The following is a 1,153,433-nucleotide window of genomic DNA, read 5'->3' as shown; positions in this document are numbered from 1 at the left end:
AATTAAACCCACAACTTTGGAATACTGAGATGATGCCGTACAGGGTCAGTTGTCCCCCTTATGTGCAGTTTTGCTTTCTGCAGTTTCAGACTGTGGTCAACTGTAGTATGAAAGATATTGCATAGAAAATTCCAGAAATAACCATTTCATAGGTCTTAAAATGCAGGCCATTCTGTGTAACATGATGAACTATATATAATCTTACCCTGGCTGGTGTGGCTCAGTGGACTGAGCACCATCCTGTGAACCAAGGGGTCACCAGTTCGATTCCCAGTCAGGGCACAGGCCTGGGTTGCAGGCTAGGTCCCTGGTGTGGGATGTGTGAGAGGCAACCACACATTGATGTTTCTCTCCTTCACTTTCTTTCTCCCTTCCCTCTGTCTAAAAATAAATAAATAACATCTTTTCTAAAAAGTCAACGTATTTTTAAAAAAGAAATATATATATTCTTTTTGCCTATTAGTTACTTACTAGTCCTCTTAGTTATCAGATTGACCGTCATAGTACCACAGTGCTTGTGTTCAAATAACCCTTACTTTACTTAATAATGACCCCAAAGCACAAGAGGAGTGGTGCTGGCAATTTGGACATGCCACGGAGGAGCCATAAGGTGCTTCCTTTAAGAGATTAAAGTTCTCAATTTAAGGGGAAAGAGGGTGTGTGCTGAGGTTGCCAAGATTTATGGCAAGAGCGAACCTTCTATCCATGAAATTTTGAAGAAGGGAAAAGAAATCTGTGTTAGTTTTGAGGTCACGCCTCAGAATGAAATAGTTACTGCTACAATGCATGGTAAGTGCTTAGTTAAGATGGAAAAGGCATATTTATGAGTGTAAGATGTGAACAGAAAATGTGTTCTGACTGATGGTAACATGTTGCACCAGAAAGCATTGAGCCTATACAAATAAGGTATGGTTACACAGGTTCAGGAATAGGTTTGAATTGAAACATATAAAAATAACTGAAAAGAGAGAGACCACAAATACACAACTTCTATTACGGTATATTCTTACAATCATTCTGTTGCACTATTAGTGTTATTAATATCCTGCTGTGCCCAATTTATAAATTGAACTTTACCACAGGTGTGCATATGTAAGGAAAAACAGCACATAGAGGGTGCAGCACTTCCACAGTCCCAGATCTCCACTGGGGCATTAGAACACATCCCCTGTGGGTGAGGAGGGACTACTATAGCAGTTAAGGCCCTCTTGTTTTTTTTTTTTTTAAGATTTTATTTATTTATTTTTAGAGAGGGAAGGGAGGGAGATAGAGAGAGAGAGAGAAACATCAATGTGCGGTTGCTGGGGGTTATGGCCTGCAACCAAGGCATGTACCCTGGCTGGGAATTGAACCTGGGACACTTTGGTTCCCAGCCCGTGCTCAATCCACTGAGCTACACCAGCCAGGGCTGGCCCTCTTGTTTTATTCTGCAGAGTATCTTCATTATTTCGGCCCCTTTACATTTTAATAAAAGTTTAAAAATTAACTTTCAGTGTCCACAAAGTAACTTCTATGATTTTGACTATGACACTGTAGAATTTACATCTTTACAATATTAAGCCTTCTAATCCATGAATATGTTCTATCTATTCATCTTTTGTAAGTCTATGAATAAATATTTTCAAGTTTTTCTCCATAAAATCTTAGACATATGTCATTAGATTTATTCCTTGATATTTTGTATTTGTTGATAATATTATAGATAGTACTTTTTCATACATTTTATTTTCTAACATTTTTTGGCCAGCATGTAGAAATATAGTTGGTCTTGATTTTGTATCCAATTATTTTATTCTTATATTTTTAATCTTATTAATTCTTAATATTCTTTTGCATTTTCACATACATATTTATATTAACCATAAATAATGTTAATTTAGTTTCTTCCTTTCCAATCTTTGACTTTTTTGTGTCTTCTTTTTTGCTTCCCTTTTTCTTTGGCTTTAATGTGCTTACAAAAATCACTAGCAAAATTTTAAATAGAAGTGATGATAGCAGTCATTCTTAGACAATATGGGTTCTCATTTTCACCTATATTTTGGCCTGGTGATTTTTTATTATCTTGTTAATTCTTCTTTACTGATAAGACAATTCTAAAATACTTTATTCAGCGCTTTTATTTGTTACCTGTGGAAGGGTTGGTCTAAACAACATGACCTACCATGAAACACCTGAAAACCTGCTTTGTTTTGTTTTAATCTCTTGACTGAGCTCCTTCCATTTATCTTTGCTGCCATTGATTTAAGTTGTCACCATTATTTTTTCCTGACCCATTATAATAATGATCTAACTTTTCTCTCTGTCTCTCTTCTTCAATTAATTTTCAGTACTGATGTCAGGAAGTTCTTTCTAAAATACAGATTTAATCATGTGTCTCCCTGAATGTTTTCCATATTTTGTGCTTTTATCTTTTCTCTGGACATGCTGTTGTGTAGTCTACCTGTAATGTCCTTCTATCTGTCATTTACCTGGTGAATTGTTTGTCCTTCAAGTTTCAGCTCAGATAATTGTCTTCCTGAAGACTCCCTACTGTGTTCCCCCAAGATTCATCTGTTGAAGCCCTAATCCCTACTACCTCAGAATGTGAGTGCATTTGGAGATAAGGCCTTTAAAGAGGAGATTAAGTGAAAATGAAGAAGCCATGAGAGTGGGCCCTAATCCAATCTGACTGGAATCCTTATTAGACAAGGAGATGAGGATGCTCAGAGAGAAACCAGGTATGCAAATACACAGAGAAGAGACCAGGTGAGGACACAGAGAGAAACAGTTATCTGCAAGCCAAAAAGAGAGGCCATAGGAAATACCAAATCTATCAACCTTATTTTAGACTTCCTGCCTCAGAACTGTGACAAAGTAAGTTTCTGCATTTTTGTGAGTCACAAATAGTAATAAACCCAGCTGTATGTGACTTTAAATTCTGGAGTACAAAAACATACTCATGAAGAAGTATACTGAGAACATTCTAAAGCATAAGGCCACCTGACATTTGTTATTTAAGCTACCCAGTCTGTGGTAGTTTGTTATGGAAGCCCTGGAGAACTAATATACCCTACTCCTTCCAACCCAGAAAGTTAGGCACTCTCCTTTGGTGTTTCCTTGGAGCCTTTTAGACAGATCCATGGTGGCCTTGTCACCTAATATTATGTTTGTTTTGCATGTTTGACTCACCTCTGTTTCTAAAAACCCAAGTTTCTTGAAAGCACATGATTTGAATGGATAACTATTTCTCAAAATGAGAGATAAGAGGAGGATTACTTTTGAGGGAACCAATCAAAATATTTATGGATTGCAGACCAGCCGGATGGAATGGAACCCAAGGGTAATCCTGCATAGATCCTCAGCATCAGAAACCACAGTACTTATAATTTTCTCTTGACATAAAAGTTAAGAGATAGTACTATTCCTCTTGGGCAGAGAAGCAAGGTAGGGTGTAGGAAGTAAAACGGAGAATGACAGTGCTTGGACTAATGTCAGAGTACTTCAGGCTGAACTGGGTGATGAAAGAGTATGCATAAACCCAGCAATATCTGAGTGTTTTTTACCCTGAAGTCTTCACTCACTCAAGAAGTATTGTATTTTTAGGACTATGAGATGCACTGGACCATAAGATGCACCTGGGTTTTAGAGGAAGAAAATAGGAAAAAAATTCTGAAGCAAAAAATGTGGTAAAATATTTAATAACCTGTGACCCTGCTCTACCACCGCGCCCCCCCCCCCCCCGCAAGCCAGGTAAACTACATTCAGACTCTAAGATGCACCCCGCTTTTCCTCCCAAATTTTGGGGGGGTGCGTCTTATAGTCTGAAACATATGGTGCATGTGTGAATTGTATGTTAGCATAGTAAAAGCAGTAAAGAGTTCAATATTGTGGTCAGGCTGATTAGGTTCAATCCCTTAGCTCTACCAATTTTTAGCTTAAAATTTCTAAGCCTTAATGTCCTCATCTGTAACATGGGAATGATGGTGATTATAGTGTTCACAGAGTTGTGAGGGTTAAATGACATCATTCATATAAAAGACTAACTTTGTAAGTATTCAATACATATTAGTTGTTATGATAAAATATTTGTACCCTAGTCAGTTGAGTATATATAATGTTAAGTACACCTTTAGAAGAGAACCCCCTGCATCTTTCAGTAAATAGCAGAAAAAAGACTAGGAGCACACACATGCCAGGTGGCCTTATGTTTTAGAATGCTCTGAGTATACTTCCTTGTGAATGTGTTTTTGTGGTCTAGAATTTAAAGTCACATACAGCTGGGTTTATTACTATTTGTGACTCACAAAAATGCAGTATATTTACTAATACTCCTGCTTGGAAGTATCACAAGTGTAGACAAGAAATATGTTCTAATGTAAGAATTTCCCTTCACTGGTACTTTCTTAAGCATGGCTCTTAAGAATACAAAAGTAGTTTCAGGATAATCTATCGGGCTCTCACTCTGTAACATTCAGGCTTGGAAAGGGCCTTATTGGCACATTATAGCAATTACAATGGCTTTCTTGGAGAAAAATCTCTGCATTGGTGCTAACCATAGAAGTGCATAGGGATCCAAGTCTTTAAAGCACTTAAAAGCAACGTTGAGGAGTATACTATACTTATTTTCCTTGCTGGGTGAAACTGTCCTGCTTTCAATCCTCCAAGCTAAATGCACAGTGGATGGTTGCCTGGGTGACAGCTCGTAAACTAAGCAGTGGCTTTGCAAGTAGCTGAAGGGTTTGTGCACACAGAACCAGCTTTAAATATATTTTAAAAGTACTTTGAGCTGTGCAACACTGGAAAATAATTGAAGATAAAAACCTCAATCTATGCTGCTTTTAAATGAATCCCTTGTTGAAGTATGGGTTGACAGCTGTCCCAGAAACCAGTGCCACAGTGAATTCGAATGATGTTGGCTGCTGTTTGGCTTGATGTTTCTTCAGCTGTGTACTAACTCCCTCGGTAAAACACACTATAGGTAAGCCAAATCTCCATTTTCATCATGTTTTAGGTAACACCGTATGTTGTAACTTTTTTCATCCCTAACGGGGGTCCCAGAGGAGAAATATCAGATAAACAGAGAAAACTGTGTTCTAATTTTAAATAATTGTATCCTTGGGGTTGTTATAACAAACTTTTTTGAGTTTTCCAATATTGAGACAATCCCTTCTTATCTTTTATGCAAATGCTGCTAAACCATAAGCTCAACTGGTAAATATAAGTATATAAAATTGCTTCCATTGAATTATACTAAGGGACAACCTTTTCTTATAATCACCAAAATCTGTGTTAACTTTACATGGTATAAACCTTCTTGTAACCATTCAGTATTGTATAGGGTCCAGCACAAATATGCTCCTTTTTTATTATATAAAAATCTTTTATTACAAAATAATAGGCATGCAATTCTGTAACATAACAATATACACTCAAGAATACCATATGACATTTTGGGTGAAATGTTCAAATTGCTGTCCATCTCATGTGAGACACTCACACACCCTACCAACCACACTCAGTGGTGTTACTTCTGCAGGACCCTGTATATATGTGTTCTTGGCCATATTTTCTCAAAAAAAAAAAAAAGGATTCCCATTGCTTTCAGTCTTAATTTCTTAAGATTCCAAATCAAACATACAGTGTAATCAAAAGATTTTGTTGTACAAATAGATCAACCATGCATACAATTAAACATAAAAGAGACTGGGCTTCAATAGATGCTAAACCAGAAATCAAAGAGATTTCTTTGATTGTAGAATGAAATATTATTGATTAAAAATCATTGATCAAAATAATTTTTAAAAAATACAATCTTTATTATATTTTCCCACTACCATTCAGTCCCCTGATATCCCCCTGCCACCAGCCATCAACACCTTGTTGTCCATATCCACGAGTCCTTTTTCCTTTTTGCTCCACCCCTCCTCCTGCTAACTGCCCCCACTCCCCACTAGCTGTCATCTGTTGTCCACCTGAGTGTGTCTCTGTCAAAACAATTTTAAAGGGAAAATGGAGGAGAGTTTTCTTATGAAAAAACTTAAAATGGAAATGCACAGACTGAAGATCACAAGAGGAAATGGAGCTCACTAACAAAAAGCACTGTGGGTTTGTCCGTGCTAACTGACAGAGGGAACTATACATGGGAATACTGCTATATGTCATCCTTGTCTTCCTCTAGCCCCTGCTGAATGTGAGAGGCAATAGACGATCAAATAATGAGCACATTGCCCAGTACTATGGTGACTGGGTTTAATGACATTTGGGCTGCAGTTTGGTTTTTATTTAGATGGTAGTTACTTGTAGAATGTTCTAATTTAAATGTTGCATTAAAAATGAAACTACATAAAGTCCAGCATAGGGAATATAGGCAATAATATTGTAATAACTATGCAGGGTATCAGAAGGGTACTAGACTTATCAGGATGATCACTCTGTATGCCATTGCCTAGTTGTTATTTGTTTATCTGTTGTTCAGCTTTATTGAAGAACAGGTTTTAATTATCCTTCATTTCTGAAAGTGTTTCTATTACGTACAATGATATAGCAAATATTGTTGCATTTTCAAAAATAAGTATATAAATCCAAGTCACAAAGCAATTTGCTGGGACAGATATGTATATTCGTTTTTAAATTTTCTATGGCCTGATTTCTAGTGTGTCTTCTCTCCTTCAGCTTGTAGCAAAGTTCCAAGTACACTGCACATTGAATGCCAACAATTAAAAAATGATAATGAAGGGACAGCAACCAAATATCTGCTTCTCTTAGAAAGAGCTTAAAGAAAACAGGCACTACTGGTTAGAGTGTGAATTGGTATAGCCATTCTGGAGAAAAATCTATCAGTATTTGGTGAAATTAAATACACTCAACCCACTCACCTCAGAGAAACATGTACCATGTGAAATAAGGCCTGAACAAAGATAGTTATCACAGTGTCGTTTGTAGAGTGGGAAGCTGGAGGTACTTAGATGTCCATCACCAAGGGAAGGGATAATAAAATAGTATGGTGGAAGCTCACGATACAGCTATTGGAAGCAAACAACCAGCTTCACTTCAGATAATTCCAGCTCGTACAGATAAGTACAAACCTAAAGTTTAAAAACAAATGTTAAGTTAAAAAATAAGTAACCAATATAATTTCTGCAAATTTAAAACACATGGAGAGACACACAATAGCACCATATGCATATATCTTATAAAGACATACACATATCAGCCTTGGCTGCTGTGGCTCAGCTGATTGAGCGCCAGCCTGTGAACCAAAGGGTCACTGGTTCGATTCCCTGTCAGGGCACATGCCTGAGTTGCAGGTCAAGTCCCCAGTTGGGGTGTGCGAGAGGCAACCACACATTGATGTTTCTCTCACAATGGATATTTCTCTCCCTCTCTTTCTCCTTCCCTTCCCTTCTCTCTGAAAATAAGTAAATAAAATATTCTTAAAAAGAGACATACACATATATGAGGATACCTACATTAGATTGGGTTCCTGTGAGGTAAAGGGGAGTGGAAGAGGGGATTAGAGCTAAAGGGGGAAAAATAAAATAAAACAAAAGGAAAGCCAGACACAGCCCAATATTACTAATAAGGAGCATGTTTAACCCAAACCTCCTCTACTGAGTGTCCAAACGAGGAAGTGAAAATAGGCCTATTTTACAAATGGTCCTTTAAATACTAGTTGTATTGAGGCTCTTGGGCGCTAGCACCCACATCTCTCCAGTGTGAGATCCCATGTTGCCAATGCCAGTGCCCGGTTTTCCTCATCTGTAAAATGTGGATGCTGATGCTACTGTTCTAATGGTTGTTGTTTGGAATTAGATAAAATACAGGTATTTAGAATATTTATGGCACGTAGTAAAGGCATTTAATAAATGTTGGGGTATTACTACTATTGTTATTATGTAACATCACTTTGAGTAAAGGTAGGAAAAGACTTGAGGAATTCTCTATTTCAGTTTATTCTCTATTAGAAATTTGTGGGGAATGTTAGTATTTATCCTAGGAAACTTAAATCAAAAGGAATAAGTGGTAATGATAAATGCAATTAGAAAATAACAGGAATTGCAAGAAAGATTGTGGATTGGATTCTGATCGCTAAGTCAGTGTCTGTAGAAGTTGTCTAATGAGAGAAATCACCTGATTGCTTCAGTGGGGAGGGAGAGAGAGCAGGGCTGGGAGGTGTGTCCTGGAGACAGTGAAAATGTCTGTGTTGCCAGGGGTTGGGGGAGGGGCGTCAAATAAGTGGCACAAAAAGGATTTTCAGGGCAGTGAAACTACTCTGTATGCTGCAGTAATGGTGGATACATGTTATGATACATTTGTCCAAGCCTAGAATGTACAAAACCAAAGAGTGAACCTCTGTAAATTCTGGACTTTAGATGACAATGCTGTGTCAATGTATATTCATGAGTTGTAACAGGTATACAGCTCTGGTGCTGAAAGTCGATAGTGGGGAGGCTGTATTTGGAGAGGTCAGGAGATATTTGGGAACTCTATGTTTTCCACTCAATTTTGTTGTGAAACTAAAACTTCTCCAAAATTAAAGCCTATTTTAAAAGAGTCCATTAGTCCTTTTAAAATTAAAACAAAAAGATGGGAGGGTCTCCATCTAGCCTTATTCCAGACCTACTAAATCCAGGGAATCTGAGAATCTTTATTTATAACAAGGGAGTAGGATAATACTATGCTCAGTCAAGTTTAGGAAACTGCACAAAGCTAAGGCCACATTCCTTTAAAATCCAAAGATACAAGATGCCCTACTTACACTCTGGCACCTCAGCTGTTATTATTCCGTAACAGCAAATGCCCACCTCCTCTGGCATCAGGTCTTCCCAGCTGCCCAACCCCATCCCCTTGGGCCCACCTTTCATTATCTATGGCCAATATGTCACAAATCCTCTTTAGCTTTATCTTCAAATTTTTGTTTCTGCCTTTCTATTCTATATCATAATGATCTTCCTAAAGTACCAATGCTCCTAAAAGGCACTACTCAGAACTCTCTATGGCTTTCCCAAACTCTTCAGAAGTAAAGTGTAAATTTCCCTGTGGTTCACTCTTTCCGCATTGACCCTGAATATCAGTCTTTGTCCATGCCTTTGCCCCAGTCATCACTGACCTTTCTCCTCCACTCTGGGTCTCCAGATATTATTGACACCTTTTTCTCCACACAGTGCTCCAGCCCATACGGCTGTGCCATTTCTCTGGCAGCTGTAAGATTCAGCATCTGTTGTTTGCTCTGACGATTACGTATTTTCTTTCTTGTATTTTGTATTAACTTAATATTTTATATTATGTTCTATTGTGACAGTCCATGAAAGATTGTGAAGGACAATAGTATCCTCTTAACCAAATGTGTGAATTTATCAAAGAGTACTGATTCTGGGGTGAAGTACATGTTCTCCTTGAGAAAAAAAGCTTCACATTGTCTAACCCATGAATTCCGAAGACATTTGTGTGTTTAGAACATTAAAGACCAATTCTACATATTTCTTAGCTTTTCTCCAAATGCCAGTTCATTGCAAATAAATTGCCCGTTCAACAAGATGGCATGTGACTGTGGTGTCAGAAGCTGAAATTGGAACATTGAGTCTTACAAAGGGTTTTTGTGCTGTTACCAACAGTAAAAAGCTCCATGGGGGAGGTAGTTTGGTGGGTTCAAAAATGCAATGTGAGAGATACTTTAATGATTTGGAATATTGAGATGGGATATTTAAAATGAGGACTTCCCTGAAAAATCTAGAATGCTGGCCACCATGCTCTTCAGTGACGCACACTGTGCTAGAATTAGGGGGTGTACAGAAATGGGAGGCATGGGCTGTCTCTGCTATTGAGGAGTTTGAAGTGTTGTCAGGAAGATCGGACTTACAAAAAGAAAACAATCATAAGGATTTTAATAACATCACTAAAGAAAATAAAATCCTACAAGAATTTTCACCAATAGAACAAGCCAACACTTTGTATATAGTATTTCAGATCATCACCAGCCATTTGAAAAGGGGAATATAACTTCCGGTTTTGATATGAGAAAATAAAGTTCAGAGACGTTGAGTGACATGCTCCAGGTTACACAGTTGGTAATCTGTGGAGGAGGGATCTGAACTAGAGTTCTGTCAGGCTCTAAAACTTGTGCTCTTTTTTCCATTCTGGTATGGATTCATCCTTTCTTCATCTGTACCTTCTGTACCTCAGCAGATCTTAAAAAGTGATAGTAAAATTATTACTGTCCCCAATTTAAAACACAGGCTGGAGCAAAAGTAGCTTTACAGCTGTGAGTACGTGAAACAGAGTGTATTCTTATATTACTATTTATTAATTATTGCCTTATTTTCCATACGAACAACGGTAAACCCACTTTATCTCACCCTGAATGTGTACTAATAACCAAGATTGGTGGGATTATGGGGTTTCTTCTTTTTCAAAATTGTCTTTAAAATTGTTATAATATTTTGCACACAAAAGAAGGAAACAGGGGAAATAAAGATAGACTTTGTTGCATTTGAATCACCCACTGCTTTGCAGTCTCTCATTTAATTAAATCATTTATATTTTTTCTTAAAAGTAATTATATGGAACAAGCAAGATGAATAAAAATAAACTCATCCATGATTTCCTGGAAGTAGTTTCAAGAGGTGATGTGGAACTCATCTGTGACCATATTGCTAAAGTCCATTCCATCCTCGGAAACCTTGACTTTCAGCATCCAGAGACGGGGAATACACCTCTCATTACTGCAGCAGAAGGAAATTTATCAGAGGTAACACATGGTGTCTGAGGGCCCATGAATGCTCTTCTAGCTCATTCTGAGATGATGTGTTTGAGAATAACATTACCACCACCTCCATGAAAAAATGTCTGAAGGCACAAAGCAGAGGGTAGAGGTGGGGATGGAGGGTGAGGGGCAACTGGAGGGAGAACTGAGAGCACCTAAATAATCTAGATAGTCGTTATGTTGATTTATTCCCCTACTCAGTCAACAGAATACTAGATTTCATGTTGGATACAAAGTTGGATCAAACACAGATGTCACCCTTGAGGAGTTTATGGTCTAGTGGGACAATATAATGAAGCCTGAGATTGTTCCTCCTTCCCACTCCCCACCCTCAGCCCCATCAGACCTGGGAATTTGTTCCCTGCTCTAACAAATGTATATAATCCTGAAAATAGGGCAAGAGGTGTAAATAAATAATCGTAAGACCTCAAAGAGCAGAGAATTGTCCTCTTTGTTCTAGCTATATATCCAGCTACTGTGTCTGACACATCTAGGTATTTAATAAATATGTATTATGTGGAAAAATGAATAAATAACCCATTTGGGTCTTATCAATCATTTATATCATCATGTGTGGGAACTTAGAAGATCCTTTTTAAGAATGCAGGTGAAAGTCATAACAATATGGGCACTTGGAATTGGGAACAGTCAGCAAGGAGGGAGCTATAAGTGGAATAGAAAAGGGCTTAGAATGGGAAACTAGAGTGAAAAAGACAAATTTCACTCACCTACACAGGTCAGTGCCTCTGTAAGTTCTTGGGAATATAAATGCAAATAGATCCTTAACCCCACCTGACCACCTCAATTAGCCTCTCTCTTGACTAATTCTTAGCTCGTTTTCTCTTTTGGTTCTTTTGTATTAGCACCTTTTAAACAAATTCTAAAATATTATTATATATGCTTACAAAACATGTATGCACAACTTACAGAAAAATGAGACTAACACGCTGTACCCGCCATTCAAACCAAAAATTAGACCCCATCCATGCCTCAAAAGCCCCTCCTGAATGTTCCTCCTGAATTGCATTATCTTGAATTTTGGGTTAATCATTTCCTTAGTTTTGCCACTTCTGCATATATTTCTAAATAATGCATTGTTTACTTTTCCAGTTTTGAACTTTATAAAAACAAACTTGCACTGAATGTGTTTCTCTGTAACCTGCTTCTTCTGTTCATAGTTTTGTTTTTGAGGCTGCCCACTTCAACCCAGTAGCTATGGTTTTTCATTTTTACTGCTGTTTAGTATTGTATCTTTGCCACAACTGAACTATCTTACTTTGATAGACAGGTGGGTGGCTTCCATATTTATGTTATTGCAAACAGTGATGCTATTTTCCATTAGCATTGAATATATTTAAATATCTCCCTTCTGATAACACATAAATAAACAAACACCTTCACTGACTCCCACATCCTCCTGCAGCCACTTTCGTTCCTCTTCCAGGCCTCTTCACCTGCAGACCTCTGTCAATAACTGTAGAAGATCTGAGATTTTACTCTACTTTCAAGCTAACATGTTAGCCTGGTACAATTTCTTGAACTCTTGGCATAAGAAACAAAACGGGGTCAGAAACAACAGCACTTGCCAGAGTATTATCAGTTTTATGTCAGTTCCTAATTCCCATGGATGATAGGAAGGGGACCAGATGACCCTACTTACAGGGGATTGGATCGCAGGAGAGGAACCTTAAATTAATGGAGGCCAGATCTTTCATAATGGGCATTAAGCAATCCTACTTTTTGCTCCAGAAGGAGATACTGTCTCTAAGGCTATTCACTATGGAAACTATAGTGAAACTATAGGAAACTATAGGAAACTATACAAACACTACACAAATAAGCTTGAAAAGAGATTCTGGGGCAAAGGCAGTCAGAGCTTCTGCTCACTAAACTTGTACAAATGTATGAGACCCAGAGACACTTGTCTCCTAAAAATATCTACCCTTCGTTTCTACATCGTCTTGGTTTCTGATGAATTTTCCCATGACTGCACCACTCTGTTAGTCACTCTGACTAATCTGATCAACAAGAGACTGGGACCAAATCCATCAGTTTGTCTCATATGACATTCAATTAAAGCTACTCTACAGGACTCCAAGCAGCAGAAAGAGGCTGTACTGTAGGCGGGCCTCAGGCATGCCATCAAGAGTTGTGGACCCCCCCCCAGCTTGAATAAACCCCATAAACCATCAAGATCTTACCCTAGAAAACCAGGTGGCTTTCTCCTTAAGTTTCTCTGTTGATCATCCCATTTGGTCTGAGGGCATAAATTCAGGTACAGTGGCATGTATTAGCCATTGCAAACTTCACCTTGGCCTCCAAGGAGGAAGTCTAGGGCAATTCTATCATGCATAAACAACCCTGGCCAATAACTTGACTGCTGATCTGAATGAGGTGGTGTTATTGATAACTTCAACTAAATTCAAGGACAAATTTTATCCTACTTTTTCTAATTGTATGCCTCCTGTCTTAGGGATAATTACTCACAGGGAGCTCACAAGTAACAAGCAACTATCCCTCTGTAAGTTCCCCCAGATAACCAATGGTGACTTCATTTTGGGGACAGCTCTGAAGCCATCTGAGGCTACATCATTTATTTGCTTAAAGAGTTGAAGGTCTCTTAGAACCACCCCTAAGGCATAAGTCACCATGTTTTCAGGAGAGATGGAAGCTAATGTCAGGTTTCCCCACAGTAAGTATTTTTCCCTTGGTAGGTGGGTGCTGGAGGTGGTGTTTACAGTTGTTGGGCCCCCCAAGTGGGACCTACATTAGTAGGGGGCGCAGGGTGACAGTGCCTCCATGCAGCCTCTCAGCTGGCTGGTCGGCTGAAGATTCCCAATTCAGTCTGATTAGTTGAGTCTGGTCCTAGATTCGGGAGGATTATCAGTACTGTTAGTTTGTGCCAATAGCCCCGTAGCATTCATTCACCCCCCAGAATGAGGGAGTGATGGCTACAGGAATGTGAGTGAGCAGTAATCTGGAGGTGTTGACAAGGGTTTTTTACATGGCAGGTGCAAGATCTGGGGCTGTCGGCCACTATTGTGAATAGACTTCTTGGTAAGGCTAAAGGAATTGGCAATGAATTCATGATTGGGCTATCTGGCAGACCCAGCAGTAAGTTAAATTTAACGTGTTTGTAACAGTTTTAGAGAGCCACACCTGGACATTTTTTTTCATGAGGGTGGTTCTGAAGGGCGAAGGTCATTAATGTCTCTCCCTCCCCTATACCCTATGGGGTCTAGGATGTTCTGCCTTTAAGTGCCAGGGTTGTTTCTCTCCTTCCACCAACACAAAGTCTATGTGTCCCATTTCAGTAGCTACAACTTCACCCCTACATCAGAAACATGGAATTTTTCATTTTGTGCCCAGTCTACCTTGGTGGCTGTGTTGCCATGTCTGATTATAATGGGTGCAGGCAGCAGTGGAGACAGTCTGGGTTGTGCGGGGTCAGTTGACAGTTTCATTCCAGTCTACCCATCAGAGAACAGACCTTTGCCATGGGTTTCTACATCAACTGACCTAGACAGTTTGTTTTTATAGTTCATGGCCTTAAAGAAAGGTGCCAGTCTGAAATTTTAATCTGCCAGTCTATAATTTTCCAGGTGTCAGACCACCAGCTAGCCATTGGCAGCTGGTCAAGAATCAGTAAAAATATAAGAAGGTTCGTCAAGGGGAGTAGAGGCCACAGCTATGAGAATGGCTTTCAGTTCTCCCCATTGAGTGGATCAACCATGTCCATTATCAGTTCTGTGTTGTTGACACACAGGCTGATCTGTTGCAACAGCCCAGTGCATGCCATCAGGTTTCAGCTTGACTTAACCACTAGGTGGCTCAAACCCACAGCCAGAAAAAAAATTCTGAGACATTATCTTCATCACCGACTGGATCTAAGGTTGTCAGCAGGAAGGGCTGAGCAGTAAGATAACTATTATCATTCCTCCATAACAAGAGTTATACATCTTACTATCCATATTCTAGAGGAACCAGCCAGAGTTCAAAGTTTGCCTGTTTTTTTACCATTTCAGTCATGAATTTTCTTACTGCCATCCTTAGTGAAGATATAAACCTCTGTAACTGTTGTATGAAAGGGAGTAAGTGGAATCTTCTGCCCACCCAGGACAATTGTGGCATTACTGTATTTTTAGGACTATAAGATGCACCGGACCATAAGACTCACCTAGGTTTTAGAGGAGGAAAATAGGGAAAAATTTGAAGCAAAAACGTGGTAAAATATTTAATAACCTGTGACCCCACTCTACTGACACATCCTCTGCACACCCCCCAGCAAGCCAGGTAAGCTACATTTGGACTGTAAGATGCACCCTCTTTTCCTCCCAGATTTTGAGGGTGAGTGTGTCTTATGGTAAAAAAAAATGCATTATTTGCTACAATGGCATGAATTTGAGGCTGACTGACAGATTGGTGAGGAAGATACAACCCACAGAAGAATTATCAAAAGCTAGGAACAGCTGTTTAGAACGAAATTCCTAATACACAGACTCCAACTACTATCCTGTTTAGTTTCTTAAACAGTCATGTGTAGTCAATAAAGTGGAGGACCTTTTATTGTCCAATATACAATATTGGTTAACATACAATTTGGTTAACATATTTGCTACCATTGCTCATGAACTTTCCTTAAATCCCATTAATTAGCCAATGAAGCCCTCACTCTTCCTCTGGCATTCCTGTTTCTCTCATCATCTTATCTTTTGCACAAATAATCAGTTGTGAAGCATCTGAGATTTTCCTTTTATGCAAGTTGTAAGTTAGCCTGCCATAGATTCAGAGTCTGGCAGAAGACACAAGACTCCTGGGTCAGAGAAAAATGACAGTTTATTAATCACAGTAGTAACAGCCAGCACTGGCTTCAGTTCCAGGAGCCCCAGTTTCCACAGGGTAACATGAAGAGGTGATACCTATACACCCAGTGGGTTGGATTATAAGAGAGGAAACCTGAACTTAGAAAACCTGGGTCTTTTATAATAGCCAGTAAGCAAGTCTTCCCAATGCTCCAGAGGGAGGCGCTATCTCTATTTTCCAACATTGTTCACTATACAACCATCTTTAAAAACAGTCTAGGACAAAGGCAGTCAGTGTTTCTGCTCACAAGACCTACAGAAACCAAATTTCTGGAGTTTCTGGAGAATTGTCTTTCAACAGCCCTTCTGAATAGTGTTCTGCTGGTCAATCCTCACTGCCTCAACTTTACCTTGCTGACATGACCTATAATGTCCCTGGTTGCTTGCAGCTTTTAGCAGAATGGAGCAGAAATTTTTTTTCTTTTCTTTTTTAGTACAATAACAAAATTTAATGCTGATATTCTTTCTTTTAAAAAAATAAAACAAGAGGTATTTTCTTTTATTATTAAGATGGTAATAAAAGATTATGAAAAGATCTCAAAAACAGATGAACATTTTTGAAAGGGACACTCAGTCTCACTTCCTACAGATTGGGATTGTTGATATGTTTTTAAAGTGTTTTTGTAATATTATGTACTTAAATATATGCAACAAAATGTACTACTTTAACCTTTTTTTAATTGTACAGCTCCATGACATTAAGTACATTTGTAGTGTTGTTTGACCATCACCACTGTCCATCTCCAAAACTTTTTATTCTTTCCAGGCTGAAACTTTATTCCCATTAAACATTAAGTCCCTATTACCCCTACCCCTGCCCCCCAGCAACCACCATTCTACTTTGTCCCTATGTATTTGACTATTTAGGTACTTTGTATGATAGGAGTTCATAGCATTTGTCCTTTTGTGTCTGGCTTATTTTACTTAGCATAATGTCTTTAAGATTCATCTATGTTGTATCAAATGTCAGAATTTCTTTTTTCCTTTTTGAAGGTTGGAAATATCCCTGTGTTTGGGGTGGGTACCACATTTTTATGTGTTCATCGTTTGGAGGACACTTGGTTTGTTTCCACCTTTTGCTTACTATGAATAATGCTCCTATGAACATTGGTATATACTTATCTGTTCAAGTCTGCTTTCAGGACTTTTGGGTATATGCTCAGAATTAGAATTGGTTAAGTATGGTAATTCTCTGTTTAATATTTTAAGGAACCACTATGGTGTTTGCCATAACACCTGTACCATTATTCATTCCAAGCAGCAATGCACAACTGTTTGTATTTCTCCATGTCCTTGCCAAAACCCAACCCAACCCTTCCCTTCCCTTCCCTTCCCTTCCCTTCCCTTCCCTTTCTAAAAAGTTAATTTTTATTGGATTTTCCCCATTACCTTTCATCGCCCCTATACCGTCTTCCACCTCCACCACTGCCCTCCCCCTATAATTGCCACTCTTGTTCATGCCCATGAGTCCTTTTTCTTTTTTGCTAATCCCTCTACCTCCCAAACTCCTTTCCTTTTGCCTATATTTTAATCACTTTGTTACCTTTTTTGTCTGTTTTTGAGTTGTAGGGGTTCTTTATATATTTTGGCTATTAATCCCTTATCAGATACATTATATGAAATATTTTCTCTAATACTGCGCATTGCCTTTTCACTCTCTTTTTTCCTTTTTTTCCATTTTATATGTGTGTGTATTCTTTATATTTTTGCCCCACCACTCCCCTCACCCCAGCTATCTCCACCTCCCACCCCTTTGTCTTTGTCCATGTATCCTTTATACATGTTCCTTGACAACTCTCCCCCAATTCCCCCCATTATTTCCTCCACCCTCCCCTCTTGTTACTGTCAGTTTGTTCTTTATTTCAATGTCTCTGGTTATATTTTGCTTACTTGCTTGTCTTGTTGATTAGGTTCCACTTGTAGGTGAGATCATACGGTATTTGTGTTTCACTGCCTGGCTTATTTCACTTAGCATAATGCTCTCCAGATACATCCATGCTGTTGCAAAGGGTAGGAATTCCTTTTTTCTTTTTGCTGCATAGTATTCTATTGTGTAAAAGTACCATAGCTTTTTGATCCATTCATTTGCTGATAGGCACTTACGTTTCTTCTAACACTTGGCTATTGCAAATTGTGCTGCTATGAACATTGAGGTGCATAGATTCTTTTGAATTGGTGTTTCAGGATTCTTAGCATATGATTCCAGCTGTGGAATTGCCAGGTCAAAAGGCAGATCCATTTTTAGTTTTCTGAGGAAATTGCATACTGTTTTCCACAGTGGCTGCACCAGTCTGCATTCCTACCAATGGTGTACTAGGGTTCCCTTTTCTATACAGCCTCACCAGCAATTGTTTGTTGATTAGTTTATGATGGTCATTCTGACCAGTATGAAGTGGTATCTCATTGTGGTTTTAATCTGCATCTCTCTGATGGCTAATGATGCTGTGCATGCTTTCATATGTCTGTGGTCCCTGTGTATGTTCTTCTTGGAGAAGTGTCTGTTCATGTCCTTTGCCCATTTTTTAATTGGATTGTTTGTCTTCCTGGAGTGGAGTCATGTGAGCTCTTTATATATTTTGGAGATCAAACCCTTATGCGAGGTATCATTGGTAAATATATATTCTCATATGGTTGGTTCCCTTTTCATTTTGCTGATGTTTTCTTTAGATGTGCAGACGGTTTTTATTTTGATAAAGTCCCATTTGTTTATTCTTTCCTTTATGTCACTTACTCTAGGGGATGTATTGGTGAAAATATTGCTTGTGGAATACCTGAGATTTTCCTGCCTGTTTCCCTCTAGGACTTTTATGGTGTCTCAACTTATACACAAGTCTTTTATCTATCTTGACTTTGTTTTTGTGTATGGTGTAAGTTGCTGGCCAAGTTTCATTTTTTTGCATATAGGCTAATCTATATGCAAAAAATCTCCCAACACTATTTGTTAAAGAAGTTATATTTACTCCATTTTATGCTTTTGCCCCGCTTTGTCAACTATTAATTGACCATACAGACTTGAGTTTATTTCTGGGCTCTCTGTTCTTTAAAAGGTTTTTATTTATTTATTTATTGAGAAGGGAAGGGAGGGAGAGAGGGAGAGAAACATCGATGTGTGGCTGCCTCTCGCACACCACCACTCCCGCCAACTTGGGACCTGGCCAGCAAACTCGACATGCTCCCTGACCAGGAATCTGACTGGTGACCCCTTGCTTTGCAGGCTGGCACTCAATCTGCTGAGCCACACCAGCCAGGGCTGAGCTCTCTATTCTGTTCCATTGATCTATGTGTCTGTTCTTATGCCAGTACCAGACCATTTTGATTACTACGGCATTATAATATACTTTGATATCAGGTATTGTGATCCTTCCTACTTTGTTCTTCTTTCTCAATATTGCTGCAGCTCTTTGGGGTCATTTATGGTTTCATATAAATTTTTGAAATGTTTGTTCTATATCTGTGAAATATATCATTGGTATTTTAATAGGGATTGCATTGAATCTATTCATTGCTTTGAGTAGTATGGACATTTTGATGATGTTAATTCTTCCAATCAATGAGCATGGTATATGCTTCCACTGGTTTATGTCTTCCTTAATTTCTTTCTTGAGTGACGTGTAGTTTTCTGAGTATAGGTCTCTAACCTCCGTGGCTAAGTTTATTGCTAGGTACTTTATTTTTCTTCTTGCTACAGCAAATGGAATTTTTTTCTTAATTTCTGTTTCTCATATTTCATTGTTAGTGTACAAAAATGCCTTTGGTTTTTGAATATTGACTTTGTATCTTGCTGTTTTGCCAAATTCACCTATTAGGTCAAATAGTTTTTTGGTGGAGTCTATAGGATTTTCTATGTACACTAGCATGTCATTTGCAAACAATGACAGTTTTACTTCCTCCTTTCCAATTTTGATGCCTTTTATTTCTTTTTCTTGTCTGATTGCTGTGGCTAGGACTTCCAATACTATTTGAATAGAAGTGGTGAAAGTGGACATCTTTGCCTTGTTCCTGATCTTAGCAGGAAAGCTTTTAGTTTTTGCCCATTGAGTATGATGTTGGCTGTAGGTTTCTCATATACAGCCTTTATTATGTTGAGGTATGCTCCTACTCCCACTCTGCTGAGTGTTTTTATCATAAATGGGTGCTGTACCTTATCAAATTCTTTTTCCACATCTATTGATATGTTCATATGATTTTTGTCTTTGCTTTTGTTTATGTGATGTATTATGTTTATTGATTTGTAAATATTGTACCACCCTTGCATCCCTGGGACGAATCCCACTTTGTCATGGTGTATGATCTTTTTAATGTATTGCTGGATGCAGTTTGCCAATATTTTGTTGAGGATTTTAGTGTCTATATTCACCAGTGATATTGGCCTGTAATTGTGTTTCTCTGTTGTGTCTTTATGTGGTTTTGGGATTAGGATGATACTGGCTTCATAAAAACAGTTTGGGAATCTTTTCTCTTCTTGGATTTTTTGGAGTAGTTTGTGAAGGATAGGGGTTAGCTCTTCCTTAAGTGTTTTGTGAAATTCTCCTGTGCAGCCATCTGGTCCAGGGCTTTTGTGTGCTGGTTTTTTGTTTTTTTTTATTACTACTTCAATTTCACCAGCTGTTACCAGTCTGTTTAGGCTTTCTTCTTCTTCATTCAGTTTTGGAAGATTATATGTTTCTAGAAATTTGTCCATTTAATCCAGGTCTTCAAATTCCTTGGCATAGAGTTGTTCATAGTAATTTCTTACAATCCTTTGTATCTTTGTGGTATCAGTTGTAATCTCTCCTCTTTCATTTCTGATTGTGTTTATTTGGGTCTTCTCTCTTTTTTCTTGATTAGTCTGCTTAAAGGTTTGTCAGTTTTGTTTATCTTTTAAAAAAAGCAGCTCCTGGATTTATTGATCCTCAGAATTGTTCTTTTAGCCTCTATTTCTTTTAATTCTGCTCTGATCTGGGCTACTTCCTTCCTTCTACTTGCTCTGGACTATTTGTTGTTATTCCTCCATTTCTTGTAGGTGTAGGGTTAGCTTGTTTATTTGAAATGTTTTTTAGGTAGGCCTGTATCACTGTGAACTTCCCTCTCAGGACTGCCTTTGCTGTGTCCAATAGGTTTGAACTGTTTTGAGCTCATTTTCATTTGTTTCCAGAAACTTTTTGACTTCTTCTTTGATCTCAGTATTAACCCACTCATTGTTTAATAGCATGCTATTCAATCTCCATGAATTTGAAAGTTTTTGAGTTTTTTACTTCAGGTTGGTTTCCAGTTTTGGGCCCTTGTAGTCTGAGAAAATACTTGATATGATTTCATTTTCCTTAAATTTGTTGAGGCTTGTTTGTGTCCTATCATGTGGTCTGTCTTTGAATATGTTCCATGTGCATTTGAAAAGAATGTGTATTTTGCTTCTTTGGGATGAAAGGTTCTATATATACCAGTTCATTCCATTTGATGCTGCAATATCCTTGTTGATATTTTGCTTGGAAGATCTATCCATTTTTGACAATGGGGTGATAAAATTCTCTAGCATAAGTGTGTTGCTGTCTATGCCTTTTTTAAGGCAAATCCCCCAAGATTTTCCTTATATATTTGGGTGCTCCTATGTTGGGTGCATATATATTTACAATATTTTTGCCTTCTTAATGGATTCTTTCCTTGAGTATTATGAAGTGTACTTCTGTGTCTCTTTTTATGGTCTTTATTTTGAAGTCTATTTTGTCTGATACAAGTATTGCTACCCCAGCTTTTTTCCCTGACCATTTGCTTACAATATTTTTTCCATCCCTTGACTTTCAGTCTGTGTAGGAATTTTGTTCTGGAGGGGGTCTCTTGTAGGCAGCATATTTTTAGGGTCATGGTTTTTTATTCATTCAGATACCTTATGTCTTTTGATTGGAACATTTAATCCATTTACATGGAAGGTTATTATTGATAGGTACTTATTCATTACCATTTTACTCCTTTCATACCTGTGTTCGTCTTTCTCTCACTCTTTTTCTTCTTTTTCTTCAAGCAGTCCATGTAGCATATCTTGCAGTGTTGGTTTGGTAGAGGTGTATTCTTTCAGCTTTCTTTTGTCTTGGAAACTCCGTATTTTGCCTTCCATTTTAACTGAGAACTTTGGTGGATAGAGTGGTCTTGGTTGCAGCCCTTTGCTTTTCATCACTTGGAATATTTCTTGCCATTCCCTTCTGGCTTGTAGTGCTTCTGTTGAGAAGTCAGCTGCTAGCCTTATTGGAGCTTCCTTATATGCTACTTCCCCTTTCTTCCTTGCTGCCTTTAAGATTCTCTCTTTGTCTTTGAATTTTGCCATTTTAGTTATGATGTTTCTTGGAGTGGGCCTCTATGGATTCCTCTTGATTGGGACCCTCTGTGCTTCCAGGATTTGTGTTAGTTTTTCTCTCATCGAGTTAGGGAAGTTTTCTATTATTCCTTTTCAAACAGGTTTCCTATCCCTTGCTCCTCTTCTCCTTCTGGGATCCCTATTATATGGATATTATTATGTTTCATGTTGTCTTACATTTTCATTAACTTCTCTTCACTTTTTTTGAGTCATTTTTCCTTTTCTTGCTCTTTCTGGGAGTTTTTTTTTTCTACCTTGTCCTCCAGCTCACTAAATCAATCCTCTGCTTCATCTAGCCTGCTTTTGATTCCTTCTACTGTGTTCTTCAATTCTGACATTGTATTCTTCATTTCCTCTTGGCTCTTGTTGATAGTTTCTATGTCCTTTTTCATGTTGGTATAATTCTCAGCAAGTTCCTTGTAGCTTCCCTGTAGTTTTTTGTAATTCTCACTGAGCTCATTGAGCTTCCTGATAACCATTGTTTTGAACTTCATATCTGATAACTGACTTGACTCCATTTTATTTAACACTCTTTCTGAGGATTCCTCCTTTCTTTTCATTTGGGGGTTTGTTTGTTTTCACATTGTTTGTGAGACTCTTTTTGTTTGCCTCTGCTTCCTAAATTGATCTGTTTTGTCTCCCTGAGTTTGTGATGTGAACTTCTATGGTAGGAGATCTGTGAGATTCAGTGGTGCAGTCTCCTTGATCTCCTGAACTTGATGCTCTTGGGATGCCCTTTATGCCATTTATGTTGGCTCCCTGGATGTAACTGGGCTTTGATTGTTGTTGGGTCATTCTTTGGTGGGTCCTTCCCTCCAGGCAGTTGACTGAGGGTGACTCTGCTCACCACGTCTTGTATGCTGTTGCTTAGGTACTTCCAGAACAAAACCACAAAGCACAGGGAACAAATCCACATCCACAAAAATAACTCCCTCCCCTGATCACAGTCCTATTATCAACAGCAAATGAACCAGTATTAATAAGGGTATAAAGAGATTAAGACTATTATAAGAAAGGAGGGAGATAAACTATGGTATAAAATCAAGTGATTTAATATGAACAAACTTGATGGACAAGAAATGAATGTTAAAAAACTATGCAGTAAAGAAAATATCACTAATCATGGAGAAGACCACAATGGATTTCATCTCAGTAGACTCTAGTATTTACCATTTTTTTTCTTTCTGGATCAGCCTCTGGTGATGTCAGGTGGTGACCCAGTCTGACCTTAGGCAGCTTGCTCTGAGACTGCCAGGGATCTACTGTCTGTGACTGCCTCCTTCAGTTAACCTGGTCACTCTGCACTCAGCAGTCTGGCTTATGCCCCATAGGGTGTGGCAGAATCCCTTCTGGTATTGGGGCTATTGTTTACCCTCAGGCCGCTGTTGCTCAGAGGGGAGTGGTCTGCCTGACAGAATGGCTGCTCCCAAATGGGTGATGACTCAGCACCAGGATCCCAGTGGTTAGTCTCTCAGTTCTCTCCCCAAAGCCTCCGTCCCCAGTCTCTCCTCAGGCATCTCTAGCATACTCTGTCCCCAGCTTTGCTGGAGCCCAGGGTAAGTGGCTGCACAGGAAAATTTGTGCTTTGGCCATTTAAACGGTTTTTTGTGTCTCCAACTGTCCATCTTTGGCCCAGAGCAACCCTGCCGCTTTTCGCCGCTGGTTGTTATCTGTGTTATCTTTGGGCTCTGGTGTTCTAGGCTGGACAGCTTAGATTTTAGACCCCACACTTCTCAGGGGGATCCAATGAGTGGCTTAATTATCCCTCCAGCACTACCACCCAGCCAGCCTTCTCGAGTCTCCACCGCACTCCTCACCAGTCCGTTTGTGCTGAAGATAATTCTGTCTGCCTAAGATTATAAGGCTTCTTCCTCACTATTGTTCAGTTGTTTGTTCCAGGTGATTTCTCCACAGCTTAGTTGTAATTCCAGATTGGTTCTGGGAGGAGTTTAGTGTGGTTTCCATTCACTCCTCTGCCATCTTGCCTGCTTGACACAAATTTTTCTTGAAGTGCTTTCTTACATCAGCTTCAGTTTGTCTTTTCCTCCTACCCCCTGGCAACATCTTCCCAACCTCAGGTATGGAGCATTTCTTCTCATCCATTAAATATTGGTTTTCCTTAATAGTATGGAGATGGCTCCTAATTCTGAGACTCAGCCCCCATCTCCATGAGCTTCCAACTGTGTCTGTCCACTTATATGTAACAAATATCTCAAACACAGCATGTTCAAATTATTTTCATTTTTTCCCTCAATCTAATCCTTCTGAGGAATGACAGCATTCATATTCCTCATTTCATTAAGCAGCATCACCATTTATTTATTTTAAATCATTTACTCATTCATACAATATTTATTCATGTTGTAAGTGTTAGGTCAGAGTTGTTTAAGAAACCAGATGGTTACAGCAAGCAAAAGGACAGGGTTTATTAGCAGGGAAAAAGAGGGAAAATTGGAGCCAACCAAGGGAGACCCAACCAAGGGAGGTTAAGGCTCTCTTGGTTGTTCTTAGGGCAGGGTTTTTAAAGTGCAAAAACCTGTGGAGGGTAACTGGTTGGGGTGTCAGAGTCTGATTGGCTAGAGCTGGTTGCTGGGTGCTATTTCTGCTGACCATTGTTCTTGATACATCTTGTCAGCCTCAAGTTAGAGCTGCATCCTGTTATGCTGGATAGACTGACCCCAGATCCCAACCTTAGCTGAGCATCTGTTTGTCCTGGGTAGGGTCAGCAAGCAGTTCCCCAGGCAGGCAGTTTCCCATGGTGCAGTTTCCCGCCTGGTGATTTTCCACTCCTCCTAGGCCTGCCTATGACAGCATCAATATTCCTCATTTCATTAAACAGCATCACCATTTATTTATCTTAAATCATTTACTCATTCATGCAATATTTATTCATGTGATAAGGTTTTTTGCCCTTATGAACTTGCATTCTAATGAAGGCAAAATGCAATAAACAGGAAACCAAATAACACTTAATTACATTACAAATTATTATTAGTGCTTTGAAATAACCAGTAGGGTGAATCATTTTTTGCTAAGGTGGTCAAGAAAAGTTCTCACTGTGCAGTTGAATTTTTGCTAAGATTAAAGTAACAGTAAAGAATGACATCTGAAGAGCAGTTGAGGCAGAGGGAATGGCAGAGACAAAGGCTTTTTGGTTAGGAAAAACTTGCATATGTGAGGTATAGAAAGGTCGCTAGAGCTTGCAGAGGGAGGAGGAAGACTGGCACAACATGAGGCTGGAAAGAAAGGTAGGTTTTAGGCCATGCAGGGCCACAAAGGCATGCAAAATTTTTTCAAGAACAGCTTTATTGAGATATAATTCACATAACATACAATTCACTCATTTAAAGGGTGGAATTTAATGGTTTTTAATATATTGACATGAGTGTGCAAGCATCACATTTTAAAAACATTTCATCACCCCCAAGAGAAACTCTCACCACCCCCATCACCTCAAAAAAGAGCAAACAAAAAGAAACCCAATAACCTTCAGCCAGTACTCCTTACCCTTCCTCCCTCTCCTTTCCTTAGCCCTAAGCAACCTTTCTGTCTCTATAGATTTTCTTATTCTGGACTTTCATATGAATGGAATCACATAGTATGTGGTCTTTGTGGTTGGCTTCTTTCACTTAGCATACTGATTCCAAGGTTCATCCATGTTGTAGCATGTCTCAGTATTTCATTCCTTGTTATAGCTGAATATTATTCCATTATATGGATATACCACCTTCTATTAATCCATTTGTCCATTGATGGATATTTGAGTTGTTTTCATGTTTTGGTTGCTATGCATAATGCTGCCATAAACATTTTGGCATGAGTTTTGGCCTGGTCATATTTTTATTTCTCTTTCATTCTACTCCTAACATTCTTGGGAGCGGAATTGCTGGCTCATGTGATAACTCTATGTTTAATTATTTGAGGAACTGCCAGACTGTTTTCCAAGTTGGCTGGATCATTTACAGCAGTGTATACTGGTTCCAGTGTCTCCACACCCTTGCCAACACATCCTGTTATCTGACTTTTTTGATTCTAGCTATTGTAATGAGTTTCATGTAAAAGTATCTGAAAATGGGAGACCTATTAGAAGGCTGTTGCATTGTTTCAGGCATGAGATTATGGTGGTCTGGTATGCTGTGACAGTAGGGAATACACACAAAAGTGGACTGGAATCAGATACCTGGGAGTTATCTTTGATCACCTTCATCTCTCTCATGTAATCAGCTCTGCCTCCTAAATGTTCCTGGATTATACCCTCAGACATTCATTTACACTGCCACTTCCCTTATTCACTCACCATCATATCTCCAGGATCTCACTGGTCTCCCAACTCCAACTCTTCCCCACATCAATCTATTTCAGCAGCCAGAGTGATTTTACTTATTTGAGCATGTTGTTTCTCAGCTTAAAATTCTTTACTGGCTCCTCCTTGCCCTGAAAATTATAACCCTAATTCCTAAAAGGAATTGGTAAGGCCTTTCAATTTAACTGCTGATGACTCACTTCATCACATTTTCTACTCCTCCTTCCCCCATCCTGAGCTCCAGCCCATGCATAACTTTCTCTGGAGCTTTGAATGGTATTTGTCCTCTTGTCCACTGTATTAATTTGGGCTCCCATGACAAACATACCATAGTCTGGATGTCTCAAACAACAGAAATTTATTTCTTCATATTTCTAGAGTCTGGAAAGTCCAAGATCAAGGTTCTGGTTGATTCAGTCTCTGGTTACAGTTCTTCTGATGGTTTGCAGATGGCCAACTTAAGTCTGTGTCCTCACTTCGAAGTGGGAGGGAGAGGGCGAGAAGAAGAAGGGGAAGAAGAAGAAGGAGAAAAAGGAGAAGGGGGGGGGGAGGAGGATGTCTCTTTTTCATTAATCCTATTAGATCAAGGTCCTATCCTTATAAAGTTATTCAACCTTAATTACTTCCTAGAAGCCCTCTCTCCAAATACAATTACATTGTAGGTTATGGCTTCGATGTATGGATTTTTCTGTCCATAGCATTCATAGTCCTTTGTTCACACTATATGATTTGCCTGAACAATCTTTCCCAGCAGTCTTTGCCTAGTTGACTGAGCCTGATCCCACAGTTCTCAACTTAGACATCACTTTCTCCAGGAAGTCTTCCCAGCCCCTGTAAGGCAGCTATTGGTTTCTTCTAAGTGTCCCCCTCAGCTTCCTATATTTACCCTATCATTGCATATATCACGCTGTGTTGCAATTGCCTTTTTATCCATTTCTGTTCCTCACTAATTTGTAAATGCCTTAAAGCCTGGTCTTGTTTATTTTGGGGGTCTCAGCACCAAGAACAACTCTTGACAAATACACTAGTCACTCAGTACATATTTATTAAATAAATTATGCCTTTACCATTTTGAATAGAATTTATTCTTTCCCTAGAAATATTTGTAATATTCAATAATCTGTACACCTGAATTTGGGGGTTTGGTATTTTAAACTACAGATGATACTAATAGGACTTGAATATTTTATGTGGGTTTAACATAAAATACTCACAGACTTCTAGTTAAAAAAAAACTGGAGTACCCTCAAATCATTCACATCATGGAGATTTTTGTTTCCCAAATTTAAGAAAGACAAATAGCAATCACCTCCTTCCAAATCAATTCTTCATTTTTATGCCCCTCTTATTCTCCTTTCCTGTATCATTAATTAAAGCCACCTCTAAGTAAGTTTTCTACTCAGCCGTGATAACACTATTGGTGCCCGAAAATACTGAATAAGAATGTTGTGGTGTTTCAGGTTGTTGGGTTTCTTCTGGAAAAGGGAGCAGATATCACCCTTTGCAATTACAACAATCAAACTGGGCTCCATGTGGCTCATTGTGATGTCCAAAGAAAATTCCTGGCCACCAATGCAATCCAGACTCCCCAAATGCAACTTCTACAAAGTTCATGGCAAGGTGATCTTGAACAGCTTCAACATTTGTTGGTCAGTCAAGTTGATATTTGTTTCTGCCTTTGGTGGGTTGGTGGGTGGTAAGAAGAGCACAGACTATATGACTCCTTTTAAAGAAAAATAAGTTCTCTTAAAATGCAGTCCTAGGAATTTTCAGGCAGGAATATGACAAAGAAACATGGTCAAACAGGACACGAGTGAAAAACAAGATAACAAAAGAACAAAGCAGCAGCTTATTTCCACCTTCCTCCAGCTGGATGCAGTCATGCTGCACCCTGGGGAAATGGTGTGCTCCTGGGATGCCCCTAGAGAGCTACTGTCAACTTGCCTAGAAGCATTCCCCTGACATCGTTGCCATTTGTACAATTGCTGTTTAGATCCCTTTGGACTAGTTGCAGTTATTATCTTTATCCTGAAAAGGGAATCAGAAAGCCTATGTTTTGCATAATATTTAGTTGTGACTAAAGGAATTAAGAGGACACATTTTAAAAAATGCTTTCTTCTTAGGGTATTGATCTTCTTGTTTAGATTTTCAACCCATAGATACTCTTTTCCAGTGTAACTTGCAAAACCACGTACATAATGAAGGACATTAATTATTGGTGGCCCCTTTCTACTCTTGGCATTTATGTTCAGAGATTCTGTCGGGTCACATGACCTATCTGAAAGGAAATCAATTGCTGCTAGGGAACGGTTTCTCCCATTCCCCTTGTATCCCACTGTAGGGATACAAATAGGTAAAGAAAAAAAGAACTGTATTCTAGTCACCTGGAGTTTAAGAAAATATACAACAACATCCAAAGGACTCTACATTTTTTGTTGTATTAAATGACAGTCTAAAATTACCATATCTCATAATTCCAGCTTAGAATTTTTTTGAAAGACAGTACATTTATTTTAATGGCATTTGCTGTCATTGTAAACCAATGTCTATTTTTGTGACCATGTTTTTCACCCCTAAAGATTGGCAGCTGAGTTTTAGGAAACTAGTATATATAACTGAATCCAGAGGTTAATCAACAGATGCGGGAAATGATATGTTGTTGTAAGACTATTCTCAGCTCAAAACTTTCATGTTGGTTCTGACTAATAATAAACATTGATTTAAGAAGTGGTTTCTTTTCAGAGACAGAAAAAAATGTTAACTAATTAATTCCCACAGCACTTCTCTGAGGTAATATCATTATCTGTGGTTTTCCCTGGAGAAACTGGGGAATGGTGATATTGACTATATTAACATGGCAAAAAATGAAACAGATGAAAATAAGTAAGTTACTTTGGTCTGTGAAATAAACAATTTGGATAATTTGGCCTTTCAGTAGCTTTTCAGTTTTGAATTATCCAAATTTAAAATTTAATTAATTAAAAACATTAAAACAACAAACATTTATATGTCTACCATTTGATTATATAAACAGTTAAATGAATGGCCTCATTATTGTAAGTCAGTCATTCATCTTACAAATGTTTATGAGCATGTGTCAGATGCTCTGCTCTCCAATCATCAAAATAGCCCTGCAGGGAAAACACTGTTATTCCGACTTTATAGCTGAGGACTCTGAAGGACGGTCAGTAGAGTTGCTAGATTTTGCAAATAAAAATATAGAACACTCATTTGAATGTGAATTTTAGATAAATATAACTTCTTAGTATAATTATGTCCCAAATGAAAATTGTTCATTGTTTAACTGGTGGTGCCCCTTATTTCATCAGGGTGATTTAATCACCTTTTAACAGAGTGTCCTTGATATAACCCTATCGGGGTGATTAATAACCAACTTAAAAAGCTGAAATTCAAACCCAGTTCTGTCTGCCTCTCAGGCCTGTGTTCTTTCAATCCTCAATATACATATTGAAAAAGAATGTATTGAAGTTAAAATAAGATTTTAGCCAAGCAATGAAAATGCAAGGGTTAGTGTAAATAGACATTCAGAAAAACATAATGGAAATAAAGCTTCACATTTTTAAAGGCATCTGAAGAATTCGTGGATGTAAATTTCCCAAACCAACATGGCTTGACCCCTCTAATGCTGGCTGTGAGAGATGTGGACCTGTTTGAGAGCCTTGAAATGCTAACAGCCTACAGACCCACAGAGGTCCTGTCTGAGCTCCTCAGGCATGGCGCGTGAGTATGAGTGGTCAGGCAACAGCGGGAAAGCGTACATATGCCATTCTTATTCACAGAAGTCACGTCCATTTTTTAAATTATACATACTAAATGCATGTGCATGTTCGTAAAAGGACTTCACGGTTGCAAGTGATACACAGATGTTAGATGTTGCTCTCTATTATTCTTACTACATTGGTCCTTTGTTTTATTGGTTTAAATAGTTTTTCTTTTGATAGTTACTGGGAATGTCAGATGAGTCTTTAGTGTATAGCTCCCTACTCCCAAGATGTTACTGGACAATTATTTAATGGACGATACTAAAGCATTGTCCATTATCAAAAGCAATTTATGATAATGATTTGAAATTATTCTGAAAATTACTGCATGCCAACATGCTCTTTGAGGAGAGAGCAAGTAAACACTTGCCTAAAAAAGAAATCAGAGAAGGTCTCTCACAGTGTCTCGTGTTAGAATTGCAGTTTCCTACTGCTGCTTGTTACCTAAATATCTTGTCATCAGATAAGAACAGATGGCCCAGGCTCTTTCATATGGATTTATTTTGAAAAAAAAAAAAGGAAAAAGGAGCCTCAAAAAGAAAAGTATAATCTAGAATGTGAGCTATTTTAGAAGTATTAGATAGTATAAGAGGTTGAAGATGGAAATTTGAAGGTACCTCAGAATTAAGTGTTGACAAACAGCTGAGGAGATGATTACAAATTGAGCCTACTGGAGACCACCCTGGAGATGGTGTTCAGCAGTCCTGGAGTGGGGTCCTGAATACAAGACAGCAAAAGATGTCACATGGAGAAATGCAATCATGGCAGATGAGCAAACTAAGGTCCCAATAAGTTAAATGACTTGTTTAAGGCCACATAGCAAGGTAGTGGCAATCTCCTGGTCCTTGATTTTATGCTATTTCTTTTGAATCATGACCTTTGCTGGAGAAAAGACAATAATAGAATTGACAAGACAGGACAAGAATAGAAAAGACAATAATTGCTGCCCAGTCCCATAACGATATATTCAAATTCAAAGGTGTCAGGTCAGAGACCATGATCAACTATCTCCTTGTCCTAAAACATGACTAGGAAATTTTATTGTTTCCCTCACCATAACCTGTCAATAGGATTCTCATCATTTACCCTCTGGATCTCTCTGAGCTGATGTCTAATCCTAGGACTCAGTACAAGGTAGAGAGGCTCTTAGTGCCATTGCAAGGAGCCCTGTGATCAGCCATTTGGGTTTAACAACCACAGGGCAAAGCAAAGGGAAATGAAAAGACCATGCAGAGAGGGATTTTATGACAAGATCACTCCACTCAACCGCCAAGAGCCTATGAAATAAGCTTAATTTTAAAGAGAGATTCTATGCCATTCTACTATTTTGAATGATTGAAGAATTTGGTGTTAGTATTAGAAAAAAGATATATCAGGAAAGTAAGCAGTTAGCTAAAACATTGGAAAGAAAAAGAATGAAGCCAACTATTTAGAATGATAAGGTAATGCTTGATCAAGATGTTTTTATCTTTGCTTAATTTATACATCACTAAAGCATTATGAAATTTTTTGTACAAAAATTTTCTGCAAATATTAGGATGTTTTTATGATGGGAGTAGGAATAAGATATATAATATATCCCTTTTATTTAAACATCTTGAAAAATTATCACTATTTCATACATTTTGAAGTCATTATCCCAAAACTACATAAGATTACTTTTATTTATTTGATGTCAATGCTTTTCCTTCCATATTAATCTTCTTTTTCAACAGATTTAACTAAATAATCTTTGATTTTGATTCTATTCCCCATAGAGACCCTAAACTCTGTGATTTTAGTGGAAAATCAGCAATACATTATGTATCACAAATAAAGAGTTTAAAGAAACAGCAGTTATTGGACATTCTAATGAATTCTATGCCAAAACCAGGTAAGTATTTCTATTACACTCTCAAATTTCCCCAGCTCTAAGAGTCCTACTAGAAACCTTTCTTTTTTTACAAGTATTTCATGGATCCATTTGAAGAAATCTAGCCAATAACTATTTACTGAGCAGTGTCTGACAGCCCATGGCAAGGTTCTCTGAGTAATGAGAAGAGGCCCAAGACATTGTCCAAACTTTTGAAAGTGTTCAGTATGGTCAGGGATATATCACATAAGTCAGATGAGAAAGAAATTACTGTGAACCTGAAAGGGAAAAGGGACTTATCGTGGTTCTTGAATGCTGGATAAAATATAGTAGGGAGAATAAAAGAGACAAAGTTTGATATAGGTGGGGAAAGAGAGTTTGAGCAAAGACATAGTGACAGCCATAGCAAAAGGCATGAAGAAAAATAATGCCACTGAGCAATGTGACTTTGTGAAACCTGATTGACTTGACTGTTTAATTGGCTTTTTCTTTGAAGCTTCTGGGCAGGAAACAATGCATACCTAAAATAGATTTCATGGAGAATGTGAGACTCAGTCTTGTCCTTGAAAAATGATAAGATTTGAGCTTGAGAAGCAGAGGCTCCATGTTGTAAGGTAGCATGGGTATCCTAGGGCCAACGAGGAGACTAGAACTGAAAGTTCATGTCAGGGAAAAGGGACACAGGACATCAGATAGACAACATCATACACACATATCTTATCAGATGTATAATATCATGTATACATATACACAGGGAAAAGGAACACAAAACATCAGATACATAAAGAAATTGGGTCCATTGAGGACCCATTAAATATAAAGCTGAGGATATAATTTTTCAATGTCCACTACAAGTTTTGGTCTCCTATCTTCATATATGCTGGGGTACTATTGGCTGTTTGCTCTGTTCCTCCACAGATTGGCTAGGTTTTTCTCCCGTGTGTAGGAGAAAGTGGAATCCGCTCCCTCCTGCCTCGCCGCCACCTTCCCTCCCCCTGAGGATATAATTTTTTTTCAATAAAATAGAATCACTGAAGAATTCTGAACCAGAGAATGAGGAAACCCATATTTTAGGAAAATTAACTTGTTCTTATTCTGTAGGATGGATTCAAAGAAAGAGACTCATGGGAGGGAGCTCTGTTAAGAAAGTGCAAAAGTGTCCAAGTGTGGTGATGAGAACCAGGAAGAGACCTTGGACAAGGTGTGGTAGTGGGCCTGAGAGGTGCTGGATGTGGTGCATTTAAAAGATATTATGAAAGGAGAATTCACAGAACTTGATGTAAAGCTGATAAAGGAGACACACAGACGAAAGTTGAGGAAGGGTTGTACCAAACATGATTCTGAAGTTTCAGCCCTGGGAGATGGGGAGATGGAAAGACAATAAATAAACCAAAGAAGAGCACTACTTTGGTGAGGATATTGAAGGTAATGTGTTCTAAAACAATGGATTGATGGGACCTTGGCACTGTGAAGTAACAGCTTTCCATAGGACAGAGCTTCTGAGAAAGGATGGGTTGATGTGTTAGTCTGGGAGGTCTCCACAGAAAGAAGATTGTGAGAGTGGACAAGATTGTTGAAGGATTGATGACGGTGAGAAAATTTCAGGAGACGGAGCCAATAAGGTGCGCCCACCGTTAGACAGTGGTGTGCACATAGGGTCTCAGAGGAGTGAGAGAGGAAGGAGGAGAATGGGGAGAGAGTTGCAAGAGGAGTAAATGGAAACATCACATTAGAAAAGAGGTTACAGAGTAGATATGGTAAGGAAGTGAGAAGTTTCAGTGGCAGGATAGAGGCAGAAGATAGATAGCAAAGAGTAAAGAAGAAAATATGGGGAAGAAATAGAGGATCTGAGTATAGATCACTTGTTCAATTTTGTTTCAGTTACAAGATAAATGGAACAGCCATTGGAGGAGGAAGACGTTTTCATCCAAGAGCCCATGCTTATTGCAGAAGTGTCAAGCCAGCAGGAGGGGGATGAATATGATGAGAACAGTGTCCCCCAGGAGCTAACTGGGAGTTCACTGTTGGTTGTTCAAACTGTCAGTTTAATGTAGCTTCAGCGCTAGACAGGAGGTGTGCTCACAGTAGCTGAGTGTCTTTACATTTGGCAACTACAGAACAAATGCAATTTCCAGCCCATTGTTAGGGGTTTCACTTAGCAACTTTGCCTAATTTCAAAAACAAACAAACAAAAACCCATTCATTCTGTGGACTCTTGTTATTCTCACATCTCTTCCTGTGAAAATTATCCCCTGAAGCTTCATCAGGATACCAGACCACTATTTCAGGAAAATCTTTGACAAAATGGAACTTATTTTAAAACCAAGAGCTGGATCTTCCTGTGAAATTGCTGGAGATGAGTCTTATCAAAACATGTTATATTTCTTTCGGCAGAAAGACATGCTGAATCGTTGCTTGACATTGGTCATGATACAAACTCCTCTCCAACGGATATGACAGTTACTAAGAAACAAAATATACTTTTGCAAAGCATCAGCAGCAGCGAGGTAAGATGTCCTCTTTAAAGAAACAAACCAACAAAAGATGGATAACCTACTCCATCTACTGCTTCATTTGTGTTGCTTGAATATTTTATGACAATTATATACTATAATTATATTTTAATATAATCATAAATAAATTTAAAGCACAATAAATATGACATTGTTCTTTGAGGTTAATCACAGAACAGTAATTAGCTAGTGAACTCTCAGTCTCATGTCTTGTGTGTGTGTGTGTGTGTGCATCTAATACCACAAAATATTGTTGCATCCACACTAAATTAAAAAGTGTAGCTTTTTTTTATGGATGTTAATATGGAAAAGGAGAAGATCATGAACATGAGCATGTCAAATTCATCACAATTTCCACTAAGGAGATGCCTTCTCGTGTCCCTAGTCATCACCTCCTGCCTGTGATGGATGACTCCATAAAAAGTCCCTCATAGTACAGTAACAGTACTAGTAACAAAGATTGTGATCCACAGGAAACTGTGGAATAATACACAACAAATTAGTAACAGTGGTTGTCTGTGGGGAGAGACTAGATAGCGATGGACTTTACACTGTATTCTTATTCGTACCTCTTGAATTTTTATAAAATTAACATAGTCCAAACAGTTAAAATACTACTAGTCAATATTTTACTGGTTAGAAAAATATGGCCACAAAGTTGTTGGTTTTTAAAATTCAATAAGGTATAGGCTGCAATATTTATAAACAATAATGACTTTTGAAGATGGTGGAGCAAACACATTTCAGCCCCTTTTGCCTTTCAAAAATCTTCCCAAAACAACAAAGAAAATGTTTAAAAACTGCTTTCTTGACCTTTTATTTTAAAGTAATTGTAGATTCACAAGAACTTACTCATAGAGACCCTTTGTACCCTTCACCAGTGTTCCCCAACAAGAGCTATTGTCCCCAACAAGTGCTGTTGTCGTAACTACGGTACGTTGTCAAAACTGGAAGACTGACACTGACACAATAGGAGACCACAGACCTCACTTGGATTTCACCAGGCTTTGCATGCATGCCTTTCTCTTTTTATTTTTTTTCCTGTTTGTATGTGTCAGTGTGCAGAGTTCTATGACATTTTATCCCCTGAATCACCACAATTAAGATACAAAACTGTTTGGTCACCAGAAAATAATCCCCTCCTACTACCCTCTTTATGACCACACACAACCCCCTTCCCTAACTCCTGCCATCTGCTGATCTGTTCTCCATCTCTACATATTTTTTTCATTTCAAAAATGTCATATAAATGGAATTATCATTCCTGTAAATTTGTGAGACTGACTTTTTCTGTTCTGCAAAATGTTCTTGAGATAGATCCAAGTTGTGTATGTCAAGAGTTTATTTGGATTACTAAGTAGTATTCTATGATATAGGTATTCCAGTTTATTTAGCCATTCACCCATTGAAAGACATTTGGTTTATTTCCAGTTTGGGGCTATTACAAATAAAACTACTATGAAAATTAGTGTACAGGTTTTTGTGTACATGTATGTTTTTATTTCCCAGGGATATGTGCCCAGCAGTCCAATTACTAAGTTATATATGTGGTAAATGTATGTTTAACTTATTTTTTAAAATGCCACACAATTTTCATTTATATATATATATATATACATTTTTTTATTATGCTATGACTATTCTATTTTTTTTCCTCTTCATTGCCCTCCTCCCTGTACTACCCGTCTCACCATCATTCCGCCACCTTAGTTCATGTCCATGAGTCATACATACAGGTTATTTAGCTTCTCCATTTCCCATACTATTCTTAACCTCCCCTGTCTATTTTGTGCCTACAATTTATGCTTATTCCCTGTACCTTTTCCCCCATTCTCCCCTGCTCCTCTTTCCCACTGATAACCCTCCATGTGATCTCCATTTCTGATTCTGTTTCTGTTCTAGTTGTTTGCTTAGTTTTTATTATTTTTTTTTAGGTTCAGTTGTTGATAGTTGTGTTTGCTGTCATTTTCCTGTTCATATTTTTTATCTTCTTCTTTTTTTAGGTAAATCCCTTTAACATTTCATATAATAAGAGCTTGGCGATGATGAATTCCTTTAACTTGACCTCATCTGGGAAGCACTTTATCTGCCCTTCCATTCTAAATGAAAGCTTTGCTGGATAGAGCAATCTTGGATGTAGGTCCTTGCCTTTCATGACTTGGAATACTTCTTTCCAGCCCCTTCTGGCCTACAAGGTTGCTTTTGAGAAACCAGCTGATAGTCTTATGGGAACTCCCTTGTGGGCAACTGTCTCCTTATCTCTTGCTGCTTCTAGGATTCTCTCCTTCATTTTTACCTTGGCTAATGTAATTATGATGTGCCTTGGTGTGTTCCTTTTGGGTCCAACTTCTTTGGGGCTCTCTGAGCTTCCTGAACTTCCTGGAAGTCTATTTTCTTTGCTAGATTGGGGAAGTTCTCCATTATTTTTTCAAATCAGTTTTAAATTTCTTGCTCTTCCTCTTCTCCTCCTAGCACCCATATGATTTGGATGTTGGAATGTTGAAAGTTTTCCCAGAGTTCCTAAGCTTCTCATTTTTTCGAATTCTTATTTCTTCATTCTGTTCTGGTTCAATGTTTATTTCTTCCTTCTGCTCCAAATTATTAATCTGAGGCCCAGTTTCCTTCCCATCACTCTTAGTTCCCTGTACATTTTCCTTTATTTCACTTTTCATAGCCTTCAGTTTTTCCTCTAATTTGTGACCATATTCAACCAATTCTGTGAGTATCCTGATTACCAGTGTTTTGAACTCTGCATCTTATAGGTTGGCTATCCACTCCTCACTTGGTTCTACTTTTGGAGTTTTTATCTGTTCTTTCATTTGGGCCATATTTTTTCACCTCAGTGGGCCTGTTATGTAGTAGGGGGCAGAGCCTTAGGTGTTCACCAGGGTGGGCCAACCCACATTGCTGCATCATGGCACTATTTGTGGGGGAGGGGTCTTAGAGGGAACAATGCTGCTTATTCAGCTCTCCACCAGTTTTCAGTCACTTTCTCCACTACCCACCAGCAAGTTGGGCCCTTCTGGTGCTGATTTCTGGGTGGGTAGTTTTGTGTGCATTCTAGGACCATGTGGGTTTCTCCAACAAACTCTCCTGTGAGGCTGGGAGTTTCTCCACTGCCTCAACCCCCACAGGTTTTTCAGTCAGAGGTTGAAGCTTTGTTTCCCTGTGCTGGTACCCTAGGTTGCATGGTCTGTCTCACTCCCCATTTGTTCCTCCCAGTTTATCCGCAGGCAAATGTGGGACTGCCTGCTCTTCCAGCGGCCACCTTGCCCACCCCAGTCCCCCAGCCACTGCCTTGCAGAGAGTCCTCTACCTACCCATCCCCGCTGCCCAGGCTTCCTGTCTCTGCCCCTCCTACTGGTCTGGATGAATGTTTCTTCTTCAACTCCTTGGTTATTGGCCTTCTATACAGTTCAATTTTCTGGCGTTCTGGTTATTTTTTGTTTTAAAATTTGTTGTCCTTGTTTTGGTTGTATGAGGAGGCAAAGTCTATCTGCCTATGCCTCCATCTTGGCCAGAAGTGCCAAACGATATTCTAGAGTGACTCTACTATTTTATGTTCCCACCAGCAAGAAATGAGAGATCCACCTTTGTCAGCATTTGATACTTCAGTATTTTTTTATTTTAACTATTCTGACAGTTGTGTCATGGTATCTCATTGTGGTTTTACTTTGTATTTCCCTAATGACCAATGCTGAACATTTTTTCATGTGTTTATATACCATCAGCATTAATCATCTGTTTAAGTCTTTCGTTCATTTTCTAATTGAATTATTCATTTTCTTACTGTTGGGTTTACAGAATTCTTTATATATCCTGGATATATAATTCACAAATCTTTTTTGCTAGTCAATAAGAAAAACTTGGCTTGCTTTTTTCGCCCTTTTTTTTAAGATTTTTAAAATTTATTTATTTTTAGGGAGGGAAGGGGGAGAGAGAGAGAGAGAGAGAGAGAGAAGAGAAACATCAATGTGCGGTTGCTGGGGGTTATGGCCTGCAACCCAGGAATGTACCCTAGCTGGGAATCGAACCTGGGACACTTTGGTTCCCAGCCCGTGCTCAATCCACTGAGCTACGCCAGCCAGGGCTTTTTTCACCCTTTTGAAAAAATAATTTTTATTTTTCAATTACAGTTGCTGTACAATATTGTATTAGTTTCAGGTATACAACCCAGTGATTGGACATTTACATAACTTATGAAATGATCACCCTGATAAATCAAGTACCTTTCTGACACCATACATAGTTATTACAATATTATTGACTATATTCTCTATGCTGTACTTTACATTCTTGTGACTGTTTTTATAACTGGCAACTTAAACATCTTAATCTGTCCCCCTTTTCCATTCATCTCCCTTATGGCCCCCCATCTCCCAGCCATCAACATATTCCCTGTATCTATGAGTCTGTTTCAAATCTGCCTGTTTGTTTATTTTGTTTTTTTTTAGATTCTACATATAAGTGAAATCATATGGTATTTGTCTTTCTCTGTCTGACTTATTTTACTCAACACAATACTTTCTAGGTTTATCCATGTTATTTCAGATGGCAGGATTTCACTTTTTATTATGGCTGAGTCATATTTTGTTGTATACAATATGCACTTCTCTTTTTTATCTACTCATCTATTGATGGACACATGTTGCTTTCATATCTTACCTATTGTAAATAATGCTGCAGTAAACATAGGAATGCATATCTCTTTTTGATTTAGTGTTTTGGGTTTCTTTGACTAAATACCCAGAAGTGGAATTGCTGGGTCCTTCATTGTCTTCTGATAAAGCCTTTGTTTTAAAGTCTGTATTGTCTGGTATAATATTGCTACACTGGCCTTAATATTTTCATAAAATATCTTTTTCTATCACTTTACTTTCATTCTCTATGTATCTTTTGATCTGCAGTGAGTCTCTTGTAGACAGCATATGTAAGGATTTTGTTTTGTTATCCATACAGGCACCGTATGTCCTTTGATTGGAGCATTTAATTCATTTGCATTTAAAGCATTTATTACCATTTTATTATTCATATTTTTTTTATCTTTCCTTCTTTTTCTTCTTCTTAAAAAAGACCCTTTAATATTTCTTGTACTACTGGTTTGGTGGTGATGAACTCCTTTAGTTTTTTCTTGTCAGGGAAGCTCTTTATCTGTCTTTTGATTCTAAGTGATAGCTTTGCTGGGTAAAGTAATCTTGGTTGTAGGTCCTTACTTTTTATCATTCTGAATGTTTCATGCCAGTCCCTTCTGGCTTGAGGAGTCATGAACATGGACAACAGTGTGATGATTGCTGGGGGGAAAGGGGTATAAGGGGACTAAATGGTAATAAAAAATACAATAAAGGTTAAATTTTTAAAAAAGTTTACGTTGAGAAATAGCTGATAGTCTTATGGAAGCTCCCTTATAGGTAACTAACTGCTTTTCTCTTGCTGCTTTTAAGATTCTCTCTTTGTCTTTAACCTTCATCATTTTAATTATGATGTGTCTTGGTGTCGGCCTCTTTGGATTCATCTTATTCAGGACTCTCTGCACTTTCTGGACTTGTATGTCTATTTCCATTGCCAGGTTATGAAAAGTTTTTCAAACAGGTGTTTGGGTTTTTTTTAAGATTTTATTTGCTTTTATTTTTAGGGAGAGGGGGAGGAAGGGAGAAAGAGAGGGAGAGAAACATCAATGTGTGGTTGCCTGTAGTGCACCCCGTGCTGGGGACCTGGCCAGCAACTCAGACATGTGCCCTGACTGGGAATCAAACCAGCGACCCATCACAGACCAGTGCTTAATCCACTGAGCCTCACCAGCCAGGACTCAAACAGGTTTTCAAGTCTTTGATCTCTCTTCTCCTTCCAGTGCCTTCATGATGCAAATGTTGTTATTCTTGAAGTTGTGCCAGAGGTTTCTTATATTATCTTTATTTTTTTTATTCTTTTTTCTTTTTGCTGTTCTGATTGGGTGTTTTCTGCTCCCCTATATTCCAGATTGCTGATTTGATCTTCTGCTTCATCTACTCTCCTGTTGATTTCCTGTAATGTCCTCTTCATTTCATGTATTGTATTCTTCGTTTCTGACTTGTTCTTTATTTTTCTGTCTCTATTTTATGTTTCCTATCTCCTTGTTGAAGTTCTCACTAAGTTCATTGAGCATCCTTATAACATTGTTTTGAACTCTGTAGCTGGTAGTTTGCTTGCCTCCATTTCATTGAGATCTTTTTCCTGAGATTTTTTTCTAGTCTGTCATTTGGGACATGTTTCTTTGTTTCCTAATTTTGGCTGCTTCCCTGTGTTTGTTTCTATGTATTATGTATTGCTTCATTTCTTGTGTTAATAGAACAACCTTCTGTAGTAAGTGTCCTGTAAGGTCCAGTGGCACAGTTTACCTGGGCACCTGAGTCTAGCACTCTAGGTGTGCCCCCGCCACCTACTGTGTGGGTTGTGTGCACCCTTCTGTTGTAGTTGAGCCTTGATTGCTGTTGGTATATCCATGTGAAGAATTGACCACCAGGCACCCAGGCGGTTGGCTGTGAGGAACAGCTGTGACTACAACCATGGTGCTGCTGTGCAGGGGCTGACCCCACAGAGCAAGACTTGCTTTAGTGGGACTTTGATGCCTACTGTGTCCTCCCCTTGAATGTTTTGTTCGTGGAGGTGGTTGGGTTGTAATCTGGTGTGTCTGAAGCACTGGCTCTGGAGCTTCCCAGAAGGTGCAGACCAAGGTCAGCCACTGCATGTGTCCTGTCCAGGGCCACCTGGCATGAGCTACTGGGTGATATATAGATGGCTGCTACTTGTAACAGGCTTGGAGGTGCCAGGAGAGTCCATGCTTCAAACTAAGACTTGAGCCCAGTGCCACTAGTGCCAGGCCTGGGGCCACTTAGCATGAGGTACAAGGCATGTAGAGGCCAGATACTGCTCATATGGGGCTTGTGAACATTTTTTGATATCTTAGGAAAAGTTAACAGTATGAGCCAAGACAGGCCATTTGTATGGAAGAGCCACTGGAAATGGCTGGGTTGGGACTGCAAATTGGATGGGGTGGGGTCTCAGGGAATCAGCAGGGCAGGGCAAATTGTGTTAGCCAGGTTGATGAAGACTTGGATATGTCACCTACCTGCCAGCTCTGTAGGAGGATGGCTCAGCAAAGAACAATGTCATTTGCCAGCACTTCTATCTGTTAGAAAGCTGCCCCTCCAACTCTCATCCCAAAGCCAGACAATTCAGTTCCTCTCCATATGTCTCTGATGCCTTTTGAGCTGTTGCCTTAGAGATGGAGCTCAAAGCCAGTGACTCTGAATAAGTCCATGCACGGGCCATTTAAGAGGAATGCCTGGGACTCCAGAAGCCTCCCTATTTCACTCAGCCTCAATCCATGCTGGTTTTTACAGCTAGAAGTTATGGAAACTTTTCTTCCCAGCACTGGAACGCTGGGCTGGGGTCCTGGTATGGGGCTGGGACCTCTGCATCTGAGATACCCCTCCTGGTTTTTTATCTGCCACACGTGGGTGTGGGACCAGTCAGTTTCACATCTCTGCTCCTCCTACTAGTCTTGGTGTGGCTTCTTCTTTATATCTTTAGTTAAAGGACCTCTCTTCAGCCAGATTTCAGGTGTTTCTGAATGGTGGTTGTTTTGCAGGTTAGTTGTAATTTTGTGTGGTTGTGGGAGGATGCAAGGACCACATTATCTATGTTGCCATCTTGACTGGAAGCACCTCCTGCCTTTTCACCCTTTTAACAGGTCTTTTATGGAACAGAAGTTTTTAATTTTGCTGAAAACTAATTTATCCTTTTTTTGGATCTTAGTTTTCATGTTATGTCTAAGAATGTTTTTACCTGATTTGGGTCCTGGTTACAGAGTATGTTCAGTTTCTTTAAAAATCATGAATCTATATACTTATTAATATGTACACTTTTCTGAATGTATGCTGAACTTGAAAGGAAAAGAGAGAAATATGCTTCCGAATATCTGAGAAGAGAATATGGTTTTCAATGTAAGGTCTATACCCAGACAAATATAAATCAAGTATTAGAGTTGAATAAATACACTTTTCAGACACATAAACTCTCAAAAATGTTACTTCCCATAAATGCTTAATGGAAGCTACTATGTGTTCTAATAAATTAAGGGAATAAATAAAAATTGAGGGAAAAATTGGATCTGTGATTTAGGGAAACAAGAAAGAGGAAGGAATCATTGGTATAATGGAGAAGTCAAGCCCCAGAGCTTCAGATAGTCAGATAATTAGGTAGAAGCACAGGAAATGGAGATTTCCAGGAATGAAATGGGCCTGATATGTTTAACCAAATGGAAAGACCATTGGAAGTTAGAAGATTTATCTGTAAAAAAGAATCATAAGACAATGATTAGAAATTAGAAATAAAACAATTAAAAATAAAAACAGGGTTTTATGCAGAAAAAAGTTATACAAGAAAGAAAATGTAATCATACCATACTATATTGTCCTACTGTGTAGTACAATACCCACATACTCTTAATTTGAACTTTGACTACTGACTTAAGATGGTAAACGTATTGGGAGGGTGCGGGTGAAGGATAAGAATATTGACTTGTCAACTACAATAATAATAAGTCAGTAGATAATGCCTCATTCTGATTCCTTAAAAAATAACAGAATAAATATTTTCTAGAGATGTGGAAGAGAATACCAAAAGAAAAGTTTGGAAGTGGTTGTCTTAGAGGGAAAGGAAACTAATGACCTTTTTGTTATGTCTCTTAACATTATTTGACTTTTTAAAAATATCAAGCTTGATAAAATTAAAATAAACTAAGAAAAACCCATTATGGTATACCCATACTGTAGAACACTATGCCATGGTCGAATTTATGTGTAGAGTGTGATGTTATTTTCATCAGATAGAAAACCCCACAACAACACCATGTGCTGTGCACAAGGGCATTCTTGTGTAAGAAACTGCACAGGAAATGGTGTGCCCAGGAACTGCTGACTGAGGCTGGGCTGGAAGGGGAGGGGCTGGGTGGCACGGATTGGGGTGACAGTTGAAGGGTTGTAAAAAGCGCAGTTTTCCTAGAATAGAATGAGAAACAAAATTTGATGTACATTAAAAGAGTGAGATGAATTTGTATTGATTAAAATTAATTAAAATACACAAGTGGGTAAATAAGTACTGCTCTGAAGCATGGGGTGGGATGAAGAAGAATGGAAACTTTTATTTTTTAATACAAATGAACATTTCACCTTTGTGCATTTATATATTTTCTAAACAGGTTAGTATTTTTTAAAAAATTCCTTTAGTATAGTATTTCTCAAGACAGGGCGATTTTCCTGCCCAGGGGACATTTGGCAATGGTTGGGGACATTTTCTATATCACAACTGGGGCAGAGGAGCTATTAGCATTTAATGGGTAGAGGCAAGGAATTTTGCTAAACATCGTATAATACACAGGGCTGGCCCCACAGCAAAGAACTATTCAGCCACAAATGTCAATTGTGCTGAGGCTGAGAAACCCTGCTATGTAGTGATTTTTTTTTAAATTTTTATGGGCACTTTATTCAGATGACCAGGGATCTGAGAAGACGGTGAGTTTTGTACCCTAACAGACCGTCTTAAATTCCATTTTAAAATGGCCCTTTTTATAAGGAGAACAAAGCCTTAGAATTCAGGAAAAAGTTAACTGGATTAAAAACACTGCAGCATTCTCACTCCAGGTGGTGGTCTTTAGCTGTGTCCTGGGTGGTGGGTGACCCACCCTGGAATACCATGGCTCTGATACATCTTGATTGTTTGCAGTCCTCCTGAGCACAAAAGTGGAACTGCTTCTGGTCTCCTGGAGTCAGGATGCGTTACACCTTCAGTTCCTGGAACAATAGCTTTTACATGCTTTGATTAGTAAACTTATTAGCTATTACCTAAACTAAAATTTCCAACTTTTGAGGCCCCCATCATTCCCCAACGGTTAGTTTATACTACCTTGTATCTGTGAGATCAGTTTCATATAAAAGTATTCGTTTTGCTGTTTGTTGAGCACATTAGACCATCTGGTAGGGGGCTTAGGACTACACTTAATTGCAGATCCACACAAGGGAGTACATTGTATGCAACAGCAAGCTATGCTACTGAAAACAACAACAATAACAACAGCAACAATGGCTCTGTAAGACCAGTAATACTAGGCAGCCAGGAGGTTAGTTTAGACCAATCAATACCAAGGAATCCCTCTCTCCATTACGTGCTTTCCTTTATGCTCTATGAGCTGTGAATTGTCAGTCAGATTGAAACAGCAGAGTCCTTTAAATTCCTCACATCCAAGATTATGTCTTAAAAGGAGGTAGTCTGTAGCTGCACGATTCTCTAATACTGCATCTCTGACAAGAACTTGTCCTAGTTCTTGACTAATGGCACTGATGGCTTACAAGGTGGCATTCAAACCTTTTGCCATAACACAGACTCGCCTACTTCTTCATTCAAATAGGTTACCATGGCTGGCATTACAAATATAATCAAAGACACATATTCAGTAGGGCTAATATGGTGTAAGTCACTGATACAATCAGGTGCAAGGGAGAGGTCCCATGAGCCATGTCAGGTGGGGCTTCCGAGGCATAAACACTGTCAGTCTTCCCAGAGACCATGGTCCCCCAGAACTGTCTGCTGGAACATAGGAATAAACAGCCCTTCCACATATTAGAAACCATCCTGTGGGCAATTTAACGTGAGCAAAGGCTCAAGATACATTAGTGGTGGTGGTGCAATTCGTCTTCACATCTGCTGAGAGCACAAGAGAGTTTTTAGTATAGTTGACAAAAGTTGCACACCCTCCAGCTGGGGCTACATTAGTGACTTTTAAGGAAAACATTTCCCTGTCCTTTAGAGTTACCACAGGTCTCCAATTGTAAATATCAGAGTAAGTCATTTTCTTATTGATATGCTCAAACACAGTATAATTTTGAAGGCTTTCTAAGGGAGTACAAACACCTACAAGACATGAAGTGAAAGCTTGTTCAACATAAGTTCTTCCTGCAAGACAAAAGTCAGAAATGATTAGAACATTTTTTTCCCAAGTATACCCAAATATTTTCATTTCATTTGAAAGGGATAAGTTGTCCACAACACGGGGTTGAACAAAACGTAATGAAAAGAACCTAAGTCATTATTTTTGAAAGACGACTTTCAGGTCTTCTTGCTGTTCAGCTGTCCATTGTTCCTCTGGTGCTTTCTGTACTCTGGTGTGATGAATCCAAGGTTTTATTTCTGCCACTTTCACCGCAGTTGAGGTGGTGAGGAGTATGTCCCAAGGTCCAGTCCTGTAGTAGATTCTGTCACAACACTGAAGGTTGTATTGGTTTTGGTTACTAATATAACATAGTAATGGAAATAAAATATCTAAAGACCAATCTTTAAACTGTGTGTCATGGATTAGAAATTGATAAACAAAGCACATTTACATTTAATTGTTATGTTATATTTAAGCAATTTTCTTCTTGAAAACGCAAAAAAACCCTTTATATTAATGCAGTTCTTTTTGTGCAACTTTAAATTTTTATTGACCTTTTTCTTATGATCGAAGTAACTTTGAACTCAAATCTGAGAGAGAGATACTCTTTCACTGTTGAACTTGCCTTTTCTTCCCTAGGGCTTTCTCTGGAGTTTAAATTGCAAAACTGAAGGCCATCCTTCACTTCTTTCCTTTGAATGAAAGCTCACTTTTCTTTTTGGTTGTCTGCAATAGACTTTCATAGTTGACACATATAAGCAGATGCCTTGCTTGCAGGATTGTTCCTAGAAGCTCTTTGTAGACTCTCCCAATCCTTTTTCGTCTAAGAAGAACCTACTTTCCGAATTTAATTATGTATGATTTGTCTTTTTAATGTTGACAATACTTTTATTTTTTGAATATATTTTATTGATCATGATATTACAGTTGTCCCAATTTTCCACCTTTGTCCCCCTCTAACTGGTACCCTTATTCCCACTGGCATTCCCCCCTATCCCTCAGTTCATGTCCATGGGTGATGTGTATAAGTTCTTTGGCGTCTCCATTTCCTGTACTATTGTTAACCTCCCCCTGACTGTGTTGTACCTACCAATTCATACTTCTTAATCCTAGCACTTTTCCTCCCATTCTCACCCTTCTTCCTCCTAGCGGCTAGCCCTCTAAATGATCTCTGTATTTATGATTCTGTTTCTGTTCTGCTTGTTTCCGTGGTTTGTTTTTTAGATTCAATTGTTTACAGTTTTGAATTTACTGCCATTTTACTTCTCATAGTTTTGATCTTCTTTTTCTTGAATAAGTTCTTTAATATTTCATATAATAATGGCTTGGTGATAGTGAGCTCCTTTAGTTTTACCTTCTCTGGGAAGTACTTTATCTGCCCTTCCATTCTAAATGATAGCTTTGCAGGATAGAGTAATCTTGGTCTTGGTCCTTGCTTTTGATCACTTTGAATACTTTATGCCAGTCCCTTCTAGTGTGCAGATTCTTTTAAGAAATCAGCTGACAGTCTTATGGGAACTCCTCTGTAGGTAACTGTCTCCTTTTTTCTTGCGCCTTTTATGATTAGCTCTCTTTGTCTTTAACTTTTGGCATTTTAATTATGATGTGTCTTGGTGTGGCCCTTTTTGGGTCCAACTGGTTTGGGACTCTCTGTGCTTCCTAGACTTGGATGTCTATTTCCTTCACCAAATTAAGGAAGTTTTCCTTTGTTATTTTTTCAAATAAGTTTTCAATTTCTTGCTCTTTTTCTTTTCCTTCTGGCACCCCTATGATTTGAATGTTGAGGTTGTCCCAGAGGCTCCTTAGCTTATTCTTGCTTTTTTGGATTCTTTTTCTTCTTGCTGTTCTGATTAAACATTTTTTTTCTCCTTATGTTCCAAATCATTGATTTGATTCTTGGCTTCTTACACTCCACTATTGGTTCCCTATACATTTTTCTTTATTTCACGTAGTGTAAACTTCATTTCTGCCTGGGTCTTTTTTGTGCTGTTGAAGTACCCAATGAGTTCCTTGAGCACGCTAATAACTAGTGTTTTTGAATTCTGCATCTGATAGATTGCTTATCTCCATTTTGTTTAGTCTTTTTCTGAAATGTTGATCTGCTCTTTCATTTGGGCCATGTTTCTTTATCTCCTAAGTTTGGCAGCCTCTCTGTGTTTCTTTCTGTGTATTAGGTAGAGCCGCTTTGACTCCCTGTCTTAGTAGTGTGACCTATTGTAGAAAAGTGCACCTGTAAGTTGGATGGGGCACAACCTTAGGTAATCACCAGGGTGGGTTAACCCATGTGTACCAGGTAGATGGAGTTTCTGATGTGGTGTCACTGCTCTGTAGCTCTGTGTGGAGGAGGGCTGAGAAAGGGGACAATGCCACTGTCTGGCCTCAGGAAGCTGTCCCCTGGCACTGGCCCTGATGCTAGACACTTCAATTTCTCCCTATATGCCACTGGTACCCTTCCAGCTGCTGCCCCAGTGCTGGAGCCCAGATGGAGTGAATCTGAGTAACTCTTAAGTTTGTTGCAGGACATTTAAGAGAGACTCTTGTGAATCCCATCATTTCAACCCCACTTGTTTTTACAGCCAGAAGTTATGAGGACTTATCTTCATGGCACTGGGTTGGGTGGTCTGATATGGGGATGGATCCCTCACTCCCAAGGAACCCCTCTCAATTTTTATCCATTCACATTCTGAGTCTCTTCATCTCCATGCCTCTCGGCATGTCTCCCCACCTCCTCCTGTCCTGCCCATCTGCATGAGTGTGAATTCTTTAATTTCCTGATTGTCAGACTCCCAGACAGCTTGATTTTCTGACGATCTGAGTGATAGTTGTTTTGTAGTTTAGTTGCCATTTTTGCTGTAGTTATGCGAGAAGGTGAGCTGTGTTTGCCTATACTTCCATCTTGACTGTAAGTCTCTAATTATGTATGATTTTGATGCCTTTTTCTCTTCTGTATGTGTAGCATTCTGTTGTTTGTAGATGAGAATGCTATTCTATTTCTAGTCTATTGTCACTTCCTGCATTATTGTCAATGGTTTATGAAAATCATTTGTATTTGGGGTGTGCTATTCTAATATTTTTTTTCTCCTTCATTCACAATTGAGTGTCATTATTTCAATTTTCTTCCTGGTGACACCTAAGCACATCTTAAAGGCTTTCATATTTAGCATTCTAAAAGGAATTCGAAAATTCTAAGCTGTTTTTGTGTGAGTCTTCATTTCATGTCAACCTTCAAAGTAGATATCATTCCCTACACCCTTTTTGTATGTGATGCTTATGGTTTTCAGTTTATTCGGAAAAGAAATTTTTTTAGGCACTTGTAGGTAACACACTTTTTAAAATATTTTCCTATGCAAAGCTTATAAATAAGGTTTTGGTATCCTTTTTCTGAATTTTTCTCATTGTTTTCTTTTTTTTTCCTGACTTTTGTTGAGATTCTTTATTTTGAACTTTTCATGGTAGCAGAGTTGTTAAGAGGTCCAGACCCAGACTTCAGAGTCTGGTGTGAATGGTGTACCACTGGCTAGCCATGTGACTTTGGGTAAAGTAACTTAACTCCTCTGGGCCTCATTGTAAAAAGAAGAAAGTTGGTCCTGCCTTTAGAATTGTTGTGAGAATTAAATTAGTTAATACATGGAGCATGCACAGAACGGCGTCTGGCGCTGCATATGTACATTTCAGTCATCATTACGGATGTCATAGATAGGCACGCTCACACTCTGCATCTTCCAACTTTTCGTAAAGGTCAGTAAGTATCTGAAACTATTTCCACCTTTTCTACTAAACAAAGTATGCACATTCAAACAACAGTAAGATAACCAATTCTATACATTATTAATACATTAGTACAAATGAAAAGTGACAATGATTGATAAGGGAGAAGATAGAATGAAACACACACACACAGCTAGTGGAATGTGAATGTAAAGCAGTGTGTGTAAAAAAATACCCTAAAAATTTTATACTCTTTGGATCAATAATTCCATATCTAGGAATCTACTCTAAAGAAATAATGCAATATTAGGGTATTAATTGCCAAGACGTTCGCAGCATTGTGTGTAATAACAAAGAATTAAAAACTGCCTAATATGTATCATAGGGCCTATGTTGTAAGACTCCTGGGGCTGACAGATATTTGTTGAGAGAAATTTAAAATTTCATTAAAATGACATTTGTTTAGTCAATTGCTATGTAATTTATGCTTATCTTAAGATATAAAATTACATGATGCAGCTATATTTTTTAATTCTTAGGAAAAAGAGAGGAAATATAATTGTTAATAATGTTTAACAGTGTTAATAACAATTGTTAACAATGTTTGGCTTTTATTTGTAGAATTATAGGTTATTTTTCTTCTGCTTTTAAAAAAAGACTATTTTGTGTTTCCACATATGCTCAAAAAGAGGGCCCCATGTTTATAGTTTGATTGGAGGAAGAAGAAATTTGCCAGGTGGTGGTGGAAGTTTTGAAATGCAGAGAAGGGTGAGCAGTGAGATTGACAGCAGTCTCAGGTTGGGGCCGACCAGTCAGGTGGCCCAGCTGCCATCGACAACAGGATGGTCTGAGTAGGCCACTTAAATTTTGCAGAAAGTAGAAAATACTTTTAAAAGCATGATTTGCTATATAAAATTAAGGTTAACTACTAAATTATTATGATTGAATACCCAAAATATTGTTTATGGTAGTAAAAATGATGGTGTTATTTCATGATTTTCTATAATAATTAAAATGAACAAAGTGAAAAAAAAGATTCCCATGCTCTCTTGGTGAGTAATGAATGCCAGAGGCTTTGTGATAGACTGCCTGCTTGTCCAACAGGCATCTGTGTGTAGGACAAAGACCTTCATCTAACAGTTTCCTTAAATAGGTGATCACTCAGATCAGAGAAGCCAAAGAGCTAACTGTAATGTCCAGTGTGTGACGGGGTATCGTAGCTACCACTTGCATCTGCCACTGTTCTCAACATTTAAAAGGGGAAAATCACCAGCAACAACTTCTAATGAAGGAAACTATCAATAACAGTGAATTCCAATAAGCAAACATTTCTTCTTTAGAGAGTTTGGAGAACTTTTTATAAATCCAGTTGTTTCTCAAGCATGTTTTTCAGCATAATGATAATTTTCTAAAGGGTAAAAAGGGAGTTTGAGAGCTTGTGTGCTTGTGAGTTTATCAGAAAGCTGGCAGAGTGAAACTTTTATCACCTCTGCTGCCTCCAATCAGTGTAGGATCCTATCTGTCACTTCCATATGGGGCAGGGTTTTCCACCTGCAGCACTTGTAAATGATGTCCCAGTAAGGGATTTGGAAAAAGATCATGCTCCTTTGGGGTTGTTCACCGTGACAGTGGCCAAAGGATTCTTTCCAGTTACCCACCTAGATGGAATTCATGGCAAGTTGGAAGTCTGGATGCTGACGTGGTAAAGTAGAACATACTGAATTTCTATGCGTCTATGTGATTTCAGCTTTGATCTTCACTTTTAATTATGTAATTAATCACATCTATGTCTATCTGAGCCTGTTGTTCTGGGGGTGGATTCTTTCCTGTTGTTTTAGTCCTAAATACTTTACCCAGTTTAAAAGGAGTCCACAGTGTGAAACTTCAGCCTAGAAAAGTCAACATTCACTCTTCCGGGAAAAAAAAAGCACATTGAATAACTGAGTTCCTATTTTATGACATTTCAGGAGTTTGACCAGGATGATGACTGTGGTCATTCCATACTGGTTACTGAAGGAGGAGGTCCAGGTGGCAATGGACCATACTGGCAACCCCGCACAGAAGGTACCTCAGCATCTGTCCTTGAAGTGTTTACAAAGATAATGTGGAAGATAATGTGGATTGGTTGTATTTCTCCCATATTTCAGATGTACTCAGTGCAGAACTTCAAAAACACAGAAAAGTACAAAGAGACTAGAAAAAGTTTCATAATTCTGTCCTTTGGTAAATGGCATCCCTCTGGTGTCCCTCCTCTCTACTCTACCCCACTTCATCTCCACCAGCCATTTTATGCCCCTTTCCTTCTTGTTCAGTAGTATCTCTCCCTGCCCAACCCTCTCTCCACACCCCATTTATTTCCTCACAGACTCTTCCATCAGCAAGAAGGATCTGCCTGTCCCTCTCAGAACCAGGCATTTGTCCACCAGCTGTTGTTCCAGAGCTTCCCTCTGGGGGAAGGCAAGATGCAGACTGAACACGGCACTAAAGTTCCAAGTCTAAGTCTTTTATCCTATGGGGCCATAAGTCTGGAACTTTCTAGAACATCGACTCATTCCAAATATGTTGTCCTGTCATGTCTTTAAGTGTGCTTACATTTAACAGACCACATGGCATTGGCAAATTTTCACTTCAGAAAATGCTATACTCACCATAGCATTACATCGGTCTATCATGTTCACCTATAAACTTCTTAATTAAATGTTTGTTCATACTGTGCAATTTCTCTCTGGCAATTTTCTGACTTCCATTTCTAACACGCCAAGGAAGCTGCCCCCTTGGATATCTTTTTTCCCTCTCAGGCCTGTGAGTCAAGCAGCCGTTTCCTCTGGCCCCTTGTGCGATGCTGCCCTCTGCTGGGCATCCATTTCCATCTCACTTGGAATCTCGATCCTGGCTGAGAGGGCCTAAAATAATTTAGTAACATTTGAAATTATTAACGCCATGAACCCTGAAAGACCTAATTGAAATAAACAAATCCTGGTCCCTTTCCAAACAGTCCTTGTGGTTGGCCTTTGACTTTCAAAGATTTAAAGCCAAGTTCTCAGATACCCCGTTTTGTCCCAAGCACCTTCCAAGAGGTTAAATTTGCTTACTCTGCTCAGTTTGGAAGATGACTTACCATTTGAAGTGCTAGGAATTTTTTTTAAATCAATTTGTAACATTTTAGATTTTCATATAGGAGTCATAACACTTGTGCAGCATCTCCACTAAGCTTTTGTGGTTTGAAACTCCAAAACTTTGGGTTATTACAAGAAACATTTGTTTTCAAATTTCTTTCTCATAGTTGATAAAGTCTTCTGTTGAGCTAGTTATTCTTTTCAGTTGCAAGGTCTAAAATAAAAATGTTTTGGGCATTATTGTGCACTGCATTCATCTTAGATATCAATCCATCTTTTTAAATCCCATTACACGTTGCTTCTAACATCCTCCAAGTGTTTAATGTTTAAAGTGCTGCACACCTTGTGAAGACCTTCTGCATATGCCATAGGACTGTTTATTCTGTTGTAGACATACACACTTATCGTTTAGCTTATATCTGTTTGTCCATTGTAGTATTTTATTAAAGGGATCATCACTAAAATATGTACACATCTCCATGTCTGGATCACTCCCATAGACTTGAACAACTATAGAGTTCCTGCACGTGCGTTTGCTTCTTACAGATGGTAATGTGTAAATTACAATTTTCAGACTCCAAAACAACCCCTCATCTTTTTCCTTAGTATGAAAATCTTTTATTCCTCAATCAGCTCTTTTCTCAGAACATAACAGTTACAAACCTTGTAGATGGGAAATTATATGTGTAAAATTGCTCTTTTCATGAGTGATTAAGAACCTAGTTCCTGAAATTATGGGACTTAAATTTTTTTATACTACATTGTATATCTATCAAGATTCTTAGTTGCAAATAATAGAATCTGCTTTAGCTGGGTTAAAAGAAAGTTTTGAAAAGATATTAGAACATTGAAAAGCCAAAGGAGAGGAACAGGCTATAGGCTGGATTTTCAGAAAGAATTCTCATAACTGCATCTTGAAAGTGGCTGCTACTGACCCCGATCACACTGCCTCTACCCCAGTGTGGGGACTGCTTCCACTTCAGCCTAGACTCTCTGTGCTGCCCACCTCAGCAGAAAGGAAGCCTGTACAGTATCTTTCTCCATGTAAATTGTGCGAACCTGTTTCTCAAGGGATTCTCCTGAAGTACAGCAGCAAAGGGGGCTGGGAAATGTAGTTTCTGAAAATCCTTTGTTGAGATTTATGATTTCAGAAATTATCAAAACATGGAGAAATTATCAAAATATGTTGAACCTTGATACCCATCATTTTAAGAACAAGCAGAAAACACAGGAAAGTGAGACTTTTCAGGAGAAAACAATTTTCCTTTAATGAATGAATGGAGCCTGGCCAACTTTTGTTTTCATTTTAATAATGGCCTTTACATTACAAATAACAGTCATTTTTAGGCTTTATGAATGTCATTTTTACCACTTTTGTGAAGATATTGTTTCTGCTTATGTTTAAACGTCTTTTAGTTTTTCCACTGTAACAGTTTCTGGTGGGGTTACGTTGTACCTTCTCCAGTGGGAAGAGGCACTTTGGCACACATGTTTTATTTTTACATAGGACAATGCATCATCTTTCCTGGCCCCCTGGGTTTGTCCCGAGTCTCCCACTGCCATTCACAATGTTCAAGAGACAAAGCAGAACACATTTGCATGTTCGCACCTGATTTCAGAGTCGGCATGTTCCATAATTTCTTTTCTCACACAGGGCCAACAACTTAAGGGGCCCATTAGCTTTTAACAATTTCATAAAAAGTAGGTATTTCTTATACCTGCTTATTGTATCTTTGTCCTTTGGTGTGAAAAAGAAATCAATGAATTAACAGACTTTTGAACACATTAAATTTGCTTTAAAATCTTCTGGTTTTATTAGTCCTCAATAATTGTAAAAATAGTCATTCTTAAGAACATGTTCTTGTGAATGCACTGCATAGTTCTCTAAGTTCCATAGTGAAGTACTAGCTGCACCCTGCCTCTGAAATCCTTTTCGCTGACAATTATTAGGAGTGGATGCTGTATGTTTTTCTTACTCTTAGCATACTAGCTAGGTTTTTGTGCTCCAGGATGATTACAAAAATGTTATGAAAGACATCCATCTTCCTTTCTAGTACAAGAGTGGCCCTGACCATGCCCCACGACCTCAGAGGTGTCAGCTTCTTCTTTTCTAAAATGAAGGGCTCACAGTACCTTTTTTAGTTCTATTTGTTTCACATGGCATTGTAAGCAAGCATCGATTCTATAGATTGGAACTTTCTATTTTAAGGGTTATTCTCGAATCATTCCATGGAATCAGACAGGAGATCATCCAAATTACAAATATGAGCAAATTTCCATGGAAATACGTAAATTATCCCATTTAATTCTCATGGCAGTCCTCCGTCCAAAGTAGGTGTTGTCAGTTACACTTTGCAGAAGGGAGCCTTGTTTTTTCTACTCTATGGACAGCATTGCTCACAGTGAAACTTTATTTTACATCTGGAAAGTTTTGTTATACTTTTTTTTTTTGCTTTTCAAGCAAGCATTTATTTATGACCTATCATATGCTGAACAGAAAAGATACAAACGTGGCTAAACCTTCTGGTTAATTCCATTCTGTAATCATTAAGAATATGTAGATTAGCCAAATAACCACAAATAATGTCTTCCTTTGGTTGCCATTGGAATTCATTGCTTTCTTCTTTTTTCTACTGTTGTCATGTGTTTCTGTAGGTGTAGAGAATGTTGTTACGTTTCCAAGAGATGGACATTGCCCCTGGAAAATGAGCCAAGAAGATATAAAAGAAAACAAGTAAGGAATATTCTTTGAAGTGTTAGATTGCAATTTAAGTAAGAAATGATACTTGTGTGGTGACCTACATTTTTAGCAAGCCAACTAAAAGGAAGAAAGAAATTGACTTCCAGCCAAGATGTAGGCATAGGTAGACACACTGTGACTCCTCACACAACCAAAAGAAGGACAACAACAATTTAAAAACAAGAAACAACTAGAATTGACAGAAAATCGAACTGTATGGAAGTCTGACAACCAAGGAGTTAAAGAAGAAACATCCATCCAGACAGGCAGGAGGGACAGAGACGAGCGGTTGGGAGGAAAGGACTCACATCAAAGTGGTGGTGGAGAACTGAAGCAGGCAAGTCAGCGGCTGGCGGACATGGCGAGGCGGCAGATTGTGGAGTGGACGGTCCCACATGCACTTGCTTATAAACCGGAGGAACACCTGGGGAGCAAGACAGACCTCACAACCCACAGCTCCAGCTCAGGGAAATAAAGCCTCAAACCACCGATTGGAAACACCTGTGGGGGTTGAGGTGCCAGCCGGAGAAACTTCCAGTCTCATAGGAGAGTTTGTGTACATTCTAGGACCCTATGGGGACCCTATGGGGGGTCCTAGAATGTACACAGGCCCACCCACAGGGAAATCAGCACCAGAAGGGCCCACTTTGCTTGTGGGTAGTGGGGGAAGTGACTGAAATATGGCAGAGAGTGGAGCAGGCACCATTATTCCGTCTTGGACCCCTGCCCCACAGACAGCATCATAACACAGTGCTATATGGGTTGCCCCACCCTGGTGAACACCTAAGGCTCTGCCCCTTACATGTAGCAGACATGCTGAGACCAAAAAAAAAAAAAGGGCCCAAATGAAAGAACAGATCAAAGCTCCAGAAAAAATACAACTAAGCGATGAAGAGATAGCCAAACTATCAGATGCACAGTTCAAAACTGGTAATCAGGATATTCACAGGATTGGTTGAATTTGGTCACAAATTAGATTTTTTTAAAAAAAATGAAGGCTGTGCTGAGTGAAATAAAGGAAAATGTACAGGGAATCAATAGTGATGGGAAGGAAACTGGGACTCAAATCAATGGAGTGGACCAGAAGGAAGAAAGAGACATTCAACCAGAAAAGAATGAAGAAACAAGAATTCAAAAAAATGAGGGGAAACTTAGGAACCTCCAGGACATCTTGAAATGTTCCAATATCTGAATTATAGGGGTGCCAGAATGAGAAGAGGAAGAACAACAAATTGAAAACTATTTGAACAAATAATGAAGGAGAACTTCCCCAATCTAGCAAAGGAAATAGACTTCCAGGAAGTCCAGGAAGCTCAGAGAGTCCCAAAGAATTTGGACCCAAGAAGGAACACACCAAGGCACATCATAATTACATTACCCAAGATTAAAGCTAAGGAGAGAATCTTAGAAGCATCAAGAGAAAAGGAGACAGTTACCTACAAAGGAGTTCCCAGAAGATCGTCAGCTGATTTCTCAAAGAGACCTTACAGGTAAGAAGGGGCTAGAAAGAAGTATTCCAAGTCATGAAAGGCAAGGACTTCCATCCAAGATTACTCTATCCAGCAAAGCTTTCATTTAGAATGGAAGGACAGAAAAAGTGCTTCCCAGGTGAGGTCAAGTTAAAGGAATTCATCATCACCGAGCCCTAATTATATGAAATGTTAAAGGGATTTATCTAAGCAATAGAAGATCAAAAACTATGAACGGTAAAATGACAACAAACTCATAACTATCAGCAACTGAAACTAAAAAACAAAAACGAAAACTAAGCAAACAACTAGAACAGGAACAGAAACACAGAAATGGAGATCACATGGAGGGTTAACAACAGGAGAGTGGGAGGGGGAGAGAGGGGGGAAAGGTACAGAGAATAAGTAGCATCGATGGTAGATAGAAAATAGACGGGGGGTTAAGAATAGTATAGGAAATGTAGAAGCCAAAGAACTTATATGTATGACTCATGGACATGAACTGAAGCAGCGGGGGGGCGGGGGGGGGGGGGTGTGCAGGGCAGAGGGGAATAAAGAAGGGAAATGGGACAACTGCAATAGCATAATCAATAAAATATATTAAAAAATCCAAACAACCAACTTTGGGGAAAAATAAATAAATAAATAAATATTCATTTAGCATATTGAAAAAAAGAAGAAAAAAATCACCGGAAAGCAGAGATCATAATAAACATTATGTGGCAGGGCCCAGATGAATGTCTGTGGGCCTTATGGTTTCTATTGCAATGATTCATCTCTACAGTTGCATCCTGACCTCAGTCGTGGACTGAAAACAAAAGGGTGTGTGGCTGTGAGCGATCGAACTGCAGAAACAGGCAGGAGGCAGAATGTGCTTTCTCTGCAGCAGAGCTTAAAATGTGGTCCTGTGGTCCTTCTGTTACTAGTCCATGATGAAATCAGTATAAACTTGAAAATTTACACATTTAAAGTTGTATAGCATTTGACAAATTAATGTTATGTTTATGGATCTGGTAATGAAAAAATTGGGATTTATTTTGGTTTTGATTTTTGTTTCATTTTTATGGTAATTCACCTTTATTACATTTTACAAAAGTATTAGGCCACAATGGAGTGGAAAATTTAAAAACTGGTCCTTCTCCAAAGATAGTTTGAGAAGCACTGGGCTGGTTAACACCCCTGGAGATGTAGAAGGGTGCCCTTGGCCACTCTGCTCAACAAAGGGACTGGGACACCTGAGATGTGGGATGCAGGGCCAGACGGTGCAGGGAGCCAGTCGGAGGGTGGAGCGGTCTTGTCCTTTCAGGATTGCAGCCTCCTCCTCTGCAGCACCACTTAGAAATAGTCCTCCCAACTTTCCAGTGGTGTCAGGCTGGACTGAGAGCCGGAGATCCATAAGACATGGGGACCTGTTTTAAATCAAGCCGTTTCCTTCCCCTGTTAGTCAGGTCACTTCAGTGCATCGAGACTGGGCACGAGCACATTCTGTTCCTCTTCCCAGTGAAAGTGAATCAGTGGACTTGAGGACAAAGGAGCCAACTACACAGCCTTCACTCCTGAGGAAAGAGGAAAGCGCCAGGGAGCACTGCGATGAGAACTTGGGCTCCTTGTTGCTAAGAGCTCACTCAGAACCCAGCATCTCCAAGTCTATAGTCAGGGAAGAGGTTCCTCACTTTCGGGAAGGCCAGCAAAGAAAATCTGAAGGTGAGTCCATTTAGTATCTTGCTGTGTACAATGTGTACTTTTTTGCCCAAATTTCTGAGGGAAAAATAAGGATGCACAGCATACCTGGGTATAATGATTACATGCCATGGGTTAACAATGGGTATAATAATCCCGTGTGTAATGTGCACAAAAATGTGGGTGGGCATTACATATGACAAAATATGGTAATTACACAGTGATTCTTTAATTCTTCATTTAACAAATGTTTGTTTATCTTTGTTTAAATCCTCACCCAAGGATATGTTGATTGAACTTTAGAGAGTGGGAGAGAGACAGAGAAAGAGAGAGACAAAGAGGGAGAGATACAGACAGGGAAACATCCACCACATGCCTCCCACATGCACCCCGACTAGAGATCAAACCAGCAACCTTTTGGTGTACGGGACAACACTTCAACCAACTGAGCCACCTGGCCAGGGCTATTTATCTGTTTCTTGAGTGTTTGAAAAACTTTATTGTGAACTCATATTTGTTGATGTTTACCTGTGGGAATCTCGGTGACCTCACTGAGGTCGCTTTCCTGCAGGATTTGAGTTTGCCACTCTTTCCAGCCGAAGACTTAATGACCACTTAGCAGCACAGGTGTCAGCATTTCCCCTGAGGGCAATGCTGCCTTTGATATTTGCTTTCTATTGTCCTGAACCGGCAGGCCAACCACCCAGGACAAACATGTGATCCCAAAAGTTACATTTATTGGCTTATTGCAATGAGGGAGATCACACAGCATAGGAACTGAGGCGTGTCACCAAGCAAAGGAAAAAAATAAAATTGTGGGTTTAGGGGGATGGGTAGAGCTTAAGTGAAATTTAAATAAAGCAGTATTTTATTATAATTTAAGTTTTTATTGTGGTAAAATGTATCTAACTTAAAAGTCACTACTTTAACTGTTCTGCATGTACAGGTTGGCAGCACTGAGCACACGCACTCTGCTGTGCGGCTGTCACCACCGCCCGTCCCCAGAACATTTGCACCTCGCAGAGCTGGTGCTCTCTCCTGACTGAACCCTGACTCCCATTCTCTTCTCCCCGTGTCCCTGGCAGCTGGTCAACTTTTTGTCTCTATGAGCTTGTTTATTCTAGGTGCTTCATATAAGTGGAATCAGACAATATGTGTCCTTTTGTGTCTGGCTTATTTCAGTTACCATAGCATTGAAGGAGTGTTTGGATAGGCTGTGTGTGAGGGTGTTACCATCAGGTCTGAACTGTGACACAGACCCAGAATCTTCCTCCTCAAAATCAGCAAAGGTAGCTTCAACTCTCAGCAGCCTGTCTTCAGCTTCCTATCTTGCCCCCGTTCCTCAGAAGTACGATAGACAGCACTACTCAACACCTTCCATTCCCAGAACAAATGTGTAAATATTTGCACATACTGTTGTTTTTCTGCTGGAACACTATGTCATTCTTACATGTCACCTGAGCTACCACTTCCTCTGCAAAGTCTTTCTGAACTCCTGAAGACTGGATAAGTCACCATTCCTTTCGACTCCTGTGGGATCCTGCAACATAACTCTCATCATGCTGAATTGTCAGTATTTGTTTATATATCTGCCTTTACCACATTACAAACACAAAAATCATTGTACCCTCAAGCACCTAGCACCAGATCTGGTGCAAGACTACTAAAAACTGTATATTGAAGTAAAAATAACAATCATTTATTAAGTGTCTACTATTGCAAGGCACAAATATCCACTGATAGAGGGAGCATATGGAAGACTTGTTTACAAATGAGGAAACTGAGCCCTAAGAAGGCTAAGTGTGTGTACCTGGGTCACAGAGCTAGTGAATTATAGAGGGTGGGTTCAAACCTGGACCACCTGTCTCTGAAGCCAGTGTGCTTAAGCACCATGCCATCTATTTTCATAGTTCACACCTTCCGAGTCCCTCTCTAGTTATGAGTGAAGAAAAGGATAAATATGATTAGTGTTGTAGTAGAGATGGTTGTAGAAGTGTCCAACTTACAGCCTATGGGCCAAGTGCGGCCCAGGATGGCTGTGAATGTGGCCCAACACAAAATTGTAAATGTACTTAAAACATCATGAAATCTTTTTTTGTGATTACATGTCACAATGTATTTAATGTGTGGCCCAAGACAACTCTTCTTCCAGTGAGGTGCAGAGACACCAAAAGGTTGGACACCCCCGGGAGAAAAGCAGGAGCAGTTGATGCAGGGACAAACTGCCAGGAGTGTGGATGGAAGGATTGAATCGGATGTGACAGGAACACCCTCTTCTCCTAGCCAAACCACAGAGGATCCTGAAGATGGAGCAAAAGCAACTATGCACACCCAGACGAGAACACACATGGTTCGGTCAATGTTCTGTAAGGGAAGCTGCTCTATAGGAGCTGCATTCCTATCTGAAAACGTCAGTTGGGGTTTCCCAGGCCAATATTTGTCCCCCACCCTTTAAAAATGTGTTTAAATGCAACTTTTAAAAATTTAGACAATCAATATATATTGATTAAGAAAAATTCAGGCCCTGACAGGTGTGGCTCAGTGAGTTGGCTGTTGTCCCACACATGGAAAGGTTGCCGGTCCAATTCCCAGTTAGGGGATGTGCCTGGGTCATGGGCCATGTCCTCAGTTGGGCCATGCAAGAGGCAGCTGATTGATGTTTCTCTCACACATTGATACTTTGTTCCCTCTCTTTTTTCCTCCTTTCCCTGTCCCTAAAAAAAGTAAGTGAATAAAATCTTTTTAAAATTTCAGAAAAAGCAGATGAGCAAATATAAAAAATTAAAAATTAGAAGTACAAATAGTATTCCAAAACCACTTCTAGAATGTACTTCCATTTGTCTAAATAACATGTTTATAATGAATGATATTGCTTGATTGTTCAATTTAGACCTTATCTATTAGAATTTAACACTTTCACATTAGTCTGCTCACGCATGGGCAGTACCCCATCTTCTTGATATTTGTGTTTAAAAGAAATCAATATTCACTGTGTTTATTATTATGACTAGGTAAAATGTTTACAGCTGAGCTTAGTTGTGTGCTATGATTCCATTTCCTCTCTTCTGAGATGTTGTATTTATTATAGCATTAATAAATGCCTCATTTCATTTTTAGCTTCCTTTCTGTGAATCCCTTCCTAATTCGTCCCATCCTGTTTGGTGGACCTGTGAAGTGCAGCTGCACGTGGGTAGCCTGTGGGTAGTTTTGCCTCTGGAGACATTGCTGCTCCTGGAACCCTCTGCCCTCTTGCAGCCACGTCTGGGATTCCCTCACCATCGTACTGAAACTTCCCTTGGCCTCCCTGCTGCATTGGGCCCTGTGCACTGGATACTCAGCTTTCTCTTGCTTGATTTACTCCCTCATTTTAGTGGGTGCATTTTCCAGTAGCTTCCCAAGAACAGCGCATTAATGATAGTTTTTCATTGTTTCATTATTTCCTCTGAGCTCTTTACTTCCTTTCAGTTTGTTTTATTCTCTGTGTTTTCACATTAGAGGCTTTTCCTCACATATCAGTTGATCCTTGGCTATCTACATGCTTGCATTTAAGAGGGCAGCACTAAAAAATGCGGAGCACTCAAGGGCTTGCTGAGTGGGCAGAGATCCCGACTGCTGGGTGAGGGATTCCCGGGTGTCAGTGTGCACAGTGAGGCTTTTCTCTCAGTGAGTTTCCCTGGGGACAAATTATCCAGGCTCCCGTCTGCAGGTTGTAAGGCTGGGGCTTCACATGTCGGTGTGCATGTTTCCATTGAATCCTCTTATCTTCACTGTAGCACCCCATTTCTGCTCTCCCCCTCAGCTGCACCTACCTCCTTAGCACCTTTGTTTCAGACTCTCCAGAGGGTAAACTTCCAGCCCCCAGCCAGGGACAGAGAAGGGTGCTCCTCTCTAGTGGGGCAGCTCTGGAACCTACTTCTTCTGCGGATTTACAGTCAATTCTTGTTTCAGCCTCATCTGTACCCTCACCTTCAGAGTACCTGGTGTCTGCAGTTCCTGCTCCTTGTCCTCACTTCTTGTTCAGTTCCCCGCTCTGCAGGCAGTGAGCAGACTAGAGGACGCTGGCAACTCACCGACTATTACCCACCTGTGTGGTTTTCACTGGCCAAAGTGTGTTGGTGTTGCTCATCTGCTGCTTTATCCTCTGGGTTTCTGTTGTTCTTACTCACACCTTGTAAAATCCCTTTATGCCATTTTAGTGAGGTTTGTAAAGAGAGTGGAGAAAGGTTTGTACATTCACTCTTTTAACTGGAATTCTATATACATTTTTAAAGGCTTTCAAATTACCTACCAGAAAGATCTTATATCTGCATCTCACCAGAAATGTTTGAGTGCCTTTCTACCACATGTCATTCCTTTTTCAATACCAGGTGGATACTATATACCCAAGTATTTATAATAAAATCTGAAAATAAAAACTCAGGAAGTATCCATATGCACCCAACTATAAGTTATTTTCACTTGTACTTCTGGCATTAACTTGTATCTTTTCAACAGAAAATCTCAGTCTCTAGAATATCATCTCTGTGAGGGTAAGGATTTTCTCTTTGTTGTTTACAACTAAATTGTCATCTTCTGGAACAGTGCTGGCCACTCAGTGTGCACTCAGTATTTGCTGAGTAAGTGCATCCAGGGTTGGGGGACGTGCCTTGGCCTGCTGCGGCTAAAGGGAAGGCCTCTGCCCCTCCAGTTGCGACCCTCATCTCAGGTGACCATCTTTTACCTGAGAATGGCTTTTTTACCTGTGTTACATCTTAGAGAGGTGTTTGTATATAAAATTTCAAAATAGCAGCTGTGGTTAAATGGACCCACAGACATATTTTGTTCAGCCTTTAAAGTATTCAAAAAAGGGGTGGCGGGGGGAGATTTCACATAAAGTTTCCAGCTTTCTGTCTTCTCTTGACAATAAGGAGATCTAGCGTGGTGGACTACCCGTGTGCAATAGTTCAGTCAGAACTTGGTAATGGATCTGCCTTGAGTTGGGCACATGATTTCAGTTTGCCACTGTGCCCACCTGTCCCTCTTGTTCCATTTGTGTGACCTGCTTTGACTCTGGACACATTGGCACTTTCTGTTTCAGCTTCAAGCTGTGGCGGTGCATGAGGTTTAGGGGACCATTCTTATTTTTGATAAAAAGACAAAAACTAGGTTTTACACTACCTAGTAAGTCAATTTCCCCTTTCCACGTAACTCCCCTTCAGAATTTATGATGTATTCCAAGTTTGAGTTCAAATGGTGGTTGGGAGACAATTGTACCTGAATATTTTCACATTTCTACAGAGTCCCAACTTTCTGAGCAAAAAGCACTAGGAAACTAGGTTAAAAGATGATTCAATGATAAGCATGTCTTAGAAATTAGAGATAGTGTCTTGCTCCAGAGAGATTCAGAGGCTTATTTCCTCAGGAGCTGTTTGCTTACATTTTAGGGTAATAAAATCCAGAGACACATTTGTCCTTTCTTATGGAAACATTTGCTTACACTTCATAGCAAAGATTTCTCTTTCTTGGGAGGAAAACGTGAGTCAAAGTGCCAAACACTTTATATAAGCTCTGAGTCTCATAATTCCTGTGGTGCAGTTATGAGGCTTGGAGCTGTGATGTCCGGGTGAACATCTGGCTCCCTCGCCCTGTTGAAACTGGGGTGTCGGGACCTGGTGTCATAACGCTGTGTGAGTAATATGTGCTCTGTTCTCTGTTCCGGAGATCTCATGTTTCCTACCAGAATGTAAATATAAATATATATCAACACATGTATACACACAAATGTTATCTATATAGAACACACATATTACCTCCATGCATGTAATAAACAATATCATATATAAAATGACAACCCCCTTTAGTGGAAGTAGCCTAAGGTTTTGTGTAATCGTACCAGACCCACCTCCACGTGGATTACACCTGGAATAACTCCTAATTTTGACTTTTTCGTACCTCAGCACCAAGATTACTCTATCGCCAAACTCTGGTATAAGGCAGACTGGGTTCACTCAACTATAAGAATATCTAACTTTTATTATTTTTTCTTGTTATAGAGTTTTCTACCTCTGATGTGAAGTGCAGTGGCCAAAGAATTGAGGTAAGTTTAGTTTTAGTGTTACTGTCTTAAGGATTACCACCAAAGAACTTTTGTTGTTAGAGATACTCTGTCAAAGAACTTGGAACCAAAATCCTCAGCACTTATTTCTTGGAAATACAACAACTCACATATAGTTTATAGAGTAGCAAGTCATTTCTGGGAAAACTGTACCTTGCTACGTGTATATTCCTTTTCTGGGATGTTCCCTCTTCTCTGTATAATGAGGTGAGTAGTTTCTTTAGATGTCCTTAAACTTGTCTTATAACATATTAGAAATTAGGTCGTTTTTTTTCCAGTGACAGAAGGGTTTTTCTAGTTGTCTGATTTATGAGTAAACATTTGGAAAGATCCTTGCAATTCTGTCAACTGTCTACCTCTTCTGTGTCCTTTCAGAAAAATGAGCCTTTGAGAAAATGCATAGGTACTGCTTTTGGTTGTAAAAGGGGTTTATTGGCCTAAAACAAACAAACAAACAAACAAACAAACAAAAAAGACTGCTCATGGGAGATGTTTAAGCACTGGGAGAGTCTGTCTTTACTTCCCATTATTTTTAAGAAATGGGAGAAAATCATCTAGGCAATAAAACTGGGGAATTACATTGCATCTCATCTGATTCTAAAGTTTAAGTTTCTGGTGTCAGCTTCCTTTACTTTTCCTTTCTTCTTACACACAGTTGGCAACAGAAGGAAAAAGAAACATATAGCTCTCAATTACCACTCAAGATCTAGCCCATGAATATTCTGATATAACTGGGTATTAAATTTGAATATGCAGGAAAGGGTCTCAATGAAAAGAAGCATAAAGTTAGAGTTTAAAGCTAAATGACCTGAAAGCTGATTATACACTGAGTTATATTGACCTCTAGTGGTGAATAATACTAAAAACTAGCTTAGTTTGAAACTAATTGGAGGGCAAAGGAAATTAGAAACCATCATGGTTGCAAACTTTCAAGTGTATACTATAGCACATTTAAAAGCTAGCCTCAATAAAATAGTTTGGTAAAACAATGAGGAGTAGTTGTGTTCTGGATACAAATTATGAGTTAGTCTGTAACTCCTCATTAAAGTACATGAAAACAACAATTTTAAGCTGTCCTAAGTGGGAATTTAAAAAATCTTAGATTGCGACGTCTGGCAAGATGGAGGCATAGGTGGATGCACTGTACCTCCACGCACAACGAAAATTGGAACAACAATTTAGAGGCAGAACAACACCTAGAACTGACAGAGAATTTATCTGAATGGAAGTCGGACAGCCAAGAAGTTGAAATAGACCCGTTCATCCAGACCGGTAGGAGGGGCAGAGACGAGCACATGGGCGCAGGTCGTGGCACGAGGAGAACAGGGAGAATTGGGCGCATAAGGCAACCAAGAGCGCGTAAGGCATTGGGGTGTGAAAGGTCGCAGCGGGTGGACCCTGAGTACACAAGTGGCAGCTGGCAAACCCAGTGAGGCGGTGATTGTGGACCAGAGCAGAGCGCACAACCCAGGATCCCAGGGAAGGGACTGAGGTCCCAGGAGAATGGAGCTACCGCCATTGTTCCCTCCCATCCCCGCCCCCACATACAACGTCACAATCTAGCGACTGGGGTGCCCAGCTCTGGTGAACACCTAAGGCTCTACCTCTCACTGTAACAGGAGTGACCAGACCCCCCCCCCCAAAAAAAAAGAGAGAGAGAGACATGTCTCAAACAGAAAAACAGATCAATGCCCCAGGACTCATCCTTTTGAGTGACCAAGAATTAGCCAATCTATCAGATGCACAGTTCAAAACACTGGTGATCAGGAAGCTCACAGAATTGGTTGATTTGGGGCTCAAATTAGATGAAAAAATGCAGGTTACCATAAAAGAGATGAAGGAAGATGCATGGAGAACCAATAGTGATGGGAAGGAAACTGGGACTCAAATCAATGGAGTGGACCAGAAGGAAGAAAAAAACAACCAAACAGGAAAGAATGAAGAAATAAGAATTCAAATAAACGAGGAGAAGCTTAGGAACTTCCAGGACATCTTTAAACGTTCCAACATCCGAATTATAGGGGTACCAGAAGGGGAAGAGGAAAAGCAACAGATTGAACACGTATTTGAACAAATAATAAAGGAGAACTTCCTCATTCTGGCAAAGGAAATAGACTTCCAGGAAATCCAGGAAGCTCAGAGAGTCCCAAAGAAGTTGGACTCAAGAAAAAACACACCAAGGCACATCATAATTACATTAGCCAAGGTAAAAAATGAAGGAGAGAATCCTAGAAGCAGCAAGAGATAAGGGGACAGTAACCTACAAAGGAGTTCCCATCAGACTGTCAGCTGATTTCTCAAGAGACCTTACAGGCAAGAAGGGGCTGGAAAGAAATATTCCAAATCATGAAAGCCAAGGACCTACATCCAAAATTACTCTATCCAGCAAAGCTTTCATTTAGAATGGAAGGGCAGATAAAGTACTTCTCAGATAAGGTCATGTTAAAGGAGTTCATCATCACCAAGCCCTTATTTTATGAAATGTTAAAGGAACTTATCTAAGAAAAGAAGATAAAGAAAAAACATGTATAGTAAAAGGACAGCAAACTCGCAATTATTAACAATCACACCTACAGAAAAACCAAAAGAAACTAAGCCAACAACTAGAACAGGAACAGAACCACAGAAATGGCAATGGAGGGTTAGCAACAGGGGAGTGGGAGGAGGAGAGAGGGGGAAATGGTACAGAGAATAAGTAGCATAGATTGTAGGTTGAAAATAGGGGGAAGGTAAGAATAGTATGGGAAATGTAGAAGGTAAAGAACTTATAAGTATGACACATGGACATGACTAAAGGAGGGGATATGGGTGGGAGAGGGTGTACAGGGTGGAGGGGATTGAAGGGGGGGAAATGGGACAACTGTAATAGCATAATCAATAAAATATATTTTAAAAAATCCTAGATCAAGTTCTGGCCAAGATGGAGGCATAGGTAGAAACCCTTCACTTCCTCTCACAACCAAAAGGAGGATAACAACTAATCTAAAATCAATAAACAACCAAAAGTGCCAGAAAATCAAGTTGCATGGAACTCTGACAACCAAGGAATTAAAGAAAAAAATCAACCAGAACAACCAGACTGCTAAGGCAGCAGACCATGCGGGCCTACTCAGAAAAACCTCCTCAACACAGCAGACCGTGGAGACAGGGCTGGCTGCTGAGGGGCTGACTTAAGGGGGAAACTGAGACTCAGAGCTGACTGTGGACTACGGCTGGGGTTGCCTCTGTAGGAGAAACTCCCAGTGTCACACTAGAGTTTGTTGAAAAGTGCGCTAGAGATGAGCTGGTGAGCCACACAGTTCCCTCTGTGGCCCCTCCCCCACAGGCAGCGCTGCAGCGCAGCAAGGAGGGTCACCCTGCCTGGGTAAATACCTAAGGCCCCGACCCTTACAACCTATCAGCTGCACCAAGACAAAGAAATATGGCCCAAATGAAAGAACAGAGCAAAGCCTCAGAAAGCTCAGAGAACTAAGCAAGGAGGAGATCGCCAACCTATGTGATGGAGAATTTAAAGCCCTGGTCATCAAAATGCTCACAGATCTGACTGAGCTTCATCGAAAAATGAAAGAACAAATGAAAGATACCCAAAATGAAATAATGCAAAATATTCAGGGAACCAACAGTGACAGGTAGGAAACCAGGACTCAAAACAATGATTTGGAACAAAAGGAAAAAATAAACATCCTTCTGGAACAAAAGGAAGAAACAAGAATTCAGAAAAGTGAAGAGAGTCTTACAAATCTCTGGGACCACCTGAAACATTCCAATATCCAAATTATAGGGGAGCCAGGAGAAGAACAACAGCAAGAAATTGAAAACTTATTTGAACAAATAATGAAGGAAAACTCCCCCAATCTGGCAAAGAAAATAGACTTCTAGGAAGTCAGCAAGCCCAGAGAGTCCCAAAAAAGTTGAACCCAAAGAGGAACACACCAAGGCACATCATCATCGAGTTACCCAAGATTAAAGATAAAGAGAAAATCCTAAAAGAAGCAAGGGGAAAGGAGAGAGTTACCTACAAAGGGGTGCCCATTAGGCTATCAGTTGATTTCTCAGAAGAAATCTTGCAGGCAAAAAGGGGCTAGAAAGAAGTATTTGAAGTCATGAAAGGCAAGGACCTACATCTAAGATTACTCTATCCAGCAAAGCTATCATTTAGAATGGAAGGGCAGATAAAGTGCTTCCCAGATAAAGTAAAGGAGTTCATCATCACCAAGCCATCATTATATGAAACGTTAAAGGGACTTAACTAAGAAAAAGAAGATAAAAAATATGAACAGTAAAATGACAACAAACTCACAACTATCAACAAATGAACCTAAAAGAAAAGAAAACAACAAAAACAAAAACTAAGGAAACAATCAGAACAGGAACAGAATCAGAGAAATGGATATCACATGGAGAGATTTCAGTGGGGGAAGGGAGGAGTGAGGGGAAAATGTACAGGGAAGAAGAAGCATAATTAGTAGGCATAAAATAGATGGGGAGAGATAAAAATGATATAGGAAACAGAGGACTCAAAGAACTTATATGCACAACCCATGGTCATGAACTAAGACAGGGGGAATGCTAGAAGGTTGGGGGCGGGCAGGGTGGAGAGGTGATAAAATAGAAAAAATTGGGAAAACTGTAATAACATAAACAATAAAAAATACTTAAAAATAAAAATAAATAAAAATTCTTAGATCAGCCCTGGCTGGGTAGCTGGGTTATAGTGTCTTCCAAGATTGTGGGATTGAGGCTCAGTCAAGGCACACACAAGAAGCAACCAATGAATGAATAAATAAATGGAACAACAAATTGATCTCTCTCTCTCTCTCTCTCTCAATCTCTCTCTCTGTCTGTCTTTCATTCAAATCAATAAATAAGGAAAAATATTTTAAGGAAATCTATCTTAGAATAGATTCTCTGGAAAATAAAAAGAGAAGAGAAAGAAAATGTCTCATCTTATATTTTTAATGTTTACATATGAGGTCTTCTTTTAAATATGTAAGCATGAATCTCTATGGTAATTTTGGTTCCTAGAAGTATTATTTTACCTTGTTTTAAAAAAAAAACACTAGGAATGATCTTTTAGCTTTTAAAATTGTGATCTTCCGGATAGCTTTGTACTTCCTAAGCACAGGGCCTTCCTAAAGAAAATCTTAGATTCTCTTCAGATTACTTTAAACCAGTAAACATGATATGTGTTTCTGTATTCATTAGCTTTTTCTCTCTTTCCTTTTAGTTTCCTCTACCACCATCGTCACTCTTGCCCATGAGACCTGGTCTTTTCACTATCCCCCCAAATCACAAGGATCAAAAAGAGAGAGGAAGAAATATTCAAAGTCTTGTATCTAAGCGCTCAGAGCCTGTTAGTCAATCTGATGAGTTTAGACCATCAAACAAGCAACCAGAAGCATCATTGAAGTTGTTTGTATATCAGACTCTCAGGTCCTCTGACAGCTCTGTCTGGTCCAGAAACATGTGCTCTTTCCGGAAGACTAACCATCACAGACAGCACCTGGAGATGGAGGAGAATAGAGCATCTAAGGAAACGGAAGGCTGTGACAAAATGCAAATCTCTCACTTTGAAAAAAGGCAGTCTTGGGTGTCCTCTGAGAATTTGAAGGAAGGAAGTTTTCCTGCAGATAGAGAAGTGGATATTGACCAGCGTGGTAGTGAAATGAGAAAGTCAGAAGAAGAAAATTTTCAATATCTTTCATCAGGAAAGGTAGAAGGTTCTGTAGCCGGAAACTATGAACAAAATTCAGACGTTGGGCGTACCATACCAATCACGTTCCAAGAAGCTCAGCATTCAGAAATAACTTTAAACATGGATAAAGAGACTAGAAATGATAATGATGATTCAAAAAGTGCTTCAGTGCATAAAGGTGAAGTAATTGAGCCAAATCAGATTTTAGAAGAGTTTACTCTACTTAAAAGTTTGTCCAATATAATTCCTGATGATCCCATTGAAAAGCTCCCAGGTCATAACAACATGGAGACAACCATAAAAATATCAGCAGCAGAGGCAACCAAACCAGAAATGAATGGGATAGTGCCTCTTATTCACATCACTTTCCCTGGAGATGAGACTCCCAAGCAACCAACAACAGCCAAACCAAGCCTCCAAAAGAGAAAGGGCACCCTTCACAACAACAGTAACTTCAACATACTTGCACACCAAGAAAATGACAGGCAAGGGATGAAAATCCTTAGAAATAAGTCAGATTCAAAAACCAAGAGCAGTAACAGGACACTGCAGAATTTCATGATTTCCATTGAAGGTTCCATTAAGCCTACCATGCATAAGACCAGCATAAAAACTCAAGTTTTCCCTTCTTTGGGGCTTGTTGACCCCAGACCTCAGCAATTGCCCAAGTTCCAAAGGAGAATGCCACAGACAGAAAAGAAGCAAGCAACTTACCAGACTCTGAAACCTAAAAAGCAACCATTTCCCTGCATCTGTAAAAATCCAGGAATAAAAAAGTCTGCAGTTCCTCTCCTTGTTCAGCCAACAGAACCAAGACTAAATTACCTAGATCTTAACTATAGTGATATGTTTAAAGAAATCAATTCAACTGCTAATGGACCTGGAATCTATGAAATGTTTGGGACCCCTGTTTATTGTCACATGAGAGAGGCTGAACGGCATGGAAGCAACTGTTACCGAGAGATATGCTCAGCTCCATCAGGCAGATGTACCACCAGCAAATGTCGATCTTCACACAATGAGAGGAACAGCAATAGCAGAACAAGACTTTCTCAGAAGAGACCACATGTTAAGCCCCCCAAGGCTTTACTTGGAATTAAACACAAGCACAAAAGTTTAATTTCCAAAGAAAAATGTTGCAAGACTGTAGGTAGCAACCTACAAGACATTGAAAATGGTGGTGGTATTTCAGAACCAGAGTGTCAGATGAAGTCTTCAAGGAAAGACTTTCTGTCTTCCAAAGATGAAGTTCAGCCCGTGAACTTTGCTCAGACTCATGAGCAGTCCATTAAACAGAACCAATTCCTTCCTCTCTCAGATTTGTCCATTGTTGAGGAAGCCTCTATGGAAGAGTCTGCAGATGAAGACATTTCTAATAACCAAATACTTGCCACAAGCCTCAGAGATCTGCATGAACTGGAAGAGCTACATCACCAGACCCCATTTTTCCTTTCAGAAAGCAGCAGGCCAGTGCCCAGTGAGAAGAGTTTCAACAAGCATGTACTGCAAGAAAGGCAGAATACAGCATCTCTTAGTAAAATAAATGCCAATAAAATTTTAATGAATGATGTAGAGTTTGATAGTTTGATAGATAAGTCTAAAACACTTGTGAATTTTTCTTTCCAAGAGAAACAAACCAACCAACAGTGGGCACATTCTTTGGAGCCTGATAGTTTAGCTGATAAGTCAGTTACACATCAAACATTTGAAAAAACTTTAAGTGATGCAACTTCAGTTTCCCAAGATCTTCTAGACTCTATAAAGAACGAAGAATTGACAGATGAACTGTTAGGTTGTCTGGCTGCAGAACTATTAGCTCTTGATGAAAAAGATAACTCTTGCCAGATAATGGCAAATGAAACAGATCCTGAAAACCTAAATCTTATCTTCAGTAAGAGAGGAAATACCACACGAGAACTGGGTGGAGAGACAACAAATGCCAAAATACAGGTTGGTATAATTAGAATCAATGGTTTAATTAGGGTGGGAAAAACCCCAGAGACAATCTGGTTCAAACTCCTTGTTTTCAAATGAGGAATTAGAAATCCTAAACAATTAAACAGTTTTATCCGGGTCTCATTGTTTGGTTACAAGTTTGGAATCCAGGACCCCTGACTCTCAAGCTAAAATGTTTACATTATGCTGCTTCTGGAATTTAGCTAGGCTGACACTGCAGTGGAAAGATTTGGGGTATGCTAATGTAGCAAAACTACTTATTTAAATAGGTGAATATTTTATACAGTGATGAAGTTTTCAATCAACAACTATCAGCAGTGATGACCTGACTGACCAGTGTGGCTCATTTGGTTGGGCATTGTTCTGCAAAGCAAGGGGTTGCAGGTTCAAGCACATGCCTGGGTTGCAGGCCAGGTCCTCGGTTGGGGGCATGTGAGAGGCAACAGATCAATGTTTTTCTCCCTCTCTTTCTCCCTCCCTTACCCTCTCTCTAAAAATAAATAAATAAAATCTTTTAAAAAAGAGAAAAATAACAGCACTGAGATAACTGTGAGTAAAACATTGCTATAGGTGGGGTGTGAGTAGAAAGAAGTGGCTCACCATCTAGTTTACCACAAAAAATATTGGCGGTGGCTACTGTGTTTCCGGCCCTGGGCTAAGAACTGGAGACATTACGGGACACAAGACTTAGCCATTGCTCTCAAGGAAGCATAAGCAATAATCTTGAAAAAATGTAAATCTGTTTGGCATGGGAGTGAGGAGAAGAGAATCAACAGACAGTTTGTTGGGTTTTGTTAGTTGTAGTTCTCACTGAAGTACATGAGCCCCTATTCTCAAATTTTACAGATGGAAATGGCTTAGCTGAAATATTACTTATTGAGTGTTAACTCAGGTTATATCACCCTACATCTGGATCAGGAATAATTATTTTAAATGGCTGCTCAGAAGAATACCCTAGGTAAATAATTATACCATGACTAGGTTTACTGAGAGCTTACCACATGTGAGTGAGGTGCATCATACTGTCTCCTTTCTATGCTTCATAACAGCTCTATGAGGCAGATACTAAAGGTACTAGCAAGTTCCCATGTTGCAGATGAAGAAATTGAACTTTAGAAGATCATCCAGTTAGTGAGTGGTGGGCCAGGCATTCTGATTCCATCCTCACAGCTTTAATCACTTAATCATGGTGGAGATATTCCTCATCCTACGAGGCCAACTCTACCTTCACAGTGATCTTGGTCTCTACTGGGAGGGAGAGAGTCAGGGAGGCCTTCAGGCTGGGGTGGGACATGGGGGTATGTGTGTGCCCGTGTGTCTAACGAGGTCTACCACTCTGCCTTTTCAAACTGAAGAAAAGCTGATAAGCTAGTAAATATAATTGCTCGTAACCCCATTTTACAACTGTGGAGTCAAAAACTGACCTTTTGTGACCTTTTCTTTTTCAAGCAGTCCTTAAGTTTCAGTTTGGATAGAGAAATGTGAGAGGATGGGGGCGGGATCCCAGATGGCCCTTGGGAGGCACAGATGTCCATTTGCCAGGAAGGCGACCCTATATTACATCTTGTTCCCCAAGTGCCTTCGCTACACCCCTGCAGCACCATGATTATTCATTATTAAAACCCAGCGCAGGAGATCGGAACAAAGCATTTCTCGTCCTGATCAACCAGAGGGAAAACATGGCCTAAATTCTACACAGAGATACTTGTTTTCTCCTTTCTAGGGAAGTGTCTCTCACAGTTTACTATGAATGGAAATCTCTTGGGGATCATGTTAAAATGTAGACATGATTCAGTACCTCTGGGGCCTGAGGTTCTGCATGTCTAACAAGCTGTTCCCAGGTAATGTTCATACAACTGGTCTACAGATTCTCCTTTGAGTATCAAAGGTCTACAAGGCCACAGATCTTTAGTCTGTTGCACCTGGTCTTGACCACTAGGCTTGCTTGTTATGGCTGTGTGTGTGCATGACAGAAAGTCTTTTATCTATGTGTATTTGTGTGTAAATGTATGTATGTGTATATGAGTGTGTACACATATGCTTAGGTAATTATGTGTGTGTTTGAGTGTGTATGTGTTGTGGAAATAAATGAACAAAGGCTCCTTATTCAGAGCTCACTATAGCAAAGGAGTCAGCCACCATCACTTGCATTTGGCAGCAACTCAAGGGCAGGCAGAGGAATGGGAAAGTTTTTTAATGGAAAAAAGGGAAAGCTTCAGGGATTCCTGATCAGAGGCTGTTGGCATGGGGAAGCTGTAGGCAGGCTACCTAGAAGGGACATCCTCTGTGATGGTGAGGGTTGCACATTTGGCTTTCTCTAGTTAGTTGATCTTAAGTTAGTCAAAAGGAAGGCTGACTCTACTTTCCACTTCTCTACCCCAAAGACTCAGAGTCTAATGGTGGCTTTTCTTTTTGTCTCATTCCTCCAGAGACATAATAATGGGTTCAAAATATATGACCAAGAGAAATTTCTCAATGAAAAGATCTTTTCTGAAAATAGTTTAACATATGAAGAACCTGTCCTGTGGACCAGGGGTGAGATCCTTGGGAAGGGCGCCTACGGCACAGTAAGTTGAATGGGAAACAAGATGAAACCAAAAATCCCCAGTCCTCCTTGCCCCCTCCTTCTTCTTTAACACTCCAAGTGAGCCCCCCAACCCCCCTTCCTACTCTTTTGTTTAGAACTATTTCAAGTGGAAGTAACAGGAGACACAACCCAAACTGGCCTAAGGAAAAGAGGTCCACTGCTTTGTGCAGCTGGAGGACCTGGAGTCGGTGCGGCCCCAGGCACAGGTGGTTTCAGGGGAGAAACCACATCAGCAGGAGCTGGCCTCTCTCATCCCTCCCTCCGGCTCTCATTGTCAGGCTCCACGTGGTGGTGCAGTGGCCACTGCATTTCTAGCCTCTCCTTCTCCTAGGTTCACATCCAGTGGGAAAGGAGTCACTTTGGTCAGCCACCCAGAATATGTTACTAGAAGTGGTGAGAATCATGGCAAAAACAAAAGATGTTCCTTACCTTTTATGAATTGTAAAAAAGATCACTTGAAGTCCTAGTACTAAAGGTAGTATTTACATAAGTTGGTAAGGAAAAGACAGACCCCCAGATAAAGCATGTTACATTTCTAGCTGAGGACATTTGCGGAATCAGTGCAAAGGCAGGAAGCATGAAACCACTGAAATCACATGACCGAGAGGGCTGCTGAATTTTCTCAGGACCTGCCTTCCTCTCTCTCCTCAGAGTTTTAGCACCAAAACAACCCTATTTTATTTTTACATGAAGAGATTTCCCAAACCACGACCTCATGTAGTCATCATAGCTATCTGTGAGGTAAGTATTATTACCTCCACTTTATAGACGAGAAGTGAGCGACACAGCTGGGGAATGGGAGAAGCCAGGATTCTAACCCACCCAGGCCACTTGGTGCCAAGCCATTATGATACCCATGCACCATGCTGCTCCTCCCCATCTTGGCTCCATTAAAATGTTGGGTTATATTTAATCATAAGGTGTTTTGTTTGCTTCTAGGTATATTGTGGTCTAACTAGCCAAGGACAGCTAATAGCTGTGAAACAGGTGGTTTTGGACACCTCTGAAAAATTAGCTACTGAAAAAGAATACCGGAAACTGCAGGAAGAAGTAGACTTGCTCAAAGCACTGAAACACGTCAACATCGTGGCCTATCTGGGCACATGCTTGGAAGAGAACATTGTAAGCATTTTCATGGAGTTTGTCCCTGGCGGCTCAATCTCTAGTATTATAAACCGGTTTGGGCCATTGCCTGAGATGGTATTCTGTAAATATACAAAACAAATTCTGCAAGGTGTTGCTTATCTCCATGAGAACTGTGTGGTGCATCGAGATATCAAAGGAAATAATGTTATGCTCATGCCTACTGGAATAATAAAGCTGATCGACTTTGGCTGTGCCAAACGTTTGGCCTGGGCTGGCTTAAATGGCACCCACAGTGACATGCTGAAGTCCATGCATGGGACTCCATATTGGATGGCACCAGAAGTCATCAACGAGTCTGGCTATGGGAGGAAATCGGACATCTGGAGCATCGGCTGCACTGTGTTTGAGATGGCCACAGGGAAGCCGCCGCTGGCGTCCATGGGCAGGATGGCAGCCATGTTCTACATCGGAGCACACAGAGGGCTGATGCCTCCCCTACCTGAACACTTCTCAGAAAGTGCAGCTGACTTTGTGCGTGTCTGCCTAACCAGGTAAGGAACTCAAAGCACAAAGAGGAAGATAAATTACCACAGGTTTCAAGCAGCTGACATTTCCCCTGCAATTTACGACCCATTCAAACCCCCCACTCCCATTATGAAGTGAAGTAGGGAGTGATTTTGTGCTGAAAGGAATCGTCATTAGCTGTTTTAGGTATTGGTGTGCCTTGTTGGATCAGGGTATGGGGGTAATGCTTCAAGTAGAAAGTGCCACAGTTAAATGTCTTACAGGGTTCTAACAATTCTTCCCCAAGTTAACAGGTATGCAAAAACTGCTAAAGATCTACATACTTAACCTATCAATGGGACATCTTCCCAGGGATGAGCCAATGTGAAATGATATCTCCTGTGTTTAGGTTTCCCTTTCCTCTCATGGAACCAGTGTTCTAATTCCCTTCCTAAAACCAGCTCACAGAAAAGTATGTGAGAAGTTCACTCATATACCAGAATTGATATAAATTGATTGGGTGATTGATGGATGACGGACATTTAATGTATTGGTTTCCCCAGAAATACTTCAGTTTAAAGTGAGAATAAACATTTTGAGCCAAAGAAACAGGTCACTAATTAGAGCATGTTAAGCATCAAGTTGGGGAGTATTCAGGGAAGCAGAACATCCCTAATAAGTTGCCTTTCTCCTGTTCTCTTTTACTATATTTTATTGATTATGCTATTACAGTTGTCCCATTTTTTCCCTCCCTTTTTTTCTCTTCCACCGTGCATGCCCCCTCCCACCAGCATTCCTCCTCCTTAGTTCATGTTCATGGGTCGTACATATAAGTTCTTTGACTCCTACATTTCCTGTATTATTCTTAACCTCCCCCTGTCTATTTTGTACCTACCAATTATGCTTCTTATTCCCTGTAAATTTTTCCCCATTCTCTCCCCTCCCCTTTTCCAGTTGATAACCCTCCATGTGATCTCTATTTCTGTGATTCTGTTCCTGTTCTAGTTGTTTGCTTAGTTTGTTTTTGGTTCAGCTGTTGATACTTGTGAGTTTGTTGTCATTTTACTGTTCATATTTTTTATCTTCTTTTTCTTAGATAAGTCCCTTTAACATTTCATATAATAAGGGCTTGGTAATGAACTCCTTTAACTTTACCTTATCTGGGAAGCACTATTCTGCCCTCCTATTCTAAATGATAGCTTTTCTGGACACAGTAATCTTGGACGTAGGTCCTTGCCTTTCGTGACTTGGAATTTCTTTCCAGCCCCTTCTGGCCTACAGGGTTTCTTTTGAGGAACCAGCTGTTAGTCTTATGGGAACTCCTTTGTAGGTAACTGTCTCCTTTTTTCTTGCTGCTTTTAAGATTCTCTCCTTATCTTTAATCTTGGGTAATGTAATTATGATGTGACTTGGTGTGTGCTTTCTTGGATCCAGCTTCTTTGGCATACTCTGAGCTGCCTGGATTTCCTGGAAGTCTATTTCCTTTGCCAGATTGGGGAAGTTCTCCTTCATTATTTGTTCAAATAAGTTTTCAATTACTTGATTTTCCTCTTCTCCTTCTGCCATGCCTATGATTTGGATGTCGGAATGTTAAAATTGTCCTGGAGGTTCCTAAGCCTCTCCTGATTTTTTTGAATTCTTGTTTCTTCATACTGTTCTGGTGGAATGTTTATTTCTTCCTTCTGGTCCAAATTGTTGATTTGAATCCTGGTTTTGTTCCCCTCACTCTTGTTTTTTTTTATACATTTTTCTTTATTTCACTTTGCATAGCCTTCACTTCTTCCTCTATTTTGTGCCCATACTCAACCATTTCTGTGTTTTAAACTGTGCATCTGATAGGTTGGCTATCTCTTCATTGCTTAGTTCTATTTTTGTAGCTTTGATCTGTTCTTTCATTTGGGCCATATATTTTTGTCTCTGCATGCCTGTTACACAGTAAGGGGCAGAGCCTTAGGTACTCACGAGAGCGGGGCAACCCTGGTCTCTGTGTTGTGGCACTGTATGTGGGGAAAGGGTGCAAGAGGAAACAGTGCCACTTGCTCAGCTCTTGATTGGCTTTCAGTCACTTCCCACACTACCCACAAGCAAATTGTGCCCTTCTGGTGCTGATTCCCAGGTTGGTGGGTTTGTGTATGTTCCAGGATCCTGTGGGTCTCTCCAACAAACTCTCCTGTGAGGCTGGGAGTTTCTCCTACCACCACAACCCACGCAGATTTTTACAGCCAGAGGTTTTGAGGCTTTATTTCCCTGTGCTGGAACCCTGGGTTGTGTGGTCTGTCTCATTCCCCAGTTGTTTCTCCCGGCTTATCCACACACAAATGTGGGACCAACCAGTCTGCCAGCCACTGCCTTGTGGCTTTGTCCTCTCTGCCCTGGCTGCCCACCTCTTCCCCTCCTGTCTGGATGAATGTTTCTTCTTTAACTCTTTGGTTGTCAGACTTCCTTACAGTTCGATTTTCTGGAAGTTCTGGTTATTTTTTGTTTTTAAGTTTGTTGTTGTTCTTCTTTTGGTTGTATGGGGAAGCAAAGTATATCTACCTATGCCTCCATGTTGGTCAGAAGTCTCATCACCTTTCTCCTGTTCTGATGCCCCCTAGTATCTATGGAATAAAAATCTGGGTAAAATGTTAGAACTATAAGGGACCTTAGAGATTACCCACTTGCATGGTTTTCAAATTTTACTTAACCAGAAACTCTCTGCTCATACAAAATCTTAATTCAAAGAATGATACATAAAACTGGAGAGATGGTTGCGGTTAAAATGTGTGTGTATGACTCTGGCTGGTATGACTCAGTGGATTGAGTGCCAGCCTGTGAACCAGAGGGTTGCCAGTTCAATACCCAGTCAGAACACATGCCTGGGTTGTGGGCCTGGTCCCCAGTGGGGGGCATGTGAGAGGAAACCACACATTGATGTTTCTCCTCCTCTCCTTTTCCCTTTCTTCCCTTCTCTCTAAAAATAAATAAATAAAATCACAAAAAAATTAAATAAATTAAAACATTTTAAAAAATAAAATGTGTGTTTATGTTTGGGGAGAGCTAGAGAGCTGGAGCCCACCCACCTGGCCTCCAGGATAATTCAGAACAGCCTGGTGAGGATCAACATTTAGATGCACTTACAGGATGAGGAAGACTTGAGGCCCCACCAATCATTATTTCTTGCCTTTCAGTGAATTATGCTTTCTTATTCCTAGATGAAAAGTTCCGGTGCTTTCAGCAAGGATATATGGCAAACTCCAACTCCCAGGGGGGTCATTATGTCTTTCTTAGTGAATCTCAGGATGCACAGGTCTCTGTCTCTTGGCATATGCACATCCGACTGTCCTGGTTGACTTTAGATCATGTAGGCCAGGTCGGGAACATATACCCCAGGGGTGCAGTCCTGGGCATCCTTAGATGCAGAAACACCATAAGCTTACCAGCATCAATTTTGTGGGCAGAGCCCCAGGCACACAGGGGCCCCTTCCTTCCTCGCAAAGTCACAACTGGGACATAAATGTATTAAGAATATCGTATGGACCAGTACCAGTTTTGGAGATTGGTCTTAGTTCTTCTGTAGTTGCTTTGTTCTGAATTGAATAATGATCTATTATTGAGCAACAGAAATTACTTGCTATTCTCATTTTCTGTCAAGTTGTTATCACTCACATATGTGAGCATCTTTACGCAGATGTAAAGAGAAAGGGTAAAATATTAATGACTCTGCTTTTAAAACATTGTTTTATAAACTAAGCAAAACACAAATCATACCACTAATAATTAATAGGGTTGCTGTGAAGGTTAAGTGAAATGGTGTATGCAAATTGCTTCGCAGAGTATGAAACACATAATTAGGGCTCCTTGGTCAGTAACTGTTAGGGAGAATACTAACCCACCTTAGCTAATTTGTGTCATACTCGAGCCTATAATTATCTCCTGAAATTCCATGGCAAAACCCTAAGTACTCTAGAACCTGATATTTATGAGAGTACTCCTTAGAGTGTGGATAGTCAGAAATAAAGGGGTAAGGCACTTTAAAGATTTGGAAGCAGGGATGAGCACAAGGACTGGTCAGAACACAAATTCATTTCAGGGAGCAGTAAGTGTTAGGTCAGAGTCACTCAAGAAACCAGACACAGCGAGCCAAGGAGCAGAGCAGAATTTATTACCGGGGAATAAGAGGGGAAGTGGAGCCAACCGAGGGAGGTTGGAACTCTCTCAGTTGTTCTTAAGGCAGGGTTTATAAGTGCAAAAACCTGCAAAGGTTAGCTGGTTGGGTATCAGAGTCCAACTGGCTAGAGTTGGTTGCTGTGTGCCATTTCTGCTGACCATTGTTCTTGATACATCTTGTCAGCCTCGGGTTAAAGCTTCATCCTGTTATGCTGGGTAGGCTGACCCCAGGCCCCAATCTTAGCTGGGCATCTGTTTGTCCTGGGTAGGGTCGGCAGGCAGTTTCCCAGACAGGTAGTTTCCCACGGTAATTTTTCATTCCTCCTAGGCCTGCCTAGGTCTGTCAGTAAGAAGTAAGCATGGGCGGGGATATTCCTATGGGCCAGCTGAAAGCTCTGGGAAGTGAGGCCTCCGAGTTTAGCTTTGTTGCAATGGGCAGTGAGGATCAGGGGACTGCAGGAGATTTGGGGTAGACAGTGCCATGAAGGAGAGTATTTGAGAAGGCAGGTCAGAGGCATTGTACTGTGAGTCCTCAAATAGAGGCTGCTTGAAACTTGACACTGTAAAGAGAATTCCAGAACACTTCAGGGAAGATGAATCAGACCTTGGTGATGGAAGATGATAGGATTTCATGTGTTTGAGTCTGGATAATGGAAGAAATTATAATAAGAAGTTGTGAAAGAGAAATAGAGGAGGAAATTGATGAAGGTCCCTACAGCTAAGGAAGCATTCGAAGCTATGGAATTGGAGCTCAGGAAAGCAACCAAGTTTGGAGGCACGTATTTCAGAATCATAAGGCTGGTAGCTATAGTCGTGAAAAAGAAACTAGAGGCTGAGAACAATGTTCATGAAAATGGGAGAAGGTAACAATATGCATATACCATTGAGTCTAGCACATAACTGGTAACAAGGAAAGGAGGGGAGAGAGAGGGAGGCAAAGGAGTTGTTCCAAGGCAGATGAAGAACCAAGAGAACAGTTTCTTCTGTCTAAGCAGAGATCATTTCAGGAAGCAGGGGGCAGTGAATACTTCAATTGCTACAGAGATGACAAGGAGAATGTGTTCATTAAACTTGGCAATGAGAAAGCCATGTTTTTTTTTTTTAAAGAGTTTATTTATTCATTTTTGGAGAGAGAGAAAGGGAGTGAGAGAGGATGACAAACATCTATGTCAGAGAGAAAAATTGATCGGTTGCCTTTCATATGTGCCCTGATGGGGGCTGGAATCCACAACCCAGGCATATGCCCTGACCAAGAATCGAACCAGCGACCTTTCACTTTGTGAACTGATACCCAACTAACTGAATCACACAGGTCTGGGCATCATGGTTAGTTTTAACAGGGCAATTTCCATGTAGAGAGGAGTGGGTCAAAGGTTAAGAATTTAAGATAATGAATGTTGAAAAAGTCACTGGTTTTGGGCATTGCGTTGCAACCAATCGAGGCCTGACAGGTTCATGGCATTTGCACAGACAGAAGAATATTCATGGAGCTGTTGGAATGTCTGGCATGCCTTTACTCACGGTGGGCAAGCTGCGTGTCTCCCTGCATGTCTCTGTGTGGCACATGTTTTGGCCCTTGCTCCCCAGTGTAGTGCCAAACAGGGAGACCCTAGCCCCTTTTTAAATACTAGAACAAAGCCAGCTTCCAGCCAGAAAATTATATAACATAGCACAATTCTGTGCATGCCAGCCCACTTCATGTTATGGGAACCATTTATCAGACCCAGTCTCAAGGCTATGAGAACACTCCTTACCAGGCCCCTTAAAGCCTATGGGAACACTGCTTCCCTTAGTTACCCAGACACCTGGGTGAGGAAGCCAGCCTGCCTCCACTTACCCTACAGTCATATTATGGAAATTTGTCGGGAATAGAGGAAGATGGCAACTTCCTCTATTTCCAGGTAAAGGAAAGGATTTTTTTTTAAAGGTTTTATTTAGTTTTAGAAAGGAAAAGGGAGGGAGAGAGGGCAAGAAACATCAATGTGTGGTTGCCTCTTGCGCACCCCCTACTGGAGACCTGACTTGCAAACCAGGCATATGTCCTGACTGGGACTTGAACTCATGACCCTTTGGTTTGCAGGCTGGCACGCAGTCCACTGAGCCACACCAGCTAGGGCAGAAAAGGATTTTTTGGAGAGGCAATTTCTGCATAATTTGAAGGCAAAAGAAAGAACCTCCAGAAGGGGAGAGGTTTTCATTTGTAAATGATTTATCACCATTGTTTTCCCCAAGTGTTTTACTTTTATTTCCATTTTCACTTAGGCTATTCTTGGTGGTTATTTGCTTCAAAACTTATCCAAAGATGCCAATTTAACCAAAACAATGCCTTTGAAATAGGTCATTGCAGATAACTACTGGCTGGTTTATTAGTTTATTGACTGGTTCATTAGCAAAAATGTTTTAGTTGCTCAAGTGGAAAAAAACAAAAGCACAATTGGACTATTGCAATTGAGCAACTTCTCCTTTTACGTTATGCTTTTCCAAGAGTGCCCAAATAGGATTATGTCAATTACCAGAGCATACTTAAATGTCTCCTTAACGGCTTTTCAATTCCGGATCCCAATGCCTCAAAATTTTAAAAGTAAACATTGCTAGTTAGAAGTGCATTAAGCTCTTTGAAAAATTACAATTTTACTTGTGTATAAATTATACCCAAAACTGAACATAACCCCAATGTGAAAAATAGGGCCTACTTTTTAATCATAATAGCAACTATTTTTTGAACAATTATTATGTGCCAGATACTGTTTAAAAGCTGCACATACATTATTTAATCCTCCCGGTGAGTTAGGTATCACTGTTATCCCCATTTTGCTGAGAAGAGTTTGAGTCACTTGCTTAAGATCACACACCCGAAAACTAGAACTGGACTCAATCCATCTGTTTGATTGGCAGAGACTGTACTTTCACCTTAACATCGGCACTTTGAGTCAACTACATCTAACTGGTATGCACATTTTTGGGTGATGCTTTTCATGTGTTTTTTTTCTTCTTAGGGACCAGCATGAGCGACCTTCTGCTGTTCAGCTTCTGAAGCACTCTTTCTTGAAGAGAAGTCACTGAATATACACCAAGACTTTCCAGTTCCATTATAATCTAATTGCTTCATTGTGGGAATGATGGTGAAAGACCTTTGCCTTCCTACTGGAAAGTCAATCTAACCCAATTTAACCAGATCCCACAGTGTCACTAACTGAAAAGTTTGTTACATTAGTCTCTTCAAGCTTCAGGTGTAATTACTTACATATATGAGAAAATTTTCTTAGTAACAATAACACCTTTTCCAGTGTTTACAGTTTTCACTGTCTAGGAACTATAGCTTCTATTGCTTATGCAATTCCTTTTTATTTTTGTCCTGTCAATTTTAATGTCATTGGTTTAAAATAAATGGTAAAAACAAGAAAATTGTATTTAATTGCTTTGTGTGTGAAGGCACATTTCATTTTTACAAGAGACTTGAGGAAGGTGAGAAGACAGACACTAGATTCTGTTCATTTTGGCAGCAATCTTAACCTTGCATTTTGTAGGAACTTCAAGGTTAACAGGAAGAGCTAAGGGCCTTGGTGCTTCATTGTCAGAGGGTCCCCAAACTCCTCTGAAGACTCCACCTACAAGAAGCTGGGTTATTCAGTGTGGCTTCATAAACCTCAGGCTGCTTTCCCTGCAATATACACAGTGTGACCTGAGGTCTTCACTTGTTTGCAGAGTGATTTAGTTCATTGCCACATCTAGAACTAGCTAAACCTAAGCCAGCTGGTGGGATAAAGCTAGATTGGGTAGAGTGAGTGAGCATATATAAACTTTTCAGGGCACTTTCCTCCTCTCACTTGAAGGGTATCCCCACTTAGGACACTGTTCACCTTCATTTCCCAAACACTGCTAAACCTCACAAAATGAACATGGACAAGTTCTCAAAATTATTACAAGCCAGCCCTTGTTTTAAGTTGGACTAAGTGTATTTGATGTTTTCTATAGCTGTCAGCTCTACCTGTCTATTAAGTTTCATTGAGACCTATTGTTTTTAGTTGTACCTGTATTTTTAAAAAACTGGCTGCTGTCAGTTCAACATGGTATAGCTATAGACTTTAGATGTATTCTAACACCAATTGTCAGATTTGATTAAAATCAAGCTGCTTGCTTCAAGTTTTTGAAAAATAAATGTGAAATGCAGTCCAGGCAGTCCACCTGAGGTAAAACAGGTTTTACTTTGGTCAAACTGTTAAAGATAGGTTTTTGTGTGTGCATCTTCCTTCTCTCCAGTTTGTCCAGTTCTCCCATTTGATAGGAATTTAAGGAATGTGTCCCTACTTTTACTTACAGGCATACCTCATTTTATTGCATTTTGCTTTACTGCACTTCACGGATGTTGTATTTTTTTGTTTTTACAAGTTGAAGGCAAGACCCTCCACCAGCAAAGATTGACTCATTTTATTGCAGTGCTTTGGAACTGGACCTACCCTATGTGTGAGTTATGCCTGTACTTGTATATCACCATAACCTGAAACATCATTTTGTTAAAGTAGGGCTGAAATTTAAAAAAAAAAAATAGCTGGGATCTTTAATATTCTTTAAAATCTGAATGATTTTATCTTACTTTGCAGCAATTATTTACATTCTAGCCAATTAAACTTCATGGGGAAAGGGCAGGAAGATGTTTATAGTATGTATGCAAATCGCAATATGGACACAAGCATTTGGTGTTAACAAACCTATTTCTCTTTCCATATGGAACTCTGAAGAGTTTTGGAATATTAAACAGAACCTTCAAAACTTGAGTTTCAATAGGCAAGCCTTGGTCTTAAGAGCTAGTTCTGTTGACCAGTGTGTTTGACCTAACAGATTGGACTTCTGCTCTTATCATTGCCCAGATATTTGACCCCACATAGCTTCCTTAGGAGTAAAAGGATTTGGGAGGAGAATGGAGTGCAAACAGGTGGGGACTGGGAGGGCTAGCATTACGCATATCATTTAATTCTTGCTACTGTTTGGGTTGGCAAGTAGCGGATGAAGAACAGGGCTCAGGGCTGAATAATTTTCTGAAGGTCATCCAACTGGTAGGTGGGAGTTAGGGCTGCCACCCAGATTTATCTGGCTTCGGAGCACTTTCCCTGCAACCTCCTAGATTCGTACTTTATAAATAAAATCAGTTACATAAATTTTACTCAAACTTCACTGAGATGCTGATAAATTTTTATTAATGGTGCGAAAAGATTTTCACTTTTCTTTTTTTTTCCTAAAGATTTATTTATTGCCCTGGCTGGCATAGCTCAGTGGATTGAGCTCGGGCTGCGAACCAAAGCGTCGCAGATTCCCAGTCAGGGGACATGCCTGGGTTGCAGGCCATGGCTCCCAGCAACCACACATTGATGTTTCTCTCCCTCCCTTCCCTCTCTAAAAATAAATAAATAAAATCTTTTTTTTTTTTTTTAAAGATTTATTTATTTATTTATTTATTTAGAGAGGGAAGGGAGGGAGAAAGAAACATCAATGTGTGGTTGCTGGGGTCCATGGCCTGCAACCCAGGCATGTCCCCTGACTGGGAATCAAACCTGCGACATTTTGGTTCGCAGCCCGTGCTCAATCCACTGAGCCATGCCAGCCAGGGCTAGATTTTCACTTTTCACTTATTACTTTCTCCTCTATGATCACCTCTCTTTTCAGTAAGTACAATGCACAAAATTTTTCACATTTGGAAGTGCATTATGTGCTGAATCTTCCTGAATGCTCTGGACCCCATGCTCAACCAAAGGAAATTTAACTTCCTGAGTAAACTCCTGCAAGTACTTCCAACTCTACAGTATTTCCCTTAAGCCCTTACACTGTGGCCATCTCCCAGTGGCTGATTCAGGGGTGGCTACAGTGGAAGAGCAAGCTCTCGAGTATGGGACTGGAGAATACACTGTATTCCACTTCCTTGCTTCATCCTGTCCCTCCTGCATGCCCACTACAACAGTCCTATCCTTCCACAGTGTAATTAGTAGCTCTGAGAAATAAAAAAACCCACTTAATCTGCTCCATGAGCCACCAAAAGCCTCCATCACTTATTGGTCAAGTACTCCTTTAACTTGCTACACTTGTATTAATTCAATTTAAAGCAGCTACATAATGTAGAAACTTGTATTTATAAAGGCTTCCCAGGTGTTGTCAACTTGAAATCACCCAGTGTTGGTAGTCTACGTTTTCATTTGTACTAAGCAAAGTTAACAAATCTTTATGGCATCATAATGTGACAAGTTGAAATAGCAAACACTTAAGAATGGCTAAGGGTTGGCCAAAAAGTCCCTTTAGTTTTTTCTGTAAGACATATTTCATTTTCATCAATAACTATTGATTTGAAAATACTTTGAGTATGTCTGTTATCTCCCATGTGGTATAACGTTGATTGTTCTCAGTTACTGTCTCGATTTGATCGTCATCAACTTCAACTGGTCTACCCGACCATGGAGCATCGTCCAGTAAGAAATCTCCAGCACCAAACTTCACAAACCACTTTTGACATGTTTGATAAATCATAGCACTTAGTACACTACAAATCTTTGTTTGCATTTCAGTTGCATTTTTATCTTTCTTGAAATAAAGCATAATACGCTGAAACATTTTTTCTTCCAGCTTCAATATTAAAAATGGCTATGTAAAAATTTAAACTTTTATTTTTTTTAAATGCACACTGGATATGACAGCTATTACAATATGATCTAACAAAACTGTTTTGAATGAAGTTAAAGACAACTGAACACTAGAACCATCTTACGGGAAAAAAACGAACTTTTTGGCCAACCTAATACTTTACCGTCACTACTCAAGCTCATGAAAACAGAAACTGATCTCAGGTATATGCTTGGGTATTTGTGTAAGACCTTAGTAAGCCTCTTAATTTCAGGGCAATATGATAAAAACCCTTGTTAGTGAAATCCTACATTGCTGTGAAGGTGGTGTTGCGGGAGGGAACAGGCAGGTCCATACAGTAGTCTTAAGTGGAATTACCAATTTGTAATGCTTCTAAAATAAAACTCATATAATTTATTAAATGTTAACGAAATAAGCCCTTACTGGTGTTATCAACATAAGATGAAGACGAACCTTTTAATGTGACTTCAAAACACTGATTTTATATTTAGGCTTAAAGTGCTGTTTGTTTTTTATTTTTTTAAAGATTTTATTTATTTATTTTTAGAGAGGGAAGGGAGAGAGAGACAGACAGACAGACAGAGACATCAATGTGCAGTTGCTGGGGGCCATGGCCTGCAACCCAGGCATGTGCCCTGACTGGGAATCAAACCTGTGATACTTGGGTTTGCAGCCTGCACTCAATCCACTGAGCTACACCAGCCAGGAATAAAGTGCCTTTTAGAGTAACTTTCCTATCGTAGTGCTATCTTATTAAAGCTATGCAAGGGTTGTCTCTCAAGTGGAAGGTGCAGGAAAATGAGTGGGGGAGGAAAGCAGGAAGTTGGAGGAAAGCAACAATATTAACGCAGTTTATGATTAAATTTCTCATGGCTAATTCCCCTTCCAGATAACTGCAACTACTCTGCTTTTTGTGTTGATGCAAGAGGTTAAACAAACAAAAAGCCCCACAAAGTATGAATTGAACAAAAATCCCATAAACAGCCCTGGCTGGTGTAGCTAAGTGAATTGAGTGTGGGCTGTGAACCAAAGGATTGCAGGTTTGACTTCCAGCCAGGGCACATGCCTGGGTTGCAGGCCAGGTCCAGTGGGGGCCATGTGAGAGGCAACTACACACGATATTTCTTGCCCTCTCTTTCTCCCTCCCTTCCCCTCTAAAGATACTTTTAAAAAATCTTTTTTAAAAAGTCCTGTAAACAGCAGGCAAAGCACACACTGAAGTTTAATGCACATGGATTGGCTTTCATCATTCCCTCTAATACCCCAAAATATGGATATAACTATTAGGATGCTCTCCCATGTCATCTATTTTTTTTTTCTAATGTAAATCCTTTCCCCTCCTCCTGCTTCCTCTATTCCATTTTTATTCTCACCAGAGGACATTCTTACTGATTTTAGAGGGAGGGGAAGGGGATGAGGGGGGAGAGAAACATTGATTGGTTGCTTCTCACGTATGTCTGACAGGGGACCAAACCCACAGCCTAGGCCATGTGCCTTGACCAGGATTCACCTTACCACCTTTTGGCGTATGAAGTGACACTTCAACTGAGCCACACTGGCCAGGGCTCATTTGTCCTTTTTAGCCCTTCCCCATTACCTAAGCCTTAAACCTCACAACCTGTGAAGGGTACTACCACTAACATTCTATAGGGAAGAAAGTGGTGGGGCCGAGGTTGGAATGCAGACGATTTGATCCCTGAGACCATACTCCTTGAACTCCTTGATGATATCTGAAGTTACTCGGAGTAACACATTAGAAACCTTATTTCCCACATTTCCCAGGGACTGAGTTATTTCTAATTCATATTAACAAGACTTGGATTTACATTGTTAATACACAAATTTTATTAATTCCTTGTAATAGATACCAAGCTGAAATTCAATGACTAACTGAATTCATGCCATATACATATATATTCCTGTTTTGGATTTTCTATCAACATCCTATTCAACAGTCCTTGGGGGATTTGAGAACATTCAGAAAAGGAAATCCCAGTCATTGTTAACATAATGAGTACATGTGAAGTTTTTCAAACCAAGTGAAACTGCTTGAAAAACACACCTTAAAAAAAATGAGAATGTACTCATTAATAGCCAAATCAAATTAAGCCAACAAGCAAGCAGGTTTTAAGTGAGGCTTCCCCGCAAAACTTGGAAGAGAATTACACAGCCTTCAGAATTTACGTTTGAGACTAATGGATCACAGTGAACAGGTTAATTCACCTTTATGGGAACAAAATTAGTCCTAGCCACACCACCTTTAAGGTATCTGTTTACCAATCTACCTCAAGAACCTGTCAGGCATACAGATACTGGTAAATTACACAGGACAGAAAAAAAGGAGTCACAGTATAAAAGGTAGCTGTGTCCAACTCTACATTGTGGAAAAATGGATGCATGGCATCGGACTGAGAACAGTCTGAACACCCGAGACCTGCTGGCTATAGAGACGTTTCAGAGGCAAACTTCTCTTACAATACAAGCAAACTTCTGGGCTTACATGTCGGCCTATAGCAATCAAATTTCAGATATTAACATAGCTGAATTTTGATTTTTCAAAAACAAATGAATTAGAAATTTGTACAGTAACTTGGCACCCTACTCAGCCAGGGAAAGAATGTGCTGCTTTTCCGATGTAAATACCTGTCTAAACCAGTCCATTATAAACAAATGGGCACACGAAACAGCAAGGTATCTACAGAAATTAGCTAGCAATTTAAGCATGGTACTAGGTGAGAAACACTTTCTGTTTAGATAAAATTTGGGAATGGTAAGATATCTTGAGAACTATCTTCCTTTACAGATGAATACCATGTTTAAAAAAAATCCTTATTTCATTAGTAAATACAAAGCCTTGAAATATCTAATTAACCAAGGGTACTTAAAGAGTACATAACATTCATTCACACGTAAGCAGTGGTTTATTTCTACAGTTGGCTGAGGGGAAAACCCCAGCAATTTAAATTATCAAACATAACAAAAAAATGTGCTTTGAATGCTTTTAAGGCAAAGCAAGGCAAAAAAAAATTATTTGGTTATCTTAAGTAGACCCCAACTAGTCATTTCTTTAGTTCTAAGGGGATAGACAGGCCAAAAATTAAGGTATTCTACTGACAAGAGAAAAACTCTGATGTTCTAAATTAAATCACAGCAAGTCAGAGTGTGGGAGAGACAGAAAAAAATATCAGTTAACAGAGCCTCGAGTCAAAACCAAGAAAAGACTGTTCACATTCCTGAATGTATGTCAAAACTTTAAATTCCAGGTAGCTATTCCTGCGATTATTTAGACAGAACGGCTATCACCAGATGATGCCTCACCTAGTTCACACGTGAATATTCCAGACTCCTGCCCACAACCAACACAAGAGCATATCCTACAACTGTCCTCATGTTTCCAGATCCTTTTATTTAGAGCCAATGTAAATTTCTTAGTGAAAGCTTACATCCTTCTTTCTCAGACTCTGCGTATGAAAGAGCCCTATCGACCCCAAGATGGCGGCATGTGTCTTTTCCATCCAGCCCACTGCTGGGGTTTAGACAAATGCCCCAGGACCTGGATTTTGCTCTGACTAGCCCTTTCTTTCAGAAAAACTTTCAGCCTTGAAAGTTTTTAACACTGCATAATCATAATCTGTTAATAGAAAATAATGTGAGCAACTCTCATGAAACCAAGTATCATGACAGAAATTTTCTGACTCTAACCAGAACTCTAACCAGAATGAACTGCTACTCGTAGGAAGAGCCAGATGCATCTATAAATACATCCAAAGATAAACCTAGGGGTGATATATACATGACTTTTCAATATTTAAATACCTGCGACAGAAATGAACCTCAGGTTAAACAAGAAAAAGGAACTAGGAACTTTGCAAGGTCTCAGTAAGGAATACTACCACCAGTTTTGTAAAGTAGGCTTCCAAGAATATTTCTGTGAAAAGATACTCCTTTGCTTTGGTTCTGAAAATACTGTATTTTAAGGTACCTAAGGCAAATATTTAGGGGTACAGATCAATATTAGAAAATTAGTTGAAAGAGGTAGAAGTAAAGACTTTGTTTGCAATGTGCTTCTGCATAAAGGTCACAGATCCATGATCTGGGGAAAACACAACTAAAAAATGAATCACTCTTTTATAGGCTGTTTAAAGATAATGCTTTTTAATATTTCAAATATTTTAAAAATCTCATCAAAAATGTTTCACCTTAACAGTACTTTGCACATGTGAAATTTCATACCTAAATTTGATGATACTATTTTGGTTTATGGCTACTTACAGGAAGACTCAGTAACAATGTCCATTCACTGGAGTCTTTTTCTTTGGTTGAGCCTATTGGGACCAGGCTGATGAACTATTTATGCAAATGAGATGGCTAGAGCAAATTCATGGTAATATGAATTATAAGGATTTTCACTGAATGGAATCAAAACTTAAAAGGATTTTCATATTTATCCCCATTGTGGTTTTGGAAGCTAATATCCTGTTCAGAGGTTAAAGAGTCTGAATAGCTCACACAATCCTGTAAAAATTACAACTGGCTGCCCTTTAATAAATAAAGTCATTGTAAAGATTTACATTTACAGAATGAAAAGTGTATACATAGCAATTCAAATTCCATTTTGGAAGTACTAATAAGTACTGACCCATAACAATATACACTAGCTACCTTTTAACTGTCCATCATTAGCACCAATAAAGATTCAACAAAAATTACCTTTATTCCCACATCTCAAAACAATTCTGCAAATTCTTTGTGAAAGTTTAAGTATAGTCACAGACCTTAAATATTCACATTTTTTTCTGTCATATTGAAAATAAGTTCACTAATTTTCTGGATATTTTTTTACAAAATCTTATTAAAATTCCTGGTATTATCATCCCTAAGTATACAGTAGCACAACCACCCTATGTAGTTTCACATGATAGCTCCTTAGAGGTTTCACATCTAAATTACCAAGAACAAAACCCTTCCCTCCCTCATTTTGCCCTCAGCTTAATTCTATCTATACTAGTTCTTGGATTATGTACCACTGTCAAAGTATAACTGTATCGAAATTATCAGGTTTGTGGATACAATAATATGCCATACAGAACAATAAAGTTACACATAATGACAAAGATTACTAAAGTTATGCAAGACAAGAACAAATGTTAGGACATGCTAGCTAGGCAAAGTCCTTAGAAAGAGGCTCCTATTATCTTAAATTCAAATAACATTGACAAAATAACGAACAATTATCTTTATAAAATTATAAAGCTACTCGCAAAGTAGGTTAATTTCTAAATAAAAGTAGAGCACAAGATTAAACTCTAATATTTACAACTGCAACATACTCGAGTAAAATTACAATTGTGCACATATCAGTGGCTTTTTTAACAATAATAATTCATATACATAGAGGGAAAGTTAAGACAGCTTTCAGTTCAACAGAAGTTGAATTCAACCCATCTCAAAGATACTCAACAGCTCAAAGATTTACCACAGAATACAAGACTCGCTGATAAACCAAAGCCTATTACTGGTGTTTAAGACAAAATTTAAACAAGTTAATGTCTATCGTTTATTCAGAAGTCACATGACTGTGCCAATTTGACCTCAACAGGAATACACTGAGATGTGCAAACAAAGGTAAAACCTCCACCAGCTGTTTACCTGGAGGCTGACCTTTTTTAAATATTTTTTCCTCAGAGGTTCCTGATAAGCTATAAATACAGGTACAATGCACAGTCAGTGATCTTTTTTTAATTTATTGTTAGAATATAAAAGAACTGATAGAGCAATAGGTTTAATTTTATTTTTATAAGGAAGACTGCATTTACCTGAAAAAGAAATATGGCATCACACACAAACACACTTTAGGGGAGGAGTATGTTTAAGAATATGGTGTCATCCTGATTGCTAAAGGAAACACGATTCTCGTTTACTGTTAAATTACGTAGTGTTAAAGTTCTTTATTTAAGAAAAAACTAACTAATTTTTCACTATGTACGTTTTGTGAATTTAGTTTTCAAATCACAGTAATCTGCATTACCATTATTAACAGCTCTGTGTAATAGTACTGTAACAAACCAACAAACATTTAACTGCACTTCACATCCAAAGTATGTAAACTTTATTTTTTCCTCTTCAAGCCTTTAGAAAATTAGGGGCTATTTCAGCAGCCAATCTGGTCAGAACCTCTGAAGGCAAAAGTTCAGTGCCTCGCAGTGTAAACGACCATCTGTGGCACTGCATAGCCATATGGTAGTGACGTGTCCCCCTTCAGAGGCTTCCAGTAAGGCCTAGAGTTTAAGGTTAACATGAAAAAGTGCCACCTTTGTTTTAGATTAGTGATGGACTCTGACAAGATAAAATAAAGTTATTCTGTATATTGTTATACTTACAAGCAGCTCCAATCCTGAGTATTTATGGTAATATCTAAACATACAAAAATGTATGTACATTTGTCTCCACTTTCTTGTAAACAGTTTTCAGTATACTGTTTTATCCCTTTAACATTGAAACATGCAAGTCATACATACAAGTATAAATACACAAAAGAAAACAATTTACACTCATTCAAAAGCCAAGCAACAAAAAAATATAGCTACAGTAATCAAATTATAAATAACAAATGCTTGAGGCATCTTATATTCCTAGAAGCAGCCAGCCATTCATCTTAAATGTTCTTAGCTGCGATTGTAGAAATACTGAGTTTTGCACCTTCCATGCTTTTACAGTATTTATAACACTATCATATGTGGAGATAAAGACTTGTTTACTATAATCTCTTCTTTTCAGACTGAAGAATAAAGCAGCACTTACAAATATTGAAACAGTGGCAGCAATAGCAGGTGTTACCACTGCTATATCAGAAGGATTCCATTCTAACAATTTTTAAATTAAAAAAGTAAAGGAAAAATTGACCTAAACAAATGATTACATGTTCATTCCTTGGGCACTTAACAGCGAGTCCAGCATGTCGTATGTGTCTTTGTAGTCCATATGCTGGCTGTTTGTACTGTACTCGTGATTGACATCAGGACCGTTGGTCTCCACTGGCTTCTTGTCCAGTTTCACGAGGGTGCTGAGATGTCCGTAGCCCACCTGGTATGTGACAGGGGGAGGAGGGGGTAAGGGATGGTTAAAAACAGAGTTGTGAGAGGATATATACTGCTTAACAGAGGAGGAAGAACTAGATGAACTACCTGAACTTTTGGAACCTTTGATCATTTTGGAGTGATGGTTGTGAGATGCATCATTGATATGCAGCCTCTTCCTTGAAGAGCTGGAACTAGAGGAAATGCCATCACTGCTCAGGCCAACAGGACTCCTCAGAACAGTGGGTGGTATTCCATCAGCACTGTGTTTACTGCCACCACTGCTGCCGCCACTATGTGAGTGGGAATGCTTGTGACTGCTGGGGTGGTGGCGGTTTGAAGGATGTTCCTTGTGCTTCTCTTTGTGGTCTCTGCTAATATGTGGACTGGAGTGCTTGCTCTTCCCACTGCCTTCATCAGAAGAGCTGTGTCTTTCTGAGGAAGAAACTTTTATTTTCATTTTCAGTTCTTCTTTACTGGCACTTTTATCAGTGGGTGGTAATGGAATCCGTAATTTCAGTGATCCACTTTTTTCCTTCTTGTCTGCCATATATTTTTCAGGTTTTTCTGCATTTGTGATGGGAATTTTCATTTTAATGGGAGAAGTTACAGAACTGCTGCTGGTTGCCTGTGACTGCACATGTTTGTGTTGCTGTTCGACTTGGGCAGCTATATAATGATCCCTGACATCCAGATCGAGGGTTTCTAGCTTGCGTTTTTCTCTGTATTTATCTAAAGACATTTTCTGAGGGATAACTCCAGGAGTAGCAGAAATTGGTCCATGGTGCTTACTGCTCCCTGCTTTATGTGTATATTCTTGCTTAATAGAAGAATGATCAGATATTTTGTCAGGTCTGTGATGTAATCCTGAATGCAGTGATATAGAAGGTCCCTGCTGGAAGTTAATGTTGTACTGGCTACCAGACAAAGATGTCTCCTGTTTCTGTGAATATATCTGTTCTGTCCTTGCTGATTCTTGGTGTTGAGGCCATTCTTGGTGCGATGACAAACTGTATGAGGTACTTGGCATTCCTGTTGTTAGCACTGACAAATTATCAGATGTATGGCTGTCTTGAACAGAAATATTTCCTGAATTTAGAGGTACTGGTGCAGGGAATGCTGATGTAGACGGTTTCTGAAAACTTGGGTTTGCAGACACGCCACTAACAGTATCTACTAAAATAGAATTCTGGACCAAAGATGAACCAAGGAGTGGCGTTTCCGATACTTGTCCATCTACTTTTGGCTTCTTAGCCGCCTGATTGGCCTATTTAAATAAAACACAAAAGAGGCAATGACAGCAAAGGAATTTAATATACATTTCTTTGCTTATAAAAATTCTATATTTATAAGCATAAAAGGCCATATAAAATGTTGAAAGCACTAATTTTGGAATTTGATACAGGTTAAACCCTAGCCTAGTCATCTGAGAAAGTAACTTAACTTGCCTAGGCTTTAACATCTCCATTTGTAAAATGAGAATAATATTTCCATCATTGTGAGATCTATACAAAATTTATAAAATACTTTGCAAAGTTCACTGGACACAATAGTTGAATAAACCATGTGTGCATGTATTGTAGCTTATGATACATTGTAATTATTTAGGAATATTGGAAATAATACTTAACCACAGAAATTCAAACTGGTTAGCTATATAACTGTTAGATAAATGACAAACTGATAATTTATTAAGCCCTGCCAATTCTTACCCTCCAGTTTCGAATCCTCTTCAACCTACTAGGCGTTTTCTCCAATATCTGTAGAAACTCATGTGTTAGCTCTAAAAATAAAATTTAAATTTATAACTTAGAAGGTTCCTTTAGGATTTAAATTTCTCTCAAGAGGGCAATATTAAAAAGGGATTTCAAGAATTCATTTACTTCACTATCACCCTCCTAGTCAACTTTCAGCATATACAGAAGTAGACACAGCTCTGAACTAGTATTCTTAAAGAAAATCACTCTGCCACCCCAATTGTATGTACTTACTCAGAATCTCTGGAAAATTTAGTAGCATTAAAAAAATACTCCCCCAAAATAGAAACCTCGATTAAAATAATAATAGTACTTGTTGTACCCAAGACCCATCAACAGATTTAAAATTAGTGGGCAAAAAAGTTTGAGGGAAAAAGGGGTATTTGTATAATCTCAACATATCTTCCTCAAGATATTTATTACTCACAAAGAGAAAAATAGTAACTTTACAATGGAGAAAACACCAGATACCACCTTAATCAAGTCATCATGGTTATCATTACTAGCAATGAGGCATCAAAATGATGTACTCCTCTGATCAAGTGCAGAGCAGGACACAACCCTACTCTGTGCTACTGTTGCCAAAACTGTGTAGCCTCAATCTAATGAGAAAATATCAGATAAATTCCAATGGAGAAACATTCTATAAAAAAATAACTGATCATTACTCTTCAAAGTGTCAAGGTTATGGGGAAAAAAGAGAAATACTGAAAAACTATCATATGTTGGAAGAAAACAAAGGGGCATGTCAACCAAATGAATTGTGGGATCCTAAAACAGAAAAACTGGAGAATAAAGTTTGTAGTTTAGCTAATAGTATTATACTAATTTTAATTTTCTGGTTTTGATAATCATGTATTATTTATTACATGTAATATTAACAGAGAAACTCAGTGAAGTATATATCTAATCTCTGTACTATTTTGCAGTGTCTTTAATTTTATAATTATTTTGAACTTAAATGAAAAAAAATCCCTCCACTTACCTCTTAACTTCCTAGCAATCAACACCATTAACATATTAGTAAACTACCCTGGTCATATTTTTAGACCAATTTTTTTTCCTTAAATTTAGATGACTCACTTGTCCAAAGTGGTGTGGTTATGATCAATTAAGTATAGTTTTATACCCCAAAATAGTGGTCTTAATAAAGTTACTGGCTACTCAAAAGATAAATTTTAATATCGGTCTTGGCAATACTATAAGTTCACAAGCTGTGACAACTACCGTATTTTGCTGTGTATAATGTGCACCCATGTTTTTGGCCCTAACTTTAAGGGGAAAAAAAGCTTTTGTTTTGATTTTTTAAATTCAATTTTTATATATATTTAGACACTTTTTTTATATGATAAAGGCATTTTAGCATTTATTTTTTAACATATTATTGTACAAGAAATTTTATGTACCAGTAACAAATTTATAATATTTATGCATCATAGAAGGCCAAGAACTCTTCATCAGTGTCAATATCAGAAGTATCATCTTCTTCAATATCTACATTACTTGTATCTTCTGAAGAGCCACTTTCCTCATCCCAGTAAATTTCATCATTCTCCGTTCCATCCACAGTATTGCTGATGTTACATTTTGTAAGCGATTTCACAACCACTTCCTTCTTGACACCATTCCATGATCTTAGGACCCAATCATAAACCCGGGTGATGGATGCTTTCTTGACCCTGCCTGTAAGTGTTAAATCATTAGCAGCTGACTGCATCCACGATGTCTACTCTTTCTTCATTAGGGCTTTAAAGGGCTTGTTTACTGACACATCAAGAGGCTGCACTTGGCTGGTTAGCCTAACAGGTATCACAGCAAGTTGGGTTTTCAAGTCCACTGTGATGCTTTTGCACTCTGTGTAACATGGGCTTTGAAGTGATCAAGAACAAGCAAAGCTGTTTTTTTAAGTAATTCTCCAGGCCTTCCAGACTAGACTTTGTGAAACCAGATTTTCATTCCTTCTTCATTCATCCCTCCTTTTTCATGCACATGGACAATAACTCTACTTGGAATCTTTTCTTTTGGAAATGTTTTCCTTTTAAAGATGGTCATAGGTGGTAGCTTTGTCCCATCTGCACAAGAGGCTAGAAAAACAGTGAAATGTGTTTTCTCACAACCACTCGTTTTAATAGCTACAGTCTTTGCTCCTTTGATACCCATGGTTCTATTGGATGGCATGTAGGTGTCCCTGAGAAATCATCAATGTTTTTTCTCATGCAATCCTTTTACCTTCTTCTTGAATCACCTTGGTTGAAACAGAGATCCCAGTCTGATGCTGCTCCAGAATCCAGGTCTTCATCTCCTGTTCCACCTCCAGCCACTGTGGGGGTTTCCCTTGCACTGCCTTCTTGTATCTTGGCATCTGAAGAAGCTTTTCTTCCTGTTGCCTCCACAATCTGATACAGAGAGAGTGGAAGGAAGTCCAAAGAGTCTCTTGGCAGCTCTGTTGCAGTGCTTTTTAGCATATTTAGTAACTTTTAGCTTAAAGCTTGCAGTATATGAAAACCGTTTCAACATTTTCCAAGGTATTTTCCAATAATTTCTCCCACCTAAAGTGTATGAAGAGAAATGTCAAATGTCACGCTGTTCACCCTATCTTATCAGGTGGATAACAATGGCATCATCTATCTTATCTTACTCTGTTGATAACAGTGCTCTTCCTTCATCTCGTCGAATCACTGGCCGAAATTGCTTTTGTTGCAAGTTTGTCATAAATTCAACAAAACAGATTATGTATTCTAGGATATTACTGCATACAGATATCATTATTGCTTTCTTTCTAGAGTTATACTTTTAACACATATGCATAAATGAAAGAATTAAAAACATTTATATAGATACAGAATTAGTACTACCCATGTATAATGCTCATCCTTAATTTCCCTAAAAAATTTGGGCAAAAAAGTGCACATTATACACAGCAAAATAAGGTAACTCCTGTGAAAGTCTCATGAGTTTTGACAGTTTGGATGAAAAAAATCTAACACATGAACTACTATTTACTTCCACATTCTAAAAAAACACCCTTTTTCTACTTGAACACTAAATAAATCTAGCAGATATGTAATACTTTTGGGTCCAACATTGGTAAGAAATTGACTTAATTCCTTTAATAGCTTGGTTGTCAAAGATTAAATGTACATATAATTTCTGGTCCAAAACCACATGTTCGGCAAGCATAAAATGTAAGCTTTGTTTTTCCTTTCTGAAGTGTCCTATTAACTTTTACAGTGGGGGAACAAAAGGATCTGTCAGATAATTACTGCTAAAGTAAGTAAGTAGCTACATGCATAAAAATCACATTATACTTAAAATACAGGATACTCCTCAAGGCTAATATACCAAAAATTTCAAAATATAAAAAAACACATTAGAGTTTGTTATTAATACAAGAAGCCCCACATAACAAAAACAAAAAGCTTACAGACTGCCAAGTACAAGCAAATGTTGCTTTGGGAACACACTTTTAAATGAATTATTTCAATATACAATGATGCTTTGGGCACCATGCTAAAATTCAGATATATACTAGTTATCTTAAATTTTGTTAATTTTGAGGGGATCAGAACAGAAAAGGCATAATTCCTATTCAATGGCTTTCCAAATGGATAATGGGCTTGAACCTTTTAGAATGGAAGCAGAGGATATTTAGGTGACTGAATCCTATTGAGTCAACACCCCCCCCCAACAAATTTTACCTGTAAGTTAAGAGCAGGATAAAAGGCAATTTACTTTTTTTGGTGAACTTTATTTTAGTACCATATGAGGTGGTATGAGGTCTGTCCAGAAAAAGTCCAGCCATTGTTGGACACTGGTATGTGTGTGGGTGTAAGGTTTGTCCAGAAGGTATCCAGCTATGTCATATGAAAAATAGAGACATTTAATGAAGACAACAAATGAAACACTGTACATAGGACAATGACACCTCAGGCCTCTTCCAAGTAGGCACCTTGGGACCTCACAGAGTTCTCCAATTGCCATCAGTTTCCCTGTCGTATTCTCTAGAATCTCATTGATGGTCTGAAATCTCTTTCCTTTTAGAGGTGATCTTAGTTTTGAGAAAATCCTGAAGTTGCAGGGCAAATCTGGGATGTGGGAGGCTAAGTCACCCGGTGATCTGATGTTTCACCAAAACCTCTGCATAGGACATGATGCATGAGCAGCAGACACATTTTCATGAACACGCTGCCAATCACCAGCTGCCCATAGCTGTGGCCTTCTGAATCATCCGAATAGTTTCCATGGAGGAATGTTCAAACTTAACGCAAAATTTGATGCAGATTTGTTATTCTACTCACTCAGTCATTTTGAATGCAAGGCCACACAGTACATATGCTCACTCAACAACATCTACTGCCCCCACTGACTACTAGTTCAGTGAGGTTGTCATTGTTCATGCATACACATACTAGTCCACTCTCCTTGGCTACCAGATTACATCAATATTGTGCAAGCTGTTCATGTTTTATTAACAATGACTGGATCCTTTCTGGACAGACCTCGTATGTTCAATTTGTTTTTCTTTAGGCTAATGAATCCTCATTTTCATCCTGTTCATTTGCTCATGTAACTATACTTTAAAATCTCTTACCAAGTTGTTAAAACAGAATTAAAGTTGATTTTAAAGTGTAAATTTGAAATACAAACTGAAATATTAACAGATAAAAAAAATATCTGGGATTAGCATTAAACTAACTACAAGGGAGGAAGGATACTGAATTGTCCAGAATAGGTAACTGCTCAGCTGGGCATGAGTATATGGGATTCACCAGTTTTCGAACCTATGCAGCAGTAGACAGAATTTTTCCCTATTAAAAATAATTTATTTTTAATGTAAAAACCTTATTTTGTCTCTACTTACCATCTAATAACTCTAAAGTAACTGTAGGATCCACATATTCCCACCAATGTTTTCCATCAGTTGACACAGGAATCTCCCAATTGGACCATTTGCAAGCCAAATGAATGCATACACACGCTATCACTGTTGGTTTGTACTGAAGACAGAAGGTGGTAAGATGTAGACTGTTGTGGTGCAGGTTGAAAAGGAAGAGCCATAGAAATTCAAATATGTAAAACAAAGAAAAAAATTTGCCAGTAAGATTAGAGCAAAAACACAATCACAAAGGTTTTCTTCTGTTAAGTCTAGAATACAAAACCTTATTTTATTACATTAAAAGCTAACCCTATAGTTACAGAATTCTAGTACTAACAAAACCTAGATAGATATGAACATCCCCCCACTTACTCCCCAGAGTATTATATTAATATTTAATACTACTACTAATATAGTAATATTTATAAATTTTGCTTTTACATCTAAATTCACAGTATTTTTATTTCTTTTTTTTTAAATTGTAATCATTGTTCAAGTACAGATTTCTCCCTTTTACTCCCATTCCAGCACACCCACCCAATATTTTTATTTCTTTACAAGAGGGGAAGATATACTTAATATATTTCTATTTCCAATAGTCACCATACACAAGTACAATACAAACTTTTTTTGTGGCATTTTTGTTTCTTTTGTAATATGGTAAAAAAGTAAAGGAAAAAAACAACTCTTTGTAAAAGTGACAAATTTCAACACTACATTATAATAAGGGATTCTATCATTTGGTGTGGCTTAACAAATGTAATTCTCAGGTAAGTTAAAGAGAATTTAACACTTATCTACATCAACCTCTTCTTTTCAGTCAAGCCACAGAGAAAACTTACCTTTTACACAACAGTGTCAAGGCCCAATATTGCTATATACTACAAAAATACTACCTTTCTCATTCCACTCTACTGGACATGTAACATGTCACAAATAGGCTGTTCTAACCAAAGTTTTATAAATTTAAGTGTTTTTTTTGTTGTTGTTTGGAATTCTCAGGATAAAGGTCAAATCCCAACAACATATATATATAGCTAATAAAATACACTGATATTTGCCAATCCAAAATTTTAAATAAAACATAACAGTGTCACAAAAAGTTAAGAACCATATACAAAGCTGAAGACTACCTGCTCTCCAATGACCCATTTAAAAAAACAAATTTAAATCATTAATATAATCAACACAGAACAGAATTTTATATAGATATTAAAGGCTTTTAAAAAACTATCCTTCCCTGGCTGAGTAGCTCAGTTGGTTAGAGTGTCGCCCCAAAGATAGTGGGTTCAATTCCAGGCCAGGGAACAAACAAGAACCAACCAATGAATGAATAAATAAGTGGAACAATAAATCAATGTTTCTCTCTCCCCCCTTCCCTCCTCTCTAAAAATCAATAAATAAAATTAAAACAAAACACTATTCTACTTCAGTTTCAGAATTGATGCAAATGTTCAACCCACACCATTTTTTATTTATATAAACTGAAAATTCAAGTGAAAACTGCACTTATGCAAATCCAGACACTGACAGGAATTGACTACTTCTAATTTACTACTAGTGGATATTATCTGGAAAAAAACCCAAGTTATATAAATTTATTAAAAACCTTTAATAATTAAAGATTGGATAAATGTGAAATTTAAAAAATTGTCATTTAACTATAATTATAAACTAGAAATAGTTTTATACTTACCAAGTTGCTCGAATTTCTACGTTAAGTTTAGCTCTCTGTAATCTTTAGCTGCTATTCAGGCTACCAATTTTAGACTTATGCACTCACAAATCGAGAATATGTCATCAAAAAGCACCACTACACTTCACATTGTGCATTTAACCCCTCTGTGCCCAAAGTCCCTTGTACAATACACCGCAAAGCAGACAGGAAGGTACCACCACAGTAGATGGCCCAGTCTCCTGTTGCAACAAGGGTAAGAGACACATTGAGGGGGCCCTGCATTAAAGGAAGCTATAGTGTGCTACAACAGTGCAACAAAGAGGGTCAGGATAACAACCTGTTGGTAGCCATGAAATAGGATGTCTGTGCCAAATCCTTGCTTGCTGTAAGAAAAAAAAAAAAAAGAAAACAATACTTTCAGCTTTAATATGCTACCATCAAAAGTTCTCAACACAACAAAAACTTCAAAGATGTGTACACAAAAAGTAAATTTTACTTACTACTTACAAATATCACAAGAGCGCCATCATTTTCTATACTACTGAAAATCTTCAACAACATTCACTCAAATGTTTCTTGCTATCCCCCAAAGATCTGAGAAACAAGCCGATTTGCTTTTAGCTAGCCAGTTACAAGGGCTAAACTTGTTACTAAGTTAAGCATCTAGTCAGCTAAAAGTTGCAATAAAGCATTCTCCTGGATTTAAAAAAAAAAGAAGAAGAAGAAGAAGAAAAGATTTTGAAGTCTAATACAAAATACAAAGAGTTGCCTGCCAGACTTAATCCTCAGTCATATTTAAATTGGCTTAAGTACTTCCCTCAAAACAAAACAAACCCCCAACCCACAAACTCAGAGAGCACAACTGCTCAGTTTTTCATCATGTTACTAAGCATCAACAGAATAAACCTAGAAACATTATAAGGGCATAAATAGAGAAAACTCCACTGTATTATTTGTTTTTAATTATAGAATCCAGTTAATGACAACTTTAGATATGATACCAGTACTTTAGAGGGAATGAAGGTGCTTCAACACAGGTCTCCAAAAGAAAACAATTGAAATTAAGACACTGAAACTGAAAACAGTCTCCCCACTTCTTCTGCTTCTTAATTTCCTCAACAGGGACACCACTGCTATAATTCGTCGTTTTCTCCCCCCACCAATTACATTCATAATCACTGACATACCTTTCCCCTCTGCAGCAACTAGGATCCCCTCAACTCACCCCTTTTCTAAAGGGCCTCAAAATCCTTGTTCCCTCCTATTTGTATCTGTAGCACCTGTAACCACTGCTGCCCCATGAGAATCTTTACAAGAAGAAATTTGGGCTTAACAGAGTTGTGCTAAGGAAGACTGTGAAAGCATCAGATGTCTTGGAAGCAGTGTGACTTAAGTATTGCATTCTTTCCTGGTAGGGAAGGAAGGAGAATCACAAAAGTGAAAGGTCCCTATAAAATGACATTAGCCAATTCTGCAGCAAAGTAGAATAATGCCAATTTTCTCACGGGGGTAGGGTAAGGCAGGAAGGTGAGGAACTTTAAAGAAGCCAAACAATTTATTTACCTGTCCTCCGCCAATAAAAGACTCAAAATGTATAAAGAAGAAATTTTAAACTGCCATAGCAGTTTTCACCTCAGAATACATATAAATTTAATAACCTGTCACTGTGTAACAGAGGAAGAATAAAGGGAAAATGTTCTTCTGTTAGCTGAAAATTGTAATAGAGCAAAGAAAAGAAGACACCAAACATAAAAGAACATTTCTTAAATAGAGTGAGATACAATCCAGTTACTTGAAATACTAGTCAGACAAAAGGAGGTTAAACATATGTAAGATTTGTACTAAAATTTAAGAATCAGTATATTTTAAACATTAACAACAGAAAATCATATTTAAATATTTTGCGTTGGATGATATATCAAATTTGTATTTTTTGTAAATGTTTTAAAATCTACTATTCAATTTTGCGAATGAATGTTCTTTACATGTCTCTAGCTTCTTTAGATACAGGAGAACATGTACAAAAAATAAACTTTGACAAAGAAGTTTTAAAAAGCTGACTAAAACTTCACAATAACACTAAGCTGAAAATCCAGTTTCAATTCCTACTAAAGTATTATTTTAACCTGTATTAATATCTTCCTTCATTAGGCTCAATTTGAAACAAATGATATGGCTTTCCAATTCTGATAAAAGTTTACCCTTTCAAATTTTCAGGAAAACAGAACTACTACTCAGCCTTTTTATTCTTAATTCAATTATACATTAATTATCTATATAAATCTATACCACACTATAATACTGGGGATGAGAATGTGCTATATTCATATAACCACAAAGAACAGGAACCATAATTATGTTCCAGTTTACAAGTGATAATATGTGGTATTAGGATAAAAAATATGTAAATGTCATTTTTAGAGGACCGGTTTTCTTAAAAACATTGTGGTGTCAGATAACATAATAAAATCCTACCTGAGTATAAAATGAATTCAATTTAGAATGAATAAACTGAGAATATTTAGGTAAAACACTAAAAAACAAAACAAGGTCTTCATAAATCTTACACATTTTGTTTAGAACAGTCCTAAAAAAGTCTGGTGGTAAAAGAATGAAATGGCAACATTCAATCATCAAAAAGGAAATAATAGAAAAAAGAACTCTAAAGATTCTAAGTGGTTGCGATTAGTACATAACACTTCTAATGGGAAACAGGAATGTTGAAGTAGTACAAAAACATGCAACTGTGTAAAAAATATTTCTAGGAATGTAAGAGCTATATAGGATTCATTAACAAGAGTAGAAAAATGTATATCACATGTTTTATAAGCAGAAAACAAAAAAAAAATTAAGAGTTCCCCTACTCCTGTTTATAAAAGGTTTAACAGCCACATCACATGCTAGGTATCATAGTATATAATTATTTCCTCATACACAAAAGGGAAACCATTTTTAGAAATACTAAAGAACTGTGAAAAATGTATTAAATCAGTTTTGTTCAAACAATGGCAAAACATTTCAAAAAATTACAAATCTGCTAAGAAAGGCAATTATTTATAGAAAAAACTTCAGGCTAACCTCCAAATTCTTATACTATAATCTTTTCAAGAAGTCAACAAAAGTTGGACATAAATAAAAAATTAATACTATTTTTTTTATACCCAGGTGCTAATGGCTTACATCTTAAATATTAACTGAAATAGGACAGGCATAGCTCAATGGGGAGGTAGACAGTCCTGATATTTGGAAGCCCTCCAATTTGTCAGTGAAATGAGACTCACTGAAGTGTAAAGGAAAGCTAATTTGACTGGTAGAACCAATAGAAATAGATGAGTAGGTAGATACAGAGCACTAAAAAGTAATGCTTCAAAATGTCATTTTCCCAATTTTAATAAAATTCAAGGAAAGGAGATATGAACAAAATAACATCCAAATCAATTATAGACAATAAAAATCATTAATACTGTACTCATTTAAAAAGTTTCAAAGATCACTTACCTCTTACTAACTGGGTACATTTCACCACATCTGTGTGTGGGTGCTCAATGGTGATCTCAAAACCTGAAACGAAAAGCACTTTTTTCCCCAATCACTTACCACCACAATACTTGCCTGAGAATGCCATTCACCACAGAACCATAAATGTACTTTTCATTATTAAAAAAGCCCAAACACAATGCTTCTCATCACTAACATCATCATTATACCTCAGATAAAAATCTTTTCTTTTTAAAAATGTTCTAATTATGAAAATTAATTATCAAAGTTATTTATAGATCAGGGGTAATATTCATTCAAAATTCTGAATTACAGTTAGTTTGAAATTGTCTTCATGTTAAAAACAAACTGAAATCATGATAAATACAATCAAGTTTGCCTCACAGTTTAAGCAGGGAGTAATGTATTTCTTCCCCTAGCCTTTATTGAATTTATTGGGGTTCTTAAGTGTATTCCAATTCTTTTAGGAGATGTGAAAAGAACCTTTTTCGTAAATGTAACATTTGGGCTACAGTGTAAGAAATCACCTCTTAAATAACAAAGTGCTCTTATTTTCTTAGTATGCCTTCGATCAAAGGATTTCAGCTAGTTAGCTTATAATTTACGTTTCATTAATAACAAAACTGTTAAGGTAAGTAAACCTTGTAGGCCTCATGATTCATTAAATCACTGTTTCTCAAAACAAAGATAAAATGTTGAAAAGCTTCCAATGTCCAATCTACCCTTAGGTAGGGCAAGGCTTTTTCTTGTTTTTTTTTTTTTTTTAAAGATTTTATTTGTTTATTTTTAGAGGGGAAGGGAGGGAGATAGACAGAGAGAGAGAGAGAGAGAGAGAGAGAGAGAGAGAGAGAGAGAGAGAGAGAGAGAGAGAAACATCAATGTGTGGTTGCTGGGGGTTATGGCCTGCAACCCAGGCACGTACCCTGGCTGGGAATCGAACCTGGGACACTTTGGTTCCCATTCCGCGCTCAATCCACTGAGCTACGCCAGCCAGGGCAGGGCAAGGCTTTTTTTTTAAAAGGTGGAGGTCACATCTAATGCCTTCAGAAGTATTAGGTAAATAACATCCTAATAAACTGGTAATCTAGATTTATAAAGTTATTGCATGGTCTATTTACATTTCTGCTGCAATTAAACTTACAAAATCATACTTTAGTGAAAGCCAAAGAGGTACATCTTATGAATTCTAATAGTCCCCTTAAAATGCCATTCAATCTCTGTGTTCAAGTATCTGTCATAAACAATACAAATGACACATGATTTTAAATAACTTTATATTATTTTTAGTAATATAACTTTCCCTTTCAACTTTTATTATATAAATATTTGTAAATTTTCATATTTATGTAATTTTACGTAATAAAACAATAACATGTACTTTTACTGGATTGGGAGAGAATGAGAGGAGTCTGACTTTTGTCTGACTTTTATTTTTATATCTCTTTTTTACTACGAAAACTTCAAACAAGTGATATATTTCAAACAAACTACTTCTACAATAAAAAGAATGTCAGGATAAGAAGCTGTGATTACCACTTGTATTCAACAATTGGAAATGGAGTGGTAAATAACTACCGTAATAAATAATGATTATTTATGACATACACAGTATGTGGCAGTTTTTAAAACATACCATCTTTCATCTTCAAATTTACAACATTGAGGCAGGCATTATTATTCCACCTCTCACATACAGAAAAGAGGTATGAAAGGTAAACAGGGGAACTTTGTCTAAGTTTAAAAGCAAATCAGAGGCCTACAGATTTAAAACTAGATTTCCATAAAAGCCAATGTTCTTTTAGAGTGTGTGACTTCATACAACTCAAAACTGCTTTAAGCCTCAATTTCCTTATCAGTAAAGTGAAAGTTAAGAATGATCTTTAGAGGTCACTTAGGTTGCACAAACTCTGCAGACAACATAACTATTAGATAAGAATTTTCAACATTTAATGAACCATTATGTCTCATTAAAAATGATATAAATTCATTAAATACTGACTATAAGCTCTAGGAGAACAAGAACTGCCATATATGCCTGCACATACTACAATCATATGCAACAGCCTGAAATGAATATTTTATTTTCCCATACAAAGCCAGAATGAAGCACAGTATCCTGACTATCTGAAAACACAGAAATCACATCGAAGGCTGTTTATGCCAAATGAAATTTTTAAAAATGGGTTCCTTATAATATTCTGGCCCTAAATTTTGTTTTAAAATGAAATTTTCTCCAAGGATAAAATAAGTCCAGATATTTTCTCTTTATTCAGCATATAGTAGGGTCCTTGAATATGTCATTATGTTCAACATCATTTTGCTATACCAAAGGAACTTAACTCATTTGTATTGATTAGCCTGTGGCAAATTGGTTTTGTTATATGTTTGTTTTTTTTTTTCACTTAAAACCATAAAACCAATCAATGGTGTTAAGTTAGAACTTACTGTACTGCATCAAAGAACACACACATAAATAAACGACGTTAAGTACATACCTAGGGTTTGTAGCATTATGGTTTCAAGTAAAACCAGTTCTTGAGTTTGCTGAAGATAAGCCTGCCAGGAAAAAATAGTAATATTAAAATGCTTAAGGTAAACATAACACTACTAGACTAAGCAGCCGTTAAATCTCATGAGAATTGTAAGATTGATTACAAAAGAACCAGAGTAGTTTAAAAACATGAAGGAAATAAACTGAGGGTGATAGACAAAATCTGTACTGTGACAAGTTGAAATTGAATTAAATTACTTCTAGTGTAAGAAATATAAACAAAGCAAAAACCAAAAAACCACCCCCCCAAAACAAACCCAACCCCAAAACAAACCCAACCTAACAATAATGGTAATATGAAAAGGGGTGGGTTAATTGGAAAAGAGCTCTTCAATCTATGTGAAACTTTACTGAGGTATTATTAGTGCTTCAACACATTAAGGACAGAATTAACAGATCCAAGTACAAACACCAAATTCAAACCCACTTTTTAAAGCAAAGGCTCATCAATTTAAGCTAGGGTAATTCATGTGTTAATTCCTTGACAGTCACATTAAACTGAATGAATTATTTTTATAATTAACCTCCTCTCTTCAGAAAAGACAAAATAAAATCAAAACAAGTCCTGTTATCTCTAGATTTAAAGAAAAAATTGTATATACAAAATATCAAGACATGGGCCTCCATGAGACATAAATTGAGGACCTTCTCCCTCAACTTCAATAAATTATTCCTCTATTGCAATTACTCTGGAAATAAAGGGTATGAAAAATTTTCCGGCATCTCATTCTTAAATCATGACAATTGACTAAGGAGATTAAAAAAACATATTACATATAAATATTCATTTATGTACAAACATACTGCTAAGTCCAGAAAGTGAAAGCACCTTTAATTTGATTTATGCCACATTCTGAAAAGGTCACTGAGCTGATTTTTAAAACAGATTTCTATTATTTAAATAATATCCTAAGTATTCATAAGAAATTCTACATTTTTTTTTAAAGATTTTATTTATTTTTTTAGAGAGGGAAGGGAGGGAGGGGAAGGGGGGGAGAGAGAGAGAGAGAGAGACGGACAGACAGACAGACATCAATGTGCGGTTGCTGGGGGTTATGGCCTGCAACCCAGGAATGTACCCTGGCTGGGAATCAAACCTGGGGCACTTTGGTTCCCAGCCCACGCTCAATCCACTGAGCTATGCCAGCCAGGGCTAGAAATTCTACATTTTTAAATAGATATTACTAACTTGAAATAGTTCATATTCTTGAATCACACATTCTCTATTATTGAATGGCTACATTAATATTTTTCTTCCTTAAAGCCAACATCTAAGATAAAACTTGCCAGTAATAAAATGTGATACACTTAATCTGGACCATGACCTTGATACAAATCAAACTAAATTAATATAATCTGCTAGTCATTCAGTAGTTAAAAATTCCGGATAAAGTAACTCACCTATAATAAGTGTTAGAAAAATTATTTTAAAGGTCCAGAATTCTAGCTTTTTTTAAGATATCAGAAAATTTTTAAATGGTGCTTTCAAACAAGATCTAATAAAATGTTGATGAACAAGGTGTTTGGTAATTAGAATTACTCTTTACATTTATGAGCCTTGACTGGTGTGGCTCAGTGGACTGGGTGTCCATCAGCAACCTGAAAGGTTGCAGGTTTATTTCCTGGACAGGCCACATGCCTGGGTTGCAGGCCAGATCCCCAGTTCTAGGCATTTGAGGAAACAGACAGATGTTTCTCTTTCTCTCTCCTTTCCCCTCCCTCTAAAAACAGATAAATAAAATCTTAAATAATAAAATACAATAAAATGCTGCTTATGAAAGCATGATAAAATGTTATCTTTATGCATCAGAGAGAGATGTAGTAATATATGTGCATTAAATAAAGCACAATTCTGTAAAGAGATTAATTATTGGTCTGCAGGCAAATACAGAAGGTTTTCCTATTCCTTCATTTGCTCACAATTTAGAGTTATTTTTATCTGTGGCCTTGAATGTACCCAAACAATGGAGGTGATATGATTTACCCTCTACATGTATCACAGTTTGCTCTGAAGATAAACAAAATGTGAAGCATTTAAAAAAAACCTTACACGATTCAGAATGATAATTCATGAACATACACAAAATATGTTTCTGCCAGACTGCTTCCTGGCATTACATTCCTAAGTGATAAAAGAAATAAGCAGCATTTGGAAGGCAACACTAAATTATATTTTTATTTAATTAGGTCTAAATAATAAAAAGGTTCCAAATTTACAAAGAAAAACCAAAAAACCCAATTTTTACATACATCGCACTTAGTATCCAGCAGTGGCTCTAGAGGATGAAGACAAGCATGTGCTACTTTGATAACATGTTCAAGTTTTCGAGCCTGTTCTTCCACTTTTGCAGCCAAAAATAATGCAGTAGGTGCTATTATCTGCAGAAAAGATAAAAAGTTGGTGATTTAAAAACAAATAAATTTTTGGAGAAAACTACTTTCTAAAGGGGAAGGGCATGCAAGGAAAGAATGCAATATTAAAAGTATGAATTGCTAGTTGGGCTATGAAATGATTGATGCTAAGAATATTAATAAAGTTATTCATTAAATATAACTAGTTACCCTAATCTATAAAATCTGTTTTACTTGTTTTGCAAGTAGAACACTATAGGCAAAAAGGAAAAGACTCATACTTTACCTAAAATAAAGTTTAAATAATATTAATGCACACTGTACACGAAAAGGGGGGAAAACCCCTACAGGCAAGGAATGAAACCATAAAGCTTTAAAAAAAGATGAAAAGTGGGTCAAGTATCCCCAGATTTTCCTTCTTTTGGGGAAGTCACCACTTTCTAGGGTTATCTTAAATTAATGATTCACTGTGTGGCTAAAAGGTACACAATCTTGCTTGAAAGAAAGAATCTACAAGGCAAAGTGAGTATTCTGCACATGAAACTGCTACCTAATATCTTTATTACTTTACTAACATCATTAGAAGTAGCATAACAGGAATAAACATGTAAAATAAACCAACAGAGTAGAAACACTGCCAATTGGAGATCAAGAAACTAGCAATATTTTAAGCTTGAGTGAGTTACATTCTTTGGCTAAAAGTGTAAGGACACAGCACTAATAAAGACATTGACTAAGACAGAGAAACACCTATTTTGAACACATATTTAACCCCAAAGTTACTAATAAACTGAGTAACTCCTGACTCAGAAAATGGGTATGCTTTAAACTCAACATTTTAGGATTACATACAAGAAACATCTCAAGGTGAAGAAAGGAAACTAGACTTTGTGTGAGGAGTGCACAATGGAGTATATTGATGTTGTATTTTAAAGTTGTATACCTGAAACTTACATGGTTATTAACCAATGTTACCCCAATAAATTCAAGAAACTTCATGGAGAGGTAATTTCTATATGTCAAGATTCAGATACATTATTTTTCAAGAGATAAACATATGAGTCTCATTTTATCTTGGGCAACATCAATCACTATACAGAAACAACGTCAAAAAAGGGAGGGAAAGAGAGGGGCATAAATTATGCTATGTGATTTGGGTAGATAACGAAAAGGAGAAAATTTCTGATACAGGGAAGGTGGACCCTTTCTTCTGAGTGCTTTTTTTTTTTTTTTAAAAAGAATGCCTCCTTTTTTTAAAAAAGATGTATTTATTTATTTTTTAGAGAGGGAAGGGAGGGAGAAAGAGAGAGAGAAACATCAATGTGCGGTTGCTTGGGGCCATGGCCTGCAACCCAGGCATGTGCCCTGACTGGGAATCAAACCTGCGATGCTTTGGTTTGCAGTCTGTGCTCAATCCACTGAGATACGCCACCCAGGCTGAGTGCTTTTAACACAACTTACAAATATTGTTGTGGAGATGAAGTTTAAGTACTGGACTTTGGATCTGAAAGGGAACTTCTCTATTCCAAATGTATTTGCAGATGAGTAAATGAGTAAAAATGACTAGAAGTACTCTTCCTGATGTGTAAATCTTTTAAAACTAGAGCTAAAATTAAGTGAGTTTGGCTCCAAACAACCAGAAATAATGTTATTTTGAAAGGCCTGAATAACTTCAACCTATTGCCATCTTTTAAAATAAAAATATCAAAAAATTTTTTAAAAACTGACAATGCTCAAAGAAAAAGCAATGTATTCTTAATTTCATAGATTTAGATAAACTATTATTCTTTACAATCGATTTAATTAAGCAACATCAAGATAGTTAATATTCTTGAAATACAGTTAAACAGCAGTCACCTGGTGGGGGGAGCATACAGGGGTGGTGGTGGTTGTATTTCTGAGATGTAGAAAGTATAACTGAGATCAGACAATTATTCCTGTTATCTTTTCCCCATACTTAAAATTTCCTATCACTGCTATCTACTTTGAGTAATTCCTTTTCTATTTAAAGGCTTAACTCAAAAGACCATCTCCTTTCAAAGTAAAATGTCTGAGAGTGAAGGGCCCTTCTTTATTCAATAAAAATTTTGCATACCTCTATAATTGTACTTATACTGTATTCTAACTTCCATTTTATTAATTTTGTCTGTCCTCTAGTCTAGAAGCATCTTGAACAGAGTGTATTCATTTATGTTCCCATTATGTAGCATTGTGCAGCTGCTGTTCAATATATTTGAATGTATGATATGTGGATAACCTCTATATAAAGGCACCTGTATTAAACTCAAAGTATTCCAAATGCCACAATAAAAATCTAAGAGCCAGTATCAAAGTAAGAAATGCAAGAAACACTCAATAAAACATACACACTCAGTTTCCCACTTCTCATTTATTATCTTATTCATGTCTAAGAGGGGAATGGCTAAGACAGCCTTCAAATGCTACAAGTATTTATCCAGGAGCAAAGCAATAGAGGAACAAGTCAAATTAGACTGAGCTTAGTATTTAAACTTCCTTTCTAACTGCTAGATGAACCAGGATTTCTCTTACTTGCTAAAATGCACTTGTAAGTCTCCAATGAGCTTTTCCTGGTAAAATCTTTTAGGATTTCCAGTCATAGATCCATCCTTCTTCAGACTTTTTGAAAACCTCAATATCAAAAGGGACTTTCAAACAACAGTTTTCCCCTTAGAAGAGAGTCTCAATATAAACAAAGTGTGTGTACTAGTGAATGATCCTCAAATTCTACAAATCATTAAAAATATTAAGTATTCAGGGAGCTAAGCAATGATCTTCAGGGTATATTCCTGTGTATTTACCCACACTCCTCACAGAAGTCTTTCTGTTCCCTCTAAATAGGGCTCAATTCTCATCCTCCTCCAGTGCAACTAATACCCAACACTCTTCCAAAGTTCTGGTGAAATCCACTAACTCCATTCATATTTCCTCCTCTACAGCCTGCAAACATTTTACTCCATCAGGGCTGTAAAAACAAAACAAAACAAAACAAAACAAAACAACTTTTTAGATAAATACTTTGTGAATATCTCCATGTGAGACTTTAAATTTAAGGATGACTAAAGAAGGTAATCAAACTAGGCACTACTGCTTTTTGTATGGAAAGCTGATTCTGTTGTGTGGTTCGTTAAAAGGAAAAGAATCCCAAAATTTTTAGGCACTGGCAATATTACTAGTTGGTCTGTGGCTTTGGAGGTAACATTCATTAACAACACAAGTAAACCTGGCTGAAAGTCAAAGAATTCACAACAATACTGGAGTACATACTTGGCTGGTTCAAGTGACCAAACAATTACAAACAGATTCAGTTCACTGTGTTCTGGTCCTTAGTTTGCTAAATTTTCTCCAATTATAATAACTGGAGGGAAGAAAAAATGATTTTTAAATAGTCCAGAGTTTGTTACACTCTAGCAGATGTACAACTATTTCAAACAGACATTCTCAAAACAAGACAAATTTCTACAGAAATATACCATACAAATTATGAAGAGGGGGAGGAAAAGGTGATGAAGCCAGCTGTAGCACAGTAGGACAGAATGCCTCAGTGTAATCTGGCTAGCCTAGGCACATTACTTATTCTCTTTGTGGTTCAGTTTCTGCATCTAAAATGAGAGAAATAGTATCTGCTATAAAGTTATGGTGAGGATTAAGTGAATGAATGTATGTAAAGCACTTAGAATAGTACCCCACAGTAATGTGACTCAAATATTACCACTATGTTGAAAAATTAAATTGTGTATTGTTGAGCTTAAGTTTTAAATGCGATTTAACACACTTTAAAAAATTTCCTTCTTTCTTCCATAGTTAAACCCAAATTTTTAAGGTTCTTAGTCCTAATTGAACAGGTTCAAACACTGTTATGATAACATTATGATACTTAGCATTACTTCAATGCTTATACCCATAATCCTTTTTCCTCCAGTTGTTTTCACTCCCTTCTCTTTTTCTATTCCTTTATGTTTCCTTTCCTACCTCTTGATCTGACTCCTCCCTCCTGCCCATTTTTGCTGCTATCTCTACTTTCTGCTCATGATGATTCCCTCACTGCTAATATTCTTCACCCTTCACTGCTGGTTTCAACTGTAATGGTTGGAAAAAGGTCAGTCTGAATTAAGAAAAAGGCTGGGTAATTCCTAACTCACCAAAATGGCTGTATCGGCAAGTTTCATGTGAATTATCTCTTCTTTATTCTTTTAGTAATTAATGTTATGTGTTGGGAACTTCCCTGCCTGGTTTCAGAAGCTGTAATCCCCTGTGGCTAAGGCTAAGTAAAGGACCTTGGGACCACAAGCCACTTAGGAGACAAAGCTTATCTTCCTTGTAGGGGCACCACCTCTGCCCACTTTCTCTTCACTCTGCTTGGCCCTGGGCATATGACTGGTTAGCCAATGACTGGCAAGATGCCTCAAAAGAGGAACAACCTAAGACAGGCATGGCTATGAAGCCCTCAGGGAAGGGCTTGAGGGGCTATAGTAAGAGGGGGTGATGGACCCTTGCCCCTTGGCTTTGACATAGCCTGAATCCTCATTCTGTCTGTAAGAAGTCTCCTAATCTCTTGGCTGCCTTACTTCCCCTGCCTGGCTTAAGCCTGAAATAATGCCTTAAGCCTGAAACAATACTGGAGGTGGGTACAGCCCTGTGCTGGAAAGGGCGGGTTCCCTAGGGCACTCAGGCCGAAGAAAGAATGCATAAAATCCCATGAAACCTACTTCAATAATACCCTCAATTTAAATGATAAGGGTCCAAACAGGAAGTGAATTTGTTCCCCAAAGTTTTATAGCCCTGTAACGATCTGACCCTGACTTGGAATAAGCCCTCAGGGATCTTTGACTGTTATTTATTGTTTAATCATTTCTGACTGACAGTGATGGATGAGCTTTATATATACACCCTGTATTCCTGTGCAAATTGAACCCAATAAAAGCCTGTCAAGGCAAGGGCTGAGGCACTCTCCTCTTGAGAGAGAAGCCAGGTCGTCCCCTTTCCTCCACAGGATTCGGTAGTCCATGTGAATTTGTCTCCTTTCATCCATAACACCTCCGACTCCAGGAGCCAGAATCCCCAGTCAGTTATGTGCATGCTTTGTGTGTACATTTGTATTTAGAAACTACCCACAGCTGTTTTGTTACTCAAGTTTAAATCTCCTAATCCTAAAAAGCCATAAAAGATGCAAAGATAATACTTCTAAAACTGCTTTCTAACTGATAATTCAGTATCAACAAGCTCCTGACTGTTCTAATGTTTCATCTCTAGTTCCTATAGGGTGGCAAAACCATTCTTCCCCTTTGCCTTAACTGCCCCAACATCCCTCCCTCCCTTGACTAACACTAGGGTAATTATTTCAGTGCTTTAAAAAGGACTTCATTAATAAATATCTACCTGGTTCTAGATATCACAGCTGAAAATTTGGAAATCGCTTTGCCTATGGACATAGTTAAGGAAAAGGGGTAATGGTGTAACTTTAGCAAAAACTCATAAAAAATGCTACTGTAATAGAAAAATGTAAAGGGGAAACTTAGATAAATAAAAGCGAGGGGGGTAAAGGAGGTAAGCCCATCCCACAGCAAAGATGAAAATGGAGTAAGTCAAAATTACCATTTGTTGATAAGAAACGATCACCAAGCACAAGCAATTAAAGCAAAATTCCAGTACAATGTTAAGAAGTGGTTTAAATCCTTAATTTTGCCACACTTGAAACGACTGATACGTGATTACAGAAAATGTAATGAACTCAGTCTGTTATTTTTTTCTTTCATCAGAATGGCAAAAATATATTATTTTTTGGTGTGCTGCAGAATTTTGTATTTTGCATTAGTTTATTCGCACCCACCCCCACAGCCTGCAATCACCACCCTGTTCACCTTATTGTCCATGTACATGAATCCTCTTTTTTCTTTCATCCCTCCACCCCCTAACCAGCCCTCCTCCAACAGCTGTCATCCTGCTATCTCAGTCTGTCTCTATTTTGCTTGTTAGTTTTGTTCACTCGAGTCCACACATGAGTGAAATCATGTATTTGTGTCTCTCTGACTGGCTTATTTCACTTAGCATAATGTTCCCCAGGTCCACCCATACTGTCGCAAATGGTAAAATTTCTTTTTTTATGGCTGAGTAGTATTTCATTGTTTAAATGACCCATAGTTGCTTTATCCACTCATCTACTGATGGACACTTGGGCTACTCCCATACCTTGGCAATTTTAAATAGTGCTGCAATGAACATAGGGTTGATTATATTTTTTTGAATTAGAGTTTTGGGTTTCTTCCGATGTATTTCTAGAAGTGGGATTGCTGCGTTAAAAAGCAGACCCATTTTTAATTTCTTGAGGTATCTCCATACTACTTCCCACAGGGATTGTACCAATCTGTGTTCCCACCAACAGTGCAAAAGGCTTTCTCTTTCTCCACTTCCTTGCCAGCACTTATTTACTGATTTATTGATGAGAGCCATTCTGACAGGAGTGAGATGACATATCATTGTAGTTTTATTCTGAATTTCTCTGATGATTAGTGACATCAAGCTTCCTTTTATGTCTACTGGACACCTGTATGTCTTCTTTGGAAAAGTGCCTACCTTAGGTCCTTTGCCCATTTTTCAACTGGACTGTCTGTTTTTTGCTGTTGAGTTTTATAAGTTCTTCATCAATTTTGGATATTAACTCTTCATCAATGAGTATGTTCTCCCATTCTGTGGGTGACTTATTTTGTTGATGGTATCCTTTGATGTGTAAAACTTTTTAGTTTGATGTAGTCCCATTTGCTTATATGTTTCTCCTGCCTGGGGAGATATATCTGATAAAATATTGCTAGAAGCAATGTCAAAGAATTTGCTGCCTATTTTTTTTTACTGATTTTTATGATTTCAGGTCTAACATTTAAATCTTTAATCCATTTTGAACTTAGTCTTGTGTGTAGTGTAAGAACGTGGTCTAGTTTCATTTTTCTGCATGTACCTGTCCAATTTCCCCAAAGGCATTTACTGAATAAACTATCTCTAGCCCACTGTATGTGCTTGCTTCCTTGGTTGAATATTGACTATAAAGGTGTGGGTTTATTTCTGGGTTCTCTGTTCTGTTCCATTGATCTATGGGTCTGTTTTTATGCTAGTACCATGTTGTTTTGATTACTATGGCCTTATAGTATAGTTTAATACTAGTGTGATCCCTCCAACTTTGTTCTTCTTTCTCAGGACTACTGTTGCTATGTGGGGCCTTTTGTGATTTCATACAGATTTTTGAAATATTGACTAGTTCTGTGAAATACGTTAGTTGAATTTTAATAGGAACTGCACTGAATCTATACATTGCTTTGGAAAGTATGGATATTCTAATGATGTCAATTCTTCCTATCCATGAACACAGTATGTGCTTCAACTTACTTGTATCTTCAATTTCTTTTTTCAGTGTATTATAATTTTCCAAGTTCTGGTATTTTGCATCTTGGTTAGATTTACTACTAGGTATGTTTTCTTAATTTCCCTTTCTGTTAGGCTGTTATTGGCATAAAAATTCAACTGATTTCTAGATATTAATTTTGTATCCTGCTACACTGAAGAATTCATTTGTCAGTTCTCATAGTTTCTCAGTGGAATTTTTGGGGTTCTCTATGTATATGTTATCTGCAAATAATGACAGTTTTATTTCTTCCTTTCCAATTTGGATGCCTTTTATTTCTTCTTGTCTGATTTTTGTGGCTAGGACTTCCAATACTATGTTGAATAAGAAAGGTTAAAGTGGCCATTCCTGTTGTGTTCCTGATTTTAAGGGGAACGCTGGTAGTTTTAGCCTGTTGAGTATAATGCTGGCTGGTAGTGAGTTTGTCATATCTGGCCTTATTATGTTTAGGTATGTTCCTGCTATTCCCACTTCACTATGAGTTTTTATCATACATATGTGCTAGATTTTATCAAATGTGTTCTTTGCATCTATTGATATGATCATGTGGTTTTTACCCTTCCTTTTGTTTATGTGGTACATCACATTTATTGATGTGTAAATGCTGTATCAACCTTGCATTCCTGACATGAATCCCACTTGATCATGGTGTATGATCTTTTGATGTATTGCTGTATTTGGTTTGCTAATATTTTGTTGAGGATCTTAGTCTCTATGTTCATCAGGGATATTGGCCTATAATTTTCTTTCTTTGTAATATATATTTGGTTTGGAATTAGATTAATGCTGGCCTTGTAAAATGAGCTTGCAAGTATTCCCTCCTCCTAAATATTTTGAGAAGGAGAGGTATTACTTCTTCAAATACTTGGTAAAATTCACCTGTGAAGCCGTCTGGGTCAGGGTTATTTTTTTCTATTCATATAATTATGTATGAATGTAATTACTCTCAATATATGAAAATTTATCTTGAGAGTTAAAAAAATATCTTGAGGTTGGATGTTATTTGGAATATCTAAGTATGTTTAAAAGAGAGCTGGCTTAATAAAGACTAAGAAAATACTAGAGTATAGTACTGCTGAAAAGCAGTCCTCATTAAGAGAATAAGGCTTGATATCCATAATTACCTTTAAATGTATTAAATATGCTTAACACTGTCTGGCATTTTAAAATTTATTGAAGAGTACCTCACCTTCAGGAGTTTGCTACAAAAATAAAGATAACAATTATAATAAAGTACACTTAGTATTTCAGTTAAATCTGTATTCTCCCTTATATATTCAGTTCCTACCATCTCCCAAAATCATGCAGTACTATGAAACAAGAACATTAACGTTGCACAGGTACTCAAATATTCTACATAAATCTTAAAAAGTCCACTTTCATTCATATGGTTAGTTAAATAAGTATTATAGATGACTTAATATTGTGAAGATGGCAGTATTCCCCAAATTGATGTACAGATTCACAGAATGCCTGTCAAAATCCCAGCTTCTGTTTTACAGAAGAACAAAGTTCGAAGATTCATTTCCTGATTTCACAATTTACTATAAAGTTACAGTAATCAAGACTATGTGGCACTGCACTAGAATGCCATTCCACCACCTCTACAAATGACACACACAAAGAGCAAGCACCACAGCCCCACTACAGCAAATCCTGCTCAACAGTTCCTCCCTTGTAATCTTGTCCAATCCTTGCACCTATCAATTTAAGGGTCAATCCCTCCCATTGATGTGCTAACAGCAATCAAGTCTCAAATGCAACAGAAGACCACATACAACCCACACAAGGGACACTCATGGAAGACCCAGCTCAGGTGACCAGTGAGACTATGTGACTGGGCCCTACAAGACACCTACTACATTAGGGCCACTCTATCAAGACTAAGAGGTGTAGTAGCTCTACGTAAAACAGAAACAAACACAGGGAGACCATCAAAATGAGGAGACAGAGAAACATGTCCCAAATGAAAGAACAGGACAAAACTCTATAAAAAGAACCAAACTAAATCTACCAGACACTAAGTTCAAAACATTGGTTTTCAGGATGTCCACTGAATTTAGGGGAAAGGTAAATCAACTCAGTGAGAACTTTAACAAAGAGCTAGGAAACATAAAAATGGAGATAGGAAACATAAAAAGGAACCACTCGTAAATGAAGAATAACTTAATGAAGAATACACTAGAGGGAATCAATAGTAGAGCAGATGAAGCAGAGGATCAAATCAGCAATTTTGAAGACAAAATACCAAAAACAAAAAACAAAAACAAAAAACATCACCCAATGAGAATAGCAAAAAGGAAAAAAATTCGAACAAATGAGGAGAGTTTAAGAGGCCTCTGAGATAGTATCAAGTGTACCTACACAGTCACATCATAGGGGTACCAGAAGAAGAGAGGGAAAGGAACTGAAAACCTACTGAAAAGGCTCTGCAACATGCCATAAGAAACAGACATAAATCCAGGAAGTGGAGAGTCCCAAACAAAATAAACTGCAAGAGACCCACAACAAGGTGTATCATAATTAGAATGCCAAAGGCTAAAGAAAAAGAATCTTATAAAAGTAGCAAGAGAAAATGACTCACAAGGGAGCTCCTATGAGGCCAGTCAATTGAAACAATGTAGGCCAGAAGAGGTAAGTAAAATTTCTCAAAGTGATGAAGATCAAGTACCTACAACAAAGATTACTGTACCCAGCAAGGCTATCATTTAGAATTGAAGGACAGATAAAGAGCTTCCTAGATAAGAAAGTGCTAAAGGAGTTCAACACCACCAAACCAGTATTATAGGAAATGTTAAAGGTATTTCTTTAAGATAAAAAATATGAATAATAAATGTCAATAACTACATACCTATCAGTAATTACTTTAAATGTAAATGATTAAATACTTCAATCAAAAGATATAGGGTGGCTGAATAAGAAAACAAGGTCATACAAGATCCATATGCTGCCCACAAGACAGCCACCTCAGATCAAAAGACACACAGACTGAAAGGCATGGGAAAAGATAGTTCATGCAAACGGAAGTGAAAAAAAGAAGCTGGTATAACAATATTTACATCAGACAAAATAGACACTAAAACAAAGGCTGTAATAGGAGATACTTCTACTTCTAGGTATTTATCTGAAAAAACCCTACACACTAATTCAAAAAAACACATGGATCTCTATGTTAATTGCAGCATTATTTACAATAGCCAAGAAGATACCTAAGTGTCCACTGATGGACAAATGGAAAAAGATGACGTAGTACGTGTATGTGTGTACACACACACACGCACAATGAAATAGTACTGAGTCATAAAAAATAAACAAAATCTTGCCATTTGTGATAATGTGGATCTAGAGGGTATTACACTAAATGAAATACGTCAGACAGAAAAAGACAAATATTAAATACCATATAATTTCACTTATATCTGGAATCTAAACAACAAAATAAAGAACAAGCAAAACAGAAACACTTGCAGGTACAGAGAATATTCTTATGGTTGCCAGATGGCATGGGACTTGGGAGGATGGGTAAAAAAGGTGAAGGGATTAAGATGCACAAATTGCCAGTTACAAAAGATGGCCACAGGAAGGTAATGTACAGCATAGGTAATATACTCAATAATATTGTAATAATTACATGGTGTCAGATGAATACCAGACTTATTGGGGTGATCACTTTGTATGCTATGTAAACGTCTCATCATTAGGGTGCACACCTGAAACTAAAATAATACTGTACGTCAACTGTAACTGAAAAATGAAAAATTATTTAAAAAACAAGACTATATCATACTGGCATATGGAATAGAATACAGAGACCAAAATAAACATATTTATGATCAAGAGATTTTTCAGCAAGAGGATCGGCATTATTTAATGAGAGGAAGAATAGTCTTTTCAATAAACAGTGCTAGGACAACTGTATGTCCTCATTCAAAAAAAGTTTTTAGTATTTATGCCATAAACAAAAACTCAAAATGGATCAAAGACCTAAATGTGAGAACTAAAACTATAAAACTTATTAACAATGTTTTCTTAGGTATAACATCAACACACAAGAAAAAAATGAATAAATTACTTGCATGTGCCACAAATGATACCATCAAGAAAGCGAAAAAGAACTTTTTACAACTTAATAATAAAAAGCCAATACAATTTTGAAAATGGGTAAAGGATCTGAGCAGACATTTCTCCAAAGATACACAAATGGGCAATAAACACATGAAGAGTTGTTCAATCCCATTAGTCATTACGGAAATACAAATTGAAACTACAATGAGATACTTTATACTTAACAGAATTGTTAGGAAGGACAGATAGCAAACCAAAGCAAAGAGGCGGGAGGGAAACATGTCTTACTCATTAATTCAGCAGTCCTGAGCCTGGTCAGCAAGACTGCCAGGTGTTCTGAAAAAATCACAAGAAAAACCATAATAGTGTAGGAGGGGAGCCCTTGAAATTCTGTATGTCTCATTTCTACTATCTGGGAAAGTAAGTCTTTGAAACTGTTTTAATCCCAAGGTCCAGAGAGGGACCTAGAAGCTGGCTACAAGCATTCAACCCCTAAAATCCCAACAGTTGGGGCACTCAGACTAGCTTGGTGCCTGCCTACTTGCAGCACTGTGTTCAAGTGTATTTTATAAATAAACTTACTATCTCATTTCCACTATTTTACATGTTTTCTCTCACCTGAATTCACCTCTTGAAAGTGAAAGAAATACTAAGGAGGGGGAACCCTCCCAACTCAGGCCTCCCCAGTAACAAAATGGCTAGAAGAAAATGGCTTTAATTTAAAAAAAAAAAAAAAAAAAAAAAAAAAAAAAAAAAAAAAGGACAATACCAAGTGTTGACAAAAAAAAAAAAGTAGGGAAATTGGAACCCTTAGACATTGTTTGTGGGATGGTAAAATAGTGTGGCTACTTTGGAAAACAGTCTGGCAGTTTTTCAAAATGCTCTCCAAGCCCTGGCTAGTATGGCTCAGTTGGGTGGAGTATTGTCCTATAAACAAAAAAGGTGGCAGGTTTGATTCCTGGTCAGAGTACGTGTCAAGAGGCAACAGACTGATGTTTCTCCCATCCTCTTTCTCCCTCCCTTCCCCTCTCTCTAAAATTGATAAGGATGTGCTTGGGTGAGGATTAAAAAAAGTTCAAGATTATTGAGGTCTGTGTCCAAACAACCCAGCAACTCCACTCCCCGATATATACCTAAGAGAAATGAAAATATATGCCTATACAAAAAAGTGTACATGAATGTTTACAGTAGCATTATTCACAGCAGCCCCCAAAAGAAACAATCTCAATGTTCATCAACTGGTTCATGGATAAATAAAATGAGGTATGTACACATGAAGTATAGAATGTTATTTAGCAGTAAAAAAGGAAAACTGATACATGCTACACCATGGATGGATATCTTGGAAATATTATACTAAGACCATATTGCATAATTCAAGTTATATGCCATGTCCATAATATGCAAAACTATATAGAGAATGGTATCCCAGGGTTGAGAGGGGGGAAAGAAACTGTGAACTGCTAACTGATACAGAGTTTTTCTTTGGGGATGAAAATATCATAAATTTAGGACTGTAATGATGCTTGTACCAATTCTGAAAATATACCCACTGAATTATACATTCTATGTAAGTGAATTCTATGGTATGTGAATTATATATGTCTAACAGATGTTAAAAAAAAAAATAAGCTAATGTTAAAGGTATCTTAAGAAACCCTGTGCTGTTTAGGTATATCAACCTCCACCACCCCTATCCCTCCAAGCCCTAAAGCCATCTATAGGTTTGACTGTTCCAGATATTTTATATAAAAGGAATTCTGTAGTATGTCATTTTTGTGACTTCTTTCACTTAACATAATGCTTTCAAGGTCATTTATATTGTAGCATGTATCAACATTTCATTGTTTTTTATGGGTTAAAAATATTCAGTTGTATGTACATACAAATTGTGGGTTTTGTTTGTTTTATGACTATTCAGATTTCTTACCTCTGTAAAAAAATTTCATGTTTCCATCAACACTTGGTTTTCTTATGGTGAGAAACCTAAAATATTGTGTCAACTATATGCACATTATTATAAAGTAGATCTTTAGAAGTTGCTCATCTTGAATGAGCAATGACCCATTTTCTTTCCTCTAGTCCCTAAAAGCACCATTCTACTTTCTACTTCTAAGAGTTGACTACTTTAGATACTTGATATAAGTGGTATCATGCATGGCATTTGTCCTTCTGTGATGGATACAAGTTGATGGGCATTTGGTTTTTTCATTTTTGCACTACTATGTATAATGGTGCTATAAACATTCCTACATATGTTTTTATGTGGACATATGTTTTTATTTCTCGAGTATACACTTAGGAATATAACTGGTAAATCACACATTAACTATATTTAACAGGGCTGTAAATTTTATATTTAAAGGACTGCTAGACTGTTTTCCTATTTTATATTTTCAACATTTTGTGACGGTTCCATTTCTACACATCCATCACTTTTACTTTTATCATTTGACTTCTTGATTATAGCCTTATTAGTGGTGTGAAGTGTTACTCATTGTGGTTTTGGTTTTTTGAAGATGAGGCTTCAGAAACTGAAACAGAATAATGTGATTTGAAATCATAGTATCATGGATTCATGGAATCCTGGGGTTAGAGTCATGAAAACAGACAAACCTTTAGTCCAATCTCCCTTAATTTTCTGTAACTTTAAAATGTTCTCATCAAATGCATTCTTTTGAATTAAATGTATCAAATACATGGATGTGACAAAGTCAGGTAGAAAAGAACTTATAAAAAATAAAGCCATCTTTCTCTCCCCTACCCTCTTCATCCTACACTTAACAACCAAACCAGTCATCATCTGTGTAAAGTTTTAGTTTTTCTGATTAAATATATACATTAAATTATGTAAAGTTTTATAACTTATAGTTACATAAAATTATCTCTAATGCATAAATATTATCTATAGGCTCCCATTTACTTCTTCCTCACTTTTAGCAATTACTGGTTGTTTCTCAATGTTTTAACTTTATGTTGTTCTGCTTGATAAATATCTGAGCTCAATAAAGAAATACTGGTGGCAGAAACTGCTGGTCTCTTAAACAAACAAAAAACCAACCAATCAACCAAACAAAAAACATCCCCCCTGCCCCCCCGGCGCCAAAAACCCCCGATCCTATTTTCTCTGTAACCTGGCAGTAAGGCATGCACATGGAGGTAGGTTCGGCTAATCAGTACACCATCCTGGATGGTTGATTCTGTAGTGATTTAGGGAATCAGAAAATTGAGAGTTCTCACAATCACTATCAACCTTTGTGAGCATTAGTATCAGTGCAGCGATGGAGTTCAATGTTCAGTAGTGGTATTACAAGATTGAATTCATTGTGAGACCGTTTCAGATGTGGTTCTGTGGTCTGGATGCTTAAAATTTTATGTCATTATCATCTTGAGAAATATTGTATTTCTTAAGCTCAGTAACTTGCCTAATGCAACTTTACAAATGAACTTAATATACATAAATTAACATCAGATTTCTTGCTATGTTGATATTTAATCATCCTGTTTTCAACCCATCTTATATCTTCTACCTTTCATCACACTTACATATTTCAAGCCCTGCATCTTTGGATTTCTTCTCCCTCCATTACCACGCTTTGGGCATATTTAGGTGTCAGATTTTATTCTACCTGACATTATTCTACCATTCACCTCAAGTTCAAAACACTTAGTAAAAACTATCATTTCCTGATGGCTCTACTCTCATTATTCTCAATTATAAATTTACTGCCCTTCAAAAAATTCCATTCAGTGCAAAAAAATGAAACTCGAGCGCCGACTTACACCTTACACAAAAATAAATTCAAGGTGGATAAAAGACTTAATATAAACCGTGACACCATTAAAGTCCTAGAGGAATACATAGGCAGGAAAATCTCAGATATTTCACACAGAAACATCTTTACTGACATGTCCCCTAGAGCAAGGGACATAAAGGAAAGAACATATAAATGGGATCTCATCAAAATAAAAAGCTTCTGCATGGCTAAAGAAAACAGTATTAAAATAAAAAGAGAACCAACTGTATGGGAAAACATTTGCCAATGATACCTCAGACAAGGGTTTAATTTCTGAAATATACAAAGAACTTACACAACTCCACTTTAAGAAGACAAGCAACCCAATTAAAAAATGGGCAAAGGACTTGAACAGACACTTCTCCAAGGAGGACATACAGAGGATCCAAAGACACATGAAAAGATGCTCAATATCACTAGCTATGAGAGAGATGCAAATTAAAACCACAATGAAATAATACCACTTCACACCAGTCAGAATGGCCATCATAAACAAAGCAACAAACAACAAGTGTTGGAGAGGTTGTGGAGACAAGGGGACCCTAGTGCACTGCTGGTGGGACTGCAGACTGGTACAACCATTATGGAAAGCAGTATGGAACTTCCCCAGAAAACTAAAAATGGATCTGTCTTTTAACCCAACAATTCCACTGCTGGGACTATATCCTAAGAACCCTGAAACACCAATCCAAAAGAACCTATGCACCCCGATGTTCATAGCAGCACAATTTACAATAGCTAAGTGCTGGAAGCAACCTAGATGCCCAACAGTAAATGAATGGATCAAAAAACTCTGGTACATTTACACAATGGAATTCTATGCAGCAGAAAGAAAGAAGGAGCTCCTACCCTTTGCAACAGCATGGATGGAGCTGGAAAGCATTATGCTAAGCGAAATAAGCCAGGTGGTGAAAGACAAATACCATATGATCTCACCTTTAACAGGAACCTAAACAACAAAACAAAGAAACAAACAAAATATAGTCAAAGACACTGAAATAGAGGACAGGCTGACAGTGACCAGAGGGGAGGGGAGGGAATTTCAGGGAATAATGGGAAGGGTTTACAGGAACAAGTATAAAGAACACATGGATAAAAAATAGGGGTGGGGAGAAAATGGGAGGGAGGTGGGGAGGGATGGGTAGGTGGGCGGGCTGGAATGGGAGTAAAGGACAGAAAATTGTACTTGAACAATGATTAAAATAAAATTTTTAAAAATCCATTCATAAGGTTTAAAGAAAAGAGAAAACTGTGTAAGCTCACATGGCCATCTTGAAATAGTAGCTTAAATAGTGGTCTTTTCATTTTATACCTGCTAAATCCCAGAGTTAGCCACTTTTACGACATAAACTATTTTGGACTCTTTTGTATCTATAGCTGCTTTTTCCTACTTCCTAAATGAATATTTTACACCAAGAGGTCACTGACAAGTTAACCATAGTGTACAAACAATTTGAATATTTATCTGATCAGTCAGGAGTTCTGTGGCGGTCACTGTATCTTCGACTAGTAAGTTCCGGCAGGCAGAAAACTCTACAGGTTATCTGAAATATCTATACATCTGAGAACTTCACCATACAGGCTGTTATACTAGCACTCTTTTCCCAGCAGCAATTGTAAGATTTTTGAAATGTGAAATTTTTAAATTTTTCAGAACAAAGACTGTGTGGTACACTTTTAAAGATTTTCCTATGTGAAATTCTAATCATAAGCCCAAATAAATATACCCTCCTTCTTTAAAAGCATGGCCTCAAGGTTAAATAAGTTAAATTAATAAACTCTGGGCAAGCACTGTCTGATTAGGAATTTAACAAGTATTATATGCTTTAATATGTAACTATTGCCTGCTCAACTCAAATTACATTTTTACTGCGAATGTAACACTCAATGTTACAATGTTAATTTAGCACAGCTCATAAAAACCTCAATGGAAATGATGAGAATAGACATTTCACCACTGAACTTCACCAAATGAACCAAGTCCTAGAGGTTCATTTTTGGCTTGGGGACACCTTGGCCTGATTAAATCAGCAGTCCATTCCAGTCAGGATTTTCTCCCTTGTTAGCCCTAGCACTGGCACTGTCCTGTACTCACAAGAAAATGTTACTTACTATCTCTGGTTTGTTTTCTTACTGATAATGATATGCTTTTAATGTCTCACCTGAGGAATTCTGAGAAGATAGTGGCAGGTGATACCCAAATCCCCAAAGAAAACCAGAGTAACAAAATAGCAAAACCAAAACCCATGGATATTCATAACCAAATCACTTGAAGAGGCATTCTTGGGAACTCTGAAATACAATGGGTAAGGACAAAACAGGCTACTGTGTAACCACAATACCTACACAGTATCAGAATCTATGCAACAAGAAGCAAAGGAAAGTAATAGGGCATGTGGTTTTATAGAAAAACCTCAGAGTAGCCAAAAGATATTAATTGGAAATCACGGTGGGCCAACTGAGTATAGTGGCTAAACCTGGAAGGGATTTTGTCAAGTCCAGTAAGTGGGTAAATCCAAGAGGCCTAGATAAAGCTTAAAGTGTTGAAGCTAACTTCTATGAACTTCTGAAATTCATCTCCCAAGGCTCTCTTCCAGGACTCCATGTTGAAGAGAAACGTCTGGGAATAAAAGCAAAATTGTCAGGATAGAGACAAGGCAAAGAGAAAACTGAGGGAGGGAAACAGAGAGGAAACCTCAGGAAGCAAGCTGTTACATTTCTGAATGTTACACAAAATAATAGAAAAGAAAGCTCAGTGAAGTCAGAAGCACAGCTACCTAAAAGTTCAGGAAAACTAATCTTTCACAAAAGTGAGTAATGTTGGGAATAAGGAAATTAAGAACTAAATTTCCTCTAATAGACAAGAACCACATTGTAGCTAAAAGGAAATGATAAAGGAGACACAGTGCAGTTAAGCAAACATCCCGTGTGTAGCAGACACTCTCCCCTGGATAGGCTAGATAAGCAATGCTTTGTAGTTTTTAATGAGAAAATAGAAAACTAGCTAACTAGAGCCAGGAGATTACTAGGTTAATGAACAAACAGCCTGCCTTCCCACCTTATGCAAGAATGCTTGGTTTGAAATTCCCTCCAGCGGTCTTTGTAAGCGAATTGCTAACTGCCACGTCTGCTTCTGTATAACGCTTGCTTGCCTGCCCTATATAAGAACATAGTTGTAAGCGCTCGGCGCGGCTCTCATTTGCAGCTCCTAGTGGGTACTGTGTCGCTGGACACTTTGAGAGCTCGCCCCTGTGCAGGTTAAACTTGGCCAATAAAGTAACATCTTTGATACCCTGAAAGTCTCTGATATTTGTTCTTGCGTTTGCTGGATGCTACAAGTAACAGACTATTTAATTCATTTTGAATCTTTCCTTGTGTGTGGTGGAAGGTGGTAGTCTAGTTTCATTATTCTGCATGTAAAAATCAAGGGTGAAAAACAAGAGCAAAGCAAAAACACTTAACTGTTCTTCAGTAAACATATTGGTGGTGATAGTACTGTTATTCTGAGACTTAGCTAAGATTTTTGGTGTGAAAGAAAGGTCATAGAGATGTAATACAAGAAGCTAACTAAAAATGTTGACTTGAATCAGAATGAATTCCTAAGGTATTTTAATTATTTACTTAAAGTATATAAGCCCAATTAATGTATAACTCATTATTTAATATACAAATAATAAACATTTAATATATATTGATGCACATAGTAAACATATTCTTGATGAACTATATATTTCTTCACTGTTCATTAAAGATGTCCAGAAATAAGACCAATATAGTAACAACAAATAACCCCAGTGTTCAAGTTGGAATCTTGAAGTACTACTTGCTATTAAAAGAAAGCAAGTTTCTTAAAGAAATGGCCATTCCAGCTGTGGAGTAGAAAATGTACAAGGTGAGCCTGGAACGTCCTGCTACAGTGAAGCTACTCAAGATTATTGGGATACAGAGTTACCATATGGCTCAACAATTCCTCTCCAAGAGAAATTAAAACATATGTCCACACATACATATGTGTTCATAGTAGCAATATTGACAACCAAAAAGTAGAAACAATCCAAATGTTCATCAACTGATGAATGTATATAAAATATGGTATAATGGTAGTTCATCAAGAAAAATAAATGAAGTACTGATACATGCTATAAGACAGTGCACATTTTCAAGGTTTGCCTAAGTGAAAGAGCCCAGTCACACAGGACAACATATTGTATGATTCCATTTATAAGAAATGTCCAGAGTAAGTTGGAGGGAAGACTGGGAGAGACAGGGACAAAGGGTGTGGGGTTTCTTCTTTGGGTAATGAAAATTTCTAAAACTGATGCACAGCTCTATGAGTACACTAAAACAAACATTCAACCGTATATTTTAATAGGTAATTGTATACTTTTAATAGAAATGTATGGTATGTGAATTGTACCTCACAAAGGTGGTAAATGCAGGGCAGGAAAACAAGTATTTATCCTTCCTTTCCACTACGAACTGTACCACTGAGTGTCTAAATAGTATATGAACCACAACACTTCATTATAAAAGGACTCCAATTTATAAATGACTAAGAAATGATAGAATTAGGATATCAAAATAAATAAAAGGATTAAGGCATTGAATATCAACAGCTGGTAACACCACAAAAAGAGAGACAACCAGATATTAGGTAGCTCCTGATGAAAGAACATAACACCACCTGTACTTTTGCCAAAGGGATCTAATACGAATCTGATCAAGTTTCAGGATCCAACTGGCAATTTGCAGAGATACGAGAACAAAGGAACACTATAAACTGCACTTTGAGTATACAATGAATAAACTCCAGATAGCTGGAAACGCTTCAGGTCTAATGCCCTAGGTCTTTCAACAGATAAAATTTAGGGATAGAAGTGAAAAACCTGTATATTGAAAGTACTTAAAAGACCTATCAACTTTTTAATAATAGGCAAAACTAAACTGTGGTATTTAGGAACTCAGAATTGGGTAGTAAAACTATAAATGAACTGAAAAAAGTGATTACTGTAACAAAAGGATACTGGTTACTTTGTGGAGAAAGGGGGTTGACAGCAGAATGGGGCACATGGAGGCACTTCTGGGGCAGTTAGCAGTTTCTTGAATTTAGTGGAATTTACAAGGTTGTTTGACTTACACGTCACTAACCTATACATTTGGTGGTTTTATATGTTAGTGTTGTATTTTATAATAATAACAGTAGTAGTAGTAATAATAATGACAAGCACTTCACCTCACATATGCATGATTTTGCCTCAGCACTAAATAAAGGACACCAAATAGATGGAATGCAATAGGGTGTGAATAGGACTGAAAGGATAAGATTAGAGATAAAAATGTAGACGTCAAAGAGTGGAGTTATCTGGGAAATGCTCTAAGAGTTGTAATTTTGGCTGAGTCATAAAATCTGACAAACCACTATCATGTGAAAAACAGGAAGCACCATATAGGGAAAAAAACGGGGGTCAGGATATACAATCCATACATGCTAAGGCTGACATGTGGCAGAAAGAGGAATTAGGGACCTCATTTTCAAAGAACTTTATTGGACTTTGTTCCAATGAGGTAAGCAAACCAAAACCTGAGAGTATTTTCATTCACTTGTCTACTCATTTCCTCAGAAATCACTGGCATCAACTGTTAGTGTGCCCTATTTCTTACACATATTAGGGTAGGACAAAAGTGAGAAAACTACAGATTAGGCAACAGATGTGAGTTCAAATGCCAATCACAAAATGGCTGCTTAGATTTTGGACAAGTTACTTAGTAAATGCATGTGTTTTCTCAGGAGGGTAATACTTTAGCTGAGATAAGTAAAGTGCCTGTTTATGTAGTGGGATCTTAAATTTTCACCCATGCAATTTAGTTAAAAAAGAATTTAGTTAAAAAGGAATTTAGTCTAATAATCTCAAATTTATAATCCAGGGATCTATTTTTGGTTAGTACCTACTGATCTGAACAGCAAAGATACAAAGTTCTTTCATTATGGCAGAAGTTGTTCTACTGGATACACTGCAGTATTTCCCAGTAGTATTAATGGATTTTTGAATTTAAGATTATCCTTAGACTAAGTGTTCTATTAATTAAAAGGCAGAAGTAGAAGGGGATTTAATGAAAACCACCACTTAGATTTCACAATACCAGAGCATTAACAATGGATTATCTGATTTACAGTGAAACAAAGCAAAATTTAGTCCAATGGTCTTCAAGTTGAGAGGCCATTAGTGTCACCTGGGAAGCTTATTCAGGTGAAGAATCCCAGGTACCACAAATATTCTGATAACATAGGTCTAAAGCACAGTCCAGTAAAGCATATTTTTAATGAGTACCCTGATAATTCTGATGCAGGTAGTTGATAAATCACAAGTGGCACAACACAAAAGCTTTACACATATTGTTTTCATTGAGAGATTTCAGGGATATGAAGAGATTTTTAGAGAAAAGATACTTGTATGCATAGGGACAACTGCATGAGCTATGTAGTCTAGATTTGGTTGTGATTTTTGCTTTTGTCATTCTGTTGGTGTGTGAATTTAGACAAAATATTTTGTTTATGACTATCTGCCTTATCTGAATTAAAGAGTACAACAACTTCAAATAAACATTTAGGAACCACATGCCAAAGTAAACCCAAGAAAGAAAGACAAACAAAAACCCCCAAGAACTGTGCCCATGATTATCAGTAAATAAACATAGGGCAACACTCATCTCTAGGTAAACATGAAGATAGTGAAAAGCAAAAGGCTAGTAGATTTAACAAACTTAACAAAATTAGAACACAAACAAAACTAGAAGACAAATTAGAAAAATATGTTTATTAATATGGTTATCAAATTCATAGCAAACTCAAACAAGAAGCTAAGAAATAGTATTTCACAGAAAGGCAACATTTATTAACAAACTAAATTTAAACTTTAAATTTCAAAATGGTTCCCTAAAACCCTCAATTAAAAAAAATTACAAATGTGACCTTTGTCCTTAAGGTCCTTGAAGAATTACATATGACAAGGCAATTTCTTACCAAATATATGAAACTCACCAAGCACTCAAAATCAATCTAGTGTAAAATAACCTAGTTTTAGTCTCTTTCCCTCACTTAACTCTTCAGGTTAATGCAGGGTTTTCTCAATCTCACCACTATTGACATTTTGGACCAGGTAACTTTTTGTTATGGGGTTCTGTCCTGTGCATTGTGGGATATTTAGCAGCATCTGGCTTCTATCTATGAGATGCCACTGGCACCCCTCCCCCCATTATGAAAACCAAATATGTCTGTGGACACTGTCAATTGGGCTAACTTGCCCCCAGTTTAGATCCACTGGGTCAATCTAAATATACTATCACTTCTGGTGCCATCTTAAAATTTATTCCCCCAGAAGTAGCCACACTACCCCAACTCAGATGAGTCCAATTCTGCATGCTGCTGTGTGCTAGATCTAAGAACTGTGTGGGGAGGATTTCTGTGCTGAAAAATATACATACATATATGCCTGAACAAGCAAAATGTATTTCTGAAAGAGCACACAAATACCCTAACAACATGCTATAGGGCAGGAGGCTTAGACACCTGGATTGGAGGGAAGTTAATCATATCCCGTTTTGTATGGTTTTCATTTACTATAGGCTTACATTTGTTTTCAATAAAATAAAACAAACACCATTGTTAAGTGTGTCTGTGGGGAAGATGTATGTGGAGGAAAATATAAGGACTGATTCAAAAGAGATGTGGGTAACAAGATTTGATCCACTCCATTGGTAAACAGTTGCTGAATATCTGCTCTGAGAGGTACTGGTAACACAAATGAGCAAAGCCAAAGAGAAAGAAAACAAAAAAAACCCCTGCCTTTCACAGCACTTACCTTCTAGTTTGTAGTTTGAACGTGTGCATTGAAGGGGGGTGGTGTTTTTACATTTAACTTGATCTACATCGCTATGTTTGAGAAAAGTTAGAGCTTTCACAATAGGCAATCATATATGACAATTTTATGAGTAATGTAATTATAAATAAGCACAGTGTAAAGTGGATAAAATTTACTTTAAAGAAAGGGTTTGATCCTAGTCAGGGCACATACAAGAATCAACCAGTGAATGTATAAATAAGTGGAACAACAAATCCATGTTTAGTTTATATCTCTTCCCTCCCTCCAAAATCAATTTAAAAAATTTTAAGAATGCTATATTATCAAAGAACAGATAGTGAGCACTTTTCTAGAGAGATAAAAAACCTCTAATTTTCAAATTATACCTATTAGCCAAAAAGAGCCAAATCAATTGAGAGAAGATGAATAAATACTGTCAACAAAAAGTGGTAATCCAGAATTAGCACAAGCAAATATAAGTTTGCTTATGTATAGCAGCTGACCAATGAAACTTAGATGTATAAAATCAAGCTCAGATATGAGAAGATAATGCATTCATTCTTAAAAGTCATTATAGTCATTCCTTTAAATCCCTAGTCTTGAATATTCTTCTTAACCAACCATATACTCTTGGAACCTTAAACAGAATTGCAACACACTTCAATTTGGCATATTATGTACAGTTCTGATTGCTGCAGCTCTAAAGAGGCAAAGGAACTAAGGGAAGTGTTATGACAATAGACCATGACCAACAAAATTCAGAAAAAAGTGTGCTCTTTACAACCTGATCTTAACACAACTCATTAGGCTTGGAATATACAAAACAAACAACCATAAACTTGTCTAACCAAGTTAATGAGCAGAATTGTCTAACCGAATTAAAGAGAAACTGGGTCAATATCTAATCTAAGATTGACCTTGGGGTGGATGCTCACCACAATATACACCTTGGAGGCACTGTTGGCTCCAAGGCTTTTATATTTTACTAGATTTGTATTGAGCTTGATCCAGTAAGAGCCAATTTTTAATTACTAATCCCAATTACATAAACCTCATTGCATCCAGTGAGCAAAGGGTAGAATGATCTAACTAGGTTACATACAAAAGTCATTTACTGCTGATTGCGATCCAACTCTCCAAAAGAAAATGACAGTGGAATTCAATGACAAAAGAGTTTCTGGGTCACAAAACATGTTGAAACTGATTTTATTCTTCAATACAACAGCACTTAGGTTTTACAGAATTTTTTACTTTTAAAATTTGTCAATGTGGGAAAAATGAAACTACATAAACAGTAAAAAATATTTTAATAATTAATGCATACTTACTAAAACTAGATATAGTTTGTCACCCGTATCTTAAAATTTAAGCGTGTTAGGGTTTAATTTACTCAGTTCAATTTACTTTGTGAAAACTCAAGCTTTTTGTAAGTATACTTTGTTATCCCATTCCATTATAATCCTGTAAGTTTTTTTCTCCCAATGAGGTGAGGGAGTATGAATTTAAAAGTGACTCACATTTGAGATTACCCCATTCACCCTAAAAGAATAGGGAAAAAGGATAAAAGAATGAGGCTGTACAAGTGATGTAAGTTACACCAACAGAAGTATTAAAACCACTTTTGATTTAATAGGAAAAGTAAAAACAATCTGATATGAATGATGCAATGTTACGTTTTAAAAATAGAAATTAACATCAGATTCCAATTATCCTAATAATAAGTCAATGTAAAATGCTGAAATTTACTTACACACATAAGAACACTAAGTAGGGTAATAAAAATTAAAAATCTAGCTTTTTATTGAACAATGACATTTAAATAAAATAGTGAAAGTTAGAATGCGAGTGACCTGGAATTCACCAGTAACTTGAAGTTGAAGATGTGAAATTAAGCTATAAGCAAAATAGTTGTTTTAAAGCACACCAATCAGGCCATAGAAACAAATTATGAAAGAGGGAGGGTTCAAATCAAGAAGTGTAGTCTTATGGAGAGACCATTTCTTGGAAGAAAAAAAGTAAGCCTGATTCAGCAAATGGGACGTCTGTAGCCACATAAAGAATTTCTAGAGCTATTTTCACTTGATTTCTACCAATATTTTCCAGGGCTAAAGTAAAGCCACATTAATATTACTATTCATTAGTTCACTACTGCCATTGGAGACAACTTAAAAATTTAATTCTCTCATGCTGGCTGGTGTGGCTCTGTGGATTAAGTACTGGCCTGTGAACCAGAACCAATGGGTCACTGGTTCGATTCCCAGTCTGGGCACATGCCTGGGTTTCATGCCAGGTTCCCAGTAGCGGGCACAAGAGAGGCAACCACACATTGCTGTTTCTCTCCCTCTCTTTCTTCCTCCCTTCCCCTCTCTAAAAATAAACAAATAAAAATATTTAAAAAATTTTAATTCTCTCAATCTAAATATTATTACCAAAAAAGCTTCCTCTCTCCCCTAACACCATTATTGACCTAAGTTCTTTGCACAATACTAGGAAAATAGAAGATCAAGAATCACGCAAGTTTAAAAGAGAAAGAGTAGAAGCAACAAAGAATGCGAGACCAAAAGGCATACAAAAAAATATACAGTTCAAGATAAAACTATATGCCGATCTAATAAACAAAGTCAGACTTATGGTCAGAATATATTAAAACAGGAATCAATCTAAATTATGATGCTTTTCCTTTTAATTAAAAAAATTAAGGACCTTTCAAAGACTGTCTTCTTAGCACAAAGGTCCTAATGACAATCCACAAATAGCATAAAGTCTTCCCTGGTCCATTTTTCTACCCACACCTTTTGGAATAGCATTCTAAAATAGCTGTGATAAAAAGACCAAAACATACAGTGAGAATTAAGGTAGGGTTAAATATTTCTAAACAATACACAATTTTCTTTGTTAACAGATGCAACATAGTACCTATCTTACTCTGAAAAGAACAAATTCACAACTTTCATAAAATAAAAACTTCAACTAAACGCCATTACTAAATGTGCATATTTACAGATTATGTTCATAATCAGTGTCTTAATATTGAAGTTTTACTTCAAAATTATACCCTGTCCCCCAACGTAATGTTGGAAGCAAGGTTTGACGTTTGAATCACCAAAATTTTAAGCAACTAACACTAATGTGTGATAAATAGGAATGTTTAACATCTTAAGGAATTATTGTGCTAGCAAATGACATATTTCTGATGAATATTTAATTCTTTCAAAAGGTCATTTGAAACTAATGTTACAATTGAATTAAGTCCTAGTCACAATACTTGAAACATTAGTCCAATACAATTAAGATGTACAAAAGAATGACTAGACTTGCCCAAATTACACTTTACATTACTATTTGGAATTACTGAAATCATAAGCATAAAATTTAAATTTATATCGATTTAATAACCCTTCAACTAAAGAAATGTTTCTTATTTATCTTTTAGTTCAAAGGACCTGGCAGAGCCTAACAGTGTCTGGCAGCTTATAATCACAAATTTTTTAAAATCCCAAAAACTCTGCCAAATCAAGCAAAACATTCATCATGAGATTTACCTTCACTAGTAGAACACGAAATCCAAAAGTAAAATCCGTAACCAACTTTTTTTTCCTGCGTATCAATTCACTTAAAATTTGGTTGTAGTAAAAACTGACAATAAAATAGTACTTACGTTTCTATTGAATTTGGTGAAAGAATGGTACATATAAAACCTGTGCATATAAACAATCGCAGTGTTTATTGTAAGCTGAGAGCTGAAACGTTACATTTAGGAAATATATGAAAAAAACAAGATCTCATTTCCAAAACAATTTTGATGGAAAATTCCCGTCCACACAAAAAACAAACCAAAACTCGTTAAAATAAAGGTCGGCAGGGTGGTAGAGGCTCGACGCCAAATTAATAGTAATAACAACTCTGAGCACTTCTTTCTAATATTACTACCGAGTGAGCCCAGGTAGGATTTATCAATAGCTACAACTGACTAAACCCAAAATCAAACAGTTGAAACGCGCGCTCACATTTGTACAAAACCACGCCGAGAACATAAAGACGTCCAGTGGGTTCCCAAGGTACTAGAGAACCGCCATCAAACAGGCGAGGAGCGCGGGGAAAGGCTGCGAACACTTAACACGCCTTTCAGCATCGCTAACCTTCCTACCTCCCATCCCCTTCACGGACGGAAGACCAAGCAGCCGTGTCTCGTCTGCGATAAGCCTCTGATTCGCGTCTCGGCGGTTCTCCCATACCCCGCCACCACCACCACGCGCGGCCCCAAACAGGTTACACAACGCAGCCTCCCAAACCGCATTCCCGGACTCCTCTCTTTCACCCCTCCTCCGCTGCCCTCTCGCGGCCTTCGGAGCCCGAGCCCCACCGAAGGCAGCGGCGCCATGTTCGCGGGACACCTAGCCCAGAAACAGGGCGACTACTGAGGGGGACAGGGCGTGAGCAGCGGAGGGCCAAGAACAGGAAAGGATACACGTTGAGACGTTGTCCCATGTCCTGGATAAGGTTAGCCGCCTGCTGGCGGTACGAGAGCTCTTTATCCGCCTCCACTCCGCAGCGGCGGCTCGGCGTGTTTTCCAGCTGTTCCCGAGTAAAGAACCAGCGAGAAGAGGCTCCACGGCACGACGCCATGACACTTCCTCCTCCGCCCGCTCCCTAACCCACACCCCCACCCCTGCCGGCTCGCGGACTCCCCGCCAAGGCCGCGCGACCCCGCCCCACTGCGCTCGCCGTAGACGACGCACTGCCCCTTTTCAACCCTAGCCGCCGCCGCGCGCGTGCGCGAGGGTCCGCCCTATCGGCTTTCGCTAGTCTTTTGCTTTCTTTTTTTCCGCTCCTGCCTCGCTTTCGCATACAGGCCCATAATGCTCCGCGCCGCTTGTCATTCGGAAGCGCCCGAAGGTGGGGGTCGGCGGAAGGAAAACGTCGGCGCAGTGCATGCCGGATGTAGGACTGGCGAGGCCAAGGGGCGGGGAGGAGAGGAAGGAAGAGGTTTGATTAAGGTAGGGTGGGGAGAGAGGTAGGCGGGCGGTTGGTGAGGCGGCTGCGCTGTAGGACTGGTCGGTGGACTTGGAAATGTGGGTAGGTTCTTCGGTCCGGAGTGTGGTGGCGCTTTAAAAATAGAAAAATCTTCCTCTTCAGCTACCCGTCAGAACCTTCACTTTTCTTTGACGTTGGTTTACGCAATCTCGTAGGCTCTCCTACGCAGGACAACCTCAGCCCAACCAGTGGCTCTGGGAAGGAGCTAGTTAGGAAATTGCATAAGAAATAACGCTCCACCTGTGTGTCGCACTTGAGTGTGTTTCCGGCGTTATCTTGTTTTGAGTCCAACAACCACGCAGGCCATTGGTTTGTCTTTTGTTAATTGCTTGCCAAAGGTTATGCAATTAGGGCCTAGAGGAGCTTTCTAGAATGGGTTTCAAGTCCACATCAGCAGTGTTTTTAAACCTCGCTATGATTTTTTTTAAAGATTAGGAGAAGCAGATAGTACGAGAGGCTGCGTAAAAATTTTGTCTTTAGTATCAATACAGAAACATCGCATTCTGTTCAATTAACTCTCAAGTTCATGTAAGAAGTGCCGCAGAGCTTCACTCTGGGCATGAGTAGGTCTGTGGCTCTGAACCAATGCCTATTATGTATGAAAATTTCTAAGTTAAAAAAATTAACACTACATAGACATACTTCTAAAAGGCAACTGGTAATATTTTTAAGTGAGTTCCTGATTAAAACTTCAGGCTTTTGTCATCATTTGGGGGATCCTATGCTCAACACACTGCTGGATGTTGGGTCTGTCCCCACCACATTACAGAATCCAGCTGTTGATACGATTGCAGTAGGCAGATGTCATGAATAGTTGTCAGAATAACTCCATTTCTTGCTGGTCTCACATCTTATGCTGCCTAGAAGTTCCACGAATGATTTAAAGCGAAGTTTATAAAGTGCCAACTCCAATATTCATAATGATAAAGGCTTTAAGCAAATTAGGAATAGGAGGGAACTTCATCTTGAAGGCATTTGTAAGAACCCTGCAGCTAGCATTATACTTAGTGGTGAGAAACTAGAAACTTCCCCGCCAAGTCAAGGATATCTCCTCTCCCTACTCCTTTCAACATTGTATTGGAAGTCCCAGTAAATAAAATAAGAAAAGAAAAAGAAAGGTAAACATTGGGAAGGAAGAAATAAAACGCATTTTGTTCACAGATGACAATTGTTTATGTAGAAAATCTCCAAGTGTAAAAAAAGCTGCAACTAATAATTATAGGAATTATAGTAGTTCCTATAATTATAGAAAAATTATAAAATTAAGATTTATATATGAGCCAGTATATATCAGCAATGTGCAATTGGAGTTTGAAGTTCAAAACTTTATGGCTTACAAAAAGTAATCCTTAGGTAGAAATCTAACATGTACAGGATCTATATGTAGAAAACTACAGAATTCTGATTAAGGAAATGAAAGAAGATCTAAATGGAAGGTTATTCTGGTTCATGAATTAGAAGACTATCATTAGATATCATTTCTTTCCAATTTATAGATTCAATGTAATATCAATCAAAATTTTAAACTTATTCTGTAGATAGCAACAAATTCATTCTAACATGTATATGGAAAGACAAAAGACCCAAAATAGCCAACATAATACCAAAGGAAAAGTTGCACTATCCAACCTCAAAGCTGCAGTAATGAAGACAGCATATATTGACAAAAGAAAAGACACATGGATCAATGGACAAGAGTAGAGATCCCAGAAACAGAACCACACAAATATAGTATACTGATCTTTGACAAAGAATCAAAAGCAGTTCAATTCAGAAAGGACAATCTTTTCAACATATGATTCCAGAACTGGACATTCATATGCAAAAAAAAAAAATCTATACACAGACTTTATCTTTCACAACAATTGTCTCTATATGAAACTTGTAGAAGAAAACACTGAAGAAAATCTAGGTGCCTTTGTGATGGCAATGAGTTTTGAGATAAAACACTAAAAGCATTATCCATGAAAAAAAAAGTTGGACTTCATTAAAACTAAAGACCTTGGGTCTGCAAAAGACACTGTTGAGAGAGTGAAAATACAAGGAGAAAATCTTTGCAGCATACATATCTGATAAAGGACTTCTTTGCAAAATATGCAAAGAACTCAAAACAACAAGAAAATGAATCTTTTGAAAATGGGCTAAAGAGGTGAACAGATACAAAGAAGATATACTGATGGCAAATAAGCATATAAACATATTCACATTATCAGGGTATTCTTAAGTGTTTGTAATTGCAAGACTGGAAGCATGGTTGTTTATGACATGAGGATTTGATGATTATAATACATATATGCAATGAAATACTTAGCTACTAAAAATAAGCCATCAAAGTGTTGAAAGGAAAAAAAAAAAACCTCCCAATGAAGTACACTGTACCTGGCAAAGTCCTTCAGAAGTGAAGGATAGGTGGAAGTTTGTGAACAAGCAAAAGCTAAGAGTTCATCACTACTAGACTGGCTTCATAAAAAATGTTAAAGTGACCTTTTAAAGCTGAAAATAAAGGGCTCCAATTAGTAACAGAAAAACATATGAAAGTGTAAATCTCACAGGTAAAGATAATATGTAGTATAAGAATAATGTAAAGTGCTGGGTTAATCACATAAACTGAGTATAAGGTTAAAAGACAAGAGTTATATTAACATATCTATATGATAATTGTTAATGGATACACAGAGAACATGTAAATTGTGACCTGAAAAATATTAACTATGGGGGACGTGGTAAAATGTAGGACTTTAGGATGTGTTCAAACTTAAGTTATCAACTTTAAATAGACTTATACAAATAAAATAGGAACAGACTCATAGATATAGAGAACAAACCCACGATTGTCAAATGGGAGGGTGGTTGGGGGGCTGGCTGAAAAGGGTGAAGGGATTAAGAAATACAAATTGGTAGTTGTTGGGAACCACCCTGCTTGGTTTCAGAAGCTGTAACCCCCTCATGGCTAAGGCTGAGGGAGTGATCTTTGGACCAGAAGCCACTAAGGAGACAAAGCTTATCTCCCTGGCAGGAGTGCTGCTTCTGCTCCTTGTACTTCATCCATAACTGATCCCCAATGCTTGGTCGGTTAGCCAATGATGGGTAAGATTCTCCAATGGGGGAACAACCTAAACCAGGCACAATCACATGGGAGGCCCCCAAGAAAGGACTTGGGGCCTATAGAAAAAAGGGGGTGATAAACCCTCACCCTCAGCTTTGACAAAGCCTGAGTCCTCATTCTGTCTGCCAGAAGTCTCCTAATCTCTTGGCTGCCTTACTTCCCCTGCCTGACTTAAGCCTGAGACAATGACAGAGGGTGATGTAGCCCGTGCTGAAAAGAACGGGCTCCCCTTGGGCCATCAGGCCTAAGAAAGGATTTGCAAAATCCTGTGAAACCTGCGTTGTTTAGAATACTCTCAATTAAAGAGGGTCCAAGCATGGAAGTGAGTTTGTTCCTCAAAGTTTTATATCTCTTTAACTATCTGACCCTGAGCTCAAAATAGGCCTCAGAGTTCTTTGTTATCTATTCTTTGATCCTTACTGCCTGACAAGGACTAATGAGCTTTACCTGTATTCTTGCACAAACAAACCCAATAAAAGCCCATTGAGGAAAAGGCTCTTGGCCTGTCTTCTTTGAGAGATCGCCACCTTTCCTCCCTAAGCAGATCATGTCTTGGTAGACTTATTCTCATCCGTGACAGCTGGGGGGCTTCCTGCGGGCAGAGCCCCCCCACAGGTAGAAACAAAATAGTTAAGGGGATGTACAGTGGAGCATATGAAATATAGTTGATCGTATTATAATAACTATGTATGGTGTTAGGTGAGTACTTGAAATATTGGGGAGAACACTTTGTAAAATACACAATGCTGTACACCTGAAACTAATACAAAATAATATTGAATATCAGCTGTAATTTAAAAATAAAAAATAAATGAAATAGACTAAAAAAAAAGCTTATATGTGGAACCACTCCCAAAGTATTAAGCAGGGGAAAAAAGCAAGATGCTACTGTTTCAGAAAAATAAACAAAGGAATATGTACGTGTAAATATTTGTGCAGTCATGGACTATCTGCAAGAATACACAAAGAGGTAAAATTGGTTCTTTCTGGGACACACAGGTTGAATTTGTTTTTTTTTTTGAACTCTTCTAATGTGTTTATGTATTGACTTTTCAAAAATAAGCTTTATATTTTTTATTAGGTTTTGAGCAGTGTTGTATATTCAGAAATAGAAACTTCAATACACTTTTGTTCAATTTTGATGGGGGAAAAAGCCTCAGAATTGTCTCTTTAAGTTAAACAAATTAAGCTAATCTTAAGGAATTACTTGAGTATAGGTTCAAGTTTTCTGGTTGGAAAATATAAACTAAGTTGAGTCAGAACTGGCTTCTTTTTTAGAAGAGGTCAAAAAGATGGGCAAGAGTAGGGTAAAAAGAAGAGAATGCTTGAATGGCTATGAATGGCTGTTCTTTGGAATCTGATGGTGCTGGGATTTTTTTTTTTCTTTTGTCAGGGGTTTATTTTGGAGTAGATAACAAAGGAGATTTGAGACAAAAAGTGATTTTCCTGAGAGTCATTTTCAAGATTCTGGTAATAAGCAGTGTCATTTTAGTGCCAGAAGGGTCTTTTCAAAACTCAACTCTAGTTATGTCACCCCTTAATTAAAAACCTCATTGCTTTTTGATAGATAAATTGCTCAACTGACTTACGACCTCATGTGATCTCACCACTTTACAAACAGAACATCTTGCTTTATTAACTCTAGCCTCTGGTCTTATTTCTTGCCATATTCTCTCCTGCCACAAGGGTGTCATTTATGCTATTCTTTCTGTCTGGTACTCTTTGCTTTTTTCCTATCCTATTTTAAGCAACATTTCTCCTGGAGACTCTGTCTTCAACTCTGACTAGGCCAAATCCCTTAGTATAAGCCCTCTGCACACTATATGCTCCTTCATACCTCTTGGTAGCAATTTTGTACTAATTTGTTGCTTATTTGATACCTGTCTCCCTAACTAGATTATAAGCACCATTAAGAGCAGGGACTATGTTTATTTTTACTTACATTACCCAAGCACCCAGCATGGTTCTTAACAAGCACTCAATATGTATTGTTGAATGCATGTGAATGAGTGCGTGAAGGCTGTTGGGATCCGCCCTGCCTGGTTTCAGGAGCTGCAACCCCCCATAGCTACAGCTGAGTGAGAGACACTAAGGAAACAAGCCCATCTCCCTGGCATGAGCGCCACCTACTCCATGTCTGGCCCCCATTGCTTGGTTGGTGAGCCAATGATGGGTAATATTCCTCAGAGGAGGATGGATCTAAGACGGGCACGATCAAATGGAAAGGCCCTCAGGGAGAGACTCGGGGCTGTGGAAAAGAGGGGATGATCGACCCCTGCCCTTTTGCTTTGACAAGCCTGAGTCCTTATTCTGCCTCTGAGAAATCCAAATCTCCTGGCTGCCTTAGTCTCCTCTGCCCGACTCAGGCCTGTCACAATGACAAGGGGCAGTGCAGTCCAGACTAGAGACAGCGGACCTCCCAGGGTAATCAGGCCTGAAGCAGAGAATATGCAAGATCCTGTGAAGCTTACTTTGCTGGAGGATGCTCTTAATTAGGATATGAAGGCACGGGCAGGAAATGAAACTAGCCCTTTAGCTCCTGTAGTTTTTAGGTGATAAGACCCCAACTCATCATGAGCCCTGTTAGCCCTTTGAAAGTTATCTACTTGTTTGATCTTCTCTGCCAGACTATAATCAACAAACTGTATGTGTATTTCTACCCAAAAGAACCTAATAAAAGCCTACTCAGGCAGCGGCTCGGGGTGCTCCCCCCTTGAGAGAGTGGCTGTTCTGTTCCTATTCCTCCACAGGACTCAGTAGTCCATGTGTATTTCTTTCGTTTCCTCGATCATCTACAGTGCTCACGGTTACCGCTGGCTGGTAACTGCATCAGAAGGCATAGTTCCTGCTCTCAAGGAAGTACCAGTCTGGTGGGAAGATAACATTTGCAATTTAAAATGAGAAGTGTGCTCTGTTAGAGACATAGGTACAATTTTTAAAAGGGGGTATACTGATCAATGAAATTTTCAAACCTAGAAACCACCAGTTTAGGTTGTGAGAAATTTTGAGAAGGGAAGTAATATGATCAGATATATACTTTGGAAATTTTCCTTTGGCACCATGGTGGAAGAAGGATTATACCAGATTAAGTCAGACAGAGGTATGAATAAGAGATTATTTCTTTTTTTTTTCAGTGTACCTGGAATTTATCTTTGTGAATGATGTGATGTAGGAATCCAGCAACCTAATTCTTTTATCTTTTAAGGATAACCTACTTATTTTTTATATTTGTACTGGCTCACACTTAATTTAACCATTTTGATTCTAATTTTTCATATTTTTAAAATGCAATTTATTGATTATGCTATTACAGTTACCCATTTTCCCCCCATTTATTCTCCTCCACCCTGCACACAGCCTCCCAAACTCCCCTCCTTTAGTTCAGGTCCATGGGTGGCTGTACATATAAGTTCTTTGGCTTCTACATTTCTGATACTATTCTTAACCTTCCCCTATTTTCTATCTACCATTTATGCTACTTATTCTCTGTACCTTTCCCCCCTCTCTCCTGCTCCTACTCCCCTGCTGATAACCCTCCATGTGATCTCCATTTCTGTGGTTCTGTTCCTGTCCTAGTTGTTCACTTAGTTTGTTTTTATTTTTCTTATTTTAGGTTCTGTTGTTAATAGCTGTGAGTTTGTTGTCATTTAACTGTTCATATTTTTTATCTTCTTTTGCTTAGATAAGTCCCTTCAACTTTTCATATAATAAGGGCTTGGTGATGATGATGAACTCCTTTAACTTGACCTCATCTGGGAAGAACTTTATCTGCCCTTCCATTCTAAATGATAGCTTTGCTGGATAGAGTTATCTTGGATGGAGGTCCTTGCCTTTCATGACTTGGAATACTTCTTTCCAGCACCTTCTTGCCTATAAGGTTTTTTTTTTTTTTTTGAGAAATCAGCTGATAATGTAATGGGAACTCCTCTGTAGGTAACTGTCTCCTTTTCTCTTGCTGCTTTTAAGATTCTCTCCTTATCTTTAATATTGGGTAATATCATTATGATGTGCCTTGGTGTGTTCCTCCTTGGGTCCAACTTCTTTGGGACTCTCTAAGCTTCCTGGACTTCCTGGAAGTCTATTTCCTTTGCCATATTGGGGAAGTTCTCCTTCACTATGTTTTCAAATAAGTTTTCAATTTGTTACTCTTCCTCTTCTCCTTCTGGTGCCCCTATGATTCAGATGTTGGAATGGTTAAAGTTATCCTGGAGGTGCCTCAGCCTCTCCTCATTTTTTTGGAATTTTTGTTTCTTCATTTTGTTTTGGTTGAATGTTCCTTTCTTCCTTCTGCTCCAAACCATTGATTTGAATGTTTCCTTCCCATCACTGTTGGTTCCCTGTACATTTTCCTTTATTTCACTTTTCATAGCCTTCATTTTTTCCCTCTAATTTGTGATCATATGCAACCAATTCTGTGAGCATCCTGATTACCAGTGTTTTGAACTGTACATCTGATAGGTTGGCTATCTCTTTGTCACTTAGTTGTATTTTTTTCTGGAGCTTTGATCTGTTCTTTCATTTGGGCCATGTTTTTTGTCTCGGTGTGTCTGTTATGTAGGAAGGGGCGGAATCTTAGGTATTCGCCAGGGTGAGGCAATCCCCCTTGATGCATTGTAGTGCTGTATGTGGGGGAGGGATCTGAGAGGGAATAATGCTGCTTGCTTGGCTCTTGGTGGTTTTCAATCACTTCTCCAGCTGCCCACAAGCAGATTGGGCCCTTCCGGTGCTGATTCCCAGATGGGTGGGTTTGTGTACATTCTAGGACCCTGTGGGTGTCTTCAACGAACTCTCCTGTGAGGCTGGGAGTTTTTCCTGCCACCTCAACCCTCACAGGTTTTTTCAGTCAGAGGTTTTGAGGCTTTATCTCTGCTCAAAATAAAGGGCTGGAACCCTGGGTTGTATGGTCTGTCTTACTCCCCAGTTGTTCCTCCCAGTTTATGTGTACTCGAATGTGGGACTTCCCTGTCCACCAGCTGCTATCTTGCCATGAGTTCTCTCTGCCCAGCTGCCCATCTCTGCCCCTCCTACCAGTCTGGATGAATGTTTCTTCTTTAACTCCTTGGTTGCCGGACTTCCATACAGTTTGATTTTCTGGCAGTTCTGGTTGTTTTTTGTTTTTAAATTTGTTGTCCTTTTGGTTGTGTGAGGAGGCACAGTGTGTTTACCTAAGCCTCCATCTTGGCTGGAAGTCTAAGAGATTATTTCTATACTCTTGGTGAAAGATGAGGACCTGACTTTATTTAGAAGCCATAGGGAAGAAAGATAAGAAAAGATATAAAAATGGTAGAATTTATTGGGTTGTTAACAGATTTGATATGGATGAAGGAAATGATTTAGGTGACTAGGTAATGCCATTGCTGAGAGTTTGTATTTTAGGAAGTGGAACTTACTTTTGGGATAAAGAAATTAATTACATTTGGGCATATGATTCTGTAAAGTACCACAGTACTATAGCTTTGATTTTTTTTTATGCCTAAAGCCTATGAAGACTTCTTGAAACATTATCTCCCCTTGACTTCAGAATACCACATTTTTGTTTGTTTTCCTCCTATTTCACTGGCTGCTACTCAGTGCCCAATGCTGGCTCCTCCATCTGATCTCCAAGTTTTGGAAAATCCCAGGAATTAGTCCTGGGTTCTTTTGGTTCTCTCCTTTTTCTCCAGGTGATTTCACCCAGTCTTATTTCCTTAAATACCTTCTATACATTCATGATCTCTATCCAGCCTCTCTTCTGAACACCCCAGGCTGACTAGTAGACCCAACTGCTTACTAGACATTGCTACTTAAATGTCCAAGAAGCATCTGAAATATAAGAAGTCCAACAATGGAAATGTTAATTCTCATCCCTCCCAAGCCTGTTTATCACATAGTGTTCCTCATCATGGTAAATGGTGATACATCTACTCAGCTGTATAAGTAAATATCTCTAAAGTATGGATAAGTTTAATTATATCTCAGAGGATAAATGTCCTCAGAATTATATGCACAGAAAAGTCAGAGTTAGTTTCATTGATCTTTTTACTGTCTTTTTTAAACTGGTGATGCTATTACAGATGTTTCCACCCCCCTTCCTTTGCACACCTCCACCCAGCCCTGCCCCATTCCCTCTGGCTCTTGCCACACTGTCGTCTGTGTCTTTGGGTTATGCATATATGTTCTTTGGCTCATCCCTTCACCTTCTTTCATGCAGTCGTCCCCTCCCACTTCCCCTCTGATAGCTGTCAGTCTGTTCCATGTATCTATGCCTCTGTTTCCATTTTGTTTATCAGTTTATATTGTTCATTAGATTTCACATATAAGTAAGATCATGTGGCATTTGTCTTTCTTTAGCTGGCTAATTTCGCTTAGCATAATAATCTCCAGAATCTGGAGATTATTTTCTATCGTCTTTTTTAAAACAATTTTTTATTTTTTGATAATAGTTAGCATACAATATTTTATTAGTTTTACATGTACAACATAGTGATTAGACATTAATATAACTTACAAAGTGATCAGTCTAGTACCCAGCTGTTTTCTATTGTCTTTTAAATCTCTATTTCATTTTTTAAAGGTTTTATTTATTTATTTTTAGAGGGGGAAGGGAGGGAGAGAGAGAGACATATCAATGTGTGGTTGCCTCTCACATGGCCCCCACTGGGTACCTGGCCTGAGACCCAGGCATGTGCCCTGACTGGGTATCAAACTGGCAACCCTTTGGTTTGCAGCCTTCACTCAATCCATTGAGCTACACCAGCCAGGGCTAAATCGTTATTTCATTTACTTCTACTCTTATCTTTGTTGTTTCCTTCCTTCTATTAACTTTGGGCTTCGTTTGTTCTTTTCCTGATTCCTTGGTTTATAAAGTTAGGTTGTTTGAGATTTTTCTTGTTTATTAATGTAGGCATTTATCATTATGACTGTCTTCTTAGAACTGCTTTTGCTGTACCCCAAAAGTTTTACTATGTTGTGTTTCCATTTTCCTTTGTCTCAAAGTACAATGGTACCTCGGTACTTGATGTTAATTCATTCCGGAACTCATGATGAGTACCAAGTCCGACAAATACTGAAGAATGAAGCATTTTCTCTTGTGGGGCAGCGTTGTGACTCATACAATTTCTGGAGAGTGCAGTGAGTCCCAAGCAAGTGCTGAGTGCTGAAACAGTTTTTTCTTGTCAAAATGTGATGAGTACAGGATTTGATGAGCTCTGAAGCCACCAAGTACTGAGGTGTGACTGTCTTTTTTTCTTTTTCTTTTTTTCTTTTTTGACCTACTGGTTGTTCAGTAGTATGTTCCTTAATCTCCACATATATGTGAATTTTCCAATTTTGTTCTTGTAATTGATTTCTAGTTTCATACTATTTTGTTTGGAAAAGATGCCTTGATCTGATTTAATCTTACTGAATGTATTAAGATGTGTTTTGTGGCCTAACATATGACCTTTCCTAGATAACATTCCATGTGCACTTGAGAAGAATGTGTATTCCTGTTGTTTTTGGATCCAAATGTTCTGTATATATCTCTTAAGTCCAATTGGTATGATGTATTGTTAAAGCTGATGTTTCCTACTGATTTTACACAGGAAAGAGCTTGTAGCAGAGTTTGTGCTCAAGGAAGAAAGAGGTAGGTGATGATGATATAAGTTGGTCAGATAAGTAGCCCATGGTCAAGAGTTTAGATTTTTATAACTCTCATAGGAAGCCATTGGACTTTCTAAAATAGTCTGTGATATGCTCTCAGTTTATGTTTTTTTAAAATGATTTTACTTATTTTTAGAGAGAGGGGAAGGCAGGGAGACAGAGAGGAGAAAAACATCAGTGTGTGGTTGCCTCTTACATGCCTTCTACTGGGGACCTGACGTGCAATGCAGGCATGTGCCCTGACTGGTAATTGAACCAGCAACCCTTGGTTCACAGTCTGGTACTCCATCCACTGAGCCACACCAGCCAGGGCTGAGTTACAGTTTTCTTTTTTCTTAAAGGAAAAACCAGCCCTGACTGGTGTGGCTCAGTTACTTGGGCTTCATTCCACAAAGCAAAAGGTTGCCAGTTCTATTTTGGTCAGGGCACATGCCTGGGTTGTGGATTTGTCCTTGGTCAGAGCATGTATGAGAGGGAAGGATGATCAATACTTCTCACATTGATGTTTCTCTCCCTCTATTTCTCCCTCCCTTCTCTTTTCTCTAAATAATAAGTAAATAAGTCCTTTTAAAAAATAAAAAAAGGAAAAAACATATCAGCAGTTGTGTAGAGAATTTTGTAAGGGGTCAAGATTAGTATTAAGGAGACTAGGCAAGAAATCATGGTGATTTGGGCAACAGTAGTAGAATTAGGAATGGGGGATATGAGATGTCTTATATGCAACCAATAGCATTTGATGATGGACTGAATATAAGGAAGAGGGATGGCAAGGAAAGATAGAAATCAAGGTTTACTTCCAGGCATCTGGACATATGTGTGTGTACATGTGTACATATGTGTGTGTGCATGTATGTGTACTATAGTTTGTTCAGTCTCCTAATTTGGACAATGTATATAATTTTCAATATTTTGCAATAACAGTGCTGCAATGAAATTAGATTGATTCCTCACATCATACATAAGGATAACTCCAACATTGATTAGATCAAAGATTTAACTATAATAAGACAATGAAACTATGCCAGCACTAGAAGAAAAGATGAGTAAATTCCTTTTTAATATGGGTATAGAGAAGGGCTTTCTAACTATTACTATTCTATCACTCAAGTCTCAGGTTAAAGTCTTTAAAGAGACTTTCTCTGGGCTCACAACTTAATGTCTTATTCCCCATCTTCCCCTAAGTTACTCTGTATATATTTCCCTGTTTTAATTTTTCAGTATAAGACAAATTTCCTTCCTTCATTCTCTCTTCCTTCCTCTCAATTCCTTGTTTCTTTTTCCTCTCTCTCCTTTATCGTTTCTTACTTTTGGGACTATAAGTTTCATCAGAGAAGGACTTTTATCATTTTTATTTACTTCTATATCCCAAGTACCTGGAACAGTGCAACAGCTCTGGCATATCACATAAATACTCTGTGAGTATGAATATGAATAAACCCATTATTTATCTCTCTATCTGTCATCTATCTATATATTGATTAAAATAATCAGGTTACTTTTCATAATAGAAGCTATTAAACACTATGTTAAAAAGTGGTCAAATATAGAATATTTGAGAAGGAATGGATATTTTCCTCAAATAATGGGGAAGGAAAAAATAGCATATACTTTATATTGTTGTTTTGTTCAACCTGTTTTTTTTTTTCTTGTAGGCAGATTGGAGTAAATAACAGATTAGTGGGTGGGTAAAGTTCTAGAAAGCAATAGGAGAGCAAGAAAAAGATGGAATAACAAACTAAATAAAGTGAAAATAATGGGATGGACATAATTTAGCAAAAATTATATTGGCATAAATTTCATGCTAATATTCAACTCATGAGTTCTCTGGCTAGTGGGAGGGAAAGAGTATTATTAATCAAAGCAAGAAAGTAACTTTGAAGAATATTTGATTTTGGAATTCATTCAGAAGTACACAAACCACAGATACTCATCACCCCTTTCAAACTGAGTTATTTTCAGCAGCCCAGGCAGACCATCAATGACTGAGGCTGCCCAGGTGTTTCCCTGCTCTCAATTTCCACTGCTATCTTAAATATTCTGCTCAGTAGTTTAAATTAAAATAGCTTCTGATAAAGTAAATTATAGACTGTAACTTTCTCCAGAGTAGATAAACTTCTGTTTCCCATAGTTTTGCCTTCCCATCTGTTTACCATCTCCAACTTAAGCCTTATCCATCTTTCTAGACTCAGCCCAAGTTCCAACTTCTTTGAAGATTTTCCCAAAAGTTTGAGTCCAGATGAATTTTACTAAAACTTCTGTGAGACTTATGTTGCATTGCTTAGTAATTATTGCATGAACTTATGACTTGCCTCCTTATTTAGATTATAAGCTCCTACAGATTATGAAATATGTACACTTATTTGTGAAATCTAAAGTATTCCCAGCCCAGTTCTGGGCCAATGAAAAGTGTTTAAAGTGAATAAAAATGGGTTATTTGGGCTCTAGGCACATATACTTGCTCAAGTAAGAACCAACTTGAACCATTAGGATGAATCTGGTTTTGGTCTTTCTCCATAAAAAGCATTAATGACATTTTGCATTTTGCTTCTGTCATTAATGTTTAAAGTGCTCGGAAAATAATTTTTGGCTTGCATGTGAAATCATGTACTGCTTTTCAGAGTGAAAAACATGAGTCATTTTTGTTATGAATAATTTGGGATACTCAGGGATATTCTATTTCTGGGTAAAATAGTTCAAAGTAGGATTTTAGTGTGTATGTGTGATACATATTTAAAAAACAAAAAAAAGCATCTCTTGAAAGATTGTAGTAAATTCAGTCATTCAAATAGTTTTCTCTCAAGACCCAAAAATGCTAGTGCATTGCCAGCTTTGAGTTTATCCTGAAAAAGAAAGAAAAGGTTTTATTTTAATGCATTACTTAATGGTTGTTTTTAAGTACTTTATTGAGTGTCTTTATCAGGTTTTTTAAAAAATCAAATCCTCAATGTGAGAGAAAAATATTAGCAGGTTAAACAATGATGCTCTTACCAAAATCCTCTTGACCTATTTTTTCCCCACTATTTGAAATCTATGTTTGAAACTTGGTAGTAGGAGGAAAGGAGGAAATTACAAGGTGGAGAGCCCTCTTAAGAAAATGCTCTTTGAAAACTCCTGAAGTTTTCAAAGATTTTAAAAACTTATTTTAGGCAAAACAGAGAAAATTTACAGTTTAGGACTATGGGACAAAAGAGCTGGTGACGGTTCTAGGAAGTCCTGTAGCCACCCTCAGCCTCTAGGCACAGGTATTGAGTTTTGGCATTCTCTCCTCCCTCACAAGGTAAACTCTTTCAGAGCAAGAAAAGTGAAATAGATGGAGAGTTTCAGAATATTGTACAAATATGTACATTTATTTATTTCACATGAGAAAAGGACTGCCAAATTTTTCTTCACCTTCTCTCCACCTATAAACTAGATCAACTCCACAAAAAGAACTGTGATTTCAGAGGTAACTTTGTGATACCCTAATTGACAGATATCCAATTTGCAAAGGTCAGGCATTTAGCTGAGGGTGGAAGGAAACATGTATAGGATTGTATAACATGCATGCCATTAATGTATATCTACATCTCATGATCATTTCAGTGCTCAAAATTCAAAATTATAAAATGGATGCTATCTTCTGAGGGCTGTCTTTTTTTTTTTTTTTTGTAATGGCATCTATTTTTATTTACTTACTTTGCAACAGCTTTATTGAGATATAGTTCACTTACCATACGATTTACCCATTAAAGTGTATAGTTTGGTGATATTTAGTATGTTTACAGAGTTGTGCAGCCATCAGTTTCTTGTCTGTTATTCCAGAAATATTTTATGCACATATAAGCAAATAGTTATATTTAGTTATAGAGATATTCTTTTTTTCACAATTGGATAGTATACTATACACAAATGGAAATATACTATACAGGTTGTTTGGCACCTTGCTTTTTAAACTTGATATACCTTGGAAATGGATTTTTAGTGTTAGATACCATTGTATGGATATATTATATGTATGTAACTATTCACCTATAGACTGTTTTCAGTCTTTTATTACAGACAATGTGCAATGAGTAATCTTATACAAACTGTCATTTTGAATTGTGACAGTATAAACATTTTTATGTTATTTTAAACTTGAAATATGATAAACTCATAAAATTAAATGAGAGACATAAAATAATTATTCACTGAACTCTTAATCAGGATACTTGGGGGTATTGGTTTCCGTTTAATTTATATTAATTTTATAGAAAGTCTTTTTATTTTCAAACTCTGTTGTAAAAAAAGTAAAAAGATGTCTTATTATGGCTTTCCTACTTTAACAAGAAAATATTTTAACAATTCGAGACTTTAAGTGTCTTAAGGTAGGTAAGTGCCAAAGGGGAAACTTCCTATATAAAAGTAGTCTGAGGGTTCCCAGTTCATAACTTGCAACCGGTAAACATCATAATGGATTTTTCTTGACATCTGTTAATGTGCTTTAAGCCTACTGAAAAGATTTGATGAGCTTAATCCTTGATGATTAGAGCAGAGAATTAGAGACCAAGAGAACTTTTATATTCTAGTGGAGAAGAAAGCCAAGAATTATACAAAAGGATTATAACTAAGACTTTCGTAAGATTTGTTAAGAGTGTGTGGCCATCTTTGACCCCTGGTAGTGATTGGTGAAGCCCTCAGGAAGAACTTGTTTTGTTGGAAGGTGGGGGTGGAATGGGAAAAGTATGCCAAGGGAGAGGGAATCTGAGGACAATGCATCTCATTTTAACTCTTCTTGGCTCAGGATCCTAAGGGGTAGAACAAGCATTGGCAGCATTATGGCACATTTACCCACCCTAGAAGTCAAACACAAAAGAAAAAAATCTAGTTACTTGAGGTCCTTGGGTCCTTTTTAATCAAGAATTTTGTATCAGTATTCAAATTATTAGAATGATTACAGTTTTTGAGATCGGTAGATTTGTAATAGACATATTAAATGAAAAAATTTAGACATTTTTCTTATTATTCATCTAACATGCAAACAGAAACATATTATTATGATATGCTTCTTTGCAGTTTTCTTCCTGGCCTTCATGAATGTACTAGGCTGTCTTTCAGCTTTTTAACTTTTTTTGCCCTTTAATAGTTAGCTATTTCTGGTGATCTAGTAACAATTCTAGGAATATTAAGTGTAATGATTCCCTGTTCTTTGTTATCACACTGAAAGTGCTCTGAAACCAGCACAATTACAGCAGGAAAATGGAAAGGAAATCCATGACATAAAAGGCATATACCTTTGTTTCTGCATCAAAATTCTTCCATGGATTCTATCAGTTTCCAGGTTCCAGCTCACCTAGTGGAAAGGGTAGGTAATCAGTCCCCAAGATGACTTTATCCTGAAAAAATAAAATATATTTTTTATCGATAATTTTTTAGCACATCAAAGAACCTCCTATAAACTTAATTATATTTAATTATTACAGCACTGTATGGTAAAATATCAAATTCTTCCTGATTAATAGCAACACTCATTTAAAATTTTAATAATTTAATGGATTCAAAACTTATCTGATATTTTCTCCAGCAGGTGCGCCATAGGTCTCCTAAAGTTGCAATTCAGCCCCCAATCCCCCCCCCCCACCTTTTTTTTCACTAACTGAAATAAAGAAAATTCAAATATAAGAAGTCAGGCATTTGTCTAATAAAACATGCTGATGTCCTCAGATGAAATTAAGGATTCGTATTTCTTAGAATGATACATTGCAATTGATATCACAGTTTTTTGAAAAACATACTAACTAGAGGATGAAAGGAAAAAATGAAAAAGAAAACCCAACTGGATGAAAAGAAAACAACTCCCAAACAATTCCTATCTCTACAAACTGGATGATTGTCTGTTTTTTGAATGGTGTAGCTTCAGATTTCCATTTGACATGCCATACATCAAAGCCATGGACTTGACCATCAATAAATATATAAAGCAGCAGGTCAGACAGTGTTCTGTAATCTAGATTACCCTGGTCAACAAAAGAGAATGGCCCATGTTCCTCAGGGAACTGATAATCTAATGAGAAGGACAGTAAACCAATAATGACAGTTTATCAATAAAAAAATACAAAATACAAAAAACATTTTCAACCAGAATTTAACTTGTAGAAACATATCCTACTCATACACATGTAATGGAAATATGTAAGTAAATTAATTGCAAAATTATCTGTAGCAGCAGAGTACTAGCAAATAAATTATGGCAAATCCAAACCCAAAAGGAACCAGGGATACTTACATATGCTGAAATAGAGTAATCACCAAGTATATTTTGTAAAGAATGTTCTTGAAGTGTCATTGTAGAGGGGGAAAAGTCTAGGACAATATATTGCTATGCTCATATTTCTGTTAATGAGAGACCTATATATACATGAATAATGTTTGTATGTATACAGTCTATTTTAGGAATGAGACCCAAGAAACAAATAACATTATTGCCTCCAGGAAAGAAGACTGGGATTTGGGGTTGCAGCCCACTTCTTTTTGAGGCATATTTCACATACTATAAAATCACCATTTTAAAGTGTACAGTTCAGTTTGCTTTAGTGTATCATGATTTTTTGTACTTCATTCCCACTATCTAATACCAGAACATTTTTATCAGTCCCAAAGTAAACCCCTTCCCATTGCTGGCACCTCCCCATTACCTCCTCCCTCCAGACCCTGGAAAGCACCTAATTTGTCTTCTGTGTCTTTAGAATTGCCCATTCCAGACATTTCATAAAAATTAAATGTAATAGGTTGTTTTCTTTCATTTAGGATGAGTAGTATTCCAATGTTATAGATTATTCCAAATTTCATTGAACCCACTCATCAGATGATTGACATTTGGGTTCTTTCTATCTACTTTTTGGCTATTATGATAATGCTGCTCTGAAAATTTGTGTGAACTTATGTTCACTTTTCCTAGATATATATCTGATCTGCACTCCAGCCTGTGGGGTCAATGTGGCGGCGACAAATTCACACGGACTACAGAAGTTCTGTGGAGAAAAAGGGATGGCATGGCCACTCTCCCAGTGAGAGAGAGGGCCCCAACTCTTGCCTGGACAGGCTTTTATTGCTTTTCTGGGCACATTATATCGAGGATGGTCCTCATTTACTATGCACAGGTTCACTTTAGGTGGTTACCTTTTACAGAAAACAAAGGAGAGGATGCCACTAATCACATCACAGAAGAAGGATATTTACAAATGCAAAGGGAAAAGTGATTGAACTGGTTACACTCATCCTTGGGGGGTTTAGCATAGATTTTAGGAAGTTAAAGATATGCAGTAAACATTTGCTGCTTCAATTCAGGGTGAGGGAGTTTTAGCAAAAGCAAGCCTCAAAGCAGCCTAGGTACAATGCCGGCCTGACTCTGCACAGGAGAGCCTATCTGTGGATGTGGGTCCTGTGTGCCGACCTCACTCCCCATCAGTTTTCTAAATCAGGGGACTAGGCTACATTCCCACTGCCATGTGGAATGGCCCCCTATATATATATATCTATATATATATCTATATATATATCTATATATATAGATATATATCTATCTAGCATTGGAATTGCTGTGTCACATGGTAAACCCATGTTTGACATTTTGAGGAACTAATTTTCACAGTGGCTGCAGATTCTACATTCCTACCAGCAAAGTATGAGGGTTCTTATTCCTCCAAATCGTTACCACAGTTCTTGTTGTCCATCCTTTTTATCATAATCATCATAGTAAAGTAATAACTTTACATAGTAAAGTGATAACTCATTATGGATTTCATTTGCATTTATCTAATGACTAATTAGGCTAAATGTCTGTTCATGTGCTCATTGGTAATTTCTGTGTCTTTGGAGAAATATCTATTCATATCCCTGTGTTTATTTAAGCCCATGTGGGGTTTTTTTGTTTTTTGTTTTTTTTTTTTTGGTTATAGTTGTAAGAGTTTATATTTTCTGAATACTAGAGACTTATCAGGTATATGATTTACAAGTACTTTCTTCATTCTGTGGGTTGTCCTTCTACTTTATTGGTCATGTCTTGTGAAGTAGAAATTTTAATTTTGTTGAAGTCCAATTTATCTGTTTTTTTCTTTGGCTACTTGTGGTTTTGGTGTGATATTTAAAAATCATTGCCTAATTAAAGGTCACAACAATTTACAACTGTTTTCTAAGAGTTTGTAGTTTTGTTCTTCCACGTAGGTCTTTGATCTATATTGAGTTAATTTTTATGAATGGTATAAAGAAAGATCCAATTTTTTTTTTGCATGTGGATATAGGGTTGTCCCACTACAGTATATTGAAAAGAATATTCTTTCCTCACTGAAATGAATTTATACTTTGTTCAAAATAAGCTGGTCCTTATGTCTGTCCTTAAGCCAGTACCACACAATTTTGATTTCTGTATCTATGTTCAAAGTTTTAAAAATTCAAATTTAGAGTCCTCCGACTTTGTTCTTCTTTTTCAAGATGGTTTGGCTATTCTTGGTCCCTTGAATTTCCATGTGAATTTTAGGATGAGCTTGTCCATTCCTACAAAAAAAAGCACACCTGGATTTTTGGTAGGGATTGCATTGAATCTGTAGATTGAAGTGAAGAGTATTGCAATTTAACAATATTGTTTTCAAATCAATAGGATGTCTTTTTATTTATTTAGGTTTTCTTTAATTTTCTACAATAATGTTTGATAGTTTAGTGTCCAAGTCTTATACTTTAGTTGAATTTATTCTTCAGTATTTTATTCTTTTTTGATGCTACTGTAAATGAAGTGGTTTTCTCAATTTCATTTATGGATTATTGTAATATATAAATACAATTAATTTTATATATTTATATCATATCCTACAATCTTGCTGAATCTGTTTATTAGTTTTATCAGTGTATTTGTGGATTCCTTAGGATTTTCTACATACAAAGTCATGCCATTTCCAAATAATTGTGTTTCTTTCTTTCTAATTTGCATGCCTTTTATTTATTTTTCTTGCCTAGTTGCCCTGGCTAGAATCTCTAGTACAATGTTGAATAGAAGTAGTAAGGATAGAACCTTTCAGTCTTTTGCCATTAAGCACAATAGCATTATTTTGAATACTCCTTACTCTTAAGCATAAGAAGTCATTCTAGCTCAGTTTGCACTTTATCTGTATTGAAATAAACCTTTTCTCCAAGCAGCCCAGCTTTCTTACAGTGGAAAATGGTATCTAAAAATGAAGATCTTGGTACCAGATGTGCTAATTATTGTTGATATAGAACTGTGTGCATGTGCATACAGGCACACCTATATTTCTATATCTATTTATCTATATTTGTAACTACCTTCTCCAGCAGGGGGATACCTGAATTTTATTACATGTATTTACTCATTTTGTTCAAGCTTAGAATGCACAGAAATAATTTTCAGAATTGCTAAAACATACTGCTGCAAAAAGTAAAATTACTCCCTAGGACTTAGCATTTTAAAAGTAATAATTACTCACTTCCGGCAAGATGGAGGAATAGGTGGATGCACCGTACCTCCTCGCACAACCAAGATTAGAACAACAATAATTTACAGCCAGGATAACACTCAGAACTGACAGAAGATTTATCTGAATGGAAGTCGGACAGCCAAGTTGAAGTAGACCCAAGTATCCAGACTGGTAGGAGAAGACGAGCCGGGCAGGCGCGGGGCTGGCACAGGTCAGCGGCGCGCGGAGGTCGGGGAAAATTTGGCGTGAAATTGGCACGACACCATCTGGGGCGCAAGAACGCAGCAGTGATCTCTGAGTATGCAAGCTGCAGCTGGCAGACCCAGTGAGGCAGCGATTGTGGACCAGGGCAGACCTTGCAGCCCAGGATCCCAGAGAAGGGTCTGAGCCCAGGAGAATGGAACTACCGCCATTGTTCCCTCCGGTCCCCCGCTCCCGCCCAACATATAACGTCACAATCCAGCGGACCTGGGGTGCCCAGCGCCGGTGAACACCTAAGGCTCCGTCCCCCACCGTAACAAGAGTGACCAGACCAGGAAAAAAAAAAAAAAAAGGCGAGACAGGGAAAAAGGCGAGACAGGGAAAGACATAAGATATGTTTCCAACAGAACAGATCAGTCCCCCAGGACTCATCCTTTTGAGCGACCAAAAAATAGCCAATCTATCAGATGCACAGTTCAAAACACTGGTGATCAGAAAGCTCATGGAATTGGTTGATTTTGGGCGCAAATTAGATGAAAGGACGCAGGTTACCATAAAAGAGATGCAGGAAGATATACGGAGGAGAGCCAATAGTGAAAGGAAGGAATCTGAGTCTCAAAACAATACAGTGGACCAGAAGGAAGATAGAATCAACCAAGTAGAAAAGCATGATGAAATAAGAATTCAAAAAAATGAGGAAAAACTTAAGAGCATCCAGGACACCTTTAAATGTTCCAACATCCGAATTATAGGGGTACCAGAATGGAAGGGGAAAAGCAACAAATTGAGCACGTATTTGAACAAATAATAAAGGAGAACTTCCCCAATCTGGCAAAGGGAGCAGTCTTCCAAGAAATCCAAGAAGCTCAGAGAGCCCCAATGAAGTTGGACCCAAGAAGAAACACACCAAGGCACATCATAATTACATTAGCCAAGGTAAAAACAAAGGAGAGAATCCTAGAAGCAGCAAGAAATAGGGGACAGTAACCTACAAAGGAGTTCCCATCAGACTGTCAGCTTATTTCTCCAAAGGGACCTTACAGGCAAGAAGGGGCTGGAAAGAAATATTCCAAGTCATGAAAGACAAGGACCTACATCCCAGATTGCTCTATCCAGCAAAGCTCTCATTTAGAATGGAAGGGCAGATAAAGTGCTTTTCAGATAAGGTCAAGTTAAAGGAGTTCATCATCACCAAGCCCTTATTTTATGAAATGCTAAAGGGACTTATCTAAGAAAAGAAGATAAAGAAAAGACATGTATAGTAAAAGGACAGCAAACTCACAAATATTAACAACCACACCTAAAACAAAACCATAAGAAACTAAGTAAACAAGTAGAACAGAAAAAGAACCACAGAAATGGAGGGCACATGGAGGGCTAGCAGCAGGGGAGTGGGAGGAGGAGAGAGGGGGAAAAGGTATAAAGAATAAGTAGCATAGAATGTAGGTTGAAAATAGATAGGGGGAGGGCAAGAATAGTACGGGAAATGTAGAAGCTAAAGAACTCATAAGTGTGACACATGGACATGAACTAAAGGGGGGGAACGTGGGTGGGAGAGGGGGTACAGGGTGGAGGGGAGAGAAGGGGGGAAATGGGACAACTGTAATAGCATAATCAATAAAATATATTAAAAAAAGAAAAAAAGTAATAATTACTGAGTAAAATGCAAAATTCTTAAGTGTTCAATTGGATGTTTTTTTTTAAATCTTCACCTGAGGATATGTTTATTGATTTTAGAGAGAGAGAAAGGGAGAGAGAGACAAAAAGAGTGAGACACTGATATGAGAGAGAAACATTGATTGGTTACCTTCAGCACCCTGGAGGGCACTGAGCCTACAACCTAGTTATGTGAGTTCCAGGGGCATGGAACTCACAGCCTTTTGATGAACTGGACAACACTGAAAATGACTGAGCACCTGGTCAGGGCCAATTGGATATGTTTTGATAAATGTATACACCCATGTTATATCCCTACCAAGATACAGAACATTTCCATCACTCTAGAAAGTTCTGTCATATTCTTTCACTTAAAATTGTTTCTGGTTTTTGGCTATTTTGAATAAAGCTCCTATAAATTTTCTTGTAAATATTTTTTTTTGGATGTGTGTGTTCATTTCTATTGGGTAAATAAGTAGGAGTAAACTTTTGGGTGTAAGGTAGGAGTGTGTTCTAACAGCATACAAAAATTCTAGGAGTTCTGGCCAAGATGGAGGCATAGGTAGAAATGCTTCACTTCCTTGCACAACCAAAAGGGTAACAACTAATTTAAAAACAATAAATAGCCAGAAGTGCCAGAAAAATCAAACTGCATGGAACTCCGACAACCAAGGAGTTAAACATTCACGTGGCCCTGGCTGGTGTGGTTCAGTGGATTGAGCACTGGCCTGCTAACCAAAGGGTTGCTGGTTCATTTCCCAGTTAGGGCACATGCCTGGGTTGCGGGCCAGGTTCCCTGGTGCAGCCATGCAAGAGGCAACCACACATTGATGTTTCTTTCCCTCTCTTTGTCTCTCCCTTCCCCTCTGTCTAAAAATAAATAAAATCTATAAAATAAAATAAAAAACTTATATCAGAAAAAAGAAATATTCACCCAAACCAGTAGGAGAGGTAGAGATGGGCACCTGAACCCAGAGGATGCTCGAGGCAAGGTGGTGGACCCTGTGGGCATGGTTGGGCTGGCTGAACAGAAAACTAAAGATTCAAAGCTAGCTGTAAAATACTATGGGGATTGCAACAGCTGGGGAAACTCCCAGTCTAACAGGAGAGTTTGTTGGAAAGTGGGGCTAGAGCTGAGCAAGTGAGCAGCATTGTTCCCTCTCTGACTCCTCCCCCACAGACAGAACCACAATGCAGCAAAGAGAGTAGCTCCACCCTGGTGAATACCTAAGGCTACGCCCCTTTACAACATAACATGTTCATCAAGACGAAGAAATGTGGCCCAAATAAAAGAATAGATCAAAACTTCTGATGAGGAGATAGACAACCTGTCTGATGCAGACTTCAAAACACTGGTAATCAGGATGCTCACAGAAATGATTGACCTCATTCACAAAATGAAGGAAGAAATGAGGGCTACCCAAAGTGAAATAAAGCAAAATATACAGGGAACCAACAGTGAAGGGAAGGAAACTGGGACTCAAATATTGATTTGGAGCAAAAGGAAGAAATAAACATCCAACTGGAACAGAATGAAGAAATAAGAATTCAAAAAACCAAGAAGCTTAGGAACCATTGGGACAACTTTAAGCACTCTAATATCTGAATCATAGGGGTACTTAAAGGGGTGCTCTTCCTCTCCTCTAGCAGAAAGAGGAGAGGAAGAGCAAGAAATTGAAACCTTATTTGAACAAATAATGAAGAAAAATTTCCCCTATCTGGCCAAGGAAATAGACTTCCAGGAAGCCCAGAGAGTCCCAAAGAAATTGGATCCAAGGCAAAACACACCAAGGTATATCATCATTAAATTATCCAAGATAAAAGATAATGGGAGAATCTTAAAAACAGCAAGAGGAAAACAGAGTTACCTACATAGGTGTGCTCATAAGACTATCAGCTGATTTCTCAAAAAACAAAAACAAAAAAACCCCACACAAAACCTTACAAGCAAGAAGGGGCTGTAAAGAAGTATTTGAAGTCATGAAAGGCAAGGACCTATATCCAATATTACTCTGTCTAGCAAAGCTACCATTTAGAATGGAAGGGCAGATAAAGTGCTTCCCAGATAAGGTCAAGTTAAAGGAGTTCATCACCATCAAGCTCTTATTATATGAAATGTTGAAGGGACTTATCTAAGAAATAGAAGATAAAAATACTTTGTACAGTAAAATGACAACAAACTCATGACTATCAACAACTGAACCTAAAAAACAAAAACTAAGCAAGCAACTAGAACAGGAACAGAATAACAAATGGAGATCACATGGACGGTTTTCAGTGGGGAGAGGAAGGGGAAGAATGGGGGAAAGGTATGGGGAGTAAGAAGCATAATTGATAGGCATGAAATAGAGGTTAAGAATAGTATAGGAAACAGAGAAGCTAAAGAACTTATATGTACAACCCATAGACATAAGTGGGGAATGCTGGAGGGAGGGTGGTTGCAGGGTAGAGGGGGAAAAAGGGGAGAAAAAATTGGGAAAACTGAAATAGCATAATCAATAAAATATACTTTAAAAAAAGAAAAAATGTTTTAGTTGCTCCACAACCTTCCTAACAGAGTTTTTGATCTTTTTGTGTTTGGCTACTCTAGTGATGGGTGGTGGTTCCTCATTGTTTTAAATTGCGTTTCTGTGATGAACTAATGATGTGAAGCATCTTTGCTTATTTTTTTTTACCATTTTAAAGAATATATTTCCTTGTAGTTTCTTTTTTTTCCTTCAAGTTTTAGTGAGATATAATTGACAGATAACATTGCATTAGTTTTAGGTATATAACATAATGATTTGATATATTCAGTATTCCCCCCTTATCCTTAGGGAATACATTCCAAGACACCTGACTGGGTGCCTTAAACTGTAAATAGTACCAAACCCTATATATATATTTTATTTTTACTATACATATGTACACATGATAAAATTTAACTTACAAATTAGTCACAGTAAGAGATCAGCAACAATAACTAAAAATAACATAACAATTATAAGAATATACTGCAAAAAAGTTATATGAATGTGTTCTCTTTCAAAATATCTTATTGTACTATATGTACAGCATGGATACTCTGGAAGGGATGGAGCAGGATAGCATGAAATTTCATCCTGTTTCTCTTTACTGTGTGAAGTTTAAAACCTATGAATTGCTTATTTCTGAATTTTTCATTTAATATTTTTAGATTACAGTTCACCCTGAGCAACTGAAACCGTGGAAAGTGAAAGTGATGATAAGGGGGACTACTGTGTGTATATTGAGAAATGCTCATGACAATAGGTTTAGTTGACATATGTCACCTCACAGAGTAAAAAAATTCTTCACGTGATGAGAACTTTTAAGACTTACTTTCTTAACAACTTTCACATATACAACACAGTATTATTAACTATAGTAACCATGCTGTACATTACATCCTCGGAATTTATCTTATAGTTGGAAGTTTGTACCTTTTTTTAATTAAAAAATTTTAAATGTCTTTTATTGATTATACTATCACAGTTATCCCATTTCCCCCCTTATTCCCCTCTGCCCTGCATACCCCTACCACCAGCATTCCCCGCCCCCCTCCTTTTAATTCATGTCCATGTGTCATACATATAATTTCTTTGGATTCCACATTTCCTATACTATCCTTAACCTCCCCTTGTCTATTTTCTTCCTAGCATTTATGTTTCTTATTCCCTGTATTTTTTCCTCTATTTGTCCCCAACCACCTCCTCGCTAATAAACCTCCATGTGATCTCCATTTCTGTGATTCTGTTCCTGTTCTAGTTGCTTGCTTAGTTTTTTTTTTTTTTTGCGGGGGGGGGGGAGGTTCAGTTGTTGATAGTTGTGAGTTTGTTGTCATTTTACCATTCATAGCTTTTGACCTTCTATTTCTTAGATAAATCCCTTTAACATTTCATATAATAAGGGCTTGGTGATGACAAACTCCTTTAACTTTGATTTTATCTGGGAAGCACTTTATCTGCCCTTCCATTCTAAATTAAGCTTTGCTGTACAGAGTAATCTTGGATATAGTCTTTGCCTTTCATAACTTTGAATACTTCTTTACAACCCCTTCTTGTTTGTAAGGTTCCTTTTGAGAAATCAGCTGATAGTGTAATGGGAACTCCTTTGTAGGTAACTGTCTCCTTTTCTCTTGCTGCTTTTAAGATTCTCTCCTTATCTTTAATATTGGGTAATATCATTATGATGTGCCTTGGTGTGTGCTTCTTTGAGTCCAGCCTCTTTGGGACTCTGAGGTTCCTGGTTCCTGGACTTCTTGGAAGTCTATATCCTTTACTAAATTGGGGAAGTTCATTATTTTTTTCAAATAAGTTTTCAATTTCCTGTTCTTCCTCTTCTCCTTCTGGCACCCCTATGATTTGGATGTTGGAATGTTTAAAGTTGTCCAGGAGGTGCCTAAGCCTCTCCTCATTTTTTGGAATTCTTGTTTCTCATTCTGTTCTGGTTCAATGTTTATTTTTTCCTTCCGTTCCAAACCATTGATATGAGTCCCAGTTTCCTTCCGATCACTTTTGGTTCCCTGTACATTTTCCTTTATTTCACTTTCCACAGCTTTCACTTTTTCCTCTCTTTTGCAACCATATTCAACCACTTCTGTGAGCATCTTGATTACCAGTGTTTTGAACTTGCCATCTGATAGGTTTGCTGTCTCTTTGTCACTTAGTTGTATTTTTTTCTGGAGCTTTGATCTGTTCTTTCATTTTGGCTGTTTTTTTGTTTTGTTTTGTTTTGTTTTTTGTTTCAGTGCACCCATTATGTAGTAAGGAGCAGAGCCTTAGGTAGTCACCAGGGTGGCACAACCCTTGTATGGTGCTGTATGTGGGGGAGGGGTCAGAGAGGGAGCAATGCGGCTTGTTCAGCTCTCTGCCAGCTTTCAGCCACTTCCCCAGCTAACCATAAGCAAATTGGCCCATCTGGTGCTGATTCCCAGGTGGGTGGTTTTGTGTACATTTTAGGACCCTGTGGGTCTCTCCAACGAACTGTCCTGTGAAGTTGGGAGTTTCTCCTGCCACCTCAATCATCACAGATTCTTTTAGTCAGAGGTTTTGAGGCTTTCCCTGCACTGGAACCCTGGGTTGCAGGGTCTGGCTTGTTCCCCAGTTGTTCCCTCAAGCTTATCTGAAAGCCAGTGTGGGATGGCCCACTCTGCCAGCCACTGCTTCACTCACCCAGGTCTTCCAGCTGCCGCTGCTTTGCTGTAAGTCCTCTCTGCCCAGCTGGCAGTCTCTACCCCTCCTACCAGTATGGATGAATGTTTCTTCTTTAACTCCTTAGTTGTTGGACTTCCATACAGTTCTGTCAGTTCTGGTTGTTTTTCTGTTTTTAAATTTATTGTTGTCCTTCTTTTGGTTGTGGGAGGAGGCACAGTGTGTCTACCTACGCCTTCATTTTGGCTGGAAGTTGGAAATTTGTACCTTTTGACTGCCTTTACCCATATTCCCCTGCATCTTTAAACATGTTTTTGGCTAGTAATATATTTTTTAGAAACTGGCTATTTAAGTCTCATTCATTTTTGAGTTAGATTATTTATCCTTTTATTATTGAATTGTAGTAGTTCTTTTTTAAAAAAATGTTATTTGTTTATTTTTAGAGAGGGAGAGAGGGAAGGGAGAGAAAAAGAGAGAGAGAGAGAAACATCAATGTGCAGTTGCTGGGGGCTGTGGCCTGCAACCCAGGCATGCGCTGTGACTGGGAATCGAACCTGCGATGCTTTGGTTTGCAGCCCACACTCAATCCACTGAGCTATGCCAGTCATGGCTGATTGTAGTAGTTCTTTATTGTGTATATAATTCCTTTATCATATATATGTTTCATGATGTTTCATCATATGTGGCTTGCCTATTCATTTAATTATTTTTCTTATGATGAACTAAAGTAATTTAACTTGGTGAAATATAACATGTTAATTTTGTTAAATGTTTATTGCTTTCTGTGTCCCTGTCCCAAGAAATTTTTGCTGGCTCTCAGGTTGAGAAGATATTCTCTTATATCTTCTTCTTGAAGCTTTATAGTTTCAATTTTACTGTTTATGTGCATGATCATTCTCAAATTCACTTTTTTGTGTGAATCAAACAAATAGTTTTAATGAATTGAAAACTTTAAATCAATGGAAATATAAGAGTCTATAGAAGAAGAAAATGTGTATTTGACATCATTTATGATGTGGATTCGACACCAACTTCTTACTTTGAAAACTGATATCTAAAAGTAAAAAATTAAGAATAAACCAGTCAGAGAGCGGGTGAGTACCATATGATTTCACTTATAGGTGGAATCTAATGGATAAAATGAACTAACAAGCAGAATAGAGACAGACTTATAGATAGAGAGCAGGCCTGACAGCTGTCTGGCAGGATGGTTCAGTGTGCTGAGGGTGTGTGGAGGGGATTCAGTAAAAAAGAAAAAAAAGAGAAAAAAACTCATGGACAGGGACAACAGTGTGGTGATTGCCAGGGCATTGGGGAGCGGTGATGGAGAGGGGTATAGGTTGTAAATGGTGATGGAAGAAGACTTGACTTGGGGTGATAAACACACAATACAGTGTACAGATGATGTGTTGTGGAATTGTGCAGTAAAATATTTAAAACAAATAAATGAATATAAGAATTAAGCCTTTCTTGTCTTATCAGAACTTATGTTTTCAGGAATTTTTAATTTTAATTTTATTACTTATGATATTATTTTGACTAAGTATGTAAATCCTGTTGTTGAGATGTATCTTGCAGGGCCTGCTGTCCTGCTCCTCATCTTTGGGCTCCCTGTGGCTGGATGAAACCTGGCTCTTGCTCCAGCTTTCTCTATCTGAGAGATCTGAGCTGGTTGGAAGTGGGTGAGGTTAGGAAAGCCATAGACCCATAGTTCTCCATCATCTCATCCCTTTACATGATTCTCTGAGCAGGCACCCAGCTTGCCCATACATCTTAGTGCATACACATCCATGTCCTTACAAGACACTATTCCTGGGGCCTAGCTCACTACTTGTCATTTGACCTTTTTTTATATCCTTATTGGGGAAAGGTAAGTCTCAGGAACATAGACTCTGGGGTCCTGAGCCTCTGCAGCATTCCAACAAACAAGGTTTCTCACCATTCTCCAGTCTTTGCAAACCAACCTTCATGGCATTAAAAAACCTCAAATGAAGTTTTGTGTGGTGTGTGAAGTAGAGTCAAGGTTCATTTTTAACCTCTTATGGATAGTTACTTGTTCCAGTACTGTTTATGAAAAGCTTTCATCAGAGCCATGGACACATGGCACACAGTGATGGCTATCAGAAGGAAGGAGGGACGTGGGCCTGGATGAAAGAAGTGAAGGGATCAGGCAAGAACATATATGTATACCCATAGATGCAGATAGCAGTGTGGTAATGGCAAGAGAGAAGGGGCAGAGGGAGTTGGGTGTAGGTGGGCAAGGTGGGGAAGGGGACATCGGTAGTAGTGTCAATAATAAAGAAAAAGAAAAAAAGAAATGCTTTTTCTATCCCCATTTAATTGTTTATCCAACTATGCCAAAATTAAATTGACCAGGGACATCCAAGATTGCAGAGGAGTAAGTGGAAGCTACAGTACTCTCCTTCTAGGACCAAATTGGAATTACGACTAAATAGTAGAGAAAGCATCTTGAGTAATCAACTGAACACCATCTGGAAAGAAGTCTCATACTATGGACAAACAGAAGAAACACTTCACTGCAACAAGACTGGTAGAGAGTGTGGAAGAGGTGCAAGGAGGGCTAACTGGACTCCCACAGGTGTGGCAACTGAAGTTTCTGGAGGGATATTTCAGCCGCCAGGGTGGTGGTGGTGGGGGGGGTTCCCCTGAGAAGTGTGTGGTCTAAACCCCAAGCTGGGTTCCCCAGCCTATAGCACCAGAAAGCAGATAACACACAGCTTGAAAGACAGCAGAGGTTCCTGTCTGCCAGGGAGAGATTGCTGGAGATGACTGGAGCCTCTTAAAGGCCAATGAACAAAGTTTTATTTGCAGCCATTTACCCTGGGCTCCAGCAGAGGGAGGTCAGAGTGAACTAGAGATGTGTGAGGAGAATCTGGGGCTGGTGGCTTTGGGGAAGAGAACTGAAGGAATAGCTAGCAGGATTCCTCTGCTGAGATATTCCCATTCTGCAGAGGCCATCTTTTCTGAGGCAGAGCATTCCTCTCCAAGTGGCATTAGCTTGAGGGGAAGTAATAGCCATGCCTGCAGGAATTGCTCTGCCCCGCCCTGTGGAGCTTAAGACAGGGTTGCTGGAGTATAGTTTGAGGCTCTATACTGATTAAATTTAAGAACTAAGGCAAATATCTGGGAGCCTCTGAGACTTTAGCTGACTCTCCTCTTGGCCCAGTAGTGGTAAAAAACTGGCTGTGGTGCACAGCCTGATTCTTTTCTGTACACAAACAGTCCCAACAGAGGGAAGCCACATGCTATGGATCACTGATATCTCCAAACATATTGCTCAGGGACAGTGACAAGTAGCATCTGAACAAAGACCTGCACCAGAGGCTTTGCAGACCTATCCATACATGGAACAAATACAAGAGCAGCCAAAAATGGGAGAACAAAAAAAACAGACCCCAAACAAAAGAACAAGAAATTCTCCAGAAGAAGAGCTAGATGAAGTGGAGGCAAGCAATTTATCAGATAGAGAGTTTGGAGTAATGATTATAAGGATACTTAACAGCATGAAAAAAGACAGAAACCACAAAAAAGACCAGTCAGAATAAAGACTGCAATATCTGAAATAAATAATACACTGGAAGGTATGGACAGTTGGTTTAGATGAAGCAGAGGATTGAATCAGTGCTTTGGAAGACAAGGTAGAAAAAAACACGAGTCAGAGCAGCAAAAAGAAAAAAAATTAAAAACAGAGCTTAAGGAACATCTTGGACACAAGAAGCATAACAACATCTACCTCATGGGAATACCAGAAGGGGAAGAGAGCAAGCAGGAATTGAAAACCTATTTGAAGAAAGTAGATGACCAAAAAACTTCCCTAATTCTGTTGAAGGGAAAGACCACAACGAGTCCAGGAGTGCAGATAGTCCCAAACTTGTTGGACCCAAAGAGGTATAACACCAAAACACATCATAATTGAAATGATAAGGCTTAAAAACAAGGAGAAAATCTTAAATGCTACAAGAAAAAAGCAGGTAGTTGCCATCAAGGAGCACCAGTTAGACTGTTATCTGATTTCTCAACAGAAACGTTTCAGGCCAGAAGGGAGTAGTGTGAATAGTCAAGGTGGTGAAAAGCAAGACCTACAATCAAGGTTTTACTTTACCCAGCAAGGCTATCATTTAAATTGAAGGAGAAATAAAGAGCTTTTCAGACAAGAAAAAGCTAAAGAAGTTTGTTACACCCAAACCAGTACTGCAACAAATGTTAAAGGGGTTGCTTTAAGATAAGAAGAAAAAGAGAAAGAAAAAAATAACAGAGGAGAAATAGTCTGACAATAAAATGGTACTACATATGTAATCTATCAGTGGTCACCTTAAATGTAAATGGTTTCATTATGCTCCAACCAAAAGACATAGGTTAGCTGAATGGATAAAAAAACAAGACCCATATATATGCTGCTTCAGAGATACATCTCAGATTGAAAGATACACACCGACTAAAAGTAAGAGATAGAAAAAGATATTTGTGAAAATGGAATGGGAAAGAAAGCTGGGGTAGCAGTACTTATATCTGACAAAATAGGCTTTAAAACAAATGCTATAGGTAAGAGACAAAGAAGGACACTATAGAGTGATAAAGGGAAAAATTCAAACAAGAGGATATAACCCTAGTAAACATTATGCACCCAACATAGGAGCACCTAAATATGTGAAGCAAATCTGAGGGACATAAAGGGAGTGACTGACAGAAATAGAATCATAGTCTGGGCTTTTAACCACCCCATTGACTTCAATGGATAGATTTTCCATACGGAAAATCAACAAGGAGACAGTGGCCTTAAACAACAAACTAGATCAAATGGATTTAATTGATATCTTCAGAGCATTTTATACCAAAGCATCAGAATATACATACTTTTCAAGTGCACAGGGAATGTTTTTCTAGGATAGAACACATTAGGACACAAAACAAGTCTTAATAAATTTAAGAAAATTGAAATCATATCAAACATCTTCTTTTGACCACAACATTTTGAAACTAGAAATTAATCACAGAAGGACACTGAAAAACATGCATAAATATGGAAGCTAAAAAACGTGTTATTAATCAATGAATGGGTCAAAAACAAGATCAGGAAGAAATCAAAAGATAACTTGAAACAAGTGAAAATGAGAACACATCAACCCAAAATTTGTGGGACACTGGGAAAACAATCCTAAGAAGAATATTCATAGCCTTACAGGCCTATCTCAAAAACAAGAAAAAACTCAAATAACAATCTATCTAACTTTACACTTACAGAAATTTGAAAAAGAACACAAACTGCAAAGTGAATTGAAGAAAGAAAATAATAAAGAGCAGAAATAAACAAAATAGAGCCTAAAATTAATAAATCCAATGGTGATTATTTAAGAAGATAACAAGATTGACAAACCCTTAACCAGACTTATCAAAAGAGAGAGAGGGATTCAGAGAGAAGGAGAGAGAGAGGACCCAAATAAATAAACTCAGAAATGAAACAGGAGAATAACAATATACACCAAAGAAATACAAAGGATCATAAGAAAATATATGAACAAGCTATATGTCAACAAATTGGACAACCTGGAAGAAATGGATAAATTCCTGGAATATACAAACTTCCAAAACCAAATCAGAAGAATCAGAGAATCTGAATGGACAGAATTATACCTAGTGAAATTGAAGCAGTAATAAAAAAAACTCCCAACAATAGCTCCCCTCCCCCCAGACTAGATGGCTTCATAGGTGAATTTAAGCAAACATTCTGAGAACTAACACTTCTCCTCCTCAAATTATTACATAAAATTCAAGAGGAGGGAAGTCTTCCAAACTCATTTTATGAGGCCAGCACGCGTTATCCAAATTCCAAAACAGATAAAGACACTACAGAGAAAGAAAATTATAGGCCAATATTACTGATGAACATAGATGCTAAAATTCTCAACAAAATATTAGCAAACCAAATACAGCAATTACATCAGAAAGATCATACACCATGATCAACTAAGATTTATTCCAGGAATACAAGGCTGGTACAACATTCACACATCAATAAATGGTATACATCACATAAACAAAATGAAGGATAAAATCACATGATCATATCAATAGAAGCAGAAAAAGCATTTGATAAAATCCTGCACTGTTATATAACAAAAACTCTTAGCAAAGTGTGAATAGAGGGAACATACATAAACGTATTAAAGACCATAGATGGCAGAACCCACTGCCAGCATCATACTCAACAGGCAAACCTACAAGTATTCCCCTTAAGAATGCAGAACAAGACAGGGATGGCCACTTCACCTTTCTTTTCAACACAGTACTGGAAGTCCTAGCCAGTCCTAATCAGACAAGAAGAAGTAAAAGTTATTCAACTTGGAAAGGAAGAAGTAAACTACCCTTATTTGAAGTTGACATGATAGTGTACATAGAGAACCCCAAAGATTCCACCAAGAAGCTACTAGAACTGATAAATGAGTTCAGCAGTATAGCAGGATACAAAATTAATATCCAGAAATCATATTGTTTTTATATTATGAAAACAAACTACAGAAAGGGAAATTAAGAAAACAACCCTGTTCACAACTACTACAGAAAGAATAAAATACCTAGGAATAAACTGAACCAAGATGTAAAATACCTGTACTCAGAAAAGTATAAGACACTGAAGAAAGAAATTAGAGAAGATACAACAAGTGGAAGCACATACCATGTTCATGAGTAGGAAGAATTAACATTATTAATATGTCCATACTTCCCAAAGCAATCTATGCATGCTATGCAATTCCTATCAAGATATCAATGATGTATTTCACAGATCTAGAACAAATATCTCAAAATTTACATGGAACCATAAAAGGCTCTGCAGAGCAACAGCAATTCTGAGGAGGAGAACAAAGTTGGAGGAATCATGCTACCTTATATCAAACTATATTATAAGGCCATGGTAATCAAAACAGCATGGTACTGGCATAATAACAGACACATAGATCAATGGAACAGTATAGAGAACCCAGAAATAAACCCACACCTTTACAGTCAATATTTGACAGAGGAAGCAAGCACATACAATGAGCTAAAGATAGTTTATTCAACAAACAGTGTTGGAAAAATTGGACAGATAATGTGCAGCAAAATGAAACTAGACCACCTTCTTATGCCACACACAAGAATAAATTCAAAATGGGTTAAAGACTTAAATGTAGACTTGACACCATAAAAATCATAGAAAGAAACCTGGAAGCAAAATTTCAGACATTGCTTGTAGCAATACTTTATGAGATATGTCCCCAGGTAAAGGAACAAAAGAGAAAATAAATAATATGATCACATAAAACTAAAAGGTTTATGTACAGCAAAGGAAACCATCAACAAAATAAAAGACAACCACAGAATGGGAGAACATATTCACTAATTCATCTGCTAAGGGGTTAATATCCAAAATTTGTAAAGAACTTATAAAACTCAATTCCAAAAAAACCAAATAACCCAATTAAAAAATGGGCAAAGGACCTGAATAGACACTTCTCCAAAGAGTACATACAGATGACCAATACCACATATGAAAGATGCTCAACATCACTAATCATCAGAGAATGCAATTAAAAACCACTGTTGGGAACTGCCCTACCAGGTTTCAGAAGCTGTAACTCCCCCATGGCTAAGGCTGAGTGAGTGACCTTGGGACCATAAGCCCACTAAGGAACAAAGCTTATCTCCTGGCAAGGAGTGCCACTTCTGCTCCTTTTACTTCATCCATAACTTGCCCCAATGCTGGTCTGTTAGCTAATGATGGGTAAGATTCCTCAAGGGAGGAATGACCTGAGATACTCATGATCACGGAGCCTCCAGGGAAGGACTTGGGGGCTACAGAAAAGGGATGAGATCCTCGCCCTTTGGCTTTGACAAAGCCTGAGTCCTCATTCTGTCTGCCAGAAGTCTCCTAATCTCTTGGCTGCCTTACTTCCCCCTGCCTGACTTAAGCCTGAAAATAATGACTTAAGCCTGAAACAATGCGGAGGTGGGTACAGCCCTGTGCTGGAAAGGGTGGGTTCCCTAGGGCAATCTGCCTAAGAAAGAATGCACAAATCCTATGAAATCTACTTGCTAATACCCTCAATTTAAATGGTAAGGAGTTCAAGCAGGAAGTGAGTTTGTTTCTCAAAGTTTTATGGCCCTTTAGCTATCTGACCTGGACTCAAAATAGGCCCTCAGAGCTCTTTGTATGCTATCTATTGTTTAATCACTTCTAGCCTGATAATGATTGATGAGCTTTACGTGTACACCATGTATTCCTATGCAATTGAATCCAATAAAAGCTGTCAAGGTAAGGGTCGGGGCGCTCTCCCCTTGAGAGAGAAGCCAGTCGTCCCTTTTTCTCCAGAGGACTCAGTAGTCCGATGTGAATTGTCTCATATCTCATTCATAACACCACGGACACTGCTGGCCAGCGTCCACATCAAATCCAATGAGATATCATCTCATACCTGTCAGAATGTCTATCATCAATAAATCAATAAACAACAAGTGCTGTATGGATATGGAGAAATGGGAAATTGTTTGCTCTGTTGGTAAAATGCATATTGGTGCAGCCACTGTGGAAAGAAGCATGGAGATACCTCAGAAAATTAAAAATGGAATTGCATTTTTCACAGTGATCCCACTTCTGGGAATATATCTGAAGAAACCCAAAACTCTAATTCAAAAGAACATAAGCATCCGTGTGTTCACTGAAGTGTTATTTACAGCTACCAAGATATGGAAGCAGCCCAAGTGTCAATCAATAGATGAGTGGATAAAACAACTATGGGGCATTTACACAATGGAATACTACTCAGCCATAAAAAAGAAAATTTTACCCTTTGTGACAATATGGATAGACCTGGAGAACTATGCTGAGTGAAATAAGCCAGTCAGAAAAAGACAAATACTATATGATTTCACTCTTATGTGGACTCTAATGAACAAAATGAACTAACAAGCAAAACAGAGACAGACTCATAGATGGAGAGCAGGATGACAGCTCAGGTGGGGGTATATTAGTGGTCAGAGGGATTGGGCAAAATGGAAAAGGACTCATTGACATTAACAACAATGTGTTGATTCTGGGGGAGGGAGGGATAAGTGGACTAAATGGTAATGGAAAAATACAGTAAAGACTAAAGAAAAAAATAATTGACTGGATAAGAGTGAGTCTATTTCTGCCTCTCTAGCCTACTCCATCAACCTATTTTCCATTCTATGTCGGTACCACATTGTGTTGATTGCTATAGCTTTATAGTACCTCTTGAAATCAGATAGTGCAAGTCTCCAGCTTTTTCTTTTTAAAAATAATTTTGGCTCTGCCTATACATATGCGTATACATTTTAGCTTTGGCTTGGATTATGTTGAATCTATAGATTAATTTGGAGAGAACTGACATCTTAACAATATGGGGGTTTTTTTCCCAGAAAAAATTGATATGTCTGGGCTTAGATGTAATGGATCGCTAAGCTTTGAAGTTTTCCTCTATATCATTTCTTGAATCCATCACATACTTCACTTCCCCAATTTCTCCCTTAACTTAGACTGTGACCATCTCTTAGCTCAGCCAAGTGTGACCTCTGTACTCCCAAACCACCCTATATACACTTTTATTCATAGCACTTCCTACATTTCTATGAGTTAATCACTTATATAGTAGTAATAATATCTAAGATTTATTGATTACTTACTATGTGCAAGATGTTACGTTAAGCCATTGCATTCATCAACTCATTTTATTCACACAAACCTTTCTATGGGATGATTTTTACTATTATTCCTATTCAACAGATGAAGAAACAGAGGTGACAACTAACTTGCCTAGAGTTGCACAGCTAGTATGTGGTGGAGCCACACTTGTGTCTCTATCACATCCACTCAGCTTAGAACTGGGACAGATGCAGTGTGCCAGGTCTGAGTCAAAGGCTTGGTAGAGAGTCAAAGTTTACTGAATTAAACTGGGTCATTAATATAGTTTTCTAACTGGTCTCCCTGAGATCATTTGTTCACTTCAATTCAGTCTTATTCATTTCAATCAATACCTAACACTGGAGAGAATGCTATTTTTAAAATACAAATCTGATCACACCACATCCCTATCTAAAATCTTCCAATAATTTCCAATTACCCAGAAAGCAAGGCCCAAATTCGTTAACATGGCATATTTCTTTTCCCCAATAAATGAGTAAGAAAGTTGTCCCAAACCTGAGCTGGAGCAGAACTTTGTGGTCCCATATGACTAGCTGCTTTGCTTGGGAAATAATTAGCACTCTTGATAGAATTCTTCTTCCCATCTCCTCCTCCTCCCTTTATTTTTCAGTTTAACAGAACTATCTAACCATTTTATCCCCTATAAAATGTCTCTGCCAAAATAGAATCTTTGAAATGAACTTTTGAGAAAGCTTCTTCCTTTGAAACAAGTTGGAAATAAAACTCTGACATATGCTTATAATCAATCTGAGAGTTTCTTTAACAAATATGTTTATCAAAGGAATGAATGCTTGACTGTATGAAAGAGGGAGGTCTGAATATTACTAAGCCTGAAATTAAATGTATTTTAAATACTCTAAATTTGAACTGTCATGAGGATGTGACACTTTGACTTCTACCAAAAAAATATTTTCCTAGGTTTTTTGAATACATTTACATGAAATAATAAAGTACATAATAAAATTTAGAGAAAGGCCATGATAGTCTAACAATTATATCTAGATTCTCATATTCATTCCTGCATAAAACTGAACAACTACACCTGTTGATAGAAGCCCTGAAGACCCAAAGTTATGTCTACTCACTTCTGTGTGAACAGCTGATCTTGGTCTGAACTGCCTGCTTGGTATTCACTGGAGGTTCATCTGTCCATATTTCTACTATTCTTGCTAATAAAGCTGTTTACAATTCCAAAATACAATATAATTTTTAAAAGTTCATGCTTATACTACATTTGTCACCTATATTAGCATGAAATTGAAATCTAGAAATTAATTTTCTCTGTAGTTCAGAATCCTTCCATTCCTAGTATTGTGGCCTTCTAGGATTTAAATACACTTTAAGGAAGGGAGTGGGATCTGTTTTGTTTTAATGTAGAGAAAGCAAATGACTATAAAGCAGAAATGAAAAACACTACCCAGCAATTCATCCTTCCTGGTTAAGATACTTCCTGCTCCCCTTCCTAACGCGATTTTAGATGGCCTGTTGGAGAACACCTAACATAATTTGTCAGCATTTAATTATTTGTAGCTATTGTCACAACTCCTCTCTATAGGAGGTTAAGTATCCTCCTATAACGATCTGGTTTGTAAATTTTTCAAACACTTACCATCTGTACAACTTTTCTTAAAAAAATATTTTATTTATTTATTTTTAGAGAGAGGGGAAATGAGGGAGACAAGAAAGGGGGAGAAATATTGATGTCTAAGAGATGCATCGATTGATTGCCTCTCAAATTCCCCTAACTGGGGACCTGGCCTGCAACCCAGGCATGTTCCCTGACTGTGAATCGAACTGTTTACCTTTCAGTTGCAGGTTGGCATTCAATCCATTGAGATACTCTCAGCAGATTAAAAGGTGTTTGTACACCTTTTATTAATATGTCTGGTAAACTTTAGGCTGCTTGTACACCTTTTTTTGATACCTCTGGTAAACTTTAGACCATTTTTAACTTGTTAGTAATTTCATAAGGGAGAGAGAAGTAGGCATAAAAGAACTAGCACTGGAAATAAGTTTTTGTTAATTGCTCTGCTTGTTCAGAGGGAGAAGGAATAACAGAGAAAAGATGGGGAGAAGAGATTCCTTAAGAGTTGTATGGGTACTGTAGGATGAAGGTCTCATACTCCATTGCTTAATATCAGCCCTCTCCTTGATTAATGCTTAATAAATCTTCTTGAGTGAAAAAATACTTTTGTATTGCTGTTTCTATTGCCTGTTATCTCACAACTGCAAATTAATTATGCTCTAACTGGATTGCATGCAGAATCCTGGTTAAGGAGGCGTAGTTAGTCTGGCCTTGGATGACTGTTGCATGTTTCCTATGGATCCAAGTTCCCTGGGGATACCTAAGACCCTTGTGACATCTCAGGTCTGAACTAAACATACTTGATCCTGACCTCCTAAAAGCTGGAATTTTCTTTTGTTTCTTGTGTGTGATTTAAGAGTTTATTTCCTTGGGATCAATCATGAGCCAATTTTTAAGAATATGTGTGCTAATGCAATATTTGACAACATCTACAGTTAGTAGGACTTTCTAAAAACTATTAAATATAAAATAATATTAAACTATTAAATAAAAATAATTCTAATGGTGGGCATTTTGGTACCATGGCTTGCTCATCTGGGATCCTGAAATTATACCTTCTAGATAAACCTTAGTTTCTTTGTTAGGCAGTAAAGCAGGGAATGATCCTGAATGAGTTTTCAGCACCAACAGTCTGCCCAACATGTATTTACTTTCCTGAAATTAGCAGCACACATACCCTATGAGGCCAAAGACTTACTGAGCTGATCATAATAGAGATTAATATTCCTTCCAGGAAAGGGAAATAAACTGCTCACCAGCTGGGATACATTAATTCCTTCACATTTTCAGGGAATTCTGCGAACACTGAAAGATGTGGCTTACTAAATAAATGCAAAATGTTAAGGAGAATTCCTTTGTCTTCTGGAAAAGAAACAATTAGCTATCTTCTTATTAGCATATTTCATTATTAGCATTTGCAGTAAATACAACATAACTCTGTTATAACATAGCTTAATATACAAACATTCTAGTATACCAAGGATTCAGTTTGTTCTCTGAGACATAATTTTCCAGAGAAAGAGCCAGATTTAACTCAATCATTGTAAAGTAAGATTAGCCTTATATCCTTCATAACCTTATATCCTACATAATTCAGTTGTGTAATGATCTTGTTTATCATTACACAACTGAATTAACAAACATTAACTTAACACCTATTATCTTAACACCTACTGGATAATATAAACCACTGACATTTGTATAGTCCTTTGGCATAGTATAATATAGCTCCTCACATCAACTCTACCTGGTTATTATCTCCATTTTACAATTGAGGACAGGCTGAGAAGGTAAGTGACTCGATATTGAAGGTTACCCATTTAACAAATGGTAGAGACAGGACTTGACCTCTCTCTCATTTATTACAACTTCTTGAAAAGGTGGTAAGTTATGCTCTTGTTCTCAGGAAGCCTACAGGGATCAAAAAGAGTTTTACTCTACTGAGAACAGCAGTGCACAGGAAAACATCATTTAACTGGAATACAGGTTGGAGAGGTTGCTACAGACAGAAGTATTAAAATACATTTAAATTTTAAGTCAGATGCAAATATTCCAATACATATGCCCCACTGCCTAATACATAATAAAATCTTTCTTTGGTGATGAAAGATTTTTTCATTGCTTCCAGGCCATTCTAACATTTTAGAACCCCTGAATAGAACAGTACTGAATGTAGAAAAAAGCATGGAGCCCTGGCAGATGTAAAAAGTTTAGAGGACAAGGACACTAACAATGACTCTTGGAAATTAAATAAATAAATGAAACCAATCAAATAGAAGTCTTCATAAATAAAGTTCAGGAGATCTCCCAGAACATAAAGCAAAAACTCAAAGGGGGGGGGGGGCTATGTAAGACAGAAAAAAATAAGGTTCAACTTTAGAATAAACAGAACTCCAGAAAGAGAACACAGGGGAAAGGATGTCACTAAAGGAATAAATTAAGAAAATCTGGAATAAGCCAAAGAACATATATTTATAACCCATAGACTCAGACAACAGTATGGTGGTGGTCAGAGGGAAGGTGGGGTGGTGGGAAATGAGGACATCTGTAATGGTGTCAACAATAAAAATAAAGGAAAAAATAAAAATAAAATTTTTTAAAAATAAAATTTACAAAATATAAGGGCTTACCATGTGGCTAGTATAATGGCTGAAAATAGACCCACGTCAAGTAATATTATTGTGAAACTTCAAGATGAAAAGAAAATCTTAGTCTTTGAGAATGTGGGGAGGATGGGGAGAGAAGCAGGTTTTATAAGCAGATTCAAGGATTAGAATGGCATTACATTACTCAACAGCATTTCTAGAAGTCAGAATACAATGGAAAAAAGTCTTTAAAATTAATAGGAAAATCAGTTTCCAAGCTAGAATTACACACCTAGCAAACAACATTGGCTAGGTGTATAACTCTACATTTGTTTGTAAAGGAAATTCAACATTCTAAAGGAAGAATGAAGACATTTATAGATAATCAAGGCTTCAAAAATTTCATCTCCTATGCTCCCTTTCTCAGAAAGTTATTGGAGGATGTTCTCCACCAAGCAATTGGAAAAATAGTAGGATTCGGGAAACAGGGAGTTCAGTGTGTGTGTGTGTGTGTGTGTGTGTGTGTGTGTGTGTGTGTGAGAGAGAGAGAGAGAGAGAGAGAGAGAGAGAGAGAGATTGTGAGATGATGAGAGAGAGAGAGGGAGACAGAGAGACAGAGGGAAAGAGAGAGACAGAAAGTGTGACCAAAGGGAGATTTCAAGATGACGGCTGTGCAGCAGGTGTAAATAGCAATCCAGTCCAGACTGGAGCAAGTCAGAAGGCTCCTGAAGGTACCAATATCTCTTTAAAAAGATAGCATTGATACAATACAGTACACAATATGTTTGAATATACTGAGAGAAGAGTTACACAATTGTAACTCTTGGGGTTAAGTTAGTGTAAGTAGTATGCAAAAAAAATTAACAATGAAAAATAGATAGACAGACAGACAGACAGACAGACATCATTAGTGGACTGCAGTCATCTCATTGAATCTCATGAAAAAACCCTGAACCAGAAACTGCCCAGCCATGGGGTTCCTGAATTCCTGATCCAGTGGAATCAGATAGACAATAAGTTTCACTGTTGTTTTAAACCACTAACTTTTAGGTTAATTTATTATGCAGCAATAAATAATAATACATATTCTGGTACTCGTAAGTGGAGTGCTGCCATTTCAAAAACATAAAAATGTGGGAGTGGATTTGGAACTCACCAGTGGGAGGAAGTTGGAAGAACCTTGAGAATAGGGAAAGACTAAAGACTGCTGTGAAGCCTTCTAACCCTGATGGACTGTGAGAAGTGTATCAGTAGGGTTTCATGGAGAATGAGAAAAATGTTGCCAGAAACTAGAGGAAATGAGAACTTTGCTATGTAGTGGCAAAAAAAAAAAAAAAAAATAGGAACACTGTCAACTACTTGCTTCTTATGGTAACATGCAAGGGGGGTGCTTTAAAGGAAGAACTCTTTGATATAAAAGAGTCAGGAACTGATGGGTTTAAAAATTCCCAGCTCTTCAATGGCAAATGATGCAAAAAGTAGAGCTGGCTTTCTGGCAAAGATTAAATCCAGGGCATAATTAGAAAAAAAATAGTCTAAAAATGAAGTCGAGATGTAACTATGTAACAGGGTGCAGCCAAGAGGGGAGCCCCAAACAGGGATTTGTAATAGGGTCCAGAAGAGTTTGGAGATAATTGGCTCCACACCACAGGACTACACCGGCCCAGAATGCTGGCAGCTGTGGCCAATTGTGAGAGGAGGTAGAAATGGGGCTACAGAGGATTAGCGCTGGGATTTAAACGGAGACACATCAGCCATTGGGTGTCTCTCTTTTTGGGACCACACGTCTGCCTAGGACCACGTGGCTTTGGTGTCTTGGTTGGGACTATGGGGCTTGGGTGAGAGTCAGGACCACGAGGCTTTGGAGATACTCCCTTTTTCCACACGGAGGGTTCCAGGAGGACTATGTGCATTTGTGGGGAACTTTAGTTGTGTTATTTCAAATGAATAATAAATTCCTTTTCTTTTCACTGATCTCTGGTATTAAGAGACATTTTTCCTTCACCTCCACTTGCTGAGGCAGCGGGCAAAACGAACCCAGATAGGTGGGGAGGAACCCCCTGTAGACTGTAACAACTATACTATTTTCATCATGACTCAAAAGATTTAAGGAAGCACCTCAAAGAAGCATTCTGTCAAACAATAAGGGCTTCTATGTAGCTTGCAGGATTGTCCCTTAGCATCATTCCAAGAGATCAAAGGTAGAGAAGGGCTTTCTCAGAGATTTATGGGTAAGGTGTTTGCCTAATGGTATGAAATCTGATAAGATTCCTAAGAGACTTGTAAAGTTTTTAAGGGATTGTATTAGCAGAAACACCACCAGCTTGGGAGAAACTGAGGTCTCCTCCCGGAACCCAGACCCAGTGTGCCATCCATGTGTAAAAAGTGCCTTGGAAATAAACCTTTCAGCCTTCAGGAGATGGCAGCCCTGACTGACTGCTTGCCTGTGACCTCATGGGAGAGCCTGAGATAGGCTGAGTTGGTGTAAGTACTTATGCAGTAATAGGTTACCAGTGGATAGAGCCAAAATCATGATATAACCATAATGGGAGATGATGACCTCTCAAAAATCTATCCAACTAAATACATAAAGGGAATTTCCTGTGATCATGTTTCTGTAGGGAGGCAATAGGTTTTCCTTTTTTTCATAATTTTTACAGTGGTAGACTGATAACACATAACCAGTATTTTTAGCGTGTGTCTTAAAAAATGAATACACATAGATTAAAAATAAAGAAACTTAGAGATGGAAAGAAGCTTAGAGATTACACAATTTATCTGTTTAGCACAATATTTTAGAAATAGTAGGTGTCAGTAAGTGGTTGTGTTTTCATATGACATACGACTATTCATTTTATGGTATTATTTAAAATTTTGATTTATCAAAGTAATTCCCATACATAGTTAGTTATATATTATGAATATTTTTCTTATCAAAAGCAGTCCTGGGCCCACTTTCCCACCTCTTGACCCCCAAGGCAGCCACCTTTACCTTTTTAACCTGTACCTTTTGATAATTACCCTCATAATTTCAGATAATAAGCATATAGTATTGTTTCTTGATTTGTTAGCTTCAGAGAATATTTACTGTATCTACTGACTTCCCATTATGATCAGTACGAATTTCTTTCTCACCCTAACTTCTTTTCTCCATTTTTTCAGTAGAATTACAATTTTCAGTGAAAACAGTATTCAGTGTTTACACTATTATGACTGTAAATATTGTTCACAGCTTATTATGTACAATGATTATTTGCATGATATGGATGTTTGTTTTCTTAGAATTAATTATTTCCTTTCCTTTTATTTGCTTAATTTTCAGTGCATGCACTGCTTGTCTGTCCCTAATGCATCAACAGTTTAATGCCTGGCAAGCATTGTTTCAACTTCTCGAACACATCAAATATTCCATCAGTTCCTTTTTTCCATCCTGGAAACCTCCCTCCACAGTATGTCCTTTCCATGGAATCTAGGCAGCTGCTCTCTAGCCCAGCCTGACATCCTGCTGGGACTTTCCTTAGCCATTTTGGTTTGGGGATTGTTTTTGAGAGAATTTGTTGATAAGAATATAACTAGAATGAGGAAACATTAATATTTTAAAGGGAATCCTAAATTATTACTATATATACTGCTTCAATGTCCTAAATTCACCAGCCTGTGAGGTCATGTAAAATGGGGTCACATTTATTTTGGATGCCCAAATTATAATGGCTCAAATCCTCACAATTTGAAGGCAAAATCTCAGGACCACTAACTTTGCAGAGTGCCCTCTGAGGTCTTCTGTGGGTCTCTAAAAGGGACTCATATACTCCTAGTCTGTCCACAAGGCTTTTGCCATGTCTTCTACTTCTGCTCTTCTCCTGGCCAATATGTATTGCCCTGAATGCTGTTTGAACTACTCTCATGCTGACAGTATCCCTCACTGTTGATGGTATTTCTCTTAAGGTCAGTGTGGTATTCACCAAGGATGTTTTTTCCTGATTTTGCCATTTCCAAGAAAACCAGGGAGTACTAGGCTTGATGAGAGATAATCAGAATGACTCTGTCCCAAATTCCACACCACTTTCCCACTTCCCCTTTTCCATTACTCCAAGTCCAGGGTGTACAGTCTCTTTCAGCTTCTCCTCTTTGCAGTTTCCTGCTTGAAAGAACAAAGCCACCCCATTTGCTACTGTGGCACCATTGCCTAGCAGGCCTGTGACCTTGTTGAACATGACTGCCATTTTACTCTTCTGCACTTGTCCCCAGGACTGGAAATTACTGGAAAGCAAGAGCAGAGCTAACCGCTCCCTACAGCCACAGGCAGAAGAAAACACTGGAACAAACCGCAGCCTCGTATTACAATGCAGCAGTAGCCCAGGGGCCACAGAATAGCAAGCCCCACCCTTTTTTAATCCAATTATAATGCGATAAAAATTCAAAGCCCTCATTCCTCAATGCTGGTCTATCTCTCCACACTATGCCCCCTCTCCTTTCTTGGAGAGTGAATAAAAACTTTATTCTCTACACTTTCTTTTCTTTGTGAATTCTTCCACAGCATGCACCACTGACCATCCTAACACTGTTTACATACCTGACCCTAATTTCTCTGTCTAAATCAAAAACAATTAACAGTCACAACCAGCTGCTAGGTGCCTATTTTGTCAGGGACAACACAAAAGCTCGAAGGCTCAGAAACGCATCTCAGCCACATTATTTATTAGCAAGCCAGAATGTTACACATTTATATTCTAGAGAGTTTCTCCAGCCAGGGAGGCGGTCAGCTTCAAAGTGAGATGAAGTCTCCATTTTTGAGCTAGAACACTACTTGTACCTTTCAAATGATGGACTTCTTTTTTTTTAGCTAGACAAGAATTGAAATACCTTTGAGTCTACTCTCAATTCAAGTGCCATATTGCAAATCTTTAAGTATGTCCATGTTCTTTTAGAAAACCCCAAATATTTTTTTTTCCTTGAGAAAATCTGGAAAACCTTCATAGATATCTGTTGGTTATAAAACAGAATTAAAATACTAAATATTTCAGACTTTTCACTAATCAGACTGGCCTTTCATCTAAAATTGTCTGAACTTGCTGAGTTAGCATTTTCAAAGAACACTTAAGCATGGAGATGCTGCCAACAGAGATACTGCTAGCAGACCACAAGACAGGAAAGATTTTTTGCTTGTGAGATTTAGAGTACAACTAGGCTGATCTCTTTTGCCAAATGAGATAATCATTTTCAAAATGAAGACCATGTTATTTCAGAAAGAAATTTCAGGTGGTCCATGTTCCCCCTCTTTAATGTTCCCATTTTCTTCACTTAGTGAATGAGGACAGTTGAGTTCATAATTTACCTTGTCAGTAAGAGCGAGAGCAAGGGTTTTAATCCAGGTCAATTTGAGTTCAAAACTGGTGGCTCTTTTCTGCTTACTAGATCATGATGTGTCATTCTGGATGGGTACAGAGATGACCTTAAGGAAAAGGAGCTGATCTGGGAAACTCCCCCGTCATGTGGATTATCTGGGAATTCCCTGGCATCCGTACCGGTTCCCTGGTGACACTCAATCTGTGGTGAAGTATGTTCTGCGTCCAGTCCCCTGCGCAAACTAGTTCCAAACTGAGACAGGATGGTAAGAAGCTAGGAAAATTCCTGGGTAAGTGGAATGGGGAAACTGAGACAAAGGTAAACAATGCCAGACAGTTTGAGCAATTTACAGCCAGCTGGTGAATCACAAGATTCTGTCTCCCCTAACCAAGGACATTTGAGAATAAATGGTTTATGCCTCTCCTCCCTAACCAGAGAATACAGAACCTCCTAGACCTTAAACCAAAAGTGTCCAGGGAAGAGAGGCATCCTAATGCAAACGGTGAGATAGCAGCAGAACCAAGGGAGCCAGCTTGGGAGGAAACTGCGGGACTCCCCTTCAGCTCCCTCTCCTCCTACTCCCAGAGAAACGCCAGTCTGTGCTCCTCCTGGGGACTTCCCCCTCCCAAATTCCCATGTCCCCCCCGTGTATAAACTTGCTTCTGAAAGCTCAAGGGAAAGTGAATGTTTGGGTTTTTACCTGCCACCTTCTCAGACAGCTGACCTCTGATACTAATAACAGAGAAGTTATAATCCAGTCCCTGCCTCTGCTTTTTGGTTGACCAGTGACAGGCAGCTTGGGCCTTGGACTTGGCTGTAAAACCTCACTGTCCCTGTTCTTTCAGTTGCCTTTTCTTCTGGCTGGTTTTTGGAAAGAACCCAAGTAACTGGTTGCTGATCCTGCCCTCTGCTACCTATAAGCCATCCAAGTGGCAGCCACAGCTTACCTTTCCTATGACGTCTGCTAATAGCTTGAGGGCCATAGGATCGTGAACCAAGGAGTCTGTGTAAAAGGAACCAAGGTATTTCTTTGGGTTGATTGGATTGTCCTGGGCACACAAATCTGGGCGCATGCTGAATCCATGGGAGATTCTTCCTACTGTAAAGGGGAAGGCTCCACCTGCAAGTAAATTCCTTACTGAGTGGCTTGCTTCCATTGAAAATGATTCTTTTTAATCCTCATGTTGTGTGCAAACAGAAGGCACTATAGCCCAGCTGGTTAACAGTAGCAAAGGACCTGCTGGGTTCCAAACACTGAGAGAGGACCAAGGAGAAATAACATGAATTCATCTAGAGATTCAGATTTGAGGAATTTATTCTAGAGAGAAGACAAGTGTGTAAAGATATGTGGTCAAAGTTTTCAAATGTATCATTGTTATAATAATAAAATACTAAGGTAACCTGTGATGGTATATTTATAAAATGTATTGCCTTGCATGTAACCAACAAAAGTGATGAAGCCTTACTTAGTGACATGAAAAGATTTCTCTATGCTGGTGAGAAGGAAAAGCAGATTAGAGAGCTGCAGGTAGACTTTGTGTGTGTCTGAATGTCTACAAGTCACAAACTCAATTACCTACAGGAACCAAGCAGGAAATGTAAATGAATAAAATAGGTCTATTTGTAAACAGTAGTGAATGGTAGGGATTACTGCAAACTAGAGAGTTTGTAGTCTGACAAGAGGTTTAAATAAAAAACAAAACAAAATAAAGCAAAAATTGTGCCAACCAAACTAAACCTATCTGCAAAAATGGAATTTGGTCCCTGAACTATCCCATACTTTATGACTAGAATAATTACTGAAAGAATGTTATGGACTAAATTGTGTCCCTCCAAAATTCATATGTTGAATCCCTAATTCCCAGTGTGACTGTATTTGGAGATAGGGCCTTTAAGGAAATAATTAAGGTTAAATGAGATCATACAGTAGGACCCTAATCTGATAGAATTGGTGTCCTCATAAAAAGAGGAAGCAACAGTAGACTGATCATTCTCATTCTCTCTCTCTCCCCTCCCCCACCCCCCGTCTCCATCTTTGTGCATGTACAGAGTAAAGACAGTGTGAGGACAGTGAGGAGATGGCCTTCTACAATCCAGGAACGGAGAGGCCTCACTAGAAACCAACCCTGCCAGCACTTTGATCTTGGGACTCTAGAACTGTGAAAACATTAATTCTGGTTGTTGAAGCCACCTAGCAGTGGTATTTTGCTATAGCAGCTGAGCTGACCAGTACAAATGGGGTCTTTACCTCCATGTGCAAAGCATACTTTCAGTTTAGGAAACTTCTCAAACACTCCACCCATGATCATGGAGCAAATGGCTGTGGTGGTCTCCGCTGGCATTCCTAAAAGAGGAAAGAGTCACAAGGTACAAGGCTTGTCACCTCTAGCTAGAAGTTCAGTGACACTCATGGCTGGGGAATAGCAGTCAGTGCTGAAACATGGGGTCCCTGTGCCCCAGCATGGCTTTGTTTTCTACATGCTGGGACCTTGGCAGGCAGAACATCTGATGCTTTCTGTTTTCCATGTGCAGGCAGACTCAGTCATCTAATGGCAGAATAGTCAAGGAGCCAGAGGACCTGGCTTTTGTCCTGCTTCTCCAAGCTTCAGTTTTGGATGCAGTGGGGCAACAGAGGACAATGCGTCTGGGCTATACCCTAACTTCTCCAATGTTTTGTTTTCCAGACTTTGACAAATTATTTAGAACTCCTGAGCCTGTGCTCCTTCACGTGTGAGGTGGGGACAGTCTTCCTCATCTTGCAAGGCTATTGTGGAACCCTGCAATTGATAATGTCGGGAAAGTTCTTGGCTAGGATTTCACATTGGAGGTGCTCAACAAATATTAGTTGCCTCCTTATGACTCAATTTCCTCATGTATAAGATGGGGATAATGGTTAGCTCTTGCCACTTAGTATGTTCTCAATAAATATTGACTAATATTATTACTTCCTAATTTTTCCTTCTTAGAGCTGAGGTTGAAAAACTAAATCCAGTTTTAATCCAGTTTTTTCCACCAATGGGTTTTTGCATCCAAATGGGCTAAAGTGAATTATTTCAAGTGCTTTGTGATCTTAGAAGCAGCTGTTTCATGACTGATGCCTTTACTTCCATGGAGTCAGCCTGGATTACTTTTTCAGATTGATACTGGCATGCCACCCAGAGTGAGGGAGGAGCCACAGGAAATGCCTGAGGCAGCGCAACTGAAACCCTGCTGTTAGCACTGCATGTGATGCCAGATTTTTCTACCCCCAGGCATAGATGTCCTGCACAGAGCACATGTGAGGCTAGAAAGACTGATTGGCAGAGGGAAAACCCCCCCTATTCCCAGTCCCAGAGGACATAGCTGAATGTGTACCATAAAGGTCAACATGGGTGCAGGGGGAGGTGCTGTCTGGTCAGTGTAGCCTGGGAAAAGGATGGGATTGGCTGCGGGAACTGGACCCTTATGGAATGCATGGAAGTTTAGGTCAGGAGATTTAAACCAAGGGAAGGGAGAAATGCTCTCTCTTCTCTCTGGGACCCACTGCCACACATGTGTGGGCTGGAGCACTTGCAGGACTGGCTGGTTTTGGAAGGTGTGTGCTGATGGTGTGCTGGCCCCACACATGGACCATGGGGAGGGAGCTTGGAACTGGAGAGCCATCTGCTTAGCAGTCTTGGGCTCTAGAAGAGATATAAGGATGGAGCAGGAATCCTGGGCATGGTTTTGGGTTTCAGTCTTTTTTGGAACCAATGGGCTTTGTCTGGGTTTTGAGAAAGAGATTGGCCTCCCAAATTTTGCAGTGTTTTAGTAAAGGCCTCTTTTCTTCCCACCAACCTTTGTCTTTGGAATGTGCCTGTGGGTGGCAGTGGGAAGCCAAACCCCACAATCAAGCAAGATGATTGCTTTTCAGACTGTGATTAAGAAGTCTCTGGGGGCTCCATAGCTGAGCCTTACATCTTCTTACATTTTCATGATTCTCTGGCTGCCTAATGAAGCTTTAGCAGATGTTCATCCTACCCCATTGCTCCATGGACAGAGATGCCCATGGCTCCCTGGCTTCTTGGGAATTCTGGAAGCACGATGGATTCACATCCATCCGGGAGCGGGCAAAGCTTCCATACGGCAGGGAGATGAACAGCATCACTTGCTTTTGGTCCTGTGATTCTGCTTTCTGTTAATTACTTGGACCATAACCCCTCATCCAGGAGCCAAAGTAGAGTATTTACAGTGTAAATTGATTATGGCCCCTGTTGGGAATTCTCCAGTCTACTAATGACCACCTTCGCATCCAGAAAAAAGTTCTGAAATTAGCCTGTTTATTGGTCATGATCTGTGTGCTCATATATTGTCTTTTACCTCTAACCAGTACATAAGCTTCAGGAGGGCAGAGGTTTTGTCCATGTCTATATTCTTGGTGCCTAGGATAGGGTCTGACATTCTGGAGGAGATCAATATATATGTGTTACATAAATGAATGATGAAATGAACTTTTACGCAAATGCTCTCCTCTGCTTTTCATGTGGGGACTTGCAATGTAAATAAGTTTGTGGACTTGCATGGAGGCTAGCATGGATGCATGAGGCTAGCAAGAGTGGCTGACAAAGGGAAAAGTTCTTCTACTGCCTTCCAGTCCCAGAAGACATAGCCGTGCATGTACTTTAAGTGTTCTGTGAATTAGGATGAGATTTTCTTTGAACCTGGAAAGCATTGGGGCTTCTTAGATTATCTCTTTCTCCTAACTGCTGCTCAAAAATTTGGTGGGGAGTAGATAGGAAGCTGCATTGCTAAATATGCTGGTCTCCAAAAGCAATGCTAGGGGCATAAAATATCAGAGCAGAAAGAGAATCCAAATCAGCTCTCTCATTTTAGAGATGAAGAACAAGGGCCCGAGGGGGTGAAGTAATTTGTCACAGGTTATACAGAAAAGTAGACTAGCTGAAACGGAGGCTCTGTTTTTAATTATTTGTATTAATGATGCTGAGAGGAGAATGAACAATTGCTTCCTAAAGAAAATCGAATGCTGTTCATTTGGGACCACTTTTCCTTGGGCTTGTAGATGAGTGCACTTTTTACTTATGGCCCCAGAATTTTAAATCTTTCTTCATTTTTTTTTCTTATCAGGTATGATAGTGAGTGATTGGATAGGTCAAATGGAGCTCTCTCCTCTTTCCCTTTCCCTCATATGAAACCATGAATGACTAGAGCCGGAGGCAAAGAGCACAGTGTAGGGCCTCAGATCCTTGGGTGGTGTAAGGAGACCTTCCATTCCTAATTTCAGGGTTCTCATCTGTAAGCATTGATGCTATTATTGGCTTCTAAAAAATTCTATTAACCAGGCACAGTTACTTATTTTGGGGGAGCCTTTGTGGTAGTCTGTGGATTGAAATGGTTTTGGACTCAGACTGATCTGTGTAAATTCCATTTTCATTTATTAACTGTGCGACGTGGAAAGCTTTCCTAACCACTCTGACATTCAATTTCTCCATCTATAAAATGGTTATTGTAATGTCAACCTCAAAGAGTTTTCTGTGGATATGATTAAAATGAAATGAGGTAGTATATATAGCACTGATCTGAATAAGAGCTCGATAACTCACAATCCTGTTAATAATTCATACTTTCTTTCTTTGACATAATAGTGTTCCACAGATTTGGGAAAAATAAGGATTAGATCCTCTTTTTTAGACTTCCAAGCTGACACAAACCTACAAGCCAGGGGAGCCAGTATTTGGCCATCCGTCCATCCATCTGCATGTCCCAGGGGTGCACGAATAGGGAACAGTTCAGCTTTTCAGCTGCCTTCAAAGAAGGAATGAGAGAGAGAGTTATTTGGATGAGCCAGCAGATACAGGATACTATTTTAGGGAAATTGCTTTTCTCTAAATCTATATTGATCTGAATACATAAACCAAAATATTTTTGAAGTTGTTTCCTGATCTTTATAAAAGAGTCATTGTTAAACCCTGCTCCTACTTGGAAAATAAAAAGGACACTTAGATTTAAGAAGGGGGTTGTGGATTTACCATTGAGGTTGATGAATTTAATATATTGTTTGGCAAAACAAGTCACAGGAAACATCTATCATTCAAATGTTTTGGCTGAGAGCAAAACACGTAAGGACTGATCTTATATCTCAAATGCTGGGGAAATTTCCCCTGCTGGTTCCTTCCTGGTCTGCTCTTTTGTAAAGACTGCTCAGACTGTATCTTTGGAGTCAGGACTGGAGCGTTCCCTCCCTTCCTCTACTTGGAAACCTGAGGATGTGGAAAGTGGGGAATGATGCCCTGTGAGTCAGGGGTTCAGGACTGGGCTGGAGTGGGCTGGCCTGACTGAAGCCTTCCAGTCTCTCACAGCATGATTCTGGGTGGGGATTTCTGGGGTCTGCTGGCTCCCACAAAGCCTCAGGAGCCCAGCTGAGTCCCTAAATAGTCTGGTGTGAATGAAATGACTTTAGAAAGGAAAAAGCTCTCAGGGCCTCAGTCAGGCATGTACTGAAATGAAGGCCATTAGGCGAACCTGTTCCAGGGCCTCCTGGGAAATGGAAATACCATCTGGATGGAATGACCTTTATTCAACAAAATGTTTAATTTTAAAAAGTTCCCTCAACAGGCATGAAATATTAAAGCTTATCAAGGTAAAAAACACATTTTTCTTAGCACATTTCTCTCCTAAATATATTGGGGTGCTGAAGTGACTCTGATATAAATCTCATTATGGGTGCAGGCTGGAAGAAAACATCAGCTTCTTGGGGTAGTTTGGGCTGGACTAAGATACTTAATATGATATCTCAATGGGATTTGACTCCTCATTAGTACAAAAGTTGATTCTATGGCCTACAATAGTTCATTTCTATTCAATTCAAATTAGCAAATATTTTTGGTCACCTTTTATATGTGAACTATTGCAGAGAATAGAAACAGAAGTCATTTATGTTCTCAAAATCATAATTCACATTAACTGAGAAATTACTGTGTGCCAAAGTTATTATAAGACTTTACAATTATAAACTAGTTTAATTTTTTTTTTAATTTAGCCCACATACTGTTTTTGTGTTTTGGGTTTTTCTTTAGATTTTATTTATTTATTTTTTTAGAGAGGGAAGGGAGGGGGAGAGAGAGAGAGAGAGAGAGAGAGAGAGAGAGACAGACATCAATGTGCGGTTGCTGGGGGTTATGGCCTGCAACCCAGGTATGTACCCTGACTGGGAATCAAACCTATGACACTTTGGTTCGCAGCCCGCGCTCAATCCACTGAGCTATGCCAGCCAGGGCTAATTTTTTTAATGAAATGAGCACTGGGCATTACTCCCATCTTACAGAGAAAAAAGCAAAGGCAGATAGAGGCTAAGTAACTTTCTTAGGTCTTGGAGCTGATGAATGATAGAGGCAGGTAGTCTGCTACTAACATTCTGTCTGCCTCATACTCATAACAAAGTCATTTTTGTGCCTGAAAACTGACGTGAATGTGTATTGTTGGGTTCACTCACTAAGAAGGGAGATCTAGGAAATAAGGGGGACTGTTAGATGCTCTGGAGCTCCAGGCTGACCTTGAAATGACAAAGCCAACTTTGCCCATGGTAACCCTTCTTATTTGTTTCAGCCCATGTTAGTGACGCAAGTTACAGAGTAGTGAGGCTGGCAAGTCTTGCTACCCAAACAAATGTGCTGTCAACCCAGGACATCAGAAGTCTGCTGGGCCTGGGCTGCTCTCCTGGATCCTCTTGGAGACTATGAGCCCCCAAACAGCCTAGTTAAAGTGATGGATGGGTTGAGCTAGTCACACAAATGGAAATATTATCCCTTTGGACCCCACTCAGCTACTGCTGCTTTCTGAGCCCCTTAGTAATTCATAAACCCAATTTCAATGAATAATGAAATGACTTGCAGCTAAAGGTTTGCTCACACTGTGCTGAAAAAACTTGGATGCACAAGTAAATAAATCCTCTTTCAAAGTTCATTAAAGTTTCTAGAAAACATTCATTCACTGCGTTAGCTTAGTCACTGCAGCTGATAAGCTTTGGGGAGTTCAATATTTAGAGGAACATTAAATCTTTCAGGTCAGTAGGAGGCAATTTAACGTGCAATCCCCCAACTGGTGGGCAGTGCCAATAGGTACAAAAATGGAATTTTTTTCCATGTAGTCAGAGATCAACAGATGATAATAAATGAATAAATATCAGTGATTACAGTGCCTGGTGAGTTCACTAACACCTATTTAATTCATTATTGAAGATTTTGCATTCACACTGAAAATAATAGAAAACTATTACTGATATAATAAATACTATCATAATTCTAGGAGAAAAATAAACAGCTTAAAAACATAGTTGAATATAAAATTATACATCTTGAGTCCTGGTACCAAGGAGAGCATGTTCAGTTGCAGAAAGCCTGGGAGGTAGAGTAAGACCGATGGAGAGGACTTTAGTTGGATCCTTCAGAAATATATGGCACTAAGTTTTTGAAAATATATTTATTTATGTGATATTTCAAATATTGAAAATTTAAATAATAGTACAATGAATATAAATGCACCATCTAGTTTCATCAGATGCTAATGTTTTGGTGGCATTATTTTTTGTTATGTATTTTTATTATGCTTTTTCAAAATATAGGCTCCAGCAGAAGTAACACCTGCTTGAGTGTGGTTTTATTATTTATTTATTATTTATTGTTATCAAAGACAGCAATTTGAACATTTCACCTAAAATGTCATATGGTGTGCTTGAGTGTGGTATTGTTATGTTACAGAGTTACGTGCTTATGATTTTGTAATAAAAGTTTTCATAATAAAAAGGGGTGTTATTTGTGCCAGACCCCTGTATATGGCTTAAAAAGTATCTTAGTTGAGGAATGATTAAATAAATCAAAACATTTATTGGAATATTATACAGGCATTAAGAAATCATGCGTTAAGAGACTTTTTATTTGGGGTGGGAATTCTCAATTAGGATACAAAAATGACATATATAGTAGAATATAGGTATATGCAAATAAAAAACAAATGAAATATATTATGGCAGTGGTTATTTATCTTTGGGTGGTAGAATTATGGGTTACTTTGATTATAGAACATGTTTTCCTTTTTACAGTCTCCTGTATTTCCCACAACTTCTTCAAAATCATCTTACAATTTTGAAAAATAAGTATTTTTTCCCAAAGCAAAAATACTTTGTTTTTGCACATCATTAATATGTTTCTTTTGCACAATGACTGTGATAAGGGTAACATTTTGGCTTCATATTGAAAGACTAAAAGGAAAAAATGGATGGGAAGAAAGGAGATTTCGCTGGGTTAAGTCAGGGCTGGCCTAGGAAGCGTTCCCACTCACCCCTCTTTAGAGGAACGGCCTGCTCCTTTGGGGGAGCTCTCTCCACATTTCCTCCTACATCTCAGCATGTCAGCGGTCATCTATCTCTCTCTGTGCTCCTCCCACCAGCACCCAGCACAGCCCCATCACTGCGAGGTCCCTGATTGAACGCTGCACACTCACTGCATACACAGGGAAGAGTTCCGGCATGTTCAGGTCCCACTCGTTGATGTGGGAACCGATCTGGACCCCGGGGAAGCCCAGCTCCTTCACACAGCGCTCCATCTCCTTGACGGCCAGGTCGGGGGCCTGCATGGGCAGCGTCCCCAGACCCACGAACCTCCTGGGGTATCTCGCTACGGTAGCAGCTAAGTCATCATTTAAAAACTGGCACAAGTCTAAAGTGTCCTGAGGTTTGGCCTGGTGGAGACAGGGAGGGGAAAACCACATCGTTCAAAACCTGCTTCTTTAGATATTTACTCTGAACAACACCTTCCCTAGGCTAAATCACTTGTCACAATCTGTGGCTTGCAGGGCCACCCCCCCTGCCCCGCCCCCAAGCTCAGGCACAGACTGAGATAGGCACTTGCTGCAGAAGACCCAGAATCCAGTCATTGCAAATACAAAGAAAACTGCTAGTATTGCTGATGAATCAGAAATATTGAGGCTATAATTATAAGGGACAGACATGATTACTGGGCCTGGCATCCCTACTCACTGTAGACAGGAGCCTGCAGAGCTGCACACCTAGGCACCCTCTCCCCATACAGGAGGCTGGGCCTGATCATTGCCTGACATCGCCAGGGCACCTCCTTGTCATGTCTCACTGTAGGACATCAGTGTGTTCATACACGTCTCCTGTCCCTGTTTCTTCTCCCTCGCCCTCCTGTTGGCTGTGGCACTCACAGGTACCTTAGCAAAACACTGATGCAGATGAAGTTTGCTTTCTCTTCCCCTAACTCTTCCTTCTACACCTTCTCACCCCACTGCCAGGAAATTTGGCATTCTCCTGCAATCCCAGTTGTTTAGTCGGAGTGGTACCCAATCTGATAAATTTAGACATATTGAGGTCTTAAGGGCATTTTTAAAGCCATAAATCTAATCACAGGAACAATAAAGACTGAATCACTAGTAATGGAATTATGAGCACAGGTGGGCAGAGTAGGTGTGAGCAGGTGGTGTTTCCATTGCTCCTTAAATCATAATGTAAATGAATATTTACTAGTTTGAGTAGGTGCTTGGTGCACCCCCAGCTATGTACAAAGATGTTCTTCCACAGGCTCTCAGTCGTGCCTGAAACTTCGAGCACTCGAGACTTAATCACTTGGGGAAAAGCATCCAAATCCAGGAATCTTAGTTTGAATCGCATATTTCCCTGGGAGAGGCAACATATTAGGCCATTATTATCCTTTCCACTTCAAAATCACTGTCATCTCAGAATAAATTGGCTTGTTAATTACTGAGTAAGGCACTGCATGGAGGAGTCATCAGACAGGTAAGTTTTGACAGAAGTTAAGGTTGGGTTTAAAACTGCGCTGTCCAGGAGAAACGCAGTGGGAGTCACATAGCAACATGCTGCTACTGGCTACGATACTGGACCATGTGGGTCTAGAACAAGGACAGGGCGAAGAAGAGTGGCCTGGGAGGGCACACTGCAGTGTGAGAAGCTGAGGGACCCCACTGATCTCTGATGGAAAGAAGTGGAGGGGAGGTGGGGCAATGTCAAGACCTGAGTCATCTACCTGCTTGCCAGACATGAGCCTTCACCCACTAATGAGATGGTTTAAAGTTTCACACTCACCCAGTAGCTAAACATGACAGGAACCGTGGAAAGGGCTTGCAGGGTCACTCCTGAACACAGACACAAAGAAATACAAAGCTCATGAGAAGAGTAGCCAGACACTGTTTTTGCATTTCCCAGGAATTCTCCCCCCTGGCCTCCTCCTGCTCTCCCCTCCCTAGCTGCTCCTCCCTGTCCACTGTCTCTCAGGCTCTCTGGTTTCGGGCCTCCCTCATTCCTCAGTCTTGGATTCCAGGAAGAGGGCTAAAGGCTGGACAAAAATGAGATTGTTTACGAAGAACTAATTGACCCCATTTGTCAAGGGTTATTTCCACTCTCCTTTTTGTGAAGTTCTATTTAAGCAAGTCATTTCCCCAGCAATTTTTTCAGGGCTTTTCATCTTAGGTCATTTATGGCTAAATGTATTTCTCAGCCACCTTAATTCAGCTCCTTAGTGGGTCTGGGTCCCACTTTCTGCAGTGCTCAGAATGGGAGCCTGGATTCGGCTCCAGAATCCAGCATTTGGCATGCCTAGAATCTTGTCTTCAAGCTCCTGGAGCTGGGGTATCAGGAGAGAGGCTGTTAAATGGAGGGTCGCTCCTTTCCCCTCATACCCACATCCAACCCACTAGCAAGACCTGTCACCTCTACTGCAGTTCCGCATTTACCCACATATCCCATCCCCTGCCACTACTTAATCTGGGCCATCAGTATCTCCTATGTGGAACACTGCAGAAGGCTCTGAATGGTGGTTTCCTACCACCATTCTTGTCCTCCTATGGTTTGTTCTCTACTCAGAAATCAGAGTAATATGTTAAAACTTAGATCAAGTCATTCTCTTGGTCAAAACTTCAAGGACTTTACATCATGCTACAGTAAAATCCAGACTCAAACATGGTCTACAAGGCCCCATTCAGTCTCTCCCAGGGCTCACATAATCTTTGTCGGCTTCCTGACTGTGCTTTGGAACTCTTTTCTGCCCCAGGACCTTTGCATTGCTCTTCCACCTGCCTGGAATGCTTACTTTTGGTTCACCACAGGATGGGCTCCTTTTTACCCTAAGGTCTGAATTCAAATGTCACCTTCTCAGAGAGGTCTTCCCACTGTTATCTATCCATCATTCTATTCCTTTCCTTTTCTAATAGTTATTGCAGCCTGTTATTTCTATGTTTACTTGTTTATTCTGTGTCTCCTCCTACTTGAATGTAAGCACCACATGAGCCTGCATCTCCATGCCATAACACCGGCACCCAGTAGTGCCTGGCACATTGAACATACCCAGGAAATGACAGACTACAGCTTTTGATAAGATAGTATTGTTAAACACTGCCATATTATTTACATTCATTGATTAGTATCAAACAGATGAGTACTCTTCAATTGTGAAACCTTTTACATTTTACATAAAAACTTTCACTTATAGCCCAGGCTGGTGTAGCTCAGTGGATTGAGCTCTGGCTGCGAACCAGGCATTGCAGGTTTGATTCCCAGTCAGGGCACATGCCTAGGTTGCAGGCCATGGCCCCCAGCAACCGCACATTGATGTTTTTTTTCTCTCTCTCTTTCTCCTTCCCTTCCCTCTCTAAAAATTAATAAATAAAATCTTAAAAAAACTTTCACTTATATTACTCTATCTCATTTCTCTTGTATAGATTAGACCTAAGGCCACTCATTTTGAAAATGGTGTGATGAGGTGCCTGTCCAGCCTTGCTCTCCCCTACATCCTAGTGGCTATCACTTGTCACAATGCTTCATATCGACACAGTAAATTGTGTTATTTGTGTATTGGTTGGTTTGGATACATATTCTTTGGTTTCTGGGAACAAAATGGGGAAAACAAGTCTAATCCAATTAGAATTTATATATTTTAAAATAGGGGGGTTTAACAGCATGACATAGCACAATGTTTCTCAAATTTATTTATTAATTAAAAAGGGGGGGATTAAAGGATTAAAAAGGGGCAGCAGAACATTGTAAAAACAAATTCCCAAGCCCTCCTTCAGAAAATTTTATTTAGTGGATGGGACCTGAAAAAAAAAATTTGACCAGCACCCCAGGCGATCCTCAACCTGAGGGAGATTTGGGAAAAGCTTCTGTGGTGGAACTAGAAAGATAGCCTTAGCTACAGTCTCTGCTCTGCTGTTACTAGCTGTGTGATCCTGTGCCAATCCCTTAAACCCTGGCCCCCTTCAGTAACAATAGGTGCCACAATGCCTGCCACTTAGAGGTACTGAGAGGGGATTAAAAGTGAGCAGGTGTGTGAAAGTATTCCTGACTCCTCTGGGGCCTCTCAGCCTCCCTCCGCACAAAGGACTGCTCTCCCATGCCAGTCCTCACTCGGCCTGGATTCCTCACCAATCCTGACCTTCCTGGATCTGTTCTAGAACTGGCTTTAATAGGAACTTACCCTAGTCGAGGACTTAGGAGACACTTACATGTATATTATCTCATTGTTATTATTTTGGTCTTTCTTAGCTCTGTGTTGGATCTTGTGCTGACGTGACCCAGGGGCTGCCAGTTACATTTTCCTCCCTGTGGAGATGGCATGGATTGCTAGAATCTTCTGTGTTGGGCCTTCATCATTTTGTTTTCTTAGCTCTGCAGAGGTGGTAGGATGTAGTTGTTCATCCCCTGGGCCCAGGCTGGCGGGGTTCAAATTCTGGTTCTGACCCTTACAAATTAAACTGTGATTTTGGACAAATTGTTTAACTTCTCTTCCTCAGTTTCTTCTTCTGTAAAATGGGCATAGTAATATGTAATATTACTTATGTAATATGTAATAAGACCCATAGTAATGGCCCTTAGCCATTCCTAAGGCTGTCACAGGGATTAAGTGAGTGAACACATGTTGGGTGCTGAGAGAAGTGTCTGGCACAAAGCGAATGCTCAGCATAGTCATGACTTCTTTCTCAGAGATAGCCAGTGAATGAAACACACAGCAAAAACTTAAGGAGACACCCTTCATCTAAAACAACACCAGGCATCCAAATCTCTTTTCCACTGTTTTTCTCCTTGAATGGCGGGAGGCAAAAGGAGGGTTAGGAACTTTGCTCAAGCTTTACATTCAGAACCAAAGCTTGCTTTTTGTCATGGGTCTGAGAAGCGTGTTCTGTCTCTAGCTCCTCCCCCAGCCCCATGCACTTCTAGAATGGGAGCATGGGCACAGCGTTCTGTAGAACAGTCCATAGAGGTGCTTCAGGCTTTCTGCAAAGTTCAATTTAAATGTCATTTAAATATACTTAATTATTTAAAAGAACTATAAAGCAGTTCCCGGCCTAAAGTATCCTGGCCCAAATTCTAGCCTGCCAGAGACCACTTCCCCACTTGGGGCTGACAGGCTAACTCATTTTGTGCAGACTGGAATAAAATGTCTCCTGCTGTCTCTGTGTATATATTTCAACTTCTTACACATTTATCTTTGATTAAGAAGGTGGTAGTTCTAAGCTGCTCCTTCATTTGTGGGTATGAATTGCTTGTTTTCTGGTTAAATCTAGACTACTGATGTCAAAATTTAGGCCTGACAATGTCGTAGTGGTGAGCACCCCTTCACAGGGGTGAGCTCTCTGCGAGCACGGCCAGCGCTCCCAGAAGGCTCAGCGCACCTTTGGGTGGCGCCAGCGGCCAGGCAGCAGCAAGTGAGCACAGTGCGGCTGTCAAAGCATATTTCAGATAGTCTTTAAAATTCCTTTAAATTGTGGGGACTTGTTTGCTTTTTAAACATAAGATAAGGAATGTAAAGCAGTCCTTAGAAATCATTAGTGATTCAGCTTGGAAACAAAAATTTCCCAATTCTCCTCTTTCAAATTTCTTAATTAGTTTTATTGTAGACTATTCTGAGAGTACACTATTAACTTTGTTTTTAATTGCTCCCATTTCCACCCCTTATGTCTCCACAGGGACTTTCTGTGTACTGAGCACTGAGACAAACAATCAGAAGAAATTGGATCCTCAATCTGACTAAGCAGGAAATTGGCATCTTTACTCTGTGAATCCTAATTTTTGCTGTTTTAATTGACTTTATAATAAGTGAATACTATACATTTAAACTTTAAAAGCTTTAAAATAATAAAATGACACTCTATATTTTTATGACACAGTATTCTCCTTTAAAATAGGGTCTACCTAATTTTTAACAAATTTAATCTGCACTGAAAACATTGCAGTAGCAGGTCCCATCCCTCCCCCAGTGATGTGGAGCAGCCTGGCCCAGTGGAAAAAAGGCGATAGAAGTTACCATCATGTAAATCCTGTGAAGTGGTCAGCAGACTTTTGGGAGAGACATGCTTTTATATCAGATGTAAAAATTGGTGCTATTTCTCATTTCAAGTACCTGTTTGGTCCATTTCTCTGACACGGACTTCTGGATCCCAGCAGTTCTCTTGGACCACCCTGAACACCTTCCCATCTTTCAGCATCTTTGCTTCTCCCTGGGGCAGAAAATGCACATCAGCAGAAGCCAACCTGAGTTTACTTAGATTAATCCTTCCTTGTATGCTTTGGAACTTGGTTCTCCCCTAAAATTTTTAGGCGTTTTTACTTAATCCTCAACGGAGTAGAAATCTATTCATTGAACAGAACTCAGCTTTTCATCCTCATGCCTTAATACTGGCCTGCAGTTAAAGGGTTGTGTTCCATAGGTATCAGTAGTTGGACACAGAGAGAAACAAGGTCATGGTCATGGCCTTTTGGGGCTTCATGACTGAGGATGGGGGGTCACCTTGTCAACCTGAATGACTGGCTACAAGTCCCGAGAAGAAGGCCCAGTGTCTGGAAAACAGCAGCTCAGAACATTTTAGAATTGAAAAGGACCTTTGAGATAGAACATCAAATCCAGCCCTCTGGTTTTATAGAAAAGCAATGGATGGTGAGAATGAATGATTTGCCTAACAGAGCAGGACTCACCGATAATATCAATGCCTGCAGGAGGAGGCAGGCACTGAACTGAATCGTCTAGCAGCATGTATGCAATTTGGGGCTGAGCTGCTGGCTTCCACCCAGCACCATGCCAGCCTGTGTGTACCCTCTCCTAATGCTCAGTGCAGGGGCCATAGTGAATGGCTCTGCAAGTGCATGGTGGTGGCTTCTGGATCAGGCCTCCAGGTTGTGATCCCTAAAGAGAAAGGAACAGTTCTGATCCAGGTCCCTGAAATCAGAACTCCTCAGTTTCCAGTCCCCATTCTACTACTTACTGTGTGGCCTTGGGCAACTTAAATAACATCTCTGAGCTCCAGTTGCTCACCTTTAAAATAGGGATAATAATATGACTTCTCTTTAAAAAATTATATAGCTTAGCTTAAAGGGATCCTATGAGCATGAAATGGGGTAATCCATATAAAGCACTTAGTGGAGTATCAGACACGTGTGAAGTGTTAGCTATTCTAAGTATCAGTTATTGGTGACATAAGGCTTATTAGGGACTAGGCCATCCTGGTGTTCACCCACTTTGAGGGCTCACCACCTCTGGTGGTGCTTTAGGGCTTCAACATTGCCCCTGGGCCTCATGTGATAGCCAAGGAGGTGCGAGGTGATCAAAGGCCTTGAGCTCTGCTTGATGGAATCCTTGCCCTCCTCCTCTCCTTGGCTTGATTAGGAGTTGCACACAGGCTTTGCCACAGCCTGCTTCTCCATCCTTCTATCCCATGGACAAAACCGTCCCTGATTTCTGCTTGGAGAGAGCCAGCCACTTTCTACCTTCAGGTGTAGCCACCCCTTCACATCTGGCTTGCATGACAAGACCTTAGATCCATATTTTCATTTCTCATGGCCTGGGGGAAAAGGTCAGTGAGCAACTGACTCGTGTAATTGTGATAGGGTCTTTACACAAGCAGAGCCAAGTCTCTGATATCGGGACTCAGGATTGATTTGCCTCAGTTCTCATTTCTTGCTTATTCTGCTGGAATCTAAACAAAGTTCCTTGGTTGGGAAATCTCCTGTGAGATTTTTAGTGGGAGCAGAACCCAGCCCTTCTCTAGTACAGCCCAAAAGCCCAAATACTTGCCCTCTGTTCCCTGAGCTTGTTCAATTGGTGCTTGGTTTTTAATGAAGAGCAAGTGATACAAAAACACAGAATAGTGAACTTATTCTGCTGGTGATCCCAGCAATGGCCTCGTGCTGTGTCTGTTGGCAGGGGTACTGGTGGCAGTGTTCACTGTCTAGCTGTGGGGCTGGGGGCATGGAGGGGCAGCTCTTTAGCCAGGATGTTGCTGTGGTGTACAGGCTGGCTGTGGCTTAAGTCACTAACACATTTCATGGGTTTGGTTCCCTAGGCATTTGTAATTCTTGAGGGCGTTAAAATACTTGCTACAAATTCCTTTTATGCTTAAATTAACCATTGTTGGTTTCTGTTGTTTGCAACCAAGAGCCCTGAGTGGCACAGACCACACATGTGCGCTCACCTTTCCATTTAGTGAAGGAGGGAGAGAGGAGAGGTTGACGGTGAGAGAGGAGGCTGGGAACGCACATTCATTTGGCAAATTAGAGGCTTTCTTTTTCTTTTACTTATTAATTGTGAAGTTTAATCACCATAAAATACCCTGAATAGTAGAGGGCTGAGGAGCAGGATCTTAGCATTGGGACAGACCTGGGTTTAAATCTCATTACCAGTACTTACCAGTGGTATAACTGGGTAAGTTATGGGCCTTCTGAGTTTAAGCCTCGTGTTTTCTCTCTACAGAGTGTAGGCCATTATATTTGTCATGTTTGTGGTTGCTCGATGTCATTGAAACATTTTGTATACGTGAAGAAAATTTCACATCATGATTCCTCCTTCCTGAGGGAGAACCCAGAATTCACTTTCCCAGTGTCCCTTGTTGTGAGGCACTGGTGTGTGCTTTGGGCTCTGCAGGAGGTGCCCCCATGTGACTTTGATTTGGAAATGAGCACTGTGAGGAAGCAGGCACTATGCAGAATCTACCTTTTGGTCCGAGTGTTGTCTGAGACATCAGACATGGCTGGTGGAAACAACAATGCTTTGGTGTCTAGTCTCAGTAGCATCAGCATGCGTGTGAGCTTCCCGTGACCACGAGTGGTGGCACTCACTTGTCTCTGTGGGAGCAGCTCCACAGGTATGACTGGGCCTTGTTAGCACCACCTCTGAGCTTGATCTCTGACTCTCCCAGCAAGTCTGTGAGCTGCTTTTGTAATTTAACTGGCTGGAGTGGGTTCCGTTGTTTACAACTAAGAACATGGAGTGATTCAGAAGATTCGATAATAGAATGCTTGTAAAGAACATACCAAGACAGAGAATATGGTAAATCAATTATGGCCAGATTTTACTATTTGCACTAGTCCCCTCTTATCCATGGGAGGTGTGTTCCAAGACCCCCAGGGGATGCCTGAGACTGAGGAGAGTACAGAACCCTATACATACTATGTTTTTTCTTGTACGTACATACTTGTGATAAAGTTTAATTTATAAATTAGACACAGCAAGAGATTAACAACAATAACATAATAAAATAGATAAATTATAACAAAATGCTGTAATAAAAGTTATGTGAATGTGGTCTCTCTCAGTTTCATGTCTTCACCTATAAATGTAATACCTTCTCCATCTTAACTAAGCATTTAACATGCTCTGTGGTTTTATCTTCTGCATTTTGAGGTGCAGCAGTGAAAGCAGCAGAAATCTCTTCTCCCTTTTTCACAATTTCACGGGGAGAAGATTCATTCTTACCAGAGATCTTGGCACTCTCAGCATGTGATTTTTTCTTCTTTCATTGAGAACTTGCATCTTTTCATTTAAATGAAGCATTTCATGTCTTCTACTTGGCACATCTACTTGCTGGCACCACTACCCTTGTGCTTTGGGGCCATTGTTAAGTAAAATAAGGGCGACTTGAGCACAAGCACTTTGATACTGGAACTCAGGATCTGATCACCGAGATGACTGCTAAGTGACTCCCGGGGGGAGGCATATACAGTGTGGATGTTTGGGACAAAGGATATGCCGCCCTGGGTGGGGTGGAGTGGGACTGCTTTGAGATTTCATCATGCTTCACAGAGTGTCACACAATTTTAAACTCATGAATTGTTTATTTCTGGAATTTTCCACTCAATGTTTTCAGACTGTGGCAGGTAACAAACAGCTATATTATCAATGACAAGGGAGGAAATTGGGCTTTTCTGGAAGGTGTGTGGGTGAGCCTGGGTTTAAGACAAAGCAGAGTAATTTAAAGCAGGAATAGATCATTTAGTTCCACTTGGGAATTTACCAATGAGTCCATGAGGTAGAGTGACTTGTCCAAGGTCATACACTTAGTTGGTATAGAGCTAGGACAAGAATACAGGTTTATGAAGCCATTTTCTATTCCACCAGGATGGTATTTGGTAATTGGTATCTATCTAGCAGGCAAAGGTTAATTATTATAATTTCCTAATGAGTTCTGTTCTTATTACACGTCAGGAAATCAGACTCACTGAACTTCTCTTTCCACATCCTTCATGCTGGATCCATGGTAAGGCAAATGAGTGAGAACAACTGCCAGTGAAACTCCTGAGTGGAAATAACTACAGAGTAGCTGTGCCCCTATAATATGCTTCCAATTCTCATTGTTCCTTCAGCCAGAATTTGGGGACCTGACAGCCATCGTAGAGAATCAATTCCTGATCCCTTTCACTTTACAGTCGGGAACACAGTACCCTGCTGGGCTAGAAATGCACCTGAGGTCAGCACTTGCTGCTGGGGAGGAACTGGGAGGTCTCTTAGGTTCTGTTTTTAATGTTGACCTCAACTTCAACCAACATCTTAAACCAAACTAATAACCAAGTAATTGCAGCAAGCTGCTCTAATTTACTCAGCCAAAAAACAACTTCTGTTTTTCCCCTAAACTCTCAAAAGAAAACCAATTTTCTATTTTTAATTAAAGAATTCCTCAACCAATCATCATTACCCAAATAACCCATTTCAAATACACCACTAACATTTTTAGGCTAGAACAGCATTGTGTAGTGAAAATCACGGTACTGCCCTGGGTCAGGAGACCTGGATCCTTTCTGTAAACCACTGCCCTCCCAGAACCTCAGACTCTAACTATAAAGTAAGTTATGTCTAAGGTCCTTCCCAGGACAGTGTGATGTGTCACTCAGGTTCCCCTTCAGGAATGAAGGACTTATTCTCCCAGGTTCTGGGAGTCTTGCTATCAGACAGCCCTTGGCTCTCAGCCCCTGTGAGGAGATAAGAAAACTGCCAAACTGAGGAGAGATACCTCCCTCAAGGTCCTGCTTCACTTCTAATGAGTAGTTGACACGGAGGTGCAAAGGCCCCTCTACATTGGCCCTCTCACACCACCCCAATTTGGGATAACTGTGAAAGTTAGCTTTTAAGATCCTTACAGGGCCAGCTGAGACCTCCATTTAGACTATATCACAGCTCAGCTTTGTCCTCTGTTCTAGCCTGCTTCCTTCTCTTCCCTTCCACTGGTGTCCTTTCTAAGAGAATTTCCCGATAAACCTCCTGTACCCTAATCTCTTCCTCAGAACCTAATTCCTAGAGAACCTAACCTGTGACATTTCTGACACTTAACTTACAGTTCTAATACTATCTGCAAATAAGTTCAAATATGGGTGGTATTTCAAATGTCTAGTACTGTGTGTATCATTAAAAATGTATTTTCAAACTCAGTATTTCATATCGGATTTCCATTTTCACCCTCTTACCCCCGTGCTCACTCAGGCTGTCTGTCTAGATCATGCAAGCTATTATGCTGCTTGCTTTTGGGGTGCAGAGTTGCCAGAAATGGCCCAGACACTGTCGCCAGGAAGCAATTTCTGTTATCAATCCAACTTTCACACTCCCAGGTTCTGATGGACAGCTTCGTGGGAGGGACCACTACTATGACAACCATCTCTTTCCCAGACATACTTGCCCTCCTGGCTTGGCTGCTTCTGTCCTTGCTTGCATAATGTACTTGTGCATTATCTTTCTCCTCCCTCTGAGACAAGATCATTTTTTCACTTCCTCCTGCCTAACATTGCCATTCAATCCATTACCCAAAACCATTGATTCAACCTCCAAAATAGATTCTAAATGGTTCGTTTTCCTTCATCTTCACAGCTACAGCCCTGGACCAGGTTCCACCCTCTTTCACCTGAAGGGCGACCCCAGCCTCCAGCCTACTCTTTCTGCCTTCACTCTTGCTCTTCTTCAACCTAGTCTTCACAAAACAGCCAGAGTCAACTTTTAAAACCCTAAATCAGGGTTTTTGGTCAAGATGGTGGTGTAGGAAAATGTGGTACTTGTATTTTTCCACTACAACATCAAAATTACAATGAAATTACAGAACAACCATCATTCAGAATAGCCTGAAATCTAGCTGAACAGAAGTCCTACAATTAGGGATCTAAAGATGAAGCCACACTAAAGCTGGTAGGAGACTGGTAGGAGGGGCAAAGATACAAAAAGGACTGGTCCCACACCCATGTGTGGCAGATAAAAATCAGGAGGTCTCCCCTGAGGAGTGAGGGGTCCTGGGCCCAGACCAGGCACCTGGTCCAGGGTTCCTGTGCTGGGAAAGGAAGTCCCCACAACTTCTGGCTGTGAAAACTAGCAGAGACTGTGTCTGAGTGAGACAAAGGGCTGCTGGATTTTCAGGCAGTTCCTCTTAAAGAGTCCACACATAGACTTACTCAGATTCACTCTCTCTGAGCCCCAGTGCTAGGACAGCAACTTGAAAGGCACCAGGGATACACAGGGAGGAACTGAACTGTCTGGTATCATAGGGAGAGTTGGAGGGGCAGCTTTCTCTCAGACAGTAGTGCTGGAAGAGGCCATTGCTCCTTTGATGAAGCTTGCTCTGACAGAACCAGCAGCCCGGCACCATATCTGAGTCTCCATCAACCTGTCTATCAGTGTTCATCCCACCATGGTGATTCGCTGAGACCCCGCCCTACCCAACTTTCCAGGTCACCACAGTTGTTTCCAGTGACTTTTCCATATGAATGATCTGGCTTCAGACTTTCCTGAAATCTTTCAAATAAGCAGCATCTGGCCTCAGTGTGCCCATACCTCTCACTAAATGGCCCCAGGCCTGGCACTAGTGGCAGCCAGCCTTGGTTCACAGCTTGGCCTCTTCTGGGCACCTCCAAACCCAGCACAAGTAGCAGCCATCTTCAGATTGCTTTGTAGCTTATGACAGGTGGTGACTGACCTTGGCCTACACCTCCCAGGAGGCCCAGAGCTGGTGCACCCAGTGGACAGCATCAGACTGCATTGAAGCATCTCCACCCAACCGCCTCCACAAGTGGCATGCTTAGGGGCAGATTCAGCAGGCACCAGGACCCTGCTGAAATAAGTCCTGCTCTGTGGGGTAGGCTCTTGCATAGCTGATCCTATATCGTGGTTGCAGCCAGTCCTTGCTGCCAATCAGCCTAGGGTTTACTCCTTTCCATTGACATGCTAACAGCAATCAAGGCTTTACTACAACAGGAGTGTATACTCAGACCACAAGATGTGTGTGAGGGGACTTCCGGCAAGATGGAGGAATAGGTGGACGCACCGTACCTCCACGGACAACCAAGATTAGAACAACAACAATTTACAGCTAGAATAACACCCAGAACTGGCAGAGGATTTATCTGAATGGAAGTCGGTCAGCCAAGAAGTTGAAGTAGACCCGTGCATCCAGACTGGTAGAAGGGGCCGAGAGGACGAACCTGGCAGGTGCGGGTCGGCGGCACGCGGAGATCGGGGAAAACTTGGCGCGAACTCGGCCATCCTGGGCACTGAAGAATGCAACGGTGGTCCCTGAGTACGCAAGCTGTGGCTGGCAGACCCACTGAGGCAGCAATTGTGGACCAGGGCAGAGCGTGCAGCCCAGGATCCCAGAGAAGGGACTGAGATCCCAGGAGTATGGAACTACCGCCATTGTTCCCTCCCGTCCCTGCTCCCACCCCGCCCCCACATATAACGTCACAATCTAGCGACTGGGGTGCCCAGCCCCAGTGAACACCTAAGGCTCCATCCCCCACCGTAACAAGAGTGACCAGACCGGAAAAAAAAAAAAAAAAAAGGAGAGATAGGGAAAGACATAAGATATGTTTCCAACAGAACAGATCAGTCCCCCAGGACTCATCCTGTTGAGCGACCAAGAAATAGCCAATCTATCAGATGCACAGTTCAAAACACTGGTGATCAGAAAGCTCATGGAATTGGTTGATTTTGGGCGCAAATTAGATGAAAGGACGCAGGTTACCATAAAAGAGATGCAGGAAGATATACGGAGGAGAGCCAATAATGAAGGGATGGAAACTGGATCTCAAAACAATACAGTGGACCAGAAAGAAGATAGAATCAACCAATCAGGAAAGCATGAAGAAATAAGAATTCAAAAAAAATGAGAAGCTTAAGAGCACCCAGGACACCTTTAAACGTTCCAACATCCGAATTATAGGGGTACCAGAATGGGAAGGGGAAAAGCAACAAATTGAGCACGTATTTGAACAAATAATAAAGGAGAACTTCCCCATTCTGGCAAAGGAAATAGTCTTCCAAGACATCCAGGAAGCTCAGAGAGCCCCAAAGAAGTTGGACCCAAGAAGAAACACACCAAGGCACATCATAATTACATTAGCCAAGGTAAAAATGAAGGAGAGAATCCTAGTAGCAGCAAGAGATAAGGGGACAGTAACCTACAAAGGAGTTCCCATCAGACTGTCAGCTGATTTCTCCAAAGAGACCTTACAGGCAAGAAGGGGCTGGAAAGAGTATTCCAAGTCATGAAAGACAAGGACCTACATCCCAGATTGCTCTATCCAGCAAAGCTCTCATTTAGAATGGAAGGGCAGATAAAGTGCTTCTTAGATAAGGTCAAGTTCAAGGAGTTCATCATCACCAAGCCCTTATTTTATGAAATGCTAAAGGGACTTATCTAAGAAAAGAAGATAAAGAAAAGACATGTATAGTAAAAGGACAGCAAACTCACAATTATTAACAACCACACCTAAAGCAAAACCAAAAGAACCTAAGCAAACAACTAGAACAGGAACAGAACCACAGAAATGGAGGGCACATGGAGGGCTAGCAGCAGCGGGGTGGGAGGAGGAGAGAGGGGGAAAGGTACAGAAAATAAGTAGCATAGAATGTAGGTTGAAAATAGATAGGGGGAGGGCAAGAATAGCAGGGGAAATGTAGAAGCTAAAGAACTCATAAGTATGACACATGGACATGAACTAAAGGAGGGGGAATGTGGGTGGGAGAGGGTGTACAGGGTGGAGGGGAGTGAAGGGGAGAAATGGGACAACTGTAATAACATAATCAATAAAATATATTAAAAAAAAAGATGTGTGTGAGGGGCAGACCTGAATTCCCTAGCTTGGGTGATAGGGGAGGCTGTGCCACTGGACCCTACAGAACACCTACTACATTAGGCCATTTTAAGAAGCCTGGGAGATGTAGCAGCTCTACCTAATACATAGAAATAAACAGAGGGAGGCTGACAAAATTGGAAGAAAAAGAGACAACAAATGAAAGAACCGAAAAAAAACTGCAGAAAAGGAAATAAACAAAATAGAGTCAAGCAATCTACTAGATGCAGAGTTAAAAAACACTGATTATAAAGATACTCAATGAACTTAGGGAAAAGTAGAGGAACTTACTGAGTACTTCAACAGTGTAAAAAAGGACATGGAAACAACACAAAAAATCCAGTCAGAAATGAAAATACACTAATTAAAATGAATAATAATTTACAGAGACTCAACAGTAGAGTAGATGAAGTTCAGAATCAGATCAGTGACTTGGAATATAAGGAAGCAAAAACACCCAATCAAGAATAGAAGAAAAGAAGGAAGGAAGGAAGGAAGGAAGGAAGGAAGGAAGGAAGGAAGGAAGGAAGGAAGGAAGGAAGGGAGGAAAAAGAGGATTGTGTAAGGAACCTCTGGGACAACTTCAAACATACAAACATTCACACGACGGGGATGCCAGAAGAAGAAGAGAGAGAGCAAGAAACTGAAAGTCTACTTGAAAAATAATGATGGAAAACTTCCCTAACCTGGTAAATGAGATAGACATACAAGTCCAGGAAGCACAGAGAGTCCCAAACAAGATGAACACAAAAAGGTTCACACCAAGACACATTGTAATTAAAATAACAAAGGTTAAAGACAAAGAGAATCTTAAAAACAGCAAGAGAAAAGCAATTAGTTACCTACAAGGGAGCTACCATAAAACTTCTAGCTGATTTCTCAACAGAAACTTTGTAGGCCAGAAGGGATTGGCAAGAAATATTCAAAGTGATGAAAAATAGGGGCCTACCACCAAGGTTACTCTACCCAGCAAAGCTATCATTTAGAGTTGAAGGACAGATAAAGAGCTTCCCAGACAAGAAAAGCCTAAATGACTTCAGCACCACAAAACAAGTATAACATGAAATGTTAAAGGGTGTTCTTTAAGAAGAAGAAGAAAAAAAAGAAAAAAATTATGAATAATAAAGTGGCAGTAAATACATATTTATCACTGATTGAATCTAAAAAATAAAATAAATGAATAAGCAGAACAGAAACAGACTCACAGATACAGAGAACATTTTGATGACTGCCTGATGGGAGGAGGGTTGGGGAGGTGGCTGAAAAGGTGAGGGGATTAAGAAGCACAATATGGTTGTTACAGAACAGTAATGGGGACTTCCAGTTAAGATGGAGGCCTAAGTAGACATGCTTCACCTCCTTGAACAATCATAGGAAGGATCACAAATAACCTGAAAACAAAATACAACCAGAACTGCCAGAAAATTGAACTGTATGGAAGTCCAACAAGCAAGGATTTAAAGAAGACATATTAATCTGGATGGGTAGGAGGGGCAGAAACAGGGAGCTGGGGTGAAGAGGACACAGTGTGATGGTGGTGAGGCAGTGATGGCAAGGTGGCAGCAGGTGGAATGGGTGGCCCCACATTCACGCGTGGTGGATAAGTATCAGGAGAGATACCTTGCAAGCGAGCAATCCCAGCCCCAGGACAGATTGTGCAACCCAGGGTTCCTGAACTGGGAAAGTAATGCACCATAACTTCTGGCTGTAAGAACCACTGGGGGTTGGGAAGGTGGAAGAAACTGCCAATCTTTAGGGAGAGTCTGCCTGAAAGGCCCACATGATCCTAGAAGGTACATAACCCCCCGCTCTAGGAACCACCTCGGGGGCAGCAGCAGGAGAAGTGCTGGTAGCATAGGAAAGTGGAAGAATTGACTGGAAACAGACAGCGTGCCAAGCACGCCTCCAACAGCCAGGCAGCAGCATTGTCCCTTCTCCGACCCCTCCCCCACATACAGAGCCACAGAGCAGTGAAGCAGGTTGCCCTGCCCTGGTGAATACCTAAGTCTCCAATCCATACAACTTAACAGGTATGCTAAGAAAGGGAGTCAAAGCAGCTCTACCTAGCACACAGGAACAAACACAAGGAGGCTGCCAAATCAAGGAGAAAAAAAAAATATGGCCCAAATGAAAGAAGATAACAAAACCCCAGAAAAAAAACTAAGCAAAGCTGAGAGAACCAACCTGTCAGATGCAGAGTTCAAAACACTGGTGATAAGGATGCTCAGAGGACTCACTGAGTACAGCAAATACATAAGGGAAGAAATGGAGGCTACTTTAAGTGAAATAAAGAAAAATTCACAGGGAACCAACAGTGAAGGAAGCGGGGGTTCAAATCAATGATTTAGAACATAAGGAAGAAATAAACAGTCAACCAATATAGAATGAGAAAACAAAAATTCAAAAACTGAGGAGAGAATAAGAAGACTCTGAGACATCTCCAAAAGTGCCAACATCCAAATCATAGGGATGCCAGAAGGGGAAGAGGAAGAGCAAGAAATTGAAAATTTATTTGAAAAAATAATGAAAGAAAACTTTCTTAAGTTGGTGAAGGAAACAGATGTACAAGTCCAGGAAGCACAGAGAGTCCCAGACATAATGGACCCAAAGAGGCCCACACCAAATCACATCATGAGTAAAATGCCAAAGGTTAAAGATAAAGAGAGAATCTTAAACGGACAGTTACTTACAAAGGAGTTCCCATAAGACCATCAGCTGATTTCTCAAAAGAAACTTTACAGGAAGGAAGGGACAGGCAAGAAGTATTCAAAGTGATGAAAAGCAAGGACCTACAACTTAGATTACTCTATCCACCAAAGCTATCATTTGGAATTGAAGGGCAGATTAAAGTGCTTCCAAGACAAGGTAAAGGAGTTCATCATCACTAAGCCTTTATTACATGAAATGTTAAAGGAACTTATCTAAGAAAAAGAAGATAAAAACTATGAACAGTAAAATGACAACAAAGTCAAAACTGTCAACAACTGAATCTAAAAAGCAAAAACAAACTAAGCAAACAACTAGAATAGGAACAAAATAATAGATATGGAGATCACAGGGAGGGTTATCAATGGTGAGGGGGAAGAGGGAGAATGGGGGAAAGGTACAGGGATTAAGAAGCAAAATTTATAGGTACCAAATAGGAAGGGGGATGTTAAGAATAGTACAGGAAATGGAGAAACCAAAGAACTTATATGCATGACCCATGGACATGAACTAAGGGGAGGCTTGTTAGAAGGAACGGGGGTACCAGGTGGAGGTGGGCACAGGAGGAAAAATTGGGAAAACTGCAACAGCATAATCAATAAAATATACTTTAAAAGTAGTCAGAAGGATATAAAATACAGCATAGGGAATATAGTCAATAATATTCTGATAACTATGTATGGTGTCAGATGGGTATGAGATTTATCTGGATGATCACTTAGTAAATTATATAATGTCTAGTCACTGGGCTATAGTCCTGAAACTGATATAATATTGTATGTCAATGTTATTAAAAAAATAAAACATGATTTAAAATATTATAAAGATGAAAGAATGTGGAAGAACAACCACTCTCTAGAATTAAAAAGAGTTAAATAAAAAATTTAAAAAGTCCCTAAATTAGATCTTGCCACTGCCCCACATAAAACTCTTGAATGGATTTCCACTGCCCTGAAGGTACAATCCAACTGCTTAACCAGCTCTGTAATACCCTGCATGACCTAGCCCCTGTTTATCTTTACTACTTCACTCAATGCGTACACCTTTATACGTTCTTATTAACTCTTTTCGAAGTATTCTAATTTGAGCGTCCCATTTATTTTTTGCTTTGGAGCCTGATTGATATGGCAAAAAATGTACAATTGCTATATTAAATAATGCTATGTATTTCTATAGTACATGTATACATAAGTAAAGTAATAGGAAAAAGTCTGGGTAAATACCCACCAAACTGTTAACAGGAATTGGTTTTAAAGATGGGGAGTGCTGACCCAAGGGAACTATAGTTTTATCTGCAATTATTTGATTTTTTTAAATACTTTAAAAATATTTTATTTATGTTTATTTTTATTTTATTTAAGGATTTTATTTATTTAGTTTTAGAGAGGGGAAGGGAGGGAGAAAGAGGAGAGAAACATCAGTGTGTGGTTGCCTCTTGTGCACCCTCTACTGGGGACCTGGCCTGCAACCCAGGCATGTGCCCTGACTGGGAATCAAACTGGTGACCCTTTGGTCCACAGGCCAGCACTCAACCCACTGAGCCACACCAGTCAGGGCTGAATTTAAAAAAAAAATTATGGAAATAATACTTGTGTAATGAAAAATTAACCTTCAGAATAAAAATATAAAATGATAGCACTGGACTCGATTAATAGCTTTCAATCACTTTGGCTGTGACCTGACATGTGGAAATATAGCTTCCATTTGACCCAGTGGAGCTGTATACCGATAACAAACTGGGAAAAAATTTTCATGAATAGTATTTACTCTTACCATGAACAATGCATACTGCTATACTTTCTTTTGTAATCTATTTCATTTTTAAAGCTATCCTACCTGACCCGCTGACTTCTTGTTATGACTCACTGTTGGGATGCAACCCCTTTATTTCCAAATGCTGGAGTAGATGATCACTGATTTATGCTTGTTTATCTTTATAAAAACTGCTGCTGGCCTTGGGCTTTCCACTTTCCCAGAACTTCCTTGTTATTTATTGTCTCTTTTGTCCAGTTACCACAAAATTACCATTTTAGCACAAAATTATCATTATTTGTATGTTCTTTATCCATTTGGGTGTTTTCTTTGCTTCCCTGTGAGGGGAAATCATTTTCAGATTAAGAACCCAATGATCAGAGATTACACAGAATAGTGTGTGTGTGAAATGGTGAAATGGTGTGCACGTGTGTGTGTGCTTGTAGTCCCAAAGGCCTAAAAAACACTCAGTGGATACTTGTGGATGCTGCTGACCCAGGGCTTTGAAGAGGCCCTATGTCTCTCCTTTGAAATGCTCCTAGGTGTTCTTGCCATCAAGACTCACTTCCATCCCTGCCCCCTGTAGCTCCTCAGAGGAAGCCATACAAAATATCTTGCTACCTATACTTTTATAAATATTCAACCAAAAGGCAAATGGTATTTTTCAATTCTGAACAAAGCTTTACTATGGCAAACAGATACCCCTCCTTTCATTCCAAAGGCATTGAAAAACCAAAGGTTAAGAAAAGAAACAAGTAAGGCAGACCAGGGAAATGTTTTGGAAAGAGCTTTCAGGGAACAGGGGTCTCTGAGATAAATCAGACATGGGGACAGAAAATGTTTGTTCACCAAAGAAATGTTGGAGAATAAAAATGAATTTCAACCCCACAATACTGGATTTTCTTGCTGCTCTTAGCCTAATTTGAATATTTGTATACATTTACATATTGTTTTCCAGTGATTGTAATCCCTAACCACTGTAAAAAAATACAGATTTGGTTCCGTTTTGTTTTTGAGAGAGAAGGAAGGAGAGTGTCACTGTTTTTTCTATTAGATTACCAGTGTGTCGTATTTTGCTAGAAATATGAAGGCAGTATGGGACTAGAAATATTGTCTTTCTTTTTTATTTTTTTTGACATTTGCTTAAAGTTTATGCAGTCTCTTGACATGAAAACAAAATGGAATGAAGGCCATTCAATTCTATCATCAAGGCTACAGATTGGAGCCTGGGATACGGAGTTAAAAAAAAAAAAATCACAGGCTGCGGTTCCCTGCATTTGGGGCTTCCTAGCAGCCTTGTTATCCACTCCACTCAAATCATTCTCTTCCTTGGGGAGACTTAAGGGGAGCTTAGATCACTAGCTCCAGATTTGGAACTAGCCCTTTTCATGACAGAGGTGCAGCTCAGTGTCTGAATTGATGCTTAGTCAGGTGCTCTGTAATGCAAGTACGAATGAAGTGCCTCAGAGATTCTGATGTTGAAAACTAATGATTCCCCACTGCCTTCAGGATCAAGTTCAATGGCCTAAGCCAACCTCCAGGTCTCTATCTAATGAGGCTTCTGTCCTCCTCTTCAGCTTCTTCCCACCACTTTGCTCCCAAAACTTTTGCCTGCCTCCATTCTCTACAACCGAAGTGGTCTTTTTAAGGTATTAGGACCCTTCAAAGAATTTGCATTGTGTTGAAAATCATGTCCACACTCAGCAAGTGCTGCAAGTCCTTTCATAATCTGGCCCCTGCCTACCTCACTAGTCTCATTTCCTGCCATCTGCCCCCTTCACTACATCTCAGGCAGGTTGCCCTCCTCTCTGTTCCCTGAACAGAGCTCAGTGTTCCCTGAGACACAGACACTACCCCAGGTTTTCCTTCCTTTCCCCCAAGTCTTCACTAGCTGCCTGTGCAGCCAGCACCAACTAATCTTCCTGTTTTTCATTCAGTTCTTCAAAGTGATCGGGTTTGTTTGTCTCCTCCCGATTTGAGTACCATGAGGGCAGGCAGCATGTCTGTCTTACCAGTGTATTTCTCATGTCCAGACTCGGGGGACTGGCACAAAACTGGTGTTAATAAAAATTAGTCAGGGAATGAATCAATATAGCCTGTGGTGTTCAAACCTCAGTAAACATCAAAATCAGTTGGAAGGCTTGTCAAAACACATATTGCTGGCCAGGTCCTCAGAGTTCCTGATTTGGTAGATCTGGGTTGATGTCCCCGAGTTTGTATTTCTTCCAAGTCCTCAAGTGAAGCTGGACTGGCTGGTCTCTGGATCACATTGTGAGAAATGCTGTTCCCAGCCACAGCCAAGTGCTTGAGTTCTGGACTAACATATATAAATATTTCCATGCCTTTGCTCCCTGTCTTTATTTCCTGGAAACTTGTTTCCTTTATTCCTTGGGCAAGGCTTCACCCCTGCTTTAAGACTCAGGATGGGCATCACTTCTTCCAGGAGGCCTTCTCCAATATTAGTGCCCAAGTCTATGTCCTCCAGCAAAAGCAGTCCTAACCTTATCACAATGCATTGCGTTACCCCTGCACAAGGTAACTGCATCTTCCCAGTCCACAAGCCTTCCAGGCCTGATTTAGACACACCCATGTTCCAGCTAGAAGCTCAGGAATATTCCTGCTGAACTCCACACAGGCATTGGCTACCTCTGAAAATGAAGTCAGACCTGACCTCTGTGCAGCTCTAGACTTTGACCTCAGTCTCAGGCCTCCTTTCACTTTTTCCTCTTACCAAAATCAACCAAAGAGTGGCTTCTTTTCCCTGTCTCCAGTGTTTAATTTTAATTTCTTTAGCTTGTGCTCAGACCTAAACTGTTCCATTTATTTGGTTGGCCTTAATATGTAATACTGACCTGTGGAGAGGGCCAGATCGCTTCCTTAAAGCAGAGCAATACATGCTAAAATTGGTTCGAGGTGAAAAAAAGGAAAGGTTTTTAAATGGCTTCTCAGATTCCAATTCTATCTTCCGGAATGATGCCTTTGAAGTCACCCTCATTTTTTCTAATGATTTTGAGAAACATCAGTGCTGCTTGCTTGCCTACTACAGAGTCAGCAGGAGAGCCGAGAGCTCCTGGAGGCCTGCAGGAAGGTCTCAGGCTCAGGACATCGCTGGATCCCAGGCATGCTCACACTTTGGGGGAAACTCACCTTGCTGTGGTGTTGGAGCTGCACCCAGCCTCCGTAGCCAAATTTCTGCAGGGGAGAAAGAGGCACAGTTAGACTGAAAGAACAAATCAGACAGGACTGCAGTAAAGGGGCAAGAAATCCCGAGCTCCATCCTTTCAAGCTTCACCTCCCCATTTTTTCTTCATATCCACGTATCACTTAATATTTATATTTAAACCAATTTACTTTCTGTCCCTAAATGCATTTATTCAGGAAGAAAATTCTAAATATATCATGGAAGTGCTAGTTTTACTTTTTATCCTCAAACAGGTTGCAATTTTCAAATGAGGATTTATGTTAAAAAATATTTGTTTACATACCACCTAAGCTATTTCAGGGGCCACAGTACCTGGACGGTAAGGACTGCTCTTTAGGAAATACTCTGTTAGAACACTGCTCTTCAAACCGTGGGTTGTGAGCCATGAAATCAATTTAGTGGATAGTGACCCAGATGTCCTAAAAACACAAAATAGTATGTGTAGCAGATGGTGTTGGTAGAATACTCTCTCCCCTTAACACTTCTGTGTACACCTCTTCTATTGCCACTATTGTACACTTCTATTGCCACTGAAACAGCTTTGGTCAGGCCCTTCTAGCAGGTCAGAAGTACCAGGACATCAGTGTTACATCTCCCCTCAGCAGTCCCCAACCAATGACTGAGGATGTTTGTCCATAAATACACTGGACACACTAGTTCAAAGGTCTGACTGAGGTGAGGCACACGTGTATACCTCCTTTGGCTGCCTTGCTTTCCCTGTCTTGCTGCCTCACTGTACTGGTTTTTCTGAGATCACCTCCAAAGTAAACTACTCCTTTTGAGTCTTTATCTCAGAATCTCCTTTTTGGAAAATGCAAGCCTAGATAGTAAAGGAATGGAATGGAATGGAATAGATTGGAATGCCTCCCGTGTGTAATTATTCACTTCATGAAACTCTTGTTTCCATTATATACATTGATGTTTATACTGAGTCACAATATAAATTATATTTCTCCTTGGTGGCTATGAATAAAAAAAATTGAAAACGTCTGCCTAAGGACATGGGTAAATGTGACTCATCAATTATAGGTTTTAAAATCTCATTTTGATCATTCATTCATTCATTCATTCACTCTTCATTCATTCATTCTTCAAATCCACATGGAGTCCCACCTATGACTGGCCTTACTAGGGCAGAAAGAATAAAAGTGAAGAAAAGTTCCAGCCTGTGGAACAGTCTTGAGAGGGTGGGGTTGGGTGGGCATGTATTTGAAAAGCTGTAATCGCATGTGAGACATACTGTGATTAAGTGGTGCACAAATTCTCTGGGAGCCAGGAGGAGGGTTCTGACCCACAATTTGGGTCAGTGGTGTCAGGGAAGGCAGGTTGAAAAGATAGTCCAGGGTCAGATTGGAGAGGAACTTCCTTTCAGTGGTCTGCATTTCCATGCTCCAACGAGGTGGCTCTTAAATTGTGTTGTAAGAGGGGAAGGTGTGGCAGCTAGAGACAATGATATGGAGAGCTCCTCAGCACTTCCAGTTATCAATAGTGGGTAGATAAGATGAGAAAATTGAAGATCAGTACAACTTCTCACGTGTTATAGTTGGATGAGACCAGCTAACAGTGGCTGGTTCTTGTGTCATGACAGGGAGGTTGTCATGAGGGAGTCAGGCCTGGCAGATCCCTCCTCCTGGCTCTGCTCTCCCCTCCAGAGTAAGAGGGGAGAGCTGGGCATAGAGGTGTTTATGTATCTCTGTGTCTGTGACTGGGGTTTGCCCCACCAGACTTCTTAAGATTTGAGTGAATTTTATACCAGCTTTATTCTATCTGAGCATAAATTTGATTCTTGTGTTACAGAATCAAATAATCATCTTAACTGTAGATTTACCTGCTTCCCTCCAGGTGACATCAGAGGACACGGCTTGGTGGACTGGGCATGCAAGGGAAATTGTGGACTGGGAACCCAAGCTCCTCCTCTCTGTACACAGTTTGTCTTTTGCCTGTGTTTCTCCCCTCTAGCTCACTCCTGCTGACACTCTCCTCCCTTCACAATTTCAGTACCCTTGGGCTTGTCCCCTCTCTTCCTTTGGGTAAAGCTGCCTGGAGATGTATGCTGCAGGAGGGGGTGGAATACGGATGGCCCCATCAGTTACCCTTTAAAGTTAACGTAAACTCTCAAACTGGAAATTTGCCATTGAAATCTTACTTTAATGTATTATAAAAAAATTTATTTTCCTTCTTTCTCTCCCTTTTTCTCTTTCATTCCTTCCTCATGCTCTTTCTTACTTTTTCTTAATTCCCTACAGAACTTTAATCCATAAATTAGCAGGTTAGAAAGTATTCCATCTGGGATAGATCAGAGAGGAAGAGGGAGGAACAACGGAGAGCTCTTGTCACGTGTGACAAGCTACTCTGAAGGTACTTGACTTTGTTGGAGTAACTTAACATCTTGAAGTCACTGTTTCCTTTGTGTAACATGAGGCAAACAGCAGCAGCTGTGACATAGGGTTTTATGGGAATTAACTGTGATAATTCATAGAAAGCTATTGTCACCAGATTTGTTTTATAGAAAGGATCTCATCAGTGCTAACAGTGATGATGATGGTGACAGTGGAAATGGCTGTGGTGGAGGTGGATACGGTGGTGGCAACAGTGGGGATGACAAAGGTAGTAGTTTTGTAGGGATGGTGTTGGTGGTAGTGGCAGTGGTAGAGTTTGTGAGCTGGTAGTAGTGAAGGTTGTGGTAGTGAGCTTGGTGGCAGTGGTGATACCAATGATGGTAATGGGAGCAGTGGCAGACACTGATGGCAGTGAGGGTGGCATTGTGGTGACAGCCTATTCTATCCTTAGCTGATAAAGTAAGGCATACCCTAGGGCCAGACGCTAAGGAGCACCATGAAGGAAGAAGCCCTTTGTCACTCTGTATTCCTCCCTCCCCTGTCTTGGAAAGCACAGAATTTGAACACTTTGTGACTCCTCTAGGCCCCTTGCAAAGACCTAACTTATTTGGGCCAACTTAATTCTGTTCCAAGTCTGCAATCTGTTCAGTCCCCCAGCTCTCATCCTAAAATGAACCAGCCTGAAACCTGAAATTTAAGACCCTGGGAGTACTTTTGGTCACTGCATATGCCAGGGAGCATTCACAGTCTGAGGATGTTTCACTGACAAGGACCAATGTTCCATAGGAATTTATGGGCATGACAAATAAAAAACAAATAAAAAAAATTCAAGGGAATTTAGTTCTATACACAAGAGATGTGTTTCTGAATTGGACATCTACGAATCCGGTTGATGAACTGAATGATTGTTTTAATGTCTTGGAGACCTCACACTTTCATATGGCGAATAATACATTTCCTGGGTGATGAAACCAAATATCTCTTTCCTCACAAAGTTTGTTTAAAAGTCAAGTTATGCCTGGGATTTTGTCTCCTAAAATCTTACAGTGAATAAATGAAACTAAATTATTGCTAACAAAGAAAGATATAAATATATATATATATATTTTTTTACTAGAGGCCAGAATTTTTTGACTCAATTTAAAATTAGAAGAACCTTTGCAAGCCCTGCTATTGGACACATAATAGGTGGTCAGTAGAGTCTTGCTGAAGGGAAATGTCGAAAATGTCATGGCTTTGATGAATAATCTCATGTGGATCGATCTGAAAGAGCTTTCACCATGGTTTCTTGGTCGCCAACCTCCTATTTGTGATGGCAGAGTATATGGGTCCTGATTCATTAGAAACAATAGAATCAAGTGCCCTCTCAATCTGCTTTCTTTTCACCTCACAGATCTTAATTGTAACTCTGACTAAAACCATTATTAGCAAAGGAAAATGAAAAGCTTTCTCAAATCCCAGTCTTTTGTAATCACTAGTTAATCATCAAGCCAGGCATGTTGATTCTGCTTTTCTGTTTCTTCATTGCATAAGGAGGTCAAGGTTATTGAGGTGTGTCTATTAATATTTAATAGAGAAAGGCAGGTTTGAAAGAACAGGCTTTATCCTCTAACATAGAACTAGTACTGGCTTATTCTTTTCATCCCTTTATTGCAAAGTTTGAAAAAATAGTAAGAAAAAATCAGAGAGACTGATGTTTTGAAACATTTTACCCACCAAGAAACATTTGGAAGACAAAGTAAAATCTGCTGTAACTATTGAATTATATGAACACCAAAAAAATCTGCTAGTAACTATTGTCATATTAATATTCAATTTACTGTGACCAAAGACACTGAAAGTGGGGAGAAAGGAAGAATTCCAGCACCATTTAATGTATTTTTATTTATCTCGCTCCTCCCAATTGGAAAACACAGAACTGTTTTCTGCTAGTTGTTTCATCACTGGCTTGCCTGTATGTAAATTAAAACCTATACCATATAACAGATCTGGTTGCTTGACCTGCAGGTTGGAAGCTAGGTTCCAATGGCCCCGTGGTGAAGCCCTAAGTGGGTTTGGGGAGTTTGGGAGTGGACTGGTGTCAAGGGAGGCACTGGGGGCAGAAGGAGCTGGGACATCCTTTATAGCAGTGGTAGTCTCCTGGACCAGCTATCTCATTCTGGTGTGGTGGTCGTGCTGGGGAGGGGCCACCGTGGTCCCACATAACTCTGGGATCCTGGACTCATTTCTGGGTCTCCAGTACTTTTTCTGTCCAGTAGGGTTAATAATATAAATCCTATGTATTCTGCAATTCACAAGATTTTATGTGAATCAAATTATATGTTGTTCCCTATGGTTATTATTACTACTATCATCACAATCATTATCATCACCATCAAGTGTTATTGATTATCTGCTTGCAGTGTGTGAGACTGCCAGACAGATGCCTGATTTCTACAACAGAATGCCACTTCCCTCTTTGAGACGATACCTGGAAGATAGGGATGGGAGGTGGAGTAAAGAGCCAGCAGAGCAAGTGCTTGCCGAGCCTCCAGGGCACCCATTTGTGGCTATTGTCTCCCCATGCTCTGCATCCCTCAGCTTCCTATGCAGTTTTAACAATACCTTTAGGGTCCTGCATTAGGTGGGACACTTAGAAATTATAGGCTCTTGGTGACCAGTTCTTTGCTTAATCTAGCTTCAGGGTGGGAGGCAAGTAATGCGAGGTGGGGTTGTGGCACAAGATATTAGGTACACAGTTTTCTCCCCTTAGCAGAGGAGGCATCTTTTTTTGGCTGCTCTGGGCTGTTGTCACTAAAACTGTGAAGTGGTGTTTACACTTTAGTAAACTCTGACCAGGACAACAGCATTCAGAACAGCAAGTTCCCACGTGGGCACTCAGACTCCCTTGGCAGGGGTGAGTTTGATGGGGTTAGCTTTTATGATTGGCTGCAATAGGACAGCCTTTCAAAGATGATTCAGCATCATTTTGTATTTTTCAATCCACAATGTCTACCACCCATTTTACCTAAAATACCGTGAACAAAGAAACACTTAAGATTAACAACTATGAGAAGGAAATATTCTTAGCTGCTTGCACAATGAACCACTATTTAATTAGAGTTTAGATTAGTTCATTTTTCTTCACTTGGGATAAAAAAACTAAACATTATCAGTGGTGTGCATGTTCTAGAGAAGACTTAAGATGGGATAAAACCTGATACTTAGCCTGAACAAACTCAAGCCAGTTGTAAATTTTGTTCATGTCTCCTACCTTCTAATGGTTTTATTCAACATTACAGTTATTCATTCAAAAGTTCTTAATGACAAGAGGAAATTTCCATCCTTTGAGAAACCCAGAGAAGAGTCTTTAGAGATATTCATTGTGCAAAGTCTGTATGTCATTTCCTCTATGGTTTTTTTGATGTTTCTTCTCTCTAGTTCATAACAAGGATTTATAGCTTAAAGAATATCAAAAAGCAAAGGTTTCAGACAGTGTCCTAAAATAGACTACAAAAATTTCCACAAGTTATCTCTTGGTGTTTCTAAACCTTATTTTAAACATTTGGTAAAGGAGATATATCTTAGAAGTCCTGGAAGCCTATCACATTGCATTTTTTAATAGTCTCTTATTGGAAACTGTAACTTTAAATTCTGTAGTTGGCACATATCTTCCTAGCAGCTGAATATGTGATTTAAATGGAAGTAAAACTGCCTGACTGAAATTGTCCAGAAATTTTAAAGAATGCTTTAAGAAAGGGATTTTGAGAAAGTACTTATTTCTTTGATCCACATCCTTTCAAAATTAATATAAAAGTTATTTTTGAAAACCAGGAAACCAGAGCTGCCAAATAGCACTCCCTTTTAAAGCACTCCCACATCAGAAAAACTTAACATCTAATTCCTCAAAGAAGAAACAGGTCTATAATAGAGGAATCGGGAAATCCCGAAGAAGTTCCAAAAGTAATTCAGCAAATTAATCACCATTACCTTTTTTAGGTCTGGCCATTCTTTTGGTAGAATATGACTATGGATGTCAATTTTCATCTCCACAAGATCAGAGGAAACGAGTATAAAGAAAGAAGTTTCGATAACAAGAGATCTTGAAAACCATAGAGATAATTAATTTACTTTGTCCCTTGTGGCTTTGTTTAGGCACTGGTCAGAAGCCTGTTCAGCCAAGTTAGGTCCATTGGAGGTGTCTTATTAAAGTTCAAAGTCTGTTTGTCAACTTAGCTTTGGGTAAACAATTCTCTGGTAATGAGAATGTGGAGCACAGTTTTTCTTTTTCTGTTTTTAAGGACTGTACTAAACCTTATGAGCCCAAATGTATTACAGTCTGCTTTTGAGTTCAGCAAGTCCAAAATTGACTAACCTTTGTTTTTAAATATTTCAATTCTTATCAAGATATACATAGTAAAAAATCAAGTAGTATCTGGTTAAAAACCAAACAGCACAGAGGGTTTTTAAAGAAAAATAATAGTTCCTTGACTCAACACTTCTTGTGCTTGGTTTCATTCCTGAGGAGCAACCAATTGTAATGCTTTTGCCTTTTGTTCAGTGAGTTGCCTCCATGTCTTTAAACAATATTTAGCATTGTTAATGAAAATTTGGCATGTTGCAAAGTTGGGGAAGTTGCACCTTTAGTTTTACTTCATAGAAAGAGCTTATTCTTAATATACATTTTTTCTCCATTGCCTTTTCCATTCATTTATTCATGTATGCATGCATTTAACAAACACTTACTGAGAACTACCATGTGCAGATGATGTAAGGTTGAATGAGGTGCAGATAAAATGATGCATATATTCTAATAGATAATTGTGCACAGCCCTAACTGAGGAAAAGAAGAAAGAAGTCGTTCTCATTGAGAGTCATCAGAGCAGTGTGGGGAAGGCTTTCACTGGAATATAAAGTAGGGCTCATGGTCATGCCTCTAAGGAGAACTTGGAACAAAGTAGCCCTTTGCTATTCTATGTTTAGCCTTTCCTATTCCTGGAAAGCTGAAAATGTTCAAGGGACTGAGACCTGTGTCAAGCCTTGAACTTTCTTTGGAATGTTGCCTTCAGCTTGGTCTCTGCAATACAGGAACTAAGTAGTTTTAAAAAGCCTTCTTACTAGGGTATTCAACCAGATGGTGGATAAAGTATAACAAGCATACTTTTAAGTGTTGCTTGAAAGAAAATGAACTCCTCAAGATCAATTTTTAAAATATATCTTATTGATTGTGCTATTACAGTTGTCTCATTTCCCCTCCTTCATTCCCCTCCACCCTGCACACCTCCTCCCATCCACATTCCCCTTTTTTAGTTCATGTCCATGTGTCATAAGTTCTTTAGCTTCTACATTTCCCGTACTATTCTTGCCCTTCCCCTGTCTATTTTCTCCCTACTGTCTATGCTACTTATTCTCTGTACCTTTTCCCCGTCTCTCCTCCTCCCACTCCCCTGTTGCTATCTCTCCACGTGATCTCCATTTCTGTGGTTCTGTTCCTGTTCTATTTGTTTGCTTAGTTTGTTTTTGTTTTTGTTTTAGGTGTGATTGTTAATAACTGTGAGTTTGCTGTCTTTTTACGGTTCATATTTTTAAACTTTTTTTTCTTAGAGAAGTCCCTTTAACATTTCATATAATAAGGGCTTGGTGATGATGAACTCCTTTAATTTGACCTTATATGAGAAACTCTTTATCTGCCCTTCCATTCTAAATGAAAGCTTTGCTGGATAGAGTAATCTTAGATGTAGGTCCTTGCCTTTCGTGACTTGGAATACTTCTTTCCAGCCCCTTCTTGCCTGTAAGGTCTCTTTTGAGAAATCAGCTGACAGTCTTATAGGGACTCCTTTGTAGGTAACTGCCTCCTTATCTCTTGCTGTTTCTAGGATTCTCTCCTTATTTTTACTCTTGGGTAATGTGATTATGATGTGCCTTGGTGTGTTCCTCCTTGGGTCCAACTTCTTTGGGACTCTCTGAGCTTCCTGGACTTCCTGGAAGTCTATTTCCTTTGCCATATTGGGGAGGTTCTCCTTTATTATCTGTTCAAATAAGTTTTTCACTTGTTACCCTTCCTCTTCTCCTTCTGGTACCCCTATAATTCAGATGTTGGGATGTTTAAAGATGTCCTGGAGGTTCCTAAGTCTCTCCTCATTTTTTAAAAATTCTTATTTCTTCATTCTTTTCTGATTGTATGTTTTTTTCTTCCTTCTGGTCCACTCCATTGATGTGAGGCCCAGTTTTCTTTCCATCACTGTTGGTTCCCTGTGCATTTTTCTTCATTTCACTTAGTGTAGCCTTCATTTTTTCATCTAATTTTTGACCAAAATCAACCAGTTCTGTGAGCATCCTGATCACCAGTGCTTTGAACTATGTATCTGATAGGTTGGCTATCTCTTGGTCACTTTAAAGTATTGACTTTGGGGCTTTGATTTGTTCTTCCATTTGAGCCATTTTTGGGGGGGGGGTCTGGTAGTACCTGTTACATATGAGGGGTGAAGCCTTAGGTGTTCACCTGGGCGGGGCAACCCGGTTGTTGGTTTGTGACACTATGTGGGGGCGGGGTCAGAGAGGAAGCAATGGTGCTTGCTCCACTTTGTCGGATTTCAGTCCCCTCTGCTGCTCCCCACAAGCAAATTGGGCCCTTCTGGTGCTGGTTCCAGGGTTGGTGGGCTTGTGTACATTCTAGGACCCTGTGGGTCTCTCCAACAAACTCTCCTGTGAGGCTGGGAGTCTCTCCCAACACCTCACCCTCCACAAGTGTTTTCAATCAGTGCTTTTAGGCTTTATTTCCCAGCCCTGAGGCCCTGGGTTGTGAGGTCTGTCTCATCGTCCATTTTCACCTGGTTTATCTGTGCACAAATGTGTGACTGCAGATAGCCAGCTGCCTTGCACGCCTCACTGGGTCTGCTTGTTGACTCCCCATTCCCATGCTGAGGGTCTGACACTGGGGTCTGCTAGCTGCCACCTATGCCCTGCATGCCTGGGACTGCCAGCCACCACTTTTTCCTGCCACGACCCTTCTCCACTCCTCTTACTAGTCTGGATGAATAGTTGTCAGGACTTCCATACTGTTCAATTTTCTGTCCTGGATTTTTTTTTGTTTGTCCTAAATTTTTTTTGTCCTTAATTTTGTTTGTGTGAGGAGGCACAGTGTGTCCACCTATGCCTCCATCTTGGCTGGACATCTAAGATCAATTTTTTAAAAAGTTTGATGAGCTAAAACTGAATGAATGAGTCTTAAACTGACATGGAGGTACACACAAATACCCAGAGTAAGTGTAAGCACTTTTAGAGCACTTCCTATGGGCCAAGACACTATCCTAAGCATTTTACTCATATCAGTTAATTTATTCCTCATAACAGTACTATGAGGGAAGATCTATTACTAACACCCATTTCATAGAAGAGGAGCTGAAGCACAGAGAAGTTAGACAACTTTCTCATGGTCAATAATAAGTGGTAGGGCCAGAATTTGAACTTAGGCAGTGTGGATGCAGAATCCACACTAGAGCTGTGAGGATTAGTATTCCACAGAGGAGTGGGAGATCATATCATGTGCTTGTTCAAAGCTGAGTCTCTCTCATTAAGCTAGAATACTTGAAGAAGCTAGACCCCTACTGAGAAAGTAGACCAGGAAAATATCCACTGGTCAATAAAGGGGATATTTTATTGTAAGGAAATCTGTAAGGAGGTCTGTAAGGAAATCTGTCTTCACTATGGTGAGAAGAAAAGGAGAAAGAAAGAATAAATAATAGTTTACTTTGAGAACTTCTTTAAAAAGTACTGTTCTAGGACACCTACTAAAAATTTTAGTTAAGGTATCAGGTTGGTAACGCTCAACTACTTCCTTCCCACCCATACCCAGAAAATGACCATACATGTTATTTATGGAGTAAATTATTCTAACTGAGTCCCATTTGTATGCCACAGATTAAGGTAAACAAAATATTGGCTCATAATAAAAAATTCTACACACATGAGGAAAAAAGCCATCATGACTGAGCATCCACAGAAATAATAATAGATTTAATTCTCCAAGGACAGGTATATTGGAGTTATTAAACAAAGAATATAAATGTATTACATATGAAGGGTTTTAAAAATAATTAAAAAATTAACCAAGAGACTATCAAATGATTGGCCAAGTTTGAAAAAGAACAAAATAGAACTTTCATAAATGAAACCATTGTAATTTAAATTAAAAACTCAACAGATGGGTTAAACAACAGAATAGACATAGTTGAATAGAGAATTAATAAACTGGAAGAGACATTTACACAGAGAGATGAGAAGATTTAGCCTGTATAGGTTCACAAAGTACAAAGGATGGAATAAGAAAGTCTAAAACCAGTCTAATTGAAGTGCTAAAAGAAAGGAAAGAGATATTCCAAGAGATAATAGCTGAGAATTTTCCAGACCTGATAAGCCAACAGATCTAAGACTCAAAACCTAGATCAAGAAAGATTAACAATAAGAACTCCATTTCTGGAAATCTTGCAATAAAATTAGAGAACACCAATAATAAACATTAGATCCTATAAACTGCTAGAGAGAAAAAGGGAATACCTTCAAAACTCACTAATTAGACTGACAGCCAACTCCTCACAGCAATGATGGGGGCCATAGGACAATAGAAAATATACTCGAAAGGTTGAGACATTGTAATGCTCAACTGTTCCCTCTCCATCTGTACCTAGAAAAAGAAAACACAAATCTTTTCTGGAGGAAATCATTCCAACTCAGTTCCCTCAGTATGCCACAGATTCACTTGGAATCGAACACCTCATAATGTTTTATTTTAACAGTGATGAAGAAGTAAAGATATTTTCAAATAAAAACTGAGTTTGCTACCAACAGACCCTCACTTAAGGAATTTCTAGTAATGTACAGGCATACCTCAAAGATATTGTGGGCTTGGTTCCAGATCACAGCAATAAAGTGAATATGACAATGAAGTGAGCCACACAGATTTTTTTCCCAGTGCATATAGAAGTTATATTTATAATATACTATAGTCTATTAAGTGCACAAAATAGCATTATGTCTAAAAAACAATGTACATACCTTAATGTAAAAATGTTTTATTGCTAAAAACATGCTAACCATGATCTCAATGTTCAGTGAGTCATAGTCTTTTTGCTGGTGGATGGTCTTACCTTCAATTTGTAAAAATCACAATATTTGTGAAGCACCTTGAAGTGAAGCCAAATGAAACGAGATATGCCTGTACTCCAGAAAGGAGGAAAACCACTACAGAATAAGGTCTGAAATGCAAGAGTGAGTGGAGAGCCAAGAAACTGGTGATCATATAAATAAACCTAAATAATATTAAATATTTAAAACAGCAATAATGATGCCTGTTTTAAGAAGTTAAAGCACTAGCCAAAGGTTATTGAACCATGCCCCTGGCTTTTTCCTCCAAGGAATGCTTCCATGACAGTAAATCCCATAATTTCAATATCTTTTGCAATCTGGATAAGCTGAGAATTTCCTAAATCATCATGTCCTGTTTTTTTTTTTTCTTACTAGTTTTTCAAGCTATCTTTTTCCTTTCACATTTTACTGTACGCAGCGAGAAGAAACCAGGATGAACCTTTAATAATTTGCTTGGAAATCTCCTCAGCTAAATATCAGAGTATATCAATTAGACGTCTGATTTCTGTACAACTGTAGGACTCACCATTGAGCTAAGTTTTCTACCACTGTATAACAAGGATCTCTTTTTTCCACTTTCTTTTATGCTCCCCATTTCCTTCTGTGCCCTCACCAACAGTAAAATGCATATTTCTATCAACAGTCTGATCAAAGCAATCTAGGATTTTTCTATCATGCAACTCAGTTCTTCCAACTTCTGCCCATTGCATTTCCAAAGCCACTTTCACATTTTATGTATTTGTTACAGCAGCATGCCACTTTCAGGTAACAAAATTTGTATTAATTTCCAACCGCTGCCATAACAAATTATTATAAACTTAGTGATTTAAAACAACAGAAATTTATTCTCATAGCTCTGGAAGTAAAAAATCAACAGTGGGTCAGTAGGGCTATATTTCCGAGAAAGGCTCTAGAAAAGAATCTGTTTCCTTGCCTTGCCTAGCTTTTAAAGCTTGTCTGCATGCTTGGCTCAAACCCCATCTCCCATTGTCAAAGCCAGAACTGCAGCCTCTTATAGTCCTTCTCTCTGCTTAGGCCATCATAGTGTCTTTTTTTGACCCTTACCCTTCCATCTCTCTCTCATGAAGACTCCTGTAATGAAAGTGGGCCCACCCAAATAACTCAGGATAATTTCCCCATCTCTAGATTCTTAACATAATCACATTTTCAAAGTCCTTTTACAATGTAAAGTACCATTTTCATAGGTTCTAAAAGTTAGGACATGGACATCTTTGAGCCAGGGGTATTAGCCTATCACAAGTAGACATGGTAAAATTTCCAAAGCAACTACAAAAGAATACACAGAGAGTATATAGCTTCCAATCTAGTTAACCAGAAAATGAAATTTAAAAATATCAATTTAAAAGAAGACAATAAGTGAAAAAAAACAACATAAAAATGCAGGCAAACAGGAAGCATAAAACAAAATGGCAGAATTAAAAAAGTTCTACTGTATGTTGTTTGTAAGAAACACATTTCAACTATAAATATATAGAAAGTCTGGAGGTAAGAAAAAATAAAAGAAGCAAAATGTAACCCAAAATAAGCCATGACATCCATGGCTATCATAAGTACTGCAGGGTGGTCCAAATAAAACTGCAAAACACATAGCATTATTAGGGCAAAAGGATCGCTGTGTAATCATAAAAGGTTCAACTAAGCACAAAGCCCTAATTCTAAATTTGGTACACTAAATTGCCTCAAAATATATAATGGACACACATATATTGCAAGTATATATTTGATAAGTCAACGTATTTATCTCAATTTTTGGTATGTCAATCAAATAAAAATTATCTGTAGGAACCTGTAGAGGAAGGCCCCAACTCTGGGGAGCCACTGAAGAACCTCAAACACATTCTGGAAGAGAAAGAGAACATTTTAAGCTCCAGCCTGCCCACAGAGCTCTGAGCCATTTAGCCATGGGGTCTTTCAAGTAACAACTGTCCTATAGCCCTGACATTGCTTCCTCTCCCTGCTTTGACCCTGCCAGGGAAGGAGCCTGAGCTCAGGGAGAAGGAGAAATGCCAATCAGCAAAGGAGCAGAAAGGTTCATGTGCCACCCTTAGGGAGAGAAGCCTTACCTTTCAATGAGGATTGAAAAAATTTATTCATATATTATGCTGGGCACTTTTTTTGGACTGAGACTTGATTTGAAATTTAAAATGGACTTACAAATTTTTATTATCTAAAGTGGATAGAAATGTCATGGAGGCTGTATAGATTTCCACCCAGTGGAAGCAGAAAAGACTACCTTCACCAGGCAGTATTAAAGGAAGAGTGGGAGACTTAACGACATCCAGTGAGTCCTGTGTGTTCAGTGCAGCTATAACAAGAGAACAATGCTTTTACTTTTGCTTATAAAATGGGCACACTTTTGGCTAAGTGGGCAGGAGTTTACAGGCTCAACAGCAAACAGATAATGCTCTTTCAGTTCCCACCACAACACTAAGGAAAATGACAACAAAAGGGAAAATTGTACAAGTTCTCATCTCCACATTTTCAAAAATGGATTGTAAGTCAGATAAGCTCTATACTGGCATTTCTTTGTGGAAAAGGCAAGATAGCCTTACATTATTCTGCAGTTGGGTTGTATAAGAATAAAAAATGAATAGCATTACTCATTTGCCTTAAGTCTGAGTAGCTCCTTCCTCCTGGCCCTGATCTGTAGGATATGAATCAGCTCAAATACCAAGGTTCAACCCTGTCTCTACTGCTTTTTAGCTGAATGGCTGTGGGGGAGTTACATGGTCTGTCTGCAAAATAGGGATCATAATAGAACTGATTCATAGAGTTACTGAAGTATTAACTAGTGTGGTATAATTCTATCAGCTATGAATTATACCATGACACATAATATAGTTATTTCTAAGTCTACCTTATACAAAGACTGGTAGAAAGTCTGGTATTAGTCAGTTTGAGGGGCCTTGCTCCCTCTTTCTTGGATCATACAAGAAGCCTGTTTTATGTGATCCAGGACTGTAGGGTGGGGGGATGCCCTCTGTGGTGGGCACTGTGATTGTGTTTCTCCTTAGACAGGTCTGTGCGATCCACTTGAAGATGGGCAGCTCCATTGGTTGAAAGGACCAATTCTAGAGGCCCTCATTTAAAAATGGAATTCTTTCCCCTACATCTGTTCCTCTTCCTGTATTTTCTCTCAGTGGATGACTAGTCAAACTTCTCTCTTTTCCCCTCTCCCTCTCCCACACAGACAATCAATAAATCACCAAGTCTTTTTCTTCCAATCCCATTGCATTTCTCAGTCTTGTTCCTCTCTCATCTCATTTTTAGGCCTTCATCATCTCTCTCCAGGATTGTTTAATCAGCTTGTTAATGGTCTCTGACTATAGTCTTGTCCTACTGTAATCAATCCCTTGGAACCCTTGGCCAGTGTAATTTTTCTAATCACAAAATGATCACATCTCTGTCCAGCTTAACATTTCTCATAGTTTCTCATTGCCAAGTCCAAGCATGCATGGGAAACAAGGCCCCACGTGTACCGGTCCACCTCTTTTGTCTCTGCGCTTTGCCACTGTACCCTGTGTCCAACCACAGGAAACACTTTGTGTCTCCTCAAATGTGATGTATTTCCCTTTTATCTGTATTTATGAATTCTTTGACCTCTAATACCTGGAAGGATATTTTCCTGCCCTTCTTCCTGCCAAGTGTACACCTATCCATTACTGAATATTTAGCTTAAACATCACCTCCTCTGTGAAGCCTCTCCTGGCTATGCCCATCCCCAGATGATAGAAGGGGACCACCCCCTCCTGGAAGAGTAGGTTGGGGCCATGAATGAATATGGATGACCCTGAAAAGCTGTGAATGATTTCAAGTTCATCCTCAAAGACAACAGAGTCCCTTTCTGCTAACTTTCCCCCAAACCTCTAGCTTTTGGCACCCAGAAAGATCTCTATCTCTGATGTCTTTATCTCATTTTTTTCCTTATCAACACTTGCTATTTAGAGAGGAGTGTGTTTCAGCCTTTTGCACTTGAGTTTTAATTTATGTACATCTGATGGCATAAGAACTTATATTAATAATTAGAAATATTACAGAAAAGTAGAGAAATTTACATTTTTTTCATGCATTTGTGCAAGGACATACCTGAAATTTTTACAAACTCAACTAGGAATCCCAGATGTTATTATAAGGATAGGGTTATGGAGGGGGGAGGGTTGGGACAGATAATCTCACCCTGTATACATCAATGGATGTGAACCACCTGAGGAGGCTTGGAAACCAGATGACAGATGGAGAGTTAGCTCACTAGGGGGAAAAGGTCATTGAATATGGGGACCAGGAAACAGGTGGAAAGTTGCTCAGGGGACAGAAAGTGATGGAGATCAGAGTACACGTAGAAGGTTAGTTCTGTAGAAGAAGATCCTCTTTCATTTTAAGGGTGAAGGGAGAAATGAAAGGATAGGAGGCAACTGTGATGTGTTAAACCAAAGGCAATCAACCATCAAGAGCTACTAGTATCTATGGTCTTCTTACAGTAGGAAGTGAGGTCATCCACTGAGACAGAGATTTTTAAAAAAGGAGAGAAAGGAACAGCTTTAAAATGGCATTTGAGTTGCTTGCTAGGTGGTGAACAGCAGCATAGAGGCTACATGTGGTGGACTTTAAGAATTTTTAATGGATAACCACCTGAAACACACAAAATTTTTTAGCCCATAAGAAAATGCAGCCAAAATGCATACTACATTTCTTTTAGAGGAGCAAGCTTCTGAATGAGTTTATATTTCTGTATTTTCAAAATATTTTATAATGAAGTTGTAATATTGTAATAATTGGAAAGATTTTAAAAATATATTGAAAAAGAATTTGTGATATGTCACATTGTCAGTATTCTCAAAAGTCACCATAACTGATGTCATCTCTGACCACAAAACACAATGGTTTGCCTTCTCTAAGCAGTTTTGTCAGAGGCTAACCTAATGGTTCATCTCACTCTGATAGACATGACAGAGCTTATCTATTTGCTTCAATGACTGAGTCAGTAACCTCATAGCAACACACACTCTATTCCAGCAGAAATATTTTTTAATCAACTGCAGGGATCAAGAATTAAGATTCAATCCAAGATCTCCTCTGATTACATTAGCATTTGCTAGATCAGAGTAACCTAGTAAGATTCTACACTGGTAGAAAGAGCTATGCCTACTGGAACTCAGGGAAAAATGTTGGCTCATCCTAAATGAGATTTATGAGTGTCAGCCTAAAAGCTAGTTCACTTGAATTTTATTCATCTGTTCTTTTCACTGTAACTTGAATCAGAGTTCAATTCTCCTCTTTGACTAAGTCTCTTTACTCACTATTGCCATAATTAACGCTTAATTAAAAAATGAGGTGGTAGGCATTTACATAATGGGAGATTATGTGCTATTCACTCAAAATGGCAATGCTGGGGCTGTCAATCATTGCACATTCTTACAGTGCTATGTGTGTGGGTGTGAGAGGGAGCAGAAATAAATGAATATGAAATCTATCACCTAAAGGATGTTTAAAAAAGAATGGATTCCACTCTAGACTTATTCAGAGCTCTGATGATAGAAAATATTAACATCCTGTGGGGTTGAGGATGGGTTGGGCAAAACCAGAGGTTCTCAATCTTAAACCCTAGATAGTAATCACTTGGGGAAATTTAAAAATACTGATCCACACCCTTGCCCCCACAACCTTTGCCCTGCTCCCCCTGTCTAAGGAGGCCTAATTAAATTTGAGTTAATAAACAATGAATAATATTTTTGGTAACAGTATGTCCCAAATATTGCATGAGACATATTTATACTTAAAAATCATAATTTCTCTGAAATTCAAAGTTAACTATGCAGCCTTAATTTTTACTTGCTAAAGCTGGCAGTTCCTCAGCCCCCCATCAGATTCAGAATTAACAGGTCTGGTGTTTTTTAACGTCCTTCAGGTGATTTTAATGTGCACCAAAATTCAGTAACACTGGGCTAAACCTTAAAAGGCCTCCTCTATAGATAGGTTGGCAAAAGGTAAACTAAAACAGGAGGGAGAAGGTTGAGAAATGATTTGTAATTCAGGTCAGTAGAGCCTATCACAGCTCCTTTAAAGTCTTATTTTGTTGCCTCATCTTCTATGTATTATTCCACATTTGTTATAACTTAGAACAATCATGGTGCCTGCTGCATCCACAGCCCTTTCTGAACCATACCCTTGGCTAATGCTGAGTTGACATTTCTCAGTGGTTATGCAGGCCTGTGCACCCGTGCTCTGCATCAGTGCTCCTCCCCACCTCCTTCCAAATTTTGGCCACTGTGGCCAGGGATGCATCTGAAGGAGGCACATGGACCAAGACTGTTAATTTATAGTCTGGACAATGGCCTTTGAGGTGGTATGGTACAAGAGTTCTGCCCAGTGGAGTACTGATGATTAAATTAGGTGAGACAAATTCTCTGAGTATTTTATTTTTGGACACAGAGCATCAGGTGATTGGTAACAGAAGCAGGATCAATTGGAATAGGTTAGGTCAGTGCCTCTCAAACTTAGTGAGCATTAGAATATTTGCAAAGCTTATTAAAACAGAATTCTGGGCCCCACCCCAGAGTTTCTCATTCAGTAGGTCTGCGCTGCAACCCAAGAATACAAATTTCCAGGTGATGCTGCTGCTTCTCTAGATTCAGGGACCACATTTTAAGGATTCCTGGGTTAGCTTATGCTGCAGTAACAAACAAGATCTCAGGGGATGAAGGAAATAAGGTTTATATTTTGTTTGGGCCACATGTTCAACCAACGTGGCTGTGCGCTATGCTGCACAATGTCCATTTCTTTACTCTAATACCCAGGCTGATGGAGTGGCCACTCTGAAACATTCCGGCCACCACGGCAGAAAGAATAGCAAAGTATACCCTGACTCTTATTAGAGTTTTCCCTGGAAGTGACATGTGTCACTTCTCAATTTCTCTGGCTAAAAAAATAAAATTGCATGCCTGCACATAACTTTTAGTGGAACAGGTAACATAATCTTATCATTTGCCTCGAAGGAGAGAGAATATTTGCTCTAATGACAACACAGATGCTGAAGCTAAAAACACTCAGAAAGAGAGCAGCACGCAGATGGCATGAGAACACTGGAGCCATAAACAAGGAAAAACCTGGCTGGTTGGTTGGTAGTGGCAAGAGTAATTAGAGACGGGGGTGTATATGAACAGAGTCAGGTAAATGCTGATAATGGTTGATACTGGTTGTTGAAGCTGCTTTTGGTCCTGAACCACGTCTAAGGTTGTTGCATATGTTATGGTCACCACAGATGTGTTAATATGACAGCAGCCATGTCCCTATCAGATTCCCAAACTCCTTATTCCCACAGATACCTATAATCTCATGAAGCCTTCACCCATGGCATCACATTACCAATCACCAGCAGGAGAGTGTATCCCAGCAATTAAATGTGATTTCAAAGTAACTCAAGTCTCCCACTTGCATTTCTCAAACACAATGAAGGGGACACATAGACTAAAATAAAACTTCTTAAAATTTCTTTAAATATGTTTTTTTTTTTCACATATAGCCCCATGCCCCTAATTTTTCCCTAGACCCTGCCTTTGGACTTTTAGTTTTTCTCCTTTTCCTTTTCTTCCAGTTGTGCATTACAAAATCCCAAAGGTCTGATTTAGCAAAACAGCAGAGGTGTTGAGGCTGAGCAGGCCCAGCCTGAGTCCCCTGTGATGGTGGGAGAAGAGAATGTCTAGGCACAAAAACTGGACCTGCCACAGCCTCAGTAGAAACCCAGATTACCTAAGGTACCTGAGGAACATTCAGTTCCTTGTGGTCAACAAAGTTCAGACAACTTGGACGTGGACTTTCATACCAGGAATTAATGATTTTCAAGGTGCAAAATGTGTGTGTGGGACTTAAATATTCTGACAACATTAACAACAAAAAGGAAAAGGGTGTGTTTTTATCATTGCTTAATTTTTAAATTTGAGTTTACATATGTCCAAAACATCCCAAGTACGCTGGAATTTTGGGTGTAGTCTAGCTGCTTACCCCACCCACTATTTGCTTGAATTTACTACAAAGTGTGTGATCCTTTCTCCTCACTATTCTCTCCTGCTCACTAAGTGATTGGCTAGACCTGAGCCCCAAGGAATTTTGTCCATCTCCCAGGATCACTTTTGTGAACTCTTCCAGGGACAGGTGGCATTTCTCTTGGCCTTGAGAAGGAGGGCTCCCTTCTCTGGTCCCCCTGCTTCAGTGGACTTTGATTCTGCCTCTGCCTCTCCTCTGGCCTCAGCCCTTCCTCTGAGGAGTCCCAGAGGTCAAGGGACTACGAGCACAGGTAGCCCTCTCTCTCCTATTTAGACCACAGCCCTGCAATTCCCAGTGGCCCTGGGCCTACTTCTAGGGTCCGTGTGGGTCTTTTCCTGGTCCATCTCCCAAGGACAGAATGTGTCATGAAGTGCATATCCTTAAGCCCAAAGAGCAGACAAGGGGTAGCTGTTTGAGGGTATGTAAATGGAGCATGGACACATGGGCTGGGAGTTTGAGGCCCATCATGACATGGAAGGGAACTGAAAGTGAGGAGAGAAAGGACATAGTTCATGGGCCAGGGACAAGAGTGCTCTTCAATATCATGTTTGGACACAGAATGTCTGCAAGTACAAGAATTCTGGGTTCAAACTTGGCCTTGCAAATAGTTCTGAGGGTGTATTTGTCAAGGTAGGTAGATAGAATGTTTATTTTATTTTATATTTTATTTTATTTATTTTATTGTTGTTCAAGTACAGTTTTCTGCCTTTTACTCCCACCCCATCTCACCCCCTATCCTTCCCCACCTCCCTCCCATTTCCACTCCCCCATTGTTTTTGTCCATGTGTCCTTTATACTTGTTCCTGTAAACCCTTCCCCTTTTCCCCTGAAATTCCCTCTCCTCTCCCCTCTGGTCACTGTCAGCCTGTTCTCTATTTCAGTGTCTTTGGTTATATTTTGCTTGTTTGTTTGTTTTATTGATTAGGTTCCTGTTAAAGGTGAGAACATATGGCATTTGTCTTTCACCACCTGCCTTACTTCATTTAGCATAATGCTTTCCAGTTGCATCCATGCTGTTGCAGAGGGTAGGAGCTCCTTCTTTCTTTCTGCTGCATAGAATTCCATTGTGTAAATGTACCATAGTTTTTTGATCCATTCATTTACTGTTGGGCATGTAGGTTGCTTCCAACACCTGGCTATTATAAATTGTGCTGTTATGAACATTAGGGTGCATAGGTTCTTTTGAATTGGTGTTTCAGGGTTCTTAGGATATAATCCTAGCAGTGGAATTGCTGGGTCAAAAGGCAGATCCATTTTTAGTTTTCTGAGGAAGTTCCACACTGCTTTCCATAGTGGTTGTACCAGTCTGCAATCCTACCAACAGTGCACTAAGGTCCCCTTTTCTCCACAACCTTTCCAACACTTGCTGTTTGTTGCTTTGTTTATGATGGCCATTCTGACTGGTGTGAAGTGGTGTCTCATTGTGGTTTTAATTTGCATCTTTCTGATAGCTAGAAATACTGAGCATCTTTTCATGTGTCTCTGGATCCTCTGTATGTCCTCCTTGGAGAAGTGTCTGTTCAAGTCCTTTGCCCATTTTTTAACTGGGTTGCTTGTCTTCTTGGAGTGTAAGTTCTTTGTATATTTTGGGGATTAAACCCTTGTCTGAGGTATCATTGGCAAATATGTTTTCCCATATGGTTGGTTCTCTTTTTATTTTAATACTGTTTTCTTTAGCCATGCAGAAGCTTTTAATTTTGATAGATCCCATTTGTTTATTCTTTCCTTTATGTCCCTTGCTCTAGGGGACATGTCAGTAAAAATGTTTCTGTGTGAAATATCTGAGATTTTCCTACCTATGTTCTCCTCTAGGACTTTAACAGTGTCACAGCTTATATTTAAATCTTTTATCCTTGAATTTATTTTTGTGTATGGTATAAGTTGGTGCTCAAATTTCATTTTGTTGCATGTAGCTGTCCAGTTCTCCCAACACCATTTGTTGAAGAGGCTATTTTTACTCCATCTTATGTTGCTGCCCCCTTTGTTGTATATTAATTAGCTGTAGAGACTTGGGTTTATTTCTGGGCCCTCTGTTCTGTTCCATTGGTCTATGTTCCTGGTTTTATGCCAGTACCAGGTTGTTCTGATTACAGTGACCTTGTAATACAGTTTGGTATAAGGTATTGTGATCCCTCCTACTTTACTCTTCTTTCTCAAAATTGCAGCAGCTATTCAGGGTTGTTTATGGTTCCATATAAATTTTTAAAGTGTTTGTTCTATGTCTGTGAAATATGCCATTGGTACTTTAATAGGTATTGCATTGAATGTGTAAATTGCTTTGGGTAGTATGGACATTTTGATGATGTTAATTCTTCCGATCCATGAACACGGTATATGTTTCCATTAGTTTGTGTCTTCCTTGACTTCTTTCTTCAGTGTTGTGTAGTTTTCTGAGTACAGGTCTTTTACCTCCTTGGTTACGTTTATTCCTAGGTATTTTATACATAGAATAAAATTTTATTTGACAGCTTCTTAGCTTAGCTTACAACTTATACTCATAAATATGGCTGATAGGTTTCCATTTATGTTCTTGCCCCAGACCCTGCCCTGGCCTGACAGGCAAATGGAAAACTCAAGAAGTTGAGATGCAGATCTTGGCTTGGGAATAAAAGGAACAACTTGTGGATTTAACCCATGGTGTAAACACTACTGAGACTACTTTGATTACCTAATTTTACAGATTTAAAAAACAATGGATTGTCCTGAAATCAAGTTCTTAGAAGCCTCACAGAAGAGTGGTGAAAACAAAATGAAGGAAAACAAAACAAAACAAAACAAAACTAAACTAAATTAAAAACCCCCTGTTACTTCACTTAGCAAGTTTGGCCTCTCTCTTTTGTTTGTCAACAACTTGTATGTGATATGCTATGTTGTGATATTAAGAGCACTAATGTTAAACATTGAAGATGTGATTTCTATGCTCTGTAACATGGTACCCATGAACACGAGCTTTGGAGTCAGAGAGATGCAGCCTAGGATGTGCACTCTTCTGCTCACAAACTGAGTGGCCCCAAGTGAGTTTCAACCTCTCAGAGCTTCAGTTTCTTCATCTGTAAATAGGATAATGACCCCTACCTCACATGGCTATTGTAATGGTTTAATAAGAAAGATGTGAAAGGGGCTGGCACATAATGTGCTCTACAAGGGTTACCTGCTGTCACTACTAATGTTATTTTTATTGCTACTATTATAATTAATTGTGCTACCTTAGACCAGTAAGCACTTCAAGTAATTTTAAAATTACTTAGAAAAATAGGGTAGCACATTCACAGTTAAAAAATCAGATATGAAAAGATGCATATAAAAAATCTTTCCTCCACGCCTCTCACCTTTCAACTCATTCTATAAAGCCTTGTACTCTATGATAACCACTTTTTTAAAAGTATATTTTATTGATTATGCTATTATGGTTGTCCTATTTTTTTCTCCCCTATGTTCCCCTCTGCCCTGCACCACCTCCCACCAGCATTCCCCACCCTGAGTTCATGTCCATGGGTCATACATATAAGTTCTTTGGCTTCTCTATTTCCTACACTATTCTTTACATCCCTCTGTCTATTTTGTACCTACTGTTTATGCTGCTTATTTTCTGCACCTTTTCCCCCATTTTCCCCCTTCCTCTCCCTGCTGATAAAACTCCATGTGATCTCCATTTCTGTGATTCTGTTCCTTTTCTAGTTGTTTGCTTAGTTTGTTTTTGTTTATTTTTTTAGGTTCAGTTGTTGACAGTTTTGAGTTTGTTGTCATTTCACTGTTCATAGTTTTGATCTTCTTCTTTTTCTTAGATAAGTCCCTTTAACATGTCATATAATAAGGGCTTGTTCATGTTGACCCCTTTTCACTTGACCTTATCTGGGAAGCACTTGATCTACCCTTCCATTCTAAATGATAGATTTGCTGAATAGAGCAATCTTGGATGTAGGTCCTTACCTTTCATGACTTTGAATACTTCTTTCCAGCCTCTTCTTGCCTGCAAGATTTCTTTTGAGAAACGAGCTGATAGTCTTATGGGAACTCCCTTGTAGGTAACTTATTTTCTCTTGCTCCTTTTAAGATTTTTTCCTTATCTTTAATCTTGGGATAATAATGTGCCTGAGTGTGTGCTTCCTTGGGTCCAAGTTCTCTGGGACTCTCTGAGCTTCCTCAACTTCCTGGAAATCTATTTCCTTTGCCAGGCTGAGGAAGTTCTCCTTCATCATGTTTTCAAATAAATTTTCAATTTCTTGCTCTTCCTCTTCTTCTAGCCCTCTTATGATTCAGATGTTGGAATGTTTAAAGTTGTCTAGGAGAGTCCTAAGCCTCTCCTCATTTTTTTCAATTCTTGTTTCTCCATTCTGTTCTGATTGAATGTTTAATTCTTCCCTTTGCTCCAAATCATTGATTTGAGTCCCAGTTTCCTTCCCTTCACTGTTGATTCCTTGTATATTTTGCTTTATTTCACTTTTCATAGCCTTCACTTTTTCCTTTATGTTGTGTTAGTACTCAATAGTTTCTGTGAGCATCCTGATTGCCAGTGTTTTGAATTCTGCATCTGATAGGTTGGCTATCTCTTTGTCACTTAGTTGTTTTTATAGAGTTTAGGTCTGTTGTTTCATTTGAGCCATATTTCTTTGCCTCTGAGCGCCTATTACATTGTAAGGGGTAGAGGCTGAGGGTTTCACCAGGGAGTGGCAACCCAGCTCACTGCATTGTGGAGCTGTATTTGGGGGAGGAGCCTGGGAAGGAACAATGCTGCTTGCTCAACTCTTGGCTAGCTTTCAGTCACTTCCCCTGGTACCCACAAGCAAATTGGGCCCTTCTGGTGCTAATTCCTAGGTGTATGGGTTTGCGTACATTCTAGGACCCCATAGGTCCCAACAATGAACTCTCCTGTGAGGCTGGGAGTTTCTTCTGTCACTGACACCCCCACAGGTTTTTATAGCCAGAGGTTTTGAGGCTTCCTTTCCCCATGCTGGAACCCTGGGTTGCATGGTTTGTCTCACTCAGCAGTTGTTCCTCTCAGTTTATCAGCATGCAAACGTGGGACCGCCAGCCACTGCCTCACTACACATCCTCTCTGCCCCTCCTGCCAGTCTGGATGAATGCTTCTTTAACTCCTTGGTTGTCAGAGTTCCATACAGTTTGATATTCTGGCAGTTCTGGTTGTTTTTTATTTTTAAATTTATTGTTGTCCTTTTGGTTGTACAAGGAGGCAAAGCATATCTACCTATGCCTCCATCTTGGCCAGAAGTTAGGACACTCTGGGTAACCACTTCTGTTAGTGTTTGTGTATTCTCACAGTATTTCTTTATTCAGATATAAGCAAATATGAATATACTCTCATATTTCCCTTTCCATAAATAAAAGGTAGCATGCTATATATACTTTTGTGGACTATACTATTGTTTACTTAATATATCTTGGAGATCTTTTCATGTCAGTATGTAGAGAGCTTCCTCATGATTTTTCACACCTACATAGTGTTCCACCTGGGAGTTTATTTCATTACTCCCCTGGAGATAAACAACTGGAATGTTTCCAATATTTTGCTCAAATGAACAATGCTGCTGTGAATGAACTTTAATGTATGTTGTTTCATGCAGGTAGGTAAATCTGTAAGATCAGGGTACATGGAGTAAATGCATTGGTGGTTTTGGTAGATAATACCAAAGCGTCCTCTATGGTGGTTATTCCATTTTACACACCCTCTAGAATGTAAGGTTTTAGTCATATGAACTTTTCAGTTGTTTATATTTGCTAAATAGGACCAATAATAGTGGCCAACTGTATCAGTTTCTGGTTGCTGCTATAAAATATTACCACAACTTGGTTGCATTAAACAGCACAAATATATTGTTAATGTATTATCTTGTAACTCTGGACATCAAAAGTCCATGATAGGTCTCAGTGGGCTAAAATGGAGGTGTTGGCAGTGTTCTGTTCCTTCTGGAGATGTGGAAGATAATTTGCTTCTTTGCCCCTTCTAGGACCTTGAGGTTCCCATATTCCTTAGCCTGGTCCCTGCATACCTCCAACCTCTTCTCCCACTGCCACATCTTCCTTCTGACTCTCTTGTCTCCCTCTTATATGGACCTTTGTGATCACATTGAGCCCACCCAGATTATCCAGGATGATTTCCCCTTGTCAAGATTCTTAACTTAATCACATCTGTAAAGTTCCTTTTGCTATGTAAGGTAACACATTCACGGGTTTGGAGATTAGGATGTAGGCTTTTGTCTCCTTAACAAGAATATAAGAATAGAGATACTGTGTTTGGTTCAGCAATTTAGTATCTATTAGGTCAGAGTACCCTCTATACAATTGTCCTATATTTTATGTATTTTATACTTATAATGAAGTTTAATGTATGAAATAATGAGTGAGATTCTTTGAAAAAATATGCAGCATTATGTAGAAAGCTTTTTTTTTTTAAAAAAAAAAGGGATCTGGAAAGAAAGCTTGTCTCATTAGACAAAGAATGATGGTAAAGATAACTGTGAACTCTAGAGTGTCATTTTGCCAAATTTTTATGAATCAGTAATGTAATCTGTTCTTATTCAAAACATATGTTTTATCTCTAAGTGAAGAAAATGCATCTGCCTATATCTTATAAAAAAGAGATTTTCAATTTCAAATTAACATGGAAATAGTTTGTCCCACTTTTCCAGGCTCATGTCACTGAGTCATATGTCCTGGGCGAAGGAACAGACTGGAATAAAGCTGTGAATACACAAGCAGGGAAGAACTCCATTTCCATGAATTGAATAAAAGCAACTATTATAGTAGAAATTGGAAGTGAGGTCATCTGTAGGAAAAATGCCATGTGTGCCCACCTCTTAGCTGTCTGTCTAGGTTTTCATCATCGTGTTTTCTTCTCATCTCTTCAAAATACAAACATTCTTTCATTGTGAAGGCAAAGGCTGACCAAGCCTGACTTCCAAAAATTTTAACGTGGTGGAGATAGGGAACTACTGGGTAATGATGAAATAGATGGACTCTGGGGTCTATGGACCTGCGTTTGAAACCCAATTCCAATATAAGATGATCTTTATTACAGTATATAACTCCCTAAAACCACTGTTTTTTTTAAAAAAAGATCCAGTGAATAAATAATAGTAGATAATGATAGTACTACTCTCATAGACTTGACATAAAGATTATATAATATAATATTTGTAATATGCTTAGCACTGTGCTTCAGTAAATGCCAGCTACTGATCTTATTGTTATCAGTCACTCTTACTATCTGTCCAAGGGTCAAAAATGAGGCTTGAAATCATCAATTAACTACAGTACCTCTGACATCTCAATAGCAACCATCCTGTTTGGACCAAGCCATCCTTTATTGACCAAACCACTTCCTCACTAACCGTTGCTCTCCTGGTTCTCATCTCCTTTTATTTTCCTTTCTCAATTTAGATTCCAAGTACTACTATGCCTCCCCTTTAAAACACCCCTGACTCCCTGGTCCTCTCTGTCTCTCTTGTGCCTGCCAGGCAGAACCTCTGCCTTGGTTATACCCAACTAGTTGCCTCCCCAGCAGCTGAGATACCTGGAGAAAGATCACACAACAGTGCACATAAAAACTATTTAAATAATCATTCCAACATATCATTTGCCTTTTTCACTGTGTTGACATTTGCATTGATAGCATCAAAGCAGTGATGGGTAAAACTTCTGATGTCTTAGCAGGATTCAAGGCAATGAATGGCTCAGAAGCCATTACACACTTGCAATTTTTTAAAAAGCCGGTTTAACTTAAGAATGTCCTTGATGAAGCAGTAGAAATTATTAATATTATTAATCTCAACTCACTTATTTATCTTTTTAATGTTCTGTGTGGCAAAATGGTATGTCTGCATAGAGAACTACTGCATACTACAGGATGCATATCTTGAGAGAAGTACTGGGGTGATTATTTGATTTAGAAGCTGAACTAGCCAATTTCTTCATGATATACCATTTTTTTTACCCAAAAAGAATGACTAGCAGACAAACTATGGCTACTATGATTTGGAAATCTGACAGTTTCTTAAAAATTAACAAAATGAATCTGTTTCTTAACAGAAAACAACAACAACAATATTTTTTGCCAGTGATAAAATTCTAGCTTTTAAGGTTTCCAAAATTAGAATTATGGAAAACTTGTATCCATATCTACTAATTCAATAGCTTCCCACTACTTACTTTTCTTATGAGTTTGGTAATGATGTTAATGAATGTGGCTTTTTAAATACTGTATAATAAAATGTGTCAACATTTGGGAAATCTGCATGAGAGAACTAATATTTTCCAGGTATTGGAATGCATGACATTATAAGATGATTCCAGATGCAAGATAGGTCAATGAATCTTAATGTAACAGAGTACAAAAAATTCATCAGCATGGTTTCAGGTTCCACATTGCAATTTCCTTTTACAACAAACAGTCACTTGTCGAGTTTTAGTGTAATATCAAAGAAGACCCAAAATTATCTGAAAAGACTATTGTAAATAGGCAGTATAATTCTTACCTAGAAAGTTGGAGCAGAGTTAGAGCAGTGAAGAGTGGTTATAGTAAGGTCTATTTTGTAAGGGCAACATTTCACAGATAAATACATTTAAATAATATGTGGTTGATTGCATTGGTAACTGAGCAGATAATCAATTTAACAAGAAACTAGTAGGCAAACAGTTGTCTAAATATTATTGTTCTGATCATCCTTTGATTTTATCAACCTCTTGGGAAAAACCAAATTGGAAATTTAATAAGGCCAAATTTTCTCCTCTCCCTTGTCTAGCCTTCAACTCCAGATCAAGCAGTGAGAATTTCATACCAGGCCTCCAGGTCTGAGTGGGGCCTGTTCTGACTAAAGTACAGTTGTTGACAGCTGTGGAAAAGGAAACAGTGGGTTTGCTGGATACTAAGCTGAGGTAGCAAATGGAATTCAGCTGTTACCTTATGGATCCAACTTGGTATCAAGGTCTTTATGTATTTTTGACAGACTGAAACTCAAAATGCTGTCCCTCATTGATATGGGTATGCAGCTGCTCACTACAGACTTATTCCTTCTCAGCTTTGATTTGTCAGTAGTCACCTCGCTACCATGCCAGCTTAGCCCTCACAACCAAAAAACAGTGATGCAAGGATGGTAGGCCCTGCAAACTCAAAGTCAACATCATGTCAAGGTTTATACACTCGTATTTGTAAGCAGTCTTCATTTCATCAATTTTCTGTTCATGTTTGTTGAGAAGTTAGTATCAAATATCAGTTTCAGGCTGTGGCAAATAGAGTCTTTAATTTCTGTTACCAAGCGGTAATCAGTATTCCTGACATTTTATGAAAGTCAGACAATATCACCTCATTTTTATTTTGTAAGGTCTGCTTCCTTTTCATGCAGGAATTTCTGCATCCAGTTTTGTCGGCCCCAAATCCTTTGTTGAAAATGCCTCTGGTTGCTTTGCTAAGATCAGTATGTGTCACAGAAGTGCTGGTCTTGCTACTACCTGTCCACGAGCTGCCTTGATGAGACCTCAGAAAGGGGTGATTTGGTGGTTACCTGAGGATGCTGATCTACTGCTCCTGGAAAACAAAGTGAAAAAAGAATGTCTATTTCTGACTTCTGGTGGTGGATTTTACTTTGTTTCTCCCTTGAGATCTAGAGATTTTTAAATATCTGTTGAATATACAGGGGCATCAATTTTTTTAGATTCAGGAAGACTCTCAGAGATCTGGTCTCACACCATCACTTGCTGCTTAGAACAATGAAGTTGGGGAGGTCATTAGATGCATCCCGGTGTCTCTGCAACTACCATATGATGGATATTTGTGGTGTTTTCCTCTCTAACAACATCTCTGACTAACAACATCTTCTCCCAGTTCATTTGGTTTCAGTGGGGTTAACCCCACCCTCTGATTCCAGTCTAGACAGTGACCAAAATGATTGGTTAGAGGTACGAGCATGTGACACAAATCTGGCCAATCAGACTCAGTATCAGGTCTTTCATTATTGCTATGGAGAAGGATGATGACTGGTAGTGTTACAGAAGAAACAAGGGGGGGCCTGGGACGATATACTATTGTTGAAAAAAAGCCCCCAGGTCCGTTATGTCCACTGCCAGAGGAAAGACATTTCTCAATGCCAGAGATTCGTGAAAAGGAAAGGAAATGTTTATTTAATGCTATACAGACCTAAAGTAGTGACCTAATATCTTCATAAAAAAAATCCTAAAGTCCCTTAAAACACCCACAAACAGACACAGTCCTTCCTTCCTTCCCCCTTTGCCCAGTCCAGAGTACCATATCTCAGGAAAGGAAATAGAAGTCCATGGCTCAGGCAGTCCTCTGGTTATTACCAGTTAGTACTCCATCTTGACTGGGAGACCTCCCTGGGTTCCTGGTACCCTCAGCTGAGTCGCTGGGATCTCTGCTAAAGCCAAGTAGTGGTTCCCCCTTCTAAAGCTGCGGGGGTCCCCACTCTGGCAAAGGCATGTGGTCCCCTCTCCCAGGGCCATGTGAGTCTCCACTGAGCCAAAACCATGTGCTTCTCCCCCTGCGCAATGGCTGCAAGGCGGGGGGGTCGCCACTCTGCCAAAGCCGAGTGGCGATTCTCTACTAAAGCCACATGGTGATTCTCTCTTGCAGGGCTGCAGGAGTCCTCACTCTGCTAAAGCTGCTTGGTTCTCTCTCAATGGCTGCCGTGTCTGGGTTTAAATCCCCGCGCCAATCTTCCTCTGCAGCCCCATTTCCAACTCCTCCTACACTCGGGCACACTTGCCTTCAACCTGCTGTCTTCTCCAGCTTTTCTGGTCACCATCGTGGGTCTGGGCAGGTGTGACCCCATGTCATGGAGCCAATCTTCTCTGAGCTCCCACGCAGGTGCTGTAACTCCTGTAACTCGGGGGACCTGCCCCCCAGTTACACCTTGGTGGGGTAATTACTTCCATTCTCCTGGCTCAGAGCTTGGCCACAGCTATTTGACATATCTAAGCAACCAGCCAAAGGCTATAGATATGTTAAATGACCACACCAGAGGTTAGCTACAAGGCTGTTGCTATGCGAAACAGTTCTCAAAGGCCCTGCTCCAGGTGTCCCTTCCCCCAACCCACACCTGAGGGGTGGGGGTGAGGACATCCTAAAGTCTCCTAGACACCTTGAGTTCTGGACCCCATTTTAAATGCCCATTTGGGGTCCCCCCTCTTGGCTGCACCCTGTAACAGTAGTATATAAAATTAGAAATTTTACCTGCATTTGGAAAGAGTCTGACTGAGAAGCAACACGGCCCTGAAAAAAGCAGAGGACTGCTTTTCAGAGGACTGAAAAAGCAGATTGACTGATTCCTGGTGACACCCGCTGAGCACCTGAATCTAGCTGCACTTGAAGCAAGATCTATCTTTGGACTTTTTTGTGATATGAGCCTATACGGCTTCTCTTTTGTCTTAAGTAAATTTAATTTGATATATATCACAACAGATTTGGGCCCTTTGGTATGCTAAAATTCTGCTTACTGGTGAAAGTTTGGAGTTCAGGATGACTGTCCTATTTATTCTGCTTGCTACCTGTTTTGGCACATTTCAAAAGTTCTTGTTGCTAAGGGTGATTCAGTCTCTGGGGCACCCAGCTGAAGCCTATTGATGAATTGTCTCTGCTTGAAGCAAAGATCTCACTGTTTTGCCCTCTAAGCAGCCTAAGCCCCTAAGCTATAGGCGACCTGTGCTGCCACTCCCTTTTGCCTTTGGGGCTTACCTGTAGGGACTGGAAGGGGATGGCTCACTGTCCTCAGGCCTTCAATAGATTTGTTCCAGTGGGAATGCCTGACTTCTTTTCTGTTTTGGGTTTTAGGTCTCTATGAACATTAGTATACGTGTCTCTACAGGGCAGGGAAATAATCAACTTTCATGCTAGTGAATTAGAAGAAGATAGAAATAGTGCATATACTCACAATAATAGTACCATATGCAGAATGTGGGACATGTAATACAATACTTAGAGAGTGCTTACCCATGGGCCAGATATAAATGAACACATTTTATCTTCTCCATCAACCAGGGTCCTGGCAAAACAGATGCCACATTAAATTAGAAAATTTGAAAGACTTCAATAAAGGGACTATTTACCAAGTTCTACGCAGGGAGTAGTGAAGCTGCTAGGATACTGCAGTACCCCAAGGCTAGACCCCGTGGGCTGCAACTACCTCTCCCAGGCCTAAAGGGAAGGGCACAGCTGGCCTAAACCAACCCCACAGGAAGGGAGAAGGGGAAGAAATACTCCATCAGAAATGAATTTATCGTGAAGCTCTTGAAATTGAAACCAGAAGGCCCCTCCCTCACATGGACCTGGGGTGCTGATTGTTGCCTGGAGCTATAAAGTGTGCTGTGTTGAGGAAGCAAAACCCGTTAGTAGTTGGGAGTATTTCTCTGTAAGCAGTTTTGATATTGTCTAAAGAGACCTCATACTAAAAGACAGAGATCTCCAAGCCTCCAGTAATTTGTTCTTATTTGTTTTCTCATTCTAAATAAATATTCATCCTTATATCTAATTGTGTATTTGTAATTCTGTATTTATCTTTAAGAAAGCCTTCAAAATGATATCTGATTTAGGCCTCACAAAACCTGGATTTGCTTCAGTGTCACTCTCTCCAACCCTCCCTTGGACCTGGGAGAAACTTAAGACAAAAATACACAATCTCTGTCCTCAAGGGATTTGGAGTCTAGAGGGAGATACAGATGGGTGAACAGTACCGGTCTCTCCAGGCCCCCACACAATGGTTTCCAGTGTCCCTGGTCACCCATGCACATGTTACACATCAAAACCTTGTCGAATTGTCTTGTCAACCTCTGGGTTCTTCTTTATCTCTCTCCAGCAATCTAGGTGCTTCTCAGGGCAGGTCTCTAACCACCATCCCCCTCACAGCAAGCAAAGACTAAGAGAGGAATAACTGAATGAATAAATGAGTGCATGAATGAGTGTCATAGGGCTGTGATCAATTATTCTAGAAGATATAGTCAGAGCTTAAGGAAGGAGCTCTTTTCATCTTTCTTTACGGTATTTTATCTTTCTTTAGCTTTATGGACATGGGATTAAAAGTCCTAGATGGGTATGTAACAAACATGCCTTCTTTGTCAAACAGGGGAAAAGAACATAAAAAGAGCACTTACGTATTTATCACATCACACATTACACCAGACTTAGCTGGGAAGTTTTTAAACATGGGATAGCTGATCCTCACTCTAGGACTACTGAATCAGAATTCCTATAGTGGGAGCCTGGACATCTGAATTTTTAATAAACTGTAAATAAGTTTGAAGTTTATTTCTCATTAAAACTCACTAGATTGAAACTATGTAACATATCCATATATTCACTAACATATATGAGATATGAACTGGAAGGGATATTGTATCTCACATGTTGTTTTGGCCTGGCTGGCATGTCTTCCTCTTCTAGTAATAGTACTCTGGCTTCCCTTTGGGGATTCCCTTGGCCCACCCTCAGTTGATGCAGTTTGGGTTGGGCTAACCCCATGTCCCCAGACCCCCTCCACCCACCCCTCTCTTCCACCAGCTCCAGGGGTAGAGCTATGAACCAGTTCTGGTTAATCTGCGTGACTCATCCCCCTGGCCACAGGGATTGGCTCAGAGATGGGCAAATATGTCAGTCTATTGACACCCAGCCTGAAATCCTTGTGGAATATTTTGGGAAAGAGAAACCATCTTTCTACTGGGATGGCAGATGTAAAGAGGTTGGTCTGGAGTTTTGAGAGGACCTGTCAGAAGGAAAAGCTAACAAAGAAAACAGATGCCAGTAATGGAGAGAGGGCAAGTCCTGATAACTTTCTTAGCTTTAAGATAAAGTTCTCAGAGGCAGCTGTGTCTGAAGACAACTCAACTTGCAGCCAATACAATGCCCATTCTACATAAGCCAACTGGAATGGTCACTTACAAATGAAAGAGCCTTAACAATTTATGTTTAGGTATTTTTTGCCTGTAAATTTGATTAAATCTCCTGGTAAACAAATGGGAGTAAATTTTACTTACATTAATACTTGCTAACATTTATTGAGCATTGTTCTATGACTGAGCTTTACACACACTCAGCTATATAATGCTTGCAGTCACCTACAAGGGGCTATATCACTGTATTACAGATGGAGAAGCCAAGGCATGTAATGAGCCCCATTTCCATCAACCCTGTGTTCAATGCATTTTCTGCTCTGAGGTCAGAAAAATATTACAAAGATCTTGTCTCCTATTTAAGTGAGATGCTGTACTTTTAAGGGTTCAAGTTTACTTCTGCTTCCAGAAGTGTCTCCCTGAAGTCTTGAGAGGATAAAAACAAGTGATGGCTGCTACAGGGCAAGGTCACAGAACACACGCGGAGGTCTTTTCAAGCAGAAGGAAGGTTAGAAGTGTTCTCTTCGCTCTACAAGATTAACTTAATAACCAAGCATTGCACACTACTCTCAGAAATCTAGACTCCTGCAGAAAGAAGGATGAGGAAACAGCGTCACGTTGCCATGGCAGAGGAGCTGGGAAGTGTCTCTCCTGCTATCTCCTGGCAACCATTTGACTAGGAGCCGCACTAGACTTTGAATTACAGACAAGAAAGCTACCACTTGGGGATCATTTGAAAGAGAACGTTAATCAAGCTCACCTTGGTGCCTCAAGAGAAACCTAGATTTATTAATAGAAAATTAATGCCATGTCAGGCACCCCTATCATATACTTCCGTGCACTGTTCCCTCAGCCTGACTAGTCATGAACGTGGTGAAAGTGTTGCTCACTAACCAGCCTTCCCCACTGTTTTCTGAAGGCAGCATGTCCCACGTCAAGGAAGGATTAACCCTTGTTTTCCATGGTCCCTGTCCAGGGGCCAAACCTTGAGGGTGATGGGATCTGGAATACTTTTGGAACAGAGTTGCGAATAATCTTTTTTTTCTTCTTAACTACTAAGTCTTCTAGATATTTCCAAGCTACCATATTGATGTCTACTTTATTCCTTTTCATTGCTGTTTGGTGTTTTGTAAGATAATGTTCTATGTTTTATTTCACCATTCCCTTCTTCATGGACACTTAGGCTGTTTCCAGAGTTTTGTTATAACAAATACTGCTGTCTTCAACAGGTTAATGCTACTTTGTGACCACATGCAAATAGTTTTCTGTGATAGAAACCTAAAAGAGGCTTGCTGGGCTGGAGACTATGCACACTGAAAATTGTTATACCAACTGCCAAATTGCCTCTCAAAAGACTATTGATTTTTACATTCTTACCCACAGCTCCCTGTGAGCGTCCTCTCCCTTTCTTCTGATGTCCTTTGCATATGCTGTTCCCTCTCGCTGGCATGCTTGTCCCTTCCTCTTCTTTCAGATCTCAGTTCAAGGTTTCCTCCTGGAGTGCCTCCCCTCACTGTCATCAAGTCCATTACTTCATTCCACTAAGATCACGAGTATTTATCTATCCTTAACACTGCTTTGTTCTAGGTTCTGGTTTCTGACATCCCAGCTTCCACACAGTCACCAGAGTAACCTTCCCCAAAGGCCAATAGGACCATTTGCCTCCCTTGAGCATCACCAACAAAAAAAGCCCAGATTTATCCCCATGGCATGTGCAGCCCATCTTGATTTTGCTTCTGGAGCACATGCAGGTCATCAGCTTGGGTCTCTTCATTCTACCCCAGTGTGCTTGGTAGTTCCCACACAGATGGCAGAGCTAGAAAGATTTAGTTCTGAATCCCAAAGTTTCACCTAGCAACATTGTGATATCCAGCAAGTTACTTAATATTTCTAAGACTCATGTTTCCCATGTGTAAAATGGGCATAATAATACATAGCTTCAAAACTCACCAAAAACACCAGAAATTATATCGGGGGAGTGTGAAAAAATGACTTACATTTTGCACAAGTTTAAATTGTTGGCATGTTTAATAAGAATATGCATTACTTTTGCCAGTAAAAGTATTCAAGTGTTGAAAAAATAGTCTGGTTGAGGTTGCAGAATGTGGTGATTATGAGCACAGACTCTGGAGCCAGGCTGCCTGGTTTAAATTCAGTTACTCTGTGACTGCAGAAACATTACTTAACCTTTCTACTGGTTTGTTAAAATCAAGGTACCTGTAGTACAATACTTACCTTGAAGGGTTATTATTACAATTAAATGAGAAACATATGGAAAGTATTTGGAATATCACTGGCACATAGGAAGTGCCACATAGGAGATTGCTGGTATTAATAATGGATAGTGAAACACACAGTAAGTGAATCGTACCTGTCTGGTATTACCTTCTGCCCCCGCCATGTCTTTGCTAGAGTGGCTAGGAGGACTAAATGAGGTGATGTTTGAGTGACACCTGGTTTGTGCTGAGCACAAAACACCTGCTGAATAAATGCAAACTCCGTTTCCTCCTGCTTTTGTTGCCTTTCAGTCTCAGTTGGAGGACTGTTCCTTTGGAAAGATTTTCCTGACCCCAGGCTTTCTGACCACCCCTGCATTTGCATACTGCTGTGCCATTGCTGGTTTACTTCTCCGTTCTGCACCAGACTCAAAGAACTTTAAAGGTAAGGAGTGTCTTAAAATATCCTTACATTTCTAGCACTTGGCACAGTACCTGGAAAAGAGTAGGAGCTCAATATACTTTTGCTGTATTTTTCATGAATAAATATGATCTCTACCTTCAAGCAGTTTTAAAGTGGCTAGGGTGGAAAGATACATGTATTTGAAAGATTAAACCCACTATCAAATAAAAAGACCTGTTCTGGACAATATGATGACACAAGAGGCAGGCACTGGGAAAGGTCGGGGGACTTGACTGGAGTGCCCATGCTGCTCCCAAGTGTCCAGTGAGACCCTGGGACAGTGGACTAACTGCTCCGGGCTGAGGCCCCCTTAGCTGTAAAAAATAAGGAACATAACTGCACAAAAATGCATGGTAAGCACATTGGTGGTTAAGTATCAGACTTGGGGTAGCTCGTGAATTCTGGAGAAACGCAGAGAAGGGAGAGCTCAGCTTTGGCCTCTGCAGTTCCACAAGGCTTCAGGGAAGGAGTGTTTAAGCTGAACTTTGAGGGGATGGGCAGAAATTAAGCAAATGGGGAGGAGACTGGACTATTTCAGGCAGGATAATATGTTGAGAAGAAAAGCTTAAATGAAAGGAAGAGAAAAAGAATCAATTTTCTTTACTTTGTGGTCCACAATGAAGAATTAAAAGAAAAGGTTCACAGGCTTGTGAATGTTGGTGTTGCGGTTCATCCCTCAGCCCTGAAGGGAAGCAGGGAGAACACTGGCGGCTGTGAGGGGAACGTGGCGGGACAGAGGGGCCCGCCCTGACCGGGAGAGAGCTGTGACTCTAAATTAATTAATTCACTGAAATTAATTTGTTAAAAATAGCACACTATGGAGTTTAAAGCAAACAAACCAAAACAGAAGGTGTAAAGATAGTTAAACTAATAACCAAATATTCTTACTCCTTTGAAGTGTAATTTAGTTGTTTAAATGAATTTTAATGTTCCAAATCCACAACTCAGTAAAAGGGTTTAAAAAAAAAATAAAACTGACAGTTGTTTCATTTTCAGCTTTGAATGTGATATGAAAATATTTTTATTATTGTTTAACTGTATTTACTCATTTTTTTCTTTTTTTCATGATTGAAAGGAATGCATTTAATAAAAATTGGAATATACAAAATGATGTTTACACTTCAGTGTGATAGGCTGAGATGCCAAGAAAAAGAGTTCTTTAAAAAAGTAAAAAACAAATCTCACCCGGGGATACTTTCCGTTGCTTTTAGAGAGAGAGGAGAGGAGAGGTAAACTTCGATGAGAGAGAGAAGCACTGATGGGCTGACTCCCTTACTCTGGGCACCACTGCTGTCCGGATCAAGGGCTGGAACCCACGGCCCAGGCACGCACATGCCCTTACCAGGAATCCAACTGCAACCCTTTGGGTACAGGATGACACTACAACCCAGTGAGCCCCACCCACCAGGACAAAGAAAAAGATTTCTTTGCTCTAAGTGCAGCAAACTTTATCAATCATGATCAACTGCCAATATTCTGTCGAATAAAAACATTGAAAACTCGCAGGAGAACAGCACGAGGCGCCGGGATGCCACTGCGAAGCAGTGCAGCTGATTTTAACCCCAAGGAAAAACTCGAGCATCTGCGCCCTCCAGGGTCCACACGCGGTCCCTTGACTCGCTCCATCCTATTTTTTTTTCAATGTGGAATTACTTTAGGAACTTAAAATTTCTAAAATAAAAGCAAAAACAAGTTAGAATGACCTCTGATTTTTTTCATTTTCACAGCAAACTTATGAGTGTGTAAAAATATTTGTATTATTGTTGTTAACTTCTGAATTTTTTGAGCTCATAATCTCCATCTTTGGCTCATTTGCCTTCTACAGAACAATAGCCTAAGAGAGTAGGGTAGGAAGGAATCGTGATGGTGTTACAGGGTGCAGCCAAGAGTGGGGCCCTGGGTGGGGATTTGGAATGGGGCCCAGAGCTTGGGTTGTCCAGGAAATATTGGGATGTCCTCACCCCACTTCCCAACAGGTGTGGATTGGGGGAGGGGACAAATGGGGCAGGGCCATGGAGAGCTGTTTTGTACAGCAACAGCTTTGCAGCTAACCTCTGGCATGGTCATTTGGCATATCTATAACCTGTAACTGTTTGTATAGATTTGTTAAATAGCTGTGGCCATGCTCTGAGCCAGGGGAATGGAAGTGGCTTCCCTACCAAGATGTAACTGGGAGGTGGGTCCCCCAAGTTACAGCGCCTGCATGGGAGCGTGAAGAAGATTGGCTCCATGACATGAGCCACACCTGCCCAGGCTCACAATGGCAGCCCAGTGAAGCTGGAGGGCTTTGAGAGTACTGGCAGGTGTGGCTGAGTGTGGGGAGGGGGTTGGAGGTAGGGCTACGGTGGAGGATTGGGGTGGGGATTTGGACCCAGATGCGGCAGCCATTGGGGAGAGGACCACGTGGCTGGGACCCTAGCAGTGGAGGGAGAAACACTCCGTCTTTAGTAGAGTGGGGATTCCTGCAGCCCCGAGAGGGGAGAACCATGTGGCTTTAGCAGAGAACTTTCACTCGGCTTTGGCAGAGTGGTGACCCCCCTCTTTGAGGCCATTGTGCAGAGAAGACCATGCGACTAGGGCAGTGGAGAATGAACCTTGCAGCTTTGCCAGAGTGGGGACCCCTGCAGCTTTAGAAGGTTTATCAGAGACCAGCTTTAGCAGAGATCCTGGCGACACAGCTGATGGTGCTGGGAACCGAGGGAGGCCTACCAGCCGAGATGGATTACTGGGAAGAACTGGAGGCTGCCTGATCCATGGACTTCTATTTCTTTTCCTGAGATATGGAACCCCAGACTGGGCAAAGGGGGAAGGAAGGACTGTATGTGTTTGTGGGTGTTTTAAGGGACTTTGGGATTTTGATGAAGACATTAGGTCACTACTTTAAGTCTGTGTAGCATTAAATAAACATTTCCTTTCCTTTTCACGAATCTCTGATATTGAGAGATGTCTTTCCTCTGGCGGCGGACATAATGAATCTGGGGGGTTAATTCGGTAATAGTATATTGCCTAGGGCCCCCCTCCCCACCATTGTTCTGTAGCAATGGTGCCCACTGGTCGTCTAGCATCTATTTAGGTGTGCTTTTTCACCTTATCTGTTGTCTGCACTTGTGATGCTGTATACCTGAGGACTGACAGTAAAGCTAGAATCCATCTCTTTGGTGAACCTTTGGCCAGTGCCCACGACTGAGTGACAGACCCTGTTACTAATGGATGTTGCCCCCTAGTGGAAAATCACGGGTCCATCCACACTTGGGAGGGCTAACGGGGCACTGCAATTTTCAGACCACTGTGCCTGTAATGAAAGAGAGATGAACTCTCTTTTAAGTTGCTCTGTCGAATTTGGTGGTGGTAGATAATGGTTTGCCTAAGGAGGACTGCCTCCTCATCTCCAGAAACTGTGAATATGATACTTACATATTACTAAAATGGATTTTGCAGATGTCATTATGCTAAGGATACTGAGATGATCTGGGTGGGTGCAATGTAATCACAGGATCTTTATTAAGTCAGAGACAGGAGAGTCAGAGATGAGGGAAGGTAATCTGGAAACAGAAGCAGAGACAGAGCTGAAGATGCTCTGCTGCTGGCTATGAAGACAGGAATGCGGGCAGCTTGGAAAAGCTGGAAAAGGGGAGGAAACAGATTCTCCCCTAGGATATCCAGAATAGTCTCAGGCCAGGCGACACTTGGATTTCGGCTCAGTGAGAACCATCTTGGTTCCTGACCTCCAGAACTATAGCATATAAGCTTGCATTGTTTGAAGCCACCAGGTAAGTGATTATTTGTAATAGCAGCATAGGAAATTAAGACGCTGGTGTTGAGAAAAGAAAAAGTGCCTGTGGGCAAGCTGCTTGAGACAAACCTTGACCCAGGTGCTGCGGCTTTTGTGTTAATCACCCAGGAAGAACGTGAAATGGAATCTTGAAAGTCATTACACTACAGAAATGCATTTTAAAGAAAGGAAATGTCACTCTCTCTGGCCTAATAGGTGGCATCCTTGTAAAACCACATGAGGACATTGTTACCTAGATGATGAGAAAACACTCTAACTGTCCTGGGGAGAGAGAAATTTTTTTAAAGAAACACCTTTTTTCCCCCTCTAGACAATAGGTATGTCACATATGCACTGTAGAAAACTTAAAAAATATAGAAAAGCAGAGAATGAAAATCATCTATAATTCCACCACTCAGAAAACAACTCTTTTAACATTTTTTATCCTAGTAAATGTTTTTATAACTTTTCAGATTAGAGAATATGGACAATTTTGAATTCTTTTAAATTTAATATTATATCACAAGCATTACCCACATTAGAAACCATCTAAAAATATGCTTTTAATGATGACATAGTTTTTGTATTTTAAAGTTGACTTAATGTTTCTATGTTATTGAGCATTTAAGCTGTTTGGGGTTCCCAGTATAATGAGTAATAGCGTAGCGAATATATTTGTGTAAAAAATCTTTGTTTGGATTTTGGATTATATCCTTAAGACAGATATCCAAAAATGAAATAACTGGTTTAGAGGTTGTGAGTAATTTCTAGGTCTATGAAACTCACTGAAAATTATTTCTCATTAGGTTTGTATTAATTTCCTGTTATTAATGGTTTATATTGGGCAGGAAATCTGCATATAGTAATCTAGATTGGTGGCTTTCAAATATGTTTATTGACTCACAAAAAACACATTTTGTGTCATAATCTATTGCAAACACACACTGGAAAGGCTTCCTCTTTCAACATATAATGCATGACTATGACAAGTATTCCATTATCCTCTATTATTTTAAACGAGGCTTTGATTCACAAGGTGGTTTCGGGGCCTACGACTAGACTGTGACCCACTCTGAAACATTGCTTCAGATCATGGGACTGGGCCCAGCTGAGGTGATTCATGTGCTCATCTGCTTGTGTCAGAGGAACTACCTCTTCTAACACATCCCAAGCTTCAAATTTCCTGCCTCTTCAAGAAGTATGCTTGTATGAAGAAATGATCATAGCACCAGATTAAAACATGCAACATCTGCATGAAGCAGCTGACTGACCTTTTGTAAACCTGAATATAGCTCTGTCTCAAAACCTAAATGTCATCTCCATTCATTCTACACTTTGGATGTTTGTTAAGTCACAAAATTCCCACAGGTACACACACACCTTATGGTTTCTATGCATAATGGAAGGTTTCTATTTAATAATGGAAGATGAAGTGGCAACAACAGATCCGTAAGATTTTAGATTCTGTGATGTGTTGATGCAAGTGGCACCTTTGGTGTTACTGACACTTTTGCATATCTGTGAGTTTTAGCTAGGTTTTAAAAAAGACTTCAGTTTCTCAGGTAACATCTGGGGAAGGCAAATGGACAAGCAGTGAGCTTTTAAAAATAGAGAAAATGACATAAAAGAAAGAGGCCATCTCTATTTTTAGATGGATGTCAGATTAATTTTTCTGGATTCAGGTCTAAGAAATTCCTCCTCATGTGTAGAATGCTACCATCATTGTGATAAAATGTATTTTTTAAAATCTACCATCAAATATATCAAATACATCAAATACATCAAAAGCATACTGTAGGTCGTTCAGCTCTAAATTTAATGAGATATTTAAAGGTCAAACATTTCATGAAACATTGTATTTTTGATTGCTATCTCATTATCAGCTGGCAAATAAACTGTAAGAAACACAATAATGATGAAATGGTTGAATGTTAAAGATTGTAAAAAAGTGCCTCAAAAATTACATTACTTTTTATTTATGATTTCCTTCTCATTGAAGAAATTCAAAGCACTTCACAGACATCTCCCCCATTAATTGTCACAGTTCCTTTGTGTGAGAAACAGACAAAGCAGTGTCATATGCACTGTGTAGACAGAGAGATTTGGGGGCAACAAGGGAACTGAGGGTCAAAGGACCTGTCCAGACCCAAAAGTCTACAGAAAGTTTACAGTTTTTATTCCAAGTCATCATCTCATATGTGACTCTGTCTTCCATCATAAGTCCCTCAGGAATTTGAGGTTCTGAATCCAAAGTGTGATTATTAAAGACTTATGTGGCACCACTTGTGTACCAGGAACTGTTCCAAGAACTTTCCAGATATGAACTGAGTACTCACAACATGCCTACAAAGTAGGTATGGGTGTTACTTCCATTTTACTGATAAAGAAACTGAGATATAAGTGACTTCTTCCCAAGGGCACAGCTGGTCAGTGGTGGAACCTAGGCTGAAAGACAACATGTCAGCCTCCCTGGCAACACTCTGTTGCCTCCCGTGCTGTGAAGTTAGTGAGTCCTCAGCCTTTCTTTTTGCAAACCAACATTCCTGAGGATCTTATGATGCCTGCTATTTTGGAGCATATTTTTTTCTAATTAATTTATTTTTAAATCATTTTTTATTGTTATTCTATTACAGTTATCCCAATTTCCCCCCTTTGCCCTCTTCCACCCATCCCACCCGCCCCCCCCACCATCCTTCCCCAGCTCCCACAGTCAATCCCACACCACTGTCCATGTCCATGCGTCATTCATACATGTTCTTTCACTAGTCCCTTCCCTTTCTTTCCACCATTATCCCCCTCCCCCCTTCCCTCTCCCCTCTGGTCCCTGTCAGTTTGTTCCATGTTTGGAGCATAATTTTTGATGTGATAACTTTTGTCAGAGAAAGAATTCAAAAGCCCACATGTGTATGTGTGTGTATATGTGTCACACATGTGGATGAAACAGGAAAGAAGTTTACCCACTATAACTCAGAAGCCCCTACCATAGAAAGTAAGCTTATATCTTTTTGTTACAGAACACACAAGGGGGGCCTGGGATGATATACTATTATTAAAAGAAGGCCCCGGTCTGTTATGTCCACTGCCAGAGGAAAGACGTCTCTCAATGCCAGAGATTTGTGAAAAGGAAAGAAAATGTTTATTTAATGCTGTACTAACTTAAAGTAGTGACCTAATGTCTTTATCAAAAAATCTAAAAACACCCACAAACACACAGTCCTTCCTTCCTTCCCCCTTTGCCCAGTCCAGAGTACCATATCTCAGGAAAGGAAATAGAAGTCCATGGCTTAGGTGGTCCTCTGGTTCTTCCCAGTTAGTACTCCATCTCGACTGGAAGACCTCCCTGGATTCCCCGTACCCTCTGCTGAGTCACCAGGATCTCTGCTAAAACCAGGTGGTGGTTACCCCTTCTAAAGCTGTGGGGGTCCCCACTCTGCCAGGCACGTGGTCCTCTCTCTCTCAGGGCTGCAGGAAGGGAGAGTCCCCACTCTGCCGAAACTGCATGGTTCTCTCCTCCAGGGCTGTAGGAGTCTCCACTCCGTTAAGGCCGCGTGGTTTCTCTCTCCCAGGGCTGCAGTGTCTGTGTTTAAATCCCCCGCGCCAATATTCTTCTGCAGCCCCATTTCCAACTCCTCCTACACTTGGGCACACTTGCCCTCAATCTGCTGTCTTCTCCAGCTTTTCTGGTCGCCATCGTGGGTCTGGGCAGGTGTGACCCCATGTCATGGAGCCAATCTTCTCCCAGCTCCCACGCAGGCGCTGTAACTCAGGGGACCTGCCTCCCAGGTCCCATCTTGGGGGGGAAGGTCCCTTTCCATCCCCCTGGCCTTGAGCATGGCCATAGCTATTTAGCATATCTAAGTGACCAGCCAAAGGCTATAGGTATGCTAAATGACCATGTCATGGATTAGCTGCAAAGCTGCCCTGCATGTTCTTGCTCTGTGTGTCCCTTCCCCCAACTCACACCTGTGGGGGAAGGGGTGAAGACACCTTAAAATCTCCTGGACACCTTGAGTTCTGGACCCCATTTCAAATGCCTATTTGGGGTCCCCCCTCTTGGCTGCACCCTGTAACACTTTTATTGACAAACCGAGCCCATTCTGCTTGAGATCATCCTCCTTTTTTCTTATGCTGAGGAATACACTTAAAATCGATTGTTAAATTTAACTAAATCTCTTTCAGTTTAAAATGGTCAGTTGGCATGTAGGTAGTGGATTCAAATTCACATTCCATCTCAGGGCTGTGGCTCCTCTGCCCTTGGGCACTGGGGCTCAGAGGAAGGGCCTCTGGGCTCCTCCTGACTTCCGCAAGATGGGCCTCATCTTACAGGGTCTCTGGGCCACCTCTACTCATGATGCTGAGGAGTAGCTGGTCCCAGATGGAATTTTAGATGTCACCACTCAAGTTGAGGGACCCTCCTCCAGCCTTTACAAACAAGGCCCTTTCTCTGTGGCCTCCTCTTCTCTATGTCCAGGCTTCCTCTAGTCTACCAGTTGGCTTAACACTCCCTTATCCCTTACTTGTGGGTCCTCCTGGAGCCCTACGTGTGGCACGTAGGCTGTGGTCCACCAACTCCACTTCAGTGAAGCCTCTCCACCACCCCTTGAGGCATCCAGTGCAGGGCCATTGCCCAGTGCAGGACTTCTCTGAGTGCCCTGCAGACTCCTCGGACACAGAACCCTGGTGTCTTCAGTTTCTCAAGACATAACTGTGGGGTCCTTACGCCCCCTCTGGGCATTTCCACCCTATAAGGTAAGCCAGGACATTTGCATCTGACCTTTTGTCCTCTCTCCCTTTCAAATGTTTTGCTCTATTCAAGTTCTTCCCTTCTCTGCGATCCATGCTTTGCTTCTTATTTAAAGGGAAGTTTCAGAATTTAGAAAATTTCTTTGTTCCTCAACAAAACCCACTTTCAAGATTATTATCTTCACCACAGACTTCAAATCAATTTGAAACTTAAAGCCGAGCTAGGATTTCTTTGACCCCAGTGATGTCTACCTTCTCTCTAAAGTGGAGAACCATCGACGCTATGGGTGGGTCCCGGTCAGTCAGCAACATGATTTGGTAAGAATGATAAACAGTATTCCTTGATGCAGGTGCCAGTGTTAGAAAATAATGAGACCGAAACTTAATCCTAATCTTAGACAACTTGTAGTAGTACACTGATATTACGGGTAAATACACCTGAACACCCGAATGGGCTCTTTTAAGAATGAGATCGGTAACCACTGCCATGGTCTTTGTCTTTCTTCTCCACTGCAGTCTGTGTCCTTGACCTCCTCTAACAAAGGCATTTTCTGTTCCTTCTCTGTTTTAAATCCTCTGATTTTCTCTCACCTTCAGAGTTAAATTCGGTTTCCTTTGTGGTCTGGGCCGAGCTTAAAGTTTCAGCTTCCTCTGGTGCCACTCTCCCACCCCGATGACCTCTGTCCCCCAATGCATCCTGCACCCCAGTTTCCAAAAGCTGAGTTCCCCGGAAGCCCCTCGGCATCCTGCAGGCACAGCAGCAACCCTCACACAGGCTGCCAGCCTCTGTGGATGCCTTTTATCCTGCTGCTTCACTCTGGCCACTGGCTTGTCCTTCAAGAATCACCTCAGTGGCCTCAAGATTGCCCTTATACCCTCAACACAATTTCTGAGTTTGATGTGTCCTACCTGAGGCCCCGCTATCTACTATTTATCAAGTTGTGTTTTGTCTGTTTACTTACGTCTCACTACCATCATACACACACACGAGATCATGAATATCATGAATCCTTACAGGCCATAACTTGTGTTTATCTCTGTACCCTCAGAATCTAACACAAATATCTAGAACATTTAGATGCTCATTTTTTTATTCTTTTTTTTAATTATGTTTTTTTTAAAGATTTTATTTATTTATTTTTAGAGAGGGAAGGGAGGGAGATAGAGAGAGGGAGAGAGAGACATCAATGTGTGGTTGCTGGGGTTTATGGCCTGCAACCCAGGCATGTACCCTGGCTGGGAATCGAACCTGGGACACTTTGGTTCCCAGCCCGCGCTCAATCCACTGAGCTATGCCAGCCAGGGCATTTTTTTATTCTTTACTTTAAAGTTTGTATTTGTTTTAGATGGAGGGGAAGAGAGGGAGAGAAACATCAATGTGTGGTTGCCTCTCATGTACCCCTACTGGGGACCTGGCCCACAACCCAGGCATGTGCCCTGATTGGGAATTGAACCAGCAACCCTTTGGTTTGCAGGCCAGTGCGCAATCCACTGAGCCACACCAGCCAGGGCTCAAAATTTTTTATTACTGAGAAAAAGAAAGAAAGGGAGAAAGAGGGAATTTAGGGTATATCAAGGCTCAGGAGGAGTAAGTATGAAGCCTGAAGACGTTCTACTTATTGGTACTAACAAATTGGCTAGAATAACAAATGCTACCTCCTAAGGACCTGGGATTTTAAGGACTTAATTTACAACTTGTGCTAACATGTTTTATTTTGCCTTTGCTATTAACAAGACAATTCATAGCAAGACTGGGTCACAGTGGCTAGCACAGTGCTTGGCACTGAAAAAGGACTCAGTACCTATTTGTTGATTGACTTGTCCAACTTTCTCTTTGCCTGCTAGGACACAGGTGAGTAGAGTCAGCTTGTTAACCTGTGGTAGTGAGGTCCCCATCTTAACGCACCATGTAAATGTCTTCTTTTCATGGGGTGGCTGTGCTCCTGATCAGTCACCGCATCCAAATGGCCTCTTGAGATGAAATGGGAATCCAATACTCCCCACACTCCCCAGTCTTTTCAATGGTTGTTATTTGATACTACCAGCTAGAGGGTCCCTATGACAAGCCTTTGGCACAGCAGGCTTTACTGCCCCACTCCCTCTCCACCTCCCAGGAGTATAGCACACGCAATCACCAGATGTTGTAGGGAAGATTCTTTTATAAATCGAATAGAGGAGAAGGAACTATGTCCCCATTAAACATTACAGAAGCCATAATTTGGATCAAGACCTCTGCTTTTGGTCGTCTCAACTATTTTTTTCCAGGATAGCTTATAACAGAAACCACTGTATATTTAAAATGGTTTTTCAAAAAAAGTTATTGTATATAATTGTATATTGTATATAATTGTATATAATTTCTTTGGATGTTACTAATATTTCAGGCTTCTCTGGCATATACTTAGGAAATGAAGTTACATTTTACTTTTGATGCCAAAACTAAAATTGTTTGGACCTTGGCCAGCTTGCTGCGAGATTTCAACAACCTCTTACCAAGTACCTTCTATTTATTTCTAATTGTCTCTAAAGGGGTGCCTCATAAGTGCTAGAAGCCTGTCCACCAGTTACCATGCAGCATCATTGTGTTCTTTCTCTTTCAGCCAGCACATTCTGTCTATCATGTCCTGACTCCCCGCGGCCAACATCCACCCTCTAAAAACCTTACTGCATTGCCATTGTGATGGTGCTATATTGCATATTAACCTCAGAGTTGGTTTGGGGAGATTTCATTAGACACCTCCACCCCCATCTTGGTATAATAAAAATAAATGTCATTAAAATATTTTAATCCCTCCCAAAAAAGTGTCAGACCAAACTCTGCCACCCCTGTAGACAATTATTACATGAACATTCATTAACAAGCGGCAGAGACCAAAATGGTCCAGAAACCTCTTCTGGAACGAAGTTCAGCTCTCTGTCATTTCAGTTACTCACATCCCCCTCACCCAAATGTTCACTTGAGGAAGTCAGTGCAGCACTGCAGAGGCTGGATTCAGTCTGGGTTAGGGTTGGCCTTGGCGACCAGAAATCCTCTGCAACAATGGCCACATGTGGGACCATTGGGAACACTCCTTCCTCAGGGTGAGGATTCTTACTTCCTGATGATAAAAGATGGAACATGTCTCTAAAATATTTATCCAGGCCACATACCTTAAATACCATTATTTTTACCAATTAGAATGCATTTCCTAATCTTGAATCATGCTAGTCACCAAGTCACTAATTTCATTATTGAAGAGCAATTTCTCACATTCACTATTCTAATTGGCAATGCATTAATGGAAATACTGATACCAGAAGCACTTGTGGCTCTTTTGGTGTAAGGGTAACTGAACACCCCCTAAATAAAGTTCAGGGTGCTGGTGCGGAGCATGCAAAGGAGGGGAGCACAGGCTCAGCACTGAGGAGTTGGCTTTTACTCCACCTGTCACACCCTAGGCATTTAATACTCATTTGTAGAAATTATCTTGAAACTAGAGTCTTTACTTTAAATCAAAAATTTTTATTCACCACTACTCTCTATGGTGTATCTTTTAACAATGCCTCTTATTCTTTTATAAGACCACTTATCTCAGGCTTTCCCATTTTCTCTGGGGAGGACTCTGTGAAGAGTCTGCGAGATCATCTGATGAAGCCATTCATAACAGCAGAGCTCGGGCGGTCCTCTGCTGACTCACGTGCATTCTTCTGGAGGCCCCCTCTGGACCAGAGCAGCAATTCTAATCCCAGGAGGCCCCTCAGACCACAGGACAGGAACTTCTTTTCTGTGCTTAAGCCACCCACGGCCTCCCTCCTCACTGACTGTTGCCGTGCAGGCAATTTCAGAGAGCACACGCATGTGCACTTTTCCCTGAAGAGATTTACTCGCATTTCCCCAATTAAACTTCTCACCACAGGTCATTTTTATTTTGAGCCCTCCCTAATCCTGCACTGTGACTTTGAGATTTTGCACTCAGAATCACATCTATTTTAGCATTGAGGGATGCTAAATATCGAGGGAATGACCTGTGATTCCTTTTCTGGAGTGTTATTGCAGATGCTAAAGGAGAAGTATGTTGCCAGATGACCTTCTGAGGTCCCCAAAAGGAACATAGAGAGAATCCACATGAACAAGGCTGGCCTCAGTGAACAAGGGAGGGACAGAATTCTTGCTGTGACCCTACTATGAGCCAGGAGCTTTGTGGACATTTTATTTAGTCTTGCCCCACAGACCTGACAGGTAGATATTATCATCTCCATTTTGTAGGTGTGGAAACTGAGTCTGACAGAGATTAAGTGATTTGTTCAAAGTGGAATTTGAGCCCATGTGTGACACTAAGGTCATATCTTAAGACACAGGTGGCAAACACAAGGCCTGTGAGCCGAATCCGGCCCTCCACCTTGTTTTTACCGGGCAGCAGCACCAAGCTCCTTGCCCCTAGTTAAGGAGTGGCTACATTTATACAGTCCTAAAATTACATTTGGCCCTTTTAAGGCAACCGTGAGGCTGATGTGGCCCCAGGTGAAAATGAGTTTGATACCCTTGTCTTGAGAGATGCCTGACCTCCATAGTGGTGGAAATGGGCCCCTTAGCCCCAGTTTCACCTTGTCCTGACGGAGCATCTGGAAGGACGGGGAGGGGGCTGGGGAAGGTGTGGGGAGCAGGAGATGGGCCTGCAGATTTTGCCCCACACCTTCTTCTCCTTTTGCTGGTTGGTATTTAGAGCAGATGCACCTCTTTGGCCCTCCTATTTTCAAAGAAATTCAGGGACAAGGCATGCAGGCCATTGGCTCTGAGCTTCGTACCAGATCAGGAATAGAAAGGGGACAGTTCCCTTCTGAAAGAGATGTTCTGGGAGCTCAAAAGACAAAATGAATTTCTGAGGTTTTTTTCTTTCCCCTTTTGTCTGAGACAATTTTCTCTTTCCACTGTGAAACCACTGCTGGGTAACCTTTCCTGAACCTCACAGCTCAGGTAAAGAAAAAAACTTCCCTGCTGTAGCAGAAACAGCCTCTCACTCACCCAACTATGGTGCAGGGTGGAAGCAGTGAGACGTATTACACACAAGACAGTAACACCAGCGAAGAGCCCATTTGTGTGTTTACACAGCAGGTGCCCGGGGCACACATTATCAAACCGGGCTCCTCATCTGCTCAACAGATGGCAGAGCTGAGTGGCCACACAGCTCAGGACCAGGTACTGATCATCCTTATGCAAAATGAAGCACCTTTGGGCAGAAAGCCTGTGTTTATGGTACTTTCATGGGTGGATCTGAAGGCCCTGGATGAGCCCTCCAAAGTGCCTCCCATTCCCTTCTCATATTTCTTTACAAAATAGGAAAGCAAAAATCAACACAAATTTTTGGGCATTGTGTGACATACAAAATATACACTTTAAATTGGCAAGAGTCTGAAAAGAAATTAAATGGTTAGAAGTGATCATTTATGGTTGATAAGATTATAGCTAATTTTAATTTTTGGTGTTTATTAGCTGGTTTTCAGTTTTTAAATTGGACAGGAAATACTTTCCTATTAAGAAAAGAAAAACAGCTGTAGAATATTATGCTAAATGAAATAAACCCATCAGAGAAAGACAAATACCACATGATCTCACTTGTAGGTAGAATCTAATGAACAAAGTAAACTGATGAACAAATGAAACCAGAGGTGTGGAAACATGGAATGGACTGACAGATCTCAGGTGGAGGGCATTGGGGGACTGGAAGACATTAGCCAAAAAACATATATGCGTGTATTCACAGCCCATGGACACAGAGAACAATGCGGTGAAGGCCAAGTGGTGGAGGAGGGGCGGCAGGCTGGATGGATGGGGTCAAAGAAGGGGGGATGGGGGCATCTGTAATAATGTCTACAATAAAAAAGAAAAACAGAAATTAATTATTTTACAAACCAAACAAAGAATAAGGAATGCAGTCAGTTCCCCGCACCAAATCCCCAACGTAGAAGGGCAAGAGCAAGGAGGTCCGGGCTCAAGCCCTGGCTTTGCCAGCTGGCGGCCAGCTGACCAGTCTCATGCTTTCAAATGTAGCTTCTCTGACTTCAGTTTTTATCTCTCATTGGCCCTCTTTCCTGAACTCACGATTTGGGTTTACAACTGTCCATTGGGCAGCTCCACTTGGATGTCATATGGGATCTCAAAATTAACATTTTAAAACTAAACTATCTCCTCTTCTTTTCCAAACCTCCTTCTCTAGTAATGGCAGTTCCCTCTTTCAAAGTCCTTTTTGACTTATCAGTTTCTCTCACATGGTACAAACAATTTTGTTTGTCAATCTGGCTGGCATATATATCATACCTTGCCATATCATAAAACCATATCGCTTCTTTTCACATCCACTGCTGGGCCTGCAAACCAAACTATCACTCCGTAATGCCTAGATTACTGAGCTACCTCCTGGTTTCCTCTCTTGCATTAATTTATGTATTTTTATTTTATTAAATTTATTGGGGTGATTTTTGTTGATAAAATTACAGAGGTTTCAAGTGTACAATTCTATGACACATCATCTGTATACTGCATTGTGTGCTTACCCTCCAAATCAAATCTTCTTTCCTGTTCAAGTCATCACATATTTGACTCCCTTTACCCTTTACTGTCCTCCCACTCCCCTTCCCTCTGGTAACCACCATAGTTTTGTTTGCCCATTTGTTGCTTTCAGTTTTACACCCCATATATGAGTCAAACCTTATGGTTCTTGACTTTTTCTGTCTGACTTATTTCACTGAGCATGATATTCTCAAGGTCCATTTGTGTTGTCACAAATGGCAGTATTTCATCTTTTCTTATGGCTGAGTAGTAGTGCATTGTATATATGCACCACATCTTCTTTATCCAATCATATGTTGAGGGATTTTAACATAATGTTAGTAAGGCAGATCTTGTTATGTCTCTGCTCCAAGTCCTCCAGAGGCTCCATCTTGCTTCCAGGAAAAGGCAGCCCTTACATGGCCTGGTATAGGGAAGACCCTACACCATGTGCCCTCTTCCAAGTCGCTCTGACCTTATCCCCTGCCATCTCCTTCACCCTGCTGCAGCCATACTTGTCACCTTCTGCTCTATACACATATCAGATGCATTTTGGCCTCGGGACCTTTACAGTTGCTGTCCCCACTACAGGGACTGCTCTTCCCCCACGTGTCTGCACAGCTGCTCCCTGGGCTCCTGCAGGTGTTCGCCCCAAAGGCCCCTCCCCACTGGGGTTCCTGGTCCTAAATGCCTCCACCCCAGTCCCAACTGTCCTGTCCCCCTTTCCTGCTCTCTTTCTATAGCATTAATCACAATCTAACACCATTTTTTGCTGTATTTTGTAGCATTTTATTTTTTTTCAATTACTGTTTATATTCAACAGTATTCTGTATTAGTTTCAGGTGTATAGCATAGTGGTCAGACAATCATGTGCCTTACAGAGTGGTCCCCCCGATACTTCAAGCACTCACCTGCCACCATACACAGTTACCATGATATTATTCACTATATTCCCTATGCTGTAATTTACATTGCTGTGACTATTCTATAACTACCAGTTTGTACCTTTTAATCCTTTCACCCTTCTCACCCAGCCCCCAACCTCCCTCCCCTCTGTTAACTGTTGGTCTGTTCTCTGTATCTATGAGGCTATTTTGTTTGTTTGTTCATTTTGTTCTTCAGACTCCACACATAACTCCATTTATTTTATTTATGTATGTTGTTCATCATCTCCCTCCCCAACTAGAATGTGAACTTCAGGAGACAGCGGTTGTGTATCTGCTGTCCCGCTGGAACCTCAGTGCCTGGGGCAGTGTAGGCACCAGCTCGGTGAAGGCCCACATGGTGGACAGAGTAATGACCTCCAAAGATGGCTGAGTCCCAATCTCTGAAACCTCTATGTTACCTTGAGTGGGCTTTTGCCTTTTGGGCTTTGATGATGTAATTAAGTTCAGGGCTTTGGAGATAAGTAGATTTTCCTGGGTTGTCTGGGTAGACCCAGTATAATCACAGGGTCCTTATAGGAGGGGGAGCTGGGGGGTCACAGCCAGAGAAGGGGACGTGATGATGACATCAAAGGTTGGGAGAATGCAAAGCCTGGAAGAGTTCATGAGCCAAGAAGTGCAGGCGGCCTCTCCAAGCTGGGGAAGACAAGGAATAGGAGGAACAGAGACCTGTCACCCCATTTCAGGCTTCTGACTTCTACAATCACAAGAGAATATAGTTGTGTTTTTTAAGTCACTGAGTTTGTGATAATTTGCTACAGTAGTCGGATAATAGGAATATATCACTCAAAATCCTATTCTGAACACATAAATGAAGGGGCTGGGCTTCCTCCATTTCCTTGTTTGTGAAATGGTAGGATTGAACTTAGTTAATGCTGTATTTTAAACATTTTGTTCATTTAACTGAAAAATGAATGCATGTACTTGGTAAACAATTGACATAGTCTGAACAAAGTGTATAATGACAATAAGTTTCTCCTTTACCTCAAACTCATAGTCCCTGGTCTCCCTGTCCAGAGGCAAACACCAGTGTGTTGTGCAAGCTCCCAGAGATGCTATGGATACAGATATGTTGCCCTTCGTCTACAAATTGCAGGTTCTATACACACTGCTTTGCTCCTTGTTTTTTCACTAGAAAATGTATGGTGAAGATTGTTCGATGTCAGCATGCATAAAACTACCTGATGCTTATCTATGCTGTGTAATGGTTCATTCCTGAGTTAGTCCAGGACTAAGTCCTTCAGTCCAGTCAATCAGTTCCCTAGTGACAGTCAGTCTAGTGTCTACTACTACAATCTTTGAATACACATCTTTGCTCACATGTATAGCTAAAGGATGAACTCTTAGAGGTATAATCCAGGGTCAAGAGGTAGGTACACACTTTGTTCCTATATTGCCAAAGGGGATATACCTACTCTAGCTGACAGTGGGGGAGGGGTTCTTTCTTTTCCTGTCTTACTAAAACTTTATTATTAAACTTAAAAAACTTTATCAATCTAATTATATATATATATATATATATATATATATATATATATATGAAGTTAGCCTCCTGGCACTTATTATGCAGGTGTTTTTCCAATCAATAGTTTTTCTGTTTTACTTTGCTCATGATACCTGTTGCCACATAGAAATTTTAAAATTTCATCAAGTCAAATTGACAAAAATTGTCAATTTGCAACATTGCTTAGAAATGCACTCTTCATTCCTATAGTATAAAATATCCTCGTATTCTCTCATACTTTCTTCTCATTGTTATAGTCTTTATCTTATTGTTAATACCTAGAGTCACCTGAAATATATTAGGTGTGGGGATCAATGGAGCAATTCCATTCTTTTGTCCCCTATGCTAGCAACCCAGTTATCCCAGTACCATTTATTAAAGGGTTTGCTGTTTCCCACTGATTTGAAGTGCCATCTCTATCCAATAAGAAGTTTTCATGAGCATTTGTGTCTACTTCTGGCCTCTTCTCTTTTGAGTTGATGTACCTATCTACTCATAGGTCACTTCCCACATAATTCCTTAATTATTGTGGTTTTGACAGTGCATTTTAATGCCTGCTAGGATTTGTATCCTCTCATTTCTCTACCTTGTCAGAATATTTCTGGTTATAATAGTATGTTAATTTTTCAGGTCAACTTTAATTGAATTGCTCTGTTTTGAGGGGTGTTCAGGTATATGAATCCTCTTTCAATTTTGGATATTGACCCTTTATCGACTATATGCAACCATTCTAACAGGTGTGAGGTGATACCTCCTGGTTTTAGTTTGCATCTCTCTGATGACTGGTGACATACAGCATCTTTTCATATGTCTTCCATATTAACTTTAGAATCAATTTGTTATATTCCCCAAAAAGCCCCTTTGATCTTTTGATTGGAATAGTATTCTGTTTATAGATTACTTTGTGGTACACTGACATATTCATAGTGCCTAATATCCTTTAAAAATTAGTTCAAGATGGTGTTTTTATTATAGAAATGATATTGGCTCACTGTAAAAAAAAGTTCCGGCAATTCTGCAGTGTATGAAGTGGTGTGTGAAAGTTCCATTTCTCTTTTCCCAATCCTTCCCCTAGAGGCAACCACAGTTAATAGTTAGGTGTTCATCCTACAAGATGTTTTCAAATAAATACATTTGGCCCTGGCCAGTGTGGCTCAGTGTATTGAGTGCCAGCCCATGAATCAAAGGGTTGCTGGTTCAATTCCCAGTCTCAGGTACATGCCTGTGTTGAGGGCCAGGTCCTCAATAGAGGGTGTGTGAGAGGCAACCACACATTGATGTTTCTCTCCCACTCTTTCTGCCTCCCTTCCCCTCTCTAAAAATAAATAAATAGGTACATTTGTAATCATATGCACATATACATTTTAACATGTGAGTATTTTGTTATAGAGCTATATCTATCTTCATATTACATATGTTGTTTCTAAGCCATTTTTCATCAATTATTTGTCATGAATATATCAAATCAGATACATGTTAATACCTGTAGATATATCTTATCCTTTTAAATGTTCCATGGTGGCCCAGTGAAAGGGGGACAAGAATACCATAATTAATTTACTCATTCCTCCCTTGATGAATATTTGCATTGTTTCAAACTTTTCCTAATTACAAATAATGCTGCAGTGAACTGCTTTGAGCATTGTCTTTCCACTTTTGTGAGGATATTTCCACAATATAAATTCCTAGAAACAGAACTACTGAGTCAAAGTCTAAAGCCCCTTTCCATAAAACTTCAATGGAAAAGTATTATGACAGAAATGACCTTTCCATCAAACAGAGAATTGTCTGAGAATGTGCCCTCATCCAACACTGCCCTGAATTCAGAACCCCTGGGGGAGCTCTTCATCCCTTTGCAGTGCATACAGGTCCAGGACCTGGTTGAGTGAATGCAACTAATGGCTCTGGGTGCAGAGTCTTTGTCACACCGGAGGGACTGGTTCTGAAGGCAGACCAAGGCTCTCAACACATGCTGGGCAGGGACACTGGGGGAGAGTCTCAGAGATGAATGTGGGTGGCGAGAGGTGTTCCTGGTCTCCTGGGCTGCAACTTAGAGATGTTCCCATAAAAGGTTATAATTAGTAATAATGGGAGGCAACACTGAAGGACTAATACTGCATTAGCTCATGACTTCAAGACTTTGAAGAATAAATGGGCTTTGCTGGGTTGCTGGCTGGAGAACTGAATCACTGTGAACAATTAATTGTTCCAATGGGACAATGGTTTCTGAGTCTAGATAACTTTCTTAAAAATGAGTTTTATAACCATTTAGGAATTGGAGGCTGTGCAGGGAAGATATCTTCCAGGCTTCATCACCTTGTTCATGCACTTCCCAGCCTCTGCTCCTTCTCTTTGATGATCCCAAATTTCCCAGAGTCTTCTCTTGGTGCCACACCAGGTCTGTGATCCCTACAACTTCCCATGTAGTTTTGTTACATCCCTTTAGTTGTCTTTAGTCAATGCTCTCTTTCCTTCCAAATTCTTATCACTTTTCTTAATCTTTGCACACAGCCCCAGCTCTGTCATCTCCTAGATGACACAAGTCACATCACTTCATTGCCTATATGACCCCAAAATTAGGCCATTGGACAAAAACTGCTCTAATTTTCTGTTTTCTACTTCATCCCTAATATACTAATCTGTTCAATCTGAAAGGCTGAATACCAAAATTAAGGCCTATGTTCCAGATCCCTGCCCTATCTCCCTGTGCATCAAATGATCACTTCTTATATACAACTGGGCCACTGCAGTGCACAACTATAGAAATCTCCTTTTGTACTGCCTCTTTCTCCCAGTCTATGTATTAACAACAGCAAACTGCTTTCCCTCCACATCCTTCTTTAACTACCACCTACTCTCTCTCCTTTCAGTCAATCTTAAAAGAGTTATTTACATTCGTCTCCACTTTCTTACCTTCCTTCCCCACTGCATTGTTCTCAAACTCATTTATTCTTTTCATATATATTTATTAAATGCCTATTAAAGGCCAAACACTATGCTGGATGCTCAGACTATAATAACTATATATTATAGTTATTATATATATAGTTATATATAATATATAGTTATAGTATAGTTATATATAGTTATATAGTTTTATATATATATATATATATATATATATATATATATATATATATCCCCCTCACTCTCAAAGAGCTTACAAACTATTGAGAAACACAAACAGATTACAATAAATGACATTTTAAAAGTACATAGTTTTGGAAATAGGTTTTATCTCCACATTAGTGGAAGCAATATATGAGTCTCAGATATAGCAAGAAAGCTGATCCGCAATCCCTACTTTTTTGCAAAAGGCCCACTCTGGAATTATGACTATAGTTCCTGGGGCTGACTAAGAGTGGGAATTTCTTTTTTTTTTTCAGATTTTATTTTTATTTATTTTTTAGAGAGGGAAGGGTGGGAGAAAGAGAGAGAGAGAGAAACATCAGTGTGCGGTTGCTGGGGGCCGTGGCCTGCAACCCAGGCATGTACCCTGACTGGAAATCGAACCTGCGACACTTTGGTTTGCAGCCCGTGCTGAATCCACTGAGCTACACCAGCCAGGGTTGGGAATTTCTTATTATGGAGCAGGTCAATTGGAGAGACTTTCGAAGGTGACAAAATGTTTTGGCATCCTTCAGATCTATTTGTAGACCAGCCTATTGAGGTGCATGATTAGGCCAGGAATGGGGAGAGGTGACATTCCAAACCCTCCAGCCCTCTGATCCTAGTACAATAAAGAGTGGCTTGATTTCGGAGCCCCTCTAATGAGAACATGCTGGTTTCAGGGAAGGATCTACCTATTGAGCCCCAACTCCAGAAAGCAGGCCAACTGAAAAGCTCCAGACATAGGCACAGTGAAATGAAAGGGGTGCCATGAGGACAGATAAGTGATAAGGTTGGTGGCTTCCTAGAGGCCTCACTGTTTATCACGAAAACCCCTGACAAGTGTTTCCATGACTCCCAGAGGGATCCTGACTCCCACGGGGCCAGCATTCAGGAAAGTTGTGCCCAGAACAACGAGAAGAATAGCTGTGTTTAAATCTGGGTCTAGTATCAGTCATGGCTAGGGAGCCCTTGAATACTTCAAGCCCATTCTATTCCAGGGTGTAAAGCTGGAGTTAAACTAGGGGTGGGGCAGAGGTGAGAGCCTGTCCACCTTGGCTTTGCAGACAGACAGATATGGCTTTGCAGCCTGGTGCTGCCACTTCCTAGCTGTGTCAGGATGCTTTGGGTTCCATGTAATAGGATACTCAGCAAACCTGGCTGAATTCATAAAGATATTTATGGTTTACTTAAGAAGAAGCCCAGAGGGAGATAGTTAGCACCAGGCTCAATGAGACCATCCTTTTCTCCTCTATCCTCAGGCACATCCTGTCCCTCAACCTCATGACTTTCATAAGATTGACAAAGCTTCCAGCTTCATCTCTTCTCCTGATAATATTCAAAGCATGAAGCAACAGGGACCACACATAAAGGGCTTTCTCTTCTGCTGCTTTTTTTCTCATCAGAGAGAAGACATTTTCCCAGGAGCCCCCAGCAGGCTTCCCCTTTTATCACTCATGCCCACATCTGTGCCAATCATGGGTAAAGCAAAGTATGGTCACCAAAACTGGTTTTGACTAACCTCAACTCACTCATGCAGAACTGAATTCATTGCCCACCCCTGCCCCCAACTCATCTCCAAAAATCCAGTTCCATTAACAAGGAGACAAAAGAGAGTGGCCCTGGGGTGGCAGCCAGCAGCGTCTGAGTCTGTTACCTCATTTCTTCAAAGGGGGAATAATAGTACTTGTCTCACTGGGTTGGTGTGAGGATGAAACAAAATAACAAAACTAGATCACATAGTAAGTGCCCAGTAAATACCTATTCCCTTCTGTGAGTTAGACTATCTAGGCTCTTAGGACTAGCAGAGACTTCAGAGGTTAGCTAAGCCAACCCCTTCCTTTTATGGGTCACAGAGCAATGGGTGTTAACGTAAGGTCCAGGAAAGAGATGACAGTGGCTTAGAAAAGAGTGGTAAGAAAAAGTCAGACTACGGATATATTATGAAGGTCTTGCCAACAGGATTTGCTGATGGCTTAGGCATGTAGGTGTGAAGGAGCTGAGTCAAGGATGTATCAGGGTTTTTAGATGGTGCTGTGTGCTGGGGTGGGAAACAAAACAGATGGGTGTGGGAGGAACTTTGTCTCGCAGAATTCTCCCGTCCACCACGGATGAGAAATAAGTCATTCCGGACACAATCTTGCTGTTTCAGTGGGACAGAGGGTGGCAATTCCCTCTAGTGGAGAAAGCCCCAAGCCTTCTCCCAAATGGCTTTTATTGGGAATGGTATGTGCAGGTGTATACAGCATACATAGTCCATCAATCAATGTCAAAAAGGCTATAGTCAAACAAAAGCAGGTATTATCTATAGATAACAATTGAAGGAACATAGGGATCTGGCATAGGTCAGGGTCTATTAGTCATGCTGATGTCAGAGGGTCTTTAAGACATATTTCATGAGGTAAAGAGTTTACTCTTTATGTCTTGAACTTAAACATCTGGTTTATATCAACAGGGCTCTACAAAACAAAGCAGAGCAAGCTTCAAAGGATACAATGTGTTTATCAGGCCTGATTCCCACGGGGAAACCTCCTGTGTTAGCGTTAAGTCACGTCTGCCACCTACATTAGCTGGTTTTCCAGGGAGACTTACTAGCCCCTTTCAGGGCTTGCTGTCATGGGGCTACAGTCTCAGAAACCACACAGAGTTGTCCCCAACAGATGGGGCGAGTAGAATTGCTGTGTCTAGAATGGGAAGAAGATAATTTGAAATTTTCAAATATTCTTGTCTTTATACATTCTTTGTTGTACAGATTTTGTTTGGAATGATTTGTACCATATTGAATACTGGGCAATTTCTAAATCCATAGAAAAATAAGATGTCTAGAGATTTCTGTACAATTCAGTTTCCAACAAATTTCCCATGATTTGTTACCTAATATTGGCATCTGATCAATCCAAAAAGTCAAATTAATGTTTTGAAAATAGTTTCTGCTTTGTGAAGCCAACATGCCCCCCCTTTGACTTACTCCATTTGGCAGAAAGAAAAGATGATAAAACAACATATTATCACCTTTCTGTGGGCCCTGGAGCTTCTGGTCAGTGCCTTTAAGACACTGCAATTTTGATGCAATTGTCAGGGTGTGGTCAGGGCATTAGTAATTTTTTTTATTGTTGTTCAAGTGCAGTGGTCTCCATTTTCCTCCCACCACTCCCTCCACCCCAGCCATCCCCACTCCCCACCTTTGATCCTACCCCTCTTTGGTTTTGTCCATGTGTCCTTTATACGTGTTCCTGAAAACCCTTCCCTCTTTTCCCCCCATTATCCCTTCCCACCTTCCCTCTGGTTACTGTCAGTGTATTCTTAATTTCTATGTCTCTGGTTATATATTTTTTGCTTGTTGGTTTTGTTGATTAGGTTCCACTTATAGGTGAGATCATACGGTATTTATCTTTCAATGCCTGGTTTATTTCACTTAACATGATGCTCTCTTGTTCCATCCAAGCTGTCACAAAGGGTAGGAGCTCCTTCTTTCTTTCTGCTGCATAGTATTCCATTGTGTAAATGTACCATCGTTTTTTGATCCATTTATTTACTGATGGGCACTTAGGTTGCTTCCAACACTTGGATACTGTAAGTTGTGCTGCTATGAACATTAGGGTGCATAGGTTCTTTTGACTTGGTGTTTCAGGATTCTTAGGGTATAACCCCAACAGTGAAATTGCTGGGTCAAATGGCATTTCCATTTCTAGCTTTCTGAGGAAATTCCATACTATTTTCCACAGTGCTGCTCCAGTCTGCATTCCCACCAAGAATGCACTAGGGTTCCCTTTTTTCCATATCCTCCCCAACACTTGTTTTTTGTTGATTTTTTTTATGGTGGCTATTCTGACTGTGTGAAGTGGTATCTCACTGTGGTTTTAATTTGCATCTCTCTTATGGCTAGTAATGCTGAGCATCTTTTCATATGTCTCTGGACCCTTTGTATGTCCTCCTTGGAGAATTATCTGTTCAAGTCCTTTGCCCATTTTTAAATTGGGTTTTTTGTCTTCCTGGTATGGAGTTGTGTGAGTTCTTTATATATTTTTGATATCAAACCCTTGTCTGAAGTATCATTTACAAATATGTTTTCCCATACACTTTATTCTCTTTTCATTTTAATGCTGTTTTATTTAGCTGTGCAGAAGGTCTTTATTTTGATGAGATCCCATTTGTTTATTCTTTCCTTTATGTCTCTTGCTCTAGGGGACATATCAATGAAAGTATTGCTGCATGGAATAGCTGAGATTTTCCTGCCTATGTTCTCCTCTAGGACGTTTATGGTGTCACAACTTATATTTAAGTATTTTATCCACCTTGAATTTATTTTTGTGTATGGTGTAAGTTGGTGGTTTAGTTTCATTTCTTTTTTGCACATAGCTGTCCAGATCTCCCAACAGCATTTGTTGAAGAGGCTATTTTTACCAGGCATTTGTAATTTTAAAACCCTCCTCCAAGTTCTGGTCAAGAAGGAGGTATTGTTTATATGCTTTGCCTCCTTGTGTAACCACAGAAAGAATTATAACTGTATCTCAAAACAAATAACACCCAGAACTGTCAGCAAACTGAACTGTATGGAAGTCCAACAAGAAAGTATTTAAAGGAACCACGTTCACCCAGATGGGTAGGAGGGGCAGAGATGCAGAGACAGGGTGGAGAGGTGAGGAGACACAGTGTGGTGCAGAACTGTGGCAGCAGTGAAGAGGAAAAGGCACGGGCAGTCACACATTCATGTGTGGTGGTTAAAAATCATGAAGAATACTTTAGGAACAAGCAAACCCAGCCCCAGGCCAGATTGCATAGCCCAGGCTTCCAGTGTGGGGAGATAAGTTTTCAGGAAACTCCTATTAAATGCCCACAAAGTCTTAAAACATATGAAAATCCACACACTCTGGGATTCAACACCAGGGCAACATCTGGAAGGGCACCAGTTGCATATGGGGAGTGGCACAGTGACTGGAAATGGGGCAAGTGCTGAGCAAACTCCCAGAAGCCAGGCAGCAACACAGTCCCCTCTCTGTGCCCTCCCCTGACACAGAACCACAAAGCAGTGAAGTGGGTTTCCCCACTCTGGGAATTACCTAAGGTTCCACCCCACACAATTTATAGATGCCTCTTACAGGGAGTCAAAGAAGCTCTACCTAATACACAGAATCAAATACAGGGAGGCTAACAAATTGAGGAGACGAAGAAATATGGCCCAAATGAAAGAAGAGAACAAAACCCCAGAAAAAGAACTAAATGAAACAGAGATTGCCCAAGTATCAGATGTAGAGTTCAAAACACTGGTGATAAGGAAGCTCAAAGAACTCATTGCATATGGCAACAATATAAAGGAAGAAATGAAGGCTACATACACTAAGTGAAATAAAGAAAAATTCACAGGGAACCAACAATGAAGAGAAGGAAGGTGGGGTTCAAATCAATGATTTGGAACATAAGGAAGAAATAAACAGTCAACCAGTACAGAATAAGGAAACAAGAATTCAAAAACTGAGGAGAGAATAAGAAGACTCTGAGACATCTCCAAAAGTGCCAACATCCAAATCATAGGGATGCCAGAAGGGGAAGAGGAAGAGCAAGAAATTGAAAATTTATTTGAAAAAATAATGAAAGAAAATTTTCTTAAGTTGGTGAAGGAAATAGATGTACAAGTCCAGGAAGCACAGAGAGTCCCAGACATGATGGACCCAAAGAGGCCCACACCAAGACACATCATAATTAAAATTACAAAGGTTAAAGATAAAGAGAGAACCTAAAAAACAGTAAGAGGAAAGCAAAGAGTTAGCTACAAAGGAGCTCCCATGAGACTGTCAGCTGATTGCTCAAAAGAAACTTTGCAGGAAGGAAGGGATTGGCAAGAAGTATTCAAAGTAATGAAAAACAAGGACCTATAAGCAAGATTACTTTATTCAGCAAATCTATCATTTAGAATGGAAGGACAGATAAAGTGTTTCCCAGACAAGGTAAAACTAAAGGAGTTTATCATCACCAAGCCATTATTACATCAAATGTTAAAGGGACTTTTTTAAGAAAAGGAGAAGATCAAAACTATGAACATTAAAAAGGCAACAAATTCACAACTATAAAAAAACTGAATCTAAAAACAAACAAACAAACAAACAAACAAAGCAAACTACCAGAACAGAAACAGAAATATAGATATGGAGATCATTTAGAAGGTTATCAGTTGAGAGGGGGAAGAGGGAGAATGGGGGAAAAGGTACAGGTAATAAGAAGCATAAATGGTAGGTACAAAATAGACAGGAGAAGGTGAAGAACAGTATAGGAAATGGAGAAGCCAAAGAACTTACACACATGACCCATGGACATGAACTAAGCAGGGGATTGCTGGAGGGAAGGAGTACTAGGTTGAGAGAAGCAAATGTAGAAAAATTGGGACAACTGTAAAAGCATAATAAATAAAATATAAAATTAAAAATAAAGATAAACCCTCCTCCAGTGATTCCAACATATAGCCTGGATTAAAAACCACTGTGTTCCATTTTTCTATTACAGGGAAGCTCACTGAGTCCCAGAAAGTAGAATAAGCTCATATGGCTCAGTTAGGTGGTATATAAGGATTCAAACTCATGTTTTATAAATCTGTCAATGGTCTTAGGAAGAGGGGAGCATAGTCAGGGAGAAAAAGGGGACGACCAATTTAGAATGTTTGTAGGGATACTATTAAAGTCCCTGTAATTCTAACTAATTTTTGTGGTTCATCTAAAAGTTGTGGTTACATCATTTCAAAATGTTCCCTAGCAGAGGGCATGGCATGTGGAACCTCAGACTCCAGCTCTGGTCAACTGCTGTCCTCCAAAGCCATGCCCTCTCTCAGGAGTGGTACTCATTCTGACACACAGAATCTAAGTGTAAAAGGACAGAGCTCACTGAGAATGCTGGACTTCTGATCTTGGTGTTCTTAGGGCTGAAGAACTGTGGATGGAAACAGGACATCTATGCTCAGGACCCTGAAGAGGTACCTTAGACACATTTATAGGAACCAACGAACAAAAGCCAAGCATTATAGCGCTTTTTAAAATTATGCTGGCAACAGATTAGTTTACAAATCTTTCAGTGCTTCTAAATCACCTGAGGGAATTTGTAAATGTGAGGATCACAGGGACCAATCTTTAGCAATTCTATTTCAGAAGAATCAGACCATGGGAATCTGTCCCACGACTCTCACCTCCTGACTCCCACACCTACTCATCTCCTCATACATGGGCCAGAGCTGTTAGCAATGGCTGCTAGGGATCCATCAGAATTTAACTGCAAAAGACAACCATGCTATCACCACCATCACAATGCCTCTCTATTCTTCTCTTTCCTCGCTGCATGTTTAAACCATCAGCAATGTTGTCAATTCTGCTAGCACAATGTAGCCAGAATCCCCCAGTTCTTAACACCTCCACTGGTGCTACCATGTTGGTTTAAGGTGACATCTTGGACCAATGCAACAGCCTGCTAACTGATCCCCTTCCTTCATTCTTATCCCTGCAATCTATTTTCCATGCAGATACCCCAATTTTTCCAAACAGATTTATTGAGGTATATGTTATGTCAATAAATTCCATCCAACTTGAATTGTAAATGTACAATTAAATTGTTTTTAGCGAATTTGTAGAGTTGTACAACTTTCACCCCAATCTAGCTTTAGAGCAGAGCATTTCCACCTCCTTCATAAACAGAACTGACCTGTTTTACAGTCAGTCTCAGCTCCCACCCTGAGCCAGAGGCAACTGTGGATCTGTTTTCTGTCTCTGTAGATTTGTCTTTTCTGGACATTTCACACAAATGGAATCAAAGTATATGTGGCTGCTCATGTCTGACTTCTTTCACCTGGTAAAATGTCTTTGAGATTCTGTAATCTTGTAGCATGGATCCATAGTTTGTTCCTTGTTATTTCATTGTATAGATACAAAATTTTGATTGTCCTTTCACTAGTTGGTGATCTTATTGATCATTTCCAGTTTTGGACTATTATAAAAATAGCACTAAGAAAATTTGCATACAAGTCTTCAGATGGATACATTTTCATTTCTCATGGGTAAATACCTAGGAATAAAATTGCTGGGTAATATGATAAGTCGATGATTAACTTTTTTGTGAAACTGCCAACATATTTTCCAAAGTGGCTGTACTACACTGTGTTGCTACCACCAATGTGTGAGGGTTCCAGTTTCTCCACATCTTTACCAATACTTGGTATTGTCAGTCTTTTTGAAAGTTCTAGTGGGTATGTAATGGTATCTCATTTTGGTTTTAATTTACATTTTTCAAATGATATAATGTTAAGCATCTTATCATGTGCTTACTAGTTATTTAAATAGTGCCTTTTTGGTGAAATGTCTATTCAACTCCTATGCTCATTTAAAAATTGGATAGCTTGCTTTATTGATTTATTAGTTACAATAGTTTGAGTTTGTTTGTTTTTGGCAGATTCCTAGGATTCTCTGCATATAGAATCAAGTCATCTGTAAATAAAGACCATTTTTTCTTCATTTTTTCCAACCGAGATGTGTTTTATTTCTTTTTGTTGCCTTATTGCAGAGGCTAGAACCTCTAGTACAGTGTTAAGTAGGAGTGGGGAGAGGGGACACCTTGCCTTGTTCCCATTCCTGATCTCAGCACTAAATCCGTGTTTCATATTAACTATGTAGTTAACTGTAGGTTTTTCACAGATACCCTTCCTCAGGTTGAGGAAGTCCCCTTCTTTTCCTATTCTATTGAAAGTTTTTTATCTTGCATGAATGTTGCATTTTGTCAAATTTATTTTTTAAACCAAGTCTTAGAGATTTAATAGGCTTTCTACTGGACTTAGGCCATGTGCAGAGCTGGAAGAAGGAGGACTGCGAGGCTGTGCTGGAGAGTCAGAGGACAAGTCACTAAGGACATGTCGCTGGGTTTAGACCGCCAAAATTTCATTAAGGATTTTTGCACCTTTGTCCATGTGGATATGTGTCTTTAGTTTTCTTTCCTTGTGATGTCTCTGGCTTTGTTATTAGGATAATATGAGCCTCAGAATGAGTAGGAAAGTATTCTATCATTCTCAATTTTCTGAAAGATATGTAGGATGGTGTTAATTTTTCTTTAAATATTGAATTATCCTGGTGAACTTTGAAAAGCCTATTTCATATTCTCTCTTTCTTTAGTGTAAAACCCTTCTGTTCCTTTCTATCCCAATTAGATTAAGATCAAAACTTCTCACCTGGCTTACAAAACCCTAACTGGTCTCCCCTGTCTCCGGCGTCAAACTCATCTCTCGCCTATCCCACCTTCTTCCACTCTTGTGTGTCCCTCAAACATATTGAGCTTGCTCTCACTGTGCTCAATTCATTATCACATGTGGGCATTTCATTAACTGCCTGAAATGTACCTTTCCTGGGGTCATTCCATCATTTGTTTTGGGATCTCAGTCTGACCCTTACCTCCTTAGAGAGGCCTTTCTAAAGAAGAAGCCAGACTAGAGGATCTATTTCATCACTCTCTTAAACATCATCCTATTTTAATTCCCTGCATAACACTTAACCACACCTGGAGTTTGTCTTACTTATTTATTAACTATTTCTTCTCAGTTGAATATAAGCCCCTTAAGAGCAGAAACCTCATGTGTTTTGTTTTGTTTTTGCCAATGTCTTCCCACTACCTGTAACTGTGCTCACACATAATAAAAGATCAATAAATATTGATTGAATAAGTGAACATCAGTGACAACAATCATAACTGCCATTGGGGAGCAGGCACTGATTTAAATATTTACAAATATAATTTAATTTACTTTTCTATACTAACCCGAAATGCAGATATTAACTGATAAGGAAGTGAAACTTAGAGAGGCTATACATCACATTCATGGCCACACAACTGTTAGAGCTAGAGTGCATCCCAGGTTTGTCTGATGTCAGAACCCGAGCTAATCTCTACTTGGGCATGCATCCTCTTTGTTGACAGGCTGGAAAAGCTGATCCACCAGATTGGAGGTAGTGACCTCAGGCTGACAGGTCTCTGTGAACACCCAGGTGAGGCCACTTGTTCAGAGCAGTGATCTGGGTGGACCTGAGGAGCTGCTGCAAAGGCCCCCACCCCCCTCACCGCCTCAGTGAATAACAGACATCCTTAGCTCAGGCTGAGATTTCACATCCTCTTTTTGAAAATGGATTTACTTCCTTAAACACAGTTGGCTTCATCTTTTACATAATGCAAATTCTTACTCCTGTCTTTTGTGAAACCAGTCAGTATCCTCATGATCTCCAGGTGCCTGTGAGCTGTAATGCTGGCTGTTTCAGCAGCCCAGCCACAAAAGCTAATAATAACGACGAATCACTTGAGACCTTCCTCTGCTCCAAGCACTGCAACTGATGTCATCCCTGCAACAGCCCAGAAGGTAGCTCTGTTTATTGGCCCATTTTGTGGATTAGAATTCTGGGGCTCAGTGGGGTTAAATTACATACCCCAAATCACACAACTAGTCCATGGTAGGGCTGGCACAGGATATAAACCTAGATCTTTCTAGATTCCCACTGCCTATTGTGTTGCTACCATTCACGGCCAGGCAGGTCCATGGTATTTGCTCAGACAGAATAATATTCATGGAGCCATTGAGATGTCTGGCATGTCTTTATTCATGTGTGGGTGAGCCACACACACTGCAAGCTGTGCATGCCACATGCATGTCTCTATGTGGCACATATCATGGCCCTTACTCCCCAGGGTGGCACCCATCATGGCACCTGTCCCCTTGCATGTGTCTCTACTGAGAAGCCCCTACTTGTTTTAAGCACTAGAGGGAAACAAAGCCAGCAAGATACCAGAAATTATATAACATAATTCTGCGCATGTGAGCCCACTTCATGTTATGGGAACTTTTTATCGGACCCAGTCTCAAGGCTATGAGAACAATGGTTATCAGGCCCCTCCAAGGCTATGGGAACACTGCTCCTCTTAGTTACCTAGATACTTGGGTGAGGAAGCCAGATTGACTCCAGTTGCCCTAAGCCTATGCATGCCTATGTTATTGAGTGCTGTGTCTGGCTGAGAATCATGAGTTGTGATGTTTACTATTACTTTATACAACAGGTAGAGAGAAAGATGGCAGTGATCTTGACAGTCCTAGGTTTGTCACACCTGATGCATCCTGTCCTTCCCACTACACAAGCTGGGGTAAGCCTTTCCTTTCCTTGATCTGTCTGTTGCACCTGAAAGTGTTCTGATGAACACTGAACACAGCTAGATGTCACTTACAGGTGAAAGAATTCCAGGGGACAGGCTATATTCTCCAAAGGCATACCAGCAGCTCAATTGTCAGAAGGTGAGATTAGGTAGGATCAGAAATTAGGCCGCTTGACTCCAGCTTCTGTTCTTTTCCAACCCCCCACCATTTTCAGGAAGATAATCACCAGGCCTCACGCGTGACCAGGATATTGCTCAACTAGAAGGGAGCATGGACCTGGAGGATCATCTGAAATTCCTCAGGCAGAGCCATCTCATCTGGGTCTTCTAGTGGGGAAGAACAGGCCCTGAAGTGGGGAAAGGAGACTGATAAAAGGCAGGCCCCAGAGATACATTTGACCTTTGCTCAACCTCATCAAGACAGAGTGTCCTCATGGGGCTCTGTGTCCTGTGGCTTTCCCTAGTCTATTTATTCCTCCAGCGGAAATTTAGGACTCTACTCAGGGTGAGGATGGGAGTTCTGTTTGAAGGTTTTATGCTGATGGGAGCTGGCCATGGTGCTGTCTCAGGGTGGGGGTGGGGGTAGGGTGAGGATGTGATTGCTCTCCAGCTTCCCTCTCCATCTGCCTTCCCCCGCATCACATGGCCTGCATCTCCTGTGCCCACATTCCTCTCTGCATTAAAGTCTCTTCTTCAGGAGAGGATCAGGTATCAGTGAATTTGAGATATTACATGCTCTCTTCTCTAGGAAAATTTGGAAGCTAGATGTAATGAAGAATGCTGAAGCCCATTAAAAAAGTTCAGGGTATAGTGAATATAGCAGGTCTTTCTCGGTGGGAGTATGGGTGGGGGGAAGCACCTTTCCAGAATCCCCTGCTTTTAAATGTAAGGATATTCCTGGATGTGGGGGTCCTTATACCTTTTCTGGAGGTCTAAGTGCATGATCACAGGTGACCCTGGAGACTCTGGCCTCATTGATGTTGCTAATTCTAGTGGACCAATTTTGCCTACTGCTTTGGTTTAAGTTACCTGAGATAAGAATTTGACTACAAGTCATTCATTTAGGAAGTAAACTCAAGAACTCTGATAATGGGGTTGGAAGGTGAGATAGAAAAGATTGAAATAGATATGGAGTGTTTTATCAAGTCAGTTACCCCTGTGGGCACCTGGACTCAGTTCCCCTGGAAAGCTCGGAATGAATGACGGTGATTGCCTTTTTGAGTGGCTTGAGGTAAATCAAGGAAAGGAGCTGAGTCCCATGTCTGGATCAGTGCAGAATGGGAGAGGACAAGGAACCAACAGAACATTTATGGTACTTGAGATGTAAGTGAAATTAGGAGTGCAGTGGTGGCAGGAGCTCAGAGGGTGTAGGGAGAGGTGATCTTGACATGACCTTGACACGACCTTGACACGGTATGGAGGCATTAGTCCAATCTTGCAGAGCACATTAAACTTCTCAACAGAACCTGAGATGGGAGACACATTTTTTTTTACTTAATCTTTAATGGCAGAGAGGCCTCAGCTGACACCCATGTTGTAAATAAACAGGAACAGCTGAGAGACCTCAGTCCTAGGCCTGGCTCCTTCCTCTTACACCATGTGGTAGACTGGATAATGGCCCCCCAAAATGTCCATATCCTAATCTCCAGACATGTGAATGTTACTTTATATGGTGAAAGGGACTTTGCTGATATGATTAAATAAAGGATATTGAGATAGAGATTATCCTGGAGTATTTGGTGGGCTCAAAGTAGTCAGAAATGTCTTTATAACAGGGAGGTACAAGGATCAAAGTCAGAGAGAATAAGGTGATCTGACCATGAAAACATAATTGAAGTGATGTGGCCAGAAGCCAAGGAGTCCTGGCAGCTTGGAGAAGCTGGAAGAGGCAAGGAATGCATTCTCCCTGGAACTTCTAGAAGGAACCAGTTCTGCCGACAACTGGATTTTAGCCAAATAACTCATTTCAGATGTCTGATGCAAAGAACTGTGCAATATATTCATGTTGTTTTAAGCCACCAAGTTTGTGGCAATTTGTTATGGCAGCAATAAGAAACTAATGTCTGGGCTGTGTCTCAAGTTCCTCATGTGTAAAGTGAAGCCTCGGTCAAAACTTAGGTGAGCTCTGAGGCCCCATCTAACTCTCTCATATTTGCATTCAATTATCATCCTTGCTTTCTTTTGGGCTACATAGAATATGTATCTATATCTTTTTTCAGACATTAAGAATTCAAGGCCCAGCGAGACATGATAAGGGCACATTGCTATGGCAAAGGTGAACTAGAACCCAGCCACTTGCATTTTCATTTGATTAAAAAGTCATGGAAGAGGTCTTTCATACTTATATTTTGTTTGTATATAGAACGGTTTGAGCCTATGTCAATGGTGTTGGCATCATGAGATGAGAGCTCAAGGTCGAACTCAGAAAAGACTTGAAAGTCAAAGTCACAGTAATGAGCAACAGCTCATGGTAGTGAGTAAGGACCAATTTTCAAGTTTATAAACAGCTACAAAGTCTTGAAGTCTCATGAGGTAGTGCCACTGAGGATTACTATTTTGGAGTTAAATTAATATCAGGACATTTTTTCACCTATTAACAGGCTTTTTATCAGATCTTAATGTGCATTTCTATCCAATGAGTATTTATAATTTTTAGTATCCACTTGAGAAAAGGGAGAGAATACATCACAAAGAGAACAAAAATGTCAACCTTTACATATGGGTTCATTGGAGAACTGGGTTCTAAAAGCCTGCAGAGTGCTGAAAAGGACACTGAGTATTTTTTTTTAAAGATTTTATTTATTTATTTATTTCTAGAGAGGGAAGGGAGGGAGATAGAGAGAGAGAGAGAGAGAGAGAGAGAGAGAGAGAGACATCAATGTGCGGTTGCTGGGGGTTATGGCCTGCAACCCAGGAATGTACCCTGGCTGGGAATCGAACCTGGGACACTTTGGTTCCCAGCCCGCGCTCAATCCACTGAGCTATGCCAGCCAGGGCTAGGACATTGAGTATTTTTAATAAAGTAAGTGTTGTTAACTCACTCCTCCTTTTATTAAGCCGACATATATTTATTAAACATCTTTATACCAGACACTGTTCTAGGCATTTGTGATACATCAATAAACACAACAGGCAGAAGCCCTTGTGTATGGATTACACATTCTAGGCATATTTGATGGAGGGTGGCATTATGGACAGGTCACTTGCATACACTGTAACCCATGGCTGTAGAATTGGGGGACTTCCCAAGGGCCTATTCATGGGAACTGAGTCACTTTGTCAGCTGGAGCCTTAGGCAGCCATTCCTCCTTCCCAAGCACCCAGCTGCATCTCTTTTCAATGGAAGTGCATGTGACCTGGCAGAAGGGGATGGAGCTTGTGGAGCCCAGTTCTGTGGTTTCACTTCTGGCTTAGCCAGCCCCAGCTGTGTGACCATAGGAAAGTTGCCTTCAATCTCTCTGAGCCTCAGTTTCCTCAGCCATAAAGTGGAGATGGTAATAATTACTCTGTATTGCCATTGTGAGTATTAAAGAGTGGAAAGTGCCTGGCCCAGACTAGCTTTGATTCTATTAGCTGTTCTCACTACTCAGTGTGGGCTGGACGAGCCCTGGTGCAAATAGTTCTTCTGGGATATAAGTAGGCCTGGACGTGGCAGTAAGGAGGAATGTCAGAACTGGGGGAGCCATGCCCATCTGTGGATGTTAATGAGGCAGCAGGTACTGGGCAATGGGCACAACTGGGAAAGAACAAAGTATCATTCATTCACTCATTCACCTATTCATCCACTGAACATATGTCCGCCAAGCCCTCCTGTGTATATATGCACTGTGTTGGGTCCCAGGGAGGCTGAGAAGGGAAACAGGTGCAGTCAATAAAAGAGGCAGGCATGTAGCAATGACAATACAGTGCCACATGTGCTCTGATAGAGGTGTGCGCTGCTAGGCTTCTGGAAAAGGAGGGAAGCCCACCTCCCAGCCTGGACATGGGGAAGGTGTCAGAGAAGGTTGCCCGCACTATGTCTCCACTGAACTAAAGGCATTAGTGAAGCTTTCTGGGCAGGGGGGAAACACAGGCACAGGCAGAGTGTTAGGAGTGCTTGGTGATTTGGGGGAACCAGGGCGTGAATGTGGCAGGAGCTTAGGGACCAAATGGAGAGGTAGTATAAATGTACAGAAACCCCCAGAGGCCATAACAAGGAGGACTTTGGATGTCAGGCTAATGAGCTCGTAAACATTAACCTGAATTAATGAGGAGACATTGATGGATTTTAGCCAGGGAAAGACATGAGAAAACTCGTGTTTTAGCACCGATGCTCTGACTGTGTCTCAGAGAATGAGTAGGGTGGGAGAAACTATAGTGGAAGCAGGCTTAGACATTAGGAGGCTCTTGGTGAGTATGAGAATGGCCTGACTTCAGGGAAGTGACAGTGGGGCTGGACTGGTTGTTCTCCCTGTTCTGCATGTAGGAACCACCTGGAAAATTTTTAAAAAAATATATTGATGTCCAGGACCCATCCCAGATTAATTAATTCAGAACATCTTGGGAGGGCTTGGGTGTCAGTTTTAAAAAGCTGCCCAGGTGACTCTAACATGCAGTCAAAGTGGAGGACCACTGAGTTAGAGAAACAGGAAAGAAGAAATATCTTTGATGGGGCTTTTCAGATAGATCTGGGAATGTTTATTAAAAGTGCAGGTTCCCTAGCCCCATCACTGAACTAGTGAATCTGAACATCTGAAGCCCTGGTCTGTGGATCTGCATCCACAAAGCAGTGATTCTTAAGCTCCCTAAGACTGAAAAACCACTGTTCCACAGGCATCACTAGGGAGGTAACCAGCAGAACCTGGCATGAGTAGAACTAGAGGGACTACCCACCAGAGTCCAGGAGGACATGGAAGAAGGAACCCTGGGCCCCCCCAGACAGCAATGGAGGGTCAAGCAGCTCTGTCTGGCCCAGTCAGGAGCTTCCATCGCATGCTTGGGTTTGCACATTGCATTAGTGTGCTAGGTTTGCCATAAGAAAGTATTACAGACTTGATGGCTGAAAAAACAAATTTATTTTTCTCTCAATTCTGGAAGCTTGAAGTCCAAGGTCAGAGTATCAGCAGGATTAACGTCTTCTGAGTTCTCTCTCAGATGGCCACCTTCACCTTGCATATTTATTTACATGATTTTTCCTCTGTGTGTCTGAATCCTAATCTTCTGTTCTCATAAGAACATCATTCATAATGGATTAGGGCCCACCATAGTGACTTCATTTTAACATAATTACCTCTTTAAAGAACCCACCTCTACACACTGTCACATTCTGAGGTACTGGGGGTTAGGTCTTCAACATATGCATTTGGGGGGACACAGTTCAGCCCCTAATATGCATCTTAGAGCTGGAAAGGGAGAGTAAGACAGATGGGCCCTAACACCCACAAGAAAGGAGAACACATGAAAAGAACATTTCTATCCAGCATGAGAGAGCACAGGCCTGACCTATGACCAGGGGGGTTTTAAATCAGACCTGACAAAGCCTCCGACAGGAAGGGGCAGAACATGGAACACTGTTCAGGAACTGACTCAGCTTATGAGGAAGATGAATAAAAGGAACAAAAGTTATGATAAAAACTATAAAAATATCATGGAGGAGAGAAAAGAAGGAATTGTGTTTGTGGTTGAATGCAACAAGAAGTTTTTTGAATCAAATATTTTGTGTTAAGGCTCCAAATTGCTTCCAGGATACTTTCTTTTTGTTTTTAATATATTTTATTAATTATGCTATTACAGTTGTCTCATTTCCCCCCTTTATTCCCCTCCACCCTGCACACCCTCTCCAACCTGCATCCCCCCATGCTCCTCCCCTGCAGTTTAGTTCATGTCCATGGGTCATATATCTCCTATACTATTATCTATATTATTACATTTGGCCAAGGAGATTACCTATACATTACTTATACTATTGTCTTCTATATTACTTATATATTCTTAACCTCCTCCTGTCTATTTTCTACCTACTATTTATGTTACTTATTCCCTGTACCTTTGTTTGCTTAGTTTTTTAATTTTTTTTTAGGTTTGGTTGTTGATAATTGTGAGTTTGTTGTCATTTTACTGTTCATATTTTTGATCATCTCTTTCTTAGATAAATCCCTTTAACATTTCATATAATAATGGCTTGGTGATGATGAACTCCTTTAACATGACCTTATCTGGTAAGTACTTTATCTGCCTTCCATTCTAAATGATGTCTTTGCTGGATAGAGTAATTTTGGAGGTAGGTCCTTGCCTTTCATGACTTGGAATACTTCTCTCCAGCCCCTTCTTGCCTGCAAGATTTCTTTTGATAAATCTGCTGATAGTCTTATGGGAACTCCTTGGAGGTAACTATCTCCTTTTCTCTTGCTGCTTTTAAGATTTGCTTCCAGGAGACTTTCTAGCTAAGTGTCTGGTTGTGTGTGAATGAATCCTGGTGTGAAGGCCATGGAATGATTGGTTGATCACTGGGCTTCATTTCAATCCTCCAGTTTTATCAATTTTAGGTTTCTCCTGGCCAAATAACATTTTCATATCTCCCAATCTGAATTTCTGTTTCAGAAACTGGCTTTTATTTCCTTTCAATCTAAAGCAACAATGAAATATTTCCTACCCCTTGAAAGATGCAGTATTGCTCATATCTTTATTAAACAAAATGATAAAAGAAAAGATAACTGTTTTTTGGATAAAAGACTGGTAGTCAGATAGGTAGAGGTGCACCTAGCTGACTTTTAAGGAACATTGTGTCCTCTTGTGTTCATGAACTTTAGGTACAATGAAACCATTTAAAATATCTTTTTAGAAAATTACCTTACATCATCTGCTGAAGGTATTGTTGAGAATGAAATGAGTAGTGTAGGATTTTTTTTATAAAAGAAATGTTTAAAGCAATTGAAATGTTCACCAATTAGGGAAATTGTTAAATAAATTATTCTTTACTCATATGATAGAATGCCATCCACTTTTAAAAGCTAGGAGTAGATTTATGTATATACAATTACAGAACAGTGTAAGTTACAGAGTAGGGTGATCTCATTTTAGTTAAAAATTAAATATGTGTGTTTATGTATATATGTGTGTATGTTTAGAACCCCCCAAATGGTCTCAAAGGGTATATTCACTGCAGTGAATAATATGGTGGCCTTCCCAGCACCCATTCCAACCATACCTCCTTTTTATAGTTGCTATTTACTTGGTTTAGATGGAATTGACCCCATGCCTAACTCTGGAGGTTGACCCTGTTCATGTAGCCAACTAGGATAATTTCATCCTTCTGCAGAGATTGGTTCAGGAATGGACATTGACCCAGTCAATACTTGGAATTCCCCAGGCCTCAATGATGGGCTCATAAATAAGCACATGATGCCTTGACAGGTACGTCTTAGTGGGTTGGGTGTTGTCCTGTGGACCCAAGTTTCACCAGTTTGATTCCCAATCAGTGCACATGCCTGGGTAGTGGGCCAGGTCCCCAGTTGGGGGTGTGTGAGAGATAGCCTATTGATGTTTCCCTTATACATCAATGTTTCTCTTCTTTTCTTTCTCCCTCCCTTCCCCTTTCTCTAAAATAAATAAAATCTTTTAAAAAATATATTTTATTGATTATACTTTTACAGTTGTCCCGTTTCCCCCCTTTATTCCCCTCCACCCTGCCCACCTCCTCCCATCCACATTCCCCCCACACCTTTACTTCATGTCCATGGGTCATACATGTAAGTTCTTTGGCTTCTACTTTTCCCATACTATTCTTACCCTCCCCCTGTCTATATTCTACCTACCATCTATGCTACTCATTCTCTATACCTTTTCCCCTCTCTCCTCCTCATGTTCCCCTGTTGCTAACCTTCCATGTGATTGCCATTTCTGTGGTTCTGTGGTTCCTGTTCTAGTTGTTTGCTTAGTTTGTTTTTGTTTTAGGTTTGGTTGTTAATAACTGAGTTTGCTGTTATTTCACTGTTCATATTTTTGATTTTCTTTTTCTTAGATAAATCCCTTTAACATTTCATATAATAAGGGCTTGGTGATGATGAACTCCTTTAACTTGACCTTATCTGAGAAGCACTTTATCTGTCCTTCCATTCTAAATGGTGTCTTTGCTGGATAGAGTAATCTTGGAGGTAGGTCCTTGCCTTTCATGACTTGGAATACTTCTTTCCAGCCCCTTCTTGCCTGTAAGGTCTCTTTTGAGAAATCAGCTGATAGTCTTATAGGGACTCCTTTGTAGGTAACTGCCTCCTTATCTCTTGCTGCTTCTAGGATTCTCTCCTTATTTTTACTCTTAAGTAATGTGATTATGATGTGCCTTGGTGTGTTCCTCTTTGGGTCCAACTTCTTTGGGACTCTCTGAGCTTCCTGGACTTTCTGGAAGTCTATTTCCTTTTCCAGATTGGGGAAGTTCTCCTTCATTATTTGTTCAAATAAATTTTCCACTTGTTGCTCTTCCTCTTCACTTCCTGGTATCTCTATAATCTACATGCTGGAACATTTAAAGACATCCTGGAGCTTCCTAAGCCTCTCCTCATTTTTTGAATTCTTGTTTCTTCATTTTTTTTCTGGTTGAATGTTTCTTTCTTCCTTCTGGTCCACACCATTGATTTCAGTCCTGGTTTCCTTCCCATGACTGTTGGTTTCCTGTACATTTTCCTTCATTTCACTTAGTGTAGCCTTCATTTTTTCATCTAATTTGCCAACAAATTCAACCAGTTCTGTGAGCATCCTGATTACCAGTGTTTTGAACTGTGCATGTGATAGATTGGCTATCTCTTTGTCACTTAGTTGTATTTTCTTCTGGAGCTTTGATCTGTTCTTTCATTTGTGCCATTTTTTTTCTCAGCATGCCTGTTACATTGTGAGGGGTGGAGCCTTAAGTGTTGACTAGGGTGGGGCAACCCATATTGCTGTGTTTTGACATTGTATGTGGGGGAGGGATCTGAGAGGGAACAAAGGTGCTTGCTCTGCTCTCTGCCAGATTTCAGTCACTTCCTCGGCTACCCACAAGCAAATTGGATCCTTCTGGTGCTGATTCCTGGTGGGTGGGCTTGTGTTCATTCTGAGACCCTGTGGGTCTCTCCAATGAACTCTCCTGTGAGGTTGGGAGTTTCTCCTGCTGCTGCCTCAACCACCACAAGTGTTTTCAATGAGTAGTTTGAGGCTTTATTTCCAAGAGCTGGAGCTTTGGGCTTCAAGGTCTGTGTCACTCCCCAATAGCTTCTCCCAGTGTATCTGCACATGAATGTGGGACCATGGCTCCACTAGCTGCTGCCTTGTGCACCCTGTTCCACAATCTGCTGCCTTGCGTGCCCTGGCCTGCTAGCTGCTGCCTTGACATGAGTCCTCTCCACCCTGGCTGCCTGATTCCACCCCTCCTACCAATCTGGATGAATGTTCTTCTTTTATTCCTTGGTTGTCAGACTTCCATACAGTTCTATTTTCTGTCAATTCTGTTTTTTTTTTTTTTTTAATTACTGTTGTCCTTCTTTTGGTTGTGTGAGAAGGCACAGGGTGTCTACTTATGCCTCCATCTTGGCTGGAAGACCAAATCAAAATCTTTAAAAAATAAATAAGCACATGGCCAACTTTGGTCCAATCAGAATAAAGAGAGAAAGTCTCTCTCTCTCTTTCTCCCTTCTCTTCTTTCCTTTCCTTCCCTATTCTTCTTCTCTGATGAAGCATGTGGACCTGTTGGTAGTATCTTGCAATCATGAAATGAGTCAGGCTTAAGAATGAAGCTGGTATCTTGGAAGGCAAAGCAACAAAATAGAAAGAAACTGAGACTTCTGGCCGAGTTGGAGGCATATGTAGACATTCTTTGCCTCCTCACACAACCACAAGAAGTATCACAACTAACTTCAAAACAAAACAGAATCAGAACTTTCAGAAAATTGAACTGTATGGAAGTATGACAACTAAGGATATAAAGAAGAAATATTCATCCAGACAGGCATGAGGGGCAGAGAGAGGAAGCTGGAGCAAAGAGGATGTGGTGTGGCAGTAGTGAGGTGGTGGCTGGTGGAACGGGCAGTCTCACTTTCACACATGGCAGATAAAAACCTGGAGGGACACCTGGGGAGTGGGCTATCCCAGCTCCAGGCTAGACCACCAGCTAAGGGTTTCAGCACTGGGAAAATGGAGACTCATAACTTCTGACTATAAAAACCAGTGGGAGTTGGGTTGGTAAAATAAACCGCCAGTCTTTCAGGAGGGTCCAGTTTAGAGGACACACCCGGCCCTAGAATGTATGCAAACCCATCCACTTCAGGATGCAGCACCAGGGCAGTAGCTAGTAGGCTACCAGTTGCATATGGGAAGTAGAGGAAGTGACTGGAAATGAATGGGATGAGAGCTGAGCAAGAGCTATTGTTCCCTCTCCCACCCTTCCCCCACATACAATGCCATAAAACTTTGAAGCAGGTTGCCCCACTGTGGCAGATACCTAAGGCTCCACCCCTTACAACGTTACAGGTGTACCAAGACAGGGAGTCAAAGCAGCTCTGCCTAATACACAGAAACAAACACAGGGAGGCTGACAAATTGAGGAAACAAAGAAATATGGCTCAAAGGAAAGAACAGATCAAAACCCCAGAAAAAGTACTAAGTGAAATGGAAATAGCCATCTTATCAGATGCAGAGTTCAAAACACTGGTGATAAAGATGCTTAGAGATCTCACTGAGTATGGCAAATGCATAAGGGAAAAAATGAAGAAAAGAATAAAGAAAAATTCAGAGGGAACCAACAGTCAAGGAGAATTAGCTTCGGATCAAATCAACAATTTGGAACATAAGGAAGAAATAAACAGTCAACCCGTACAGAATGAAGAAACAAGAATTCAAAAAGAATGAGGAGAGAATAAGGAGACTCTGGGACACCTCCGCACATGACAATATCCAAATCATACGGGTGCCAGAATGAGAAGAGGATGAACAAGACATTGAAAACTTATTTGAAAAAATAATGAAAGTGCGCAGGCCAGCATGCCTCATTGGATTGAGTGTTGCCTTCTGAACCCAAATGTTGCCAGTCCTATTCCCAGTCAGGGCACGTGCCTGGGTAGCAGGCCAGGTTCCTTGTTGGGGGTATTGGAGAAGCAACTGAATGATGTTTCTCTTGCACATCTATGTTTCTCTTCCTCTCTAGCTCCCTCTCTTTCCCATCTCTAAAAATAAATTAAAACAAATTTTTTTAAGTTGAAGTGTCAGATATTTAGAAAAAATAATGAAAGAAATCTTCCCTAATTTGGCAAAGGAAATAGAATACAAGTCCAGGAAGCACAGAGAGTACCAAACAAGTAGGATCCAAAGAGGGCAACATGAAGACATAATTAAAAAGCCAAAGGTTAAAGAGTGAATCTTAAAAGCAGCAAGAGAAAAGGAAACAGTTACCTACAAAGGAGTTCCCATAAGACTATCAACTGATTTCTCAAAAGAAATTTTTCCAGCAAGAAGGGCCTGACAAGAGGTATTCAAAATGATAAAAGTTAAGGACCTACAACCAAGATTGCTCTATCCAGCAAAGCTTTCATTTAGAATGGAAGGGCAGATAAAGTGCTTCCCAGATAAGGTCAAATTAAAGGAGTTCATTATCACCAAGCCATTATTACATGAAATGTTAAAGGGACTTATCTAAGAAAAAGAAGATCAAAACTGTGAACATTAAAATGACAACAAACTCACAACTATCAACAACTGAATCTAAAAAACAAAAACAAAAACAAACTAAGCAAACAAGTAGAACAGGAACAGAATTATAAAAATGGAAATCACACGAAGGGTTATCAGTGGGGAGGGAGAAGGAGGAGGATGGGGGAAAAGGTACAGGGAAAAGAAGCATAATTGGTAGGTACAAAACAGACAGGGGGAGGTTAAGAATAGTATAGGTAATGTAGAAGCCAAAGAACTTAAATGTACAACTCATGGACATGAACTAAGTGGTGTGTGTGGGGGTGGGGGGGGATTGCTGCAAGGAAAGGGAGTACCAGGCAGAGAGAGTATAGGGGGAAAAATTGGGACAACTTAATAACAATCAATAAAATATACTTAAAAATAAATAGCACTACAATGAAAAAAAAAAGGAAACTGAGTCTTTGGTGACATAGTTGAGTACTGAATTAAATCCCAAAGCCTGCCCTACTTCTGGACTTTCACAATCTCTTCACGTTTCCTGTTTTGGTGGATGTGGCAGTGTTTGTAATAGCAACATACTGGCAACAATGTAAATGTTCATTCATTCAGGAAAAGATTAAATAAATTATGAGAGCCAATACATAATCTTATTGTTTCATCCATTTGAATAGACTTTTTTCTTACCTTTTTTTACCTCTTTCTTCTTATATAGTCTTCACTGATACATGCATCAAACTGTTGCAATTGTTTAAGCATGGGAATGGGGTGTTTGTGTGTGTGTGTGGTGGGGCAGAGGGTTGATAGGAGAAATTCTTTCACTTCCTACATTTTTGCATTTCTGTTTAGTTCTAGCTTTTTACAATGAGCTTGTTACCATTTTATAATTAAAACTTGTTTTTAATTATATAAAATATGTAAATATATGAACCTTTCACAAAATAGTTTGTGTCAAAGCAAAGTTGGAACTATTTCAGTCTGTCCTTGGTGGGGGGGTCAGTGACTGGAGGGGGGTCAGTGACTGGAGGGGGACAGTGGAGGGGCTTTGGGGAATAATACTCTATTGATTGAAGTGGTTCCATGTGTGTGTTCACTTTGTAAAAATTGAGTTTTAACCTTAAGAATTATGTAGTGTTCTACATGTACACTAAACCTCAATGAAATGTTAATGTGAAATCAGTGTAGGCTTCTAGGAAGAGGGGCTGCCAAGTTTAAGACAATGTAATCTTCACAGCATCTTCCATTGAGAGCTAGATGGGACAGGCTGTCTGCCATCTTTAAGATGAAGCTACAAATCATACATTATTTTCTGAAAGGCCTTCTGTTTTGGAAGGTTAAAAGCTTGAGTATGGATTTCTCTTTTTTCACTACTGATGGAGGGGTTAGGGAGGGAGCTGTCATTTCTAGGAACTGCTTCAGTGGCTGGCATGAGATCAGTCACAGATGATCTGGTCAACTCAATTATCCAAGACTTGGTATTGAAGCAACTAAGAATTTATTCACTTATTCAATCAACAACCTTAAAAAAATCTCTTCAGGCATTGTTGTTTTCTTTTTAAAGATTTTATTTATTTATTTATTTTAGACAGAGGGGAAGGGAAGGGGAAAGAGAGGGAGAGAAATATCAACATATGGTTGTCTCTCACATGCCCCCTGTTGGAGACTTGGCCTGCAACCCAGGCAAGTGCCCTGACTGGGAACTGAACCAGCAACCCTTTGGTTCACAGTCTGGTGCTCAATCCATTAAGCCACACCAGCCAGAGTGAGCAAACATTGTTTTTAATGCTTGAAACACTAGAATGAATAAACTGTGTTGTCACCTTGAGGAATATTCTATCAGGAAGAAAGAAATTGGTGTGTAAATAAAATTAGAAAAATAAACTCATATCAGTGTATAAATACTAGGAGAAAAACAGAGGAAAAGACAGAATCCCTTAGCAATATGTGTATCATGAAAGACTTGAGGAAAATGGAACTCTTATTTTTTTTCATGGTACAACATTTTTACACTTAGAATTAGCTAGCTGCACTCAGTTTAGATGGTCCAAATTTTGCTAGCAACATCCAAAGCATCATAGTTGGGAATCAGTTGAACATAGGTCTTCTCTCCATCAGGGCTGAGCTGGGTGTTGACCTTGGCCACATCAATGTCATAGAGCTTCTTTGTGGCCTGTTTGATCTGGTGCTTGTTGGTCTTGACATCTACACTGAGCACAGGTGTGTTGTTTTCTATCTTCTCACTGACTCAGTAGTCAGGGGGAACTTGATGGCACAGTGGTTAAGCTTGTTTCTCCTGAGGATACCTAGGCTCCCTTTGGAGCCTTGGTTGGGAAGGTGGGTGATGGGGATCTTCTATTTCTGTGGTTCTGATGCCTTTCAGCACCAGTTACTTTGCCTTCAAGATCTTTGCTTTGGTAGGATCAATTGGATCAGCCATGGCACGTGCTTACCTAGTGCCTGGTCTTGCAATATACACTGCTGGACCTGCTGTGAATTTTCCTCTGAGTAAATTTTCACTCACTGATGAAAAAAAAAATCTTTGCTTTGTCTTTGTCTTTGTCTTTGTCTTTGTCTTTGGGAGAGGTGGGTGCGCTACTTCTTCGCTTGCAGTACCATCATCGTGAAAAACAAGAATGGAACTCTAAAAAAGAGTTGTGCCTGCATTTGACTGAAACTGAAGGAGAACCCAGAAGGCTCTTCCAGGAAGAGAGAAGAGTGAGAGCAAAATATTGCTGTATGAATGAATTATCCAGGGAAGTTTGGGGAACCAGAGAAATTTAGGCCATCTGGAGGGAGAGGTGCTGGGGGGATCGGGAGGATCGGTGCAGCAGGAAAGAAAGGTGACAGGACATAGACTAAGATGGCTTTCTTACCAACCTGAAAGATGCAAGTCTTTATTTTATACACAATAGCAAACAGAGGAGCAGCATGGTTGAAGTGATTTCTTGAAAAAAACCACTGTAACAGAGTGTGGAGGGTGCTGGGGGAGCTGGACCAGAGAAAGACAGATTGGCCAGAAAACCACTGTAATAATACAGGTGAGAAATGGCAAGAGGGTCTGCAGTGAAACAAGTAGGAACATGGTTGAAAGGTGGGAGTGATATAAGGGTGTTAAAAAGGAGGAATCAACAGAGGTTAGTAATCTGCTGCTTGTAAGGGATGAGGAAGAGTCAAATCAAGAGGAGGTATTTAGGATCAGGCTTGAGATGACCGTGGAAGGTGCTGCAATTTGCCAGCGAAAGGAGGTTGAAGATGCACAGGTTTGGGGGGAAGGATAATGAGGCTCTGCTTTTAGATGCATTGTTTGCAGGGTTTACTTGGCTGAAGATGTTCAGGGACAGCTGGGTTCATGGGCATGGGGTTCTGGGGAGGGCAGGGGGGTAGGAGGAGAATCAGGGGACAGTAGATGCCATAAGCTTTTTTTTTTTCACATGAGCAGAAGAAAATGAGTTTTGGGGGGCCTATTTAATTCCCTTTTCCCGTGTCAGGTCCAGCTAACTTTGTGCCTTGTTCTTTGCCATCCCACTGAGCTGGGTGAGAGGATGGCTCTTGCAGAGGCAGTCTCGCCCCTGACGAGCTCTGGCTGGGCTCAGTACAAGCACGTCAGCCGAGGCAGACCTATCCCTTACAGTGCATGTGGTCATTCTGGATGGATTTTTATAAAGCTTTTTATTGTAAAATAAAACACAGGAACCGAAAACCACAGAAATCAAAAGTGTGGCTTACTAAATTTTTATGAAGTTAGTGCTACCCAAGTCCAGAATGAAAAGTTCCCCAGTCACCTAGAAGCCCCTTCAATTGGCCCTATCCCAACCCCAACCCCCGTCTTCCCCCAAGGTGACCATTATTTGAAGAGAATTGTGGATATGTATATTTACACAAAAGTTTAGCCAATTTTATCTCAGAATCTTCATGCCCACCATCGCTCTTTCCTGGGATGCCCTCCCCTCCTTGCAAATCCCCGTCAGCCCTCACACTGGGAAGCCTTTCCAGCGACCCTCTTCCATGTACTAGATGGTCAATGAGTGGGTTGAGCACTGAGGAATCCAAAGGAGTCATGTGTCCTAGAACCTGTCCCCTTTCTGTGCTGCATTACTAGTTACTCATATTTTGCTTACTTGATTATCCCTTTTTGTTAATTTTGTCCCCACATTTCCCCCTTCCTGACTGTACTGCAGTTTCTCTCAAAGTAGCAATGAAACCTGCTGCCTCTGCATTCCAGACCCTCCCACTCAGAGTGTAGTGCCTACACCAGAGGCACTAGCATCACCGGGGAGCTTGTTAGAAATGTGGAAAACTAGGCCCCATCCCAGGCCTGCTAAACTAAAACCTAAATTTTACCAAGATCCCCACGGGTTCTTGAGCGCGTTGAAGTTGAGAAGCATGTTCCTCAGGTAGTCCTTTCTGGTGCTTGGCTGCATATTGGAATCACCTAGGGGGTGTGGGTCTTCCAAAAACACCCCTGGCCATGGTGGCCACCAGCCATAAAAAGCAGGCCAGCCCTGCCTTCGCGGTGTCGCCATAGTGGCCTGGCCGTCATCATCGCGCATGTGGGGATACCCTGCTGCCAGGTCTGAAACATTGTGAGTGGCACCAGGCTCTCATTTGCCAGTGGGAGAAGCCCAGTGCCCTCCTGACAGAAGGGACTGTTGGCTGCCACTCGGAAACAGAGGTCTGACGAGCCCAGAGGAGGAGCTGCGGGGTGGATGTAGCAGCCAGACAAAGGAAGGACTGCAGGACTGCATAACAAGGGCTGCCTGGGGCGTGGCAGCAGCCTTTCCCACTGTGCCTGCCATCACCGGTGTAGCCTGATGCAGTCGGTCAGGGGGCTGGTCTGGGCATCAGGATATTTAGAGTCATCCCAGTAGGGTGACCATTGTCCCAAGTTGCCCAGGACTGAGGGAATTTTCCAGGACTCAGAACATTCCATGCTAAAGCCAGGGGCATCCTCGGCAGACCAGGACAGGACGGTCACCCAGCCCTAGTGACTGTGATGTGCAAACTGAGTTGAGACACAGTGTTTAAGAGAGCACATGGTGAAGGCGGGTCAGGTGGTACCATACCATCCTGTTTAGAGTGTAAGTCCCCTAATGGCAGAACCAGCATTGCACAATCTTTTTTTTTGTATGTCTTAATATTATGATACTTTGCATTTAAAGCCTCTTAATAATGCTTGTCACCAGTATATTGTTTCTCCAAATGGTCCATAGTCATGCCCTCATTTATATATATATTTTTTTTAATGGGAAAGGGAGGTTGTAATTTAACATTCATACCTTCAGGCATACATATGCACACACACTTCCCACTCTCCAAGAAAAGATCTTGGGGCCCTTCCTATAAATGCTATTCTGGGTTGACTTTGGCAGCCTGTTTAGACACTGTGCCACGGGAAAGCTCCTCACCCAGCCCCAAGCCCAGGGTTCACACCTGCAAGGTTCACACCAGCTCTCAGTGTCACGTCTTTTAGGACTTGTGCAAGATGGTAAGTGTTTATGTTTGGTTTTCCAAAGCCCACACATGTAACATAGTAAGACAAGTAGAGTGTGGGTCTTTAGTGTGGATCAAATGAAGGGAAGTCAGGCGTGGAAGCCATGCTCTTGGACACCTTTAGATTCTTCCAGAGTGGACATGCAGTGTAATGGTTCTGATCAGGCCCGGGAGCTCCGCTCCTGGGTTCATTAGCAATGTTACTGACCCTGAGCTTCGGTTTCCTTATCTTTAACATGGGGATACTGATAACACCTGCTTTATGGGGTGTGATGTTGTGAGGAATAAGTGGACTCTCACTTGAAGTGTCCTTAGAACTCATGACCCTTAGTAGGCAGCTCCACCAGGTAAGCGAGACTTTTATCCAGCTGAGGTTCTTATTGCCTACTTTGTTTTCTTTGGCTTCTTGGGTTTTACTCTCTTTCCTATGTACTGTATTTTGCCATGTATAATGTGCACTTTTTTTGCCCAAATTTTTGAGGGAAAAATAAGGAGGCACATTATACATGAGTATAATGGTTATATACCGTGGATATAATAATGGGTAAAATAATCCCATATATAGTGTGCACAAAATGTGGGTGTGTATTATACAGGACAATATATGGTATATTCCTAGCACTAGGAATCTGGAGACATTTACTGAAATGTAGAAGGGAATAGATAAGAACAGAAAAAGACACCAGTCAACTTCTTATCGTCTTCCAATATTCCCCACGCTCTTACCCAAATGTGACTTTCTAAAATGTCTTGGTGGAAGCCTAGTGTTTTAAAGATTTGAGATTTTGCAAAATTCACAAAACTTAAATCCTTAAATATACTAAAGATAAGTCCCAGTAAAAGTCAGTGGAATAGACTTAAAATTACAAATATTAGTTTATCTTGTCATATTCTATCCTTCTCGCCATTGTTCATGAACGTTGCCATCCCAGCAACCACATCGAAGTTTGTAGTACCCTGTGTACTCTCCATGGTCTCTCTTCTGCATGGGCACTGAAAGTTCAAGGTTAGAATATCTGTGTTTCAGATTCAAGCCTTCCTAACCTCCTCTTACCTTTATTTTACTTTTTCTTTTTTTAAAGTAGACTTTCTTTTTTAGGACAGTTTTAGATTTGCAGAGAAATTGAGAAGATGGTATAGAGAGTTCCCAAATATGCTGTACCCAGTTCCCCTATTATTGACTTCTTAATTAGTGTGTTCATTGCTATCATTAATGAGCTATAATCAATACATTATTATCAACTAAAGTCCATGCCTTATTCAGATGTACTTAACTTTTATGTAATATCCTGTTCTGTTCTGGGATCCCACCCTAGACAGAAAAGGCATCGCTTCAGTCGACATGTCTCCTTAGATTCCTCTTGGCTGTGGCACTTAAGGTTCCCTTTTATAACAGTTATATTGTTTTATTTATTATTGTGATCATAAAATAGAATCATAGACTGTACCTACACACATAGTTTAAACATCAATATAAAGACCTGATTACAATGAAGGAGTAAAAGTTAACACAAAAAGATTTAATATGTATTTGCTTTTATAAATGCTCAGTCTGAACTGCATCAAAAGTCATAAAGAAGTAGTTAGCCCTTCCACAACACAGATTTAAATGGTGAAGGTCTACTTACACACAGAATTTTTGAATAAATATGGTAAAAAGCCCTGGTTGGTGTGGCTCAGTGGAGTGAGCGCGGGCTGTGAACTAAAGGGTCACCAGTTCAATTCCCAGTCAGGGCACATGCTTGGGCTGCGGGCCAGGTCCCCAGTAGGAGACATGTGAGAGGCAACTACACATTGATATTTCTGTCCCTCTCTTTCTCCTTACCTTCCCCTCTCTCTAAAAATAAATAAATAAATAAATAAACTTTAAAAATATGGTAAATGTGTTTTCCTTATGATTTTCTTAATAACATTTTTTCTAGCTTACTTTACTGTAAGAATACATATAATCACACATACACCATATAAAATATGTGTTAATAGACTGCTCATGTAATCAATAGGGCTTCCAGTCAATGATAGGCTACTAGTAGTTAAGTTTTGGGAGAGTCAAAAATTATATGCCACTTTTCTAGTGAGCAGGGGATCAATTAACCCCCTTGTTCAAGGGTCAGCTATAGTCAGATATTGTATCTCCTCAGAATTTCAGAACAGTAAGGCAAGACTCTAGGTATTATTGACACTTCTTAATTTTTGACATTTTGAAATAAGAGCTTGTGCATATAATATCAATGAGGCCACTTTAAAATGGAGTTGGAGCTGCCATCCCAGAGGGACTTCTTTGTACTTCTTACACCTTGAACCTTTGGAATATTAAAACTGGGCAGGTAACCTCTGGACTGGGCTTAAGCAGCACTGTATTCCAAACAATTGTTTGCTACCACCAAGCACCTGACTGGAAATTAAAGACCTGCTTTAGAATTAACATCACTATGTTAGCTTATCTACAGCTGTAGACATTTCTTCCCTCTATTCATGTAATTGTTCCCCTTCCCTTTCTCATAAATACCCCTCGCCTTTGCCTTCTAATCAGAAAACTATTTGGGTTTCTGCCTGAATTAGTGCTTCCAGAATAGCTATTCCTCTGGGTCTCAGATAGATGCTTTTTGTCTCTCACTTTGGCCTTTTATTTTTAGGTACAAGCTAAGTAAAAATATTAATATACACATAGAGAATTACTGCACCTGTGCCAGTTATACAATTGACAGGTGCAGATGTGTTGACTGCTGACTCACCTGCACTCAGTGGAACTGGCTTTAATGTCCTGATTTCCCAAAATGGTGAACAAAGTAAAATACTTCCTAGACCTATCCAGTCAAGTCAGGCACCATTGAATAGAGGGATACATTCTGAGAAATGCATTATTACATGATTTCATTGTTGTGCAAACATCATAGAGTGTACTTCAACAAACCTAGATGGTACAGTCTACAATACACCTAGAATAAATGGGATAGCCTATTGCTCTTGTGGATGAAAAGGGGTTCTGTGGAAAGTAACCTCATGGGGTGATCTGATTATAAATTCTTAACTGAGCAGGTCATGGTGGGTAGTCATACCTTAGGCATATAAATTCTTTAGTAAAAGGATTATCTTTGCCTCAAGCAAGCCCTATCCATTGTTCTTGTGCATCTAGGTAAACATAGCTTTGATATAGGCATAACTATCATCAAGAGAGCACATCACCTTGTTAAGTATCCTGCATTCAATCCCCACCTTGTTTTCTCTTTTCTTCATGTAATCCTCCTTACATTCCTTCCTTAATTTCAAATGCATAAAAGAAACTACAAAAGTGTCATTCTCGGGAGCATTTGAGATCTTGCCTTCCAGCATATATCATTAGTTTGGTTCAAATAAAATTTTATAAAAATTATTTATAGGTTCACACATCCATACATATACTCTGTAGGGGGAGAAAAAAATAATTTCCCTATACCCTTGTGGGTTTTTGACTGAAATGTCCCTCAAATAAAGACAGATTAGCAGGACAAAAACACATAAAAGGTCAAGAACATGATTACCTCCTGTGTACATGGGAGAGCTCTGGGAAAACTGAGTAAGCTGCCAGAATGACTGAAGTCACCATCTCAAATACCATCCTCAGTTGAAGACAAAAGAAGATGTTGGGGAGTCAGTTATGGGAGATTACCAGGAGAAGCACAGTAAATAAGGGTAAGGTTGTTAGATAAGAGTAAGGTTGCAGACTTAAGCCTCAGTCTTTTGCATTGGGTTTCTAGAGGTAAGGGCATTCCCCTCTTTCCAGTAAGGGAGATTTACCTTACACATGTAAATATCTTACAAAGGGTAACTTCGATTTGGCGGTAGAGCTTCTTTGATGTCTGTTGTTTCTTAAAGTCAGCCAGCCTAAAATAAACCTTATGCAAGGCAGGCATACTTTGAAGTGACACATTCTGTTCCCCTACAGCTCTTAGGCTATAAACCTCTATAGCATGTCACTGTACTGAATACTGTATGTAACTGTAATACCATGGTAAATATGATGAATTCTCTCAGAAAGTATCAAGCCATAAATATTTTTCATAGTATGAAAAATAGAAACATTTATTGAAGACACAAAATACAAGGAATATTGTACATAGGACAATGACACCTTAGTCCCCTTCAAAGCAGGCACTCAAGGTCTTTTTCACTGTTCAAAATACTCTGCAAAATCCTTTGTTGGAATCACCATCAGCTGCCTTGACATATTTTCCTGAATCTCATTGATGGTCTGAAATCTCTTCCTTTTCAAAGGTGATTTTACTCAGAGTTTTGGGAAAAGCTAGAAGTTGCAAGACACCAAATCTGGGTTGTGAGGGGATGAGTTACCTGGGTGATTTGATGTTTTGAAAAAAACACTCTGCACTAGACGTAATATATGAGTGGGCATGTCCCCATTATGAAGCTGCCAATCACCAGTTGTCCACAGTTGTGGCCATTTTCATCATATTGCGTCTCTCAACTGATGAAGAACATTGAAGTAGTACACCTTATTAATTGTTTAGCCTGGAGGGGAGTGCTCATGATGGATAACACCTTCCCAATCAAAAAAACAGTTAACATGGTCTTGATCTTGCTGTGACTTTGCCATGACTTCTTTGGGTGTGGAGAACGAGGCAAATTCCATTGGGATGACTGGGCCTTCGTTTCCAGATCATAGCCATAGACCCAGGATTTATCTCTGGTTATGACCTTCTGAGGACATCTGGTTCATTGGTTGCTATTTGAATCAAGTCATTAGCAACTGCAGTATGATGTTCCTTCTGCTCTGGTAGCAGAAGTTGTGGAAGGAATTTTGCCGTGACACATTTCACGTCAAGATCCTGTGTCAAAATCTCAGACACTGTAGTTTTTGGAATCTGCAAATCAGCTTTTAGTTCTTTTTTAAAAAAATACATTTTATTGATTATGATACTACAGTTGTCTCATTTTTTTCTCCTCTTTATCTCCCTCGGCCCTGCACCCTACCTCTCACCAGCCTTCCGTGCCCCTGTGCCTTGGTTCACGTCCATGAGTCATACATATAAGTTCTCTGGCTTTGCCATTTCCCATACTATTCTTAACCTCCCTGTCTATTTTATACCTACAATTTATGCTTCTTATTCCTTATACCTTTCCCCTTATTCTCCCTCTTCCCCCTCCCTGCTGATAACCCTGCATGTGATCTCCATTGCTGTGATTCTGTTCCTGTTCTAGTTGTTTGCTTAGTTTGTTTCTGCTTTTAGGTTCAGTTGTTGATAGTTGTGAGTTTGTTGTCATTTTACTGTTCATAGTTTTGATCATCTTCTTTTTCCTAGATAAGTCTCTATAACATTTCATATAATAAGGGCGTGGTGATGATGAACTCCTTTAACTTGACCTTATCTGGGAAGCACTTTATCTGCCCTTCCATTCAAAATGATAGCTTTACTGGATAGAGTAATCTTGGATGTAGGTCCTTGCCTTTCATGACTTGGAATACTTCTTTCCAGCCCCTTCTTTCCTGCAAGGTTTCTTTTGAGAAATCTGCTGATAGTCTTATGGGAATTCCTTTGTAGGTAACTGTTTCCTTTTCTCTTGCTGCTTTTAAGATTCTCTCCTTACCTTTAATCTTGGATAATGTGATTATGATGTGCCTTGCTGTGCTCCTCCTTGGGTACAACTTTTTTGGGACTCTCTCAGTTTGCTGGACTTTCTGGAAGTCTATTTCCTTTTCCAGATTGGGGAAATTCTCTTTCATTATTTGTTCAAATAAGTTTTCAATTTCTCACTCTTCTTATTCTCCTTCTGGCACCCCTATGATTTGGGTGTTGGAAGATTTAAAGTTGTCCTGGAGGTCCCTAAGCCTTTTCTCATTTTTTTGAATTCTTGTTTCTTCATTCTGTTCTGGTTCAATGGTTATTTCTTCCTTTTGCTCCATATCATTGATTTGAGTCCCAGCTTCCTTCCCGTCACTATTGGTTGCCTGTACATTTTCCTTTATTTCACTTTGCATAGCCTTCACTTTTTTCTATATTTTGGGACCATCCTCAACTATTTCTGTGAGCTTCCTGATTACTATTGTTTTGAACTCTGCATCTGATAGTTTGGCTCTCTATTCATCACTTAGTTCTATTTTTGGAGCTTTGATCTGTTCATTCATTGGGGCCATAATTTTTTGTCTTGGGACACCTGTTATGTAGTAAGGGACAGAACCTTAGGTATTTGCCAGGTTGGAACAACCCACATTGTTGCATTGTGGTGTTGTATGTCAGAGAGAGAATAATGCCTCTTCCTGGGCTCTTGGCTGGCTTTCATTCACTTCTCCATTACCCACAAGGAAATTGGGCCCTTCTTGTGCTGATTCCTGGGTGGGTGGGTTTGTGTATATTCTAGGACCCTGTGGGTCTCTCCAATGAACTCTCCTGTGAGGCTGTGAGTTTCTCACACTGCCACAACCCCCAAAGGTTTTTACAGTCAGAGGTTTTGAGGCTTCGTTTCCTCATGCTGGAGCTCTGGGTCTTTCTTGCTCCCCAGTTGTTTCTCCCACTTTATCCTCATGCAAATGTGGGACCACCTGGTTTGGTAGCCACTGCCTCACCTGGTGTGCCACCCGCCACCTTGCTGAGACTCCTCTCTGACCTGGCTGCCTATCTCTGCCCCTCCTACCAGTCTGGGTGAATGTTTCTTCTTTAACTCCTTGGTTGTCAGACTTTCATACAGTTCGATTATTTGGCATTTCTGCTTATTATTATTATTTTTATTTGTTGTCCTTTTGGTTGTTCAAGGAGGCAAAGTGTGTCTACCTATGTCTCCATCTTGGCTGGTCAGCCTTTAGTTCTTGCACTCAGTCACCAATCGTTGTTAGTTTCAGCCCATACACATTCAACATTCTCAGATGTTCTGCTTATTGCAGGCCTTCCATAACATGGATCACTTTCAACAGATTCTACCATCTTTGAAGTGTTTGTGCCACACTTTTATTTGTGCTGCACTCATAGCATCATCCCCAAAAGCCTTCTGAATTATCCGAATAGTTTCTGCAGACGAATGTTCAAGCTTAATGCAAAATTTGAGGCAGATTTGTTGTTCTACTCACTCAGTCATTTTGAATGCAACAGCCACACAGTACACATGCTCACTCAGTGGCGTCTACCATTCCTACTGACTAGTACTGTGAAATCACCATTGTTCACACATACACATTCTAGTCCACTCTCCTTGGCTGCCAGGTTACATCAATGTTGTACAAACTGTTTTGGTTATATTAACAATGGCTTGACTTCTTTTTTTTTTTTTTTTTTTTTTTTTAAGATTTTATTTATTTTATTTTTAGGGAGGGAGATAGAGAGAGAGAGAGAGAAACATCAATGTGCGGTTGCTGGGGGTTATGGCCTGCAACCCAGGAATGTACCCTGGCTGGGAATCGAACCTGGGACACTTTGGTTCCCAGCCCGTGCTCAATCCACTGAGCTACGCCAGCCAGGGCTTGGCTTGACTTCTTAAGGACAGACTTCATATTTGTGTGACGTGTCATGAGGGCTATGATGGCCACAATGACGCTGGGTGCTAGCAAACTTTCATCTCCATTATAATCTTACAGACCACCAGCTTATATGCCATCCTTCATTGACCAGAATTGTGAGGCATATGATTGTAGTTGCGTTTACAGAAAGTCCAGTGAGGAATCCAGTGAAGAAATAAAATGGAGTCACTATCAGTCAGGTGCAAGAGCCTCAAATTATTTTGGGAACCTTGAGAAGAGAGGAACTCACCCAAATCTATAGGTACTGCAGGAAAAGTTTGATGGTGAGTCTTTGCCTTAGCTTTTCTGGTTTTGAGAGGTCTTTTAAAGTTCAGTCTGGTAAGTCCTTATGAAAAATTCCAGCAAAGCAGGTTTAAAAGAGCCTATGTGGTTAATTACTATTCTTTTGACTCCTGTGCAAATAAAAGGCCAAGTTTATTGAAATGACAATTTGAAACAAATTAGTCTTAATTTGACTATCTTTGATTAAAAATGAGGGTGATTTTAGAGAGAAAATTGTTTCAGTAATACCCCTTTATGGATATTAGATTCCAGTACTGTTCATTGTCTTTTGTGGTTTTGTTCCTACCTATACATTGGATTAGATCCTGAATTCTCCCAGTTTTCTCCAGAATCTGGCTATGACTCTCCAAACTAATGCTTCTAATTTTTCTGCCTGACTTCGAATCATTGAGACTTAAAACTGCTTTTCTAAAGCAACGCAATTAAAGTGGGCCCACTTGATATAAACCAGAGAAGTCACCACAACAGCTCATATATGGACAATTTTTTGTGCTAGTTGCAGAAAAATCACCGGCGACATTCAAACCACAAACCAGGCAAGTCTATTGGACCACCACTGTCTGCCTTCACTGCATCTGAAACTGTTTTGAGCTAAACACTGAGAAACCTCTACTGGCTGCCTTCAGAACTCAGAAACTGGGATTAGGTTAGCTTCAGTCATTACCCTTATTTTTTCTCTTGTTTCCATAGAGATGCCTCTTATTAAATTCTGGACTGCTTGTACCAAAGACTACAGACCTAACTTTGGGAGCCACGCGCACCATCACCTCAGAGAGGAGACAACTGTTTAACCGAACTGACCTATTCTCAAGACTGAGACTGGTTTCTGAAAATAATATGTAATGATAATGTTTTAATGGGTCCTTTCCTAATGGTTTAACCTAAAAATTGGCACAGATATTGAGCTGACTACACACTCAATCAGGGAAAGTGTTATAGTGCATATCCTGCCCCCCATCCCATCCAGGGACATAATGGACCCAAAGAAGGCATTGCTACCTTGGCATTGAGGCACTTGAAAACATTGTTTGATTTAGAATGTTTTTTGAGAGAAAAATACCAATCAAGAGGAGGGAAATAAGGAATAGAGTGAAAAAAAAATGCAGTCACTATAGTCAAGCTGCTAAATCACTAAAATTGAGTAGGTTGAGGTGAGCAAATGATTTTATTCTTGCTTTAACTAGCCTGGGAACTTAAACTTTTGAGCTTTCCAGTCCTGTGTCAACACCTGAACTTTTGCAAGCACCCATCTCTCAGATCACATGGAATACATAATTCAGACTGCCTTACATTTGAGTGATAACTCTCCTGGCTCAATCTTAGGGCTAAGAATGAAGATTCATTATTCTCAGGAATGTATTTTTTACTATGAGAGCCCTAAACTTTCCTTTCTTCTTCAGAACCCTTCTGGGTTTTTGCCTAGCTGTGTTTCCAGTTTGCAAACTGTAAGACTCTTATAAATCTTTATCATTTATTTTTAGCAAAGCCTCCAGACTCTTTTTTTTTTTTTCATTTATTTGACACCAGTGTGTATTCAAGTGGTACAAAAATATTTTGGGTTTATATGTACAACAGAATTAAAGTTCTAATGTAATTAGAAGCATATTTTAACTGTTCCAAATGTCTAGTCTGACATGTGAAAGCCATGTGGGACACCAACAATCACTGTGCTACAAAGTCTTGCGCACCGGGGGCCTCCTGCATCCCTGCATCCCCCACCAATTGCCAGTGGCCTCTTCCTTCTATCATTGTGATAACCAAGTAAAGCAACTGCAAATTTCCAAAATGCCCTCTAGGGGGCAGTACCGCTGTGGGCATTTAGTGCTGTGGTCCTACACAAAAGCTTAACAGACTTTCCTTCGTTTCTTTGTAAAACAAAGATAGAAACAGTTGAGTGAGGGAGACAATGCCCACAAAAACTTAGCAAGATGCTTGGCACATATTACACCCTCCAAGAATGTAAGCCGATATTATCTCCCAGTCAAGCCACGGAGATTGTTTGGGGGAACACTGTGTCCTTGGCATCTAGGTAGATGTGGGTGAGGAAAGATAGGGATCAGGCAAGCAGCGCAATCCCTGCCTCACACATGAAACAGGCAGTGAATTATTAAACATTTACAGTTCGCAAAAAAAGAGTACTCAGGGCACTCCCAGAGATGGAGTCACAGGAATCTTTCTGGAGGAGGCAGGAATGGCTTATTGAACCAGGGCATCTGGAACTTGATAAAATATACTTATCCCATGAATAATAAATAACTCCTAGAGCCTTACTGCTCTGAGCGTGGTCTTTCAGACCAGCAGCGTTAGCAGCACCTGGAGTTTTGTTAGAAATATGAGCCTCTAGCCCAGTTAGAGGCTAGAGTATGCTGAGTTAGAATCTGCATTTTAACAAGAACCCTGGTGTTCATCTGTACATTCATGTCTGGATGCACTGGACTAGAGAACTGACTGAGGAACCAGAGGAAAGGATAATGATGCTAATGACTTTGAGAAAACAAAGACCCTGGTATGTGTGTGTGTGTGAAAGAGAAAGAGAGAGAGAAAGAGAGAGAAGGATGCAGAGCTAGCGAGTCCATATTGTGGAGGGTATATAGGTACTAAGAATTATGAGGGGAACCCCCAAAACCCGAGAATATATTCTTACATGTTTAAACTTCAGTCATCATCAGAGTACTCTCCATTTGATGTAACACATCCATTGAGATGTTTTTTCCACTGCTTAAAACAGTTTTGGAACTCATAGATTTTAATGTCTTTTAGTACTTCTGCCATTTTTTGTTTCACCTCTTTCATATTGACAAAGAGGTTTCCCTTTGAGGACTTTTTTCACAGGGAAACAAAAAAAGTGGCTGGGGGGCCTCAGGTGAATAGGGAGGGTGGGGCACCTTGGGGATCTTGCTGTTTTCAGTCAAAAACTGCTGAACATTTAGCACTCTGTGGGCAGGTGTGATCGTAAATCACCCATCATGAAATGGGCAAATGTGTTGAGTCTTCAAAAGGAAATTCACTGAAGCCCAATGCAGCCTCTCACAACAACACCTGCTGGTACACGGATACAGATGGGTTTCTAGAACATGGATCTAGCAGGGAAGCCTGTACTACAAGGCACGCATCCTCCAGAAGATAATTCCATTTTTTGCGGGGGGGGGGGTGGTGGTCTCCCATCATACAAAGGTAAGGTAGCTCTGGAACAATCTACATCAGAATCTGTGTGTGTGTGTGTGTGTGTGTGTGTGTGTGAGAGAGAGAGAGAGAGAGAGAGAGAAACACACACACACACACGAAGATTTTCATCCAGATTTCAGATCCACTTAATCAGGATTGCAAAGCAACGAGGAAAAGCCAGCATTTAAACAAACAAACAAACAAACAAACAAACAACAAACAAACAAAAGCTTCCCAGATGATTTTAGAAAGGGGAGTGAGCTTTAAAAAGTACTGACACTCCGGTCCCAGACGAGACCAATTCCGTCAGTCACCGAGGTTATGGGATCTCCAGCAGTGGAAGAGCCATGGGTATTTTGTTTTTTTAAACTCCCGAGGTGATTCAAATGTTTGAGAGCCATTGACTGAGGGATCAATTGGGAAAACCTGGAGGGGAAAAGTCTGCGTGGGAGAGAGCAAGGCGGGGTTTATGTGTCTGACTGTGTCCATCTACAAACACCCGTGTTTGTCCGCCTCCGAGGACAGAACAAAGACTGGAAAGGAGACTTACTCAGTTTTTTTAACCCAAGAAATCATAGCACTTTTCTTTCTTTCTTACTTCCCTCCTTCCCATTCTCTTCTCCTAGCAAGATGGGGACATTGAAGTAACCTCGTCCAACTCTTTCAGTTTTAGTTAAAGAAATTAGCGGTCAAAAGGTAAAGTGAACCGGCCAAGGTCAACCCAGTTCTCCTCATTCCCAACATAAAGTGAAGCGCCCTTCCCATTTCTAGTGCTACTTCCACTACATCGCAAAGGCCTTTAAACCCCACTCTGATGTCAACTGCAGGCAGAGAGAATGAGGAAGGAAGCTGGGTATTCTGCAAACACAGGGTGCCTAGCCCCCAAAGCAGGCAGGCTTTAAATAAGGAATTGGCGTTTTAGAGCTCATTAAATTTAAAGACGAAATCTAAATTGTAAATTTCCATTTAAAAATTAAATCAGGCTCTATAGTTTGGTTGTTGACACCATTAAATTCAAGATAAATCTGATAAATGGCTGATCTGCCTCTGAATCTCCGAGGCTGCTAGAGAGCCGGCGTGGGCCCCGGCGTGGCGTGGACCAGGGCGCCGCACCGCTGCGGAGACCAGCCTGCGGGCGCACGGGTCCGGGCTCCGCGTGGTCAGAGGTGGAGACGCTCGGCCGCGCCGGACAGCCCGGGGAGGCCTGGGGTCCTGCGGAACCCGAGGGACTTGAATGCTCGGAGGGGAAACAGTGAGCCGGTGGGGGGGCTGGCTGTGACAAAGGACCAGGGACAGTCGCAATGGGGAAGCCTTGAGATCCAAACACCTTGTCGAGTGCTCAGTGGTCCCAAGCACGCCCGGCCCCGTAGGTCGGTGCCGCAGGGAAAGACCGGGAAGGCAATCAAAACCTCGAGAGAAGGCCCGGGACAGGCGGGCTTGGGGACAGGTGAACCTCGTTTCCCGGGACGGGCGGTGAGGACGGCAGCCCGGGCCGAGACTCAGCGCAGCCTCTGAAGCCGGCGCGGCTCCAGGGGAGAAGGATGCCGAGTTAGGGCGCCGCCCGCGCTCCTGCGGGACCGCGGCCCCCGGCGTCCCGGACGGCAGCGGAAACCGGGCCGAGGGGCTTCCCCTCTGGGCACCACCGCGCGGCGCGGGCGGCTTTACTTCTCCAGTCACACCCCCTCCAGGCCCCGCCGGTGCCGCCCCGCGCCCCCCGTGGTTCCCGGGAGCGCTCAGGCGACGGGCCCCGCAGAATCCCTCCCTCCACCCGGGTCTCCGCGCGCGGGTTCCGGCGCGGGGGCCTCGGGGCGGGTCCCTGCCGCCTGCACCTGCCCCCGGGGGCGGAGCGCGGCGGCGACTGCGCGGCCCCCGCCGCGGGCTACGCCGCTCCCCGGCACACCCGCCGCCCCTGCAGCCGCCGCACCTCCACTCCGCGCGCCCGCCCTCGCTCCCTCTCGGCGCTGTCCGGCCGCCGGGTCCCAGCCGCGGCGCCTCGCACTTAGGACTCCAGCCCCGCGACTCCCGTCGTCGCCGCTGGGATCCGCCGCCCCGCGCCATGGAGCCGGCCGCGGGCAGAGAGCGCCGCAGCCCCCCGGGCCCCGCCGTCCCGCCGCCGCCCCGGGGCCACGCGCCGTCGGCCGCTGCCCCCGGCCGGCTGGGATCCCCAGTGCGCGAGCCCCCGCAGCCCGAGGAGGGGCAGCAGATGCGGATCAGCCAGAGCGGCCAGTTCAGCGACGGGCTGGAGGACCGAGGTGAGCGCGCGGCGCCGGGGCCACGTCCCCGCGGCTCAGCCCCTTCCCCTGCCCCGGCCGGCGCGGCGGGGAGCCCGCCTCTGCCCACTCCCGGGTCGGGCCCGGCGTGGAGCGGGGACTTCCCCGCGAAGGCGCGGAGAGCCGCAGTCCCACCTCCCGCGGCCAGCGCCGCCTCGGAACCCGAAACCCGGCAGCCTTCCGAGGAAGCCCGCAGGGGCCGCGCCCTCCTCCCCGCCGGCCCGTGCCCCTGCGGCGCCCACTGGAAAAAGTTTGCGGGAGGGGAGGCGGTGTCTTTGCTTTCGGAGCCGAGTGCTCCCGGGGGACTGCGGCCCCAGCTCAGCTGGGAGGGACCTGAGCTCCGTGCGCTCTCCTTCCCGAGCCCCTCCGACCTCCACCGGCTGTCGGGAGGACTCCCCCTGCGGGTTCGGCGAGGAGGAGCCCCTCAGCGGCTGCCGGGCCGCCCGCCCCGGCGAAGGGAAGTCGGGCGGCCCCGACCGTTCTTTGCAGGGGATCTAGTTTACTGTAGGGTGTCTGGTGAGGAGGGCCGAGGGCTGGGACCTCTGGGTTTGGGCCGCCGGCCGCCTCTGGGGGAATGCCAGGGAAACCGGGTGGCGGCTGGAGCGCACGTCGGCACCCACTTCAGCATCACTCTCAGGACTCTGGCCTGGTCCCCGTCCCGGGAGGCCGAACCTCAGCTTCGGACGGACAGCGGCCGCCGCCCCCTTGGCATTGCCCGCAGGACACAGAGAGACTCCCCCGTTCATTCCCGTGTCTCCTCCTAAATCCCTCTTTCCCTCCCCTCATCGTTCCCTTTCCGCTCGAAGCCCTGTTCTTGGCCACGTCTTTATCTTTCCTGCTTCTTGCCGAATCCAAGTCCAAATCGGTCTCCTCAAAAAGACTTAGTGGGTCTGCTAAAATTGGTTAGTGGCCGAAGCGGGATTCTTGTAGCCGGGCCCTTCCAGGGAACCGGCTCACCGCCACTTCACCCCTTTTTCTTGGACGCCTTATTTTTTGTTGGCTGTGGCGGATTTTTATATTTTAGTCTTAGCAGGTTTCTGTCCTATTCTTAGTATCTCCTGCACATTTTTATTCCGGTTTAGTGTGCAGATGCACGATCTCTTCCCTCTTAGAAAATTTAAGCCGCAAGCCTGTGAAACAGAATGACATGGAAACGGCAATTCCCGGCGAATCGGCAGGGAGCTCAGCGAGACCTGGAGCCGCTCCAGCTGCAACCGGCGAGTTCGGTACCTATGTTGCAGGTTCTCCGATTCTCACGTAACTAACTGGCTATCATTTTAGAGCTGATGATTGGTGACATCACAAGCACCCAAACAAGACTTGTCCGTTTTATTTTAGGCAGTGTTAATTACCTTTCCCTCTGCAACTAATATTGTAGCATTTACAAATTTGGAATTGAAGAAGGAACTCTGGGCTGAGCTTATTTTTGTAGCATTGCAGGTCATCTACAAGAGCTGGCCTATTTCTCCCCACCCCACAGAATAATAGGAGGGGGAAAAAGCGCTAGGGCGAGTTAATATTTAGCATCATTTTGTAGCTCATGTCCAAGTGTAAAAAGCCTGTCTGAATTCGTTCTTAAGGTTATTTTTCACTGGTGTACTGAATTTCATTTTCCATTATATTATAGCATGAAAGCATTCACTGTTCATAAACTGTTACTTTGTGAAAGCATTGCATACCACACACAGCCTCTCTGTTAGGATGAACCCTGTCCCCCAAAGAACCCAGTGCTGGGTGGCATTGAAAGTGTGACATTCTTTTGTTTAGCCTATTCCTGACAGCAAAGAGTTAATGATGAATGAGTCATCTTTATTAAATAAATCAGAAGGTTACCTGGGGAGGTTTATTATAATATTTTGTGTTTGTGTTATTTTTCCTTATGGGCTGCATCTTTCCAATATTGATTTTTGTATCTTGTGGGAATGGTTCGTTTGCGGCTGCATTCTTTCTGATGGTGAGAGGATTTCGGGAGAAAGAAGCCTTAGCAGTTGCCTGCTGTGCATCTCTCCATCAAGAAAGCCTACAAGCTTTCTTTCTTGAAGGCCTAAGTGCTTAGAGGGCATGTGAGGGCTGGGTACCCTGGGTGGATCACTACGTTTGCCTTTCTCTCCTGTCCTAACTTTCGAGTGCCCAACCCGAAGTGGCCCACAGGCTGCATCTGGTCCAGGATGGCTATGAATGAGGCCCAACACAAAATTGTAAATTTACTGGAAACCATTTTTTTTTTTTTTGCTCATCAGTTTTCATTAGTGTTTGTGCTTTTAACATGTGGCCTAAGACAACTCTTCTTCCAGCCTGGCCCAGAGATGTGAAAATATTGGACACTCCAGGACCGTGTTGCGGACTTCTTATAATTCCTACCAAAGGCGTGCTTTGTAATTTAGTGTTTTGGGAATTTGGAGTGATGCAGGCTGATTCCAGAAACCTACTAGCTCACAATGTCAAAACTGCAGTGCCATTTGGCTGAGCTTTGTAGTTCAGGGAGAAAGTCTGTGGTCCGGAGCTTTAGGGACTTAAACACACAAAATATAGGTCACATTTGTCTTAGGTGTTTTCACGCTCTCCCTTTTAATACCCACTCTTCTCTCCACAAGTTTTTTCCTTCCCATCATTCTGCTCCAAGGCTTAGGGCCCAGCCTAGCCTTATATGCCTCATCGTTTCCCACTGTGTTCCCATCTAATGAATATTTCCCTTCAGAAAAACCAAGCATGACTAACTCCTTAGGAGAAAGCAACTGGAACTAATTTATACTAGCATGGAAATGACCGATACCTTCAACCTCCCCACATATATTTGCATCCCCCCCTTAAAAAATAAGGTGTCTGTCCTTCATTAATACAACCCTTATGCTTACTGTTTTCCTGGCGAAAATTACAAATATGTGAAATTTAGGTGAGATTAGAAATTTGATTGGACAGGCCAACTCTCTGAGTTGGCTGCCTTAGCTTCTCTATGCTGTGCTGCCTTCCTGTACCTTGGAAACACAGCATCCTGAAAACTTCAGAAATTCTCACTGCACCTCCATGGCTTGCAAGGGTGCATGTAGCTAACATGGGAGCAGAGATAGAGGCACCTGTGTGCAGGTCATTTATGATCTGGGTCTTTGTACATAATATGAGGAGTGGGAAGTTTTCCATTCTTTAAAGAGGCTCTATGTTTAAAGAGGAAAATTAGTAGAAGATAACTAAGGTTGGAAAGAAATGGGAAAGTTCCTCCCTTCATGGACAATCATCCTATTGCATTTACTGCAGTTTTTTAATTAAAAAAAAAAAGTCTCATCGGTAGGCATAGGGTCAGATCTGGGGAAGAACCAGCAGCCGTAATGTACAGAAGGCCTCAGTGCCTCCCCTTAGCAGGGCAGTTTAGCCTATGAAGGCTGGGATCCCAAGCCCCTTCACTGGAATACTGGCCCACTGAGGGGCGAGGCGTGTAGATTGGCTTTTGAGGTCAGTCAAATGGTTGGAAACAGCTGACTTTGGAGGAGAACTGCCATGTGGCAGAATAGAAAATGCAGATCATTGCCTTTCTGTTACAAAATTAAATCTACTTCTAAGAGGAACCTTGTTTTTACCCCCCAGTAGATAAACCTCTTGAGATTGTTGCTGTCAAAATGCCCAGCAAATGAACTGCTTATTTGAATCAGCTTCACTTCTGAAAATCGATTTGCCAAGATGAAAGGAAGATTTTTTTTTATATCATTTGGGAAAAGAGAAATAAATTATTGGGAATGTGTGGGACCTCCTCATTCTAGGCTGTGGCTTTAACTGGACACAGGTGATTATAGTTGAACATTAGAATGGGGTGTTTTGGCAGCTAGAGAAGATGTCAACAAAAGGACAGAAAGTGGACAAAGGGATTTTAATTTTAAATCCCTTGATAAGAGGTTTTTCTGTTTTCCATCCAAGTGCATTCATTTATTTTGGCAGGTTTGGGGACATTTTTACAGTGAGGTGATAGAGATAGTATTTAAACCTACCCTTGAACTTTTCCTCCCCTCCCTTCCTCCCATCCTCCCTCCCTCCCTCCTTCTTTATTATCTTTTGATCCTAAGGAAGTCTGCATGTTTCAATTATGTTTAAAAACCTCTGTCTATAAATGGGGCTCACTAAGCAACCTTCTCAATATTTCCTCTTGCTTTGTTCAGAATGTGTTTAGGGTGCTTGAGTCTGGGTGGTAAATGGAACTGGGAAGTTTCAGCAGGGTCCTGGCTATAATTTTTGACCAGAACACAGTTTTTGGCAACCAGAGGTTTGGTGTGATGCCCAGTCGGTTTAATAAGATGATACCTTTTACTTAATTCACAGGTGTGGTATGTCGCACACTGTGCAATATTTTACAAATGGTGCCAGAGATTTGGCTACACTTTTCTTCATTTTTTGGACCTGTTGTGGCGAGGCTGCTCCTCTGTAAAAGGTGTATGTTAGGCAGTTTAGCCAGAGATAGTGTCATAAGCTCATTTTATGTAGAATGTTTGACTGAGAATTTTGTTTTCTTTACAACAAAGAGATGCCATATATGATCTGTTTTCAAAGGAGAAGGAAAGATATAGATTGGTGTCACACTGAAGCTATTTTAGTCTTCAACCCAAGGCAGTTGAAGCTTGGGCATTGAACTGGGAGTCATGAATTTCTGTTGTCAGGGTCTCAATGTTGAAAGCCTAGGAAACAAAAATGACACCTTTCTTACACATGGCCTGTCTGGAAAGCTACCTCCAGTTTTAACAGATTTGCCTTACTTTAATATTCTAAGAATTTTTTAACATATGCTTGGTACAAAAGGATAGATAGTACAGAGCAGAAAGAGCAGAAAACAGCAAGTAATTTAGGTCTGGTGGCTCTTGGTGGTGGCAGTTAAAGGGAAAGGTCCTTCTCCTGTTAATTGTCACTGAGGGAGCAATGAGGGCATTTGTATTCCATGACTCATTGCTTTGGGCAAAACCCAGCCCACCAGTGGGACCTTGCGGGTGGATCAATGCAAATCAATGCCCACAGCTGAGGAACCTGAATGGCTAACTACATGTGGGCTATTGGTGCTGTTTTCCTACCAAAAGGGTGTTGTCAGAAGGAACAGCACCAGTGTGAGCCAAGCTAGTTAACACAGGGGCTGGGGCATGGCTGGGCTCATACGGCAGGTCAGGGAGTGGTGGGTCAGCACGGTCCTTATGAAGAAGGCAGCTATTGTTACCCTGCGGGAACACATGCCAATAGTGCTAGAGCCTCACATCTTTTCAAGAGATTCCAGAAAGCCTGATTCGCATGTGAACTCTCCTAATTGTTAAAACACGTCTTGATCCAAAGGCTGTCAGTCTGCAATCCTTGGATATGAAAGTGTAGCTCTCTGGCTGTGGTTTTTCTTAATAAGGAAGCGTCTAACTTCCTTTCTTCCCTGTTGTTGCCAGGCTTACTAGAAAGCAGCACTCGTCTAAAACCTCATGAAGCCCAGAACTACCGGAGGAAGGCTCTGTGGGTCTCCTGGTTCTCCATTATCGTGACGCTGGCCCTGGCTGTGGCTGCCTTTAGTGAGTATCCGGAATCTTGCCGATCAATATGTGCCCAGGCTGCCTGTTTTATTCTCTGACTTCTGTGGGGTGCGCTTTTGCTTTTAGTTTTAGTTGACTATTATTGATGAGTGGTTTTTTTTTTAGATTGTTGGATAGTCGGGGTACTTATAAATTAGTAAAATGGCTTCTTGTCCTCGGAGGAGGGAAGAAGTGGTTAAGAAGAAGAAACGAAGAGCAGTACTTGGGAGGCTTGGCTTTCGTCAGAGCGTGGGTTTGTGGAAGTCGATTGCAGCTGCCATCTGACCAGGAGAATATTATCCTGGTGATGCCTTCAGCGTGGGATGACACGATCAATGTATATCCTGGAGATTCGTGTTTTGAGCCTAATGCAATCCGATGAGTGCAACATTGCAGCACATCCTCTCCTTTCCCTCAGTTATATCTGTGTAAGGTTCGAAATAAAGTTATGGGCACATATTTTTATGAAAGAAAGATGAGAGGGTCCTTTTTCAAGTTTTCAGTAGGCATAGAAACAAAACCATTTATTACAATTGAGAAAAACTAAGAGAATTGAATACTGTCCACCTATGGATCATCTGTTTGGTGGGTTGGGAAGCCCTGTGACATGTGTTTTCTCAGCTGACATTTGTAGCCTATGGAAATGTGCACATGTTATTAATTATTAATCGTGCAATGATTCACAAGCTTAAACTATGGCATTCGGCTTCAGCTCACCCTTGGTAGAAACCAATGTTTTTTAATGTTGGGAGAAAAAGGAATGTATTTTGTGATTGGTTTATCACCTTAGTAGAAAGATCTATATTCTAAGTGATAAGTATCATACGAGGTGTCTCATATGACAACCCTCAGAGTAGGAGAAGAAAGGACTGTGTCCGCTGGAAGACAGGGCTCAGTGTTGTTTAAAATTCTATTCTGCACAATTAGATCTACTGCTGGAAGTTCGTGTTGGCTCCCAAGAGGGCATATTAGAATTTGACCAAATGCTCTGGGCAAAACTAGGCATACATTACTTGAAGCAGTTTAATTGGAAATGTACCACATCTTGGCTCTCAAAAGAAAGTCAAATATTTAGAAGCAGAGGGTAATGCATTTCAGGGTATAAACATTTAGCAGTGAGCCAGAAATCCAATCAAGAGAAACTCTAATTCCTGAAAACAGCTGCTTCTTCCTCTCCTTTTTCAATGCTGAAACCAGAATAACAAGCCCTATTGGTGTCCCTGGCGGATAATTTGGTTGTGGTGGCTGTTGGCAGGCTCCTGTGGGACACCATGATTTACATATGTAAGGAGAGGAGTGGAATGAAAGGAGGTGGTTTACAAACTGAGTAACAGTCATTCAGCTGTGTCCCTGTGCCTGATAGAGCTGTTACCACGTTATCCTGGGGGTGTTGGAATGGGGGCCCGAGTGTGAAGAGATATTAAGTCCTTCCTTTGGGAGAGTAATACTTCATTCGATGTGCTTAATTTCATAATAGGAAAAAATCATGAGGAAATTTTGGTTTCACATGTTATGCCCGATCAGTTGGATTGTCTTGAAAATTGTGTTCTGTTTCCTTTAATAGGAAAAGAATGTTGCACAATGCATGCAGAATTAACATATTGCTTTGTGAAAGGGTTTTCTTTTTCTTTTTAAAATGATTTACCCCTTTGTTGTAGCAAGTACTGTCAATCAGAGCATTCGGCCCAAGAAAGCCTCATAAGAGTTTATTTGAACCAAACTGATAACAATTGCCAAAAAGTAAAATCTCAATGGATTGAGAAAATGTCTTGGAGAATGGCAGTTTTACAGCTTATTTTATACATGAGAATCTAAGGAGCCAGTGTAAGGGGGTGGTAGATGAAATTCATTGCTGGTAGATTAGGGAGGTGGGAGAAAGCAAAGGAGGAGACCTCTGAGATTGGACACACAGTGAAGTGCAGAGGCACACGTCAGTGGGTGCGGGCAGTCAACATTTACAGCACAGGGAAATGGCATGGGGGCAACTAGATAGCAATGAGGAGTTCTGTGTGGTGGGTGCACCCTGGAGGGTCTGGAAAAGGGGATTCCTCTGACGTTTCAAACGTCTGTTATCTTAGATGCAAATAAGACAACAGGCTCACCAAAGGGGAAGACCGGCGGTTGTCAAGGAAGCTGCAGGCGGAGGACAGTATTACTGCCACGACTACCCTTCATTTGGGAATTCCACATTCAGACCATCCTAGGTGGTTATTTTCTGTCTCGGAGTTTGTAGCACCTGCCGTGCAGCGCCCTCTGAGCTTGTCAGGTTTAATATTGTGGCCCGTTTTTTTGTCCATAGTCAAATAGTCTAACTTTTTGCCTATAAAATGTTGGCATTGCCATATGCTATCATGACCTTAGTTGTTTTCTATAGTGCATTCAATTTGTTCCCAAGTTGCTTTTAACTTCTTTTGGTTTAGGTTAAACCGAAAAATGTAGATGAACTGTATCTTTCCTTACTTTAAGTATATAGAGTACCTATATTCTGTGTGTGTGTGTTTCACATTTTAAATCCTTGGGGTGGTCTCTGGTTGTGTTGTTAGGACTGTTGGTTTCACCCTTTAGATTCCTAAATGTATTAGTAACATTAAATGTTTAAAATCGTTTTTAAAGCATCACTGACATGCCGACACACTTTTGTGCAACCTTCTCATAGTTTCGAATGGAGAGAAAATCGATCGGGATTAAGCAACGTGAGTTGACTTTTGAAGTTATATATAAATTGTAATGTAAGGGAAAATTTTATGTTTCAGAAATAGCAAAAATATTTTTAAAAAAGTGTCAGAAGCAGCCCCAGTGTTATTCTCTATGGAGGTGGTTGACAGACAGATGGATAAAGTAGGATAGTCTGTCTTATTCAATGAAATGGCCAGGTTGACTCAGTTACTATTTTCAGAGAATTGGTACAGAATTCCAAGGCACCCATGTTTGAGATGGCAGGGGAGTCCCTGGGGTGTGCGTGTGTGCCGGCAGGGGTGGCAGGCACGGTGAGGAGAAGACCCATTTGTTGCCGTGTCTTCTTGCCACTGCTGGGTGATGTACCATCTCTTTGGGGCAGGAAGAGCATGCAGTGCTCAAGATTGTTAAATGAGTTAACTGAGATATATTTTAAAAACTTTTTTAGGTGGAAGGAAAGTAATTTCTTGGAAAAAAGTTTTCTTTAGAAATAATCTGTATCTAAAGTAAGTTTTATTTAGGTACTGTTATCGCCCAATATGTAAGTCCATTTGACTGCGTGCACTGGTCAAAAGTAGATGAATGAGCAAGCATTTACAGTGGGGAAAGGAATTTACCAGGATTTATGTCAATCTGGAGTTTGGATGAGCTTTAGCTGTAAAGGCCCGGCTCCTGGCTGGTAGGTGACGGACAGGGTATGCAGGGCAGAATCACAAGACACTGTGAGTACATTAGGGGTTTGGAGTTTGTGTTAGGGGCTGATTGATTGAAGGTGGGGTCTGGGTAGTAAACCATTTCCTCAGGTCTTGAGGATGACTCTGGGGTCACCTTTGGTGTCCGTCTGTCTTGTTTCATGGAGAGGTTGCTAAGGGGGTCCTTCCCCCTTAGGGTCTCAAGAGCTGCCAGAGGCTCAAATCTTGTAACCATTAGTTAGAACCTGGCTATTGTCTTTTACTGTCTCAGGGATTAGTGATTTTCAAGGGGAAAGGCTAAGGTCTGTGAAATGTGCGGAGTAGAGAATGCTTTTTAAAACAAGGCTACAAATCAAATTAAAATTATAAGGACCTTCAGTTGCAATACCCGGGTGAGGTCTCATTTATTTTAGAAACAACTGAAATATTTCTGAGACAACTGGTTCATCCTTACTGCCATTCTCTCACTAGTGGCGGTGTCTTGGAGCTGTAACTGCTGGGTTGTTACCTTCAGTATTTACCTAATTATTTAGAAAAGAAAAGGGGGCAAAGAGAACTAGACACTGAGCTTAGTACACTAGGGAGCATAAGCCTGTTTGCTTCACCAAGAAGCTACAGCTTTTCATACTCCAGGGGACCACAGCACTGTGGTCCATCAAGGGAATTACACTCCTCCCTTCTCTGCCTCTGGTACCAGATTATTGGGGAGTGCAGGGGGAGCTGCTTAACCATAGAGGTGTAACTAGGGGTATAAACTCATCCAAAGCCCACAAAAGTCTGGGAAATTGATTGGTCATTTTGAAAAAGCACCTGGTCTTTCCCAAACCCAAACTAATATAATCCCAGGGGAACCAAGAAGAAGTTTCCTCTCTCCCTCTCTTTTCCCCCTGGTGCCCCACACTCGCATGGTGCACGCACCTGTTCTCTCCATGGCCATGTGACCCTAGCAGCCACATTGGCCCATGGCCAGGCAAACTCCACACACAGGCTCCATGAAGGAGTCCGAATACCACAGCCCAGCAGTGGATTACCGCTGGAAACACACTAGGCTAGCTGGATGCTGAACTGGACTGGACTTTAATATGAGGCAAAAACTCTGGACACTGCCTTTTGTCTTAGCCTTACTGAGGACACGGTTGGACTTTTTCTGTGATGGGACAGAGGGAGATGGAGACCCAGGGGCAGCTTCTATTTCCACATGAATAAATCATTTTGTCACCTCACAATGTCCTGTGTGTGGGTCCTTGGAATGCCTTCCTTGCCATTCTGTGGAAGAGCCTAATTCCCACCTGCAGTGGGGTCAGTCAGAATTCCTGTCTTTATCTTCTCACCTACTGTTTTCTCTTTAAGCGTAGATGCTGATTTTTAGCTGTACATCTTCTGAAGAAATGCTGTTTTTGTGTGTGTGTGTGAATTTGGAAATGAGGATTATGGATACGTATAAGTTTTGGGATGCCTCAGTTTTTAGTCAGCTAGAAAGCTTTCATGTTTTAATGCAGCATCTGCATTGCAAATAAAGACTATTACCTTTCGCTTCATATAAGCTGCCAGGTAATCAGGTATGCTGTGTTCTATCAAATTAGTACAAACCAGACTTCCGGCCAAGATGGAGGTGTAAGCAGACATGCTTTGTCTCCTTGGACAACCATGAGAAGTATCACAACTAACCTCAAAACAAAATGCAACCAGAACTGCCAGAAAATCACACTGTTTGGGAGTGTGAAAACCAAGGATTTAAAGAAAAAATATTCATCCAGATCGGGTGAAGCTGTCCGGCAAAGCTATCATTTAGAATTGAAAGGCAGATAAAGTGCTTCCCAGACAAGGTAAAGCTAAAGGAGTTCATCATCACCAAGCCATTATTATATGAAATGTTAAAAGGGACTTATTTTTTAAAAAAGAGGAAGATCAAAACTATGAACATTAAAATGACTACAAACTCACAACTATCAACAGCTGAATCTAGAATAAAAGCAAAAACAAACTAAGCAAACAATTAGAGCAGGAGCGGAATCACGGAAATGGAGACATGGAGGGTTATCAGCAGGGAGGAGGAAGGGGAGAATGGGGAGGGATGGTACAGGGAATAAGAAGTAGAAATGGTAGGTACAGAATAGACAGAGGGATATCAAGAATTGTATGAGAAATGGAGAAGCCAAAGAGCTTATATGCATGATCCCTGGACATGAACTAAGGGGGGCAGATTGCTGGAGGGAAGGAGGGGTGGAGGGCAGAGGGGGACAAAGGTGAAAAAAATGGAGACAACTGTAATAACATAACTGATAAAATATACTTTGAAAAATTAGTAAAAACTCACTGTGGTCAGTATTACTGGGTTAGTCTGCACTAAACCAGTTATATATGTAACTGGGTGATTCCTGTGTCTGGTGTAGTTTGAAAAATTAGATGAACTTTCAAAGTTTGTGACTTGATACTATTTTGAAAGGAATATGTTCTTCAAAATGAATATGAACTGCTTTTGATATTATTTGGTAATATAGTGATTCGGACCTATCCAAATTCTGATGTAAAAGCAGATGCTAATATATCTTGAATATTTCAGAGAGAGTCCTAGTTTGGTTTTAAAATTGCTTCTGTTTATAATCAGTGGGCAGCATAGAAAATGGCAATGCTGTTGTGAATAAGCCTTAAAAAATATGTTTTAATAATGAAACTAGAAAGAGAACAGAAGTTCTGTTGGAAAACTCAGAGTTTTGACATCGTTAAGGTCTTTGTTAGAATGATTTAGGAAAATGAATTCTGGCTCATTTTTTTGAGGTTTGAATGAGTGTGTGGTGGAGGGAAAATTCTCTTTTGCCCTTCATTTCTTCTGATTGGCTTAGGAATCAAATTGACATAAGACAGATTAGCAGGAGGAAAACAAATTAAAATTTAATAACATGTGTACCTTCTGTGTACATGGGGAAGACCCAGGAACACTGGTTAACTTGGACTCTGTCACCTTAAATTCCACCTTCAGCTGAAGACTGAAGACCTGGGGATGAGGGAGGAAGGGGTGGGAGGTTACGGGAAAGCACAGCAAACACAGGGGGTGAGATGGTGCCCTGCGTTAGGCTGGAACCTTTTCCGAGGGTAACGGTTTCTGGAGATTTAGGTGGCCTCCTCTTCCTGGTACGGTGAGGGTAACACCCTCACAAAGGGAGATTTCCCTTACAAATGTAAATGTCCTTTGTAAAGGGTCACTTCCACCTGGTTTTCAGAGCTCCCGGGATGGGTGCTGTATCTTAAAGTTAACAAGACTTAAATAACCACTATCCCAAAGAGACAAATCTGTGGGTGGCAAACTCTGCCTCCCTCAAGTGCAGGTAATTTTTAGGCACTCAGAACATGTTCAGTGGGAAATAGAGATGTACTCGGAACATCCTCAGGGGAAAAGCCCTTCCCAAGATAATACAGCTTCATTAAAAAATAAAAATAAAGAGATACTCCAAGGTTTTCTCAGAAAAAGACCAGTCAAAAATTTAGTGAATCAGAGAACTTAAGAATTCATAAGTTTCTGAAAGGAGCGATTTATTTGGAAGTTCTAAAATATTTGATTTTGGTGTAAACTCTTCACCCTTACAAGTGGTAGGATTAGTGTGCTTACTCTCTTTATTTTTAGATTGCGAGTCCAGGAGTTGAGAGATGGGTGAGACGAAATTCCGTGACTCTTCTGTAAACGCAGCACAGCCTGTCTGGGCGCTTTCTTAGGTGTTCTCTCAGCAGACGCACTGTGAGATGGAGAAGGTCCCGGACGCTCCAGGTGCCTTTTGGTGCCCTGAGAGTAACATCTGAGTAGGTGCAATGGCCCAACAGGCCCAGCCTGACCGGCCTTGGCCTTCCTTTGTCAGGCACCCCAGCTTCTCCTTAGCACTGGTGCGCGGGTCCTTTGGCCACGCCCGTTTTCTCCTGCATCTCCCCGTGGCCGACACCCCAGCTCGGACTCGCCCCCCAGAGCAGTGACATCGGTTACACTGTGTGTTTTCTTCCTCACAGGTTTCTTCTTCGTGCCCCCACCTCTTCTTTAAGGGAGGTATGTGTGAGGCCCATGCCCCTGAGACTCTGCCCTGAAATATCTCTGCGAACCAAAGACTGAAACTTGCAACTTACATTCCACTTGTAGAGTAATCCTTTGTCTAGTTTGCTGGTCTTGTATTTATTTTTATTGATAAAAGCAATATATAGGATGGGGCAAAAGTAGGTTTACAGTTGTATGTGAAATAGTTTATTTTTGTGTTATTATTGAGTAGTTATTGCATTATTTTCCATATGAACAATTGTAAACTGACTTTTGCCCCGCCCTGTATGGCATTTAAGAAATTTTTGAGACCAAAGGTCCATAAGTGTAGATCTCTGTCCCATCGTAAACTCTTTCCCCTTCCCGTTCTTTCTCCCCCAGACGAGCTTTGTTGCCAGTGTCCTGTAGCTTCTAGACTTGCCTGTGCAGGCCCAGGCCCGGGCGTGGTGCCCCTGTGCTGCGCCTGCTGGTTGCCACTTTGGTTGGATACGAGGTCTTTTCCGGGCTAGTGTTTCAAATAGCCTGGGACTTGTCACAGGCTGCTGCTTCCAGGACTTTGTATGAAGTGGATTTTCTGTGGAGAATCTTCAGGAACAGTCTCCGAAACCACAGTCTGCCTGCTGCCGCCGGTCCGGGTGTCACGGTGGCGGGAGGTGGGCAGGAACGTCTGTGAGCGGCGTCCTGGGTGGTTAGTGAGATAACTTGCTCCATGTCTGCATGCTGGGTGCATGGTATGGATGGGTGCTGTGGAAACCAGGAGAGAGGAACTGGCTGAAGTGTCGTTTGGGAAGCTCCTCCTGACGATGCTCCCTGAGCCTGGGTTCGTACTCTCGTGGTCTTGTTGCCAAAGATCCTGTGCCTGTCATCCTGCCTCCGCACCGCTAGCTTACTGATGGAATACTGAGCGGTATTTAATCAGGCCCTTTTGCTCCCCATGAGGCCACTCACAGTCTTGGTCCCTCCTTCCTGGCTGGACTCCTCTCCTCCCATCTCCCAGCTTCCTGCCACTCTAACCCACAAATGCCCCTTGTGGTTCGCAAATGGTGCACCCTGCTCTTTGCCTCCAGACCCAGGCACCTGCTCTGCACTTGGCCTCAGATGCTGTTTGTTCCTAATCCCACCTTTTTTCTAGCTAAATTTCACTTATCCCTCAAAATTGAGATGAAAGAGCACGTCTTCCAAGCAGCCTTCGCTGGCCCTCCAGGCTGATTTAAATGCACCTTTGTTCCTGTAGCCCTCCGGCACATATCAATCAGAAACTTGACACAAAGTACTTGAATCGTTGCATTATTGCTCTTTGCACTAATACACACTCCTGGGAGCCAGGGCCTCTGTCTTCCGCAGTCTGAATTCTCAGCCTCTGACTCAGATGGTGGTTGGACTGGAGTCATATTTGATGTGCCCCTGCTGGGGCCACAGCATTGCAGCAGGTTGAGCGGGTTTGCAGGTAAAGACCCCAGACAAAGGAATGACAGCTTTTTCAAGTCAGTGGAAACAAGGGGGAGGGCTGCCACTGGGCCATCTTCAACTTTGTAAAAAGCCAGGGTGGAAGAGCCTGTGCTTCCCCCTCCCACTTCCCTGCTGCCTCTAATGGGAGGATGGGGGTTCTGTCGCCTGGGACTAGCGTGGCTCTGTTACCAGGTTGCATCTTCCTGAGTCTCCGCCTCACAATGAGCTGCTGTTTCTAACCAGAGTGGAGGAGGGATCTCAGCAGCTGCTTGCGTGTCTGCCACCCTTTTCCCTGCATTCTGCACACAGCATTTAATTAAAAGTGAGCCGAGGGTGCGTTAGCACGGGGGTGTCTTTGTCACACGGCTGTAGCAGTGACTCAGGGCAGGTGGGCATGGAGCCCCAGCTGGACTCATCTCATGAGTCCTGGTCCCTCCCTGGGTGGGCCCTGCATCTGCTAGTAAACAGCTGATGTCCCATGGGAAATTTCTGAGGCCTTTTCTGCTTTTGTTTTTTTTTTTTTTTTTAAATTAATGTATTGCTTTTAGAGAGAGGGGGGAAGAGAGAGAAAGAGAACAATGATTTGTTGTTCCACTTTTATGTATGTATGTATGTATGTATTTTCTTCATCTGAGGACATGCTAATTGATTTTAAAGAGAGGGGAAGAGGGAGAGAGGGAGAGAACATCATTGTGAGAGAGAAACATCCATCAGCTGCCTCCTTCACGCACCCCGACTGGGGACCAAACCTGCAATCCAGGCATGTGCCGGGACCGGGAATCAAACCCATGATCTCTGTGTCCACCATTCACAGGAGGATGCTCCAACCAATTGAGCCACATTGCACTTATTCATGCATTCATTGGTTGATGCATGTATGTGTCCTGATCAGGGATCAAACCTGCAAACTCTGTGAATCATCAGGAGGATGTTCTAACTAATGGAACTGCCTGGCTAGGGCCCCTGAGGCCTCTTTTTATTTTTCTGTCCCTTATTAGCTAGTGGGATAAGAAGGGGTTTTTTGGTCTGCTTGTCTTTAGGGCCTGTAGTGAGTTGGTCCTGTGGGAATAGCCTCTTGGAGGTGAACTTCTGGTATAGCTGCTCTTTGATAGGAGATTCTTTTCTGGGCCATGTCCTGAGGGCTAAAAGGTAGGGGTGTTGAGATTTGAAAGTAACAGGTGAAGCCAGAGGAAGGGAGAGAAGCTTTTCTCCTCTTAAAGGAACCTGCTTCTTACTTTTCATTGTCTTCCATGCCTAAGGGCCAGTCCTTTCTTCCAGCTCATGAATGTGTTTATTTGGTCCCTAGTGAGTGCCTGCTGGTAAAGGACAGTCTGCTGTGCTGGATACCACAGAGGACCTCAGCAAGTCTCTCTGCTCCCTCAAAGAGCTCCTGTCTCATGTCTCGTGGGAAGGTGAACTCTAGAGGCATCAGGGCAAATGATAGGGCAGTGGGGTAGGTAGAGAACCTGATGGACCTGCCCTGCCCATTAGACACCTAGGGATGCTTTAGAAAGGACATCATTGAATTGTTAGAGACGGGACAGTCTATGGTCCCCAGGGGCCTCCGTCCCCTCTGTGCCCAAAGAAGGAGATGAAAGTCTGAGCTATTAGATTCATGCAGAAGCTCAGGCTGCCCTGGGTGGGAGTGCAGGAAGGTGGCTGGTCTCAGAACAAGGAGCCTGGGTTATGAGGTCCACACAGGGATGGATGTGGCGGCAGAAGCGTGCTATGGTTGCCTGTGACAAAGGACCACAGGCTAGCGCTTAAAGAACAGAAGATAATTTTCTCACAGTTCAGGAGGCTGGAGTCCAAGACAAGGTGTTGGCAGGGTTTGTTTCGTTCTGAGGCCCCTGTCCTTGACCTTAGAGAGCCGTCTCCCCCCTGTGTCTTCATGAGGTCTTCCCTCTGCGTGTCTGTGTCCTAATGTCTTCTTCTAAGGACACTGGTCCTACTGAATTAGGGCCCACCCTTGTGACCTCATTGTAACTTAATTGATTTTAATGTTACCTTTTTAATGATTCCATCTCCATACACAGTCACATTCTCAGGAACTGGGGGTCAGGTCTTCAACATAAGCATTTTTTTGAGGGAAACAATTCAGCCTATAATAATAGCCTTGGCCAGTACCAGGCCGGTGGAGGAAACTAAGATCTCAGAATAAAGTAAATTCACTGGAAGACTTTACCTTCAATGAATGGGTGGACCAGAATAAACCTACTCACCAGCCCAGGAAGAGAACGAACAGGCTTGTCCGTCTCAGCATAGCTGTTACGAGGAATGGGGGTTGAGGAGTCTTCCACTAGACCTCACAACCATGAGGCTGACTTTATATAAACCTGTGTTTGGAATTTTCATATGTTTGTTTTCCTGGAATTAGACTCTGAGACTCTGAAATTTAGTGAAAGAGGTTTATTGGAGGGGGGCTGGAGATCCAACAGAAACAAGGGCTGAAGCAGTCATCAGTGTGGGCTGCCCCACGGAGGGGTGTAACCTTGGGAGAGGGACCTTCCCTCGGGAGAGAGCAGTTCCAGCAGAGGGACGCAACTGTGAGCCATCAGCACCCTCACTCCTGGCAGCTGGGGGGATGAGTGCCCGTGTCCTGAAGGCGGATCCAGGAGACACCAGGGCATCCACGTTGGGAGTTTATATGTCCTGCCTAGGCTCAGAATCCTCAGGCTGAGGTATTAACATGGATGTAGTTTGAGGTCAGAAACACCCCTGGAATACCTCAATTATGGCCCAGCCAGTGTCCAGGGCTAAGGCTTCCCCCAAAGATGAGCTCACAATCCAACATTAGAAAGTTCCTGAGAAAAGGATCTACGATAACTGAGAATCATCCAATCAGAGCTCAAATTCAGCATAAGAGAATTACCTGATAAAATCTGTCAATAACTACATTATGAGTAGATAATCAGAAAGAAATCAAACACATGAAAGGAAAAAACACTGAAAAAAGCAACTGGAAGAGAACCAAATATATTTCTTTTTCTATTTTTATTGGAGCTCTAAAGTGGATCCATCTTTTAAAAAGTTAAGAACTATAGCAACCCTTCCATTCTCTCCCTCCCAGCAACTTTACTTCTGGTAGTTATTACTTGTATTTCTGTATGTGTGTATAAATAACAGGTTTTCAATGCTATTTCTTGGCATTTTTTTTGAAGTTCAGGCATTATTTGTTGATGTGCCACCATGAAAGATGATTTACTCTTTCAGCTTCCTCCTGGCCTCACACAGACATGCTGACGTCCTGATTTCTAGCCTTGTTCAATAGTTATGGCCGGCATTATTGCGACTGTATAAACCTTGCTCCCTGAGCCCTGTGGTGAAGATGGTGACTTTTTTCCTGCACGATTTTTTGTTTTCTCTGGTTTTAATACCTGGTTTGCTTATTCCTATTTACTTTTCTCAGATTTTGTTTCTTATTAAACTCAGATTCAGCATTTCTGTTTCAACCTCAGCTTCCCTGTTGCATTTCAGATGCATGATAATTCTATTAGTTTCTTCAAGAAATCTCCCTTGGAGCCATCTGATGTCCTGAAATTTGTTTTGGTTGCCCTTCATACTTGGTGCACGGTTACATCCTAGGATTGCGCTTCACCACGTTTTTGGGCATTCCCTTCATTTTCCTCTGTTGAGTCCCCTATTTCCTGGACACCAGGTTTTTCTGTTCACTGGTTTACACCCTTTTGTGGGGAGCACGTCCTTTTCCCAGCTGGTGAGGAAAGGGCATGCTGCAGGTGAGGCTTTCAAGTCTGAAATGTCATTAATATATCCTGACGTTTGATTGATGGCTACGCAGAAAATTCTCAGTAGGAAATAATGTTTCTTAAGAGTTTTGAAGGTTTTGCTCTCTATTCTTATTTCTAGTATTGCTATTAGAATCCTAACCTATTCTAAATCCTAATCCTTTGTATGAGACTTGCTGTGATGGGGTCATTTTCATCTGTGTGTGGTACGTATGCCTCTGCTTTCTATCCTTTTCTGTTTTTTTTCCCTCTGCTTCCTAGAGAATTTCCTTTAGGCATATAGGGGTGGGCAAAAGTAGGTTTACATTTAGTCATATGAAAAAAGACATGCAGATTTCGATGATTACAATAGCTTTATTAACCCAAAAGAATGTCACAATGGCGCAGTGCACTTAGGTACAACCTCATAAGTACTCAGAGTACTGGCCTTCATTATTTACACATTCTTGTGGTCTTTGAAAATCAGTAAACAAACTCAAAGTTCAGCAGCCTGGTTGGGTTAGCCCCACTGCCTCCTGAGGTGGCTGAACTCAAACCTACTTTTGCCCACCCCTGTATTTACTTACATCTCTGTTTCCTTTATATTTTTACCTTCCTGTTCAGCTTTTCAATTCTACTGTCCAGTTTTTTAAAAAATTGAGAGTTTCTTTGAAAAATCATCCAACTCTTGTTTCATTGATCTTTTCTTACATTTCTGAGAAAATATTAGTGATAGTTAAAAAATCTTTCCTGTTTCTTGTGTTGTCTTTCCCCGAGGTACTTATTTTCCTTTTCTGTGTGCCTTGGGTTCATTGTGGATATGAGGGAGGAACGCAAGGAGCAGTGCCTTTGGCAGGCTGTTCACACTGAGAGTGGGTATTCAAAGTTGACTGGAGCTCTTAGCGTGTGTGTGGCCCTTATTGTAGGTTGGCCCATTTTTGTTGGGTAGATTCCAGTTTCATACTTCCAGACCCTCCCCTTGAGCTGCCTAGGTTGCCTAGAGAAGGACCTTCTGATCTTCTGCCTAGAGGATGAACATCTGACTGCCTGAATTTTGGGAACTGAATCGAGGAGGGAGATTGGAATCTCAGCATTCTGTGTGAAATTCTTAACATGGTTTGCCATTTTGTTTGGTTTTCCCACATTTAGCTGAGTCTGGTGCTCTTCAAGTGATGTTACACCTTCTCCAGAGAATAAACTTCTAACCATCAGATGGGAGAGGTTGCCTTTTTGTTCTGACACGGCTGTCTTAGGAATTTGCTTTCTGGAGTCTGTTTCATCAGTTGCTACTTGCCCATATGTTTTCTAGCTTCTAAAGATAGTTTTTGTTGCCTCTTCCATTTTCTTTTTCTAATTGGTCTTTTTTAAAAAAATTCCCTCTATTCTCAGTTTAGTGAGTTTTTTAGAGGAAGCAAAAGTAAAAGATTGTCACTTTCAGGACATCATGAAGTCAAACAGTCATTAAATCCAACCATTGTATGTTGGAGAATGTCTGTAAAAAAGTATAAATAGCTTACATTGATCAGATAAAAAGTCAGGGATATATTGGATTGTTAAAAATCCAGCTGTGCACCATTAATAGAAGATAAATTTAAAACAAGGTTACAGAATGGCTTAAGTATAGGAATAAAAAATATATATCTGGAAAATAGAACAAAGAAAGTCAGTGGAGGCAAAAGAGAATTAAAGACAGAAACCCTTATTAGGCAAAAAGAGTGATTACTATACAAACAAAAGATTCACTTCACCCAGAGACAAAACAATTTGCAAATCTGAATGTACCAAACAAGGCGCCAAAGCACCTAACCAAAGACTGATGAAATTGTATGTAGAAACTGACACATTGCGTTCATAATCGTAGGCTTTAATATACCTTTTTTATTTGTTGATAAATGATAAAGACAAAACATTAGTGAAGACATTGAAGATTTGACTTATGGAATTAGTGTTTTTCAAATTTTTTGACTGCTATTCATAATAAAACACGTGGCCTAGCATATCTGAACTTATTGTGTGTGTGTATGTCTCATGATCTGTCTAAGACACTTTTAGTTATACTATGCAATGTGGTTTTTTTGTGCTACCAAAAAATTTAAAAACTATTATTCTGTTCATTGCAACGTGATGTCAAGATATTTTAAATTAAGGAAAAAATTGTGCACTCTGAACATTTTTGTCCTCCTTAATTTTAAAAAGTTCAGGTCACAACCTACCAAATGATGGATGAACCATGCGTTGTTTGTAATTTTCAATTTAAAAAACACTACCTAATAGGTCAGAATAGAGTCATGCATCCAAAAAGTAGGTTTTAACATCATGGAACTTAAAAAAGGTGACCACTTCCCTGGCTCCAAAGCCAGTTTTATCAAATTACTAAGAACGTATATTTTGCACGGCCACACTTTCCTACACTATGCTGGATGCCAGTGGTGTGGAGCTAGTGTGGTGCCAGCAGGCCAGCACACAGGCTTGGCTGTGGTGTTTGCAGGGCAGTCCCTGGCCCTGGCATGCCCTGCACTGGGCACCAGCAGCCCTCCATGGGGTGGAGGCCTCAGCTCAGCCTCTTGGTCGTGGAGAGCATGGGCTTGGCAGCACTGCCTGTGCCTCAGGAGGTTTCACAAGCCCATTGTGTGGCTTTTAGAGCAGCATCTCTACTTCTTGTCATAACCGTCCCACTAATAAAGAATTATGTACTGGCCTCACTTAGCCTTGGGTGAGCTTGAATTAACTACAGCTATTTCCTTTGATACCCTCAAACTACTTTTATACATAATATTATACATACATATATGCATATGTAATGTGGCAGAGATAAAAATGTCAATTCAGTCATGAAATTTTCCAAACCAAGAACAGATTTTCATATTTTAAAGTAGGACAATTAACCATTTCTACTGGCTAAAAAATCATGCACATTTATTAAGATTATCATCATTACTCCAAAATGTTTTTTTTAGGATTATTACTCCAAAATGCTTTTTTAAAAATCTGGGTACGGGGCCTTTTAGTCAAGATGGAGGTATAGGTAGACGTGCTTTGCCTCCTCATGCAACCACAGAAAGAATTACAACTAGACCTCAACACAAATAACACCCAGAACCATCAGAAAATTGAGCTGTATGGAAGTCCAACAACCAAGGATTTAAAGAAACTACATTCATGCAGATGGGTAGGAGGAGCAGAGTCCTGGAAAAGGGCAGCGAGTCACGGAGGTGTGGCATGGAGAGGCAGTAGCGGAATGGACAGTCCCATGTTTACCTATGGTGGATTGAAATTGGGATCCAGCAATCCAAGCCCCAGGCCAGCTCAGGGTTCCAGCGCCAAGAAGATAAAGCCCAATAACATGGCTGTAAAAACAGTGGGGGATGGGGTGGTGGAAGAAACTGCTGGATTTTCTGGAGACTCTGGTTAAAAGTCCTGCACAGACTTAGAATGCATGCAAAACCTCCCGCTCTGGGATTCAGCACCAGGGCATCAGCTGGTAGGGCACCAGTTGCATATGGGAAGTGAGTGAAGTGACTGGAAATTGGGCAAGTGCCAGGCAAACCTCCAGAAGTCAGGCAGCAGCATTGTCCTCTCTCCATGCCCTCTCCCTACACAAAGCCACAGAACGTTGAAGCAGGTTGCCCTGCTATGGCGATTACCTTAGGGTCTGCCCTACACAATTTAGAGGTTCCTTTTCTACAATAGGCCATGCTACTAAGGGAGTCAAAGCAGTTCTACCTAACACCCAGAAACAAACACAAGGAGGCTGCCAAATTGAGGAGACAAAGAAATATGAGGAGGCAAATGAAAGAATAGAACAAAACCCTAAAAGAATAACTAAATGAAACAGAGATAACCAACCTATCAGATGCAGAGTTCAAAACATGGGTGATCAGAATGCTTAAAAATTTTACTGAATACAACAACAGCATAAAGGAAGAAATGAAGGTTACACTGAATGAAAAAAAGAAAAATCTACAGGGAACCATTAGTCAGGGGAGGAAGCTGGGATTCAAATCAGTGACTTGGAACATAAGGAAGGAATGAGCATTTGACCAGAACAGTAAGAAGAAAAAAGAATAAAAAAAAAAGATGTCTGGGACATCTTCAAACATACCAACATCTGAATCATAGGGATGCCACAGGGAAAAGAGGTAGGGAGAGAAACTGAAAACTTATTTGAAAAAAACAATGAAAGAAAACTTCTCTAATTTGGTGAAGGAAATAGACATACAAGTCCAGGAAGCACAGAGAATCCCCAACAAATTGGACCCAAAGAGTACTACACCAAGACACATCATAATTAAAATGCCAAAGGCTAAAGATGAAGAGAGAGTCTTAAAAACAGCAAGAGAAAAGAAGAGAGTTACCTACAAAGGAGTATCCATAAGACTGTCAGCTGATTTTTCAAAGGAAACTTTGTAGGCAAGAAAAGACTGGCAAGAAGTATTCAAAGTGATGAAAAGCAAGAACCTAAAACCTAGATTACTCTATCCAGCAAAGCTATCATTTAGAATGAAAGGGCAGATAAAGTGCTTCCCAGACAAGGTAAAGCTAAAGGAGTTCATCATCACCAAGCCCTTAATGCATGAAATGTTAAAGGGAATTATTGAAGAAAAGAAGATCAAAACTATGAACATTAAAAAGGCAACAAATTCACATCTATCAAAAACCGAATCTAAAAAACAAACTAAGCAAACAGCCAGAACAGGAACAGAATCATAGATATGGAGATCATTTGGAGGATTATCAGCTGGGAGGGGGAAGGGGGAGAATGTGGGAAAAGGTACAGGGAATAAGTAGCATAAATGGTAGGCACAAAATAGACGGGGATTTTAAGAATAGTATGGCAAATGGAAAAGCCAAAGAACTTCCACACATGACCCATGGGCATGAACTAAGTGGGGGGATTGCTGGAGGGAAGGAGGGTACCAGTCAGTGTGGTACAAAGGGGGAAAATCGGGACAACTGTAATAGCATAATCAATAAAATATATTTTAAAAAGACCATATATTTGATAGACATAAGAATCTATATTTTATAGATAATGTTCTGTATTTACAATACATTTGAAAGTCTTTTGAAATCAATATAACGAAAATACCCCTATATGTCATGATGTATGTTCAGAAATGAACACATTTCTGAGTATCTCAAGGGGGACAGGTATGTTATATATTAAAACACATTTAGAACTTAAATGAGAAATTGAAAATTGATGAGCAAAGCTGTCTAAAGGAAGAGGCAAAGAAACAGAAAAGGGTAAATTCCAGATATATGGAAGAAAGAAAATAATACCTTAAGGATATAAATTAATGAAAGAGAAAGAGATACAGCAGAATCAATGAAACTAAAAGCTGTTGAAGACTAATCAAATAGGCTTAGCTCTGGTAGACTGATTTAAAAAGAAAAGGAATGAATTCAAAGTAATTAGGAATTACATGAGGGACATAATTAGTAGTAAATACAATTTTAGGAAATGAGACTATTATTTATAGTTGCATGCATTTAAATATGAAAGCTTAGGTTGAAATGCAGTTTCCTAGAAGAATAATCTTTCATGATTAACTTAAGTATAAAAATGACCAAATGTGCCTAATTTAAATTAAAGAAGTTAATTTAGGCCAATGGTTCTTAACCAGCTTTGATATGCAGCCCCTCTTTATTCACAGGGACCATCTGGCAACATTGGGGGAAATTTTTTTTTATCACAACTAGGGGTATCAGGGCTTACTGGCATTGCCTTGGCAAAGGCCAAGGATGCTGCCAAACACCCTATAATGCACAGAACGTCACCCACAGCAAAGAATAGTGTTGAGGTTGAGAACTCTGATCTAGGCTAATGTGGTTTTACAGGTGCTTTTATGAATATTCAAGGATTTGATAATCCCTGTCATATGTTCTGTGTCCTACAGACAGAGAAGGAGGGCTTCTTATATCTTTTTGAGACTAGTACTATCTTGATACACATATCCAAGACAATAGAGAAGAATTTGGAGATCAGTATCACTTATGAATATTGATGAAAAATAATAAATAAGATATTAAAAACACTCTGTTTATACAACAAACACAACAGTAAGCATCATTACCATGTTTTATTTATCATAGGACTGCAAGGAGGGTGCAATCAGAGTATTTATTTCATCATGTTAGTAAATTAAGAGGAAAAGTAATAGCATCTAGATGTACAGAAGCATTTGAGAGAATTCAAGGCATGATAAAAACTTTCAGCAAACTAAGAAGGAAATTGTTTTAACCTCAGTACCATATAACCTATATTATATTTATATTAAATACAGGTCAATATATTATCATATATGTTTTAACCTGACAAAAGATATCTACCCTAAAATGTCAACAGTTAGAAGTTGTTGAATATTAGAAGCCGTCCCTTATAATCTGAAGTGAAGATAAGAATGCCTGCCATGATCACTTGTCCTCAACAGTATTCTTGATGTCCTTGTCAATGCAGTAAGGCAAGAAAAAGAAATAAAACTGTCTGGATTGGAGAGGGAAAAAAGTAACAGCCGCTATTTATAAATATCATAGTCTGCTTTACGTAGAAAAGACAAGGAATTCTGCAGACACTATTAGAAGAAATAAATTTCAGCAAGGTTGCTGTGGATGGATAGAAATTTAAAACATCAACTGTGTTCTTACCCAGTGGCAAAACCAAAGTATAATTTCTAATATTTATAACAACCATTTCTCCTAGGAATGAACCAAAGGAATAAATCTGTATAGTTCCTTAATGGGGAAAGTTTTAAAATGTTATTACAATAAAATCTGAATAAAGAAAGAATTCCTGTGTTCATGATTGGGAAGACAATAAAAGAAAAATGTAAATTCTCCTTAGATTAATCTTAATAAGTACATATTAATTGAGTGAATTAAGAAACTAAACCTGAAAAGAGTTAAAAACTTTTAGTTGAAAATATGAGAATATGTACAGGGTTGGGCAAAAGTTGGTTTACAGTTGTTTGTATGGAAATAATATAATAATACACAATACAAGAATAAACTCTGTTTTACATACTCACATCTGTAAATCTACTTTTGTCCCACCCTGTATATGACTTGGCAGTGAACCTAGTTTTTAATTTATGACACAGAAAGCACAAACATCAGTAAATTTAACTGCAAGCAGGCTAAAAGCTTTGGGTGTAATAAACAAACATTAAAAAAAGGTGAACCTTTACCTGGGTGAAGATATTTATAAAGCATGCAACTATTATGTGTTTAGGGAGATAATATAGACGCGCGGAGGGAGACAGATGTCCATTAACAGATTTGATAAGCAAACTGCATTGTTGTAATACTGTGGATCTATATACAGCAGTGGTTTTCAGTTTTATGTGACCCAATGTGCTCTTTTTATAACCAATATTTTATCATACCTCTTAGGGTGGCCAGTGACATGGGCTGTGAAAAAATTCACAAAGAGAAGAAAGTGTAAAGAATAAAGATTTTATTCACTTTCCAAGAAAGGATAGGGGCATGGTGTGGAGGGATACACCAGCATTGAGATGTAGGGGCTTTGAGCTTTTATTGGATTATAACTGGATTACAAAAGGGTCGAGGTTTGCTGTTGTGGGGCCCCTGGGCTGCTGGGGCATTGTAACAGGAGGCTGCAGTTTGTTCCAATGTTATCTTCTGCCTGCGGCTGTTGGGAGAGGATAGTCACGTTCTGTTTTTCTTTCCAGCAATTTCCAGTACTGGGGACAAGCTCAGAAGAGTAAATGGTGGTCATGTTCAACAAGGTCATAGGCCTGCTCAGCAAATGGTGCCATCATAGTAAATGGGGCTGGCTTTGTCCTCTCAATACCCATTTTACTCTCTTAAAATAAATTTTCATTAATACACATCACTTACAAAGATAGTATTATATCTTAGATGCAAAATAATGGAGAAATAAAAGGAAGGTAATTTTGAAGAAAATAGTATACTTCAGAATATGTAAATACTTGGTGTGATGATATTAACAGGTACAACTAAGCAGTTAGTTGCTTACACCTGCATGTAATGAACACATTGGGATCTAAGGGGGTAAGAAAAGAGTCATATCAGATTGTCGACATTTTCTTTTGTATGATGTTTTGAAATAAGGTCTAAATAGGTATTATATGCATATGTAAAATCATGAATGTGACAGCTGTAAGAACAAATTGATACAAGTGTTTTGTATTGTGTCTTCAGTGCCTTCACTGGAGTTGCTAATTTTTTGAATTGTGGTGTAGCTTTGAAACAAGGGTCTCCATTCTCCCAGACTGTGCAGCATCTGAGGAAAAAATGCCTTTCCTTTCTTACCAGCCTCTGCTTCTAGAGTTTGCCTATTGGTGGTGGCTGCCAGTTGAACCCCCACTTTGGTTCTATAACAGTGGGGATGTATTGCCAATAATATTGTAATACATGTGTATGATGTCAGGTGGGTACTAGACTTATTGGGGTGATCACTTTGTAAGTTATATAAATGTCAAATCACTATGTTGTACACCAAAACTAATGTAATATTTTTGTCAGCTGTAATTGAAAATATAATTTAAAAAAGAAAAATAAAATTATAAAAACAGAACAGTTTCTCTTATATAGGTAAAATAGATAGGGTTCTTTGCTCAGATACTTTTTCACCTAAAGGAGTATCTTGTAGTTACTTGAGAGTCTTATGGGACAAGAGAAAATTGTTTATAGTGGAGTACTCCTCTACATTTTAAAATTTGGAGATGCCCGGCTCCCTGCCATTCTGTAGATGCCATCCTCTCCCCCATCCCATGTTCTGACAACCGATGGCAGCCCTACAAGTTTCCATCCTGACCCTTAGGGTGCAGTAGTGTCCTGAAAACTGCTGCGTTAGAACCTCTAATGTGGATGGATCTGAAACACATGCTGATGAATTAAAGACATTGGGTGTTCTTACCAATTAATATAATATAATCTTAACATAATATATTGCCTGTGGCTACATGAGCAGAGTATAACGACAAGCATGAGAAGGATAAGCTTACCTCAGGACAGTCGATATCTTGGGGTGGGTGCAGACAAGGGATCGATGAAACATGGAGGAGGCTTCAGCCATAAATGTAATGTTTGGGAAAACAATATTCTGCAGTGAATACATAAAGTGTTTTAGGATTTTTCAAAACTGTGGAGAAACGTACTAGTGTTTGTTTTTGTTTTTTCATTGTTCTGTAGTTCACTGTATGCTTAAAAACCTTGCAAAAAGAATCACAAGTGAAACAGTAAAGCCAGAGGAAGAATAAGACAAAGGTCAGATGAATGGTCACAACTGTATCTGTACCTTTCCCTGATCCCATTGTTTCAACATTTTTTGGCTGTTGTCTATTAGTTTCTCACTATGCATTTAGTAACCTTCTCTTTCCTTCCTTTCTCTTTCTCATAGCATCTAATTTGAAATAATATCCTTTTACTTGCAGCCTATACCCATAACGTAACCAATGCAACTGCAGTATTCTTTTTATAACTCTCTCCAGTGCTTTTTCCTACTTTAAAATATCCATAGTATAGCATCTACATTGTCAGATCATATAGACATTAGATACTCTACTGTTTTCCTTATAACCAATATTTAGTCTTAGTTCTACAGGTAAATATATTTTCAATGCTTGCTGCCAAACCTTATTATGATGCTTCATTTCAGGTCTTTCTTCACTAGATTTCTGTGAGTTGATGGGAAAAAATTTCTTGAGCTCTTGTATGTTTGTATTATTTTTTCCCCTGTGGTCTTCATACTGAAAGTAATTTTGGCTGAATATAAAGTCCTTATGTTAGTTCACCTTCCTCCCCACCCAATATCTGAACTATATTACATATTATGCCATAAAGCATTGCTGTTGATGCCTGACTTTCTTACCTTAAAGTGACTTGATCTTTTTCCTGGATGCTGAAATAATTACTTTTTAAAAAAATGATCAAGAGTTTTACCAAACTATGTCTGGGTGATAGCTATTCTGAGTCAGTTTTCCCAGGTCCAAGATGTAGTTTCATATCTTTTTATTTCAGACAAATTTCCTTGAATTATAGTTTTTAGTATGCATTCTGTTCTATTTCTTTGGTTTTATACCTTAGGAATTTCTGATATATGTATGTTGGATATTCCTTACCCATTATCTTTACTTGTTAATTTTCCTCAAGTCCTTTTTATCTTTTATTTCTGTTTGAATTTAAAGATTTTCCTCATTTATGTTTTTAGTTCTGTAAAAGTTTATATGTATGTATAGAATATATATAAAAACAAAAGTTTATATAAAATATAAAAGTTTATACACACACACACACACATATAAATATATGAGGTCTGTCTAGAAGGTATCCAGACGTGTAATATCAAAAATAGAGATATTTATTGAAGAAGATACAAGATATGAGAAACTTTGTACATAGGACAATGATGCCTCAGTCCCCGTCAAAGTAGGTACCTTGGGACCTCACACAATTCTCCCATCTGCCATCAACTGCCTCATTATATTTTCCTGAATCTTATCAATGATCTGAAATCTCTTCTCTTTCAAAGGTGATTTTAGTTTTGGGAAAAGCCAGAAGTCTCAGGGTGCCGTATCTGGGCTGTAGGGGTCTGAATCATCTGGGTGATTTGACATTTCACCAAAAAACTCTGCATGAGACATGATACATGATTGGGTGCATTATTGTGATGAAGCTGCCAGTCACCAGTTGCCCATAGCTGCAGGCTTCTGAATCATCTGAATAGTTTCCATAGAGGAATGTCAAACTTAATGCAAAATCTGATGCAGATCTGTTGATTTACTGGCTCAGTCATTTTTAATTCAATGGCCACACAGTACACAGGCTCACTCAATGGCTTCTATTGCCTATTGCCCTCTCTGACTAAAGTGAAGTTGTCATTGTTCACACATGTGTATTCCAGTCCATTCTCCTTGGCTGCCAGTTTACATCAATGTCATGCAAACTGTTCTTGTTATATTAATAATGGCTGGATGTTTTCCTGGACAGACCTTGTTATATATTTGCTCTTGTGTTTCTTCTAGTTTTCTCTTCATTGCTGAAACGAAAACTTCTTTTGTTTTTGTTTTTGAAATCTATTTGTTCTACTGAAATGCTTGAAATGTTAGCATTTGTGTCGCTTTTGGGAGCATCGTTTTCTGATGTGTGCTCATCTTACAGAGGGACGTGTCTCTGACTCTCATGTTTAAAATTTAATTGTATAATATTTGACAACAATCTTCTTCTATCACTTACATTTAAGTGAAAGCACTCTTCCATACTTTTATGAGGAAAGGTAACTCTAGAGAGCTTTTTGAGCATAATTACTCTAGAATTCTCCTCCTTTTTTTTAAACAGTGTTAAAATAACAGGGCCCCTCTCTTTGGGTTTGCCTCCTTTTCTTCAGTTTTGCTCCTATTCTCCATTTTCCATTGTGACAGATTTCCTTTAACGCAGTGGATTAGGCCTACCAGTTTGGATTCTGCTTCCAGTTTCCATGTGGAGCTTGGTCCTGGGAGGAAGATTTGATTCATCAGATCAGAGTACAGAGAGAACTTCAGCACCATCTGACTGTTCTGCTGTTTTTGTGTACTTGCTTACCAGCTGCAACTTATGAAGCATTCTCACAGTTTTGACTGCCCTCCTCAGACTGACTGACTGTGCATTCCAGCAACTTGCTGTTGGTTTGGGCCTTCTCCTTCTCTTCCCTCTTCTTCGTCCTGATCACTGCTGGCAGTGTGCAGGTCTTGATGCTGTCAGTGTTCATATTTTATGTTTTGAGATGATGCCTTTCACCTAGTTTTGTTGTATATGTTTGAAATTTTGGCTTTTCTGCCCTGGTTTCTCTGATGCTTTTAAGTGGGAATTCGGAGAGACTTAAAATCTGTTCACTACAGTGTTATCCTCCCAGAAACCTTGGAGTCTGTATTTCTTACCAAGGTACCTTTTCCATGATGCCTTTATTTATCCAGGGAGATTTCCAGCATTCCTGTTAATTGAATTTAGAAAAATTACAGCATTTTTAGAATATAAGTTGACTTTGTTCATTTGATAAAGGACATTTTCAAAATGGAACTTCTTGAGTTTTGGAAAAAAGAGTAATGTGTATTTGTAGTCATTTGTGAGTTTGGAACTAATTTCTGGTTATCCTGTGGTGTAAATGAAGAGCTATAGTATCAGAACTGAATAGGTATTTATTCTATAAGGAGAATATTCTCAGAGAGTGCTTTTTGAATTACAAAAGATGGTTATTTTTTTCCCTAAGTGGGGACAAATGTGATTGTCTGGTAAAATGAGAATAAGTTTTAGTTGTAAGTAAATCTCATTCCCTTTAAGTCACAAAGTTGCCATGCCAACACCACTATTCTTGCAGTTGTCCAATGCCACAGGGCAGCAGGAAGGTTCCTTCCTTCCAGATGCCACCATGTCTAAACTGCCATTATGGAGAGTCTTCTGTCTCTTTAGATACATTCTAATGGTCCTCCAGCCTTTGTGTGAATACATCTACTGTTGGCATTCTAGTAACTTAGTGAGATCCAGTTCATGTTGTCTAATCCTAATTTTAGAAAGTTTTTTTAAAAGATTTTATTTATTTTTTTAGAGAGGGGAAGGGAGGGTGAGAGGGAGAGAAGCATCAGTGTGTGGTTGCTTCTTGTGTGTCCCCTACTTAGGGACCTGGCCCACAACCCAGGCATATGCTCTAACTGGGAATTGAACCAGTGACTCTTTGCTTCGCAGGCCTGCACTCAATCCACTGAACCACACCAGCCAGAGCTAGAAAGTTTTTTTTAATGTTGCTGAAATTTGCCTTTTTTTTCTAAAAACACTTACTGCTTCTTACTTGTTATTTTCTTAGCCAGCATCTATCAAGCCCATGCGTGGCAGGCACTGTGGAAGTGCTTCACATATGTGACTACACTTGATTCTCACAGCAGTGTTCTGAGCTGGCATTGTCATCTGTACTTTGTGGATATGGATTTTAAGGCTCAGAGGCATCATGAACTTTCCTGAGGCTCCATAGCTAATAAGAGAGAAAGGCTATATTCACATCCCAGTCAGCTTGACTGTAGAGCCTGTGTTTGCAGTCATGAAATGAGTTTCATTTTCCACAAAGTCGATCTTCAGTGGGAGCTCACCCCGTCATCTTGTCACCTCGTCTAAAGACTGAGCATCTCACATTCTTCAGTGTTTCCTGTGTGAGATGGTGTTTGGAACTCACTGTATTGAGCAGCCTTGTCTGGGCTGATAGGGACCCTTTCTACAGTGATGCCCATAGGCAAAGAATGTTATTTCATCAACAGGGAATGGTCATCGGCAGTGACCTCTGAAGATGCAGAATTCACTTTAGTACATATTAATGTAAAGTTTGAATTCGTTTTTTGAAGCTTCACCATGCTGTAGATGTGGTTCCGTTTTTTGGTCACTGAAAATTGCTGGAGTAAACTGTTTAAAACAGTTTTAAATTTTATTTTATTTTTAATTTTGCTCTTCAGATTGGGTTCATACCAGTACCTGTTGATGCTCAAGGTTTTCAGGTGAAAGAGTAAGCGTTCCAGAGCCTAGAGGACAGGAAGAGTGACAGAATCGCTGACAGAAATAAGAGACCAGAGAAAAAAGGTGTTCTGGTGGCTGTGATGATGGTGAGGCCAAGCGGGGGAGGAAGTGGCTTCAATTTACTGACACTGAGTTGAGGTTCTGCCAGTACTAGAGGAGGAAACAGCTGGTGGTCAGCTGGAAATGTGGGCCTGGGGCGTGAGATAGGTGTAGCCAGAGAGACGGACTTGGGGGGTGTTGTGTTAGTGCAGTGGGGTGAGGGAGGCAGCCTAGGATGGTGAAGAGAGAAGAGAGAAGAGCTGAATTGTGTCTCCCAAAATTCAAATGTTAAAACCCTAATCCAAATGTTGTGTATTTAGAGGTAGGGCCTTTGGGAAGGTAGGTTTAGGTGAGGTCTTGAGCCCTTATAATGGGATTAGTGTCCTTGTAAAAGAGGAAGAGGGCTATTCTTATTCTCTCTCTCTCTTTTCCTTACCCCGCCCTGTCTCTCCACCCGGATGCACTGAGAAAAGGCCATATGAAGATACCGCCAGAAGATGGCTGCAACTCAAAGACAGGGCCTCCTCCAGAAGCTGACCATGCTGACATCTTAATCTTAGACTTTCGGTTTCTAGAACTGTGAGAAATGTCTGGTTGTTTAAGCCACTCAGTCTGTGGTACTTTGTTATAGCAGCCTGAGCTAACTAAGAGGGGACAGGGCAGAGGACAGAATTTAGAGAATGACTCCTTTTGGAGTGGGCACACAACAAGGAACCCAACTCAGAGGTCAGAAAAGTTGGAGTGGAATGTATTCGTTTCCTGTGCCTGCTGCAGTAAATCACCACACACTGGGTGGCTTAAAACAGCAGGAATTATTCTCTCACAGTTCTGGAACGAGAGTCCAAAATCAGTATCACTGACTGAGTTAAATTATCAGCAGGGCTACGCTCCCTCAGAGTCTCTAGAGAAAGTCTGGTCATTTCCTCTACTAGTTTTTGGCGGCTGCCGGCACTCTTTGGTTTGTGGTGGCATCACTCCAGTCTTCAAGGCCAGCATTTTCAAATCTCTCTCTGTTCTTCTTGTCACATTCTCCTCTGTGTGTGTCAGATATCCTCTGCCTCTCTCTTATAAGGACACCTGTGAGGACAGTTAGGGCCCACCTGGAAAATACGGGACAATCTTCTGACCTAAGGTTCTTAACTTAATCACATCTACAAAGATCCTCCCCTCCTGTTTTCCCATTAAAGGTCACACGCACAGGTTCTAGTTATTAGGCTGTGGGTGTACTTGGGGAGTTGTGATTTTAGACCTACACAGAGAATGAAAATTGTACAAGGAAATGGAAGACAAAGCCCTTCAAGAAGCAAGGTATGCTTCCTGAGGTCAAGCTTGAGGAGGTCACCCATTGTGTGTTCAGAAAGTCACCAGCAACCTCATAGTGAAGATCATCAGAGGAGAAGTCTGGAGGCAGGCTGCCAGGAGATGGGAGTGGGCATTGGGAAAGGAGAGGGACTGTCAGGGCAGCCTTCCAACAGTGCTGTCTGTTGGAGAAACTTGGGGGCTCCTCAGGGTTATGTAAAAAGTATGTGTGTGTTTTGTTAGAGTTTTGAGATCCAATGAATAACATACATTTTCTCTTCTCACATTCAGAGCCAGTTGGGAGAAGTGTAGGGAGAAGTGAAACAAATCAACTGTATTGCTGATTAACCCAGATTAGATAATGGGGCTTTCAACGCAGCCACAACGACGTCTTTACAGTTGGTGCCTCAGCTCTGCAGACTTAGTGAATTGGTTGCTGCCAGCTGTGGGGAGCCGGGACCACATTGCTCAGCTCCTGGAACCAAGGACTCAGGAGCCAGCAGCAGAGGGATGGGTGGGAGTAGGGTGTTTGCTCTGCCTGTTACTGAAGCTCACCAAGCATTTTAGTTGCGGCTCCTTCCCTTCCCCAAAGTCTTATTCTGGCTCTGGGCCCTCAACTGCCCACTGTAACAATGTCTCCCCTTTGGTTGTCAGGCGTTTACCCCTAAACCGCATCACACTGTGAGTGCCTCAGCAGGCACCTGCTTTCTGTTTTATGTCACCAGATCCTGGGACAGGCAGTCAGGGTTTGTTGAATAAATTAATGAGTTGTCTCTTAGAGTCATTATTTGGGGCTCCAGCTTTATTTTAGGAGTGTATTTGGGTTTTATCAGTGTTTGCACTTTGCTAGTATTAATCTTTACACTGCTGGGAACAGCCACAGTTTTGATTGTACAAGGTCTAATGAGTTAGCCTGGAGAATAGCCGTGTAAAGAAAACCAAGGTCAGAAAGTTTTCACTTGTGCTGAGCTGAGGTCAAAGGGAAGGGCTGGGTTTTCTCATGGTTTGCTCAAGGCTCTGAAGAATTTACTGTTTTTTCCTGTGATTCTTTAAATCTATCCTTCAACTCACTGGATCAGTGACTTTTTAAAATGAATTGCTGATATAGGTAAAGTTTGATAAATCCGTGGATACTCAGTTCACATAAAAGCAAAGGGGCAGGGTGAACTTTACTTTTAGGCTATACAGGGTCCAGCACAAATAAACCCCTTTTTAATTACAAAATCTTTTATTACAAAATCATAAACATGTAATTCTGTAACATAACAATATCACACTCAAGCACACCATATGACATTTTAGGTTAAATGTTCAAATTAAAACTATAAATTACCACACCCGTATTATTCCCCTACCAACCACACTCAAGCAGGCCTTACTGCTGCTGGACCCTGTATGTGCGGAGAAATATTCTGTGGGGAGTTCGCCTGGGTCTTTGTTTGAGTAACGTCTACCTGTGACTTTATGGTACGTTTGAAATTTAAAAAGCCATGATCTTTGGTAAGAAAAGCATAAGCTATTCGTTTTTTTAACTGCATTTGACCCACTGACTTGTACAGGTACCAGGGGATGAGGAACTGTAGGTGGTTGCCTGTCTCCCTTTGCCCCAGGCCTGGAGCAGGCATGCTGGAGAGTGGCCAGGCCCTGCACTCCCCTGGCTTGTGGCGAGCCCTCGGGAGTGAGCAGGTTGGAGGGGAGCTGACAGTGCTGGCTGTTAGGGGACGAGAGCTGGACGGGCTGCATGTCCAGGGCAGCACTGTCTGACAGAAACCGAACAGAATTCCAGACGCAAGTGTGAGCCATGTAGGCAATCAGAAATTTTCCAGGAGCTACATTAAACCAAGTAAAAAGGAACAGGTGGAATTGAGTTTATTGATATTTTTATTTATTCCATATGTTGAAACTATTATGCCAGCATTTGGTAATAAAATGCATTATTAATGCAATACTTACATTCTTTTTTTTAATGTTAAATCTTCGGGACACAGTGTATGTTTGATTGACCCGCACAGCACATTTCAGTGGGCCGAGCCTAACTCTGTACTTGGCGCGTGTCCCCGCGGCTGCCGCTCTGGACAGCACAGTCCTCGAGGGTGTGCAGGCGTTCCTCCTGGGAGGAAGGCAGTCCATCGTTTGGTGTTGGGGGTATTCGAGTAGGAGTAATGCTCTGATGAAAATCGAAGGAGGTCAGTTTTTTCCTTTCTGCTAAACATCTCTTGTTTTCCTAGAAACACGTCAAGGCGAGCGTCTGTGAATGCCTCCAGGGGAGAAACAGCGAGAGCCAGGGGATTTGGGTGGTGTGAGAACTCCAGTCATTTCGTCTGCACACTCCAAGTGATATATGCCCTAATTATTCTTACCTGTTTAAGAATATTTTAGGGTTGTTATTATAGTCACAGGTAGAAAGACTGGGAGAATCTAGGAATTTGTATGAAAAAGAAATGTATAGACATTGGAGATTTTTATATTCTTCATTTGTTGTTTGTTGCTGACTTTTCATGTGTGCGTTCTGTGTACCCACCATGGTAACAGTTCTCATTTCATTTTCTGACCACCAGTATCTGAGCCCCTTTCCTGTGTTTGGAAACACTCCCTGTTTGTTGTTTTCGTCTTGGTGGGAGGGGTCATAGCATTCTGGGAGGCTGAAAGAAACTTGTTTTCCCAGGATGCTTGCAGCCAGAGTGAGGCGCATAACCGAAGCTAAACCAATTAGAGGTTCCCACATAGGGCTTTGATCCTGGCAGCAGTGCCTTTTAAGGTTCCCTCTAGCTTTGGGGATGTGACAGTGGCATCGGGGGCCCTGTGACAGAGCTGGCAGCCCAGCTGGGAGTCAGGCAGCTTGGTGCCCAGAGACCGGGGAGGTGTGGGAACTAGAGGGATCTGGTCATGCTCTCTGCTGTGTTAGCAGCACCCAGCCTCCCTCCGCTTCTGCCAGCTTCCCAGGCTCCTTTCGGTACCCTTTGAGTCAGTTCTCTGAATTCTGGCTTCCTTCCAGCACAGATCCCTTCTCTGTTTGTCAACCACAATTGGTTAGATGGTGTTGGCAACCAAGAATTAAGCTCCTTGAGGTTGGGAAATGATTTGATACTTCTTTGTGCCATCCCATGGCACTTTGCCCATAGTTTGGTGTTCCATTATTTGGCTGGTAAACTAGGTTCTGTTTCTTACCAGTGATCTATTGTCTGATGAACGTAAAACACAGGGTCTGTGAATGTTGATCATGGCACATGCGGTTTATGAAGAGTTGATGTTCCACTTGTGATAGCTTCACTCGACTGCCAGCTGGATTGTGCATTTAGCCATTGACTGTCACTGGACAGTGAGTGTTGCCTCCCCTGCTGTAGGCGCTGCGTCCCAGACACACCGCGGCTCTCTTAGAAAGAAGGTCTGTGGTCCTCCGTGTTTTCCGGGCATTGTTGCCATCGCATTCAGAGAACGAATACCCATTCATTGCTTGTGTTTTGTTGTTAAATTTTTATGTATTTTAAGGTTAATTTTATTGATCAAAATGATACATACTCATGATTCAAGTCAAGCAGTATTAAAGTTGTTATAAAAAACCAAACACCTATTCTCTTTGGGTCCCTTTCCCTCTTTCTGTCTCATGTGGCCACTTCTTACCTCAGAGGCGGCCTGTTCCCAGGGCTCTCCCGTGCTTCTCTGTAAAACCTGTGTATCTAGGGGTCATCACTTTTTGGCATTTCTGTTAACTTATTGTTACTAGGTGGCGATTTGCTATCTTCCCTTTTGGGAGGTAACTCTTTCTGGGTCTCTCACATTTCTGCACATCTTACAAGCAGAGGCATAACTCTTTATTTCAGATTATCTCTTCAAAAAATATTTGTATAGTGAAAGCGAAAAGCTTTGGAAGGACGAGATAGTATCTCCTCCAGCGCAGATGTCAGGTTTGCACACAGCCTTGGAAGGCTGAGATAGTGTTTGCCTCCAGAGCAGGCCTTCTTGTAGCTCATGATGAATGATTCAGCTTCTTTAAACTCGGGATTCCTGTCCTGTAGTGCAGCCCACTGTGCGTGCAGGCATCACCTGCACCTCTTTGCATGGCCAGGGAATGGGTGGTTGGGTTTCAAGGCAAAAATGTCAATACCTCAGCTATTGCTGTTATGGGTAATAAATTTCCCGTAGTCTTTGACCCGTAAGTCTCATATGTTCTGACAACTTCATGAAACTGGCAAGCTGACTTCTTAGTTTGTAAGTCAGGTAAAATCTCAGACCCTTCACCATTTCTTTTCCACCTTCCCAGTTTTGCCAGTACTGTAGTTTTTGGTTTAATCTGTATCAGGTAGATTTATAATTTTGATGAATATTTATACATTTATTATTATAAGGTTATTATATTATATGAATTACTAATATACATATTAAATTTTAAATAAAATTTATAAAAATTTTACAGTAATGAGCTGAGCAGCATGCTATGATTATATCTCTTTTTCTGTACCACTTTTGTTGTCCTGAAGTCAATAATTGCTTTTTGAAAACTTTCAGCTGATGAGTTTTCTTTTAATCTCTGGTCAAGTCTTCCCTCAGTTTCTAACATGTCCGTAATGTATAAAAAAACATCTCATGGACAAACTGTCAGTCTTCCCTTTCACTGAAAACTTTTGCCTTGGAGCAACTGCGGTCCTGCTATGAATATGGACTGATTGCTTTCGGGCTGCACAGCTGCTCTCCCTGAGCCTGGTGGCAGGCTACCCCCCCACCCCCCCAGACTCTTCTCCATTCTCCCACCCGATGTGGAGGCTGGGGGAAATAAATATGCTTTCTCTTCCCCAGCTCCCCCTATGTAAAACTTCTGGCAAAAGATACAGGAGCAGAGGTTTGTCAGGCTGGGGCTGGGTTCAGGGAAAGTTTTTGCTTTCCTGACAAAAAAGAAGGAGGACCCAGATGATATGCCTTTCCTCCTGGCTTCACTGTGGGCATAACTCCAGGGCCTGTGGCAGCCATTTCTGTGATCAGGACAGACAGGTGCCCAGGATGCTGAGCCTTTGGATCAAGCCATAACCAAAGCTACTCTTGCTCTAGGCTTTTTATTTTTGTGACAGGTATGAATACCTTTCCTTTTTGTTTAGGCCAATTTGCATTGGGTTTTCCATCTCTTCTAATGAAAAAGTCCGAATGGTTGTAAAACCTGTTTGCCTTCCCTGAATAGGCAACGGAGACTGTGGTCGTGTTAGGAATCTTTAAGGTGATAGATAGTTTCAGGACATGGGTTTAATGTTACGTGATTTGTAGACACAGAATCTTTTCCCTGTTTTGATTGTATTTCCTTTACCATGTTCCTTTTGTAGTAGTTTTAGTGATTGCTCGAGATGCTCATGGAGGAGGGCAGAGAGTGGGGACTATGGGCCGGATGCTCCAGATCCAGTCAGGCTACTGCTGACCTCACAGTAACTTTCCTGGAAAATTCCTTACTTTATAACTCATATAACATGATGACAAATTATGCTTTACTTCTTCTAAATAATTTATTTCCAAATTTGATATTTCTAGCATTCTGAATTTAGCAAAGAGCCAGATTGCCCCCCTCAAAGTGCTTTTCATAAAATCTTCTGGTTACTGATTGGGGTGTTGATTTGTTGTTCTCTACCTGCTCACTAGTCTTCCCGGATGAGAAATGTATGTGTTATTTAGGATGTTTGATGACTTGTGTAGAGGAAGAGGGTCCTGAGTGGTGGGTTTATGGTGGAAGTCTTGGGCAATTAAATGAGAATCTTGGAAATGGTTATTTTTGAGGGTCAGCCGCTTCCGAGGAGTGAGGACTGGCTTCAGGAACCGACTCCACCAGGATCTTTAAACATAATATCGTGTTTGCTCCCTGAGTGGGCACACGGTCAGCCAGTTACTCGTCACCTCAGCACCTAAGAGCAGGTCTGGTGAAGTGGCTCCTGTTTTACTTTAGTTGTGACCTCAGCGAGGTGAGGATTGAAGATTGAGAGTTAGGTTGGACAGAGTGGACATTGTTGGAGTGCCATGTTTTGTGTGGACCTTATTCTTGGGAGCTGTTGATTGTGGTATCTTCTGTGTTTCTAGAACACTGGGAACTTGGGGTGCTATCTTGTTCTTGTACCCTTTTGTCCCCATGGAGTCTAGCTGATGGCTCAGCCCCAAGGGTGCCCCATGCTCACGAGCTTCCCTCAGGAGAAAATGCCCTCTGCAAAGTCCCTGGCCTTGAGAGAATTCTCCACTCCTTCAAGGCCCTGCCTGAGCCTTTGCTCACGCTCATAGTCAGAATCAATCATGGCACATCCCCCTCATTGGTGCTCCTACAGCGCTGCTGCCTGTGGTTTTAGTTGGTGCTCATTTCATTTTGTCCTGTGAGTGACAGTTGGATGTGATGTAACCTTCACTAAAGAAGACCCTTCATGGTAAGGTTTCTGTTTGACAGATCTTTTCATTTACTAGTAGATAGAAGTGCTCGGTTTGACATTTGTTAACAGAAGGAACGAATGGGGATTGCCTATAATAATGCAAAGATCAAGTGCTCCTTGTTCTCTCTGTGACCTTGGGCATACTTACTGAGTTTTTCTACACGTCTTGCTTTCCTTACCTGTAAAGCAAGGTAATAGCACTTACCTCAGGTTGTGGTGAGTGTGGGAGCCAGTGCTGCCACTGCCTAGGTGGTTATAGCACAGATAAATGGTGATAGTTATCACCAGTTATTGCTAATAAATTGTCTGTTTTACTGCTTTGAATTTAGCATGGGTTAAACTAAACCTTTCAGAAATTACTTGAAACTGAGGACACAGTGTTCAAAAATTATCTTCTCCTGTGGTTTCCAGAGGTGAATATCTTAGTGTTGACACATCTGATTTAGGGAACTGCTGAAGCAATCACTCCAAGTGCCCTCATTGTCCTTTTATCTGTCGCTGGCCATATTTGTTTTCATAACAAAATCAGATAAATGTTGTTCTCCCCTGTCCTTATGTCTACCAGATGCTTGCCGGGGACACCAGAGTGAGTAAGACCTGCGCAGCCATTCAGCTGCCCAGAAATGAGCAGTACTTAGTGCAGACGTGATCAGTAGGGTGGCAGAACCTTCCATAAACAGAAATGTAGGCTCTAGTGTCAAGAGATTTAGACTTTGTAATGCCCCTGTTGCTTACTGTATCAGAAAAGTTGTTCTTGTTTATAGCTTAATCAATGTATTTGGTTTTAAATCAAGGAGTTGAGTGCTGTGGAAAGAGTACTGAGCTGGAAGTCAGGAAACTGGAGGTCCCAGCTTTGGGACTCTGGAAGTCTCTGTGGGTCCTGGAACCTGGGCTTTCCTATTCTTTTGTAAGGTATGAGGATGAAGAACTCTCGAGGCACCTCAAGCTCTAACAGCCTATGGTTCTCAGGACTTGAGCCCCCTTTTCCACTAGTTTTCTTTCCATATGCCTCTCCAAAAGGGATGGATACCATTTGCTTCAATTTACTGCAGATGATGCTGAGGCCCAGAATGGACTGAGACATAACTTTGTCTCGCCCTCCCACAAATAGGCAGAACATAACCTGGTGCAATGTCTTGGCCTTCACAAACAGGAAGAAAAGCTTTCAGCTTTGTAAAGTGATAAAGGAAAGTGAGTAAAAGTTTGAGAGAAAGTCCCCCTACCCCAGCCTTATTCAACCTTGGTTCTGCAAGGGAATTAAGTGCTCACACCCTAAACAGAGGGCTGCTGCAGTGAGTTGACTTCTGTCCCATGCACCTAGAAGAGCAGTAGCTCTGCCCCATGAATGAGAGACGTGAGAGCGCTCGCTCCAATCATTTCTGTGGTCTGTGGTTCAGGTGAGGGATCCTGACTGGGAGAGGTGGCAAGGCTAAGTGGCATCCTCGGGGTTAATTGCCGCAGATTCTGTATTTGCTCTCTCAGACATCTCTTAAGTAAGCATTTGAGGAAGTAAGGTGGTTTGCCATCTGTAATGTGTGTCCCCTGGTCCAAACCATCGCTTTTAAAAAATTCCCTTTATATCTGAGTTCCAAACTTACACGTATGAAAATGTGCCTACTGCGAGGGTGCTTTCGGGAATATGAAGCCTAAATGGATGCTGCAGGGGCACCAGGCTCTTTTGTTCCTAGAGGAAAAAAGGTGCTGATTAGTGACCTGTCCACCTGTTCATTCCACAGGCAGGACTGGGGTCTCTGTGTGTCAGACACCAGGGTCGTCCTTGTGGGGAGGGTGGGCAGGGATGACTTGTAAACCCAGAGTGTACTGTGTACTGTGGGCAATGCCCTGCACATGTAGGCATGATGCCTGTACCCAGTTGTTGAAGCCGAACAGTAGGACTTCCAGATGGGTCTTCTATTCCTGCTAGCGGTGTTTGAGGGGAGGGGAGATGGGGGGTGGAGAGTGGGAGGGAAAAGGATGGGGGCAGGGAAGAGAGAGAACATACGAGAATGTTTTCTGGGCAGGAAGGCAGAGTTCCTGAAAAGCCTCATGCCTTTGGGGAATAGTGGGTGGTTCATTCAGTTTGACAAAAGCACAGGCTGGCGTTTGTGTGAGAGGAGCTATAAGCTCAGCTGGAGGGGGTGGAGGGCAGGGGATGTAGGGCTGGCGTGACCTGGTGTGCACAACAGATATTGCCAACTGACCTGCAGAAGGTAGATTAAGGAGCCCTGCCCAGCTGGCTGTGGTGGACAATTGGACAAGAAAGGAGAGACTTCAGCGCAAGGGTAGGGAAGTTAGATGGAGAGAAGACTATGGCTTAGGAAATAATGTAGCTATTGAGGCACCCTTAAACCATCCAAGAAATTTAGGTAGTTGATCAAAGTGGTTATAAAGCTGAGTGAAGGCATACATTTACCACTTCGTTTCCATCCCACATTGCCAAATGTGCCTTGTCCCACTGCTTTTTTTCAAATGGCTCACCGTGGTTGTGGTGGTAATACTTACAGACCTAATCTGTACTGTGTGCCAGGTGATCTTCTAAGCCCTTTGCATGTTTTTGTGTAATACTACAACTCTATGAAGAGACGGAAGAATGGTGAGGTTAGTAACATGCCCAGGGTTGTACAGCACACATGTGGCTGGCAGAGCTGGGTTTGAACCAGGGCCCTCTCGCTCCAGGGTAATGGTCCCTCCTTCCTCTACATGCACCGATGAGCAGCCTCGCTTGCTTGCAGTCTCCATCCTCTGAGCAGGAACCGAGAGGCTGACCCCACTCTTGAAATGGACTGCAAATTGTCAGAAGGACTGGTAGGAAGCTGGCACTGTAATTTGGGCCATAACAAGCCATTCGGAATACAACGCTGAAGGAGAATTATAAGTCTTGGTAATTTGGTTGGGAAAAAGTGAAAGATTTGTGGGAGGTGGAAGTTTGGCTAGTTTTTATAGGTTTTTTTTCTTTGTGTGTTAAATTCTTTATTTGATTATTCTCATTATTTAATCCTTTTCTCTATCCCTTGAGAATAAACATCCATTTAAAATGAAAATTCCATGCAGAGAAAACAGTAATAAATTATTTAGAAAATGATTGAAAATTCTTTTAAGGCCACATTTTACATTTGCTGCTTTAAAAAGCATTATGTAGACAACGTATTTGTTTATGCAATCATTTGTGTGGTCGAGAGACTTGTAAGCAGTCAGGGTGTTTCCTCCGCAGCCTCCTTTCGTAGCCCTCGTGCCTCCAGGCCCGGAACCGTGCACTCGAACATGCTTTCTGTGCCTGCTTTGTGGCCTGGTTGTTTCCACTGTATTTTTGTAGGAATTAGCATTTAAAGAGCAGTTTAAAATGGGTTTACTCTGGCAAGCACAGGATGGAGTGGTGGGGAGTGATGTGGATAGAGAAGGGTGGGGGCGTAGCTGACCAGGGTGGGTGGGGTGTGGGCGAGCCCCTCTCCAAATTGCATTCAGGTGTGGGGTGAGGCGAGGGGGCCGGGGACAAGCGCCCGGGAGTTAGGAAGCTCATTTCCAGTTAGAAAGCACCACTACTAACTCTGTGACCTCATTTAAGACAGTGGGCCTCTCTGAGCCCCCTTGGTCATTTGAGGACTGGGGGCGATGACCTTCACCATTGGTCCTTTCTAGTGTTGGGGTATGAGTCAAATAAAATGCCTTAGAATGCTCCCTGGTAAGTTCCAGAATTAGTCTGCAGTTCTTCACCATCTGCTCTTCCTTCCCACCCAGAGCACTTTGTCTCTCGCTATCTCGTGGCTGACACTGTTCTTTGTAGTGTAAATTCTCACTGGGCCAGGCAGGTATGAAAGTGAGTGACGTGGGCTGGGACGAGGCACAGACCCATTGCCTACTTCAAATGCCAATCGTGTCGGAAGTGGAGGAAACCTCTTCTGATGTTATGATGAATGACTTAAATGAAAGAAATTGTTCTGAGTTGCTAGAAGAAATGAATGAAGCTGTATGGATATGTATAGTTATATACACTAACCTTAAGGCCAGTGGTCAGTGGGTGCATTACTAGGACAGCCTGCTGGTGTTGAAACACCACTTTGTAATCAACCACTGGCTTAAGCTCCCTGCCTTCACCTATATCCATCCTTTCCCCCTGAAATCGTGGGGACATACCCTCTGTGCAGCAGCTGAAAGAGCTAATGCACGATGGGGTGGGCCTCAAGACCTTCCCCAGACTGGAAGCAGACACTGTCTCTTATGGCTGGTGGGTGCCAGAGCTCTGTTCATTGTTAAATACGTTGTCATCCCTGTGTACAAATCCATTATTTTCTTGTACACAGATAAATCTTGGAAAGGTTTTTTACTTGGTGAAAGACTGACATTTCAGCAGTTGAAGTAACAGTTGTTCTCAAATACAGTAGCCTGATTAAAATATGGCTTATCTCCTTGAATTAGAATAGAGCAAAAGAGCTCAATAAAAATTCATTTTAAAGCAATTAAAAACCAGTAACTTGTAAGGATTACTCTGTTCAGCTTACATTTACTGATTGCCTGCTTTGTGCATGGAAAAATAGAGTACTTCAAACAGCTCATTGGATTGCCTACAGTGGATGTGCCAGGGCTTGAGCTGGCATTGGCAGTGTGCAGCCTGGGGTTCCTGATGTGGTCCCTATTGTGCAGGTTCTAGGCTTGGGAAGAACTTCTCAGGGTGACATGGCTTGTGAGTAGCAGAGGTTTGAACTAGGTCTGAATGTTGCGGAACTGCTGATCTAACCTCGTTGCCCTTTATCCTCTCTCCCACTGGGTGACAGGAAGGAAAAGCTGAGTAAGAGAGAGGTGTCACTGTCCTTTCGCATAGGATCTCATTTTAATGAGAAGGATCTAGATGTAAATGTGCATCTTCCCCACAATGCCATGTTATCTGTAGAAAGACAAAAATCTTTTCTTGAACCATTTGTAACCCACAAAGCCCGAAAAGGCAGCCAAAGACAGTAACAAGTTCATGTGCTGATATCAGTGGGCCTGAGAATGAGGTAGGGTATACCTTTTGCTGCTGTTTTGACCTTGAGCCTTAACTGACCTCTGCCTGCCTACATCTTAGAACAGTGAGGTTTCCACTGCACTGGTGTAGTCCTTGGACATGAACTCTTGGAGCTCCTCAGAGTCTCTCTGAAGCTCTCTAGTAGACCAGAAAGGGGGCTGGCATGTTAAAGAGGATTTTAAATGGCCCAGGTCAGTTCTAGAAAATGTGCATCTGGAACTGTTTCAGCAGAATCAATTAGCTGGGATCAATTTGCTTTCCCAAGACCAGAAACCCTGAAATAGAGGGCACTGCAGGTCAGGTTGAGGTAACAACAGCTGCCACTTGTTTTCTCTGTCTGGCTGCAGGAGAATTTCCTAGAAGCTGAGGGAGCTAGCCGTTCACGGCCAGAGCTCTCTCCTTGCTGTGGAGCTGTTGAGCCGTACGTTTCATTATGGATGGATGACATATGGATGCATTTAGTTAAAAAGATAAAGATTATTTAGGTATTTATTATAGAATAATATTATAAAAGTAGCATATCATTTGAAAGAAATTAGAAAATAATCTTCCACTCTTCCATATCCCAGGGATAGTCATTTTAATACGCTTTTGGTTATCCCTACAGCTTTCCTAATACATTTTGAGAAACATATACATGGTTTTGTATTCTGCTGGTTGGGGGGGTGACTTTCAGAGATAGAAACTATATCCCCCACCACACCCACCCCAGGTGTAGCTTTTTCTTTTGCTTATAAAAATAATACACAAATGCTGGTGGTTTCTTTGTTTCAAAAGGCTATTGGCACCTTTATTTTGTCTCCCCCGTGCCTTTTCCTGCATAGATTTCGATTGTCTGTAGTGCTTCCCTGACGAGGAGTGGGGCTTTGGTCTGAGGGAGGGGCATGGCAGGCTCAGTTGCTAGCACTTGGGAGGTGCCTTTAAAAGCAGCCCCACGGTGGCAGTCCAGCAGGGCCTCACTGTCCTGCAGCCTCTGCCTCCATGAGAGGGTCCTGCAACGCCTTTAAAGCTGTCGTTTCCTGCACCGTCAAAGCCACAATGTCTGCAGAGGCAGGTAGAAGAGCAGGGTCACCGGAAGCTGGCCTGCTCTGATTTGAACATCAAGGATAGGATGTGGACATTGGCATGGTGTTTTTCATCTTTCTTCTGGGCACCGGTGTCTGGTTAGCATGCCTTCTTCAGAGAACTGTAGGAGAGAAATGCCAACAGACAATGATGTGTCGGACGGCCCTGGAGTTTTTCCTCCCTATTTATGGTGTTTTATCATTTGGTTCTACAAGACAATAGTAAGAGTGGTTATTCTCCTTTAGCACTGCCTCATACAGCACCAAATCATTGTGGTCGGTTCACCTCGAATATTTTTATGTACAGGGTGTAATACAAATATACAATATAATAGTTAATAAATAATAATACAACAATAAACTGTTTTGCATAGTCACAACTGTAAACCTACTTTTGCCTACCCTGTATTTACACATATATGTATGATAGTATATGATTCTGTGTATCAAAATATCCAGAATAAGCAAATGCATAGAGTCAGGAAGTATATTGGTGGTTGCCTAGGGTTGGGGTTGTTGGTGGAAAGTGAGAGGTGACTTCTAAAGGGTAAGGAGTTTCTTTTGGGGGTGATGAAAATGTTCTGAAATTAATGTGATACTGGTTGTACAACTCTGAATGTATTAAAAACTTTTGAATTGTATGCTTTAAATCAGTGATTATATGGTGTGTAAATTGTCTCCATAGAGCTGTTAGAAAGAGATACATAATATATGTATGTCTACTGTAGTACCAAATAGTATAATTGATATATAACCCATTTGAAGGGGGCATGCCCCTTTAAGAGAACAACAACAATGACAACAAAACTCCCAAAGCCCCAATTTTTTATACATAAGAAAGAGTAGAAATTTGTACATCTGGATGTGAGAAATTACTTTTTTTTTTTTGAGCAAGGGTGGAGGGCTACTCAGTGAGATTTATGAGAGCCAATTGTTAAATTTTTAAGATTTTTGTATACTGGTGACATCAACTTGGTAGCTTGAAATTGGTAATAGTGGATATATTGACACCATGGAAACAGGCAAAGGCTGCAAGTCAGGGCTTTTTCTTTCTGGGAGAGCCAGGCAGTTGAAGTAAGAGCAGGATTTAGGAGAATTGTCTTGATGGGGGCACAGTCAAGGGGGGTCATGTGGGCCTCTGCTAGGGTCTCAGTCATGTTCCTTCTGGCAGAAGGTGACTGACCTATTTCTTTAGGGTTTGGGGGTTAACCTGAGGGGTCTTCTGTTTTGGGGGAGCCATACACTGTGGAATGTGCTGCTAAAAGCAGTGATTGCTATTGCATGGCCTTTCTGCTTTTGAGAAAGAAGGCCATTTGATCCCAGATCCTGAGACCGTATTTGTTAATGAGCACCGTTCCCGCACCAGGAAGCTGCCCTGTTGACAGTGCTGGATGAGATTTGCTGACTGTGTCTTGTGAAGCTAAGAAACAGAATCCACTTTCCTTCTCATTCATCTTCTTTAAATTCAATCTGATTTAAGCTGTGCTATATAAGCCATTTTTTTTCCAGATAGGAGACATCTGAATTATTAATGTCTTTCCCATTATAAACTGTGCATATTGGTACCTTGAGAAATCAATGCTACATATCCTACTGCTGTTCATGTGTGTTGGTTTGTCAACATCTCTCAGAGATTAGTCATTAGCCAGCTGCACTGGAAATTGTGGAAATAACAGAGGGCTAAGGAGAACCTCAGGTGAGACAAGTGGCTAAAGTTTAAACCCAGGTATAATCCACTTCATGCCTATGTGGTTCTGATTTCTTGCATTGGTGTGTTATTCTTTATTAATAAGGAAAGTAGCAGATGATGAGTGTCACTGAATTTTAGTAATGCTTGGTCTGACTTTTTTCTTTGTGTAATGATCAAAATGAAATTTTGACATGAAATTTTTTGGAGAATGAGTCTTTTCTTCAGCGGAAATGTATTCCTGTATTTCTTTTTGATACTACCTATTACAGAATGCAATTAGTTCATAGAAAGTAAAAGTTGATGGTGACTCCTATCCTCAGATATGAAGAAGAGATACTTTTGTATTAATTGGGAAGATACTTGTGATTTAATGTATTAAGTGAAAAAGGGCAGGTGTATATAGAGTATGATGTGACTTAGATACAAAAAGTATACCCCCAAATACAGCATGTAAGAATTTATACCCTAGACAGAAGTGTATGTTTACATGTGCATATAAATAAAGGTAACAGAAATAACAAACTTTTTTTCCCTAATAGATATGAGGTACATCATTGTATATATGTACCATGATATATTTAGCCAGCCCCCTATTGATGGATGCTTAGGGTATCACAGTCTTATAATTATTAATAGCTATGTAATAAGAATATACAATATAATCTTGTATAGTAATTTGTACTAGTTTCACATTGCTGCTGTAACAAATGTGCACAGACTTACTGGCTTAAAAACCACAGTTCTGGAGGTCAGAAGTCCAAATTCAGTCTCAGTGGGCTAAAATCAGGTTATTGGCGGGGCCTTCTGATGGCTCTGGGGAGAATGTTTTCTTGCCTTGTCCAGTGTCTGGAGGCTGCCCCCGTTTCTTGGCTTGCGGCTTCCACCCGTCTGCCCAGCACCCACCTCACTTCTCCCCCTGCTTTCATTTTCACCTCCCTTCCTCTGACTCTGCTACCTGCCGTTTCCCTGGAAAGGACTCTTATGATTACTGATTATGTTGGGCCTGCCTGGGTTATCTCCCCATCTCAAGACCTTTAATTTAATCACATCTGTAAGATCTCTTTTTTTGCCATTAAGATAATGTATTCATAGGTTATGGAGATTAGGTCGTGGCTGTCTTCGGGGGCATTACTTTGTCTACCGCATGATTTAAGACTAACTGCTGACTTACAGTAAGCTTGCTTGTTTTGTTAACCCACTTCCATGTCTAAGCACTAGGTCCTAGGGATACAAAAATAAATGGCACAGTTTTTCCCCCCCAGGGGTTTATAACTTTGAAAGGAGGTGGGGACTCATGAAAGAATGCTGGGTGTTGGAGGGTCTGTGTCATTCACAGGGGCTGAGCCATGGGTACAAGGGGAGAGGCAGCTTAAAATGTAGGTGGAAGGGAATTGGAGGCAGACCAGAAAGTGCTTGTGTGAGCTTATGAAATGGGACTTTGTGTTGTGGACCAGGGCTCCTTATCCTAGATAAGTAAGAGCACACCAGGGCTTCCTTGTTCTGCCTAACCTTGCATGTGAAATTTTAGGCATTGTGCATTTTCTGTGGAGAAGGCTCATGACATTTATCGTATATTCAATGGGGTTTCTGAACAAAGAGTTCAGTGCCACTGCTGTGGTTGTTAAGACTGAAAAACTTTAAATAGGGAAATGACACAATTAAACAATTTGCCTAGGAAAACTAGCCCCAGGTGGGGTTTGGTTACACAATTGGAGGCAGAGACATCCTCAGGAGACTCGGTGGTGATGGGAGCCAGGGAGGGTGAGGTTGGGGCAGACAGAGGAGCAGACAGCAGTACCAGCCTAAGCTGGATGAGGTAGCAGAACGGACTGACTTGCGTGACTTTGGGGAGGGTGGAGGATAATTTGCCAGAGTTCTGGGTGGATGAAGGCCCTATTAGTGGACTTGGGGAATATATGGTGGTAATCAGATTTAGGGATAATTGTGGGGTGGTAGGGAGATGACAAGTTTTGTGCATATGTATACATATTTACATACATATATGTATATATGTGTGTGTCATATGTTCCATGGGACATCCAAATGGGGGTCAGGAGTATACAATGTACGCTTGGAGAGTTCTAGAATACAGAGGTGTAGGTATGCATGAAACTGTATTTCTGTATTTTTATTTCTTCCTACCTGGTACCATCCACTCTGTTCCTCTAATGTAGCGCCAAACCCTTAAAATGAATAGCAAGGTCATGAATTTTTTGAGGCAAATAACAACAGCTAACAAACTTTTTCTACTTTTATAATTTACAGGGTACTCTTACAAACCAAACCTCATTTTATTCTTATAGCAATCTTGTGAAGGGTGGTGGTGGGTGAACTATAGCTGACATATGAGGATAATGATAATAAGTAATAATTATAGATAACATATATTTAGCATTTATCATACCAGCTAGGTTCTTAGCACTTCACATTTATTAGTTTAATTCATCTCACAGTAGCCCTATAAGGTAATTTTAAAAATCATCACATTGTACCAATGAGGCATTCGAGGTCCAGAGAGGTTAAGTAACCTGCCCTAAGTCACACAGCTAGTGAGCAGTAGGGCTATGCTTTTAATTCAAACAGTTGGTGTGTCTCTTAAAGCCTGTGTGAGGCCTGTCAGTGGAGGGGCTCAGCTCATATTCATGTTCATTGACCCCAGTTCTATGTTCCTTTCACTTGAGCGGGCTGTGTGGAAGACGGTAACAGCAGCCTTTCTGTTCTGCAGGCAGCAATGGGATGGAAAGTACTCCAGGAGGCAGTGGGAAGGAGGGTGTCAGCAAGGATCAGAGAGCAGTGGCATTCTGGGGTCTGCAGGATGAGGGAGGGGAGTTTCGGCAACAGCTATGGGCAGAGGAGTTGGTTTGGAGCTTTAATCAACCAATCAGAGAAGTCATTGTTCCAGATATCCAGGCAGGAGAGAGAGATGCCAGACACAGAGAGGGATTGTGGCTCCTTGTGCATCTGTGGCTGCATCCAAAATGATTTGGGAAGGAGTAGTAGTAGTAGTAGTGATTGACCCTAGAGACTTGCAAGGACTAGGAGTTGGGGAGGGTTGGGTCTCCTTGCTGATAGAACAGTTGCGCCCGCCTCAGAGTCAGGTATCTGTGCTCCTGAAAATCAACATAGTATCGCTAGGCCTGCTGAATTGGCTTTGTTAATAACAAAGATTCTGAAACACAGGCAGGACTCTCAGCACTGGGAACCTGAGCACTCTGGGTCTGGTGCCAGTCTTTGCATTATTCGCTGTTAGCCTTTGTTGAGAGCCAGCACAGTGCTGGTGAAGGACGGGATGCAGTCATGGCTTCAAAGGATAGAAATCATTGCCAGAAGGAATTCTGCAAACAGTTTGGCGTGCAGAGGGCGGGCCTCTCACAGGACAGGAACTGAATTTATAGATTGGTGTCAAGATGCATCACCTACTAGGAAGTAGGGACCAGTGTGTGAAAGAAATGAGCCAAAATATTGCAGACGGATGGATATTTTGTTTATGTAAGCACTTACATGGTGTTGGTTTCACAGTCCTCTAAAATCAGAGACTTTAATGTCAAGTAATTGGCTCCTGATGGAAAGGTTTCCAGTTACAAATGGGGAGTGGGTGATCTCAGATTCCAGCCGAACTCAGTTAAAAGGCCTTTGCTTTTCTGAAATTGAAGCTCCTTGCTCCCTTGATACACCCTTTACCTTTCTCCTGGCTCTTGCTCGTTAATAAGCCTGTCTTCCCTTGTGTCACTTGCTGCTTCCTCCACAGCCACAGATCCTGACAACTTCTCAGCCAGTGTAGTGAATGTCACCGTCCTGGTTTGTTGTTCTTTATTACTAAGGGAGCCTGATTCTTGGTGCTCAGAGGCCTGTTACGGTGGTGCTACGGTGTGGCAGCTGTGGTGGGGGAAGCGAGTGTAAAGACAAGAGTCCTCCAGTGGGAGTGGGGAGGCCCAAGTTTTGCCCAGCTCTGCCAGCCCCCCTCTGGGTCTGCCCTTGGGAAGCAGAGGAGGGTCATACACTTCTAGCTATGGGGTTTGCCTAGCTTCAGTTTGAGATGCTTCAAGGTCTCTCGAGTAATCTTACAAGAGGTATTGTGAAATTCTCAACACTTTGAAGTAAAATTTTAAACTCTTATTTAAAAAGGTGCCATTTATTCTACTAAAAGGTTGACTTTGAAATCAAACACCGACAAGGGGTTCTAACCGTGCTGCCATGGAGGTGGTGAATTGCTATTGTGAGAGCAGGGGCCCTGTCTGCTGGAGACCCTGTGCTCCGGTCACTGTGGCCACACAGGAGCACAGTGGCTTACACATCACAGCAATCTTTGCTATCTTACACTATCTGTCAGGAGTTGGGGAATGGCTCAGCTGGGCGGTTCTGGCCCATGGTTCTTGGTAAGGGTGCAGTCCAAGGATGACTGTGGTTTGATCATCTCAAAGGCTTCTTTCCTTGCACACCTGCAGCCTGGCGAGGAAAACGTGAACAGTTGGGGGCTGGAACAGAGGGACACCTCCGGTATCTCTCTCTACCCCTGTGTAGTCTCTCTGTGTCATCTCTGCAGCGTGGTGGCTTCAGGGTTGCCAGACTTCTGCCATGTTGGCTCAGGCTCTGAAGAAATGTGTCGCATGACAGAACCAGGTGGAAGCTGATTTGCCTTGGATGACCTCACTTCACAAGTTGTGCTGTGTGACTTTCACATTCTCTTAGTTGCAAAGATCTGCCCAGGTTCACAGGGAGGAAATGTAGACCCACCCTTCAATGATGAGTGTCATTGTCATGTTGTGAGACGGATGGGGGGGATAGGAAAGATGTGGGGTGGCCATCTTTGGAAAGTGCAATCTGCCAAACCCTGGGATGGAGAATTTCGCTGGAAGCTGACTTGTTGTGGCCAATAAGGTTTGGAACCAGAGTGTTAGAGAATCTTTGTTAGGGATCTGGTTTCTTTCTCCCATCTGGAAGTGGCCGGTAGTGAAAGTACAAAGAAAAAGATGTGGAGGTGGTGAGGGCTCTTAACTCTTGTTTTTTCTTTTCGTCTTAACTGAGTGATTGAATTAGACCTCAAGAGGCTCTGGAGGCAATTGACCAAAGTAGGAGGGGGAAGCAGCAGCTCAGAGACACGGAGCAGGCATCAAAAAGGATTAGTATTATTAGCTTTGGGGATGGCATTTTGGCCCTTGTGGTGCCAGTGTATCCTTCGAAGTGTCAAAGGACTTTTCACTTACTCCCCACTCTTGTTCTTCAGAAGTGAGAGGGAGTGGTCCAGGATGCTGCTGTGGTTAGGAAGTGGCCAAGGCGCCAGGCCGGCTTGGTGGTGGCCCCCTTGGTGGTGGCCTGTTTCATGTAGCACATGGCACTTGGTGTGAGAGTTCCTTTAAGAAATGTAATTTAGTAACTGAAGTGGTAGATTTTGGCCTCCCACATGTGAAACAGACACAAAGGAAAACGATACAGACATGTAACTCCCACTATAGATTATTTTGTGGTTGGGTTATTAGGGGATCAGTTATAAGTTTAAAATAAGTTAATTATGTGCTTACCATATGTAAGTCCACATTATGGCACGAAGAGGAGAAAGGGCAATGGAAGACCCTTTTGTTGCAACCTCTGTGTTCTTTAAATCTAATGAAAGAGGAACTGGAACTGGTGGAAAAGACCAGAAAAAAAGTGAGGACTGGTTAACTGGGCCTAGGGCATTTGAATTTGGGTTCTTAGTATTTGGCAGAATGTTAACATCAATGAGCAAGAGATGGGGCTCTCTAGACCCCACCCAGACATTCAGCTCTTTTGCTCCCAGCCCTTGGCACCACCCGCTGACCTCAGTGAGAGGAAGATGTGGCCAGGCCAGCAGTGAACACAGATGGGGACCCTTGGCTTGTTTCAGGAGAGGGCTGAGGCAGTGGCTTACAAGTTTGATGGGCTACTCCTCCTCTGGGTTCAGCTTTCTCCTTCCAGTTGCCACTTTTGGGGCTTTTCTTTCTTTGGTTGTAGAGTTTTGGTTTCTGTTCCCTTCTGAGTCTCAGCCTCAGTGTTTTACGGATACAGAAAATGAGGGCAGCAGGTGTTGCTGCCTTTGGCAAGGCTGGGTCCATGGTTCAGATCTCCCAGCAGCTGGTCCAGAGCTTTGTCCATTAGAATGGCCAATACTTTCCTGTTGTGTGGTTCAAAACATTTTTAAAAGAAAACATTATAAATGTTACAGAGTGCTGTTGAGTGATACAGGTGGATTTGACCATTGGATTGGCATTTCCTTCCATCTCAGGCGATGTAATGATTACAGTACACTGTGTGACTCATTAAACCAACAATACTCTAATGCTGTAGCTGAACAAGTATTCCTTTCCAGGTAGTCACTTTGGGGGATTTCATAGAATGTTAAAATATATTTTCAACTTTTTTTTTACAGATACATTTAGAAGCTGTTACATGTTTGAATTAAGTGAAATACAGGTTTAGTGGTTCTGAGAGACTCCAAATAGTTGTGGCTTAAACATACAGCCGTGGGCGTAACCCATCCTGGCTGCTGTGATGGCTCCATGGTGTCAGAGAGGCTGTTTCCCTCCTTTTCTGTGCTGCCTTCTCTGGAGTGTTGATCATGTCCACATTGTAAGAAGAGGTTTCCGCATTCCATATTCACCCCGTCCACCTACCAACCAGTGTGAAGGGAAATGGGAGGGAAAAGCTTATCCTTTCTCCACAGGGGAAAGCACCTGCAAGATGCAGTCCACACTCGGATCTCACTGGCCAAACTTTCTCACACGGCCACTTCTGCTGCAAGGAGGCCTGTCTCCTGGATGCCATGTGCCCAACTAAATGCTGGGGTCTGTTACTATAGAAGAGGGAGGGGATCAGTGTCAGATTCAGTATGCACCATGATATTATTTTTGATTATTCTCAGAAGGAACACTTCACTGGCTATGGCCTTGATTTGGGGTATCATTAGATGCTTTGAGCCATGGCGAATATCCATGTTCAGGTACTAGGTCAGCGATTTTTGACTGGTGTGCTGCAAGAATGTTGAAAACATGCAACAGTTAAGTATTTTGTCAGGGGCACTGACCTCCTTTCCCTTAGATTGTCAGCTTAAAAATGACAACAGTCAACACAATAGCTGCCCGGTGTGAATGAATCAAAATTACACCTATTTTTGCCCTCAGATTAGCCAAAATTACATTTTTTGGTGTGCTACAGAATTTTAATAATTAGTTTAGGTGTGCCATGAGATGGAAAAGGTTGAAAATCACTGCACTAGGTCATGCCGCTGCTGGGATATGTCAGGGGCCATCATGAGTGAGGAATGGATTTCTCCAGCATGGCTCATGTGGTGGTTCTGAGGGCACAGCATCACAGCGGGGCTTCAGCCATGTATTAAGGAGGGGGCAGTTCGATAGAAAAGAGTAAAGCTCCCCAAGAAGACATTTCTGAAGAGGAACACTCAGATATGCAGGTAACAGTTTGCTGTGCTAGACACTTACAGTATGCTAGATGTCATTTGTTACATGAGTTATTTCATTTAATCCACATAATATCCTTATGTGGTAGCAGATGCTATTAAAATCTGCTTTTTATAAATGAGGAACTGGCCCTGGCTGGTGTAGCTCAGTGGATTGAGCATGGGCTGCGAACCAAAGGGTCGAGGTTCAATTCCCAGTCAGTGCACATGCCTGGGTTAGCATGCCAGGTCCCCCGTGGGGGCCATGTGAGAGGCAACCACACATTGATGTTCCTCGCCCTTTCTTTCTCCCTCCCTTCCACTCTCTCTAAATGAATAAAATCTTAAAAAAAATAAATGAGGAACTGGAGTTAATTGCTCAAGATTATAAAATGAGGAAGTGGTAGACCAGGGCTGTGAACCCAGGCACCTGGGTCCAGTATCCCGGTGCTTTGCCTTAAGTGGCAATCTCCCCTCTGGACGGTAAAACTCCCACTGTGCTCTCCCACTTGCTCCAGAATAGGGAGAGCCAGCCTTATTCCACACTCAGGGGGAACATGTAGGGATAACGTGGAGGGGCCTCCCTTAGGAAGTTCCGCCTACGTGGCTGTGCTGAAGGTGGGAACCAGGGAAGGGCTTTCAAGGCAGAGGAAGAGGCATACGTGGAAGCAGAAACAGGAATGGATTTTGGGGAAGTACCGGTTGAGTACGTTTGGAGTAGATGGTTGAGTGAGGGTGAGTGGTGAGAAATCAGGCTGGAGAGACTGGCAGCCGTCCGTGATGCAAGATTTTGATGGGCAGGGAAGAGGATATGATTTTTTCGAAAAAACTCCTTACTATTTTTTGTTACTCTTTCTGATAAATTTGTGGATGATCTGATGAAATCTCAGAGGGAGCTGTTTACTAATTTGTGTCAATAAAGACATCATCAAGAAGGACACTTCTCTTTCCCTGGCCGGTGTGGCTCAGTTGGGTGAGTGAACTGTAAACTGAAAGGTCACAGGTTTGATTCCCAGTCAGAGGGCATGCCTGGGTTACAGGTTCAGTCCCCCGTCAGGGTGAGTGTCAGAGGCAACTGATTGATGTTTCTCTAACATCAATGTTTCTTTTCCTCCCTCTCTTCCTCTCTTCCCCTTGAAGCATGTCCTAAGATGAGGACTTAAAAAAAAAAAGCAGGTTTCTGTTGATCAGAGTAAGGCATATGGGTGTAGCTACTTGAAATGCAATTATAAGTCACAAAAATAATGATAGTAGCAGATTTTGGTGAGTGCTTTCTATGGCTCAGGCAGAACTTACACATATTATCTCGTTTAATGCTCTCAATAGTGCTTTGAAGCTGGTGGTGGCATCCCCAAAGTAAAGATGCAGAAATCGGGCACAAAGAGATTAAGAGAATGGGTAAACCACAGGGCTGCTGAGTGGTGGAGTGAGGTTTTGAACTCAGCTTTGTAACCACTTTGCTGCGCTGTTTTCCACTCTATGAGCTAAGAGAACGGAGGGTGTGGGTGCGGTGTGTATTAGTATACTGTTCAGAATTGTCATGGGGTTTTCTAGAGAACTGTTCCTGTAGACCCTGATTCTCAAAGTGGCTTTAGTTGCGGCCAGGGTTCAGAGAATAGGGTTCGCAAAGTGTGGACCATGACGAACAATACCTGTGTCTTTTGTTACAGACTACCAAAACTTAGTGGCTTGTAACAACAGAAATGTATTCTCTTATAGTTCTGAAGGCCAGGAGTCTGAGCTGAATATTATGGTGCCAAACTTAAGGTATCAGCAGGGTTTGTTTCTTCTAGAAACCCTGGTGAAGAATTTGTTCTTGTGTCTTCCAGATTTTGGTGGCTGCCAAAATTCTTGGCTTGTGGCTACATTACTTCAATCTCTGTGCCTCATTGTCACATTGCCATCTCCTCTTCTGTTATTGAAATTTCCTCTGCTTCTCTCTCATAAGGACCCTTGAAATTAAATGGGTGGCCCACCAGATAATCCAGAAAAACCTCCCCATCTCCAGATTCTTAACTGAATCCCACATGTGAAGTTCCTTTTGCCATATAAGGTAACATTTCAGGCTCTAGGGATTAGGATCGGGACCTAGATATCTATGGGGGGGGTGGGGAACATTAATCAGCCCACACACCTGGGAACATGTTATAACTGTAAATTCTTAGACCTGTATCCCATACATATAGGATCAGAAACTCTAGGGGTGGGGCCAAAAATCTGTTTTAACAAGCCCTCATGATGATTCTGATGGAGGCCCTGAGGTTGACATTGAGCTTCCACAGCTCAGTGTAAAATTGGATAAGTCAGGGCTGAGAAAAGGGTAGTAAAATCTGTGGGCATCTCGTGTTGCTCTGTATTAATTTTTCCGCAAGGATATAATGTAGTAACAAGAACCAATATGCAATAGCACTGTCTTTGCTGCTTGTGAGGAAAACTGATCTGAGAAACCCACACCTGGAATTTATGGAGGACAAGTGGACATGTAATCATGATGAAAATGCCACGATCCAGGTAGGGGAAGAGGAGACCCAGGGAATGGAAATGGGGGAGATGACATTGTTTGGGTCCCTCAGATGGGATAATGCCAACTGGGTTACTGAGGGTCAGCAGGTTGGCCATGTTGGGTGCTCATCTGTCAGAGTGGCCTTGAGGAGATGTGAAGGCAGGAAAGCTTCCCTGGGAGCCTTTGAAGCATCTGAGAAGGAGCAGGTGTGGTGGAAAGGGCAGGCATCAGAGATGGAAAGTCTTGGTTTTGCCATCTACTAGCTCAGTGGCCAGGGCATGTTGCTTAATGTTGCAGCATCTCCCTGCCTCACCTGTGGATGGAGGCAATTCCTGCATCACAGGTGGAAGTTGGATATAGGATGATGCCGGAGGATGTGTGCAGAACATCCAACATCTGTGCCGAACATAAGGAAGATCAGTGCAGTCCTTCTGATGATGCTTCAAGTTGAGGCCATAGCAGAGAGACCCAAGCAAAAAGGAACCATAGCTTCTAAGACATCACTCTTCAGATTCATGTCTTTGTGTGAGAGATTAATGATCATAATGCAGTACTTGTCCAAACAGCCAAAACTGGAGCCCCCCACAAAGCTTATTGTCTTTGAATTTTTAGGAAGTAGTAATGAGTTAATGAGGAATTTTGAATTTGGTGAGCTGCTGGGACCTCTGCTGAATTCTGTGCTGCATGGTTGCCTCACTAACCAGATCAAGAACCTTGGGGACTACTCAGCAGCCTTTGAAATATTAGGACTAACAAATTTCTAAGTAACAGAAACCATCCTGAGCTCTCTTAAGTCCAAATGGGGACTTAATCATAAGGCTTCTCCCTACAGGAACCACTGTAGCCCCGGAGCTCAGGGCCAGGACTCTAGACTTTTCCAGTCCTAGAAACCAATAGGACTCCAGCCACATCTCCCGTCTCTCTCTGTGTCTCTCTCGAGGTCTATTTAATTTTTCTTTCTCCGCAGCCACCTTCCTTCACTCCCCAGGCTGCCTGCAAGAGAGGGTCCTTCACACAAAGAGATGGAGCAGTGTATAGACCCAATTTGGGGTTTTCAGGCCAGAGAATCTGATTGGCCTGTGATGGGCTCCTAATTCACCAAAAGCTGTGCTGTCAGTGTTGACTGGGAGGGTACTATTACCACCAGGCACCCTCTAGAGTGGGCTCGGTCCATACTGGTTCCGAGAGAAAGGGGGTTTTGTCAGCTGGGTGGGTAGCCTCAAGTCAGCCAGGCATGGCACAAAGAAAGTAATTTTTGTATAAGGTGTAAGGTATTATGAAGTGTGTTAAAGCTTCTTGCTCTCCCTCATTCTTTTGAAGCTCATGATTAATATGTCTCATCGTGGGAGTACTGGTGGGTTTCAGGTTAGCCATGCCAATGGGTTAAAACAAATCATGCCTGTTCTTTCTTTTCTTTTTCCTATGAGATGAATATAAAGGGGAGAATAATAATTACTCATTTTTCAAATCCTAGAATGGATCAATGTTAATATTTTAGTCACATTAAGAGATAGTTTTTTCTGTATGCATACAGATATTAAAGTTCTAGGAAAAATTATCTCTGAAAACAGAACATTACAGATAAAGCTAAAGTTGTTTCTGGTCAACATTCGCATTCTGGCCTTGCCTCCACCTATTTAAAGATCCACTTTTATGAGTTTGGCGTATATCCTTCTTGTCGTTTTTAAAAATGTAATTTAATTTATTGGGATAACATTGGTTAATAACATTATATGTTTCAGGTGTACAATTCCATAACACATCATCTGTATACTCTATTGTGTGCTTATCACCCAAAGTCTAGCCTCCTTCCAGTACTCTATATTTGATTCTCTTTACCCTCTTCATTGGCCACCCCCCCACCAAACCCATTTCCCTCTGTTTTCTGTACCTATGAGTTTGTTCTGTTTATTTGTTGCTTTATGTTTTATATCCCACATGTGAGTAAGATCATACAGTTTTTGTCCTTTCCTGTCTTATATTACAAAGAATGATCCTCTCAAGATCCATCCATGTTGTTGCAAATGGCAATATTTCATCCTTTTTAAGGCTGAGTAGTATTCCATTGCATATATTTACTACATCTTCTTTATCCAATCATGTGTTGACTTTTTCTTATATCTTTATGTATGAAGAGATCACATTCTAGCCAGTTCAAACATTCATCATTTTTTAAAAAGATTTTATTTTATTTATTTTTAGACAGAGGGGAAGGGAGGGAGAAAGAAAGGGAGAGAAGCATCAATGTGTGGTTGCCTCTTGTGTGCTGCCTATTGGGGACCTGGCCTGCAACCCAGGCATGTGCCCTGATTGGGAATCACACCAGTGAGCCACACCAGCCAGGGCCAAGCATTCATCTTAAAGAAGGAGAAACTATATGATTGCACATTAGTTCTAAGAGTGGATACTTGAATGAATGAAAGGTAACAAATACATGAGCACTTTCTTGAAATACTGTGTAAAGTTTTCTTCATTTCAAACTCTGAAGTCCATCAAAAAAAAACTTTTTAAAATCAAACATTCTCCAGAAATTATGTAGAGCTTCTACCTTGGATTGGCAAAATGTTTTTTCAAGAACGTATAGGTTGTGAGCTGTGTGTACACATTTGCTCAATGTTTGAATGAACAAAAGTTAAATTGGTCTTTAGTCTATAGATTTTTAATGGATTGTATTGTGAAGGGCTTCCTGAGGTCATAATAAGCCTCTTGAAATTTAACAAGTATTGCTATGTCCCACTGGAAAAATTAAGAAGCCAAAAAGTTTAAGCCTTCAGATCTGTTTGCGTGTGCATGAGCTTCATCTAGACCTGCTGTAAGAATCCTCAGGAATGATGCTGTGTTGCGTGGGAAGCCACTGTTTTGGAACATGAATGTGGTTGCATATTTCATTCGCCAGCCAAATGAAATAAATTCATCTGCAAAAATAACACGTGGTGAACATGATGCATTTGTATATGAAAATACTTTTCCCAGGATCTCCTCTCATTTTCAAACTATCAGGAAAAAGCTGTGTTTTTTTAAGAGCTGTCTCTTTTTTTAAGTGACTGTGAAGTCGTTTTGGAGATCTTGAGCAGTACCACTGGGTGTGCATGTGACCACCTTGCTCAGCTGTTTAAAGTGCGGAGCTGTAGAGGGGCTGATTTGGATTTGTGCAGTGGACTGGTTTATTTTGCTTCTCTCTGTCATGAACTGACTTTCAAAAGCTGGCTGTGGGTTACTGTTATAGAACCCTGCCAGTGCTGTTCTGGAACAGCTGTGGGGTTCAATTGCTCACCACCAAGAAGTATGACTCCTGATGCAAGAGTGTGGTGAAAGAGGAAAGGGGTTCTTTATTTAAAGGTTATACAGATTTAGAATAATGGCAGATTTCTGCTGTTAAGTCTTGCTCCCTTTAAAACCACCCAGAAACACACAGTCTTGCCTCCCTTTGCCAAATCAGGCCAGTTTCAGAATATGCCAGTTGGAGGTACCATCTTTTAGAAAAGTAGAAGTCTGCAGATCAACATTCGTGGTCACAGTTCAGCTCCAAGCATCTCTCACAAATCCAGGTGGCTAGGCAGGTCCCCACAGCTCCATCAGCTCTGCTGCTGTCTTCTCCAAGCAGACTTGAATCTGGGAGGCTGGGCAGGTCACCACCATACTGCCAACTCTGGCGACTCTGAACTTCTGGCTTTCAGACCTTCTCTCCTTTACTCCAGACTGTGTGGCTTCTCCTTCTTCTCTTACACCCCAGACCTTGTGGTGGACCTCTTCTTTTAGCCCACCCTCATTTAAATGCTTGGCTGGGAACTTTTGCGTGAACTCATATCCATCCCCTCCTATGATGTGTTAGTGTCTGCCAGTTTTGCTCTATATCTTTTACCTTCTTTTGGCTGCCATCTTTAGTCAGGGCAAAAGTTCCCAGCGACTTCCAGGGTGGGCATCTGCCCCCTTCCTCTCACATAAGAGCTGTATAGCTTCCCTGGCTGTGGCACAGGTCCCTGACTCCCCTTCAGAGTCATATACAATTCGCCCTGGGCAGCTCCCCTCTTCCCTTCAGGAAGGCATGGCTGTTAACTCGCCATTGTTATGCAATGGGTTTCAAACACCATATCATCCACTACCTCCTTCCCACAGTCAAGGATTGTGGGGGATATACTTTGCACCACGTTATAATACCACATGAACTTGTTTGGGAGATTAGGCAAATCAGAATCATGCAGAGAGAGATGTCTTAAAACACGCACTGCTGATTTGAAGATCAAGAAAATGTTGTTTAAAAAAAATCCTTTCAGAATAATCTGTGAGATTGTGGTTAACCTTTTTTTCTTATTCCTGCATCCAGTTTCTTAGCAGTCATCCAGAGTGTGTCCCTCATTCTCCAGTTCCTCGCTGTCTGTGTTGCGCTGAGCCACGGTCATGTGCACCATTCCTATGGCCTCCTACAAGCCCTGCTGCATCTCATTTCCTCCCAGCTGGCTAACCCCACCTTGCCAACAGCTCGATCTTCTTTTTCAGTTATAAACTAAATCTTTCCACCTTTTTTCTTTCAAAATCTTCCAGTGGTTTTCCATTGTATTTGAAGGACGATCTAAACTCTTCTTCATGTCCTCCATGTCCTGCGTGGTCAGACCTCTGCCTACTCTTCCGACCTCATAGGAGCTCTTCCACACTCGTTCCCACCGACGACAGCTGCCTGGTCCTCCTGTGCACCCAGGTTCCTTATTCAGATATTGCCTCAAATATATCTCTGCAGAGAAGCCTTCCTTGGCCCTCATCTAAAGTAGCACCACCCCATATTACTTGATCAAATCATGTGTTTTGTTTTCTTCCTAAACTTAATTGTGAAGGATTTTCCTCATCTTTGTTGACTTTTTAATTGTTTGTTTTCCTTTGCTTGAATGTAAAGTCCCTGCGAGCAATGGCAAGGACTTGTTCTTTTTCACCAGGGCATCCTCAAAACTTAGAACAAACAGAAGGTGCTTGGCACTGTTTGTGGAGTGAATAAGCCAACAGGCCTGCAGGAGATAGAGCTTCCCAGCCGGAAGAGTGAGTTGCCTCCACCCCTACCTGTTTGTGGAGTATCTTGGATGGTGGCACACCCAGAGCCGCTTTGGAATCACTTGTGCCTTGATCTGAAAGGTCATTATAGGGTTGGTGCTCAGTATGGGGATAAGCTGAGGGACTTTGGTTGTTTTTGGACTCTCATACTCCAAAGCCTATTGTCCTCATTCTTTCTGAAGCACACTGAGTTCTTTGCAAACCAGAGTGTCACAAAAACATGAGTGATTTTTATGTTATCGTCTGGTTTTAGAACATGCATTTCACTTTACTTCCATTAGCATGACAATTGTTTTAATACTAAGAACAAAGCCAGGATATTTTTTTCTGAAAACTCATTAAAAATATGTAGTTTTTAGTTTTATACATTTACTACATTTTCTGCATAGTGCTTGTGGGAGAAGTTATCATTTAAATAAAATTATGCAAAAGAATTTCATGTTTTTGTTCTCCAAAGCCAATAGAATCCTGAATTGAAAATTAGGTTGTTTTGACCTTAGAGCTATTAAGTTGCAATATGAACACTGTTGAATTTTTCCTAGGTGCTTCATTTCTGCAGGTTCTGGCCTTCAGGGTGTTTCTTTGTGTCCTCAGAGGCTTTTGCCCACACATCGTAGCATTTCCTGAAGTGCACGGGGTCTGCAAGTGGGCAGATGTGCCCAGCCTGCCGCTGACTCATTGCTACCTGTTACAGCTATTTACTTCTAAAATAAACTTTTACCTAGAAATAAACCTTTGAAGCTTGATTTATATTGTCTGTAATTTCACTGCTTCAACATTTTAATTTTTTTCCTATTTCAGTTTGATATTTGAATACATAATTGAGTTTTTAAAATTTAAAAGTAATTCAGGTTGTTAAATATGTGTAATAGAAAAAGGAATGAAGTTAAAATTAAAGTTTCTAAGCATACTTTTAAAATGCTGATGATTTGAAATATATACTTCCAGATAGTTTGTGTACATACACATACATAATAAAACATATGTGATACAGAGTAGGTTTTTTTTAACCCAACAGTATGGTCATACTGTGTGTATTGCCCCTAACCTTCCTTCTTTTCCCTCAGTAGTACATCGTGGACATCTCTGCATGCCAGAGCATGCAGGCCTGCTGCATGCTTTGTCATGGCTGCGGAAGTACCTCATATTATTCCACCCATTTCAATTCTGGCTGACATTTAAATGGTTTCAAATTTGTGGTTATTAAAATATACACCCATATTTTAATGCAGTGTCATTGTACTTGCAAGTTTTTAATCATATAAACATTTATCCATGTTTCTGTTTCAGTTATTACTTAAGATTGACATCTTTCAGCCAGTTAAGTACCTGAACATGACCCAATTGTTATGCTCAAAATTCTGCAGTCTCACTGCTATAGAGAATGTGTTACTGGGTTGCACTGCAGTCCTGTTTGCCAGAGGGATTGTAAACATTTACAGCACTCTGAGGGTGTATTGGTCACTGGCATTGGTTGTGGGCACTGGCATGACAAGGATAGATGGGGGAGTAAGAGTTTGTGTCCCAAGCATGAGAGTCTGTCAACTTTTGTTAGTTGAGATTGAACATTTCAAGTGTTCATTTCCTTTACTGTGAGTTGTGCATATATATTTTGCTCATTTATGTCTTTATGCTTGATATTTTTATGGGTTTGAGAATTTTATGAATGATAGATATACTTTTTTACATTTCATGTATTTTTTTTCAATTTTTTAGTTTATTGTTTTGTTACACAAACTATTTTACTTTGATAGATTCAAATGCATTAAAGTGTTATTTTGATATGTCATATGTCAGAAGATTGTCTCCAGGATTCTGACATTCAGTTCTTTTGTGTATTTTATTTTGTCCCACTACAAATATATGGATAGATAACAATTTCTTAGTAGTTGAAATGATTCTTCAGTAACATGGAAGTTTTTTTGCTATGAGCCATTGACTGTAGTTAAAGTACCCTTAGGAAGTGTTTAGTTCTGGCAGAAGTGAATTATTTACATACCATGTTGGTAAGGGCTAAAGGATATAAGAAACACTACAATTTAATACTGTTGGCAGGAAGCAAGTCTTAGGACAATGAATCATGCTACCCATTGCAGAAAGCTTATATAATTAGAAGCAACAACGCTTACACAAATTGACCAGTCATACATTTGTGTGTGGTTTTTGCATTTTTTATTTTCTGTTTTTGAGCATACAACTCAAAAAGAAATGTAAATATAGTATTTTTTTTATTGCCAGCTGGACAGTAGTTCTTTTTTCATATATGTAATATGTGTCTTCTCTACTCATCAACTAGGTTTTCTAAATACTCAAAACTGGTGGTAGGTTATGTGTTTGATCTGTTGGCTATTTTATTTTTTATCCTATTTTAAAATTAATTATTTTAAAAAATATTTACCCAAGGACATACTTACTGCTTTTAGAGAAAGGTGAAAAGAGGGAGGGAGGAATGGGGACAGAGAGAGGGAGAGGGAGAGGGAGAGAGAGATGCCAGAGAGAGAGATGTTGGTTGGTTGCTTCTTGTACATGCCCTATGCCCTGACTGGGGACCAAACCTGTAACCTAGTCATGTGCCCCGACTGGGACTGTGACCTTTCCATTTATAGGACAGTACTTCAACCAACTGAGCCACACTGACCAGGGCTGTCAGCTATATTATTAATATCTGTGGGGTACAGAGATACAAATCCGTGTATCGGTTGTGCCAGGAGACCTAGTCTGCAATCACCACAATCAACATTGAACTTGACTGCCTAATGTACAATCTACACAAAAGGAAGGTTTCAGTGTAATTCCCACTATACACATGTGCTCAGGAATTGTTGAATCCTCATAGGTGATTTTAGAGGTTGATAGGATATTCAGAGACCATGAGACACTAGCTCCTTTTGAGAGGTGAAGGATGCTGAGGAAACTAGGGGTTTTTCTGTTTCAGTTTCATAAAAAGGCCACAAATACTCCTCTTATGACATTCTTTGGGACACAAATGCTGCTTTATCATTTTTCTTTTTAATGTTTAATATGTGGTTTAGAAGTTCATGGATGATGGTAACATGAACTCAATTTGAGCTGGAAGGGAGTATAAAGGATGTTGGGATCTTCCTTTGTGAATGAGGAAATTGAGGCATGGAGAGGCTGAATGACTTGGCCAAGAACACATTGCTGTCTAATGTCAAGTCTGTGTTTTTGGACAAATGTCTTTTTGTTCCTTCTCAAGCTGCTTGTCTTGCTGTGCTTTGTGCCTTGTTGACATAACCTTCTGAGAAAGAAAGGACCCAAACTGGGGCAGGACTTCAGCTGATTTGTCTCTAGCAGTTCTGCAACTCTAGGTGGATTTAAGTTGTAAGATGAATTGGTTATTAATATGCTATCCTGAGGTTTCCTGAAATAGTTTCTTGTGTGTCTTCATTATGAATCCAACCATGATGAGTTTGACTTCCTGGACTTCTATTGGTCCAGGCTTTTCATTTAATTGAAAGCAGAATAAGGGGTGAAGCTGAAAACAGATGTCAACAACAATAAAAGTTGTACCATATGTTTTCATGTTTTCACAACAAGTCTCTATGTATATTGCTTTTCAGATACTGGAAGGGAATAAATATATAAGGGGCTCATATTATAAGCAAAGGTTATCTTTTTAATACATTTTAAATTAACAGTAAAATTGACTTTCATTTTTGGTGTATGGAGTTTTATGACTTTTAACACACATGTAACCACCACTATTATCAGGATACAGAATAGTTTCATTAACCCCAAAGCATCCCTCGGTACCTACCCCCTACACCTAAACCCTGGCAACCACCAATCTGTTTTTTGTCACTATTTTGTTGTTTTGAGGGTGTCATACAATAGAGTTGTTGTGTATGTAGCCTTTTGAGACTGGGTTCTTTCACTCAGCTTAATGCTTTAAGATTCATACAAATTGTGTGTGTCACTAGTTCGTTCCTCTCTGTTGTTGAGTAGTATACCCTTGTAGGGATGTACCATGGTTTGTTCATGTGTTCATCTGTCGAAGGACAGACATTTGGGTTGGTTTCCATTTTTGTGACTGTGAATAGAGCTGTTGCTATGAACATTGCATTCTGTGTAACCTTTCTTTTCTCTAGGGCAGATGTTGGCAAACTTTTTATCTAAAGGACCAGATAGTAAGTACTTTGCAGGCCAATAGTCTGTTGCAACTCAACTCTGTAGTAGTAGAAAGCAGTCTAAAACAATATATAAATGAATGAGCTAGGCTGAATTTTGCGTGAGGACTGTAGTTTGCTCAAGGGTAAAGGCTTTAGGGACAAGATTGCTTGGGCCATTGTGTTTAAAATTGTGAGAAACTGAAATTTTCCAGAGTGGTTGTATCATTTGGCATTTCTACCAGTAATGTGTAAAAGTTGCCATTGCAACTCATCCTTGTAGTACTTGGTATAAGCAGTCCTATAAGTTGTTTTTATTTCTATATGTACTATTATGTCATCTGCAAACAGAGGTGGCTTGCTTTCTTCCTTTTCAGTTGCTTTGCCTTTTATTTTTCTTGCCTTAGTACACTGGTTAAAACTTCCAGTATAAAATTGAATAAGAGTGAGTGGAGAGGGTAGACATTCCCTTCTATTTGCAGTTGCTGAGACTTTTTGACATGAATGAATGTTGAATTATCACAATTAATTGATATCATTATGTATTTTTTCTTCTTTATACTGTTAATATGTTGGGTTACATTAATTGATTTTTGAATATTGAACTAGTCTTGCATTTCTGGGTTAAACTTTACTTGTCCATGCTGTATTATTCTTTTTTGTGTATAACTGAATATTTTAAACTAGTATTTTGTTGATGACTTTTGCATCTGTGTTTATGAGGCATATTGGTCTGTAGTTTTATCTTTTTATACTTTTTATTGGTTTTGATATCAGCATAATATCAGCCTTATAAGTTGAAAAGTGTCCCCACTTTTATTTTCTAGAAGACTTTGTGTAGAGTTAGAGTTATTTCTTCTTTAAATGTTTGGTAGAATTTACTAGTGAACCTGTGTGGACCTGGAGATTTACTCTTCAGAAGGATTTTAATTGTGGATTCAATTTCCTTAATAGTTATAGGAATATTCTGTTTATATTTTTCATTTCAAGTGAATTTTGGTAGTTTATTGTTTATTAGGAATTGATTGATTTCATCTGCATTGCAAGAATCATGTGCATTTTTTTTTAATGATTGTATTTTCTTATTCTTTTAATATCTGTGAGGTCTGTAGTGATGTCTCCTCTTTCATTCCTTATATTAGTAATGTGCTCTTTCTCTCCCTTTTCTTTGTCAACCATGCTACAGATTTATAAATTTTACTGATTTTCCCCTCAAATAATTAGTTTCTGGTTTTGTTGATTTTTCTTTAATTTTTATGTTTCAATTTAATTGATTTTTGATCTTATCTTTATTATTTCCCTCTGCTTGCCTTGCTTATTTTGTTCTTTCTAGTTTTATAAGATGGAAGCTAAGATCATTGATTTGATACTTTCTTTTCTAATATAAGTATTTAATGATTAAATGTACTTTGAAGCACTGCTTTATTTGCATCCTGTAAATTTTGGTATGGTATATTTAAAATTTTTTAGTTAAATATTTTAAAATTTCTTTTGAAACACCCTCTTTAAGTCATAGATCATTTAAAATTGTACTGCTTAAATTCTAAATGTGAAGATTTTCTTATCTTTCTATTATTGATTTTTAATTTAATTCCATATGGTCAAAGGATATACTTTGTATTATTTTAACTATTTTATATTGTTAAGATTTGATTTATATTTCATGATATGGTCTATTTTGGTGACTATTTGGTATGTACTTAAAACAAGCATGTATTCTACTGTAATGGAATTAAGTATTCTATTAATGTCAGTTAGTTCCAGTTGGATGCTAGCATCATTCAGGTCCACTTCCTTGCTGTTTTTATTATTAGTTCCATTTATTACTAAGAGACTAGTATTGAAGTCTCCAACTATACTTGTGGGTTGGTCTATTTTTTCCTTTCAGTTCTTTTTTCATGTGTTTTGAAAGTCTACTTTTAGGTGCATATGCATTTAGGATGTCATATTGATATTTTCTTGATGAATTGACCCACTTACCATTGCATAATGTCCCTCTTTATTCTTGTGGTTGCCTTTGCTTTGAAATCTACTTTGTCTAATATTAATATATCTATGTTAGTTTTCTTTTCATTCATGTTTATGTAATATATCTCTTTGACCTCTTTCTTTTAACCCATTGGTATAATTATATATGAAGTGAGTCTTCTGTACATATCACATAATTGGGTTATTTTAATTGAATTCTGAAGATTTGTTTTTTAATTAGTATACTTAGATTATTTACATTTAATTTAATAATTTTATTTTTATATTTTAAGGTTTAATTTATTCATTTTTTTAGAGAGAGGGGAAGGGAGGGAGAAAGAGGGAGAGAAACATCAATGTGTGGTTGCCTCTTGAGTGCCCCCACTGGGGACCTGGTCCTCAATTCAGGCATGTGCCCTGACTGAAATAATGGATCCAGCTCCCTTTGATTTGCAGGCAGGCACTCAATCCACTGAACCACACCAGCCAGGGCTACTATTGATATTCTTTACTTTAAGCATACCAGTTTAATTATTTGTTTTGTTAGTTCCCTCTGCTTTTTGTTCCTGTGTTTCTTCTTTTCTGCCCTTTTAAAATTATTTGAACATTTCTGGTAGTCCATTTAAATGTAACTATTGTGTTTTTGTCTATATGTGTGTATGTGTATATATATATATATATATATATATGTGTATATATATATATAAATTAGTGGTTCTTTTGTCAGATATATGTATTGTGCATGTTTTCTTCTTCAGTCTGCTGCTTGCCTTTTTATTTTTCTTTTTTAAAAAAGATTTTATTTATTTATTTTTAGAGAGAGGAGAAAGGAGGGAAAAAGAGAGAATATTGATGTGAGAGAGAAATATTGATTGGTTGCTCTTATAAATACTTGCCCTGTCAGGGGATTGAACCTGCAACTCAGGCACGTGCCCTGACCCGGAATCACACCTGCGAACCTTCACTCTGCAGCACTTACACCCAACCAACTGAGACACACCCATCAGGGCACCTTTTTACTTTCTTCAACATGTCTTTTTCTGAGCACAAGTTTTTAAGTTTAATTTCTCATTTTTTTAAATGAGTATGTTGCCATACTAAAAAATAAACAGTATATTTCTTTTCTGTTTTAAGATTGTACCCATTTTCTTTTTTTTCCTTTCTTCCTTCCTTCACCTTTAATTTTCTTCATTTCATTAGGTGTTATGGCTCATCCTTTTTTTTTCATCCTTTGGGACTGATTTTGCATTTCATGTCCCATCTTACTGATTTGAATTTTAGTACTGGTTACAGAAGTGGTACTCTAAAAAATTAGAGTTTTATTTACTAGTAAATAGAAGTAGCAGTGAAGAGAACCAGTCTTGGATAATCTGCAATCTGGGAAAACTCATTTTTTAAAGGAAGATCGAATTGCTAACACTGTGAGTGAAGTAAGGAGATGATTTAATATTTGAAAAAAGTAACTTGCTGAATTTAATGATGTTACTGACCTGACAGTAAAGGAATAAGCCAAGAGACATTAACATCTTCCTTCCCTGGGAGACCTATTCAGAAAAAAATAATTTTCATTTTGTTTCCAACAGTGGTTTGGAAAGTATGTAATACCCTGAGTCTTGGGAAGAGTTGAATGCCATCTTTTGCATTGCTGCTTGTTTTTGTGGCATTTTCTAGATCTTTATTTCTGATTTAGCAGACGGTTTGCTATAACTAGACAAAAGAGTTCTCCATGGACAAGATTGTGCACAAATACAGCACATTCAGATGGCAGCTTGTGTTGGTGACATTTTGCTGTGAGCCTCTGAGACGCTTCTCTTACTACAGAACCGCTATTGGGGGTTAGTAGCTCACAGCATCTGCAGTGGAAGCAAAAGGCCACCAGAAAATGGGAAAATTGGAGTTGGAACCAGAAACCACAAATAAAAGAAATCATTGCCGTGTCTAAACAGTGTGACCAGGGACTGATTTTCAGATGATTAGAATCTCTGATCAGTCATGATAATGAGGCATCTGGGGCCAACAGTCCTGAGATTTTTCTGTCAGTTACTTCCTCTGTCTATTTTTCAGTTCTCTCCTCTTTGCACTTAGTCCTTCTCCTCGACTTATGAACTCTGAGCTGTCTTTCTATCCTAAGAAAAGTCCTCTTCCATTTTATTGCTCTTCTTAAGACCCTGTGTCCATGTTGTTTAGTGACAGCTTGGTTGAAGGCAGCCCCAGCCAGGTTTCCTTTCCTTCCTGTGGTGTCTTTTCCATTTGTGTTGAAAGACTATGGGACCAGGCTGCCAGATTGTCCCTGTTCTCCTCTGCTGTGAGCTTGCCTCTCCCTCCAGGCTGCCTTCTACTTTGACTTGCCCATCTCTCGGCTTCCATGACACATCATGGGGCTTTCCCCCTCCGCCCTCTCTGTCTGATTGCCTCCTCCTGACTCTCTAAATGTTGGTGATTCAAGACAGATGGCACCCGTGCTCTGCACTCTTCTATCCCAGGGCGGTCCTGTTTGATGCCACCCATCTCTGTAGATGGTGCCTAAATCCACCCCCCTCTTTTTCCCTCCTGAGCTCAGTGAGATATTCCCAGCTACAGTTAATAAAATCTCCCTGGTTGGAGACATTTCAACATTACCATGTACAACATGTAATTCTCCATTCAAGACAGTGTCCTGGTACTTTAGGCTTGGGAATGCTTTGTGAGTCTTCGGTTCCCCCCTCTCCTTTCCTTAGTATCCTTCCTGCTCTCCTCCTTGTTCCTGTCTCCGTATCATCAGTTGTTAACTCAGTTAATTTTTTCCTCTGCAGTTTCACCTGTGTAGGTCCTGAAACACGCCCCCCCCCTTCTCCCCTTCTCCTTCCCTGACCTCAGTCAGGTCATCTTACCCACACATTGTGAGAGCCTCCTAAGTGGTCTTTCTCCATCATCTCTCTTCCTTTAGTCCTTTACACTCTTTTGTCCACATTGCCCACCTTGACTCACAGGTGTCTCCGATCATCTACCCCCTTTGTTTTCTTGCCTCTCCCACTCAAGAACCTTCAGTGATACATACTCCTTGACTTGGCATTTCCACTTCTACTAGGCTTCCTCTTTCAAATTGACATAGATATGCATATGCAAAGTCTGACCCCCGGCAGTGTTTGCTGTCAATGTATGAATTACATTGCCATAAAAAAGTGGGTAATAACCTCTATGTCCATCAGTAGAGCACTGCTTAAATAGATTAAGAGCCATATAATGAATAGAATGCCCTGTGATTATAAATAATAATGAGGTACATATCTATTTACTGATGGGAACAAACTTAAAGAGACATTGGTCAGTTGAAAAAAAGACAAAGGAACAGAGAGAGAGAGAGAGAGAGAGAGAGTGTCAATGTGAGAGAGAAACATTGATCAGTTGTCTCCCATATGTGCCCTAACTGGTGATCAAACCCACCACCTTTCAGGGTATGGGACGACAGCCCAACCAACTGAGCCCTGTGCTCTACCAGGGTTTGTACACTTTAGTTATTAACCATGTGCATGTATCACATGTTTCCTAAAGAAAACTTAGCTAATAAATCAACAAAATCTTGCAAGCACTTCATATGGACTATAGAAGTTTGGATATTTGAACTAGTTTTCTACTAAATTGGCCTTAGATTTGGTGCCAGTGGGTGTTCCTAGCCTTATTTTTAAAAAATCCTCATCCCTGGACATGCTTATTGATTTTAGAGGGAGGGGAAAGGAAGGAGAAAGAGAAACATCTATATGAGAGAGAAACATCAATGGGTTGCCTCTCGTATGCACCCCAGCTGGGACCTAACCCTCAACCTAGACATGTCCCTGACCAGTAATCAAACCCGTGACCTTTCGGTATACAGAACGACACTGAAGCAACTAAGCTCCAGCCTCGAGTTTATTCCTTTCCTTTACACTGTTCTCCTTGGCTAGTCTGAGCACAGTAAAGAAAGCCAGGCCTCTGAACTTTTGTCCTGTTTGGTGTGTGCACAGCCCTAACAGAACAGGCGCTGGACCTGCTGCTGGGCCAAGTCCTGCAGGCAGCTGCTGTGCCTGTTCTCACTTCAGTTGCTGGGTTGCAGATGTGGTGGGAAGTTGAATTGGGAGAACGGGAGGGAGCATGGGAGGAATGGCCAGGGTGATGGCAGCACAGTTGCACACGGCTGGAGAGGTAGCCTCTGATATGGATATTTGGGGGATTTTAACAGCCAGCACACCCATTCTGCCCTCTCCCCTCTGAATGTCAACCTGAAGTCCTTTATGTAGCCTTTGCTGACCTGAGTATTTGCCAGTCCCACGTGGTCTTTTCACCTGGAATGCCTTTTCTTAATTTTTGCTTTCCAAGATCCTGCCCGCTCTTCAAGGCAGGCTGAGAGCTTTCTCTCTCTCCACTCCTGACTGCAGGTAATCACCCTCTGCTCTCAGAAGCTCTGATCTTCCACATTTATCTCTTCCTACTGAAGCCTTCTGTGTTTTTATCTTGTCTTATCTCTCCAGCTAAAGGTTTCAATGACTCGTTGATAAATCTAGAGTCATTTGTCTTTTTTATTCCCTGTGCTACCTGAGGAAAGTTTTCAGGACTCCTGAGCTGTTGAATGTTTGATTTTCTAAGTGTATTAGTCTCTTTCTTATCCACTGGGTACTGAGTGCAAGTCCCTCTAACCAGGAAATAAGGTCGTAATATTTCAGTTTTCCAGATCAGCCCAGGAAGCTTGGTAAGGAATCAGAGACTGAAATGCTCTCAATTCGAGATGTAGATGGATGTTCACTAATGTTTTTACTTATGTATTTTAACTCGTTTATTATTTTCCATGTTTTTCGGCCAGTCTCTTTATCCTCCTTCCTCCCCTTGTCCAAAAATAATGGAGCACTGGACACTTGAAGCCATTTGCCACACTTGAGATTCTGCTGCCTGGGATTCTTTAAAATTTGGTCTTACTCATCTCAATATTAATCTCTTTTACTGTTTCTAATCTTAGCAGCCAGAGTTAGAGGTTTAAGAACATTTGTCATATTCCACCTTTTATTGAAGGGGCCAGTACACCCTGGCCTATAGGCTAACTACTGCCTGTTTCTGTAAGTAAAGTTGTTTGTTTTTAATCCTCATCTGAAGACATGTTTCCATTGATTTTTAGAGAGAGAGAGAGAGAGAGAGAGAGAGAGAGAGAGAGAGAGAAACATTGATCAGTTGCTTTGCGTATGTGCCTCAACTGGGGACTGAACCCACAACCAAGGCATATGCCCTGACAAGGAATCAAACTGGCAAACCTTTTGGTGCATGGAATGTTGTCCCAACAACTGAGCCATGAGGCCAGGGCTGTAAATAAAGCTTTACTGGGACACAGCCATACCCATTTATTTACGAATTATCTACAGCTGCTTTCACTGTGCAAGAGTAGAGTAGCTGCAATAAGGACCATATGGCCGTCAAATCCTAAAATATTTACTATCTGGCACTTTTTAGAAACATTTGCTGATCCCTGCTGTATCATGTTAAATTGTCACCCACTCCTTTCCCCCAGTCCTCCCCACACCCCACGAGCTTGTTTTCTCCTTGGTTGGTTCTCCTGCTGTATTCATGTCACATGTGTAGCCACTCAGGCAGCACCACTAGCCGGAGGAGTGCAGACCGGTCCTCCGTGCCCCCTCACCTGCTCTTGGTGCAGAGGACCAAACCACTGCCCTCTGTGGTGTCACTTGTGGGTGGGGGGGGGGAGAGTGAGGAATTGTTGACAGCTGTAGCTGTTGATGAAGGAGGAGGTAAGGTAAAGTGTTTTACATACTTAACCTCCCATAAGTTATGTGTGGAGAATGGTATCCTTATTTTAATGAGGAAAAGGAGGCATAGAGCAGTTTAGTAACCTGTCCCAGGTCTCATAACTGACAAATTTCAAAGCTGGGAAATGAGCCAAATCTGTCTGACTCTGGAGAGCAGTCTCTTACCTCTTATGCTCTGCTGCTGCCTCCTGGAAACCAAACCCAGCCTGGGGCACCACAGACTCAGGTTCATGCCTCCTCTTACTTGCCTTTCCGGTGCATTTGAACTTCACTGCCTGCATTTAGCTCCCCTATTCTGCCTAGAGAGTTAGAAATTCCGTCACAGCCTCTTTTTCTTTTCTTATCCTTCCTCTTACTTTTGCATAAATGTAGGCATTCTTTTCTTTTATTTTAGAGCTGAATTGATCAATGTTTTGTTTATTCCGGTTCTGTTAAAAAACATAGTTAAGTACATTAAAAGGTGTGAAATATACTTTCTTCTTAAAAATAAAAACACTATGAGGTAATAACATTTTACCTTGAAAATTTTTTACTATAAATTGTTTAGGACATTTTTCATACTCCATTGGTCCAAAGGTTGAGAATACATTTAAATTCTGGCAAAAACTAAAAAGCCAGTTATTAAAACTCTTAATAAGATCTAAAATGATAATAGCAAAGGCAGGCATTCTTTACAACTCTTCTTTCTCACCCCTCTCTTCTGTAGGAATTTACTTTCTCTTAGAGCTTGAAGAGCCAGCGTTATGCAGAAGACTCCAGTTCTAACTTGCATTTCTCTGAACTAAATCATGGTCTGGATCTCTCCTCAGCATTCTAGCGCCTTCTTTATAATGTCTTATTGGGCTTTTCTCAGGAGATCTCAAACTCATTTTCTCCCCTCAAACCAGTTCTTTCTCCGACCTCAGGGTTCCTGCATGGGGCACCATTGTTCTTTCAGTCATTAGGATTCCGGAGGTAATGGTCATGTTTCTCTTCACCCTGTTTTCTTACCTCCCATCAGCCCGCGTGTGTCTCAGCGTGTCCCAGTCCTGCCATGTCAACCTCTGCACAGTGCCTCCTGCTTACACGGGCATAATGGTGTCTTTCTAACCATTTTCAGCGCTCCAGTCCCAGAGTGACAGACAGCCTCGGGGTACTTGCGCCTCTTTTCCAGGCTGTGCCTCAGAAGCCTTCTCAGCACATCAGTGATCCCACAGCAGTCAGTCCCTTCTTAAATTTATTTATGCAGTAATGAGGAAACAATTTCTTGGAAGTGTCGCATCACATATTATTTGCGCTTACAAGTTCAATGGTGCCTCATTCTAACAAATTAAAAACAAATGTCCAGAGAAACATATAAAGCCTGCCTTTATATAACCTTCAGTTTTCCTTGCTAGCCTACTCTATTTTCTCCAACTTCCAGGTAATTAGGCAATTCAGTAATCTTTTCCTTCCCACCTCCATGCTATTCTTTCTTCCCAGAATTCCTTTTTTTCTTTTTTTACCTTGAAAAGACCATTTCAATTGCTATTTCCTCTGTGGTTTCTTGGATTTTCAAGCTAACATGAAACTTCCTCCTTTCAAACATCCACATTACTTTCTGGGAACTTCTTATGGAACGTGGTGCTTCATATGCACCAGGCTGACTAGTGACCTTGCCTCACAGTCAGTTCACTGCAGGGCTAAAGGACTGAAGCAGGGACTCTTTTCTGCTTAATGAATGTTGAAGGTGCTTAGAAAATGCTTAATACATATTTGTTGAGTTAGCCTGAATAGAAGTATAGGAGAAGAGTCATATGGTTTGCCATGAAATTTAACAAGCTTCTCATTCTAATATTTCTATAGTGTTGATTAATGATGTTGAGTTTTTTAAAACATGCCTTTGGTAACATTTATTTTAAGTTAAAATATCATGTCTTCAGCCAAAGTCTCAACACAGACCAGTTAAGTGTGAAAAACATGCAGGACTGAGGAGCAGCTTCCATAGCATATGCCCAGTCTTGGCCACTGATTATGCTCTATGGTGTTGAGCTGGCCTCTTGGCCTTTCTGGGCTTCAGTTTTCTTATCTGTAAAGTGAATGTAGATGAAGATCCTTTTTGGGTAGAGCAGCAATACCACGGGGTGATTTTTACCCCCCAGGGAACATTCAGCAATGCCAGGAGACATTTTTGCTAGTCACACTGCCCTTATCACACACTCGACCCCCTTATTGCACAGGATAGCCCCTCAACCAAGGACTACCTGGTCCAAATGTCAGCAGTGCTGAGGCTGAGACACTCAAGGTAGGGCATACTCAAGATTTCACTTTAATTAATTCAATAGGTATTATAAACCTGATATTTTAATTTAGTAGGAGACTTATTGTTTTTCCAAGAGGTGTTCTGAGATGCAAAATTGTTTTGATTTCCTTAGTGGTGAAGCAAATAATTAACACATTGTTTGCTGGTAGTTTTTATCACGCGTTCTACTACCAGTCAACGTAAAACATATAAATATGTTTCCCGCATACAATGTGTTAACATTATTATGGATGCTTTAAATGTATGCAATTTAAAATCATATCCACCTTCATCACACTGGTTCAGTAGTTTTCCAGATTTCTATCTTATTATTAGAACACTTGAAAGACATTATAGGAAGGATGTTCAAAAGAAATGAAAACCGTGTATTTGTATGTGGACTGAACATGGGCTTTAAATAAGTGAAAGAATTATTTGGTCAGCCAAAAAATTTTCTTTTTTCCCCTGTAAGGTGGCTCTAGTAGTGCTTAGTTGTCTTTAACTTCATTTGAAACAATTTTGTTACATTGTATTATAACAGCTGTCATATCAGCATGCATTTAAAAAAGAACTTATCAAAATTGGTGAATTTTTGTGTAGCCATTTTAATATTGAAGGTATAAGAAAATAAGCAACATTTTTTGCATATTATGCTTTATTATTTCAAGAAAGGTAAAAAAGCAACTGAAATGCAAAAAGATTTGTGCAGCATATGGAGAAGATACTGTGACTGATCAAGCATGTCAATGTGGTTTGCAAAGTTTCATGTTGGAGATTTCTCACTGGATGATGCTCCACTGTTGGGTAGACCGGTCGAAGTTGATAACAGTCAAATTGAGACATTAACTGAGAACAATCAATGTTATACCACACAGGAGATAGCTGTCATACTTAAAATATCCAAATCAATAAAGTTATTGGTGAAAATAAAAAATATGTCTTTTTTAATGTGTAAAATTACAGGAAAAACCAAATGGACTTTATGGCCAACCCAATAAAATGAAACCTACATTTCCCTCTTCATCCCCTAAGTTCCACATTTACAGGTGGTGTCTGGGGGAAGCTCCTGAAGCCTCCCAAGGGTGGAGCCCAGGCCATGAGAAGCGGGGAGTACTTGCCATTGCTTGGGACCAGAAAATAAAATGTACCTGCTTAGCAGCTGCTTACTGTTTGGAGAGTTTGTCATCGTCTTTTTTTTTTTTTTTTGGAGAGGTTGTCTTGATAGAAATACCAGAGCCAACTAAAGATATAAAGCTGGTGTGAAGATAGTGTGACTGGTCCAGAATACAAATGCATTCCTGCTGCAGGTACGACGCTTGTTCCTGTAGGAGGCTAACAAGCCAGTCTGTGCCCCTGCCAGTCACAGGCAGCGAGGCAGGTGGTGTTACCTTTTCCATGGATGCGTTTGGAGCAGGTTGGGGAAAATAATGTCACTTACTCTTGCTTCTTTCCTGCCTCCATCCGTTTCTCCACAGGAGAGCTTTGGAATTCTACCAGGTATAAGAAGAGAATGTGTAATTTAATTTATGGAGAATCAGTTTTGGAGTGAACTTAGAACCACACTCTAAGAACTTAGTATGGAGTTGGCATAATTGTAGTGATTAGAAAAAATATAAAAATAACAAATACAATTTTTAGACTTTATGATGGTGTAAAAGAATTTACTAGAAACCGTACTTCAAATTTTGAATTTTGATCTTTTCCCAGGCTAGGGACATGTATGTGGCAGGGTGCCGTCCTGTGATGCTGGGCAGTGATGGTGGCCGTGGCTCCAGTTGGCCACGTGATCGTGAGGGCGCACAACTGATTCCCTGCAGCGCACTCATTGTATCAGGTGGTTTTCCCCAACTGTAGGCTAATGTGAGTGTTCTGAGCACATTTAAGATAGGCTGGCCTATAGGCTATGATGTTTGGTACGTTAGGTGTATATGCATTTTTATTTATATTTTCAACTTTGGTAGGTTTATTGGATGTAAGCCCATTGTACGTCAAGGAGCATCTGTATGTTTGTTTTTCCGCCAAGACTAAAGTGTCCTCTTTCCACTTTGGGGCATCAGTCTACCTAGAAGGCTTTTGGATGTTGCTCCAGGGAGAGACATTACAGAACAGGGGTGCTCTGTAATTTAGAGAAAAGGGCATGAGCCCCCGCTTACTTTCAGGTTAAGTGCATGGTGAGATCATCTGTGAGAAAAAGATGACCCAGCTGTCCAGGCTACCTGTGTTTCTGGAATTTTCTACTCATGGGTAGGTGGCAGTTCTGTGGGAAGTGGTAACTGGCCTCATGCGTAGTGGAGAAAGTGCCGAGTGCTATGTCTTGTCTGTAAGGTGTGTGCATAGGTGCCTGTCTACATTTTCACATACCCTTTTGTTCTTTATTGTTTCAGCTGCGTACCGAAGGTTTATAAGCCGCACAGCAAGGAGTTAACAAACTGTGCTTATTATCACTGACCCTCCTCAACTGCCTGTGAGCATCAGAACTCAGAGCCCACCTCGATTGATTGATAGTCCCCCCTAAACGAACCTCTGGTAAACCTCTGTCCAGTCTGCTTTTTCCCCTTATATTGGAGGTTCGTTTCCATGTCTTGAAGCGGTTCTGTGCTGCTTTTAATCCATTTCTTTTAGGCTCCTATTTGTACTTGGTTGCTGATTTTCTTTTTTAAAACAATTTTTCTTGAGTGTTTGACAGTTAGCTGAGTGAGGCTGTCAAAATGTTTTACTTCTGTTGTGAGCATAGTCTCCTTTAGCTCAGTGTTTTGTGTGTTTGTGGTGTTTTTTTTGTTTAATCTGCTGAGCCACAGATTAACAGCAGAGCTCCTCCCCTTCCTCTCACACATCTCCCGTACAGATCACAGATATAAAAAATTAGTTTCAAAAGCATTCTAGATATTTCACAGTGCTGAAGAGGCCAGGCTGCCTGCTTCACAGACTGGAGGTGGTGTGTCTTCTGACAGGGTTGCCATGGTGACTGTGTGAAAGCTAACTAAACCTGAGCATGGGGGAGGGGGACTGGCTGCCAGACCCTTATTCAGGCCCTCAGAAATGTCTTATTTCTTCCTGAGCCCCTGGGATGGGCATCTGACTCTCCAGGAGCACAATGGGAGTGCCTGAGTGGAGAGATGGGTTTGCTGACTGTGCCCTTACCCAGGTTATTTGCTCCTGCCTGCCTTCCACATTCCAGTATCAGGTATTTCCCTCTCTTTCTGCACCTCTTATTCTTTGTATGTTGCTACATTGGAGAAGAGGGACTTAGTAAATGAAATTCAATTCACTGATTTGAAAATGCTCAAAATAAAATGATTATTTTAAAAATGTAATTAAAACATTTTTTTTGAAATGAGCTACTACTTTGAGATAGGCTGGTTGTGTGGTAGAACCATTAGGAATGACAGTCCTTTCCATTTCTTAGGTACCTACTATGTCTTAGAAGCTGTCATGTATTGCCTCATTTGATAGTAATTCCCAAAGGCATATACTTATTATTCTCATTTTACAGGTGAGAAATTGGGGATCAGAGAGGTTAAGTAACTTGCCTAAGATCATACAGCTACTAAGTGACAGAATTTAATCCCAGAGTGTTAGTGAAGTACCTTGAACAGTCCCGATATGTAGTAGGCATGTAGTATGTACGTTGCATGAATGAAATCAGTTGCCACTGACAAGGACCTCAGAGGGCCTGTGTCTACTGATAGTGATCTATAATTCAGCATATTTTCTAGAAAAGTAGATCATACCGCTGGCTGGTGTGACTCAGTGGACTGAGTGCCAGCCTGTGAGCCAAATGGTCTCTGGTTCAATTCCCAATCAGGACACTGCCTGGGTTTCAAGCCAGGTTCCCAGTAGGGGGCGCTCGAGAGGCACCCATACATTGATGTTTCTCTTTTTCTTTGTCCCTTCCCCCCTCTAAAAATAAAGTCTTTTAAAAAAAAGAAAAGTGGATCATAGATGTTTAGATGTAGCTGTTTTCTGTAGTTTATATGTCCATCTGGAATTCTTGGTTCAATGCCAATCAGTTTGTCCATCAAACCCTTTCTTTGCAAGCAGTTGGTATCTCCTTTGAGCCAGGACCCCTGAAATTACAAATTCTAAATTGGTCTTTTCGTTAGTGACACCATATTCCTGTGTGAAACCCATGCAAAGAACTGTATTTAATATATTTATGCAATTTAAATGGAGAACTTGATAGAGCAATATTGAAGTTTAGTTAGAAAAGTCAATATGCAAAAATAACCCAAAATCTGCATAGAGATTAATGAGGAAGGACTAAAATAATCAGAATTACAATGAAGCTTGAAACTGAAGACACTGAAACACAGGTGGCAAACACAAGGCCTGTGTTTGGGCCGAATCCGGCCCGGCACCTTGTTTTGTCCGGCCTGGCATCTTGTTTCCACCCGGCCAGCAGCACCGAGCTCTTGCTTAACAGTTAAGGAGTAGTTACCCTGGTACATTTATACAGTCCTAAAATTATATTTAGCCCTTTGAAGGCAACCGCAAGGCTGATGTGGCCCCTGGTGAAAATGAGATGGACTCCCTTGCACTAAAATAAAACAAAAGGGTACAAGGGTAGATTAGTGAGAGAAACGAGACCAAGAACAGCCCCCACCACAGTATCCATGAGAACTGGGCAAATAATACGGCAGATATCATAACCTACAGAAAATTGTTATAACAATATATGCTTATACATCAAAAATGATACATATGAAAAAGTTCAAAATAAAAATGAATCTTCCTGCAATTTTATTTGCAAGAAGAAACCATTATTAAGACATATGTTTTGCGCAATGTTACAAATATACCTACAGATATGCACACATTTTGGGAGAGTAAGAGTGTGGCTCTGATGTAAGGCAGCCTGGTGCCACATCCTGTGTGTGTGACCTTGGATATCAGAAAACTGAGGTACACTGGGGTTAAGTTACACCAGTGTACCTCAGTTTTCTGATCGTTAAAGGGTGATGATACTAGTGGTTATGGAGTGTTGTGAAGATCAAATGAGAGAATACAAATAAAACAGATAAGGCCTGGTGCACATCATAGACACTCAGTAAAAGTTAGCTTTTAAAAATGTAAGGTCATACCAATCATGTTTTGCAATTAGCTGATCATTTAACAATATGTCATAGGCATCCACTGTGAGTGTTTATCCATACACATACGTGTTTCATGCCTTTTAGTGGCTTTATACTGTTTCATTGTCTCAATCAAAATTCCTACTGATACTGTATTGGGGGTCCTCAGGACCAACCTAAGGATTTATGGTTTGCTAGAAGGATTCATAAGACTCAAAAGCTATTACACTTGTAGTTTATTATAGCAAAATGAGTCAAATAAATATCTGCAAAGATAAAAGGCACATGGTTTATGGGGTGAAGTCAAAAGCAGTCACAAGCTGTCAAATGTCTGCTCTCAGTGGAGTTGCACAGCTGTCTTGTCACCGCACATGCAAAGTGTTACCAAGCAGGGAAGCGCACCGAGCTTTGGTGGTCAGTGTTTTTTGGGAGTCATGTACGCATATAGTGCCCGTCCGATCAGCCTTGGCTAATCACCCTCCAGCCCTTCAGAGCAAAAACAGGTGTCAGTCATATGTCATATCGTCAGCATAAACCAATGAAACCTGTACTGCGTGGCTCAAGGCTTCAGGCAAGCAGAAACACTCTTATCAGGCAGAATATTCCAAGGGCTCAGAACTAATTTCCTGGAGCTAGTCAAAAGCCAGTCCTGGAGACTGTTTTTTCTTGGGAGTGTGCAAGGTTTGATCATTCCAGGTCTGAGTTAACCCTATACTACAAAGATAGGCATTTAGGAGTATTCTAGTATTTTTCCAGTATTGTGTATAAACATTACTTCAAGAATTACCTGTATACAGATTGTCTTATGAATGTCAGTGAGAGTTTTTGTAGCATAAATCCGTAAAATTTAAATTGTGAATGAAAGAGCCTATGGAATTAAACTTTTTTAAAAAAGATTTTTATTTATTTTTAGAGAGAGAGGAAGGGAAGGAGAAAGAGAGGGAGAGAAACATTGATTGGCCACCTCCCGTATGACCCCCAACTGGGGACCTGGCCTGCAACCCAGATATGTGCTCTGACTGGGAATCGAACTGGTGATCTTTTGGTTTGCAGGACAGTGCCCAACTCACTGAGCCACACCAGTCAGGGAAGAAATTAAACTTTTGACAGTTTTTGTAATGTCCCCAAGAAGGTTGCTCTCATGCTCCCATCAAGAAAACCAGTGTTGACAGTTCCCCACACCCCCCTCTCTGATGTCACATATTACAAGCCTTTGCAATCTTTTCTAATCTGATAGTGATACCATATTAATTTAATTTGCAATTCATTATATGTAGAGAGACTGTACATTTTTATATGTATACTTGCCATTTCTGTTTCTTTTTTTGAGTTGAACAAGTGGCATTTCAAATACAAAGAATAGTTGAGATGGTTAAATTTTTTTGAAAAATAAAAAATTTGTATTTCACACAGTGTACACTAAAATACACTTCAGAAGCCTTTCTTTTCCTATCAAGGACCAGGTAGTAAATACTTAAGGTTTTGTGTGCCAGGCTTTCTCCTCAGCATGTCCTGCTTTTTTTTCCCCTCTTGAACAGCACGTGGGCCATTGTGCAGATACACCACATTCGGTTTATCTCTTCAGTCAGCGGACATGTAGACTGCTTCAGGCTTGCGGCTTTTGTGAACAGCGTGGCTATGAATATTTCCATTCAGGGCTTTGTGTAGGTGGATGTTTTCATTTCTCTTGGGTGTTGACTTAGGAGTGGAATTGCTAGATTGTATGGTGATTCTATGTGAACCTTCTAAGAAACCATCAAAGTGGTTTCCAAAGTGGCTGTACCACTTTCTTTTCCCACCAGCAGTGTACCAGAGCTCTGGATTTTCTAAGTCTGCCAACACTTCTTACTATCTTTTGACTGTAGCCATTCTAGTGGGCACATAGTAATATCTCATTCTTGTTTTCATTTGTATTTTCTTCACGACAGATTTTGTTGAGTATCTTTGCATGTGCTCATTAGCCATTTGTATATTTTCTTTTGTAAAATGTTTTTTCAAATCATTTGCCTGTTTTTTTAATTGAGTTGTTTGACTTACTGAATAGTCTGAGATATATATTTTTGGATATGCTCTCTATTCGAAATATAGTTTACAAGTCTTTTCTTCCAGTACTGACTTGTCTCTTCCTTCTCTTAATGGTACCTTTTGAAGCACAGAAGAGTTTAATTGTGATCCTGTCCAGTTTCTCAACTTTGTCTTTTATGGATTGTGCTTTTGGTGTCATATCTAAGAAATCTGGACACTTAATCCAAGGTCATGGAGGTTTTTCTCCTGCATTTTCTTCCACAGATTTTATAGTTTTGACTTTTACATTTAGGTCTGTTATCCATTTTATTAAATTTCCTTATATGGTATTAGATAAGACTCTCAGTTCATTTTCCTCTTTTGTGGATATTCAGTTCTTCCAGCACCATTTGTTAAAAAGATCAGCTGTTTTTCTACTGAATTGCATTGGCACCTTTGTCAAAAACTAATTCACCATAAAGAACATCTATAAAAAACTAGCTAATAGCATTCTTAATGATGAAAGACTGAATACTTTTAAGATCAGGATATCCGTTCTTATTATTTCTGTTCAACACTGTGTTGGAGTTCTAGTTGAGCAGTTAGGCAAGAAAAGTAAATGAAACCTAGCCATATAGGAAAGAAGAAGTAAAACTATCTTTATTTGCAGGTGACATAATCTTCTATGTAGAAAATACTAAGAATCTACTAAAAAGCTATTATAACTAATGAGTTCAGCAAGCTCTCAGAGTACAAACAGGATAGATATACAGAATTAATTATATTTGTATGCAATAGGAATTAAAAGTTTAAAAATGAAGCTAAGAAAACAGTTCTACTTATAATAGCATCTAAAAGAGTAAAATTCTTAGGACTAATTTAGCAAAGGAAGTGCAGAATGAATCTTAAAACTATAAACTATTGTTGAAATAAAATAGAGAAGATCCGAATAAATGGAACTACATCCTATGTTCATGGATCCAAAACACTTGGAATTGTTAAGATGGCATTACTCCCCAAACTGATCTACAGATTCAGTGCAATCCCTATGGAAATTCAAGCTTCTTATTTTGCAGAAATTGGCAAGCTTATCCTGAAATTTTTAAAAAAATATTTTTGTTGATTTTAGAGAAGGGAGGAGAGAGAAAGAGAGAGAAACCCATCTATTTGTTTTTCCACTTATTTATGCATTCATTGGTTGATTATTATATATGCCTTGACTGGGGATTGAACCTGCAACCTTGATGTGTTGGGATGATGCTCTAACCAACAGAGCTACCTGGCCAGGGCATCTGAAATTTATATGGAGATGCAAAGGACCCAGAATTGATAAAACAATCTTGAAAAGGAGAAAGTTGGTGGACGAACCTTCTCAATTTCAAAACTTACTACAAAACTAAAGTAATCAAGACTGTCATTTTGGCATAAGGATAGATACATGGGTCTGTGGAATGGAATTGAGATCCCAGAAACAGACCCTTACTCTTACAGTTAATTGATTTTTACAGTTAATCTATTTTGGAAGAATTTACAATAATCTATTTTGGAAGAACTGGATATCCCCCTAAGAAACAGTGGATTGATGCTGGACCCCCTTCCTCATACCATGTACAAAAATTACCTCATAATGGACCATAGACTTCAATGTAAGAACTAGAACTATGAAACTCTTAGGAAAAAAAAATAGACAATCTCTGTGACCTTGGGTTTGGTAAAGAGTTCATAAGTATGACTACAAAAGCATATTTTTTATTGGTTTACTTCTTTTTATCTTATTGATGCAGGGAAGTTTTAAAAGCATTTTAGGTTTATAGAGTATAAGGGAGATAAATGTAATATAATGAAAATACAATAAAAATAAATGATTAAAACAAAAAAGACATTTAGGTTTTATCCTTTTATTTAAATTTACTGTTTGAATTTAGTTAACATTTAAATTACAGACACACTCTGAATACTGTGAATTCACATGGCAGCAGCCCTCCTGAATCCCCCTCCTGTCCTCTGCCCCAGAACTTCAGCTGTCACCGGTTTGGTGAGCGACCTTTCCGGCCTCGTATATCCCTTTGCACACATGTATGTACCTAGGGAAAACATCTTACAGTATTTGGAGGGTAGTTTTTCAGTAACTGCAAAGGACACATTTCAAAATCTGAAACTTGATTTTTCATGAACAATGTTGCCTAGTCCATCTTTCTTTGTTACTACATATAAACTTAGCTGTTGTGTTTACCTGCTGCATAATATTCCGTGAGTGGCTGTAAAAATTTATTTTACCATTGCTCATGGATGAACCCTGTCTCCCCCAACCCCTGAGTTTTCCTGTGGTATAAGCAGTGCTGTAGTTACTGGTTTTGTGCATGCCTCCTTGGGCACACCTGTGTTTTTCATGCAAGATTTAAAGCAGGGGAGAATTAGGATCAGATGTGTCCTTCAGAAGCCGCTCCGACAGCAGAGTGAAGGCAAAGAGGTCAGGTCGGAACCAGTCAGCAGGTTATTGCAACAGTCCAGGTGAAAGAGAAAATAGATCCAAGCTGACAAGGCAGGTTTGGAGAAAGAGGGTACTTGTGAGAGGGGTTGCTGTTTAGACTGTCCACAGACCAACTTCAGAGTTCAAGGGTTGAAACAAAGATTCATTCTTTTCATTGCTTGAGCCATGCATAGATTGCTGAGGAAAGAGGGGGAGTGTCTTTAGCCCAGGAGGGGTAAGGGTTACAGCTGTCCCGCTGTGAGGCAGGACCCAGCCTGTGCTGAGGTCACAGGCACGTGTGTGCATGCGTGCGTGTGTGCATGTGTGTGTGTGTATTCCTGTGTGGTTCCGGTGACCCGGAGTCCTGAGGAGTGCTTCGTGGCTTCCTTTGTTAGGGAAGGGACAGCGATTCTGCTAGTGACTTTTAGAAAGTGCCACAGTAGTAACCTCACTTTGTCCTGGGCAGAGGGCCAGAAGACCTCTCTTATGGGGATTCTTTAACTAGGATATCCATGACTTCATGGGGTACATTTACTGACCATCTTAAATTACTTTGTTGAAATCTCCCCTGATCTTCAGTTCAATTGTGGCCTTTGGGGCCAAATCTAAACTATTTTAACAAAATGAAATTCCATCATCTTTTAAAATGACCCTTAGGGCCTTTGAACTTGAACTGATTTAGGGGAGAGTCTGGTAACCAAAGGGAAAAAGACTTATTAAAATGTAAAATCTGCCAAGGCCCCTTGACAGAGATTTCCTAGGTGTTCTCTTCCAGCAGAAAGAGATAAGGTTGAAATGTCTTTGACTTTGCATATGAGACTGGGAAAGGAAAGCAAGAGTCAAGAGTGATTCTGAGCCTGTAATTTAGGTGGCTGGAAGAATAATAGTATTACTGGTCCAGATGACTATATATGGACAACATGCTTTGGAGGCAAGATGATTCTGTGGTGGAATACAGCTTTAAGTTTACAATGCCCATAACCCATGTATTAGGGTTCTCCCGAGAAACAGAACCAGTAGCATGCACACACACACACACACACACACACACACACGAGATTTATCATGAATTGGCTTAGGTGGTTAAGGAGACTGAGAAGTCCATGGTCTGCCCAGGAAAGCCAGGGGTGAATTTCAGTCTGAGTTGAAGGTCTAGAAACTAGAGGAGTCAGTGGGCTAAGTCTCAGTTCAAAGGCAGGTGAGACCGTTGTTCCAGCTCAACAGTTGGGCAGAGAGGCAAAGTGTCCCTCTCCCTGTCTTTTTTGTTCTATTCAGGCCCTCCTCAACGGATTGGATGAGGCCCGCCCACTTTGGGGAGGGCAATCTGCTTTACTCAGTCTACTGATTCAAATGCTAATCTATTTCAGGAACATCCTCACCCGCACCCAGAAATAATGTTAGACAAATATTTGGTCACCCCATGACTCTGTCAAGTGGATACATAAAATACAATCACAGTACCCTAAAATAAATGTTATACAAAAGATATGATATCTCAAGAGATAGATGAGGGCTATACATATAGGCAGAGAACTCCCAAGTGTGCAAGTGGGTGTTGAAGCTTTGAGAGAGAACGGTTCCCCAGGGGCCAGGTGTGTCAGCTGAGGTGGAACACTCATCTCAGGAAAGGGCAGAAGAAGAAATGCAATAGCCAGTGAGACAGACAAAAAACCAGGGAAGAACTGGGTTCTAGAAACCTAAAGAAAATAGTTTCAAGGAGGACAAGATGAAATAATTGAGCACATCTACTAAGAGGCAGGTTTGATTAGTGCTTGCCCTTGGCATTCAGGAGGTCTTATTCACCCTTACAAGAGAATTTCAAAAGAGGAATGACCCTTCATTGATTTTGGTTCTTTCCATGGAAAATGTCTGCTCTGTAGAGAGATCTGTTGCATTTTTTAGGGCCATTTAAGCTATCTTCTCTGACAACCCTAGAAATCTCAGGGGCTGGACACAGCAAACTCACAGTCTCTCCCTCATGCCACCTCTTGTGTGGGTTGGACAAGCCCTTCCTGGCAGCAGCCCTCCAAGGAGCAGCTTGGGAATCTGAGAGCCTTGTATCGTGTGATGCTGTATTTTAACTGCGAGGTCCCTGTGAATGCTGTTGGTGGGGAAGAGAGAGCATGGACAGGATGTTCTGGAAGCAGCATAATTCACTTCCACCCGAATTCTATTGTCCAGAAGAACTGTATCACATAATCTCAACCTAATTGCATGGGAAAGGCAAGAGTAGGGAGTGGGATTGTTGAGCATTTAGCCTCTGTCACACTAACAAAAGCCTACCTACAGCTCCCACCTTGCTCTCCAGTTACAGGGTCCATGTAACTAATTTTTTTGTGGACATCTCAGAATCAACCTGTTTGAATTAGATCTTAACTACTCCCTTCCTCCACCTTCCATCTAAAGTAGAATTGCTCTCAGTTGCTGGTAACAGATTTTAATTTTTTCCTTTAAAGACAAATTTTAGAGTAATCAAAGAAGTATAGTCCTCTCTTTAAGCCTTTGTTCTTTCTGGAATGTTTCTCCCCCCCCCCCCCCCCCCCAAGTATCTATCTCACTGCCTTCCTGTCTTTGCTGAAACCTTACCTTCTTAGTGACAATGCTTTGTCCACTGTGTTTAATGATACTGGAATACCCATCCCACCCAGAATTCCCAAGCCCCCCAGTCTGCCCTATCTCTTTCTTCATATCCTTTACTACCTTTATATGCACAATGTACTTACTTATTATGTTTATTGTTCATCAGATGTAGCCCCTGAGCAGGGATCTTTGTTTTGTTTTTTCTGATAAATGTCTTGAGGAGTGGGTGGCATATAGTAAGCACTCTGTAAATATTCATTGAGTGCATTGACTTTGAATCACTTAGACCAGAAAATCTTAGAAGCAGTTGAGGAGGTAGGAGGAGAGGAAGGATGTGGTTGGTGGTCAGGTCCAGCAGCATTGCCTTTGCCGTTGCTTGGCCTCATGCTCGTCATTTAGTTACCACTGCTGTGTTGGGTTGGGTTCTGCCTCACTGGCCTCTGGGGCTGTGACTCTGCCCTTCTCCTGCCCGCCTTGGGCAGGCAGGCAGATGGATCCTGCAGCAATGCCACTGTGATCCCATGGCCATGGGTCATGTGAACAGGGCTCTTGTAATGGTTGGTTTGAGAGGGGCAGGGGCTGGTGGTACTGGTGCCCATGGAATAGGTTTGGTGTCCAGCCAGACCACCCTGCTGACTTATCCTTAAGCCACTACTGGCAGTCTTTTGGGCCTATAATACTTTTGTTTGGTGTCCATGAAAATGTTTTAATTTCTTTTGAAATCAGTAGAAAAAGAAACAGCTTCTAGGTCAGAGAAAATGTTTTAATATATACTATTTGAACACTCATCAATAAAGTTGTAAAATATAATATGTGATTGACATGTAATTGTTACATAGTTAATTAATTTAAAATTGCTGAAGGAAGGTGGCAAGAGTGCCCAGGGCCCCTGAGAGTCACAATGCAGCCCTGGTTATTGGACCGAGCCCTAAAGTTGTCTTCAAATTCATGGGGCAAATTCAGCCCCTTTTATGGATGAGGTGACTGGGGCTGTGTAGGCTCTGCTTGGCTGAAAGCCACGCCGATGAGCTGTAAGGTCACATTTACGTCTCCTGAACCACTGGCTAATACTCCTTGGCCACATGCCATGTTCCCCTGCCCGAAGAACCTTTCAAAGCAGTAACTTAGATTAGTATAATTTCTAGCTATATCTCATTTATTTTAATTATTCAACAGATGCTTATTGATGCTCCATTCTCCTGTCATTTGTAAGGAGGTCACCTGCGAGTGGCTATAAAGTGTTCCTTTCATTCTTTGATCATGCTGGATAAAAATTTACTGTGTTACCAATAAGACAAGTCTTAAAGGGGGGAAGGGGCTACTAGGTGAATATATGAAACTCTTAATGGGGATAAGAACTGCTTTACAGGTTTTTGTGTTTTAAAATGAAAATGTATCTTGAGGAATTTTGTGCTTAGTAGGTTCTCAGGTATTAATTTATTCCCTTTCTTTCCTTCATTAGACAACATTTTTGGTTCTCTGCATATGTTGTATTTTATGCCATTGTTTCCACATTACCTTGTAGGATCAGAGACAAGTGAAGAATTATACCAATAAACAATTAAGTCACGTAAAACCACATTAATCTTCATTACTTGGGGAGAACCTTTCCAATTCCCTATGCTATTTTGCTTATCTAGACCTGGTTTCACCCAGCCAGTATTATAGTTGCACACAATTCATTCAATATTGCCTTTTTTGTGGTGGGCATTTTTCTTTTTAAAAAATATATTTTATTGATTATGCTATTACAGTTGTCCCATTTCCTCCCTTTATTCCCCTTTGCCCTGCACACCCCCTCCCACCTGCATTCCTCCCCACACCCTCCCTCCTACCTTAGATTATGTCCATGGGTCACACACATAAGTTCTTTGGCTTCTCCATTTCCTATACCATTCTTAACCTCCCCCTTGTCTATTTTGTACCTACCATTTATGCTGCTTATTCCAAGTATTTTTCCCCCATTCCCTCCTCCCCATCCCCACTGATAACCCTCCATGTGATCTCTTATTTCTGTGATTCTGTTCCTGTTTCAGTTGTTTCCTCAGTTTGTTTTTGTTTTTTCAGGTTTGGTTGTTAATAACTGTGAGTTTGTTGTCATTTTATTGTTTGCATTTTTATCTTTTTCTTAGATAAGTCTCTTTAACATTTCATATAATAAGGGCTTGCTGATGATGAACTCCTTTAACTTGACCTTATCTGGGAAGCACTTTATCTGCCCTTCCATTCTAAATGATAGTTTTGCTGGATAGAATAATCTTGGATGTAGGTCCTTGCCTTTCATGACTTAGAATACTTCTTTCCAGCCCCTTCTTGCCTGTAAGGTTTCTTTTGAGAAATCAGCTGATTGTCTTATGGGAACTCCTTTGTGGGTAATTGTCTCCTTTTCTCTCGCTGCTTCTAGGATTCTCTCCTTAATTTTAATCTTGGGTGATGTAATTATGATGTGCCTTGGTGTGTGCTTCCTTGGGTCTAACTTCTTTGGGACTCTCTCAGTTTCCTGGACTTCCTGGAAGTCCTTTTCCAGATTGGGGAAGTTCTCCTTCATTATATTTTCAAATCATTTTCAATTTCTTTCTCTTCCTCTTCTCCTTTTGGCACCACTATGATTCAGATGTTGGAATGTTTAAAGTTGTCCTGGAGATTCCTAAGCCCCTCCTCAATTTTTTTAATTCTTATTTCTTCATTCTGTTTTGGTTGAAAGTTTATTTCTTCCTCCTACTCCAAACTGTTGATCTGAGTCCCAGTTTCCTTTCTGTCACTGTTGGTTCCCTGTATATTTTCCTTTACTTCACTTTTCATAGCCTTCACTTTTTCCTCTGTTTTGCAACCATACTCAACCAATTCTGTGAGTATCCTGATTACCAGTGTTTTAAACTCTGCATCTGATAGGTTGGCTATCACTTTGTTGCTTAGTTGTATTTTTCCTGGAGCTTTGATCTGTTCTTTCATTTGGGCCACTTTTTTTCTTGTTTGTTCTCAGTGTACCTATCATGTAGTAAGTTTCTATTCAGGTCATTTGCCCATTTTTAACTTGGATTGTTTGTCTTCCTGATGTGGAGTCATATGAATTCTTTATGTATTTTGGAGACTAAACCCTTATCTGATGCATCGTTATCAAATATGTTTTCCCATACAGTTGGTTCCCTTTTCATTTTGATGATGGTTTCTTTAGCCATGCAGAAGCTTATTTTTTCCTTTATTTCCCTTAACCTAGGAGATATATTGGCAACAATATAGCTGAAAGTTTCCTGCTGTGTCTTCCTTTAGGACTTTCATGGTGTTAGAACTTATATTTAAGTCTTTTGTCCATTTTTAGTTTATTCTGGTGTATGGTGTGAGTTGGTGTTCTAGTTTCATTTTTTTGCATGTATTAGTCCAATTCTCCCTACACCATTTATTGGAAAGGCTATTTTTACTCCATTGTGTGCTCATGTCCTTTTTGCTAAATATTAATTGACCATAGTGACTTGGGTTTATTTCTGAGTTCCCTATTCAATTCCTTTGATCTGCATGTCTCTTCTTTTGCCAGTAGCAGACTATTTTGATTACAGGGGCCTTGTAGTATAGCTTGATCTCAGGTATTGTGATCCCTCATACTTTGGTCTTCTTTCTCAAGATTGCTGAGACTATTTAGGGTCTTTTTCAGTTCTGTATACATTTTTGAGATATTTGTTCTAGATCTATGAAATATGCCATTGATATTTTAATAGGAATTGCATTAAATCTATAGATTTCTTTGAGTAGTATGGACACCCCCTTGTCTATTTTGTACCTACCAATTATGCCTCTTAACCCCTGTAGCTTTTCACGCATTCTCCTCCCTTTCCCCTCCAAGCTGATAACCCTCCAAATGATCTCCATTTCTATGATTGTGTTCCTGTTGTGGTTGTTTGCTTAATTTGTTTTTTATTTAGTGGTTGATAGTTGTGACTTTGTTGTCATTTTAATGATTGTAGTTTTGATAATCTTTTTCTCTTAAATAAATCCCTTTAACATTTCATATAATAATGGCTTGGCGATGATGAACTCCTTTAACTTTACCTTGTCTAGAAAGCAGTTTATCAGCCCTTCAATTCTAAATGATGGCTTTGCTGGACAGAGTAATCTAGTTGTAGGTCCTTGCTTTTCATCATTTTGAATACTCCTTGCCAGTCCCTTTTTGCCTGCAAAGTTTCTTTTCGGAAATCAGCTGATAGTCTTATGGGAACTCCTTTGTAGGTAACTCTCTGCTTTTCAGATTCTCTATCTTAATCTTTGGCATTTTAATTATGATGTATTTTGGTGTGGTCCTCTTTGGGTCCAACTTGTTTGGGACTCTGTGCTACCTGCACTTGTATGTCTATTTCCTTCACCCAATTAGGAAAGTTTTCTTTCATTATTTTTTCAAATAAGTGTTCAGTTTCTTGCTCTTCCTTCTTTACTTTCTGACATTCCTATGATTCAGATGTTGGCACATTTGGAGATGTCCAAGAGGCTGCATATACTATCCTCATTTTTTAAAATTATTTTTTCTTCTCGCTGTTCTAGTTGCGTTTCTTTCTAATGTTCCAAATTGTTGATTTGAACACCAGCTTCATCTCCTCCACTGTTGGTTCCCTGTAGATTTTTCTTTATTTTACTTAGTGTAGCCTTCATTTCTTCCTTGGTCTTTGTTAGTTGTTGCTGTACTCAATGAATTATTTGAGCTTCCTAATCCACCAGTGTTTTTAACTCTGCATCCAGTAGATTCATTATCTTCATTTTGTTTAGTTCTTTTTCTGGGGTTTTGTTCTGTTATTTCATTTGGTTCATATTTCTTTGTCTCCTCAACTTGGCAGCCTCCCTGTGTTTGTTTCTGTGTGTTAGGGAGATATGCTTTGACTGCCTGTCTTGGTAGTGTGGCCTATTATAGAAAAGATACCTGTGAATTTTATAGGCCAGAGCCTTAGGTAATTTCCAGGGTGGGGCAACCCACATCACAGTTCTGAGGCTCTGTGTGGGGGATGGCTTGGAGAGGGGACAGTGCTGCTGCTTGGCTTCTGGAGGTTTGCCCGACACTCAGTCCTGTTTCCAGTCATTTCACTTACTACCTGTATGCTACTGGTGCCCTTCCAGCTATTGCCCTGGTGGTGAATCCCAGAGTGGATGGGTCTGCCTAAATTCTAAGTCTGTGTGGGCCCCTTGAGCTAAGTCTCTTGAAGATCTGGCAGCTTCTTCTACTGCCTCAACCCCCACTGATATTTATAGCCAGAAGTTACAGGGATTTATCTTCCTGGTGCTGGAACCCTGGGCTGTATGGTCTGGTGTGGGTCTAGGATTGCTTGCTCCCAAGGTATCCCTCCCAATTTTTATCTACCACACATGAACATGGGACAGCCTATTTTGCCACTGCCAACTCGCCACTCATCTTTGCATCTCTGCTCCTCCTATTTGCCTGGATGAATATGGCTTCTCTAAATTCTTGCTTGTTGGACTCCCATACAGCTCAATTTTCTGATGGTTCTGGGTGTTATTTGTATTGAAGTATAGCTGTAATTCTTTCTGTGGTTGTGCAAGGAGGTGAAACGTGTTTACCCATGCCTCTATCTTGACCAGAAGTCTCAGAATTATATATTTTTTGTGTGTTTTTTTCCCTTCCCAGTCATTCACAAGATCTTGAGACACCTGGTGGGATGTCAATTAATTTTCAACAGTGGCTTTAGTGACTCTTCCCAAAAGATTTAATCTTATTCCTGGAAACTTCTATTGCTTTTTGCTCTCATGAATATCATTATACCTACTATTTAGGCAGGAAAACCTAGCAGTTAGAAGCATGGACTGTGGAGCTAGACTGCCCCAGTTCTCATATGAGCTCTGCAACTTTGAGCTGTGGCCTCAGTTTTTTCATTAGTAAAGTAAACCTGATGATCGTACATACCTAATAGAATTGCTGAGAATTACATTAATGAATACAAATAAAGTCCTTAGCAGGGATGTCAAGCTCATTTTCACTGGGGGCCACATCAGCCTCGAGGTTGCGTTCAAAGGGCCGAATGTACTTTTAGGACTGTATGAATGTAACTATTCCTTAGCAGTTAAGTGAGAGCTTGGCACTGCCGCCAGGTAGAAACAAGGTGCTGGGCTGGATAAAACAAGGTGGATTTGGCCTGAAGGCCAGTGTTTGCCACCTGTGCCTTAGAGCAATGTCTGGTATATAGTGTGTGCTAGCCGTTATTATTGTTACTGTAAACATTTAGTGTTGTGCAACTGAACTAACAGATACAGCTGGTGTAAGCAGGTTTCGGAGCAGACAACACCGTTTCTTGGCCAAATACTGGTAAAGCAGAAAGTGAGCACCTCAGAGCGTAATCTGTGTCAGTCAGGGAGTTCTACAGAGGGACTAGAGTGTGCTACTCCGGAAGATGAGTAAGAGGAGGTCAGTTAAAAGAGCTTATGCTCTGTGTATAATTGATCACTCACTTGCACATACTGTAATTCAGAACATACATCAAGCTGCCTGGATATAGATTTTCCATGTTTTTTGTTCAGTGAAACCCATTAACTTGCTGCTACTTGTCATTCTTTCTTCTCCTGAAAGAGAGAGACAGACACCAACCATTCTGGAGTCCATGCCGCATGCTGCAGTGCAGAGTTTATATTTGCAGGTTCAGTGGGATTCCGAGAATTGGCCACCATACTTTGTTTTGAATTTGACACATTTGTGTGCCTGATGAAACAGTATTTACTTGCTGATCATCTAAACTGGAAGACGGAAATGAACCTAAATTAACAAATACAGTGAGCAGGATTTCTGCTAGTGTGCTCGCTTCCCCGATTTAGAGTCCTGGTGCATCCTGGGCTCTCGGAGAATGGGAGAGCAGCTTTCTGTGCCACATATGTCTTTGTTTTTATCCTGCTGTGTGTGTGAGAGGGCATGGTGACAGGCAGCATATAAATAGCTGGCTTCCGTTTTTATTTTTAGTGGTAATGAAATTTTTTTTTGAAATGGGATTTCTCACTTAATGAGTTATGGTGTGTAATTACCACCTAGCAGAAATAAGATGTGTCACACATATTTGAAACTTGGTTAAGTTCAGGTCCACATATAATGCAATAAGCTAAGACTGTTGATGAAATAGGTGACCTTTAGTCTGCTTAAATGTTCAGCATTTTCCTCCCTCTGTCCCTCCCTTCATTTCTTACATATTGGAATGAGGCAGATTGAAAGGGTTTCTGAAAAGAGCTAGATGGCACGTGTTTCCTGCTGGTAGGTGGAGTTCTGCCATCTCAGCTCTCCCATTGTTCAAAGGCTGTATCCATACTGGAATTTCCCCTTGCATCTTCATTTAAGTAGCTGCACACGGCCTTTAAATGCTCCATCTAGAGAACTGAAGAGTTCATTAAATGACCCTCCTGCTCCAGAAAGCCTGTATGGTAGTGGAATAGCCTTCATCGGGGTTAATCACTGTAGGGCGGCCAGCATCTTCCTGAGTTAAACCTCTGCATGGAAAGAAAAACAACAACCCCAGAATCAGAGTCATCTTCAATTTTTTATGAATCAAGCTTTTAGTCACTAGAAACTATTAACCCTGCAGGATCACATGTTCTGAGCTGCCTGGATGGTGACTGATTGATTGGAAGAGCAGTGATTGTTAGCTTAGGACTTGGCTTACCTTCCACCCTCCCCTCGTTCCCTGCCTCCTCCCTTTGGCACCGATTCTCATCACCTTAGGTCTGCTCATACAAGGCTTTCCCTCAGAGGGGTTTCTTAGATCTCCTCCAAATAGAACTGCAGACAGCACCAAGGTGTGAGGTGTGTGCCTTTTGCAGAGCATGGTGGTGACCAGTCCTGAGAGATGCTAATGGCAGAGGGAGAGGGTACTCTCTGCTTGGACTGCTGTTTTCAACAGTCGGGCTCAGGGATGGTGTGGGATTGTGTCAGCTGTCCTTGCTGGCTGTCAGGCTCAGTGCTACAGAAAGGGGGTTCCTCGTGTAAGATTAAGTGCATGCATTTAGACTGACAGTGGAAGTTTTAGGGAATTTGTGTTTTCTATAAAGCTGTGGTGCCTGCTCTCTTTTCTCCATATGTACCAACTCTGCACTCACCTGTAAGGGCTAGCTCAAGTTGTAATTCACTTCTTACGGTAGGTCCTATCTGTTCACATGGATTTTTCTCTTCTCTAAGCTTTTGGAGCTTAAGCTGTACCACACAGCCCAGCTGTTGACCATTTGCTGTCTTGTTTTCCTAAAAGCTTCCTATCGTGTATTTCTAATGAGACAGAAGCTCCTGGAGCTTGAGCTTTGGGAAAAAGCCAAGTAGAGCACTCTGAGAAAAGATGGTTCAGTATGGCATTGCTTTTCTCTCATTTCGAAGGAAAAAGCACTCTCTATACCTGTGCCTGTGCCTATACCTATGCCTGTACGTGAATGGCTATCTTATACATGCACATTTATGGGCTGTGAAGACTGCAGGAAAACATAAAATGGTTGTTGCTCCTAAAAACGAACTGGGAGGGAGCAGCATATGTAAGTGGTGGCATTTGACCAGTGGTGGGAGTCCGTGAATGTCAGGCTGTGGAATTTGAGCTTTATTTGGTGGATGTAAGGGAGCTATGGACATTTGTAAATGGAAGTGGTGTGATGCAAATCTGGTTTTAGGAGGATTTACCTGGAGGCACTGGGCAAAAACTGGGAGAGACTATACTAGAGGTGTATGATTAGCACTTACAGTAGCTCAGACGCAAGTGAGAGTCATCAGGCTGAGGTGGAGCTCCGGGGGTGGGAGGGAGAGTTGGGTGGGAGATTTCAGGGTGGGGTGGAAGATAAGAACAGTGGGATGGAGGTAGACCAGAGACAGACAAGCTGGTTTGGCCACTGGGCAAGTTGCTTAGCCTTTTTGTATCTCTACTAGGTCCTTGTTTGAAAATGAAGACCTCAACCTTAAACTTCATAGGACTGAATTTGGCCTAGTTCATCAATAACTTGGAAAAAATAAGAATCAGTGAGGCTTGAGACTGGAGGGTAGGAAGAGGCCAGAAAGATGATGGGAATTTCAAGGCTAAGTGAATGATGAGTAAGAGCACATCTGTTTATCCTTAAAGCCCAAACTGTGTAGCTGTTACCATCAGTACTGTGACCATGGCTGCGTCATCTCCCTCAGGGTTCTTGGGGTTAGGGGTGTGTCTCACTGCTATTTGCATCACCAGTGCACTGCATACAATAGGTACTCGTAAGTGCTGAGTGGGTCATCCTTTTTCCCGTGTTGGCCTCTTTGATCCTTGCCTTCTCTTGTTCTGTTTTCAGTTTCTGGCCCTCTGGATTCTGTCTGTGCATCAGAGCTCACCCAGGTCCCTGCTTCTGGATGCCTTGACTTTGTGCATAAACTGTTGAAATAGCCTCACAATTACACTCTCTGCCTTGTGCCTTTGTCTTGTCCAATCCACCCTTACAGGTTTTGGGTATAGAATAAACTTTTAAAGCACATCTCATTCCCTCTAACATAAATGGCCCCCATTCCCTACTAAATTAAGCCTGTGCTCCTTAGTCTGCCATCTAAGACCTTTCAAGAGCCCTGTACTTCAGTCTGACTGGTCCTCTTCTCTGCAGCGGGAATGGCCTCCTGCTCCTCTCCCAGTTTTTGCATACCTACTTGATATTCTTCGATACCATCTCAAATGTCACCTATTCCATGCAGCCCTTCTTGATTCTGTGATTATCAAATGTGAAATCCTAAGGCCCTTTGTATTTGTACAACAGGCAAACCTTACATTGGGATACATTTGCTTTACTCAATGGTACATTTCTAGAGACCAGGGTGCGTGTGTTTTGCTGTTGGTTCTCCACTGTGCCATCTAGCATGTGCCCTTCGTACAGAGTAGGCATTTGATGAATGTTTGAGAGGGAGGAGCTGTGGTGTGTGTTGCCTTGGTTGATGGCGTGTGCTGGTTGAGTGCCCTTTCCCTGTGCCCATGTGGCTTTGTCTTTCCTCTTGGATGTGATGCCGCTCTAGTTTCATCTGATTTAGGAATTGTAGATCAGATTCCAAGGTGATAATTGTTTTTTTTTGTTGTTTGTTTGGCTTTGCTTTTCTAGCCCAAATGATGATGTGATGAGATGTGACTGTCATGGTTTAGCACTGGTGGCAGGTGCCTTCACTGCAGAATAACGTAGTTCCTTCTCCCATCTTTCTTGTTCTCTGATTCACTTTTTTCTCTTGGAGTTGCTGGAAAATGGCTTTTAAAAATTCCATTAACAATTTAACAGTTTTAGAGGCCTGTGGCCTGACTGATTTTCTAGGTTTTTTTTCAGAGCGCTACCCGTAGTAGTTTTTTTTTTACAAAGACAAAACAGTCCTCATAGTCACATGATGAATTCTCTTGGTTCCAGAAGTGTGAATTCTAGAACCTGAAGTAAGTGGACTTTGGTTGTTAAAAACTGGGTGAGAACCTGGCATTGAAGGGACTCATGTTCAGTTTTTTCCCGGCTCCTTTAACGTTCTGCCTCCCTTTGGGTGTGGCAATTTATAGAGAGACTGTAACTGACCCAACAGCACTGTGGAGCAGTTTTCCTCCTAAAAGTAAATTAAATATAAAGACTCTGTTTGTATTTAACAGAGTGTTAAATATAACACTCTGTTTTGAAGGATTTGAAGTGCATCCCTTCTCGTTCTGTGTTTGCATACCTCTTCATCAGTGCCCAGGAAAAGATCTCTGGAGCACTCCAGGCTTGACTGGACATCGGTAAAGACATCATGTGGCTAAACTGAGTCTTTGTTATAAGGGAAAGGAATTCCATCAGCCAGAAACCCTGGGCTAGCATTTGGGCCTCTTTGGTTAAGAAACTGCCTTCTTAGAGTCCTAATATTCCAGAGTTAGAAAAGTTACCTGCTGCCTATGTTATTTATCTACATGTTCTGGACTCGGTTGTGTCTTCTTAGAATTCAACATGGATGTACACACCTGGACATGTGGAAAGGCTGGCATTGGGACTGTGGTTCTGCAGGGGTACAGGTATCTTGTACATGGTACTCTCAACCCACTTTCCCATATGGGTGTAATACCTTGGTTTAAGGTTGAGTGTAGATTTTTTTAGGACTTTAAAGGCCATGGTTTGTTTGTTTTTTTAGGACTCTGGAGCCAGATATTAAATCAAAGATTAACTCTTACTAGATCCCTGTTTTCCCATTTCTTCTTTTTGCTCAGGGTTCCTATGAAAGGAAATGCTGCCCTGTCTCCTGGTTATAGGCTGTGGAAAGGATAAAAGGACCTTTTCGGATTTTTCTGGTGGATTAAATGAGCAAATATAAGTGATGCTTGACCTAAGATTGCTTGTTATAATAACCCCTACCACTTTATTATATTTCTATGGTTGATTGCATACCCTCAGTAACAGCCACTGTGGAGAAAAATGAAGCTGGAAAGAGAGTGGAGGACAGAAATAGCACTTACATGCTAAATAATGTGGTCTGAGAAAACCTCGCTAAGAACGTCACAAAGAAGCAGAGGATGTGAGGGAATGGCATGCAGATGGCTGGGGAAGAGCATTCCACACAGAGGTAAGGGCAAGGCAGTGGCCTGAGCTGGGTTAGGCTTCTCAGAACAACTGGGTGGCTAGTGTGGCTAGAGTGGAGGAGGGGATGAAGGGAGAAGGTCAAGTCACATGAGGTGACTGAGAGTCTGAGCATTGGGCTGATAGAAGCCTGTTGGAGCATAGGCCACAGGTTGCTCCCATGGATGTGGGGATGCCCTTTTCCCAGAATCCCCTTGGCTTCAGCTCCTTTATTGGCCCTTGATCTCCATCTCTATTGCAGACAAAGTGGCCTCCCACTTCTGAAGATCTGGTGCCTTCTCCATGGGGTTTTGAGTGAGAGAACTCACTAGCCTTGGACTTGGTTTGATTGACTTTTTCCCCTTCAGTCTGTAGGAGTCTCTCATCAGATATTTGTAGTCTGAAAGTGTTATCATCATACATGGCAAATATGAGAGTCTGGATGGGAATGATGATGAGAGCTAATTACTGGAAACAAGGTGTTTATGGTGTGCTCTGAATCCTTTACATGTGTCAACTCCCTCAATACACAGCAAGTCCATGAGCTAGAGATTACTACTACCATTTTACAGGTTAAGGAACCAAGGCATGAAGACATTAAAGAAATTGCCCAATTTTCAATGCCTAGTAAGGGTGGGTTGAGGATTCAAATCCAGGCGGCTGGGTTCCAAAGCTGGTACTTTAAGTAACTGTGATGCCAATAATAGCATCTAGGGAAACACCAAAGCTTCTCTTTCCATAGAAGTAAGCAAAAATAAAGTGATTCTAATATAATATTTTATTCAAATACTCATTGCACAGAGATGCCTCTTAAAATAGGAAGAATGGTCTCAGAAGTAGAGGTATCTTAGGAGGCAAGTAGGGTGTATTCCAGCAGGTGGATTCTTTTCTACTTCTTGCAGGTAAGAGGGAACATAGGCCCCTTGAACTCTAGAAGTGGCTCCTCTGTCCCCCACCTCCCATCCTCTCAAGCTGGAGGCTGCCCCTTCACCCCCACCAGCACCACCACCTCCTCTTCTTCAGCTGCCAGTGACTTAATGTTGCCAAAAAGATTGATGCAAGATTATATTTTCTTCCTTCTCCCAGAGATTGAGCATTATTATGACTGATTGTTATATGCAGACAATTGTAATTGTTAGCAGGACCAACTTGGGTAGAAAAGTCAGATTAGCTTAAGCAGTCCTTTCATGTGCATTTGCAAAACTTATCCTTCCCCGCCCTGGCCTCTGCCTTTTCTTTAGTTTCTTTCTGTCTCATCAGGCATCTTTCCATAACATACACTTCGTTTCCCCCCTCCCTCCCTCCGTCCGTCCGTCCCTCCCTCCCTCCCTCCCTTTTTCTTGAAATGTTCATACTTTCCAGGAAACCCTCTGAAAATTTCCTCAAGCTTTGTATTTCTTGTGCTCTATCCTGGTCCTCTGCTGTTTGGGAAGTAAGTGTGTGTGTGTGTGTGTGTGTGTGAACCCAAGCAGTTCTGATTGCAGTGTCTCTTGATATTTCTACCTGCACTCACTGTGATAGACACCCCTCCAGCTTCCTAACACCATTAGAAAGGACAAAGTTCTCAATGATAGATCACCATATATCGAGCCACTGAATGTTTAAAGTGGAGAATCAGTGATCCAAAGGTAGAAGGGAGCCTGAGAGATTGTTGCCTTTTTAGTTCTACTGCTTCACCTAAGGTTGTCTTCTTTATGGCTAATATAGTAGAACTAGTGTATGAACTAGTAGAACTAGTGCTGATATAGACAATGGGAAAGGGTGGGGAAACTAACGTAGAATATTTCTCCATTATCTTCATAAAAGGCTCTCCCCACTCATAAGAGTGTGAAGCATGTTCTAAGTTCCTGGATGTGGGGTTGGTGGGGTGGGGTGGGGGTGGGTCAGTACAGCAGTGCAACCAGAGTGGGATGGTAGCTGTTATTTTATATTTGGATGAAAATGGACCCAGTTCTTTAATGACTGTGAATGTTGACATTCAGTTTTCCTCACCAAAGTGAAGGGCAAAATATCAGTTATTTTTTGGAAGTATGACTTGTTGAGGTTATTTGCATGTAGACACTTAGGAAGATGGTATGAAATTATTTCTGTGATATGTATTATCCAGTTAATATTTGAAAAATTAATTGGCCTTTTTAGGGAAAGAAAACTTATTTTTCAAATAGCTTCTTTAGGTGATAGAAGCTTGGTTTGGAAAAAAAAAAAAAGGAAGAATGGGGTCTACCAAAAATGGAGTGTCAAGATGTTAATGGTAACAGTAGACTACAGTTTTTTTCCACCAGCTCTGCCCACAATGTCTCTGACCCTTCACGCAGCATCTCTTTGCCCTGACTGTTCTCACTGGCATGGGCATCTGTAACGGTGAAGAAGTTTGTCTTCATTATGGGATTTGGGAACTGAATTGGGCCTCAGAGGTCATCTCATGAAACCCCTTCTGGAGAAGTAGGTTGGCCAGAGCTGGACTGAGCCAGACCCACTGTCCACATCTTGCCTCTTCCCAGGGTTGCTTGTGGACTTATAAATGTGTGGGTCTTGACCCAGTTCCAGATTAACTTCTTGTTGTCCCAAAGACTGACATGCTTTGCACAATAAATGAATGAATGGATTTTATTGTATATATGTTATTACATATTTTTGGAGAAAGCCGGTGAGCCCCTAAAGAAGGATTTTATTTTACTTACTTTTTTGCAAAAGGAAAACTTTACAGCATCACATAACATGTTCCATCAACCTGCTTAATTAGGCTTGGTTATTTGGTTTTGGTTCTTAAACAGTTTTTTAACCCTCCTAATTAAAATCCAGTGTCTGGTGTTATCTCCCCTAAGTTGATGGCCGTGACTCATGGGGTTGAGATGGACTAATTAATTTGCAACCCTAACTCTCTTCACTTTTGTTTCTCTCACTATAAAAATCATTGAGGTCTAGACAGCAGCATTTAATGTGCCATGAAAGTGCATCTTCTCAATATAAGAAGATTCCTGTAGCTCCATTAATTGCACAGTTACAATACTTCTGCTTTGTTTATTAAAGCTCCCAAGGAAAGCCAGGGGTTGGTATTTCTTTGAAGTACCTGGTTTAATAATTGACCTTTAAAAAATAGATCAATAAGTACCTTATATAAAGTACTTTTTGTTTCTTGCTGCCATTTTATTTTATTAAGACTAGATTGTTCAATTTGGTATCAAATGAGATCTTTCATATCTTATGTAAGAGAGAAAATCATTATCATGACCCAAGGGCCAAGAATTAGTTTTTTTGTTTTTTTTTTTTAGCAAGAAATAGTCATGCAATGAGAAGTAAATTGTCTACTATATAACTGACATTTTACCTAATATTTCTTCTCATTTTCACAATGTTGCAAGTTAGTATCTCCCTCTTTAGATGAGAAAACTGAGGCTTAGAAACATTAAACAATTGCTTCTTCCTTATGGCTGACGTAGAGTTATGACTGGATTGAAGTCCAGGTACATCTGTATGGAGGTGCTGCCAACGTGACTACACTACTCTCAAGAGCATTTTTACTTCCCATTGATTCCCTTGTAAGGAGGCAACCAAGGGAGCAAAGGGTTGAATGTGATTCAGGCGAAGGCAGTGTAACAGGTTGCAGAGTGGGGGTCCCCAGAAAATAGGAACATATTCTCCACAAACCTTGATTGGAGGAAGGGGGAGTGGATGATGTAATGTTTAAGATGTTTTGCATAACAGTGATGAGTTGATAGCTGTGTTGCTGCCCCCACTCTGAAAGCTGTGACTTTCAGAGAGTATAGTGACTTGTGACATAGCCAGGGGAGGTGGGTGTCCACCCCAGATGCTCCTGTGTCACGGGGAACTCTTGCCCTGACTAAATATGGCACATGAAAGAAGGTAAAAGATATGGGGGAACTGGCAAAAGTAGCACATCATATGAAGTGCCAGATATGAGGTCACAAAGGAAGTTCCAAGCTGAGCATTTAAAATAAAGGCAGTCTGGCCCTGGCTGGTGTAGCTCAGTGGATTGAATACAGGCTGTGAACCAAAGGGTCACTGGTTCGATTCTCAGTCAGGGCACATGCCTAGGTTGCAGGCCAGGTCCCCAGTGGGGGCCACATGAGAGGCAACCACACATTGATGTCTCTTGCCTTCTCTTTCTCTCTCCCTTCCCCTCTCTCTAAAATGAAATAAATAAAACCTTTTAAAAATAAAATAAAGAGGTTTTTCCATCGTGTAGGCTGGTGTAGTAAGGAGGAAGATGCCATGTAGTCTATAGTGAATACCAGCCATGTGGCCTGGAGGAATGGGGGTAAGGAGAGAGCTGATGGAACTGTGTGGGGACCTCCCTAACCAAGCATGGATTTGCAGGAGATGCTTGGAGCTGAACTGAACAGTGACTGGGACTGTTGGGCTGCAGACTTCTGCTTCTATGAAGGATGTATGGAGAAGCCACTTTTTTGGGACATGTGCCTCCCTGGACTCCACCACACCAGGATCCAGTCAGTGTAACATGGCACATGCGTCCCTGGGCTACTATGTGGAGGCTGAGGACAATGCACTCCAGATCCTTAAGGAGAGAGCTGCTGCGAGAGGATGGCGACTTGGAAACCCACAAGTGCGTGTTGCAGAGGGTATGGAGACCTGTTTGGGCAGCTGGCTTAAGAACAGATAAGGATAGGGGGAAACTCTGGGTGTGATTTTGGCTTATAGCCTGGTGGGGAGTAAGGGAAGTGCTGGGTCTTGTGGGAGAGCAGGACTCTGTGCAGGTGTGCTCTCAGCCACTGTCCCCTCTAAGGTTGGTATCCTGTAAATAAAAACCTGTTTTCTTCAACACTACTTGTTGGGTGCCATGTGGATGAGCCCTGGTTTGCTTGGTTACAAGAGCAGGAACATTCATAATTTGGGTGAATCCTGTACATTGTAATTCAGTATCTGTCCATTGTTTATAACCCCCTAAAAAAGTACTTAGTGGGAAAAACTTTTATTTTACCTTAAAAGAAAATATTATAGAAGAATCATCCTGAAAAATTACCACAGCCAAATGATAACTTCAAGGTCCTTTTATGATTGTATGGTTTAAAATCCATTTTATTTTGTAGTATGAGAAAAACAGAGTTTTAAAAATAATTCTATGAACATCTCTTTGTGTTTTGATAAACTGGCAAATGTACCAGTAAACCTTGTATTGAAAGCTCTTATGGGAATAGTCGCCTTTCTGTAGGTGTAACAGTGTCCTCTTGAATGGGTTCAAGTCAAGCTGGAAGTTTCAGGGAAGTGAGTCACAGGACAGTTGGGGCTGCTGTAGAGAACTGGGGTGGAGTGCGATGGATCAGACTCTCCCTCCACTCCAAGGGGGCTGGATGCCAGTCCACAGTTCTGAGTGTTGTGCCTGCTGGAAGCTTCTCTTTTTGTCTTCAGTAGGTATAATGGAACCAACCTTTTTCCTTTTGTGATGGTCTCTCTATGTAAATATGGGGTGGGGGAAGAGAACAGTCTGTTTCCTGAGAACATGGTCAGGCCCCACTTGGCTGAGCTGTAGAAAAGTTGTTGTTTTGTATACATGCTTGTGTTTGCACGCACACACTCACACACAGACACACTTATTTCTATATCCACTTAGACTGTGAGGTTTTACATGGTCAGAATGACCCCATCTAGGCTATGTGTCAGGTCACTGGGATGAGGCGAAAGGAGAGTAATCACAGCTACATACTGGAATTATTTTGGATATACACAGTCTTTTTCATATTAACTGTACCGTGGGGAAGCACTGTCTGATGTCTATTGCAATTCATTAGCAAATTAATCTTCTCCAAATGGCCTCATGCAACATTACACATGTAAATCTAACCATGATAGTAAATGCTTCATTATTCATGTGTGTAACAAGATGGAAACATTGAATGTAATTGGCTGACATGAATCACATGTTACAAGTTCTGGTTCTGGAAGGGCTGTCCCAGTGCAGAGGAGGCATTAATGTGACTAAAGCATCCTGCCCTTCCCTCCATGGGTATTTCTGGGTCTCCTGTTTGGCATGGGTGAGAGTAATCAGTTTGCCATGCGTAAATCCAGAACGTGAAATGTGTGAGCAGGATCATATGTGGGCTTTTCTTTTTCTAGCTAAATCCTGTGATCAAGACTTTTATTTATTTTTTATATATTTTATTGATTATGCTATTACAGTTGTCCCATTTCCCCCCTTCACTCCCCTCCACCCTGCACACCCTCTCCCACCCACTTCCCCCCCTTTAGGTCATTGTCCATGTGTCATACTTATGAGTTCTTTAGCTTCTACATTTCTCATACTGTTCTTACCCTCCCCCTGTCTATTTTCTACCTACAATCTATGCTACTTATTCTCTGTACCTTTCCCCCTCTCTCCTCCTCCCACTCCCCTGTTGCTAACCCTCCATGTGATCTCCATTTCTGTGGTTCTGTTCCTATTCTAGTTGTTTGCTTAGTTTCTTTTGGTTTTGCTTTAGGTGTGGTTGTTAATAATTATGAGGCTGCTGTCCTTTTACTATATGTGTTTTTTTTAATCGTCTTTTTCTTAGATAAGTCCCTTTAACATTTCATAAAATAAGGGCTTGGTGATGATGAACTCCTTCAACTTGAGCTTATCTGAGAAGCACTTTATCTGCCCTTCCATTCTAAATGAAAGCTTTGCTGGATAGAGTAATCTGGGATATAGGTCCTTGTCTTTCATGACTTGGAATACGTCTTTTCAGCCCCTTCTTGCCTATAAGATTTCTTTTGAGAAATCAGCTCATTGTCTCATGGGAACTCCTTTGTAGGTTACTGTCCCCTTATCTCTTGCTGCTTCTAGGATTCTCTCCTTCATTTTGACCTTGGCTAATGTAATTATGATGTGCCTTGGTGTGTTTCTTCTTGGGTCTAGTGTCTTTGGGACCCTCTGAGCTTCCTGGATTTCCTGGAAGTCAATTTCCTTTGCAAGAATGGGGAAGTTCTCCTTTATTATTTGTTCAAATACATTTTCAATCTGTTGCTCTACCTCTTCCCCTTCTGGTACCCCTATAATTCAGATGTTGGAATGTTTAAAGATGTCCTGGAGGTTCCAAAGCTTCTCCTCATTTTTTTTGAATTCTTATTTCTCCATTCTTTCCTGTTTGGTTGTTACTTTCTTCCTTCTGGTCCACTCTATTGTTTTGAGTCCCAGTTTCCTTCCCATCACTATTGGTTCCCCGTGCATTTTCCTTCATTTCTTTTATGGTAACCTGCATTTGTTCATCTAATTTGCGACCAAAATCAATCAGTTCTGTGAGCTTCCTGATCACCAGTGTTTTGAACTGTGCATCTGATAGGTTAGCTATTTCTTGGTTGCTCAAAAGGATGGGTTCTGGGGCACTGATTTGTTCTTCTGTTTGAGCCATATCTCTCTCTCTCTCTTTTTTTTTTTTGGTGTGGTCACTCCTGTTACAGTGAGGGGTAGAGCCTTAGGTGTTCACCAGGGTTGGGCACCCCAGTCGCTAGATTGTGACGTTGTATGTGGGGCAGGGTCGGGAGGGAAGAGTGGCTGTAGCTCTGTTCTCTGTGGGACCTCGGTCCCTTCCCTGGGATCCTGGATTTCATGCTCTGCCCTGCTCCACAATCGCCGCCTCACTGGGTCTGCCAGCTGCCGCTTGCATACTCAGGGTCCACCCTCTGTGATCTTGCGTGCCCCAGATGCCTTACCCACTCCTGGTTGCCTTATGCGCCCAGTTCTCCCTGTTCTCTGTGCCACACCCTGCGCCTGGCTGCTCATCTCCGCCCCTCCTACTGGTCTGGATGAATGGGTCTATTTCAACTTCTTGGCTGTCTGACTTCCATTCAGATAAATTCTCTGTCAGTTCTGGGTGTTATTCTACCTCTAAATTGTTGTTGTTCCAATCTTGGTTGTGCGTGGAAGTACAGTGCGTCCACCTATGCTTCCATCTTGGCCGAAGTCGCAATCAAGACTTTTAATGGAAGCCTGCCGGAATGCTGCATATCTCATCTGAAAATTGACTTCTTTTCCTGTTATTTTTAAATTATGAAATTAATATAACTGTATTATTAAAAGTAGGAAAATTGGTAGATTAAAAGAGTTATCTGGCCACAGTTTCTCCTTATTTAGGATAGAAGTAACTGTGCTATGGGCAGGGAGGGCCACAGTGCAGGAGGGGAGGAGCTCGGGAAGTGTATCCTGGCTGATGCGGTGTGGCCTCGGTACCTGCAAACACTCCCCCCGCCCCCCTGCCCGCCACGCTGAAAGAGATAGCAGGCTGGAGGGGAGAATGGTTGAGCCTTCCCTGCTCCCTGTGTTTGGGCTCTGAGTCTCTGGTATTGCAGCTGGACAATCACTTCCTCCTGGGGCAGCACCTCTTGCCGGGCTGCAGTTCCTGCTGGCTCTGGGGGCACTGTCTTTCCAGCCCAAGGAGTGGCTTCTGACTGTTACATGTTTGTGGTGCCTTACCATCTTGGTTTTGTTCCCATACCCACGCAAGGTAAAGTCTTTTCATTTGTTTCACATTGTCTAGGTGGCTTCTGTTCCCTGCTGGGAACTTGGTGGGTAGAGGGGATTCTTGAGGAAAGGAATGGACTTTCCAGAAGAGAGATGAAGTGACTCCCCTAGAGAGAGAAAACGGATTTTGGCTCTTGAGAGGAGTGCATTTAAAGTACACGCCAAATGTGTGTGTTGTGTGATGTATATGCATGTATATGTGTGTGTATGGCACATATGTCTGTCTAAAATTCTTTTAAAAATGGCAGCTGCCTTCATTAAGTTCAGGAAATATCTATTGGGTGTCTATTTTGTATCAACCTCTTTGCTTGGCACTGGGATGCAATTGGAGGGTTTTACAAAGAGGAAGAAGATAATAATGGCCCCTGGAGAGCTTCCAGGCTTGAAAAGTTAGGACAGACAAACAAATTTGGATGGGATGTGACAGCACACAGATAAAGGTATTTAAGAGACTTAGGAAGAGTCAGCTGTGCAGCATATGAGCAGGGAGTACATATTAGTATCTTTGTTTAATGATATTTCAGGTTAGGAGTTTAGAAGGTTGTTCCTACCTCCCATCTTCCGCATTTATAGCAGGGGAAGGGAGGAAACTGTGTGCTTCAGAAGAATGGATGTAGGCCTGTTTACAAGTACAAAGTGTGTCCTTTTGGCTTGGGACCTGAAATGTTTGCAGATGCATTAGTGTTTGAGAAAGGTGTGTCCCCTGCTGGCCCTAAGACCTGAGCTTTCTAAACGGAGAGGCCCTGGGGAAGCTCAGGAGAAGCTAAGCCATTATCTACCTCTTCTGCTGGCTCCTGCTGGTTGTGTGGGAGTCCTATCTCTTCTAAAAAGAAAACCTTGGCCTCTGAGAGGCATCCAGCTTGATCAGTAAGAGGCCCTGCTGGGCCATTTGCTCCAAGTTGAAATTCTTACTGCCACTTAATGGGCAGCCTTTTATATTAGGACAGCTTACTTTGCAAGCTAAAATTAGGCTCACCTGGGATTAAGCCCGTATATCTGAGGATGCAGCTTTCCCAAAACATGGCTGCAAAAGGCCCTATTGGCATTTGTAGTTTCCTAACTTAGGGCTTAATGAGAAATATAGCAGTAACATGCTCTTGGCTGATTAAAACCACTTTGTAGAATTTCACAGGCAGGTCATAATCTTCTACCTAGTATTTCATGATTTTCTCCTGAAGATCTCCAGGAGTTTTCAAAATCCTTCTATACCCTCTGTTTTTGTGTATGTTCCTCCTTTCCTCCACAGCTCACTGTCAAGTGCCCTTTCTTCAGTGACTTACCTGCTTGTGGGCACTGTTGATGGCCAGACTTTTGAGAACTCCTCCCCCAATCACTAAGGTACTGAACCTTCAGTCACCAGAAAGGGACTAGGACAAAGGTGGGTCTGCCCTGGGCACAGTCTGGAATGTGTGGGCTCTTGACTTGGTGCAGGAAGGATTTTGCAACACAAGTCCAAGTGATTTTGAGAGTATGTTTATAAAAGCTGGGGCCAATGAAACAAAGGAGGGACTTAAGATAGAAGAGGCACGAGCATAGCAACAGGACTGAGCTTAGGTGGAGCTGCCTTGGCTGTTTGGAGACATGCGGTAGAGTCATGCTGAGGAGTGGCTGCCATGGCCCTTTGGAAAGAAAGTCACAGAGGCCGAAGAAGTGAGCCAGCTGGACTGCGTGGACTCAGGAAACAAGTTACAGAGGCAAAATGAGGACCCTTGGAGACAGGTTCTGGGGGTTAGCCCGGGGCAAGCTGCTGCTGCCCATTGCTCCCCTGGTTGCAAGTCTCCTGGGAACCTTAGAGCAGGGGTGTCAAACTCATTTTCACCGGGGGCCACATCAGCCTTGCAGTTGCCATCAAAGGGCCAAATGTAATTTTAGGGTGGTATAAATGTAACCACTCCTTAACAGTTAAGTGAGAGCTTGGCACTGCTGCTGGGTAGAAACAAGGTGCTGGGCTGGATTAAACAAGGTGGAGGGCCCAATTCGGCTCTCAGGCCTTGTGTTTGCCACCTGTGCCTTAGAGCTTAGGAGAAAGAAAGCAAAGATACATGGCTGAGGAAAGAAGTGGGTGCAGGGGCTGGTAGAGGAGTGGGTATGCTCCAGAGAGAGTGCACACTGGGTTTTTTGTCTTAAGGGGTTTTGTCTGTTTTCTAGAAGTGGGAATTTTAGAGGAAGTCTCAGTGGAGGATCTCAGTAGAATATTCATCAGCTTTCCAGGTGTGTCCATTAATATGCTGATTCATCACAATGAGTGTATAGAGGGGTCAGGATCATTCTCTGGTCAGTTTCACCTTCAAAGAATGTCATGGAAGAGGACCAGGACTGAGGTGGCTCTGCCCCTACATGGTCTGCTCCTAAGTGTCCTTGGTTGGGAAAGATAAGATCTTGCAATGTATTAGCTGGCTATAAATTGCTTAGTGGTTGAACTATCTGTCTCAGTTTCCCTCTTCCACTTGGCCAAGGAATTTTCCTAGCTTCTTACTAACCTGCCTCACTTCCAACCCTCATTTTTCTGCTTCCATAGTTCCTTTTGTTTTTTTCACTGACTCATCTATCCTTGCCCACCTCTTAAACACAGGCATTCCCCAAGGTCCTTTCTCATCCTTGCCATGGAGAATCCCTCTTCCATATTTCTGGGCTCCCTTCTGTATGGACAAGTTCCACGTTCTACTATAAGCCTGGTGCTTCTCTGGAGGGTCAGTACTGCTTGGAGAACTGTCTCCCCAAAACATGTCTTGTTTTGACATAGGATGTTCTCTCCCACTCATCTGCTGAAATCTTGCGTTAACTTAGAACAGAACTAGGCTTGTCTGTGTTCTCTCCTAGCCAGACTGGACACACAGCACTGCCACACATTTGTCCTGCTGTCCTATGACCTGGGCAATGGCTACCTGTGATGAGAGACCTATTTCATGATGGTGTGGACCTAGGAAAACCCTCAGAACACCAGCTGTGTGTCTGTCTCTCCCATCCATCCAGGAGCTGGGCAGGGGGGACAGGGATTTTGCTATTTGCTTCTGTGCCTGCAACCCTGTGCACAGGTCCTCAGGAAAAGTGTGTGGAGCAGAAATAGAGGCAGGTGTCAGCATTACCCCAGGGAATTGTCTGACAACAGAGGGGGCAGTTCTCAGCCTCAGCTCCCAGATGAACAGAGGCTGGAGTAGTGGGGGCATTGGATCTGACCAGGGTTTAGATAGAGTTGTTTCTAGACTCCTTAATCAGAACTCATTTTGTAGATCAAAATTCAGGGCCAAACATCTTTTTAAAGTTATTTCCAGCCATCTTTATGATTATTTCCTTTTGATTCTTTCCCCTCAAACTATGCTGAAGAAAAATCCACTGGCCAAGGAGGTCACAATTCTCCCCTTTGCTCCCCTCCATCTGGCTTCCCATTCTGCATGCTTAGAACTCCTACATGCCCCCTGTTTCCCCAGAGCCCCGCATGTCTGTGCTGGTCTTGTTAGCAAATCGTTCCTTCCTCTTCCTTCAGCATGTGGTCTAATCACTTTATAGCATATTAGCCAAAGGCCCTCTTTCCTGAGTGTGGATGTAGCCGGGTGCTCTGCCTAGCTAGCTCCCTGGCCTGGGTTTCAGCCCTCACTGGAGCTCTGGGCAGGAAGCCCTCAGGCAGTGGACAGCCTGCACAGCTGTGCTCGAGGCTTTGCATCAAGCTGAGCCCAAGTGCAATCTGTTCCCATCTTGAGGCTGGAAAACCTGCAAGCACAGTGGCTTCTATTAAAGAGTTTACCCTCCTTTGTGGGCTCCAGATAATTTCTTTATCCAGGTGGGTGCTTTCTTGGTGCACATTTGAAAAACACCAAAAGACTTTGACAATTACTAAGTGATTTTGGAGAAGGTGGCATTTGAACACACATTCCTAGATTTTTGGTATAGTCTGTGTCCTGGCTCTGTTTTACTTTCTTAATGCTTGTCCCCTCGCCCCCCACCCACCTTTATCCGTGTGGATAGGTCTTATTTAATACGTCACCTACTCATGTCCTAAGTTACCAGGGTCTGCTGCTCTTTACAGTTTGTTAGTACAGGTTTTATTTCTCACTCCTGATTTCTGTCTTGATTTACCAGTGTTCTCATAGTGGTTTAGAAAATTTGACTCTAAATCCTTGGAAACATAATTAAACACATAGACTGCTGGTGGTGGCCAGAGGCTCTGGCACATAATGGATGGTGGCTGCCCCGCCAGGCTCTGCGCTGCAGGGCCCTGAGGGTCCCTAACCCCCTGGGTTCTAATAATGCAGGCTGAGCTGCAACTGACATCCGAAGTATAATGACCAAATTCCAGCTGAAAGGCATTTGAAGGAACACAAGCTTTAAAACAGTGAAATAAAGCTAAACTCTATCTAAAACTGATGGCAACCTGAATCCTCTGGTTATTTGAATAATGTTTTTAATTCAGTTTCAATGTTTGAATTTAATTTAACTTTGTATGCCACTGTTAACAGTAGAACAGCACAGAATTCTCAGAATCCATCTATCTACATACTGTCAAGAGCTATGAATTGGCTTTTACCTCTTTAGATCAGGGCTTCCAGTCTTGGCACTGTCCGTACTTGGGGCTGGGCTGTTTTCATTGTTGGGTGCTGTCCTATGCATTGGAGGATTTTTACCAGCATCCTTGGCATTACTCACAAGATGCCAGTAGTATGTGCCTCCCCCCCTGCCCACCTGTGGCAAGAAACAACAGTCCAACAAGGTCTGCAGACATTAACAAATGTCCCTGGGAGTTGTGTGTGTGGAGGGGAATGTCACTTTGCTGACACACCTTGAATGTCGCTTTGTAGACTGATCCTCACTTATCCATTTTTTTTATTTGACGTGTATTTTACAGAACATGGAAAGATTCTCGTCATTTGGGTTTCTCCAGTTGCTGGATTATGCACTATGAGAATCTGTTCTGGGGAGAAATGACCAGTTTTGCCTTCACGTGCCTTTGTGGCTCTTTGTGTGTTATAATGATGATAACATGCTGGGAAGCCTGAAATCTGTGTCCTCTGGCCACGCAAATGAGCCCATGAAGTTCTTTCATCTGCACATGCACAGCTTGCTCAGAAGCTAGACAGGGCATGAGAGGCCCCCTTGGTGGTCAACCGACGGATTTGTTTGTGGGCACAGATGTCTGGGGCATGTTGAGTCTTTGCAGATTCAGCACTGTGTTGTACTTCCAAGTAACTGAATATTTTAAGGGGATGCATACAAATAGCATGTAAATGTCATATGCAGTGTCCTCCAGTGTAGCCATCATTTTTATTCGCTTTCTCTTGTGAGGAATATTACCTTTTTGCAGAGCTCTACAGACTCCCTTGCACAGGTCATGAAGAGGAATTCATTTCAGATCATTAAGCACTTAAGGGCCTATAATAAGTGTATGGTCTTCTGAGCTCTGAGCCTGGGCTGGTAGGACAGCCAGATGCACTTAGAAAGGCGTGTGACTTAAAGTCAGGAAAGGAAGGTTCTGGCCCAGCGTTTAGATGTGTTGATGGTGCCTCAGCAAGTTGCTTCCTTCACTGGCCCCCAGTGCTTTTTCTGTTAAATAAAGATATTAGACTAGATAGACCATCCCTAAGGACTCTTCCAGCTTTAAGTGAAAATGTATAGTTTTAATTAAAGTGATAATGAGCTTGATATTTTCAAATATAATTAAATTGAGTTGGAGAGATATCTTCCTAAGAGGAAGGATAGTGGTAGGATATTAAAAATTATATTTATTCCATCAGTGAGTCTTTCAAGTGATGGATATAATTAATGTTTCCATGGAGAATTGGTGGATTGAGAATCAGAGCTGTCTTTGAACCTTCTTTGTCTGTAATCTCTGTCCTGAAGTGACCTGTTTGGAAGATGTGTGTGCATATGTCTGGGGGGCTGAGCGTCACAGTGACTCTACCTTCCTCTCTGTTACTCTGGATACTAGGGTGGTAGTTCTGGCTGGCTTTGCTGTGTGATTTTGGGCAAGCCACTTGGCTCAGCTCTTACTTCAATATGAAATATTAAGCTTTGGTTTTGTGCACAAAAGATTAACATAGCAGGTGAGCCTCTGCATGGGGGAACTGGCTAGTAAACTGTTTTTAACACTGATGAACTTTCTCTGAATGATAAGTGTGGCTCACTGAGCCTAAGCTGCCTGTACAAACAATGCAGTTTATGCTGAACACCTGCTTGCCTCCTGGGAGTCTGGAATCTTGGTACATGCCGGAGCCCGGGTTGCCCAACCAGCAGCCCATGGGCCACATGCAGCCCAGGATGGCTATGAATGCAGCCCAACACAAAATCGTAAATTTATTTAAAATGTTATGAGATTTTTTTGTGATTATGTGTTGCAATGTATTTAATGTGTGGCCCAAGATAACTTTTCTTCTTCCAGTGTGGCACAGAGATGCCAAAAGGTTGGATATCTCTGTCTACACAGAAGGTATAGTGTTGAAGAAGAAAATTTTTCCTCTATCCTTCTAGGTTCTTTTGACTGGTCAAATAATTAAATCAACATGAGACAGATTAATAAGAGAAAATAACCAAATTCAGTTACATGTGTATGTGCAGAAGCCCCACATACACAACAGGTTCAGAGAAAGAAAGGTAAAATGAGGTATATAGGACCTCTTGAACTCAGGAATGAGGTGAGAGCCCCAAAGCTTTGGGTGGAGGGGGAGCAGGTAATTCACAGAATGATAAGAGCAGATATTCAGTAATTAGATGTCAAAAAGTTATCTCTGGCAGTAATTCTTACTATGGACAAGGACCCTAATTTAAATTCTTTTAGGCAGCTAAGAGGGGTTGGGCAGAAGTTTCTACTGGTCCTGCAGGGTCTCCATTGCCTTCAGTTAGAATAATCCACGTGTCAAAGGAGCACGTCCTATGGAGGCCTCTTCTGAACCCCGTCAGTCCCACCTTTGAAACTTTCTGGGAAGTTTCACATTCAAGAAATAGGGTTGATAGATTGCTCCATCTCATTGAACTGGCCTCTTTGTCCTGCGAGCTGGTCAGTTCAATCACACAGTTGTATCTGATTTCAGAAGGCAGTGATGCAAGTGGTCTCCGAAAGTTAAGCCTATGATGCAAGCAGTCAGGTATTTAGTGAGTCATTTCTATGGAAATAAAATAAAAACAATGGTTAATGATTGAAGCAGGCTGTGATCTCAGTTTTTGAGTTCTGAAAGCAGCCATGGAGATTTCTAGATGTTTCCCTTGAAGCATCATCACCTGGAGCGGGGGCACGCATGACAAGGTGATAGGTTTTCCTGGTTTCCAGTTTGAATGTGGTGATCTTTCTGAGTGGCCACACAACAGGCATGAGAATTGTCCATATGTGAGCTACAGTGGTGACTTCCCTGAAGTTTATATCAAGGTGTCTAGCTTTAGTTTTGTAGGGATTCAGGAAATAGGGCAGCTTTACTTCTTAATGAATCCAAGTCAGGAGGGTGGGAGAATAATTGGAAACATTATATTGGAGTATCATAGCCAGATATTGCAAGAAACTAGAATTGAGGATCCAGTTCAGTTTCCAAATAGGAGCAAAACCTCAAAACATAATGAACAGTACTAGAATCTAACATCCACCAAGGTGTGTTACTGAAACATAGTTTTTCTATCTAAAATACCCCCAGTTTCATCAAAGATAACCAAATTGAGACTAGTTTGTTTGCATGGTTTAGTTTCAATAAGTGTGGCCTGTTATTTATACAGTACAAGAATAGTAATCATATAGGCTCTTTTAAAGCTTCTTGATGGAACTTTGCATAAGGAACCTCAGATTGAACGTTTAAAGACGTCTTGAGGCAGGATGGAGTGAGGTGGTGTGAGATTTCATCACGCTGCTCAAAATGACATGCAATTGAAAACTTGTGAATTGTTTATTTTTGGAATTTTCTATCTAGAATTTTTAGACCATGGTTGACTGCAGGTAACTGAAACTGCAGAAAGTACAAACCTGGATAAGAGGGACCTGCTATGCCTATGTGATGAGGCCTTAATAAAATCTCTGGGTGCTGAGTCTCTCGTGTGGTGGACAGCACTGTATGTGTGTAGTCACAGCCTGTGGCTGGAGGAGTTAAGCATGTCCTTCGTGACTTCTCTGAGAGGACTCTTGGAAGCTTGTACCTGGTTTCCTCTGCATTTTGTTCCATGCACCTTTTCCCTTTTCTGCTTTGTATCCTTTTGCTGTGCAACACATCTTAGCTGGGGATATAACTGGAATGCTCATTCGTGTGAGCACTTCTGGTGAATCACCAAACCTGGGTTTGGTCTAGAGAACACATGACATAGGTACTCTAAAACTCTCTGAAGATCTATCTGTAAAGTAGAATTCTTCAAGTTATTTTTTTCTGAATAAAAATTATTTCAGTACCTTAGGCTTTTCCCCTCCTTAGCTTAACAGTGAGAAGCTCATGGTGGGGGCAAGTGGGCATGAGCTGGCAGAAATCCCCACACTTTGGTCAAACCACAGCCTAGTTGGCCATTAGATGTGTGCTTTCAAGTGTAAGAAAATAAATACAAATAAGAAAGGACCAATGCAAAACGAGACAGTAACTAGTGTGAACCAAAGGTTGTCACCATAAATTTAATGCCAATACGAGTCCCCAATTTGGGGATATGAAAGGGGAGACGTCATTCAGTGAAAACAGCTCAGCTCAGCTGTGAAACAGCTCCGCTGAAACAGCTGAATTGTGTGAGGTGGCTGAGATGTTCCAGCTCCAGTGGCATTGTAATTCCAGCCCCAGCCGGGAAAGCACAGTCTTTGGTAGAAACTGAAAGTTTCCCCAAAGCGTGTGCTCTCTTGAGGCTGATGTGAATCTGGCTTATACAGAGATGTGTGCCCACCCCTGGTTCCTGATTGTTACTTTTCTATGCAGATAAGGACTCCAAATCCTCAGGGTTTGATTGACTCAAATCACACTGTTCTGATTGGTTAAGAGAGGAGCCACTCTGGTCAGTAAAAATGCAAATGAGACTTAGCAGCACACCTCTGATGGATAGAAAGTCTCAGCAGTCTGTTCTATTGGTTAAGTTTTAATCCTAGGAGCTCTCTTAATAAGGGTCTACTCAGATGGCAGGCGTGCAGTGTAGGAGTCTTGGCAGCTCAGTCTGTGATTTTTCCCGGAAATGAGGTGTGTTTGAGGGACCTCTGTAAATAATGACTGCTGGACTCTGGTTATGAATTTGAGCCCAATTAACCAAGAGGGGGCCTTTTTGGCAGGTGTGTTCTTGGGGTCAATACTAGGTAATACCATTTCAGTCATTATCCTACTAGCTGTGTTTTTTCACTGATTGATGTGTTCTTCTATGTTGTTGAATTGGATATAATTGGATTTTTAAGACTGAGGCTATTTATTCAGTATAGTTTTGGGGGAGCTTATTGTTTGAAGAAGTCCTTATGTAACTCAATTCCTAATTTATTTTTGAAGTGAGGCCGACATGACTGGGTGAATTTTGTGAGCATTAGTATCAGGTGTTTTAATTGAAAGCAGTGTGCATGTGGTAGCACTCAAGAGTGTTCCATGTACTAGCAATGAAATCCCTCATATTAATTTAAGCAAAATAAATATGAACATAATACAAATACCATTGGTTGGTTGGATCCATGGCTTCAAGTGGTGTCAGAATTTTGTTTCCCTCCTCCCCATCTCTTTCCTTCTCTCTCCTCTCTCTTCTATGTGAGCTTCATTCTCAGGCCAGTTCTCCAGTATGAGGAGGGGCCCAAAATAAACTGGAATTTATTTATAAAAAGTTGTATATTTATTCTTACATGTTCAAACTTCAGTCACTTTCAAAGTACTCTCCATTTGATGCAATACACCTATGGAGAAGACTTTTTTCTATTGCTCAAATCAGTTTTTGAACTCGCAGATTTTGATGCCTGTAGCACTTTAGCTGTTTTTTTTGTTTCACCTCTTCCACATCAGCAAAATGTTTCCCTTTGAGGACTTTTTTCATCCAGGGAAAGAAAAAAGGGTCACTCAGGGTGAGATCAGGTGAATAGGGAGGGTGAGACACAGGACTCATGCCATTTTTGGTCAAGAATTGTGGAACACTGAGTGTGGTGTGGTGTGGGCAGGCACAGTTATAAATCACCCATCATGAAATGGGCAAACATATTGAAAGAGTCTTCAAAAAAATTCAGCGAAGTCAAATGCAGCCTCTCACAACAACATCAGCTGGTACACTGATATAGATGAGTTCTTAGAACTCTGAGCACTTAGTGGGGATAGCCTGCACCGCAAGGGGCCTGCCCTCCAGAAGATAATTCTGGGTATTTTGGGTCCCACCCTTGTATGTGGGTTCCCGCCTTGGTTGTGGGTTCCTCTTGAGCTCAGGAATGAGGTGAGAGCCCTTGTATGTGGTACCCTTGAATTGTCCCCAAAGGCAGGGTCAGCTTAGTATCAACTACCCTGCTGTGAAGGGACGGACTCCCCTCAGTCCCCTAAAAGAAATGATTCTTTTACAAAAAGAAGAAAGAGCAGAATAAGTAAAAACAGCATTCTGGTATATGTGTTTATATGGATCTCAGGTTCAATGGTATCCACAAGGTTGAATATTGTGGATTCCATTGTTTGTTGGTAGTTGATGGATGTCTTTGAGGACCATCTTTGAGTATGGAAACAGAATATGGCCTTAATATTCCTGATGGGCAGTAATTGTAGTAAAAGCTTGAACTGTGCCAGGGATATGATTGCAACTAGAATATTAGTCCTACCTGCAGTGGGTGGTATGTACTGTGAAGGCCATCCTCCTTATTAATGTGGATAGGGGGCTTTTCATTTATATATGTTTTCAAGTGTTTTTAATTTAATCCTTGCAGTTAAATTTTGACAGAACCCTAATTCTGTTCTGTCAGATACAGTGAGAAGGAAGTTGCTCTGGCTGAAATAAGGTAGGAGTGGGATTGGAGGCCCTGTGTGATCCCTAAAGGCATAACAGCATCTAAGGAATTCATTTTGGAAAACCTGAGGTAGACAGGCCAACCATGGCAGAGAGCTGGAAATGTTTAATTCACTGTCTATAGTGTCCTGATACCTAGTATTGAGTTATTTATCAGCACTGAGTGGAAATAAAACTGATCCTATCAGGTAAGAATTACTGTCATACAATTAAGAAAAACCATGACCCCTTATTTTTATTTTCCTTTGGGGTATCAACACTGATTCATCTTTGATTTATAATAAGCTCAGCATCACTGGGACATTGTTCCAATTCATGCAAAATGCCAACCCACAGCTCTCCATCTATAAAATCCTGTCAGGGCTCACTTTAGGCTATGTCTGTGGTAACCAGCTGCACTGTGGGTCTTTGGCTTAGTGACCTCATGGAATGCCTATGATTTCACATTGGAGGGTTGTGTGTGCATATTTGTTCTTGTAAGTAATCCCCAGGCTTCTTTTTGTAAGGCTGGATTGATTGTATGCTGGATCTGATGGTGCATCTGTGTGGTTTTTTTCCCCTGTTGTATTCATCTCACTTTAGAATGCTCACAGTATGTGTATAGCTAATGCATTTGTTGACTTGGAAACCATACTTAAGATTTCTTTCCTTTATCCTTGTTTCTACTTTTTGTAGGCTATACCTACTCATGCTCAAGGTGAAAGGTGGTGATACTTTACTGAAACATAATAGACCTGGGGCACCCCAAAATACATCAGTTAACATAAACTTTCAAATAAAGTGAATCATATTTGTTGAGTAAATTATGTTGTTCTATTGCAAACCTCACTTGGGTCTAGTTTTATGATTTAAAGTGGTAAGAATGCCAAGGTTATGTAATTAACTACCTCAGATATGATGCCAACCTTTAAAAAAGAGAACATGTAAGTTTAGAACCTGTAATAGAGAAGCCAATGTCACCAGGTAGAGTCCTGACCTTTTTAGCCACTGCAGAATATGTTCTCTGACCTTTGTGTCCACCCAGTGAGTGTGCAGGACCATTGTAGCCTTGGGAATATTTGCATCTGTTCCTCTTCTTGATTCTCTGTTAGCATCATCCCCAAGTAGGAAAGAGATATGTCATTGCAAATGGAGAAAGGTGCTATCTTGGGGACTTTAATTTTGAGACATCTCTGATTCTTTAATTTAACATTATTTTGTTTTTATTCAAAAATAGTGGATTTGTTTTATTCTTCACTGGAGAGTAATCCCAGATAGCCTAAATTTACAGCAACTTAAATCTTCATTTACACCTGCCCTTTTTGGCCAAATCCACTTTAAGTCTCTGATGGCAAGTAGCTGTATAGTAACTGATTCACAGGGGCAGTATCAACAGTGGTTATGCTTTTCTTTCTCTGGTTGTGGTACATGAACCTCTGTTTCCACCTTGGAAGTACATGCAGCCACATACACAGAGGAAGACTGCCAACACACACAAAAGGATGTAGAGTGAAACGGAGCATCCTTTCAACCTCATACTCCCAGTCCCCTTCTGAGGTAATCATCACACAGTTTGTTGTGTAACTTCCCTGAAATTTTATCTGCATATATATGCATTTATTTATGTATACACACAAGTTTTAGTAATCGCTCTATGAATTACCTTGCTTTATTCACTCATTACATTTTGTAGCACTTGAAATTTTTTTTCAAGAGCTTAGTAATATCTCATGGTATAAATGTATGATAATTTATTAAATCACTCCTTTATAAATGGATGCCTAAGTGGTTAATGTTTTGCTATTATGCATCTGTGATAAACACTCTTGTATGTATTCTTTCTGCACCTGTACCAGTATGAGTTTAGAATACATCTCAGTGTAGAACTGCTAGGTTCACTGAATGTCTTTCACATTTTGCTAAACATTTTCCAAGTTTCTCTTCAGAGAAGTTTCCCCACTGACATTGAATGAGAGGATTAATATTCCCATACCCTCACCAACACTCAGCATTTAAAAAATCCTTTTACTTTTGCCATTCTAATAGGTGAAATGGAACTGATGTTTTCTTTTATTCAATTTTATTGTCTTATGTTTATTGGCTGTTGTGTTTTTTCCCCCCTGAAATTGCCTATTTATGTCCTGTCTTCACTTATCTTTTGGCTCTTGGACTTTTTTTTAATCACTGCTGTGTAAGCATTCTTTTTAAAAATCGAAGTAAGATGGACCTATAGAAGAGTGCAGAGGTGAAAATTTTGTAGTTGGATGAATTTTCACAAAACGAACACACCTGTGTAACCACCGCTCACTCTCACCTTTTTATGCAAGAAGCCCTTCTCCTGTTCCTTAAGGGGGAAACAGGAGAATTTTACCCTGAATTTACCACCATATATTACTTTGTTTTTTTTAAATATACTTTACTGATTCTGCTATTATACTAGTACCAATATTTTTCCCTTTGCTACCCTCTTCCCAGTACCCCCTTCCCTCCAGCAATCCCCGCTTTGATTCATGTCTATGGTTTGTGCATATAATTTCTTTGGCTTTTCCATTTGCTATACTGTTCTTAACCTCCCCCTGTTTTGTTCCTACCAATAATGCTTCTTAATCCCTGTCCCTTTTCCCTCTTTCTCCCTCTTCCCTCTCCCAGAAGATAACCTTCCAAATAATACCCATATCTATGATTCTGTTCTTGTTCTGGTTGCTTAGCTTGTTTTTTTAGATTTAGGTGTTGATAGTTGTGAATTTGTTGCCATGTTAATGTTCATAGTTTTAATCTTCTTTTTCTTAAATAAGTCCCTTTTAACATTTCATGCAATAATGGCTTGGTGATGATGAACTCCTTTAGTTTTACCTTGTCTGGGAAGCACTTTTATCTGGCCTTCCATTCTAAATGATGGCTTTGCTGGATAGAGTAATCTAGTTGTAGGTCCTTCCTTTTCATCATTTTGAATACTACTTGCCTATCCCTTCTTGCCTGTAAAGTTTCTTTTGAGAAATAAGCTGATAGTCCTACAGGAACTCCTTTGTGGGTAACTCTCTGCTTTTCTCTTGCTGCTCCTAAGATTTTTTCTTTATCTTTAAACTTTGGTATTTTAATTATGATGTATCTTGGTGTGGTCCTCTATAGGTCCAACTTTTTTGGGTCTCTCTGTGCTTCCTGGACTTGTATGTCTATTTCTCTCACCAATTAGGGAAGTTGTCTTTCATTATTTTTTCAAATAAGTGTTCAATTTCTTACCCTTACTCTTTACCTTCTGGCATCCCTATGATTTGGATGTTGGTACCTTTGGAGATGTACTACAGGCTCCTTATACTATCCTCATTTTTTAAATTCTCTTTTCTTCTTGCTGTTCTGGTTGAGTACTCATTCCTTCCTTATGTTCCAGACTGTTGGTTTGAATCCCAGCTTCCTCCCTGCCACTGATAGTTCCCTGTAAATGTTTCTTTATTTCACTTACTATAAACTTCATTTCTTTATTTCTGTTGTTGCTGTACTTAATGAATTCTTTGAGCATCCTAATCACCAGTGGCTTGAACTTTCATCCAGTAGGTTTGTTTTCTTCATTTTGTTTAGTTCTTTTTCTAGGGTTTTGTTCTTTTCTTTCATTTGGGCCATATTTCTTTGTCTCCTCAATTTGGCAGCCTTACAGTGTTTGTTTTTGTGTGTTAGGTAGAACTGCTTTGACTCCCTGTCTTAGTAGTGTGGCCTATGATAGAAAAGGCACCTGTAAATTGTATGGGATGGAGCCTTAGGCAATTGGCAGGGTGGGGCAACCTACTTCACTTCTCTGTGTCTCTATGTGAGGGGAGGGTGCAGAGATGGGACAGTGCTGCTGCCTGCTTTCTGGAGGTTTTCTCAGCTGTTGCCCCATTTCCATTCACTTCACCCACTTGCAGTATGTGACTGGCGCCCTTCCAGCTGTTGCCCTGATGTTGAATCCCAGAGTGAGTGAGTTTGTGTACATTTTAATTTCTTGTGGGTTCTTTAAGCTGAGTGTCCTAAAAATCCAGCAGTTTCTTCTACTGCTTCAACAGCCACTGGTTTTTATAACTAGAAGTTATGGGGATTTATCTTCCTGGCACTGCAACCCTGGGCTGTGTGGTCTGGCCTGGACTCACTGGCTCCCAAGGTATCCCTCCTGATTTTTACCCACCACATGTGAATGTGTGATCATCAGTTCCACTGCTGCCACTGCATCTCCATGCCATACTTGAGTCTCCACTCCTGTCCACTGGTCTCCCCGACCCCACCTGACTCCACCCATCCTACCTGTCTGGATGAATATGGCTTCTTTAAATCTTTGGTTGTTGGACTGTCATATAGCTCAATTCCCTGATGGTTCTGAGTGTTGTTTGTTTTGAGATCTAGTTATAATTCTTTCTGTGGTTGTGTGAGGAGGTGAAGCTTGTCTATCTACACCTCCATCTTGACTGAGAGTCCCTTTTTCTGTTTTTGAATGTTATACCAACAGAACCATAAATTATCTGTCCAGGGAATGCTTTTGTGTTTGCCTTCCTTTTCCCTTATCGTTATTTGTTGAGATTCATACATGTAGTTGCAAGTAGCTATGATTCATGTACTGTCACTGTTTTGTATAGTATTTCATTAGTGAATAGACTGCCATTTACCCATTCTACTGTAAAACATTTGTGTTGTTTCCACTTTTGATAATTGTGAACACTGCTGCTGTGAACATTTTTGTCAGGAAACATTTTTGTTTGCATATGTATGCATTTCTTTTGGTTATATATGTAGAAATGGAATAGCTGCTTTATAGAGTGTGACTGACTTGTTTTTAGATACTGGCAACCAGTTTCCTAAAGTGTACCAATTTACACCTCCACCAACAGTTCTTCGAGAATTCCTGTTGGATTGCATCCATGCTAACATTTAAGACGGTCAGCCTTTTTTCTTATGCAATGGTATCTCATTGTGATTTTAATTTTATTTTTCCTGATTACTAATGATGTTGAGCATATTTTCATATATTTATTGGTCATTTGTGTATCATATTTCATGAGGAGCTTGTTAAGTCTTGCTCATGTTCTCGTTGAGTTGTTTTTCTCTTTCTTACTGATTTGCAAGACGTCTTTGTATACTCTGGATATGGTCTGCTGGCCGTAATAAGTATTGTAAATATCTTCTTCTCCTCTGTAATGTGCTGTTTTGCTCTTTTAATGGAATCTTGTAGTTTAATTTGTTGGTATTTCCCTTTATGACAAATGCATTTATGTCCTGTTTGAAAAAATCTTTTCCTTCCACCAAGATTGAGAACATTTCACCTATATTGTACTTCAGTTATCTCCTGTGTTATCTTATGCTCAGCATATCTGTATCTACAGCTCATCTGCAATTGTTTTCTGTGTGTAGTGTGAGGTAGGGTCAATGGCTCAGGACCATTTATTAAAAAGATATTTCTGTCCCCCAGTGTACTTCACTGGTACCTTTGTTATAAATCAAGTGATTGTATATGTGTGGCTCTTCTTTTGTTCTATAGTGCTAACATTATTCTGTCTTAATTACTCTAGCTTTCAAATAAATCTTGATATTTGGAAGTGACTATCTTCCAGTTTTGTTGTTGCTCAATATACGGCTGGGGTGAGGGGGAGTGGTGGGAGGAAAATGCAGACAACTGTACTTGAACAACAACAAAATAAAAAAAAATTTTCTTGGATATTCTTGACTTTCTCTTTACTTTACTTCTTTACTTTCCACTTAAACTTTACAATCATCTTATGAATTCTCTCACAAAAAATTGATGGAATTTTTAAAAATAACTTTTTTATTTTCAAGTATAGTTGACATACAATATTATTAGTTTCAAGTGTACAATGTAGTAATTAGACATTTGTATACCTTACAAAGTGATACCCTCGATAAATCTGGTACCCATTGGTCACCATACAAAGTTATTGCAATATCATTCCCTATGTTGTACTTTACATCCCCGTGACTGTTTTGTACATACCCATTTGTACTTTTTAATCACTTCCCTTTTATTACCCATGCATCCCCCTAACCCGCCTCCTATCCCGCAACCATCAAAGTGTTCTCTGTATCTGTGAGTTTCTTTTTCGTTTGTTCATTTACTTTGTTTTTTTAGGTTCACTTATAAGTGAAATCCTATGGCATTTATCTCACCTGTCTGACTTATTTCACTCAGCACAGTGCCCTCTAGGTCCATTCATGTTGAAGATGGAAAGATTTTATTCCTTTTTATGACTGAGTAATATTCCATTGTACATATGCACCACTTCTCTTTTATCCGTTCACCTACTGATGGACACTTAGGTTGCTTCCATTATCTTGGCTATTGTAATTATATGCTGCAGTGAACATAGAGATGCATATGTCTTTTATTAGTATTTTGACTTTCTTCAGATAAATACCCAGAATAGGGGTTGCCAGGTCCTTCTGTGTGTATTCTTTTTTTTAAAATATTTTATTTATTTATTTTTAGGTGGGAATGGAGGGAGAAAAAAAGGGAGAGAAACATCAGTGTGTGGTTGCTTCTAATGCACTCCTCATTGGGGACCTGGCCCACAACCCAGGCATGTGCCCTGAATAGAAATTGAACCAATGATCCTTTTGGTTTGCAGGCTGGCACTCAATCCACTAAACTATACCAGCTAGGGCTCTTTGTTTATTATTATAGCTTATTAAGCCTTTGTTTTAATGTCTGGGTTTTTTTTTTTTTGGTATAAGTATTGCTACCCAGCTTTTTTTTTTTTGTTTACATTTTCATGAAATACCTTTTTTCATCCTTTTACTTTCTGTCTGTATGCGTCTTTTGATCCGAAGTGAATCTCTTGTGGACAGCATATATGAGTGTCTTGTTTTCTTATCTATTCAGCCACCCTTTGTTTTTTGACTGGAGCATTTAATCTATTTGCATTTAAAGTAATTATTGATAGATATATAGTTATTGCTATTTTATTATTCATATTTTTATCTTTTTTTCTTCTTCTTAAAGAAGTTCTTTAACATTTCTTGTGATATTGGTTTGATGGCGATGAACTCCTTTAGCTTTTTCTAGCCTGGGGAGCTTCTTTTCTATTCTTCAATTCTAAATGATAGTTTTATGCCTGGCTAGTTTAGCTCAGTTGTTTGGGTATCTCTGAATAGTATTTTATTATTTTTCTAGGTAGAGGTCTTAACACATTTTTCTTTAGTTTATTCTTAGGTATTTGATTTTTATACTGTTGAAAATAGTGGGGTTGTAAAACTGCATTTTCTTACTGTTTGGGAGTAAGTGGTAACTGATACTTGTGTATTGGCGTAGTGTCTAGTGGCCCAATGTATGCTGAATTCACTTACTAATTCTTTTCAGTTCCCTGGTTCTGTCTGCTAGTCAGCCAGTTAGCCAGTACCTCCCTGTTGTAATAATTTGGGCTTTATGGGAAGCTGGGGCATGAAAGAAAAACAGCGAGCTGCTTTTATTTGAGCAGGGTTTCTCACGGTGCTGACATCTCACCTTGGTAGTCTACCTTAGGGAGCAACTCCCTGCCTCGTGAGCAAGAGAAAATTATCTAGCAGGGCAGTCTCTGTTCCTCTGTGATTCTTAGAGCAGGGTTTTCTGAGCAATTACTCCTTTGGTTTCACCTCCCTTGCTCTCCATCGTGTGGGATAGGGGGAAAGGGCTCAGGAGTACATGCTGCAGCTCATCTCCCAACCTGGTATTGTGTATAAGGGTAATTGTTTGGGCTCTTGATCGTGTCACCAAATTGTGAAAACTCTGAGCTCTGAATAAAATTTGATTGAGGTATGTTATAAGCTCTTGATAAGTACATTTTAATGTATTTGGTAAGATAGTTTTTACAACTTGGGGTTTGAAGTTGGCCTTTTCCTAGGTTTTTTTCCCCCGTCATTTTATTCTTTCTTTGGCTTTCTGTGCTCCTTGTTGCTTTTGGTGGGTTTTATAGAGAAAAGCAGTAGGGAGAGAGGGGAGAACAAAAGGCCTTTATTCTGCTATGTTTAACTTTTATTCTCTGAGTGATGATGTTAATGGTCTTCTAATGACTTTGATCAGCTCAAGTGAGTAAATATTTACTCCGCACCACTTCTTTAAGTCAAGTCTTTTTTTAAGTCCCTCTGCAGTAAACCAAAGAGGTCCAATGAGTGGTATGGTGTCAGCAGTGTCAGATGAGGATGACCTTGGGCCGCAACATCCATGCCATTGCTGTTTCTAGTTGCCCATAGTACTAGCTTTTGTTTCTGACGTGAATTAATTATTGCATAATTGTCAGTAAAAACCAGACCTTATTATTAGGGTTTAATGATTCCTCAAGCTTTTATTGCTCAACAAGTAAGCATTTCTGGAGTACTAACTGCAGATAGTGATTTGAATATAGTGTAACCCCTGATTTCAGGTTTTCATAAGCTGGTTGAAGAAGGCACAGGATCTTTTCTGTGTGATAGAAAGTGAGAGCAGTAGCTGAGAAGGCGTTGGGTGCCAGAGGAGAGACACTGAGCCAAGCTAGAAATAATGGGCTTAGAATGAGCATTCAGGTTTGGAATTCCCCACAACCAAAACAGCAATTAGAACAGAAGGCCAGAGAAGACAAACTGGGAAGGTTCTGATTTGTAAAATTTTCTGCTGTCTCTGTTTTCTATTCAATGAACACTTTACTTACTAGGCAAAAGTAACAGTGTTCTGTGATTTAGGGACAGTTAGACTTTGCAAGGCATATTTCATGAAGTCACTGGACAAGTAACTGCTGTATCCCCAGCTCATCGCAACGGCATGTGGCATGTAGCATATGCTCAGTAAATGTTTGTTTATTGAATGAGAGGATGATTGGTGAACTCAGGCTCCCCCTGTTGGACTGGGCAGGGTGGGTTACTGGACAGGGGTTAAGTGTCATCTGAGGCTGCCTGGCCAGCCTGGGTAGGGACTTGGCTAGACCTGATGCCCAGAGGCAACACACTACTTTCTTGAGAGTGGTGTTGGCATCATGGGAAACCATAGCACAGGCAGGAGTAAAGCTGCATGTAAGGGATAATATGCAGTTGACTTTCAACAAGAACTGTGCTCTTACATTAGTTCTGGTGAATGAGATCTTTGGAATGAATAAAAGTGAGGGCAGATTGTTTACTCTATTGACGATAGTTCATAAACATTCATAAAAGTTGGGTAATAGTGGCCTCAAGCAGCTCTTCCTTCTTTCTAGTCCCAATTTGTAGAAGCAGCAATGTGAAAGTGGCTGTGTTGTTGAAGAAACTAAAGAGTAAAAACCTAGGCTCTTGGATTTTTGTCTGTAAGCTGGTACCTTTTACCTGTGTGACCACTGAGAATCTGTCTAAACTGGGTCTCTCCTTGTTAAGTGGCAGTTGTCCAGCTCATGTTCCTGTAATGTGAGTTCCTGCTCTGGAATGGGGGTCAGTATGTTTCATGTTACACTGACTGAAGCAGGGTGAGTCTGTGGTGTGTATTGGAGACCATGGGAGCACCCTGGTCTAAGGTAGAGACTCTCCTTGGGCTGTTCTTATCCTGGTTTCTTTCCTCATGTACAATTCTGGGCTTGCTCATAGCTTCCTGGCTTCAGGGCTCTTCTTGCTCTTCTCATAGTCCTTGGTCTTTGTCATTCAGATGCTCCTCATTCTCCTTAAAAGAATGGTCTTTATTGAGGCTGGTTTCTATGCCCAACAGAGTTTTGGCTGCTGCTCTATTTGCTCAGGGAATGGCTGCCTGCTAGCACAGCTGGGCCTCTTGGTATGAACCCTTGGTTCGGTCTGCTTTCTCCCTGAACACTGTTTACTGCAAGTCGGAGTTAATGTTACTGAACCGAAGTGGGATTCAGCTGACCACCACCACCATAAGACAGACTCCAGGGGCAGAGGCTCGTTGGAAAGGAAAAAGGTTTTTTATTCAGATACTGTGCAATCTGGGAGAATGATGGACTCTTGTCTCAAAGCCCATCTCCTCCGAAATACTCAGACAAAACCCAGCTGTGTTCAGCAAGATCAAGACAAAAGACAGAGTCTAGAGATTCTGTTCCCATTTAAAGTACTGCCCTTTGGGATCCACAGGCACCTGTTGAGCAGTTATCCAGGCAGCTTAGCTTGTTCCCAGCTGCTCTCCAGCTTCAGGTTCCCGTGCATGGGGCTGGTGCTACTCTTGGCCATGTGGCTTCTAGAGTCCCATGAATGCATTGGCCAGTGTGTTCACCAGGTGGGCAAGAAAGTGTTTCTTTGTTCCCCTGGGCCTGTATCAACTCCGGTATGAGATGGACCAGGTGCTTTCTCAGAAAAATCAGTAAACTTCCTAAATTTTCATGTGTTTTGTGTGGGCCCACCTCCCCACCAATCCCTTCCTTTCCCTGGGCTAGACTGACAGGCCACTTTGGTCCAGCATCTTCCCTTGCTGTCATACATGTGCAACTCAGTGTCATTGCCATGGCCTCAGGTGGTTCATGAACATATTGTATGGCTGCACGCCACACCCTCAGTGCCCCGAGGAGCGTGGCTTGGTGCTTAAGCACCTCTCCAGTTCCATCCCCACCGCCCAGCTCCATCTCCCCTGGCCACCCCTCCTATGTCTCCACCCTCAGCTGGCTCCCAGGGGTCTGGGCAGACTGTCTACAGATATCACTAAGGTATTATTTCAGTCTATCTATCAATCAGTCAGTCAATCAATCTGAATGTTTTCAAGTATCCAGGCACTGATCTAGGCATTTGGGAGACATCAGGGAATAAAGTAGAAAAGTTTCCAATACTTATATTCTAATGGGTGGAGGGGGCAGATGATACACAATTACATAGATAAGTAAGTCCAATAATGTGGTAGAAGATCATATGTGCTCCAGGTAAAGAATATATAGAACAAGGTGATGAGGAGCTAAGATGTGGGAGCTGGGCAGGTTGCAGTATTAAATGGGGTAAACAGGACAGGCCTAGGAAGTGAGTTTTGACCGGAGACCTGAAGACCATGAGGGAGTGTCCAGCCAGATCCTGGGGATGAGTCAGAGGAATGAGTTAGAACCAGGCCTGGCAGGAGCATGCTGGGTTGTGGGGAGGTCAGTGAGGAGGCCCCTGGGGCTGGAGTGGAGTGAGCAGGCACAGCAGGTAGGGAGAAGGTCAGCCCATGGCACCTTATCCATTGGAAAAACTTTGGCCTTTACCCAGAGTACAATAGATAGAACAGCTCTTGCTGCATGTGAAGAATGCTAGGGCAGAGGTGTAGATTGTGGGGCAGGAGGATATGGGGGCCCAGGCAAGACTTTTTCATGGTTGCTTCCTGGTGTAAACCTGAATGCAAATACATCTTTTATTGCAAAATGGCTCAGATCACTATCAAATAAACCTCCCTACCCCAATAACAGTAGTTCAAGGGCAGTATCTTATAACTTCTTCAACCCCACTCTTGCTATGGGTTGCACAGGTTATTCTGGGGGAGGGACTGACTATATGGACACTTGCACATGACCACCCACCTCTTGATCATGTGAAAGAAAGAGAATCTTGTGTTCATCCTGGGGCCTTGGTGGGGGGTTTGCCTGTTTGCAGACTAACAGAGTTCTGGGGGTAGGTGGGCAGTGTCCATAGCCTGTCTGGAGCTTATTAAGAGTTCTCAGGTTCTACAGAAGACAAAGAGTTCTCAAACAATGGAGTAAGCTATGAGCACCTGGCCTATTACAGCTTTTTGTAATTTGCTGAGAGCCAGACATTATAGTAGAAAATATTGGAGGCGGCTGTTCATGCAGCACAATGAATATCCCAGGCATTTGTTGGAAATTGCTTTCCTTAGAGCTGTGTGTGGGCTACATCTAAAGTCTCATACTCAAGCCCACTGGGGCAGCTAGATACCCAGAAGGGCCAGGAAGGTGCCCAAGAGCCTCAGCAGATCTCAGTTTTTCCAGAGAAGTCAAAAATGTAGGTGTTCCTTTTTCCTTTTTTTAATTTATGAGGGCTCCTGATTTAAAAATGTTGGTAGCCAACTCTGATATTTGAATAATACTGTATAGATTAAACAAAAACTTCCAGGTTTTTATCCTTAGATAGCCCTTTGGCACATTTTGATTTATGGAGACAAAATAAAAAGTTTTGTTGATTTGTTTTTCAAACTGCTTGGCCCTCTCTTTTCCTTCAGTGATGGCAGAATTCAACATCCTATCACAAATTTTTGTAGTACATTATAACCTTGTTAGAGTGGAAGACAGTTTGGAAGCTGTTGGAGGTTCTGCTGAAGTGAGTTAGAACATAAATCAGTTAGTTTTGATCCCTTTCTGCTATACTTCTTCTGTCTGGGTCGTAGTGTGATGATGAAGGTGGGTGATGGAAAGATGAGTTCTCGAGCTGGGTCAGCTCCACGGCTGTAGGTGTGGTTGCCAGGCTTCTGTGTGACAGAAGTGCTCTAATTAAAGCGGGTTTGGTTTATTAGCAGAGCTCTACTGGGCACATAATTTAGCAACTTGGAGGTGTTATGGGGCCTGGGGTACTGCTAAAGAGTGCTAAGGCTAAAGATAATTATTGGCTGACTTTGGGGAAAATGACAGATGGGTCCTCGTTGTTGCTATAAACTAGCCTGCGAATGAAACGGCACCCTTTGTTTAATGTTCCTTGTTGAGGGGCTCTCCACATTGACCCTCAGTTGCTTTGCTGACACTCTCACTTCTCTGAATTTCCAAGGTACTTCCTCAGAACCTTCACAACCCTCTGCAAAGCCTGCTGATTATTCAGCTGCAGGATTTGCATTTGGCTTTGCCCTAACAATGGGTTGCCTGGGTCCCTCCATTTTCCAGCTGTCTTTTTGTTTGAATTTGAGTTTTCAGCTGACATGCTTTCTGGCCTGAATGTGACCTAGTTAGTTAAAGAAGGTCTGGTCTTTAACCAGACCTGTGTAAATATTTATTTAAGACTTCTCTTGTTTGTATGCTTCTGGGGATGTAGCTGTTATTACCCCCTTGACAAGGAAAGTAGAGTGCAAGACAAGCAAAAACTTGGGAGGCAGGCTGTCCCTTAGACAGGGAGTGGCTTTTTGCTTGCGTTCCACATCCTGGCTTGTCTGGTCCTCTACCAGAGCTCTGGTGAACTCTTTGGGAATTAGCAATCCACTCATGTAGGAGACTTGGCCTAGTGAGATGCATTTTAGAAACTAGGTTGTAGTGAAGACATGTGAGGTAGTATGTTTTCCTTCCAGCCAGAAGCCTTCATGAGCTCACGGTGCAGCTGATTCCCAGATGTGCATTGTGAATCTAGTCTCTGCTATTCCGTTTTAGAGCTGTGGCTTTATTGTTATGAATTGGGTAATTTTTCCCAAATAAAACTTATTTTTTTCTGATTTGAATGGCCATATATGATGGGTATAGAAAATGTGGAAAATGTAAAAAAGTTGAAAGGAAAGAAATTCACTCAAATATTTCTGCCACCAAAGATTAACTGTTGTTATCAGTTGTGGGATTTTTTTCCTAGTTGTTTTCAATGCATTTGTTAATTATAGTTGTATCATGAAGCTAGTTGTATCACATATGTCATCTTGTATCTTCACAATGTATACCTAATTTTTTTTTGCTCAAACAATAGGAAAATCTATGACCTCATAACTTTCTTCTCCCTTTTACTTCAGACTGAATGGCCTCAAACATAACAGGCACTTCACCTCAGGGCCTTTGCACGGACTCTTCCATTATTGGAAGTGACGGCATGACTCCTGTCCTCACCTCCTTTAAGCCTTTGTTCAAATGTCACCCTCCCTGTAAAGCCTCTCCTGACCTCCCCATCAGTGTGCATGTATATTCGCCAGAATGCCTCCAGACCCTGACCCAGCATTTCCCGGTACTGAAGGCACCGGACATATCACCTTTTTATTATCAATATCATTATTCTAACAAATATGCTAATGTGAGCATTAACCAACACTACTTTTTGTATGCATTTTTAAATAGCTACATGTAGCCTATTTTTTGAATGAACCATATTCTCATCATCACCCTGTTGCTGGGCATTGAGATTGTGTCCAGTGTTTTTCTGTTATAAATTACATAAACCTGCTATGAGCCTTTTACGTGTAAAGTGTTTTTCTACTTCTGAGACATTAAAAGGGACTCTTGAACATGGGATTAGTCTGTCAAAGTATATTGTATTAAGACATTCGGCTGCAAGTGATAAAAACTCAAACTGGCTTAAACAAATTAACAGAAATTATTGGTTCACATATTTGAAAAATACAAGGGATGGACTTCAGGCCAGGCTGATTCCAGAGGTTTAGTCCCTGTTATCAGTGGTCTGATTTGTATCTCTTACCTTGAATTCTTTTTAATTTGTTGAGAGAGAGAGAAAGAGAAAGTGAGAGAAACATCAATTTCTTGTTCTACCCATTGTTGCACTCACTGGTTGCCTTCTGCGTGTGCCCAACGCAGAGATTAAACCCGCACACTTGGCGCACCGGGGTGACACTCAGCCCTCGGAGCCACCCAGCCTGGGCTGTACCTCTTATCTTTAATATCTGCTTTCCTCTGTGTTGGCTTTATTCTGAGGTAGGCTTTTCCCATTTAAAGCAAAACTGATAAATGAAGCTCCTCTTTCCATCTTACTTACTCTTTGCAATCTCATCTTAGAAAGACATCCCATTCCCAGTATTTTCAGTAAAACTTCAGGGATTCTCCTTGGCTTGCACTGAATTGTGCCATCTCTGAATCACTCACGTTGGCCGTAGGACAGTATACACTAGAATGAGGATAATTATACCATCCCACCCAAGCCACATAGTCTGGGGCCAGGGCAAGTGATATTTTCCAGAGGATACTCAGGGTGCTCTTACCCAAAAGGGGAATGGAACTACAGATCTTCATTTTACTTATGAATATAGCATGTTAAGGACTGTGTGCCTTTGTATAAAAAAAACACAAACAAAGCAAAACAAAACAAAACAAAACACCACCTCAGAAACTGAGAAGAGCCCAGTCACATCCTGAGCATATACTATGGATGTGTAAGGCCAGCTTGCTCAGAGGGCAGTCGACCTCCACTCTCACCACTGGGCAGGGAGAGGCAGGAGACCAGGCCTCAGCGCCCTGGGGAATGAGGCTCTGATGGCCTATAATTGCTCACCTCAAAGGCTGTTTGTTGGTGACCACTGGCTCCCTAAGTGCATGTTTAAGTTATCAGCAGTGGAGACATGTCCTAGCAGTAAGGTGCAGAAATGTTCTCACAAATTTCCCTAAAGGATTCTGACAGCAATGCTCTCTGGATGAATTTGGAGGCTACTGACAGCCGGGCACTCCATTCCAGAGCAGCTGCAGTGTTTGATCAACAGGCTCCGCACTGAGTGCCAACAGCTGCAGTGACTTCATTATCTTCAGCTCTGTGGCCCCCACCTTGACCCAGAGCACTGTTCATGGGAGAGCTCCGTGTTCACGGTTGCCCTGTTGCCTGTCTGTCTACTGACCATGCCAGCTTACCGCATAATTGTTTGAGGTTGAAAGAGCCCTTGTCTGTTGTCCCTTGTTAAATTTGCACCTGTCTTAAAGGCACTGCTGGACTTTTGTCAGACCTGTGATGGCTTTCAGCTACCCTTAGCCAGGTACACTTGGGGCTCTGGGGCACCGACCTCATCGTCCCTGCCGTGGTGGGTCATTCTGGCACAGGCCTGCCGTTCTTTCTGTGGAATGCTTCCTTCGCATGAGGGGAGTTGGAAGCATCCTGATGAGAACCCCATGGTTTGCCCTTTTTCTGTGTGAACAGGGGCTGTCTGAACCAGAATTAGGATGTGTCACATTCCATGACAGGCCAGGGAAAATTACCTTGTTATACTTCCCACTCTTCAGAGATTCCTAAAAGGCTCTGACCTCTCCCATTCAGGCCCTGTGTTAATGACTACTAGCTTCTGTGAGCCGGGGACTTGCTCACAAAGGGAGGCTGCCTGAGCCACGCCATGCGGTGTGCCCTTCGATGTAACCTGGGTTCTCTGTGCAGTTTTTGGCATTTTCTCCCTTTTCATCTTGTCAGGGAAATTTGATGGAGCCAATTTATAAATAAATGATTCATGTTAATCCTTCCCTTCTGTGAAGGACTCTGGGTTAACAGTGTTAATATTTCATTGGGTAGCCTAAACTGACTCACACAAACATAACTTCCCATTGTAATTATTTGAGTGTTTGAAGTCATGGACACTGACTCTGACTGAGTCAGGGGAAGAAATCCCTCCATTCAGTGGCCAGCTCTTTTGTTGGAGACCAGAGACCAGAGACAAGGGTCCTGGTTTTCTCAATATAACTGAGTGTGCGCCCACCTCTTTTAAATCTGTAGCCCATTGTATAAATGTTTGGTATTAACAAATAACTCAGTTAAAACTTTTTAAAGTAATGGCTCACTGCTTGGAGAACAGGCGGTCCTCCGTGACGGTGAGGGGTGTGCTTTTTGGGCTGTGCCTTCCCTGCAGTGGTGCCAGGCCAAACAGCGCAGGGAGGAGCCGAGCAGGAGCTCCAGCTGGGCATCTCTTCCTGATCTGTTGTGCATTTTGAGTATCTGACAAGGTGTTAGTAGAAGTTCAAAAGGTGTCCACTACTAATAAAGAAGTAACCCATGAAGAGCACAGAGCTAAGATAGTCTAAAAACAGGTTGTAAAGGAAAAACCAGATACTCATTTAGACCTGTTTCATAAAAGTCAGTTACCAGTTTAATTAACAGTTACTGGGCACTTCCTGCAAGGTGGGCTCCATGTCCGATAGGGCATCTTGGTGCCCAGAGAGACCCCTTGAGGGATTTGCTGCCCTTTTTGCACACACCAATGTGGCAGGTGAGTTGAGTTCTTCGGGAAGGCCCAGTGCCCCTTTGCACTGCACACCTGTGTTGCCTGTGAAAGGTGCTGTTGGTCTGTGCACACACCTGGATCTGACTGTCTCTCTATACCAGTAAGGGCATTGGCGGGAAACACTGGAGCAGCCCACATCAAAACAAAGAGGATCAGGAATTTAATTGATTGCATTACTCAGCCTGAGGCCTGGGCCGTGGCTGAGGTTCTGAAGGTCTTGGACACTTTAGGAAGCCAGAGGATCTTTCTGCCCCAGAACTGTGTTGTACCCCATGGTTATCTCTCTGCTCCTCAGTCTTTATAGCAAACCATGGCCAGCACTAGCTCTGGTGATTGAAAGTTTCAGTTCCAACAACATAAATTAACCAACTACACTCTCTCTGTCTCAATTCCTAATTCACAACAAATGAAATATGCTTGCTTCACACTGGGTCATATGCCCCTTGTGGCTGGGGATGGATTATAAAGGACAACAAAGCTATCCCAGGTCCATTTCTGGACCTATGGAAAGGACAGAGAGCAGGTCCTTGACTCTGAGAAGGGACAGGTAGTGAGCTGAGTGCAGTGTTGACCTCCTTACCCTGTGCCCATGCCTCTCATGTATGAATGAGCGCTTGCAACACCTGTGCCTGGAACCATCCACTTCAAAGCTTTACTGACCCATTGCGTAGGGTTTCATTTTTTGTTGGAGGTTGGACATATGCTTGTTAACTATGGAGAACTGACTTTATTAAAGTAAATTGAGAACAGTCTCTGAAGCGGACATTGCTTCGGCATAGAACAGATCACAGAATTAGGCAAAAGTGCTACCTACTTGCCTATCCCCCAAAGGTAGATTTTTGACTATGGACAAATGTTTTAATTATAATTGTTATATCTACATTTGTGGATGGCTATTGTTTAAGATTATTTGTTATTGTTTTTCTGAACAGTTTTATTGAGGTCTACACTAATTTTAAGCTCTGACGGGCTAGAGATCTTTTTCAACTCTGTTAGCAATGGCATGTGCACACAGACACCACTAATTGCTTCTTTATGGGAGCAGTTTGGGCAATTGTACCTTTACCTTGAAGTTTAATATAGTTTCCAGCTCTCTACTCCCAGCCGCTAAACTATCAAATCTCCGTGGTCGTTTGGTTGACAACTGCTTAAGCGTCTTCATTCTGAAACTGGCCCCTTGTTGCTCAGAATGTGCCTCGAAGGGAAGTTGTTGCTGGTGGAGCCTGGAATCTTCTCTTCATACTGCATTTTTTTTTGTTCTCAGAGTTTACAACTGCAGTTAATTTTTAAACTTATTCTCTTGGAAACTTTCCATTGATGTTTAAAAGGGAATATCAAATAAATTAATATACTCACAAATGAGAGAGAATAAATATGAGGTCTTAAAATATTCTGAATAATATTTTCTTTCTTTTTAGCTGTCTCCGTTATGAGGTACAGCGCCTCTGCTTTTGGGTTTGCAGTAAGTAACCTGAAATGTACTTTTATGAAGTTTTGCACGTTTTTCCTGAGCCCACAAATCTCACCCTGGGCTCTCAGTAAGAAGAGGGTGGTTTGCAGATGAGAGCCTAGCATGACAAACACACCTTTTATAGAAATCCCTTCTACAGGAAATTAGAATTTACTAGAAGTAAACTGCAGTGGTGCTGTGTAATTCTCAAGAACAGATTAGGGGACCACATTTCCCACACTGATTGTGAGGATGTTTTAGGGCTTTAGCCCTTATTTGCCCCTCAAGGCTATAGAGTTGAAAATGGGCACACCCTGGAGTGAGCCTTCGCTGGTGCAGTAGAGATGTGGGGAGTTAAGAGTGGGGCTGCTGCCGTGGGGATACGCCAGTCTGTGGCCTGACTGCAGTAGCCTGGTTCCCAGCCTGCTCCCTGATGGGAGTCAGTCAGAGAAACCTGGACTCAGATGTTCTACAGGCCAAGCATGTTGAAAACTTGGGTGAAGCTTCCCCACATCCCCTCAAGAGAGTGCTTGTAATTTTCCAGATGACAAGTGTGGCGTGGCACAATTGCTCATACAGAGTTCTTGTAAACACTCCTCCTTTGTAGCTTTAGGGTTTCCTGTACCTAAGGGTATGGGTTTCTTTTCCCAAACCCACTTCTTCCTTTCATTGTGAAAATTTAATGTTTTGGGTGTTGCAGATATTTTTCAGAAACTTTTGAAAGAGTGGACTGTCTCTCCAGAAAAATGCACACACCACACACACACTTTCTCTCTCCCTCTTTTTCACACTCCCCTCTCTTTCCCTTTCTTTCCCTGCCTCCCTCCCCCTGCCTCCTCCCCCAACACATCATTCATTAATACAAAAGGACTGAATTTTATATACAATTTTAAAGTGTTTGCAGAATTCCCAGGTGATCACCCTCATCCTGGACCCCAGGTAGAACAATCCCATTGAAAACCAAAAACATATTCCTCACCCCAAATCTTTTACTTGGGATACACAGTTAAATGCTGAAATGATCTTGCTCACCATGGGGAAGCCAATTTCAAACGTGTTAGAACAGTGCAATCCCCTCATATCTCCAGAGTGCTGGGAGCCACGGGCCCAGGAGTAGACCCACCATGTGGGAGAGTGTGGTTTCCCAGGCCGTGGGAGCAGTGTGAAATAGGACCTGGCCTGTGGGGTGCCCTGGGCTCCAGGTCCCTGGGACCCACTGCACAGAAGATGAATGGCTCACATCATAACGATGCAAACCCTCTTTGCTCTGAGGTCACCTGCTCAGATGTTCTGAGTCACAGAATCATTGCCTTGTGTCTTAACTCTGGAAAACTGCTAATGCCATGTCTCCTTCTCCTAGTTTGATGCCATCCTCGATGTCCTGTCTTCGGCGATTGTCCTGTGGCGTTACAGCAACGCGGCCGCGGTACACTCTGCCCATAGGGAATACATGTAAGTGGATTTTTACTTGCTCCCAGACTGCAGAACCCTTGCAAATGAAGGCCGCATAATTAGGTTGTCAGCACAGCTTACTCTACAGTTTTGGTCCAGGGACAAGAATAAGGTCCCCAAATTGCCTTTGAGAATGGCTGGCTGGGGTGATTATCACCTCTGGAATCACCCCTGGAGTGATTACAGAAGAGGTTCCAGAGTGATATGTCTTGGCGTTGAATCTCAGCTTCCCATTTCCTTCCACAGTGGTCAAAGAGATGGATGTCCCTTTATAACACTCTCTGTTCTCTGCTTTTGAGTCTGGAGTAAACATTTTTATGCTCAGTTGCCTTTTTATCCTTCTGTCCATCCATCCATGGATCCATCAATCCATCCATCTTTCCATCCTCTTAAGCTTTGTGTTTTTGGAATTGTTGTTCCCTTGAATTTTCATGTTTTTTTCTTATTTCTGAGCAAGATGAGCTCTCCACTGGAATTTCCAGAAGACATCCTGAGGGCATTATAAATTATTCTACTTGCACCATCCTCTCTGTATCAGAGGATATTGCTTGCCTCACTCCCCACACCCTGTGGGGGAATGCCTTTGTCTTTGAGGGATTTCTGTCTGTGACCATGAAACATGTGTTTTTTCCAACTTTCATCTCTATTCCATTTGCAATCCTCAGAGTGATTACAGAAGAGGTTCCAGAGTGATATTTCTTGGTGTTGAATCTCAGCTTCCCCATTTATTATCTCTGCCTGTGGGAAGGTATAAACAGCTTTGCCCCTTGTTTCCTTGACTGGAAAAGCAAAAAACAATACTTCCTTCATTAGGGTTATTATGACAATTATATGAGTGAGGTATAATTATCACAGTTTGACATGTGTGCGCACGCATGCACACACGCACACACTTTGGAACAATTATGTGCCAAATGCGGTAAATCGTAATTCAGTAAATCGTAGCTGCCATGATGATTAATTATTGAGGGGACTCCCCTAGAACTGAGCCACCACTGGTCATTAGGGCAAGAGTATTACCCCACCTCTGCAGCTCTTGAACAGTTGAATACAAAGGAATAAATGCCCCATGCATTTATGGTAGGATTGTGGTGGTTCCCAGACAGAGGATACTCTTGGGAGGGGGGCTGTGTCATACTCACACATATATATGTTGTGTGTTGGGGATATGTTACCCCGACTCTCTGAGTAACATATCTCACATTTCACGTGTCACATGGAAAGCTTTTGAAAGATGACACCCTAATTGATTCACCAATGTGAATGAATATGAATTTCAGTTTAGTTAATTGTTGGCTTTAGGTAGAGCACAAACTTCTTTTAAGTGTTAAATATTTATTTGAATGTACTTTAACTTTTTGAACAAATAAACAATAAAAATTACAGTATAAAAATTTGTAATATCACAGATGATGTTATTTAGGATAAGGTTAATTTTGAAAAAAGTGAGTCACTTTGTGGTTGAAAAAAATTAAGAAAACACTAGTAGTAAACTTATTTTGTAAAATTTCAAATGTCCGTACCTAATGACCAGTGTTGAACTAACACCAGTCTAGCCAAAAGAGAAGCTGATGCACCCACCCCGGATGTTGCTGGCTGTTCGAGGATTATGTGAGAACAATCTAGAGAGCACAACCTAAGATATGCTTGGGTTTCAAGAGCGAGTCCCTGTCCTGTCAGAAGAACGTAAGTTCTTTGGTTGTGCAGTCGCACTGTCCCAGACGGTCCCCACTAGTGGCTGTTTCAGCACTTGCATGTGGCTGGTACTAAGAGGTGTTGTAAGTGAAGAGTATATATCACACTCCAAAGATGTGGAAAGAAAAAAAGAATGTAAACTTTTCATTAATAATTTTTAAAATATGGATTATAATTTGATATAAGAATATTTTGGATATACTGGGTTAAATAACTCTTAAAATTAATTTTGCTTTAATTTTACTTGCTTCTGTTTACTTTTTTTCTGTTTACATTTTTAATGTGGCTAGAGAAATTTAAAATTGCATATGTGGCTTATATTTTCACGGGGCCTTGCCCTCAAAAGAGAAAGCTCTTCCCTCTGTTTTTTCTTATTTTAGAATTAATAATCCAGAATTGGATTTGCAATTCCAGAAGGAATTGAGTTCATTGTTTCTCAATGTCTCTCTTCTAATTTGCTTACTTTAAGTCTGATTTTATTTTTGCTGAAATGAGTTTCTTACACATTAGTCACAATGCCTCATGTTATCGTGGCTTTTCTATAGTGTTGGGATCTCTGTGAGCATTTGCCAGGTGGCCTAGAGCTTTTCCCAGATTAAGACTGATAACAAGAAATATCTTTGGTTTCACTGTTCTTAATGATCCCAAAGCAGGTGCTTTTTAAGAAATGTATATCTATATTAATGCCCAAAAAGTAAAAATCCAGAGGAGTTGTTTTAGTAATTCCCAGATTATAGTTAATGTGCTGGTGCCAGTGAATTCATTCAGAGATTCTTAATCTAGGGATTAAAACGACACTCACAATCCTCTACTGTTGGCTTTAGTTTAAAGTTTTAATCTCTGGCTCATTGCATGTAAATTAAAAATTCATGAAATCACTGCCAATTGAGAAACCGATGTTTGCATATTAATGAGCATGAATGAATTATAAGAGGCAGAGCTAGAAAGGCTACTAGTTTCCAGTTACTTGCTAGAAAATAATATTTGGGAGAATAGGGAAATACTCAACTGGTTCTTAGTTAATTCTTCTAAATTTTCCTACTTTGACTCTAAGGTTCAGGAAGAATGTTGAGCTTGGACTTGCCAGTGCAAAGAGCGTAGGCAGCTCCCTCAGCCCTGCCAGCCGCTGCTGGCGGCCCTGGGCCCTCAGTGCTCAAGGGGGGAGGGTGTGGCTTCAGCACCGCCACAGAGAGGGGCTCGCCCGGTAGTTCCGTTCTGTTCTGTGCTTCGTTACTGTGCTGAAATAACACATCACATTAAATTTACCATCTTAAACATTTTAAGTGTATGGTTTAGTAGTGTTAAGTGTATTCACATTGTTGTGAACAGATCTCCAGAACGTTCTCATCTTGTGGAACTAAACTCTGCACTCATTAAACGATTCCCTTTTACCCTTTCCCCCACCCCCGGAAAGCACCATTTTACTTTCTGTTTCTAGGAATTGGACTACTCTAGATACCTAGTATAAGTGGGATCACACTGCATTTGCTGTTTTGTGACTGGCTTATTTCTCTTAGCTTAACATCCTCAAGGTTCGTCCATATTGTAGCACATTTCAGAATTTCTTTCCATTTTAAGTCTGTACAATATTCTGGTGTATGTATAATCCACATTTTGTGTACCCATTCACTGGCTGACAGACATTTGGGTTGTGACCACTGCAGCTGTTGTGAGTGACACCGCTATGAACAAGGGTGTGAAAATATCTCTTCATGACCCTGCTTTCGATTCTTTTGGATACAGACCCAGAAGTGGGACTGCTGGGTCATATGATAGCACTAGCTTTAATTTTTTGAGGACCCTCATACCATTTTCTATAGCAATTGCTCCATTTTGTAACCCTACCAACTAGCTTTTTATTTTTAAGAGCTCCAAATTTGATCAGTCACCTTCTCGTAGGGAATATGAGTGGAGAAGGTGAACCAGGTTTACACATGGTCAGGGTTTTCAAAAGGTGCGTAAACTAGAAAGGGTGCAAGGGAGTCAAGTTTGTTTGTAAGGGAGGGATCTGGGAACATACATATTCAGAATGGGTAAGAAGGGATGGGAGGACAATGACAAGGTTAATGAGTAGTCATCATGGATTAGAAGACTGGTTTAGTTTGACAGGTGTTGGTGTGGGATGCTAATGTGAGAGTAGCATGCTGAAAACCAGGATTTCACAGGTGGTTCCTTTATTTGTGTGGCTTTAGGGTAGGGGTAGGTGGCTGAGGGAGGGTGAGGACAAAAGGTCAGGGACATGTGTGAGGCCTGGCATTGGCTGGATGGTCCATGTGCAGTTGAGGGGATGGTTGTAGAATTTATGGAGGAGATGAAGAGAATGAAGCAGGTGCCAATGTCCTCAGTGAATGAAGGAGAGGGGCCAGGGGTTGGGGGCAATGGCAGGGAGGTGTAGTGGGTGGTTTAGTCTGTGGGTAACTGGGACTACTGAGGGAGAAAGCCAGAGAAACTGCTTTGGAAATCACCTGGAAGAAGGCAGGCTTTGAGAATGTGCACAAGAGAGGAGACACAGCCTCCAAGTCAGAGGTAGGCAAGGCAGCTGCCTCGCAGAACAACCATGTTTTGTTTGGCCAAGAGGTGAGGGGGAGAGTCAGAAAAGAGACTGAGGATGTGGAGCCTGGGAATCGGAGGGAAGAGTTTGGGAGGCAAGAGAGCAGGGCGCCACCAAGGGGACATGGGAGCAGAAGTGTGGTTACAGGGCTTGAGTGGTGGCGGTTGTCCTGCTGAGAGCGGGTTGCTGTGAGGACACGCAAAAAACAGGGAACTATTTGTGCACTTATATGGTGAGCTCCATGGTCCTGTCAGTGAAGAAAGCATGGTGCAAAATAGTGTTTGGGGTCTTCTCTCATTTGTTTTAGTAACAGAGGTTTGCTTCCACATACGTTTGTTTAGATACAAAGAACAATCTCTGCAAGGACACAAAGGAGACTGGCAGTAACATCGCCTCTGGGAGGAGGACTGGGAACAGACAAAGGAGGGACACATTTCTGTATATCCTTCAGACCAGGGCTGTCCTATAGAACCGTCTGGGGTAATGGGTCTGTCTGAGTCTGCACTGCCAGTGTGGTAGCCATTAGCCACGTGTGGCCACTGAGTACTTGCCCTGTGGCTAGAGCGACTGAAGGACTGGATTTTTGACTTAAAATAGTCATGTGTGGTAGTGGTCAGTATGTGGGACAATGCCCTCTTTAGATAGTTTGATCATTTTTAATATATTTAAAAAGACGAAGTTATTAACAGATCAAAGCCCGGGGATTTGGAAATGTGAGAAAGATATGGAAGGAGGGAAGGTGTCCCTGGAGGTGAGGGCTGTGGGAGAAATTAGAGTAGGAGGAACTTGGCAAGGCTAAATGGCACAGGGAATTTCATGCCAGTCTTAGTCATCCTCAGCCCCGTGTACCATGTAAGGCCACAGGAAGTACAGCTTCCTGCTGCCATCAGCCGCAGAGGGCCATCGGATGCTTGCCACAGAAGGTACAGACTGACACTCATCGGGGGCCTCTGACATTTTGCATATGATTGCAGCACAGGTGGGAGGCCCCAGGGAGGCTTTCCAGTCCAGCTGTCTCTTTGGGCCAGCAGTCAGCTCCCTGAGACAGAGGGGTGGAGGCAGATGGGAGGCTGCTCACCTTGGCAAGCTTCTAATTGTGCAGCCCTGGGGCAAAAACTGCCTGGGAGGTTGTTCTCTTGCTCCAAACGGACCTGCAAATGGCATGATGCTCGGCAGCATATTTGGGAGCTCTGGAGGGGATATTCTTAGAGAGGCAGAAATCCTTTGTGTGTCTTCACACGTAAAATAAATGGGCATCCTGGTTCTCACCCAGGCAGGGTATTTGCCATTTTCTTCTTTAATTTGCTGAGCCAAATGCTTGGCCTGAAAATCATCAGTTGACAGTGGCTTGATAGTCTTTTGATTACTGGTTTCAGAAGCACCCTTGCTGTTTCTGGAAACAGCTCCAGAAATTGAAAAATAAAAGTAACTGATGCAGTTAAGAAATGATGGATTTTGCTTTTGGTGTCTGATTTAAGCAGACTTGCAAAGATAATGAGTTATATCAAGAACATATTAAAATACAAGGTCTGTCCAGAAGATATCCAGCCATGAAACATGAAAAATAGAGACATTTATTGAAGAAGATACAAGATACAAGAAATATTGTACATAGGACAATGATGCTTCAGTCTCCTTCAAAGTAGGCACCTTGGGACCTCACACAGTTCTCCCAGTTGTCATCAGCTCCCCGGTCATATGTTCCTGAATCTCATAGATGCTCTGAAAGCTCTTCCCTTTCAAAGGTGACTTTATTTTGGGAAAAGCCAGAAGTCACAGGGCACCAAATCTGGGCTGTAGGGGGCTGAGTCACCTGGGTGATATGATGTTTCACCAAAAAATTCTGCCCAAGATGTGATGCATGAGTAGATGTATTGTCCTGATGAAGCTACCAGTTGCCCATTGCTGCAGCCTTCTGAATCATCTGAATAGTTGCTGCAGATGAATGTTTAAGTTTAATGCAGACTTAAGATGTGGATTTTAAAATCTACAAAATTTGGTGCAGAATTGTTGTTCTACTTGCTCAGTCTTTTTGAGTGTGACAACCACACAGTACACACACTCAATCAGTGGAGTCTACCACCCCCACTGATTAGTACAGTGAAGTCATCACTGTTCACACATGTGCATTCCAGTTCACTCTCCTTGGCTGCCAGGTTACATTGACATCATGCAAACTGTTCTCATTAAATTAACAATGGCTGAACTTTTTCCAGATAGACCTTGTAGTACCATATCTCCTCCCCTTCTCATAATATATTTGATGTGACCCTAAATTGGAGGCTCTGGGAAAGTGAATTACATTTCCTCCACATCTGTTAAACTTGACAGAGTTTTTGAGTATATTTTAGCCGAAGAACAGACCGTGAACTAGAAGAATAAATAACTTTGGAGACAGCTTCAGTGACTGATGAGAGCCAGTGTAGAAGGCAAAGCCTTCACAGCAGGAGAAGAGCTCATCTGCCTTTAAGAGATTGCATTTAGTCTTGCCTGAAGGTAGAACGGAGCTCCTTCCACTGTCATGAAAAAGTCATATGGAGCCTCCATGACACTGACATGATGTTAATGGTGGTGGTGCCATGGGCAGGACATAGTAGAGCAAGCAGTGTTGGCTTCCTTGGCCCATGTTATAAGTTGAATTGTGCCCCCCCCAAAACATACGATAATGTTCTAACCCTCAGTATCACAGAATGTGACTTTATTGGAAAATTGATTCTTCACAGATGTAACCAAGTTTAATGAAGTCCTGATCCTTATGACTGGGGTCCTAACAAGCAGAGACAGGCATGCAAGAAAAAATGATCTTGTTGATGAGGGCAGAGGTCAGAGTGATGTATGTACAAGTCATGGAATGCCAAAGATTGTTGTTGGACACAGTGGCTAGAAGCAAGAGGGGATTCTGCCCTACAGGTTTCAGAGGGAGTGTGAGTCTGATACCTCGATTTCGGACTTTAGCCTCCAGAACTGTGAGAGAATACATTTCTGTTGTTTTAAGACCCTTAGTTTGTGGTACTTTGTTATGGCAGCCACAGGAAACTAACACTGTTCCTGAGAAGAGTTGTCCTTCACATCTGCACTCACCTGCTCTGTGACCTTAAGTTATTTATTAATTTTTCCAGATCTCTGTTTGCTCTCCTGTGAAAGGAGGAGGGCTGTGATAACTACCAAATGGCACTGCAGTGAAGATTAAACCTGTTGTTGAATGCACCATCAATATATGCTCAAAAAATGTTAGACCACTTATTTTCCATTGGTAGAGTTTTAAAAATCTTTTCATTGTTTTTTATCTTTTTAAGAATGTGGAATAAAAGAATTTGCAATTAAAAATGGAAAAACTCAATGAAATATGTCCTTAGGTGAGAATAAAAAATATTGAAAAACTCAGACACACAGTTTGGCATATGTAGAAAGTGCTTTCGACCTCAGGACATGGGGTAATATAGTAGTGTAGTGAAGTGACTGAAGATTATTCCTTGATCTCCTGATTTTATCACCTGTTCCTGCCCTTGTCACACCCCACCCCCAAGAAATCTGGAACAAGAGGAAGTAATACATGATTATTGTAAAAGGTTGAGGTAATTCATAGAGGTACAAAGAATGTAGTGAAGCTCACTTGTTACAGGGCCTCCCAGAGCTAACGTTTTGATGTAGACTGTGTGTTATATATTGGATGTGCATGTATGTGCAATGCTACACATCCATCTTTTTTATTGACATGGACATGTGTGTGTATACCCTTCTGAAAATTGGGTCTTCTCTTCTTACCACCATGTTTTGAACATCTTTTCATCTGAGGATAAAGGTATGTTATTGTTTGATAGCAGTGTGGTATTCTATGTATGCATGTAACGTATTTTGTTTGAGCGATTTTCTACTAAAGACAAAGGTGGTTTCTGATGTCTTGGGGTTAGAAACAACCTGAAATAACTGTCCTTATACATTTGTATTATAATGCTTGTCCTCTTATTTCTTCAGAATACATTATTAGAAGTCTGGGTCAAAGAATTTTCTAACACCATTTTAATGCCCAGTGTCAAATTGGGCTCCAAAAAGGTTGCCTTGCTTTACGCTGTGCTGGCAGGGGTCAGGGTGTCTGTTTGCTCACTGTGCCAGCTCAGTGGTACAGTTCTTTTTGGTCATAGCCACTTGTGCAGGGGCAGAACTGAATTCTCCATGCTCATATGCATTTCTGTAGTTACCAGTTTGTAGTTGAGCATATTCTCATATGCTTTTTTGTCATCTGTATTGCTTTTGAGAAACAGGTTAACAGAATTTCAGATGGAATGAGAAACCTTTTATTTCCATTTTGGAACATTTCCCAGACTCTGGCTACTAGAATTTAGGTGCCTGAGGAAGTACAACTTAATAATTGCCCAGGTCCTTCCTTCCTGTGTTTTCCCACATCACCTGTATTGTTATTATTTTTACAGTGCTCTGTGTTTTCTTTCATGGATTTAGTTATCTGTGTTTAATTTATATCTTGGTATATTGGTTTGTCATCCATTGCTGTCACAAAACTTTAAGCTGATAAGAGCAAGAGTGTTCCTTAACTGCCTTATTCTTTTCATTGCCAATTCCTAGACTAAAGCCTGATACTTAATAGGTGCTTATTAAAGTCTTGCAGAATGAAAGCTTGAGCTATGGAACCCCTTTATCTTATGGAAAGTTTTGACATATTTATGAAGATGATAATAGTAAATACAGTAAATACTTACTGAGCACCTGGTTTCTACCAGCTGTCATGTTGGGCTTTGTTAGGCAGAGGCATTATTTAACACCTGGTAGAGAAGGTCAGTGTTGCTCCTGAAGACGCATGACTAGTGATGGACACAGCAGGGCTTGCTCTGAAATTTGCTCAAAACCACTATGCAGTGTTACCTTTCTGAATGGTCATTTCTGTGTGTTGGTTTTACCAAATTTTTGACCCTCCCCTTCCTATTGGAAATGCCTTTTCCTAGCCATTAGCTGCAAAACAAACTTAATTGAAGGCAGAGGGGAAGTGGTTGTGGGTCAGAGGAATTAAGAGCTATGAAATTATCCAAGTTGAAAGGCTGTCCCAGACTTTGGTTCTAAGTCTAAAAGGTGGGGAAGTGGTTTGCAGTTGGCTGGACATGGATGAACTTCCTGGACAAGGCGGTCTAGGGGCAGGGTTGGCAAATTCCTAACAGCTGGTGTTCATGCCCGGGATCCCCTGGTGAATGGTTGTCATGACAAGCCCTTAGCCCTCCCACGTCTCCAAGGCATTGCCAGTGAGGATCATTCACCTTGGCTGCAGCCTAGTTCTGTGCTCTTTAGAATTTTGGTTCCTGTTTTTGGGCCATGCTGTCAGCTGGATAGGGCCTCCTCTATCCTGGACTGAGGGCTTTGCCTTCAAGGAATAATAGACACAGCTTTATCCACTGCTGCAGCTTCTCCTCTGCCACCTGCTGCCAGAAGAAGGCATTTGCTGCGTGGAGCCTTCTGTCCCCGGGAACGCCAGGGCCCACGTCTGTGGATATTTCACCCTGATGATAGTCGTCGGCCCTTTGGAAAGTTGAGCCTGGAAATCAGTGTTTGTGATCCTTCCATCTTCCACTCTGGGCTGTGCTTTGAGGTGAATGGACTTAATTCAGGAACCCTCATTGATGTGGTGAGATTTGAGGTAGTTCAGAACCGCGGTCTTCTCTCTTTGTGACCACCTCTGTCAGCAGGAGATTCGGGCAGGTTCTTTCCTTCTCCTAAGGGTCCTGCAGTCCCAGGAAAATTCCATGGGCTTGGTTTCTCCATAGTTGTCTTTGAAGTGTTGGGGTCAGAGCTTTCATGGCATATAGTTCTTCTTCCTTCAGCAGCCAGATCTTGTCCAGTGTTAGCTGCTGAACATCATAAATTCAGTTTGCTTTTGCATAGTACTTGCCATTGACTACTAATCAATACTAGCTGATGATGACTTTCTTCGCTATACATTTTGCATTTTCTGAAAACTGTTTCACAAGTTATATAGGTTATGTTTGTAATCCTAACAAGCATACTTTTTTTCCCTTTGGGGAAATATACAAAGCAATGGGAACAAGGAATAAAGCTCTCATCTCCTCTATCTGAACTGCCTTGCTGCAGCTATCCTACTGGGTGCTGTTGTGCTGACACTACTGGGTGCTTCTCCATATGACCACTTCCCACTGCAGTGTGGGTAGCCTTCCTTTGGGAGTCCATGAAATTGCATGGATTAGAATTCTGGTGACTTTTACTCACCATTTCCCGCCTTCTTCTAAATAGTTGCACCCTTTAAGCTTTTCGTCAACATGAGTTTTATAGGCATCTGTCTATATATGATTCAGTTTATTCATGTCACTTAATAGAAAGCAATATTCCTTTCCTCTTAAATATTCCTTTAAAAAAGGAATACTTGAGTTTTTTAATAGTTTCTACCTACTTCATAAACTTGTTATGAGAAGCAAATGAGGTAATATCAGTAAGTTCCTTGGCATAGTGTTTGACATATAGTAGGTATCTGATTAATGGGGGTATTTTTTAAGAGTAGGCTTTCCAGGCAAAATAGAACTAGGTATGTTTTTTATAAAAAAAGCTTCATTAAAATATAATTCACATAGCATGGAGTTCATGCACCAAATGTGTCCAAGTCAATGGTGGTTAGTATATCCACAGAGTACTGCACTCATCCCCACAATCAATTTTAGAACATTTTCATTACCACAGAAAGAAGCTCTATTCCCCTTAGCTCCCACCACTCCAAACCCTTCTGCCCTGCTCCCCCACCCCCAGGCCTAGGCAACCTCTAATCTACTGTCTGTTCATACAGTTTTGCCTATTGTGGTCCTTTCATGTAAATGGAATCATACACTCTCTGGTCCTTTGTAGCTTAGGAAAATGTTATCTTCCTTCACTTAGTCTTTCATTTAGTGTAATGTTTTCACCATTCCTCCACACTGTAGTATGTATCAGTAGTTACTTTCTTTTTATTGCTGTGTGATATTTCACCAGATGGATATACCACATTTAACTCATCCATTCATCAGCTGATGGACATTTAGGTTATTTTGCTTTTTTACTATTTGCTTATGTACTAAGAATAATGCTGTTGTGAACATGTCTGTGCAAGTATTTGTGTGGAAATATGTTTTAATTTTTCTTGGGTTTATATCTAGGAGTAGAGTTGCTAGGTTATGTGGTGACTCTGTGTCCAACATCTGCCTTCCAATGTGGCTGTACAATTTTACATTCTTGCCAACAATATAGGAGAGTTCTAATTTCTCCACATCCTTGTCAGCACTTGTTATTGTCTCTGTTTTTGATGTAGCTATTTTAGTGGGTGTGAGTGGCTTTGATTTGTACTTTAGGGTTTACATGCTTTTGAAAAATCCCCTTTCTCTTCCCTTGTTTGATTCTTAGTCTTGATTCCCACAGACCCTTGTGAAGTTGGCTGTGTGCTCCCTGCTAGTGAAGTAGCTTGTGTGCGGAGAAAACGTCCTTCAAGAGGCCCTCCACCCCCTGATGATGGCCTCCTGGCCTCTTAGCACTTTGCAGAGTCTGGCTTTTGGCCTTTCAGGCTGAGGCATGGTTTTAATGCACAAAGGCAGGGGACTCAGATTAATCAGGCTATCAGAACGACATGTAAAAATGGGGTGCCAGTTTATTAGTGACTGCAGTTCCTCTATCGCAAGACCTTGTCTTGTTACTCGTGTGGTTTCCTCCCTGTAGGTAGACCTACATAGAACCCCTGGGCACTGCAACAGCAGGGGTTAGGTGAATAGATGCTTCATGACATCAGGCCCTGAGAGCCTGATAGATCAGCCTGAGCAGCAGAGATGCTGGGCAGGTCTGAAAGGAGCTACCTCTGAGACCAGGACACTGGCTAAGATCCTTTCTCCTTTGGGTAGCACATTTGAAAGGGGCCCATCATATTTGCCTTTATAAACACCTTTATTGTGTTTCTCTAGTTGACCAACCCCTTTTCTGTTTTATGAGCTGCTTTTTTAAAAATGTTTTTAAAGAAATTTTTATTTATTTATTTTTAGAGAGGGGGAGGGAGAGAGAAAGAGAGGGAGAGAAACATCAATGTGTGGTTGCCTCTTGCATGACCCTTACTGGGGACCTGGCTCACAATCCAGGCATGTGCCCTGGCTGGGAATTGAACTGGTGGTCCCTTTGTTTGCAGGCCAGCATTTAATGAACTACAGCAGCCAGGGCAGCTTCTTTAGTTATATTAATTCTATCACCATCTGCCAGCCAAGCAGGAGGCTTCCCATTCTTTTTTTTTAATTATGGGTTTTCTAGTTCTATAGGTTCTGAACATATAGCTGTAGATTTTATCGTTTGGCAGAAACTGTGGTCTGGGAGCCGAGGGATTTTTGTAGAGTTCCTGTTCTGCTCTCTGATAGGTTTTGATCTAAAAGTTTAATTCTTTGAACAGTCTTAATTACTCACTTTCTTACCATGCTTTGGGCACTGTGCTAAGTACTGTTTATGTTTGCCTCATTTAATCTTCAGAACAATTCTATAGGTGTCACTATTCCAATTTTATTTTATTTTTTAAATTATTTTATCATTGTTCAATTACAGTTGTCTGCATTTTTGCCCCCCGCCATCCCCCCACCCCAGCCAAACCCACCTCCCTCCCTTGCTTCCCTTGGTTTTGTCCATATGTCCTTTATAGTTGTTCCTGAAAACCCTTTCCCCCATTTTCCCCTCCCCCCTCCCCTCTGGTTACTGTCAGATTGTTCTTAATTTCAACATTTCTGGTTCTATTTTTTGCTTTTTTCTTTTGTTGATTATGTGACAGTTAAAGGTGAGATCATATGGTATTTTTCCCTGACTGCCTGGCTTATTTCACTTACCATAATGCTCTCCAGTTCCATCCATGCTGTTGCTAAGGGTAGGAGCTCCTTCTTTGTCTCTGCTGCGTAGTATTCCATTGTGTAAATGTACCATAATTTTTTGATCCATTCATTTACTGATGGGCACTTAGGTTGCTTCCAGCACTTGGCTGTTGTAAATTGTGCTGCTATGAACATTGGGGTGCATAGGTTGTTTTGGATTGGTGTTTCAGGGTACTATTCCAATTTTATAGGAGAGGAAATGGAGGCTTAGAGAGCAAGCGGCTTGCCTAGAGTTGCAGAGCTGGGACTTAAGTGGGCAACTTGCCACAGCCCTGCTGTACCCAGAAGCCTGGCGTTGCCTTCATGTCCAAGCGGTGCTCTGTAGATGTGCTGGGGTGAGGGGAGCCCCGTGGATTCACTATATGCTGATGACAGTTGTGACGGTGGACTCGGAAGTAAGGACGAATGTGGAGAGAACAGCTGTGAGCAGCCCCAAACCTTAGGCAACTCCCAGAGGGACATCACTCAGCCTTGTAGCCAGCTGGAGGGGCTGGGTGGGTGGGTCCCCTTTCATTTCCCCTGTAGCTCAGAAGGCAGTCATTTTTCCAACTTGGGAGGCAAAAAATCTGGGTTTTAGGTTTGTTTCTGCTACATATAATGTTACTGTTTTTCACTTTCATTTCTTCATCTGTTAGGTTCAAATTAAAGCTGCTGTTTTACATGTCTTGGAGGCAGCCAAAAAAGGTATTAAAAGAGAACCTGTTTTGAAGAGTTGAAGAGTGTGTGTGTGTGTATATATATACATATGCATATACATACACACAATAATTAATATACATAATAAATATATAGAGAAGTAATGTATCAAATATTCATATGCTAAAAGTAATATATATTATTAAATACAATTAAGTTAATAAACTTAATTCTTAATTTTTAAAAATTTTTATAGTAAGAACACATAACATGAGACCCACCTTGCCAAATTTTTAAGTGCACAATGCGCTATTGTTCTTATGGCCACAATGTACAGCGGATCTTTAGAGCTTGTTCATCTTATGTGACTGAAAATTTATGCCCCTTGATGAGCAACTTCCTATTTGCCCCTCCTCCTTTAACTTACAGTCTTAAATACAAGCCCCTACAGTGGGAGATCTCTGGGACGAGTCAGTGTATGTGCCCCAAAGTTCTTCCAGGCTTTAAATAGCGGGGTTTCCCCCTCCCTACTCCTAGCCCTACAGCTTTTCTAGCACAGTACGTGAGTAGGCAAAGTGGCTGTGTTGCTCTGTCTGCTATTGTTTGTTGCTGCAAAGAGATCACTAAGTGTGGGTGTTAACACCCACCAAAACTTGTTGGCATTTTGAGCCAAGGAATCTTTTGCTGTCTTTGTGCCTGTACTTTTAATGAGAAAACCCATGCACAAATATTGTCAATGTTGTGTAAGTCCCCTAAGCAAACTATGCACTGACCTGCCTCCTTTTAAATCAAAGTTCAAATTTTCATCCTCTTCCGAGGCGACCGAGGCAGAGCTCATGGGAAAACCAAGTTATCCTAGGTGCAGGTCTTCTAGCATATGATGGTGTGTGTTGGAGCCTGACATTGAAAACCCTCCAAAAATAGTGGCAGTGTGAAGGGTCTGATGACAAGTCCTATCTGAGAGAACAGGTGGAAGGTCAGGAGATGACATGTTTAGGCCCCTACATTTCAGCATACCCCTCACCCCGACTTGGTGCAGCCTTCTCTGCTGGCTCCAGTGAAAACCAGCCTGGATGCATGTCTGCTCTTCCTCAGGGTTCATTGGCTGTTTGGATTGACAGCTGAGGAAAGGGGTCATGGAGAGAGTTCTTTCCTGCCTCTTCCAAACATAGTGAGGCTTTAGGGATCAATAAATCTAGAGGGACTCCCATGAAATATCAGGGAATCTAGGTGACACCCTTGTTTTGAATTCTCTACAATTTTCATTTCTGGATGTTGAGTGATGATCTAGGCATCTGGTTTCTAGTCAGGTATCTGTTCTGTCAATCTAGTGTTCATTTGGTTTCATGTGTGAGAAGGTTAAATTTGTTTGGAAAAATTCCAGTTTTACCGATCAGATTTCCATCAGGAGATGGAAATTTTCTGACACCTGACTCTGACAGGTATTTGTTGATTCCACAATGAGCTATTGGGTGCCCACTTTGTGCCAGGCACTCTTGCAGGCACTGGGCACCAAGAGAGAAGCCAACTTCCATTCTCAAGAACCTCAAAGATGGCTGACAATAATGTAATCTCTGGGAGAAGTGAGAGCTGGGAAGGAGACAAGCCAGGGCAGTGCGGCAATGTGAGGAGGGTTCCTCCAGAGTTGGGGCTCAGGGTCCCATCACTGGTCCTTTGGGCAGGAGGAAGGAGCCTGGAGAAAAAACATTCCTGGACTGGGGATTGGTGCAAAAAGGCCCAAACCAGCATGATAAGTTTGAGGGTCAGAAAAAGAGGTGTCTGTGGCTGGACCCAGTTAATGAGGGGCAAAGGAGAGATGAAGCTGGGAGGTGGTCAGGGCCTTGGGACTCTGGGCACGAGTTTTGATGATAACAGCAGTGGGAAGCCATAGGCAAGTTATTAAGCCGGGGTAAGTGATCTGATTATGAAATTCATATCAGAGAGCTCAGGTGGTTCATCGTGAGGGAATTGGCTATTCTTGCAAATGTACGAGGCCCTGTGTTGTTTCTTTAAAAATAAAAATACTCATTTTACTGATTATAATTGTAGTACATATTTGTAGAACAAATGCATTTAGATGAATAGAAGTCTTAAAGTGAAAGTTTTCTCTCATTTGTACTTGCTGTCATCCTTTCCTCTATTCACCTTGCCCCCATAAAAGATAATCATAATGAATAGTTTGGTGTATGTGCTTCCAGAATATTTTCTGTGTAAATAAAATGTAATACACACCCATATGCTTTATGCACACAGATGTACACACATGATGAGGTGTAAATGAAAAAAAAAGGATCTTTCTGTACATATTGTTCTGGATCCTGCTTCTTTTTCCTAACATCAAGCCAAGGACATTTTAAAATTCTCCTGTCTGTGTATCCAACCCACTCATTTTAAGGGCTTCATGGAATTCTGCTATTGGCTGGATGATAATTTACTTTACCATCTCCTGTTAGGAAATCTGAGTTCTCTCAGACTTTGCTGTTTCAAGCAGCTATGCCAGTTATAGCTTGTGTGTGAATCGACGTGCACCTTTTTCTGTATTCCTCTAGGCCATGTGTTTGAGATATTGGGTACTTTTTTCTTTAATAAGAGACAACTAAACAGTGATCTTAAAAATCCATTCATGCATCCCAGCCCGATTTGTATTCTGAGTAAGGGTGAAAGTTGGTTTGTGGGCAAAAGTGTGCCTTACATAGGAGACCTGCCAGTCCCCAAGCACGGTGGGGCTGCTGTGTGCCACTCATCTGTGATCTGGGTTGTTCATGAGGTGGCCGTTGTGATTGGAAATGCTGCCAGGCACAAATGAAGGCGAGAATGAGGAACATATGCAGGGAATGGTGAGCCCACCTAGTTTGTATGCACGTCAAGCCGGCAGTATTCCCCTGGCGCCCTTCACTGTGTGGGCACAGCTGCAGGTCTGTGTGAGATTGCTTTCCTGAATATCATGAGTAACTAAAGCCAGGGACAGGCTTACAAACAATAGACTACACAGAGCGGGACCTGCCCTTTGCGTAATTAACTGCGATTTTGCATTTCCAGAAATCTGATTACTGGAGGCAGTGGCAAGCACGCTGAAGATCAAATACATGTTTCATCCTTATTATTGAAACTATATTTTGCAAGAATCACACCCTATTAAAAGCACAGGAGCTTAGGGAGGAGAATTTGGCTGATGAAAGGTCCTGGAAGAATGAAGTGACTCTCTGCATGTGTTTGTGTATCCAATCCCCGTGGCTGTCCAGGAAGACTGGCCTGACTGGGAAGAGAATTGCACAGCACTTGCTGCGTGTTGTCTGTTGTTTGGGCATGAGGCCTGGGCGCACCCCACCTCACTATGGTTGGTGACCATCCACGGCCTCGTTTTGCCCCATTCACCCCCAGGGAAGTGGACTCCTGCAAGAGAAACTCTATGAGGATTGGTTTAGGATATTAGCCAAAGTACGTATTTCAGTGGCCTTTAATTTAAAAGAAGGGTTTTAAATGGCAAAGCTGAACAAATGTAAAACCTCCTTACTCCCTTCTCTACATCAAAACCAGACTGTCATATAAGCTGATAAATGTTGCCGGAGCTTAAGCCAGAAGGACTCAAGGCATGGTTGAAGAAATATAGAAATGTATGTAAATCAGTTTCTCTTTGGATGTTAAACTAACATTTGATTGGCCCATTTCAAAGGAAGGGGGATGCATGTGTGTATGTGTGTGTGTGTGTGTACTGGAAATTTTATTGTGGGAGAAAATACATTTGCACATTAGCTACTCTCCAGAAATAATTATTTTGACTATTCTCCTTCCAATTTCAGAGGGAAGCTGAGGTTACCAGATTTAGAGCCAAAGAAGGCATATGTTAGTGAGTTAAAGAAAAAGCCTTAAACTAGTAATTCAGGTTTTTTCTTACAGAATAAAAATGATTTGCGTAGCTTTATTGAGGAAGACTTTTAAAAAAAAATTTGCTGGGGTCCGTTTCATGTTGGGCAGTCAATCTTTTTTCCCCCACCCCTCTCTCTCAGAGAGCCGCAGGAGAGGCACCACAGTGCCTGTGAGCTGTTCTGTTGGTGGGGGTGCTTGCCTGATGAACGTGCTAGGGGAGGAGAGGGTGCTGCCCCTCCTCCAGCGCCCTACCCATAGTTTTATCAGACCAGCCTTACTTTTGGTTTGGGATCCAGATGGGGGTATGGGGCTTCCTAACCAGGATGCTTGTAATTTTCCTGTGAAGGGCTGGAGTGGCCACGGGTTTGGAAGTGCCCTTGGAGCCCCAGTGCCGTTCCTTCCCCAGTGTAGCCAGCTTCCCTGTTGCATTTCTGTTGTAGCCCTGATTGGTGACCCTTTAGCCCTGGTTGGATATTTGTAACTTACCTTTTGTGGTTTTTGAAAACCATAAAAAAACCATAAAATTTTATGTTTTACATTTGTAAGAAAAAAGGTTTGGACTTTTTATAATTGAAAAAATCTCAAAGTATACAAATAAAAATCACCCCTTATCCCACCACCCAGAGGAAATGTCTAACTTTTCTTTTATCTCTTTTGTGCAGATGCACAGGTTTATGGGTGTTTTGACAAGATTGAGATAATGCAGTGTGTTTTGTTGTACATCCTTCTTTCTCTTCCACTTAACTCCCTGCAGTGAGTGTTTCTCCATCATTAAAAACTTGATTTTTAAAATTTGTTTTTCAATTACTTGATTTTATTTAATTGCTTGATTTTTTTTAATTGCATTGCAGAACTGTTTTCACTGCTGTGTGTAGAATAGCATTAGCTCTGATTTTAGAAGGAGCCGACCTAGATAGAGAGCCTATTGATTACATAGAGGCTCACACCAGGCAGATGATTTGTCTGGAGTAGTTGTAGGATGGATTTTAACTCATCTCCTCCCTTAGAGACTTTGATGCAGATAACTATTTTATTTAAAATATTTTACAAAATTGGGATGGTTTTATAAAGTTGTATTGTCATGATAAATGTGTTCTGAAGTGTCCCTTCCCTTTCTTTCACCCTGTTGGCTTCAGAAAAGATAGTGTTCAGTGCAGAGTGAATGTTATCACATTTTCTGACCTATCGTAAACTGGGCAAATCTTGTTTTGAAATCATGCCAAGAACTGTGGTTGGCACTGGAAGCCATCACCCCTGGGGCAACATGGCCCAAACCGTCTCTCCAGCTTACAGTATTCTGTTTCCCATGCAGGAGCCCCTTCCCAGGACAAATTTGTTGTACGTCTAAAATGCCTGTAGCACTTCTGCCTTCTGGTTCTTATTTCATTCTCCTTCCTGTTGCCTCCTCCACTTATCTTAACCTCCTTCCCCTGAAAGACACCCCACTTAGGGAAGCTCTTCTGGACACCATGAACCCTCCACCCCTGGTCTGGGAGACTGATTAGGGGAGATGCCCCGTGAGGTCTGGCCAGGTGCCAGGTACAGGTTCTGCAGCAGGTGTAATGGTGTCTCTCTTGCTCTTAGGTATGTGGGGCATGGTGGGAGGCATTTCTGGTTTCAACGAGTCCTTCCTCAGATACAGACTTGGAAGTCGAAATTCCTTTGAGTAGTTTCAGACTGCATTTATTTGTACCTTTAACCTGAAGTTCAGTCTCAAAAGCAGACCAGACCATCCATGCCACTGGGCACACTTTCATGAAACGCTTACCAGATCACAACAAAGGAAACCAGGGCCCGCACGTGCTGCTTAGCATCTGGTTTTGTAACGTGTGGAGGAACCCGATGATACAATTCCAAATGATTAGAAGATGCTAGATGGCATATCACTTAGTCCAGTGTTGCTCAGACTGCGGCCTTGAGTCCCCTCAGGACTTGTTAAAGCACTCACTGCCGAGCCCATCTGAGAGTCTCTGATGGGGGTGGAGGGGTGGAAAGAGGCTGAGAATTTGCATTCTTTTAAAAAATTTTATCTTATTTTAATTGTTGTTCAAGTACAATTTTCTGTCTTTTACTCCCATCCCAGGCCACCCCACCAGCCCTCCCCACCTCCCTCCTGTTTCCACCCCCTCCCTTGCTTTTGTCCATGTGTCCTTTATACTTGTTCCTGCAAACCTTCCCCTTCTCCGCTGCAATTCCCTCCCCTCTCCCCTCTGGTCACTGTCAGCCTGTCTGCATTTCTAACAAATTCCCAGGTGATGCTGATACTGCCGGTCTGGGGACCACACTTTGAATAGTGTTGATTTAATGTTTTAGAAGACAGTGTTCTTACACCTGGCTACACTTTAGATCACTGGATGCTCAGGGCACTCTCCAGATTAACTCCCCTTGGCCGTCTGACCAAGGGTCCCAAGCATCAAGCCACTCAGGGGATTCCAGTGAGCAGTCAGCTCGGTGAGCCACTGTTCTAAGCAAGTGCAGCTCAACTTTTAATCCACTTACTGGGAGGTGAAATGTTTAGCTGCATCCCTGGCCTGTACCCAGCAGATGCTACTAACAGCCACCCACCTGGTTGTGACAGCCAAAAATGTCTCTAGACAGTGCCAAGTGTCTCCTGGGGTGATGGTGGGGGTAAATACCTAGCCCTGTTCAAAACCACTGGAGGAACGTGACTTACTGAGGCTGGACTTAAGGACCCCTGTGCCCTTTGTCACATTTTTCTGTTTAACGGGAGCTTTATTCCTTTGAACAGGAGCAGAACCATTTATCTACACTGCTCCTATGCCTGGAAGAGGCCGTACAATGAGAGGAGTCATTCCTACCAGGATGAATTAAATATTAGCTCCTTTGCCTAAGGCAGGGGAAGGTGGCAGGGTGAGATGAAGCAGTGGGAGCCTGAGAGTTTGGGGGTTTAGGGTGGGGCAAAGAAGTGCCCCAATAATTTTCTCTATAATGGATTTTGAAAGGCATCAGTGATGGCTTTATTTCTAAGTGAAATTTTGCTCGTCCCCATTTTCAATCATCTCTGAGTTTCAAAAAAAAAAAATTGAACACTTCAGCTCCTTTCTGTTGAATGAAGTTTTTGGCATATGACCTTTTAACAAGCCCATGAATAATTCTCTTAATTGACTGGCCAGTGATGTTTTTATTCTAGGTGTCCTAGCAGTTCAGTGATGGCGCACACACTCCAACCCCCACCTACACACTCACCAACAAGCTGTTAAATCAGTGAGGGATGCAAATTGCATGTCTCTTTCTTGGTTTTCAATTGGAAGCCTTTCTTACACAAAGCATGTTAATGGTTAATAAAATTACTGGGTACACACACGTCAGTCTTTATCCACAGTCCCTAATTCTCTAATTTGGTTGAACCACCTCCGACATTAACGGTGCAGATTGGGTGTCCAGTCGTAATGACCCAGGGCCTCATTACACAAGCCCTGTTCGGGCCATGTCATTCTTTCCCATCTGTCAGGAAGCCAGTGGCCTGGTAATTAGGAAGGGGGTGGGCACGGCAAGGGCTGCTCAGAGCCTCGCGGTAGTTTTCTTTCAACATCTGTGGAATTCGATCTTTCTTTTCCCTTTGTTTTAAAAAAAGCAGTCACAGGTTACTTTAATTCAAAATCATTGGGCAGACAAATTAGAGGAAACTGGGGTAAGTCTCAGATAAGCCAGTAGAATAATTATGGTGGGAATAATAAATGACTCTCCTCTTTATTACTCCCATAATTATTTGCCCCATGTGGCTGGCGGCCTGTTGTTACGAGGTAGATTCTGTTGTTGGCAAAATAAAGACCACAGTTGGTAAAGTCTCTGTTGGCCTCCAACACGGGCACAAGTAGGTTATTTGCAAACGTGCCCTCGTAATTTCTGGTTGTGGGGCTTTGGGGGCCAAATGACCCGACCCATGCACCCGTGAAGCCCTAGTGTGCTGACAAGTGAGACACTGTTCATTTATAAGCCTAACCTGCTTAGGTGAATTTCATTTCCACCTTTAGGAACTGTTTTCCCCAAATAAAGGAATGCATATTCGAATGCTTTTCTTCTTACCGACCTACTGAGGACATTTTGTTTTGTTTAGTTTAAGGGAATGTTTATGTTTCATGTAGCAGAGCCCATCTCTGCCCGTGGAGGAAACAAACCTGGCTCTTGGCCTCAGTAATATACCAGGACAAACAAAGATCATCAAAGTGCAGTGTCTGGGCCTCCGACTGCAGGGTGCTGCGGAATTATCAGTGGAGGTTATAAAGCAGGATGACAGCTAATGGGGGCGGGAGTGGAGGGACTGAGGAAAAAGGAAAAAGGCCTCATGGACATGGACAACAGTGTGGTGATTGTTGGGGGGAGAGGGCATAAGGGGACTAAATGGTAATGGAAAAAATCCACTAAAGATAAAAAAAATAAAAGAAACCCAAAGTCTGTGCCCAGCCCCCTCTAGAAATTTCCTACAGGTCTGGGTGGGGCCATGGAATGTAAGGTGTAGGAGACGCCTCAGACCGTGCTTTGGACAGGCAAGGATAGCGTGAGATGAGAAGCAGGATGATTGATGCGTGGCTGCAGCATGGGCTTCTGGTGACACGGGCGCGCTGGGTCCACAGCCCGGCTGGACAGCCCTTTGTACCTTAGTTTCCTCAGGTGCTCAAGGCAGTTGAAAATATCTGTCCTGTGGGACAGTGGGAGGAATAAAGGGGACAGGGTGGGCGGTGCGTGGGTGCTCACAGGCAGAGCTGCACTCACCGTCTGAAGGAGCAGCTCTGCCATCTGATGTGCCGACTGAGTCATGCTCATCAGTGTGCTCTCCTTGAGGGAAGCTTTTGTTCACCCTTTGGGCGCAGAGGTTGCGGTGGCCTTTCTGTGAGTTCATCGTTGCTCTTTCAAAGCTGTTTCCCATCTATCAGTTCAACTTGTGTTGCCCCTTTGGTCCTCTTGGTTCTGTGGGTTGGCCCCCACTCGATGGGAACCTGATGTCTGTCCTCTCAGCACCACCAAGGAAAAGTCACATGCCACAACAGGACCCGGAGCAGGGTTTCTCAACCTTGGCATGGCTGACTTTTCAGACCAGATAATTCTTTGTGGTGGAGACCCGTCCTGTGCATCGCAGGATGTTTGTCAGCACCCCTGGTTTCTACCCACTAGATGCTCATAGCACTTTCCAAAGTTGTGACCATAGAACATATCTCCAGACACGGCCACCTGTCTCCTTGTCCACCTGGGGGAGGGCAGAATCACCCCAAGTGAGAAGCGCTGACTTAGAGTCACACTTCTTTAGAACAGAAGTGCCTAAGTCTCTTGCCTCATCAGACACCTGGAGAGCTTTGTGAAAAGAAAAAGCAAAGAAAACGAACAAATACCACTTGCCTACACCCTACTGCAGACTACAGGGTCAGCAACATAAAGGTGTAGTCCAGTTCTCTGAGTTTTTTAAGCCCCACAGAGGGTTCTGGTGAGCAGCCAGTTTGGGGTTTACTCAAGAGATTTGCCATGAGGTCCCTTTGCCAGTGGCCCTGGGTGGACTTTCCTGGACAGTCTCATTCTAAAGGAGAGTTTCCACCTTCCCTTACTGTGCTACCGGGGTAGTAACAGGAAAGTGAGGCTGGAGATGAGAAAGCATTTTGGACTTTATGGGGCAAGCTATAGGCCCCTCTCACAAAATGATAGGGGTGTGGTCCAAGACAGTGAGAGAACTTTGTGTGTTTGGATCAGTTACATTTTGTGCATCATACATTTTTTTCACTTTAAAAAAAAACAAGAAAAAAATTTGTGCCAGCTACCATGCTAATAAGCTCTGTTTGTGAATTTAACTCACAGCAGATGTACCGTACACGGACGATGGCTCTGTGTCAGAGAGAGGTTAAATAGCTCTCCTGCGGTCATGCACTGCTGCTGAGCGCTGGTGCCATAGTGTAGCCAGATGCTGGTTCTGGAGCCTACTCTTTGCACACTACTCTCTACTGCCTCTTTTCATAGCAAGAATGAGGACTCAGGCAGAGCTTCCACCGTGGGTGCCAATAGTCAGGGCATTATGATACACCTCACAGAAACCGAGTACGATCATTCCTTATCAGAGGTGTCCACGGCCTTAATTAATAAACTGACATATTATTCATTGGTTGGATTCTCTACTTGGGGGAATGTGTGGATAGATCAAATACAGAGTGACAGGTTGTCTTATTAAAAGGGTCCCCCACACTGGCCAGTGTGGCTCAGTTGGTTGGGTGTTGTCTAGCAAAACAAGAGGTCACTGGTTCGATTTCTAGTCAGGGCACATGCCTGGGTTTTGGTTTTGGTCGAAAGGCAATCAATGTTTTTCTCTCACATCGATACTTCTCTTCCTGTCTTTCTCCTTTCCCTTCCCCTCTCTCTAAAAATAAATGAATAAAGTCTTAAAATAATAAAAGTAAAATGCTCCCCTCTTGCTTCTCTAAGGTGGTGGTATATATAGTTAGATAAATGATAACGAGGCTTTTTTCCACCGTCACCCCCTCACCTTTATGTTGGCATGAAAGTTGGGTTTGCAGGTGACTTTGTCGAGGGAAGAATTGGTAATGTGGACTGTCTTTGCCTCTATTTTGTGCCCCAAACATGTGAGACGCACACTTGGCCACACCTGCCTCACCTTGCGGGCACGCCTGTGTTTTAAAGGTTGCTCTCGGACTCCTTTTGCCGCCCCGGTGGAGCTTTTCCAGATGACTGAGCACTGAGGTCCCCGCTCCGTTCTGGACAGCACCAGCTACCGGGACGACTGCTGGCCAGTCTTTCTGTGTTCATCTGGCCTCACGAAGCTCATGTTTCTCCCTGCTGCAAACTCATCGCTGCCTCCTAGTCCACACTGAGATACAACTTTCGTTTCTGTGCAGATTTGAGGAAGGCACAAACCTTGGCACTGACTCACCCAGGCTTCCTTCATGCACTGTACCCGGCTTTAAAGGCTGCCCCTCAAAGGAGGAGAAAAGCAAAGGATTTCAGAGACAAAATGCGTGATCATTTGAAGGAGGGAAGTCTCACTTTTTTTGTCTCTCCAACCGCATTTATATAGCTTGGTTTATTCATAGCCTTGTTCTTAGATCTGTGAGTTTCTTAAAGGGTAGTGGGCAATTGTAGTCCCATATAGCAGTCGTGCCTACTTTGGTTGGACATTTGGGTTTCAGGGAATGGCCGAGTTCTGAGGTCTCAGGACAGATTTAATCTGCAAAATGAGGAGAATGTTGAGGCTCCTGTCTTGGATCTCCATTTGGTTTGTTCATGTGGATACTTGCACTCACACTCTGAGTTTATCTCCAAGTATTTTGTTTCTCTTTGTTTTGACAATGCACTGTGACTGTTCTTCTAAGTTCTTTCTGGAAGTTCCCCTGCCCGAGATTGGACAGGGATCCTAGGAGTAATCCCAGGAAGTGGGAGTGAGGGAGAGGGGAGAGTTAGACATGAAGAAAGGAAAAAAGCCTAGAAGGTATTATATTGCAGTTACTTCTGTGGTGGGGTCAGTCCTGCCCCTGCCCCTGTGAGGGTTGCTGTGCCGCCCCGGCAGGCACTCGGCTGGGAGCCATCTGCTGCGAGGCAGCAGCTATGATCTGAGCTGGCCAAGGGGATGCAGTGTGGCTCCAAAGGCATCTGCTCTGCCTCCTTGGGCCTTGCAGTCTTTCAGGGGACTCCCAGTGGTTAAAAAATATCCCACCTGTGTTGACTCTGAGATGTCCTTGCGTTCCAGCCAGTTACACTTAGGTTTCTTAATTTCTCCTCCCCTAAGACAGGCTGGATGACAATGAATGTGTCAGCACTGGCATTTCTCTCGTGATGGTGTGACTGACAGTGTTGGCTTACACTGCTGATTTAGGGACCAAATCAACTGTGGGTCTGTACTTTGTAGGGACGTCTTAGCATGTTTGAGTCCAGTAAGAAATAGCACTGTAAAGTTCTAGAATGTTTAGGAGGAACTAGTCCTTCTAGTGAAGGCTTTAGAATTAACTATTAATGACCATCTCCCATTTGTACAGTGGGCTGCAGTGTATTAATACTCTGCAAATAATTTAAAACCATTGTTCTGTTTAGAAAGCTGGTTGCCCAAATCAGTGGATGAAGAACACTTTTCTTTTAAAATGTTCTCTTTCTGTATTCTCTATTTTTTATCTCTTACTCTGAGAAATGTCACTCTTTAAAATAGTTGACTGTGTAGGCCACAGAGAAGTTGAAGAAATAAGTAAAATCCAGGCAAAAACCTGGTGAATCTTTCTTGCTATCTGATAGCTTTGTAGTAATATATAAAAGGAAGCCCATTATTTCAGTGAGAAACTCCTATTTTATTCTAACTTGCAGTAGGTCAACAATACCTACCATTCAGTTCTTACATTTTGGTTTTACAAATAAATCTGTGCCTCAAACCTGTTGGTTTGAAATAAAAATCTTTAATGAGTGAGAATTCCTTTCCATTGCTACATTTAGACTAGAATTTGAGAGTATTAGGACCTTGGTGATTAAGTCAAATTTGCTAATTTTCAGCAGCTGAAAATGAGGCCTAGCAAAGTCTCACTAGTTCCCTGTTCTTCCCAAGTTAATGACAAGGATAGACCCAGAATCCAGGACTCCTGGGTCCCACCCAACTGCAGCCACTTCACCCCCAACGGCAGCAACTTCACCAACTCCAGCAATACTGCTGTTTACATTAGAGTATTTTGTACACAGAAATGTATACAAAATTTGTGTATTAAAATTCACAGACACCCAGATAAAGAAAAGTCTAGCTTGTCTCTGTTTCAAGGTTTAGATTTGGACTTGAGCCCCAACTTGACTGCTCACTGGCTTTGTAAACCTGGGGAGATCACTCTCTTTCCCAGAATCTCCATCTCTCAGCCCTCTAACTTGCAGGTGGCAGGCAGCACTGATGAGAAGTCCATGAAAGTTCTTTGTAAGGCACAAACCCTCACCCAAGTGCCAAGGGCTGTGTGCCCCAGAGAATCCATGCCTCTAGGACTCTGCTTCAGGTAGGGGATGGCTAAGTGGTGGGTTTCAACAGAAGTCCCAGTTATGGAAGAAATGCAGTGAGGTTCAATTAGAGATGCTATCTTTAGTATTTTATATATACTTGATATCCTATTAGTGACATGTGGCGTTTTATCCATCATATTTATGTTCATGTTAATTTTGAAAGGGAAGTGGTAATTTTATTATTCCCATTTTACTTACAAGTGAACTGGGTCTTGGAAAAGGAGACGTGGACAGGTGAACATGGTGGCAGCTTCCCTGTTGCTCCGGCACACTGCCGTAACCCGCCAAAGGGCACGCCGTGCACGCAGCGGCCCTCCCCATCAGGACGGACGGTGGATGCTCACTTAAAACTGACTAATTTGTGCCATCAAATTGGAGACTTGATGGAGATGAGCATTTGACATTTTATGAGACACAATAAAAGGAGATACCAAAAGTGATGGAGTTGGAGGAGGCATTTTTAGAAGTTTTCTTTCCATTATAAAAGTATAACATACAGAAACGTAGAAGGAAATTTCATCTTCTCATCATTGTTAATTTTGTGTATTTCCTGCCACAAATGTTTCCCTGGCTCTGGATTTGTTTTTACATGGTTTAAATCTGTATATGTACAATTTCATATCCTGCTTTTCCACTAAATATTTTATCTGCCTGACACTTATGTTATTGACAAAACCAATTTTAAATGGCACCTGATAGTGTACTAAATTGGCATATCACAGTGATAAACACTCCTTTCGTGGCATATTTAACTTCCCTGCTTCTAAGTATAATTAATGCCGTTGTGAACATTTTTCTGCAAAAAGCTTTTTCTTTGGGGATAGATTCCCAGAGGTGGATCAAAGAGAAGGAAAAATTTAAATCAATTACTTTAAACACTATAATCAAGTAGGTTAGGAACACTGGAGGGTAGGTTACCAAGGAAATGATAGAGTATTTCCGCAGGAATGAAAAGAAAGGAAAGAAGCGATTACCCAAGTCCTGCCGATCAGCGTGTGTCCCGAGGTGCAGAGCTCTTGGTTTCCCACAGAGACGGGCAGTTGAGTTGGTGCCTGATGCCTCCAACACGGGTAGCAGTTCCCGAGATCAGGGGAGGCCTCTACTCTTTTTTTTTTTTTATTATTATTCAGTAAGAGCATGCATTCAAGAAATGTTTTCTGTACACATCTATGATATTGAGATTGTCTGATTTTTCTGGCTGGATTAAAACTGTCTGATTCCTCTTTTCCATAATAAAGCTGCCATCAGACAGGTGTTCTGCAATGGTCCTTAAACAGGCAACTCCCTGCTCCTGTTCCAGGTGCTGCTTTTTTGAGACAGCATTTTGCTGCCACTGACATAAGGTAGTTTTCTTTCAAGAACCTTGTATCTGTCAGCTTTGCTGAAGTAACAAACATCCCTGAAATCTCATTGACCTACACTATAAACATTAATTTCTCAGTCACTCGCCGCTTAAGCTGAGGTTTGACAGTGGCCCTGTGCCATGTGAATTCTTATTCCATGTCTTGGACTAATGGAATAACTCCTCTCCAAGGATCATGGTTCCTGTGGCACAGGATGGAAATGAGGCCAAGCCAACCAAGCAGAGCTTCTGCTCGGGTGCCTGTGGTGTCATCTCCTCTCACATACTATTGGCAGATGCAAGTCGTACCACCAAGCCTGATGGTGGGTAGAATGTACTGTTCCTCTAGTACCTAGCAAAGTTGGGAATGTGAAGTTGAGATCAAATTGTTGTGAATGGTGATGCAGTCAATAACAGACCTACTAGAGATTAATCTTCTTGTTTTCTTGTCTACCGCAGCATGGAGCCTGGCTCAGTGCATGAACTACATTGATCCTAGTGTAAGAGAGTTTCCAGAAACAAAGGGTTTGTTGACCTAGTTGGTGGCAGGAGGTCCTCTTCATCACTGTGGCAGGTCATATTTTCTGAAAATGACCACAGCGATAACTTTCTGGGTGTTCTTTTTTCAGTGTCACCCTGTCACTTCTCCATTAAGAGATAGCATCACTTTCCCCTCTCCTTTTACCTTGGTTCTATGAATCACTTAGAACCAACAGAATGCTCTGGCAGGGTGCTGCATGACTTCCAAGGCTTGGCTGCTTGTCCCTGATCCTCCTGAAATGCTCGCTCTGAGGGAAGTGAGCCATCATGTTGGAAGCCCAGCTACCCCAAGGGACTGGCTAACCACTCTGGTCCACAGTTCCAGCTTAGCACAGCCTTCCAGCCATCACTACTGTGGGATGACTTACCTCTCTGGGTTCAGTCCTAATTATTGATCTTGGGTTCAAAATCCAGGGAAAGAAGCTCTGGTCAGCCCAAGCTTAGGTTGGGTGCCTTGATTCGAGGCGGGGTGCAATGACTGTCTACCTTCTTCTTGAGGAGAGTTGGGCCTGAAGGGAGAGTCGAGGCTCATCACCAATGGGGGAGCGGATGGAGGTCAGGACCAGCAGATGTTCACAATAGATATTGCCTGCGTCAGCTGTTGGAAATACAGATGTGTTTATCATACCGCATTATTTTCAAAGCTGTGGGGGCTCTGCATGGTGCTCATGAGCGAGTTTTACAACATAGCACATGAGGTTCTTCAGAGTGGGCCCTTGCCCACCTTTCTGCCCATCAGGATACCTCACAGAGACGCAACCTTCACTGCAGCCTTACTGAGGAAGGCACTTGCGATTTCTTAAAACGATCTTGTCCGTTTTCAAGGCTTTAATCACGATCATTGTGCCAGCGACTCTCAATTTATGTTACCACTTGAACTTTTTTCTTTGAAGCTAAACTCCTGTCTCTAACTGCCTTCTCAACACCTTGACTTTGATGCCTAACAGACAGCAGTGCGCACTTAGTGTGTCTAAAACTGAACTCCTGATGTGTGTGCCACCCACCACCCCTAGCCCTGCTTTTTCACTTCTCCTGCAGTCTTCTCATCTTTCCATCCTTCATTTTTCTCAGGTCAAAAATCTTGGGTCATTATTCACTTTTGTTTGTTTCATATTACATATGAGAAAAGGAATATTTTGCACTTTCAGAATATGTCCCTGAGCGCACTGAAACTTGAAGAATCTGAATATATCCAAAGACCCACCCTTCAGTGCTGCCTCCCTGACCCACAACACGCTTGTTTGTGGCTGCCTCACGCGTGTACTGCAGCAGCTGCTGCCTGTCCTCCCTGTTCCTGCCTTTGCTGGGCAATAGCCGCCTGGTTAGGACATGTCACACCGTGTCATTCCCAAGTCAGATCCCCCAGTGGCTTCCCATCTTTGGAGACGCCTGACTCCTTTCCATGGCTGTAAGACTCGGCTCGATCCTCACCTCTGACTTCCCCTCCACCATTTTCCTCCTTCCTCACTCCTCCTTGGCCCACTGGCTGTCTTGATGTTCTTTGACCAAGTCAAGCAAACATCTGCCTGAGAGCCTTGTTCCTCGCTCTTCCTGGAAGGTTCTAACCCCATGAATCTGCATGACCTGTTCCCTAGAGTGGCGGCTAGCGTGGAGGGGGTTTGCTGTGAACGGTGCTGAATGAATGCACCCGGAGAGGCCTTTGGACCAATTTCCCTTTCCCTGGAACATGCTCTCGCTCCTCCTTACCAAGCTTACTTGTTTTGGTTCTTTCAAAGTCAACTCAAATCTCAACTTCTCTAGAAGATCCCAGTGTGATTTAGATGCCCCCTTTCTCTACTCTTTGAAGAAAGATGAAGAACTGCATCTTACTTGTCATTATACAATGACTAGTTGTATATATTATTGTACACTAGTTGTATACAATATTGCCTGGCAGGTTTATTGGCATCTGGTGGACCTTCAGTAACTCTCCTTCAATGTCCACATTGATGCGGTGTTTGTTTTAACAGGTGGTATATTCACACTGTTTTACAAAACACAAAAAGCAGGATAAGGCATGGAGGGAAGAGCAAGTCTGTGTTCCCATGTGTTTTCTGCAGAGGCTGTTACCACTCTCTTTGGTATCTGCCCGAATATGCCCTATGCATAGGCAGATGGCTGTACATCCAGTAGACATTGAAGAAAAAATTGAAATTGATGCACAGATAATTTACCTGACATTGAAAATACTTGGACTAACCAGTTTGTTAAAGTAGTAAGACTTCTGAGTCTTCTTATTCTCCTGAGAAACAGATGTTTACCCTGAAACTGTTCCTGAAATCTTTCTAAGACCCGCTAGTCCATTTCTTACTTCATTGGGTCCAAGAGGGTGAATAAAAGCAAATCTGCCCTGGATGTCACAGGGACTGGTAGGAAGCAGCCCTCTCTCCCCGCCTCCCCTGCTCTGGCCCTCTTGTAACACCCTCCCTGGGATCGTTGCCGTCACCTTCCCTGTGGTCTGTTCTTGGCAGAACAGTCAGAGTGGTCCTGTTTAAATGGGTCATTTCTCTGCTCAGTCCTTTGGTTTCCCATCCTATATGAGTAAAAATCCAGGTACTTAGCATGACCTGAAGGCCATGCATGGCCACTGTGACCCAGCCAGGCTTGCCTCGTCCCTGCTCACAGAACCTGCCGGTTCCCTTCCACGTGGCAGCCTTTGCCCTCCTCGCCCTCCGTCCAGAGTGCTGTTTTCTGGGTAGCTGTGCAGCTCACCCTCCCATCTCTTAGATCTTTGGACAAATGTCCCCTCCTTAGAAGTGTGACTACTGTATATAAAACAACACTCTCATTATTCTCCTCCTTTATTCTGCTTTATGTTTCTATGCATAATGTGATTGTTTGTTCACATGCTTATTGTCTGTCTCTCCTCCTGTAAGCTCCACACGAGCAGGCTGTTGTTCGTTTTCTTATCGACTTCTGAGTCCTTGCCCCCCAGTGCAGTCGGCATTGGGGGGTATTTTCTGATGCTTGAAAGAGCTTGGGCTGTGAGTCTCAGCATGCACTACCCTGGCAGGGTCTCTGGAAGTAGAGGTACTGGGTAGGGCCTGGTAGCCTCAAGATGGGGTGTCCCTGTGTGTTTCTCTTCTTCCATCTCTGTACCCTAGAAACAACATTGTGAAACTCGGGGGCCCCAGGAAAATGGTGCTGGGAGCCCAGGCTACAGACGTGCTTCCTCAGCTAGGCGCAGTGTGCCTGGCTGTCTGGACATTCCTTCTCGAGCTTAGCACGTCCCAGAGTAGACTCACCATCGGGTCCCCACTCCAGCCTCACCTCGCCTGCTCTTGGATGTGCCACCGCTTCCCTTTTGGTCTCTCTCCAAGCCGAGAGTAGCCGGCTTGCATCCTCCTCTCCGTGCACAGCCAGTCGGTTACCCAGTCCCACCGAGGCTGCCTTCCCAGAGCCTCCCCCATTGATTCCTGTCAGCTGTCACGGCTTCCGTGTAAGGAGTCATCACTGTGTTTTCTTGGCTACTAACATGTCTCCTAGCTGGTTTGCCCACCTCTAGTTTCTTTCCCTTCAGGCTGGCCAAGCCCCAACCCCAGTCAGAGGCTCTGGGTAGAGTCCAGATCACCTCATGGGCCTTCCTTGCTTAAAGTCCTTTGTGACCTCCTGCGCCACTGCAGGCTTCCTTAGCCCCAGGCATGGGTTCCACCTCGGTGACTTTTGCTCCATGTGCCACCTATGCTGTTGCTATTTATTTAAGTTTGATCATACTTAATTTTTTCCCCAGGCAATGATATTCTTGCAGACGTGGGGTGACAATCAGGTTTCTCTAATGTGCACTAAAATACGTAGCTATTGAATACAACATGCCGGTCCACATACCATCTAAGATCCATTGAGCGTATTGCAGGTGTTGTGCCTACCATCCTGAGGGGCTTCCAGGACACAAAGGGCCCTTCTGCGTGAGGCCCTCGCATTGCTGGTCCCCTTCGGCCACACACCCGAAGAACAGCATCTCCACGTGGAGCTTTCCCTGAAGCAGGGCCCTGCAGTGCTGCGTCTTTACACTTTTGCCCACAATGTCTGCTCTGTCTGGAGTGCCCGTCACAGCCTTGTAGCTTCTTGGCTTGATGACTCCCGTCCATTCTCCTAGTCCCAGCTTCGGCGTCCCACTGCAGAGCCGTCCTTCCTTCCAACCTTGTTCCTGTCCCTTGTGTTCACGTCCGTCCATAAGGAAGGACTGCCCTGTCATGCTTTCCAGGTTTCCCGTCCCACACTTATGCTCCGGGAGCCTGGGGATGGAGTTTGTTTGCCTTAGCCCCAGGGCTTGGATGGAGACTTTAAACTGTGGGTGACTGAACAGACTAACAAGCCAAATAGAGACAAACTCACGGATGGGGAGCAGGTTGATGGCTCTGGGTGGGGGTGGGGGGTGGGGGGTCCTGGAGTGGAGGGACAGAACAAAAAAGGAACAAAGAGAGAAAGAACTCATGGACACAAACAATGGGATGATTGCTGGGGCTGGAGGGTGTGGTGGAGGTGGAAGAAGGTATAAGGGGATAAATGGTGATGCAAAAAATAAGTAAAAATATAAATGAAAAAAAGTGAATGACCAAAGTTCAAATCCCTTCCTAAAATACAGTTAACCCAGCTGTGACTTGGGATTACTTGACTTTAGCTGAGTATGGGAGCGAGACTTGGTGTGTGAACCTTGGGAGCGGGCGTTCGCTGGAGGGAGAGAAATGATGCATTGACTGACTGAAGGTACAAAGGCACGCTGCCTCCCCCACGCCCCCCCTCCCCCTGGGAGCAGAGCCTGCTGGCTCACGACATTTACCTGGTTGGGGTGCATAGCTTCAGGGCTTCTCTCTCTTGCCCCCTCCCTCTCTCCTTCTCTCCTGAAATTCTGTTGTACTGTACTGCTCTAGAATCTAATTCTTTAAGAAATCCCCTTGTTGACTTTTGTCCCCCAAGTTGAAGCCAGGAAAACACCCATATCTAAATGAGATTTCACTTGGGTGGGTTTAGTCACCTTGCATATTATTACAGATATAAGCAAAGGGCCATTTGTTGAGTAAGGCGAGGACTTTAGTGGTTACATGGCGAGGAGATGGACGATCTTCCCACGGAGAGTGTGTAGCCCAGAAACTCTGGCCTGAGTGCTGTCCCTGGTCTAAGCCAGCCCCTGCCCCTTCCCGATCTGTTCCCAGTGCAGCAGGTGGATGGGGCTGGAGATGGAGAAGAGAGATGGGGGCGCAGGAGGAGAGGGGAGAAAGGGCCTAGAGCCTCCGAAAGTTGAGAAAAGGAGGTAAGATGAGTACGACTAGGAAGAGGAGGAGGGAGCTCCTGCACCAGGGGAGGAGGTGTATGTTGGTAGTAATGGAGTGAGGATGGCCGGGAGCCTTGGGAGAAATGGTGGCTTTTTGGCATAGTCATTACAGAGAAGGAGAGGCAGCTCATGAGCCTTCTTTGCTCAGTTTCTCCTTCCCTTTCTCCTGTCTTCAAGCCGATTTTGTTTGTTGCTTTGTTTAAAATGGCAGACTGCACAGAGACAGGACGTAGCTACAATAAAACAACACTAGAAATTGTGCATTTTTAAGTCCTGTGAATACTTGCCATTTGGCTGTTTTATTTTTCATTGTTTTACACCTGACAGTGCCCCAGATTATAAGTGCTTTGGAGACTAGAGTGAAACATGATAAGTAAAACATTTGTACTTTAAGCTGTAGACTAAGTTGGTTAATTGCCAGGGCTACTGTGATCCTGTGTAAATTAGGGGTGATTAGAAGAAAGTTCTCTTTGGAAAAGAAATTAGAATTGGTCTGATGAGACTCAGGCTGTATTACTGTGAACCTCAGGCATTTAAACCACAGTTGACAAGGGACCAAACTTTCAACCTTACGTTATTTTGGATGTGAGAGAATCTGTCAATAGGTTTTGCTCTTACGATTTCAGAGGCAAAAATTAATGCTTACTTGCAAGCTTATTTATAGATTTAAAATGCTGTACCCAATTAGCAGTCTGCACTCTTTAGCAGAAGGAAAAAAAAAGGTTCTAGTGCTTTAGCTATTTCTTTACAAGTCTTCTTTCAGCCATCAGCGTGTCTATGGCAAGACCAATACAGATGTAAACTAGAGTGTGTGTCAGAATCATCTGATGGGCTTATTAAAACACAGTACAACACAGATTGCCGGCCCCTCCCCACCATTTCTGATTCATAGATCTGGGGTGGACTTCAGAATTCACTGTTCTGACAAGTTCCCAGGTGACGCTGATGCTGCTGATCTGTGGTCCACTCTTTGACAGCCGCCGGTCCTGCAGGAATTTAAATTCAGCTGCAGCCTGGATTGATTAGGGGAATATTTTGAAGGGGGTGGTAGTTTAATGACCTCTTTTTGACTCAGTGTTTTCCTGTTCTGGAGTTGGGCAGGAGGGCGAAGGAGTCTGTGTTCATTCCAGTGACGGGGCTCCTTAGTAACTACCTCTTGGCCGGCCAGGCCAGCCTCTCCAGGTGGAGGCCAAGGCGTGCTGATGGAGCATCACCCTCACCGGTCCCCCAGCCTCCAAGCCGGGAAGCAGCATGCACCTGCAGATTCAGAAGCAGCTGTGTTTTCTCCTGACCCAAACCTCTGCCGCATCCTGGAGATGATCCCCACCCCAGGACAGTGGTGGTGTGAGGATGTGCTGTGGATGCCCAGAAACTTCTAGCAGCTGGCTGACTGACAGGCAGTGGCCTCTGGGAGGGAGTCAGGAGAACTTGCTTCTATATCTGTGGGGACCTCATACTCCTTGGGTGACCTTGGACAAGCTGCCTAGTCCTTGAGTCCCCGACCTTGACTACTTGTGTTGATGAAACATACCTCTTCCCCTCCCAACCTGTGAAATAGCAGGAAAACAAAATCCTCAGCCTGGGGAGTGGCCTCCTGGGCATCTGTGAGTTGATGTGTGAACTTGGAGTGCCTGAGGAGAAAGCTGCTGTATAAATGCAATATATTATTAATAAAATGTCAAAAAATAGCATCACACCCTTTGCTAATAATAGCTGCTTTAGGCTGTGGAAGCTGATCTGACACGCAAGCTCCCAGCAGTGGGGAAGGCAGGGAGACTGTGGTTTTTTAATTTGAAACACATTTAAAAGAAGATGAAAATAGGTTTTTAAAACATTATCAAGCATATTCATAGGTATATTCATGAAAAAGATACAATGGCAGTTTTGTATAATTCAACTTTAATAAACCAAATGATCATTTTCTTTAGATTTTCATTACCCTTCAGAACTGCTTCACAATGTGGGTTATTCCTTAGGCATTTTGGTGGATGTATTAGAAGTGTTTTTCCTCCTCCTACCAACATCGGTAAGTGGTTCATGTCCCTTAGATGCCGTAGGGGGGAGACATGCAGATCAGCTAGTCATTACTTAACTAGTTAATTGTTACATCCCCTTTACAGACAGGTGAGGAACACCTGCTACTAGCTGCCGTAGACACTGAGATCTAAAAATAGGGTTCTTGCCCTTAAAGGATGTGTAGTGTAGTTTTGAGGCAAGTTATTATATAAGGAGATTGTTGTATTCTTAATACACATCTCCTTAAGCCAAGTAAACCACACCCGAATCCACTTTGTGCACTGTGGAGGCGTGCCGGCAGAGCCCTGGGAGATTCCTGTGGCATCCCTGTTCCCCCAGAGGAGCGTGGGGCTGGAAGCTTCTCAGGGATGTTGCAACAGACTGTCTGTAGAAGGGCTGGCACCCAAGTGGTGGCTGCCCTACCCACGTCTCTGGGGGAGACAGCTGCTCCGTACACAGATACATACACTACGAGTCTCTCAGGGACTTTTAGACCCCATTCCTTCCTTACCAGCTGGGATGACTGCTCCCTCTCTGCCTCTGTCCATAGAGTTGTGGTTTTTTTTAACCCAGAATGGAAGCTCCCTAAGGACAGGGCCTCCTCTGGCTTTGGGCAGGACCCTGAGCCCTAGGGCACAGGGGACTTGCCTGGGGAACGTTTAAACAGATAGATGCTTGGATTCACTCCCAGAGATTCTGCTAACATTGAACTGGGACAGTCTCTGGGCAACTGTTGAAACAAATCCCTTGGAGAGTGCAGTGTGCCATCAGGGTTGAGAAGCATTGAGTTGGTGGCTGATTTACCTGACAGGGTGAATCCTTGAGTCTCTGCTAATCACTCAGGGGTTTTTTTGAATGGAGAAAAAAAATCACATCACAAATTTCATCTTGGAAGCTTACCCTGACTTTAGGCTCTTTCCTCTAATGGGAAGCCTCACAGTCCCATTTGCTTGAAGGTAGAAATGGGCACAGCTGGCCCATCACTGCCTTCCCTGGGGCACAGCCAGAACTCAGGCCAGTTGCTTTGGAAGCGTCGATCCACTGACCTCTGGGAATCCCTGGTCTTGCCCTAATATCTTGTCACTGAAGGGCTTCCAGTGGGCATACCTGGTTCCCCTGTGACTCCCCTCTTGGCCACGGCCCCCTTCACCCTGATCGCCCTGCCAGGACTGTGCCAACCAGCCCTCAGCCCACCGCCTTGCGTCAGCATCCTTCTCTCCTGCTGCTGTGTCAGTGTGTTCTTTTTGCCAGGATTTTTTTTTCTCCCTCTCCAGTGTGAGTCCCCCCCACCCACACTCATCCCGAGGATATATGGCACCCACGGCAGATTCCCATTTGATTTGTAGGACCAGGACTTCAGTTGTTCAAGTCTGTACCAAACCCTCAGCCCATTCATTAATTTTTTTACATCCCTAGTTTCTTTTGTGGTGTGCCCCAGCCAGAATGATGCCTTCTTCCTGTCTGTGTTGTTGGACGAATAAAACCTACAACCACAGTGTGGGTTAGGAGCCTATGAGGTAGATGCTAGCAGCTGTGTGTAGGGAACATGTTTATCTACACGTTTGTTAGGGTTCCAAGTAGGTGCCACTTCAGTGTTAGGCGGGAAACTTTGGGCCGTTCTGTTAGTCCAGAGAAGGAAATCCCAGGTAGTAAAGAGAGATAATTTTATTTGACAGTGGGGGAAGAGGGCTGAGGAGGCCATTGAATGATTAGGATGGGACAGGATGGGACCGAGAGCTAACTGTGGTCATTCTTGCATTTTTCTCTGTCTTTTCATTGTCATTTGGTATTTTGACCCTTGTACTATCATTCCCTCGTATTTGCTTTTATATCCCATCTTCTCCTGTGAGTTGTTGTGTCTGGGGTGCCAGAGACAGCTCTGTGTCTGAGCCCCACAAGCTTCTTTGGTGCCCCTACACCTCACCCTTGGCCCTTGCTCCCACCTTCTCCTGTGCTGGGTGTCTTAGTTGATCTCATCCTAACTTCTCTCCCCTCATATCTGTCTCAAGAATTGTTCCATCTTGCCCTGGCAAGATTGCTCAGTGTGGTTGGAGCATCATCCTGTACATCAAAAAGTTTTCAGTTCAACCTCCAGTCAGGGCACATACCTAGGTTGAGGGTTCTATCCCTGGTCAGGGCATGTACGGTATACAACCAATTGATGTTTCTCTCTCCCTCTCTCTCCCTTCCTCTTTCTCTAAAATCATTAAGAAACATATCCTTGGGTGAGGATTTAAAAAAAATAGAATTGCCCATTTTGTCATAAATACTCCGTCTTTTGTTATTAACAGATCATTCTTCCTTTTTGTCTGTGGTAAAATCCAAAGGTGTCTTATCACCAGACAGAGACATCCAGCGTTGATTTTTGTTTTTCTTTGTTTAAGCCAGCATTCATGCGTTACTTTTTTATACTCTGTGTCTTATCTGATTTCATCTTCAGGTAGAAAATGTTCCCATTTGGCAGGTGTGAAAATAGAGGTTAAAAGGAGTCAAGTACTTGATCAAGATCAAACAACATGTTAAATGATAGAGCTTGGAATGTCTCGTACTAGAGCCTCCACTCTTTGCTCTTGAACCCTGCACCCTCCAGCTGGAGGAGGAGTGAACTGTGTTGCCAGGCTGGGGTGTGGGGTGGGGGAATGGGGGAGTGGGATTTCATCACCTTGGAGATTCTTTCATGCCAGCATCCATGGACAGTTGTGAGATGATGCAGGATGGTGAGCCTCTTTCCCATGATGATAAAATTCTGAATCATTCTCTTAGAAAGGGTTCACTACCAATTCTGAGACTGTGGGTGGTCACATTGGGAATGCGGCAAATTATGATTGGGTCTCAATGCCTTGGATTGCATCTTTGTCACTGTCATTATGTAAATCAGCAGAGTGGAGTTCTCCTAGGTAAGTTTCTTAATGTTTTATTTATTTATTTATTTTTGCAGAGCCTGTGTCATCTTGGGGGTGATATTTCTTCTGTCATCCATCTGTATAGTGGTCAAAGCCATCCATGACCTCTCAACTAAGCTGCTCCCAGAAGTGGTAAGGTCCTTCTTCTTTCTGAAGAATCCATCCCTCCTGTGTTACCCCTCTTCACAGATTTACTGGCGGAAGTTGGGCAGGTGGAAAGAGAATACACACCATTTTAGGAGTCCTGAAGTGTGAATGAGTTGGGAGAGAGAAGCACTAGGCAAGATGAAAAGACTTCATATAGTTGCACCTTAGTGGGTTCTGTGTCCCTCCCCTTAGCTTTTTGACTATTTTTTAAAACAAGATGATGTCTTTTATGTAAGAAGCGGGCTGATTTTTACATGACCATGTGACCCAGTCTGTGCTGTTGAATCTGTTGTCCTGTGTGTCACCAGCTTAATGACCGTTGCAATGGGAACTATTCCTTTCCTTTGCCCCTCATACACAGATCTGTTTGGGTTTTTGTCACAGTTGATGTTCGAATGCAGACATCGGAGGACACAATTTCATACTGAAGTGTGTCTCTGACTGCTTTGTTCTCTGGGTGAGAATCATTACCTGCCCTCTGATTCTCCCCCCTCCCCTTTATGAATGCTGAGAAAAATGTTTTTAGTCTCCTATTAGGCTATCCTCATATAAGGCAGCAGATTTACTTACCGGGACATGAAGATGCTGCCATCACCATGATTCTCTATATACAAGGTAGGGAAAAAGTAGGTTTACAGTTGTTCGTATGGAAAATAATACAATAATTAATAAATAATAATACAAGAATAAACTGTGTTTCATGTACTCACAATTGTAAACTTACTTTTGCACCACCCGATACAAGTTGCATAGTGATTTAAATGCAAAAATAAGAGCTTTTAGGATGTGACCGGATTTGAGCTCGGCTATGTGTACCATCTTAATATAAGGCCTAAATTGTTAGAACTTTACTTTTACTTACAGGAAAGTATGTTAATTCCTTTTGGGATAATGTGTAATGTGTGTGAGTGTGCAGGTCTTTATGGGGAAGGTGAAAATGAAGTGGGACGTGGTACTGCACTTCATAGAGCTGGTAAAGCAACTGCTTTAAGTTGCTCCTCCCCCACACTGAGATTAGAGCCATTCCTTTGGTAGCTCATCGGGATCGTAACTATTATTTATCGTCACAGATGGAAAAGCTTGTTCTCTAGTGTCTCAGTGACAGGAAGAAAAGATGGATACCAGGGTAGGAATGTATCTACCTATGGTTTTTAGTCTTGTTGAGCAGAACTGGTTCAAGCAAATATTGCTATTTATTATACTCTGTGCTCACCATCTCACTATTGTGTGGTTTTACCCTGATCTTCCTGGTTGCCTAAGATCTGGACTCTTTCATCCTTTTCCTCCATCAGACTTGCTGTTCTGTGTTCCATTCTGTCACAATCTGAAACTTATGAGATGTGTAGTCAGGAAAGTATTAAATGTGATTAATTAAGGTGTTGGTCAGATAGCATGTTTGCATTTTACAGGGTACAGAAATCTGACTCCAATCTAAGTATTGTTTATTGGTGGGAATTTTCAGCATAAGGCTAGTTGACACGCCTGTTTATTCAGGCATTACAAATTAATTTCCAGCAGGACTGACCTGACGTGGAGCGGATAGCTGTGTTCATGCGCCCTCGCGGAGGCCTCCTTGTTTTCCCCGAGAGCTGAATAGTTTTTCACTGGGAACAGTCTCACATCCTATGGTGCACATACTTCTACGCAACAAATCTTACCAGCTTGAATTCTACATTGAGGTATACATGTCTAATGTCCTGCCCCAGACAAGGGGCAGAGAGGGTTAAGAACTTCATGATTTTGCCCAAGACTGGACGTGTCCTTGGAGAACTCACACCTACTGCATCTTTTATCAGTCTTAGCATGAGATTTAAAAATCATACCCATTTGTGGTGATCCCTTCAGACCTCTGAAGGTTTTCTTTGTGTGTGTGTGTTTTTTTTAAGCCTTCAAGTGTTACAGAAAGGCAACAGAGGTGCCTTCAAGCTGGGTGAGCTCCTTTATCCAGAGGGGAGGCCTTCTAATGAGTTGAGTGGCACATGTGGCCAGGTAAATGCTGCTAGGCTGGAGCTGATGCTAGTTTAACATTGGGCCTTTGATCCCCTGTGTCTGCTCTAGAAATCTGGGGAAGGCAGTAGACTATAGCCAGACCACCAACCCATCCCCCAACCCCTGCAGAAACTCAGAATGAGTGTTTGTCCACAGGGCCTCATCTAAATTAGGAGTCACAGTCTCAGATGCCCTCCAAAGCCAGTCCAAAACCAGGAGAAATTGCCTAGGTCTGTGGCAACTAGGAAGTGTATGCCTGGGTGAGGGGTCCCCCCCGACCCCCAGTGGAGTTTCCCTGTGGGAATGTGAACCTGGGGGTTGTCAGAGCTCATGAGTTTTTAAGAGAAAGTGAAAACGTGTGTTCAGTGTGAAACAAGTTGACAACTCTGGCTGGGAATGGGTGGCCAACTTCACATGGGCCCCAGAAAGCACGCGTTCTGGCTGCCCATGGCCTGGGGCGGTTGAAGCCAGAGAGACTGGTGTTTAGGGCCTAGATACGGTGCACTTAAGTCAGAGTTTCAGCTTCACCCTTGCCCTGAACTACAGAACGGCCTTTTCACGTGCGATTTGTGTCAAGTTGTTACCACAGGTCTGTCAGAAGCAGTATTTTCCCTACCTTGGTTCTGTTCCCCTGGCAGCTTTCTTTTTAATGTCAGCTGCATAATTCTCGGAGAGAGTAATTGCAAGAATGGATGAGTTTTGATGAAGACAGCCGCGCAATTAGGAATTTCCTAACCATAAAGTCGGTTGGCCCTGAGCCGTGATGGCCTTGTCCCTTGGTGACAGGGTCCCTTGGGGTCCCTGAGCGTCCCCTGTCCCTTGGTGGCCTTGTCCTAGAACAGTCTGGCCAGCCCAGCTCTTGGGGAGCCCCAGGAACCTGTGGAGTCTGCTGCAAGGGCTTCGTAATCACGGCATAAGTCTGGTCCCTCCCAACCTGTATACGGTCGCATTGGATCATTGATGAAACGAATCCCAAAGGCGCTTCCTTGGAAGCCCTGTGTGAACCGTGGCTCTGTAGTCAGGCAGAGTGGGCAGTGCCGCAAGTGTGGTATTAGTGCTTGCCTGATGTTTGTGGGTGGTTTTGGAAAGAGCACCATCCTCTTCCTGGTTGTCTACCCTACCCATCACACCCTGTTTTGGTTAGCAGGGACAAGGGGTAGGCTTCACTTTTTTGGGAAGACATGGGGCTTTGAAAGTGAAGTGATCTTCCTGAGGCCATCAGCTGGCCGGTGGCAGAGCCTGGGTTTCAACTCTTTTCTCCTAGTCTGGGTCTGTCTGGGGTCCTGGTGCTGTGAGCTTACGTGGTCCTGCTCTTCTTTGGCTTTTCAGACCTGGACCTTCTGGTTTCTCTTCTTTTCTGATTTTTATTTTTGTTTGTTGTGTTTTTTACACTTCTGTAGTTTTTCTATCTTCTCATACTCAGCAGTGGGTGCTGCCAAGGGCCATCCTACAGGGAGGGTGTCCAGACCCCTAGGTGGTCCTGTCCCTGGCCCTTCAGGCTACTTTTGCTGCCCCAACCCTTTCCCATGCAGCCCCCACCCTCTGTGCCACTGGCCAGCGTGTGCCTCCATTGCTTTGTCTCTCGAAACACCTACAGGCAGGCAAATTAAGTGCCATGGAAAATGCAGTGAGACAAGCATGGGGTAAGGGAATCATGGGATACATGGAATTGAGTGGAAGGAAAGCTGCTTAGCAGGTGGATGTGACGAGGATGTGGTGGGCTGCCCTGTGTGAGGCGGGAACTCTCTCTCTGCCGCTCTTGCCCCCGTGACCACCACAGGCCAGTCACCTCGTCTTCCTGACCCTGGGCCTCCCGATATGTAAAATGGAGACTAAACTTATGTCAGAGGTTTCTGATAAGGGTCAAATTAGTAATTTAATTAAAATAATTGTCATTAGAAGACAGTGCTAACTATGCTCTTAACGTTCTGGTTTTTTATATTTCTGAATTGCTAATCAAAGTTACTCCAATTTGTGGTCTGAGATAATTTCAGATTGGGTCCCTTTTGAGGTAGGAGATATTTAACAGAAGGAAATGAGGGAGTATGGTGGCATTCCCAGCAAACCTTGGGGGCCAGGTAAGCAGTTTCACAGAGATGCTCCCCACCCTCAGGTCCTCTGAGCAGGCGCCTCATCCATGGGAGTGAGTTTCTAAATGCTGCCTCAGTCCCCGGCGAGTACCCTGAGGCAGTGTAACTTTGAGGGTGAGGTTTGAGAGCTGAAGTCAGGCAGACGGATCTCAACTCTGTTACCCCCTCACTGGAGAAACCTGGGGCAGGTTGTTTCACCTTTTTCTGCCTCACTTTCTTTGTAAAATGGAAATAATTATGGCACCTTCTTTGTCAGGTTGTTAAATAAACAAAATAAAAAGCATATAAGTAATGTGCTTAGCACATAACTATTGAATAAACATTGGCTGATATTATTGGACTAGAGAAGCTTCTAAGGAAGTTGGCGGGCCTTTTGATGCCTTTAGTTCTGGAAGCTGAGACTCTATCGCACTGTCTGGGAAATGTCTTCAGGGACATTATTCTCAGTGAAGACTGGGTAATGCTGTAGGCTTCTTCTTGGGCAATAACCTATAAATCCTGGATCCACCATCAGCAACAGAGACTAATCTTCCAGTATGGCATGCTGTCAAGCATAACTCTAAATTTAATTTGGGAGCTGTGTTGACTTTAAAAAATATAATAATCACATGCAGTCAAAGCCCTCCACACCGCCTGCTAACATCTTCCCAGCACTATGCAAAGAAAGGCAGAAATCATGGTCAGACTATCAGTGGGGCCCACCCTTGTTACTTCAGACAGAATAATTCTGTTACTTAAGCAAGATGGGCCTCTTTATTCATCCATCCCAGAGCCAAGGACTTACCTACTTCTAAACAGAAGAGAACTGAGCACTGATGAAAGATTATTATTGGCTTGAGTGAGTTCAAGGAGAATAGAGTCCAGAAATAGGTCTATACATATCTGTCTAAGTGGTTTGCAAGAAAGGTACCAAGGTAGTGGTTCAATGGAGGAAAGAAAAGTCTCCATAACAAATGGTGCTGGAGCAGCTGGATAACCATATGGAAAAAATGGACATCCAACCTTCTATCCAAATTAACTCCAAATGGACCATAAGGCTCAATCTCTAAAATGTAAAACTCTAAAATTTCTAAAAGAAAAAAAAAGAGAAAATCTTTGCAACCTTGGGGTAGGCAAAGATTTCTTAAATACAGTACCAAATACATGAACCATAAAATCAAAAAATCAAAGTTGGACTTCATCAAAATAAAAAATCTTTTCTCTTCCCAGATACTGTTAAGAAAATGACAAGACAGCATAGACAACACACATGTATCAGGAACTTGTATCCAGGCTGTGTAAAGAACAGCTTACTAAGAAGACAAACAACCCAATAAAAAGATTGGCAAAAGATTTATATAGACAATTCACAAAACGAGATGAATGAATGACCAATAAGCTCCTGAGAAAATGCTCAAGATTATTAGTATCAGGGTGTTGTAAATTAAAACAACCATAAAATACCATTACATACCCATTAGAATGGCCGAAACTAAGAAAAACAGATGTGTGGAGCATCTCTAGCTCATGTATGGACAGTGAGAGAGCGAAATGGCTAATCCACATTGGAAAACAGGTCAGAGGTTCATCAAAAAGTTAAACATTCATTTACTGTATGATCTAGCCATTCCACCCTCAGGGATTTACCCAAGAGAAGTGATAATATATGTCTGAACAAAGGCTCCTACACAAATGTTTATTACATTTTTATTTCTGATGTCAAAAACTGGAAACAACCCAAATATATAACAAGTGAATGGACAAACAAATTGTGGTATATCCACATAACAGAATGCACTCGGCATTAAAAAGGCACTATTGACCCATACAACAACATGGATGAACCTCAGAATAATTAAGGTGGGTACCAGAAGCAAGGCAAAAAGGAATACATACAGAATTCCATTTACATTAAATTTTAGCTTCAAACTAATCTATAGTAATAGAAGGCTAGCGGTTGCCTGAGGATGGTGGGTGGGGGTAGGAATTATTAGAGAGTCACAAGGAAACTTTTGGGGGTGATAGCTATATTCTCTTGTTTTTGGTGATGGTTTCTCAGATATAAAAATATGTCAACAATCCCCTGGCTGGTGTAGCCCAGTGGATGGAGCGCGGGCTGGGAACCAAAGTGTCCCAGGTTCGATTCCCAGCCAGGGTACATTCCTGGGTTGCAGGCCATAACCCCCAGCAACCGCACATGGATATTTCTCTCTCTCTCTATGTCCCTCCCTTCCCTCTCTAAAAATAAATAAATAAAATCTTTAAAAAAAAATATGTCAACATTGATCAAGCTGTATACTTCAAATATATGCAGTTCAAGTGCATCCATAGGCCGTGCTTGGCCACACATGACCTCACATTGCTAGGCCAAGGAGGAATCCTGCTCAATTCCATGCAAAATAAATATTTTAAGTTGCAATGAAGTTAGGTTTATTTTCCCATACATTCAGTAGCTGAGATGTTGACAGAACCGCTAAAAAGTTAACTATAAATAGGCAGTAATATGAAGACAAAGTGAATGATAAGAGGGGAAAGTGTAAATAGTTGGCTAACTATAACAGCTGTCATCAGAGGTACCTAGTAAGAGGTGCCTTTGCTGAAGGATGACTGGTCTCATGTTGTCATGTTGCTTGGAACACTCGGGGTACCTGCTGGTGGCTCAGGCTCTTGAGAGGATTAACCGTTTTAAACCTGAAAGCACAGGAAAGGTGCTTCCGGTCTTTTCAGTCTCTTGCATACAGTGTGATTTGTCAGCTCAGGTGTTACCTGGGAAATGGCTGACTGGTTCTCTTTTCCTACCTGTGTTAACCTTGGATTTGAATCAGAATGTAATATGTCTGTGAGCTGTCTGCCATGCTGCTTTATTCTTTCTGTTGTGCCTCTTTGTATTTTCTACCTCAAAAGCTACTTTTCAGCTCGAGTCTCATTAGACTTTCACAATAAATATTCCTAAAGTATATAGGGGTGTTAGACTCGCTGCCATTTTGTAATAAGGAAACAAATCCTCAGGTAAAGAAATAAAACGACTTCCTCCAGACACACACACGCACACACACACACACACAGGCACAGGACCAGGTGTTCTGACAAGGCTCTTTCTGTCCTGTGAATTGCCTCCTGAAGTCCCATGGAGTGTGAGGCCTGAAAGCCAGCTCTCAAGAAAAGCTGATCGAACTGCCTCGGTTTCCTGATTGAAAAAAAAAAGGGCTGAGACTCAGTGTAACAGAAGATTCTGAATAAGCTTCAAGTTGGGAATTTTGCACACTACTAAGTGGAGTGAACACCCTCCCTCATTTCCCCAGTGGCCTTGAAGCTTCCAGCATGACATATACTATGAAAACCTGGCTTAGGGGGACTGCTGGGTTATGGTAACAAAAGTGGGGAGGCGAAAGGAAGTGAGGGAAGAGAGAAGGGAGGGAAGTGTGTTTACTTCTCTCCATGTCTGCCAACGCCCTCCTAGTCTAATTTGGGGGAATCTGTGTATTTAAGGATACTGGTGTTTACCAGAGATGGGTGTTGCTAAATCAAGGTTGAGTACTTTGCTATTCACGTGCATCTGTGCTTGACCTCGGGAAGTGTATTTAATCTCTTGGCACTTGTCTTTCCATCTGGTATGTGAGAATTCAGCACTTCTAATTTGGCATCTCTTTTTCTCTGAGGTTTTAAGAGCACTGCCTTATCTTTTGGAAAAAGAAAAAAATTTTAAAGATGTTTAACATTTTTAAGTAAATATTTTCTCATTCACTTCCCTAACTATACCATGGACAATGCACTCTTCATAACATTTCTCTGGTTTTCTGTTAATTGTTCAGTTAACAAAGTGAATCAGAGCCAATGCCTTTTTGTTTCCTGAGCTTTGACTGAAACAGCCCTGTTGATACGGTGCTCACAGTAACCTGGGTGCCGGGGAACAGTGACGAGAGCTCCTCCGTTCCTCCTACCACAGGAGCCGTGCTGTTACTCCGGAGTCATCTGCCAAGTATCTGGTGACAAAGCCACACATGTTACTGAATTGTCAGGGAAATGGCTGATACTTTTTTTGGGAACTAGATTTGGGGTACTGGGTAAAAATTCTTGATCCCTTAAGAATCCTATTAAAGTAGGCTCTCTGTTCATACAGGCTGGCCCTGGGCATGTGTGTGGGCCGGTCATATTACGTGGGACCCTGGACTTGCTCTTTTATTTTCTGTATGGTGACTCTTCCAAAGAGAGGGCATATGCAGCGATGGCTACAAGAGGAACAGCTGAGGTAAAAGGCCCTCACTGTTGAGGGCTGTGGGCCTCTACACTTGCCCCCTTCTGCTAGGGAGAAGCAGCGTTGGTGCCAGTTCGTGTTGCCACTAGGTTCTACCTGCTGTCCTGTTCACCCAGCCTTAGCGCCCTCCATTTGGAGTTCCCCAAACACCGCTCAGCCCTAGTGTAGGCGATGGTCCTCTGTGCTCCCACAGCACCTAGTGCTGACTGCACTGGTAGCTCTGACCACATTGTGGTGTAACTTTCTTCTCCTTGTCTCCCTGAACAGACTGTAAGCTCTTTGAGGACTAAGACTTACTCTCCTCCCAGTACTGAGTAGAGAGGCCAGCATGTAGCAGAAACGTAATAGATGTATATTGACAAATGTATGTTAGTGAATTAATTTATGCATGTGTGAAGCCCTTGGCTATACCAGGCAGAGCCAGTTCCACACTTAGAAATGGGATGTAACCAAGAGGAGCTAATCTTTCAAGGAACCTTAAACAGAGTCTGTGCTGTGGACATTTTTACACCCCTCTGGGAGAAATAGAGCTAGCAAAAAGGACTTGTCCCAGAGCACTGCCCCACGGTCATAGCCTTGACCTCTTTTCTGTGCTGCAGTGCTAGTGATGCATGTGAACAGGAGATCTGCAGGGCAGGCAGCCCATATATATATGGCTCCTTTGACTATAACCCCTGATTTTTGCACGAGACATATTTATATCCATAAGAAGTATAATGATGTGTGTGTTATTACTTGAATGGATATTGCACATATTACCCTGCAACTTTTTAAATCAACATGGTTTTAAGATCTAGAACATGTAGGATGTTAATGCCTATCATATAAGTTCATGTACTGCAGTCACTTCCCCGTTGCTGGGCATTTGGGTTTCTAGTAGTTTATTATTATCATGAAGCTGCTGGAATGAACATTGTAGTACACCATGGTAGTGTGTAGTTTGTGCAGATGGTGTTTCTCTAGGTAAATAGCTGGGAGAGGAACTTTGGGTAGTAGAGGGCGCATGTGCTTTAAAGCTGATGCCAAGTCGCCCTTCAGTGTGGCCGCAGCAGTTTGTGCTCTCAGAATGTCACCATGCTCGGTACCTTCCAACTCACCACAGTCTTCCAGGTTCCGGGGTGGAAAATGGTTTCTTATTTTAGTTTGTTTTCTGTTGATTATTGGTAAAGTTGATCATACTTCTTAATATTTATAGTCTGTGTTTTTTATAAACCACTTCCTTTGCCCATTTTTCTGTTGCTTTTTTTCTTACTGGTTTTTAGGAGTTATTTACAGGTTCTGAGCACCAGTCTTGTATGTAAGTTACAAATAATTTCTCTTAACATCTAGTTCTTCTTTTTAATGTCGTGTATCCTTTGCTATTAGTAGTCCCCACCCTCACCTTTCATTTTGGTGTAATCAGATTCATCAGTCATCTCCTCTGTGGGACAGCGGTGGCTTTGTTTTGTTGGGGGAGGTAGTGTGTTAAGAATGCTTTACTGCCCCGATGCAATAAAGACTAAGGCCAATATCTCCTTATTTTTTTACACATATAAAAAATGAGACTTTAAAATTGAAAATTTAATTTGTCTAGAATTTTTTGTGTGTGTTTGGTATGAGGTAGGGATCCAATTTTGTTGATTACTTTTTTAATATGAACATAGGACTTTCCTGCCTCCATTCCAAAGGCCACCTCCACCAAACTCCCACTGGGGCATGGCCGTCTGGACCTGAGCCAGTCACACTCAGTTCCGGGAATCTGCTGGTTCTCTTCTATTGTCGTACTTTTAAATTTCTGCGATTATAATAAGTCTTAATGTTCAGCCACTCTCTTTTCTGGAATCTTCAAAGTGGTTTTGACTAATGTTGCATTTGTAGTACTCAATATGAACTTCAAAATTAGTTTGCCAAATTTAATAAAAAACCCTTTTTGGTATTGTGGTTGCATTAAATTTATTAACTGAGTAAATTGGTTCCTTTTAACTATTAAATCCTCCCTTCCATTTCTTCTCTCTTTATTCATATTTTTCTTTTATCTCCTGTAGTGAAATTTTGTAATCTTCTCCTTAAGGACACTATACATTTTTATTAGAGTTATTCCTTTATATTTTATGAGTTTTGTTGCTACTTTAAGGGTTCATATTTATTTCATTTTCTAAATTATTACTGCATAAAAGAGCTGATGGTATTTAAATATTGGTTTTGTTAGCCTGTAACTTTGCTGACTTTTCTGAAGTTAGGTTTGTTTATCGGTTCGTTGTTTTGGATGTATTATGTAGTAATGATTTGACTCTTTACAATTCTAATGTTTCTCTCTTTTTCTTATTATTCCCCCCCCCCCCCCAAGATCTCCAATACAATATTTAAGATTGCCTCTGATTTTGGAGTGATGAAGTGACTATTCATTTTTTTTCCTGCTTAGAGTCGCTTTTTTTTTTTTAAATAGGTGTTGAAGTTTGAGTACTTTTTCTATAAATACTGAGATATTTCTTTCCCTCTAAGATTTCATACTTTGAAGCAATATTTTAATATCAAGGCATCCTTATATTCTTGGGATAAACCTCATTTTACCAGAAGGTATTATTTTTTAAATCCATTGCTTGTTTTCATTTACTATTTCATTTAGGATTTTTTTTTTTGCATCTCTGCTCATAATGTTACAGAACACAGGGGGGCCAAGGGCAATATACTATTACTGAAAGGAAGCCCCCAGGTTCATTATGTCCACTGCCTTATAGGAAAGACATCTCTCAAGGCCAGAGATTTGTGAAAAGGAAAGGAAATGTTTATTTAATGCTATACAGACTTCAAGGAGTGACCTAATGTCTTCATCAAAATCCTAAAGTCCCCTAAAACACCCATAAACATACACAGTCCTTCCTTCCCACTTTGCCCAGTCTGGGGTACTGTATCTCAGGAAAAGAAATAGAAGTCCATGGCTCAGGCAGCCCTCTGGTTCTTCCCAGTACTCCATCTCAGCTGGTAGGCCTCCCTCGGTTCCCAGCACCATCAGCTGTGTCACTGGGAACTCTGCTAAAGCCAGGTGGTGGTTCCCCCTTCTAAAGCTGCGGGGGTCCCCACTCTGGCAAAGCCATGTGGTTCTCCCTCCACTGGCTACCATGTCTGGGTTTAAATCCCCATGCCAATCTTCCTCTGCAGCCCCATTTCCAACTCCTCCCACAATTGGGTACACTTGCCAGCACTCTCATATCCTTCCAGCTTTACTGGGCTGCCATAGTGAGTCTGGGCAGGCGTGGCCCCATGGCGTGGAGCCAATCATCTCCATGTTCTCATGCAGGTGCTGTAACTAGGGGGAGTTGCCTCCCAGTTACATCTTGGGGGGGAAGTTCCTTCCATCCTCCTGGCTCAGAGCAAGGCCACAGCTATTTAACATATCCATATAACCAGTTATGGGTTATAGATATGTTAAATGACCACCCCAGAGGTTAGCTACAAAGCTGTTGCTATGCAAAACAGCTCTCAATGGCCCTGCTCCATGTGTCCCTTCCCCCCACTCACACCTGTGGCGGGGAGGGGTGAGGGTATCCTAATATTTCCTGGACACCTTGAGTTCTGGACCCCATTCCAAATCCCTTTTTGGGGCCCCCCTCTTGGTGGCACCCTGTAACAATAAGTGACATTGATCTAAAGCCCTGACCTTGTGTACCACAGACAGGGTGGGTGAAAGTAGGTTTGCAGTTGTGACCACATGAAACAGAGCTTATTCTTGCATTATTCTTTATTAATCATTGTATTATTTTCCATGAGAACAACTATAAACCTACTTTTTCCCTACCCTGCCAAATCATTTACCTAGCTTTTCTTTTTCTTTTATTCAACATATGTATTTCTTGATTGGGGCGAAATGCATGTAATAATGTAAAAGTTACCATTTTCACATACATTTGGAATATGGATGATCTGATTCATCTGTGATGTAGCTTTTTTTCTTTTTCTGTACCCTGGAATACTGGCTCTACTGTAGGAGTTACTCATTCCTTTAAGTTTTAGCAGAACTTACCTGCAAAATTGAGCCAGTGAACTCGGGAGCCAAGACTCCCTGTGTAAATTAGCTGTGAGACTTGTACGAGTTACTTCACTTCTTTGGCTCCAGTTTTCTCACATATGAAATTAACATCAGTGCCTGCCTCATGAAGTTGGAAGGATGAGCTCAGGCAGTGCATGTAAAGAGCATCTCCAAACTGCCCAGCACTCGGCACTACAACAGGTGTGTGTGTTGCTTCTATCGTTGTTATTATTATCACTATTGAGTTTCCCCCTGCCACCTTAAATATTTTTATAATTTATGTTTTCAGAACAATTTTCAAAATTTGTTTTTCTAGAAAATTGCTTATTTTATTTAGGCTTTCAAACCTATTGCATTAATGTTTCTCCTGTTATTCTCATATGATTTTTAAAAATATCTATCTGTTCATATTGCTAATGTTTTTTTGTGTTCTTGCTTTTTGTCTCTTAAGCAGGCTTGAACAAGTTTGTTTCATTTCTTTTTTAAAAACCTGCATTTGATTTTGTAGATCAAGTTTGTCAGTGTGCTCTCTTGTTCATGAAATTTTCATCTTTAGTGGTTCCTTCATTCCTTTAATTGTTTCCTAATTACTTCCCAGTATATTCACATTGTTATTTTGATTAGATCAATATTCAGCATTGTTGTTATTAATATTATAAATGTTATTCAGAGCTGAGCCCAGGAGTCTTATATGATTTATTTTTTCCTTTCTTGCATTACAGTGTTGTTCTCTTGTACTAATACCTGGATATATGATGTCGATTATGCACATGTGTATATGCGCACACTCTGGGTCAGTGCCATGGTCGTCATCTTAGGGCCCCATTCATTGTGATCCTGGGGATTCATCTTACTTTCTCTCAGGAGAAGTAAATGTGTCTTATTGGGTCCCACGCTGCTGTTTTTCCTGGTTTATTCCATTGTTTGGAGAAGCACATCCTCTAGTAGCTTCCTAAGAACAGATAGAGGGAAAGCACAATTTTTGAGACTTTGAATGTCAGAAAATGTTGGTATTCCATCTTCATACTTTACTTGGTAGTTTGCCTGAGTGGAAGTGAGTTTACTTTCAGAGCTTTGAAGGCATTAATCCACTGTCTTCTAACTTCCGATATTGCTTCCAAGAAGTGATAATGGTGTTCTAATAGCCTATCCTTTTTCTAAGGCCTGTTTATCCTCACTGAAAGCTTGTAGGATCATCTGTTTGTCCTCCATGTTCTGAAAGTTTACAGTGTTTGTTCAGCCGTGGTGAGGATTTAACTCATGTCATTTAATCCTGGAAGGTTTTTCTTAAATTATTTTATTAATGGTTTTTTACTATTGTTTTTTCTGTTCTGTATTTTTAGGCTTTATATTATTCAAATGTTGGACTGGTCTTCTATTTTTTTTTCTCCTATATTTTACTTTTTGTGTTGTTTTTCTTCCTGAGAGACTCCCTCAACCCTATCTTCTGATGCTTTTAAAGTTGTTAATTTCTGTTATTGTGTTATAAATTCTAAGAACTTCTTTTCCTGATGTGTTCTTTTTATAGCATCCTTTTCTCATATGAAAGTGTAGTATCTTCTATTTCTAATGATGTAAACAATAATTTAAAATGTCTTTATCTCTCTGCATACCATTGTTGCCCAGTATCATTATCCTGTTTTTTTAGATCTCTGTCTTTCAGATCAGATGGCTTCCCAAAAGTCTGGTGAACATTGGCTGGCTGATTACATGTAAGAAGAATATATTTATGAGTGTGTGTAGGTGAGGCTTATCAGCTATGATCTAAATTAGGGGCAGGGGCTTTTAAGATGGTGTTTGGGTCCATGGATGGAATTTAGAAGGTCCATAAACTTTAATTGAAAAAAGCTGTCTTTGTTTTTATTTCAATTCTATCTAAAATTTAGCAGTTTCTTCCATTATGAAGTTAGATAATATAACACAGTTGTAATATTAAAGTTCTTGTGACTTTTTCACCAATAAAATTTAAAAAATCAGATTTATTTTTTTACTTAAGATTGGTTTGGCAGATATTTCTTTTTTTTAAAGATTTTATTTATTTATTTTTTAGAGAGGGAAGGGAGGGAGAAAGAGAGAGAGAGAAATATCAATGTGCGGTTGCTGGGGGTCGTGGCCTGCAACCCAGGCATGTGCCTTGACTGGGAATCGAACCTGCGAAGCTTTGGTTTGCAGCCCGCGCTCAATCCACTGAGCTCCACCAGCCAGGGCTTCAGATATTTCAAAATATTTTTTGTGCTTATCACAACTTAAAATTACTGTACTTATTAGATGTTATTGGATTTTGCTATTTAGTACATTAATTTAGAAACACTTCTATTACTAGCCCTGGCTGGTGTGGCTCAATGGATTGAGCACCAGCCTGTGAACAGAAGGGTCACTGGTTCGCTTCCCAGTTGGGGCACATGCCTGGGTTGTGGGCCAGGTTCCCCGTAGGGGGTACGTGAGAGGCAACCACACACTGATGTTCCTCTCCCTCTCTTTCCCTCCCTTCCCCTCTCTCTGGAAATGAATAAATAAAATCTTTAAAAAAAGAGAAACACTTCTATTACTAAAGCAGTCTTATTGTTTGCAAATATAATTGGTTTTCTCTATAAGTCCATGCATTTCACTTTATACAGTTAGATAATTTTCTCTGTTCTCCTGGACTAGTTACTTTGGCAGGGTACAAGGTCAACTCCCTCAACCCCCACTTTTCGCGGCTGTGGCCCTGTCGTCAGCCCCACCTGGTGTGCCCAGGGCAGAGACCCTCTGTTTCGATCCCTGGGGTAAATGCACTTTCCCGCCTGCTTGGGAGCCATCCCATCACCCCGTGCCCAGTGGAGGAGGGGCCCGGGGCCTCTTAAGGACATTGTTAATTACTCTTTGTGCTTTAGTGTCACCTCTTTTACCCCAACTCCAGGAGTGCCCAGTGGCGTGGATTCCTGAGTCCTTGGGGTTTTGGTGTCTTGCTTCTCCAGCTCCCCCTTGCCCTAGGATCCCACCGTTCCCTGCACCTTTAAGGCAGCACTACTCGTTTGTCTTCTTTTCCAGCTCGTACAATTTGGTGGCTATTGTCCTTCTCTTGTTTTCATTTTCCATGTAGGTTCATGCCTTTAACATAAACTTCCTGTGCTGCCATTTAGTGGCCTCACAAAAGCTGAATATGTGTGTTTGTTTCATGATCTTTAATAGGAATCCCTTCTGATTGTGTGTGTGTGTGTGTATACATATCTCATTGCTTGAGGACATTTTTTCATTGCTTTTAGAGAAAGGAAGGGACAGAGAGAGAAACATTGATTGGTTGCTTCCCACACATCCAAACAGGGGATTGTACCTGACTGGACTGGGGATTGAACTCACAACTCAGGCATGTGCCCTGACTAGGAATCAAACCCACAACATTTTGGTTATGGGATGATGCTCCAACCAACTGAGCTATACTAGCCAGGGCCCTTCTGATTTTTAAGGCATTTTCTAATATATGAAGTTATATTCTTTTCAATGTGTATTATTTGTTTTTTTTTTAAGCCAAAATTGAAACTGAGGGCCATCAGACAACATTAGAGAAGACTGAATCTTGTAATGATTATGTTTAAAACAAAAGTGGTTATTAAGCCTTTGGAAAGAGAGCCTCATCTGTAATGGGCATTAATAACAATATCTGCTTGTATTGTTATGACTGCTATTTAAGGAACTCTGTACTGGGTTGTTGGTGTGGTGTTCATACCAACAATGGGGGCAAGAACTAGCTGCCAGAAGGTCCTCCTTCCTTTGCAGGGAAGAGCTATTCATGACGCAATGCCTCTGTGCCCTTGTAGCTGAGGGGTTGTTATGCTTGGTCCGGGTTTTAGGGAGTCTGGAGGTGTTTCTCCCTGTAAATGCCCAGCGGTCCTCCAGGGAAGAAGGTGTGTGAGCCCAGCCAGGGTGGCTCACCTCAGACTTCATGGTGGTGTTCCGGGATTTAGAGTGCTTCTTCCCGGTGAGCTGTGCTTTGCTATCTTGCATTAACAAACCACTGTCAGACTGATGCCTTGGTTAACAGAAATGAGGCTGCATCTTAGCGTGGTAGCCAAGCACTTCACAGCGCCCACCTTGCCCCTGAGGCAGTCACACTGCCTCAGCTGACACTGCTTTGTCTTCTCTGGCATCTCATGACCCTGCCTACCTCAGCTTCATGGTATCCATGGAGCTGGGCATCTGCTCCCTCCACAAGACTTTGCAGGTGGGCCAGCCCACCAAAAATCACCAGGGACCAGGACTCCCCAGTCTGTAAGTCCCACCAGTGACCCCAATGTCCACCAGCCACGAAACCTCCCAGCTGCTTACCTGATTATGTAAACATGAGCTCTTGACCCTCCCAACATCAGAATGGTCTCATATGTTAATTTTTAAATTGTGAAGTCATTTACTGTGAATCCATGGCAATTTGTCAATATAATTTAATAACCAAGGGAAATTGAAGGCTCGTGCTCTGCATAATTTTCTCCACATCTGCTAGCTTTTCTCCTCTGCCTGGGGGTGGGAGTGGGGGACAAGAAGATCTGAGGGTAAGAGTGACTTTTAATTTCGCCTGGGGCCATAAATCGATATACATTTATTATTCATCCAGCACTAGCATGTCCCTGGGTAATTCTATAACATGCACAGTGTCAGAATGGCTTGAAATTTGTCCTCATTAGGAAAGCAAAGGATGCATTTTTTTTGCAGTCGTAAGCAAGCGAGTGTCCATATGCCCCCGTGTGCTGTCGCACAGCTGATGGAAAGGGGAGCGTTGGTCTTTGGGGAGTGGCTGAGTTGGATTTTCAGACAGGCCCTCTGTCTGGTGTGAGTGACCACAGTTCGCTGCGACCTGGAATTGCACCTACTGGTGTCACTGTGGTAAGGAATAAACTTAGAGTAGGACGTGACAAGTGGTACTGCAAAAAGAATTCATTTCTAGAGAGGATTTTCCTGTGAGAAACCATGAATAAAAACACTCTGAGAGGAGGAGGCTATATGGAAAAATGGGGGTGGTGGCAGAGAGGAGGGAGAAAGTCAGTATCACAGTGTAAGAAGCTGCTGCTGGCTGATGACGAGGCAGAAGCAAGGATCCTCCATTCTATGTGATAGTGTGAACCATTCGGGAGATGAAGTTGGTTTATAGGCGTTAACTCACACCCCCACCTCCGTTTGGTGTATGAGTTGGTGGGAGTGATGGTGGATGTCTTTTGTCTGTGTGGCTGCTGTAATGAAATATGTAGATTGGGAGGCTTAACCAACAAACTTTTATTTCTGCTTACTATCTCTTTGTTGAAGTTCCCACTGAGATCATTGAGCATCCTTATAACCAGTTTCTTGAACCTGTATCTGATAGATTGCTAGCCTCCATTTAGTTCTTTTTCTAGAGTTTTCTCCTGTTCTTTCATTTGGGACATGTTTCTTTATCTCCTCATTTTGACAGTATCCTTGTGTTTGTTTCTCTGTTAGGTGCATCTGCTACATCTCCCAGTTTTGGCAGAGTGGACTTATGTGGTAGGTGACCTTTGGGGCCCAGTGGCCCAGCCTCCCTGGTCACCTGAGCTGAGTGTACCAGGAGTGTTCCTTAGGTGGACCGTGTGTGCCCTCCTGTTGTAGTTGAGCCTTGATTGCTGTTGGCACGTCAGTGGGTGGGGTCGACCCTCAGGCTGACTTGTTGTGAGGGTTGGCCATGACCACAGCATACAAGTTGCTGTGTGGCTGACCCTAAAGAAGGGGATTCGCCCCAGCAGGGTCTGGTGTGCCAAGACCTCCCTCCCTTTGGGTTTGCTGCTCTACTGTGGCTGAAGCTGGATACCTGGTGGGTTGGTTCTGGGGCCTTTTAGGAGGGACTCCAGTGCATGCCAGGTTAAGCAGCTGCCTGGGACTGACCTGGGGCTACCTGGTAGCAGCTACAAAGCAGGCAATGTGCTGGAGCCCAGAGTAGGTGCCTGTAAGCAAATGAGGCTGTGTGTGGGTCCTTTAAGAGGATACCTGAGTTTGTAATAGCCTTTTTCTGTCTCAAATGGATGGATGGAATCCTCTCAGATTTTCACAGCCAGATGTTGTAGGGGCTCCTCTTCCCAGCACTGGTGCTTTGGGCTGAGGAGCCTGGTGTGTGGCTGGAAACTTTGCTCCTGGGAGGTGTGTCCTCTGCAGCTGAACTGTCCCTCCTGCTTCTCAACTACAATACGTGGCTATAGGACCAGATCATTTTGTGTTTCTGCCTCTCCTACCAGTCTCAGTGTGGCTTCTTTATATCCTTAGTTATAGGACTTCTGTTCAGCTTCTTCAGATGGCTCTCCAGGTAGATTGTTCTATAATTTAGTTAAAATTTTTATGTAATCATGGAAGGAGGCAAGCACAATGTTTACCTACTCTTCCATTTTCAGCAGAATTTAAAACATTTATTTCTCATAGATCTAGAGGCTGGAAATTCTGAGGTTATAAGGTACTAGCAGATTTGGTGTCTGGTGAGAGCAGACTTCCTGGCTTGTTGATGGTCACCTTCTTGCTGTGTCCTCACGTGGCCGAGAGAGATCCTTTCTCTTGCGTCTGTTCTTGTGAAGGCACTAATCCTGCTCATGAGGGCCCCGTCCTTCTGGCTTAATTATCTCCAAGGGCCCCACCTCTAAATACCATCACATTGGAGATTAGAGCTTCAACACAGGAATTTAGGGGGAACACAAGCATGCAGTCCTGTAGCGGGGAGAGTGGTAGAGTTCAGTTTTAGCCGGCAGGTTGATAGGGTTATAAAGTTGCATTGGGACATCCCTGCAGCCAAGATCTTGATCAGTCATTGGACTAATCTTTTTATAGGCTGCTGATAGACACTGATGGGAGAGATTGTTCTAGCAGTTTCTCTACCTGAGGTCATTTTACCCCGATGTTTTGATCTGAAGGTACATGACGGCAGATGGTCTCCTATATAAGGGGAGATGATTAAACCCCATCAACTTTCTTCCAGTTTCTTTGCCTGTTTCTTGCATCTCCTATCTGCAAGAAAACTGCCTATCTCCATTTAGAACCTGGATAAAAAAGCCTAGTATGAACTGGAGGCATTTGGACTGAGTAAGAGAAAACCTTCCATGGGAGGGCTGTGGCCCTGATCACCAGACTCAGACTCGAACTCAGGACAGCACAGAACACACCGCTACCACCTGCAGCCACACAGATGTGTCTTAAAAACATTATGTCGACAAAAGAAGCCACACAAAGCTTCACAATACTGTATGGTTCTATTTACATAAAATTTGAGAAAAGACTAACTTAATCCATGGTAGTTGAGGTCAGAAAGTAGTTGTAGGGGGTGGAAAAAGGGACGTGAAGGAGCTTGTTATGGTAAGGGAAACACTCCGTTTTGTTTTAGGAGTGGTTCAGCTGGTGCTACCATTGACAGAATTCATCAAATTGAATGTCTAAACCTGTACATTTTATCATATGTTAATTATATTTCAATGAAAAATTATGCAATAATTTTTTAAAAAATAAATTCCTAGATTCCTTTTGGAGACTGGGTGTAAGTCAGTTGTAATGAATTTTAGCCCTAGAATTTTAGACTGCTAAATTCTAGGTCTGATGCCTTGCTTAATAAGTTTTTTTGACCCTTTGTCAGGTCATAATCTGTCTGCTTCTGCCCTGCAATTGTCTAGAACACGTTCTGGCCACTTATTGGTTTGTCGCAGCTCAGAGGGAATAAGTAACTTGTTTCTAATCAGTACTGTCCAGTAATGCTTTCTGAGATGAAGGAAATATTCTAAATCTGCACTCTCCGATATGACAACCAATAGCCATGTATGGCTATTGAGCACTGGGGTGTGGCTAGTCAAATGAGAAACTGAGTTTTCAGTTTTACTTTTTTCTTTTTAAATAAATTTTATTGATTATGCTATTACATTTGTCCCATTTTTTCTCCCCTTTATTCCCCTCTGCCCTGCACCCCCTCCCAGCTTCCCCCCTGCTCCCCACAACTTTAGTTCATGTCAATGGGTCATGCATATAAGTTCTTTGGCTTCTCCATTTCCTATACTATTCTTACCCTCCCCCTGTCTATTTTGTACCTACCATTTATGCTTCTTATTCTCTGTACCTTTTCCCCCATTCTCCCCATCCCCACTCATAACCCTTCATGTGATCTCCATTTCTGTGATTCTCTTCCTGTTCTAGTTGTTGCTTGGTTTGTTTTTGTTTTTGTTTTTGTTTTTAGGTTCAGTTGTTGATAGCTGTGATTTTGTTGTCATTTTAGTGTAATTTTAAATTTAAGTATCCATAAATGTGTTTGAATGTGAAAAGTGCTATTTAAAAATAAAAGATCAGCAATGGAGAGGGGTTATAGTCAAGGAACAGCTTCACTGAGAAGGTGATATCCGAGTAGAGATACGACAGGGATGAGGAAGTGAGAGGAAACAGCATGAGCAAAGGTCCTGAGGTAGGAGTGTGCTCGCTCTGTTTGAGGAACAGGGAGGAAGCCAGGGCGACTGGAGCAGAGTGGGAGAAGGGGAGAACGGTACAGGTGAGGCAGAGGGGTTGGCTCCATCTGGTTGGTTTGGTTGGGTTTGGCTTTGCTGAGAGGGGCTGGAAAAGGTCACCATTTTATCAGTGTACATCAGGTCACAGGAACTCATCTGCCAGGGCCCTAGTCTGTGGGTGGAGCAGTGCAGGGCCCTGCATCTTCCTGGAGGGAAGCTGACTGTGATGGCCTGGATCTGGCTGACCAGGGTCGGCTGAGTGGGTGTGTGATGACTAACACCACATGTCTGTGCAAGATCCTCCCCAGATCAGTTTTATCAGCTCTCCCCTAATTGCCTTTGAATCCCAAAATTAGCCTTGTCGCTTTCACCACATTCCAGTGCAGAGAATGAGAAGGAGTTGACAGCGTCTGGCTGCTGAGGTAAAGGCGGCCAATGGTCCGAGCCCTAGCCTCTGCCACTCTCTGCTGCCTGTGGGGGAGCCACCTGCTCTGTATGAGCCTCAGTTTCCCCGCTTGCATCATCGATTAGATGATCTCCAAGCCCTTTTCCAGCTCTAATGCTCTGTAGTTTTAAGACCACTTGATGCTTATGGGGAAGGTGGGCTCTCCCTTGCCTGTTCATGGGGCTGGTGGAGAGAACCTGGGTGGGAGCCAGTGCATGCGGGTGTTTCTGTGACGTGATCTCTTAGGCAGGACAGGATTAGTCTTGGCACAGACCACGGAGTTTAGGGTGGAAAGCTTTTTGTGCTGCAGGGGTCTGTCTGGGTCTTAGAATTTCTATATAAAGTGATTTGTTCCATTGAGTTAAGGTGCTGCTTTTCATGTTTTGGGACCTATGAGGTTGGGAAATTGTAGATTTAGGGTATAACTAGGTCTTAGAAAAAATCCTCTTCTCAGATGGACTGACCATGGGCCTTTGTCACACGTGGTCTGGAAGGCGGAGACCAGGTTGAGGTGACTTCCCCTAGGCTGTCCGGAGGTAGGGTTGGGGCTGTGGGGTGATAGGCGTGGGGAGGCCTCTAGAGTCGGGCCTTCACGTCCCACAGCCCCGGCCGGTGGGAGCAGAGAGAGGTGTGCAGACCCACCTTGTGTCTGGTGATCTGGAGCATGTGTATGGCTCTGAGGGTCTGTTCCCACCCCCCTCCCATGTTTGCAAATTCGGCCTTGCCCTCACTGAAGTCCTGCTTCCCTCCAAAGTTCCAGAGAAACAGCTGGTGCTCGAGGGCACCCATTCTGGGGTGCATTCCCACATCCCCTTTGATCATTAGAAATCCGTCAGCTTAGTCCTCTTCTCTCCCTGCCCCACCACCCCAGGAACACCTTTACTGACTCGGTTTTGTAACTTCATGCCACTGGCGTGTACTGTGGGTCAGGATGACAAATGGCTACATGGATAACATTTCTGCATCTTCCATAAAATGCTCTAAAAGTCTGGGTGATTATGACTCACATCCCTCTGTGCCGTGTGGTAATTCATATCACCATTTTTTTATTGTCATGGGGATAGATACTGAGGTGAGTGAGAAAGGGTCTCTTCCGTCAGTGAGCTTACAGAAGAGGGAGATGAGGAAAGAAACAAGGGCAAGGACATGCCACGGGACCCTCAAGGACGTGGCCCCGTGGGGGTGCAGAGTGCAAGTGTCATTCTTAGAGCATGAGTTGTCAGGAAATGCTCAACAGAGGAGGAAACACTTGAGATAAGTCTATAAAAAGGAGTGTTTACCACCCGGACAGTGGAAATATATCAGCAGAAAATTCATGAGGCTTGAAGTTGGCCCATCAGGGTCCATGTTGCACCACTGACCTCTCCAAGCTTCCGATTTAATCTTTATAGTGATTGTGTCTGATCTCTCTTCCCTACCCTATATAGTGATCATGGACATTATGTATAATATAATAATGTGCATAAACTGAACTATGTAAGTATTTGTTACCTGAGGAGTCCTTGAGGTAAAATGCTTTTTAAAAAATTCTCACCTGAGGATGTGTTGTTTTTAGGCAGAGGGAAAGGGAGTGGGGCGGGGGTGAGGGAGAGAGAGAGAAACCAATGTGAGAGAGACATATCGATTGGTTGTCTCCTGTATATGCCCTGACCGAGGACTGAACTCACAACGTAGGTGTGTGCCCTGACTGGAGATCAAACCCACAACCTTTTGGTGTACGGGATGATTCTCCAACTAACTGGACCACCCAGCCAAGGCAATAAATTGCTTTTTTAAAAAATTAGTAAAATTGATATGTAATGTACATACAATACAATTTCTCATACAGTTTGATGGGGTTTGATAGGTATATATAGTCAAAGAACTACCACCACGATGAAGACACAGAATATTTCTGTCACTCCAACAGGTTCCATGATGTACTTTTGCAGTCATTAATTACCACCCCTCCCCAACCACTAGTCTGCTTTCTGTTGGCATAATTCTCCTTTTCTAGACTGTACTGTTAATGGAATTATAAAGTATTTAGTCTCTTCTGTCTGCCTCCTTTTACTTAGCATAATGCTTTTGAAGTGTAGCTGTAGCCTTGCTGAATGCTTTAGTAGTTCATTCTTTTTCATTGCCGAGCAGTATTCCACTGTATGGGTGTATCTCCTCATTGGTTTGTCCATTTACCAGCTGATGGACATGTAGGTTGTTTCCAGTGTTTTGACACTATGAAAATAGTGGCAAAGGACATTAGTATTCAGGTTTTTGTGTGGACATAGGCTTTGGTTTATTCTCAGAAAACACCACTGAGTTGCATTGCTGGGTCCTATGGTAAATTAATATTTAACTTTACAAGGAATGGCCAACCTGTTTTACACAGTGGCTGTACCTCTTTACACTCCCACCAGCAGTACATGAGAGATCTAGTTGCCCTGCATCCTCACTGTCATCCTTATTACTTCTTTTAAATTTTACTGACTCTAACTGGTATGTAGTAGCGTCTCGTGGTGGTTTTGATTTACATTTCCCTGTTGATGAATTGATGGTGAGTATTTTGTGCTTATTTGCTAATCATGTATCTTTTTTGGTAAATTGTTTCATTCAAACCTTTTGCTTATTTAAAAAAATTGAGTCCTCTGTTTTCTTCTCTTGAGTTATAGAAATTCTTAATATATTCTAGGTATAATATCTCTAACAAATGTGTTTGCAAATGTTTTCTTCCCAATCTCTGGCTACCCTTTATTTTTTTAAAATTGTACTTGACTTTTGAGTCGGTGGCCAGTTTTCTTGTACTTTTTGCCCTCATCTTCTATTCAAACCTGAGACCGTAGCGGCCCAGTGCTAGTAACAGTGGAAACTGGATACCTAACAAGGAAATGGCCGCCCCTCTGTTCTTACAGAGTCCGTGGTTCAGTGATGCTGTGAGAGATGTTGACAAGGCCACAGATGAAGCAACCTGGTACAGCTTCCAGCTGGGATCTGATCCAGGTCCTGCCGCCAGCTAAGTGACCCTGGGCAAGTCATTCGGCCTCTGTGCATCTGCTTTTCCTCCGTCAGATGCCAGCCAGACCTGGCTGTGGGAATCCAGTGAGGCACGACGGGTGTGGCTGCACTTTGAAGGAAGTTAGTGGTGTTCCCAAGCCTGCTAGCGTTGTAATTTCTTATCGTTAGCCACACCTGCTCTGGCTCCCTAACTCTTAGAGAGGAATCCTCTCAGAAACACTTTTATTTTTTATTACACCCAGGGACTTAGTCAACTCAGGCTGTCATAACAAAATGCCAGAGACTTGGTGGCTTAAGAGGAATGATATTGCTCACACCTCAGTGAGATAGCTGCCTTCTCACTGCAACCTCACCCGGCCTTCCCTCAGTGGGTGCAGGTGGAGAGAGAGCTCACTTCCTCTTCTTATGCGGCCCCTAAGCCCACCCCAGGGGCCCCATCCTCATGGCCCCATTTAAGCGTAATTCCTCCCAAAGGCTTCATCTCCAAACAGCATCACTTCGGGGGGTTACAGCTTCAACATATGCACTTTGGGGGACCAAACAGTCCGTGACAGTGACTAATGTGCTGAGCAGGCTTCTGCTAACAATACATGCGGTGGGAGAGTGGAGAGAGGAGAGCCAGGTGGGCTCTGGTGGGGAAATCACAGAGCTCTCCTAGGGTTCTGAAAGCTGGTTTTGTAACGGTGGGAAATTGGAGCCCGCCCCACCGTTCTTCGGACACCGTGTCTGTGAGTGCTGCCTCTGACTACTGTGTAGCTTGTAGAGGCACAGCGTGTTTGTATAAGATCCTAGGCACTAACTCCAAAAGATACAGGCTCCAACCTTCAGGCATCCCAGTTCAGGGAGATTTGCTGGCCTGCAGCCCTGGATGATGCGGATCCTGGATGACTAAGCCAGGATGATGCACTCCGGATGGTCACTTGCCTTTGTGGAGGAAAAGGGGCCACATCTTAACCTGACAAGCTCAGGAGAGGCCTGTGAGGCAGGCTTTCAAACTCAGAGACCTAAAGTAACCACAAAGGATGGTCTGAAATGAACGCTTATTAACTAAAATCAGTGCATGGCGGGTAGTCATATCCTAGGCCAGAATCTTTCTCTGATAAAGTTCAACCTTCACCTTAACTAAGCCTGTCTAATTGAGATTTTGCTTCCCCGCAGTTGTCATCAGTTTGGCTCCAATAAACTCACCAAAAATTCTCTAGAGGTTCAAATGTCTCTCATGTTGACACCTTATTGGAAGGGCACGTAGAGAGCTTCTCAACCCCCTCCCTTGGTCACTTTGTTCTGTTCCCGTCCCCCCTTATAAAAACCTCTGCCTCCACTGAGAGGAGGAGGAGGTGGGCTTTGAGACCGGAGGCCCCCATCTTCCAGATGGCTGGCACCTGAAGATAAACCCCTTTCTTTTACATCAGCACCCGCCTCTCGAGTATTGGCTTCTGTAGCAAGCAGCTGGACCTGCTTTTGGTTCCAGTTTTGGGAGAAGGACTCGGGCAGGTCTGTGCCAGCCCAGGTCCTCTATGGGTCCTTCAGGGTTAGTTTCCTTCTAAGACAGGTCAGTGCAGCAATAGTAGCCAACCAAACCTTGTAGCTCTGGGTGAGGCCTCGAGATGGCACAGTTTCTGTTCTCTCAGACTCCAAGAGGGTGCCGATACAGGCGTTGTTCCTTCAGAGCTGACCTGGGGAACACAGCGTGGGTGGCAGAAATAATTCATGGACAGGAAAAACTTGGGTTTTGCATATTGGCTTCTCCACATTTAAACAGAGCACTTACTGTGTTCTAGGCACAGGCTAAACACTTTGAAACGCCCTTAGAAAGTGGCGTGCCGGCTCCAAGCAGAGAAGCGGTCCCACTCTCAGTGGACCCGATAGGGTGCTGTGGCAGGGAGGGACCTTACAGGAGGCTGGGGGCTGCAGAAGAGCCCCTGTCAGGCTGCCACCGGAACCTGGGCCTGAAGTCGCAGGGGCCTGGGAGGAGGGAAATGTGGGTAACGAGTGGCGCAGAGCAGGCACCATCTGGGTGCCCGAAGATGGACTGGAACCACACCTCGCCCTCACCGCCTCAACCCCGATGATGTGGGTGCCTTTCGCTGTGAGGCTGCACACAAGCCGGGCTCAGGACGCAGGACGGGGCGGGGCTGGGGGCTGCTGCCACCCTCCCTCTAAGGGTTGTCAGTGGATCCGCAGCCCATCATGGGCTGTGGCAGCACCTGGCCCTGCACCTGTTCTCAGGGACTAGGAGCTGCCCCTTCACTTCTATCTTCCGAGTGTCACACAGATGGCTCTGGTGGCCAAGTGTGATTCAAAGCCACCTGGGAAGGGAATTCTGCCAATTGCTGTGGACACGGTACGCAGCCGCTAGGAGTGGGAGGTCTGCTGCTTCTCCTTTTTACAGAGGTGGGTGTGGAGGAAGAGAGGGAGGTCAGTGACCTGCCCAGAGTCACACAGGTACTCATGGAGGCTCCTGCTTCGGTGCCTTCAACTACTACTCAATGACATCAGCAACCCCTCCCCTGTTCCTCCAGGAATTGGACCTCAGAGCCACCTAAGCCTGGAGAACTTCTCTGAGGTGAAGCTTCTAAGGTGAAGGATAGGCCCCAAACACCCCTTCTCTCTTTATAAGCCACTGTGGGCCCCAATCACAGTCTCTTACATTTCTCTACATTTCACCACTCATACCTTCTTCTCAGTAATAAGTCCCCTGTGTTTCTTTTATAGGAATGTTTACCATACTTAGTCCAGGGCTTACCATTAGCACCTCATGCAGCCGCTGGGGGGAGTAAGTAAGTGCCTGGGTGGCGCGCTGGACCCTGGGACGACAGTTGTGATCTGCTGCACGTCAGCTGTTTGCCAGGGGCTGTAGGTATCTCGCTGCCCTTTACGGAAAAGAGAATTGAGATTTGAGAGGTTGGCTTTGTTTCTGTTTTTGGATTTTGTACCTGAGCAAAGGCCTGCTGGCTCATCACTGCCCTTTGTCAGCAGTAAGCTTCCTGGATATGCAGACCCAGGAGAGGAGCGCCACAGCCACAGTGGCTCTTCTCCAGCTGCCTCTGGGGTGGGGGGCGCCTCAACCCCCGCCCCCTGGGCCCTGGGTGGGGTGGATGCAGACTTTATCCACCTTGGGAGGTTTAGGGATGAGGGCTTTGCAAACACAGTGATTGAATGGAGCCAGAAAGGTATGGGGTGAGCAAGGTCAGAATTCAGCCTCTGATTTGGGGGCCTTGAAGTGCTTAGTTGAATGCCCCAGTCTCCCATCTTAAGCTTTCTGAATTCCATCACCAAATCACCACCTGGGTCTGTGTTGATGTGTGATTGCTCAGTAATGCTCGTGCTGTTTCCCTGCGTCTGCAGAGTGCCTGCACAGAGGGCATCTGGTTCAGGGTCCTCCTGCCACGGCCCCTGCGGTGCGACCTCACATGCAGCAGGGACTTGGGTCTGCCAAGGGACCAGGTGTGGTGCGGTCCTTACTGATAATTCAAGGAGGTGAAACTTCAGTAAGGTGATTTTTAAAAGAAATTTAAATAACTGTAGATGTATAAGAGTTACAAAGAGATTACAGACAGTTCCTGTATGCCCTTCATCCAGCCTCCCCTGTGGTTTAACATCTTACGTGGCTGACCGGGGAGCATTCACCCCAACTACGGTGTTGGTAACACCGGTAATGAAGCTCCAGACTGCCTGATTTCCCAGCTGTTCCACTCATTGACCTGGTCCTCTCCAGGACCCAGTCTGGGACGCAATGCTGCATTTAGTCCTCACGTCTCCTTAGCCTTCCATCTATGGCAGTTTCTCGGTTGCTCCTTGTCCTTCATGGCCTTGGCATGTGTCAGAAGTAGCACTCAGTTATTTGGTAGGCTGTCCCTCAATATGGGTTTGCTTAATGTTTTTCACAATTAAGCTGAGGTTATGGATTTTTGGGTAGAACACCAAGTGGCGTTCTTCTCGCCATGTCAGTCAGGAGGCACATGATAGCCTAATTTATTACAGGTCATTTTAGTCTTGATCACTTGGCTAAGCCCACTTGCCGGGCTCTCCACTGCAGAGTTCCTATCTTTCCCCTTCCGTGCCCTGTTGGTTAGATACCAGTCACAAGTCCAGCCCACACGCAGGGGAGGTTACAGGAGTTACTTGTGCCCCCCAGAGGGAGGAGTTGCAAGAGACTTGTGGACATGTGTTAAAACCAACCACCACCGACCAGGATAGTGGGGGAGCTGCTTTGGTGCCATGCAGATCGCTGTCCTGTTTGCAGTGAGGTGATTTTTCTGGCGACTTTGTTCAGTTTTGAACTCAGGGAAGCAAGCTGTCATCCCTCTTCCCAACTTTCTGTCAGCAGGTTAGTGATTTTGAATAATAAAATGCTGAAGGAATCCAATTTCTTTGCGTATATGTGATGCTTTATGAGATTTCTGCTGGCAATTGCATTTTAATAGTGGAGAATTTGGAGGCTATGTCCTGTGGGAGCGGCGCAGGGCAGCTGAGGCTGAGGAGTGTCCTGGGCCCTCAGGTCATGAGACAGTGGTGCTCTCCTTGGCATGTGACTCACTCATTTGCTTGCAAAGGCAAGGTAACGACTTATAGGAAGCGCTAAGTTGATGTCACTAGTAGAAGGTATTTTTAGATGCCTTTTCCGCACCTTGAAGGCGATAGTTGAACTTCTAGTTGCCTCATGTGAATTTAAGGGAAAAGTGTGGTCGTAAGTGTGGCTGATCTAGTGGCTCTGTGCTGACGTGTTCTGAGGCCAGTGGTACACTTAGATGCTCCAAAATTCTTCATCAGCTGCTTTTAAAATTATCTCTGAAAAATTCTACATAGAAGGCACTGTTTTCACAATTCTGACCAACTCTGTTATGATCAATGATTGCCAATCATTTTGGCTTAATAGTACAGAAAGGAGTCTCCTACAGGAAAAGAAATACTTAATGGGTTTCTAAGGACATGTAAGTCAGGATTATCTGTTTTTGATCATCTTTTCCAGTGACACAGGTAACTAAGAAGAAAACAAGCAATACTCCCGCAACCTGGTGGCCGCATACTCGACTGATTGTTCTGGGAACAAAGCTGATGTTAAGGAAGTGATTTGCGGGTAATCTGCTCTAGCAGGTGAACTGTTGAAATCTGGAACTTTCTCTTCTAGGATGATTTCCTGTTCAGTGTCTCCATTTTAAGTGGGATCCTTTGCAGCATCCTGGCTGTGCTGAAGTTTATGCTGGGGAAGGTTCTGACCAGCAGAGCGCTCATAACAGATGGTGAGTAAGGCCAGTGCGGCTGATCTCCGAGGGCTGCGGTCACAGTGAGGGGAGATGCTGTGTGCATCACTTTCAGATGCTTGTCTTGCAGAAGAGGTCAACAACCAGGGGTCGGTTCTCACTAGCCCCGCCTTCCCAGGCTGTTTCATGATTCTCAGGATTCACATATCAGGGCAGATGGCTTGTGCTCTGGGAATATAATAAACTCTTCATGAATCACCTCCACCCTGACCTCTGACCAGGGCAGACTGGGGCTCCCCAGCTGCTTAACTAGGAAGTGCAAAGGGTTTTCTAGAATCTTAGATTTTATGTGCATTGCTCCAAATAAAAAGTCAGAGTCTCTTCTGGAATCTGTTAGTTTTCTTTGTGGATTCTCCATGCTCATTTTCCCCTCCACTTAGTGAGACACTCACCTGCGAGTTGAGGTTGCAATTAGCAGGACTTCACTGGAAAAGTGATCCATGTGTTCTCTGCCGGAAACCCAAACCAGGTGGAAGGGTCCCCCTGTGTCCCTAGGGGTCAGGGGGAGCTTTCTGTGTGGCCTTGGGGTGACGGAGAAGGGTGTGTGAAAGCAGGAAAAATGCATTTCAGTCCGAGGATGAGGGCCCGTGCAAAAACGAGGAACTTGACAAACATAATCTCCTGGCCATTTCCTTTTCTTTTCCTTGAGCACGTACAGTTGTCAGAGGGTCAGGAGTAGAGACATGAACCCTTGTACTCTGGGTGAGAGGTCAAAGGGTAAAAGCTTGTAGGTTGGTGTGTATGTCTATACAAAATAGAGCAGAAATCATTGGATTTCTTCTTTTAAAAAGATTTTACTTATTTTAAGAGAGAGGGGAACAGAAAGAGAAAGAAAGGGAGAGAAACATCGAAGTGTGAGAGTTGCTTCTTGCACATCCCCAACCAGGGACCTGGCCCACAACCCAGGCATGTGCCCTGACTGGGAACCAAACCAGTGACCTTTTGGTCTGCAGGCCAGTGCTCAGTCCACTGAGCCACAGCATCCAGGGCTTGGATTTCTTCTTTAAGAAAATAACCTCTCCCCGCCCTCCCGCCAGCTCTCAAGGTTCTCTCTGTGAAATGGGTGAGTGCAGGCAGACATGCATGGGTGGCTGGCTGTCAGGTCTGTTGTGGAGGGTGCGGATGGCAGTGCAGAGGGCCCTTCTCTCCCCCGTGACAAAACCTGGGGACACGGCGTGGACTTTGACTCCTCATCCCATGCTGATGCCCTGCTGTGTGTGAAGCTGGGCTTTTGGACAGTGGGGCAGGTGGGCAGGAAGTCAGAGCACTGTTTTCAACTTTGCAACCACAGCTGCCCTGGGAGGAGCACCATCAGCATGTGTGTATGTGTGTGTGTGTGTGTGTGTGTGTGTGTGTGTATGTGGTTCCTTTGAACAGACCTGACACCGTTGGGTCTTATGTGATCTGACATGCCCACTGCACACAGGGACCCCAGACACTAGTCAGTTGACCGTGACCACTGGCAGCATCAGCATTGCTTGTGGTGTTTGTTAAAAACACAGATTCCTGGGCCTCACCCCGACGACTCTGGGTCTGGGGGCAGAGGTGGGCCTAGGAATTATTGTACGCCAGTGCCCAGTCTGTGTGGTGCCCCCCTGAGGTTCGTGCTGCCTCCATGGCTGCCCGAGGGGCCAGGACAAGTGGCACCCCAGGGGAGGTGGACCTGGCAGTGTCCCCCATGCCATTTTGACCAGCAGGGCCTGCTGTCTGCTTCTCTCCTTGCAAGATGACACCTTTCTTGCTGTGCTGTGGAGGCCATGTGCCCATCGAAACCAAGCTTTTAAAATAGTAACAGCTGTTTAAAATAGTAAAAGGGTTGGTGTCTGGGATTGGGGCCTCTGCTCCCCTGCTCTGCTTTTGGGCCCCTGTGTGGACCTGGAGGCCCAGGCGGTTGGGGCTGCCGTCCTTGGCCGGCCAGGACTCAGTGGAAGCAGGTCCTGGGGTGGCTGCTGTTAGAGCTCATACTGCAGGGACCCCGCCCAGTGGGCTTGCAGAGTTCTTTTGAGCCTGGCACTGTGCTGTGTGCCATGTTAGCTGGGGACTGAGCTCCTAGTGCAGTCAGGTGACCTCTTTCCTGTGTGTGTCCCTCTGCTACAAAGAGTCCTGCCCTGGCGTAAAAGGATAGCTCTTCCTACCTGGCCGGATCTGAAGAACTTGTGACTCAGTCCCAAGAGGATGACGCAAGCCTGCGGGAGGCCTCAGCCTGGCGCTGAGTGCGGCCTCTCTCACCTGCGCCGACAGCGTGGATTTAGAGACAGTTTGCATCCAACTGACCCTTAGAACGCACTCTTTCCTCTCCGGGGCTGACCCAGAATTTGGGGGGCAGTGTTCATTCCTTGTGGTCTTTGTGGTCTGGTATTTTTTAACCTGGAAAAGCAAATGCCTCCTTTGGCCATGGAGTCCTTTCCTTAGGGCTGAACAACACAGGGATGCTCGTGCTGGGTCCGGTCACCTTCAGGTGTCCTTCATGTGGCTCTGCGGGACACAGCTGTCCAAGCCCTCTGGGCCGAACAGAGCAGAGGCCTGGCTGGATCCTGGTTTCTCCAGCTGTGTGTTCTGTGCCTCCCCCTCGTGTCTCTGTGCCTGGAGTGCGGGTGACGGGAGGGCAGGCTGCACGGCCTGAACAGCTTTCTGGGCCTGAGGTGGTGAGCACAGAGAACTCGCTCCTCTCCCAGTCCTGAGCTGAGCTCGGAAGCCACAGAGCCCCTCTGACTTACAGAGCCTCGCATTTTATCTGTTCGTGTACAGAAGTGCTCTCCGAGTCTGAGGGGACCCAGCAGTCGGGCCCTCGCACCCATGACCGTGGGGCTTGACCTTCCCAGAGCAGTGACCCCTCAGCCTTGACAGTAGTTCTGTATCATGTTTCTGTTTACTCTTTCCCAGACACTTTCTATGTGCCCTTCATTGTTCCTTTCACTTGTCACCACTTCATACAGCACACAGAGAAGACCCCGACGCCAGGTATCTTTTTCCTGACGAAATAACTTCTGACTTTATAATGTTCATGCACAAAACTATCCACACACAAGCAGTATTTCCATCATACTCTTGAACCAGGGAGGGGCCATTACGAAGTGGATGGTTTAAGGGAAAACTGTTCCACAAACTGGAAAGCAGGGAAGAGCACTCCTCAGGCTGAGGGAACCTGGGAGGGAGCCGGGGCACCTGAGGGGTTGCGTGAGGTGGGGGCACGCAGGGGAGACCAGTGGGTGAGGGCAGATCATGCAGGACTTCACGTCAAGGGTAGCATTCTGTATGTTTCACTAATATTTAAATGTTGAGACGTGATTAATGTTTTCTAAACAGCCCTCTGGTCATCAACCAGGTGGGGAGCAGAATGGAGGGAGGGAGTGCTGAGCAGGGGCAGGTCTCTGGGGGCTGGGCGGGGTGAGTGGCAGCTCGGACAGGGGCGAGGGCCGAGGGTAGAGGGTTAGGGGTGTGAATAAGTGTCCGTGATATGGCCCTGTGGGTTGGTGGCAGGGCGAGAGGAAGGCAGGGTGCAGGGACAGAGCACCTGCCCCTCTCTCCAGAAGGCCTGTCACCCACAGGGGCCTGGCTGGGGGGGTGTGGGTGTACTCTGTGCTCCCTTGCTTGGCTGGATTGTCGGCAGAATACGCAGAGGTAATTGCCTCCCGCTAATTGTGCTTTCTGGGATGAGGTTTTACTCACTCATTGATTAGCGGAGCTAGGGAACTTTTGTGATGATGTCTTGGTTCTTTCTCCCCCCTTGGGGAGGAAGGGGAGAGGTGGCGGGGTTTGGGAGACGTGCCTGTCATTGACTAGGGCTGGGGGGGGGGGGGGGGGGGGGGGGGGGGGGGGGGGGGGGGGGGGGGGGGGGGGGGGGGGGGGGCGGTTTCTGAGGGGCTAGCTCTGGAGGGCATCCTCTGAGGGCACCCTGAGAGTGTCCCTCTTGTGGTCTGGCCCATTCTCTCCAAGAAGAAAGCAAGTTCCACAAAGTGCTGCCGGTGCAGGCAGGGAGCATGGGCCTCACCTGTCGCCTGGTGAGGTGGCCAATTCCCCCGCTGGAGCCGTATGTGAATTGGGTCAGGCTGAGCCCACCAGATCCTTTGTCGCTGGGTTGTGTCCTGACAAGAAGCAGATCTTCAGAAATGGGGACATCGGGGTGTGGGTAAAATTCCAGACGTCCCCATTCTGTGCTGTGCAGTGCAGTAAATCTTGTCTAATTGGATTTCGTCCCTTTAGATATTTAGTTAATCAACATGTGATTGTTGCTATCAGCACTAGGCTGAAGCTGGCTTTGCATTATTTAAGGTAAATGACTTGTGCAGCAAGTGCACGCTGCAGACCAAGCAGAGGAAGATTGCAAAGGGGCGCCTGGGGCAGGTTCTGAGCGGAGGGCAGGGGGCTCGGGGGGCCAGGAGCTGGGCCCCCGCATTGCTTGTGGGGGCGGCTGGAAGCCTGCGTTGAGCAGCCTTTGCCGACCCTCATCCACTCCTTCACAACCTGAAATGCCAAGAGCCTCTCATGGTTTTAAGCACATGAAAACTTTTAATCAGAATTTTCTTCATAAAATTGATACACTTAATTATACAGATTCTTATCTAGTCATTAAGGCCACAATGGCGGCATCTACTCAAGACAACCTCTTAAACAGCCAACAGCATTTATTCCTGACAACAGCTCTGGTTTTAACTGAGGAGGCAGGAACCAGCTTCTGGGCCTGGGTGGGGTGGGGACAGCACCCTGGAGGAGAGGCCTGGTGTGCTGCCTTGGTCAGGTGAGTGCTTTGCCTGGTGGGGCTGACAGCTCAGGGTTCTTCCTGAGGTGTGTGCGCAGCTGCAACGGCTCTGACATTCCGAAGGATGTTGCGGGCAGACACAGGATGTCCCCAGTCCCTGTGAGCCCAGGGCAGCACTCCCCTGCAGGCTCGTAAGAGGCGAAGCTGAAATGAGTCAGGCTCTGTCATAACCAAGGCTGAGCAGAGTGGAGAAGGCCAGTGGCTCCTCCTGGAAGGTGCAGGTGAACCGTTGGGCAGACCAGGAGTCCGTCAGCTGTGACCTGCCAGGGGCACACACTGGTGGGCCGTACACTGGTGGGCCGTACACTGGTGGGCCGTCAGAACAGGAGGCTGGGCTGTCCTTGGCTGGCAGAGCTGGTGACTTGGTGGAGCTGAGTGGACATCTAGTGGCCATCTTGGGGAACCTCATGTTCTCTCTGCACCCTTTCTGAGCACCACTAGCTGTGTGGGAGGGCTCCACCAGCTGACCTGCACACCTGTGGCAGAGGAGTGAGGTTCCAGTCTGCCCTGGGCAGTGGTCACCTCCTTCTTGTCTCTCCTGTCCTCTAGCCACTCTCCAAACAAAACCTCCCCGAGTTTGAGAGTGGCCGAGAGGGAAACTCCAGCCCAGGTCACCTGTGACAGACTAATTAATGGCTTCTGCTGTTTCTTTTGGTGGCCTTCTGAGAGAAGATGTGGAACACAGAGACTTTTTTTAAAAAAAGGAACAAGAAGATGCAGAGGACAGCCAGATGCTGTCCATTTACTGAGGTCACTCTGGCTGCTGTTAGGGGGGTGGATTGTGGGCTAAGGGAGATGTGGGCAGGAGGGGCAGCAGGGAAGGCAGTGAGGAGGCAGGGATGCAGGCCAGGGATGAGGGGGCCGGTCTGGGCTGGGGTGGTGGGGGTGGTGAGTGGTATAGGGGTGGAGAATGAGTTTTGGAGGTAAGAGTTGGTGAGAATCACTTGATGGTTGATTAGATGTGGGGATTGATTAGATTTGGGGTGTGACAGAAGGGTGGGCTCCTGGATTTTTGGCCTTGGCAGCTAGGTGAATGGTGGCATCATTTACAGAGAAGACGAGGTGTTTTGGAGCAGAAACTGAGGCTTTTGCTTTGAACGTGGCCAGTTTGAGATGCGTATATGAGCGAGTCTGCAGCTGAAGGGAAAGGCCAGGCCAAGGAGAGAAGCCTGGGAGACACGGACATACGGGATCAGAGGTAGCAGCCTAGAGGGAATGTAGACGGGGGATGAGTTCAGGGGACTGAGGCAGGGTGCTGAGACGGAAGGAAGAGGATCGGGCAAAGCAGACAGAGAAGGAAGAGCTGGAGTGGAGCCAGCAGAGTCACGGAGGCTGAGGAAGGTCCTCCTGGAGGCTGTAAGGGGAGGATGATGACTGAACCACGGCGTGTGGCAGCAGGGACTGAGCCACTGGCCCCAGGCACCACCCTGGTGGCGAGAGAACCTGGCTGGAATGGGCTGAAGAGAGAATGGGAGGTGCCATCAGGTGGGCAGTTCTGTAGAGGTCGACAGCGAATGGGGCTTGCGACGTGGGTGGTGTGCGGTCAGGCAGGAGTTTGCGGTGGGTGATGGGAAGATTTATCCCAGTGGGAATGTTCCACAAGAGGGAGAAGAATTTCAAGAACAAAGTCCCTTGGTAAACAGGTGTGAAGGGTCAGCCTTACAGAGGAACAGCGGTGACTGGGAGCAGCAGCTGAGTGTGGGGGGTGACTGTCATGAGGGCGGTGGGCTTGTGTCGGGAGGGTGAGGTTTGGTGCCCGAACTTGTGTGCTCCAAGAGGAACAAGGCCGTCATTAGCTGAGAACGGGTGTGGGGAGAAGACAGATCTGAGGGAAGAGCGAGGGTGGTGCTATCCACTGAGATGTGGTTGCCGGGTCAGCCAGGGTATCTCGATCCCATTGCTGGGGAGCAGCCTGTTGAAGTCTCCGCCTTGCACCCTGAACAGGGGTCTTCCTCAGGCTTTGCTCAAACCTTCTCTAACCCCACACTCTTCCTCCCCCTGCTGCTCTTCCTTTAGAACCTCTCTGCTAGGTGTGCAGTCCCAGTAAATACATTTAAGGTTGTTTGATCTTAGTTTCCTACTTGAACATGAAGTTAACACTGCTGAGTTCAGTGAAAGCATGGTACTTACACAGGTGGAGTTGCTGGGAAATGAAACAGGGCCTGTTGTTGGCAAGGTTACTGACCCTGTGCAGACCAGCTGCCAGGAGGTCTCCAGGCCAGCTTGGACCAGAGCTTCTCTAGGCTACCATCACACCCCTCCGAGGCAGGCAAGGAGCCTAGTGGTCCACGCCACAGTGCGGCCCCAGGAGCCCCTCTAAGCCAATCCCTTCCCATGTGGCCTTTGAAAACTCACAGGTAAAATGGAAGTGTGGTACCTGAGTCTTGGGGACCAGCTGAGGGGTGACATATGTGAAAGGAGATGAATCGTGTCTGTTAGCTCTGGTTGTCTTTTGGCTGCCATTTCTACAACCAGGAACCTAGTTCTTGACTTGCATTTCTCTTCCTAGAGAGTGAAAGTCCTCAGGTGACTTACACAGACCCTGGAGGAAAGGATGTGGGTTCTGGCAGAAGCCTAGCCCTGCTCCTCTCAATCTGTATAACTTCAGCCAGTTTATTTAACCGTACTCTGCTTAACTTTAGTTCTCTCATCAGTAAAAACTGGATAACAATCAGACTTCACAGGATTGAGAAGATCCCAGCTAGGTCCTGGGCTCAGCGACATTCAACAGCTTTGAGGCACCAAATCTGTGAATGTGTCCTGTGTGCCGGGTGCTGCCCTGAGCTTCCCGGGGTCTGGATGAGCTAGTACGAGGGAGGGAGGAGGACTGACAGTGAGCACAGACAGCTGTGTCAAGCAGGCATGAGTGCGTGGCAGGGGAAGGACACTGACACTGGGGGTGACAGCTCTGGCTAGCAAGGTCTCTTGTGACATTGAAACAAAGACATGACAAGCCATGTAGGTGTCTGAGTTGGCAGCTCTCACCTGTGAGAGTGCTTCTGGGCACCATTCTGTGCAGCACACGTTTGGGATGTTGGAGGCGTGCCTGGTGTTTGGGTAGCTTCTTGGGGGCTGAGAAAGTTCATGTGGCACTGCCGTCAGGCTCTCTTTGCTCTTCCCAGGTTTAAACTCCCTCGTGGGAGGCGTGATGGGCTTCTCTATTCTTCTGAGTGCCGAGGTGTTCAAGCATAACTCGGCGGTCTGGTACCTGGATGGCAGCACAGGTGTGCTGATTGGTCTTACCATATTTGCCTACGGGGTCAAGGTAAGTGCCTGTTTTCCTCTTTGTTTTACTTGCAGCCAAGAGTATTCCTCCCCCGCCCCCAATGGTTATACCTTGTATCTGCAACCCTCCTGAGCCTCGGTAAGGTCAGGTGACTGAAAACATTCCCATCAGGGATCAGACATTCTTGTGGCTGGCACCCAAGTGAGGCAAGGACTTTGATAAGAAGCATGGGCTGTAAGTCACAATCAGCACCAGTGCTGGGCTGAGGAGTCCCCATAACTGTGAAAACTGGCTGTGAAAACCAGGGGGGATTGCATCTGAGTGAGACAGAAGGCTACTGGAATCTCAGGCATTCCTTTTGAGGGAGCTATGCATGGACTTGCTCACTCACAAGCTCATTTGTTCTGGGCTCCAGTGTAGGGACATGCAGGGAGGGGCTGAACTGATTAGCTTCACGGCGAGGGCTGAAGGGGTGGGCAGGGGTCAGAGCAGCTCTCCCCAGGGATGGAAGCCCTGGCAGGCACACTTGTTTTGCTGAGCTCTACCTCACTCAGCCTCAGGCACAGGTGAGTGCAACTCTGAGCTCTCCCTTACCCTGGCCATTCTCTGGGACCTCCCCTCTCCCCACCTCAACTCAGATTTCCAGTCTGAGTGCTTCCAGTGGGTCATCCGCACAGGGGCCTGCCTTGGCTGATGTTGTGGACTTTTCTAAAACCTCTCACCAAAGGCCCACAAACCCCAAACAAGCATCAGCTGACCTTGGCATGCTCAGGACAAGTGGTGATAGATCTCAACTTGCATTATAACTCCCCTCAGGGGACCCCAAGCCTGACATAAACTTTGGCCAGTCTTGTCTCAGAACATAGCTTTGACGCCACAGCCACAAGCCCAGCACAAGTGGCAGCCAACCACAAATGACTGTGTAGCTCCTGCCAGGCAGGCCCGAGCCAGTCCACAAGCAGCAGCTGACCATTGGCCTGCACTGGAGCCCCCCTCCTAAGAAGCTCCAGAACCAACATACCTATGGCCAGCTTTAGACCACATCAGATCACCCAAGCCACTCCACAAATGGCTCATCTGAAGGGTGGACACACCCCACTCGAGTGACTCCTACTCTGTGGTTAGCCCTGTACAACAGCTTGTCTGCCTGTACTCATAGACAGGCAGATAGCCTGAGGGTCAGCCCCACCCACTGATGTGCCAACAGCAGTCAAAGCTGTACTGCATGGGAGGGCGGGTGCGGTGGCACAAAGCCCACACAAGGGACACCCATGGAGCACCTGGCTCAGGCAACCAGGGAGAACTGCACCAGAGGGCTCCCAGGACACTACATAAGGCCACTCTACCAAGACCGTGTGAGACCATAGCAGATCTACCTAATGCACAGAAGCAAACACAGACAGGCAACCAAAAAGAGGAAACAAAAGAAACATGTCCCAAATGAAAGAAGGAGAAAACTCCAGAAAAGAACTAAACATGAGAACTAAGCAGTCTTTCAGATACAGAGCTCAAACAACACTGAGGATCGAATTAGTGATCTGTAAGAAAAGAGGCAGTAGGAAATAACCCAGTTGGAACAGCAAAAAGAAAGAATATTTAAAAATAGGATAGTTTAAGGGAAAACATCAAGACTAACAACATTTGTATCACAGGGGTACCAGAAGGAGAAGAGGGGGAGCAAGGATTGAAAACCCATCTGAAGAAATAATGACTTGAAAACCTACTAATCTGGTCCAGGGAACACAGAGGGTCCCAAACAAGATGAACCAAAGAGGCCCACACCAGGACGCATCATAATTAAAAGGCCAAAAGGTTAAAAAGACAAAGGGAGATCTTAAAAACAGCATGCGGAAGGCAGTTAGTTATCTTCAAGGGAGCTCCTGTAAGACTGGCAGCTGATTTCTCAGCAGATACTTTGCAGGGCAGAAGGGATTGGCATGAAATACTCAGAGTATTAAAAATAAGGACCTATAACCAAGATTACTGTACCCAGCAAAGCTATCATTAGAATCTAAGGACACATAAGGAGCTTCCCAAGACAAGAAAAAGCTAAAGGAGTTCATTACCACCAAACCAGTATTACATGAACTGTAAAAGGGCATTCTTAAGAAGAAGAAGAAAAAAGATAAAAGTTATGAATAATAAAATATCAATAAATACATATCTGTCAACAGTTGAATCTAAAAAAACAAATGGGCAAGCAGAGCAAAAGCAGACTCGTAGATACAGAGAACATTTTGATGGCTGGCAGATGGGAGGGGGGTTGAGAAAATGGGTAAGAAGGTGAAGGGATTAAGAAGCACAAATTTGGTTGTTACAGAACAGTCATGGGATGTAAAGTACAGCATGGGGAGTACAGTCAATAACTATGTACTGGTGTCGGAGGGGTATGAGTTTTATTGGGATGATCTCTCAGTGAGTTATATAAATTTCTAATCACGGGGGTGTACATCTGAAACTAATATTATATGGCAACTGTAATTGAAAAATTAAAAGAAAAGATTAAAAAAGAAAAATGGACAAGTGACATCACAGATATACAAAGGATTATAAGAAAATCCTATGAACAATTTTATGCCAACAAACTGGGCTACCTGGAAGAAATTTCTAGAATAATACAAGAAACAGAAAATCTGCACAGACCAATAATTGCTATCAAAATTGAATCAGTAATCAAAAAACTTCCAACCAACAAAAGCCCTGGACCAGATGGCTTCATAGGTGAATTTTATCAAACAAAGAAGAATTTAACACCTATCTTTCTTAAGAGGAGGGGAGGCTCCTAAATTCATGTTATGGTAGTCACTACCCTGATACCAAAACCAAAGACACTACAAAGAAGAAAATTATAGGCCAATATGTTTGTTGAACGTAGATGCAAAAATCCCCAGCAGAATATTAGCAAACTGAATTCAGCAATACATTAAAAAGGTCATACACTATGATCAAGTGGAATTTATTCCTGGGATGCAAGATTGGTTCAACACCCAAAATCAATTAACGTGATACATCACATAAACAAAATGAAGGATAAAAATCATATGATCATATCAATACATGCAGAAAAAGCATTTGACAAAATCTAGCATTTATGATGAAAACTCTCCAGCAAGTAGATGTAGAGGGAACATACCTCAATTTAGTAAAGGCCACATACGACAAACACACAGCTAGCATCATAGTCAGTGGTGAAAAGCTGAAAACTTTGTCTTAAGGTCAGAAACAAGACAAGGATGTCTACTTTCACCACTTTTACTCAACATCAGAGAAGAAAATGAAATAAAAGCCATCCAGATTGGAAGGAAGAAGTAAAACTGTCATTATTTGCAGAAGACATGATACTATATAGACAGAACCCTGAAGATTTCACCAAAAAGACTACTAGGACTAATAACATATTCAGTAAAGTAGCAGGATACAAAATTAATATTCAGAAAGAGAAAATTAAGAAAACAATCCTATTTATAATAGCATCAAGATGAATACATAGGAACAAATTTAACTGAGGAGGTAAAATCCTTGTACTTGGAAAAACTGTAAGATGCTGAAGAAAAAAAATTGAAGATACAAATAAATGGAAGGTTGCACTGTGCTCAAGAACTGGAAGAATTAACAGTTAAAATGCCCACTCTATGCCAGGAAATCTATAGAGTCAGTGTGATCCCTATCGGAATACTAATGACATTTTCACAGAACTAGAACAAACTACATGGGACTTGAGAAAGAAGAACAAAGTAGGTTATCACACTACCTGACATCAAACTATACTACAATGCTATAGTAATCAAACCAGCATGGTACTGTCATAAAAACAGACACATAGATCAAATGGACAGAAAAAGAGAGCCCAGAGATAAACCCACAATGATATGGTCAGTTAATTTATGACAAAGAAGACAAGAATAACAATGGGCTACAGATAATATCTTCAATAATTGGTGTTGGAAAACAGACATGTACAAAAGAATGAAAGTAGACCACTTTCTGATACCATATACAAAAATAAACTGAAAATAGATTGAAGGACAATTATAAGACCTGGAACCATAAAACTCCTAGAAGAAAACAAAGGGCAGTAGACTCTTTGACATCACTCTTAAGTAATATTTTCAGACTATGTCTTCTTGGTCAAGGGAAATGAAAAAATAAAAAATGGGAATATATCAAACTAAAAAGTTTTTGCACAGTGAAGAAACCAACAAAACAGAACCTACTGCACGGGAGAAGATGCACCAATGATATATCCCATAAGGATTAATTTCCAAAACATATAAAGAAATCATAAACTTAACACCAACACAAAACAACCAAACCCCTAACATTCTGATTAAAAAATGTGCAGAGGACCTGAATAGACATTTCTCTAAAGAGGACATACTATGGCCAACAGACATATGAAAAGAAGCTCAACACCACTAATCATCAGCAACAGGCAAATTAAAACACAGTGAGCTACCACCTCACACGTACCAGAATGACTATTGTCAGCAAGTCTAACAAATGTCAGCAAGGATGTGAGAAGAGGAAACCCTTGGGCACTGTTCATGGGACTGTAAACTGGTGCAGCCACTGTGGGAACAGTATGGGGGTTCCTCAAAAAAATTAAAATAGGTGTAACCACATACCAAACAATCCCACTTCTGGGTATTTATCCAGAGAAATCTAAAACACTAATTCAAAAAGATATATGCAGCATTATTTACAATAACCAAGATACTGAGGCAGCCTAAGTGTCCATGGATAGACAAGGTGCGGGTCCTACATACAAGGGAATGCGACTCTGCCGTGAAAGAAGAACCTTACATTTGCCACCACATGGATGGACCTGGGAAGCATGATGCTAAGTGAGGCAAGTCAGACAGAGAGACAAATACCGTATGATCTCACTGATACTTGGAATCTGAAAACAAAGTATTTGAAAAAACAAAACATTCGATTTTATATTTTCAACAATTAGGTGAGTTATAAAGAACTTGTGTACATGTCCACTTGTATAAATTAAGTGTTTTCTCAATAGGGGAACACGTACTAGTGGTCCGGGGTGGAGGGGAGAAGGGAGTGACGCGAGTGGGTGTCTTGGGTGGAGGGACACGTTCGGAACTAGGAGGTGGCGGTGATTGGGCCATCTGTGCACATACTAAAAACCACCGAATCACATGCTTTAAGAGGCTGCAGTTGACTCTGCTGTCTGCTCCCCCCAAGTGGCCCGCATCCCAGGGGTGACCTCTCTGTTCCCTCTCTGCAGACTCCTCATTGACATGGTACCCAGGTGAGGCAGACGCGCCACTATGGATGTTCGAGTGAGGAGGGCCAGAGCCGCCAGCCAGTTCTGCGGTGCATGAAGACTGTCAGGATGAGAGACGTTTCCTCCAAAGGCGGACGGTGCCAACATCTATCTGAACATCCAGTTTCTTCTTCGGAAAGTGTGTGTTCACGGGAACGCGGCCTGCCCCGCAGGTCGGTCTGCGCTGCTCCCATCACTCCACTGCCCCCTACACCCAATAGGACGACGTGCATAGGAGGGGAGACTGGTTTCCCATTTCCAGTGGGAACTGACCTTTTCTAGTTTCAGGAGTAAAGGGTTTCTTGTGGGCGGGATAAGATCTCCGCTTGGCAGAAAGTTTTCTGTGGTGCTCAAGGCCTGAACTAGATGGCGACTGCCCAGACCCACCTCCTTCTGGACGGGCTCCAGCCACCTGGGCGTTCTGGAGCCTCTCTCTCACCTCCCGGCAGGTTGAAGGGAAGACCGAACGTATCCGTGTGTCCCTCACCCCTTTACATGCCCAGAAACCATCAGTATATAGCACTTCCTAATTTCTATCGATATATTCATTAGTTTCATACTGTTTTACTAATCCTAAATCTAAACAGATGTGTTCAAAAGGAGACCATTCTATTTTTCAAGTACTTAGTGATGTATGTATGAGCTTTGCATGGATGAACTAAGCACATGACCCTTTCTTGTACATTCAGAACCTGAATATACGTGTAAAAACAGGATCCATTTTTGACAGATGTGAAACCACAGTTTATTTGTAATAAATAATGATATAATCGACCCCTATGTGCATATATCTATATGCTTGTGTTAAGTGGTGATGGTACATTGCAGTCTGTTAGAGGTGGTGGATTCCTCTGTAAGGAGCAAGGTGTCTTCAGTTTATGTAACGTTGAGTATAGATTCTGTGAAATGTTTCCCAGCACACAACAGTCTGTATACCTCCAGCACTGATGCTTGTCCGGCCGGGCGACAGTGTCTGACCAATAAAGACCTTTACCTGTTTCGTATGGTATGGGAGGTTCTCTCTGAGAGTTGTCACCGTCATGGGCAGCTTTGCCGTTGTGGCTGAGGGATGACGTGGCAGGGTCACCGTTCCGGTGGAGTGGGGGCGGAGACGCCGAAGCACTGCGGTGAGGGGCTCTGTGCCTCTGCGGGGCCAGGCCCACCCGCCCCGGGGGTGGGGAGTGACCACACATTGATTTGGTGGTGCCTGAGGTCCTTGGGCTGACCTTGTCAGACTGAGGGACGGCTGCTCCCTAGACCTCACCCCCGCTGCCCGCACCCTATCCTCCCACCAGCCATTTCAGGCTGGTTAGAGGAAAGTGGTTTGGTCTAAGAGGTCACTGACCTCGGTTCAGTCTGGTGCTGTCAGCGCAGCTTCCTCCAGCAGCTCTGCAGGGTGTTAATGTGCTCCATGGAATAAAGGGTTGACTGTTCACAGATAGGTCTGGGAAATGCAAGATTCAACAGGTTTCTTTTCTGTGGGTTTCCTGTACATTTACTATACAGTGTGGGAGGTCGGGGAAGGGAAGCTAGGGTGTAGCCTCCCCTAAACTTACGCACACTCACATTTTTCTGGGCACATTTCTGGGACTGGTGTACACCCAATGTGCTGTATCTGGGAACTGTGTGTTGTCCCTGTTCAGGGCAGAGCTTGAGGGATGCTGTGCCGTCTCGGGCCGAGCCATGCCTCCCGCGTCGATGCCCACAAGCCCCTGGTGTGAGCGTGGGTTCGACCTCCCTCGTTTCCAGGGCGCGTGCCTTGCCAAATGCTCACGGGCCTGTGTCAAAGTCCTGTGTCAGAGTGTCCTGTGTCACAGAGTCCTTTTTGTGAGGGGGGACATGGACTCCAGCTCCAACGGGCCCTGAGCCTTTTTAGGGACTATTTTACTAGCACATCCTTAAAGATTTTTAAACATCTGCTGTAGTACAGGTATCTCAAAAAGCATGCTCCATCTGTCCACTTTCAAGTTCACTCCCTTCTAGGTGGATGCTCTGAAATCAGTTACTGGTGGACGTGACGCTAAGGGACAGAATACTCAATGGTGAACCCCTCGTCCTCTGCTCCATCCACGTGACCTTCCAGCATTTTCAGCAGTGGCTGCAAATGGGGAAATGCAGTAGTGACGCCAGCATGGGGGATGTGGCTGGGCTATGACCCACAGGTGGCCCTGCCCCCCCCAGCCCCCCAAAGATCACTCCCACCTGTCACACAAGAAAAGTTTATTGAAAAATAAAGTTCTCCCTAGTTTTGTCTACAACAGTGGGAAACACAGCAGTGTTCTCTATGCCAGTACAGGATGTTTGGACGGCCACAGCACACCTGCAGAGCCCTGCCCTACTTAACCCCAGAGTGAACCAGGAGCTGTGTGAAGACACAGATGCGAACGGTCATTAGTTCAAAGACATCAACGTAGTGACAGCAGCTACAGTAGAAAAGACACCACCATCTCCTTTGGCATCGATTGTTCGGTATTGTCCTATTAACACCTGGGCAGGACAGTGAACAAAACATTTCCCAAGTTTGCCCCATCTCCCCTTGGCAGAGGTGGCAGACTGCGCCAAGCTCCACCCTGCTGTCCCAGCCGGGCTTTCAGACCTCCAGCACGGCTAGTGCTCACTCCGACCCGCACCATCCAGACACACCCGACTGTCCTACGAGCACGTGCTGGCCTGTCATGCCTTTGCCACGCCTCGCCAACTGTAGGAGCAGGGGAACCAATCTAAGGCTCCACAAAATCAGGGATAGAGGAAATGATGCTTTGAAGGAGGTAAATTCTAGTCCTACACCTACCAAAGTCTAAGACTGCTGATTCTGCTGAAAACAAAGGAAATTGAAGACAGGACTCCATCAAACTGCTCCATAGTCCACAACTGCCGTCCATCCAGAAGAGCACCGAGACAGGAAGGGACATGCAGCTCTAGATCAGGGAGCAAGAGGCTAACACCTCAGCCAAACAGAGAGTGAATTGGTATTTGGGCGATTTGGGGAAAAAAAATCACTGAACCATGAGCAGCCTCTGGGAATGGTTCTGAAGATACTCTCCCCGCCTCCACCCATGGCTTCACCGGGAAGGTGGGATAGTTTTGGGGTCCCTCAGGCTAGCTGCAGCGGCCTGGGGCAGAAGGGCATCTCCTCTGAGGCTGGGGCCCATGCAAACATGTCACAGCTGACCCGCCCAGGAGTCTGATCCCTGTGGACTGGACTGTGGAGGAGCCACCCTGACCAGCAGGGGGCAGCAAAGGGACTTCTTGGGGAATGAGTAAGTTCAATTGGTTGTTCCTTTCCCCTTCAAAACAGAAAAGCCTGTCTTATGACACTTTAGAGGAATACAGTTAACTTTTAAGGGGTACAGTCAATGAGAACATTCACCTTAATTTCTAGCTCAAGAAGTTGCATAAAGAAAAACTCTGGAATGGTCCAGGAGGTATCAGTGGGGTGAGGTCCTGCATGGGGCCAGAGGTCACCCTTGTCATCTGTGCACAAGTCCCTGCAGCCTGGTTTTGTCTGGTGCTGAAGTCAGGCACGTTTTCAGATCAGTCAGTGCATGCAGGGTCACAGAGACGTCCCCAGCAGCAGGCTGGGCTGGGGCTGTGGATGTGCTAAGTCCGTGCACCTCTACAACATTCTATCAACCCAGGACAGTTTCTCGTAGGTATTACATGAATCAACTGATAGGGAGTGAGCTCAGCTCTTTATTTCTCAAGTTTTGTGAAATGCTAATAACAACAACAATATTTAACATCTACTAGGGCTTACTATGTGCCAGACACTGCTAAACACCGAATCCTCACAAAACCCCTAAGTGCTAAGAAAGCTAGGTTAATTTTTTTTCCTGCATCTGAGACTATACAGCTAATTTGGCCTTTTGCGATAAAAACTTGGTTTTCCACTTTTTGTGGAAACCAACAAGAATGAAAGGAACTCGCCCTCCGCTTTAGGAAATCCCCACCTTCATAAAGAAGACAATCTATTTATGTCCATCCATCTCCTCACGTGAAGGTGCTCTGTAGCCCTATAGGGATGGATGGAATTAGAATGAAGCCAATGTGAAAACATATTTTTTTAAATAAATAAAACAATCCAGGCTTGGGATGGTAGCACATACAACAAAGCCTGTCGTTTAACAAAATGGACTTTTTTAAATCGTGAATTTGGGGGCCATGGAAGAGGGTGGTAATATCCCGATCACACGCACAATCCAGGTAATAAACCACCGTGGAGAAACGGGGGGGCCTGCCGGAGTCTGGTCTGGAAAGCACAAACACACCTGTGAACAGTTTCCAACAGCCTGTCACGGATGCCTTCGTGGCCTATGAGAAGCACCGGGCCTCCGCTCCCAAGCGGAGCCCAACAGTCACTTTTATTAAACCCTGTGTTCACTAAGGACATAAGAAAGGCATGCACATCCCTTCCCCTTCATGATGTGAACCAGATAAAGTGTTTACAGGCTGGTGCTTCTCGTGAGCTCAGTGGGTACTGCTCCCCGTCAGTGGAACCCCTCAGCTAGGGCTGGTTGTCTTTTCGGGCCACACCTCCCACATGCCTGGGTGCACGGAACACAGGCCCACTGGCACATGGGCAGCCAGCAGCCCCCAGACCCGAAGATGTGACCGTGACCGAGCAGCTGGGGAAGGTGTGGGCTGGTCTTGAGAAAGCCAGCACTTCTCTTGGGGTTCTGAGGCTGCATGGGGGAGCAAGTGCGTACACGTGGTGGCCTAGGGGGCTTGAAGGGTGTTGCTGGTGCCCAGCCTAAGCTTCCACAGTGATAAAGGACAGGTCCCATCTCCAAGCTGCAGGATTCTGCTGTCTTCCTTCAACAGCACCCAGATTCCAAAAACCAACCCCAAAGAAAAGTGAAAAGGCACATCAGAGAAACAATAAATATCAATAAACAAATGGACTCTCAATATTTCCAAACATACAGCAAATACACACAAAAAACTATAAGCAGAGACAAAACCCCAATCTAAGCAAAATTGCAAAAAGACCCCTCTCCGTTTGTACATGTGCAAATCAAATTACATACAAAAAATAAAATGAGGTGTTTACTGGCATTAAGTGTTTCCCCCTTGAGGAGCTTTTACTCCTGAAAGTGTTTACATGTCAAAGGAAAGCTTTTTCTCTTTTAATAAATTAGTTAAATGTTTTCCCTCAAGTTTTTTAAGAACCCAAGATCACAGTGGGGAGGGGGCAAATTTCACTTAGGAAAAAAAATGTACAAAAACTTACAGACTGGGCTAGATACGCTCCTAGCACAGGAAGACGCTGATCCTGGCTGAGGACCTCTCTCGGTGTGGGACCGTTACCTGTTACGTGCTGGTCTAGGGCTCTGTTAACAAAAATCACCCAAGGCCCACACCCTGAGGGGCGCCCTCCTCCAGGACAGGCAGGGCCAGGGCCCTCCCAAGTTCCCTGCTGTGGACCACTGGCCCACAGCTAAGTCTGCTGGGGCCTGGCAGCCAGCACCTCTCCTGTGTCACTGCCTCTGTGGATAATGCCTTCACCATGTGGAGTGTGGGTTGGTCTGCCCCGTGTGCAGCAGCCCCCCTGTGGAACTCTGCATCACCTCGACCAATAACTGGGCTGGCTCTCCCGCTGGACTGCCTGACTCGAGGGTCCTGATGTAGAGAGGAGAAAAGGGGAGGACCAGAGCTGGGGCAGCCAGCAAACAATCTTTGCAGCTTCTGGAACACAAGGTAGGCACAGCATCTTTCTGCAGAATGTAGTTTTCCACCTCTCTTGCTTTCTGAGTTCCTGTGCTTATTTAAACAGCCCTTTGCAAAATAAGTTAGCCTTGTGGAGTGTGAGAAATTGGTCTTGGCCCGCAGGCTCCCCCTGCTGGTATAATGCCTACACTGACATGCTCACCATTGGAAGCTCCTGGAAGAGCCCAGGAGAGGGCAGCACCAGCCTAGGAATCTCAGGGCAGAGAACTCAAGCAAATTCCCACAATTTAGGGTGCAGCCAAGAGGCCCTTTCACAGGGAAAAGCAATTCCTAACAGCATGGAAGGCAGTTATTTCTCTTCCTACTGCAGGAGACTGCCCTTGCAAAGCTTCAAAGCACACCCACACCCACACTCACTCACACCCTATTACTAAGGTTCCCTTGTGGCTAGGCCCAGGCCTCCTGGTCAGCACTCTCCCTAGCACATGTATTCTGGGGCCACCTGAGGGGTGGCGGAGACCCCAGCTGCCCCTCCTCACCCCCTCCATTCTCTAGGATTGGAGGTGGGATTCAGACCGAGAATCTAAATCTAAGGAAAAAAAAAAAAGGCTGGTTGTGCATTTGGTATTATGTACCAGGGAAGAATTGCAAAGCTGGCAGCATCTAACTTTCCACACCTAAAGACCCCACTTGCTCTGGTCGTCAGGAAACAGCCCTTCCTTTAGTCTCACTTCTCGAAGGCCCACCCCCCAGCCATTAGCCTGGCCAGCTGTCCTGCCTGCTGGAGGCGGGGCCAGCTGCCCCGGGCATGCAGAGTGCTGGGAAGCCAAGGCTGCCAGGGCCACCAAGGCACTGAGAAGCACCCCGAGGGCTGGGTGTATCACAACAGCTCACAACAGGGAGACCCTCTAAGGAGGAGAGGGTTCATTCTCACCAGCACGGGGTGCCAAGGGCTTCACAGGAAAGCACCCAAAGCACTGAAACAGTGCTTAGTCGGGGTGGGGTGCTGGGGGTGGGGAACTCACACAAGGCAGAGCACAGGGGCCCCAGGGCTGGAGAGGGGGTGTCAGATGAGTGTGGCCAGGGCAAGCTGGCAACTGGCTTGTCCTCCTCAGAATATTGGTGCCTGGAGTGAAAGCTGCCCCCACCCCCACAGGTGAGTGGCTAGGACAGTGAGTCAGTTTCATCCTAGCCTGCCCCTGCCCCCCCAGCCAATGTCAAGTTCACCAAGATCCCATTCCTTGGACTTCGGTCCAACATCAGACATTATAGGGAATGTAACAAGCCCACCTGTTTGGAGCTCAGCTGCAGGGATGGCTCCAGGTCACAGGGGCCAGCTTCACTCCTGTCCAGTCCCAGCTCACAGGCAAAACATCACGACTGAGTCTCAATTAGCTCTCTCAGTCCTGCACTGCAGACTCACCACACACACCCAGTGTCAGTTTCTCAACCTTGCACTTCCTGCCCGCGCTGGGCTGTCCTCCGCACAGGGAGGCAGCGCCTGACCTGTGGCTGCCCCCCCTCAAGCACACACAGAAGACTGTCTTTTGTGCTGCCATCACCCACTGTAAGGGGCTACACCCACAGCCACCCTTAGGTGTGCACCCAGTGCCTCGGCGCACTGTCTCTCCCGCCTGTACCCCAGCCGAAGCAGACAAAAAAAATAGTACAGTGAAAGTGGATGGTAAACAGTGGAAAATCAAAGAAACAAGACCTGTAATCAAGACCTCTTTGCCCTTCCCTGATCCCCTGCCCGCCCTCCCAAATAAATAAGTTAATGGATTTAGGAATGTTTCCAACAGAAAGTTCTTTCCGACCAGCTCAATTCCTCCTCTGGTTTTTTGTTTTAAATGAATCTTGACATTCGCTCTCTACAGTTGCTCCTCAAAAAACAAGACAGAGTTGTGCCAGGGAGCAGAACCAGGCTCCTGGCCTGCGGTCTGCTCTTGTGTTTTGGTGAAAACTCCACTGTGATGCTCGGACCCCAGCAGGGCAACACCAAATCGAAACCTTCCACCAAAAAATCCAGGCTCTGGCGAGAGTCCCCGAATGATGTCTGCCCCCTGGCTCTGCCAGGACCGGGCTGGAGTCACTGTCCTCCCCAGCAGAGGGCGTGCAGGGCCCCGCTGGTGGCCGCTATAGACAGTCTTCACAGAGGGCCACCTGGCCCTTGATGAAGTCCCGGCAGGGGCAGATCCTCCGGTGCCTGGAGTGGGCGCCTGCACAGCTGAACAGCAGGAGGTCACCTTGAAACACACAGTGCTTGTTCTTGGGGTCGTAAGAGGGCACCAGGATGTCCTTGGCCAGCTCTGAGCTTTGGCAGATCACTTCGTACCTGAGGAGGAAGAGAAAGGCTTGTGGGTTGGAGATGCAGAGAAGGTACAGGTGGGCCAGGCTGACCCCTGGATTTGAGTCCTGGCTCCATTTGTGACCCTGGACGAATGACCGAGCCTCTCTGTGGTTCAGTTTCCTCTTCCGTAAACTGGGGATGGACAACCCTTCACTCGAAGGGGAGGTGCGGGAAGGACAGCAGCGCTTACAGAGCACGGGGCCGAGTCTAGCTCTGGGGAAGGGTCATTACTACAATCATCATCATCACTGTGACCACCCTGCCCTGGCAGACGCGGGGTGGGCTAGGCTGCCTTGCTCCCTGGCCCCACGGCATGAACTGAGCCACACGCCCGCCGTCTGCATTTTACTGGGTTCACAGAAGCCTTGATTCTTGCTGACAAGGTGGGGATCCAGCTGGGGAACCTGAGGTTTCCTGCTGCCCCTGGAAAGCTTCCAGACACTGGGAGAGAAGCAGCGTATCACACCCCCCGCCCTCGCAGCCTCCCATTACTCCTGCCCCCTCTGGCCTTCCTGCAGCCGACTGACAAACTCCCTGGCCGGGAGCCCTTGCCGACATCAATCAGGCAGTTTCCAGTACATCTGGCAGGGACACAGGGGCTCTCAGGGCTGCCGTCGGGCTCCTGCTGTGCCGGAGGGCAGCTTTCCCTCTTATCTTGCCCTGCAGTCGCCAGAGAGCGCTGTGACGTCTCTCAACGCCCAAACACCTCTGGTCTTGGCATGTCAGCTGGGAGACGGAGGCACCCAGAGGGTTCAGGTCATGGACCATGAAGGCGAGGGCAGGAAGTGTGGGTTTTACAGACTTCCTAAAGGAAAATGAGTCAGAGATTTGGGGCTTCCGCATCCAACACGAGATGCCCCGCTGGCCAAGCCACACAAAGGGGTTTCCAGAGCTCATCTGCGCACTGAAGGTTTCCATGCAGCGCGTGGCCTTGGCAAACAGCTATGCTTATGCTACTTTTTTTTTTAATCTAGGTGAATTTCAGCAGCTGGTATGTCTTAAGTCAACTCATCTGCCTGGTACCCTGCTCACCGGGAGCGTGGAAATGTCTACAACTAGTCTCAGACCCCACAGCCAGGGGTACAACTGTCAGAAGCCACGAAGAGACCCTCCTGCTCCAGCCCCTGAGTCTCTGGGCCCAGCCTCCTGGGTGTGAGCGCATGGTGGCAGAGGCCTCAGTGGAAGCAGCCTGCCGGGATGCACCCTGACGGCCACGAAGAGCTGCCCCTCCCTCCCTGCTGCCCTGCTTATTTCTGCCCTGTCAGAGACAGCGTGTGCCACCAGAGCCACGGGAGCCCCGTTATGAGGCACCCCCCAAGGGTTCCCTCGATCCCCTGCCGTGGGTGTGCACAGCTCTGGCCACTCTGGACACCATCCGCACCACTGGCCCCCGGGGGCTCTCCCTTTCCTCAGTGGGCAGGCAGGTCCCTGTCCCACAGCCCTGGCTGGTCAGGACGGCCACTCCCCCACTCTTGCTTAACTACTGCTTGGCAGTTATCGAAGAGGTGGGGCGGCTTTCCCCACCAGGGGAGTGCACCCAGGCTCCCGCCGGCCTCCGCAGGCCAGCGTCCGCATCGGGCCTCCCCCACCCCCCCGGGCCCTGTGCTTCCCAGGGTGCGCATGTCACTGTGTCTGCCTCTACTCCTATGATGTCTGTCTCACCCATTCTCAGGCTCACACACACACACACATACACACTCACTCACACCTGCTCAGAGACTCCTGGCACAGCCTGCGGTTTCCTTTCTGCAGAGGTGCGGACCTCTCCAGCTGGCCTGAACAGCTTCTTTTACGGGATGGGAGTTGGGCTTGTGAGGCCCCTCAGTGCTCGGTTGACATCTTACAGCCCCTGAAGAATGAAAGGGCAAAGGCCCGTCTTTCCCTGGGCCTCCGGATTCCTGAGAGCGGGGAGTGGGCGTTACTCCTCCCATATTGCCTGTCCTGGAGCTGCCCCTCCCTCCCTGCTGCCCTGCTTATTTCCGCCCTGGATCGGCCAGCCACCCCAAACTCCCTCTGGACCCCTCGGACTCAGGGTCACCTCCCTTCTCTTGGGTGCACCAAAGCTCTCTTAGTCTAGACTTCACAGCTTCGCATTCCCCCAAATTCAACAATCCAAAATTCAGAAGATACAACTTGGAAAGGTAGCCAATTCACAAACGAGGTCTCGCATTAACACCCGTTCTTGTTCACGGAGCCGAGGTCTCCCCACAGGGCACTCGGGCTCCTTCCAGGGTCGCTACCCTCCGGTTTGGCTCAGGTTAGCTCACAGCTCAGCCACGGGTGCTCTGTGCGCAGGAGTGGGGGGTCGCCCCTCAGCACTGACACCATGCCCCGACTGCACCGGAGCTCAGACACTGGCCACCTGTGTCCCGGATTCAAGACGACAGCGTGGGACACTCCAAAGGTCTCGGTTCACGTCACAGTCGAGGCCCCGCGCTGGAGAAGGGAAAGCAGCACTGGCTGTGGGGGCCCCTCACTGCTGACCGGCCATGCACACGAGGGGCCAGCACTGCCTCACTCCGAGGGGGCGCTTGACGGACTGCCCGACAGCGAGGGGGGCGAGGTGGTTAACAACGTGGTCAGTACACACGGATACAGGAGCACCGCATTCAAGAGGGCGCTTACGTTCAGAGCATTCATTTCAGGCAGCTTGGCTGCAAAATAGCCGCCACTGCTGTCTCCTAGGACGAAACATGTACAGTGGCGGGTAGGCTGGGTTGGGTGGTCCTGTGCATGGCCTGGCTCTCCCGTCCTGTCCCGGCGGCTCCAGGCTGCCCCACTGCTCAGTGCTCTTGGGAAGAAGGGGCCATTCTGCCTCGTCCTCAGCGCTGGCTGCACATCATGTCACCAGCACCCCAGATGTCCCCATTTTACAGGTGGGAAAACTGAGGAAACTGGCCCATTAGCTCCCCTTCCTGTCCCCTCACTGGACCTAGACCTGTGCCCGGAGGCAGGCCTGCTGGAGGGGCCCTGATCCTGGGACTGGGCAGTGTGTCTCCCGTTTCCTCCCGCAGAGGTGGGACAGGCGGTGGGGGGCGCACAGGCAGTTCAGTGTGTGTGCTCCCGGGTCTGCCCCCAGCGGGTCCGCACTCTGACACTTAGCTGCTCGGCGTCCTCAAAGAGCCACCTTGCTGTTTGGCCAGAGGGCCAGAGGGAAGAGCCTGCAGGAACCCTGGGACTCAGGATACGTGCCGTGGAAATGGAAGCTTCTGGGACCAGTGTAGGCTTTCCACAAACATCAGACCACCGCTGCCCCTCACACGGCTTCACCGTCGTACAGCAGGCACCACGTGGCTGTCCCGGCCTGGCGTGTGGGCGGATGGTGAACAAGGCGGCCTTTGCAGTTAAAATGGCACCTCCCGCTGCCCTCCTCAGGAGAGCTTCCCTGCAGGTGTGATGCCAGAGGCCAAGTGCTCTTTCTGAACGCGGTTTCATACCACCCTTGAGAAGAGTGAGACTTGTGGGCGGGACCAGAGCAGCTCAGACCACTGTGCCCACGCAACCACTGTGGCCAAGCGTGCTGTCTAACAGGGCGTGACGTGAGGATGGACCATGGGCAAGCCTTGAGCCCTGAGTAAACTCCTAAACACCCTCCTAAAGTCCACTCCTAAACACCAGCCTGAAGACGGGACAGCACCACTGCTCTACTGCACATCTAGGGTTGTGGGAGCAAACCTCTCTCTTAGGGGAAAACATCTGATTAGAGCCATTAAGGTGCAGGCGGGGGTGGGGGGGTGTGGTGTGTTAAGTAGTTAAGCACTGTGTGGCTCAGGACGGGGTGTGACAAAAGGGGGAGATTCAGCACTGCTGGGGCCATGAGTCCAAGGTAAGGAGAAACCTCACATGGAAATCCGGGAACTTCAAATGCCAAACCCCACATGCCAACGCAAAGGGAAGTGAGTGGCGTCAGTAAAAGCAATGTAAATGGGAGTGCAAAGGGTCATGCAGTGTAGGCGGCCCTCCCTGCTCCCGGGCAGAGTCAGGCCTGCTCCTGCCCTGCAGCGCACCTGTTCCAGAGGTGCCGGGAAGGGCGAAAAGGGGGCTGGGGACTGCAGCAGGGGAAGCGGGCAGCTGACTTTGCTGTGGGTGGTTCTGCGCCAGCTCCTTGCCTGTATTCCTCACTCCTTCCTGACTCCAGCCCACAAGACTGTCACCCACCACCTGTGCTGCTCGGACAGCTGGGGAGCATCTGGGGACGGGGCGACTGCTTGTGGTTTTGTGCCCACTCCGCTCCTGTGGTTCTTGGTGTGACATTAGCAAAGTAAACACCTCCCACAATCTCCAAGCCCACACTTGGCATTATTTATGCAAATACAGCACCCCCATTTGAATTCTAAGTATGTCAGCATGCCAGGTGACCTCATCCACCTAACAATAACAATGCCAGGCTAACTTTCTCTGGGGGATCCTGAGGCAGCCTGCTCCCCAAATCCTTCCCCAGCAGTCCACAAGCCTGGAGATGAAAACCTCATCCCTCCCAACCCAGCTCAAACCCACAGGCAAGCTGAGCTGCCCCCGCCCCGCCCCCGGCACCTACTTCAGCATGTCCTTTTCCTTGTTCAGGTGCTGGAAGAAGGAGGGCTCACAGATGAGCTGGTTCTCCTGGCACACCTGCTTGCAGGATTGCCCGGGCTCAGCGAGCTTCACCCGCAGGGCGCTGAGGGGTGGCCACATCACTTGCCCATGGCAGAAGTCCTAGAATGACAATGAAGCCATCAATCAAGGGACCAAAGATGCAGCTTGTGATCCCCAGCCTGCCCCGCCCGCAGCGGGACGAGGGGAGGTGGCCAGCTGAGAGGGGCGGGACAGTGAAGGGAGGAGGTGGAGCCAGACAAACTTGGGTTGGAACTGGGCTCAGCCAGAACACGGCCTTGGGCCAGCTCTTCCCCTCTGCACCTACCAGCCTCCTCAGATGCGAAGGGGACAGCAGGACCTCCCACGTGGGACGAGAGGTGCTGCTGTCATGTGCATAGCACCAGGCCGCCAGTGACCCCAGCCAGTCATTACCATTACTACCAGCAAGCACACAATCCAGCTAGTTAAGTCCTCCGCCCTCGAGGCCCATCTCCGGGTCCCCTCCACCAGCTGTTCGGCTTCCTTTGCTCTAATTCCCAAGACATTCCCAGTGTCTACCTAATTTGGCAGTTACCTAATGTGACACTTTTGTGAGCACCAGTTTCAACTTTACGAAGCAAAGCATATGGCAAGGTGCCTGTGGGCACCACTCACAGAGCCTCTTGAGGGGTCACAGCTCTGGTCCAGGCTCTGGCGTTGTTGGTTGAAAACAGTTCCAACACCGTACTAATTCAACTGTGCGGTAAACAGCCTGAGGACTTGTGATAGGATGTGAAGTCACCTGGAAACCCCTCAGAGAGAGGCGCCCCCAGCACAGGTGTAGGGAGCTCAGAATGGGGCAAGGCCAGTCATCCCTGGGGTCTAGAGGGACTGGGGCAGCATGTCCGAGGAAGACCCAGGGTGGGGAGGGCAGTAGGGGAGAGGAGGAGGGGAGAGGAGGAGGGGAGACTCTCTGACTGGGTGCCCAGCTTTCATTCCAGCTGTGCCTGAAGCTGCCCTGGGCAGGCAGCAGTGCTGGCTCTGGCACTCATGCACCCCTGGTAGCCAGCACTTACTCTGCTCACACTGTGCCCCAAATCCCTGGGCTGCCCCACCTGAGGAAGGTGCTGTCTGTCTGTGCAGGGGGCCTGCAAGTTTAACTCCTTTTGGGGCGGCTGGCCCCCAGGAGTGCCCAGTGGTGGTTAGGGTCCTGGGCTCCGAATCCCAGTTGTAGGAATCAGCCCCGCAGACATGCAGGGACACCTGGTGCAGACACACCTGCACAGGACTTCACAGCAGTGTTGTCCGAGTAGAAGCATTAGAAGTGAAACAGCCTGTTATGTGTATTTAAACAGGTATCTGTTTAAATACAAATAATAACACAGTGCAACAGGTCTGTGTTGCGGACACGAATCGTGCCCAGGCCACACTGAGAGGCGAGAGCAGCTGTGTGCAGGACGCTGCGGGTGCTCGCACCGTCAGACCCTGGGGGTCAAGATGGAAAGATGCACAGGAATGTACATTTGCTCCTGCAGGAACATCCCTGGTTGGCACGGGTGCGGTTGAGAAAGGAAATGGAGGGTCAACATCAGGAGTGGTAAGGAAATTTACTTTTCAGTGTATGTCCTTCTGGAATGTTTTATTTTTCCTCAAGTTTTCTTCCCCACTTTGTGGACAAGGAGCTGATGGATAACGTCGGAGCTGGTGCAGGTGAAGGAGGCTGTGGAGCTCTGCAGGCGAGGGGGGGCGCGGGTAGCCTGACCTGGCGGGGCCCCTGGTGGAGAGGTGAGTGCAGCCCTTAGAAAGCAGGCCTGAGCTGTCCCCAGGAGGGGCCTCTGTTTCATTCAAGATTTTGTAAAAACCTGTGCTTGTATTACTTTTAGCAAGCAAAATATAAACAAACAAGAGCAAAGTGAAATGTGCCCTGAACTCTATCTGCAGCAGGCTCTGCAGGTCCTTTTGTCACCAGCTATGAAACTCTGGACAAAACACATAGTGTTATGAAGCCTCAGTTTCCTCATGGTAAAAATAAAAATGATGACTGATGGTTTCCCATGGTTCTTGCTTTTCCTACCTCCTTCCTGAAAGACAGATGCTGCTACCTGCTGCGAAAGGCCACTGGCAGGTGGTGGGCACTCACGGGGCTTCTGTTCTGGTCTGTTCAGATCAGTGACTGAGACCCCAGACGTAAAGCAAACCCACGACGTCTGCCACGTCACAGGACCCTGTGACGAGGGGACAGGACCGGGCCTGGGTGAGTTGTGAGGCTAACAAAGAGAAACCCTTTAATGCACCGTGGTCGGAAACCCAGGCCTGGATCCCTATCAGCTGAGAACAGAAGATTCCAGAAGAGTAATAATTCGGAGACCACAGCAATACAGTGAAACATGTAGAGATACTAGGATCAGCTTAATCTTCTGAAAGGGATGCATGGTGCAGGGGTCGGGGGTGAGTGGAGTGCACCCTCCCCCCCCACGGCTCTGGGTGCCGACGGAGACAGGCCACACGCTGGGCGGGAAGACGCTGATCAACTGCTCAGGTTCGTGATGATCTTGAGCTCAACCCTCCTGCGGGCTGAGGCATGGTGGCACACTGACTATGGTCTGGATGAGGCCACTAAGGGTGGCGGCATGACTGCAGACTGGTAGCACCTGGCCGCACCTGACTGGAAACAAGGTGTTCACGGGTGACTCCCTCTCTTACCTGGTGGCATAAGGCAACATACTGGCTGACCCTTACTCTCTGTCCATCCCATGAGGATGGCTGTCACCAAACAGAAAGGAGGAGGACACAGGTGATTGATGTAGTTTTGCTGGTGAGAGCTGAGTGGGTGCATGGACAGTGGGAAAAGGTTAAGGGATCCTTTTTAATTTGTTTTTCTGGCTGGCTAATGCAAGCAACTTTGTTTATATATCATTAGGAGACATCTGATAACTTCCGTGGCCTTTCAGTATTATAATAAGGAGACTGTAAATCCAACATACACCAAAGCCGACTCTGTGACTCTCCAGAACAGGCAAACCACCAGAAAAACCCAGGCCAGATCACAGCATCTACATACACCACTAGGAGCCAAGTGAGAATTTTGCTTTTTGCCTCCCAGGTTTAGCTGGGCCCAACCCTTCATTCAGCTGGGGAACTGGAAGCCTACTGTGGCTGAAGGCTCAAACTCTGGCTTGTAGAGCTTGCAAGAAAACCGCAAATGTCTTTTCTTATATGACACCTACATGCAGTTAGAGCTAAGGGCAGTCTCTCTAGACCTGTTGAGTTTAGCAGTCTCTTAAGAAACTCTGCTCTTTATTCATTCTTAGTCTCTTGTGGTATGTGAAGTAGTCCCAGGGACAAAATAAACAAGGACTTGATGTGGCCAAGGCAGGCACTTTGAGTCAGAAGGCCTGGATTTGGTGCCTTGGGCTTGCTGCCCAGTCTGGTCTTGTCCCCATCATTCATCTGTAGAAAGTGACACTAACAGACTAAGTGATGGAGCTGAGCAGAAGGCTGGTAAGGACAGCAGGTGGCCCACTCATGCTCACGTCCTCCGTCCTGGCCCTCACTGGGGTGGGGTGGGGGGGTTGCCTGTGCTCGCATAGAGGGCATCTGCAGATGCGGGCACCCTGCACCCTGAGGTCTGCACAAAGGCAGTGCCTTCAACGTGCGCAGCAGGGCGGATCTGAGTACACCACAGCAGCCGACCTTTTTGAGATCCCCTTCAACAGGCAAACTTAGCTCAATTATATGTGTATTGGGGCCCCCTGTCACTCTCACTCAGGGCTCACTGGGTGCTGTCTGGCATCCTCTCAGAGGTCTGTTTTGGAGGCCAGTAGGATTGGAAATAGAAAAAATAGCAGCAGAACCTTATTAACGCTTGGTGAACCATCTGGTAAAACTGAACAAAGGGAGGCCTAAAGGTGTTCCCAGTAAGCAAGGGACCTGTGCCTTGTCACAGGTAAAGAAGGGGAGAGTGTGGGGATCTGGGTTGTGATTCTGGCCCCAGCTGGTGGACTTCATAGATGTCCGTTTAGCTTTCCCTGCATTCATCCTTCGTCCTTATAGAATTCCTGTGAGGTAAAATGAGGTGACTCTTAAGAAGGCACCTAGAAATGGTAAAGATAATATTCCAAGGTCAACCATTTTTTGCCGTCAGGGTCCAGAGGTAAAAAGTCGAGTTGCCGGGATTGCATACGGTGATTTGTCCACGAGAGCCAACCCTTTGCCCTGCTGCTTGCAGGGTGCACCTGTAACTGCCGCCCCCCTCACAGGCCTCTTCTCACCCCTAGGTCCAGACCCTCCCCCCAGGTGCTCGTGGGAGGCTGGAGGTCTTCTCTTTCTGTCAACCTCAGCATAGGCTAACACAGCAATGCCAACTTGTCTCCTCGCTGTATGCTCCCATTCATTCATTCATTCATTCAACAAAATAGCTGCTAAGAAGCAGAAGAGCATAATGGTCCAGAACTCAAATGCCTGGGTTTGAATCTAGCTCATCCAATCACTAGCTGAGTGCTCTTGGCTAGCTACATAATCTTGCCTTAGTTTTTTGTGATAAAATGCAGAAAATATCAACTGCCCTCCCAGAACTGTAGATGTGATTAATTATAATGTATACAGTGCTCAGAAAAATGCCTGCTATAAGTAACACCACTTGTGGTTGGCTCTTACTGTTACTATATGCAAGGGACTTTCCTAGGTCTATGGAGGTGATTCAGTGAAAAAAAAGGAACCCAAACCCTTGCCTTCATAGAGCTTATAATCAATGAGGAAGAGAGAAAAACAAGATAAATAAATTATACAACCATGTTAAAAGGCAGTAAGTGATCTTGAAAGAATGAAGTGAAGGACCTGCAGGTCATGAAGTACCTTGGGGCCCCTTTCAGCTCTGCCTCCCATGACAGAGTGACAGGAAGGAGGACACAGTGTGGGAGAGAGACCCACACAACCCTCCGAGAAACACTCTCGTCTCACAGTTTGGCTTCCAAGGTTCTCTTATCATCCATTCAAAACTTTACAAACAACTATTAAAATCTTCCTAGGTAAGGAAATGTGAACACGAACGAAGCACAGTCTCTGGGCTGTAGGCTCGGTGCACAGTGCATGGTGAGAGAGGCCAACATCAAAAAAATTACAGCAGTACAAAACCGATGTCCAAATAAGGAGGGACAGACCACTCAGGGGAGAAAAATAATTAACTCTGTGGGGAGGGGAAGGGCGACAGTGGGAGCTATGCTAGAAGGCTTTCAGGAAATAGGGACTTCTAGACTGGGTTTTGTAGGCTGAATAGGAGGTAGCAGTTTATCATTAACATGGTGCTTTGCAGAAAACCGGTGCTCAGTAAAGAGGTGTTCAACGGTATGGAATGGCTGGGAATGCCGGAGCTTTGATCGAAGAAGTAGAACACAACAACACACGCACCGAGGGAGGCTTTCCACAGACCGAGTGAGGCGTCCAGAGCGGTCTCCAGTCCGGTTCACAAGCCACTCAGAACCGAGAACATCTGCATTCCTCTCTATCAATTATTTCCAGCAGTTGCCCTATTTCCCTAAATTTGCTTGACTATTCTGAAAATTTCCTGCAGCAGTTATAATGAGAAAGGTTTATTAATCACCACACATTTACAGAAAAAGCAACGTTCTGAACAAATGAACACAAGTGACTGTGAAAAGGAGGTGCAGGTGTGTGACCTGGACTGAGGGACAGCGTCGGGGACTGTTCTTCACAAAAATGCTGTTTGAGAGCTGGACGAGGGGGGTGGGTGGCTCCCAGGAGAGCGGCACTTGGTGGAGGGCCGGCTTGCCCCTCCCTTTTGGTTATAGTGGGTGGGATCTCTTTTACACACTCGTCACCCCCACGCAGTCCAGGCCAAACCTTTAACAGAGTTACTACATCCATGACATAACCAGGTGCAAGCAGATTTCTGTGCGAACACACATTGTCCAGACCAAAAGGACAGGTTCCGATACAGGACTGCATGCAGGATTTGGAGCAAGTAAGGACAGGAATTTGTAAAAAATAAAAGTTTGTACATGGGGGGAATAGGGGCAAGTTCTAGATCATGAAATTGGGGTCTGAGCCAAGGATAAGGGACACATTTGTTATTTATATTATAGCTGAGGAATCCAGGGCCTGGTACAGAAAAAACGTTCAAAAATACTGACTGACTGAACAGATTAAACATACTTTGGTTGCCTGCTGGTTGGTACCCACCACTCTCAGCCTGTGCTGTGCTCAGAAGGAGTGCACTTGTCCATGTGTGGCCCCTGGGGCGGATCCCCAGTGGCGGGAGTGAAAGTGTGTGTCCACCAGGGCAACAGAGAGGGCGGTGGGGAAACTGAGCTACGGGGACTAGTCCGCATGAATGGGCTCTGCTCACACACGCAAATCAGTGCGCCCATAACATCACCCTGGAAAGAGTTAGAGTTTCACCTTTCACATTCCATCTCCTTCCACCGCTGGGAGTGGCCCAGGAGAAGGGAAACATACGTCCACATGCATGTGAATGTTCACAGCAGCACTCTTCACAGTAGCGCAAAGGTGGCAGCAGCCCCGATGTCCACCGGCTGGTGAGCGGATGAACACACTGTGTGATATGCCCAGGGAATACTAGTCCGCAATAAAGAGGCACGAAGCACTGATACGTGCTCCAATGTGCACAGACCTCATAAACATTACGCTGAGGAAAAGAAGCCAGAAATCTCAAGCAAAAACAAAGCTACAAAGACAGAACACAGATCAGTAGTTTCTTAGGGCTTGGCTCAGGGAGCAAGGACTGCCTGCACACAGGCACAAACGCAAGGTTTTTGGGGTGATAAAATCATTACCAAACTAGATTGTTGCAGTAATTACATATATAACTATCAATTTGCTAAAAAAGTCACTAAATTGTATCCTCACATGGAGTGAATATTATGGTCTGTAAACTACACCTCAATGAAGCTGTTGAAAAAAACACACCTTGTGCCCTGGCTGGTGTGGCTTAGTGCACTGAGTGCAAGCCTGCAAACCAAGGGGTTGCTGGTTCGATTGCCAGTCAGGGCACATGGCTGGGTAGCAGGCAAGAGGCAGCCAATGGATGTTTCTCTCACACACTTGACATTTCTCTATTTCTCTGTCTCCCTCCCTTCTGCTCTAAAAATAAGTAATAAATAAAATCTTAAACACACACACACACACACACACGCCTGGTTTGGTTTGGGTTCCTGCAGTGGCAAACAGTAAGGGTTTCAGAGGTCCTACTCTGTGCCCGGCACTGTCGTAGCCCTCAACATGCGTTCATCTATTGATTCCTCCCCCAGCCCTGCGGTGTAGGCAGTCTTATCCCCACTGAACAGACGGAGCATTGAGATTAGGAAGCTTGCTCAGGTCACAAAGAGAGTGGGGACAGAGCCCACTGCTTAATCATTATCCACCCAGTCTCACTAACAGCACTGAAAGATAGTGATAATTTGACACAGTAAGAAGCTAGGAAAATTCCTTGGCCAGTAAAACAGGGCAACTGAGACAGAGAGCAGAACACAATGGCTGAGCAATTTACAGCCATGCACAGGTCACCTCCCTAGAGATTACATCTAAGCATCGGTTGTGTTTCAGCTCCAAACCCAGACAAGCACTGGAACCAGGTGGGCAATGCCAGGACCAGCTACAATGACTAATGAGTTCGTGCCCTGCCCTGGCACTGACCAATCAGTAGAGACCAGGAGCCTGGAAGAGCACACCTGGAAAACTGATGAATATTCTGCTGAAACCCTTCCCTGAGATTGCCGCCTGCAAGAGAGAGATAAAAGCTCAAGACAAAGGACCCAGTAAGCACCCTCCCCCTCTGGGGAGCAGGCTGCACCATTCCGTTTCCTCCTTCTTCCCCCACTTCTTTCCCCACAGGCGTGTGCCTCCTAAACTCTAAAAAAACTCTAAAAAACTCTGAGACTTGCAACCAGGGGAGCAATGGCAGTGGCAGCTCGTCCCAGGTGAATCCCCAGAACCTGTCCCCAAGGCTCCCTTTTCTCTGACTCCCCAGTGAGCGAAGGCAGCCCAGTCTAGGCTCTCCTATTGCTGCTTCTGTGCTAAGCCCTTCCTTGTTTCACTGTCCCCAGCTTTAATAAATGTACCCTCATAGTCACCTGGACCCATGAAGTCTTTCCTACATGAAGTCAAGAACCTACACAATACCGGCTGGCCCCAGGCAGACCCGCTTAGCGCCTGGGCCCCTGTTCGGTAACAATAAACAATAAACTCTCCCCTTTTCCATTCCTTTTCTTCTTGCCCTGCAACCTGTCACCTCCACAACTGCCCCTACTTGGACTATCCAGGTTAACTACCAGGCTTGCCCTTACTCCCCAGGGAGTTCAAGGTAAGTCAATTTCCCTGGAACTGAGGCTGATTCCACAGTGGCTCCTGGAGTTAACTCATTTTTCCTTCCATATCTCCAAAATGCTTTTTATGTGAATTACACAGCTCTTTGCCAAATAGTATGAGCAAAAGAAAGTAGGGTTGAAGAACATAGGTATGGTTTTCAGAAATCAATCTGAGCGTTGTTGATTGCCACTCATTTAAAAGAGTGAGGCAGACACCTAAGTCTTTGCCAAGAAATACCTGAGAAACTGGACAGGCCCAGGCCCACTCAGGTCAGGGAAGAATGGCGCTCCTGACCTTGGAGCACGGGACTTTTGCCTTGCCACCCCCTGCTGCTGGAGAGACAACTTAAGAGTTTACAATGCAAATCAACATTTTTTTTTCATACAGTAAAAGGAATGAAAGGACATTAAAGGGAAAAAGCAAGCGGCGGCTGTCCTCTCTCATGGGACGCACCAGCTGGGTCAGCAGGCACGAGGTAGGTGTCCTGCTGTCAACCACTCAGCTGTACGCCCACGCCTGGGGCTTTCGAGATTGCGGTCAATTGGCCTCTTCTGGCTCCCACCGCCTTCCGTGAGCGTGACGGACACTTCTGAGAGGGCTCTGGGATGAAAGCTTCCTTGTTCCTCCTGTAGATCACAGGGAGGACTTGGAGGCAGAGATCAGCCTAATTAGAACTGCGGCTCCTATGGGAAGCTTGAGGTGTTACCACCTCTTCAGAGCTTGAGGCTTTCCTGCTCAAACCAGAAACAACCTTCTCTCCAGTCTCACTGCTCTTTGAAGAGACCCCTCTAGCTGCAAAAATAATGAACACCCAAAGCTCAAAAAAACTGTGGCCTGGAGGCACCTGTTAGAGGCAGAAGACCCAGTCTGTCAGCCCCTGGGGTTCTGGCTTCCTGTCTTCCCGGTGGAGTTGGGGGAACATTATGGCATCAATAAAAGCCTTCACAGATGCCTGGAATAAACTCAAAATGGGACCCTTCATGGCTCTTTTTGCAGCCCTGGGACAATGTTTAATAAGAAATACCTAGAAGATTCCTAGAATGATTTTTCTAAAACACCAATCTGACAGCACCACTGCCCTCACCCTGCCTTACACCTTTATTTAGCTTCCTGCTGTCCCACAATCAAATCAGAATTCTCCACCTGAGTGTCTGCCTCGTTTTGTGATCCGTCTCCTCCCCAGCCTCATCCTCTCACATCATCTCCCTCTTCAGTCGTAGATAAACTTCCAGTATTTCACCACGATTTCTCTTTATTTTCTCCCCAGGCCTTTGAGTCTTGCTCTCCTGCCCTCGCCCTCCACGTTGCCCAGGTGTACCTTCAAGACTCATCGCCTGCCAAAGCTCCAGCACAGACTCCCCCACCCTCCCCTGCCCCACCCTGCAGGCCCAGCTACGTGATCCCAAAGCACCTGGTCACATCACTGTTACAGGGTGTAACCTACACCAGTGGCTTTGCCTGTGAACTGGGCTGGCCTCTCTGTGACAGTTGAAGCTACATGAGGACAAGGACAAGTCTTTTGACATCTTCTCTCTCCCAGCCCCTGGCACAGGCCACGGCACGCAGCCGACATGTATTTACTGAGCAGATGAATGAACGAACAACTGCAGGCAAGAAAGCAAGCTCTGGATTTCTGTGAGCCATGGGGCTCTGCAGAGAGGCCTACAACCAGGAGCTGGTATGGAAGGGCAGTTCCATTAGCATGTTCTCATTAGAGTGTTTTAGTGACATGTTTTCAATCATAAGGCCCACGATGAGCTTCCTGGTGCACACACACAAAAAAATCAGAGTACACATGCTCACTCACCCTCTTATTTATTGCACCTACTATGTGTCAGGCAGAGGGCTAGGCACGTGGCATTTAGAGGCGAACAAGATGGGCATGGCCCCTGCATTACGTAGCATTAGCAAGGTCTGTTTGGGGTGCACGACCTCCCTGCTTGAAAGGAATCTGAGTGATAGATTTAAAGAGAATGGGCCCTATGAGAACTTCTAAGGACTGGCTGGGATTCAAGAGTCCTAGGAAAGAAAGAAAGCAAAGCCTTCAAATAAATTTGATGAAGAGTCAAAGATGGGAAAGAAGGAGGTGGGGTTCGTCAGCTGCTGCAGGGGCCCTAGTAAAACCGCAGATGACTTCCCATGATGGTCGTAAGAGCTGTGTCTTAAAACTCACTGCCAGAGGAGGTCACAGCAGCTCCTGCTGCACCTTCAAGGAGGACCAGCAGCTGCTTGCAGTAAAAGAAGATGAGAAATGTAGCTCTGGGCCACCTGCCGTGGCCCGGCCCCGCAGTGCCCTGGGTGCAGGCCACCCAGCATCAAGCCTTGATTCCAGGACTTGTGAGCCCGTGACTGTGAGATTGAGTTCCTAGCCTCCAGAGAGTGGGGTCCTTACTGCCACCTCCCAGGGTCACATGAGAATTAAATGAGGCGACACACTGTGATGAGCTCGGTACACACTGGCATAGAGTCTAGGTAAATGGCTGCTTGAGTTAGGAGGATGACACTGTCATTCTTAATTTAAGTGCCAGAAAAAAACTGCATGATAATAATTCAAATGCTCAGCTTTCATGATAAAGTCTGATGAGTAATACAGTATAATATATAATAATAAAATAGGTTTATATAAGAATATAATTCAATACCATACATGATAGAATGCATTAGGTAACCAACATACTAGTTGCATTTACTGAGCACTGCGTGCCCGCCCTGTTCTAAGCACGTCACATGTATTAGCTCACTGAACCCTCACGTCAGCCCTCTGTGGTTCTATTATTAACCTATTTCATCGGAGTGGAAACTGAGGCACAGGGAGGCTGAGTAACATGCCCATGTCATACAATGACAAAGTCACGGTGGTGGGACTGGAACCCAGGTGGCTGGATGCAGAGTGTTCCATCCTTGGCCGAAAAAGTCAGAGGATGAGACCGCCACCCTGAAGCCTCCGCCCACAGCTCTCCCTCGCTCTCCAACAGCAGCACCTGGGACTGTCTGCTGCTCACCACAGGCTGTCAAAGCAAATCTTTCCTTTGCAACCTATATTGGACCTATGATCTATGCCTACTTACATTTTCAACATACCATTTCTATTTTAGTCTGCACAATCCTCATCCCCTATTGTATAAAGATTTCTTGATCACCCCAAGGCACTCTGCTTTACCCTTTAAGGGGAGCCCCTTATTTCTGGAATCTGGTCAAAGAGTTCATACTCCCCTGCCCACAGGGGTTCTCAGTCTGCCTATTTCTAGATGTGTTGCTTTTGAAGCCTGAGGAATCAGAGTGTTGTAAATGGTGGCAATGACACTCTTGGCCTTTACTTGCAGGCACACAAGCCACGGTGCCCACGCTCTGACAAGGTCATGGGACTTACAGAACCCTCCCCTGCTTTGGAAGTCAAGTTCTGCTTTTGTCTGTTTTATATACTTAGGTTTCATGTAAAGTTTCATTTGAAAAGGGGTCCTGTTTTAAAAGATGTTTGAAAACCTCTGAAAAGTCCTAACATATTTGGAATTAGAGAACGTATATTTAAAAAATGCTTGGAAACCACAGGGTTCAGTCCTTGTCTTTCCTGGAGTGAGAAAAGACCACCAGGTAGGACCAGAGGCTGTCCCTGTGCCCCGCCCCCAAGCCAGCTGGATGCCTCTCAGGACCCAGTGAAGGCAGGTTTCCGTCCTGACCACCCTGTTTCTCCCATAGGTTCCCTTATGGCCTGCCACGGTCATAAAGAAGATTCCTCCCCCGAGGACAGCCTGACTCTGCTGGGTGACCAGGACAGGGCACGCTATAGAGTTCCAATAAGCCATTATCCAACTTTTGGAGTCTTTCAAATCAGGAAAATAACCACAAAACCATGGTGAGCTCTTAACTCTTCCTGAGAGCCCTCCTGGGTAACAGGAAGCAGGACATAGCAAAGACAGCTGGACTGTGCAGAGCCTTACCTGTTTTTCAATGAAAGCGTTGATTCTCTGCAGCATCCCCTCACACGTGAATTCATATGGCATGTATGGCTCAATCTGAGGAAACAGACATGGTATCACAAGTGGAAGGCAAGGGATATGAGACACTTACCCAGTCTTCCACTGACTCGCTCACACTCAGGGGCCAATCCTGTAGTCAGCCTTGTGGAGGGTTGCAACTATGAACTCGCAAGAGACCTGGGCTCACAACCTCACTGCTCCTTACTAACTGTGGGATCCTGAGCCAATTACCTCCCATCTCTGAGCCTCAGGTTTTCATGTGGAAAATGGTGACCAGAAAAACCTACCTCTTTGAAGTTGTGGTGAAGATTATGTAGGGGGGAAAAAAGTAAAGCACTCAGTTCAGTGTATAGCACAGAGAAGGCATTCAGCAAATGGTGGGGAGAATCACTTTGAGGAGGTAAGCCCCCTGGGGCAGCATCTGCCGCTGCTGGGCTGTCTTTGCCTCTCAGTGCTGAGCAGGGTGGCGCATACAGGAACTCAGCATTTGCCCAAACAGCTGTTGAGTGAATGCATGCTCACTGCTCTGAGACAGGCACACAATGAGTGGTTTAAGCACCTATGATGGTGACAAAAGCATTCTTCTACTTTCATAGGTGAGACTGACATGTGCTAAAAACTATAATGTGGTAAAAAAAAAAGAAGAAAAAACAGTGATAAAGCACCACAAAGAGTTCATGCAGAGGGTCCTAGGAGATTGGGAGGTCAAAGCAGACTTATGCTCATGCTGGGCTGTCAAGGTCAACGGGGATCCCAGTAAGCCAAGGTGCAGAAGGTATTCCAAGTAGAGCGAGTAATATGAGATTAGACACCAAAGAAGACAGCTGGAGGGTAGAGCTCAGAGTCACAGAGGCTGGAGACAAGGCTGGGAAGAGGTTCACTGGATTTCCACAAAAATGTTGAGATCTCTAGGCTAAGGAGCCTGGACTACATTAGAGGGTGGCCAGAGACCCAGAGGGAGCTTCGCTGGGTGGGGAGGCAGACTGATCAATACTGTGCCACTGGTGGGAAGGGGAGAATGTGAGTTTGATCCCGCTCCACAGTGCTTTGCCAGCATTGTGAAGCCTGTGTTTGTGGGGCAGCCAGCCAGCATTTCCAACCTGGAATGGAAATTTCACTTGGCGGAAAACCATCGGCAAACAGCGTGTTACGGCTTCCTAGAGCCTGACAGCACTGTCGGCAGTTGGAGACAGGGGCACCGTCACCATCCCCCTCTGACGTCTACACTTGCCTATCTTGAGACCACAGGGTAGAGAACTGGACAAAACATCTATGAGCTGAACATGGGACAACTGGTAGAGAAGACATTCTTCTGTGGGCACACACGCAGTTGGCTTCAAGGCAGCCTCTCTTTTTTTGTGCTAATTTACACACTACATTTTAAATCTTAAACTGTGATTGCTAATTTCATATCTCCAAACATACAACTAGATGGTGCACCGCACAAGTGGTATCTCGCCATCTCTGCAACATCCATCCAAACTGAGCTGAAAGAGGGGGAGCGTTAAGCATTATGCTATGAGGACATGACTACTCTGCAAGAACAGAGGTCATTCTGTTCCTAGATAGTCCATTTCTGAAAAGTTCAAAATACTTTGAAAACTGACTTCCCTGTTCCGAGCTTGTGCCTTCTCATTTCAAGCTTTTGCACTTGCTGTGTCCTCTCTAACCCTGACATAGCCCTTCATACCAAATGTAAACTTTATCTTTTCTTTTAAAGGTTGTTTATACATTCAATCAGTGGGTGATTCCAGAAGCTTCCTATAACTGGCCTAGAGACATGTCTTTTTTCAAAGGTTCATAGAAGAAACAAACAAACATTGACAACAGAGGACTTGGCACACTGGGCTCATTTATAGGGAGACAAGTAGAACTTCCAGGGTGAAATAAACAAACGTCAGTGGTCATCTGTCATGAGACAGCAGCTCCAGTCATGTGGTAGGAAGCAGGCTGAACGCTCGAGGGCCATTCCTACAACATATCCAAAGGGTATCCACTGGAAATGGAAGTGAATTAGTTCAAAGGGCCTAATGTGGCATAAAAAATAGTTATTCCTGTATTGTCCTAGCAACCAAACTCAGTTTAACCAAAGGGAAGCTGACTCATTCACTGCTTTGTGGTCCAGTTCACTGTTTTAAAAGACACAAAGCTGAACAATTTTCCCTTAAAGGAAAAGCCAAAAAAATGAAATTATATTAAGCCACCTCTGCCACCCTGAGTTGCACTAGCCATCCTGCTGTGGACAGGAGCAGGATGCCCGGCTCTGGGGTTGAAGAACACTAGTGAGCCTCTGATGTAGAAGTTGTTGTGCAGATTGGACGGTGTGTGTGTGTGTGTGTGTGAGAGAGAGAGAGAGAGAGAGTGAGAGAGAGAGAGTTTTCTGCATGACACTCCTTCAGGAACAAGTCAAGGCTACTTTGAGGGATGGAATGAAAGGAAATGCTGAAACCACAACCAGTCACTGAGAAACCCAAGCAGGGCCAGTTGTGGAGCGGCCGGGTTCTTGGTCATCCTGCTCTGTGGAAAAAGGACTGCCATTCACAAGGCCACGGGAAGGATGACTGCTGGCTGCACTGTGCAGGCCCTTGGCTTTGGAAACTTGCCATTACCTTCTCCTCCACTGTCTCTGTGTTTCAATCCGGAAACTTTCTATTGAGAAGTCTTCAAAGCTCACTGATATTTTCCTCTCCTGTGTACAGTCTGCCGATAAGCACACTAAAAGAGTTCTTCATTTCTGATACTGTACTTTTCAGTACTAGCTTTTTGTCATTTGGCTTTTAAGAAGTTTCCACCTCTCTGCTGAAATTCCCCATCTCTTTGTTGTCTACTGGTTTCACCAAGGCTTTTAATGTATCTATCCTAGCATTTTAAAGTTGCTGTGTGATACTTCCAACATCTGGGCCATCTCTAGGTCTAATTTTATTCACTGTTTCCTCTCTTAATGATGAGTCATGCTGTCTTGCTTTTTTGATTGTCATGTAATTTAAACATTTAAAATAAAGATGAGAAGGCTTTACACCCAATTTCTGACCCATTTCTTACCAGTGGAAGGGTTTTAATGACAATCATTGTGTATTAATCTCATTCTTTACTTCATCTCTTTCATACTCTTACCTTTCCCTTTAGTTCATTTCATGCTATTTTCTCCCTTTCATCTTCTGTATTATCCTAACAAACTAGTCAAAAAGACTTAGTGTCAATCCAGGTTTTACTGTTTATGAATTGTGTGATCTTGAGTAAATTAGTTAATTTCCTTCAATCTTAATCTTCTCAACTGCAGAGGGAGTAAAAGGGATAAGGCTCATAAAGGTATATAAATTCTAGATGTGTAGAAAGAGGTTGTCTCTGCCTATCAGCTACAATAATTACTTTTTTTTAAAACAAGTGTCCTTACACAGTTTTTGGAATAAGGTAAAAAAGGCCGATGAGTGTGGAGCACTAAAGTTTCCACGGAGTGAACAGAGCCTGCATCATGCGGGAGTGAGCGGTGCCCACTCCTAGTGCTTTATGTGCCAGGCTTCCCCATTTGACTTCTGATTGACCAAAAGGATCTACTATTGAAAAAATGTGTGGACTCCATGATCCAAGGTTTTCTATCTCTATATTAGCTTTTACACTACTCCACTTAAAGGGGACGTGCACTTAACTAAGTATGTGGGTTGTGGTGAGTCTTGCAAAAAGATTACGAGGGAGTCCTAACTCCCAGTACCTGTGAATGTGATCTTATTTGGAAATAGGGATTTTGTAGGTGTAATCAAGCTAAGATGAGGTCACAGTGGATTTGAGTGGGCTCTAATCCAATATGACTGATGTCCTTATAAGAAGTGGAGAAGACATACAGACAGACAGACACATACACTTAGGGAGGCTACCATGCCATGACGAAGACAGAGGTTAAAGTGCTGTAGCTGAAAGTCAAGAACACCTGAGCCACCAGAAGGTGGAAGACACAAAGGGACCATGGTCCCGTCGACATCTTAATTTCAGACTTCCAGCCTCTAAAACTGTCACAAAATATATTATTTTTTTAGCCACCAAGTTTGTGGTTCTTTATTATGGCAATTCCAAGAAACTAATACACTAAGGGACTTGGAGACTTTGAAGAAAGACCTTCAATCTCCACAAGAGTGACTTTCTGGTGGGGAAGCTTTAGGTGTGCGAGGGATACTCTGATGGAGTCCAGTGGTACCACACTCCACTCGGCACTCTCCTGGCTCGGCCACCAGATGTCTGGGGACTTCTGCCCTAAACTGTTAAGGCCAGGATTGACATCATCTGTCGTGAATGGGAACTCCGAGAAGTTACACCAAAAGTCAGCAACCACCCCCTCTCCAGAGGGGGCAGAACATGGTGAGGCATAGCTGTGCTCTTGTTCCCTTGGTGGTGTTTTGAGTGAACTGAAACTGGCAGTTCAGTGGGCCACACACATTTCATTTCTCAGAGGGGAAAGATGGCCTTTTACACGAGTCAACAGCCAGTCCTCATGGGATTTGTGCTTTTCCAGGCTCTTTCCTTTACTCACACTGGGCTTGGAACTCATGCCATTCTGAGCTCACTTCTCAGTTTAGCTTTGCAAATTCTTGCTCATCCTGTAAGACTTAATTCAATGCTGCAATTTCCAGAAAGTCTATCCCAACTTACACTTCTCAGTCTTTGGCATGTTAATGGCACTGAACATATTCTGCAAACATCTATGCCTCCCTCTCTCCATCCATTGGGTCAATCACTAAGCTGGGTATTCAGAATACAGAAAGTGAGACAGATGCATTCACTGCCCTCATGTTTTTAGAGTTTAGTGGAAATGAAGACTATCAATGACAAAAATAAGAGTAGTACATTATTATAAAAATAATACTAACATTGACTTAATAATACTAATTAACCACATACCATGTGGTAGACACTGCTGTAAGCTCTTTGTGTTCATTATCTCATTAAATCCCCGCAACTGCCCTCTAAAGTACATAATATTAGCCTACATTAGAGATGAGGAAGCTGAGACTCAAAGGCTAGGTAACTGTCTGACGGGATGCTGCTAGTATGTGGTGGAGCTGCAACCCAAAGCCAAACTGTCTGATTTCGGTCTGCCTTCACAACCATGCCTATACTGCTTCCCTTAGCAAATCATAACAGAATGGAAAAAGTGCTCTGCTAGGATGAGTGCAGGGGAAAGGTACACATGACAGAAGCCACCACAGTCCTGGGGTTGGCAGAGAGGATAACTTAAACTACTCCTGCTTGGTGGTAAGCTTCCAACATGCAGGAAGCCAGCCTTGACTAGGTTTATGGAAGCCAGCGTCCCCTGGAGAGGCTCAGAGGGTGCTCGGTGCACAGTTGGTACTTAGTAATACGTCTGCTGAATTGATCAAGAGAGTCCACAGATGTTAGTTACTTATACAAAATTCTAGAAAATGTTTAGGTAGAAAAGCCAAATAAATGGATGCAACATAAAAACACAACCCAGGAATATTTCCTTAAACATTCCTCATCCTCACTTTTTCTTAGAAGATCAAGTCTATCTTTTTGGGTCTTTGTGGGGGTCACATCAATAGGTCCCTGAAGCAAGTACTACGATCCAAGTAGTACATAGTACTATTCCTATGTCTGAGACCCGGGAGTCATGTCAAAGGGTTTTAGAACCATGCACACATCTGGACACCAGCTCTGTTCCCATTTCACCGAACCCTCATGAAATCCCCAGGCCAAGTCCAATGGCTTGGCTATTTTCTGATGTCAGGGTTAAGCTGACATGGAAATGTTTTAATTACTCAAACAAAGGTCCTGTGATACACCCCACACTTTTCAGTTCACATTACAAATGGGGAAAAATGAAATAAAAGAAAGAACCTTCTGATTTAGAATTGCTTTCACTGCATCCTCAACTTCGTCCTGATTGCCGAGGTCAACAGTCCAGACGTGTGGCTGGCCGATGAAAACTTCAGCATATGGATGCTGAGATGTCAGCTACAAGAAGAAAAGATAAAACATCTGAGTTTCATATTCACTTAAAAAAAAAACCCTTCTGTGCTAGATGAAGTGTTAGGCTTTTTATGGTACCCAGTTGTACATGCACAAGTAACAAGATACAATTTTTGTCCTTTCTTTACTATCAAAACCTCCTAAGCAAACTACTAGTAGATAACAAGAAAATAGTGATAGTTCCACATTTTTTGGCCCGGCTGGGACATTTCTTGGGCCCACCCAGAACCACCTGTACACACAGGCACAGCATTAACAGATACAGATGAGGAAACTGAGGCAGTGCCTGCCTGGACACCCAATAGGTTCAAGTGGAATGTTTTAAAAGACATGTGCCCAGGGCTACCCTGAGTCCTTTGAGATGGGACTTCAGGACTTTGGAGGGGCCCCTGGAGGCCCTAGGATGGGTGGCGTGTGGGCCACAGCCTTGTCTGAGGCTGTGCGACAGCCCTGGTGATGGCTCCACATCTTGCACCCGACTTGGAAAGAAAAGTTAGAGTCATAACCAGGACACACAGAGGATGTTACAGGTGGCCCCAATCCCTCAATATCACAAGAAATAATGAAGATTTACTACCAGCCATCATGTCCCAGCCCTGAAATCACCCAGAGCAAACTTGTGTATGTTAAAAGCCAGTTAAGATAGGCAGGTAAGCATAGGAAAATTACAATAAAGGCTTTAAAGTTATAGGAGGATGGATAATGGCACATATAAAAGGTGACAGAAAGAGAAATAATGCCAGAAGACCAGGGAATTTTGGAATGGTTTTCAGGAATAATCATTAGCATAACACTGAAGACTCAGTATTTATAAAGACAATCTGGATTCAGAAAAGCAAGGAAAGGTGGTGTCTGCTCTGAAGAGGGCTTTATTTTAAGAAGGAAGGGTGGTCAAAGAAGCCCACTATGAGCACTGGTAAGTCTCAGCTCTCGAAAAACCCTTTCTTTGAGTGAGCTAAATTCACCCATCAAATGTGTTTTCCATCTTATTCTTGTATCCCTTGAAGGTTGCGGTGTGAAGGGAGAATTCTGGGCATTTGTGAGAGCAGGTTCAGTTCTCACAAACACTGGGGGTGCTGCCCTTAATGGCTGGGGCGAGACCAGGGAGGTCAGACACTGCACGAAGCGCATGGCAGTCCTGTACGACCTGAACGGTCCGCTTCCCACAGAGCCTTCACATGCCCTGCCGGGCTTTCCTGTGGGATCACAGGATCTAGCTCTTTGGCACAGTTTTTATATACACTGGTTTTGCTAGGAACATGATAGTCACATAAATCAAGGGATGTCTGTTTTATTTGGAATGTCACCAATAAGCTGATTTCATTTCAGAAAAATGGCAGCAAAGTCAACATTGTTCAGATTTGAATCTCCAGTGCAACGTACCCAAATGATCTATATTTGCAGCTACCCCATTAATGTCAGTTAATGTTAATTACATACAAGTATGTAATTATGTACATACTTGTATGTGTGTATATACAGGAACTTTCTTATTTAGCTTCTCTTTCATGTCAATTATAAGCAAAAAAAGACCTGACCAGATTCAGCTGCATGTTTTATTCCTTTTTAACACAAACTTACTCATTGAGAAGAGGAACAAGATGTCACGATGTCTTCCAGCATAGTTCTTGGGTATAGATTAGTTATTTCTTAACTACATATATACAGAAATATGCATTACCTTATTATAAATTATTTTGCTTTTATTTCTCTCATATTAGAGTTAGAGAATCATTCTTTTTTGAAATCACATATGTAGGCAGGGTATATTATTTACAAATTTCATTTCAGGGAGAAAAGTAGATGTTATATTATTCTTGTAATAAAAGGAGGTGTTGCATCTGGTAGGGCTGGGTCCCTTGCTTTAGGGGCCCAGATGGCTCTTTCTTTTGTTCAGACCCCAGTATACTCAAGAGGACTGAATGATTTGACTGGCACCTCTCCATCTTGCTCATGTCACCGTTCTCTGTGCCCTACCACTCAGATGGTGTGTAATGCACGTCTCAGGGTATGTGAGTTACGGAGTCTCAGCTCCAAGCCTTCCCTGGCACCCTATCAGGAAAACCACTGAGGTGCAGGTACCCTAAACTTTGCTCCTGCCTTCTGCACCAGTCACGGCCCTTGCTACCCTGTTCGGTTCTCCTTCCTTCTGACAGGTAACCCCTTTTGCTCAGACTCCTGGTTAGTAATAGACCCTACAGAATGCCCGCAGGCTCATGGAGCTGTAAAAACATTCGTTTCCTTCAGCACATATTTTAGTTTCAAGGTGTACGATGAAGCCCCTGGCTAGGCCAGATACTGTGCTAATCACCTGCACATGCATTATTTATCAGGTTTCCTGTGTATCAATGAGGGTTCTAAGGGTTAGAGGGGGTTACAATTCCCCAAGACCACATGGCTAAAAAGTAGCTGAGCAAATCCAAACCTAGATCCTTCAACAACTTACTAGCTTTAGAAAGAAAGAAAAATGATGATTATTAGTGATGCTATTGGGTTCTTAAGGCAAAGACCAACTGAAGTCCAATGTAAATTACTAGCCTTTTAATCATTCTCTTAAAAGTTGCCAACCTAAAAAAAATCCCATGCTGAATTTATGCCTGTACTAGACCTTTTCTAAAGATAAGAAAATGTCACACCATATTCATTTTGTGGCCTGGATATAGATTAACAAACTATGTAATTAATTCTTACAATGGAATCAGGGCAAAAGTTGGCATGAATGTCACTATTTGGCCACTTACATATCAGCAGTCTCTCTCCCCTATCCTTTATAAGGTCCTCACTTATTTACAAGGTTCTTTTAAGTTCTTGGAAAACATAAATGCTGAGCCATTACATTTTACTAATTTACATTTATTAAGAGTTACTTAATTTTATGAGTAAGGCATTTTGTGATTCATTATTCCTCCCCCACCCCCCAAATGAAGTTATGTTCCTTCTTGTTAATTTATTGAGAATCGTCTGATCTCAGCTACTTCCTTGCCTATCATTCAGTAAATTTACTGGAGTATAGTTTGTAAAGGTAATGACAATCTTATTAAATATGGGACATTACTTTAGAGCGGCTATTAAATCTCCGAGGAGGACATGAATTCTCTTCATGGGGAAAAAACAACAGTAACAACTCTGAAGCCAGGGAATTCAAATAGTTTACCAGGTGTCATGATAATGATAAAAAAAAACCCCACTAATATGTTTCCCAAAATAAAGGTAAAAATCCAATTTATGTTGCATTTAAAGTATGACTTGAACCAAGCACATTACTGATGCTATTACAGAACTTGCTCCCTTCAGTGTACATCACGGTCTTAGAAATTCTTCCAATGGAAAAAATAACAACAAAGTATTTTTGTTTTCTAAAAATAAGGAAAAATCTAGATGTTTTCTTCTCTTCAAAGGAGGCAAAGAAGAGACATATATGCAATTTATATGGATCAATTGTCGCTTAACTTGAAAGATTAGCATAGGCACAAAAAGACAGCTATAGTTATATACACTTCTGTTGAAATTCTTCTATTTACTGAGGAAAAAAAGATAATTTCTAGGGATTTTTGACCCTTAGAAATCTGTAGAACTGTTGATACCTGTTTCCTAATTAATAGCATCTTTAATTAGGGGCATTTTTGGCCTTTGCAAGCCAAATGAGCAAAGTCCCATGGCCCACCTGGCCCTAATGTCAAGTTCGTTGGCCCCTCTCAAAACTATGTGATATTGCTGGCTCCCAGCCTGCTCTCTGGATTGTCTCCAGCAAAAGAAGAGATGAACATCAGATAGAACCTGCCCTTTTGCATAAAGTGATGTGACCTTGGGGTTCCCTTCCAACTCATCAACATTCATGTCTCTGAAGCTTAAAATCCCACTTTCCTTCTATTCCTTAAAGGCACAGCACCTCCACCATCCGTTGTCAGCACATTCTCCACCTGTCACAACTCCAAATTAACTTCCCTCCTTAATCTACTTTACTATTGCTTTATGCATTTTGGTTGATTATCCAACTGTCTTACCACTTTTCCATATAAAATTGTGAGCTCCTAGAAAGCAGGAAATGTGTCTTAACTAGTTCCCCCAAATGTGGCAACAAGCACCATGGACTGCATAGAGCACAATGTATATCTGTCAACTGACCTTCAGCATCCCGGCCCTCCCATGGGAGCCCTGGACCCATGGGTCATCTGTGTGAGGTCACTTGCTGGGCAGCTGTTGAAAGGACCAAAGTGTCCTTTTAACTAGTCTCATTCAAGCACTGGCAGAATCATCTGAAGGGAGAGGGGGAGCCAAATGCCCGGGGGTGAGAGGGCAGCTTCAATGCCTTTTCTCTTTTTAAGTCATGAAGGATGAAAACCCTCCATGATCTTGACAAAAAATACATTAGTAAATGATGACAACTAATAGAAAACAATGATCATACTTTTTCAGTAACTTCATACTGGCTGATCTGATCTATGTATTATTATGTGATTCATTGGGAAATAGACTGTGTTTAATTGTCCTACTTTGTTTTTTTTTGAGGAAACAAGTACTCACTTGTAACCAAGTGTCATCAAAATCTTCAGAATTATCACTAACAAAAAGGTGCTAGTTGCCAACACAGTCTATGATACTTCTGATTAATCATTCCTCAAAGGCTTATACATAGAAACTGCAGGAAGAAAAGAGATGGGTTTCTTTGCTTTTCAGGCATTTAAAACAAGTCATGAGATCCAAGATGGCAGAAGAGTCAGTGGAAGCTACACTAACCTCCACCCAAGAACAGCCTGGAATTACAACTAAATTGCAGAAAAATCATCCTAAATAACCAACTGAACACTGCCTGGAGAGAAACCTTACAACCACGGACAGACAGAAGAAACCACATCATCACGAGACTGGCAGGGAGTGCGGAAGAAGTGTAAGAGGGCTGGCTGGGCTCCCACGGGCACCAGCTGGGGTTCCAGAGGGATATTTCAGTGGCTGGGAGGTTTCCCCTGAGAAGTGTGGGGTCTAAACCCCAAGCTGGCCTCCCCAGCCTACAGCACAAAAGTCAGAAAGGAACCCAGATAACATCCAGCTGTGAAAGGCAGCAGAGGTTCTGTCTGCCAAGGGGAGATAGCTGGAAATGCAGAGAGCCTCTTAAAGGGACAATGACAAAAATTTCATTTGCAGCCACTTATTTGGGCTCTGGCAGAGGGAGGACAGAGTGGACTAGAGATGCTTGAGGAGAATCTGAGGTTGGTAGCTCTGGGGATAGAACTGAGGGAACAGCCACCATACTCCCTGTGCTGAGTTCTCCCCATATTGATTGCAGTGACCATCTTACTCAGGCAAAGCAACCCCCTCCAAGTGGCATCGGCCTGAGGGGAAGCAAGAGCCCTGCCCACAGGAGTTACTCTGCCCTACCCTGTGGAGCTTAAGCCAAGGTACTGATTACAGCATGATTAGCTTAACAATTGATCTGTTTAAAGCTGATTAGTTTAACAAAGAAGCAGCCAGAATGGAAGACAAAGATCCCAAAGAAAGAACAAGAGAATTCTCCAGAAGAAGAACTAGATGAAATGGAGGCAAGCAATTTATCAGACATTATGTTTAAGAGTAATGACTACAAGGATACTCAACAGAGTGAAAAAAAAGAAATAGAAACCGTAAGAAAGGACCAGTCAGAAATAAAGAATGCAGTATTTGAAGTAAATAATACATTGGAAGGAATAAACAGTAGGTTAGATGAAGCAGAGAATAGAATCAATTATTTGTAAGACAAGGTAGAAAAAGACACCCAGGCAAAGCAGCAAAAAGAAAAAAAAAACTTAAAAAAATGAGGAGAGCTTAAGGAACATTTTGGACAACATGAAGTGTAACAACACCTGTATTATGGGAATACCAGAAGGAGAAGAGAGTGAGCAAGGGATTGAGAACCTATTTGAAGAAATAATGACCGAAAACTTCCCTAATCTGGTGAAGGAAAAAGTCAAACAAGCTCTGAGAGTCCCAAAGAGTTTGGACCCAAAGCAGCCTACACCAAGATACATCATAATTAAAATGACAAGGATTTAAAGACAAGAAGAGAATCCTAAAAGCCACAAGAGAAAAGCAGGTAGTTACCAGTTAGGCTGTCATCCGATTAGTCAACAGAGACAAGGGAGCACCAGTTAGATTCATCTGATTACTCAACAGAAACATTTCAGGCCAGAAGGGAGAGGCATGAAATATTCAAGGTGATGAAAAGCAAGGAAGGACCTATACCTAAGGCTACTTTACCCAGCAAGGCGATCATTTAAAATTGAAGGAGAAATAAGGAGCTTCCCAGACAAGACAGAGCTAAAGGAGTTTGTTAATACAAAACTAGTACTGCAACAAATGTTAAAGGGCTTGGCTTAAGAAGAAAAAGAGAAAGAAAAATAAAGACACTGAGGAAAATAGTCTGATAATAAAATGGCATTACATGCATATCTATTAATAACCTCCTTAAATGTAAATGGCTTAAATGTTCTAACCAAAAGACAGAGAGTAGCTGAATGAATAAGAAAACAAGATATACAGCCTCCAAGAGACCCATGTCAGATGAAAAGATATACCAGACTAAAAGTAAAGGGATGTAAAAAGATATTTCATGCAAATGAAAAAGAAAAAAAAACCTGGGGTAGCAGAACTTATATCCAACAAAATAGGCTTTAACACTAAGGCTATAGTAAGAGACAGAAAAGGACACTACATAATGATAAAGGGAAGGATCCAACAAGAAGATATAATCCTAGTACACATTTATGCACCCAACACAGGAGCACCTAACTATGTGAAGCAAATCTTGACAGACATAAAGGGAGAGAGCGACAGAAATACAGTCATAGTCAGAGATCTTAACACTCCATTAACTTCAATGGACAGACCTTCCAGGCAGAAAATCAAGGGGACAGTGGACTTAAACGACACACTAGATCAAATGGATTTAATTGATGTCTTCAGAGCATTTCATCCCACAACAGCAGAATATACATACTTTTCAAGTCCACGGAGAATGTTTTCTAGGATATAGACTACATGTGAGGACACAAAACAAGCCTCAATAAATTTAAGAAGACTGAAATCATATCAAACATCTTCTCTGATCACAATGCTATGAAACTAGAAATCAATCACAAGAACACTGAAAGACACACAAAGACATGGAATCTAAATAACATGATATTACACAATAAATGGGTCAACAATGGGATCAAGGAAGAAATCAAAAGATACCTTGAAGCAAATGAAAATGAGGATACAATGATCCAAAATTTGTGGGACACTGGCAAAGCAATCCTAAGAGGAAAATATCCATAGCACTATAGGCCTATTTCAAAAAACAAGAAAAAGCTCAAATGAACAGTCTAACTTTACATTTAAAGGAACTTGACAAAGAAAAACAAACAAAGTCCAAAGTGAATAGAAGTAAGGAAGTAATAAAGATCAGAGCAGAAATAAATAAAATAGAGTCTTAAAAAAGGATATAAAACATCAATGAATCCAAGAGCTGGTTCTTTGAAACAATAAACAAGATTGATAAGCCTTTAACCAGACTCATCAAGAAAAAAAAGAGAGGACCCAAATAAATAAAATCAGAAATGAAAGAGCAACTGACAACTGACATCAAATAACAACTGAAACCAAAGAAGTACAAAGGACTATAAGAAAATATTATGAAAAATTATATTCCAACAAACTGGACAACCTAGATGAAATGGACAAATTCCTAGAAATATACAATTCTCAAAAATTAAATCAGGAAGAATCAGAGAATCTGAATAGACAGATTATACCTAGTGAAATTGAAGCAGTAATCAAAAAACCCTCCCAAAATAAAAGCCGTAGGCCAGATGGCTTCACAGGTGAATTTTACCAAACATTCGAAGATCTAACATCTCTGCTCAAATTATTTTATAAAATTCAAGAGGAGGGAAGGTTTCTAAGCTCATTTTACGAGGCCAGAATTACCCTAATTCCAAAACCAGATAAAGACACTACAGCGCAAGAAATTTATAGGCCAATATCCCTGATGAACATAGATGCTAAAATCCTCAACAAAATATTAACAAACGTAATACAGCAATGCACCAAAAAGGTCCCACACCACGATCAAGTGGGGTTTATTCTGGGAGTTCAAGGCTGGTACAACATTTGCAAATAATAAATGTGACTAACCACATAAACAAAATAATGTATAAAAATCATACGATTATATCAATAGATGCAGAAAAAGCATTTGATAAAATCCAGCATCTATTTATAATAAAAACTCTCAGCAAAGTGGGAACATACCTAAACATAACAAAGGCCATATATGACAAACCCACTGCCAGCATCATACTCACTGGGCAAAAACTACAAGTGTTCTCCTTAAGGCTGGAACAAGACATGAATGCCTGTTTTTACCTCTTTTATTCAACACAGTACTGGAAGTCCTAGCCACAGCAATGAGATCAGAAGAAATAAAAGGCATCCACATTGGAAAGGAAGAAGTAAAACTGTCATTAGTTGCAGATGACATACTGTACACAGAGAACCTAAAAGATTCCACCAAGAAACTACTAAAACTGATAAATACATTCGGCAAAGTAGCAGGATACAAAATTAATATCCAGAAATCAGTTGCACTTTTATACGCCAATAATGAACTAACTGAAATGGAAATTAAGAAACCAATCTCATTCACTATTGCTTCAAAAAGAATAAAATGCCTAGGAATAAACCTAATCAAGAATGTAAAAGACCTGTACATGGAAAATTATGAGACAGTAAACAAAGAAACTGAAGAAGATACAAATAAGTGGAAGCACATACCATGTTCTTAGATAGAAAGAATTAACATCATTAAAATGTCTATACTACCCAAAACAATCTATAGATTCAACACAATTCCTATCAAGATTCCAATAACTTATTTCACAGAACTAGAACAAATATTTCAAGAATTTATAGGGAACCACAAAAGGCCCTACATACCAACAACAGTGATTCTCAAAAAAAAAAACAAAGTTGGAGGAATCATGCTACCTAATCTCAAATATATAAGGCCATAGTAATCAAAACAGCATGGTACTGGCATAAAAACAGACACCTAGATCCATGGAACAGAATAGAAAGTGCGGAAATAAACCCGTAACTTTATAGTCAATTAATATTTGACAGAGGAAGCAAGTACATACAATGGGCTAAGCATAGTTTATTCAATAACTGGTGTTGGGAAAACTAGACAGATATGTGCAGAAGCATTAAACTAGACCGCCTCCTTACACCACACACAAGAATAAATTCAAAATGGATCAAAAACTTAAATGTTAGACCAGAAACCATAAAAATCCTAGAAGAAAACACAGGCAGCAAAATCTTGGACATTCCTTATAGAAATTTTTCTTGGGTCTATCTCTCCAGGCAAGGGAAACAAAAGAAAAAATAAACAAACAGAACTACACTAAACTAAAAAGTTTTTGCAGAGCAAAAGAAATCGCCAACAAAATAAAGAGACAACCCACAAAATGGGAGAACCTATTTGCTGATACATCTGGTAAGGGATAAATATCCAAAGTTTATAAAGTACTTAAAAAATAACACCAATAGAACAAGCAACCCTATCAAAAAATGAGCAAAGGACCTGAATAGACACTTCTCCAAGGAGGACATACAGATGACCAACAGACATATGAAAAGATGCTCAAGGTCACTAATCAACAGGGAAATGCAAATTAAAACCACAATGAGATATCTAGTACCTGTCAGAATGGCTATCACCAATAAATCAACAAACAACAAGTGCTGGCATGAATATGGAGAAAGGGGAACCCTTTTGCACTGTTGGTGGGAATGCAGGTTGGTGCAGTCACTGTGAAAAGCAGTATGGAGGTACCTCAAAAAATTAAAAATCGATCTACCTTTTGACCAAGGAATCCCACTTCTGGGAATGTATAAGAAGGAACCTAAAACTCTAATTTGAAAGAACATAAGCACCACTATGTTAATTGTAGCCTTATTTACAATCACCAAGATATGGAAGCAGCCCAAGTTTCCATCAACGGATGAGTGGATAAAACAGCTATGGGACATTTACACAGTGAAATACTTGTTGGCTGTAAAAAGACAATTTTGCCATTTGTGACAGCACGGATAGACCTGGATAACATTATGCTAAGTGAAATAAGCCAGTCAGAGAAAGGCAAATACCATATCACTCCTATGTGGAATCTAATGAATAAACTGAACTAACAAGCAACACAGAGGCAGACTCATAGATGGAGAGCAGGATGACAGCTGGGATGGAGGTGAGGTTATGAAGTGGAGGGACTGAAGAAAAAGGAAAAGGACTCATGGACATGGACAACAGGGTGGTGACTGCTGGGTGTAAGGGGACTAAATGGTAACGAGAAAAAATACAATAAAGATAAATAAAAAGATGCAGTGTCTGTGAAGTACAATAAAGTAAAGTGTAAGAAAATGAAAATAAAATAAAACAAGTCATGATGAGGGCAAAGAAAACCACTAATAGAGTACCACAGTAATAATTGCTACAGGCAAGGTCCACCGACACACAGTAAAAATAAGTGGGCAAAAGTTTGAGGAGAACCAGGATATTTGCATTATCTCAAAGTATTTTCCCCAATATAAAGACAAATAGTAACTGTGCAGTATTACCTTATAGTTACTACCATAACCAAGTGATCAGGGTTAACATCACCTGTAATAAGAGACATTGACATGATGCCCCTGCTGACATGACACACCGAGAAGGGCACAGTCACCTCTGTGGTATTATTGCCAAAACGTGAGCCCTCACACGAATCCTGAGAGTACATCAGCCAAAGCCACACTGAAGGACAGTGTACAAAAACAGAGCTATACGCTTTCAAAATGTCAAGGTCGTGAATGACAATGAAAGGCTGAAGAATTGTCATAGACTGGAGGAGACTAAGGAGACATGACAGTTAAGTGCAATGTGAGATCCTGGATTGGATCCTGGAACACAAAAATGATATTAGTGAAAAAAACTGGTGAGGTCTGTGTCAAGTTTGTAGTTTAGATAATACTATGGTACCAACGTTAATTTCTGTGTTTTAAAAAGATTTATTTATTTCTAGAGAGAGGGGAAGGAAGGGAGAAAGAGGAAAAAAGAAACATCAGTGTGTGGTTGCCCCTCGTGCGCCCCCAACTGAGGACCTAGCTGGCAACCCAGGCATGTGTCCTGACTGGGAATTGAACCCGTGAACCTTTCAGTTCATAGGCTGGCGCTCAATCCACTGAGCCATGCCAGCCAGGGCCCATTGTTAATTTCTTAGTTTTGATAACTATTATTGTTTTGTAATATGTTACCATTAGAAGAGGCTGAAAGAAGGATTACCCAAACTCTGTGCAATTTTTCCAACTTTTGGTTAAAACTAAAATTATTTCAAAATACATAAAAAGTAAATTTTGACAATTCTACTTGTAGGTACACACCCCAAAGAAGTGAAAGCAAGGACTCAAGCAAATTCTTGCACACCAATGTTCAGAGCAGCATTGTTCACAACAGACAAAAAGTGAAAAACAAACAACCCCAAAAATGGCAAGATAAAAGGTGGTATATACTCATAGAACAGAATGTTATTCACTCTTAAAGAGAAACGAACCTGACACAGGCTTCCACCTGAACAAGCCTTGAAAACATCACGCTAAGTGAGATATGCCCGTCACAAAAGACAGATACTGTATAATTCTACTTATATTAGGTATCTACAGTTTGTAAGTTTATAGAAAGAAGAAAGGTTACCAGTGGCTGTGGAGAGGGGAGGATATAAAGTTACTGCCTAATGAGTATAGTTTATGTGTGGGATGATAAATAAGTTCTGGAAATCACTGATGGTTGGACAACATGGTGAATCTACTTAATACCAGTGAATTGTACACATAAAAATCATTAAAATGGTCAGTTTTACATTATGTACATGTTATCACAAAAAAGTAAAAAGAAAACATAGAAAATTACAAATAATTATACTATGTGTAAAGAAATAGAACTCCAGAGATTTCCTTTGCCTAAATTAAAACATAGGGATCATTTATTCGCTCATATTTTCTATCCCAAATACCAAAGTTGTAAAGAAGTCAGCCACTAGCGAAGGCAGAGATCCCTGCACTCAGACGTTCTCAGTGCCGGGAGCGCCTTTCCAGGCCTCTCCAAAGAACAACTCTTCAGTGCCAGACTGCACATGGGCCCTGGGTGCAACTCAGGAATGACCTTCCAAAAGGAAACTACTCCCCAAAACGAAGAATTCAGATTTGTCACATTAGCAGAAGAAATAGCAAGCAAGTAAACACACGCAGTGGACCCTTGTCCAAGGTTATCTCAGCCACAAGTTCAGCTTTTTGAGGATCATCCGTGGATCTTGTTACTCTTCCTTCACCTCCTTTGACCATTTCAGCAATGATTAGGAGGTTCAAATAAAAGAATTCTCAAAATAAACAACTCTATAAATTGGTAAGATTGCTGATAAATAAAGAATACTCATGGAAAAGGCATTTTATGTAGTATCTGGGGGTGGGGGAGAGTCGACCCAGAAGTGTACAGAAGTAGCAGAACTGAAAACCAGCACTGCTACAGGTGGTTCTGTCACGGGAGGGCTGCTCAGCAGTGCAATGCCAGCAGAAGGCCCCGAAGGTCAAGGCCACGGAAGGATGCCAAGACTCAGAGGGTTCCTCCCTCTAGACCTGAATAATAAAAAATCAATGTCATGGTTTCTTGCACACACCAGTTTCTGAGCAGAAAAACACCCAGCTTGGTCACTCACAGGCTCCAAAGGAGTTTTGTTTATTGCCCCAAATCGAATCTGACTGCCTCCAATGGTGATTCATTATTCCCCCCTGTGGATTTTCAAGAGGATCTCTGAAGGCAATTCAAATGAAGCTTCTGCAAAGGCAGGATCACTTCTCAGGGTGGTGCCTTCTGAGGGCGGGCTAACGTACCAGGCACACTACTTCAGTCACCCACGATACATCCTATTTCTCCAAGTGGATCTTTTTTCAAGGACCCCACAACTCATCATGGAGAAGAGGTCTTTCAGGAACACCTGGTAACCAGATGACTTCCTTATTCTATAACTCTAAACATTCAGAAAACCAGAGTTCAGCTCATTCAGCTGAGGATGTCTGTTTGAATTAAGATAGATAGTTGGGGAGGAGTGAAGAAAATCCCACACTTTGCCCTGACTGGTGTGGCTCAGTTGGTTGGGTATTGTTCCACAAAGTGAAAGGTTGCCAGGTTTGACTCCTGGTCAGGGCACGTGCCTAGGTTGCAGGTTCTGTCCCTGGTCGGGGCATGTTCAAGAGGCAACAGATGGATGTTCCTCTCTCACACTGATGTTTCTCTCCTCCTCCCTCCCTTCCCCTCTCTCTAAAAATAAATAAATAAATACATACATATAATCTTCTAAAAAAACCCCCACACTTTGTGGAGAGGCAGAAATACATTCAAACCCTGGTGCTGCCACTACCTGGCGCTGCTCACTCCCCTAAGGGGAGTCATCACATGCTTCCTCTCTGAGCCCCTGCACACCCTCCTTCCACCCACCTGTGTTAAGTGAAGTTGATAACACCTGCTGTCCAAGGCTATTAGCTTAAATGGGCTCCTAGCATTCAATAAATAGCCATTATCATGTTACTGAAAGTAGAAGGATTTTAAGAGATGCTTACCTCTCTCAGTGTTGGTTTGCCAATGAAAAAGTCTGTGTTTTTGCTGCTTTTGGGTGGGTTGAACTTGGGATTCAGAAAAGCACATCCATTTGCGATGGCCTCCAGGGGAGCTGGGCCCTCGTAAGGGAACCCAAGTCCAACAAACAACTGCAAGACAGAAAAGCACACTACGTGTAAGCACATCGGTCAGAAATGGCGTCTTTGGCTCACAGGGGGCTGTTCGGTGCCCCATTCCTGTGTGGAAGCCTCAGGAACTCGGGAGGGTCCCCAGGCCCCGGGGGGCAGGGCCAAGAGAAGTCAGCTTGCATAGAGACCAGGGACCTCCCAAAGCTCACGGTGCTGCTCAGGTCATTCCGTTCTCCTTTGCTTAAAAAGTAAAGAAGTGTTGGGATGGGCTGTTGAGGAGGGAGGAAAGAGGGGGTATTAAATGAATAAAAACAACAACAAAAACCAAAATGCAACAATCATCTTTCTGTAACTCACCAGGAGACATGGTTGGAAAAACACTTGCTTAACTAAACAGAAGGTTTCTTCATTGAACCAAAGGAACAATAGGCCCTTTCAGTGATGATGGGCAGAGGGACAGAAAGGTCACTTGGTAGTTTGATTACAGTTCAAATGGAGCTGCTTTACAATGATGGTCGGTCAGTAAACACAGGTTTTCATAATGGGGTTTTCACTTGGAGACACCAACATCTTGGTTTTTATTTTCCCCTCAATGTGCGGCGGGGAGGGTGCCAGGCTGCTAGGCGGGCAGGGCTGCTTCCTCCTCCAGCAGGCAAACCGTGTGCCTTCCCCACAGCAGACAATAGATGGCAGCAAAAACACACCATCAGAGTCCTGGCGGCCACCGCAGCCGGGAGCAGCTGTGACAAAGGGGACTTGCTGCAGTTCAGTGGCACTGATTCCTGGGTCCAGAAATGAAATAGCTCATGGAAACGCCTCACTGCGATTCCTCACGGCGGGACATTTCACATTGCTGGAGGGCTGCAGGTTATCGATGGGCAGGGCCCAAGCCTGGGCTTGGTGAACTGTGAGCTCTCCCTACCCCCATTGAGAGCCAGTTCTGAAATCACTCCTGTCTCCAGAGGCACATCAAGTGACAAAGGATAACTGGGCTCCAGGGCATTGTTTCCTTCAGCCACCACACTGAGGAACACCTGACCGGCCAGACCCCAGGAGGGAAGGGAGGACACTGCAGAACTGGATGAGGCTGCCAGCTAGATCCTCCTTCCCCCGGCCCTCCCCAACCCACAGCAATCCTACCTTTGCAGCTGCTTTAATTGAAAGATTATTTAGAGTGTTTCTGCTTAGGGAGCCCTGAGTCCAGGCTGCTGGCTTCCCTGGGCAACAGTGGAAGACACAGAATGTATGTGTTGGGCACACAATTCCAGGGCCAAACATTGAGCATAATTCACATTGGACACATTGGACAGTTATGTAGTCCCTGAGGGGATTTTTCCATGGCAAGAAACTAAGATCTCTGGTTTTCAGGAGAGATTCTTTATCCTATAACTGTGCATTCTTTTGCACAGGACAGGGTACTTAACCGTTTTCTTGTTTGGAGGAATAAACTTTCATTTCCCACAAATCTTTAGACCACTGGCTACACTGTCAGAAACATCCATGAGGGCATGAGGCGGGGGTGTTTAAAGAGGAAACAGGCTTTGAGAGGCCAGCAGAGCTCCTACTGCTGGCTGGGTCATTTCTCTATGGCAGAACCACTGAACACACGGGGGTGGAGAGATACACGGAAGCAAGAGTCTGACATCTGTAAGATCCCAGGTGCATCTCCATGCTGTTTGGAAGCCCCATTTCTGGATCCTACTCTTATTCTGTAGCTAACAGGAGTGAGACTATCAGAGAGAATTTTTGTGCATAGGGTGTGGCCTGAGCATGTGCCTCAGTAGGGCTAGGCCAACAGCAACAGAAGAAATGGAAAGAAATGGGGAAGTACTAGTCCCAAGACATCCCAGCTTTGTTAAATATGAAGATCCAGGGCTCCCATCCTTGAGGCTTTGATTTCTGTGATCTGTCTTCCCATCCAATTTGGGGGAGGATGTACCAGCTGTACAGGAGAAAGATGACCTCTGTCAGGCTGAGGTTGGGCACAGGAAGCTACAGGCTTCTAGATCCCTTTGAGAAGAAAGATGCTGGAAGATGCAGATGAAGTTTTCATGCAGACAGGTTTGATCTGAGCCCGGAGCTCAGTGTTTCCTGGCCTCTGAGAATCAGGGCCTGCCATAAGGAGCTGATACCTTCATCAACTCCAAATTGCAAAGAACTTTGGAGGAAATGCAGGAAACACAATGCTTGTCTATTTAAACAGAAAATCTGGAAAAAAATTAATTAGCTCCTTCAGACCAACCAATCTGAACCCATTAATTAAAAGGATTTGAGGCTCTTGCTTAATGGACTTGAATGTGACCTAGGTTTAATTATATCTGAAGAACAATTTGCACCATCTCTTCTGCCCTCCTGGCACTGGAATATCTCAGTACACATAAAATAAACACTTTGGGCTAACTCTCCAAAGCTTCACAATTTTAGAATGAAGCTTAAGCAAATATCACACAGTTTCTTGGCAATGAGTTTTCTCATCGCACAAATTAGAAATGCATTGCTTGGAAACACAAAATAACAATTTTTTGTTCTGTCAATAAGCAAAAAAAATTGCATTCATTTCCTTTGACATTACAATGGACCTGTGAGGTCAATCAAACAGCACACCTGAGGTTTGAATGACAAGGGAGGGCAGAGAGAGTTTCATCACTATCAAGGGGCATTCCATAAACCTCTGAGTGCTTCTGGCTTTGCCACACACTTGCACCTTAACCACACCAAATCACTTCTCCCCCTGAACCTCCCACTTTACCTGTTGTTCTGCCCACTTCCTGACTTCCTTAGCATGGGGGCAAGAGACACACTCCAAGAATGCATTCAAGTGCAGAGGCTTAAGTCTCAGGAGGAAATGCGGCATCTTTTATTTATGCTTCATCTGGCCGTCAGTAGCCCAGAATCTAATGAGGATATTCCAGATGACAGAACAGTGCCATGGCTGCAGCTCCGGCTCCATCAATGAGCATTTCTAAACAGAGGGATTACATGCTCTAAAATTAAATTTCTGAACTAATATGAAGCAAGAGAGAACAGATGAAGCACCATATGTTTTATTCATGGCACAAGACTGGGACATTCCTATATATCAACAAAAGAGTTTCAGTGAGACCACTCAGATGTTTACTCTGTGTGGAGAGAGAAATGGAATTGTTTTAAACGCCCAAGTGGAGTAGTTAACAAAGAATCCTTTAAACATGGACAAAGGTAGTTCTTATGAAGACTCCATGGGTTTGGTCAGTTTCCAGTCACTTTTGAACATGAAAGATGATCCAAAATAAGAAATACGCAATCAACATACACTTTTCTAGTTTTAAGTTGCCAACCTGGTGGGGTGGCTCAGGAGGGAGTTTGAGGAATGAAGCACCTCAGCTTATCCATTACACTGACTGCTGGCACAGAGCGATTGGGCCAATGTGGTGGTTACCAGCATAGGCTCTGGAACCAGGGCGACCAGGGCTCACATCTCGACTCCATCATATCCTAGTTTCTGAAGGCTCATTTATCACCTATTCTCTGTGACCTTGGTCACAGAGACACAAGCTCTCTATGGGACCTTGGTCAAGGTGACACAAGCTCTCTAAACTTATCTTTTCATGTGTAAAATGGGGAAAATAGTGCTGTTTTTCATGGGGCTGCTGTGAGGATTAAATGAGATATTTCATGGAAAGGGTATATTCTAAGGCCTGGCACATAGTAAATGCTTACTCGAGAGCAGTTCAAGGTCAAATCCAGACTCAACTTCATGCAACTACAGATACATGACCTTGTATTGGTCATCTGGAGTTAAGGTGTGTAGGGGTTGTGGCTGTGGGTTTTTAGAAAATGTTCAGCACCTGCATGTGCATTTATGAGTTCTTGCTGTTTCATAAACTACCTGGATTAAAAATGGGGGAGGGACATTCATTGAAAGAGAGAGAGGACATGGTTTACAGTGACTGCCTCATGGAAATGCCAGTCCCATGAGCCACATAGGTCGCTAAGCCTTGTTTATTCCTTATGCAATGATCAGGAGTCATTATATTTCTGGTGTCCCTTTTATATCTTTAAAAAGAATCCGCACAATGGCTAGATATTGAGAAAATTCATTTTCCTGATAGGTGATCCTTTCATGTACCCGAAAGCCCCCTCTTTGACCATCTGTCTTCCCTTTTGCACCCAATGCTGCGGGGAGACAACAGAACCATTCTCTCCCACACGGGTTTGGCTACACCCTCTCGTGGGCTTCCATAAGCCCCCGATCTACGCTACCTGAAAATTCTCTCTCGTAAAGAGCCAGAAGGGCCAAGGAGACTCACTGTACTCATTGTGGGCACGAATGCCTTGATCATCTCTGTATCGAGAGTGCCTAAAATAAGGCCTGGACTACATTCAGTACTTAATGCACATTTGTCAGATAAATGAGAAGAAGATAGGAGGGTTCCACCCAAGATGGTGGTATAGGTAGAAACCCTTCGCTTCCTCACACAACCAAAAGGAAGACAACGACCAATCTAAAATCAACAAACAACCAAAAACTCCAGAAAATCACACTGTATGGAACTCCGACAACCAAGGAATTAAAGGAAAAAAATCAACCATAACAGCCAGACCAGTGCACCAAGACAAAGAAATATGGCCCAAATGAAAGAACAGAGCAAAACCTCAGAACTAAGCGATGCGATTGCCAACCTATCTAATGGAGAATTTAAAGCCCTGATAATCAAAATGCTCACAGAACTGATTGAGCATGGTCACAAAATGAAAGAACAAATGAAAGATTCCCAAAATGAAATAAAGCAAAATATTCAGGGAACCAACAGTGACAAGAAGGAAACCAGGATTCAAAGCAATGAATTGGAACAAAAGGAAGAAATAAACATCCAACTAAACAGAATGAAGAAACAAGAATCTAAAAAAATGAAAGAGGCTGAAGATTCTCTGGGACAACCTGAAACATTCCAATATCTGAATTATAGGGGTGTCAGAAGGAGAAGAACAGCAGCAAGAAATTGAAAACTAATTTGAAGAAAAATGAAGGAAAATTTACCCAATCCGGTGAAGAAAACAGACTTCTAGGAAGCCTAGGAAGCTCTGGGAGTCCCAAAGAAGTTGGACCCAAAGAGAGACACGCCAAGGCACATCATCATTAAGTTACCCAAGATTAAAGACAAAGAGAAAATCCTAAAAGCAGCAAGAGAAAAGGAGACAGAAGCTTACAAAGGAGTTCCCATAAGACTATCAGCTGATTTCTCAAAAGAAACCTTACAGGCAAGAAGGGGCTGGAAAGAAGTATTCAAAGTAATGAAAGGTAAGGACCTACATCCAAGATTACTCTCTCCAGCAAAGCTATCATTTAGAAAAGAAGGGCAGATAAAGTGCTTCCCAGATAAGGTCAAGTTAAAGGAGTTCATCATCACCAAGCCCTTATTATATGAAACGTTAAAGGGACTTATCTAACAAAAAGATAAAAAATATGAACAATAAAATGACAACAAACTCACAACTATTAACAAATGAACCTAAAAGAAAAGAAAAACAACGAAAACAAAAATTAAGCAAACAACTAGAATAGGAACAGAATCAGAGAAATGGAGATCACATGGAGGGATTTCAGGGGGGAGGGGGAAGGGAGGAATAGGGGATAAAGGTACAGGGAAGAAGGATCATAATTAGTAGGCATAAAGTAGATGGGGAGAGATAAAAAATGGTATAGGAAACAGAGGACTCAAAGAACTCATATGTACAACCCATGGACATGAACTAAGGGGGGGAATGCTAGAGGGTTGGGGGGCAGGGTAGAAGGGAGAAAAGGGGGAAAATTGGGAAAACTGTAATAGCATAATCAATAAAAAATACTTTAAAAGAAAAAAAGGAAAATAATAAATATTAATAGGTCAGATTTTTCCAGCAATCAAGTGTCTCTGTGCGGAGATGCTGTACCATTCCGAGTGTATTTGGATGTGGGAGTATGCTTTTGTTCTTGAAGTCAGAGAGGTTACTGAACCATATGTCTACACACTCTTCATTCTACATATGTATGTGGGAGGGGGAGATGGGGGGAATATATGAGGTCTGTCAGGAAAAAGTCCAACGATTGTTAATATAACAAGGACGGTTTGCACAACATTGATGTAACCTGGCAGCCAAGGGGAGAGGGCTGGAATGCGCATGCATGAACAGTGACGACTTCACGGTGCTAGTCAGTGGGGGCCATAGATGCTGTTGAATGAGCATGTGTACTGTGTGGTGGTGTATTCAAAATGAGTGAGTAGAGCAATGGATCTGCACCAAATTTTGTGTTACGCCTAAACATTTCTCTGTGGAAACTATTCAGATGATTTAGAAGGCTGCAACTACAGGCATCTGGTGATTGGTGGCTTCATCACGACAACATGGCTGCTTATGCGTCATGTCTTGTGCAGAGTTTTTTGGCAAAAAATCAAATCACTCAGGTCACTCAGACACCCTACAGCCCAGATTTGGCACCCTGTGACTTCTGGCTTTTCCCAAAACTAAAATCACCTTTGAAAGGGAAGAGATTTCAGACTGTCGATGAGATTCAGGGAAATACGACAGGGCAGCTGATGGTAAGTGGGAGACCTGTGTGAGGCCCCAACGTGACTATTGTGATGGGAACTGAGGCATCATTGTCCTGTGTACAATGTTTCTTGTATCTTCTTCAATAAATGCCTCTATTTTTCATATTAATGGCTGGATACCTTCGGGACAGACTTTGTACGTATATGGAAAAAAGAATAACTTTAGGTACTGGTCACTAGGATGAAAACTGCTAGACTGCCTGAGGGTGAGTATTTCAGTATCTGAAATAGAAATGGAACATGGGCTGCTGTCTTAGTAGCTGAGCTCTTGGGCTCTCTCCCAGGAGAGGCAGGCCAGGGGTATCAGAAGGAAAGGTCACTTGCTGGGAAGATCTTGGAGACCCAGGTGCATGATTCATGAGAAAAGCAAGAAATTTCTCCTAGAGGATATGGCCTCAAGATCCCAGATGGTGAATAGATTTCATCTTGACACCCTCCTTCATTCTTAATTATCTGAAGGCCTTCTACAAGCCAGGCACTGTGTGAGTCGGGTCCCCTGGTGGTGGCTGTCTCAGCCCTGGGTTTCTGAGAAAAGCTGTGCAACCTCCAAGCTCGTGGGAAGAGTCCTGGTTGATTGGGGGCAGGGGGCAGGGTCAGACATGAGGGAGGGACGGAGCAGTACATACTGTACACCTTCCAACCCTTCCCAGGCTTTTAAGTGAGCCCCACAAATGAGCTATGAGCTGACATGGTAAGGAAACAGGGGTGTCATGATCCCAGGATGGCGGGGGAACGAACAGAGGCCTGGGTAGGGAAGGGGTGCAGCAACAGAATTTGTCCTTGCCATTTGCTGCAGAAAGGGAGGTACCTGTTCTGCCTCACTCCAAATGCTCCTCCATCCCAGGGGAGGATGCTAAATGCTCCCTTCTGTAAGGAGCCGCCCTGGTAAAACCAGGGGAAGTGGGCATGAAGAGGTTAAAATTAAGAAGGAGAAGGAAGAAGTCACATTAAAAGACATGGGGACTTGCCCTGGCTGGTGTACATCAGTGGATTGAGTGCAGGTTGCGAATAAAAGACTTGCCAGTTCGATTCCCAGTCAGGGCATATCCGTGGGGTACAGGCCAGGTCTCCAGTAGGGGCCATGTGAGAGGCAAACACACACTGGTGTTTCTCTCCCTCTCTCCTTCCTTTGCCCCCTCTCTAAAAATAAATAAATAAAATCTTAGATGGGGACTTAAACCAAAGCAAAAACAAGCCACCCAAGCCAGTGCTTATGTGCTGGCTTAAACTGTACCCCTGGAATTTGCTGGGCTTGATGACTTGTCTATGGCCCTCTGATAAATAATTAATTCATCCAAATTTATATGCCTATTAGAAGAGTCTTTTACATTCCATGACTTCCCAGCTCTCTCAGCCCGGCTTTAGTGCCACACTGAATTCCTTCTGTCTTCATAGGCTCCCTGCAGCTGCAGTCTGCTAATGACACCTGAGCCCTGAACGGCAGGCCAGAACAGAATTCTGCTGAGCAGAGGGTTTGCTGGGCTTGGTGCAGAGATTCAAAGATGGCTCATAAAGAAAAATAATGAGTCAAAAGCTGATTAAACATCAATCATTTCTATGTCTCTAAACCTCGAGGAATACCAGAATTGCTTTCCTCTCCAGTAACGAGCCTGAAAACCCTTCACTCCGCAGACATTTGCTTCTCTGCATCTTCAGCTCTCCGCTTTCAATGTGGATTGGAATAAATTGCTTTTAAATTGCTCAGAGACACAGAGAAAGGAGTTAGAAGCAGAAAGGGTTATATATGCAAAGCCTGACTGGTCTTTAGTGTCATTATTTCAAAGCCAAGATTCATTCGTTTTAGTGCCTGCTGCTGTGCTCTGGGTGGAAGGGGCAGGCGGTGTCTGGGTAATACGCTGCCTCATTTTCATCATATTTGCCACTGTTTTAGCCATAATTCTACGTGAAGTACTTCAATATATTCTAGACAGATGACTAGGCAATACAAAATGAGACCAGTGACATCCTCTGAAGGCACCAGTTTTTCAAGGATAAATACATGCCTTTCACACTCAAAATTCAAGCTGCAGACCTTGGTTGTTAGGCAATCTCTGACACGGTGGCCTGGGCTTTCCAGGCCTCTTCCCTTTTCCCCCCGTAGATCCAGGGGGCCTCGGCCTCGGCCTGCTTCCCATTCTCTGATAGGGTAAATGGATGGTAGGTAAGTAAGAGTTCTTTTAAAACTTGCAAGGCTGAGTAAGACATTAACGAGGCCGGGTTAATAGAAGTGTGCGAGACGGTAACGACATACTGCTGAAAACTAGCGTTGCCAAAGGTTATTTTAAAGGAGCTTAAGCTTTCTCTACCATCTATGTGGGGAAAAGTAAAGTGAGGCAAATGTCAAGACAGCATTGCCAGAAAGGGCTCGCACATGCTACTGGTTCCAAAATATCATCTAGGACAGAAGGTGAACGGGAAGCAGACAGCAAAGCTGGGGACACACTTCAGGCCTGCCTGCCACAGTCAGCAGGCTACAGATGATGACCTTGGGAGGAAAGAAATCCTAATTAAAGCACCCACATCTTCGGCCAAGGAGATAAATAACTTATCAAATTGTTTTATCCATGGCATCACACAAATGGCTGGGAGGTAGAAATGGTCAAATGCATTTATTTGCCTGTGGAGAAACTGAGGCAGAAAAAAGACACATATTCTTCTGTCTGGGGCGTATCCATGAAATGTTCTTAAATGTGAGTGTTTATTTATGAGGTTGATAAGTCAAGGGCCAGGAGAGATTTATTTTGCAATAAAAAAAGTCATGAGTTACGGCCACCCTCGAGATGACCACAGTGACTGAGGGCAAGCCAAATTCCCCGGCCTGTTTCCTCACGCTCACAGGAAAGATAACGAGAGCACCTGCCCTGCCTACCTCTGAAGGCTGTTGTGAGAACATACACAGGATAGCATGCGTGAGTGCACTTTCTGAAATCAAAATATCACACCGCGAGTATAAATCCCTATTATGCCACAGGAGTTCATCCACTCAGCCTCTCTCCCCCACTTCAGAAGTGAAAACACATTCGGTTGGGGGCCAGAGCTGAAAAATTCACTCTTGATAATGAGCTTCTTTATCCTTTACTAAGCCCTGCGGCAAGGCCGTGCTTGTTTTTGTGACCCCGAATCCCTTGCACAATGCCTGGCACACAGAAGCTGCTCAGTCAGGTTCTATAATATTCATAAATGACAGCTTAACAATAAACATGAGAAAGCCTACCTAGTACATTACCAACCCTTCAAAACCAAACTCTGATCCATTCATTTGGCACTTCCACGACAGAACTGCGGACACTGGGCAGACCTCCCAACAGTGTCCAAACAGCACATTCATCACACTCCTGGGCCATCCTCCATCAATGCTCCCCCAGCTCCCTGCACCACGTGGTCTGAGCACTGTTCCTGTCTGTGACCATCAGACCCTCAGTCCCTTATCACATTTTATCCTCCACTCTTTCCCAACACTCATCAGAGCCGCTGCGTTAGTTCTGGGCTCCCTCCACCCCCATCACCTGACTCTCAGTCCTGTCTGTCTGTCCCAAATGCCAGGTGCACCCACACCTGTCTGTTTTTGTCTCACACCTCTCTCCTGTTGCTCTCCCTGCTCCTTGAGCCCGAAGGAGCGTTTCCCTCATCTGGACTTCTTCAGTGTGCAGTCCAAATGAGGAGATGTGAGGAAAAGCTAGTTGGGCAACTGGCTCCTTGGACTTAAGCACCCTAGGCTCGCTGGGAGAGCGACTGCTCCGTCAGGAAGACGGGCCCTTGAGACAGGGCCTCGCCTTTCCTATTTGCCACCTTATCCCCAGCCCCTTGCTTGATGCCTGACCCAGAGTGAAACCTCAGTAAGTATGTTTTAAACGGTAGCAACCTCATTCCACCATGCGCTAACTTGTCAGCCCAGCCGGTCTCGAAAAGCACTGCCCAGCAATGACCTAAAGAGCTATTGCAACATATTGAGAGGAAAGCGTGAGAAAGTCTGATCTCACTTTCAATGCCAGTGGAATAAACCTGAAAACAGTATCACTGATAAATTTTTATAAAACTACTGAGAACTTACCTTGGTTTCTCGGAGAAGAAACTGCAGGTCCCGCCCACTGAGGATACCATGGTTTTTCACGTAACTGGGAATGTTCTTCGTGCTGGAGCCGTAAACAGTAGCGTGCACTTCCATGTATGTGTGAATGATATCCAAGTAGAGCTTCTTATTCTACAGAGGGGACACAAGACGGTGTTTCTCATTTTTTTTCAGTCTCATAACCACTCGTCACATAGGGAGAGGCCACAGAAACAGTAGTTCCTAATATGGAGATGGCAGTAATTTGGAAATTCAACTCTTAACATTTCTTTCAAAAGGAATCTGAATCCTTTCAGATTTTGAGGGATTTTGAGGGTAAAAACGGTCACATGGCCACTGAACAGTTTTGTAAGAAGAAGCATATTACATAGCAACATATTACTGAATACCAATGCTAAGTCAAGGCCAACTGTTTTGGAGTATGGTCCTCACTTTGTAAACTACCAAGGACCCAACACTTTGCTTTAGGCTGGTCTGCCTTCAGGCAAGCATGGTCGGGGAAGGCAAACCCCGGGAAGGCAGTCAGTTGGACTTGAATCTTTATCTGGAGATGCTATGCTGTCCCTGAGGAATGCAAACATCCCCAGCTCTTGCCAATATTTCTAGTGATGATTAACTCATGTTGTCAGAACAGGATTCCACCTAATTTGCATGATGAGAAGAGAGTTTCCCACAGTACACAGTGACTGACTCAGCAGCCGGAGAGATAAGACTAGCTAGGTAGACAAAGGTGGAAAAAAAATTAAATGTAAACTCTGATGAGCCCCAAAACATTCTAGTGTAGTTTTACTTTTATTAGCAGCAAAACAAAACCTCTTTTCTGCACTAATTTTGAGGCACATTTTCTAAATGAAATATACCCCTGAAGCAGAGGCAAGCTCCCTTTCCCTTCCCCTTCATGTGCCCATGTGGCCGAGATGCATAAGATGCATTTTGTGGGCTGCTTTTTTTCCCTTTTTAATTTGAAAGCTTCAAGTTCTGTAATGTTTTCCAGTTGTACAGAAGTGGGGCAAGGTTTCCCGTCTGAGCCTGAGACACTCCAGACAAATGCAGTCAGAGCCCTTTGTGACTAAACACCACAAGGACCACGGGGGTGCGGCTCCGGCAGCCCCAGAGCTCAGTGGCAGGCACTTATCCGCCTGCCCCAGGGGGCTGGGCCCTGGTCCTGACCTTGTGGGGCAGCCCCTCATGGTACTGTGAGCGGGGCTCAGGGTCAGCCCCCTGCTGTTCACTGCCCCGGGAAAATATTACAAAGGACTCTCAGCTTTGGGGGTACACGTTTCGAAAGCCTTCCTGACCTGAAAAGCAGTACGGGCCACGTTTTCCAGGGGGACTTTGTTCAGAATCCACCAGTCCATCCCTGCACCCTGGTGTGTGAATAAAATGAACACTTTGACTGAAAGTTTAATTTCATGCCATGTTTAGTGTGGCTGGAAAATGTTAAATTCATTCCATCAGAGATGTATACTCTTGAATTAGTGCAGAAGTAACTACAAACCGTTTATAAACCATGACTTCCGATTCAGAGCTTGAGCCAAATTTAGGATCACCCCTGGGGTAAGTTAATTTGAGGGGCTCTATGACATTGTTCTTTGCTAGTTGTTACCTGGTAACTCCTACCCCCCACAAACCCCTTGCAGGGACTCCATCCCCACCCACATCCCCTGCCACTGCTGGCTGGCCCAGGCTGTATCTGCCCTGAGGGGCACCCAGTCCTCCGCTGGCCCAAAGCCTGGGACAGTGTGTTCAGGCTCACGCAGATGAACTGAGCCAACCAGACCCTCTCTCGGGAGCGCGGAATCCTGTACACAGGGAGATTACTGCCAGATGGCCCTGGGCTTTCGAGAAAAAAGGTCATTCAGTGTTGGAATCTGGGCAATCATAGAGCAGATACAAGTTCTGAGGAAGCCAGCTGCCAGTTTTGGGGGGTGGAGGTGGGAAAAGAATGAGGTAAGAGCTGAGAGAAGGGAGGAAAGGGGAAGCCAGAGAGTTGGTAATAAGAGGGACCAGACAGTGACTGAGACCTAGATATCACCCTGCAAGTATGACAGAGAGAGGGTAGGGAAGGAGGAGGAGTGACCGAGAAGGACGGTGGAGAGGGGACGGGAGAGGGAAGGAGGAAGAAAAGGAAGAGGAAAAAGAAGAGGAGGAAGAGAAAAGAGAGGAAAGGAAACAGAGACAGAAGAGCCCAGAGCCCAGAGCTGCCTCTGGGTCCCGTCCCATCCATCCACAGCTGCTCTGTACCCTAAAGCGCCCAGGTCTTTCTGGATCTTCACCAGAGCAGTAGCTGCCCAAATTCTTCCCCACCTCACACCTTCACTTGCGTTGCTCTGAGTGGATTCCTATCATCCAAAAGGAGGCCTGGCAGGACATTCTACTAGGCTTTTGGTGGGGACTGAAATAGGGGTGGGTGCATCTTTCCTTTTAGCAAAAGGAGACTTTTCCCTGTGAAAACCAGCTGCTAACTAATGAAGATGCATCAAAGGCCCCTACGCCAGGTCTGCAATGAGTGACAAAGGAGAACACGAGTGGTCCACCTGGCTCCTGTCCTGGGGAAGAACACTCGACTGTGGACAGACTCCAGGTTGGGATTCTGAGACCAAATGCCTGGGGAGGGACTGCTATCTGGGACACACAGGTATCACCAGCAATCCCAAGCCTCCTTGGAGTACAACCAGAGGCCAAGTTCAGGCAGATATAAAGAAGTAATGCAGGTGCTAATAAAATCTATGAACTTATTAACATTATGGCATAGTAAAATATGAAAGCAGAAATCACCTGCAGAGAGGACTCATGCAATTTCATGAAAAGAAAACCACAACAGGTTATTAGAAGAAAAAAAGGTTTCTAACAGAACTCTAATCTTTGAAATTGCCATGGCCACTAGGTAATCCCAGCCAGGTGTCATGTTACCACTTGTCAGAGTTCTGTAGGAATCTGGCAAGAGTGAACTATGTTATGGGTTCAGGTGAAAGTGACATGCGAGCCATTCACACTGAGCTGCCCCCTTCCCAATGTTCACACTCGCCGGATGCCAAAGGAACCTGAAGAGGAATCTCCAGCTCAGAATAGCTGCCTGAACTTCAGGTCCAAAGATCCAACTACCTCTTGGGCCTCTCTACCTGAGTGTATGGCAGGTGCTTCCAACTCCACAGGTCAAAGAGGGGCTCATCACACCTTCCTACCCCAGGGCGGCCTCGTCGCCCCACCACGCTCCCAATCTCAGTGACAGTCATTCATCTCTCAGTCGGGTGCCAGCCCAGGAACCTGTCATTCCACACATCAAATTAGTCAGGAACCACCGCTGATTCTGCCTCCATAGCATCACATTTGTCTCCTTCTCTTTAGGTCTTGATCCTTGCTCACCTGGATTGTGTCGAGATTAATAAAACCAGCATCTTAACACATCTCTCTGTGGTTCAAAAAGGTGATGCAAAAAGGTGTGGCTCATTCATGGTTTCTACAAGTGAGCAGTAGTGTTGATACTACAAAAGAATTTGTATGGCAATGCCATTTTTTTTAACACAGCCAAGTACAAAACTATACATGGAGATGACAGGCACCAGCTTGGGGACAGTAATCACTGAGGGAAGGAGGGGGGGAGGTTTAGTGAGGTGGATGGAGCTTTAGTGATATTTGTGACATATCATTTCTCTGTTAAAGCACAATACTGCAAAATAAGAACATCTATAAATCTGGGTGGCAGGTATATGTGCTATAGTTAATATATTTCACAATAATATAGAAAACAAAAATATATGCAATCAAGAAAAAAACAGAAAGCAGCCAGTATGACTTCCAAGCTTGTGCCACTGACGCCACACTGAGGGCTCAGTTCTTGCCATAAAGAGGTTCACAGAACCCCTTTCCCTTCTCTCTGTAATGTGTATTGCCATCTTTTGTGTTTAAGAAGTGGGGTGCTACGGTTTCCTGTTCAGCATGACCCGGCCTGCCTTTCCCATGGGAAGGCCTAGAGTGCCAGTAAGCATGCCCCTCACCCTGTCTTAGGGAAGAAGCAGGTGTTCTGTTGATCCAAGAACTGGAGCAGGATCAGTCCCAGAAAGCTTTCCCTCTGTGACTTAAGAGACCAAGGTCAATGAAAACCATATACTCCCTAAGAATTATCAACTATGGGTTTGTTGAGACGCAGTCAAAGGGGCCTGGTGCCGAGTATCACAGCACTGCACGCCCCTACCCGTCGGGGGTGATTAGTAAAGCCTCCAAAAGGTCCCAGGCGAGCAACTCGCAGCCCCGTCATGCCTTCAGTCTCAAGTTCAATTTAAATTCCCATTAAACACAACCAATCAAACCGATGAAAACTGAAATCCACCTAGATGCGGAGGGAAAGGAGAGTGCGTGCTGCAGCAGAGGAGCAGTGTTTCCAGCGTGCCTGCAGCTGCCGTGATGCAGCTGGATGCAGGTCCATTTGCAGAACGGGCAGTAAGGTTGTCAGAGCTTGAACAGAGAGCTTCAGACAAGACAATTCCATCTAAAACAGCAAGGGTGCGATTCCACAGCAGGGGGAGAGGTAAAATGTGGAACTGGAGAACCAGGAGCTTTTTGCTCTTGCTGGTGATTAGGGGTGCAGGAATGCTTTTTTGGCAAGTGGCAGTATTCCGAGCTTTTGGTGCAGTGGAGATTATGTACTCTTCTCCCTAGCAACCATCCTGCTCTCTGCTGCAGACATACACACTCTGGACCCCACACCCCTCATCCACATGGCATCTTGTGACCTGCCCTTTAAAATAATAATAATGCTGCAGCTCTGCCCTGAGTTGGTTGGCCCATGGAGAGTACCTGGTGAATACTGAGCCAGTCAGTGGGCCTTCTCTCCAGAGAAAGCTGAATGGGCATGGAAGAGTCCATCCCTCCGCAGAGGCAAAGCAGTGAGCTCCAAATCAGGCTGTTAAAGCAAGAGTGGGTTTTGCTGCATTGAGGACAGGCTCCAGTCAGAGAAAATGGAAATCTTTGCTCGGACAAGGTCAAACGTGAGAGAGCTCACGTTCTGGTAGGGTCTTGGTCCACAGTTCCAGTTACAGCTCAATCCTGGCGTGTCCCTACCTTTCCATGGATTCTGAGAGTCAGCCAACTCCCACTCTGGCCCCCGCTAGTCTGCTAGTGCATCTGGACTTCTGTCATTTAAGCACTAAGAGTCTTGACACTTGTGATCAATTCTTTATTTTGATCATTGTAAATTATAAATCATTTTTAAAATAGCAGCTTCTACCTTTTCCCCACCCAAATACAGAAATTGGTCCACTCCATCATTTTACAAATACATAAGGATGAATCATGTTTTAAGAAACACAACGTTGGAGTGTACACTTTGTCCCAAAGTAGCAACGGAAGCTCTTTATTATCAGCTGCTGTGATGGAACTGCTTGAAAGGTTGGGGTCTGACTTACTGACTCGAGTGAATGAAGATTTTTTAGGTCTTGCTCTACACCCAGCCTCCTTCCTTCACTCTGGCACACATCCCCTCCTGCTTGAATGCCCGTCCTAATCTCTGAGCTGAGCTCCTTGTCTGAATGTTAACACAATGTATGAACCTTCTCAGATTCCCCCCAACCACCTGCTCTTCTTCCTGGTTCTCAGCTGGTGTTCACACAAGCCAGGCTGCCCTCCACTTTCAGAATGGAAAGAAGCTACTCCATGGGATGGGGGAGTGGGGTCTCCATTCCTGAACACTCCCCCAGATCACTGTGAGGTGAACCAGGGACAATGAGAAGCAGGAAACACAAGGGGGCAGGGCAAACAAAACTGCCTTGTTTTCTCTCTTCTGCAGACTAGGTATGCTATGGAAGAAGTCCTCCTTGCAAACCTTCCAGGGAGTCCACAGAGCCCAGTGCCCATGGTGCTGCATGAGTGTGGCTCCCCTGAGCAGAAGCCGGCATGGTCACACGCTCTGTCAAGTTATCTGCACTTCTCTTAATCCCACTTCCTTTTCCTTCAGCCTTGCTGCCCTGGGTTTGTGCCTCCTGCCCCAGTAACTAGTACTACTTGAATCTTTGCCTCAGGCCCTGCTCTCTAGAGGCCCTGGGCTAAGGTATTCTTTTTAGGTTCTCACCCCTTCAATCCACCCTCCTCAGTGCCACTAGTTTCCAAGACTGAAGATTCAGTTCCCTCATATGACGTCTTCAAAAGCTCCTCATGGCATTAAAAGACCACCTGCTTAGCTATGCACACAAGGCCCTTCACAACCCGGGCTTCTAGAAGCTCTCCAGTTTCACTCCCTACTATAGGCCACCCCTGAACAATGCAGGAGTGAGGAGCTCCTACCTCCTGTGCAGTAAAAATCTGCATATAACTTTTGACTCCCCAGAAACTTAGCTGCTCCTTGGTATCTGTGGGGGATTGGCTCCAGAACCCATGCAGATACCAAAATCCTAGGATACTCGAGTCCCCTACATATATGGTCAGCCCTCTGCATCCACCACTCCCAACTGTGGATCAAAAATAGTACAGGTGTTTTTTGAAAAAAAGTCCATGTAGCCCTGGCTGGTGTGGCTCAGTGGATTGAGTGCCAGACTGTGAATCAAAGGGTTGCAGGTTTGATTCCCAGGCAGGGCGTGTGCCTGGATTGCAGGCCAGGCTCCTAGTAGGGGGCGCATGAGAGGCAACCACACATTGATGTTTCTCTCCCCCTCTTTCTCTTTCCCTTCCCCTCTCTAAAAATAAATAAACAAAATCTTTAAAAAAAAGTCCATGTATAAGTAGACCCACACAGTTGAAACCTGTATTGTTCAAGGGTCAAACGTATTTCCCCTCCCCCTACACTTATTCCCCACTCCCAAGCCTCTCCTGCACTGTCACATAGAGCTGGCCTGCCACTGTTTTTGTTGGGCAAGCCCTCCCTTCCTACTTCCTTTGCAAGGTGGCATTCCCTGGCTTGCTCAGGTGAAGTTAGCTGCTAACCTCCTCTGTGCTATTAGTAGTGTTAAATTAAACAAGGAGGCCATTACTGAGGTGGCTCAGTAATGCCATGTCTTCCTACATAAGCAAATAAAAATCTAAGCCTGTAAATGCCCCAAGGTTACAAAATCAGAATGCTAAGGACAACCAGTCACAAATGGCCAACTGGGCTTTAAGCTGTGGTCAACCAAATAATCTCTTTAGGAGACAGATTGAAAAAATACCAAGAGGCCAGGAAGCCAGTTAAGAACAGGTGGCCAGAAGGGAAGCCAGATAAACTGACTGCAAGAATATCATCTCCCCTCCTCTCTCCTTCCTACTTAAAAACACAGAAGTAGCTAATTTTATCTCCCCTCTAACTGCCTACTTCCTTGTAGGTGTTAAAACTACTGATGGACGAGTGCAGTTGATCAAGGTGTGACTGTTCCACCACCTCCCTGGGGTGGCGGTAGTGAGCTGCCCTGCCCCCACAGAACACTGGGGACCAACTGGGGCAACGCAGCTGGAGAAAGAAGTCCCCTGACCCTGAAATGAAAAATTCCGCAAGCCTGCCTTTTTCAAGAAGACTGCCTTTTGGTACAAGCCCATTTTGTGCCCAGCTTATAAGAGTGGCCAAGCTGAGTCAGCCCTGGAGCCAGTGAGGAGGCTTCCTTTCTTCTGTGCTGCCTCCCTTGTGCTAGAGCACAAGCTTAATAAAATCTGCCTGGAAATTTCCCTAGGGTTTCTATCTTGGGGATGCCAAGAACCCCAATGCTGGTAACACTTTCTTTGCCTCTCCTCTTTCTGTAAGTCTTTCCTGGGCTCCTGTCAGAGGAGTGCTCCTAACCACTTCCGGTTTTGACTGGAATCAATTTTTGCTCAAATAAACTCAATTAATATGCCTCAGTTTATCTTTTAACAGTCTTCCTGCTTGGGCTCTTGGGCTGCACTGTCACTGTGTGGCCACCCTATGGGGCTGAACTTCTCAAGGTAGGTTCAGGGCCTGCAGAGGTCTGGCACAGAGCAGGCGCTCTGTAAACACGCAGTGGCCTGAGAAGGAAACAAAGAGGCCCCATGAACCACAAACCATTGGCAGGGTCATGGAGATGATGGGCCGCAGGCTCGGGCCAGCCCCCTCAGACTCCCGCCAAGGTCCTGTCCAGCTTCCCAGTTCGCTCCAGGAGTCGAGTGATTCACCAACAAAACCTGCTCCCAGCAAATGAGGTTAAGGTCCATGACTTAACCTAAGGGTATATCTGCATCAAAATAAAAGAGTGCAAACCTTAAAAATGATATTCATGGTTGATTCAATTTCCTTTTAAGATAGCTACCAAGTTAAAGATTCTCTTAGGAGTGGTGAGGTAACAGGAAGGGAGGGAGGGAAGGAGAGAGACAAGAAGACAGCACCCCCATCTGCCTGTTCCTGAGGGCTGCACACAATTCAAAAAGGATGAAAATGTCCTCTATTTCAAGATCAGAAATAAAGTTCTAAACTGAAAATCTTGGCTCATTTCAGCAGCAAAGAAGAAACAACTTCAAATAACCTCCCAAGGTTGAGGTGTGCGTGTTGGGCGGGGCGAGGGGGTCCTGTCGTGTCCCACTGAGGCCTCCTGGGGCTTTAGAAGACCCTGAGAAGTCACCATTCTCAAAGCCTGTCCACCTCTGACCCCTCCTCCCCAAATCCTTCTCTGTCCAGGATGATGCTCAGTAAATGGAGTGGGAATACTGTGGGGGAACATCACTTTCTTGTCTCCCACAAGCCCATAGGCAATACAAATAAGGGAATATGCTTCCTTTTGCTGGACTGAGCTCCATGCTTCTTCTTGATGGGACCGCACCTGGTATAAATGATCACTTATATCTATACAACGGGTAAACAGCTCTCTGTAAACCTGCACTTAAGTGTGGCATGAGTGGTACTAGAACCGACCTACTTTTGAGTTTTAGGAGGAGAACAAAAAGTAGATGGGGAGCAAGTGAAAGGGAGTAATATTCACCAGTATGTTAGTTATTATTCTTTATTATCTGGTCAGGTGAATGTTTTGGTCTCTGGCCTTAAGAAAATGGGAGGCTTCTGAGGCCAAATGGGTAATGCAGAGAGAGCAATCAGCCCTCTTTTTGCAACTTGATAGATTTATAAATAGAAGATAATATCACTTCCTAGTTATTTTAGACACTGTCTACACATGCTGAGCTAGAACTGGGAATAATGAAATATGTGTAAAAGCTGTTTAAATACATACCTTGTTTAAAAATATACAGTGGCAATACTGGCCCCAAACCATAAATGGGGGACAAGTCAGAAATGAGGCCCAAGATGGCTAGAGCCTCCACCTCACGGCCCAGCTTGAACCAGTGCCCCTGTCCCCTCGGATTTCTCCGTGAGCACTGGCTGGGGAGTCAGTGTGCTTCCCCACCTCCCCAGCACTTTCAGGTTCCAGGGGTTTCTCTGCCTTAGCACTGAAGCTTTTTGCTATTCAACAAATGGGTCCCTCTTAAAGGACCCTGGGGACCTGCCAGCCAGTTTGTGAAAACGAGAAGCCATTTGGCATGACCTCCTTTCTGCTCTGAGAAGGGCAGGAGGTCTTCAACTTGTAAAGCAGGCTTCTCCCCCTCGCCCCCATGCAAATGCAGTCAGTTATGGATAATGATGCCTCTTATCCTGCTCTGACTGTCTCAGGCCTCGAGCAACAAAGCCCACCAGCCAGGCGATTGTGCCTAGAAGACAGAATGAAAGGTTGAAAAGAGGCCACTGCGGCCCAAATCCGTCAACAGACTCTTCCAGGAGCTTTGTTGCTAGCTCTGTCTGGGTAGTAATCATAGAAAACAGACTGTTCAGGGACAAATAGAAAGGTGTCACAATGGAAGGTTAGGGAACCAAGAAGCTGCCTTGGCAAAACCGAAGTTGCGCTTGTTATAGAGCCTCCTCGGGATCTGTGAACTGTGGACTGAATGGACTTGACCAGTGAGTCTGTCTCATCCATGCCTGAAAAAGTAGAGGAGACGATAGCCCGATGGGCTCTGGCCAGTGCCTGACAACCGGATGCTATCTAAGGGCGACGGAGAACTGGCAGGACCATTCTGTGTGTCTCTAGGGAAGGATTTTGGAGCACTGGAGCTGGGTCTGCCTCGCAGGGCATCATGGTCACACAGGTGGAGGGCAGGACAGGCATGAACATGGGGCTTCTCTGGCTAGTTAAAGTGAGGTCCCAAAGGTCAGCAACCGAGCAACAGGTACCAAGTACCCTCCCAAGTAAGCAGCCAGCCCACCTCCCCACACCTCAAGAAAGGAGGAAGAAGGTCCGTCTTTGGGGACCTGTTGGCTGCTTTCCCTCTACCTTATCAGGTAAGAAGGGCCTCCAGGGGGTCACTTGGAGAGCTTCACATGCATCCCTGCTAATTTCTCGGGCACACCAATTGGCTCCAGACTCAAGACTTGAAACACCTTATGGGTGGAGACTAGGGTGGAAAGAGGCCCTGAAGGCAGAGCCGTGCTCAAGGCCTGCTTCCACAGAGGCAGAGCTCCCCGAGTCCCTCGAAGAAATGGATGCTTGTTTCCCTTGGTGCAGGTGTGGGCCACATGGTGCCCAACACCGGGCCCTACAGGTGCGGGGGTGTGTAAGGGAGTGTAAGTTCCAGCCAACCTGCCCTGAATGCAAGCCACAGAGCCAGCCTGAGGTGGCACTGACTGTAATAAGGGAACATATTCCTGTAGGTGCGTGGTCCATGGGAGGAAGGGGGCACCTAAAGACCCACTGTGGATCCACAGCAGTCCCTCCAGAGAAAAGGTCCAGGCAGCACTGTACTAGATGGTGCCAATTCTATTCCCACAAGGGTTTCCCTACTCTCGCACCTCAGCCCTTCCACTGTATCTGTGGAAGAACTCTCAGCAGCCTGGTTGGAGAGACAGGAAGACCTCAGTGAGGGTGAGAGGATGACCTGCAAGATGGGGTCCCACCCTGCCCCCCTGCAGGCTTCTCAGGGAAAGCAGCACTTAGAAGTGGGATGGAAGGAGCTTAACTGGAAATGACAGTTCAGAGTTTCCCCTATACAATGAACTGTTGTTCCATGAAACTAGAGTGGATACTTTAATTATTGCACTGGGATTGCTCTTGGAGCTAAAAGTAACAAAAAGGTTTTTTATTATTTGTGAGTTACAAGGGCTGCACAAAATTGTGTCCAAGTGGTAGAAAAGACTAACTCTACAGCTCAAGAGAGAAAGAGTTGTTTTTTTCTTGAATTCAGTGGTGGCCCACTTTTTCAACTTATTGGTGACATCTACAAGGTGACTTTAAATGCAACATGAATTTAAAAAAAATTGTAATAGTTTATTTGTGGCTTAGAAAAGCACAAGTATCACATCCATGTGACCTTATGTTTATTAATCACTTAGGACATAGCTAACATAACTATGTTAAAAATGAGTCCATTAAAATATTAAGACACTAATAGTCCGGGTGTGGGGTATGGACATAACAGAAGTCCTGATTTGGGGTAGATGACTTTCCTTTGGCAACTGACACCTAAAAGCATCGGGTGGGGTGCGGGATAGCCTGCTGTCACAGGTAAGGACTCTGGGAGGTGAGGAGGAGCCGCAGTCTGTCATTCCACCAAGCACACTGGAGGCAAGACCGTGGCCAGGGGACTCAAGGTCACTCCTTCTATCAGACAGCAGGCACAGAGACAGGCGAGAAGCACAGGGCGTGTGCTTCTGAGCAGAAATGCGGACAGACGGAAGAGGTGGGTGGTGGTCCAATCCCGAAAGAAAAGCAGGTGGTTCACCATTTCCATTTAAGTGTTTTCTCACTTTGCTAAAGTCCAGGATGGAAGGCGTCCTCACATACCACACTTCCACCCCGCAGCAGAGGTGTCAGTTGCTAACTCCTCAGCAAAATCAGTGTAGGACGCTCCTCCCTGGAGTCTGACCTGCAATGACCCCCTTCCCTGTGAATTTCTCAGGTTATCCAAAAGAAAATTTTTTCTTAGGTGAGGCTGTGTAAGGGTATTCAGAGTGAGGTATTAAGGAGGCAGAAGCCTTGGGTACAAGCCTTAGCTTTCCTGGCACTGCCTAGATAAGGCTGGAGAAGCTACTTCATTTTTGCAATTTCAGGTTTCTCAGCTATAAAATGGGGGGCTTGAAGGTCCTTTGGACCTGAAAGTGCATGATTTTTAACATACGACTGAACGCACCTTTCTGTCTGCCTTCCCAAGGGGCAGACTCATTAGTCCACAGAGGATGGGAGGCGCAGTGGCTGCTGATGGCCACCCAGGTCCCCTTTCCCACCAGCTCGACTGTCCCTGAGTGTCTAGCACTGGTTGTTAACCTCCCAGCTGCCCCTCCTCAGAGACCTGCCTTCCACGAGGAGGGACAATGACAGACTGTCAGGGAGTTAGAACAGGGAGACGCTTGCCTCAAGGTACAAGGAACAACAACCTGTCCACTTCCACTTCCCCAAAGAAGCCAACCGAGGCTGTCCCCGGCTGAGAGCCTGGGGTGTACCTGGAGCACCTGACACCCTAAGGGGATTATTGTTAACATACCCCCTCCTTTAGGTCAAAAATTACTTTCAGTAATAACCATAAAATGAAATGAATAAAAACAATGGTCAGAAGAGACATGTAGGCCATAGACATTTTCTTTTCTGAACTTTGTGTGTATCATAATTTCAATAAAGAACTAAAAAATTATCATGTGAAAGCAAAAAACAGATTAATGGTTTTTAATCACTTTCATGTATTTTTCTATAAAGAAGAATAAATTTCTTTCTATGTTGGTCTCTCTCAGTAAAAAATAATAACATTGTACTTTCTGTTTTGGATTGTTAACTTTTGTAGATTTGCCATCGACTCCATCAGAATTGATGCTCTTCATGTATTCATGTTAAGAGACAGAGTCCAATTATCTTTACTCATGTTTATAGAGGAAGACTTTTTATTAATTTCAAAAAGTTTCTCTCATATGAAGCAAGGTATGCAAATAAGAAGACACAAAGCTAGTGGCAGAGTCGTATCCAAGCAGGCTGTCCCTGCATGCCAGCCAGGATGAAAACGAATCACCTTCCTGCCATCTCTAACTTTTCTGCCTGTAATCTACCTTACACCTGGGGGGTGGGGAGGGGAGTAAAGATAATACCTGTCTCCAAAATCACATCGGGCAGCCAGCCCTGAAGGGCACAGTTCACATGTGGTGACTAGGCAGAAATCTGGGAGGTGAGATAAATGGAGCAGGCTCCAGTCTGTTGGGAAATCAGGCAGGGAACACGAGCCAGCGCCCACATCTCCTGGGCAGTGTGCGCCTTCCTTCACCTCTTATTCTAAACACAGTGGATCAGGCCTCGTCCTCCCGCCAGCCTCTCCCAGATCTGAATAAGAAGGGAAGCTTGACTTGGATAAACCACACACACAGCACAGGTGGGAACACTGCACTGAATATGCATTCACTTCTTGAATCCTGCAAACGTGGGGCAGGGGGTGGATTTTTTCCATCAATTTTATTCTGAATGATAAAAAACCCCACAAGATCAGGCCAGACTGTGCTGTGGAGAAACCCAGACACAAGCAGTATGGCACTGAAAACAGTTTCATTTACTGCTTCATTTACTGTAAGGGAATTAATGAAATAATTCTGTGATAGTATTTGAAGGTGTTCCTCTCTTTAGAGCCCTAATTAATGATAAAAAGCATCTCTTTGGGGACATCAGGACAGCCAAACAGATTTGGGCAGGCTGCAAGCATGCCCCCGGTGCTGTGCCAGATCTCAGCTGCAAGGTCTGTACAGGAAGATGACAGAATCCAAGTCAGACATAATTTAGTGCCAGGGATGCTCTCATTGTTGGAATGGTTACGTGCAAGGTAAACAGCACTGCTTCAGAGAGACGGAGGACTTCTGAAGACCCGTATTCTTGGTGGCTCTCACCAGCAGCCAGCATTCAGTACAAACACTGTCTCCCAGAATGGATGGCAGAGGTGATTCACCTGTCACCAACCTGCTTCATTATTAAGACTAAAATAGGGAAGAATTGGTCTCTGCCTGTGAATAGCATTTCCATGGGCAGGCCAGCCCCCAAACAGATCTGCAGTAACACGGCCATTTCTGGGGACCCATGCACATTTGTGTACAATTTAGTAGGAAGTCTGGGGTCAAGAATAAGGCTATGTTTTTATTCCAACTTTATAACTAACTTCTTGGGCAAGTTCCCAAGCTTCTAGTTTACCTGTAAAATAAGGAGGTATTAAACCTGACCTGTTATCAGAGAAGTGACCACAGAAACAAATAGGATTTTTTAAATTAAGTGAGAGAGTCCTAATTCCCACATCATCTGTCACACACAAAGATTCACACACCTGTCCTCTGCTGTGCCTCCGAAAGAGTGTCATCTAGTACTTGGTTATGGCAGAACCAGGGCACCCAGAGGGTGCAATGCCTCCTCGTGGTAGGCTCTGCACTCACCAAGGGGTCTTTTGTTCTCAACAATGGGCCTATGACTGAGGAGATCCCCACCTCCCACATGGCTGTTTTGCATTTCTAGTTTTAAGCTCTAGTGCATAAGGACTGTGCTTGTTAAATTTCTTCTCCAAGGCGTTGAGCCCGGTGCCATACGCATTAATGCCCAGGACTTCATGATGATGGATGTGTCAGTCTGTAGTAATGTGCATAATCTCTCCCCTCAGAACTGCTAGTGTCAACACCTCTTTGTTGGAAAGGCTGGGACTTGACATGTGATAAACCAGGCCATTTAAAACATAAGACTCTCTCTTGGGCTCCTTTCTTCCCCTGTTCCAATCAAACTAAGAACAACCTTCTAAATTGCAGGCATTATCTTTCTGTGCTTTTTGAGGAAGCCACAGTGTATAGATTGAGATTCTGATTTTGGCACAGCAGTGAAAGTTCCCCTAGAAGGACCGCTAACTGCTGCTAGTCTTTAAATGAAGGACTGATTTTAGGAGGGAAGCTAAAAATACCCTCCTTCCCCTCTCCTTGAAATAAATCAAAGGGTTTTTGAAATTTCTTCACTTCATTCCTGACTTCTAAAAACATGGAGATAGCAGAATAAAAGTGATCAGCTAAATTAGCACATATTTGAATCTAAAATACTGGAAATAAATATATTTAGAAAGCAAGAGCAGATAAAGTGTCTAATTTAGAAGCAGGAGCTTGAAAACAATTAAATTACACCAGGAAAGTAAAGCTCAGGTCTCACACTTGTCCATCATTTTGCAAAATTTCTCTCACACTTTTATATCCTCCTCTCTCCAGCTCAATCAACACCTCTCTCTCACACCCCTCACATTTCTCAGAGGCTGTGAGAGTTTAAACTCTGCCCCCAAACCAACACTCACTATAACCTCCCTGAGGAGGTACAGGAAAAGGGTGAAAGATCTGGAGGCAGGTCGTCTGGGTTTTAGTCTGGGCTCTGCCACTTACTGGCTATGTGTCTGTGGGCAAGTGGTTTCACCCACCTACACCTGCATGCTTCAGGTATTAACCACTTGCCCTTCTATAGAGATCCAAAAGATCACATGAGGTGATGTGGACTTAAACTACAAGGAGCTGTGCCATAGCTAGGAGTCTTCTCAGCCTTGTATTCTATACCAGTCAAGGCTTTCTTTGCTGTCCCCAGTCTGTGTTCAAGAAACTCTCCTGCTAAGAAATGCCATCTACACTTTACCGCCTCAGGCAGTTTCTGAGAGGCACCTTCCTCTTGACATTTTCATTAAGCAGATCACTAATAGCATAACCTGTTTCCACCCAGACCAGGGACCCCTAATCTTGTCCTTTGTAATGTCTCCCACCTTCTCAAACCCCACCTCAAGGTTCAGTGCCTCTCCTTCCCCTCCCTGGTTCCAAGCTTAGGCGGTGGCAAGCAAGGACCTAGTCAGACACATCTCTGATCATCAGTCAACACCATCGGAAACTGCTCTGTAAACATCTGCTAAATGAAACGGGCATCCGAGAAGCAAAGATCTCTGGAGTCTGAAATAAGACAACAAACAGCAAAAGTCTGAGAGTTGGTACTGACTGAAGAAGAAATGTTTCTCCAGTAAAAGAAACTGCAGAGGGGTGGAAACCAGTGGAGACCTGAGCCCAAATAATTCAACATTTTTAAAGGAACTCTGCAGTGACTGTTTCAGCAAAAATCAGTGACCACTATCTAACTTAGATTTTCTTGGTGGCAGGGGTGGTGGGAAGGGGAACCTGAGTTTTCACACACTAGAATATACATCATGTGACTTAAATTTGTCCTGGATGGCAGTCACACTACTGAGTGCAGAGATATTAGTGGATGTAGAGTCAGATTAAAGTCATTCAGGAAGCCCCACATTTGACATGGTTATAGCCCCCTGTCATATTGTAACAAGGGGGGCCCCAAATAGGGATTTGTAATGGGGTCCAGAACTCAGGGTGTCCAGGAAATATTACAGAAAAATATATATGATGTCCTGATCCCCACCAGTCTGAGCTGGGGAATGGGACACATGGAGCAGGGCCATGTGTCCCAGCATGGAAGGACTGTGTGCATTTGTGGGCATTCTAAAGAACTTTGGTATTTTAATGACGACATTAAGTCATTACTCTAAGTCTGTATCACTTTTAAGTAAATAATTCATTTTCACCAATCTCTGGCATTGAGAGACGTCTTTCTTCTGGCAGTGGGCAAGGTGAACCTAGTATGGTGGGGAGGACCCCCAGAGAAAAAGGGGGGTCCTTTTCGTAATAATATATCTTTCCCACCCCACTGGTCTGTTCTATAACATATCATTCAGAATAAAATTTCATTTCTGAAAGCAACAGAAACATACATGTTCAAAATAACAATTTATTTCCATATTTTCTGATTTTGAAAATTAATTGAAGTTGCAGTTTTTGTTTTGGTGTTGGTTTGCCGGAGGGCACATGGCTTTGCTGGAAACTCACACACACAGTGCCCAGTCTAACTAAGGAAGTGGACCCTAAAGGGGGGTACACAAGATCATCCGCAGGGCTGTAAGAAAAAAACTATGAGAATGTGTGTTTACAGTTTTCAATGTTTTTATAATGTATATAATGTTCTTATGTTGCTGTACATTTTTATCAATAAATCAACATCCACAGATTGGGAGGGCATGCTCAAAACTGTTTTCGTTGAGGTGGCTTCGACGATCAGAAACAAATGGCAATCCACCCCAGCACAGAAGCTTGCTAGTAACCACTTTACCATAGCAAAATGAGGCCTGCAAGTCAAACTCTGTTAGCATGTGTTTTTCCTAGAAGGGTTGGGAAAAACTCAGGCGATCACACCACTGCCTGATCTGTCTTGGTCACTTGAAGTTCTCAAATTCATAAAAGGAATTGTAACAGGAGAATGATAATATCTTTGGAAGCCCAGAAGATATAGAAAAAGGAGGATGAACACCCTCATTTAAAAGGATCAAAAGAGGAGGCATTTGGTCTCCGGTGTCCTTAACAGAATGTCTAAAGTCAGGGCTACGCAGCTTCTCTTCAAGAGAGTCACTTAACAAACACTCGCTTGGGCGAAAACACAAGTACTCCAAATTTATGACAGGAACAGCTTGCCGTATTCCACATCAGTTCTGATTTCAAATTCATTCGGGTCACCTTCACACACCATTAGCTCAGTTCCCCACCAAGGCATTACGTGCCATATGTGCATGACTGCGGGCCTCTGGGTCTCAGGAAAGAACACTCATCACTGGGAAACCTGTCTAACTGGTGGGTCTGACAGTTCAGGTGGTGAAGCATATGGAGGTAGTGCAGAGGCTGTGGATTAACTTTATTTGAAAAAAAATTTAAGTGAAAAAGCTTCCCTGTTAAAAAGGAGCAGTGTGGGAAAGGCAGAGGGTTGCTACCTTGGTGCAGATGTTATCCAGGTCTCTTTCCTTAGATGACTTTCAGGAGTTCCTAAAGTTAGCATTTTTGAAATTTAAATAGGCTAAACTTAAAAGTCCATATAACATCAGTAAGAATAACTGCAAAGGACTGAAAAACATCAAATATATTTAAATTAAGTCAGTCCATAAAGACAATTAGAATATCACCATTTGCAAGGACTAATGAACTAACAGATCTAAGGCAATGATCCTTCATGGCTGAGAACATCAAGAAAAGCAAGATAACCAGACTTCTGTGCCTCCTGGTGTGAATACCCAATCACACCTAAGAAGCAGCCTTGCAAAAAGGTCAAACATGAATTTAATCAAGCTGTAATATTTTATCTCCCAATTTCAGCAAATACAGCTGGGAGAAAATGATGGAAAACCACACGATGGGTAAGCAATTAGTGAGATTGAGACTACGGGATCAGTAATCTGGTTTCTTCAACACATAAACTTCCGTTAAAAGAGATGTAAGAAACATACACAATCACAGTGTGTGGATCTTATTTGCATCCTGACTGAATACAATTTAAAAAATTGAGTCAATGTAAGAAACCTGAACACTGACTATGTATTGTTAATAAGTTACTATTTTTAGGAGGTAACAGTATTATGGATACATTTTTTGAGTCTTTCTTTTTTAGAGGTACCTAATGAAATATTTAGCAATGAAGTAATATGATGTCTTGGGTTTGCTCTAGAATAATCTGGGGGCAGGGTTAAAGATGAAGCATGACTGACCTTGAGTTAATAGTTGAAGCTGGGAGATGGGTTCAGGGGAGCTCATTACACTTCTCTTTTGTTAGAAATTTTCCGTGATAAAATTTAAGGGACGAAAAGTCACTATCGTTTATTCTGAGAAAAGTTTTCAAACACTCAGAAGGCGGGAGGGAGTCTTATTTGTTGTCCTTGACTTTTGGGGGAAGATGTGGCTTTATTTTTATTGTCTTTTATTGAGTGTGCTGTTATAGTTGTCCCAATTTACCACCCTTTGCCCTCCTCCACCCAGCACCCCTCACTCCCTCAGGCAATCCCTACATGGGTCATGTCTATGGGTCATTCGTTTAAGTACTTTGGCTTCTCCATTTCCTATACTGTACTGTACATCCCCATGGCTATTCTGTACCCACCTATTTGTACTTCTTAAAATCCCCTCACCTCTTCACCACTACCCCATACACCCCTCTCATCCGGCAACCATCAAGACCGTCTCTGTATCCATGATTCTGTTTCTGTTCTTTTTGTTTGCTTAGTTTGTTTGCTTTTTAGATTCAACTGACAGGCTGTATTTATTGCCATTTTATTGTCCATAGTTCTGATCCTTTTTTTAAACAAGTCTCTTTTAACATTTCATATAATAATGGTTTGGTGATGGTGAACTTTAGTTTTGTTTTTTGTTTTTTTTTTTGTTGCTGGGGTTTTTTTTTTTTTTTTTTTTTTTTGGTCTGGGAAGCTCTTTATCTAGTCTTTGATTCTAAATGATACCTTTGCTGGGCAAAGCAATCTTAGCCTTAGGTCCCTGCTTTTCATGACTTTGAATATTTCTTCTAGCCTGCAAAGTTTCTTTTGAGAATCAGCTTACAGTCTTATGGGAACTCCTTTGTAGGTAATTCTCTGCTTTTCTCTTGCTGCTTTTAACCTTTGGCATTTTAATTACGATGTGAGTGGGCCCCTTCACATCCATCTTATTTGGGATTCTCTGTGGTTGCTGTACTTGCATGTCTACTTCTTTCACCAAATCACTAATAGGGAAGTTTTCTTCAATTATTTTTTCAAATAGATTTCCAATTTCTTGCTCTTCCTCTTCTCCTTCTGGCACCCTTATGACGTTAATGTTGGAACATTTGTAGTTGTCCCAGAACCTGCTTATACTATCTTCATTTTTTGGGGGAGGATTCTTTTTTCTTGTTGCTCTGATTGGTTGTTTTTGCTTCCTTATGTTTCAAATCATTGATTCATTCTCTGCTTCATCCACACTACTGTTCTTTCCCTGTAAACTGTTCTTTATTTCAATTAGTCCTTCATTTCTGACTGGATCTTTTTTATGTTATTGAGATCCTCATTAAGTTTTTTGAGCATCCTAATAACCAGTGTTTTGAACTCTGCATCTGATAGATTGCTTATCTCCATTTTGTTTAGTTGTTTTTCTGGAGTTTTGACCTGTTCTTTCATTTGGGCCATATTTCTTTGTCTCCATGTTTGGCAGCCTCCCTGTGTTTGTTTCTGCTATGACTCCCTATCTTGGTAATGTGGCCTAATGTAGTAGGTGTCCTGTAGGGTACAGTGGCACAGCCTCCCCTACCACTGAAGCTGAGTACTTGAGGTGCGCCCTTTGTATGGGCTGACCTTCCTCTTGTCAGGAGCCTTGGTTGCTGTTGGCAGATCAATGGGAGGAATCTACCCAGGCCAGTCAGCTGCAAAGATTGGCTGTGACCACTGACCACCAACCTCTGCCCTCCACAGAGGATCAGCTGTGTGGGGGTAGGGTAGTGGCTTCCCGACGTGGTCTGTAGTTGTCCACTAGGTGCATAGGTCCTGGGGTTTCCTGGGTTGTGCAGCCCTCACCTGTGTTTTGCCCGGGGCCACCCTGCTTGAGCTATGGAGCAATCTGAGATGGCTGCTACTTGTGCTGAGCTTGGAGATACCCAGGTGAAGCCAAGCTGTGAAATCTAGGCTGCCAGTTGCTAGTGCCAAGCCTGGGGCCACTTAGCAAGAGGTCTTGGGCTGAGGGCTCACTGAGGCCAGCTGTTGCTTGTTTGAAAGGATTTAGGAAGTTGTGAAGCTTAAACCAAAACCAACCATTCATATGGAAAAACTACTGTTAACAGCTGTATATTAGGTGGGATGGAGCCTCAGGGGATCTCCTGGGCAGGGCAAACTGTGTTAGCCAGGTTGATGGAGTCTCAGGTATGGCATCTACCTGTTGGTTCTATGGCTCTGCTGGACTTTCACTCTGGGAGAAAGCTGTCTCCTAGCTTTCACCTTGATGCCAGACACTTCAGTTCCTCCCTGTATGCCACTGGTGCCTTTTAAGCTGTTACTCTGGTGCTGGAGCTCAGAGGGAGTGACACTGAGTAAGTTTGTGTGTGGGTCTTTAAGAGGAACTGCCTGGGACTCCAGAAGTCTCTTCTACCAACTGAATCCCTGCTGGTTTTTGCAGCCAGAAGTTATGGGGGCTTATCTACCTGGCATTGGTACCCTGGGCTGGGGGGCCTGGTGTGGGGCTGGGACTCCTCACTCCTAAGATATCCCTTCCAAACTTCTGGCCACCATATGTGGATGTGGGACCAGCCTGTTCCGCATCTCCACCCTTCCTACCAGTCTGGATGGATGTGGTTTTTTTAATTCCGTAGTTGTCAGACTTCCATTCAACTCAATTTCTGCCGTTTCTGAGTGATGGTTGTTCTGTAATTTAGTTGTTATTTTGATGTGGTTGTGTGAGGAGACAAGCTGTGTTTACCTATACCTCCATCTTAACCAGAAGTCCTCAATGTGGTTTTGAGCTTTAGACAGATCTTATCTTTACTGTTTAGTTCTTTGCTTTGCTCATCTGTGTATCCTTCTGAAACCCAAGGCTCTGATCCGAATGAAGTCAAGCTGATGTTTTCAATTGTCTCCTAATTTCTCATCATAGGGACTACCATGATCACATTATAATGTTGTAAAGTGTCCTGATTCTTCAACAGTCACCTAACCAGTCATCTTCCCTTGGGGATTTCCACTCAGCCTTCCATTCATAGACATCCTTTCCTTGGCTTTGGGACTCCTGGATACACATTTGAAAAATCAACCCTCTGTGGCTAAGGGTGCTGCTCTCCCCCTACATTCCTGCCCCTTCATCAAACCACTCTCTCTGTTGTTCAGGACTGAGGCAGGAGAATGAGTACACCTCTTCCCTCTCCCTCCAGCACGGATTGCATGAGACAAGAGCTTGCCAGGTGCTTTGCTCTCAGCTGAACAGGACTTCTAGCAGAGATGGCACAGCCACATTAGTGAGCATGGTGCTCCTGGGTGCTTGGCTCTCAGCTTTGCACAATGACTTCCTATGCAGCATTTCAGTTAATTCTCACCTCCACCTTAGGAGGAAGGGACTGCTGTTTCCATCTTACAAATGGACAAACTGAGGCTCAGAGAGGTCAAGAAACTTGCCTAAGGTCATCTAATAAGTTACATGGCAGAATCAGAATCAGAACAAAGCTCTTTGGCACTGCTCTATGAAAGCTAGTTTGTGTGCCAGCGTGGCAAAGAGAATGCATCATATATATTTTATCTGGCCAAGTAGTCTCTGCTATATTCCTACTGTGTTAACATTTTTGTAGCTCAGTTTTTATCTTCACCCCAATTTTTGCTTATTTTGAGATGTTCCACATGAACTTATTTTTGGGCATATAAAGAGTTGGGCACATCCTCCCAACCATTTTGTTCAACACAAAGATTAGCTTAGTACATATCCCCTTTGTGGTAGGGACAGCTGGTAGATACCCCTCTTCTTGTTTATGAACAGAATTCCTCTTCTATTTGGGTCAGAAATAGTCCCAGATAAAAGGTCACATTTCTAAGTCTCCTTAGCAACTGGAGTAGGTAAAGACTGAATATAACTTACAAGAGAGCTCTTTAAAGACATCTTCCTCAGCACAGGATTACACCCTTTCTATCCTTCTTATATCCTAGGTGGATTGAGGAACTAGTGGCTGGAACTCCAGCAGCCACTTTGGATCAAGAGGTAACTTTGAGGATGGGCACTATTACTAAGATGGTTGAGTAAAAAGACAGAAACAGCTTGGGTTCCAGATGATAGGCCAGCCACTAAGGCAGCCCTGAATTGCCAATCTTTCTTAAGGGAGATAAAACTTTTAAGTTATTGAGAAGTTCATGTTTTAGGGTGTGTCAATCTATTGTAATATTCACATTTGAATATAATTCTGAACTAATACACCCACCCAAATGCAACATTTCAATTTGGGGAAACTTTCACGCCAATCTTTTATCTATAAAGGCACTCATTTGAATGGCATGTCGTCCAACACCTCTGAGGTCATTCCTCCCTTCTGCATTTTCCATCAGTGGCTTGTTCAAACATTTCATATTTTGCCTCTGATAGCTGCTTATGCCTAGACACTTAACTGACTTTCTGTAGTCCAGTCACAAGCTAATTCTGCACATTTAAAAATTACCCATTAGTTTATTTCCCATCCAAGTTTTGCTCTGACACCCTTCTGAGGATTTTTACCAGCATACCAAAATGGGTCCGGTGCTTACTATGAGGTGATTTTTGCTGATAACAAGGTGCTATTTACAACTTATCTCACCTTTCTAGAGATTTTGCAGCTGCTTAGCATAGCTTCTGCCTAACTGTCCTTTATTTTCTCTATTAGGATCAATATGACCTCATTTTCTATGCCCTGAGTATAAACTGCTAGGCTTATCTTCCTTTTAACAAGCATTTAGCAAAGTCTAATTTTCTATATTTCTTCTTCCTCCTGAGAATGCAAAATATTCTTTCCTCTTTGTGGGTTTATCTTTTTACAGTGTTCATATTGTCACTGATTTTTCATTTTCATGTTGTTATGCCCTATACATGTATTAAATATATTTATAAATACCCAACCTTCAATGTGTCTTTGACAAAAATGATACATGTATGTCTAGGACCTAATCTTTGAGGCTTACCTTGCTACCTCAAATACGGTGACACTGAAAATAATATTGCTCTCCACACCCAGTTTGTGTGATGTACGTAATGTGGCCCATCTGAAGTGAACACAGCACTGAATCGGCAGCTTCACACTTCCCAGATCGGAAGCCAGAAGGGACAGGCTTTAAATGGCACTAGAAGGGCTAGGTGACTAATGACATTCCAGTCACCCTCATATTCTTCATTCTCTTTGGGTTTAATATACATTACAGAATATACATGCTGTCTTGACATAAATGCTGACCTGAAATCTTTAACGCTTATTTGATATCTGCTTGGTTGTTTTTTTTTTATTTGGCTAGTTTTGGGAATTCAGATTCTGCTCATGCTGCTGGTTAATGCCTAACATTATTTGGAGAAAGATAAGAAATGAGAGAGACTAAAGGAGGAAGTGAAGTCTGTTCTGCAAAAATGCACACTTCTCCAGCATCGATAAGCTCATCCAGGAAGGACAGGGAAGGACTGATGTCAAGGGAGCATGTAAGTCGCTTTGGCACACATGCAATTTTCCCCCCAGCACATTCATATTTTGTACAATCATTAACAGCAGCTCAACAGCAAATACACTCACTCAGCTGTGTGCATAAGCCACAGAGGGGCACAGCACGGCATACCTGTTCTCTCTGCTGGCTCCGTGAGGCCATGGGCTCTGTCTCGGAAGTGCTCCCATGGGGTCTGCTTCTGTCCTTGTGAGCATACGCTGTGCCCCCAAAGCAGAAGTAACCTCAAATCATCCGAAGCCCCACCCACCCCAATTACACTATTTGACTTATTTTTAAGGTGAGGTTGTACATGTACTATAGTATTTTTTAGGTTTTAAATATGCCTTGTTAAACTGCTGCAATTTTCTTTAGGATTATTATATGTGTATTTTTATACTTACTTTGGACCAAAAGTTTTTAGATTCACAGTGGTCTGGCCCAGCCCAATTGTTCTCCTATGGCCTGTCACTTCAGTCCCAGTTCTGCAGGTTGTTCCCCAGGAACATGGATGATTCTGACAGAGCAGAAGTGCTTGCACATGAAACCTCAAAGAGGTAACGGGCACACCAAAATTGATTTGAGGTATTTAAAATAAATGTGTATTTGTAAAAATCAAATAGTTATGAACCATTTGCATTTTAGAAGGTAAGATTTGGTTTTACAACTATCTTATGGCTCAGAAGAACCGGGAGCTTGGTCCTCACACACCAGAGGACTGGCCAGAATCATGAAGGTGAACAAAGAACCCCTGAAAAGCTGATCCAGTGACATCCAATGCATTCACTGTAAAGGCAGAATCCGAGAGAGCTCTCAAGGACAGTGAAGGACAAGAGCAGTGGCTGCCTAGAGAAACAGCCCCAAAGGCAGGAGACTCAGGCAGACCTGACATTTGGGTCAGGGGTTCACACCTTTCTTCTTAGAGGGCCAGATAACAAATATTTTAGGCTTCGTGGACCATGCAGTCTGCTGCAACTACTGGGCTCTGCCACTGTGGTGAAAGCAGCCAGTGTGGGTAGCAAACAAGTGGGCATGGGTATGTCCTGATAAAACTTTATGGAACACTGAAACTTGAATTTCATATAATTTCACGTGTCACAAATTCCTCTTTTCATTTGTTTTCACCCATTTAAAAACACAAAACCATGCTTAGCTCATGCGTCATGCAAAAACAGGTGGTGGGCGTGTAGGCTGAAATCTGCTACTCTGGGTTAGAGCTTTGAGGTGCATTTTAGGGGTGCAATTAACTCCTGTATTATAAATAACAATTAGATACCAACTGGCCAAAGTGGACAATAGTATTGAAAACAGCCTGGGTGGCCAGCAGAAGGACGAGAATTTCAAAAGCAAATCTCTTAATGAAGTGCAGTTCAATAGCTAGATTAGTAACAAGTTCCTTGAGCAATCTTCCTTTTGGTGTTTGATTTAAATTACTTTGTTTTATAAGAAAAACAGAAAGTTCACTAAATCATGTACCATGATTGAAATATACAAGTAGGAAACTGATGCTGTACTAATATGTTAATGATTATCACAGCTACTCCTACTTACCCACAGCAGACATCATTGCTTACTGGTTCTTATACAACTCAAGAGGGAGAAGTAGTGGATCAACTAACAGAATTCTTCAAAAGAGACGAAAACACACACCAGCAATGTTTTATTTTAACCTAAACTACACTGCAATTGCTGAAATTTCTTTAAAGTGGCATGTAAACTTAAAATTACTTGCAGAGCATCATTAATGCAGCCTCCAATTTTTTGTGAATTTCACCATCATTGCTGTTTGTCATCTCAACCATCCGTATAATTTCATAGCAAGTTCTTTTAGAGGTCTCATTTTGATCAAATCCTTCTAAAGCTACCATCTAAGTTTGTATAGAAACTGTTGCTCTTAATTTCAACATTTACAGCTCATCAGTTTATGCAATAGTTAATAAATTACGTAATTACAAAACAGGGCATGTAGCATCAACAGGTTTGGTAGCAGACACACCTGACATCTGACGTGCACACAGCTCACCCCCCTGTGGGTGCAGTGTGCATGGCTGCTGTAGGAGTGGCCCAGCAGCCCCACCATGTGGTGGGCTGTGAGCCTGGGCACACTGGACAAAGAAATGGCAGACGTAGGTTAATCAGAGCTTTGAGAAGTGGAGGCCGGTTAAGAGCTCTTTCAGTCTACTTCGAATCTGCAGTACAGTGGATCTCAACCCTGGAATACCTCAGAACCATCTGGGGAGGAAGAGGTTGAAAGGCTCTATCTAAGTTTGGTTCCCCCATAACCTGTATCAAACTCACCCAGAATACCTGTAATCCTCAGGCCTATCCAGTTTTACTGCATCCAAATCTCGGGGTGGTAACTGCTTTTGCCAAGTTCCAGGGCAATTCTGATGCAAGCTATATTTGAAAACCACCCTTTAAGGAAGCTTGTCCGAAGCCTCAATCTTCCCATCAGACACAGCAGTGGTGGTCAACCTTGGTCGTTCATTGTAATCACCATCACCTGGGAGCTTTTATTAGGCTGACAAGGCTTCTGATCTAACTGGTCTGGGGTGAGGTCTGGGTGCTGAGATTTTAGACAATACTCCAGATCATTCTAAGAGCAGCAGCACTCGGGGCTAACATTATAGATGGGACCGTCTCCTAGAGATGCCCAAATTACTGAAAACCCACATAACTAGGGCTTAATACACAAATAATGGTTTGCATTAAAAAATAAACATTTTGGGGAGTGGGGGAGGTAGAAGAGAGTATAGAGGGGGAATAAATGGTGGTGGGAAAAGACTTGACTTGGGGTGGTGAACACACAATACAATATAAAGATGATGTATTCTAGAATCGTATATCTGAAACCTGTATAATTTTATTAATCAATGTTAACCCAATAAATTCAATAAAAAAAGAAAAAATACATTTCTAATGTGCTGAAAAGACCCATGTTCATAATTAAGCAGGGCCCAAGGCATACAGGCAGTTAAAAATCAACTTCTAAAGAACTGCAAATTGAAATGATTGTGAGAACAAAGGCCACATTTGTAAGAGCTGATTGCAAGGTTTGAAGTAGCCAAGACTAAGATGTGCATTTGGGTGCTGGGCAGGATTTCTGGAGACTTTGCATTTCTATAGGAAGTAGGAAACCAGCCACCTTTTCCTGGCATTTATCTGGGTACTTGAAACCACAAGTCATCACAATCAGGCTAAAGACATGAATTCAACCTCCCATGATTCAAGAAGAATTTGGGTCTCATTTCCAAAAAAAGTGACATAGGCTTTTCTATTTGTAAGGACGTGACTGGAATTTAGGGAGGGGACAGGTATATGTGTTTAAAAAAAAAAGCAACCTGTCCCAAAAAGGGGGGCAAATTTCATCATTTTTAGTTTTCTTAGCTGGTTTTATTATTGCTCACAAACACATCACTATATATTTATTTAGTGGCTTATTGCCTTCATTTTCCTTAATAGAATACGAACTCCATAAAGGCAAGCTTACAACCTACTTACTCTTGCAGTATTAGATCTTGGAACAATGTTTGGCATACAGTACACACATATTTGAATCAGTGAAACAAGGTTCTTGCCCTCTAGAAAGTTAGAAATTGAATATAACCCACTTGGCTGGGATGGAGCAAAACAAAACAGCTAAATATGAGAACATCTAACCATACATATGGCAGTGAAAGCAATACTGAATTGAGACATAATCATAAAAACAATGACTTCCATTCTGGCGTGGCACCTGTATCCATACTCCTCTCCTGAGATCTTCATAGCAAACCTGTCAGCAGAAGAGGAATCTGAATCTTGGAGAAGGCAGGTGACTTTGTTCAAGGCCACAGTGCTGGGTGGCGAAGGGGGCAGGAGAGGGTCTGCTTCTAACCCATGCTCTCCCCTTTCTTAACCACACTCCAGGGCTGGGAAGGAGGTGAGGGTGAGGGGTGGGAGCAGAGGGTTGTAGTGCACCTGCAGTTTAATGGCATAAAGCTAACGGAGATGATTGTTTATCTTTCCAAAGCTAACCTAAGTGCAATCATGAATGAGAAGTGCCTGGTGCTAGTAAGGTGTAATGACATAACAATAGCTACCATTTATGGAGCATTTACTATGCGCCAGCAACTGTGCTACATGCACATTCCTAGTTTACTCTTCCCACAGTCCTGTAAGGTGAGTATAACTATCCTGGTTCAGCAGATGACATTTTAAAAAGCTGGTGATTTAAGGGCAGGAATGATAGAGCCCGAATCACAAAATAATCTCTCAATCCCATTCTTTTTTTTTTAAGATTTTAAAAAATATTTTATTTATTTTTAGAGAGGGAAGGGAGGGAGAAAGAGAGAGAGAGAGAAACATCAATGTGCGGTTGTTGGGGGCCGTGGCCTGCAGCCCAGGCATGTGCCCTGACTGGGAATTGAACCTGCGATGCTTTGGTTCGCAGCCTGTGATCAATCCACTGAGCTACACCAGCCAGGGCTCAATCCCACTCTTTATGTTAAAAATTTCTATGTCTGAATGTCACCTTCCTTAACTTACAGTAAAGGAAGCTGCCAGCAAACCTTTCTTGGGAACTTACTACATGCCAGGTACTAAATTAAGCACTTCTTGACCTTCCTTATCTCATCTCTAAAACCTATGGCCTAGGTACTGTCAGTGTTTATAGAGGTTAAAACGTGCTTGGGGCTGCAGAGCAAGTCCAGAGCCTGTGGCCTAATCCCTTCCTAGGAACACACCTCCCAGATGCAAACCACCCTGGTTTTCTCTTTCACTGAAAGATGCGGGAGTTCCCCTCGTAGGGATGGAATCAACAGCACGCTCCTCTGCCCTCCTCATCCACAGGTTCACATTTCATTCTCTTAAAATAGTATTTTGTTCCTCTTGTGACCACAGCCTGGCTGGGCAGTAGGGATCAAAGGTGAACAAGGACCCCTGAGCTGCCTCAGGACACGCACAGTGCAGCCAGGGCACGGGGCAAGCAGAGGCAGTGCTGCCCCAGAGGACCCCTTTCTCTGGCGTCCACGTGCCGGCAGGCTGCTTCTGTCTGCGTGAATTTTATTACTTGAACTCCATATCCAGCTGGTGAAGGGGAGCCCTCGAAAGTTACAGATGTTTCCTCCTAAGTACAAGAAACCACTTACAGGGAGACTGTTGTTTCTGCTCCTGAGCTGTGACTCATCTGCCTTTTGGGTCATGGCCACAATAGTGCTTCCTTCTTATCTTACTCCTCAAAGAACAAAACTGGAAGGGAACACTTGACCCTGGAAACAAGTAATACTACCAAGCCATCACAAGATAATAAAATATTCAGAACAAATGCATGTTTGTTTCTGCAAGGCCCTAAGGAGGAGGAGGAGGAAGAAGAGGAGGAGGAGGAAGAAGAAGAAAACGCAGTTTCTAAACTAGTTCTTCAAACCATTGTTAATTCAATAGAGCAAAAGCCTAAAAATAGGGAAAATAGGGAGGAAAAATGGAAAGAAACGAAAGAAGAAGAGGACAAGGCAGAGCAAGGAGAGGAGACAGAGCAGAGAACGGAAGGAGAGAGAAGGACGAGAAAGCCAGACGTGAGGATAAATCCAGCAGGAGGCGCGAAGCTGGGCGGATCCCTGCTATGGTGAGAACCTGGAGCGGAAAGGACTCAGAAATTACCTAGTGCGGTCAGCCACGGAGAGCCAAGGTGCCCCAACAACAGCCACAACATAATTCTGCTCATATTTATGGAGAGGTTACTCTGTGCCAGGCACTGTTCTAAGTGATTCCATCTACGATCATTATCTGAGGTCATCCGGATCACCCTGTGACTTGTATACTATTACCACTCCCGGTGTGCGGGTGGGAATGCTGCAGCTCACATTTGCTAAGTGTCAGGGAAAAGAGCACCCATTGAGTAAAAGTGGCAGATCCTAGAAATGAGCCCTGGTCTATCTCTACTGCCCCTGTTTTTAACTGCCACTCTTGCCTCGAGGGTTTTACAGACACTTCTATGGCTGAATCTCCTCTTAAATCTGACTGTGGTGAAAGTAAATAAGAGACAGAAACAGAGACTAGTTATGAAACATGAGAACCTTGTTAAAAGCTCCACTTCCCAGATGACAGACACTGAGCTCACACGCTGTGCCCCAGCCACATGGACCCATCTCCTTCTCCAGCTACAGGATGTGGGTGCTGCAGGAGCCACTAGAGAATCAGATGGGAAGTCCTTTTCGTCCTGTAGTGTCTTTCTAGCACTTTTACTGACAAGGCTCTGGTGTCAGCTGCAAAGGAAAACTGCTTCAGAAAGGGTAAATCGACAGAGCAGCAAGAAGCCAATAATTGGCACACTGGCCTCCCTTCATACCAAGGTCAGGGAACTCCCTGTGCCTGGAAGCCTTCTCATGGGGTTGGGAGTGGAGGGCTAGAAAAGGGGGAGAGGTGTATGCTGGGTGCAGTACCCACCACGTGGAGTTTGCTGAGGACTGTGCTAGAATTAAGTCCTTGGTACCTGCTGGGATGTACCTGGTGGTCAGGTCAGTACAAGCATTAGCTACTTCTCTGTAAAAGAGAAGTTAGCAGTTCTGCTCCAGAAAACAGGAATGGGAAAACAAGTGGGGGAAAGGAGGACCAAATCAGGAAAAAAGTTACCAGTTTTGAGGGTGGGAACCCTCTACACGACCAGGTCACGTCCACTGGGGAGGGCAGGGCCCCAGGAGGGCACAGGCTTTTTACTTTGTCTCAAACAGCACTGCCCGTGGTGTCCTCTACCATGCAAAGCGTCGTCTAACTATGATACAGAGAAAGAAGTGAATGTGCCACAGACACAAAATCCACTTCTGTTCCCTTTTACCTTGCTACAACAATCCCAATATTTATGAGGACACCATGAATCCTGGCTGGTAAGCCAATCACACTGTCCTTTCCTCTACGTTCCCTGCCTCTCTTGCAGCCAAGGATGGCCATGTGACCCAGTGCAAGTCACGAGAAATATCGGGGAGAAGGCCAGGAAAAGCTTCTGTTTCTTGACAAAAGGAACAGAGTTGTCTGGCTCCAGCCCCTTTACCCTTCTTTCTGCTGTGCCCATAGATATGACGCTTAGTGCTGCTGGAGTCCCAGTGACTGTAAGTTAACACACTTAGGAAGACAAACACGAAAGACAGGAGTGACCTGCGTTTTTAGTGGCACTAAAGTGGAGAAGAACCCTGCCTGGGGCTGCAGACCCCAGACTTGATGTGAGAGAAGTAGGCTCTTGTATGAATCACTCTTGGTGAGGTATTCTGCTCACTGAAGCTGAATGCACTTCTGACTGACCCTGAGGACACTTGTCTAGCTTGTGATAGTTCAAAAAGTATTTTCCAGCTGTCTCTTGTTTGACTCTCACGTCCATCCCATGAAATAGGCAGAAGATGTGTTGTGAGCCCATCTGCAGGATATGGATAGGGTTTAGACATGTGAAGTGATTTGGGTGGAACACAGAGATGCTTAGCAGCAAAGCTGTCTGGGTCTACTGAGCTCCTATTGCCTTGGATGCTATTGGTAGGAAAATCCACTCTAGCTGCCAACTCAGTTCCATTTTTGGAGGCCCCATCCTTGGGTTAAAATCCTGCAAGAGCCAGGGCATTCTCACCAAACATAACTAAGCAGGTTAATTTCATAGTTTGAACCCTGGCCTCAGCTGCAGGATGGCAGGAGGCTGTTAATTCCCAGCTGCATATGGGGAGCCACTGGGTAAGGATGACGGATAGCTTCTCCCTGTCCCTAGGCTCGACCACAAGACCCTCCCCTGCCCGTCTGTGCTGAGCGTCACTGAGGAGCAATTACTATCTGTTCCAAACAGTGGGGGATTTGTCCTTGAAAGCGGCTGCATCTCTACTTCCCTTGCGAAGTGCTGCTCAAACTGCCACTGGTTTCACCAGTCCAAATGCCGATTCACTCCTTGAAAATTATCACTGATTTAAGAATAGGAATATAAAAAGACGCTGTCTGATTTAGGAAACATTCTTCACACCAACTCTAATATATAATCAAATTTGTCATTAAATGAAAAGAGGACAGGTAGAGAAGAGGAGGAAGGAAAGGAGAGAAGAGAGGAGGAGAGAAGAGAGGGAAAAAAAAGACAGAAAAAGAGGAGGAAGGGAGGGAGGGAAAAGGGAGTCTTTGCCCTGGACGCAGCCTCTCTCTGGCAGTGGGTCAAACGCCATCTCTCCCAGACCCTCCTGTCCTCCTGGGAGAGTGCAGACAGTGGCGCTGTCTGACAGGGCTGCTGGGAGGCTCCTGCCTGGCTGACATCCTCACTGCAAGTACACGGACACCATCTGGAGGCCTGGGCAAGCCTTGGCAGACTCGGAGGACCTGGAATGATCCCTAATTGGTCTGCATCAACGGGGCTGTCCATGGCTTTACTCCATTCCCTGCAACGGGCATGTTGCCCTATGGGCTGTGCTGAGGACAGGTGGGACCCTATGGGGTAGCCCCCCATTGGCTCCTATTGTGGGGTCACAAAGCTCCCCAGCATTCTGGACAGAGGATGAAAATACCAGGTCAAAGTGTCCTGGGCCCCACCCCTCCCCCCACCACTGCTATCGGCTGTCCCCTCTCTCCTGCACTTGAGATGTGTGTTGGGACTTATTAAGGAAGTGAGTTCTTCAGCCCACGTGGACTATTGCTCATGTCTCACAACCATCCTTGAACTCCTGACTTCTTTGAAAGCCATTTGGGCTCATACAGAGCTCTCCTACCCAGTTTTCAATTTCACTTTAAAATTTCTCCCACTTCTCACTTGGCTAGGTCTGTATTTGTCTCTCAAGCTCCCAGAGGGCAGACATGTCTTTGCAAGTTCAGATATGCAAGCAGGCTCTTAACAACTAGTTCCAGATGACAACAATCATTATAAGTATAATAGAAATGAACATCTTTCATCTTTACATCTGAGAAAAGGCAAGCAATTTCACCCATTCAGTTTCACTAGTTCTTTGTAAGAGATTTTAAGTCTCCACACAGAATCCTACAGACCTATTTCTGGAAATGTGCCCCATGCCATCATGAACACAGTCAGCCTCTTGAGTTGGAGGGGATGAACAGAAGACAGAGGAGGAAGTTGCCACAGAGAGTCCGTTCCTGGGGGGGCAGTGCAGTGGGCTGGCTACAGTAGCTACACTCTTCCAGTTCAAATCTCAACTCAGCCATTAGCCGTGGGATCTTAACCTTTGCCCGCCTCAGCTGTGTCGCTCGACAGTGGGATTAACAGTATGGACTCGATAGCGCAGTTTCGAAGACTGGGCCTGGCACACAGGAAGTCCTCAAATATTAGTCCTCATTACCATCATCCTCTCCTCAAAGAGCTCAATCTAGTCAAAAATAGAATCAGGGAAGGGAGAGCAAAGGCCAGCCAGCTGTCAAAATTCCAACTGAGCAGGGACAATGCCAATATCCCCTGGAGCTCTGCTGTCCCTGGAACTGGACCAAAATTCGGGGGCGGGGGGGGGGGGGGGGAGTGGGGGGGGGGGGGGGGGGGTGAGGGGGGAGGTGAGTTATCTTGAAGACAGATGGGCTCATTCAGCCAGATTACATAGGCACATACCACTTACATGATTTTTATTTAAATATGACTTTATATAAATGCTAAGTATGATTTTAAAAGCACACATTATTACAGTTAAAATATTTTCTAAATTGCTTTATCAGTGTTTCTTAATTTCATAAAACCTCTTCTTATAATAAAACGATGGATTCTGCAAACACTTTTCCCACAAACACTTTAGGTTGTGAAATGTGCTCCCAATCTGTACCTTTGATGGAAAGCTCCATCAGCACGCTGTGCCCTTACAGGGCCTGTCTGAAGGCCTCTACGGCACACCTCTGCACTGATGTAGAAGGTTCCATAGGGCCAATCCCACGGGTTCGGTTTCCACCAAAAAAAACAGACCTCAGGGATTCCAGCCAGTTGCCAACTCACACTACCACCTCATGTACCCGTTCCCCATGGCAGTGTAGACGGCACCAGAAAAAGGCCCAAATTCCTTCAACAGTCCCAGCACACTCAATTGGCTTACTGGAATGCCATTCCCAGATTTGAATTGCTTCTCCACTTTTATTATAAAAACTTCTACTTTGCTTTTCCTTCCAAGAAAGAGCCGGAGCGCCACACTTTTATTTCCTTCTACTGCAATGAATTTGCTTTCTTTGCTGAGTTCCTAAACAAGGGCCAATGTAAGAACCACAGAGCACTGTGGTAAAGGCACCCTCTGCAGGTGTCTGAACCCTCTCCACCAGCATCAGTGGGTAAGGAGCTTCCTTCTCCCAGGGGCGGCAGCCTCACGGTTCCTAATCCTGAGCTAAACAGACATCAGAATTCCCCTCCCCCCACCAAGCCTTCCTCTGCCCTTGACAACCTCCCCTCGCCTCTCACAGTCCCCTGGGACTGCACACCTTCGGTGGGGCTGAGATGCTACCAGGGGATATGTGGGGACACCGCGAGGCTTTGCCGTGGTCGGCAGGATACCGGATGTGACAGTGCCGTTCTGTCCTCCCAGCCCAACCTACTGCTGCCTGGCACTGTGAGTGCAGGTACGTCTCTTTGAGCTGTCACCGTGCTTTAGGAAGAACCTGAACTCTGCCTAGAATTTTCATCCAAAACAGACTTGAACAATGTTCTATTTGGGGGGAAACATCAGTCAAAATATAGTATCTCAGATCTATTCACATTCAGACAGCGTACCTTTCAGACCACTACAAATTCAGAGGCATTAAGTCTCCCTCTATTTTCAAGAATGACTTTAACCCTTTCTTTGTTTCAAGGGAACAACGTTCCCAGGCTTTCATAACTCCTTTCTGCAGGGGTCATCTGGCTCCTCCCCCGCTGTTCAGCATTGGGGTGCCTGAGACCCTTTGGTCACTACCTGGGAGGCTGCCGCCTTCTGTGTGCAGCAGGGTTTCACACGCCTGGCTTCTGGATTGCTCAGTGGCTTTTGTCTACAGATAGTCCAGAGTCTTGTCTTTCTCACAGACAGCAACTCTTTTCCCATCCCTGAAACACCATTGTTCCTCTATCAGTTGCCAAACTGTTAGGGCTGGAGTAATAGTAAAAGCCTCGAGGCGATTACAACCACAACAGCTGTGTTTACTAAGAGCTACAAATGAACTTGTTGCAGCTCTATGAGAGTGGCAGGCAGTGATTCAGAACCTTATAGAAGCACCCCACCCTCAGGATGTTCGCTGGCTGCCTCAACCTCCGGCTGCCCACGCCAGCCCTGGCTTTCCGAGGAGACCCTCTGCTGAGCACAAGGGACCTCTTTTCACCCACAATGCTTTTATATGTTTTCTTCCCACAGCTGCAGTCATTTTCACTCAGCTGTTTAGGCCCCTGGGAGGACTGCCAGTCACTGACAGAGCAGACGACTGGCTGGGGGTTCTCTTGAGGGTTGAGGGGCATCCAGAAAACTACTCTCCAGCCCCAGGCTCCTCCAAGGCGGCTGCAAGCACCTGCAACAAGGCCTACAACTCAACTACTCACTGCTCAAACCTCTGCACCACCAGTGACCTCTCTAAAGTATCAATGTCACAGCTGAATACATGACATCAACAAGTCTATCACTCACCCCTACATTAAGGTGGATTGTTTTTTTTCCTAAATGTCTTTGAGGCTGTTTTATCACCTGTAAAACTGACACATGCTTCATGAAGCTATGTGGAAGTGCTTTGCAACCTCTTCAATTCCTACAAATTCTTATTTGAATACTGGCTTAGCAGGCAAGCATTCTTGGGAGAGACTTCACTGGAACCTGTATCAGCTGACTGCGCCCTTGCTAGGATTAATTTAAGTGACTTGCTATTAACATGGGAATAAGAGGGTGGGCCCTTCGAAGATGGGTCAGGGAACTAGTGAGTTGCACTCGGAAGCAAAGGCCCGGAGCACAGGATGCAGCAGGGCAAAACAAGGGCGTCTGTGTCTTCTACAGCCTTTGCTGGTTGCTGGCAACACGGCAGCCATACACCATGCACGGAAAGGAGCTGATTAAGGTTTTTCTGATCTATGAAAATTGGTGACTCCCTACTGCAGTATTCCCCAAACTTCTTGTTTAAAAGAGTCACCTGGAGCCTGTTGATTCTTTTAATATACAACTGCTAGGTCCCTTGAGGCTGAGGAGAGTCCCTGGCATCTAGAAGTTTAAGTTCCCAGTTGGGATTTATGACCACACACGTCTGTTTATCACTGACCTATATTCTGAGAACCAATGTAAGTTTTCCTGCCTTTCCTTGGAACACAGGCTGGAAATCATTTAAGCCAACTACCCCATAAATCAGTGCTGCTCTGGGGGACCATGCCAGGTTCCTGCATGGACCTACAACAGAGCTACTGCTAGAAACCGTAGCCATGAGAGGATTGATCAGTGCCTTCTAAGCAGAGCTTCCCGCTTCCAGGAGGAAGGAATTCTAAAGACTTGACTACATTATGAAAGAGCAATAAGCCTACCCACTTCAAGCCCCAGATACTGAGTTAGTTGCTATGCATTCTTCTTATCCACCCCAACTGCCAACCCAAAGAGAACTGAGTTTCAACCACAAGAAAACTTGGCAGGAAAAGCTCTGGCAGCTCAGTCAGGGCTGGGCTGTCAAGCGGAAAGTGCTCATGGGCTGGGTGCTGACAAGAAGAAATCGTCCGACGTTTAACTTATAGATATTAAGAACCTGGGGTTCCTGCTGGAGCTGCACACTGAAAAGGGGGACGTGGTCTTCCTCCCTGCCCACCTTTATGCCTCGAAACTTGACAGACTTCCGAACAGGTCATTCAAAGGACGGTTTGGCCCAGATGAAACATGGAATTCATTATTCCATTCAAAGTCCCTTTTCTAACTCTGCCCTCTTCGGAGGAAACCTATTCTCTGAGAGGACTAGACAAAAAAGGTTAGTGTCTTCCTGACCTTCTTAGTGCAAGGTCGCAAACTGAAACACCCCTGGGGGCGAAATGGGTCATGGGTTAGAGAAGACGCCGAGAGGACTGTCATCTCCAGAACCCCTAAACCAACCGTGGGCAGCCACTACTCAGCTCTAGCCAACCTTTGGCATGTGAGTCCAATTTGGCAGACCATCTACATTTTCGAGAGAAGCCAAGAATCCCAGCTTTATAGGTGAACCTTCCCAAACGGCAAATTTTCCAATTTAAAAAAACATTGTGCCACCTAAACAAAAATGCCTGTAAGCTGGATTTGATCTGTGGAGTCCAAGGCTGTATCTGTCGCTTCCGGCATAAAGCTGCGCCCTGACAAGACAACAGTCAACTGGACCACATGTTTTCTGATGCCACCAGCTATGGATAAGCCTGTCCTCCACGGAGTGTTCCCTCCTGTCTCTCTTCATCTCATTCTGCAAAGACAGGATCTCTGGGTTGCCAGTACAGTTCAGGCAGTCCAGCGTCCCCCTGGCATTAGTGACACCTCTCCCAAAGCCCTGCCAAATGTCCCTTCAGCCAACAGTGATGGGAAGTTAATGGCTTCCCAGGTGGCTCACCTCATCTTTGGACAGTTGAGTTACATCTCCTGCTATCCCTTGAAAGCTCAGCATGTTCACTAGTGGCTTATTTCTGTCCTTTTGAGGGGCATCCAGGACAAATCAGATTCCTCATTTGTTTGCCACTCCTCTGGAATCCTCACCCACCCACCTGCAGCCTCAAATAAGCCTGTTTTTCTTTCCTGGCCAGACATGTCAGTTTCTTCAATCAGTCTCCATAAAGCATGGCTGTGAGTCACCCCACATTTTACTCCTTCTGGTCAAAAGGTTCTGATTTGCCTGGATAGTATTCATAACAGCAAACTAGCATACACATTAATGAATACCAGGCATTGTTCTAATACCTTTGTGTTTATTTACTCATATGATCTTCATAAAAGCCCTAAAGGAGGTTTTTATTATTACCACCCATTTTACAGATGAGAGGACAGGCACAGGGAGCCCAAGACACTTGCCTGTGGTCACACAGCTAGTCACTGTAGAGCCAGGGTGGGAGCCCACCAGTCAGTCTGGCTCCACAGTCCGAGCTCCTGGCTCTCCATGTCCCCGGCTGGGCTCACCGTGCAGAGAAGGAAAGTGCACCCACATGCCCAAAGCATTAGGCAATGGGGCGCGCTAGGTGCTCTCAAATGGATAGGAACTAACAGCCCTTCATTCTCCATGTTATGCGTCAACTAAGGATCCATTATGAATTGTTGGCAGTTCTCCACACTTGACTCACATGAGCTTACTGTGAACAAATCCCTTAAATCTCTTTTATTCACATGGATGCTAAGTCACAGCAACCCCATCCTCTCCTCAGGCAATTGGCTTTATGGACTCTGTGCCTGGCCTGGCCCAATTATCATCCCCTGTCCTATTTCTGATGGCCCATAAAGTTGTCTTGTAGGCTGTCTTCTCTGTGCCCTTGCTCTTGAAAGAATCAGAGACAGCCATGGAGTTTAGATTATAGAATCATGGAACTCTGGGGAGTAAAACAAAAGAACATCCTGTCCTCTGCCTTGCTCTACAGATGAGGAAAGCTAGACCCGAGGGCAAGTCAAATCCAAGGACAAGCTGCCAGTGGGTGGTGTAGCTGAAATTAGAATCTGGGCGTCTGCTTTCCCACCCAGAGCTCTGCCAACTGCTCCAGACTGTCTCCAATCAGTGCGTCAGGCTGAAATACAGTTATGGCAAGTCCTCACTTAATGTGCAGGATAGGTTCTTGGAAACTGAGACTTTAAGGGAAATAACGCACATGAAAACCAACTTTACTATATAGGCTGATTGATACAAACGAGTTAAGTTCCTATGGCATATTCCTGGTCACACAAAAAAATCACCAAAATTCTAAATGAAGAGCCAAAACACTTCTAAAAATAAGCACTGAAATAAATGTGAGCTATACATACATTTAAAAGAGATGAATTTAACAAAATCATTCTTTTCTAACCTATTTACTCCAGTTCAGGGTCATGGGTGGCCAGAACCTCTCCTGGCAGCTCAGAGCTCAAGGAGCAAACCCACCCTGGACAGGACACCCTTCCATCACAGGGTGACTCACACACCCACACTCACTCCGATGGGGACAGCAGACACGCCAGGCCACCTGACGTGCACATCTCTGGGATGTGGGAGGAACGTGGAGAGCCTGGAGACAATCCATGTAGACACGGGGAGAACATTCAAACTCCGCAGACAGTGGCCCCAACCGGGAATAATTGTTTTTAATCAACACCATAATGAAAGGATACTGAATGAAATGACGCTATTCAAAAAGCTGCTGCACAAGGAGAATGTGTTCTTTGTGCTCACGGAACAAGTAAATACCTACGGGTTTAAGATGAGAGCAGAAAAAGTGCTGAAACAGGGAACAGGCCACTAGGCTGATGAGACAGAAGAAAAGGCTGCCCAAGGGTTCTCAAAGTTCAGTGTTCCTCCCTGTCCACGTGTGCTCACCAAACACTGACATGCTCACAACGATGCTACATGGAGTTAGATTATAGTCAGCACACAACCAACACTTTCTGGAAAATCCTTAAGTCCTCTGAGCTGTAGCCCTTGGAATCTTCAAAGCCAATGATTCATTTCTGATATTTTTCTTTGCATTTGGTTTCTCCTCTCTGTTCTCTTCCCCCTTCCCCCAGCCCCTGCAAAATTTGCACCTGAACTTTGGGGAAAGGCTCTGCAGTGTGACTGCACTTTATCACGTGTGAAGAACTGAATCAGATGAAAAGCCACACACAGGTGACCGAGGATGGGTGCCGAGCTGCCCTGGAGGGGCTGTCTCCCCACTGGCACACCTGAGTCTTCCCCGAGGAAAAGCAGTATGACCCCTGCCACGGGCCAGTGTGGTCTTGAGGGATCATAACTAGGTCTGTTCTGATGGACTTTTCCCCTAAGGGGAATAAATTGGGGGAGATACGGGGATGCTTCTGAATGTTCTGGCTGGAACAAGAACTGAAGAACTGTACATTAGATTTCCCAGCAAATTCAACAAAACTGACTCCAATTTCATTATTTCAGAATGTAAGCCAATTTGACTGATGGTGGGTTTAAATTTATCTGGTTGACATCTACATTATCTGGAAAGACAGGTCTGACCAGGTAGATTAAAGAACAAACAGGACTACAAGATTTAACCTACTTACAAAAAGGTGCCTTTTTCAAGGATTTCAGTACATTCTCTAATTACAAAGGTCTTTGGTGGTTTAGTAAAACAATATATAACTAAGAGCAGTTACTTTGTATTAGGAAAAAAATGGCATTTCTCCAAACTACTCCTCTTTCCAATGTTGCATTAATTTAAGCTAGGCCCAAGTCAACCAAATTAGTGAGCTAATTACATAATTTTTAGAATGAAAGTCTATCTCAGACTCAGAGGTTACCTAGTCTAGAGACTTTCAAGATGTATTTTTGGTTGTTTAAAGCCATTGAACACTTTCAGCAGCGAACTCTGACTGGAAATCCAAGTCTCTGCTGGAGGTAAGCAGAGCTGTGGCATCCAGCGGGACCCAACCGGGCGGCCCCCATGTCCCTCGGCGGCGGCGGGCCCTGGCCAGTGCTCCCAAGAACACAGGTAAATAATCATCGGTCTCATCCAGGGATTAGCAAACTTTGTCTGTACAGGGATAGGCATCAAATATTTTTGACTTTGAGGGAACACATAAGGTCTGTCACACATTCTTTTGTTTTAGGTTCTTTTTTTTTTTTTTTTTAAGAATTTCAAATGGAAAAAGCATTTTTCGCTTGCAGGCCATAAGCCAAATTTGGCCCCTAAGGTCACTGCTTGCCAGCTGTGGTTTATGCTAACAGCACTGTTGAGGTGTAACTGGCATATATAAACTGCACATATTTAAAGCACACAGGTTTGTGCGCTTTAAAGCACAGTGTGCCTGTGTGGATACACTGTAAACCCATGGCCACTATTAAGACAGGGACATACCCACCTCTCTCTCTCATCCTTCCCCAGGCAACCACCCATCTGCTTTCTGTCACTATGGATTAGTCTGAATTTTCTAGAGTTTTATATACACAGAACCACACAGTCTAGACTCTTTATGTTTGTCTCTCACACTCAGCATGATTATTTTAAGGTCCACTGTGTTATTGTGTAATAATTCATTCCTTCTTACTAGTACCTTCATGCATGCAAGTGAGAAAACAGAGGCTGGAGGTACCTGCCCAGAAATCACGTGGCTGACAGCAGAGCTGGCCCAGAGCCGGGCCCCGCCTCCCACGTACTGTTTCCTTTCCATGCCATCTCCCTGCTAATTTCACCAGGGGTTTTGAAAACCTGGAGACCTCTATGTGGTCTGCAGAATTTGCACAGGTGTAGCTCTGCTCTTTTTCCTTCAAATCCTTTCTTCTAGTGTCCCTTGGATCTGTGAGCACAGGCCAATGACTAAAGCAAAACACATTCCAAGTCATATCCCAGGATCCCCAGGTAAACTGCACTTAACGAAATCAAAAGAAGACTGATGTATTCATCTAGTAGTTACTGAGCAAACACGTACTATGTGCCTGGCACTGTGTTGGGTAAAGCAAAATCAATAATGATTTCTGCCCTCAAATTGTTTACAGTCTAGGAATTATCAAAATGATTAAAATTGCATAAAATGAAGAGGATGCTGTGATAGGGATGGGCAGAAGTGACGGTTGGTTGAGGGCATATGTGAGGGATAGGGTGACCCTAGGAGGCTAGGGTTGGGGCAGAGTAGGGCAGGTAGCAGCTGTCACAGAGGCCCAGCCAAGCCTCGGGATGCAGAGTGGCAGGAGGGACCCTGGGTGGCCAGAGCCTTGGTGGGTTCAGGGCACATTTGGCTTGCTTGCAGACAGCCTCGCCAGGTTACACTGTGGGGACTGGATGAATCCATTGGGGGCTTTTGAGAAAAGGAGAAACACAATCCCACTCACATTTTTAAAAAGATCACCCTGGGTGCTGCTGTGTGGAGAATGGATTAAGAAGGGCAAGAATTCAGGGATAGAGTGAAAGGAGAAGTTGTACCTCATTTCAGGAAGGTGGGCTGCCCTACTACTTAGGCCTATAGGTATGAAACCACATGTCATTTCAGCTGGTGCTTTAACACCACACAGTCTTGGACATGTAGATGAAAGGGGCTTTCGCAACTCAGTTGACACTGGTCAACTGTGGTTGCTGCTGAGTAGGCTAGGGCTGGGCAAGCCAGGCCCTTGGGGTCTGGAGGTGGAAACAATCTGAATTGCCCAAATGAGGCTCATTTACTCTTTGTAGAACTGACTTCAAGACTGCTGCAGACTTCGTCGTTTGGGAGGTGACCAGCCAGGAGCAACACTTTACCTGGTAGGCCAGTATTTGCCCAGGGCTCCTGCTGCTTACGTAAGTCACTCTGTAGACCTTGCTTTTTGGCTTCTAAATGCTGCTGTGAACATGCCTCGGCCTCCGGGGCAGGGGTAGAGGAACGACACCTTCTGCAAGTGGCAGCAGGGAGGTGATCCTAAGAGAAGAGGTCGGAACCCTGATCCTGGCTCTGGACTCGTCATATAACCTGTCGTAGGACCTTGGCCAGGTCACTCTATTTCCTCAGGCCAGGTCCTCCCCAGGATGGTAAAGGAGGATGAAAATTTCCTGCCCTTCCTCAGAAGGAGTGGCATGCACCTCCTTAAATGATGGCTGTGGAGGCTCAGAAGTGTAAATACACTAATATATATTCTGATTATTGATGTATTAGTAATCGAATAAGCGGTAGCTGTACTGAATGCCTACTAAGAGAGGTCAAACTCAGGGCCTGGGACTTTGTCTTTAAAGTAACAGAGGCTGTAGTAAAAAAAAATCACACTTCATTTTTCCATTACTTATCTATCAGTCTCAATCACACAGAAAAAAAAATCAAGAACACACAAATGACCTAAAAAGGCCTCTGATGCCAGGGACTGTTGGCTAAATGTATCCTATAGGAGGTTTGATTTGCTTGGAACATGATGTATTGATACTTCAGGGGTCTCAAACTTCTTCTGTAAAGGGCCAGATAATAAATATCTTATGCTTTGCTGGTGTGAGAATCTCTGTCACAACTATAGAACTCTGCCATTTTAGTGCAAAACCAGCAACAGACAACCACCAGGTGTAGCTCTGTTACAATAAAACTTTATTTATAGAAATAGATGGCTGGCTACATCTGGCTGGAAAGCCAGAGTTTGCCAACCACTAACATAGTTTAAAAATTGGAATCTGAATATCTCTGGGCAGGCTTGCATCTGCCAAGTTCCTAAAAGGCATTACTTCGCCCCCCGCCCCACTGCAATCTCACACCCACACACACACACATTCTTACTATGTTTCCCATCTGGCCCCAGAACTCATATCACTAATAGCAGCAGACTTACTGTGAGTTAATATAAGCACTTTGCATACATTAACTCATTTAATCTATACAGAAACCCTGTTATCATCTCCATGAAAAATGAGGCCAAGTGAAGTTCACTAAATCACCCAAGATCAGGCAGCTGGTGGAAGAGGCAGGATTTGAAGCCAGCTACTTTGCTCTGTGTTCTTAACCACTATCCCATACTGCCAGTAAGCACCACTGTACAAACCAGGAGAGCAGATGATGAGAAGACACTACATCTTTCATTTCCTCTTAGAGTCTACTGCTTACCACAGGTTCACCCCATTTTAAGGGGCTGAGCCTCGCAAGGGTGGTGAGAGGGAAGTAAGTTTGAGGCGTGTCTGGAATCAGGTGTGAATACTAAAAAAAAGTAACATGACAGCTGGCAGTCTGACAGAGTAGCAAGAAGGTGAAAGGAAAGAGGAATTATTCATTCACTGAGCAGTCAGCTACTCATTGCCAACCACTCTGCACAGTCCTAAACACCCAACGCCTTGTTACTCAGAACAGCACATCAGCATCACCTGGGTGCTTGTGAGACCTGCACAATCAGCACCTGAACAAGATGCCAGATGATCCGCATGCAGAACAGCCCTGTTTTATGTGGTAGATGCTACTGCTCCTCTTTTGCAGGCCAGGAGCCAATGCTCAAAGCCTCACACTCTGCTGAGTTACAGGACCACCTGTGAGCCCCAGCCTGCGGTTCAGAGGCCATGCTTGTTCCCCAGAGGCACTCAAAACAAGACCTTCAGGACATTTACCCTAGCACAGTTGTGCATCAATGAGTAATCAGAAAATCCTGGTGGGATCAGGTATATGTAATATGCTGACCTTGCACCATCAAAGAAAGATTCAGTTATGTTCAGGCCACTATTTTTCTTTTTATTACTTATTTAATTTTATTTTTTAGAGGAAAAAAACAGAGAGGGAGGGAGGGAGAACAAGTGGCGGGGGAGAGAAACACCAATTTGTTGTTTCACTTATTTGTGTATTCATTGGTTGGTTCTTGTATGTGCCCTGACTGGGAGTTGAACCCACAACCTCAGTGTGTTGGGACAATGCTCTAACCAGCTGAGCAACCTGGCCAGGGCCAGGCTGCTATTTTTTTTTAGATTTTATTTATATATTTTTAGAGAGAAAGGAAGGGAGGGAGAAAGAAAGGGAGAGAAACATCACGTGTGGTTGTTTCTCACATGCCCCCTACTGGGGACCTGTCTTGAAACCCAGGCTGTGTCCTGACTGGGAATCAAACCAGCAACCCTTTGGTTCACAGGCTAGCACTCAATCCACTGAGCCATACCAGCCATGTCAGGCTGCTATTCTTTTAAAGAAATGTGGAAATAAATAATACAGTTAAGCAAAACTTCAATTGATTTTAATTTCCATAATTTTCAAAATTTCTTATTTTTACAAAATTGACTAATTTTTCATTCCCTGATGTTGAAGGGCCTTGAATTCAGCCACACTGGACAGATTTCTTTTCCTGGCACATGTGTTAGCTGATACTAATGATCAGTGTGCCCCAGAGGTAGATGTCCAGATCCTAGAACTGTGGGTTCTTGGGCTAAGAAAGAGATTTGTAATTGGGATTAGGCTCTAAGAAGTGTCATTTGATGCTAAGGGTCTTGGGCAGAGATGATTCCTAAATTGGTGTGTTTGGGATTCTGGAGTCAGATAGCAACGTGCCTCCCACTCCTCCACCACATATTATAACATCAGGGTAAGACCACAGGGAACCTTGGCCATGAACTGGCGGCCAGTGGGGAGCAGTTGAGGAGGTAGCCTATTCCTCCTCAGCCTCTGTACTGAACAGGCTGTGTTTCTTGCTAGGCACTTGGAACGCAGCAAAGGCCTGCTATAGGGTGTGACAAAGCAGGTTTACACTTATAAGTATGCAAAACAGAGTTTATTCTTATATCATTATTTATTAATTATTGTATTACTTTACAGATCAACAACTGTAAACCTACTTTTGCCTCACTCTGTACATTAGTAGACATCCTTGACATGACTATAAGGGACAGAAACCACTCAGGCTACTGTAAAGAACAGAGTGTGATAAAAGGATGTAGGATAGGAAAAGGGGAGCTTCCAGAACACTGGCAGCTGCTTTTTCTTTCTCTTCAGGCTGCATGGGTTATGTCTGTCTGGCCTTCGAAGCACCCTACATCTCTCACGGCGGTGCCTCTCTTCCCTGAGGTTCGGCTCCATCATGCTGACAGCGCCCTCTCCCTTTCCAAACTGGCCCTGTTTCTTCATCACTGGACTCCTGGAAGTCTTCTCCCTTGACCTCATGGCAACTATGGATATATCCTTTTAGTTTCTGTCCCTATGGCTGTCACTGTCCCTCTATTTTGCAAGGCCAAGTGAAACTTCTCATTGATATAGGTTGACTTTTTGAGCCAGAATCACAACTGCCAACCACCAATAAGGTGGGCTGCCTTGGAGCAGAGGACGACCCCAGGCCAACCAGCCATGGGTGGAGGCATCACTCAGCTGCCCCGGCAGGGGAGGAGATTCCCTCAGGAGGAGGAGGAGGACGGTGAAGCAGGACTGACAGCATAGCAAGGTGCCTTCGGAATTCCAGTGAGTCCTAGAATCTGAAGGGAAAGAGGAGAGGACCTCCCAAGAGCACTGGGTGCAGACCTGTGCATACGCATGTGCTCCACTGCCAGGCGAATGCTCCCAGGACTGACAGCATCACCCCCCTTCCCAAAGATCTCTGATGCAAAGGGTGGGGGGAGAATGGAGCAAGTGGTGGGAAAAGCAACGTCCAAAACTTCCTGCCAGCTCAAGTCCCTGTGGAATGCAACTCTGGGAATGTGGGTGCTATAGCATCACACCTACAAGGAGTATCTGTTTCCTGTGCACACTCACTAGATATCGTGGGATGAGGACGGTTTTGGAAAAAAGAAGCTGAATTCCCAATGCTGTCCTGTGATCAAAAGTTTTAGGAGATGTCCTGAATTTATGTGAAAACTTTACAGTACTTCTCATCTTTTTGCATTTTTCTCACCAATGCATGCTAGGTAATGATGATGTAGTAAAACTGAAAAAAAAAACCCAGCCCAGATTTTTGGTGTTTAGACGGACTAATGTAGGCACACTGCCACTCAGCACTGCGTCACAGTTGGGCAATGCCCAGTACTTGAAGGGTCGGATCATCCACAGAATTTCGGAAGAATTTCCTGACCACACGCCAAATCACATGATTCATACTTTTGGGATTCCACTTGGCATCAAGAAATCACCCTTTCAGTGGCAGCCTTATTTTATCCAAGAAAAGGTGACCCCAAAGTATTCAGAACTGCTTTGTTGTTTTGGTTTTCTAGGAAGACCAAAAAAGCTGCCAGAGGCACCTAGGAGGAAGCCGCACTTGCTTTCAAAACAGAAGTGATACAATTTGAAGGTTGAGTCCATAGAGACACGCAAATTATTTTCTGTGAGCAGGTGCAGAGGTGAGGAGGCAGTTACACTTTTTTTAGGAGCCCACGCCTTCCTAAAGCTGGTGACGTGTTCCATTCATGTCACAACGGAGCTGAGAATGGGAACGCCCAATGTGCCCTTTTTAACCCAAAATGGGCTGAAAGTTAGTTGAATAATGCTGTTAGCATGGGCAATTTTCACACATCTTTTCATACATCTTTCAAAAGATGTATAAATTTATAGAAAGTTCTTAAAAAACCATTTATAATTCAGCCTGATTTTGAGAGGAGAAAATGTAGAATAATATAGGAAGAAAATCTTATTCACCAGCCCAGGTTTCAACATCTCAGCACTACTGATATTTTGTGCCACATAATTGCTTGTTGTGGGGCTATCCTGTGCCCTGTCCCACATTTAGCTGCGTCCCTGACCTTCACCAACGAGATGCCAGTAGTACCTCCCCTCAGTCACGACAACCAAAGTTGTCTCCAGGCACTGCCACATGTCCCCTGGGGGGTGAAACTGCCCCCGGCTGAGAACCACTGTACTGTACAGAGACAAAATTCTAGCCATTTACAGCAAGCCAGTCACCTGGAATTAAATCCACTGCCCTGGAAACAGGCCGACCGAATCGTCTCTTTGGCACAGTGAGAATTTTAGAACTGAAGAGCAGGCAGCAATGCTTGCCCTTTTTTGGTCAGGGGTCAGAAGACCAACAGCAGGAATGCTACCCAGGACATCTCGTGTGCTCACGTCCTCAACGAGCTGATTTCTAACTTCCTCAGTAAGCAAGGCACGATCATCTGAGACCACAGTTCCTAATCATTCCAGAAAGTGATTCACTCATGTTTAGAAAGAGGCATGTTTTGAACTCTTGGAGTTTGTTTTGTGCTACACAAACATGTCCTCAAAAATAATCAAGACATTCGCATGTCATGTCAATCGGTTCCTTTCCTGTTTGACCTTCCCCAGATGTACTCCAGAAAGCATCCAGGAGAGCCAAGGGACCCTCTAGGGCCCAAGAGCCCAGCACTTTTGGAAAGCCCGGTCAGCCTGTGGCCAAGAATGTTGTTCTATCCAAGGTGTCCCTGAGCACACCGCCCACAGTCAGCCCTGGCAGTCACGTTCCTTTCCTGGTTAGCTGAACACTGACCACTTCGAGCACCGACGATGGCCACACGGATGCGTGGGCCCCTGTGCTCCCCACACAGAGGGAGCTGCCTGTCTTCACACACACCATTTCCCAAGGGGCAAAGGCAAAGAGCCATTTGGCAAAGCATCCCTCTGTGCAATACTTTGCTCCAGAGAGATACCCAGGTTCTGTGGGAACCTGACTTTCAGAAGCAAATACAAGATGTGAAAGAAGCTGTAATGTGTCACTTCCAACATGCACAGAGTGAAGGGCTTTGTGGGGCAGCCACGGTGCGGATGAGCAGGTACAGCCTTGAAGAGACAGACACCCAGATGCTGAGCAACCAGATCCGCGCACACTCTTGTTTACTTCTAAGCAGATTCTATTAGGCCCAGAGCACTTGGCTTGATTACTCCCTGGATCAAATCTAAATTAAATTGCCCAACAAGCATCTTTTCAGGGAGACAGAGGGGGGAGCACAGACTGACTTACCTTCCAGAAGCTATCCACTTTGCCATACACCAGGGACTGGTTCTGTCTCTTGATTTCGTTAATGTGGTGGATGTCGCTGGAGTTCAGGTGCTGCTCCACCACAAACCCCAGGAAGCTGTTGTCTGGGGTATGAGCTGATGTGAAAGGAAAGGGCAGGGCAGTTAGGATTTCACCAGCGGGAAGAAACAATTAACAAATTTAACAAGCCATCTCGCACATAACCAAATGTTTTCATTTTATCCTGTTCTTTCCTACCTGGGAGGGGCAAAGAATTGCCTGCCCCCACATATCCCAGCAAAACATTCTCACAAGAATAATTCTCTTCGGATGGATTAACCTGAACCAAATACTGGTTTTGTTAGTGGAAAATACATTTGTCTAAAAAGCATTCAGCCGTGTGCTCTCCTCCTTCCTGTTTCCTCAGAACAAGGCCACTGTCTCCTGATAGAAACGCCCTCATCTGGGTTTTATCCACTAATAACCAGAACTCTGCAGGGAGCAGGCCTGAATCAAGGGTTCTCACTAGGGTTTGGGGTGCTGTTGGTGGGCTCCACACAATCTATTCGGGCTCCAGCTGGGTTCACCATCCCGCTGGGTAAAAAGGGATTTGGGGGTAAAACCCAGCAATGTCACCCCCAATCCTCTAAGAATTACTAATGAAAGATGTAATTATGGGGCCATATTTTGAACCAATGAATGAAATAAAGAAAAAAAAAGGTAAAGGTCACTATAAGGTGGTTGGCTCACTCTGAAAAGCCAACCACCCACAGTGACCAGTGTCTGGTCCACAGAACAGACTCTTCTGGAAGAGAAAAGGCTTTTTCCTCTGGATCTGTCATAATTTAAGTTGTAAAACTTCATTATTTTAACACTTGACCCAGGCAGAAAGCAGCCCCAAACCCTCATCAAACATTTGCCTCTTATGCCTATAATTTTTAAAAAAATTTCACCAGAAGGCAACAATCAGAAAACAATTCTCTTGAAAAAAAGGCACTCTTCTCCTGTACACTCATTCTGTCCAGAGAAGTCTGTTTTTCAAGGAGGTGGTGCTGCAGCAGTCTACAATATTAAATGAAGCAACGGCTCTGCTTGACTCAAACCTGAACAGAACAAGTATAAATAACCTAAATGGAGAGATACTCGACATTGAGTAAAATCCACGTAATACATATTCACTCAACACAGCCATGTTCATTACAGGTGGGTGGTCAACAAACAGAGGAAGCTGGTTTCTTTGTCTGGTTCTGTTTTTCTTAGGATTCAGGAGCCCTTTCCAGGCAGGACGCCAGCACAACAGCCCTCACAACGAAGGCGCAGGGTCCTGGAAGCCCAGGCCCCTCTCCCCAACGCGGTGAGTGAAGGTGGAGGAGGGAGCACTGGCCGAAAGCCTGACTGATCACCACCCAGACTCCCGGGATTGTGCCCGAGGGGGGTGACAGCACAAGGAGATAATAGGGCTGAGACTGGGGAGTTGTGTTAGGTCTGGCCAATCTGTTATTGCATTTCTGTGTTTTTGAACAAGTGCCCAGAGGCAATGGCACTGGCTGCAGTTGGCTGGAAAGTAAATTACTGAATAAGTGCTACTGCCAACAAGAGGCAATCCTTGCCTTTCTTTTCTTTGTTTTTGTTTGTTTGTTTGTTTGTTTTTAGGAGTTGGGTCAGGGGGATTTGAAGGCATATAGGGTAGGGAAGAGGCTCTATGAGTATTCAGAATGTGAAGAATACAGCTTTAAATATTTCTTTGTTAAACTTTTTATTGTAAAAATTCTGAAATAGGATCTGATATTTTTATTGTCAGTAAAGTTATGTGGTGACCAAAGCTTCTTGCTTTGGAATGTCTCTGTAGTTCAGCACTCTAGTCCTTATGTGGGCACTTTTATAAAAAAAATGAAATAATCTAGCATCTAAAACACTTGATAGGCTTTATTTTATGTTAAAACACACTCAGGTGTAGTCAAAAATAAAATGATCATCAAACCCCCAAAAGAAAAAAAGACGTATATCTTTACATTTTTGGGTCAAAGATCTCCCTAGTGTATGGTGTGAGTAGTAAGAAGGAGGGAAAGTACGTAATTTATTCAAAAACTTGTGAGAAATGGCAGGCCTCTTTTCTCTTGTCTAGAGATGTTAACCTGAGGATTGACGGCGAGCAAGTGCAGTTTAAGGACCTCAGACAAGACTTAAGGAGAAGTGCCAGCAGTGCTTACAAATGGTACCACCGCATTTCATGAGCAATGGTCAGACCCTGTATGTTCCTTCCCAGGTAACATGGAACCCTCACAGGACACTAGAAGTCCGCAGCGTGGGAGGCTGCTCAGCTGTGGCTTCTGCAGCAGGTGATCTGGAAATAAAGGCAGGCCAGCAGCCAGGTACTGCATGGTGACATCCTAAAACTGCTTATGATAAATCAAAAGCCTCAAGGTCAGACTGATGGTATCTGAAATGACCTTTTCGAGGAGATCTAAACTTAACCAAGGTTTGTCTTTTTGGTCTGCCTTCAAATGGTGACACAGACTTTAGCTATATTGAGAGGGTTCTAAGAGAAGGTATTTACATATTTCAAGGTAAATTTAAAAAGTCCCATTATAAATGGGACACAGGAAATCCTGTACTTCTTGGAAATCACTCCATCCCAGAAGAGAAACAAGTCTGTGTTTAAAAAATGGCTGATATTTGAGTTCTGACTACAAGCTGAGCTCTGTGCTAAGTATTCTATAGTAACTATTTCATTGTATCTTCGTGATGCCCTGATAATATGTTTGTACAGGTGAGAACACAGAGAGAGAGTTACAGTACCCACCCTAGTCCACACACTGCAATGTTGGGACTCAGAGCCAGGCCAGTGGTTCCAGAGCCCACGCTCCTTAAAGCACTTCTAATACATAGCCTCATAGTCCAAGTAACTTATTTTCTGGGCTCTTGAACCATAGTGGCAAACATGCTTCAGAGGAAAATAATGTTACAAGAGAGATCCAGGGAAAAATACAGGGTATAGCACAAATAATGCCCCCTTTTTATTACAAAATCGTTTACTACAAAATCATAAGCATGTAATTCTGTAATGTACCAATATCACACTCAAGCACACCATATGGCATTTTAGGTGAAATGTTCAAATGAAAACTATAAATTATCACATCCATATTATTACCCACCAACCACACTCATGCAGGTGCTACTTCTGCTGGACCCTGTATCTAATCTGTCACCTCAGTTTCTTGAGCAACTTATGCTCTTTGTATGTAGGACCAAGCTGATTTTCTGACTTGTATAAATTAGGAGGAATTTGCTAAACATTAACAATGATCTTAAAATAACTTGGAGCAAACTTTTTTCTTTTTAAGAAAAGCATTATTTTAAGCACTTTGGGAGTGCCTCTTTACAAATACACATGTATGACAAGTCAGTTTGATGAATTTCCTGAGATTGCGGTGATGACTTCTTCTAAGAACTAATATTAGTTTGGCTTCAATAATTCATTCAGTGACAAACATTTTAAAGCATTATTTTATAAACCAGGTTATATTCTAGGTATTGAGGGATTTCAAACATAAAGATGATTTTCTGCCCTCACAGAGCTTACCAACTATTTAATAAATGAGGTACACACTATATCTACCAAGCAGTAATAACGTCCTTTTTTTAAATTGTAAATCAATAATTTACTAAGTCAAATGGACTCTTCCTTTATTGCATAAATCTCCACGGTCAGTTTTTCCACCATTAAGTCCTCAAAATCTCTAGGAAGTGCAAATATTCATTTTAACATGTTATCTGCTGGCCTCTGTCCTCAGCTGGCTCTAGGACTGGGTACCACCTGCTGCCAGGTCTCCAAAGGCAGAACCTGCACAGCCGGCCTGGGCTCTCCCTCAGCCAGTCAGACACCAAGCCCCAAGGATGTCAGCTTCTTGAAAATCTTTCAACTCCTTTCCTCTCTTCACTTTTCTCAGCTCTGGCCTCATTGATTCTTACCAAGACTTCTGCAATACGTAAGTTTTCCTTTTTCCTAAATAGAAACAGGGTTGGTATTTTTTTCCCCTTGATTATAACAGAAATATACCCTCAGTGCAAAACTTTTTTCAGAGAATAGAGAAAGATACAAGGAACATAAAGATGACATCTCACTTCTGGCCAAGATGGAGGTGTCGGTAGGTACACTTTGCCTCCTCACACAACCAAAAGGAGGACAACAAGTTTAAAAACAAAAAATAACCAGAAGTGCCAGAAAATGGATCTGTATGGAAGTCTGACAACCAAGGAGTTAAAGAAGAAATATTCGTTCAGACTGGTAAGAGGGGCGGAGATCGGTAGCTGGATTGGAAAGGATGAGAAGCAAGCCAGTGGCTGGAGGACTGGCTGGGCAAGGTGGCAGCTGGCAGACCAGGGAGGGCAAGGTGGCAGGTGGTAGACAGGTGGTCCCACATTTGCATGAGAAAAAACTGGGAGGAACTACTGGGGAGTGAGACAGACCGTTCAACCCAGGGTTCCAGCACGAGGAAATAAAGCCTCAAAAACCTCTGGCTGTAAAAACCCATGGGGGTTGCGGTGGTGGCAGAAGCTCCCAGCCTCAAAGGAGAGTTCATTGGAAACACCCACAGGGTGCTAGAATATACAGAAACCCACCCACATGGGAATCAGCACTAGAAGGGATCAATTTGTTTGTGGGTAGCAGGGGTAGTGACTGAAAGCCAGCTGAGAGCTGAGCAAGTGGCATTATTCCCTCTTGGACCTCTCCCTCACATACACAGCCACAAAGCAGGGATGTGGGTTGCCCTACCCTGGTGAATACCTAAGGCTCTGCCTCTTAGTACATAACAGGCCTGCTGAGATAAAAAAATATGGCCCAAATGAAAGAACCGATCAAAATTCCAGAAAAAGAACTAAGTGATGAAGAGATAGCCAACTTCTCAGATGCAGTGTTCAAAACACTGGTAATTAGGATGCTCACAGAAATGGTTAAATATGGTTGCAAAATAGAGGAAAAAGTAAAGGCTATACAAAGTGCAACAAAAATATACTGGGAACCAACAGTGAAGGGAAGAAAACCGGCACTCAAATCAATGATTTGCACTAGAAGGAAGAAATAAACATTCAATCAGAACAGAATGAAGAAATAAGAATTTAAAAAAAAAATGAGGAGAGGCTTAGGAACCTTTGGGACAACTTTAAATGTTCCAACATCCAAATCATAGGGGTGTCAAAAGGAGAAGAGGAAGAGCAAGAAAATGAAAACTTATGTGAAAAAATAATGAAGGAAAATTTCCCTGATCTGGCAAAGGAAATGGACTTCCAGGAAGTCCAGGAAGCTCAGAGAGTCCCAAAGAAGTTGGACCCAAGGAGGAACACACTAAGGCACATCATAATTATGTTACCCAAGATTAAATATAAGGAAAGAATCTTAAAAGCAGCAAGAGGAAAGGAGACAGTTACCTACAAAGGAGTTCCCATAAGACTTTCAGCTGATTTCGCAAAAGAGACCTTGCAGGCAAGAAGGGGCTGGAAAGAAGTATTCAAAGTCATGAAAGGCAAGGACCTACATCCAAGATTACTCTATCCAGCAAAGCTATCATTTAGAATGGAAGGGCAGATCAAGTGCTTCCCAGATGAGGTCAAGTTAAAGGAGTTCATCATCACCAAGCCCTTATTACATATAATGTTAAAGAGACTTATCTAAGAAAAGAAGAAGATCAAAACTATGAACAGTAAAATGACAACAAACTCACAATTATCAAAAACTGAACCTAAAAAAAACCAAAAAACGAACCAAGCAAACAACTAGAACAGGAATAGAATCACAGAAATGGAGATCACATGGAGGGTTATCAGCAGGGTGGGGCAGGGGGGTTAATGGGGGAAAAGGTACAGGGAATAAGTAGCATAAAGGTATGTAGAAAATAGACAGGGGGAGGTTAACAACAGTATAAGAAATGGAGGAATCAAAGGACTTATATGTATGACCCATGGATATGAACTAAGGGAGGGGATGCCGGTGGGAGGGCGTGTGCAGGGTGGAAGGGGGATAAAGTGGGGAAAATGGAACAAGTGTAATGGCATAATCAATATTTTTAAAATTCAAAAAAAGAAACAGATGATCAAAACTGAACAGTAAAATGACAACAAAGTCACAACTATTAAAAACTGAACTTAAAAAAAGACAAAAATCAAAAACTAAGCAAACAACTGGAATAGGAACAGAATCACAGAATCACAGAATCACAGAAATGGAGATCAAAGGGAGGGTTATCAGCTGGGATGGAGAGAGGAGGAGAATGGGGGAAAAGATACAGGGGACAAGAAGCATAAATGGTAGTAACAAAATAGACAGGGGGAGGTTAAGAATAGTATGGGAAATGGAGAAGCCAAAGAATTTATATGTATGACCCATGGACATGAATTAAGGGGGCAAATGCTAGTGGGAGATGCAGGGTGGAAGGGAATAAGGGAGAGGGAAAAATGGGATAAGTGTACTAGCATAACAAATAAAATGTACTTTAAAAAATAAAGAACTTAGAAACACACACACACATAAAGATGACATCCATCATCTTACCACCTAGACATACCACTGTTAATGGGTTTTCCTCCTACACTTATGGATCAAATCAAAATTGGGTCCTATTATACCTACTCTTTGGAGACCTTTTTTTACTTACCCAATGTGCCACAGGTATCTCTCTGGGTTAACAACCAGAGCTCATCACTGCTTGTTAAAGCAGAACAATATTTCGTGCATGAACTCATTCCATCAGCTGGGATGCCCCCTTCTGGGCTGCCAGCATCACTCTGTAGAACCAACTGCCCTTCCTCCCTAGGCCATGATATTCTTTTCCATTCAGGCAGAATCCAGATCCCAGGACTGCCCCAACTGTCTGTGCCTCCAAGGACAGGGTATGTAACCCAAGGGACTCTACCTGACCAGCTTAGTTGAAGGATGGGTTTACGATTCAAGTCCTGACAATCACAGTAGCTCTAGGACTAGTCAGAGCTACTTTTGAAGTCACTGTCTTTCTCCTATCCAAGTACTAACCAGGCCTGATGCTGCTTAGCTTCCGAGGTCAGACGAGATCGGGCACGTTCAGGGTGGTAGGGTTATAGATGAAGTTACTGTCTCTCTGCTATATTCACGAGACTGTCAGGGTAGAAGCCCAGAGCTACAGGGGTCATCTGTGTGCCCACGTGAGGACAGCCTGCCTGAGAAAAATGCCAATCCGGAGACACGCAAAGCCAAGATACGAAAATAGTAAAGCTTATCTTCCAAGTCCTGAATTCAGTTCCGCCTGAAGCCAGTTTCAACAATTCCTAGTGACAAGAGCCAACAAATCCTTGTGGCCAAGTCAGTATGACGGAAATCCTGCCTGATACACCCTGCCACAAGACATTCAGGAAGTCCAATGCTTTTCTATCTACATCAAGAATATCACAGAGATCATTGCACCCTCATAAACTCTGCAGTGGCTCCTATAAGTAGTCCCTGTAACTCCAGCCTTGCCCCTTTCCCTCTGCTCCCTAACTCTGATCCATCCTCTGTGTTGATGACAAGATAGTTTTTGATACAAATACGTGACTACAGCAGTTTTCTGCTGAAAACCTTCACTTCCTTCAGGATGAAGCACGCCCTGAACATCTAGCATCCTACTTTCATTTTGGGCCATCCTTCAGCCAATACCTCTGCTCCATGATGACCTTCTTGAGGTTTTTAATGCCGTGTTTTTCCATGTTGTCTCGTGCTGCCATGCGTGTGACACATCTATCACTTCCCTCTCCCTTTAAGTCTCAGCTCCCATCACCTCCCAGGTGAAGGGTTCCCTAACTTCCTGAGACTGAGATAAGTACCTCTCCCTTCAGACCCGAAGAGTTAGAGCTCCATTACACATCACAATCTCCCCTAAGAGACGCCACGATCTCTGAGGACTGAGCCTTGTTTTATGTGTCTATAAATTCCCAGAGTCCAAAGCATAGTAGAAAGTCAGCAAATATTTTTTGAATGCATGACTGATTAAGTCAATGAGGAATGTCTAATTAGCTGGTGTGATTGATTTGTCGGCAGATCTACACTATTAGGCAACAGAGGCTATGGCTGAACTACTTCTAGCATCGTGCTCTTTACACAAAGCCCCCAAACCACAGCCTGTTTTTCAAAGCAGCTTATCATTCTATCCCAGAACCTGGCTCAGGTCTGGCATATCATAGGTGATCAAATATACATTTTTTGATGTCTTCTTATCTATGTCACTAAGTTGATGTTGGAAGAGTGAAAATAAATCAACGATACAGACTTTTAAAATTCTAATATCACAGGTTTTCAAATACTGCCATTCATTCAAAATGAGCACATCTATTGAGCACTTACTACAAGCCAGGCAACAACTTAGGATTTCCAGATGTACCGGTGAACTGACAAGCAAGAAGAAAGAGGCTCCCTTCACTGAGCTTATGTTCAGCTGGGGAGACAAGTAGTAAGTAAATAATTTAATGTTATAGATAACAAAGAAATAAACATGATTGGTTTGTTGACTAACACTGAACTCTAGTTAATGATGTCATGCTAAAACATCTAAGGATAAGTGTTCTTTGATATGCATTAAAAAGGGTGAACTGATGAATGGAGAGAAGATATTCATGTATAGATATATCATGGAATAAGTGAACTGTTCACTGTAGAGTTTAGGTGCTGGGTTTGTACTGTACATTTCTCTCACCTTTTTTGCACAGTTGACACATTTTGTTGAAACAAGGAGGATATTGCCTACTGTCACATTCACATGGTTAATTCTGATCTCCATGATAATGAAACTGACATGATAGAAAAACTTATTGAAAAATAAAGTTACATCACACAAATAGTGATCTGGTCTTAAAAATTGTACACAGATAGTGAGTGATGTTATGCTTTAAATTTTACCCAAACTGAATTTTTTTGAAGTGGTGGTTGATACCAGTGTCTTTGAGAGAGACCGAAGGCTGGGATGCAAGCTAGGGAACCTATTATAAACAGTTGAGTTGAAAAGATAAGTGCCTGAACTGTTGACAGAAGCACACTAGAGTAATTTTTTCAAGTGTCAAAAAACAATTTAGGAGGAATGGACTCCTTAGAAGAACATCACTCCTGAAGAGACTCAGACTGAAGAAGAAATTGCCAAGGCTGATGCTATTACTCACTGGTCCACACACAAGTGCAGAGCCCTTCTGACCCGAGTTAAAGGCCAAAAGGCAGTTTAAGTCACAAATAGCTCCTTTACTTGTTAGGACCTAAAAAGAAAATCATACGTGGAAGCAACTGATTCTTAGCTGAAGACAACAGGTTTGTCATTTGCGTGAAAAGAAAAACAAAAAAGAGGCTTGTTTCTAAAATTCCTGCTTTGTCAGGCAAAATTTTTGGTCTACAAGCCACTATTCTGATCTGATCAGGCACATAACTGTGGCCGGAAGCCTCAACTCCTTGGAGAAATTCAAAGAGTTAGAATGTCAATGACAGTAACCAATGTGATTTGGACAACTCTTAAAACCCAACCATGTAAATAAACTCTGTGAGGAGACAAAGAGAACCCTCGTTGCACGGACTAGAAACAGAACAGACATTATCATTCAATTTAACTTAATTCAATCAATAAATACTTTCTGGATGCCTACCATGTGTCAAGCATTTTTCAAGGTGTTAAGTTTTAGCAATGAAGAAAACAGACAAAACCTCTGCTGATACATACCAGGGGGGCAGAATGACACGTGAGAAGGGGAGAGGCCAGCTGGGCTGTGGGGCCAGGTCACAGCCAGCCTTGAGGCCGCTGGCATGACTCACCTCTCCCCGTACCGCGATACCATGGCCCTGCGACAAGGAGGGTCATGATCTGACTGACGTTTTAATTCAGTCCATTTTGTAGTTGGGGGTATTTGTTCTTTATTTGTTAATTCAACAGATATTTATTACCAGTGGTGTAACTACTTCAAACACTGAGGACACGGCAGGGATCATGCTCGTGAGGCTGCCAAGTGGGCTCTGGGCTGGAACATAGGTTGATGGAGCCACAGGGCAGCAGAGCCTGGCTCACGGAGGGAAGGTTTTCCTGGGGAGGTGACGCCTCCCTAAAGGGTGAGCAGAGTGATGGGGAGTGCAGGAAAGGGGCTTCCGGACAAGGGAGCAGCATATGGAATGGTCTGAAAAGAGGAAGCAAGACAATAGCAGAGAGGCCGACAGGGGCTAGATGGTGTAGGAATCATGATGAGGAGTTCAGACTTAGGATCTGGCATCCTCCTTAAAGGCTCCCACGGTGTGTTCATTTGGAAAAGAGAAGATGAGACCAGACAGGAATCTTTCAATCTTTCAACTGTGAGCATAAAGGGAAAGAATGAACCGTGGGCTGTGAAGTGCTCTGTTCAGATCTTACCTTTGCCACTTACTATTTTGGGCCAATTGCTTTAAACTTCTGATGCCCAACTTGAATAATAGGGACTACTCAGAGTTACATATGTCAAGTATAGACACAAAGCTGGTGGTCTTCTATTTACTACTTGGCCCCTCTCTCTCACCAAATCCTAATCCCAATTAGATGAACTGGCACACCAATTGGGTCTTCACCTGCAGCCTTTTCACAAGACGACCATAAACTCTTTCTCCAACACTTCACTTAGAATTCTCAAAGGAGAGACAATACTAGACAGATGTTCTGTCAACTAAAGAGGCATCATCTGGAGAACTGAATGGCTTTATTTTCCAATCACCATAGAGTGAGGTAGTCACTCCCCTGCAGTGCTTCCCTTTCCATTGATTTTGCCCAAGGAATGGGTGTTTGTCAGTTGTCTTCGTTTCTTCCCTCATCCTGTACACAAACTTCTGCTCCACTCTACAATGTCTCCTCACTGGGAAACGAGTTGAACAACCATCCTGGTTTGCATGCCACAGAGGGTGTTCCCACGATGTGAGCCATTCAACTTGAGAACTGGGATCAGCTGGTCACCCTACTGTGAACCAACACTTCAAAACACATCCTCAGAAGTGAGTGATAGAACAAACAGGATATGCTCTGCCTCTATGTTGAAGTCCTCTCTGCCCCATTCAACTGGGTCTGTAATTTCTCAAGTGGATGATGATAAAGCCTTATTTTTGATTATGTTCCTCCTGCCCCATAAAGAAGTAACCCCGAGAGCAGACACTTCATGATCCCACAGAGCCTGGTATGCAGTACATGGTCAGTAGACTTATATTGAGTAAGTAGATAAAATCAACCATCTCAAAATATTCCAATCTAAGTCTTCAATTCACTCTCGCAAAGAAAAAGCAAATATACTCAGGCTTAGTCACTTCTTAAGGCCTTATTAAGGTACAACCTCAGAGATTTGGGAAGGAAGGGTTGTTAAAAAAAAAGAGATGGATTGGAGATGAAATGGAAAGGCTGTAAATTAATGCCTCCCAAATCTCCAGTTTGTTCTTCACTCAACTTCATTACATCCCCATCTTCTCTGCCCTAAATTACCACAAAACCAAGGAACGCTGACTATTCCTCAGCCTTGACTATCACTACAGACCATAAACACCCAAAAGGCAAATTCTTTGGTGTTTTCATATTGTGAATGACAGCTGAAATGTTGCAGGTACTCAAAAAATTAGTTTATTAAATAAAAATAAACATTCACACCCAGACTTTGCTACAAAATAAGATGTTTTATGATAGCGATATGAATAGTATGGTTGTTAAGCAGACAGACTACTAAACATTCTTCCAAGTTTTCAACTATAGGATGTAAATATAAGTCTGAAATGAAACTTGCCTGAAACCAGGAACAAGGAATCTGACAATCTCTGCTACTGCTACTTTCAGCCAGTCTCCAGGGAAAGAGAGGAAACAATTCCATTAGATAAAGATATTTCCCCACTCCTGGTGTCTTTACATGAGCCAGAAGAAGCTGTGAAAGAGGGCATCGGCAGTAGATACAGTAATTAGAACTACCTACATACGGAGTAACTCAAGGCACAAGTCATCACCTTAGTGTTTATTTTTATCTTCTAAACTGTGTAGGTAAATGGCTTATCTATGGGCAGATTTCTTTCATTCTGAAGTATAACATACCTTGTTTGGGACTGAGAAAAAGAAAAGAGATTGTCTTCAGGAGTTAGGGAAAGGCAGCATGCACAGCAGACTAAAGGATACTGGCTGAAATAATGCCTACCTACAGGGTCAGTCAGGTCCCTGACAAGCTCAGAAAAAGCAACAATTAATTCTCAATAAGAAATAACAAAAGAATCTCCAAATAAATACAAATTAGGAGCTAGCCACATGATGTACTATAAAACAGACTTGGAAACAATGGTTCTAGAAATTTATAAGTGGAAGGAAAGGAGAAACAAAATTTTAGTATGTGTGTTAAACCCATGTAAAAATGTATGTGTATAAAAGATAATAATGGTCCTGGCTGGGTAGCTCAGTTGCTTGGAGCGTTGTCCCAATACGTCAAGGTTGTAGGTTTGATCCCTGGTCAGGGCACATACAAGAATCAACCAATGAATGCATAAATAAGTGGAACAACAAATTAATGTTCCCTTCCTCTCTCTTCCTAAAATCAATAAAGAAAAAGATAATAATGCTTACATTAGGATACAGAAGACATTTTTGGTGGAAAGGGGCTTTCTTTGTTTTTGTAATAGGGTTGTTTCTTTTTAAATTTCACTGGAAGACAGAGGAAGTCATTTAAATAGAGTCTTGAAGATAAAAACTAAAATCTTGCTGTCAAAGAATGATTTAAAGGGGGCAGGAATGGTGAGGAATCTGGGTGGCCTCTTCCAGGACCAACAGGCCTTCTGGTGAGGCTGGGACAAGGACCCAGGAAGGGCAGGGGGACCGAGAAACGAGGGTGTTAAATGCTTTGCTATGAACTTTGGATCTGACTGGGAGGGCAAAGAGAAGGCACTGTGATCTCTGAGGAGAAATAGATTGGCCAGAGCTGAGCTTTCAAGAGCCGGCTCTGGTGGCAGGATAAAGGCCTCAGTGCCTAGCTCAGAGGTCATGCTAGAGTGTGGACAAGCAGAAAAGAGGGGCCCATCTTAAGCGATGAACAACCAGATCTCTAAGCTTCTTAGAAAAAGATGCTCAATAGAAATTGGTTGTCTGACCACTCAGTTGGGCCCTGTAGAAGCTGCTTAGGAAGGTATCAGAAACAGTCTATGCTGACGTAAGGAACTGTCCAATTGCAAACAGAATACACAGAGAGGATGATCCAGTGAAATTCTGAGATGGGGGCAAAGCAATAAAGAAAAACCAGCCTTTCCAACTTGTAGAAACTCCTCCAACTTGGGAAATGAATTAGAGGAGAAATAGGAACAGCTTTAAAGTGAAGTGTACTCTTTCTTAATATTTGAGAACAAATTTGTTCTGGTCAGAAATATCTCATTTCACTGCTCCTAAAAATGCTTCCATCGGTGCATTTTTTCCTTCTTTATCCTCCTGCTGGGCCCTTTCTGACCAGGCTTCCCATTCTCCCCCTGCACTCCACACATGCCAGTAGAACACTACTAATCACAAAGAAGACCGGTGCACTCAAAGACAACTTGATCCTACAACACTCTATTTCTGTGGTCTCTAGATTTTTCATTGTGCGCCCAGCAGTGGAAAACAATCTAATTATACCTGTAATACATGTGCATATTTATACATCAATTATATAATGATGACAATCAGCCCATATGCTAAGCACTAGTAAATTTGCACTATAGACCACTAGAATAGCCACATTTTCTCCAAAGAGTGAGGGAATGAAAGATTCTGTGGGAAAGACAGGGCTGGACTGGACTGGACCCCACCCCTTTGCCATGTGGGAAGGAAGGGCCCCTCTGTCCAGGATGCACCCAAGTTCTCTGAGGTCAGGCTCTGGAAACAGGGCACAGGATTGGTTTTCAGCTGCAAATCCTCCAACTGACACATCTTAGCATGATAAAAGATCTCAAGATGCTTCATTTCCCTATTTCTTCCATTCAAGACAGCTCCATCCATGAGGAATTTTCCCAGCAACCTGTTACTTAATGGATTTCTCAACCATTGAGGATCCCTGCATAGCTCCATTATCTCATTAAGACTTATACAATGCTGATTTTCTAATTCTTGGGTGCATTTGCATTTATTAGCTGTGATTTCCTCATGATTAACAACTTTTTCTCATCAACTATTTGATTGTCTTCAAATACAATTTGTCTTAGAAAATCAAGATCAAAGCAGAGTTTCCCTTTGTCTTTCAGAGTAATGAAGAGGTGTCCTAGCAACTCGCTAAGGTGATGGACTGATTTTGAGTTTTTCTCATTTGAAGTATCATGGATTCTGGACTCATGGATTATTTGTCATTGGTCTGATCTCAACCTACTGCAGTCATTATTCATTTTGATGCTCTAACTAACCCGTCTTTGGCTCCTGTCTCCTGACTCCACCCCGCTGGTCTGCCTTAGTTTCCTGCTGTCTGGCATGATATGTCCCATCCTGAATGCTTCCCGCCCTAGACTGGGAATCAGATACTTATCTAAGCAGGAGGTTCCTTTTGGTGGGAATTGTATTTAGGGAATCCCAGTCTGAGTGCTAAGAATACTGCTTGCTAGTGAGTCACCTTTACTTTTGATCCTTTTCAAAGTACCAGGCTGGGGAACACTATCTTTTTAAAGAGAAAAAAATAAATCCATATTGATATTTCCTATTCACATTAAGTATTATAGAGTCTTTAAGTACTCCTGCTTTCTTGTATGCTGGAAATTTTGATTTCTACAGTATACTTGCAATATTTTCAGATAATAATATAAATGTTTCCCCCTATAAATGTATGGTCCAAAGACTGTTTCAACGTCACTTGAAATCATTTATTTTCTCTGTGTGAGAGATTAACACTAACCTGATATATCCCTAGGTTTGCTTCATTTTTTTCAACCTGTTCCATTTATTAGTGAATGCTTTTCTCTTTTTGATTTTTCTTTTTAAGCTATGTAAAACAATGAATGGTTCCAAAGTCCAAGTAAAGTATGTTAAAAAAAAAACACCTACTTTCTATCCTTGACCCTGCACACCCCTCCTCCAGTGATAATCATTTTCATTAGCTTATTTGTTCTTCATTGTTTCTTTTGAAAATACAAGCAAATTCATACACATGAATGTATTCACACATTCCTTTTCCTTCTTTTTACATTCCTTCTTTTACATAAGGGAGTAACCCTGTGTGCTGCCCTGCACTTTGGTTTTTATCACCTCATGTATCCTAAACATCTCCCTCCAGAGCAGTGGAGACTTCACCCTTGCTTTCTCCAGTTACACAGCACTTCACTCTATCAGTGGACCTGTTATTCACTCAGTTGCCTGTTAGGAACATTTGGGGTATTTCTAGTCTTTTTATTCTTTAATCCCTACCTAAGGATATGTTCATTGATTTTAAAAAGAGAGGAGGAGAGCCCAGGCTGGTATGGCTCAGTGAACTGAGTATCAGCCTGTGAACCAAAGGGTTGCCCGTTCGATTCCCAGTCAGAGCACATTACATGCCTGGGTTGCAGGCCAGGCCCCCAGTAGGGGGCATGCAAGAGGCAACCACACACTGTTGTTTCCCTCTTTCTCCCCCTTTCTTCTCTCTAAAAATAAATAAATAAAATCTTAAAAAAATAAAATGAAAATAAAAAGAGAGGAAGGGAAAAAGAGAGAGACCACAGACAGACACTGATGTGAGAGAGAAACAGCAGTCAGTTGCCCTCCTTACGTGCCCTGGTTGGGGATCAAACCTGAAACCCCCTGGTAGATGACACAACACTCCAACAGAGTCACCCAGCCAGGGCTCTAGTCTTTGTCTGTTATAAATAGTGTCGCAATAAATGGCCTTTGCATGTGCCTCTTTAAATTTTACTCACATATCTTTGGGACAGAGTCCTGTTCAGTCCAGGAAAAGATGAACAGATAGTTTGGCAGGATGGTGACATGTGCCCTCCCCCAGTTGGTGCCGTACTGCATTCTCACTCACAGGGTAGGGAAAGACAGCTTCTCGGAGCCATGCTATTGGAAGAGCTAGGCTAGCAACCTTTAGGATGTTGGCTTGATATGTGGGACATGGTATCTTGGTGGGGTCTGAAAACTCATTTCTGTTTATTGTGAGTGAGGTTAACATGTTTTAATATGTTTGAAGTAATGTATTTCATTATTTTCTTTTTTTTAAGATTTTATTTATTTTTAGAGAGGGAAGGGAAGGAGAAAGAGAGAGAGAGAGAAACATCAATGTGCGGTTGTTGGGGGTCATGGCCTGCAACCCAGGCATGTGCCCTGACTGGGAATCAAACCTGTGACACTTTGGTTTACAGCCCGTGCTCAATCCACTGAGCTACGCCAGCCAGGGCTTATTTCATTATTTTCTGAACCAGTAATAGCTTTTGCCCACTTTCATATTAGATTGTAGAACTTTTTACTCATGTTTTAGAAGTTTTTTATATATTAGTGATACTAACTGCTACAGAATTTGCTTATGGTGTTATTGTTATTTTTGCCATAGTTTCTTTTTTTTAAGGGCTGTCAAATGCATCAGTTTCCCCTTGATTCCTGTTGAATATGAGTCTGTTAGGACACTTATACACTTCCCAGGTTAGCAGGAATTAATCTGATTTCACCTCTAATTACATTGGAAGCAATGAATTTCTTTCAGTTCAATCAACCAACACTGTGGAAATCCTCCATTCATGCTCAACAAAACAGGTTTTTCAGGACTCTGAATTCTAACACTCTAAAAGAGAACTTTATAACACTTTCTGGAAAAGTTCTTATTTTTACCCCCTAGATGCAGAAAAACACCATCTCGTGGAGGGCATACACATATCAGTTCTGGCCATTTTAGACACAGCTAACTTTTTTTTTTCATTCAATGTACCACACAGGTCACTTCTTACATTATTTTGTACCACCTGATCCCAGCCTTTCAAAGTTACACATGCTTCACCATGGTGACCAGCCATCTGTCACTGAACATGTCATATATTAGTTTGTCCCCTAAAGTGTGCCCCATGGACAGGATGATACAGTTCAAGAACAATAATAATCACATTTACCACGCATATAACATGCTCTCACAAATCTCTCTGAGCTGAAAACATTTAAACATGAACTGATTGTTAAAATTAACCCTTCTTAATTCTCCCCCTTCTCATACTGTACACCCAGGGCTTAGTCCAGTGTGTCTGCTGTCACCCTTAGTGAGCCTGAGAAAAAAGTCACCTTCAAGTGGCTGCAGGTGAGCTGGTGTGGCAGCCACATGAGCAAAGGCAGGGTAGGGGTCCCTTGGGTCACAACCATACAAAGGAAATAGATTTACCTCTTAGATAATTCATTCTAGGATAGAAACCTCTTGAATAAAATTACCTGATAATTTTGGAAAATGAGAATTCTCCACTCTTGGGCGTCCCAATGAACTGTTTTGCTCATGTGACCTTCCATTTACAGAATCAAACTTCACCTCATCACCAAGATCTACTGACTTATATAACAAATCTGGCCTCAGAGTACTCAGCTAATTAGGAAGGAAATGAGGCTAGAGGCAGGCAAACTGATAGAAGCAGTAAGAGATGGTGAAAGTGGGGGACAAAAACCACTACACAAACAGAAAAATGCTAAGAACCTGCCGCTACGGCCCGTCAGGGCACCGTCTCCAGCGCGCCCACTGCCCAGGAACAGAGAAGGCGAGGTCTCCTTCTGGGTCTCGTGTTAAGGAAGTCAGTAATGAATGAATTTGAGTTTCTAAAAGGTTCCATTTAAAAGAGGCTAACTTTTTTCCTTGCAAAGTTTGATGGGGAAATAATGAAGGTTTAATTATTTGGAAAATGTGTGGACACAGAAGACCTCATTCCTCATCACTGATCCAGCGGACCCTAAAGAGCACCTGTGTGGCGGGAAGCAGGTTTCGTGCCTGCCAGTCCAAAGTTGGCCCAAGCCCCTTTCCCAGTGGTTCCTTGTGATACTGCCTATGGGAACATTTTTCCCCAGAACATTTCTAAGGCTTTTCACAAAAGGCTCACATGGCCTTTTGATTGTAATTAAGAAAAAATCAGCTATTCTCAAGGCCAAGGTTCAATGGCACATATTTCTACGGCTCAGGGGGCCCTGGGAATCATAACCGAAAAAGCATGGCTGTCTAATTTCTTCTCCCATTTATCTTTAGTGGTGTTCTGGAAAGCAGAGGTGAAACACGAATACTCACGGAACATGGTGTAAAACTGCTGCGGGTTCAGATTCCATTTTCCCCAGGGGGTCTTGTGGCCTTTAGATTGGGCATAGTTAGCGTGGTTAAACTCTGGCTCGGTGCCAAATGAGTCCAGGACTCGGAGCATGCATCTGAAAGAAAAATATACTGTGGGTAAAACTACAACCTTGACCCAAAGTTCAGGAAGTAGAAGTTGTAGGCCCTCTTTCAGGCACTACCAAAAATGAACAGACACTTTTAATGAGAAATGCTACTGGACAGAAACTGAGAGGTTTTAGAATACGTTGTATAACCAAGCACCTCCATGTGTGACTTTTGAGTCTGGATGATCATGCAGCAGATATATCTGCTTCAGATTAATTGACTAATCACAGAAGATCAGTCAAATACCAGTGAAATACAAAGTTTCCGAAAGCTGGAACCACAGAGTGCATGTACACTGCTATAACCCCAGCCAGGACCGGGCATACAGTAGTGCCTAATGAACACTTAAAGAAACAAAGAACTACCATTTTTTAGAGGTTCCTATGGATGATCTGTATCCCCCCAAAATTAAGGTTGAAATCCTAATCCCCAAAAGGGGACGGCATTAGAAGATGAGGCTGTTGGGAGACGACAAGGTCACGTGCATGGGGCCCTCATGAATGGAAAAAGTGCTCTTACAAAGGAAACTCCACATTGCTCCTTAGCCCCTTCCACTGTGTGAGGAGGTAAGAAGCCTGAAACCTGGAAGAAAGCCCTCACTTGACCTTCTGGCACCCTGTCTCAGCCTTCCAGCTTCCAGGGTTATGGGCCATAAATGCTTGCTGTTTATAAGGCCCCCAGTCTGTGGTATCATGAAATAGCAGCCTGAGCAGATGCAGGTGGCAGTCTTATTCTGCCCAAAGCACATGGCATGCCTTATCTCTTTCAACAACCATTCAACGTTTTCATCAATCACATAATCACATTTTCATAATCACAGTATGTTTAATACTCTGTTTTAAATGTGTTTTTAGGTAAAGCTTAGAAGGTTGCTTCCTAGGCAGTGGTGATTTTACGTAGTTGATGATAAGAAAATACTAGTGCTTCCTCTCAGAGCCTGAGGAAGCGAGATGTTTCATTTGGCTGTCCCATGAGTCTTAGAACAAAGCCTTGGGGTCGGCCAAATCGCGTCTACCACCCATTTCTGTGTGGCCTTCCAGCTAAGAATGAGCTTTACATTTTTAGATAGTTAAACAATAAAAATAATATTTTGTGATGTGAAAATTATATGAAATTCAATATTCAACATTCAAAAAGTTTTATTTGAACACAGCTACACCCAGTTCTTTACATATTTCCTGTGACTGCTGTCACGCAGTGAGAGAGGTGGAGACCACGTGGCCAGTAGAGCCTGCGGACCACTGCATCAGTGCACACACGGCATCGCTGGTCAGGAGAAAGGAATCAATACTGAAACAGAATTTATTGATTTTGGTGACATTTCATTACTGATTCTCAAAACACTGATGTAAATTTATCTCATAATGGCCAATTAAAACAGCACTTTTTCTGTTGTCATGTGTCAATAGTACTTCTGAACAGCGCTTATTGAACCAATAAAGCATGAAAGTAAATAAAGATTAAAGCCCACATTTCAGAATCAGAGGCTGGCAATGACTTTTAGTATTTGATTCAGTTTCTTCCTTTTCTCACTTTTAGGAAGTTCATTCTTTCAGCTTTTTAATTTTTACATCAATACATGACTCAGAAAAACAAAATGCAAACACCAGACTGGTTTTCTGAGAAAGAGCAATAGTAAACTATCAATTTGGTGTAATGATTTTTCTCATCAGACATCACCATCACTCGTCCAGACAAGGAAGAAAAGAGAAGAAAGAGGGAAGGCAGGTGGAAGGGGGGCGGCCTTAACCGCAAGTGAAATACAAGCTGACCTCAGAAAGCAGTTCCTTGTTTTGGATCCCTGTGTGGCTCTTGAGGAACATGCTCTAATCACAGTGACACGTTTCAAAATATCACCGAGAACACGTTATCAGCTGCTTGGCCAACAGGCAGACGGAAATGGCATCCGCGTTCCAGGAGAAAGAAAGCTAGGGATGCAAGGAGCTGGCCACGCATGTTTTTCCTGCTCTTTGAACAGCTCAGAACATTCCTTTTTTTCTTCTTAATAAAACATCCCCATGACATAACTTACAGTTTTCATTTTAAAATAAAGATGCAAAAGGAACTGACTGGGGCCTGTGTATTTTCTTCCGAGGAAGATGGAAGTATTCAGGGAACAGCAAGGATGATAGTGGCAGCTCTGTAGAAGGTTGCTGGGAGAGATGAAGGGACACACTGCCAGGTGGGGCTGCGGGAGGTCCAGCCCCTGCCAGAGGAACCGAGCTGCGATCCAGGGACCATGGCACTGTGTGCAGGCGCAGCAGGACAAACAGGCACTCTGTCTTAAAGATCCTTTGCCTTGGAGGCTGTGGCTGCTTCCACTTATTTGCAATTGACTGTGTGTTCCTCTCTAGCTTTGGCTTGTCAGTCTATTTTTGACTTGGAGTTGTACTGGTGTTATTTTCAGTTTGGATAATTAAAATAAAGTCCAGTGAATAAAGATGCCTGGTAGCTGCCTGACTCCTAGAAGCCCGGACTTTTCCTCAAGTGCCTAGATGTTTGCTGTGTAATGCTGGGCTTCTTCCCAATGGAAGGCTGCAAGAATGAATGTTCTCATGAATGATACTCCTAATTCTACATCCTCATACTTGAAGCTTTGATTTAGAAATTGTCTGTTTTTTAGCTTATCTGGGTTTGTTTTATAACTAGAAGCAGAAAACTGATCTCTTTCTATGACAGGAGGCTTAACATAGCTTTTCTTTTTCAATCACATTCTACATATGTGTATTTTGGAATTGTGTTTGTGTTGTTAATATTTATGCCCTTCCTCTAATGTCTTTTGTGTGTGTGGAGCATGAGAAACAGACTGATGACTTAAAAAGATACTTGCCTTGCTGCCCAAGCAGCTGGCCTACTTCTAACAGGGATTCCTGCAGTTATGCCAAATGACTCCTGGAGTATTCCCTCTGCTCTGAGCCACACTATTGTGAGATGGATGCTTACAACCTCCTTGCCAGGGCCTACTTTCTAATTTGGAGCTTGATGTAAGATGTAGTACATGTTAGACTATTTGCATTTCACTGTCTTGTGTATTCTCAATGCTCAGCAAAGGCTTCATATGAAACAAAGCAGGTATGAGTTTTGCAGTACCTAGCAGTACACTAGTCACATATAAGTACTAAATAAATACTTGAGTTTTCTGCATCCCTACATATATTGGAAAGAATTTACAAAGATCAACATTTTCCAAGATCAGTATGACTCAAGGGTTTGCCCCAAATGAAAAATCAGAAGATAACTTCACACTTAATGGAATTCATACCACCTACCATCAACCAAGATGAATATAGACAGCCCTGACAATTTCTAATCTTCAAAAAGCAAAGAAACGAGCAAGAAACTTTTTAGAAAACTTGCTTGGCCTTCTGATGAAAGCTGAGCTTCAGCACACCACAAAGACTGCAGGGCTAACACACTGTCAGACCTCCTGCCAGTGACTCACCGACACCATTGACGTAGCTGATTTACGAAAGCAAGGAGGGATAAACATTACACTCTGCCATAAGCCCCTGAGATGGAGTCTTTTCATCCAACAAGAATCAAATACCAATCAATGGTGACCATTTTAATAATGAAATTTTCCTTTTTAATTGACCTGAATACTACCACTGAGAGTATTTTCCCATCCAAACAGCCCCTCTTAATGGTGAGGACATGTGAGTCCAGGGTGCCCACTGTGGCCAGTTCCTGTTGCACGTTTATCGGATGCCTGCCATTTGCAAAATGCAAGGACAAAACACACTGCCTTTCTTTCATGTTTAATGCTGTAGCTAAAAAGAAAAAAAAAATACGTTTGTTTACTTACATGGCTCATTGACCAAGAAGAGAGATTGTTATTTCCACGTAACTGAGAACAAATGTGATGGCCTGGGATTCATGACGATTTCAAGAAAACAGCAAACCCAAACCAGGGAAAACCTGATGCGGAAGGTAGAGTGCTATCCAGGCCCGAACCAAATTTTTATTTTGCTATTCTATGAGACTGTGTTCAAAGGCAATGGAAAGCACAGAGTCGCGCCTCAGTCAGCCCCTTTCCTCTGCCTGGGGCGTTTCACTGCCCACTGAGAAAATCACTGCTACCGCAAGGAAGTTCTAGGACTCGGTGTTGTCCCCTCTGTGTTGTTTGACAAGAATCTCAATATTTTGAAGTTTCATGGCTTCCAATTCTAAAGGACTACCAATCTGGCATACCCTTGGAAGTGAAAGTTAATAATATTAAACTATAAACTAACCTGAAGTGAAGAAATCTAGTTCAGGCCATTAAGGATTCATTTATTGGTGAAGTTAAAAGAACACATGAGGACATCTCTTTACCAAGTATCAATAGAAAAGAAACACATGGAGGGGTTTCCAAGTCGTTCAACTGAAAGATTTTCAAAGTATTCTCTTCGGAAGTTGGCTTAAATTATAGACTAACATTTACTATCCTTGATAAAGGTGGTATTAACATCAAGTTTTTTACCCAAATTCAAGCAACATTGACACTATTAAATAAACATAATATTTATTTAAATTTATCCACCTTTTAAAATGTACTGGAAACTTTTACAGACCACAAGTAAAAGCCAGTATCAACTGCAGTGAATGGAAGACAACAAAAGAGCACGGGACTTTTGCCTGCTGACGGCCAGAATGCGCAGCACCCGCACTTTGTTAAAGACACACGCAGTGTTAAAGGTAGAGCTGGAGAGACGGTAACATCAAATAAAGTCTTTTTCAGAAAGATTGAAAGAAAACTGAAAAATTAATAAACTTCATTATGTAATTCAATGTCATTTAGTGTTATGCTGTATATCATGCAAAATCTTTTTATTACCTAGGTAGTTAACCAGTTATTAATGGGACAGAGAGCAAAGGAAATTAGACACTGAGCTTAATAAACTGGGAGCAGGAGCCTGCTTGCTTCACCAGGAAGCTGTAGCTTCACACCCCAGGGGACCACAGCACTGCTCTGCCAAGTGGATTAACATTCCTCCCTACCCCTCTGGTTCCAGATTGCTGGAGGAGGGGGCACACAGGGGAAGGTATTTGACCACAGAGGTTTATCAGTCTAACTAGAGGGTGGACCTATCAAAAGCCCCCCAAAGCTTGGGAAGTTGGTTGGTTATTTTGAAAAATATCCTGAATATAACCCCCTTCTTTATTCCCCTTAGGGGGATAAAGAAGTGCTCACGCTTGCTTGCTGGCTCGCTCTCTCTTCTGTTCATGACCCACACTCACCCTGTTTGTTTGTGTGCTCTCTTACCTGGGAGCACGGGACCATGTGGGTCTAGCAAGCTCCTGGGGTGCCCGCAGCTGACTGCATGGATTCCAAAGGACTAAGCTTTAATATGAAGCAAAAATGCTGGACACTGGCTTTTGTCTTGGCCTTGCTGGAGACAAGGCTGGACTTTTTCCGTGGCAGGACAGGCAGAGATGGGATCTTGGAAACCCACGGGGCAGCTTCTATTTCCACCGGAATAAACCTTGCCACATCACAATATCCTGTGCATGGGTCCTTGGAATGCTTTCCTTGTGATCTCGTGGAAGAGCCTGAGTTCCACTGACAACAGTTTCAAATACTAAATCATGCCCCACACCCACAGCAAGGGGAACACCGAACTCTTCTACTAACTAGTAAAGACTGAACAGGGTAGCACATGCATTCGAGTCATACTAAGCATAATGCTTATCGTAAAAAGTGCAAGACGCCAGCATTCAGACAAGCTATTCCCCCAGCTTTCTCTTCCAAGAATACGGCTGATGGAAAGGCGAAGAGAAATGAGTCAGTATCTCAAACCTAAGAAACACAAGAAATGACACTGTCCATATTTTATCAAAATTGTTATTTGATTAAATAGATGAAATTGTTGTAGGCATGCTGAGAGAGGTATTAGGAAAGGTAAAAAGGACGTTGGATGTTTGTTTTCTATTTTTAAAAGAATGATTTCTTTTAAAAGAAATCAATGAAAATCATGAATAGCCCTTGAAAGTAAGAAGTCGCTGTAGAGAATCTGAATTTCAATTCAGAAATGAGAAACATACTCCTCACAGTTCAAAAGATATTTGATAAGCTTTTTTTCTATCTATAACCATTCAACTGTGTTTAAAAAAATAATAAAAAGCTCTACAAACTTAAGAACTGCATGTAACACTTACTGGTAATGAACCCAGGATGGTCCGAGAGTTTTCTTGAATTGAGCAAGTCCTACGATATCGATATAAATGAGCTCAACAATTCTGTCTCCTACAGTTGGGCAGCCAGATCGGTTTCCTACAACCTTCTTCATTATTCTAGGGAAGGGGCAGAAGAGAGGAAAAAAAGAAACAATTTAGTTCAAGGTACTATATTTAACAACTTTAACAGGCAAATAAACATCCAATAATCCATATGGTGAAAACGGCATGGCTCTTCACAAGTCACTGCTTATCCAAATTCTTCCCACCCATCCAGACTCCTCCAGGCCCACCCAGAGTCCTGACTTTGGCTCTTGCAAGAGCAAATGATGGCATACAAGCACCACTTTTGAAACCCAGGAAGAGATGGGTCTGAACTTCTCCCCTACCCAGAAGCTGTGAGATCTTGGACAAGTTACTTAACCTCAGAATCTTTCCTCATTCACAAACAAACAAACAAACAAACACCACAAAACCAGATTGGATAGCGACCTCTTGGGGATTCTTTGGTGGTTAAATGAGGAATTGAATAGAAAGTGCCCAATGTACTCTAGATACTCTGGACTTAGTTTCTTATTACTCCAGCCCTTATTGACCTATTTCTGACCTCTACTCTTTGTAGCCTTTGCAGTATAAACTTCTTTCTATAGTGCCTTGTGCTGTTTCCTAGTTTTTTCTCTTACTTCAAGTTGTTCCCTCTGATTAGACTGTATGACGGACTGGCACTATGGTTTATACTTTTCCATTACCCTTTTTCCGCCTAGCCATCCATACAAACCCACACTTGTACTCAGAGAGCCAGCATACCGGACTGTGCACCAGCTTCACATGTGGGAGTACACTGCTAAGGGTACTGCCATTCTCCTAGAAGTGGTCATCACTGAGGGCGTTCATCCCTGCGCACGCCCGACAGCCCTTCACCGAGTCGTGGGTGGACATGCTACTTCAGAGGACAAGAGCCACACACAGGACTCGGCTCTCTGGCTCCAAACTGACACTGCTTTGAGCACTTTGCTCCTCAGTTCTGGTCCCTAGAAGCAATTTCTTCCCAAGAATTTGAGGGTTTTTTGGGGGGAAGGACAGGGTAAAAGATCAGATAGTAAATACTTTATCTTTAAAGGCCACATTTTCTCTGTGGCAGCTACTCAACTCCGCCACTGAAGAGCAAAAGCAGTCAGACAGTACATGGGCAATGGGCGCAGCTCCCACAGAACTTCATTAACAAAAACATGCAGGGCTACACTTGGCCTGCTGAGCCATTTTCTCCCAACTCCTGGTCCACCCAGCATTCATTGGTTCCCGAACTTATGTGCACATTGGAATAATCTGAAGCATCAGAAGGTACTTATGTTTGTGTCCTATCCCCAAAGGTGGTGACTTAATTAGTCTGACATATGGTCTGGGCTGTGGGAGTCTGAAGATCCCCAGGAGGATCTAATGTACTGGCATGGTTGGAATCTACTGTTCTACACTCTTCCACAATTATCTTCCTAAATTAGAGACATCTGTCCCTATCGGCAATGCTTAAAGACCTCCACAGACTTCCTCTTGACCACAAAACTAAGTCTTTGCCTGACAGACCGCTAATATGCCATTCCTGACCTGCCTGGAAAGCACTTGTCCCTGGGGCTCCTACAGTATTCTCTTTGTTTACCCACCCCCTCATTCATCCATCCACTCATTCACCCTTTCACTCATTTATTCAGTACATAGTTAGGAGCACCCAGTGTATGCTAGGCACTTTTCTGGTGCTAAATAACAGTGGAGAACAACACTCACAGTTTTTTCACTTCACGTGCTTTCATAATAGCATCCACACCTCAATTAGTACTATGCACACTGTAATTAGTATAATCATTATGTAATGTATTAATTGTAATTATCAAAAGACTGGTATCTCCTTGAGCACGTGCTGGTCATGTTTGTATATCCCATACCAAGAAGCACTGAAGGGATGAGTGTTAACTGCACGAATGCACCCACTTCATAGGCGGTGCACACAGTGTATTTCAAGGTAAGCACGAGGGAGGCAACAGGAGGCAGCGTGCAAAAGGGACAGAGTGGTGCTTAAGGGTTCAGAAGAACTTGGGTTTATCCAGATCTGAAAGGAGCCATGTAGTACAGAGGTCAAGAGCACAGGCTTTGAGGTCAGACAGACACAGGGCTCAAGTCCATATTCCCCATGTGACCTTAAACAACTCCCTTTTGGTTTGAACCTCAGTTTCTTCATCTTTAAAATGCAGAAAGCAACAACACCTACCTCCAGGTTTATGCTAAGGACTAAATAGGATGAAAGCATATAAAACACTTAGTATCTGAAGCACAGTAAGTGCTCAACAAATTTGAGCTGTGTTAATAGCCATCATAGTTGTCATCATTGTTGAAACTGCTATTGTAACTAAAGCCCTTATCACAGTTTCAGCATATGGAAATCATTTAACAAATGAAAGCCAATGTTATCTTACTGATACTGCTTTCATCTCAACACTGCCACTGATCAGGTGTAGACCTTGGACTTGAACATAGGTAACCTTTCTGGCAGTCAATATCTTCAACAGTAAAGTAGGAGCCAGGTGGGACATGATCGTTGAATACAGAACATTCATTCAACGTGTCTCTTCTGCAACATCTGACCTATTGCAACATGACAGTCTGGCTGTGCGGTGGAAAAATTTCAGTGGGCAGTTACCCGAAAGGAGAGAAGGGGCTCTAAGCATTCCTGCTTAGCCAGCTGTGCCAATCTAAAAGAGATAAAGAGAGGGCTACAGCCACAAGTAAGTTTCCGTGAAAGAGAAAACCCAGGTAGAGTTAACAGACTCTGAGCTGAAAGTTGGTTAATTGAAAAAGGATTGGATCGGGGCTTTCAGGAAACTCATTCTATCCAAATTAAATTATAAACAGGAACCTGCTTTGTTTCAAGATTTAGAAAGCTTGATGTTGAGTAGGGAATGGTATGAATTTCAGCAAAAGGCAGGGAATTAGAAAAGTCAATAATGTTTTGTGCTGCAGATGTTGGAAGCACCTGTAATAGCAAAGAATAAACCCCTTAATTTGAATTTTCTGGCATTCATTTATGAAGCCTCTGGAGCCTGTAGCTACAATGAAAACATATTATCCTTTTCACAGTGTATGTATTTAGCTCCTGAAAATAATCTTCTTATCTCCTGTTTAGTGAATTATCACTTTCATTTTCCTCCACAAGAAATTACACACTAATAGAGGGCTTTAAGAGTTTACAATTTCTTTTTGTATTCTGATTTTAAAATTGAAAAATAATCTCCTTACTCCTTGAGCTCAGCCAGTGAAGCTGAAATCCTAATGTCATGGCCCAGTAAGTACAGAGATGTAATTAAATCACTCCACTGAACTAATTCACCAAGAGGGCCGCCACTGAAAGCTGTCTCTGCAATCTTAAATCCAGATTCCTTCGTCAGGAGTCCCAGGTGAACAAGGACCTGAAAAAGACAAAGAGGCACATGCTGATTCCCACTGAACCAAGAATGAACTCCACAGTAACACACTAAAAAGCGATCAACCAATTCTAACGCCGTGTTTACTTTGTAATGAAATCTCAACATGGGGTAAGCAGTTTTTCTACAAAGTAGAAAGGAAGGAAGGAAATGATTTTTTTCATTGTTGGCTTAGAGGAACAACTGCCTTTGGTGCAGCTATGAGGAGGAGATACGGACAAGTAATCCTTCTTTTAAAAAGAAGGATATATTTGAAAACTAAAAATTAAAGGAGGCTAAGCCAGAACAATAAAATATTTTTTAACGACATTGGGCTATTTTCCACAGCTGAAATATTTTTATGCTCATAACATGGACAATTTCAAATACATACTAAAGCAGACATAACAATAAAGTCAATTCTGATGTACTTCTCACACAACTTCAACAATTATTAACTCTTACAAGTCGCAGTTAATGAATACCCCTCATTTTCTCCCAACCCCTCTAGCTTTCTTTGAAGCAAATCCTAGATATCATGTTTTCACTGATAACTATTTCAATTTATATTTCTAAAAGAAACATATCTTCACTTAAAAAATACCATATCACTAATGCCCCTAGAATAGCTATTCCTGCTATTATCCAGTTCCCAGTTAGTGCTTACACTTCCTCAACTGTAGTGGTTCCAGTCAGAAGTCGAAGAAAGTGCATAAATTATAATTACCTCATATGTTTCTTAGCCATCTCTAACCTATGGTAATACCCGATCATCCTTTTGCAGGGGCGGGGGTGCGCCGGGGTAGGGGTGGTGAGGGGCTTGTAATTCATTCGACAAAGAAACCAAGTTGTATATCCAGTGGTCTCTCTTACACTCTGGATTTTGCTGATTGTATTCATGGTAAATCAGTAATTAGATCTACAGACATGACCGAACCCATACTCAGTTTTTTTGGCAACACTACTTCGCAGGTGGTGCTATGCACTTCCTTCCACGGGTGGGAACAATCTTTGTTTTCTGATATTAGCAGCTATTGATGGTCACTAAATGCATTAGTCCATTAGGGATGGCAGAGTGGTGATATTCTCTCATTTCTTCTGCATTTATTAGCAGGAATACTTCTATAAAGAGAAGCTACCCTGTTATCAACTATTTGAGCACTCTGAAATACAGTTTACATTTTAATAAAAAGGCTAGTAAATACTTACGTCTTTGATAGTTTCTTGGTATGACAAGGTGTTCCAACCTCATCGTATACATTCTGTCTCAGGCTCTAATCAGCCGATTTTTCTAAGGACCTTGGATCAAGTGGTGGAAAGGGCATTTAAAGATCAAAGTCCGGTGCCAACAATGCTCTAGGTTATCACTGTCTGTAGGCCTTTTCAGAGCACACAGCTAGAAAATGCCTTTCTCCTCACAGATAAAACTAATCATGAGTTCATACTGGTTTTTCCAATTCAAACTCAGGATCACAGTATTTTACATAACATTTCCCATCTGACGTCTGTTATTCCTCTCTCCCACACTGAAAATCCCACTCTTCAAGCACACTAACATAATTACTTGCTTTATTACAATATAGACAATGGCTTCAGAATAAGAATATGACCACTACCCACCTCCTACATGATTAGTAAAAGTTATTAAAAATATTTTTTAATCCTTGCCTTAGGATATTTTATTACTGATTTTAGAGAGAGAAAGAGGGGAGAGAGGAAAGGGAGAGAGAGACAGAGAGACAGACAATGATGTGAGAGAGAAACATCAGTTGGTTGCACCCTGTACCCCCACAACTGGAGATCAAAACCACAACCCAGGTATGTTGTGGTTTCAACACTCCAACCAACTGCACCCCTGGGACAAGGCTGTTTAAAGATATTTTGGCAGTTTTTTTGCCCCTTGTGATATCCCATCAGAAAATGTCCAATTTACTATGTTCTAAAATCAGTAAAAATAGTCCTTCTTTATGCATTTGTATAAAATTAGATTAAGAAATGAGTTGATTTGTCTTATATTCCTTGTGATTTTCAAGTATTGCTTTTTATTGGTAATTAAGTTTTTACACTTCTGTAAAATGATTCCAGTATCAAATCTACAAAGTAAGATATATTCAGAGAAGTCTGTCTGGTCTCTATACTTGTTGCCTCTATGCTATTCCCTCCCTCCCTTTATGGAGACTTTTTTATTGTGGTAAAGTATATATATCATAAAATTTACCATTTTAACCATTTTTTTTAAATATGAGCAAGAAGCATATAGTATATTAAATTACATTTTATATGTGTGTATATATGTATGCATCTCTATGTATATGTGGAAGTACAGATATAGATTATTAGATAAATTCTTTCTCCCCTCAAAGAATAATGTTTACTGTTCTCCACCTAACGTCTCCCCACCTGGCAGTACACCCTGGAGGTTACTGCATAGGATTACACAGAAATGCTCTTTACTTCTTCCAGCCCATCCGCTCTGTGACCACGTACTTTTCTGTAGAAGACTGCTCAGTGCCAGGAGGTTTGGAGCTGCTGTCTCATAAACTCAAAGGATCGAAGCAGAACTGACCCACCAAACTGTGACTCGTGATTTGGAAGCACATCTATATTTTCTTTTTATCAAAAGATATCAAATTAACCAAGTCAGAAATAATATCAAACACATTTTAAATTAATTTTTAGATATAGAAACATGTTGTTTACTCTGCTCAGTTGTTCATCATCAGAACAGTTAATCTAAAGCCACAGTCACTTAGTCTCTAACTAATAGGGTACAAAATTTCCCATTCTCCAGAGTTTTCTAGAGGTTTTCTAGGCATTTCCTCATGAACTTGAACAAACTGGCTCGAGTTTAATTCACAGTATCTCTCTTTCAAGAATGTAAGCAGAAGTACCAACCGTACAGAGTGGTAATGGAACTCACCAGCTGCCCAAAGCCTGGGACTGACAAACTCCAAAAATATGAAATTGTCATGATGATGTAACAGGAAGTTCTCAAAGGTTGTATTCAGGTAAAGAAAAGAGGATTACGTTTCCTGACACCACTGAGAGAGGGAGCCAGGTGGTTCAAAGGAAAATCCTCCAGGCAGATATTCTGCTTGGATGCACCTAGCTAGGCAGGATGACTGCAGCCGGGGAAAGGAGAACGCAGAAGGGGCTGCAGAGAGACGGGGCAGTTCACGCCGAAGGAGCATCGTTGAGGCATGACATTTCTCTTAGTCTTGTTTCTGAGCAAATTCAAATTTTAAAAGAAAACCGGCATCTAACTGAATGGAATTAATTACAAACTCACTTTCTTCCTCTTTCTCTTTTCAAGATTCTGCTTTTCTGCCAGGGACTTGATCGCTTGGATCCACGCATCAGCCATGCGCCGGATCCGCAGTCTCATCCACCGGAATTCTTCATGCTTTTTCATCATACTGTAGAGAATATTAAAATCCGTACGAATTTCAGCCTGGAAACAGAGATTTAATAAAAATGAGAAGATGAAAAGTCAGAAAGCATAATGGTTTTTCATGAGGTGACATTTGAGAACTTGAAAGAGGTACTCAATTAAACACAGGGCTTCAAAAGCGAGTCTTCTCTGCTGCACAGCTTTACTTTAAGGTCCCAGAATTGCAAATTGAAGCAAAGGCCCCCGACTGCTGATCCGCCAAAAGGGACATCATTTAAAAAATTAGAAATTGGGAAAGAAAGCAGAGTTACTGCACAGCCCTGAGCTATGTTAAAATGCATTTTTTAAAATAAGCCTGTTTGATGTACCTTGAAATTCTTTGCACCTCAATTTATTGGCCATTTCACTCTACTGCAGGGCAGCGCAATCCCGGGAAAACTGAAGTTAGTTCTTAACAGCCCACCTGGTGTAGAGGCTGCCAAAAAGCCTCCTTCTGTCCACAAAATTAGGTAGGGAAATACATGCTCCTCCTCCAAGTTTTTCCCAATCCAAATAAAAGTTCATTACTTTCTAAAGAATTCAAAAGCCAGGAATAACATTTTCCTATTACAACTGAATAAAATTTAAAATTTAGGCCAGAACTGTGTAAAAGCCAGGAAGAACATGTTTGTAATATAGCTGCATACAACCAGTGATTAAAATGACAGAAATAATAATAACATCAGTATTGATTTCATGTAACTGAATCAACTTTTTAGCAGGCCCCATGGTTCAGCCTGAACACCCACCTGATCACATCCCTCCTTCATTCAACAATGTCCCCAGATTCCCATGATCTAAGCTACAGGTCTTGGGTCAAATCCTGACTGCTGCTTGTTTTTGTACATGAACTTTTACTGGAACACAGCCATGCCCATGCATTTACATCTTGTCTATGACTGCCCTCTGTGCTACAAGGCCAGAACTGAGTAGTTGTGACAGAGACCTTATGGCCTACAGAGATGAGGATATTTACTATCTGGACTTTTACTTAAACAGCTTATAGATCCCCAATGTAAAGATGAAAGACTTAAGCTTGTGGCACATAAAACCTTTCCCTCTCCCCCTAGCTACCTTCCCAATCTCACCTTCACCCCAATGTATCCAAATGGCTATGGCCTTGTCCCACTGAACCGTGCTTTACTCCCTGAAAATGCCGAGCTCTTACATATTCACCTTCTCCCCTCACAGCTGACGCCCTTACCTTCTTGACCCAGTATAAACTCACTCATCATCATAAATTCAGCTCCAATGTCATCTCTTTGTAATATCTGCTCATCCCTGTACGCTGAGATCATACTTCCTCATTAATTTCCACGGGTCTGTATTCTAGCATTCACACAGGTATGGTCACTACTTACAACTATCACCCTTATCAGACCTGAGTGCCTCCACATCTGGCACAAGGTCGTATTCATATCAGTAGCCTGTCACTTAAGGACCCTCGGAGAATTGCTCCATAAATATATGTGCTAACTGGCTGACTGATTTGGCTACGGAGATTTCCACAGGGGTGAGGATAGAAGTTCTTCAGTTTACCACTATTTCAGATAACAACTGGCATTTCTAGAAGACTCCACATGTATCAACTGGCAGCAGACCCAAATCAGAAGACTAATAAGAGGTTTCCAAAATCACTTACTAATGAATTATGATCAGCTTCTTCATAGGGATTTTTTGCTCTCCAAGGTAAACGAGGACACCAATTTTCAACCTGAAAAATATAAATCAGATGCACTCAGAACACTGGCTTACCCGTAAATGCATTAATGTATATACAAAGCTCTGAGCACAGTTACTGCCACGAGCACTATACTGAAGTGGGTTATTGTTATTGTCAGAGCCCCACACTTCAGCGAGGGATCCAGAAGCAGGTGTCCCCTCAGATGAAACAGTAATCAGCAAAGGTCCCAAGGAGAATATGGTTACATTTTGTATCTGTCCTTCAAAATACTCTATAGTGACTGACTCCTTTATCATTTAATTCTCATATTTCTACACCAGGGGAAGGAGGGTTCTCACAGCAGAAAATTAAAAGACCTGAACACTCCCTCAGGGGAATGAGAAAGGAAAGGTGCCTCTGTGACTTTAGCAAGAGGACAGGTATGACTCGTTCCCTGCTGTGGCATGTCTGGCATCTGGGCCACAGAAATCAGTCATTTATCTCAGAATTAGAAATGCAACTGACGTTTAAGGCTAATTGATCCAGGCTTTCCCTCATTTTCCAGTTGTTCATTTCACACTAAGGACCAAGATGATAAAAACTACTGGAGATAGAGATGAAAGGAAAGAGGAAAAAAAACCCCTCAGTGATTTTGTGAGAACCACTCTGGAAGATGGATTGTTCTGTCAACGCACAAGGGTCTGGCGAGTTGTGGGGAGGAAGACAGAGAAAGTAAACACGCCAGGTTTTACAGGAATCACTTCAACAAAGGTTATCAAAGAGGATTAGGCAAATTCACAATTTCTATTAAAGAAAAAATAAAAAAATGCATTCAGGAATATTGTTGTCTGACCTCAATGTCAAAACTGGCCATATATTTGTCAGACTGTTTATCACCCATTTACTAACATATAACGAGATTATTAAAGATGGACAGTAAATAGCCATTGAAATAGTTTTTTCCTATGGCCAGGAGGACCTACAGAGATCAACAAAGCAAGGGGGTGAGGGATGACTTGGAAAGTCACTGAGAAAGCAGGCACATGTGGGAGACACAGCCTCCTGGGTCAGTGATGCAGAGCCGAACAAAATGGTCTGTCTTCCAGCTGAGGGTGAGTTTCCAAAGAAACAGTAGTTTCACTCACCTAGAAACTGTGTTTAAAGCAAGGTGATTTTTACTAAGACCAAAATAACTGCTGGGATTGCGTATAGCCAGCTGCCTGCAAATGAGCTGAAAGTGATTAAGCAGAGGGCAGCAAAGCTAGAGGGAGGATGGAGTCCCTGAAGAGGAAAAGCACAATATTCTCTTTTTCTTCTTATGGAGTAAAATTAGACTTTACCATATTTGTGAATAACTTCAGAGGCTCCAAAGGACTCCCCATGAGGAAAGCCAAAATGGTTTTTACTCATAAAAGAAGAAAGTACTAACTTGCCTTGGATGCTCATCCTAATTGCTGAGACCTCACAGCAATATCACCATGAAAGGCAATATCTGGAGCCCCACAATAAGAAAAATGAGGGAAAACCAACAGAAAAGAAGCAAGAGGATGAAGCCCAGTGGGTCCCAACAGGGCTGCACCCCTGTGTACCTTGCACTGCTGGGTCTAACTGAGTTATTTAGTACAAGTTAAATTTTTGTCAATGGACTCAAGAAAACACTGCTATACAGCATATTTATAACATGAAGGCTTCAAATGGATTGCAGACCTCACGGAGAGACCCTCAACCCCACACAAAAGGATGACGGTGGGCAAGCAGGGTACATTGGCAGTCAGCAGAGCACCATCAGGATGAAAAACTCCCTCATGAACAGCATGACAGAGAAAGATGAAACAAGACTATGAATAAAGAAAATCAAGCAAGAGGAGAGACGTTAGTGAGATCGGACACTGCTAAAGGAAAGGACATTTCCTCCTCACTTCTCCATCCTAAGAAGAATCTTCCAAAACTCACTCTGATGAAAATACAGTCCAAGGTGATATTCTAAAATACGACTTCCCTATAGAATACTCAAGGCTTTAATTCCTCTTTGAAACTGATCATTTATCTCAGTTCTTGTTACTCTAAATGACGGGATAATGCTTTCTAAGACTTCAAGGGCATTCCTGAAAGCATGGAAAATAGAGTCAGTCTATTTTAGCTTTTAGCAAGAAATCTTACTGCCACACATTCACTCGTAATGGAGAAAAAAACAACTATGAGCATCTTGACACAGAATGAGGAAGGTGAGTTTTTAAGGTTGTTTTTATATACAGTGACAGGATAACTGGTTAAGAAGATAATTAAATTGAACACAAACCAATTTCACCATGGGGAGGGGTGGGAGCAGGGGAAAGCATTTCTTTCTGAAACCTCAGAGGATTACCAGGATTAGAAGAAGGTCGGCACTGGTAGTAATTCCACATTGTGAAATGAGCAACCTGTTCCTAAATAAGAGTCATCAATTATACTCAGGGAAAGTCTGCTCGAGCTAATAAATCAGCCTCCTAATCCCTGTTTTCTGTCTGATCTAGTCAGGCTCCTATAAGAAACTTTACCCCCCAGCAGGATGTCAGGACACCAGAGTGAGCCCACTGCCTTTCTCCTAGGGACACTCTTCCATTCCAAATTGTCCTCATCATCTCCTCTCCCCTCTTGGGTCTCAGAACCCCAGTGTCCTATGTCAACCTGTGGCTGCTGCCGTCCTTCACCCACTGCCTTGGCCACACTTTTCCACCTGTGACCCTTGGTGCTCTCCCTGGGACAGGGTTGTGTTACCTGCCCTCACAGGCACACTTGGCTGTGATGCTGGGCCCTCCCGCTGCCCCCCACCCTGCCTGACTGCTGGAGCCGGCAGCCCAGTGCACCCAAGCCCTCTGCCAGTGGAGGGACTGCACGTCCTTCACATAGTCCACAGATCACCAGTTAGTCCAAGGCTTGAAAACTGTCCCAGTTCATGACAACACACACAAGAATCAATAGAGGAGCAGAACCATCACTCTAATAACCTTGGATTTAAAGGTAAAGCTTCTTCCAAGGAAACTAATCTTTTAGTACACTGGCCTCAAGCAACAAAATGAAGAGGCAGCGAAAACAGAAAAAGACCAGCTAGGCTAGACCTTTGGAGAATTATGTGCATTCCACTGTGAGAGCCTTGTAAATCACTTTTTTGAACGAGGAATATAAAATTAACCAATTTGATTTTTGACATCTCTCCTCCCGATGATTTAAACTTCTTTGATCTGAGGAGGTTTTGCAGCTTAATCATGAGCCATGTGAATTGAAGTCCCTAAACAGAGCTCAAGTAGGTCACACTTTCAAGGTCTGTGGAATGGACAATTCATTATTCTTAAAAAAAAAAAAAAAGTAATGAAATGGCAGCAAAAACTAGAGGAGATTGAACATATGTGCGCATGTACTTGGGTAACTCCTCACAGTAACGTTCAGTTCCTTGGAAATCATGACGATCAGGCTCTGTCATAGCTGCTTCTCCTGGAACCGATGGTGAGTGTTTCACTCTAATGGGTCCCCAACACAGAAATGCATGCTGTGTTTTACAGACAGTGAAGCGCAATCAAAACTAAAGGAGAAAAATGCACAGGAAAAAGTTTGAGATTATCTCTGGATGATGATGTTATGGGTGCTTTTCATTTTCTTCTTTACACTAATCTGCATATTATGATTTTTTACAATGATTTTTTACATTAATAATTTCTAAAGGAGTTATTTATATAAGCACCCAATCATTTACTGAAGATTCACAGTACGGCAGGGTCTCTGGGGAAAAAAAAAAGCTTGCATACATTATATCAGTTAATCCCAGAGGTGCCCTGTGACACAGGTGCCATCGTCAGATTACACGTGAAGAAATCAAGGCTTAGAGGAGTTGAAGACTTGCAAGGTAAGCTCAATAGTGAACAGAGGGCTAGGTGACACCTGAGACCTGTCGCTCCGCTGAACAGCACACCTTAGAGCCACCTTAGCGGCCATGCTCAGCAAAGAGAAGAGAGTGGGAAAGAGGACTGGAATCGGCCGAATGGATTCCACGCCCAACTCTACAAACTAGGAATATAACCTTAAACCGTTTGGCTTTCAAGTTTTCTCATCTACAAAATGAAGGAATTGGCTCAGGTGACCTCTTAATAATTCTGTAAGATCTGCAAAAGATAATTTTACAGCTTGTCATCCTGTCAGGCTAGTTGGTTATATATCAAAAGGGTACAGTTGATTCTACATCTATTCACTTGATAAACTGATGATATATATATATATATATGCAAGTACACACATATATACACAAATCTGTTATACTGATGACGTAACAAACAAAGTTACTCATTAAGGTATATGTTTTTTTAAAAAAAAGGCTTCTCAACTCCACTACGCCCCTGGCCCACTTCTCTATCTAAAGTTTCAAAAAGGCAGTGAAATGGTAAAAGATACCTACACATGTAAATGGTTCAGCTCTCTAGACCAGTCCTGTGTACCAGACAAATGAGGTGATTAATATTTTGGCCAAAGTGCTTGTTAGAAATGGATGTGTGCGGGAGGGGGGAGGAGAAACTGCAAAGAACAAAAGGCACAACATATGGAACCAGACCCTAGGCTAAGCACTGTGCACACATTATTTCAACTGGTCTTCCAATAACCCTCTGGGAAAGGCTGCTAATCATGCCAGATGAATGCACCGGCACCCAGAGCACCCACAGCTGAGCCCTGAAACCCGGTGCTGCCCCAGAGCAGAGGTGCTTATCCCCACTCGATACCCACAGAAACTTGACATTCGGTTCCTACAGTCCCATAAGCACAGTCCAGTCTTCAATATTAGAGTGCCTTAATTATTGCCAATAATTAGAGTGCCAGTATTATCAGTGCCTTAATCTTCTACATAAAATTCTTCAAAATGGGTTTACTGTGCTCCTGCTGCTTGGCGTATTGTAAGCTATAATAATAGCTCCCTGTTTACAACTCTCATCCAATGTCCTGCACATCGAACAGAACATTTCTGCCTCAGAAGGGTTGCCAGGTTTAGGTGGGCATGTATGAGCGAAAACAAACAAACACACACCCAGTTAAATTAGAATTTCATATAAATGATTTTGTTTTAGTATAACTATGTTATACACTTACAGTTTTAAAAAGCCATTGCTTGCCCTGGCTGGTGTGGCTCAGTGGACTGAATGTTGGCCTCTGAACCAAAGGGTCGCCGGTTCAATTCCCAGTCAGGGTACACGCCCGGGTTGCAGGCCAGGACCCCAGTTGGGGTTGTGCAACAGGCAATCACACATGGATGTTTCTCTCTCTTTCTCCTTCCCTTACCCTCTAAAAATTAATAAATACTTTTTAAAATAAATAAAATCTCTACAAAAACCATTGTTTACTGGAAAATTAAGTATCACTGGCTATCCCCCATATTATCTAGTAACCCTATATATACCTCAGGGTTTCTGCATTTCCTATTCCTTCCAGAGAGTTTCATGCCTCACTCCCTTATTTACACAGTATGCTCCAACTTCTCCTCAGAGAAGCCTTCCATGACCTACTCACCTGGCCACACTAAATCCTTACTCTATTTTTCCAGGGGGGCACTCGCTACTTGTGAAAATTTTTTCATGTACTATTGTTTACTATTGTTTGCTGCCCCATCTGAATGTAAGCTCCTTGAGGACAGAAGTTTCAATTTGCCTGTTCAGTTCTTTATCCTCATCCCTGAGAGCAGTGCCTGGGAGATGACAGGGACTCAATCATTATGTGTTGAGGAGTTGATAAATAAATCAAAAACATCACTTGAGCATTAAAGACATTTGTGATGATCATTCTCTTTTCCATTTACATGGCATTTATCCATTTCCATCATTTTGTTACAACGAAGGCATGCTTAGCCTTGACCTCAGTGAGAAGAAACCAACTGAAAACTGAAGGGAACGCTCTAGACCACGAAGGTAGGAGGGGGGCCCAGACAGGCAATCAGGTCACGTGTTCTCCATCATACTGTACTGCTGCCACCGACCAAAGGAGGCAGGAATATTATGAACAGAAAGTACGAACCTACCACGTGCAAGACAGAGCCAAGGGCGGGAGAGATCCATGATAGTTCTGCTCAGGATGTTAGGGAAGGGGCAGACCTTAAGAGAAGCTGCAGTATGTTTTCAACATGCCACAAAACAAGCAGGGCTCTAATGAGAAGATGTTACTTTTATCCATCCCAAACGGCTGTCGGAGAACTGTCCATTTTCCTTTACCCAGGTGAGGCAGAAAATGAATTCCTGTGTAATCAACCACATAGACAATGCATAGAAATGCTTCCTTCCTGTATCAGCTCTCACTGGGTATAGTTCCTGCTGCACAGAGGCAAGCTGGCCTCCATCAAGCCCGTGTCCATATTGAGGACACTTCCACAGTCAAAACCACCCGATTTATAGAGGTAGTTACATGGTAGAGACCAGGGATACAGTTCCCTTTTGTGTCGATGTGCAATTTTGCCTGAATCATAAATCCAGGCAAATAATGCTGAGTGGCAATGAGAATGAAAGATGGGGAAGAAAGCTGTGCCTTCCAATATAATTGGCTCATTCCATTCTAATGGTCTAACATGAACCCTTGCACTCCCTTATAAATATAACATTAAAGAACATTATATTAAAATTGTTAATAAGTGCTCAAAATGACCCTGCTTCATGTCTCAAAATTAGTGTTTTAGCAGATTTTAATGTTATACAATTTACAAAGTGTTTTTTCAAAATTAGAAAGGTGATAGCTGGGAGACGTTACTACTCAGAACAAACAAAAAGCTAACACCTATTTATAAAATGTTTTAAATAGAATCATTCATTCAATAAACATGTGTGCCAGGAACCACTGCACCTGTGAACAAAACAGACAGCTCCCTCTGGAGATCATTCTCCGTGTGCTCGCTCTCCGTGCTTGCATGCTGAGGGCCATCCCGGGGCATCTGCTGAAGGAATCGCTCTGCCAGACACCCACACCTTTTGCTCTCCCCCGGCCTGGTGTCCAGACACCATCCTATCCTTTCTCGGTGGGCACATCCTAGCCGTTCTCCCTAGAACGGGTGTCCTCACTCCTCATGAGCATTTCTTCACCCCCCTCTCCTGTTTTATTTTTCTCCATGGTACTTACTACCATCTAAAAATGTGTATTACTTTTTAACTTGTCTGTCTGCCCCTGCAAAACATAACCTTAATGAGGAATGTCTATCTTCCTGTTTGCTGTTCTGACCCCCGTACCCAGAAACACCCAGCAGCATTACACACAGGTCCCTGGCATGCAGACCGTGGTCTCTGAGCGTTATTTCCCACAGCAAGACCAGGTATCATTAGAGGAATGGTTGTTTCCAGATTTGGGCAGAAATTGTATAAGATGAACCTGGAAGAGCTTGACATACCAGGTAGCAAAAAACAAACAAAAAACTATTTTACAAACTACCAAAGTCATGACAAAAGGACTCAGAATATAATACAAATTAGCTCACTCTAGCCCAAGAAGGAGCAATTTGAGACCCAGTAAGAAAATAACTGGAATAGAGTGAACATATCAAATATGTTTCAATCAGTGACTTCACAATAATGATTAAAATCAATAAACATACAAGTAAACAAACCAATTACAGTTCACAGTGGAAGATGCTAGGCGAACAAGAGAGACATGTATAAAGATTTTCCACAGGAACTATCCCTCAGGGTAACCAAATACCAGAAGAGTATTTTCTCTTCACAGAACTATTCCTGGTAGATTGAAAAGGGACCCCCAGTGAATTGATGAACCCACGCACTGACCTCCAGCAGCAGCTAACATCACAGAGAGAGACAAGCAGGCACTGATGTGCCTAGTATATATCACCTACGAAGCAGTCTTGCAAAAAATATTAAGCCTGACTCTGATCAAGCCTCAGATCTAACCATCAATTCACAGGAAATATAAGGGGCCGGGAACCAGGTTCTACAACAACATGGGGATGTAATAAATGCAGAATGTAACAGATTCTCTAAGGCAAATAAATAAATTTTTCAACAAAAAGTCACAGGTGGTGGTGGAGTGGGGGCAAAAGGGAACTTAAAATTAAAAAGACTTTAGCGACACCAACAATTGTAATTCACGGTCCTTACTTGAAACCTAGTTCAAATAAACTTTAATTCATAAGACAGCCTAGAAAATGTGAATACTAACTTGATACTTTTGATGATATTAAAGAATTGCATTATTTTTATACAAAATGTTATTAGTAGTTATAACGGGAGTACTTATATATTTTAGAGGAGTCTCTTTTAAAGTCGCATATTGAAACATTCACACATGGAATTCAAAATAATGGAGGGCAGAGGTTACTGGAGAAATGAGATTGCCCATGAAATGACAACTGTTAATCTGAGTCGTGAGCACAAGGGGGCTCGTTGCACACCTCCTTTTCATCTGTATGTTTGAAATTTGCCATATTAAAGTTCCCATGTTAAACTTAAAAGATAAAATTTTTTACGACTATTTTATTGGCATGCAATGGAAATTACAAAAGACAGTATTTAAAAGTTTGTTAAAGAAAAACAAATTGGAGATGAACACATTGAAGCCTCTGCCTGCCAGCTGTACTCCAAGGAGCAAGGAGGTGTTGGTTTGGGCTTTGGCAAGTCCTGTCCTTTCAAATTTTGTAAGGTGGAGGCCAGCGCAAAAAGTCTCCATATAAATGTTGTAGTATCTGAAACTTAGGTACCACTGAGAAGATAAACTTGGGAGAGGACAGAGGTTGCAGGGAGAAAACTGAGAGATGAGTTAAGCTAACTGTTGTGTAAACTCAGGACTTTTTTCTTTAATCCTTTTTCTAAGGATGTCTCAGAATTCAGGTAATAAGAGCTACAAAAACACAGAGATGAATAAGATACAAATAAAGGTTGAACTCAAACAAGAAAAAGAACATGATCATAAATCTCTCTCCACTCTTTTACTGCCAAGAAATGTTATCTTGCACAAAGGGAATTTCCTACTGAAGCAGTTCAACATTTAAAAGGTGTATGTTAGTGTTCTTAGGCAACAGTCTAGTGACATTTTTCAAATACTCTTGACTTGTCCCAAAATGTTAGTTATGTTTTTTTCATTCAGGTTTCTCCTGCAATCTAAATAGTCAGTTCTTTATCGCTGCCCACTTTGACAAATTAGTCTATGCAACACAATTTCCAAGTTATCTTTAGCAGCCAACACAGCCCATAAATCCAAATCACTGTGCTGGTTATTAGGATTTCATTTCATGCTCACATTCACAAACAGTTAAGCTTTCAACCTTTGCTGTTGGGCATTAAACTTGACATTAATCAAGAGATTAAGTACGATGAATTTAAACTCAAGGTTAATAGCATGCTCAGCCAATATTAGTTTTACGTATTGCCAAGGGAGAACAGAAAGAGGCAAAGACCTTTATGCCTGTTGTTCATGACACAGAAGAGACAGATCAATGAGTAAGGTAGGAAACTGCTTCATTTGTTCATTTAGGAAGGAGTCACACACACATGCACACACACTCACTTATCTAGGTCAAACTGGCATTTGAAACAACAGCCTGCACACATCCTAAGGTCTAGCAATCAGTCACTAGGCAATTTGATTATTTCAGGGCAACTATACTTGCAATGGCAATGGAAGTGCTTTATAAAACAGCACAAACCATTTAAGAAGTCTTGAAAGGTATAGTGGTTGCTAGTTGCTAGAATAATTGTGTAAACAGAAAAAAAAATGTCTGTGTCAAATATATCAGCATCATCTATCAATATAATATCAATAGGGATAAAAAAATCATTCTAAATTTCATAAAAGCTGAACGTAGTAAAAGGATCTGCAGAGGGCTAAGTTAATATAGCTGAACAATGACAGAGTAATTACTTCCCAGGCCTTGTCTCCATAACGGGAGTAGTTACATGGCTCACAAGAACAGATATAGAAAATGAACTGCCTGATGATCTGGAAATGCACAGCAGCCTAATTCATTCACTCCCACTGTTCAAAATGACTGAGCACCTAGTTTTCATGAGTTGTGTCCTCAGGAGAATTGCAAGGTGCTGTTTCTTTTGGCAGGGGGTAGGAGATCAAAACTGTATTTGAAAACTAGCAATGAAGGAAGATAGCTTCAAAGAGACTAGCAGAATGAGGGCAAAATTTCAAACACAGGTAGATTTGAGCATCGGACTGAATGCAAAGTCAATGGGGACAAATCACCTCGCTGAGCTGAGTTCAGTTCTCCGTTGACAGGAAGGAGCAACAGCAATGAGAAGTGAAGAAGCACTCACCAGCTTAACCCCTCAGGGCCACTCAAACTGACTTTTTCCTACTCAGGGCTGGGGGGCAGTTTAAATGACACTGTGTATTTGAGGTGTCTGGCCTATATTGGAGCTGATTAACGGTTCATTCTTCTCGTACTGTCTGCCACCCCAAAAGGGTGAGGACTGGGCTTTTACTGCCGCATCTGGCCCCTAATACAGCATTGCATAACAGGCATCTGTGGGGATAACGTGAGGGGAAACGGCTTTACTTCCTGGAATTCACCAGAAATGATCTGTAGACGACAAACTGGTGAGGGTAAAAGTAGAAGTTTATAATTCCACAATTCAGTGGCGGCTGGCACACTGAGACCCTGGGGGACAGAAAAATGAAGGAGGTGGCCATCTCCCAAGACTGGTCGGAATCTAAATGCTCCATTCAACCGGTGACTGACCAAATTTTATTTCACCTTCTTTTTTTATATCTGCCAAAGTTTATGAATTAAATGTAGATGTAAATAAGAACAGGTTTTTTCCACACGGATTAAGAAAAGAATAAAAGTCACTGGTACACCTGATGAACAAGTAAACACATCAAATGAAGGTGTCTCTCTCAGCCATTTTCACAATTGCAAGACAAACCTGGCATATGATACAAGTTGAATGAAAAAGTAAAGTTTCAAGAAATCAAGAGGAAAAAAGATGACAAAAAACAGCACCACAAAGCCACAGATATTGTCCAGGATTTTAAAAATACTAGAATAGAATTGGCTAAAGAAAACATCTCTAGCCCTCGCTGGCGTGGCTCAGTGGATTGAGCACTGGCCTGTGAGCCAAAGGGTTGCTGGTTCGATTCTCAGTCAGGGCACATGCCTGGGTCGCCAGTCCTGGGTGCATGAGAGACAACCACACATTGATGTTTCTCTCCCTCTCTTTCTCCCTGGCCTTCCCTTCTCTAAAAATAAATAAATAAACAAATAATCTTTTAAAAAAAGAAAACATCTCAATATAATTTATGTTAACAATTCAGCTGTTTCACACATCCGCTCACAATCTGAATCAAACAGAAGTGTCCTCACCAAGAAGAGAAGCCAAGGGAAAGAGCTGAATTTCTACATTACCAGAAGTCAAGGGATCTAAAATTAAATTAGATTGCTGAATAAAAACCATAAATTGATCCTAATTCTAAAATAAACTCAAGGTTCCACATACAATGGCAAGTGACACCCCACAACTATCCTAAAAACGTAACAACACCACAAAACAAAGTGCCCTGACTGCTGTGGCTCAGTGGATTACACGACCTCTTGCAAACCAAAAGGTTACGATGTTTTTCTCCTTCTCTTTGTCCCTCTCCTTAAAAATAAATAAAATCTTTCTTCTAAAAAGAAGAAAACATAGAGGTATCAGTTAGGTGTATTGAGTGTCATCTATCTGCCAGGCTCTACTCTAAGCATGTTCCCATATACAGTCAGGAATCCTCAAGGTAGGACCCCTTCAAAACAAACAAACAAAATTAAAACTATTATTTTATAAAGGAAGCAGCACCTAAGACACAAAGAGGGAAGGTAACTTTTCCAAAAATATATAGTTTAGAAAGCATCAGAAACACAAGCTAAAGTCAGGTGTGAGGCTGCCAAGTCAATACTTCCTATCAAAACGGCCATATTGGTGAAATTCTCCTCTAACTAACTCTTTCAGGGTACCTATTAAAATGCTATGATAAAGTGGAAATTTTTTAGAAGGACAGAGTTTCAACGTTATTTTCAAATTAACACTAAAAAAGAGTTCCTAGTTGTCTCCCCAGGGGAATTATCTTCACTCTCCTGGTTCAATTGCCTGCATCCACTCTTCCTCCTACGTTATTCTCCTAAGATAATGAATGCATAGCATGGTGCCAAGAAAATGAGTTCTCAGTAATTGTTGACAATCAATGAATATAATAGCTGTGCAATAAGTGCTCACCGAACTGAATTCAAATGAACAAAAAGAAAATCCCAATCATCTGCATAAATAGAGATTGGAATAAGCTAATGAAGAACCGTTCCACACCTCAGGAAGAGAAAAAATAGTTAGAAGTTCTGAAAGAAAACACCCAGGCTCCAATATTAAGTATATATGATCCATCATGTCTTTATACAGCCGGTCTGTCCCACATCCTGTCAGTTCACCTTCCCCAGAATCTCACTTTTCTCTCATCTCAGCTAGGCCTTCCTTCAAACGAGTGGGAGTAGGGCAGCTGCTCCAGAGGAAGGGAAGGACGTCACAGTCACAGCCACGTGCCAGCTGGACCGTTCTCCCAGGCCTTCCCAGGTGGAGAAGGGCTGGAGTGGGAATGTACAACCCTCTACCTTCACCTTGGCGGCCTGCCCCAATGTGCTAACTCTCAGGAAGCCATGAAATCAGCTCAGCTTGTCAATCAGGGAGCACAGTTGGACTCTGGCTAAATTCTATCCAAGGGAAGGGGAGAAAACTTTTGAAAATTAAACGGAATGAAGAGCCTTTTCCTCAGGGTAGGCCAGGTGCTTCCGATGACTGCTCACTGGAGAGGGGTTCACCCAGGGCCCCAGGCCTTCCTCCTCTGGAGAAGGAAATGGGAAGATGGGCCACTGGCAACCTAAGTCAGACACACACCATGAGAAATGTCACAGAATCAATTTGCCAGCAGCCTGCTAATGAGGAGCATCACACACCCAGTCCTCTGTGCTTTTAATTTCCAAGAGGCATTTTAACTGTCTTAGCTGAGACAGTTCCCACGATCCCCTGGGGAGGCCATGGGGCACCTGTCCAAAAAAAACAAAAAGTCAGAATTGGTCTTACAGAGCCAAGAGAAGTAAAGGTGCAGGAGAAGGACAACCCATAGAATCCAAGGCCATATGCCTGAAGTATACTGGTTTGGCCTCTATCCCCCAAAAGCTGTCCCTGTCACCGTTATGCCACAGAGAAGAGGCCCTTGAGTCCTACAAGAAAAACTACGGAAAAAGCATTTCATTCAGCCTCATAATGGAGCCATTCTCTTCCTGCATGGCAGCCCAGGGAGGTGTTAGCAGTATTTGTCAAAGGGCAACTGCATACAAACTGGGGGAGAGAATGAAAGAGAAATGGCAGCCCAGAGCCTGCCAAGTGCACATCCTCTGAAATCAGCCACCACCCATTTCCACAAAGGGTGGAGAGGGAAGCCAGAGTTTGTCCTGCTCAGCCCTTCCCCTTACCTTGCCTGGGATAAAGTCTTAACCATCTGCTCAACCTTCCTAAAGATGACATAAGTTCATTAAAGCTTGTGGTCTATAATATGCTCTGCAACCTCTTAATAAAAACACACAAATTAAAAAAGGCTGCCATTTTAATTCAAGTGTACAAAAAATGAAACTCAAAAGAAAAAAAAAAGGTGCTCTGATTGGGTAGCTCAATTGGTTGGAGCATCACCCCCTTACACAGAAAGGTTGAGGGTTTAATCTCCGCTCAGGGTGCATGTGGGAGGCAACTGATCTGAGGCTTCTGATGGATGTTTCTCTCTCACACTGACATTTCTATCTCTCTCCCCCCCTTCCCTCCCCCCTCCTCTAAAAATCAATAAACATATTCTCAGGTGAGGATTTAAAAAATTGTTTTAAATAAAAAAGAGAAAAAAAGGCAAAAGTAATTAGTATATTCTGTAAGTAAATAGCTACTCAACCAATAAGCACATGAAAAGATGCTCAAGCATCAGTAATTATTAAGGAAATGCAAACCACAATGAGAGTCCCTCACCCCCATTAAGATGGCTACTCTCAAACAAACAAAAAACCCAGAAAATAACAAGTGTTGACAAGGATGTGGAGAAACTGGAACCCTTATGTACTGTTGGTGGGAATGTAAAATGGTGCAACCACTTTAGAAAACAATCAGGAGGTTCCTCAGGAAAAAAAAATCGATTACCATGTGATCCAGCCATTCCACTTGTAGATAAATACTCAAAAACAAACAAACCCTGAAAGCGGGATCTCAAGGAACTATACACATACCCATTATTCACAATAGCTAAAATGTGGGAGCAACCCAGTGTCCATCAACAGATGACTGGGTAAGTAAAATGCAGTATGTAATACAACAAAATATTGTTTGACCTTAAAAAAGAAGGAAATTCTAATATAGCTACAACATGGATAAACCTTGAGAATGTTCCGCTAAGTAAAATAAGCTAATCACTAAAAGAAAAGTACTGTACGATTCCACTTATAGGAGTACTTGAAGTAGTCAAAGTCACAGAGAGCAAAATGGTAGCTGCCCAGGGCTGGGAGAAGAAGGGGACAGAATGTTACTGTTTAATGGGCAGTTTCACACGGACAGAATGGAGGGTTCTGAAGATGGATGGAGGGTGGTGATGGGTGCACAGCAATGTGAGTGCATTCAACGTACACTCAACGGTTTAGAATTGGTTTTAGAAAAAAATTAGTTAGCTATGCCTGTCTTCTGTCAAATTAAAAAAAAATGTCCCTCTATGTGGCAGGCAGAGGAGAGTAATAAAGAAGGAAATCACAGGTCTACTATGTAAAAACAATACATGTTTTCAAGCTCTTTGAATTCTAGGCTTGTCTGCAAAACCTACTTAACCACACACATCCACCCCTCTGAAGCCACTCACCTCACTGAGGTAAATAAAAAAAGAGCAGGTGGACCCATCCACTCCGTAGTCTGCGTAGCAGGGATCTGAGCGCCACATATCTTTCATCCACTGAAACAACAAGAGCCAGGTAAGAACATCTCTGAACAGCCTGTTCTTGGTGACCCTGCCCATCTCCTATCAGAGGGAGAGGACATGTGCACGGCTCAAGCGGAGGCCTCAGCTCAGTCACTTAGCTGTGGTCAGGATGACAGACTCAGCTCCTGCATGATCCACAGACACACACGGACTTGGGCTGGGCCTTGAGACGCGCTCAAGGTAGGGAGGTCATGGGCACATCAGACAGCGAAGCCCAGGAGAGGCAATAGCTAGGAGAGTTTTACCATGAGCAAGTGCCTCATGGGATGCTTGCATCAAAATCCCCTCCCCAGAAAGCTGGTTTCACCAGCAGGAGCACAGTGCTAGGAAGGCAGTGCATGAATGAGCGCAGGTGACCTCTCAGAGACGGTAGAAGTGTTCCCGGGGCTGGGTCTCACCACCCTAACCGTACTACTGAGCAGGGGAGTGGTCTCCCCAACAACAGGCCATGTAAATAAGATATTTTTAAAAAATATTAAGACTGGAAAAGTGGCCAAGTGTCTCTGGGTATTCAATAGCAACTGCAAATATGACATTTAAATGACAATCTGGAGACCTCAGAGCTGGGCCTAGGGACTGAGAGAGAGAAGCTGGACACTAAATAATGGCAGCCCCTTGTCACTCACCCTTGAAAGATCACCTGCTGGAGGCTGGGAAAGCAAGGGAAAGGCAGCCTCAAAGACACAGCAGGCGCCTGAAATGGTCCAGGCTCTTTCAGTCTGACCAGTCGGAGCCACTGTACACTGACCTCACAGAGTTGGCAGCGGCAGGGAAGGGTTGTCATGACCACAGCCCCAAACAGGCAGGACTGAAACAGCCCTTAAATAACTCCCTTAAAGGGCTCACTCACCCTTTAAGAAAGGGCAAGTTAGTGCCAAATGAGGATGATAGAAACGAATACTCAATACTTCGGCCTTACCTTGATTTTCCCCTCACAGTGGGGGAAGCCATCCATAGGAGGCAATACACATTTTTCTTGAGCTCCATTAATGATATCTGTAAAAGATGAAAAAGAACAAAGAATACATAAAGTTCATGAAACAAAGCCTAGCATCTTTGCAAGCAAGGGGCAGGAAGAGGAACGGAAAACAGAGTCACAGTGGTAGCCATGCACTGACCCGTGCAACCCCTCAGCTAGCAGCAGGTCTGACTGATGTGCAGTGAGGACAGCCCACCTGCAGGATGTGTGTGGCCCAGTTTGAATGGGTGCACTACACCAACCAGAGCAGTTGCTTGGAAATCTGCAACTGGGAAACTGAGAAACCAAAGAAGTAGGGAGCAGGAAACAGAGCCACAGGATTAGGAGGGCCCGCAGGCTGGTGGGGAGGATGCCAGGCCATGGCGACAGGCTGAGCTCAGGAGCAGCTTCATGAGGACATGCGCTAGGGCTGAGGCAGCCACCAGGAGGCAGCCACGCAGGGGCGAACAGAGTTAGCGGGCGGAGAGCACAAAGCCATTAGGTACATCTGTGAGCAGAGCCTCTCAGGGACTCAGCTCTTAAATTTCCTTGAAGATCTCCTTGCTGCTTCAATCATTTCCTCACTGTAAGCTCCCTTTCAACTAGCTCAAATGGGCTCCTATTCCTTGTAACTACAGAATCAAAACAAAAAGAATGCCTTTAAGAAGCTTATGGTTTAGGGGTGAACAGCAGATGAATAATTAAATAACCGAACAGTAGTATGATTGACATCATGTTCAGGAGGGGCAAGGGAAGGATGCCCACCCCACTCTGAGAATTAAAGAAGACCTCCCTCTTGAGTCCAGCTATGCCTTAGCTGAGATGTGAAGGGGGAGTAGAAGTGAGCCAGGTAGAGGGACAAGGTAGAGATGGTGTTCAGGAACTAAGGTGGTAGGTTGCTGCCAATGCAGGGACCTGCTCTGACTGCAACGACACTGGGAGGTGCTGAGAGGTTAGACAGGAAAAGCAGCCGCGCCCCAAATCAGAAAGACCTCCAGCACCAAGAGAGAGAGACTCTGGTCCTTATGCCAAGGGCGTGGCAGAGCTCTGAAAGGTTTTAAGGAGGGAAGGTTACAATCAGAGTTTTGTTTAGGAATGATCATTTGAGCTGTATGTTAGGATGACCCTAAACATACTATATTTTCTGGACCTACTATTTTCCAGACCTGCTTGGAAAATGTCACCATTACTAACTGCTGACTATTTTCTATCTTTACAAAGTATCAATGAGAAATTGGATCCCAGGCCACAATATCAATTGACAGTGGTATGTAAGTGATGTCGGCGGCTGCTGGGGCTAGAAGAGAGGTTAGTGCTAAAGAGGGGGGGGAGGGGAGGGCTAGTTGTATCTTTCCTTGAAAATCAGTTCTTCTGATAGTCTGAAACAGAAATTTTGACCTCTTGATTCAGTGTTTTCTACTTCCTAAGGATAACTACGGCGAAAACCTAGTATCTTCCTTATCACAGATTGGGGGCAGTGCCATTTAATAGTTAACATGAAACGTATTTATCTTGTCAAAGTCTGTTTCCCCATCTATAGAATGGGAATAACTACACCTCTATTTCACCCAGCTGTTATTTAATAGGTTAATGTTTGTAAAGTCTAGCACTCCTAACAACTAATAACACTGAACAGAGCAGATGCTTAAAGCTGGCATTTGTTATGTAATTCGGCACAACTTTCAGTCACTATATCCAAGAAAGCAGTACTTCAAATGTACTGCTGCTTCTGAAAACACATACTCTCTCTCACTTACTTGTAAGGGAACAGCCAGCTTCACAATCCACTTATCAAATGGACTGCCTCACCAATGAATACTGATGCTTTTCAATGACTTTGGCTCCTATCACTATTTTTAATTCCATTTTGCTTGGCAACATTTTACCAAGCAAATCAGCAGCAGCAGAGGTTGTAAGAAATTAGACTGAGTCCAAAACAGCTGGGAATTGGGGCAATCAAACATTTAAGGGGAGAAATGTTTGGGTGAAATGCCTCCCTTTCTTCGTGTAGTATTCCAGTTCCAGATGTTCAGAGCCAGAAGTCATCAAAACTAGAAGCTACTGAGTTGCAGGTGTAATGTGTGGGGTGAAGAGAAATTACTGGGTGGCTAAACTAACAGGACCATGAAGGTCCTGCAAGCAAAGCCTGCCTGCTGACAATGTGCATCCTCTTCACTAGGAGTTTTAGGAATAAAAACGTCACATCAAGAGTCAGCAAACACTGACCATAAAGGACCAGATGGTAAATGTGTGAAGCTTGGCAGGCCGCATGGTCTCTGTCACGACCACCTACTCAGGTTTGTACCAGCAACGCAGCCACAGGCAACAGGGGGAAGAACGGACATGGCTGTGTTCCAGTAAAACTTTATTTACAAAAACAGGCACAGACCACCTATGTCTGCTATGCTAAGCGAGTTCCAAAATGAGGAGCCTCGTTTCTGCTAAGACCTATTGAAATGACTTTTTCAAGGTTACCTGTAGGATCCTCTGCCAGGAATGCCCTTCCTTTCACCCCTTCTGCCTTCCGCTCTTTCTCCACTCAGTAAAGCCTCTTGTGAGACCCAGCTTAAGCCCCACCTGTGGAAGAAACAGTCCCAGTCTTTCCTCCCCACACTCAGTCAGCTTTCAGTGCCACCCTGGCAGTGAACAATTGTGAGCTCTTTTTTTTAACCCCTTTGTCCATCTTGCCTCCTAAGCCTTGAGGACTTTAAGGAAGGCGATGACGTTCTGCCCTGTCACCAGGTACTCGGTAAGTACTGTCCGACTGAGTAACACACCCGTGTTCCACGGGCACTCTGGGTCCGCCTCTTTGCTCAGGGAGAGCCAGACTGAGCTGAGACCCCTGCCAGGCTAGGTTTTTTACTGCTCCTCCAACTGGCCATTTATCAACTAATCCAACAGGGTCTTCTCTGCAATTCCACTTTCTTATGATGAGTCTTCTATTTAGTTACACAGTGATGGGGATGAGTACACAATGAATTCCAAGAGCTCAGTTTAGTGGCTTGAGGCTCTGTCTGGGGTAGCAGAGATCTGTGAAAGGGAGAAGCAGGCACTTCCAGCTGCCTCCCCAGCGTGGGCCAGGGCTGCTCCGAACCCCAGCACCAGTGACAGGGAAAGACCCCCATCACCTCACAGCTCCTCTCAGAGGACAGCTCCCCATTTTGTTTTCATCACAATGAGAAAGATTCAAAACATAACGTTTTTGTTAGTTGGTATTCACAGGACACGTTCCTACCTGTGGAAGAGCCTCCAATTTAAGTTTGGTTGAAAACCAAAAATTCAGGTTAATGTTACTGCTCTTCAGGGGAGATTTATCTTATTGTACACAAGTCCCCTTCAAAAGGAGGAGACAGGATTCTGCCAAGATTCGTTGGTGAAATCTTTTCCCTGCTAGTCATCCCATGCTCTCCAGCACCCCATTTTTTTAAATGGTGAAAGGGCAAGGGAAAAAAGACGTTAATGTAAGCAATGAAGCTCGGTTCTTAATATTGCTTAGGATCCAGTTTCATCCCTTAGCCTCACACACCAGCTCTCGTTGCATGTTTCACAGAAGACCTCACTTCTGCACTGATTCTGTGGGATTGTCAACCAGGCATTACAGTAGAGGCAGACAACACAGGTGTGAAAATGTTGTTGTTTTATCAGTCACCAGGACTCACATAATGTAGGAGGGGCTAAACACCGGGTTTAATCTAAGAGGACACTTTTCTTGTTACCAAAAATGATTGTTTCTGTATGGACATGGATGGTAGGAGCAGAAGCAGCCACAGATGCCACAGACACGCCCAGGGTGGGCTGCTCCTGTGAAGTGTGGAGCCAGGCTCTCCCCGGCAGTCCTAATGTACGAACACAGATTCAATGCATGTATTTGGAAGCCACAGAGACAGAGATAGGAAACCACACACACATTTTTTTTTACTCGTGCTTTCCTCTGCCTCCGAGGAAGGAAGGAAAGTGGGGAGACAGGAGGGCAGGGAGGACAGAAGTGGCGATGGCTCAGGGAGACAGTGAGAACCGTAAGACGGCGACACAGGAAATGCAGGTGAATGAGAACTACCTCCCTCGATACAGCAGCTGCCTATCTAAAGTGCTGTCGCGTACATGCCCACATGGTGCATTACCCATATCCTCCTGAGAAGGGAAGACAGTTGGCTATCTAAGAGTCTGAAAAAGAGAAACTTTAAAATCCTCGGTGTCTGCCTCCAAACTCAACCTGTAGTCACTTGGAACATCTCCAAAAGCCTACTGTTTGCCATGTGCTGAAATGTCAAAGCTGCATCCTTGAAAGGCATGCTCTGTCCTCAAGGAGCTCACCACAGCGTGGGATGTGGGGGAGGTGGGACCACACTCAGCAGAGCTAGGCACCTGGCAGCAGAGCCCTGCTCCTGGGAGGGGAGACAACACCCTCAGTGCCAGGGCCCAGTGCCCAGCACAGCGCCTGGCCCTCTGGCAACTCCACAGTATATCTTTTAAACAAATGAATGAACAAATATAACAAAGGAATGAAGAATCTAAGTTCTATAAACGTGAAGAGGGGAGAAAACATTGCAGAGGAAAGGAGTGGGAGATCCTCATTCAGAATCACTGAACCAGGAATTCCAAATTCTGGACCACACACTAAACACAACAGGAAGGAACTTGGGTTCGACATAAAGGAATGAGGGGAGGGATGGGAGTAGGGCAGTGAAATAGAAATCATTTCTGATGCAAAGGGAGGGGAAGTGGTTTATCTCCCGTGTATTACTGGCATTCACACCTTGTTGGTATTTACAAAGAGAAGCTTATGGTTTTGCTAGATATGATCTTAATGATTAATATGTGTCTAAACTTTTGGCATCTCTAAGCCACACTGGAAGAAAATTGGTCTTGGGCCACACATTAAATACATTGTGACATGTAATTACAAAAAAAATCTCATAATGTTTTAAGTAAATTTATGATTTTGTGTCAGACCACATTCATAGTCATGCTGGGCCACATGTGGCCTGCAGGCCGTGGGTTAGAAATCTCAGTATGTATTCGCAAAACAAATACAAGAATACAAGATCCACTGGATACCACACAAGGATGCTGTATCTTTTAGCTTTTATGTTTTTTAACACATCATCAACTATTAATATGCAACAACATAAAACACCCACCTACTACAAACACACTTAAAGTTCATGATAACCACACCTCACTGCTGAACTAAAGAGACCAGAAGCATGTTTACAGAAAGAGGCCCAAACCAACCGGGCCAGCGGTCCGGTGTCGCCTGCGAGCCCCGCTCTGCGCAGAGAAGCAGCAGGTGTCTGTAAGCGGGCTCCACACGGGAGGTGGCTACTTCAAAGTTCCCTCTGCCAAGACAGCCTCCTTGTCAGGCTCATTTTTCCGTACATTAATTACAGCGAAGATAACAAGTATTTGAAATGGCACGCACTTCTTTTTAAGAACTTGTAGAATGTGGTAGTGTTCATTTTTTATTTAGAACTGGCCACACATCTGAGAGGTTAAGGGTGTCTGCTTCTTTTACCATTGTTATTTTAAATGGGGGTCGAGGAAGGGAGGGAGAAAAAGTAGATTTAAAAAACCCTCAGAAATTCTACCCCCCCAAAAAAAAACACCCCAAAACAATCATCTGTCTGCCCCAGGTAGTTTTAGGAAATTCAGCTCAGTTTCCTCATCCAGTTCCTCTGCCAACAACTAAGATAACCATCTTCATGAATGAGGGCTCAATTCAGCCCAAACATACCCTACACATATCTCCTCTCAAAAGATAAAGGGCCCCCAGTGATTCTGTTCTGTGTGTTGGATAAGGCAGTGTTTCCCTCGCAACATCTGAGGGGAACATGCGGCCTCTGTTATCAGATGGTCCCCTAGGGCACCCACAGGAGCACGCCACGGTGCCAGGCTGTCGGCGCCAGCCAGGAACCGACTCAGCCGCTGTGCTCGGCCTGCAGACCAAGCTCCTGCCAGAACCTCCATCACTAGCCCTGCACCAGGAGTTAAGAGCAATAAATCGGACAGAAATCAGCCACACTGAAACATAATCTTCCATTAAAAATGACCTCACCAGTCATTCTCAGCTTGGCCAATATTCACTTAGGGCCGCTTTACATTGGCATTAGGAGAAAAGTGATTTAATTTCTATAACTGAGTCAAGTACACATAACCCAGTGCCAGGGCCCATCAAAGGCCTATGCAGGGAGCCACATCCTGCAATGGGTGAGACCCACTCACATACCCTCAAGGAGGCATACCAGGCACCTTGAAAAGAGTTGCTTATTTCATTGTTTTTGTTTTCTTTTTAACCTAAGAAGCTGGGAATGCAATCTTTGTACCAAAAAGTTTTAGAGCTGCAAGGGACTGTTCACTTTTCCTGATTCATACAATCAAGGCTTAGAGAGATGAAATGCCTTGCTCATTCACTGATTAAACACAATTCATTAAGCACCTCCCATGTATAAAGCATTCTACACATTACAACCAGACCTCTGTCTTCTGAGTCAAGATTACTTCCACTACACAGTGTCTAGATATTAACACTGCCATCACCACCACCTTCATGTGCTGCACTAGAAGCCTGACAGGTCAATACTGAAGAATAAAATAACAAGTTCTCACTTCTCTCTAAATAAGCACCTCCAAGGGCCTCACACATGTGCGAAAAACCTGGAGCCGCACTACTGCCCATGCACGAACACGATGGGCATGAAGGAAGTCAACAAGAAAGTCATATTCAGTATACACAGTTTCACAAGTATGCACAACTTTTTGAGAATGGAACTAACATATAAAAAGAATGAAGTGTGGGGACTGACACAAACAAAACACACTGCCAAGGATAATCAATGTCATAAAATTTCAAATCACAGTAACAGTCAAATAACCCTGGATTATTTACGCTGGCCTTTGTCATACCCTCTGTCACTAATTTATCATTTTGCAGGATCCTGCAAAAAATAATAATGAGAGACGGTATTACAAAGGATAGCATAAATGATCTAATATTAAGATACCAGCATTAATAAGGTTTTTCCTTTTGTTGTAGGACAGCATTAAAAAGGAGGGCCCAGGATTAAGATTCTCAGTAGAAGGGGGTGGGGCTTACAAGAATGTTGTATACACACAGACCAGCCCTCCATTCTGAGGAACTCCAGGCACTGCTGTAATAAAAGCATGTGAGAGTCCCGGGAATGCTCAGGCAGAAAAGGCAGGCAGACACATGTATGTGTAGCAGGCAGAAAAGGGTTGGGGTTAAATACCTACTACTGACATGAACAAATTTAAAAAGCTCACCATTCTTGGTCATCAGGGAAATGTGAATCAAGACAATAATGAGTTAAAACTTCACCCACTGAAAGGGCTATAATAAAAAATTCAGGTAATAACAAGCATTGTCAATGATGTGGAAAAATCAGAACCTTCAAGCACTGCTGGTAGAAATATTAAATGGTGCAGCTATTCTGTAAAAGAAGCTAGTATTTCTTTTAAAAGTTACAGAGTTATCTACCATTTGACCCAGCAATTCTGATCCCAGGTATATACTCAAGAAAATGTAAAACTATGCCAGCATGCAAGTTCACAGTAGCATTATTCATAAGGGCTGGAAGTTGAACAATGGAAATAAACCCAAAGTTCACAAATTGATAAATGAATAGACAAAATGTGGTCTACCCATACAGTGGAATATTATTCATCCATTAAAAAGGAATAAGGTAGTGGTTTGTGCTACAGCATGGATCAACCTTGAAAAAATAATTTAAGTTAAAGAAGGCACTAACTAAAGACCACATATTACATGAAATGTCTAGGATAGGCATCTAGAAAGACAGAAAATAGCTAGTGGTTGTTTAGGACTAGGGAAAAGGGAGATTGGAAGGATGGTCATGATAGTTAATAGGCATTGAATTTCTTTTTAAGGCAATGAAAATGTTCTAAAATTGATTGTGGTATTGGTCGCACAACTGTATGAAACTACATAAAGCTACTGAACTATATTATATGCAAATTATATCTCAATAAAGACGTTAAAAAAAAACCCCAAACCTGTCACTGATTCATTCAACAAATACTGCTGTACCCAAAAGAGCATCTGCAAATAGTGTGTAGATAAAAGAGGTGAAGGGGATTAAGAGGTACAAACTTCCAGTTAGAAAATAAAAAAGTCATGGGGATGCAATATATAGCATAGGGAATACAGTCAATAACATTGTAGTAACTTCCCATGGGGACAGATGGTAACTAGACCAACTGTGCATGCCAGAACATATATCATCACTATGATGTACACCTAAAACTAATAGGGTATCCAGGTATGAATAACAGGCATAGCAGTCATTAAACTGGGAGAATGCTAACTTTACACACTGATTTTTAAAAAAGGGTTCACCAGTGCCATATTTTCAGAAAACATGTATACATATATATTTCTGCGTATGATATTTAAAAAAAATAACACACAGTACTAACAAGATTCTGATGTATCCTCGGTTGTCAACTTAGAGTTAAGAAAATATACTGAGAAGTAGGTGGCAGGTGTAATCCACCTACAAAACTCCATCACCTTCTCAAGTTAGGGGCCTAAGGCAATGTTGACACCTGTTCTTCTCCAGTGAGCAAGGCAGGACACAGCCTCTCCCACTCCCCGTCCTCACTCCTGTGCAGTCGGTCTCCTAAGAGAGGGAAAGACACGCTGTGCGGCCCTCTCCCTGCAACAGCGATGCACCCGGAACATGGAGCACACTCATCTTCCTTCTCCCCTCGAACAAGGAGTGCTTCGGTTTTTCCGCTAAAGCACAGCTGAGTTAAGCACAACTCACACATTTATGACTGTCCTTATCAAACTTCCAGGGGTGCTTTGAATTTTGTTATGAAAAACTAGAGAAATATATACAGTGTGTATGTGTGCGTGTTTGCAGTTCTTTCTTGAAACTGAAAAAGAAAATAAAGAAATACAGAATTAACAACTGTAGAAGGCAGACTATATCCCTAAGCTATTTTCATTGTACAAACTGCCAAAAATAGGCGTTACCATAGAGTGTTCTTTTCTGAATCACTTGTTACAGGCTTTATGCAGCTGCTGGTAAAAGACAGGGGTTCTAACTGGCCGCCCAGATGCCGCTGGGCACAGAGGAAGTGCTTTGATTATTCTTTTAATGGAGATCAAGACAAAAATTTTTTCACTCTCTCATATGGACTGTGTTTTTCATTTTGTTTTGTTTGCTTGATTTTAGCTTCCCTTCTCTCTTTTTAGCATGAAAAAATAAATTGTAAGTTAGCTCAGAATTAAGATGACACCTTGATAATAAGCTTTTGGTACTTGAAGGAGAAATTGAGAAAGAACGAAAAATGAAGCTGGAAAGATAGAATGGCGAGAACACCCAAAAGTAGACCAAGCCCTTGCGCACATTTGAAGAAAGGCTGAGAGATACTTAATTTTTAGGTCTCATTTGATTTATCCAGAGTTGCATCAAATCTATAAGCCCACTGGCATAAAACATATACAGTATGCCTGCTAGATATATCCTTGGCTAGGAATGTCTCTCAAAACCCAGGTTGTACTGTAACTTAATTCCTCTTACCTCTCCTACCTTAGCAGGTTTTCTTTCCTGTGAAAAGGAAACTTCCCTGGTACTAATTAAGACCATGTAAATTTTGACCCTGGCATGAAGCTTGTGAAGTTGAGAGAATAATGTGCATATTCTTAAATGTTATGTGTTACCCTGGGATGCTACTCATCTGCTAAATAGAAAAGGCTAGTACATGTATGAATGCAAGTTCTTTATAGTATGAAACGCAAAGGTTTTCAAATGCCTGGATATTTATTTCAGGAAGGGGTCTGTGCCAGACTGGGCTGTGCTTTTTGAGACAGTTCCTGGAGGGCACTAACCCTCTGCTGGTTGTTACTACCTGAAGGTCTTCACCAGATACTGTTCCGCTGTGCTGGTACCCAGAACACACTACACACACTCACGCCTCTCCAGCCAGGGCAGAGGGAGAACTGTCATTACAAACTCACTCTCCTTGTCAACCCAGAAATGGCTACTGTATCGAAAGCAAAAAGAGATGGCATACACACTAAAGGCAGGAAAAAGTCAGAGCTCTGGAAAGAAATAACCCCGATTGTTGACCAGAGCAGAAGGCTCAACTGCACTACTTGTGCAAGAACTAGACAATTAAATGCTGGTGGGAGGGAGGGTGCAGGGCAGAGGGGGATAAAGGGGAGAAATAAATGGGACAACTGTAACAGCATAATCAATAACATATACTTACAAAATAAAAAACATTAAAAATAAATTAAAATTTAAAAAAGAAGTGGATGATTAATTTAACATGTAATTCTTTACAAATCAAAGCTGAGAAATTATATACTCACAATGGTAGAGAATCTTCTACTAGAATGATCTTCCCACAGATAATACAATAAGACAATGAAGAGTAAGGAAAAGGGCCCCACACTAGAAGAGATTCGGTCCTTACAAAAAAAGAAACTGTACTGGACAAGAACCACAGTTACCAAGCTGGGTTACTGCTAGGAACCTCCCTACTGGGTGGTGGGAAGTAAGTAGAAGGTAAGCAAAATGCTACAATTTTAGAATTAAGTTTGGACCCATCAGGGTGGCTAGAAATGGAGGTAGGGTATCTCCAGAAAGTGGGAACCAAAGAAGGGAACCTCCAAATCCACATAAAACTGTCTTAAAATCCTTGAGTGACCCCATAAATAAGGATTCGTAGGGGAGACTCCAATGAAACCTGAAACGGTATTCAGAGGTCCAGCTACTAGTTCACTGTTGGGGAGTCAAAGTTTGAATCTTGACAAGTCAAATGGGTTTGGTCAACATTTCAACTTTCCAGTGAAATCCCAGAAAGGCCCTGCATCAGGCCCAGGACTTACGACTTCCTAAGACTGGGGTGAAAACTCAAACAGATGTGCCCAACAAACCATAAAATCAAGTCTTCATAGCTGAAAGTGTTAAGTCAGTAATTTAACTGCCTGTTGGAACAAAAATCAACACTCTTCAGAGGAAAACAATGGAATACAGACACTTTACAATTTAGCATTACAATGTCCAACATATAATAAAGAATTACTAGAAATGTGGAGAAGCAGGAAGGACCAAAACCAAGAAAATGAGTAAACAAAAATATAATGCAGGATTATATAAACGTTGAAATTCACAAAGATTTTAAAGCAGCTACTATAAATATAATTAAAGAAAAGGAAAGGATAATTTAACAGAAGAAAAAAAGAAATTCCAGAACCAAAAAGTTTTTCATCTAAAATGAAAACTCTGTGCACTAGAACTGACAACAGTTTGGAGATGTCAGAAAAAAAAAGTGAACTTGAAGAAAATGGAAATGATCCGATCAGGAAAATAGGCAATAATAATAAAGACGGGGAGAAACAAAATGAGCAGAGCCTCCGTGACCTGTGGGATGTCATCCTGTGGACCAAACCGTAAATGAAGTGGCACCCAGGGGTTAAAAAAAGATAAAATGGAGGAGAAAAGTACTTGAAGAAATAACGTCCAAAAACTTTCCAAATTAGGTGAAGAACATCAACTTTAGAATCAATATCTCAGTGAATCAGAAGCCAGAAAAATACAAAGATAATTGCACCATCATAATCAAACTCCTGAAAGCCAAACATAAAGACAAAATGCTGAAAGCAGCCAATCATGAGATAAATTCCAAAAAAGGGTGCAAAGAAATATCACCGGACTTCTCATCAAAAAGATTGAAACCTAGAAAACAAATGAACAGTCTTTGTTTAGTGGTGAAAGAAAACTATGGTCAACCCAGAATTCTCTCCCAGGTTCTATATCTTTGTGCTTAAAAAATTCCTGTCAAAAAGAAGCCATTTTCAGATAAATGAATGAAGAGCGAGTTCACTACTAGCAGGCCTGCATGGCAAGAAATAAACAACCAAAAAAAAAGTTCCTTTGCAATGAAAGGAAAATGACATCAGGTAGAAACTGGAATTAGAGAAAGGAATGAAAAGCATTGGAAATGTTAGTATGTAGGTAAATATAAAAGATCATTTTTCTCTTCTTTAATGTCTTTATCACTTGCCTGTCTAATGCAAAAACCATAGCAGGTAGACTGAGGTTTAAAACATTTACAGATGAAAGATACTTAACAATAGTACAAAGGGTGAGGGATTAATGGAATTAAACATGAAGTCTGTAATACTAACTCTAGTATTAACTTTTGAGTGTGGTTTTCCCTTCTTGGCCACCTGACCTGTGGATTTCAAGCTCCAGAATCAGACACAAAGAACACAGCCTTATAGAGACTGTTAAAGTAGTTCCCACAACTGTGTACAATCAGTGTCCTATAACAAATCCCTTAATACACACACAGGCACACTTGAACATCCCCTCCTAGGGTTCCGCTTCTCTGATTTATCTGAGACAAATTAGCAAAGCCAAAATCGGTTGTTTGAAAAGATGAATAAAAATGTCAACCCCCCTAGCAAGAGTGATAAAGAAAAAGAAAATATAATGAGTAGTATTAAGAACTGAAATAGTATGTCACTAAAAATCCTATAAATGTTGAAAGAATAAGAAAAGATTATGAACAACTTACAGCAATATAGTCTACAATTTAGAAGGAATGATCAGCTGATGTATTCTGGCAGCATTATTCATAACGGTCCCAAACTGGAAGTGACTCCCATGTCCATTATCAGAAGACATGATAAATCTATCATGCTATATTCATTAAACAGAATACTAGCCTGTGATTAAAAAAATAAACAAAAATGAACTACTGATATTTGCAACACCATGGATGAATCTCAACAATATTATGCTGAGACAAAGAAGCCAGGCACAAAAAATGCTGACACTATATGATTTCATTTTTATAAAGCTCAAAAACAGGCAAAATTAATCCCTGGTGATGGCAATCAGAAGTGCGGTCACCTGTGGGGGGTGGACACAACGTCAGGAGGCCTGAGGGAGTACCCTGGGCGGTGGCTCTGTTCTGTGCCTTGCCTGCAGCACTGGTTTCAGGGATACACACACTTACCAAAACTCACTTAAAATCTGTGCCTTGCATTATATGTAATCTTACATAAAAATTAAGCTAAGTTGCTTTAAAAAATGCTTTCTCTATTGACTTGGGAATATAGATGATGGAATATTATTTCCCTTCACTCATTAACCCTTTGCCAGCCACCTTTAGAGATACTTATTCTCCAATAAGGACCTACACATCTTAAAGCACTTCAAATAACAGTCCCTTCCGTGGCCTCCAATATCAAGTTTCACTGTGGCTGAGCATGCTAGGGGCTCCCTCAGTTTAGATTGGTCACAAAAGCACAGAGAATGGACATTTAATCTTTATTCCTGAATGGCAATCTCAGAGTTAAGTACAATCTGTTGGTAAAGGGTTTTTCTCAGCCACTGACTATATCTAGGTGTCCTTTATTTGGAGCAGACTAATTCATTGTGTATTTATAGTGCTTGGCCCAAAGCAGAGGAGGGGCTTCAATAGCAGCCATTGCTCTAAAATGTAACCGCACGTGGGCAGAAAAGAGACAGCAGTCCCAGGAAATAGTTCACAGGCAATACGCTCAACGTGAGAAAGCCTGTGACTCACTCCTCCCTGCCTGTGGGCTCTGACAGAAATCACTTAACTCCAATTAACAACGTGCAGCCCTGTTTGTCAGTCTATTTGTAGGATGTGGCTTTCTGCCTCTCATACTAAGCTCTGAAAAGTTATGAAAAGAGAAAATGCTCTAAGCAAGGGAAATAGGAGTAATTAGAAATTTTTCATTTCTCAGCATCATGCAGAGGTCATAAACCAAAGGGTCAGAGAATAACTGCTTCTTGCAAAAGTTACAGTGAACAACCAGAAGGGTAAGGAATTAATCTCCCTTTACTTCCACTTTGTTCACTGGAACACAGAAACTAATTTCCTAGTGACCTCTGCCACAGAACTGCAGAACGAAGAGTAATGACTAATGGTTTCCATAATTACATGACAAAATTGCACGATATGAGCTTCTAGAATTCACCGAGTTCCAGGTAAGCTCAGTAGAAGGCAAAGGGAGGCCAGGGAGGAGCTGGTGGGGACGAGCCAGGCTCACGTGTGCCAGGGGCCAGTGCCTGCTGCAGGGCAGGGACAGTGCCCCCAGAGGCCTCTGGGCACTGAGTATGTATGGGGTTATAAGAAGATGGCTTTGAAGTGCAAACTTTTTCTTTATTGGGGCCTATACATACCCAACCTAAAGTTCTTGAGGAATAAAAAAATGAGACAGGGAATAAATATTAGATATTGTATCTGAATATTAGATCAGAGAGAGAGAGAGAGAGAGAATTTCTAGGAGCTCTTTGAGGTACTCCTCCTCTTTGGCACGGCCCTGCAGGAGAGAGGGCACATTTACCCTCACCCACACTGTGGCTCATCTGACTGAAATAAAGAGAGTCCACATGCAGATGTGCTCCATTTAAAAGAGCAAGATCAATGAGCTACAAAACCTTAAATATAAATCTTGCTTTCATTTGTTCAGCTTAATGAAGGCATGCAAGGAACTTTCAAAATCCTACCCAGCCTTCAGATCTCGTTCACACTCTTCCTTACTTGTGAAACTTTGCAAGAGTATTTCAGCTCAAACAGACACCTGGAGCTGCCTGTGAGCTTCTGTGACTGTCTTGTACTCACTTTGTCCTCTAATTAGGGTGTTATTGTATATACAAACATGAGCATAACTCAAAAATATTGCAAAATCAATAACTTCTGCAAGGTCAGTGACGATGCATTGGCCTTCTTTTGTACTCCCCAGAACAACAGAATGACAAAGGTTCACTGAAATTGACATAGGTTTTGTGAGTTAAAGATGGTGATAGTGCTGCTGGCATGCAGAAAGGTCAGATACGAACCCCAAGGGAGAAAAGAAACGGCAAGCATATGTGTTTCTGGAAAAGATGGAAAGTGATGTCAGAAGGACCTAGGTAAGTATGTTGTTTTCCAATGAGGACCTCTCTCTCTCAGAGGGAAGGGGAAGAATCATTTTTTAAATGTTACTTTCTTCTTCTCTTCTTTTGCCTTCCTTATTCAGAGGGAAGATAGACTGAAACTGCTTTTGTGCTTTTTGTTGCTTTGAAATCATCTTGGCTTTTACACATCACATGCATGTGTGACCCCTACCAACCAAAGACAAGCAGCCTCCACCCATGAATATACACTCACCCACCACCATGGCCACTACCCACCATGATAAACAATCCCTTCCCTGATTTCCAGCCTCGGTCACTTCTTTGGTATACTTCTGATCATAGCTAATCAAAACAGACTCCAAGAGCTCAACCAAATTCATCTATGGTCCTGAATTTATGTCACCGAAAAGAGCTTCCAAAGCCTAGTAACTCAGAACTACATCTAGACATTAAACTTTGACAAGGATCTGCAACAAAAGAATTTGGTTTTCTTTGAGTCTAGTCCCCCTTATAAATGGCTCCTTCAATTCTCTGATCACTCTGAGGGCTGAACACGACTTACTACAAATAGAAACAATGTTCTAAGTTTTCAACTATATTATTTATCCAAGGAATTCAACACTAATATTAACGATATATTCATTTATATTCTGAAAGTATTGCTAACATGATCTTCAACAATTTGGCTAAACAGAAAATAAAACAAGACTTTAGGACTCAGTAGTTCTTGTTTTTTTTTTTTTTTTCAAATAACCTGTTATTTTCTCTAAATTTTATTGAAAAAAAGCTGAAATATACACAATACATGAAGAATGATATGATGAACCCCTACTCCCCATCGCTCAGTTTTAACAGCTGAATATAAGTGGCAAGAATGGGAAATTTCATTTTTTTCCTTATCTTAGGGGAAAAGCATTCAGACTTAATAGCATATTATTTACCTCTAGGTTTCAACTCGTTTGTTGGAGTTTTTTCACAAGTCTATGTGATAGGGGACTCAAGACTTGGAAAATTTTAGCTTAAGGTAAAAAGTTATAAGTCTAGCAAGTAATGTGTATGTTAAAGCTTCGTTTCAGAAACTACAGATAAGGCTCATCCTGGCTCCTGGGAAAACAGCTGACTTCCTGTGGCACTGCTAGAGATGACCACATGGGGACAAGTTGGAGGCATCCTGGACCTCGTGTTCCAGGGAGAGCAGATGACCACCCTCCCCTAGGAACACCTAACTGCCCAGAACATGGATGTTGCACTTTCTGAATCTCAAAGCTCTCACTGTACCTTGTTTATCCTCCCCCCACCCTCTTATAAAAGGTCTGGCCTAAAAAGAGAAGGGGAAGGTGGACTGTTAGGGTATGAACCCACCATCTTCTCAGATTGCCAGCCATCTGAATAAAGCGCCAATAAAAGATTCAATCATTGTCATTGCTTGTTGGGTTTGGTAGTGACAGGCAGCCTGAACCCTGGCATCTTTTCCAGTTACAATATCATGATATGTATATTTGGTCTTTAAACATAGTTCTTGCCTGACAGCTCCCAAAACCATTGGAATTTCCTAAGTGTTGAGAATGATAAATGTGTCTTTGTTATGTTTATGAGGTGACTTTTGGGCCCCACTCAAGTGTAGTGGATGGTCACTGGGAGAATCAACCATGTAATTAAATGGTTCGACTTCCAGTCTCAGTTCTCAACCCCTCCACCACTGGGAAGGGAAAAGGCGCTGAAGATTGAGTTCAACTGCCAATCACGATTATGTAATGAAGCCTCCACAAAAACCCAGGAAGACAGCTCATTGGTTCTCTTTTTCAGAGCCTTCCACTTTGTGAAACCAAAATGCTTCCATTTGCTGGACTCCAAGCTCCAGGAGGACCTCACTCTATGCATCTCTTCATCTGGCTGTTGATTACTACCCTTTAATATACTTTGCAATAAATCAGTACTCTAGTGAGTAAATGGGTTTTCCCAAGTTCTGTGGGCCACACTAGTGTATTTAATCCAAGGAAGGGGCCCCTGTAACCCCAATTTGTAGCCAGTAGCACAGGTAACAAATAGCCTGGGCTTGCAACTGGTGTCTGAAGTGTGTGTGTGTGGCGGGACACAGGCAATTTTATAAGATTAAACCCTCAGTCTGTGAAATGTGATGCTATATCTGGGTAGACAGTGTCAGAATTGAGTTGAATTCTTAGACGCCCTGCTGAGTTTTCTTGTACATCACTGAGTTTCTTTGTAACTGCAGCCTTTAATTCTGTCATTTAAATCACAGTCTTCAAGGCTTTCAGTTTGGTTTCTAGAGACTTCATTTCCCTTCTGTGCTCCCAAGTTATCTTGATTGCTCATGGTATTTGATAGATTGTTTCTCTGTCTGAACATTTGAGGTGTGTAGATGCTGTTTTGCTCTTGACAATCCAGCAGATTGATGGGCAGGGTATTTTCTTTTGTGTTCTCAAAAGATGGTACTATAGCATAAGTATTTGTTTTTCCTTATGTACTCTCTTTGTGCCTCTAGGATCACTGTGGTGTCACTTTGGTTAAGAGAAGTGTTGGTGGGTGGCCTCTCTGTGACCGGCTTTCCTTGGTAATGGGGCACCATTCTGTGGTAGGGAAATGTAGTGGGTGGTAGAGGACCAGTTTTGAGAGCTCCCAGAGCTACATCCTTTTCCCACTGTGTTTTCGGCTGTTCCTGGGCATGTCGGGGAGAGGAGGCAGGTTCACCATCCTGTGGCTGCTGTTCTGCTGTTTTGTTTCAAGTTTCCCAGCCACCTCTATCTGTTTCTGCTGTAATGGGCAGGGGAAGGGAGATGCCTTTTCTGGGAGAGAAACTGCTTCGGCCCCTCTTACACTCCAGGCTGTAGTCTGAGGGCTGCAGCCTGACTTCTTCCCAGCTCCCATTGCTCCACAAAGCTGTGGTGGGCACTGAACTACATCTGCAGCCACCACTGTCCTTGCCCTCCCCCAGCCTCCACCACCTCCCCTACTCACTGCAGCACACCATCTTCATATGTCCCAACATATGGATCTGTCAGACTGGTTGTGTGTTGAGCAGGGGACCCTCTGCTGAGTTACCGTTGTCCAACTTGTTATACGTGCACATTTAAGGGGAGAAACAATGGGACCTTCCCTTTCTGCCATGATGATGATGTTACTCTCAAGAACTAACTTTTGGTTTCACTGACTTCCTCTAATTAATTGATTATTCACTCTAATCTTTATTATTTCCTGGCTTCTGCTTGCTTTGGGTTTACTTTGCTCTTGTTTTTCTAGTTTCTTAGTGTACAAACTTAAGTCACTGGAATCTTTCACCTTTTCAAATGTAAGTTCTTAAACTTTTAAGTCATTAATATATGTTATAAACCCAACAATACTGTAATTATTTTTATAGAATTTTGAAAAAGTTAAGTAAAGAAAAATGTATCTATTATACCTAGCTACTATCTTTTACATTTACTCATTTACATTCTCTGGTGTTCTTCATTTCTTTGTGTGAATTCATGTTGCCCATCTGGTATCACCTTCTCTTACCCCAAAGGACACCCTTTAGTTTTTCTTATAGAGTAGGTATGCTTGGGAACAAATTCTCTAAGTTTTTCAATTGTCTGGGAATGTCTTGATTTTGTCCTCACTACTGAAGAATAGTTTTGCACAAAAAAGAAGTGCTAGTTTGTTTGTTTTTTTACTAGCACTTCATGTAACATTGTCTTACAGTCTTCCTTGTTACTGATGTGATGTTTCTCTCTTAATTGCTTTCAAGATTTTTCTCTTTGTCTTTCAATACATTGGCTATGATGGGTCTACCTGAGAATCTCTGTTTACAATACTTTGAGTTTGCTGAGCATCTTGGTCATCAGATTAATGTTTCTTACCAAATTTTCAGCCATTATTTCTTCAAATGCTTTTTTTCTGCCCCCTTCTGTCTTTCCTGCTTTTTTCTGGCACTCCTATTGTACATATATTCATTTGACTGAATTCACATAGGTTTGTGGGACTCTGTTTTCATCATTATTTTTATACTGTTCTTCAGATTGGGTAATTTCCATTTATCTACCTTCAAGTCCACTAATTATTTCTTCAACATCTCAAATATTGTTGTAGGCCTCTTACATGAATTTTTCATTTCTGCTATATTACTTTTGAACTCCAGAATTTCCATTTCATTATTTTATATAGGTTGCCTCTCTGTGTGATTTTCTACTTATTGAGTCATTATATACTTTCCTTTAATGTTTTAAACATGGTTTTCTTTAGTTCTTATAATAGCTGCTTTGAAGGCTCTGTATGCTAAGTTCAAGATCTGAACCCACTCAGGGACAGTTTTTATTAACTATTTTTCCCCTCTTATTGTAGATTATTTTATGTTTCTTTGCATGTCTCACAGTGTTTTTGCTGAAACCAGGTATTTTAGATACATATATTGCAGCAGCTCTGGATTCTGACTTTCTCCCTGGGTGTTGTTGCTATTATTTGTTTAGCAATTAGTCTAGACTAAATCTGTAGAATCTGTTTCTTCCATGCTCTCCATCATGTTTGGCTGTCATCTCTCCTCAGGTTTTTTGCATTTTTGTTTGTTTTGTTTTGTTTTGTTTTAAGACTAGAGTCCTAGGGATCACCCCTGGGTCTTCACAGCTCAGTAGTCAGCCAATAATCGGTTACAGGTTGTACAGAAATACCTGAAGTGAGTAAGATTCCCACCCTCTACTAATGGATCTGTGTGTATGTGTGTCTGTTGGTAAATATTCAATATTCAGCAATATTCAAAACTAACCTTTGTTTTCTGTCATACCCTCTTATGATGATTCCATGTATTTGCACAGGTTCACAGGCAGCTAAAAATAGGTGGACAGCTCTGGTCCCTTCTGGTCTCTCCTGAGTAGATTCATGTAGAGCTTTTTAAAGCTTCTTGTGACTTTTACTTCCAGATCTCCATACTAAATATCAAGCTAGTCTTCTGGTTCATTGCTTGCCCCAAACTAGAAGGCACCCTCAGTCTAGCTGAACCAGGGCAATTCATTTTCACTTGCCAAGAGCACTACTGTAACTGACTGGACGTGGTCCACTCCAAATCAAGTTAAACCTCCATCAGTGGAGCTGCTAGTTTTCCCAGGTTGCCCCACCCTGCGAGAAGTATTCCCCTGACAGAGTTAGGCAGAAAATGGCAGCAACTCCAGGCAAAAGAGCTACTGTCAATACCATTGTTTTTTACAGAGTTCAAGAGTTTTTCATGATTAATCACATGTCAACTTGATATATGCCTTTCATCAATTTCCAAAGCCCTGAAATGATTATATTTGACAACTTGATCCAGTTTTCGCACTGCCATTTTTGTCAACCTACACCCTCCACCTTACTGAAAATCCTGTTTCCAACTTAAACTGTGTTTACAGAAAACTACAAATACTATGAAATGTAAAAGTATAATTATTCATATTCAATTGTTTTGAATAGAAGAAATCATAATTTTCTTCTATCTTCCCTTTTTCAGGATTCTAGAGGTTTTGCCATTTGAGTAAAATTTTTTGTTTTCTTTTCCTAATCAAATAGTAAGCTATTTTAGGAAAGTAAAATAAGTAACAGAACAATGAGAAGCTACATGAAATAGATTACAACATATGCAAAATAAATACAATCGTATAAAAAGATTCTCCCTTTTTTCTGTCTCTCATATACTCTATAAGGAATAAGGGAAGTGGTTTATCTTTCAAGTATTAAAATTAATTCCAAAGGGTTAAAGGGGAAAAAAAAGAGGAAGCAAAATAACCTTAAGTTTTAGTCATATGCTGGAAAGGTGGGGGGATGGGGACCTGAATATTCAACCTTCAATCAATTAAAACTTGAAGCCAAGAATATTAAGAACAGGAAGTTCAAGCAAAAATGAATCAGCTGGGAACTCCCTCAATACCAAACCAAGTAATTTAATATTTGGTGTTTATTTAGTGCCCACAAATTCCAGACATTGACTCCCAAGTGCAGGAAGTTATATATGATTATAGAGAAGTTATAAGTTGTGTGTTGTTTTTAAAGTGTTTGGTATCCACCCCCAGTTCCCTAAAACATGGCCCTGCAGAAAACAGCAATTCAAATGAAGTTGGTTCTGTCTACCCTGCTACACAAAATTTAGTGAGTTTAGTCTGTGCCCCACTCTCTTCTCCCTCCACTCCACCTCTCTGTTTGAATGGCCAAGATTTCTTTTTCCAAAGAATCAAAATTCAAATAAGAACAAACATGTGTGCTTAAGGCTGCCAAATACAACTGGATGACCCACCCTTCACTTGCAAATGATTTCACCTAACTTTCTCTAACTCCCAAATGATGTTGAAGTCATTTTGGGGTCCCATTACAAATACTAAACCCATAAATCCCTGTGATTTGGAAGGAATGCTGTGAAACCATCTAGCCAATTTCCAGCTCCTAAAGCAGAAGTTAGGTTAAAATAGAGGAGTATTTGTTGTGTAAAGAAAAAAGACTGACTGAAATACAAACTGGAACTCGATGTAACTCAAGCTTCCCGAAACCACTCCTGTTGGGTTTTGGAGCTGCCAAACAGTATTCCTGATGCTTTCGACAGAAACTCCAAACAGCCCTTTCCTGTCTGTCTGAAGCCAGTGGCACCACCAACAAGCCACTATCAGGCTACTGCTGTTGCTTTGGAGAGTCTGTATGATGTGTCAAAAGAGAATAAATACTCTTAGTAAAATGACAACGAAACTACCTATTTAAATTAAGACCGAGAACAAAGAGTGAGAATAAAAGAGGAGGCCAATCAGGGGTAAAAATATTTTCAACACCATGAAGATTTCGTTACAATTATATCCTATTTTGAAGTTCTAATGTTTGGGAATTACTGAAAAAATGCCCTAAAATGACTGTATTTTCCTTGACTGACTGATTTGGGCCCACAGCCAGTTTTAGCAGGTACTTCTCACTCAATCCAGCTCAACTACAGCTATTTTCAACTTGTAAGTGGCTTAACCATAACTATTAGATTTTTCTGGCCACTCTAAGTCTCCAATTGCTCTTTCCTGGCATTTTCAAGTCCCTTAAGAGTTACCAAATGTCAATAAATGACCTACAATTACACAAAGTCTGTCTGTCCATAAAGTATCCAGCCATGCACTATGAAAAATAGACACATTTACTGAAGAAGATACAAGAAACATTGTACATAAGGCAATGAGGCCTCAGTCCCCTTCAAAGTAGGCACGTGGGGAGCTTGCACAGTTCTCCCAATCGCCACCAGCTGCCACGTCCTATTTCCCTGAATCTCACTGACAGTCTGAAATCTCTTCCCTTTCAAAGGTGATTTTAGTTTGGGAAAACCAGAAGTCACAGGGTGCCAAATCTGAGCTGTAGGGGGGCTGAGTCACCTGGTTGATATGATGTTTTGCCAAAAAAACTTTGCACGAGACGTGATGCATGAGCGGGTACGTTGTTGTGATGAGGTTGCCAATCACTAGCTGCCCATGGCTGTGGCCTTCTGAATCATCCGAATAGTTTCCACAGAGGAGTAGTCAAGATTAACACAAAGTCTGATGCAGATCCACTACTCTATGGCCTAGTCATTTTGAATTCGATGGCCGCACAGGATACACATTCGATCAATGGTGTCTACCGCCCCCACTGAATATTATAGTGATGTCACCATTGTTCACTCATGCACACTCCAGTCCACTCTCCTTCGCTGCCAGGTTACATGGATGTCGCATAAACTGTTCTCATTATATTAACAATGGTTGGATGTTTTCTGGACAGACCTTATATATCTGGACCTTTTCTAAAACGCCCAGCATGCAGGACTACAATCACCTTATAAAGAACTTGATGTGCAGTAGGATGTACTGGAATAAAAACCTTTCTTAGATTACATATTTCTAAGTTTGCCTGAGAAATACGAATATCATACCCTGAATATTTCATCCTAGTAGTGTCTGAAGCAAAATAAACAAACACCTGGCATTCCAATAAAATCCTATGTTGAGACCCTACGTTAAGACTCAGAAACAGATGAAAATGAAAATGAAAACATTAAAATGAAGACAGTTACTCTGCTGCTAGTGTGGAGATGCTCCCACCATTTCCAGGGTCCCTGGGACTAGACAACAGCTACTGCCCTTAATTAATGCCTAAAACAGTACAGACCAGCCACTGTGAGAGAAGACAGAACACAATTTTATCTCTTTCCTCTATTTGTCCCTCACTCAGGCAAAAGGGTTGAGGCCACCAGAAAAAGAGCACAGGATCTCTTTAGTGAGTGGAAAATGCTGTGAAGAACCCAGTACTAGTCTGTTAGAACCACCTTCTCTCCATTTGGACACCAAAAACCCAGAAAAAAGAGTGGGCAGGTACCTGGGAGGGGAGTTACCTGCTGAAGGGTGTGGTTCAGCCCTTGCCTCCCACTGTGTTTCACATCCACCAGGGTGGTCTGGCTCTTTGCCTCAGGGAGACCATGACCTCCTGCACCTAAAAGCTATTTGGAGACTCCACCTTGAAACACAGCCTTCCCAGTAACTGCCTGATCCTATTAACTTTGGTTTCTGGCTCAAATGCAGTGGCTTTTCAAAGAGCTGTCAGAGTAGAAAAAGTCATATAATGTGCTTTGATAGAGACCCCTGCGTGTCATCTACAGCACAACTGCTGGGTATAAGAGTTGCCCATGGAACAGAAACATTCAAGTGGAAATTCAGTCACCAGCTGTGGCCCCAGGCAAAAAACCCAGGAAGACAGATCCTGCTGGAGAAGGGGGACACTCAGGGATGACTGAGACACAGACTGACTCAGGTGGGGGCCAGGGGTGTGGGAGAGGATAACCTAAATTCCGCTAAAATCATAGAAGTTTGGAGTTGGAAGACCTTACAAAGAACCCAAATCTTCTCATTTCAAAAATAAAAAACCAGAAGGTGACTCCATCCCCGAGTTAAAACTACCAATCATTAGCAGAGCTGGCAAGAGAAGAAAGCTCTCCTGTTACCAGATACATTAGGATGGACTGGAAAGGGTATGGAGCCAGGTCTCAGGTGGCCTGCTTCAGAGCGGGGAATCATAAGCAAACAATGTTCCTCCTCAATGCTCTTCTCCAAACGAGACCTAGGAGAGACATTCCAGTACTGCTTCCTGTTCTACCTTTACTGAGGTACACACTCTGTTCCGAAGACAGAGACCCATTCTGAAATGACTTCACTAACTGAGGCAATCTTTACCTGCCAACATAAGGGAACATTTCCATTTTACTCCTTCAACCTACATGGGCCCCACACTTTCACAAACTAAAAACATCAATCCAAACAATGACAACAAAAATGATGTGATCATCTATGCCAACCACTCCAGCCTGACACAGCCTACCAAGTGAATAAACTTCAGAAGGAAACCTTCTATATAAACAGTCATGAAAAGTTCCAAAATGGACCAAATTCTATAATTAACGATGGAGGGAGAGGGAAAGCACTATGCTTAGTATAGTCAGAGTGACCATCAAATACAGAACATTAAAACATTCTAGCAGGGCTCAAGTCTTACACACTTTTAGAAAATATTGACAATGAATGGGAGAAGATATTTGCAAACAACAGATCCAGCAAGGGGTTAATATCCAAAATATATAAAGAACTCATACAAGTCAATACGAAAGAAATAATCGAATCAAACTGGGCAAAGGACCTGAATAGGCATTTCTCCCAAGAAGATATACAAATGGCCAACATATATATGAAAAGATGTTCAACTTCGCTAGCTATTAGGGAAACACAAATCAAAACTACAATGAGCACCTGCCTGTGAACCAAAGGGTCACCAGTTCGATTCCCAGTCAGGGTACATGCCTGGGTTGCAGGCCAGGTCCCTAGTAGGGGGTACACAAGAGACAACCATACATGATGTTTCTCTCCCTCCCTTTCTCCCTCCCTACCCCTCTCTAAAAATAAATAAATAAAATCTTTAAAAAACTGATTAACATTTATTCACAAAGATATGTGAACCCCTATGTTCTTTTCAGCATTACTCACAGTGGCTAAGCCACAGTGACAACCAAACTGTTCTTCAAGAGGATTGGATAAAGAAGATGCAGTACAAATATACTGTGCAATACTACTCAACCATAAGAAAAGATGAAATATAGCCATTTGCAACATGGATAGACCTTGAGAATATCATGCTAAGTGAAATAAGTCAGTCTGAAAAAGCTAAGAACCATATGATTTCACTCATATATGGGATATAACACTGAAACTTGTAGACACAGACAACTGTAGGGTGATCACCAGAGGGAAGGGGGTTGGAAGGGGCAGTAAAGTGAAGGGGGACAAAATATGGTGACAGAAGATGACATGACTTTGGATGGTGGGCATACAATGCAATATACAGATCATATATCATAGAAATGTATGCTTGAAACCAACATAATCTTATCAACCAATGTCACCACAACAAATTGAATGTAAAATACATTTTAAAAAAGTTAACAAGTAATCATATGAGTAAACAATGACTCACCTGCTATCACAATTAACATGAATATATTCTTAAAACATCCAAAAAATGACCCTAACAGCCTATAGAGCTCTCACCTTCAGCTTGTACCACTTTTACCCTCACTCCCTGCTCTCTGGCCAAACTGGCCTCACTCTGACCCACAGACATGCTAAGAAATGTCCTGAGTGCCAGACTCTCTCTCTGCTGTATCCTCTGTCTTTAATTTCAGCTCAGATGGAATTCCCTTTGAGGTCTTCCCCCATCAGTCTAAATGCATCCTCAACCTGTCCCGGGTAATTTCCTCTTCAACCTTCACTTATTGTACTTTTTTAGTCAGGCTTATCACTTGACACTATTACGTGAAACTTGTCTGTCTACTGCCTGTCTCCCTAACTAGAATGCTCCATTTTGTTTTGCATTTGTCCCCAGAACCTAGAAGAAGCTCAATAAATACTTATTGGACTATGTAATTAATTTTCAGACTCCTACTTAGCTCCACTGTGGGATGTGTTATTTGCTATATGCTTTTTCTTTTAAAGATTTTATTTATCCATTTGTTTAGAGAAAGGGGAAGGGAGGGAAAAAGAGAGGGAAGGAAACATCAATATGTGGTTGTCTCTCACCCGTCCCCAACTGGGGACCTGGCCCACAACCTGGCATGTGCCCTGACTGGGAATCAAATTGGTGACCCTTTGGTTCACAGGCTGGCATTCAATCTACTGAGCCACACCAGCCAGGGCTGCTATCTGCTTTTTTACCACCACTGTCAAGTGCTGAATAAATTGGTTTTACTTTGCATTTCAGTCCTTCTAGTATGTTTTCCTGTGCTGACAAGAGACATCAAATAGAGAAAGCCACCAAATCATCAAGGCGCTCTGCCACAGTGATAAATCATGCTGGACCAGACTGCTGGTGCCCATTTTCAGGGTCCACCCACTTTAATGCAAAACCAGCCATGGAGGCTGCCTGGCCCATAGGATACTGAGGGATGATCAGGAGAGGTTTTAGAACAACTTATAAAGTCAGACATCAGTACAAGTCAACTGTATGACATGAACAGAGATAAGAACAAATGCCTCATTTGCCTCTAGTGAGAACACAGGAAGAAGGAGCGTGATAAAGAAAGAGGAGGATGGCAACCACAGGTCCCCAATCTGTTGCACTGTAAGTAGCGCTGGTTTCTGTCATTGGTTTTAATCTCCCACAAAAAAAACCCCCTAGAGATTGCTGAGGGCAACATGATCAGAGATAAAAAGAAGGCAGCTCTAGCCAGAAATGGTGAAAGAGTAAAAGCTAAGAGCACACTACAGTGCATCAGCTGGTGGAGAGGCAAAGCTGGTGGGCGTGGCTCTTCTCAGTATCATTTCACCAGTTTCAAGTGCATGCCTTCTTGAAAGAGATGAACACAAGAACACATGTGCAGAACTATCCGACAACAGACAGTCTACGTGGATTTACATAGCCTGGAGAGTTCTGGACATTCTGAGAACCAGGATTGAGAATAATAAGCCCTTGTGTCTGGGGAGGATACCCAAGACCACTCTCAAGTTCAGTGATTCACCAGGAGATCTCCTAGCTAAGATTTATTATAGCAGAAAGATATAAAGCAAAGCCAGCAAAAGGAAAAGTGCAGGGGGCAGAGTCCAGAGGAGCCCAGGTGCAAACTTAACTCTTCCAGTGGAGTCACACAGTACACACTTAATTCCTCCAGCAATGAGTTGTGACAACATGTGTGAAATACCAGGGAAGTTCTTTAGAGACTTAATGTCCAGGGATTTTACTGGGAGCCACTCACATACACACCTTTGCCTACCCTGTGCCTAGATTCCAGAAGGAAAGCAGATGTGCAACATGAACCATATTATTTGCACAGTTTAGGCAGAGTGAGCCACTCTTACCAGGGAATGGTCAGAAATCTCCCCATATTCACGTTCCCAGATGCTAGCCATGGACCAACCTTGCAGGTAGGCCTTTCTAAGGATAGCATTCTTGGGCTTGCTATGCTAACCCTTTCTGTGCAGTCTTCCACTGTACCCAAGTCTGTCACATCTCTGTACACATAACACACAGTGTGCTGCTGCCCAGACGCCCTTGCCTCACACGGCATGCATGAGAGTGGGCAGGAATCAGCAGCTGACATCTCTGTGCCTGGGCCACTACCAAGAGACATGTTACTGACAGGGAGTTGGCAAGAGTCACAGGATACTGACCCACAGAAGGAGAGAATGGTCTCTGGGAGCACAGAACTAGGCAGAGTCCCCTCCCAAAATCAGAGAGAGCAAGGCAGGTCCACACAACAAGAGTGGCTCCACTGAGCAAAGAAGTGCAGTGGGAACAGTCAAGCCAGGGCAGAATGTAGCTACAAAAGCAATATTCCTGGAACTCAATTATATGGGTGAGTTTTTCCTCAAAGAGTGGGCAGACACAGGTATTACAGTGACATACATCATTTGAAGAAAGATGACTGCCATTATCATCTTATTTATTGGTTTTTGCAGAAGGGATGGTAATCACACTTATTAGTTTTTACTCATAAGAACAAGGAACCATCAATTTTTATGAGACTTTGCAAACAGTTTATGGTATCAAGAAACCAACAAACATCTAGTTCAAGGGTTGATAAAATTTTTATAAATGGGAAGATCTTAAATATTCTAGACTTTAATGATCTCTGTTGTAACTGTGCAACTCTGCCATTGCAGCATAAGGGCAGCCGTAGGCGATGTGAGAACAAATGAGCATAGATGGCTGGATTCCAATAAAACTCTGTTTACACCAGCCGTGGGCTGGATTTTGGCCCATGGGCTGTCATTTGCAAACCACTGATTCATATACAGAACTTGTAAGAGGTAGAAAAGGTCCTGGATGGCCATTGAGGGTTTTAGCTGGGCTGGTGTTAACCCACCAGAGAGGAAATGCACATCATGTGCCAGATAAGGCATGTCAGGTGCTCCTGGCCTCACACGAGGCTACTGGTGCTGTGTCAGGGCCACAAAACCACACTGAACCAATAAGTAGGAAGGAGGCCTTCACTTGTAGACACTAGCAATAGGACTCAAACTTCAGTGAGTACCCAAAAGAAGAAACACACACAAAAGATACAAACAGGGTATTCATGTAATATATGAGTCCATGAAACATATGAAAAACATCTGACCACTCTAAAAATCAAAGAAACAACATGCAAAATATAATTTTCTATTTATTATACTGATAAAGCTTTTTTTAAGGAAAATACCAAGTATTTAGGCAGAGAATGTACAACAGGAACACTCATACGTTATTCAGGGAGTGTAACTTAAAATGCCTGTCAAGCCATAAGATAGTTATTCTAGAGACTTCTGGTCATAAACAGCAGAGGTTTACTCTCTGGAGAGACTGAAACAAAAAGGGTTCAGATCCTAGAACAGAGGAGAAGGTGGAGAAGTGGAAGCGAGGTGCATACCCCAGCTTTAAAAGGCCCCAAATCACCAGTTTTACAGCAAAATTTCAGCAGTGGCAATGTTGGTCCCCTGGACAGGATGCTGAAACATTCATCTCTAAGGAAACTAACCAGAAAGAAACGACTGGTAACAGATATCTAAGAGACTCTGGCATCATCTCTGATTCCCTCTGAGGTGGCCTATCATCTGTCAACACTCACCAATGGCCAGCCACCGTGGTCCCAGACAACTCCCCCTCAAATACAAAATAATGCCTACAGGTTACCAGGCATTTGAGAAAACATTCTAACATGAAAGAAGTCAAAACAAACTGGTAAACAGAAAGAGAGAGAGGGAAGAAAAGAGAAAGAACAAAACTCACAGGAAATAGAAATAATGTAGAAAACAAAATATGATTTATAGTTTTTAAAAAATTTAATATATAACAGATAAGCAAAGAAACATACTGATTTAAGAAACCATAAAAAGAACAGGATGTTATTTATTTATTTATTTATTTATTTATTTTAAAGGGAACCTTGAGGGAATAAGAAATTTGGGAAATGAAGACTAAAGTAGAAGAATTAACACGTTTGGTAGAGGAGCTAGATAAAAAGTAGTGGAAATCTTTCAGAAAATAAAGCAAAAAGATAAACAGAAAGATGATAGGAGGGGAAAGTTAGGTCTGAAGAGAAGGGAAATCAATCACTTCAGTGCAAATTCCAAATAATGTTCTAGAAGAAAACATAGGGTAGAGTGAGGAGCTCTGAGGAGAGGAGGGTAGGCAAGAAAGACATAAACATCCCCAAGGTTTGCCAGTTCTACCTATATACCGCCATCTTCGGTAATCCTGAAAAGGAATTATAGTAAGCCCAAGTACAGGACCTAACATTAGGTTGAGGTATAGCTCATGGGTCGGAAAGAAGGGTCAGAGTCAGGATGAAATATGGTGCACAGCAAGCACGAGAAATGTGAAAACACAGGAAGCAAATCCCACAAGCTTCCAGAGGGCCCACAGGTGCCATCCATGTATGCGAGTACCACTGGACTTACCAAAAATAACACTGAAAACCACAAGGCAAAGGAATGAGATGTTTACATTTTTAAGAAAAATAATTTTCAAACCTAGAATTTTACATTCAACTAATTTATCCTTCAAGTGTGAAGGTACAATAAAGATACTTTCCCACATGAGAGAAATTTCAAAAATTTCTCCCCACATATCCCTGGTAAACTACTAAAACAAGAGCTCTACCTGGATGACTTTGTTACCTCTACCTGGAGGTAACAAAGCAACACAGAGGGAGACATGGAATCCAGCAAATAGAAGACCTGGCCCAGGAGAGAGGGAAAGGCTCTTCCCAGGGTACTGGAAACAGGCAGGCCCCACACAACAGCTGAACAGCAGGCTGGAAGGTAAGCAGGCCAGGCTGCGGCGGGAGCACAAATGCTCCAGGAAGAATGCTGCTGGCTCTGGCCAGGTGGCTCGGTTGGTTGGAATGTCCAGCGCACAAAAAGGCTGAAGGTTCAATCCCCAGTAGGGGAGCACATATGGGAGGCGAGGATGTTTCTCTTTTCCTCCTCCTTCTCTCTCTAAATCAATAAACATATCCTTGGTGAAGATTTTTTTAAAAAGGATGCTGCTCAAAGAAAATGTATGCAAAAGACTATCTGATAGGATCTGCTGGCCATGTTAGGACGGATTCTGATGGAAAGTTTAGGGCTCAATTTTAATGAGGGAAAGAAATTTTGTCTATTTTGTTCACTGATATGTTCCTAGCACCTTGAAAGTAATCAGTATTTATTGCACTAATTAAAACTAAGCAAATATAAAAAGTACATTATTAACACTGGAAAAAACAAAAAGATGAGTCCAAAAGGGAATTCAGTATCATACCATTTTACTAGATGGCTAAGCACTGTCTTTATAGAGGAAGCACGGACCACTGATTTAACTTAGAAAAGAAATCGGGGCATTAAGATTCTGGAGGATGAAGACAGGAAGTGTATGTGGCAGGTGGGAGGGATTCCTGGCAATGGGGGTATGTAGTGTTGGAAAGCTAAATTCCCATCTTCCATAACAGAAAATCGGGAGGCAATACAGAAAATTGCAAGATAGGGAAAAGTAGCATAAACATGTTAATGAGAAACATGAAGATATACAGTGGAAGAAACAACTGAAAAGAGTTCAGGGTATTTGCATTTAAGCAACGTAAGTCAGGAGGAGGGAGGACAGAGACGTACAGGACAGGGAATGGATTTTTTTATAAGCCTTGTACTATATGACTTCTGAAATTATGTGCATGTCCAAATTTGATAAAAATAAAAAACCTAAAAAATGCTTATACTGTAGGCCTCACCATTCTATAGCTAAGAAACTCTCCCAAAAGAATAATCAGAGATGCAAAGATTTATTATATGCACTGCAATGGCCTTCACAATAGAAAAAAAATTGAAGATAGGGATCTAGTTAATGAAATAAGAGAATATTATGCAGTTATTGAAAAATAAAGCTTTTTAAGGATAATAAAGACAAGAGAGAATGCTCCTTTAAAACTCAAGATTTTAAAAACAACTACAATTTTTATGCACTGCAAGCATAGAAAACAAAAGACCAGAAAAAAATAACCATGTTAAATGTCATGTGCTCCAGTAACTGAATTGCAGGTCATTTTTATTTCTTATTTTCTGCATTTTCCAAATTTCCTACAATATATTTGTATCACTTTGTCAAATGTTTTTACAGTGCTTTTAACATTTAAAGTAGAAAAAGAAAATTAGAAAGCAGTTCTCCGTATTTCTCTAGAGAAAAATCATTCATTTGAAATATGTAATGGTTAAGAAGAAAAATCAAAGGGAAATCAATGCACATTAGCAAAAAGACCAAAAAAAAATTCACAAAATAAGCAGGCTTGGCTCCTGAAATATTTACAATCACATATAAATCATGAAAAAGGTCTTATTTCTTACATTATCTTTCATTTTTGAGCCTTAATCTATTCTCGCCCTTAAAAACACCCCATGTGTGACCTTTTGGTGTGATGTTCAATGAAATCCTATTGTGGCAGCTGTGGGCAGCTTCTGTGAGTATGGACTTTGGGTCTGAGCCACCAGGATCTGAATCCTAGGCTTTCACCAACGTGAACAGATTATACGGTATCTCCCACTCAGACACCCGTTGTCTCTTAATTGGGATAATTATTTTGCAGGTTTTCTCTGAGGAAAACATTAGTAAAGTACTTTAAAATGATAATCAGTGCCATGGACATAGGAATCCATGAAAAAATAGTGGCTATTTTTTGGTCCTATTTTATAAACACCCCACAAGTCTAACCTGCTTAGCCATACTCACTAACAGACACTGCCCTCATCCCTTCCTTGACTCTTTCTCCCAGACTTGACTTCGTGCCACACATGCCGAGGTTTAAGAATGGGCGAGAAGAGAAACTGACTTCAAAGAGCTCCATAGCAGTGACTAGCTAGCTCACAGTGTCAAATTTGTACAACTTCTTCCTTTATAACAAAAGTGGCTATTTCAAAGGGAACTTGATCAAACTTGCAAAAAATTTGTGAGCTCTTTTTTCAAAGTAACCAATGTAAATTCAAGAGATGTAAGAGCTGTTCAGTAGTGAAATTACAGAAAGCTGTAATGCTGCAAAGTAAATGAACCAGGGCATTATCTGTTAGGCCGGCATTTACCAAGGTCAGTGTGTTGTACCCACACAAAGCATATCTAGGTGATTATTCTCACCATCAGCTCTGACAGTACTTTAAATATATACTTTCATAATCCTCACTCAAGGATATTTTTCATTGATTTGAGAGAGAGAAGAAGGGAGAGGGAGAGAGAGAAACACTGATGTGAACAAGAAACATTGATTGGTGGCCTCCTGAACACGTCCCAATTTGGGGACTGAATCCACAACCCAGGTATGTGTCCTGGCCAGGAATCGAACCCTCAGCCTTTCCGCATATGGACAACACTCCAACCAGTGGAGCTGTACCAGGCAGGGTGTGCTTTAAATATTTTTTAATAGTGCTTTCAATAACTCTGCTTTTAGTTTCTATTGCCAAAATCTGTAGAATGACAAAGAATAAGTATGATGTAGAGAGGGAGGATAAGGAAGCTTTGCACTATTATTAAGGGACTGTTGAGAAGACTAGAGATGGGCAAGTGATTCCTCTGTGCTTAAATGTGATAGGGGCGATAAGATTATGAAAAGTAAAAATAAGCTTCCTGTTCATTTCCAGCAAAATGATTATTTTGAGATTATTAAACAGATGTCATGAGAGCACTTAGAATACCAACTACGCCAACATTATTCACAACTCCCTCCCTCCCCCTTTTGAAAGGGGTACGAGACCAGGAATGGAGGGAATAGAGGACACAGGGAAATGTCCCCTGACATGCCATCTTGACTTTAGTCATTTAATGATATCCTCATGGACAAAGCGGGGAAGTGATGGCATAACTAGTTGTATTTGTGCCTGGCTGGCTGAAAGACAAAATGGGAATACTGATGACCCATCTGGGAAAAAAACCCTAATAATTCAGTGGATAAGAAAAACCTTAAAGTCAATATTATATTTAAATATTTAACAATAGATGCAATAATACTGAATAGGGATGAAGGTAAAATTCTGTGCTCAGGGAATATAAATAAAGCATGTATTGCTGGGGAGAGAGAAAGGAGTAAAGATAGGGAGACCACGTGGCTTAACGACAGTCCATACAGAGAAGACTGTAAGGTTAGTCTGAGTCAGAGCTGCAGCACGATGTAGCAGGTGTCCATTCAGGCCACAGTAAGCAAGCCCAGTGTGCAGAACAGGAGGGTAAGGCCCCTCTCTTCCTCTGAGCTCTGGAATACTCAGTTACTGAAGTAATGATCACAGTCCTATTGTCTCACCATACACAGAGTCTTGACAAACTGGAGCATGCTCAGAGGAGGGCATCTGAGGGGCAAGGGATCAAGATTCTGTACCAGAAGTGGACAGGTGCCAGACACGAGGATGGTGAGGATGTGCCCTCTGAAAAGGAATACTCTGCAGACTGACTCAAGTCTGCAAAGATTAGGAGTTGCTCTAGAAGGTGAAGCCAACATCACCAAGTGAAAAAAACAAAGCAGATCTGCCCCATACCCATACGGTTATCTTTTACAGAGATTGAGCCGGATGAGGGCCACGGTACATGGGAGCACAGGCTGTGTGCATCCACTCCCGGGAGCATCCATTAAGATCAAGGGTCAGTAAACTTTTTCTGTGAAGAGCCAGATGAAAAATATTTTCAGCTTTGCAGGTCATATGGTCTGTGCTATGTGCAAGTCATCTCTTGTACAGACTGGGAAGGGAGGACAGACTTTCACCCATCACTCCCTGTGTCCGAGATTTCATCTCATGTCAAGGGGAGCAGAGTAGAGGACTGAAACAGTGATAAAATCTGGATCTTACACCCAGCTATATCAAGAGGACTTACTTATCCAAGTACCATCTTTCAGGAAGTATTAACTAAAAGCAAAACCCAATTTAGTCAAATCTCACAAATACCACACAGGACCAATGACGATTTTCCTGTGGTTTTCTTAAGACTCAAAGCCATACACCAACTCCCAAAGCTTAGAATGGTTTCTGTTAAAATCAACCCTACATTCCTTATCAATGCTTTTAAATCTGGAGAGAGACAGGCAAGAAGTTGATCTCCACAAACTCTGCGCCCACTTCACGACCAAGCCTAAACCCTACCCAAAATGTATCCTCCTAAAAAGCCTTGATTATATTTTGCTCATTCTTTGGCAAATGATTGAACTTGTTCCCTCTCTGGTGCCTCTAATACAATTTCTGAAGCTTGTTGACTTTTGGTTGAAAGGTCTATGGGACAAAGTCATGCACAGAGGCTTTTAAAACCATTTGCAAAAGTCTCATTTTGATCATTACAGTAATGACCACTATTTCCAAGCACTTACTGTACACCAGCCCTTCTTTGGCACTTTGTCCTATGACCCTCCCAACATCTCCATGAGCTCCTTTCTGTAATATAGATGAGGGACCGAGACTTGATCTCTCTGAATGACTTGGCCCAAGTCTCACTGCTGTTGGAACTAGGATTCAAACCCCAGCAGCCTGAGCATGGAGCCTGTACTCTTGGCTGATGCAAACACTTAGGTACCATCATACACCAAACCATGGTGTTAACCCATTGACACCTGACCATGGGTTTAATGCTGCTCTCTCAACATCCAGTACAAGCCTAGCAGAAGTGGGAATCTCAAATGACACAGTTTTGTAGTAAATGGTCTTTTGGGGAATTTTAATAAGCCACCTTCTGCAGTAAGATTCAAAGGGCACAGCAATGTTTTTGGAACATCCCCAGAAAGAACGTGCCTGGGCCTCCTCTGCACAGAACCCTTACCCAGGTACAGGGCTCCCTCCTTCACTCATTTGTGTCTCCGTTTACTATGTCATTTCTGCAGAGAGGTTTTCCCTGACAACTGGCCCATCTTGAAGCAGCCTCCCTTTCCCTGCCATTTCCCCACCCTGCTTCATTGTTCTCCACAGCATTCATCTCCATTGGGCGCAGTATGTTTGTGTATTTGTTGATTATTGGCCATCACTGCTGAAATGCAATCTCCATGGAAAAAGAGACTTGGTTCTGCTCATTCCTCTATCCATGGTGCCTCGAAAGCGCCTGGCAGAGTGCAGACACTTATAGTATCTGCTAGGAATGAGTCCAGTCAGTCTCTGGGTGATAGAATTGCACCTGCTTTGTATTTTCATCTTTTGCTTAGCTGTAATTTCCAAATTTCTAAGCAGTAAAATGTTATCTTTTTTAATAATATAGAACAAAAGTTCTGTTTGTGAAGTTTTTCCCTTTGAAAATACTGCCCTGCCATGACATAAACAGAAGATAAAGTCATGGCTGCTTTTGGTCACTGGTAATCTGGAAACATGAAAACCATGGCTGGATTAATCCCCTGGCACCCTGGATGACAGATCAGCATGCCCAGTCCATGGACACACACTCGTTACAGGCTTTTCTGAACAGCTCAGCTGCTACTAATGGCCCTCTTCGCATGGCACAGCCACGGGCCAACAGCCAGGTTCTTCATCCTCACAGCACTCCTAGAAGTATGGGAAAGGCCGTTTCTCTTTGTTACCACGTTACTCTGACAGGCCAGAAATGTAAGAAGAGAACAGAGCTCATAACCGTCCTCCAAAGGACATCCATCTGTCTCCTCTGAGCTGGGATCAAGAGAAGACAGACACTGAAGAGAAACCACTGGAACTTCAGCCAAGTGGCCCATGGTATTTCGACGTCAGATACCGTCAGATTCAGCTTTTACTAATCTTCTCTTTGCCCCAACCCAATGCACCCTGAAATAAAGCCTTAAATATTTACTTTGTTCTTCTGCTTATCTTGCTATAGCTTGAACTGCTCATATTAACCATACTTAATGAAAGCAATTATTGAGAAAGTCCTATTAGCATAAAGTTTAGACAGGTTAATGACTGTCTTCCCTTCAGAGCTAAGTTCCACAGCACGGGGAATTCCCTTCCCTACTAGGCGTGAGAAGGTATAGTGAGGGGTCAGGCATGGTGTCCACATTGCTTGAGTTGGCTGTGAGGAAGGCTGAGTGACTTCCACTGTGTGGTAGTGAAATTCCCTCAGTGCCAAGTCCTATAGGTCATTCCTATCCCTATCCCCAGAGGGCTGTAGAGTTTAACAGCCATTTCCAAGGCCAAAAGCTCAGCAAAAACAACAGGTCCTTTTGGGCCAGGATGAAAGAAGCTCTAGGGTGAGGGTTGGGGAAGGTATAGTGAGCATTGCTATTAATCTCTCCCCCTCTCCTCCACTACACAGTGAGCCCTTTGTTCACAAAGGAGCCCTAGCTTCTCACCCGGCTGCACTTCCAATTCTAGACACAAGGACTGGCACCATCCAGGCAGCACTGGTTGTATAAAAGATACATCAGTGTTTGCCATATTATACACTCAGCAAGGTATTAACCACAGAGGGCAGGGTCTGTAGGTCAGTGTGTGTAAGATGCCTCCTAGGTGCTCAATATACATTATCTCTTGGTATCCTCACTGGTGCAAGAACAAAGTATTGGCATCGCTGTCTCCCCTGTACAGAGAATGGCCTATGCTTGTAAGTAAAATACCAACAATGAGTAAAGCAAGGTGCTAGGAGTTCAGCTCAAAACTGTCTAATGCCAAAGGCCAGGTGCAGCCAGTGGCTTCCAGGCAGTTTTCTCTATAAAATACAGCATTGGGTCTGGGTACTTTACATGCTCATCAAGCACTGGTCATCTGGCATGCCTGGCCCGTGGGCCCGACCAGAGCTGGGTCCTTAAGAAATGCATGTCCCAATGGCTGAAACTTACTGAGCTCTTATTTTGTGGCTGGTCTGGAGTAGTATCCACATACAAACTCACAGTCCTCACAACAATACGACGGCACAGGTAGTTTGTTCCCATTTGCAGACAAGGAAACTGACTGAGTTTATCTAAGGATACACAGCTACGAGGTGGCAGAGCCTGTGGGATTTGAACACAGGCAGTCAGGGTCCAGGGTCTGTATCTGAATGAATCACAATCTTATGGTTGCTATTCAGCAGGGGAAACATTGGCCCAAGCCCTACACTTGATGTTCCACTGTGGCTCTTCCACAATAACTCTGTTTCAAGAGCCCATCCCCAGGGTCACCAATGTAGAAAGTCCCGCTATAAATGTTGACTTGAAAAGCTCACCACATGAGACATTAAGATAGCTTAAGTTCACCTCCACTGGCTCTGTCAGTGCTTCAGGCCCTCAGCTTGAGAAAAATGGACTTGGAGGCTATGAACATGCATGTGAGACTTGCCAAATGAATGTCCAAAGGCAAAGAAAGGAGGGACAGTGAAAGGAGACTGCAAGGAAGGTTAGTGCTGCCGTTAGTGCAGACTGAGGGGCAGGCTGGCCCCTCTTAATCACATGTAAAATCAGACACCTCTTCTTTATTTTTAGGTCCACCTTCACCACATATGCTTTATCTCTTCTTTTTCTGAGATACAGTGAAAAGGGGACAAAAACAACAAAAACTAGCACTTGATTTTCATTTAGGTCACCTAATTTTAGAAGCTGTAGCTACGCAAAGTCAAAAGCACAGCTTCAAATAAAATCCCTCAAACCCTGTACATCTAACGACGTTTGCAACAACACAGAGACAGACAGAGTACCAGCTTTAATTAGGACGTAGTTGTGAAGTTGTCGACCGCAGGCTCTAGAATGTGTCTGTTGAAGTACATGTCAACGGACTCAGGTAAAGGACCAAACGGCAAAGAGAGGAGCGTGCGCAGGAAAGCATATGCTCTGCTGTAGCTGTGGAACGTCTACTGAGCCAGTACCATATGTAAGCTGATAGCACAACTGTATGCACACACCTCATTAAGCCAAATTAGAGCAAGTGGGATCTGTCGCCTTCTGACAAAAAACAAACAAGTCTAATTCCAGTACATCCTATCTCCAATCCACAGAGCAACCCTGTGTAGAGGCATTTTCATAAAAAAAAAAAAAAAAAAACACAACCAAAACCCAGCAAATTCTTCCCAAGCTCCCCAGGCCACTCCCACGGTGCAAGTTCCTGAAGGCTTCTGTTCTCTCCACTGTCTCCCTTCAAACTGCTGAGGAGAATCAGCAATCCCCACAGGGACATACGCTCTCACTTTCTGAAATGACAAAGCCATGTATTCCCTGAAGGGTCAGCAAACTAGTCCAAAGGCATTAAGACTGGTGGATCCCTGCCTCTTTTCTGCAAGCACTATTCATTCAGAACAACCTCTGACATAGCATAGCTGATTAGAATGTTTTTAAATCTTACTCACATTTTTATAATCAGCCACCAAGAAGTTACAAAAGAAATGATCTTATTAGGGAATATCAGTTTTCAGAAAGTGGAGTAAAGCAAAAGCACTTCCTTTTTTGAACAATACAGCAGTCAACAGCCACAGCAGGCCGATGGCAGACTTGCCAATCTAGAACTGAGAGTGTGGCCGTCACTGTCGTGGAAAATTCCAGGACAGTGGTTGGCCTGGTGTGTGTTCAGGAGAGTGAGGGGTGCACACACTCAGCTGCACAATCACTGACTGAGAACCTGCAATTTACCAGGCTCCCGGTTAGGTATTGGGTTTAAAAGGAAAATGGAGGATATTTTACCCGTGCTTCTGAGTAGCTTACAGCTTGGCAGTGGAGACAGGGGAAGCATGGAACATTCCCAAAATGTACACAGCAGTCGTGGGAACACAAAGCAAGGTCACCAGAAACCTCCTGGGTGGGAGGGGTGTCAAGAAGGCTTCTTAGGGGCGACAGTGCTTCAGATGAATTTTGAAAAGGACGGGAAGCATTAACCATAACAACAGGAGGGCTTTCCAGCTGTAAATGTACAAGGGCAGAAATGAACAGCCTGCTGGGGACCAGGCTAGTTCCTAGCAGGAGCGAGGCACACTCGGCCGCAGCAGCATTTAAAATGGGGGGGCAGGAAGGTTAGTATTTCAGAAGCTTTGCCCTCTGAGCCCTCAAGAAAAGAAATGTTAGAGTCAGGCTTAGGACGACTTTGGACATCCAAACTGTAACAAGGGTCTCTAAAAGTCATATCTATTTTATCTGCTTGCCTGGAATTTCTTTAGGGACCCTCCTAATCTCAGGGGTAGCCTACGTGAACCAGGCTCAGCCCATCAGGAGGTCGCTGGCACAGCGACTGGATCACGGATAAGGATATATCCCAAGTCAACCCGGTCAGAACCTGCCCCAAGAACACTGCCAGAAACAGAGTCTCCTGGGACCATGACCGCCACCACCGTGCAAACACGGCCTACAGTGAAGCCAACAGAGAAGGCAGTACAGTTTCCCTGTCTGTGTCCAGCAGAGCTGCTCTCAGCATTGTCTTTTGAACTTTTCAATGACATGAGTCCTAAATTCCCTTTCTGTTTAAGGCAACAAAAGCTAGGGGTTCTTTTGCCTCTTGCAACCAAGAGATTACTGACTCATGGATTTCCTACTAAGCCTCTTAAGTATTGATAATAAAGGTCTCTAAGTATTGACAGAAAAGGTCAATTTGGGAATTTCTTCAAGTTTAAAGCAATTAAATGAAATAATATAGAAAGAAATATTTTCTAATTTATAAAGCACAAGTACTAGTTATTAATTTTTTCATTACTGATAATATCCTAATAACTAGTCAAGGCAATTTTAATTTTTAGATCAGAATTTCAAACGTGTGGCATTTAAGCTGTAATTAACAAAAGCTCAGTTAACACTGACTTGGTACCGGGCATCTTCCCTAGTCATGTATCTCATGTAAACCTCATAATGACCCCACAAAATGGGTACTACTATTACCTCCCCAATGTTACAGGTGAGGAAACTCAGCCACAGAAATGTTCAAACACATGCCCAAGGTCACAGAGGTAGGAAGTGGAAGAGCCAGGCTTTGAACCAGGGTGGCCTGGCTACACAAACATGGCCTTTTCTTGTCCCTCATGTACTGAGTTCTAGAAGCCAATGTTCCAACTGCCTTTAAACTGTTACTCCTAACCACATGGCTCACAGCAAAGCATTTACACTCCCTAAACCCACACTAACACATGGCTACTGTCTTCCCACAATCCTGTCTCTTTGCTGGCTTGTTTCCTCAATATATGTATTCATCACCCAGTCATCCCTGAAACCATGTCCTTGGTGATCGTTAGCACAGCTCCTCCCTTGCCCGCCCCCATGGCTCACCAGCGTCCTCACCATGTCAGCTTCACCCTGGCATGGTCTCGGATCTGCCCCTTTCCCCTGGGACTCATGCACGTGTCCAACTGCAGGCCTTCTCCCGCCTGAGTCAACTAACCCCTCTTTCACCTGGTTTGCGGTATGACCCCCTTCAAAAGCATTCCACTTCCACGTGGCCATTCATTTTTCTCTGAAAATAGAGATTTCATCTCATCATGTTCCTGCTTTAATCCTCATCAGCTGTTACTGCCTACAGAACAAAACAGAAACTCCTTAGTAGTTTTACACTGAAAACTCTTCACAAGTTCCCCAACCCACCTTGCAGTCCCCTCTTCTTCCATGCTGCTCCAGACGTGCTGTGTAGGGCGTGCCGTGCTATAAAGCAGATCTTCAGGAACCTGTCTTATTTTCCTTAACCTATGTAACTTACTCTCCCAAATCCTGATAATGATATAATCTGCTTAAAATAATAGAATGAAATTTATTCTAAAACATTCTTTTAATTTAAATCCACTCTCTCAGACTACTTTACCATCATTATGCTGAATTAGTGGCTCTTTCTTGAAAATAACTGGTTTCTATATAAGCAGTAGAAAAATATAAGACTGCCAAAATTTTACTGATTTGGGTCTAGGAAAAAGAGCTTCTTGCCCTAGCTGGTGTAGCTCAGTGGATTTTGCTCGGGCCTGAGAACCAAAGGGTTGGGGTTCAATTCCTGGTCAGGACACATGCCTGGGTTGCACGCCAGGTCCCCAGCAGAGGGCACATGAGAGGCAACCGCACATCGATGTTTCTCTCCCTCTCTCTCTCCTTCCCTTTCCCTCTCTCTAAAACTAAATAAATAAACTCTTTAAAAAAAAAGAAAAAGAGCTTCTTAAGGTCAGGATCTCAAATAGTCTCCTGGGAGCTTATAAAACCTCTTACTTAGGGATATCAAAGATCAGTTGTAAAGCTAAAGTGATGGGTGTTGGGACCTCGCAAACAGCCAAGGAAGGGAGAGGGAATGAGACTTTAGGTCTCAGCAGGCCTATCAGGAAACCTCAACATCTCAGGCATCTTTCTGCACTGATCATATAAGTGGTAATCCCAGGTTCCAACAATATCTTGTTAGATCAGGGTTTCTCAACTACAGCACAACTGACATTTGGGGCTAGACAGTGCTCTGTTTTGGAGCCATCCTGTGCACTGCAGAATGTTTAGCAGCATTCCTGGCCTCTATCTACTAGGTGTCAATAGCATCTCCTCAGTTGTGACAACCAAAAATGTCTCCAGACATTCCCAAGTGTCACCTACGAGGACAGAATTGTCTTGGGATTCAGTGCTATAAATACACAGGCTTAAAGGTCAGCATCAATTCTCCTGAACTGTATTTTTCCCCCTCTTCCTTCTCCTGTTCTTCTCCTCCTCCATCATAAAAATCAAAATGCCCATGACCATGCCAAGTGAAAACCACACCAACAAGGACATACATCTTTTGTTAAAGGTACTAAAAGGACTATTTCTGACATGTGACTGAGTATTTATTGCTGTCCTTGCAAAGAATGAAACAGAAAGTGACAGGCAGACAGGAAGAACACATGTGTTCCTTGCTCCAATCAATAAGAAAGTACCCCTCAACTCCCATCTCTTTCCTGTCTCTTGCCAGCATCTGGGGAGCCACTGACTGGCCAATACCCGATCCTGGAAAAGCCCCCTGCTGAACCATTGCAGGGGTAAGGGGAACTTGGACCCTTCAGGTGGCACTCTAATACAACTGACAATGTGGGTTGTACAGCACAAGTGCAACTTAATTTTAAGGTCCATTAGCAGCACAAAGTGGGGAACTGTACTTTTAAACATAAGCCCTGGAACTCAGCAGGGACATTTTTCATTTTCAATTTCAAATGGTAAGAATAATAATAATTATGATTCTTTTTATTGAGAAGAGCATTTAGGTTCAAATACACTGCACTTCAAACCCAAATACTAGAACATATTGCATGTTGCAAGTGATGTTTGCAAAATACAAGACTGCATAATGTGCAATTTGGACTAAATATCAGGAAACAGCCACTGGAATTATTCCTGCATCTTTGATTTTGTGATTGCTTCTCTTGCAATTGCAAGTGGTCAAAACTCAAAGCGGATGCTAGCATTATGCTGTGCCTTTTAGAGAACTGTCAATGCTGGCCAACCTGTTATTCAGCTGATGTTGAATGACAACAACTGGTTTTTGAGAGTATAAACAAATGCACCCATGTACACACCTATGCTTCCCTTTCCTCTCACCCACAGTACACAGCTGTACAATGTGGGCCCTTCCCCCCAAATATTACAATCTGGAGTTGTAACTATCACTTCCTCTGAAGGCTCCACAGGTACAGAATTATCTGTGGGAGCTCAGTAATGCCAGACAGAAAGTAAGTCCTGCTTCCTAGGCAGTGTCCACTGAGATCTGAGAAAAGGGAAATGAGATACCAAACACTATTTCCAATGCAAATCCTCATGAGCAAAACTGTGAGAAGAGAAACTATAAAAAACTCCTTGAAGCAGTAAAACAAAATGCTCTCCCTGTCCAACATAATCCCAACCACATGAGCAGGATTTATTGAGTACCTTCAACAGGTTGGCTCTGAACAAGACACTATGGGCAAAACAAGGACAAATGAGGGCATTGTCAATCCTCAGGAACGAGCATTTTCATTATCATACATCCATACTTTTTACTTCCCCCATGTTAGTTACAGGGCAAAGAGCCACAAACCCAATACTGTTCACTCTGCTTCATAATCTAAGGTCACAAATCTAGAGAAAAGCAGAATTGGTCTTTAAAAAAAAAAACAAGGTATCATTCTGAAAGCATGTAATTTTTGACAAAGGCATACACAAGCTCTTTCAGGGAAAAAACCTAGGGAAATGGTGATTGATTGAAGGGTAGGGATTTTTAAATACCTGTTTCTTCCATTCCTCTGATTCACCTTCCTCTTCAATAAAATAAATAGAGCTCAAAATGCAGTTCAATATGATTCTTGATTTTGATAAGGTTCATTTTCACCTAAATTTCTCTGGGGAATGTTCACTTTCACATAATAAAAAAAGTCCAAGAGTGATAAATTTGGAAGGAAAAACCATTTTGGATGGAAGCCACATTGAGCACGACCAAACAGGAAAGGAAAGGGGACACACACTCACACACGCAAATGTCCCCAAAAAGAACATAAATTTAAGAAGCCCTGCTTCCACTGCTGTGGTATCCAATTTAGAGGCAGTTTGCAGCCAACCAGAAGATATATCAACAAGCAATAAGACATAACAGTAAGCAATCAGAAACATCATGAGCAATAAGACACCAGAGTGAGCAGTAAAGACACACCAGGGAGAACATTTCTGAGCAATTACCAAATGTCTTAATGCAGAAAGTGAGAATGAAAAACTTCACTCCACTCAGATTGGAACCCTATAAAAATGAATTCTCTCACAGCTCAAGACCTATTATTTCTGCTTTGACAAGAGGGCTGTGAGGACCGCCTGTGTGGCCACGGATCAGCAGAGGGCATGAAAGCACTGGGGGACTGATAATGGATTAGGACTAAGAACTTGAGGTTCTTGTCCTTCTTTTTCACACCCTAATCTAGAGATAAGACAAATAAAAACTTTATGTCAATCATTTTAAAAGACACAAAGGACCCTTCAACCTCTGGGGGAAATAAGAGAGGGTGTTTTCCCTGTCCTTTTCACATCTATACCAGCTGTGGCCAACGTGGGATCTAGGGAAGGGACACACGTGCATGCAAGCACCCTGGGGGACGAGCTGCCATTCCTTTTTATTCTTTTAAAGTACACAGGTCAGCCAATGATTAGACACTATGACGCATAAAAAACTTCCTTATTAAACAGGCTACACTGTCAGTTAGTTAGGAACCTCTAAGAAAATGATAGCACATTTCCCCAGATGCATCCATTTGTGATAATTCACAAATAGAAGCAAGAAAAGACAGTGGCTTCAATGTCTTTGACAGAGTCTGTCAAAGACAGACTCACAATGTCTTCTCCAGGTGGTGCTAGGAGGTCTGAGGCTGAGCTCAGAGGATTACAGTACCAAAGGTCCCCCTCTCCCAAATACTTCAGCTCACTAAAACTAGTGAAATCACTCTCATTTCTCAGAGACGCGGAGAGGATTAAATGAAATCATGTGGCTCCAAGAGTCAGGAACAGTAACTGGTATTAGTGGATTCATTAGTTGTTAGTCTCCTCTCCTTCCTTCCAAGCATCTTTCTGGGCCACGACCCATTTCTAATCTGTATCTCCTCCATGAGGGCCCTATGCCTCAGTCCTTCCTACCTTCAAAGCTCACCTTCCCATGAAAAGTCTTCCACACTGACTGCCACTTACACACAGTCTGTGTTATTTTCCTTATCGGCCAGTATAAATCACAAAGGCATGAAGGATATCACACACACAAAACATACAAAGGAGCAAGATGAAATTAATTATTAAAGGCATAACTCTAAATTTTCTCCCATTTCCCCCAAAAGAAAAAATTAAACCAAAATACTTGGTTCTTTAAATATTAGTGAAAACACAGGACCCATGGTATATAACTAAAGGGGCCTACCTCAGAACCAATGGCTTCGAGAATATGCTCAAGAGATATTTGTTAACTCAGTAAACTAGCTCAATACACAGGGCTGGATCTCATTTGAAAGAAGCAGCCACCCAATTCCTCCCTTGTCACTGCCGAAGGTCTACCCACCATTCTGTACCCTGGGACATGGAGCCCAGAAAGAGAAGTTTTCCTGTGAGTCTGGCTCACGAACAGGACAGCCAGAGGCAGCACGATCCCTTGTCAGGGAAAAGAACGACAGCAGACATGTTTACATGGTTCCTCCAGGGCAGAGGCAATGGGAGCCACAGCGTTTGGGCAGAGCGCCCCGCACCACCTCCAGAATTAAGAGAATGCAGAGCTGCCGTGAAATCCGATGGGAGCTTTTCATTAGTGTTTCCCATCGGGAAAGGGGTGGAGGAGTGGAGACTGGAGAGGCATGGGTTCTGTTTATTAATAAGCAGCTCAACACAGTGGGAGGTTTTCTTGTCTAATTACAGAAGCTGCTGGGAACTGCAGGGAAGACAGGATTTATGGCCTAGATGACACTGCCTCTGTGTTGTAATTAAAAGTTATTTCTAAAATCTTTGGTTGGCTACTTTGGATTATCAGAACTATATTCTGCAATTTGAAACTTGTGAAAAGGGCAAAGAACATAACAAACAGGTAATACAACAAGCTTGCATAACGTGAAATGATTAAATGTTCTGACACTGGAGGGGAAAGGAAAGGATTGCTCCCAAGTAAGTCTGTGAAAGGGGGAGAGAGAGAAGCAAGTCAACAAGTGCGTGCTAAACTACATTTTAAAAATTTCAAAAGTAACTCAGCTACTTACTTTACCCACTAACTAGAGTTTGGGTACCACCCACCATGAGTATAGGATGGGTATTCACAACCACTCCCCCAGAGCACCTAACCCTAACCCTCCAGCTCTTTGTTTTGTCCTGAATCCCTAGGAAAGGACAGTGATCACCCTAACAAGAGTAAGCCCTGACTCAACCACAAAGACCCAGAGGCCAGCCTGAGGGCAGTGTAATGGTGGTCCAATGAGCTGTGGACGGTCCATTCTGTGTATGATTTGGGTTTTGTGTTTACCCATTTCCCTTCTCTCATGCAAGATTTCAGTGTCAAGAAGGGACCAAATGAATCCCAGTGAAATGCATGGTGGTACCATGAGTGGCTAGAGGCTGGGGCAGTTATTTCCTAAGTGCCATTTCCAGAATTAAATTTTCTACATACATACAGGAGGCATTTTCTGCAATGGTGGCTCAGAGGAGAGAATCTACCATATGTAACAAACTTTTGAAATTGTCTGATGAAAATGGGGAGGAGGAAGAACCTCTAACTGCCATGAGCTCCCCAGTTAACCTCTATATTTCATTCATCCACGTTATGAATCTTCTCATTAAAAGTGAATTCCAGGAGCTCATTATGTAAAATATGTCACAGAAACCACCAGATACCACACATCATGATGAGACTATAAAAGCATTTTAACATCTGTTATTCAAAAATAAATTTAAATGTGGCTTTACAGGAGCCATACCAAGTTTATGGGATTTATATCCTATCAAAAAGAACCACTGTGCTTCTTTATTCTTTTCCCAGTTCAAATCAGGGTTTGGCTCCATGCCAAGCTACAGGACTACCCTTCTTACCTGCCACATTAATTTTCTCAAGTGCTACCAAGCTGGGAACAGCTGTGGTGGAGTTGGTCGAGTTTGCTCCTGTGCCGTTGATCACCAGGGTGTCCACCTTCGACTCTAACTTCCCAATGCGCTGCAAAATATTATCCAGCAATACGGCAAGAGTTTTCTTTAGATCTGTAAAATAAAATGCAGAGAGTTTTAAAATTCTTTCACCACTGTGTATTTGTTCAATGCACATGCTCTCTCTTTCTCTCTTTGACATTAAGGAACAAAGAGTGGTAGTCAAAAGGTACTGCCTAAGACCTGTCCTAACAAACCGTATCTTAAAGATGACCAAATCCCTCCCATGTCCCTGCTGAAGGTCTACTCTCTATTCTGTTCCCCAGGCCAGAAAGTACAAAACAGCATGATCTATTCTGTGATGCAAGTTTAGCATAAATGACATAAAATTATTTCTAGCTCCTGGGCTGACAGAGAATGCTCATTGTGCCTCAGCATCCTACCAAAGCACTCTATTTAGAAATTCCTCCTCCTTATAGCATGATGGTTACTGATGCACAGAGGACAACCCCAAAGTCCCCAAGTACCTTCTGGATCAAGTTTGTTGTTATTTTTAGTGCCCTGTACTCCAGCACGAGTCCCAAGTGGTTTTTTTTTTTTTTTTTTGCAAAGTCTTTATATCTCTTGGTTACACAGTAATGATAAAAGCCACAGTTCCACATTTCCAGGCATACTATACTCAGTTAACTATAATCAGATTTTGAAAAATACGCAAAGACCAGATGCATTCATTCATTGAAGAAATATCTATCAAACAACTGCCATGTGCCAGGCGCTGTTCTAGATGTCAGGGATGTTCTCTCATGGTGCTTACATGTAAGAGTTGACACCCTTTCTTACACATCTGGCTGCAGGTCAAGGAGTCATACACTTCCCTCCAGATGTATCATCCTCAGGCACGTATCAGCATACACACACAGAGATGAAACAGCCCTCCTCCTCTAGAAACTCACAATCAAAGAAAGATACACTGACTTGCACGTGTGGAAAAGGCAGAAGGACAACAGGATGGTCATCCGTGTAGACACAATCCAGACTCATTACGAACTGGGAGCAGGCCAGAGGGCAGTACACTGTGCGGGTAGCAGAATATAATAAAGTCTTGAACTGAGACAAATGGGAAGCTGCTCCCTTCCATTCTGCTGGGAACAGAGCAAACTTGCTCTGAGCAGGTACTTTGATCTGGCCCGGAAAGAAACACACACCTGGTTAACTCACCAACCCTGGAGCACAGCCAACCAACCTTGGTGCTTGGACTGCTCTGTTCCCCCAAGTCTAGAGAGAAACTCTTCCCAGCAGAGACACAGATACGTAACTAACATGGAAGTATGTGTTCTCAGTGGTTTACAGACAACATCGCTGGGGCTGACTGAAATCTACAGACAGAAGCAGAACCCACATCTTTATCCTGAATGTCTGGTTTGATGCATTTGGCATTATCTCACTGTCTCCACCACTGCTCAACACCGAACACTGGGCTTCTTCACATGTGAAGGTCTGTAGCAGTCTGTTCTCTCACTAATTCTGATGAATATCTGACCAGGCCTATTTTTTGTTCTTCAATATGTATCTTACCTGTGGGCAGTAAGACAAGCTGGCCATGACATTGGAATAACAAGGCCAAAAATCTGATGACAGTGAAGAAGGGTAGAAGAGAATTATTTTCTGAAGAGGGGTATGTGTGTGTGTGTGTGTATGAAATCCCATGACATGTCCATATTCTCCACGAGTAGGTAGGACTTCATTTTACAGATGGGAAAACTGAGGTTCACAGACATGAAGTAACTTGTTTGTGGTTACAGATGTAAGTCAGAATGAACACTTGATTCGGGTCTGCCTAGTTCCCTGATGCCTCCCTGGAACCAGTCAGAAGTCAAGAGCCAAGGCAGAAAAAGAAAACCAAGTATGAAACTCACTGTCTTCCTTCCACAGCATAGTGGTGAAGAGCCCAGACTTTGCAGCCAAACTCCCTAGGTTTGAGCTGTCGCTCTCCATTCCTGTTTCCCTGTCTGTAAAAGAAGGATAATAATAAGCCTGCCTCTGGGGCAGTTATGAGGGTCTAATGGGTTAACATGGATAAAATACTTTAAACACTTCCTGGTATTTAATAGGCACTACATAACTGCCTGTTATAGATATATAAATAAAAAATAAAACCATCCTCTGGAATATGCTTCTGCCCTTCCTGAAGAATGTCCCCCTGGGTGATACAAAGCTTTATCACTCTATCCAGAGTCACAAGATCACTGTCCTGCAGGGCAGAAGGACCCCCCACCGCCACTCTGCCATCCACATGACTCACAGTCTGTCCCAGGCACGTCATTAGCTGGCATGGTCATTGGGAGTCAGCCACCAGCCCTGCTTTTACACTGAATCTAAGGCAGCAACTGGTCCTCCAGTGTTCTGAAGATTGCCAGAGGCCAGCCACACAGATGGGGGCACTGGGGCCATAGAGAGACGGTTGCACTCAGTTTAGAGAAACCACTCCTCTGACAAAAGATAGCAAGCTCCTCCTCCTCCAGCTTCTGCCTATATCACCAGCTGGGGAGTCCCTGTGTAAAATGGCATGTAACTGGTACCCACTACTTAGCCAGGCACAGAAGCCTGGCCCTATAGTTTGGGTTAACTCAGGGTTTCTCAAGTTCAACTGTATTGACACTAAGAGACAGATAATTCTTTGTTGTGTGGGGCTGTCCTGCGCATTGTAGGGTGTTTGGCAGCATCTCTGGGCTCTAACCACTAAATCATGGTAGCAATACCTCCTTTGTGACAACCAAAAATGTCTCCAGACATTGCCAGAGTCCCTTGGGGGGGCAAAATATCTCCCATTTGAGAACCACTGAATTAGGCACATTCTTTCAACTCTTTTCTTCTCTTTGCTCCTCTGTGGAGATACCAAGCGAGAGCTCTGACAAAGCGACTATGGGATAGGGAAACACAAGAAGCCACTCCCTGAACCTGCCTGACGTTGACTTCCGTTTGCTGAGGCACTGGAGGCATGCTACAAGCACAACAGGCAGTACCATGAGGGAAGTCAGCCTTCCTGCCCGTGAGAGCTGACCAACAGACACACCAGGGTTGGTAACCTTGTATGAGGGTCACAGGCACCGGGACTACTGGCCAGAGTCCCCAACCCATGGTTATCAGCAGCGCACACCTTAGTTAGAGTACAAAGTAGTCACATCAGCATTAAGAAGATATTCTTCCTCAATTCTTAAATTGAAGTCCACCAATAAACGGGACTTATCTCTAGCTGTGACTGACCTCTGTGACTCTGGTATGGTATAAGTAAGGGAATCTGTGATGATGGCAGGTGTTCCACCCCAATGCTGCTACTAACTGCTGCCGTCACGCTGCCACCACCACTACTTACTGTGCCAGCTACCACGTCAGCCCTGTGCATGAATTAACTCATGTGATCCTGTCCTGATAGTCTGGTGACTGTACTGTGGGTCCCACCCCCATTTTATAGACCCATAAACCACAGCACAAGGAGGAGGAGGTTAAGTAATTTGCTCCAGGTGACTGCAGCCTTGGCTTCATACCCACAGCCTGGTTGCAGCACCGAAGAATCCAGCCGACCACATGGCACTGCCTCTGACGACCCACCACGGACCTGTGGGCCAGCAAGCGGCTCCGCCCTGCTGCTTCCGAACACACTCACCAGGGATTAGCCTCTGGCCCTCAGCCGTGCTAAACTGTATCGCAACCACCTGCAACAAATGCTGATGCCACTGTTTTTTAAGCAACTCCAGCACTAAAAATAATTTTTAAATCTGCCCTTCTGCCTTAAAATGAGAATGAAATATAAGACTATCAAAAACTTTGGACTCTCTAAGGTGCATCACCTGGGTAGGCATCTGTCCTCTCCTTACGTGAAAAGAAAAAAGTTCACTTTCAACTCTAGTGTCTCTTTGAGTCACTTTTTCAAGGCAGTCCCACACGAAAGAAAAGACACTGCCAATGACACAAGGTGAAACGATGCCAAGCCCGTCTCTGCACCCGCACTGACCGGCACGAGCCGGGCACGCCACAGTGCTTGGGGGGCTCGTGCTGCGCCGGGTGAGAGTGTGGGGGCAGTCTTCCCACCGGGAAGGCCACGTCAGTCACACGTTTCTAGGTGACGAAATCAGTTCTCACCTTTGTATTTTACGGTTAAACCCATGAACAGCTTTATTTAAAAGCTGTTACAGTTTTACTGCATTTTAAAACTGATGCCAGAATGTTTTTGTTTGTTTTAGTCTTAATCTTTAGTCTTAACCCATATATCCAATAAGACTATACACCCAAGAATAATTTCTATAGAGTTTAATAAAAATGAGAGTGAAAACATTCTTCCAAATTTATTATTTTTTACATTTATCACTATGTTTTATAGTTATTATAACAGTAAAGTGTGTCCTCAGCAGCATTACAATTTTCAATTACTAACAGGCTTTTAAAATTTTGTGTTTCAAAGCCTTAACAATAAAAATTTAATCCTAACATTACTAACAAAATTCTGTGTTCCTAAAAATTGCTGTACATGACAAAGAGGAGATCTGAAAGCATTTAAAATGCCCCTCTGGGGAAAGTAAGCTTTGGTTTCTATCTTGCTAGAAAGGGTGTGATCTCCATTATCTCAGCATTAGGGGTGAGAAGGGGCTGGAAGATGCTGCCACGTCCTTGAGCAGGGCAGCCAAGGGGGCGCCACTGCCAGCTATACTTTCCTCCACAGCTGGAGTCCAAGGAGACAGGATCTCAGTGGAGAGAGGGGTCTTGCTAGTGGAAAAGATGTAGAGATAGGTCTGTTAGCTGAAGCTGTGAGAACAGGTGGTGAACCCTGATTTCCCAGATCATTAAGTCAATATTTGACAGATTATCGAGAAAGCCTGTGCTTGGGCCTATGCTGGTCCCACCCCACTCCGCGGGGATATGTTTCTAAGGCAGAGGCTCTCCGGCCTGCTGTCCCGCAGGCTCACCCGTGGAGTCCGAGTCACCGGCCCATCCTCTGGGCACTCACAGAGAATCTGCAGAACCAACCCACATGTCGAGGACTCTGGCACAGCCATGGTTGAGAACTACGTTTAAGGCGCAGCTGCCATGATTCACTGGCAGAGAGCTGCAGTGAGCAAGGACTTCCATCTGAACTGCCAAAAATCATTTACATCTGTGCTTGCTTCTAATGAAAATCCCTCTTCACCCCAAGAGGCAGGGTGTGAACAAAAGAGTGGCTTCACTTTTGGGCTCCAGAGAAACCAGCAAAGACAGGGCGTTAATGAGAAAGGAAGGTGCTAATGAAAAAAGAATTAACCCCAACCTCTCATTCCCATCGACTGCCAGGCATGTCAAGTTTCATCGGTTATGTATTTTTAAATTAATTTTAAAGTGACCTTTCCACAGAAAGAGAATGCAGTTACAGTAACGACCAAAATACATGCCATTTATTATGTGCATAGACGTTCAAAGCAGAGTTAGTTATAAAAGAGAACAGTGTTATTTGTTATAGATAAAAGCCGGAAACTCCCCAAATACCCAAACAAAAGATTAAATTACATGTCTCTTTCTTCATAAGGTGGAACAAACTGCTAGAGTGGAAACTCAAGGAAGGCAGAGGGCAGGTCTGTCTCGCCATCTATGTTTGTCACCACCACCACCTACTAACATCAGGAGATCAGTAAGTATTACTGAATGGGTGGATGAGAAAGAAAAAGTGTGTGGTCACCAAAAATACCTAGTGGCTTGAGGAAATATAAGAAAGATAAATTAAACAGCTGTATATGAAATATTCCAATTTTTAAAAATGAGCGCACACACATCTCTCTCTGCATTAAAAAAGGCCTGGAATGAAGTCAAAATTTGTCTGGGTTTGGGGTAAGGAGCATTTTATTTTTTATTCTTTAATTCCCTTCTGGGTTTGGGGTTATGGAGCACTGTATTTTTTATTTGTCTTTACGTGCAAGGACACAGAGACAGACTTGGACTGCTTTGCCTTCGTGTGTTTTACTGACAGTGGCTTTTGTGTTGGACTGCCTGAAATAGTGACTCAATCAGCTGCTTAAGTTACGAACCTTTTTCCTTTCATATTGCGAGAGAAAACATGCCTACCCCAAGACATGCCTACAGAGTCCCAGGGCTTTTGATAGCTTTATCTCCATATGCTCTCAATTTTATATAAGCATACACATTATTCTCACATCACGAAGGTATTAAATGCTACTTTAAAATACATAGTACAGTGACTTCTATCCTCAGAACTCAAAGATACTGGCCACAAGTGCCCTGATGTCAGATAGCAAGGTACCCTCCCACCCCGAAACACCCTAGTCACTGACTCCCACTACCTCATCTCAGTGGGGGGCTTGCCTGCGCCTGAGCTCACACGTGACCTTCCCTGTGGTGGCCGCAGACAGCTACACCAGGGCACAGAAGGGAGTTGCTGGCCATCACAGAGTGACAGGGCAGCTCAGATGCTCAGCATCACTGCCCAACACTCTCTCCTGGGTTAGGATTTAAGAGTGGATTTACGCTCTGATTCCGACTCACACCTAGCAGTGAGTGCTGTTCCTGAGGGACTGCAGGGGGTGTTGCTGGCATTTTAAGAAACTCTCTAGGCAGCAGAATCTGAGAAAAGATCTTGTCTATGCCTGTTAACGATATCAGGTGCTTTGCGGAACCTGTAAATATCCAGAATGACATTCTTGGGCCTTTCTCTCAATTTCCCTAACTAGCCAGCTACACAGAGTAGGAGTCAAGCATTGTTGCTTCTTTATAGAAAAGAACTCAGATTTGAAGAGGTCAAGCCCATTGTTGCCCAAGGTCACCAACCTGACCCCAGGGTGTGTTCTCTGGCTCACCATCCACACAGAAATGTCCCCCAGTGTGCCCCCTTCAGAGACTGAGTGAGCTACCTCACAGCCTGGAGAGGGAAGCCTTCTCTTTCCAACAAGGCAGTAACAATCACACCTCCTACTTCTAAAATGTGGCACTAACACACCCTTATAAAGGGGCCCCGTGAGGAGCCCAATGCCACCTCTCTAGGGGCCAGAGCAGCAGTTCCAAACCCCAGATGGCGTGGCGCCCAGCACTGCTCTCCTCAAAGCAGCCCGGGTGCTTCTGGTGGATGAGCCTGTCCTTGTGTAAGAGAGGGTGTCTGGTTGGGCCTCATTCCCCCGGGGAAATGCTAAGGGCAGCTACATAAAGAGGTTCCTGAAGCCCTGCATTCAAGGGAATAAGCAATGTCAGGTTTACGGGCAATTTTGGTTGGGTGGTCACAGATGCAGGTACGTGCAGGCCAGGGTTAGTGATAACTCACTGTAACGAAGGCTCTTTATTAATCTCAGGGCTCTAATAAGCTCAGTCACATGTAATTCTTACAAGAATCTTATGAAGTAAGTAATATTACAATCTTCTATTTAATCAGAGGAAGCAGGCTCTTAAAACATCAGTGACTTGCCCATGGCCACACATCTAGTTAAGGACCCCTTCCACAAGCCACAGATAAACACTCTCTCACTGCCTTCCAGAATAAACAGTGGTTCCCTATGACAGGATTACGCATAATAGCTACTTGGAGTCTCTTGGGCATGGAATCCACAGGGAATCTCTCCTCATTTCCTGTCTCACTAAAAACATTACTCTGATTTTCAAAGTAGCCCTAACTGCAGCTGTACCACACATGGACTCTAGGGGTGGGACTGCTAATCACTCACGGTCCCTACTATGTGTCAGGCATGCACTAAGCCCTGGGGAACAAAATAGACAAAAATACCTATGCTCTGTGGGCTTGCGTTCTAAGTGAGGGACAGAGATGATCAAGTACAATAAATATGTGATGCTAAATAGTTCAAGTGTTGAGAAGAGTGAGAATGGAGAGAGAACAGGACAGCAAGGGGTAAGCCATCTGGACGGAAGATTTGTAGGTGGAGGCAAGAGCTGATGCAGAGGCTCAAAGACAGAAAAATGCTTATCCAGACCCAACAGCTGGTCCTAGCAGTCAGTGCGTGCCAAGGCTGATGACATGAGAAGGGCAAGCGGCTCTATGGGTGGCACAGGGGCAAGAGGCCTGCCCAAGCAGTTCTGACAGGGGCAGGACACCAAGACTGAGCCAGGAAGAGGGGCTGTGGCCACCAAGCCAGACGAGGGAGCCTGCTCTGGGGCCCTCGCTCGTGCTTTCCCCTCTCGGGTCAGGATGCGGATCACACCTGAGGTGGTGTGGCACGAGAGAGAAGCCTAGGTGACAAAGGTGTAGAAGGGTGAGGCTCCAGCTCCTCCCAGAGGTGCCTGTTCTGACTGCACTCCCGCCCGACCCTGGGAGGCCCTCCTCAGTCTTCCGGACTCTAGGGGGGTGCTTGTGTGTGCATACTGGCACGCACGGGCTGCTGCGTAGGCTGGGCCTCAACCACGGCATCAATGAAAAAGCTCCAAGCCCAGAGAGGCCCATTCTGTAGATTCCAAGCTTCTGGAAGCAGAAAGCCCTTTCCTTGGTCACATCAGCCACATCACCATGGAGTCCCAGGGCTACCTCAGACAGAGCGCACAGCCCTGCCACCTTCACTCCAGGAACAGTGCACTGCACTCAAGGCCCAGAACTTCTGCCTCGGTGACCATGGTTTTCCACAGTGCCCCCGCCCTCCAAAACAGTCCCTTCACAGTTGTAGAACATAGGCAAAAAGAAAAAATGAAAAACCCTTTACAGGTCTCTATGTCTAATAAAATCCAAATTAAGTTTTCCTTCTACTTTTTCATAGGAGAGGTGGAACGAAACACGTGTAAAAGTTGCTGTCTGACTCTCACAAGGTCACCTAGGTCTTCAACTCAGAGCAGGGGCTGCCTTTCCAGGGCCACGCCAGGCAGCCATGCCAGTGTCACTGAGGGTGCCTCCCACTGGCTTTTGAGCACATTAACACGGAAAATGGTGTTAATGTCTTCGAAGAGGGCACCCCAGGCCAACAAGGGCCACCTGACACCCAAAGCAGCTACTACACCACTGCTCCTGACCAGCACCCAAAAGCCCTACCCTGGTTCTTTACTTCCTTAAGGAAGTAAGAACTTACTTCCCTATGCTCCCCACCCCCCAAGGAAGTGACAGCAGATAACAGGGCTAATGCCCTAGCTCACCCACAAGAACACCCATCCCCCTCACCTCCCTCCCCTTCCCATAGACTGTGAGCCACAATCACATGGCCACCCTGCCTGCTGCCCCCTTCCAGCCTCCCAGCCAACGGCCCCTTCCAGGGGGCGGCCCGTGTGCACACTCTATTCCAGCTGCAGCAGCCTGCTCTACCCCAGAGCACACACGCGGCCTCAGGGCCTGGCACACACCCTGTCTTCTGCCTGGCTGGCTCTGCCTCAACCTCCCTCTTCCCTTCCTGCCCAGCAGCTTCTTGTTGTAACTTGAGCTAGCAAGACACCTCCTGGGAGAGGCTTTCCTTGACTTTCTCATGGAAAGTAGCCCTCAACTACTTAAAAAAAAAGCACATCTTAGCTGCTTTGTCAGAGTAGTCTCTTCTCTGTCTCACTGCTTCACTAATAAACTCACTTTCACTTTAAACTCCATTAAAAAATCACATCTTCCTTTGTCATTTTCCTTTTAAAAATACTCTTTTTTTTTCATTTTTAGAGAGAGGGAAAGGGAGGGAGAGAAACATCAATATGAGAAATGTCAATCAGTTGCCTCTTGTACACACCCCAACCTGGGCTGGACCTACAACCCAGGCATGTGCCCTGATGGGAAACTGAACCGGAGACCTTTTGCTTTGTGGGACGATGCCCAACCCACTGAGCCTCACCAGTCAGGGCTCCTGTGTTATTTTTCTTCTCGGAATTTATTATTATCCAACATTCTCCTGTTTATTATTTCTCCCTCCAATATCAACACAGCCTCCACAAGACAGGGACCTTGTCTGCCACTTTCCATCTGCATGCACAAAGCTTAGATGGCACTGCCATACACCAGCCAATAGAACAGACATTTCTCTAGGGCCAGGCTTGAAGAGTAAGAGCCAATCCAGGGGACAGTCTAGGCCCAAGAAATTCAGGGAACCAGGAGACAGGAGAGAAGGCAGGGCAGGCGTGGAGACCTAGAGGTCAGGGGAGCCGGGCAGCAGGAAAACAGGATATTGGTGGGGAGAGGGGTGGCAGGGAAATGGAGGGCCCACACCTGCTTCAGTCCGAGCTGGTGAGCTGTCCAGGGCAGAGCATCCCAGCACCCAGAGAAACAGGCAGGTGAGAAAGATGGGGGGTGGGGGGAATCTCTCATCACCTCAGGTTTCCATTCCTGTTACCTAGAGAACACAAGTGGACCTGGCCTGTTAGACAAGAGGTGATCACTGAGAATGAGAATTTGGGTCAGGCCATCAGAGAAAGAAATCGATTCTCCGCAGAAACAAGAACGGCATTGACTGGGGTGAGTGACACCATGCATGACGCGATTCCGGCAAAGGCACTGACAGGCATGGCCCTGCCATGCTGGCCTGGGGGACGCAGTGGAGGCTGCGCTGCAGGGAGCTCTGGCTCCACACACTCTTCTTGGGAGTGACAGAGCAGCCCACAGAAATGCCCGCCACACCCCAAGAATGAATGCTCCAACTGTTCCACACAGGCTGCCTGGGACACCTTCCAGGCACCACTTTTGAATTACCAAATCCCAAAAGAAGTTCAAGAGTCTCTTTTCAAATCACCAAAAAGGATGCGAAAGGGAAGAAGATACCATTTAGAAGTTCTGTTGTTTGAGGCCAAGTCAGACAAACCACAAACAGCAACTGCTCGTCAGGCACCTGACATGCATCACCTCGTTCATGCTTCACACCCACCCGGCCAGGCACGCAGTGGTAGCCCACTCCACAGTGGTTTGTGCTACCAGGGCCCAGGCCACACAGCCATGAGGCGGCAAAGCCAAACTGGCTGGCTCCAAAGCCCAGGTATCTAACCACTCAACTCTCAACGTGATGTTCAGAAGCATTTCCAGAGGACGGAGAAATGTAGCATTGGCACGTGTGCCTCCCGAAGATGCCTTGAGTGAATGCAAATGCAAAGGTGAAGGAGTCTTGAGGACAGCACGCAATATCTCCTGTAGGCAGAAAGCCTGACCAGGGACTATCTAGAGCAGAGACCAAGATTTTTGGCAAAATGGCAGGCAGCAAATGTCTTAGGCTCTGCTGTCTCAGTGGCAGCTACTCAGCTCTGCCACTGTAGCTCAAAAGCAGACAGACGACACCTCAAAGGGGTGTGCTGAGTTCCAAGACACAGCACACAAAAACAGGGAGCCACAGTTTGCTGACTGTGCCTTAGACCATGGGAGTCCTAGGAAATCCCTGAGTCAAGGACAGACATAATCAGATGAGTGCTTTAGAATGGACTAAGGTCACTGGCAAAAGATGGAGTCAGCATGTTTTAGATGTTATGTGAAATAAACTCTGGTGTTATCATGGTTTTTAGTTATTACAGTTACTATAAACAAATGGGAGTAGTAGGCTTGCAATAAAATTTTATTTGCACAAACAGGCAAAGGTCTGAATTTGACTGAACCCTGCTGCTCTAGGATTTCAAGTCAGGGATTCCAATAAACCAGTAACAATCCGAAATCAGCCACCATGGTTCTTCAAACACCTGCCACAGCATAAAAAACATTTACAGCATACTAGCAACTTCTGATAATACCAATATGAGGTTAGGAAAAAGAAGGGTTTTTTTCCTTTGTCTATTAACTGGATTCATTCAAACCAGAGACAGATCCCAACCCTACAGGATCAGCTCTTCACTCTTCCAGAGAAGATTCTAGGCAGATTCTGTCTATAGATACATTTATGAGACAAAAAGAAACTGCAAATTGATGACTCAGGCATCCTCTTCCCCACTCCACCAGCACAGCTAAACCACTGAACCATCTTTCAGTCTCTGCATCTCCATCAGACATATGACATCAACCGCCAGGGCTACCTCCCTGCTGATTTGTCTATGTCTGGTACTGGTGAATTACCGGGGAAGCAACATCATCAGAATGGCTCTCCAGGATTCCGGGGCTTGATGTACACTATACCATCTTGTTCAGTCCCATGGCTGGTACCCAGAATTGGGAACCAGGGAGGAAGACAGGCTGTTACATTTTAAAGAACAAAAACCAGTTATCTGCTTAAGAACTTCCAGAAGAAGATGCTGTTAGGTAGTGTTTGCTGTCTCCACTCTTAGTGCACTAGTTTTCCAAGGTGGGAAGGGAGGCATTTTAGCCCCTGTATCTCAAAACATTTTGAGTGTCACATCTGGGGAGGTGCTACTGGTATCCAGTGGGTAGAGACACTGGAGATGCTGCTAAACATCCTACCATGCACAAACAGTGCCCCCAGAACAAAGACTTATCCAGGCCACAGTGTCAATGGTGCCAAGGTCAGAAACCCTGACTTAGGATTTCACCACATAATGATTCCAATGCCACAAGCACACATGCACAGTCCAATTAAATGCCAGAAACTCAGCTCCAAAGACCATTTTGACTGACATACCAAGTTGATTAAGTGACAGAAAAATAGCAGTGTGAGCTAAGACTTGCTGATGGTGTCTATGTAGTTATTTCTTTGTTGTTTTTGAGAAAGAAAAGATCACTTTGCTAAGGGTCATCTATAAAGGAAGGAAGAGAAAATAAATTTCTGAAATTTCTTTGAGCTCCAGGGTCTTATGATTATAAGCATACAAGGTGGTTGAAATCTAACATACTATTCCGGGGGCTGGTAACTTTCTGAAAACCATAGCATCTCTGTGAGGATGAAAAGCTTAGCCCAGATCACTATCCTTTAGAATGTAGCAGACACCTACCCTATGAGATATTTAGCAGTACACAAGAAATAAAAAGTGGTCAAAACTAGAGAAACGGAAAATCTGTATTTACCATCCATTGCTTCTTTCCTTCCTATGGAAAACATTCGCTAGGCGGAGATAAACAGAAGGAGGAAGCTGGTACTGGATTCCTCTCCCGAACGGGATACACTAAACCAGACACTTGAAAACAGCACCTATTTTATTTTTTATTTCTTTCCCATTACCATTTATCCCTCTTATGCCCCTAAACCCCCTGCAATCACCACTCTGTTGTCCATGTTCCTGAGTCCTTTTTCCCTTTTGCTCGATCCCTCCACTCCCTAACACCAGCCCCCCAGCTGTCATCTATTTTGTTATGCTTACTTATCACACACTGGCAATACCAATCATGACAATTTGCTTCATTTATTTTTTTTCTGGTGGTTTACTAATAACAGACAGGAAATACAGAGTGGGGAAAAAGTAGGTTTACATGAAACATAGTTTACTTTTGTATTATTATTATTATTATTATATTATTATTATTATTTTCCATAGCAAAGAACTGTAAACCTAGTTTTGCCCCACCCTGTATTACAGAAGTGTGAAGTCAATTAGCAGTTTAAAAAAGCACTGTCTAAAAATGACTTAGTTGTTTTTCAATATAGGCTTTCCAAATGGAGTTTCCTTTTAGTAATCCATCAAATCAAAAAAGGTGGCATTGTATTTAGACATATTAGCAGCCGATGTCTACAGGCATGGCCAAACCATGAGGGAATAGACCAAACACAGACAGTGTGATCATTCAAACAGTAGGCAGTAGAAGAGAATTTCCACATTGTATGCTAAAGGCCACCATTTTCTCCTTGCCAAAAAAATGTGTGTGTGTGTGTGTGTGTGTGTGTGTGTGAGAAACTAAAAACTAACCAAGTTTCCCGGATCCTTTCAAAAAGAAAGGAATATATATAATTGAGCGTGATTCCCTGTATCTGAACTCATTCTTCAACCGGTTGCTATACATTTTCAGGAATCATCATTTGGACTCTACATATGTCAGGGGACATTCCTTGATTGGGTCCTGAGATGGACCATCACCATTTTTCTCCTCACCCAATCCCATTCCTGTATCTCATCTACATCACACCTTGGGGTCTGAAACCCGGAGGCCACTGAATTCTCCATCCAAAGACTAGACATGTCACTGAACAGCAACAGGTCATCCCACAGACCAAGTCCATTCCAATCCTCGGTGATTACAGCAGACCTGGGAAGTGGCTTCTCTAAAACATGGTATGATCTAAATTTCTTTTGGAATTTTTGTTTTGTAGTTATGTATATGTTTTCATAAGTACTTTGTGTCTATATATATTTATATGTGTAGTTTCATGTGCTATAAAATATCAGAAAGAGATAAACTAAAACGTTAATTATGGTTATTTTTTAGCATAGTATTTTGCATGATTTTATTTTTTCTTACTATTTTTTTGCTGGTCTCAGCTTCCAAATTTTTCTATATTAAGCATAAATTTTGCCAAAAGAAAAAATAAATAAAATACCATATGCATATTTTTTTACTGAACCTCATTTTAAAAAGGGTTTAAGCCACCTGACAAAAAGCAACGAGTACAAAAAGATTTCTTTCAAAGTGTGAGCACTTAGAGTCAAGGGCAAGAAATAAGAGCAATAAACTCTGAAGAAGTCAAAGGTTAAAGCTATTAGCCAGCACGCAGCCCTGATGTCCTGCACATTAGCCAGGGGGAGGCACGCACTGGCTCTGAGTTTCTTGGCATCCACAGAACATTCTTCCCCAGCCTCTTTATCTCAGTCTACCAGTTCTAATTAAGTTTTGTTTAGGGAAAGATAATGAGAATATTTTTCTACATTTCCTGATCATACTCCCAGATGAAATCATACAATCCAGAAATGTGTTGAGGGAGGAAAAGCTACCTGCAAATACAAGCAATAGAATACTAACTGTTCTTCCCCATTGCTACTGGGGCTGTCAGTGTGTACAAGAGCTCAGAACCTCCCAAAGGGCATTGCTTCAACTTTCTAAAAGTGTCCATCCCTTTGTGTGCAATTCACCGCCATGAAGGTGGTGGCAAGGGACACACTCAATCCACGACAAGACCAAGTCTGAGAGATTCTAGGGTCCTTTTGAGGCAAAAACCATGTTCAATCAAGAAGCCCAGAAGCACAGCACTTACCATAAGCTGTCATGACACCAGCATATGGTCCGTCCACCACATTCCTATTTTCTTCTGCCAGTGCTTTGATGTACCTCTTGCTGAGGTCCAGGATCTGCTCACGCAGCATGGAGCTGCTCTCAGGCTGAGTTCGCTGCTGGATGGTAAAATGCAGGAGCATCATACCCCAAATAAAGCCAAAAGTCACAAGGAAAAAGCCCAGCTTCTGAGAGGACAACTTCCATGGAGTAAAGAGAGCCATTGCTCTCCGGCAACGTCACCTGCCGTCGGCTCTTAAAGCGCAGAAGAGAAATGCATGTTCACGGTGGTGCCCAACATCTCACTCCGGCTCCTGTGTCAGCCGATTTCCTTTCCTCTCTTTCATTCTGCTGTGAAGAAGGAGGAAAATTAGCACGGTGGCTGGGGCAAAACACAGTAAAATAAACCAGAAACCCTGGTTTCACTTAACTCTAAAATGTGAACTTCCTTTTTTTCTTAATTTGCTAGTTTAGTATCCAGGGGACGAAAAGCTGTACAAATACAGAGGAGGAAATGTGTGTCTCAGTGTGTTAACAAGTGTAGCAGAGCTGTTCCAGTCTGGCCCAAGTTCAAAACAGGAAGTTTGTTTTGCAAGGTAAGGAGGAGATGGAAGGATATTTCATTGAATGTCAGCAGAAACCCAAGTGGAGGGTGGAGCTGTATCGCCCCAGGGCACTTTTGTACATCTGTAATGTGAGCTTACAAAGTCATTATTCTGTGTTCTGGTAAGGATTAGAGCGTGCAGCTGGACAGGTGAGCAAGAAAGTGGATGCCCCCCAGGGGTAATCAGACAAGGAAAGGGGAGAGAGCCCTCCTATTACTTATGCATGGCCAGCTTTCATTAGCAGTGTCCAGAGACAAGGTGAATCTCTCTGGGCCACCAGGTGACCTCTCCCAGGTACCAGCACAGAGAGGCTGTGCCAGGGTACTCAGGCGGTCTTTCAGTTCTCCCTGCCATGAGTGAAAGCTATACTTCACTTCTCACCAGCACACTTCTCACAGGAAATGCGGAGTACTCGCCCACCTACTTTACTGTGGCTCTCTGTTTCATTCATGCCATCGGGCAACATGAAGTTAAAAGGCATTTCCTCTGCCCATCACATCGTAAGGAATACAAATGTTAAATCAGTATGTTTGTATACCTGAAACAAATATACTACTGTATGTCAACTGTATTTTAATTTACAAAAAAAAAAAAAAAAAAAAAGGTAATGCAACCAGATCCTATCTGGTATCAGCACAGGCTAGGTCCTAAATCAAGGCTTCCCAACAAATAGGGCCAAAGCATAAGCTGCAAATGAATTGCAGGTGGGCTAAGATATCCAGCTAGAGAACCCCCCTGGCCCCAGGCAGAGTCCTGGGCCCAAGAACCACCCAGCTTAAAAAGGACACCATTTTCTAAGTACACCAAGGGAAAGGCTGAGCAAGGGTCTCCTGCGGGGGACTAAGCCGGGAGGTATTCACAGTGTGCACGAGTTTCAGTTCAAGACTCTTCTTTGTGAACAACCTAAGAAGAAACCATAACAAAACCTTGGCACTTTCGGTGTGCGATGCAGTGAATCTATGTTGGTTTTCCTCTTTCACTGCCCTTCCCTTGCCTATCAAGAGTCACCGGTAGTGGGCAGTGCCACTCCAGTGCCAACAGTAAAAAATAAATTCTAGGTATGTCCCACGCATTGTGGTTAATGTTTTTTGTGCCTTAGCTCACTGAACTCTTGTAAGAGTCTCGTATGGTAAGAACCATTAATATTATGCCTGTTTTAGAGAATAAAAAACAAAGGTGTAGGGAGATGCACCACGGAGCAGAGGACAGAACATCTAGGGAACACTCAGGAGCCAGGAAATGAGACTCTGCCTTCCTTACACCACCCCTCCTCTCCAACCTGCCTGTTTATCTATAGTCAAGAGTGGCCTGCACATGCTAAAAGTGTTGTAAAAAGAGACAAATAAGAATATGTGACTGAAATCATGCATAGCTAAGAGGGTAAAATGTTTAGTACTGGTCCTTAACAAGAAAATTCTAGACCAGTCATTTTCAAAGGGGGGCCCCTGACTCAGCAGCAACAAGAGCAAAAGTGAGAAATGCAAATCTCAGGCCCCACTCCAGACCCATGGAGTCAGAAACTCTGGGCGCAGGGGTGAGGGACAGAGCAGCCTGTGCTTCAGTAGCCCTCCATGTGATTTTGATGCTTGCTCAAGTGTGAGAGCCTCTGACTCAGGCAGAGGGTTGCCACCATCATGCCGCCCCACCCCACTGCTAACACAAGGTGGCCTGAAGTCCCTCTCACTCCACTTTATCACCTAAGTAAGTTCCTCTACGCCATCCCCACCCTCCACACCTGCTGCTCTGTCGCCATAGCCTTGCCAACCTTCTCAGGGCCTCCCCGTCTCCACGGAGGCTGCTCCCTGCACCTGGCTGGCCTTGCCCTGTCCCTGCCCCTGCCCCTGCCCCTGCCCCAGCAGCCTCAGACCACTTTCCCCACCGCTCCAGCCTACGATGCTCTTTCCTACTCCACAGTTTAAAACACTGCCTGCTGCTGCCTTGGCTGTTCTATCGGTGTCTGTGTGGAATCCCAGGACATCCTGTAAGGCAAGGGTGTCAAACTCATTTTCCCCGGGGGCCACATCAGCCTCACAGTTGCTTTCAAAGGGCCAAAATAATTTTAGGACTGTATAAATATAACTACTCCTTAACTGTTAAGGAGTTGAAATTACATTCAGCCCTTTGAAGGCAACCTTGAGGCTGATGTGGCCCCCAGTGAAAATTAGTTTGACACCCCTGCTCCAAGGGATTCCCCGCATACCTTTTCAGAGAAAGACGCTGAGGACAGGGGCACAATAAAATACTCAGTGACTAAGTGAACCAGTAATCTGGGCACTATGGCATTTTTCCGGCCTCTCTAAATGCTGGGCAGCACCTGCCATCTTTGCTGCTTCCACTCGTTCTACAAGCATGTGCTGAGCACTGCTGCCATTGGGTCCTGAGGACTGAGTAACAAACATGACAGAGGTCCCTCCCTCAAGGGGCTGATTATCTAGTAGCCAGTGCCCCTAGTTCCTCAGGAAGTGGCTGGACCTTCTTTTTGATAAAGAACAATAGTGATTAAAAAGTTGTCTGTCAGGCCAAGAATCTGCCTGCCTGTAGACCTTCCAACAACCTAGCCCAGTGGATTTGATAGGCACAAAAAAGGACTAGACAGCATACCTCAGGAGACCTTGTCACCAGCCCAAGTGATGACTGCCAGGGAAGCCATCACCTCTTCTGCTATCCTCCAGAAAGAAGTCTGCACCAAGTCTGTTTGCAATGAGTTAAACTAGATCAATCACTGCCACTAACCACCCTAATATGCGTTTCCTCTACTCCTGTGATTCTTAAAAGAGCCGCACTCACTTCTTTTTTCCCCTCTTCACTCCTCAACACAGTATCTGGCTTCCACCTTTCCAAATGTGGTCAAAGATCTTTGGCAAGAAAATGCATCAAATCTTTGAATTAAAAAAATAAAGCAGACACTGGAGATCCAAGATGGTGAAGGAGTCAGTGGAAGCTACCCTAACCTCCTCCTAGGATCAATCTGGAATTACAACTAAATTCTAGAGAAATTATCTTGAATAACCAACTGAACACTAGCTGGAGAGAAGCCTTACAACCAAAGACAGACAGAAGAAAACATTTTAGCACGATGTGATTGATAGGGTGTGTAGAGGAGGTATGAGAGAGCTGGCTGGACTCCCAAGGGTGGCAGCTGAGGTTCCGGAGGTATATTTCTGTGTCCAGGGGATTCCCCCTGAGAAATGTGTGGTCTAAACCCCAAGCTAAGCTCCCCAGCCTACAGCACCAGAGCCGGAAAGCACAGATATCATCCAGCTATGAAAAACAGCACAGGTTCTATCGGCCAGGGAGAGATGGCTAGAAATGCAGAGAGCCTTTTAAAGGACCAACACACAAAATTTTGTTTGCAGCCACTTACCCTGGGTCCTGGCAAAGGGAGGGCAGAGTGGACTAGAGATGCTTGAGGAGAGTCTGGGGTCAGTGGGCCTGGGAGAGAACTGAGGGAACAGCAGCCAGGATCCAGATGCTGAATCATTCCCCATACAGCAGGAGCCATCTCTCTTAGGTGAGAGCACTCCTCTCTGAATGGCATCAGCCTGAGAGGAAGCAACAGCCCTACCCACAGGAATCACTCTGCCTGCCCTGTGGTGCTTAAGCCTGACTGCTGATCACAGATTGATGAGATTAACAACTGTTCAGATTAGGGGCTAATTACTTTAACATCTAAGGCAGAAAATACAAAGAAGCAGCCAAAATGGGAAGACAAAGAAACAGATCCCATATGAAAGAATAAGATAATTTTCCAGCAAGAACTAGATGAAATGGAAGTAAGCAATTTGTCAGATAGAGTTTAGAGTAATGATTACAAGGATACTCAACAGCATGAAAAAGACACAGAAACCATGAAAAAGGATCAGTCAGAAATAAATAACACAATATCTGAGATAAATAATATACTTGGAGGAATAAACAGTAGGCTAGATGAAGCACATGACTGAATCAGTGATTTAGAAGACAATGTAGAAAAAAATAGGTAGAGCAGTGAAAAGAAAGAAGAATTTAAAAAATGAGGACAGCTTAAGACACATTTTGGACAACAGGAAGTGTAACAACATTCGAATCACAGAAGGAGAAGAGAGCGAGCAAGGGATCGAGAACATATTTGAAGAAATAATAAATGATAATTCCCTAACGCGGTGAAGGAAAAAGCTGCACAAGTCCAGGAAGCTCTGGGTCCCAAATGAGTTGGACACAAAGAGGCCTACACTAGGACACATTATAATTAAAATGAAAAGGCTTCAAGACAAGGAAAGAGTCCTAATAGTTGCAAGAGAAAAGCAGGTAGTTACTTACAAGGAAGCACCAATTAGACTCTCATCTGATTACTCAACAGAAACATTTCGGTCCAGAAGGGACTGGTGTAAATATTCAAGGTGATGAAATCCAAGAACTTGCCCAGCAAGGCTATCATTTAAAATAGAAGGAAAGACTTCTGGTCAAGACAGAGGCATAGGTAGACACACTGTGCCTCCTCGCACAAGCAAAAGAAGGATAACTACAATTTAAAAACAAAAAACAATCAGAACTGACAGAAAATCAAACTGTACGAAAGTCTGACAACCAAGGAGTTAAAGAAGACACATTCATCCAGACTGGTAGGAGGGGCGGAGACAGGAAGCTGGGCAGAGAGGAGTCGCTGCAAGGCAGTGGCTGGCGGCCCAGCGAGGCAGCAGATTCACCAATTGGTTTCACCAATACATCTGGTAAGGGGTTAATATCCACAATTTATGAAGTATTTATAAAACAACACCAATAAAACAAACAATCCATTTAAAAAATGAGCAAAGGACCTGAAAACACACTTCTCCAAGGAGGACATAGAGATAGATGGCCAACAGACATATGAAAAGATAGTCAAGGTCACTAATCATCAGAGAAATGCAAATTAAAACCACAATGAGCTACTATCTCACATCTGTCAGAATGGCTATCATCAATAAGCCAAAAAACAAGTACTGGCAAGGATGTGGAGAAAGGGAACCCTTTCACACTGTTGATGGGAATGTAGATGGGTACAGCCACTGTGGAAAGCAGTATGGAAACACCTCAAAAAATTAAAAATGTATCTGTCTTTTAACCCAGGGATCCCACTTCTGGGAATATATCTGAAGGAACCCCAAACACTAATTCAAAAGAACACAAACACCCTTATGTTCATTGCAGTGTTATTTACAATTGCCAAGATATGGAAGCAGCCCAAGTGTCCATCAGTAGATGAGTGGATAAAACAACTATGGGACATTTACACAAAGGAATTCTACTCAGCCATAAAGAAGAAAATTTTACCCTTTGCACCAGTATGGATGGACCCAGAGAACATTATGCTAAGTGAAATAAACCAGTCAGAGGAAGACAGATACCATATAATTTCACTCATATGTGGAATCTAACAAACAAACTGAACTAACAAGCAAAACAGATACAAACGCATAGATGGAGAGCAGATGACAGCTAGTGGTGGGAGGGGAAGTTAGGGGGTAGAGAGTTTGAGCAAAAAGCAAAAAGGATTCATGGACATGAACAACAGGGTGGTGACTACTAGGGATGGGGAATATAAGGAGACTAAATGGTAATGGAAAAAAATAAGATTACGTATTAAATAAAAAGCCTTGACACAGGAAAGAAAATTTAAAAATGCAAAAAAAAAAAGGCACACAAAAAGCTGCTCAACATCAATAGCCATTAGGAAAATGCAAATCAAAATCACAATGATATGCCAATTCACACTCATTAGCATGGCTATAATCAAAAAACAGCATATAAGAACAAGTGCTAGTGAGGATGCAGAGAAACTGCAGCCCCACATACTGCTGGTGGGAATGTGCAAGGGTGCAGCTGGTGTGGAAAATATTTTGGCAGTTCCTCAAATGGTAAGCCCAGAGCTACCATATGACCCAGACAACCCTGCTCCCAGAAATTCTCCCAATAGAAATGAAAACATATGTCCATGCAAAAATTTGTACACTAATGTTCACAGCAACACTATTCACAATAAATAAAAAATGAAGCAACCCAAATGTCCACCAACTGACAAATGGATAAGCAAAATGTGGTACAGTCATACAATGGAATATTGTCGATAGAAAGAAATGAAGTACTGATATGTGCTCCAACACGGATAATCCCTGAACATTATTCTAAATGAAGGAAAAAGAAAAGGCAGCCACAAAAGTCCACAATGACTCCATTTATATGAAATGTCTAGGACGGGCAAACCCATAGGCACAGCAAGTACAATAGCAGTTGCTTAGGACTTGAGGGGTTGGGGTATTGGAAGGGCACAACTAAGGCATGGGGTGTTTATTCTGGAGGGTCAAGAAAATGTTCTAAAATTTGTGGTGAGAGATACACAATTCTGTGGATACACTAAAAGTCACTGAATAACACACTTTAAATGGGAGAACTGTATATGTGAATCATATCTCAATAAAGCTGAGAGGCAGGGGGAGAAAAAACCCACCTCCAAAGATGGGGGTAGAGGAGGAGCTGTACTTGGAGGTGGGCAGAGAAGCCTCCCAGTCCAATGAGGACCCAGCTCTTCCCTCATTCCCCACTGAAAGGCCAGGACCAGGCTGTACCATTACTAAGGGCTGACCACCTAGCAACAAAATGAAATTACATGGAGAAATTTGCCACCAGCTCAACAGACATAGCTATTTCTTATATGCTCTGAAACAATCTCACATGCCACCAATCAGATGACTCATGGCCTGCCTGCCTTGATGCTAATTTCTTGAACCACCTGAGAACACCATGAAAAACAAACCAGTACTGAAGGACTGAAAACCAGACTGATGGAGCATTTCCTTCAGATGCCCACCCAATGCCCCGTTTCTTATATCGGAACCTGTCTCTTCAGAGGATGAATGAAATGGGAAATGACCACCCCTCCAGGAGCAGTGCCAGCCCCAACCACACCAACCTGATCTTTTCCAACAGCCCTACAGGACAATCCCATCACTGCTTGCTGGTCCAACATTCACATGGGGCAGTACCACTCTAACTTAGCATACCTCTTCTGTCCTAACCACGCACCACCCAAACTACTTCATATCTATCTTCTACTGGTGGCTACCAACTGACAAATGGATAAGCAAACGAAGGCCTATTTTTAGCCTCATCCTATGCAATAACTTTCAAGAAATCTTGAGTCTGCTATGCTCATCCAAGCTACCTTGGGAAATCCTACCCCATCTCACAACTGGACCCCACCTCCTGCATCAAGCTTCCCAGAGAGAGGAATGCTCATCCTCCTTGGGCATTTGCAGCAGTCTGTGCTCTAGAGAGCTTCTTGCCTACCGCTCTGTAGAGTAATCCTTTTTTTCATCTCTAACTACGTTTCGCAGAGACAGGAAATGCCAGAGATGGCCATGCCTTGCACACAGTGGTTGCAGATGAAAGGACAGGATGGTAGGAATGAGATGAACACAAGTAAGCAATGACTCCAAGGACCCCTTCTGGTGTGAAGCACAAGGAACCCGGCTCCCTAAGACTGTTGATGGTACCTGACCTGTTGGAAGCCTTTACCCTAGGATCTTGCCCCATCCCAGTGACAATCACTGTGCCCTGAAATAGATGGGCTTAACTACAGTGGTTATGGTAGTAGACAGGAACTACAAGAGAAAAAGGAGAGGGGAAAAGCTCCAGAAAAGAATTCTGGAAGGGGCAGTGACTGAGGGAAGAAAAATGTCCAGGACTGAGAGAATGGGAGGGGAAGCCAGTGCTAGGACCTTCCATGGAGGCTGCTTGCTTCATCACTGGTGGTCAGAGGACGTCATGTAGGGGTGCTGAGGAGGAGCTGAGAGAACCCTGCACCCAAGGCCTGCAGATCTTTGATCTACAGCTTTCTCCTCCTAATGCCACTGTGTGATCCTAGTCCAGTCTGTCCGTGTTAGTTTCTGTATGTATAAAAGGGGGAAGGCTGTAGAACCGCAAATCACTGGGAGAGCTGGATGAGTGAGGGGTCAGTGCTCCTACTTACTGGTTGTCAAGCTATTCCAATGGAGGTCAGGATTCCTAGAGATGTTTCATAGGTTCCACAAATGTTTTAATTTTATTTTTTTTAATTGTGTTCTGTTTAGAAATTTTGTTAGGAAAAGTTTTTGCATGCCAAGTTTTAAGATACTGGGGACAATAAACATATGTATCAAGGTATACTCTAGAGATTCAGAACAAAACTTCCCTAGCTACTTCTCTATGTAGAATTTGAACTTTGAATTTCTGTGTTTTTTGGTCAGGAAAGTAATGCTTGGCAGTGGTCTAGTTTGCTTACTTGTTTTATTAAATTCCAGTCTATCTGTGGCCACTCATGGAAAACTGTATGACAGAGAACATTATGAGTAATTAAACGCTAGATGAGAGTCAGTCATAAATTATAAGTTTCAGAGATTTCTTGTTTGACTTCCTAATTACAAGAATTAACACCAGTTTTTTAGATAATGTTAATGATTCAACTTTGAAACAGTTTTCAACTACTTCATTTCCAGCCTATGTATCAACTACATTAAACGTGAGTGCTTGGAAAATTGTTTTAAAAAATAGCAGTCATTACCATCTGCAATCAGGATGAACCTGAATTTCCACTACCATGCAACCAAAATGTGGTACACATACATATAAATCAATCTGATGCTAACTTTGAAATGACTGCACACCATTTTACCAAATTTCATCTGAGCAGCTCACTTGCCTAATGAACAACTTTGGAAGGGAATATGAATTAAAATGTGTAAGTTTTAACATACAGACTTTATATAGACTGGAAGACATCAGATTTGCTTCAGAAAATAATAAGCAAGTACGAACCCTGAATTTACAGAGGAAGACACAGAGGCCCAGAGAGTGTTCTGTTTTCCAGTTAGAGTCGGAATCGAACCATACTCAAGTCCACTGAAGCCCCAGACCTGCTCCCTAGTGTGACATGGTCTCCACCAAACCGAGCTACAGCTACCACCCACCTGCAGACACTCAAAATAGAAGAGACTTATCAACGCGAAACACAAAGCAGAAACCACAGTCTGGTGACTTTAAGGAGCTGTATGTCTAATGCAACATCCCACCTACCTGAATGAATTGAGAGAATCAACAGATGAGAGAAAGAAAAAATACAAATTTACAGAAATACTGGTATAAGGGAGACAGATGGTCTGGGAATACAGTTGTCTTCTGTCGTTAAAAGGAGAACACAAGGAGGAGGAAGGAAAGAAGAGCTAAGCAGCTTTTCCTCCAAAATGAGTCCAAATTCCTGGGAAGATGCTCCAAGGTTGGTTCTTCAGTTCCCTGCGTGGCCTGGACACACAGGCCTGGTGCCACCAACCTGAATCCAAGTAAACGACCCACGTGGCAACCGCCCCCAATCTGCAGTGCGACTCCTTGACAGCTATAATCACCACTGGGCCCCTCACACTCCAGGGAGCCAAGGAGCTCAGGGGCCCACAGTGGAGCCCAGAGCAGGTATGAACAGGGGCCCTTCTTTCCACTTTTATAACTCAGTCCTCTGACGAATTCTGCAACTTTTCTTTATAAACAGGAAAAGCACATTCTAAGTGAAAACAGCCTGTTCTCTTTGGATCTGGCTAAACAAGTCTTATTTTGAGTCACTAGCGGAAAGACACCCACTAAGACAACACACCTTTGGTATTCTTAGGGAGGCTTTTTTTTCTAATTCAGTCTTCATCTGGCTTTATTATAAGCCCTATAAACTGTTGGCAGACCCAGGCTTACGCATGAGCAATGGCCTGTGTTGTGGGGAAGCCTTGTAATATCTGGGGTTTTAAACAGTCCAGTCTCTTTTATATTTGAAGTGATCAAACCACAGCAGGCTGTGCGCAGAGCTTTCATTTATTGTTATACTTGCATTCTTAGTGTGGGCAGGGAAGGAACCCTCTGCCCCCTGAAATGGTTATTTGTCTCACAGATGCAAGATCCACTGAGTGTAGTTTAGAGCTCCATATCTGGTGTGAATGGCAACATAAATTTTCAAGTACTGTATTAAGGCTAATGACCCCTTATCTAGAACAGGCCCCCATCCTGCCCTCTGTCCACTCCCACCCCATCCTCTGGTGACTTGACATACGGCCATCTCCACCAGAGGGTGCGAGGGGCAGGGAAAACACATGGGAAGGAATGTTTGGTGCTTGTATTCTGACTTAGCTTCTTGGGCGTACACATCTCTGGCAGGTGGACAAAGGGGACGCAGGAGTGAGAGGGAAGCTGCTGCTGCTGCATCAGATAAGATAGATCTTCACACTTCTGTCAGTTTAGCTCACCAGGCCCATAGGTTGTTCACAGTTGACAGAATTTCCCATCAACAAAAAAAATGAAACCGTAGCAACTCGGTAAGAATTCTGAAAACACTAACCAAAACCAAAAAGCATGGGTTCCTGAAAAATGAAACAAACCCTGTTTAACTCAGGGTTTCTCAATCCCTGGCACAAGTGACCTCTGAAGCCAGACAATTCTTTGTTTCAGGGCTGTGCTCTGCTTCTGCAGTCTCCCTGCCCTCTACTGTTAGATGCTGTGAGAACCCTCCACCCCCCAACTGGGACAATCAAAACTGTCTCCAGACATTGTCAGATGTTCCCTATAGGATACAAGCACCCCGGTTGAGAACCACTGCCTCTAGCAATCTGTAGAGCCTTACCCACACAACAGGAACAGGTTCGGCAAAAGGAAGCCCACAGAACTACATTGCAGAGCAAGAAGGGGAACTCAGAAGTCAGTCAAAGGCCTAGAGACGAGCAGGTACAGTGTCCTGTGCTAAGACTACAGACCACAAAGACGTGAGGGAGCCCAGTCCCGACACTGTCCCAAGGTGACTGACAGAGGAGTATTTTCTTCCATATCCTTCAGTGACAGCACCATCTTGGCACCAGCCAAGGAGCTCATTCTAGGCTGGCTATGCCCCGTTTACTAATTAGTACATGGCACTGGGGCTTTGCCCCACCAAGGTCCTGGTCTATGAAAGCAACAGGCACAGGGAGGAAGGCTTTGAGAAGCAAAGTCTGCATGATGCTACATCAGGCAGTCTTCTAAAGGGAAGGATTGCCATCTGGCTTCCAGCCCAGGAAACCATGAACACGCATTCTGACAGGCCGATAATGACTCTCTAAGAAGAGGAGGAATAGTCAGCGAAGAGATCAGAGTGTGTAAATTTGTTAGGTAGTTTTTCTGTGTTGAATGAAAATGCTCAGAAGATTTGCTTTCACCCAGAGCCAAAGGACAGCAGAGATGCAAAGGAATCTTTATGGTAAGTACAGGACATACTTTTTTGTCGAAGGATCAGACTTCTGGCAACTGTATCTAGAAAATACTCATGAATGACAACATGCCCAAAATGGCCCTAGTGACAGAAAAAAAAATCTGTCATAAAAGTTGTCAAAATTGTTCCCCAAAGGTGGGGCATAGTCCACAAGATAAAGCTCATTATTTAGCAAGTGCTCCTGGAACCTTCCTAGCTACTGACCCCACCCCCAGGACCCCGCTCCTCTGCCTGGAGAGAGACACGGGCTGGTGCAGGTCTACCCCGTGAGAGCTCCAGCCACACTCTGCAGAAATGAGGCAGCCCTCCCAGCACCTGACCTGATAGAAGTCACCACGTTAAATTAAAAAAAAAAAAAAACTGGCTGATGAATGACAAGGTGTGAACATATGTGTGTACATACACACACAATCTGAGGTGGCCACTCAGAAGCTTCTCACCTTTCAACCTTGTAATGAATTTCCCTTCTTTTCTAAAACAGGACTAGAGTAAATGCACATGAAGCACAGTCCCCAAACTTTGGCAGATCCTGGGTCATAATGTCCCAGGTCTGAATTTTCTTAGGGAGGAACACAACCATCCCTCCCAATTTATAAACCAAGGTGAACTTTCCCAAATGCTGCAAATATCTTGTGACAGCCCAACTGGGATCTGGTCACAAGCCCTCCAATTACACAAATGACGAGTTAACTCAAGCTACCACGGAGCATTCTCAGGAAAGCTTCCTGCCCACCGAGTTAAGACACAGCCAAACCAGGCCTCTCAACACTGATGAACCTCAGAATTTCCTGGGCTCCTTTTTAAAAAATATAAATATCCAGGTGTCATGCCTGAAGATTCTGACCTACGTCAGCAGAGGTGTGGCCCAAGGAAGGGTATTTTTATTTATAAACTGCCTAGGTGATTTTAATATACAGCTAGACGTGAGGACTAATGCATCCGTGGAAAGTTGTCCCTTGTATTAACCCCATGGGTCCTATCAAGTGGGACTCCAAATGTGATCTGTTCTAATATTTTCCAGGAAAAGCTAATTCAGTTCTGGCCAAGATGGAGGCATAGCTAGAAATGCTTTGCTTCCTCACACAACCAAAAGAAGGCCAACAACAATTTAAAAACAAAAAACAACCGAACTGCACAAAAGCCTGACAACCAAGGAGTTAAAGAAACCTTCATCCCGACCAGCAGTAGGATGGGCAGCGATGGGGGATAGGCAGTGGGGCAGAGAAGACACAAGGCAAGGTGGCTGCACCAGCGAGGCGGGGCTGGTTGACCAAGTCATTGCACATTCACATGCAGATAAGCTGGGGGAACAAATGGGAGTAAGTCAGACTGGGAAACCCAGGATTTCAGCATAGGAAGCTCAACACTCAAAATCTCTGGCTATAAAAACTTGTAGGGGTTGTGGTGGCAGGAGAAACTCTCAGCCTCACAGGAGAGTCCATTGGAGAGGCCCATGGGGTCCTAAAGCATATACAAGCCCACCCACCTGCAAAGGGACTTATTACGAAAAAGAAGATCAAAACTATGAACATTAAAATGACAACAAACTCACAACTATCAATAAGTGAACCTAAAATAAACAAAAACAAAAGCAAACAACTAGAACAGGAACAGAATCACAGAAATGGAGATCACATGGAGGGTTATCAGTGGGGAAGGGAAGGGGAGAATCAGGGGAAAAGGTGCAGGGAATAAGTAGTATAAATGGTAGGCAGAAAATAGACAGGGGACATTAAGAATAGTATGGGAAATGGAGAAGCTAAAGAACTTGTATGTACAACCCACGGACATGAACTAAGGTGGGGAGATGCTAGAGGGTTGGGGGTGCAGGGAGGAGGGGAATAAAAGGGAGGAAAAACTGGGACAAGTATAATAGCATAAAAATATACTTAAAAGGAGGAGGGAAAAAAAAGATAAGCTTTCTGCCTTCCACAAATGTAGATCCACTGGCTTACTAGATAATCCATCTGCAAGGTACACTGGTTTTCTCCTTAAAAAACTGCAAGCTGGTTTTCTTAAGCCAGTGCCCAAGAAGGCAGCATTTCAGGAAGAGCTAGTCCACTAGGAAGCCCCGTTACATCGCCACCCTGCCATGGAAGACTTGTTGAGGATCATGTTGGACTGTCAGGGTTTTTGTTAACCTCTCCTCAGTATTTGGTTCCAAAGGTGAGAAATTACATGGGGCTAACCAAATAGCTTCAATGTCTACCAACACTTCTAGTAACCAGCACCTCTTTAACTTTGCTGCACGCAATCTGGCCTGTGCACTGACAGCACTGAGATGAGCTGGTAGATTGCTAGAAATGCAGAATTTCAGGTCAAACCCCAGAGCAAATAAATCAAAACTGGTGCTTATAACAAGATCCCTAGTTATTTGCTTGTACATTAAAGTTTGAGACACATTGCTTTTTATCCTTTTATCCAGGAGAGTAAGAATGAGGGAAAACCAGATACTTATTTCCAGGGAAGGATGATGGAGAATATGGCACAACTGCTCTCCTTTTTGTAATGTGCACAGAACTTTTGAATAAGATGGCTACATGTCAGTAAGAAGACCACTTGACTTATGGACACTCCTAGTTACGGTTAAGATGCATTAGCTGACATGAGAACTATATATGCAGACGGCATATTTTCATCGTTGTGAACTAGAAGTACATCAAAGGCAACTGGTTGTACTTCTATGTGCTACATCTTGATCCATTATGCAAAAATCAAAGACACAGTCTGGATACATGTCTTCCAACATTTAACTCTGTTATAGCAAGTATTGTAATGCCATGTAGCAAATTACCCTATGCACTGAGTTTTTGTTGTTCTATAACTGCTGAAATGCACACTTTAGAACACCTGCTTAACACCCATTACCGCTTTTCCAGTTGACTTTAAAGTGAAACAGTCTTCAACTGAGGTAACAGCTTCATTAGGTGTCTTAATTTTGTATAAAATGATGTCCACCAATAAAGTTTCTGAAAATGTCTCTAATTCTGACAACTTTATGGCTACTGAAAGCTTTTCAAAGCTGTGCTGAAAGAAACTATATTTGAAGGATGACTTAAGGGGTGCACGATTCATCTGCTGTTCTAGATCACCTTTGCCCAGCCTTCTATAACAAATGAGCTCCTCTATCATCTCTGTCTCTCTCTCACACACACACAGCCTTAGGAATGTTTAAATCATTTCTTAATTTTTAAATATATATGAAAAGGATTATTAAGGCAAAATTATATCATTTTTGAAACAAGATATTAAAGTTTATAAAGTTCATTGATTTTGAATTTTTTGAAGATTTTATGTATTTATTTTTAGAGAGAGCGTTAGGGAGGAAGAGAGGGAGAGAAAATCAATGTGTGGTTGCCCCTCGTGTACCCCCTACTGGGGACTTGGCCTGCAACTGAGGCATGTGCCCTGACTGGGAATTGATCCAGTGACCCTTTGGTTCACAGGCTGGCACTCAATCCACTGAGTCCACACCAGCCAGGGCAAGTTCATTCATCTTGATACCATCTTTGTTAATGTTCAAAATAATTAATGAAAAATTACTCTCTGCCCCTGTAGCCTGTAATATACAGTATTTAATTCTGTAGAAAAAAAAAAAAAAGGATGACTAGTCAACAAACTGAACTCCAAAATTACATCTTATTAGTATACAATTGTTGTGGAGGCCAGATGTATATTCAATACCACGCAGCAATCTCATTTCTGGCCCGGGCATCAAAACGAGACAAGAAACTGCTCAATGTTTGGACTTCCTGCATCTGAACTTAAAAACAAACCAAATGGTTTATAAGAGGAGGACTCCTTACTTCCTCCCTGGACATGTTTTCATGCAGAATCTGCACTCCATTTCGCAGGATGAAACCGCAGAACAGACTATTCCTGCTTCTGCATCAGAGCACACAGGCCTTGTAGGGAAGGAAGGACGGTGTCTAAGTTGGGCAGGTGCCTGGGGGGTGCACTCTCTCTCTTCCTGCCCCCCACATGTTAAATGGACAGAGCTTCCCTACCCTACAGAGAGCACCCATACCACCTGGCCATTACCCCGGCAGATGTGTGGGTTCCATCTAGGGCAGATGAGAAAGCCTTGCACCAAGACACACAGCTTTACTCTAATAAAGCAGGTACTGTACTTCAATCTTCATCTGACTTTTTTTTATTTCCTCTAATTCAGAGCCCAGAAGGGAAGAAGGGTGTGATTAATTGGCATCTGCAAACACCCATAATTTTATTTTACATTTTTTTCTGTTTTGTTTCTAAATATCAGGAAAAGACAAGTGGTTTCCAGCAGCTATTTTGAAAGCATTTCTCCACAAATAACACATTGCAGGTGTAGGAATCTTTAATCCTAATAAATTAAAAGAAAAAATTAGTATGAAACTCATAGTATTTTCTCTTTCTAATAACGATTTTTTTAAGAAAATACTATAAGATATGCCAAAGAAATTCTGCTCAGATGAATGCAACTACGGCTAGAGGGAAGAGAACCTGAAGGAAAACAGCAGAATGCCTAATAATTATATTTTGACTTGAATGTTCCTAATGCATCCTGTTTTTAACCAACAGCCCATTAAGAGTATAAATAAATATTTTTATTGTAACATATTTTCAAAAACTGTATGGGCTGCTAGTGCAGCACACTCTTCTGAATGTCACTGACTACGATCTAAGCTCTAGATAAACGCTGGTAGGCTTTCAAACTTCTTCATCAGAAAGGGGGTTCAGAGATCGAGATCCTGTACGTAAATACGTGTTTTGTTTAATGAACCTCAAAAACAGAAACAGGAACACAGGCATCACTGCCTTACACAACAGAAGCTCGGGGCGCCCCCAGCCCCACAGGAGCCACCGGGCAGGAACCTCTGCTTTAGATACGTCCAGCCCCTGGGCTTGGCCTCGCCCTAGACCACATTTTCGAAGAAATTGTCAAAGCAATGCACATTTAACCTAAAACAGAAAGCAGTAAAAATAAATAAATAAATAAGATGGCCAGGTGAATCGTGTTGCTGGGTTTACCATAAACCTGGTTTCATGTATCCAGTCGGAAGTTCTCTTTCGCCACAGCATCAAGGATATGCATGTGGGCATCTGAGCACTCGGCCGGACTTGACTCACCGACACAGTAAAATGTTAACTTCTCTCTCCAAGAGAGCCACTGGGTAAAGCTCAGGGTCCACTTCCAGGAAGTAAATTGGTATCTATTTTGTGTTTAAACTTCATTCTTGACTCTTTTTTTTCTTTTAATTGTTGTTCTATTAACAGTTGTCCCAATTTTCCCCCATTGCTCTGATTTTCTCTTCGCCTCATTTTCTTTACTTACTGAATTTTAAATGTGTTTTTATCTTCCTGTATTACATGTTTTCATTCTTTCTGGAACATATTATGACAGTAAGAAAGTAAGCAAAACAAAAAAGAATGAAATGGCTGCGGTAAGAACAGTGGCCCTCCAAAAAGCCACTGTCCTCCTTCCCAGAACCTGCTACATTACATGGCAACAGGGAATCCAGGTACCAGATGGACCTAACAGTTGCTCATCAGCTGAGTTTAACATGGGGAGATGATCCTGGATTACTCTGGCGGGCTTAAGGCAACCACAGGGTCCTTAAAAGGAGAAACAGGAGACAGAGGGTATGTCATAAGGGTACAGTAGTCTGTCCTCAAGAACTCTCAGACTATTTTTTCAATTTCACTTTTCAATTAAGAGTTTATGTTCAATACTATTTTGTATTGGTTCAGGTGCACAGCATAGTGGCTAGTCAGTCATATACTGGAAGTGTTCTCCCTGATACTTCCAGTACCCACCTGGCACCATACACAGTTATTACCATATTATTGATTATACTCCCTATGCTGTGCTTTACATCCCCATGACTGTTTTGTGACTACTGAATTGCACTTCTTAATCCCTTCACCGTTTTTACCCAGTCCCCCAACACCCCTCCCCTCTGGCAACCATCAGTCTGACCTCTGTATTGAGTCTGTTTCTATTTTGTTTGTTCATTTATTTTTGTTATTTAGATTCCACATAGAAGTGAAATTAAATGGTATTTGTCTTTACCCAACTGACTTATTTCACTTAGTGTAATACCCTCTAGATGCATCCATGCTGTAGCAAATACTAAGATTTCATTCTTTTTTATGCCCAAGTAATAATCCATTGTATATATATACCATATCTTCTTTACCCAACTGTCTATTGATGAATATTTGGGTCCAAATTTTGGCTACTATAAATAACGCTGCATTGAATACAGGGGTGCATATATTATTTCAAATAGGTGTTTAGGGTTTCCTTAAATAAATACCCAGAAGTGGAATTACTGGGTCTTAAGGCAGCTCCATTTTTAATTTTTTAAGGAAGATCATACTATTTTCCACAGTGGCTGTACCAGTCTGCATTCCCACCAACAGTGCACTAGGGTTCCCTTTTCTCCACATCCTTTCCAACACTTATTTGTTGATTATTAATGATGGCCATTCTGACAGGTGTGAGGTGATATATCATTGTGGTTTAATTTGCATTTCTCTGATGACTAGTGGTAATAAGCATCTTTTCGTATGTCTACTGGCCATCTGTATGTCCTCTTTAGAGAAATGCCTATTCACTCGTCTGCCCACTTTTTAATTGGATTATTCTTCTGGTCTCTTGAGTTCTTTATAAACTTTGGATATTTACTCCTTATCGATGTATCTTTGGTGAATATCTTTTCCCATTCAGTAGGTTGTCTTTGCATTTTGTTGGTTTCCTTTGCTGTGCAAAAACTTTCTTAGTTTGACATAGTCCCATTTATTTTTTTCTTTTGTTTCCCTTGCCTGAAGAGATATATCAGAAAAAATCTTGGTAAGAGAAATGTCTGAGAGCTTACAGCCCATGTTTTCTTCTAGGAGTTTAATGGTTTCAAGTCTTACATTTAAATCTTCAATCATTTTAAGTTTTTTCTCATATATGGTGTAAGTTGGTGATCTAGATTCATTTTTTTACATGTATACATCCAGTTATTCCAATACCATTTATTAAATAGACTGTCTTTACCCCATAGTATGTTCTTGCCTCCTTTATCATGTATGAATTGACCATAAAGGTATGGGTTTATTTCTGGGATGTCTATTCTGTTCCATTGATCTATGTGTCTGGTTTTATGCCTGCACCATTCTGTTTTAATTACTATGATCTTGTAGTATAGTTTGGCATCAGGTAGCATCATACCTCCAACTTTGAAGAACCCTCAAACTAAGTCTTTTGTATAAAACTAAGGTCACCAATTTAACAAGTCTGGTCATTTGGTTTCTCCTGGTGACCTTCATTTCTACTCTAACAGTAATAGGTTAGGAATTTTAGAAGTAAGGTGGCTCCCTAATAAAGATGACAAAACAACAAAAAAGCCTGCATAAAAGGACAATGGGTTTAGGCCATTTAGCATAAGGGCAAGCAGCTCTCAGAGAGCCTGAGAGCATCTCTCTACAGTTCTGACCAAAACCAATTTTCATGATAACAAGGCATCATTCAATAACAGGATGCAAAACAGATTTCTGGAATGTTTCTAGAAAATTTCATATAACCGAGCTCCTAAGTGACAGTGATAGATAAATGAGGCATTAAAGGGGGGGTGGGTTGTACAGTACGGCATTATGTGAAAAGCACAGACAGGGACTAATGCCACATACACTGACCATGGGGCTTTGCCTCTGGACCCTGACTCCACCAAACTCTCTGCTCTCTGAAGGCAGGACTGTCCTCATCAACACTGCAGTGAGAACGGACAGTTACCACCTTAACACAGCTTAACATCCTCTCAACCTATGAGGTAGGTGCTGTGACTGTCCCCATTTGGAGTGGGGGAAACTGAGACATGAACTAAGCAATGTGCTCAAGGTCACAGAGCTGCCAGGTGGTAGAGCTGCTAGGGACTCTGCCCATCTGGCTTCTTAACCACTATGCTCAGGGTGCCTCAGCACCCATCAGGGAGCCTGACACCAAGAAGGTATCAAAACTCATTGAATGAATAAATGGAGTGGGATGTGACTGAATCAATCAATCAGGCATATAATAATATGCACTTAACAAATATGAGTTGTTTTCTCATATTCGGTAGGCTTTTCCCCCACTTTCATTAAGGAAACCCTGTAAGCCAGTTATTTTCAAATGAGGAACCACAGAGTTATAATCACCTGGAAATTTTTCTAAATCTATAGCCCTAAGCAGAGACCTTCCTCATCCCTGTTCCAAATTCTTCTTTTGTCATTCTGGGCTGGGCTTCTATTGGGGGATTTTAGAAGAAAACAACATGCCAGGTGACCCTGCAAACGTCGGCTCTTAGCCAGCGCCAGCTCCATCAGTGAAGCGTCTCTGCTAGGAGGTGCCTCGGCTCCCAAGGCAAGGAGGAGCACCCAGAGTGGACTGAGTGGGGGGCCTCTTGGTGGGAACCTGATTTCAAAGGCATGAGGATGCACAAGCAAAATGTAAACAGTGAGCAGAACCATCGTGCTATTACAGCTAGGCAGCCAGGTACATAGCAAGAGGGTCAAACACACACACCTTGAACTAGAGGTTATCCTAAGAAAAATCGGAGATTACTCACACATCACCAGTTTAGAAATAGACTATCTATCCATCCTAGTATTTCTTTTATCTTGCAATTCTATCAAAGTGACACTGGAGTGCCATTTTAGAGTATTTCCCATAGGATGAAAGCTAGATGAAAGGTCAGCACGAGGCCAACCTGAGAGTGGAGACCCCATCAGACCAACATTCAGGGAAAGGCTCGCTGTATGCTGTCCATGGCCCTACACATCGTGGAGAAAATACTGAAGGTGCACGAGATGCCCCCGCCCTTCGGGACAGACCCCCACCTCCCCAACACTCACAGAGAGCAGTAGAGAACACTGCTAACTCAGGGGCGCATCTGAGAGCAGGTCCCAGTGGGTCCCCGAGAATCGGAGGCTAGAAAAAAGCCCAGAAGTTTCCATTAGAGGCTCTGTAACCTGGAATGCCTCTTCTTTCCTTCATCATCCCTCAGTTTTTGAACTGCAGCTAATGCCAGGCCCGGCTAGACACTGGGGGACAAAAGGTGAGTAGAACAAAGTCACTAAAGGAGCTGATGACAAGCTGCAATCTTAAAGAAAAGTCCACAGCGTCGAGACCCCGTCACTGCAGTCACAGAGGCCCGGCCCGGGGGAACCGCGCTACCGAGGAGGGACGGAACCGCGACACCGAGGTTCCAGCAGTAGGGGCACAGCTTGAACTAGTCACTTAACACTTCAAAACCTTAGTTTTGTCTACCCTTAAAATGAAGAGGCAGAAATAGGTAGTGTCGCAGCCCCTTCCATTTTAAGCTTCAAATGAGAAGATTTTTATTAACCAACTACTTGAATTTTTAAATAATTCACGGTGACCACACTCATAGCCCAGAAGTGATCCTGGCAGAAGGGGGTAGGGGCGTGGGCCCGAGATGATAGAAATTGATTTACAGTGAGAGAATTATGGATGAATAAAGCCATTATGTAAAACTGTGCCCCTCCATTTTATCCCTTGACTCAAATACACTAAATTCATGCTACTTGCCACTCACAACCACTAGATTTATAAGCCCATTAAAAATACTTCCATAATCACACTGTGCAAAAAACTATCGACATTATTATAATGCTTTAAATGCCTATGGCAGTATAGCAAGACCTGGGGTAAGTTTCTTAATACCTTAGCAAAACGATCCATGAATATGCCAATGGGATATTTGCTTTTTAATAGTTCCCTGATTTTTCCCAGTGAGCTCAGCTATGACTGAACTCAGGCTGTGACGGCCCTAGTCAGTGGGATCAGGTAAACTGTGTCCTTGTCTCCCCTGCTCCGTGGTGCTTTGTTCCATCGAAACCCACGCTGGGATGGAGCTATAGCACTGGTCCTTGGCCCTCACTGTGCATCACCATGGCCTGGGGAGGTTTTTAAACACAGATGTCGGCCCAACACCCTCTGCAAGATGATGACTCAATTGGTCTGAGTAGGGCCAAGAAACCAAAATATTTTTAAGCACTCTCAAATATTCTAAGGCGCAGCCAATGCTAAGAACTATTGAAAGTGTCAGCCTTCCCAGGCAGATAATAAAAGGAAGCAAGGAGGGAGGGGGGCAAGTCTGAGGGGAAGGATGGCAGGGGCCTGTGAGAACCAGTGACCACATGGCCTATGAGAAGGGGTGGCCACTTTGTAGCCTCAGCCACCAGACAATTTGAGGGAAGCCAGCCTGGAGCGGCCAGATCTTCTAATCTTTCCAGGGAAGCCAGCAACCCAGAGTTTGGGGTAAAATCTCTGTATTTATAAACATTCACACTAATTTAGACCTATAAAAACAAATTCTGGGTGGGCCAAAGTTCAAAGCAGTTTAAACCTTGCTCACCTGCGCAGTCCACTCCGTTATAGGTTATCTGTTACTTTGCCCTATTTGCCCAACTGTTGCTAACCCACTAAACAGTAGCTTGTATTGTTCTCAGTCAAATACCAATGTCTAATCATTATCAAAGGCATCAGAAAACTAGCTTCCAGCCCACATGTTCTACCCAGTAAAAGCCTGTGAATTAGTCATACCTAATTGACAATCCTGAGAAACTGGAAGGGCATTGAAAAGCCATCGAGAGACAGAGAGACAAAGATATGCAGGCCACATGATCCAGCAAGTCTAAGGGACCTACCCAGGGCCACAAAGACTATTGAAGGCAGGTGTCCTGGTGTGAGCACTGCAGGTCTCCTGTCCTGATAACCCTCCTGTCCCAGTCAAAGCAGGTGGCTGGTCACCTGAGATAAAGGGCAGAGCCGCACCGCTGCCCGTCGTACAGAAGCCCTATCACCTGGTAATTCCTGATGCCTACACACGTTTTAGTTTCGCAGTTTGATTCCAACTCCTTGAAGAAAACGAGTCAAGCATTTCTGCAAATCAACTTACTACTTGTTTGGAAAAGTCCTCATAGCCCCTTGATCAAGAAGGATGCCTGCTGGTGTGATGCTGGAGAGTCTCTCTGAAGGCCTCCACCACTCCGCACACCCTCCTTCTCCACCCCCAGGAACTGCTGCACCACTTTGCTCACACAAGTAAGAGAAACACGAAGAACTGAATCACATGAGTAACTTCCAGCTGGCTGCTTCTGTCTTTCCCTGGGCCACAAAGTCTTCCTATTCTAAATGAGGTTATCACCCATCATCATCATCAAGGGTCATGGCACCCAGTGTGTTTGAAATTCTCCACTCAGATATACACCTCAGAGGGCAGCTTCTCAGCAGTGGAAACAGTCAGCCTTGGCAGTCCTCTCTTAGAAGCCTGCTTTGGAATTATTCAAGAGGGTCAGAGCTGAACCCAAGGGTCTGCATGGATGGAGAGGCAATCTGGTATGACAGAGAAAGGCTTGGGAATTAGCTCCAGATTCAAATCTCAGCATTGACATGAATTGGCCCTGCATCCTCTTCGGGAAGTTACAGAAATGAAGATCTAGGTTTCTCCTCTGTAAATGTCCACCTGGCAGGTTTTAATTTACAAAGGACCTAGTCCAGTGCCTGACCCTTGAGGAGAGTGAGGTTATCATCTCATGACCCCTCGAAGGAGACCCAGACACCTCTGCGAGGCAGGTGGGAGAACTCACCCTACTGCTTGATTGTAAAGCAGAAGATTGGCCTTCTCTGACCTAGTTTTCTTCTGAAGCCGAGTGGTTTCCTTAGTGCTCGCAATCCCTTTCTCAGAAGATGTAAGCGAATTCTGAAACACAAGAAACACAGACAAGTGTCAGCAGAATGTCACCGCAACTGGTAAGGATTTACACAGAGCTTTTCTAGCTCGTCCATCAGTTCTGATGAAGAAACCAAGCAGAGCTCCATCACCAAGCTCAGTTCCTAGTACTGGGGAAGATCGCTGTTTCAAGAATGTCCTCGGTTAGCACCTAGAAGTCTGAAATCCATTCCACTGAATTTCATTATAACTCAGCATAATATTCCACCCCTCAGAGCAAAACCACGCTTTACGATCACTGCGTGGAGCCATTCCCTAGCATATGCTGTATTTCAGAATTATGACCAAAACATAACAACAGAACAAGCCCTGTGCCCTTTTGCTTTATGATCTAAACAAAGCAAGATTTACACATGCCTGGGAAGCAATTCACACTGACATCATTTTAAATTAACTGTATCTTAGATTAAAGAAGAATAAATGTCTGTATTATTCTTCTAGCATAAAACCTAGTATGGCAGTTCCGACTTTTTATGTAAGAAAATTATGACCTTAGGTCACTAGATAGAATTACATTGCTCAAATCTATTCTTGGCAAACTTTTGGGGGTATAATCCACTTTGTAAGAATAAACAACTGTCAGCTATCAAAATCTTACACACACACACACACACACACACACACACACACACTACACACCACCACCACTCCCAAAATCAGGAATGTCCATTCCATTCCCAAACTTAAATGTGTCCCAATGAAGTCAAGAAATAACCTAATTGCTTATGTACTAGGACATGCTACACTGTAACCTGGCAAGAGAATGGACATTAAAAAGTATTACTTAGGTATGCAGTTTACTTCACATTAAGTATCACTGTTAACTTCCTGGTTTCCATAGTGTACCAGAGCAGGTAAGAGGACACTATTTGGGGAAGCTGGATTCACGGGCCTTCCTGTACTCTTTTTTACAATTTCCTGTGAAATAATTATTTTAAAATAAAAGGCTATTTTTAAGTCACTATTTATTGCATATTTTTATAACACAGAAGCCCAAATCCCTTCTAGTTCCCCCATTCTACTTAGATGTCTACAGTGGGACCCACCCCTAAATACTCTGAAAAGGGTCGGCAGAGTCTGGAAAACTTCCACTGTTCAAAGAGAACCACTACCCCAGACAACGTAAATCACTGGAGACTTGAAGAGCGGAGGGACTGCCATGTGTGATCCTGGCTGCCGTGGAGAGGATCCAAAGAGGATGGTGCTGGAGACCCGGAGAGCCGTGAGGGATTCATGAGACACTGGGTGAGCAGTGAGTCAGATAAAGGTCTTGGCAGGGTAACAGCCATCATAGTAGGTGGAGACCGGGAGCCAGAAACATTTAAGAGATCAAGTCAGCCGACAATGAGCAATTACGGAGGGGCTAACTGCAGGGGACGGGGGAGAAGGAGTCCCTTATGACTGCTGGACTTTCAGCTCTGGCCGCTGAGCAAACACTGGGTCCTTTACCAAGACAAGAAAAAGGAGGAGCTGGTCTGTGAGGGAGGAGGAAAAAGGCTGCCTAAAGGTTATACAAGGCAACAGTGCACCACTACATATTGCTGACCAAACAGATTGCTTCCTCTATTAGGGGAATACCCTCTATTAGGGGAAATTCCTCTTGTTGAACTGGTGTGAAGTACTGGCAGATGAACAACTTTCTCCCAGGGTGAGAAGGGTGGCCTGGCCAGATCCTTCCCACACCAGCTGCACACATAGTCATTTGACCCCACATACTACCACTTGGAAAGGGTCTACCCAACTGGGGGCTTGGATTATAGTATTCTTATAAAAAGATCTAAATACCACAGGAAATCAGACTGAAAAAGTTTTCCTCAAAATCAAACATCCTGAAACAAATTTTCTCACATTTCTCTTACTGGTAGGAGTATAGGTTACTGGGGAACAGGAAGAGGGCCTCTGTTCGGACACTTCCTGAGTAGACTGCCACAGCTCCTCCAGTTTCGGTAGGGCGTGCGTTCTGTGAGGTAGAAAATTACAATTCCAGGAACCCCTTAAACCAAAGACATGGTCCTAGAATAAACTGCTAAGAATCATAAAAGGTAGAAGGGGCCTAAAAATACATACCTCCTATTACCGTAGAGATGGTAATACCTTAAAAAAGTCCTTCTACATGTCACTGATTTTCAGAAATTAGCCTATTCACCATGTCCTCCAACCTCCACCCCCATCTTTCACCTACTGAAAGGCCATTTTCAAATGAAACATTGCTTCTTTGGGCCCTAATACATAAGATTCCTCCCTTCTCCAAATCCCAGAGCACTCTGTATCTCTCTTAGGACTTTTATTAAATGTCTGCACCATAGTTACTTTTGTATTTGTCTGATTCCGTTGGTATTGTTTTATTGTATAATGTAAGTACTATTTCTTCAGTGCTTGCTAATAAGTACCAGCTAGGTGTTTTATGTAAATCTTAATTAATCCTCACAGCCAATATAATATCCACATAACAGATAAGGAACTCGACACTGAGAGGTAGCAGTAAAGCACAGTACCCTCCTTACTACTCTGTACTAACAACCCCCTACGGGTGAGCCCTAGTTTATTCTGCATTACATGTGATGTGAGGTTTCTATCCCCACTGCATCTAACACAGTTGTCTCACACAAGACACTCAATAATTAGTAGTTGAAACTGCATTCACATCTCCCAGCTCCTCCCCCATCAGGGGACCCTGTACCTGCAGTTCCCTTAAGCCAGTGATTCTATTAGCCAGATCCCAGTATTTCCAATGGGATCTGATTCTTGCCAAACACTGGACCTGTCATTATCTTTATTCCAGACTCCGCACTTCTGTAACGATTTGCTATCATCTGCATCATTATCATATAGTGCCTACTGTGTGCCAAGCAGAGCTTCACCAGCATTCACCGGGCTGATCTTCACAACAACTTCTAAGGTAGAGACTATCATCCCTATTGTACGCACGGGGGAACAGCTGCAGCAGGTCTAAATAAACTGCCCTGGCTACTCAGTTTCTAAGTGGCTGAACAAAACTAAGAGTTTTCTGGAAGCCACAGCAATCTTTGGCTTTCATTCAGCCTTCCCTACCATATCCCAATTAAAATCACCATGGTTTTGTTTATAATTGGAACTGCTGTTCGGCTAGATCTCTTTCATTCTGAGATGGTACAATCGATTGTTTTGAAAACTAGGTGCAAAAAATATTCACTGAAGCTGAACACAGCCTCTCACAACAACACCAGCTGGTGCACTGATACAGATGGATTCCTAGAACACTCACCTAGCTGGGGAAGACTGTACTACAAGGGGCTGGTCCTCCAAAAGATAATTTTGGTTTTTTGGGGTCTCCCCTCATAAGCCCTGCTCTGTGAGTGGGCCCCTGCACGGCTGATCCTTCAAGGGGGAAAATCCGCCCCCACTGACATAACAACAGCAATCAAGACTCAACTAGGACAGGAGGGTATATTCACCCCATGTGCGGATGGGGGAGGGGGTCACATCTGGGTATCCAGTTGGGTAACTGGGAAGGCTGTGCCACTGGAACCTATGGGACACCTACTATATAAGGCCACTCTACGAAGCCCAGGAGATGAAACAGCTCTACACGATACATAGAAACCAACACAGGGAGGCCGCCAAAATAAGGAGACAAAGAAAGAGGTACCATACGAAAGAACAGTATAAAATTCCAGAAAAAGAACTACACAAAATGGAGACAAGCAATCTACCAGATGCAGAGTTCAAAACTGGTTGTAAGGATGCTCTATGAACTCAGGATAAGAGGAGATGAACCGAGTGGGAACACAACAAAGAAGGAGGAAGCATAAAAACAGAACTAGGGAACATAAAAAAAGAACCAGTCAGAAATGAAGACTACATTAACTGAAACTAAGGATACATTACAGGGAACCAACTGTGGAGTAGAAGAAGTAAAGAATGAAAGTAGCAATTTGAAAGATAAGGAAGCAGAAAACAATCATAACAGCAAAATGAAAAAAATAATCCAAAAAAATGAGGATAGTGTAAGGAGCTGCTGAGATAACTTCAAGCATACCAACATTCTCATCAAGGGGTTCCAAGAAGGAGAAATGAGAGAGCAAGGAATTGAAAACCCTATGTGAAAACATGATGACAGAAAACTTCCCTAACCTGGTGAAGGAAACAGATATCCAAGCTCAGGATGAGCCCAACAGGATGAACCCAAAGAGGCCCACACCAAGACACATCATAATTGAAATGCCAGACTAAAGACCAAGAGAGGATCTTAAAAGCAGCAAGAGAAAAGCAGTTAGTTATCTACAAGGGAGCTCCCATAAAGTTTTCAGATGATTTCTCAACAGAAAATTCGCAGGTCAGAAGGGATTGGCAAGAAATATTCACAGTGATGAAAAGCAAGGACCTACAACCAAGATTGCTCTATCCAGCAAAGCTATCATTTAAAATCAAAGGACAGATAAAAGAGTTTCCCACATAACAAAAAATAACGGAGTTCATAGGCACCAAACCAGTATCAAAAGAAACGTTAAAGGCCTTCTTTAAGATGTGAAGGGGGTTCGAGGGATGGGTGAAAAAGGTGAAGGGATTAAGAATCACGAACTGGTTGTTACAGAACAGTCACAGGGATGTAAAGTACAGCATAGGGAATACAGTCCATATATTCCAGTAACAATGCATGGTGTCAGAGGGATACTAGCTTTATCATGGTGATAACTTAGTAAGTTATGTGATGTCTAATCACTGGGTTGTAAACCGGAAACTAATATAACACTGTATGTCAACCGTAATTAAAAAATAAAAAATGATTTAAAGTCCACATAAAAAGTGAAAACAAGGATTCTAATTGGAGCTTCTCAAATTACAGTGTAATTTGACATGGGCTGACCCTGAATCTATAACACCACTAACTCTCTACATTTTCTTGTGAATTCTCACTTCTCCCCTCAAGAGAACACTTTTCTTACCTTCCACTTCACTCCTGTTCTTCTCCTGATCTCCCAAAACACACACACACAGTCCCATCCCAAACAGGCATTATGTTGTGACAACAGGTGACACTGCTGTGATGGATCCCACATTAACTCTGGGCCATTCAGATTATTCCCTCTGTATAAGTCCTTCAATTTTGTGCTAATATTCTCACTTGGAAATCACTACCCTAAGCATGGTGTTTTCTGGATCAATTTTTCCCTGCTGTGAGCCTTTAAGCCACTGTGTTTTGCCTCTAATGGCTGGCAGGTGAGTGAAAAGCCGGCTACCTGGGCCCCAGGCTCATAAAAGAAGCATGCAAATTCCTCTCTGGCATGTTCCACAGCCACCGGCAAGACAATCCGTTAGCACCAGCCTCGGCGACTGCAAAGCACATGGAAGTGGCTGAAGAAGAACAGCTCCCGCCCACCATGAACCAGAGCAGTCTGAGACCACAGGAGGGGCTGAGGACAGTGACAGTTAAAGAGGATCCCAGGAGAAACTAAGGACCTTTTCTCCTTGAGGAAGTCTTCCCTGCCGAGCTCACTCCCGGTAACCACACAGTGTAACTCAGTGGCAAGTATGTGTGTGTGAGAGCGTGGCCATTCCAGACGACAGCCTAAAAAAGACGTTCTGACAATGAGGTCGGTGCCAATGTTTTTTGAGAGGTACTATTTTTTGTTTGTTTATTTTAGTCAAAATTGGTGCTTATAAATGCAGAACCCTGTACAGGATGAATATAAATGCAGGCCCTGCCGAGAATAGCTAGTTTGTAAAACACACTATTTCAGATCTCCATTTTTAGATTCAAGTGGAAGCAGCAATTAGAACAACATTAAAACAGAAAAAAGAAAAAGACCCATACCCAGAGCTCAATCCAGTATGGATCTTTTAAACTGTTTTATTTCAGAAAAGTGGCCATTCTGTGGTCAAGTTTCTCACTGTTGTGGCCCACTGTTCACGAGGAGGAGAGATGAGCCAAGGCCCTGGGATACAGACCCCAGCGATGTGTCCTGCAGGTGGAGGGAAGACGGGTGGATAATGGGGGCCCTGCTTTGTGGTGAAGGCATGGGCCAGAACATCAGAAGTACATTTGTTGATAAGGATACACTGTAGCTGTTATTTGAAGCCATACTAGAAATCAGGTCACGAAGCTTTTTTTAATTGGTCAGCAAGATTTGAAAAACAGGGAGATTTCACACAAAAATCTGAGTTTCTAGTATCTTCTGAAAAAAAAAAAAATGAGACTATCTCTGCACCCTTTCCTGTAAGGAATGGAGGATTGGCACATGGTTCTCCAATTTTCTACAGAACCTACACAGGTTGCTTCACGCATCTGTGTTACAGGCCTAGAGTTTCCATTTAGTCATATATTAAAGGGTGATAGGCTCTAATGAGGACAGGTTTTGTCCTCATTTGAAATGCAAGCATATTCCAGCATAGTGCCTAGCACATGCGTCCCAGGAGCTGTGCCTGCTAGATGACAGGTGCTCCATATAAAACAAACAAACAAAAACGACTGCGTGAACTCTACTAGACCCTCTGTGTACTTCATCTCAATTGTTTTGAAATATGTGCTCTCTGCTCTACATATGAGATTCAGAGAATTAGCTAACTGCACTTGTCAAGATTACACAGCTAGTACATGATTAGAGAATTTGTTTCCAGGTTTATTTTACTCCAACACAAAGGAGTGTGGATATACAAGTTAGGGTACAGAAAAAAAGAGCTTCTAGTTAAAAAATAAAAATAAAGAAGGCAATAGGCTGAGTGCAGACACTCTCTAGTTTCCCAGATAGTTCTTGTCCCACAGTAAACAGTGCAAATATAAGGCCACTGCTTCTTTCTTCTGTAAAACTTTTAAGAATTTTCATCAAGAGAGCCAAAATCTACCTCCTGAATCTTCAAATGGGGTTAATGCTACCACAGATTAGTGCCCATGCTCCAGCTAGGCAATCCTGAAGGAAAAGCAATACATTTAAACATAACCTGCCTCTGATGTAATATCACAAAGACAAAAGTCATAGCAGGGCACGGGCAGAGCAGCAGACACTGCCCAGCAAACACCCCATCTCTGGTTGCTCACGAGCAGGAGGGTCACTAAACAAATGACTGTGTAAGCTCCTTACTTGAAAACACAAAAGTTGCTATCCATTCACAGTCTGCAGAGGAATCAGGACAGCCCCCCTAAGAGGTTAGAAGACTGGCAAAGCTCTAGAACTGTCTTTATCACATTGAGTTGTCCATCTATCCACATATACTGATACCCCAGCAGTAAAGAACTACCCATGCTTTTCTCTGGTCCCTTATGCTATCACAAGACATAGTATGAAATGAATTACCCTTTTGTGTGTTCATATCCCTGGGCCAGATTTCTCAAAAACCCAGTGTTTTACACTTGAATCCCCAGTGCTTTCAAAGGTGGTTGCCCATGGTAGGCATGATGGTATCTTGCCACCCTCAGACGTCAGGCAGAGGCAAGGATGATTTTCCTGATCTACACATCTGCCTGTGGACACCACCGAAAGGGACTAAATCAAATCACATGCGGGCATACAGAACTACATCTGAATCACTGTTTTAGAACTTACCATAAAGATGATAGGAGATCAGAACTTAGTCCGAAACACTGAAGCCGCACCCATGACAGGCTGCCTGTGAGAGATCTGGCTGCCGCAGGGAAACAGGCGGAACGGAAGGAACCTAGGATTTGCTCCTGTACCTTCCTGTGTCTGTGAGTCACCTGGGGACCTGCCTCTGAGGTTCTGGGAACCCGGTAGGTTCTGAGTCAGTGGGCCTCAAGAGTCTGCATTCCTAATTAGCTCCAAAATGGATCTGCTGCTGCCAGTTTGGTGACCCCCTTTGAGCAGCAAGGAGCTAGGAGCTCCAGCGGGGACCCACAAGCCCTGTTGTCCCTGGCAGCCTACAGCTGTTCTAAGGAGCTGAGCTAACTCGCGGAGGACAGAATTCATGTGGTGTGCTTCAGACTGGAATTCCACAGGCAGCCACCTTTTCTTTTATTCCATCCAACCTTCAAGGAGTAAGAATTGGTACAGGGGAGAAATTCTCAAAACAAGTCTCAAGCTCCTTTATTACCACTGCCTGTCTGGATGGTGGAGTTGTGCACACCTGCACTTGTGCACCTCCCAGCTACCTAATAAGGGCTTTATCCTCACCAGAAGCAGGTTTCTGTGTGCCCCTGCAGCCTCTGTCCTCTAAGTCTCCGTAGGCTAAGTAAGCCAGGCACGGGGTCCTAATACACAGGGGCCATACGCTCCTACAGGAGTCCGATAAAAACTGTGAACACTCTCACCCCTGACAACACTGATACTAAAGGTTTACTTAGTATTTCGGGGGTTCACAGACTGTGTATGAATCTATGAAAAGGAAGCCTGCTACCTGTCTTTTAGAAGATTTACTTTAAAAACAGAGGTCAACATTCAGCACTTTATCATTAAAATATGAGTCCTTTCCAACAAATATTCTATACGAGATACCAGGTCCCTGCCTCTGGAAACTTACTACAGACCACACATGCTTGCAAACAGTCGCACACCTTATTTATCACAGAGCAAGATGACAAAGTCACAACTCGGGAAACAGTAACTGGGACTAGTGTTGCTCCAACCCACGTTTTCTTAAAAGCATGGAAGAAATCCTGGATCTGGTACTGGCTATCCACAGAAGGACAAAAGGACAAAGGGGTGGGGGCAAGAAGCTGGAGACGGAAACTAATTAAAAAGCAAATGGGGAAAAATTAGCTGGGAAAGGGCTCACTGAACTGCTGACAGAATAGAGCACTGAGGTGAAAAACAAATGCAAAAGAGATTTGGCAGACTCCAAAAAGAACATGAGCAGAATGAGAAATGAGGCCAAAGCCAACTCCCAGTTACAAGTCAGAGAGGCAGTCAGAGTGACGTCTGTGGAGATGCAGAGAGGAAAAAGTTCCCTGGGCAGAAAGGAGAGCAAGCGGACTGGACTGAGAGAGAGGGCTGAGGCGGAAAGTGGGCAGATCCCTGCTACAGAGCACCAAACACAAAAGCACCTCCCTCCCCCCCTCCCTCTCTCTCTCTCTCTCACACACACACACACACGCACGCACATGCACACACGCACGCACATGCACACACGCACGCAAGAGTATGCTCTCTCTCTCTCTCTCTCTCTGAGGACAGCAGAGAACCTAACCCAATGTAATCTGATGCTCTCTTAAGGAAAAAAAGGAGACCAACTGGAGGTGGGGAACAATGATCTGCTTAAGCGATCACAAATCAACTTATAGTTGCAAACAAAACCCTACATGGTGTGTGAAAAGCATTTCTTCCCAGTTGCACAAGCACCTCACCCTGCCACACGCACACCCGTTACCATGTTCTGCTCCTTTCCATTAATGTCGGAAATGACAAGGCACCATCTATGCTCCTTTAACCTGTGCCATTTATTGTAGAGACAGGTTATTTCACATGGGGGCCTCGGCGGGGAGTAACGATACACAGGAGACAATATGCATAAATGTGCCTGAGAACATCACTTTGAAACCAGAGCTGTATTTGGCAAGCTAAGTTTTCTGAAATGACGGGCTAGTGGAGAACTAGGATTTTCTGGACGAGCATAAAGGTATGCAGAGTGTCTGTTTCAGCTTGTCATTTCACACAGAATGTAAAGTCCTATTTGTCACTCAGCGGCTCCTGAACTGCCCTGCAGGCCTTCCTTCCCCCAACAGGGGTCTCTGTGCTGTGCTTTTGTTGCTGTGGCAGAACCACTGACCTAGCAATAGCCAAAGATGGCATTACTGAATTAATAATGGGAAGAAAGTAGCTTCCAAGATTAGTGCTTATGCTGTGCCAGGCTCCATTTAAAGCCCTTTCCTTTTACAAACTCATTTATTCCTCTTAATAATCGTAGGCAGGGAGGTATCACTTCCACTTTACAGATGAGGTCAGAGAAAGTAACTCACTTGCCCGAAGTCACACTTCTAATAACAGGCAGGGGCAGGATTCAAACCCAGTACTCTTAACAACTTGACCAGAGGTTCCCAAACTCAAACTTTCCCACTTTACTGCACTGTTGGTGACTCAGTCACTTTTTTCATGGTACCCATAGGCCAAAAGAAATGGCTAATACAAGTTCCACTCACCGAGTACAACAGACCCTTGAACAACTTGGTTTTAGACTGTGTAGGTCCCCTTAGGCACAAATTTTTTCAATAAATATTGTATAAGCATTTTCTCTTATGATCTTAGTAACATTTTCTTTAGCTGACTTTATTGTAACAATACAGTATGAAAAAGATAATATATAAAGTATATATTAATAGACTGTTTATGTTATCAGGTCAACAGCAGCTATTAATAGTTAAGGTTTGGGGGTGTCAAAAATTACACACCAATTTTTGGCTGTGTAAGGAGATCAATGCCCTGTGTTGTTCAAGGGTCAACTGCAGTTAAGTCCAAACAACTCTACTTACCTCAATACACTTTTCCCAACCTTATCACCTGCCTTTCCCACATCTAATGAAACCCAGCATTCCAGAACAAATACTGTCATCCTTTTGCCCCCTTGGCACCTCTCCACCTTCTGTACACCCCCTCTTCTCTTCCTGTTCTCCAGCCATTTCCTGCTCCCAGGTCCTGGGTGACTCAGTTCCTCTTCTGGTTCTGATCCAACCCAGAGACTCAGTTCACTCTTCCTCTGGGTTCACAGCCCACTCTGCACACAGGCTCCTTTGGGCTTGCCCCTTTTCTCTCTAGCTTGGCTGAGTTTGTGTCTCTCCACCACCCCTGTGGTTATGAGTCTCTGCAGAGTGAGCCTAGTATCTTATCTTGATGGATTCCTCAGACCATGCACAGTAAGTGGTATAGTCTTTTGTAAATTATAATTACTAAAGAATGGAACAAGAGGGTAAAAGACTGCATGAGGGGTCACAAGGAAGATTATAAGATGAATGAATAAAACAATGGACATGGTAGACTGATTACGTTGATGGCCCCAGTTAATGGTCTTTGAAGTGAAGCTGCAGCAACTCCCATTGAGAAGAGTCTCTATTCTTACTCTTTGAATCCAGCCTGGTCTCACACCTTGCTTTGGCTGATGGAATGCAGCACACATCACAGTATGCCAGTTCTGAACCTGGGCCTCAAAAGCCACTCATTGTATGCCTCTGCTTACCTTCTTAGAACCACATAAATAACCTGCTGAAGAGGACAAACAACATGGAAGGGAGTCCAACTGTCACCATCTGAGACCAGACTCAGCCACCAATACCCCAAACGTGTGAGAAAGCCCAGCTAAGATCAGCAGACTGACCCCCAGGTCATGTAAGTGAACCCAACTGAGATGCAAATAATGATCCAACTGACCTGTAGTCCTGTAAGCACCAATAAAAACGAGCTGTTTCATGCCATCAAGCGCTGGTAGCTGGTAGTGGCAATAGCTAACTAAGGATGAATGAATTTATGGCCATGAAGTCTCGGGCAGGCAGGGGCTGCGAGTTTTCCTCTGCACGCATAGATCTTTGGCACAGTGTGGCAGCTCGTTAGGAGGTACACAGTGATCCGTTGTAAGGGACTTGAACAAAGTATTTCTCAATGTTACAAGGGGTTTACTTGCAGTTAGTGTGGATTCAGTCTCATCTATAACACTACTGCTGTGCATTTTGATAAGTTTCTTCAGAAGGAAAGAAAGAAAGTGGAAGAGTAGGATGGAGAACCTATTTCCCACTACGCCTCGTGGTAGCCAATAATGATGGTCACAGAAAGTGTTTACTGATGCCTGTCTTGTCCACCTCTGTGCACATCGCCTGCCTGTGGACCAACTCTCAGTGAATCTAAATGGCAATTTCTGTTGATGATGTCAATTCCTTCTGGGAAAGGGCAAGGCATAAAAACATTTTCCAAAGTTATAATCCATATTTTTCCCCTTCAACTCTTGGTGTTCTTCCCCTTCAGTCAACAAAATACCTAGCTTTGTGCTCAGTATTGAGGATACAAACGGCACAGCTTCTACCCTCAGGGAACTCAGTCTGGTCAAGCTAAAAGGGCTTCTCATCAGCAGCAAGAAGCCAGATAAGAGCCCAGCCTTATTCTTTCCTGAGTAACCATCAAAAACCCCCAGCAGGTGGTGATCCCCAGGGCATGCCTTCTAAAAAATGAAAAGTTCCCCTAACCACACCTGCTTTGTCCTCATTGGCAGAGCGGGAAGATCCTAATCTCAACTGCATTTCCTCAGTAAAGTACTTCAAGGAATGCCCTTGCTGAGGGTAACTGCTGCCTTGGTGGCTGATGCAATGTCTTACCGACACCTACTTTCCCCTACACTCTCCCAGGTAACTAGTCCAGCAAACTATCAACCCTGCAAGCATCTGCTTCACAGATACCAAATGGAGAACCAGATGAAGTAATACAACGTTAGAGTCCAAGGGCCTGGCACTGACCCAGGCACTTATCAGTGCTCCAAAAAGACTACTTTCTACACTTTTGGCAACAAAAGCACATTTTGAACACCACACAACATGTACACACACATGTATGGTCCTTCAGGCCACACTCATCCCCTCCTGCCCAATAAAATGTCACATTTGTAATGATACTAATAGCATAAAGTATCAAAAGTCATGTCCCAAAACAACAGGAATGAATTCAACTTTTATCCACCATGCCAGGTGTAATCAACAAGGGATCCTACCAACCTGTGGGGGCTTTTCTCTCCCTAGAAGGGAAACCAACAGTCTCTTTACACAATCCACAGGGTAACTAATGAGAAAAGCCATTTGAGTCCTAGGAAACAGCATCCCATTATTCTACTAAAGTCGGTCTTTTGCCAAGCCCATAGTGACTTCATTTTCTGGCAAAAAGAATCCCTTTGCCGGGCAAGATCCCTGCACAGACTAGGGCTCCAATGTGTTCAGCGGGCCCTCACCTAGAACAGAGGAATCTGAACTCAGAAGCCACACTCCAGCTCTTCCCCACTCCCACCCACCCTCCCTCACTCACTGAGCATCTGACATGGGTCCCAGGCCAAGTAGCTTCATAAACAACAATGCCAAATCCGTCTTTGCTCGTCACCCTCCTGTGCTGGTATGAGCCCTCAGAAAAATAGCCGAGGAATAAATCACATTACCCCACCTTCATAAGACCTGGGTCTTTCCCGCATGCTTCACACACCAGCACTATTTCTTAGTTGAACTTTAATTTTCCTTCAGGATAAATTATCCAGCTCATGAAATTGCCTGGACCAAGAGAAAACCCTGGATGGAATTTGTGACACTAGGGTTGCAACTTCAGTTGCCCAGTGGTTCTGAGCCACTTCGTTTTCCTTCCTATTTACAGTCCCTCTATCCAGGCGGCGTGCTGGCTTCCACAGGGAATGTCGTCTCACTCAAAACCTGAAAATCGAGTTGGGTCTCACAGGGCCTTGATGTCAACAAGCTTCAGACTTACCCATCTTTCACCTGCAGATTCCCCTGTATAAAACTACAAATGTCCAGGTGTGGTGCTAATAAATTCAGCTAGACCAAATTAAGCTAGCTTGGTTCCTTATTTTCTGCTGATCTCCCTGCAACACACCAAACACATGGTGAGAGTGGAGTGTTATTCAGTGTAAGACGCCAACTCCACATGCTTCTCTCTTGCAGAACAGCCGAAGAATAAGGGCATTTGTTAGGACCCATCGGCCTGTTCGAAAACTTAAAATAGTATTGCCCTTCTAAGGTCACCAGTAAAAAGTGAAGATTCCCAAATCCATGCCAAGCACAGGAAAAGCACATATCCAAGTCCTTTAGAATCAAATATAAAGGCTGAGGTTAAAACCACAACATAACCCTATTACACATGCACCAGAATGGCTAAGGTGAAAAAGGTGAGAAATACCAAGTGCTGAGGATGTGAGGGAGGGAAGCCCTCACACACTGCTGGTAAAAGCACATGTTGATACCACCACTTGGAAAAACTGGCAGTTACCTCATAAAGCTAAACACAGGTAGCCCCTATGACCAGAAATTCCACTTCTACATAGATACTCAACTGTAATGTGGACCCGTGTTCACCAAGAGCCACATACTTGCACGTTTCCAGAAGCACCAGTCACAACAGCCCCAAGCTGAAAATCCCAATGCCCAACTCTGGTAGAACAGACCAGGGAACTGCAGCACATTCACACAGTGGAATACTCTACAGCAAGGAGACTGAATGGTCTACAACAGTGATTCTCAACCAGCGCACCACAAGAATTTTTAAAACATGAGCAATACCTGACTATTCAGTCATGGGCATTGACCTCTTTTCCCTTAGATTGTCAAATATAAAAAAATGACAACAGCCAGCACAACAATAGCCATCTGGTGTGAATGAATCAGAATTATACCTATTTTTTTGTCAGATCGGCAAACAATATATTTTTAGGTGCCTCAGAATTTTAGTAATTAGTTTATGTGTGCCATGAGATGAAAAGGTTGAAAATCGCTGGTCTACAATTATACATACAACATGGATGAATTTCGCAAGCATAATATTGTCCAAAAGAAGCAAAACACAAAATAGCACGCTCTGCATGAATTCATTTACATAAAGTACCCCAAAACAGGCCACAGTAATCTGTGCTGGTGAAGGCTGGGACAGTGGTTGGGGGTAGCACAGAAGGGAGCCTGGGGGGTGGTTTCTGAAGTGATGACAATGTTCTGTTTTCTGAGTGGGTATGTGAGTGCGTGCACTTGGGGAAGATTCATCAAGGTGTATATTTGTCATGTGTTCTTTTCTGCATATATATTATAGGTCAATAAAAGTTTAAAAATAAAATACAGGGTATGGGTTTCCTTGCTAAGTCACTACTTACCTCATGACTCTCTATCAAAATGCTGGTAGGGCCCTGGCCAGTGTGGCTTGGTTGGTTGAGCATTGTCCTATGCACCAAAAGGTCATAGGTTCGATTCCTAGTCAGGGCACATACCTAGGCTGCAGGTTCAGTCCCCAGTCAGGGCGTGTATAGGAGGCAGCCAAACGATGTTTTTCTCTCACATCGCTGGTTTTCTCTCCCTTTCTCTCTAAGATCACTTTTTAAAACTGCTTGGAGAGGATTTTTAAAAATGCTGGTTGGCTGTACAGTGGGTATAATGTTCTTGATGATGACTACTCCTGAAAGGTAACCAGTGAGCCCAGGCACCAGCTGGTTGTATGCCTGAGGCACATTCTTTCACCCACATGCCTATTCGCACTAAAAAGGCTGGACAAAATGTTGGCTCGTGTTTCCTCAACTCCAGAACCTGAAGGTTCTAAGATCCTCCTCCTCACTCATTTCGCCATCCTTGGCCTTTCTCAAAGTGAATCAGAATCAAAGGAGGAAGTTGCCCAGGATTAGGTACAGAGCCCAGCTGCGACCTGAAAGAGCACCTGACACTGACCCTCTTCATCTCAGAACACAGGATTTAAAAGGAAGATGCCCAAGTGCCACTAACTGCATGTACTTAATGTTTCCAAAGCCAGCCCCATAGCGATTAGACAAAATGACACGTCACGACCTGGGCCACCTTTTATTCACATGCAGTTCCAGCCCAATAGTCTAATTTGCTGCCAACCTGTCAGTTGGCTACCTTTGTTTCCTCTAGGAAAATGAGGTAAGGGGGTATGCAAAGTAATACATTTACCCAAGTTAGCAGCAAAGGCTCTGCAAATAAAATGCAAATATTCAAAAGGCCTGTCCAGACAGGGTTCTTCCCAAGAGCAAAACAGTATCTCAATGTCAAAAAGATGAGTTACATTTTGCACATGCATCAGCTTCAGCAAATCAGCATCTACGCCAAGTAGAGCTCTGCATTCAAGCTGGTTCATTTACCACCATCACTCAAGAGACATGCCATTCTCAAGGTCTCATGACATCTTCCAGCTCCCTGGAAAATAACAGTTTGATACAACTGACTAATAAGAGGAATATTTCTAGAGAACGAAGCAGAGGGGAACAGACCATGAGCAACGGTGAAACCCAAGTCTTCTCACAATTTTCCATGTAAAACTAGACCCTTGATTTTTGAGGAGGTTGGAGAGACTCCAAATTTCCAAAGAACTCTGATTTTACACTCTCTCAAAGCTGGGCAAGAGGAGGCCCAGGAACCCAGCTAATCATTTTAAGGTGCTTTTATGTTGTAAGAAGAAGCGAACCCCATAGGATGTGAGAGACAGAGGAGACAAGCACTGCAGAGCCCCGGGAGGCAGGACAGGCCTCGGTCTGGCCTCGCACAGGTCTCCCCCATGCTGGCCGCACAGAGGCCAGGCAACCTGCTCGCAGGACACTTCCAGAAGCTGACACTGAGTGCAACAACGGGACCTTTCCCCACTGATCCTTTGTTGCTTAATTCTTTTATTTTCCCCAGAGGCTGAGAGCAAGATAATTTTATTAAAACAAGGAATATGGTATAAAAATATTTTTTTAAAAAAGCACAGCCAAGAAAGGCCAAATAGATAAAAATATGTTGATTAAATTCTTACTTCCCTTGGACAATGAATTTCACACCTCTGGTGAAGGCCCTGTTTCCTTCAGATAACGTAATGTAAGTTCTTCCTCAGCATTTATCCACAAGTGGAATAAAGATGAAGGTTTCTGGTGTATATACATATCTATGTAATTATATTGCAAATGCTACAGAATAAGTAAAGACACCCTTTTGCTTGCTGTGAATAAAGGCACGTCCATGTTGACAGGTATTCTTCTTGAAATGTCCTTAAATAGGTAGCCAGCCACCCTCTTAGCTAACAGAAGTCTGGCTGATTGATGACTGATTGATGACTGATTGATCATCAAAGACTATCTCCCTTGGGCACAGAGCCTCTGGGAACGTAGGCATGATCTAACAATTCTTTCTCTGAGTGTGATACACTGGTGCTGTGGAACGCAATATGCAGACACATTCTTTTTTACTCTAATAATTAAGTTTATTTTAACATGCATAAGCATAACAAATCCTAAGTCTGGATATGTTGTTAATTGGAATGAGATCAAATTAAAATAAATGAGTTGACTTAGAATAAATTGGAAGACAAGTATGCTACGTACAGGTGGTAACAGGGATACGATAAAGACTATGCCTGAAGTTCTGAAAATACTGGTCCACTTAAAAAGAAAAAAGAGGCAAGTTGGGCCAAGGTTCAGAAAGCTCTGGTCCTAAAGGCTGACTTACTGTGTCCTTACAGGTCCTTCACCTATCTACCCCTGGCAGGCCTCCCTAGAATGACAGCAACAAAGCCGATAGGGTCGGGACCGTGTGACAAATGTGAAATCTTTGGAAATAGAATGCAAGGACTTTCTGCCTTCAGATAAGGGGTGGCCACTGTCCTGCTGAGACTAATGAACCCTTACTGAGTTTTGACACAAAAAAATGGCAAGGCGAGATAGGGAAAGCAAAGCCCTCTCCTTAAAGCCTCCCGGAGCCGTGGAGGAAATCCACTTTCCAAACCTGCAGCACCGACTCCAGCGGCGCTCCTGGGGGAGAGCACAGACAATGTACATCATGCAGCCTGGTGTCTGATCTCAGCAACCGCTGCACACAAGATCTCCAGGAAGGCAGGGCTTTCCAAGGTCATCATTCACTGCCAGGCTCTTAAAATCTGAGCCCAGCAGACGCAAATGCTCAGTATCTCTCGTATGCAACTGTCCTTTTTTTTTAACTGTTAGTATCACCACAAGGGTTTGCCACGTGCCTTGAGAAAGCAAGCCTGGGCTGGAGGCTGAAACAGGAAAGTCCAGCTGGCGCAGGCCATGGCAGGAGGGTAACCATGCCATAGTAACCTCCAATGGGCAAGTCAGGGTTCCCAGCAAGACCTATTTCTTCACTAATCTTAAAATTAGATGCTAATCATAAAAAAAATTACCGCCTGTGAGAGGCAGAATAATGGCCTCCAACATTGTCCCTGTCCTAATCCCCAGAACCTGTCAATATGTTGCCTTACAATGGCAAAACGGAATTAAAGCTGTCTGTGGAATTGAAGAGCTGATCAGACGATATTAAGATTCTACTAATCAGGTGGGTCCAATATAATTCCAAGGGTCCTTGCAGGTGGACGATGGAGGTACAAGAGTCAGTGTCTAAAAAGTGTCAAGAAAGACCGGCTTTCAAGACGGAAGGGAGAAAGGGAGAATGAAGTAAGGAATGCCCGCAGCTCCTAGAAGCCGGAAAAGGCAAATTAACATTCTCCCTTAGAGCGGCCAGGAAAGGGGGAAAAAAAACCCACAGCCCTGGCAACACTTGATTTCAGCCCAGTGAAGCTCTGTAGTAGTTTCTTATTGCTGCTGTAACAAGTTACCACAAATGTAGTGCCTAAGAACAACAGAAATTTATTCTTTCCTAGTTCTATAGTTCAGCAGGGCTGTGCTACCACCAGAGGACCTCAGGGACAATCCTTTCCTTGCTCTTCCAGCTTCTGGTGGCTGCGACCATTGCGTGGCTGGTGGCTCCATCACTGCAATCTCTGCCTCTGAGGCCACCCTGTCTTCTCCTCTCCGTCTCTGTGTCATCTGCCTCTGCCTCTCTGTTATAGTGACATTTGTGATGGCATCGTGTCCTTCTTGATAATCCAGGATAGCCTGCACATCTCAAAATGTTTCATTTACTCAACCTGCAAATATTACTCTCTGAGGGAATATTTACAGGGGTTAGGAGTTACAGCCTGAAATCTTTGGAGGGCATTAGTCAGCCTGCTGCAGATCTCCTTCAGATTTCTGACCTCTAGAACTGTAAGATAACAAATCTGTCTTGTTTTTTTAAAAACATTTTACTTATTTTTAGAGAGAGAGGAAGGGAGGGAGAAAGAGAGGGAGAGAAACAGCAAAGTGTGGTTGCCTCTCACACGCCCCCTATGGGGACCTGGCCCACAACCCAGTCATGTGTTCTGACTGGGAATTGAACCAGCAACCCTTTGGTTCACCGCCTGGCACTCAATCCACTGAGCCACACCAGCCAGGGCTAAATTTGTCTTGTTTTAAGACTTGAAATGTGGTGACCTGTTACACCCACAACAGGAAACTATGGTAATACACCCCCTATCTCCCAAACATGTGCTACAGATCAGAAGGCCTAGGTGAGAGGGAGGAGCTGGCCTGTCCCAACTAGTCACATCAACACCCAGGAGGTTCTTTGTAAATAAAATGACATCATTCTTCCCCCATGAGATGTGAAAGAATGACAACATTCAGCAGTAAATGGCCATTAGAATTTTCAGAAATCACCCTTCTCTTTTTCCTCTCACCTCTCACAAGTTTCTGAAATAAACTTTGTGGTAATTCATAAAGCAAAGCTTAGGGGAAAAAAGAATTGACATTCATTTCAGAGCATTCCACTTAATAATAACAAGCACACTCCATCCACAAATGTCAAAAGCCTTTGCTCACAAAGCCAATAATCCCTAACACAAACATAAGACAATGTGAGATTCTAAAGGGCCATATTACTCAATTAGGCACAGCCTCCTCAGGTAGCTTTCCTAGAATTCAAGGGGCAGAACATCACACTTTTAAGTACCTCTCAATCAGTATTCTTTCTCAGAGCATGTGGTATATACAGCTGGCTGGTTTTCTGTTGTCTCCGCAGGGGTTTCTATGTATAGAACTGCTCCTTTTCACTGACCTGTCTTCAGGACACCGCAGCCATTCCCCAGAGGGCTGCTCCACTAGAACTCCCTGAGTGGAACACCCCCAGACTCTGTCCTTGGTCCTCTTCTCTCCCTAAATTCTCTCGTAGTAAGTGTACCCTGGCCACGATCTCAAACATACATCCAGCCTCGAACCCTGACCTGAGCAAGCACCAGATCCAAATACCACAGTGCAGATTCAGTCACCCCACTGGACTGTTTCAGAAGTACCCCCAAGTTAGCAGCCAGAGCAGAGCACGCACTAGCTCGGTAACCAACACTGCCATCCACCCAGTGCTCAAACAAATCCCACAGCCCTCCCGCCTTTCGTATTTAATCCATCAGTAATTCTATAAGCTCTGCCTTCAATCTTTATGCCAAACCTGACTGTTTTCTACCATCTCCCCTACTTCAACCCCAGTCCAAAGTATCATCATGTCCCACCCAGATGGCAGCAATCGGGTCCCAGCCAGTCCTCCAGCATGCTCACCCTCACCTCCAACAGGCCTTCACCCTCCACAGGGCAGCTGGTCGCCTTTCTAAAGTATAAATCAGAGGTCACTCCCAGGTATTAACTATTCAGGGGCTGCCGGCTACAGGCAAACTACACACTTGACCATGAGTTATTTGATCTGGCCACTGCCTGGCCCTCAACCTCTGTGTCCTTTCTCTTCCTTATTTACTAGTGTGAACCCTGAGAAGAAACATATCTGGCATTAAGGACTCCTTGTGGTTAACTGGGCTCAATTTCATAACCAGAGTCCAGCAGCCATCGCTGGCAGAGGCCTCTCATGCACACTGCATGTCAGGGAAAAGCCACAGACTGAGCTACCTCTGAGTTCCTGCCATCTGAATGGACCCTTATAAAGGAGTTCCTGGAATCCTATTTCCAATAGTCTGAGACGTTCCTGCGCTAATGGGAAGTGCAAGCTGTATCCTCATTTCCATCTACACTGACCAATCAGAGTGGCTCCACAAAAACCATAAAGAACTTGTGAAGCTGACCGATCAAGACAGTGCTACTTGGACCAACCAGAACTATGCAATTGGGAGTCCTCAAGTACATTAAAATGGACCAATCAGGACCAAGGACAGGTACTTTGTATAAGCAGGTCTTCCCTTTGTCCTGGGGGAGTGCACTCCTGGTTTCCACTGGAGGCTGTAATTCCCGAGCTTGGCAAACTGTTCACCTGAATAAACTTTCTCCTTTTTCTGCACCCCAGATCAGGGACTTCTGTTGGTATGAGACTGGTGGCCGCAAACTTCTGTTGACATTACCATGCACACAGGCTTGTTTCCAATTCAGGGCCTGTGTACTTGCTGCCTCTTCTGCTGTGAATGATCTTCCCGATCTATAGGCCTGTCTGTCCTCTTCCCTCCCTGAGACTTCACCTCAAATGCTGAAGTTGTCACCCTACTCTGGAGAAAGTCACCCCTCAGTCACGCACTTCCGTACTGTCCTGTGTCTTTTTCAGGATGCTCAGGAGCACCTGCCACTCTGTTACTCAGCCGATGCAGTGTGTGACCCCTCCTCAGGGTGTCCATTCACTGAGGATGGGACCCTTTACCATGGTAGCCCCAGGGCCTGGCGTATATCGGGAGCTCAATCAACACTTGATCGCAAGCAAGCTACTGACTGGTTTGACAATCCAGAAGCAGTATCGACTTATCTTAAAATATGCTACTTTAGTCAGTCTCTTTGGTTTTAAGGCATAGTGATTTTCTAGGTTTCAACAAAAAAGGGGCCATATACTAAACTTGACAAGCTAGGGGAAAAGGGGACATGTGGCAGGGCTCACAAAGTTGGAGACTGAAAGTAACCATACAGGGTGGCCTGGACATAAACATTCGTACGTGAGTCATAGTGGGTAGTCACTTCCTAGGCCTGCAGCTGCTTTGATACTTTAAGTGAGCCCCGTCTGTCGTCCTTGTGCGCTAGGATAACATACCTTTGGAATGAAAGAGCAGGTGTTCTCCCAGACCCCAGCACCAGAGCACACGACCACCAGAGCACTAGATCACAGAACCCCTCCTTGTTATCTTGCTGCCTGCATACTATTACTATCTTGTTGCCCGCATACTACCACTATGTACTACAAATGTTAAATATTAACAATCTTGTACCCACCAATATAAAAGTACGTGTTTCTCTATTTTGTTTTTTATGCAATCCTAGAGATTCCCCAGCTCTGCTTTATCTCACCTCCTTTATCTACCACGTATGGATTTCAGGTAACCTTCCTTACAGCTCCTCCTCTGACTGTTATGTGTAAAATAAGCTGCAAACATTCCCTGGAACATTTTCTCAATTCATTGAGATTGTGCTTCCATCCATGTCCTCAATGTCAAAATTTTGGCTCAAATAAACTCTTATAAAACCTTTCTGTGGGCTGGATGTTCTTTCACTGAGAAAGAGAAAAGAGAGCAAGATCTGCATCCAGGGGTCCTGCACTTCACCCTCATTCCCTCTCCCGGCTTCTTTGCACTCTCTTGCTCTTGCTTGCCACCCCCCCACTCCCTTACCCATTCTCTCCTTTCTGCCAACTAGCTGGCTCCCTAACCTTCCCCAGCCTTGTTTCTGCTCCTTCGTACAGCTCTTGCTGGCCAAGGCTCTCACTTAACCCCAGGGTATCACACTACTTGCTAATGACCAAGTTTTCTTTTAAGTGTCTCACTGGCCTGGAAAGAAGGGAACACAGTAAAAACAAGGCCACTAGGGCAGAAATTAGAAATTCTAGTACAGAAATGAAGAAATCCTCCCAACAACAAGAAGATCAAATGCATCTCCAATCATTCTCCTTCAAGAGATGAGTACGTGACAACAAGATCCTCTCAAAGGGGTGGGACATCTGTCAAATACGACAGATGGTAGGCATCTCAAGAACATGTGAAATGAGTGTTGGCATGAATAGGAATGAAGATTAGGAGGGAAAAGAATCTCCATGTAAACAACATGGTTGATTAAAAAAAAATAAGCAGTGAAAGGACAAGTCTGATCCTTTAAGTATGTGTGCCAAGGCAGGCTCTTAAATGCGATGCTTCCTCTTGGCCACGTACCACTCCAGTTTATGCCAGACAGTAAATATGCCAGAGGGTTTTTACCCATAGTGGCTCTAGTGCCCACAACATACCTGCAAGTAATTACTATCTCATTTTTCAGTCGAAAAAATGTTATGCTCAGGAAGAACATAACATTATGTTCAGAAGAATGTTATGTCCAAGGCAGCCTCTGTGCCATGCTTCCTGGACGGGTCGGCCTTGCACCTATGAACCCTTTAGGGGCCATGAAAATGCTTTCATTATTTTAAAATCGGTAGGAAAAAATGCATATGGCCCACCCTGGATACAATCGTAAAATACAATTTTCACTATGTTTTGAATAGAGGAAGGAGTCTACTAAACCCAAAGGGCCTTGGGCCCAAGGTCACAGCAACAAAGAGTGGAGAGGTTAAGAGTCCAGATCTGCCCCAGCGCTTTCCAGAACACCACTCAGCCTCTCATGAGTCCGTGCCTTATAAAACTCTGGGTGTCTCTAAAGTTTTAGAATCCCTCCAACAACTGATCTTTTTGAAAATGCATTTTTTAATGCATGAATCATGAAGCCAAAAATTTCCCTTTTAGGGCCAAAATGCTTAGCTCACTGGGAAGGCCAAGTGTTCTTAGCAAACATTAACATAAGTGGGCTCTGGTGCTCCCTATTTCCAGAACACCCCATGGAGAGCACTCAAAATAAATAAAGACTGAGTATCAATTAGTGCATTTCAAAGGTGCGCTAGTTGCTCTAACTGCTCTAGAAGGTCCCAGGTCCACTAACTGCTCTAGAAGGACCTGGGATGCTCATTAAAAATGCAAAGTCCAGAGCCCTGCTGAACCAGCAGTGGCAGAGGCCACAAATCTGCACTGTAAACGAGCACCCCAGGGGAGTGCGTCCTGCAGAGTGATTAAGACCCACTCACTGGTCAGGACCATATCTAGGGACAAACTACTTTTCAAATAGTTTTAACATGTTCTGAATTTTCCCAGAATGTACTTACCTGTACGATGAGCCTAGAACATACTTCATTTTGTTCTGAACTTTTACATCAAAGTATTAATTATTAAAACAAACAAAAACAAAAACTGTAACACTGATTACAAAGCCACTTCTGGATTATGAGTCACCAAGTTAGGGTACCCTCGTGTTTGGAGTTGTGACCTGCACAGGTGAGTTCACTAACAGATACAGGGGTCTATTTCTTTCCTTCATTTTGTCCTCTTCTTCATGCTTGGGCCCAAGCATTTATGCAATGAAATATCTGATTGTAGATTTCTTTCATTTCTCTTTACGTTTACTAGCAAATAGCATCACTTTTTGTTTTTGTTTTTGAAATTGTGTGTGCTGGTCAGTTATCTGATTTATGACTTGCATTCAAGACGCAAAGAGACCATTACAAAATATTTGCTATTAAAGATGATAATGGGCCTTATAGGATTAAATTCGACTGCAAAAGATCCTGTATAAAATGACTCTGAAACTTTGCTAATCTCACAAGTAGGGGAGGTCCCTAAAGACATTCCCCACCCACCCACTTACCCAAATACAAAAAAAAAAAAAGGAAAAAAATTAGTGAGTTGGATGCTAGACGCTGGCAGCCTGAGGCACTGGTATCCACACAGGTGCTGAGCCCAGGGCCAGCCACAAGGGAGAGACTGAGCAAGAGAACAATGAACATAAAATTCCAGCTAGTGGTTACTGGGGAGGCGGCAGGGATGGGAGTTACTGGCAAGTGCAAGAACTTGGGTTAGGTGGTTTCAAAGATATTTAATAATAATAATAATAATAACACTATAAAACTAGTTGCATATACTCATTAGGATCAATCAACTATTGTATTAATAATCGTAGAAAGGAAAATAATTAACTTAGCAACCATAAGCGCAGGAAGCTTGCATTACAAACATCAAACTACATATTAGCATGGAATGGTTTAAGCCTGAGTGGTAATTAGCTGCTTCTGGAAGGATGGGTAGCCACTGTTCTCACATTAATATAAAAAGAAGAAACAGGCACTTGGTATGGAGAGCAGGGCCTTCAGAGCAGTGTGTCAGGCAGATAAAGAGGCCAGTGTCTGGCGGCCACCAAGCCACCTTGGAAAACCATTCAGTTTTCTCATTAGCATTGTGCAGCTGTTACTTCCTTTGACAATAACACCCCCTGGGGTAATCTGACAAGCACAGGTCACCCTGAAGGTGGGAGGAGAAAGAGATCCACAGACAAGTCATAAAAACTGTTTCACCCTGACTGGAGTTGTCATGGGTTGACGGCACAGCAGAGGATGGTGACTTCTTTTCTTGGGGCCCTCCCAAGGATTCAAGGGGCATTCGACTGTCTACTCTTCCCCTCATCACCCCTATTCTCCCAATTTTCTCCAATTTGCTGATTTCAAAAACATAAAAGAACATGAAAAGGAAGAGGCTTTTCAAATGGAAGAGAGAAAAATAATTTGCTTGTTATGGCCAAAGCATAAGAGAGGATTACAATATGCCACCCCCCACTCCCCCATCTCAGAAAGCAAATGGTTCTTTGGTGCTCCCAAAAGAACCATCTTTGTGTCCCCTGGACCTGCCTTTACAATATTACATAACACTCTGCTATACTCATGGGCTCATAGGTCAACCTGCCTCAACTAGATCAAACAGGCCCCCAACAGGACAAGACATCCTCTCCTTCAGGAAACAGCAAGAGGGGTGGGGTCAGGCACAAAACAGGACTTTAAAAGAGGTAGCTGAACAAATAAACACAACAGATAAGCTCCACAAAACTGAAGTGTAAATTCATTTTTTTCATAGGTGTTTGAAATCCAAAGTAGCTTCTAGAAAATCTTGACACTGTCATAACTTAACAGACTATGGATATGAATTTTATTATGCTATTTATTAACACATGATCTTTAAGTCTTTGTGAGCCCTAGTAATAATTTACAGGAACAGTGAGGGAGATAGAAGACTCTAGGCACAGCCCCAAATGGGAAAAGAGAAGGGAGAGGAGGGACAGAAAGAGAGCCACAGCGCTGCCAACGTGGGTAACGATGACTCGCTCTCCCCACACTTTATTCCATTTCCCTTTCCTCTCACTACACCAGTAAGAACCCAGAAAAAGCATTAGTCAAAGTGACACAAGAACAGACAAGGCAGGCAGAGTGGCCCAAACTTTCCTTCCACAATCCCTCCACGAGTCAAGACCATCACAAATGACAGCTTCTGTGGTGGCAGATAAAGGCCTCAATTGTTGGGGATGAATGTACCGAGGCAGTGAAGACGGGGTGATGTGTCGTTTCTAGGAAAGAAATTAAGTTTATAACCTGGCCTTGGATCTCCAGTGTCCACATACCAGTGTGTAACCCAAAATAGCAGCACTACGGAAATGTGAGGCCATTTACACAGCCTTGCTAAGGCTGTGTGCTCTTTATTCCAGTGACTTCCCATTACACTTAAGGAAATCTGAAACTCCTTACTCTGGTTACATGCAGACTATTATGACCTGGCCTTCTGCTACCTCCCCAGCCTCATTTCATCCCATTCTCCCTCACTCCCCCCGAAAAAATGCCAGTTTGACCTTCTCCTCACAAGGTCTCTGTGCTGGCTCTCTCCTCTGCCTGGGAAATTCTCCCATGCCTGACTCCTCACTCAACTCATCATTCTAATGTAGGCATTAGGTTGTCCCTGATCATTTTACGAAATGCTTGCTCCCCTTCAACTCTCCCTTTCCTTCACAGGCATATAACTATCTAAAATTATCCTATTTATTTTATTTACCAAAATACAAGCTCCACAACAGCAGAGCACTCACCTGTTCTGTTCACCAGTGTATCCTTGGCAATGAGAAAAGCACCCAACACTCAGTAAGTGCTTAGTTACTCCTTGAATGTGTGGAATACATGGAGAAAGGCTAGTAGCCGAGAGGTAACAGACACGTGACATATACCAAATCAGGTGTGCCTGATTATGATCAGGGGTGAAGGACAAAGAGTGGCTAAATAGAGAAAAGAGGAAAAAGAGACCAACTGGCCATGGCTGTCATGGATCATGGAGAAGAGCTATGTCCCTACAAAGGCAACATCACTGTAGAGACCATGGAAGTTTCCAGAAGAACTTGCAAAGAGAGACGATGTCAAGGGACCTCCAAACAGCTGTCCAAAGCATTCAGGCTAAAGGCTATATTCCCTTGACAGAAAATCTGTTGAAACCCTTCAAGCACGACTACTGGCAGTATCCTTACCAAGGTCAGTCATCCACACGCTTCCGGAATACTTCCCCAAGGTTACGACTTTCTCAGCCTTTCCTGGGGGATGGGAGAGTCATCATTATCCAAATTTTAAAAAACACTCTATCTGCAAAAGGCCTACCTAACTGATTTTTAATTTCAGAGCAGTTGACCATCATTCATTTCAAAGAAGAAATAGAAGGAAAATAAGTCCCTAGGTATTCTGGGAACATACTTCTAGTCAATGGTTTCAACAGTCTAGTTGTGCTTGAGATGCTATTTTTGTCAGACCACTGAAGTTCCTTGCAGGCAAGGACCATGGTCAATCCTGCCACCTGAACATTTCCACAAACAGAGCACCCAGGTGGTACCCAGTCAAAACCTGTCCCCCTCAAACACCAATAGGACTGATGAGTAACAATGGAGAAGAGCCACTATGCAAAGGCATTTCCCCAGCAAAGAATTTCTGAATATCCTTCCCAAAGCTGAAGGTTCAAACAGTAAGGGAAGAGAAGAAAAAGCAAAGGATTCCAGGTCAACCCTATGAAGAAAATCCTGGTGGCTAGAGGAACAAAACCACAGAATGAATATTGGGGAAAATCACAGAACGCTGACATCAAAGAGTTGTTGGAACAGCATACGGAACAGGGTAAAAATCATTATGTTTTTCCAAAACAGAAATTTAATGCTCCATCCCCAGAGTGAATGGAAGAACAAGGTACAAGTTAGTGTTTTTAGAAAAAGAAAACAGAGCAAGCAAACAAAATATAGCTGCAGCCATCAGCCAGCCCTGAATCATGACCTTCTATCACAGGACAGCCAGACAGTTCACAGGTGGCACAAAAGAAGTGGCTTTCAGCCCACAGCTTTTCCTACTTTGCTCTGACTTGCTCCAAGACTCCAGACCCATTCTGTGAGATTTTGTCTTCCAGGAAATACAAGCCTCTGAGTCCTATCAGGAAACAGGAAAACATACCGCCCGCCATGAGAGCTGGAGGGTGGGAGGCAAAGACATGCAGTTAAGAAAGGACAGGAATTCAGCATGCTTAGAATTTAATCAAATTATGTGCAAAAGACTTCCCTAAGAAACACTGGCTTAACATAAAAACTGGAATGGAGTTTAATGTTTACTTGAAAATCTATCACCAATTTTGGAAGATATGAAAGTATTTAATTTCTCTGAAATGATGTGCACGTAACATATCTGGTATGCTAATTTTTACCTTCTGTTAACCGGAGTGTTTTAAGACAACTTAATATGCCATGAGAATACATTTTAAGGGAGTCAGGGAGCTTCACGAAAATACCATTCATTTGAAAATAAACTTTGGTCTCTCTTTCATACTTCCGGAGTATCAGAAACAGCCAAATGCTAGCATTTACAAATTAAGCTGTAACAGAAATCTCTCAGTGGAAGGGGAAATGTAGAACAGTTCCCAGGAGTAAATGGTACGCAGTAAGAGAGTGGTCACCAAGCAGTGGCTCCCAAAGCTGGCCCACCGTCAAACCCATGTGGAGGAGGTGTTCTTCCTGGGCCCCACCCTGAGAACCCACGTTAGTTGTCTACTCGGGCAGACCACAGGAACACACCGATTTAACCAGCCCCTCCTCCAGGTGATGTGGAGCTCGAGGTACATTTGGGGGCAGCTGCTACAGGCACTATGGGAAGGGTGAGTTAACTGTGCTCAGCCACACCCACAGAACTCCAGGTGCACAGGCTGCTTGTACTGAAATACCCAAGAAGTCTTATTAACTCAACCACCCTGGAGGGAGGCCAGATGGCTCAAGAAAACCAACCTCACATCCAGATGGACTCAAGAGCTAAAGGCGTCCTCCAGCAAACTTCCTAGGCATTCCTGCCACTTGCTTGGCAAGACTGAAGAATGCCAGGTCAGAAGGCTGGAAATGCTTAGATCAAGAAGGGTGCATGTCCAGCAGTACATTTGTATTGCCCACTATGGGAAAGGTCAGGGAGGGAACTTGAGGCCAGCTAATAGGCTCAGAGAGCCTGAAAAGGCAAAGAGATAATAACATGTTTTATTCTCCAGTGAAAAGAACTTGGAGAAAGTAAGCTGTGGCTACCCTCCTTGGTTAGTCAGGGTTTAAAGAACCTTTCATTTCCAGTTACCAAAGCTTCAGCTATAGATGACATGGTCCAAACAGCTGCTATTATGCCCCCAAAGCCATTCTCCCCTTCTTCCATGGAGTCAGAAATGGAGCATAGCACCAGCATCTCCTGCAGAAGGTGACAATGGGATTGAATCCTGCCCCCAGGCAACTTCTGGGTCATCACTTCCTCATGCCCTTCCTCCCATCCTTCTCCCTCCCTTACCCTGGGCCACACAAGGGACGGCAACACTGGACGTGGCAATGTGACCCTATGGAAGGAGACTGGGCCCCAGAGACTTCAGCAGAACAGAAGTGCCATTCTAGCTGATTTTAACATAAAAGAAAATAAACTCTATCTTGTTTAACTATGGTTTGGGGCTCCTGTTAGAGCAGCTGCATATGTGTCCTAATACCAAACATTTCTTTTCTACTTGGAATAAGATAAGAACTACTGACCGAAAAGCTATCCCCTCACACTGCCCTTTCCTCCTCTGCCCCACAACAGGGCAGGCGTTCACCTTCAGCCCCAAAGGATGGCAAGTTCTATCAGGATCCTCTAAAACCTCCCTTTCCCCCTAAACCTTGGATTTTAAATGCCAGACCCCCTTGAAAACACAAGCATCCCTCTTTTGGCCAATGTCCCAATCTACCTTTTAAAGTGAACTTTCTACCAATAATCACCATGTAAGTTATTCACGACTTCTGAACAAGTCTCACCAGTGCTATTACTGTTCCCTCTGCCTGGAAGGCCCTTCCTGACCTAAAAAATTCCTCACCATCATAGCCAAGTTCAAATGTAAAAATGTCCCAACTCCTAAGGGCTTGGAAGACTTTCCAAGTACACTGTGATACATATGCCTGTTAGCCCTCCCATCTGCTGGGTGCTCGCCGGCGAGAACTGCTTACTCCGGTCACACCCCTGACCCCCACTGCCTGCATCTCAGTACCTGGCACAGTGAGACAACAAAAAACATTTGGTGAACTAATGAATGAAACTCTTACAGTGACTGCTATCTTGTGAGTAAATAGTTTAAAATTCAAAGACAGAGCCTATGACTTAAGGCAATCTCCTTGTAAACCCAACCAACAGAAGTATTCTCCTTACACTATTACACCTTAGTCTGTTAAGATAGGAGACACAACCTTCAAGGATAAAAGTGGAGCTAAAGATCCTTGACACTTACAATCATCAGCTGTCATTTAGCAGGAGTTGCACTTAACAGAAAAACAATTTTGCACCTAATAGAAAAACAATTAGCTAGCACAGCATGAAATCTGAGCTGTCATATTTTTTAAATGCTCATTTTGCTTTGAAAACATACCCTACATTGAATCAGAAAGAAAACATACATACATTAAACAATGTTTTAATAAGCTCCCTTGGATACTATATAGATATTTTTAACCTTAAGAACCGAAGAAGAAAATAAAATTATACACACACATCCCATACTACCTGAGCACTAGAGGCAGCAGCCTAAAATCTTCTTTTCAAAGATAAAGGAAAACGTATTCTTTGAAATACCAAAGATAGGTCATAGGTCATAATTCCCAAACACAAAGCCAATCTAGACAAATTCTATGCTCAGAGAAAATTTCCACTTCTGCTAATTGCATATAACTTGGCGCAGGGACTAAACCAACGTCTAACAAAAGGTTAAAGAACAATACAGAACAATGAGAATATGCAACCACCTACAACCATTCCCAGAGTATGAAAGAGAGTCTGAGGGCAGCCACCTCGAGTGATGAACTGAGGAAAAGTTACTTTTAATTCTGTGAGGATCATCTTACTGGTTACCCCAGAATTCCCCCCAAATAAAGCAAGTCATTCTTATTCTTAAAATTACAGCATTTTAAAGGTGAGGGGCCTTCAGACCATTTGCTCTGGGAAGGGAGATCCTCCAGCCCCGAAGTTCTACCCAAATGCATCACACACACACACACACACACACTGCTCCACTATCAAATACAACAAAGATTATAGACATTAAAAAGGCTCCAGGCAAACTTTACAAGGGGATGTACTTAATGCAGTAGGCTCGAAAAAGTAAAAATAAATGAGGTAAACGAAACCATCCCACCAGGAACTCACTGTGAGTGAAGGAACAGAGATTACATATGTACATTATGAAGCGACATGCTACAACCCACATCGGATGTAAGAACAGGGTATTACGGGACATTTCTGACTCCATGATTAAAATGTTTGGATCTGTCTTCTCTCTAATTTCTAGGGTAACTTCCAGAAAATTATAATCTAATGTAAGTGAAAAATAAAGTAAGAACTGTCATACACAATGCCCAGACTAAAATCAAAATACTATTTTAGAACCTCTGAAAAGATAAATCCTTTTCCAAAACAGGAAATTCATACTTAAAACTTTTTTCTAAGTCCAGTTTAAAAATGTTGAGGGTGTTATGTTTGTCGAAGACTAAAAAGGGCACAATGCTAGTATAGTAACTGCTAATTCAGCTTCAAGTCGCTCTTTGGGTGGGTGACAAGTGAACCACGCTGGTTTGGGAACCTGAGGGAATCCAAATTGTTGACGAAATATTCCAAAGGGTGTTTTAGTCATGGACGTTAACCACCTCCATTATGTATGACACCAATGCCCACTGTGTCATGGGGACATTTGAGATCAGAGACAATGAATATAAAGTAGACATGTGACCTCCACAGCTATAGCCACTCATAAAATACCGCTGGGCCTTAAGATCCCTAGCAACCCACTTGGATCACAGAGAAAAGACTCCTGGACTTTGGTAAAACAGTTCACAACTTCAACTCTTTATTGGCTTCCTGAGGTGCAGTTCTTGCGGTAGCATGGACCACTGAACCACAAAATACCAGTAACAAGGAGAGGCATAAATGCTCGCAGGAGATATTCAACAAGAGCCTTCCCCTTGCAGATAGTGAAGGCAGAATCAAGGAACACTCCTATCTCTAGAAAGGCCTGGTGAAGGAGGTGGGTTTTCAGAACCAGCTTAAGCGATTAGAGCTAAACGTACTCTCTATATGTGGTCTGAGGGATCTGCACCTGCTGGGAGAAGCAAATAATTTATGTTGGCAGGACCAAAGCTCTTGGATTCTAAACAACTCCCCCAATCATTTATTATTTATTTCATAGTCTGTGGAATAAATTAATTAGATTGATTCAAACATTATTTATTACTGCACAGCACCCAGACATCTTATTTTCAAGCTGGTTGGGCAACTACTGGGTAGATGAACTTAATATTCTACTGTCTGCCTCCTTGTGACTGCTCAAGGTTGTAGCAAGAATGAGTGAGCCAGAATCCCAGGGAACACCATGCTGAAAACGGTATTTCAGTCACAAGCTCCATCCTTTCTGGTCTCCTGTCACACTGATACCTACACACATCCTGTTCCAACTCAGGCAGAACTTGATTTTAAAGCTACCATTAGAAGATAGCTCTGAGAGTTCTGGCCAGGACAGAGGCATAGGTAGAAACCCTTTGCTTCCTTGCACAACCAAAAGGAGGGTAACAACCAATCTAAAGTCAGTAAACAACAAGAAGTGCCAGAAAATCATATTGCGTGGAACTCCAACAACCAAGGAATTAAAGAAAAAAATCAACCAGAACAACCAGACAGGTAAGAAACCGCAGCGAGGCAGCGGACTGCACAGGTAGGGCTGGCTGAACAGGAAACTGAGACTCAGAGCTGACTGTGGACTACAGTGGTTGCCCCAGTGGGAGAAACTCCCAGTTTCACGTGAGAGTTGAAAAGTGGGCTAGAGATGAGCAGGGAAGCCGCACTGTTCCCTCTCTGGCCCCTCCCCCAAAGGCAGGGTCCCAGCGCAGCAAAGATGGTTGCCCTGCTAAGGTGAATACCTAAGGCCCCACCCCCCTACAACCTATCAGCTGTGACAGGACAAAGAAATAGGGCCCAAATGAAAGAACAGAGCAAAGCTTCAGAAAGAGAGCTAAGCAAGGAGACAGCCAACCTATCTGATGGAGAATTTAAAGCCCTGGTAGTCAAAATGCTCACAGAACTGATTGAGCTTGGTTGCAAAATAAAAAAAACAAATGAAAGATACTCAAAATGAAATAAAGCAAAATATTCAGGGAACCAAGAGTGACAGGAAGGAAACCAGGACTCAAAGCAACGGTTTGGAACAAAAGGAAAAAAAAATAAACATCCAACGGGAACAGAATGAAGAAACAAGAATTAAAAAAACTGAAGAGAGACTTAGGAACCTCTGAGACAACCTGAAACATTCCAATATCTGAATTATAGGGGTGCCGGAAGGAGAAGAACAACAGCGAGAAACTGAAAACTTTTTTCAACAAATAATGAAAGAAAACTTCCCCAATCTGGCAGAAGAAATAGAATTCCAGAGAGGGTTCAGGAAGCCCAGAGAATCCCAAGGAGGTTGCACCCAAAGAGGAACACACCAAGACACATCATCAAGTTATCCAAGATTAAAGACAAAGAGAGAATCTAAAAAGCAGCAAGAGAAAAGGAGACATCTACCTACAAAGCAGTTCCCATTAGACTATCAGCTGATTTCTCAAAAGAAACCCTACAGGCAATAAGGGGCTGGAAAGAAGTATTCCAAGTCATGAAAGGCAAGGACCTACATCCAACATTACTCTACCCAGCAAAGCTATCATTTAGAATGGAAGGGCAGATAAAGTGCTTCTCAGATAAGGTCAAGTTAAAGGAGTTCATCATCACCAAGACCTTATTATATGAAATGTTAAAGGGACTTATCTAAGAAAAAGAAGAAGATCAAAAATGTGAACAATAAAATAACAGCAAACTCACAACTATTAATAAATAAACCTAAAAGAAAAGGGAAAACAGAAACTAAGAAAACAAGTAGAACAGGAACAGAATCAGAGAAATGGACATCACATGAAGGGTTTTCAGTGGGGAGGGGTAAGGGAGGAAAGGTGGGGGAAGGTACAGGGAAGAAGAAGCATAATTAGTAGGTATAAAATAGACAAAGAGAGATAAAAATGGTATAGGAAACACAGAACCCAAAGAACTTATATATACAACCCACAGACATGCACTAAGGCGGAGGGAATGCTAGAGGGTTGGGAGGCAGGGTGGACGGTGGGTAAGGGGGAAAAATTGGAAAAACTGTAATAGCATAATCAATAAAAAATACTTTAAAAAAAGAAAGGAAGATAGCTCTGAGAAGAAATTTACTTTTCCCAGAAGTTGGCACAACATATGTTTACTTAGGGAGACATATCTATACACTACCAATAAAACTAACTCAACCTATAGGAAATTATCCAGAGACGCTGTCATCTCTTTCTCCTTCTTAAAATCAAAATGTGGACAGAAAAAGAAACAAACGCAAATTGCCACTGTCAGAGTTTTGTGCTTAAGGTGATCTGAATGATTCAAGAGCAACTCAAGGTTTTTGGCAAATGCCTATTCATTAACCCAGCAGGAGGTACAAACCATCTGCCAGCCACGTCCAGTGGAAGATGTATTGCTTAGGATCACTTCTCAACAGCAAGCAAGTTTATTTTTAACCTTTTCAAATTTTATGCACAAAACTACAAGGACATAAATGTCTGCATCAGGCATGCCAGGGAGACTTACAAAAAACTTGAAAATGGGATCCAAAAATGGAATCCAGCAGAAGTTAGCTTTCATCACACTTGATTAAACAATGCCCTTCCAAATTTCAGGGATCCCAGTAAACCCTCCAGTGTCTCAGCTAGAAAGTCTTTAAGAAACCACCGGGACTGTGAGCATGTGAGGGAGGGGAGACTGCCCTGCATCCACTGATGCCACCAGACTTGGAGCTGGTGGGGTGGAGGCTGCTCACATTCAGGCTGGAGCCTTGGAGTCTGGCTGGGCAGGAGGGCTTGTAGGGCAAGTGCACCACAGCCGGGCACGAAGTCAGTCAATCAGTGGGTGCTGGGAACCCCTGTAAGACAGGCCCGCTTGGCACGGGTCTTCCCCTGTGGCTTGCTCTGTTGAAAGTTCACATGACCAACCAGAATCTTCTTTTTCCATCTTCTTTTCTAATAGAAACATAATAGTTGATGGATGCCAAAAACTTAGTGCCAAATAAGCAGAAAAACCACAAAGAAATTTTAAAAATTATTTATCATCCCACCACCTGCACATATTTACTAGTAAGATTTCAGTATATTACACAAACACACATGTGTAAATCACAAAATGTGACACTTGCCTTCATATGGCCTGCTGTTAAGTTTTATCACATGTTAAACACTTTCCCATAAGAATATTTTGATCACAATGTAAAAGCTACACAGTACTTCACTGCCCATACACATCATGTTTTACTTAAATACTCTCACAGTATTAGGCATTTTATTTTTCTCCCAATTTTTTTTGTATCAAAAAATAACAACAATAAACTGTCTCTCACTCCTACCTTTCCCACTTCTTTAGAATGAAGGAATTACCAAGTCACCTAAAAGGATTTCCAGGCTTTGGGCACAGTAATATTCCCATAGCAATCTTCCAGAAAATTTGTATCAATGTATATTCCCCACTAGCAATCTATAAGATTGCCCATATACCCTGCACTTTCACCAAAGTTTCTATTATCTGTATTTTATTGTCATTCAATAAATTATTTGCCAATCAAATAGGTGCAAATGACTACTGCTCATAAAAACCACTACCACAATGTTTATCAGGCACTTACTATGTGCCAGGCACCATTCTAAGTGATTGACATGTCTGAAGTAGGTCACACTAACCACATAAAAGGGCATATTTGTTTTCCTGTGTCAAAAAGGATTTGGGATCCAGCAATTCCACTTCTGGGTGTGTACCCCAAAGAATTAAAAGTAAGGACTGAAATGTAATTGCACATCAAATTCACAGTAGCATTATTTACAATAACCAAAAGGTTAAAGCAACCCAAATGTCCATCAATAGATAAATGGATAAACAATATGTGGTATACACATACAACTGAATATTAGCCTTAAAAAGGAAGAAATTCTGTCACATGCCACAACATAGATGTACACTGAAGGCATTATTCTACACTGAAGAAGCCTGCAGATCATCAGGCCTCAAGTATTCAGTGGTCAGGAACACAGCAGGCAGAAAACAGAAAGACTGCCCCTCCCCAAGCCAGCACCCCATGTCCATCCAGGGCTGGGGCGCACTTATCGAGAAGGATACTTCTGGGAGCCACAAAGACAGCTGCGACCAGTCAGTAACTCACTGTATTCAAACAGCATCACAGAACAACTTCAAAGACACTTTTGAAAGACTCAAATTCAGAAATGCTGTCTTCGGGACTTATTTAATAAAAGGTCACTATAAAATCCCAAAAGACTGCTTAATCACCATGAGACTATATAAAGTTGTTCTAAAGAAAAGCTAGAGCTATCGAGACTAATCACGTTACTGCCTAGTCATAAATCCAACCTGACACCAGATGAGAGTGACAACACCAAGAGCTGGACTCCTATCCCAGGCCACTGCCTTGTTTCTTGATCTCAAATATGATCCTCTACTATATAGCCAAAAACCTGAGTGGCTTTTGTCCCTGGTTCCTAAGAGGGAAACTCTTAAGTCCCTGGAAATTCCCATGTAATGGAAGTGTTATTGTTACTCATGAGCCCCTTACATCACACCTGAGTTGATGCTAAGAGATGAGAAGACTCAGCTTGGGGCTGATCACCAGAAAGGCCAACCACGTGATCAGAGGGCTGTGGCTACAAGCCAGCCCCGTCTTATGGAGAGGAGGGGCCTTGAGACTGAGTTCATCCACAGGGCCAATGACTGAGTCAGTCCTGCCTACGTAGTAGAAACGCAATGAAGAAAGACTTTGCACACCAAGCCCAGTGGGGATTCCTATGAATACTTGGACACAACGATGTTCCAGGAAGGCGACATACCCTAAGTCCCACAGGGAGAGGGCATGGGAGCTCAGCATTTGGACCCCTCTAACCTCACGCTCCATGTCTCTTCATTTGGATAATTCTTCATTTATTTATATTCTTTAAAATAAAACTGTAATCCTAAGTATAGTACTTTTCTGAGTTCTGTGAGTCCTTCTAGTTCATTATTGAACCTGAGGGACTCATGGGACCCCCTCAGATTTGTAGCCAGTCAGAAGTGCCAGAGGCCTGGGGACCCTACTTGCAGTTGACATTTGAAGTAGGCGCAGTCTTGTTGGGGACCATCCCCTTTAACTTACGGGATTCACACCAATGCCAGATGGTTAGCATCAGAATTCTACTGCAGTACACCACCTGGTATCGGAATATTCCTCTCACACCTATATTTCCAATCGATTCAAGTGCTGCATCCTGGCTCAATACCCAGGTCCAAATAACAACTTTTATCTGCTAAAATTTACAACTGCTAATGACTACAAAAGTTCCGCCATTCAACAATAGTAGTTGAAATGTATTGAGTAATTGCTTCCCCAGACATTGTTCTAAGACATTCGACATGTATTCACTCAATCCTTAAAGCAACCTCATAGAGCAGGCACTGTCATCATCCCCATTTTACAGATGAGAGCATGGAGGCACAGTGAGGTTAAGGTACTTCCCAAGGCCACACAGTAGCGGGGCCAGGATTCAAAACAAGTTTCTCTGTCTCTAGAGGCCACCCCTTAGCCATACATACATCTAGAGGAAAAGGAGAGAGAGCCAGCTGCCCACCCACCCGAGGGAACACGGCCACTGCGCTTCCCCACCCCCACATGCCCCCTCTCCATCCTTACCCCAGTCACATGCTCCTGTCCTTGGGGATGAATATGTGCTTTCCGATGGCAGAACTGGCCAATTTCATGGCTTGAGAAAACTGATGTTGAGAACACAGATAGCACTGGGGGAGATTAACTATTTCACTGAAAGTCTTTTCCAGCAAAAACACAAATTAACAGCTGGATGGTATAAGATGTAAATGAAAGTGACAAATTTCACTGCAACAAATAAACAGAGTCAAAGCTATCCCCTTTCATATCATCTCTGTCACCACATGCAGAACCTACCTGTGGTTGACACCAGTGCCCTCTTCCCTCATTTTTTCCTATTATTTAAACTCTAAAGTGTTAAATGTTTCTTCATTTTTATTAAATTGATACTACAGTTTGATGTTTTCAATGTGCTTAGCACTGCAATTAAAACCTCAGGCAGTCATAGCAGTTTTTCAAATAGAAATTATGTAATCAGGACATCAGCTGGCTGTCCTTCCGTTTCAAGCACTCCTTCAGTAAATATTTTGAGCATTCTAGGAACTTGAGACTCAGCAATAAATATGAGAAAGTCCCTGCCTGCCACTGGCACAAATGCCTGACAACAGGAGAGAAAGTCAAAGGAGCGACAAGCAAGTATGTGTTTACGTGCACACGTACATAATTTCAGGAAATGAGTGACATTTAAAAAAATAAAGTACATAGATCTGAGGGAAGTACAAGAAGATGTGTGTGGTGGGAGTGAAGCCGATCACGGGAAGGACAGCGGGAGATGAAGATGGAGAGGGCCCGACCACTGGGAAATGAGGCAGCCAACCCTCATCACTATCCCCTCCCGGAACCTCAGCCTACGCCGCCACCACCACCGCCTTACCCAGGCCAACAGTCACTGCCCAGCAGCCTACCTGACATCTGTGCTTCCCCCCTTGCCTCTTAGAGCCAGTCCTCCCCACACGCTTGTCCTTTCAAAAACCACTGTTGGGGAAAATATGGTGTCAGTCCCTATGCTCTAGTGTGTGAGGAACCAGTGGCTGAAAGGTCTTCTGGCCTGGGGGCGGGGTACTCAGCCTACTTAAAGGAATTCAGGCCAAAGCAGGAAGTGGGGATCTCAGGACCCATAGGGGAGGGGAGACGGAGAGAGAAGGGAGACCCGCTCGCCCTTGCGGCTGTCTTCAATCCTTTCACAGTGGTCAAAGCAACTTTTCTTTTCTCTGGGCAAGGGTAGTGGCTCTGAGGGCAGGGTTGCAGTGAGTCACAAAGCCTGCTAACCTCAGGCCTGGGAAAGGGAATGTCTTTCCGAGGTGGCACTGTCGCAGCACAGCAGAGATCAGCAGGTGCAACCTTCGTGACGGACATCACTGTCATGGCTGCTCAGTCTTCACTTGCCTCCTTTCTGCCCGTCAGTCTGAGCAAAGCTCCCTTGTGCCCAGGCCAGTGGGGAGTAATCCACGCAGAGTAACAACCACTCCACAAACAGTCAATGCATTCCGGATGTGGCGGTCCCCAGACCATCCATGCTGATCTGCCCAATTCTCCCATGCAGAGAGAGGCAGCATTGAGGACTGTGTTTTGGGATCAGTCTTTTCTCTTATTTTCCTTCTCTGAAGTTGGGAGCAAGGAGCCGTGCTGTGTGGGCCATAGGCCTCAGGCAATGTGCCTCTTCATAATTCCGGGGTCCTCAAACTTGTGAAGGGAGCATAGCCCCTAAAATCACGGGCTCTTGGGATACCTGGGCATCCTGCAACATGGAATCCCCTTCTGACTCAGGGAAAATCCAACTGGAGGAACGGCATGTGTTGAGGCCAGAGGCCTCCGCACCACAAAAAAAATGCAGGAAATACTAAAAATGCACACCCCTCTGCTCTCCTACTAAATGCAATTTTTCCTTGGTTACTCATTTCATGACCTGCTGGGCACTCACAGGCAAATAAGTGACTGCCAAAGAGCAGGTTAGGGAAAGAAAGACTTAAATTTGAAAAGCTCTATCCCATCATTTACTTTCTTTTTCTGGGAAGTAAATAAACACTGCTATGATCTGATTCTAGGAACCTTTACTGGGCTGTAGTGATCATGTAAAAATGACAGTTATCTCCCTTAAAGGATGATAATTAATATTGCCTTTACATAACCCACTTTTTTTAAAACTGATGTTTTCCTGCATCAGCAATCAAGAGGGTAATCAACATCACTGTCAGGAATATCTCTGAGAGATGAATGCCTTCATCAACACTTGCCCGTACAAGAGACATTCCTTCTTCAAAAACAAGGGGGTGAAGATGGGGGAGTAACGGACATGGTTCTTACCCCACAGCATTCTTGGATTCCCTTGCGCCTGTCACAAAGCCACAGGATGAGGTTCTGCCCGTACACTCAAGGCTTAATACAAATGACTGGGGTACAAAGAAAACTCTCCCTGCCTCTAGGGGTAAAATGCTCGCCTTCCATTCAAGTGTTTTGGGGAACCTCTGTCAGGCGCTGAGTGTGGGATGATGACAAGGTATGATCCCTGCCTTCAAACTGTAGTAGGGAGACAGGCATGTCCATGAATCAGAATATAACATAAAAATGAAATCCACCCATTGGTTCAATGGGTGTTTGTTAAGCGCCTGTGTGGGAAGGACACCACTCTGGATGCTGGGCACACACCAGGCCAGTGGACAAATGCAGGAGTACATTGTAGACACAGGTATCGCCAAGAACACAGAAGAAACTCCTCCAACACAGAAGAAGCTCTTCTCATCCTATCTAGGAGGATCGAGGAAGAAAATCCTGCAAGGAATCTTGGAAGATAAAAAGAGGATGATGGAGGAAGGCCTCCACAGCAGGGAGAGTCTGTGAATGGAGAGAGGCACCAGCAAACAGTCCCACCCAAGGCCACAGTTCCCCTGCCAGCCTGGACTGCACGGAGGTGCAAGGCAAGTCCTGGATGGCAAGACAAGGTGACCAGGGACTTTTAATGCCACCACAGGACTTACAGCTACCTGTACCTGAAGAGTGACTTCAAAGAGACTGAAGCTCAGGAGTGTCATGATCCCGTTCCCATCTCAGATAGAAGTTTCTTAATGTCTTTATTTGCAAGCATTGCCTCTCCTGCATCAAAGGTTCCAAAATGCAAAACACAGGCAGATTAAGCAAGTGGACACAAAAAAGTTTCAAAGAATAAAGCATATAAGACTCTTCCCTGTTCTAATTCGAGAATTAGCTAGAAACCACTGCAGGGATGAAAGAAGATGTTTTCACAACCAAAAAAGTAAGTGAGCCAAGACCACCTTCTCAGAGACAAACATCCCTGACTTAACAGTTCTGCTAGAACTGTTCCTTTTCATCTCTGCTGGAATCAACAGAAGTTGCGTAGCAAATGCTTTTCCCGTCCCACGTGGCCTGCTGCCACATAACACCTCGGTAGGAGCCACACCAACTTCCCAACTTGGCCACCACAGCTCACCGTGAGTAAGCCAGCCTCTGACAGATCCAGGAAGGAATGAGAGTACATACTCTCATCATGGATGACGGTTGTAGAGGAGGCTGTGTTTTCTAAGTAACAGTTTTATGTTAACATTCCCAAAAGCCTTCAAACTGAGTACTAAATTTTCCCATAACGTGAAGGGCAATTTCAGATCCCCATGGCCCAAACTTCAACCATGAAGCCTCCCATCCGCTCCATCCCTATAGACAAGACATACTGACTACCCAGAAAATGGTATTCTGAATGCAAAACACTGATGCAATAAGACTCCACTATAATGTTAGGGTTTCCAACCAACATGCAATTATAAGCTTCTACATGGTGTATCCAGCTCACTGACTACACTTTAAGCCTATAAACTACTATGGCTGCAAATGAACTTGATTGCTTCAATACACAAAATCCAGTTTAACTTCTGTACAATTATTTGCCTTCCAAATAAAATTCAATAGCCCAACAATTAGTAACATAATTTGGGTGTGGTCTTTATTACAGAAGCAAGCATTTTAGATGTTACTACTTGAAGGCCAATGCTTCTATTAGTGAGGCCACACAAGAAACAGGGTGGGAATTTCTGTTCATCTGCTGCTAAAATCGCAGGATGTTTTATTTAACTGCCACGTTTTAGAATATTTCAAGTACTTCCAGCCAGAATCAAAACCCAGAGATGTGTTAAAAATTAGTCTTCTCTTTATGTACTGAATACTTAATTCCCTTTATGTGACATCCAAAAACAGGCAAAACTGATCTGTGCTATTGAAATGGTCAGTGCTCATGCTTGGGCCGGGGGCGAATGGAGATCTGCACAAAGGAGCTTCGGGGTACTGTTCAGTTTGGCTTCTTGATCTGGGTACACTCACACAGGTGTGTTTGGCTGTGGCAATTCATCATGCTGTATACTAACAAGGTATGCACTGTTCTTTATATATAATTCAACAAAAATGTTTTAAAACATTAAGGTGGAAGGAATTTTGGCTGCTATCACAAAGACATTAATAAGTCAGAATTTCAATCCTATGTAGCATTTGAAAGATCTCAGGTTTCACAAGGGACAGAAACCAGATCAACAGAAATAAGGAATTGCTTTTGCTGGGCCTGCTTTCATTCTCTTTCATTCATTTTCCTTAAATGTCTCAAGCCTCCTAACATGACATACCTAGCATGGGGACACACAGGGCTGATCTCTATTTAAACATTCCCTCCCCCAAAGGACAGAATTATTTCCAGCAACAATCATGCAATAATCAATTATTATCATATTCTTGATTAGCTAAGACAACCATTTAACAAGAATGTCAATTTTAAAGTTACTTCTAAAATTCAGGAAAACATTTCTTCTATGAACTAAAGTATGCACTCAAACAACATTACACCTAAGTGTTCCACTCTTTCATTGTTTTAAATTTTAATCAGATAAAAACTGCAAAAGGTCACACAGAGTAACAGAATTTAAGAAACTCCAGTTCCATTTCTTCATCTTCAACTGCACTCATTGTTCATTAAAAAGCTCTATTTACACATAGAAATACGCTATACTGTATTCCTGGTATCATGCACCAAGGGTTAGAAGCATCAGCTGCACCTGAAGCAAGCTCCAATTGTGAACTGTCAGGAACTCACTGTCAAAGAGACATGTACAGCTCAGCACGTGTGTGTCAGGGCCAGGGCATGACAGAGAGTTCTCCAGATACATTTGCATGTAGAAAATAATGTTTATTATAGAGTAAGTTTAAAAAGTGTGCTCATCTAAGAATTCAGAATTGCCCACACACTGTGATAACAAAAAAGCAGATCTGCTGAACTTGGTTTTACTGTTTTTAGTCTCTACAGATAAGTACCACCCTGTGTGGGTACCTGGAGAAGACCACTCCCACCCCAGGCAAACAAAAGCCTTCCAAAAACACAAAATCAACGTCAAAGTTCAGATGAAAGCTTTTGTGTTTCATACATTAAACCAACTCTTCAGTTAATATTGAGGGAAGAGCAGGGTTTTTCAAACTGAGCACTACTGCCTATTTGGGCCAAATAATCCTTTGCTGGGGGTTGTCCTGTGCATTGTAGGAAGTTTAGTAGCATTCCTGGCTCTACCCACTAATGCCCTACCCCCATCCTCTACCCAAGATGTGACAAATGTGCCCTAGGAAGCAAATTCAGTACCTGTTGCAAATCCCTGGGGTAGAGGTTAGAACACCAGTGGAAGAGTGCAGTAAATCCTCCTGTGTCAACAGGTTCTGTGAATCTAAGCAAAATGACAAAACGAATTTTAGCATAAATTCATTGATAAAAATGAGAGTTAAGTTTCTATAGCATCTCACCACCATTAAAACAAAACAATGTTGAATGAAAGGATGTTATTTGAGGATTTTCAAGATTTGCTATATACCAGAAATGAGGTACAGTGATCACCTTACAAGGAAGTCTTTGTTTTGTTTTGTTTTGTTTTGTTTTTAAAGATTCTATTTACTTATAGAGAGAGGAGAAGGGAGGGAGAAAGAAACAGGGAGAAACATCAAAGTGTGGTTGCCTTTCATGTGCAACCTGGCCCGCGACCCAGGCATGTGCCCTGACTTGGAATTGAACTGGTGACGCTTTGGTTCACAACTCACACTCAATCCACTGAGCTACACCAGTCAGAGCAAAGTCTTTGTTTTATATAGTACATTTATAATTCTTAATATCTATATCTACTTCTTATCCAAATACAAATTGAATAACAAACAGAAGCTAGAAGAAGGCAGGAACAACGTTTAAGTGAGAAAGTGGACCAATGACAAAGTTGCAGCAGCCCTCCAGTTATTTTCCCTCTATTTTCTCACTTATTTCCAAATATTCCCCTAATGAATAGAAAAAAATTAACATCTTTCCCAAAAAGTCATTCGAGCCCATGGGAGATTTTCTATGAACCTGGAAGTAAACAGTCTATTTAAAGAAAAGTATTCTCTACACACAATTCTAATCTCCGTGGTTTCTCCAGATTGATGCAGGACGGAAGCAGCAGCTACCAGGCACACAGCCCCAGAGACTCCCCCAATGGCAGCCTTGGTAGCGCAGAAGAGCTGGGGATTCAAAGTCAGGAAAACCTGGGTGTGAGCCTCTGTTCTACCACTTTCTCATCCTGGGACCCTGACCAAATCACAGCCTCCCAAGATGCCAGTTTTTATTTATGAAGTGCAGGGTAACACTGCTGTGAGAACTTAGTCATTCAAAACACATGGAGGTTTTTATACAAATGTCAAATATTGTTACCTTTATTGCAGGATTATACACATCACAATTCTCAAGCAGAGAACTGTTGGCTTTACCAACAGGAGTTTTATCACTGAAAACAGCACTAGGGCTGACTCCAGCAGCATTAGCAGCAGATTCGGGAGGGTGTAAAACAGTAGGATGCAGTAGATACGAAAGGCAGTAAAGCGTGGAGGTGAAGAGAGAAGAGCGGGCAACCAGGCTGCCTGGGTTCTGATCCTGCTGGGTGACCTTGGGCAACATGCTTGACTCTGTAGGCCTCTGTCGCTCTAAATCGGGAGTAACAGTAAGTAGCACAGTCAACTTTTTTTATTCACAGTATTTTTATCCTACAGAGTCACCACCGACACTGACTTGGCAAACACTGAACCGGAGAAGTACAGGGGTCGGTCCTTGCGAGCTTCTGGTCACAACATTTTTGTCAACTGATCAACATATAAGCATGTCACATGTGTTTCTGTGTTGATACCTTAATTAATATATACTGTTGATTCATTAACATTGAACTCACAGCCACAACGCTACAACTCAGGCTTGAATAAGTCATCTAACGTGTGCTTTCTACCTAAAGCATAGCACAGCTCTCTTGCACTTAGGAACACTAGATAGAACTTTAGCATGAAGCTCAGTAGCCATCATAAACAGCAAAATAACTTTTTTTAAACAGATCACAAATACATCCAAAATGGCACTAACTAGAGCACAAAGAGGACACGCATGAACAGTATGGGACCTGAAACCGGAAGGCAAAGGGCTGACCTGCTCCACCTCAGTTGGGAACGTGCCCATCAGGCAACTCGGCGTCTCCTCCACTTCGTGAAAGGTCACAAAAGCACTGTAACTACTGACTTTAGCATTACAAATAAATTTTTTAACACAAGTCTGCAAGTCTGCAAATTCAGAATCCACAAATAATGAGACTGACTAACCTGCCTCACAGAGCAGCTGTGATGGTGTAATGGGTTAACAGGCACACCTGGGAGACACTACAGGCTCGGGGCCAATCAGCAGCACCGTGAAGCAAGCATCAAAGTGAGTCACACGGACTTTCTGCTTTCCCAGTGTACATGAAAGTTAGGCTTACACTACACTGTATTCCATTAGGTGTGTAATAGCATTATGCCTAACAAAGCAATGTAGGTACATTAATTTAAAAATGTTTTCAGTGCTAAAAAATGCTAACTATCCTGTGAGCCTTCAGCAAATTTTACTCTTTTTGCTGGTGGAGGGTCTTACTTTGATGCCGACTGAAGCACAGGGTCTACGAAGTGCACTGAAACAAGACATGCCGTACAGATGAAGCACTCCCTTCCTTGCACACAGGGACCACTCAATGGACGTTAGCTATTACTGGGGAGTCAAATACAGGGCGGGACAAAAGTAGGTTTACAGCTAGTCATATGGACAATAATTCAATAATTAATAAACAATAATACAAGAATAAACTCTGTGTTCTGCACACTCACAACTGTAAACCTACTTTTGCCCCACAGTGTAGGTCAATAAAAAGAATTCACAGGGTATAAAAAGCATAACAAAATTATAGAAAAAAGAACTTTAGCTGGTAATAGGGAACCACAGATGCAAGAATATATATGGCTTGAAGAAACATCAAAAGTCAAAACTCAAAATTTCTTCCTTAAGCAATCTCTCACTCAATCTGTTTCTCTTCCTTCCTTTTAACCAAGAGGTCACAATCCCCGTGCCAGCCATCTACCTCTTTGCTCTCAAATCCATTCTCTGCACACCCTGTCCTTTTTGCAAGGCATGCAAGGAGAGGACATGTCCCAAACACCCTTGCCAACTGGTTTCCCCGCAGGTTGGCCTGTGGGAGGCACCAGCAGAAGCTGGAAGGGCAGGCACACAAGATGCCAAGGGCTCTCACTCTCCTTCCATCTGTCCAGGGTGCAGCTCCTTCCTGGAGACCCCACTTCCATTTCTGATAATGCCCCTTACTCCCATCTCTTCTGCAGCCTTCTAGGGTGGGAATATCTTCCTCTGGCTGCGAATCTCTGGGTTACCACATACCCTGGGCATCTCACCTCTTCCATGACCTACATAGCTGGTTTTTACTAGTAGATTCTCAATCCAAAATGCCTAGTCCAGTTCTTCAGTCTGACATCCTACTAAACACAGGCTCTAGGAGAATGCTACACCCTGCAATTCTGCCAAGAACACACCACACACCCTGACACTCCCACAGATCTCACCTTTCACTGTCTGCTCTCAGATTTCTCTGCATTGAGAGCCAATAAAGGTGTCTTTTTTTTTATTCATTGCTGCAGGAAAAGCGTACTTATAAAGATATTAGAGCCACTTCAGCTTTTTACCAAGTTATATTACTTCAGTATGGGCTACTGGCTTCCCCTGAACCAAGGCTTCCCTCCACCTAAGTGTCATTTTCTTTTTGAAGACTAGCATTATTCACAACTTACAAATACCTTGATTTAAAAAAAAAAAATGCAAATACGACCTACGGCACACACCCAGCTGACTCTCATAGTCAGCACTGGCCACTCCTGGCTGCTGACAGCGGCCTGCACGAACGCTGCCCGTTCATTCCAGGGCAGCTTCTGCTCTCTCTTCCTTCCACTGCTTCTTAGCCCAGCGCATAAAAACGGAATGCCTGACTGTAATCGGGGGAGGCACGAAAGAGGAATACATGACTTCACTTGGAGAAAAGAATGCCACGGTGAACAAGATTCTAATGAGTGAGTCAGAGAAACGGGGGAAGAGGGGCGACGGTAAGTGCTCACTGCTTGCTGAATCCGCGTTCTCTTCTCCCTGGACACAGAGCCAGACTTTGTTTCCCCAGGAGGCGAGGCCAGGCGACTGAGCTCTTGGCAAGGGGATAGGAATGGGAAGTGACACCACTTCCAGGCCCGGTCAAAAAACCCTCCATGCTGCTCCTCCGCCTGTTCCCTACTCCCAGCCAGCTGGGATGAGCAGCGGCACAGGGTGATCCCAGAGGGCCCGTGCTCCAGAAGTCGGGCCTCTTTAGCCCTGGTGGCTAAATGACTTCTTTAAAGGGGCTCTTCCCCCACCCCCCACCACCAGTCTAAAACTGTGGACAAAGAAAATAACTATAGACAGACAGACATAGATACATGCGGAGGCCCATTTGTTGTAAGTCACTAATGCAGGACACACACCTTTCAAACGACCTGGTCAGACACCTGGTCAAGGAGGCCAGGGGATATGTAAAATAATCTCCCGCATGCTCCTTCCAGAAGGATCCTAAAAGGAGACCCACTGGGGCTAGGGACTCAGGAATCAGCACCTGTCGTCCCAGTCCTACATTCCTGTCAGGGAGAGCAGAACCACGCTGAGCAACCACCACTTCGTAGCACAAAACCCATATTCGGAAAGGTCAGGATGGGCCTCCTAGCATACAGGGCAGACACAGACCTGAGACCCACACCTCCTGGGTCCGTGTCACTCGGGGGGGGGGGACCGGGGGCGAGACCACAGGGTGGGGGCAGTCCACAAAGGGTTTCTGGTCTGTGAAGAAAGAAGTGCCAAAATTGAGGGTAAGTGTAAGTGTTCTGGGAAATTTCGTAACAAGCTGATAGGATAATTTCATGTTTTTGAAGCTAATAATAAAATTAAAGACTTGTTACTTTGAACTTTGTTATTCTTTTATTTCATTTTTCTAGTGATTGATTTTTATTGTAGCAGACCACAATGGCTTAGGATTTTTCAAAACTGTTCAGTTACTGCAAGCACCCCAAGTCCCCAAACTCTTCAGCTAAATTCCCAAGGCTAGGGTACCCCTTCCCCAATCCCTCCTGCCTCGTCCTCACCCGGGCTCCCCTCAGTCCTCCTCGCTCAGCAACTCCCCCACCCTTCCTTTCACAGTGGCATTTCTTGTTACATGGGGGTGGTAAGTACTCTGCAGACCCCTCCAATGTGTAAGCGTGGACACTGGTTCCTGTAAGCCAGCTTGAGGCTCAGAACAAAACAAAGAGTTAAGTGAATCATCAGTCATCCATCAGCACAGCTAAAACAACACGGGCTCTGGTCCCAGAAAATGGCTGCGTTGAAGACCAGAAACCTGTCAATAGGTCTTACCTACATCAATTAACCTTGGCAGAAGCCTCAGCCTGCCCGACAGATGCTGTCAATCCATCACCCCAAACCTGAAAGGGGAAGTGAAATGGCCTTCGCCTCCCTCCTCCGGGGACATGGGCACACATGGAGAAATTCCACACTGGTCTGGGGAGAAACGAGCGGCCACTGAGAAAGTGAGCTGCCTGCGTGTGGTAGTAAGCATGACGAACTGTTATGGGGAGAGAATGAGATGTGGAGATGGCGTCAGCCCTGGGGAGCATCCAGGTAAAGGACTGACCTGTCCTTTACCAGGGAGTCCTGCGCCAGCTAGAAAAGAGAACTGAAACTCACACGCACCTCCCTGGAACTGAATGGGGAGAGAAACAGATGGCAAGGAGGAACAGGACGTAACAGGAGGCACACAGAAAACCGGAGGTAAGGGCGGACCCACACAGCACCGGCCCTCCGCAGCGCGTGGGTGTGCTGCCGCTTTGTGTACATCTGGGTTCCAGGCAGACCTCACTTTTTAGAATTTATGGGGACAAAAGGACAGTCACTTCCACAGAGGCCCACATAAGCATCTTTTACAGTTAATAAGACATGTGATTAGTGAGATCAGAAAGGCAGGGAATCTAAGGGAAAGTGTGTGAGTGTTCTAGTAAGTCTCTGTGTTTGTCTGGATATCGCTCGTCTGGTTATTTGAAATATTTTAAAATTCTTAAATACTGTTTTCAAGCAAAGCCAAAAAACAGACACAAGATACTGTTTTGTAACCTTTTGCCATGAATCGGGAATTCTGATTAGATGCAGTCCAAACCGGGCACGCCTGAAAAGACAGCTGCTCTGCGGCTCCACATCTGGCCGGGTGACAAGGCCAGTGGTTCTCCACACCCCTGACCTCTGCCCCTGCGGCTCTGCCTTTCACCTTTCCCTGGGCCAGGAGGGAAGCAGGGTTGCCTCCACCACGCCCCTCTATCAATAGTGGGCCATGGCTATCTGGAGTACCATCTGAGGGACTCCAGGGCACTCCCTGGGCCGAGAAAGGGGACTCAGATGCAGCACCAACTCGCACCACAGGCAAAGGGCCAGGAAGGTGGCAAACACCCCTCGGCTGACCATCTTCTCAAAAGAGAAGAGGTCACCATCTTCTCAAAAGAAAAGAGACACTATCAAGCTGGCTCAAGAGCTTGCTCCTGCGCACTCCTGCCTGGCAAACTATGCACTGGGCCTAGCTCCGCAGCACGCAGAAGAGGTCGGGCACTCACATTTCATGAGACGTGACTTATGTCTCGAGCACCATAGGCAGAAATCTGAGCACAGGCAGTGAAAGTGTTTCATTTTAATCACTTCTACGGCCTGTTGTGTAAATCCCCAATTCTGTCATGCCTCTTCCAAGATTACTCATCTTTGACATCAACAGGAAAACATAATTAACTTTAAGTCCCATAATCTGGGATTGTTGATTAATGTATTTCCATGTCAGCACTACCAGGATAAAAATACAGTCATGTGCCCTGGCCAGGTGGCTTAGTTGGTTGGAGCACCGTCCCATGCATCAAAAGGTGGCAGGTTCACTCCTCGGTCAGGACACACCCAGGCTGCGGGTTTGATCCCTGGTGGGGCACAAGCAGAGGGGGCCAATCAATGTTTCTCTATCCCCACGTGTGTCTCTGTCTCTGTCTCTCTCTCTGTCTCTCTCCATCTCTCCCCCCGCTTTTATTCCTAACCCCCCTTTCTCTAAAATCAGTGAATATAACCCTCAGGTTAAAAAAACTTTAGAATGTCATAGCTCAATGTATTACATGTTCATGGTAATGCTGATGTAACAAACCTACTGCACTGCCAGTGTGTGAAAGTACAACACACAACAACTATGTACAGTACATAATACTTGATGGTAAGTGGCTGGTTTATGTATTTACTACACTTTGTATTGTTAATTTAGAGTGTACTCTTTCTACTTATAAAACAGTATGCTGTACCATGCCAGCAGTATGCTGTGTTTATCACGTCTCTCGACGGCATCATTTTCTTTTGTGCTAGATTTAGTGTCTTACTGCTTTGTACAATAATGTGCTGTACAAGCTTGTAGCCTAGGAGCAATAGGCTAGACCACCCAGGTTTGTGTAGTATATTCTATGATTTTCATACAATGGAAAAATCACCTAACAATGCATTTCTCAGAATGGGTCCCTGTCATTAAGTGACACATGACTGTAAAATGAAATCAACTTTTCTGCACCTTCTTTACACTCATTTGTTCAGCTCATCATGTTGCCGCGTGCCAGGATCTGTGCTGGCCCCCGGTGGCATGAGGGGCATCAGGTCCAGTCCTAGCCCTTGGAAAATTTACAGTCTAGACAGAATCACAGGTGGCAAAATGTGTTCCAATTTCATTCTGGCCTTTCTCCACTTTCTTTGGTAGTATTTGTTCACATGATCTATTGGGGTAGCTTTGGTTTTCATTTTACTTTTTACTACGAACACAGCATCTTTCTCTTCCAGTCGTGCATCAAGAAGCGAAGCTGAGAAACTGGTTCTTCCTGAAATTGGGGCACAAAAGACCAGGTACAGGATCTACCAACCCATGTGAGGAACACCTTCCGACCTCAGTTTTCTTACATCAGTTTCCACAGGCTCTACAGCAGTCAGAGCTAAAGAGTCACTTGTTCTTAGAAACCAATAATCTCCTGATGTAAATGGACTCATGTGGCTCCACACACATCCAAGCACAAAGCCAGGACAACTTCTTCCTTCCTCCATCAGAAGACATGATTTTACAATACTGGAGAACAGAGGTCTGCTTCTCTGCCTTCTGGAAGACCCAACTCTTTCTTCTCTCCTGGAAGTTGCCAAAGTATGGTGTAGAAGCCATGTGCTTAACGTTCTGAAGGCTACTTAAAGGATTATAGGAAATGCAAAATCATCTGTGATGTGGCTTTCAAGTTATAAATGTCAATGACAGCTAAGTCTGCTACACTGGGAACTCTTCCAACAACAGGTTGACAACAACACAATTCAATCAGTCTGGAGAAGGCTGAAAGACAGATGCTCTTTCAGTAGTTATTCCTAAAGGAGCCAAGAGGCCTCCCCAAAGGCAGCTAGGTATGGTGTGCCGGGGGGTGCGGAAGGTAACAGCATATGTGGTGGCAGACAGACAGAGCCCAGGAGTGTCACACAACACCAACATGTCTGCCTGTTCCATAAAGCCTGTCAGCCACACACAGCACAGAACTGAGAGCAGGAGGGAGATGCAGGTACTACCATAAAACAACCCACAGCACAGGAAAGGCAGAAAGATGCTCATCATTCCCACAGAATCAGCCAGAGCAACTAGGTATCAGGGACCAGAGACCCAGCTCCAAGTCAGCAGAATGTCACCCTGTGACCTCCAGCTGCCATGCCTGACAACTCCTGGAGTGAACAAATGTCCCTATCTGCTACACTACACTAATTTCAGAACAGCCCCTCGAAGGTATTGTTCACGTGGTCAGTCTCTGAAATAAAGGTCCATTTCCACTGAGAAATGTGTGTGTGTGCATGTGAGAAAGTGGGGTGGGGAGGGGGATAGATCAAATATGCTTGTTGCATCTCAGACAAAAATCCTTCATCTTTAGAGATTTGAAATTCCTTTGAGGTTTTGAAGAAGACACTTCCTGTTTTTCTGGTTTCTTCCAGCAGGACAAACTCTCAAGGTGACAGCTAGAGAGCAGCCTCTGATAAAACTCACATGGTCACATAATTTTCTAGCTCTAACATCAAGGCTTTCATTCACATCAGACATTCGTCTGCTTGTGAGACGCTGGAAGTTTTTAATCCTGTGATGTTAGAGACAAAGTTTGTTCAAAGACCCACACACATAAAAGAAATAAGAATTAGGAATATTTAATGTTTCATTCTGTTGGCCCTATAACCTTGACACCCAAATCCAATCAGCCTATGATATCCAAATATTCTACTCCCAAGTTGCATGTCTCATTCACCAAGGTAACTCTGAAGGGCACCCTGAACAGTGAGTGGTTTCAAGTGCTGCAGACTATTCAGACAGGTAAATAAGAAGTATTTAATAAATTGCTTCCTCCAAAAAATATGTTCATGACTGAGGACTTGAGGAAAATGTAGTCCTTGAGCAAGTTCCTTGATACAGACACAGTTCAGTAACTGTACAATCTTTAGGAGTCACCCCCCAGTCCACTGCCTTTTCTCACATCTACATTCATGACCTTCTGTGGTCTGGGTGGGGCTGCTCTGACGGGGCTAGCCCATCCATGTAAGAGTACCTAGCCATAAACAAGATGAATAAATGTGTGTTTGATGATGGCTCCATAAAGTAACAACTGGCCTTCTGCTCCACTCACTTTACTAATTCTACACAGATGAAATATCCCTGCCCAATTATCACAAAAGATCAAGTCCACCAGGCTTTAACCAGATAGCCAGACATGTCCTCTAGGGATTGGGTTACACTGGTAGACTATAGTGTCTGTATTTTATGGTTCTAAACGTTAACACCTGGGTCAACTACTTGGCCCTCTCCCTTCCAAGGTCAACTGTCCTGGATCTATGCTTAGTCAGGTAAATGTATGCTTACTATAGTACTTACATGGCCTGACTGATCCTCCTTCGATGTCCACTTTAGAACAGTAGTCACTCCTGAATTCACAAGGACTGAAACATTTTTAAGTTTCTCCTCTTTAAGGACTTGATTCACTGCAAACAGGCTGTCTAAAAGCTTCTATGAACCTTGCTTCTTCCATTTTGGAACCCAAGTGACTTTTAAGATAGTCTCCTCCCAAGAAAGGATGCCTAAAAATAGCTAGGTGGGGGGCCATGTCACTTCAACATCTAGAGGCATTTGTCTAAAAACTTGTATTACCTCACTTGCCAGGATCCAGATCCATCCATTATTAGTTCCATAGGAGTAAGGCTGCATTTGGCAAAGACAGAGCATCTGCACAGAAGTGCTCTTTGTTCCGAATCTCAGGAGGCATTAAACCAAAGCTTTTACCAATCCTAAAGCTTTCCGGACTCAACTACACTAATATATATACACATTGTCCCAAGTATATTTATCCACACAATTTTAACAACAAATAGCTCTATTATAAAAAACTAAGGAATCTGCAATATGAGATAAAGCCAACTGAATTACACGCCTGTTCATTCAAATATTAACAGACTACTTATAGTCACTTTGCCTTGAAGAATAAACCCCCCCAAAACAATGGAAAGCAATTTTAGAAATATATCTACTATGTGCTTCCATGCAGCTAATATTTTCCCTCTAAAAACACCTTTATAAAGGAAGGAAAACATGTCTTTTAACAGATAAATAGTGTGTGTTTCTGATATTGTAAAATCTAACAGCAGAGAATTATAAAATTGAAAGAGCTCAACAGGGAGGGAAGCAAGGAGAGAGAGGGAGAGGAGGAGGGACAAAAAAATAAAGGCCATGCTGCACAGGCCCATCTGCACGCTGATTGCCCACAGGTCTTCTGAGAGGAACCAACTGGTCTACCTTCTATTTATGAACCTCATGTCAGAACATGTACCATTTTCTACTAGAAAATGTCTGAGAGAGTTTTGTTATTTTTAATCTAACCCAGCCAATTCCTTCCTTATATGGTCTGTAGCATATAACAACTCCTCGCGGCATTAACATTTTTGTCTGTGTCAACAATCTCTGAGCAATACCAGAAGGTGGCAAACTGGGGCAACTTGGGAAAGCAGACTCAGCCCTCAGTCACTCCAAATCTGCCGTTTCCACAAACAGTCTGCCCTCAATAAATGCTTACCAAAGAAGAATGGCAGGCTGGAAGGGACTGAGTCAATGCCAGTGAGCAACGTGGCTGCCTTTTTATACCAGCTTCTGTTTAAAATAGTTTTGGGGGTAAAAGACTGATTTCTGCAACTAGATTATCACAATACAGAAAAAGTTGCTAAGTCCAAGAAGTCCAATTATCAAGACATATTTTGAGAAAAAAAAAAAAAAACGGACTCATAGATATAGAGAACAGACTGACGGTCGCCAGAGGGGAGGGTTTGGGAAGTGGGGCAAAAAAGGTGAAAGAATTGAGTAGTACAGACTGGAAGTTACAAAATAGTCAAGGGGATATAAAATACATCATAGGAATTATGGTCAGTAATATTCTAATAACTATGCATAATATCTATTGGATACTGGAAATGTCAGGGAAAATACTTTGTAAAGCATGCAACTGCCTAACCAGTATACTGTACATCTGAAACTAATACAAAATAATATTTAAAGTTAAATGTAATTTTTAAAATCTAAAAAAACAAAACAAAACAAAACAAAAAACCTATGAAGGCTTCCGGCCAAGATGGAGGTGCAGGTAGATATGCTTTGCTTCCTCATATAACCAAAAGAAGGATAACAACCAATTTAAAAGCAAAAACTACCACAACTACCAGAAAATCAAACTAGATGGAAGTCCAACAACCAAGGAGTTAAAGAAGAAATACTCATACACACGAGTAGAAGGAGCAGAGATGGACAGCTGGGGTAGAGAGTAGGAACAGCAAGGCGGTGGGAGAGAACACGTGGCAAGGCGGTGGCTAGTGGACCAGGCAGGTGGCAGACCGGGCAGTCCCACATTCACATGTGGATAAACTGGGAGGAACAAGGGGGGGCGTGAGACAGACCGAGCAACTCAGAGTTCCATTGCTAGGAAGGAAAGCTTTAAAATCTCTGCCTGTAAAAATTGGTGGGGGTTGTGGTAGTGAGAAAAACTGCTAGTCTCACAGGAGAGCCCGCTGGAGGGGACCACAGGGTCCTAGAACATACACAAGCCCACCCACACAGGAATTGGCACCAGAAGGGCACAATTCACTTATGTATAGTGGGGGAAGTGACTGAGGGCCTGTGGAGAGCTGAACAAGAAGCATTGTTCCCTTTCTCACACCTCCCCCAAATACAGTGCCACAGCGCAGCAAAGAGGGTTGCCCCACCCTGGTGAATACCCAAGGCCCCACCCCTTACTATGTAACAGGAGAACAAAGAAATATGGTCCAAATGAAAGAACAGATCAGACCCACAGAAAAAGAACTAAGTAACAAAGAGATAGCCAACCTGTCAGATGTAGAGTTCAAAACAATGGTAACCAGGATTCTCACAGAAATGACTGAGTATGGCAACAAAATAAAGGAAGAAGTGAAGGCTATGCAAGGTGAAATAAGTAAAAACATAAAGAAGTGAAGGGAAGGAAACCGAGACTCAAATCAACAATTCGGAACAAAAGGAAGAAATAACCATTCAACCAAAACAGAATGAAGAAACCGGAATTCAAAGGAATGAGGAAAGGCTTAGGACCCTCCGGGACAAATTTAAATGTTCCAACAAATTTGAATGTTCAAACATCCAAATCATAGGGATGCCAGAAGGCGAAGAGGAAGAGCAAGAAATTAAAAACTTATTTGGAAACATAATGAAGGAAAACCTCCCCGATGTGGCAAAGGAAATAGACACACAAGTACAGGAAGCTCAGAGGGTCCCAAAGAAGTTGGATCCAAGGAGAAACACACCAAGGCACATCATAATTAAATTACCCAAGACTAAAGATAAGGAGAGAATTTTAAAGGCAGCAAGAGAAAAGGAGATAATTACCTACGAAGGAGTTCCCCTAATACTATCAGCTGATTTCTCAAAAGAAACCTTGCAGGCAAGAAGGGGCTGGAAAAATGTATTCCAAGTCATGAAAGGCAAGGACCTACATCCATGATTACTCTATCCACAAACTCTATCCATTACTCTATCATTTAGAATGGAAGGGCAGATAAAGTGCTTCTCAGATAAGGTCAAGTTAAAGGAGTTCATCACTAGGCCCTTCTTATATGAAATGTTAAAGGGACTTATCTAACAAAAAGATCAAAACTATGAACAGTAAAATAACAACAAACTCACAATTATCAACAACTGAACAAAAAAACACAAAAACTAGGCAAACAACTAGAACAGGAACAGAATCACAGAAATGGAGATCACATGGGGGTTCTCGGTGGGGGGAAGGGAGAAGATGGGGGTAAAAGGTACAGGGAATAAGAAGCATAATTGGTAGGCACAAAATAGACAGGGGGAGGTTAAGAATAGTATAGGAAATGGAAAAGCCAAAGAACTTATATGTATGACCTATGGATGTGAACTAAGGGCAGGGGTGGGCAATGCTGGAGGGAAGGAGGGTACTGGGCAGAAGGGGATAAAGGGGGAAAAATAATGAGACAATTCTAATAGCATAATCAATAAAATATACTTTAAAAAACTATGAAAAATAAATATAAAAAGACATATTTTGAAAAAACAATCCTAAGCATCTTAGCCAACATCAAAATCACCTCATTCACCTGTAGTGGTATAGGTTAATAAAATGCCTCAGACCTAAGTAGTATCAACCTATACTTTCAGTGCTTTTATTCCTTTCTGTGTGTTTTCATAAACATCTCATTTGGTACTTTGGCAATTTTCCTTATGAGTTCTTGGATCAAGTACGGGGGCAGTAGGTGGCATGAATCACATCAGTAGTATCAATTCTAAGATTCAAAAAATGTTCATGGTGTGCCAAAAATGAAAGTTCATTATTCTGTACCTCCTCCTATGCTTTCAAACCTGGATTTATTTTTCTTTAATAATGCAATAATTAAGAATTCAATCTTGATTTTACCTTAAGAATCAGACAAGCTACTCCTTGAGTCACAAGAAAACTACTATATTACCCTTGGCTGTATGCATCAGCAAAATTCATGGTCTCCAAGGAACCAAAGGCCATCCACTTCTATCCTTAGCAAAGCTCTACTATCCAACTAATCTTAATATAATTTCCTGCAGAGACAAGGATATAATATTAATGAAAGTTTATAGCCATTTCTACCTATATCTATAGATAAAGAAAATGTTGAAGGAAGTCCTTTCTCTTTCCTAATTTTCAAAACAGAATCACTGTTCATCAACTTTCATACAACTTTCATCAAGATTTTACCCCAAGGTATCTTTTCTGGGGATTAACACGTTCCCTCAAACTCTTCTTGGGCTTATGTTTTGATTTTCCTTCCTGTTCTTAATTATACCAAAACTGTGAAAGCATTTGTAAACAGAGATCGTGGGAATGCAATTCAATCTAGAAAAAAGAATAGACAGCAATCACAGGGGGCAAGCAGTGAAAGAGGAGCTAGAGAAAACTGAAACTCCACTTTCAAGTAACATTTTTGCCTCTTTCGTTTTATATTTTGGATAAAATATATTGCAGGTGGCCCATAACATAACCTAATGATAAGCTCTGCACTCTAGGGTGGAATTCTATTAGAAATCTGCATTTTAGTTTCTTGCCTATATCCCATCCCTCTTTCCAAGCACCTCAAAAAGTGGGCAAGGATAAAGCAAGCATGCTCAAGCACCACCCCTGCAGTGTCTCCTCAGGAGCTGAAGACACACGGTGGCCAATTCTAAACTTGTGGGTCTCACACTTCCCCTTGTCCCCTCATGCCTGTCTGCACTGGAACCTGCTGGGTTGACCCCTTTTCATTTACAGTCAAGCGTTCATCCTCTTATCCCCAACGGCATGTCTCACCAAATAGAATCTCAGAATCTTGATGCAAAGACTACCACGGACATAACTTAAAGCAGGCTTTTCCCCTCATTCCTTCTTTTCCACAGCTAATAAGCAAAGGTGGCTCATTGAGAACACCAAAGCTGTCCCATAGTTATTCACGTGAGAAAACACTTAAAGGGATTCTAAAACATCTTCATGCCTAGAGAAAAGATTTGAAATGATAAGATCACCTAGTCGTAGTCACTAGAAACAAATCCTGGCCATGTTCATAAGCTTTAACTCGCTTAATCTTCCGTATCGAACATCAGATGGTCAGATAGAAAAAGACCCTATGATTACAATATGGGTTTCATTCAGCTTACATCTGATGGTGGGCAGAGCTGCTAAATATACCACACAGTGAAATTTTGCCCAGTTTCAAACATCTAGAGAGGTCTCTGACGTCAGAACTTACACAATCTTCACCTTAAATGCATTCAGTTTGACCACACTTCACACTTTCTACCACCTTTCCGTGTCAGTGAGGTCTCTCATCAAGCTTTCACTGAAAGCTTCCCAAAATATATAATCAAATCTAAATCTGTCCCATACTGCTCACACTGCCTGAACTCAAACACACTCACAAACCATGAGGGCAACCAAGTGCCTCTCCAAGCCTCTGTATGCTCGTGCTTACGTCAGAGGTAATCACAGTGCGTCAGTCAGAAATGACGGCGGGATTCAGGACTTAACACATCCAAAGAGTATAGCCGCCACATCAGAGGGGCAGCAAACCCTCCACAGATATTAGTGATTATTATTGGGCTTGCCATTGCTGTAAGAGGATTATAAATTAACAACATAATAAAAGGACAGTTCTAGAACCAGAAGCCTGGAATTACAACCACTGGGGGGTGCCCAATGTGCTAAATTTTCATTTTGCTGACAGCAGTTTGGTAAGTTAGGTGTCACAATGATGACGACTTAGTGCTTGGGGCCTAGAATACCCACACTTAAAGTGATGGTCCCCAGGTAACCAAGTACGTTTGACCTACACATGAGAAAAAAAGGTATTCAAACCTTGTAATTTCCAAATTCATCACTAGCTTGGGTTATAAAGATAATACTTGTAGCTGACAAAGTTCATCCAAGATTTTACCAAGATGGCAGATGACAGGGCCAGGAGTGCTGGGAAACCAGTTATCTAGGTTTGCAACTGGTTCTAATGTTCATTTACAATGTCACAAAGAGCAAATCGCTGTTATAAAACCTGCACACCACCCCAAACAAAATTTGGTATTTTCATTAAAATTATTTTAACAGGTGCTAGGGAATTAATCTTAAAATTCTCTTTCTGGAATCATCCCCAAGTTACACCTGGTCCATCCCTTAGCTTAATGGTTCCCATCGTGCAGTTCCTGGACCAGCAGCAGGAACATCATACCTGGGAAGCTGTGATACAAAATCTCAGACCCCCACACTCCCCTGACCCAGGCCAGCAACCTGAACCAGCCCTCCAGCACACTCAAAGGCAGGCTTAGGTTCAAGAACCACAGCCAATAGGCTAATACCATGTGGACTGGGGTATCACTTCAGACAGCTCTTTTCCTTAAAATACTATCTGGCATTTTTCTGTTCCTTAAAAACCTGCTATAGGATGATGTCAACTGTTCCTTTCTATTTTTAAATCCTCATGATGAGGCTGAGGATGATTCACTCGGTGCCTTATGTGATCACTTAAATAAAATAGTAAGTCTCCTTCTCTCCTGCCCCTAATGGGAGGTGACTGCTGCTTGCTATTTCTGATGTAATTACAGCAACAATCCAGTAACAAAAGTCTGTCCTTTATCAACCTCCACAAAAGCTGTAATAGAGTTGTAATTATAACGCTCCATTCTTTTCCATAATGTGTTCAGAATAATGTACCCTTTGAAACTGATCATATCACATGTCATAACAAGGGAACACAGAACCCAGATCAAATTTAGCTGATTGTAAACAGAGATCAAAACTACAAGTGTTTGGTAACCCTTTCCAACTGACAGGAAACAAGCGTGCACTAACCATTTTGCTTTACCTAACTTATCTCAGGGAAACATGGAAAAAAAAAACTGATTTAACGCTCACTGTGGGCCCCGAGTCAATCTCACAACTGAAAGGTCTTATCACCAGACACCACCCATCATCTAATTATCAAAGCAGGAAGCTTTAAGGTGCTTTTCTTAAATAATAAAGAACCCTTCTCTATACCTTTAAATTGTTGCAGTATGTCTTAATTCAGAGAAGTTAAATTTCATACCTGCTGTGAAATCTCCTGATAAATTGTGAATACCAACATACTATTAATTTCCCTTTCCTTTTTGATTAATTTCATACTTATGCTGGGTAAGAAAGGCGAGATTAATGATGTCGGGAGAACAATGTTCAGTTCTTGTAAGATACTAAATCAACCTCAAGTGTTCAAGTAAACAGAACCCAGATAAGGAAATAATAATGGAATCATCTCTAGGAGGTGTCCAAGGTACCATGCAAGTAAATGCCCAGAAACCCAGGAAGTGTTTAAGCTGTAAATTCCAGTGAATACTCTTATGGGACAGGAGGAGAATGAAAGCTGGAATTCTGAAAACCACCATGTGCACAGCTAAACTTGTCCCCTTATCACTGACTAAAGAGTTGGTTGGGTGGGTTTACCACTATAATTCTCAATTTTCCAAGGGTGCTTCTGTGTTCTATTTCTTAGTCTCTTCACACCCTTGTCTTCTCTCAACTGTCTCTGCAACCATCTCAGGACTCTCAGCTGGATACCTGTGAAGAAACAGGTCTCTCTCATCTGAGGATATGAGGAAAATGAGTATGAACTCAGTTTCACTGCACAGGTTTAGACAGTCAGGGACCTTGGTGTGCATATGCTAGCCCTATCCCAATAATAATGCCCCCCTTAATGAGAGCCCGCTATGTGCCAAGACACTAATAGTCCTGTATAAGTCATCTAACATAACAGCTCTTCGAGGTAGTACGATTATATACATTTTGCAGATAAATAAACAGAGACTCAGAAAGCTAAATACCTTGCACAGGGACCCCCATCTTCATATAGAGCTGTCTGGCTCCCACACCATACTGCGTCCTTTGGACCCTGAGTAAATGGGCCCTTTACTGCTGCCTAGACATTATTCCAGAGGACCTGAGAGCTGCGAGCATGCCGCCCAAGAAACTTCCCTGCCTACTCCAGCTCCAACTGACCCATGTCTTTTTTGAATTCCAACATTTGAATACAGTCTCTATGCTACTGAATATAATTCAATGCTATTAGATTTTCAGCTATCCACTCTAAACCCTCTGCCTTAAATCTCCCCACACAAACGAGCCTGCCCAACAAAGACAGCCAGCCAGCCAGCTCCTATGTGCAGCCCTCGGTCATCTCTGGCCATTGTCGAGGGCAGTGCTCACCGATGGCAGCCCCTACTACATGAGGTTATTTAAATTTACATTCATTAAAATTAAATAAAATAAATGCAGCTCCTCAGACACAGTAGCCACATCTCAAGTGCTCAACAGCTACATACGGCCAGGGGACAGACCGCACAAACGTAGAACGCCGTGGCAGAGAGTTCTACTGGACGGCACTGGGAGAGCGCTATTTCAAGACAGCACCTTCCCATCTAACGGCCACCAGCGGCGGTGGAGGAGGACACTCTTCGCCTCATAACTAGTTAACGGCTGCATCAGACTAATGGTGGCCATACCTATGTGTCTTTAGAGATTGTCTTTTAAGAAAGAGTATTCCTTGAGAAGTCACTTGGTAAATTTATACATAACACAAGCAGTCTGACCAGATAGAACAGAAAGCATCAGAGATGAGGGGCATTAAGAAAGAATCATCATAAGACCTTCCATTCGGCAATAACCACTCTGTGCAACTGTAGGTCAGGAATCACCAGGGGCAACCCCACCACACACACGTGCACCACCACCCATGCAGGGCCTCCCGGAGGCACATCCTCACCAAAGCTCTCTCCAGGGGAGAAGTTAATCTTTGCTATTTCTCCTTGGCAAGACAAAGTCCCCAAATTTGATCTCTTCTTTCTAATTATTAAAGAGACCAATGCAAAGAAACTACCTTTTAAATCACTATTTCCTACCCATCGCTCTCACTTAATTGCTTCACTAAAAGTAGGATAATTAGCAATGAGACAAGTTCTTGGTGACAGTCTAGCAACAGGCTAGAAAAGAGAATCTCAGTCCTCTTCGTCTCCTCGGTGACACCTTGGAAAGAGTTACTCAAAAGATTCCCAGGAATTAAAACCCTGAGAAGCTCTGAGTGTAGCTCCTACTTGGGAGAGAAGCCTACTAACCTGACAGCTGGTTACTACTGGATTAGAACAGCCCGAGGTGGCACACAGTGGTGAGCAGACAAGGTCACTGAGGTGATTGATATTCCACCTGCAAACACCCCGAACGTGCATTTCTTCTCTCCTTCAATTCTTCATTGCTTTCCCCTCCCTCCCTGCTGTCTGTGCACCAGGCACTGAACACTATGCCCAGGACGAACCAGCCCTCATGGCTGCTAACACTGGTCTACAAAGCAGTGGGTCGAAGTCTGGAAGCCACCTCCACTGCCAACTCCTTTAGGTAATGTTAGGAACCCCTTGATGGTCCCAGACTCAAATTGGTATACAGGTCAGACCTAGGCCTCGTGCACCACCACAGTAAAGTAACAAATAGTTATTTTGTAAAGCAAGGACAAGAAACCAAGGTGGAGAGTTTTCTAATAAATATGCCAATTGATTCATCTTTATGGAGCCTGGAGAGATGATAAACTAACACACTCCTCCTTTAGAGCCTATGGAAGTAATCTAATCCTGGAAAAACATTCCTCTCTCTTCTCTCCCAGCTCCCAACGCAGTCACATCAGTAAGATCAGTTTCTGCCTCTTCCCAGCATCACTCCCCTTTGCTTAAGCATCATCCAGATCACTAATCTTAATGAGTGGTCTAGCATTAACCATTTCCTGCCCAATAGCTCAAAATAACAGCTTTGTAACCTGATGGACCTTTCTCCAGTCTCATTCCCCCTCCCTCCCAACCCATTCCTGGCCACCTACCAGATGAACCTTGGGAAACAACCTACCCAGGCCAGCCTTTCTGATTTGATTCAATATCGTGTCTTAGGAACCATCTCTTAGATCAAACCCTGGCCTGTAAAGCTCTCCAGAATCAGGAAGGGCTGCTTTACTCAAGCCAACTGGTCTACCTTTTCTCCCTATTGTGTTCAGATTTTACCTGCTGCCAATGCAGGCATATCTGGTTTTATTGTGCTTCACAGGTATTATGTTTTTATGAACTGAAGGCAAGACCCTCCACCAGCAAAAATATTACCACTCACTGTATTGCAATATTCACTTTATTACAGTGGTCTGGAACTGAGCCCACAAAATCTCTGAGGCATGTTGTACATGCAGCGTACCCTTCCATAACACAAACAAGAACTACTCTGAGAAACTGCCCCAGATGTGGAATGCCCATTCCCTCCAGGGCGTGGGAACACCCATATCCAGACTGTCACTCCTCAAGAGCAGGACACGTCTTACACTACTTGCTATCTCTAAACAGCATTTTAGACCAGGATCTCACACAAAATCGACACCCTTGTAATCCATTGAAAATAGTTTCTATCCATGCTTGTAAGCTCATTATTCCAACAGTGGATTCAGTCCATAAGAACCCTTTGAAATACTGTTTGCACACCAGAAGCCCATGAAGGCTCTGTGCTGAGGGAGGGAAGCCAGGCTCTGGCCTCAGGCTGCCTTGTGACTTCCAGCTTCACCGTCTATCAGGCAAAGCCCGTGACCACCAAGCCTCAATTTCATCTTTTGTGAAGCCAAGGTAATAATAAATAGTACCAATGCCCCCAGCTCTCTCTGCACATTAGAGACAAGGATAAAGCACTTAGCACAGTGCTTGGCACACAGTAGGCAGGCAATAAATGTTACCCGTACCCCTTTTATTACTATTATCAGTAAATCTCCTTATGGCACATATAGCACAGTAAGAAATGACATGGTTATGGGAATAAAACTGCTGTGTGTTCAAATCCCAACTGTTCAGATGCTAGCTGTGAGACCTTGGGGAAATTACTCAACCACTCAGCTTCAGTATATTTATCTGTAAAATGGGATAATAATCAACCTCAAAGGGTTAGTCTAAGAATTTAATAAGTACATGTTCTGAAAGTTCCCAGTACCTAGTCAGCCACTCCATTAGTGACATTTACTAAATATGACTGTAACTCAGTCAAAACACAAGTGGGAAGGAAAAGAACACCTGTGTACTCCCCACTCACGTCACTGTCATCTCCTCCTGTCACATTAAGCCCACAGAACAGGCCCCGCCCCTCCCAGGGCCTGCACACAGCAGATGCAAGAAAATCACTTTGCACTGCAAGGAGACCCATTCGTGCATCCTCGCCTTTACCGCTTTACTGCTGAGCTCCAAATATTCATATCGATTCATACTCACACACAGCAATAGTAAGGCCATTCCTGAAGGGAAAACACACTAGTAACATTGGTTACATGTTTTAAACGACTCCAGGGCTAAAATCATCCTTACAAGAAAAGAGCCCAAACTGCTCAGAGAAAAAGCCAGATTTGAGATGAACGTTCAAACAAATGAAGCTGTCCAACCCCAAGAAAGGCCATCCCCACCAGGATCAGGCCCTTACTGGGGAGAAAAATGAACTCTACTCCTTCAGGTCAATGTGCAAGTTTTTGAAACCTCGGAGGGGAAGTCAAAGCAGAGAGGCCTGGTACTCTCACTCTCCCCTACCTAGGAGCCGTGTGTGGTTCCTGGATTTTGGCCTCCTCGGAGCTGGAGTCAGATACCTCAACTGCTGGAGGGGAGAGGAAGGGCAAGAAGCCAGCATCAGAGTTATATGAGTTGCCAGGTTCCCACCAGGAATGTATGTCTTCTCGGTGAAGGTGTGACTCTACCAGGCTGGAAAATGACCTCACTTCCTTTTCGCTCTGCCAGGCCCAGCCCAGGGCCCAGGGAAGGGCGCAGCAGTCCGCAGGCACTGGGCTTGCTCAGGCACGCAGGCTCTTACCGCAGTCCTGCTCAGCCAACTGATGCAGGCCCAGGAAGAGTGAGTTGTGCTTCACAAGAGCCCAAACTTCTCTTAAGAGCTGCAAACACTGACCATCCCCAAATACTCCACGCACACTTCAACATCCACACTTCCTTACCTGCCCACACCACCACCTCCAGCCGTCCACGTTCTTCCCTAGCCCCACCGGTTTCGGGCTCATGCCTCAGGGCTGGAAGGTGTCACTTGCTAACACTTTGAAGTCAGCTCCATGCTCCTCGCTGATGAAAGCTCGAAGTTCACCAGGATTTTCGGATAAGACTAATGATCAGAGCACAGCTGCAGTCAGCAGCCCTGAATGCTCCCTGACAAGCCCTATGCTCCAGCGCCAATAACTTTTACAACAGCTCTTTTTTGGAGGGACTGTTATTTGCAGATAAAGAAATAGAGACACAGAGATAAAGGAACACACATCGAGTCACAGAGCTGACAGGGGGTGAAGCAAGGACATGAACCCCTACTGTCTAACCTCACTTGTAACCTTTGTGTTGGCCATGTAGCATCCAGCCACTCTGGACTGTTTGTCCTTTCACTGTCCTTTCACTAGAATGCTGGAGGAAAGAATGACCTCCTAGGCTAACAAACCATCACCAGGTGCTGGGTGCTGGGGAGGCCAGGGAGGACCAGCCCTGTCCACACCCACCTACACCAACAGCTGCACCGCCCTCCTCATCAGCATCCCTCTGCAACAGCAGAAATGGAGACTGAAACTCACCGTGCAGACCAGGCTGCGCTGCCACACTAGTCAGCAAATGTGTCTGTTAGGTGTAACTCCATCCTCATGCCTGGCAGAACCCCATGGGACCAAGCTTAGGACTCTGCATTTTCACTCTGATGTCATTTCGGAACAATTGCTACCCCCCTTTCTCCAGAGTGGCAATTTTCAAGGGAGAGGGATGTTAGAATCCACCCTGGGAGCTTTTGAAAAGTTTTGCCACCACCCCCAACAAATACAAAACAAATAAACAACACCCAAAAAATGTAGAATCTCCTAGAGCACAAATAGTAAGCAGAGGAGCTGGAAGTTGTGATTAACTTTCTCACTTTGTGGGCCAGTATGAAGCCCCAGCAACCCTGTCATGGTTCAAATGATTTAACATTCCACCTCCAGAGACCCATTTACCAGGCTCTTTGCAAGCGAGTAAAAAGGAGTTGGGGGAAGGGAAAGAGAGAACAATACAGAAAGACAGACAGAAAGCAGTGAGGGAAAGAAAGACAGAAGTCCTAGGGAAGCCTTTTACATGTCACTGTGATGGGAATAATGGGACCCTTCACACATACACATTCACACACTCTCTCTCTCTCTCTCTCTCTCTCTCTCTCTCTCTCTCATACGTACATTATGGGTAGCATTTAGACCAGCATCCTCCAAAAGAAAAATAATGCAAGCCACATATATACTTTAAAACATCCTAGTAGCCACATTAAAAAGGTAAAAAGAAACAGGTGAAATCAATTTTAATAATGTGGTTTATTTAACCCAAATATGTCCAAAATTTTGTAAAACATGCAATTGGCACTTAAACATTAATAAAATCTTTTATTCTTTTCTTCACAATAAGTCTCCAAATTTCAGGATTTTGAATTAACAGCATACCTCAATTCCAAGTAGCTCCATTTCAATTGCTTAGCAGCCACACTTGGCTACCATGCCGACAGACAAATCAGGATTCCACCGAGATGGGAAGAGAAAGAGGAAGGAGAGGGGTGGGAATACGGTCTTGAACAAACAACCAAGGGAATATGACATCCAGGATCATCCAGGACCCACAATCTGTGTTCCTAAGGGGTTAGGCGTAATCAGCCTTCCACCTTGAACATGAGTGTGTTAACACTCTTTGTTAACTAAGAGTTAGTAGGTTTCACCATTTTTATGCCCAAAAGTACCAGACCCACAACTGAAGGATGAGATCCATTACCCTATGGACCCCCAGTGACATACATCACACACACCTGCCAACACCAAGCAACAGTCTGCACCCTTGGCTGCACCCACACAGAGCTCAGGCCTCCGTGGGAAAAAGAGCTGGAGAACAAAGCTCCACCCAAGGAAATAAAACAATAGTTCTTTCCCATCTAGGGGCTGTGTAGGGAAATGGGACACAGTCAAATTACAGAAGGAGAGGGAAGACAGCTTACCACTTGTGGTGAGCAGAGTAATGCCTATACCCAAAGAAGTCCTTGTCCCTATTCCCAGAACTTGTGAATACGTTACTTTGTATGGCAAAGAGGGCTTTGCTGTTATGTGAAGGATCTTGAGATGGGGAGATTATCGTGGACTACCTGGGTGGGTCCAATGTCATCATAAGGGTCCTAATGAAGAGAGGCAGGAGGTTCACATTCAGAGAAGTAAATGTATCATGGAAGCAGAAGTCAGCACCATTTGATCATTTGCTTTGAAGATAAAAGGGGACCATGAGCCAAGGAACACACGGCTGCCTTTAGAAGCTGGAAAAGGCAAGGAAACAGAATCTTCCCCTAGAGTCTCCTAAAAGAAAAGCAATCCTGCTGGCACCTTGATGTCACCCCACTGAGACCTGCTTCATGTTAAAACACTGAATTGGTAGCAATCTGTTGCAGCAGCAGCAGGACACTAATACACAATTTATAAAGTGGTCAGTTAGACACACACATCAATATCGAGGACCCTTCAAGGTATCAACAGTAGTAACTGTACTTATAGAATCAGTGACAGTAACGGCCACCATTTATTGAGGGCTTACTAAATCTCACACATCCTGCTAACTACTTCACAAACATTTTTTTTAAATACAATTTTCATTTTGACATAACTTCAGGTTTACTGAAAAGTTACAGAGATAGTACAAAGTCCCTATATATTGTTCACTCAACTTCCTCGATGCTAACCTCGTACAGAACCATGACACATTTGTCAAAACCAAGAAATTAAGACCAGCACAATACCACTAACTAAACTATAGTCTTTACTGGGCTCCCACCAGTCTTCAGAGGAATCTTATCTTCCCAAGAACAGTGCGGGGTAAGCACCACGTTAGCCCCCACCTGGTGAAGGAGGGTGCTGGGCCTTAGTAAGGTTCAATCACTTGCTCATTGGTCACGACAGTAAATAGCAAGTCTTTTCAATCTGATGCCTCTGCTTGACCCTTGCACTGTAAGCCGCCCTACATATCATCATCCTCATCGTATAGGACAGGAAACCGGACAGAAGCAGGCACCTAAAGGCACAGCACAAACCTGGATATGTCTGACTGCAAAGGCCTCGCTGCAGCCACACCATCTCCCTCCCTGACAGTGAAGGGTGAGGGGCCACTTAGATTCATGAAAAGCTCCTGAAACCCATAAGAAGACTGGGGTGGCTATGAAGGGAAAGGGGGGATCATGCTTTTGGAAATCATGTAACTTGTTTTAGGTCCACTAGCAACCTAAGAGCTTCCTTGTGGCTCTCAGTGAGCAAGGAAAAACTCAAGAGCCCTTTACAGGGAGCAATTCTGGAGGAACATGCAGCAGAAGGAGCTGCCATCAATAACCATCCTAAATCTAACTTACTTAAACCACCAGGAGCCATGCTCCACGGAGCCTTTACAACATGATTACAATAAGCTCCTTTAAAACAGTCTTCTCTTTGGGGATCCAGTACCTCAAACCTTTCTAGCCCCTAGATTTTACCACCTGAGCAACTAAAGTAGGAAGAGGAGCTATTCCCACTGTGAGGTTGTTATCAACCTCACACAAAACTGCACACAGCAAGTGAGGCAGGAACTAGGTCAAACTCACCTGGATGGCTCACAACAAGCCACCTTGTTCACCTTCTGGCCTTTGTTTCCTCTGTGGCACCCACAATCCAGCAGGCCTCTGGGCAGTGTCACAAAAATTATGTAGCTGTCCATGTACAGGCAGACCTTGGAGATACTGCGGGTTCGGTCCCACACTACCACAATAACGCAAGTTGTAAGCTTTATGCTAGTGAAGGGTCTTGCCTTCCATTTATAAAAATTGCAACATGTGTGAAATGTAATAAAGCAAGAGACTTCCAGCCAAGATGAAGGTGTAGGTAGATAGATATACTGTGCCTCCTTGCACAACCAAAAGAAGGACAACAAATTTACAAACAAGAAACAACCAGAATTGACAGAAAATCGAACTGTATGGAAGGCCAAAAATCAAGGACTTAAAGAAACATTTGTCCGGACAGGTAGGAGGGGTGGAGATGGGCGGCTGGGGTGGAGAGGACTCGCAGCAAGGCAGCAGCTAGCAGACTGGGGCAGGCCCACATTTGCATGCAGATAAACTGGGAGGGCAAACTGGGGAGTGAGTCAGGCCCTGCAACCCAGGATTCCAGTGTGGGGAAATAAAGCCTCAAAACCTCTAGCTATAAAAACCTGTGGGGGTTGCAACAGTGGGAGAAACTCCAAGCCTCACAGGAGAGTTTGTTGGAGAGACCCACAGGATCCTAGAATGTACACAAGCCCACTTACCCAGGAATCAGCATCAGAAGGGCCCAATTTGCTTGTGGGTATCAGGGAAGTGAATGAAAGCTGGCAGAAAGCTCAGCAAGCAGCACTTTTCCCTCTCGGACCCCTCCCCCATATACAGCGTGGTACAAAGCAGGGATGTGTGTTGCCCACCCTGGTGAATACCTAAGGCTCTGCCCCTTACTACGTAACAGGCACACCAAGAAAACAAATGGCCCAAATAAAGAGCAGATCAAAGCTCCAGAAAAAATACAACTAAGTGATCAAGAGATAGCCAATGTATCAGATGCAGAGTTCAAAACACTGGTAATCAGGATGCTCACAGATATGGTCGCACAATAGAGGAAAAGGAAGGCTATAAAAATTGAAATAAAGGAAAATGTACAGGGAACCAACAGTGACAGGAAGGAAGCTGGGATTCAAGTCAACGGTTTAGAGGAGAAGGAAGAAATAAACATTCAGCCAGAATAGAATGAAGAATTCAAAAACACAAGGAGAGGCCTAAGAACCTCCAAGACAACGTTAAATATTCCAAAATCCAAATCATAGGGGTGCCAGAAGGAGAAGAGGAAGAGCAAGAAATCAAAAACTGATTTGAAAAAATAATGAAGGAAAACCTCCCCAATCTGGCAAAGGAAATAGACTTCCAGGAAGTCCAGGAAGCTCAGAGAATCCCAAAGAAGTTGAACCCAAGGAAGCACACACCAAGGCACATCATAATTACATTACTCAAAATTATAAGTTGTGAAAGGCAAGGACCTACATCCTAGATTACTCTATCCAGCAAAGTTATCATTTAGAATGGAAGGGGAGATAAAGTGCTTCCCAGATAAGGTCAAGTTAAAGGAATTCATCATCACCAAACCCTTATTATAAGAAATGTTAAAGGGACTTATCTAAGAAAAAGAAGAAGATCAAAACTATGAACAGTACAATTACAACAAACTCACAACTATCAACAGCTGAATAAAAAAAAACAAAGACAAAACTAAGGAAACAACTAGAACAGGAGCAGAATCAGAGAAATGGAGATCACATGGAGGGTTATCAGTGAGGCGGGGGAGGGGGAACAATGGGGGAAAGGTACAGGGAATAAGCAGCATAAATGGTAGGTACAAAAGAGACAAGGGGGAGGGTAAGAACAGTATAGGAAATGGAGAAGCCAAAGAACTTATATGTATGACCCATGGACATGAACTAAGGTGGAGGGGGGGGGGATGTGTGGTGGAGGGGAATAATGGGGGGGGGGGGAAATGGGACAACTATAATAGCATAACCAATAAAATATATTTTTTAAAAAAAGGAATGTAATAAAGCAAAGCGCCATAATAAGGTATGCCTGCACCTCCATCAGTCGTTCTCAAAGTATGGCCCTAAATCTGCATCAGCATCATCGGGAATGCAGAGAGGCAAATCCTCGGGGCCCATCTCAGGCCTACAGAGTCACAAATTCTGGTGGTGGGCCCAGCAATGAGTTTTAAGAAACCCTTCAAGAGCTGCTGATGCATACTACAGTCTGAAGACCACAAAGCTATGTACTTCCCCCTCCCTGGCTGACCTGTGCCCAAGACACCTGTTCAATAAACAAATAAGCACTGAGTCACATGTCAACTGTCGGCCCCAGGATGACACTCACAAACCCAGGGCAGGCAACACATTCACTTACCACACACTGAAGTTAGGGAGTGGTGTCGGCCACCAGAAGCCAGACCTGTGCTACACGCTACAGCCCCATCCTTGGCTCCATGGAGTTTAAAGTGTAGGAGTACTTGAAGATATCAATCCAGAAAACTGACAAAATAAATGGCAAGCTGGCAAACACTGTAAAAGAAAAGAATGGTGGGTGCTGCAGTGCAGAATGACAGGCTGTCCTTTCAGCTCAGGGTCCAGGGAGGCCTCCCTGAGGAAGGGACAATTACACAGAGATATGAAGGAGAAGCAGGAGTTGGCCAAGCAGAGGAAAGGACAGAACCATTCTCAGCAGAGGAAAGGCTCATGCAAAGGCCCTGGGGCAGGAGAGAGCTTGGTGCTTTGGAGACTCCAAACAAAGCCTGTATCAGCAGAAAACAGAGGAGGAGGCAGGGGTAATTGGGAGTTAAAGCTAAAGAAGTTGCCCAGCCTTGGATCATGCTGCCCCTCACAGGCTTGCAACTGGCCCTGGATTTTAGGGAGAATACTGACGATAAACATAATGACAAACATTTATTCAGCACTGGTCTAAGTGCTCCACATAGTAACATATAATCCTTAATAGAAGTAGGTTCTATCATCGTATTTTCTCCATTTTACAGATGAGGACTGAAGTTAATTAAGTTGCCAAGTCACCCAACTAGCAAAGGAATGAACCAGTCAGAGCCACTTCAGAACCAAGCTCTCAACTACAGGTGATGCTGCCTCTCGGCAGGGGAGGTCAGCAGCAGCGGACTGATGGCCATCGTCAATGACGATGTGGTTTGCGTTTTCAGAAGCTCGCCGGGGGTGCCCTGCAGACAGGGAAAGTGGAATGAAAGCAGAGCCATCGCCTCATCCAGGCAAGAAATAGCAGTCACGGTGGTGGCAGAAGAGACACCCAACAAGACAACTGCACGAGTAGCAGAGAAAGAGCAGACTCTCCCAGGGGCTGCTTAACAAGTTCTAAAACTCCTGAACAAACCGGTGCATCACAACTCACCCCCTGCGTGTTCCACTGGAGAACTAGGAGAAGGGCTAAAAAGAGGGTATCTACCCTCTTTTACCTGTGGGACTAACCCAAAACACAGGGCTCTCGTGGTGACAAGTATCAGCACCTGGCCTCTTCAGTCAGGGCCACTGTTCTTCTTAAACTAGCACTTGGAATGGACATCCTTGTCCAGCAGGACAGGTGACCAGTGGCCAGGAAACCCCACAGCAGTACTCTCACAAACACTGGTCAGGTTTGATCTGAGAGGCAGAGAGAGGCTTCTGGCTCACGCTATAATGGGAAGGGTTCCCCTCAGTGACTTTGATTGCCTCCTCATTCATTAGGGGCACAGTGATAGCACACTGGTGGCAGGACAGGTGAGCTGACTTTTCCCGAAAAGTCCGACCTATCACTTGGTAAAATGGTACAGGTCTTGGAGAAGCCTGATATTCAACCACTTCCTTGGGTCAGATGTTGAGTCTGAGAAGTATGGTCAGTGTTACCTGACTTTAACTTAAAAGGACGGGGAGAGGGGATGGAGGCTTCCCCCCAAGTGTCCTGCAGAAGCTGAGAATCAAAGTTGCTCACTGAGGTCTTCGTGGGCAGTGGGGACATCCTAGCCAACCAGTGGAGCTGCTGGGCATCCCGTCTCCCACGACAGGTTGGCTCCAGGCCCCGCCAAGCCTCCAGGCGAACCCTGCTCTCCTCCTCTGTCCTGCAGGTCTGCAGGCAGCATGGAGAGGCTGGGGCGGGCCTCTGGAGGAGAGGACAGGGGAATGGTGGGCAGTGAAGCACCGGTTCCTTGTGTAAGTCAGTCACAGCCTCACTCACCACAGCTGTGAATAGGCCATATAGATTTGAGGTGTGAATGGCTTAGCCTTAAAAGGCTGTAGAAGTGGGCAAACTGACCCCTGACCTCTCTCTTGCCTTAACTGTTCCCCCGCCATTCATTTGCCCATATTCTGCCCCCTGACACTCACTGCCATAATCAGCCACGATGTTCTGCACTGTAAATGGAAACTTTAAAACCTGGTGAGGGAACAACTGTCTTTCTCTTACTTACAAAAGTATGAATTAAGTACCTCTTGTTTTATTTTGTTTTTTTTTTCCCTAGAGAATAATGAACCTTAAAAGGAAAAAGCTATGGCCCTACCCTTGCCCCACTCAAAGGTGCCAAGAAGCTTCTAATAATATAGGAAAGATAAAAGGATAAGACTTCAAGGAGCACCCCATCTCTCTGGGCCGCCACCCCATAGCATTAGGCCCTGAGTAGTTCCCCCTTCCCAAGGAACTAGAAGAAACAGCTAATGGCCTCACAGCGAGCTCTTGGAGAAGTACAGGAGCCTGCCGCACGCAAACAGTCCTCCAGCAGCCTGTCAGATGCTGACGGAATGGCTTAATCACCCAGCAGGGTCTAGTACGAGATATGTAAAACTCCTCAGAGACAGCAAGCCTGTAAATGGAAAGCATCATCATTTGTAACAGGATTAATAATAACAGAGGCTTGAAACTGACACACGCCACTGGATTACTTTTCCACCTCTTCAGGGAGACCACTGAGTTTGCTGGAGGGTTTTATTTCTTTGTTTTAAAACAAGATAGCATCCTCCACCATGTGGCCGTGGGCTCCTCTCCAGGGAAAAGACTTCTGGTGCAGCTGCCCGACCAGTGACAGGCCGCCTAAAGGACAGGGTCACAGCAAAACAGAAAAGTACAGTCTCTAAGAAGGTCCAAAGGAATTTTACAATCTGACTTAAAAACAGAAGGACCGCCCTGACTGGGATGGCTCAGTGTGCTGGGTGTCATTCTGCGAACGAACGGAAAAGCCGCAGGTTTGATTCCAGGTCAGGGCTCAGGCCTGGGCTGTGGCTTCGGTCCCGCTCTGGGCATGCACAAGAGGGCACCGACAGATGTTTCTCTCTCACATCGCTGTTTCTCTCCTTCTCTCTCTCCCTTCCTTCCCCTCTCTCCAAAATCAGTAAAAGAAAAAAACAATTTTTAAAGACACCAAAGATCTCCTGGTCAAGCACCAACACCTTTAAACGGCTTAAGAGGACCAATATTCCACACTGCAGGTGTTTCCTAAGCTGCTTCTAGAACCACCTGGGGTGTCAGCTCAACAGGGCTCCACACCTCGGGACAGGGAACAACCTGCCTTTTCCGCAAGCTCCTTCCACCCTTCGCATACACCTGAAGTTGACAAACTGCTGCCTTCTTTTATTAATACACTGTTGATAATACAGCTGAAGTCACACAACAAATCATACCTTTCTTTTAAAACTAAGATAGCCTTAATCATATCTGCATGTAATTTGGAGATAAAACGTATTTCACCGTGTTCATCAGCCAAGTGTCTAGCTCCCAAATCTTTCAACAGACAGTTCATTATTTTAAAAAATAAATAAAGATATGTAGTTTACATTTCCTTTTCTTCCCTTCACTGAAGTCTCTATGAACTACCAGTGATCTAAAACAGTTATTTTCAATCTTTTTCATCTCAAGGCACACAAAAATGAATGAATTACTAAAATTCTGTGGCACACCAAAAAGCAAATAACATTTTTTGCCAATCTGACAAAAAAAGGTATAATTTTGATTCATTCATACCAGATGGTTATTGTTGTGTTTCCTATTGTCATTCTTTTATTTGACAATCTAAGGGAAAAGAGGTCAGTGCCCCCTGACTCAACAGTAAGGTACTTCACGTTTCAGAAATTCTTGCAGTGAACTGGTTGAAAACTGCTGGTCTGAAATGTCAACATGTGGAGACAGAAAGAAGACTGGTCACCATGGTGGTAGGCTGGACCACTCTGTTCAACAAAACGGTCCTGCAAGACTCACTCACTCATGCTTGGTCAGCCTGATACCTTTGCAAAATGAAGACATACTCCAACCTGGAATCCCTTCCAGTCAGGGTCTGAAAAGGCATAGAGGCAGCGGGACTCGAAGCACACAGAACATGGAGGAATGGCACATAAGTTCAGAAGAGCCCAATCCAGACTTCTGTTACTTTCTCCCAGTGAAGTCCCGAGCCTCACAGAGACAGAACAATGGGGTTGAAACAGGGGACATCCATCATCTAACTCTGAACTGAGGTCCCATTACCAGATTGTACCTTCTCTAGTGTGCTATGTCTCCAGGTTTTTGTACCTCCTAGAATTATCTTACAAAAAAAAGCGATAGGCTATATTGTTTCTTTGGGTTAAAAACATTCTATTCTCACATGTAAACAGTGCAATTCCCTATGGTATTACTAAACATAATACACACTTTCTTACCTTTTAAATGTATTGGGAGGCTCAAATTATGGAAGCAGCCCTGTGTTCCCTTGAGCCCTGAGAGGCTGTCCTGTACAGGAGCCTCTGAGCTACTCCACTACCAGTGTGGTCTCCTAGCTACCCAAGATGACTACTAGAAATCTCCAGGCTTCGGTATCAGGAGCAAGAGAGGGAGGTTCCATATTAACATCTCCCTAACTGGATCTCCATGTCTTCAGCGTACTGCCTGTCCAGTGCCAGCCGTGAACTAGGGCATCGTACATGGAGAGCTTCTTGGCACAGACACCAAGAAAGCCAGAGCTCAGAAAACTATTGTATGACAGATCTTGATTCAAGGGTTTGCTATTTTTTAGATGAAACTCTTTCCCCTTCCCTCTCTGCCTCAATGGCCTTGCCGTTGCTTCCTTATAACAGGAGTGAACAAGCTGCCATTCCAGCCCTAGGAGGCAAGGGGAAGGAAACAGTAATTACTGTGCATCATTAAGTGCTTAGCACTCTGTCAGGCACTTCACACAATTCTGACATCCAACAGTCTCTCTGCTGGTGATCTGGTTATTCTGCCTGCCCCACCCCCACTATTCTCAGTCCTGTTCTGTGCCTGTGCCTGACCAGCTGACACCTGTAGACTACTCACTGGGGCTCCACTGCCTGGATTCCCACTGGTTCAGCCAACCAGAGGCCTGGTTAGGGGACTGGAGAAAGAAGAAAGGTCAGGGTATGTCTTACCAGCTCCCTCTCTCCTAGGATACCACATCTTTGGGCATCATTCTTTTTTTCTTTTTAAGGTTTTATTTATTTTTAGAGAGGGGAAAGGAGGGAGAAAGAGAGAAAAATATCAATGTGTGGTTGCCTCCCACGTAGCCCCCACTGGGGACCTGGGCCACAACCCAGACACATACCTTGACTGGGAATTGAACCCACAACACTTTGTTCACAGCCCATGCTCAATTCACTGAGCTATGCCAGCCAGGTGGGCACCATTCTTCTTGACTGTAGTTCCTGCTAAGCAGGAACTTTCCAGTGCTATAATACCTCACTGGGCTCCAGCAACTCTACTTCCTCCCCTCACCCCTCAGCTCTAAGGATGTATTGATTTTCTGTTGTTAGTCCCTGGGTGTCCCATGGTGCCTGGCCAGCACCTCTGTAACTGTTCCTTCCATTAGTCTTCATTCAAATCATCTTGGGTGATTTCTGTTTCCTCCCAGGAGCTTTGATACTGGCTCCACTCTGAACATAACTGCTTTTGCAAATACAATGAAATGCAAAGATATACGTGTCAATAAGCACATGGGGGCATTTCTGGGAGTTTGTTAACCTAGTGTAAGTACTAGGCTGAGAGGAGCAGTACTAGGCTGATTCATCACTGGTGTGGCCTGGAACCCAACTCCTAATTTGGCCAAATGATGGCAATTCTGAGGCATGGGTTCAGGGCCTCTAGACTTTGTAGTAGGTGGACAGGAATTTTTTCTTAACTTAGCCTATGCTTTCTACTCTCTGCATACTAATGGGAAAAAGAACTCAGGGGGCCCAAGGAACATTCCAAGCCCCTTTGCAGAAAACAACCTTCAAAGGGGAAAATGATGATAGCTACCCATCACAGACCTTGCACCAATTTCACAGCAGCCCTGTGAGGAAGGAAGCATTCTTTGTCTCCAGCTGACAAATGAGCAAACGGATTCACTCCCAGAGACCCACCCCCAAGACAGGACTGATTCCGGTGCTATTCTTTCCTCTCCATGTACAAGTTCTTAAAATAAGACAAGGGAAATAAGGACACGTGGTCTCCAAATTACTCCTGAACTGGGCCTTAGGGATTAGGTTCTCTAGTTTCAGGCAAATCAGTAACACCAATGAAGAGAATTTTGACCTTGAGGACCAACCTAGCTCAGAACTGGTTATGAAGCTCTATGATATAAGTGAAAAAACTTGTATAGTATGTCTGTGTGGTACCACATGTAGAGTAGAATCCCACTGTGGACACATGTGTGGATGTCTGTGTCTATAATGATTGCTTATGCACAAAAAAAATCACCAAATACTTATCTTCAGAATGGTGAGAGATCTGTGCTCTTCTGTATAGTTTGAATTTTCTAACCACAAGCATGAAACTTAATTTCTTATTTAAAAAATCAGAAAGGAAGGAAAGAGGGAAGGATTTATCTGAACTGTAGACCAATGGTTCTCATCCTCAGCTGCACAGTGAATCACCTATAATCACCCAGGGTCCCATGCCAGAAATTCAAATTGAGTGGTCGGGGAATGCCCTGGGTGCTGGGGGGGGTCTTTAAGCTTCCCAGGTGATTCCAGTGGGCAGCCAGGGTTGAGAGCCACTCCATTCGTCCTAGTCCCTTAGCATAAAATTTAACAAAGTATGAAGGGGAGGGTCTTACCTTTCGCATACCACAGACCCCACTGGCAAACAGGTGACACCCCTGGGCAGGCACATCTCCTACAAACATGTTTTTAAATGCATAAAGTAAAATACAAATCATTTCAAAGTAAACAAATTATACTTGGCTTTAGTTATCACAATATTGTTAAACTGTGATACGGGTAACATAAGTGCTTCTTTATTAATACACTAAGTGACAAGATCTAAAAGGAGGTCTGTTGTGTGCCATCGTTTTACAGTAGTAATGCATGTAAATAATATTTGAAGGCATCTGTGAAACCTTTAATGCGATAAGGATTTGTTGGCAACAAAGTTGAGATACTTCTAATATTACTATGCTTTGTTGCCTACATTCATAACTGAAGAAAATGCCAAATTTCAGTTAGAATTCATTGTATATACAGGATGGAATTTTTTTCCATTCAAGCGGGCAGATTCCCAGGTTTAGAGGGAGGAGGAGAGGGTGCAGTTAGAGCACAGAGTTCAAGGACTTGCACATCCCAACATCACCAGGTGTAGAATATAAAAACAAAATTCAACCCATCCCATGCTAATTTCCAGGAAAGGCTGGTTTTGTCTTTTAAAGTAACTCTGTAAGGCTCCTTCAAGACTCGAAAAATTTACATTTTCTGAGAACTAACTACACTGTGTATCTTAATTACAGCAATATTTTTCAAGTGCCACTTGAGGTGAAAAGATCCCTGTTTCTTCCACTAAAAAGACTCAGCTTTTTATCTGCCTCGAGACATCCATCACATGAGTGCCAATATCTTGGGATTTAAAGGAGGTTTTTGGAAACTTTCTAAGTGCTTAATCAATAGGTTCCTTTTCATATAGTGTTATGCTGCCTGCACACAGCTGAACGCTTCTCTCTCCAACCTCAATTTAACACAGCATTTACCATGTACTGAGTGGCTATACACTTCAGGTGCAGCGCTAGGCTCTCCTCCTGAATTAGTTCTAATCCTCACATCCATGCTGCACTATCACCCCATCTTACTAATGCAAAAATAAAACAATTAGGAACTTCAAAACAGAGCTTGATGTGGGGAGTGTGGGGGAGAAAGCTCAAAAGACATTAACATCTGGGCTGGAATTTCAGTTATAAATTAAAAGGAACGGCATACTTCATTTTATTGTGCTTTGCTTTATTTTCGCTCCACAGATTTTCCCTTTGTTACAAACAGAAGGCAACACTTCCTTTATTGCAATATTCGCTTTATCACAGTGCTTGGAACCGAACCCATAATATCTGTGAGATATGCCCGTACTTGCTTTATTGCTGTGGTCTGGCACCTAACCTGAAAAACCTCTGAGGTATGCCTACAGTTATTTTAAGTAAACAATAAAATATTTTCCTGGGATGGGAAAGGACCACACCCACTTAACCTAGCAACAGACTGAGCTAAACTACTCAAAGGCCTATTTTATTCATAGCCACACTTTTCTAAAGAGTCCAGAATGACTTTTCTTGATGCTTTTTTGAAATTTTTTAATTTAGAGAGAGGGAGGGAGAAGGAGTGAGTGAGTGATAAAGAAACATGCACGTTCCACTTATGCATCACTGGCTGATTCTTGAATACGCCCTGACTGTGGATCGAACCCACAACATTGGCATCCTAGGACGATGCTCTAACCAACTCAGCTACCCGGCCAGAGCTAGAATGAATTTTACATTTCTTCCATTTTTCTTCCATTCACGGAGTATTATTGGGTTGGCCAAAAAGTTTGTTTATTTTCTGTAAGATGGTTCTAGTAGCACTTAGTTGTATTCAACTTTATTTGAAACAATTTTGTTAGATGGTATTGTGACAGCTGTCATTCATAACTGTAAGAGGACTTCTGCAATGACCCTATACAAACATTTTGAATTAAAAGGTTCTCAGAACTCATTTCCTTTGACTTAACACCTGAAATGGCGGCATAGGAGGCAAAAGGATGGCGTCATTTTGCTTTCTGATCCCTATGAAATCAGTTTTCCTTGAAGGTATTTTATGGAGTGGGAAGGCTCATAATTAATGAGCTGTTTCAGCATTAACCAAACACTGTAACAAACTTAGGATGCCGCATAATCTCCTTAAAACAGGAAAACTTGGGGAAAGGAACCCACAAAGGAGACAGCACAGGAAAAGAGCAGGCCAGCCAACAGCATGGACATCTTAAACCAGCCCAGCAGGAAGTCTCAGCTATTTACATCTGTCTCTTCCACCAGAGGGGAAAGGTACAGGAAGTAAAGATAAGAGGAAACTGGGGTAGGGTGGGAAGTGTCCAGGAGGAAAAAGAAATAGCATTTATTGAGTCCTAGCAAATTCTAGGGTCTTCTGCATGCATCATTACCTCCTTCAATTTTACCCATAATCTTATCAGACAATCACCTAATTTCAAAATGAAACCGAATGTCACAGAGGTGAAGCAACTTGTCCAGAAGCACATGAATGGAACCATACAATGCCCTCCAATTCTGACAACAGCTCTGCACTTCCTGATTTCATCCCTCTAGCCACCTGCTCCTCCAGTGCTTGTGACCCATCATCACCTGAAGTACCAGGGTAAGAGCACCCTGCTCTTCTGGCTTGCACTGCTGCCTGAGGCAGGCAGTGCCCAAACCCACACTGACCCAGGTCCTGACGCTCCCAGGCTCAGCCCAGCTTTGTACTCCTGTGGGGGCACCTGTGTAGCACTTCAGCAGCCCTAGGATGCGTTGAACCCAACATGCCCCACTTAAGGGTCCCCAACATGCATCCCCAGTTCAATGTCCCATGATCTCTTGCTGAGACCATTGTAGGACACCCCCCGCCCCCACCGCCGGCTCTGATCTCATCTCCTTCTCTTCAGCCCTTCACACTGTAGCCAGAACACCCCATCTGAAATTTAAAGTGCCCATGTCACTCCTCTGCTGAAACCTTTCCAGGAGCTCTCCACCACCTTCCCAGGGAAGGCCTGTCGTGACCCATCTCCAACAGCCCTGCCTCAACCTCTGTGCTCTGGAAATAGCTGACTGCAAGGCAATGCTAAAGTCAGCCCACAGTGCCCCTGTGCTTGGCATGCCTTCCCTCCCCTCCCCGCCCCACCCTCCTACCAATTCTCCCAAATTCCGCTCATCTTTCAAGGTTCAGTTCAGGCATCACCCTCTCAAGGAAGGCTTCCCTGATAACCTACACTGGGTTGAGCACCCTTCCTGCCTGACACTGACCAACATTAGGTGCTTATAGATCTCTCTTCCTCTTTAGACTATAAGGTCCCTGAAAACCCTATATATCTCATCCATCCACCCATCCATCTATTCATGCATTCTACAAAAATGTCCCAAGAGCCAACAAAAATCAAGATACTAGGAATACGAAAACAGACAAGTTTGTTGTTCTCAGGCAGCTGACAGTCCACCAGTGAAGACAAGAACATGTGACAGCCACCCCTGGCCCAGAAGCTGCACAGTGTGGGCTCTAGAGTCAGGCTCCCTGGGTTCAAATCCAGCCTCCATCAGTTGTTAGCTGCAAAATCAGGGACAAATCCCTTCTCTGTGCCTCAGTTCCTTCATCTCTAAAATTAGAACAGTTGTACTACTTCAGAGGGTTGAGAAGATTAAAAGAGCTAACAGATGTAAATCAATAAGAAGTACCTGTAACACGGCCCGACACATAATAAATGCTTTATAAGAGTCAGCTATTCTTAGTATGGGAGCAATGGGATCGTTTATGGCAGGGCCCTGCCCTGGATGTGGGTCAGGTGTTGCATTCACCTTAGTGCCCCTATGCCTGGCATGTAAGTACTCAGCAAATGTTTCTGGGCCACTGATGAGCCCCACAAAGGGTCAGTGGCTCAGCATCAAGGACTTTTAGAGCTGGAAGTCATGACAGATAATATCCGACCAAACCTGCCCACTTTTGCACATAGATAGAGGCTCACAGAGCTGGTTAATGGCAGGCAAGCACCAGCCCCCAGGTCTCCTGACTTCCCAGCTGACGTTTCCTGCCCTATTCCTAGCAGACTCCTGTCACCTAAGACAGCACGGCTCCTCTGCCTACTCCACGGTCTCTTGCTCTCCACAGAGGAATGGCTGCTGCTTGCTGCCTTGGCCACCTCTTTCACGCCCTCGCTTCTCCTTCTCATGCCTCTCCTCCAACCCTGCTTCATGTTTTTGTTTTTTCTGTCTCATGGCCTGTCTTTTATTTCCTGGAGACAATCTGGCCCTTCAAAAAGACAACCAGAAACTGTTGTCTTCTTCAGGGAGCAGCTCAAACAAACCACAGAGCAGATGCAATCCCTGAGCGTCACCTGCCCCCTCCCCGCCGTCCCTCTCCAGGTCACGCTGGGCACTCCTGGTGAGCGGGAAGCTTCTTCATGGTCACCAGAAAGTCTCATTTGCCTACTCAGGGATTCAGTCTTTTTAGGTGCTCCAAGGTTCAGAAGGCAGATTCCTCAGGAATCTGGATGTAGAATGAAGGCCAAGCCACAGCCCTCCATTAAAAGCCAAATCCCAAATTTCCAACCACATAATTCTCAACCATCACCTGGTGGCTATAGGTTTCCCCTGGTGGCCTTTGAACGAATGGCACGTCATTCTTTGTCACCAATGACTTGATGAATGGCAATCCAGCAGGACTGTTTTTAGAGGAGTGGTATTGCCAGAACTGGTGTGTTAGGAAAGCTTTGCTTCCACACCTCATCGGCCTAGAAGGCAAGCAAGAGAACATGACACAGTGAACAAAATAGCCCCGGCATGAGTGCCGCGTGAAGTACTATCTCAGCTGTAAGTACCTTGAGCTCCATCTATCTTTGTGTCCTCAACCTTGCTGGGTGTGTTCCCTCGTGTGTGTCTGTGGGCTCACAGAGGAACAGACACTGTATCACAAGTTGGACTGTCCAGTCCTGGGGGTGCAACATATTCAGGCTGGGATGTCATCTTAACAGCTCAGAGTAATGATTATGCCACAAAAATCAGCCTTGATAATAACAGCGTGGACAGAGTGCTAAAAACAGGGGCAGTAAATTCCTCTATCCACCCCTTTCCTATTGAAGAATTCATTATATCACTCTATATCGTCACAGCCACTGGCTATGAAGATGTTTGCCCTGGATATGAGCTTTTATGAGTCTCACTTTATCTTTTTGGTAATGCTAAAGCAGACTCAATATTTCAACAAAAAAAGGAAAAAGGAAAAAACTATTTTTAGGAAGAGAAAAACCATCTGCCTCCTGAAAACAAACAAACAAAAAAACCCTTTCCACATTTTCATGTGAAAGAAGATCTCTAGTAGAAGTTTCTATTGCCAAAGAAACTTATTTAGCCTTAGAGGAATTTCTCCTTGTCTCTCTACCTGCTGCAGAACTCATCTTCAGGAGGTTCCTGGGTATCTACCTCACCCATTTATCTGTAAATGAGGCTGCCCGATCTAATGCTTCTAATGGAGAATAGGCAGCCTTTGAAATCAGGACACTTGAATTAAGACCCAATCTGAACCCTATAGTAGAGGGACCATATATCCCCATTTATAGCTGTTATCCCAGCATAATCATTACCACCCCCTTTCACCCTTCAAAAGCTTTCAGGTTTATAGATAAATTATGAGGTCCCCTTAAAATTATGAGTCACTTGCAGACAAGGACACTTAACTTCTCCATAACTCAGTTTCACACCTGTTCAATGAAAACAAGGGAACCTAATTTAGAGGGTTGTCATGAGCATGGAATTAGATGGTATACTCAAGGCTTGGTTCCCAGGAGTGCCCAGCACTCCCCTGAACATTAGCTACATGCTCGAGAGGTCCACTTTCCAGGAAAATGCGTGAGTCTATATGTGCGGTCCTCACCACTGATTACACGTTTGAAGACAGGACCAGTATCAACTCTCATTGTGAGATGATCTATATCATAAACCATCCACAGACTCTATAATGTTGCAATGGGGTCTACTGTGTCCAGAAGGGGCACAGGTAATTCTGACCGCCATCCAACCAAGAGAGGAATCACACATGGATATTTAAACACCTATACTCTCAATTTTCTGGACTTATTTATTATCTCTACAAAGGTGGGATTAAGATCAAAATTCACCTGAAATAAACCTTTATGAAAAGTAGACCAAGGAAATGCAACTCAAAATAGGGGAAAGGAGTAGGAGATCCTTCAAGCTGGATGAAATAATCACCCCTCAGCCAATGAATTTGTAAATTCAAATTCATTACTTTCTCAAGCCAAAAAAATTGCCCTTATGAATCCAATGATAACACAGTAAAAAGGACTGAGGTACCTGACTTTTAAAAATTAAGCCAAATGGTATCCCCAGTCTTGCACATGTATCTGTAATAGCAATCAGCAGCTCAGGAAGCACAGGATTTTGCTGTTTTGTTTACAAAAGAAGAAAGAGATGCTGTCACTTCACTGACAACACTTGTTAAACAAATGTATGTTCTCTTTAATCTGAAAAAAGCAGTAACAATATCATGTAGTGGGGCTGCTCCTACAACCTTAAGGGAGTGGTTTTTACTCATTAGGAAATTCAATCAATAGACCCATAGGAAAATGGAGGTTAAAAATTTGAAATTATTCAATTCCAATCTTCAGCATACTTTTTGAACCAAAGAGTGAAAAAAATTATTCTCATTATTATTGAATACAGTTGTCCAAGGTATCAGAGTTGAATGAGTGAAGATCCCTCTCTACGCTCAACTAGTGCGGAATTAGGAAGGGAAGGGTCAGCATTTTCCTGCTCTCAAGACAGACACAGAAAGAAAGAGAAAACACACACGCCAGCACAGCAACGACTCCGTGTATGGAAGATCGCAAGGAACAGAGAGCAGCGGGCTATTCCGTGACAAACTCATTTCCGACCAACAGAAGTTTCCTGACATAGAAAAAGGCTAACACCGTTCCCAAAAATCCAGTCACAGCTGCAGCACAGCATCCTCTAGCTGGACTCACCCGGGGGCAAGGTAAGCACTAGGGTGAAGGACACACCCAGGGAGCTGTCTGCCTGCACCTCACACTCTGATGTCTGAGCAGTGTCCCTCCCCCCACAAGCCATACAGTAGCAAGGTAACACCCCAGCAGCCACTTGTGCAACATATTTCTTGGGCAATGGGGTCCTTCAAGTTCTTGTATGTAATTCTGAAACATACAAAGAGGAAAAGAGAAGTTGGTCTGCATACTGGGAATTTTCCTGCAGAATGTTTGTGGTTTTTCTCCACTTGAAAATATGAAAAAAGAAATCACACTTCTGTTTGGGAGTCAGATAATCAGTACATTTTGGGTTTAAATACATTACCTTATGTACCTTGCACTGATCGACACAGTCTTTCAGGAAGAATGTCCTGACAAACTTGTCTCCTCATGTACTTCATGTAGAATGAAAGAATGAACCAAAGGTAAATCAAGCTCAATTCTTTGACCAGGTCTAAGAAAGAAGCAAGACAACCAGAGATAAGCCCACATCCCCTCCATACCCTTATCTTGGGGGAACCAAGTCAGGAGGGGGTCAACTCCAGAGAAACAGAAGACACAGGGTGGCAGTGGGGTGCATAGTGCGATGAACACTCTGAAAACCTACTCTATGACTGCTGTATCACACACTGGTGAGGCCTAGGGACTCCTTCTCAGGACCTTTTAAACGCGTAAAATGAAACACACAGAATTACAGTTAAATATGGTTATCAAAATATTTTTTAAATTGTGATAACATATGCTTATTTATCAATGCATTAAAAAACACTACCTTGCAGCAAGTATAATAACCACCATAATTTCAAAGTCATAATGATTATTATTTCAAGATATCTGTTAGCCATCTATGATATGATATGAAAATATCAAATTTCTATTGGTGACAGAGTCACAGACAACAACACCAACATTACTGCGATTTGTCGTCAACATTCACAGGTTAAGGAATTGCTCAACTTTTGTTAGGAGTTAGTGAAAATCAAGGTGTGGTATTTTCTCATGCAAACCCACTGATCCCCTGGAAGCCCTGCAAAGTGGTGTGGACAAAACACACAGGATAATCCAACGTTATCCCCTACTCCTGTGGCTTTTCCAAATGATGAAGAGGCCCACAGCCTGGACCCTGGCCATGAATCACGTGCATGGGAGGGGGAAGGGTCTGCAGCATGGGGCCAAAATCCCTGTTCCTTTTTTCTCAGTCAGCTGCACCCAATGCATGAGCCACAGTTTTTTACTTCTTAAATAGTGTTTAAATCAGCTGAATCACTGGGCTAGGGGGAAATTACAAGTCACTTCCCCTAGCACCATGTTCTAAACTCTCTCAGCTCCAAAGCCCCAAGCTTATAAGCAAACTTTAATATTCTTTTACTATCTGAAATCACATTCTTAGAAAAACTTCCTAAACACAGTTTCAAACATATATATTTTGTTGTCTAGAGAGCTAACATAAATGAGAATAAAAGGAAAATAAATAATTTATAACAAACCTAACATGCATTTAAATATGCAATTCAATTTGCTGGGCAAGACTAATCTGGAAGGTATGATGGGGTCACTGGTTGCTTGTACTTCCCTGTGAAATCCCACAGTGGGCCAGGCGTCAGTGAGGACCGCCAGGTGACATGGTGACACGGTGGGTGGCGGGATTTTTCAGAACAGCAATCACCCATGGCAAATTGCCCAACAAAACAAAGCACCGTCTTTCGACTGAGAAACTCAATGCTTACTTAAAACATGCAAAACAGTCTTTGTTTGTGTGTGTTAGGTAATAAACCAGTTTTGTTTTTTCTTCCAGGATCATCTTCCCAGTGGAACACAAGGATATATCTTGGGATATAAGACTGTTCTAGCCATCACAGGTGGTTAGCATTGCTGGTCCCTGCTCGACAGATGCTAGTAGCACCCTTCCATCACTGACAACCAAAACCACTCCAAATTTCTAAAATGCCCCTACTAGTCAAAATCCGTATTGCACTGCTCATGCTCTGCCCACCTCTGGGTGATATCAGGCTGGGCCACTGAAGGGATACTTCCCAGGAAACTGGAAGTGGCATTACAAGAGCAAGATCCGTCTTCCTGGGTGGCTTTCCCAGTAAAAAGTGCCCTTCCCCACAGTTCTGCCCTTGGAACAAGAAAAGCAGACGGAGGCAGCCAGAAGACAAATGGAGGTGGAGAGGAAGCAAAGGGGGGCCCCTAGGTCTCCCGAAGACCTCACTCCAGGCTGCAGGCAGCTCCTGGCTCCTGCTCCCACAGTCCTAATGGAAATTATCCACATTTGTTTGAAGTGAGCTCTGGCAGTTTCTGGTGCAAGCACCTGGAGGAGTCCTTATTAATTACAGGCATCGAACCACCTGCAGAGATGGCCACCCACCTAAACTGAGTGGGGCAGTTAACATCAAAAATGCTCAGGAGAACCTGTTCTAATGCACAGAACTTACCATATTTGGGGGACGTTTCTCAGGCTGTACCTAGGTTCTTCATGCTATACCTGGAGCCCATTTATTTTCATTCCGTTCTCACTGCCAATAAATAAAAGAACCAGTGATCATTCCTCACCTGGCATTTCAGATTCTAGAGACACCCAGATCATTCCAAAGCCTCTTCTGCCTCAGCTCCCTTCCTTCAATCTCATTGGCCACAACACGTAAATAACAATGTTGCCCTTTGCTGACAGGCTTGGAAAATTTAAGTAGTGGAGAAATTTGGTCTTAAGGGCCCAAATAGGTCTGAGTGAAAAAAAAATGTTTTCCAAAGTCTTTCTAACACTGGAATTCCATGATTTTAACGTCTCTAAATCTTACTAATGCTCAGAAATAATACCACCTCATTCAGAAATATGGCAATAAGGACCAGTTGCCAGACCAGTGTTGTAAAAGCCAAGGTCACAGTCTTTCTACCTCTTCCATTAATGGACCCATTATATCACAAAAAAAGACACTGCTGGAATCTAATGAATAAATAAGTAGCACTTGAATGGCATTTGGTCCGTGTTAATTCCAGCTAGTTTCCACGAGAACCTCATTTAAATTAGAAAGAAAAAATAGTGGGGAGGGCGGGGCAGAGGTAATACTATTTAAAAGGAAACATTTTAGAATTGCTTGGAAAGTTTCCTATATAAGCCAATTAGGTATAATGTTAAATAGCAAAAACGTAGTTGTCAGCAGGAAAAGGGTTAGTTTCACATCTGTCAGATTTACTTACTCTAATTTCCATAGGAATATCACAAAAACTAACAGTCAGTCTTCTAAATGCAGGGTCCCAACCAACTGATGGGTTATGAAATCAATTGAGCGCAAGGGTCAGAACATTTTCTTCAAGAGCTGGGGACAAGTAAGCACTTCAGGCTTGTAGACCAGATCAGCTCAGTCACAGTCATGCCACTCTACCGCGGTAACCTGAGGGCAGCTGTGAACAACACTGACGAACAAACGGGAACAAGTAGCTGTGTTCTGATAAAATTTTATTTATGGAATGGGTAACAGGCCATAGTGGCAACCAGCATTTTTAAGTAAATAAAATAGAACAGAAAACATGAGGGGACATCAGAGGTAGCAGGGTAGGTATTGTTTCATGAACTTTTCTTGCATATATGTGAGTTCTGAGTCAATTGCCTCAGAAATAATAGAGATAGAAATTTCTATTAGAAATAATAAAAAGCTTGAGAACGGAAAACAAGTCTGCTTCTGACTGAGACTGATAAGAATTTACAGAAGTTATGTTGAGAAAAAAAGGAGAAGGAATAGACATAATGGGCAACTTCTTGAGCCTAAAGTATATTCTTAAAAGAATATTAGACTTCCGGCCAAGATGGAGGCGTAGGTAGACACACTGTGCCTCCTTGCACATTCAAAATAGGGACAGCAACAGTTTAGAAACAAAAAACAACCATTAATGACAGAAAATTGAACTGTATGGAAGTCCCACAACCAGGGAGTTAAAGAGAACACATTCATCCAGACCAGTAGGAGGGGCGGAGTTAGGGAGCTGGGATGAGAGGGGTCATGGCAGGGCGGCTCGCAGACCCTGGGCACACAGCAGTGGGCGGACCCAGCGTGGAGGGGCGTGGTGCAGAAGGCATCTAGCTGGCCGGCAAGGTGTCGGGCATTCATGTGCAGATAAACCAGGCAAAACTGGGGAGCAGGATGAAACCGCAGAACCCAGGGTCCCAGTGCCAGGAAATAAAGCCTCAAAACACCCACTGAAAACACCTGTGGGGGTTGAGGTGCCGGGAGAAACTCCCAGCCTCACAGGAGAGTTCGTTGGAGAGACGCACAGGGTCCTGGGACGTACACAAACCCACCCACCCAGGGATCAGCACCAAAAGAGCCCAATTTGATTGTAGGTAGTGGGGGAAGTGACTGAAAACCTGCAGAGAGCGGAGCAAGAGGCACTATTCCCTCTTGGACCCCTGTCCCACATACAGCATCACAACCCAACGAGGTGGGTTACCCTGCCTGGGTGAACACCTAAGGCTCTGCCCCTCTCTATGTAACAGGTGCCCTGAGACCAAAAGAAAAAAATGGCCCAAATGAAAGAACAGATCAAAGCTCCAGAAAAAATACAACTAAGCAATGAAGAGATAGCCAAACTATCAGATGCACAGTTCAAAACACTGGTCATCAGGATGCTCACAGAATTGGTTGAATTTGGTCTCAAATTAGATGAAAAAATAAAAGCTATACTAATGCAAATAAAGGAAAATGTACAGAGAACCAATAGTGATGGGAAGGAAACTGGGACTCAAATCAATGGAGTGGACCAGAAGGAAGAAAGAAACATTCAACCAGAAAAGAATGAAGAAACAAGAATTCAAAAAAAATGAGGAGAGGCTTAAGAACCTCCAGGACATCTTTAAATGTTCCAACATCTGAATCATAGGAGTACCAAAAAGAGAAGAGGAAGAGCAAGAAATTGAAAACTTATTTGAACAAATAATAAAGGAGAACTTCCCCAATCTGGCAAAGGAAATAGATTTCCAGGAAGTCCAAGAAGCTCAGAGAGTCCCAAAGAAGTTGGACCCAAGGAGGAACACACCAAGGCACACCATAATTACATTAGCCAAGATTAAAGAGAAGGAGAGAATCTTAGAAGCAGCAAGAGAAAAGGAGACAGTCACCCACAAAGGAGTTCCCATCAGACTGTTAACTGATTTCTCAAAAGAGACCTTACAGGCAAGAAGGGGCTGGCAAGAAGTATTCCAAGTCATGAAAGGCAAGGACCTACATCCAAGATTACTCTATCCAGCAAAGCTTTCATTTAGAATGGAAGGGCAGATAAAGTGCTTCCCAGATAAGGTCAAGTTAAAGGAGTTCATCACCAAGGCCTTATTATATGAAATGTTAAAGGGATTTATCTAAGAAAAAGAAAATAAAAAACATGAACAGTAAAAAGACAGGAAACTCACAGTTATTAACAACCACACCTAAAACAGAAACAAAAGCAAACTAAGCAAACAACTAGAACAGGAACAGAATCACAGAAATGGAGATCACATAGAGGGTTTTCAACAGGGGAGTGGGAGGAGCAGAGAGGGGGAAAAGGTACAGAGAATAAGTAGCATAGATAGTATGTAGAAAATAGACAGGAGGAAGGTAAGAATAGTATGGGAAATGTAGAAGCCAAGAACTTATGTATATGACCCATGGGCATGAACTAAAGTGGGGGATGTGGGTGGGAGAGGGTGTACAGGGTGGAGGGGAGTGAAGAGGGGAAATGGGACAACTGTAATAGCATAATCAATAAAATATATTTAAAGAAAGAAAAAATATTAAAAAACATTAAATATTTTAAAAGAATATTTAGTTACATGTAGTCCGTAATGATTTTCAAAAGGACACTAAAATATTTTGTGTGCTATTTAAATATCTGGCAAGATATGTATCAGTTAGCAACTGCTGTATAACAAACTTCCCCAGAAGTCAGTGGCTTAAAACAATAACCATCGATTATTTCCATAATACTACAGGTCAGCTGGTGCTTCTGGTGATCTGGCTGGACATGTTAGAATTCAGGTCGGGGCTGGCTGCTGAAGGATGGCCTCAGCTGACACAACCTGGCTCATTGCCAAGTGTTTCTCAGACCTCTCCATCAGGCTAATCTGTGCATATTCTCAGAGTGGTGACAGGGACCTACAAGAACAGCCCAGATGTGTAACAGCCCAGATGTATATAGACTCTTCTAAACTCTGTTTGCATGCAGCCCAGATGTGTAAAAGGCTACTAGAAACTCCTAGACTCTTCCAAACTCTGTTTACATGGCATGTGTTAACATTCCGCTGGCTAGAGCAGGCCTCATGGCAAATCCCAGTGGTGGGGGAGGGCAAGGAATGGGGCTGAAGAGTTATAAATAAGGGTGTGGACTGGGGAGGCCATTAATTGGGGCCATTAGTGGAATCAATCTACCACAGACAATATTTATCATTTGTCATCACCTTGGGAGAAGCAGAGAGATTTCACATTATTTTAAAACTTCCCATTGCCTTCCTCATTTTGTTTTTCCATTATCACTTCTGAGACAAGAAGGCAGAGTGAAAGAACTGGGCTTCAAAACCAGCGAGATCCACATCTGTACCCCGACTCCGCCGCTCCAGCTATGTGACCCTGGGCAGGGTTCTTCTGCACCTCAGCTCCCTCACTGTAGTAGCAGGACTGCCGACAGTCACATAAACTGGAACATGTAAACATGTGTAGCTCAGTGTCTAGCTACAACTAAACATCAACCTTACATATTGTGTTTTGCAAATGGTTTATTTGAATATACAGTTGGCCCTCCATATCCACTGATTTTAAATCCATGGATTCTACCAACTGCAGACTGAAATTAAAAAAAAAAATCCCAGAAAGAAGTTCCAAAAAAAAAAACCCAAACCATGAACATGCCATACACCAAGCACTACTGAATCCAGGCTAATGAAGTGATATGTAGGCACAACCTGCTGTAGCCTATATGCAGATGTAGGTTAATCAAATACTAGGCCATATTATGTAAGGGATTGGAGCTTCCAAGAATCTTGGTATCCAAAGGGAAATCCTGGATGCAATCCCTGGCAGACACTAAGATACAACTGAATTTAAAAATATGAACAACAAGGAAATAGGCACATTTCCTGTGACAGTACAGTTCTTCAATAGAAAGGAACAGTTACTTTCCATAAGGAGTAGGAAACCATTTCTCTGCAAAAGGTTCTGAGAACTGTGGGAGACAGGTGAGTGGCCCCCAGAGACGTTCAATTTCTGGAACCTAAGAATACTTCACCTTACAAAACAGATGTGATTAGGTTAAAGAGTTTGAGATGAAATTATCCTGGATTACCTGGGTGGGCCCAATCTAATCACACAGATCCTCAAAATCGGAGAATCTTTTCCTAGAATTTAATGTTTCTTATATTTATGTAAATTTATGCCTTCATTTATATAACAGCTACTTACTGTTTCTCGTATACCCAGGCTATAAGTATCCTTTCAAATCAATTCACGTTCCTACATCCATCTGATTGTAGTCTTTCAGATGAATGTACTGTAATGCTTGTAGGTATAAATCCTATGAACAAACATAGGGTTTTTGTAAATTATACATTTATTATAATTATCATTGTTTAATTTTTAAGTAATAAACCAGTACAAAAAAGGAAAAAAAAATCAGAGAACCTTTCCCAGCTGTGGTCAAAGCCCCAACCTGATGACAGATGGACGAGGACTCGGCTCAACACTGATGCCGGAGGAAGGACGCACAAGCCTACGAACGTGCGTGGTCTCCAGGAGCTGGGAAAGGCAAGGAAACGGATCCTCCCAGGAGCTCCCAAAAGGAACAGATACCTTGATCTTAGCCAGTGAGATTCATGCTGGATCTCTGTCCTACAAAGTTATAAACTAATACATTTGTGTTGCTTTAAGCCACTAAGGCTGTGGTTATTTGTTATAGCAATAACAGAACGATTACATAATTTTGTAATCTTTATCCTAAAGACAGACACTGAAGAAACAGAAAAGTCTCTCTTGAAGCCTCTAGACTGGGAGGAAGAAAGTCTGGAACCTGGAGAACACTAACCAGGAGTGGCATGAGAAAAGGAAAGCTGTATCTGATTCCAGTTATAGTGGCAATTAGACAAAAGGCAGTACGATAGAATAAGCAACTTGTGACTGAAAAAACCTTTGCTGCAGTCTGTAGAAAGCACAGGAAAATCAGGACCTGTACCATCTCCAAGCATGCACTAGGCGGAAAGCCATACCACCAAAATCCTTTCACAGAAACTCTGCAGGGACTTCATTTAACTGACGGCCACTCCAGATCTGCAGCGCCAACTCGGATCGCTCCTACTTCTTTTCATAGATGACAGGACAATAAGGTAACAAGCCCTAGCGCTACTTGAAAATGGACACACACACACACACACTCACTCATTCACTAACACACCAAGTCCCAATTTCCTTGGCTCCAGGAGCCCATGAATTACACCCATGGTGAGGGAGAAAAGACAAACTCTACCACAGGTCCAATGATTTAAAACAGAACTCTAAATAGACACAACCAAACAGTACTTCCTTCAAGAGTAGAAGCACACCTAAGAATATTCTTAAAGGACAGATTAAAGAAATTAGAGCAGATGAGTCGGCTGAGCTCAGCCAAGAAGAACACCAGTAGAATCCCACAGTTGTAGGAGAAGCTGGGATGCCTCATTTGACAGGAGATGGGAATCACAGAACACTACAGGAAGACAGCCAGCCTGCTGTGAAGAGGCCTCACCTACCCCAGTCGGAGTTTACCCTCAGTAAATGCCACGCTGCCCAGCTGATCGCGTGGTCAGGGGTCAGGTCCTGTACAAGGCAATGGGGTTTCCAGCTGTGCCTACTAGAGCTATATACTCCTTCCTGAGAAATCCTTGGGGCCAGATGTTTTCATTTATTTAAAGATTTTATTTATTTATTCTTAGAGAGAGGAGAAGGAAAGGAGAAAGAGAGGGAGAGAAATACTGATCGGCTGCCTCTGGCACATACCGCTACTGAACCTGCAATGCAGGCATGTCCCCTGACTAGGAATCTTCAACCTTTTGACCTTTTGCTTTGCAGGACAACGCCCAATCAATTAAGCCACACCAGTCAGGGCTAGATTTCTTTTTTTAAGCAACCTGGGTGGGGGGCAGAAACTTTCCTTCTCTGGAGCTCAATGGACATCAGAATAGCAAATAAGTAACAGTGAACTTATAGAAGGAAGTTGTTAACATTTACTCAGGAGAACTGCATGTATAACATACAGTGAGAGGTGACCCACAGAACAGTGTCACCTTTAAATGGAGCAAGCACAATAGAAATCACAAGAGGGGATGAGGGGAAAATGTACCATTCTTAGTCACCAAAGCTGAGAACTTTGTTAAAGAGGAAAGGCCACCCAGATGGACAGAGGAGCTTGAGGCTGTGTTGGCAAAGGTCTCACAGAAGACTGGGGAGTCTTCACAATGGGAACATTATTATTGGGGAGGTGGGAGAAGGAAAGTGTCCCTTCCTCTCCAAACCCCACTTGGTGCTGCCTCTAACCTAGGTGGCTCTGAACAATTCCAGGAGGCAGGGTGACGGAAGTACGCCAAACTGAAATGTAGTACTAAGAAAACAGAAATATCATGCTTAGCATGAGGCAGAGAGGTTGCTTTTCTAAAGATACGTAAAAGAAGGAATTGGTCATTTAGGAAACTTCTCACTGGCATGAACACTAGTAAATAAAAAATTGGCCTTGGGAAAAGAAAAAGCAGCTGCAAGGAGATAGATATCAAAGTCCTTGTTCTTTCCGAGTGGTTTCCGCAGTGATAACAGTATGCAAACAGAACTAGGTGCAGCCCGCCACAGCGTGAACACCTGGCCACGCTCCCCAGGGCGCTGTCCCTGCCCTGCACACCCCGCACTCCTGCGCCCCATCATCTTCCACTCTGAATCTGCATATCCCAAGGGGAAAAATAGCTTCACTACAGGGAGTAGGTTATTTCTTGGCTGAGAAGTCAGGCACCTGACTTCTTATTTCTAAACACTCAAAACATTCAAAACTAAACATCCCAAAAGATAGCAATAAATGGAGGGCTGGTTTTCCTTAGGTAAGTATTTGACCTATGTACTATATAGTCTGCCAGCAAAGGCAAAAACTACTTGAGTTTTTCCTGAATGTTTTTTCCTTTTCAATAAGGCAGTTTTATTTCCTTATTCTACACCTTCTTTGCTACATATATAGGATTATACAGCATTAGGACTGAACAGAACTTTGGAAAGCTCATTCACTCACGTTACTTTTCAACACAAGAACTAAGGCCCTGAGAAGTCATCTGGGCTGAATGAATGTGTTCTTCATCTGCATACTGCCTTATAACTGAACTTAACCCTTCTGTGTGGGCCCTGTGCAGGCCTAGACCTCAAAGTCTATGAGCAGCTAAGGACTATTTAGTACCAGAAACCTGAAGGATCAGAATCAGAATCAAGTGAGAGCACTGATGTGCCTGACGCAATCCTGATCCTAGGCAAGGAACAAAATGAAAGGAAACGGTGCTCCTTGTATGCCCAACAGGAAAAGTCCACAAAACAGTAAGACCCTAGTGGTCAGAGGGACCTTTTACATTCAACAATCTTTCTAGGATTCCACATACACTGTGGGGATGTCCTCACCAGCCCTTTATTGCTGTTAAGAAATAGTCTTTACAGACAACAGCCAACAGTGTGGTGATTGGGGGTGGGGGGGGCGAGGGGGGAAGTATAGGGAGTTAAATGGTGACGGTCACAGAGACTTGGCTTGGGGTGGTGAATACACAAGACAGCAAACAGATGATTTGTACAATTGTGCACCTGAAACTTGTATGATTTTGTTAACCAGAATCACCCCAATAAATTCAATAAAAAGGGAAAGAGAAAAAAAAAAGAAACAGTCCTGCCACCTCTGCCAGGTCACCCATGCACCTGAAGAGCAGAAATCCATGCTGAGAGGGGCCCTAAGCCCTAAGACAGAGACAGAAAAAGAGAAAATAAGAATCTCAGAGTGCAATGTCAAGTCCATCCCAGGCTACCTTCTTAAGATGTCAAACTCAAAAGGTGGCATAAAAAGGGGAATACGCAACTAAAGGCATGCTTAGATTCTCCCATTTGGGGACAGTGAAGGAACCAGAACACACCCATTGGTTCACCACCAGAGTCCAAGGTTAAGGAGGACGTAAGCACACAGAAGGGTTGGGTCTAGGAGTGGGAGGGACAGATACCAAAATACCTTCACATTCTCCTCCCTGATCAAAGCTACAAGCACAGCAGGCCATACCTGTTACCCTTTGTCACCAACTGTTCCCGTGGGACCGAGGGTCAGAATTGAGAGCCAGCCTTCCCACTGGTTTCTGCTGGTGAGACTCAGAGAAAGTTTTCTACCTCTGCACCTCCACGACATCAGCTAGAAGGATAAGGATCCAGATGGATCTTCTTGAAGTCCCTTCCAGCCCCGAAGTGTCTTAAGACTTCTCTTGGCTTTAGTTGGAAAGAAGGTGCTGGCTAATAGAGGAGAGGGTGAGGTTCCTAGCCTTAACAACTAAGCACAGTCCAGCTCACACAGGCCCTGAGCCAGACCATGGGGATGCGAATCCACACTCTGCCACTTGCCATGTGTAACCTTGACCAGGTTTCACGAACTCCTAATGATCAGTCTCTCTATGTACAAACTGGGAATGACATTATTATCTACTTCAGTGCTGAGGTGGGGAGTAAATGAAATACAAAATTTGTCATCCCGTCAAATATAGAAGATAGGGTTTTTTCATCACCATCTCTATTTTCTCACCCATCTATTCTTAAAATTTCTCCACCAAGACATGCAGTCACTACACTGATCACCAACACAACACACTCCCAAACATGGCCTGAGCCAAGCAAGAGATCTACACTATCACAGTAGAAGACTGTGCCATGCAGGATATTTATAAAGAGCACCTGACCAGCATGACAGGACGTAAAAGCCATCTCTCCTCAGAACTACAACACTAAGAGGCGGTTAGACAGAGGCGGGTGGGCAGCACACATTCCCTCAAGGGCCAGCCACAAAAATCATAGACGGATGCAAATAAGTGAGGCCGTTATTATTCTAGGGATAACCTTGAAGTACTGATGTTTTTATAAGTTAACTAAATTGCAAAAACTGGTACTTAACTCTTACAACTAATAAAATACTTAGATAATGCCACTCCTGAGTTCTTGGGCAACAAGGTGGAGAAATACCCCTTACCCACCCTAGGACAGCGCCCCACCTGGGGCCAAGGTCCAGAAGGCAGAAACACAGGCGTGGCAGTGGGGGTGCCAATTTACAGGGAGAACTGCACCTACTGAATCCAGCCATGAGAGCTTACCCCGTTTGCCTCTCCTGGCTTTTGAGGCAAAAGAGCCCAGAAGAAAGTCCTGTTTTCTTTTCAGAAGGTCGTATGTTTAGAAAAGAGCTCTGTGGGATTTCAAAGAAATAGAGTGATTCCTCCAAACCCTCTCATGCACACATATAGCCTTCCAAATGTGACAAAGTCGGGGAAGGATGCATTTAATTGTGGCAATGAAAAAAACAAACAAACAAATAAAACAGCGCAAGTGGGCAAACACAGCTCAAGTCCCAACTCTTCCAGCTGAAAACATGGTCACAGTACTAAGGCTCCAGGGACCCACCTTGGCAGCCTCCCAAGAGCTATTAGTCTGCACTGACACACTGAAACAGAAGGTCAGACAAATTAAAAGTGAGGAGGTAATTTTGAAAAAGGACATCTTTACACCCAGCACCAGCACACAGCATGGCCGTACACTAAACATACACACTAAGTGTGTGTGCCGCACACTACACACTCGAGTCTGCCTGCAGGGGCACACAGGCCACCATGACTGTGCTTGGATTTTTGGTGTTGACACGGGATACAAGAGGATAGGGGCACATGGCTTACATCAGAAACTTTAAGGAGATGGGGAGATCTTTTCTCAATTTCAAACAGAAAATTAAAAGTATGGCTATACTCTGGATATTAGGAGGGATTCTACACTTCAAAGCAAGTAGGAACTTTGAAGGCAGCCTAGTAAAGATGGCACTGATAAGCACCAAATGTTTCTGACCAAACCTCTCAACTGTCACCCATGTGGCCCTTTCCCCATATACAAAATGATTTTCTCTTTTCTTTGTTGTTAAGTACCTGAATTCAGGAACACGTACACCTTCCTTTAGCCAAAACTCTCTGTTAACTATTCACCTGACACCAGCATCCTCCCCCAAACTTTGACATCCACAGTAACAAACCCCCAAAGACAATACTCCTGATAGCACATGCTTTCCTGAGACCTACAGTAACAACACCAATACAGACCACCATCCCCAACCACCACCCCATCTTCCTAGAGCCAGAAGGCCAAGACACACATGGAGAAGGGGATGAAAATGAATCCCCACTCTCTTGGGAAGGCCCAGAGCAACTACCTCCTCAGATGACCACAGAGTATGAAAAGGCCCAAACTTTCCAACTCACATCCTACTTACTGATGACTAACTGCTCTTTGCAATTTTCTAGACATTGCTGCAGGGGGCACTGGTCACTTATCCCCTGCCAAAATCTGACAGTGACTCTGCAATGACTTAGATCCCAAGCCATGTGGAGAATCAGGAAAAGTCATGTCCAATGTTAGAGACCAGATCCTGAGGAGTCACACTTTTCAGAGAAGCCAAAGGCCTTCCCTTTGGCTAGGGTCACAGGGGGACTATGGCATAGAATGTTTTGGAAAGCCAGCTGGGCAGCAGGCTGGTTGGTTATTTTTAAACTGAGGAAACTGAATGGCAAGGGAGAAAATTTGAATTGCTATGATCTCCTGAGGTTCTTTCCAGCTCCAAGATGCTACCAAAGAACACTGCATATGCACGTACATATGCCCATGCTTCTTTATAAAACCTATAGGGATGTGTGACTATATATAAATGAGTACTGTATTCACACTTCCAAACACAAAGCACTTGAAATGCGCACTGCTGAGAAGATTCAAAAGCCCATTAGCAGCTTTGCAGCATTGGCTGAAACACACAGATGCCACTAGCAGATCTGGGCGAGACCTTCAGTCCTGCCACGGTTGCTGTCCGCCTTAAAACCAACCAGTGCCGCCTGTGCAGGTGCAAGCCCTGTGAAGCTCAAAACCAGGACTGCGGACTCCTTTCCCCTAGTGACTCCAGTCACAAGTCTCCCAGACCCAGGAAGGCAAGTTGGCACAAAGGAGAGAAAAGGAAAAGTCTGGTGTCCAGCAAAGCAGCTTCCTTCTCTTCTTCTCAGTCCCTAAAAGGGGCAAAAGGTCACTACCTCTTCCCCTTCCTCTCCCATCACCTCATTTCTCAGGCCTCTGCATTTCAGGTCGACAACATGAGCATCACACTGATACTGGCAAAAACTTAAAAGATCTCTGGACAGGGGAGTTTTTCTCTCATCCCAACAGCAATAAAAATTAGGGTGCCTATCTCAGCCCTGAACAATAACAGCAAAAACAATTTGTAGGAAAACAGGAAGGGTGGGGAGGTGGGGGTGAACATTTATTTATCTAGACAGACCTGTGATGCCTTCTCCATCATGAAAATCTGTTTGATGATTTTCTCAAGTCAAAAACAATAGAGTTCTGACCCTAGGTCAAGGCTTAGGGTGTGAGTTGCACAGTGACTAACACGCGGGGGGGGGGGGGGGGGGGGGGGGGGTCCTCTCTCAAGAGTTAAAAACCAACCAAGTGTCTCAGGTCCTGACAATAAAGAAGTGCTGGGGGGAGTGGGGCGAGGGGGTTTCAGCTTCCCACTTGTCTCTTTAGAATGAGATCCTGCCTCAAACACTTGGATTCGAATGTTTCCAAGTGCAGTGTTGCCATCCCACCCGAACCCCACACAAACCTCAGCTTTCTCCACCCCAACTTCTCAGCCTCCTAAGTGCCCAATCTTCTCTAACTGGGCTACCAAAGCCAAGTGCAGGCAGCAGTGTCCGCCCAGGGCAGGGCCTGACAGTAAGTGCCAGGAGTACCGGGGCCTAGAATTCACTTGGGGCATCTCTGAAAACCGAAAACGTCCGCTGGTTCCAGAATCCCCCAGGCACCGAGCACTCTGTTTGTGCTCCAAAAGCAGCTGGACAATGCAAGTGTCACTTCTTCCTTCCACTGCTCGGTAGCTATGAAACCAAGGCTTTGTGTGTGACAGCGAGTGTGTGCGCCAAGAGCCCCGTGCTCACACACCCCCTTCCACTCAGTCTGCTTACTGCACAGGGTCCGTGCGCGCGGCGAGCGCATCGCAAGCGGGTCTACCCGGCAGGCAGCCCCACCGCCAGGCCTCTGGCCACCCGGCCTCGGACCTGGCCTCGGGGAGCGGGGGTGGGTGACATCCACGCCTCCGTTCCTAGCAGCGGGGACAGCGTAGGGCAGAAGCTCTGGGGTCCCGCAGGGGTGACGCAGGGAACAAGGACGCCAAAGGGCCACAGGCAGGCTCCGCGCCCTCCCTCGAGCCCCTACGCCGCCCCCAACTTTGGGAGCAGTGGGCCGTGAGGGGGCCGGGGCCGCTCGAGACTCGGCAGGAAGTTCCCAGGGCCGCACTGAGCATGCTCTCGGGGAGTGTGGGCGCGGGTGTGGACTCAGCGCTCCCGGTAGCCTCTCCGGCCGACGGGATCGCGGGCCAACAGGCATCCCCAAGGGGTGGAGGGCACCGTCGGATTTCCCTGGTCACCCAGACTAGAGCGACCGCGCACCGCATCTCTCTTCCCCTGAGGCCCCGGGCCAGCCTCCTTCCTCTTTCTACTCACCGGCGGGTGACTGAGCCCGCCCTGCTCGCCCAGGTCCGGGGTACCTCAGACTGGCCCACACCCCCAGCATGACCCCACCGAAGCTCCTCCGCGGACTGAGCGCCCATATGCCAACCTCAGCCGCTCGTCCCCAACCCGCAAAGCCGAAGCCTCCTCCGGACAGTCCCTTCAAAAGCCAACAAACCGCCTCCCCACGGGTCCTGGGGGCCTGCAGCCTTCCCTGGGTACCTGCTGCCAACAGGCAGGTGGGCGCCTCAAGGCGCGTCCGCGGCTGCACTCGCGGGTCCAGCAGAGCGACCACGACCGGGGCACCCACGCAGGCAGCAGAGGGGAGGCGCGTGAAAGCCCCAGACTGCGCCACCCTCGGTACCGGCTCTCCCTGCCCGCACCCAGCTCCTTGCGCCCTTCACGGTCCTCTCAGCGTGCATCTTCCCGCGGGGATGGAGAGTTTCGACGCGATCGCCCCGACCCAGTGGCTCTCACCTCCTTGTCGGGCAGCAGCAGAAACCAGAAGAGCCTGCCAGTCACCGTCCCCACGGGTCCCAAGGCGCAGCAGGGCAGGATTTGCGGTACCTCAAGCCTGCGGCGGGGCTACCAGGGCTGTGTCCTGCCCGGGGCCACCGCGGCTGCAGCGGGAGCCGCAGGGCCGCCGCCGCGCAGGTCCCGGCAGGGACGGTCTGCAAACTCCCAGCCTTGGCCGGGCCGCGCACGGCGCGTCCACACTTGGCCCGGACGCAGCAAAGGCACTCCTCAGGAGGTCAACCGATCAGGGCTGGAGTCTGTGCAATTTCTACCAACCCTCCCTTACCCGGCCTCTCCAACTTCTCCCCGCTTCTGGGCTAGCGTCTCTGGAAGGCAGGGATTCCGGCCAGGGACGTTCGGCAAACTCCCCGCCCTCCCTGGCGGAGCGCTCAGCCAATTCCGAACGCCCCAGCCTCTTAGGGGCCGTCTACAAACTACCAAACCCTCTTTTAGAGGACTTCTACCAACCGTACCATTCCGCAGCCCTAAGGGAGAAACAAGCGAGAGAGATAGTTTGATCCCGGCCATAAATAATATTCTAGCAAGGTCAGGGGCACTGACTAGCAAGGTCAGGATGCAGTGCTGATATGGCACTGCGTCCTCCACAGTGGCGCAGTCCAGGTCTCTAAGCAGCAGGTCCCTTCCAGCTGTGAAATCCTGTTAGGGGACATGGAGCTCAACCATCTCAAACATGACCTGAGCCTTTCCGCCCTCATAGAATGGGCTATATGAAGCAGTCTGAGTTTCTGACACCTGGTTTTTGTGACCATGGGCAAGCCACTTAACCATATGAATTTAACTTCCTTATCTATGAGCATAATTAATGTTGCTTCATGAGGTTATTTTGAAGATAAATTAGAATACATGTATTTAGCAATACCTAGCACATAGTAGATGTTCAATAAATGAATTCCATTTCTCTTTCTCTTCCCCCACCCACCTCTGTATTTTATGAACACTGCAGATAGGCTAACTGAACATTGTACTGTTGTAAATTCAAAAAGAAATAAAATGCATCCCATGCCCTGAAGGCACCTCAAAGAACATTGACAGGTCATTAAATCCAGCCAAGCTCTGGGAGAGAGAATATGTACATTAACATCATTAAGCATTATAGATCCTTGTTAAGTAGTATTAGAATGCAAGGAGAGTGACCTAGTGGGTACTTAGGGGTGAAAATGACAAGGTTCATAACCCCAGCAAGTTCCAGACTATGGAACCAGTAACTATGTCTGGAGTAGGAGAGTTTATGACCAACTTCACCTTCTGTTGCCTGCAGGATTTCTCCATCCCCATTTCACTGTCCTCCCTGGGATCTTCTTTCTTGAACTTAGATCACACCATCCTGCTGCCCACCCTCCAAACAGAGACATTTAAAAACAAAGAATTGTGGAATTTGGGGACCCTAGAAGTGACTTAGTCCTTCTCCCTCATTTTGTAAGTGAGCTCTTGGGCCACCCAGCTAGTTAGGGAGGTCCCCTGACTCCAGGATCTTAATAGAAAACACCCTGTGGCCTCTCTTGTGTCACGCTTGCTCTAGGCTCTAGGCTCAGTAGGTCAGTCCTAGCTTTAACTTCAAGCTGGAGGAAATGGCTTTAACATTTTCTGACCAGATGAGCCCCAAATTATCAGCCACAGGGTGTTGGATCCTTAGCAGTCAAAAACTGTCCAGGTGATGCTCAATAACCACAAGGAAATCTCCATGGGCAGGACAATTCCTCTTAATAAGTCCTTTTGATGAAATCCAGGCATATTGGGAGGCACCTATTTACCTCAGTCCCTTGGAGGAAAATAACATCTCAACCCCTCTTCTGGCACTGGGAGGGGAAATAGAAGAATGGTGACATCTGGTGGTCAGGATTTTCTGTGTTTTGGACAAGGATTGTACAGATTCTAATCCTAATTGATTTGCTTTGAAGCCAAGTCCCCAAGAATGATTAATAATTGTACCACCTGGTTGCCTAGAAATTTCTGAAAGACATCAATCATTTATACTTCCCAGACAAACTGCTATAGAGGATATTACAGATGATTATCTCAGGATTTTTTTAGTGAATGTATATGTATGTATGTATAAAGTATAAGGATATAATATTCATATATACACACATATGTATTTCACATAATACAAATATGTTTGTATTATAGATTAACTATTTATTTGCATGAATAATATACTTGTGCCCTAATTGGGCACAACATGTTTGAAACATCCTTATTTTTTTTTGTTTTTTTGAATGACAACTATAATTGGTCTTAGTAGCACCTGGATTCTCTTTTTTCATTTCAGTTGCTGAATTATCTGTGTTGCAAATATTATTAAATCCTGGCTATACAAGAAGAGAATGTGGAGGCTGTAGAGAAGAAAACTGAGGGGGTGGAGGAGAAGGAGAAGAAAGCACTGAATTTGAAAATAGATCTGGTTTAACATTCAGTAGAGCAGTCCCTGATGATAGCACTTGTCCCAAACCACCAGGCCCATCATTCGAGTCAAAGGAGCCAGAATTTGTACTGCTTTTCAGTTCCTGCACTTCCACAATCACAGCAATCTGAGAGCAAAGAAAAGTTAGTTCATCTTCAAAAGCAGCTATTTTTTTCATTGTAGCATTATTTATAGGCTGAGCATTTTCATTGGTTTATTATGTCTTAGAGCAGGTGACAGTGGATCCCAAAGTAATTGCAAAGGATAGAAAAGTCTCTTTTCTCATCTTCCTCATTTTTTAAAGATCTTATTTATTTATAGACAGAGGGGAAGAGAGTGAGAAAGAGAGGGAGAGAAACATCAGTGCTTGGGACCTGGCCCACAACCCAGGCATGTGCCCTGACTGGGAATCCAACCTGCAACTTTTTGGTTCGTGGGCCAGCGTTCAATGCACACTGAGCCACACCAGCTAGGGCTCATCTGCCTCATTTTGTCATATACTATTTCAAAAGTTGAGGTAGCTGGATTCATCATTTGCCATACACAAAGTATCAGCAAAAGATGAAATAACAAATCCATAGCTACCATAGTCTTCAGATTCAGGATCAAGTCTAAATCAGGCCTGGGACAATATTTTAAAGGAATAAGTTTTCAAATAATACAAACAGTACTCCAAGCCAATCCATAGCCTTTATTTTCCCAAATCTGCAAACCCTGGTCCATAAGAAACCAAAATATTCCAGCATTAAACAGCATAAGATGTTTAATATGAGAGACATTTATGAAGCGAACACAGAAGCAAATGCAAGGAAGCATCAGTTTTTTGATACCGTCCTCCAAAGCTGCACCTCTAGGCAGACATTGAATATCAAGCTGTGGTCCTTACAGAAGGCTACCTCAGAATCATCAGTCCACGAAGCCCAAAGTGTCTTCTTCCTGATTCAGGAAAGATCAGACTCATGTCAGTCTGCGCGCCTTGCTTGCAGGCCACATGTGGTAATGACACCCCCACCAACTCTGAAGCCTGGGCCTGGACCCCTCACTCAGCCAGGATAACTCCACCAGAGACCGCTGCCTCCTTGCAGCCTCTACCAAATCTGTTCTAGAATTAAGATTTTAATTTATAGTAATAATTGCTAAAGGATCCTGCTTATAGACATAAAGATGCTTACTGGAATGGAGTTGTATATTTCATCGTGTCCTCTCAAGAGGGAACTCATTACAAACTTAGAGTACAAGAAAATAGCACAGTGGGATTTCAATAGTGAAAGCCCTGGCAGCTGCTGGTCCAGGTCATGCTTTCCGGGTGAACTGTGACTCATTTTTTGGCATTTCTATCCCTCGTGAACCACAGTATTCAGTTAATAGAAGAAAGGTGTCTGGGGTAACTTCACAGCAACACAACAGTGTCTGTTGGTGTAGCTAAGTCTGTTCTTCTGATTCGCATGCTTATCTCAAGTGTGAAACTTCAGATAATTGCTCTATTACAAACTTTGAGAGCACAACCCTGCCTACACAATCAAGTCTATTGTTTTTCAGCCTCTCTTGCTAAGCTCTATGTGAATTATGTTCATCCTTATAACAACTCACAAAGCAGATTTTACTACACCCATTTTTAAAGAAGAAGAAGAAGCCACAACTTCAAAAAGTTAGGTAATATGCCCACCAATAACACTGTTATTTTTAGGTACAGATCTAGTATGGACTTCAAAGTCTTCCTGACTCACAGCCCAAAATCTTTCTACTATACTCTGCTGGCCACCCCCAGGAAACCTGGAAGAAATGAAGGGCACGGCAGACATTACTCTGAAGACTACACTAAAAACTAAAGAAGATATTTCAGGTACTATACATAAACCACATTTCTTGACCTATTCAAATTATAGGAAAATTATAAGCAACAGAATAAAAATTATGCATGTATATCTTATAAAACTAGGACCAGGTAATTCAGTCTTGAGACAGGTCTCTTTGTTGGTTTGTTTTTTCAATATATTTTATTGATTATGCTATTACAGTTGTCTCATTCCTCCCCGTTATTCCCCTCTGCCCTGCACATCCCCTCCCACTTATATCCACCCCCCCCCCACCGCCCTTTAGTTCATGTCCATGGGTCATACATACAAGTTCTTTGGCTTCTACATTTCCTATACTATTCTTAACCTTCCCCTGTCTATTTTCTACCTACCATTTATGTTACTTATTCTCTGTACCTTCCCTCTCCCCACTCTCCTGTTGATAACCCTCTATGTGATCTCCATTTCTGTGATTCTGTTCCTGTTCTAGTTGTTTGCTTAGTTTGCTTTGGTTTTGTTAATAACTGTGAGTTTGCTGTCATTTTACTGTTCATATTTTTTATCTTCTTTTTCTTAGATAAATCCCTTTAACATTTCATATAATAAGGGCTTGGTGATGATGAACTCCTTTAACTTGACCTTATCTGAGAAGTACCTTATCTACCCTTCCATTCTAAATGAAAGCTTTGCTGGATAGAGTAATCTTGGATGTAGGTCCTTGCCTTTCATGACTTGGAATACTTCTTGCCAGCCCCTTCTTGCCTGCAAGGTCTCTTTTGAGAAATCAGTTGACAGTCTGATAGGAACTCCTTTGTGGGTGACTGTCTCCTTTTCTCTTGCTGCTTCTAAGATTCTCTCCTTCTCTTTAATCTTGGCTAATGTAATTGTAATGTTCCTGGTGTGTTCCTCTTTGGGTCCAACTTCTTTGGGACTCTCTGAGCTTCCTGGACTTCCTGGAAATCTATTTCCTTTGCCAGATTGGGGAAGTTCTCCTTTATTATTTGTTTCAATAACTTTTCCACTTGTTGCTCTTCCTCTTCTCCTTCTGGCACCCCTATGATTCAGATGTTGGAACATTTAAAGATGTCTTGGAGGTTCCTAAGCCTCTCCTCATTTTTCTGAATTCTTGTTTCTTCATTCTTTTCTGGTTGAATGTTTCTTTCTTCCTTCTGGTCCATACTGTTAATTTGAATCCCAGTTTCCTTCCCATCACTATTGGTTCCCTGTACATTTTCCTTTATTTCCCTTAGCATACCCTTCATTTTTTCATCTAATTTGAGAACAAGTTCAACCAATTCTGTGAGCATCCTGATGACCAGTGTTTTCAACTGTGCATCTGATAGTTTGGCTATCTCTTCATTGTTTAGTTGTATTTTTTCTGGAGCTTTGATTTGTTCTTTCATCTGGGCCATTTTTTTGGTCTCAGGGCACCTGTTACATAGTAAGGGGTGGAGCCTTAGGTGTTCACCAGGGCAGGGCAACCCAGGAATCTGTGTGGTGATGCCGTATGTTTGGGAGGGGTCTGCGAGGGAACAGTGCCACTTGCTCTACTCTGACTAGATGGAGCAAGCAGAACATTGGAGCAAGTGGCACTGTTCCCTCTCAGACTGTTTTCAGTCACTTCCTCCATTACCCACGAGCAAATTGGGCCCTTCTGGTGCTGATTCCCGGGTGAGTTGGCTTGTATACATTCTAGGACCCTGTCAGTCTCTCCAACAAACTCTCCTGTGAGGCTGGGAGTTTCTCCTGCTGCTGCCTCAACTCCCACCAGTACTTTCCATCAGAAGTTTGAAGCTTTCTTTCCTTGAAGTGAAATTCTGCATTGCAGGATCTGTCTCGCTCCCCAGTTGTTCCTCCCAGTTTATCTGCATGTAAATGTGCAGCAGGTCTCTTTGAAATAAACAAATGAATTGTTTTTTCAGGACCTGAAACCTCTTGGGAGGTGTTTATTATGTAGTCCTGGTGGAAGGTAAAGCCTCTGATGGTAAAGGTGGCTGATGAAGTTTTGAGGACATCATGACAGCAGTGGTACCCAGTGACTGACGCCATGCTGCTGATAATGTAAGCTGAGATGTCTGGTGTATAGAGGGCAGCAGTGTCCTCACCTTACAAGTTCTATGACGTGATTTTAGAAGTTATTTCTAGATGCATATGCCTCTGAGCCTGACTCCACCTTGCCTTTAAAGGAATTCTTTTTCTCCTTAAATTGGTCAGACTAAATTTTTGTTGCCTGTGTTAAGTTGCCTAACTGATACCCTAGAATCAAAAGGCACAACCCTCAGGGAAACAGAAGAAATCAGGAATGGGTTTTCTAGTCTGATTAAGGCTGAGGGTTGAAATCCAGCTGGTTTAGTCCTGACTGGTGCAGCGCAGTGGATTGAGTGCCGGCCTGCGAACTGAAAGGTAGCTGGTTTGATTCCCAGTCAGGGCACTTGCCTGGGTTGCCGACCAGGTCCCCTGTTGGGGGCTTGAGAGAGGTAACCTATTGATTCATCTCTGGCACATTGATTTTGTATCTCCAGCTCCCTCTCTTTCTCCCTCCCTTCCCCTCTCTCTAAATATTAAATCTTAAAAAGAAAAGAAAATTCAACGGGTTTAAAGGGTTTTAATGCAGGTAGCCAGTGGCGTACAGCAGCAAAACATTAAGTTATCAACTGTACTCATCTAGAATAAAGTATCCATTTAAATTCAACTTTGGAGAGACCAAGTAGTAGCTGAGGAATACAAGGACTATAGGAGTAGGTGGTTTTGTTTGTTTTGTTTTGTGGAGTTGGACAGCTCAAAGAAAGAGAATAATGAGCTCTAACTCTTGATGTCTTAGTTCAAATTCCCAAGTTCTCAGCTCAAATCATATACATACCATGGATTTCCTATGAGTTCTAAAACAGACAAACAATAACAATAACAACATGATTTCTTTTTCTAGCAGCTGGGTGCTAAAATAGGTTAAAAACTAAAAACAAAGTTTGATCAGGTGGGTTGCCAAATTACAAAGTCACTTAAATTCACAGCATAAACATTCTCTTATTTGAAACCCAGAATATCGATTAGAACAGAGTAGGACCCTGAGGACTGAATGGAGAGACATGAGCCAATCAGGTGACTTAATGTACTCCTCACCCCTTGAGCCCTGGGTTGGCTTCCCATGCCAAATGAAGGCAATGATGAGGTTCCTAACACACCTCATGAGACCAATTGGAAAGACAAACAATGAAGAAGACTTACCCAGCACAGGAGTTGTGAGTTTCTGCTCATTTGTAAAAGGAAAAATCTGGGGAATACATATGGCGAGGGATTCTGAGAATTCTCGACCAGAGAACGCAGAACGTAGCTTAGATCAGGCTGACTCTATTCAAATGAAGGCAGTTACCAAAATTCTAAACTCCTGTTCAGTTGGCTACTGAAACCTAGACTCATGGGGTCCAGCATAAATAACAACTCTAGCTGGCCCTCATGGAGCCCTTACTAGGTGCCAAGCACTGTTTAATATACTTCTGTATTTTAAGTTCTTTAATACTAAGAATAAGCTTTGGGATATATGTTACCACCTCCACTTATAAAAGAGAAAACTAAGGCACTTAGAGGCTCCACAACTTACCACATGCAGCTTGCAAGTGGTAAAGCTGAGGTTCAAATCAGACAGCCTGGTTCTGGAGTCGGCTTTTAAATTAAGGTCTACATTGAAGTTCTTCTTACAAAGGTGAGATGCCAGAAATATTTTCATATTGTCTGGAGGAAGGAATCCAAGACTTTAGGGAAATAATCTAATAGATTTATCAAGTATGACCTACTTGCCCATTCCAATACAAACTCCCCACGGTGGCCCAGAAAACGCATACTCACATCAGCACTGAGAAGCCCACTGGTGAGGGATGCCAGCATTTCAAAGAGTATGGCAATGACTGTTCTCTGGAGGCAAGACCTCAGGACAAAGAGTTCTAGCCCTTACCAAGTTCCCAAAACTGCTGCCCATGAAACCGGAGCCCCTTGAGTAAAAGGGAGACTGGATTCTTGCAGCAGACACCATCGATGGCCATCCAAAAGCCATTCCCAGTCTCATTTTCTTTGCTACACTTGACTACAGAGTCTGGAAAGCCAGAGTCTTGCTTTCTCTGCCTCTATTCTACAAGTAGATGGGGCAGCATGTCACCCAGTTTTGGACAATGAGATCTAAGGGAAAGTTTGTTGAAGAATTCTGGGAAAGATAGTTTGGTTCCTTTTAATAGAAATGTAGGAGGAGATAGGTTCTTTCCTTGGCCACCCTGTCCTTCCTGACTTTGAGCGAGGTCATGATGCCTGGAGTGGCAGCAGCCCTGATTTAGACAAGATATAAGCCTAAGCTTAAAAGCCACTCAGAGGATCAGTACAAGATGAAAACAGCCTGGATCCTTGAGGAACCATTCCTACAACTGTGTACCCCTAGGCTTCTTGTTACTAGAAGGAAACAAATCCCTACTTGTTAAGGTATTATTGGTCCACTTTTCTAACATCTGCAAACTAAAGCATTCCTAATTGATAAAGTAACCCTTGAGGAAGGATTCAAAATAACATCACAGGTATGTCTTATATATCTTTCAACAACTAGAAGAAATCCCCAAATTGCTTATACCCTTACACTGTATTTCTTGAAAACTTTAAAGAGTATCCAAATATGTTTATATAATTTACAGCAATATATTTTTTAAAAGTCCCCTTTCTCCCTCTATCCACTTTGATCACACCCCTGCTGCTCCAGAGCATCGTGCTCCATGGGTCTCTGGCTCCCTTTCTGCTCCTGGTTTTCTCCTTCTTCAGTCCTCCTTGTTTCTGTCTTTATAATGTAGACTTCCTGGTTTTGAACCAGTGAAACTGAGGAAGGAGGAAGGGCACTTGTAACTGCAAAATTCCCTCTGGAGACTCCAACTCTCCTATCTTAATAATTGTTGCTCCATCATATGTAATTTTTATTTTTAATTTTTAAAACTGGGCTTACATTTGCTTATTATGGACATTTCAGGTCCCATTAGTAACTGACTTTTATCTTTAAAGCAAAGATACCTTGTTTTGAAAGACAAGTTGGTGACAATATGCAGTCAAATCACATTTGAGAATGTCAAATGTTTGCAAACAGCATACCTTAAACATAACAGCATACATTTTAAAATTAATTATAATGCTTAAGTGACATTATATATAAAAGAGATGGAAGCTAGGTTTATTTCTACATGAGATTGTATTATTGGCATGATATTAGTATCCAGTTGCAGTTGTAACAAATTTCCACAAATTTAATGGCTTAAAATAATACAGATTTATTATCTTACAGTCTGGAGGGCAGAAGTCTAAAGTTGAGTCCCTTGTGCCTGGTCTCATCACTCCAACCTCTGCTTCTGTCATCATATCACTTTCTCCCTGCTTTGCCCTCCTTAGTTCTATTAGGACCTTACCTAGATAATCCAGGATAATCTCCCCATCTAAGAATCCTTAACAATCATAAACACAAAATAGCTTTTGCCACATAAGGTGACATTCACAGGTTTCAGGGATTAGACTATGAACATTTTGGAGGATCCTTATTCAGTTTACCAGTCTGCCTTCTGGTCCCTCAAGATTCACATCCATTCCACAGCAAATTTCCTCCTGTCTTTTGAGCCATTGTTATTGCCATTACCAGGAGAAAGAATGCTTCCATCAGGCCAGTGACCCCAAGGTGGGCCAGGGATGTGTGGAGCAAAGCTATGCCCCCAAAAGTAGTTCAGAGTAGATTCTCCAGTAGCCCCACAAACAAAAGACTAAACCCAGTTAAGACAAGAGTCTTCACAGCTCACTTTCAAATGTGAGAAATAAATGTTTATTGCTGAATGCCACTGACTTTTAGGGTGATTTGTTATTTAGCAATACGATTCTTTTATTTGTACAATAACTTTAAGGCCTAAGGAGAAATTACAAATGTCTATCTAATTGTTTTGAATACCTAAAGTCATGTAATTTCTTAAAATCCTCACCCAAAGATATGTTTATTGATTTTAGAGAGAGGGGAAGTGGGGGTGGGGGGAGAGATTCACCTCCTTCAGGCCATACCCTGAGTAGGGATGGAGCCCACAACCTTTTGTACATGGGTCAATGCTCCATGCAGCTGAGCCAGCCGGCCAGGGCTAGAGTCATATACATTTTAACACATACACTCTTCATTTTAAAGTGTAGCAAACTCATTTTTTTTAGTTTTTTGGTAAAAAATGATTCTAAGAGTCCCAGCTGGGTAGCTCAGTTGATTGGATCGTCGTCTCAATGCACCAAGACTATGGGTTCACTCCCTAGTCAGAGCACATACAAGAAGCAACCAATGAATGCATAAATAAATGGAAGAGAATATCAGTGTTTCTGTCTCTCTCTCTCTCTTATTTCTTCTATCTCTACAATAAAAAAAATAAACCTACTTCCAAGAAAAATATCATCTGGACTGAAGCAGAGAGGGATCAGAATGAAATCAGAGAAGGCAGTGATTTAAATGAGAGAGAACACTGTTTTGGAAAACCCCAAAAGAAGATAAGTTATTAAAGGAGGTGTTTACTCAAAGTGTCTCACAGAAGACGTGAACGTTCACCTTCAGATACTGCACATGGACTCATTTTTTGTTGGTGGTGTTTTACAAATTTTCAAATTAGAGAAGTTTTCCCAAAGTGTTGCAATACTAGTTCACCGGGCTGAACTGATGTCATTGCTGTTGCTGTTGTGTGTGTGTGTGTGTGTGTGTGTGTGTGTGTGTGAGTTGTGTGCTGACAGCCAATCATGTGCATGTCTTCTTAGCCCCATGTTCAGCGGTTTGGCAACATCAGGTTGATAGCTAGTAATGAGCCATGCTGGGAGTATTTACACCACGGAAACCTTGCTGCAGTTATGGATGTGTGCACTGGGTCATAATAGAAAGTGAATTTCTTACAGTGGGTCATGGTCAAAAGCTCTGAAAGCCATGGCTTTCACGGTGATTGAGTAAACTTCAACTCCCCACAGTACTAACAATCTATTTGTGTAAAGCATTTCTGCTCCTGGAAGCAAGGCTTGACCCTGCAGCAAAGCAAACTGTGACACTACCTAAATTAATTTGGAAAGAGACATTTTTATATGGATGTTTCTGCCATAATTATTTGGGTTTCTGTGTTTTTCTTCCTCCTCAACCCACCTGCAGGAGCTGAGGGGGGAGGTGTGTGTGTGTATATTTCATCCTAACGGTTCAGGTTACAAATTACATTTATGTCAATTATGAAAAGAATGGGTATTTTGCTTGTATGACTTCAAGAGATGACTGTCTCTGCTTTTTTTTCTCTCAGACCATGTCACATGCCTCAGCAGTGCTATTCCTGAGTGAGGTGGGGGACAGAATTGGCTTTGGGCCATGCTGGTGGCCCTTGTCTGGGGCCAGCAGGCACTTGCACAGCAATTTGAGAGACCTTCTGCTCTAGGATAATTCACTAGCTCACCTGGCCTGGAAATTAGAAGCAAGTCCAGTTGGCATTGCTAATGAAGATTTTGCAGCGATCTTTGTGTCAGACAAGAATCTTAAATTTTACTTTTGTGTGTCTGTCCTTGTGAGGAAGCTGAGTTGCTGCTCTTCTTCACATTTCTCAGATTTTGATGACCCATCATACCTTTTGACAAACATATGCAATGTTTTGCTTTTGCTTTATGACTTTCTGTGCATTCCACACCTCAGACACCTTTAGGCCCTTAGTACCTCTCCCTGCTCGTTTTACTTGAGTTCCCCACTTGCACTGCAGGGCCACTGAGTAGATACTGATGTAAAAGGAACCTTCCTGGAGCCATATAGTATAAACCATTGCAATAGCCCTTAGTCAGCCTCATTTCCTGCCCACCCCCACACAATAAGGGTGTCACTGGCTGGACTTTACCCATACCCCAGTCTCCAAAACTTCATTATTTGATGTGATCAGTTGACTTGACTCACTGTTGCCTACATAGCTGTCCAGTTATATAGTTATCCAAGTCAAAACTTTGTAGCCCAGTTGGTTCAAGCATCATCCCGATATGCCAAGGTGGCAGGTTTGATCCCGAGTCAGGGCACGTACAAGCATCAGCCAGTGAATGCATAAGTGGAACAACAAAACTATGTTTCTCTCTCTCTCTCTCTCTCTCTCTCTCTCTCTCACACACACACACACACACACACACACACACCAGCAAGTTAAAAAACAAAAACCTTACCCAACCCACAACTTACAGATTGGTGTCACTGAGTGATTCCTACAGGGGAATATTTGAGGCCCAATTGCCAATACCTCTGGACAGTAACAGCCCAAAAGGGTACACAAAAGTAAAGACAATAGAGTTTCTAGTAGTCATCACAGCTAATTCTGCATGCCAGAAATAATTCTGGGTACTTTACTTGTGTTAAAATTGCAAAATTCCTCTGAAGCAGGTGCTATTCACATCATTTTACAACTGAAGAGAACTGGGGTAAGTTCCTCAAAATCACAGAGCTAGTAAGTGACAACATCTGATCTAAAGCCAGAGAGTTTGGCCCAAGGATAGGCTTTTAGCAGGTGGCATTGCACCCCTAATTCCAAACCCTGCACACGACCCTCCAGATTGGGTTGTCACTGTGAGAGAGTCCCCAGGGCCTCCTCACCTGGCCTTGGCTATCTCTCCAGCCTCACCTTTCCCAGGCCATTCTTCACTTCACACTCTCCCCATGCTAATTCCCAGTGCCCTGAAGTTTGTAAACGCTTTTGCATAAGCTATTCCATTCCATGTGGCCAATTTCCATGTGACCAATTAAGTAAGTGGCCGACTTGATCTGAAATTATATTTTTAAAAGATAAGTCACCTTTAAACATTAGTGTTTGACTTCTATATAGTAAAAAAAAATCTTATGTTGTACTTTATAATGAATTACAATGATCACCGCAATACAATGCCAAAGTCAAACGTCACTAAAATAATAATCATAGCTTAGTTTTGGTTGATTGATAAGCCCTCACATTTACCTGAGCCCTATACTCAAAGAAAGAGCAGTAGTTTAAAAAATCCCTCTATCCTTTTGTTTTCTGCAGATCTTCGACTCTTTTATTTTCTGAAATCCTTACCCTTTGATGTTCCAGAAAACAGCTAAAGGCAAAGAACCCCCACTCCTCCCAATATGACTTAGGGTAGATAACCCACCTCCACTGTTCCTCACAATTGCCTTGTTTATATGATTCTATGAAACCCCAGATACCCTTCCTTTTCTTTGTCATTCCTCAGTAATGGATGTTCTCCTTATTGCTGTTGTGTAAATAAAGTCATCTCCTGAATTGCCCAGTGCATTTTGTTTTTGACAGTCTGGTTGGCATTGGTCCTCTCCTTCTGGTCCTTGTTTACTCCACCCAAATAACGAGGACTTAGACCTCTGTGTTCCCTTTTTTAAACAATTATTATCCTCACTTGAGGACATACTTACTAATTTTAGAGGGAGGGGAAGGTAGGGAAGGAGAGAGAGAGAGGCAGAGATACATCAATGTGAGAGAGAAACATCCATAGGTTGCCTCCCATACATGCCCCTACCAGTACCAAACCCATAACCTAGTCATGTGCCCTGACAGGGAATTGAATCTGTAACCTTTCAGTTTATGGGATGACCCTCCAACCAACTGAGCCACACTGGCCAGAGCTGTGTTCCCTTCTTGACTTGCGGACTGGGGGACCCAATAGTGAGTCTGACTTGGGGTCCCATGTTCCAGAATCTTGTCCATTGATAGTACAGTAAGAATATGATTTTCTTTTCTTTTCTTTTCTTTTTTTGAGTACTTGCTTGATTTCTACAGTAAACTTTTGGTTTTATGGTCTGACCATTTGTGATCTCTGCAAATGGATTGATGATTTATCAAGACCTTGTCTCTGCTGGGTGAGAGATGATAGATAATCTGACTTATTACTCTTTTCTGTTTGTCAATTTGTCTTTTTGAGCTCAAGTTAATTAAGAATTTGTGCACAATCAGAAGAGAACAGCTCTTTGATATGAACGAGTGAATTTGGTATTTCTGTGTTTATGCTTGACCCATAGCTGCAATTTTAAAATTGAAGCTATAAACTCTCTACCTGTATCTGTATGTTCATTTGTCTGTTAAAAATATATTCCTAGAGCCCTGGGGGTGGGGGTGGGGGCAGTGGCTCAGATGGTTGGAGCATCATCCTGTGCACCAAAGAGCTGCAGGTCCCATCCCAGGTCAGAGCACATACCTAGGTTTCAGGTTCTCCAGGTTGGGTGCATATGAGAAGAAACCGATCAATGTTTCTCTCTCTTTCTCTCTCTCACCCCTTCCTCTCCCTCTAAAATCCATAGACATATCCTCAGGTCAGGATTAAATATATATACTTACATACATAGAGGTGGTATTACCAAAAGAGATTATAAAAGTCTCTTCAAAGAGCTCTATTCTCACATAAATTGAATATTCCTAAAGTCCTGTATGATTATATCTTTGGGTCTGTTAATAACTTTGTTCATTTTTTTGCCACTTTGAGAAATTATTCTAGGAAAAATGTATTTTGTTTTTTTAAAAAAGAGTAGTTTTGTCCTAAAGTAAAATGAATAAAAATGTATAAAAAGATGTACAAAATTTGCAGGAAGGGAATTTTACTTGCCGTAGTCAAAGCTGACTAAGGTTTATGAAATTTTCAAAAACCAACGGTGTCAATTGTTGAACTGATGCAAAACTAGGCTTTGGCTTTCTCTCAATTAAAATGACAAAAGATTTTGAGATTACTGCTCTGCTATCCATGAGAGGTTGTAAAAGGTGATTCTTATCTTTTATATCATCTGCCTAGAGAACAAAGTTTCTGTGTATTTTAAGAATAATTTCCTGCGCTTTATGTTGACTTTGTCGTGTCCTTGATCATTTAAGAGAACAACAGCTTCTGGCTTTTGAAATTAAATCAATGTTCTTTACCATCATGCTACCTTCTATGTTTACTTTTAAAATCTGTTATTGTCACTTGAAATAAATTGATTGCCAAGGATTATTCTCAGTAACTCACAATCCTATCTTAACCAGTGTTCAGATCTCCTGACAGTTTTTCATATTTTCTTTCCTAAATTGAATCCTAAATAATATCTTTTAAGGCTCTCTTGAAGATTTCACAGAGGGTCCCCAGAAAATCACAAGAGATTTGTTCTTTCACCTTTTAAAAAGAGAAGCGCTGGAAGTGATTAGGTTTATTTGATATGCTAATGTTGATAACCTTCCTCAGGTTAAATATGAATTGGCAAAACGTTATTGCTATAAATATTCTGAAGTGACATGCTATGTAGGATGTTCCTGGAGAACTGTCAGTGACCTCGCTGTTCACCGCGTGTTCCTGTTTGTCAGACTCCTGGCACTGCTTAGCCTGATACCAGATAACAGCAGTACAGTGTCATTAGTCATAATTTCACTCATTTTTTTAAATGTTAACTTGATCACAACTTTTCTTCTTTAATTTGAGTATAGCATCCAGGCCAGTGGTTTTCAAGTGGGAATTCAGATACCTATGGAGTTTACTAACATACAGGTGTTTAGGACCTACTTGCAACATTCTGAATCTCTTAATGTTCTCAAGATATTCCTGGCTTAGTCTAACGATGTGCTTAATATTCGGGGTATATTATGTCTCAGGATTATTATGTTATATTTAAAGATATTTTTCTCTGTAAAGATCATGTTCATCTATTTTAAAACAATTATATGCTCTCTCTACTCTTCTTGAAAAATAGGATTAATTACTATGTTTATAGATACTATAAAACTTGTTCTGGATTGATTTTATTTTGTTTTGCACACCATGGAAACATCCAAATTTCCTGCCAGCTGCATTATTCTTGTAATAGACTTTTATCACATCTTTCACTTTTGAAAATCATCAGTAATAAATTAACCACAATCATTTTGAGTCTTTCACAATCTACACACTAGTTTTCTTTTATTATACTCCTTCCCTGAGAAGCCTTGCCTGTACCGCTCTTCAACAAAGGACGGCCCTGGAGCCCCGTGCAGGGGACCTGGCCAGGCACTTTTGGGCACAGTTTCTGAGGGCCTCACTTAAACAACTTAGAGACAGACAAGTGGATGAGTCAGGATTTCCAGGATAATAGTAAAAAAAAAAACATATGGGTTCATGAGATTGCTAATCCAAGATGGAGCAGAGCAAGAATTAATGATAAGAACTGAATGATAAAGCATGATTGTGGCTTATATTAAGAATAGTGTTGATATTTTAATGTTCTATTTTCCAAATATAAGAAATCCTTTAAGTTGTCTTTTCTTTAAGTTTTCTAAAATCTTGTAAAATTTTAATAGATTATGTTTTTATAAACATAAGTGACACATCTTATTTTTTTCTCCTTGCCTGATTTCTCTAGAATTTGGGAACTATTATATATTCTCTTTTATTGGCAATATAGTGATCTGAGTAGATTAAAAAATGATCAGTCTTTCTTGTTAACAGGACATAAATGGAAACATTAGTTATGCAGCCATGGCCTTACCTAGAATATCCTATTTGAGAATGATGCTCATTTAATCAGACATGACCAAATATTTTTAAGAAACAAAGGTTGACTTCATGGAGCCCTCTTGGAAAAATTGTACCTGGCTTATAGATTTCCTGCTGTTTTTCAAATTATTTTTAAAGACCCTGGCTGAGTAGCTCAGGTGGTTAGAATATCATCCCAATACACCAGGGACATGGGTTCAATCACTGGTCAGGGCACATATAAGAATTAATGAATGAATACATAAATTAAGTGGAACAGCAAATCTCTCTATCTCTCTCCAATAAATTAAAAAAATATATATTTCTAAAGAACCATGTTTACTATGATCTGACCCCTTTCTCACTGTTGCATCTCTTCTCACTCATCCCATGCTTGAGCCAACTACAATTATTTGAAGTTCCCCAACCATGACATGTTATTTTGCTTCATCATGTCTTGATCTAGGTTAGGACACACACTTAACTACATTTGGCAAACTTGTCCATCTTTCAGGACCCAAGTCAAGCACTCTTCTCCAGAAATCGCCTCCCAACCTGTGCCTCTTAGGAAGAAATGCTGCTTCCTCCTCCACATCCCTCTTACTACTTACCTCTAGCTCTGCCCCAGCCAGACTATTCTGGAGAGGTTTGTTTCTGTGTCTGTCTCCCTAGTACATTCCTATCTCCTTGAAGACAGAAACTGGGTTGTATTTAGTCATGATAACAAACTAAATAATACTTGGTTTGTTGAATTAACTTATAGTCGGTTAAATTAAACTGAGAGTTCAATTCTTCATAGGGAAGGAAGAGAATGGCTTTTGAATGGGAAGTTATGGGATTTTGACCTTCTGTCTAACATGGACGCCAAATACATTTTACAGACTTAATAAGAAAGAAAAGGAAAGATATCTTCAGAGTTAATATGTCGGTGGCAAACTGGGTCATACTGAAGCTGGAGGTATTTAAATTGGTCTTTTCTCTAAGGAGGCAAACTACATAAATTAATACACTAAACATGGCCTGGAAAGCCCAGAGGCTTTAATAAATAAAGAGATGTACCGGGCCAAACAAGAACATAACACTGCCAATGTCCCAACGTCTCAGTTACAATAACAATGTTTCCTGGGCCCAGGCCAGAGAGCAGCTCAGAGAACATTAAAGAATTTTTGTGCTCCTCTTAAAATCCAATTTGATTCAAGAGACAAGTTTGGCATCTCCCAAAAGCGAAGTGAACATCTCCCGTCTGCTCAAGGCTCCTGCTTGACTCCAGCTTGAAAGAAAAGGCTATTTCTGGACCCATTCTCTCTGTACTATTCTGTCCTCTGTGGTTTCTCTATTTATTTAGGGGGGAAAAAACCAGCTGGTATTAAAGGAATAATTCTGCTGAGAATGGCAGGCCTTTGTCAACAAGATCTCTTTTATAGAGAGAAAGAGAGTACTTCTTGGGATAAATGCCCCCTGCCTCATCATAGAATATTAGAATATTTGAGAAAGAAGGTATCTTAGACGTTACATACTCCAGTTTCTTATTTTACAGATGAAAGAACTGAGACTCAGAGTGGTGATCAAACTAGCTCAAGGATCTTAACTGGCTATATGGAGCAGAGTCCTCTGCTGGCCCATATAAGGTCTGTAATATGTGTGAGAACTTTTATTGGGTTGTATCACTGAGATTTGGGGGCTCTTTGTTACTGCAGCATAACCTAATCTTCCTGGGTTAATATGGCATGAAAAATGATGCATGTTAATTTATATTAACATATAAATAATTATAATAGCTCTTTCTTTGGAATCAAGTTTTGATATTAATTTATAGGGATGAATTACTTATTGACCCTTTCTTGCAGGATTTTATAATCTAGTGATGAGAAGAGAATCTGTGTAAGCAGTTATCAGGGAGATTATGAAAATTTCCATTGAATAGTGCTGAAAATGTGTTATGAGGGCAGAAGATGATCCCTTATTGATAGGAGAAATTATGGAATGTTCAGTGCTCAGTGACTATTAACTGAGCTTCTCTAATATGCTAGGAATTAAAAGAAGAGGCCTTGAGGGATAGGCTGGATTTAGAACTTCAGAGAAGATAGGTCATTCTATCTGACTGAAAGGGAGATGAAACCGCTTTTATTTTCTTCAGAAACTTTGCTTTGAAATTTCTTGAGATTCTGAAATTTGAAGTTGAAAACCACTTTGAAACAAAGTCAGAAGCCTCAGACCTCTACTTTCTGAAAGTTTAAAAGAGAGCACCTTAGTATAATTATTTAAAAATACCCCGGTCCATCTGAGAAAGAAGAACAAAGTAGAAGGGATCAAAATACCTGGTATTGAACTATATTACAAGGCCACTGTAATCAAAACAGCCTGGTACTAGCATAAGAATAGACACACAGACCGATGGAACAGAACAGAGAGCCCAGAAATAAACCCAAGTCTCTGTAGTCAATTAATATTCAACAAAGTGGGCAGGAGCATAAAATAGATTAAAAATAGCCTCTTCAACAAGTGATGTTGGGAGAACTGGATAGCCATAAGCAAAAAAATGAAACTTGACCACCAACTTAAACCATACACAAAAAGTAAAATTCAAGGTGGATAAAAGACTTAAATGTAAGTTGTGATATCATAAAAATCCTTCAGGAGAACATAAGCAGGAAAATCTCAGATATTCCACACAGCAATATTTTCACTGATATGTTCCCTAGGGCAAGGGACATAAAGGAAAGAATAAATAAATGGAATCTCATCAAAATAAAAAGCTTCTGAATAGCTAAAGAAAACAGCATTAAAATGAAAAGAGAACCAACCATATGGGAAAACATATTTGCCAATGACACCTCAGACAAGGGTTTGATCTCCAAAACATGTAAAGAACTCACACAACTCCACTCTAGGAAGATAAATAACCCAATTAAAAATGGGCAAAGGACTTGAACAGATAATTCTCCAAGGAGGATATACAAAGAGATATATGAAAAGATGTTCAGCATCACTAGCCATCACAGAGATGAAAATTAAAGCCACAATGAGATACCACCTCACACCAGTCAGAATGGCCACCACAACCAAATCAACAGACAAGTGTTGGAGAGGATGTGAAGAAAAGGGAGCCCTAGTGCACTGCTGGTGGGAATGTAGACTGGTCCAGCCACTGTGGAAAACAGTATGGAATTTTCTCAGAAAACTGGAACTGCTTTTTGACCTGGAAATTTCAATGCTGGGATTATACCCTAAGAATCCTGAAACATCAATTCAAAAGAACCTATGCACCCCAATGTTCATAGCAGCATACTTTACAGTAGCCAAGTACTAGAAGAAACCTAAGTACCCATCAGTAAATGAATGGGTCAAAAAATATGGTACATTTATCCAATGGGATACTATGCAGCAGAAATAAAGAAGGAGCTCTTACCCTTTGTGACAGCATGGATAGATCTGGAGAACATTAAGCTAAGTGAAATAAACCAGGTGGTGAAAGACAATTACCATATGATCTCACCTATAAGTGGAACCTAATCAACAAAACAAACAAGCAAGCAAAACAGAACCAGAGACACTGAAATTAAGAACAAATTGACAGTAACCAGAGGGTGGAAGAGGGGGAATAAAGGAGGGAAAAGGTGGAAGGGTTTTCAGGAAAATGTATAAAGGACACATGGACAAAACTAAAGGGGGGTAGGATTAAGGGGAGAAAGTGACAAAGGTTGGGGTGGGGGGAAAATGAGGGCAACTATACTTGAATGACAAAAAATGTGGAAAAAAAAAAAGAAAAGAAAATACCCTGGTCCAGTAGTCAGACTCTTCCACTGACTGTGTTATTTTGGGAAAGTTATTTAATTTCTCTGTACCTTACCTTCATTATCTGTAAATTAAAAAAAGATGAGCTGGACCAGTGTTTTCCACACTGTATTTCCAAAGTATGTGCCATGAAATAGTTGTTTCCCAAGAAAGAAGTTGATGGGAAAGCAATCTGGTCAAATAACTTTGGGAAGTTCTGTTCCCTAGATTCATCTGAGATCTTATCTTAGAGATTCATGGTGAACATTAGCTTATTAAAGAATCTGTAAATTCCTACCACAAAGAAACTTGTATAGATTTGTTTAATCCAGTATTTCTATCTCCACCATCACAAAAATAAATTACCAGGACCTGGAACAAGTATTTGAAACACTCCTTGGAAAATGCTGATCACTAACCAGCATGATTCTGTAAGTTGAAGATTTACCTTTAGCTTTCTAGCCTCTCACAGTCTTAACAAATTTATTTCTCACTAAACATTTCTCCCAACTTTCCTGTGAAGAACAGTAAGCAAATAATTATAGCTCAGATGAATGCCCTTTGTTTTGGATTCATTAAGAACAACAACAAAAAAAGTTTGAAAAGTAAATATTTTATATTTGATGATTTCTCTACATTTTCCATAAATTCTTTTCTTATGATATCTTTATATTATGGTGACAGAGAAGAGTGGCAGACACTATTATGCTTAGTTGAAGTACAAAGCCTTGAATCAAACACATATGACTGTCCTCACCAAGTTTACAATCCAGGGAGGTAAGTAGAGAAGTAAATTCTAACAACAATGGCCAACAGTATCAAACAGTTCATTAATTGCTGAGCCCTGTCCTAAGTACTTTACACGTAGGGTAACTCCTTTGATCCTCACAACAACCTAAAGAGGTAAGCACCAGATAAAGATAAGACTGAGACTGAGAGAAAGATAGTTAAGTAGATTATTCAAGGTTATATAGTTAGTAAACATCAGAACTGGGATTCGAATCCTGAAATTTCAGTTTAGAGTCATAGTGTTTAATACCATGCTATCCTGACCCTTCTCTGTGGTAAATATGATAACAGATGGGTACAGATATTAACACCTAACTCACAGGTGAAGAGGGTCAGAGAAGGCCCACTGGTTAGGGTCAGGCACGTTAGACCTCAAGAGGTATATTCTATACCCTCTTGAGGGTAAGATCAGGAGACTCCCAGTAACCCTGGTTGAAGCAAGGTCAGTGGTATGCTGGAAGCAGAAGCCACCCTGACTTATGTAGGAGATGAGAGGTTTGGGTAAATGAAGACTCTGAGTATAGGCCATTCTTTCCTGAAGCTCAGGTGTAAGGAACAGAGAGAGCTAAAGGATTACACAGGGTCTAAGGAAGGTGATTTATTTTTTGGATGAAGCTTAAGTGTGTTTGGACAAAAGAACCAATTGGCACAGAGCTTAAAACCTGCAAAAGAGAAAAGTAGCAGGTCTAGGATATAATAGTTCAGAGGAAAGTGAAATTTGTGAATAAACAAGCCAAAACACCAAAGACTGAAGTGGCAGACAGTACTTGTGGAAGAGGTAGAGAAAGTTCAGTATTTAAGTTTAAAGCCAGTCTTGAGAATGTGCCTGAATCCCAGGAGGATCTCACTGAAGATTCAGGCTTGGCCTGAACCATGCAAAATACCTACCAATTTAGGCCAAGGATAAAGAACAGCATCCTCAATTATTTGGACCTGCCAATTAAAAGAGTTTTCTTTATTTAATGGGTTTCATTGCTCAAATTAAAAAATTATTTTCCCACCTTATTGATCCATTTATCCTGCACATAGATGCTGCTTCAGTGGCCTGGAAACTCTAAGTTCATAAATCACTGTAGAATCCTGTGTTCTTGGTGTGAGAGAGTACCTTAGGTGAACTGGTCTCTGCCCTCTCCTTGGGCAGGTAAGGCACATTTGTACTCACCTACACAGTGAATGCAACTGAGCATCCAAGAGCAGCTCAGGGAGCAGCTCCCTGAGAGAGAAAGAGACTTGCTGAAGGAAACAGCAAGAGTCCCCTTGGTATTATGTTAAATGTTAAATGATGTACTTGATACTGATGGCTCCATGACTAGATGTCTGAGCATTATCAGAGCATAAACCATAACTGACAATTTCAGAATGATAAGTAAGAATTCTGGAGGAAAACAAGCAATGTTGTTGAGAAAATGGCTAGTTAGCACTATACAACTGGAAAGTTGCATGGACCAGAAGAGCAAATTCTCAGGCTATTTGCTGCACTCATAGCTCCTATTCAACTTCCTTCCAGTTGAATGATCATCCTGATGCCCTTGGAGCCTCTTCTCCTAACCTCAGCAGACTGGATGAGAAGTCAACACCTGACTCAAGCACAGCCAGATTATAGGTTCTGCAAAATGTCTGTTCAAAGAGAGACTTCACTGGTCAGTTGGACCAATCAGATTCCCTCTCTTTGGACTTTGAACTGCAGCTAAAAAGAGAAAGGTGGTTAGTTGGTAATGAGAGTGCAGAAGAGAGGGGCTTGGAAGGAGGAGGAAGAAACCTTGTCATACTGACAACAGAGCCTTGGGTGAGGTTCATCATAACCTGGGCACTGATGTTGTTTTGAATTCAGAGCAAGTCCTGAACTCATGACTAGAATCCTAGGCTCTGGGAAGCACAGCTGCCTCAGGATCCTGGCACTGATGCTGCTCTTGGCCTAGGAGAAGAACAAACATAATGCTATGATTCTAAACAACCAACAAAACAAATCAAAATTGTTGGGAACTACCCTGCCTGGTTTCAGAAGCTGTAATCCCCTGTGACTAAGGCTCAGTAAAGGACCTTGGGACCATAAACGACTTAGGAGACAAACCTTATCTTCCTTGTAGGAGCACTACCTCTGCCCACTTTCTCTTCAACCTGCTTGGCCCCCAATGCTTGATCAGTTAGCCAGTGACTGGTAAGATTCCTCAAAAGAGGGATGACTTAATACAGGCACAGTTGTGAGGTGGCCCTCAGGGAAGGACTTGAGGGGCTATAAAAAAGGGGGTGATAGACTCTCACACCTCAGCTTTGACATAGCCTGAGTCCTCATTCTGTCTGCAAGAAGTCTCCTAATCTCTTGGCTGCCTAATCTCTTTACTTCCCCTGCCTGACTTAAGCCTAAAACAATGCCTTAAGCCTGAAACAATGCTGGAGGTGGGTGCGGCCCTGTGCTGGAAAGGGGGGTTCCATAGGACTATCAGGCCTCAGAAAGAATGCATAAAATCCTATGACACCTACTTCGCTAATACCCTCAATTTAAATGATAAGGGTCCAAGCAGAAAGTAAGTTTGTTCCCCAAAGTTTCATGGCCCTTTTACTATCTGACCCTGACTCAGAATAAGCCCTCAGAGTTCTTTGAATGTTATCTATTGTTTAATCATTTTTGTCTGACAATGATTGATGAGCTTTACACATACACCCTGCATTCTGGTGCAAATGGAACCCAATAAAAGCTTGTCAAGGCAAGGGTGGAGGTGTTCTCCCCTTGAGAGAGTGGCTGAGGTGCTCCGAGGCTTTTTCTCCTCTTAAGAGAGAAACCGAGCCGTCCTTTTTCCTCCGCAGGACTTGGTAGTCTGTGTGAATTTGTCTCGTCTCATCCATAATGCCGCAGACCCCAGGAGTCGGGATCCATGTCACAAAATGAACCAAACTAAGCCAAAAAAACACAAAACACACCTTTCTCCCTTCCTTTAGGAATTGGAATCTCTGTTGCTTGTGTCTGTCCTGGTTCTGCACTCTAGAGCCTCATTCTTAGGGCAGCCCCAGCACATGCACTTCCTAAGGGGAGACCAGAGTATCTCAAACAAAATCTCTATGTCCCAATTTATTGATAACCTATCACAGGAACAGTTTCAGGGGGAAGAAAGGCCAATAGATCCATGGTTGGACTCTGTTCTTGCAGTACAGATGATCTGGCTGAGGTTGTGGATAGTAGGACTATCCATGGAGGAGAAAGTAAAAGGCAGTGTCTAGGCAGCAGAATTCTCAACAAAGCTTCCAGTAACATGCTTACCACTTTTCTTTCAATTAACCAATGCTGGGTATACCAAGGTGAGCAAAATCTGTCCTCGCTCTCAAGAAGCTCATTGTTTATGGAGAAAACAAAGGTGCAAGCCAATTAAATGCTATACTATGTGGTGGGTGCTGCTATAATTGCAAATACAGCTGATATGAGAGCACACACTGAAGACAGGAGAGACAAAAGGGCCATTTTCCTAAAGAGAGAAGAGCATGTGTGAGGTCTTAGAGGTGAGGAAGCATGGCAGTTTGGGGCATAGCACCCTGGGCACTAAGGAAAGGCATAGGATGAGGGATCAGGGAAATGTTAGAGATGGATACAATGAGGCCAGGTTGCAATGGGCCACACAGAGATTCCAAGCTTTCTTGGTTTCTCAGTTGTTCTCTTAGCATGTCAGTTATTTTTTCATGGTGACCTGAAGCCAAAAGAAATACTCACCAGCTCCATATATTTAGTAGTTGGGTCAAAACAACTTAATAGGTATTTATGTCCTAACAATTACTGTCACTGGAAAAAAATACACATAAATTGAAAAGAAAACTATTATTATTTCATTCTTAAAAGATCACAATTACTGCCCTGGACTGGTGGCTCAGTGGGTTGGAATGTCATCCTGTACACCAAAAGGTTGTGGGTTCAATTCCTGGTCAGGGCACATACCCATGTATATTCTGGTTATGATCCTTGGTGGGGGCATGTATGGGGGGCAACTGATTGAAGTTTCTCACATTGATTCTTTCTCTCTCTCTCTCTCTCTCTCTCTCTCTCTCTGGTGAATAAACATGTCCTCAGATTAGGGTTAAAAAAAAGATCACAGTTACTTGAGAATAGAATTTACACTCTCTCCAACCTTACTACCATCTGCATTTTCTGCTGCACATTGAATTTTGGGTGACATTTTCTTTTTATCATTGTGACCACCAAAACCCCAGCTTTGCAAATACATTCTTTTATCATAAAAGAATATACTTGAGTCTAATGCTGAAGTGTGAACTCTTTCAGTCTAGTCTCCCCCAGTGTCAAGTACAGCTGCTTTTCCCTCAAAAAAAATATAAAATTTCCTGATTCACATGGCAGCTCCCCACAGTGCTCTGAGGCACTCCAGGACCCAACAGGGGAATGCTGGGGCTGAAACACAGTTCATGGTTTCAAAAAGAGGTAAGTGGTGAAACCACAAAACTCAAAACTTACAGTTAGTAACTGGTGGTGCTAACCAATTGTTTACATGCTTAGTGAATGACAGGAAATCCTTGAACATACGTGAAGCAGATGGAGAAATGGCACACTGGAAGGTAAAGAGTCTAGCAAAGGACTACTGTGTGCTTGAGAGATTATTATTAATCCTTTAAGAATGGTTTTGGGTTTTGTTACCTAGTAATAATCCTCAGTCTGTGTGGGAGAAGGAAAGGTGGAGAGTCCAATCAGCCGTCCTCCTTGTGGGCCTGTCACCGTGAGGTGGGCCCAGGAACCAGTACACCAGCCATTTCGTTGTGCTGGTGGTGGTGCACTGTGTGTGTGCATGCTCTTCTTTTCTGTTTCAGCCAAACATAAAACACTCTGAAGTAATTGCTCTGGGCTCTAGTCTTCTTTAACTCCAATCCCCAGCTTTGGGTAAACTGTTAGTGGAATTCCAGGATTTTCAAAAGACTGTAGCAGAAACAAATGTCAAAGGAGACATAAGAAATAAAAGGGCGAGAGAAAGGGAAAAGGCGGTATCAGGCAGCAAAGATATAACTTATCTGAAATAGAAAGGCCCCCTTGATTAACGAGATAAAGGAGAGAATGACTGACCTTTATTCATGGGAGACGTGATATCCTAAAAGGAGCTGGTGCCACAGAAAGAAAGGGGAACAAGAGCCCTGGAGAGAAAGGAGCACTTTCCTGTGCCTGTTGGTGATACTACAGAGTCCCCACCCTTGTGTCTCTGGTCTGTCTAAGGGATGGGTAGAGACTCTCCAGGAAGAATGGGAAGCAGGCTGCATGGTATGACGAGAAAGTCACAGACTTCCCAGCCTTGGACCAAAAATAACCTTGCAGGCTTGCCACCAAGGTTGAAATGCTCCCAGTGCTTTTCAACCTTTGTCACAGTGCTTTTGGATTGGTGTACTGTGTCTCCAGAATTCCTCTGTTAAAATAGAAAAGTGTTATTTTGGAAGGATAAAGCATTAAGCCACCAGTGTTTGTCCAAATTTTAGCCCAGACTGCCTCATTTTTAGCCAATATAATCTAGTGAATTATCTAATGTATTCTATGGTATCTAATATTATCTCTTCTTATAAAGAGATTGTCTCAAAATTTAGTGGCTTAAAACAGTAAAAAATTACTATCTTTCAGTTTCTGTGGTCAGCAGTTTGGGTGAGGGTTAGCTGGTGGTTCAAACTCAGGGTCTTTCATGAGGATGTGGTTAAATGTTGGCTGGGGCTGTCATCATCTAAATAAAGGCTTGAATGCTTCCAAATGGCTCACTCCTGTGGCTCCTGGCAGGAGGCCTCAGTTCCTTACCACCTGTGCTGCTCCACAGGGCTGTCCGAGTGTCCTCACAAGGTGGCTGCTAGCTGCTCTCAAGAGTGAGTGACTTTTATGACCCACTCTCAGAAGTTATATTTGCTCACTTCTGTCACATGCCATTCCCTTGGATAAAGTCACTAAGTCCGGCCCATATTCAAGGGGAGGGTAATTAAGCTCCATCTCTTGAATGGAAGAGTATCAAAAATTTGTAGACATAGTTAAAACTCACCACAGCTAATCACCCAATTACCCATGAAGAGATGGTAGATGAGGCAAGTAGGAATTTTTCTTCTTAATAGCATTTTTCAGTATTTGACACACCATACAATTCATCAACATAAGGTGCACAATTCAGCAGTTTTTAGTACAATCACAATGCTGTCCCGTGATCACCACTATTTAATTTCAGAATATTTTCATCACCTCAAAAGGAAGCCTTGTACCGATTAGTGCCCACTCCCCCTTCCTTTTACTGGCCCAACCCTGGGCAACCATTAACCTGCTTTTGGTAAGTTTTGATAGATGGTTACTGAGGAAGACAAGATCAGAAGACACTACTCCCCTGGTTGTCCATCTTGCTAAGGCTGGTCAGTGGAAGGAGGGCAGAGGCAGGAACTCAAATGAGATTGTGCCAGGCCTCTCTGCATAAAGCAGCAGTCATGGCTACTCAGAACTTCCCCACTTCAGGAGCCAGAACACAGACACTGCTTAGGAAACTGGGGCTGTTTGCTGGTGTTTGATGGTCTTTGGTGGTCTGAGCAGCAGCCTGGCAATAGGATTCTGGTGCCTTGTAGGGGGATGTGGACCAAGTACAGTGTTACCAGTAGACCTAGGCTGTCTCTAGAATGAGATACACCTGTGCTGGGATCCCAGCTCTGCCACTGACTAGCTTGTGTCTTTAGTCAAGTTACACATTTTACTTAGATCAAACCTTCCTGGGAGGGTGGTACTGATTTTCCTTTGATTTCCTCCCTGCCTAGCAGTTCCTGAGACTCACTTCAGAAGTACCCACCTTGCAGTTTTGTTGTAAGAACAAGGGATATATGGGATATACTTAGCCTGAGTACTGTGCATATGGTAGGTCTTCAACAGAGGGTGGTTATTTTTACTAGTATTCACAAGGTTGCCTGGGAATAACTTGGATTTAGGCTGGGACATTTTGAGATATGAGACCAAGGGAGTCTCCTTTGGATTAATTTCTGCAGTTTAAGACACACCACACCCTCTCTTGCCTCCTCTGGGGCTGATACAGTCTTCTTCTTGAATAGAGGATGAATCCGAGAAACTGTTTTGCTCTCACTGTACTTCAAAGCATAGCCAGAGCCTAGAAGTGCTGCTCTATGAATTTATACATTTATATAAAAGTTGGTTCCTTCCATTTAAATGCACACCACCTAACAAACACACACATGCACTGCTTTGCAGAAAAAAATTCTACAATCTGAACAAACAAACAAAGAAGCGGCTTGATCCAGCTACAGAGGCAATGCAGAGGGAAAGCTCACAGCTGGACAGGCTGTCCCCATGGTCTCCTGTTCCAGATCTGTGCTTGAATGAGAGCAGTGTTACATGGCCCACAGCCTTTGTTGCCTTGCTTGATGCCATCAACGCAGACAGGCCTCACGGCAGAGGAAGCACCAAGGAGAGGACCTTCAGTTTGAAAAAAGACAAGACAACCGTGTCTCTACCTTACACTCCCTTGGCCCTGGGTGGGCACGGGAAATTTACACATGGCTTTAACTCCCTTCTTCCTTGCATGGGTTGGGGACCAGCTCTGTCAGGAGCCCTTGAGCAGGCCACTTTTCTGACATCCCCATGGCACTTGGACATCCCATCCGACCACTCACTGTCATGTCTCCATGTTTTATTTCCTTCCCAGCACTACAGCACAAAATATTTTGTTGCTCATTTGTGTGTCTAGAACATGAGCTCCACTGGTGAGGGAATTTGTCACCTCTCCCCCCAGGACCCCGGTTCCTGGAGCTGTGTGTGATGTGCCACTAGCATCCGGGAAATGTTGGGGAGAGAATGAACACATGCTTCTAGCACTGATTTTACAAAACCCTCTCTCACCCATATTTCATTTGATTCTTCCAAAAACCTGTGAGATAACCACTTTTTATTGGCTTTAGTTTATAGATAAGGAAATTGAGGATCCTGAGCCATGAATGGCTTATCTAAGGCCACAGCTAGAAAGAGAGAGAGAGCCAGAGTCTGAACCAGTTTTTGACTCCATACCCTTTGTTCTTTTACCAAATCCTGTGGTTATCTTGTGTGTCCCACAGTGGTGTCCCTGCTTCCAGAGAGTAACCCCCCTCAACTCTTTGAGGCCAATTAATTACTTACCCCATATCTGCTTCCTCAGCAGGAATTTTCATCTTTAATAATGAGGTCTCATAGAAGGCTTAGTTGCATGATTGGTTGTCATAGGCTTAGACACATGATCCTTTCCATGCATTTTTAAAAACTGCCATTAAGAATTCATTGGAACTGAAATGGAGTGATCTCCAAAATATAAATGGAAAAAGCAAGATGCAGAACATTGTGTATGAAATGCTACTGTTTGGGTAAAAAGGAGGGGAGACTGTTCAATCCAGCAGTTACGCTCCTTGGTGTTTATCCAAATGAACTGAAACCTTATGTTCACAAAAGAATCTTACACAATGTTTATGCAGCTTTATTCATCATAATTGTCAAAACTTAGAAGCAATCAAGATGTCTTCAGTAGGTGAATGGGTAAATAAACTGGTATATCAAGACGATGGAATATTATTCAGCACTAAAAAGAAATGAGCTATCAAGCCATGAAAAGACATGGAGGAAACTTAAATGCATATTACTAAGCGGAAGAAGCTGATCTGAAAGGCTATATATGTGTCATATGGTTTGGGAATCATACATTGTGGAAAAGGCAAAACTGTGGAGACAGTAAAAAGGTCAGTGGTTGCCGGGGGTTGGTGGGGAGGGAGTGATGAATGGGGAGATTAGGGCATGTTTAGGGCAGTGCAACTACTCTGTGTGAGACTGTAAAGATGGAGATATGTCATTGTACATTTGTCATGAGTCATAGAATGTACAACACCAACAGTGAACCCTCATACAAACTTTGATTAATTGTGATGTGTCGATGTAAGCTCATCAGTTGTAATACATGTACCACCCTGGCGGGGGTGTTGGCTCCCAGTGGGGGAGCTCATGCATGTGTGGGGGCAGAAGGGGTGTGGGAAATCCCTGTACCTCCTTCATTTTCCCATGAAATGAAAATCGCTCTAAAAAATCATCCATTTCTAAAAATTGAAAAATTTAAAAATAAAGGAGGGAAGAGAAAATACTTATACATGCATTAAATATTTATGACAAGATATCTAAGAAATTAATTACATTAGTTGTTTCCAGCGAAGTAATTAGAAGCCTGGAGTCAGGGATGGGGGAAAACTTTTCACTGTGTACTCTTTGTTTTCTCTTTAAATTGTACAGCATGTGACTATGTTACATATTCAGACAGAAACTACTTCACTAATGAAAACCATGACCACACTCAGTGTCTGCTTTTGCTAAAGTCTAATGATACGGGTGTGTTCTGAAGCTCCGGTTTGGGTTTCCTTTGCTTTTCCATCAAAAAGTGGCCAAATAGCAGGATCCCAGCAGGGAACAAGGAGCAGCTCCCATGTCAGCTCTCCCACCCAGACATGCCCAGGCAGGATGCCTGTCCCTGAAAGATGTGTGGCTTCTGTCCATCTTGGAGACCCCCCAGGCCACGTGGTCTTGCCCTCCAGTACAGATGAGCCTGGACTAGTAGTGCTCAGAGGAGCTGTTGCTTTTTCTGAGCACATTGTCTAAAAGAAAAGCTCCTTTCAACATTTTTTTCCCCACTGGGTACTTTGTTGATATGCTACTTGTTAGTACCATGATGCAGAAAATGTTACCAAGGGCATGTGACACCAGACAAAGCTGGCAAAGGGAGTGGCTGCTCTTCGTTTTTTACTTGTTCACTCTCCCATCAACTATGACCCAAGTGCACACCTATGGCATCCGTGGTGCCTGCCAATTCCTCTGCTTGGCTCCCATCACCAGCATTTTTCCCTTCAAGGACAAAATGGTGAGGATTGTCAACTTTCAACTCAAGATTCCCTTTCCCCTTCTGGTTTTTCTCCTGCTCTAGAAGACTAACAACCCTTCCATGTTGTCCTGGATCATGGAGCAAGCAGCATGCACAAGACTTTGAGAATGAATAGCAATTTCCTGTTTGCAACTCCTTCCTGGAAGGTAAGAGCATGCTAGTGGCCTCACTCCACTCAAGGACTCCACACATCCCCAGAGATTCCTTAACCTGCCAATGTCATATCCACTCGAGTGGTCATTAAGCCCAGTGCCCTCTGTCAGGCATTGGCGGAACAGGGGGTAAAAATCAAACTAAAAATATGTACCATTGTCTGAGGAAGTCTTGATTCAAACAACGAAGGCACACCTTATACTTGAAAAAACTCAGACACAATAACATCATGCAATAGCAGCAGAAGCACAAGGGTGCAGCTAATTACAGATATGGAAGTAGATGGCCTCATTCTCAGGGAACATAGGAGGAAAACTCCTGAAGAATAAAGTTAAATGATGGCTCTGACAGGCCCATGGCAGATGGAAGAAAGGCAGGCTCTGTCTTCCGTCTCATCTGTCCTCCCTACTCTTTCAAGGCTGGGGAAGTTCCCTGTCATTAGTGTGTCAGACTAGCAGCCATAAGCAAAGTGAAAGGCCCTCACTCTTTGGCAACCTGAAACACTGAGAGGATAAAAGAAATTGAGTGGAGGGTGTGAAATGCTGCTTCATGCTATTTCCTCTGCTCTTCCTTCTTGGAAGCATTCTACCCAGCGGCTGCCTTGGGTTGCATTTGTCCCACTAAACAAGCTTGGGACTGTTTGTCTCGAACATCTTTACGCTAATTAGTGTGGTTGGCAGGCTCACAGTCCCCCAAACATATCCCTGTCCTACTCCCAGGAACCAGTGATGACAGTGTGTTACCTGTCAAAAAGGAATTAAGGGAGCAATGGAATTAAGGTTGTTAATCAGCTGGCATGAAGAAAAGGAGATGGTCCTGGATTATTCAGGTGGCCCAGTGAAATCACAGGGTCCTTTATCAATATGCAAGAGGGAGGCAGAACAGTATCAAGCTGATACAAAGTGAGAGAGACTCAGTCATTACCAGCTTTAAAGATGGAGAAGGGGCACCCAGCCCAGGACTGCAGACAGCCTCTAGATGCCAGAAAAGGCAAAGAGGAGCATTCTCCCCTTGAGTCTCCAGCAAAGAGTGCAGTCTTGCTGACATTTTGACATTAGCTTAGTGAAATCCACTTAAACCTTCCACTCTCCAGAACTGTCAAATAATCCATTTGGGTTGTTTCCAACCACCAATTTGGTGGTAAATTGTTTCAGTGGCAACAGGAAATGAACAGAATTCATAAATCAGATCCTGCTTGACTCAGGCTAAGACAGCCCACCTTCAAAGCCTTCTTGGAGGGGGGTCGGTTGCATCATCATCCACAAATAAGGGTGAATCCCACCCACTGGCTCCAAGCTGGGACAGCAGAAATGTCTGAAAAGGGGTCTCTGAAACTTTGGTTCCCAGTGGCCTGGGGAGAGATGACATAAAATGGTACCTGATACCCACAGGAGGAGGTAACAGGAGTGTTGGCTGAGAGGTGCAGGCATTAAATGTTGGAGTCAATTATAGTAAGCAAGAAATGTATGAACTCAGGTGGCAGAAGCAGTGCGGGTTTTGGCTGGAAGATTGGGAAGATGAGGGAGATTGGGGGGTTGGGAGGGAGGGAGAGTCCAGAGGGAGGATGCTTTTGTCAGGATGGGCTCCCAGGCGTCCCTCCTGTGTTTGAGGGGTGTTGCGCGTGGGTCACCGGCCAGCAGTGACCATGGAATGCTGTGGATGGCTCGCCGAAAAACACGCGAGAAATAAACAAACATGCACAGAGACAAGACTAGTTTCTGTGGGGAAGTAGGGACAGAATGGCCACCCCCCCTAGTGGGGAGCGCCCTGATTTACAGTCCATACCTGCTTTTATTGGGCTCATTTTGCATAATAATTCAGGTAAAGTACAGTACTTATCAGGGGGAAGTAAGGAACTATAGAAAACAAGGAACTCTGCTGGTCTATTGAGTCGGGGTCAAAGAGCTATAAGACTTTGAGGAACAAACTTCCTCCTTGGACCCCTCTCATTCAACTGAGAGCATTCTAAACAAAGAAGGTTTCACAGTAATTTACATGTTCTTTCTTAGGCCTGATCACCTGGGGAATCCGCTCTTTCCAGCACAGAGCTGCACCACCCTGTCCTTGTTTCAGGCTTAGCACGGGAACTAAGGCAATAAGGAGATTTCTCCCAGATGATGAGAACTCAGGCTATGTCAAAGCCGAGGAGCGAGGGTCCATCACCCCCTTTTGCTGCAGCCCCCCAGGTCCTTCTTTTGGGGGGCCTCCCAAAGTGATTGTGCCTGGCTTAGGTCATTCCCCCCGTGGGGAATCTTACCCGTCTTTGGCTAACCTACCAAGCTTTTTGGGGTTCAGTTATTAATAAAGCAGCAGAAGCAGCATTCCTGCCAGGGAGATAAGCTTTTGTCTCCTTGCTGGCTTACGATTCCAAGGGCGTTCCCTTAGCCTTAGCCTAGGTGGGGGTTTCAGCTTCTGACACCAGTCAGGGCGGTTCCCAACAGAGGGGGAGGGACTCATCCACTGTTAGAACAACCTTGGCTTGAAGGATTCACCAGCACACAATACAGTCTCTCCTGAAGCTCCACTTTATTGCAAATTACAAAACTAAACCTTTTGGATTCATCAGAAAGGCGTAATGACCACTGAATGGTGTGACAAGTATAACTTTTAAAAATTCAGCAGAAATTCATTACTAATTCATGCCTAGGATCAACTTTTAAAAATCCCTATCTTTAATGTTCATGAGATAGAAAATTGGGCTTCACGAGCTGTTTATTTTCCCCAAAGGACAGGCAATACAAAATGAGTCTAAGCCTTCCTTTATTTCTCATCACTCCCCCGGATGACTCCATCTTCTTTCCCCAGGAAAACAGTGAGCAGTGAGAAAAGGAGAGGAAGGGCATTTGAGGAAATCCAAAAAAGTATTTCTTGCCCATTCTGCTCAGTGGAGATGATCTCTGCTTACTGATCCCAGTGGGTGTGGCCCGAGCTGGAACAGGTGGAGAGATGAGGGGATTGGGCACATGTGACAGCCACAGCAACTCTAGGTTTGGAACCTCCAGAAGCAGAGCTCCTGTCTGTTCACACTTTTCACTCCAACCTGCCCCTTCATCTCAAGTGCCAAGCAGAGTGCTGGGCAGGGAAGAACATTCCATTAAACCTTTGCTGCACTGCATCAGATTGAAGGTGCTTCCGAGGTCCCCTGTCCCACCCAGCAAGTGTGACTGAGGATCTCTCTCCCAGCAGACTCCAGACCTCTGTCTGTACCAAGTCACGGGAGTTCAGATGAGACCATGTAGAATTAATGCAAACTGGAGATGTCATTACATGAATGCTCTCAATCTGAACATACTGGATGGCTAATGGACTTTGGGATATAATCTAACTTCTTAGTTAAGCAAACGTATGATAACTATTTGTCCCTTGTCCCAACCACAGTCCTCCAATTTTTCTCCCTCTTCCCTGCGTACTCACTAATAGTACACTGAGCACATCAGATTCTCTCAGGCTATTCCTCTGTCTGGGATGCCCCACTGCACTCTTCCCCAGCTGTCTGTCGAATTCCCATTTATTTTCTAAAACTCTATTTATGTATCATCTTTACCATAAGACTTTTTCTGATCAGGCTGGATGAGGTGTAGCTTCCCTGTGTATTCCTAGTGGCTGTTACTTGTTTCAAGCACAGTTAATACTCATCACCTTTAGGTATTGTCATTTATCTTTTTATCACCATCGCCCAACAATAGTAAATTCTTAAAAAGTGTCTACTGAGTAAATGACCCAATATGAACAGTTACTATTTATTGAGCACATTTTTACTATGGGTATCACATTCTGCTAAGCTTTATACTGCGTCCTGCCCCTCATGGCCTCTGTGGCTCCCTGCAGTCCTCGAGAACCTGCCAGCATGTCTTAGGCTTGAGCTGGACAAAGCTGCTGAGGATGTTTGGTGCCTTAAGTCAAGGTTGTGGATGACAAGATGTTATTCATTTGTAGATGCTACAAACAAGACACTGTGGTGACGTAAATACAGACAGACTGGGATGCTGGACCTCAAGTGGGATGCTTAGAATAAGTTAAAAGGGGCTTCCAAGGAAGATGACACAAAAGCTTACATCACCAAGTAGAAGAATTGCATTTAGTCATTCCAATGGTCACAGAAAGTAAATTTATTCTGCCATTCACTCCCTCATCTTACAGATACAGGAACTGGGGCCTGGAAAAGTAGAACACTCTACTTAAGTTTACCCAGCCAGTCTGTGGAAAAGCCAACATTCAAAACCAGAAGGTTTATTAGATTCTCTGTGCAGTCTTCTAAGTCTTCTAAAAGGGTTATGGACTACTACTTTACTTTAAAATAGAAAAGATTAGGGTGATAAATCATATTTTTCCCTGTTGTCCTCCAGTCCACATCCTTTGACATGCGAGTTTGCAGTTCCTGCTATATGAGGTAGAGCTTATTTTCTGGCTCCACTGGTGCTGGGTTTGGCCCTGTGATTTGGCTTGGCCAAAGGAATGCTAGCGGACGGGAAGTGTGCATAGACATTAAGTCCATCAGTGGGGCTGGGCTTGTTCTTTGTGTTACGACTTTTCCTGTGGGAAATCTGTGCCTCAGGAAACTGCTATTTGAGGAGGAGGAGAGACAGATGGAGGGGCCCTAGTGCCTCCCTGCAGCTTGATGTCCACCTAGGTGAGGTCAACCTATGTTAGGCAAATCTCCAACAACCCCCAAATGCCTTATCAGGGAATAAATACTTTTATTATGCCACTGAGTTTTGGAGTTGTTTGGGATTGGTATCTTTAGGCTGTGTATTTTTGGCAATAGTGGATGAAATCAGTTAAGAAATTAACTTTAGAGACATAAAATATAATAAAGTAAGAACATTATCCCCTCCCAGCAAAGACTACCAGAGGGCCTTTATCTTTTACATACAGAGGAAAGAATTTGTTGATGATAACTGTGTTGTCCTAGATTGGTTAATTGGAGAATATGAAATATTTTTTCTGGGATTGCTTAATGAAGAGTTATTTTTCTAGAAGAATTTCTTACAGACTCAGATATAGGAAGAGAATGGGCTAGAGGTCATTTCAAAATCCCTTAGAACCCTGAAGATTTTGCTAGCCTGTGATCATTTAGAAAGTATTTAAAAAGGTTTTTAAGTCATAAATATATTGTTTAAAAAATTTAACTGGCAACATTTTGATTAAGTGGCAAAATTGTACTATTTATTTTTTGGTCAGATTGCTTTTGGCAATAACTTTACCATGGGTAAGGTAGCAACATAAGTTAGAGGCCAAAGAAAAGAAAGGATTTAAATTCAGGAAAACTATGCACCCAGAGATTATGAAAGCTCTCAGTATCTTCCCATCACTCACACATCTCTCCATTGAATTCAATGCCTTCTAGCAAGTTTCTGCTGAATCCTCAGTTTGAAAAGTCCTTCCTGGACTTTCAGGGAAGAGATGTCAAGCAGGCAGTGGTAAGATTCATTCCATTTCCCCTCCTGGAACTCCATCTCGGCCCCTCTCTGGAGCTGCGTCAGCCCCCTTCTCAGACGCCAGGAGGAAGACTGAACATTTGCAGTCACCCATGGTTGCTACTGGAGCATCCACCGTATCATAATTGCCTCACCACCAGTCAGTTTTTGACAATGATTTTCATGTTGATGAACTCATTGCAGGTGGAGATGGGGATCATCAGCAGGCACTTCAGGAGCCTTTCTCTTTCTACTGAGATTTTTCTTTAATTCATTGAATGAGTTCCTTCCCTCCAACCCCTCAAGTGTAACCCGTGAAAGAATTAAAGAGAATTGTTGAGATTTATAGCATCACAGTCTGACCTACTTTGGAGCAAACACATCCTGGGAAAGAAAGGAGCCAAGATTTCAATGATTCCTTTTCTTTGTGTCTAAATCCTTCACTCTTTTTGTTAGGAAAAACCAACGACAAACATTGCCTCACTGACATTTAGAGAATTTTCTTTTCTGTGGTGGGTGGTTAAAGAATGAGCTTGCTTCTCATGCAGGTGAAAGCCAGCTCACAAAAGAACAGCCTTTGTAGTTGGGTCAGGAGAGCAGTTTTAATTTCAGATTCATTAAAAACTCAAATACAGGCCACAAATCTTAACACTTGCTAAAGCAGACCAAACTGGAAGGATTAATGTTTAACTTCTCTGAGAGTCTTAAAAACAAAAAGAAAAGCTAGAACTTCAAATGAATAAACATTAGTTGACATTGTCGTTTGGTGTCTTCTAGAGCATGCTGTTAAAGTACAGCTATTTTTAAAAAATTCAGAGAGACAAAGGTGGAAAAGAAAATATTCCAGATCCAAGCAATTACACAAATATTTTAAAAGAACTTTAACATCTATGACATTTAAAATTTAATGATCAAAAAGAAAAAGAAAGAGACCAACCCCTTTCCAATCCATAAATACCTGAATATCTGACCCAGAGGCTTCAGCGCCCCTCCAGGAGAGGGGTGTGCGGGCTGGTCATGGGATGGAATTAGGGCCACAGTTTTCTCTGGAGTTTCTTTTCCGTATTCCAGATGTTCTTGTTGTGTTTTCTAATAAAAAAATACTGATTTTAGAGACAGGAAAAGAGAGAGAGGAAAAGAGAGAGAGAGAAATAGCGATCTGTTTTTCCACTTACTGATGCCTTCATTGATTTCTTCTTTTATGCACTCTGACCAAAGATGGAACCTGTAACTTTGGTGTGTGGGGATGATGCTCTCACCAGCTGAGCTAACCAACCAGGGCTTACTTATTCCACTTCTTGTCAGAGTTTTTCTTACAGGTATTTCCACCTGTGAAGTTGTTCTGGGTCCAACTCACTTATTCTACTCTCACTCTGTTTCCTTTTCATCCTCCCCAGGATGGCACAATACACATTTAGCTACAACAGAAATAACTGGAACATAACTAGAATCTACATGCATGTGGGGAGCAGCTGCTGTCATTGGTTACTTAACTTAGTGGGCAAAGCACCGGAAGAATTAGGAGACTCATGCAAGAATGTTTGGTGCTGGGCCGCTATCACGTGAACATAGCCTAAATGTTCACAAACGTGAGAATGGCTAAATATATTATTAAATATTCATAATTGGGTTCAAGAAGACAGTGTCTGTGAACAAGGAGGTGGGTCTTCACCAGATACCAAATCTGCTGGTGCCTGGAACTTGGACTTCCCAGACCCCAGAACTGTGAGAAATAAATGTTTGCTGCTTATAAGCCACTCAGTCTATGGTATTTTGTTTTTGCAGACAGAATGGGCTGAGACAGAGGAGCAAGCACCAGGGCAAGGCCCAAATTTGCAGTGTTGTCTCACTGCTCTGCCACCCTCAGCTTTTTTAGCCTTAGTTTCCTGACCCAGAAGATGCAAAGAGCTGGACTCAACAATCTAGAATTATAGGCACCTGCAGGAAAGAGTCCAGGGCCTCTGTCTGCTTATCAGCCTTCTTCTAAGGCTGTGTCTAGATAACACAGTGAGAAAAAGAGTGGCAAACTAAAGTGACTAAGTATGACCCAAACTGGCATACCTGATGTTGATAAAAATTGCTCTCACCTACTACCTCAGCACCTGCTGAAGCCATCCCAGCTGGATGGGACTCCTTTGCTCTCAGGTTCTAGAGAGAAGAGATTCTACAGTTTCTCTTGGTAGCCCATCCAGTTATCTTGCAATCATTACTAAGAGGGGTTGTGAACACAAGAAAATGAAGCTATAATCTTCTTTCCTTTTACATAGACTTAGGTAAAAATTTCATTAAAAAGGCTACTAAAGTAACATTTTATTTCTTGGAGAAGGCTTTGTGACTTGGCAAAATGTCCATACACATAACAATAAATAATGAAGAAGAATATATAACTATATATGGTATGTTCTAAATTCTCTTTAAAAAATCACACATACACACATGCACGCATGCACAATAGATTGGAAGGAAATGCATGCAGGCAGTAGAAGTCTGAGTAATTTAAAATCCCTTTTGCACACCTAAATAAATCTTTCAATTTTTCTAAGTAAGTCTTATTACTGTTATAACCAGATTATTTATGTGTATGCATTATGCTCATTTTAAATGTGGTTTGTTTTGAACTGTGTCTCCACCCTCACCCTACCGGCACTGGCCCAGCAGCCAGGAGGAGCCTGGGGCAAGCTCTGAGTTACTTAGGACAGAGTGCAAACCCTCCCTGAGAGCCATTCACACACTAAGCCGGTTTTCAGAGGACTGGTCTCCTACAGGCTTTCAAAGCTCCATCTGCCAAGTTGCAAAGGGACAAATACGCTGTCAGAGAAATGTGAATGCTTCCAGAGAGTTACAAAGAATGGAGTGGGGTTGGTTCTGATTGCCCTCAGAAAGTTTCTGTTTAGGGGGCAATAAAACACCCCTGCATATTTCCTCAGCCAGCTCAGCAGCCCAAAGCCTCAAGTGAGACATCCTCTTAAATCAGCCTTCCCTGACTTTTTTGACACCAGGGACCGGTTTTTCCAGATGGGAAGGAGGGTGGTGGGGACAGGAGGCAGAGCTCAGGCCAGCTTCCCTAAAGGCCTGAAGGCCACAGACCTGCGGGGGCGGTACCCATGCCTTAAACCACACACCCATCTCTGTCTTAGTCATCTGAGGCTGCCTTATCAAAATACCAGGAGCTGTGTGACTTAAAATTTATCTTCTTGCAGTTCTGGAGGTGGGAAGTCCAAGATCTAAGTGCCAGCAGGGTTTGGTTTCTGGTAAGACCTTTCTTCCCCGTTCAGTCCTTTCTGGCTGAGTGTTCCCATGGCCAGGATTTCCTCCCAGTGCCTGTGCTGGCAGCAGAGCAAGCTCTCTGGCGTCTACTCTTCTAAGGGAACTAATCCTACGAAATCAGAGCCCTGCCCTCATGACCTCAGCTACCCTTAATTCCCTCCCAAAGGCTCTATTTCCAAATATAGCCACAGGGGACGTTAGGGCTTCAGCATTTGAATTTAGGCAATAAAAACACATGAATTTAGGAATCTCCTAAAAATGAGCTTCAGAGAGCACCCAATCTGCCTCTTCTCTGAGGGGTCAGCCTGACGATGGCCTCGCCTTCCCTGCTTCTGTGTGAACCAGTCCTTTACATACTAGTGACAGAAAGGGCACAGGCAGAGGCAGACCTAGGTGGAGAGTACACAGCCTTTGTGGGGAAGTCACAGGGTGACACCTGGTGAAGTGGAGCACCTATGAGGAAACCCCACTGGTTTTCTTAATAACTACCCATCCATTTCTATGAGGTTGAAAGTGAAGGGAGAAACTCCAAGTCTGCAGGGATGGAAATTGGGACCCAAAGCTTCACCCTTCTCTCCAGAAATCTCTCTACCAATGACCAACACACCATGATGACCTAAGGGACTTTTGTTTCCCCTTAAGAATCCCACTCCCAAAAGCATCATTGATTTTCTCTCCTCAAATCCCTGATATCTACAAGGAACAAGATGGGGTCATTTATCCAGGTGGGGATATTTCTTTATAGTCTCTCAGGCACCCAGAGTTCACTTATTCTCATACTGAGTCATCTAGGAACTTTCTTGGCTTACAACTCAGGGTATTTACTCAACCTTACCTCCCACAATGCTATTCTTAAAAAAGGAAGTAACTAATTGGCAGAGACTTGTTTTGCATTAGAACGGTTAGTAAAAAAAGAGCCTGGAACTGGGATTGTTTCTCACAGATGCCTGCCACTGAGTTAGGTTCATTAGCAATTTATGGCTGCAACTGGGCCATGGAGAGAATTTATCATCCTGCGTTAGAATGAAGGCTTGCTTCAAATACCCTGCCCCTCCTTAGTCCAGCACCAGAGCAGGTAGAGGACTCTCTGGAAAACTATTTGTTGAATGCGTGTGTGAATAAACAGCCACTCAGAGTGTCAAGCACAGCAGTGCTTAATCATCACCATCAACGACAACTACAACAACAGTAGTACTTATTGAGTATTTACTATGTGGCCAGAAGTTTTGAATTCTCTGTTGAAAGGGAAAGTCATTCATAAATTAAAGACCCATAGGAGTCATTTAATCTAGCGATCTCACCCAGGAGCCTTCAGGTGGTTCAGAGGCATCTCAGGGGGCTTGGGCAGGGATACTCAGGAGGAAGCAGCGTCATCTTTACCTGTCTTCTATATTGCAGTCCATTAAAAGGGGGTTCCACTGCTAAAATTTGAATGACATTGTTTCATTCAGCTCTCATTGAGGAAATCAAGTATGTACCTGAGTTAGGGAGAGGCTTAGCAGATGTCACACAGTCAATAAAGTGGTAGAGATGAGACTGAAAACTAGGTCTCTAAGATAGAGCTTTTTCAATTATACCCCATCACCCTCTGCCCACAAAATACCATCCAGGTAAGAATATTGTGATATTTGGATTATGAATTGGGTGACTGTAGTAATAATAATATAGGCTTTATTGAGTCCTCACTGTGTGCTGGGCATTATGTTAAGTACTTTACAGGTATTAATTTATTTAACTTTCACAAAAACCCAGAGAAGTAAATGGTGTTATTGCTGTCACTTAACAGATTCAGAAACTGAGTCACCCAGAGATGATAAAACTTGCTCTAGGTCTGTTAGGAATTGTGTGCTGAAGTCAGTCTGACTTCCGACAATACAGCTTCGGAGCTCGTCTCCTGACTGGCATATCACTCTGCACCCACGACTGAAAAGAGTTTACACCAAAGCAAAGATACACAGAGTTAGTCCTTAGCCTTTTCCCTTGGTTTAATGGTTCCTTTTTTGTAGTCATCTTTTTTCCCATCCTCTAAGAAATAAAAATTATAGAATCCTCAATGGATTCACTGAAATCTCTGCAGGGAGAATTACCAGTGAGAGAATTATTTCTGCTTTATAGATGAAGTGCCTTGCACTTTATAGTTGAAGTGAAGGGGTTTACTGACAAGTCACCTTTCCACAGGCGACAGATACTGATAAAGTGAAAAATTGTATGTGTCTGAGTCCCTGGACGTGGTTCATCTGACAATGTGAGCTAAGTGTTTGTGGGATAAAAGTTTGGTGTACATGCGTGTGGTAGGGAGAGGTGGACTGGTGAGTGGATGTGGACAGATGAGGCTGGGGAGGTGTGTCGGGGACAGGTCGTCAGTGGCCCGGAAGCTCCTCAGCTGCTGTGCACTGCAGAGGCCACCAGGCGGCTGCAAGAGGGCAAGTGAAGGACAGTTGGCTTTGTGTTTGAGAAATGTCATTTTGCTCCGTGAAGACTGGTTTGATGTTGGACAGCCTCTTAGAAAACTACCTAAGAGAGCGAGGTTCAAGGACCTGAGTTAGGAAGCTGAGGCACTTTCCCAAGAGAGATGCTGGTGCTCTGTTTAGACAATTACAGTGCCCAAACGATATTTGTAGGCAGTACACACACTTTGAAAACTGTATATTGCAGTGATGAAAAACACTTTTTTCATCCCTTAAGCTCTCAGGAAAATCTCCAGTATTGATTGAACGTAATGGTGGTTGAAGGCTCATGGTGTGTGGATGCTTGATTAGAGATTTCAAACTAACTAATCCATGTCCCTGAGGGTAGTAGAAGATGAAAATTAACATATATTTATTACAATGTTGATGCTGCATAATGTAGTCAGTAATGTAATTGAACGATATGACATGCTCACAGGAAAGGTGAGTTGGAGGAGATCCTTGCCCTCCAGGATTCTTCTGTTTATAAGGAAGACAAGGCGACAAATTGTGCAAGTTTCCTTGTCAGATGAGACAACATACAACAGAGGATCTAAGTGCAGGTAGTATGAGCGACAGATGTCTCCCCGGTTGGCAGGTGGTAAGCTAGACTTTGCTTCTCATTCATTTAGCAAATATTTATTTAGCAGCCACTGTGTGTCAGACATGCAGGGATACATGGTCGAACAACATAGATGAACAAGCTACTCTCTATGGGGAGTTTGCATCCTTGGAAACATTTTTAGAGGAGGTGGGGCTTGAGCTATATCCTGAAGGAAGGACAGCCTTGATTGGCACAGAGAAGACATCACACGGGGAACAGCAAGTGTGAAATCCAAACACAGGAAATGCTCATGGTGGGAAAGAGCTAGAGGAGACTTGTGGAGTGGCCAAGGCGAGTTTGTAATTGGTGGTAGGATCAGCAGGAAGTCAAATTGGAGGGTGAGTTTGGGGCTGAGCTTGAGATCCTGGCAGGAGAGACTGAACTTTATCCCATACACAGCACAGAGCCCAGGGGATTGGATGCAAGCTTCAAGTTGAAAGGAGGATAGCAGAGCAGATGGTGGGACAGGAAATCAGTGACCATTTTAGAAATTATTTTTTCTTTCTCTCACTCTGCCTTGTTTTTTCTCCACCCTCTGAGTTTTAAAGCTATCTAAAATGTAGCTATGTATGAATGCACAAGAAGAGTAGAATCAGGTGAAGGGACATACAGATCCATGGAAAATTTTACATAAATGACTTAGCAGTGACCAGACAGTGTTTCCATAGTGAGCATATAACCATTTTTCGACTGGCTACTTAAGTGTATCATGAGCTTAAGAATAAATCTAGGCAATTGATGTGCTTGGATGGAGTGGGTCCCTGGGCAGGGTCATCTGGACATAGCTTCTCCATTGGAAGTCCCTCATGGAGAATTTTATTTTTAATGATGATCATAAAGTGGAGAATTAGAGCCAATGACAAGAAGGAAAAATGGATAAAGTCTCCACATTTTTTCTTTCTTTTCATACCACATGCTTTATGGAATCTTTTGTCATTCTGACACTTGCCATTTATATCCCCAGCATCCTCTCCTGCCAGATTTATTTTACTCTTACTGTTGAAGGGAAGTAAAGCTGCTTAAACAATTCTCTCACTTGCTCTGCAAAATGTGGACACCCTGTGATGATTTCAAGAGTCCAAAACCCCTAAGATTTTTCAGAGCAACGTTGTGTATTATGGTTACCTTGAAAAGGAACATGGGAGACTTCCCTGTTCAATCCAGATGACCCTGAGCTGCAATGACCTGATGGTACAAATGATCACGAGGTGACTGTGGAAACTCAGAGCTTAGACAACATCTGCCCCAGGGATTTCTGGAGGTCTCCAGGGGTGCCCAGCTGTGCTCAGGGACATGTCTGTTCAGGTCCCGCATGTACTGCTGGTGTCCTTTGTGAGAATGCCTTCTGCTTGGTGCACCACTCCCTGAACTTTGGGGATGCTGGTGTCCTCAGATAACAAGACTGCAGGGTGGACTGTTCTGAGCCCTTGCACCTTATCTAGTCTCACAAAACCTTAGGACTTTCAGCCTTGAATCCCTTTTTCCACAGGGCTCACCAACAGGCTGTCAAAATTATGCATAAGAATGTGTATTTCAGATGTGGTTAGTATTGAGAACTGGAAATAAACTGATTTCCCATCAAAAGAAGACACTGGATGAAAAACTGTGAAATAATATGCAGACATTAAAAAGAATGAATTATAACCATTGCAGATGACTTGGAGGAATTTGGGTTGCAAATAAAAGAACTAGAAGGGTATATGAAATATGACCCTACTTTTGTACAACAATGTAACCCCCTATATGCCTTGGTATGTATGTATCTGTAAAGGATTTGTGCAATATGGTCTTTATAAGATTCTGTTAGTATTAAGAACAAATGATTTATTACAGTAGCTACAGCAAACAAACTAATGCAATGTCCCTTGGGCATCCAGCCCGAGTTCCCCACAGCTGGGGCAAGCTTGGTCATTAAAGGACTGGCTTTCCTCCCCTCCTCCCCATCCCTCCCTCCCTTTTTCCTTCCTTCCTTCCCTCCTTCCTTCCTTCCCTCCTTCCCTCCTTCCTTCCTTCCTTCCTTCCTTCCACCCTTCCTTCCTTCCTTCCTTCCCCCTTCCCTTCTTCCTTCCTTCCTTCCTTCCTTCCTTCCTTCCTTCCCTCCCTCCCTCTTCCCAGTCATCCATTCCCATTCCATAGAATCATTTCCCAGAATAAATCACCTACATGGAATCCCTGGTCTCAGGCTCTGTTTTCTGGGAGTGGGGGGAAATCTAGGCTAACGAGCTTGGTCCCAGAGGTGACCCTAGAAAGCAGAACCTCAAGAATGTGATTGTGGAACTAGCCATTCACTGGACAGACAGTGATAAGGACTCTGTTGTTGGAGGTGAGTGGGCTGAAATCCAGCACATTAATGAGTGTTCGGGGCTCAGTGGTCTGGGTGTGCCAAGACAGTCCCAATAAGTTATAAAGGAAAACTTACTTTTTTCTTGCACCTCTTACTACCAAGTAAAAGATAACTGTACTTCAAGTGCCATTTTCAATTTTGGAGGTTGCATTGAATACATTTGGGAATACTGCTCTTCTCCCTTGATTGAATGACTTAGAATCCTGTTTGTTGAGAAAGCTCTGCAGCAGGTCCAGGCTTGGAGGTGAGCTTCCTGCAACTTGGGTCATAAGACCCAGCAGATGCAATTGTGCTAGCATTGTCCATGGTAGATAAGAATGCTTGTATGGAGTGCTTGGAAAACCCTGATAGGAAAATCACAGGCACTTGAGTTCTGAGGTATGATTGTAACTTCTGCCACAGAAATTCACTTGCCATTTGAAAAGCAATTCTTTGTGCATTACTAGGTCCTAGTGGAGACTGAGCACCTGACATGAGTCATTGACTGACTATGTAACCTGATCTGCCAATCAAAAGTAGGGCATTATGGCATGTACCAAATCATAAGACTGTACAGATATAGCAGCAATCTATCATGTAAAAGAAATTATAGGTTTTGGATTGTACATGAAGAGGGACAAAGGGCACAGTCACATGAACTAGTAGCCCTGAATCTCACTCCACCTGTCTCTGTTGTACCATTGCCTCTTCCTCAACTTATACTTGTAGCCTAATGCAGTGGGGGGATTCTTAAGACCAACTGACATAGGAGGAAAGAACTTGGACATTATTCATAGGTAGGTAAGCTCAGCATGATAGTGCTAACTGAAAATGGAGCTCTCATTGTACCCCCACCCAGGGGTGACTGTGAGACTGTGAGAAGAGAAATCCTCTTTGTGGGCAGGCAGTACATTGATTGCTAAATGTACATAGGGACACAGGTGGCCTGAGCTATGGCTACCTATAGACCCTTGGCAGTCTTCTGCAAAGATTGCTACTAGACACGGGTTGTATAGAGAGTAAACTGTATTGGTCATCTATCATGCCTCAGGCTTTACATCCCTTCTGCCTACCTTTTACTGGATCTTTTGCTGCAGTGACCAGCTTCATGCAGATATAACCTTCTAGTACCTTCCCTGAGCTGTACCTCATTTCTCACTTTCTGCCTGAGGGCTTCACTGAAGCCACTCTGCAAGATGACTGCTAAATCATTCTGGCACTTGCTAGGAGTAAGAGGGAATGTATACTCCATGTGGTGACCTTGACCAAGGGGAGGTAGAAGCTAGTGAATAAAAAGTGTTTCCCTCTTTCTTCTCATGGGTGGACAATTCTGAGGTAAGCTCCATTCAGATCCTTAGAGGGTCCCAGGGAGGCTGCACCTGGTTGCTTATGGAGTGACCAGCTCCATAAAAAAACCTTGTATTGGCTCTTCTTCCTTCTCTGCTTTGTTCTTTCCAGTCCCTTACTCCTGTTCCCTGGATCACTTCCTCAAGTAAACTATCGCATGCACACTCTCATTTCCTGACTCTGCCTTTTGGCTAAGACATATGGGCTACTTGGGGAAAATAGAGAAGGGTGTGGGTGCAGATATGTGTGAGGACAGAGAGGTGGGGAAAGGTATCCACCAGAAATATGATCATTTATACTAGATCCTATTTTTGTAAAATGACATAGATATGTGCATGTATGCATTAACAGATGCTTGCAGAAATGGTCACCAGACTGTTAGTGTTGTTATCTTAGGGTAGTAAAATATATTTTTTATATTTTTATTTTTTAAATTATCATATTTTATAAGTTGTTTGAATTATTTATAAAGAATATTTTATATTTACATATTATAACCAGAAAACACTGTAAGAAGAAGATTATAAAAGGTGTAGAAAAAATGTACACCTTCTGGCTGAGGTGGGATTTCTCTCCTCAGACATCTGTTCACAAAGCAACCCCTCTTTCCTGAAGCAAAAATCCAAATTCTTTTCAATGTAATCAACTTACTGCAAATAAAAATTCCAAAGTATGACCAGAGCCTGTTAGATCCACAGCAGGAGCCAGACTTCAATTTGAACTCAAGTGGGGTTTCCAGCTATACAGTGCATACACACAGTCTGCCAACCTTGTTGAAAGCAGATGAATCAAATCCCAACTTTCAGGAAAAGAAAAAGAGAGTTCTGAGGTCACAGGGAGTTGGTATTGTCTCAAAATTCTCATGTATGCTAGAGAGCAAGGAGAGCTAAGTAGGCTCATCAATGATGAAGGCTGAGTGGGATCCTCTGAGAAATGACGTCTTCTATTTACTGTCTTCTTCCTCCACTGGTGAAAAGTCAGCACATGGGATCGTAACCCCATCTGATTCTCAAGGCCTCGATCCAGTCCACAATTTAAAGTGTCTAATTCAAAATTGTCTTTTCCCCAGCTAGTTGGCTCAGTTGGTTGGAGCATTGTCCTGTAGACCGAAAGGTCGTGGGTTACATTTCTGCTCAGGGTATCTACCCAGGTTGCGGGTTTAACCTCTCAATGTTTCTCACATCATGTTTCTCTCTCTCTCCCTCCCTTCCTCTCTCCCTAGAATCAATGATAAAATGTCTTGCGGTGAGGATAAAAAAAATAATAGAAAAATAAAATTGTCCTAAATGCAGCTATACTTAATTTATCAGCTAACCAGGCCCTGGACAAGATAGTGGGAAGGAACTGAGGCTGTGCTGGGAGGTGGGGGAAGTCTTGAACCTCTCTTTAGGACTAGAAATTGAATTTTGGAAGATATAGTTTCTAATCTGAAGAGTAGATAGGCTCCTCAAAGAAGAAACCTGGGTAGGAGACAAGTAACAGACTTCAAAGTGTCCCAGAATGAAGAAGGTTGGTGAAGTCAAATCCAAAACCCTGGGTTGCCAGCAGCGTCCTGTGTTATGAAATCCTGACTTCAGAGTTGGAGGGAATTTCCCTTTGGAAAAATGGGATGGAAGTGGATACTTGGCACCTGATTCAACAATCCAGAAGAAAAGGCAGCTCCCTGCAAACATCAGTTTAGGCACTTATAAACATCAGGAGGATCTATTTTTCAGGCTAAAACCAATGTTTTTTACTGCTCAGTGGCTATTAAATGAAGTTATAAGCATTATTACTACTTACTGAAAACCATGATTTACAAGTCAGATCTCTCGAATTTCATTGTTACTCTTTTCTGTCCCCCATGTCTGGGTTTTCCTTAAACCTCATGTTCATTGCCATCCTCACCCAGCCTTCATTCCATTGCCCCCTAGCCTTAAAGATTCTTTTGCTTTGTCAAGAAATTGTTTTCAAGGGCATGGGCTTGTTTTAACAAGGCATTTGGAGACTTCTGGAATAGTGTGCCTGAATGTCTCACAGTTAGTATAGTATAAATCTATACTATAGATTATACTGCCTATAGTATAAATCTTTCCCCCTCTCTGCTGGCTACCTAGGGGGCCTATCCCAGGTCTGGGCGTACGTGGCCACCCAGGCAAGGGAGGCTGGAGGCTTCAGTTTGTACAATATTTAAATGTTATTTAAATTTGTATGCACTCTAGAAATCTTCTGGGGTTCTGGAAATTTTCTTTATCTTGGTTAGGGTGGTGGTTACTGAGTATATAACATATAAAATTAATTAGTTTTATATACTTGATTGTATATAGTATATGTTGATAAAAATTAAAAATATATATATGCCTTCAAAATGTGCATGGATAAACAGTCCTCAAACCATCCTCTTTGTAACTTGGAAACATGAAATAGAGGCCATTGTGATTTTGTCTGACATTGAACACCACTAAGGCAGCATGCATTTTGAATCAACCGCAGTTTTGGTTTGTATTTGCATCTAGTGACTCCAAAAACATTCACTTCTTTGAGGAGAAAATTAGGACTTAGAGAAGAACTGGGCCTTTTATCTGTCACATGACACTGTGATAGGAGGCAGTCATCTCCATTTAGTTAATGAGCTTTTGTCTTTTACAGTGACATTTCATTTATAGTTGACAGTACCCTGGAATGCAGTTTAGTTTCAAACCTGAAAATGCTCAATTCTTGAGTGATTTGTGGACAGCTCCTACTGTCAGGATCCTCTCCCAGGAGACCATGCTGGACAGCCTGCCTGACACTGCTGTTGGTCTGGTGGCCCCTGGCTGGGGCTGGCTGGCTCTAAGGACATAGTCCCCGACACCATTCCACAGGGCAGGGATCCTGCCTGCATGTGGTTTCTGCTCCTCTGACTCTGGGCTCTTGAAATAGGACAAGACACTCTACAAAGCACTGGCCAGGTGTCTGTTTATATCTTGGGATAATCTGCTTTTATTATATTAAATTAGCCACTCCCAGGGCAACCTATGCATGCTGTTTACCTCTCAGAGCTACAGTTTTTTTCACCTGTACAGTGAGGGAGTTGGTTAGACACAGCAGATGAGAGACTTGGAGACAAGTGACACTCATGGGGCAAGCTTAGTCCAAGCAGGATAGCAGGTGCCGTAGCAGACATTTCTCAAGGTGTTGGCTTGAAGATTGTCAGTCCTTAGGTATTTTTAGTCACAAAGGACATGTTTTACAGATACATGCCTGGTGCAAGTCTTCATCCTCCATCTCACTGACTGGCACTTAGCATACACCAGCCTTACAGTAAGGTGCTGTAATGTGTCTGCAGCCTGCCTGCTGCAGCCTGCCTCCCCTTCAGTCCACCTCAAGTCATCCATTCCTGTTAGAATAAATGAAACCATCTTTTGTTTATTTAAATTTTTTATAAAGGAAATTTAACTACAAGACATTGCAAAAATAATACAAAAATTCCTCTGTAACCTTCGCCCATTTCATCTCCTCCCCCATGACAACATCTTATGTAACCATCGTTACTGGCTATTATTTCACAAGATTAACCTCCTCCCCACCCCTTAACCCAAGCCCCCCCCCAGCCCCCAACTCTTCTACCACCACCCCATCCCAGCAATCAATCAGTCTCAGAATCTGAAAGGGCCTCAGATCAAAGAGCAGCATATTTGCAATGCAAAAGTAAGGAACAAAGACTAAAACTCATTTACTGGTTCCTAATCCAGAGTTTGTTGTGTGGTCCAAGTTCCCAAGGAGGTTAAAAAAAATCTCTAAACATAGACCCATGGTTTATTTACTTAAAGTAGAGGCAGTGAATGACTCGTGAATTTCTGCATTTGCTTATTATTCTTCCTTGCAGTGGAGATGGATGGATGAATCGATTTATCTCTCTGCCTCCATGTATCTCTCCACCATGCAAGGAAAATGAGTAAGTTAGGCAAGGCACTCAAGTGTGGTAGAAAGAGGATGTGGCCAAGACTTGGGAAATGAAAGGCTTAGCCCTAGTTCTGCCGGTAGAGTGAACTTGGTAAGTCATTCTCCAAGCCCTTTTTTTCTCCTTTGAAAAATGAGGAAGAGGGCCTGGGTAGGGGTACAGTTAGAGGTTTGAAGTGTATGAATCTATGGAAATGGGCATGGCTGATGGGTTCCCTGGGAAGCTGACTCTGAGAAGGGGGTTAGCATGCAGACTGCTTGTTAAGGAAGAGCTGTGGGAGCAATATCTTAGAAGAAAGGGGCTGAAGCACAATTGGGTGGAGAAGAAATTGAGATCTGGTAAAAAAAACCTTGGCCTCATGAATAGCTCTAGAGCTAGAATGCCCCTGGACAGAGTGTCAGTTGGGGTGAAAGAGCCAGGCCTTTTCACTCCACATCTGCCAGTGTGGGCTGCCCCAGGATGGGCTGGGACCCTGGCAAGGTACTTCCTGCAGCCTGAGGCAATTCTTCCAACTGCTGGGTCTTCACTGAAGAGTCATCTGGGAGGTACCCATCATAATTTGAAAGCATAAGGTTCTGTTAATTAATAGAATAATAGAAATAATAGGTGATTAATATTCATATTCACAGGGATATTAGAGATCATGAGTCTCAATCTCTTCATTGAACAGAGGAGGAAAATGAAGGGTTCAATGACTTGCTTAAGGTTACACAGCAAGGTCAAAGCACACCAAATCCTTGTCCTTGCCTTTGTTCTCCCCAAAACAGAACAGCTCACATGCTCTGTGCCTCTGGACTCTCCACAGGAGAGTAGAGAGGACCAGGCAGTCCACACACCGTCCTGAGGATGTCACAGCTGGCATGAGCCACAGTCAAGGAGGCCTGAATCCATGTTAGTGTTTCTAAAACTCTTCTATACCCAGTGCCTTCAACCTTTCAAAGAAACTGGAACTCATCCCTGGCTCTCTGTGATCTCTCTAGGGAATTTTTTCAAGTTGATCTTTTCACCTTGGTGGTTGATTAAAAGGGAAAAGGTTAAAAATGCATTAAGATTAGGCCCAGTGGCAAAGGTGCCTCAGTACCTTTCATGGGGGAAATTCATCAGTTCATTACCCAAAGTTGGATTGGCAGAGTGTAGACCAGGCCTGAGAGGATTGGGGACGGGCGTTTTCTCCTGGATTTTCACAATTCATCTGCAAGCATAGCTTGGCCTGCCTGAGAGGCCCACAAGCTTTGTGGTGAGAGCCACTCTCTGTACCTGGCAGCACTTGGGGTGGAGGCTGGGAATCAGGGGATAGGGAGCCAAAAACGGTTCCATTTTGTACGAAATGTGTCTTATCTTGTTCTATTCACAGTAGAAAAGAAAACATCAGCTCCAGAGCCAAATCTATTTCTCTGGGTAATCCATCTCTGTACAGCTGCTCCCTGCAAATCTCTCTTGCATTAGGTTTCTGGGCTTCAGACTAATGCACGTACTGTATTCCTTGGAAATTTAATAAGAGCCTGATGTGTCTTTTATAATTCGTGTTGCTGTGTCTTATCTGCACATAATGTATTAATATGGAAATTAATTTAGTGCTCATCAGATAGCAGAGTGAATTGTCAAGGTGTAGCTTTCTTTTAGCCTGTTGAAAGATCTCCCCACCCCCCTCTCTTGCAGCTGAATACTTAATATTAATTATCCAAACAGGGGAAATTAACTTACTGCAAATACATAGGAACTTCTTTAAAGCAGAAGGGATTTCTTAGCTTCTCAAGCCTGGATCCAACCTGGCCCTCCTGCTCAGTCTCTATCCCCATCACTCCCACCTGTTTCCTACCTGGGTACACTCAAGAAGTTTCCTAAGTGCTTATGTCCCTTGTCTCTGTCCATTGTATATGCTGGTCCCTTTGACTGAGCCACCCTTACTTGCCTCTTTACCAGAGAAATATCTACTTCACCTTTTAAGACTCCTAAAATGTCTCTTTCTTCAAAGGACTGGGCTTGGGGCTCCTCTAGACCTGGGGAAGCGACAGGGCCACACTCCTGCAGGTGGGCAGGTCAAAAGTTCCCTGGGGAGCTGAGGTTCTGATACATGCTCCTTCCCTCCATGGAGAGAGTAGCTGCAAGGGAGGCCTGCTCTTGCTTATGGTGGGCTCCCCTGGGCCAGGGCTGCTTTTTGGAGAGCATGCTTTTATTTGGCCCCTACTGAACAGATTGCAGCAATTCCTGTGTGGGAGCCTGGTCTGTCATCCTTGGTTTCCAGCCCGTAGCAGGCCTAACAGAAGGGCAGCTTGTAGGAGTCTTCCTCAATTAATACATGAAAAAAAGAGTGAAACAATAAAATATGAACAGGAAGAAAATTTGTCTCTAAGAGAAAATAGCTAGAAAATTATTTTTCCTCTGATTTAGAAAATGATAGCTTTTTAAAGAACAAGTGCCTTTCTCTTTAAAAGAGAAAAAAAGTAAAAAAAAAAACACAAAAAAGTAAAGGATTCTTCATGTTAGAAGTGAGAAAGAATTTTTTACAGCTCTGAAAAAATGAGAATACTGAATTCACTCCCCTTAGATCCAAAAAGTGTGTGTGACCCAAGTGTTCTCTCCCTTTAAAGGTCTCTGTCCAGGGTGGGTCCCTGCCTTGTGCCCTGAGCTGCTGGGATAGACTCTGGTCACCCATGACCCTGAACTGAAATAAACGGGTTATAAAGTAATTATTTTGTTTGATTATATTAATCTTTCTTAAAATGTATGTAGAATTTACATTTATCTCAATGTTTAATATTAGAAGTAGTTTAGGTCTTTTTTTAGAAGTTTGGTGATGTCTTTGTGACCAGAAATATGCAGTAGAAACTTAACTTGTTTATATCAGCTAGCCTATGGTTAAATTGGTTTTGTTATGTTTCATTTTGTTCAAAGCCACCTTTTCCAAGAACCTACTGGTGACATTAAAATGGGGGCTTGCTGTATTCCATTCAAGGGACATTCAAGGAGAGGCTGCTGCTGCTGTGCAGGCTGTGTGCTGCTCAGCGTAGCGAGATGAATCACACGATCCAAGCCCTACTGACTGAAGCCATGGTTTCAGGTGGTAGCACAGTATTTCTCAAAGGCTTTGGCCCTGAATCACAAGAAAAAATACCTTTTAAAAAAACTTTTATTTAATTTTGGAAAAATTGACATGCAGAATTTGCCATCTTTACCATTTTTCAGTGTGCCGTTTAGTAATGTTACATATAGTTGCCCTGCGTTACCTTGGGCAATAAGTCCAAGGCCCACAGTAGATTCCTGAAACCGTGGACAGTACAGAATCCTGTATGTATACGATCATACACTGTATCATTTCCTATACAGATGTGCACGTTATGGCTTCTCCTTGGTACATCTGAATTGCCAGCCAGTGCCACTACTCTTGCACTTACAGGTTGTTTATTAAGTAAAATAAGGGTGACTTAAATGCAAGCACTGTGATGCCATGACAGCCCATCCAATAACTAAGATGGCTACCTAGTGACTAGGGAGCATGTAACATATACAGCGTGGATACACTGGACAGAGGGGTAATTCATGTCCAAGGTAGGATGGACTAGGATGGCAGGACATTTCGTCATGCTACTTAGAACTGTGTGCAATTTAAAGTTATGAATTCTTGCCCTGCTCTGTATGGCTCAGTTGGTTTGGTGTCGTCCCACAAAGAGAAAGGTCATTGGTTTGATTCCTGTGCAGGGCACATGCCTGAGTTGCTGGTTCTGTCCCTAGTTGGGGTGCATGTGAGAAGCAACCAATGGATGTTTCTCTCCCTCTCTTTCTTTCTCCCTTCTTCACTCTCTAAGAATAAACATAAAATATTAGAAAAAATAAAAGTTACACATGTTTTTATTTCTGGAGTTTTTATTTTAATATTTTTGGAATATGGTTGACCGTGAGTAACTGAAACCATGGACAACAAAACTGCGAGTAAGGCAGGGGGACTATTGTACTTCACATTGTTGTGGAATAGCTCTCCAGAACTCTTTGTCTGGCAAAGCTGCAACTCTATACCCATTAAACAATAACTCCCCAGCAGGACTAGTTTTTATGTTGCAACCCAGTACATGCACCTGTACACACACACACACACACACACACACACACACACCCTACTGATACAAAAATCTCATCAAATAATACTTGCTCTTTCTACATGGGCACACTATTTTCTTTTATTTCATTATACTTCTATTCCATTCTATCTATTCTCTTCTATTCCATTCTATTCTATTTATTTTTGAAAATACTAATCAAGATCCCACAACTTATTTCAGTGCACTTTGGTTGATTTCACACCTGTGTTTTGACATGATTTACTGTGGAATACAGACAAGGTCACAGATAACCACTTTACAAGGCAGACTCAGGTTTGAGGCACAAGGCAGAGGAAGGAAGAAAGTTCTGGTGCGTTTGCAAGAGGAAGGGAACCTGTCAAGTCAGGAAGATCAGAAAAGGTCACTTGGGAGGAGGTTGCTGTCAGAAATCGGTCTCAAAATCTTAGTGAGATTTCAACTGTTAGTAGGGGATGAGGAGGAGAGGCTGTATGTTAAAAGGAGGATGTTCCAGGAAAATGAAAGGGTGAGAATGATCTTGACGGCACAACTCATTGAGTGAACTTTTGCCCCCATTTCCTCATCTGTAAATGAGGATAGTAATAGCATCTGTCTCTTGGTGGTGAGAGGGTTAAATGAATTAACCCATAGAAAGAAGTGCTTGGTGCATAGGAAACATGCAATGATAGTGTAACAGGGTACACAGGGCTAAGGGTGTCTCTGGGAAAACAAGGGAAAACCCTCTCAAACCTTAGTTGGAGGGTGAGGGAGAGCAGATGACAGGATTAAGACATTTTGCATATCTATAGCAACCTGGTAACTAGTTTAATAGTTGTGTTAATAGTTGTGCTGCCTTGGTAGGTGTGACTTGAAAGGTGTATCCTGACTCGTGATATAGCCAGGGGAGGCAGTTGCCTGTGGATCACCCAGCCACTCTTGCCTGGACTGGGGATGGCAGCTGAGAGAATATAAACTGTATAGGAGAACTCACAAGTGTCACTCATTATTGGAAGAGTTAGAGATGAGGTCTTGTAGGAAGTTCCAGGTCAGGATTTAAGTGTGTGTGTGGGGGGGTGCAGCCATGAGGGGATTGGGCCATGAAGCTTGGAAGGGAGTAGAGTCTTGATGGAGGGTGTGGAAGAGCCATGCTGCCGGTAATGAGACAGGAGCTGTGTGGGCTGTAGGAGCTGTTCTGCCATGGGCAAGTTAGAAAGCAAACAGGCTGCTTCAATCATGGCCGCTCTAGTGGACTCCAAGTCCATCAGGGACCCTTACCTGCAAGGTGCTGACCTGTTGCCATGCAGATCCAGACTTTATCTGGACTCTTGAGACTTGTTCTTTCCCTGGACTTCGCCATGGTCCAGTGTACCATGGCACATGCCCTCCTGGACAATTACATGGAGGCAATGACAATGTACCTCAGATCCTGAAAGAGAGAGAGAGCTACTGGGTGAGGACGGAGATTCTGGCATCTTCCAAATAGACTGGAGAGCTGTTTGCACAGCCGGCTAAAGATAAGAACTTGGAGAACTATTGGGTTTGCTTTTGGCTCACAGCCTCTTGGGGAACAAGGGAAATGCTGAGTCTCATGGGAAAGTAGGGCTCAGGGCAGAAGTGCTCTGAGCATCCCCCAAGGTTGGGGTATTGCAAATAAAGACCTGTTCCTTCCAGCATTAATTGTTTGGTCATTCACCAGGGCACCATGTAGACGGGCCCCAGTCTGCTTGGTTACACTAGTGCCTTACTATATTTTATTATTCATACCTGGCTTATAAGGCCACTTATCCAGACACTCCACAACATGACTGAGAAAAGCAAAATGGAAGGTACCTTCCACCAAGAAGCTCCTAAAAAGCTATGGAGTTATTGATCTAGATTTAATAGACTGTTGTTTATGGAATAATAAATAGTAAAAAGCAGCCATAATGAAACTGGCATTCACTGAATGTCCCAGGATGGTATTAAGCCTTTACGTGAGTAACTTAATCTAATCTGTAGTTATTATAGTCAGTAGCACAGTCATCCAACCTAAGCCCTGGACCTCCTGGCCTTTCTGGCCTAACTGACCCACATTAGGGACATCTGTGCCTCCACCAGAAGCACACTGATGGAAAGAAAGGAAGTCCATCAGGTAGAAAGACGTCTCTTTAAATCTAGCACCGTCAGGTGGAAGGTGGCAGGTCCTTCTGAAGCAACAACTGAGGTGGAGCCCTGCTCCCATAGCCACCAGGGAGCCACCAAATAGCCATTGGGCTATTTGACCCAGACCTGACTGCTGTCCTGAAAATTTCCTGCCTCTGAGCCTAATTTTGTCAACTGTAGGAACCCCAGGCTGCAAGTTGTTTACCTGCCTGATTCCTGGTGGCCAACCCATCATTGATGGCATTGACCTCCTGACCCAGCTCGTGGGTTGCTCTGTTTGCAGTCTTTGTCCTTCACAGTCAGCTCTGTGACAGCTAACTGAAAAACAGGCAGGGAGAACTCTTACTCTTACTCAAAGGATTGCCTCCCAGGCCTTCACTCACAGCTGCTAATTGTTATATAAGGTATGCTTTTGATGAGTCCAAACAGTTGGCTTTCTATCTTGAAGAAGATTAGAAGTATCAAATTAAAAGGGATGGTTAATATTAAATGTCAACTTGACTCGCCCAGATTAACATTTTTCTGGGTGTGTTAGTGAGGGTGTTTTCCAGATGACATTAGCATTTGAATCTGTGAACTCAGTAAAACAGATTGCCCTCCCCAGTGTGAGTGTTATCACCTAATGTGTTGAGGTGGAGGAAGGAGGAATTCGCCCTTTTGCTTCTTGGCTGCCTGCTGTGCTGGGACATTGGTCTGCTCTTGCTCCCGAACTGGGATTCCCACTATCAGGTCCTCTGGTTCTCAGACCTTCAGACTCAGACTGAACTACACCAACTTTCCTGGGCCTCAGGCTTGCACAGCAGATTGTGGGACTGTCCAGCCTCCATAATTGTGTGAGCCTATTCCCGGGAATAACCCTGTTTCTATATATTGTATCCTATTGGTTCTGTTTCTCTGGAAAGCCCTAATTAATATAAGGCGTGTGTTTGCAGGGAGGAGCTAATGATGGGCAGGCTGACTGCAAGAGAATGAGGGAAGAAGAAATTGAGACATTATACATGGGAAGTGCACGTGCACAGAAAACATGGCACCTGCAGCCATTTGGGGGCATAACCACTCTACATGGCTTTGCAGTTCACTGGGCACTGCATGTGGTGAATGACCGGCAATCCACAGGCAGAAGAAAACCCTGAACTCTCAAGAAGGGATTCACTGATGGGACAGTAGCAGGCCTAGGTGGAGACAGAAAAGCACAGACAAGCTGTGGCCCAATCCCGCCACTTACTGGCCTTGTGACCTTTAGCAAGTCACCATCCCCCTGAGCCCCAGTTTCACATTTACCAAATGGGGTGAGGTGGGTAATAATAGTAGAACACCTGCTACTGTGTTCTTGTGAAGACAAGATAATACAAATAGAAAGTCCTCTGTGAGTTTAAAAGCACTAAGTAAATGTTTGAGTTTAATTATTCAGCTCAATGTTTAAGGAGAAGGAATGTGCAATAACATTTAAAAATAGCTCTCTCTCATATTATGTGAAGTTTGTGATATATATGGGGGCGGGGGAGAGGGAGAGGACTGAAAAGTTCCAGTGCTAATAAAGGCAGAGGTGGTTCTGGTGTCGCCTGCATATGTATTTCTTCATTTCTTCACTCATTCATTTGCTGAGTATCTACCGCTGAGCAGGCCCTGGGCTAGTTGCTGGGTTCGCCTGGGTTAGAATCCAGTCTTCTGGCTTGTTGCCATTGGGTGTGTTCTTCAACTCCTCCAAACATCAGTTTCCTCGTGTGTTAAATGGGAAAAAAATAATGATAATTATCTCTTAGAAGTGTGAAGATTAAACGAGATAACACATCTAGAGAAGGATTTCTGTTCTTGGTACAGTGGACGCTTTAGGCTGGAGTGTTCTGCCCCGGGGGCTGTCCTGTACCTTGCAGGATGTTTGTGTCCTTGGCCAACAGTGCCTCTGTGGAGGGGTGGGGTGGCCGGGGTGCCTCTGCTTTGGAAGCACTGGTCTAGGGCTCTTAGAGCAGAGTCTGGCATGTGTTGAATGCTCAATCTGTGTTAGTTTTTATAATATTCATGTAGGAAAAGTACACGGAAAGGCCTAGGATTCAAATCCTGCTATTGTTATTGGTTGTGGGACCCAATCTTGGGAAGGTTTGTGAGTGTATGCGCACCTGGGTTTCTCCATCTTTAAAAAAATGTTATCTCACATAGCTTATTTAGTGGATCTTAAATAAAATAATGTATTTTATTTTAATATTGGGTATCTACATAAGTTGCACATATGTGTATCTGAGATAATGTTGGTATCTTTAAGGCAGGGGTGGACAAGGAGCAGCCCATGGCCCAAATCCGTCCTGCCCACCAAAATGACCTAAACAATTTCTAAAAAAATATTGAGATTCACATATCATAAAATGAACCATTAACCATTTTTTATGTATACAGTTTAGTGACAATGTCTTTTAAACCTTGTAATGGTTAAAAAAAATCAAAAGAAGAATAATATTTTCTGACGTGTAAAAAGTACATGAAATTCAAATTTTGGTGCCCCAAAATAAAGTTTTGTTGGGACACAGGCCCCCTCACTTTACGGCTCCTTTCTCACACCAGCAGCTGAGGGATGGAGCTGTGATGGAGGCTGTATGGCCTGGAAACCCTAACATATTTACTATGTGGCCTTTTATAGAAAAAGTTGGCTGACTCCTGCCTTAAGGAATGTGAATGGAAAAGGGGCTATAAAATAAACCTGACAAGCTCAGGGAGGGCACAAAGCAGGCCTGACACGCTCCATGACTGGAAGAAACCACACAGGATGGGCTGATCACAAATTCCTAACTGGACAGGTCATGGTGGGTAGTCAGGCCCCAGGCGTACAGCAAAGGTCGGTCTTTACCTTAAGTGAGCCCAGTCCCTTGTTTTTGCACTTGGAAGATAATAATACCTGTGAAAAATCAGAGTAATTTTCTTTTCTAAATCCTTTGGAGGCACAACCATAGGTCTCAGAGCGATAGAGCTCAGAATCCCTCATTGTTATCTTGTTCCCCGCACACCATCCCTATGTGCTATAAGTGTTCATCGTTAACTATGCTGTACCCACCAATGCAAAATAACTGTTTCTTCATTTTGTTTTTTATGCAGTCCTAGAGACTTCCCTACATTGCTTTCTCCCACCTCCTTAATCTATCACCAGTGGATTTCATGTACCTTCCTTACATTTTCTCCTTTGATCCTAAATGCATGAAAGGAACTACGAAACTATGGAGCATTTCCTCAGTCCATTGAGATTTTGCTTCTGATCATGTTCTCAAAAACTTGGCTCAGATAAATTCTTATAGAAGGTTTTCTATAGGTTTGGACACTCTTTTGTGAACGCTTGTAGGACTGAACCCTTAACCTGTGGAATCCAATGCTCTCTCTGGGTAGCTAGTGTCAAAATTTAGTTGCATTCTGGGGCACTGTGTTGGTGTTCCAGAATTGTTTGTTGGTGTGAGAACAGCCCTTCCCTTCACTGGGATGCAGGTCTCAGAACATCAATTCAGTTGGTGTCAGTGAAGTGGAATTTGCTTGAAAGGACCTGGCTCACAGAACCATGTGGTTTTTGGAGAGAAAGGATTCAGGCATTCCACAGGTCTGGGGATTCAAAGTCCATGACCCACTGCAGGTTCCTGACATCACACAGGAAAGAATTCAAGCACTAGCCAGAAGAGAGTTTAAGGTGGAAGTGAGTTTATTAGTGGAGCAATGAGACACAGCATGGGCTAGACACTCCATAGTTAGAGCAGCTCCCCTTCAGTGGATTTGGTTTTCTTTATTGAGGTTCATTTTATCGAGGAGTAGGTTCTTTAGTGAGGGGAAGGAATATTCAGGATCTTCCCAAGAAAGGGGTGGATATTTCTCAGAAGAGCTCTGTTGACTATTTTGTGTCTTTACATGGGCTTTCTATTTATGATCATGGCAGTGCAGGGTGTGCCATTTAAGCACTAGATGTATTACAATGTAAATTAAGTGTGAAACACCCTGATGTATTACAAGGAGCATACAGTGAGGCTAGGGGTTTCTGTTAGGTGTAATTAGTTGCCATGTTGGAACAAGCTGGTCTCTGCCAGTTTTAAGACATAAAGCCAGTGTTTGTTTGTTTTTTTTTTAAGATAGAAATCCATTTTTCTTATTTTCTTTCTTTTTTTTAAAATTAGTTAATTTAGTTAATTTATTTTTAGAGAGACAGTAAGGGAGAGAGAAAGAGAGAGAAACATCCATATGTGGTTGCCTCTCGCAGGCCCCCCGGAGGGGACCTGGCCCACAACCCAGGCATGTGCCCTAACTGGGAATCGAACCAGCGACACTTTGGTTCACAGGCCCTTGCTCAATCCACTGAGCTATAGCAGCCAGGGTCATTGGGGGTTTTATGTCTTAAAACTTCCTTCTTCTTGACAATTCCTATAGCTTTTGCCAATTTGCAGTTCTTCTACCATGTACCCTTTCTCAGGTAGAACATTTGATCCCTGGAAGGCCAACTAGTCACTCACATTATGAAACTGCAGGTGTGCTGTGTTCAATTACTAAAGGTAAAAGTTACCAGTGGAACTTAAAAATGGTAGTAGAACTGACTACCAAGAATTTGGCTCAATGGATATATAAGGAAATGAAAAATAAGAAGCATGCTAAATGCTAAATATGATTACCTGGTTATTATTATCTATAAGAGATGAATGAAAATAAAATAAAATGCTAGGTCAAATTCTGATGCTGAACTAACCTTAGATTTGGGCTGATTTGAGCTTCAGCCATTAGTCTCTAAACAACAGAAAGTACCTCTAAGACTTTTGGTCACCAAGAAGGTAGTTAATGGATGTGGGAGGGCAAGACCAAGAAACAACTGAAACCAGAGGACATGGTATGAAGAAACTGGCTCATTGTGCAGATCTGTATCACCAGCTTCCTGAAGAACCTTTACTAAAATTGATGGTTAGAGTGACCAATTTGAAAGCCATATCTTTGGTCTTGAAGGCTGCAGAAGGGAAGAGCATATTTAGGTCAGTGCAGAATCCACAGGTCACTATTGAACAATCACAGGTGGTTGTACATGATCCAGACACACAGAAAGTTACTTCTGAGGTAATAGCCAGCCTATCAGACAGAATATAAGCCACTGTATTGTCTTTGTACCCTGAGAAGGGGAACTGTCCCCCGTGAATATCAAGTGGAACATACCTGACACAGTGGCTGATATGCATTGTAAGTAGGCCATGTGGGACTGGCTTTATGATGACTGGGGTGGATATGCACCACCTAGTATGCCCTTTACCCAGGTCATGGTTAATGCTGTGATTAAGGGGGCCCCTGTTCCATGGGTACCCCATGTAATTTTATTGCTATAGAATCAAATGATAGATTGATAAGCCTTATCAGATTTGTTATCTCAGCTTCCCCATATGGGCCTTACTGATACCAGAGCTATTAAAGTAATTAAGAAAATGGAGCCCTGGCTGGCATAGCTCAGTGGATTGAGCATGGGCTGTGAACCAAAGCATCACAGGTTCGATTCCCAGTCAGGGCACATGTCTGGGTTGCAGGCCATGGCCCCCAGCAACCGCACATTGATGTTTCTTTCTCTCTCTCTTTCTCCCTCCCTTCCCTCTCTAAAAATAAATAAATAAAATCTTAAAAAAAAGGTTACACAGCAATTAACAGTAGCAGTACTGAGATTTTAGAACCTGAGTCCCTACAAAAAAAAAAAAAGAAAAGAAAAAAAAGAAAATGGAAGGAGACACAGAGAGTCCAGGGATTCCACCTTGTAGAGTATAAGTTTTCAGATGGTTATTGAAGATTAGGATGGATAAAGCAGACATCAATGGAGTTGAAACAAAGGTGTTGCTACAACACTACCAGAGACTGGGTGGGCCAATGGAACCCTCTTGTGGTCCTTTAACATTAGAGGGCCCCAAACAAGTCCACTCAATTTTCCCTAGTTTGGAGGAATTTAAAAAGCGAGAAGGTGAAGATTGTGATGAGGAATCTGACCAGAAATCTTCTAGGGTGATGGTTAGGCAGATTAATCAAGGCAAAGACTGATATGGAACCAGGGTCTCTGGCAGCACCCTTATCCAGGGACCCATGGCCAGGCAGAGGAGAAGAGACTTTTCTGAGAATCCTTGATGTAGGATCCCATTGTGCAGTGATTACAAAACCTGTTGGTGAAGTTTTAATAGGGCTAAGGTTTAATAGAAGGATATGGAAATACAACAGTGGATGGGATTAAGGTAAACTTTTGGATGAAAATTGGGGTGTTTGAACAGATTTTGGGGTGTCAGGTGGTAGCATCTCCTTTACTTACATGTACTATTTAGATGGATACTGCATTTGATTAGGGAAAGCTCCCCCTACCTATTCTTCCAATACAGAAGGATGTAAGTCCTCTCTCAGACCCATTTTAATAGGATGTGCTAAATGGAAACCAGTACAACTGCATGAACCCAAACAGGCAATGAACTTAGAGAAGTGTAAGAACGTGGTGGACAAAAAGAGATGACCAGTTTAATTACTGACGTGCTAGAAGCTGCAGTGCTGGACCAATGAAATCTCTGGATAATAGCCCTGTGTGGCCTATGAGAAAGGTGGGTGAATTGTGGAGACAAACAGTAGACTCCTGAGGCTTAAATAAAGTACAACCCATAGCCTCAGCAGTTCTGGGCATGGTTTCAACCAAACAGAACGTATAGCAGGCTGAGGGAGGTTTGTACTCAATGACCTTGTAAATGCTCTCTTCTCTATCTTGATCTTGGAAAAGAGCCGACCATAGTCAGCCTTCATGTGGAGAGGATCCCGATGTACTTTTATAGTGCTGCCACAGGGTTCTCTGAGCTCACTGGCTTATTATTAAAATGTGGTCAGGAGGGATTTGGACTTGATGCAGGTCTCAAGTGTAATCATATACTGTATTGATGACATTATGATAATATTGGAAACTGAAGAGGCAGGGTAGGATTGATTTGGATGCAATAGTGACAAACATGACCAGCTGGGGCTGATTAAAAACCCAGCAGATGTCCAAGGGCCTGCCCAAACAGTAAATTTTGAGGAAAAACTTGGGCAGGAACTAAACGGGATATTCCACAGACTAAAAATAAACTACCATCAGTACACACCCCTAGGACCAAACAAGAAGCCCTGTGTTCAGTTGATTTATTTAGATTTTGGGGAACGCATATTCCACACGTGGGAATACTAAAAGACTACACAGAAGAATGCTGTATTTGAGCAGGGACCGGAACAAAAGCAGGTCATGTCTGTATTACAAAAGGTGGCAGCTCCCTCGACACTTTCGGGCCCTATGATCACCACTCAGATATGATTTTGGAAGGGTCTGCCACCAGAACCTGTGCAGATGGAGCTTTGGGCAAAAGCCCACTCATACCTCCCAGCACTGACTGTTGGAATTTTGGACAGAAAATTCCCAGAAGCTGCCACTTGAACACACCATTTGAGAGATCATTACTAACCTGCTATTGAGCATTAACTGAGGCTACTTCAATGACTGAAGGATATTAAACTATAATGAAACCTGATATAACCCAGATGTCTTGGGCGATGTTGGAGAAACATTCCAGTGAGGAAGGCTGTGCTCAGAAGAGTTTCATAATAATATGGAAATGGTCTATACGGGAGCATGCTGCTGGGCGAATGCAAGGAGGTGCCCATTCAGCCACTAGCAGGGCACCCATTTCCCCCCAGAACCAACTTGGGAGCCATCTAAGGAACTGCCAGAACCAACTGCCATGTGGACAGCATCTTATGAACAGCTCTTGACTGAACAGCAAAAAGCTGCTTGGTTTATGGATGGCAGTTCCATGATGAATGGACATTATGCCCTTTGGAAAACTGCATTAAAACCAGTGGATTGCAAGACTCTGATTGAAGAAAATAAGAATAAATCAGCCCAGTGTGCCAAATTGTACGTTGCTTTTCTAGTTGTGACAGAACAATTGAGCAGTGGTAAAACCCCCTACATTTGGGTTTTTACTGACTCATGGGCAGTAGCCAACAGTCTCAGAGCAGGAGGGCAATGGAAACTTGGCCTACTAAAGGTGTGCACATATGGGCTGTGGCCCTACGGAAATTTGACAGGTGCATGAAATTGGGACATGTCAATGCCCATCAGAAGACCGCCCTCCCCAGTTTGGAAGGTGATTGGACTCAATAGCAGATAGACACGTGTACTCGCTTGAAGTGGACATGGACCTAGCACATGAAATGAATGGACATGGGGCACTGCAACAATGGAGAGATGGGCTGAATGTAGACATTGTCCTCTTGCACCCTCTGAGGCACAAAATGCCAGTGATAACCATTCTGTCTGTCAATAAAAGAAAGAGAGGCTGCAGATGGCTATGTGGCAGATTACCTGGGAGAAAGGGCCTGAACATAGCTGGTAAGTGTTCAGCTGTGATAAGCTAGCTTTGAATAGAAAATAATTAATATATGATATAAGGAAAGTGTACCCATTAGTTTTATATTAAAGATAATTATCCAACAATTAGTAGAGCACAAACAGATCAGACAAATGACCTCACGGTTCTTTATAATCACTTCAGGAAATTCTCGCTCCTTTTTCTTCCAACCAGGAGAGAAAAACAGCGACTATTAAAGATGGATAATGTACACCAAATCCATTTGACAGTAAAAACTGTTACTCTCAGCTCCTGTTGGGGAGCTATCATAAAGCTGTTTTGTACTTTTCTTTTAATCTTTTGTTATAAGATCAAGAACTGGGACTTTAAACACCCTGATGAGGGTTTCCCTGGACATGGGACTTCCATGGGTAAAAGTAGGACAGATCTATACAAACTAGTTTGGTCACCCTGCTTGCCTTCCAGGAGCCCACACCAACTCTACTGCCTAAAGAGAGGGAGAGAGCTCATTGTAAGTTCCTCCAAGTTAAAAGTTCACAAGAGCAATGGTTCTAACCTCACACCTTAAAGATGACTCTTTCCTAAACTTCATCCAATAAATTCTACTTTAAAATCCAGAGCATTGGAAGAACCACCATCCTGGGAAACCTGTAAAACTTTTGCTTGTTGCCATTATATTTAATCAGGACTTACGATGTCTTGTCCACTTGCCTTAGCCACTCCTAGAAACACTCTTCTCCCTTTTACCTACCAATGCTATGTCCCATCAGAGACAGAAGCACGCAGATTTCTTATACATTGGCTACCGAATCAATGCTGTCATTTATTGATTTTGTCTACCATCTGGTTGGATGGTTACTGATATAAGAACTGAAGAAGAGCAATCAGCTGTCATGGTACTAAGTGACTTCAAACCATCCCTGAATCATAAGAAGGAACATACCTTCCTTCCTCCTTGGCCTGTAAGTGTATTGAATTGAGATTTACTTTGTAATTTAAATATAGTGATGTACTGCAGAGCATGGTATATACGGACCAGATCTTCATATCTGGCCAAACTTCAGTGCAAAACTAACAATGACTAAGTTACAAGCATTGTCCAGCTTGGATTTCACCTTTGTTGAAGTCCCATCTGTCTGTGGGCAGCTACCCTAATAAGGAGGGGAATCAACTTAAGGCACCTCCTGCTAAAACCAAAGTTAAGTTGCCTGTGTGGCTACTCTGATGCTCTGACACCTGTGTTCAAAGTAAGCAGAATAGATTTTGAGCCCTTCATTAATAACCTCTTTGAACAGGGTGTCTGAGGTCTGACCCAGAGTCCGCATACCTCAGGACACCTAGTGAAGACGTCAGGGCATTTAACTCTGATGGAAGACAAGTGCAATGCTTTGTTGAGAACCCATGCCACCTCAATGTGTATGTCAGCTCTATCCCATAGTTCCTAACTCTAATACTATCCTCTGCAGGATCCCAGGTCTCTGTTGTTTTACTTGGCCAATGCATTATTTTTCCTCTCCACTATATTCCTATTCTCAACCCCTCTTACCTTTTCTCCTATGACCAACAGCTCACATCAATTACACAGATGGGGTTGGTCAGAGAATTGCTTGCACTATGGCAGTCACTAAAGCTGCTTCTCTCAAGGACCATCAATTTCTTCTTGCCACCTGACAACCATAAAACAACTATATGACTTAAAGAATGAAGCCACCGATTAGAAAAAGGCCATCAGGAAAACAGCATTTTACCTGCTTTATCCTGTTTATGAACTGTTTACATCCATGCCATCACCCTATAACTCCTATGTCCCTTCTATCAGTCAATACATCAGTTGGAGGGAACACCTGGGAAACCAAAGGGAACAGAACAAATCAGAATGGCCTGTGTTTGCTTGGATTATCCAACACAGCAGCTTGTCATGGCATGTGCTCTCTGCTTGTGGTGAAGGGACACTGATCCACGACCCTTCCAGGACTTGCCTGGGAATTGGATGCCTTTCACCAACTAGCAAATTAAATGATCAACTTTCTCCTATCAAGTGGTAGCTTCGAGTCCTATTTAAATTATGCTTATTTTCTGGAGGATCCAAAATTTTCGCTGAGAGAGTTGTTTCCAGACTTTGGTATGCATGAGGACCACTTGAAGGACTTGTTAAAACCCAGATTCTGGGCCACGCCTTCCACTTCTTATTCAGTAGGTCTGGTGTATGTTGTGGGGCCTAAGAATCTGTGCTCTAACAAGTTCCTAGGAGATGCTGATGCTGTCGGTTTGGTGACTACATTAAGAACTGTTGCCCTAGAAGAAAGCAGACAGTGTTACTTTGCCAAAATATTGCTCTGAAAATACATTTTTCAACATGGACTTAGATTAAGTTTCCAATTTTGTGGGTAAGTTTTCTATTTTCTATGTAAAGCCCTAAACATTAAATTCTAACCCATAAGCTTGAAAAGCTTTGACAAGGTAGAGAGCAAAAATTTTACATTAAACAAAATTAGGTAGACATTTCAATGGAGATGTTAAATGGCCCGAGGATCTCCCAGTTTTGTTAATGAACGTGTTGTTAGTTCTGCAGCCGGAGAGCCCAGCCTGTATGAAACTGGGAGGGGATGGGCAGGGTGGTTCCCACCTATATTTCAACAGTTTTCTTCTTACCCCTGGAACTGCATTTGGCAAACTATGGCCCACAGGCCAGATCTGGCCTGCCACCTCTTTTTGTAACAGCCTATAAGCTAAGAATTATTTTTACATTTTTAAATGGTTGAAAGAAAAAAATGGCTCTTTTATTAAATGTAAAAATTATATGAAGTCCAAACTTCATTATCCATAAAGTTTTACTGGAATACAGCCGCGCTCATTGTTTTTGTGTTGTCTTTAGCAGAGTGGAGAAGTTACAACAGGGACAGTATGACCATAAAGACTTAAATAGTTACTATGTTGCTCCTCACATAAAATATTTGCTGACCACTATTCTAGAAGGAAAGAGGGTTACTTCGTGTCTTCCCCTGAGTGAAGATTATATAAGGCCTGCAAGGAAAGCATAAAGAACTCTTTGGAGATGCAGGTTTATGATGTTGGGACTTGAGACATGGACAGGCAAATGCTGACTTTCCATATTTTCATGGCATCATTAACTATTGCAGTTGGCTATGTCCCCTAGAAAGACCTTTCCTTTGCCTTCTTGCCATGTTTACCTCTCAGAGTCTCTGCTCGCTTACTCACCTGCATCATCCATTCCCAATACCCCAGCAAAAGGTTTTGTAACCAGTCTCCTAAACCCAGTAACTGAATTGGGAAATTAAGTCAGTGCTGGCCTTGCGTGCATGCCCCCCTTGATGATGGTGAGCCTTCTTTTCAAGGTCTTCCTTTAAATTTTTCATCTTGAAACAATCCCATGGGTTGGGTGAAGTCCCCAGAGAGAAAGAGAGTTTAGAGCGATGCTGGACAAGCTGTTACATCGTGACCAGTCTAGTTACACACACCTAGTCCCACACAGGTCCCACAACTTTCACAAGAGGGACTCACAGTCAACCACCAGGTCAGTGGCAAAAATGCAGCCTCACAGTTTCCTGTGACTGACTAAGAATGAACAAATTGGATCAAAGGAAACTCCCCAAAGACACAAACATTCAGCAAAACAAACACAGAGATTATTGGGTACTGAATAAAAATGATATTTTGTGATTGCCGAATGTCAAGAATGACTGACAATTTGGAATACACTTTCCAAGCAAACAATTATAAAATAATTGATTGAAAATACGAAGCTTCCATTGATAAAGATGAAAGTACTTCTGAACAGTTTTCTAAATTTACTGTACTTTTATAGCCAAGAAAAAAATGTGTGAATTTATTTGCATGCAACAAAAAATTACAAATTAAAAATAAGAATTTTATTTTCCTACTATACTCTGTTTTTAAAGATTTTATTTATTTATTTTTAGAAAGGGGGTAAGGGAGTGAGAAAGAGAGGGAGAGAAACACCATTGTGTGAGAGAAACATCAATCAGTTGCTTCTTAACATGCTCCCAACCAGGGACCTGGCCTACAACCCAGGCATGTGCCCTGACTGGGAATCGAACCAGAGACCTTTCGGTTTACAGGCCAGTGCACAATCCACTGAGCCACAACAGCCAGGGCCCTTCTATACTATTAAGCTCAAAAATTTTTAATCTGTTAACAAGAGAATATAAGCCAAGGAATAAAAAGTCCTGGTCCTAGAAAAAGCATATGCGTAGGTGTGGTTTTTTGTTTAAAAAGTCTTCTGTGGATTTTGTCTTTCTAAAATGTACTTTTCAAATAAAGGCACCTTTGTATACTGTCCCTTTAAACTTCCAAAGGTTGTTAAAAAACATTTATATAAAGAAAATGAAAATTTTAACATTTTGTTTTAATATTAAGAATGCAATTTGTTGTTATTCTCCACAGAGAAAAGACTAACTGCATTATGCAAATGTAATGTATTATGAGATTTCAATTGAAATGTATTATAATTGTATTATGCTAGTTACAATTGTAAAAAAATGTCATCATTTGTGAATTGGTGCTAGTAAAACCTTTAGTAACATCTAAAAATATATGCATCTAGAGAAATGTTTTCACTTGAACATTTTGGATACATTTTATTTTATTTGAATAGGTAATACAGTTTCATGGTTCAATAAAATCAAAGCAACCCAAAAATGTATGCACTAAATCGTTTACTCACTCTTTTTCCCATTCACTCCATCCGTCTTGTTCCGCATAGATAGCCATTTATATTAATTTCCTGTTTATCATCCTAGTGTTTGTTTTTGCAGATAAAAGCAAGTGTGAATATTTATTCTTGTTTCCCAGCTTTTCTTCATATAAAAAGCAGCATAGTAAGGACACTGTGGGATAATTTGCTTTCTTCACTTACTATGTAGACCTTCCTCTGCTGTGCACAGAGAGCCTCTGCACTCCTCTTTTTTGCTGGAGAGTCGGCTGTGTCACTTCACCATGGCCTACTCCACTGATGTCTCAATGCTGGACCCTGCTCATTTCCAACACTTTGCTGCTGTGCCCTTCAGGATGATTTTAAAGTTTTCCTCTGTAGGTTTTTATGCACTTCCTGTTAAACAACTGGGTTTTGTTTATACACTTTTCAGTGGGTCCAGAAATTGTAGGTTATTGCCAAGCTGTTAATATATTTTTCTTTCTCCTGTTCTGAGTAAAATTTTAAAGGGTGACATCTGTCACATTTTTCTGGTATCTGTTTATTATACAATGTATTGTATCTGGTTCACCTGGTTGTATTTTCAAATATTCTTTTTCAAAATTGATAAATAATTGGCAAATGCCATTATTTTAGTTTATGGTGTGCTATATAATGATTCAATATTTGCATATATAGTAGAATGATGACTGCAATAAGTCTAGTTAACATCTGTCACCATATATAGTCACATAATTTTTCTTCTTGTGAAGAGAACTTTTCAGATCTACTCTCTAAGCAGCTTTCAAAGCTGCTAATATGTAAGATGGTATTATTAACTACAGTCATCAGGCTGTATACATATACATCACCCCATGACATTCATTTTATAACAGAAAGTTTTTACCTTTTGACTCCCTTCACCCATTTGTCTCACTTCCCACCACCTGCCTCTGACAAATACCAATCAGTTCTCTGTATTTATGAACTCAGTTTTTTTTTCAATGACGTATGTAAGTGAACTCATATGGTATTTGTCTTTCTCTGTCTGACTTATTTTACTTAGGTTAATGTCCTTGATGTCCACCCATATTAATGCAAATAGCATTTTCTTTATCCATTCAGCCATCGATGGACCATTAGGTTGCTTCCATATCATGGCAGTTGTAAATAATGCTGCAACATAAGGGTGCTGGTATCTCTTCAGGTTAGTATTTTCATTTCCTTCAGATAAATACCTAGAAGTGGAGTTGCTGGATCATTGCTGGATCATATGGTAGTTCTTGACACCTCTATAATTTCTTTCTTTTTTTTTAAAGTTTTTTTTTAAGGATTTTATTTATTTTAGAGAAAGTTCAAGGGAGGGAGAAAGAACGGGAGAGAACCATCAGTGTGCAGTTGCCTCTTGCGTGCCCCCACCTGGGGACCTGGCCTACAACCCAAGCATGTGCCTTGACTGGAAATTGAACCAGTGACTCTTTGGTTCTCAGGCCGGCACTCAATCCACTGAACCACACCACCCACGGCGAGACCTCTATAATTTCTTGAGGAACTTCCATACTCTTTTCCATAGTGGCTGCACCAATTTACAGTCCCACTGTACAGGGGTTTCCTTTTCTCCATATTCTTGGCAACACTTGATATTTCTTGTATTTTCAATAACAGCCATTTTAACTGGTATGAGGCAAATACTCTTTGTGGTTTTGATTTATATTTTCCTGATGATTAATGATATTCAGCACCTTTTCTGTTGGCCATCTGTATGTCTTTTTTTGAAAAATGTGTATTTACATATTCTGCACATTTTTAAATTGGACTTTTATTTTTTTGCTAGCTAGCTGTATGAGTTCTTTTTCATTTTGGATATTAACCTCTTATGAGATATATGATTTGCAAATATTTTCTCCCATTAGGTAAGTTGCCTTTTCATTTTGCTAATAGTTTCTTTGCTGTGCAGAAGCTTCATATTTTGGTGTAGTCCCACGTGTTTATTTTTGCTTTTGTTGACAAATAAAAAAAATCATTTCCAAGATCAATGTCAAGGAGTTTACTACCTATGTTTTTCTGAAGTTATGGTTTCAGGTCTTCCATTTGAGTCTTTATCCATTTTGATTAATTTTGTATGGTGTAAGATAGTGGTCCAGTCTTACCAGCACCATGTATTGAAAAGATTGTGCTTTTCCCATTGTATATCCTTAGCTCTACTGTAAATTAATTGACCATATATGTGTGGGTTTATGTTTGGGATCTCTATCCTATTCCACTGATCTGTGTGTTTGTTTTTATGCCAGTACCACATTGTTTTGATTACTATAGCTTTGTAACATATTGAAATGAGGAGGTGTAATACTTTCAGCCTTGTTTTTCTTTCTCAAGGCTGCTTTGGCTATTCATGGTCTTTTGTGGTTCCAAACATACTTTAGGATTGTTCTATTTTCTAATATTTTTTATTTGCTTTTAGAAGTTTAAATTTACATGATATTAGAGTAATGAACATCAGTGTTTATATATAAATGCCTCTCAGAAATTGGCATTTTATAGTAGAATTGTTTTTAACTTAAAGTAAAACTAATAACACATATACTATATGAAGTAGTGTTCACAAAATCTTGTGTTTGCGTGTATCCTTCCTTGGTAATCACAAAGAATTCCAAGGTATTAGGGATTCTCTTTAAAATGTCCTGAGAAAAAATAAGGATTTTAACTGGTATTGGTCCAAAATAACACTAATTGGGAGAGTGACTTAGATTTATATATTGTAAACTTTGGTATAACAATACATTATATAATTTTTAAGTAAATAAGGGAATATTTATTGTTTGTGTTATAAGAGGAAGAAAATATTCTTTTCAGAAAAAGATATAAAGACAATTAAAAAAGTTCTAATATCACATCTGGATTCAATAAAGTAAATATTAAATAGAATATGAAAAACATATACGTTCTAATATTACTAGAAACTGAATAATAGAAAGTATAATTGGATTGCTTACCTATATCATATGTTTATGAATCTTTAGCTATAACCATGCATTTAATCATTGCCTAAAGCCCAGAGATGTTAAATATAAGTCGTATACATGACTGTCTTAAAATGATGTGACAATACTCATTTCTAATCCACTCTAGTAGCTGAATATTGTCACCAAGAAAATATTAGTAGTCAACGCTACTTTCTTATAAGAACTTAGAATTACCATCTGCTAGAATGTCAACACCTTCTAATTAAAAAATAAGTGGAAATAATGTGACTAAACTAAACATCAGATAAGTACTTTAAAAAAAACCCCAGAGAATATAGGATGATATTGATTTTAAAATTCATTTGTTCAACAATATTTATTAAGTGAGAACTATGTATTAGGTCCTCATACAGATAGTGCTGGGAATACCTCAGAATGTAAATTAAGGGGAGTGATGTCAGCAAGATGTCTGAATAAGACACCTTTCATGTATCCCCCCCTCTACAACCTGGCATTCATTCAGAGAAAAGTACCTGTGCGAGAACTTTGGGATCTAGGTAGGAAATTGTGAAGCCTCAGGGTAATGGCTGAAGCCTCAGCCATTTTGATAAGACAGGCTTGCAACCAGGTGCTGACTTGCTAACTGTGCTAGACACAGAAATAACTTTGTGGGACTTGGCTACAGCTCTGCTGGACTTGGTCTTGTCATAGCATCATACACTGAGGGACCTGGGAGGAGTCATGCCCACCTGTGCATTGGGTAATAGACACACAGACCTCATTTCCAGCTGTGGACTCTGAAGTGGCCCATGATTTGGCTGCAGTACCTCTCAGCTGTGGCTGCAGCACCTCTCAGCTATGGCCTGGAAGTCCCTGAAGATAAACCTGCTTGGGGTCCCTGAAGATAGGTCTACTTGGGGAGAAAAGGCTGGCCAATCTCTCAGAGGAGAAGGGTCTTGAGCACCTCTTTCCCTGGGCTTTTATTGGGTTTAGTTTGCATAGGAATACAGGGTGTACCTGTAAAGCTCACCAATCATTGTCAGGCAGTAATGATAAAGGAATAGATAACATTCAAAGAACTAGAAGGGCTTATTCTGAGTCAGGGTCAGATAGATAGAATGATGCCAAAGGGCCATAAAACTTTGGGAAACAAACTAATTTTATGCTTTAAGCCTAAACAGCTAACATAGATTAACCTAAGGGTATTCTTAGCAAAGTAGGACTTGCAGGACTTCATGCATTCTTTTTCAGGCCTGATTACCCTCAGGAACTGCCTGTAATAGTATGGGGCTGTGCCCCTCCTATCCGGCATTCTGCCAGGCTTGAGTCAGGCCATGGAAACAAAGTAGCCAAGACAGTAGGAGACTTCCTGTAGTGGAATGAGGACTCAGGCTACAACAAAGTCGAGGGGTGAGGGTCCATCCCCCTTTTCTATAGTCCCCTAAATCCTTCCCTGGTGGTCCCTTGGCAACTTTGCCTGTCTTAGGTTGTTCTTCCCTTGAGGAATCCTACCTGTCATTGGCTAACCAGTCATCTGCCCAGGCCAAGCAGGGGGATATGAGAGAGGGGGGATAAGTTTTTGTTTCCTTAGCAGCTTGTGTCCCTAAGGCCTTTTTATTCAGCTTTAGCCATTGGGGGTTACAGCTTCTGAAACCAGGCAGGGTAGTTCCCAACACCTACAAAGGTCAGTCAGATTGTACATCTGAAAAGAGCCCTGTAGCTGGGCTCTACCAGCCAGTCCCAGATGCAGTCCACAAACAGTCAGCTGATTCAGGGAACCAAGAGGAGTCATCTGTGCCTCCGGGGACAATGAAAGGCTCTATAACCCTGATTGGTGTGGCTCAGAAGACTGAGCACTGGCCTGTGAACTGAAAAGTTTGATTCCAGGTCAGGACACATGGCTGGATTGCTGGTCAGATCCCAGTTGGGAGCATGTAAGAGGCAACAGATTGATGTTTCTCTTGCACATCAGTGTTTCTCTCCCTTTCTCCCTCCTTTCTCCGCTCTCTAAAAATAAATAAAATCTTAAAAAAAAATAGGCTGCTCCATCTTCCTTACAACGACAGTCTGCCAGTAGTGTGGAGAGTCCAAGTACCAGTAAGACACTCCCATCTACCCTATACTCAGCTCCAGCCCCACCCAACTTCAGTCTTGCTGGCCCGAGGAGCCAGCAGGAGACTCTGCTGTCTGCATCCCCAGAGAATCCCATCACAGCCACAGTCTTCCATTAGACTTGCCAGCCCAGTGCCTCCCAGCCATAGTCCACGAGCAGTACTGCTGGTCCAGGGAAACTATGGGAGACACTTCCATTTCTGCCCCTGGAGATCTTTAAAAGACTCTATTTTTGGTTACAGCTCCTCCTAGCTGCAGTCTGTGAGCTGTCATGCTGGCAAAGAGGCCAGGCAGAAGACACATCTGTACCTCAGGAGATCCTTAAAGGACCATACGTTGGGTTCCAGCTGCTCTGGCACAATCAGAAACAGTCCTAGCCCACCCAGGTACCTGGTGGAGACACATCCATTCATGTTTCCAGAACCAGGTCTGCAGACTGCAGTCATGACTATGGACCCTGAAACAGCCCAGGGAGTTAGTTCTAGCCCTTCCCAGCCAAGGTACAAGGCCAGTCCTGCCCACTCAGGGACGAGTTCGGTAACCAGGCAGCAGCCCTCTCAGGACCCTGTGGAGCCACACCCAACATACATTTGGTAATAAGCTTGCTGACTGAGGACCCTAAAGTAAACTTTTGTCTCAGTGCCACCCTGCTAAGCAAGGTACTGAAAGTGGTCCCATCCATCCAGGGACTAGATAGAATCCATGCCTGACTGAGCTCCTGGTAACAAGATGGCCAACTGCAGACCCCACTGCAGACCCAGCCACAGCATCATAACTGTCTTCAGCCCAGCACAACTGCAATTCCAGAGGTAATCCCATCAGCCCAGGGAACTGAGAGGAAGGAGGTCTTTATCTGATGAAACCAATCTAGATAAGGGTACTAAAAGAGAAGAAAAATACAGGCCAATATCCCTGATGACTATAGATGCAAAACAAATTCCAGTAAATCAAATTTACAACACATAAAAAGTATACACCATACTCAGTTGGGATTTACTGTTAGGATGAAGGATGGTTTAACATATACAAATCAATAAATGTAAACCATATTAATAGAATAAAAGTTAAAAATCATATTATCCTCTCAATAAATGCAGAAAAAGTGTTTGACAAATACAACATTGCTTCATGATGAAAAAAAAGCTTTCAACAAACTGGGTATAGAAGGAATATACTTCAACATAATTCAGGCCTATACAATAAGCACATAGCTACCATGACACAGAACTCTGGAAGTCCGGGCCAGAGCATTTAGGCAAGAAGAAGAAATCAAAGGCCTCCAAATTGTAAGAGATGAAGTAAAACTGTCTGTGTTTGCAGGAAACATGATCTTATATACAGGTAATCTTAAAGATTCCATCAAAAAAAGTTAGAAGTAATGAATGAATTCAGTAATGTTGCAGGATACAAAAATCCGTTGCATTGCTATACACTAAATATCTGCTGAAAAAAATAAAGAAAACAATTCTATTTACAATAACATCAAAATATGAAATATTTAGGAATATATTTAACCAAAGAGGTCAGAGATCTGTACACTGAAAAGTATAAGACACTGATAAAAGAAATTAAAGAAGACACACACAATCGGAATGATATACTGTGCTCATGAAATGGAAGAATTAACGTTGTTAAATACCCATACTACCCAAAGCAATCTGTGGATTCAATGTAACCCCTTTCAAAATTGCAAAGGCATTTTTCACAGAAATAGAAAAACAATTCTAAAACTTATATGGCAACACAAAAGAGTCCAAATTTTCAAGGCAATTTTGAAAAAACACAAAGCTGGAGGCATGACACGTCCTGATTTCAAACTATACTACAAAGTTATAGTTATAGAAACAGTGTGGTATGGGCACAAAAACAGACACATCGATAAAATAGATTCCAGGAATAAATCCATGAATATGGTAAAAAAAATTTACATGTTTTAGATACCCACAAGTCATGTAAATGAAGCTTCCAGTTTAATGTGACAAATTTTCCAACAGGAAAATATAGCTTTAATGATCAAATTCAACCACACACATAAGCTTCTGAGAATATGGTGGGCTAAGTATAAAAAATAACTATATAATGACAACTACCAGAAATGCTGTACAAAAATGGAGTTATAAAATCTCAAAAGCATTAAAGAGCTGACAAGGTTATAATTTTCAGGACAAAATCTAAGTGAGAGAAAAGTACAGAGGGCAGACTAGACAGACAGAGAGTAACACAATTATGAAAAGCAATGAAGAGACATGGAGTAAAGAATCAGAAGTTCTAACACACCTGCAATTGGAGTTTCAGAAATACAGGAAATGGAGAGTGGCATAGAGGCAATGTTACAAGAGACATTTTTTGAGGCTATTGTCCTAATGATGGAAATTAACAACCCAGATTCAAGAAGTATATTAAGTCCATCCAAGGAAGATTCACCCATATACTTGCATATGATAAGATTTAATTCTTTTTTTTTTATGGCTGAATACCTAATATTCCACTGTATACGTGTACCACAGCTTAACAGTTTGTAAAGTATATGATTGTCTAACCACTATGCTGTACACCTGAAACCAATACACAATAATATCGAATGTAAATGTTAATTAAAAAATAAATACATAACTCCAAAGGAATGTTACAAAGTAAAGAAAATTTGAAAAATTAAAAGAAATACACATCTACAGAAAATAAATGGAAAGGAGAATATCTTAAAAGTAGGCCAAAAGTGAAGACCAATCACTATTGAAGGACTGACACCCAGCTTCACAACAGAAAATGTGGACGCCAGAAAACCACATCCTCAATGTGGTTAAAGAAAACAACTGCCAACTTAGAATTCTGTACCTTCTGGAAACATCTTTCAGGGATGACAGGAAAATCAAGAGGTGTTTTTTAGCATTGTGGTGATCAGGAGTGAACTAAGACGGCCTCAGTCCTGCCAGCTAAGATGGTATCAAGGGAAGCCATGTTTAGAACATGTGCAGTACAGCAATGACTCAGAAATAATACACCCCCTCTGTTGTGCACTACGGGGTAAACAACAAAGGTTTATCTGAAGGGTGACAACACCCTCTCAGAGCATGCACAGGAGAGTGACAGAATCAAAATACGCTAATGGGGGTGGCACAAAACAACATGTGTTAATCAGAGGCTGATACAACACTGCATCAGATAAGAGTATGAAAGCAAAGGCCTTCAACCAGACATCTGAGACAGCTGGGAGGGAGAGAGTGACATCACGGCGCTCCATTCAACTCTGCTCTAGCTGACTTGAGCCCGTCAGACTGCCTTTTAAGATGCTGGCTGAGTGCCTCCCAGAGCCGGACCTGACCTGGATCTTTGGGACTTGGGTTTGTTATCCCCCAATTCTCTTGTGTGATGTTACTACTGATTGTTTCTGAGTGGCTATTATTGTTATTAAGTTGTTATAGGTTTGGGTTAAATCTGCATTAATGAAAGCTGAGTGAATAGCATAGTCACCTGCATTGACTCACTGATGTTCCTTGGTGAAGGCGCTGCTTCCAGGGCTGCAGGCAGCCCTGCGACTCTGACCATCCCAAAGGCTGGAGGCTGACTCATAGACCAGACTACATTGTGAAACATTCACTCATGACAGGCCTCCATTATCAATGTAGTAAAATTGTAAGGAAATCTCAGTAAAGTGTACAGAGATTCAGACCAACTATCTTTGATCTCATATTAGGGGATGGGAGCCCCATATAGGTTGTGATATGGCCTGTATGATTCTCAAGAGTCTTTGCTTTTGTAGCTTGTTACAGCTTGCCAGAAAAAGCTGTTCTCTCCCTGACCTGAAATTCTTGACCTGATAGTTACCATGTGATATTTCTCTGTGTCATTCACAGATAGTACTGTAAACTTGGTATAGTAAGATGGAGAGACATCATTCTGTGAAAGAAATCTTTCCTTTCTCTTTGTCCCACAACAATAAAGCTGCATGTCACAGAGACTTCTGGTTTAGACCTCAGAAAACAAGAACAAACTGTGCTTTAGTTCTCCTGAACAAATAGTATGACTTTTTTTCAAAAGGCATAGTATGTTTTACAGTGGCATTTTAGAAATTGCTAATCCAGGCTCTATTTTAAGAGAATTTCACAGAATATCTTGCCATATTGGAATATTTCGCTATGATCTTTTTTCTTAATTTAACTTATGTACCTAAAAGAATCCATTGTTTCTTTTGTACTTTTGAACCGTATGCCTAGAAAGGTCAGGGAAGGAACTGGGGGTGAGCATTGTAGAAACTTTGTATTGTGTGTGTTTGCCCCAGTTCTTCCTGCATGAGGCTTTTGGGTAAATAATAAAGTCTTCCTCAAAGCCTAGGGTTTGAGGTCTTATTTTCTACAATAATTCATCAAAATTACTCTTGAGCAGAGCATTTGAATACAGTAAGCCTATGATGTAGTGGCTAAAACCCCAAGGTCTTCTTCAAGGGAAAAAACATAATCTGTAAACTGCTTTTGAAGGCAGGTGAGTTTTGTAGTGGAGTTTGAAACCCTCATTTTTCTGAGCACCCTGACAAGGTGGCTGATATGAATTGCTCTGTATAGTCGAGTAGGGCAAGGAATTTGAAGCTGGGGTGAATGTATATAAGAATCTGCGAGTAAAGAGAGAAGAACCAGTGAGGATCAACTATAAAACAAATATAAGAACAAAACATCTTGGGAGAACATATCTGTTATCTTAGGGAGAATGTTCTTAACCTTCTCTGTGTCATCCCTTGGCAGTCTAGTGAGGCCTAGGAATCTGTTTAAAGGCAAAAATACAGCATATAGGATTACCAAGGAAACCAATTATATTGAAATATAATGGCCAAAATATAAAAAGCCAAATTTAAGATATACTGACATATGTACTTTGTTATTGATAATTTACATAAAAGATCTAATAACCCCATAAATTTTGAAGTACTAATGAGTGCAGATGATGTATTTCTAGATATAGCAACTACACCGTGATATGGAAATGCCTGTGACTTCTGTTAGTGAGACACTGACAGGTACTGCTAACTTTGTTGCCTACGTTTATAATGGAAGGAAGTGCTTAACCAGTGTTTTTGTCCAACCAAGTTCACAGACTGTAGATTAAGAACTCTGCTCTAGGGTATAGTGCACATCTCCTCCTTCTCCAGGTAGTCTCTGGTAAAGATTGCCTTGGAGGGCAGTGCTTCTGTGTGAGTGGATTCTCTTAGGGGACATCAAGGACGAACAGGATGGGTACCCAGTCCTCAGCCAAGTCTTAATTCCAAGGCATTTACCGAGAGCTCAGGGAACCTTGGCTCTGCCCTGCTAGGGGTGGAGGTGTGGCCTCCATCTGCCATCTTGTACACACAAGGCAGGTGACTAGCAAGAACCACAATGACTATCCACATATGAGAGCAATGCACTTAAAAACCAGGCTATGAGTAGATTCAGTATTTCCCTAAGGCACATTAAGAGCCTTTCTTACGGAGTCTGAAAGGGTCTTGTGAGTCCTCATATCTGCACAGCACTTCTAACTACCCAAAGTATTGTTTCCATCCACTGTCTAATTTGTTTTTCACAACCACCCTGGGCTGGGCAGTGCAACTGTTATTCTTTTGCATTTCCTTCTAAAAATATATATTTAAAACACAAATTTGCCAGAATCACAGCAAAATTTTAAGATAGAATTGCAGTGATATTCTTCTTTCTGAGAAGAATGCAACTCTTCTGTCCTCAGAGGGAAAATTTAAGTGAAATGAAATATTTAACATATAAATAATCTTCCTTTGCTGCTAAAACGCAGGAGAGGCAGTACTAAGTGCTTATTAAAGAACTCATTTTTAGGTCAAATTTTCCAAAAACGAATATGACCATAAAAAATTCAAATAATACAGTAGCATTGAAAAGAATACTTTAATTTTTTTTCATCTGCCTAATAAAAAAATCAGAAAAGATGTATCAGACTGAGTTCAGTTCAAAGACAGTAATAACAATAGTTATTGAACAGAGACAACAATGTAAAGAATTGTTAACTGGGTGTAATGTTGATATCTAGGTGACTGAGAGCATAAGAAGAGGATAAGGCAGGGCCTGAAAACTAGGACCTTGAGCCAAATCTGGCTTGCTGCCTGTTTTTGTACGTAAAGTTTTATTGGAGCAAGTCATGCTCATTTATTTACATATTGCTTATGTCTGCTTTGTTCTATAATGACAGAGTTAAATAGTCTTAACAGAGACCATAATGATGTGCAAAGCCTAAAATAATTACCATTTGGCCTTTGCCTCAAAGGTGTGCTGACCCATGGACAACTGTGGTGAATGCTAGGGGGAGGACGGTTTAAGGGGACTAAATGGTAATGGAAAAAAACCCGATAATGATTAAGTAAAAAACAAAATGTGTGTTGACCTCTACTCAGCATGAAGGTATTAAGGAGGTAGCAATTCCAGGAGGTGGCTTCTATCTCAAGGACTGGGAGAACACAGGAAGGGAAATGGAATTATTAACACTAGGAACTTGGAGGAGCCGAAACTCAGACCTCAGAGGAGGGGCTTGCAGTCTGGCTGCTGCTGGTGTGTCAGGGAGGGTCCGCTATGAGACTGGTCCCATCAGGTGCTGGAAGGACTGAGAACCAGGTCTACTTGAGTAAAGAAAGGAGGCTCACAGGGATTAAGAGACTTGCCTTAAAACTCAACAACCTTAGTGGCAGAACTGGAAGTTCCTCCAGGAAATAGGATTTCAGAATTGGCTTAAAACATGGAAAGAAAAGAGAACCCATCACGCTGATGGCATGGGAAGGGGTCCTCACTTAGGTAACAGTTCCCGGGTGAAAATGCAATGCAGGAATGAGGTTTAGACTGGAGGATGAAAAGGGCACCAGATGTCATGCCCAGGTCATACCTCAAACAGATTAGATCAAGACCTCTGGGTTCGGCCTTTAGGTATCAGTATTTTTTAAACATTTCCAGATAACTCCAAATTGGGGCCAAAGCTGAGACCAAGTGCTTGAAACAGACATGCACTCACATTCAGAACCCCTTCCTTCCTGCAACACTCTGGAATCTTCCCCCATTGGAAGGAGCCCCTTATTTGGGGGCAGGTGGGGCCGCTACCACACAGACTGGGGAAGTGGTGGCGAAGCAACAGCTCCTTATCTCTCAGCAAACAGAGACTCAGGCACTCCCATTCCTGGTGCTGCAGTCAAAGGGATGAGCACCTGCTCCCAGACTGCTTGCTAAGAGTGCCTTGGCTCCACCTTCCGTGTTCTTTGTACAGTCAAGGCACTTACCTTTCATAGACAGTGAGGTCACTTTCAGAGCAGCAGTGCTTGTGTAATGAAGGTAAAACAAACCCTCTGGAGGGAGGAAAAGGCCCCACAAAAGGAGGCTGTGGCAGGAAGGTCACAACCCCAGGTTGCTTTGACAGGGGCCTCCTCCTCCGGAATGTGGCACCAGGTGGACCCAAGGGAGCTGGATTCACTGAGCAGCACAGCCTGGGGCCTCGTGAGCGGAGCTGCCAGCTGGGCCTTCGTCAGGCTTGCTGATGTTCTTCACATGCAAGAACACAGTGAAAGACAGACTGAAACAGCAGGCTTGATTCTTCTTGAAAATATTTTCTACAACAAAAAAGTGCATGTTTATTTTTAAAAAAATTGAAAACCAGTGTAAAGCACAAAGTAGAAAATTATCACCTGCATTTCACTACCCAGATATGATGACAGGTGGAATTGTGGGGCCATCATCATGGACATGCAATGCAAATGCATATTAAAATATACATAGAGCAGAATTTGGATCTTTTTGATTGTACAACCTTGTTCTTTTTGTAAACTAAAATAATAAATCGTGAGCATTGTCATTTGTAACATTTTTTGTGGTTTGTTTGGTTCTGTTACATGGATGGCATAGCTTATTTATTTCAGACTTTTTTTTATAGCAGTTTTAGGTTCACAGCAAAATTGAGGGGAAGGTACAGAGATATCTCATATAGCCCCTGACACATGCACAGCCTCCCCTATCACCCACATTTCCTACCAGAATGATACATTTGCTGCAATTGATGAGACTACGCAGACACATCATAATTGTGCAAAGTCCAGAGTTTACATTAGGGTTGACTCTTAGTGTTGTGCTTTCTATGGATTTGGACAAAGGTATAATGACATAGATCCAGCTTTATAATTTATATGTTATTTTTTACTGACCTAAAAATTCTCTGTAGCATAGGCAGTTTCATTATTCCCTTACTCTTGGACATTTGAGTTTATTTTATTTTTTATTCTCATCAATGATGCTATAATAATCATTCTTACAGATGAGTCTTGATCCATACACTTGATTATTTTTCAGTTCCCGTTACATTCTAAGCTGTGGGCTTTTAAACCCTGTACCTGGAACACTTCTCCACTCTCCAGGTTCTTTACTTAGTTGATTTATACTAATTCCTTCAAGTCTCAGCTTAAAATATCAGTTCATCCAGGGAGCCTTCCAGACAATAAGGCTAAATTAGATCTACCTGTTACATACCTTGGAAGCACCTAGTACTTTTCTTTCACAGCACTGGGACATTTATTTCTGTCTTGTTCTCACTAGGCCCCCAGACATTGAATGGGGTCTGGTCCTCAGTAGGTAATTTGCTATTTGAATTTATATGCATATCAATACTTCCAAGCTGGGTTTCCAGGTATCTTTCCATCCTTCAGAGAGAGAAAGTTTTTGAAGTTCTCTCTAGTTCACCCACCATACTAAAACAGCCATGTACAGGTTGCAGGTAATGAGGTCAATGCCACTACATGATTATTCCAAGTGTTAATGAACTGTGCTTGCCTGGTTGCTAGTCAGACCCAGAAAGCATACCTTAGACTCCCCAGAAGACAAATTTATCTTCACAAGAGAAAAACCTACATATCTGTCCATCCATTCATCCATCCATCCATCCATCCATCCATCCATCCATCCAATATATATTGAATGTAAACTATTCCTTTGCTCAACAGATATTTATTTCAAGTGTTGACCATGTGCCAGGTAGGGTTCAAGTTTCAGTGAAAATGATGGATAACATCTCTTTCTGCTTGGAGTTTAAACTTCACCTATTACATAGAAAATACTGTGTCATCACTTTATAGGATACCTATGGAGAAAAGAAAGGTTCTTTTCCTTAAGGAACTTACAGTCTACTGATGAGTTATAGCAAGCACACAAATAGCCATAATATGAACAGAAGATGATATGAGAGCCAAAACTAAGAGCTATGAGAGAGTATAGCGTTACCTCTTTCCTGATGGAGTTTTCATGTAAAAATATAATTTCCACTGTTTGTCTGATGGTGGGACAAAATTCAAGCTGATCCATACCCCTGGTCGTATTTGATTGGTGTACGCAAAGGACCTGACCAAGCTTGACAAATTTGCTTCCTTCTCTGGAATATTTCAAACTAAAATTGAGAGTTCCTGTTTCTTTCTAAGAGCATAGATTAAAAAAATATTTTATTGACTATGCTGTTACAGGTGTCCTATTTTTTCTCCTCCTGTACCCTGTACCTCACCTCCCATCATTCCTTCACCTTAGTTCATGGTCATGGGTCATACATTTGTGTATTTATTGCCATTTTAATGTTCATAGTTTTGATCTTCTTTTTCTTAAATAAGTTCCTTTAACATTTCATGTAATATTGGCTTGGTGATGATGAACTCCTTTAGCTTTAGCTTGTCTGCAATTCACTTTACCTGCCCTTTGATTCTAAATGACGGCTTTGCTGGATAGAGTATTCTAGGTTGAAGGTCCTTGCTTTTTATCACTTTGAATACTTCTTGCTAATCCCTTCTAGCCTGAGAAGTTTCTTTTTAGAAATTGAGAAATGGGAGCTCCTTTGTAGGTAATTATCTACTTTTCTCTTGTTGTTTTTAAGATAAGATTCTCTCTTTATCTTTATCCTTTGGTATTTAAATGATACTGTGTCTTGGTGTGGGCCTCTTTGTGTCCATCTTGTTTGGGACTCTTTGTTCCTCCCAAACTTGTATGTCTTTTGCCTTCACAAAATTAGGGAAGTGTTATTTCAGTGTTTTTTTAAGTAGGTTTCCAATTTTTTAATCTTTCTCTTTTTTCCCTGGCACCCCTATGATGAGAATATTGGTACATTTGAAGTTGTCCCAGAGGCTCCTTATGCTATCCTTTTTTTTTTATTCCTTTTTTCTTGTTGTTGCACTGATTGGATGTATTTTGCTTGCTTATGTTCCAAATCACTGATTTGATTCTTGGCTTCATCCACTCCAGTGTTGATTCCACTCCAGTGTTGATTCCACTCCAGTGTTGATTCCCTGTACATTGTTCTTTATTTCAATTAGTGTCTCCTTCATTACTAATTGGATCATTTTTATGCTGTTGAAGTACCCACTGATTTCCTTAAGCATTTTTTTGGTTAGATTTTATTTTTATTTATTTATTTTTAGAGAGAGGGGGAGAAAGGCAGAAAGAGAGGGAGAGAAACATCAACGTGTGGTTGCCTTTCATGTGGCCTCCACTGGGGACTTGGCTCACAACCTAGGCATGTGCCCTGACTGGATATAGAACTGGTGACACTTTGGTTTTCAGCCCACGCTTGATCCACTGAGCTACACTAGCCAGGGCTCCTTGAGCATTCTTATAACCAATGTTTTGAACTCTGCATCTGATAGATTGCTTATCTTCATTTTGTTTACTTCTTTTTCTGGAAATTTGTTTTATTCTTTCATTTGGGCCATATTTCTTTGTCTCCTCATTTTGGCAGCCTCCTTGTATTTGTGTGTATGTATTAGGTAGAGCTGCTTTGACTCCATGTCTGGGTAGCATGATCTAATGTAGTAGGTGTCCTGTAGGGTCCAGTGGCACAGCCTCCCCTATCTCCCAACCTGGGTACTTGAGGTACACCTTCCATGTGGGCTGAGTACTCTGTCCTCTTATAGTTGAGTCTTGATTGCTGTCAGCAGGTCGGTGGGAGGGATTTATTTAGGTCAGACAGCTGGTAGGACTGGCTCTAATCACTGACCACCAACTACCTCCTTCCATGGCTTGTGGTGGTGCTCTGATGTGGGCTATGACTGCTTGCTGGGTGCACAGGCTCTGGGGTTCCCTGGGTGGTTCGGGCCAAGGTCAGCCATCATCTGTATTCTCTCTGGGATCACTTGGCATGAACGATGAAGTAATGTGCAGATGGCTGCTACTAGTTCTGGGCCTGGGTCCATTTAGTGAGAGGTATGGGGGCTGGGCTCAGCTGATGCTTGTTTGAGCAGATTTAGGAAGGTTTAAAGCCTGTGCCTAGCTCAGCCATTCATATGGAAAATCCACTGTTACCAGCTTGGGTGAGCCCATAATTTGGATGGAGCAGAGCCTTAGGTAATCATCAGGGTGGGGCTAATGGTGTGAGACAGGTAAATGGAGTCTCAGATATGGTGCTACCACACTGTGGCTCTGTTTTGTGGAGGGCTCAGAAAAAGAACAATGGCCACTGTCTGCAGTTCTGTCTGGGAGGAAGCTGTTCCCCAGCTTTTGCCCTGATGCCAGAAACTTTAGTTTCTCCCTATATGCCAGTGGTGCCCTTCAAGGTGCTGTCTTGGTGCTGGAGTCCAGAGGGAATGAGTCTGAGTAAGCCTGCATGTGGGGCCCTCCAAGAGGTGATGACTAAGGATCCTGTAGTTTCTTCTGCCCACCCAACCCCCATTGGTTTTTCATAGTCAGAAATTATAGGGACTTATCTTCTTGGCACTGGAGCCCTAGGCTGAGTGGCCTGGTGTAGGGCTGGGTACCCTTTCTCCTGAGATATCCCTCCAATTTATATCTATCACATGTGGGTGTAGGACACATCTTTGTGTCTCTGCCCTTCCACCCTTGCTACCTGTCTGGTTGAATGTGGTTTATTAAATTCCTTAGTCTCCAGACTTCCATATAGCTTGATTTTCTGATGATTCTGAGTGATAGTTGTCCTGTAGTTTAGTTGTAATTTTGCTGTGGTTGTGTGAGGAGTGGAGCCACATTTACCTGTGCCTCCATCAGCCCAGAAGTCTTGAGCTGAGTCTTAAAGGATGGCTAGGATTTAGGTATTGTAAGTTTTGGCTTTTGCTCCAAGCCTGAGCCACCAAAGAAAATGGGCCAAATCACATGTCAATTGTCTTTTGTACATTTAAATAATCTTTTCCCTGATAACAAAAGTATACAAATAATTTCAAATAATACAGAAATGTTAATGTTTATTCCCTATTTCCACATAATTGCACCCTTCAAAAATAACCATTGCTAATAATTTTGCCTGATTATCCAATGTGCAGTATTCTATAATCTGCTGTTTTCTCATTTTATTTTATTTTTTTAAACATTTTCTTTAAAAAATATTTTATTTATTTATTTTTAGAGAGAGGGGAAGAAAAGGAGAGAGAGAAATATCACTGTGTGGTTGCCTCTTGTGCACCCTCTACTAGGGACCTGGCCTGCAACCCAGGCATGTGCCCTAACTGGGAATCAAACTGTGACCCTTTGATTCTCAGGCCAGCACACAATTCACTAAGCCACACCAGTCAGGACTGTTTTCTTGTTTTAAAACAGAGCCTGTTTTAAAATGTTTTTATTTTTAAAAAAATTTTTATTTGGAAATAATTTCAAATGTACAAAAGTTTGAAAAATTAATACAGTACCATGAAAATAAAACCCACATAGATTTATCCTATCCCATTTGTTTTATCATTTACTGTCTCTCTGAATCATTTGAGGGAAAATGTTTTATATATATATATGTATATATATATATATACATATATATATATAAAACTTTTTACTTTTAAATTCTTTAAGGTGTATATTCTAAGAATTGGGATATTCCTTTACATCACTACCTAAGAGTTGTCAACTTCATAGGTTTATACTGATACAACACTTTTATCTAACCTGCTGTCTACTGTTTAGCTTTGTCAGTTGTCCCAATAAAGTCCTTTATGGCATTTTTCCCTTCTAGTACAGCAGTCAATCTAAGGTCAGCTATTGCATTTAGCTGTCATAGCACCATAGTTTTTTTTGATCTGGAACTTTTCCACAGACTTTTTTTTTGTATTTTATGCATTAACATTTGTATTTAAAAAAGAAAGTTCCTTGTTTTTTGTTCATTTGGTATTTCCTTGTGATTAGATTCAGGTTATGCATTCTATGCTAGAATGCTGCATAAGTGATATTATAGTCTTTTCAGAGTATTACATCTAGAGATATAATTTACATGCAGAAAAATGCAGGAATCACAACTGTATAGCTTGATGGCTTTTTTGTGTGTGTTCATATAGCCATATAACAAGCAACGTAAAAATCTAGAATATTTCCATCCACATAGAAAGTTTTCTTGTGCCTCTTTCTAGTCAATGCTCACTCCCAAACCACACCCCAAGGAAATCATTATTTTTCCTTTTCTCACTGTAGATTAGTTTTTCATGTTCTTGGGTTGCATATACAAGAAATCATATAGTTGGTACTCTTTGTGTCTTACTTTCATTTAACATAATTTTTTGAGATTCTCTCATGTTGTATGTATTAGTAATTCACTCTTTTTTCACTGTTGTATGCTATTGCATTGTACAAATATATCACAATTTGTTCATCCATTTTCCTGTTGATTGAGAATTTTCAGTTTTGGGCTATTATGAATAAAATTTTTATGAAGAACCTTTTACAAGACTTATGTGAATAAACAAGTTCTATCCAGAAGGAATCTAGCCATATAATATGAAAAATAAAGACATTTATTGAAGAAGATCCAAGATACAGGAAACATTGTACATAGGACAATAAGGTCTCAATCCCCCTCAAAGAAGGCACCTTGGGACCTCACACATTTCTTCCAGTCACCATCAGCAGCCCTGTTGTATTTTCCTGAATCTCACTGACTATCTGAAATCTTTTCCCTTTCAGAAAGAAAAAGATGATTTAGATTTTAGTTTAGCCAGAAGTCATCGGGCACCAAATCTAGGCTGTAGGGGGCTGAGTCACCTAGGTGATTTGATGTTTCACCAAAAAACTATGCATGAGACATGAGTGACACATTGTTGTGATGAAGTTGCCACTCATCAATTTCCCATAGCTGTGGCCTCTGAATCATCGGAACAATTTCCATGGAGGAACGTTCAAGCTTAATGAAAAATTTGATGCAGATTCATTGCTCTACTCACTCAGTCATTTTGAAGATGGCCACACAGTACACATGCTCACTCAACAGTGTCTACTGCCCCCCCAACTAGTACAGTGAAGTCATCATTGTTCACACATGTGCATTCTTACCTAGTTTCCTTGATTGCCAGGTTCCATTGATGTCACATGCACTGTTCTGGTTATATTAACAATGGCTAGATTTTTCCCGGACATATCTCTTATAGTTTTTTTTTTCTTGGGTAAGTAACTTGGAGTAGAATTGCTAGGCTGCAGAGAAAGCTTATGCTTACATTTTTAAGAAAGTGCTATATAGTTTTCTGAAATGGTAATACCATTTTACACTCATACCAGTTATACATGAGAATTCTAGTTACTCCACATTCTCACCAATGCTTGCAGTTGCCAGCCTTTCATTTTAGCTCATTCTGTTGGTTCTATAGTAGCATCTGTTTGTGGTTTTCATTTGCACTTCCCTGATGACTAACTATTTTAAGCACCTTTTCATATGTCTTTTGATTATTTGAATATCTTTATTTTATAGACATCTTCTTAAGCCGTTTGCTTATTTTTTTCATTATTTGGTTTGGCTTTTCTTATTGATTTCTAGGTGTTCTTCACATATTCTGGATACAAGTTATGTCAGATATAAATTCAGCGAATATTTTCTCCCAGCCTGTGGCTTACCTTTTAATTCTCTTAATGATGCTTTATCATAAATAAAAGTTTTTTCATTTTGAGGAATTCCAACTTATCAGTTAAAAAACCATTCCAGCTTCTACATTTAATATATCCATCTCAAAGTAATTTTTGCATGCAGTGAGAAATAAGGGTCAAGATGCTGTCTGGTATATGTCAGAGGCTCTTCCCTCCAGAAGGACTCCAAGCACAGCATGACTGTGGATGTCTCTGGTCCCCAGCCTAGCCCCAGCTTCCCTCACTGCTGTGACTACACACTCAGCAAATGATACATGGTGAGAACTGGTGGATGAAGAGAACTGGTTTATTTAAAGCTCTTACAGATTCTAATCTCTCCTGCCAGCTCACAAGTTTGCTCAAAGCTCTGCTGGTCTTAACAGAGTAAAATCTCTGTCTATAGCAGCTGGATCCTCCATGGCCTGGGGTCAGGGGTCAGCAGCCCCCACCAGGGAAGAAAGCAGCCCCTGACCTCTTCTCACCTTGGGAGGGCCGGTCCTTTGCAGGCACTTTGTTCCTGTAGACTGCTTTCACTGCTCCTGATGTTATTTAAAGATGTACATCTTTAAAAGCATATCCACTTTTTCTCTAGCTGTCACAGTGAATGTGATTGATGATCCATTGCAACTGTCTACATCAGATCCATTGCAACTGTCTACATCAGAACCAAAATCTGGAAACCTAAGTATCTTAACCCTGTTAAATGTACATTTCTTACATGGCACTCATCAACTTTCCCCATAGACCAGCTTCTACCTGGAAGTTCTGGTCTTAGAGAATACCATTCCCAACCACCCAGTCACCCTGGACTTGTTGACCTCACCTTCTCTCTCACCAGATCAATGGGTTACCAATTTCATTGGAGTCTATCTCTAAAGTTGTCACATATAACATACTGTTGATTCTCCTGCCACTGTTCTACTCAAGTCCTTAACAATCATGGGTCAAAGTTGCTGTAATTGTCTCCTAATTGAACTGTAGTATCTCTCTCTCTCTCTCTCTCTCTCTCACACACACACACACACACACACACACTTTTCCTGACTACTCTAAGAGTGATCGTGTAAAATATATATCTTTTTGAAGAGTCAAACATGATTGAGTTACTCCATGACTTGCAGATTCCCGATAGCTCTCCTAATTTCCACAGCACAAATTGTAAATTAGTTAGATTTCAAAGTCCCTCAGAACCTAATCTAAACCTATCTTTCTGGTCACATGCACAGTGCTCCCACTTAGAAGTATAAGGGCCACTAATGTGGCACAGCTTCATGGAACACCATTCACGTGACATTTTTATATAAATGCAATGTCACTGAAGTTTTGCAGTGAGATAGCCTGTTCTTTTATTTTCTTTTTTCTGTATTTTCTTTTCTTTTTTTCCTTTCCTCCTTCCTTGTTTGTTTGTTTGTTTGTTTGTTTCTTTCTTTCTCTCTCCCTCTCTCTTTCCATTGCTCTCTGTTCCCTTAAAAAAGTACAGTCATATGTTTGTAGTCTTTTCTCATGCTTTTTAAAAAAATTTGTAATGATTGATTTTGGAGAGAGAGAGAAACTTCAATTTGCTGTTTCACTTATTTACACATTTGTTAGTTGATTCTTATATGTGTACTGAAGAAGGATTGAACTCACAACTTTGGAATATAGGGACAGTGCTCTAACCAATTGAGCTACTTGGCCAGGGGTATAGTCTTTTTTCATTCTACCTAGAATTCCTTTCCTTAGCTTTACCACTGGCACTTCCCCTTTCTATTCCAAAACCCAGGACAAGTGACTCCTAGCCATCTTAGGTTTTTATAACAGACCCTTTACCCTGCACAGAGGAATAAGTTATTCCATCAGTACATTTTATTACTGATATTTGTTTATGTACATATCTCTTCTGTTAGGCAGTCAGATTTTAGAGAGAAGATTATGCAGTTATATACTTCATTTATTAGACTAAGTCTTTGCTAAGTTGAGCTAGAAATAATTTAGATGGATGAGGTGTGATGTTGAGAGCTTTATGAATATCATTTTGTAGAAGTTGTATTTGTATCTCATACTCAATGCAGAGGCATTAGGAGTGGGCCTGGGTGCATGGTAGATGATACAATGGACTCTGCCATGTTTAAGGAAAATGAAGCAGCATCAAACAAAAGAACAGCTAAGATATGTGTGCCAGTGAGAGAAGCAGCTGGATTGCCTGCCCAACCCACATGCCTAGATAATAATCTACCTTAAATATTATGAACAGTGATGTAAAGGTGTCATTCCTACAGAGAACAATTAACCAATTTCTGAATTGTTCTTATGTTAGCTTTCAATTTGAATGTCTTATTTTATCTTCCAAATGCCAGTTTGTTTAAATCACTCTGTAAGCACATTCACAAATGTTTCTTGATGGCATTGGCTGGGCTTGCTCTAGGTGTAGGTTTTATTCATGACATGGATGCATAATCTACTTCCTGCTGGGATATGTGGGAAGTGACCTCTCTACTCAAGGGCAAGTGTAGGCCCAGTCTCTGCTTCACTTCTTGGCATGACTCTCATTTTCTTAACTGGGTCCTACTGACTCCCCTAACAAGACCTAGGCCGCCTCCAGGCTGGATACAGCAAGATTAACTTCATAACAGAACCAGGTCATCCTTACAGCCCCTTTCTTTATTTGCTTCCTTTGTTTTCCCTTGGTCTTGATTTTCTATTTCATTAAGCTCATTGTATATTTCTTCTGCTGAAAACCATGTCAAATACATTTTGGAAAAGGCAAGCTATAAATAGAACAAAAAATGAAACAAGAGCTTTTTTAAAATTCTCACTTGAGGATATGTTTATTGATTTTAGAGAGAGGAAGCGAGAGAGAGAGAGAGAGACAGACAGACAGACAGACAGACATCAATGTAGCACAGAAACATCAATGTAAGAAGGAAACATCCATTGGTTGCTGCCTGTATGCACCCCAAATGGGGATCAAACCTGCAACCCAGGTATGTGCCCTGATGGGGAATGGAACCCACAACATTTTGGTATATGGGACAGTGTTCCAACGAAGTGAGCCACCTGGCTATGTTAATAGCATGCTTTCTTTAAAAAAAATTTAAGCAATACATATTAATATATAATGTAAACATTTTATAAAATGTAGGTATGAAGAAGAAAGTTAAAACTATTCATTTAGAGAATATTGGTATTTACATTTTGGTATGTACCCTTACATATTTTTATATATAAGTTATATAGTGCATTTATATATTATAATTATATATCTAAATATGTATTATGTAGATAATATACACCAGTATCTATGTATATATCTGTACCTATAGACATTAATATAGCTAGACAAATATACACACAAATTGATCAAATTTATGTTTTAATGATAATAAATCAATTATAAATACTGTTTTATATCCTGCTTTTTTATTCAACAATTTATCTCTTCATGTCAGTATGTATCTGTCTAATTCCAGGTTAATGCAGTGGAATGAAGCTGGAGCACACACTATATTTCCCTCTACATCTAATAAAATAAAAACAACAAATCAAAAACAAAACAAAAATAAAATTCAACAGCACCCAAATAAAGAAATACAACTCCATCATAAAATTCTAAAGTGGTGATTAAGAAGACAAATGCTTCTCTTTCCAACCTAGAAGCATAGTATTAAAAAAGAAGATTAATTTAAAAAGTCCTTAGAATTTTTGCAAATATCTTCTAATTGGTAAGGAAAAAGAATGAATTGAACAAAAAGCTCAGGATCATTTCTACCTGGGGAAGGTTTCTGAAAACAGCTACTGGCCCAGCCAGGCTACATTCCTGGGTTGCAGGCCATAACCCCCAGCAACTGCACATTGATTTTCTCTCTGTCTCTCTTTCTCCCTCCCTTCCCTCTCTAAAAAATAAATAAAATCTTAAAAAACAATAAAATAAAGCACGTTTCACCATTTAAAAAAAAAACAAAACAGCTACTGGGAAGAGATGGGTGAAAAGAAAAAGTAAACAACTGGAACTGATGACAATTTCATATGGTCTCCAGAGAATCACACTGAATTACAAGTATAATTCAAAGCTGAAGTGCAGGGCTAATATTATCCACTTTATTAAGTGGAATGAACATTTTTTTATAGAACATTTAACTGAATCTCAAATGAGAGCAGTCAGAGCCAAGTTTTCCAACAAAGATTGCACACAGGCCAAGCTGATGTTTTCCTCCAGCTTCAGGTGGGTCAAAGTGTATGCTCCACTCTTCAATCGAAGTTTGGAGCGATGGGAAACAGATTACGGGTGGGAAGGAGATGGGTGAGAATTCATCCATCCTTCATCAGAGGACAGGGCTTTCCTGTTAAGCATAAGCAAAATCAAAAGAAAGTGTGTGGCACTTAGGTCAATGTACTATAGCAACCAAAAATAATACTAATAGTAGAAACATAATAGCAATAATAGAAAAATAATAGTAAGTTAAATGATCAAAGAGTGCAGTTGACAGCTGAAGAATCCATTCTGGGGAAAAATAACCTAAGACACATGAAATTTCTCTACAAATATTTCATTCTATACAACAACTTAACAAGAATTTAAATTCAAATTTTAGAAGAAATCAGAAATTAGATGATAAAACATCTCAATGAGATGGAAAGGAGGTTCCAAGGGTAAGGAATGAAAATAAATAATAATGAAATACTACCAGAGAGGTAATGAATAAATTAGAAACAAGAAAGAATTGAATAATCATGGCTGCAAATGTAATAATTGAAATCCAGGAAAAGCTAGAGATAATTTTAATACATTGAAATGATTTAGAAGAAGACTAAAGGAATTAGAAAAAGTGAAGATAACAACTATGGAAGAGAAATAATGCTGATGAAATGTCGATAAACATGAAATAGAGAACTTAACAAATGGAATAGAACAATTATAAGATTTAATAGAAGAAAAATAAACCTAAAAGGAATATCTGAGTTTGATTTAAAAGGCAAACTGTGTTGTATTGAGCTGTCAAAAAAAATTTGGTTTGTTTTTTTCCATAAAATAAAAGACACATTTTTCATTTGATAAGTAACTTGATTGATTTGGGTGTTTTGAGTATGTTGGCTATCTGCTGTTATTGGCTTCTAGTGGGTAGAGGCCAGGGGTGCTGCTAAATATCTTCCAATGCATAAGACAGACTGCTTACACAGCACAAACTTTTTCCTGATTTCCAGTTGCATTTTTACCTTTCTTAAAATAATAAAGCATAATACACCAAAAATGTGTACCTTCTTCTATCTTCCATATTAAAATGGCTGCACAAAAATTCACCAATTTTGATACATTGTTTAAAAATGCACACTGATATGACAGCTGTCAAAATACAATCTAATAAAATTGTTTTGAATGAAGTTAAGAACAACTAAGTACTACTAGAGCCATCATATGGAAAAACCTAAATGAACTTTTTGGCCAAGCCAATAGAAAGACATTGGTCTTGAGAGTAGACTCTGAGACGCATACTTTTAAATTTATTGGATAACAGGAAAGATAACAATCTATAGGTCTTTGTGTAGCATAAGGAAGTCTTTTGAGCAAGAATCAGGTTATTTTTAGACTTTTCATAACCACATTCAGTGGAGTAATGTCTACAATTATCTGAGGGAAAGTATGACAAAACATACATACCAGTACAGCCACTATGAGAAACTGTATGACAGTTCCTCAAAAAATTAAAAATGGACCTAATTTATGACCCAGCCATTCCACTTTTGGGTATACATCTGAAGAAACCCAAAATACTAATTTGAAAAGAGATATGCATCCCTATGTTTATTGAAACATTATTCACAATAGCCAAGATATGGAAGCAACTCAAATGCCCATCAAAAGACAACTGAATAAAGAAGAGGTGGTACCTATATAAAATGGGATATTACTCAGTCATAAAGAGAATGAAATGTTACCATTTGTGACAGCATGGATGGACCTAGAGGGTATTATGCTAAGTGAAACAAGTCAGACAGAGAAAAACAAATACCACATGATTTCACCTATATGTGGAATCTAAAGAGCAAAATAAATGAACAAACAAAATAGAAACAGACTTATGGATACAGAGAACAGACTGACTGATAGCTGCCAGAGAGGAGGGGGGTTTGAAGGGCTGGGTATTAAAGATGAAGGGATTAAGAATTACAGATTGGTAGTCATAAAATAGTCATGGGGATGTAAAGTATAGCACAGAGAACATAGTCACTAATACTGTAATAACTGTGAATGGTAACTGGTGGATACTTGAATATCCAGGAGGCACACTTTGTAAAGTATATGATTGTCTAACCACTTTGCTGTACACCTGAAACTAATATAAAATCATATTGAATGTAAATTATAGTTGAAAAATACAATTAAAATACATATCAGCAATTATCAAACATCAACTAATCAGGGAATAGGTACATATGAGCCATTCTGGAAACAAATGAACTATTTTCTGATAAAGTCCAGTCAACCGAGAGATGAATTGAGACACCACGGGGCGGGGGGGTGGAACTAGTGAAACAATCAATGCAAGAACACAATGAAATGATACCTATGAGGTTCTGAGAAAGTGTGGCCCAGGGGATTTATAGTCAATTTTACAGTACAAAGGTGAGAACTCTCCTCCAATCCCCTCCATGCTCTCCAATACACACACTTGAAAGTTGGCATTGGTGCTTAGCCCCAGATCTCTTGCTAATAGAGAACTCAAGTCCTGTAGAGATGAGCAGAAATTATGGAGGCCTTCTTTCTCAGGCCACTGCTGCCTTTGTGCCACTTTCTATTCTAGTCTCAGTATCTACCACTTTGCTTTCTGTCCCCTTCTAGCTCTGCCAATGGAAAGAGCACTGTATTTAGTTTAGGGCTTTTGCATTTATGTTCATGAGAGAAGGTGGGCTGTAATGCTACTTTCTCATGATATCCATGCTATGTTTTCTATCAAGGCTATATTTGCCTCATAATATGAGTCAGAGTGTATTATTTTAATTTTATAATCTTTCAATAGCTTGGGTAAGATTAGAAGTAACTTTCTTTAGATGTTATAATGTGTATTTTTAGTTGTGAATTTCTATATTAATAGCCTAGTAGTAAGAAAGTATAGTCTTATGATACCAGTTATTTAAAATTTACTGAAGCTTACTTTACAGCCCAGTACAAAGTCAACTCTTACAAATGCTTAATGTGTGCTTTATATGTCCTCTTTTATTATTGTATCTAAAGTTACATAGTATATGGCTATTAGGTCATGATTGTTTATTATGTTGTTCAGATCTTTCATCTTCCTAATTAATTATTTTTTGGCTGCTTGAAACCATACATTTCTAAGATAGGTATATTAAAGTCTCCCATTTGATAGTGAGATGTGTATGTATATCTCTTAGCAGTATGTTAAATTTTGCTTTTCATTTTTTGAGGCTATGTTATTAGATAAATATTGTGTCAGTTGAACCAATCTTATGTCATGGAATACTACCCAGCTGCAAAAAAGAAGGAAATCTTACCCTTTGCAACAGCATGGATGGACCTGTAGAGCATTATGCTAAGTGAAATAAGCCAGGCAGAGAAAGACAGATACCACATGATTTCACTGATGTGTGGAATCTAATGAACAAAATAACAAACAAAATAGAAACAGATTCATAGGTAGAGGAGGCTGACAGCTGTCAGAGGTGATTGGGGTTGTGGGGTTGGGTGAAGAGAGTGCAGAGACTAAGCAAAAAAAAAAATGAGAGAGAGAAAGAATGAGACAGAAGACTCACGGACACAGACAACAGTATGGTGATTGCCAGAGGGAAAGGGGGGTGGGGAGGCAGAGGAGGGCATAGGGTGGACAAATGGTGATGTACACTGTAGAACTATATAAGTTTATTAACCAGTGTCACCCTAATATATTCAGTAAAAAAGAAAAAGTAAATAAAACCAATCTTATATCAAATGTTATATAAGTTAAATATTATTTTAAGAAAGCCTATGCCTTAGAATGGATTTTTTTCTATTATCAATATAACTTCAGTAGCTTTATTTTGGTAAATATTTACATGATATATAGCTTTCATATTCTATTATTATTATTTTTCAACCTCTCTGTATCCTTATTCATATTTTACATGCCCTTATAAAGAGCATATTATTGGATTTTTAAAATTTCTGACAGCCTTTGTGTGTTAATAAGCAGTCATTCTATTCATATATGTTGTTATTACTTGTGTGTTTAGATTTATTTCCACCATCTCATGTTCTGTGTTCCATTTGCTGTGCCTTTTCTATTGTGGGTTTTCTGTCTTCTCTTCTTTTGGAGAGATTAAATATTTTTTCTCATTCCAATTTATTTCTATGAATTCAGAAGTTATATACTATTTTAATATTTCTAGTTTTTTTAAGTAATTAGCCTGGAAGTCGTATCATTAACACTTAACTGATCACATTTTAAAGTTAACCAGTATGTTTGCCCAGCATCTTGGATACTGCCTGTCTTTCCTACCATGCTGTTTTTTGATGTATTTTCATTGTAATCTTCTTTTACTTTCTTCCTATAGGATATTATTACTGTGTGATATTGATTGATTTTTATAATATATAAAATCTCATGGTTTGAAATATCAAACACAACATGAAAGGGAAGTTCAATAAAAAATTGTCTCTCCCACCGCTGACTACTATCCACCCCTCAGACACCTCCCTACAGAGAAGATTTTTGTAACTTCTGATGTTTCTCACTATTTATACAAATAGCTATGAATCAAAATTCTTATTTTTTACTTTCTTATATGACAGGCACCATACTATAAACACTATTCTTTGTACTTTGATTTTTAAATTTGACAATGTTTCTTAGAAATCCTTTATATCAGTTCAAAGAGATTTTCATTGTTCAATATTATGTAGCTGGACAATACTCTCCTGTATGGATGTATAATAATTTATTTAATGAGGCTTTATTTTTGGAAAGTTGGGTTGTCTCCAATCCTTTCCTTGCAGAAACAATGATACCATAAATGTTCTACATTCTCGTGAGCAGTGTCATTTTACATAAGGGCAGTTAAATCTGTAGAATGAATTCCCAGAATTGTGACTGCCAGGTCACAGGATAGATGCATTCTTAACTGAACAGATTTTCCAAATTGCCCTGGGTTTAGTTGGCTAATATTTTGGTTAAAATTTTTATATTTATGTTCATGAGTGAGATTGACTTATAATTTTGTTTCTTTGTCTTGTTCTTGCAGGTCTGGATATTAGGGTTACATTTACCTCAAAAAATGAATTTTGGATGTTTCCTTGTTTACTTTGGTAGAGTTTGTGTATGATTGGATTTATTTAATTTATTTTTATTAAATATTTGATAGAATTTATTAGGGAGGCCGTCTGGGCCTGGAGTTTTTCTTGTGGGAAGGTTTTTAATTGCAGATTCAAAGCTTTAATTGATTTATGTTGCCTGCCATTATTAGAAGAGGAAACTATCTGTGGCCTCATTATAGAAAGACATTTATACAGGTAAAAAATTCAGCCTGACGGTTATTTATCTCAGCACAGAAAATTAATTGAATACAGTGGTCAAGAGCAAAACCTCTGATGCAAGACTAACTTGATTTGAATTCTAACTCTGACACTAGTTGTGTGAACCTGGGGAAATTATTTAAGCTTTCTCTTCCAGTTTCTTATATGTAAAATGAGGATAACAGTAGTGCCTTCCTCATTGTGATTTCAAAGATTAAATGGGTTAATACAAGTAAAGCCCTTAGAACATTTTTAGGTACATTATAAATACCATCTAAGTACTAATTTCTATTATTGAAATATCATCCCACTATATTCTGGTTTATTTTGAGAAGAAACTTGTGCTTTAACTTTTGCTCCTTTAAAATGAATTTGTCTTTTCTTCCTTGCCACTTTTATAATCTACTTTTTGTTTTGAGTGTTTTTCAGTTTAATTATGATGTATCTCTGGATATATTTCACTTTAAGTATCCTCTTTATTGTTTTTAAATCTGTGGATAAAAATAATTTATCACTATTATAAAATATTTAGCCCCTATTTCTTCAGAGATTGCTTCTACCTCATTCTCCTTCTTTCTCTTTCTGGAATTCTAACTATACGTATGTTGCACCTTCCTTCTCCATACTTGATGCTTTTTAACCTATTTTGTGTAGTATTCTTCCATCTCTTTGTGCTTACTTTTGGATAATCCTCTCAGTTTTCACTTCCAGTTCACTAAGTCTCTCTTTAGTTGTGATGAAACTGCTTTGTAACCAGTCATTAAAGTTTCAATTATTAATTTTTTTTCTAGTAGTTGCTTTTGGTTTTTCTTGAAATTTGTTTGGGTATACTTTATATTTCTAGTTCTTTGCTCATTTTCAAGTGTCCCCTTTATTTCTTTGAGCATGTTAAACATAATTTTAAATTATGTGTCTAATAATTCTAATATCTGAAATATTTCATGTTGGTTCAGCCCTTTCTTGCTTTGCTTATTCTCAAACATGGCACCTTCTTTTCTTGTGTGTGTTTTTGACATTAAATTCTAGGCTTCTCATTTTTCTTGAAACTTGATCTACAGAAATTCACCTGGAGTGAAGGTACATTTACTTCTGTTCTGTGCCTTACAGCAATATCACAGTTTAGGATGGCTTAAAATTCCATTTTTGGCTTAAAGGTTTTCAAATCACAAGGAAGTATAAGTTTTGATTCCCAATTTAAGTAAAATTTAAATTGAAGTAAGTTTTAGTAAAATAAACTTAAAAAAATAACTTTTTAGAAGTATATACCTGTCTGTTCAAGAGTCTGTATACTCATCCATCTATTTATCTATGTTTCTCTGTGTGTATGTGCTTAGAGCATTGTGTGAAGTAAAATCTATCAAATGGTTAGAACCAAGATTTATTCCTAGTTAATGCAGATGAATGAGTTTTATTCTTTGACCTTTGTTCTATTTTGATTTGCTTAATTTTTGTTTAGAATTACCACACTTTTTTTCCTGTCAAACGATGAAGTCCTTAATTTAAAAACAGACAGACACAAGAACACTTCGCTACAATGTATTACATTATCTTGTCTGACCAGAGGCAATTTGCCTGGTCTCCCCTCATGCTTCTCTGTAACTGGTTTCCTGATTGTGCACTGGGCTTGTCTCTGTTTGTAACCTTGGATGAGAGTCCTGTCTCTGGTTTCTAATCCAGCATCTCCAGCTTCACTACTTGCTGACAGACTTTTTACCAAGCCTGCCTCCTTGGTTTTCAAATCTGGCCTGCAGGGAGAGTCCTTCTGCCAGAGCCTGCTGTCCTGCAGTTTACTCTGGTCAGATCTTGGTGCCGACCATTGTGCGGGCATTGCACCAGGCTCCTCTGATCAGTCCCTCCAGATGGTGAGCTTTGCTGAATCAGCTGAACATCTGCCAGTAACTTCCACTGGATGCAGGCTTCCCTTTGGGCAAGGCCACTTGCAGGTGCCAGCTAGTCTCTCTAAATTCCTCCTCCCTCCTCCTCTCCCTCACTCACTCTCTCCATCTCCTTTTCCCCATTTCACCTCTTCTCACCACCCTCCTCCCCATCCTATTCTTCCTCTCTCAATTTTATTTTGCCCCCTTTTATTTCTCTCTCTCCTTTCATCCACTTTCCCTTTTTTCCTTTTTCTTCCCTTCAGCCCCTTTCCTTATCCTTCTCTTCATCTTCCTTCCCTCTTTTTTCTTTTCCCATTTATTCTCTTTCCCTCCACTCACTTCTTATCTGTAAAATGATTTGTTACAGGATTAAATGCAATTATACAATGTGAGTTGTTTAGCATACTGTTGGATATATAGGAAATGTCTTTTCTATGGGAGCCATTATAATTATTATGCATTTATTGAATCATTCATGCATTCGTTCAACAAACATTAATGAACCTACTATGCATCAGGCCCAATGCTCGGCATTCACAGTTACAGTGAGGATTCAGACGTGATTCCAGCCCTCAAGGAGCTCACAGCCAAGTAGTGAGAAAAACAAGGGAATAAAAAAATGCTGTGCAGTTAGCAGGCCATCTGTGCCCCTGTGCGCAATACATGTGTCACCTTCTGTACAGAGGCTGTGGATTGTCAAGCCTGTGGTGGATTCAAGAGATCCAGTCCATGCATGGCTTGTTAATGTTCCCTGAGTGGGGGAGGGAATAAAATCAACAGACTGTTATAGTCAAAGAAGATGGATTTGAATTCTTTAAATTGATCCTTTTGCTCACAACTCTAAGTCAGCCCGCTGAGCTTCTAAACCTGGGTCATCCTTGAAGCAGAGTTTAAGAAATCTATATTTGAGCCATTTTTAGAAACGAGGCAGCAGAGAAGAAATAGGTTGGGGCACTGGTGCTTGCAAGAGGCAAGCCAGGTCTCTGTAAGAATTGAGATTTCTTTTAAAAATAGAATCACCATCTATTCTGTGATTTTCATTATGGCCAGATTTGAGCCTCCAGCACCATTTCTTGTTGAGACCATTTTGCCCGTGGAAAATAAGATGTCCCAAGGCATTCAAAGGACAGTTTTCCACAAGCATTCCAACTGCTTTGAAAACTTAATCGTGTGTGAAATGTACTATTTCCATCTTATTGGCCACTTGGCCTTTATAGAAGGCTCCTCACTAAGCCCCTGTGCATTAGCTGTCTGGAAGCTGGGTGAGTCCAGTGGGAATGGCAGTGCATCCCAGGCTGTCCTCTTGCCAGGCCGGAGCCAGGAGCCTCTCAGTCTTAATGTCATTTGTGCAAGTTGGCCTTGGCTGCCTCTCTCCAGGTCCCCTTTCCTGGGCTGAACCATGAATGCTAACAGCTGACCACCGTTTCCTTCGGGCTGGGTCCAGTGTCATGAAACTTTTGGTACTGAACCTGCTAGCAAAATTGGTCAGTCTGTTACGTGTCCCAACCCCTTGGATTGTTGTTGTCTCCTAGTGACCTGGAGTCAATCCAGGTGTTGTACTGTAATATAGCTTTGCTGGTTGGAGAGTAAACAATGACCCCTACCAGGTAACATAGAGGCTGAGTTAATGACAATGCACACCTTTAAAATTTCCCTAGCCATTTCTTGTACCAAAGCAAATGGGTAAGTGAGATATTTAGGGATATATGGAATTTGCTTTACCTCTCAAACCACACCTTCCTTTCTGTATTAAAAAGACTGGTCTTTGCCCTAAAATATCTGCAGTGCAAGGTTCAGGGAAGGGAAGGACCAGCCCAGGCCTGAAGGCAGAGTGAGAGTCTGGACCATTTTCTTGAACTGCGTTAAACAAATCCTATCCCAATGAGCAAGCCTCTCTCTTTTGAATAATGCTAATTTTTTTTCATATTTCAAAAGTAATGCATACTCATTTTAGATAATTAGAAAAATTCAGAATGCACAAAGTAAAAAATACAAATCATCCATGTTCTTATAAACTAGTTATAACCATAGCTGCCATTTGGTATTGGTACTTCTGGTCATAGATACACAGATAAATAAAAAGGTAGGTAGGTAGATAGGTGATATATAGATAGAAAGGTTAGTAGGTAGATAGATAGATGGGTAGATGATAGATAGATAAATAGATCGATAGAATATAGAAGAAGCCACACTATCACTACATTTTTCTATATCAAAACAATGGAATTCCTTAACTCTCTAGAAGACTAGTTCTCAAGGTATCATTCCTGACTAGCAGCATCTACAAACTTCTTTCTAAGAAGTGAACTTCTTAGAAATGTAAATTCTCAGGCCCCACCTCAGATCTTCAGGAAATCAGAAACTCTGGGGATGGGTGCAGCATCTGTGACTTAACCAGTCCTTTGGGGGATTCTACTGTGCATACACTGAAGTCTGAGAACTGCTGCTTTATCCCCAATCTGGTTTTCCCATCCACTGCCATTCTGACCCCTAATTCATCTGCTATACAGGCATGTTCGAAGGATTCTTGGGTAGCTCTTTGGGGGTTAAACTTAGCCTAGGCCAATAATTTATAGTCCCTTTAGTTTTAATTTTGTCTTCTTGGGACAACTGTTCAATCTTTCAGATTCTTTCCTTGTCAGCCTCACCCACCTCCTCTCAAGCAGCCTGGGGACCAAAGGGACACCACGCCTTGTGGTGATGTCCCCCATGTGCCAAGAGGTAACTGGCCTGGTCTCATCTTTGGACACTCTGCTGGCATTTGCGCCTGACATTTGTGACTGTTGGCATGTATCCTATTCTTTCTCAGCTTATTCAGGGGCTGGGGCCTCCCTCTGCTACTAGGTCTTTTCTTGGCTCCTGTAGACCCCCGAGTTTCTGCCATACCTTCTGTATACTCTTGACTGGCTTGGCCCATGCACGCTGTCACCTGTCAATGTCTTCCCTGGGAGTCCATCGCCCTGAGGCAATGCTCACTCTGCTCGGCAGTCTCTCTGCCTTGTTAGTCATGTCCTGTGCACTTGCCTTGTATAGTGACCTCTGCCCCAAGTGCCAAAAGGACACTAGAGTGAGGTTATGTTTGCCTTTGGTCCCTTGAGCTCATGGGACACAGCTTCTTCTCCCTGACCATCTCCCTGACTCTGTCTCCAGTTCTCTTCCTTCCAGTCTTTTATGCAAAACCCCTAATATGTTGAATGGCCCTCTTTTCCCAGCTGTCAAGGCCATCTCAGGTGTAAAATCCTATTTCAGATAGCAAAAGCTAAACAGTACTTCTTTCTCTTGGCATGTGTAATAATGCCTCACCCTGAAGCAGATGGGTGTAGGAAGGCAAAATAGAAAAACACAATGCTATGTTTCCAAATGCTACCCTCTTTTCATAATCAAATATACACACAACTTTCATATAATTTGGATTCTACTGCACGTACTTATTGACAGGTCTTTTTTCATCACTTATCCATATGCTATAAACACTGTTTCCATGTCATTAAATACTTTTCTACAACATGACTTTTAATGGTTCTGAGAAATTCAATTAAATGTGTGGTGAGAAGAAAAATAAATTGCTATTTTAAAAGCTATTGGCAGTTTGTCTTGGTTTCTTTAGGGTATGATAGCAAAATTCCTTTCAGGGAAAAATTGTTTTCTTTTTCTTTTTTGCAATTGGGATAACAGGAACACTTAACTGGGCCTCTTGCTTATGCAAAGGCAATAACTAATGATGTCACTGGAGCCCAAGTTGGAGACATGCAGCAGATAAATGGCAATGAGAAAGCTCTCTTCTTGAGCTATCCAGGTGGCCGCAGATTTTTGTTTTCCTTTGGGGGTCTGGGGCCAGGGGTACAGGTCTCAGACCTAGGAAAGTGAGAAGAATGTGGGTATGAGTGAGAGTGGCCTCTAGAGGGGCAGGGAGCCTAGAATGAAGAGGCAATTTGATCAGCAAAAAGCTCCTTGCATTGAAGCACAAATAATGGGTTTGTGAGCCAAGATGTCTGACTTTGAGGTTGAAGTTTTGCTTTCCTGTCTTGTATTCAGTTTATGATCTGCCCAGTAAAAACTATTGCACACACAGTACACACCCAAGTGATGCCTTGAGAAATGAAGGAAGGAGACTAGTTCCATGTTTGCAGTGAAGTGGAGAAAGGATAAAAATATGGTCAAAAGATATAAGTCAACTGCAGCAAGAACTAAGAGCTGATAAGTACAACAACCACTTTAGCCATTCCCATGAATTGTTAGAAACATTCAGGAACCCCTGTATCATAAAAGAATGGCAAGTCCAATTTTTATCTGAGTATTAAATAGCAGGTTAACTACATGAGACTGAAAAGACTGGGACACTTTAAACTTAAGCGTATCATAATTCATTGAACCATCCTTTATATGTTTTTCTATTTTCCATGATTATTCATCACATGGAAAAAAGACTATAGGCCATCTTATAGATAAAGTTTTGGGTATATTATTGATTGTGTCTCTGGTGCACATTCCTAGAAGGAGAATTGCTTGGGTTACTGTTTACCTGTTTCAAAGGCGTGTGAGGTAGATCAGTTTTGTTTTCAATCTTTGAACTCTCCAGAAAAACAATCATCAGAAGGGTCATGAACCTATCAGAATTGATACTTGGCATGTATTATGCGAACCAGATGGAGGATTCCAGTATTTGAAGGAATGCATATGATCCAGGTTCAAATTCTGATCTGGATGCCATCAGGTAAGTCAGCTATCTCTCTGAGACTTTCCTCATTTTGAAAATATGGATGATTCAGTACCAACCTTATCAACTTGGATTCATGGAAATTACACATAGAAAACTGCATAAAATTTTGTGTATACTAAAAAAATCTGTAGATTTTAAAAAATACTTTTTTCAGAGTGAGAGAAACTTGAAGATTTCAGTGCTTTTGTCTTTGCATCTCCAGAAAGAAAAGACAAATAAGTCACGTAGAATCTGCTTGTGATGGTGTCTGCTGCCAGCTGTTAGCCCCAGTAATTTGATTCAAGGTTATTTATGACCTACTTTTTGATTCTCTGCAGCCCTGGCTGTGCTATTTCTTAGGTTCCTTTGCTAAGAAACCAACATACAAGCAGAGAGTGTGTGTTTTTCTGTGAAGGGGTGGGTAGGCTTCTCTGGAAATTCTGGAAACCTTTCCGAGTGTATGGCATAAGCTACTAGTATGATTGAGAATGGCTGCTGTGCAAACGTAGGTGTGTTTCCCCAGGATTCCTTACAGGGCTGGAGCCTTGGGAATGGTTCTTGTCTCCATTGGTGCTTCTTCCCTCAGATGCTCATAATAATGAAATCTCATCTGGCCTCTGGTTTATGGGTTGGGCTCTGCCTCTCTTATGTGCCTGTTTCAATAAGAATGGAGTCATATAGGTATGCAGAGCTGGTACAAGAGGACAAAGAAGTGTTTTCAACATTGGTTGTGCTCCTTGACACCCGAGAGGTCAAATCCCAGGAAGAGGTAAGAGTTGCTTACGAGAACATGCACAGAGCAAAATGGTAGAAAAAAACAATGTTTTTGTGTCTTTCTAGCTCCCTGACACTATTCTAGAGGCTTTTTACAGAGGTTTTGTCATCAGGGCTGGTCCAGAAAGAGGTGAATGAAGAGCATCATGCTAGTGTGGAGGGGTGTAGGGATCCTGTCCTTACATACAATTTAAATATTTTGTTCTTCATGGATTTTTCATTAATTTTGACTTTGAAAATATTGTTGTATTGGGTTGAATAGTGACTCCTCATATTCAGAACCTCAGGATGTGACCTTATTTGGAAATACAGTCTTTGCCAATGTAATTTGTTAAGATAAGGTTAGGCTGGTTGAGGGGAGACTCAAGTCCAGTGATTGGTGTCCTTATAGGAAGGCCATGTGAACACACAGAGATACACAGGAGAGATGCCCACATGAAAACAGAGGCAGAGATTGGAGCAGTGCAGGTACAAGCCAAGGAACCAAAGACTGCCAGCAGGCACCAGGAGCTGGAAGAGCAAAGGAAGATTTGTCCCTAGAGCCTTGGAGGGAGTATGACCCTGCTGAGACCTTGGTTTCTGACTTGCAGCATCTAGTACTGTGACAGAACACATTTCTGTTGTTTTGAGCTACCCAGTTTGTGGCACTTTGTACGACAACTCTAGGAAACCAACACAATTGCATGCAAATATTATTTATGCAGATTACTGAGGTTTTTGGTGCCCCTTACATTTTGCACCCCAGGTGAGTGACTTCCTCTCCTGACCCTACTGCTGGCTCTGTCCTCTCATTTATCCATTTGTAACAACTCAATGAGGAGCACACAGGGAAAAATTGCCTATAGGCACCTTTTGATATGACATATATAATACGTGATTGCTATTCCTTTGACTCTATTTGAATGCTCAGTTGGTGAAGTCTGAACATATCCAGGCTATGGAAATGCCCAACACTATTTGCGTAACAAACACCAGGCACTGACAGTGCCAGAAATTGTGTTGAGTGATAACAGCAAAATAAACAATCTCTGTCTTTGAGGGGTTCACTGATAGGAGGGAGATCAGAGGGACACAAACACCACAGAAAAAAGACAGTGCAAAGCAAGGCCAAGCTCCTCCAGAGGATTGTGTCTGCCCTAGAAACCTTCCAGGCCTTTTACAAGGAGTACTTCAAACTCCTTCTATCCATAGGGCAAGAGATGAAAGCTATGGAGTATTTCCTTTGCCCTATTCCCTCCCTCCTGCTTTCCTAGTACGGGTGGTCCTCCTGGTGTCCTGCCAACACCTCCTCTGTCTTGGCAACTGTTGTGAGGCAGGAGGTCAGGCCCATAGTGATGTCAGAAAACACACAGAGCCAGGAGGCCCACGCCAGGGTTCAGAAAGAGTGTTGTCAAAATAAAACTAGTAGTACAGATTTTCTTCGGAAATGGAACCCTGAGAGGGGTTCAGAGTTCAAGAGCCCCTGGGTATCTACCTATGGTAACAGGATAAATGAGATCTCTGCTGGTTTGGAGAGCCAGCTGGGAAGAAAGGGCAAGAAAGAAGAAACAGGTTGATGGTCACGTGAGCCTGGAACTTGTGTGTGATGCCACACTGGAAGAAGAATATCAGAGAAATAGGGTTGTGCTGTGACCCTGGTGCATGATTTTCCCAGCTGGAGGAAATTCAGTTCTCTTGGAACCAGCTGTACATACAACCATTTGCCTTAGTGATACAGGTTAAAAATAGTGGAAATTGCCAGCTCCCAGAGTGTGGCCAATTATTAAGATTGTTATAATTGGACTGGAAGTTAACCTATTGTGTATGGAATCCATAATGTTTTAGGCCAGCTGGTTTGTGAGATGGTGGCTGTGTTCTTGGAAGAAGTCAAAGCAGAGGTGGGGTGAGAGCGGTGTCGGGGCTCCTGCAGCAGTTGTAGAAGTCAGAGCAATAACAAGTTGTGCCACGGGGATGACAGGCTTACCCTTCCCAGTAAAGCAGCATTCAGCCTGACCATCTAGGCATGTTTGCCTGCTCTCTGGGGGGCATGGGCACTGGCTGTGAGTGACCTGTGTGCTCTCGAGGGTCTGGAAAAATCTGGGGCCTTTGGGAACTCTAAACTGATATAAATGTTGAGACTGACATAGAAGTTTTGCCCATCTGGGAGACAACATGTAATGGGAAGAAATTATCCTGCACAATGTGGTGAAGGGAAGAAGGGAGGGGGCTCTCCACCTGGCAACATAAGGCAGAGCTGGGACTAGGATGAGGTGAAATTTAAGGAGGAGCTCACTCCCAGGTCCATGCAGGTGCAGCATCTGCACTTGCATGAATCTGAGAGTAACGGCCTCCTCAATTGTTGTGCCCTTGTCTCAGTCCTGCTCTCAGAACCTGACTCTGGTCCTTGTTGAGGGAAGACACTGAGCAGGATGCTGGTGACAAAACTAAGTAGAAGAGAGTTTAGGGACCCTGTGGCAAGTGCTGCAGTCTCCCCCAACATTCAATTCTCCTTCCTCCTTAGTAACAGAAGCCGGATTTTATTTAGGGTGGTGAGTAATGAACCTAGTTTAATAAAAACATATAAGCAATATTTCTCAGGTGCCTTTATGCCTTGCATCTTGGTCTTGAGACCAACCTCTCCTCCTTGAAAGGGAAGCTTAAATATATGTTAAATAGGCAGACCAGCTGCTTAAAGAAAGATTTCTAAACCGGAAGAGAGGAAGAGACCTCTTTCTTCTTCTTTTACGCCCCATTTTGACTTTTCTCCTACTTGCAGCCTGCAATTTGGAAGATCCATGGTCATCTTAGACCATTAGGTGATCTCGAGAATGAAAGCCACATACCAGGGACACAGAGTAGAAGGAAATATCTGGTCCCCTAATGATACTGGGGAGCTGTTAATGGTGCTGTTATTAAACTTCATACTAGGTAGATCTTTACAGATAAAGAATCATTAACTATGAGAGATAAAGGAAGTGGTTTCATCTCTTCATCTGAAGAAGGGCTGAGCATGAACTAAAATCTAGGACTATCAGATACCACACCTGTGTTCTCAGCTGCTACCTAGTATTGCCATGAGTCAAGGGTAGTCACTGGCCAACATTTGGTACATTTTGGAGTGGAGCTGAAAGTTAGCCCCTTTCATGACCAGTTGTAAGGTTTCTCTCAAGGCTCCTGAGCGATTGGTGCTTCCCAATCCCAACCTCAAGTCTGCCCCATAACTCTGCTGCCCCTGACTCTGCAGACACCACCTGCACTGTGGTGCTGGTCCTGCTTGCCCAGCCAGGAGGGGAACGCCCTCTAGGGCTTTTTTTCCAACCTCTACACTCTGAACTAGATTAGGTTTTCATAAAATATGCATGCTTTTTCCAATATCCTTGGGAAGTCTGCCTCTGTCCAGATCAGCTAGGCTGATTAACAATTGAGGCTGAGGAGAGTCATTCTTATTTAACTGCTTTTCCTTTCACCAAGCAGGGAGGGAGAGGAGTTCTGGCTGGAGCATCTTCCTGTTTCAAGGGTAGATCATGATCAGAAAAGCTGCCCAAGGACAGTTCTTCAGGTGACAGTGGGTAAACCTCATTGTTCTCAGGATAACCACTTAGCCAAGAGACAGTACAGGGCCTAACTGATATAATTTCACCCTTCCCCCCTCCCTCTTCTCCCAAACTTCCCACTTCTTTTCTGCTCCCAGGTACTCTGGACACTGTTGACATCAGAGTCTCCTCCCTTTCGTCTTGAAAACTTTGAACACTTCAGCAGGTTTCTCAGGCTGGGTTTACATTGTGAATCATGTCTATCTTAGGGTTCAGGCTTGTCTGATCATGTAGAGAGCTGATTGTTGGAGAGGAAGCACGAGAGGCCTATGTGGGGGGTCTATTTATATGAAAAATAAAAGATTTTGCAGGAAAAGAGCTCAAGGTAAGGGAAGAGGAAGTTAAAGTACATATGTTTGGTTCAAAGTGCAGGGAAGGGAATCAAGGTGATGCAGGGCATGCTGTACGACTCTGCCAGGAACAGGGCAGCTACAAGAAAGGCTTTGATACAAATGACACAGGTTTTGTTCCTGCCTTCTTTGTGGGACCCTCAAGCTGCCATGCACCAATCTGCTGGCACCAGGTGGGGTATTGACAGTGCAGTGGTGCTGTGATGGACTATGTTGCTGGTGGCCTCTGGGCACCTGTGGTGTAGATTATAGAGGGTACCAGTGACCTTGCCGGTGATTGGTGACACCCCTCCTAGCAGGGCGCAGCTGGGCATGAGTAGTGCCACTGACACCTCCGACTGGCACTATGTGATAGTTAATTTTAGGTGACAATGTGCCCAGATATCTGGTTAAACATTCCAGGTGTGTCTATGAAGGTGTATGGATGAGACTGATGTTTAAATTGGCAGACTGAGTAGGGCAGATTGCCCACCCTGATGTGGGTGGGCCTTTTCCAATGAGCTGAAGGCCTGAATGAAACAAAAAGGCTGACTCTGACCTAGTAAGAGAGGATTCTCCTTCCCAAAGCTTTTGCATTGGGACATCAGCTCTCCCTGGGTCTACAGGAGCTCTGACCTTTGGACTCAAGCTGTGACATAGGCTGTGCAGATTTTTGACTTGCTAGCCATTATAACTGCATGAGCCAATTTTTAAGTAATTAAATAACTTGTTTTATTCTGTTTCTCTGGAAAACCTCTGACTAAGATACACTATGAAGGAGCATCACCATTGCGACCCAAAGTATAGGATCATGCCATGGAGTAGCCAAAAGGGCTGTCTGAGGAACACATGTGTAAATTTCCAGATATAAATATTTAGGAAGAGTCTTGTTTCCTTAGAGTAAGTGTGAGCATAGAGGACACAGACAAAGAGATACCTCTTTAAGGTCCTGTGGTGGGCTGAATAACAATCCCCTGAAGATGTTCACATCCTAATCCTTGGACCCTACGTATATGTTACTTAATATGGCAAAAAAGGACTTTGTGGATGTGGTTAGGTAAAAATTTTGAAATGAGGAGATTGTCCTGGATATTCCAGGTGGGCCCAATATATCCACAAGGGTCCTTAAAAAAGGTAGGCAAGAGGGTCTGAGAAGAGGGCAGGAGATGTGACAATGAAAGCAGATGTTGTGGCAATGGGCTTTGAGGATGGACAAAAAGACCATGAGCAAGGGAATAAAGTGGCTTCCAGAAGATAAAAAAAAGCAAGGGAGACTGGTACAGAACCCAGACAATGGTGTTCAGGAGCAGCTGTGGTGCTCAATTACCCGTCACCAAGTGTAACTTTCAAGTCAAGAGTTTGGTGAAAAAGGAAAAGGGTTATTTATTTAAAGGTTGTACAGATTTAGAATAACAGCAGATTTCTGCTGCTAAGTCCTGCACCCTTTTGAAAACACCCAGAAAGGATTAGCCCCGCTTCCCTCTGCCAAGCCAGGCCAGTTTCAGAATATGCCACTCAAAAATACCATCCTTCAGAAGTGCAGAAGTGTGTAGCTCAACATTCTCCGTCACAGTTAAGCTCCAAGCATCTCCCATGTGTCTGTGTGCTTGGCCAGGCTGCTTCCCCGCAGTGCTGCCAGCTCTGCTGCCATCTTCTGTGTGCGAGGGGCACTGAGGATGTTTCTAACAGGCCTCCAGACCGATTGACAGACAGACCTCCATGCAGACTTCCAGACCTCATGTTACTCGGCCCACTCCAATTTTATTTTTATTATTTTTAAAGACTTTATTTTTTAGAGGGAGAGGAAGGGAGAGAAAAAGAGAGGAAGAGAGACATCAGTGTGTGGTTGCCTCTCACACACCCCCTACTAGGGACCTGGCCCACAACCCAGGCATGTGCCCCTGACTGGGAATCGAACCATAACCCTTTGGTTCTCAGGCTGGTGCTCAATCCACTGAGCTATACCAGCCAGGGCCCACTCCAGTTTTAAAGGCTTGGCTCAGAACTTCCTGCATGGCCAAACAGCTCTTCCTACATCTGACTCTTTCTATGGTGTGTTAGTGTCTGCCATTTTTGTCAGCCCCCAGTGTCTTTGGCCCTCTTTCAGCTGCCATCTTTAGTCAGGGCAAGAGTTCCCAGCCATGCACGGGCATCCAGGGTGGATGTCCACCCCTGCAGTTCATGCAAACACCCTGTGAGCTTTCCTTCTGGCTATGTGATGAGTCACTCTGCCAAGTCACTCTGCCAGTGCACATTTGTTCTCAAAGTCATGTACACAATTTGTAGCTTCAGCAGTTTCTCCCTTCAAGAAGACATGGGCTGTTAATCTACCTTTGTTATGCAATGTGCCTTAAACACTGTGCTTTTCACTTTTGGGGCATTCTATCCCTCTGCCCTCCTGTATCTTTTTTGCAGGATTTGAGGGGAATGTAGAGGGTGCCTCTAATGTCAGGGACCCATGATCTGTACTCCCTTATAAGACTAATACAGGTCCTTGTGGAGAACAATAATCATCCCCTTGGAAGTGCAGGGCATGAAGGTGCCAACCTGAGCAGACAGTGAGTCTCTTTCTTTACAGCTTGTGTGGGAGCCATGAGGATGGTCCTCTCAGTTGCAATGTGAATGTGGAAATGCTGAGTTTACCCTGAGACAACCTTCCTCCAACTTTCTTTTTACCTTTATTATGTGGGTGGGTGTGTATAATATACCCTTATCTGTGAAGTCACTATTAAGAGGGTTTTCTGATGTGGCAATCAATTGCATTCTCACTACCCAAATCTATGCTGGATTTCCTCTGGGCACCTCAAAATCTCACATGTAAGGACCAGGAGGGCTGAGCATTTTTTGGAGACACTTAAGGTTTTGCAGTTTATTCCCATTGCACATAAGACAGTTCCATCCAATTGATGACAGGGAATGTGTGAGGTCCCTCTCACTGCTCTGGGATTATGCCTGATGTGAGCACAGTACAAGACAAGGTGGTTTGTTTATCTGATTTGAAGGCTTTGATGTTCAGTGAAGGTGGCCTGAGAGCATTTTCACCAGGAAAAAATAGTGGGTAGAGTGAGCCCTGCAAAGCAAATGAACAATCAGGGCTGTAATTATTTCCTGGGAGATGGAAGAAGTAAGGCTGCAGTTTTGTTTTCTTGCTCCCCATCCATCTTGTAGATTTTCTAAGTTTGTTTTGGCTTCCCAAATAATCTGATTTTCACATTTTGTCTTTGTGTTTTCTTTAACTATTTTTAGATCCTTTGATTCAGTTTAGCTGGCAGCTGCTGTTCCCTCAAATACTTGATGAACTTCCAATTCCACAGTGGATAAGGCAAAGATGTAGGAGTGGGTGGGGGAGAGTGTTGACTAGAAAGCAGCCCTCTGCTCACTGCCATTTCCTGGGCTTCTGAGACGTGGGGGAAGGGGCAGGCTCTGGCTCAGCAGGTGTTGCTTGCCCACAGTTGGTGTTCATGGCATGCTAAAACCAAGGCTTTCTCACGTGTGTGGCAGCTTGCATCACCTTCTGCGAATGCAACTCATTGCAACATTTTAAGGGTGGCCCTAGACGTTTCTGCTTCAGAGAACACACTATAACGTTTCTGCTTCAGAGAATACACTATAGTTTTTCTATGGTTCTCTCTGTAGAAGTGGGCAAGGGCAAGGCTTGGGACTGACTCCATGACAAATACGTGGTTTTAAACTCAGCTGAGATTTCAACACTACTTCATGATATTTGAATCATCCCTCGGGCATTTCTCCTCTAAAACTTGACATTGGTTGGTGACCACCTGGGTTCAAATTCTAACTCTGCCACTTACCACCTATGTGACTGTAGCCTCTCTGTATCTCAGTTTTCTCTTTTGTAAAATGGGTGTAGTAATAATAGTGTCTATCACATAGTGTTGCTGTGAGAACTAAATGATTCAATATAAATAAAACACTTAGGACTGTGCTTGGCATATAACACACACTACAGGGGTGTCAGCTGTCACTTATCCCAACCTTGGAGTGCTTCTTTCGTTCCCACCCCAGCCCCATTCTACATTCTCAGGCAATGATGTTGCTGTCTTCACTAGTGAGGAAGTAGAGCCCTCTGGTACAAATGATCTCAACTTAATCACTTACAAACCTTCACATTTCATGCATGTGTCGCCCCTGCTTTCTGATGTCCAAGGACAAACAGCCTCTCCTTATTCTGGTGCTAATGCTTCTGCCTGTGGCCCAGACCCCTGCTCTTCTTGCCTCTTATGTCTAGATCTCCAGGGTGTCCCTGTCCTGAGTCACTTTTTCTTTTCATGTCCACCTGTCTTAATGCCATTGGAAGTGGTGAGTAAAGTACATTCATAGTAGAAAAAATACAAATAAATAAAAATAAAAATCATTCAGAATCTTACTTAACTGGGTTTCTCTCCAATCCATTCTTTCTACCCATACCGAATGTTTTTTCTATATTTCTGATTCATCACACCACTACTCTACAGTCTCCCAATGGTCCCACTTTCTGCAGAAAATGTTTATCGCCCTCAGCATAGCACTGGGGCTCTTTGTAATCTGTTTTTCCATCCTTCTCTGCCACTCAGGAGGCCTTTGTGATCCCCCAACTTTTGTTCCTACTCTTTCTCTACCTGGTAAAATTCTACTAGTTATTCAAGCTCTACATTAGATGTCTGTTCAGTTAAGCCTTCTTTTAACTATCTCCAGTCAGCAGTTATTGCTTCCTATGTGCTCTGGTGCTTTGTGTTCAAATTTCTGATAAAGCACTTATCACACCTCACCACCTGTGCAGGTTCAAATTTACATGATTCTCTTGATTTGTGGAATTTGGCTGCTGTTGGGTGATTTTCTGTTGCTCAGCACTCCTGTGAATGGTTAAAATATGAAATGGCAAGAGGGTTCTTTCTGAGTTGTTTGAATAGGTGTTTAACTTACTGTTGAACTAGCATATCATAAATTCTCCCAGATTTCAATTTGCAACAGCAACAGGGCTTTCCTCCCACCATACTCCTGACCCCCCAGCTTATCTTGAAAGAGCAACTTTCAGGGGCATCTTTTCTGGTCTTTCCAGGAAACACCGATGACTTATCTGTGCTAAATTTTCTTCTGTGTTTGCCTTTCTGAGTTGTTTAGAATCTGTCAATCACTGGACTTTTAGACAGGGGTCCTCAAGCTTCAGTGGATGTCAGAATCACAGGTGATGGAGGTGGGGGAAGTGTGTTGAGGGAAGGGAAGAGGGAGACAGGAGGAGGATGGGTTAAAGTGCAGATGGTTGTGCTTCACTTCCAGAGTTTCAGATTCCCAGAAAATCTTCAGTGGGGCCTGAGAATGTGCATGTCTAGAAAGACCTGGGGGATGCTGGTGCTGTTGTTCTGGGGACCACACCTGGAGAACAACTGCTTGTGGAAAATGGACCGGCTTAGGCTTTGCTTTCTGCCACTATCCTGCACTTTCGTTCTGTCTCTGTGGCAATGGCCATAGTTTTCCTTTGCCATTATCGTAACTACTGGTGAGTCCCACTAGTTCTAAACCTGTTTCTTGCTCTTTCCTGGCCTGCTTGCCCTTCTCTAACCTGTTATTTTAAGCACCCAAAGACAAGGATTATGCCAATGTGGTTTTTGTGTCTTTAGTGTCAGTGATGACTGGCACACACCAGGAGCTTAAATGAATGCGAAAATAATTGGTTATGTGGGTATGGCCTTACTATGGAATTGGTCATTTTTGGCAGGGAGTTAAATGCTTTCCATTTAATGCATATTGTAGATGAAATAAAGGAAATGGTGCTTTGCAGCAGTATGAATTAGAGAATTGGGCACAAAAATATCTGCCTAGGAGGAAGGTTAATTAATAACCAGTTAATCAATAAGGTGAATGGAGACAGTGGCTACTGATGACACCAGGAGTGCTTGTGTGAACACCAAGAGACCTGGTGGCCCACAGAGCCATTCCATGGGCAGGATTGTTCCAAGTGTTGTCACAGGAGCACAGCTACAGCAGCATGCATGAGAAAAATTCTCCACAAAGAACTTTGGTTTGGGGGAAAAATAAAAAGGAAATGTGAGTCCTACACAGCTGCCCTGGCTTAGCACTTCATAAGATATTACCATAAAGACTGACTAAAGGCTGACTATAAAAAAAGAATAATGCTTATTTTTCTGATTAAAAAATTAATTCACACTTTAAAAGTTTCACAAATACAAAAAGTATCCCATAAGTTTCCTATAAAATCTCAATACATGTACCCAGAAAACACTTGCATTTGTGTGTTGAATTATTTTCTTCTTTTCTGTGTCTTTCTCTCCATCTTTTTTTTTTTGGTATGGTATTTCATGGAATTGTAGCCTTTATATTATGTGTCTTACTTTTAAAAATTAACTTTGAATTATAAACATTTTTGTCATTTATCTGTCATCAAAAACATGAGTTTTAATCTTTATTTTTTTAATACAAAAATACTATTGTAAATAGACCCAAAGATTCAGGATTATATATATAGTAAGAAAGAGAAATTTTCTCCTCTCCAAATCCACTTCTGAGAAGAAACTACTGCTAATAGTTTGAGAGCTTTTTTCTGGGCATAGTCAGTAATTCAAAGTTTAAAAAATATGAACAAATGGGCTCACATCATTCAGCCAATTGCTTTTAAAAGAGATTTAGCATTTTGTGGTTATGTGTCCTTTTTTACTAAAAATAGTGAAAATATGACTTTTTATAACTACTCAATATTATTGAGCACTTACATTGTTTGGCATTTTTAGTATTCTCAAGAATGCTGAGGTGAACATCCTAATATGTACTTCATTGATGATAGGAAGAGAGGGTATTTCTGATGGTTGTTGTATGCTAAGCAAGTCAGTATCAAGAATTCAGCCTGAAATTGGGCTCTTGCCTTTGGTCTCATCTTGATTTCTGACTTCACCTCTCACTTTCACCAGTCTCTCAAGTCTCTTTGGGGTTTAGTGCAATCTGCAGTGGGAGTGTGGACCACTGAGACCCAGGTCCCACTGGTCAGAACTCAGGTGGCATTTTCCCAAAGGAAAGAGAAGTTTTGAGGCATTCAGAGGAGCAGAAATCTTCCAAAGGAGAGGGGGTTCCTATCACTCATCCTCTGTGAACACCAGGGTGAGGGGGTGGAGGGGATGAGCCCTGCTTTCACCTTCCCTCCCTGAAGTGGAAGAATTCCATCTTTACCTCTGATCCTGAGCCACACTAGAACAAAAAGGTTTAAGATAGGAGACATCTGAAGTTATGCTAGTGTGTGGCAAGGGTGGGATTCACAGAGAAAGCTCTGGAGACAATGGATGCCTGGGCTGAAGGCTCTTAGTATAGGAGCTCACAGGCATTTCTTGGAAGAGAGGAAGAACATATTCAATTTCACATGACAGGAATATGTGCTTCTTGGGGAAAGTTTGGAAGAGGTTCATAGTTCACTTGGAGTGAGGAGAAAATCATGTCCTCCTGAGATGGACAAAAATAAGGAAGGACTCTTGGGTCCTTGGGGAATTATTCTAGGCCTGGGACACAGTTCAAGGGTCTCAGCAGCTATTTCTCATTTCTTCAAGCATATCTTGATCTGGGATCATTCCTACCATAAACCTCTCCTTGAGATGGTGGAACTGGGGGAAAGGATGAACCTGGAAGGAAAAGAAGTCATGAAGGCACACAGGTTTCTCCTTCAGACACAGAGCTGGGAATTTCATGATGGCCATTGTCTAGAATGGGCAAAATCTTCAAAGCCTCATGGGCTGTGTGCTTGGGAATCAGTCACAAGTCTCTATCTATCTCTCTATGCCAAATCCCTGCAATAAATTATATATGTATATTATATATTATGTTTTTATTTTTTAATTTTTTTCCATTTTTTATATTTCATTGATTATGCTATTACAGTTGTCCTATTTCTCCCCCTTCACTCCCCTCCACCCTGTACACCCTCTCCCACCCACATTCCCCTCCTTTAGTTCATGTCCATGTGTCATAAGTTCTTTAGCTTCTACATTTCCCATACTATTCTTACCCTCCCCCTGTCTATTTTCTACCTACCATCTATGCTACTTTTTCTCTGTACCTTTTCCCCCTCTCTCTTCCTCCCACTCCCCTGTTGCTAACCCTCCATGTGACCTCCATTTCTGTGATTCTGTTCCTGTTCTAGTTGTTTGCTTGGTTTGTTTTTGTTTTTGTTTTAGGTGTGGTTGTTAATAATGGTGAGTTTTCTGTCATTTTACTGCACATGTTTTTTATCTACTTTTTCTTAGATAAATCTCTTTAACATTTCATAAAATAAGGGCTTGATCATGATGAACTCCTTTAACTTGACCTTATCTGAGAAGCACTTTATCTGCCCTTCCATTCTAAATGAAAGCTTTGCTGGATAGAGCAATCTGGGATGTAGATCCTTGCCTTTCATGATTTGGCATACTTCTTTCCAGCCCCTTCTTGCCTGTAAGGTCTCTTTTGAGAAATCAACTGACAGACTGATGGGAACTCCTTTGTAGGTTACTATCCCCTTATCTCTTGCTGCTTCTAGGATTCTCTCCTTCATTTTTACCTTGGCTAATGTAATTCTGATGTGCCTTGGTGTGTTCCTCCTTGGGTCCAACTTCTTTGGGACTCTCTGAGCTTCTTGGACTTCCTGGAAATCTATTTCCTTTGCCAGATTGGGGAAGTTCTCCTTTATTATTTGTTCAAATAACTTTTATACTTGTTGCTCTTCCTCTTCCCCTTGTGGTACCTCTATAATTTGGATGTTGGAACATTTAAAGATGTCTTGGAGGTTCCTAAGCTTCTCCTCATTTTTTTGAATTCTTATTTCTCCATTATTTTCTGTGTGTCTGTTTCTTTATTCCTTCTGGTCCACTCCATTGATTGGAGTCCCAGTTTCCTTCCCATCACTATTGGTTCCCTATGCATTTTCCTTCATTTCACTTAGTGTAGCCTTCATTTTTTCATCTAATTTGTGACCAAATTCAACCAATTCTGTGAGCATCCTGATCACCAGTGCTTTGAGCTGTGCATCTGATAGGTAAGCTATCTCTTGGTTGCTTGGTTGTAATTGCTGTGGAGCTTTGATCTGTTTTTCTGTTTGGGCAATTTTTTTTTCTTGTTGCACCTGTTACATACGAGGGGTGGAGCCTTAGGTGTCCACCAGGGTGGGGCAACCCAGTTGCTAGGTTGTGATGTATGTGGGGGTGGGGTCCGAGAGGGAACAATGGCACTTGCTCCTCTCTCTGTCGGATTTCAGTCCCTTCCACCACCTCCCCCAAGCTAAGTGGGCCTTTCTGGTGCTAATTCCCATGTGAGTGGGTTTGTGCACATTCTAGGACCCCGTGGGTCTCTCCAACAAACTTTCCTGAGAGGATGGGAGCCTCTCCCAGCACCTCAACCCCCACAGGTGTTTTCAATCAGTGTTTTGAGGCTTTATTTCCCAGCACTGGGACTCTGGTGTGCGAGGTCTGTCTCACTGCCCAATTTCTTTTGGTTTATCTGCACAGGAGTGTGGGAATGCCCGGACAGCCAGGTGCCTTGCACACAGTGCCTCACTTCACAGTCACTGCCTTGCTGGGTCTACCAGCTGCCTGTGCACCCAGGGCCTGCCTGCTGCAGTCTTGCACCCGAGATGCCTTACACGCCCAGTGGCACCGCTTTTTGTGCCACAACCCCTCTCCACCCGGCTGCCCTACTCTGCCCTTCCTAATGGTCTAGATGAATGTGTATATTTTAACTCCTTGTTTGTCCGACTTCCATACAGTTCAATTTTTGTCAGTTCTGGTTGTTATCTTGTTTCTAAATTGTTGCTGACCTTATTTTGGTTGTGTGAGGAGGCACAGTGTGTCTACCTACACTGCCATCTTGGCCGGAAGTATTATATCTATTTTTATTTTTTATTGTTGTTCAAGTACAGTTGTCTCCTTTCTCCTGCCACTACTTTCCCCTGCCCCATCTACCCCCACCTCCCACCCTCTATCCTACATCTCTTTGGCTTTATCTATGGGTCATTTATACATGTTCCTTGACAACGCTTTTCCTTCTATCCCCCTCCCTCTGGTTACTGTTAGTTTGTTCTTTATTTCAATGTCTCTGGTTATAGTTTGCTTTGTTGTTTGTTTTGTTGATTAGGTTCCACTTATAGGTGAGATCATATGGTATTTGTTTTTTACCACCTGACTTATTTCATTTAGTATACTACTCTCCATTTCCATTCATGCTGTTATAAATATATTATATATTTACATAGAAAGGTAAGGTCAAATCCTTCCAACAAATTTTATATAAATAGTTATTTATATGAATATATAAAAATATATGTATATGGAAATACCCCATAAAATCAGAATCTAGTTCTAAAAAATTGTGTATTTAGTCTTATGTGTTTAAACTTCAGTCACCTTCAAAGTTCTCTCTATCTGATGCAATACATCTATCACAACTTTTTTTCCACTGCTCAAAACAGTTTTTGAACTCATCGATTTTGATGCCGTTTAGTTCTTCTGCCCTTTTTTTGTTTTACCTCTTCTATATTGGCAAAATGTTTTCCTTCGAAGACTTATTTTCATCTGGGGAAAAAAAATTCACCCAGGGCAAGGTTGGATGAATAGGGAGGGTGGGGTACTGGGGTCATGCTGTTTTTGGTAAAAAACTGCTGAACACTCAGCACAGTGTGGGCAAGTGCTCTTGTAAATCACCCACCATGAAATTGGCAAATGTGTTGAAGGAGACTTCAAAAATATTCACTGAAGCTGAACTTAGCCTCTCACATAATACCAGCTAGTACACTGATACAGATGGGTTCCTAGAACACTCATCTAGTGGAAGAAGACTATTCTGCAAGGTGCCCACCAGCAGAAGATGATTCTGTTTTTTGGGGTCTCCTCATATATACATATAACATGATAATTATATTTATTATATTATATATTTATGGAGAGAGATGATACCTATTATTTATAGGTAAGGTCAAATACCTGTAACACTATATATGTATTTATGTGAATGTAAAGTAGAAGAGAACAAGGACGAGCTGGAACTCACAAGCACAAGTGGGAACCAGAAAGATGAAGTGAAGCTCATGGCAATTATTGCTGCCTCTGGCCTTGGCAGAATGGACTTCCTGCAGAAGTTGAGTCTTTTTATCAAGGAGTAAAGCACACACTTGGGCCAAGAGTTACACAAGTTGAAGAAGAATCTAAGGGAGGGTAGAGCAGTTGTAGGTCTAACTACTCCCTCACACCAATGATATGAACCAGCAGATAAGTGAGAAGATGTGTGAGCTACAAAATACCTGCTGCTTTCCTTCCAAACCACCCCCCAAAAACCTCCCATGAGACTGTCTCTTGTGGCCCACCCTAATCAGAAGCATACAGGAATGAGAATGTAAGCAAATGTAGTCCAGTCTAACCAAGTTCATGCATCAGCAAGTCACCATTGTCCTCTTCCTAGCCATTTGTCACTTATACATACTGCTGAAACCATATTTAATTTCCAAATAAAGATAACAACAGCCATGTTTTACCAAACATAATACAACATTCAGTGTGCAAACAGAAACACTCTAACCCCTTTTCCTAAAGAGGACATAAAGTCTTTTTTGTCTTTGGCTAATGTTCATTCTTCCTTTGGGAGATTCATACTCCCCTTTTTTATCCTCTACCTTAAATACTGAAACACAAAGTTAATATCTATTAACATATCTGATTTAAGATAAAAAAAAGAAGAGAGAGAGAAAAAAATATTTAGTAAACATTTGAACACATATAAAAATCAATGTTCATTACTACTGTAGTCCTCTCTACAACTGATCACAGAGTTGTATTGTAGTGGGTATTTTTACAATAACTACCTTCTTCCACCATTCCATTTTCTCTTTGTCTTCAACAAGCACCTCCACTTGTCATGGTTCCTTGCCTAGTGAGTTACCCAAAACTTTATTGATGAAGGGTCTGGGTCATTAGTAGCACTGCCTGAATTGGGTTGTTGAATTTAACCTCAGAGCATGAAAACCTTCTACATTCCATACATACTGCTTCTTGCCCTTTTTGTGTAGTAACACATATCCCCTTGATATGCAGGATCACTTATCCCAACCTATACAGGAACTTCCCCTTTTCTGCCTGTTGAGTCACTGGCAAAAGGAGATCAAGTAGTCAGATGGCAGTCTTATTAGTCTTCAGTTGAATGGAATCATTGCTATGTTGCTAGTGAAAGTATTTCCCCCTTGAAACTAAGACCTCTAACCAAGCAGAATCTAAAGTTGAGGAGACAGAAGGAAAATATTACTAGTGGGTCACTAGGAATCATAATGAGTAGTTCCCATTTCCAACCCTCGATTCCTAAACCTGTGAATCCTGGCGATGGGACGAATAGCACCACATGCTAATTTAGAGCATATATTGCATCCTGGAGAATATTGCCCCACCCTTCAATATTTTGCTGCCAACTTAGTGCCAGATCTGAGTTTTCAAAAGGTCATTCCATCATCTTGCCAAACTAGCTTCTTCAGGATGATGAGGGAACATTATGGGACCAGTGAATTCATGAATTTGATAAATATGAATTCATTTCTGCACTTCATTTTCTATGAATGAGTTCTTTGGTTAGAAGTGAGACTATTTGGAATACCATGATAGTTTTGATGGAAGAATTGTAGGTGGGGAAGACAAATACATATTGAGTAACTGGCTAAGACCAAAATACTTCCCCCTTATAATGGAAATGGTCCAAGGTAGTTAACCTGCCACACCATTGCTCTGAAGAATGGTGCCATATCAGTGGCTCAGTGTTGGCCTTTGTTGTTGGCAGACTGAGGACTCAGCAGTAGCTGGAACCACATCAACTTGGGTGAAGAGAAGTCCACGTCCCAGAGCCACAGTAGCACAATGTTCACAAATTCATTGGTGAATGACAAGAGTGACTGGAGAAAGATGCTGCCTGGTATCCACAAAGTGGGTCATCTAGCCACTTGATTATTAAATTCTCATCTCATAAGATCATCCTTTAGTGAGCATCTATGCACAAAGCACTAATATCTTTACAACCATTTCCATTTGGAGAGTACCTCTTCCCTATACCTCCTTACCATTCATTTTCTGGTCCAAATATTAGCTATAGCCCATACAGCAGTTTGGGTTCATACCTCTTGCCATCTTAATTCCAGGCAAATCATTGGGTTGGCCAAAAAGTCTGTTTAGTTTTTTCCATAAAATAAAAGACACATTTTTCATTTTCACTGATAACTTTATGGATTTGGGTATTTTGAGTATGTCAGCTCTCTCCCATGTGGTAGAATGTTGATTGTTCTCAATTTATGTCTTGATTTAATCACTATCAACTTCAACTGGTTTACCAGACTGTGGAACATCATCCAGTGAGAAATCTCCAGCATGAAACTTTGCAAACCACTTTTGACCCATTCTGTCAGTCAGAGCACCTTCTCCATACACTGCACAAATCTGTTTTTGCTTTTCAGTTGTTGCATTTTTACCCTTCTTGAAATAATAAAACACAATATGCTGAAAATGTTGTGTAGTTTCTTCCATCTTCAATATTAAAATGGCTACACAAAAATCCACCAATTTGGTAAGTTTTGTTAAATGCATGCTAATATGACAGCTGTCACAATACAATCTAACAAATTTGTTTCAAATGAAGTTAGACAACTAAGCTCTACTAGAGCCATCTTATGGAAAAAAACAAATGAACTTTTTGGCCAACCTGATAAATGAGTGCTTTGCTCCAAATATTATCCACTGGGCATATTTTCATTTATCATAGTCCTTCTGGCCAATCCTGGTTCTGGCCGTAGTGCTGTAGCCACCTGCTTTCAGAGGAAGAACCATCTATGAACCATTACAGAAGTTTCCACGCATCACTCCTCTGAGCTACTGACACTTCAAGCATGATTACATCTGCTGGGTTATATGGTCCAAGTGGCAGAGCAGCTTTCAAGGCAGCCTATACCTACTTCAAAACCTTCTCTTGTTTGGGGGACCACTCAAAACTGGCAGTTTTTTTGAGCCACTTGGTAAATGTTGCCTCCACAGTCCAGAGACCCAGTATGCAAGATGGTCTAGATGTAGCATCTTGTCCTCCATGTTGGAAGACATCTCAACATGCCTCAGACAATAAAATTTCATTAATGTTTTTGTGGGATTTATTTCTTTTCACCTTACACAAATGTTATCTTAATGTGCCTAAAGAGGTTGATCACCAGGTCCAAGTAGCATAATATCATTAATTCAATGGACCAGCACAATATCCTATGAGGTGGAAAGGTGGTCGTGTTTCTATGGACTAGATTGTGGATAACACTGGAGAGTTTCTATAGCCCTAAAGTAGAACAGTGGTGTATTACAGGCCTTGCCAGCTGAAAGAATACTACTTCTGATGGCCTTATTAACAGGTGCAGAGAAAAGGGCTTTTGACAGACCAATACATTCATGCCAGGTGCCAGGGGAAGTGTTGCTTTGCTCCAATAATAAAAAAACCCCATATCTGGAAAAGCAGTTGCAACTGAAGTCACCACTTGATTTAGCTTAAGATAATCCAAGCTCCACCTGTTTTCTGTGTGGGCAAACTCTTACAGACTAAGTGTATGGGGATGTGGAAGTAATCATCATCCCTGCATCTTTCAAGTCCTTGATGGTGACACAATCTCTGCAGTCTCTCCAGAAATGTGACATTGGCTTTGGTTTACTATTTTCCTAGGTACAGAGAGTATTAGTGACTTCCCTTGGCCTTTCCTACTATAATAGATAGACCCCACTCTACAGATAGGGATTCTGCTGAGTACGTCTATTCCAAATACGCCACTCCAAGACTGGGGAAACACCACAGGATGATTTCGGGATCCACTGAGCCCCTATGAGAAGGGATTGAACCCAAACTCCATTAGCCACTTGACCTTCATATTTGCATGCTCTGACTGGTGGACCATAGGGACATTTTAGTTTTTTTAGGAATTAGTGCCAATTCAGACCCAGTGTCCCATAGTCCACTAAGAGTCTCATTGTTTCTTCTTCCCCAATGTATAGTCACCATGGTAAATTGTCACATGTCCTTTTGGAGAAGCAGGGAAGAAGACTAACAATGTAAATTTTTTTATAGAGTAGCATGCTTCTTCTTCAAGGACCCTCTAGCTCTGGGTTGGTGATCTGGCTCAAGCCTGGGAATTGACTGAGAGGCTGTAATTCTCTAGTTTAGTAACTTAAGCCAGACTTCTGTTCAGTAGACTTCTTAGTCAGATAAAATAAGACTTTAATATACTCCCTAAATATTTTGGTGTGAGGACAGCACAACCAACTAGGCAATGCCAAAGATCTCTGTGAGTCAGATTGTTGTGATAACTGCTTTGGCTCTGCTGTCACTTGGTCCCTGCAACATCAGAACCCTATCATTCCTATTATATTTAGAAGTCACAATTTACACTATAATATCTGACCTACAGAGAAGAGCAACCACAAAACTCTTCAGGGGTGCAAGGGGAGGCGGTCCACTCATGAATTTATCATAGCCTTAGTGAAGAGGGTGTCCTCTGGACCCTTCCAGAATGGATTATAAGGTCCATGTGATCAATTCATTCTGGCATTCCAATCTTCTTAGAACTTTGAATAAATAAATATATGTATTATAAATATAATATTATATATATAATTTTTTACAGCACATCAATGAAGTTAAGGCATTTCATCCTCAATTACTATAGAACACCTTTGTATATATTTGTCATGAGCATATGTTCTTGATATAGTCTTATCTATAAGCCAGCATTTTCTTCTCACTTAAATTATCTGGTCCTGGCCTTAAGAACCAAAAATGCTGAGCCACCTATATGATCACCAGTCCTACAGGTGACACCAGCACCAAGAAAACAGGGAGCCAACAATGGCAACTTATGCTATTCATTCAGATCTTATTATGCAGGTTCACTCAGCTTTTTATTAACCTAATAATAATTCTAATCACTCAGAAACAATCAATAACAATATCACGTGAGAAAATTAGGGGATAATGGACCTGAGTCCCAGAGTCTCAGTCTGTGGTCTGGGAGATAGCATGGTAAACAAGGGAGCTGTCTTCATTTTGCAAGGAAGAATCTCCAGAGCCAGGTGAACAGCAGGGCAGATGAAGTCCTCAGTCCAGCAGGGCAGAGCCTTTGGTGGCTGATGCCAAGGGAGATCAGCATGGAATGGAACATCTTGGCGTGTGGATGTCAGCTGTCTCAGCAGTGGTCTGCCTCAGTTACATCTTGAAAGTGGTATACTCCACCCTTCTAAGTCTCTTCATAAGTGTCTTGGCACCCCTGATGGCAAGTGGGGAATTTCCCCAGGAGCCTTTCTATGGTCCTACTCACATGTATAGATATCTTAGGTGTGTCTCCTTGCCAGATATGCCTAGCATGACTTAGATAGTTTCCCTTCTGAACCAAAGTGTCACGGCTGACTGGCAGCCATCTTGGTTGACATGAGTGACTCTACTTTGTTTTATATACTTTATGCTATCTTGACTGGACTAATGCCATTTAATTGGTCCTGCTCTTTGCAATATTTCATTTAGCTAACCATTCAGCATCTAAGCAAAATATTAGTTATTCACATCTCCTTGAGCTAGATTATCAAAATGTATTTTCTCCTTAGTGAACCTATATTAATCAGAGTTCTCCAGAGAAAGAGAGAACAAGAGGAGAGAGAGAGAGAGAGAGACTCTGATCATAAAGAATTGGCTCACACAATTAAAGAGGCTAGCAAGTCTCAAAATCTGCAGGGTGACAGCAAGCTGGAGATCCAGGAGAACTGATGTTTTTGTTCCAATCTGAAGTTGGGCAAGCTTGATACCCAGGAAGAGCTGATGTTTCATTTCAATCCACAGGCAGAAAAAGTCAAGAGGTCTGAAGGCCTTCAGGCAATGGAACTCTCCATGATTTGGGGAAAGGTCTGCCTTTTGTTCTATTCAGGATTTCAACTGCTTAGATCATCTCACTCACGTGGAGGGCAATCTGCTTTACTTAATTCACTGATTTAAATGTTAATCCCATCCAAAAACTTTCTCACAGAAACTCCAAGAATAATGTTTAATCAAATATCTGGGCACATCAGAGCCAACTTGACACATAAAATTAACCATCATAAGGCCCTTATCAATAAATTTACCCTGGTCTAAGTTTATATTTCTGCTTCCTCCAACCCTGAACTAAACAGGAATGGAAAGGGAGTGGAGGAGAAAGCTAGTATATAGAACCAATAAAATTTAATGACTTCATTGGTCACCATTTATATCATGACATATATTCTATCAGGTCCCCAAGAGATTAGTAAGGGACACCCCCTAACTAGCAAGGCAGATAACTGTCCCCTTAATTAGCTTATCTTTGCTTGTCACCTTATTCTTGGTTTTTAGTACTGATGTGAGTAGGTGACAGAATAGCAAAGGATGCTATTGTCACCTGTTCCTTTCTTTTGGTAGGAATAATAGCTCAGTCTGCAGTTTCTTTCCTTTTAAATGGGCTACTGCTTCATGGAAGTTGTGAGGATTAGAGACTACAGGGAGCTTTGTACATAGTAGTCATATAATAAATAATTGGTACTTGCTCTTCTCCTTAGACCTTACCATCAGAGGAAAATCCATTCTCATCTTTTTTTGCTTGAATACTTTTGAGAACTTTTGTGACTTTAGTTTAATGTCTTGCTGCTTATCCTGAATTTTGTAAAATCAGCACATTATGCCTTTTATACCCATATGTTGTTCCTTAAGAAAACTATCTGAAGGACCTGAAATCCCAGAAAGCACCAGAAGGTGCTGTTCCTGGAATATTAAAACATACCCATGACCAGTTTATTTTGTGCAAACCTCGATGCAAATGCTACTTGACCAGTGAGTGGTTTGCACCAGTCACAAGCTTTCTCTTCATTCAAATGATGCATTTTCTAGTGCTTGGAAGACCAGATTTCCCCAGTCAAAGGAAATGGGGTGAGGGTGTGGAGGAAGAAGAACTACAATCCACTGAGTACTGGAACCTGTACATGGTGCTGTCTTGCCTAAGTAAAAAAATCTTCAAACGATCTAATTTTTATGAACAAGTAGCCATACAAGTAACTTGGATAAAGTCACACAGAAAAAAATCAGGAGTGGAGCACCTCAAAGCATGCACTCTAGAGTCAGACTGCTGGGGTTTGAATCCTAATGAAGAGTAATCTCTCAAATCTCTTTGTGCCTCAGTGGTAAACTTTGCTTCCTCAACTGTAAAATGGGGACTACTTTGCCTACTCCAAAGGTTTGCCATGAGAGTTAAAGGAGTTAATACATTAAAACCTTAAAACATTTCCTGGCACACTGTGCACAAGCTCAGTAAAAGCACAGTAAATATTTGCTATTAGAGCAGGTCTCCTCAGTGTACATGGTTATGTAATAACATCCTATCATTGGGGGAAGCTGGGGGAAGGGTCCACAGGAACAATCTGCACTATTTTTGCATCTTGCCATGAGTCTTAAACTCTTTCAAAATAAAAGGTTATATAAAATAAAAGCAAATCTCTTGGCTCCGAAGTCTGTACACATCCTTAGATATCTCTTTCTCCATCATTAGGAAAAGGCAATTCTTAGTTACACTGCAGAAGCTGCTCTGGCCTAAGGGCTGCAAGGTTAATCAAAGAGAGTTTTTTCAGGGTCCACTGTACATTTAGAGTAAAGCTTTAGCTACTTAGGGAGTAACTAATTAAATCTGCAAGCAACTTGTAGTTGAAAAGATTTGAAAGCTTTGAGAGAAACATCATCCTGCCTAGTTTAATTATGAATGCAAGACCTTGGCAAAAAATCTTCAGTGGTCTGAGTTCAGGGTGTGTTTGCACACACACACCACACAGTAACCTCAAAGTTTAGCTATTTGTCATGTGTATTGGGCCCAAATGTTAGATAAAATCTTGGTAAGCACATGAAATAAGTGTATAATCTTGTGAATCACATAGTTAAAAAAACACTATTGAAATGTCTGGAAATACAATTTTTAAGACCTTAAAAGGAGCAATGCACCGAACCTCTCACAGATCAGGTTATTTTGGTACTCCAGTAGGGTACATGAGGCTTTTTAGAGCCAGGGATGACGAAGAAACAAAGAATTTTCTGACTCTTCCAAATGCAATTGTATTCACCCTTCAGAAGCTCTTGAACTCCGGGAAGTATTTCAGGGAAAATATGTTCGGACCAAAGTTCCCAGCAGTAAGGTCTTTCCCAATGTTCTTCAAAGGCAGTAAATACATAGAATCTCTCAAAGGGGTGGAATGAGTAGTTTGAAACTCATACTTCAATTGTAACAATGATGTATATTTGGAAAAATAAATTTTAAGTATTTTTGGTAATTTTTACCTAGAAAAAGTAAAGCTGAGTAAACTCTCCTTGAATGGGATGGACATGTCAAAGGAAACACTCTGTACACATCAATAATTCTTAGGGCGATGGTGAAATTTTTCATCAAATGGTGGTGTGGGTTTTAAAAAAAACTATTCTAAACTTCCGGGTGGGTGGTATGATTCTCCATTTCCTAAGAATGATATCTTATTTGCCCCACCTCTAACCTCCCTTCCCCCACCATTGGGCAAGGCAAAGCAGAGTAACAGCAAAATTATTAGCAGAAAATTGTCTTTGGCATAACTGAGGACTCAGTATTTGGAAGGGGGCTTGGAAAAACATGTTTCCAAGGCTGTCTGTTTTTTTCACTGGTTTGAAAAAGCTAAGACCACTGAGCTTCACAGAATTAGAGTTTACATCAGCTCTCACCTCCTCTCTGTGGTCTTGTTGACCAGGCTGGCTGCAGGATTTGAATCCTGTTTTAACCACTGAAGGGCTGAACTGTCCTGAGTGAGACACTTAATCTCTGTGAGCCTCCACTTCTTCATTTATAAAGTGAGAATGATGATAAGCATAGTAGCAAGGTGATCATTGAAATGCTTGAATGAGATAATGCATTTAAAACATCAGCACTTAAAAAGTCCTCAATAATATTGCTATTATTATTATTATTTAATTCTCACCCAAGGATATGTTTGTTGATTGTTGAGAGAGAGGAAGGGGGTGGGAAAGGAGGGGGGGGAGAGAGAGATATGAGAGAGATATGAGAGAGAAATATCAGTCAGTTGCTCATATATGTGCCCCAACTGGGGATTAAACTGGTAACCTAAGTATTTGCCCTAACCCAAAATTGAACCTGCAACCTTTTGGTGTAGAGGATGGAACTTCTACCAACTGAACTACCTGGCCTGGGCTCATAATTATTATTTAATTGAATTTATTGGGGTGATATTAGTTAATAAAACCAAATAGGTTTCAAGTATATAACTTAATAAAACATCATTTGCATACTATATCGTGCACCCATTGCCCAAAGTCAAGTCTCTTTCTGTCCCCATTTATCCTGCTTTGCCCATTTCCATTTCTTCCTAACCATCTCTTCCCTCTGGCAATCAGCATACTGTTGTCTGTGTGTGTGTGTGTGTGTTAAGCAATACATATACATTAAATAGTATATGTATTCTGTTGTCTGTATATGTTATGTTACATATAACATGTAAAACAATATTATATATTATATATATTAAGCTTAATCCTTTCACCTTTTTTCACCCAGCCCCCCAAAACCCCTCCCCTCTGACTGCGCTCAGTCTGTTCTAAGTATCCCTGCTTCTGTTTCTATTTTGTTGGTTAAATTATTTTGTTCATTAGATTCCACATATAAGTAAAATAATATGGTGTTTGTCCTCCTCTGACTGTTTATTTTACTTAGCATAATCATCTCCAAGTCTATCCTAGCTATCATTATTATTATTCAGCAGTGTAACTAATTGATCTGACCTCCTTCACCTAAATGTTTCCCCCACCATTCCACATACATATTAATGTTTTCAGTCCTATCATGGGATCTTATATAAATGCCTGGTCACATTCCAAGTATAAATATAGGGTATATGTAGGAAGATAAAATTAATCAAGTAGAATCAGGGTTAGGAGACCTAGGCATCTCATTTGTAGTTCAGCCACTGGTCAAGGCAGAATCTGAGTATACAAAGTTTAATTCCAGATGCCTGAACCTGGGATACCTCTCTGCGTAGGACAAGCAGTAATAGGGCCAAGTAACAGTCCTTTACCTTGCCTGCTAACTTTTTACATTCCAAGTCCTCTCCTCTTATGGGGAACCTGAAACTCTCCAGTTTTTTAAAATGGGATCCTTGCTGTCCACCTCCCTTGCAGATGGGTTGCTTCCATTTTGTGAGAACCCAGGAGTTGGGGGCTGCATCGCGATAACAAATGATCAGCTTCTCAGCAGATTGTCCAGCGCCTGAAGCTCCTGTGCTCTCTGAATGCCCAGCTCGCACTCAGGCCTCATGTCTCCCCTGAGAGAGCTCAGCATCTCCTGAATTGAAGCTAACTGAACTTTGCAAAGTGCGGTTAGGGCTGCTTGCATTTACATTTCTAACTTTTTTTTTCTCTTTGGCATTTTGTTGCTATTTTATGCTGCTTTTTTGGTATTTTATATGTCTTTGTAAGGCAGATGCTATCCTTTCTGGAACAAGATGGCATATAAATACATACATATATGCACACATAAAATGTATACTGATATTTGAAGAAGACATATCAAATACAAATGCATCCCTCCAGGACACTGGTATTCAAAAGAGTGGGAGGGGGAGGAAGGGAAAGGGAGCTATGTTTTTTCAAAATATACATGTCAGTATTCTTTCTGATTCATCCCTACCCCCACTCTCAGACCCAGGTGATATTAGAATCATGGTGGAATGTGGTTTGTATTTTGAAAAATTCTTCCAGGTGATTCTGAAATACCTCTGCCTCTCACTCCCCTGCCTATGGCTGAGAGTCACGTCTCCAGGTTTGCTCAGCTCTGCTCCTGTGTTTGGTCAGAAAGCATCCCACTCTGCCAGATGAGCTCATCTCTCTATGGAAATGCCATCCAGGAGTCATGATGTAGTGTTATGCCCTTGGCTTTAGAGAGGGATAATATAAGAAACAGACAGTTTAAGGGCATTTCTGAATCTTTTCAAAGCCTTAGATGAGGCCATTGTCTGTTATGTGAACAAATGTCACCTAAATAAAGACTTTTCTTTGTAATCCCTTAAAATAGTCAGTGCTCGAGAAAAATTTGACTCTCCAGGAGATGTTGAACTCTGCCTCTCTGTAGATGAGACTTGGAGTGTTCAATGTCCTGTCATTTTCTCTGCCATTCTTCTAGGGGATTCTATTCAATCCAGCAAATGTCGAATGCTAGGTCCCATGTTACATACCGAGTTATAAAGATGGGTAGAGCTAGTTTTGGGCTCTGGGGCACTAACAGTCTGCAGGATGCAGAGTGAAATACATGTCCCATTGTAGCTATGCTTTCTTCAGGTTTCTTTTATAATAATATCATCCTTTTTCTCAGTAGTTTCTGGACAACTTTGCTCTCTGAATTTTTAGTGTCCTATTATATTCATGTTTTTTCTTACAGTGGAAGACAGGCTTTTGGAGGGGTTTTTGTTTTGTTTGGTTTAGGTCATTTGCTGTCCTAGACTTTCTGGTGCCACATTATCGCCATTCTCAGAATGTGTTCTCTTTATAAGAGCCTCATATTCAATGCAGCCTCTCTTCCATAGCTACAGCTGATAAGACTAGAGGTAAACACCTAACCCAAGATGGGCCAATGAGGGTTTAAAAATTTTTTTAGCCTTCATTCAAGGATATGTTTATTGATTTTAAAGAGAGAGGAAGAGAGAGAGAGAAATATTGATCGGTCACCTTTCATATGTGCCCTGGCCAGGAATGGAGCTGCAACCTAGGTATGTGCCCTGATTGGGAATCAAACCCACAACCTTGTAGTATATGGGATGATGTTCCAACCAACTAAGCCATCTGGCCAGGGCCAGCCAGTTTCTTCAGACTGAGAATTAGAGTTTAAACTCTGAGAAACAAGTCAGGGCATCTTGGGGACTGAAGTTGTCATTCTGAAGTGATCACGGTGGAATTTGTGGCAGTGAAAAAGTGAAATGGGAATAATGATCTTCGGAAGGAGGAGACTGAACTCAACACCCACAAAAAAGCTGAAATGAAAAACCACATCAAACAAAGGAAAAATGAGTATGAACATGAGAGAGTGGGAAAAGCATATGGGAGCATATAAAAGTTGTCTTGTGATTATTTCTATTCTCTCAGTGAAATGAAAGACAAGGTCTTCAGCTGAGAGTAGGAATGGGAAGGGAGTGGGCTACTGGGAAAGTGAGAAGAAGGTGTGAATTACTCATCTCTGCCTGGGGGAGTGAATTGACTAAGGGAATGCAGTAGGCGTGACAACGCTACAGGCTCACTGAAGTGACTAAATTGAAACAAGTTATCTAGTTGTATGCTTTTTCTCTGACCATGCTTACTCAGCTGACTGGGTATTCGGCAGGAAGAAAGCTGCATTTGACAAGAACTGGGTTTTCTGCCAAGTGAGTATGAAAGAGGAAGAGAGGTGCAAGAGTTGATCATGTCTGTGGAGGAATGATTATAATATTGGAAATGGACAGGGTTCAAGATCCCATGTGGTCTAAGAATCAGTGGTATTAAAATATAGAGGGAGTAAGCTCCAGTGATAAAAGACCCTGTTTGGAGATTAAGACATTTGAAACACAGATAATGGAGGGGTGTGGTAAATGATAATGATGAAGAATGAGGTAAGGATGAGCAGAGGTGGGTGGCCAAAATAAGTAGAGATGAGAAGATTGAGGAACTAAGAGGTAAACGTCCCTGAGGTAGCATCTATGTAAATACTGAAATCATCAAGTGTTGTACCAGTAGGTCTAGAGGGAGAGAGTGGGAAACAGAAAAGAAGGAATCTGAGACCTTTGAATAGCTCCAGTAAAGAGGAACAACAAATGGTACTATATGGTGTGTATGTGTAAAAGAAGCTCTGTGTGTGTGTGTGTGTGTGTGTGTGTGTGTGTGCATATTCATAGGGGAGGAATGAAGGTCAGAAAGTGGCACTGAAGAGTAAGGAGGACATCTTTCCCACTCACAGTCCCAGTGGTGTGAGATAAATCTGTGACTTGAGCTTGCCACAAAGGTGAGGGGAGTGTATTCAGAGAGGAGCATGGCTTCAGCAAGAGCAAGTAGAAGGAAATGTACAGCTCTTAAGGAAGGATAGGATTTTGCTGATGATGGATGATGGGTTTCAGAGGATACAGTGGGAAAGTTTGAAGTAATAGGAAATTGGGTTTGATTTGAACTTTATGGAGGTGAGAGTCCAGGTGGAGAAGAGAGACCTGGGATTGTGGACATCTTGTGGTGATGTAGGGAAAGAAGAGTGTGGGGCCAATTGGAGTGGCACTGGTGGGCTCCTACTGGGAGATGAACAATCCATTGTAAATGTTGTACCTCCTTGGAAGTAGATCCTTAGGCATATGGTAGCAGTGAGCAGAAAATAATGGGAAAGAGGTGCTTTGTGGTAGAGTCATGCCTGGGTAGGCATGGTGGGGTAAAGGCATGGGGCATAGCAGTGGGCACATGACACAAGCTCAACCAATCACAGACCCCAGCTCATATCAGAGATGGTCTCTAACACCAAGAATCAATAGTACAGGTTTTAGTGATCACTTTCCACATCCCTGCTATAGATCTGCAATATCCTGTATTTTATTCCGCAGCCCTAAACTCTGAAAACCAAAAGGTTTTACATTATGCATAGTGGCAAAGTCTGATATGACCTGAGCTAACAAGAGGATCTATATAAATGTCATTTATTTTAATATTGTGAGTATTCATACATTTTGTCCTAAAAAAGTTAATGAGTTTCATTATGGAGTGATGGTCCACATCTTAATGGGGTCACATATAATCCATAGTATATACTTTATGTTTTTAAAATTGAAAAAGTTCTAAAACTCCTCTGATTCCAAAAGCAAGTGTTTTGGATTAATATACTCAACTATTTAGAAGTCCTTCTGAAGCAAACCTAGGTTAGGCAGCTTCATGGGACTTGGCTCCACCTGGAGACATAGTGAAGAACACTGTGGGGACTCCCAGGACCCAGGGGTCCTATGGGCATAACCTGCTTCTTCTCTATTTTCTTGTTTATAGTCTCTGTTTCCTCTATGGGTCAAAACATGGTGGGAAGAAAAGCAAAAATAAATGCTTTAAAAGAAGCTATTCCCCTCTGTGTTTCTTCTCTTGTTATTGCTAACTAGCTTTGGCATAAAATCATCTGCTGTAGGAGAAAGTTATGGATTTTAATGCAGGTGTTGAAATTTATACCCACTAGAGATTCCAGGGCTGCTGCTGACCATGGTTCTTGCCATTAGAGAGTGATGGTAGAGCCAACTTTTAAAGACAACAATGGTGAGAGGCAGGACTAGAGAGCAGGTACTGTGTATATTCCAGTCCTGGCATCCATTATTTCCGAGGCCAGTTCTACCTTTCCAAGGTTTGATTATGTGAGCCCATAAATCTCCATCTCCTGCTTAAGCTGGTTCAAGTGTCCTGTTTATACATGAAGCAGCAGGGATGTCCTTCCAGGGAGACAGTGTAAAGTTTCAGGGATCCCTAAACCTGGAGATATTGGGCATCTTAGACAATAAGTAGCTATTAGGACTGTAGCTACTTATTGGAAGTGTTTCAGTAAGTAGCAAAGTCTCTCTCCACTTTTGAGCTGGGCTTCAGGATGGGAGCCAAGTATTATGGAGACAGGATGAAGGATCTGACAGTCCTAGATGAAATGGGGCCCTAAAAGAGTTCCAAGTCAAGGACTCAGGATCATGAGACAAAATAGATACCTAAGTGCTGTCCTCAGCTAGCCAGGCTCTAAGGTGCTGAGCTCAGAGCCCAGGGAAGGCCCTGGGGTGAGCATCACTCACAAGTATTCCCTCAAACATAGAAATAAGGAAGCAGTGTAAGGGGCAGAATCTGTGTTGAAACAGAATAATAAAAGTCAAACAGATCATCCTAAATAGTAGTCATCATTTGAAAGAGGCTGAGCAGAGAGGGTGGTTATGGTAATATTTATAGAAGAAAGGAAGATAAGCAAATGAGAGATAAGAACTTCAAACAGGAGTGAAAGAAGTAGAATATGGAAAAATTCCTGAGCTGAAGAGAAGATAGGTATAGTTGCTTTTTATAGGTTATCTGTGGCTTAGGTTATGGGTATAAAGAAATGTGCAAAAGCTGACAATCTTCTAGACACACAGAGGCACAATGATCAGAGCAGGATCAGGGTGGTACTGGACTCAAGGATGAGCCAGATTGTTATGGTGGTAACTGTTACATTTCATGCCCCCCAGAGAGCCATGTCTCTCAGTATTCACACTCTAGTGTAGTCCCTCCAACACAGACTCTAGTCTCAGCCAGTAACTTGCTTTGGCTAATGTGATATCAACAAATGTGATATAGTAGAAGGCTGATAGGCACTTGCATATTGGATCTATACTCTTAGAATGTTCCACCTTTGAATTCTGAAATCACCATGCTGTGAGGAAGCCCAAGTTAGCCATGTGGACCATCAACCTGGAGGAAGATCAAGAAACTCAGCCGAGAATGAAACTCCAGGCCCTAGATGTATGGCTCTGATTGAGAAGTCTTGCTCAGTCCCCCAGCTGAAGCCCTAGTTATCAGGGAGCAATAATGAGTTCTCTCTGTTGTATCTATGCAGCTTCCTGACTCATAGCATTGTGAGCAAATAAAATGATTGTTGCGTTAGACCTCTAAGTTTGGGGGCAGTTATACAGGAATAAGTAACTGAAATGGGTGGTCTTCTACTTACAGAGTTCCTGTCTCAGGTCAGAATTGGCCTTAGAGCTAGTGGAGTAGGGGTGCTGATGGTGGAGAAATGACTGAGCCTGCAGTATGTCAAATCTCTAGCTATGGGGTTCCTAATGCTAGAGAGTTGAGTCAGTTTGACACAATGATCTCTGTGTTTTTAGTTGGGTATTGCTGGTTGTCTGTTGCTTTTTCTTCTTCCTCCTAACAGATTTCAGGTATACATCTCCTATTCATGGTAATTTGTAGAAAAGCTTCCCTAATCCCAGGGTTAGATCCTGACTATTCTAAACTAGTAACTGGTTTAGGAAGAGGCATGCGACTCAGTTTTGGCCTATGAAGCAAGAGGATGATCCTGCATAGGGGCATCTATGGTTTCTGGATTATATATAACAAAGGACTGCAAGATAGAGTCCCTTTCCTTTCAACACTGCCACTCTTCACATGCCTCAACCAGCTATAACCATCTTTGCACAAGCCTGTCGGAGAATCCAGCACAGGAGGGATGGGAGAAAGAAGAGAGCTGAAGTGATATGGGGCTGGAACTCTAATGCTATATGCCTGTCTTCTTATTATGTGATTTAGTAACCTAACTTTTTGTTTAAGCTCCTCAGTAAGTTCAGTTACAGGTGCAAATATCCTAATGACACAGGCTTGTGCTTTGTTTCTCATTTACGGATGTAAATTCACACAATGAAATGGGTTTTCATTGTAAGCTGGAAATAAATAAAAATGCTTGCAAACCACTTCACACCTTCAATGGGGAGGCTCTATCCTTATGTCTATGCCTTCTCCCTCAGCACCAGTTTCTAAAGTGCCTGCCCCTGGGCTGCAGCAAGGAGTCAGACTGGTAATTTTAGAGCATCACAACTATGAGGATTATTATGGGTTATGTGTGCTCATCCTGAACTAAAACCTTAGGTTCCAATTGTCAGCTTGTGACCCAAGGAAACAATACCCATTTATTCTTGCTCCCAAGATGCTTTGATACAGATACAGATTCTGCTTTTGTGTCCTCTAGTTCAATGTCTAACAAACTGGCTGACTTGGGTGTCTGAAACTTAAAAAAAGAAAATAAGACACACATCCACATGTTGAATAATTGTATCTTCAAATATATTCTTTTTTTCTAGTCATAACAAACATGTAAATTAGCCTTGTGTGAAAATAAAAGCATAGCTAGCTGATAACTCCATTTCTATCTGACATGTTCTGTTACATAGAAGACTTCATAATGTATTTCCTAAGGTTTCCCAAACACTTTCTGTACTTGGGTATCAAACAAGTGTAAGATGGTGCTATAGAAATTTATCTGTAATTGTCTTTATCTTCAACTGTGTCTATAATAAGTCACTGTACTGAGGTCACTAAACTCTATATATAGATCAGAGAGTGCAATGACTCATATCTATTCTCACCACTGAAAGACAGCTCAAAGCTCCTTCTTACTGCTCACTCTGTGGTGACTTTCCAAAGAGGTGACAGCAAGGCTGTGTTATTTGGAGAGAGAGCTGAGACCTGTGAGTGGAAATGATCAATGGAGTATCCCCACTGTTTATTACAGGGAAAACCCAGAGAGGGAAAATGTGCCTGTTCTCTCTTACTGCTCTTAATGGTACAAAACTCATTGCTCCATCTCTCTTCTTAGACTGTGCTAGAGCAAATTGTTTTGGGACACGCACGATTTGAAGCAAACCAGTTAAGTTGGGATGGCAAATGCTGTGATGCATCTACCCTTCCTCCTTAGAGAAGTTAGATAAATAATGCAATTGGTCTTCCTAGGAAGACTGTAACAGAGCCTTAAAGCCTTAACTAGGTTTAGAACAGTAAATCAAGGTCTTTTCTCAGAAGAGAACCACAGACTCTATTTCCAGTTGGTGTGCTAGGTGTATTAGAGACATGTGGGTCTGCACAGAATCTGCATTCTAGGTGAGGCAGTTTTGGGGACAGCTAGGCCAGAGCTCTTTCCTCTGAGCCAGGCTATTCTTCTAGGAATGCTCTAGATGAGGCAACTCAAGTATTAAATAGGTTCCATGTTTTAATCTTCATCACTTAGTTGGCACTTGCTCTTATCCTATTTCCATCACTTTATTTTCAAACTCAGGCCTAGCTGTCTGCAGGATGTAGGGCTTCTTCCTATAGCCAGCCAGAGGGTAGCTGGCCAGTACAACCCTGGTGCTGTCAGAGGCCAAGAGGGAAGAGCAACAGTAGCAGCTGCCTATGTGCATGAAAGAAAGATGGTGCGAGAGCACTTGTTCAAATAAGTATGTATTGACTACCCCCTTCTGGCCAGGTCTCAAAGATCTCACTGTCTAGAGTAAGAGTTGGCAAGCTACATCTGTGGGCTGAAGACTGTCGCTTATTTTTGTAGATAAAGTTTTATTAGAACACAATCATGCCCAATCATTTACATATGACCTATGGCTGCTCTTTGCTCTACAATGGCAGAGTCAAGTAGTTGTAAATAAAACTGTATGGCTCACAAAGACTATGATGTTCACTGTTTGGTTCTTTACAGAAAATGTCCATGTCTGTCCAAGTCAGTGCTTTGGGGTATATATACAGAATTACCACCACTATCAAATAACATGATATTTTTATCATGTTAATGATTCTCAGGAGAAATCTTATATCCATTAGCAGTCAGCTCCTTATCCCCTGGCAACCACTAAACCATCTATCTCTATGGATCTGCCCATTCCTGACAGTTCATACCAATGGAATAATGTGGTATGTGGCCATTTATGATTGGCTTCTTTCACTTAATATACTGCTTTCAATGTTTACCCATGTTGTAGCATGTATTGGTACTCCACTTCTTTTTACTGCCAAATAATATTTCATTGTGTGGATATACCACATTTTGTTTATTCACCAGTTGATGAACATTTGGATTGTTTCCATATTTTGTCTATTACAGGTAATGCTGCTGTGAACATTTCCATTTCTGTATAGTTTTGCGTGGATATGAGTTTTCAATCTTCTTGGGTATATATATATATATATATATATATATATTTATACACACACACACACACACACACACACACACACACACATATATATATATATATATATATATATATATATATATATACATACCTAGGTGTGGAGGTGTGGAGTTACAGGGTCATGTGATAACTCTATGTTTATTGTTTTGAGGAACTGACAAACTGTTTACAAAGCAGCCATTCTGTTTCACTATTCCAGCAGTGATGCATGAAGGTTTCAATCTTTCTGCATTTTTGCTAACACTTGCATTGTCTAGCCATCCCAGTGGGCGTGAAGTGTTGTCTTGTGGTTTTGATTTGCATTTCCCTGATGATTATCTTTTCATGTGCTTGTCAGGCATTTGAACATTTATTTTGCAGAAATGTTTATCAAGTCCTTTACCCATTTTTAAAAATCCTCACTTGAGGATATATTTTTATTGATTTTAGAGAGGATGTAAGGGCAAGAGAGAGGCAGGGAGAGAGAAACATGGATGTGAGAAACATTGATTGGTTGATCCGACTGGGGATCAAACCCACAACCTTTTAGTGTATGGAATGACACTGCAACCAACTGAGCCACCCAGCCAGGGCCCTTAACCAATTTTTAAATTGGGTTATTATTATTAAGTTATAAGCTATTTATATACCCTGTATTCTAGTCCCTTATCAGACATATGATTTGCAAATATGTTCTTCAATTCTGTGGGTTGCCTATTCACTTTTTTGATGATAACCTTGGAATTAAAAACATTGTTTTACATTTTGATGATATCCCATTTGTCTATTTTTTCTTTTGTTACTTGTGCTTTTGGTGCCATATCTAAGAAGTCATTGCTACTTCGATGTCACAAAGATTTACTCTGATGTCTTTATCTAAGAGTGTCACAGTTTTAGCATTTACATTTAGGTCTGTTATCCATTTTGAATTTATTTAATCACTTCTTATTTTTTAGTTATAGTTGGCATGCAATAGTGTGATTAAACATTGTATAATTTACTAAGTGATCATCCCAGTAAAACTCATACCCATCTGACACAATACATAGATATTAGAATATTATTGACTATATTTCCTATGCTGTACTTTACATCACATGACTACTGTGTAACTACCAATTTGTAGTTCGAAACCCCTTCACATTTTTCACCCATATCCTCAAACCTCCTCCCATCTGGCAATCATCAAAATGTTCTCTGTATCTATGAGTCTATTTCTGTTCTGCTTATTTGTTTTTTTTTAATTCAATTGTTGATAGAAATGTATTTATTGCCATTTTATTATTCATATTTTTAATGTTTTTTTTCCTTTTCTTAAAAAAAACCCCTTTACCATTTCATGTAACACTGGTTTGGTGGTGATGAACTCCTTTAGCTTTTTCTTGTCTGGAAAGCTCTTTGTGTGCCCTTCAATTCTAAATGATAGCTTTGCTGGGTAGAGTAATCTTGGTTATAGGTTCTTGCTTTTCATCACTTTGAATATTTCTTGTCAATCCCTTCTGGCATGCAGTTTCTGTTAAGAAGTCAGTTGACAGTCTTATGGGAGCTCCCTTGTAGGTAACTAACTGCTTTTCTCTTGCTGTTTTTAAGATTCTCTCTTTGTCTTTAACCTTTAATGATGATATATCTTGATGTGGGCCTCTTTGGGTTCATCTTGTTTAGAATTCTCTGTGCTTCTTGGACTTGTATGTCTATTTCCTTCACCAGGTTAGGGAAGTTTTCTGTTATTATTTTTTCAAATAGGTTTTCAATTTCTGACTCTCTCTTCTCTCCTTCAAGCACCCCCATGATGCAAATGGTAGTATGCTTGAAATTATCCCAGAGGCTCCTTATATGATCCTTTGGGGTTTTTTATTCTTTTTTCTTCTTGCTGTTCCGATTGGGTGTTTTTGCTTGCTTATATTCCAAATCACTGGTTTCATTTTGGTCTTCATCTACTCTGTTGTGATTCCCTGTAAATTATTCTTCATTTTAGTTAGTGAATCATTTATTTCTCACTGGTCCTCTTTTAATGGTTTCCACGTCCTTTTTTTAATGTTGTTAAAGTTCTCACTTAGTTTACTGAGCATCCTTATAACTAGTGTTTTTAAATCTGCATCTAGTAGAGGGCCTGTTTCCATTTTTTGTTTTTTTTCCCTAGGGTTTTGTTCTGTTCTTTCATTAAAGACATGTTTCTTTGTCTCCTCATCTTGACAGCCTCCTTGTGTTTGTTTCTATGTATTAGAAATAGAACTGGTATGTCTCCCAGGCTTGGTAGAGTAGATTTATGTAGAAGGTATCTTGTAGTATCCAGTGGCATAGCCTCCCTGATCACCCAAACTGTACATTCCAGGTGTGCCCCTATCTCACCTTGTGAGCTGAGTACACCTTCCTATTGTAGTTGAGCCTTGATCACTGTTGGTACATCAATGTTGGCACATTTACCCCCAGGCCAACTGGCCACAAAGACAGGATGTAACCACCATGGAGGATCATCTGTGCATGGGCCTATCCCCAAAGTAGGACTTACTTTAGCAGGGCTCTGGTGTCTGCTGAATCTGCCCCTTGAGTGTGTCCCTTGTGGAAGTGGTTCGGTGGTGTTCAATTGTGATCTGAAGCTGTCCAATGGTGCAATGGCTCTGTGGCTTACTAGGAAGTACAGGCCAAGGTCAGCTATTGCCTGTATTCTACCTGGGCCTACCCAGCATGAGCTACAAAGTGATCTTCAGATAGCTGCTACTTTTGCTGGGCTTAGAGATGCCCAGAAGAGGCCAAACTGCAAACCAAGGCTGGCTGCTGCTAGTGCCAGGCCTGGGGCCACTTAACAAGAGGTACAGGGCATGCTGAGGCCAGAAGCTGCTTGGTCAAGAGATTTTAGGAAAGTCTAAAGCATAAGCCAAGACCAGCTTTCATATGTAAAGCCACTGGAAACAAATTGGGTGGGCCCATAAAATGGGTGGGGCAGATCTTAGGGAATGACCAGGGTGGAACAAGCAGTGTTAGTCAGTTGATGTAGTCTCAGACATGACATCTGCATGCCAGTTCTGTTGGGGGAGGGCTCAGCAAAGGAACAATGGTTTTTGCCAGCCCTTTTGTCTGGGAAAAAGCTACCCCTCCAGCTCTTGTTCTGATATCAGATAATTCAGTTCCTCCCTGTGTGTCCCTGGTGCCATTTGAGCTATTGCCCCAGCAATGAAGTTTAGAGTGAGTGAGTAATTTTGTGTACAGGCTTTTTAACGGGAGTGTCTGGGACTCCAGTGGCCTTTTGTGTCACTCAGCCACATCCCAACTGATTTTTATAGCCAGAAGTTATATGGACTTCTCTTCCTGGCACTGGAACTCTGGGCTGGGGGCCTAGTGTGGGGCTGGGATCCCTTGCCCTTCAGGGGGTACCTCTGCAACTAAGATATCCTCCCCAGTTTTTATCCACTACTTGCAGGTGTGGGATCAGACTTTTCCTCATCTCTGACCCTCCTTTCAGTCTTGATGTGGCTGCTTCTTTATATCGTTAGCTGTGGGAGCCTTTTTCAGCTAGATTTTAGGCAGTTATCCATTCTGAGTTTATTTTGGTATATAGCGTGAGGTTGGGTTCAACCTCATTCTTTTGCATGTGGCACCTTTTGTTGAAAGGACTATTTTCCCCATTGAATTGTCTTTACATCTTGTTGAAAATCAATCAACTGTAAATATGAGGGTTTATTTCTTGATTTTCAGTTTTATTTAAGTGATCTATTATATGCCTCTCCTTATCACACCGTCACAGTATCAAGTATCTCACAGTATCAATCAAGACAGTGAGATACTGTCTTGATAACTGAAGATTTGTAATAGATTTTGGAATTGAGAAATGTGAGTTCTATAACTTTGTTCTTCCTTTTCAGGATTATTTAGGCTATTTTGGATTGCTTGCATTTCCATATGAATTTTTGGATAATCTTTTAATTTTGGAATAAAAGGTTAGCTGGGTTTTTTTTTATTGGGATAGCATTAACTGTAGATCAGCTTGAGGAGGATTCCAGGATCAGTTTTAATCTTTGCTTCCAAATGTTGTGAACATTGGTCATCTGGGTTATTCAGATCAATGATTTCCAACAGTTTTGAGAATTATGTTCCTTTTTTAGTGCAAAACATTATTGTTGATTTCTCAAAGGATAAAAATTGTACTTTTCTATTAATAGTAACCTCTTAATGCTTAATTACAAAAGGACAAAAACTATTATAAATTCAAAAATGCTTTCACATAAATTTGTATTTTGTCAATTCATAACCGTGTCTCTATGTAATTAAGATATCATAATACATAATCTAAAGAAATGTTAAGTACTCTTGTCCTTAGTCAATGTGTGGTATAATATTTATGGGGTTGATGTATCACTTACAAAAACGATTGTTGGCTCTTACCTTGAGAACCTCTAATTAGCTTGAAAGTTTTTCTTATATAGCAGATTCATCTTTCTATACAGAATGCATCAACCACAGAAGGGAGCTTCAGCAGAAGTGGCAACCGAGACTAAATACAATGTCCAGCTGTAAGAGTGGGAGAGGGAGGTGGGGGCTGATAGAAAGAAGGTGAAGGGATTAGTCAAAGAACATACATGAGGGACCCATGGACATGGACAAAGGTGTGGGACTGATTATGGAAGTGGGGGTAGGTTGGGAGGAGGGGATAAAAGGGGAAAAGTGGGACAACTGTAATAGCATAAAAACAAAAATGTTAAAAAACACTAGGGGTATTTTCACAGGTTGGGGGAGATAGAAGAATGTAAAGGTAGGATAAATGGTCATGGAAGAAGATGTGACTTTGGGTGATGAACACACAATACAATATACAGATGTATTATAGAATTGTACACTTCAGACCTATATAATTTTATTAACTGATGTCACCCCAATAAATTTAATTAAAATTTAAAATAAATGGTTGTAAAAAATAACAATGTCAGTTAGCTCACCATCGACCCAATGCTTACAATGAGTTGACTTTCTTGTGGGAAGAAAATCCTGCACTGAGTGCTGCCCCTGCTGTCTCAGGCTGACCATGCTAATTGCCTTGCCTGCCTTTGGAATTCTTGCTCCCAGGATGCTCTAACAATTGAGCTAATTAGCAGCAATAGTCATATGAACAAATCAGTCACAAAATACCTTAATTTTTTTCTTTGACACCTCTAATTACCAGTCTTTGTAAAAATAGAAAACAAGCAAACAGAAATCTCATGAGCATATTCTAACCTTTCTTGCCACTACCACCTTTCTGTATATTTGGAACAAAGGGAAGAAATAAAAAATTGTGGGTTTTTTTCAGTCAAAATGATTTATTAAAGAAAAGAATGAAGTACATTGATTGCTTACACCATTCCAGAGAATTGTTTAGCTTTTTATTCTCCTTTACTTGGAAGATCCATTTTGCCATATTTTAATGGAAGAACATTGATTTTAGCCTAAGAGTCTCTGAGCTCAATTCTCAAATTACTGTCTTGCTAGTCTCAGTTTCTTTCTTAGTTACAGAATTACTAATAGTGCACTTTTGTATGTGAGACTTAAGGAAAAACTTAAGAAGGAGAAGACTATAAGTTAGTTTAAAAACTAAAGTAATGATTTTTACTATTAGTGCACAATTTCTGCATTAATAATACTGTCCCTGACACCTCATGAGATTCCAAGACTCCCATAGAAGGCCATCTATTTCCAGAGAAGCCTAGGTCTGTCTGGGCTTGCCTCCTTGCCTCCAAGGTGCATGGCCTCCTGGAAAAAGTGGAGGCCATGCACCTTCTTAAGAGGGTGCCCAAATAACGGAACGCTTGGGAGAGACCAGGCTCCAGGAGCTCCTTTCTGATGGTGGGACTGGCCAAAGGCAGGGAGCCAGAGGCCCGTGTGAAGTGAGACCAACCAACTGAAAGAGATGAGAGAAAAAGTCTCATCTGCCAGTAAAAGGAGCCACAGCACTCCAATCTCCCACCTGTCCATGTAACTGGTATTGCTTTCATCTTTGTATACTCTTTGGCTTCCTGTTATCTTCTTTCTTTTTCAAAGTGTCAACTAACATTTTCCAGGGCTCTGACTTGGTGCAAACTATTTGTCCTTGTGGGAAATAATATTTTTTGAAAGATGAACCAATATAAAATTTTTTTTCTAATTCCCCCTCTTGTCTCTTACCCCCTTCTAGTGCAAGCCAGATTCCACTCTGTGTTCATTGCCTCAGGGAGGGCTGTGGTTGGGCAGGGTAGCCTGCCAGGTGCTGGCTTTCTGTTTTGGAAGCCTGACCCATGTGGGAGAGAAGGTGAGGTGCCCTGGGTAGGGTGGGGGATAGTAGGAAACTTTGGAGACAAAGGGAATATGAGTACCTCTGAGGGAATATGCTCAACATCAACAGAGAAGAGGTTTTTCCTCCTACTTTCCCACCCCCAGACTGGAAAAGGGCCTGAGGGTTGGATTCAACCCTGAGAGGAGACAGGTAGAGAGGTGACAGTGAGAACAGAAGTCAACAGAACTGAGAGGGCTGTTGTTCACTCAGCTTCAGAGGCAGGGTCTGGGAGCCCATGAGCTGCAGAAAATTGGGAGTGACTGAGGATCAGGAGGTCCTGCAACTTTCTGCCTCCTCGGCCTTAGATTTGGGAGGCTGTGAAAGCCTAGATGGGTTGTGCCTGAGCAGGAAATCTCACAAGGTGGGCCACAGAGAGCCTGGTTGAAAATCTTGAGCCCTGTTCTGGCTCAGAAACTTTACAATGTATCATGAGTAAAACAGAAAAATGCATCCCCCAAAGGGCCACAAGAACAGGAATCTCAGGATGCAGACAAGTAACTGAGCAAATGGCATGAGATACATTTTGTCCAACACCTGTGTCTCAAACACCAGGAAATTACCTCCTCTCTCCCTTGACCCCCCTGGCCTTAGCACTGAGGAATCTCTCTTGAACTGCAAAACTACCCCAGCTAAAGTAGAGGTGGTTTCCCATGGACTGAGAGTGCATTTTTTGTCATCATGGATGGGTGAGGGCTCAAATAAAAATTGAGTTGTAGAAACTTTTGTAATTTTGACATACTTGAATTGGTGGAATGAAATTCATAGGCATCATACCACTATTTGTTCATTCCTTGTATATATCCTGCTCTACATGGTGTGAGTCCCTCAGACTGGATTAATCGTGGTACCACAATTATTATTGAGCCTACTATTTGCCTGGTCTTCTATTCGGTGTGGGCCATGCCCATATGACTACGATGTGGTTGGTGATAGAAAGAGTTTAAGAAGGCCCCACCTCCTGGTACTTGTGACCTTGAGCTAGGTAGGAGCTGAACTTATGGAATGCCAATTCCAACATTAGGATACTATAACACTGTGACTTCATCTTGCTCTCTCTCTCTTCTCTCTTCTCATCGTTCTGAGGGAAGTCACCTGCCATGTTGTGAGCTGCCCCATGAATATGTCCATGTGGAAAGAAACTGATATCTTTAGCCAACAGTCAGTGAGGACCTAAGTCATGCCAACAGCCATTGATGGGAGCTTGGCTTCTTCCAATGTTGGACTTTCGGATGACTGAACCTGGTTGACACCTTGATTTTAGTTTTGGAACAGCCCCCCAGAGACACCCAGCTATGCCACCTGGATTCCTGAACCTCAGAAACTATGAGGTACTTCTGCTATACTATAAACTGCTAAGTTTGGGACTTATTAGCTATACATCATTAGATAACTAGTACATGGTCCTTGCCCTCCCAGAGTTCTTGCTCTAGGATGATACTTTCTTTGGAAAACAACATCCATGATAATAAAGATTGGCAAGCTGAGCATAGTGGAATGAATGCTGTTGATTAGGCTTCAAGGTGGTGAGAAGGGAAAGAAGGGGGACTCAGTGCTGAAGAGGCAATCATGGCTTTTGAGGTCTGTGATTGGTTTCCTCTAGCCAACCATTCTCTTTGATTACAAAAGTACATTTTCTTGAAATGACAACACTTGCATTTTCACTTAGCAGGCTGGCAAAAATTAGAGAAATAGCATCACAGGCAGAGATGCAAAAGCAGGGCTATTCTGCCACTAAATTTAGCTCAAATTAACAACTATTTGGGGGATGCCAACTCTGTACTCATGCGTGTCTCACATATTCATGACATGTGCTGCCCCAGCCTCACTGAAGAGCCCTTTACTGTTGACATCTTTGCTAGCGGCGAGTGTGCCTGTGAGGGACACCTTTAGTCCTCTTCCCTTCTGTGAGATGGGGAGCTCATAGCCATGACTGTCATCCATCATTTTTATCACAGTTGTAACAATTTTGTTGCAACTGGAAAGTGGTTATTGCAGTGGCAGAGGTGGCAATATAGGGGAAATGGGACAACTGTCCCTTCTCCTGAAAAGCTTTGACTCAGACCAAATATTGGGAGTAATGCAATCTTTTTGATTCTGCTGCGTTTAGCTAAGGATCCTTAAGCCACTGTAAAGGTATGCTCCCTTCTCATCAAAAATATTGTGTTCTAACAAACACAACCCTGGGCACCTAGGTAATTTCCATGCAGATTGACTTTTCTTTGGGTAACATCATAGTGGAACATTATTCCTGGTTCTTAACTTTAGGGGAGTTCTGAAGAAAAGATGCATCAGATTGAAGGAGGGCACTGAAATCAATTATAAACTGATTATCTTAGAAAAGTTCCCTTGTTTGTTTTCTCCCCGCCACCCTTTCCATATTGGCAAATCCCCATGCACAATGCTATTGGGTGTAGTCAAGCTGCTGCAACCTTCTGATAACTGCCTTAAGTGTCAAAGTCATGGGGAGAACCAGCAGTTTAGCATCATTTCTGCAGAAGTACCACTGAGATCTGTGGAACTTTGCAAATCTTATTGGAATACCTCACATTTCATCTTGTCAGCCCAATCAACTTACTACATTAGATCTTTTAGAGATGATCCATTCCTGGGCACAATGTGTATTTTACCTGCTAAGCATTCATTCCCTTATCTTCTGTTAAGGGCACCCTGATTTTCTGAGGGGAAAAATCCTCGATTCACACGATTGGGGTGGGACTGATCCCACACCTGGCTCTGGCAGAAGGCATGAGACCCAGATATGGGCAATCAGAGCACTTTATTACCTGGTCGCAGTGATTGGTTTAGGATGGACATAAGACCCATCCAGGCCAAGCATAGCCACTGAGATTTGATTTTAGGACTTGTGTTAGAAGGGTTGGAAAAAGGCATGCCCTATTTTGGGGTTGGTACTACAGGTAGCCAGCTCTCTCAAAATCACAAGGAAAGTGCCTGCCAGTGGGCAGAGACACCATAGAGGAAAGGAAGAGTGGGGCGGGGGGCAGAGAAGGAGGAGTTTTGTGAGCCAATACATTTTTCTTCAACACTCATTTGTTTTTTTTCTTATTTGTTTAAATAAATTTAAGCTCAGTAACTATAATTTGCATCTTGATGAATCTTAACTGTATGTTGGGGAGCAATCTTCCACATGCCCTGCACAATCTTGTCGGATATGTTAAGAATTCAAGGCCCTGACTGATCTTTGCTTGAGACACTTCTCAAGGATTCTATTTGCACTGAGCAAATTGCGGGATGAGCTTAACCTCTCTCATAAACAGCAGTCTTACTTCTGCCTTTTGTAAAGGTGCTGAATTGCCCAGTTTTAATTCCTTTTGTGTACCACCCACCATATGTGGAGACATTCATATAGGCTCACCTGTGTTGCCCCCTAGGACTTGGGGAGCATGAGGAATGGACAAAACCCAGCAGTATGCTCATGGTTTACTGTCTGTGACTACATTCCTTTGTCTTTAACCCAGGAGTTTTGTCTTCTGCCAACATCCGTGAAAATGTAACAAGCTAGCTCACTAGCTTGATAAGTAAGGTGAAATCCCAGACCCTTAATATTAGCTGTAGAGCTCCTTTGGGCTTCCCTATGCCAGTGAGTGTGACATGTTAGCTTGGCTAGGGGCACACACTGGACTGGAAGACAGATTGACTTGAATCCTGGCTCTGCCACTGACTATCTGTGTGACTATGAGTAAGTTACTTAACCTCTCAGACCTTCTCCTCTGCTGAATGTTGAAAATATGCCAATTACACAGACTTTCCATGAGAATCAAATAAGAAAATGCTTGCCATACATTTGGTGTAGAACCTTGCACAGAGTAAGCTCAAAAAGTGCTATTATTAACCACTTGGTAGCAGCACTTAGTACATTATATTAATTTTTAAATGTTTCAAAATATATCCTTATTACAAAAGGAAAATGTCCATTGTTAAAAAATTGGAAAATGCATATCAGAAACATAAGAAAAGTTTTAAAAATTGTAATTCCACAATCCAGACACCCATTATTATCATTTTGGTCAATATCTATCTAGAATTTTAGTGTATGGGTGTGTGTGTGTATTCTGTTTAAGGCAGGATCATAAGGTACACATTATTTTGTAATTGTTTTCCTTACTTAATATATCATGACCATCTTTCTCTTTCTAGTTCATACTTCTTCTGTAGCTTTTCATCAAAATTATCATGAAATAGTTATATATACAAAAAATATGAGTAGCATAGAATTTATTAAGAAGAGGAATAAGAATCAGCTCTTGGATTCATCGATCTTTTGTATCATTTTTTTAGACTCTATTTCATTTATTTTCACTCTAATCTTTCTTATTTCCTTCCTTCTACTCACTTTAAGCTTTGTTTGTTGTTCTTTTTCAAGTTTCTTTAAGTGTGAAGTTAAGTTGTTTATTTGAGATTTTTCTTGTTTTGTTTTTTTTTGAGATAGGCTTATAATGCTGTGAAGTTCCTCCTTAGGCTTGCTTTCCCTGTGTCCCACAGATTTGGAATTGTTGTGTCCTCATTTTCATTTGTTTCTAGGTAGCTTTTGATTTTTTCCTTGATCTCATTGTTGACCCATTCATTGTTTAATTGAATGTTATTTAGTTTCCATGTCTTTGTGTGTTTTTCCATGTTGTTCTTTTTTTAATTTTTAATTTTATTTTTTCCATGTTGTTCTTGTTATTGATTTCTGGTTTCTTAGCCTTGTGGTTAGAGAAGATGCTTGATATGATTTCAGTATTGTTAAATTTATTGAGGCTTGTTTTGTGTCCTATCAATGTGGTGTATCCTAGAAAATATTCCATGTGCACTTGAAAAGTATGTATATCCTTCTGCTTTGGGGTGAAATGCTCTGAAGATGTCAATTAAATCCATTTAATTTAGAGTGTCATTTAAGGCCACTGTCTCCTTGTTGATTCTCTGTCTGCAAGATCTATCCACTGAAGTCAGTGGGGTGTTAAAATCCCTGACTATGACTGTATTTCTGTCAATCTCTCCCTTTATGTCCATCAAGATTTACTTTACATATTTAGGTGCTCCTGTGTTGGGTGTGTGAAAGTTTATTAGGGTTATATCTTTTTGTTGGATTGTTCCCTTTATCATTATATAGTATCCTCCTCTGTCTCTTAGGATAGCCTTAGTTTTAAAAACTGTTTTGTCAGATATATGTACTACTACATCAGCTTTTTTTTCTTTTCTATTTGCATGAAATATATTTTTCCATTACTTTATATTTACTCTGTATCTTTCAATCTGACATGTGTTTCTTGGAGGCAACATATATATGGGTTTTGTTTTCTCATACATTCAGTCACCCTAAATCTTTTGGTTGAGCATTTAAGCATTTACATTTAAGGTGATTATTGCCAGATAGGTAATGGGGAGGGGAAGTTAGGAGGTAGAGGGATTGAGTAGGAAAAAAAAAGGACTCACGGGCATGGACAACAGTGTGGTGATTGCTGGGGGGGAAGGAGGTATAAGGGAACTAAATATTGGAATGTTGGATTCTTTTTTCTTCTAATTGTTCTACATGGTTGTTTTTTGCTTCCTTATGTTCCAGATCTTTGATTTGATTCTTGGCTTCATCCATTCTACTGTTGTTTCCCTGTAAATTGTTCTTTATTTCAATTAGTGTGTCCTTTGTTTCTGACTTGGTCTTTTTTATGCTGGTGAGATCTCACTAAGTTCCCTGAGCATCCTTATAAACAGTGTTTTGAACTCTGCATCTGATAGATTGATTATCTCCATTTTGTTTAGCTCTTTTTTTTGGAGTTTTTACTAGTTATTTCATTTGGGCCATGTTTCTTTGTCTTCTTGTTTTGGTTGCTTCTGTGTGTTTGTTTCTATGTATTAGGTAGAGCTGCTTGGACTCTGTGTCTTGGTAGTGTGGCCTAAAGTAGTAGGTGTCCTGTAGGGTCCAGTGGCACAGCCTCCCCCATCACCCAAGCTGGGTACTTGATGTGTGCCTTTTGCGTGGGCTGAGTACACCCTCCTCTTGTAGTTGAGCCTTGGTTGCCATTGGCAGATCAATGGGAGGGATTTACCCAGGCTAGTGAACTGCAAGGACGGGCTGTGACCACTGACCTCCAAGCTCTGCCTTCCCTGGAGGATCAGCTGTGCAAGGGCAGCATGCTGGTTTTCTGACATGGTCTGTAGCTGTCCACTGGGTGCCTTGGCCCTGGGGTTTTCCAGGTGATACAGGCAAAAATGTACTTTGTCCAGGGAGCCCTGCCTGAACTGTAAAGCAATCTGAGATGGCTGCATATTGTTCTGGGCTTAGAAATTCCCAGGTGAAGCCATGCTGTGACCCTAAATCTGGCTGCTGCTAGAGCTCACTGAAGCTAGCTGTTGCTTGTTTGATATGATTTAGGAGCCAAGAGAAACCACTCTTATGGAAAAGCAGCTTGGGTGGGCCTATAAATTGGGCGGGGTAGAGCCTCTGTGAATCTCCAAGGTGGGTCACACAGCATTAGCCAGGTTGATGGAGTCTCATATGGCACCAGCCTACTGGCTCTGTGGGGGAGATGGGCTCAGCAAAGGTACAATGGACTCTGCTTGCCCTGATGACAGACACTTCAGTCTCTCCCTGTATGCTGCTGGTGTCTTCAAGCTGCCACCCCAGTGCTGAAGCACAGAGGGAGCAAGTCTGTGTAGGTGAGTCTGAGTGTGGGTTTTCCAAGAGGGACTGCTTAGGGCTCCAGCAGCCTCATCCACTAATTCAATCCCTGCTGGTTTTCACAGCCAGAAGTTGTGGGTCCTTACCTTCCTAGCACTGGAATCCTGAGCTAGGGGGTTTTGTATGGGTCTAGGTCTTCTTGTTCCCAACATATCCCTCCTGAATTTTTATCCACTTTGGTGTGGGGCCAGCCCATTCCATGTCTGTGCCCCTCCTAAGTGGTCTGGATGGATGTGGTTTTATCTTTTTTTTAAGTAAATTTTATTGATTATGTTATTATACTTATCCATTTTTTCCTACCTTTTATTCCCCTCTACCCTGCACCCTCCTACCAACATTCCCTCCCCACCTTAGTTCATGTCCATGGGTCATACATATAAGTTCTTTGACTTCTCAACTTCCTATACTATTCTTGACCTCCCCCTGTCTATTTTGTACTTACCAATTATGTTTCTTATTCCCTACACCTTTCACCCCCATTCTCTCCCTCCTCTTCCCCACTGATAACCCTCCATGTGACCTCCATTTCTCTGATTCTGCTCCTGTGATAGTTATTTTTTTTTTAGGTTCAGTTGTTGATAGTTGTGAATTTGTTGTCATTTTACTGTTCATATTTTTGATCATCATTTTTTCTTTTTAAAAATGTTTTATTTATTTATTTATTTATTTATTTATTTGAAAGGAGAAGGGAGAGAAGAAGAGAGGGAGAGAAGCATCAATGTGTAGTTGTATTTGTGTGGCCCCCACCTGGGGACCTGGTCCACAACCTAGGCATTTGCCCTCAACTGATAATTGAACCAGCGACCCTTTGATTCACAGGTCAGCACTCAATCCACAAAGCCACACCAGCCAGGACAATTCTTTTTCTTTGATAAGTCCCTCTAACATTTCATATAACAAGGGCTTGTTGATGATGAGCATCTTTAACTTGACTTTATGTGGGAAGTACTTTACCTGCCCTTCCATTCTAAATGATAGCTTTGCTGATTAGAGTGATCTTGGATGTAGGTCCTTGCTTTTCATGACTTTGAATACTTCTTTCCAGCCCCTTCTTGCCTGTAAGGTTTCTTTGGAGAAATCAGCTGATAGTCTTATGGGAACTCCTTTGTAGGTAACTGTCTCCTTTTCTCTTGCTGCTTCTAAAATTCTCTTTCTATCTTTAATTTTAGTGTGTCTTGGTGTGTTTCTCCTTGGCTCTAATTTCTTTGGGACCCTGTGAGCTTCCTGGACTTGCAAGTGTGTTTTATTTTACAGAATGGGGAAGTTTTCCTTTATTATTTTTTCAAATAAGTTTTCAATATCTTGTTCTTCCTTTTCTCCTTCTGGTTCCCCTATGATTCAGATGTTGGAACATTTAAAGTTGTCCCTGAGGTTACTAAGCCTCTCCTCATTTTTTGGAATTCTTTTTTCTTCATTCTATTCCAGTTGAATAGTTCTTTCTTTTTTCTGGTCCAAATCGTTGATTTGAGTCCCTGTTTCCTTCCATTTACTGTTGGTTCCCTATATATTTTTCTTTATTTCACTTTGCATAGCCTTTACTTCTTCCTCTATTTTGTGTCCATACTGAATCATTTCTGTGAGCATCCTGATTACCAGTGTTTTGAACTCTACATCTGATGGGTTGGCTAGCTCCTCATCACTTAGGTCTTTTTCTGAAGTGATCTTTCTTGATATGTTCTTTCATTTGGGCCGTATTTCCTTGTCTCTGCAAGTCTGTTATGTAGTAAGGAGTGGAGTCTTATGTATTTGCCTGGGTGGAGCAACCCACTTTGCTGTGTAGTGGCACTGTATGTAAGGGAGGAAACAATGGCGCTTGCTAGGCTCCGAGCCGGCTTTCAGTCATTTATCCCACTTCCCACAAGCAAATTGGGCCCTTCTAGTGCTGATTCTTGGGTGGGTGCTTTTGTGTACATTCTAGGACCCTGTGGGTCTCTCCAGTGAACTCTCCTGTGAGACTGGGAGTTCCTCCTGCTGCCACAAACCCCACAGGTTCTTACAGCCGAAGTTTTGAGTCTTTAGTTCCCTGTGTTGAAATCCTGGGTTGTGTGGTTTGTCTTGCTCCCCAGTTCCTTCTCCTGGCTTATCTGCATGCAAATGTAGTACTGCTTGTTCTGCCAGCCTCTGCCTTGCCCACCTGGTCTGCCACCTTGCTGTGCATCCTCTCTGGCCCAGCTTTCCATCTTTGCCACTCCTACCAGTCTGGATGAATGTTACTTCTTTAACTCTTTGGTTTTTGGACTTCCACAAAGTTTGATTTTTCTGGTAGTTCTGGTTGTTTTTTGTTTTTAAATTTGTTGTTGTCCTTCTTTCAGTTGTGTGAGAAAAGAAAGCATATCTCCCTGTGCCTCCATCTTGGCCAGAAGTTGGATATGGTTTCTTCAATTCTGTAGTTGTCATACTTCCATTCAACTCTATTTCTGACATTTCTGAGTGATGGTTGTTCTATATTTTCACTGTAATTCTGATGTGGTCATGCAAAGAGGCAAGCCATGTCTGCCAACATTGTCATCTTGACCAGAAGTGTATATTTATCTTTCTCTTACAATTTGAATAGTTTTTACCATGCATGTATATATTAATAAACACTACATCATTTGGTTTGCTCATTTTAGTACTAAATAGACACAGTATTATGCTGCATTTCTATGACTTACTTTTATGTCTGCCACATGTACCTGAGATCTATCCATGTTAATACATGTAGCGGGTCACTTATTTTTCAGGGATTATGGTGTTCCTGTGTATAAATATGCCCTGATTTAGTAAATGGCATCTGACTAAATCATCAAGGAAATAGATTTGGGAAAGAATAGCGCCTGCCTCCCTTGGCAGGTGCTTCAGACTCTGGGTGGGGGATGGGAGTTCTACCTTGACCTGAACCACTTGCTCTCAGGTCAGTTAGAGGTTTCCCAGCCCTACACAGTCTGACTCAGATGATGCAGGCCATAGGGGCATTATGGAGAAGATCCTCACAAGCATAGAAGAAGGAAAGTTTGAGGATCTGGGGCTATGATAGAAGATAGCCTGGATACCACAGGCTGCAGATTGTAAAGATTCTCCAGGGGGAAAATGTAGAAGAGACAAAACATTTTTTTCATTAGAATCTATGGTTAGACACATTTATAGAGTGTTGAGTAAGCTGAGATTACTCTGCCTGAGAAAAAGCATAGAAAAAGTCATACAATTTAAAATAACCTATGCAGGCTGAGTGTGTGAAAAAAGTGACATTTTCTTACATTATTAACAGGAGTATAAATTAGCAAACCTGACATGGAGAGCAATTGCCCAAACCTATAAAAATTTTAAATGCACTACCCTTATTCCAAAGATTGAATTTCTAGGAATTTATCTTACAGATGTTAAAGATTATGTGTACATAGTTACTGATTGCAGCATTATTTATAATAAGATGTTCAAACAATTCGAATCTCTTTCTGTAGGGGATTAAATAAATAAGTTATGGTTTGTGGAAAACAAAACAGCTGTTACAGAAAATGAAGCAACTTTTAGGTACTAGTATGGTACAATCTCCAAGTTTTGTTAAACGAAGAAGCAAAGTACAGTGATTTTAAAAAGAAAGTGTGTGTGTATGCTCACCTGCAATTTGCTGTCTATGCATAGAATATCCCAGGCTATGGTGGTTGCCTCTAGGATCTGAATAGTGGGGGCTAGAGATGCAAGAAAGATATTACTCTTATCTTTTGCATCTTTAAAATTTTGTACCATGTGAAGATGTCAATAAGTTGAAAGGAAGTGAAATGAAGATAAAAAGGGATGGGACACAGAAGGCAAAGAGAAGAAAGTGGGGGAAGAGAAGAAGGTGCAGGTACAGGCTGCAGCTTTGAGGAAAGGCAGAAGGGATTTGTTCTGAGGGGGGAGCTCCTGGAAGATACACCGTTGAAAAAGGTTTTTGAGAAGTTTGCAGAGTCTCATTGGGGGCTGGGGTGGGATATATTGTTTTTCGTGATGCTCTTTATCCAAGAAAATATTTACTATTTAATGCCATTTTTGAAATTGGATTTTTTCTTCTGTTAAGTGTTTTTGTTTTGTTTTGCTCTTTGCACACAAAAGGTCTAACAGTGATAATAACAATAACAAAAAGTGATAATAATACCAGTAATGAATTGTGGCTATTGTTTAGCATGTACAGTGTGACAGACATTGATTAAGCACATTACATGCATGATCTCAATTATATGAATTTGGTGGTATTATTATTTCCATTTTATATATGAGGAAAGTGAGGTACAAAAATTAAGTAACATGTTCAAAATTACATAGCCAGTAAATGATAGTGTGAAACTTGAACTTAGTTTTGTTTGCCTTCAAGAATTGTGTTTTTTAACCACTTTATTCTTTTCTAATGAATAACAAATTTGTTAGAAAGCATGGGTAGCATAAGTATGCACACACACACACACACACACACATATGGCATCTAATTTCAGATGTTAACTATGTGCAAGTATGCATGGGCCAAATGTCAGATGGAACTGGGATTAAAAAGTGATATAGAAGCCCTGGCTGGCATAGCTCAGTGGATTGAGCGTGGGCTGCAAACCAAAGTGTCGCAGGTTCGATTCCCAGTCAGGGTACATGCCTGGGTTGCAGGCCATGACCCCCAGCAACTGCACATTGATGTTTCTCTCTCTCCCTCCCTTCCCTCTCTAAAAATAAATAAATTAAAAAAGTGATATAGATGTTATAATCTTGTTCACCCAAGAAAAGTCTAGAAATTTTAGAACAATTGGCAGTGTAATAATTTGGGGAATATTAGGAGGAAAGGCCTGCAAACCGGCAGCGAAGCAGGCATTGCTACCATTTCCATTAGGCTGCTGGGAGTTCCCGAATGAGAGACTGAGGAGGAAGTCAAAGAAATACTGTGCTGACTCCACCAACTTGTAAAAGTATTTTCAAAACTCCACACAGATTACTCACTCTTCAGAGCCCCTCAGACTCTGTGTGAACTTTCAGAGAAAATGTGTTACCCCAAGAAGTCTTATAAATTACCCCAGTGCTAAGTTTAGCCAAGCTGCTTTGGCTCACACGGGAGACTTAGGAGCCAGTATTTTCCCTGGAAAACTATTTTTTTTTTCCTTCTCCCTTATTATCCAACAAGGCTGACTCTAGTGAGTTGATGAGAACAATTCAAGGCTGATTTTCTCAGTCTTCTTTCCAGAGGGAGCTGAAGTGATGTCAGTACCTTCATTACTGCCAAGGGAGAGAGTGTATCTCTGCATTTTTGTCTGTGTTAAATTGTGATTTGTTGGGACAGTATGTTTCTACTCAGTTACTTGTATTCCCACCAACTCTGGCTTAAAAAGAAAGTCTGCTCTAGACTTATGTTGTCAAATACTATAGCCACTAACTGATGTGGCTATGGAGCACTCAACATGGAGCTAGTCTGAAGGGAATTGTTCTGTAAGTGTCCATGCACGTTGTATTTTAAATACTTAGCATGAAAAAAAAGTGGTAAATCTCAAAATTTTATGTTGATGATCTGTTGAAATGATGTTACAGGTAGTCCTTGCTTTGCATGGTGGTGCAGAACCACAGTAGTGATTGTGCAAACTAAAACCATACAAATAATTGTAATAATCAATTGGGAGGAAATTATGATTGCTATGTGACCTTTAAAAATTTTTGTCAAAATATTAAAAATTCTTACTGTCAGTTACAAATGTTTGAAGGAATGAAAACAGTAGTAAAATTCATTTATTTGGCACACAGTCATTTATGATAGAAAAACTGAGAATTAAAGTGCCTTTTTCTTTTGATAAACTTATCAAGAGTAGTTTGAACAGTGCTTGCCACTTTCTTGTATAACTTATATGTGGAGTGAGCATGTTCCTAAGCTTTGGAGAACTGCCACACTCCTTTCTGAAATTTTCTCCCAACATTTTATCCTTTCCTATCCCATGTCATAAAGCATCTCCTCAAATTTCTTTATTGTGCAGTGTTTAGTTGGTGTCACTTCCTCTGGGACATCTGCATCCTTTTTGTCACAACACGTTCCTCAATTGTGTCACATTTGCCTTTACCCAGTTCCTCTGCCTGCACCTCTGGAATCTCTACACCAGTGGAGGTGCCAGCTTCCCACAGTCATCTGTCTTTTCATCACACCCACCTTCATGCTTGCTTCTTTGCTGTTCTCTCACCTTTGTTGGCCAGCTACTTATCTAGATTCCCATTTTTGTAAATGTCCCCTGGGATTTAACACTGAGAGACAAAGAAGCAACACACCTGCACACTTTGCTGTCTATGCATGAACTGATGAATAGATGTGCAGCGACCAGTCACAAAGGGACTTTGAAAGAAATCATATGGCTGGTCACTGATAATGATGCGCACCCATTGTTTAGTCAGATGTGGCTTGAAACATAGCAGCAAAGTTTGTACTTTATGCAATTATTCAGTTCTTATACCACAGTAACTTAAATGCGAACCATCAAGTATTGAATATTGAATAACGTATTGAACATAATATTATTTAACTGAGCAGTGGTAACTGAACTTCATGCATATTAAAGACATACACAGCAACATTGCCCATATTTTGGATACTGGGTTAAATAAAATATATGATTAAAGTTAAATGCACTTGTTTCTTTTTACTTTCTGAGTGTGGCTAATAGAAAATTTAAAATCACATATGTATCTTGCATTATATTCTCCTTGGACAATGCTGCTCTGTACCATGCATCAATAAAAACATTAGGGGAAGAAAAACAAAGAAAAAAAAAGAATTGCAAAAGAATCAAATATTGTCACAGTTTTGAAGTGATATGAATAGCAAACAAACAAAGGCACAGATTCAAATCTATACAAATTAAACATGATTATAGAGTGAAAAACAGCAAAGCCAAAATTATACAGATAATAGATTGGGAAAACATTTGTACTAAATATGAAAGCCAAGAGCAAATTGCCAATATTATAAAATTACTCATTCAAATTTATTCTAAAAAATATCAAGATTCCAATAGGTTATAAAACATGTGACTAGCAATTTACACGAGAGGAAATTGAAATAGGACAGTAAGTGAACACTTTGTAAAGCATTCATTTTATCTAGTTACCAGGCACAAAAATTATTGTCAACTTTGAGTTACAATTTAATATGCATTTGATTAACAAAACAATTACAAGACCCAACACTGCAGGGAATTGGTGATTTCATGCATCATAACTGACACTGCAATTAGATATGATGCTTTTAGTAAGCAATATTGTGTAAATAGAAGGGCCCATACAGATATCCCTAACCCTTTGACCCAGTAATGCACTCTTGAGAATTTACTTCAAGGAAATAATTCAATAAGAAAAAGAAGTTATATATACAGTAAGATGTACACTGTGTCATTACTTACAATAGCAAAAAACTGGAGCTCTGTTAAATATCCAATATAGAACAATGCATCCAACAATGACAGAATGAAAACACAGTGTTTTTCAAATGCACATGGAACTTTTACTAGATTTACCATATGCTGTGTCATAAAGCAATGTGCAATATATTTTAAAAGATTCAGAGTATGCTCTGTGAGTATAGTGGAATTACTCTCAGAACCTGTAACAAAAGCTAACTACGAAGGTACCAATTACTATAAAATTAAGCAGTAAGAGTCTAAGAATCCCATGAGCCAAAAAAGGAAGCACAATGGAAATTAGAAAATATTTTCAACTAAATGATACTGAAGATATAGCATATTAATATGTAGAAAACAGCTAAAAATGGTGATTAAGGAAATAACTTCCTGGAATTCTATAATCATCAAAAAATATCCTTCATGCATAAAGATGAGATAAACATATCTTCAGATTAACAAAAACTGGGAGAATTCACGCAGTGCCTGGAGTAAAATTTATGTTCTTAATTGTACATATTAGAAAGAAAATAAAATGCTATACATCAGTAATTCAAGTTTCCATCTTAAAATAAAACAAAGCAAAACAAAACAAAATACTACACACATACAAGTTAATCCAAAGGACACAAAGAACAAAAATAAAAGCACATTAAAATTATATTTATAAACATAAAGATAAAATAAATATAGGACAAAATACAATAAGGAAAATAAACAAAATCAAAAGTTTGTTCCTTGAAAAAGATGAATCAATTTGATAAAACTCTGGCAAGAATGATGGAAAAAAAATGAGACCAAAACTGATACACTAAGGGAGAATACGCAGAATATCATGTATCTACTAAAGAAATTAGATGTTTTACTTTAAATATCTCTGCAAAGTATAGAATTCCTGACCAAATGGTTTCGCTGGTGAATTCTACTAAAGGAAGTAATAACTCCAATTTTATAAATACTTTTCTAGAAAATAAAAAAGAAGGTACTTTTCACAATCTTTCTATGGGGCCTTGACAGCCAGATGGGCTACAAAAATTGTAAGAAAGGAAAAGTACAGACTAATATGTAGTATGACCATATATGTAAAAATTCTAAATAATATATTAGCAAGTATAACTAAGTGATACATAAAATAGAAATGCATCTAACCAAAGTTTATTACAGAAATGCTAATACTATTTTACCATTAATACTCAATATAATTCACCACATTCACAGAAAAGTAGAGATAAATAAAATGACTATCTTAATTATAGAAATAACTTTTGATAAAACACAATATTGATTTGTGATAAAAACTCATAGCAAAATTGAAGTCAATTTAATAGTGAATTATTTAAAAATTTCTTCCTGAGAGTAGTAGCATGATATGGATATCTGTTCTTACTATTTCTATTAAAATAAAAATGAAAATCTTAACCAATGCAATAAGATAATAAAAAGGAAAGTCATAAGGTTTAGAAAAAGAGGACAAAATAAAACCACCATTATTCACAGAGAACATGATTGTGTATATAAAAATATTTTTTAAAAAATTTAGAGGCAAACTATCAGAATTAATAAGTGACTTATCCAGGTGTTGGATCCAAGGTCAAAATATGAAATAAATTTATTTATATGTACTAGCAATTTAAAAATCACGAAGGAAATTTAAAAAGGTATAATTTATATTACCATAAACCCTCTAAAATTTTGGAATCTATTTAATGACATGATTAAAACCTCTGCACTGAAAACTATAAAACTTTGCCAAGAGGAGTTTAAAAAGCCTAGATAGCTCTCTCCCCCACCCCCATCCTCATCGCTTGGTAGAATTAAAATTGGTTGTAAATTCTCCCCAAGTTAATCTTAGCCTAAACAAAATCCTAACTAAAATCTCAGCAGGTTTTATGTAGAAATTGACAAACTGATTCTAAAATTCATACAGGAAGGTAAGAGGTCAAACAGAGTCCAGGACATCATTAATCGAAAGGAAGAGGTTTGCAGACTTACCCTGTCAGATGTCAAGTCAATCGTAAAGCTATTAAAATTATGACAGAGGCTGAACACCTAAAACAGATGCAAAATAATACTGAGTGTAAACTATAATTTAAAAGTAAAAATAAGAAAAGACAGAATGAAGTTTGCATATGGATAAACAACCAATGGGAAAGAGTCTCACATCTGTACAGTTACATGATATTTGACAAAGGTGACACCATTGTATAGTGTAAAATGCCCTTTTAAATAAATGGGGCTGAGTTATTTGAATATTCACATGTGAAAAAATTAATCTTTATCTTTAAATTACAAAGATCAGTCACAGGTGGATTACATATTTATGTATGCAAAGGAAAAATATTTTAGAAAAAATCAGAGGTTATGTTTAATTACCTCAGGTACCCAAATTTTCTTAAATAGCATGCAAAATGTACTAATCATAAAATGTTAGCTTTGACTATGTTAAAATTAGAAAGTTGCTATCATCAAAAGACACAAGCCACATGCTATTGAATATATTGGTAATACATATTGAAAGGCATATTCAGAATATACAAAGAACTATAAATTATTAAAAATAGTCAACCTTTTTTTAAGGAACATATGTTGAACTGAGAAGATGGCAGTGAGGTAGAAGGGAGCGGATTCCACTTCCCTCTACACACAGGAGAAAAACCTAGCTGATCTACGGAAGAACAGAGCAAACAGCCAACAGTACCCCAGCTATTGAAGATAGGAGACCAAAAATTGTAGCTGACATTGAAAAACCAGAAGGTAAGGAGAGTGCTTCAGGACAATAAGGTCCCTGGGACCAGTGTGGGGGCCAGGGCAGTGGCAGCTCCAGGCCTGGTGCCCGCGGGGTCTGCCACAGGACTCTTGGGAGAGAGCTGGGTGAGCTGCTCCCTCTCTGGCCAAACAAGGTTTGAGCAGCACCAGGAGAGACTTGGTTGCTTGAAGTCACAGAGAGGGGAATAAGGACTAAGTGGTAAACACATAGGGGCGGTGAGCACCTACGGAGTCTGTGAATGCCGGATGGGGAGAGTTGAGAGTTGGGGAGAGTTGAGGATTGGTCTGGGTCGGTTGTGACCCTGATAGTCCCCAGTATGTTTGGAGAGTTGGGCTGTGTGAGAGACCAGGCATCTGTACAGAACCGCAGGCTTCAGTAGGAGGAATTTCTCAAAAAGAAAAAGTAAAAAAAGAGACACTGTTTGGGGAATTCTCCTGCAGCAGCCACTCCGGCCTCCTCTCCATCCAGCTGGGCAGCACTCCTGAAGTGGCAAGGAAGGCCCTTCACACCCCATAGCCCTGGGAAGAGAGGACACCCGAACCTGAGGGACTGGAGGTGGCCTGGCCAAGTGCGCATGCCCGCAACCCAGGGAAAAATGCACCCTGAGGAAGGCATGGATCCCACACCCAAAGCTACAGGGAGAGGCACCAGCTAGCCCTGTGGAGAGTGTGTACTGGAGACTGACGGAGTATGGATCAGAAAGGGAGAAAAGTGAAACCAATTGCCCCTCAGCCTGCTGCAGCCAGCAAGACCAGCAGAACCAGTTTGGCCAGCTAGAAACCAGCGAGAGGCTTTTTTTTTTTTACAGTAATTCTTTATTTTTTAATTTTTATTATTTTTATCTCTGATTCCTTTTTCCTCTCTTTCATTCTTTCTTGTTTTATTCCTTCTTCCTTTCTTTCCAATTTTATCTTTTTCCTTCCTTCTTCTTCTTTTTTTAAATACCCAAAAGTGAGACAAAAAAACCTGGAAGAGTGAAAAGACCAGAGTTAGACCCAAAGAGTGGTCATCCCAATAGCTGAGACAGTGAGATAAATTTCATTTTGCTATTACAGAGCACTTGCAAATTATTGCATATTTGTATTATCATTTTTTCATTATTCTTACATCTTTTATTCTAATAGTATTTTTGTATTCCTCTTCTTTCTGTTTAGTCTCCTTTGCTTGGCTGGCTATATTGTATCATTTAGCAGGTGTCCCCGTTCTCTCTTTCATAGTGTATTGCTAATTTACTATCCTTCACTTCACTTGGGTTCCATTAGCACACCACTCAAGGTCCTATACTCCCTATTCTTGTTATCCAGATCACATAGATTCTGTCATATGACTGTTGCTCCATTATTATTGTAAATAATAGCTGTTCCACACAATTGTAAATACTACACAACACCCCTCCCAGATCTTAGCTCACTTCATGGTTTCCTGAACTCTATTACTGTAGTGGCTAACTCTATTCTCTAACACACTACACCTACTTACTATCCTTTACTCTCACCTTACCTCAGAATCTGACCTCTCACAACCTCACTGCTTTCTAGATCCAACTCACAATCCTTCTGTCCCTAACAAGAGTCTTATCTTCTTTCCATCCTTTCTAAAAAGTGGCTAGTTGGGTGGAATATCACAGTTAACACTATACATAGCCAAAGGATCTCCTATCTCTTCTCTACCAGCTGCTACTGTAAATATCATAGAATATACTCTTGCTGTCTTAAACTATTTTCTCTTCCCCCTCCAACTGATCACAGGAAAGAGTAGGTGGAAGCTGTGAACACCAGGATACCCGCTGGAAGAAGAAACCCAACAACAAAGGAACCACCAACAGATAACAACAGAAGAAGGTGAAGGAGGGAATGGAAGCCACACTAAACTCAATCCAGGACCTATCTGGAAATACAACTAAATAGTGGAGAAATTACCCAGAACAAACAACTGAACAAGAGCAAGAGAGAATCCTCAAAACCTTGTACACATGGAAGAATCAGCTTCAACCCAACCTGCCCACACCAGCACAACAAAATACAAGAGGTGGTGGGCAGAGTGACCCTCAGTTAGCCAGCTTGTGGGAAGGACCCCCCAAAGAAAGATCCAACAACAATCGAAACCCCAAAACAAACACAGAGCCAACTTAAATGACAGCCCAAGACCAATGAGCTTAGGAGATCAAGGAGTCTGCACCACTGAATCTCACAGATATTCTATCATGGAAGTTCACACCGTAAACTCAGGGAGCCAGAATAGATCAATTTAAGAAGCTGAGGCTAAGAAGAAGAGTCTCACAAACACTGGGAAGACAAAGAAACAGTCCCTGAATGAAAGGAAAGGAGGAAGCCTCAGAAAGAATGCTAAATGAAATAGAGGCAACTCAACTATCAGATATTGAGTTGAAAGCAATGGTTATCAGGAAGCTCAATGAGCTCACAGTGAATTACCAGAAACTACAGGAAAACTACAATGAACTCACTGCAAACTATATCAACATGAAAAAGGAAATAGAACTATCAGCAAGGGCCAAGAGGAACTGAAGAATACAATTTCTGAACTGAAGAACACAGTGAAAGGAATCAAAAGCAGCATCAATGAAGCAAAAGATCAGATCAGTGAGCTGGGGGACAAAGTAGAAAAAAACACCCAGAAAGAGCAAGAAAAGAAAAAGAGGCTCAGAAAGAATGAAGAGGGATTAAGAGAAATGCAAGAAAATATGAAATGTGATAATATCCCTGTAATAGGGATACCAGAAAGAGAAGAAGAAGAGCAAGGGATAGAAAACCTATTTGAAAAAGTAATGATGGAAAACTTCCCCAATTTGATGAGAGAAGAAGTACCAGAAATCTAGGAAACACAAAGAGTCCCAACCAAGAGGAACCCAAAGAGGCCCACTTCAAGACACATCATAATTAAAATGACAAAATTCCATGACAAAGAGAGAATCTTAAAGGCAGCAAGGGAGAAACAGGAAGTAACATACAAAGGAGCCCTGATAAAGTTAGCAGCTGACTTCTCAATGGAAATGCTCCAAGCCAAAAGAGAATGGCAAGAAATATTCCAACTAATGAGAACAAGAGGCCTGCAACCAAGGTTACTTTACCCAGCAAGGCTCTCAATCAAGATAGAAGGCCAAATAAGGAGCTTCCCAGACAAAAGAAGTCTAAAAGAATACACCTCCTCCAAACCAGCTCTGCAAGAGATGCTAAAGGGCCTGCTTTAAGGAAAGGAAGGAAAAGAGAGAGAGGAACACAGGTACATAAATAGCAATGAATAACTACCTATCGATAATAACCTTAAATGTAAATGGATTAAATGCTCCAATCAAAAGACATAGAATAGCTGAATGGATAAGAAAGCATGACCTACACATATGCTGCGTACAAGAGCCCACCTCAGGATAAAAGACCTACACAGACTGAAAGTGAAGGGCTGGAAACAAATTTTCCAAGCAAACGAACAGGAAAAAAAAAAGCTGGGATAGCAATACTCATATCAGACAAAACACACTTCCAAAAAAGGGCCATAAAGAGAGACCCAGAAGGTCACTTCATAATAGTCAAGGGAAGAATCTACCAAGAAGACATAAGCATTGTAAATATATATGCACCCAACATAGGAGCACCTAAATACATAAAGAAAATCTTAGAGGACTTTAGGAAAGACATTGACAGCAACACAATTATAGTGGGGGATTTTTAACACCCCACTGTGAAAAATGGACAGATCTTCCAAACAAAATATTAACAAAGATATTGTGGCATTGAACAAAGCCCTAGATTGACGCAGATACCGGCCAGCAGTATCCACGGCTATTGCTGATGCTCAAGATACGAGAGAAATACACGCAGACTACTGAGTCCTGTGAAGGAATAGGGACAACATGGCCACTCTCTCAAGGGAAGAGTGCTACGCCATCTTGTCTGAACAGGCTTTTTATTAGGTAATATTGGGTAGGAACACAGATACAGCTTATTAACCATTGCCTAGTGATGAGGATCAAACAGATAGATAACATTCAAAGGACTCACACTGAGTTGGGGTCTTATCATCTACAGAACTTAAGGATATATATTCATTTCCTGCCCAGGCCTTCATAATCTAGTTAAGAGCATCCTCAGTAAAGCAGGTTTCACAGGATTTTACATTTTTTTTTTTTCAGGTCTAATCATCCCAGGAAGTCCACTGTCCCTAGTGTGGATTGCATCACCCCTTGTTATTGTCACAGGCTTGAGTTGGGCAGAGGAGACAAAGGCAGCCAGGAGGTTTGGATGTCTTGCAGGCAGAATGAGGACTCAGGCTTTGTCAAAGCCAGGGGAGGGGGACTCAATCACCCCCTCTTTTCCACAGCCCCCTGAGTCTTTCCCTGAGGGCCTTCCCACGTGATTGTGCCTGTCTTAGATTCATCCTCCTCTGAGGAATATTACCTGTCATTGGCTAACTGACCAAGCAATGGGGGCCAGGCAAGGAGCAGGCAGTGCCAGGGAGATAAGCTTGTCTCCTTACTATCTCCTGGTCTGGAGGTCTCTCACTCAGCTTTAGCCATGGTGGGTTACAGTTTCCTGAAACCAGGCAGGGAGGTTCCCAACACTAGATGAAATGGACTTAACTGATATATTAGAGCCCTTATCCCAAAGAAGCTAAATACACCTTCTTTTCAAATGCACATAGAATATTTTCAAAGATAGAGTACATGATAGAACAGAAAACAAACTTCAACAAATTCAAGAAAATTGAAATCATATCAAGCATTTTCTCTGACCACAAGGGACTGAAACTAGAAACCAACCCCAAGGGAAAAAAAAAACCCAAAACACTCAAAATCATGGAGATTGAATAGCATGCTATTAAACAATGAATGGGTCAAGAATGAAATTAGGGAAGAAATCAAAAAGTTTCTGGAAACAAATGAAAATGAACTCACAACAACCCAAAACTTATGGGACATAGTGAAGGCAGTCCTGAGAGGGAAGTTCATAGTGATACAGGCCCACCCAAAAAAGATAGAAACATTTCAAACAAACAACCTAACCCTATGCCTACAAGAACATGAGGAGCAAGAACAAAGACAGCCCAGAGCAAGTAGAAGGAAGGAAATAATCAAGATCAGAGCAGAATTAAATGACATAGAGACTACAAGCACAATTCTAAGGATCAATGAATCCAGGAGCTGGTTTTTTGAAAAGACAAACAAAATCGACAAGCCTTTAAGCAGGTTCATCAAGAAAAAAAGAGAGAAGACCCAAATAAACACAATCAGAAATGAAAGAGAAGAGATTACAACTGATACCACAGAAGTACAAAGGATTGTAAGAAAGTACTACAAAGAACTGTATGCCAAGAAATTTGAAAACCTAGGTGAAATGGACAAATTTCTAGAAAAAATATAATCTTCCAAAACTGAATGAGGAAGAAGCAGAAAGCCTGAATAGACCAATAACAGCAGATGAAATTGAAGCAGTAATAAAAAAACTCCTGACACACAAAAGCCCAGGACTGGATGGTTTCACAGGAAAATTCTACAAAGCATTTAAGGAGGAGCTACCCCCTATCCTTCACAGACTATTCCAAAAATTCCAAAATGATGGAAGACTCCCAAATTCTTTTTATGAATCCAGCATCATCCTAATCCCAAAACCAGATAAAGACACAACAAAGAAAGAAAACTTCAGGCCAATATCGCTGATGAACATATATGCTAAAATCCTCAACAAAGTATTGGCAAACTGCATCCTTTAATACATTAAAAAGATCATGCACCATGACCAAGTGGGATTCATCCCAGGGATGCAAGGATGGTATAATATTCATGAATCAATACATGTAATGCATCACATAAACAAAAGCAAAGACAAAAATCACATGATCATATCAATAGATGCAGAAAAAGCATTTGATAAGGTACAGCACCCATTTATGATAAAAAACACTCAGCAGAGTGGGAATAGAGGGAGCATTCCTCAAAATAAAGTCCATATATGAGAGATCTATAGCCAACATCATACTCAATGGGGAAAAACTAAAATCTTTTCCACTAAGATCAGGAACAAGACAAGGTTGTACCCTTTCACCACTTCTATTCAACATAGTATTGGAAGTTTTAGCCACAGTGATCAGACAAGAAAAGGAAATAAAAGGCATCCAAATTGGAAAGGAGGAAACAAAACTGTCATTGTTTGCAGATGACATGATAGTGTACATAGAAAATCCTATAGACTCTGCCAAAAAACTGCTCAACCTAATAAATAAATTTGTGAAAACAGTGTGATACAAAGTCAATATCCAGAAATCAAAGGCATTTTTGTATACCAACAATGAAACAGCAGAAGCAGAAATCAAGAAAAAAAATCCCACCTGATATAGTGACAAGAAAAATAAAATACTTAGGAATAAACATAACCAAGGAGGTAAAAGACCTGTAGTCATAAAACTACACAACACTGAAGAAAGAAATCAAGGAAGACAAACAAATAGAAACATATACTGTGTTCATAGATCGGAAGAATTAACATCATCAAAATGTCCATGCTACCCAAAACAATTTATAGATTCAATGCAATACCTATTAAAGTAGCAATGGCATATTTCACAGACATAGAACAAACACTTCAAAAATTTATATGGAATCATAAACGATCCTGAATAGCTGCTGCAATTTTGAGAAAGAAGAGCAAAGTAGGAGGGATCACAATACCTGATACCAAACTGTATTACAAGACCACTGTAATCAGAACAGCCTGGTACTGGCATAAAAACAGACACATAGACCAATGGAATACAACAGAGAGCCCAGAAATAAACCCAAGCCTCTATGGCCAATTAATATTCAACAAAGAGGGCAGCAACATAAGATGGAGTAAAATCAGCCTCTTCTACAAATGGTGTTGGGAGAGCTGGACAGCTACATGCAAAAAAATGAAACTCAAGCACCAACTTACACCATACACAAAAATAAGTTCAAAGTGGATAAAAGATTTAAATATAAGCCATGACACCATTAAAGTCCTAGAGAAGAACATAAGCAGGAAAATCTCAGATATTTCACGCAGCAACATTTTCACTGATATGTCCCCTAGAGCAAGGGGCATAAAGGAAAGAATAAACACATGGGATATCATCAAATAAAAAGCTTCTGCATGGCTAAAGAAAAAAGTATTAAAATAAAGAGAGAACCAACCATATGGGAAAATATATTTGCCAATGATACCTCAGACAAGGGTTTAACCTCCAAAACACATAAAGAACTTACACTACTCCACTCTAAGAAGACAAGCAACCCACTTAAAAAGTGGGCAAAGGTGTTGAACAGACACTTCTCCAAGGAGGACACACAGAGGATCCAGAGACACATGAAAAGATGCTCAGTATTGCTAGCTATCAGAGATATGCAAATGAAAACCACAATGAGATACCACTTCACACCAGTCAGAATGGCCATCATAAACAAAGCAACAAACAACAAACAACCTCTCCAACGAGAGGATGTGGAGAAAAGGAAACCCTAGTGCACTGTTAGTGAGATTGCAGACTGGTACAACCACTACGGAAAACAGTATGGAATTTTTTCAGAAAACTCAAAATGGATCTGCCTTTTGACCCAGCAATTCCACTGCTAGGATTATATCATAAGTACCCTGAAACACCAATCCAAAAGAACCTATGCACCCCAATGTTCATAGTAGCAAAATTTACAAGAACCAAGTGTTGGAAGTAACCCAGGTGCCCATCAGTAAATGAATGGATCAAAAAACTATGGTGCATTTACAAAATGGAATTCTATGCTGTAGAAAGAAAGAAGGAGCTCCTACCCTTTGCAACAGCATGGATGGAACTGGAAAGCATTATGTTAAGTGAAATAAGCCAGGTGGTAAAAGACAAATATACGATCTCACCTTTAACAGGAAACTAATCAACAAAACAAACAAACAAGCAAAATATAACCAAAGACACTGAAATAGAGAACAGGCTGACAGTGACCAGAGTGGAGAGGAGAGGGAATTTCAGGGGGAAATGGGAAGGGTTTGCAGGAACAAGTATGAAGGACACATGGACAAAAACAAGGTGGGGGTGGAAAAGGGAGAGAGGTGGGGAGGGCTTGAAGGTGGGCTGGAATGGTAGTAAAAGGCAGAAAATTGTACTTGAACAATTAAAATAAAATTAAATTAAAAAAAGAAACATAAGAAACAGTCAACCGAATTTAAATGCAGACAAATGAGTTTTAAATAGCCATTTCATCAACGGGTTTATCCAAATAGCCACTAAATATGAAAACATGCTTAGCCTCATCAATCATTAGGGAATACAAATTAGAATTACAACAAGAAACCACCACATATTCACCAAAAGAGCCCAAACAAAGACAAAAAATATCAAATCTTGGCCAGGGAGTCAAGCCACTGAACTCACACTCATTGATTAAATGAAATCAGCATATCTACTTCGAACTAACATTTGGTGGTCTCTACTAATGCTGAATATATCCATATTCTATGAAACAGTAGTTCCACTTTCAGGTACTCACACAATAGGACTACATAGTCTATCCCCAAATGAACAAGAATGTTCACTGTACTATTTGAAATAGCTTCAAACTAGAACAATATATGTCTATCAGCCATGAAATGGATAAGCAATTTTGGTATATTCATACAATAAATGCTGTAGAGCAATGGAAATAACGACCCACTGCTTGCTACACGCAACAAAGAGTAAATCTCTACACTTAATGCTGAGTGAAATAAGCCTGACCTCACATGAGAGTTCGTATGATTCCATTTATATTAAGCACAGACCCCCCCCCCCCCGCTCAAAATCCTTGGTTTTGGATGATTGTTAAATTTGGGTGGGTGGGGTACTGAGATCAAGGCTTCTAAGGTGGGTGGCTGCTTATAAACTTCAAAAAAATTCATCAGACTGTTAAGATTTGTGCACTTTTTGCATGAATACTATATTTTAAAAGTTTATAAAACAGAACATGAACAGCTGTGCATGTTTGTGTATGTAGTGAGAGAGAGAGAGAATTGCTGACTGTCCCTGTGCAGTTAGGAAAAGGGGAGGTGCAGGAGAAAAATAAGAGGTTCACTGACCAAACTGGGTTCACAATCTATTGTAGCTACCAGTTGGGAAACCTACTTAATAGTCACCAAGACAGAGTCTGCTGTGTGATTTGTGCTTTCTAGCTCGTAAAGGACTTCTCTATACATTAATATGATTCCCTTTCATAACAACTTTTGAAGAAAGAATTATCTTTCTGTTTTGGCTCTCAGGAAACTGGTACTCACAGACACTGGGTGATATTTCCAAGGGAGCAAAGCTAAAAATGTAGAGCCACTCACGCTCTAGTCCTAAGTCCTATTCTTTTCTCTACACCACCATTGGAGAACTGAATGTCTGAATTTAAAAAAGGTCAACAAATAATTTCTCACAACTTCTCTATGAAGTTGTAATTATCCTTACTTTACAGATGTGGCTCAGAAATATTAGATAATCTACAAATACAAAATCTTGTAAGTCACTGAGGCAGGATCTGAAAATGGATCTCTCTCACTGTAAAGTTCATTTCTCTCTATCAAATGTAGCTGCTAGCTGCCCATGAGAAGTCCAGTCAATTTAGTCCTGAGAACTGAGACAGCAAAAAGATCATTGCAGGCTGGGTTGATCTGGGAGCGCTAGTGGATGAGGCGCCCTTTGAAATGCATTTAAGCAGGAGACCATGGAGTGGAAAGAGCTCTGGGTCAGGGGCTGGGTCAGGAAAGTGTTGGAAGTTTCAGGGGTCAGTGAGCAGACTTGTTTGGCTGGACCAGAGGCGTTGTAAGTTCCATAAAGTCAGGGACTGTGTTTTTTGTACTGTTATCCCCAGAGCCTGACACATTATAAATGCTTGATTGATACCTGTTGAACAAATGAAAGGATAAATGAATAAACTGTATGTTTAGCATCAACTTTGAGTTAAAGGCAACTATTTATGGATTGTGGATAGTTCACTCACTCCACTGATAACACAATTTGAGACAGCAGTTAAAAACTGAGAAGTACCTAGATAATAATTATCCAAGTCTGTTGAGAAAATATTCAGATAAATCAGAACTTGTGAAGCATGACTTTGCTTTTGAGTGCACAGTGTATCTCAGAGGACCAGGGAGTGACAGCTAAGGTTAGTATCTGTCCTGGGGTCAGAATCAGGACATGACACTGAGGCACCTGTCCCACCTCCTTCCTTTTGGGATTTTAGAGCCCTTGCCCTTCCTGTCAGGATTGGCATTACCTGAAAACTTCTTTCTGAACTCTCTTCTCACAAGAAAAATGTTTTGTTGAGATGATCTGTACAATGTTACAGCGTATTTCAGGAACCATCTCTTATTTGAGGGGGACAATCAGCATTTTGGGTAACTGTTCAAGAATTTCTCTTTTTTGGTTTTGCAGGAACGCTGCTCCTCAAATCATTTCCTCCGTGGGATGAGGAGATGATGACTCTCCTAACCACAGTGTCTCTGACATTTAGACCTATGTGCTTCTGGGAAGACTCACTTCTAAGCTATCTCAGTTGCTTGAATAATTGTACCCAAAAGGTGTTGATTAATGGATCCATGTCAATCCCTAAAGAAGTTTCTGGTGGACTGAAACAAAGTTCTGTCTGTGACTGTCCATTTTATTATAACTCATGAAGATGTTGAAGCCAGACTCCAGACAGGCAATTGGGATACATGTTAGTACCTGTATTAATATACGCTGGATGAGAAATTATGATACAAAATTTCAATAGGCTTCAAAAATGTGCTGAAATTCAGTAAATATAAATGGTGTCATAGAGTCAGGAAGCCAGTGTCACAAGTTGAGAGTGGAACACATGAGACTACATGGCAGTTTAAATATAAATAGTATAAAGGGTTTAATTAACTTATAGTCAAAAGATAAAAAAATAACACAACTTGTTTTCTAGTGAACACTTGCTGGCCTGTCTGTCCAGCACATATTTTCTAGAAGTTTCACCTTCACCTAGTCCAAATGGTTGAAAGATAAGCACTTACATCATAACGTGACCTGGTCCTATGGTCACAAAGGTAGGGTCCAGGAGTGGACATTTGGTGCAAGAATGAGAATCCATCTCTGAGGACTTAATAATTATTAAGTTCATATTAATTTAAACATTTGACTATTTTAAAGTAGAGAATCATGTGCCAGTCTCCCTCTGGAACCCTGGGTTTGAAGTTGGAAAGCTCTGAAATTGTAGGCAGCCATGTCTTCACCACTGGGGCAGAAAAGAATCTCATTTGTGAGAGAGGAACAGAGGAGAGATGGAAAAAGAGACTTCTGTCGAATTTTAGACTTCTCGCTCAGGTATTCTGTGGTTCAGTTGCATTCTTCCTTGCTCGGCATCATTTTATTCTAATAACCTAATAGAACTTAATGAATTCCCTTTTAACTCAAGCTATTAAGTTTCTGTCATTTGCAACACAAAATTTCCTAAGTAATACTATACAGACTTAAACTCCAACTATAACATCCAGAGTAGGTGTGAGATCATCATAAAATACTGAATTTCTTGGTAGCCCTAATCTAAGCTCTTCCTTGGCTACACTAGTGTGGACTATTGTGGTAATTTCCAGGCTCGATTTTCTAAAGATGACTGTCAAAAGGGAAAAGACTTGGAGGTGGAGGCTGTAGCTGTGCATAAATGTTTAAATGGTTCTGTGTTGCTCCTTTGGACAAAGCTGATACCCATAATTAAAATTTGGAATGAAGATTTCAACTCCATATAAAAATTTTCATTTTAAGTGTTAGAGTTATCCAATAGTGGGACAGATGATCTCATGAAGAATCAAGATGTCCATCAATGGGAAACTTGGAACAGAACTTGGATATCCACTTATCTGGCAATTTTACAAATAGGTACCAACCAATAGCTATAATTTATTGAAGGCTTTCTATGTGTGAGATGCTATTCTTGACATGAATTTACTTATTTAATCTTTATAACAATCATACAAAATAGGTATTTCATATCCATTTAAAAATTATCAAATATTGTGCATAAAAGCAATATTTTGGTGTTGGTGATTTTCAAGTACAAAAGATAATCTGTAGAAATTACACAACAGTTAGCTTTAATTTTCCTTGTAAGATCTGTAATTTGATCACTTCATGGCATATTTTAAGTTAATAAATAGTTCTCAATTTTGACTCAATTATATAGCAAATGGTGGACCTATTAGATTTTCAAGTAAGTGCAGGCTATAACATTTCCATTTCCATTGTGATTAATTCAGTTATAGTCACCCAGTAAGCTTCCTATAGTATTCTCAGGACATAGTGTCCTTTCATTGACTACACAGTAGGAGAACTGAATTTTGTTGTTTCCAAGTTCCTTACCTCTGACACTCAACTACTTTATCTTTCATAGGTGGGTAAGGCAAGCAGTAAAACTTTCTATTTTATTATTACCTATTATCCCTACATATTTACTATTATGATTTTCTCCATAAAGATTCCAAAAACACCACTTAAGGGTCTGGTTATCATCAAACTGAATGGATCATTTCTTTTGGAACAGTATCCAAATTTGCTAACTAGCCCAACCTCCTACACATTTCATAAAATAAGAAAGTCTTACTTATCACACTAAATTGTAAAATATATTTTTGAGATTTGAAACACTTCCTATAACCATCTATTTAATTTTGCATTTTTTACCAGATACTATAAAAATTCTGCTACATCATTTTATTGTTGCCCTACTTTTATCCATTCCCTTTCCCTAATTTGTCTCACATTCTCTTTCTTTATAAAACATCAATGAAAAGACTAAACATAAATATACAAAGATCTCAGCTAAACCAGATGTAGAGAGACTGACAGTTCATGCCAGATGCTGAAGATTCTCTTCAAATTAAATATTCAGCACCAGGTGTGAGCTGACCTAACAAAGGAACATGTGCTCATGTGGGATACAAAGACAGTTAGAGGTACTAGCTTTCATTTGGATAAAATTATGTTATTTAATGAGAGGATGTAAGAAAGATTTGAAATCAAAGTAAAATGAAATTAAGTTAAATTATTCATTCATATCTATGCGAAGGGAACTGTTATTGCAATTTGTAAAATTTTTGTTCAAAATTAATACTTAGGGTAAATGCTAGTATTTATAATATCAGCTAAAGGAAAAATCCTTTAATTATGTTTCAGTGACAGCATAATATTAAATTCATTCCCAACTCCCTAATGACTGGTAATAATTGAAATAATCAACTTTTCTTCCTATGGGATAAAAGAGAAATAGAATTTTTGGTAAAAATATATTGTATTCTTGTACTGAGAGATTTCATAGCTGAAATTCATGTTGCTGCTCTTGTAACTGGCTGCAATAAATGAATTAACCAGGTAGTATGACTTTATGTAGAAACCACTGACCTCAGGAGCATTTAAAGATATTTTCTTGGCTTCCAGTCAAGAGGGTGGTGTAGATAAATTTAGTACTCACATCCTCCTACAACTACATCAAAATTACAACTAAACTACCAATCAGCTATCATTCAGAGCCACCTGAAATCTAGCTGAACAGAAGTTCTATAACAAAGAATACAGTATAATGAAAAAGCCATGTAGAGACTAGAAGAGAGGCAGAGGGAGAAGTGGATGTGGCTGTTTTCACACCCATGTATGGTGGTTTAAAATTGTGAGGGATATCTCAGCTGTGGAGATCCTTCCTGAGGAGGCAGGGGTCCCAACCCCACACCAGGCCCCCCAACCCAGGGGACTTCTCTTCGAACTGGGAAGAGAAGTCCCCAAAACTTCTGGCTGTAAAAATCAGTAGGGATTGTGGCTGAGTGAAACAAAGGGTTTCTGGAGTCCCAGGCAGTTCCTCTTAAAGGGCCCAAGCACAGACTTACTTGGATTTGCTCCCTCTGAGCTCCAGCACTGGAGCAGCAGCTTGGAAAGGCATAAAAGACATAAAGGGAAAAACTGAATTATCTGGCATCATAATGCTCTCAGGACCTTCTGCTCAATTTTGTTGCGGGCCTAAAACTGATTTAAAAAATAAAATGTATTTTTTAAAAGTTTATAGTGCCCTGCCTCCATGCATTATTTAAATTATACATACTTAAAATTATGGTGTCCCCTCATAAACTCAAAATTGAAAGACTATAGCTATGGCCAGTGTGGCTCAGTTTGTTGGAGTATCATCCTGTACATGGAAAGGTTGTGAGTTTGATTCCCAGTCAGGGCACATGCCTAGGTTGTGGGATCAGTCTCTGATTGAGCCATGCACAAGAGGCAGCCAAAAGATGTTTCTCACAATGATGTTCCTCTTCCTCTCTCTTTGTCCCTTCTCCTCTCTCTAAAATCAATAAGCATGTCCTTAGGTGAGGGTAAAAAATAAAAGAGTATAAATTGTAAATTAAATTTAAAAATATTTTTCCTAAATCACAATGTCCCTGTTTTGGGGGGAAATAGCAAATTCTTTTCAAGAACATATTTACTTTTATTTTTGCGTGGGAGCTGCTGTTCACTTGAGCTTGGGAGGCTGCATTTTGGTTACCCAGCAGCAGGTGGAGGTGCCTTGTAACTTCAGTGTCTTTTCCCTTCCCCCGGGGATTCCCTTGGTCCCCATGGCTGAGATACTTGGAAAACTCCAAGGCCTGACAATCAGCACCCAGGGTGAGGTGCCTGTTTAGGTCACAGACACTTCCCCTTGGTTCCTAAAGTCCCTGATGAGCTTGGTGAATCTTCAAAGGTCACTTCCAAGGTTGAATGTGGGTTTTAAACAAACAGTTGTGAATTTGAAAGATACCTCCTCTTGTCTAACAGTCCAAACTTAGGCAAGTCATTTTTTATCTCTCTGAACCTCAGGTTGCTCAGTAATATTTGTTTTAAAATACAAGTCCCTTAGGAGAAATATGAGGAAGAAGAATAATACACAGAAAGCAGAGAGTGCCTGTCAATGGCTATCAGCTTCACTATGCTCTTCCCCAAGTCCATGATAAAGAAGATGGTTATGGAGATAATAATACAGTACATTTAATGGTAAGTTATAAACTCTAAAGCAATTTTATGTACATTCATAGAATTATCAAATATTACTATTGAAGGTAACTTAAAATTCATCTAGTCCTCTGTTCTTATCCATGAACAAACCAAGATCTAGAGACCTTGTGTAATTTTTCCAAGGTCATTTGGCTAGGTAATGGCAATGTTATGATTGAAAACATGGGTAATATTTTACTCCTAAATATGTTTTTCATTATATCTTGTTTTTATTGGGTTTGTAGAGCAATGTTTTGCAATAATAGGTATTGTTTATAATCATTTACTAAATACCAAGATTTTTCCAACATCTTCTCTCTAATTCCTACAACAATCTTCTAAGGTGTGTACTATTATTTTCCTATTTCAGAAGTGAAGAATAGAGGCTCAGAGAGGTTGTGTGACATCCATAAGGGCCCTCAGCTAATAAGAGGCAGCATAAAAATAAGTCTGACAAATTCCAAGTGTGTGCTCCCAACACTAAAGGGTGGTGTACAGATGGGGTTATTACAGCACAGGTTGGATTGAATTAGATGAGCTGTTCACCATCTGTGTGAATGACTGACTCCCTGTGATTGCTGTTTCTTGCTAGGAAATATGGTGGTGGAAAATGTATCTGTTTTGGAGTTACACAGATATGGGCTGGAATCCGAACTCTAGAGAAGGCAGCCTGTCAAGTGGAGTGGCTGAGTGTTGACTTCAGTGTCAATCTGACCCGTGTTTGAGTCTCAGCTTTGCCACTCACCAATAATGTGACTTGGGCAAGTTACTTGTCCTCTCTAACCTCTGTTTCCCATCTGTGAAATAGGGAATTAGTAGTTTCCATCTCATTGGGTTGAGAGGAGGAAATTAGAATGATACTGTTTATGAAATATATTAATAGTATTTTGTACAGTACTTGTTACCTAGTAGGTGCTCACTGAATGTTAATGCTTCCTTTATTGTTGTTTTCATTATTATTTAACCCCTTTGGGTCTTGGTTTCCTTATTGGTAAAATGGAAAAATGATATCTATGTTATATGTAATCATTAGAGACATGTATGTAAATGAAGCTCCTGGCATTCAATAAATGGTCACTCCAAAGTCAAGAGCATCTTAGAGGCTTCTGTAACAAAGTCTCAGATAATTGCTGATTAATATCAACCTGTTGGGAAAGTATGGATAAGTAGTCTTAATGTTAGTAATATTATTTTATGTAGAAATTACTTCTGAATCCCCACTTTCCATTGTTGTAGAACCACTATCAGGGTCGAATGAAGGCTACAGGTTAGGGAAGAAGTGAGTTTTGCCTGGGACAATGGATGAATCACTGAAATGTCAGCTTCAGTGTAAAAAAGGAAAATCTGCTGGTCTCTTGTCTTCCTTAGAAGTCATGGAAACCAAGTTCACCAAGTCATGAATTTTAGCTGAGACATTAGACTTTGCTAAGAAAAATGATTTAAACTAGTTAAAACAGAGAGGGTTCCAGAAGGCCTCTGAGTGGGGGATAAAATGGTGGGCATTTTATGGTTTTGCAACAGACTGCTAAAAGTGATGTGTTTTCTCAAGTATGCCTTTTGTGCTGCTTGAATCATACCAGGGTGGTTAGGGATAGCTTATGCTTAAACCCAAGTGGCCAATTCTCCTCCTCACACTCCTCAACAGGGAGAGAAACATGTGGTTGTCTGAAGCTTGTGTCTCCTTGGGGAGGTGGTGGTGCTGTGAGTGGCATGTAGGGTGGGGAGCAGGGATCCTAGACTAGAATTTTCATAAGCATACACAGGTGAGAAAAACCAAACATCACAAAAACCCTATTATCGGGGAGAGCAGAGAAACCACCCTGGAGGGCTCTGAAGGAAGCATGTGCAGGCTGGGTGTCTCGTGGTCACATTGCTCTGCCTGTCACAGGCTCTTAAAGAGGACTGAGGAGTCCTGACGCTATGGTACCCTCTCTCCTTCAGATTTCCTCATGGAGTGTGGGGTGCCCAGGAGCAGGGTGGAATGTTAGAAACCGTGGGGAGTTGGGGAGGGCATGAGACTTCAATCCTGGCTCAATTTTTATCAGTTGTTGACCCTGGGTAAATAGATCAACTGCCCTATGTTGTCCCCTGACTTCACTATCTGTAAGATGGGAGGAGAAGGGCTGTGACATGGCATATTATGGGTGTTTGATCAGTGTCTTCACAAATTGAAGAAATTTTTCAATTTTTTTAGTCACAGCCAAAAAGAAACCTAGCTTTCCAGGCCTCCTATTCAAAGCATGAGATAACACCTCAGGGACTGTTTTGATATTTACCCCAAGTCTAAAACAGTAGTGCTGTTTTTAAAAAGAACCCTTTATTTAGACTTTGTTGACTTAAAACTGCTTTAAAAGACATTTTCATGGAACAGTGGCATACTCTCTTTGTATTAATTTGGCATATTAAATCATAAAGATTGAAGGAACCTAAAAACCTTCTTAAACATTTGGTATCTTGATAAATAAATGAATTTCCAAATTTGGTATTCTAAATTAAGTATTTGGCTATTGTCTAGAAAAAAAGAGTCTTTATAGTTCTGAAAACCACACTACTGTCATCTTAATTATGAGAAAGTATTTAGTTTTATAGGAATACTGTCCTTTTCACAACTCACAAGATTGCCAAAGATAAGTTAATGAATTCTGAATTCCTTATTTGCATAAAGTTTAAGACCATAAATATGAAGACTCAGAATATTCTGTTTTATAAGTTAGCTCATTTCCGAAGAGAAGCCAAAACTATATCCCTTGACTATTCCAATGTATTTAGTAGGAAATAAAGGTATGAGAAAAGCATTTTCCTGAATATAGCCTATAGCAGGGGTGTCAAACTCATTTTCACCAGGGGCCACATCAGCCTTGTGGTTGCCTTCAAAGGGCTGAAATAATTTTAGGACTGTATAAATATAACTACTCCATAACTGTTAAGGAGTTGAAATTACATTCGGCCTTTGGAAGGCTACCGAGAGGCTGATGTGGTCCTCAGTGAAAATGAGTTTGACACCCCTGGCCTATAGGTTTCCATACAGGGAGAGGCAAAATCTACACCTTACCAGAATAGTAGGGCCCAAGAGGGGAGAGGAAATAATATTTATCGAACCAAGAACATTAGATGCATGATCTCATTTGACTTTCACAGACTGTTTGATTTTTATCCTTACAATAAAACTATGACATGGGCAACCCTTCACATTTTCGTGCATCTTACATCCCAAACATGTCTCTCTGTTGCCCCTACCTCCCTGCTTCAGTTCCAGGTCGAGCAGTGCTTCCCAGCCTTTTCATATTGAGGCTCACAAAGAAAAGGGTCACAGCTGCATGGGACACTGAAACAAACACCAGACAGAGTATGCTGGGACATTGAGATAAGGTGTGGTGAAAAAAAAATTTATATCTATAAAATATTGCAAGAAAAATGAAATAGATAGCAGAAGCTATTAAAATTAAATTTGTATTACACTTACAAATAAAAGCATTTTAATTTTTAAATGACAAACTTAAACCTGCTTTTCTGAACATCACTTCATTATTTATTGGAAATGTGTATTGAGGCTTAACTTGGATCCAGTGAAATACACAAATTTTAAGTGTGCATTTCTGATCATTTTTGACACATGAACACATTACCTCTCCCCACCCCCCATGAAGACATAGCACATTTTTGTCACCCTAGAAAGTTCCTTTGTGCCTGCTCCCAGTTAATGCCTGGGCACTAGAAGCAGCAGCTTGATCTCACATCTATTACTGGAGAGAGTTTTGCCTTGTTTTAGACCTTCATGTAAATGGAATAATATCATATATACTTTTTTTATATGTCTGGCTCCTTTTATTATAATGTTTTTCAGATTCATTCAGCTTGTTGCATACCTCAGTCATTTGTTACTTTTAATTTGAGTAATATTCTATTGCATGAACATACCACAGTTTGTCCAGCCTCTTGCGAATGGATACCTGGGTTGTTGCTAGTTTGGGGCTATTATGAACAAAACTTACAATGAAAATTCTTGCACAAGGCTTTTTGTGGGCATACATTTTCATTTTCCATGGATAAATACTAGAGTGAAGTAGCTGAGTAATACAGTAGATGACAAATCTACTGTGCGTGTAGCATTTTACAAATCTCCCTGTTTTCCAAAGTACTGTATTTTTTGGATCATAAGATGCACCTAGGTTTTATTTTATTTATTTATTTTTTAAATGTACTTTATTGGTTATGCTATTACAGTTGTCCCATTTCCCCCCTTCACTCCCGTCCACCCTGCACACCCCTTCTCACCCACATTCCCTTCCTTCAGTTCATGACTATACGTCATACGTATAAGTTCTTTAGCTTCTACATTTCCCATACAATTCTTACCTTCCCCTGTCTACTTTCTACCTACCATCTATGCTACTTATTCTCTATACCTTTTCCCCCTCTCTCCTCCTCCCACTCCCCTGTTGCTAACCCTCCCTATGATCTCCATTTCTGTGGTTCTGTTCCTGTTCTAGTTGTTTGCTTAGTTTCTTTTGGTTTTGCTTTAGGTGTGGTTGTTAATAACTGAGTTTGCTGTACTTTCACTATACATGTTTTTTAAAAAATCTTCTTTTTCTTAGATAAGTCCCTTAAACATTTCATAAAATAAGGGCTTGGTGATGATGAACTCCTTTAACTTGACCTTATCTGAGGAGCACTTTATCTGCCCTTCCATTCTAAATGTAAGTTTTGCTGGATAGAACAATCTTGGATGTAGGTCCTTGCGTTTCATGACTTGGAATACTTCTTGCCAGCCCCTTCTTATCTGCAAGGTCTCTTTTGAGAAATCAGCTGACAGTCTGATGGGAACTCCTTTGTAGGTTACTGTCCCCTTATCTCTTGCTGCTTCTAGGATTCTCTCCTTCATTTTTACCTTGGCTAATGTAATTATGATGTGCCTTGGTGTGTTCCTCCTTGGGTCCAACTTCTTTGGGACTCCCTGAGCTTCCTGGACTTCCTGGAAGTCTATTTCCTTTGCCAGGTTGGGGAAGTTCTCCTTTATTATTTGTTCCAATAATGTTTCCACTTGTTGCTCTTCCTCTTCCCCTTCTGGTACCCCTATAATTTGGATGTTGGAACATTTAAAGATATCCTGGAGGTTCTTAAGTCTCTCCTCATTTTTTGAATTCTTGTTTCTTCATTCTTTTCTGATTGGATGTTTCTTCCTTCTGGTCCACTCCATTGATTTGAGTACCAGTTTTCTTCCCCATCACTATTGGTTCTCCATACATTTCCCTTTATTCCCCTTAGGGTAGCCTTCATTTTTTCATCTAATTTGTGACCAAATTCAATCAGTTCTGTGAGCATCCTGATTACCAGTGTTTTGAACTGTGCATCTGATAGGGTGACTATCTCTTCGTCACTTAGTTGTATTTTTTCTGGAGCTTTGATCTGTTCTTCCATTTGGGTCATTTTTTGTCTTGATGTGCCTATTTTGTACTGAGGGGTGGAGCCTTAGGTGTTCACCAGAGCAGGGTAACCCACGTCACTGGGTTGTGATGCTCTATGTGGGGTAGGGGTCAAAGAGGAAACAATGGCACTTGCTCCTCTCTCTGCCGGATTTCAGTCCCTTCCACTGTGTCCCCCAAGCAAACTGGGCCCTTCTGGTGCTGATTCCCTAGTGGGTGGGTTTGTGTACATTCTAGGACCCTGTGGGTCTCTCCAAGGAACTCTCCTGTGAGGCTGAGTTTCTCCCAGGGCCTCAACCCCGACAGGTGTTTTCAATCAGTGTTTCGAGGCTTTATTTCCCTGAGCTGGGACCCTGGGTTGCGCAGTCTGTGTTGCTCCCCAGTTTCTCCTGGTTTATCTGTATGCGAATGTGGGATCCCCGGTCTACCAGCCATCTTGAGTGCCATGCTGCAGTCCACAATCCGCTGCCTCACTGTGTCCAGCAGCCTCTGCCTTGTGCGGCCAGGGTTCGCCAGCGGCTGCTTTGCTGGGAGTCCACTCTGCCTCATTGCCTGACTCTGCCCCTCCTACTGGTCTGGATGAATGTGTTTTGTTTAACTCCTTGGTTGTCGGACTTCCATACAGTTCCATAACCTGTCAGTATTGGTTGTTTTTAATTTTTAACTTGTTGTTGTCCTTATTTTGGTTGTGCGAGGAGGCACAATGTATCTACCTACACCTCCATCTTAAACCTGGAAGTTCATGCACCTAGGTTTTAGAGGAGGAAAATAGGGAAAAAAATTTTGAAGCAAAAAATGTGGTAAAATATTTAATAACATAAATCACATAATATTTCACCAATGTAGAGGTAAACAGAACTCAACAGCAGCATTAACAACCATTACTACTGACTGTAAACTTTAAGTACAGAAACTCCTCTAATCATCAGGGAACCCCAAGAACTCCTTGGTACCACTGTCCACATTTATGAAGCTCAGTTCCTCAGAATCAGTAGTATCACTATCTTCACTCTGTTCATAGAGTACATCATCTTCAGAACTGTCTAAGGCATTGCTGATGCCACATTTTTTGAAGAACCTCACAATGGTTTCATCCTTAACTGCCATGAGGTTTTCACCCACTCACAAACTTGGGTAATAGTGGGCCTCTTTGTTTGCCCACTTGGTGTCAGATCATGATTTCCAGCAGCCATCCATTTGTTCCACTCTTCTCTCACAAAAACTTTAAATGGCTTGTTGATGGAAACACCCAAAGGATGCCAATGGCTGGTTAAGGCCCATAAGAATTATGGCTAGGTGGGTTTTCTCTTCTTTAAATCTCTTTTTTTTGTGTGTGGCTTCAGTGATGTGTGCCCTAAACTGGCCAAGAGCTAATAGGTTTTTTTTTTTTTTTCAGAAGCCCTCCAGGACATTTGGACCACACTTTTCCTATCCATATCTTCACACCATCTTCATCCATCTATCCTTTGCCATGAACATGAACAATAACTCCTCTTGGGATTACTTTTGGAGTGTTTTTTCTCTTGAAAATCAGCATAGGTGGCAGTTTGGTGCCATCTGCACAGCAGAACAACACAGCCATGTAATGGGTTTTGTCATGCCCGGAGGTTTTCACAGTTATGGTTTTGGCACCTTTCACATCTTGTTTGATGGAACATCAAAGGTTAATGGGACTTCATCCATGTCCCAATCTGGCTTATTTCAAATCCATTTTTCTTTCTTGCATCTAGTACAAATTTGTGAAAGGACACAATCTTGGAATCATATTCTATAGGCATTTTTTTTTGTGTAATCCTAGTTTTGGTGTGCAGAGCAAGGCCACATCTCTTCATAAATCTGTGGCACCATGATGGTGAGCCAGTGAAGTCCTCAATACCTTTCTCTGCAGCAAAACGTTTGGCCTCATATATGATAATTTCTGTAGACACTGAAAAGCCATTGTTCCTGTGATGTGTGATCCACTCATATCCACTTCTAACTGTGGCCATTTTGTGGCATGCCCACGAAAACATTGTTTTGTTTTGTCCATTTTTTGCAGTTGATCCTCCTGTTTCCTCCATTCCTGTATCATTTTTTTCAGTTGGAAGTGGCCCAAAGTGTCTCTCCGCTGCTCTGTTCCCATGTTCTTTGGCATGCTTCACCACCTCCAGTTTAAAAGGGATTTTATGTGAAATCCTTTTCTGCTTTGACATCTTTCCACAATTATGGTAGTTCAGCAGGAGACTATGGTACGCCATCGTATCTTTCTACAACCAAATACAGTAATGGCAGAACTATCAATACTGTGTCCTTCATAGTTATGGGGGCACTATAGCTGAGAACATCAGTGGATAATGCACTGTTGTGGGGAGATCTGCTGCTGACACTTTTATGGGGGAGATCTTCTGGTGGAGGGCCACAGGTTGTGCAATACTCTTGTATGGGGACAGCAGTTTTGTACAACCTGTGTGGCTCTGCAGCTGTTGCCAAATTGTAGCTCCGTCATCCCAACCTGTCCAAGCATAATGGGAGTTGTAGTTTGGCAACAGCTGCAGGGCCACATTGACAGGTGACCCTGCAGTAGAATTGTCCTATGTTAATGTTAATGGTGAGGGTGGGGGGCATACCAGTCACATGATGGAGGCAAGCCCGCAGGCTTTCTTTTCCTAACGCCTGTACCCTCCTCCTCCCTAGCACTATAGTATGCTGCAGCAGGGACTCCACTCCTGCCTCCCTTGCTTAGCACCACTGGGACACCCCTCCTCCCAGCTCAGGGTCCACAGCATCGCCTAACTCCTGCTGCCACTAGCTTCCTGCAGCAGCGACCCTGCTCCTGCCTCCTGTGACCCTGCTCCACTACTGCTCCCTACCCCGGCAGCAAGCCAGGTAAGCTACATTTGGACTATAAGATGCATTTCCATTTCATCCCAAGTTTGGGGAAAATGGTGCATTTTGTAGTCTGAGAAATACGGTAATTGTACCATTTTACACTCCTGCTGCCCATGTGGGAAACTTCCTGTTGCTTACACACCTAGCCAATGTTTAGTGGTATTGATGTTTTTAACTTCAGCCATTCTGGTTGGTTTGTAGTGATACCTAATTGTTGTTTTAACTTGTATTTTCTGATAAATAATTATGTTGAACACGCTTCATGCGCTCATCAGCCATGTCTAAATCTTGTTTGTGAAGTGTTTGTTCAAGCCTTTATCCAGTTTTTATTTGAGTCATTTGTCTTTTTATTTTGAGTTGTAAGAGCACTTCATGTATTCTGGATACAATTCCTTTGTCAGACGTTATTTTACAAATACTTTCTCCCAGCCTGGGACTTATGTTTTCATTTTCTTAATGGTATTTTTTTGCATGCAGAAGTTTATCGTTTTAGTGGAGACCAATTTATCAATATTTTATTTTATGGTTACTGCTCTTCCTATTCTTTCTACAAAGTTTTTACTCATATAAATGTCATGAAAATATTTTTGTGTTTTATTCTAGAAGTTTGTAGTTTTAGCTTTTAAGTTTGTACCTACAATCCACCTGAAATCTGTTGTGTGTGATGCATATTTGTGTATTTGGCCTTATGTAGACATTTACATTAGTTAAGATAAAAATTCACCTGCTAAGTCACTCTAGCCATACTTGAAGTGCTCAGTAGTTACACATGGATAGCAACTGCCATTGGGCAGTGCAGGTACAGAACATTCATTATTGCAGAAAATTATGTTGGAATATTTTATTGTTATCAATTTTTAATTTAAAACTATTGCAACTAGAGAATATACTCTGCATGATTTTAACTTTTGATGTTTATTTATACTTGTTTTATTGCCCAGAAAATGGTCTATATTGATGAATTTTTCATGTGCATTTGAGAAGAGTATGCAGTCCTTTTCTGTTGCTGCATATAGTGCTATATATCTGTCAGTTGAGTTGAGTAGCATCCTCTGTGTCTTTGTTAATTTATTTGCCTACTTGTCCTGTCAACTGCTGAGAGATAATTGTTAAATTCAAGAACAATTGTCAATCTATCTATGCTTTTCTGTAGTTTGGTCACATTTAAAATTGTTGTATTTTGTCCTGACTGCTGTGGCTCAGTGGACTGGGTGTCATCCTGCAAACTGAAAGGTCACCAATTCTATTCCTGGTCAGGGCACATGCCTGCGTTGGGGGCTACGTCCCTGGTTGGGGGGGAATGAGAGGTAGCCAATCAATGTTTCACATTACAATGTTTCTCTTCCTCTCTTTCTCACTCCCTTCTCCTCTCTCTAAAAATAAATAATTAAAATGTCTTAAAAAGAAATAAATAATGAAATCATTATGTTTCCTTGATCACTACCTTTTTATCATCATGAAATGTCTCCCTATATTGTCTTGAAGTCTACCTTTGCTATAAAACGTAGTACTGATAGATTTTAATGATTAGAATTTGTGTGTTATTTCCTGTTCCATTTTTTATTCTTTGACTTCCTACTTTTCTGTATCTTTGTGTATAAAGTTAAAGTTGTTTCTTGTTGACAACGTATACCTTGGTCTTGTTCTTTTTCAATCAGTCCAGATATCTCTGGCTTTGAACTTGGCTCTTCAGGGCTTGTGCAATTATTGATATATGTGGATTTGCATTCACTGCAGTGATACTGGATTTATATAGTTACATCTGCTTTTTGTTTTTTTTTTGTTCTTCCGTTTACGCCTTTTTTTGGTGTGAATTAACTATTTTTAGGTATTCATTCTTATTTTTATTTTTTGTGTTAGTTATAGTCATTAGTAATGTCTCTTTACATTATTTTTAGTGCTTGACCTAGAAATTATAATATGTATCTCTAACACATCTACAATAGAAAGTTAATTTACTACAGTATAAGAATCTTAAAATAATATATTTTAATTACTACTCTCTCACCATTCCTGCTCTTGTCACATATTTTACTTCTAAATATCCCAGAACCTCACATCACGTTGTTATTATTTTTAGTTTAAAAGGTCAGTAGTCTTTAAAGTGTGTATGTTTGTATGCATCAGGTGCATGCTTGCATGTGTGTGTTAATGTTTTCTGTATTTACTGACATGTTTTCTCTCTCTGGTGTTTGTTCTTCACTTTTTCCTGAAGAACTGGTTCTCTATATGGTATTGTTTCATTTTGGCCTAAATAACTTATTTTACTATTCCTTATAGTAGGAATTCCTTACATAATAGGGATTCCTTATATCTGAGACAACTTCCTTTATTTTTGTATTTAAATTTTTTTTTTATTTTTGGAAAATTATTCATCGAGACCAAGAATTGTAGATCGATACAGTTTTTGTTTCAACACTTTAACGATATCATTCAATTGTCTTTTTGTCCCCATTATTTCTGGTGAGAAGCTGTAACTTCTGTTATTATTTCCCTTTATGTAATGTGTCTTATTTTCTGTGGCAAATTTAAGATTTTCTCTTTATGGTTGGTTTTCAGAAGTTTGATTATGATATGTTTAAGGGTGCATTTATTGGTATTTCTTTGTATTTATCTTTCTTTGAGTTTGCTGAGCTTATTGAATCTTGAGTTGATGTCTTTCATATATTTTAGAAAATCCTACACCATTTAAATATTTATCCTGGGACTCCAATTATGTATTTACTTGAATTTTGTGTATATAAAATATAATATATAACTGTATATATTATATATCATATGTATATATTATGTGTCAGATATTTTGAATGCAAATAGAGTTCAAACACAAATTGTCAGTTTCGCTGATTCCTTCCTCTGCTGTGTCCAGCCTATTAATGTCACTGAAAACATTCTTTATCTCTGATCGATTTTCTGTTCCCAGCATTTCCATTTGACTATAAAATTGTCCACATGTTCACACATGTTGTTCTCCTTCTACTTTATCATTTTATATATTTAGTATTATTATTTTAAAACATTTTATCATTTCAACACTCCTATTTTATAGGTCTGGTTCTCTTTACTGTTTTCTGTTTAGGAAGAGCCATTTTTTTCATGTTTCCTATAATTTGATTTTCACTGAATTCAGACATCATGAAATATAAGTCAATAGTAGAGTCTGGAGAAAATGACACTCATATCTAGAAAAGGCTAGATGTTCTGTTTGGTATCCCATTAGTGAGAAGATTTGAGACACTCTAGCCTGTAGTTGACCTATGTCTGAGAGTTTTGTTGCTTTAGTTAGATTCAGTTCACTACAGGCTTCCCATTATTTGATGGAGAAATCAGAACCTTCTCTTTACCAGGACTCGGGGTATAAGTATCTGGGGGGATTTTGTCAGCTCTTCTTTCCCACCCTCCACTGTATCAGGCCCTGTTTGCCTTTGTCTCATGCCTGTGTCTTTTCTCTTGCTCTCTCCCAACTGGCTGTGACACTTGCCTTCTATTCAGTGCCAACCCCGGGGTGGAGGGGGAGGGGGTTGCTCAATATTCCTGCTGTGCTGGTAGAATTCAGTGGGCCCTATGTACTTGTTCCAGGTGAGGTGTCTTAGCTCTCTAGCTGTTTCCCCAGTAGCCTACTTAGCTTACTTAGCTTAGTAAGGTGAGGCCCATAGGTGTCTGTGGAATTTTTCTGTTTTCCTTCAGACTGCAGCAGGCTCTGCCCACCCATGCTGCAGGAAAAGAGATGTTTTCCTACCCCAGGGGTAGTAAGTTGCTGCCTCATAATCAGCACCATGACTTGAGTGCCAGGGAATTCCCTGAGTTCTTCTAGTCAGGCTTCAGCAGGCTCTGTACGCATTTGCCTCAGGGTCGCTCAGCTTTTTCTTTTTTCTCTTTTCTTTTCTATCTTTTAAAAAACAGACTTTCTTTTTTAGAGCAGATTTAGGTTCATAGCAAAATTGAGAGGAAGTTACAGGGGGGGCATACACCGCTGCCCCCCACATAGGCAGAGCCTCCCCCATTATCAACGTCCCTCACCAGAGTGGTGCATTTGTTACAACTGATGAACTTTCGTTGATACGTCATTCTCACCCAAAGTCCATAGTTTATAGTAGGGCTCACTCTTAATATTGTACATTCTGTTTGGACAAAAGTATAATAACAGTATCCATCATTATGGTATCATAGAGAATATTTTCTTTTTAAAAAATTTATTGGGATTACATTGGTTTTCAAAACCATACAGGTTTCAGGTGTACCACTGAATAAAACATCATGTGCACACTGAATCACGCACCCTTCACCCCAAACAAAGTCTCTTTCCACCTCATGTCCCACTGCTTTGCCAACCTTCTCCTCCCCCTCCCCCTACTCTGACTAGCACCACACTCTTGTCTGTGTCTATGTGTTACTTATACATGTTTTTTGGTTAATCCCTTCACCTTCTCAGCTTTCTTACTCTACCCTGAGGTGTCCTGTAGCATTCAGTGAAGGCCCGAAGAAAAAAGTCAGTGGTAGGTGGAGATTGCCCTTTCATCTGAGCTCCTGGGGATTCTGAATCCCTTAAAATTGCACTAAGGCTTCAACTGTTTATTTTAATCTGTTTTCTTTTGCATTCACTGTGCTGCTGAGGGTGAAAGTGGCTCTCCTACGAGGACAGTCGTACTTTGGGATTTTGGTTTATTGGGTTTCTTTATAACCTGAATGCTCCTACAGGCTTTAAAAATTATTATTTTGTAGGTTATATGGCTTGGTTTTGTTGATAAGGTGGGAGCAATGTTCCCTTGTGACTTTTTATATCCCAAGTGGAAGTGGAAGTCAACATAGCTTTTTCTATAAAATTTTATGTCAAATGGTTATAAGCAAATCCTAATTGACTTTTTAATGTGTGCTGTTGAAATTATTATCATCATTATTGAAAACAGAGTTTCACACAGAGGTGATAAAAATTTGAAACCATTTTTTATGACCACTCAACATTTGTAAGAGTTAAAATTGTATTTAAAGACTTTAATAGACTTCCTTTTCTTTTATCGACAAATGGTATGTTAAATTTTATTTTATAACAATGCAACAGAGTTCAAATGCAAACTATCTTCTGCATGTTAAGTATTTGAAAATAACAATGAAGCTCCAATTTATAGAACATACATGGCAAAACAGTCATGGGACACTAGTGGGCATTGCTAGTAAAGAGCACATCAACCACAAAGCAACACTTACCTGGTACCTGTGAAACAGAGATTTGGGGTTGTAAGGCCTGGAGCTGTTCCTGCCAGGGGCCTCTAAACACCTTCACCTCATCAAATTGTATTGTGGGCTGTGAGTCCTGCTATGTGGCCATTTGCAATATGAACTCTAGTGTGTCCACAGGCCCTTGTTCACAGTGGGAGGGGGAGTGGTTTGCAGGGGGCTGCTCATGTAAAGGTTCGATGGAACTATTCCAGATGCCAGCTGAGGGAACTATGGGCCCACTGTTAGACCTCATCACACTAGATTCACCATTCAAGGAGCCTGTAAGAGGCTGTTGTGCCTGACTTTGTGTTCCTGCCACTCCAGGTGTCCTGGGCTGTGCAGAGAAATCAGCATCTTATTGTCCACTATAAACCACTAGCACACCCATTCAGGGAAGCTCAGAGACAGTGCGTACTCTAACAGTGCTCCCTGGCCCCTCAGCTGCCCTGCTCTTCTTTCACTTAATCCTGTGTTCTGAGTTCTGTTATCACTTGTAAGGTTGCCAGATAAAATGCAGATAAAAATTACAGATAAACAATGAAAAATGTTTTAGTAGTATATCTCAAATACTGCATGGGGCATACTTGTACTATAAGAATTTGTCATTCTTTATCTAAAATTCTGCCCTGGCTAGATAGCTCAGTTGGTTGGAGCATCCTCCAAAAATGCCAGGGTTGTGGGTTCAATGCCAGGTAGGGGCACATACAGGAGTCAATCAATTAACATGTGGAGGGGTGGAACCACAAATCACTGTTTCTCTGTCTCTCCCTTCCTCTCTCTCTCTCTAAAATCAATGAAAATAAAATTAAAATTAAAAAAATAAAATTCTAATGTAACTGGCAGTCCTATGTTTTTATTTGCTAAATCTGGAAACCCTACTCACTTGGATATAGCCAATAATAACACAAACTACTGATTATTTTAGTTTTCTATGAGCCATGTTAATTTGACCAGCACATTCAATTCCTACAGACCTGAGAGGGCTGGGTGAGGCTCAAACAAGATAATGCAGGTAAATGCTGTTGGTAAACTCTAAACCACTCTGCAGGGGTAAGAGAGCATAGTGATTGCAGAAAGGACTGAATCTAGTTCAAACGCCTAAGCTCTTCTAAAAATCCTTTTGCCCTGCCCTCATTTCCAGCAGGGTGGCAGTCTTTCGGGGAAATAATATAATGTTGTTGGGGAATTGTAAACCTGAAGCCTCCGTTTGAATCCTGACTCTACCACTTAAAAAGATGTGGGACATTGGACAAGCTATTGACCATTTCTACACCCCAGACTCCTCTTTGTAAAAGGGAGATACCGTAAGTGCAGAGCGTATGTGGTGCTCTGCGCCAGCGCTGATGTAGCCCTGACCCTAGCAAGCACTCAGGGTGTGGGCACATCATTTCTCTTTTGCTGAAAGGAGACTTTGGTGCTCCTTTATTCACATCCAACAGCAGATTGCCTCCTCTACCTTTTTTTAAGTGTTTCCCTAACATATTAGTAGGTATATCATGGAGAAGGGGGAAGTATTTACAATCCAATGTTTGTGAAATGTCACACATTATATGTCTCCCTCCATTTTTAAAAAATCATTACCTGAGGACTTCGTTAAAAATTTGCTTTTAGAGAGAAAGGGAGAGAGAGAAACATCTATGTAGGAAGAAACACTGGTTGGTTGCCTCCCATACACACCTGTACCAGGGACCAAATGAGCAACCTAGGTATGTGCCCTGGTGAAGAATTGAACCAGCAACCTTTTGGTTACAGGGTGATGCTTCAACCAACTGAGCCACACAGGCCAGGGCACTTGCCCCTTTGAAGAGGCACGGCACACTGTTGCACATCGAAGCTTCTGAAATGGCCCATTCTAGAGAAACTTTTTCTACTTATTTACCCAGGTTTTCTTCAGATTATTTATATATGGAACACTTTTTTTTATGGCCCATCTATTAATATCTGTGTAACTATTTTCACCTGTCAACATTCCTGTTAAATCCCTCCAACGCAAGGGAGAAAGTCAAGAGGTACTATTGTTCACAGGCATGGAGTAGGAAATAAAGGTTGTGGAATATCATTGAAAGTGATAAAAATAATCAGGAGAGGGAGTACAAACAGTGGTAAAACTTATTGGAAGTTAGGGGTTGGTATGATAGCATAGGTGAGCTAAATCTTCATCTACTACAGAGAGTCAAGAGAACTCTCAAATCAGAACACAGAGCAAGAGTGACATAAACAGATTGCTTATAGGTAGAGCAGAAACTTCCCAAACATTTGAAAACAGAGGTGAGGGAACATAGCCAGAGACTGCTGTCTTTCATTCTAAATCCTTCTGTAAAACTCAATTTTTTAAGAAAAATTTGTGCATGTCTTACAAAAAGAAACATCTGGGGAAAAAGGACCACCCCACCCCAACACCCCCTACAACTCCAACAGCCCATGGAGCTGTGATGGATCAGTGCTAGCCAGCTGGACTTCGTGCGCTGCTTTCTGCCTGCTTCCTTCAGTTCTGTGCTTGCTTTGGTGTTCCTCCCTCCAACCCTCCCTTCTTTTCTTTTTCATATTTCACGCCATCCTGCAGTTCTATATTGCACTGTAAGATTGAAAAGAAACTAATAAGCCCAGGGCAACTGGCTGATTGGTGAATTCAACTACCATACTATCTAGACAATATTATGACTTCTTTCTTCCCTGCTCCTTTGTGGTATTTTTTTTTAGCAAAAAGATTCTGTGAACTTGCTAGTAATCCTAAAATAAGAAGAATTTCAAAATGCTGCAAACTTTAAAAATAGGATCCAGATGCATTGTCTAAGCCCTTTTAAATCTCCAAAGCAAGTCACAGTGGCCTGACTAGCTGATTAAGCCATTAATTCTGCCTGGAATTCAGCTGTGGTCCAGATTAAAGCATTAGTCTTTTACCCAGAAACCTGAATTTGGTTCCCCCTTGGTGTACACATGCAGCTCTCATTAGGGAGGAAACCTTACCCATCAAAACTCAGCTTGAAGTTCACCTCCTTTCTGAACCCCATTTCCTCCCTCCTTTTCCAGGTGCTTTTGCTCATAATTGCCCATGAGGCCGCATACATTCCTTTGTGCCAACACCTCCTATGCTGTCTGTTCACCTTACTAAAAGGCACTTTCAGACACATAGATAGTGTGTATCTGTGTGATACACACCCTGAATGTGGGCAGGACCTGTGAGCATGATGGGACATCACTCCCCTGATCAGGAGATGGGAAGGTCTCTCTGTGTTTACCTTATGTGATAGCAGATGGCAGGGACAGAGCACTGCTGATGCCTTGACTGTCAATCACTGTGCTTACCTCGCTTCTTCCCCAAAGAGAAGACATGACCCAGATTTCCTATCCTGGAATTTGAATTTTAAGTGAACTAGACCAGGATCAGATGGAAAGCATTGGAGCTGAATCATCCTAATGCAATACCCAGAAGAAGACTCTTAAGTGAATTGTACCAGCTGAGGCCCCTACAGACCCATCCTTCTCCAGGCTGATTGTCTTGATTACCCTGTGATACAGGTAGCACCCCTGTTTCTTTTCTTTCCTTTTCTTTAACCTAGCCAAATGCAATTTCTTTTACTTGCCATTAAAACTCCCCACCAGCTCTCATACAGTCAGCCATTTTTATCTTCATCCCCAAATAGTCTCTACAGCTTGATTTACCCTTCAAGGTTCTGTGCTTTGTCTTTAATTACCATTTAACTCTTGACAATAATTGACTCTTTATACTCCAACTCTTATACTAACTCTTTTTTCTTTCTTTTTTAAATTGTTGTTCAAGTACAGTTGTCTCCATTACAATGATTCTAGAATTAGCTTTTCTCACTAAAGGGAAACAGACACAAAACATTAACTTGCCCAATTTGACATGGCTATTTTGTGGCAGCATCTGAATTCATACATGGGTCTCTTATTTTCCAAAGTCCATTTGCCCAACCACTAAGCTAAGCTATATTGCTTTAAAATAAGTGATGTTTGTCAAAGATGAAAGAGGCATTCCTCACAGAGGGAACAGAAGAATATAAGATTAAGGGTAAGGAATAAGGGATGCAGCTATTGTAGACTAGAAGCTAAGGGAGGAGACTTTTTCAGGAGGGAGGAAAACCCCTGCCTAGAGGCATTAATCAATCGTTGTTGGTTGTTCCTCTCAGGGTTCTGTTCTGTACTGTGATGTTTAGATAAAATATCAAGCAAAAGAATCATGAAAAACAAAAGACACGGTTCCTGTTCCAGGGGTCTTGGTAATCTACTTCTGAGGATAAGACCAATGGTAGCAAAGAACAGGGCTGTTGGGAGGATTACAGGAGATAATGCCAAGAAAGCTCTCAGCAAAGTGTTTGGCAAGTAATGAGACTAAATAAACATTTACTCTAATTCCAGGCTCCTCCTGTGACAAGAGAGAGTTTCTTCCTTTAGATATGGTAGCTCCTCCACCTGAGTTTTGCCCCAGTGAATCGTGCAGTCCTGATCCAAAGTTAGTTGCTTTCCTGCTTGCCTGGCTGACAGCATCCTTATTTTCCTCCTTTTTCAGTCCCTTGGAGGGCTTTCCACTTTGGGATCCCACAAATTAGCACCAATGCCTGTCAGATAATGTGGAGGATGGCATTTTCTCCTTCTACCCCCACCCCCATTCACTCCCTTCCTAAATTGGGTTGCTAGAAGACCATCTTTGATGAGAAAGAGAAAATGTGGACATAAATAATGCCCCAGAGCTAACACCTGAAACTAATACAAAATAATATAGAATGTAAACTGTAATTTAAAAATTAAAAAAAAATGTTCTAGAGCTATATTTTTAGCAGCATCAGGTTGAGAAAGGTTGATTCTCATTAAGGCTGGATTACTTCAACCCAAAATCCTCCAGAAGGAATGCAAAGGCTAAAACCATCTTCTCCAGCGCCATCTAGGGGAAACTGCCAGTGTGAGTCAGGAGCCTAGAGGAGGTGGTGGGGGCTGGGGGAAGGGCAGAGATAAAAAGACCAAAGGAGACAAAAGGGCTATCTGAGCGTGGAACAGAGAGGAAGTGGTCTGAGAGGCAACAAGAGAGGAGCAAGTAAATTCTTTCATTCTGTGGATATTTGTGGGCATTTATGTACATATGTGTGCTTCTGGGAACATGCTCATGGGAAAGGAGGGCTGCTGCTCCCCTCCAGGAACTGCCATGACAGTGAAGGGTTGGACAATAGACTAGTGAACAAATGGACAAATGAGATAGTTATAGAGAGGGATGGATCTGAAGACAAAGATAAAGGAGGACAACAGAACGGAGAGTGCCTGGGGGCGACAGTAGAGGGAGCAGTGCTGGACACCATGTCCTGGGAAGTTCTCTCCGAAGAGATGAAGGTTGAGATCTAAATGACAAGGCAGCATGTGGAGATGAAAAAATATTCCAGGCAAACCGCCCCCCGAAAAAACAAAAAAACCAAACCCAATCCCTCCCCAGCACCCCCCCCCAAAAAAAAACACAACCAAAATAACTGCAAGTCAACATGAAGGTACAGAGAAAGACTGGCCCAAGTAGAAAGAAGAGAAAGTTCCAAGTCTTGGTGGCCATGCACCTGCCATGGGCAGGCAATGGGAAGTGAAAGGTAGGGCTGGATCCTGAGGGCAAGGTGTTCCTGCTCAATCCTTGAGAGTGCAAGAATAGGCATGTTTGTCCTTGGGGAAGGAAAATAAGGTTGTCTCTTTGACAGCGAACTCCACCAGCCCACCCTTCCAAATGTCAAGGGAAAGGGCAGGAATAATGATGCAACTTTCATAAATAAGGAACCCTGGGCACAGAGTAGTGAAAGGATCCTCCCAGACAAACAGCAAGTGAGTGTCTGAGTCAGGGCTCCAACCCAAGGATCTCCATCACAGCCACCTGCTCTGTCCTTAAGACACAGAGATGTCCTCCAGATTTAGCTCTTGGGCTGCTTGCTTTCAAAGAAGTTTCTCTCTTTCTTTACTGTGTCTTAAAGAAACCTTGAGTGACATCATTTTTAATTAATACTAATCTTTTCTATTTAGCAGTCCTATCATTCTCCCTCTGTTTCCTTTCCACCCCTCTTTCCCTGTGAAGTGCAGCCTGCCTCCTTGCACTTGGTTAATTTAGCAGCTGACCCACCTCAGCAGGCCTCTAGAGCAGGGGTGTCAAACTCATTTTCACCAGGGGCCACATCAGCCTTGAGGTTGCCTTCAAAAGGCCGAATGTAATTTTAGGACTGTATAAATGTAACTACTCCTTAACAGTTAAGCAAGAACTTGGCGCTGCCACCAGGTAAAGGTGCCGGGCTGGATAAAACAAGTTGGAGGGCAGGATTTGGCCACGGGCCTTATGTTGGCCACCTGTGCTCTATAGACAGGATCTTTCTGGCCAGAAGGGAACACAGTCATTTCAGTATCTAAAAGAAGGGGACAGGCTATTAATCACATTGTCCCTTACCAAGTACCCTGCAGCCTGGGGGTAGCAGGGGCCTAGCTCCTCACCCTCCCCTTCTGCTTGTTATAATATTCCCACTCACCCTGAGGGCATATATCACAAGGATCCTCGAATTCCATAGAAGGTACTAGAATTCTATGTGGAGCCTAGTAAGAATGAAAATTCTAGGGCCCTAAGATCACAGACTCTGACTCAGTGAACCTGGGATCCCCACCCCAGGAATATGCATTTTAAAAGACATCTCCACCAATTTGTTTCCTCTAAATCAAATCGACAGTGATCTCGGTTCCAGAAATAATCTGACTTCATCTTTTAGTTCAAATACATGTGTTAAAATGAGTTTCGTAAGTATTATTTAACATTTTTGAATATAATTTGAATTTAATACTGACTAAATATTAGCTATTAAACTGCTGATAAAGGATGCATATTGTTAAAAGGTTAAAATGGTATAGATATAATTAATTATCCACTTAGTAGTAAGTTGTAAAAATAACTAGAACATCAAGTTGCTGTTTATTTATTTAAAAAAGTCTGACTTTATCAGCTGCAGTTGGTGTCCAGGATGATTCTCTTCCAGAGCTCACGGCATTAGGAAGGCCTCGCCAGCACCTGAACAGGTGAGGGCCCTCTGATATCCTGTCTGCTGTGGGGGCCTCTGAGAGCTATGTTTTCTAAACTTACCAGTGTCTTTAGAATCTGACAACTCTGCTGCTTCCTGGCTGGGCTTGGGGTCTGGGAATCTGGGGGAGAGAGAAAGGAGAGATGGGAACTCTGTACCAAGTGCCCAGCCTCTCTGGGTGGCCAAGCAATTATTTCCTCCACCCCACCTGGCACCTTCTTCTGGAGGCCTCTGCAGAGCTGCATGAAGGTCAGCACTACTGAGGGAACCCTTTCCGGGCAGGGAACCACTCAGTGTTCTGCTTTTATAATAAGTTCCCCCAAGGGACTCTGACCTAAGTGGTCTTTGGACTGACTTCCAGTAGTAATGCCACCTTAAGAAATATATTCTGAACTCCTGTCTTTATTTGTTCATTCCTTCATTCCTTCATTTATTTTTTCACTCATTTATTCATTCATTCAGCAAGCATTTATTGACCTCTATTCTGTACCAGGCACTGTTCTAGACACTGAAGAAGGAACAGTGACCACAACAGGCAGAAGCCCTGGCCCTTATGGAGCTTATATTTCTCTGTTGTTAAACAAATCAACAGAGAAATACACATAATGTAGAGTCAAGTGGAGACAGGGAAAAGGGATGCAGGGTAAAGGAAGAAGGCAGGGACTCTACTTTAGAAAGGGTGATCAGGTCTCCTAGAGAAGATGTCATTTGGGGTAGAGCCTGAGGGGAGACAGGCCATTCTCCAGAGAAGAGGGTGCCAAGCAGAAAGACTGGCAATTGCCCAGGCCTGAAGCTCTGGTGTGCTAAGTGTCTCTGAAGGACGGTGGGGAAGCCCACGAGCTTGGAGCAGAATGGGGGAGGCAAGAGAGGGTGGACTGAGTTACATGGATAGGCAGGGTCAAGCCTGAGTCCATTGGGCCAGGGAAAAGACTTGAATTTTATTAGACTTTCAAGGATGAACCTCTTTGGGTGCCAGGGATGAACATCACAATGCATACTGCTGGCACCCTACCTGGAGCCCCTGGGACTTCTTTTACTTGCTCTGAGTCCCTCACCCAGTTTCTCTGTGCCTTCAGAGCACTACCCAAGCTCACTTGAGCTGCCTCACCCCAGGGAAACTGGAGGAACCAGAAGAGCCTGAAGAGCCATGGCCCCGGGACAACGTTGGCTGGTGTTGTTGTAGAAGAGCCTGCCCCCATTCACTCCCTGGTATGTTGTCACTTGTACCAAATCTTTGGGTCCAGTTCTGCTCCTGGGACAACACACCTCTTGAAGATCCCCCAGGGATTTAATATCCAGTTAGTCCTCTCCTCATCAGACCATGTCTCCCTTGTGGAGAGCTGGCTGACAGCCTCTAGCAGGGATTCTGTGAAATTCCACTTGCCACTTATTCCTTTGGCTTTATCTTCCTGACACTTCTGAGTTTTACTATCTTCCTGTCACTGGGAGTTCAAAGTGCAATTGTGGGGTGGCAGCTGGAGCTGTCTCAGGCTTTTCTATCCAAGAGAGTTTTGGTCTTGGCCCTAACACCAACTTGCTATGTGGCCTTGGGCGAAGCGCCTGGACCCCTGAGCTTCAGCTTCCTTATATGGGAATCTGTGATAATTAAGCCACCTGGCCAGGTGGTTGTGCCAATTAAATGCCACAAAGCTTATAAAGTGCTTGGCACCCAGTGGCTACTCAACAAATGCCATAGCCTTCCTTCCTTGAGCTGCCCTTATATATTAAAACTCTGCTCTTTCTTCACTGACTTTAAGGAAGGCTTAAAAATGGTTACAGTAATAGGAAACATATATTTCATATTTATAATATTCCAGGAAGACTGCTGAATGCTTTGTGCATGTGACCTCTCTGAGCCCTCTCACATTGTCTGTGATTTAACCTTTGAGCCTAAGGTTAGTGCATTCCTGTGTGTGTGTGTGTGTGTGTGTGTGTGGTTAAGCAATCGCCCAGGTGCAGCTGGTATTCTAATGCAGACTGACTCGCAGGCGTGGTCACCTAGCACCCTAATTGGGAAGCCTCTCCAGAGTGCTAACACAGGTTTCTGCTATGTGCACCTCCATCGAGATCAGATGTTTTGTTTATTAGCTTAGAGGATGTCAGAAATGCTTCTTTACTGGTGAAATCAGTGGCTCTAAGGAGCATGATAACTGTTAGAAATGGGTTCCAATGGAAATAAAGATCTTCAAAGTGTTTGGACTGGATAAAATATTTTAGAAATGCTCCCTACCTTAGCATGAGTTGAGTATAAAGACCCAGGTAGACTTGAATCCTTAGAAATAACTCAGGAGAACTGAATCCCTAACTTGTTTGGTGTCTAGCCACGAGCAAGGAGGAGGGTTCTGGGGCCCAATGCCAGTGACACCTCCAACAGAACCCTGCCTTGGCAGTCACCGTGTGTTTGCTTTCAGGGAGCCTTCATGCAGAGTGGAGATTGGAACACTAAAAGACTGAGAACTGGGACTTTGTGGAATATGCAGACAGGCACTGTGAACACTTCTGAATTTGCTTGCTAATAAGTACCTGTATGTGTGCCAGAATTTTGAAAAGTCCTTCCTGTTTAACCTGGTGGCTGTCTTGTAGTGACAGGGTAGGTCAACTGTCCCCCACCATAACCTTCTCAGTTTACCCATATTTACGTGATAGGAACCTAAAAAACGTGCGAAACAAAATTGGCCTAGGTCAGTTCACAATGAATCCTGTGAGGGATCCACTGTTAGAAAAGTCAAGCAACTTCTCCGTAGTCATGAGAAAGAAGCAGACCAGGCCCCAACTATGTAAACACGGAGGACTGTTCTGATGGCAGAACAGCACAGTGATGGAGAGAGAGATGCACTCAGAATGCAGTGTGACCCTGATCCTGCCACTTCCTCATGACCATGGGCATGTTGCATCCTTACTTGTGTTGTGACAACCAATCAGAAATGTTTCCACTCATCATCAAATATTCCATGGGAAGAAAAATCTCTTCTGATATAGATTCTACCTCCTTGGCAAAATGTTCTCTCTTACAAAAACATGTTTCCTGAGTGCTTACTGTGTGTCAGGCACTGTGTCTAATGCTTTAGCTATGGATTCGGTGTCAGTAAGCACACCATTCACTCAGGAGCATAAGATGTGTTTACTACAACTGTTCCAGGTTAAGTAGGAGGAATTGGCTCAACATCACCCTACACGGTGTCCAAGACCTTTACTGGGAGGTGCCCATGTGTATATGTGCCTGTGGCAAACAGACCTAAACCAGTTGGGCTTTTCCAGTTGTGGTGTTGTCACTGTCAGAGGCAGCTGAGCTCTACTCCCTGACAGACAGAATATACAACACACAAAGGCCAGGCCATGTGTGACAGCAGACCTCTGACCCACCACCTCTGCAGCAACCAGTCCAGAATTGTCAGGACTTGGTCCATGTCTGGCAACTTTCCCTTAACTCACGACTAAACAGAGATAGTCAAACATGCTCCTCAAACTAATCTCATGAGATTCCCAGCTTCTAGTTACCCCACCTACAGTCTCCTTCTGCCTATAACTGAAATAGGATTGCATCCAAAGCCCTCCCTTTTCCCCGCTATAAAGCTTTCCCACTTCTCTGCCTGTCTTTCAGTCTCTGCCTAGCAAGTGATGGCACTTGACTCCCTTGCTAGAGCAATTTCTGAAGAAGTAGCCTCCATATGTTCTCCTTCTGTTTACTTCCAGAGTCTCCTTCCCACCACCTTGCTATCAGATGTATACTACATGGAAGAAGGTCTCAGAAGGAAGTCTACCATGTGTACAAATATTGAAATGCAAGCAAGCACAAAAACAGTCATACAAACAGATTCTGTGGAATTGTGGAAACCCCGGCCATCAGTTCCCCAGGCATTTCCACAACACCTTGCATGAAGTTTCAACTAGAGTTAGATGAGATAATAGTCTAGACAAGAGAGGCAAGGTTTCTTGACTGTACTCCTGGAAGCCCCTCCTGAGTATCTGAACAAAGGGTCAAATGGGAGTTTTAGACTTTGTAGATGCTCAAGAGGGTTTAGGCAGCCGGGTTCACTAAATTCTTCTGTTCTTGTTCACGGGAGGCAGGCATGCCTGTGCAATATTTATATCTTTTCTGCATATATTCAACACCACTTCTTTCACCAATGAAAAATTGCTTTTAATATCCCTGATGCTAATTTATAAGCCCTCTAGCACCTGTCAAAATAGCAAGATTAGAACTGCCACAGAGCTCTGGGGTGTGCAGGCCTCACAGGGGTTTTTCCTACTAAGTCCCTGGAGGGTGGATTCCTGATGAGGTCCATTTAAATGTTAAGGAACAGAGGCTCTTAATCTTCTCTGTCCTTGGACCCTTTGGGCAGGCTAATAAAACCCTCAGATCTCTTTCCCCAGAGTAATGTTTACAAATAATATTTACAAATAGGGAAAACCAATTATATTAAAATAGTTAACTTGAAAACCAACCAATGTCACCCCAATAAATTCAATAATTCAAATAATCATAAAAAACTTTGAATACCAAATGTATGTGATGTAATAATATATGTGGTTCTGCCCTGGCTGATGTAGCTCAGTGGATTGAGCAGGGGCTGCAAACCAAAGTGTCGAGGGTTCGATTCCCAGTCAGGCCACATGCCTGGGTTGTAGGCCACGGCCCCCAGCAACCACACATTGATGTTTCTCTCTCTTGCTCTTTCTCCCCCCTTCCCTCTCTAAAAATAAATAAATAAAATCTTAAAATATATATATATATATATATATATATATATATGTGGTTCTTTACTAATGTGTTAAATGGTAAGGTCTGCTGGCAGGTCTCAGAACTACCATCATTTTGGAGAAGCCATGAGCTTCAAATATTTCAAAATACATGCAGTTGCTGTAATGTGAAAAGCAAATATCTGTAATATCTATTGGCTACAAAGTCACAGGAACTTCTATGGTTGTCTGAGTTCTTATTTAAAGGGAAATGCTAAATTTTTGTTAAGGTTAGTGAAAATAAAGAGGTAATTTTGTCCCACATCCAGGGTCCTGAGCTCCCCCAAATTCACTCTGTGGGCCTGAGCATGAGAAGCCCTGCCCGCGAGTGTACAGTTTAATATGCACAGAGCACAGTCTCCACCCTGAAGCAAATTATTGTATGCCACTGTCCCATGAAGGCAGAATTGTTGTTTATTTAATATTTCTTAGTCTTCTTTCTACCACATCTGGAAGATGAGCTCAGGGACCACAGGGACTGTGTTGTGCTGAGACTTAACACTGCTAAGTCTCCAGTGTCAGAACAGCACCTGGCACATAGCAAGTGTTCAAATATTTATTGGATGACAGGATAAGATGGAGATGGCAAGGTGATGTGTCCTGAATGGGCCTCACACACCCAGGCAGTCAGTGGATGAGGTGCTGGATGCTGACAAAGCCAAGGCGTCCCTGGGAACAGGCGGAGTATTGGCACTGCCCCAAGCAAGTGAGAGGCAGTGGGCTCATGTGTGGTTCTGAGCTCTAGGCCTGGTGCATACTTTCTGGCCTTCCAGGACAGTCGACTCTTCTGGAACCTTCTTCCAGAATCAGCACGTTTGTCCCCCAAACCTCCTCATCCTTCCTGTCCTCTGTGTCAGGGATCCAGGCTTCCTTTTGTCCTCTTGTCCAAGAGAACCCTTCCTTCCCTTTCCACTCCTCCTCCACATCACCTTCTCTTTTCCCTTTTCTATTTATTAATCTGGAATTCTCTTTTCCCTTCACAAGAAAACTTGATGGCTGACTAAATCCAGAGTCTTGGTATTTAAGAACCTCCAAGGCAATATTGATAATATTTTCTTGAGGGCCTAGAGGATCTCATTTTCAAACACTGTCCAAACAGATTAGTGACATTATTTGCAGAAAGATAGAAGTAGACAGAGAGAGAAGCAGGGTCGGAGAGAGGAGACATTAGGAGAAGGGAGAGGAGGGGAGGGGAGGGGAAGTTGAGATTGAGATTGAGAAAGAAGTTTGAAAACCATCTGACTGTTCACAGTCTGCCCACATGCATCTTGTTTTAAATCATTCTCAGAAATATTCTATAAAGCATGTATTATTGGCTCATTTCAGTACTAAGGAAACTAAAGACACAAAAGTTTAGGTAAGGTGTCTAATGGCGCACAGCTGCTAATGAAGGAGGCCGGTCTGCTTCTCCCTGACTTCAAAGCCTTCACCTTCAATCCCCAGGCTCTTTGCCTCTCCAGGTTGGGCCCTGGGTGTACAGAGCTGGAGAACTGTCCTGGGGCAGTGGTTTTCAAACTACCTGTGGTGGGGTGCCAGTTCATTTCCAATCTGTTTCAGATCAATGAGTGGGTTTACTGTGCAGGGCTAGTTCACATCTCTTGCCACAAATGGCTCCGTTAGTTTGTAACATCCCTACTGGTCCATCTCTGTTGAACTGATTGAAGCCTCAGAGATCATGCAAGGGCAAATTGCTCTATGAGTTTCTAATGCTCACTCTCACTTTCTGTACTTTTTGTGGACTGGTAGCAAACCGTTCACAGATGGGCAGTGCCCAGTGGACCACACTCAGGGGGCAGTGGTGCAGGACACGGTGCTTGCACTGTCACCAGGACTCCAGGAGGGCTCCGAGGTTAGCAGTGTGGCGCTGTCCAATGAATGCACCTTCCTCCACTGAACACAGAGCACTCTCTAGGTATTTTACAGCCCAGAGGCTGCACAGCTGGCTCTCGATAAATAATTTGACAGTATCTTCATTCATGGGGAAGAATATCTATGACTCCTTTGAGATGCTAAATGAAATATTTTCAAAGTTTATTTTGCTTTGTGTGTGATGTTAATTACAGCGTATTTATAGCTGTTGCTGTGCGTTTTGGCTAGGAGGCAGCTGAATCATTTAAGAACTGTCCTTTCAACAAGAACTTGTTAAGGTGTTTGGACATCCTTGCTGTGCCTGGATGGCACACCAATCATCCTTGGTGGTTGTGCCTGTAATTTTTCTTTCTTGGAGTACCCATGGGGTTTTTGGGTACACCTGGTAAACAGATGTATTTAAATAGTCAGCATGCCTCAGGATTATGATTTTTCGTTGAAATACAAGTGTGCACATTTGCTGCTATCTCTTCTTATCAGCATTCGACACCTGAGGAAACATGTTTTCCAGTTTGTTTTTTTGACCCTTGGTTTATTTCCTTCGGGGCGGCTTTGCCTCCCTGTTTGCCCAGCTCACCTCTAGTAGCATTTCAGAGCTGAAAACCTCCCTGGCTAGCTAGCTGGCTTTTTATCTCAGACACGCCTTTTGATGCCACCTAGTGGCCAAATAGGTTGATCTCAGGTCCTGGAACTGAGACACCGATGTCTTTCTTGCCCGTAAACCTGGGCTCACTTGTTTAAGGAACTCCAAAATTTTGAGAAACTGAGGCACCTTAAGAAAATGGCTGAGGAAATGGCCATCTAGAATAATTAGGATTGTTTTTTCAAAGATCCTACTTAGAGCACAGTTTCGAGAGCCTGCCAGGTTTGAATTTGAACTCTGGCTCTAAAGGCTTGCAAGCTGGGTAACATTGAGCAAATTACTTAACCTCTCTTGGTCTGACTTACTCATCTATAAGAAGGAGATAATAATACTATGGTCATGAGAATTAAATAAAATAATAAATTTCTAGTGTGTATCCCAATAATTGGCACATGATGTTAACAGCTCATTAGTTATAATGACCATTATTACTATTATTATTATTATTATTATTTAATGCCTGGAGTATGACAGGCACTTCGTAAATGATTGTTGTAGTAACAATAACCAGGTCCAAATTATCAGCCATTTATGCATTAAAATCTGTGTGTTTAGTGTGGCACTGAACAAAAAACATGGGGATGGTTATATGTTCTTTGCCTCTTAAAAGCTTTGATTCCATGTGAGTGGCGAAACACAGCCAATAACATGGTAGTCTGCACTGAGGCTGAAGTGGAGTGGGGGAGGGGAAAGGGGAGAGAACACTGGGCTGTGGGGGGCAGGCTGCCCAGTGGAAGGAAAGAAAATGAGGGGATGGTATTAGCAATTACTGAGGTAGGAAAGTGCAAGAAGACTTGATTGGCTACACAGGAGGCTGGGAGGCTGAGGCAGGAGTTTCTGCAGGGGAAGTGGCAAGTCATTCCCTGCTATCTTCCATACCAGTTTCTTTTTTATTTTTTTAATCCTCACCTGGGGTTACATTTATTGATGAGAGAGAGAGAGAGAGAGGGAGAGAGAGAGAGGTTTCAGTTGCCTCCCATATGCACCCTGACAGGGATAAAACCTACACCCTAGTATGTGCCCTGACGATGCTCCAGCAGCCAGGCCACACTGGCCAGGGTGGTACTAGTTTCCTGTGGTTGCTGCAACAAAGAGTCTGGGTGGGGCAGAACAGAAATGCATTCTCTCACTGCTTGTGTGCTAGAAGTCTGAAATCAAGGAGTCAGCAGGCCTGTGTTCCTCCCAGAGTCTCCAGGGAGAATCCATTTCTTGCCTCCTCCAGCTTCGGGTGGCAGCAGGTGTTCTGGGCTGGGGGCACATTATTCTAATCTCCGCCTCTGTAGTTACAAGGATTTCTTCTCTTTGAGGGATTCTTCTTGCCTTTCTTATAAGGACACTTGTGCTAGAAAATCTCCTCATCACAAAATCCTTGCATTAAACACATCTGCAAAGACCCTTTCTCCAAATAAGGTCATATTTACAAGTTCTGGAAATGAGGGCTTGACATCTTTGGGGCCATTATTCCATGCATAGCATCTTGTTTCTTATTTTTCCCTTTAGTCTGAATTTTCTGAGCTTGTTGTTCTTTTCTAGTTTTCTCTTCCTTATATGTACTATTCTGTTTTTCTTATATTCCTCCAATATCCTTTTTTTCTCTTTCTCCAAAGTTTACCAAGAAAGAAGGAGTTCTTAGGTAAGCCAGGCCTTTGATGATGTGTGACCCTGCTGATGACTCTAGTCCCTTCCCTTCCTCCCTCCTTCCCTCCCTCCCTCCTTCCCTCCCTCCCACCCTTCTTGCCTCCTTTCCCACTCTCTGGCTGTCCTTCCTCTGGGCCTTCGCACATGCTGCTTCCTCCTCCTATGCTGCTGCCTTCCCCACTGCATTCCACAAGCCTCATTCTCCACTCCTACCCAGCACAGCACAACCTCTTCTGGGAAGTTCCTTCACCCACCTCACCTTCCCTGAAGAGTTTTCTTAAGGACTCCCATGGCATCCTGGGCTTTTTTCCCCTTTGGGTCCACTGGGCTTTGGCAGGTGGCTCTGCTCAATATCATCTTTTAGGGACCCAGACAGACAACTGCATAATTTCAATGCCTGCTTCCACCCTCACACGGGCTCCTAAGGCTTCCACCTAGAAATGACACATCACTTCTGCTTATGTTTTACTGATCAAGTCACATGGCCATGCCTAATGCTAAAGGCACTGGGGAAGTGCAGTCCTACCTGTGTCTAGGGGACATCTGGTAGATGACACAGTTGACCAGCACAAAAGATGAGCCTTGGATCTAAAAGATTTAGGTCCAAGCTAAGAGAACAGTATCTCTGTCCAGGTACCCCCAGGCTCAGCCCATTCAGGTGCACAGAGATTTATACATACTTCATAAATTCAGGGCAGATACAGAAAGAGGGAGGGCTTGGAAGTAGTTGTCTGTGTTAGTCCTCAAATTTACCTACTCAGTTTCTGGGCAGTGGGGTGGGCTAGGAGAAGGAGAAATCTGCCTGCACACTTCAGCTGTTAAGAGTGGGCAGAGGAGTGGGAGTTTCACAGGGACATCTCTTAGATGTGCCTCAGGTTTCCCTGAGTCTATCTCTGAGGGATTCACAGCACCAGGGACAGGTCTTGGACAAGTCTGTCTGACCCAGCCTCTACACACCTCCCCCAGAAGTTCTAAGAATGGGTATGCACAGAAGTCTGCGTTGGCCTGACTGAATGGGCTCAGGATGAGGGTCTGGGGTCCCACTGCTTCTCAGTAAGGAGAAGGAGCCCCCGGATACCAGAGAGTCTCCCTCCAGGGGCTGCATTGCGGCTCCCAGCTCTGCCTCTTTGCTCTCACTGAAAACAGTGTAACTTTGGATTTGGTGCTTTTTCTAGGGTGTACAATATCTTCCTTGTATTACTTTTTTTGTCTTTTTTTTCCATATATGGTTTCTTTAGTGGAAATGATCTATGCTATAAGGAAACTTGACACACGAAACTGGAGATAAATTAGGGAATAGCTCTCTGCTCTGTGAAAGGATTCTTTGATGTAGAAAAAGGATTTGCCATGAAATTTAAGATACTTGATATATGATCTGAGCTACAAAAACTCAGTTTGTATACAACATTAAAAGGACACATGTTTTTCTTATCATCTAAAGCTCATCTGCATACTGTAATATGAAGAATAAGGAGCCATTAAAATAAAAAATTTAGTAGAAACTGATTCTTTATATAGGGGAAAATCCTGGAATTTGGATCAGGCAGATATAGTACCAAACCCTGTCTATGCCATTTACTAATAGTAAGTGGTCTTAGGGAATATGCACACCTGAGTTTCTTCAATGGACATGAAACATTGTACCATAGGGGCTACCTAAATAACTCGCAAGCTACAGCTCTTACTCACACCTGGCACTGAATTGGCTCTTGATAAATGCTTTTCCCTTGTTCTCCAAGGAGTTGATTGGGATGGTGCCCTCATAGTGTTTTTAGGAGGAGTGTGTGTGTATCTCTAAACAAACTTGTTCAACTTCAAACTGCAGAGAGAGCAGGGCAAGAGGCTGGGGTTTCACACTGCAGGGATCTTCCATCTTTAGTTAGAATGAGATTTCTATTCAGGTAATAGATGTTTGATCCTAAACTAGAGAAGTGACAATAAGAAGAGATGGAAGAAACCAGCAGTTGACTGTCTGAAGACTGATGAAGAAGAAGAAGTAAAATATGGCATGCAGGTCATTTTAGATTTCACAGCCCAGGCTGTGTGAAATCAAAGTGAATGCAACTGCTTGGGCTTCTCTTCAGGTTGCCTCTAGGAGGGACCCAGGCTTTTCCCTCTTACAAAGTCAGATGGAGGAAAAGGACTATTCATGAGTCAAACATTAGTAGGTTGAAAAGTCCCTAAGATTTAGTTGCCAGCAACTTCCATTTGAAATTGCACTTTCTTCACAAAACTGACCGGGAAAGCTCTTCTATTCTAGCTATATTCTAGCCATTCTAGACCCTTCTTTCTGCCCCTGGGTGGGGCAGGAAGGGTCACCAGAAGTAGCACAAGCTTCTGCCACTTCCTCCTTCAGGACCCTGGACACAGGGACCTCAAGTGACCACACCTGTGCTTCCCTGAAAAAAAAAAAAAAGACAAGGAAACCAGCAGCAGAGTTCTGGGACTGTTGAAACCCATTCTCTGCCAATGATACATACAAGTGTCTTCCTCCTCCTGCTCGCCTTTCTCCTCCTGCTCATGCTCCTTTTCCCTCTCCTCTCTCCTCTTCCTTTTTCTTCCTCTTCTTCTTCATCCTCTTATTTACAAAAATCAATGTTCCCTTCTGAGATTTTTTTAATTTTGTAAGTATATTTTATTGATTATGCTGTTACAGTTGTCCCATTTTTTTCTCCCCTTTATCCCCCTCCACTCTGCAACCTCCCTCACATCAGTATTCTCCATGAATATTAGTTCATGTCTGTGGGTCGTACATATAAGTTTGTTGGTTTCTACATTTCCTATACTATTCTTAACCTTCCCATGTCTATTTTGTGCCTACCAATTATGTTTCTTATTCCCTTTACCTTTTCCCTGCATTGTCCCCCTCCTCCCCACTGATAACCCTCCATGTGATCTCCATTTCTCTGATTCTGCTCCTGTTCTAGTTGTTTCCTTAGTTTTTGTCTTTGTTTTTTTTTTATTCAGCTGTTGATAGTTGTGAGTTTGTTGTAATTGTACTGTTCATAGTTTTGATCTTCATCTTTTTCTTAGATAAGTCCCTTTAACGTTTCATATAATGAGGGCTTGGTGATGATGAACTCCTTTAACTTGACCTTATCTGAGAAGCACTTTATCTGCCCTTCCATTTTAAATGAAAGCTTTGCTGGATAGAACAATTTTGGATGTAGGTTCTTGACTTTCATGACCTGGAATACTTCTTTCCAGCCCATTCTTGCCTGTAAGATCTCTTTTGAGAAATCAGCTAACAGTCTTATGGGCACTCCTTTGTAGGTAACTCTCTCCTTTTGTCTTGCTGCTTTTAAGATTCTCTCCTTATCTTTAATCTTGGGTAATGCAATTATGATGTATCTTGGTGTGTTTCTTCTTGGATCCAACTCCTTTGGGACCCTCTGAGTGTTCTAGACTTACATGTCTAGTTCCTTTGTCAGATTGGGGACATTTTTCTTCATTATTTTTTGAAATAAGTTTTCATTTTCTTGCTCTTCCTCTTCTCCTTCTGGCACCCCTGTGATTTGGAACTTGGAATGTTTAAAGTTGTCCCAGAGGTTGCTAAGCCTCTCCTCATTTTTTTGGAATTCTTGTTTCTTCATTGTGTTCTAGCTGAGTGTTTATTTCTTCCTTCTGTTCCAAATGGTTGATGTGAGTCCTAGTTTCCTTCCCTTCACTGTCGGTTCCCTGTGTATTTCTCTTTATTTCACTTTGCCTAGCCTTCACTTCTTCCTTTATTTTGTGACTGTACTCAATCATTTCTGTGAGCATCCTGATTACCATTGTTTTGAACTCTGTATCTGATAAGTTCACCATCTTCTTGTCACTTATTTCTTTTTCTGGAGTTTTGAACTGTTCTTTCATTTGGGCCATATTTCTTTGCACCAGTTATATAGTAAGGGGTGGAGCCTTAGGTATTTGCCAGGGCAGGGCAACCCACTTCTCTGCGTTGTGGCTCTATATGTGGGGGAGGGGTCAGAGAAGGAACAATGTTGTTGCTGGGCTCTCACCCCACTTTCTGTCACTTCCCTCACTTCCCACAAGCAGACTGTACCCTTTCTGGTGCTGATTCCTGGGTGGGTGGGTTTGTGTATGTTTTAGGATCAATGGGCCTCTCCAAACAGACTCTCCTATGAAGCTGGGAGTTTCTCCCTTTGCTGAAACCCCCACAGGTTTTTAAAGCCAGAGGTTTTGAGGCTTCAGTTTCCTGTGCTGGAACCCTGGGCTGTGTGGTTTGTCTCACTCCCCAGTTGTTCCTCCCAGTTTATCCACACACAAATGTAGGATCACCCACTCTGCCAGCTACCACCTTGCTGTGTTACCTCTCCACCATGGCTTCCTGTCTCTGCCCCTTGTACTAGCCTGGAAGAACGTTTCCTCTTTAACTCCTTGGTTGTCAGACTTCCATACAGTTTAACTTTCTGCATGCAGTTTAACTTTCTGGCAGACCTGGTTGATTTTTGTTTTTAAATTGGTTATTATCCTCCTTTTGGCTGTGCAGAAAGCGAAGCATATCTACCTATGCCTCCATCTTGTCTGAAACTCTAAAGCTACCCTAAGAATTTTTTAGATTCACATGTTCTGATTTTTCATTTATCTCTCCTACCTCTGTAATTGTCCCTGCTCAGTCTCCTTTGGAACATGACCCACTCACTCCTGAATTGTGGAAGCCCCTCTATTTTCCTTTCACTCTCCCTTCTCTCCCAGGCAATTTTACCTTCCCCTGTAGCTTCATGAGATGCCACCTCAGTCCTCTTAAATCCATATTTCTGAATGAGGCCTTTGTCCAGCTGCTAAATATTCTTTATCACTGGGTTGTCCCACTGGCACCTCAAGTTCAACATGCCTTGAACTGAACTTACTTTCTGCATTCTCCTGCCCAGTTTCTCATGCTAGACCTGCATGCCATATTTTACTGCTTTTTCTTCATCAATCCTCAGATGGTCAATTGCTGGTTTCTTCTGTCTCTTCTTATTGTCACTTCTCTAGTTCAGGATCAAACATCTATTACCTGCATAAGCCTCCTAATGGGCCTTTCACCTGCCATCTTGACCTGCTCCAATGATTTCCACAGAACCACTAAGATCTCTTTGTAAAAAATGCAAACTGGAATATTTCTTAAGAACTTTGAATGGCTTTTATGATCCATAGGATGAGCTTCACTGTCCCTAGTAAGGCAAGGTAGGCACTCTGTGCTCTAGTCCCTGTCTCCCTACACTGGCTTAATTTCCATCTACTGCCACACTGCATCAATATTAGTTGTTCTGTGGTTCCCCAAGCAGGCCACACTGCTTCAAACCTCTGTTCTCAATTTCTGGAATGTCCTTTCTTCTGCTGTACACCTGGTGAACTTGAAAGCATCCTTTTTTTAAAAAAAGATTTTGTTCATTTATATTTAGAGAGAGGGGAAGGGAGGGAGAAAGAGAGGGAGAGAAACATCAATGTGTGGTTGCCTCTCATGTGTCCCCAACAGGGGAACTGGCCTACAACTCAGGCATGTTCTCTGATTGGGAATCAAACTGGCAACCCTTTGGTTCACAGGCTGGCACTCAATCCACTGATTTTTATTTTTTCATAAAGCATCCAGGGCTCAAAAGCATCCTTTGATTTTTTTTCTCTATAAAGTAGTCTCTGCCTTTCCCAATTGAATTAATCACTCCCCACTGTAGGCAATTGCTGTAGCTCATACCATGTTCCATTCATTGCTGCACTCCAAGTTACTTTTTATGAGTTCATCTTCCCCCTTAGACCATGAGTGCTTGAGGGCAAGAACTGAGTCATATTTATCTTTGTATCATCAACTTCTGGTTCAAGGCTGTATTATCAATATTAAATAGGCACTGTTTCAGACCTTGAGTGTTTTGCAGGAGAGTTTCTGTGCATTTGTAGGGAGAGATACAGAAAATCATCTGTGTAGTCCTCTGGCTAATGTTTTGGAGTGTCCCTTGCTGTCTGAGAGCTGCTCAGGATCCTCCACGAGTGTCCCATACTCACAACATCTCTTTCAGTTTTAGAAAGTTTCTGAACTCGTCTTTCTTCCCAGACAGTGTTTTGCTTTCCTTTTAATCTGACAGATGAACTAATCTGGGCTAATTTTGACAAAGGCATTGATGGCTGATAATGACCTTAAAAATAACTATACACAGTTTGTATTTAAGTAATATGGCTGATCTTCAGGTTATTTATGTTTTAGTAAAAATAGCTACCATTTATGAGTTGGTTTTATTATTTTAGAAATTTAACTATACTATGTATATTATTAAAATAAAAAGTATTTTTGTTGATAAAAATAAAGAAAAAGAATCTCAAATAATCACTGAATTTTTAATTGATGTTTCTCCTACCGTAAAAGAGAACAGTTTCTTGCCCTGGCCAGTGTGGCTCAGTTGGTTGGTGCATTGTCCCATAACTGAGAGGTTTCAGGTTTGATTCTAAGTCAGGACATGCAATCATTGGTCTGGCCAGGTAAGGGAGCAAGCAATCAATGCTTCTCTCTTGCATGATGCTTCTCTCATTCCCTTCCTCTCTCTCTAAAAAAAGGCAAAAATAAAAAGGTCCCCAAGTGAAGAAAAAAAAAGATATCAGTTTCTTTAAAAAACCCTAAAATTCATGAAGAGAATTATGAAAAATTGTCAGGAATTAGAATCAGTACATTTGTTTAAATACCTGTTTCAATTTCAGGCGGTATCTATTGAGTCCCTTCTTTCTTGTCATAATTTTGCTCAGGTCTCACCTTTTTCAATGTGTTCTAGTTGCTGTTGACCCTTGGAAAATGAAGGAATTAAAGATGTGGATTGCTTGTGCAATTGAAAATCCCATCTAACTTAAGATGGCTGTCCATATCCATGGATTCTCAACCAGATGGAAAATACAGTTGACACTTGAAAAAAACACAGGTTTGAATGCATGGGTAAATTGAACTGTGTGGGTCAGTTGAAAAAAATCTGTGTATACATGGACCTGTCCAGTTTAAACCCATGTTGTTCAAGGATCAACTGTAGTTTATGCTCATTGTAATAATTTTAGTCACCTTGTTAGAGACTGGATAAGGGAGGACATGTGACTCAGTTCTGGCAATGAACTGTGAGGGAGGGTTTGCAGGAGAGTCTTGAAAAATGCTTTTTTTTCCAGTCTTCTTCTATTGGACAGTATGACATCTGCATGAATATCTACAGATGTGGCATCCATGAGGAGGGGCAGGCAAGGGCCAAGCCAGTATGAGATTCACAGGGCAGTACATTGCAGCTGTTGAGTCATCATAGCCAGGGCCTCTCTGTATTGGGAATTATTACAATGTGAGTAAATACATTTTCCATCTTTTTTACCCCAGTGGTTCTTGGAGCAGATCAACAAAATTGACAAACCTTTACTAGACAAAGAAAAAAGAGAGGAGACTCAAATTAATAAAATTGGGAATGAAAGAGCTGGTTTCACTACTGATCTTACAGAAATGAAGAAGGATATAAGGCCATGAACAATTACATGCCAAAATATTAGAAAATTATGATGAAATAGACAAATCCCTAGAAGAAAGAAATGACCAAAACTGACTTGAGAAGAAGTAGAACACCTGAATAAATCTATAACAAAAACTGAGATTGAGTTAGTAACAATAATAATTAAAAAAAACTCCCTAGGACCAGATAGCTTTATGGGTGAATTCCACCATATATTCAAAAGAGAACTAAGACCAATTTTTCACAAAGATAGAATGTGAGGGAATATTTCTCAACTCATCTAAAACAAGACAAAGACAACATAAGGAAACTACAGACTAATATCCCTTATGAATATAGACTAAAAACCTTCTATAAAATACTAGCAAACCATCCAGCAATATAAAAATAAATACAATGACCAATTAGGATCTTTTTCTAGAAATGTAAGATTTGTTCAAAATACATGAATTAATCAATGTAATACACTATCAATATTAATAGAACAAAGGACAAAAGATTATCTCAATAGATTCAGAAGAAGCATCTATTTCAAATTTGACAAAATCAACACTCCTTTATGTTAAGAACACTCAATAAATTAGGAATAGAAGGGAACTTCCTTAATCTGAAAAAGGGCATCTATGAAAAACCTATAGCCAATAGCATACTTAATGTTTAAAAATGGAAGTCACTCCCCCAAGAGAAAGAGCAAGGTGAGGATGTCTACTTTTACCACTTCTACTCAACATTATACTGAAGCTTCTAACCAGATGATTAGGCAAGAAAAATAAATACAAGACATTAAGATTGGAAAAGAAAAATAAACTCTTTTGCAGCTGACATGATTTTTATAAAATAAATCTTAAGGAATTCACACCAAAAAATTATTAGAGCTAATAGACAAGTTCAACAAGATTGTAGGATATGTTATCAATCTTTAAAAGTCATTATGATTCTAGACATTGGCAATGTACAATCCCAAAATGAAATTAAGAAAACCATTCCATTTACTATAACAACAAAAAGGATAAAATCTTGGTACTTAGGAATAAGTTTAACAGAATTCACATGAAAATTATACACTGAAAACTATAAAATTTCATTAAAATAAATTAAAAGAAACAGGTAAATGGCAGGGTTTCTTTTGTTCATAAATTAGAAGGCTTATTATTGTTAGGATGACTATAGTCCTTGAATTAATTTACAGGTTCAGTGGCATCCATATCTAGATTCTGATGGACTTTTCCAAAAATAAAGAAGATGACCTTAAAATTGATATAGAAATACAAGGGACTCAGAATAGCCAGAACAACTTAGAGGAAAAAACATGTTGGAGGACTCACATCTCCCAATTTCAAAACTTATCAGAAAACAGCAACAGTCAAGACTGTGTGGCCCTTGGAGGAGGTAGGCATATAGATCCAGGTAATAGAATCGGGAGGCCAGAAATGAAACCTTACGTGCATGGTCAGTTGATTTTTAGAAGGCTGCCAAGACAATCTAATAAGAAAAAACAGTCTTTTCAACAAATGGTGCTGGGACAACTGGATATCCATGCCAAAGAGTGAATTTGGATCTTATATCATACAATATACAAGAATTAACTCAAAAACAGATCACGAACCAAAACTATAACCTTCTTAGAAGAAAACAGAAGTGCACCTTTGTTTCTTTTTGTAGTTATAATGGAGTAGAAGAGAGAGAATGCAACAAAAATATTCCTCTTCTTCCATCCCTCAGTGAAAATCTTTCTCCTCTGTTATAACATGGGGATCCTTGCTGTAAGCCAAAGTAATGAATCTTTCCCTTTGGAAATTTCAGGCAGTTAAGAAGGGAAATGGGAGGGGCTCTTTCCAGAGAAGCTCAGTTGTTCAACAAGAGGGGCACTGTGGCCTGGAAGAGCACTGGATGGGGAGGCAGCAAGCCTGGGTGTTTGACTACGTTCCCTTTCTTAGTATCTGTGTAAGGTATTTAACTGCTTCAAGTGTTAGGTTTTTGTGTGTTAAACAAAGGGAATAACAAAAGCCTTACCAAGCTTATAGGATTAGTAGGAAGATCAAATGAAATGAACAATATTATCCTATTTGCAAAATGCTATAGAAATATAGCATATTATTTTTATATTTTTATACCGAGCTCCCTGGAAAGCTGTCAGGGAATATGAAACAAAAGGATGTCACAGCTACTGTTGCCTTTTTTATTTCATCTTAATGAATACCCCCCAGCTAAGCTGCAGTCATGGAGGAATCATATTAATATGGAATTTATATAATTCATAAACTGCTACAACAGCCTGAAAAAGATTTAATGAGTTGCCTTCACTCTTAATTATTTTAAAACCTCAATAATGGTCAAATGAGCTGCATGGCAGCTTAATTAATTTGCATTAGACCCAAAGGTCCTGAATGAGTGGTGAGTTTATGAACACGTAGTCTAAGGGCTTGGCAGAAGCATGTCAAGTCTGAATACAGGGCCACTTCCCTTTCGTTCCTCCCAAGTCAAGCTCTGTGTGTGTGTGTTGCATTCATACAATTTCTATCTCTGTTTATTACATTAGTATTAGCCTGGAAGCCTCTGAAAATGAGTTCATTTGCTGTCACTTGTCAGAGAAAACTTTGGAATTATCTGTGAATTCCAATTGCCTGCGCTCGCATTGTTACCGTTTTTATGATTAACAGAGAGCAGGCTGAATGTTATTTTTATTTTTGTGCAGGAGAATTGTTGCTTTTTACTATCTGCTCATCACACTGGTTTGGTAATTAGCATATTTCAGAGCAAAAATCCCACTGGGTGACCATGGCATTCCTGAATGCTCTCAGTCTCAGCTATATGCTGCACTGACTTGAGCCTGCCCAGCAGGACAGCAGCTCTTGCTCAGGCTGGGAAGCTGCCTTCTCAGGTCTGGCTCTGGGCAGGGTCTGTTCCCCACGTTACCATCCCTCTGGGTTTGGATTTCTAACCCATCCCATCATGACACATTTATGTCCAAATGGTCAGAAGGGCAAAGAGAAACAAAAAGGAAGTGGGAAAGTTGAGTCGTTCATCTGACTCATTTCATCATCTATCAAATATGGCCACCAAGGCAGTGATACTTTGCAATGACAACACTAGCAAATGAGTTCAGAGGCTAAAAATATACCATACATAGCCCAAGTTGTGAAGATTTTATGATATGTTGTATGTAAAGCAGGTACAACAGAATCTGGCATGTAGCAAAAAGAGTGGTTGTTTATTTAACATGTCCTATTTAAGTGCAAGTCCTATTGCTGAGATGATATTGAACTTGGTGTGTGTTCCAGCCATCTAGAGTAGTGCTGTTCCATGGAACTTTCTGTATCAATAGAAATATTATGTAGCACTCACTGTTCGATATGATATCACTAGCCAGGTGTGGCTATTAATATCCTGAGAAACTTAATTTTTAATTGAATTTAAATGTAAATAGCCATAGGTGGCTGGCAGCTACTGCATGGGAAAGTACAGATTTAGACCTACTAAAACAGGCCATATGCTTTAAATAGCTAAAATACCATCTCTTCATTAACACTAAGAACCGGGTTCCTCATAGCCCCCTAGGCTAGTCTACAATGTCATCATGTCATTCTCTCTTAGCATTGTAGTCAGTCCTTAAGTGCCCAGCACATTAATTGAATAAATTGAATTCTTCGCTGCTTTCAACCAAACATGTTGAAATCCCTATTGCTGCACATTCTAGAGGTAGAAAATAGTATTTAGGAAATGTCCTGAGTGACTTATAAAGGGTTTTTGTTAGCATATTTAAGGGATTAAAATTTCTGCACAGGTTTGCCTGGCTCTCTCTTGTGAAGAAGGAAAAGTTGAAAGGGCTAAAGATTTTTCCTAATAGAAGTAGAGGCAGAGGTGGTAGAAAGAGGCTGAGAGGTAGATGCGGATCTTCTTAAGATTTTATTTATTAATTTTTAGAGATGGGGGAAGGGAGGGAGAAAAAGAGAGAGAGATAAACATGGATTGGTTGCCTCTCATGTGCCCCCTACTGGGGACCTGGCCTGCAACCTAGGCATGTGCCCTGACAGGGAATCGAACTGGTAACCCTTATGGTTCACAGGCCAGCACTTAATGTGCTGAGTCATACCAGCCAAGGGAAGGATAAGGATCTTGAGTCTCACTCTCTGCTTCTCAAGGGAGGTACTGTTGGGAGAAGAGCTTCTGCTTTTACCTTAGGAGATAACTCTTACCCTATGGCTTTCAACATATGTTACCAATTCAGAAAACAGAAACATAGCTGGAAGATAAACAGTTTGATGGGGTGGGGGAGGAGATCTTTATTACTTCAGTCAATTCTTGTTTGACAGGCTACTGGGTAATGGGCCTCTAGGCAAGGAGCATAGAGAGTGAGCAAAAATAGATGCCACTCTTGCCTTCATGGAGCTCGTAGTCCTATGGGCCAGTCAGACATGATTACATAATGACACAAGAGCTGCAATGACAGGCGACAGCTTCCCTGGTGAAGGAATATTTGGGCTGAACTCTACAGGATGGGTTCTATGTCCCAGAAAGTGTCTCCTGGAATTAAGAGGAAAGAACAGAAGATGATTAAGTGTTTATTTAATACCTTAGTGTATGAGGGACTGCTTCAGCTACTGATAGGAGAAGCAAATGTAATGAAGATGATTTCTTCCTTTGAAAACTAGGGATTGGCTACTGAAGGGGTAAGCTGCACAAAATAGATGCTAGGGCATATGCTGGAATACAGTCAACATCAACTGGAGGTAAGGAGATAGAACTCAGAAGAGAAATACTGGTCCCAATGGAAAGGTTGGGAAAGCCTCACTGAGAACAGGCTTTAGATTGGATTTGAAGATAGAGCCACCTGCTTCATTTTGGCTAGCAGAGTGAGCACCAAAACTAGCATCAGCAACTCAGCCATGTTACCTTGTTCCTTGTAAACCAATGTTGTATAGTCTCATGGTGATGGCAGGAGGGAAGATACAGAGAGGGAGCCCACCAGTGGCTGAAATTTAATGCTTCTCCAGCTGCCAAAGCCATGATTGTTGTGCATGGTTTCTCTCCTCAGGGAATTTACTGTCAGGAGGTGGATGAATAAAATGTGTTCATTTTTACCACAGTGCTATTAGTGTCATTGGTGAGACCTCTTGTGGGGCATTTAGAAGAAGAAAGGACACTTAATGGTTGGTAGAACCAACAAGGTCTTAAAGTATATACTGATATTTGGAAATGAAAACAGGTGGGATTTCATAAAGGGCAGGGAAAGGCATTCCATGCAGGAAAGGAGTTTGGACAAAGACTTATAAAACATGGTTTTATTCTGGGGGCAGAGACTTATCTAGGGCAGACTGACAGAAGAACCTAGCCTTCCCTTAGCTCAGGATCTGAGCGTTCCCTACTTAGACAAGTCCCATTGAGAATCACTGTATTTTCTTTGTATGCCCCCAGATCAGGGATAGTTTATCAACCTATACTGCAAACATCAATAGAAATGTTTATCATTTGATAAATGTAATATTGGATATGCTTTTTATAAATCACAAAGACCTGGTAAGGGCCCTCCCTTTAGATGCTGATTCACTGCCAGTTCTCTTCTTCACCTGAAAATCACTGGACTTGACTAGAGCTTAAGACATATGTGTGGAGAGCCACGGAGGTTAGTACTGAGAATTCAGTACTAAGCAGACTAAGCAGTTAATACTGAGTAGACACAGAAGAAGTTGATCTGACCAGAATGCTTTGATTAGAGGAGAATGGATTAAATCAAGGAAGACCTTATAGAAGAGGTACTATGAACAAAGCATTGAAGAATGTAAAGAAAATTCTGTGGAGAGATAGTAGGGGGGGAACTAAATGTTCACTTAGTGTGATATTGCTGAGTGAATAAGCAGCTTGTGAATGAATGAGTGCATGAATGCAAGGTGATTTGAAATCATTCAAGGGAAAGACCCCATGGACAGAGTGAGTCACTGAGGCACAGGTTACTGAAGGTGAGCATTTCACAGAATCTCATGGCTCATATTTGGAACTCAGTAGGTTGATGGCAGATAAAGAAAAAAAATTATTCCTACTGTCACATGAGAAGAAGAGATTTCCTTAGGGCTAATTGAAACAGTGCAGCCACTAGCCTGGTTTCCTGGAGTCAGCAGGAGAGGTTGTTTGACTGAGGTGTACCCTGGGAATCTTATTTATTCTCAGTTGGAAATCAGAGCACTATTCCATTCAGGTGAAATAACCCTGGAAAATCTCCTGGGCCTTCATCAGATTAACTGTAAGTAAAATTCAGGCAGAAAATAGAGGCAATGGTGAGGCTGTGTTATCAACTGTTCAACCCAGGGTGTGAAATTGAATTTAATTCTGCAGAAAATTATCTTCACGGTGAGAAGCCCACTTAATTGGACTCTCGGGATCGAAGGAGAGTCAATAACTTTGGTAGCCTGGTTGCCCAGAGATGACAGGTTGGGTCCTTCTCTCCAAAGGTACCCAGCTGTGGGAAGGAAGACAGGGGAGCAGAAGCAAGCTCATTAGTGTCTGGAGGGAGGACAAGGTTGTTTGATCTGAGATGTGGGGCCTCCTGCCTGGAAGCCAACCACACAGAGGCCAGCTCAGAGCCTGGTCTTCAACTGGTCAATGTAGTCTTTGAACACTTTGTAGTTGGCTCTTGCACAAGAGTTCTGTTGCCATTTTTATTTAATTTTGTTTTTTTAATCCTCACCCAAGGATGTGTGTGTGTGTGTGTTTTAATTTTAGAGAGAGAAGAAGGAAGAGAGAGACAGAGAAACATTGATGTGAGAGGGAAATATCAATTGATTGCCTCCTGTACATGCCCCAACTGGGGATTGAACCCTCAACCTAGGTATGTGCCCTGACCAGGGATTGAACCCACAACCATTTAGTATACAGGATAATGCTCCAACCAACTGAATCACCCAGCCAGGGCACTTCTGCCATTTTTAAAGAGAGGGCAAAGCACAGTAATTTTCTAGACGGTCAAAAACTCAATCAGCTCCCCTTTCCCCACCCAGGTTCTAAATAATTTGAGAAGCAAGACCAAGGAGAGACGAGACCAAGGCAAATGTCACCAGTATAACCAGTAAAGACAAGATGGAGGACATGGCTTTAGGTCTGTTAGTGCTCCCAAATTAGGCAGGCTCATCCCTCCTCCCCACCCTGACATGCTAGAAAGACCCACCCTCACACCACCAAGTACCAGACACCACCTGTTCTCCAAGGGAAGCTCATCCCCTAGAAGAGAGAAGGGGAGCTGAGACAACCACACGGTAACCAGCAGAATAGGGAAACACTCTACTCTAGTATCAGGCTGACCAAGTGGTTTCCCTGATTCATTCAGGAACTAACTCAAGATGCAGAAGGAAGCAGCTCTTTCCACTCCTCCCCTCCTCAACACCTTGTCACCCTGCTTACTATGGGCTCTGAAGTCAACTGGCTTCTCAGGACTTGATGGTAAAGAAGGCAGCTGAGTTCTAGTTTCCTTGAAAAGGCATTCAAAGGTTTTTCTGAGATTGAATCTGTTCAATTCAATGACCTGCTTTTGGACCTACTGGGGAATTTTGGATTCTGTATAGTGGCAATTACCTGCACTCAGGATTAGCTATGAAATTTGCAGGACCCATAGTAAAAGGGAAATGTGGGGCCCTGATTATTATGTGTTATTAAGAGTTGTAAGACAACGACAGCAGAGCATTGATCCAAATTCGGGACCCTGTCAGTGTGGGGCTGTGTGCAACTGCAAAGCTCACATACCTGTTATTTATAGTCTCTGGACAATTTCCTTCTTTGCCTGTTCTCCAGCTGGGATCCCTCTCTCTCTCTCTCTCTCTCTCTCTCTCTCTCTCTCCCCCCGCCACCCCATACACAGGCACACACAACTTAAAGGTAATTATTATATAACATGTATGAGAGAAATTGTACTTATTGAAAGTGCTTGATCAATTTTCACATGTAAATACATCTTTGTAACCAGCCTCCAGGTCAACTAACAGAACATTACCAGAATGTCAGAAACCTCTTGTGCTTCTTTCTAACCATTACCCCATTTCTTTTGTCATTGGGTTCTTTTATTCAATTATCTTTCTGAGATTTATCCATGTTGTTACATGTAGCTGAGATCATTCATTTACATTACTGTATTCTAAGTCATTGTATTCATCCATTCAAGTTATTTACTGCTTCACAGTTAATGAACATCTAGGTTGTTTCTAGTATTTGCCTGTTACAATTAGTGCAATTGTGAACTTTCCAGTGTATCTCTTCTGCTGCATATGTGCACTTGTGTTGGAACTGTTGGCTCATGGAGTAAGCTTATGCTAAACTATAGTAGTTATTGGTATTTTCCCAGTAACTGGAAAGTGATTGACCAATTTGCTTTCCTACTAGTAGTATATGAGAATTATATTTTCTTAATGCTCTTGGTAACATTGATTTTGTCTTCTTTTAAACATTTTTTTTTATTTTGACCATTCTGTTGGAGAGGTAGGTAAAAATTGATGCATTTATCCCTTCCCTAATTTCAGAAAGGACTGAGAGATTCTAACACCTGCATATAAAACATGCCTATTTCAGCTCCTACCTGCATAGTGGCTTTGGTTCTTATGTCATTTTTTTCTCCACATTATGACAAAAAAGAGTCACAACAAATTCTTTTTTTTAATATTTAATTCATTTATTTTTAGAGAGAGTGGGAGGGAGGGAGAAAGAGAAGGGGAGAAGCATCGATGGGAAAGAGGAACATGAATCTGTTGCTTCTCACACGTGCCCCAACTGGGGACCAGGCCTGCAACCCAGACATGTGTCCTGACTAGGAATCGAACTGGCTATATTTCATTTTGTGAGATGACACCGATCCAACTGAGCCACACCAGCCAGGGCTTTTTTTTTTTTAAGAGAAAATTCTATTGCTTTTAAAATTTAGGAAAGAGAAAACTTTATACTAGAAAAGTCAAGGGAGACTTTGTGTAAGTGATGAAATTTGAGTCAGATTTTTAAAAAGGATTTTATTTATTTAGTTTTAGACAGAGGGGAAGGGAGAAAGAGAGGGAGAGAAACATCAATGTGTGGTTGCCTCTCTCATGCCCCCAACTGGGGACCTGGCCTGTAACCCAGGCATGTGCCCCAACTGGGAATCAAACCAGTGACCCTTTGGTTAATAGGCTGGCACTCAATCCACTGAGCCACACCAGCTAGTGCTGAGTTAGATTTTGAAGAACTTGGAAAAGGCAAGGAAGATGTGTTAAGGATTCTCAGCTGGTATAAGATGATCAGAGGGGTCATGTCAAAACTGTTCTGGATGCTATATTAACCTAGGGAGTAATGTAGTCTGAGGGGCAGAGGACTGGAGTGTGAAAATGATTCCCTGTAACTGAGAGGCTTGGTGGTTACCACCTGTTTGCTTATGTCTGGTTTAGGAAAATTAATCTGGCAAAGGTCCATTCAAGAGAACCAAAGGGGAAAGGCTAGAGGTTGGTTAAGACAAAAAGAAAGAATTTTGGAGGGTAGAGTTAGGATTCTAGGCAGTATCAGAAGACCACAGGAGGATTAGATTTATCTGGAAGGAAGAAGTGATGGTCCTTGGCCATCCTCCTGTTCCCTTGTTATCATGGGCCACAGTTGGCATGCTGATTAGACTGTCATGGAGAAGGCTATGCTGTCTCACTGTTTGGGTTTTTCCCACCCTGCCCCTAGTAAACCAGCACCACATAAAGATATGGATATTAGGCACCTCTCATGAAACTGTTGTCTAACTAACAAAATTATGGTAGTGCCTATTGAGCCTAAATACATAGAAGAGTATTACAGGGTAAAAGTACTCTGTGCCTTTCAGCTGATTTCATGATTTCTCATGATGGAAAGAAGTGTTTCTTTTATTTATTTACTCATTTTTTGTAAGGATATATAGTTTATTTTGATGTTTTGGAGTCTCAAAATTAATTGAATACATTTGTAGGTTTGCACCTGTGGCACTGCATGATCTAGGCTATTTTATATTGCTCTTTTTCTCCATGGTTGCAAGTGAGGTCTTCCTGCCCAAGTCTGCTTTAAAAGTTGCAGGGTACCACATCAATCTCTTTCTCATTTTAATACTTGCATATTATCTTGTTTGTATATAAAATTGATTGTTTCTCTATAGACATATGTGTATTTCTTTTAAATATTTTACAAATATTTCATTCTGTCCCACTGCCAAATGCCTATTACAGGATGCAAAAGATATGCACCTAAGTTTCTCTTTTGTGTCCAGAATGTGTGAGGACATGTATAGAACCAACTTTCAATAATTTGTGCTTAAGGGAGGTGGTGGCAATAGCTGAATGATGAGGGGTCTATAGTCTTTGCTGAGATGAGCCACTCTGCTCTTTGCCTGAGGCCAAAAATAGTTTTTGTCGATATGTGGGGGTATCGGGGCACATGAGCATCTTCAAGCAAATCAGTAATGGGGGAGAAGTGTGCTGAAAGAAGGCTCCAACTCATCAGCAAATAGGAAGGGCTATATATTTCTAGAGTGATGATTTTGTGCTATTTTTCCAACCAGAAATGTCTATGAGCCTCAGGACAGACCACCTACACTCACTGGCCCTCAGTTTCCAACTGTCTAGTATGAGGTTAAGGCCACCTGTCCTATAAATAAACAAACACTCCATAAATCTTTCAGACATTTCCTATGAGACATTTAGACTTGGAACATTTGACTTTGAAGAACTGGACAGACAAAAAGACAGTATTTATTACCAGTTCTCATTTAGGCCAAGTTTGCTTATCCTGTTTATCCAAAATAAGAGCCAACAATCTGGAGTGGTTTTGATTGGATCTAAATATTTCTCCACATCTGAATGGGCTCTGAGGGCCTGTCCCAGCACTTGTGCCAAAACATCTGCCTGTTATGGAGGAGAGCATGGTTGTCTGTGTGTGCAATGGCTCTGCCTTGGCCAGAAGCAGGCAATGGTGTCATCATCCTTACACTACTAGCTGTAGCCCTCCAGCTGCCTCCAGCTGCCTCCAGCTTCTCTGAGCTGATGGTGAGGTTCAAGCTTTGGAATTAAGTTGCTGTGGGAAGCAAGCTTCTGCTTTTAGCAGCTCAGGCCACTCTGCCTAGAATCTTAATGCTGGGAAGTTGGCCTTTATCCACGTACTGTACATAATTTGAGGGAAAAGAATTATCATAGCTAAATTTATTGAGAACTTATGTACCACGAACTGTTCTAAGCATAGTCCTGATGTTAACTCATTTAATCCTCATAATACTTGAGGTGGGTACTATTACTATTCCTATTTCACAGAGAAGAAAATGGTGTGGCGTGGTGAGGCTTAACAACATGTGACGTTTACTCTGGTGGTGATGACATAGGTGATAATAAAAAAATTTAGGATGACCCAGGCACTGGCCAGTCAAAGGCAAAGCTGTGACCACTCAGACAGATGCTACCTGTACACAAAGTTGGCCTGGCTATACAGGTACCACTGACTGTGCATCACCCCAAGTGGGGATTCAAACCCAGATTCTCTGGCTGCAGGGTCCACATGCTCACCCTCTGCTATATTCTCTTTGCTTCCATAGTGCCTGGCCCAGAGTAGATTGCTCAATAAACAATTTGCTAAACTGAAGTGTTCTGCTGTCTAATGGCTCTCTGTGTGGAGGTGGGTTCCCATATTTCCTTTGTCCTACTCCTCCTCTTGGCATCTAGGACAATGCCCAGAGCATGGTGGTGCTTTTGTGGCACAGTTCACAAGTGGTCTAGTTTCTACTCCAGAATACTCCTTCTCTCTCTCTCTCCTTGCAAGATTCAGTGCTCACTCATCTATTTTCATCCTCCCCTCCAAAACAACCCATTACTTCACATGCAAATTCATACAAAAGGTTTTTCTTTTCTTTTGCTCTCTCTTGAATTGTTCAGTACAATGTGATGGCCTCCCTGAAGACACTGAGACTTTGTGGTTCCAAAGAGGTGGCCTGGACTGGTCCTGGAGAAATGGGGTAGGGGGACATGTCCACACAAGGGTCGAATGACCAACCTTAGCAGGCCACTCAAGCTCCCAACCATCTTTTGGGGAAAGAAATAAAATTTCTAGAGATGGATTTCTGTGTAGATTAAAAATGACACAGAGAAATTCTCCAAGATGGAGGCATCAGTAGACATACTGTGCCTCCTTGCACAACCAAAATAAGGACAACAATTTAGAAACAAAAAACAACGAGTACCGACAGAAAATTGAACTGTATGGAAGTCCAACAACCAAGTAGTTAAAGCAGACACATTCATCTAGACTGGTAGGAGGGGCAGAGTTGGGAAGCTGGGCAGAGAGGGGTCACCACAAAGTGGTGGCTGGTGGACCCCAGGTGTATGGGGTGGCAGCTGGTGGACACAGCAAGGTGACAGATTGTGGAGGGGTGTGGTGCACAAGGCAGCCGGCGGTCAGGCAGTATGACATTTGTGTGCAGATAAACCAGGCAAAACTGGGGAGCAAGATAGACCACACAATGCAGGGTCCCGGCGTAGGGAAATAAAGCCGCAAAACACTGATTGAAAACACCTGTGGGGATTGACGTGCCAGGAGAGCCTCACAAGAGAGTTTGTTGGAGAGGCCCACAGGGTCCTAGAATGTACATAAGCCCACCCACAAAGAAATCAGCACCAGAAAAGCACAGTTTACTTGGGAGACACAGCAGAAGGGACTGAAATCCAGCAGAGAGGGGAGTAAGTGCCATTGTTCCCTCTTTGACCCCTACCCCACATAGAGCATCACGATCCAGCAACCCATGTTGCCCCGCCCCAGTGATTACCTAAAGCTCCGCCCCTCACTATGTAACAGGTGCATCAAGACAAAAAAAGGAATGGCCCAAATGAAGGAACAGATCAAAGCTCCAGAAAAAATACAACTAAGTGATGAAGACATAGCCAACCAATTAGATGCACAGTTCAAAATACTGGTAATCAGGATGCTCACAGAACTGGTTGAATTTGGTCATAAATTAGACAAAAAAATGAAGGCTACCCTAAGGGAAATAAAGGAAAATGTATGGAGAACCAATAGTGATGGGACTCAAATAGGAAACTGGGACTCAAATCAATGGAGTAGACCAGAAGGAAGAAAGAAACATCCAATCAGAAAAGAATGAAGAAACAAGAATTCAAAAAAATGAGGAGAGGCTTAGGAACCTCCAGGACATCTTTAAATGTTCCAACATCCAAATTATAGGGGTACCAGAAGGAGAAGAAGAAGAGCAACAGTGGAAAAGTTATTGGAACAAATAATGAAGGAGAACTTCCCCATTCTGGCAAAGGAAATAGATTTCCAGGAAGTCCAGGAAGCTCAGAGAGTCCCAAAGAAGTTGGACCCAAGGAGGAACATACCAAGGCACATCATAATTATTTTACCAAGATTAAAGATAAGGAGAGAATCTTAAAAGCAGCAAGACAAAAGGAGAGAGTTACCTACAAAGGAGTCCCATAAGACTGTCAGCTGATTTCTCAAAAGAGACCTTATAGGCAAGAAGGGGCTGGAAAGAAGTATTCCAAGTCATGAAAGGCAAGGACCTACATCCAAGATTGCTCTATCCAGCAAAGCTTTCATTTAGAAAGGAAGGGCAGATAAAATGCTTCTCAGATAAGGTCAAGTTAAAGGAGTTCATCATCACCAAGCCCTTATTATATGAAATGTTAAAGGGACTTATCTAAGAAAAAGAAGATAAAAAACATGTACAGTAAAATGACAACAAACTCACCTTTATTAACAACCACACCTAAAACAAAAGCAAACTAAACAAACAACGAGAACAGGAACAGAACCAGAGAAGTGGAGATCACATGGATGGTTAACAATAGGGAAGTGGGAGGAAGAGAGAGGGGGAAAAGGTGCAGAGAATAAGTAGCATAGATGGTAGGTAGAAAAGAGACAGGGGGAGGTAAGAATAGTATGGGAAATGTAGAAGCTAAAGAACTTATATGTATGACACATGAACATGAACTAAAGGGGGGGAATGTGGGTGGGAGAGGGTGTGCAGGGTGGAGGGGAGTGAAGGGGGAAAATGGGATAACTGTAATAGCATAATCAATAAAATATATTTTAAAAATCAGGAGAATCAAAGAAGTAAAGCTAATTACAGAAAGTAATTCATATAAATTTATATAGTGTTTACATATATGTTTTATATACAAAATACATACCATATGCTTTTTGTTAGAGCAAGAAAATTTTCTGAGATGATGAGAATATTCGGTATCTGCTGTCTAACAAAGCAGCCACCCAGTCACATGTGGCTATCAAATTCTTGAAATGTTGCTAGTGCGATTGAGAAATGCAATTTTTAGTTATATTATATTTTGATATATTTTCAATTTGAATAGCCACATTCACCTAGTAGTTATAATAATGAACAAGGCAAGCTAAAATAGCATGATCTAAGTAGGGAGTAGGGAGGAGGAGATTACACTGGGATGAAGATCTACTTTTGGATAGGTAGGTATACCTGGAAATAGCTTGCTCATTTGTAAAGAAAACATCTTCCTGTGCTTGGGTTTATTTATTGAGAAAAGAACAAGGGATTGAAATGTAGAAACAAATACTATTGTGATTTTTGTTAAGTGATTTTATTGTATCTATATTTGGGTAAAAAATTAAAAATAAAACATAGGTATATACTAAAAAAATGATACAGAATTCTGATTCAGTAGGTCTGGGATGGAGCCTGAGGACTGGCATTGATGTCAGACTTCCAGGTGCTGCTGCTACTGGTCTGGGTACCACACCTTGAGACCGCCCCACTACATTACTCATTCCTCTGTCTTTAGAGCCAGCTTTCCCCTCCTGGATGGGGGACAATATTATAGATGAATTTCATGTGGGAGATTGGAAGGGTGCAGGCCCAGGACCTGTTGTCTTTACTTAGCAGCCTTGACCACATTTGCATTCTGGGGACTTGTGTGAAGAATTCACCTTGACCTAAGTCCTGACACCTGGATTTCCTCACCTGAAACCAAGCCCAGAGCATGATGTGGTAGAGGCCACAGGCAGCCTATGTCCTCCCACTAGGAACCTGTAAACCACACACTTCACATGACTGCCATGGTCCCATCAGGATCCTCATGTTCAGAAGGCACAAAAGGGCACCTAGTTAAAATTTTCTCACTTACCCCACTCTTAGCCACTAAGCCTTTCTCCTCAGTCAGTCAAGGTTATCACCCCTCTGAATTCTTCTCAATCCTCCTCAAGTAAATTACAGCTTTTGCCTCCTAGATACCTGAGCACTGTGTGCACACCCTTAACACATTTGAGGCATTGATTTAGACCATGAGCAACTGAAGGGCATATCTCTCTGTGTTGTTGTAAAAGTGCAGGATGCACTACAGGCAATCTCTGAATGTTTGATAAATTTAAAAAAAGCAGTAATTTGGGAGACAACATAGCACAACAGAGGAAACATAGTGTGGCTTTGAAGTTTCAGACCTGAGTTCAGGTTCCAGTTTTGCTATTTTTTAATTGTGGAACCTAGCATAGAAATTACTTAACCTGGTTCATTCTCAGTTCATTCCAGTCTGAAAAGTAGGTGCATCTATATTTTCTCCACAGGGCTATTGTGGTATTAAGTAAGACTAATCCATACAAAGCTCCTATTACTGCATGTGGCACACAATAAGTACTCAGATAACCACAATGACTAGTGCAAGAATCCTGTGCTGGATAGATGATGGGTGAGTGGAGAGAGGATAAGCATAGAAAGAGGAGTCTTGGGGCCCTTATCTTTCAAGGATTGACCCAATGTCATCTTTCAGCCTGAGAAACCGCAGTGGGATAAAGTGAGAGGCTCTAGATGTGTCCTGTCTGAAGGGACAGAGCCAAGGAGAGTGGGAAGAGACAAGACAGACAGAGCAGGCAGTTCTCTGCTGTTTTGTTTCCATGTCTGTGTTTGTTTTCAATGGTTTTAATTCACTGTCTGCCCTGTTTCACAGACAGCCTTTCTGATTGTATCTGTCAGCAGATCTGAGTTCAGCGAAGTACAGAAGTAATCACGGTAAAACTTGGGCAGGCCTGTGCTGGGAACTATGACATCAGTGATCTGTGCTGAAGAGATGCTTGGGAATGACATTGTTTATTATATTCACATGATCTGTCAGGGCTATTAAAAAACCCTCCTTACTCAGTCCTCTAAGCTGTGGTTGGATTTTGTATTAGCTAACTCCCTTTGTTGGTGCTGTGGAAAGCTGCACCACAAAAAGTGGTGGACATTGTCAGTTCCTATATTACTTAGTATCATATCCAGTTCTCCTTCCCTTCCAGATATATGGAAGACAGGCTTCTGTGCCTAGTTCTGGGTCAGTTCTGAGCACAGGCAGTCAAAATCCTTACACACCTGTGTACGTCTTTCCTAAAGTCTGTGATTTCACAGAAGGCTTTGTTTTAGGAGCAGAATTACAAGATTAGAGCAACCTGGATCCCTGAGCAACAACATGAAGAAAACAGCCTTAAAGAATAATCTGCATTTCCCAAACTCCTTTGTTGCATTAAAGCCACCAAAGTTTGGGAGCCGGTTGTTACTGTAAGATAACCTCACTCAGCCCTGGCCAGGTGGCTCAGTTGGTTGGAGCATTGTCCCATATGCCTAAACCTTGCTGGTTGGATCTCCATACCTAGGGGCACATACCTAGGTTGTGGGTTCGATCTTTGGTCAGAGCAGGTACATGAGGCAACCAATTAGCATTTCTCTTTCACATTGATGTTTCTCTCTCTCTCACTTCCCCTTGCTCTGTCTGTAAAATCAATAAACATATCACATATCCTTGGGCGAGGATTAAAATTAAATAAAAAAGATAAGTTCACTTATCTAAATACAAATATCAGTGAGAAAACACTACAAGTTTATTCATACATTTCATCATCAGATTATCCAGGGCACTCCACTTGTGACTTTAGTATATATAGTAGCCCAGGTACCTCAGTTTAAAATTTTCTTGATAATTATGTTTCTGGCCTGGAACCCCACCCTCCACCCCCATTTTGGGGAATCGCATTGTCAAAACTCTTCAAAATGAGATCTAGATACAATCCTGGGCAGACCAAGCTTATCCCCATCTTGTTGAAAAACATTCGCACTTAACTCAGGGTGAAGAAAGAGAACCAAATGCTCTGCAAACAGAATAGGATTTTGGGATGGTTCTTTTTTTTTTTTGGTTAAGTCTAGAGAAATGTGTGAGCCAACTTTAAATACTTTGAAAATATATTGTCAATTTTTATTGTTTCTTGTTTATATGGCCCCAAATGGGAGGAGGTAGCACAGGGTAAATATCTAGATCAGGGAGAGTGAAAATGAGTTTCTAGGGGAAGCTCATTGGGATCAGCAGTGCGGTTGAATGTAACCATATGTCCTGGGTCACTGTTGCACAACTCCAGTGGGCACTGTTCCCATTCTGGTTTACGGAAACGGGACCTTCTGTGCTTGAGAAATGTAATACTGACTGTGTCCTACCTGTACCCAAGTTTCCTTGTCATGAAATGGGGCTATTGCATACTTCCCAGGCCTTTGGAAAAGATATGATGCTTGGTACTTTTCTGCATAGTTTTACCTTTTCTTTTTTATTATGGGTAAATATAATTTATTTAAGAAACTCATGGAAAATAAGGACTTCTAAAGAAGCCAGGATCAGAGACAAGGCTGAACTCAAAATTATGACTGATAAAACACCATAGAAAACTCAGGGACCAGATCTGGCCTCCTGCTTGTTTTTGTAAATAAAGTTTCATTAAAACACAGTCAACCTCATTCATCTTACATAATTTTTGCAGCTGTTTTCACAGTATAATAGGAGCATTGATTAGCAGTAGTGATGGGAACATATGAATCTTGGCACCACTTGGTACAGATTTCTGGGCCCCGCCTCAGGATTTCTAATTCACTAGGTCTCAGGTTGGGCCCGTGAATCTGTATTTCTATCAGGTTCCACCCAGGTGATGCTAATGTTGCTGGTCCAGGGACTGTGTTTTGAGAACCATAGGGCTAGGGATTATAGCTGGCAATATGTACTGATGAGACAAATTCTGATGGACAGAATGGGCAGCTGTGTTTGGGGCTATTCTCCAACTTTCAGAACAGGGTAGAGAAGAAAAGAGCTCCAGGTGCCTTTTTTTCTATAACCACTTGGCTTGGCTGAACAACAAACATGTGGCTATCCCAGGGCTATACAGAAGGTATTCGTGCTGTAGTTACTAAGTTCACACTGTACACATAATATTTGGGGAACTCCGTGAATAAAGCCAACTTTTTGGCTATAAAACAATCCCTCTATTTGTGGGTGTGTGAGAATCCTATAAATCTGCAGTGCCTGAGGTAAAATCCTCCTTAAGTACAGTCATCAGGCACCAACTTGTAGCTAGATAATTACTGAATTCCAGAATTCATCTGTTATTACTTCTTTCCAATGTCTGTCATCTACTGAGCTCTGCGAGCTAGTCTTTCAGAGATGAAGCCAAGCAATGATGATCAGCCTTTTGTTTTTTTCTTACTCATTCTTACCCTCATATTCCTTTAGGACATTAGTTCATTGGTATAAGGTTACACAAGAAGCCTCTTGGCATAAAAGTGAAAGGTGGTAGGTGGAAAAGTCAGACCTTGAGCAGGGGATGAAATGGGGGCTGTCTGCAGAGTTCTTGTTTGAAAATTCAGCCATGAAGGAGGAAGGCTGGAGTCCTCTTGCCCATTAGGCTTCAGGACATGCATTTCATGAGTGGGATCCTGCTTTTGTTGCCTGCTCCTGAAAATTCTCTTCCCACAGTCACACAGTTAGGAGGATTAGTGAGAGGGGAGGCTTTTGGTCCCTACTGTCCCATACAAATTGGTTCTCTTTCAGGCTGGACTTGGATGCTCTGTGAGGAAGAGCTTCAGAGACAGCTGAGGAGGGCTGGAATTCAGTGAGAGCCGACATCCCTCCACCGCTCCAGACACTGCTCTCCACATCACCTCTTCACTGTGGGGCCTCAAGACATAGAGAAAACACAGCTGTCCCAATGTTTCCGTGGGGAATCGCGATTGCAGCACATTCCTGACTGGAACTGACCCCGTCAGGCTGTGTACGTGTGAAACGTGATGGCAGTTAGGAACCTGGCTGACCAAGTGTCCAAGGACTGATGAATCAGGAATGAGGTTTTCAAAGCAAGGTTTCTGAGCATTTTTCTTCTAGCCCAGCCACAGGCTTGTCTCTTCCCATGTGGCCTGGGAGGACCTAAAAGTAGGGGAGACAGCATACAATGAGGAAGGTCAACTTATGTGTCTGGCTATTGCAGGGCCTCTGCATCCTCCCTTGTTTCCCTGAGGGTTGCTTGTGCTGTATACTGTTTTAGTGCCACCTTCCCATCTTCTCTGAAAAGACATCCCCAACCTCTCCATTAGAACTGGCCTGTTCCCTGTTTAAGCTTCCAGAACACATCTCAATCACAGCACTGTATATACATTCCTTGAATGATCTGGTTATGAGTCTATTTTTGCTTGTGAATCATATGCCCCTTTGTTTTACTTATGTTTTTAATAACATTTAATATGTCTTAACTCTTCTGTTTAACAAATGCTAACTCATTCTATCTTTGTTGCTTTTTATTGCTTTTTTCCCAGTTTTATTGAGCTAAATTAGCATACAACATTTTGTAAGTTTAAGATATACAATGTGATGAGTTGATATATTGCAAAATAATTACCACAATAAGATTAGTTAATACCTTCATCACCTCACATAATTACAGTCATATGATATATAAGATATAAGATCATATAAGATATATTTTCTTAGCAACTTTCATGTGTATAATACAGTATTGTCAATGGTCATCAGCATGCTGCCCACTGGATTGTCAGAACTTACTTATTTGCAGACAGGAAATTTGCACCCTTTGAGCAACATCTCCCCATTTTCCCAGCTTCCAGCCCTGTCAACCAGCATTCTACTCCCCATGTCTGTGAGTTCACATTTCAGATTCTGCATATAAATGAGATAATTTAGAATATGTGTTTCTCTGTCTGACTTATTTTACTTAGCATAATGCCCTCAACGTACATCTATGTTGTTGCAAATAGCGGGCTTCTTTCTTGCTCATCACTCAATATTATATTTTGTGTGTGTGTGTCTGTGTGTGTGTGTGTGTGTGTGTGTGTGTTTCTCTCTCTGTGTGTATATACACACATGCCACATCTTCCTTATCCATTTATCCATAGTCAGACTCTTAGGTTGTTTCCATATCTTACTTATTGTGAATAATGCTGGAGTGAATATGGGGTACAGATATCTCTTCAAAACAGTGATTCCAATTCTTTCATATATATAAATAGCAGTAGAACTACTGAATCATGTGGTAGTTTTATTTTTAATTTTCAGGAGGAACTGTTTTCATTATTATAGTTTTGTAATATAGTTAAAAGCCAGGGAGTGTGATGCCTCCAACGTTGTTTGTTCTAGTTATGTGAAAAATGCTGTTAGAATTCTGATAGGGATGGCACTGAATTTGTGCATTGCTTTGGGTAATATGGATACTTAATGTTAGTTCTTCTAATATATAACCATGAATATCTTTTCACTTACTTGTGTCTTAAATTTCTTTCATCAAAATCTAATTGTTTTCAGGGTACAGGTCTTTCACCTCCTTGGTTAAATTTGTTCCTAGGTATTTTATTATTTTTTTATGCAGTTGTAAGTGGGATTTTTTTCTTATTTTTTCTTTCTGATAGTGTGTTGTTAATGTACAGAAAAACAACAGACTTTTAAATATTGATTTTGTATCCTGAAACTACTGAATCTGTTTATTGATTCTAACAGTTTTTTGGTGGAGTCTAGGCTTTTCTGTATATAATACCATATTATCTATGAATAGTGACAGTTTCACTTCTTCCTTTCTAATTTGGATGCCTTTATTTCTTTCTCTTGCCTAATTGCTCTGGCTAGGACTTCCAATACAATGTGAATAAAAGTGAGAGTGGTCATCCTTGTCTTGTTCCTGATCTTAAGAAAAAGCTTTCAGCTTTTCACTGTTGAGTATAATGTTAACTGTGTGCTTGTCATATGTGGTCTTTATTATGTTAAAATTTTATTTACTGCATTGATCACCTGTAAAATTTGTTTTGTTCTTTTTTGTAATTTCTATCTCTTTGTTAAATTTCTCATTTTGTTCATGTATTGTTTTCCTGTATTGTCTTTCTGAACAATTTAAGGAAGCTCATTTAGCTTCCTTAAAACAACTATTGTGAATTCTTTATCAGGCAAATTACAGATCTCCATTTCTTTGGGTTCAGTACTGGGAAATTATTTTATTTCAGTGGTGTGATTTTTACTCTTGATTTTTCATGTTCTTTGAAGTTTTGCATTACTCTCTTTGCATTTGAAGGAGTCACTTCTTCCAGTCTTTAATGATTGGCTTTAGGAGAGAAATACTTTCCTTCAACTCTGTTGTGGTATTCTGAAACTTTCTAAAGGTACATGGCTCTACCCTCTTTGTTCCCTCTTGATGGGCAATTCTTAAGTTTGCGTGTCTACAAAGCCCAGTTTGGTGTTGATAGCTTCCCTTTGTTTGCTTTACCTAGCATGATGCTAAAGTCTCAGGTTTGTGCTTTCTTTCAGTCCCACAAAGTCAGGCTCATTCTTGTTGCTATTGAGGGCATGCAGAGGGAGTAGGTCATGGGGCTATTGGTGAGGTGTGCAGAGTTTGGGGAATGCCCATGGGCCAGTTGGGAGGATTCACAGGTGAGGCATCCCCAGTGGCTCATGGACAGGCTTCCTAATGGAATATCTGATGTTGTTAGTGTGACCCATGTTCCTTCGATACATTCTTTTCTGAGCCCTGGCTGCTGTTCTCCCAGCTGCTCACCAAGCCTCAGTCATGTAGTCTACAATTCAGTATTCTGAGTGGTGCGAGAGACAAATGCACTGCTTTGGCAGCAACCCACGGAGTTGAGTATCTGAGTGCTCACTTACATGCTCCCTCTTTTCCCCATGGGAAGAATTATAGGCAGAGTAGGTCTTTCTTGGCACTGAGCTATGCCACCTTGGGGGAGAGGTGATGGGTAAAGTGAAATTGTTTCTCTTATCCTCTTCAATGTGTCCAATTTGGATTTTTTTTTCTCCAAAAGTGTGCTGGAGCTTCTCTGCTGGAATCCTGGGCTTTCATAAAGGCCCTCTTATCCATGGGTGATTGTCAAAATCAGTGTTCTTTGTTGGGAGATGGTAGAAACTTCTTTTTGCCACATTGATTATGCCATTCTTCTCATTTAATCTTCATAATAACACTGTGAGGTAGGAGTGATCTGCAGTTTGTGGCTGTCTCTTTTAGGTTTGGCTGATCCTCACTATTCTGTCCTGCTGTCTTTTTATTAGCACAAGGACCAGGGGTGGTTCATCTAATGTCTCAAAGCACCACATGTACCACTTTCACCTGCCTCTAACGGGGGCTTCTGGTGTGATCAGGAGGGTAGGATCCCTGGATCACACCCATGAGGCATTGTTCAGTCTTCAGAGAAGGTGGTGGGTGTGTTCCTCTGCCCACATGCCTAGGTCTTTCCCAGATATTTTCCAATAATGTGTAGTTTCTGATTGATTAGCTATCTGTTTCATGTGAGGGCCAATTTGTGTAAAGGGGTCAGCTCTTTCCTGTTTGCACTGATGGCATCTCTGTAAGAGTCAAGGTGGGGTGGGCCCCTGAATACCTCTTGCTGCACCAGTTTCTAATCTCTCTGCTCTACCGTCTTGACTGGAATAGGGCCCAAGAGGAGCCAGCATAGCATCTGATAAAAGTTCATAAAGGGTTCCTTTAGAGATTCTCTTTCTTTCACCCGTGGATATGCACCTGGCAGGGGGTTCTTGAGCCTGGCCTTACTGTTCTGTGGAATTAGCAATCCTGCAGGTGGGGGTTGGGCATGCTTTCCTCTTTCCAGAGCTTTGTACTCTGTGGTGTGATTGCCCCTGCCTGGCTACAAAGAATCTCAAATGCTCAGCTCTTGCCTGTCCAGTTCCTAGTCCACTGCTCTCTCAGGAGGCTCAGACTCAAACCTTCTGTTCTGCACCCAGCCCCCTACTCACCAGCCATGCTGGGTGGGAGCCCACAATCCCTTCTATGTGCAGTCTTCTCTTCTTGTCCAGCTAGACTCAGTGGACATGAGCTGTGCTTTCGATCTGGCTTCTTTGCTGGCAGAGAAGCTGTGTATGCACATGGGGTTCCTGCCCAGCCATGCCACAGCTCGCCTCTTAAAAAAAGTCTCTATGTGGCACCCACACTATAGCACCAACCCACTGCCCAGCTCTCTGCACACTCCAACACCCCAAGAGGCAAAAACTCTCTTGGTTGGAGCTGGCCTCTGAAAGTTTTAAGAGATAGAATTTCTCTCTTGAACTCTCCTGGTTGGCACTGCAGCTATGGACATGCTGCTCACTGTGTGTGTGCAGCCTGAATCTCCCGGACTCTGTGTATCCTCCCAAGCCTCCTCCTATTAAGTTTGGGGTTTCCCTGTGTGGGACCAGGGCCCCCTGCTCTGGGAAGGGCAGAAGCTACTCAGCTGTGTTTTCTCTCTTCTATTCTCTGTTGCAGGCACCTCATGGTGCCTTTCCTCTTCAACTTATAAAATCTCTTACCAGATGGTGTAGAGCCTCCTCTACTCCTTGGTTTCAACAATTCATATCAGCTGAGATTTTGTTGATTGTTCAGGTCACTTGTCAGAAGTTCAGCTGGAAATTCATGCTGGGGGCATGAGTAAGTGGGCTCTGCTTCCATCTACTTGGCTGCCATCGTATCCCCCTTGAAGCATCATATTGTATAAGCACCTCTTCATCCAGGAGAAATCAGAGGGCCTTTTCAACCAGGAACAAAGAAGGACTATGGACAACAATATCTGGAGCTAGGCCTGGTTGGTTTGATAGATTCAAATACAGCAGCAACCTATATAATATAAAGGGGTAGGAGAGAGCCATGGTTGACCAGCGGGCTGTGTTTGGATTCCCAAGCACTCTTAAGGACTCCATGAGCTTGGCATCCATATTCCCAGCTTGTATTCACTGTGGACAAACCTGGCCTTTATTGGAAGTATGTGCCACTGAGCCCTTTAACTCCTGAGAAGAGAACTTTGCGTTAGGGTGTAAGTTACCAGAAACAGTTTTATTCCTGCTGGGACCATGCTGTGGTAGAATCTAGGCTGAGCCATGATTATCTATCACTAAATGACAGCCCGGGTTTTCTTCCCATGCAGCTGCATTTGCACGTTGGTAATTTCCTGATAAATATATCACTTTTTGAATTTCATTTTCTTTTATTATGTATTTTATAATATATAACACTTTAATTAATCTGTTTATTAATTGTATTATAGTTTAAATAATCAGGCAAACACATAACTCTTACACAGTTGACATTTGAACAATGTGGGGGTTAGAGGCATTGACCCTCATGCAACTGAAAATTTGTATAAAACTTTTGACTCAGGACTTCTTCGGGATACCAAAGTCCATGGATGCTCAAGTCCCTCATATAAAGTGATATAGACTAATGTATACAGTTGGCCCTCTGCATCATGGACTCTCAACCACAGATCCAAAACCATACAGGTACTTATTGGAAAAAAATTCACATATAATTTGACCCCTGTAATTCAAAGCCATGTTGTTCAAGGGTCAGCTGTAATAAGTTAGGATTTCAGAAACATTTTTTCATGGAGACTATCATATGCTGTCCCCTTACTGCACAGATTTAGACCTCCAGACTTTAGAATGAGAACATGATGTTAAATGCTATGTGCTAAGCTTTTTACATATTTTATCTCAAGCAATATTAAGATTCAAATTTAGGAACTGCGAAGTCGAAATTGCAATCAGGTGAAATTTAGGTGCTAGTCAAACAACTCATGAATTCTGTGTGGGTTTAGAATTGGTAAGAAAAAGCTGAGTGCCTAGTTAGTGCCAAACACTCTTACAGAGTACCTGCAATAGTATTAAGAAAATGAGAAACAAATCCCATCTTCCTCTATGACTGATTGGGCAGTTGATTATTCAATAATAACTTTTCTAATCACCTAGGACTTGCATTCAGCTGCAAATATCAGATATTCAAAAGTAGTGGCTTATTCCAATGAAAGGTTTTATTTTTCTTATTTAATGTGAAGTCTGGATACAATCAGTGCAGGGCCAAAAAGGCAGTTCCGTGCTATCACCAGAGACCCAGGCTTCTGTCTCTCTGCTCCATTGAGCTTAGTGCATGCTTGTCTCATGGCTACAAAGTGGTTGCCATCCTCCATCCCATTTGCATTTCTGGCAGGAAGAAGAGAATGGGCAAAGGGTAAATAAAACATGTTAGCAGAGTCAGCTCGCCTTTAATGGAGATTTCCCATCATTCTCACCTGGTAACTTCATTTTGCTTCTCATTGCCAGGTTTTTGTTACATATTCACCCCTAAATGCAAAGGTGGCTGAGAAAATTAGTTATGTTTTTTGGGAGTGATGTTTACTGTCATGACTAGAGGGATATGGGAGCCTGCTGAGCCTCTTGAGCTTTGGTATACTGTTTCCAGCTTATATAGTTGCTCTGGTAACTCATGGAGTAGAGATGTAGACTCATAGCTGCCTACATGGTGTGGATCAAGGAACACAGAAGGCTCAGAGGTCAAGTCATATAGCTAAGTAGTGGCTATTTGACTAACAGGTGAGCGACTTGCCCTAGGACATACAGCATGGCTGGAATGGAGTTTGAGTTAGCTTCTAATCCCGTGTCTTCCCACCACACTACAAAAACCTCATAGTCAAACAGACTGTTAACCTGCAAATAAGAAGAGGCTGGGGTTTGGGAGAATTCAAATGATCTGGTGAAATATTCTCTCTTCTTCAGTGGGACTCGCAGGGGAAATCTACTTTTTGCTATATTTGCAGTTTTCCAGGAGGTGGCACCAGATAGCTTAGAATCAGTTCCAGAGACAAACAGCTCAGAGGCATGCCAGAGGTGAGAATTTCTGTAGAAACTTGGCACCACCAGCATTTAAGCACTCTCCATTGCTTCAGGGACCTCTAGGGTAGTTCTGAGGTGGCTGAGTTTGCAGCCCCATGAGAATCAAGATGACAGAATAGTCACAGGAATGCAAATTCCTGTGGGAATTGGGAGTATAGCCAATACTATCGTAATAACTGTGTATGGGAGGGACCAGGCAGATACTGGAACTATCAGGGCACCACTCTCTAAAATACATGACTGTCTGACCACTATGCTGTATATCTGAAACTAATATAGAATAATATTGACTGTAAACTGTAATTGAAAAAGAACAAGAGAAAGAAGAAAGATGACTCGTGACATGAGAGGTGTTTGGTAAGGGAGCAGACTGTTTAAAGGAGAAGCTGGCTTCTGAAAAGGAGAGACTGGCTACTAAGAAGTCAGAAAAGAACAACAAAAAACCAACCTAATTCTGTGAGGATGTGGACCCCTCTGTGAAATCCCTCCAGTGATCTCATCATGTTATCATCTAAATATTCAGTCCACACTGAGGAGTAGGCTGTCTAGGGTCTCCTAAAGCCATGCGACAGTGAACAAGTATCACTTCTAAGTGATACGTGCCTCTTTTTGAAGAAAAAAATAAAAACAAAGCAAAGAGCACCTAACTCCAAAGTGATCTTTTTTAAAAAATCCAATTACATTGAGATTTGTCCTCTAAAACTGCTATCCACAAAAATACAAGTGTCCCTCACCACTAGCCCGCTCTACTGCCAAACTGAGAGTGGCCAGTCACACGGGCAAGGCAGGCTCAAGTCAGCCTGGACTGCGGCCTTCGCTGAGGTGTCAGGTGATGTCAGCCACCTGCCCCTATTTCTGGAATCCTTACAGGTTCAATGTCCACATCAGAAAATCAGTGCTTTCAGAAAATCACTGCAGCCTTTGGTCACTAAGGATTTGCCCAGTGGCCCAGAGTTGTCTCCTTCCCTCAGGTGTTTCTATTTCTCTCTGTTGAATACATCTTAATTTGGCATGGGTGCAAGATATTTTTAGGTGTATTTATAAATATCATCAAAATGGTAGCACCTTAAAGCCAACTGAAAATCTTAGAGATTTTTCAAGCAGTCCAACTCAGACAGATAAACAGACCTTTCTACAGCATGTCTTTTAAGCTTCTGTTGTCTGCCTTGGCAAGCCTGTATGTGTGTGTGTACATCTGAAGCACGGAGCTTATGTTCCCAGTGCCCGTGCTACAAAAAGTGTGGACCTTGGACCACTGGCATCAACATTATCAGGGAGATTGTTAGATGTGCTCAATTAGGAAGCTTGACCTAGACCCATTGCATCAAAATCTGTATGTTAGTTTACGAGATCCCCAGGGGATTTGTATGTTCTTTAGAGTCTGAGAAATGCAGCCCTGTGAGACCCTTCTTAAAGCTAGCTCCAATAGCTAATAGTTCAAGAGGGAGGGGAGGATCCCAGAGCTGGGCCCTGCCTCCTGGGTGGGTACATTATTATCAGTCATCAGGAATTGTGTTTTCTGTCCCAATGTTTAATTTGAGAAGAGGCAAAGGCTGCTTGGTGGTTATCATATTTTATGAGATAATAAGCAGAGGCTACATATGTGTGCCATTTTAGAGCAAAAGGTGTGAATTGGTGGCATACAAAGATAGCACTTCTGATGTGCAAGTAATGAGCACAGAGTATCCCGGAGAGAGAGGTAGCCGAAAAGGGTAAGGCAACAGTGGGATGTCAGCACAGACACATTAATTCAGGCAGTCAAAGACCACTTGGAAGCATAAGGTATTTCTTTAGATGAGAGGTGGTTGAGCAGTTTGAGCTGGGAACACCCAGCTTTTTCAGGCAAAACCCAGGGATAGAAAGGGATTTCCTATGGCCAAGGGGCTCCAGGTAGTGCCTCAGACTGTGCCTGGGGCTCTGTGCTAAGTGAAACAATTTGGCTGTTTGGGTTAGGTGGCAGAAGGAGGCAGTAGGTAGGTGCACAGCCCTCACAATTACGAGATTTTTGGGCCCATTAAAGAAGGACATTGGTGGCCCAAAGGGGCCATTACCATGCTTTTCCTGACCATCACAGATGCCAGTCACAGAGCTGGTCAGTATCTGCCTCTGCAAGTATTACCAGTCCTTTTTAGTAGGATCTGGCTTTTGGCTGAGATGAAGATAAACTTCTTTCTATAACATTCTCACACTAGTGCAATGGATATAATCTCTCTGATCTGGATTTTCTTATTTTTATATAAAAGCAATGTTAATTTCTATTGTTGAGGAAGTAATTGGAGTGAGGGAGGTAGTGCCACCCAAGAGAAAAGCACGGTCCACTAGATTGGGTGGGGAGAGTGCAGATGGGTGGTATTTGCGTGAAAGCAATGATCCATTCCTTTCTCACAGGTGCTCTCATTAGATATCACACTGCCCACTCAGAGTATGCTTCGTTTCCTCACCTACTCCTAAGTCTCCAAGGTCACCCAAGTCCTTGGAATTTAGTCTTGGCACAAGGAAAGGGAAGAGTATCTCTCTCACTGCCTGGCTCCTTTATTCTCTTGGGACCTCAGTTACTTATTATGCTTCCATTTCTACCTGTCAGATATAACCCAGAAAGAAATATGACCCTGAGAGGAAATGGCAGCATGTCATGCAGGGCCTCTGCCCTGGCATGTGGGCCTGGAAATTAGGTCAGAATCCTAAATCTAGAAGTTAGGTCCCCCTACAGACAGGCAGAGTCTCTGTGTGCCCCTTTGGCTACTTGAGCAGCCAGACAGCGACCCCTCTGGTTTTCTCTCCCCTTGCAGTATTTTGCCCCTGCAGGACTGGGACCCAGCTGTGTTTTGTCTTGGTGGTGGGGTTGGTTGGCTCACCCACTTCTCTGGAGCTCAGTGGGGGAATCTGAAACACTGGATGCCTGAGGCCCGGCCGGCTATAGTTAAGCATGTGTTTTTATTTTGATATTTGGACATCTTGCATCCTGTTGGCCCTGGAGAGGCTGCCCCTCCTAGGGTCAGCCAATTCCTTGACACAGTAAAAAACCTTCTAGGAGAGACCCTTCACATACAAACCAACCAATCCAGGCACATACCATTCCCCACACCTCCTCTACAGTGTTTTCATTTGAGCTACTATCCCCCTACTCTAGTCACACCAGGGCCAGGTGCTGGACAACGAGGGAAACCTCTATGCCCCAGAGCCTGCTGAAAGTATTCAAATGAGCCAATCCTAGGCTGCTTACCTACCTCATGCATTTTCCCCCATAGAAACCACAATGAGGGGTCTTGCCCAGGTTTCCTCCTTCCTCTCGTGTCTCCTGACTCACTTTGGTACAGCTCTATGTGGCCCTGTGTGGCAGGCTATGTATGTCTCCTGTTTCTAGGAGCTATGAATATAAAAATTTCTTTTTGTCATGACAGTTATATGGAAATAACTGTGTGTCTTTCCATCCCTGATTAAAAGAAAATCTGGGGTACATTTTAAAACATGAGCCATTCTACCCCCAGATTGAGATTGAATCATGCTCCTTGAACCCATAGTTCACGGCCCCTAGGGGTACAGCTCTTGCCCTACTCAGAATGCACCCCATCCCACCTTGTTATATTTTATTTTCATCTTATTAGACATTACAGGACCAGCAACATCTGGAAATTAGGAAATGACTATAGCGCACTCTTCAAACACTGTACCTAGCCACCAAGATGTGTTTTTCTGAAGTGGTGCTCTTATTTCTGTGGATGCATTCCAGGAATGAAACTGCTAGGCTGGAGGATTTGTATGCAGTTCATTGTGATAGATGTTTCCAGATAGCTTTACAAAAAGGCTATTACAATATCACAATTTACATTTGTACCAGCAAGACATGACCTGACCTTTTCCCTGCAAGCCCCTGGGGATCTTGGTATTCTTGGAGTCTAATTCTTCAGAGGCCCAAGGGCGAACACTCTCTGTTGCTAGGATTGTGGGGCACCCTAGGAGCTAGGCTGGGGCTGTCAGCAGCTCATGGGTGTTGAAACCACCCAGGAAATCAGGCTGACTTGTCAGCCCACAGTGGGTGCTGGTTCTCTGAGCTGAAGTCAAGCAGGTGACATTGCTTATGGTCCTCTTCCCTGATGGTTGGGCATCCCAGGCTCTGGCCACTCTGCTGGAGGGGCAGTTACTGCTTTAGAATGAATTTACAGGGAGCAGGAGGGGAGAAGTTCCCTCTCAAATAATTCCTGCTACATTTGCTTTCATGACTAGTTGAATATTAAAGAGATTATGGTTCCTGTGTTGACTTGCCTTTTTTTCTCTTTCTCATCTATGTTGACTTCCAGGTGAAGATAGCTCAGGGTGGCAATTAGCTCTGTTGGGTGTGGGATTCCTGGTGACACTCAGGAAACAAGGCCTTGCTACTTTCTCCTCAAGGCCATGCCAGTGCTGGGGCCTCCTTTTAAAAATATTTTTTATTCTTAAGAAAATTGCACAGTTATTATTTTATAGGGAAAAGTACAATTAATCAAGATAAAAATTATTTAAAGTCTCACTCATCAGAAATCAACCAATAATTTTGGTTGGGTTGTTTTCCAGACTTTTCATGAAAAAAATTATTTCTGGTCTGTAATCTATACATTTCAATTAAAAAAGTCATGTATGCCATTCCTTTTCAGACTATTGGCTCACAGTAGCACTTTCCATGGACGGATGCATATTTTGTCATACCTGACATTGTTTAACCACTTGCCCATTATTGGTTGATTTTCCCAGATTTTTGCTATTGTAATAACTCCCATAATAAACAGCTTTGCACATATGCCTGTATAATTGTCCAATTATATTCTTAGGCAAAATGCCTAGAATGAGATTACAGAATTAAAGTATTGTCACTGTTTAAGGGCTTTTGTGTTGAATCGCACTCTAGAAAATGTGTATCAACTTACTCTCTTCCAAGGGGTATTTGCATAACTATTTCCCCAAACTCTCTCCAACAGTTGAGAATTATTATTTATCATCTTGGACAATTTGAAAGTATATTTAATATTTTTACCAATAACAGCAATAAACCCATACCCTCACTTCCAGTATAGCTCCATCCTTCCCCACCTCACCATCTAACACAAGGACTAAGAACTTGGGGTCTGCAGGCAGAAAGACCATGTGTGTATGGCCCTGGAAAAGTCACTTAACCCCAATAAGTCTCAGTTCCCTCAACTCTAAAATAGGCATAATAAAAAAAAACTTGCGTTACTGGATTATTGAGGGTTTGAATGAGGTAATATAGAGGACATGCTTAGCACAGTGCCTGGCACACCACATACTTTCAATACAAATATCTTTCAGAGAGTCTTCAACATGTCCCTTGGTCTGTCTTTTGCCTTAAGCAAACTCAAGCCATATTAACCCCTCTTTAAGAGGCAAGATGCCAACAAGAGCTATGCGGATGCATCTGAGCATTGCTTACTAATGAGAAGTTCTATGCACAATTTAAGTTGTAAGAGTAGTTTGGTGCACCCTACATGTGAGTTCTTTCTCATCTCTCATACACACAATCAGTAAGATTACTATTTGATCAATAATTAATGAGGACCTACTATTACAGAAAAGACAAGATGGGGGGGTGGGAGATGACTGATACACTATTATCGAATGGACCCACTGTTCGGGGGGTAATGTGCTCCACGGGTCCCCCACCTTGTACTAGGTTCACCTTGCCCGCTGCCAGGGAAAGAAATCTCTCAATGCCAGAGATTGGTGAAAAGGAAAGGGATTATTTATTTAAAGAGTTATACAAACTTAAGAGTAATGACTTAATGTCTTCCTTGAGATCTCAAAGTCCTTTAGAATCCCCACAAACATGCAGTCCTTCCTTCCCACTCTGCCCAGTCCAGGGTACCATATCTCAGAAAAAGAAATAGAAGTTCATGGTTCTTCTCTGCCCAAGCTGAGTGGTCCCCAAAAGACACTGCATGACTGCTGTGCCAGGGTTTAAATGCTAGTGCCAATCTTCCTCTGCCACACCATTTCCAACTCTTAACACACTTGGCCACAGCTGCCAGCATTTCCATATTTTTCCAGCTTTACTGGGCTACCATTGTAAGTCCTGGCAGGTATGGCCCTGTGGTGTGGAGCCAATCATCTCCAAGCTCTTACATAGGCTCTGTAACCAGGGGGAGTTGTCTCTCAGTTACATCATGGGTTGAAGTCACTCCCATCCCCCTGGCTCAAAGCATGGCCATGGCTGTTTAACATATCTATGAAACTTGTTAAAGTTTATAGATATGTTAACTGACCATTCTAGAGGTTATCTGCAAAACTGTTGCTATGGAAAACAGCTCACAATGGCCCTGCTCCATATATCCCATCCCCCAGCTCAGACTTGTGGGGGTGAGGACATCCTATATATTTTTTTTCTAATATTTCCTGGATACCCTGAGTTCCCCATTACATATCCCTATTTGGGGCCCCACCTTGTCTGCACCCTGTTACACTATATAAGATTTATCTTCTGGGAAAATTTGAGCAAATCACTTCACTTTTTTGTGCCTCAATTTTCTCATCTGTAAAATGGAAATAATAATAGTACCTACTTCATAGAGTTATTATGAGGATCAATTGGGTTAGTAATTATAAAGTACATAGAATAGTGCCTGGCACACAATAAGTGCAGTGTTTCTTACCTTAACAGATGAGTGACTGCTGGCCCATGTGCATGTGTACCACCTATGTCCTCACTGAGGAGTTGGCTCCTAATCATAGGGGGGAGTGGATGTAAGGCCCCTATAGGAAGTAGAGGAGAAACCTAAAAGCCAGTGTCTCTGGACAGTGTAAGCGGAGGATGCTGGGAGGGTGCTCTGTTGTGCCAGGCTTCACGGACAGAGGAGGAGGGGATGGGTCTTTCAATGGAATGGAAGGGCAGAAAAGAGGGAGGTTTAATACAGTTTCTTTGAAGAGAGTTCTGCCAGTCTGACGAGGGTCAAATGACTTGATCAAACGTTTATCTCATCTTATCTCCCTCCTTGTCACTTCAACTCCACTATCATCTCAGCAAGATGATTCCCCAAAGAAACCTGAAACTAGAAGTTCAGGTGAGATCCGAGAGTCACAGGCTGGCCACCTGACTTTCCATGTGAGAATGATCGGAAAGCCACAGAGCCTTGTAGCTATCATCACCTTCCTCATTTACAGGCACAGTTGTGAAATTCTTTCTCTCAGGTCCGGCCTCAAACCAGGCATAGGGGTGAGCCCTTTTAACCAGGGTTGACCCATCACTGAAGTCAGAGTTAAGCTGGCCATTTGGATGAATACATGACTCTGGAAATTGGAGAGAAGGACCCCAGTATGGCTGTGCCCCTCTGCTGTGTGGCCATGGCCTCCTTGCAGACCTCCTGTTACTCAAGCTGCCTAGGGGGTCCCATCTGAAATCTGCCTCCCTCCGCAGTGCTGGCCCCAGAGGAATTGTGTTCATCTGCTTCAATATGTTCTAAAAATTCAAATTGGGATGCCATGGGAATGAGTGTGGGAGTTGCCCTGGCTCTCTCAGTCATTCCCTATCATCTGATTCATGGCCTGCTTCCCAGGAGACTCGCCTGGCTCAATGGGCCTTTGGGAAAGCTGTCTTCATGAGGAGGAGACCCTGAATCTTGTGCAGTTTTCACTGAGTAGCAGCTGAGCTGGCTCAAACCACAGGATGTGGCCTCTGTCTCTTCTTTTTAGCCCCTGACACTATGTAGGGTCTAATTCTCTGTCCTTCCCCAGGCTGAGGCAGGAACACTGTCCATCTTGGTCTCTGACTGTGGGTGAGCTCTGAGTTCCTGATCACATGGAACCTGCTGCTCCTCCTAGAAAGACCTTGGCATTCCCTATTGTCGGCATTATTTTACCACCAAGCCCTGTCCCCACTCCAAGCTCCTCATAGAAGAGTATCTGCCTGAACTAAGACCTAATTAATGACAACTCCTTGGGTGACTGCTAAAGGCTACCCTCTCAGGGTTCAGACTGAAAGTGAGATGGCTCTTCTGACCCCTGTGCCCCAACCCATGATCTTCCTTCCGACTGGCCTGACTGTGAGGCCCAGGCAAGTCTAGAACCCTCATCATGACCTCCTGTTACAGGGTGCAGCCAAGAGGGGGGACCCCAAATGGGCATTTGAAATGGGGTGCAGAACTCAAGGTGTCCAGGAGATTTTAGGATATCCTCACTACTACCCCCAGGTGTGGGTTGGGGGAAGGGACACATGGAGCAGGGCCATTGAGAGCTGTTTTGCATAGCAACAGCCTTGCAGCTAACTTCTGGCGTGGTCATTTAACAACATATCTATAACCTTTGACTGGTTGCATAGATACATTGAGTGCCTGGCCATGCGCTGAGCCAGGGGAATGGAAGTAACTTCCCCACCAAGACATAACTGGGGGGCAGGTCCCCAAGTTACAGTGCCTGTGTGGGAGCTTGGAGATGATTGGTTCTGTGACATGGGGCCACACCTGCCCAGACTCATGATGGCAGTCCAGTAAAGCTGGAAGGACATGAGTGCTGGCATGTGTAGCCGATTGTAGGAGGAGTCAGAAATGGGGCTGCAGAGGAAGATTGGCACGGGGATTTAAGCCCAGACATGGCAGCCACTGGGGGAGAACCACGTGGCTTTAGCAGAGTGGGGACTCCCGCAGCCCTGCAAGAGAGAGAATCATGATGCGGCTTTAGCAGAGAACCACCACTCAGCTTTGGCAGAGTGGCGACTCCCCTCCTTACAGCCATTGAGAGGAGGAGAAGCACATGGTTTTGGCTGAGTGGGGACTCCTGTGGGTAGCCCTGGGAGAGAGGACCACACGGCTGGGGCAGTGGAGAGAGGACCACGTGCCTTTGCCAGAGTGGGGATCCCCACAGCTTTAGAAGGAGGAACCACCACCTGGCTTTAGCAGAGATCCCAGCGACACAGCTGAGGGTGCCAGGAACCCAGGGAGGTCTCCCAGTCAAGATGGAGTACTGACTGGGAAGAACCAGAGGACTGCCTGAGCCATGGACTTCTATTTCCTTTCCTGAGATACGGTACTCTGGACTGGGCAAAGGGGGAAGGAAGGACTGTGTGTTTGTGGGTGTTTTAAGGGACTTTAGGATTTTTAATGAAGACATTAAGTCACTACTTTAAGTTTGTATAGCATTAAATGAACATTTCCTTTCCTTTTTATGAATCTCTGGCATTAAGAGATGTCTTTTCTCTGGTGGCAGACATAACGGACCTGGGGGCTTCTTTCAGTAATAGCATATCATCCCAAGGCTCCCCTTGTTTGTTCTGTAACACTCCAACCTGTATTAAGAACCTACCAAACAGTGTTTAGGCTTGATTCTAGAAGTTTGGTTATCTGACTCAGCCTGTAGCATATGAAAAATAATGAATTAGAAAGCAGGACAGAAGGTATTCAGAAGAAAAAGGAACAGTTGATGATGTGGCAGAAGTCAAGACCACTGAAAAACTTTGGTATTATGTGGACCCAGCTGAGAAGCTGCTTAGAGCTCCATGAGTGGGCTGTTGGTGTGAGCCTGCCAGCCAGTGAAGGTTGGGGGTCTGTGGGAAGGAGATGCTTATTATTTATGCATATGGTAGTATACAGGACTAAGGTGAGCATGGAGCCTAGACTTTCATCCCTTGTCCAGCACTCATAGATCAGACAAAACTCCAAATTCCTTGTGGTGGGGATGATACCAATAGATAGCCTGTTAGACCACCAAGGAGGATCCAGCTTGTAGTGGATCTGGAAGTGGGCTAAGGGTGGGCAACAGGAGTGATCACAGGGGGAGATAGAGCTAGGCCGTTGGGATGGTACCTAGGAGCTGCTTGTGCACCAAGCATGCTCCTTGAGGATGGAGGTTGGAGGTTTAAGTACTGAGGGCATGAGCCAAAGAATGCCTTCATGAACCTCCCAGGGTCATGGTGAGGTTCACAGCGCAGTTCCAGGCAGAACTTTCATGGGACTGTGAGGCCATGTTGCATGGGTAACAGAGTGTGTGCCTTGGGGATGCTTTGCCATTGGCATGGAGTTAGAGGCCAGGGGAATCTCCCTCACACTTGCCAAGATGGTGGCAGGAGGAAGTTCTTACAGGGAGCACATGTGAGGCTAGCAAGATAATTGAATAGAGGAAAAAGCTTTCCTAGCCCCTTCAGGTACCAGATTGGGGATGAGCTAGGGGAAGGCAGGCACATGCATCACAGAAGTCAAAATGGCAACAGTTGGAGGTGCAGGACCAAAGAGTACTGTCAGTCTAGCCTGGGGAAAGATGGGGTTGTTTGGGAGGTGGACCCACCCAAAATATGCAAAAGTTTGAGGAGTTGATTGGTCATTTTGGGAAAGCACCTTGTCCATCCCACACCCAAAACTAATAACATACAAGGGGATCAAAAAATGCTTTATTGTTCATGGCTGGCTGCTTGAGATCTGCACTTAGTGCACTGGCTCGTCCTTGTCCTCTCCATGGGCCATGTGGCCTTAGCAGCGACATGGCCCATGGCCTCGAGGAAGGATCCTGAAATGGGCAGCAGCTGGGAACAAACTAAGCTACCTGGATGACTGCTTAGAAGCTGCCTGTGGGCTTTACCATTGTAAAGATGGTACTTTACAGTGGAGTGGGAACTTTGGGCCCCGGCTTTTATATTGGTCTTGCTGAGAATGGTTGGATTTTGTCAGGTTTTGCAGATGAGATGAGCTTTGTGATGGGGAGTCCACCATTCTCCCATATCACACAGCATCTGAATAAAACCTCTTTCCTTTTGCATCAGCAACTGACTCTAGAGCTTGGCTTTTGTGGTGGCAGACAAATGAAATCCCCTTTTTTTGTTCACTAACAGGAGACCTACTTAAAATACCTACTTAACTTTGAGTGAGTTCTCTTCTCTCAGACTCTGTATCAGCAAACCTCTGTGTGGCTCCTACAAGCATTCTTTGGAACTTGTGTTCTGTGAAACGTATTTTAAGTTATTTAGAAAAGTTTAAATTATAGTCAGGATGCAGCCAAGAGGGGGGCCCCAAATAGGGATTTGGAATGGGGTCCAGAACTCAAGGTGTCCAGGAAATATTAGAAAGATACATAGGATGTCCTCCCGCCTCCCCCCGCACCCAGCCACAGGTGTGAGTTGGGGGAAGGGACACATGTAGTAGAAACATGCAGAGCTACTTTGTACAGCCATGGCTTTGCAGCTAACCTCTGCCATGGTCATTTAACATATCTATAACCTTTAACCAGTTACATAGATATGTTAAATAGCTGTGGCCATGCTTTGAGCCAGGGGGATGAAAATGACTTCCACCCAAGATGTAACCAGAAGGACAGCGTCCCCCTGGTTACAGTGCTTGCATGAGAGCTTGGAGAAGATTGTCTCCATGCCATAGGGCCACACCTGCCCAGATTTACGATGGCAGCCCAGTAAACCTCGAAGAATACAGGAATGCTGGCAGGTATAACTGATTGTAGGAGGAGTGAGAAATGAGGGTGCAGAAGAAGGTTGGTGTGGGGATTTAAACCCATATTCGGCAGCCACGTGTGGGGAGAACCACGTGGCTTTGGCCGAGTGGGGACCCCCACAGCTTTGGTGAGAGTGAGGACCACGCGGCTTTGGGGTGCTCCCTTTTTCCACGTGGCTTGGGAAGCAGGAGAGACTTTGCCTGGAAGAAAAGGGGTGAAAGGACTTTGCCTGGAAGAAAAGGGCCATGAGAAGGTGCCACATGGCTTTGAATTAACTGGAGATCATGGTGGCAACACAGCTGATGGTGCTGGGGGCCCAAATCATGTACTTCTGCTTCTATTCCTGAGATATGGGACCCCAGACTGGGCAGAGGGAGAAGGAAGGACTGTGTGCATCTGTGGGTATCCTAAAAGAATTTAATATTTTAATGAAGACATTGGGTCACTACTTTAAGTCTATATAGCTCTAAATAAATATTTCCTTTCCTTTTCACAAATCTCTAGTGTTGAGAGACATCTTTCCTCTTGTGGCAGGCATAACGAACCTAGTGGGGGTCCCTTTGGTAATAGTATATCGTATGCCCCTCTTGGCCCTGTTTTGTTACAAGTATACTTTCTTCATTGACCTTAGTTCTAAACTGTGATACATTATAGAAAGATTTTCATTAAGAGTGCTTAAAGAAATGTCACTTTTAGCTGCAGATTTACATAAATACTTCAGGGAGCTTGGGACACTCCTGGCTTTCACTAGGGGCTGATTTGCATAAAGGTCTTGGGCTCTGGGGAAATTGCTATCAGGCCTTTCCACTTTCCACGTTTCAATCAAGGCTGTGTTCTCTAGAAGGGGTGATGTGGAATAGGTCACCATCCCAGACCCACCAAGAGCTGGAAAGGTGTCTCCTATTCCATTCTCTTCCCAGTGCCAGTGACTGGTGCCCAGCTATGAAAGTCCAGCTCCCTTGTCTGACAGTGGGGCAAGCGGCGGGGCAATATCCACTCCAGAGTTCCCTGCAGAATTAGGCTGACACTGAGACTTCAAATTGCACTCTTGCCTCCTTTCTTCTCCTTCCCTATCTCCTTTCCCTCACTCACTCCCTTACCAGGTTTTGCTGGGGCACTTCCTTAATAGAGTACTAACAGGTGATTTCTTGTCTCAAGGCCTGCCTCCAGGGACCCTAATCCCAGACAGGTACCTAAAAAATTAATACACTTTGAAGTAAAGTATAGCATAGGGAATATAGTCAATTAAATGGTAATAACTATTATAGTGTTAGGTGGGTACTGGAAATACCAGAGGAAACACTTTTTGAGGTTTATGGTTGTCTAAACACTATGCTGTACACCTAAAAACAATTAAAAATAACATTAAAAGTAAAAATTAAAAAAAACAAAAAACAAAAAATTATACTTCTTTAATATTTGAAGCATTCTGTTTATATGAAAATTTCTTCAGTGTTTTTCATTATTTCTTTTAATAGTTTGCCTATTTGCATCCAGATCCAAATATAGTGCACACATATCAATGGGGTAACTTTTTAAATTCTTTTTAATTTTTAAGTTCCTTTTCTTTTATTTCTTTTCTTTCTCATTACAGTTTTGTTTTGTTTTTGAGAAACCGGGATGCTTGTTGAGAGTTTTCTGTCACCCGCATTTGAATGCTGGCATGGACTTGGTTTTACTTAACGTGTTCTTTTGTCTTTGTTTTCCCTGTGTACTGGCAGTTGCCTCTAGAGGTAGGATTAGATTCAGATTTGATTTTTTGGCAGGACTCCTTCATAAGATGTGCATTCCATCAGCAGGTGCCTAATTTTTGGTTGTTTTCTCTTTGTGATGACATTTATGGATAATCAGTTTTCAGATATATTAATTCATTGGGGGTTGCCAAATGGTGATGTTCAAATTTGCTATTTCTTTTCTATTGTCTGGAATATTCTGAAATATTGGCTGAACATCTGCTTATTGACTATTTGGTTACCTTGAAGTACAATTTGCATAAGAAATTACAAGAAGAAATATTTTATTTTATCCTTTATTTACCTATTTTAAAATAATGAGTTGGTTTCCAAACATCCTTGAAAGTTTTCTAATCTTATTAGGTTCCTTTTTGTATCATGATGAGCTCAGGGATTTATCCATATATCAAGTTTTTCACTCCAACTGTTGTCATGTGAATTTTTAAATGTAAATATTATTGTACTTTATATTTTACTTGGTAATTGTCTGTTTAAAAACCTCAGAAGTATGTGTTGCAGATATTTTCATGCTTACGTTTAAAGATCTATCACATTCTTTTCATTACTACTGAGTATGACACAATATACATGTCTTATGGTATACAATAGGCCCTTCCTATATCAGGCTAAGCCTCTTTAAAAATTAATTAATTAACTAATTAATTAATGTATGTATGTATGTATATATTTATGAGAGAGGGGAAGGGAGGGAAAAATAGAGGGAGAAAAACATTGATGTGAGACAGAAACATTTATTGGTTGCCTCTTGTACACGTCCCAACAAGGGACTGAACCTGCAATCCAGGCATGTGCCCTGAGCAGGAATCAAATTGGCGACCTTTCACTTTGTTGGATGATGCCCAGCTAATTGAGTCACACCAGTCATGGCTTGGCTAAGCCTTTTTGCATGGATTATTTGACAGAGCCTTTAAGACAATTCTATGATGGAATTATAGAATTCTTATTTTTTGGATGAAAAAATGGAGCACATGGTTACCCAGCTTAGAAGCGGTGACCTGAGAGTTGAGCCTAGCTCTGTTTGATCTCAGAACTTATGCTCTTGACCATGGAGTCAATGTCTGGGCCCAGAGATACCCATTCCTGTCGTAGTGGGTTTTCCTGTTTCAGTGGGTCAGTCACATGTCTCCTCTTCCATCTGAGGCCAGTCCTCCTCTGTGCTCTGGGCAGAACCTCCTGCTTTCTCAGGAATGCTGCCCTAATCAATGATCCCTCCTGTGTGCACCCTTCTGTCAATCACATTGATTTTCTACCTCAGGAGTGAAACGTGTTGGCCCCTCCTCCATCCTAAGAAAACAAAGTATTCTCCCCTTGAGCCCATGTGCCTTTTGAGCATATGGTTGTCTCCCATAGTTGCTGTTTATTTGATCACATCAGATAAGCGCTGATGGCCTGTGGACTGGCTCTGTATATGCTCCCTGAATGACTTTTTACCCTTTGTACCTGCTGGGAGAGACCATTTCAGCCCACCCACTGTGATAGCTCTGTCTGTGCAGACTCCTCCTATGTATGTATACATACACTCCTACCTGACCTCCTTTGGCTCAGTCCTGAGGAGCAGGTAAATTTTGGAAGGTCAAACATAGCCATTGTACTCCTACTTGGAGATATTGTGAAGGTAGAAGTTTCAGGAGAAAAGTCTTAATTTGAAGAGGATCAGTCTTCCACAGCAAGGAAATACCTGTTTTGTATTCTGAATACTCATTCTTCTTTGTGCATCTTCCTTGACATGCTTAGCTTTCACCGATATTTCCACTTCTGCACAACTTGTACCAGTTCTCTGCATAATCTGTTTTGTGTTATTAGCTATGTTCAAATATATTTGCAAAATTTTGAGGGCTAGTATGTCTTCTAGTCTTTGATTCCCTCACAATTAGCCCACAAACTACCCTGTACATTACATGGTGGAGGCTCTCAGCTTTTGTTGGATGATGGTCTAATTCATCATTCTTTACTAGCCTTTGGGAACAAGTGCATGATAATACAGATAACGCAAGCTCTATCAGACTCTGCGCAATGTCTTGCACATGCTTCCCTAGAAGCCATATTTATGGTAGCACTGCTGTCTGAGGTATCTGTTTTATAATTTTCTGGTGTTTTTATATTTAGAGAGCATCACTATTCTCACCATGGCTGAATTATGGGGTTTTCTGGTGTTCAACATTTTTAATGTTAAATAATAAAGCTGAGAAGAGTATCTCAAAAGTGATGGCATTGCATTTGTCTGCCAAGAATCTCTTATGCCCTTTGGGAAAATATTCTTTGGGAAACCACCCTATACCCATGTAATTTGGGTAGGCCTGACCCTCCCACTTGCCCCAGTTCTAGGGGTGGGCATGTGATCCAAGTCAGACAAATGAAGTTCAACTTTTTGTGATATGACCAAGAAAGATACATTTCCTCTCTGCGGGATTTGGAGTTTTTGAGAATGTAAGACTGGAACTAGAAGGCTATGATGAAGTGCAACCCTTTCCAAGAAAGATGCCAACTCAGAGTACAGCACAGAAGAGAAATTGAGACAGAGCCAGTCCTGATTACATAGTTTGGGCCCCTGAATCCAGCATGACTAAAACTTAACCACACCCTAGATTGACAGTTATGTGAGCCAATTGGTTCCTCATTTTGCTCAAACCAGCCTGTGTACATTTTCTGTCACTTTGAACCTAAAGAGCTCTAACTCATTCCATGTCTCCTTCTTTCAAGTTAGATTGTTAGAAGGATACAGGATTTGCAAGAAGGGAGCTCTGTTAACTTTTGTTTTGTCCATGGGCCTCCTGCTTTCCTTGATACTTTTGACAATGGTCTGTGGAGGGGCTCCACCAACAGGCATCCCCCACCCTGGCTGCCACAGATGAGAATAAGTCTACTAAGACATGATCTGCTTGGGGAGGAAAGGTGGCCAATCTCTCAAAGGAGAAGAACCAGAAGTCTGTTCCTCAGTGGGCTTTTATTGGGTTTAATTTCCATATGAATATACAGTATATACATAAAGCTCATCAATCATTGTTAGGCAGTAATTATCAAATGATAGATAACATTCAAAGAGTTATGAGGGCTTATTTTGAGTCAGGGTCTGATAGCTAAAGGGTCATAAAACTTTGGGGAACAAACTCATTTCATGTTTGGACCCTTAGCATTTAAATTGAGGGTATTAGCAAAGTAAGTTTCATAGGATTTTATGCATTCTTTCTTAGGCCTGATCACCCCAGGGAACCCGCCCTTTCCAGTACAGGGTTGCACCCACCTCCTGCATTGTTTCAGGCTTAAGTTGCATAGGGGAAGTAAGGGATCCAAGAGACTTCTTGAAGAAAGAATGAGGACTCAGGCTATGTCAAAGCAGAGGGGTGAGGGTCCATCACCCCCTTTCTCTATAGTCCCCTAAGTCCTTCCCTGAGGGCCCCTTTGAGACTGTGCCTGTCTTAGGTCGTTCCTCCTTTGAGAAATCTTACACATCATTGGCTACCCAGTCATCTGCCTGGGGCCAAGCAGGATGAAGTAAAGGGGGCAGAGGCAGTGCCCTTACAAGGAAGATAAGCTTTGTCTCCTTAATGGCTTATGGTCCCAAGGTCTTTTTACTCAGCCTTAGCTATGAGGGGTTACAGTTTCTGAAATCAGGCAGTGTGGTTCCCAACAATGGTTGTGCATGGAAAGGGAGACATATAAAGGCACCAGGCCCATATTGTATGAGAATCTCCTTTCCCATCCAAGGAAGGTTTTATTGTTGGTATAACAGTTATGAATATGCTTAATCTTACATAATAAAAAAATCACACAGCAGGAATGTAATTTTGTTATGTAACAAAAAGTCTGGAGCTAGGTGGTTATAGAGGAAAATAATAATGTTAAGGTAATTTCTCTGCTAACCCCTTGGCTTTGCTTGGTTTTCTTCCTTCACATGACCATTTCCTCATGGTCAAAAGGTAGCTGCTGCTATAATAAAGATGGAAAAGAGAAAAGTGGTACCACCTCCATCTCTCTTCTTTGATTTGGAAAGTGGAACCTCCTTGAATCTCTGTGCAGATTTCTGCTCATTTCTGTTCATGGCCAGAACTCAGTAATGGATCACTGCTACCTTCAAGGAAGGCTAGAGAAACAAATGTTCAGCTAGCCATATTGATACTCCTACCAATACATTGTTTCTTTTAATATGAAAGAGGTGAGGAATGAATCTTAGCTACTAAGTGAACGTATGACTTGTTCTCCCTCGACTCATTTAGCATGAGTTCTCTGCCAAGATGCTCCCTAGAAAACCTGCAAAAAGGTTCCATCCATATGGGTTCCCTTTCAGGGTTGTCAGACCTGCTTGAATCCCAGCTAAAAATCGTTCTGAGCCTCCATGTCCATATTTGACAAAAATGAAATCATTTGGCAAAAGCAAAGGCTAAATTAGAAATACCAGTGTTCTAACTCACTTGCTGTGGAAAAAGTGTATAATAAAAGTTGCTGCAGATGGTACTGTAAAATAAAAGATGTAAAGTATCTAATAGAGTACTTAGCATATGGTTGGTATAAATTAAATATTCATTTTCTCCTCCTCTTTTTCTTCCACTTTAGGGCTACCACTCCTCACTTCCCTCTCTTCTGTCAGTAGGAAGGTCACTGTAATATGCACTGGGCATTTCAGCTCTTTGATTCATGACCCAGATGTCCAGAGAAGGATCTCCAAGAACACACCAATGCCTAAGAACCAATGTATCTTTGCTTTAATTTAATTCACAAGTTGTCCAGCCAGAAAACTATAGTAAACTGGGCCCAATTGGTTCTGGTGCTTGCTTCATGGATCTGCTCGTTATTGTATACTAACATAATCAATACTTCCCACTTGGCATAGAGCAGAGGTCTCACGGAATGCAGAGAGACTCAGGAGGTCATCAATCTGCATGACAAATGGGAACTTGTCTGAGTTTTTTGCAGAATTCAGTCTTCACTGAGGTAGGAAAGATGGCTGCCTGCATGATGTAGTTTGATAAGACCTCTCCAGCACCTTTATTTGGAAGGAATGCTCAACTGTAAGTCAAAATATGGGTTTGAATTTTGATTCTACCACTAACTAATTATATGCTTCTAGGTAAATTGTTTAATCTCTCTAACTGTCCATCCTTCCCAGGAAAATGGGCTGTAGTGAAAATTAAAAAAAAAAAAAGAGCAAAACAACAACAAACTTATGTGAGAGATGGTGGCACATCCCATCAAAACAGTAAGGCCATCTACTATGGGCCAGGCATTTTAGCGTTAGATCATAGATTCTCAGGCTCAAATGATGAAGTGTGGACAGAATCTCTGGTTACAGATGAGAACATTGAGACCTGAAAATTAAATAACCTGTCCCAAATCACAAATTGGTTAAATGGTGGAGCCAAAATCTGTACACGAGTTTTTTTTTTATTCTAAATCTTTATATTTAATGACAGACTACTTTCCAGATAGTCCTTTTACTATTCCTGACTGAAAGTCTTATTATTCTACCTGCCACATTTTCTTTTTTCCCCCTGAATTATTGATTTTATTATTTTTCAATTCTATTTATTTTTATATTCTAATTTTTTAATTATAGTTCAAGTACAATTGTCCATATTTTCCCCCATTACTCACCCCTGCCCTACCCCCCCCCCCGACCTACCCACATTCAATCCTCCCCTCTTTTGACTTTGTCCATGGGTCCTTTATGCAGGTTTCTTGATTTGAACCTTCCCCTTCTTCCCCCCATGATCCTCCTCCCCCATCCCCTCTGGTCACTGTCAGTTTGTTCTTTATTTCTATGTCTCTGGTTCCATTTTGTTCATGTGTTTGTTTTGTTGATTAGGTTCCCTTTTAGGAGAGATCATATGGTATTTATCTTTCATTGCCTGATTTATTTTACTTGGCATAATGTTCTCCAGGTCCATCTATGCTATTGCAAAGGGTAGGAGTTCCTACTTTCTTTCTGCTGTGTAGTATTGCATTATGTAAATGTACCATAGTTTTTTGATCCACTCAGTTAATGACGGGCACTGAGGCTGTTTCCAGCACTTGGATATTGTAAATAATGCTGCCATAGACATTGGGGTGCATAGGTTCTTTGAATTGGTGTTTCAGGATTCTTAGGTTATCAATGGGTCAAAAGGCAGTTTGAATTTTAGGTTTTTGGGGAAATTGCATACTGTTTTCCTCAGTGGCTGTACCACCCTGCATTCCCACCAACAGTGTATTGGGGTTCCCTTTTCTCCACAACCTTTCCAGCATTTGTTGTTTGTTGATTTGTTTATGATGGCCATTCTGACTAGTGTGAAGTGGTATCTCATTGCGGTTTTAATTTTCATCTCTCTGATGGCTAGTGATGCTGAGCACCCTTTCACATGTCCATGGGCCCTGTGTATGTCCTCCTTGGAGAAGTGTCTATTCAGGTCTTATGCCCATTTTTAATTGGATTGTTTTTCTTCCTGGTGTGAAGTTGTGTGAGTTCTTTACATATTTTGGAGATCAAACCCCTGTGCAAGGTATCATTGGCAAATGTATTTTCCCATATGGTTGGTTCCCTTTTCATTTTGCTGATGGTTACTTTAGTTGTGCAGAAGCTTTTTATTTTGATGAAGGCCCATTTGTTTATTCTTTCCTTTATGCCCCTTGTTCCAGGGGACATATTGGTGAAAATATTGCTTTGTGGGATATCTGAAATTTTCCCACCTATGTTCTCCTCTAGGACTTTTATGGTGTTGAAACTTATATTTAAGTCTTTTATCCATCTTGAGTTTCTTTTTATGTATGGTGTAAGTTAGTGGTTGTTTCTTTTCTTTTCTTTTTCTTTTTCTTTTTTTTTTTTTGCATGTAGCTGTCCAGATGGGAGCAACATCACTTGTTGAAGAGGCTATTTTTAATCTATTTTATGCTTTTGCCCCCTTTGTTGAATACTAATTGACCCTGGAGAATTGGGTTTATTTCTGGGCTATTTGGTTCCATTGATCTATGTGTCTGTTCTTATGCCAGCACCAAACTGTTTTGATTACAATGGCCTCATAATATAGTTTGATATCAGGTATTGTGATAGCTCCTACTTTGTTCTTTTTTTCTCAAAATTGCTGAGGCCATTTGGGATTGTTTATGGTTCCATATAATTTTTTTTAAATGTTTGTTCTATATCTGTGAAGTATGCCATTAGTATTTTATTTGTTTGTTTGTTTGTTTGTTTATTTATTTATTTATTTTTAGAGAGTGGGGAAGGAAGGTAGAGAGGGAGAGAAACATCAATGTGTGGTTGCTTCTTGAGCACCCCCTACCAGGGACCTCGCCAGCAACCCAGGCATGTGCCCTGACTGGGAATCAAATCAGTGACCCTTTGGATCACTGGCTGGAGCTCAATCCACTGAGTCATACCAGCTAGGGTTGTCATTGGTATTTTAATAGGGACTGCACTGAATTAATCAATTGCTTTGGGTAGTATAGACACTTTGATGATGTTAATTCTTCCAATCTATGAATATCATATATGCTTCCATTTATTTGTTTCTTCCTTAATTTCTTTCTTCAGTGTTGTGTGTTTTCTGAGTACAGGTCTTTTACCTGCTTAGTTAGGTTTATTCCTAGGTACTTTATTTTTCTTGTTGCCATAGCAAATAGGATTTTTCCCTAATTTCTGTTTCTGATATTTCATTGTTGGTGTACAAAAATGCCTTTGATTTCTGAATGTTAACTGTGTATCCTGTTGTTCTGCCAAATTCACTTATTAAGTTGAGTAGTTTTTTTTTGGTGGAGTCTCTAGGGTTCTTTATGTACACTATCATGTCATCTGCAAATAATGATAGTTTTACTTCCTCCTTTCCAATTTGGTTGTCTTTTATTTCTTTTGTTTTGTTTGATTGCTGTGTCTAGAACTTCCCATACTATGTTGAATAGAAGTGGTAAAAGTGGACACCCTTGTCTTGTTCCTGGTCTTAGTGGGGAAGCTTTCAGTTTTTGACTATTGAGTATGATGTTGCCTGTAGGTCTCGTATATGGCTTTTATTATATTGAGCTGTGCTCTCTCTATTCCCAGTTTGCTGAGTGGTTTTTTTTTTCATAAATGGGTGCTATACCTTATCAAATGCTTTTGCCACATCTATACTTTTTAACTTTTTAAAAATTGTCATTTAAGTATAGTTATATTTACTTTCCTCCACCACTTCCCCCCCACCCCAGCCATCCCCACTCCCCACCCTTGATCCTACCCCACTTTGGTTTTGTCCACGTGTCCCTTACAAATATTCCTGAAAACCCTTCCCCATTTTCACCCCATTATTCCCTCCCACTTCCCCTCTGGTTACTGTCAGTTTGTTCTTAATTTCAATGTCTCTGTTTATATTTTGCTTGCTTGTTTGTTTTCTTGATTAGGTTCCACTTATAGGAGAGCTCATATGGTATTTGTCTTTCACTGCCTGGCTTATTTCACTTAGTATAAGCTCTCCAGTTCCATCCATGCTGTCACAAAGGGTAGGAGTTCCTTCTTTCTTTCTGCTGCATAGTGTTCTATTGTGTAAATGTACATAGTTTTTAGATCCATTCATTTACTGATGGGCACTTAGGTTGCTTCCAACATTTGGCTATTGTAAACTGTGCTGCTATGAACATTGGGGTGCATAGGTTCTTTTGGATTGGTGTTTCAGGGTTCTCAGGGTATAATCCCAACAGTGGAATTGCTTGGTCAAAAGGCAGTTCCATTTTTAGTTTTCTGAGGAAATTCCACACTGTTTTCCACAGTGGCTGCACCAGTCTGCATTCCCATCAACGGTGCACTAGGGTTCCCTTTTCTCCACATACTCTCCAACACTTGTATCACATCTATTGATATGATCATGTGATTCCTGGCTTTCCCTTTTGTTTATGTGATGTATTATGTTTATTGATTCGCAAATATTGTACTATCCTTGCATACCTGGGATGAATTCCACTTGATCATGGTGTATAATCTTTTTAATGTATTGCTGAATGTGGTTTGCCAATATTTTGTTGAGGATTTTAGCATCTATATTCATCAGCGATATTAGCCTGTAGTTTTCTTTCTTTTCTGTGTCTTTTTCTGGTTTTGGGATTAGGATGATGCTGGCCTCATAAAAAGAGTTTAGGAGTCTTCCCTCTCCTTGGAATTTTGGAATAATCTCAGAAGAAGAGAGGTTAGTTCTTCCTTAAATGTTTTGTAAAATTCTCCTGTGAAGCTGTTTGGTCCAAGGCTTTTGTGTGCAGAGGGATTTTTGATTACTGCTTGATTTCACCAGCTGTCACTGGTCTGTTCAGGCTTTCTTCTTTTCTTCATTTATTTTGGAAGATTACATGTTTCTAGAAATTTATCCATTTAGGTTTTCAAATTTTTTAGCATAGAGTTGTTCATAGTAATTTCTTTCAATCCCGTGGTAATTTCTGTGGTATTAGTTTTATTTTCTCCTCTTTCATTTCTGATTTTATTTATTTGGGTCCTCTCTCTTTTTTCTTTGATTGGTCTTGTTAAAAGTTTGTTGATTTTATTTACTTTTTCAAAGAACCAGCTCCTGGATTTATTGATCCTTTGAATTGTCCTTTTAGTCTCTATGTCATTTAATTCTGCTCTGATCTTGATTATTTCCTTCTTTCTACTCACTCTGGGCTTTCTTTGTTGTTGTTCCTCCAGTTCTTGTAGGGTTAGGTTGTTTATTTGAAATGTTTCTATCTTTTTTAGGTAGGCCTATGTTGTTATGAATTTCCCTTTCATTATTGCCTTCGCTGTGTCCCATAGGTTTTAGACTGCTGTGTGTTCATTTTTACTTGTTTCCAGAAAGATTTTGATTTCTCTCTTGATTCCATTATTAATGCATTCATTGTTTAATGGCATGGTATTCAGTCTCCATTAATTTGAAAGCTTTTGATTTTTTTCCTTGAGGTTGGTTTCTGGTTTCAGGCCCTTGTGGTTGGAGAAAAAGCTTGATATGATTTCAATTTTCTTGAATTTGTCGAGGCTTGTTTTGTGTCCTACTGTTACAGAATAGTTTGGGGTGCTGGATGATATAAAAGACCCCTATTTTCTCTCCAGGGGTGCCTCTCCACCAGTGGGTGGGTTCATTTTGCCCACCGCCTGAAGAAAGATATCTCGTAATACTAGTGAAAGGGAAAGGAATTTATTATTTATTTGAAATTACACAAACTAAAGTTCCCCACAAATGCACATAGTCCTCCTGGCACCCTCCATGTGGCAAAAGGGAGCACTTCCAAAGCCTCGTGGTCCTGACTCTCACCCAAGCTGCATGGTCCCAACCAAGACACCAAAGCCATGTGGTCCTAAACAGACACATGGTCCCAAAAAGAGAGATGACTAATGGTTACCATGTCTTTGTTTAAATCCCAGCACCAGTCTTCCTCTGCAGCCCCATTTCCGCCTCCTCTCACAATTGGCCACAGCTGCCAGCATTCTGGGCAGGTGTGGTCCTGTGGTGTGAAGCCAATTATCTCCAAGCTCTTCTGGACCCTATTACAAATCCTTATTTGGGGCTCCCCTCTTGGCTGTACCCTGTTACACTATCATGTGGTCTTATCTTTGAAAAATTTCCATGAGCATTTGAAAAGAATGTTTATTTTTGCTTCTTTGGGATGAAAAGTTCTATATATATCAGTTAAGCCAATTTGATCTAGTGGGTCATTCAGTGCCACAATATCCCTGTTGATATTTTGTTTGGAAGATCTATCTATTTTTGACAGTGGGGTATTAAAATCCCCTACTATAATTGTGTTGCTGTCTATATCTTTCTTGAAGTCCTCTAAGATATTCCTCCTATATTTGTGTGCTCCTATGTTGGGTGCACATAAATTTACAATATTTATGTCTTCATGATGGATTCTTCCCTTGAGTAGTATGAAGTGTCCTTCTGTGTCTCTTTTTATAGTCTTTGTTTTGATGTCTATTTTATCTGATATAAGTATTGCTACCCTGGCTTTTTTTCTTGTCCATTTTCTTGGAATATTTTTTCCATCCCTTCACTTTTAGTCTGTGTAGGTCTTTTTGTTCTGAGGAGGGTCTTTTGTAGGCAGCATATTTCTAGGGTCATGTCTACTTATCCATTCAGGTACCCTATGTCTTTTGATTGGAGCATTTAATCCATTTACTTTGAAGGTTATTATTGATAAGTACTTTCTTGTTGCCATTTTCCTCCTTTGTGTCTGTGTTCCTATCTCTCTCATTCTTTTCCGCCATCTTCTTAAAGTAGACCCATTAGCATACCTTGGAATGCTGGTTTGATGGAGATGTATTCTTTTAGCTTTCTTTTTTCTGGGAAACTCCATATTTCACCACCACCCCTCCCCCCATTTTAAATGAGAACCTTAGTAGGTAGATAGTCTTGGTTGCTTTGCTTTTCATTGCTTGGAATATTTCTTGCCATTTCCTTCTGGCTTGTAGTGTTTCTCTTGAGAAGTCAGCTGCTAGTCTGATCAGGGCTCTCTTTTATGCTACTTCCCATTTCTCCCTTGCTGACTTTAAGATTCCCTCCTTGTGTTTGAATTTTGCCATTTTAATTATGATGTGTCTTGGAGTGGGCCTGTTTGGGTTCCTTTTGATTGGGACCCTCTGTGCTTCCTAGAATTGTGTGACATTTTCTGTCATCATTTAGGGAAGTTTTCCATCATTCCTTTTTCAAACAGGTTTCCTATCCCTTGCTCCCCTTCTTCTCCTTCTGGTATCCCTATTATGTGGATATTATTAGCATTCATGTTGTACTGCGGTTCCCTTAACCCCTCTTTGTTCTTTTTGAGTCTTTTTTCCTTTCCTTGCTCTTTCTGGGAGTTTTTTTTCCTAACTTGGCCTCCAGCTTTCTGATTCCGTCCTGTTTCATCTAGCCTGCTTTTGATTCCTTCTACTGTGTTTTTCAGTTCAAAAATTGTATCTTCATTTTCTCCTGAGTCATTGATAGTTTCAGTGTCCCTTTTCATGTTGATGTAGTTCTCAGTAAGTTCCTTGTAGTGTCCCTGTAGTTTTTTGTAATTCTCACTGAGCTCATTGAGTTTCTTTATAACCATTGTTTTGAACTCAATATCTGATAGTGTGCTTGTCTCTACTCCATATAGCATTCTTTCTCAGGATTCCTCCTTTCCTTTCAGTTGGGGGTTGTTTTTCTGTCTTCCCATTTTAGGGGAGACTCTTCTTGTTTGCTTCTGCTTCTTAAATTAATATATTTTGAATCTGTCTTTGTGGTGTGAACTTCTACAGTAGGAGACCTGTGTGATTCAGTAGTGCAGTCTCCTTGATTTCCTGAACTTTATGCTTTGGTGATGCCCTTTATGCTGTTTATTTGGCTCTCTGGATGTAATTGGGTTTTGAGTGTTGTTGGGTCATTCTTTGGTGGGTCCTTCCCTCCAGCTGGTTGACTGAGGGTCTCTTCACCCACCATGTCTTATATGCTGTTGTGCAGGTGCTTCCAGAACAAAACCACAAAGCCCAGGAAACAAACCCAAACCTGCAAAATAACTCCCCCTGCAATCCCACTATCAACACCAAATGAACCATATTAATAAGGTATAAAGAGATTAAGAATTTAATAAGAAAAGAGGGAAAATATGAGATGACCTACTGAAAGAAAAATGATTTTGAGAGGGTAGAGGGAGGAGCACTAATAAGAGTAAGGAATCAGAGCAATGTAAAGAGTGGAAGTAAAATTTACATTATAAGTAAAAAAGGGAATGAAGAAGGTGGAATAGAGCAAGAAGGGATGAGTATAGTATTAGGTTTAAACAGGCATTTAAAACAAATAAAATAAAGTGAGAGAGAAGGAAAAAGGGGAAAAAAGTAAATAAATAATAAAAAAAAAGGAACCAAAGTGGAGAGAAATCTCCACCACAGCACTATCAACAACAAATGAGCTAAAATTAGTATAGGTGGGATAGAAATAAGAAGGAAAAAAGAAAAAAGAAAGAAAGAAAGAAAGTAAGAAAGAAAGAAAGGCATAAGAGATTTCTAGAGGAAAGGGAAGTGATTTTGAGATAATAGAGGGAGAAGGAATACTAAGAGTGAGGAACAAAAACCAGGCTAAGACAAGGAAAAGTTAAAATTTGAGATGGAAATAAAAAGGAAAAAAGAAAAAAAGGACAGGATGAAAGCAAGAAAAAAAGAAAGAAACAGGCTAAGACAGGGTCAAATTAAAATTTGAGACATAAAAAACAGAAGAGGGGAACAATAAAATTTGAGATTTGAAGTACAAAATTAGTGAAGATCTAGAGATAAAATTGAAAAAAATGCAACAAAAACTACCCTACCCACAACCAATGAGCAAAGATTGCTGCAGGTGGAGAGAGGACGCAGATATTTTAAAAGGGAGAAAAAGAATGTGAGATGACCATTGACAAGGAAATTGGTTTTGAGAAGCTGGATGGGGGAGAAATAGGAAAAGTGTGAATGGAAACAAATTCTAGCAAGAGAGAAGATGAAATTTAAAATGAAAATTATAAGAGAAAAGAAGAAGGTAAAATGGGTCTAGAGAAGGGAGGGGCAAAATATGTGAATTAAACTACAGTATAAAATCTAGTGACTTAATATGCACAAACTTGAAGGAGAAGAAATGAATGTTAAAAAACTATGAAGGAGAGAAAATATCGCAAATCATGGAGAAGACCATGGTGGATTTCCTCTTGGTAGCAAGGTTTACCAGTTGGTAGCTAGTATTTACCACTGTTTTTTCTCTCTGGGTCCACCTCTGGTGATGTCAGATGGTGCCCCAGTCTGGCCTTAGGCAGCCTATTGGAGACTATCAGGGATCTACTATCTGTGGCTGACTCCTTCAGTTGTTAATCTAGTCACTCTGCACTCTGCAGTCAGGCTTAAGCACCACAGGGCAGGGCAGGATCCTTCCTGAGGTTGGGGCTATTGTTTGCCTTCAGACTGCTGCCTCTCAGAGGGGAGTGGATTGCCTGAGCACAATGGCTGCAGCAGTATGGGGGATGACCCAGCACCAGGATCCTGGAGTCTACTCTCTCAGTTCTCTCCCAAAGCTTCTGTCCCCAGCCTCTCCTTTGATGTTTCTAACCTACTCTGTCCCCACCTTTGCCAGAGCCTAGGGTAAGTGATCATTAATGAAAATTTATGCATTGGCCCTTTAAATGGCTTTTTGCATCTCCAGCCATGTCTCTGACAGAGAGAAGCCCTGCCACTTTTCAGCTGGAGGCCATCTGAGTACTTTTAGGGCTCTGGTGCTATTGCCTGGAGAATCCCAGTTGAGGGTTTAGATGCCCCACTTCTCAGTGGGATCCAACCAGCCAATTAAACATCCCTCCAGCACCTCAGCTGCCACCTGTGGGCGCCCAGCCAGCCCTCTCATGTCTCTACCACACTCCTTACCAGTCACGTCATGTTGAAGCAGATTCTTCTGTCTGTTCGTGGTTATAAGGCTTCTCTCTCTCTATTGTGCAGTTGTTTTCCAGGCCATGGGGCTTAACTGAAGATCCCCTCAGGCTCTGACTCAGTGTGGCTGGAGTGTGGAGTGAGGAGAGTGAGGAGCAAGGCTGCTGCAGAAGCAACAGCCAGGTTAAGAGCCTCACTTGCCTGTTGTGTCAACCTTGCTGAGTTAACGTGCAGAGGCTCTTTGGTGGAGGAACAGAGGAGTAACACTAGAGGCTGACCCACTAGGAACTATAGTGATCACTGCAGTGAACCCCACAAGAGGCAATTTGCAGTGGCTCTGACCTACAGTGGTGGTAGTGGGGTGAGATCCAGCAAGTGACATTGGCAGGACTTGCCCAGTGCTGGATGCCCTGAGGGGCCAGCTACTCTGTTGTGAGAGGGAAGCACCTGGCTGGGATTTTTGGCATGTAATCAGCCCTGACACAGCCACCTGCCCCCACAGGAGGCCCCCAGGAAGAATACAGCTCTGTCTGTAGTCCAGTGTTACCCCACTCTTCCTGGTAGATGATACATGGTGGGACAATGTTTCATGAGGTAACACCCCTGACTTATGGTTGGTGGTAGAAGGAAGGAGACTCCAGCAGCACAGTGACAATGCTGGTCCTCATAGGAGGATATGGGGGCATCATATAATTATCTGTTTAGATATCTACCTCTGTCACCAGGCAGCCAGTGCTTATGGCTGAGATGATGTCTTTATTCACTGCCCAGGACTATACACACCTCTGTTCTTAAACTCAGGTGTGATGGGCCCATAGCTGCTTCATTTTTTTCCTGGGATTAAGTTTTGTTTTGAGGATACTTAGTCTTGGTTAACTCAGGAGTCTTGTCCTCTTTCCCTGGAGCACACAAGTGTGGCAGGTGCAGCTTTTTAGGGTGTGGGGCAGGGTCAGGCCTGAACCTCAGGGGCTTCTTTGGTTCACTGCAGTCAATATCCAACATTCCTGAGAAACCCTAGCCAGCCAGGGCCTGAGTCTTCAGCTCTGCAGCCTGTGCTAACCCATCCATAGTCCTCTCTGCTTGGATACTGACCTGCTTCTTCCCCCTTCACACACTCAGGAACCATTCCATGTTTCCTGATGTAGAACCTAACCCCCCTCCCCAGCCCAAGGAATGATGGTTGAGGTCTCTCATGGTTTACCACCACCATCAGGTGTGCAGGGGTCAGCCAAGAGCTCCTACACCAGGCTGAACCACTGAGATCTCTGGGGAGCTCAGCACACAGCCCCACCCTCCACCTGGGCACAGGGAGCAGCCCGGCCCTTCTGGCTTTTTGGTGGCCATGTAGTGCCTGGGGCTCTGCCATCCCCCCTCCCCCTTGGTTCCCTCACTGTGGAGTTGTGAGAGGCCAGCACAGGGCCCCTTCTCACTGACCTGTCAGTGTCTTGGGGTGTCTACAAGGGATCCATTATAATGATGACACATGAGTGGGGAGAGCAGGACAGTGAAGAGCTGGTGGAGTAATGGATGGGGTCTCCAGGCCCTGAGAGGGGCTGAAATGGAGCATTGGGGCCAATGTAGGTGATGGCATCAGATGTAACAGACATGAGGGAGGAGCTGTGACAGAATAGCCATCGTAGGTGGCTTGATGGGGTTCAGGCTCTCTGGGACATTTTCTTAGGGACAAAGCAGCACCTGGTGAGTCCGCTAAGACTCCAGACACCCAGGTCCCTTTGCCCCAGCTGTCAGGCTCATGGAGTCCTAGGAAAAATCATTCAGTCACATGTGGGTGGGTGTGGTTTGCTCCTTTCCATGTCAGGTTTCCTGAGTCTGGGGTCCAGCGCTAGGAAATTTCCTGGGAAGTCTCCCTGAGGTCCTTCCCGAGATCCAGTGAGCAGAGTATGTTACTGCATGAGTGATGAGTGACAACACAGAGGGGTTTCCTCCCTTACTGTGGTCACAGGTCCTTCCCCTGGACCAGGACAGGGTGCCAGGGAGGAGAGGGGCAGGCATGGGGCCTGTGTCCAGCTCACTGTGTCCTAGCACACACACCTGGGAGGACTCAGTTCTCTGAGCTCTTGCTTCTGGAGCAACACTCATTGCTGCCCCTTGTTGCCCTGGCCCCCCGTCCCTCACCCCCCCCACCAGGGATGCCCAGAAACAAACTGGACTGTCCCTGCTCAGATGTCCCAAGCCCAGACATCTTCCTGGCACCCAAGCTCAGGGACCGGCTGAGCCCCTTGACCCTCCCATGCAGGGGCTACTGGAAGAGGATGGAAATGCCCTGGAAGGAGGGGCCACTCCAGAACACCAGCCAGCCCTACTCTCAGGCAGCCTCCCCAGGCAGCAAGTGGGCGAAGATGCAGCCCCAGCCCGGGTGACTCAGGCTGTAGGAAGGACATGCTCTGGCTCTGGCTCAGGCAATGCCTTCAACAGTCTCCATTAAGACCTTGGTTTGCTGATCCCTACAGTGCACACAGTGGTGCTGCAGGCGGGCCACCTAGGTCACTCTCTCTAGAATTCTCTGCTCTGACATCACAAAGACACACCCTGAGAAAACAGAGGCAGCCAACTGAGATTCTAGAACCCCACGTTTGGGTCAAACTCTCATTCTCTGTCTGCATTGGCAGCGATGAAGAAGAAACACATCCCTGTTGTTCCTATTCCCAGACCAAGCTCTCCCACTCCTCTTTCCTCTGACTCTTCCCTCTCACTTGTTTCCCTCTCCCCCTGCCCTCCACCAGTCCCCCCTTCTGGGCCTCGGCCTGTTCCTCCCCGTGCCCCCCGACCTCACCAAACCAAGTTCCCATCTGTCACCAGCAGGGCTGCTCCTCTCCTGCCAGCCCGCAAGGCCAGCAGCCTCTGCAGGTCCTCTGGGATCCCTGGCATCTCCTACCCCATCAATGCCCCTTCCTCTCCTTCCCTCCCCCTTGCCCAAGTGGTCTCTCACACTGCTAGTCAGCGTCCTCTCCTCCTGAATCCCCCTCCTAGTCCTTTTCTACCCTCTGACCCCCTGGGCAGAGGGTTCACTGGCCTTTCCCCACCTCCTGCCGAGTCAGTACTTCCTGCCACCATCTCCACTCCGTGGGGCCATCCTGCAAACTTCCCCAGAGAGCACGAGTCCCAGCCACAGGAGACCACTCAAAGATTCAGGTGTCAGATACCTGCTTTGTACAGGGAGCAGAATACAGTGGGAAACAGCCACAGGTAATCCTGATGGGAACCCCAGATCCAGGAAACCTCTGTCCCTCCACCATCTCCACAGTGAGTTCTCAGGCATGTGGGTGTCTAGCTCATGTCACTAGGTGGTTGCCCCTCCTGGACATTGGTGGAGGAGCGATGGTGCCCTGTGCCTGGTGTATGCCCCACTCCACAAAGCAGCCTCCCTGGGAGAGAGTGACTAGGCTCCCTCTGGCAGAACAAGATCTGTCTGGGTTGGGAGTAGGGGAACTGTGGCAGTGGGAAGGGAGGTGAAGCCCTGCTGTAAGGTATTGGGGCCTGGAGGCTAGGGGAGGTCAGGGACTCCACTGGGGCAAAGAACCCTGTTCACTCTTCTCCTGGGCACTCAGAGGGCAGTTGCTGAGCTGTGCAGTTGATCTGGCCCTCGGCTTCACTGGGTCAGGGCCATGTTCCTGCAGCCTCCCTGGGGCCAGCCGTAGGCCTCTGAGGGTGTGGGAGAATGTTGCACCTGGAGGTGAAGGCTGTCTACAGGGACCCCCACACCATCCTTCCCTCTCTTCCCCACAGGGCCCAGGACAGCCAAGGCTACTCCCACTTCCCATCTCTGGCACCAGCAAGGAGAACCCTGACTGGCCAGACAATGTGGAACCCACATTCCAACTCTTCTGCCAGCCCAGCTGACCCAGGCAATTTAAGAGTGGATGGCCAAAAATTGGCATATTTCCCCCGTGTCCCTAGGAAGGTGAGTCTTGGGAGTACTGACTTAGTGTGGGGAGGGGGACCCCTGGACACTCAGAAACCACACAGGCTGCCTGCCCCTCAAAGGGGGCCCACCTGGGCTGGCTGTCCTGACCACAGCCTGCTGTGCTCAGGGTCCAGAATGATGCTCTCTTTTGGCCCCTGTACCCTCCTCAGTTTTGATCACCATGTTCGGGCCCGGTGAAGTCATGTGCTGAAGACATACCCTGTGACTGGCACCACCTCACCAGGAAGCACAGCATTTGCAGGCCAGGGGAGCTGGACTCCTCCTGCCCATGGCCTCCAGTTTGCAAAAGATCATCAGGTGAATGCAGCCTGCCAGGACCCCAACCTCGGGCTCTGCTTTCTAATGCCAAGAGCAGATGGGGAGCCAGGCGGAACTTGAGAACCTCCTCCACAGGACCCTTCCTGACCAGTTAGCCCCCTTCTCTTCTCTGTCCATCTGCTGGAGGGGTAGGTGCCACCCTGAGTGGGGCCTCTGTGGGGTCCTGGTCCAGACAGTCCAAACGCCAAGTAAGAACGCGCTGCCGGAGGCTCCAGCGTCCCCAGGCCCAGCACAGCAGGATTAGATGTTGGGAGGACTGGCTGGCTCTGGGGCTGCCTCCCAGCTGCAGCCCATGTGCTGTCAAGTCAGGGGAAGGGTCATGGCCTGATCCTGCTTCCAGAAGAATGACCACTTCTACTCCTGCACCTGACTTCTGGCCCCAAATTCCTCCTGTCTATTTTCCCTCTCAACACACACACAGCAGTCCTCCAAATAACATATAGGTCACCTTGGTCCATGTGAGACCACACACTGCTCTGCACACCTAGTCCATCCCATTCTTGATGGGGTACATGGGCACATTTGGGCCTGTGTTACTGCCAGAGACCCACAGACACTTGTGCTTTGGGGTCAAGAAGTCCTTTGGTCTCCTGCTCAGTACTAGGAGACACCCCTATGAATGCCTCTGGAGCCAGCAGTATGAGGTCCAGACTCCTGCAGCCTGCAGGAGGGAGCCAGGCAGCCTGAAGGATACACACCATTCTTTCAGGACCGCAGAGGTGGACAGCTTCTATGACCATGTCCCCGGACCACACCCACCTTTTTGCATTTGGAAGCTCCTCTGGGAATCATCTGGGCCTCCAAATAGCCCCACCCCTGAGGCCCTTGCCTTCTTTCCATGACCTGAGCCTATCTATCCCAAACACTAGCATCTTAGACAGGACACACCAAGGACAGAGTTGTGCTATGTCTACACAAGAAACCCATGACCCAACCCCTCGGGGCCATGGGACAGGAGCCTTGTCCCCTAGAGCTCCTCAGCCCCCAGCCCAGGGCAAAGGAAAGTCTGGGTTCTCAGAGCCTCAGCCCAGGTCCCAGGGCTGCAGGACAATGGAGACACCCGGGGAAGAAGCGTGTGCGGAGGGTTCATGGCTGCTAGCCCCCTCGATCTCCATCTTGCAAACTTGCCCTCTCAAGAGATGCATCTGACCTCCAAGTGGGGAGGTGGGAGCCATGCTGTAGCCAAATTTCCTTCCCAAGTGCTCCTTGGGAGCAATGTTTAGTGAGCTCTCAAGAAAGATCAGGCCCTTCTGCCAACAATGGAAGCTGTTGTTTAACCGAGACCCAGAAGAGATGCAGCTGGAGTCAACTTTCCCATGAACACATGATTGGACTTGGAGGCTTATTTCTTCCCCCCCAGAAGGACATCCTGCAATTCCCTGAGGGAAATGAAAGGGAGGCGAGGTCATGAGACCTTCTGGAGAGTCCCAGGCTGCCCCAGGGCCAAGGAGAGAGGGCTCAGAACCCCCTTGGAGTCCTGCTTCTAGGGGTCCCAGAGACTTCCGTATTGCCAGGAGCTGGTAGAATGGAGGCTAAAGAGGGCTGGCGATCTCCCCTGACTCTTCTCCTCACTCCAGGCTCCCAGCACCAGTCAGCCTCCCCTTGTCTTTGCTCCAACTGATAGAAAATAGTTGTTAAAACCATTTCACAGAAGCAGGGGCAGAAGGCCAGGGTATGTGGGGCTGACTCAATCATTTTTTGTAACCTGGTTATAAAAAGATAATTTTGATTGTTGTTCTTAATGTGTTTTATAATGAATAAACAGTATTAAATGGTGTTTTGTAAAGAAAATTGATTCTGTCTGAAGCCCATCCTGACAGCTTCACTTCCTCAAGCGGCAGCTCAGAAGGCCCTGGCCTGAGCTTTTCCACGACCCACCCAACCATCAGTATGAGGATGACTAACCAAACTTTGGAGCACTCACACATCTTGAGCACCTTGGCACATTTTTCTCTATCTTTTTGGTGATCCAACAGCATCTGTGCTGCATAGTTTACAGATTTTGAGACATTAGCATTAATGTTGTTCTAGATGAGGCCTGTGTCATGTGATTGTTCTTTCTGAATGAGCCAGGACAAGACTTTTCTCAATGGCTTCCATTTTACCCAGATCCACAAAACAGGTAGTTGCTAATTATTATATGCTATATTTTTATGGTGTGTTAAATCATATGGCTCAAACTAAAATGAGGGCCATCTTATTCAAGGACACCAATTTAAAACTTTGTTAAATTTGTGTTTAATTTGTTCACATGTGTGTAAAATGTATGAATAAACTTAGGAGACCAGGGAGACAAAAGGAAGACTAGGGCAACAGTTTTAGCAAAGGAGATCCAGCTCAGTTTGGAATCAAGAGTCACCACATCATCCTGAAGGTTATTCCTCTCTCCATTCATCCGAGGTTATAAGGCTTCTCTCTTGCTATTGTTCAGTTGTCTATTTCAAGTGATTTCTCCATAATTTAGTTGTAATTCCAGACTGGTCTTGGGAGATGGTACATTTACTTCCATTTGCTCCTCCACCATCTTGCCTGCTCCCCCAAATTTTCATTGTAATAGAAAATAAGCTTAAACTAAATGGAAAGCCTTAACAGTGGCATTTTTGGTATCAACGAGTTAGGTAAGGAGATTAACCAAGTTAATCTGATGTATTAGACACTGGCACTATTGCAAACCACTCTGCCCAGAGCTGTATCCTGGGTAAGCAAGCATCCACATAGCTGGTCCTTCTGGTCTTTTTGAGGGGTCCATGCCTCTTTTCTCTTGCAGATCCACTTGCATCATTTTTTTTCTTTTCCATCCTATTTCCTTCAAAACAATTTAAAATCCCTTTTGATTTCTCACTGTCATAGAGTAACAGAAAAAAGTTAATCAAGAGGCGAACTACATGATAAATTATATAATCATAGGAAACCTTGGAAAGCTATTGTGAGCATCAGCCCTACAGACATGTAAAGAGTGCTGGTCTCTATTCTCTGGCACACCCTCAACTCCTCCTTGGGTGCACCCAATATGGTTCACTTTCTTTTTATTCTCATCCCTCCCTCTTCTCTAGGAACAGAATATCTCTTAGCCTCTGTGAGATCAGTACAGTTTGAGCCCAGGCATGGCATGGCACATCCTACCTGGTTTGGGTCTTAGCTCTGCCACTCCTATGAGTTTGGGCACCTCACCCTTCTGTGCCTCAGGTTCCTCCTTCCCCCTGATGCAGATAATAGCAGCTGTTACAAATAATAGATAATAGAGTTGTTACAAAGCTCAAATAACACATGTGTGGAGCTCAGTGTAGTGCCAGGAACATGGTATACAATTAATGTATTAGCTGGCAATAATAACCACCATCCTGTGAGAAAATTCAAATGAATGTCTCCATTTTTTTTTAGTCTTTTTTTTTGCTGGCAACTACATCAAAAACAGATCCAGCCACCCAGACCCTGGAGTTCAGAATCAATCACTGATCTGCATCTTCATGACAAGAGGAGAGAATCATATTAAAAAAGATAAATCTTTTCATTTATGGAAGAAATGTGCACTAGTCTGTGATCTAGTGATTGAGAGACCAACAGAGAGTCCTATAAGGAGACTGAAAACATAATATATTGTCATCATGTCATTGGGTAAATTATTACTGTTTTTTTTTTTTCAAGGAAGTCATCAGACAATGAAGTGAAAGATTTGTCTGGATTTTTTCCTCTGCTTTTTCTTCTTTGATCTGAGATCCATGGTGTTGTCCTTTGAAGAATGGGTTTCTGATGCTGCTGACAGGCTGCAGGTTGCTTTCTGAGCAGGCCTGTGACCATTTAACATTCTATTTTACATGTTTTGTTGACTCTAAGGTGGAAGTTTGATAACTTTTTTGGCTGATTTGTGAATGCAAAACATGACAGGTACATTCTTGGTCTGTACTTGGGACAACCAGATATCCTGCCTGCTTTAAGCAGGAACCCACACAGAGCTCTATCCAAACATTTAGGACAATGTCAGAAGACCACCTCAGAGGTCACCCAAACACCATGAATCATTTACAAATGAGCAGCTATGTTCTCTACACAAAGTGACTGGGTGGGCAGAGATGACAAAATGTAATTTTTTCAAAGTTTCCCTGGTGAGTGGGATGCTACTTTTGTGACTTCTGTAAATCATTCAGGTAGTGCTTTCCATGAATATCATACACATTAGTAAGAAAGAATCAAGGAAAGTCAATGAAATTTATTTTATTTTTTTGAAGGAACTTTAGGTACCAGCTGAATTTGCTAATACCTGAGTTCTGAATCTGAAATTTCTTGGGATAACCTTTTAGGCTACATATTCAGTAATGTAAATTATTTACTTTAAGATCTTTTATTTATTTTGAAGGATTTTTTTGTTTAATACATCTGAAAAGAATGCATATACAAAGAATTGAGACATGAGAAAACACTGGTTCAACATTAATGAATCTACAAGAATTAGGATTTGGGGAAGGTGGAGAAGATTACCTAAATGTCTAAAAAATTGGAAACTGCAACCAAAATAAGCTGATAAAATCCTTATTAACATTTAGGAAGAGTCTTCATGAGACTCTCTCTGTGATTTTTATTAAACTAGAGAGCCTCAACTGTCTCCTCTAGCATTCCTCAAGCAAAACAGAAATAAGGGAATCCCCTGACTGGTCCCCATGTTGTTAAATAGTTCTCCCCAACCCTACCCACCCCACCCCTAGCTTCTTAATGAAGCAGTTTTCCATCCTTATAACTTGAAAGAGGATGTGAATCATTCCACAGACATCTGTCTTCTAGTCCCACATAGGGCGATGTTCTTCAGCTGTGTTCTAGAACACCATTTCATACACTATTAAGCTGCAAATCTATGCTAAGCATATAAGACCATGACTGACAAGGAAATAATTTGTTTTTTAAATTATGTATTCAACCCATTTGATGTTATTTTAAAAAGTGCAGTACTTTTCTTAGCAATGAAAGAATTTAGAAACTAACTTTAAAAAATCAGCAAATGGTTAACAAATTTCCTTGAAATTCAGTCACATATATAGTGCATCCTAGAAAAGAGGAGGGGCAAGACAGGTTCTACCCACTCTCGTGAGTTTCATCAAATACTGAGCCTATTCAAGGGTGTAGAGAAAAGGCAACTTTCAAAAAAGAGCATGTTATTAAATGAGGCATTGACAACACTCCTTTCTAAGAGCACCAGGCGGGGAACATGTTTTCTAAACTAGATCTAGGAAGTGGGATGTGGAATCACTCCATCCTCCTCCCCTAAAGGGCTGTCCAATGGTTGATGAATTTTTTAAAAAGTGACTAAATAAAAACAGCCCCCCCACACACACTCCCCTCCTAAAAATAGAAGGAAAATAAATAAAATGAAATGTTCCAGATCACTTTCCAGAATGGGACCTGGGAGCAGCTTCAACAACCCGAATTAGTCTGTTACAGAGTCATCACAAGCATGCCTTGCTTTTAAACAAACTAACAAAAAATGCTTTTTCAAAAAAACAAAACAAAAAGCTAGTACTGATCATTTTTCTGACAATACAGAATTACTCAAAATTAACCAGCACTGAGAGGCGGGAAGGGACCATACCTACGGGCCTTGTTTCACATGGGTGCATGAGGATAGGTGCAGGGCATTTGTCATTATTGCAAAAACGAATTTTATTTTTTTAAAGATTTTATTTATTTATTTTTAGAGAGGGAAGGGAGGGAGAAAAAGAGAGAGAGAGAGAAACATCAATGTGAGGTTGCTGGGGACCATGGCCTGCAACCCAGCCGTGTGCCCTGACTGGGAATTGAACCTGTGATGCAGGTTTTGGCTTGCAGCCCGCACTCAATCCACTGAGCTATGCCAGCCAGGGGA

At 42.0% G+C, this 1,153,433-nt stretch overlaps 5 protein-coding genes and 1 long non-coding RNA gene across 19 annotated transcripts; 2 read left to right on the top strand and 4 right to left on the bottom strand.

Annotated features, from left to right (window-relative positions):
• Positions 1–4,674: 4,674 nt before the first annotated feature.
• On the top strand, positions 4,675–83,290 carry MAP3K19 (mitogen-activated protein kinase kinase kinase 19). The gene is made up of 14 exons (XM_028508668.2): positions 4,675–4,957; positions 10,532–10,726; positions 27,692–27,880; positions 29,818–29,972; positions 31,771–31,886; positions 34,260–34,372; positions 51,020–51,116; positions 54,824–54,902; positions 57,822–58,081; positions 64,090–64,133; positions 69,379–71,796; positions 74,232–74,369; positions 75,329–76,026; positions 83,125–83,290. The coding sequence occupies exons 2-14, from the start codon at positions 10,553–10,555 to the stop codon at positions 83,189–83,191; spliced, it is 4,548 nt and encodes a 1,515-aa protein (XP_028364469.1). The 5' UTR covers positions 4,675–4,957; positions 10,532–10,552; the 3' UTR covers positions 83,192–83,290.
• A 6,027-nt stretch (positions 83,291–89,317) lies between these two features.
• Positions 89,318–138,362, bottom strand: CCNT2 (cyclin T2). Of its 9 annotated transcripts, none has more exons than XM_028509198.2 (10): positions 138,144–138,362; positions 137,334–137,415; positions 110,442–110,570; positions 108,136–108,196; positions 105,641–105,703; positions 102,480–102,525; positions 100,450–100,613; positions 95,544–95,614; positions 93,940–95,098; positions 89,318–93,838 (listed from the first exon to the last, which is right to left on the bottom strand). In XM_028509198.2, exons 1-10 carry the CDS (start codon positions 138,299–138,301, stop codon positions 93,771–93,773), a joined length of 2,001 nt encoding a protein of 666 aa, XP_028364999.1. In that variant the 5' UTR covers positions 138,302–138,362; the 3' UTR covers positions 89,318–93,770. The 9 variants fall into 9 exon arrangements, 8 of the variants coding, with proteins under 8 accessions (XP_028364999.1, XP_035879550.1, XP_028364998.1 ...); XM_036023657.1 differs by adding an exon at positions 113,363–113,526 and having other exon boundaries at positions 89,318–95,098; positions 102,643–105,703; positions 138,144–138,158; XM_028509197.2 differs by having other exon boundaries at positions 89,318–95,098.
• A 13,709-nt stretch (positions 138,363–152,071) lies between these two features.
• ACMSD (aminocarboxymuconate semialdehyde decarboxylase) lies at positions 152,072–223,742 on the bottom strand. 2 transcript variants are annotated; one of them, XM_036023653.1, is made up of 10 exons: positions 223,461–223,742; positions 217,098–217,142; positions 200,521–200,617; positions 196,212–196,261; positions 194,594–194,830; positions 190,807–190,900; positions 187,368–187,463; positions 186,067–186,122; positions 154,688–154,789; positions 152,072–152,275 (listed from the first exon to the last, which is right to left on the bottom strand). In XM_036023653.1, exons 1-9 carry the CDS (start codon positions 223,515–223,517, stop codon positions 154,724–154,726), a joined length of 798 nt encoding a protein of 265 aa, XP_035879546.1. In that variant the 5' UTR covers positions 223,518–223,742; the 3' UTR covers positions 152,072–152,275; positions 154,688–154,723. The 2 variants fall into 2 exon arrangements, with proteins under 2 accessions (XP_035879546.1, XP_028365819.1); XM_028510018.2 differs by having other exon boundaries at positions 186,067–186,239; positions 223,461–223,736.
• Positions 223,743–314,756: 91,014 nt separating this feature from the next.
• On the top strand, positions 314,757–536,627 carry TMEM163 (transmembrane protein 163). The gene is made up of 8 exons (XM_036023651.1): positions 314,757–315,280; positions 320,698–320,817; positions 452,588–452,631; positions 453,980–454,071; positions 492,778–492,874; positions 522,217–522,328; positions 530,231–530,372; positions 535,580–536,627. Exons 1-8 carry the CDS (start codon positions 315,085–315,087, stop codon positions 535,605–535,607), a joined length of 831 nt encoding a protein of 276 aa, XP_035879544.1. The 5' UTR covers positions 314,757–315,084; the 3' UTR covers positions 535,608–536,627.
• Positions 391,516–391,992, bottom strand: LOC118500137. The gene is made up of 2 exons (XR_004902669.1): positions 391,691–391,992; positions 391,516–391,612 (listed from the first exon to the last, which is right to left on the bottom strand). It is a non-coding gene; the product is annotated as an uncharacterized LOC118500137 (long non-coding RNA).
• Positions 536,628–537,823: 1,196 nt separating the features above from the next.
• On the bottom strand, positions 537,824–875,054 carry MGAT5 (alpha-1,6-mannosylglycoprotein 6-beta-N-acetylglucosaminyltransferase). Of its 5 annotated transcripts, none has more exons than XM_036023647.1 (20): positions 874,678–875,054; positions 826,610–826,659; positions 816,868–816,949; positions 773,519–773,631; positions 750,009–750,376; positions 734,980–735,144; positions 688,147–688,223; positions 687,111–687,200; positions 672,231–672,302; positions 670,448–670,609; positions 666,995–667,164; positions 663,692–663,826; positions 657,407–657,540; positions 639,224–639,357; positions 590,903–591,052; positions 580,154–580,300; positions 566,357–566,473; positions 560,471–560,545; positions 548,173–548,330; positions 537,824–543,620 (listed from the first exon to the last, which is right to left on the bottom strand). In XM_036023647.1, the coding sequence occupies exons 5-20, from the start codon at positions 750,247–750,249 to the stop codon at positions 543,422–543,424; spliced, it is 2,226 nt and encodes a 741-aa protein (XP_035879540.1). In that variant the 5' UTR covers positions 750,250–750,376; positions 773,519–773,631; positions 816,868–816,949; positions 826,610–826,659; positions 874,678–875,054; the 3' UTR covers positions 537,824–543,421. The 5 variants fall into 5 exon arrangements, with proteins under 5 accessions (XP_035879540.1, XP_035879541.1, XP_035879542.1 ...); XM_036023648.1 differs by having other exon boundaries at positions 750,009–750,373; XM_036023649.1 differs by lacking the exon at positions 773,519–773,631.
• Positions 875,055–1,153,433: the final 278,379 nt, after the last annotated feature.

The sequence above is a fragment of the Phyllostomus discolor genome, chromosome 4, assembly GCF_004126475.2.
Source record: "Phyllostomus discolor isolate MPI-MPIP mPhyDis1 chromosome 4, mPhyDis1.pri.v3, whole genome shotgun sequence".
Lineage (NCBI taxonomy): Eukaryota > Metazoa > Chordata > Mammalia > Chiroptera > Phyllostomidae > Phyllostomus > Phyllostomus discolor.
This window is presented reverse-complemented; position numbering and strand designations above follow the sequence as displayed.

Coding starts and splice junctions, on each gene's coding strand:
- MAP3K19 (XM_028508668.2), top strand. CDS start 10,553: ATGAATAAAAATAAACTCATCCATGATTTCCTGGAAGTAGTTTCAAGA. Junction 64,134..69,378: donor GCAGTGGCCAAAGAATTGAG/GTAAGTTTAGTT, acceptor CTTTCCTTTTAG/TTTCCTCTACCACCATCGTC. Junction 76,027..83,124: donor GTGCGTGTCTGCCTAACCAG/GTAAGGAACTCA, acceptor TTTTCTTCTTAG/GGACCAGCATGAGCGACCTT.
- CCNT2 (XM_028509197.2), bottom strand. CDS start 138,301: ATGGCGTCGTGCCGTGGAGCCTCTTCTCGCTGGTTCTTTACTCGGGAA. Junction 108,197..110,441: donor TGCTGGATACTAAGTGCGAT/GTATGTAAAAAT, acceptor TTTTCCTGGCAG/GCTTATCTTCAGCAAACTCA. Junction 95,099..95,543: donor AGAGGATTCGAAACTGGAGG/GTAAGAATTGGC, acceptor TTATTTAAATAG/GCCAATCAGGCGGCTAAGAA.
- ACMSD (XM_028510018.2), bottom strand. CDS start 223,517: ATGAAAATTGACATCCATAGTCATATTCTACCAAAAGAATGGCCAGAC. Junction 194,831..196,211: donor CTGTCATGTTTAGCTACTGG/GTGAGTGTGAAA, acceptor TGTCTCCACCAG/GCCAAACCTCAGGACACTTT. Junction 187,464..190,806: donor CTGGCTCCCCTGGCTTGTAG/GTTTGTGTCAGC, acceptor TTCCTCTTTTAG/GAATGCCAGCGGAGACCACC.
- TMEM163 (XM_036023651.1), top strand. CDS start 315,085: ATGGAGCCGGCCGCGGGCAGAGAGCGCCGCAGCCCCCCGGGCCCCGCC. Junction 454,072..492,777: donor TCTGCCCATAGGGAATACAT/GTAAGTGGATTT, acceptor TTATTTTTGCAG/AGCCTGTGTCATCTTGGGGG. Junction 492,875..522,216: donor CTAAGCTGCTCCCAGAAGTG/GTAAGGTCCTTC, acceptor TTTCTCTTCTAG/GATGATTTCCTGTTCAGTGT.
- MGAT5 (XM_036023647.1), bottom strand. CDS start 750,249: ATGGCTCTCTTTACTCCATGGAAGTTGTCCTCTCAGAAGCTGGGCTTT. Junction 670,610..672,230: donor AAGCTGATCATAATTCATTA/GTAAGTGATTTT, acceptor CTCTGTTTCCAG/GCTGAAATTCGTACGGATTT. Junction 657,541..663,691: donor CCATCCTGGGTTCATTACCA/GTAAGTGTTACA, acceptor TTTTTCTTTCAG/ATGCATGCTCCGAGTCCTGG.